Here is a 1,153,433-nt window from a genome sequence, read left to right as displayed (position 1 = left end):
TTGCATAACAGCTGGTGTATGATATGTGTCATTTCACAAGTGGTTGTCCCTTTGATAATATATGAGGGGGTGTTGGAAAATAATTTTCCCCTGTTGACTGTAGGCAGAGTTGTGTGATATGGGCAAAAGACGACATGGCAGGTGAACGTGCATGTGCAAGACACCGATACACCATTGGGTAGAGGTCAACTGCAAGCAAGCAGATGGCACTTTAGCAGTGCCTGCACAAAGTGGAGGCCAGCCGCTCAGTCTTTTCCCAGAGCTATGGAGAGAATGTGCATTTTGAAGTCATTGTCAAAGGCGGAAGTGAGAGCTGTTATTCACTATGAATGGGTGTGTGGAGTATCAGGCACAGAAATTCATAACCGATTTGTTGAGGTGTATGGGTCAGGTGTGATGTCAAGGCACATGGTGCGGAGATGGTGCCAGCAGTTCAGTGATGGACGTCAACATGTGCAGGACATACCGAGACCTGGACAGACGTGCATGGCCACTACAGATGCAAATGCCAGGAAGGTGGAAGATATGATTAAAGAGAACTGGCGTATCACCGTCGATGGAGTAGTGGCAGAACTTGGGATCAGGCATGAGTGAGCTCATAAGATCATCCATGACATTCTTCGATACAGGAAAGTGTCCACACAATGAGTGCCCCACCAACTGACCCCGACATACATGGAACAACGCATGGTGTTCAGCCTGGAACAGATCGTGCATTACCATGAATCTGGCACTGACCTTCTGTTTTGGATTCTGATGGGGGATGAAATGTGGGTCCACCATTACATGCCTGAATCAAAGGCTGCACACATGGAGTGGAAACATCCATCCTCACCTGCCCGAAAGAAGTTCAAAAGCACTCCATCTGCAGGTAAAGTGCTACTCACTGTTTTCTGTGCGGCACCAAAGGAGTTTTGCTGCTGGACTTTCTGGAAGATGCAACCATCAATGTTGTGTGGTACTGTGCGACTCTGTTGAAATTGAAAGAAGTGATTCGGAAAAAGCGGCCTGGCCTTCTCAGATCTGGCATTCTGCTGTTGGATGACAATGCGAGACCACATGAGGCAACAGCAATGCAAAACCTTATGGAACTCTTGGTTGGGAATGCCTACACCATCTGCCTCACAGTCTGGATCTAGCACCAAGTGACTTCCATCTGTTTCCTGCTTTGAAGAAGACTCTCAGCAGAAGGCACTTTGGCAGGAATGCTGACGTCAAACAAGCTGTTCAACACTCCTTCCATACGCAACAGCCTGATTTTTTTTTCCTGGAAGGCTTTTTGAAGCTTATAAAGCTGTATAACAAATGTCTCAATGCACTTGGAAATTATGTAGAGAAATAAAAGATATGTCTTGTCTTTAATGTCTCATTCTCTTTTTTTCCTTTCACACACAACTCTGACCACAGATGACAGGGTACACTTATTTTCCAACTCCCCCATGTATATTTTACCAGTAACAGGGCTGGTATAGGTGGTGATAGGAGGCTGCATAGGACATATCTTATCGTGGGGGTGGTCACAGGAGTAGAGACCATGTGATAGAGAAATGGGTGCAAAAGAAGCCAAGGGTCTCATAAGGGTGTTGTGGAAACATATGTCATATACTAGCTGTTATGTAAATACTCTTCAGCTTTTTAAATATGTATAACTACCACATATTTATTGGTAGGATGTATTGGAATATGCAGAGGGTGTATACTGGCAACACAGTGCCTGTTTCACTGAAATTTCTCAGAACTCCACAAGTAAAAACTGATGTTACAACATATCACTGGTTCTCAGCCGTTCATTTTCTGACTTGCCTATCTATTCCTGTCACCGCTACTTAGTTTTATGTTCCTATTAACTCATACATGATGTTTTGTCAGTAATCGTCCGCAGCTTGTGGTCGTGCGGTAGTGTTCTCGCTTCCCATGCCCGGGTTCCCGGGTTCGATTCCCGGCGGGGTCAGGGATTTTCTCTGCCTCGTGATGATTGGGTGTTGTGTAATGTCCTTAGGTTAGTTAGGTTTAAGTAGTTCTAAGTTCTAGGGGACTGATGACCATAGATGTTAAGTCCCATAGTGCTCAGAGCCATTTGAACCATTTGTCAGTAATCTCTGTTTTGCATATTACCATGTCTTCCATCTTTAAGCTCTTGAGTTGTCAAATGTCATCTGGTGCAGTCCTCAACTACCATTCTTTTCTTGTAATACATTCAGTAAGTCTTCTGTGACCAACGGTTTGGGTGGCTTTTCTGAACTCTCCCCATTTTCTAAACCTCAGCAGTTTATTTCCTTCAGCCCTCTTCCTTCTGCCAGAAAAAGTAGCCACTGGATCAGAAAGCTTGAAAATTTAAATGCCTTCATATCAGGGTTCTCCTGCCACTGCTTGATGAGTGATTCTTTATCCATCCAGTAACATTGTCGAGTGTGTATAGTTTGAATTACCAGTTCCAAGTGTATCACATAAAAATAACAGTTACAAAGCAAATTTCTAGCATCTAGTTTCACAAGTAGTGCTGCCTTTGATGGGACAGGTGATGCTTGTGACTGGATAGGTGTAGGTGGTATTGGGAGGATGTATGGGACAGGTATTGTATCCATATCTGTTAAAGGGATATGGGATATGAGGCAAGGAGTTGGGAGCAGGAGTTGTAGAAATGGACAAGGATATTGTGTAGTTCTGATGGGCAGCAGAATACTATTGTGAGAGGGGCGAGAGTGATATAGAGCAGGACATTCTCATTTCTGGGAATGAAGAAGGTAGTCAAAATACTGACAGAAGATGTAATTCATTTTCTCCAGTACTGAGTGGTACTGAGTCATGAGGGGAATGCTCCTCTGTGGCTGGGTGATGGGACTTTGGGAGGTGGTGGACGACTGGAGCCATATGGCACCAGAGATCTGTTTTTGTATGAGATCAGGTGGGTAATTACAGTCTTTGAATCCTCAGTGATACCCTTGGTGTATTTTGCATGGGGCCACGTGTCAGTCATGAAGCAGTGCCCTTGGGTGGCTGGGCTGTAGGGAAGGGACTTTTTGGCATGGAACAGGTTACAGCTGTCAAAGTGGAGGAATTTCTGGTGGTTGGTAGGTTTGATACGGTTGGAGGTACTGATATAGACATATTTGAGATGGAGGTCAACATCAAGAAAGGTGGCTCGTTGGGTTTGAGTAGGATGAGGTGAAGTAAATGGCGGTGAAGGTGTTCAGCTTCTGGAGGAATGTGAGTGTCGTCACCCTTGATCTAGATCACAAAGATGTCATCCGTGAATCTGAAACAGTGAGGGGTTTGGGATTCTAGGTGTTTAGGAAGGATTCCTCTAGATGGCCCATGAATAGGTTGGAATAAGAAGGTGCCACGCAGGTGCCCATAGCCATAACCCAGATTTGTTCGTAGGTATTGCCTTCAAAGAAGAAATACTTGTGGATGAGGATACAGTTGGTCATGGTGACTAGTAAAGGAGGTTGTAGATTTAGAATTTTCTGGGCATTAGGAAAGATACTGTTCAACAGTGGTAAGGCCACTGGCATTTGGGACATTAATATGAAGGTAGGTGGCATCAGTAGTGATGAACAGGACACCATGTGGCAAAGGAACAGGACCCAATTTGGAAGGAATCAGGAGAGGACGCAAATGCAAAATTATGTAGTAGAGATTGGGAACATGGCAATTCGAAAAAAATTTATTACATGAGGAAGAGGATGTTGATGATAATGAAGTGGGCAACCTTTTGTAAAATAAAGAGCCTATGGTAGGGAAGAGAAAGCTCTGTTTGATATGGGCAGTGAAATTAGTGAATTAGCTGAAGAATTCTGTAATGGTATAAAAGATGTTAATGAGGTAATGGATGTACCAGTGTTAGGGTTAAAAACAGTAGGTGCCACAGGTAAACAGAATAAAGTTGTGAAGCATGTACTGGTTGTTACCTTTCTTGTTTCTTGATAACTGAATGATGTGGAATCTTACGCGGTATATTGTGGTAGGACCACATTCGCACCACGTGTTTGTAATTGATAATAATACGAGTAGTTCCAGCACAATTTCAGCAAGGCTTATTTATTAGTAGCTGCTGAAAGATTACACACTGCAGATCTCGTTTGTCTAGGGGTTTTGTCTGCAAAACATTACTCTAACAAGCATGGCCTGGGTTTTCTTCTTGTTTGAAATAAACACTACCGGATTTGAATTACTTTCGGCTAAAAATAATATTTATTCGTACTCTTTGTTCAGTAACTACAATATTTTCACTTCGAACATTGATACCCTAAAAATGCATTATACTGTACTGGTCACTTGAACACGTCCATCTCCCTCCAATACCGACAAAGAAGTGGCGGGCAAGCCAACATGTGCCTGGAAGTTGCAGACATTCCTGCATTCCAGATTCTTTGGTCTTCTGACCTTAATACACTCCAAAGACACATATAAATAAATACATATAAATATACAACATTTAACATCTCAAACAAATCCATTATTTATCATAAAAGAAAATATTCATAAATAAATAAATTAAACACATTGTATGGCAACATAATGAAGTTACCTTAACTCTCTAGTGTGGGCATCGTACTTTTCACATGAGATAAACTTTATCTCCGACATTTAATTACATTACAAGCGTCAGATTATTTAAAATCTGAACTAGGGTCATAGATTTGGTACACAAATTTTTTGTGGTGTCTGGTCTGAGTGCGGATATTATCTTGGGTATGGAGAATAGAAGCTTTCGAAATGTGGTGCTACAGAAGAATGCTGAAGATAAGGTGGGTAGATCATGTAACTAATGAGGAGGTATTGAATAGGATTGGGGAGAAGAGAAGTTTGTGGCACAACTTGACTAGAAGTAGGGATCGGTTGGTAGGACATGTTTTGAGGCATCAAGGGATCACAAATTTAGCATTGGAGGGCCCCGTGGAGGGTAAAAATCGTAGAGGGAGACCAAGAGATGAATACACTAAGCAGATTCAAAAGGATATAGGTTGCAGTAGGTACTGGGAGATGAAGAAGCTTGCACTGGATAGAGTAGCATGGAGAGCTGCATCAAACCAGTCTCAGGACTGAAGACCACAACAACAACAACATGGATTTGTTACTGGTAATAGAGTGCAAGAAATTAACTGTGTGGATGGTTTTATCAATTTTGATAATTGAGAATCAGAAATGAAGATGAATTTCGAGGGTATGGTGATAGATAACAATAATTTAGTAGGACAATTGGAGACAAGATTGATGCCAATAGGAATGGACATTGGGTATTTAGAACTGAACCTAGACTGTGGTTCTAATGAAGGTGAAAGAGGAACAACAGAAGCATTGAAGGTCCAAATGGACAAGGTAGAAGGGTTAAGTGAGCAGCAGACAGATAAGCTAAGACAAGTCCTATGGGTGAATAGAGAAGTATTTTCAGAGAAGCCAGGTAAAGTTAAAAACTTTGATTGCAAGTTAGATCAGAAACCACATTAACCCTTTGCAAGAAAACCTTTCCCTATACTGTTCACTTTGAGAGAAGCTGTACATACGGAAATTGGGAGGATGATAGAGTGTTGTGTTATAGAGAGAAGTAAAATTGAATACAATAGTCCATTAACAGTTGTTGGCAAGAAAGATGGTAGTGTGGGATTGGTCATAGATGCTAGGATGTTGAATACCATAGTGAGTAGAGAGACTGATCAAACTGAGAATATGGTACTGTGGGAATGGTCATAGGTGCTAGGATGTTTAATACCATAGTGAGTAAAGAGACTGATCAAACTGAGAATATGGCTGGAATATTCCAAAAATATTACAATATGAAATATCTGAGCAGTCTTGATCTGACAGCTGGGTACAGGCAAGTCCTGCTCACAAAGGAGTTTTTTTGGTAAATGGAAATGTTACCAATTCCCTGTGGTTCCATTTGGCTTAAATATTAGTGTGTCAGTGTTCATTCTGGCTCTCCACCAAGTATTAGGACCAGAGATGAGTTCTAAAGAAACAATGTATGTGGACAACCTTTTGATTGCCACTGAGCCTTGGGAAGAGCTTCATAGAGTGTTGAATGAGGTGTTTCAAGCTTTGAGGAAAGGGAGTGTGACCCTTAGTCTTAAGAAATGTCAGTTTGTAAGAAAAGAAATAACATTCTTGGGTAGGATCTTGTCTGCTGCTGGTATTAAGGTTAATCCTGAAAGGATGAAAGCAGATAAAGAGTGTCTATCTCCAAAGACTCGGAAATAGTTGAATTCATTCCTAGGTTTGTGCAATTTTTATAGAAATTTTGTGTCTGGACAAGTGTTCAACAACTTATGTTTAAACAAACTATTAAGTCCTAATGTACCTTTTGTTTGGATGGATGAATGCAAAGAAGCATTTAACCATCTTAAAGAGGCCATGAAAGAGGAGAGGATTTTGCACCATCTCAACCTTAGTCAACCTTTTTGTCTGGGAACTGATTCCAGTGGTTATGGTATTGGAGTTGAATTATTTCAAAATTTTGGGGAAGATGAGAAAAGGAAGATCATAGGACAATTGCTTTTGCAAGCTGATCATTAATGAGGTATGAAAGAAATTATAGTGTGACTGAAAGAGAAGCTCTGGCAATAATTTGGAGATTCAAAAAATTCAGAGACTATCTGTGGGGCAACAAAACTCATTTACACTGATCACAGAGCTCTTATTTTTTTAAGAAATTTAGATTGATGCGTACACAATTGATGACATGGACAGTGTTTATGCAAAAATTTGAGTTTGAAATAAAAAATGTCACGGGCACACAAAACAAAGTAGCAGATGCACTATCAAGGTTACCATTGGGAGAAAATGGAGAAGCAAGACAGAAAGTAGGTGGGGAATATGTTAAATTGTTCTATACAAAGGGACTTCCTGGAGAAAAGAAGATAGAAGGCATCTGTAAGTACATGAGGAGTTATCAGAATCACGACAAAATATGGAAAATGATAAAGAGGGACTTAGCTATGCCAGGTACTAATAATAAATTGGCAAAATATTACAAGGTGCATTGTGGGGTTTTATTTAGGCAAACTAATGAAAATTCAGAAGATTGGAAAGTGTGTTGGCCCAGTGAGTACATAGATGATATAATTTGTTTGAGTTTTGGAGACATAGCAGCAAAAAAGTGTATAAAAAAATTGAAAGAGTGTATAATTTTTGACAACATGGTGAAGAGAGTAAACAACCATATTAAGATGTGTGACAAATGTCAATGACCCAAAGTTACTAATCAGATGTTCAGACTTCTCATGCAAAATGTCAAACCAGATGACTTAGTGGAATTGTTAGCAGTGGATTGTTATGGCCCCTTGTCGAAAACAAAAAGGAGGTTTTGCTTATATTTTTGTAGTGTTGGAAGTATTCTCTAAATTTATAAAACTCTATCCTCTGTGTAAATCAACTGGCAAAGTGATCTTGACTAAATTAGGAGAGGACTATTGCATAAAGTTTATTAAACTGAAGGCCATATTTCCTGATAACTGGTCACAGTTTACAAGTAAGAAGTAGAAGGAAGGCCTTGCCAACCATGGAATAACAGTAACATATACACCAACTTACCATCCAACTGGTAATCTTGCGGGATGTTACATGAGGGAAATGGGCTCACTGTGTCGTACATATTATAGCAATAACCATAGTTCGTGAGGAGATATTGTGGAAAATATTGAGGATGTAATGAAAGCTGTAAGTCATGATGTAACAGGATTTGCTCCTTATGAAATTATGAAGGGAAAGAGATTTTTGGGTTTTGTTGAGGAGAAATTGTCTTTTCCCCACAGAGAGGAATTAAGTTGGGGTGAGAAAAAGAAAAGAATGAAAGAATCGGTAGAAAATAAGTTGGAGGAAAGGAGGAGGCAACATGATGAGAAAATAAAGAAGGTTGGTATTAAAGTAGAAGATCTAGTCTTAGTGAAGACATATGAAAAATCAAAAGAGATAAGTAATAAGATTTCACATTTTTTTTATGTGTATAGGAGTCCATTTGAGGTAATAAGTATACCAGACCCGAATGCATTCTATTTAGTTTACCCAAAGTCAAAGAAGAAATTTGGTCTTAAGAATATAGTAGATTTGAAACCATATTATACTAAAGTAACAAACACTGTGAGTGTGAACAAGATGGGAATTATTGTTGAGAGTAATATTTGGGATATAGGATGAATGAGTACAGGCCGAGTGTATAATTTTGCTTTGAAAGACAAGAAGATAAATTTGATGAATGGGTACTTGAAGGCAGTACTCAGAATCTAGGTGGAGGACTTAATTCCAATATTGATTACTTAATTGAAAGAAATGGTTAAAGAGGAGTTCTTGCATGTGGGATTTTGTAGTACGGTGATTTGGATTAATGAAAAAGTAAGCTGACAGATGAGGTGAGTGGTTTGTAAATGTGATGGGATATTTAATTAGTAATTTAATAATTGAGTTTGAGTTGTTACAGCATGTGATGAGAAGCAACAACTTCCAAGAGATACACCATGTTATGAAAAAAAAAAAAAAAAAACACATGCAATGACTATTTGTAAAGGGATTTAATGACAGAACATTCAAGTATACAGACAAAAGCAATAAATGAGACTCGCTGATATAGAGTCATTCATGTGAAGCATAATAAAGACACTCAAGATGTGATGGAAAGCGTAGTGTAACATGTATTGTAGGTAGAGAACTTCAGTTTTAGAATGTAAATTTATGGTTATTAATTATTTTGCTCGAATATTTCTTGTTACTCTTTTTGGATAACTAGTTTTAGGTAGATGAGACTCACATGTGTCGAGGACATAATCAAAGACCATAACTAGTTTTAGGTAGATGGGACTCACATGTGTCAAGGACATTTTATCTTGAGAGATTCTTGGGACAATCTCATGATAAAATGGTGTGGGGGGGGGGGGGGGGGGAGCACCTAATAATGAGATATAATTTTTTTCCTTTCTTTTGCTGCCTTGTACTTCATAGATATATTTTTGATGATGTAGAATATTTTTCATTTGGTTGTATAGTGTAGAAAATGAAGTGTGAATATGTTTACTTTGCTGTTTTATGTACGAGTTACTTATGTAAAGACTTAGATTTTTTCTGATGATATGTCAAATAGTTTTATTAAATGTATTGTGTGAAATAGAATTCAATGGGCAGAAGTGTTGTAAGAACAGTGGAGTGAGAGAGTTATCAATAGTTGTCGAGTTGAACAGTGTGGGGCAGACAGTCGCAGATGACTCGTGAGCATGGCAGTAGTAATGGTGGGCGATATTAATACCAGACATTAGTGTGTTAGATGTGGTTTTAAATGTGATTTTATGATGGAAATTCTAAACAAACATTGTATTACACGTATGCTATTGGTTTTTGCACAATGAAACTTGTGGCAGTGACAATGCACTCATGAACAGTTAGTGTTGTTGTTGGTTTAGAATTGAACTGTATTACATAAACTACGAATTGTAATATTGCTCATTTTCTTTACTATGATAGATGATATATGCTAAAACACTAACTGCCAATGTGGAAACCGTGAACTGTGTTGCTACGTAAGTGACTGTTTTTGCGGGAACAGTGTTATCGTGAACCATGAATATTAACAGCAGATGGACTGTCTAACTTTGCAGTTGGCCAATTATAGCAGATAGAATGTTAATTTAAACACAATGTGTGGACTGTGCTAAATTATTGTGTGTGAAAGCTTCAGCTGAACTAATATTACCTTCAAGTGCTGCATAAACAGTTACTTTGTTCTGGCCTATGACAAACAGATGCTACAAACTTATTATCACTGCTAGCCAAAACCAGATGTAAGAAAAGAGGATTATTAATACCAAGGACATGACTAGATGAACTTATGGGATTCATATCAGCAACTTCAAATTGCTTCTGCTGCTATCGTCACATCATAGCGATCCAGAACAGATAAGACTCAAAACCATTCCTCTCTAGAGAAACTCACAACTGTAACCAATTTAATTTCTTTCTGTTTTGTAACAAACAATCCCTTAATGTTTCACTCTGTAAATAAAAGTATAGTAGTGTATTGTAAAGACTGTTCACCTTCAATGATTGTTGACCCCACCACTAATAGTAGTTACTGCCATCCTTTTATTTGGTTTTACTTTTAGGTGCATTTGTACTAGCTGTTGCATGCATTGTGTGCATCTTTTGAGCGGTGTGCTTTGAGGGGTAAATACAGTTGTTTAGGCAGGAGAATTTATGTGTTGTACTGTGAAATGTGGCCAGATGTGTAAGTTCAGGCACGTGTGTAAGTTGAGGAATGTGCCATTTGAAGTTATTTACACCGACCAACTACAAAGAAGTAGCTTATTCGGCACTGGTTCAAGTTAATGTATGAGAGGGAACTTTGACTCTAACAGCTGTCAAAGTATGTGATCTTTGTTTACGTGCCACTTAATGTCAAATTTCCATTCATTCATGTTTAGATGCAAATTTATCTGGGTTTAACTGTCACTAGTAAGCAAAATTACACTATACTGTGTCCTTATTTAGAAAATTAACTTCAGAGAGTTTTACTGTTTTCTGCTAACAAAGGATATTATTATCAGAATTTTAGCAGGATTGGTAAACTTCTCATATAGAGGTTTGCTTTTGAAGTTTCGCGAAGTAAAATGGGTCCTTGGTGTTTATGCAATATTAATTTACTTCATGCTATTTTTCTTTAAACATTTTCTGAATACAAATTCACAGTCACAGTAAATCTCCAGGAACTGTTTTCTTCACATGCTCCGTCTCTAATGGTTGCACAGTTGGCTGAATGTTAAACTCTGATGTTTCTTTCTTTCATTATGAACTACACACAATAAATTCAGAAGTCCAAGAACAGATATAAGGAAAATTATTAGCCATGAAATGAATAAATTTTGTAAGGCAAATCAAATCATTGATCAATAAATTCAATAAATCCTTTAAAAGAAGCTGAAAACCCAGGAATATGAGACAGTCATCTAAGGCAGATATGTTAGATTTACTTAAACACGTATGCCATACTCGACCATCAGACATTAATTTTGCAAAACAATTAGTTAGAGAGATTGCAAATTCATTAGGTCACTGAGAAACAGTAATTCTTCTGGCTGTGACAATACTACAATCAAAGCATTAAATTCTTGGTGGACTTAGTAGTACCCTCCTGCTCTTTCTTATTTTTCATTGTAACCAGTCAATGAGCCTAGGTGTATTTTCTGAAAGACTTAAACATGCAGTAATAATGCTAGTATTCAAAATGGAGATAAGCACCAGACCACTAATTACAGATCACTCTTCATCCTTCCTGTGTCCTCAAAAATATATAAGAAGGTACAACAGTGTATTATAGAATCATTCAGAGCACAACAATTTAAGGACATCTCAATCTGGCTTCTGTAAAGGTTGCTCTATCAGGAATACAATGTATAATCTCACAAGCTCATTTCTAGTAGAGCTGAGAAAGAAAAGTCATCTTTATAATATCTTCTGTGGTTGTGCAAAGGCCTTTCATTGTCTAAATAATAAAACTGTGTAATATGGCATAATGGAACAACATATCAGAATACTTTGATAATATGCCAGCTACAAATTACAGAACTCCATATTGGTCATTGTGTACATAGGTAACAATCAAGAATCTGTTTTATATGAATATCATTTGCAGAAAACAAACACTTTGAAGTACAGCTAGCTGATTTTCATTGTAATTTTAATATATACTATTGCTAATGATCATAATCAGAATTTTAATGCAAACAAATGTTTTATTTCTTCATATATTTGTCATTTGAGTCAATCTTGTACAAGTAATGCTCAGAATGATGTACACGAACATTATGACTCCTCAGATTTTCATGCAAAAAAGCAATAGTTATTTTTGAAGCACTGAATGAAATATTACTGAAAACATGTTAGGAATATCAGAATTCATATAATTAAAAATAATTTACATTTTCAACAATTTGACGTAATTCATTGTTTACTCAACAAGAACTGTATATCCATAAGAAATGGGTAGTGTAAATCTGCAAAACTATTACTCTGTATATAAAATCGTCTCAATACCAAGTGTTTTTCAACAATTAACCATTCATATCAGCAAAAACCTGATTCTAATTCATAAAATTCCACAATCACCATCTATGTACTCTCCATTATTGTCATTTTAAGTAATCCATGCAGTAGAAGCCATGCTGTGGCAGTGCTGGATCAGTTTTTGTGCCATCAACTCTGTGCATGTCCTTATCACAGTTTTAATGTTGTAATAAACAGTAAAAGTCAATATTTGGTGTGTCAGCTACATTATTTAGTAATAAATAAGCTGCAAAATTGTCCTGATATTGCATAATGAACTGCAGGCACCATTTACAAGAGAAATTATTTATATTTCATCATGTAGTCTCATTCAAAAGAATATTTGTATTTTATCTCTCTGTATATAGCATAACAACATTTATTTAAGTATTCATCATTAATTGATATATTAATGTGTGTTATTATGTACAAAGGTATATTATATGTAAAACTGTTAATATTAACAAAAAAATCCAAATATCTCTTGCACATTGTGCAGCTGTAGATGAAATGGATCAATAAATCAAAATAAATCATGCTGAGTTATGCTAGCCACACACTGCACAGCAGATTTCAAGTCAAGTATTCATGTGTGTTCATAGCAAGAATAGCACAGTTCAACTTTGTGGAGATTGAGCTGATATGTGCTTAAAACTTCAAGAATGTCATAATAATTATTTCTCAGCTTCAGATCTACTCTAAAAAGCAAAAATTTGGAAGAAAAACAATAAAAATCACAGAAGACTACAGACACCAAAGCCAGTATTCTTAGCCAAGAATATGACCGCACAGAAAAAAATGGAAAGTAAGAGATAGCTAGCCAATAATTACTACATAATTATCGCCCAGGCTGTTACCTTCCAGTAGAACCAAATGATATACACAAAACTTACTTAAGCAGTCATTTTCCTTTTTCAGCCTGAGTATGAAGAAGCTAGAAAAGAAGCTAGAAAATTTTATAGTGATGGGGTCAATCTGAGGTGTATTGTGGAAGAGAGAAGGGAAAAATGCATTTTCTACATGGTGACACCCATACTCTGATTGAGTATCTCTCTTGATCTGTGATCCACTTTTCGAACTTTCCACTCTCCGAACTTTTTCCACAACTGTCAACCTTGAAAAGTAACCTGTGATTCAGAGTGATAAATTTTGAATTTATTATGCTAAAAAGTGATGTTTGGTCTTGTATAAATTTGTATAAATTTTAGATAATATCAACAGAAGTTTCTAACTTCTGTCTGAGCATCCTCATACATAATAGCAGTTGTGAGAGTTTAACACCAGAGTGGAATGTAACAGATCAACTTTGATAGCAAATTGAACAGTTCAGTACCACATTTTTCAGCTCATTGAGGACTAAGAAACCACCAACATTCAAATTAATAAGATAACTAAAATGTCATTACCAGTAATCACTACCTAGAGGATAATACAATATACAAATGAATGTACCTTGTGGATGCATTAAAGCAATAAAGTCATCAGTTGTTATAAACATCTGAAATTGATACATTCTAGCATATAATGAAATCATGTTACAAGTTGCTCATTTTTTATTATCAGCTAAAATACTTCAGACAAAGTTTAGCTCACAGATATTATTCAGTGTACACCTATTAGTCATCAACATTATCTACATATGTAACTATATTAAATATTTTTTGGAATAATTATGAAATTTTGTGAATTATTGTCACTCAGATTCTATAAACAAAGTCTAAAACTTACTTTCTGTTTTAAATGTCAGAACTTCCATTGACACTGATAAAAATGTTTGTTTAGTTAAATGTTTAAAACATTATAGAAATGCTGTACCTCATTTATTTATTGAGTAATTAACAAAACTGTAAAAATCGCTATTTGTGTTGCACATCTGAAGCAAATTCCTAGCCTGACTTCTTTTTTGCACTGAGTTTGTATATTGACTGTATGGTAGCAGTTGTAACATTTCCATCTGGTTGTTAAATTAAATGTGATATTTTTTAATTGTAAGACATGAAATCTGTACTGACAACACATTACCATTGTCATGAAATGTATGTAAGTGATTAAGTTTTAGAATTTGTGGTTCACTGTTGATCCAACTCATGTGATGTAAATTATTTGTTGCATTGTGGAATAAAATGTTCTAACAAACTTTTCAGTGTACCTCGGACTCATTTCACATTACACATCATAGGACCTCATTTCCATTTCAAAGTAGATTAATTATTTAAAATAGAAAGAAACATTCCACATGGGAAAAATATATTAAAAACAAAGATTCCATGACTTACCAAACGGGAAAGTGCTGGTAGATAGACACAATAAAAAAACACACAAGCACACACACAAAATTTCAAGCTTTCGCAACCAATGGTTGCTTCGTCAGGAAAGAGGGAAGCAGAGGGAAAGACGAAAGGATGTGGGTTTTAAGGGAGATGTCTGCTTGTGTCTGTATATGTGTGGATGGATATGTGTGTGCCTGTGCAAGTGTATACCTGTCCTTTTTTCCCCCTAAGGTAAGTCTTTCCGCTCCTGGGATTGGAATGACTCCTTACCCTCTCCCTTAAAACCTACATCCTTTTGTCTTTCCCTCTCCTTCCCTCTTTCCTGACAAAGCAACCGTTGGTTGCAAAAGCTTGAAATTTTGTGTGTGTGCTTGTGTGTTTTTTTATTGTCTATCTACCAGAGCTTTCTCGTTTGGTAAGTCATGGAATCTTTGTTTTTAATAGATTAATTATTTCATATCCTAAATCTTAATTTCACAGCTATTATTTTTAATTGAGATTATCCTTACATGCTTTTATAATATATAACAGCCAAAGTTATTCTTGGATTTATATAGCACAAACATACTGATATTAATGAAGGTACTTACCTCAAACTGTATAATCTTAAGGAACTCCCTCTTTTCACCATCAGACATCCACAGTAAATATGGTACATTAACAGTGATCCCTGCTTTTCTCACTGGGCTGTCACCAACTTTGTATACCTAAATAATGAAGACATTATCTTTGTTGTGAATATTATATTTTTTGTGTATCAAGGATAGTACAAGATGTTGTAAAAACATAACATATGAAGGTAAATATTACATTTAATTGAGAACTTCATTTTCATTTTTGTGTAATGTTATCGTAAGTTTCAATCCCTAATTGAGTCTTATGGTGCATATTCACTTTCTACCGAACATTCTAGTATCATCTTATCAACAGCTCTAAGACTGAACATTAATGTTTATTCACCTCACACACACACACACACACACACACACACACACACACACACACACACACAAATAAATAAATTTCTATGGAATAGGATCAACAAATACAACCACTGAAAATGTGTCAGTAAGAGGATTTGTAAAGCAATTAAGACACAATAAAAAAGCTTTGTTTGAAAGTCAACATTTAATTTCATATGAAAGCACAAAACCTTAATAATATCACAAGATTATTATTGATCTAAACTATTATACAAGATAAGAAACTGTTGTAAACAATTTTTACTGTAATTTAATTAATGTAACATTGACAATAATGAAATGCATTGATTATTGTTATATTATGTGAACTGCTCAACAGTGGCCACATGGTTCAGTCAGTCAGTCTTTCTCAGAGTTCAGTCTTTAAAAAGTAATGTATTTTGTTGGTATTAATTAATAGAGTGGAAAATAAACTTCAAAATTGTGTGTTAATTTTTGCCATAAATAAAGTGCTACCTCTTTTAATTCCTCCATTAAAAATGAACTAGTTAAAAAATGCACTGCTCTGAAGCAAGATCATTAACAACCACCTCAATCTAAGGTAAGTATAATTCTAATAGAAACAGTTAGAACAATTTGCAATACACTTGGAAAATAAGCTAGAAATCAAGCCACAGGATCTGATATTTAACATTAGTTTTAAAGAGTTGTAGTAGAATTGTTATAACATACACTATGTGATCAAAAGTATCTGGACACCTGGCTGAAAATGACTTACAGGTTCGTGGCACCCTCCATTGGGCCATGAAGTAAGGGTTCCAAAACATCCCAAAGGTGTCCTACAGGATTCATGTCAGGACTCTGTGCAGGCCAGTCCATTACAGGGATGTTATTGTTGTGTAACCACTATGCCACAGGCTGTGAATTATGAACAGGTGCTGGATCTTGTTCAAAGATGCAATCACCATCCCAAAACTGCTCTTCAACAGTTGGAAGCAAGTAGTTACTTAAAACATCAGTGTAGGTCTGTGCTGTGATAGTGCCATGCAAAACAACAAGGAGTGCAGGACCCCTACATGAAAAACATCTACATCTACATCTACATCTACATTGATACTCCGCAAGCCACCCAACGGTGTGTGGCGGAGGGCACTTTATGTGCCACTGTCATTACCTCCCTTTACTGTTCCAGTCGCGTATGGTTCGCGGGAAGAACGACTGTCTGAAAGCCTTCGTGCGCGCTCTAATCTCTCTAATTTTACATTCGTGATCTCCTTGGGAGGTATAAGTAGGGGGAAGCAATATATTCGATACCTCATCCAGAAACGCACCCTCTCGAAACCTGTTTCCATGTTTCCACTTCACTATTACACTGGAAACAATGGACCTAGGGATGTTTTGGAGTGTGAAAATCTCATGTACAGATGTATGAGACAAGTGCCACCCAACATGATGACACCATAACACCACCGCCTCCAAATTTTACTGTTGGCAATACACACACTGGCTGATGACATTTACTGGGCATTTGCCTTACCCATACCCTGCCATCGGATTTCTACATTGTTTATCATGATTTGTCACTCCACACAATGTTTTCCGCTGTTCAATTGTCCAATGTTTATTCTCCTTAAACCAAGCATTGCGTCGTTTTGTATTTACCGGCTTGATGTGTGGCTTATGAGCATCTGCTCAGCCATGAAATCCAAGTTTTCTCCTCCCCCCCCCCCCCCCCCCCTTAACAGTCATAGTACTTGCAGTTGATCCTGATGCTGTTTGGAATTCTTGTGTGATGGTCTGGATAGATGTCTACCTATTACACATTATGACTCTCTTCAACTGTTAGTGGTCTCTGTCAGTCAACAGATGAGGTTGGCCTGTATGCTTTTGTGCTGTATATGTCCCATCACGTTTCCACTTCACTATTACACTGGAAACAATGGACCTAGGGATGTTTTGGAGTGTGAAAATCTCATGTACAGATGTATGAGACAAGTGCCACCCAATCACTTGACCACGTTCAAAGTCCGGGAGTTCTGCAGAGTGCTCCATTTTGCTCTCTCATGATATCTAATGACTACTGAGGTCTCTGATATGGAGTACCTGGCAATAGGTCACAGCACAATGCACCTAATATGAAAAACATATGTATTTGAGGATGTCCGGATACTTTTGATCACATGGTGTATACCCACAACCTGGCTACTTATCATTCGTATGGGTTGAAAAATAAACTGTGAAACATTTGTGTCACCCATGAGATGACATTTGGATGTAGCCTCATTTCTTAAGTTTTGTTTTAATCTTGTACCTTTTCCAAATGAATAAATCAACTGAAAACCAAAGACGGTCTTTAAATATGTCTGCTTGTGTCTGTATGTGTGGATGGATATGTGCGTGTGTGCGAGTGTATACCTGTCCTTTTTTCCCCCTAAGGTAAATCTTTCCGCTCCCGGGATTGGAATGACTCCTTACCCTCTCCCTTAAAACCCACTTCCTTTCGTCTTCCCCTCTCCTTCCCTCTTTCCTGACGAGGCAACAGTTTGTTGCGAAAGCTTGAATTTTGTGTGTATGTTTGTGTTTGTTTGTGTGTCTATCGACCTGCCAGCGCTTTTGTTCGGTAAGTCACCTCATCTTTGTTTTTATATATAAGACTTCAATATAATGTTTACAGATTTATCTATGGGCAATAAACACTGAAGTGCCAAAGAAACTGATATAGGCTTGCATATTCAAACACAGAGGTATGTAAATAGGCAGAATATGGTGGTGTGGTCAGCAATGCCTGTATAGGACAAAGAGTGTCTGGTGCTGTTGTTAGATTGGTTACTGCTGCTACAATGGCAGGTTATCAAGATTTAAATGAGATTGAACATGGTACTACAGTCAGCAAACAAGTGATGGGACACAGCATCTCTAAGGTAGTGATGAGGCAGGGACTTTCCCATACGGCCATTTAACAAGTTGTTGTTGTTTTTGTTGTGGTCTTCAGTCCTGAGACTGGTTTGATGCAGCTGTATTATACTGCAAATATAATGAATCTGGTAAAACACCTAATCCCTGACATTGCTACAGCCGGAAAAAGGCCCTGCAAGAAGGGGACCAGTGATGACTGAAGAGAATTGTTCAATGTGACAGAAATGCAACCCTTCTGAAAATTGCTGCAGATTTCGACACTGGGCCATCAACAAGTGTCAGCATGCATACCATTCAATTAAACATCATTGATATAGGCTTTCGGAGCGGAATGCCTACTTATGTACCCTTGATGACTGCATGTCACAAAGCTTTATGCCTCGCCTGGGCCCCTCAACAGCGGCATTGGACTGTTGATGACTGAAAACATGTTGCCTGGTTGGATGAATCTCATTTCATATTTTATCGAGTGGATGGATGTGTACAGATATGGAGATAACCTCATGAATTCAAGGACCCTGCGTATCACCATGTGATTTTTCAAGCTAGTGGAGGCTCTATAATGGTGTGGGTCATGTGCCATTGGATTGATATGGGAACCTGATATGTCTATGCATGACTCTGACAGGTGACGTATACATAAACATCCTGTCTGATCACATGAATCCCTTCATGTCCGTTGTTGATTTCAATGGACTTGGGCAATTCCAGCAGGACAATGCAACACCCCACACATGCAGAATTGCTACAGACTAGCTCCAGGAACATTCTTCAGAATTTAAAAATCTCCACTGGTCACCAGAATCCCTAGAAATGAACATTATTGAGCATATCTGCAACATGCAGATGGATTTATGGACAGCCCCTCAGGATTCATGGTGTCAATTCCCTCCAGCACTACTTCACACGTTAGTTGAGTACATGCCAAGGTGTGTTGTGGCACTTCTGCATGTTTGCAGGGGCCCTACATGATTTATGTGGGTGTACCACTTTCTTTGGTTCTTCACTGTATGTATATTTTGTTTCCACTTAATGCTTGGGAGGAAGAAGTATAAAGTTGCCTGACAAAGAAAAACAGACTCGTCTAGAGAAGACCAAGCATTTGAAGTGTTTGACCCTATGATTTAGTTAATGTCATTTGGAAAGGTATTCATTCCTAGAAACTGAACATGCTTTAATGTGAAAGAATAGTGCCTTATATTGCAATTCACCTCAATGAGTACACAAGAGCCTTGTTCCATTACCCCGTAATGGTGTCTTCGAGTCTTATAATAGCATTACTGAAATGCCTACTTTTAGGACAAAGTTTATCAGTGAAAATTCCATGTATTTCAATGAGTTTAGGTAATGAACTAGGGAGTAATCTGGACTCTTCTCTTTACAGACAGTATTAATGTAAGAGTAATATATCAACCCAGGAATATTATTCGTGATTGTTATGTAAGACAACACTGTCACTTACGAGAGCATGGCTAAATCTGTTAAACTGTCGAGTAACAAATTCAACAGTGCCAAATCCATGATGGAACGTAACAGAAATAAGAAAATGATAGTCACTACCCAACATATAGCAGAGATGCTGAGTTGCAAATAAGCACAACAAAAAGACTCACAAAGTGAGCTTTCAGCCCACAAGGATTTCATTGGATATAGAACACACACAGGCACACATTCATGCAAATGCAACTCAAACACTCATGACCCCAGTCTCTGACTGCTGAAGCCACATGCGAGCAGCTGCACATGTTGCGAGACACAAGCAGCAGTTGGCATAAGGAGGCAGCTCGGTAGGGGAGGGGTGGGGATAGCAGAGTAGGGAGGGAGGACAGAGAAGTGCTGCTTGTGGGAGTATGCAGGAACAAGGTGGAGAGAGGGTAGGGCAGCTAGGTGCAGTTAGCAAATTAGACAGAGGGTGGGGGGGTTAGAGGAAAATGAGAGATGTAAAAAGACTGGGGGTGCATTGGTGAAATAGGGGACTGTCTAGTGCTGAAATTGGAACAGGGAAGAGGTTAGAGGGTAAGGACAAAGACTAACAAAGGTTGAGACCAGGAGGGTTATGGGAAAATAGGATATATTGCAGAGAGATTTCCCCGTTGCACAATTCAGAATAGCTGGTGTTGGTGGGAAGAATCTAGGCAGCAGAGGCTGCGAAGTAGCCATTGAAATGATGAACGTTCTTCTCTCATCAAGCACAGCAGCTCGAAGTATGGCGTCAGCAGCCAGAGACTGTGGTCATGTGTGTGTGTGTGTGTGTGTGTGTGTGTGTGTGTGTGTGTGAGAGAGAGAGAGAGAGAGAGAGAGAGAGAGAGAGAGAGAGAGAGAGAGAGAGAGAGAGAGAGAGAGAGAGAGAGTATTTTCTACATTAAATGCAGGTCTTGTTGATCAAAAGCTCATTTTCTGAAAGTCTTTTTGTTTTGCCTACCTGCAACCCAACATCACTGCTAGGTGGTAAGTAGCAGTTAACAAAATTCGATATATTGAAATAACTGTTCCAGAAAATGATCATAATCCTATATGTGACAAAGTAATTATTTTCAAATAAATTTGGTTCTTTGATGTTCAGCACATATAGTGATGTTATATGAATGGCAGACTGTTTATCCATGACTTCTTAAAAAAAAAAAAAAGAACCAGCTGATTTTCCCCATTTCCACATGAAGCAACTTTGCAAAACATCAACTGTGCTGCAAGAAAAAAAAAAACAGTTTGGATTCCCACAGCAAGCAAAAAAATCTATGCTTGACAAAAGGCAAAGAAAGAATGTGTAAGGAGAAAATGACGATTCATTTGCAGAAACAAAACCCTGTAAACCAAACATGTTGATGCTGATAAGGAGAGCGGATTAAAGTGCAAACATAATGATAAATTTATCCCTTGGTAGTAAATGAGGCAGTGAAAATCTGGAAAGAGAGTTCATGAGGCACTTCGAGTAATGTTTTTATGGGTGCATATATTGTACTTGTGAACGCTTTTAAGACAATCTTTTGACCATGGCACTTGCGCCAGAGAAAGATAAGCTTCATACAATAAAAAGTAGTGTCACATTCTTCAGCAATCTGCAACACTTAATGTGTCATATACCTAGCAGCAGCTGCATGTAAATACGTTTGTAGAGGTAGTATGGAATGCTGCAAGACCATCTGCTTGTGTTACCTTACAGTCATTTCTGACATGCATCCAGACTCTCAGAAGAACAATGAGATGCAATAATATTGCAATTAGTGTTGAATCACACTAAATATGCTTTTTCAGTTGCAGAAGATGAGGCTGACAAATTATTCATGGTCTCAAATAACAATATATTTAAAAGGAACATTATTAAACCCAACACAAATACAAAATCTTGGTGAGTAAAAGGCAAGATATTTCCTGGCTAAGTGCATAAGTATTGAGTCAAAAAGACAAACAGCCTTCCCAGATGCAGTACATAGATTATTTAAGCAGTACAATATGATCAAGGAGGAAATTGATGAACAACAGGAAAATTACTGAATATACGTATGCCATAGTACCAACAGCTGTCAATGGCAAAAACATCAATTGCCATTTCTGATGGTTGTCAGCATATTCATTAGAACTGCAGCACACATCTGAAGCATGTGTGTCCAGTTAAGGGGACTGGTCCATGAATACCAGGCGAAGTCTTGAAAAAATGTCAGTTTTCTAAAAAGTGTAACTCAAAGAATGAGGTTTGTAAGCCCCTATAATGCTTACCATCTTTTAAGACATCTTTTGTAAACATTTTTGTATATGAACTACATAATTTTTTTTTTGTAAGTGAAATAAACCATGCTAAATATTTATATACATCATAGGTATACCTTACTCAAAATACAAACAAAGTAGATGGTTTATTTTTTTCCTGTAAGTAAGCCAGGAATAAGTGACAACAAAGTACACAGTTAAGACACACATTTGTTTGCATGCTGTGCTATCTGTACTGTTTATATTGTGTGTCTCTTTGGAAGTGACTTGTCCATACCATTGCAAAGAATGATCAAAGGGTGATGAAATATAGTTATTTTCATAATTTTTAAATTACCTGATATGTTTGCTCAAAGACAGCATCAGTTCCACTAGAATATGACACCACCTCTTTGGCAGATTTCCTAGACATGAAGAAAGGGAATATTAAATTAATTAAACAGACAAAAATTGCAAAATATGGCAAAAGTGAATTTAGTAAAAGGAAAAATTAGGACTAGCCAGAAGAGTATTGAAATATATATATATATATATATATATATATATAGAGAGAGAGAGAGAGAGAGAGAGAGAGAGAGAGAGAGAGGGAAACATTCCACGTGGGAAAAATGTATCTAAAAAACCAAGATGATGTGACTTACCAAACGAAAGCGCTGACGGTTCGATAGACACACAAACAAACACAAACATACACTCAAAATTCAGGCTTTCGCAAAAAACTGTTGCCTCATCAGGAAAGAGGGAAGGAGAGGGAAAGACGAAAGGATGTGGGTTTTAAGGGAGAGGGTAAGGAGTCATTCCAATCCCGGGAGCGGAAAGACTTACCTTAGGGGGAAAAAAGGACAGGTATACACTCGCACACACACACATATTCATCCGCACATACAAAGACACAAGCAGACATTTGTAAAGGCAAAGAGTTTGGGTAGAGATGACAGTCGCTGCAGAAGTACAGAGGCAAAGATGTTGTTGTGTATGTTTGTGTGCCTATCGACCCACCAGCACTTTCGTTTGGTAAGTCACATCATCTGTGTTTTTAGATGAATATACTAAAACAAGATTAAAAATGCAAAACTTTTTCCCATATACATTGAAAACACAGATAAATTTCGTCTCAAATTACTCTAGCTCTCATTGTCTACGAAATTTATGTAAGTACCTACTTTCCAATAAATCCCAGCTTCAGCCCAGGTATATGATACAAATTCAGTATGTAACACACTAGTGAGAGCATTCATGTCACATACTGATGCTGTTCAAATAACATTCAACTTTATTTGCTGGAATGACCAAAATAATAATCCTTCTATGGACATAAGGCAGCACTTCAAATTAGTAGTATACAAACTCTGTTACAGAATACTTTGTGTGAACTATAATAGCAAGAAAGTGCCTTAACACTTTACATTTGAGCTTTCCAGTACTGTAGAGCACAATGAAATACGACAGATTAGAATTTTTTCACATCAGACATTTGGTTGGAGTTCAGTTCTGGCTTCTGTTTTTCTTAATCTTCACTGTCAGTATCTAGCTTCTGTTTGTGCTCTTAGTTAATTCCTTACATAGTTTTTTAGTTTTCCTGTTTGTTCTTTCTTTCTTCCATTTCCTCTTAACATTTACCATCATTTATTTTTCTTCTCCTTACTCGTATTTATCTTTTATTTTCTCACTTTATTACTGGTGTTGTCCTGTCAAAGTCATCTGGATCTTACCCTCAGCACCAGCTTCTCTGAACTAAGCAGATTGGAGTTATAATTACAACACATCCTCCACTCCCATAATCATCCTGGTCTCAATCTCCAGTAATCCATTGTCCCTACACCCTCAATTCAACAGTTTTCAATTCTGTTGTCCTGTAACCCCCTAATAATTCCCATACCTGTGTCACCTGCAGCATGTGTCACTCCCCACAGGCTCAGACAACCATGTACCACATGCACAGCCCATGTAACTGCCACCACTTCCTTCCTGCATTTCTGTACTCCATACGTTGAGAGACGAGCTCTGACAGCTGGCAGTGCAGTAGCCAGTATTCAACATGGATGGGCAGAAAGCCAGCGGAAGGTGGAGCTGGGTGACAGGCTTTCCCGTCCCACTCTTCTGCCCGTGGAAACAATCAGATCCTTTAGAACCTAACAATGCCCCATCATTCATTGTAGCATTCCTGTAGGGGCAACATTCTGCTGACCGATGTGTTCCTTGGTGGAATATTTTTTCACATGTACTACCAGTGTTTGTCACCTTACACATACACACACATAAATATGTTATTTAATGATGTTGCAGTCATTTGACTGCAACAATTTTTATTGTATTGTTGTACAGTTCAGATTTTGCTGTATTTCATATCAATCTGATATCTTTTGACATATAAATAAGTTACTGTACTTGAAAATGGCCTATGGCTGAACTCTGGATCATATAACAATAAAATAAAAATTATTACCATCAAATGGCAGTAACAACATTAAAAAATTGCCATGAGTATGGTTCCAGCTGAAATAAAAATTACACACAAACAGATTTTCAACATTAGCAAGGCAAAGCAAATTGCACAAATGTTACATGTAAAATATCAAATAAGGATGTTACCTCTATTTTTCATGTGGGAGAACAGAAAACCGAAGATCATCATTATCTGATTGGATATCTCTCATTATGACCACATAGTCTTCGGTATCTTTGCTGCTGCTGTCCTCATTGTCTGATAAAGGAATTACAATATAATGAACAGATTCTTCTATGTTTGACCTTGTAATCTCTTTCCACACGTGGTTCACAACTTTCTGACATTATTCATCTGATAGCCTCATTTACCAGCCTCTCTGTGTCTTGCAACATAAGGGTTTTGTTTCTCTCTGCAACATCTGCTTTTATTTCAGCCCAGATGAGTTCAATTGCATTGTAATGGCAGTGGTACGGTGGAAGACATATAACTTTGTGGCTATGGTTCTCTGCTAATGCATCAATCACATAATGTGTCTTCTGAGGCTTGTATCATTTCACTAATTCCAGAAGTTCCACCTTCCACATATTCTGTTCAAAGCCAATTTTAATATCCTTCAACCAGCTGACTATTTTGTCTCTCCTTGCAGCAGCTGATGATGGCTTATTTAATTGTACGGAATTGCATGGCATACTGTCCATTACAAAAACACTACCAGAACTGACATTTAGTAGAAAACAAGTAACAAACCAGTCTTTGAATGTATCTGCATTCATCTCCTCATTATAGTTGGCAGTTTTTTTAACTGAAACATCATCATAACACTGGGCACAAAATGGTTCATACAGCCAGCATTAACTATAATTAGTCACCATCCCTTACTAGTTGGCACACTCATAGTTCCATGGCACACGTCATCTGTCCATGCGACGGAATGTGCATGATGCATGATGACCCATGTTTTGTTAATCCATATTACATTTTCCAGATTCACTGCTAGCAATTCATGCAGGAAACATCATCACCATGCTACAATGTCTCCGTGTTCCTTTAATACCTTTTGTCCTGAGAACTTTTTCCAATGGAAGCTAATTTTTTTCGAAACAATGAAGAGACTTGTCGTTCTGCCTGTGAAAAAACCCCTGTCTATCAGTGACCCCATCAACTTTTTAAGTGATGGATACTCCTTCCTGCTGTAGTATGGGTATATGTGCTGCCTGATTGCACTTCCATCAAAGTTGTCTGTTTCAGATACATGATATCATCGCTTCCTTGACCTTCCAGGCATCACAATAACAGAGCTTGCAGCTGAGTTGGCAGCCTCGTTATCATTTGTGACTCTCTTCACTGTTGCTGTGGAGATGTTCATTGCTTCTGCCAGTCTGTCAACTACTTTACTCATTGATATCAAAGGCCCAACATTGTCCCTTTCTGTTTCAAAGCAAACACGCAATCTGTATATAAATTTACGTGCTTGCGATTTCAGTGTAGCTTCTTTCCCTAAAGCCCTCTACACTGCACTACAGGCTTTTCCACTTATACACACACTTATACACACTTTTACACTTATATACATGGCAAGAAACTCACAGAAGTAGTGGAAACACACATATATTTATCAATTTGTAAATCTTTGTTTATAATTATCACATACAGTGTATACATATTTGGACATGTTATGACATTATACTTTTGTGAAGAAGATGTTGACATCAGCTAAACCAGTATTAAGTAATACATTTTCAGTTTACATAAATGTAAGCCCAAATGTCCAAGTTCTAATGATTTATAATATCCCAATTTTGCAGGCTTCTTAAGATTATAGATTAGTCTGTTAAACTAATAAAGCAAAATAACAATAATTGTGCAACTGACAACTAAATTTTATTCTGAAATATATACTACATTTGCTCTGCAAACAACAGCTATGAATTAAATCATAGTTCTAATTTTCATTAGTATTGAAGCAAGTGAATGTCAATAAAGGCTGCTAGCACTACCATGGGTAAACTAGATCTGAAATGAGTTAGTTATAAAGTGTATATAAATTTATAAAATTGTCATAAATAAAGATTAGATTGGATTAGATTTACTTTCATTCCAATTGATCCGTAGTGAGGAGGTCCTCCAGGATGTGGAACATGTCAGAAAAACAACAATACATGACAAATATTTAAACTAAAACAAATAAGCTAATGTACCATTCCACAGGCCCAAGTGGAATGATCGTCATTTTTTAATGAACACTAAGAGTCATTTTACAAATACTATTGCACTGAATTTAAAATAAAAAAGTTTTATATTTATTTATAAGGTAAGAAACATGTAATACAACTACTGTAATACTTATTTACAATGAACACATTACTGCACTGAAATGGTGCAGAAGTTAGATTATACTTACACACACACACACACACACACACACACACACACACACACACACACACACACACACACACAAATTTTCAGTGAACACATTACTGCACTGAAATTGTGCAGAAGTTATGTTGTACTTATATACAAATCAGTTGGTTTTCCTCAGAAATTCATCAATGGAGTAGAAGGAGTTGGCCACCAATAAATCCTTTAGGCTTCTCTTAAACTGAATTTCATTGGTTGTTAAGCTTTTTATGGCTGCTGGCAAGTTATTGAAAATGTGTGTTCCTGAATAATGCACACCTTTTTGTACAAGACTAAGTGACTTTAAATCCTTGTGAAGATTATTCTTATTTCTAGTATTGATTCCATGAATTGAGCTGTTGGTTTGAAAAAGTGATATATTTTTAATGACAAATTTCATTAAGGAATAAATATATTGGGAAGCTGTAGTTAGTATCCCTAGTTCCCTAAACAGGCTTCTGCAGGATGTTCTTGAGTTCACACCACATATAATTCTTACTGCACGTTTTTGTGCCCGGAAAACTTTAGCTTGGCCTGATGAATTACCCCAGAAAATAATCCCATATGACATTATGGAATGAAAGTAAGCATAGTATGCCAGCTTTTTCATTTTTATATCCCCTATGTCTGACAAAATTCGCATTGCAAACAGAGATTTGTTAAGACGCTTCAGCAGTTCTGTGGTGTGCTCCTCCCAGTTGAATTTATTATCAAGCTGTAATCCCAAGAATTTAACACCGTCCACTTCTTCTATCTTCTTGTCATCATATGTTAGACATATACTCTTGGGACACCCCTTACAAGTTCTGAACTGCATGTAGTGTGTTTTTTCAAAGTTTAGTGACAAAGAATTGGCTAGGAACCAGTGATTAATGTCTACAAATATTTTATTGGCTGATCTTTCTAAGACTACACTTGATTTGCTATTTATTGCAATGTTTGTATCATCAGCAAACAAAACAAACTTGGCATCTGGTAATGTTACTGATGAAAGGTCATTGATATACACAAGAAAAAGTAAGGGCCCCAAAATGGAACCTTGTGGGACCCCACATGTAATTAGTTCCCAGTTGGATGATGCCTGATAGCTTGATACATGTCTCTTTCCTAATAACACCCTTTGTTTCCTGCCAGAGATATAAGATTTGAACCATTTTGCAGCATTTCCTGTTACACTATAATATTCTAGTTTACTTAAAAGGATATTGTGATTTACACAGTCAAATGCCTTTGACAGATCACAAAATATACCAGTTGCCTGCAATTTTTTGTCTAATGAATTAAGTACATTTTCACTGTAAGTGTAGATAGCCTTCTCAATATCAGAACCTTTTAGAAATCCAAACTGTGACTTTGACAGTATGTTATTTGAGATAAGATGGTTATAAAGACGACTGTACATTACTTTTTCGAAAATTTTTGAGAATGCTGGCAACAGTGAAATTGGACGGAAATTTGATGCTATTTCTTTATCTCCCTTCTTAAACAGTGGCTTAACTTCAGCATATTTCAGCCATTCGGGAAATATTCCACTGATAAACGACTGGTTACACAGATAGCTTAATATGTTACTTAGCTCAGAATCACATTCTTTAATTAACTTTGTTGATATTTCATCATACCCACTAGATGTTTTTGATTTTAAAGATTTTATGATGGACATTATTTCTGTTGGGGTAGTGAGGGTCAAATTCATATTATGGAAGTTACTTGAAATGTCTGGTCTAAGGTAATCCATAGCAGCATCTACCGAACCTGACAACCCCATCTTTTCAGTAACAGTTATAAAATGTTTGTTAAAAAGTTCTGCAACACTATACACATCTGTCACCAATGCATCATTTACTCTTAATGCTATTTGTTCCTCTTCATGTCTGGTTCTACCGGTCTCCTCCTTCACTATATCCCATATTGTCTTTATTTTGTTATCTGATATGACTATCTTTTCCTTGTAATATATTTGCTTTGACATCCGTATTACAGTCTTTAATATTTTGCAGTATTTCTTATAATGTGCTATAGCATCAACATTGGAAATGTTTCGGATTGACAGATACAGTTTTCTTTTTGTTTTACAAGATACCCCTATTCCTCGAGTAATCCATGGCTTCTTTGTAGACTTTGCTCTAACCTTGGTAAGTTTTGGGGGAAAGCAGTGTTCAAATAAGGTAAGCACTTTATTAGCAAAAATGTTATATTTTTCATTCATGCCATGAGCATTGTAAACATCAGTCCAGTGAATGTCTCTGAGGAGTGTCCTAAAATAATCAATTTTTGGCTTACTGATTACCCTCTTGAGCTCAGATTTAACAGATTTTATATCCTGTTCAGTATTAACATTTAACAGAAGGAACTGCATGTCATGGTCTGAGAGGCCATTGACTATTGGTTTTGTAATATAATTTTGTTCATTTGACTTTTCTATAAAGATATTATCAATGGCTGTTTGTGAGCATGTGGTTATCCTAGTGGGGAACTTTACTGTGGGAATTAAGTTGAATGATAGTGTTACTAACTCAAATAGGTTCTTATTGGGAGAGTCTTTAAGGAAATCTACATTGAAATCACCAGCAACCACTATTTCTTTGTTTTTGGTTGTTAAATGGGCCAGTACAGCTTCAAGGTGGTTTACAAACAGATTAAAGTTACCTGCAGGTGCTCGATATACACTTAATATTATGAAAGATTTTTTGTGAAAATCTAATTCTGTTGCACATGCTTCCATATGCTGTTCTAGGCAAAATTTATGAATGTCTATGTTCTTAAATTTATGACAGTTCCTGATGAATGTGGCAACTCCTCCTTTCTCCATTTCTGATCTACAATAGTGAGATGCTAACCTAAACCCTGTAACACTTAAAAGTTCTATACCAGTGGTCACATGATGTTCAGAGAGGCAGATTATGTCAGCTGGGTTTGAAGACTCTAATTCATCTATGCAGATAGTTAATTCATTAATTTTATTTCTCAGTCCTCAAATATTTTGATGCAATAAAGATAGCTGACATTTCACATTGACTGACTTAAAATTGGATGGAGTTAAAATATCTGCTGACAGTTGAATATTCTTAATCAATGGCTGTTTATGTTGATGTAATAAGCTGGAATTATGTTTTTTGATTTCTTTCTCAAACTGAAGGTTTGTCTCAGTTCTAACCTCTCTTAAAATTTGTTTTCTTTCTGTCCTCCCTACCCTAAAAAAGGGTCTTTTCTGAATCCTATAACCACTGGTATTTTACCACTCATGACAGTGCCTCCCCCCTTTAGCTTTCCTGCTATTTCCCCAGCCAATTTACCCTTCCCCTTCCTGTTGAGGTGAAGGCCATGCCTAGTATAATCCCACCTACTGACAGAATCAACATGAACCACACCAATGTGTGACCCCGCACCCGACATGAGCAGCCGTTCCAGCTCCAAATTAACTCTCTTGACAGAAGAGTTCAAATGAGGTCGGTCATGGCGCCCAAGAACAGATACAAACTCAACACTGGTATGCCTCGATGCTGATGCAATCTTCGCCAGGTCACACTCTATGCTGTACCCAGGATCTCTGTCAATACTGTTACCTGCCCCACCCACTATAACCACGGTGTCTTCCTTAGTGAAATCTTTGCAAAGTGATCCTAAATCCTCTGTCACCTGCTCCAGACCAGCACTAGGTTTAAAAAAATGGGTGACCTGGTATTCTGATCCTAGTTCATCCTGCAAGAGTTGGCCAACACCTCTTCCATGGGAACTACCTAACAACAACACTTTCTTTCTCTTTACTGATTTCCCTACATTCTTACTTTTCAATTTGCTGCTGAAAGTTTGTTGTGCCCTGTCTACACCTGTAACTGCTTGAGGCTCACCAGCTTCTAACTGAAGCAACAGGTCAAATCTATTTTCCACATTCACCATAAAGCTGTCAGACAAAGTTCTAGGCCTGTTCCTCCTGTTGCCTGTTGCCACTTCCCACCTCTCTTTACCCTTCTCCCTCCTTAACCTGTCAAGATCTCCCCTGGCCTTGTCTAACTCAGCCTGAAGGGCAGCAATTTTCCCCTCCTGTTCCAGTATCTTCCTATCTCTACTACAAATCCTACAAAACCACTGATGAGTCTCATTTACTTCCCCTATTCCCACGCCACTACAGTCACCCACATGGAAAAAACTACAGCACCCATCACACCAAAGCCCCGACCTAACAATTCTACGGCAAGTCAAGCACTTTTCACTCATGATAAACGTAATAATTTATTAAGAATAAGTCAGTTAAATTACAGATAAACACGAAAATATGGTTACACAAATTTGGCCTATACGCAACTGTGTGTAAACAAAAACAAAAGTGCAAAGTTTCTGAAACAACAAGTTAAACTTTACGCTACTTTCCGGAAATGCTAGTTAAATAATGAAGAGGTACGCTAAGTTAAATTGCTGGAGAGAGCAAGGAACAACTAAACGAAATTCTATAGATTTGCTGCAGCAGAACGTAAACAGAAAATACGACTGTACGGTCTTTTCGCGTTTTCTGCTGTATTACGTAATGAGAAATGAAACCTTTAATGGTACACTTAAACGGCACACTAATACACTTATTTACCACGTAATCAGTACTAATCTATGTGTTTTATAATCTAAAATAACTTATCTTTACGAGAACACCAAACCTCGCGCTAGTCGCTTGGCTGCAGGGCTGCCAACAAAGACCAGGGCCATTCAAATCTGTGAGAGAGGAGAGCTAATACATGTAAACATAAAGCATGGTGAAGCACATGGACGCTATTATAGCTCAGAACAAAGTGGCTTTCTGTCTTCAGTTCTGACAACAGTGTGGTATTATGATGTGGGAGACAGACCAGACACACTACTGCAATACTTAGGACATACTTTGTGCTATGTTTTTCCAGAACTTCAACATTTTGTGATATTGTTCTAATAAAAATATTTCAGTTCCTTATTAATTTTTGTATGTGAAGAAAAAATCTTTGCAACTTTTCTTATCAAGTGTCATGACCAATTCTTTAACGATTGTATGGTATTGTATTGTTATTGGTCCTGTAGTCTACAAAAGCAGCTTATGCCTAAGACACTGGAGAAGTCAGTTATATGTATACAGGTGAAAGCGATTTCTATGATACATATTTAAAATTAAAAACAATACAAGTCAAATTTAAAAATTTATACAAAGCAATTCATATTTTTAAATATCCTTCAGTGGAATAAAATCAGTAATGCTGTAAATATGACTTTAAAGATGTTAGCCTCAACATCATCATTTACATCTTGTGAAGTTTGTTGTAGATTTTAATTTCCATGTGGAAGGTGTGTTTTTAGTTTTATCTGATCATGAATACTGATTTTATTGCAGTCTTCTGTCCTTACTTATTACATTTACTTTAAAGAATGTAAGGGTTTCCAAAATGTAGATATATAGAAAGGAGAAACATCAGAGATCTTAATAGAACTTCACATAAATCACTAGGTTTGCGTCCAAACATGAATATAATGACCCTTTTTGGTGTATGAATGTGCTGACAGGTGCTTTATAGTTCCCTCAAAATGTGATCTTATATTAAAAGTGAGCATTAAAGTGGTCTTCATATATACTCTTCACTGTTTTCTCACTACAGCTACATTTTAGTGAGCAAAGAAGGTTGCAGGTCTTGCTCAATGGGACACTGAGACATTGTATGTGCTTACTCAAATTTAAATTCCTTTGAAGCCACAATCCCAAGAATTGGTTTCTGAAATGTCACCAAATAGATTATCATTGCTAGAGAGGAATGAGATGTTCATATCCTTGTTCAAGTCATTGTACAATTTTAGTGCAATTGTTTTCATACTATTTAATAAAGGCTGTTTATTCTGTGCTCAGAGATTAAATTATTTTGTGACACTGTTTACTGACTGCTGCAGTTTTTCCTTACTTTTCTATTTTAATGGAGCTTTAGTGTCATCTGCAAATTTTATCATTTCATGATCTCCGCTTAGAATGTTAATGTACGAAAGGAACATAAGTGTTCCTATTACTGATAGATGGAATTTTAATATTCTGTAAGATAGCTTTGCAAAGAATATTAAATTCGCATAACAAAAAGCACAATGTAATTAGGATGACATTGAAGAGCAAAACAATGAAAGAATATGAAATGAAAAAAATATTTAAGTAAAAATCAAACAATAGAAAATCCAGGATGCTTGCAATAATATCATGAAGAGGAAAGTTACTACTCACCATATAGCAGAGATGCTGAGTTCCAGATAGGCACAACAAAGAGACTGTCACAAATAAAGCTTTTGGCTATTAAGGCCTTTGTCAACAGTAGATGATAGACACACATGCACACACACATCCATGCAAATGCAAGTCACACACACAACTGCAATCTCAGGCAACTGAAACTGCAATGTGAGTGGCAGCACCAGTGGATGATGAGAGTGGTGACTGGGTGGGAGTAAGGAGGAATCTGGGGCAGGGAGGGGGAGGGATAATACAGTGGGTGTGGTGGACAGTGAAATGCTGCATGTTAGACGGATGGCTGTGGAGATGCGGGGATGGGGGGAGAAGTATTGGGAAAGGAGAAAAGTAAGACTGGGTGTGATAGTGGAATAAAGGCTTTCTAGTACTGAAACGGTAACAGGGAAGGAGCTGGGTGGGTGAAGACAGTGACTAACAAAAGTTTATACCATTAGGGTTATGGGAACATAGGATGTATTGCAGGGAAACTTCCCACCTCACCTACGCAGTTCTGAAAAGCTGGTGTTGATGGGAAGGATCCTTATGGCACAGGCAGTGAAGCAGTCATCATTTCATTGTTGATGGGAAGGATCCATATGGCACAGGCTGTGAAGTAGCCATCATTTCAATGAGTACTTCACTGCCTGTGCTGTATGGATCCTTCCCACCAACACCAGGTTTTCTGAATTGTGCACATGGGAACTTTCTCTGCAATACAGCTTACGTCCCCATAACCCTCCTGGCCTCAACATTTGTTAGTTACTCTCCTCACCCATCCAGCCCCTTCCCTGTTTCCATTCCAGCACTATACAGCTGTCATACCACCATCTCACCTAGTCTTTTTATCTCTCTCCTTTGTCGATACTTCCCCCCTCTCACCCCCTCCACCACCCCTCCATAGCCCTCAATCTAATCTGTAACACTTCACTGTCTGCCACATCCACCATACTATCCCTCTCCCTCCGCACCCCAGCCTCCTCCTTACCCTCACCCAGTCGCCATTCTCATTATGCACTGGTGCTGCTGCTCGCAGTGTCGTTTCAGTTGCTTGAGCTGAGATGGCAGTTGTGTGTGTGTGTGTGTGTGTGTGTGTGTGTGTGTGTGTGTGTGTGTGTGTGTGTGTGTGTGTGTGTGTGCCTGTTATCTATTGTTGACAAGGCCTTAATGGCTGAAAGCTTTGTTTGTGACAGTCTTTTTGCTGTGCCTATCTGCAACTCAGCATCTCCGGTATATAGTGAGTAGCAACTTTCCTTTTTGTAATATTATTATTTAAGTAACCACTTCCTAACAAATAAGACTGTCTTATGTTAACCCATATGATGAGGCAATTTTGGATGCTTATTGAATTTCCATGTGGAGGTCCATATTTCCCCCTGAAATGGTAATTTCTGGCGCAAACTATCATTTTAAAAAATACACATGCTTAGAAATTCTTTTTACATCTTTAGAAAAGATAGTATACATAGTTACAAAATATTTTAAGTGTGTTCAGAAAATATTTCACACATGTTTAGACATTCTGGAAATATGATTTCAATATCTCATAACTCTCTTCAGCAAGCTGCAGTTAAGTTTCACAGATGGTTAGTTGCTATATATAGTAACCAGGTTGGTGTGAAAATTCATAGTGTTTTTCCATTAGTGTAATAAACACAACAGACACTCATAACAGAGGCTTTAGTCACCAAGTATATATTCTCCTTCACTGTTTACAACTGAATGCCAATGCTGGGGTAATTTTTCAATTCAATGACTGAAGAAGTCATGTGGTTTTGAGGCAAAGAACTCATTGATCCATGATTGGAATGCATTTTCATACAGAAAGGAAGATACTTGAAGGTTGTCTGATAGAGAGCAAAAAAGGTGAAAAATCCATGGTCGCAAGGTCAGGTGAATAAGATGGGCGTGGAATGAGTTCCCATTGCAATGTATGTATGGTGTTTTTTGTCAGTCTACCACGATGTGAGCAGGTGTTACCACGGAGTTCCAGCACATCACACAGTCTTCCTGGTCATTGTTTTTAGATTCTGTCTACAAGATGTCTCAGTTGTTGACAATAATTTTCAGCAGTGGTGGTTACATCTTGGGGAAGCAGTTTGTTGTACACCACACCATTGCTGTTCCACCAGATGCATAACACTATCTTTTGTGAATGGGCACAGGTCTTTTTATGGGGAGTTCTTGCTTTGGTTTGGCTAGTCATTCCTTTCTTTTCCTTATATTTAGCATATGGGCACAAGTTATTATCTCCAGTAACAATACATGATAGGAATGGTTGGTATTGTTCACAAGCCAACTTATGATGAGCAAGCAGAGACGCACATATGGCCACCCACTGATTTTTGTGATTTTGGCTTAAAGCATGTGGTACCCATGCGCCCAATTTTTGAACCTTCCCCATTACATGCAGATGTCATATGAGGGTGAAATGTTCACAGTTCATCACATTTTCTAGCTCTCAAGTACATTGATGTGGATCATTGTGGAGTAATGCATTGAAATGATCTTCGTCAAACCTTGGAGATCTTCCTGAATGTGGAGAGTCACTATTATAAAATGATCCTCTTTAAAATGAGAAAACTATTGTCTTGCCATGCTCAGTCCAGTGGCATTGTCCCTATTCATGACACAAATATTTCTGGTTTCTTCTGCAGCTGTCACTCCTCTATTGAACTCAAACAGAAGAAGAAGTCAGAAATGGTCTGATAACTCCACTTGGCACTCCATTTTCTAGTGTTCACAGCTTCACTCATTACCTCCAAATGACAAAATGGCAATATGTAAACTGGAATAGCAACAATCAACTACAAATAAAAAATGACAACTGATAACTTAATCCACGGCTACTGGAATACCAACATGCAAAACAAAAATGCTAAGAACTTATACACAACCTCATATATTATAATTAATATAATTTTCTCTTTGTCCTCATTTATTAAGATATCCTTTCACTATGCACCATATACCATCAGAGGTAAAAGAAAAACCCCAATTCACAGCCCTTCAAAACCATGTACCAGTGTGTTTTATTCACTGGTGCTGAAGACAGAAGGCCTTACAATCATCCACAATTTGTATTATCAATTTTTTTTCTCTAATGTTGAGCTTAGTGTGTTAAATTTGCTAAAGGTCTTTCTGTATGACAGTTTTTCTGAACTTGTAGTGGTAATGACTTTTTCAAGATTTTGAGGGTAATAATTTTGCACCTTTGTGGAGCAGTAAGCCTCATTTTATAAGTCTGCAGCATTGTCTGATATTTCCCCAACATATGTACATACCTGTAATAGTGTACGACACATTATTGCAAGTGAGATATGTAGAAAAACTACATTTAGTTTCATTTTCAAAATTTAAATTAGTATAAGGAAGTTATGCTTGTCACTGTTTTCTCTTCTGGTACAATGATGAAAGTATTTGCATAATGATAACTAAGAATAATATACTGTTCCTGTCAAAATTTACACTTGTGTCTGATATTTCCCTATCTCATTGGTATGCCATATTTAATTAGATTATAACACGACAACTGTTCAGAAATAGATTTAAGATTGACTTTCATGTGTTTCACTCTCTCTGCTTGCTTATCTTTTCTCAGGCAGCAACTCATCCAACTATTGGACAGACCTGGAGCACCATACTTTTCAAGCTTTCACAGCAGAATCTTATGACACACCACATTAAAAGCTTTGGATAGGTCAATGAATACATCTGGTGATACCTGTTTCTTGTCTGTCAGGCTTAGTGTATAGTTTCTGCACTCATAAATGACAGCTGTTATTGACTTCTTATTTGTGAATCTATTTTGTTTATTACATAGGATTTTGCTCTTATTTACAGATTCCATAAGTTTATCATACATAACCTTTTACAATACTTTTGAAATGGGAAATGAAATTGTATTGGGCCTGTGGTTATTAAAATGATCTCTTCGATCCTTTTTATAAATTGGAAATATCTTAATAATTGTAATTCCCTAGCACAGAAGTTTTCAGTACATTAGGAAAACTGCCCATTTGAAGTAGTTCAACGTTCAAGAAAGTTCAGGCCACCGGTCTTATGATTGTTGGAGGGATACCATCAGTGCCTGCAGAGTTGCTGTTTTCTGGTCTTTAAATTAATTTTGTAATTTGATCTTGTGTGACAGTGCTGATGTACATTGACATGCTGCATGTGTTCATTTTATATTTGTGTACTGAGTATTTTTAATTATTTTATCACATTAAGGGGGTAGGACTTGGAGTAGGAGAGGTACTGCAGGACATTTTAATTTCCACTGTCTATATTTTTACAAATAAACTCATAAAACGTTGTTAGCATGACCAGAAAGGTTTCAGGATCAACATTCATAGCAGTGGAAGTTCAAAAACATAGCAAATAACTTTTTTTACATCTGAAATTTCATCATTTTTTTCACTTACTATTAGCTGCATTTGTTGGCATAGGTACACTTTTCTTCACAAGTAAGAGAGATTCATTGAATAATTTTGTATAGCATACAAACCATACTTACAGGTGTATGAAACTCTAGAATTTCCAACCCTATTAAAAACTGTAAAAATTGAGATATTAACTATAAACTTTCTAAACATAAAGTTTAAAATGTAACAGCTCATTCATATCTTCATAAATTAAATAAATTCTGCAGTTTCATACACCTGCTGTATGGTTTGTGTGCTGTGCAGAATTCATCAAAGAATCTCTCTTACTTATTAAGAAGAGTGTACCTATAACACAAATGCAGCCAATAGTAAGTGGAAAAATAATGAAATTTCACATGTAAAAAAATTTATTTTGTAATGTTTTTGAATTTCTATTACTATAGGTGTGAATTCTGAATCCTTCCTGGTCATGCTGACAAAGTTTTATGAATTTATTTGTAAAAGTATAGACAGTGGAAATTAAAATATCCTGTGGTGCCTCTCCTGCTCCAAGTTGGCCCATTTGACGTCCTACCCTCGTTAACTGCAATGCTAGTGGAGAAGTTGTTAAATTTGTTGGCACTTATAAGGGGTTTGCAATTACTTTTTCAAGCCTGTTGTGATAGTGTTATATTTTTATATGATTTGATGCTTCACAATTTTCTTTTCTTAAAACACTTCCCATGTCACTTACTTCATTTGATGAACTATAAATGTATTCATCATTATGTATTATTTTTGGTGCTCTTACTTTTCTTAATATTTTGGAATATGTTAAATGATTTACATGTAATTTAGGTGAACACTTACCATGGTACACCTTTTATGTATTTGTTTCTTCTCTTGGCATGAAACCCTTGGTCCCATGCTTTGTTCTAGTATCGCCAAAATACAGTTTGGAAATAATAGGTTAATACATCAATAAAGGTGTTATATTTTTCCTTTAGATCATTAAAATTATGAACCTGTGACCATTCTTCTTTGTTTAGTAAGCTTTTGAAGTAGTTTATATTATCCTGACTATAGCATCTACATATAGATTTAAAGATATGCCATTTCCAGTACTCCCTTTTACTTCAAGCTTAGTATTTGAGGTGGTTGTGACTCTTCAAGCTTTGAGGTGGTTATTAGAGACTGCATTGAAACTTTTTACAGAAGTTTTGAGTAAACTCGTCTTGACTAGAAAGTGATCTGAGACTGTTTTCTCAGGTAACAGCATGTGCTTCAGTCTTTAAATTGTAGGATGTAATATGGTTGAGAAGGGTCTCTCAGTTTCCACTTTTTGTAAGAAAATCAATGTTGAAGTGTCCACAAGTTATAAATCAAATTCTATTTTATTTACTTTGTTTATCAATAACTCCAATTTATTTAAATTGGTAAAGTGCAGCAATAATAAAGATGAACTTAATAACTTTTATGGCTGCAATTTCATTGTCCTTTTCAATATTTTTTTGAATTAAGCTAGGTAAGATAGTGAAAACCATTTTTTCTTTATGCAGTTCACTGCCTCACTCTGCTTGCTACAAATTCTGCACTAGTAAGAAGACAGAATGAATTTAGTTATTTCTGTGTTTTGATTTAATTCAGGATCAGTCCATTGATCAGAAAAGCATATTACTGAGATATCCTTTAACTCATCTATTAGTAATACATTAATTTAATATTATTATGCAGGGATTGTACATCATGGTGACAATTTTTATATAATTCTCAATCATGGTTGGGTTGTCCTGTGTCACATTTACAGCATCACATATCTTTAGTTTAACCTTCAATCACTGGTAGTGTTAGACTTTCTTTCTTCTTCCTTGTTTGAGTTCATGCACTGGTACATAGCTGTTTCACTTAGGATATTTTGAGACTGTAAATTAGCATACTGGAGCTATTTAAGAAAAATAGGTTTGTGAATCAAATTCGAATTCCTGGAGGGAAGACTACATTCTGTTCATGAAACATCATTGAGAAAACGTAGGAACCAGCATTTGAAGCTGATTGCAGAATGAGTTTACTGCCACTGATGTACATTTTTCCTAAGGACCACAAAGATAAGAGAAATCAGGGCTCATGGAGGGATATAGGTCAATTTTCCCTTTCTCTGTCTGCAAGTGTAATGCAAAAGAAAATGGCCAATAGTGGTAGAAGATAATCTCTGCCATGCACCATACAGTGGCTTTCGGAGTATAAATGCAGATATAGTTTCAGATTGTGCAATTATTTCACCTACGTCTGCCATAATTGCTGTATTCTGAGGAGTACCTAATGATTTTTTCTTACCTGTTTAGATGCATGCTGTGGTCATCAAACAACTCTAATAAGTTAATTGTACCTGGAACACATCCACAACTAAAGAGCTTGATTGAACTTCACAATTTATCAGCTGAGAGACGGTTGGTGATATGTTTTGGAAGTGCTAGTGAGTGATATTGGATTCAGCATACCAATGAGAGGATATTAATCAGTAGTTGCATAATAGTTATGTATGGACTTCGCTTAAATACAATCCAGTGCTACCTGATGATTGTGACTAACTTTGTAAAGCCAGCATACCAGATACTAATTGAATTGAATATTAATGAATACACCATTGAGTATTCACAACCCAAGGGGCCTGTTTATTGTTGCATATCAACTTTTGATATCTATTCCACATGTGTTACACATGTCATAACTACTTTTCATTTTAAAAATTTCTTGTAAGTTTGTGCAGTCACTCTTGAGATATGAGAAATGAGCAATGTATATTGTAGGATCAATAGTTGTTCAGAGGCTCTATCACTTTATACTACACCTACATAGGTGAAAGTGGAAGTCAACCTACAAGCTACACAATGTACTACCTATTTAAGTCAGATATATTTCTGATGAATTGGTTACTTTTTAAAAAGAATTAATATTTCTTTCTATTTTGTATACTTCATTATACTCATTTTGAGAATTTTTGTGAATGTATAATACTATGGGAATTTTATTGTATTTTAAAGTCTTAGTGTATGATATTGGTATCAGAGCATCTATATCTCACTATTTGTATATATGTATATGTGTGAATTAGCCTACAAACCTGAAAACTAATCATATATTTCATACTCTAATTATCAACCTTTTTCTGTAAGCAAGTAATATAATTATATCAGACAACATAAGAAATCAAAATTGAATAACTAATTTCATGTGTAATTTTAGTATAAAAACACAATTTTGAATAACTGAATTTAATACTCACCCAATTATATATATGTCTGCTGTAGCTTTCAGTTTTAAATCAAGTGAACATCTGTCAGAGGAGCCATTGTTCAAACTTGCCGTGGTCAGCCATGCATTGAATGTGACAGATAGCAAATCCTTCTCAACAAGATGAGACATATCAACCTCAACAATAAGTTCATCCTGCAGATGATAGAATTATTCCAATTACAGTAAGAAAAATATATGTCATGTGCAACATTAGCATTCAGTTCTACTTAACATGTGATGCAATTATGACCTAAATGGGCTCCATCTCACAAAACTTATTCATAAAAACTTTAAACATAGCAGGAAGTAGTACAGTTTGAAAAATAAGTATGTGAAGTAATAAAATTATATGCTAAGATTATAAATATAATGCCAAGTTAATCAGACAACGTAGATAGTCATAGAGTGAATTTGGAAAACTTGAAGTGATTTTATTCACACGTTCTTACATAAAGCATATTTATGTAGAACTCAATGTGAAAGGGGCTGTTTAGGAACATGTAACAAATCAAATTACATATAAAAAGATTAGAAAGTTTCTTTAACGAGAAAGTGATACTAATCTACTGAAACCTACTTTTTTTTAGGAAGGGTGTAAATAAACAGAAAACTACCAGACAAACAACAACTGCACTGGAAAAAAATGCTGCTTTCACACTTACACTAAGTGAGCAGCTCATTGTTTATTACCAATTGCTTTAAATTTACACATGTTGTCTGATAACTTTCAAATAATATAAGCTACCTATGTGGTATGACAATAGTGGCCTATTTACAGTGAGCATTGTTACAGTCTCGCTTCTAATGTGGATCTTCAATCACCCAACATAGTGTTACTGGTCATAAGAGGAATGGTTAAGAAAGTATTTCCCAAATTATTTTTCAACGCCAGACGTTATGTTTTGAAATTGTACTTAAAAAAATGCAACTTCTGATGCTAGCAGCAAATGAAACTAAGAAGCATATAAAAAGAATTGGAAACATTGTAGTAACAAAATTATGTGCTAAGATTACAAATATAATGCCAAGTTAATCAGACAGCATAGAAGGTCATAGAGTGAATCTGGAAAACTTGAAGTGATTTTATTCACACATTGTTACATAAAGCATATTTATGTAGAACTCAACATGAAAGGGCATTAGAAAATTTGTGGCAGCTGTGGACCTAAATGACATCATCACTGACTACCAAGTTTCTGGTGTAAAAATAGGAGAGAAAAGTGTAATAATTGATTTGTTTAATGGTTTGATCGATGCAACGAAATTTCACTTCCAAGCAACTCACAGATCACTGAATTTTTTACATTTTGTAACATTTGGCCTTTTTCTCTTCAAATTTTGTTGGTGTTAGTTGTCTGTGTACATGTGCTGAAACTTTGTTTACAGTAATGTTTAATGTTTCTGTGGTGTACTTCAGCTTGTTATTTATTCTGTCAACTTCTTGCTACATTAACAAGACATTATATGGCTTGTGAACTTGCATGGTTTTAGCTGTAGAAATACATTGTGGAGAATCCAAAGAAAGTGAGGTTATAGGGAAGACAAAAGATGTTTCACCTCAGAAAGGTTTGGCTGTGGTAGCACTTCTTGCTGAAAATCATTACACACAGCAGAAAATTGCTGTCAGAATGAGAATACTACAGAAAACTATAAGCAGAATCAAACTTTCAGTGCAGAAAGTTGGTGAATACAAGCCAGACAGGAAAGGAAAATGTGGACGTAAAAGAAAAATCAGTCTTAGAACAATGAGAAGACCTGCAATCACAGCAGCAATGATCCATAAACTTATTTCTACAGACATGAGGCATGAGCTGAAAGGTTTGAGTGTTGAAGTTTCACCTATAACAGAGGGCAGGAGGCTGTTTGAAAGTGGTTCAAAGGCATGCCGACCAAGAAAAAAACAGAAAATCACACCTGCCATGGAAACCAAAAGATTGCAGTGGGCTAAACAACTTCAGGAGTGGACAATTGAGGACTGTGCTAAGTATGTACAATGCTATGGTACATTAAGTCAGTCTTGTGCCTAAAGTTAGGAGTTCTGGCTTGAAATTATGATGTTTTATTGATACTGAAGACATGCACGTTTGAATTTTGAGACTGTTGAGGTCTCCTATGCTATTATTCCTAACTTTTCTAACTTGCAATTCTGTACACATGCTTCAGGTATGCTTCAGTGAGGAATCTATATTTACTGTGATCGAAGAAAGCAGCCAGTATGATCGTTGGAGACATGGGGAACAGTTCAAAGCTGAGTGTGTGCAGCAATGTGTGAAGCATCCAACTTCTGTTACTGACTGGAGTGGGATGTCCTTGAAAGATCCTGACAGATTACACCTTGTTGAAGGGACAATGAGGCAAGAACAGTCGAAAGAAATCCTTGAAAAGGAACATTTCCCCCAAATAAATGAGTGGTTTCCTAATAAAGATGCCATTTTTATGCATGGTGGGGCACATTGCCACAAAGCAAAAATTGTTGCCAAGTATGTGGAAGAAAAGCAACTGAAAGTGTTGTCCTGGCCTGAGAATAGACCTGACATGAACCCAATTGAAAATTTGTGGGCTATTGTGAAACAGAGGACAAGGAAATTTACAGTGACAACCAAAGAAGATCTCATGGAGAAACCAGAGGAAATCTGGTATCACGACAATGATATTAAAACACCATGTGAAACGTTGATAAAAACTGTGCCACACAGGATAAAAATGTTGATTAAGAACAAAGGCATGCATAAAGAGTATTGAATGTACAAATATAATCTGCATGTGGATGTAAATGTGTAATAAATGGAAAGTTTTGGAAAAAATGTCTTTAGTCTAATAATATTAACACCTTTGTATATAATGAATTAGTGCTTGTGTCATTTCCATGTTGTTTTTAGTCACGATATTTGTGTAAAAGGACTCTGGAATCTGAAAATAACTGTTATTGTATTACTGTCTAGAATTATTTGTCATCAAATGAAACTTTGCTATTTCTTGTGTTCTAGTTTTGGGAATGTATGTGGAAATCACCACAACATTTCTCACATAATAACTGCAATTTCTTGTGCTGCATATAATTTACTTGTGTCTACTATGACAGAGATTTTTTATGTTGTCCAACTGAATCAATGTACTTTATGCAGATGTGAAAGAAGAAATTAAATATGACAGTGACAAATAATTAATGGACAGTATTTTAAAGAAAATTTCAGTGTTGTTGACATATTTGGCACAACTTATGGTCATTTTTTTCCTACATAAGTAGCTAAATAGCTCAGTTTCCAGAAAAACATGTAAGAATGAGCTAGCTATTTCATCCTGTAATATAATTTAAAAGACCTGAAAACTAGTTTTTCATATGTTAGTGTATAATCCATTATGTGACATGAAAACTAATGAATGCAAAATGTTTGTAGTAATCACAGACTAAAGGACAAAATGAGTAATAAAATTAATGATCTTGCACATCAAATTTACGTAGAGGGTCTGCTGATTTCCACCACTGCTTGGTACTCACCAACCCTAGCTGGGTGTATCCATTCTTATTTTCTGGTGCACTCTATTCTAAGTCTTTCCAATCAGAGCTCCACTCCCACTGTGCTCTTCAGTTTTTGTTTTACTCTTTTCTCTCCAGGGTCTATCCTAGTTGATGCTGCCACAACTCGTGTGGATTAGTGGACAGTTCTACACTTAAAGCATCTGCCATTTCGTGCAGAAAAAGATTCTAGCAACATAGGGAAATAAATAATTTTTGTTGTAGCTTATTTTTATATGCTGAGGGTTCAATGTTCTGTATGAAAGTTAAATTTGGAAGTAAGAAGGTTCTGGTATCCCTTTGGGATGATAAAGTAGAGTCAACTGTGGAGTTTGGTAAAATGTGAGTTTGGTAAAATGTGGAGTTTTGTAAAATGAATGAGATAGAAGGTTAATGATGGGCAACAGTAACAATATTGAAAAAAATAAAGTGGAGTTTGTTTCAGTGAAAATCAGTGATTATTGAGTACATGCAGAGAGGCTTGCAGCTGATGTTTATAGAGATAGTAATGCCCAAGAAGGGGTGTTTACTCCAATACAGACATGAACATTTACAATTAAGGTGCAGTGGTTTCTGTGTCACATGTTGTGGTCAAAATGGTAATGCATGAAAGAATGCTTGCTTTACAGGAATAAGAGAGGTTTAAGTGGAGAAAAAGGTGTTGATGTTGTTATGACAGCTGAAGCTGTAAGCAATGAAATGTAGTTTAATGATGTAAGTTCTGTTTCATGTGGTATGAATGTAAGTGTTGAGCAGGCACATTTGTTTTATTAAACCATGTGAAAGTGAGATAGCGAGAGAATTGGATTCTGGTAATTAGATAGAAGAAACAAATATAAATTTCCAAAGTGATGTGTGATGATGTAGTGTATTATGAAGGAGGTTAAGATATTACTGAAGAATGTAAAAGACATTGTAAAATGTTGTTGGAAAAACATTTGATTTGTGTTCTAAGCAATTGGAGTAAGCTCCTAACTAAGTACATTAATTTTGTTCTGTGATCTAAAGTACAACAAAGAGCCAAAGAAACTGCTACACCTGCCTAACATTGTGCAGGGCCTCTGCGAGCATGCAGAAGTGCCATAACATGATGTGGCATGTATTTGACTAATGTCTGAAGGAGTGCTGGAGGGAGTTGACACCATTATCCTGCAGGGCTCTCCATAACTCCATAAGAGTACGAGGGGTGGATATCTCTTCTGAACAGCATGTTGCAAAGTATCCCAGATATGCTCAATAATGTTCATGTCAGGGGAGTTTGGTGGCTAGCGTAAACTCAGAAGAGTGTTCCTGGAGCTACTCTGCAGCAATTCTGGACCTGTGGGGTGTTGCATTGATCTTTTGGAATTCCCAAGCCCTTTGGAATGCACAATGGATGTGATCAGACAGTATGCTTATGTACGTGTCACCTGTCAGAGTCATGTGTCAGGGGTCCCATATAACTCCAGCTGCACACATCTCACACCATTACGTAGACCCCTGCTGACATGGAGGATCCATGGATTCATGAGGTTGTCTCCATACCCATACACGTCCATCTGGTCTATACAATTTGAAACAAGACTCATCCAACCAGACACCATGTTTCTAGTCACCAATGGTCCAATGTCCGTCTTGACGAGCCCAGGCAGGGCATAAAGTTTTGTATCATGCAGTCATCATGGGTACATGAGTGGGCCTTCAGCCCCGATGATGTTTCACTGAATGGTTTGCAAGCTGACCCTTGTTGATGGCCCAGCATTGAAATCTGCAGCAATATGTGAAAGGGTTGCACTTCTGTCATGTTGAACGATTCCCTTCAATTGTCATTGGTCCAGTTCTTGCAGGCTCTTTTTGTGGCCTCAGTGATGTTGGAGATTTCATGTTTTGCTGTATTCCTGATATTCATAGTATACTCATGAAATGAAAGTCCCCACTTCACCACTAACCCAGAGATGTTGTATCCCATTGCTCATGTGCTGACTGCAACACCACATTCAGACTCACTTAAATCTTGATAACCTTATATTGTAACAGCAGTAACCAATCTAACAACTGTGCCAGACACTTTTTGTCTTACATAGGCATTTACAGGCACAGCACTGTATTCTGCTTCTTTACATTTGAATGCCTATACCAGTTTCTTTGCCACTTCAGTGTATTTTGCTGATTTTTTTTTTTTAAAGCACTTCAAATAACTCAATGTGGACAAAGTTGTTTTATTTTGGCTGTAGGGTTCTTTCAGTCAATAATATTTCATTAATTGAAGAGAAATTTATAAATGTTGTTTTATGAAGGCATATAAAGAAATGTTTTGTGTAGTTGTTAGTTATAGACATTTGTTGATCACAAGACTTTTAGGTATACTAAAATGCTTAGACGTTCTCATGAAATACAGATTCTACTAACTTGCCACTAGGACACAATCAATGAACATAGCTTTAAGTCAAAGGACAGAGATATAAGTAGATATTTTTGTTATGTATACCTTCTTTTCTTTATATCATTTATGTTATATGACTTTGTAATTGTTTTGAAAATTTGTGAGAAGAGAACTATGTAGGGCAAAATTTTGCTCTTGCCCTCATTTGAATGAAGTAATGATATTAAGGTAGTCAAAACTGCTGTATATCAGGTAATGAAGAACTTAAGAATATTGATTTGTTATACTCGCAAATCTCTTTGGCATAACAAGGTTTATTATTTCGAATCAAAACTTTTCTCACATTTTATGCTTTTAAAATTTTTGGAGGGTAATTGTAATAAAACTAGATATGGTTAGATAAAGGTAGTAACTGATATCGGATCATATGAACTGACCGATTCCCAAGTTGAAGACTCAAAACCCAGAAATCCACTACCATACAGCTGTACGACAATGTGTAAATGTCAACTTATACAAACAATTAATGTATGTATTCAACAACAGAAAGTCCACCAGCGTTCTTACTATTTAACAAAATCAAACTGAGCATCCTCTAGATCATTGTAAAAAGTTGCATTTCAGAATGCACTATGAGTGTGCAATTTAAAACAAGGAAGAATAATAATAGATGAGTATTATGAAAACTGTTTGTACAAATTATGTCATTGCTACTTCTCCCTGCACACTAACTCACCATGCCAGGTGCTGTAAAAAAGTGACCAGCCACCCAAATTATTATTTTGCTTCAAAATGCATAAATCGACTTTGCGCTACATGAGGGTAGTGACGGTCAGAAGTACTGAGAGTCACATCATGGAGTTCCTCCATGGAAAAGGTCCATGTTTTTTAGAAACACCGATCTAACAATGTAGAACAACGAAAAGAGAAGAATCTGATGACAGAAATCTGTCAGACAGGATGTTCTTGTAAAATGACTGATTTGTAATCTGAGTTGAAAATTGAGCTTGAGTTGTAGTCTGACCAATAAACCAGGTTGTGGCCAGTACATAGCCAGTCCTTCTTCATATTAAAAGTAGCATTATGGGAAGAACAGCTGGAAGAAATGAGATTCTCTCTGGTATAAGATAAAAGAATACTTCAAGGTGGCAGAAACATAAAAGTTATCCTGTTGGTTTGTTCTGTGATACTGTTATAGACACTGATGTTGAGGACTATAAACTTCTACCTACTGAACAAGAATTTTATCTAATTAATGCAATCCCTCTTGCATGGATGGAGTCTTCTCTTCAAAGTAGAAAATAGGGAGTCATATAGACAGATTTTATCAGAAGAATGAAACTGATCTCACAATGGGGTAATGTGACATGTGGTAATCAATATTAATCACACTCTTGTACTAAACCTATACAAATGATCTTCCAGTTAGTTTAAAGGATGACTGAGGTACTATAAAGTTTGTAAAGAAGCAAAAATGACATGCTATCATTATCAATTGATATAAGAGCTGAAACAATCTAGTGAAACTTTCTGCATAAAATTCATTGGGTGTCCAACTGGATAACAAGTTTAACTGTTCTCAACATTTATGGTAATGAGACGAAATCTTCATCAAGTGATATTTCAATAAGCATGACTGCATGATAGTTTGCTTATTTATGAGAGATGCACACCATACAGCAACCAAATTGGTGACATATACACATTCTTGAGAACAGGTGCCATATGTTATCCCAGAGGATGTGCTGTGATTGGCTGGGGGCTGGAACTACCCTGCCATAGTGAAGCAAATGGGCTGTCTACAATTAAAGAGGCAGAAGTTAAAATCCTATAGCGGCATTTTGTGTTCTTCACATGTCATTATATTTTGTAAAAGAATAGAGACATTCAGTAGGTGAAAACAGTGAATTAAAGACAAAGTTAGGATGTAATTTATGGTCATCAAGTTCTGTAATACAATTAGCATTTCCAGAGCTGCAACTGATCAATTTTACTACCAAATTTCAATATTAACTATGTTAATAAAAAACTTCCTGTCAGATTAAAATTGTGTGTCAAACTGGTACATGAACCTGATACCTTTTCCTTTCACAGACAAGTGCTGCACCAACTGAACTATCCAAGCATGACTTACGAGCCACCCTCACTGTTTCACTTTTGGCAGTACCTCATCTTCTACCTTCCAAACTTGACAGAAATTACCCTGCATACTCTGTCAACTAGCATTTCTGGGAGAAAGGATACTGAGGAGACATCGCATAGCCACAGCTGGAGGATTGTTTACACTCTGAAATGTAATGTATCGTGCTTCATAATGTCCTCACAGATTAAAACTCTGCAACAGACTGAGACTTGAACATGGGACCTATGCTTTTTGAGGACAAGTACTCTACTGAGTGAGCTATCCAAGCACAACTTGTGAGGTGGCCTCCCAATTTCAGTGCTGCCAGTACCTCATCTTCTAGCTTCCAAACCTCACAGAAGTAAGTTATCAAATATACCTTGGAAGACCAGCACTCCTGGAAGAAAAGATATTGTGGAGCTACTGTTTCCAGAATGAATTTTTTCTCTGCATTGGAATAAGTGTTGATGCAAAACATTCTATTTTAATAAAACTGATAAACCCTCAGTGAGGTGACAACAGATAGAGCTCAGTGAGACCTGTCTATAAATATTTTCACTTGTTTGTTTAGCAGGTGAAAGACCATCACTAATTTTCATATTTGATTACTTTTGAGAAGCTGCATGGTTAACAGAATGTAACACACAACATAATGCACTTGTGTTAAGACCTAGCTATTAGAATAAATATGAATGCCTGAGTTTTTAAGTTTATTGAAAACCAGAGTAGATGACACCATATGTGTATAATTAATATTATCAACTATATGAGAGACAGAGGCTGTGAGCTGTGTTTACATGAAATGGACTGCATACCCTGGACCAACTGAATAAACAGTTGCCTGGAAATCACTATGTTTGGCTACTTGGGGACCATTTGCAACTATTCGTGGACTTAATGTTCCCAAAAAATAATGAGATGTTTATCAATGACTATGTGGCATGTCACCAAAACACAGTTCTTCATGATTGGTTTGAAGAAAATTCTGGGCAAATCAAGTGAATGATCTTGCCACACAGACTGCAGAACGTGTATTCCATTGAACACTTACGGAACATAATTGACAAATCAGTTCATGCGCAAAATCCTGCACTGTCAACAGTTCTGCAGTTATGGAGTGCTATAGTGGCAGCATGACTCAGTATTTTTGTAGGGGACTTCCAATGACTAGTTGAGTCCACACCTCATTGAGTTGCTGACTACAAAAGACAAAAGGAGGTCCAACATCATTTTAGGAAGTATCCCATGACTTTTGTCATCTCGGTGTATCTTCTCTCCTTAGTGAGTACTACTTTGGATATGTTATATGCTAATTTATTGATACTGATAATGAAACAGTGATATGCACCTTACCTCATCATTATAATCCAGTGGAGACTTTAGGTTACAATGCAGAACTGTCTCCATCAAACTTACAGTCTCATAACAATCTTTGTGGAGCCTAAGACGTTTTACAGGTTCTGGAATTTGCACATGCAGAATGGTCTGGTAAGCTGGTTCCTTTTTATTAGTAAAACCAAACAGTAGTTTCAGTTCACTGCTTGAACCAATTACAAAAGTTCCATTTACACTAAAAAGAAAACTCAGATTACTAAAAATAATTAAAAGTGTCAATACATTAAAAACAAAAACAGATTGTGCTTTAACATTAATTTAAATTATGCTGTTACATTGCATTAATAAATTTTATCTAAATTATCTCACAAAACAAGTTGTCTGTGCTTGTAAATAGGCACTGTAAACTTTGTCTAACAGCAAACTCAGTTGTCTGGTTAGGTAATGGGACACCATCACAACACTAACTTCTAAAAGTGCTTCAGTAGCCATATCATTTGGGCTCTGCTCCCAGCAACACTCCTCTGAAGTACTTATTTGGAATCTGTCCCTCCCCCAAAATACCCATGTTAAAATATCCACTAGTCCTCATTTTTAAAAAAATCCTTTCCATTCTTTTCTTCTCTCACCAATTCCTTCCCCTCATCATTTTCTCTCTATTATTTTCCTTCGTAACAGTTCATGACCTTACATTGCCCCCAACCCCCCTCCTCTTTCCACATTTTTCTTCACTCCCACTCAGTCAAATTTCTTAGGCGTGCTTCATTAAGTTATGCGATTTTTTTCTATCATTAATCCTCATTTTACTGAGGTTTATCAGTTTCCCTTCCCATTCCCTCTCTACCTGAACTTCTTATTTTTCCCAAATCATCTGCTTGAACTGCTAATACACAGTCAGTGTTATTGCTACCACAGGACTGTGTGTATTTGTGTACAGTGACTTCATGAAGTTAGAAAAAGAGTAGAAGTAAAATTATTACTCTGAGCATGTATGTTTGCATGTCTGTGAGGTTGTGTGTGTAAATGTGTGAACTCTTACAAGAAAAACAGCAAGAGTTTTTTATCATGCATTTGTATGTGTCACACACTGATCCTCTGTAGGAAAGGAGTTGCCTTTCCCTTATTCTGCAAACTTGTCCATCCAGGACTTTCAGTTATTTTACAGCCTACAGCACTGTAGCACATAAAATGCCATCCCTGATGGCAATATCAAGATGACATACCTCATCTGAAAATCTCAGCTGAGATTAGTTAATCTTGTGAGTGTGTCTGTAACTCTGCATAATATCATCTCAAAATGTTACAGGATAGGCATTTTGGCAACAAATCTGATACATTATTTCAAAAATATCTTCACAATAAGGATCTAACAATGTATGCAGCATTATATCTACATGAATACTCTGTGAACCGCTGTGAAGTACATGGCAGTAGGTGTGTCCCATTGTACCAATTATTAGGGTTTTTTCCCATTCCATTCACATATGGAGCATGGGAAGAAAATGATTATGCAGATGCCTGTGTGTGTGCTGTAATTAATTTAGTCTTATCCTCATGATCCCTGTGGGAATGATATATAGAAGTTCGTAGTTTATTTCAAGAGTCATCATTTATAGCAGGTTCTTGAAGCGTTGTCAGTAGACTTTCTCAGGATAAGCTCCATCTGTCGTCAAGAGTCTGCCAGTTCAGTTCTCTCAGCATCTCTGAGCCACCCTCCTAGGGGTTCATGCAGTGCTTCATTCATGCTGTGCTTCTCTGTATGTGTACAGTATCCCTGCTAGTCCTATCTGGTACAGGTCCCATGCACTTGGGTGGTACATAACTGCATCAGCTGCAAAAAGTCTGACACTACTAAAGTGGTCAAAATAAATCTTGCATTTTGTCAAAACTTTAATACTGAAGGTTGTAATGCAAATTGCATTATGATATCAACTCACTGGTTTGTTTTTAATGTAATTCTAGTGAGAACAATCCATTTTTCTACCATGAGGGTGCAATATGCACAGTCTATGGCAATCGTGTCACCTGTAAACAATACAGTACTTGTGCTGAGTGTCATTGTGAGAGTTGTGAGGCTCCAGATAGTCACACTAATTCTGCAGGGAATGAGACCAGCAGATGTAGAAGGGAATATCACTGTGAGTCAAAAGTGATGTCTCTGCAGTCTGGAACAAGTGTCTAGCAAAAGGATCAGCTGAGGATCATTGTAGAAGTAGCCAAAGAAGAAATCAACAGCTGTGCAGGACCAATATCTGCATACAACAGCAAACAGAAACTGCCAATACGTTGCTATATGTCCATGGTGCCAGCTTCAAACAGCTGCAGGAGTGCAGGTGACAACACAAACAATATGAAACATGCTCCGCAAGCAGGTATTATGTGTAAAAACACTTCTCACGGCAGCTCCTCTAAATTGGATTTAGAGCAGGGCTTGCGTCACATGGGCACCAAACCACTCTTTGTGGACAAAGCACACTGGGACACAGTGTTCACATTTGATGAGATTCATATCAGTCTCCACCCAGAAAATACTGATATTCACATTTGGAGGCATCAATCACAAGGTGTACATCTGAAATGTATTATAAACCACCACGCTCATCAAGGTAGTTCAGTCATATTTTAGGGAGGAATCATGTGGCCGAAAGAATCTCTACATGCCAGTACATGGGAAATTTACTGGTGTTTAGTATAGGAACAATATCATTGCATGCAATGTGGCCCCATTTGGTGAACATAGGATTCATGTTGATGGAGGGCAATGCTTCTTCTCATCATCACAATCTTGTGAACACCCTCCCAGTGGAGCATAGAATCAGTCAGATGGAATGGCCTCCATATTCTCTGGATCTCAGTTGCATTGAGAATGCATCAACCAAGCTAAAATGAGTAGAGTACAATTGTCCTGCCCTACTAGTGACCTTACAGCACATCATAGAGGCCACTATAGGGGAATGGACAATATCCCATAGGCTTTGCTGGTTAATTTAGTAAGGAGTTAGCCTAGTCTCACCAGTGTCTTTGTTCTTCTTTTCAGTTTATCAGCAGGAAATTTGTTCATCTTCTTTATTTTTGTTTTCTTACGACTGTCACTGACAGAACAAAATCAGTTTTGATTCCTATTATGTCCAGTATTGCCAATAAAACAATATTCAGTGTTTATTTTGACCACTGCATTAATACTGACCATAAGATTACTGATATATAATGTGAACAGCGAAGGACCTAACATACTTCCCTCGGGTACACATAAAGTAATTTCTACATCTATCAATGAATCTCCATCAAACATAACACGCTGCATCCTCCTATCAAGAAATCCTCAGTCCAGTCACATATTTCATCTGATAACCCATATGGTTGTACTTTTGATAATAAGTGTAGATATGGTGCATTGTGAGACACATTAATAACCTGTCTTTCAGAATTTTGCACCAAGCTCCTTGTTACCATGTATAAGAGTTACAAGTGAAATCATGCTTTGCAAACAGCCTTAAAGACAAAGAAAGATAGTGCTATGAAACTACGAAGAGCCAACAGCATTACAAATACAAAGGTTCTCACACTTTCTTTGGACAAAAATCTAGGAAAAATGTGTGAATTCCTGTTGAGAATTTGTTTCCGAATCACTGGGTTCACAATACATCTACATCCACAGCCTGTTGAGTACCAACAGTGAACAATTGGTGAAGAATAATTATTCCAAACCCATACATACACAGGTTGGTTTAAGTATTTCAGCAATTTCATCAAGAGTTACTCCCATATTTGCTTTGTTTCCACTGAAGCAGTACCTTAAAATGCGTGCAAGTATTTCAACTTTTATAACGTTGTCCAACACATTAATAATTTCTTCCAAGTTTGAATACTTCTGTGTAAGTGACTTAAGAGAAAATAGAAAAGTATTTTAGGTATGATCTGTTACTAAATTTGTTATTAGACATCATACAACAGTTATTATTTAGTCAGTAAGCAAATAACGCAAGTTGTGTAAAAAATGTTAGTCTCTGTGGGAGTAAGAAAGAGAGTTGCTGGCACTGGGCTACTCATTGGTTGTTGAGCTTCACATCAGACCTCATAATTCTGAAGTGACAAGATACTACCTATTTAAGTTATTAAGACAAGACAACAAATGTTATATGCAGTTAATGTAGATAAATATCAGCATGTAACTGCTGTGACAGGAGTACCTGAGAATACCAAAGTGGCAGAAGCTCCACTGGATTTTTAAAATCTTTGAACCTAAATCAAATACCATATACTAATTTTATTTTCAAAAGCTTGTTTCTGTTTGTGTAAATGTGAAATGGAAAGCAAAAAAGGACCTTTTGGTGGGGAGGTAAATTTTCAATACAAGCAAAAAAGGTTCATTTTTTGTGTATTGTAGGAACTTACTTCATTCTGGACATGCCCATGTCGATCTGAAAGTTGTTTGAATCCAACAGGAGTCAATAATATCTTTGAAAGCTATTGATGTCAACCTGCTGAAAAATGATCACTTGTCATTATGGGGGAATAGCAATGGCATGACAAGAGGCCCCTTTCTTAAATCTCACAGCCGCATATGTAATGCTTCACAAAACTGTATCTGCTTAATTTTATAGGCATTTTAGGGAGCTCAGAGCAGCTTTGTATAAAACAGAAAGTTTTGTGAATACATTTCTGCCAAACTAGAGAAGTGGTCCCTTTCTGTACAAGAGGTACAAATGCCTACAGATGTTATCAATTTGCAGTTGGCAGCCCTAAATTGGCAGCTAACAGCTGACATTATTGTCACAGCAAAAACCTACACTCTACAACACATATTAACTCTGCTGTTACTGCTAGAAAAGACAAAGGTGAATATTTATGATAGGCTAAATATCCAGATGAATAATAATGTTAACAAAGTACCTCACATAACTAAATACATCCACTTTAAGTTCATTGTTAACTACAGAGTTAGTGTACATTGCCGAATAGACACTGATGGAAATGAATTTGCATGCCATATGTTTCATGGAGAAACTGGACCTGTTTGATTTCCAAGTGCAGTAATTTATTTATTTATTTATTCATCAATGGAACAATAAATATTGTATGGATGTCATCAGTTTACAACACATGAGCACACATTTACATTTACAATGAAACAGGTTTCTCATATTTTGTGTAGTTTTTATAACTAGTCATACACACATTTATAATTACATAATATTTTGGTGATAATGTCATATGCTGCTAATAATCTACATCTATGTTAAATATTCTTTTACAATATAACAACTTTTACTTACTAGAAAGGTTTTAAGGTTTTGTCTGAAAGTGAGGGGCTCGTTTATTTCTTTAATTTCTTGTGGTAATTTGTTATACAGTTTTATCCCATTATAAAATATACTTTTTTGTGTCTTTGCCTTGTTCTTTCTATCTAGATGGAGGTGGTGACAAGCTCTTGTTTCATGGTCATGTATTAGGCTGTTTGTGTTGTACATGTTGAGATTTTTCTTAACGAACATTACGTTCTGAAAGATATACTCACAAGAAACAGTTAGAATTCCTAGCTTTCTAAATAATTCTAGACAGTGGGCCCTGTTGTTGCTGTTTGTTATTATCCTTATGGTTCTTTTTTGTACTTTGAACACAGTTTGTATGTTACTGGCACTTGTTCCCCAAAACATGATCCCATAGCTGAGGACTGAGTGTAGATATCCATAACATGTTATTTTAAGACAGGTATTTCTGCATACCGGTGCAAGGATTCTAAGAGCATAGCATGCTGTGGATAATTTCTTTGCCAAAATGTTGACATGGTTTGTCCATTTCAGTTGGCTGTCTACATTCATCCCTAATAATTTGGTACTTGTTACACATTCTAATTCATTATTATTAACTTTTATTCTTGTGGCATTGTGTTTTTTGTTCAATTGGAAGTTAATATAGTTAGTTTTCTTTACATTTAGGGTTACTTTATTTTTTTAATGACCAGTTGTGGACATCATTGAGAGCCTCGTTTGCTCTTTCTGACAGTTGTGTTGGATTTTCACCTGTTATTACTATGTTGCTGTCATCAGCAAAAAGTATTTTTTCTCCATGTCTGATACTTTGTGGGAAGTCGTTAATGTATATAAGAAACAATATTGGGCCTAATACACTTCCCTAATACACTTGCTAATTCTAGCAGGGAAGACAAGGCAATCAAAATATTACATTTTACAAACAGCAGGATCTATTGCACAAAGAAATAAAAAGACATTCTACATTCTGAAGTAAAACCAGAATGAGAACCTGAACCAGAACCTGACAGTGACAGTGACAGTAAAAATCCTGTGGAAGAACTTCTACATCTACATTTATACTCCGCAAGCCACCCAACGGTGTGTGGCGGAGGGCACTTTACGTGCCACTGTCATTACCTCCCTTTCCTGTTCCAGTCACGTATGGTTCGCGGGAAGAACGACTGTCTGAAAGCCTCCGTGCGTGCTCTAATCTCTCTAATTTTACATTCGTGATCTCCTCGGGAGGTATAAGTAGGGGGAAGCAATATATTCGATACCTCATCCAGAAACGCACCCTCTCGAAACCTGACGAGCAAGCTACACCGCGATGCAGAGCGCCTCTCTTGCAGAGTCTGCCACTTGAGTTTATTAAACATCTCTGTAACGCTATCACGGTTACCAAATAACCCTGTGACGAAACGCGCTGCTCTTCTTTGGATCTTCTCTATCTCCTGCGTCAAACCGATCTGGTACAGATCCCACACTGATGAGCAATACTCAAGTATAGGTCGAACGAGAGTTTTGTAAGCCACCTCCTTTGTTGATGGACTACATTTTCTAAGCACTCTCCCAATGAATCTCAACCTGGTACCCGCCTTACCAACAATTAATTTTATATGATCATTCCACTTAAAATCGTTCTGCACGCATACTCCCAGATATTTTACAGAAGTAACTGCTACCAGTGTTTGTTCCGCTATCATATAATCATACAATGAAGGATCCTTCTTTCTATGTATTCACAATACATTACATTTGTCTATGTTAAGGGTCAGTTGCCACTCCCTGCACCAAGTGCCTATCCACTGCAGATCTTCCTGCATTTTGCTACAATTTTCTAATGCTGCAACTTCTCTGTATACTACAGCATCATCCGCGAAAAGCCACATGGAACTTCCGACACTATCTACCAGGTCATTTATATATATTGTGAAAAGCAATGGTCCCATAACACTCCCCTGTGGCACGCCAGAGGTTACTTTAACATCTGTAGACGTCTCTCCATTGATAACAACATGCTGTGTTCTGTTTGCTAAAAACTCTTCAATCCAGCCACACAGCTGGTCTGATATTCCGTAGGCTCTTACTTTGTTTATCAGGCGACAGTGCGGAACTGTATCAAACGCCTTCCGGAAGTCAAGAAAAATAGCATCTACCTGGGAGCCTGTATCTAATATTTTCTGGGTCTCATCAACAAATAAAGCGAGTTGGGTCTCACACGATCGCTGTTTCCGGAATCCATGTTGATTCCTACATAGTAGATTCTGGGTTTCCAAGAACGACATGATACTCGAGCAAAAAACATGTTCTAAAATTCTACAACAGATCGACGTCAGAGATATAGGTCTATAGTTTTGCGCATCTGCTCGACTACCCTTCTTGAAGACTGGGACTATCTGTGCTCTTTTCCAATCATTTGGAACCCTCCATTCCTCTAGAGACTTGCGGTACACGGCTGTTAGAAGGGGGGCAAGTCCTTTCATGTACTCTGTGTAGAATCGAATTGGTATCCCGTCAGGTCCAGTGGACTTTCCTCTATTGGGTGATTCCAGTTGCTTTTCTATTCCTTGGACACTTATTTCGATGTCAGCCATTTTTTCGTTTGTGCGAGGATTTAGAGAAGGAACTGCAGTGCGGTCTTCCTCTGTGAAACAGCTTTGGAAAAAGGTGTTTAGTATTTCAGCTTTACGCATGTCATCCTCTGTTTCAATGCCATCATCATCCCGTAGTGTCTGGATATGCTGTTTCGAGCCACTTACTGATTTAACATAAGACCAGAACTTCCTAGGTTTTTCTGTCAAGTCGGTACATAGAATTTTACTTTCGAATTCACTGAACGCTTCACGCATAGCCCTCCTTACGCTAACTTTGACATCGTTTAGCTTCTGTTTGTCTGAGAGGTTTTGGCTGCGTTTAAACTTGGAGTGGAGCTCTCTTTGCTTTCGCAGTAGTTTCCTAACTTTGTTGTTGTACCACTGTGGGTTTTTCCCGTCCCTCACAGTTTTACTCGGCACGTACCTGTCTAAAATGCATTTTACGATTGCCTTGAACTTTTTCCATAAACACTCAACATTGTCAGTGTCGGAACAGAAATTTTTGTTTTGATCTGTTAGGTAGTCTGACATCTGCCTTCTATTACTCTTGCTAAACAGATAAACCTTCCTCCCTTTTTTTATATTCCTATTAACTTCCATATTCAGCCAGATATTCTAGAACCAAAGAAGATGAAGCAAAACTGTGTGAAAAATCTAAAATCCCTTTCAACACAAGTATTTTATAAGAAGAAAATTAAATCCTCTGTTCACTTTAAAATATGTCATGTGAGAAATATATATTTTTAGAACTTTTGTGAATTCACAATTTTAGATGGTTTTGGGTTATAGATAGATTCAAAATCAAAATTTGGGGTAAAAGATGCCACAACACAAAGTAAAAATACCAATAATTTGCCAAAAAAGTGGAGATATGCAAATTTCTCTCAATCTGGGACAAGTTTATTTGTATTTAAATATTTGTTCACTATAATGTGCTGTAAGTCTGAATGGGTTAATCACTTTATTGTGTAATGTTAACTTTAAAAAAAAAAGTAATGTGCTGTAAGTCTGAACAGGTTAATCACTTTATTGTGTAATGTTAACTTAAAAAAAAAAAACTTTTCCCTGGCATTTACGTCATTTACAGTTGGTTCCATTGTAAACTCTGTTCTCTCAATTAATCATTCCCATCTCATTAAAATTCCTTATGAATAACATTTCCCATACTTTGCATTTTTGATCACTACCCCAAGTTCAACATCAATTTCCAGTCATTTTATGTGAAAACTACAAATTTATTTTAATTTAGTTTTCCTCTTAAAGGCAAGTCATATAACACACAAAAATAACTGAGAAACAACTGATTTCAGATTATCATAATTAGTTTTTACTAATTTCTCAAGATTCTCACTAAAGAGTTCTTCTACATTCTTAGTTTTGTCTGTCATAACACTCTCAATTACATCTTTATGCCATTCGGAATTCATAAACATTTTTGCAGATTCATGAAAGTTTTTGAAATAGACACTTTATGAGTATGCCATGATGAGTGTCATGGGCTGTGTGTTGCGAGCAAAGCCAAACACAACTTACAAAGGACACTTTTAACTGTTTAAGAATATACAAACTATGTATATAATGGTAACCAGTCCACTCAAAATGTTATCAATATGCCATCTACATCAGTCCTAAAATCATAACAGTTTATAGTTATCTTGATACCTATTACTATTAGCACTGCTACAACAGCAGATACTACTACTATAATAACAACAATAGAAGTATTGGTAATATAAAAAACTACTATTACTGTTGCCACCACCTTGATTTTTCTGCAGCATACACACTGAGGTGACAAAACTCACGGGATAGTGATATGGACATACATAGGTGGTATGTTGTACACAAGGCATAAAAGGGCAGTGCATTGGCAGAGCTGTCATTTGCATTCAGATGATTCATGAGAAAAGGATTCCGACATGATTATGAGAATTAACAAACTATGATAGCGCAATGGTAGTTGCACCTGGATGCATGAGACATTTCATTTTAGTAACCATCAGGGAATTCAATATTCCAAGATCCAATGTGTCAAGTGTGTCACAAGAATAACAAATTTCAGGCCTTACCTCTCACCAAGAGAAACACAGTGGCCAACAACCTAACTTAACGACTGAGAGCAGCAGCATTTGAATAGAGTTGTCAGTGCTACCAGACAAGCGTCGTCGTCATTGGCTCATACTCATATCTGAGTTTTCATTTCTCTCCTGAGATTTCCTTTGTCATGGTTCAGGTGTGGAAATGTCTTTGATGGCTTAGTAGTCAAATCCTAGCATGGAACATGTGACCACAAATTACAAGTGATGGAAGGTGGGGGACGAAGCTGGGCCTGGAGGAGTTTGCATCTCTGGCGTTTGTCATTCTCCAGTCTTTGGCATTTCCACTCAAAGTTCTGAAGAACATTTGAGGTAGTTGAGTGCCAGTGACTGCAGTCTTCTGCCATGGTGGACCAGTTACTTGGATCAATGTTCAAGGTTCTTAGATTTTTCTTATACTCAAAGCCGTTTACCTGTGCTCACTTTAATGTCAAGGATTTGACATGGAAATCTGTCTTCTCTCATCTGCTGGACATGCCCTACCCATCTTAGGTGGTGCCCAATAAAGAGAGCTTCTATACAATTCATTTTTGCTTTTTCATGAACAGTGGTATTCGATATAGTCATTCCGTTTCATGTTCATGATGTGTCTTAGCTTCTGTTGGTTGAACCATTCTAATTTCTTCAGATCACAGCAGTATAATGTCCAGGCTTTGCAACCACAGAGCAGCACTGAGATGACAACAGCTTTATACACTGTCAATTTGGTGTATAGTGTTAGGTCTTTATTCAGGAAGACTCGTTTTCTGAGAAGAAAAATTCTACATGGGCAGCACTTATTCTGTTCTCCAAGTCTTTTTCAGATGAGCAATTAGGTGACAGTATACTTCTTAGATAAAGGAAATGGTCCACTTGTTCCAAGGGTGTATCCAGAAGCGGAAATGCTGAATTCAGAAAGGGAAGAGCCAGGAGCTGGCTGTGCGAGCACATTTGTCTTTTAAGTATTGATGGAAAGACCAAATCATTTGTATGCCAGACAAGCAACACTGTGGGGAATTACCCCGGAAATGAATGCTGAATATATGGCCAACATGTCCATTGGGACAGAGAGGCAGAATCTGGCATTCATGGGCTATGGTAGCAGGTGACCGAGTGAGTGCCTTCGCTAACAGTATGAGACAGTGGGCAGTGCCTCTCTTGGGCTTGCAAACATTTAAGTTGGACCATAGATGACTAGAAAAACATACTCTTGTTGGATGATCCCAATTTCAGTAGGTAAGAGCTGATCATAGAGGTAGAGTGTGCCACAGATCCCACGAAGCCATGGACCATGTTGTCAATAATTCACTGTGCAAGCTAGTGGTGAGTGCATGATGGTAAGAATTGTGTTTTCATGGAATGGACAGGGTCCTCTGGTCCAAATGAACTGATCATTGACTGGAAACAGTTACATTCAGCTATTTGGAAACGATTTGCTGCCATTCATGTGTTTTGTGTACACAAAGAATGATGGAATTTTTATAGATGACAATGTATCATGTCACTGAGCCACAATTGTTTGCTGTTGGTTGGAAGAACATTCTAGACAATTCAAGTAAATATTTGGCCACCAAGATCGCCTAAATAGAATCTCATCAAACAACTATGGGACATAAATGAGAGGTCAGTTTGTGCACAACATTCTCCACCACAACACTTTCACAATTATTGGCAGATATAGAAGTAGCATGGTTCAGTAGTTGTGCAAGGGACTTCCAACAACTTTTGGGCCAGGCAAAATCATGTCCAACACAATATCAGGAGGTATCCCATGACTTTTGTCATCTCAGTGTAATATGGCTACAACCATTGAAAATTATGTTACTAATACTAGCACTTAAAATACAGTTACATATGAGAATTTTAGGGTCACTGGCTCCTGGAGAACAGTTAAATAGCATAGCACCTTGTGTAGCTTTTCTATTTCCCTTTACTGTAGTCAGAGATGGACACACACACACACACACACACACACACACACACACACACACAAAATATACTACTAACAGAATGCATCTAGTTTCTCTCTACAATTCATGCCAGTTTGGAGTTCCATTGGGTCCAGAAATATTCTGCTGCCTCCAGATAACATGTCAATGTGTCACGTGCACCATTTATATTTCTCTGAATCCCCCAGCCTTGCTAGGTACATTAGTGGTCATCTCCCTTCACTATTCCATTACTCGACCAATCACTTGTAGTGCTGTTGGGCTTCATTCCCAATCCATAGAGTTATACAGGGTGATTATGTAAGAGGCAGTCAAATGAAAACTGAACAGCTGCCACAACATTCAAAGAAATCACCACAAACATTAAGACATTTATCCCAGCGGGAGACAAGGTATGTATTTAAGGGGGTGAACAATAGTACACAGGTGGCACCAAGGGTTTTACCACGCTAGAGCAGGTGTTTGCCATTTTATTCCTGGGGGTGTCAGTGCTGCAGCATCCCATGGTCATGCCTTAGGAGATCGTGAAACAAGAGGGCTGAAAAAGCATAAACACCCAAGTCTGCTTCAGCTCACATTCAGTTTTCATTGCATGATTTTGAACAGTCCCTAATGAATCCACACAGTATATCAGAGCAGAAATTGTGGTTGTACTACACTGAAATTGGGTCAAATTACATTCAGAGATGTTGCAGTACCATGGTGACCTAGAATAAGGTTGAATCATCCATTGGGTGTCAACACTGTTGACAGTTGTCAAGAACATCATCATATTGATCATTGCACTACAAACTTCTGTTTTTGACCAAAAAATGTGTGGAAATCAATAACCCAAGGAAAGGGGTGGTTTTATTGATGTCTTGTATAACACCTCATGATGGATTTTCCTGTAATATCTGAGTGGCAGTGTGTCTGAAATTTTTTTCTCATGCAACATTGCCAAACTGTTGCTGCTGAGCAGTTGCTCTCCTAATCAGCATCTCATATGAGCAACCAGTTGTATCTTTTATTGATATCGTTCACACCTTAGTACTTCAGCTGCACACAGCTCTGTTTAACATGAACAGCTTGCTGTAGTCATAGGGTCAAGCCATGCATATCAGCTTACATGCCCCACAGCAAACTCACTACAAAAATTAACCAGTAGCTGTAATTCTGCTATCAAATAGTTTATGCATTGACTAAAACTGCGAGTGATTAAGATACACAGAATTACAAAATAAATGTTAAATGTGTTATAATTGAATAGCAAGGGTTCTATTCTAACATCTGTAATTGACATAGATAACAGGGAATTACATTGACTAGAGTTTATTCAAGAAATGACATCTTGGATAAATGGGAAGTTGTCCTATGATATGCAGTTAAAATACAGACAGAAATTACCCTTATCGATTGCTATAAAATATCAGCACCTCTTTAAGTTTCTGAATAAAATCTAAAAACTCATCAATGGGATTTGTTGGACTGTGGACAAAAATTCATTGTAAAAATTCCTGTTGTTGCCTCTCAAGTGTCGTAACCTCTGTCAATGGTACCAGCATATGATTTATATGCTTCAGCATAGGTAGTTCACACACACAAAAATCTGGCATCAACCCATTTCAGTGTTAGAAATATGACCTTTTTTATGAACTCACTCTGGAGTCATGTTTGTTTTGCTCCACTCAGAATTTTTTCAGGAAATAACTCTCAGACACTTCATAGGTGGTGAATGAAGCACTTATTAAATTTGACAATGATTGTACATTGCCCTCAATATGTCTTCTAGTAAACATAATTTTTGCCTCTTTTGACACCAAGAAAATCAACAGGATGGTATTTTCCATCATTTGCAAAACATTTTGTTGTTCCTCAATTAACACAAGGAACACCTATCGCAGTAGTAGCCTGATTTGCTGCTAAAGAATTTATTTCTGTCCATAGGTCTTTACTCTGTGGTTCTTGCCACAAAACTTTATTATTAATTTCTTCTTCCAATTGTTGTCTATTTTTCACCATCTCTTTTTCACAGTCTTCCAGGGAAATTGTTAATAGAATATTTGGTCACTTCCTCAAGTGCATTTTGCCTCAGCACACAATTCTTGACATCACTACCCAGCTCTTAATACATCTTTTATGGCTTGTCCTGGAAATCTTTTGCCACTTTGTTGACTCTAGTGTTAACTGGGCCAATCTCTTCAGAAATTTTGCCTACATCTGCCCTTATAGGTTCTAATTTTGAATCCATCTTCCCTTCTAGATCAGATTTAATTTTCTTAACCTCAGATTTTACACATTCTGCTACATTTGTCAACTGAACTTATTTCTGTTTTTATTGAACCTATCTCTGTACCCAGTAACCCCATCATAGGATTCAAATTTGTCAGAATTGCCCTTAACAGTGCCACTGAATCACTAATAATTACACTTCCTGTCTCTGATTTCTGATGATCTGCTCCACTAATATCATCCCTATCAAAGTCACCGTTTTCAGAGTTTGGACTAAGGGGCCCACCAACATTATCTCAACCACACATGCTGGGTGACAGCTTAATCATTGGAAGCTCCATCATTGATGATGATGCTTCAGGGTCAAGTATTTTAACACTATTGGTGCACATACTTAATTTGTCTGTCATCCTAGCTTTTTCTGCTGTAATGCTGTTGCCAAAAAAGTGTAGATGATTCCAATGGTGATGGTCTTGAAGTCAATGCAGGTAGTCCACATTGCCGTGGTCACCACTGCTGCTGTGCTACCGTCGTGGTGTCCGCTGCTGCTGGTCTCTGCAGACTCTAGCTCAGCATGCCTCTGCATAGCCTTCCTCTTCTCTCTTGAAGTTCTGTCCCTAATTTCTCCATGCCTATCTTTTGCTACCAATTCTCACTCACGTAACTGCTGCAAAATCTTGTGCTTGGATCCCCCATGCAAACTGCCAATCATGAAGTTGATTTGGGACCTGGATCACAGAATGTTTTAATGTGTTAGAATTACAATTCTAAAGTGATTACACTCATATTGCAGGCAAGAAAACCCCAATTGCGACTGTAACTAACTCTTACTGCTGAGTAGCTGCTCTTCAAAACAGTATCTCATATGAGAAAACAAGTTGCATTTTTTCCTGTGCTTACTGATAACTTATGTACTGGACTTGGGCTATGCAAGGCTCTGTTTAAAAAGGAATAGCTCAATGTTGTCATACCTTTGAGCCGTGCTTGTCTGTTTTCATGGCCTGCAGCTAATTCACTGTGAATAATAACCTGTAGCTGTGATCCTATAGTCAAATAGACTATGCAATGGCTACTCTTGAGAGTTAATAAAATGCATAACATCTATAACCAATGTAGATGACAGAAAACAATGTTGAACAGTGTTTATGCAAGAAATGACATCTCAAATTAATGGGAAGTGGTCCTATGATATTCAGTTAAAATACAGACATAAATAAACCTTATCAAATGCAATGAAGTTATACTGAGAGCATTACGAGAATGGTAGCAAAATCTTCAAACTAAATAGTCATGAAAGATAAATGAAAACTAAGTCAATTTCATAATTCCAAGCCGGCCGGGGTGGCTGAGCAGTTCTAGGCGCTACAGTCTGTAACCGCGTGACCGCTACGATCGCAGGTTCGAATCCTGGCTCGGGCATGGATGTATGTGATGTCCTTAGGTTAGTTAGGTTTAAGTAGTTCTAAGTTCTAGGGGATTGATGACCTCAGAAGTTAAGTCCCTTAGTGCTCAGAGCCATTTGAACCATAATTGCAATACACAAAATGTTCACCAGTTCACAACAGTTCAGAGTTCAACATGATTTTTCACAAATCAACACATGCAAAAGTAAGAATTGTCAGAACATTGTAGTGGGCATTCACTGCCAGGAATGCATCACTATGCTAATGAATCATGCCTGTTACCACGGGTAGATCTGTCATCTTCCAGCACTTGACACAGTGTCCAGAATTGTTCCCTTGAGCTCTTCACTTGGAAAGTCCCAGTCGACACTTGACTCCCACAATGTTACAATACTATTTGCTTTTCCATTGGCTGAAGGCCATCCCATCAAACATTCACCCATTATAGACATGATCTGACTCTTCTTGATCACTTCCTAGACTAAACTAATACATTACAACAATATTTAAATAAAGAAATGTTAGGAATATTACATCACTTTCAGATAATTTATGATAGTTATAAATAAAAATTTGTACATAAGCAAATATGCCAGTACTCTTTCACAACTACATTCAAGTTAAATGACAAAGAATTTTTCTCAAATAGTATTTAAATAATTATTAATGCTTTCTTGATAGAAGCATCTTTTGGTTCTGTTTTTGATTATGGTGTCTACTAACATATGTGATTGAACACTTTTGAATTAACACAGTTTTTAATAGCACTTGTAATCAACATTTAAATAAAGTTACTGGGAAAGTAGCAAAGTGTTCATTAAATGAAAATGTTAAGTATGACAAAATATGAGGTAGTCATGAGAGATCATTTACTTTGTAATTGTGGCAGATGACAAATGTTTGCATAATGGAACAGATATAAAGGATGTCATAAAGCAGTAATTAAAATGGATACAGATACATAGCTTTCAGGGCTGACAGCTATGGTGCAACGCTATTATATGAGATAATGTTTGTTGAAATTTTGTGAAGCATTTAAAAGTTAATTTGCAGGTTCATTGTGTAAATGTTTATTCACTGTGAAATACTAACTTTTGTGGTTTTAAAGATATCAATATGTTGTTGAGTCATTGGATGTGCCACATTTTTCTGGAATTTCTGATTTAATCTGATTTGCCTTTACATTTGGTTGTAAGTTATTATAGACTCTCAGAGAGCTGTAAGAAGCCATCTTTCTGTTAGTGTCAAAGTCTGCCATTTCTGGGAGCACAGCTGGCTCTCTCAAGTGGTCAAGGCCTCATCCAAATTCTCCTTGTTGGGATTTTCTGGTTTCCAGCCATGTGCTCCTTGTTTCACCCCTGGCTGGCCTGGAGCATCTGCTGTGGCCTGACATGATCTCCTGGGCTAGTAGCATTCAGTCATACAACAATTTCATCTCTTACCAACAATGGCCAGCTGGTAAGCTCACCTATATATGTGTAATGCTACACTTGACCACCCATAAGAAAACTGCATGATTTCTAAACTGGGCATTGCACTTACAACCACCAGTACAGAGACATCACAAGAGGGGTGAAACGTGGGTGAGAGTAGGTGTGATGAACTACTGAACATGTGACATGTTCATGATGGCACTGGGCAGAATTTTGGTGAAACTTGGTGCCAACGCACCATCAGAAACTCATCTTACACCTAACATGAACTCCCAAGGTGTGGTCTTTTTATTGCATGTGTGGCTGCCTTGATTTTTGAAGCATTGCCAAGCCTGACGGTAATGCCACAGGACATCACATTTGCTCCCCATTTCAGAGAAAGGCTTCTAACTGTTTCTGACAACACGAGACAGCATGGTACTGGGGTGCAAGACTTACGCGTTTCTCACAGTTGACTTATGTATTGTGTGGAGCAATTCCAACACCAGAAAATCAAATGTAAGTGTCTTCAGTTCAGTACATAATTCATTTGTTCACCACAAGTACAGTCATTACACCAGCAAGGAATAAAGTGTGCTTGCTACTTGTACTAGACATACAGCTTCTATGGTGTGAGCAGCAAACACTTGTCCATGCTGATTGACTGTCACTGTTGCAGTATTCTCCCAATACACGCCCATTTTGCACACACAGAAACTGGCGGTGAGGTAGACAGATTACAAAACAGGAGTTTTTAGGACTTGCAGCATATGCTGTTTACTTGTTACTTCTAATGCACACTAGCAGTTAAGATTCCCTAGAAAATAATTGTTGCAAACTCACCCTCGCTCTTAAAATATTGGGTGTTCGAGATGGTGGAAAGCCGAGTGTCTTTAGAACTTACACCAAAATTCTCAAGGCACTACAGGCTGCTGGTAGCTTTGAGTCAAATTTCAAACTTATGTCTCACAATTGGTGATAATTACTGGTTTTCCAATAAGTGATCCTTTAATTTTGTTGAGCTGTGTGTTTACTGTATAGGTACTCAATTCATAGGAGCGATGTTCAGACTGTGCACTGCAGGATCTGTGTTGTCAGTAGAGTTAGTGTCATGAAGTGCAATTACACAACAGTAATGGCATGGTGACATGGTGTTTAAACAGTCAACATTGCGCATGCAGCTGCAGACAGTCAAAATGCATCTGGACAAGGTGAGCAGGACTTTACTCATATAACTATTTTAACAAGACAATAGCAATAATTCTGCTGCTCTTAGCAAGTATCAACACATTAAAGGAACATAGAGAGGTGGTCTTTCTGCACCATGTTTGAAGAACATGGTTCTGAACATTAAATTAACTGGAAATTTGAGAAATGCTCCTTGGAGATGCCAATGGCCAATTGTGCCACAAATGGTTGAAGAAGTTACTGTTGCCATTGATGAGAGTGCCAGATGAGATGCATGCTCTTCAAGCAGTGCAAAAGCTGTGGAATGACACCTGAACATACCATGGCCCATTGTGTGAAAAGAGCTAAGAACAATATTGTGAAATGGTATCTCTTGCTCAGTTCTAGGCTGTTGTGGATGGATATGATTGTTAACTGGGCAACATTTGTGAACTGGAATGAAACGATGGTACACAATTAATAAATGTTAGCCTCTCATGGGGAAATAAAAATGTCCTTCAATGTTTTGTTCATTATTTCTTCTGCATGTCCTTACAATTGCTTGCTTTAAGTTTCATTCTCTTACAATCAGCCATTTTCAAGTTTAATTATAACCCACTTATATACAGCCCTTCCTCATCTCTGGAGTGGCATGTGTTGGCTATATTGCACATTGTTTTTTCTGAGACAGCATCAGCTACAATATTTAAGGTGTCTTTTACTCTAATTATGCCAAAAATGATTATACCTCTTAAAGTGTGCCAAGCAGTCCTTGCTATATCTTCAACTATGATACAACCCCTTTTGACATGATCTAGTGTGCTGATTTTGCTGCAGCCACAAGTGCTCGTTGCCCTCTTACCTATTCTATTAACATATGTAGGATACAGTCCACATCCAGAAATGTACCCCTACTTGCTTCAAAATGTTTTATCTGAAGCTTTTCGTTTACATCAGGAGGAAATCAAAGCGTAATCTTTCCTGTATCTGAGGAATTCCATCTCTGATGCCTTTCCACAGATGCTATATCCTTTGTTAGTAACTGATTTGTTACCATTTGCCCAAGAATTTCCAGAAAATGACAGCCTTTTTTCTTATTTGTAGGTTCATGGGACACACACCCATCAAAATAGTTAGCCTGTCTGTAAATGTGGCACTGAAGGCTCCATAACATCATAACAGGATTCACTGCTGTACTTTTTTCACTGTAATGGCGGGCCTGTCCAGTGGTATGCTGTGCACCCAAACACTGACACTATAGCCCACATTTGCACACTTATGGTACAGTATGATTACATTCATGGTACAAATGAAGCCTCCTTTGCCCCCTTAGTAATAATTTTATTCATTATAAAATTCCCTTTCCCTCCCGAAAATTCTGTATGGGCACTGAATGTTCATGTTCTTTTCTGCAGTTGGTTGTGCAAGTTTGAACTATGAGGATGGAGAATGAGTTGTGTGTGTTTGATTGATTCGTACTGTGAAGTGAAATGACTGAAAATATATGTTTAATTCTGCAGAAAGTACACCAGAATTCATATTATTATTTAAACATCAACATGATCATCCTCTAGATGATTACAGAAAGATAAATCACAGAATGGAAATGCACAATCAGCCATCAATAAAAAACAAAGAACAGCAACAAAAAGATGATTATAATTGTTATTAACACAACTGGTTATTTAAATTCAACTGTCCCTGTTATTCACTGCAGTGTGTTACTATCTCAGTGTGAAAACTGCTTTGAAAATTTGATCAGCTGCCCAAGTTACTAAGTTACTCCAAACATTAATAAACCAACTTTGGGAACTAAGAGGGTGGGCATGGTCAGAACACTCACAGACACAGCATCCATAAGGGGAACAAGGGTTTAGTGAAATCAGATAATAATATTTCTAGATACCTTACAAACAAAGAATTTCCAATAGAGGTAGCCCAGAAACAGATTAAGAGTTCATAACAAAAACAACACCCACACTCTTTTTTTAAATACGCAAGTTTCCGCGTAATCTAGTACCCATGCTCAAGTCCCACCAAATGCTCCACCAAATTTAGTTGAGTTACTGCAGCTCAAAAAAAAGATGGTTCTATGGAAACTAACCTTGACAAAAGTGTTTGTGATAAAAACAACCTTTATCAAATGATAAAAGCTTTTCATTTGTGAAGATTGGGGACACTGTGACTTGAATGTTTGTTGTCACCTTTCTAGTAACTCTTGAGGTCTTTTAGCCTAGACCTTGCATGTGTTGTGGTTCAGTAGCTGAGGTTCTGTAAATAATTCTGAAGATAGAGTCCAGTTGTGTAAAAAACCAAAATGTTAAGAAAGAAAGAAAAATGTAATAAAAAATATGAAGCTAATGGAAGAGGAACATGTAAACCATGTTGGCAGTAATGTTCTCATGAAACACTTTTGAGAGGACAGCAATAAACAACAGTTTTCATTCTTTCCTTCTCTCTGTCTCTAAATTTTTCTATCAGGAAAGTATGTAGGTGAAGCGACATTTGCACATTGGTTGCACATGCAATGGATTGTGAAGCTTTCAGCCAACAACTGCTCAACAATGCGAACAAAATTTTTTAGAGTTATTCCATGAATTCAGAAAGATTTCAAGACATAGCCTTATCACAGTTGTTTATGTATAACAATTAAGGCAGTTGAAAATAGTGCTTAAAGAGGGTGCAAGTTGTGAAGATGGTGCAAGTTCATTGTTAGGTACTACTTCTGCTCATGACATACTTTTATTATGAAGTCTGGGTTATTGGTGATGCTCTAGGAACAGAGCTACCTGTGTCTAGAGAGATTGGTACTTGTAGAGAATGATATATACACCCCTGATGTAAATTGTCCTTAATTTTAAATAAAAATTCATTGCCAACATTATATGATGACATTTAACACATGTAAAATAGGAAATATTAATGTCTTAATATTTGGTCTATGACTTTGAGCATTGTAATGACTCAATAAGAAGCACTTAAATCTGATCTTATGAGCACTAGAGTATTGACAATTTATGACATATATTATTTGAGTAATGCTGTTATGTTATATATGCACTGCTGTAATATATTTTTTAGAAAATTTTGCTAAGGGAAGAAGAGCATCTGAAGATGGTGCTGATAGTCTTAGAACTGATTACTAGTATACAATTTAAAAAATTAAAAATCATCCTTGCCACTAGAGACTAATTTATTTATAACTGCAAGAGGCATTTCTGACTTTTCATGTAATGTCTCGAAATTAACAATGCAAACAACAGTTCTCCGCAGGATATGAGAAGAAACCAGAAAAACAGGCATCATGAAGTTTCTCAGGCATTCACAGGCCTTGCTGAATATCACATATCCTTATTTAAACCAAGAGTTTTTCAACAAATAAAAATCCATCTGAAATGTATCAACCAGAAGAAAGTACACAAAGATTTTATGGACAAATATTATATTAATGTGCCCTATGAACTCTGTTGGGATATTCTTGGGTGGTACTTCTCTACCTGTGACACATTGGGGAGGAATATTACTGCTATTAGCAGTAGTGATAAGCCAGATTATAAAGAAGTTCACTTAATAAATGTGGAAAACTTTTAAGATGTAAAAACACACTTCAAGCAGAATGCTCAGTAGGGCTTACTGATAGTTGTATCTCTAGATTAAGTGCTCCGTGCACATCAGCTAACAAGTATTGTTATATTTTGTGTGACATGTCTTCTTATTTCCAGCTAAATTTTCTGACAAGAATAGCCTGTATCAGTGAGAAATGTAGTTTGATAAACCGTTTCTTGTAGCTGGCCTGAAAGGTAAATTAAGCCCATAACATAATAATGGTTTAGATATTCCTTGGAAGCAATATAAAATTTTTTGACAAGGCCTGTGATTGTTATGAACTCTCCAAGTATTACTTTGGCGAGCACTGCATACATCACCAACAGAAATTAGTTTAGAAAATGTGATCTCAATGGCGATTTAAATTTGTTATGTCATTCTCCTGACTGTGATGATATTTCTAGGGCTGAATTAAATATTGTACTGACTTGACAGATCTACTCTTATGCAACTTTATAACCAGTCAGTGACTTACTTCCCACATCCTGAGAGACTGATATATGCTGCAGTAAGACCCATCTACAAATCTACAGCTAAAGACCACCTCTAAGAACAGATTCATTTTACACTTTTCAGACTTTTCAAAAGCTATTGAGGTTGTAGTTGGAATATTTATTCAGTTTTGTGTGTAGGACTTGTCAACTACCTCTCTATATAGTTTTCATCCAGGATTCTCTAAAGGAATAACCAAATGTGAGCTCACTAATGACATTCCATGGAGCTAAATAGCAAAAATTATGCTAATGGTGAATTCCATAACCACAGAAATCTGCTTGCTAGCCTAAAATATTATGGCATTTGTTAAGATGTTGCTAGTTGTGACCTATATAGGAAGTTTTTTCTCTGTTTTCTTTCTTGCTTTTCTCGTAGTTATACATGAATTTCTGGTGATATAGCATAGTGTTTATTTTGTTATACAGGGTGTTTATAAATTAATATCATGGTTTTAATGATTTATAACATTTGTTACATTAAACTTACAGTTATAAATGATATGTCAAATGAAACAGCAACTCAAACAGTTTTACCAAGAACCTTATAAATGTTCATTGTGAGCACCATTTGTCACACACCACACATCAAGTCTATAGCCGAGTTCTTCCCAAACATTGATAAGTGTGTCTTCAGTGATTGTAGCAACAGCTGCTTCAATTCAGTTTCTTAAATCAGGGAGGTCTGCTGGTAGTGGAGGCACATACACACCATCCTTGATGAAGGAAAAAATTGCATGGCTTTAGGTCTGGTGAACGTGGAGGCCATGCAAAGCAAGCCCAGTCATTGGGTCTCTTGTGGTCTATCCAGCACTTGGGTACAGTGAAGTTCAACCAATCACATACTTTGCTATTATTTAACATTTATAAGGTTCTTGGTAAAATTGTTTGAGTTGCTCTTTCGTTTGACATGTCATTTATAACTGTAAGTTTCATATAATAAATATTATAAGGCACTGAAACCCCGATATTAATTTATAAACACCCTGTATAATGTAATGGGTAATTGTTTGTTGTAAAAACAGTAATAAGCAACTGATATTATTTCCCTTTTGGACATTAGTAATTAGGTTTTCTTGTCTATTGAATATGTCCTTGCCACAGTGACAACACTGGTTGCTGGAAGATCACTGAGGTTAACTCTGTTGGGTTGGGCTAGTGCTTGGGAGGGTGACCATCCAGTCTGCCGAGCACTGTTGGAAAATGGGGTGCACTCAGCCCCTGTGAGACAAACTGAGGAGCTACCTGATGAGAAGTAGCAGCTCCAGTCTTGTAAACTGACATATAGCCAGGAGAGCAGTATGCTGCCCACATGCCCCTCCATATCTGCATTAAGTAATGCCTGTGGGCTGAGGATGACATGGCAGCCAGTTGGTACTGTTGGGCCTTCCAAGGCCTGTTTGGATGGTGTTTAGTTTAGTTTAGTTGTCTATTGAATATGTAAAATATTTTGATTCTTCATTTGTCATTTATTGCATTAATTTCATTGGAATCAGTTAGTGAAGTTAAAAGTGTACTGAGATATTGTACAAGCAGAGTGAGAGCAATCAGAATATTGATTGTGAGAGTCAAACAGTGTGAGAAGAATGGGTGGCACTCTTGTTCGTACTGAGAAGGCAGAAGGAGGTTAAAGAGTACTGATTGTGTTGCATCATGAAACAGACAGTAAGAATGACACTGATTAATGATGAGATACATTTCTGTTTTTTCCTGTAATGGAATGTAAAAACATTTAAAGTAAACAGAGAAGTTGGACTGTGTAAAACTGCCAAAATGAACTTGTCATTTAACTATGACAGTTAGTTCTGGAAAGAACTGTGTGCACTATGACTGTGCTGTGTGCATTTTAAATACTTCATAACTTCACTGCATATTCAGGCTGTCACTGACTGCCATGTGCATGAATCATTAATTGTGCCACAGGCATATAGAGACTGGTTATTAAGAGTGTGCATGTTACTGCCAACAGTGGACAGTTGTGTCATGTTACTCAAGTGTTAAATGAACAGACTGTAATTCTGTGATCAAAATAACTTTAAAATCCTCTACTGAACTGTGTTACTTCAGCCCTGTGCATGGGAGACATAATAAATTATCGTGCAAAGCTGAATATTGGTGACAACTGTAACAACGTCCAACTATACAGTGGCCTATAATATGCCACTGATGAAATTGTTACCATGTGGAAAGTAAAATTCCACATGAGATAATTCATTTACAGCATCTACACTCGACAGAGCTTATTCTAACACGACATCTGCAATGATAAGCTGCTGACAACATTGCACCTCACTGCTTGCATCATAATAGATAAGGACTGCTGCTTTAGGTCTCTGTTGTTGTTGTTGTGGTCTTCAGTCCTGAGACTGGTTTGATGCAGCTCTCCATGCTACTCTATCCTGTGCAAGCTTCTTCATCTCCCAGTACCTACTGCAACCTACATCCTTCTGAATCTGCTTAGTGTATTCATCTCTTGGTGTCTCTCTACAATTTTTTCCCCCCACGCTGCCCTCCATTGCTAAATTTGTGATCCCTTGCTGTCTCAAAACATGTCCTACCAACCAATCCCTTCTTCTAGTCAAGTTGTGCCACAAACTTCTCTTCTCCCCAATCCTATTCAATGCCACCTCATTAGTTATGTGATCTACCCACCTTATCTTCAGCATTCTTCTGTAACACCACATTTCGAAAGCTTCTATTCTCTTCTTGTCCAAACTATTTATCATCCATGTTTCACTTCCATACATGGCTACACTCCATACAAATACTTTCAGAAACGACTTCCTGACACTTAAATCTGTACTCGATGTTAACAAAGTTCTCTTCTTCAGAAACGATTTCCTTGCCATTGCCAGTCTACATTTTATATCCTGTCTACTTCAACCATCATCAGTTATTTTACTCCCTAAATAGCAAAACTCCTTTACTACTTTAAGTGTCTCATTTCCTAATCTAATTCCCTCAGCATCACCCGATTTAATTTGACTACATTCCATTATCCTCGTTTTGCTTTTGTTGATGTGCATCTTATATCCTCCTTTCAGGACATTGTCCATTCCGTTCAACTGCTCTTCCAAGTCCTTTGATGTCTCTGACAGAATTACAATGTCATCGGTGAACCTCAAAGTTTTTACTTCTTCTCCATGAATTTTAATTCCTACTCCGAATTTTTCTTTTGTTTCCTTTACTGCTTCCTCAATATACAGATTGAATAACATCGGGGAGACACTACAACCCTGTCTCACTCCTTTCCCAACCACTGCTTCCCTTTCATGCCCCTCGACTTTTATAACTGCCATCTGGTTTCTGTACAAATTGTAAATAGACTTTCGCTCCCTGTATTTTACCCCTGCCACCTTCAGAATTTGAAAGAGAGTATTCCAGTTAACATTTTCAAAAGTTTTCTATAAGTCTACAAATTCTAGAAATGTAGGTTTGCCTTTTCTTAGTCTTTCTTCTAAGATAAGTCATAAAGTTAGTATTGCCACACGTGTTCCAACATTTCTAGGGAATCCAAACTGATCTTCCCTGAGGTCCGCTTCTACCAATTTTTCCATTCGTCTGTAAAGAATTCACGTTAGTATTTTGCAGCTGTGACTTATTAAACTGATAGTTCAGTAATTTTCACATCTGTCAACACCTGCTTTCTTTGGGATTGGAATTATTATATTCTTCTTGAAATCTGAGGGTATTTCGCCTGTCTCATATATCTTGCTCACCAGATGGTAGAGTTTTGTCATGACTGGTTCTCCCAAGGCCATCAGTAGTTCTAATGGAATGTTGTCTACTCCCAGGGCCTTGTTTCGACTCAGGTCTTTCAGTGCTTTGTCAAACTCTTCACGCAGTATCTTATCTCCCATTTCATCTTCATCTACATCCTCTTCCACTTCCATAATATTGTCCTCAAGTACGTCGCTCTAGTATAAACCCTCTATATACTCCTTCCACCTTTCTGCTTTCCCTTCTTTGCTTAGAACTGGGGTTCCATCTGAGCTCTTGATATTCATACAAGTGGTTGTCTTCTCTCCAAAGGTCTCTTTAATTTTCCTGTAGGCAGTTTCTATCTTACCCCTAGTGAGACAAGCCTCTACGTCCTTACATTTGTCCTCTAGCCATGCCTGCTTAGCCATTTTACACTTCCTGTCGATCTAATTTTTGAGACGTTTGTATTCCTTTTTGACTGCTTCATTTACTGCATTTTTATATTTTCTCCTTTCATCAATTAAATTCAATATTTCTTCTGTTACCCAAGGATTTCTACTAGCCCTCGTCTTTTTACCTACTTGATCCTCTGCTGCCTTCACTACTTCATCCCTCAGAGCTACCCATTCTTCTTCTACTGTATTTCTTTCCCCCATTTTTGTCAATAGTTCCCTTATGCTCTCCCTGAAACTCTGTACAACCTCTGGTTCTTTCAGTTTATCCAGGTCCCATCTCCTTAAATTCCCACCTTTTTGCAGTTTCTTCAGTTTTAATCTGCAGTTCATAACCAATAGATTGTGGTCAGAATCCACATCTGCCCCTGGAAATGTCTTACAATTTAAAACCTGGTTCCTAAATCTCTGTCTTACCATTATATAATCTATCTGATACCTTTTAGTATCTCCAGGATTCTTCCAGGTATACAACCTTCTTTTATGATTCTTGAACCAAGTGTTAGCTATGATTTAGTTATGCTCTGTGCAAAATTCTACAAGGTGGCTTCCTCTTTCATTCCTTCCCCCCAATCCATATTCACTTGCTATGTTTCCTTCTCCCCCTTTTCCTACTGACGAATTCCAGTCACCCATGACTTAAATTTTCGCCTCCCTTCACTACCTGAATAATTTCTTTTATCTCGTCATACATTTCATCTATTTCTTCATCATTGTTGTGACAATTTCTTCTGCAGAGCTAGTTGGCATATAAACTTGTACTACTGTAGTAGGCATGGGCTTTGTGTCTATCTTGGCCACAATAATGCGTTCACTATTCTGTTTGTAGTAGCTAACCCGCACTCCTATTTTTTTATTCATTATTAAACCTACTCCTGAATTACCCCTATTTGATTTTGTATTTATAACCCTGTATTCACCGGACCAAAAGTCTTGTTCCTCCTGCCACCGAACTTCACTAATTCCCACTATATCTAACTTTAACCTATCCATTTCCCTTTTTAAATTTTCTAACCTACCTGCCCGATTAAGGGATCTGACATTCCACGCTCCGATCCGTAGAACGCCATTTTTCTTTCTCCTTATAACGACGTCCTCTTGAGTAGTCCCCGCCCTGAGATCCGAATGGGGGACTATTTTACCTCCGGAATATTTTACCCAAGAGGACGCCATCATCATTTAATCATACAGTAAAGCTGCATGTCCTCGGGAAAAATTACGGCTGTAGTTTCCCCTTGCTTTCAGCCATTCGCAGTACCAGCACAGCAAGGCCGTTTTGGTTAATGTTACTAGGCCAGATCAGTCAATCATCCAGACTGTTGCCCCTGCAACTACTTAAAAGGCTGCTGCCCCTCTTCAGGAACCACATGTTTGTCTGGCCTCTCAACAGATACCCCTCTGTTGTGGTTGCACCTACGGTACGGCCATCTGTATCGCTGAGGCACACAAGGCCCCCCCCCCCCCCCACAAGGTCCATGGTTCATGGAGGGGGGGGGGGGGGCTTTAGGTCTCACCAAAGACTAAAACAAATATTAAAATTGTAAATTTTCTATTTGGAACTTGTTCAAAGGAACTAATCTTTAATTTGCTCGTTCTTTAAAATAAATGTCATGATAGCAATATTTTGTTATTAATGTAGAAATTGTTGACCTCAGTGTAGTTGTTTCCAGTCATATGTCTGTTTATTTCATTCATAATTTTGGTGCCGCTGCCACTGCCTACTATTTAAAGTGTCTTTTGGTGAGTGTGAAATGTGTGCACCATAATTTCTGTGAGTGAATTTAATTGGCATTTATTTAGGCATTGTATTTGTTTGAATTGTGGAATTCAGCATTAAGCTGAATTCAGCATCCAGTGACAGCAGAGCTGCTTACACGTGATTTGTGCAATAAATGCAGATGTGAGTAATCATAATAACAAGTGTTAGGCTGAGCACTGTACCATAATTATCACATAAATCACACAATGCTCCCCAATTCCTACAATACAATGCAACTAACCACAAACAAAAATGATTTTTTATCACTAAGGCACCATAACATCACTGCTTATTCCAGCTTTAGAGAAAGTCATGACTATAGTGCTTGAAAGTTGCTTTCATTATAGTATAACATTCAGTTGTTTTCTGTTGGTATTAGCTTTTAGAAACAGAAGTAGTTCAATAAATAATTATGAAGACTGATGTTAGCAATCAGTTCAGTTTCAAATTCATCTCAATAAACACTACTTCAAATTTTAACTCTGCAGATTTATATAGTTCTGCTACTAATAAGACATAATTATAGTTGATGGTCTTCTAATCAACAGATATATGGAATGTTATTAGCTGCACATCACAATTATTTGAAGAGTTATTTATTGGACAATGCTTAGCACAAACATTTTGAGTTAACTACCTTAAATGTAAGTGATTAGTACTCACATATCAAGGAAAGTACACTGTAAGTGAAGCTCAGAATTACAAATCTCATCATCTCCACAGTCAGAAAATGGCAGTTTGAGAGTATCAGACAGTTTTGATGTTTTCCAGTTCACTATTGAACAATTTCTGCAAAATGTATCAATGCCTGTGGAAGAATTGAACATAAATAAACTGCTTTCTCTAAAAATGTGTTATTTATCTTTATCAGTAGTCAATTATTTGTCATTATTACCATGAAATAATTACCTATTATTAGATCAATTTTTTATAATCCCTATTTCATTTGAATCTACTACAGATGCTGATGTTTCAACATAGTTGAGTAGAAGGAATTGTTTCTAAATAGATATGAATGTTTTTGAGAAAAAGAAATCCAAATTCTTTTTCCTGAATTAAACAACAAACAAAAAACTCTGAGCTTTAAGGAAAGACTGAAAGAAAAAATTAAATTATATTTATAATTATGATTGATAAGAGAGAATAATAACAATAATAAGCTAACATTGCAGAGGTTTCTCAAACAGAAAGAACGTACTTGTGTCTTAGATGGATTTGGTGTAAGTTGGTGAGCACTCTAATACCTTGACAATTTCTCAAGAACATTAGTGGAGGTGTTTTCCACTAATTGAAAGTGTGTGCTCTGTGGGGCAAAAGCAGATCATCAGAATACAAGAAACTCCTGGTGTTAGAAGCCAAAGATTGGTCATTTGTATAGAAAACACTGCTGGTGTGTGTGTGTGTGTGTGTGTGTGTGTGTGTGTGTGTGTGTGTGTGTGTGTGTGTGTGTGCGTGTGTGTGTGTGGGTGTGGATGGGTTGGTGGGTTTGGACGGGGGAGGGGGGACAGAGGAGAAAGGAACAAAAAAATAAAAGAATAAAATTAAGCACCCAGAAGGATGGAGAAAACAAAATAAAAGTTCTTGGGTTGAAGAGAGTATATAATTTTGTTTTTGGGGGTTTTCAAATCTGAGTTATGAAGAACTTGGTAATATGAAGCATCTTTTCAGTCTGATGTTGCATCCCCTCTGGTCTGGATGCATGCTCTGATTCAGTTTGGAATAGTGCCATAAAGCCATTGTATTCTCTCCTGAGGCAAGCTGGTCCACAACTGCTGTAACCGATGCTTGATATCCTGGATACTGGCAGTGGGATGGGGTTTATGTCTGAGCTGGTAGTGAGTTCTTGTGACACATGTTCTATTGTGGAAAGATCTGGGGATCTTTCTGACAGTTTGAAAAGCTCAACATCATGCAGACAAACACCTCCAGCATCCACTGAAACAGCAGCTACAACTACAGATACAAGAAGTATGGTGGCACGTCCAGGGGTAAGAAATACAAGGAGCAGGAAACGTGTAATTCTTAAGGATTTTTGGTACCCAGCCTCGGCAAGGAACAGCCGGTAACATTGGGAAACATGAGTACAAACTCCTCTCAATCTAATTTCAATAATTTAAAAATAATGAGCCTTAACATACAATGCATTAAAAATAAAATATTAGAACTTGAGATTGCAGCCAGTGAAGATAGTATAGATTGTATTTGCATTCAAGAACATTGGTGCATGAGTTATGAACTAGAAAATATTTGCATTTCCCCATACAAATTAGTAAGCCATTTTTGCAGGAAGGAAACAAGACATGGCAGTGTTTGCATTTATGTAAAACCTGGAGTAAAGGTTAAAAATATGACTGTAACTGAATCCTTGAATGAAGAAAAACATTTTGAGGCTGCAGCAATACAGTTGAATATGCAAAAGAGTAAATTAATAATAATGTCAGTGTACAGATCACCCAGTGGTGATCCTGAAATTTTTAGAAATAAGTTAGAGGCATTGCTCAAAATATTACATCATAAAAAATCAACAATAATTATAAGTGGAGATTTTAATGTCAACTTATTGACTGAATGTGCATCCAAAGATCAGTTCCTGAATGTTTTACATAGCTACAATTTGTATCCACATATAACTAACCCTACAAGAATAACAAACTCTTCAAAAAGTCTCATAGATAATATCTTCACAAATATAGATGCCATAGATAAATGTTGACCTAGGAATATCTGATCACAATGCATTTATCCTTAAATTTCCCATAGCCCCTGTGATCAAAAATAGTTCATACCAAATATACAAAAGAACCTTCTCCACAAATAGTTGCAGTCACTTCATAAATACACTGACTAACCAATCATGGACAGAAGTACTGTTACAAACTAGCACAAACACTGCATATAATGTTTTTTCTTCCTTGTTTATGTTGAATTTTGAAATGTGTTTTCCTAAGAAACTTGTCAAAAGAAACATATATGGGCATACACATGCTAACTCATGGATCACAACAGGTATCAGAAATTCCTCCAGGACCATGAAAATGCTTAACTATAGACTGAAAAGTTGGACCGACCCCAAGTTTAAAGAATATGTAACAAATTACAAAAAAATATATAGAAACGTAATTACAAAAGCAAAATTACTAAGTAATGATAAATTAATAAGAAAATCAGGCAATAAATCAAAAACTATTTGTGAAATTGTGAAAAGGGAAACAGGTAATGGCCTCAAGGATCAGGAAATAATACTCAAAAATAGTGAAAATATTGAATTAAAAGATGAAACTCTGGCAAATTACATTAATAATTACTTTTTAAGTGTACCAGTGTCATTAAGTAAAAACTTTACTAAACATGAGAAATTAACAGCCCCAAAAGTAGACAGTAGTATGTTGTTAACTCCCACAAATGATAATGAAATATTAAAGGTGATAAAGAGTCTAAAATCAAAAATGTCTGCAGGCGTGGATGAAGTGCCTGTGTCAATAATAAAAAAAGTTGCCCAACAAATTATAAAGCCCCTGGTACATATTGCCAATTTGTCTTTCAGTGAAGGTGTGTTTCCTTAGAGGTTGAAAATCTCTAAGGTTAGACCTCTGTTTAAAAAAGGAGATCCATACAAGGTAGAAATTTATAGACCAATATCCCTTCTCCAATCATTTTCAAAAATTCTAGAGAAATTAATGAAAACCAGACTCATAAATTACTTAGATGCTCACAAACTTCTAAACTGCAATCAACATGGCTTTTTCTCAGGCCACAGCACAGAATCAGCTATCCATGACTATACCAAAGAGATTGTCAGGAGTCTCGACACCAAAAAATGTGTAGTGGGAAGTAACTTAGATTTATCTAAAGCTTTTGATACAGTAAATCACAAAATTCTGTTAAACAAGATGGAGGCAATAGGTGTAAGGGGAGTTGTGAAGCAGTGGTTTGAATCTTACCTTCAAGATAGAACTCAGGTGGTAGAAATCATCGCAGAGCATAAAAATGAGAAAATCAAGTGGGTCTCAGATGCAAAGAAATTGGAAATAGGTGTACCACAGGGCAGTGTTCTCTGTCCTTTATTATTCTTGCTTTATATAAATGACATAAAAAATCCTAATATTTCTACCAAAATAATGTTGTTCGCAGATGACACTAGCATAATTATAAGTGATGATAAAAAATCATTAACCACCACAACCGATATAGTCGTGAAATATATTCAACATCGGTTAAATGCTAATGAGTTAACACTTAATCTAAGTAAAACAAATTATATACAGTATGGCAAAGCAACTTAAGATATGGACCTCCAGTTAAAACTAATGGATAAGAAGATAGAGAGTGTACAATCCACAAAGTTTTTGGGCATGCACATTGATCAAAACTTAAGCTGGAAAGACCATCTCAAGTACTTATCCCACCGGCTCAATTCAGCATGTTTTGCACTGAGGATATTATCTAGAGTATGCAGCACAGACTGTACTAGACTAGTGTATTTTGCTTACTTTCAGTCCATCGTGTCTTATGGCATAGTGTTCTGGGGTAAAACTAAATCAAGCTTAACAGATATCTTCAAATTTCAGAAAAGAGCTGTATGAATCATTACACATAACTCTCCAAGAACTCATTGTAGGCCCCTTTTCAAAGAACTGCAAATACTCACAATACCATCACTGTATATTTTTAAAAGCATTCTGTGTACAAGAGCACATATGAAAAATCTACGTACAAATGAGGACTGCCATAATTATAATACTAGAACTTGTAAGAATTTGTATGTAGAAAGGGTAAGGACAACACAAACCCAAAAGCATGTAAGTTATTTTGGAATAAAACTCTACAATGCTTTGCCAGTGTACATGAAGGCAATAATAGATGAAGTAAAATTTAAGATTAAACTTAAAAATTACCTTTTAAGCAAAACTTTCTATGACGTAGATGAGTACTTTGATTGTGTGTAAATTTATTGCCAAAAATTTTAATTTGTATGTCTAAACTTGTACTTTTAAAAAATGTCTTGAAAGTGATATTCCATTATTATGTCTGTAGTACTTGTACTAGTATGATAACTTTGTTGTGACAATTCATACATCATGTAAGTGATATACAGGAAGATAATAAAATGAAATGAAGACAGCTCACAGAAACATGTGCTATATCTATATGAGTGTTTTCCTTTCGAAAATTGGCACTGTTATTAGTGTGGGATGGCACAGAATGTTGCAGAGACTTCATTGCTTTTTCTTTAAGGGCAGCTGCAGATGTGAAGGCGTTATAATGTGTTGGGGCACAATATGGTGGTCCTTCCTTAAGTTGTGGTTAGACATGCTTAAATACACTACCAGGCCAGGTGACAAAACTAAACAAGAACAATTCTAATGCATTCTGATGTCTATTCCACCTGTCACAGAGAATTGTAGTTTTAATCATTTACTTGTATGCTGATAGTGTGTACTTGTCTGAAGATAAGTTGTCATCCAGTCATGTCTTCTGGAAGCTTCACGTTTTTTTTTGAGGGAGTGTATATAGTACAGGATTGAGGATAGTACACGTCCTTGAGGGCAACTGTTCTTCTGTAACTTCCATCAGCTGTGATGTCCTTGAAAATCAATGCACAACCATTTATTCTGCAGTGTAAAGGAATGGAACTGGTTAGGTTGAAGTCCACAGTCAGGTTGTGGAGTGTAGAAAACAGTAGCCAATGTGTGATGGTGTTAAACACTTTTGATAAGTCACCTTATGCATTTTGAAACCAACTTCTCTTAACAGCATGAGATTCTGGAATTTTCCAGTTACCTGGATGAAGTCCAACGGCCTGAGGTATAATTAGAGGCTCAATTACAGGCAGAAGGTGATTTAAGATCAAGGTAAGTAAATAACTTTATGACAAAAGAGTTTTCACAAGGAAACAGTTTGTAGAATATGCAAATGAAGTAAACTAAGAGTTTAGAAGCTGGATGAATGCTTCTCAGCCTTGGAAAATCAAATAAGAAAAGGTAGACAATGCACAGAAAAATGGCTGATGAGAACACTAAAAGAGAACTTAAAGAAAAAGTAAATATTTTTCTCACTATGTGAGAGAAAGCATGTCAAGGAACAATGAATTTTCAGGATGTATGGAAAATGTCGAAGATCAGTCGCAAAAGATAAATTATCCTAATGCTAAGGAATATTGGAGAAAAAGACCAAGGTCATTCAAGACCAATAATTGAAAGAGATAGTGGGGCAGTATATAGGAGCTTTCACTTAAAGGCTGAGAGAAATCTTGCCTCTAATGCTAGAGATTGTTGGAAGAATTTTGCATAGAATGTGGGAGTCATTTAGCTAATGATATTCCTCAATTTAAGCCAGTAGGTGACCTCATAATATTTTTGAGAACATCTGAAAATGCATTACCCTTCATTTGGATAGTAAAAAGAAAGTCATATATTTTATTGGTCACATAGAGGTAGAATCATATCAGTGACATGTATTACATTGGGATGAATTTAGCAAAGAGTGTAAAGAAGAGTAACAGTTAGAAGGCAGTTAGTCAAAAGTGTCCCTAGAGTTGTTAGATCCACAGTACTACCTAAGTTGTATGAAATTTTTTGATGACTAATTAGTGAATGACATTTAATGAAGGTGCAAGAAAACATTTTATTAGCTTTGTAATTACACCCTGGATACGAAATAAACAAAACACATTTACTGTAAGAAAATACACAGAAGTTACACACAAGCCAAGAATAAAGATATTGACAGCAGAGTCGTGGAGCAGCACATAAATATAGACGTCAAGGAATTTTTTCTTTTCTTTTAACACTTCCTCCAAAAGAAAAAATCATGAAATTATTGCTTTGTCTCTTGCATGCCAATTTCTGAACATAGAAAATTAAATCGAACTCGTTCAAGAGGTTTCGTCAAAATATCTGCCAACTGATTGTGTCCATCAATGTGTTCCAAGAAAATCTCACCGTTCAGATATCTTTCACGAACATAGAAATGTCGGACCTCTATATGTTTAGAACGTCGATGATATTCTGGATTTTTTGCCAACTTCAATGCACTAGCATTGTCAATGTAAAGAACTGGAGGCTGCCCTGACATTTCCACTAATTCTGATAGCAGACGACGTAACCAAACTAACTATTTTGCTCCTTCACTAGCTGCAATTATTTCCGCCTCCGTTGTGGATGTGGCCACTACTTTCTGCAACTGACTTGTCCATGACACTGCACCACCTGAGTACTTTGCAAGAATTCCAGTTGTTGAGCGCCTTGTCCGGTTATCACCTGCAAAATCTGCATCAGCGTAAATCTTTAACTCTTCTTTTTTATTATATACAATTCCAAAATTTAAGGTCCCTTTCAAATACCGGAAAATGCGCTTTACTCTATTCCAGTCTTCAGTGGTTGGTTTCTCCATAGCTCGAGCAGCTTTATTGACTGCAAAAGTGATGTCTGGATGAGTTACTGTTGAAAGGTACATGAGACAACCAATTGCTTCACGGTAGGGTACAGATGATGAAACTTCTTCGTTTTGATTATTGTCCTCATGTCCAATAGGAGTTGAGATTGTATTGCATTCTGCCATTCGAAATCTTTGCAGAATTTCTTCTGTGTATTTCTCTTGACTTATCGTTATTGCTCCATCTTCATATTGCTTTATTTTTATGCCACGAAAATTGTCAAGACTGCCAGTTGTTATTTCGAATTCATGTTGTAAATCATCCATAAAAACAGCAATTTCTTTCTTGTTACTGCCAACAATCAGGCCATCATCAACGTAGATTGCCTCATAAAGGCTATTTCCATTTTGTCTACGATAAAATAGGCATGGGTCTGCATCACTGTTTGAAAAACCAGCTTTCTTCATGAACTCAACAAAACGTTTGTTCCAGCAACGTGGAGCTTGCTTCAACCCATAAAGACCTTTTTTTAAGAAACATACTCGGCCTGTACCATCTTCGAAACCTTCTGGTTGTTCCATATATACTTCATCTTCAAGTATTCCATTCAAAAAAGCTGTCTTTACATCGAATTGTTCTAGCAGCATTTTCTTTAGATTCACTCGACTCTTGACTTTCTCTAGAATCGAGAGTGCCAATTTTTTCTTGTGTTTGGCTTCCTCCAGAAGTGTACAGCCTAGGAGATTTACATTGGTCATCTTTAGATGAATTCGGATCATTAAATTCTTCCCGAGGGACTTCAAATTCAACATGATCACTATGTAAATCACAAACAATTTCTGGCTTAAATTTTACATCGTGACTCAACACCACTTTTCTTTTAGATGGAATCCAAACTCTGAACCCATCTTTGTCATTAACATATCCAACAAGTCGTCCAAACACTGCCTTATCATCAAACTTGGAACGGAATTTTTTGTTATTGTGAACATAGCAGCCTGTACCAAAAATTCTGAGATGATCAAGTCGTCCTACTGGTCGATTAAACCATAGTTCATAAGGGGTTTTATTTTCAACTGAAGATTTTCCAGTATGATTTAATAGGTAGACTGCTGTGTTACATGCCTCTGCCCACAACCCTTTAGGTAATTTACTCGGATTTAGCATTGACCGGGCAGCTTCAACAATGGTTCTATTTTCCCGTTCAGCCACACCATTTTGTTCAGGAGTGTAAGGAGGAGGAATCAGTAGCTCTATTCCCCTGTCTGCAAGCAGTTCACTGACATTCTTATTGTTAAATTCTTTGCCACCATCACATCTAAATTGTTTGACAACATGTCCATTAGTTCGTGCTTCATTTAAAAACTGCTTAAGCACAGTACACACTTCACTTTTGTGTCTTAAAAAGAAAATTCGACGAAATTTACTAAAATCGTCTTTGAAACATACATAATAATGCTTGCCTCCAAAAGATTTCGTGCTCATTGGTCCATTTACATCCGCGTGGATTAATTCACCAGTACTGGTAGCGCGTATTGTTCGTGTTTTGAATGGCAGCCTATGCATCTTTCCAACCGCACAGCCGTCACAAAATTCACTCTTGGCATCTTCCACATTAATGTTCATTCCTTTTAAAATATTCTTCACATGTTGTTTATTCTGATGACCAAACCTTTCATGGTACACTTGCAATGTTTCGGATGAAGTCATCAAGCTCATACGATTCATTTTTGCATTTCTAACAACATGCATGTTCATAAAGTCCATTTTTCACATAACCTGTCATAACAATATTGCCACTGACTTGTTTTCGAACACAGACATTATTATAACTAAAATTAGTACTGTAGCTTCTGCAGGCAATGGCTCTCACAGAGAACAGATTAGCACTTGCATCGGGGACGTATAAAACTTTGTCCATTCTAGCATTATACCATTTATTGTTTCGTCGGATTTGGATGTAAACTGTTCCTTGACCGTACGCACACATTTTCACATCTTGTTTTCCCAATGAAATTACTTGAGGAAAATCAAATTCACTATACGAAACAAAATACTGTTTGTTGGGAGTGATATGATTTGTAGCGCCACTGTCGCAATACCATTTATTTGGGTCACTGTGATTACTGGTACACACACCCATAGCGTATGAAGTAAATGCAGCGTGTTCACTGTCTCGCTTCTTCTCTTTTCTTTTATTGCTTTCACGAGTGTTCTGTGGACACTCTGCTGCCCAGTGACCTAATTGTTTGTATTTATTACACGGAAACTTCTGCTTTAGTTGTGACTTCGTCATCTTTACTTGCTGATTACTTGTTTGCCGTTTTCTTGTTTTAGAAATGACAAAAGCTGCACTTCCATTAACGTCTTGTTCATGCAGTTCAGTAGTACAGAGTTTTTCAATCAATAAATTCAAGCTTTGCTTTTCCCAGAGATCCTTAAAATTGTCGTAGTCTTTTCCCAGTGTAGACAAAATTCGACCATTTAATATTCTTTCAGATAGCGTATTTTCTTCATGTTTTGATAATTCATCGTTCAGGTCCACAAATAACTTTTGCAGTTTGGCCACATGTGCACTAATATCTTCCGATTCATCACGTTTAACACGGAAAAATGTTTCAATCAACATATTCAAACGCTGAGTACTGCTACATTCAAATCGGGCGCGTAATTTGTCCCAGATTTCTTTAGCATTCTTGCACGTTAAGACGAGTTCTGCAACAGGCTTACTTAGCGCACTTGCTATAAGACTTGCTGCCTTTGCGTCGTCCTTGAGCCATTCCACATACGCTTCTTTTTGTTCACTTGTCGCATCTTACGGCAACTCTACACATTCACGTGTACCGTTAATAATATCTTCGAGTCCATATGAACGTAGCACCATAGAAATATGCCATTTCCATTTAGCCCAGTCGTCAGGTCCTTCAAGCTTATCAATGCTGACCTTATAATCGCTGCTAGCAGTCATGTTTCTTTACAGACATACGCTCATTTCAAATATTGTTTTAATTAAACTGTGTTGTTTGCCTTTACACGTGTACTGGGCCCATAACCTGATGAAAAAATATTATTTAAAGGCAAGAAAACATTTTATTAGCTTTGTAATTACACACTGGATACGAAAAAAACAAAACACATTTACTGTAAGAAAATACACAGAAGTTACACACAAGCCAAGAATAAAGATATTGACAGCAGAGTCGTGGAGCAGCACATAAATATAGACGTCAAGGAATTTTTTCTTTTCTTTTAACAAGTAGGTGACCTCATAATATTTTTGAGAACATCTGAAAATGCATTACCCTTCCTTTGGATAGTAAAAAGAAAGTCATATATTTTATTGGTCACATAGAGGTAGAATCATATCAGTGACATGTATTACATTGGGATGAATTTAGCAAAGAGTGTAAAGAAGAGTAACAGTTAGAAGGCAGTTAGTTAAAAGTGTCCCTAGAGTTGTTAGATCCACAGTACTACCTAAGTTGTATGAAATTTTTTGATGACTAATTAGTGAATGACATTTAATGAAGGTGTAGTGATTAGTATTATGTTCATACATGTAAAGGAATAAATGATAAACCATGAATGGTTTTCACTCCCAGTTACTTAAAACAGCGGGATACTTCAACTGGAGCTAGGGGAGATAAGTGAGTACCGTAAAATTAGATAGTGATGAGACTTAGCAAAGATGAGAAATTTACTGAAAAGAAACTGATGCCAAATGAAAATTCAAACATAGCTATGATATGGGAATAAAAGAAACAACAATAAAAGAATCATTGTGTGCAAGGTCACCAATTTGAGGAGAATAACTATAACACTATTGCAGCGCCAGTATTTAAAATATGGGAAATGAACAGGGTACACAGAAGAAGTTCTATTAAACATACTAATGAATGTAATATAAAGACCCAAATTAATAGGATTGGTGAGTGTGGAACAGCAATATTTTCTGATGGAAGAATTACTGTATGAGAGTATTACCTCCAGGGAACAGTGTAATGTTAAGCTGATAATAAAGGGAATACCCAAGATCAGTTATTGTGATTGGTTCTCAGTTTTGGTTATTGATAACTTGATACCAGCATCTGAGTTTAATTTGTACATATCAGCACTGAAGATGATCATTATGTGATCGAAAATCAATTCTGCTATCAATAAAAGATCAATATTATGACCAACGCTGACCTTCCTTTTAATTTTAATATCCAAGATCATTTTCTTAATCCAGTTCTTGATTCTGGCATTGACATCATTGTAATACATTGGAGTTTATAAGAGTAAAGGGGAAAACTTTTCTACTGGCCATAGTGTTTATTCTCAATTTCCCCATAATTCTGAAGTATTCGACCACTCTAGTATGTCTCATTTGAACAAGATGGTACTCCTCACAGACCAGCCTTTGTCAAAGACACAAATTGTTCTAAGGTTGTTAAAACTGCAAACAACCCGGAAATCTTATTACAATAGAGATCAGGGATATTAATTTATAAACAAACCAATTAACATATTATAACTCAACAAATCAAGTAATGTATTATAACCCATAACAAAACTGTCCCTATGCAGAATTCCAATAAAAAATAACAGAAAAATGTTGCTACTTACAGACACTTTACTTTACTATGAGGTACTACTTCCTTCATGTCTGAGTTACTTTCTTTATACTCTAGTCACAATGGAAAAATACTGGAAGAATTGCCATATAATGATCTATTTGGCTAAGCAGAAAGTTATATTTCCATGTTATGCACTAGCTTTTGTGTCACAAGAACTCACAACAACTAACAACTCAGCTTTATCAAACTACTGTCAGTAAAAGTCTTTCAAAAGATGTAAAAGCCCTTTCCCTGTTATTGAAACCTAGAATAATCATGGAGATTAAAACAACATAAAAATAGGACAAAGCTTAATGTTGTACAGTTGTCAGCATTACCATAATCCTTGATGCAGTTTGTTTTTCTCCAATACACATCTTGATCTATTCTACAGTATACAACCCTTCCGCTTTTCAGTCATGAAATCTTGCACCATTACTGATTTATGGTGCACTGCCTTTATTTTTTTGTAAGGCTTTTTCATTTGGGTGGAAGAACTATATAATTTCATTTCCCCCACCTTGAAATTCATTCTGCACTTTTTGAAGATGAGATAAGCTCCACGGTGTTAAAGTTTCAGGATATTTTACTTATAAATACCTGAGTGTGACAATGTTTAGGGATATGAAATGGAATGATCACATAGGCTTAGTCATTTCTAAGGTGGGTGTCAAATTTCTGTACATTACTTTGTTGGTTAATTTGGTGGAGGGGCCAGACAGTGAGGTCATCGGTCCCATCAGGTTAGGGAAGGTTGGGGGAGGAAGTCAGTCATGCCCATTCAAAGGAACCATCCCAGCATTTGCCTGAAGTGAATCACAGAAAACCTAAATCAGGATGGCCGGATGTGGGTTTCAACTGTCATCCTCCCAAATGCAAGTTAAGTATGCTAACCACTGTAACTTTTTGTCATCTGCATTGTCAAATAGGGAGATAAGCCATCTGTTACGTTAAAATATATGAATTAAAATCCTATGTCAAGATCACAAAAATGTTTTTATCAATAACTAGTTTCAGCTCATTGATGATACAAGAGGTGAACAATAGGAAAGCATGTTTAATAACTGATCTTTCATTACATGATACAGATATATAAAATTACTATTTTGTTCAGTGTGTATCAGCCACCAAGCATTAGAACATTGTCTAAATCTGTTGAGCTCAATTGCTCATATTAAACTAAAGGATCATAGGACAACTGCATATTGGGAAATATATTGGATCATGACAAAAATAAAGACATAAAAAAGTATGTCTGGTAAGTGGTATCAGACTATTATTTTAATAAAGCAAAGATGACCATTTTTAAAATGTTGGCCATTTACCACATATATTAGAGGGAAACATTCCATGTGGGAAAAATATATCTAAAAACAAAGATTCTGTAACTTACAAAATGAAAGTGTTGGTACATTGATAGAGACAATAACAAACACCAATACACACAAAAATTTCAAGCTTTCGCAACCCACGGTTGCTTCATCAGGAAAGAGGGAAGGAGAGGGAAAGATGAAAGGATGTGGGTTTTAAGGGAGAGGGTAAGGAGTCATTCCAATCCTGGGAGTGGCAAGACTTACCTTGGGGGGAAAAGGGACAAGTATACACTTGCGCGCACACACACACACACACACACACACACACACACATATCCATCCGCACATATACAGACACAAACAGACATATGTCAAAGTCTGCTTGTGTCTGTGTATGTGCGGATGGATATTTGTGTGTGTGTGAGTGTATACCTGTCCCTTTTCCCCCTATTGTTATTCTCTATCAACATACCAACGCTTTCATTTGGTAAGTTAAGCATCTTTGTATATATATCCATTGTTCATATTTCCACACTGGTGTGTTAATACAAAGTGCTTAATAGCAGTAGCAGTTATGTACTTCATGTGTGGATGCAAACAATACAAATCATTTGTAACACTAGTTACAGAAACAAGGAAGTATCTGTACTATGACTGTCAGAGAACTGCCTGATATGTAGAATCGTGGTTACATGAAAACACTAATTTCCAGATGGCACTACCAACCACCTACTTTTATGAAGTCATGACTCTATAATAAGAGAAAGAATGACAATTTAACAAAAATTTCTACTCCATTTACATTTTATAAGAGCAAGAAACTGTATTCCATTTCACTAAATCTGTACTAAACAAATACCAAACATTACTCTTCATTAAGAGAAACAAAACCACAAAATATTGAATGAGGAGGAATATGGTGTAAAGTCACAATTGTTCAGTACAGTATGGACATACATTAATCCTTGTTCTATAGTTCATGAATACAACATTTCATAGTGGTGTTGAATGTGTCACTTTAACATAAGTTTTCTTTACATACAATAATTAATTAATTAATTTTTTACAGTTACTACTTCATATTTTTTGATTCAGAAAAGTATGATCAAACAACATTCTGGAAACATCCCACAGGCTGTGGCTAAGCCATGTCTCCACAATATCCTTTCTTCCAGGAGTGCTAGTTCTGCAAGGTTTGCAGGAGAGCTTCTGTGAAGTTTGGGAGGTAGGAGATGAGATACTGGCAGAAGTAAAGCTGTGAGGATGGGGTGTCAGTTGTGCTTGGGTAGCTCAGATGATAGAGCACTTGCGCGCGAAAGGCAAAGGTCCCGGGTTCGAGTCCCGGTCTGGCACACAGTTTTAATCTGCCAGGAAGTTCAAAACAACAGTATAACTGTAATATTGAACATTAAATTGAGGTAATACTGTAACACTAGGCATTTGTGCCAAATACAACCAGTGTTATATGTGTCTGTGATTATAAATCAGCAAATAAATGGATAAAACATAAAGTAAGTATAACTGAGCCATTAGATGTTACATGAAAGCAAAAAAAAAAAAAAAAAAAAAAAAAAAAAATTAATTAATGTAATTATAGTATGTTATGCCTAAGTGTTTGCTATGGACTATAGCATCAACTGATAACACACACAAGGCATGTCAAGGTAGAAGTAGACTGATGGTCAATAAGCAATATTTTGTTTCTTTTGTAATGCATGTTAGTGCAGTCACCCATATTCCAAGAACAAGATGCAGAAGATGTAGAAATATATATAATCCAAATGTAGCTTATGATCTAGATGTTACATACATAATGATATACTCAATAAGGAGCAAACAATTGAAAGTTACATAAAGTTATAATCTGAAGTCTAAGTTCCGAGTGCAAACAGCAGTTATGTGGCTGCTACTGAAAAACCAATAAATAATAAGAATAACTACATAATTATCGAACAAATGAAAGGATGGCTGACATAGTGTTTAGTGCATCTGGGATTGTAAAACAGTTAAGATACTTAGACGCCAGAAAGGCATCTGGCCCAGACGGTATTCCCGTAAAATTTTATGTTGACTATGCTACAAATATAGCACCATTCTTATCCATCATCTATCAGAGATCATTGGAACGGTGAAAGTTCCACGGGACTGGAAGAAGGCCCAGGTCATAGCAATCTATAAAAAGGGTAGAAAATTGGATGCACATAATTACTGGCCAATTTCACTGACATCGATTTGTTGTAGAATCATGGAACATATTTTGTGTTCAGACATAATGACCTTTCTAGACTCTGAGAAGCTCATCTGCAGAAACCAGCGAGGGGGCTGGGGGAATATGACTTAGGCGTGAATTGTGCTTTCTGCCACACACCGCTTGGTGGCTAGTGGAGTATATATGTAGATGTAGATGTAGAATTGAAATTGTTGAATGTTAATTACAATCATAAGCATCCTAATGGCTCTGTATTTGATACACAATGAGATACCAACTAATCATATGTGTAGGACTGAATGAGTAGGAAAATGGCACAAAGGCCAATTGAAACAGTACAATATTTTAGGATACAGCAAAGCATGAACAGTACCACTGATCAAGAAACAGTGTATGCAGTGTAACCCAAGACCTATGCACCATATAGAACCAACACTATACGTGGTTATAATTGCAAATGAGTGACTAAATGGATAAAATCTAAAGTATTACAAATGAGCCTTTAGATGCTACATTAAATCAGATGACAAAAGTCTAAATTCTTTAATATAATCGTAGTGCCTTATACCACAGTATTTGCTGTAGAATATCTTATGTAACTATCAGCTCTTCACTTCTTATATTATATGTAAAATCTTTTAGTTGCCATACTCAATATGTTATTATGTATGTAATATGTAAACCTAAAGCAACATTTTTATTACATATATATTTCTACATCTCAGTCTTGGTCATCGAATATGATCGACTTCACTAACATGTATTATAAAAGAAAGAAATAATTGCCTATTGATCAACAGCCAACTTGTATTTTGACATGTGTTGTCTGTGTTATCAATTGGTGCTATATTCCATAGCAAATACTTAGGAATAACATACTATTTTGATATTTGTGACCAGCATTTATGTTAGATGTAGAGGCTCAGTTGCTCTTACTTTTATGCTTTTATTTACTGGTTTGTAATTATAGTCACATATAATGATGGTTGTATTCTGCACTTAGACCTCATGTTCAATATTATGGATATATCTTGGTTTTCGATCTTTGACACTGTTCATATTTCTCTGTATCCAAAATTTTATACTGGACAATTGTGACTTTGTATTATTTTTCTTCTCACTCGGTATTTTACAGTTTTCTATTACATATTGAACATGCAATGTTCGGTATATGTTTACTATAGATTTAGTAAAATGAAACATAGTATCTTGCACCTTATAAAAGATAAATTTTTCTTATATTGTCATTCTTTCTTTTGTTGTAGTCTCATGACGTCATAAAATTAGTTGGGTGGTAGCACTATCTGGCAGTTAATGTTTTTGTGTAGGCATGACGCTACATATCAGCCAGTTCTCTGCAGCCACAGTACAGGCTCTTCCTTGTTCCTGTAGTTAGCATTGTGAATGATATGTCTTGTTTACATTCACATACTGATTATGTAATTCAGTAGGGCAGTACCTGTATTTGACAGTGTCTGTATAGTTTGATGCAAATTTCCAAAGAAGTATTGCATAAATCTATACAGACACTGTAAAATACAGAAAATGCTCTACTGACAGGTAAAATAATGTCTCTCCCTGTCCAGTAATCACACAAATTGTGTGTCAGCACAACGAGAAATAGACACTATGACATATGGAAGTTTGGTTCAGACTCGGAGGTGTATCTGGATGGCCAATGCATTTAAGGTGAGAACTTGCACAAAGCATGAAATCCTGGTTCAAGTCCTGATCGACTACAAATTTTCTTACTTTACCAGTAAATCATATAGCTATTGTATATTCATGTGTGCAATTAGCAAATGCATTTCATAATTATGTAACTGTTATCCCTGTCAGTCACTTTGTATTAACACACAAGTGTGGCACGATATGAACACCAGATCTGTATATAGTAAATGGTCAATATTGTAAAAATGACAAAATTTTACTTTAGGTTGGATAATAGTTTGGCACTGCTTACCAAATATACTTTTGCATGTCTTTATTTCTGACATGATCTAATATAGTATTTTCCAGTATGCAAGCTGTGATCCTTCAGTTTAATAGGGGTGATTCAGATCAACAGATTAAGACAAAGTGGAATGCCTGGTAGCTTATTCACATTCATTAAAATAATAAGTTTATATTGGTTTTATCATACAATGGAAGTTCAGTTATTAAATTATCTTATTATTGTTCCCCTCTTATATGGAATTTTCTATATTTTAGATCTGAAGATGGCTCATCAATGAGCTGAACTAGTTATCAGTAAGGAAGTTTTTGTGATCTTGACCCAGAATTTTTAGTCTACATCTGAACACCAGATCTATATATAGTAAATGGTCAATATTGTAAAAATGACAAATTTTTACTTTAGGTTAGATAATAGTTTGGCACTACTTACCAAATATACTTTTGCATGTCTTTATTTCTGACATGATCTAATATAGTATTTTCCAGTATGCAAGCTGTGATCCTTCAGTTTAATAGGGGTGATTCAGATCAACAGATTAAGACAAAGTGGAATGCCTGCTAGCCTATTCACATTCATTAAAATAATAAGTTTATATTGGCTTTATCATATAATGGAAGTACAGTTATTAAATTATCTTATTATTGTTCCCCTCTTATATGGAATTTTCTATATTTTAGATCTGAAGATGGCTCATCAATGAGCTGAACTAGTTATCAGTAAGGATGTTTTTGTGATCTTGACCCAGAATTTTTAGTCTACATATTTCTGTACATTAACAAGATACTGGGAAAATGTAGTCTACCTGCACAGGAGACCGTTAACATATTACTTTGTATTCCATCTTAGAATGTTGCTCAAGCATGTGGGCTCAATACCAGATACGACTAACAGTCTGTAGTAAATGTATATAAGGAACAACAGCATGAATGTTCACAGATTTGTTTGACTCATGGAAGAGAGTCATGAAAATGTTAAAAAACTGAATTGGCAGATAATTGCAGATAGGTACAAATTCTGACAAGAACCAGTTTACAAAATTATAAGATCCAGTATTAAGTGAAGAATTTAAAGATATTCTTTAGCCTGTTGGGACTGTGAAGACAAGACTGGACAAATTGCACCTAGTTCAGAGGTAATTAAGCAGGCATTCTTCCTGTGCTCCAAACACAATTGGAATGGCAGAAAACCCTGATTTATGGTGCCATTCTGAGTATCCTCTGCCATGCACTTCACTTAAAATATCTACTCAGAATTTTGTATTTGTGGGGATCCACAGCCTCCAGATTTTCAATAAATGTAAAGGTGTCACTCTAGTGTGGATCCTTTCGTAAAAGGATGAACATGGCTACTTTTTACTTGTGATTAAAATGTGTTTGACAATGACACATAGTGAAAATTAGCTGATCACACAATTTAATAAACAGCACATTACAGCCTATTATGGACCATGTTTACATTTATTAATTGTCTTCATAGAGGTAGAAAAAATTCTGACACATTGATTTATGATGCTGTAAATTACTCTTTATTATAAATGACAATGCTTGATGATTAGTGTACACATTTTTCTGACGTCCTGCTAAAAGGTACCAGAAGAGTTTGAAGCTTCATATCTTACTGAAAGCTTCTTTCTCAGTTACTGTAAAATATGTTACTTAAAATTAACTCTGACTGTGACTGTGAAACTGTAATGTTTGTCTTTGTTATTCAACAAATCCTGAAAAATCTCACAGTCTATTCAGAAATCCCATGCACCAGTAATCATTATAAATACTTCCTTGAAAGTAGTACTTTCTGTGTTGTGTGCTCTTTGATCTTAGGAAAGGCCTCCTGTTCCTCTCGAACCCAGTAAAATTTAACATTTTTCATTAAGAGTTTAGTAAATGATCATTTGTTAGCCTTTACCCAGTAGGAATCTGTTATATAAAATCTGACCATATCCAAGAATGATTTGAATTGTTTTTGGTGTTGAGGTGATAGATATTGTGCGATCACTTTTAATTCTAGAATGAAATTTTCACTCTACAGCAGAATGTGCGCTGATATGAAATTTCCTGGCAGATTACCGGTAAAACTGTGTGACATGCCAAGAGTTGAACTCAGGACCTCTGCCTTTTGCGAGCAAGTGCTCTACCAACTGAGCTACCCAAGCACGACTCACGCCTTGTCCTCGCAGCTCTAATTCTGCCAGTACCTCATCTCCTACCTTCCAAACTTCACAGAACCTCTCCTGCGAACCTTGCAAAACTAGCACTTCTAGAAGAAAGGATATTGTGGAGACATGGCTTAGCCACAGCCTGGGGGATGTTTCAAGAATGAGTGTGCACTGATATGAAACTTCACTTCTAATTCTATTTGCATCAGATCATATGCATCGTTTGTCAATAACATGTCGTGGAAGTATTATTTATTTTCTTCTAAATGGAAATTTCTGCAGTTTCACTGTTATGTAATTATCCTGGAACATTTCTGGGACTCTTTGTAATAAACATTTGTGTTCTTCTCAAATTCATTAATTACCACAATGCCATTGATATAGAAAACTAAATCACAGTGCTGCTCCTTACCAGTAGCCAACTCTAGAACCTGTATAAATACAGAGACTGATACAATTAAGACAAATGGGAGTACTAGAAGTTGATAAGATTTTCCTTCAAGGATAAAGGCAGTCCATTTCATTGAATCAGGATGTAACAGACCTTGTTAGTATGCATTCATTAAATTCATGACCACTGGTGTATTTAGCATTCTGTAATGTAAATAAAATTTTTTCATTGCTAATTCTGGTCTCTTAACTCTTCTATTACCTGGTTAAGCACTAGAACTCCTAATAGTACATATACTTGACCTTCTGTTTTATGTACTTCACAGGTTTCCTATAGGCACTTTGTGGCATCTCAGTAATACTTAAATTTAATATTTCTGTTATCTCTGCTCAATCTGCTTCTCCAGTGTTTTTAGAATGATATAAGGTGCTTCATTAAGGCATATTTCACACTTTACTTTGAATTTACATTCATATTCTGCATAATCTTTGGATACCCTCATCCTCACTCATCCACAACCAGACAAACGTGTGGTTCCTGAAGAGGGGCAGCAGCCTTTTAAGTAGTTGCAGGGGCAACAGTCTGGATTATTGACTGATCTGGCCTTGTAACAATAACCAAAACGGCCTTGATGTGCTGGTACTGCGAACGGCTGATAGCAAGGGGAAACTACAGCCCTAATTTTTCCTGAGGGCATGCAGCTTTACTGTATGATTAAATCATGATGGCGTCCTCTTGGGTAAAATTTTCCGGAGGTAAAATAGTCCCCCATTTGGATCTCCGGGCGGGGACTACTCAAGAGGACGTCGTTATCAGGAGAAAGAAAACTGGTGTTCTATGGATCGGAGTGTGGAATGTCAGACCCCTTAATTGGGCAGGTAAGTTAGAAAATCTAAAAAGGGAAATGGATAGGTTAAAGTTATATATAGTGGGAATTAGTGAAGTTCGGTGGCAGGAGGAACAAGACTTTTGGTCCGGTGAATACAGGGTTATAAATACAAAATCAAATAGGGGTAATGCAGGAGTAGGTTTAATAATGAATAAAAAAATAGGAGTACAGGTAAGCTACTACAAACAACATAGTGAACGCATTATTGTGGCCAAGATAGACACGAAGCCCATGCCTACTACAGTGATACAAGGTTATATGCCAACTAGCACTGCAGATGATGAAGAAATTGATGAAATGTATGATGAGATAAAAGAAATTATTCAGGTACTGAAGGGAGACGAAAATTTAATAGTCATGGGTGACTGGAATTCGAGAGTATGAAAAGGGAGAGAAGGAAACATAGTAGGTGAATATGGATTGGGGAAGAGAAATGAAAGAGGAAGCCGCCTGGTAGAATTTTGTGCAGAACATAACTTAATCACAGCAAACACTTGGTTCAAGAATCATGAAAGAAGGTTGTATACATGGAAGAACACTGGAGATACTAAAAGGTATCAGATAGATTATATAATGGTGAGACAGAGATTTAGGAACCAGGTTTTAAATTGTAAGACATTTCCAGGGGCAGATGTGGACTCTGACCACAATCTATTGGTTATGAACTGTAGATTAAAACTGAAGAAACTACAAAAAGGTGGGAATTTAAGGAGATGGGACCTGGATAAACTGAAAGAACCAGAGGTTTTACAGAGTTTCAGGGAGAGCATAAGGGAACAATTGACAAGAATGGGGGAAAGAAATACAGTAGAAGAAGAATGGGTAGCTTTGAGGGATGAAATAGTGAAGGCAGCGGAGGATCAAATAGGTAAAAAGATGAGGGCTGGTAGAAACCCTTGGGTGACAGAAGAAATATTGAATTTAATTGATGAAAGGGAAAAATATAAAAGTGCACTAAATGAAGCAAGCAAAATGGAATACAAACGTCTCAAAAATGAGATTGACAGGAAGTGCAAAATGGCTAAGCAGGCATGGCTAGAGGACAAATGTAAGGATGTAGAGGCTTATCTCACTAGGGGTAAGATAGATGCTGCCTACAGGAAAATTAAAGAGACCTTTGGAGATAAGAGAACCACTTGTATGAATATCAAGAGCTCAGATGGAAACCCAATTCTAAGCAAAGAAGGGAAAGCAGGAAGGTGGAAGGAGTATATAGAGGGTCTATACAAGTGTGATGTACTTGAGGACAATATTATGGAAATGGAAGAGGATGTAGTTGAAGATGAAATGGAAGATATGATTCTGCGTGAAGAGTTTGACAGAGCACTGAAAGACCTGAGTCGAAACAAGGCCCCCGGAGTAGACAACATTCCATTAGAACTACTGACAGCCTTGGGAGAGCCAGTCCTGACAAAACTCTACCATCTGGTGAGCAAGATGTATGAGACAGGCGAAATACCCTCAGACTTCAAGAAGAATATAATAATTCCAATCCCAAAGAAAGCAGGTGTTGACAGATGTGAAAATTACCCAACTATCAGTTTAATAAATCACAGCTGCAAAATACTAACTGTCAGGAAGTCGTTTCTGAAAGCATTCGTATGGAGTGTAGCCATGTATGGAAGTGAAACGTGGACAATAAATAGTTTGGACAAGAAGAGAATAGAAGCTTTCGAAATGTGGTGCTACAGAAGAATGCTGAAGATTAGGTGGGTAGATCACATAACTAATGAGGAGGTATTGAATAGAATTGGGCAGAAGAGGAGCTTGTGGCACAACTTGACTAGAACAAGGGATCGGTTGGTAGGACATGTTCTGAGACATCAAGGGATCACCAATTTAGTATTGGAGGGCAGTGTGGAGGGTAAAAATCATAGAGGGAGACCAAGAAATGAATACACTAAGCAGATTCAGAAGGATGTAGGCTGCAGTAAGTACTGGGAGATGAAGAAGCTTGCACAGGATAGAGTAGCATGGAGAGCTGCATCAAATGTCTCAGGACTGAAGACCACAACAACAACAACATCCTCACTAAAGGTGAATCTCTCTTATCCCAGGGTCTGGGTAACCCACTCTTCCTCTTTTATCTTCCCCAATCTAATCCTATCTCCTACCCCAAAGAGAAACTGTTAGTTCTAAAATCTAGGAAGTATATTACTTTTATGTCAGGCAACAGTGCTACAAATTTTTTACTTCTGAGGTTTAGTTCTAGCTCATAATTTATTATAAACAAGTAAAATTGTCTTCAAATGAATATGCAAAACAGATGGTCCCACTTATACCAAATAGGAGTTATGTAAATGAAATACCTATAACTGACTGGATCAAGGGTTGCAAGAGTTGTGAACAATGCCTTGGATTACAAAAACGTCAAAAGGCTAGATTACAGAGTTACAACTTTCAATACAGCAAATGTTGCATTGGAGTCCTGCTACCCTTGTGTGAAAGCCAGTGTCTTTTAGTTACATACTATTTATGTATACACTCAGATGTTAGCTGCGGCATTACTTTCTGGGGATCAAATGCACAAAACATGAAGACAATTTTCATACTACAGAAAAGGACCATAAGAATAATAACCATAGACAGTATTCATGCTTATTGCAAAGATCTGTTCAAGACACTGGGTTTTTAACTGCACCATATGAATCCATTCACAAGGCTGTTGTACACATCAGAAATAACATGATCATGGGATAAGATGTAGACTAAACTTACGTTTACCAAGAAAGAAAAACATAGTGCTTGAAACAACATTTTCTATCAAAGAGTGCAACCATACAATAATAATAATAGGAGATTAAAGAAATTACTAAAACAAATGTATTTAAAAAGTGTCTGTTTATCCAAACATTCTATATACTGGAGGATTACTTAGAGAACACAGAGTAGAGGTTTGTTAAAAAGATAACACAAATAACAATAACAATAACAAAACATTCCACATAACAATTTTGCACTGTATTTTTTCTTTCTTTTTTTTCCTTTACTCCCGAAGCAATGCAATGTATAATACTAACAGTTGATCTTCTTTCTGAGTTCAGCATCTTACTCACTACAGAGGGATTTTTAATTTAAAAGAAATCTTCATCCAGCCATCCTGATTTAGATTTTCCGTGTTTTCTCAAAATTATTTGAAGCAAATGCTAGGATGCTTCCCACTATGATGAATTCATAGGAGACTGAATATACAACCTCTGTGAAAATGGTTCTTAAGCTACAAAAGTGGTTACCAAGTTAGGAGCGCATCATGTTGACCAGATTGTATGACATGAACATCCTACAATAGTAACAGTATGTATGACTGTCAGTGTTAAAGAAAACACACTATCTCCCCACCTCTGTCCCACCGGTACTTGTATTTCCTAGGGTCATATCCCATGGCAGATTACCAACAGCTCATTTCTGGAAGTTGTAGAAAATAAAAATAAAAGTGTGTTCAAGGTGGTTGAAAGCAAACAAAATCTTATTGCCCGTTACAAGCCACAAAAGTTATTGCAGTTTTGATGTTACACCATTTTTATAGAAAATAGTATAGTAACTAGCTGAGTTTTGTGACTGACTAAAGACCTTGGATGTATGGATATTGAAACCATTTAAAATCAAATTAAAATAACTACTATCAAATCCAGGGAGGAACTATTATTTTTCGTAACTTCATTCACTAACACAGCATACATTGTGTCAATTTCATCTAAATATGTTATACAGTTTTTTAAACAGCTGGCATTTTGCTGTTTTCTCATCAGATTTTTATAGATGAATATTTTGAAGATTCTCATATAATTTAGGCACCTATTAATAACATATGAAGTCTATTCAAAAAATTCCAGAACTTTGTTCACAAAACTCTTCTATGCTTAACTTTTACTTGTTGTGCATGGTCTCCTTCAAAATACTGCCCTCCATAATTGATCCACCACTCCCACTGCCATTTCCACTCCTGGAAGCAGTCTTGGTACACTTATTGCTGGATCGCACAAAGTGCCGTCTATGTATTTTCTTTTATCTTGTCTATCAATGCCAATCTTTGGCCTATGGGGTTTTCAACTTCGGAAATAAAAGGAAGTTCACAGTGGCCAGGCCTGGAGAGTTACGGAGGATGAAGCAATAGAGTGACTTCATATTTTGTGCGGAGTCATGCACCAACATGGACAAATTTGCAGATGTATTATTATGCTTCAAGAGCCATGAATTGTCTCACCACGTAGCAGGCCATATCCTTCTCCGTTTTTCTTGCAGGCATCACAAAACATCCTGACAGTACCATCAATTAACAGTCTGTCCCTGTGGCATGAATTCATGATGAACTAATTCTCCAAAGTAAAAAAAAACTGTTAGCATGACTTTGATAATTCATCTGACCTGATGAGCTTCCTTTGGTCTTGGAGAACCTTTCTTGTTCCATTGTGAAGTTTGAATTGTAGTCTCAACATCATAACCACTACCCACATCTCATCATTTGTTCTGATTGTCTTAAGGAACATCTCATTCTCATTTGCACGATCCAAAAGCTCTTCACATATTGTGAGGTAAAGGTCTTCCTGGCCTTGACTCTCAAATTGTGGGACCTACTTGGCAGTAACGTGATTCATTCCAAGACCTTGTGTCAGGACTTCATGATATGATCCAACTGAATTGTTACATTCTTCAGCAACCTCTCAGACTGCCAGTCTCCAATTGGCATGCAAAATTTCATCTACATTCCTGACATGAGTGGCGTTGGTAGCCATCGAAGAGCATCCTGTCATGGACAGTCTTCAATTGGCATTCACATTTTCACTGATGTTCCTGACATGAGCATTGCTAGTAGGCATCAAAGGACATTCTGAATGAGGGTCATCTCTAACTTCCATCCTGCCATTTTTAAACAGTGTGAACATCTCCATCTACATCTACATACATACTCTGAAAGCCACCAAACTATACATGGCAAAGCGTACACTGTACCACTACTAGTCATTTTCTTTCCTGTTCCACTAGTAGACAGTGTGAGAGAAAAATGACTGTCAATATGCCTCCATACGAGCTCTAATTTTTCTGTATCTATCTTCATGATTCCTACATGAAATGTATGTTGGCAGCAGTAGGATCATTCGACAGTCAGCTTCAGATGCCAGTTCTCCAAACTTTCTCTGCAGTGTTGTTTAAAATGAATATCTTCTTTCCTCCAGGGATTCCCACTTGAGTTCTTGAAGCATATCTCTGACATTTGCATGCTGATCAAAGCTACCAGTAACAAATGTAGCAAATCATCTCTGAATCACTTCGATGTCTTTCTTCGATCTGACCTGGTGGAGATCCCACACACTTGAGCAGTAATCGAGAATCCACTAGCATCCTATATGTGGTCTCCTTTATAGATGAATCACACTTTTCTAAGATTCTCCCAACAAACCAAAGTCGACCATTTGCCTTCCATACCACAATCCTCACATGTGTGTTCAATTTCATATCACTTCACAATGCTATGCCCAGATATTTAAATGATGTGATTGTGTGTAGCAGGGCCCTAATAAAGCTGTATACAAACATTATGGGTTTGTTTCTACATCTACATCTACATTTACATCTGTACTCCTCAAGCCACCCAACAGTGTGTGGTGGAGGGCACTTTACGTGCCACTGTCATTACCTCTCTTTCCTGTTACAGTTGCGTATGGTTCGCGGGAAGAATGACTGCCGGAAAGCCGCCGTGTGAGCTTGAATCTCTCTAATTTTACATTCATGATCTCCTCGGGAGGTATAAGTAGGGGGAAGCAATATATTCGATACCTCATCCAGAAACACACCCTCTCGAAACCTGGACAGCAAGCTACACTGCGATGTAGAGCGCCTCTCTTGCAGAGTCTGTCACTTGAGTTTGCTAAACATCTCTGTATTACGAAATTTCCTGGCAGATTAAAACTTTGTGCCTGACTGAGACTCGAACTTGGGACCTTTGTCTTTCACGGGCAAGTGCTCTACCATCTGAGCTACCGAAGCACGACTCACGCCCGGTCTTCACAGCTTTACTTCTGCCAGTATCTCATCTCCTACCTTCCAAACTTTACAGACGTTCTCCTGTGAACCTTGCAGAACTAGCACTCCTGAAAGAAAGGATACTGTGGAGACATGGCTTAGCCACAGCCTGGGGGATGTTCTGATCTCCATATTACACTTACAAATTAACCCTGTGATGAAATGCACCTATCTTCTTTGGATCTTCTTTATCTCCTCTGTCAACCAGACCTGCAATGAATCTCAACCTGGCACCTGCCTTACCAACAATTAATTTTATATGATCATTCCACTTCAAATCATTCCGTATGCATACTCCCAGATATTTTACAGAAGTTACTGATACCAGTGTTTGTTCTGCTATCATATAACCATCTGCATTAACTTACATTTTTCTACATTTAGAGCCATCTGCCATTCATCACGCCAACTATAAATTATGTCTAGGTCATCTTGTGTCATGCTACATTCACTGATCTTCAACACATTCCTGTATACCACAGCATCATCAGCAATCAACTGCAGTTTGCTGCCCACCCTGTTCACCATTGACACATATAGAAAATAGCAACAGTCCTATCATACTTCCCTGGGGCAACCTTGATGTTATTCATGTCTCTGATGAACACTTGCCATCAAGGGCAACATACTGGGTTCTATTACTTAAGAAGCCTTCAACTCACTCACATATGTGGGAACCTACTTCATATACTCATACCTTCATTGACAATCTGCATTGGGCTACTACATCGAATGCTTTTCGGAAATCTAGATCATGGAGTCTCCCTGTTGCCCTTTATCCATAGTTTGCAGCATATCACGCGAGAAAAGAGCAAGCTGTGTTTTGCATGAGCAATACTTTCTGATGGACATGGACATGAGCTTTTTGGTCTCTAGGAAATTAATTATATTCGAACTAAGAATTTTCTCTAGAATTCTGCAGCAAATCAATGTTAAGGATATTGATCTGTAATATTGTCAGCCTGTTATGCTTCTCATATAGGGGAGTAACCTGCACTGTTTTCCAGTCACTTGGCAATCTGTACTGATGGAGGGATTCACAATAAATGAAAACTAAGGGGCCAATGACATAGAGCGCTCTTTGCAAAACCGAACTGAAATTCCATCCAGACCTTGCAAGTTATTTATTTTCAACTCTTTGAGCTGTTTCTCTATGCCAGGAATGCTCATTACTATGTCATCCACAGGAGACTCTGTGTGATGGTCAAATGACAATACATTTGCATGATTGTCCTGTGTGAAAAAAGCTGAAATGTGGAATTTAAAACTTCAGCCTTCCTTTTGCTATCTTATACTGTCAAACCAGACTGATCAACAAGTGGTTGGATGGAAGCCTTAGACATGCCAAGCGATTTTACATAGGACCAGGATTTTTCTGGGTTTTCTGGCAGATCTTTAGTTATGGTATGATGGTGGTAGCTGTTGTATGCTTTGCATATATGTCTTTTCACAGATACAGAAGTGTCTACTAATCTCTGCTTGTGTCTTCTTTTGTACTGAGAGTGTGACAGCCTTTAATTCCTCAGCATTTTCCAGATTTCATCACTAATTCATGGCAGGTCTTTTCCTCCTTAATCCGCTTACTAGGCACATACTCGTCCACAGCATGATTTACAATTGTTTAAACTTTGCCCACAATTGCTCTATGTCTTGGAACTAAATGATTGCATATTTTCAACAAAAGGTATGACTTAAGGACTCATCACTGTAGGCTTCCTGCATCATTTGGTGTGGCTCTCTCTGCTGTCTCAAAATCTGCAAACTGTGCAGTTCAACATTCTACTCAATACACCACTGAACAATAACTAACAGACATACAACAATGAAACTTCTGGCAGTTACATGTTAAACATAGGCACGAGAAGGAATGCCAGCTACATTTTGCTCCAACACACCAATGGCATGAAATTATGAATGTTCCACAATTATTTGCACAGACCTCATATAAGAATGTATTGATGCTTACTTTGTCATTTCAGTTTTATATTTCTGGATCTGAAGATATCCACTAACAACTGAAAACAGTCTTACTATATCACAGCTGTGTCTGTAACAAGCAATCAGTTACAGGATAAAAGTGATCTTACAGGAAATTAAATCTGAGAAAAGAGGCAGAAATGCAAGAAAATTTACATTTTATATATCTTTTGACACAGAAGATGGCAAAATGTTAAAGTGTTTTTACAAGTTGGGTTTGACTGTAAAGATTTAGGTGAAACACTGATTTCTAGACCTACAACATCAGAGTTTGAAGAAAATAAGGTCTTAAAAATTGATGATGATTAAAGAATACAAATAAATGATTTTGCACTCATAGAATCTGCAGGAAAAGAACAGAGTCCTATTTGTTGGCAAAAGTAAGATTATAACCATTCAAGCAAAGAAAGAAAGCTTATTGAAAACTTCTATCTGAAAAGGACAATATTTGCTATATGACAGAAAATGCAGACCAAGCAGACAAATGTTTCTCAAATGCTACACTGGGTCCCAATAAGGGAAAACCAGTGACCCAGCTTCAAATTTCTAACCACTTTACAAATGAGTTAATGTATTAACTTGGCAGTAAGTATGTAAAACCATTATGAGTGATGATGTAGAGCCCTAATCATGCTGGTTTTGTTAAGATTTTTATTATTTTCCCATAGAATAATGAAAAGTCTAAACCAAAACTGATAACGCAAAAATGTTATAACTGCTTTAGGTTGTTCATGTAGGATATGTTTGGCAAATAGTGTATGGATCAAACTGTTTATTTTAAGTTTTAACCCAGGAAAAGAATGTGCTTTGAATAAAGTTAGTGGTACAGAAGTAATAAATTAAAATGTCATGTATGTATGATCATCAGAAATGAAGTAGGTGATTAAGTTTTTTCCTTTCATTACTTTGCTAGGGTGTCAGTGAGAAAAAATTTCAAATATATTTGAAATTGTGTGTATGGTATGTTCAGAGTCATTAAGTGCTCTCGTGCTCAAACATTTTATAAGCATAGTCTGGCTAATTTCTATGCCATGAATTATTTTGTTACATATTTCTTTAAGATTATACATCATAAAAAGTTGATTGTGACAGCTTGCTAAGAAATGTACAAAATTAAATTTTTGCTGGCATTGGGAACCACTAGACAGACAACATGCATCTGAGGTTGGGTGACCATTTTAGCCCCTTATTAATGTAGATATTTTACTGTCCTATGTATTGTGATATATAAGGTGCATTTTTGAACATCTGTTAGTACTGCATGAAATTCACACTATGTTGTCAAATGTACTTCTCAAAAGTGTATGCCAACCATATCCTTGTTCAAAGACACTCATTCTGTAATTTAATTATGTAGGTATAGAAGTTATATTTTTGAGAAGTTTTGCAGCCTTATGAATCCTGTGTGCAGTGTTTCAGTGCTTTTCGCAGTGAATTGTGAGCTACAGCTACATATCCTGTAAATGTAGGCAGCAATATCTTTCAGTGAATCATTTCCCCATATTTCAGCAGTAGTCATGCTTTTTCACCTGTTTTTTTGCTAAATTAGTGTTTGAAATTTTACATTTGTGATATAGACTTTGTCCTCATGTATTCAGTTGCAGATTGTATCGAATTTAGTATCACTCTTCAATGGTAGTGTATTCTTTTTTTATTTTATTTTTTTATTTATTTTTATTTTTATTTTTTTTTATTTTTTTATTTTTTTTAGTGCATGGCCACTGTTTCAGACACTGTTATACTAGTCTATTACTGGGTATAGCCTTGACAAATGCTTGAGACATAAAATTAGTTACAGAGAATAAGTAAATTATATCCCTGGGCATTCTGGAATTACTCACAACAACTACTATCCTGAAAGTTGATTATTTCTTTAACTTCTTCTAGAGTTGGAGGTTCACTATCTGGATTGTATGTGCTCATTTCTGTCATAATTTCTTCCATAGGGGGGTCCGTGTTGAGCAGTTTTTCAAAGTACTTTGCCAGAATGTCACAATTGTTTTTCGTATTGGTTTCTAGGGTTCCATCCAGTCTTCTGAAGCACAAGTTGAGTGGTTGATATCCAGTCATATTTTCTCTGAATGTTCTGTAGAAGTTTCTTGTATTGTTCTTCATGAAGTCCAATTCAATCTCTGTCAGTCGCCATTTGTCATACTGTCGTTTTTCACTGTGAATGATTTTGCTTGATTGCTTCTGTGTTTTCAAGAAGTTCATCCAATTCTCTTGGGATTTATGGCTACTAAATTTTTTCCATGCACTGATTCGTTGGTCAATAGCTTGGTCACATGTGTGGTTCCACCAACGGTGTTTCCATATGTGTGGTGCTTTTGCTAGTTTCACGGCCTCTCGGATTCTTCGTGAAAGTTGTGTCCAGTCTGTCGTTCTCTCCATTTTAATTTTGTGTAATATTTGTGTCTGGTTTAAAGTAACATATTCTGGATCTGGTCTAAGAATTTTGTTCTTATGGAGCTTTTTCTTGGGCAAAAGACGAATCCTGATCCGTAGTAGGTGGTGGTCTGAGTTGAAGTAGCCTTTACGGGTGTCTATTTTCAAAATTTCTTTTTGTGAGTCTTTCTGGACTATTACATGGCCGATTTGTAGTTCTTGCTTTCTGCTGGGGAATTTCCATGTGGTAAGTTTTTGTGTTGGTTTCTTGAAATGGCGAGGTCGTGGCTTTTGCAAAAGTCTATCAGATGTTTTCCATTTTTGTTGGTGTCCTTGTGTGGAGTATGTTTTCCTGTGATATGTCTGTATATCTTTTCTTTTATGAGTTTAGCGTTGAAGTCTCCCAGTATTATTTTGACTCTATGTGCAGGAATTTTTCTGATAGTTTCTTCCATTGTCGTCCAGAAGTCATCAATTTCGTCCGGGTTTTTCCTGTTGCAGTCATTAGTTGGTGCATGTGCATTGATTATTGTGTAGGATTTATTGGCTGATTTCACTGTAATGGTGCTGATGCTTTTGTTTGGTGACGAAAAGTCGATTATGCTGTCCATGATGGACCTGTGTACTGCAAATCCTGTGCCAAAAAGCATTAGGTTTTTCAGTTGTCTCGATGGTTTTCCTTTGTATATTCCGAAATTCTCTGTGTTGAAATGGTCTTCGTCTGTGGATCGTGTTTCTTGCAGTGCACATATTTTGATTTGAAATTTTTCGAGACTGTCTGTCAGTTGTTTCATCTTTCCTGTCTTCATCAGTGTGTTCACATTGAGTGTGCCAATGTAGTGTTTGCGTTTGGTCTTGAGGGAGTTTGAGAAGCTCCGATTCTTCTCATGATGTCCATGAGCCCCCAGAATCCAATGCTCATGACGATCTCAGTCTATTGACTGGGGCCTGGGGTAATGAGATTTTTCTTGTTGTACCATCATGATGTTTAGTAGTTGGATGTATGGCATGCTGCCATATATATATATATATATATATATATATATATATATATATATATATATATATATATATATATATATATATATATATATATATATATATATATGAAAACTCTGGCAAAGCCGGTCCCAAGCCCAGTTGAAAAAGGAGGAGGGGGAGGAGTAACACCACGTTAAAACACCTTGGTTCACCTGGTCCGGATGATAGTACCTCGTGAGGGTCCCTTGCCAGGGAAATGGTGAAGACCTCAATGGCAGTGAAGGTGGAGATGAAGATCATCAGGATGGTGGAACTGGCAGAAGAAGCAGGCTTTTGTATAAAAGTACCAGACTGTAGCGTCTGTTCCCTCAGTGGGAGGATACAAAAGGCCTCTGTCCCACATGTTAGTGGCGGCCTCACTAATAATTCTAAGCTAAATGCTTGAATTTTTATCATTGAAAGGTTCAACTACCTTTCCCCAAACCAAACTTTAACCTAAGACATGATGGTAAATTTCAAAAGGAAAACTACTCCAGGAAGTAACCAATCTTCCATCGCTATTCATGGCGGTGCAACTAGGCCTTTGGATTCTGGAGAGCCTAGAACACCATGTAAGGAAGAGTTGGTGCTTCCTAGTACTTCTTCAAAGATAAGACCCAAGAAAAAACATCTACTGGGGACTCTGAATATCAACACACTTATGAAAGTTGGAAAACTAAAACACCTAACGGACACTCTCAATCAATGCAACATGCTTACGTTACTGTTCAAGAAACAAGGTATCTGGATGAAAATGCATTTGAATCAGGTGGATACAGGATCTACAAAGGAAAACCAGCCATTAAAAATTCCAAGAATACAACTATATTAGGGACCACATTTATGGTCAAACAGCAACTTACGGAATCAATAACTAATTTTATCTCCCCATCAGAATGAATTTCATTTCTGATGTTCAAGTCAGGCAATAAACATTACACTGTTATAAATGCACATGCACCTATTAACCAACATAACAGAACAAATGTTGACAAATTGGAGGATTTTTGGGAAATGGTAGAACACAAAACATCCATATTACCAAAAGAACATATAAAAATTTTAGTGGGAGACATAAATGCACAAGTTGGCAAAGAAATAAAATTTAAATCAGTAGTTGGAGATTATCCAGCACATGCAAGAACCAACAGAAATTTTTGTAGATAGAGATTTTTGTAGACAGTTTAATCTATAACTAATGTCAACATGTTTCAGGAAACTTGCAAGAAAGAAAAAAACGTGGGTATCACCTAATCCAAATCAAGGTGAATATCAGTTGGACCAGGTGGCAATAATGACTTGCAACTACAAGGAAATCTTGGTTGTCAGATTGAGAAAGAGCTTAAACATAGACTCAGACCATTATCTGACAGAAATAAAGACCATGTTCCAACCAAACAAACCTAAACCAAAACCAAGAAGATTTCCAAGAGTAAACACTAAATTTCTCATGCAAAATCAGGACAAATTCTGTCATATACTAAACACAAGAAAAATGGATGATTAGGAAGAAATTAAAGAAACAATGCTAGAGTCAGTTAAAGAAGTGGGACAGCCACGAAGAATACCAAAACACAGATGGTGGAATGAGCTGTGTGATGAAGTAATTGACAATCAACTAAAGGCATGGAAAAAATGGAACAGTAATAAGAAACACAAATACTGGGAAGAGTTCAAAGAAGAAAGGTAAAAGACAGCAAAAATCATCAGATCAGTGAAAAGAAAATATGACAAAGGCAGATTAGAATAAATGGATTCATACTTTAAAAGGAACAACACTAGAGACTTCTATAAGACTTTCAGAGAAGTTTTAACAGGATTCCGGTCTCCAAGTTTACATTTTAAAGATAAAAATGGAAAAATGGTTTTAAGCAATAAAGAGAACTGCCAAATTTTAGCTGAATACTTTGAAAATCTATTATGTTGTGAGGATCCTAATGACAGGTTACAGTTTCAAAAACCACTACATGAAAATCCACCATCAGAACCACCTACAGCAGAAGAAATAGAAAAGATTATCAAAGCATTGAAGAATAACAAAGCACCAGGTGAGGATGGAATAGTAGCAGAAATGTGGAAACTAGGGGGCTTATCCGCAAGGCAGAAAATTCACAAAGTAATTAAAGCCATTGGGGCAAAAGGAATCATACCCAGTGACTGGAAACAAGCATTGATCCACCCTCTCCACAAAAAGGAGATAAAACATATACCAACAACTACAGGGGCATATCCTTGTTACCAGTGACATACAAAATACTTTCTAAAGCACTTTTAAATAGAATAGAGGAACAAGCAGGACCTAATATAGGAGATTATCAAGCAGGATCTAGAAAAGGTAGATCATGTGCAGAACAAATTCTTAATTTACAAACAATTCTGAGAGTGAGAGCTATGCAAAATAAAAATACAGTAGTTACTTTCGTAGACTTCAAGAAGGCCTATGACTCAGTTGACAGACGAACACTATTCCAGATACTTTATGAATCAGGGATAGAGGAAAACAGCAGAAGACTTGTTGAACAAATGCTCACAGATGCAGCATCAAGAATTAAGTTTCAAGGCGAAATTTCTGAACCATTCAAAATCAAAACAGGATTTCAACAAGGAGACGGACTGTCCCCAATTCTCTTTAACTTGGTTTTAGATAAAATAGTAAAACATGGGAAAGCACATTAAAAAACAGAGGCACAAAGGGTATGAGTATGGGCCAAGAAAAGAACAAATTTGAAGTGAAATGTTTAGCCAATGCAGATGATATGGCATTCATAACTGAAAACGAGACAGACACAACAGTTATGCTTGATCTGTTACATGAGATTGCTGAAAAGACTGGGCTAAAAATATCCTATGAAAAAACCGAGTACATAGAACACAAACGTAATACAGAAAAGTTTATGAAAACAAAGTATGGAAAAATTAAGAGAGGTGATAGATTCAAATACCTGGGGGAGTGGATTCAAGCCAATGGACTGGATAACACAACAAATAAAGAAAGAATAAAAAAGTTAGAATTTGCATATAAATTAACACAAAACTTCTACAATAAGAAATCAATATCCATACAAGCAAAGATGAAACATTATAATTCAGTTATTAGGACACAAGCAATGTATGGATCAGAGTGCCTAACATTGAATAAGAAAGGTGAATTAAGAGAACTAGAAAAAAGAGAGAAAAAAATACTAAGAAAAATTCTAGGTCCTGAAAAAAAAAACAAGGAAAATAGGTGGGTTAAAAGGAGAAATGAAGACCTACACAAAAATACAGAAAAGATCACAGATACAATGAGGAAGAGATGGCTAAAATTTTATGGACATTTAAAACGAATGGAAGAGACACGGATTACAAAGAAAATTTTTAATTATGTTAGTAAGCTGAAAAAAAAAAAACTGTAGGGTAGATAGAAGCAGTAAAGAAAGATGCCAACAAAATAGGTGTTACAGAAGAAATAATTCGTGACAGGAATCACTTTAGGCTACTTATAGGGAACACAAACTATGAAGAAGATGAGCCAAAACCTCGACCCAAGAGAGTGTGGAGAGATGAGCAGAGATGAGCAGTTGGCAAGAAAATGAAGAGGTACTGGGAAGAACGGACTTACCAAATGGAAAAGCGCTGGTAGATAGACACAATAAAAAATACTCAAACACACACACAAATATCAAGCTTTCGCAACCCATGGTTGCTTCTCAGGAAAGAGGGAACCAAAGGGAAAGATGAAAGGATGTGGGTTTTAAGGGAGAGGGTAAGGAGTCATTCCAATCCCGGGACCGGAAAGAGTTACCTTAGAGGAGAAAAGGGACAGGTATACACTCGCACACACACACACATATCCATCCGCACATATACAGACACAAGCAGACATATGTATTTCTTTCTATATATATAAACCTCATCACTAAGTTGGAAAAGTTAGTGTTACCAAACCCACACCACCAGATCATCTGGAAACGACTTTAAATTGTACCATCATAGATAGGGCTATGCAATCTGCAATGAAGACAGATTGAAACTAAGGGACTGGGCAGACTTGACCAACTGCCATTTAGTATATGATGCTAAAGATCAAGGCTCCTTCTAGTCAAGGACTAGGGGCACAACAACATCACCTGATCTGTGCTTTGTGACAAAATCAACACAAAGTATAGTCTTAACTCGATTCCCAAAGAGCCAACACTGTGTAATCAACTCATGACTATGGCTCTAATTACCCATTGTAAGAAGAAAAGCTTTTAAGAACTGGAAATTCAGGAAAACCCCAGAGACACCTATTTTCATAGAATGTTGGAAAGACAGTAAGAAGAATAGTTCTGATACCAAACAACTGCATACAATTTATGAAACTGATGCTTTAATATTGCTATGAGGAATGTGACCCCCTTGGTGGATTAAAGAATGCACAGCCCTTCTGAAAGAGTGTAATAGAACTGAAAGCCACGAATGCAAAGAAAAATTAATCAATCTTCTGGATGAAGAATGACAGAAAAGATGGCATGAGACTATGGAAAATAGCCATGAATGCAAAGAAAAATTAATCAATCTTCTGGATGAAGAATGACAGAAAAGATGGCATGAGACTATGGAAAATATTGATTTCACATACTCAAGCCACAGAAGTTGGGGACTCCTAAGGAAGATAAGAGAAACCACTCATCAACCCAGGTAAATGGGCAAAGTAACTCTAAACCATGATAGTTCTAGCACACTTAAGTCCTCAAAAATACTTGTGACTACAGAGAAAAACAAAATAATGATGGAGAACATGAAAGAAGCAATGAATGACTGCGAGGATGAGACTATGCTGGCTTGTAAAATAACAGATAGAGAAATCGAAAATTCACTAAAACACACCAAAAATGGAAAAGCAGCTGGCATATAAGAACTACTCCCTGAATTCTTGAAGAATATTCATGAGGATGCAGTGAAGTGGCTAGCCGAATTGTTTGCAATGATCATAAATGTGGGTATGATTTCAAAACTATTAAAAAAATCTAGAATTATTGCTCTCCATAGGCCTGGAAAAACTGAAGACCATCCAAAAGCCTCCAGCTCAGTTTCACAGTTGTGCACTACTTAAAAACTATTTGTGAGAGTACTAATGGGCAAAATAGACCAATTATCAACCAGATACTACCATAATACAGGCAGGGTTCAGAAAGAACAGAAGCTACTGTGACCAAGTCCTAGCCATCATGACCAATCTAGAGTGAGGTTTTCAAAATAATTTGTAGATTAGAGTGGTGCTGTTTGACCTCACATCTACCTGTGACACAGTCTGGATTCAAGGTCTTATCTACAAGTTAATGAAGTCTCTTAAATGCAAGAAACTTGGGAAACCTCTAAAAAACATGCTAAGAAAACAGAAATTTGTAGTAGAACTAAATGGGAGAGTAAGCAAACACAGGGTTTTGAAAAATGGAACAATGCAAGGATCAGCACTGGCACCAGTTCTCATCAGTCCACTCATATCTGATATCCCAGTTTAAAATTAAATATGTCTCCTAATGCCAATGACCTTGCAATAGCAGTATAAGTGAAGTATTTTGAGAAATTAGAAGAATTAATTAAAACTCGTATGGAAACCCTTGAAAAATACTATAGTGAGTGGCATTTAATCATCAACCCAAATGTAGGTACAGTGATGCACATAGAAAATAGGGAAGTAGACAAAGAACTAACACTAAATGTAATGGGCCATGCAAGACATGAGAGAATCACTAAATACCTGGGAATAAAACTGAACCATATATTAACATATACATACCACTTGGAAGATGTAGGCTATGAAATGAAAACAAGAAATAATATAATAGGGATGCGAGCAAGAACAACCTCAGCTCAATGGGGACATTACGCACTTCAGCACTGGCTCTTGTATGTAGTGTTGGTTTGTACTGTGCCCCAGTGTGGGCCAGGAGCTTCAGTGCAAAAAAGGTTGGCATCCAGTTCCATGAAGCTATAATGATAATCTCAGTAACACTGTGGCAAATCATTATTCCCTGGCTTCCAGTCCTAGCACATACTGAAACTCCACACATACATGACAAGCAGGAGCTCACTGGATAACTACATCAGTCTGAGACAATCATATTCTACTTATCCATCAATATTTTCCTACTGGTCATTAGGTGTAGTATTATTTTTTGGGGTCTTAGACTGCTGAGCTTTTATATTACAGATTTTCACAAAGAGAAACCTACAATTCCTTGAGTGAAACTCATTTTCGCATCAGTGCAAGACTGGACACAGATCTATTTATTTATTTAGTCCAAGAATGATCTCGTACACCTGATATGGGACAAGGGTAAACATGATTAATTTACTATTAAACTACCAATAGTCATTGTGACCACATGGTCAAAACAATCAAAGTGCATAAAAATATAAATTAACATACTACTACATTGCTGTTACATCTGATAGCACGCACACACACACTCACACACACACACACACACACACACACACACACACAAGGTTCATCGAACCACCTTCACAATTCTCTATTATTCCAATCTCATATAGTGTGCAGAAAGAACAAATATCTATATCTTTCCGTATGAGCTTTGATTTCCATTATTTTATCATGGTGATCATTTCTCCCCATCGCGGTTGGAATCAACAAAATATTTTTGCATTTGGAGGAGAAATTTGGTGATTGGAATTTCGTGAGAAGATTCTTCCACAATGAAAAACGTTTTTGTTTTAATGATGTCCATCCCAAATCCTGTATCAATTCAATAACATCCTCTCCCCTATTTCACAATAATACACAACATGCTGCCCTTCTCGGAACTTTTTTAATGTACTCTGTCAATTCTATCTGGTAAGGATCCTCTACAGCGCAGCAGTATTCTAAAAGAGAACAAAGAAGCATAGTGTAGGCAGTCTCCTTAGGAGACCTGTTACATTTTCTAAGTGTTCTGCCAATAAAATACAGTCTTTGGTTAGCCTTCCCCACAATATTTTCCATGCATCCTTCTAATTTAATTTGTTCATAATTGTAATTCCTAGGTATTTAGATGAATTTATGGCTTTTAGATTTGACTGATTTATCATGTAACTGAAGTTCAACAGATTCCTTTCAGCACTCATTTGGATGACCTCACACTTTTCATCATTTAGGGTCAATTGCCAACTTTCGCACTTTGCTAGTCGATAAATAACAGTGTCATCAGCAAACAACCTAAGATGGCTGCTCAGATTGTCTTCCAAATCATTTATATAGATCAGGAACAGTAAAGGGCCTATAACACTACCTTTGGGAATGCCAGAAATAACTTCTGTTTTACTTGATGACTTTCCATCAATTACTATAAATTGTGACCTCTCTGACAGGAAATCATGAATCCAGTCATGTAACTGAAATGATATTCCATAAGCACATAATTTCACTACAAGCCACTTCCAGAAATCCAGAAATATGGAATCAAACATCAGCTGAAGAACCGAAACATATGCCAACAGGCAATTTGTAATACAATTTTGGTATTTACTGTTACTTTTCTCTGTTAGAAAGACCATTTATAGCTTTCAGTGTAGTACTAATCTATAAATTTCAACAAGAAAAATAGCAACTTTTTGTTCATAATTATAACAATAAATAAATAAAACGATGAAAATTCCAGATAGGAGGATCACCAATTTAGGAAAGGAGAGATTGCTACTTACCATAGAAATGACAAGGTGAGTTACAGTCAGGCAACATGAAAAGACCCTTACGCACAAGCTTTTGGCTACACCCTTCACCAGAAAAAGAAGGAGAAATACACACCATCCACTCACACAAGCAAGCACACCCTATGCACACATGACCACCAGCACTGGCAGTTCTGACCCAAGCTGCATGTGTGCATGAGGTGTGCATGTTGTGTGAATGAATTATGTGTGTTTCTATTTCTTTTTACAGTGATTGCTGTAGCACAGAGCTTATGTGAAAGTGTCTTTTAATTGTGCTCATCTGTAACTTAATGTCTCATTTTACAGCAAGTAGCAATCTATCTTTTCCTACATTGACTATAAATAAATAAATAGAACAGAAAGAGAGAGAAATTAATTGGTTGATATATAGCTAAAACATACAAAACAACTGACCTTGAATTTACCTGTTACATTCTGGTTCTAAGGAAGCTCAAATCAGACAGTGACTTGGAAAGTTTACAATGAAAACTACACATATATTCTCTCCTCTCTGTACATTCCCAATAGAAAAGTTATGACTACAGAATGTTCATTTGTTTCTAGAAGCTTAACACTAATTGTCAGAATTTCAGATTTGCATCAATTTTATATGTTTACACTGATGATAATATTTCAGGAGAGCATAGCTGAAAGTATTTACCTGTCTTCATCCCATTAGTTTTTATTAGAAGAGTCGTTTGTGCTTGTTCATAATTATTTAAGGTCTGTGATGCCTCAATTACGATGCTATATTCGGTGTTCCCTTTGTCTTCCTAAAACAGCATGAAAATTCAATACACATTTCATTTCTACATGTCACAAATGTCTTATAATTGATTAGAGTTAATTATAAGTATGCATCTTAAATTGCATGTTTAGCCAAAAGTCATTCATTATGTTCCACAAATTTCATTATGAAGCAGAATGTCCAGAGATGTAAAATTATATATCACAAAGTGCAGCAGCTGTTAGATATTACTTCTGCAGTTTACACTGATGATTAATCATTAGAAAATTGTCTGATTATACTTAAAAAATGTAGCTTCTAATTCAACAAAGAAATCCTTTTCACTTCTCATTAATAGATCACCGACAATTTTGTTCAATGCAATTCATGATGTGTACATGAAAAATTACATCACCTCATTACCAAATTGTAGTAAGTCTTGCACCACTCAACTCATTAATTAAGATAATTGCTATACATAACATTGATTCATATTTGCTGCTATCCAACATTGAGATCATGGTTTCGATTTATTTCAATAAAAACTTGAATTATCCTGTCCTCTTTCTCTTACAACCCTGATGTAGCTTATTGTTGTCTTCCCAACATCTGAAATTAATATCGTGCAACCTGCAAATCTTCTCATCTCATTTATTTGACATTCATTGAAATAATCCCTCACTCTCAATGAGGTATTATAAATACCATCCTCAGCATTGGGAAGATCTACTTCATCAAAGAGAGTGGCAGTAGAGTGCAATAGTTGTGCTTATTTTTCCATAGTGCAAGCAGCATTAGAATAGCTGAGTGCTATAAATGGCAGCAGTAACATTATGAATAGGATACATTACTGGACTGTGGTCAAAGTTTTGAAGGTGGGAAGGTTGTTTTAGAAGTGCTAAGAGTCTTCTAGTTTTAGTCTCCATATCTCCAATAGATTCATTCCCCCTCAGATTGGGTGTTAAGCGACAGATTTGTAAGATAGAGAAAATAATGTTCAAGTTTAAGTATAATAGAAGTCAGAGCATTAAAAAGGCCAAGAAGGCTTGTCATCTTGAGAGTAGTCATCAAACTGTATGTAATGTTTAGTACGGAACTCCCTGGATAGTGAATAAAAAGTAAGTAGGATTTTATGTAGCTGACATTCAATGCTCTGAAATGTCACACGTTATTAAAGTTCTTTGGGGTGAGACTTTATAAAGAATACCTTACTGTTTGGATTGTTTTAACTTCAGTTGCATGTTTAAGGATGAAATCTGATGCTTGTGTGAGAAAGCTCCTCACACTAACATGGAGATTTTATCTCATTTTGAATGGTGTTCCCCAGCCCTAAATGAAATGTTCAGTCAAACATGTAAGTGTAGATCTTTAGCTGTTACACAAGGAAATGTGGTGGTAAGTGGGGTGATTAATACATCACCTCTGACATGGCCATGCAACACATGGCATGGTGAGCATCTGAATATTTCTATTAAGAGGTCAATTGCTAAGTTGATTTCCAGGGGCATTCTGTTTAGCCAAGCATTGTCCTTAAAATCCCTGTGACTACCAACATTCGCACTAGTGCTTGTTATCGGTAAATATTTCTGAAACACAGCGTTTCTACAATTCGTGGAGGAACAAATAACATCATTTCAACTGCATAAAAGATGAAAATCAAAATACATTTTGACCTTTTCAGCAAATCATAACAGACTTGTTAAATAAAAGAATGTTGGACTTATCACATCACTTCAAGGAATGCAAAACTAAAAAACTGTTTTTACGGATCTGTTGTGCTTAACAGAACATAATTTGTAAGAAATGGAGATTAAATTCATATATGCAAATGGATACATGTTAGTATCATATTACTGAAGGCATAATATAGTGAAAGGGAGAATGGCTCCATATGAAAAAAGTGTAATAATGAGCAAAGCTGTATATTTAAGAGAGAACAACATTGAACAGCACTTTGAGTGATGTGCTTCAGTAACAGACTTGGATACATGTAAGAAAGTCACTCTGACAGTTTACAGATCCCCTGCAGGAAATGTTTCAAAATGTTGTTAGTCAATTACAAAGGTTACTAACACATTTTTGGAAAAATGATAAGGAAGTCGGTGTCCCAGATAGTACCAAGTGAATGCTACTAGGGTCACTAAGAGCCTGTATGGGGTGGTTTTCCACAGTATTGTTCCCAACAAGAAATCAATTAATTATTCACTCAGTAATCCAACTGTCTTTCTGGAAATAAATGTGAACCTCAATAAATAATATTTCAGACCATGAAAGTTAAATTGTACCAAAAATAATTCTCATAAATCAGGTTTAGCTGAAAATTGAAAACAATAGTTTCATGAAATTTTCTAGATAAATAATGGAAAGAAATTTTTGAAGGACACACACTGGATGAGGTATTTACTTATGTTTGGTAACAGAAACTTCTGGGAGAATGTGAATAATGGAGTAATGGTAACATCTCACAGAGTCATCAAGAGGTACATATACAAGGCTGAAAACTGTACTAGCTTTTGGAAAAATCCCATTTTCAGCTAACACACACACACACACACACACACACACACACACACAACACTGTTTAGCTCACTCTACCAGATGAATACACAGCTGGTACACTGTAGCTGTACAGCGAGAATGCACTGATGCAGAGAGCAAGTATTTTGCTGAAGAAAAGGTTCTATAACATAATAGTGATCACACGTAAAGCTTCACCATGTGAGCAACTTGGATTCTTTATACCAGCAACAATGCATCAGAACTTTGCAGAGCTGGTATGTTCTTCTGCATACATTTTATTCCAGCTGACCCTCACCTCTTTACCAGTAGCTGCTTTATGGTAACCAAACCTCTCTGTCATATTTTGCATTATCTTTCATTTAGCTCTTTTGCTGCAAATTTCTACTTAATCTACGTTTAAAATTTTTGCATTATTAATTTTTCTATTCTGTCCTTGTTGATGACCTGTTCACTAACATATCCTTTTCTTCTAAGTATTGAAATTTTTGTCTCTTATGCGCAACTTTTTTGATTTTCTCTTTTATCATCTTCTTCTTACTGTATCTCTTATTATTCCAACATATTTGTGTTTGTTGCAAGATGAAAGAACCACTCATTCTGACAGAGTATTTTTTTGGTGGTGTTTGTATAAATTACCTACCTTCAGAAGGTGAAATGTCAAACCTGCTAACAGACAGATAAAAAATACAAGACACTATAGTTTGTGTATACTTGTTGGCAATAGTAATATTTACTCTTCTGTAGCTAAGTTCTAGTCAGCAATTCTGTTAAAAATTTTATAGTTTTCTGGAGTGAACTGTGTGCATGTGTGTATTTTTATATTCATTTTTCTGTTCCAGCTTCTTTAATCATCATTCACTCATTCACTCATCATGTTCTGTAGACTTCATCAGGGATGTGAATCAAGTCAAAGTATACATTAAGCAAAAGATGTTAAATCATAGAAATTAACCTGTGTATTGTATTAACAGTAAACTATCAATATACTGCTTTATACTATGACAGTTATGATAGCTATATTTAATCACGTACAATAGAAAGAAAGCAGCAGCTATGAAAAAGTATGCTCCCTCCTCAGTTATACTGCATAACTACTGTTTATCTCCAGTTTTTAGTTTAACACTTACTTGATTACAATGATATTTTTCAAAGAATATATTTGGCTGCATCTGCTAATACTCAGTCCTGTTTACCTGTCATGCACCTTTACAATGATAATTGCTATTCCTATGGAGCTAACACAGCCATACAATGGCTGCAATTAGATATTCAGATAATTTGTAGAAAGAGTGGCTATTGGAATATGTATTTAACTGCCTTTTGAACTTGGGGTTCCGAACTTATATTTTTATATTAAGTGGGTAGGAGCTTGTTGAGTCCTTTACACTGTAAAATTTTGTGTTGTCAGCAAGGAGGTAAAGTCTACATGAAAGTTATATTTGTCTCTTGTTTTGTGATGGCGCAGATCACAGTTTTGCATGATATTGCCTCCTATCATCAGTAACAAAAAACATAAAAGAGAAATTATGTGGGGAGTTGTGAATAAGAATTCAAACCTACTTAACCCTTATGTAATTGCATGATATTATGATACACAAACAATGTGACAGGTGTGTTGGACATTGAACTACTAAATATACAGATGTGAGTTAGTAATTCCTACTTGCTGCCTTCTACTCACTGCAATAATAGTTATTCTTCTGTGGAATAGAAAGAGTTGTGAAGGAAAAACTTTTTCGGTTGGTTTTCAAGTTTTACTTTGTTGTCTGCCAGATACTTTCTACCACTGGGTAAGTAATCATATAATGAGAAGGCCAGTTGCTACTCACCATATAATGGAGATGCTGAGTTGCAGAAAGGCACAACAAAAAGCCTGTCACAAAGTTTGCTTTCAGCCAACAAGACCTTTGTCAAAAATAGACAATAAACACACATGCACAGACTCATGCTAACATAACTTTCTCTCTTTCTCTCTTTCTCTCTCTCTCTCTCTCTCTCTCTCTCTCTCTCTCTCTCTCTCTCTCTCGCTCTCTCTCTCTCTCTCTCTCTCTCTCTCTCTCTCTCTCTCTCACACACACACACACACACACACACACACACACACACACACACACACAGATGACCACAGTCTCTGGCATTTGGAGCCAGACTGGAAGCAGCAGGGCATTATGGGAGAGGCAACTGGATGGGGGTAAGGAGAAGGCTGGGGTAGAGAGGAGGATGGATAGCAGGATAGAGGTGGGGAATGGTTAAGTGCTGCTGGAAGTGTGCAGGGATGAGATGGAGAGTGGGGCGGCTAGGTGCAGTCAAGAGGTTAGCTGGAGGACAGGAGAGAGAGGGGGGTTAGGGGAAAAGGAGTGCATTGAAGAGACTGGATGCATTGGTGAAATAGAGGGCTGTGCAGTGCTTGTATGGGAACAGGGAAGGGGTAGATGGGTAAGGACAATGCCTAACAAAGGCTGAGGCAAGGAGGGTTATGGGAACATAAGATATATTGCAGCAAGAGTTCCCACCTGTGCAGTTCAGAAAAGCTGGTATTGTTGGGAATGATCCAGATGGCACAGGTGGTGAACCAGTCATTGAAATGAAGGACATTGTGTTGGGTGGCATGTACAGCAACAGAGTGGTCCAGTCATTTCTTGGCCTCTGACAAACTGTGGCCAAGAAACAACTTTTTTAGGTAAACAATAAAAAATTTTAGCTGCAGCATTGTATGCCCATTTTTGTGCTAAAAATAACCATAATATGAAAAGTGAATTTTCCTTCTGGTATTATTATGTACATTATCATTCAATTTAAACTGTGAGAGACAACTATTTGAAGTATATATTTTTATTCCCTTTTAAAAGGATATTAATCATTTCAGTGATAGTTTAATCATTTTTTATTTCCAAATAATTGATTTTTGAACTTAACATTAATCTTTCAGTATAGAGGCATAACATCTTACACATTACATGGTGTAAACTGTTCATTTATTATCACTGCTACAGAATGTGCAGATCACCTTGCAGTGCTTTTTGCATGCATGTGTGGAACAACTCATACATACTGTGGAATGCTTGATGTCATTTGTTTTTAAACATATGTAACACTTTCTTCTTTTGTTAGGCAGTGGTAGCAGGTCCTATTCCTCACACATACATGTCCTAGCACCGCTAGATAAAATTTTATTTTTGATTATAGTTTTTGATGCCTATAAGAAGTATTCATGCTTTGCACAACATGGTCAGTTAGGAAGCACTTAGTCACAGTCTTCCCAAATTCAAGTCACATCCCATTCTTCTGCCAATGATGTCACTATTGCACACTTGATGACATATTATAACTTTCAGCATTTTCTGAGAGCCTGTATATCCATATTGACCTTTCCATCGGTATGCATTGTGGAAATGAATGAACACTTTTGAATAAGCAGTCTTGACTTCAGTAAAAAGAGAAAGAGAGAAAGAGAGAGAGAGGGGGGGGGGGGGAGAGAGAGAGAGGGGGGGGGGAGGGAGAGAGAGAGAAGGGGGGGAGGGAGAGAAAGAGAGAGAGAGAGAGAGAGAGAGAGAAGGAGGGGGGGAGGAAATAAGCAAGTGAAAAGGACCTTGCGGTACTTCAAACAATTGAAATTTGTGTTATTGTGTGAAAAAAGACCCAAATAGATAATAGATTCAAATTGGATTTTCAAAATCCCAGCATCAAAAATTGAATATGGCCCCTGATATAAAGCTCGACTTGTCATTCAAGGTTGCAATGAAACTTTCTTGCCAGGAGTGAGGTATGGTTCACTACGCACTTTGCTTATAACTTCAGCCAAAAAAGAATTTGAAATGTTGCAATTTGATGTAAAAACAATGTCTTTATATGGAAAATTAAATAGAGAAATTTATATGTGAATCCCACAAGACACAATGCTAGATTAGAACAAATGTTAATGCAAGCTCAAAAAATCATTGTACAGTTTGAAGCAGGCGCCCCATTGTTGGAATCAAACATTTTGTAAATTCTTGAAGATGTTTCATTTCAAAGGAATACAGATAAATGTATTTTTGTTGGGAAAGTTAGTAATGATCTGGTCTTATTGGCTTTGTTTCTATACAATGGGCTTTTGACTGGAAAAATCAAAGAATACCTCAAGGTCATTGTAGAAGAAATAGTAGTGGTGGTGGTGGTGGTGGTGGTAGTAGTAGTAGTAGTAGTAGTAGTAGTAGCTTTATTCATCTGTAGATCTCTTTTTACAAGGATATAGGACATGTCCAAGTATTTACAAATTTAGATCAATTTAAAAGAAACTAATTCGTATACACATAAATTTACAGACTTCTAGTTAGAGACAAATACTTTTCTTACAAATATCTTATTAAATAATGTAATGCCACATTGTTCACTCATATCTCACTATCAGACACACTCCACACACTATACACACATTGTTTCATTCACTCACCACACACACACACACACACACACACACACACACACACACACAAACACAGACACACATTGGTGATTTCAGGGTAATTTTCTGCACCGTAACTTTCCATTTGCTATCCTGAAAAACTGAGTCAGCATCCTCCATAATGAATGAGATGTTGAGCTCAGGAAGAGGAAGAGCTGTTAGTATTGTGCTATGTATAGCTTGGGGGTAAGTATTTCTAGAAAGGAAAAAAAATAAGGAAACAACAAAGCGATGGCGTTATGTGGAATGTTGGATATTTTATAATCATTATTATTATTATTATTTATTTGTATAATATTTTTTTATCAAACCCCTACTCTGTTTTAGCTAAGTAATCCTTCAGTGTATAAAGTGTACTGTATAACAGGTACTTTTTAGCTACCTTTTTAAATAAGTGTATTTTTGCAATTTCTTTAACCTCTTTTGGTAATTTACTGTACAGTTTGATTCCTTGGTGGATTTTTTTTTTATTTTTTTTTGGTAAATGTAAGTTGAATCTATCTCTTGTTGCATGGTCATGGGCAGAGCTGTCTGTGCAGTAATTACCAAAGTTATTTTTGATGTGTGCAACTGACTGGTAAATGTATTCACAAGGATCAGTTAAAATCCCCAGTGTTCTGAACAGGTCTTTACAATTTCAAAACTAGACTCCACAGCTCAAGGTACCATAACATTTTGCTATGTGGTGACTTTGACAGATTTTTTTTTAACTCCCCACATGGATTTTTATTTATTCCTAGAGTAGAATATAAACTGTCAGTTGTACAGTTTCTTTGCCTCACAGTCAACCTTGTTGTTTTTAATTCGTACTCTGCAATATTATTATGTAGCATTTCCAATCAGGTTTACATCTACACAGCACTGCAAAAAGCTAGTAAGATGGAATACAAATTTCTTGAAGGAAAAAAAATAATCTTGTGTACCTTACACCAGAATAAAGGACAATAAATTTCATTACTATTTCAAAATGTGTAAGGATAACTCCCATTTGTGCAGTTCTAAAAAGTTGGTGCTGGAGGGAAGAATCCAGGTGGGCTGAGTTGTGAAGCAGCCATTAAAAATGAGCATGTCATGTTCAGCTGCATGCTGTGCCATCTCTCCATGGGACAGGCATCCTAGGCACACCTCTGCACCTTCTGCTGGATGCTATCTTTACTACTTACATAAAATCTCTTAAAATGAATCTCTTGCTCTCCAGTACCTGGAGGAACATTCCGGACACCATCTGCATGTTATCTAACTTTCTGACATCTTACCACCACCTGGCCATGTGAGGGCTACACTGTCCATCCCATATTGTATTTACAGTGTTCCTCCTCATCAACCCCTTATAGCCCTGCCTACCTGACCTTTTTAATTTGCGATATCCCCCACAAGTTCCTACCAACACCCAACTAAACCCAGAGTTGAAACATTCTTGAAACATTGTTGTTAACTTTTTCAACAAAATCCTCAGCCACACAGAAGTTTCAGTTTCATCCAAAGGCCTCATCTTTAGCCCTACACCAAATTTAACCATTTTGGACTTGTCATAAACATACTCTCCTTCTCCCAATCTGTACAATGGAAAAACACTTCTTTGTCACCATTTCCTCCAACAAAAGCCAACCTTATCCCAACATTGGACCCTGCCTATCCCGTTTCATATCACCATCCAAATGTGATCCTCCCCCTCCAGCCTACCTAACCTCATATCACCTTCCAGAAATTCCTTACCTCCAACTTGACCTCACCATCCTTCCTTAGCTTTCTTCCTTAAAAAAACAACTTCTCAACAGGAGAAAGGACAGCCATAGACTGCATCAAAACAAATTCTGACCTTATCATCGTACCTATAGGCAAAGGTTCCACCACATTTAGTACAAATCACAGTGACCACCTGGCAGGAGGCTTCTGCCAATTATCTCACTCCTCTGTCTACGAACTTTGTCAGAGTGATCCCATCCCAGAAGTCCAAAGTAACTTCCGTTTTCTGCTTAGAGCCTTCGGCCCTTACCAGAACCTCTCCCCTAAATCCATTCCTCCTTACCACTGTGATGCCCTGCACACCCAAATTTTACATGCTCCCCAAAATCCACAAACCCAAAAACACTGGGTGCCCCATTGTAGCTGGTTATTGTGTCCCCACTGAATGAATTTCAGCCCTCATTAAACAACATCTGCAACAAATTGCCTGAAGGTAGCCTCCCACATCAAAGATATCAGCCACTTCCTTCAACAAGTCTCCACCAACCCCACCCACCCCTTTACTTCCTAGATTCCTACTCATCACTGTTGATGCCACTTCCTTATACACAAATGCCCATCATGTCCATGGTCTTGCTCTTATTGAACATTACGTCTCCCAATGTTCTTTAGGCTACAAACACACTACCCCATTCCTCAAACATCTTACTAATTTTATCCTAACACAACTACTTCTTCTTTGAAAGTAATGTAAATGAACAACTGCACAATGTATTCTTGGGCACCCACAAGGACCCTCCTATGCCAACTTGTTTATAGGCAACTTGTGTAGCCCCCAAAAATGCTGAACTACTGATCTGATTCAGATTCATTGATGATATCTTTATGGTCTGGACTTACAGCCACGGCATCCTATCCTCATTCTTTCACAACCTCAACACCTTCTCTCCCATCGACTTCATGTGGTACTTCTCAATGGAGCACACTACCTTCCTCCATGTTGACTACTTCCTCCGTGATAGCTCCATCCACAGCTCTGTCTGCATTAAACCCACCAACCACCAAAAGTATCTGCATTTCTACAGTTGCCAACCCATCCACACCAAAGAATCCCTCCCATACAGCCTGTCCACTTGGGGATGGCTTATCTGCAGTGACAAGAACTCCCCTGCCAATGTGCTGGTCTCTCCAAGGCCTTCACAGGCAGGCACTACCCCAAACCTAGTCGACAAACAGATTTCCTGTGCAATTTCCCCAAACACTCCCAATCCTCTCATTTCCCAAGGAGTGCTTCCTTCATCAACCAGTACCACACCAGATGGGAACAATTGAACCATGTCCTTTGTCAGGGTTTGATTACCTATCATGTCCAGAAATGAGGAAAATATTACCCAAGACTCTTCCCATTACTCCTAAAGCAGTATGCCATTCCCCCACTTAACCTTCACAACATCCTAGTCCATCCCTATGTCACTCTCAATCCAACCCCTTTTCAAAGGGAACATATCCCTATGTAAGACATAGGTTAATGAACTGCCCTATCAGACTTTCCTATTCCAATCCTCACACAGTCTTATCATATTCCTCCAGGGGTTGGCCACTTCTGAAAGCAGCAATGTCATATATCTCCTCTACTGCAATCATTGCACAGCTTTTTATAGTGGTATGACTACCAACCAGCTGATCACCAGTCTCTGTGGCCAAGAGCATGGTAGACCAGCTACTGGCATAATATGCAGCTGAACATAACAAACTTGAACAATCTTGACCATCTGGATCCTCCTTTCCACCACTGGCTTTCCTGAACTGCATAGGTGGGAGTTATTCTTAAAAAACATTCCCAGCCTCAATCTACAATAACCTCTTGTCCCCACATCCTCCACCCAAAAGTTTCTGCCCTTCTGTCCTATCACCTCCTCCCTATTCATGTCACCTCATTCTCATTGTGAGCCACTCTCCTCCAACAGATCCTTCTGTCTTTCCCCTTCCATATATCTCTCCTTTCCCAATCCCCTCCACCTCCTTGCCTCACAGTGTCCCAGCACTACACATGACAGTCCTGTAATGCCTCCATCTAGTCCCTGCATGCTCCTCCAAACAGTGCTCTTCTCTCCCCACATTTATACCCTGCTATCCCTGTCTTTTCCCTGACCTACTCAAGATTTCTGCTTTCATTTAATGTGACAATGGCAATGCACTCCAGGTGCTGCAGGAATCCCCTATTGCTCACTGGCAAGAAGCTGGAAGGGGAACTTGTTGATTTCATTAACATATGCTACCCTCGAATTACATTTTATTCAGTGACCAATATTTTGGACAGACTGAAAGTTTTGCAGTGAGTAATCTCTTGTCACCCATTCTGGTCAATCTTTTTACGCAAGATTTTGAGGACAGAGACTCCAGGCAGGGGAGTTAAAATCTACATGCTTTTAGGGATATGTGGATGACATCTTTGTCACCTGGCCCCATGGCACTGCATCACTGGATTCATTTTTGCAACACCTAAATTTTCTTCATTTGAATGTCAAGTTAACAGTGAATATCAAGGAGAATAGCACACTACAGTTCCTGGACATGTTGGTGTGGAGAAAAGAGAATGGCACATTGTGTCACATTGTGTAACATAAACTTACATATATGGACTTATACTTCTAGCCCATCAGCTGTCACCATCTTGCACAACATAGTGACATGCTAAGGGCATTGGCACACAGAGCTCTAGCAATATTAGATTCAGACAGCTTATCTGATGAGCTACACCACCTCTGCACCATATTTTTAGAGAAGTGATATTCTGATAGGAGATTCACTGTACCTTATTGTTGGCATGGGTCAGAAAATGTGAGAGCTGGAACAAAGAGGAATGGTTATTTTGCCAAACATCCACGGTGTTTCTTTGAAAATAGGAAAATAGAAGGATTTAGTTCAAGAAATATAAATTTAAATGCAACTTCTGTCCACCAACAAAACTCAGAGCTATCTTAAGCTCAGTGAAAGATGATGTGGTTTAAGAAGGGCTGGTGTCTATAAGATTTACTGTAGCTGCAGGACATCACATATTGCACAAACTTGTCACACTGTGGAGGACAGATGCATTGAAAATTGATGAAACACACATCCAGACCAGCCAGAGGAATCTGGGGTGGCTAAGCATTGTCTCAAATATTGACAACACACACATATCTGGACCAGCCAAATGAATCTGTGGTGGCTGAGCAGTATCAGTACAGGATACAGTGTGGAATACAAAAAAAAAAAAAAAAAATCCTCTTGTCAATGTCCTCAAAACACTGGAATAGCATTATTAAAGAAGCTGTGGAAACTCACAACTTGCTTAATCATGTCAATTAAATACTGCATAACATAGAATGTCACATTTGGCCACTTCACTAAAATATGGAGAGATATACTTACTTACAGTGGCTCAAAATATGTAATATGAAGACACACTGAAAGCAACAACCATTTGAAATAGAGCTCAAGAATCAGGCTCACAACAAAGGAATTTTCCTTTGCTCCTCACCATGTCAAATATTAGCAAAAGAAAAAAATATTTCAGAACATGGTGACCCAATATGAAATGAACTCTGCAAAATGTATAGCTACGTACTGAACTGAGTTTTTTGTTTAATTTGTCTGTATGATAACTCAGTTTTATCTTTTGCTAAAGTTAGACCCAAAGGAATTTTATACTGAAGTTGTAATTCAGTTTACTAACATTAATGTTAGATACTATTTTCCTGTTGATGCTATTTTCCATGACTTCTGGAAGGCATTCGATACAGTTCTGCACTGTTGCCTGATAAACAAAGTAAGAGCCTACGGAATATCAGACCAGCTGTGTGGCTGGATTGAAGAGTTTTTAGCAAACAGAATGCAGCATGTTGTTATCAATGGAGAGATGTCTACAGATGTTAAAGTAAACTCTGGCGTGCCACAGGGGAGTGTTATGGGACCATTGCTCTTTACAATATATATAAACGACCTAGTAGATAGTGTCAGAAGTTCCATGCGGCTTTTCTTGGATGATGCTGTAGTATACAGAGAAGTTGCAGCATTAGAAAATTGCAGAGAAATGCAGGAAGAATTGCAGCGGATAGGCACTTGGTGCAGGGAGTGGCAACTGACCCTTAATATAGACAAATGTAATGTATTGCGAATACATAGAAAGAAAGATCCTTTATTGTATGGTTGTATGATAGCGGAACAAACACTGGTAGCAGTTACTTCTGCAAAATATCTGGGAGTAAGCATACAGAATGATTTGAAGTGGAATGATCATATAAAATTAATTGTTGGTAAGGCGGGTACCAGGTTGAGATTCATTGGGAGAGTCCTTAGAAAATGTAGTCCATCAACAAAGGAGGTGGCTTACAAAACACTTGTTCGACCTATACTTGAGTATTGATCATCAGTGTGGGATCCGTACCAGGTCGGGTTGACGGAGGAGATAGAGAAGATACAATGAAGAGCTGCACGTTTCGTCACAGGGTTATTTGGTAAGCGTGATAGCATTACAGAGATGTTTAGCAAACTCAAGTGGCAGACTCTGCAAGAGAGGCGCTCTGCATTGCAGTGTAGCTTGCTCACCAGGTTTCAAGAGGGTGCGTTTCTGGATGAGGTATTGAATATATTGCTTCCCCCTACTTATACCTCCCGAGGAGATCACGAATGTAAAATTAGAGAGATTCGAGCACGCACGGAGGCTTTCCGACAGTCGTTCTTCCCGCAAACCATACACGACTGGAACAGAAAAGGGAGGTAATGACAGTGGCACATAAAGTACCCTCTGCCACACACCGTTGGGTGGCTTGTGGAGTATAAATGTAGATGTAGATGTAGAATGTCCACTTCTGGTGTTAATAGGTCAGTTGTAGTTGTTCCAAACTCTACAGTAACAGTCCTTGTGAGTTACAGTGTTATAGTACACTTAGTGATGAAACTGAGGCACTTAGATCTAAACCAAAAGTCACAGGAATGAAACTCCCTTACAGTAGATTAGTGTGTGAGAAATCAATTGGAAGATCAAAAATTTGTAAGCCTGATCATTCCCCAGCCTATTCTTTCAATGTTTACACTATTAACAGGTTTGAAATACTGAAAAATGAGGAATAAAAACACAGAAGAAACAAAAATGATTGTGAAAATACAAGAAGAAAACAGGAACAAGGGTCATACAAGAGCCACAATCGATTACAATATGAAATTTTTACTTTCACCTGAGAGCCACATTAAACATTCTCTGCCCTGCTGAGCTGGAATTGCTTCAAGATTCCACAATATCTGGATTTGTTAATTCAAGTGGTTGCCTGGATAAAGTGACAGAAAATATAAGTCAAAAAGTATGCAATGTAACTAAACAGAACTGTATTGCTATTAAAGACAAATAAGACAACTTTGACACAGAAGCTCTGAACTTCAAAAAACTGTTATGTAACTGATGCCAAAAATAACGTATACCAAAGAATATTCTTTGTACAGTATCATAGTGTTTTTTCTAATTTCAGTTCAAATTGTAAACTATGTGTGGTATACAAGATGCTCTAAAATTCCCCTTACAAACTTCTAAAACTTGTAGAGAGGAAATTTACTATTTCTGTGCTATGACCATTTGAAAACATGTTGGTAATGTGACGTCTTTTACAAGTAATTTATGAGGCAAGACACAGTACATCACTTATTTAATCATTTTTGATAATACTACCGTTTACTGTTAAAATTAAACTGTTTTTGTTCTTTTCAAAGGAGGGTTAGCATTTCAACCAACTACAAGTAAAGTTCTATGGGCTCCATGTGGTGACCACCAAGTCCAGTGCACACATTGCACCTACAAACGATTTTGTGGTATATGCTCTATCACACCTGGTGTCTCTTCAGTCTGTCCTGCAGTGACCATAACTCATGCTGCAGATCTTCGTCTATCTCAGTAGGAGCCTCATAAACCAACTCTTAATTTAACCCCAGAGGAAAATGTCTGATGGAGCCAAATCCAGTGATTAAGGTGGCCTATCCATCTGAGTCTGAATTGTTGGTTAAAATGTTTCTGAACATGGTGTGGAAAGTGAGTGGATGCAACATCTTGCTGAAGCCATATGTGTTGATGGATGTTCAGTGACACAGCATCAAACAACATGCTCAATAATTGATGTAGGAAGGTCAAGTAGATGGTAATTGTGAGCTTGGCAGGAAGGGCGTACAGTCCAGTCAAATGATCATCCAGAGTACCTGCCTACATATTGATACCAAATCTGTGTTGTAAACCCTGGGAATATGTGGCCTGTGGGTTTTTGTTTTCCCAGACTAGGCTGTTTCAAGTATTTAGAACACAATCCCTAGTAAATTTACATTCATCTGTGAAGAGAATGTGCTGTGGAACTAATAGGGGTTCATTGATGTAGTGGCACAGGAACTGCATAGTGATCTCAATGTGTGCTAGCCATAGCATTAGTGACTCTATCCTTTGGAGGTGGTATGTATGTAGTTGTTAGTTATGAGAGCATACCAGATGGTACTGTGAATATCATCTGTTGCACGCGCAATTGTTTGTGATCATTTGTTCTTTTCAACATGACATGGTATGGTGTCTTCCATTTGGGTGTGGAGTGCCTCCTTGGAGTGCCACAGTCACACCTCTCTTGAAGCCATTGCATAACTGTGGTGAAAAGGGTGTGCGATGGAGTCGCATGATGTGGATAACAATCCTGATAATGGCAACAAGCAGTACATCAGCTTTGCCATACAGGTGGTTCATGTTGGTGTATTCTGCAAACATATATTCAGATATGTTGCTCTGACACTCCCATATATGTGAATGGTGCTCAGACCAGACTAGAGATGTGGGATCAACGTCAAATGACATCAGCCAATCTGACATAACAACCCACACCATGACTACCCTGTTGCTTACCTATCTAGGAAACATGCTTAAAAATGGCTGAAGCACAGGACCAGTGCATAATTGGACATGGATTTTCAATTCAAAATATTGTCTATTCAGTCCCCTCTGCAAGTTCTGTTAATTTGTAACGGGAATTTTCGAGCACACTGCATATGTTAGTATTTTCAATTATTACAGTGTCACTTGAAAATGTGACAGTTTTGGGTATTAAAGCCTGCATACACAGAGATGACTATACAAGACACAGTTACATTTGAATACTTAAGCAAAATGAAATCTCTAAAAAAGACATAACATACTGAAGGAAACAAACCTTTTCTGCATGCTGTGCATGAAATATTTTAATTCTGAAATGAACAATGGAAACTCAAAGATGGAATGTATCAATATTATGAACAGGATAGATGCTACTCGCCATATAGTGGAAATGCTAAGTTGCAGATAGGCACAACAAGAAGACTGTCACAAAATAAGTTTTGGCCAACAAGACCTTTGTAAAAAAATAAGCAAAAGGCACACACACTCACTCAAATTCAACTCACACACACATGAACACAGTCATTGGCAGCTGAATCCAGACTATAAGCAGCACAGTAGTGCATGATGGGAGAGGCAACTGGGTGGTGGTAGAGAGGTGGCTGTGGCAGGGAGGGGGAGGCATAGTATGTAGGGGTGGGGGATGGTAAAGTGCTGCTGGGGAGTGTGCAGGGATGAGGTGGAGAGAGGATAGTGCAGCTAGGACGTTAGACAGAGGGTGGATGGGAGAGAGAGGGGGGGGAGGAGGGGGAAGGTAACAGAAAGGGAGGAAGTAAAAGTACTGAGTGCGCTAGTGGAATAGAGGGGTGTGTAGTGCTGGAATGCCAACAGGAAAGTGGTTAGATGGGTGAGAGCAATGACTAACAAAGGTTAAAAAATGTTTGACAAAGGCAAACAGATGTAATTACAATGTTACTGATGAGGTTGGGAAAATAACCCACAGAAACCCTTGAAGTATTCATGTACCTAATTTCCAAACATGTTAGGAACACCAGCACTTTCTGGGTATTAAACATTTCTATGTGTTGTAGCTATTTTTGCAGTTTTCATCATCAAGAAGGCTTATTTGAGTCAAAACTCTTATTGTAACATAAAGTTCATACCAAATCCAATTTTTCAGCGCTACTTTATTAATTTGAGATGTAAAAATGTTATCATGAATTATCAAAATAATCTAACAATGTGAAACTTTAATAGCTATTTTAGGAAAGCAGTATAAGCCTTGGGACTGAAGCCATTTTGGAAGTCAGTCAGTTCCAAGGTTTCAAGCATGCAACCTTTGTGAGTCACAATAGTTGTAATGTAATGGTTCAATTATTTGTCGTTGTGAATAAGAAGATGGGCAGTGACATAGGACAGTTAACAATGATTGCTGATTAACTTTAATATGAAAGTGTCACACATATTGTTCATCTGCATTGCTGGTTGGTTGGTTTGTACTGCACAGTGACTATTGTTGAATAATTATGGATGCAGTATGGGAATATCTGTTAAATCAAAGTTAATTACATAATTAAGGCATGGACTGGCTATAGCTAATACAGTGAGGAGGCTCTAATGTTTGGAAAAGTAAACCCTGTGAAATCAAATGTGTGTGTGTTGATCAGATTATTGGATGTAGATAGTACAGTACCCACCAAAATTTACAGCCAATTTTTCATCATGATCGCTGCAACTGATATATGACAAGGTATGTCACAACAGAAGGAAGTGCTGCTGAGGTACAAAATGTAGATAAGACCCTCTGAGCACAGTAAACAAATAACAAGTCTGTGTTACTGCAGATAGCTATAGGTTGTATTAAAATATAATACATTATAGCATTGAAAACAACATTTCTTCTATTTTTTAACAAAAGAGGAACAGCTATACCTAGAATCAACAGTTGATAGAGTATTTACTACTGCTTTGCTGATGAGACTGACATGCCTTTTTGAAATGTCTTTCTCTAAAAGCATGACCAAAATTAAGTTAAAAGTTTTCATTACATTTTTAGCTTCTGATTATACAAGTGATACCATAACTGGTTCTTATCGAACTGCAGCCAGATGATGCAAATGTGTTAAATAATAATTCTTCAAAGTATTCATTCATTCTTCCATTCTACCATCATGTTGTGTCAACTCCATCTAGAATGACAGCCTTCAAGAAGTGGAGTGAGCCAAGTTACTCATTAACAGATAGAAGCAACCATTGGTGGCTAATTCTCTAATGTATACTAACAATAAATTATGATTAGTTCTAATTTATCCTGACTGGTGATTATGATATTTTCTTGTAGATTACTTTTTTCATGTTTGCTGGGAGAAAACAATTACTTAAGAAAAACCACAGTTCTTACCTCAGTGTCAAGCTGATGTTATTAGATTGTACTTTGAATAAAGCCTGTTAACTTTACACACACTGCCATTAGATGCAATATACTGGCAAAACCAGTATCTATTTAATACAGAATTAGAGATATGCGGGACTTACATTCATGGATCCAAGTATTCAGATATACTGTAGAAAGAATGGCTAGTGAAGTATTCTTTTACTTTGTATTTAAATTCTGGGAAATTTTCAATTTCTTATTTCATGCCCACTGGTAACCTGTTATAGAATTTGGCATCAGAATGTAAAAACACCATAATGAACCCTGGAGAGGGATGCATAGTCCATATGGAAATTATTTGTACTTCTAGTATTGTGATTGTGAAATGCTAAGTTCATCTTTAATTGTTTGTTGTTATTAACTAAAAATAACATTGGGCATGTGGGTATTGCCATGAAAGTATGGTAATCCCTATGTCCTTCAAGAGGTTTCTGCAAGATGTTAAATTTCAAATTTAAACAATGTCCTTACTGTATACTTCTGTAGAATAAACACTTTTTTTCACCTTAGCTATATTGCCCAAGAAGATTATGCCATAGGACAGAAGTGAGTGAAAGTGTGCAAAGCATAGCAGCAATCTTGCCTATAAACTATCAAAACAGAGAGATTTCTGGGTGCAAAGCAGATAGAACACAGCATTTTGGTTAAGTTATGCATACACTGGTGCAACCTCAGTTTATTATCCATCTGGATACCCAGAAACTTTATATATGGAACCTCATCCTGTGTATTCTCACTGATCTCTACTACTGTTATCTCTGAGTCATTTTTATTTTTTGGGATTGCAGAACATTAGCCTTTTGAAGATTAAGGTTCCAGGTGTTGGCTGTTTTTAGACACTATCTCTTCTTTTTGATATAAATCATTTCTCAACTCAAGTATTGTGTAAGGTTGTACCCTACATCAATGACATTATACTAATAACAGTGGGTGAAAATTTACAAAGTGCTCAACATTACAACAGAAATGACCTAATTATTAGTGTATGGACCATCAGCTGGCTGTTAACAATACAAAAACTGAAGAACTTTACTTGTCTGACAATAAGAATGTGAATTTTCTTGGAATAAACAGTTGATAAAAGATTGTCATAGTATGAAAAAATTAAATACTTCAGCATCAAACGAGAAAGAGTACACTTTTCATTACATTAGGTCAATGTGTGATTAAGAATCTGCTACTGTCCTCTTATTAGGCATTTTTCTACTTGCACCTACAGTAAGTATGGAATACTTTTGCGGGGAAATGCATCAGAACAGGGTTACATTATCCAGTGGCAGAAGAGAATTGTTAGATGTATTCTAGGTTTGCCTCCCAGGAATACTCACACAAATCAGTCAAATCACTTAATGTAATGAAAGTCCTCAGGTTCTACATATGTAGTTCTTTAATTTATGCCAGTGAAAACTTTCACAAACTTAGACTAAGAGTAATGCTCATTTACGCAACACAAGAAGTATCATCATAACAGATTTATCATACTCATAACATTTTCATTCACACAGCAGCCATAAATAAGTGACCCTGAGATTCTTCATCTAATGGTCAAACACTAGGCACCTGCTTTCCATAAATAAGTTTAAAAATGTTTTAGTAACTTGGCTAAAAGTGTACAATTTTACTCAGTTAGTGAATTAAAGGAGAGTGATATTCAATAATTGTACTTTTCATAGCTGTATTTATCAGTAAAATTGTATATAATTATTGTAGAATTAGAATTATGGATTTATATGCAAGTAACTAGGTAGACTAGTATCTTATGTTACTTTGATTAGCCATAAGTACTTGTAGATGCATATATTTGTATTGCTAAATCTACATTGTGTATATACAGGGTGAAGAAAAATACCACAATTGAATGTTGGCACGCAATTCCCTATCCACTTTCAAGATAAAAATTGTTTAGTAAAATCAGATCAAGTGCATTTTAAAAACACATGTATGAAAAGAGGAGATGGCAACACTGTCACCTCACACAGCACATTGGAATGTACAGAGGAATGTGTATTACCCCAGACTACTGTACCAGCCTTCCTAGCTCAGTGAGTAGACTGCTGGGACATCAAACCCACAACCAACATGGAGCTATGGTTTGAATCCTTGTCAGGTTCCTTTTTTATTTTTTAGATGTCAATTCCACAGTTCTCACCATTTGTAAGCAGAAAATGACAGTGGGATCCATTAAACTGCATGCATGTGTCTACTAACATCATAAATGATCCTGTCAGGTTCATGTAAGGTAGCTTACCAAAGGAATACACAAATATTGAATATGTTAACATGCTTTTGGTGCAGGTTGCATCCCATAACCAAGCTGTTCCTGCTGCTTGTATGCAAGCTGCATGATACCATCAAAGGCACCACCCCAATAAGAATGTTTTTCATCACCTGGAGTGACGCCTTCTGGAAACCAATAACCTTCATCCACAAATAATGGACAGAGGTCATCCATGGATTAGACATACTCTACAAACAGAGGACACAATTTTTGAAACTGTTCACCAATCCACCAATCACCTCGGCAAAGCAAATGTAATATCGCAAGGTAGTTCCAGACGTTTCAAGAGACTGATTATTGAAATGTTGCAAGGTGAAGAACTACATCCATATCATTACAGATTAACTTAACACCAGCAGACAGAGGACCACATTTGATGTGCACAATTTGGGAATGACTTTTTCACCAAGTGGAAAATAATGACCATGTTATAAATAACATGATTTGGATTGACACATCTAGCCTCACTTGTGAAGGTATTTTCAACATATATAACAGCCATTATTGGTCAGGACACAAGCCACATGTCTCCTCAAACATGGCTTTAAGGGCATAAGTCTATTGGCTGGAATCATGGGAAGAGTGCTCTTTGTCTCTTACCTATTGCTGCACAGATCAAGTGCACTTCTGCATCATGTTTCCTTGCAATACTTTGGCTGATGCATTAGGAAACTTTCCATTTGGTGTTGAGTGACAACTGTGATTTCAACATGATGATGCACCTCCACAATTCAGAATGAATGGCCATAACTATTTCAATTATGTGTTTCCAAGGAAATGTACTGGCATAGAAGCCCAATGTTGTGAGCACCTAGATCTTGATACAGTAGATTTTTATTTGGGGACACTTAAGGGACCATGTTTACAGTATTTCACACATGGATGTACATAACCTAGTAGTTTGCTTGCATACAACTTTGGCAATAGTAGATACAGGAGTGCAGCAAAGTATGACCAAGTGAGTGGCAAAGGGTTTGCAAATGCAATGTGGTCACTTTGTACATCTTCTCTAAAGTGAGCATTGCTCACACATGTATGTACTTGTTTTGTGAAAATAAGCCTGGACATGAGACATACAGAATGGTATTACTGTGTGTAGCACAATGTGCAATCTAGTGTGGCCTGCCTATTGTGTTTCTTACACCCCACTGGATACAGATGATGTTACTGTATCCACTATTATTTTCTACTGGCTTTATTTATGTTGTGGATGAAACAAAGTGGTTGTTTATGTCTGTAAGATATTAATTACATGTCTTAATATTTAATTAAAGGTAACAATAATAGAAAGAAATATACAAGATACTGCATTGTGGAGGCATTGATTGTATGCTACTGGGTACTTTAGTAAAAAATTAAAAATAAAAAAAAATTTTAAAAAATGTTTGGTGCAAACATGACTCCAACATCAGAGAGTGTGTGTATCTAATATCCACAGCATTTCCTCATCTCATTGAGCTAGTGGGCCAGCTCCTACACAGTGCAGAGTTCATGCTACCTGCTTGTACCCACACTGTATGCCATTACAACATTGCCAGAGCCTTGTTTCTTAAATCAAATTTCTATTAAACCTATTGGTGAGACTAAGTTTTGCTAGATACATTTTTGTCTTGAATTGTGACGAGTGTGTGTGTGTGTGTGTGTGTGTGTGTGTGTGTGTGTGTGTGTGTGTGTGTGTGTGTGTGTGTACACCACTGGCCCCAACAGGGGAAGTGAACTTCTCTTCTTTCCCTTCTTTTTCATATAGTTTGCACTATATTTCACATCACAGCAATTAGTCTTTAAATGTGAAGAGTTATCTTGATCACATTCCAGATATTCAAATTTCATCTTGGAAGAAGTGCAACATTATCCAAGTTCTTGCTAACAAGTGATGTTTGCTGATGGTTATTGTAGGCGCAGGCATTATTTATCTTCAGTACCAAGTTACGAGCTCAGGGTCCCTGTATACCAGATACTGAGATGACATCAGCTGTGTGTCAGTAGTTGTGCTTTCCCTAAATCCATTGTTATTGCATAGTGGGTGAAGAAACCAGCACCTAAAATATATTCATTGATGTTGGCAATCATAAATTTCCAGATGAAGGGTACAGCAAAATCTTTTTTCATAGTCATTACCTTGTGGCCATAGATGGTAACCACCAAAGGGTGTACCATTTACAGTCATGAAATGTCTGGGAGTGTGCTGACATCTGGGCCATTGTCAACCAGGAAGATCATGCCCATATGCCTGTCTGCCACATACAACTTTTGTGATTCAGTGGGATGTATCAGTGGCAGTAGTGTTTGAGGAGTTTGTGTAGATGACATACTGCTGGTATGGAGGTGTCAGCTTTTACTGTGAAATTTGTTTATCACTTTGTCATGACATTCCATCTGTTGATTATCTTGCTTTCACAGCTGGAAAAGCTTTTTGTTCCACTTTGTGATGAAACTAACCTGCTTTTCATAGTCTCTCTTCAGTAACGTCAATCTCAATCACCTCAAAGGTGAAAATGTAATTGACTGTCGGATAATGTTTGTTTATTGATGCACAGAAGACCATATTTTTGATGGAAGTGATAAACACATTTTATTCCTGAAGAAGTTCACTTATTCAGTAAAGTTATCAAATTTTACCCTAAGAAAAGTTTATCTAAAAATGACATAGTTCACTTTTAGCACAGTCCTTTAGTAATTCATCAAATATAATTACACTGTGACAGTTCATTTAAGCTCATCTATAATTAATATCACCATATCGAACTATCACTTACTTAGATGACAGTAATATGATCACAGCACAGTTCAGGCAGAATACTCACTAATTGTATGTAAGGAATTACCTCAAAAGTAATTAAGCATTGAAGTTCATGAGCTTTGTGATTTCTATTGCATGTATTCTTACTTACAAAATATACATGATTGTGGTATAAGTCTAACAGTGGAGGCACACTCAAAATGGATGTTACTCTTTAAAGTTCAAACTGGAGACTTACTACTTCAGGACAGAGTTGGTCTTCTAAATCTGGTACAGGAAGTAACTGTTATTTTGACAGTAATGTGATACTTTGAAATTTGCCTAGGTTGTATTTTACCATTTTTGGTAAATTGTAAGAACCAATATAATTTTGGATTACAGAAAATGTTACTGGTTACAAATTTATAAAAAAAGAATGGACAATATTTTCCTTCTGTTATGTGAACACCATCAGATAGTGTATGAGTGCCATAATGCATATCAAGGTAAATTACCTGAAATTATTTATTAATGAGTGAACTGTATGCTGTAGGCTTTTTTTTCAGAAAAATTAAGATAACAACAAAAGGAAATAGTCAAAATTCAGAATCTTACAGTACTTTTCATGAAATCTGAAATGGAGAATGGGACTGTTTCAGAAATTCAAGTTTAACTGTTGCAGAAAATAATGTTTTTGGTAGTTAAAAATACTTTACAGGAAAGTTTCAGATGGTGTAGCTTTATTTTATATGAGTATCAGCACATAGGTTTTTGCATGTAGTTAACTATATTGCTAACTTCAATTAACTGGAACTTTTAATTAAAAATGCCCTATTGAAAACTAATATCAAAAATGAGATCAGAACACTTGAAACAATAATCTGAATAATAAATTCGAGTGAAATCTAGTCTAAATAACTTCAGGTTTTTAGGTAAGTCTAAATGTCGCTAGGTAAATGCATCAAAAATGAGATAAAATTTAACAAAGAATTTGGTTATTTTTGGGAGTATAAAAGGATAATAAATGGGAAGAATCCACCTGCTTTGTCAGAACTTGTGACTGCCATTTTGGTAGGAACATGGTATTGTGTATTTCAGTACTTGTCAACCAAAATGCCTATGACAATGGCAAATTTTAACTAAACCGCCCCCAGACTGCTTGTAATCTGTGGATGAGACACCATGGCATGCTGGCATTCTGAATATTTATTAGCTGTCTCCATTGCTGCTGCACCCAAAACTGTCTGGCCAGCACTTCAGCTGCAGTGCATAAACTCCAGAGCTCTTTGGAAGTGCCTAGCAAATGTTGGAATGTCATGGCAAATATCACTGGTGACTCCAATGCTACATGCATTCTACCAGCCACTCTGAGTAATTTGTTTAATGGCTGACCAGCTTGCATGATCAGAGCTATCTGTACTTGTGATGGTAGTTGCTGTTACCAAAATAGATGCTGCCATAATTCTAAGGGCTTTTTGTCACCTCATTTTTCTTGATAAAGCACTTGTTTGAAACTTTTATTTAGTGAATTGGTGCTCTGAGTAATTAATTAAGATTTTAAGACAAAATAAACTTGCTAACATGGTGGATATGTAATAACATCCATCACTAATGCAGTTCCCTGTTGTTCCAAATTGCTGATCACTAATGCAAATTATTTGTGATCATCTGAGATGTACTAAAGTATGGGAATATTTTCAATGAACACAAGCCAAATTTGTGGTTTGTTGGACTTAAATGGCAGGGCATGTGATCGCAAACAAGGCATAGAAGAACTGCTTCAGCTAGTGAAGTAAAAATCACCATGATACTTACTTTTTTTGAAAAAACATGGCTTAACTTCATTTCCTGATGCAGCAGAAATATCCAATGCACTGCAGCTAATGTTTGTTTAGTAAATGAAGATTTTTGGACTGTATATCTGTTTGGTCCTTTACACTGCATTGGGTCCATAGTTTTGCACTGCATGAAGAGAGAGCTCCAAATTGTGGATCTTATGGCAAATTTCATGAACCTTAATATCAATGGCATGCAGTAGGTTATGATTTTCTTCCATTATGGTATTGTATTTTCATTATCATGAAATAAACTGTCCACACTGAAACTTGAGTGGAAGTAAATCATGGTTCCATTATTGAACTTCTTGAAGACAATGCCACTTATGTTATGAAAAATTGAAATTTGTGGTAAGTTCCTATGGGGCCAAACTGCTCAGGTCATCAGTCCCTAGGCTAACACACTACTTAATCTAACTTAAACTAATGACAACACACACACACACACACACACACACCCATGCCTGAGGAAGGCCCTGAACCTTCAACATGGGGGGCCATGTGAACTGTGGCGAGGCGCCTCAAACCACATGACTACCCCGCGCGGCTGATGTTATGACGTGGATGAAAAGCCAGACTATATTGTGAAACAATTTGAAGTGTCTGATGAAGAAGCTGACAGTAATATAGAGTTGGGACCCATTCAGGCCTCTGCTGGACCAGTGCAATATTCTCATGCCACAGAATCTGAACTTACAAATGCTTCAGTACACCTATAGTTTATATTGGGAGAAATGATGTGTGGAGCATTTAGGAACATGAAAGCAGAGGCCAGCCATTAGCTAGGATCCTGATAACTCATTTGCCAGTTGCCAAGGGACAGGCCAAAGAAATAAATAGCCCATTTCACTTCAGGATCTACTTGTTGATCATATTGTTTTTACAGAAATAATTACTAAAACAAATAAAGAAATAGCTAGGGTCCTTAGAGAACCTAGAACCAAACAAAGTTACCATAATGACGCATTTAAAAGTGAGCACCTGGCATTTCTTGATTTTTCTGTGTCTATCTGGAGTAAAAAGAAACTTTGACAATAATGTAGACGAATTTTTGTCTGCCAGCCTTGGAAGCTGTAGATATTGAGAGAATAGATTTAATTTCTTTAGGAAAATTTCTAAGATTTGATGACAGGAAAACCAGGCAGGTTACAACAGTTGCTCCAATTCATTTGGAAGAAACTCCAAATATATGTCCTCAGAATTGTGTATTATCAATGAGCAATGGCTGGGATTCAGAGTCAGTGTCCATTCAAGATTTACGTGAAAAGTAAACCTGGTAAATATAGGACAAAGAATGTAATACTGAGTCCATCCAAACATGAAGGATTCCATTAATGCCATAACACTTTAGTTTACCTATCAGAGCTATGTAACACATAGGTTTAGGCAAACCAACAACATATAGACAGAGGATAGTTTTACTTATTTAGTCATACCAGGACTTCATTCTTGATGTACTGTACTGCTTTTTGTACAGAAGGCTCTATGAAAGCTATATTGAGAGGGATTTAAGAAGTTCTGCTCAGTTAATGAGTAAATGTTCTATCATAGACCATTCTAGCATTTTTGAAAAGATGGAAGAAATGAATTTCATTGGAGGTTATTTGCTAATCTTCAATTTTATACAAACTGTCTTTGTAGGAATGGTCAATATTCAGAGATAAAACAGGAAGCATCATTTAAAGCAAAAAACTTCATGTGGACAGATGACATACACCAAACGGTTTCTAAGATAGAACACATTTAATATGCATTTGTTTTTTGGATAGTGGCACACACACATACGCTTTATCCAACCAAACATTTTTACATTTTATTCTAGCCCAACCTACCTTGTTGCTTTCAACCTATTTGCTTGGGATGTCTTTCTGTCATTAAACTAGCCTACTGAACATGCAGTTGCCCATTGTGTCTTGTGAGTGAAGTATTGTGAGGAACAGAGAGTTTATTGAAGTGTGACGTGTCATTCTTTGAATGAGATATCCTGCTTCCCTACTCTACATTGGTTGATAAAGATGTTCGCAAGTTAGTTAGTAAGTTGAAAGCACCCCACTTTTGGGAGGTGCTGTACAGCCTGCACAGATCAGAGTTGTAACTATACTGTGCTACCAGCAAGGCTGGCCATGAATGTGTGTCTCTACCTGCTGGATGAAGTTGTATGCTCTGTGGTACCATGGGTGAAGGGTATGGACAAAATGTGATCTCAATGACAGCAAAGAACTACTGGCCAGAGAACAAATGATGTTAGAATATGTTTGTACCAATTGTTATTTATCTTGAAGGACTTCAATAGACTTACAGTCTCCTGTTCAACACAAAAGGAGATGAATCCATTGAAAAGGGCTAATCCATAGCTAAAGGGGCACTGATTAGCAGAACCCTTTCAGGACAAGAAATGTAGCAACTGATAAATATATTGCAAGTACTTTGAGGAATTAATCTACAAAAATTCTACAGATCAACAAAACATCTGTTTTAGCTGCCAACACCCACCAACACAGTAGTAGAAGTAGGAAAATTTCAGTATTTTAGAGAAGCATCGTTTAACTGTATTTGTTTACATGCTGTCTGAAAAGCATCTTGCAACATTTCCTAACTCTTGCACATATTTACATGTGTAAACCTGACTGTATATTAATGATATAATGTAAATGACAGATAAAAAAAATCTACTCACCAAATGGTGGCAGGGGAACACTGGCACAAAAGGATCGAACTTTCACAAACAAGTGGCTCCTTCTTCTGGTGTAAGAGTTGAAGCAGAAGGAAGAGAGGTGAAGGAAAAGGACTGAAGAGGTTTAGGGAAAGGAATATAGATTAGAAGAGTCACCCAGTGAGTGTATATTGAATAATACAGAGAATAAATAACAATGTACCTTAAATGGATTGTCTGTTGGAAACTGTTTGGAATGGGACATAGATCCAAATCATGTTTTTGCTTCAAATGATTGTTCCTGTCATATCCCTGATTATTGACCATTTCTCCTGGGACATCCTGTTGATGGGTGCTACTGTAGCATATTTAAATCTATCAGGAAATAGTCACTGGGACAATTGATTGATTACAAAGATGGATTGAGAATAATCAAATCAAATCTGCACCAGAGTTTAATATTCTGCTACTAGAAATACCATCATCTATAGCATAATTATGATCTATTAGTGATCTGATGGATTTTGTAATCTTTTTAGGGACTGCATTTCTGAATTAACATGTACTGATTTGTGCATGCAGTAATGACTAAATCTAACGCATTTGTATTTGTTTGTTTGCTAATGGTTAAAACATGTGATATCAGTATGTGGAGGTAGTCACTGAATTTGGTTGCCAGTGATTTTAATGTTTCACTGTACCCACCAGTGCTACTTTACAAGCATTAAATTCCACTTTAATCACTAGTTTTGTTTTTTGCTTGTTTAGTAAGGTTCCAATTTTTTTCCTTGTTCCTGGAGTGTTTTATTTCTTGAGTAAAATGTATTTGTTTTGCTTTTTAATAACTGACAGACAGATTTTACAATATTGGTGTAATATTTCAACTGTTTGCTGCAATTTGTCCCCTGAATTAGAGGGAGATTATTGTTCTTTGTTTAAGTAACTTTAATTCCAGGAATTAAACATCCATTATACATATAAGTGTTGGAGAAGAAAGAAACATGCTGAAAGTTATCAGAAAGAGAAAATAGAACTGGATTGTACGTTGTTTGAGGAGGGACTGTTTATTGAAGGAATGAATAGAAGGAATGGTGAAGGGAAAAAGAAGATATCAAATGCTGGAAAATATAAAACGAAACAAATATTCAGAAATGAAAAGACCGGCTATGGACAGACAAAAGTGGAAGAGGTTTAACCAATGATAAGATCTGCCATAAGGCAGAATACCATACTACTACTATACTTAATTACATTTACATCCATACTCTGAAAAACACTTTGTAGTGCACTGCAGAAGGTATGTCTCCCTGTACCAGTTACAAGGGCTTTCTCCCATTCCTTTCACACATGTAGCTTGGGAAGTATCAGTGTTTGATTACTCTTAAGTGCAACCATTAAACTAATCTTGTGCTCATAATCCCAATGAGAATGATATGCAGGGAGTTGTAATATATTCCTAGAGACATAATTTAAAGCCATTTCTTGAAACTTTTTGTTTGATGCCTCTTAAGTGCTACTATTGTGCCCACAATCCAAATGAGAATGATATCCAGGGAGTTGTAGTATATTCCTAGAGACATCATTTAAAGCCAGTTGTTGAAGCTTTGTAAATATGTATAATTGTGTAGGCTTCTGTGGTTAGTCAGTTGACAAAAAAATTTCTGAGTATGGTACCATGTCACAATGTGAACAATCATACTGAAGCAGTCAAATTTATGGCCTTCTTCTGAGTAACTAGGCTTTCTCAGGATAGTTTAAGTCTGTCTTCAAGAGTCTTCCAGTTCAGTTCTTTCAACAACTCTGAGACACTCTCCCATGGCTCAAACAAACTTGTAATCATTTGTGCTGCCCTTCTCTGTATATGTTCAGTGTCCCATGTCTGGTATGGATCCCACAAACTTGAACAATTTTCTAGGAAGGATCACATAAGTGATTTGTAGAGTCATTGCATTTCCCTAGTACTCTACCAATAAACTAAAGGGGGCTACCTGCGTTACCCCACTATGGAGCCTATATGATTCTTCCATTTCATGTCTCTATGAAGGGATGTAGCCTGATGTTTGTATGAGTTTACCAATTCCACTAGTGACTCATTGATATTATAGTGATAGGATGTTACATTTTTCATGTCGTGAAATGCAAATCTTACATTTCTGAACATTTGAAGCAACTTGCCAATTTTTGTAACACTTTGAAACTTTATCAAGGTTAGACTGAATATTTGTGCAGCTTCTTTCAGATTGTACTTCATTATACATAATTACATCACCTGTGAAAAGTCTGTAGTTACTATTAATACTTTCCACAAGGTCATTAATACACAACATGAACAGCAAAGGGACCCAACACACTTCCCTGGGGTATACTTGGTGGTATTTCTATGTGTGTTGAAGACTCTCAATCCCAGGTAACTTGTTGTGTCCTTCTTGCAAAAAATCCTCAAACCAGTCACAAATTTTGCTTGATAACCCATATGATTGTAATTTTAGTAATAAGTGAAAATGTGGTACTGAGTCAGATGCTTTTTGGAACTGAGAAATATGGCACCTACCTGACTGGCTTGATATGTGGCTTTCAGTATTTATTGTGAGATAGGTGGGAGCTGTGTTTTACATTATTGATGTTTTTGGAATCCCTGCTGGCTGGCATGGAGGACATGGATATCAAGGATACTGGGTCATATTTCCATTCAGCATCTCTCCAGGTATAGCTCTATGTTTTGTTTCACACCTATCATGAAGTAGTCTCTGTTTCATTAGCAGTTCCTTTACAGTGACTGTATACCACAGAATTTCACTCCCCTTATGAACTGTTGAATTGCGTACCCATTTATCCAGTGCATGGACAAATTTTCTTTTAAACTTGACCCATAGTTCCTCTACATTTCAAGTTCTGCATTGAGACATGACACTGCTGCTTCTTTGTCTAGTTTTCTGAGCACATAAATCTTTCTACCTTTGATCAATTTAAACCTTTCTTATTTTAAAATAAAGTAGGCATCAGATTGCTGCAGAAATAGAAAGGAAAGAGTTACATTTTCCATATATCCTATCCCCCAAGCAAACTTCACATAACTTCTAGCTAAACACAGTGATCAAGTCATTGTTAATGATTCTCAGAAACAGTACTTTTCTTATATGAACTATACCTTACTGATGTGTTATTGTTGTGGTATTCAGTCCTGAGACTGGTTTGATGCAGCTCTCCATGCTACTCTATCCTGTGCAAGCTTCTTCATCTCCCAGTACCTACTGCAGCTTACATCCTTCTGAATCTGCTTAGTGTATTCATCTCTTGGTCTCCCTCTACGGTTTTTACCCTCCATGCTGCCCTCCAATGCTAAATTGGTGATCCCTTGATGCCTCAGAACATGTCCTACCAACCAATCCCTTGTTCTAGTCAAGTTGTGCCACAAACTCCTCTTTCCCCAATCATATTCAGTACCTCCTCATTAGTTATATGATTTACCCATCTAATCTTCAGCATTCTTCTGTAGCACCACATTTTGAAAGCTTCTATTCTCTTCTTGTCTAAACTATTTATCATCCATGTTTCACTTCCATACATGGCTACACTCCATACAAATACTTTCAGAAACAACTTCCTGACATTTAAATCTATACTCAATGTTAACAAATTTTTCTTCTTCAGAAACGCATTCCTTGCCATTGCCAGTCTACATTTTATATCCTACCTTACTGATAACTATATATTATTGTTGACATTTGACCAATATTATTGGAGAAACAATTCATTATTGATTTTACATCTGAACCACTGAGTGTTGTTGGGTCTACGTCAGTGGCTTCAATCCTCAATGGGAATTTCACCATGGCAAATAACCCAAAGTTGGAGATTAATACTTCTAGGTGCCCTCAGCCAGTACTATCTGATGGAGGATCATCATTAAACTCCCAGAAAACATTGATTCTCCAGTTAAGTCTGCAGGACTTTATTAAAGCTCTATCTTTCTGCATTGTGAAGCTAAAATATTTCCAACTGATGACCAAACTTACAGGCTTGTGTGTTTCCTCTCCCATTAATGTGGCCCAATTGTCAAAGAGATATTCATTAATATATTCAATAAGCTGCAGGGCCTGGAATTTAAATCCATCATTGGCATGTATAATCACATCTCCTTACTTCTTATTTTTGGTATAGTAGTAATAAATTAGCTTGTACAAACTCAGATTAATTCACCTCTTTCTATTATTTCTATGTAATGTTCTGTAATGCACTACCAATCTGCTGCCAATCCAACTCTCTCTTCATTTACTGTATGATATGAGAACTTCATCATTTTCATTAATGTGGCTTCTAATGATTTGATAGACACACTAAATGCACTTTCTTTAATGTACATGGACTTGTCTACATTGCTGTGTTTTCTTCTAACTATACCTGCTGTAACTATATTTACTCTACAGCTGTGTCTAATATATAAATTTACTCTAAAATGTGTAGAAAACACATGGGCAACTGCTGGGTAGGACAGATACTGATTTGGTCAGACTGGATGCTTCTGGCAATTATCTGCACAAGCAATCTCTTGCCAGAAGCATTTAGATACAAATCACACCATATACGATGCAACTGACTGAGGCAGTGTCCTCCCTCAAAATTCTTTCCAAGTCTGTTGTAAGATGTTAAACTGATTGCTCCATCCAGGGTTTATCACACTGCTCAAAAGCTTCAGAACAGTATCAGGAGAATTCTCAGTAATTTGCCTATTGTTATCCTGAACTGTATAGTTAAGGTTATGGTTCAAACTGCTGTCTGAAGCCCCTACTATTATTACATGGTCTTCATTTCCAAGATCCTCCTCAACAGAGTTTAAGTCACATATGACATTGTTGAGTCCCACACTTAGTTTAAAACACTTGTAATCAATTCCCAAAGGGTTCTGTATCAGTTCTAACAGTCCCTTCTCATGAATACTGCCTAGCAGTAGGACTTGGTTTTCTTACAAATTTGCATCCTAAACTTAGCTTAGACATTATTTCCGATACTCCCAGACAACTGTTGAAATTCTTGTGTTGCCAGAATACTTTTATGCACAACCTCTGCAGCACTGAATCTGTTGAAGACAGCTAGACTGAAAGTAACAGGCATGCAGCTTCTCAGCAGTGTTTTCAGTAATTTGGAGCGCTTGACAGTAATTCACTCTTCCAATATAGCCCTAAAGTTATTGCTGCAGACTGCTAATTCTTCAAGTGCTACTGTCAAATCAGTTCAAAGTTTCTAGATAAGCTGCTATTTTTCCATTACTGGAATTGTGTATTGGCAGTGATAGCCACTGCATCTCCAGAAGTGACCAGCATGGTACTTCAAATATATTGTATTACAGTGTCCTACATGAAAACAAATCTGACATTATTTTTTATTTGTAATTTATTCTTTTTTATAATTAATTTCTATTTTTGTTTTTATTATGAATTCTTGAATCCATATTGTGATAAATCATGAGCATTTGGGATGAGCCAGATTTACAAGTGCACAAAAACAATAAATGTAATAAACAAATAAACAGTAAAAAAAATGTAGCATAAATTGGTGTACAAGCTTAATGATTGAAGTAAAATTAATAAAATACATTCCACTAACACAAGATAATTACTGAAAATAAATTTAGAAGAGAAAAAATTATTCATATGTTATTTATCTCAAACAAGTGAGACAGATTTTGGCTTACATGTGTCTCAAAACTTAGAATACAAATAATAATCCAAATTTATAGAAACAGTCATTGATTCATCTGCAGCTACTCATCTCAGAGAGTAGAAACACTTTCATAAAAGACATTTTCTTAATTTATATTTAAATGCAAGCAAGGCATTAATGTGAACTTTAATATCTGATAGAAATGTTTTTGAGGCAGAATAATGAACACCTTCTTGTACAAGACTTAGAGGTTTTAGACCTCTATGTAAGTCTTTTTAGACCTTTCACTATGATTGTGGTATGCACTATTAAATCTAAAAGCACTGAAATGTAGTGGTTCATATTTGGTACTTCTGGAATAAGTTTCTGCAAAAAGATCTTGAAAGATGCCATTCACAATTCTAGCTGCTGTCTATTGTGCAATAAAGATTTTTTTACCTAAATATCGATTCTCATGGAAAATTATGTCATATGATAGACTGAGTGGAAACAGCCACAATATGCAACTTTGATAGTATCCATATCAGCAGCCACAGTAATTAGATGCAGGGCATATATTGTCAAAGTAAGTCTTTTAGAAAGAGTTCACTGTTTGCCATTCCTGATGATTCTGTGGCAGTTTTCACAATTGTCCATTTTGACAGTCAAATTAAAAGCATTGGTCAAACAGACAGCTTATAAGATATTTGTAAACATGACTTGTTGATAAAATAGTTTATAAAGGAGAATAATTTAGTGTGATTGTTTTACAGTATTTCATTTATATACAGCTTTTAAGCTAAATACTTCATAATGAAACAGAAAACATACACACATTCATACAAGCACAACTCACACACATGACCCCCATCACCAATCCCTGATGCTGAACAGCCAGCACCCGGAGAAAATGGCAGTGTATGAGTGAGTTGTCCTTGTGTGAATTTGTGCATGTTTCCTGTTATAGACCAAGGACTTTTTTGTCCAAATGCTTAACCCTTTGACTGCTGTTGACGAGTTTACTTGTCATGCTGGGTGCCGCTCCCTGGGTGATAATGATGATATAGTCGCGGCCGCCGGTTTTCCCCTAAGTGCTGTTGACGAGTTAAGTCACACCTGCTTGCCGGCCACTGAGCACTGATGAGTAGTATAGGCACGCTGCTACCTGAGTGCTGATGAGGAGATAACTCGGACAGCGGACTTCCCGTCCCATGTCTCAGTAGCCTTTTGCAGTTCTGGCCACTAGCTTGTCTGTTGTGAGCCTATGCTTCGCACTACAGTTCACAGTTCATCGGAATTTACATCAGTGTTCTTCACGTCCTGTATTTTACAAGGAAAATGGCAAGACGTCGTGGTTGCACTGAGGAAGAAATCCTGGAGAGTCTTATGAGGAGCAACAGTGATGGTGAAATACTTGATTTTGACGAAAGTAATAGCTCTTCCACAGAGTCCGAAAGCTCTATTCATAAACCATCCACAGCAGCAGGGGTGTCAAAGCAGTCTCATGTTTCAACAAGAGATGTTAGTTGTTCTGAATCTGAAGAATCAGAATGTGATAGTGAAACGCCTATGAAGAAAGCATGTCTCAGTGATATATTTGATTGGAAAGAAAATTACTTTCAGCCAGTTGATCACGCATTTGATGATACACTGTCAGGACATGTGTGTCAAATAGGGAATGAGTCAAGTATTCTGTCAGTTTTCATGTTACTCTTTACGCAAGAACTGATGAAATATATAGCTGATGAAACGAATTGGTTTTATTTATTCACCAAGGAGAATACTTCTGAATCAGTGCATTCTTGAATCTCAAAGTGGAAAGATACTGGATATGAAGAAATGTATTGTTTGTCTTCTGATGCCTCATGTGAAAAAACTGAAAATTAGTGAATACTGAACCAGAGATGTTCTTCTAAATACGCCAATTTTTAGTGAACTCATGTCAAGAGACCGCTTTTTGTTACTTATGAGAATGTTACATTTCAGTGACAACTCTGGCAATACTGGAGTAGACAGATCATTCAAAATTAGGAACATTGTCAATAAAGTTTGTACAGCTTTCCATTGTGCATTTATTCCACATCAGAAACTCTGCATTGATGAAAGTTTGTTATTATTCAAAGGACGCTTATCTTTCAGACAATTCATTCCATCGAAACGGAGTAGATTCGGTATAAAAACATTAGTGTTATGTGATTGTAAGACTGGTTATGTCTTGGATTTCATTGCTTATGCAGGGGCATAAACAGAAACTGAGTTCCACAATTTGGGGAAAAGTGGTGACATAGTGGCTACACGTATGAAGCCCTATTTAGGACATGGACATACCCTCTATGTCGATAACTGGTACTCAAGCCAAGACTTGTTTGCCTGGCTTCACAGTCATGGGGCAAACGCATGTGGTACTATCCGTAAGAACAGACGCAACATGCTGAAACTTCAGAAGAAACTGGAACGTAGAGATATTCAATTTATGTGTACTGATACAATGCTTGCAATAAAGAGGTGTGACAAAAGGGAAGTGTGGATGTTGACCACATGTAACACCACAGAAATGGTTGACACAGGAAAGATTGACAGTAATACTGGAGAAAAAATTAAGAAACCACAAAGCATTGTAGATTATAACTTGAATATGGGAGCAGTTGACCATTCTTATATGCTGCTTAGCCCTGTCAGATGTATACGGAAAGCAATGAAGGGGTATAAAAAGTTCTTTTTTCACGTTCTAGATCTGTGTGCTTTAAATGCTCATGCCCTACACAGAGCATTATCAGCTCATAAAATGATGATAGCAGAGTTTCATCTGTCACTGGTAAGGGAACTTACATAAACATATGCGTTAGAGTACAGAAAAGCTGGCAGAGGAAGATGTTCTGATGATAATCCTCTAAGATTTGTGGGAAGGCATTCTGCAGACATTATAACAAGTGAGTAATCCAAGAAAAGTGCGCTAACATGTAGTTGCATTGTTTGCTGGAAACAAAAAGTGCATCGAGAAAGCAGGTACGAGTGTAAAACTTGCAATGTACCATTGTGTGTCGTACCACACAAAATAGAATTACTAATTGCAGCATAGAATGAATACAATAACGCTATTAGAAAAAAAATTTCAAAAACAAAAAACAAAAAAAAAAGGAACAACAAAAAAAAAGAGAAAAACAAAATAAAATTGTTTTTAACTTCGCCAGTGCTGGTCCAAAGCTCAGAATAAAAAAGAAGGATGGGAAACATATTTACAAAGTGTAAAAGTAACGCCCAAATTTACAGTTCATGACTTTGAATTTTCTCTATAAGTGAATTTAATGTGCTAACAAAAAGACAGAGATTTCACAGCTTTGAAATGTTGGAAAACCTGTTGAATACTTATGTGCAACAATCACAAGTATTGTACAAATTTCATCAAAGAAACAAAATTATGCATAATCGGGTAATTACAAAGCGCAACAAATATTCGGGCAATTCAGCAATACAAACAGTAGGCCCTGTGAAATTTCTTATCACACCAGAATACGAATTTAATGACGTGAAATTAAATTGTTCTTATCATTGCTCACAGTAAATTCTGATGATGTAGTGCGATATGAAAGATGATCTATATGTCGCTTTCTCCTATAAATGATGTAATATGATGTTCTGAACAACAAAAATAACATACAATAATCTATAATCTATGGTTTATTTTATTCATTCTTGAGTTAGTACGGTGAGGAACGCATAGATGAATGCAGACATTATAAACATGTATCCAAGAAAGAACAATAAACTATTGATGTGAAGCTAACAAATCACGTCACCTTTGGCATAATCTACAAAAATAGTGCAAGAAAACTACAAGTAAAATATCATTCTTGGTGATGGAAAATAGTTTTACCAGACAGTTTGATTCTGTAGTAATTCACCTGCAGGTGAACTATGTAGTGAGAGCATTTATGAGTATTCTGTATCAGCCGTGAGAGGACACAATATTTTACATGGAGTCACAGTCACTTCAGAAATGTTCAGCACAGGGTGGGTGGGGCAGCGAGGGGTGCTCCGTCCCAGGTGGCAGCTCGAGGTTCAGGCACATTAGCGCAGGTATACGGATGACAGCACCTCAGAGTGCCAGGTGGATCATGCGCCTCCAGCAGTCAAAGGGTTAAATGTTAGTAGTCCTTCTTATTGTGTCTATCTGTGACTCTATGCTACCTCTAGTTTGTGAGTAGCTATCTATTGTTTTCAAATTGTTGCTATTTCATCCTTTCCACTGTTTCATATAATGAAATTTATTTATTTATTGAAATGAAAATTATTCGTGAAAAATAACTTTATTTGTAAAAGAGTAAAATTATCTAGAAAAGATCACCTTCACAAAATTTTTAAGAGCATTTTACTTGATGTTGTGTTTTATTAATGAAAATTATTTGATAGATGAAAATGTTTACTGTCACAGGAATGGACGTCCTGTTCACAGCCACTACCCAACAGATATAAAATTTAGCAATTTGTCAGTTAGATAATATTAAACATACAGTTTTGAGAACATTGTTATTACATTAAACTAATAATTGCAGAAATGTGTTAATATTTTTTGTAAAAACTAAAACTGAAAAGTTTTCAACAATTAGTTCAGGTCTCATAATCCTTTGAAGTTTTCAGTAACATTTAAATTCAATTACCTAAATATTTTTCCACATGTTTTTCTTATCTGATGTGGATTCACTTCTCATACTCATTCATAAATATGGACCTGCAACCTTTTTTTTTTTAATACATATATTCTCCCTCCAAAATAATCATAAGAAATTATAACCGGGCTGCAATCTTCTTCTCTGATGACTTTGCTATGTGACTTCATCTTTGCTTTCTTACATTTATTTTCTCACTGAAATTTAACATAAGGATGAATATTACAGGACAGTTCAAATAACTCACAGGAATGCAGTGGGTGATGTCATGGACTACTGCTGATATTTTGACTTGGTGCAGTTTTGCACAGAAAATGTGAGGGTGTGCTCCCTTCAAAATATTGGCATTTGTTGATGATCTCAATGAGCTGCATCCCTATAAGTTACTTGAACATTTTATATGTTGGGAGAAACTAAGGACTCGTACAACAGAACTTCTTACGTTTCTTGCTCCATCCACTGGAACATGAACATTCCTCTTTAGCTGTTCATATCCATGGTCTTAATCTTTGAGTATCATGTTTAGAATCACATATGTCCATTTTTACTCATGGCAAATGATCAAATTTATTCTTCATAGTTAAACATTATTCTATTTTTCTTGAAAAAAATAATTACCTTCATGCAATAGGATCATTAAAAATAGTTAATAGAATATGTGAGGAACAATAAAATTGAGTGAAATTAGTGACTTACATGAATGAAGACATCAAATGTGTTGCAAGATCTCTGACCATTTTGGAGTATTATCTCTTCTTCATGTAGATTCTTTTTCCCATTTTCATCTTGTATGTGGATTCGATAATACTCAGTATCCAAGAAAATGTTCCTTGTCACACCTTGTAAAAGTAATTAAATTTCTATTTGAAAGTGCAGTATGTGTATAAAATTCATAACATCTTAAATAAATTGTAATTTTTGTTTAAACAAAACACACCCATAATTGAAACTGAAAAAAGGTAAACAATAAAATGTTCACATACAGGAACTACAATTGTGGTGTATGTGTGTGTGTGTGTGTGTGTGTGTGTGTGTGTGTGTGCGCGTGTGTGTGTCTGTTTGTTTGTTTGTTAGGTTATCAATGCCTTAGTTAAAATTATTCAAGACAAATATGGTCACAACATGTCAAATTTAAAAAGGTATAAAACAGAGTCCAGTTAAAGTCACACAGTGACTTTCAAATTTTGGTGTTCATTATTTCTCCCAATTTAAGTCTATCACAGTAACTATAAAAAGTAAACAAACATTCTAAAGCGTGTCAAAGAATGAACTGAGTGTTCAGAAGGTATGGAGGACTGATTACTGACACATTTATTGTATGATCCTGACACCACATTCTAAGCTACTGCCTAATTTATTCATTCATTTATACTTTACATCCAGCAAATCCTTCATGAGGGAGAGCCTTCACTGATGTGAAATGAGTGAAGCTATACATTAACAGGCAGAAGCAGCTACTGCAGATTACTTTCATAAAGTATACTAACAAAAATTCTGACTACTGCTAATTGTTCATACTGATAATTATGGAATTACTTATAAATTACTTTACTTTAAATTACTTTATGTACTACATGTTTATGGATATTAGGAGAAAAGCAGTGACATTGAAAACATCCACTGCATCTCCTCCTCTGCTACTCAGCTGCTGCTTCTATCTAATACTTATAACAAAGAATTTATGTGAAAGTTGGGACCTGGTTAATATAGGCATTTGAAGTTGTGAAATTTACATTACTGAGTCCTAATAGCCTGATTAATTGTAAGAATGTCTAAAGAGGGATTCTTTGACTTTTTTTGAACATCCTTGATTTTCAGTTTCCTGCCTGACACAAGATGGTAAAGTGCTATACACTATGAACCAGAAAACAAAACTCCATTCTGAGTCCTAGATAGGGTTGTTTACCTTACTTTCGTTATTAACCATAGATACTATGAGGGTGTATATGTACTGGCATGTACAATGAATTACACCTGGTTCCCTGAAGAGGATTCTGAAAGATGCTTGGTTATCACCTTTACACAACATTCCTATTGCAGGTTTCTGTAAAAAGAATAATTTTTAATCTCAGCTGCACTGCCAAAATTTAGAAAGCTGAATATATTTCCTACAAATTATTAATAGTCATTCCACAACAAGAAGGCAGATCAAGTGATAAGCTAGGATCTATCTTTTGTCTGGATACAAAACAGAAACAATACCTCTGAGCAGAGAGAAATGCATTTTTAGACTGTGTTCTATGCTTAGTGAATAATAAGAACTTCATTCCATCAAATTTGGTGGACAGAACAATACAATGGTCCAGTATATGTTTTATCAATGACAGCAAGATGTCAATCATTCCCAGCTGTTCTTCTTCCCACTGACCCTTGATTCTGTACTTCAACAAAGGGACAAGACCACATAGGGGAACACCACATTGAACCACAAGAAGATTAGTAAATTTGTCATTGGCTGTCTGCCATACACGCTAATTCATTTCTGAATTCCCTTTTCCACTGGTATCAAAGAAAATAAAATCTCCTTTCCAAGACTTTGTAGGTAGAAAATGTCATACGCTCTTTAAGGCTCTTCACAGATGCAGTTGTCTACATCACAGTAGCAGTGGCAGAAGATAGTAGGAATTTGCAGAATGACCTGCAGTGAATTGATGAAGGCTCTGGCAGTTGACCCTGAACATAAATAGAGGTGCACATACATAGGAAACGAAATCCACTACTGTACAGCTACACTATTGATGACAAACAGCTGGAGACAGTTTCTGCTGTACAATATCTAGGTATAACTATCCAGAGTGACCTTAAGTGCAATGACCACTTAAAACAGATTGTGGGAAAAGCAGGTGTCAGACTCAAATTTATTGGAAGACTCTTAAGGAGATGAGACTCATCCATGAAATTTGTGGTTTATAAGGTGCTTGTTTGCCCAATTCTTGAGTATTGTTTATCTATCTGGAACCCCTATGTGGTAGGACTGATAGAGGAGGTAGAGAAGATCCAATGGAGAGTGGCGTGTTTCATTATGGAATTGTTTAGCTGGTGGGAGAGCATTACAGAGATGCTAAACAAACTCCACTGACAGATGTTACAAGAGATGCATTGTGCATCATGGAGAGATTTACTATTGAAATTTTAGGACAGCACTTTTCAGGTGGTGTCAGAAAACATATTACTTCCTCCAACATACATCTCGCTTATTGACCACGAGGAGAAAATTAGAGCCAATATCGAGGCTTAATGACAATCGTTCTTCCCATGCACTGACAGTGAGTGGAACAGGGTTGGAGGTATCAGATAGTGGTAACAAAAGTACCCTACACCACACACCATTAGGTGGCTTGTAGAGTACGATTTAGATGTAGATGGTTAAGTGAGTTCTGAATTATTTTATGTGCCTGATGCATTCATTACACTGGGTAAAATGCACTCATGGACTCAGAGCAAATGAGAAATTTAACTAAAAAACATAACACTCCTTAGCTTCATAAATTTTTAGGACTTATAAGCCATTTCCAGAAAGTAAGAGTACAGGGTTGAATTTCTGGTGCTCAAAAGGATATTTTTGATGTGGCTGGTAGTTCTGGTTCAAGGACAAGGTGCTTGCAGCAGAACATATGGCGATTTGTCTCACTCAGTTGAAAGCTATTGCCATTGTAGCATTCTGAAATGAATTTCTCTGTTCTCAGTTCTGCCAGTTGCAATGTGAAGAGTATAATATGGTTTTCTCTTGCAAAAGGAAGTGCACCACACCAAAGTTTTAACAAAATCAAATATGTTGGAAAAGAAAAACAAAAAAAAAACAACAACTCACATCTTCATGGGAATTTCTCAAATGTTGTGAAATACAAGGGGAACAATCCCTTGATTATTGTGACTGATGACAAAATGAGGATGGTCCCTGTACCCCTGAGATAAAAGACAGTCAATGCAATGGCAACATCCCTTGTCTTCATCATCTTATTTGACATGTTCCACATCAACAAGGATCTCCTCCGCACAGATCTATGAAATGAAAAACTAATCTAATCTAATCTATCTAATCTAAGCAAGAAACTCAAAACCATCATTTCAACACAATAAATCATGACAGCTGTCTTTTTGGTCTATAAAGTGATTCCTCACTGAATTTTTGCCCCCAGGAGAAATAATTAATGCTGTGCAGTATCGTGAAAACCTAAAAAATTACAGAGGGAAATACAGAGTAAAAAGGGGGAATGTTTATCAAGGGAGTGTGCTTGATGCATGACAATACATATGTCCACACAGCCAATGCCACAAAGTAATTTTTGGATTAATTCTTCATGGAGACAAACCCCAGCACTCACATTCCTGATCTGGCACCTACAAGTTTTAATCTTTTCACCTTCGTGTAGTTGTTTCCAAGTGGAAAAAGTTTTTTTGCTGATGATGAGGCCCAGAGTGCCACCAGACACTGGGCCAAATGCAGCAGAAGTCTTAACTGGTGATAATATCTCATAGCTCTTTGCTCAGATCACAAAATGCAGTTAGAATGAAAGAAAGTATATCAAAAAATGATGTTTAATGTACTTCTGATTATTTGTAAATTTTTCATAAATTTATTGCCTTTTCCATTTATAAAGAATTGAATACTCTTAATTTCTAGGCATTCCTGGTAATTATGGGTAACCAGTCTAGATATCTTGACTATGGATACATATGTATTGTTGTAGGGTTCACTTAAAATTTTGCAATGAACTAAAAACACATCTCGAAGAGTAGGTCTAAGTTTATTGTGTCTGATTTCAGAAGCCAAGACAATAAAAAGTTTTTACTAATGGTTAGGATAGGTATTTATCAGACAAGTGCTACTGACTCATACTTTACACAAATCACAAATGAGGTCCTCACACATGACTTTTGAAAGTCTATACCATGGTTGTGCAAGCAACAGTTTTGTACACTGGTAATTATGGAGTGATGAACTTGTGTGCCTAATGCATCATGAAGAGCTGCCTCTGGAAGGCATATGGTGGCTCTTCAACATCAACACAGAGACTGGTTAATGTACTGGTACTGTGGTCATCCTGATTCCCTCGTGATGGAGAGCTCTAACAATCTTTAAGTATGTACATTTCATGGTCCATACATTGAACACTCACCCTCTAGCCATGTTTGAAGAAAAGATAATCAAATCATCCAAAAACATGGAGCACTGCATGAGAATCCTTACTGTGGATCTTGTGTTACTGATGGCATTGGTGATGAGAACACCACCAACTTCAACAATTCAGTGCCTAAAACAGCACTGTGATAGAAATGATTGAATTAAATGAACACATTACCAAAGGAACCACATTTATAGGACCATCACAAAATATTGTGCCTTCACCAAGTGTCATATACGTTGTCTGTATAAAAGAGTACTGCTGCTTAATGATGTCCATATAGGAAAGAAATACTTTCAGCATTGTCTTAGAGTCACTTCTTTAAAACACCATTGGAGCCCAGAAGTTAGTCAAACTGAGTCTTTAGTCATCAGTAACCAAAGGCAGTCTGCTCTAACATCATATTCTTGTTGAGAAAAGCTCCACTACTGTGGTACTTGACCAAGGGAATATCTATCAGAGGGGCTTTGTTGGTTCTCAGACACCTCAACACACAAAACTCTTCCTATTACCCCATTGCTTCATTCAAACTGAGTTCCATAAGGTTTAGTACCTCCCCCATACACCTTAGACCTTGCTGTTGGTGGGGAGGCTTTTGTGCATCAGTGATACAGCTAGCCATACCGTAGGTGCAACCACAACGGAGGGATTTCTGTTGAGAGGCCAGACAAACGTATGGTTCCTTAGAGGGGCACCAGCCTTTTCAGTAGTTCCAGGGGCAACAGTCATGATGATTGACTGATCTGGCATTGTAACACTAACCAAAAAGGCCTTGCTGTGTTGGACCTGCGAACGGCTGACATAAAGGGGAAACTACAGCCGTAATTTTTCCCAAGGTCATGTAGCTTTACTGTATGGATAAATGATGACGGCATCCTCTTGGGTAAAATATTCCGGAGGTAAAATAGTCCCCCATTTGGATCTCTGGGTGGGGACTAACCAGGAGGACATCGTTATCAGGAGAAAGAAAACTGGCATTCTACGGATTGCAGCATGGAATGTCAGATCCCTTAATTGGGCAGGTGGGTTAGAAAATTTAAAAAGGGAAATGGATAGGATAAAGTTGGATATAGTGGGAATTAGTGAAGTTCGGTGGCAGGAGGAACAAGACTTTTGGTCAGGTTAATACAGGGTTATAAATACAAAATCAAATAGGAGTAATGCAGGAGTAGGTTTAATAATGAATAAAACTATAGGAATGCAGGTAAGCTACTACAAACAGCACAGGAAACATATTGTTGAGGCCAAGATAGACACAAAGCCCGTGCCTACGACAGTAGTATGAGTCTATATGCCAAATAGCTCTGCAGATGATGAAGAAATTGAAGAAATGTATGATGAGATAAAAGAAATTATGCAGATAGTGAAGGGAGATGAAAATTTAATAGCCATGGGTGACTGGAATTCGATTGTAGGAAAAGGAAGAGAAGGAATATGGATTGGGGTAAGAAATTAAACAGGAAGCTGCCTGGTGGAATTTTGCACAGAGCACAACTTAATCATAGCTAACTCTCGGTCCAAGAATCATAAAAGAAGGTTGTATACACAGAAGAATCCTGGAGATACTGACGGGTTTCAGATAGATTATATAATGGTAAGACAGAGATTTAGGAACCAGGTTTTAAATTGTAGGATATTTCCAGGGGCAGATGTGGACTCTGACCACAATCTATTGGTTATGAACTGTAGATTAAAACTGAAGAAACTGCAAAAAGGTGGGAATTTGAGGAGATGGAACCTGGATAAACTGACTAAACCAGAGTTTGTACAAAGGTTTCAGGGAAAGCATAAGGGAACAATTGACAAGAATGGGTGAAAGAAATACAGTAGAAGATGAATGGGTAGCTATGAGGGATGAAGTAATGAAGGCAGGAGAGGATCAAGTAGGCAAAAAGACGAGGGCTAGTAGAAATCCATGGATAACAGAAGAAACATTGAAATTAATTGATGAAAGGAGAAGATACAAAAATGCAGTAAATGAAGCAGGCAAAAAGGAATACAAATGTCTCAAAAATGAGATTGACAGGAAGTGCAAAATGGCTAAGCAGGCATGGCTAGATGACAAATGTAAGGATGAAGAGGCTTCTCTCACTATGGGTAAGATTGATACTGCCTACAGGAAAATTAAAGAGACCTTTGGAGATAAGAGAACCACTTGTATGAATATCAAGAGCTCAGATGGAAACACAGTTCTAAGCAAAGAAGGGAAAGCAGAAAGGTGGAAGGTGTATATAGAGGGTCTATACAAGGGCGATGTACTTGAGGGCAATGTTATGGAAATGGAAGAGGATGTAGATGAAGATGAAATGGGAAATATGATACTGCGTGAAGAGTTTGATAGAGCAATGAAAGACCTAAGTCAAAATAAGACCCCGGGAGTAGTTAACATTCCATTAGAACTACTGACAGCCTTGGGAGAGCCAGTCCTGACAAAACTCTACCATCTGGTGAGCAAAATGTATGAGACAGGTGAAGTACCCTCAGACTGCAAGAAGAATATAATAATTCCAATCCCAAAGAAAGCAGGTGTTGACAGATGTGAAAATTACTGAACTATCAGTTTTATAAGTCACGGCTGCAAAATACTAATGAGAATTCTTTACAGACAAATGAAAAACTGGTAGAAGTCGACCTTGGGGAATATCAGTTTGGATTCCATAGAAATATGTGAACACGTAAGGCAATACTGACTCTACAACTTATTTTAGAAGCTAGATTAAGAAAAGGCAAACCTATGTTTCTAGCATTTGTAGACTTAAAGAAAGCTTTTCACAAAGTTGACTGGAATACTCTCTTTCAAATTCTGAAGGTGGCAGGGGTAAAGTACAGGGAGCAAAAGGCTATTTACAATTTGTACAGAAACCAGATGGGAGTTATAAGAGTCGAGGGAGATGAAAGGGAAGCAGTGGTTGGGAAGGGAGTGAGACAGGGTTGTAGCCTATCCCCAATGTTATTCAATCTGTATATTGAGCAAGCAGTAAAGGCAACAAAAGAAAAATTCAGAGTAGGTATTAAAATCCATGGAGAAGAAATAAAAACTTTGAGGCTCACCGATGACATTGTAATTCTATCAGAGACAGTAAAGGACTTGGAAGAGCAGTTGAATGGAATGGATAGTGTCTTGAAAGGAGGATATAAGATGAACATCAAAAAAAGCAAAACAAGGATAATGGAATGTAGTCGAATTAAATCGGGTGATGATGAGGGAATTAGATTAGGAAATGAGACACTTAAAGTAGTAAAGGAGTTTTGCTATTTGGGGAGCAAAATAACTGATGATGGCCAAAGTAGAGAGGATATAAAATGTAGACTGGCAATGGCAAGGAAAGTGTGTCTGAAGAAGAGAAATTTTTTAACATCGAGTATAGATTTAAGTGTCAGGAAGTCGTTTCTGGAAGTATTTGTATGGAGTGTAGCCATGTATGGAAGTGAAACATGGATGATAAATAGTTCGGACAAGAAGAGAATAGAAGCTTTCAAAATGTGGTGCTGCAGAAGAATGCTGAAGATTAGATGGGTAAATCATATAACTAATGAGGAGGTACTGAATATGATTGGGGAAAGAGGAGTTTGTGGCACAACTTGACTAGAACAAGGGATTGGTTGGTAGGACATGTTCTGAGGCATCAAGGGATCACCAATTTAGCATTGGAGGGCAGCATGGAGGGTAAAAACCGTAGAGGGAGACCAGGAGATGAATACACTAAGCAGATTCAGAAGGATGTAGGCTGCAGTATGTACTGGGAGATGAAGAAGCTTGCACAGGATAGAGTAGCATGGAGAGCTGCATCAAACCAGTCTTAGGATTGAAGCCCACAACAACAACAACAACAACAACAAGGTTTATTAGCATTACAAGGATACAAAGCTGCCTCCATGTAATTACTGACACCTCCTAATCCATATACTTAGCCTTCTACCTATTTCCCAAATTACAGAAAAGTAACCATCATGGCTAGTGTATCTGTCAATAAAAGCACCCTACCAATATAAAAGACGCCAATCACTTCCTGTAAATTTTCACATCAATTCACTCTTTTTCCCTCTTGGAATCCTCCTTGCTATTTCAGTTTGACTGCACTCTACTCAAAAATCCCACATACAAATAGCCTCACCAGCCTACAACTGTAGCTCTCCGAAGATCCACCTGAAAGTCTCCCTAAAAACTTATTTATTGTTACCCATCATTTTCAGTATTAACAACTTATTCACATTCGCAAGCTTGACTTATAAACAAATCATCTGGATCATTATGGGAAACCAGGTCCCCTATACAATGGCAACCTTTTCATCTGCTGTAAGCAAGAGGAATTTTTCAATACACAGGTGCTGGGTCTCAAAATCAGCACACATTTATAGATTATATTTTTGTGGCCTGGTATTAAGTGGAAAGAGAGTTCTTCCAATTCCTCTGACAACTTAGCTACTTTTATGAATTCAAATTCATTGATTCGTTTCCAAAACACGAAGCCAAATTCAGTGACATTGACCTATATCTCCGTTAAGTTACTATTATATAAAACCAAACAAGAGGCAACAAACAACTGCACTTTGAAAATTTCCACTCTTTCTGCATCAATATTCTGTTCTGCATGGGCAGGGCATCAACTGAAAGTGTAACTGCACATCTGCCAACTCTCTGAACATTTATACCAACAACTCCTCCCAGGTTTTTTTTCCTCCAACCACCCCACAGACATTGTCCACCCTACTCCTGAACTTACCTTTTGTCAAGCCCACTCCCCATTCTTTGGTACTATTTTTATATTCACTCTATTTCTTTTTATTTTTCGTCTTCATATCTCATTCTCCCCCTTTCCCCTCTCTCTTTCAATGCTTTCCCTTTTTCCTTTACCATTTTCCTCCTAGTTCTTAATTGCTCTATTCATTTCACTTCTCTTCTTCTTGAACCATCTTCAATTTTTATTGTCCCTAATAAAATTTTGGAGTGACATTGGCACAGTGCTTACCAATGTACTACCTCTGATGCCTACATTTTTGGATTTGTCTCTCTTTACTCTCACAACATGTGGGTTCCTCTAAACCTGGTCCTGTGTGACCTGTTCTTCCTGTCTAATCTTCCATCTTCTGTGAAGAAGGTGCAAAAGGTTTTCTTTTTTCTTTTTTTCACTTTTATATGTACTCCTTAAAAATGAAAACAATGATCACCTATTCTGACACATTTCAATTTTACAGTTCATTCAATTATTTTAATTCAATTCTTAGACAATAATTTTGTCTACTTCAATGTTTAAAAGCAAAAATATAATTTGCTCTAAACTGTAGCTACCTAATTATTACTCACTTACTTATTTCTGAAGGACCACATGCTGCATCATACCAAGAACAAACTGTGAGTAAAAATTGGTGATTACTTTTTTCAATTGTCTTTATTGAAGAATTCAGCTGTACATGTAGGCTAATGTCAGGGTAACTTCTCAGAACAGCCACATGTCCTGACAGGTAAGCACCTATGGCCATATCTGCAAATGAAAAACCATAATTACATAGTAATGAAGAATTGCTTCCATAACTTCACACAGAAAAATAGTGTAAGTGGCCCTGAAGTACATATTTATGGCCACATGGTAAATGCAATGTCATGGCTCATATACTTTGGTGCTCAAACAAAGAGCAGGGTAAGATGGCACAGACCTATTGCTAGGGTGATGAAACAATCATGAAATACACAAGCTGGAATATTTCAAATGAACTGATACAATTAACAACTCCACTAAATTTTGGTAACAGGCTAACATTAACGATAATAGTGATTATGTAATATACAGTTCTATTTCATAAGAGCCAGTCACTTCTGTGACCAACACATTTCTAATTCAAAATTGTTAAGGCTTTCGTGGCCACTTGTTGACAAACTGCCTATTGGCTTCTGTCTCGGGTTCTTCGGCCAACGTTCATCTAATGATTTTTCTAACGTTTCGCCAGCACAAGTGGCTGGCATTGTCAAAGCTTCACCCTCCATTGCCGGTGGTGAATTGGAGGTGAGTTCGCGGCCGCAGACTATATGTACCTGGCGCGCCAACATCCGAGGGCTTCTCCGCGGTCATTTCCGGTGCGGTTCTCCTCTTGCTACCTGTGACGGTCGTTCGCTGCAGTATGGGCAGCCAGGATCCGTTTACCTTAAGGCTTTCCTCTTTCTTGTTGAAACTGTTCATGTGTTTTTGGATTTCTACAGCTTCTCTGAACAAGCGCGTGTGATAGTGCTTCTCTACAGCCAGAATTTCCGTGTCGGCGAATTTTATTACGTGGTCGATCTCATTCAGTGCTTGCTCTGCCACGGCCAATTTCTCCACCTGCCCCAACCTGCAATGTCACTTATGCTCTTTGATCCTGGTGTTAATTGATCGTCCAGTCATTCCGACATAAACTTTTCTGCATATGCATGGTATACGGTATATTCCCAACATTGCAAGTAGGTCTCTTTTATACTTTGCTGATCTAAGACACTCTTTGATCTTCCTTGTCAGTTTGAAAATCATCTTTACACCGTGTTTGCGCAATATATGGCCGATTCTGTCCATCACTCTGGGAATGTATGGCAGAGAGGCCATACCCGACATTTCTTTTTCTGGTTCCTTACTTCGCCGAGTGTTCGGCTCTGTTACACTTCTAATGTAATTTGTGGAATACTCATTGCTCCGCAGAACAGTTTCCAGGTGTTGCATTTCTCGTTTGAGGTGTTGAGGCTCACATATTCGTCCTGCTCTCGTTACGAGCATACTAATCATGCCTCTTTTCTGGCTCGGGTTGTGGTTTGACAGATTGTGCAGGTATCGGTCCATGTGTGTCGGTTTCCGATACACGCTGTGTCCCAGGTTTTCGCCGTCCCTTGTGACCAGCACATCTAGAAATGGCAGTTTCTTGTCCTTTTCTACTTCCATGGTAAATGTTATGTTGGCATGGAGGCTGTTCAAGTGTCTCAGGAATTCGCCGAGCTGTTCTTCACCATGGCTCCACATCACGAAATTATCATCGACGTACCTGTACCACACCTTAGGTTTGTAAGTCGCTGAGTTCAGTGCCTGTGCTTCAAATTGTTCCATGAAGAAGTTGGCCACCACTGGACTGAGAGGACTACCCATGGCGACACCTTCCAGCTGTTCGTAGAAATCGCCATTCCACGTGAAATAGCTCGTGGTGAGACGTGCATGGAAGAGCTTTTTGATGTCTTGCGGGAACATGGAACCGATGTGCTCCAGAGCATCACTGAGTGGCACTTTCATAAATAACGAAACAACATCAAAACTGACCAGGATGTCGTTTGGCGCAAGTTTCAGTTTCTTCAGCTTCTCAATGAAATGTCCTGAGTCCTTAATGTATGTGACAGTCTTCCCCACGTGTGGCTGGAGCAGAGAGGCCAAGTGTTTCGCCAGTTTATACGTTGGTGAGCCAAGAGCACTAACGATCGGTCTCAGTGGAACGTTGTTCTTATGGATCTTGGGTAATCCATACAGCCGAGGCGGTGGGGCTTCTGTGTTGCGCAGGTTTCTCTGTATGTCTGCCAGCAGAGAAGACGCCTTGATTAACCGATTTTTATTCTGAGTGATACGCTGCGTCGGATCTGCGCTTAGTTTTCAGTACGTCGTCGGATCTAATAGGTCTCAGATCTTTTGCTCATAATATTCGGTCTTCATTACGACGGTCACATTCCCCGTATCGGCAGGCAGTACCAATATACTCTTGTCAGCGTTGAGATTCTTAATGGATTATACCTCTTCTTTCTTCAGGTTGCAAGTTGGTGGTTTTGCTCGGTGCAGTATCCTGGCTGTTTCAGTGTGTATTTCCTCTGCCCTTTCACAAGGAAGGGTCCGAATGGCTGCTTCGGTGTTGGCAATGATGTCCTCCATAGGTATAGTTCTCGGGATGATAGCGAAATTCCCTCCTTTTTGAAGAACAGACACTTCCTCTTCGGTCAATTGTCATTCAGTGAGGTTGACCACTGTGTGTGACATGTCGGGAATCGCCTTGTTGGTCTGCTTCCCACATCTTTCAAACTTTTTCTTTTGCCACTCGGTGCAGCGCTCGAGTTCGTTCTGCATGCTCCTGTGAGTGATTCTGTCAATCTTGTCCCAGTCGTCTCGATGCATTCTGCTACTTAGTTGATAGAAAATGTCCAGGTATTACAATTACATTATTATCTTTATGTGAGGGTATTTCTAGGATTCAACAGTAAGTACATCTGTAATTGACTAATATTAGGCTTATAATTTATTTTTCTGTCCTGCATGTAACTTCATGCTCATTTATAGTGAAAATAGGTTACTGTACCTACTATTCACTCTGATAATTGGCTCCTCTGAGGATTACCCCTTATCTAAAAAAACAAAAAACTTCAAGTGCACACAGCACATATATTGTTACCCAAGAAGCTTTTCACTGAGTGCAGTATACACCTAATCAATTCATGGGGGCAGGGGCTACAGTTCTCAGCTTGAGAAGACAGGGCAAGAAATTTGCTTGAAAGTTTTTCACAGAATCCAGAAAGGTTCTGCTTAACATTTTTCATCTGGTTTTTAACTAGAAGAATGCATTCAGTTCTGAGGATGATGCCTTAAATAATTGGCTGAACTTCACCTCATGTGCAAGGGTAGTAATCTCCGACAAGACTGGCATCTGACCTCAGGAAACAGGCATCTTTGATGCTAACATAAATCACTCAATGCACTTGGCTGCACTCATTTCATGCTGTACATGCTGACAGTACAACATTCACATCTGATGGCTGACTGTCCATGAAATACATCAAAACTGTAGTGTTATTTTTTTGACACACTTCAACAATTAAATAACATTGGAGCTCCTGATAATGTAAAGACTTTGCTGCCAGTCCCAGTAGTTGAAGCAATTCACGATGTGTCAACAGCCTTATCAGCAATGGTCAAACACTCCTGCCAATTTTAAGGCATATGATATCATTCACACAACTGGTATCGGAATCACTAAATTTCCAAGTACCCACGGTACTACCAGAATAAGACGTTTATCTCCAGGTGAAGATGAACTGGTGCTTTTGTATTGTTGACATAGGTTGATGATTTATTCAAACTGGTAACAATGATACCTAAAGCCACACTACAAAATCCATACACTCAAGTGTAGCACTTGTAAATACATCAATCATCAATCAAATAAAAAGACAGCATTACTTGTCACACAACAAAGGTAGAAAATTTTTACTTCTACTCAGAAGCACACAATAAAATAAGTAAACTAATGTCTTTTGCACATGAGGCAATACTGACCCTACGACTTACCTTAGAAGATAGATTAAGGAAAGGTAAACCTACATTTCTAGCATTTGTAGACTTAGAGAAAGCTTTTGACAATGTTGACTGGAGTACTATCTATCAAATTCTGAAGGTGGCAGGGGTAAAATACAGAGGAGAAAAAGGCTATCTACAATTTGTACAGAAACCAGATGGCAGTTATAAGACTTGAGAGCCATGAAAAGGAAGCAGCGGTTGGGAAGTGAGTGAGACAGGTTTGTAGTCTATCCCCAATGTTATTCACTCTCTACACTGAGCAAGTAGTAAAGGAAACAAATGAAAAATTCAGAGTAGATGTTAAAATCCATGGAGAAGAAATAAAAACTTTGAGGTTCTCCAATGACACTGTAATTCTGTCACAGACAGCAAAGGACATGGAAGAGCAGTTGAATGGAATGAACAGTGTCTTCAAAAGAGGATGTAAGATGAACATAAACAAAAGCAAAATGAGGATAATGGAATGTAGTCGAATTAAGTTGGGTGATGCTGAGGGAATTAGATTAGGTAATGAGACACTTAAAGTATTAAATGAGTTTTGCTATTTGGGGAGCAAAAAAACTGATGATGGTCAAAGTAAGGAGAGTATAAAATGTAGACTGGCAATGGCAAGGAAAGCGTTTCTGAAGAATAGAAATTTGTTAACACTGAGTATAGATTTAAGTGTCAGGAAGTCATTTCTGGAAGTATTTGTATGGCGTGTAGCCATATATGGATGTGAAACATGGATGATAAATAGTTTAGACAAGAAGAGAATAGAAGCATTTGAAATGTGGTGCTACAGAAGAATGCTGAAGATTGGGTAGATCACATAACTAATGAGGAGGTATTGAATGGAGTTGGGGAGAAGAGAAATTTGTGGCACAACTTGACTAGAAGAAGGTTGCAGTAGGTACTGGGAGATGAAGAGGCTTGCACAGGATAGAGTAGCATGGAGAGCTGTATCAAACCAGTCACTGGACTGAAGACCACAACAACAATGTCTTTTGTAGATCAAATACTGCTGCTACCACTGATGTTGCAAACATGATGCATTATTGTTGTGTCCATACACTGACAAATTTGTAGCAATTCTGAAGTGAATGCTGTGAAGTGTTTCCTTCAGTTTAGAAATCGAGTTGAACTTATGAGGGCTTAAGTCAGGGGAGTGTAGTAGGTGGTATAGCACTTAGCAGCCCCATAAGTCAAACAAATCAGTAACAGCTTGCACTGTGTGTGCTTGAGCATTGACCTGCAAAATGATGGTCAGATCCTGCTGAAAGTGTCATCAGTTCTGCCTCTAAGCTGGTCGTAGTTTGTGTTCCAAAAATGAGTAGCTTAGAGGCAGAAGTGATGACACTTTCTGCAGGATCTGATCATCATTTTGCAGGACTATGCTCAAGCACATACAGTGCATGCTGTTACTGATTTGTCTGACTTATGGGGCTGTTAAGTGCTATACCACCTGCTGCACTCCCCTGACTTAAGCCCTCATAAGTTCAACTCGATTTCTAAACTGAAGGGAACACTTCGCGACATTCACTTCAGAACTGCTACAATTTTGTCAGGCAATAGACCATGCCGCTCAAACTGTCCATACAACTGGCACTGCTAAGAATATCCTACGCTTCCACATCACTAGCAATGGGTTGTACACAATGCCAGTGACCACTTTGAAGGTGAATAAAGCTTTGAAACATGTATCTATTTTGTGTGAACTGTAAATAAATAGTTGCCACTATTAAAATTCCAATCCTTGTATATTTGTAGTTGAGTTTTCCCAAATCAATATGAGTACTAAAAACTCTCAGACTGCAAGAAGAAGTCAGTAATTACAATTCCAAAGATGATTAGAGCCAATGATATATGTGAATATTAATGAACAATTAATTTAATAAGTCACTGTTCAGTATATGGACCCAGATTATTTATAGAAGAATGAAAAACTGATATAAGCTGACCTTGTGGAAGGTCATTTTGAAAAATAGAAACACATGAGGCAATACTGACCTTATGATTTATTTTAGAAGACAGACTGAATAAAGAAAACCTATGAAACTTCCTGGAAGATTAAAACTGTGTGCTCGACTGAGACCTGACATTAGGATCTTTGACTTTCGTGGGCAAGTGCTCTACCACAAGCAGCTGACTGCAAAATGCAAAGGTCCTGAGTTAAAGTCTCAGTCTGGCACACAGGTTTAATTGTCAGGTTTCATATAAGTGCTCATTCCACTGCAGAATGAAAATGTTTACATCAATACTAGCTTTAAGGCATGTTTTCATAAAGTTGACTGGAATACACTCTATGAAATTATGCAAGTAGCAGAAAATGATAAAAAAATGGGAAGCAAAAAATTATCTACAGCTTTTAGAGAAACCAGAATGCAGTCACAAGATTTGAAAGCAATGGAAGGGGAAAATAGTTGCAAATAAAGTGAGAAAGAGTTATGGCCTATTCAAGATGTTATTCAATCTATACATTTAGCAAGCTGTAAAAGACGCCATGGAGAAATTTAGAAAGAGAATTAAAGTTCATGGAGAAGTTATTATTAATTTTTTCAGATTTGCCACTGACATTTCAGTTCTGTCAGTGAGGCCAACAGACTTGAAACATCAGTTGAACAGAATGGATATTGTTTTGGGAAAAAAGGTATTACAATGTAACAGAATATACAGTTAAGTGATGGGAAAACTTTTCTGTCAGTTTTTGTCTGGACTTCAGGTGTGCAAGACAGTAATACTTGGATAGTAAACAACTCATATATGAAGAGCATTGAAGCTTCTGATAAACTTTGCTGTAGAAGGATGCTATAGATTAGATGGTTGGATTGAATAATTAATGAGGATATACATAACTGAGCTGGGGAAAAAGGAAGTTAATGGGACAATATGACTGAAAGAGGGAGTAAGTTGATGGGCACATCCTGAGGTATCATGGACTCACCCATTTGACAATTGAGGGAAGTGTGAAGGGCAAAAACTCTACAGAGAGAGACCAACACTTGACTATGGTAAGCAAGTTGAAATGGATGTTTGTTGCAGTAGTAAATCAGAGATGCAGATGATTGCACAGGACCGACTAATGTGGAGAGCTGTATGAAACCAGTCTTAGGATTGTAGACTGCAAGAACAAAATAATAAAAAATAATTACAGACAATCAAACACTTTTCAAAATATTGACAAACACTTACATGCTTTATCACGTTCACACGTCTCAACTGTGTGATGAATACTGATACCAAAACCTCTGAGTGATGAACTTATTTGAGCAGCATCTATGACCTGTGCTAGTGAGAGGCCATTCTTTCCTCCAATATAGATATACACAGTACCTCTATAGTCATTACTGTATGGAGCTCCCACAGCTATATCTGAAAAATGAGGTTACATTGATGGATTTCTTTGTATAAAATCCCTGAAAAAACTAACTGTGTTGCAAAGCCACAACAATGTATGATAGTAAGTGATGTATTTAAGTTATGATACACTCAAACATCAATCATAGTTTTTCTTTAAGTTAGTCAAATTAATTTCATACAGTAGGGACAAACTTTTTCGGTATTAAACACTGCCAGCTTAATAATCGAACTATAAAATTAAAGCCCTGATTTACTGTAGTGATATATACAGTAAAAGACTGCATTTTCTGTAGTAATTATCCACTGGTGTTACACTCTTGTCTGTAAGTTAGAGGACTTCTCTGATCCTTGAGACAATATGAATTATAGTGATAATATTTTCACTACATGATGATGCCCTGGCAAAATTGTGGCACAAAATAGTATTACCAATATGTAAGGTATACTTGAAAATTGGTCATTGGTCTGTCTGACATTAACAGTGTGTGTGTGTGTGTGTGTGTGTGTGTGGGACCCATTCCCATTTCATTTTCTTTTGTTATTTACCTCCTTAGATGTATTTTTTCTTCTTCTTATGATTAGGGTTAGTTAGAGATGTGCCGTAACATATAGCTGTCATTCTGTAATTCCAAATATAAGACCAGGTCCTACTTTGCTAAATTACATTAGTCAGAATAATTTCTTAATTATTTTGAATCATTTCAAGTAATTAGTTTTGCCAAAGCTCAGTTCAGTTAACTAACAGTAATTATTTCCTATTCCAATCACATTGTTGATACATAAACCGATGCGTTTACCATATTACCAATAAAAGTAGGAAAATAACCCATAGAAATCCTTACAAAATTCATGTAGCTAATTTTCAAAACATGGTAGGAATGTTGCCACTTAATTACTTTCTGTGTAATTAACACTTTTATTATGATATTGTTTATTTTAGCTATTTTTGCTGTTTTGTCATCAAGAAGGCTTATTCCAGTCAGAACTCTTATTGTAACATAAAGTTGAGACCTCAACCAATTTTTCTACACTATTCATTTAATTTAAGATGTAAAATTCTAGTTGTAAATCATTGAAATTATGTATCTGAGAATTTTAAACTATAGTAGCCATTTTTGCAAGTCCTTATAAACAGTGGGCCTGAAGACATTTTATGTCAGTTTGTAATATGACTGCCATTCAATTACAACTCCTTCCAGCAGATTTCTCCATGGCCTTGAAGTGGTACAGCAGGTGACATTCAGTTAGCAGTCATCACAAATGTTGGGTATTACTGCGAGAGAAGCATCTCCAATGCTGCAGTATGTTAGGTGTGCAGGCAGGCAAAGAAGTTCTAACACTTTTCTTCGATGATAAGAGACAGTGCAGTGTTGGGTTGCATGACTCACACATCTCTTCCAGTTGACTTACACATTGTGTGTGCAGCCGATCCTCTTCTTTGGGTTATCAGCTACATTGTTCTCACTGTTTACTTCATCTCTGAAGACATTATCAGCTTAAAGGGAATATTGTTAACCAGCTCTATATTCTTGAAATAAATTATGTACTCATAGGATCTTGGCAGTTCAACAACAATATATTTTCAACTCTCATCCTAAAGTAACAATTATTCTCTACAAACTCCAGAAAGCCGACTGGTTCCAAGATAAATGTCAGAATCTGCTAAACACTCTTACAGTCACAAATGTTCTGCCTCATGCAGAGCCAAGACATAAAGTAAAGATCTTTATATAATACACACTTCATATGCCTCTGTAACAATCATCATGACACCACAAACCATGAAACATTATCCAAACACTCTTTGACTTATATCTATAACTTCCAAGGCGTTGCTGGTAACCACTTGTCGGGGCCATTTGTCTGAAGCAGCTCATAGCTCCTTGTGACAGCTGTCCTTTCTGCACACACAGACATGTGTGGCACAGTAAAAGGCTCTCTTACCCTCGTCATTAAAATATTGGGTGTTCAAGATGGTGGAGAGCCAAGTGTTTCTCGAATTTACCACAAAATTCTTGAAGCACTACATATCCCTCCCCTTAGCTTGAACATGTGATATTTTACACATATGCATCACGTACATTAATATCTACCTCAACAATAATTTATTTTTCAATCAGTTTATATATCATTTTTTTTCTAGCAATCATGTACCTAATACCTTCTTTTTCTCTTTGTTTCAATAATAATTATCTGAGCATTGCACTTAATATCGAAGTTACAACTTTCATTTATATGAATTGTGCAGACAATATTTCTAACCTCTAATCACAGACTCCAGGTGACACACACACTTAATTATGTCATTCTTCACTCTACTCTTCTGTACCGTTTTTTCTTTAGTACGTGTTAATTTCATTAACTACCATATCCTGTAGTCTGGAGGAAGTCTGGGCAAATGAAAAGGTTCTGTCTGACACTTATTAATATAAAACTTGACAATACTAGTGGGATAGAGAATTCAAACTTACCAGAATAATCTCTACAAAATGTGACTTTTGTCATGATACTGCCCTTTTCCTTTTAGGTACAGTACCAAAACCTTACCTCTGTGTTTATCCTATGGATGCGCTACCTCCTTCCATTTTGGTAGATATGCTCCTTTTGTATTCCTATATTCTATGGTACAAGTCAATCCCCTTCTTGGTGCCCCTGCCCGCACGGTATAGGTCAGCCTCTCTTCAGTCTGCCTATCTGCCCTTTCCTTCAGTCAATAAAAGCTGGGTGCACCCCCCTTATTCTCTGTGAGTAGGCCTCATGGTTCATTGCCCTAGTATACATCTTTATGTATAATGTCACTAAATATTACCTGGCAAAATTCAATTCTACTTCACACTTCACCCTTACCTCTTGGTATCTTATTTGATCCCCTAGAGTCCTCCACTACTTTTCAATTTCTACGCTTTCAGTAGACCTCATATTTATATATAATTCACTATATCATACCTTTCTTTATTCTAGGCTTGTCCCACTATCCTACAAATCTTCAGAACAAATATTCGACTGATATTCCTAACTAATTATCACCATTAGTTCCTCTTGGGCTCATGCTCATTAGTTCTTCATTTCTCATACCTATGTATAAATATATAGGAAGTGACAGAAGAAAAAATAGGGGGTGATGCAGAACCGTCATACATCAACCATACAATACGTGCATCTACCCAGATGTACATAGGTCATTATTCTCCTACATCCCTTGGCAGTTCTGGCATCGTTTTAGTTTTCTAACCTGTGATTTTCATGTTTGTGTTTTGTGTGTACGTCGATGGGTGTTTGTGCAACCTGATTCTTCGGCCTACTTATTTGAAATAAGTTGAAGGTTATAGGAAACCAGGGAGAATGAGAAGGACTTCAGCGATAGACGTATATGCATATGGAAAGATAGACCAGTACTCAGATGAGAAGTAAGAGAGGAAAAAATAGAAATGGTTGCTAAGATTGAAGAAGTGAAAGAAGAAAGCCCCAGAGACAGGAAACCCTTCCCACCTCCCTTTCCAGAATCCCTACTTCGCTGGTACTTGAGTGAGAAGCCAGAGGAGGTATGGTGTTAAACATCTCCTGCAGAATGGACATTCTCACCTTCACCTTTGAAGTCCCCAAAGAAAGATCTTAGCAACTCCTATGGAATGCCAAATGGTTAAGAATCAGTTACACTTGTCTGTGAGGGTAATTTGAAAGGTGTGGTGTGTGTGTCATGTTAGTCATGTTTGTATCTACCCTACCCACTCTTTCCAAAATTGATAAAAGCCCTCCCCTTTACCTTACCTCTCCCAAAAGGTATAAAATTATCCCATAAAAATAGAAAATTATACACTAAGGCAACATAATGGCTTAGTCATTCAGTTTATACTATTTTTAATACACACATTAAGTACTCTGTTCAGTTTATGACATTTAGATCTTACTTTGCTTGAACAGTACCATGATATTACCTTTATATTAGTACTATTTTCTATTAGTTTCATTCCATGTTTAGAGAACACTCTTTATCTCTGATTCTCTTAAATAGGTCTCAATCTTGTAGTCATATCTGGTTTTGTAACTACTTAAATTGTAGAATAGTTTAAGAATTCGAGAATAAATTATAGAACAGATGTAGAATTGAAGGGGAATTGGTGTAGGAAAACTAATGGGGAAGTAACACCAAAAACAACTTAGGATCCAATGGTCGTGACTCTGCTAGTTAACACCGAATGTTAATGTTCCTGGGGAATATAGCACTTTATATCCTTAACATTATATTTCCCTTCTTCTTCTCCTGTTGCAGGATACACTAAAAATAAGGGTTTTGGGCGGATTACCTATTGTACTCAGTAAGGCCCCACATATTTTTAAAAAAATTTATGCGTTGCTTTCTTCAGAGCAGATTTCTGAACATGCTGTTTTACTAGAACTAGGTCATCGAACTTATACTGAGGTTTGCTAGCCTCCTCATTATATTTACTTACTCATTGTTGTGCCCTCTTAACTAAGTTGTTAGCAACTATCGTTTGATTCAGTTGGTAAACAGTAGTAGGTTGTTCTGGCCAAGTAAAGCATTTAATAAAAGGTTCACCTCCAAAGGGTTTACTGATTACTTCCAAGGGGTTTAGTCCAGTTGATAAACAAAATTTCATTGCCCACGACATGTGTTCTTCATGGCAGTATGAGCGCGTAACTTCCCAATTTCTTTCATAACCCTTTCACGTGGATTACGAGATGGATTATAGTTGGAGATTAATATTTGATGAATATTTTCCCAAGCTATAAATTTTTTAAACTTGTTACTAGTGAACTGTGGTCCATTGTCAGAAAGGAACTGCTTCAGTTTTCCTATCTCGAGAAAGTATTGTTGCAGACAATGTATTACCTTTAGTGGTTTTGCTTTCTTAATGGTGTACATCTTAACATACTTCAACCAACATTCTATGATATACTTATATGGATAGGGTGTCTGTTCTTTTGGACATGTCTAAAAGAACAGACACCACCTGCAGCCATCTAGAACAAAATTAGAATTATGTATTAATACCTTCAGCTGCTGACGGGCGGTGATATATATCAATGAGGACAGGTGAAAATGTGTGCCCCGACTGGGACTCAAACCTGGGATCTCCTGCTGACATGGCAGATGCTCTATCCATCTGAGCCACCGAGGGCACAGAGGAAAGTGCAACTGCAGGGACCTATGTCATGCATGCCTCCCACGAGACCCTCATTCTCATTTTATATGTACACACACTACATTCATAGTGTCCCTACCCAACACACTCCTTACTCGTGGAAGACATTCTTTCCAAGTACTGTAAAGGTTCGGGTAATATGTGCACATCTGCAAAGAAGACGAATATCATGGTCAGTACTGCCAGAATTATATATTTATATGGATATGGTGTCTGTTATTTTGGACATGTCTGATGGCTGTAGGTCATTAATGGTACATGTTCTTTCAGACATGTCTGAAAGAACAGACACCATATCCATATAAGTATATAGTTCTGGCAGTACCAGCCATGACCTTCCTCTTCTGTGCGGATGCACACATATTACCAGAACTCTTAGGGGACTTGGTAAGAATGTCTTGCACGAGTAATGAGTGTGCTGTGTAGGGACACTACAAATGTAGTGTGTGGACATATAAGGTGAGAATGTGGGTCTCGTGGGAGGCATGTGCGAGATAGTCCCTGCAGTCACACTATCCTCTGTGCCCTCAGTGGCTCAAATGGATAGAGTGTCTGCCATGTCAGCAAGAGATCCTGGGTTCGAGTCCCAGTTGGGGCACGCATCTTCACATTTCCCCATTGATATATATCACCACCCGTCAGCAGCTGTAGGTATTAATATATAATTCTAAACATTCTATGAAGACAAAAACGTAAGCCACTCCTCCCTTTCCTTTTGCAATTGGTCCAAAGAAATCTGCAGCTGTTAGATTGTGTAACGCTTTAGGAATAATTGGATGCATTTTATATTTAATGTGAGTGTTATCCTCTTTTACGTTCTGACAAATTTCACAAGTTTTAATGACTGAGGCTATTCTATGTCCTAGCTCTTTAAAGTGGTAGGACTTATTCATATGTGCAATACATTTATTTATACCGAAATGCCCATACCCCTTATGAATGTACCACACTAACTCATCTTCTACTAAATTCGGTATACATAAACACCAATGTTGCATAGTGTTACTGTCTCTCCAGAAAAAATTATGTCCTACAATCTTACACCTTCCATCTTCATTAGGTGGGAACCATTTCCTAACACACATAGCAAATATATCTGTAAAATAGGGATCATGATGGATGTTATCTGTTATTTTCTGAGCCATTTCTTGTACCTTGTTATGTGGGTATTCAAATGTTAAAAAATTAATCACAAAAATTACACCAGGTCCTTTTGTACACTTTAGTTCATTCATGCCTACTGGTAGCTGAGGCAAAGCGTCAGGTACAATATTCTCCAAACCTTTTATATACTGGATTTTAATGTCATATTCCTGAAGAAACAACATCCACTGCATCAATCTACTATGTAGTAATTGACTATTCGTGAAAAATGACAGAGCTTGGTGATCTGTATGAACATACACTCCTGGAAATTGAAATAAGAACACCGTGAATTCATTGTCCCAGGAAGGGGAAACTTTATTGACACATTCCTGGGTCAGATACATCACATGATCACACTGACAGAACCACATGCACATAGACACAGGCAACAGAGCATGCACAATGATGGCACTAGTACAGTGTATATCCACCTTTCGCAGCAATGCAGCCTGCTATTCTCCCATGGAGATGATCGTAGAGATGCTGGATGTAGTCCTGTGGAATGGCTTGCCATGCCATTTCCACCTGGCGCCTCAGTTGGACCAGCGTTCGTGCTGGATGTGCAGACCGCGTGAGACGACGCTTCATCCAGTCCCAAACATGCTCAATGGGGGACAGATCCGGAGATCATGCTGGCCAGGGTAGTTGACTTACACCTTCTAGAGCACATTGGGTGGCACGGGATACATGCGGACGTGCATTGTCCTGTTGGAACAGCAAGTTCCCTTGCCGGTCTAGGAATGGTAGAACGATGGGTTCGATGACGGTTTGGATGTACCGTGCACTATTCAGTGTCCCCTCGATGATCACCAGTGGTGTACGGCCAGTGTAGGAGATCGCTCCCCACACCATGATGCCGGGTGTTGGCCCTGTGTGCCTTGGTCGTATGCAGTCCTGATTGTGGCGCTCACCTGCATGGCGCCAAACACGCATACGACCATCATTGGCACCAAGGCAGAAGCGACTCTAATCGCTGAAGACGACACGTCTCCATTCGTCCCTCCATTCACGCCTGTCGCAACACCACTGGAGGCGGGCTGCACGATGTTGGGGCATGAGCGGAAGACAGCCTAACGGTGTGCGGGACCGTAGCCCAGCTTCATGGAGACGGTTGCGAATGGTCCTCGCCGATACCCCAGGAGCAACAGTGTCCCTAATTTGCTGGGAAGTGGCGGTGCGGTCCACTACGGCACTGCGTAGGATCCTATGGTCTTGGCGTGCATCTGTGCGTCGCTGCGGTCTGGTCCCAGGTCGACGGGCACGTGCACCTTCCGCCGACCACTGGCGACAACATCGATGTACTGTGGAGACCTCACGCCCCACGTGTTGAGCAATTCGGCGGTACGTCCACCTGGCCTCCCGCATGCCCACTATACGCCCTCGCTCAAAGTCCGTCAACTGCACATACAGTTCACGTCCATGCTGTCGCGGCATGCTACTAGTGTTAAAGACTGCGATGGAGCTCCGTATGCCACGGCAAACTGGCTGACACTGACGGAGGCGGTGCACAAATGCTGCGCAGCTAGCGCCATTCGACGGCCAACACCGCGGTTCCTGGTGTGTCCGCTGTGCCATGCGTGTGATCATTGCTTGTACAGCCCTCTCGCAGTGTCCGGAGCAAGTATGGTGGGTCTGACACACCGGTGTCAATGTGTTCTTTTTTCCATTTCCAGGAGTGTATATTTTGGACCCCCATATCAGTGTTTGGAATTTTTGTATACCCCATACCATCACTAATAATTCTTTTTCTGTGGATAATTCAATTTATGTTTGTTGAGACTGTGGCTAGCAAAAGCTATTGACCTATGGTCTATACTTTCCAAACCCCATTTGCATTGGAAAAGTTCTGCGACTATACCATAATCTGAGGCTTAGGTTGAAATCTTAAGTGGTTCACCCATCACCAGATAGTGCTTGTCTGAGGTCCTCTTCAACTTCTTTTATCCATTTTGTTTTTCCCCTGCCTGAGTTGATGACTTTAAGAATTCGCTTTGAAATTCTGTTTTCATTTATCCTGTGGATATGTCCGTAGAACTGCATTCTTCTTTTCCTTATTGCATCCATAATTATGTCTGTGTATTTATATAATTCTGATGTTGGTCTCTTCTTCCAGACTCCTTGCTCTTGTATTGGGCCAATAATTTTCTTGAGAATTTTCCTTTCTTGTTTCTCTATTTCTTTGATTTTAGTTTGCCCACTTATTTGTGTTGTTTCAGATGCATACAGTGCCTCCGGAAATACGACATTGTTGTAGTGCCTCAATTTTGCATTAATGGACATGTGCTTTTTGTTATAAAAGTTCCACGTGAATTTATATGCTTTCTGTATTTTTTTTTTATTCTTTCCTCATTGGCCTTTAGGTTGATCCCTGATGGCTGGATGATTTCTCCCAGCTACTTAAAATGTGGTACTTGTACAATTTTCCCATGGGTTGTCACAATAGGCAATTTGTCTTGTGGCACTCTTTCTATGTACTGGGTTTTCTCATATGAAATTTGCAGGCCAGTTCTTTGTGCAATTTTGTGTAACTTCTCTATGGTGTTAGTGGCTTCTTTTCTATTATTTGTGAGGATTGCAAGGTCATCTGCAAAAGCTAAACACTTCACATTGAATCTATTATCTTTTCTAATGCCAATTTGCATTCCTTTGACTTCTTTTTCTCATGTCCTGATAATTTTTTCAAGAATGATATTAAAGAGTAATGGTGAAAGTCCGTCACCCTGTTGCACTCCAGTTTGGATTTCAAATGGTTCCGAGATATCCCCCATAAATTTGATCTTGGAGACTGTGTCAGTTAATGTTTGCTGAATGATTGCTCTTGTCTTTCTGTCAATGCTGAATTCTTCCATCGTGTTGCAGAGCACTACTCTGTCTATTGAGTCATAGGCCTTTTTAAAATCTACAAAAGTGACCACTGTGTTTCGAGTGTTTCTCATCTGGAGAATCATTTTCAGATTCCAGATCTGTTCTACGCAAGATCATCCCTTGCGAAAACCAGCCTGGTATTCTCCTATTTGTGGGTCAGCTTGTTCTTCTAATCTATTCATGAGAACTTTTGATAGGATTTTATATGTGACCAGTTTGAGTGAGATACCCCTGTAATTATTTGGTTCAATTTTGTCCCCTTTTTTGTGGAGTATATGTATGAGTGTGCATTTCCATTCAGAAGGGATCTGTTCTGTTTCCCAAATGCTTACTATGATTTTGTGGATTTTTCCCGTTAATCTTTCATCATTTAACTTCCATAGATCTGCAATAATTCCATCCTCCCTTGGGGCTCTATTGTTTTTCAGTGTCTTGATAATTTCTGCTATTTCGTTGACGGTTGGTGGTTTAGCATCGGGATTTGGTGTAGATGTCTGCTAGTGAATATCCTCTGTAGGTCTTTCGCAGTTGAGAAGTTTGTTGAAATAGTCTGCCAGGATTTGGCAGTTGTTCTTCGTGTTAGTTTCTAGTGAACCATCTGGTTTCTTGAAGCAAAGATTGAGTGGCTGGTATCCTGCAATATGTTCTTTAAATGTCTTATAAAAATTCCTGGTGTTGCTCTTCTTAAAGTCTTGTTCTATCTCATCTAGTCTCTGTTTGTTATAATTTCTTTTTTCCCTCTGAATGGTTTTTGATGTTTGTTTTTGGATTACTAGAAATTGTTGCCATTTTTCTGATGTTTTGCAACTATTGAAGTTTTTCCAGGCATTGGTCCTTTCTTCTATTGCTTGGTCACATATTATATTCCACCACCTGTGTTTTCTCCTTCTCGGGGGTTGACACAATTTCATCGCTGATTTGAGGATTATTATTATCATCATCATTATTATTATTATTATTATTATTATTATTATTATTCTTCGTTTCACCCAACTTTGGGGTACGTTGAATCAATCACTTCTGTGTGTTCTGTGCCTTTCTTTTCGCCCAGTACTGCTTCATTCTTTCTGATCTTGCTTTTCTTTCCTCATCAGAGATGACAATCGTTCTTTTCTTTCTATTTTGGAGCTGGAATCCCTCTTTTCTGTCTTTGCTTATCATTTTTGTGGTCCTGTCTGTGAGCATTTTTTCTGTGATGTTTAGTTCTCTTAAGTCTTTCTCTGTTTGGATAAACCAATTTGGTTTGGATTTTTTATTCCTGAAGTAGTCAAACATTCTTTTTGTAAGTCTATTTGGGTTCATTCTGAGAATGTGCCCATAAAACTCAATTCTTCTTTTCCTCATTGTATCCGAAAGTTTTTCTGTGGTTTTGTAGAGTGTTTCATTTTTGGTGTGAATTAGTTTGTCGTTATGAAATTTGGGGCCTAAAATTTTTCTCAATATTTTTCTTTCTTTGATCTCTAGCCTTTCAATTGGGCCATGGTTAGTGATAGATAATGTCTCAGCTGCATATAGTGCTTCTGGTTTAATGACAGTGTTGTAATGTTTTATTTTTGAATTCCATGAGAGGGACTTTTTATTATAAGTATTTTTAGTAAGCTGAAAGGCTAGTTCAACTTTGTTTCTTCTTAATTCTATTGCTTTTTTCTCAAGGGCGTTCCAGCTAATCCATTCACCAAGATATTTGAATTCTTTAACAATTTCGATCTTTTGGTCTCTTACTTTAAGATATTTCATTGGCTTTTTTATATTTGTGATTATTTTGGTTTTTCAAAAGAAATTTTAAGGCCTATTTTCTCTGCTTGTTTCTGTAATTCGTGGATCTGTTCTTTGGCTTCTTCCCATGTTTCAGCTAGTAGGGCCATATCATCTGCAAATGCTAGGCAATTAACCTTGATGCCTTTGTTTTTTGTTCCTAGTCGGATTCCACTATTGATTTTCTTGTTCCATTCTCTTACTATTTTTTCTAGGGCACAGTTAAATAACAATGGAGAGAGTCCATTACCTTGTCGTACTCCAGTTTTTATCTCAAATAGGTCTGAGAGTTCTCCCATAAATTTAATTTTGGAGTATGTGTTGGTGATGGTTTCTCTAATTAGGTTTGTAGTTTTATTGTCTAGGTTCAATTCTTTTAATATGGAGATTAGAGATTCCCTGTCTATGGAGTCGTACGCCTTTTGAAAGTCAATGAATGTGATGACATACGCTTTTATTATTATTATTATTATTATTATTATTCCTTTTGTAGTTCTAATTCTCATTTTGATGCACATTTTCATTTCAGTTCTTATTGATGCCATCAAGTGCGTCTTCAAAGGATAACAGTTCTTCTACCGTTTTCCTCCTGCTATATAATATGTCTTTCCTAGTGTAAGTGGGTAATTGCCTTATCAAAATTTTTACCAATCCCTCTTCCTCCATGGGTTTATCTAAATATTTTGCCCTTGTTAAATGCCATTCAAAATATTTTCTCATCGTACCTCATGTACTGTTATAATACTTTGGATCCCACAAATCAGATATTAACTTTCCTTGGGCACTTGTTGACCAATACTTCTCCTTAAACTTTTTCTGAAAGTCTGCCCAAGATAAGAAATTCTTTATATTCACTGTGCCCCACTCAGATGCCTCTTCTAGAAGGTAACCTACAGTGAATTCTATCTTTTTTGCCTCTTCCCAGTTATTTGGCAAGGCTTGATTAAATCGTTTAAAGAAATGAGTTGGGTGTACGTCTTCATCTGGTTTAAATTTGGGAAATTGTCTGGAAAGTCCAGAATTTGCTCCCCATTGTAAATCTGTCACCACCTTTCTAGTCAAAACTACATTCGGTGAAGCCACCCTTTTCTCTACTTTATCCAGGATAAGTTTAAACTCTTTCCACAAATCATCCAAGCCTCTCTTAGTATCATTAAGCTAAACAGGATGGAACATTGTCTGGGTTTACCCTCTCAGCAGCTTTTCAGTTGATTAATTCCTCTACCTGTTCCTCCCGACTGCTTATATTTATGATGTCTCAGTTTGATAGCTTTTCTTTAAAATTTCTCTCCACGTCATCAATTCGAGTGTTGACACCTGCAATTTGCAATTGGACAATAGGGATCAGCTTATTCTGTCTTTCTATGCTATTGTTTAAGGTAAGTAGTCTTTGTTTCACTGCAGCGAATGTAACATTACACAGACTCTGAAATGACCGTAATTTTTCATTAAATTCAGACTCTATATTGTTACACTTGTCTTCAATATCAAATTACAAAATCTGGGCCAACTTCTGAAATTGAACATCTTGCATTTGGCTAAAATCCATAAACATTTGATTTATTTTATTTAATATATTCTTTACCCTCCCAGGCGACACCGCCTTATAGTAGGCACCTTCAGTGCCGGGCGGGAGGGTTTGCGTGCTTCGGTGAAGTCGAGAGCTATGCCGGCGGTAGCATAGCTACTGGCAGGGTCTCCCAAGCCGGACTGGTCTCGACAGAGGAGCCAGACGAAGTGTGTCCCACAACATAGGGCAGGGAGGGCTCTAGAGGTGTAGTGAAGCCAGCTTCCCTAGAGGAGTAAACCTCATACAAATCCTGGTCCTCCAGGTTGGGGGTTGGGCATGGGGCTAATAACCCCATACTGTAAAAAAAGAATATTACGGAAATTCAACAGAAGCCTCGGAAACTGGATGGAAAGCATGTATCATGACCCCGGCAAAAGAAACAGATAAAGGATCTAACAGTAGCATCATGGAATGTGAGGACAATGCTTCAGCCTGGAAAAATGAAAGAAATAGCCAACGAAATTTTAAAATTCAAATATGATATTGTAGGGCTACAGGAAATAAGATGGCAGGGGAATGGGCAGATAGATAAACCTGAGTACTCATTGGTATATAGTGGACCAGAAGAAAGAACAGGCCAACTTGGAACAGGGTTTATAATAACTAGGGAAGCTAGGAAAAGCCTTCTAGAATTTGAACCCATAAATGAAAGGATGTGCAGACTCAGACTAAAAGGTAAATTTAGGAATATATCAATAGTTAATGCACATGCACCAACAGAAGCAAAAGAGGATATAATTAAAGAACAGTTCTACGAAGACTTGGAAAAAGTATGCTGTGCAGTACCTAAATATGACCTGATGCTAGTAATAGGAGATTTTAATGCAAAAATAGGGAGGAATGAACATCCGTATGGAGTTTCTGGAAAATATTCACTACATGAAGAAAACAATGAGAATGGAGACTCACTATGCCAATTCGCAGCAAGGAATAATATGATTATTAAAAGTACCTGCTTTCCACATAAAAGGATCCATCTGGGTACTTGGAAGTCTGCAGCCAATGGAGTAGTCAATCAGATTGACCATATTTTAGTGATTGCACGACACTCCACGGATGTACGGAGCTGCAGAAGACCAAACTGTGATTCAGACCACTTTTTGATAAATCAGTCTTGAGAGAGAAACTGTCACTAACAAAGGGCAACAGAATGGGAAAGATGATGAAATGGAATTCAGACAAACTGAACATCCCTGATGAAGTAAAAAAATACCAAGTAACACTAAGCAGAAAGTTGAGCAATGAAGAGACCACAGTAAGAGTAAATGAAAGGTGGAACAGGTTTGAAAAAGCCATTAAGGATGCTGCAGAGGAAATAATAGGCATAAGAAGGAACAGAAGAACCCAGGAGTGGTTTGATGAAGATTGCAGGTCAGCAATAGAGGAAAAGAACAGGGCAAGAACAAAAGTGCTACAGAGAGAAACCAGAAATAATGTGGAACAATATAGAGAATTAAGGAGAAGAGCTAACAGACTGTGAAAGAGAAAGAAAAGAGAGTGGAATAAAAAGAAATTTCAAGAACTAGAAGAACTAAAGGAACAGAGTGAAATAAGAAAGTTCTATCATGCCATAGGCATAATGAAGAATAGATTCCAACCAAAAACAACGGCCTATTCCAGTAAAGATGAGAAAATGATAAGGGAGGAAGAACAGATAGTGGGAAGATGGGCAGAGTATTTCAAAGATACTCTAAGCACCAGCCTAGAACATGAAGAGACAGCTGCACAGGTGGGAAGAGTGGAGCTGGAAGTAGACAATGAAACCAATGAGGCAAGAAAGCCAACACTACAAGAGGTCTCCCAGGCTGTGCACAAGTCAAAAAACAATCGAGCCCCTGGGGAAGACAGCATAATTGCTGAATTAATAAAAACTGGTGGTGAGGCTGTAATAAAGGAACTGCACACATTAATATCAGATGTATGGGAAACAGAAACTATGCCGGATAATTGGAAAATTGAAATAATAGTCCCCATTTATAAGAAAGGGGACAGAACAGCATGTGAAAACTATAGAGGTGTAACACTCCTAAGTACAGCTTATAAGATCTTCACAAGTATATTAAACGAAAGGATACAGAAGTGTGCAGAAGGCATACTAGGGGAATATCAGTGTGGCTTTCGACCAGGCAGAGGAACAACGGATCAAATATTTGTGATAAGGCAAATGATGGAAAAGTTCTATGAATATGATATAGATCTGCATTTCTTATTCATCGATTTCAAACAAGCCTTTGACAGCATAAATCGGCAAGAACTATACAGAGTACTGAAAGAAGTTGGTATATGTGCTAAATTAATAAGACTAATCAGAATGACAATGACAGAGACAAGAGCAAAAGTAAAGGTCCTTAGCAGAACAAGTGATAGCTTTGACTTTAATAAAGGTGTGAAACAAGGGGATAGTCTCTCCACTGTCCTATTCAACATAGCCCTGCATAGTGCAGTAAATAAAATCAACAAAAGAGGCACCATATTTATGAAAACTAGCCAGATATGTGCATACGCTGATGACATTGCTGTGGTAGGAAGAAATACCAATACACTCCTAGAAACATACCGGGCAATGGAAACAGAAGCCTTAAAAATTGGCCTCATAGTAAATGAAAACAAAACAAAATATATGGTAATGTCACAATCTGAGGCCAGAAGAACCCCTAAAAACCTAAACATCAATGGGAAATGCTTCAATGGAGTGTCCTCTTTTAACTACTTGGGAGCCCTAATAACAAATGATAACAGTAATGGAAAGGCCATAAGGGAAAGAATACAAGCAAGAAACAGAGCTTACTTTGCAAATATGCAGCTTTTCAAAAATAGCCTTGTTACAAGAAAAACTAAACTGCTAATATATAATTCCCTAGTCCACCCAGTTATCACATATGGCTCAGAGGTATGGACATTGACAGAACATGATAAAAATGCTCTAAGAAGCATCGAGCGGAAAATACTATGCAAAATCTATGGGCCAATAAGGGAGGAAGAAGGCTGGAGAATATGCTACAATGCCGAATTATAAGAGTTAATACAAGGCAGGGACATAGTAAAATTTGTGAAATCTCAGCGAATACGATGGCAGAAGATAGAATTCCAAAGAAAATGATGAAAGGTATGATCCATTCAGTTAGGTGAAAAGGGAGACCTAGAAGAAAATGGATCGATGAGGTAATAATGGATATCAGCAATATGGGAGTCCGGGGGTGGAAAAGAGCAGCAAATAACCAAGAAGTGTGGAGGGAGATTGTTGAAGAAGCCAAGGCTCTCCAAGGGCTGTAGAGCTACTGAAGAAGAAGAAGAATACATTCTTTAAATCTAATCATAAATTTTCCACTTATCATTTAATACATCAAACTTAGAATTTACGGCATCACCCTGTGCTACTAAATTTTCACTTAGAGTAGCTGTATCAGCCTTCTGTTCTAGTCACTGATTATCTAATTTAAGGCTTAGTGCTTTAATTAAATTTTCTATCTCAGTCCAGTCTGGCATTTCCTTTGTTACAGGCATTGCCATGGCCGGCTTTAAAGTTTGTTGCTGCTCTTGATCCATAATTTTATGGATCTTGGACATAGTGATCGTCTAAAGAAAATTCACCACTGAATACAATAACTATAATAACAGTTTATCATGCAATTGTCCCCTCAACTTTACCAAAAAATTATTGGTTTTTGCTCACCCAGTGTAAAGTTTTAGGCTGCATCAGTGAGCAGGTGTAGAATCGGCACCAGTGAATAGCACAGGCGCCGTCAGCATAGAACAGTGGTTATGGCTTCGGCGCTGGTGAGCGGACACAAAATCAGCAATGGTGAACAGCAGCCAGTGACTGGTTACTGCATCTGTGTTGGCTCATACTGCATCAGTGTTGGCTAGTTACTGTGTCAGCATCGTCTGGTTACTGCATCGACGTCGGTGAGTGGTTACTGCGTCTGCGTCGGCTGGGTTGACGTATGTGTAAGGACTGTTTACTTCCCCATAGCAAATCTTCTTAGTCGAACTGTTCTCTGTGTTTTCCTTTGTTCAATGCTTATTGACATTTTCACCCTTTTTTTATTTTAGGCAGAATCCAATTCTGGGTAACAGTTTCTTTGTCTTGTTACTCTCAGTTGCTATGGCAACTCAATATCTGCTTATCTCGATTTCTGTCATAAAATTTCCGCTTTCTTCGGGTCCTGTCAGTTGGGTAGCCATGTTCTGGTGGTTTCTTGGATGACAAGAGACAGTGCTGTGTTAGGTTTCATGATTCACACGTCTCTTTCAGTTGACTTACACATTGTGCGTGCAGCCAATCCTCTTCTTTGGGTTACCAGCTACACTACTCTCACCGTTTAAGTTATCTCCAAAGTTTGTATCAGCTTAAAGGGAATATTATTAACTAGCTCTATATTCTTGAAATAAATTATGTACTCGTAGGATCTTGTCAGTTCAACAACAATATATATTCAACTCCCGTCCCAAAGTTCAATTATTGTGCACAAACTCCTGGAAGCCAACTGGATCCAAGATAAATGTCAGAATCTACCAAACACTCATACATTTACATAAGTGCTGCCTCATTCAGAGCCAAAACATAAAGTAAAGATCCTTATATAATACACACTTCATATGCGTCTGTAACAATCATCATGACACTACAAACCAAGAAACATTATCCAAACACCCTTTGACTTTTTGGTATAACTTCCAAGGTGCTGCTGGTGACCACTTGTTGGGGCTGCTTGTCTGAAGCAGCTCCTGCCTCCTTGTGACAGCCATTCTTCCTGCACACACAGACAGGTGTGGCACAGTAAAAGGCTCTCTCACACTCGTCATTAAAATATTGGGTGTTCGAGACAGTGGAGAGCCAAGTGTTTCTAGAATTTACCCTGAAATTCTCAAAGCTCTACAAAGTTCTGACAACCAGTTTTATAAATGAGCCTGTTTACCTGCCATAAGACAGGCAGGCTGAGCCCTGCAATCTTGGCGATGTTGCAGAAAAGTAGTGCAACTATGAACTGGCCAGAGGGGACTTTCCACACCATCTGACCAGGAAGATGTTGATCTGTACATGCGCAGAAGCAATATTTTGGCACAACAAATGTGCCACTAATCACTACAAATATCCTTTGATTCTGGACAGTTATATGCAGTCTGCCAGAACCATCCACAACAAGAGTGTCATGCAAGTCTCCACCATGTTTAGAGACAGTAAGGGCAGAAAACATAAGTTTTTGTTGGACATTGGGGTGTATGTATTGGTAGCAAGTATGCACTTTGTGGGATAGAGGTGATCAAAGCCAGCTTGTTGTAATTTAAATGGACTAGTAGTAGTGATGTGGAGTATTTCGGTTCTGCAAGAGTAAATTCTTGGGTTGGGGCATGGTGTTTTTAGCAATGCATAGAAGACATGCCCCAAATTAGTGAAGGTTTCTGCATGATCTTAGGGTTAGACTTTCTGACAATACATCATGCCAATATTCCAGCCAGGTGAGGCTGCTGCTAGTGAAGTTCTTTCATAATGTGCATCAGTCCTGAGGGGTGAATCACTTGAACTGGGTGATGGGGAGTGTGAGGGATAGCAGGGTAGCACTGGGAAATAGTAAAATGCTGCTTGTGAGAGCATATAGGGATTAGATGGGGAGAGGATAGGTAAGCTAGCCACAGTCAGGAAGATAGAAGCAGGGTGACTGCAGAAAAGGAGAGAATCAAAAAGATTGTTGGTGCATTTGTGGAACAGAAGGCTGTGTAGTGCTGGACTGTGAACAGGGAAAAGGATAGGTGGGGTGAAGAACAGTGACTAATGAAGATTATGGCCAGGAGGGTTATGGGAATGTAGGATGTACTCCATGGAAATTTCTCATCTTGTAGCTTGGAAAAGCTGGTGTTGATAGTAAAGATCCAGATGGCAGAGACTTTGAAGCAATCAATGAAAAGAAAAAAGTTGTGTTGCACAGCATGCTCAGCAACTGGGTGGTCCAGCTGTGTCTTGGCTACAGTTTGTCAGTGGCCATTCATGCAAATTGACAGCTTGTTGATTGTCATGCCCATTTAGAATGCAGCACAATGATTGCAGCTTAGCTTGTGAATCATATGACTGGTTTGACAAGTAGCTTGTAACACCACATTCAGTTGTGAGCATTTGGTACAGTGCAACTTGTGTCATTGGAGGGAGGTGGTACTTTATGATGTATAAATCGTTTAATGTAATAGTGTTTTTAAATAATGGAATTTTATTAAATATGTTTGTTAATGTATGAGAAACTGCAATGTAAAAACTGGTTCATACTTACAAATTTTGTATTGTATAATATAAAAGACATAGTGATTCCCCTCAACTACGGAAGTGGTTTGGCACACAAAGAAAAGGTGGGATGGTTTCTGAAAAGTATGCATAGGGACAGTTTGTGCCCCCCCCCCCCCCCCCCCCACCCCACCACTCTTTTAGGGAAAGGAGAGTTTTTCTAGCTACAGAAATCTGAAGTATTTGTATAAAAGGGTCTATATAAAAGGGATGTGTATAGTGGTGGTTTATTGCATTTCTACTGTGTAAAGTTGTGTTGTCCTAACTTGAACTCTGGTCAGGTGTCATTTACTCTTGTGTTGTTATGAGAACATCCTCTGTGATAAATTAATAAAAGGCTGAAGTAATGATTCTAGTTAACAGGGATAAAAATCTTTTCATTACAGTGATTACTAAACTATAATGTCAATAATTACTACTACTCACTGTGTAGTTCATCTGGTTGTAATAGGTGTTCATAGCACTTTACAAAGAAAGTAATTATGAAAATTCCTTTTTTCAAATGTTTTCACATTATTATGCCTAAGTGGGATAGTGACTGTATTTTGTATCATTCACAGGATCTTTGTTACTAATATTTCTTACAAAATTTTAGTCTTTCTATTGTCTGCCAACTGCTACCCTTACGAATTTCATGTTCAATATCCTCTTTCTGTTGGGTAACACACAGTCAAATTCAAAAATCCATCCAGAGGGTAACGCTATACTCTATAGGTTTAAACCAAATTTGGTAATCATTAATTCATGGTAGTATTACAATTTCTGTCTTTTATGATGGGACAGGGATGCTTGTGACTGGACTGTAGTAGGTGATGGCGGTGGTGGGAAGATGTATAGTACAGGTCTTGCATCTAGGTCTATCATAGGTATGTGACTAATGAGGCAAGGGTTTGGGAACAGGGGCTGAATATGGATGGATGAGGATATTCTGTAGATTCAGTGGTTTGGGGACTACCGCAGTGGAAGGGATGGAATGTAAAGTGAGGAGAACATTCATCATTTCAGGGCATGAGAAGAAGTAGACAAGGCCCTGGCAGAGAACATGTTTCAGTTGTTCCAGTCCTGTGTGGTACTGTGTCAGAAAGGGAATGATCGTGTGTGGCCAGATGGTGGGACTTTGGATGGTGGTTGATGAATGTGGGATAAGGCATGGGAGATCTCTTTCTGTTCCATTTTGGGAGTGTAATTACAGTCTGTGAAGGCCAGGGTGAGACCTCAGTGTATTTTGAGAGGGACTGTTACAGATGTGACAGCTGTTGGTAGATAGGCTGTACAGAAGAGAGTTCTTGGTGTGGAATGAGTGGCAGCTTTTGAAGTGGAGGTATTGCTAGTGGTTGGTAGGTTCAATATGGATGGAAGGACTGATGTAGTCTTCTTTGAGGCATAGGTCAACATTGAGGAAGGTAGCTCGTTGCATTGAGGAGGACCAGGTGGAGAAAAGGAGGGAGAAGATGCTGAGGTTCTGGATGATTGCAGACAGGGTGTCCTCACTCTCAATCCAGATCATAAAGATGTCATCAGTGAATCTGGACCAGGTGAGTGGTTATGAAGGATTCCTCTATATGGCCCATGAATAAGATGGCAGAGGATGGTGTCCAGCACGTGCCCATTGTTGTACCCCACATTTGTTTGTAGGTGTTGCCTTCAAAGGAGAAGTAATTGTTGGTGAGGATATAGTTGGTAATGGTGACCAGGAAGAAGCATGTAGGTTTGGAACCTGTCAGGCATTGTGAAAGGTAGTGTTCAATAAGGCAAGGCCATTGGCATTAGAAATGTTAGTATAAAGGAGGTGGAACCAATAGTGATGAGCAGGGCACCGTATGGTAAGGCAACAGAAACTGTGGAGAGTCAGTGGAGGAAAGGGTTGGTGTCTTCTATATAGGAAGGTGGGTAATGGGTAATAGGTGGTCTATGGGAGCACAGATTCTCTCAGTGGATGCACAGTAACTGGCCACAATGGGGCATCCTGGATAATTGGGTTTATGGACCTTAGAATGCATGTTGTAGGAGGAATACAGGCAGCAATAGGGGTGAGGAGAGAGATAGACTACACGAATAGGTTCTGGTATGGTCCTATGGATTGGAGGAGATGCTAGAGATCCTGCTAGATTTCTGAAATGGGGTCAGTATCACAAGGTTTGTAGGTGGATGAATCAGACAGCTTGCAGAGTCCTTCCACCAGGTAAACCTTCTACTTCAAAACAACAATGGTAGAGCCTTTATCAGCAGACAGGATTGTTTGAAGATGGGGTCAGCTTTTAGGTGGTGGATTTTAGTTGTTTTTACAGATCTAAAGTTAACTTGTATGTTGAGGGATTTGGGGAATGATGGTGAGGCAACGTTCACGGTCAAGAAATTCTGGAAAAGTAACATGGGGTGATTTGGGGGCAGTGGGGATGAATCATGTTTGGCTGGATGAGTGAACTGAGTCAGGCAGGATTCAACATTAAAGTTTTGCTGAATCTGAATAGTAGGGTTGATGTCAAAGAATTGTTTCCACTGTAGGGACTAGAAGAAGGAGAGAAGGTCTTTAACAAGTCCAGTATGATTGAATTTTGGAGTGGGACACAGAGGAGAAGGAGAGTAGTGTTTAATGTTTTGTTGGCAACAAGGTTGTTAGCTTGGCTTAAGGAATGATGGAGAAGGAAATTTTCCATGCCCTTTCAAAAGAACCATCCTTGCATTTACTTGAAGTAATTTAGGGAAATCAGAGAAAACCTATATAAGGATAACTGTATGCAGGTTTGAACCACCGTTCTCCCAAATGTGAGTCCAGTGTGATAATCACTGTGCCACTTCACTCAGTGGAGGGCGAAAGGTGAAGTCTTTGGACGGGACTGATACTTTTGAGTGACAAAGGGATTTGTTGGAAAGGTTCATGACAGTGTTTTGAGTCTGCCTAAATTCTGCATTCTGAATGGTGGTGGAAGGATGCTTGTGAGTGTAGGAAATGTAGTAGGTCTGCAAGGCATGGTTTGTCAGGATGTGGGGTTGTTTTGGAGGCTATTTAGAGGGAAGGATAGTGGTAGTCCAAGGCAGAAGCAGGAGGTGAACAGGCTGGAGAACTTTTTGAGATGGTGTTGTGCATACTGCTCTAGTCCTGGAGGCCAAGTGTTTCAATGTGTGAGTTGGGATCCAGGAAATATGGGATTGCAAAGCAGGAGAATTTTACAGATGGAGATGAGGCATTGCAAGGAGGTTTTATTCTAATTTCCATTATTTTGCAGGACTCAGTTGGTAAGGGCTTAGAACTGTTTGAATCAGAACAGATGGAAATCATTGTGGAAGGAGGGGTTGCAGCTAGAGGTGGGTAATCTGATTGTGAGCCATTTTGGGTTTGCCAGGAATAATGTATGGGACTAGGAATTCACCATCTAAAAGCTGATTCTGATCCTATAGTCCTGCCCGCTAGCAAATGCTCCTCCACTGTTGTTTTGAAGTGCAAGTATTACCTATGGAGGGACTCCACCAGCTGTCAGTTTCAACCACCTACCAACCTTGCCACAATGACACAATTCCTGAAATCCAGCAGTCTCTCCAGTCTCTCCTCAAATCCTTCTGCTCAGCCCAGAAACTCTTCTTGGAATCTGTCCCTCTGCTCATCCCTATCACTCCCCACACTTCTACCTACTACATGCCTTCTAAGTCCTTAAACCCAACCACATAGGATGCCTCATTGTGGCTGGTTGCTGTGCATCCACTGAGAGAATCTCTGCTCTTGTAGACCAACACTTTCAGCCCATTATTCCTAACCTACCCTTCTATATAAGAAATAATAAACATTTCCCCTGCCGAATCTCCACAGTTCCTGTTACTCTACACATTATGCCCTGCTTGTCACTATTAATGCCAGTTCCTTTACACTAAAATCCCTAATATCAATGGTCTTGCCACTATTGAACACTATCTTTCACAATGCCTGACAGATTCCAAACATACAAGCTCCTTCCTGGTCACCATGACCAACTATATCCTTACCCACAATTACTTCTCCTTTGAAGGCATCACTTACAAACAATTATGGGATACAGCAATGGGCACGTGCAGGACACCATCCTGTGCCAACCTATTCATGGGCCATCTAGAGAACTCCTTCCTAACCACCCATAGTCACAAAGTCCTCACTAGGTGTGGGTTCATTGAAGACATTTTTGTGATCTGGATTGAAGGTGAGGTTGAGGACACCCTATCCATATTCCTTCAGGACCTCAACATCTTCTCCCTCATTCACTTCACCAGGTCATTCTCAACTCAACAAGCCATCTTCCATAATATTAACCTCCACCTCAAAGATGGCTAAAACAGTACCTCCACCCATATATAAACTACCAACCACCAGCAATATGTCCACTTTGAAAACTGTCACCCATTCCATACCAATAAGTCCCTTCCATATAGCTTAGTCACTCATGGCCATCACATCTGTAGTGATGAGCAGTTCCTCTCAAAATACACCAATCGTTTCACTGAGGCATTCACAGACTTTAATAACATGTCCAGATCTCCCATGCTTTATCTCACCAGACATCAACAGCCTCCCAAAGTCCCACTGTCAAGTCACAGAGGATCATTTCCCTTGTGATACAGTACCACACAGGACTGGAGCAACTGAATCACATTCTCTGTCAAGGCCTCAACTACTTCTTGTCATGCCTTGAAATGCAGAATGTTTTACCACCAAACCTACAGAATGACCTCATCCATCCTTACTCAATCCCTACTCCCAACCCAAGACCTAGATGCCAGACCTATCCCCTACATCCTCCCACCACCACCACCTTCTCCAGTCTAGTCACAAGCATCACTTATCCCATCAAAGGTAGGGCTACTTATAATACCAGTCATGTGATCTATAAGTACTGTGCTGTATTCTCTGTGGGAATGACAACCAACAAGCTATTAGTCCACATGAATGGCCACTGGAAAACTGTTGCCAAGAAACAGCTGGGCCACCCAGTTGCTGAGCCTGCTGCACAACACAACATCTTTCATTTCAATGAGAGCTTCACTGCCTCTGCCTCATCTGGACCCTTGCTACCAACACCAGCTATTCTGAAATACATGGGTGGGAACTCTCCCTGCAATGCATCCTACATTCCCATTACCCTCCTGGCCTCAGCCTTCATTAGTCACTGTTCTTCACTCATCCATCCTTTTCCCTGTTCTCACTCCAACACTACACAGTCATCTATTCCACCATTGCACCCACAGTCATTTTACTTCTCTTCTTTTCTGTCCCCTCTCCCTCCTTCTCTGCCATCCCTCTAATATCCTGATTGCACTACCTGCCTTACCTTCTCCCCACATCAACCTCTTATGCTCTCACAAGCAGCCCAATTACTGTACCTAACCTCTGTACTATTATTACTCCCTCCCGTGGGTGTATGAGTTATGTTTACATAAATGTGTGTGTGTGTGTGTGTGTGTGTGTGTGTGTGTGTGTGTGTGTGTGTGTGTGTTATATAATATATAATTCAGAGAATTAGAAGAAGGCCTACTGACCAAAAGCTTACTTGTTTAGCAGTCTTTTTGTTCTGCCTATCTGCAACTCAACATCTCCCCCATGTGGAAAGTAGCAATCTATCCTTTTCATAGAAGATACGATCATTTTGTGGAGGATATAGCAGAAAATATGCAACATTTATGTGAGGATTTGGAAGGTTACAGATGGCACATTTAACACTTACCACAGATAAATCTTACTTTGCTTGGAAAGATCTAGCATCTGTATGGCACATGAATAGCAGTGAATGAATTAATATGGATCTGTGGTAGGTACTAGGAGTATGTGAGTTTTCAGTTCCTTCTAATACTAAGGAGTTAAAGGCTTTCTTGGATTTAACAAATTATTATAGAAAATTAATAAATGGGACAAGCAGATGTGTTGAAAAAAAAAGAACCATTAATTTGGAATAGGCAAAAGAACACCAAAACAGAATAGCATCCAGGTAGCATATGCATCCAGGCAATTGAATAGAGTGGAGAAACACTACTCCACCATACAAAAAGAGATGCTTATCATAATATAATGAATCATGTATTTCCCCTGCTACTGCTTTTTTTTTTTTTTTTTTTTTTTTTTTTAAAAAAAAGTAGTAACTTACTATGCAGCTCTCAAGTGGTTGTTGGATCTTACAGACTGTACTAGTTGACTAACCAGATAAGACATCAAGATTGAGCATGTTCAGATATGAAGTCACACACAAGCCCAATAAGCAACATACAAATGCATATGGTTCAAGCAGAAAGGTAACTGTGATACAGACATTGGGTCACAGATTCATACAAAGGAAAGCAGTGTGGCATTCTGAAGTGGAATGTAAATTGCACATGTCACAGCTACAGTTCAATGTGCATAACGGTTTGTTGTGTAAGACAATATGGCTAGAACTGCAGCTAGTATTGCCAGAGGAGCTAAAAGAAGTAGTTCTGAAAGAAGTGCATGATTATGTACTGTCAGGACATGGGGTTGTAGAACAACATACAGGAGAGTAGCAAAACACTGAAACATGTGTGCTTGTTTCACGCTCCTTTCATAATTTATATCATTATTAATCTCGTGATAGGATGATACTATTACTCTTAATTTGCTACATCAAAGTCATATTGATACCTGGAGGACTATGGAAGCAAAGTATTTTGTTTCGTTTTTCCTTAAATTCAACATTTTTTCTCCTGTGGCCATAATGATTTCCTGTCCAACCTCGACCATTCAGCTTGAAAGTACGGGTGGTCTTGTAGAGGCTAGAGATGTTCCATTACTTATTCTCCCAAGTTGTAGTACAAACCTTTAGAATCTCACTTTTCACATATTTTTGGTGATGCAAAGAGGTCTCCCTGAGCCAACTTTAGCCCATCTCAGGTCATCCCACCTCATTCAGGTTGTCTGATGAAACAGTAGGTAGCTTATGCACCTTTCCTGCCCATCCTCATTGGTTGGTAGAGTGGGCACCATCTCCCTCTCCTAAAAAATTCTGCCTCCACTCTGAATGAGGGACAGTGGTAACTTTGTGGAAGAGTCATGTTCCAGTCCTTTGCTGATAAATATGTATGTTCCAAGTGGACACAAAATTAGATTAAGTCATGATGTGTTTGAGTTAGGCAATCAGTAAACTTGAAAGCTTCAGCACTTTCTTGTTCACCAGTAAAATCTTTGTGTATTTTCTTACACATTGCATGTGAAATTCACTTTGAGCCACTTTCAACTTTGTTTTAGTGATTCATCCATTATTCAGTTTTCATACCTGTGGATCCATTCGGTATCGATGCTAGGTAACATCTTTTCAAGCTTATATTTATCAGTTTTATCTCTATTGATTTTCCACCCTGTACTTTAATGCATGTGCTAAAATGAATATTTCTGTGTGAGTAATTTTCTGGAGATAGAATCGTGCTACTTTTTGTGAGATCTTGGGACCATGTAGCAAGTGGATGACTCTTTGTAATAGTGGAAAGAACTGATAAATATTTCTGTTTATTATAATAATTTTGCTTTCAAATGATTCAAGAATTATGTGAAGAATTTGCTCTAAAGTTATGTAAAAATGTGAATGGGAGGCCATGTTGCTCTTTTAGCTGCCTTGTAGTGAGTCCTCCTATCAATATACTCTGCATGATAATAATCCCCAGTTCTTTGCAGTCACTATTGTAATTTTCATTCTGAAATAGTCAAACTCCCACATATACCTTCCTTTTCCCATCTAACCTTTTTACCATTAGAGCCATGGCAGGTGCAGAAAAAAGACAATTGTGCAGACCTCTGTTCAAGGCCCTTGATCTTATGACTGTTCCTGGCCTCTACATCTATGAGACAATTAAGTTGATACCAATGATAAGATTTTGTACATTATGTAAATATGTAATATTTTATACTGTACTGTACTTTGACAAATCCAATATCATGAATGTGATAATACAGGTGCTAAATAAAATAAATAAATAAATACCGTTTCCTAAACAAAACCCACAACTGTTTGAGGATATCCTGTTTAAGCATGATCATGAAACAAGAAACAAATATCAGTATAAGTTACCAACTCATAGGCTAAAACTGCTGGAGAAGACACCTTGCTATAGGGGTATGAGGCTGGGAAATAAAATCTGTGAAAAATTTAAAAATTATAAACCAGAAAAATTTGGACATCATTTTAAAAAATACCTAGCAAGTAAATATTATTACAGTGTAGAAGAATTTATGACTGACTGACACAAATAACTGTGCCTGATGTTATGTTTTATTCTGTCATGCTAAAAAAGTACTCTAAGTTAATAATTATTCTTAATTTTACTGTATTTTCAACATGATTATCTTAAAGCATTTTGTGGTACTTAAAATTACAAAATGCCTGTACAGGTAAATATTCTGTATACTTACAATTAGAAAGTAGCCTTAAACTGACGAGCCACCTATGTCCCAACCAGATGATTGTATATGATACATTATGTGACAAGAAATTTTCTATTCTATTCTACCCAATTCCTTATTGGGAGAGATGCCACTGCTGCAATGTCTGTTAATCCAATTAGATGAGTTTAAATTGGGAGATGATAGACTGAATTTCATAAATTAGTTATTCTTCTTATCTGTATTCATAAGTAAGGTACTTTGTGTAATTAATTTGATGTTTGCTTAAAGATCCTGTGACCCCATGAGATAAACATCCACAAGTTCGAACAGCATATCTCGGCCATTGAAAAATCTTTGACTGTTTAACCCTCAAACAGACACACCTATTTTCATGAAATGAGCAGGTGTGCGGTGCACTTTGTACATATATTGTCAAAATCTGTCAATATGCTACCAAGGAAAACACATATGAGCTAAATCACAGTTTAATTTTAGTTTATTTAAACAACAATACAAGGAACTTATATTACATTGCTAATTTACCATTTGATTAAGCAAATAATAAACTTTCATAATATCATCATGTTGGCAGAAAGTGGAGGAATATTAGCTTTTTCCACTAGCTGAGGCTTCATAATAGACAGTGCTAAATCTTTCCAGAAAATTCTTCTCTTCTTTTTTGGATTTGCCTCATTTGTATGAAAAATTATTTGAGCATTGATTCCTGCTAAATCCATTAGAGCACAGAATACAACAAATGGCCATCTGCTTGTCACCTGTGTGACGGAATACGCACCACCCACTTGATTGACTGTGTTGACTTCTCCCTTTGTTATATTGTAATCCATAACTATCTCTGGTTTACCTGTAACTTCTTCAATGGTTCCAAAATTGTACATAGTGTTAAGTAACATAACTGCCTTGTTTTGTCTCAGCACATATGAAACTAGCATCAATCATTCTGAAAACCAAATAAAAAGGAGTGGATTTCCCAGGTAAAAATTCTTGTGAGATTTAGTGTTTGTTTTTTCTCAATGTGCCAATTATTGTTAGTTGCTTTTTCAAAATGGAGTTGACTAAGGAATAGCTAGTGTACCAATTATCCAGTGTAATGTTTCTTCCTGAGCCTTCAGTGTAAGTAAATAGCCTTCCTATAATGTCACAGGGAGAATTATAAACATTGTATGGTCCTTTAGGTTGTTTTCCACTTTGTATTTCAATATTGCTAATCAAGAATGTTTTAGCATCTGCTGAAACAAAAATTGAATGTATATGTTCATGTATTTTACAATTTCATCAATCTTTTATGTTTCACTTGTGACCCATCTGACAACATGTGTAGGCTCAGGGAACATTTTCACAATTTTTTTTTTTTTTTTTTTTTTTTTTTTTTTTTTTTTTTTTTTTTTTTTTTTTTTTTTTTTTTTTTTTTCGAACTCACATTAGGACATATTTTATTCCGTATATACATTTTCTCCCTCTCGATAAAAAGACCATAAGTGTAGAGTGACTCTTCACAGTCATCATCTGAATCATGGACTTGATCAGAATCTGAATCATGGTTACTTTGTGTGATAAATTCCTCTTCTTCTTCAGAGTCATCATCGTTTTCGTGTCTGGTACAGAGTTGAATTCTGGATCCTCATTGAGTAACCAATCAATCTCATTGTGTGTCAGCTTTAATCTCACCCTGGACAGTGATTCATTCACTTGTTACACATTATCTTTTGATTTGATTAAAAAGGAACAAAATAAAAGTGAAGGAAGAGTTACTGGGCTGGGTACATGACACACTTTGTACACTAAGATGACACACTCACATTTTATTTTAAATTACTGTAGTTCATATGAACCTATGACAATACAACTTCTCGATGTGCTACCTGAAACAATAATGCAGGAATAGGTAGGGCTTACTATTGTAAAACAAAAATTGAACTGTGAATGACAATGCTATTTGCGGTTGGCACACTTTATACATAGGCATGCCTGCTAGAGGGTTAACCTAATGGTCCATGTCATCTTGCTTATTCAGTCTTCTGTATGACTTGCTGTAATGTGGACATTTGTACTTAACAAAATGAAATATCTCAAGTCTTACAGTATTAAGTGTGTTTTCCTTGGGCTACAACAGAATAGAATTTCCATAACCACATGAGAGTTTGCAAATCACTTATCAAGAAAAATGAAACTTTAATTATGTTGGATCTTGTGTTAATATTACATATTGTTTAATGAGTTAGTTTCATGATAAGGCTTCTTCTCTGACAACCTTAGAAAATCCTTCAGACATATACACATGAATTACTTGCCATTCTTTTATTCACAGGAAATTAATATGCCTCATTAGATGGCACTAAACTGAAATCGAAGAGAGTATATTATTAGACAACATATGGTGAGATATATTGATTACAGTCATCTTACGCAGTTTCTTCACCCTTTTATGTTGAATTCCACGTCTTCTTTTGACTGAGCAACAACTCACTGAATGTAACGTGTACTAAAATCCCATAATGCTACTTCTCGCTAGCAGACAGCTATTTTATACGGTGACCCTCATATTCAGGATCCTATCTCTGGAATTCCTCTGATTAGCCCCAGTCAGACTGGAGCATCAATTAGAGTAAATAATTCGATATGTACCTTTCCTTTTCGAAAGGTCCTTTTGCAGTTTTCTTTGTTTTTGGAAGGAATCAGTTTTCCCCTCACAACATTCCATTTGTGTTAATTATTTACAGGTTGTGTGTGTGTGTGTGTGTGTGTGTGTGTGTGTGTGTGTGTGTGTGTGTGTGTGTGTGTGTGTGTGTGTGTGTGTGTGCGCTCGCGTTTGTGCATGCATGTGTGTGTAAGGGGCGGAGGGGGGGGGGGGGGGGGGGGATAGATAATTAGCTCTGATATTGTGTGTCAGCTAACAGAAAGTGAGTTAATCTGGTTGTTCATTAGATAGTGTATTTAGGCATGGTATTAATGATGAGTGTTATGACCAATTTAGGTGCAAGAAAGTTATCAAATCTTGACAACATTCCCAAAGTCCTGTTAGTCATGGCAGAGTGAAATGCGCTTGTGATTAACCAATGGCTAGAGGGAGAAACAGACCTGTTATGTAGCACAATGGAGTAGGCTGCCAGTGAGCCAGAGCTGTTGGCTGCATGGAATGCAAAAGCTGTACAGGTGAACAGTCTCTCACACCACTGTCCAGGCTGTGCAAAGTAAAGACAGGCTCAGGGATCAGTGCATGACAAACACAGGTACATATAGAATTTGTGGAACCCACCAAACATTAAGAGATGTGTTGTGAAAGATGGAGAGTGACATCTGTATTCTTCCTTGCAGCCTGAAAGCCCTGGTGATGTGGAAAAATAGCAAGTAGCAAACTCAAACGAAAATCAGTGATTAGAGCACCAAGTTAAATGCATTTATAACAGAGACTATGGGTGTAACAATATATCTAATGTGAGAAATGAAAGAAGTGAAAGAAGATTTAGAAGCAGTAGAATCATGGAAGGAGGAGATGGCTGGGCATACAGGTGATGCAATACAGGACCATTCAGAGATGAAAAGCTGCTGGATAGTCATATAACTGGTGTTGAAAGTAGCAAAGTTAGTGTTACTGATGCAGTAACAGTAGATCCACATAAATTTGCAAAGTTCTTTTTGAGATAAATAAAGAGCATTTAAACTAGTGCAAGGGATTTTCCAGCAAGTGTCGTGTCATGAATAGGAAGTCAGTAAAGTCTTATAACAGCTAGAGACTCAGTCTGTTATGCTTGAACAACTGTCTGATAGAATTGATAGAAATTCTGATTGTGTGTATCCAGTTAGAATAAATTATATGTGAAGAGGTTCAGTCCCACATCACTAATTTATGAAAGTAGTGAATCACTGACTACTTTTCATTTCTTTTATCAACTTGCTCCTCAGATACATCTAATATGTATCCATGAGAGGAAATAAGAATAAAATAATAGCTGATGTTGATAGGTCTCAAAATGTGAAAACAAATTTGGTTTCTGATATAGACTTAGGAATAACTCATTGTGATTTATCTAAAGGAAAACAAAACACAAAGCAATCTAGTGACACATTTAGTTATGATGGTCCTCTATATTTACAACTACATTCATAGTCTGCAAACCCATGTGAAGTGCATGTGTGTGGTACCATGACTGTTTCAGTGCCTCTGGGCATTGGGTAATTGGACTAATATTGTAAGTCTTGTCTTCACAGTCCCTACAGGAGCAATACATAAGAGGGTGTCACATATTCAGACTTACAACTGGTTCTTGAAACTTAACAATTAAATTATGGCAGGATAGGTGGCATCTCTTTAGAAGTGTCTGCCAGCTCAGGATTTTCAGCCCTTCTGTAACACTCTCCTCTGGAGCAAATACACCTGTTATTATTCTTGCTACCATTCTTTACATATGTCAATACATTTTGTATGGGTTCCACATACTCAAGCAATATTCTATGTCAGATTGCACAATCTCCATCATAGACTTCATACAATTGTACAGTATCCTATCAATGAACCAAAGTCTACCACCTACTTTATATATAACTGAGTCCATGGGGTCATTCAGTTTTGTATCCTCACATATTGTTGCACTGAAGTTTTTACCTGAGTTTTCAATAATATTCTTCATGTGAATGGAGAGTTGTAAATGACATTCATTCAAGAAAGACCACGTGGTCCATAAATACCACCTCTGACATGCATGAAAACCAACCAAAATATTCAAATCATGATTTTTTGGTACTGTAGTCATACTATACTATACCGGTAGTTTCCAATTTTGTGAAGTACACAGTTTTATGTTTATGAACCATTACAGTACAATGGCAATATTTTCAATGCTTTGAAATCTTATCAAGATCTGGCTAAATATTTTTGCAGCTGTTTTAAAAATTTTTTTTTCCCTGCCCCTTCCCTTTTCCCCCTGTCCCCTCCCAAAGAGGACTTATAATGGCATTATCTGTAAAAAGTCTGAGGGTACAATTAAAATTTTCTGCCAGCTCATTGACGTACAACATGACCATAAAGGGTCGCAAAACAATTCTCTGCAGTATGTCTGAGGTTACTTCTATATCTGTTAATGACTCTCATTTGAAAATATCATGCTGCATCTTTTATCATTAACCCAGTGAATATGTTGTTTAACATCCTGTATGGCCTAAATTTCATTAAAAAATATTGGCTTGGTATTGAGTCAAATGTTTTTTTGAATTTAAGAAACACCGCATCTGCTTGATTTCCTTGGCCATGGCTTTCAGGATGCCATATTAGGGATGCACTAGCTGGGTTTCACATGACTGATGTTTTTGGAATCATGAATCAGCTCATTTTTTTCAAGGTACCTGATTATATTGGCTGTCTGTTTTGTCAATCACTTCAACTGCCCTTTAAGTAGACTGATGCAACCTGTGTCTTCTTCCAACTTCTAGGCACAGTTTTTGTTTGAGGTGTCTGTAGTATGACTAAATAAGGGTTTATTTCAGCACAGATACTGTACAGAAAATTGTATAGTATCTGATAGGGTTTACATCAGGCCCTGTGGCCTTGTTCCCCTTTAGCAAAATCAGCTGCCTCTCAAAACCATGGCAATACTAATGACAAATGTGTTGCTTCATATTTTCTGGGTTTTACTAGTAATGGACTTACATATCCAGAAGCACTTTACCTTCAAAACCATCATTGTTAATGTCACCAACTGCTGCTACTGTTGTCCCAAACTGTGCATTTCTTATTCCACCATCAATGTGTTCCATTTCTTTGTTCTATAAAAGAAAAGCAAATGTATTTCAAACTTGTATATAACAATAAAAGTGACATATTTAACTGTTTGATACAGCTTATGTCCAAAGATACTAGATTGATTTATTTTCTACTACTGTAAGTGCACAAAAACACTGGATACATAATGTAGGTACTCAGAGGTCAGATTTTTAATTACATCAGAAAGAGATAGTTTATTTATGGAAATAAGTAGCTTTACTTACTATTATTTCACCTCCTAAAGAGATATATATGCGACCTTGATCTGGGATGGAGGTAGTTGAATACCTTGGTGCACCAATGATCATATCATCATAACCATCTTTATTTATGTCTGCAGTTGCAATGCTGGCACCAAAGTACTCTCCAAGCTGTGTCCCTGTTATTTCAATTATTGGTGCAATATGATATTTTGCACTGTAGTCATAAAGCAGCACCTGTAACAATTGTAATGTCAAAAATGTGGTATTTATTGATTTAAATTAAATAAAAATGAACTTTGACAGTTGAATATGAAATGTGTGGAGAAAATACTCATAGCAGAAATAATGATGCTAATGTTATACGAAAGAAAACATAAACATTCAGTAATTAGTAAAATTTATGAATTACACCAATTACATATAAATCCCTGTTTTATATTATACAAAAGAATTTTGTTTAGAGCTTATTAAAAAACCAACCAACTTCATCTACAACAGCAAGAAGACAGTTAAACACTACATTTTTATTGGTTTTCATTAAGAATACATTGCATGCCACAAGGGCTTTGGCATTGGCACAAAGAATGTGATTTCATATAGCATAAGCCAGTATATTATATTACAAGGGGTTTCAATAAGTAATGTAACACAATTTTTTCCTTGTCCAATTTCAGATGAAAAAATGCAGAATTTGTTGTGAGACATCATGGAATATTCCTGCTTCACCATCTATAGTTTCACGAAGTTTTAATAGATGGTGATGCAATATGTAGCCTTCAAAAATGGTCCCTGTAATTTCCATTCATTCATAGAAGAGAGCTGTCATGGATTTTCTTTTGGGGGAAAACCAGAGAATTGCAGATATTCATAAGCACTTGCAGAATGCCTATGGAGACCTGGTAGTGAACAAAAGCATGGTGAGTCACAGGGTGAGATGTCCGCCATCATCGCAATGAGGTCATGCAAATCTGTCCAATGTCTGCTGTGACTGTAGCATTACATGAGTATTTCCAATATAGTTGGACCTACTTTGCATCATGTGAGTGTAGGGGACTCAAATCAAGTAGTGACCCATGACGTCATATCAACTTGAGATTTTTTTATACATGTAATTCATTTGTAAATTTTATTGATTCTTTGCAGAGTAAATAATTTAATTATGTACAGCATTTAATAGGTAATGTGTTTTAATGAGATAGATATAAATATGTTTTAACATAGGAAATCACTGTGCTGCATTATGCATGATATGTTTTCACTTTCTAAGAACAAAAACTTCCATGTTGCTCAAGAGCACGATCAAGTGGTCATCAAGTGCAGATCTGCTGTAACCTTCATTAACAGAATTGTTTATTTACAAACTGCAGTTGATTTAAAAATTATTCTAGAGAACCACAGCCCAACTTTGGTGCAAACAAATCACTCACAAATTCTAAAATATTGGCACGGAGTTTAAGATATGCGGCTGGATATCAGGCATTATCATCATGTTTATGATTCAGTAACATTAACCACAATTTATGGACATTAGCTTGATAATAACTATCAAATACTTATATGAGCAACATAGTAATCATCTTGATGCTTAAAGCAAGAGAGAAGCGATTTACTGATGGGATACGAAAAATTATAATCATTGCATAGTCAACTTGTTGATATGTTGCTTAGCAACTCATCAACAGACAGTGATAGAATTACTGAAATCATCTTTTAAGTATCCATGACCACTATGCACACACCAGAAACTAATTACTCTAACTGTGAGTGACTTCTGGATTGGACGAGTCTTTTTTTTTTTTTTTTTTTTTTCTCAGCTAATTGGTATTAATAAATTTCTTTCGAGGTTGAAACTTCATCAATGGTGTCACACTCATTCAGTTTAGTAGAATGATAGATAGATGGAATGACAACAATTATGTACTGTCCTGACATCTCACTAGTAATGAACTACTAGAAATCAGAGCATTTCAGGGTACAGTGATTCGACATTTGTTGCCAGCCTTGCAGATCAACAGCCCTGCTGCTCAGCGACCACCTTAGTGCCAATGTTGAACCTTGTGTTTCGGTTGGACTGCATTTTGAGTGTACTATGCAAAAATATTTATGTTAGAATAATAATGTCTTGTATAGAAATGTTGACTTTTATTGAGTATGTGTAATTTCAGTTCTGTTCCACCAGCTATATTTGGATTCATGCAAATGCAACATAAGTGTGGTAGACATTCACAAAAAGCCCTGAATAGAGGATGCTTTCCCTTAGTTGTACTTACAATGAGTATTATTCCTCACTTGACACTCCCATAGCCCACTGATCATGGTGCTCAGCCAAACTGCTGCCTACACTTCCTCTCTCGCCAGTCCTGAAATTACCAGACTGAATCTATGCATAACCTTGATTACCAAAGCTTCATCTAAAAATGTAAGATGACCCCATATTTTTAAAATGATGGATTTGAGAAAAACTTTTCTTATAGTCAGATAATTACAATAAAATGTCCTTCCACTGCATCAAACCCTGGAAAGTTTCAAAAAATTTCCACAGTCAGTTTAGCTTCTTCCATTCTTAAAACATTTTTCAGTTCATTTTAGAGCTGCATAATGAATAGCTGTGACTTTAAAACCAATTCTGACTTTATCTTTATTCCTGATGATAAGAGCCTCACCATGAGCTGTGATGTCTACATGGCAGACAGTTATTGCCCTCTGTCATAGGGTTGGTTAAGGGCCTAAGTGACACATAGGGTGCCAGTCTGAGAGGGGTGCCAAAGGTGCCACAGCCATAAGACATATGGGGAATACACCAATACACTCCTTTATACTTTAGTGTACATGCACCTCCCTTTTATGGCATTAGGGCAAACTTACAGGTGACATAATATTATCCTGTCCACCTACTGCCTCTCCTTCCCAGCCATTAACCACAAACCTCCAAACCTTCCTACCCCTTTCCACATCTTATCCCCCCTTGCCTCTAAAACCAACACAACACATCACCTAAGTCAAGCTGTACTGTGGAACAATATAACTCCTCAGGACAATACAGGAGCACATCACCTCAGAGCCTAGGAGCAGCCTTCAACATATAATACATACTTTTAAAAAATGCACAGTAAAATAAACACAAGACGAACACGTAACTGGTATAGAATCTAATACCAAGCATACAAATTTGAAAACTCTAATTAAATGTGATATGAGAATTGTATTGTTAAATGTAAACTTTTAAAGACAATTTCCTACATTTTGAGCACCTTGAATATATAAATAAGAAGATATGAGAGCTTAGAACACAAATTACATCTCAGGCATGCAAAGCAAATTTTCCATTTTTCTCCCCATAGTACACCAATGATAGAAAAACAGAAACTTTTTGAACTCCAAATACATTAATTTCTACACAAAACAATTCAGTAATTTCAATCTAGCCACCTGGCAACTAAGAAATACATCAAACATAATGGTGAGTAACTTCCTGAGACTATCTTTGACAATATGTCACAGAAGAAGTGATAAAATTACAATTCCTAGCGTCTGTTTATCTTACAATCTACAGTATAAAATAAGTGACTGCCATTAACATTCTGTAAATGGATGAGCCACCTCAACATAAAGTTATGTTATACCCCTCATTTTTTCTAGACCTTCTCTACCAGTGACCTATTAACTCAAAAGCTTTACTGGACATATTCACCACACAATCTGTAGTAGAAACAAGTTGATAGAGGAGCAGGAGCATAAGATCTGTGCCCTTCTCATACAGTTACAATATGCAGAGGAGTAAGTAGATAGGTTGAGGAGGGTTAAGGGTGCTGGGGAATGGGAACTGGCAGTTGGCAAGAAGGTGGCGAGGAGGAGGAGGTATTCAGACAGTTTTACTTCACATATATGCAATAGATTTGACCAACTCCTAGAGTTGAGTGGAGAGGAGACTGTTGTAGCTATAGGTGTATGAAATATGCAGCAATCCTCGGCAATTAGGAGGCCTAAGTCGGTTGCAAAGTGTAACAGAAAGAAAAAGGTTCTGCTGCTAGGTAGTTCACATGGTAGAGGTGTGGGCCAGCAGTGGCAGGAAGTGTCAGATAGTGAATACCAGGTGACCAGCATTGTGAAGCCTAGTGCAGGTTTGGCTCAGGTGACTGACAGCACAGGGGAGTTATGCAGAAATTTTACAAAAGGGGATCAGGTAGTGATTGTGGGTGGAACAGGGTAGGGTTGAGGAATATGATGTAGGTGGCGACCTAGTAAAGATAGTTACTTAAACTGGTGGCACTAATGTGCATTTCATACATCTGTTTCAGCTTCATGATCAGTCTCATCTTAATGTGGCTGTTACATGTGTTAACATGGGGTTGGAGAATGCACTGATGGCAGAGGACATGGGTCACACTGCAGTGTTGCCTGTTGAGTCTATCAACAGATCAGATTTCACTAGGCATGGCCAGCACTTCAATAGATAAAGGAAGAGGAGGCTGGTAAAGCTTATAGGTGACATTGTAGTGGGTGATGGTGGGATCACTCATGGAAAAATTCCTGTAGTAGTTGGTGTTAGACCTGTAACTTTTTTTGCTTAACGGAAGTCCCTCTTACTAAGGAATCAACTTCAGACATTCAGAGGAGGCCAGGTATCCAACTAGAGAAGGAATTAGCATATTTCATTGAAATATAAGAGGTATTAGAGATACAGTTGGTGAATTGCTTATACATGATGACTCTGACATTATTGGTACATCAGAGCACCACATAAATATTTCGGCAATTCAGAGGCTTCCTTTACCAGAGTACAGATTAGCTGGTTGTTTTTCAAGGAATTCCTTGTGGAGTGTGGGAGTGGCCATGTACTTAAAAAACAATATTCCGTTTGAGTCCACAGACATACCGCAGCACTGCACTGAACAGATGTTTGAATGTTGTGCAGGACTGTTGAATTTAATGAAACTAAACTTCTAATTGTCATTGTTATAGATAAATTAATTATATGTGGTGACTTCAATATTAATTTTACATTTGATTGTGCAAGAAAAAGAATGTTGGTAGGTCTCCTAAACTCGTATTATCTGATGCAGACTGTTTTTTTCCAACTAGTGTGCAGGGGAACAGTAGGACAGCCATAGACAATATTTTTATTCATTCTTCATTACTAGATGGGCATTCTGTTAGTAAAAGGGTGAATGGCCTTTCAGACTATGATGCATAAATCTGAACACTAAATGCTTTTGTTCGTAAACAAATGTCACATATAATTACAAACTATGTAAGAAAGCTAGTTCAATGCCAATAGAGAGTTTTTTAAAGTTCATTAAGGAACAAGAGTGGTAGGATTTTTATAGTGCTGATAACATAGATGACAAATATAATGCTTTTCTTAACACATTTATTATGCTCTTTGAGAGCTGCTTTCCATTAGAACATTCTAAAGGGGGACTAGCAGTAAAAGGCAGAATGGGTGGCTAACTAGTGGGATAAGGATATTGTGTTGAGCAAAGTGGGAATTATATCAAAATTTTAGATGTAGTCACACTCAGGCTACAGTATCCCATTACAAACAGTATTGTAAAATGCTTGAAAATGTTATTAGTAAGACAAAGATTATGTGGTATGCAAATAGCATAGCTAATTCACAGGATAAAATTGAAACCATATGGTCAGTTGTGAAGGACGTGTCTGGTCAGTAGCACAAGTTCAGTGATGTAAAGTCAGTTTGTAGTAAAAATATTTCTGTTATTGGTAAGTCAGATACATGTACTGCATTTAACAATCATTTTCTGAGCATTGCTGGTGAGTTCAATAAAAACTTAAGTTTCTACAGAGAATCATATATCTGTCTTGGAAAATGCCTTTCTGAGGCTGATGCTTGAAATACTCCTCTGTGATACTGAAAAGTGCAGAATGAGCCAATAATTAAATCACTGAAGACTGAGGACTCTCATTGATATGATTGAGTGCCTAGCAGAATATTGAAGTACTGTGCTGCACATGTTAGCCCTGTACTTAGCCATATTTGTAATTCTTCCATTAAGAATGGTCAGTTTCCTGAATGATTAAAGTACTCAGTAGTAAAGCTGTTTTATAAAAAGGGAGAAAGGGATAATGCAGACAATTTTAGACCTTGAAAAATTTTAACTCTGCAGCGGAGTGAGCGCTGATATGAAACTTCCTGGCAGATTAAAACTGTGTGCCGGACCAAGACACGAACTTGGGACCTTTGCCTTTCATCGGAAAGGGCTCTACCAACTGAGCTACCCAAGCTTGATTTGTGCCCCATCCTCACAGTTTTAATTCCGCCAGTACCTTCTCTCCTACCTTCCAAACTTCACAGAAGTTCTCCTGCATACCTTGCAGAACTTGCACTCCTGGAAGAAAGGATATTGCAGAGACATGGCTTAGCCACAGCTTAGGGGATGTTTCCAGGATGAAATTTTCACTCTGCAGCCATCAGTGTTTGCTAAAGTTATTGAAAAAGCAGTGCATGTAAGCATAATTGATCATTTTGTTGTTATTGTTGTGGTCTTCAGTCCTGAGACTGGTTTGATGCAGATCTTCATGCTACTCTTTCCTGTGCAAGCTTCTTCATCTCCCAGTACCTACCGCAATCTACATTCTCCTGAATCTGCTTAGTGTATTCATCTCTTGGTCTCCCTCTATGATTTTTACCCTCTACGCTGCCCTCCAGTATTAAATAGGTGATCCCTTGATGCTTCAGAACATTTCCTACCAACCGACCCCTTCTTCTAGTCAAGTTGTACCACAAACTCCTCTTCTCCCCAATTCTATTCAATACCTCCTCATTAGTTATGTGATCTACCCATCTAATCTTTAGCATTCTTTTGTAGCACCAGATTTTGAAAGCTTCTATTCACTTCTTGTCTAAACTATTTATCGTCCATGTTTCACTTCCATACATGGCTACACTCCAAACAAATAATTTCAGAAACGAATTTCTCTTCTTCAGAAATACTTTCCTTGCCATTACCAGTCTACATTTTATATCCTCTCTATTTCGACCATCATCAGTTACTTTGCTCCCCAAATAGCAAAACTCCTTTACTACTTTAAGTGTCTCATTTCCTAATCTAATTCCCTCAGCATCACCTGACTTAATTCGACTACATTCCATTATCCTCGTTTTGCTTTTGTTGATGTTCATCTTATACCCACCTTTCAAGACACTGTTCATTCCATTCAGCTGCTCATCCAAGTCCTTTGCTGTCTCTGACAGAATTACAATGTCATCAGCAAACCTCAAAGTTTTTATTTCTTCTCCATGGATTTTAACACCTACTCTGAATTTTTCTTTTGTTTCCTTTACTGCTTGCTCAATATACAGATGGAAAAGCCTTATTTAAATAAGGTGTTTGATTGTGGTGATCACAAAATATTGCTCCAGAAGTTGGACCATTACTGAATACAGGAAGTAGCTCAAAACTGGTTCACCTCTTTCTCTAGCTATAGACAGCATAAGGTCATTATTCACAGTGTTGACAATGTCTTTAAGGTGGGGTACAGTCAAATGGTGGTTGCCCCAGGGATCCGTGTTGGGGCCGCTCCTGTTCTTTATAGATATAAATGATGTGTCCTCTAGTATTATGGGTAATTCTAAAATATTTTTGGTTACTGATGACGTTAGCTTTGTAGTAAAGGATTTTGTGTGCAACATTGGCTCAGTTTCAAAAAGTGCAGTTCATGATATAAGTTCATAGCTTGTAGAAAAACTAATGCTAAATCACAATAAGGCTCAGTTTTTACAATTTCTACACACAATTCAGCAAATCCCAGAATTTTAATTTTACAGAATGGGCATTGGATTAGTGAAACTGAATCGTTCAGATTTCTAGGTGTTCAAATAGATAGTAAACTGTTGTGGAAAGCCCATCTTCAGAATCTTGTTCAAAGATGCTGATATTTTTACTGTTCAGATGGTATCTGAAGTAAGTGATCGATTGACACAAAAATTAACCTACTTTGCTTATTTTCATTTGCTTATGTCATACGATATTATGCTTGGGGGTAACTTTTCCTAATCTAACAGGATATTTTTGGCTCAGAAATGGGCAGTTCATTCAATAAGTAGTGCAATTTTGTGAACCTCTTGTCCACCCCTGCTCACTAGTCTGGGTCTTTTGACATTGGCCTCTCAATGTATATGTTGTTGTTGTTGTTGTTGTGGTCTTCAGTCCTGAGACTGGTTTCATGCAGCTCTCCACGCTACTCTATCCTGTGCGAGCTTCTTCATCTCCCAGTACCTACTGCAGCCTACAGCCTTTTGAATCTGCTTAGTGTATTCATCTCTTGGTCTCCCTCTCTGATTTTTACCCTCCACGCTGCCCTCCAATACTAAATTGGTGATCCCTTGATGCCTCAGAACATGTTCTACCAACCGATGCCTTCTTCTAGTCAAGTTGCGCCATAAACTCCTCTTCTCACTAATCCTATTCAGTACCTCCTCATTAGTTATGTGATCTACCCATCTAATCTTCAGCATTCTTCTGTAGCACCACATTTTGAAAGCTTCTATTCTCTTCTTGTCCAAACTATTTATCGTACATGTTTCACTTCCAGCCATGGCTACACTCCATACATATACTTTCAGAAATGACTTCCTGACACTTAAATCTATACTCAAAGTTAACAGATTTCTCTTCTTCAGAAACGCTTTTCTTGCCATTGCCAGTCTACATTTTATATCCTCTCTACTTCTACCATCATCAGTTATTTTGCTCCCCAAACAGCAAAACTACTTTACTACTTTAAGTGTCTCATTTCCTAATCTAATTCCCTCAGCATCACCCGACTTAATTCGACTACATTCCATTATTCTTGTTTTGCTTTTGTTTATTTTCTCCTTATATCCTCCTTTCAAGACACTATCCATTCCGTTCAACTGCTGTTCCAAGTCCTTTGCTGTCTCTGACAGAATTACAATGTCATCAGCGAACCTTAAAGTTTTTATTTCTTCTCCATGGATTTTAATACCTGATCCAAATTTTTCTTTTGTTTCCTTGACTGTTGACAACATCGGGGAGAGGCTACAACCCTGTCTCACTCCCTTCCCTACCACTGCCTCCCTTTCATGCCCCTCAACTTTTATCACTCCCATCTGGTTTCTGTACAAATTGTAAATAGCCTTTCACTCCCTGTATTTTACCCCTGCCACCTTCAGAATTTGAAAGAGAGTATTCCAGTCAACATTGACAAAAGCTTTCTCTAAGTCTACAAATGCTACAAATGTAGGTTTGCCTTTTCTTAATCTAGCTTCTAAAATAAATCGTAGGGTCAGTATTGCCTGACGTGTTCCCATATTTCTACGGAATCCAAACTGATCTCCCCCGAGTTCAGCTTCTACTAGATGTTCCATTTGTCTGTAAAGAATTCGCTTTAGTATTTTCCAGCCATGACTTGTTAAACTGATAGTTCAGTAATTTTCACATCTGTCAACGACTGCTGTCTTTGGGATTGGAATTATTATATTCTTCTTGAAGTCTGAGGGTATTTCGTCTGTGTCATACATTTTGCTTACCAGATGGCAGAGTTTTGTCACGACTGGCTCTCTCAAGGCTGTCAGTAGTTGTAATGGAATGTTGTTGACTCCGGGGCCTTGTTTCGCCTCAGGTCTTTCAGTGCTCCATCAAACTCGTCATGCAGTATCATATCTAACATTTCATCTTCATCTACATCCTCTTCCATTTCCATAATATTGTCCTCAAGAACATCGCCCTTGTATAGACCCTCTATATACTCCTACCACCTTTTTGCTTATCCTTCTTTGCTTACAACTGGGTTTCCATCTGAGCTCTTGATATTCATACAAGTGGTTCTCTTTTCTCCAAAGGTCTCTTTAATTTTCCTGTAGGCAGTATCTATCTTACCTCTAGTGAGATAAGCCTCTACATCCTTACATTTGTCATCTAGCCATGCCTGCTTAGCCATTTTGCACTTCCTGTCAATCCCATTTTTGAGACGTTTGTATTCCTTTTTGCCTGCTTCATTTATTGAATTTTTATATTTTCTCCTTTCATTAATTAAATTCAATATTTCTTCTGTCACCTAAGGATTTCTACTAGCCCTCATCTTTTCACCTACTTGATCCTCTGCTGCCTTCACTACTTCATCCCTCATTCCCTTATGCACTCCCTGAAACTCTGTACAACCTCCGGTTTAGTCAGTTTATCCAGGTCCCATCTCCTTAAATTCCCACCTTTTTGCAGTTTCTTCAGTTTTAATCTACAGTTCCTAACCAATAGATTGTGGTCAGAGTCAACATCTGCCCCTGGAAATGTCTCACAATTTAAAACCTGGTTCCTAAATCTCTGTCTTACCATTATAGAATCTATCTGAAACCTATCAGAATCTCAAGGCTTCTTCCATGTATACAACCTTCTTTTATGTTTCTTGAACCAAGTGTTAGCTATGATTAAGTTGTGCTCTGTTCAAAATTCCACCAGGCAGCTTCCTCTTTCATTTCTTACCCCTCAATCCATATTCACCTACTACGTTTCCTTCTCTCCCTTTTCCTACTACCAAATTCCAGTCACCCATGACTATTAAATTTTCGTCTTCCTTCACTATCTGAATAATTTCTTTTATTTCATCATACATTTCTTCAATTTCTTCATCATCTGCAGAGCTAGTTGGCATATAGACTTGTGCTACTGTAGTAGGCGTGGGCTTTGTGTCTATCTTGGCCACAACAATGTGTTCGCTGTGCTGTTTGTAGCAGCTTACCCGCTTTCCTATTGTTCTGTTCAGTATTAAACCTACTCCTGCATTACCACTATTTGACATTGTATTTATAATCCTGGATTCACCTGATCAAAAGTCTTGTTCCTCCTGCCACCGAAGTTCACTAATTTCCACTATATCCAACATTAACCTATCCATTTCCCTTTTTAAATTTATTAACCTACCTGCCCAATTAAGGGATCTGACATTCCATGCTCCGATCCATAGAACGCTTGTTTTCTTTCTCCTGATAATGATGTCCTCTTGAGTAGTCCCGGCGTGGAGATCTGATTCGGGGACTATTTTACCTCCAGAATATTTTACCCAAGAGGACGCCATCATCATTTATTCATACAGTAAAGCTTCCTGCCCTCAGGAGAAATTACGGCCATAGTTATGTGGACATGTGTCCGGAAATGCTTAATTTCCATGTTAGAGCTCATTTTAGTTTCGTCAGTACGTACTGTACTTCCTTGATTCACAGCCAATTGAAGGAAGGTAATGTTGACTTCAGTGCCTTGTGTTGACATGCGACTTATTGCTCTACAGTACTAGCATCAAGCACATCAGTACATAGCATCAACAGGTTAGTGTTCATCACGAACGTGGTTTTGCAGTCAGTGCAATGTTTACAAATGCGGAGTTGGCAGATGCCCATTTGATGTATGGATTAGCACGGGGCAATAGCCGTGGCGTGGTATGTTTGTATTGAGACAGATTTCCGGAACGAAGGTGTCCCGACAGGAAGACGTTCGAAGCAATTGATCGGTGTCTTAGGGAGCACGGAACATTCCAGCCTATGACTCGCAACTGGGGAAGACCTAGAACAATGAGGACACCTGCAATGGATGAGGCAATTCTTCGTGCAGTTGATGATAACCCTAATGTCAGCATCAGACAAGTTGCTGCTGTACAAGGTAACGTTGACCACGTCACTGTATGGAGAGTGCTATGGGAGAACCAGTTGTTTCCGTACCATGTACAGCATGTGCAGACACTATCAGCAGCTGATTGGCCTCCACGGGTACACTTCTGCAAATGGTTCATCCAACAATGTGTCAATCCTCATTTCAGTGCAAATGTTCTCTTTACGGATGAGGCTTCATTCCAACGTGATCAAATTGTAAATTTGCACAATCAACATGTGTCGGCTGATGAGAATCTGCACACAATTGTGCAATCACGTCATCAACACAGATTTTCTGTGAACATTTGGGCAGGCATTGTTGGCGATGTCTTGATTGGGCCCCATGTTCTTCCACCTACCCTCAATGGAGCACGTTATCATGATTTTATAAGAGATATTCTACCTCTGCTGCTAGAACATGTGCCTTTACAAGTACAACACAACATGTGGTTCATGTACGATGGAGCTCCTGCACATTTCCGTCGAAGTGTTCTTACACTTCTCAACAACAGATTCGGTGACCGATGGATTGGTAGAGGCAGACCAATTCCATGGCCTCCACGCTCTCCTCACCTCAACCCTCTTGACTTTCATTTATGGGGGCATTTGAAAGCTGTTGTCTACGCAACCCCGGTACCAAATGTAGAGACTCTTCGTGCCCGTATTGTGGACAGCTGTGATACAATACGCCATTCTCCAGGGCTGCATCAGCGTATCAGGGAGTCCATGCAACGGATGGTGGATGCATGTATCCTTGCTAACAGAGGTCATTTTGAACATTTCCTGTAACAAAGTGTCTGAAGTCATGCTGGTACGTTCTGTTGCTGTGTGTTTCCATTCCATGATTAATGTGATTTGAAGAGAAGTAATAAAATGAGCTCTAACATGGAAAGTTAGTGTTTCCGGACACCTGTCCACATAACATATTTTCTTTCTTTGTGTGTGAGGAATGTTTCTTTACTGTCATTTCTTGTTAACAATATCAGAGCATTCACTCAGTTAATACCTGGTAGAAATCCAGTCTGCATTTGGATCGCGCTTCCTTACCTCTTGTGCAGAAATGTGTGGGGTATATTGCTGCATCCATTTTCAATAAGATACCAAAAATCTTATCAGTAATCCAAGCACTTTCAAATCAAAACTGAAGTGTTTTCTCATGTGTTATTCCTTCTATTCTGCTCATGAGTTCCTTGAAAAATTAAGCTGATTCTAATGTTATATTGTTGATTGTGTTTAATTAAACTTATGGCTCGACTTTTTTTGTTTCATATACATTTTATTTTATCTGTTATTACTTTTATGTTGTAATTTCACATAGTGACACATTCCATGACCTTGGAGATTTTCTCCTCAATTTGGTCCTATACAACTAAATGGGTAAATGACTGATTGCCAGTGAGACTTTTTCCAATGAATTAGTACACCAATATCCATACATTGCCCATCCAATATCTGCATAAGTAGGTGTCTGAGAGTCAGCCATACATCACTTGCCACTGCTCCTCACATTCATGTATAAAGAAAACTTCTTAGATAACCAACTGAAAAGCATCCAGACAATAATTTTCCCAACTGCTGTCCCAGAAAGTCTTGTACCTCTTACATTGCTTTTGCTCTGTGGCACTGTTCATAATATTTGTGTAGAAGAAGAAATGGCACTCATTTAGTGATTACAGACAACTGAGTGTTCAGACAGTACCAACTGTTCTGCAAAATATATCAAAGCCTCTGGTTTGTACACCATCTAAATTTGCTGGATGACTTCGGACTCTATAGTGTAGCAGGAACCTTTCAGTTATTTATGACTGTAATCGCTCATATGTATTTAGTCTCCAATGTACACACTGACAACAACCTCATCACATAATCTGAAGAGGCAGAACATATCAACCACTTATGGTATATTTTTAGATGGTTTTGTAAACAAGACCTGGTCTTTCATCCATCAAGCAGTGGATATTCAGTCAGTGCTCAAGGCTTAATCACTATTGTCACAATTTCAAAGTAATTCATAATGGACAAGCTAAGGTGCTTCCTTGGATTATACAACTTCTATTAAAGGTTTGTCCACAAAAATACACTGACAGAGGCTCAGAATAACAATACCTTAAACATTCTCTAATTACTTGAGATGTATCAAGATGAACAACTGTAACAGACATTGCCTTTAATGTTTGTGATATTAAGATAACCATCATAGATGCAGCGCTCTTACCTCACCTGTCATTATAAACTCCTGTAGCTTTCGCAGTAGATGCATCAGCAAATGCAATACAGTGCTATTGATTTGTGTGGTGTCAGTTAAGTGCAACCAATTGGATACTTTAGCAAACCATTTGGTCAGCGTTTGACAGAGAACACTTGATTGAAGGTGAGCAACTCACACTTCACATGTAACAAAAATCACTAACTTCTTTCAAAAACTAGGGAAAGCACTGTCATGCTAGATGCCACACCTAGACTAAATTGTCCACTTTAAAACCAATGTAAGACAAGATAAAATAAAGCAGAGTAAACCAACAAATATTCTTTCTTACACTGAGACAATCAAAAAATAAGTACATCTACATCCAAATGACTAGAATTCTCACTTAAGTGCCTGGAAGAGGTTTCTTTCAACCACCTTCTAACAGTTTCTTTACCATTCCAGTCCCTAACAGCATGTGAGTAAAATGAACAGTTAAATGTTTCTGTACCAGCTCTGATTCATCTTATTTTATTGTGATGATCATTTCTCCCTATGTAGGCTGGCAATGATAAAAAAATTTCAGTTTCAGAGGAGAAAGCTGGTGACTCAAGTTTTGTGAAAAGACCTTGTCACAAGGAAAATTGTCTTTGTATTTCCATCCCAGCAGGCTTACTAAATCTGTCACACTCTTCACTTTTTCATGATCACACAAAATGAGTTACCCTTCTTTGAACATTTCTGATGTCCTATGTCAGTTCTATCATTTAAGGATCCCATACTGCACAGCAATATTCCAGCAGAGGATGAACAAGCACAGTGTAGGCATCCTCTTTAGTACACCTTGTAGTGGGACACCCTCCACACTACCTTTTTTTTAATAGAAATAATCGATACCATGTATACTATCGATTCTTCTATAGTTGAACATTCTCGGCTGTTTCACTGAAAGAATTTCATTTGATTTTGTGTACATTGTACTAAACTTCAGGCTAAAATTTACCAAAAGAAATTAATTTGTTGCAATCAATATGTATTTAAGGTTAAAATTCTTCTTCTTCTGGAAATGATTGAAACTATACTTAACATTCCTATTAATAATTGCACAATCTGACAATAATTATAAAATTTATTTCTGGACTCATTTACAAAGGTTGATGTATTTTGGCAAAGATTCATCTTTTGTCAAGAAAGTATGTAAACTCCTTCGCCTTGTAAATTCTTTGGAATATTGTGAGTACTACAGAATGTAGGGAGTAGTGGGTATGCCTCTGATAGAAATGCACATATTTTGCTAATCTTGTCATCAACCATGTAATTAATGGTTTTATGAAAATGGAAATTGTGAAGTTGGTGTGACATAGAAGAATGGAACAAAATAAAAGAAAATCATAGCAACAGATAGTACTTCATCAGTTATTTAGTCATCAGGAATGTACAACATTATAAGTCAAAATTTCAACCGCAAAAATGTACCCCTAGACACAAGACTTGGAGCCAACAAGAGAAAATGAAGACAAGCAAAAAGTTTTGCTTTTGTATATCTTATGCCTCTCAAACCTTTTGAAAATAATGAAGAGACTAAGAGAAATTTAATAGTGATGTGTGGGAGGGTAAGATTGCGAGTGTGGGCATGAGCCATGATCTGTTGACTGATAATGAAGTCTTGTCTGTTGCAGAAGAAGAAAGGACCGTGTTTAGTTTCATTTCCAGCTTTTATGTACATACAGAAACTCCAATCACTTGACAAAAGAAGACCCGAGAGCTGCTCAACAAAGCCGGATAAAAAATGACAAGATAATATCAACAATGGCAGACTGGATCAATTGAAACAGTACTTTACAACTACGATGAGAGACATCAATAAGAAAAAAATTAAATACAGGCTATTTGTGAAATTAATATTTTTTGTGGAGTCTTGTGATTGCTAGGATAATGGATAGAGACAAGGGTTGCGGTGATGAAAGTTGTAGGACATAGCCTAGAGATGTTCGAACAAAGTGAAAGTGTAGTCAGCAAAGAAACAGTGAAACCAAATACTATGCAGTTGATTTTGGCAAAATTGAGTGCAGTTACTGATCAGTTAACAGAAATACAAACTGAAAACAATCATAAAATGGACAGGGTACAATACCAAATAGACCAACTTAGTAATCAGGTTTTGGAACTAAAAAATGGATTGTCAGGTGGATAAAAAAAGTGTGAATGAAAAAAATCGATGTCTTAGAAAATAAATTTATTGTTTTGGAAAATGAGTTAGTTGCACAATCTTCAAACAGGAGAAGAATGTTAATGACATCAAAGTTCAAAAAAGGTTGTAGGAAAAAAAGAAAGAAAAAAAATGGAACAGAACTTTAGTTGTTTAGATAAAAAAAAAATTTAATGTTGAAAACACTATGCTAACTAATGCAAATGCTTTTGATCATAAAATTTCAGTAGTTCAGGACAATTGCATTCACAACAATCAGTATTCATACAATCAAAGTTTTCCATCAGACAATTTACATCCAGTGGATTTTCTGCACCACTGTAGAGACAGTTTGTGTCAGGTATGAGTGACAATCAAAAAATAAAGTTTGTTAAAAGATGTCTTGAAGGTGAAGCATTGTCTTGGGTAAATCTAAATTTAAGCCAGTGGGAGACATATCAAAGTTTCACAAAGAGTTTTTTAAACAAATTTTGGTCAGAAGCTGAGCAAGGAAGAATTAAAAGTGAATTACTGAATGGTGCAAATTATAGGAATATGGATGGATATGTGAAGAGTTCTGGGAGAATCAACTTAAGAAATTAGCGCTTCTCGACAGGCCAATTGACCAAATGACGTTGATTGATGCACTGAAAACGAGATTACCAGAAAGATTGCAGCAGGCTTTTGCACATGGACCTGATGATTGCCTTGAACAATTTTTACAATATGTTGACAATGTGGATAGGACAGTAGAAAGAAGCATATATCATAACAATCAAAATGATAGAGATCACAATGGTAACTACAGAATTGGAGATAATGGTAATTTCTATCAGGGTTGAAATGGCAACAGAGATAGAAACCCTGAACATCAGCAGAATAGGAATAAGGGAAGTAGCCATGGTCAGATCAATAGAAGAAATAATCATAGAGGTGGCCATTCGGGAAAGGGCAATTCACCTCAATGAAGTCCATAGTTTTGGGGTGAGGAAACATAATAAGTTCAGGACCCCTAATTTAGTGACCGCTGTGGTCGCAGGTTCGAATCCTGCCTCGGGCAAGGATGTGTGTGATGTCCTTAGGTTAATATATTAGAGGGAAACATTCCACGCGGCAAAAATATATTTAAAAACAAAGATGATGTGACTTACCATCCGAAAGCGCTGGCAGGTTGATAGAAACACAAACAGACACATACATACACACAAAATTCAAGCTTTCGCAACAAACTGTTGCCTTATCAGGAAAGAGGGAAGGAGAGGGAAAGACGAAAGGAAGTGGGTTTTAAGGGAGAGGGTAAGGAGTCATTCCAATCCCGGGAGTGGAAAGACTTACCTTAGGGGGAAAAAAGGAAGGGTATACACTTGCACACACACACACACACACACACACACATATCCATCCACACTTATACAGTCTGCTTGCGTCTGTATATGTGTGGATGGATATGTGTGTGTGTGCGAGTGTATACCCTTCCTTTTTTCTCCCTAAGGTAAGTCTTTCCACTCCTGGGATTGGAATGACGCCTTACCCTCTCCCTTAAAACCCACTTCCTTTCGTCTTTTCCTCTCCTTCGCTCTTTCCTGATGAGGCAACAGTTTGTTGTGAATGCTTGAATTTTGTGTGTATGTATGTGTCTGTTTGTGTTTCTATTGACCTGCCAGCGCTTTCGGATGGTAAGTCACATCATCTTTGTTTTTAAATATATGTCCTTAGGTTGGTTAGGTTTAAGTAGTTCTAAGTTCTAGGGGACTGATGACTTCAGCAGTTAAGTTCCATAGTGCTCAGAGCTATTTGAACCATTTTGAATCCCTAATTTACACTTGCATTTAGACATTAATAACACTGTATTTTCAGGTTTTTGTGATATCAAGACTTTTCCATGAATTTTCAGGCATAGAACTGCATAAATTCAGATTCTTCTTCTAATATTTTGGCTGAATACCATCCAGCCATCTTCAGAGTGAGCCAAGGTGCAGACGCAGTGGTTCAGTCCTCGGGTTTAAAAGGTCAGAGCAAGTGCTGGGGCATTAGTCACCTCAGCTCACTCTGAAGATGACCTGCATGGTATTCAGCCTAAATATTAGAAGAAAAATCTGAATTTATATGGCTGCACACCCAATACTATGTGGAATAATAATGTGTCACAAGTATCTGAAGTTAAACAGAAGGAACAATAGATTTCTCATGTATGTTTTGATCAAAAGTTTTGAAATACTATGTTTGATTATAGTAATGTAGATACTCATCACAAACCAGAATGTGAGTGTAATGATAATTTTGATGTATTGTGTTTTAATCATTGTTTCTCTTGGTCAGAAAACAGTGTTACTGATGTATGCAAAACGGGTGATGACTGTACGGAATATGGATTAGGTGGCCTTTTTTTTTGTAGATGTGAATGAGAGCTGTGAAATGACTGAGGTTGGTAGACTGAGACTGGTAGCTTATTGCAAATGAATGTATGATGCTGATGAGACTTGTGTTGTTATTGATGTTATTGATGAAGTAGTTTTGGAAGAAAATGATGATGAAGTTGATGATGATGATGATGATGATGAGTATCAGGTTTTTCTAGAGTTTAAGAATAATAAATTTTCAGAGTTATTTGAGAATACAGGTACAGTAGGTGATGTATGTGATGATGAAAGTGAGAGTCATTGAATACCAGTCCTGTCAAAACAGTTTTTCATTAATGTCATGCAGAGTAATGATCCAAACAGTAAAGCTGAGTTATCTGTAAGCATAGAGCATAAAGGTGAAAACTTTTTGAAATTTCTTTGGGACCAGATTGATGATAACATAGATAAATGTGCATTCTGGAATAAGTTAGCTATGGCTAGTCAAAATTTATATCCAAATTGGTGGAATGAAGTGAAAGAAGATCTAAGTAGGAAATGAAATTTTGAGAGCAATTAATTTTGTGCTCCTTTTGTAATAAGTAATGTTATTTGTGTTATGGAACCCATTCAGTGTGTTAAACCTTTACCTGATAATGTAAGTAACTGAAGTAATACTGTGATACCAGTAAAGTTGATAAAACCCTGTAAGAATAGTGTGGATCTAGCATTGATGAAATTGAACACACTTGATGACATTCTGGTCTCTGAAAAGGCATGGGAACAACATTTGAACCTGTTAGGAGATGTGGTCTCAGAATTAGAATCATGAGGCATGCTTTTGAAAATAGGCAAGTGTAAATTTGGTGTGGAAGAAGTTAAATTTTTAGGACATGTTATATCTGCAAAAGGAACTGCACCTGATAAAGAGAAACTTGATGATATTGCTAATTTTCCTACTCCTCACAACAAAAAACAGCTTAAATCATTTTTTTTAGGTTAACTTCTTTTTACAGAAAATTTTGTAGCAGCTAAGCTTTGAATGGTCCATGCTTGTGAGAATGTTTGAAAAAGAATACCATTTGGTATTGGAATCAGGAGTGTCAGGATGCTTTTGATGAGACCAAAGGACAGTTGTGTGAAACTCAGGTTGTGTTCAGACCAGATTTGTCTATTCCTTTTTGTATTATGACAGACAGTAGTGATGCTCATTGGGTGCAAATTTATTTCAGGAGGTTAAAGCTGATGGTGATATTGAACACAGATCTCTTGCATTTTCTAGTAGAGTATTGCAGAAACATGAAAAGACATACACTGTAACCAAGAAAGAACTTTTGCCTGTATATTGGGCATTCAACAAACTTAAAAATTATTTACCAGGTCACAAAGTCATCATCTATACTGATCACAAATCACTATGTTATTCCAGGAGTGTAAGCTATACCATAACAGAATTACTTGTTGGGCCTTGTTTTTACAGCAATTCAATATGAAATCAGGTACATTTAGAGTGCACACAGAGTAGTTGCTGATGCTTTGTCTGGGCTATCTTTAGAAAGTGAATCATCTAACAGCTTTGGGGAAGGAGACAAGAGTTTAAAATTATGTACTTGAAAGGTGTGAAAGAGGAAAAAGAGATCTTAAAAATTTATAAAGACACCCGCTGGTATCAAAATTATGATCAAAATTGGAAACTATTAAGAGCATGTTGGGTATGAAAGGAGGACAAAAGATTGATCAATATTATGTGGTACACAAGGGTATTTTATTCAGGAGACATAAGACTGACTCAGATGATTGGGAACTATGTTGGCTAGAACGGTGTATTGATGCTTTAACTAATTATACACATAGAGTTTTGGTCATTGTGGATCAACCAGATGCTCACAAAAGATTCAGGAAAACATCTGTTTCTATAACATAGGTAGCAGAGTCAAGAAAAAGGTTGCCAGCTGTGACAGATGTCAAAGAGTGAAGGTAAGTAACCAAACAACTAGAGGCCAAATGCAAAACATACTGCCTAATAGTAACATTGATCTCATGTCTATGGATGTTTATGGGCCCTTACCTAAGTCTAAGAATGGATTTTGTTATGTTTTTGTGGTTGTTAATCTATTTCCAAAGTTCATAAAGTTGTTTCCTCTTAAGAAAGCTACCAGTAAGCAAATAATCACTATGTTTGAAAACAAATATTTTCATCAGGTCATCAGGTGGATATTCCTAAAACAATTTTTCCTGATAATAGTTCTCAGTTTACATCACAAGCTTGGAAAGATATTGTTGATCACACAAAAGAAAGACATGTTCTAACCTCAGTGCACCATACCTCCAGTAACCCTGCAGGAAGATTTATTTATTTATTTATTTATTTATTTATTTATTCATCTGTGGAACAATAAATATGAGAGAGATTGGAAGACTGTTTAGAAGATATTGTAGTAGGAATCATACCAGTTGGATAGATTATGTCAGTGATTTTGAGTATATTATGAAAGGCTTAGAACATTCTTCAACAGGTTTTTCACCATCTGAAACCATGTTTAGTCACAGATCAGCTAACTTTATTTCTGAAATGTTTCCACCATGTAAAATTCTGTTATGACAAGAGAGGGAAGAATGTATTAGGGAGATGATGAAAAAACAAGGGGATAGGAGAAAGCAGAGACATGATGGTAAAAGTAGATTTCCTAAGTTTGAGGTAGGAGATCTTGTGATGGTGAAAGCCAAAGAGAAATATAAAGTGTTGACATCTGAGATAGATAAATTTTTCAATATTTGTATTGCACCATTCAAGATTCGTGAAAATCCCCATCCTAATGCATACAGACATTTGTCTCCTAAATCTAAGAAGTTGTCTTGATTATGCAATATCACCAAACTGAAATCATATAGACATGATCCATAAGTATCTAATTTTTGTTTGTTTGTTATTTCACATTGTCATAAATTTATTATGTAACATTGTATTGTTTCTAGAGATCTATTTTATCCATTGATTGCATTTAAATCTATTTTTTGATTCAAAAAATTATATAATTGTGTTTTGTTTGTCATGAATTTAGAATACAAGATGAATGTGATTATTAAGGTTCTATCTTATCTAGTGACTGAGTTAAAATCTATGAGACACTATATAGTTGGTCTCTATATTAGATTTGTGCTTCAGAATTTGCTACATATATACAATGAGACTAAAATAGATCTTTTTGCAATTTTGAAATGGAACAATGTTCATAATTTTAACTGCAAAGATTAGGATTAGTATCTGAGCATACATACATCTGTTTCCTTATTAGTCCATTTTTATCGCATTTAACTCTGTTTAATTATGTTTCATATGTGAACACTTTCTATCGCACCTGACATAAATTCCATATAATTGACTTTGAAAAGTTACTAAGGATAACATGTCTCGTGTGATGTGAAGGAGGTATTGAACAGCCTATTTAGTACACAAAACAGTGTTTTAAGGTTTGATGTGAGTGCTAGATGGAAAGTTACCTATTCATTGGAGCATGTGATGAGAACTCTAGGGAGGAAGCTGAAAGATGCAGGCAGATCCACTCCCCACACTGCTGTATCACTGTACCCTGCTGGACCAGTCAACTTGCAAGAGATCGTGGGTGCTGGGTTATGTACTTGAGCATCTGTAAGCTGGATCTGTATTGTGACTGATATTTGTGAATTGTTTGCCAAGGATGCTAAAAACAGTGTTATTCAGCATAATTGCATGTTTTGTCAAGTACAATGCATTATGAAACTTTATATCAGTATGTATTTTTTTTTTGCAATTGTAAATTGCTCTTCTAGGTCTTTCTGTAAGTAGATTGGGTTGTATGGACAGTTAGCAAATAGTGTGGAAGACATTTACTAGTACAGACAATATAAGAAGATGTATACATGTCTGCTTTTATATACTGACTCTGGTCCTCAGGCTACTGGATTGTGTCTTCATTCAAAGCTAACCATGACTTTTTACGTATATTTATACTGAATATTGCACTATTATATCTGATTGAAACTTGAGTTTTGAACAGACTCATGGTTAGCTCTGTTTTGGGTACCTCTGGGCATCGCAACTGTGTGTGTGTGTGTGTGTGTGTGTGTGTGTGTGTGTGTGTGTGTGTGTGTGTGTGTGTGAACTCAAAGAGAGTGTACAACCATTGATTGAGGCTACATGCTGCTTATATTTACTCATTTCATATAATTGAACTTATTTTTATTATTATGAACTTCATTCATTTTGTTGTGGTGAAACTTTTTTGCTGCTCTGTACCAGGTGTGGTCTGGATTGTTGGGTCAATGCTCATGTTGTAAACTTAGGCCCTAATATTTTTTCATTATTTTGTTCTTTCATGAGTCAACATATCTGTGAATACTCTAGTTTACATGGCTGATTGATTGCTACTCATAACTGAGTATATTCATCTGGTCTGTACCCATCACTGTGACTTTTTTTGTCAGCTCACTCATATACAGGATACATCAAAAAAATGTATACTCACTTTGAACAGTCATAGACAATTTATTTCCCATTCTACAAGGTTAAATATCTGTGAGAAAGTAATGTTATGTTTCTTCAACAGGTGGCAGCAGTGGCAAGGAAGTAACTGCAACATGGTGGAGGTGCATTTTAGCTTTGAAGTGCGGAAGCAGATAATTAAGTGGTACTGGAAGTTATAGAATGTAGCTGCGGTTTGAAGACAATGGAGAAGTGAGTATGGTACAGAACCACCTTCAAGGTTAACAATTACATGTCTACGAGACAAATTCGAAATTCGTGGAACAGTGTGTGATGTGCATAAAGATTGATCAAGGCGACCTCGTACAGCTACAAGTGATGATTCCACAACTGCAGTCTTGGAACTGTTTCAGCATTTGCCTCAAAAATCTTCAAGGCAAGTGGCACATGAGAGTAACATAAGTGCTAGTAGTGTGCTATGCATTCTGAAGAAAGGCAAGTTTCACGTGTACATTCCAATGCTGGTGCAACAGCTACATGACAGTGATCCAGATCAAAGGCTAGAATTTTGTGAATGGGTTCAGGAGATGGAGAGATGTGAACCGGGATTTATGGGTAGCATAATTTGGTCAGATGAACCCCAATTCAAACTCAACAGAACTGTCAATAGGCACAATTGTGTGTACTGGGCTGAAGATAATCCTCAAATTACAGTTGAAAAGGGTGTGAATTTGCCTGATGTAAATGTGTGGTGTGGTTCATCTGCAAGGGGACTCATTGGGGCTTTCCGCTTTAAAGGTACTGTTACTGGCGAAACGTACCTTGCTGACTCCATATTCCCTGCCATTTGTGTATTATACGGTAATGATGAGTTTTGTTTCCAACAAGATGGCGCCCCACCGCAATATCATAGGGACGTATGAGCATACGTGGATCACAATGTGCCAGGCCAGTGGACAGGACACAGGGGACCAATCGAATTTCCTGAATGCTCTCCAGACCGCACGCTGCTGTATTTCTTCTTATGGGGCACAGTAAAAGATGAGGTGTACAAACGCAAACCACGTAACCTGGACACACTTTGAATTAGATTCAGGTGGTGTGTGCAGAAATCTCATTGCACACTTTGGTACGATGTATGGAATCAGTGGTGACTCGTATTCAGAAATGTATTGATGCTGAAGACCACCAGTTTGAATATTAATCACATTTGCAAAGTACATTTATTTTTCCGATTGAACTTTAAGCTTTCCATTTCCAGAAATTTAACATTGTAGAACAGGAAATAAATTTTCTATGATGCTTCAAAGTGTGTATATATATTTTTTTATGCACGCTGTACATTGTCACAGAAGAAGATAAGTGGCACTGTGGTGTAGTGGTGGTGATACAAAACTGTTGCTTGGAGGGACATGAGTTCAAAACTCACCTGGACTGCACAATTTTAATTTCTATATCTGGTTAAAGAACATTCTAGAAGTATCAAAAAATGTCAAGAATCATTGTACTGGAATGTAATGTGGCTATAGATAAATTGTATGCATTCTGGCCGGAGGCAGCTCGCTCCACGCTCTTGTATGTGGAAGTGCTGAATAAACCTTCGTTAAGTGAAGTTAGTGTTCGTCATTCTTCTACTTACACCTTCTTCTATGTGACATTATTCTGGTGGAGGCACCGGGTATTGGATCTGTGATAGCACCCATTATTAACAAAAGAGTGGCTCCCATCAGGCCACGACAGAGCTGCCATTTACGTGGCGAGAAACCAGAATTAGAGCCATATTCAACAGATCGCACTCTATTGGTGATAGAAGAAGAAGAGGACATACAGTGACAGCAACTGTGTGCCATCATATGAAACATCCTTCAGGGTTCTCTGGTGCCGATGGCCAAGATCCAAACAAGTGGCTGAAGGTATATGAGCGTATAGCCAAATTTAACAAATGGGATGATGCCGTGTGTTTGGCTAAAATATTTTTCTACTTGGAGGGCACTGCGAAGCAATGGTATGAGAACAACAATGACAAGTTCACAAGCTGGGAAGTATTCCAGGTGGAACTATGCAAGTATTTCGGCGACACATGACAACAAAAGTGCAAGGCTGAAGATATACTAAAGTGCAGGCCACAGTGTCCAGGAGAAACTACAGCATCCTACATTCAAGATGTCTTGAAATTGTGTAAAATAGTGGATCCTAGAATGAAGGAGGAAGATGAGGTTGCACATCTCATGATGGGTGTTGCTGAGGACATGTATCAAGCCCTCCTCCTCAAGGAGGTTTCAAGAGCAGATGACTTCATAAAATGGTGCCAGTATATCGAGATGATGCATAAAAAAAGATTTACACACAAGAGGTTTGAACAGCTTCCAATCATCATATCAATGTCTGTGATGGAGGAAGCAACTGATTTCACAAGTGTTCTTCGTCAGATAGTGAGAGAGGAAGTTCAGAAGGCACTTGGATTGCACAGTGAGCAAAAAACTGAGACACTTCAAGAGGTCATAAGGGAGGAAGTGGAACAGACACTGAACCCAATCTCTCGTTTTTCATTTCCCTTTAAAACAGTGATGAAGTCGAGACCCAGTTGGTGATAGGTTTCTACAATGCCACATGAGGAACCTGTTTGGGCACCAAAGAAGACTGATGTCCGGCGGACCCAGGATAACCAACCAGTATGTTTCCACTGTGGACGACCGGGACATGTGGTGCACTATTGTCAAGAAAGGCGGTGAATACCTGATAACGCCCACACCAGAAGACAGCTGACTGATCTTAGCCAACGCCAACTCCAGGACAACGAAGATGAACAAGAAGATGTGGGTGCAGGATGACTTAGGTCACCATTGTTGCAAGCTAGCCACTGGAAAGGATGCTCCCCAACATGCCGATCAAGGTCTCCATCGCCATTTAGAAGCTCCAGCCAATCACAATCTGGAAAACTAAAGGGTGCGATCTTCCTTGGAGGTGAGGCCGCTGAAGAAAAAATTCCTCCACCGTTGATCACTATAAAAATGATAGGAAACTATGTCAATATCCTCATGAATGGCTGACTAGCCCAAGCTCTTGTGGACTCTGGAGCATCATATTCAGTCATTTCAGAGAAGTACCACCACCAGCTGCAGAAAACCATATTGACAGCAAAACATCTCTGCTGAAAGTGGCTAATGGGAAATATGTAAAACCTACAGGAAGATGTACCATATATGTGGGTATAAGTGGAAATACACAGCCCTTAGAATTCATCATCTTACAAGCATGTAGTCATGACATCATTCTTGGATGGGACTTTTTGAAAGCTTCTCAGGCAGTTATAGATTGTGGTCACTCAAAGATTATTCTACACGAGATGAGTTACTGTGGACAGGAAGATGTGAATCCGAGTGTATGGAGATGAAATGTGATCATTCCTGCAGTCAGCGCTAGAAAGGTAACTGTCACATGTCATACCATGCAACAACCATGGATACTGTGGTGGAATGTAAAGGAAGCATACCACTGAAGTATAATTTGGTCATCCCAGTCTCTGTCATCTTGTTTAAGAATGGATTTGGTGAATTGTGGATAGTTAACTGTCACCAAGAACAACAGATCCTTTCAAGATGCATGTGCGTAGAAAATGCCGAGCCATTAATTGAAGAACAGTTGAGCATCATAGAAACCTCCCATGCCGAGTCTGTGGGTGAAATTAGTGTTACCGCTACAAGACAACATCTTCTCGCTTGACTATCACCAGATCTCACTAAGGAACAACAGAAGAAGCTACTTGCCATTCCTCAAAAGTTCCCTGAATGCTTCAATCCACAGGTGAAGAGCAAATAAGACAAATTGATGGTGAAGTACTGGACTAGCATTGCAGACCATCAACCAATAAGCCAGAGAGCATACCGTGTGTCAGCAACAGAATGTTGAAAAATTCGCGACGAGGTAGAGAAAATGATGAAGAATGACATCATTCAGCCTTCACAGAGCCCATGATCATCACCAGTGGTTCTCATCAGGAAGAAGGATGTCAGTTGGTGCATTTTGTGTTGATTACTGGAATCTTAATAAGATAACTAAAAAGGATGTTTACCCTCTTCCACAAATTGATGATAAACTACATTGTCTGAAGGGGGCTAAGTTTTTCTCAACCATGGACATGTTCTAGGGATACTGACAAATCGAAGTAGGTGAGGCTCATCATGTGAAAACTGCATTCTCCACCCCTGAGGGCCTGTATGAGTTTAAGGTAATGCTGTTTGGTTTGTGTAATGCACCACAACTATAGAACAGATGAGGGATAATCTTCTGAGACACCTGAAGTGGTCGATGAGTCTTTGTTATTAGTTGACATTATAGTGTTCTCAGAGACATTTGATGAACATATAAAAAGGCTTAGGGCAATTCTTAAGTGTCTCCAACAAGACAGACTGAAACTTAATCCAAGAAAGTGTCTCTTTGGAGCAAAATGAATTAATATACTTGGACACCTTGTGTCAAAGAAGGTATGCGACCAGACCCTGAAAAAGTGAGATCTATAATGGAATTTCCTATTCGTAAAAGTACTAGAGATGTGAGAAGCTTCCTCAGATTATATTCTTATTACCGTCTTTTTATCAAAGGCTTTTGTATCAAAACCAGGCTACTCCAAGAGTTGTTAAAAGCTGATGGTAAATTTATCTGGGGTGGTGCTCAATAAGATTCTTTTGAGGTGCTGTAAAAAGCTCTGACAACTGACCCTGTACTTGGTCTGTATGATGAGAGAGTACTACAGAACTGCACACAGATGCCAGTGGGTATAGGATCATTTCTGTTCTGGTTCAAATTGAGGATGGAAAAGAGAAGGTTATAGCCTATGCTTCTAGGGCACTTACAAAAGCTGAGAGAAACTACTCAACTACAGAGAGAGGATGTCTTGCTGTGATCTGGGCCTTCTCTATGCAAGGGCATTCACAGTTGTTACAAACCATCATTCACTTTGTTGGTTGACAGGTCTTAAGGATCCAACAAGAGGACTTGCCAGGTGGGCACTACATCTTGAAGAGCATGACATTACCATAGTGCACAAAAGTGGAAGAAAACACCAAGATGCCGACTGTCTCTCAAGAAACCCTGTGCAGGACCTTCAAGAATTTGATGAAGATAGTCACTGTCTCACTGCACTCCAGTATCTTTCTGCTGATCAGAGGAAAGCTGCCAAGATATCTCAAATTATGCTTGCCTTAAATTGGCTAGAGGTTGTGAAAGGGCAATTGAAGGTAGTTAATGGATTACTTTGCAAGAAAAACTCTGATCTATTTGGAAAGAGATGGCTACCAGTGATTGCTAAACAAATGTGCTTAGATGTTCTACAGAAATTCCATGACACACCTGAGGCCAGACATTTAGGATGTATTAAGACATATCTGCATGAGATTTTCCTGGCCAGTTTTATTCAGGAGTGTCCACAACTATGTATTGCACTGTCGAGAGTGCCAGAGGAGAAAGGCAGTTCCTCAGAAACCAACTGGTCAACTCATACTAATTCCACCAGCCAAAATGCCTTTCCAGCGTGTTGGGATTGACCTCCTTGGACGATGTCCAATGTCTGCTAGTGCCAATAGATGGATTATTGTTTGCACTGATTATCTGACACACTATGCCTTTACAAAAGCTGTGAAAACAGCCAAAGCATCCAAGGTAGCAAAATTCATCATGGAAGACATTGTTTAAAACACGGTGATCCAATGTCATTAATTATGGATTTAGGGAAAGTTTTTCAATCAAATCTTGTGACAGAGATAAACTGTTGGTGCAACATTATGCATCAAAAGACGACTGCCTACCACCTGCAAACTAACGGGCTTACTGAATGCGTTAATAAGATCTTTGCCGACAAGCTAGCAATGTTTGTCAATGTTGAGCAGAGAAACTGGGATGAGGTGCTACCTTCCGTGATGTTTGCCTTTAACACTGCCAAACAAGACACCACAGGATTTACACCATTTATCCTGGTGTATGGGCGTGGGGTGACTACAATGATGGGCAATGTGTTTCCATTACATCCTGATGACGTGGACGATGACTACATTCACCAGGTGTTAACCAGAGCTGAGGAAGCTGAGCAGTTAGCTCAACTCTGCAAGCTGCATGCTCAAGAAAATGATTGCCGAAGGTATGACATGAGCCACAGCCCTGTTGTCTACCAGGCTGGTGACCTCGTCTGAATCTTCACTCCTGTTCGGAAGGTTGGTCTCTCTAAGAAGCTCCTCAGGCGCTACTTTGGACCTTATTTGGTTGTAAGATAGTTGTCTGGTGTTACTTATAAAGTTGATGATTTCAACCCTGACACAAGATGACAAAAGATCAGAGATATGGTCCATGTTTTTCAAATGAAGCCCTATGAGGATCCTGCAACCCAGGATAAATTCAAAGCTCCAGCAACAGGCAACAAGAAGAAAGGTGACGAAGAGCGTAGCATCAAAAGAAGTTCTAAGAAGAGCACTACCAGGGCAAGAATCAGTCATTGGGAGTCAGAGTATGCAGTACCGATGACTTGTTGCCAGACTAGGAGGGTGTAACATTGAGATGCTGTTTGCTTAAGGTGGTAGCAGTGTAGCAGAAGAAGCTGAGTAGCACCATGGTGTAGTGGTGAAGATACTGTTAAATGGAGGGTCATGAGTTCAAAACTCACCTGGAGTGTACAATTTTAATTTCTATATTTGGTTTGAGTACATTCTAAAAGTATCCACAAATGTCAAGAATCATTGTACTGGAATTATCTATAACTGTATATATACTGTATGTGTTCTGGCCAGAGGCAGTGCTGAATAAACCTTTGTTAAGTGAAGTTAGTGTTCATCATTCATCTACTTACACCTTCTTCTGCATGACAGTATATATAAAAAGTAAAGAATGAGGGAGCAAAAAAAGAGAAAAAATAATAATAATATGATACATTATGGTATCTGTGCCAAAATAATCACTACTTTGTAAATGAGTTCAGAAATAAATTTTATAATTTACGTCAGATTGTGCAATTAATAATAGGAATTTTAAGTATGCCAGACATATATTTAGATATCATTGGCACAGAAACAAAACAAATAGAGATATACTCTTCAGTTTTTTAATTTCTTAGGGTTATCTGTTTGTCTCTATAATGGGTCCTGTTCTGTTCTTACTCTATGTAAATGACCTAAACATAAGTAATGACAGCAGTAAAATATTTCAATTTGCTGATGATACAAGTGTTCTAATTACAGAGAACTCAGAAGAAACTCTTGTAAAAAACATAAAAGAAGCCACTGACAGGCTAACATATTACATTGATGACAATGACTTAATAATAAACACTGAAAAAACTGTAGCTATGGACATAGACACAGCACAAACAAAAAATCTTATATCACCCAATCTAGAGCTATATGGACAGTCAATAGCCAAAATAGCCTGTACCAAATTTCTTGGACTTCATCTACAAGACAACTGGAAATGGAAAGCACATATAGAGCTAATGAACAAAAAATTAAGTAGTTCTTATTTTGTGCTGCATACATTAAAAAATTGTACCAGCTACAACACCCTTCAGTGTGTATATTATGCAGTTATACACTCTCACCTCTGGTATGGGATTATGTTCTGGGGAAATTCTGGTTTAGAATAATGGAAGGCAAATCATGTGGACCATTGTTTCAAAAAAGGATGATCCTGCCACTTCCTTGCACATATATACTTGAAAACATAATGTATTTAAAGCAAAACTTACATACAAAAGACCACTCATCACTCAAAATCACACAATACACAGCTATGATACAAGACAAAAATTGGATGTACATGTTCAAAGTGCCAACACAAAGTTATTTCAAAACAGCCTTATTCATCCTAGTATCAAACTATGCCCCCCCATGAACCATGGACCTTGCCGTTGGTGGGGAGGCTTGCGTGCCTCAGCGATACAGATAGCCGTACCGTAGGTGCAACCACAACGGAGGGGTATCTGTTGAGAGGCCAGACAAACGTATGGTTCCTGAAGAGGGGCAGCAGCCTTTTCAGTAGTTGCAAGGGCAACAGTCTGGGTGATTGACTGATCTGGCCTTGTAACAATAACCAAAACGGCCTTGCTGTGCTGGTACTGCGAACGGCTGAAAGCAAGGGGAAACTACAGCCGTAATTTTTCCCGAGGGCATGCAGCTTTACTGTATGATTACATGATGATGGCGTCCTCTTGGGTAAAATATTCCGGAGGTAAAAAAGTCCCCCATTCGGATCTCCGGGCGGGGACTACTCAAGAGGATGTCGTTATCAGGAGAAAGAAAACTGGCGTTCTACGGATCGGAGCGTGGAATGTCAGATCCCTTAATCGGGCAGGTAGGTTAGAAAATTTAAAAAGGGAAATGGATGGGTTGAAGTTAGATATAGTGGGAATTAGTGAAGTTCGGTGGCAGGAGGAACAAGACTTCTGGTCAGGTGACTACAGGGTTATAAACACAAAATCAAATAGGGGGAATGCAGGAGTAGGTTTAATAATGAATAGGAAAATAGGAATGCGGGTAAGCTACTACAAACAGCATAGTGAACGCATTATTGTGGCCAAGATAGATACGAAGCCCACACCTACTACAGTAGTACAAGTTTATATGCCAACTAGCTCTGCAGATGACGAAGAAATTGAAGAAATGTATGATGAAATAAAAGAAATTATTCAGATTGTGAAGGGAGACGAAAATTTAATAGTCATGGGTGACTGGAATTCGAGTGTAGGAAAAGGGAGAGAAGGAAACATAGTAGGTGAATATGGATTGGGGGACAGAAATGAAAGAGGAAGCCGCCTGGTAGAATTTTGCACAGAGCACAACATAATCATAACTAACACTTGGTTTAAGAATCATGAAAGAAGGTTGTATACATGGAAGAACCCTGGAGATACTAAAAGGTACCAGATAGATTATATAATGGTAAGACAGAGATTTAGGAACCAGGTTTTAAATTGTAAGACATTTCCAGGGGCAGATGTGGACTCTGACCACAATCTATTGGTTATGACCTGTAGATTAAAACTGAAGAAACTGCAAAAAGGTGGGAATTTAAGGAGATGGGACCTGGATAAACTAAAAGAACCAGAGGTTGTACAGAGATTCAGGGAGAGCATAAGGGAGCAATTGACAGGAATGGGGGAAAGAAATACAGTAGAAGAAGAATGGGTAGCTTTGAGGGATGAAGTAGTGAAGGCAGCAGAGGATCAAGTAGGTAAAAAGACGAGGGCTAGTAGAAATCCTTGGGTAACAGAAGAAATATTGAATTTAATTGATGAAAGGAGAAAACATAAAAATGCAGTAAGTGAAACAGGCAAAAAGGAATACAAACGTCTCAAAAATGAGATCGACAGGAAGTGCAAAATGGCTAAGCAGGGATGGCTAGAGGACAAATGTAAGGATGCAGAGGCCTATCTCACTAGGGGTAAGATAGATACCGCCTACAGGAAAATTAAAGAGACCTTTGGAGATAAGAGAACGGCTTGTATGAATATCAAGAGCTCAGATGGAAACCCAGTTCTAAGCAAAGAAGGGAAAGCAGAAAGGTGGAAGGAGTATATAGAGGGTCTATACAAGGGCGATGTACTTGAGGACAATATTATGGAAATGGAAGAGGATGTAGATGAAGATGAAATGGGAGATACGATACTGCGTGAAGAGTTTGATAGAGCACTGAAAGACCTGTGTCGAAACAAGGCCCCCGGAGTAGACAATATTCCATTGGAACTACTGACGGCCGTGGGAGAGCCAGTCCTGACAAAACTCTACCATCTGGTGAGCAAGATGTATGAAACAGGCGAAATACCCTCAGACTTCAAGAAGAATATAATAATTCCAATCCCAAAGAAAGCAGGTGTTGACAGATGTGAAAATTACCGAACTATCAGCTTAATAAGTCACAGCTGCAAAATACTAACACGAATTCTTTACAGACGAATGGAAAAACTAGTAGAAGCCAACCTCAGGGAAGATCAGTTTGGATTCCGTAGAAACACTGGAACACGTGAGGCAATACTGACCTTACGACTTATCTTAGAAGAAAGATTAAGGAAAGGCAAACCTACGTTTCTAGCATTTGTAGACTTAGAGAAAGCTTTTGACAATGTTGACTGGAATACTCTCTTTCAAATGCTAAAGGTGGCAGGGGTAAAATACAGGGAGCAAAAGCCTATTTACAATTTGCACAGAAACCAGATGGCAGTTATAAGAGTCGAGGGACATGAAAGGGAAGCAGTGGTTGGGAAGGGAGTAAGACAGGGTTGTAGCCTCTCCCCGATGTTGTTCAATCTGTATATTGAGCAAGCAGTAAAGGAAACAAAAGAAAAATTCGGAGTAGGTATTAAAATTCATGGAGAAGAAATAAAAACTTTGAGGTTCGCCGATGACATTGTAATTCTGTCAGAGACAGCAAAGGACTTGGAAGAGCAGTTGAATGGAATGGACAGTGTCTTGAAAGGAGGATATAAGATGAACATCAACAAAAGCAAAACAAGGATAATGGAATGTAGTCTAATTAAGTCGGGTGATGCTGAGGGAATTAGATTAGGAAATGAGGCACTTAAAGTAGTAAAGGAGTTTTGCTATTTGGGGAGCAAAATAACTGATGATGTTCGAAGTAGAGAGGATATAAAATGTAGGCTGGCAATGGCAAGGAAAGCGTTTCTGAAGAAGAGAAATTTGTTAACATCCAGTATTGATTTAAGTGTCAGGAAGTCATTTCTGAAAGTATTCGTATGGAGTGTAGCCATGTATGGAAGTGAAACATGGACGATAAATAGTTTGGACAAGAAGAGAATAGAAGCTTTCGAAATGTGGTGCTACAGAAGAATGCTGAAGATTAGATTGGTAGATCACGTAACTAATGAGGAAGTATTGAATAGGATTGGGGAGAAGAGAAGTTTGTGGCACAACTTGACCAGAAGAAGGGATCGGTTGGTAGGACATGTTCTGAGGCATCAAGGGATCACCAATTTAGTATTGGAGGGCAGCGTGGAGGGTAAAAATCGTAGAGGGAGACCAAGAGATGAATACACTAAGCAGATTCAGAAGGATGTAGGTTGCAGTAGGTACTGGGAGATGAAGATGCTTGCACAGGATAGAGTAGCATGGAGAGCTGCATCAAACCAGTCTCAGGACTGAAGACCACAACAACAACAATCAAACTATGCAATGCCTTACCAGATACCATTAAACACATACAAAACATTGGTCACTTCAAATCTAAACTGAAGTCGTATTTGGTTGATCGCTGCTTTTACACAGTAAATGAATACCTACAGAACTAAATTTTTGTGTGTTTACCCAATGTAGTCTCATTCAGAAGAACATTTGTATTTTATCTCTCTGTATATAGCATAACAACATTTATTTAAGTATTCATCATTAATTGATATATTAATGTGTGTTATTATGTACAAAGTTATATTATATGTAAAACTGTTAATATTAATAAAAAAATCCAAATATCTCTTGCACATTGTGCAGCTGTAGATGAAAATGGATCAATAAATCAATCAATCAATCAATAAGTGATAGTGGGTGGACATATTTCAAGCTCTGCCGAGTTAATGTTGTTAAAAAATATGATTGTCTCTATAAGTGACAGTGGGCAGACATATTTCAAGTTCTGCCATGTTAACATTGTTAAAAAAAAAGTCTGTTCGTCTCTATATGTGGTAGTGGGAGAATGTATGAAGAATTCTGCCACATTAATAATGATCAAAAATGTGTATTGTAATCAGACATAAAAGTTGTGTTATAAACATTATTTGGGAAACAAAGTTTATTAAAAAACCATCTGTTCATCATTCCATGACACACTGAGAACACTGCGTCAACAGGATCGAAGCAAACAAGAGGAATTTGCATGAACAGAGGAGGGGCAATCATCATAACCAGCTCTACACACAATGGTGATAACGAGAAGTGTGTTACTTTAAATGGTGAATGTTGATCTTAAATGTATTGAATATTGAAGCGCTGTTGATATTAGTGACAGTTAAAGTTCACTCAGGATATGTGTACCTTCCGATTTCTTTCACTTATTCTTTCAAATTTCCCTTTTAATTATTTAAGCAGCAGTTATTAATCAGATTCCAATATATATATTTTATTTTAACCCCCCCCCCCCCCTACACTGCTATTTAATGGGACCATGACACAATGGCGTTGAGCGGTATATGAACAGACCTTTCAATTTTTTTAGACAAATGGTCCATTTTATCCTTACAAGAAACTAATGAGGTCTTTGTTGCATTTGTTACATGTCCATAAGATTGGAACTAATAAAAACTTGAAGGATCAAATTAAAATTAAATTCTGCCTACAAACGAAATATGCCAGAAATGCGGATTTTGGCAGTAAAGGTAGGAAACTGCTACATTGTAGGCTTTTATGGCTGTGCTCGCAGTAAATTATCTCTTTTACATCCAATTAATATCCTTTATGGAAAGTGCATTTCTATAGGAAAGACAATAATTTATGTAAAGTCAACATCAAAGTGCACAATAGTTAGTTCAGATTCTGTAAGACTGTATCACAGAATAATCAGGTTCATTAATGAATATGCAAATAAATCTGTTTTAATTGAAAAGTACCAATACAAACAAAATTTCATGTTTAAATTTTTTTTCTTTTCATAATTTTGTTAAACACTGTTCACGATGGAGTCAAAGGAAATGGCCATTGTTGAAATTTCATTACAAAATGCAATAAGCCAAGACAGTGGGAATTGGAACTTGGGAACAGTTGAAACTAATGCACCAACTTATGAACTGACCGCTGGCTACCAAAACAACCAGGACGGCGACCCACTACTAAAAAATGATGACACTGGTAATATATCTAATCATTATGCCACTTTTATGACACTTGATGAGTTAATTTCACAGTTCTCATTGGGAATCATTTTTCCATATAGTGAAACTGAAGTGCATGACAGTGAAAATTTCTTTGATTATTTGCTCACTATGTCGCGAATGCAAGAGCTGGAAATGTTTTGAAAAAGCAATGTCAATACTAGTGACACCCACAATTTGACACAACTCATTAATTAATAACATGCCAGGTTGCAAACAACAGGAATTTCAGGAAAATATAGGACAAAAATTTGCACAGCAAAAGCAGGCACTTAACAATTTCAAGAATAGTATTAGTCAACATTTCAGTGAGGTGAGCAAAACTATGTGCAATGAATTATCTGATGAATTATTTGGTATGTTCACAGAGCTTGGTAAAAAACTAAAACAAGAAATAATTATCACACGTCCTGCAATATAAATACATTAACAGAAAAAGTAACACCAGTAGGTTATAAACAGGAACAACTTGCAGGTGTGTTACAAAATGTTAGTGAAGCATATTCTCAAATTCAGGAGATGTTACCTCAAGTGGATGTGTTGGTAAAACATGTCATGAATGCAGTCAGTGAGCTGCAAGACATATGCAAAAACCTACCTACAGAAAAACACAAGTTGAGTTTAAGAGAAGAGCAACTAAGTTCAGAGTCAGAATTTGCCAAAACACAGAGAGATAAGTTATGTGCAGATGTAAAGGAAATAACTGAAAAGGCTGAAGCCAGGATGCTGGATAAGGGCAGTACCCTTGCTGGAAAGGTAGTGTCAGAATGCAAAATTTATATAGACACTGTAGAAGAAGCTCTAAAAAAGAAAGGAAGTAAACTTTTAGCTAAAATACACTTGGGTTTAAAGGAAACAGAGGAAAGGTTATGAGGCAGTGTTGCCAAATCTACTGACATTCCAAAACAAAATGTGACAGAAAACAAACGTATGATTTTAGAGAAGTTAGATACCTTCCTTGGATACCTTCAATATGCGGTTAGCCCATAGAAGGAAAAAACACAGGCTGCACAAGCAATAACACTTGCTGTCAGTTGCACCTGTCAAGCAAGCACAGTTGCCATGCACTACCCGACAAGTGAACATAGACACACCTGTCACTGACAGCACAGTGTGTTTATCAACATTACTTGCAGGTGAGGGATTACTTAGGCATCGAAAATTTCTGATATTTACTTCTGAAGGGAAAAGAACACACTCTGTGGTTGTAATCATATCATTTCAAAATGTTTTACCTCGTACCTGGACCGAAGCCCAGAAAATTACATTTATTGTTGGATACACACACAGTGACATTCTGCCATGGGCTAAGGAGATGGCAGAACATTGCCACTATTGTGAACAGTTTAAGAGAGCATTTCTAGATAAATATTGGTCTGAAGCTGTACAAGAGAGGCTCAGATGTAAAGGACTCATCCCAGCTCCTTTCAATAGCAACTATGGAAGCTTAAGGGGCTATTTTGAGAAATATGTGAATAAAATCAGATACTGGATGAACCCGGTATCTCAAGACACCAAATACTTTTTATCTGTACTGGACTCAATAGATTTAACATATGAAGAGAGACCAATACAACCAAATCCTGTTGATCTACTGATAGCAGCACAGAGATTTACAGACCAACAAGTAAACAACGGATTCATAGTACAACATGGATCGCAACCTCACCCCACTTACATCTATGGTAATGATAATGGTAATCACAACAGCAATGGAGAAAGCCATGAATACAAAGGTGGATATAAAAGAATTGTTCAAAAATGTAGCAAAGACAATTACAATGGGTGAGTATCGTATTGTCAGCCTGTACAATATGTACAGACACAAGCAACTGGCAGTAACCAGCCAATCGCTTGGCAAATGCAAAACAATAACAGACAACCAAATAACCCACAGACAGTGGAATTTGGCCAGCAAAGCAATACACATATGCTGAATAACACACAGAGGCAAAGAGAATTTCAGTCAAGAGCCTCTCAGGACACTAACATAGTGGAAGTTACACCTAACCCAGAGTTTAATGCCACTGTGACACCAGAAAACTTTAACTGGTCTTACTAGGCCCCCGTCCTGTGACCTTGGAGGGGATTGGGGGCACAAGCTTGGTTAACACTTGCTTTATCAGATACGATCAAGGTAGGTATAAACTCTAAGTTTTATATATATATATATATATATATATATATATATATATATATATATATATATATATATATATATATATATATATATATATATATATATATATATATAATATTAGGTTGAGGATTGTAGTTACAAATTTAAATAGTGAAAGTACACACACTATAATTATAATTGAGGGACCAGAAAACTCTTGCTGCAGGTAAACAAGTGAGTACAATATGAGTGGCAAACTGAATAAGAGGTTACACCATGCCTATAATACACTTTATCTTTCAGATTTACAAGGTAAGTAGAGATGTGCACATGACATTAAATGATGCGATAGCATGACTGCACACACTTAACTTAATGAATACATGGTTGAATACAGGAAAGAGGTATTAGTGACCATCAAGTCACTGTACAATTATCTATGAAGATTTAGTTTTACATTAGTATTAAGTTTTATCATCCAGGGAAAACTGCCTTGACACGTCCTAAAGTGAAGAAAGATAAATGCTTGTCAATTGTTGGGTACCATATAAATATAAAAAAGGGCTGCACTGCTAGTAAATATAGTTGTAAGTTTATGATACATATGAATGTGATAGTGTGAAAATATGTGTAGAAGAATACAGTTGCAGTACATCTCATATCACGATGCTGAACAAGGTGGAGCACTCCCAAATAATCAAGGGCTTGAAACATAACTACTGTGAGCATTGACTACTCATGAAAGTATCAAACACCTGATTTACATTAAACTACTTTTGCATGTTTGTTACTAATATGCACACTATTTTACACTCATTGTACCTGACACAGCTGAAAGTGTGTGAGCATCCAAAACAAACAATGTGTTATTGCTGATACAACTCTGTATACCTCAGCATATGAAATGGTTATCCTTTATACTCTGTACATAACAAGTAAATATTGAGATGCACTTTAAACACTGAATAAGTAATTGGTATCATCAGCTTTGTGTTATGTTTATAAACAACACACTGTTTAGTTCTGGGGATCATTATTAAGTCTAGTAATGAGATGTAACTGAGCATGTAAATGCCTTTCCATGAAATTTCCTCAACTCTGTAGCGTGCAGATCCTTCCCAGAGAGTGCTAGAGAGGAAAGGCCATGTGTAGCTATTTAAGCAGTTCATAGAATCTGCTGTAGCGAATATTGTTTACTTCTTTAATTCTTTGAAATTGATAAATATGCTGCGACAAAAAGTCTCTGTGTATTCGAATGAAATGTATGCCAATTTATGGCATAAAGGAAACATGAATCTATTATTGTATGAATGTTATGCAAAAATGTAAAACCAAAAGAGAGAAAAACGTGTACTCTTATAATTGGAATTGAACAATGTAGTGAAATTATAATTTAACAAAAAGTACTAGACAATATGACAATTAGACTGTGACATATATAACCAATGATAATGGCATGTCAGCAAATGAATAGGATAAGTTTATTTTTGCAGCTGTATTTTTATTTTTTTGTGGTTTGTGTAGTATGAGAAAAGGACACTACAGAAATTTTGTTTAATGCAATGGTAGGAAAGAAACTCACAAACAAAGTGCAAAAACATACAAAACCTGCCTGCAAAGTGTTGTGTGTCTGTGTGTGATATGTGGGTGTGCATGTGATGAACTAAAAATGACAATACTTCATGTAACATGAATTTTCTGTGCTTGACAATGTTGTAAAAAGATGAATTTTCTGTGCTCAATGATGTTGTAGAAGCAGCAAGAAACTGAGCTTGTTGGCGGATGTCAGATGTATGAGTGGTGTCCCCATTGAATAATTGCAAGCAACGAGTTGAAATACATTCATCAGGCTGCTGATATGGAATCCAGTTGTCCCCACACTGAAAATTTCACAAAGGATCATGCCGCTGAACACAAGCTTCACGAATTTGTGCAGTGGAGACTATGTGAACACACAACATTGGCACTCTGACTTTGTATTAAACACGTGAAAGTGAGCAGGGATGGTAACAGATGTCAAGCTGCATGCACGTGCTTCTCAAGCTAAAAGTTGGGCATATACTGACTGACCATAATGGAACTATGCACTTACAGCAAGCACTTTGTTATGAAGAAAAACTTATGTATGTATGTAGTAAGGGAGCTGACATGCCTATAAAAATTGATAACCATATAGGATAACTCCAATGGCCAAAGAATAAAGGCTATGCCCACACCAGCCAGGGTTATCAATCCATAAAAAGAGAAATAAGTTCAGACAACATGCACCTCTGTATGACAGTGCATAGTGGGAAGGAGGGGAGGAGCAATTGTAATGTATCATATTATTATTATTTTTTTCTTTTCTTTTCTCCCTCATTTTTTCTTTTTATGCATGTAATATAGATAACATTGGCATAGAAACAAAACAAGTACAGATATGTTCTTCAATTTTTTAATTTCTTTGGATTAATTTGTTCATTTCTATAAGTGATAGCAGGCGGACATATGAAGAGTTTTGCCACATTAGTATTGTTCAAATAAATGTATTCTCATTGGACATTAAACAAAAGTCATAAATGTTATTTGGGAGATGAAGTTTATAAAAAAACCATCTGTTCATCATTCCACAACAGGCCAAGAATCCTGCATCAAAAGGATCAAAGCAAACAAGAGGAATTTGCATGAGCAGAGGAGGGGCAATTGTCATAATCAGCTCTATACAAATGGTGATAATGAGAAGTACTATATTTAAATGGTGAATGTTGATCTTAAATGTATTGAACATCAAAGGTCTGTTGATATTAGTTAAAGTTTACACAGGATATGTATACCTTCCAATTTCTTTCAGTTATTCTTTCAAAATTCCCCTTTTAATTATTTAAGCAGCAATTTTTAATGAGTTTCCAATATATATATTACATTTTAATGCCCTCCTCCCCCCCCCCCTCCCACTGCTCTTCAATAACCCACAACATTATAAATAAAAATTTCAGCTGCATGAATGTACCCCTAGACCCAAGACTTAAGGCCAGCAACAAGCGAAAATGAAGATAAGTAAAAAGTTTTTCTTTTGTATTTGTTATGGCTCTCAAAGCTTTTGAAAATAATGAAGAGACTAAGAGAAATATAATAGTGATGTGTGGGAGGGTAAGATTACAACCTATTGCATCTTCTAAGTGTTCTGCTAATGATACATAGTCCTTGGTTCCCTTCTTCATGACATTATGTGATTGTTCCAGTTACAGTTGTTTGTAATTGCAATTCCCTGGTATTTAGTCAGATTGACTGCCTTTAAATTTGTGTGATTTAATTCATGTTATCAAAGTTTTATGGATTTCTTTTGGTACCCTTATGGACAACCTCACCATTCCCTTTATTGAGCGGCAACTGCCACTTTTTGCGCCATTGATATACCATATCTAAGTCATTCTACAATTCATTTTTATCTTCTGATGACTTTACTAGACAGGTCTGTAATTCAGTGGATTATTCTTATTTCCTTTCTTGAGTATTGGCATGACTTGTGCAACTTTCCATTCTTTTGGTTCAGATTTTTCAACGAGTGAGTGGTTGTATATGATTGCTAATTATGGAGTTATGATACCAGCATACTCTGAAAGGAATATTACTTGTGTGCAATCTAGACTGGACGGATTGTCTGTATTAAGTGCTTTAAGCTGCTTTGCTATGATGAGGATACCTACTACTGAATTACTCATGCTGCCAGTTGTTCTCAATTCAAATTCTGGAAAGTTTACTTCATTTTGTTTGGTGAAGGAATTTTGGAAAACTGTCTTTAATTACTCCTCTTCAGTGGTACTACCATCTGTTGTATTACCATTGGTACACTGCAGTGAAGGTATTGATTGCATCCTGCTGCTGGTGTATTTTATATATGACCAGAATGCCATTGGATTTTGTGTCAGATTTCGAGACACAGTTTCATTGTGGGAACTGTTAAGATCATCTCACATTGAAGTCTGCAGTAAATATGGAGTTCAAGCCATTCTTGGAGATTTTGTGTTCTTTTCAATTTGGCATGCTTTTTTCATTGATTCTGCAACAGTCTTCTGATTTATTTTGCATACTGTGGGTGATCAGAACCTTGTATATAAATCTTTCAATTGACTCAGATACTATTTATTTGAATTTAAACCACAACTCATTTTTTAAAGAAATGTTCTTGTTTTACTTTTGATGGATTTGGATTTTGTGGTGGTCAGTCATGCTACAACAGTCTAGAGGTCACTCACCCCTGTGTCCCCGAGGTGCTCCCTTTTTTATTCAGGATATTTTTTTATAAGAAGTCAAGTATGTTTTTGCTACAATTTACAGTTCGAGTTGGCTCCTAAATCAAGGCTCAAAATAATCTTCAGAGAAAGCATTTAGTACAATTTCTACTATGGGCTTTAAAAACACATTTTTTTCAATAAATTGAGGGTTGATTGAAATAACTAGCAACTATAATTGTATGAGTGGTAGCCTTACTTATGATAAAATATACTTTTTTAAGCTGTTGAGCAACTGTATCATCTGAGTCAGGCGGTTAGGAAAAGGAATCATTTAGTTACTTATGCAATTTTTCAAGTAAAACCTCTACCCGTTATACCTCACAGGAACTATCTACTTCAATTTTCCTACTAGATAAATTACTTCTGATGGCTACAAATATTCTGCCAGTAACTATATTTAATGTACCCTTTCTAAATACTTTTAGGTCTTCTGCAATATATCAGCTGAATTCATCTTCAGCTTTAGTCAGGTTTTAGTACCTATAGCAATTTGAGCTTCAGAGCTTTCTATTAGTGCTTGAAGCTCTGGTTCTTTCCCAACACAGCCACAACAGTTAACTGCAACATCGACTGTTGCTATGTCTACCCACTTCCTGTGTTTATCCTAGACCTTTTAAATCTGAAACCCTTTATGCTCCTTCCTGAAAATTTCTAACCTAAAAGACCACCCAGTCCATTTCACACAGCCCTTGCCACCCATATAGCCACATTCACATCACTACATGCACGTAGTGCACACCTGACCTATTAACCAAAATCCAAAACATCACAACCCTATGACACAAGTCAAGATATCTGCAACCTACACAATCCCAGAACTGACTGAGCCTCTGAATCATACCATCTAATTTGATTCTGATGTTCCTATGAGCACATATGAGGAGGTAATTAATTGAAATATCTTCTTGTTTCTATATCTGTCTTGCAATCACATTAGTCAACAAACCATAACTGGAGCACTGTACTGCAATGTCTCAACACCAAATGCATTCCTATTTGTTAATAAATCAACACCAGACCATCTCCTAACTCCACAGTCTGTTTAAAAATAGAAAAGGACACTTACAGCTTCATACAGCAAATGAAACATGGCAACAGAATAAAATTATGCACAATTTCATTTTCCCACTCAGCAATTTTGCTCTGCCAAACCATATATTCATAATCATCCACAGACATTTTTAGACCACTTCCATTATAAGAAAGCTGTATTCTTCTTGATAGCAGTTTACAAATTTTCATATGGTCATCTGTCCCAATGGAACACACCACAGCTTAGGTTATGGTCCAAATTTCCATTCAGGTATGGATCACACAGTTTGATTTACAACTGCATATAACAACAGATCAAGGCAAACAATTTGATTATCACCTGTTCATTTTTCAAGATTTGATATCAAGGATATACATCCGTGTGCACCATGATGCACATCATAGGTCACTGCAGTTACAATATGATAGTTCCTTTAGAACCCACATAAGCATTAGAAAGATACTTCATGTCAATATGCATGGTTTGTTTAGGGATATAACAACTGATTGGATAAAACTCATATGTTTCCTCTCCTAACAAAGTGCTTACTATAACCGTATACTCCCATTGTTGTCAGTCATTATCTGCACAGTGTTTAGCTTGTGAAGCATTTGCGTCCAGTGCAATGTCGGTTATCATCCCAGCTCACACTCACATGTTTAGCAGAAGGTCAGAGTGTCCATGACATGTATTTACAGTAGCTTTCACTGCACAAATTCATGAAGTTCATGTTCAGTGGTGTGATCCTTTGTGAAATCTACAATGCGGTGAAAAATGGTTTCTATACTAGCGGCCCAAGAAATTTATTTTACCTCGCTGCTCTCACTTATTCAGTGGGGACACCAGCTGTACATCTGACATCTGTCAATAAGGTAAGTTTCTTGCCAATTTTATGACATTGTTGAGCACAGAAAATTCATGTTACATGAAGTATTGCCATCTTTAGTTTATCACATGCAGACCCACATATATCAGACGTGCGCTTAACACTTTACAGCCAGGTTTCGTATGATTTTGCACTTTGTTTTTTAGAATCTTTCATACAGTTTCATTACATAAAGTTTCTGTAGTCTCCTTTCCACATACTATACACGTAACAAAAAAAAATTACAAATACAATTACAAAATACACTAATCCTATTCTCTTCCCTTTTTTATATATATTTTCATAGCTCATTGTTTTGTTAAATTACACTTTTGTTACATTATTCTAATACAATTATATGAGTACATATAATACTCTAATTTCATTATACATTCTTTATATAACATTCATACAATATAAGATTCTGTTTTCCTTTATGGAATAAGTTGACATACCTTTCATTTCAATTTACAGTGACTTCTTGTTGGAGCATAATTATCAACTCCAATGTATTAAAGAAGTAAACAACACTCGATACAACAGACACTACATGCCACTCAGATAACTATGCATGGCCTTGCCTCTCTAGTATTCTCCAGGAAGGATCTACTCACTACAAGGTTGAGGAAACTCCATGGAAAGGCACTTTTGTGCTCAGTTATGCCTTGTTAATAGAGTTAACTGTGATCCCAAGAGTAAAATGAGTTGTTGTTTACTAACAAAACTTAAATCTGATGATACCAATAGTATCAAATACTTATTTAGTGTTTAAAAGTGAAGCTCGGTATTTACTTGCTATGTTCATTGTGTAAAGAATAACCACTTCATCATTGTTGCAGTCTTCAGTCCAGTGAATGGTTTGATGCAGCTATCCATGCTACTCTATCCTGTGCAAGCTTCTTCATCTCCCAGTACCTACTGCAACCTACATCCGTCTGAATCCGTTTAGTGTATTTATCTCTTAGTCTCCCGCTATAATTTTTATCCTCCACGCTGTCCTCCAATACTAGATTGGTGATCCCTTGATGCCACAGAATATGTTCTACCAACCAATCCCTTCTTCTAGTCAAGTTGTGAAACAAATTTCTCTTCTCTCCAATTGTATTCAATACCTCCTCATTAGTTATGTGATCTACCCATCTAATTTTCAGCATTCTTCTGCAGCACCACATTTCAAAAGTTTCTATTCTCTTCTTGTCTAAATTATTTATCATCCACAATTCACTTCCATACATGGCTACACTCCTTACAAATACTATCAGAAACGACTTCCTAACACTTAAATCTATACAAATCGTTAACAAATTTCTCTTCTTCAGAAATGTTTTCCTTGCCATTGCCAGTCTACATTTTATATCCTCTCTACTTTGACCATCATCAGTTATTTTGTTCTCCAAATAGCAAAATGCGCAATACGGGAGTGAGGATCACGGATCACACTGAGGAGAGAGATATTGAGATCATCATGATGGAATTTGGTGAATACACGGTGACCTCACTGTATAAGCCCCCAAATGTAAACTTCCACTTTGAACCACCAGTAAAAATTGGTAAGCAGAAAGCGGCTTTCATCATTGGTGATTTCAACAGCCATAGTCATGTATGGGAATACGCACAAGAAGACAAAAATGGTGAAGTCATTCTGGCGTGGGCCGAGTCAAACAACCTGGCACTTATCCACAACAGCAAACTAACCTCATCCTTCAACAGCAGCAGGTGGCACCTCAGATACAACCCAGATCTCCAATTCGTCGGTGAAGAAATAGTACAACAGTGCTGTAAGTCCTTCTGTGCCCCCATTTCAAAGACGCAACATCACCCAATAATGTGCCAAATGTTGCCAATAGTTATACTATGAAGAGTAAAGTTCAGAAGGAGATATAATTTCAGGAAGGCTGACTGGCCCAAATTCACCAGAATACTAGAAGAGAGAGTCCAGACATATAGCCCAAATCCAGAGAACTATGACAACTTCGTGGACACTGTCAAAACTTGCTCCAAAGCATCTATTCCAAGGGAATGCAGAACAATTTACACAGCAGGACTCACCAAGGAAACAGTAGCCCTACTGGAAGAGTATCAAATGCTCTTCAAAAGAAACCCCTTCAATGAAGAAACCCTCACCAAAGGAAGAGTTATTACCTCTCAGATATCAGAAGTGATAAGTGAGAAATGGACCAAACTGATGGAGGAAACTAATTTTGGCAGAGATAGTCAAAAGGCCTGGAAACTCAAAACACCTAGCCAATGACCCCACCAAACCAAATCTACATGTGAACATCACAGCAGACCAAATTGCACACCAGCTTCTCACAACTGGGAAACCACCAAGATACAACAACCTAAAGACAAAAAAGAGGGGCATAGAATGAAACCCCCCTCAAGAGACTGAAGAACTATCCAAGCCATTTACCTTGGTGGAACTGGTGAAGATGATCAGTAAGTGCAAAATACGGAGAGCAGCCAGCCTTGATGATATATGCGTTGAGCAAATAAAGCATTTTGGACCTGTAATGAGGAAATGGCTAGTCGATATGATGAACAACTGCATGGCATCCTGCAAAATTCCAAAAATCTGCAGAAAATCGTGAGTCATTGCCATCCTAAAACCAGGCAAAGAATGTGACAATTCCAAAAACTACAGGCCAATCTCTCTACTATGCCATATGTACAACGTTTTGGAAAGGATGATACTCCACATAATCACAGACGCCATCGAGCCCCTCCTGATCCCACAACAAACAGGCTTCAGACAGGGCAAATGCTGCATGTCACAGGTGATAAAATTAATGAAACACATAGAGGATGGGTTCAAGAACAACAAGATCACCGGGTCTTCCTAGACCAATCAACAGCCTACGACACAGTCAACCACGGCCGGCCGCGTTGGCCGAGCGGTTCTAGGCGCTCCAGTCCGGAGCCGCGCTGCTGCTACGGTTGCAGGTTCGAATCCTGCCTCAGGCACGGATGTGTGTGATGTCCTTAGGTTAGTTAGGTTTAAGTAGTTCTAAGTTCTAGGGGACTGATGACCACAGCAGTTGAGTCCCATAGTGCTCAGAGCCATTTCAACCATTTGAACAGTCAAACACCGGCTGCTCCTGGGGAAAATATACACAATGAATAGGGACTACAGACTAACCTTACTGATTGGAACCTACTCCAGAATCGAAGATTCTTTGTGGATTTTCAGGGACAGATAAGCTGGTGGAGGATACAGAAAAATGGCCTCCCCCAATGAAGCGTACGTACCCCAACACTTTTTAATATATATACTAATGACCAGCCCCACCCCCAAGGCACCGAAACCTTCATATATACAGATGGTTGCGCCATTACCACTCAAGCAGACAGCTTTGAAACTGTTGAACAGAATCTGTCAAAAGCCCTCGAACAACTTGCCACCTACTATAAGGTGAACCATCTCGAACCCAACCCAGGGAAAACCCAAACCTGTGCCTTCCACCTAAAGAACAGACAATCTGCAAGAAGACTACAACTCAACTGGGAAGGAGTGCCCCTGGAACATTGCAAAACACCAAAATACTTAGGCGGCACCTTGGATAGAGCACTCACCTATAAAAAGACTGCATGAACACAAACTCAAAGTAGCTGTGAGAAACAACATTGTGCGCAAACTAATGGGCACTACATGGGGGGCACAGCCTGGAATAGTGAGAACAACAGCTCTTGCTTTGTGATATTCAACAGCGGAGTATGCGTGCCCAGTGTGGTAAAATTCTAGCCATGCCAAGCAAGTGGACATACCGCTTAATGAATCCTGCCGCATCATCACAGGCTGTCTGAGACCAGCCCCGACTGATAAACTGTACTGCCTGGCAGGTGTGGCCCCATCAGATATTAGAAGGAAAGTAGTGGCCAGGAAGGAAAAGACAATGGTGTTTACCTCACCTGCCCACCTGCTGTACAAACACCAGCCAGTCCACCGTTGACTAAAATCTAGAAAAGGCTTTCTGCACACAGCAGAAAACATCGTCGGGACACCGCAGCAAGTGATGTTGGCAATGTGGCGAGAAGAAAACGCACACCTTGGGGAATGGTTAGTCCCAAATGAAGAACTCGCTTCTGGCCATATGAAAGGATGGACAACATGGAAATCTCTTAATAGGCTGCACTCTGGTATCACATGATCCAAAGAGAATATGCGCAAATGAGGCCGCTCAAATGAACCAGTGCTGTGTGACTGTGGACACACTCAAACCACCATCCACCTTACACATTGTGTGCTGTGCCCAAGCCCCTGCACCTTGAAGGATTTGATGAATGCCACCCCAGAAGCGCTGGACATGGCCAGGTTCTGGTCCAAGAGTTCATAAAATAAAATAAAAACTACTTGACCCTGCTTATATATCTATATACTTTTATACTCTTTTTGTATTTGTTACATACTTGATATGTATGTGTTGATAATTCTGATTTTATGTATGAAGCTTCTGACATGATTAAATAAAAAATAAAACTCATTTACTACTTTAAGCATCTCATTTTCTAACCTAATTCTCGCAGCATGACCCCATTTAATTCGACTTCATTCCATTATCCTCATTTTGCTTTGCTTTTGTTGATGTTCATCTTATATCCTCCTTTCAAGACACTGTCCATTCCGTTCAGCTGCTCTTCAAGGTCCTTTGCTGTCTCTGACAGAGTTACAATGTCATTGGTGAAACTCAAAGTTTTTATTTCTTCTCCATGTATTTTAATTCCTACTCCATATTTTTCTTTTGTTTCCTTTACTGCTTGCTCAATATACAGATTGAATAACATTGGGGATAAGCTACAACCCTGTCTCACTCCCTTCCCAATCACTGCTTCTCTTTCATGCCCTTCGACTCTGATGACTGCCATCTGGTTTCTGTACAAATTGTAAATAGTCTTTCGCTCCCTGTATTTTACCCCTGCCACCTTCAGAACTGGAAAGAGAGTATTCCAGTCAACATTGTCAAAAGCTTTCGCTAAGTCTACAAATGTTACAAATGTAGGGTTGACTTTGCTTGATCTATTTTCTAAGATAAGTTGTAGGGTCAGTATTGCCTCACATGTTCCAACATTTCTACGGAATCCTAACTGATCTTCCCCAAGGTCAGCTTCTACCAGTTTTTCCATTCATCTGTATAGAATTCGTGTTAGAATTTTGCAGCCATGGCTTATTAAACTGATAGTTCGGTAATTTTCATATCTGTCAACACCTGCTTTTGTTGGGATTGGAATTATTATATTTTTCTTAAAGTCTGAAGGTATTTCACCTGTCTCATACATCTTGCTCACCAGATGGTAGAATTTTGTTAGGCCTGGCTGTCCTAAGGCTGTCAGTAGTTCTAATGGAATGTTGTCTACTCCCGGGGCCTTGTTTTGACTCATGTCTTTCTGTGCTCTCTCAAACTTTTCACACAGTATCATATCTCCTATTTCATCTTCATCTACATTTTTTTCCTTTTGTATAATATTATCCTCAAGAACATCACCCTTGTATAGACCCTCTATATACTCCTTCCACCTTTCTGCTTTTCCTTCTTTGCTTAGAACTGGGTTTCCATCTGAGTTCTTGATATTCATACAAGTGGTTCTCTTTTCTCCAAAGGTCTCTTTAATTTTCCTGTAGTCAGTAACTATCTTACCCCTAGTGATATGCACCTCTACATCCTTCCATTTGTCCTCTAGTCATCCCTGCTTAGCCATTTTGCACTTCCTGTCGATCTCATTTTTGAGATGTTTGTATTCCTTTTTGCCTGCTTCTTTTACTGCATTTTTATATTTTCTCCTTTCATCAATTAAATTCAATATTTCTTCTGTTACCCAAGGTTTTCTATTAGCCCTCGTCTTTTTACCTGCTTGATCCTCTGCTGCCTTCACTATTTCATCTCTCAAAGTGACCCATTCTTCTTCTACTGTATTTTTTCCCCATTCTTGTCAATCGTTCCCTAATGTTCACTCTGAAGCTCTCTAAAACCTCTGGTTCTTTCAGTTTATCCAGGACCCATCTCCTCAAATTCCCACCTTTTTGCAGTTTCTTCAGTTTTAATCTACAGTTCATAACCAATAGATTGAGGTCAGAGACCACATCTGCCCCTGGAAATCTCTTACAATTTAAAACCTGGTTCCTAAATCTCTGACTTACCATTATATAATCTATCTGAGATCTTCCAGTATCTCCAGGCTTCTTCCATGTATACAAACTTCATTTCATATGCTGAGGTATACAGAGTTGTATCATCAATATGACATGTTATGTACAATGAGCATAAAACAGTGTTTACGTAAGTTACAAACATGCATAGAAATTTCAGTATAAACCAGATGTTTGATCATTTCATGGGTAGTCAAAGCTCACAGTAGCTAGGTTTTGACCCCTTGAGTATTTGGTAATGCACAACCTTAGTTCAACATCGTGATATATGACCTACTGTGACTGTTTTCCTCTTCACGTACTTTCACACTATCACATTCAAACGTATCATAAACTTATAACTATATTTACATGCATTGCAGTCCTTTCTTATTTTTAACTGGTACCTAACACTCTACAAGCATTTATCTTTCTTCACTTTAGGATGTATCAATGCATTGTTCCCTGGAAGAAAAAAACTTAATACTAACTTAAAACTAAATCTTCATAGATGAATATATATTGGCTCAATAGCTATTAATACCGTTTTCATATAATCAATCATGCACTCATTCACTTCAGCATCAAGTCATGCTTTCACAAAACTTATTTAATGTCGTGTGCATTCCTGCTTACCCTATAAATCTGAAACATAAAGCATATTAAAGGCATGGTGCAACCTCTTATTCAGTTTGCCACTTATACTATACTTGCTCGTTTACCTGCAGCAAGACTTTCCTGGTCCATCAAGTATAATTACTGCATGCACTGTCAATACTTAAATTTGTAGATATTGTGCATATATAGATATAATGCATATAGTAGCATAGCTTAAGTAGATATATCATAGTTGAATGTCCTTTTCCTGTGTATATAATCCCTTAGTTTACTTTTGTATGTATGTATTGTATAGATAGTTGTAGTTGTATCATAGACTCTCCCTTAATTTTCTATGTCCCTGTTTATTAAACAGGCTTTACAAATGCTAGTGAAGGCTGTAGCTCATTGGGTTTGCTTGTTTTTGGCCATCCAACACACCCAGATGTGCCTGTCTTGTGCACATGCTTGGGGATTGTTGACTAGCATGCTCCCCAGTGTGCATGCATTTCATCATTCTTATACTTCTTATGACATGGCAAGTTGTGTATTGCATTGTGCACTACCATGCATCTAACAAGTTCGTTTATTTGTTCTCAGCTGGGCTACACACAAGGCGAAATGTTGTTTTTAGAGTATTGTCATCTCTAGACACACAAAAATAAAATTTCTCCTTGTTACAACCACTCATCGTATCATTGATACATTTGACTTATAACAAAATAATACAAACAAAAATTTTCCTTATCAACTAACAACATAAATTCTGGAATGTGACTTTCCTGCATCCTAAACCTAATATTATTATACATATATAAAACTTGGAGGGCATGCATCCCTTCTTGAATAGGTAAACATTCACAAGTCTTTGTGCGGGTAAAGGCCCTTGTCTTTACCTGTGTTCATGTGTGCCAATCTGTATGCCCCTGGGTAGGGGATTTTAGTAATTATGTATGATCCAGTGTATAGGAATTGCCACTTATGGTTCAGTTTTTCAATTTTTGTGGATTTGAGAAGTGTTCTAAGTAACACCTTTGGTCCTATATAAAATTATGTTATACATTTCAACTTTCTGTCATACATTACTTGCCTATATTTAGTCAAGGTTTCAAGGTTATTACTGCTTGTTGTATTTTATCATCCAGTGATAATTCCGATGTTGGTACCCTGGGCAAAATTTTTCCCACTCATCTACTTGTTTGCAATTGTACATCAGCTCATTGGTGTAACCAGTGGATGTATGGGGAAGCATGTTAACAGCTTGTAAGAAGGGAGTGACATATTCAACCCAAATGATAATACTCCAAATTCATAGTTCCTGCCCCCACATACAAAGGTGGTATACTTCCATTTTCTACACAAAATCCTTAATGATACCTGGTCATTTTTCAAATCCATATATATAAGCAGGTATCAGTTCCCTAAGTTCTGCTTGTTGTTCTTCAGACAAGCACTTTAATCCACTTATCTTTGTGCTTATTGTGTCGATGTTTACTTCTTCCGCTGCTGACTGTTCATTACCGTGTGTTTTGACAAACATAACTATGGGATTTACCAACTGAACCTCAAAATTGTGAGTAACTTCAGTTTTATGTTTGTTAGTACTTCCACTGTTTAGGTTTATTGCAAGTAATAGGTTATTTACAGTGAAATGACATTGGCCCTTTCCTGTATCAATTTGTACTTGGTATGTCCTAAACATATCCATACCAACTAAACAATTAACTATTAATTATTCTACTATCAAAAAATTGCATCATACAGAAAACTCTCCTAATTGTACAGGAATTAAGGATTGTATTTTGACTCCTTCCGATTTCTGACCGGTGGCAGTTTGTACTTTGCAATTTTGCCCTGGTAGTGTGGGTATACACCTACGTTTCTGAAGTTCTTGAAAGAATCCCTGTGACATCTAATTAATCATAGCACCTATGTCAAGCACAATGTGTACATCCAGGTCGAATATTTTGCATTGAATAGTCGCTTGTATCTTGCCCTCTGTCAAGTCTTTCTGTGACCCTCGTTTCTTCAATACAGCTCAATTTTTGCATCACTACCATGATCGTATCTGATAAAGCAAGTGTCAATCAAGCTTGTGCCCCCACTCTCCTCCAGGGTCACAGAAAGGGTGTCTATCATGACCATTCAAGTTTTCCAGCATTGCAGTGGCATCGGTCTATGGGTTGGGTGTAACTTTTACTACATGGACTATTGGTGTTTGATTATGGCAATTAGTATCCTGTGAGGCTATCAACTGAAATTCGCTTTGCCTTTGTGCATTGCTGAGTCCTGCCATCTGTGGATTATTCAGCTGTCTGATATTGTTTTGTGTTTGCCAAGCAATTGGCTGATTATTGCCAGTAGCTGGTGTCAGTACATATTGTACAGACTGGCCATAAGCTACTTGCCCGTTGTAATTGTTTTTGTCAAATTTTTGCCTATTTATTTTATATCCGCCTTTAAATTTACAGCTTTCTCCATAGCCATTGTGACTACTGTTATGGTTGCCATAGGTCTCTGTGGGGTAAGCCTGCCATCCATGTTGTACTACAAATCCATTGTTCACTTGTTGGTCCATATATCTCCATGGCACTACCTGTGTATTAATAGGCTTGGGTTGTACAGGCCTCTCTTTGTATATCAAATCTACTGAGTCCAGTAAAGATAGAAAGTATGGAATGTCATGTTCCAGAATGTTAATGAGTTTTTCACTAATGTGGGCAGGAAAATGGCTCTTTAAAATTTTGAGTATGTCTGCTTGAGGTACCGGGTTCATCCAATTTCTGGTTTTATTTGAATGTTTTTCAAAATAGCTCTTTAAGCTTCCATGTTTGCTACTGAGTGGAGCTGGCTTGAATACTTCATGTATGAGCCTCTCTTGTACAGCATCAGACCAACATTTATCCAGAAAGGCTCTCTCAAACTGTTCATAGTAGTGGTAACATTCCGCCATGTCCATAGTCCGTAGCAGAACATTACCCAGTGTGGATTCCGCCATGTCCATAGTCCATACCAGAACGTCACCCAGTGTGGATCCAACAACAAATCTAATTTTCTGGGCTTCAGTCCAGATATGAGGGAAAACATTTCAAAATGCTCTGGTAAGGACCACTGAGTTTTTTCTTTTCCCTTCAGAGGTAAATAGCGGAAATTGTTTATGCTTAAGCAATTCCTCATCTGCAAGTAATGTTAACAAACATGCTGCACTGTCAGTGACAGGTGTGTTTATGTTAGCTTGTGTGGTAGCGTGCGGCAACTGTGCTTGCTCAACAGGTGCAACTGCTGGCAAGTGTTGTTGATTTGTGCAACCTTCGCTATTTTTCTTCTATGTGCTAACCACAAGAAAAATCAACACCATCGAAGCATCATTTACCAGCTTCATAAGCAGCTTCAACGTCCACAGTAATGTCAGTGCCAACTGTGGTTCAAGATTTAAATGGAAATACAGTTTCAGCAAAAGTTTCAGTATAAATTGGAACATCAGTTACAAAAATGGACTCAGCATCAAAACTGGCTGCATCTCCAACATCCACTGAATCATCAGCTTCAGAAACACCTCCAGCATCCAATAAAACAGCAGCTACAGCTACAGATACAACAAGTATGGTGGCACGTCCAGGGGTAAGAAATACAAGGAGCAGGAAACATGTAAGTCTTAAGGATTTTTGGTACGCAGCCTCAGCAAGGAACAGCTGGTAACATTGGGAAACATAAGTACAAACTCCTCTCAATCTAATTTCAATAATTTAAAAATAATGAGCCTTAACATACAATGCATTAAACATAAAATATTAGAACTTGAGATTGCAGCCAGTGAAGCTAGTATAGATTGTATTTGCATTCAAGAACATTGGTGCATGAGTTATGAACTAGAAAATATTTGCATTTCCCCATACAAATTAGTAAGTCATTATTGCAGGAAGGAAACAAGACATGGTGGTGTTTGCATTTATGTAAAACCTGGAGTAAAGGTTAGAAATATGACTGTAGCTGAATCCTTGAGTGAAGAAAAACATTTTGAGGCTGCAGCAATACAGTTGAATATGCAAAAGAGTACATTAATAATAATGTCAGTGTACAGATCACCATGTGGTGATCCTGAAATTTTTAGAAATAAGTTACAGGCATTGCTCAAAATATTACATCATAAAAAATCAACAATAATTATAAGTGGAGATTTTAATGTCAACTTATTGACTGAAGGTGCACCCAAAAATCAGTTCCTGAATGTTTTACAGAGCTTCAATTTGTATCCACATATAACTAACCCTACAAGAATAACAAACTCTTCAAAAAGTCTCATAGATAATATCTTCACAAATATAGACGCCATAGATATAGATGTAATAAATGTTGACCTAGGAATATCTGATCACAATGCACTCATCCTTAAATTTCCCATAGCCCCCTGTGATCAAAAATAGTTCATACCAAATATACAAAAGAACCTTCTCCACAAATAGTTGCAGTCACTTGATAAATACACTGACTAATCAATCATGGGCAGAAGTACTGTTACAAACTGGCACAAACACTGCATATAATGTTTTTTCTTCCCTGTTTATGTTGAATTTTGAAATGTGTTTTCCTAAAAAACTTGTCAAAACAGACACATATGGGCATACACATGCTAACTCCTGGATCACAACAGGTATTAGAAATTCCTCCAGGACCATGAAAATACTTAACTATAGACTGAAAAGATGGACTGACCCCAAGTTTAAAGAACATGTAACAAATTACAAAAAAATATATAGAAAAGTAAGTACAAAAGCAAAATTACTAAGTAATGATAAATTAATAAGAAAATCAGGCAATAAATCAAAAACTATTCAGGAAATTGTGAGAGGGAAACGGGTAAGGGCCTCAAGTATCAGGAAATAGTACTCAAAAATAGTTAAAATATTGGATTAAAAGATGAAACTCTGGCAAATTAAATTAATAATTACTTTTTAAGTGTACCAGTGTCATTAAGTAAAAACTTTACTAAACATGAGAAATTAACAGCCCCAAAAGTAGACAGTAATATGTTGTTAACTCCCACAAATGATAATGAAATATTAAAGGTGATAAAGAGTCTAAAATCAAAAATGTCTGCAGGTGTGGATGAAGTGCCTGTGTCAATAATAAAAATACTTGCCCAACAAATTATAAAGCCCCTGGTACATATTGCCAATTTGTCTTTCAGCAAAGGTGTGTTTCCTGAGAGGTTGAAAATCTCTAAGGTTAGACCGCTGTTTAAAAAAGGAGATCCATAAATGGTAGAAAATTATAGACCAATATCCCTTCTCCAATCATTTTCAAAAATTCTAGAGAAATTAATGAAAACCAGACTCATAAATTACTTAGATGCTCACAAACTTCTAAACTGCAATCAACATAGCTTTCGCTCGGGCCGCAGCACAGAATGAGCTATCCATGCCTATCCCAAAGAGATTGTCAGGAGTCTTGACACTAAAAGATGTGTAGTGGGAATTAACTTAGATTTATCTAAAGCTTTTGATACAGTAAATCACAAAATTCTGTTAAACAAGATGGAGGTAATAGGTGTAAGGGGAGTTGTGAAGCAGTGGTTTGAATCTTACCTTCAAGATAGAACTCAGGTGGTAGAGAAATCATCACAGAACATAAAAATCAGAAAATCAAGTGGGCCTCAGATGCAAAGAAATTGGAAATAGGTGTCCCACAGGACAGTGTTCTTGGTCCCTTATTATTCTTGCTTTATATGAATGACATAAAAAATCCTAATATTTCTACCAAAATAATGTTGTTCGCAGATGACACTAGCATAATTATAAGTGATGATAAAAATCATTAACCATCACAACTGATATAGCCCTGAAATATATTCAACATTGGTTTAATGCTAATGAGTTAACACTTAATCTAAGCAAAACAAATTATATACAGTATGGCAAAGCAACTCAAGATATGGACCTCCAGTTAAAACTAATGGATAAGAAGATAGAGAGTGTACAATCCACAAAGTTTTTGGGCATGCACATTGATCAAAACTTAAGCTGGAAAGACCATCTCAAGTACTTATCCCACAGGCTCAATTCGGCATTTTTTGCATTGTGGATATTATCTATCTACAGTATGCAGCACAGACTGTACTAGACTAGTGTATTTTGCTTACTTTCAGTCCATCGTGTCTTATGGCATAGTGTTCTGGGGTAAAACTAAATCAAGCTTAACAGATATCTTCAAATTTCAGAAAAGAGCTATACGAATCATAACACATAACTCTCCAAGAACTCACTGTAGGCCCCTTTTCAAAGAACTGCAAATACTCACAATACCATCACTGTATATTTTTAAAAGCATTCTGTGTACAAGAGCACATATGAAAAATCTACATACAAATGAGGACTGCCATAATTATAATACTAGAACTTGTAAGAATTTGTATGTAGAAAGGGTAAGGACCACACAAACCCAAAAGCATGTAAGTTAATTTGGATTAAAACTTTACAATGCTCTGCTAGTGTACATGAAGGAAATAATAGATGAAGTAAAATTCAAGACTGAGCTTAAAAATTACCATTTAAGCAAAACTTTCTATAACATAGATGAGTACTTTGATTGTGTGTAAATTTATTGCCAAAAATTTTAATTTATATGACTAAATTTGTACTTTTAAAAAATACCTTGAAAGTAATATTCCATTAATATGTCTGTAGTACTTGTACTAGTATGATAACTTTGTTGTGACAATTCCTACATCATGTAAATGATTTACAGGAAGATAATAAAATGAAATGAAAAATGAAATGAAATAACCCCATACTGTGAGTAACCGGTGAAGGTATCTAACTTCTCTAAAAGCTTAGGTTTGTTTCCTGTCATATGTTGTTTTGGAATATCAGTAGTTTTGGTAACACTGCCTCGTAACCTTTCATCTGCTTCCTTTAAACCTGAAACTATTTTGGCTAGAAGTTGACTTTCTTTCTCTTTTAGAGCTTCTTCTACTGTATCTACATAAATTTTGCACTCTGACACCACCTTTTTAGCAAGGGTGTTGCCATTATCCAGCATCCTGGCTTCAGCCTTTTCAGTTATTTCCTATACATCTGCACGTATCTTATCTCTCTGTTTTTTGGCAAATTTTGACTCTAAACTTAACTTTTCTATGCTTAGACTTCACTTTTGTACTTCAGTAGGTAAGCTTTTGTATACGTCTTGGAGCATGCTGACTGTGTCCATCATTACTTTTACTGATGAATCTGCTTGCGATTGCATCCCCTGAATTTGAGACTATGCATCACTAAGGCTTTGTAACTCAACTACAAGTTGTTCATGTTTATTGTCTACAGATGTTACTTTTTCTGTTAACATAGTTAAATTGCAGGATATGTCAGTAATTATTTCTTGTTTTAGTTGTTTACCTATCTCTGTCAACTTCATGGATAGTTCATCAGATAAGTCAGTGTGTATAGTTTTGATCAACTCACAGAACTGCTGGCTAATACTATTCTTGAAATCATTAAATTCCTGATTTTGGTGTATAAACTGTTGTCCTATACCCTTAAGTTCTTATGTTACACTTTCCTGAAATTCCCGTTGATTTGTAAACTGTTGTGTTACACTTTGCTGAAATTCCTATCGTTTTGAAAACTGTTGTGTTACACTTCCCTGAAATTTCTTTTGTTTTGTAAACTGTTATGTTATTAGTTGCATGAATTGTGTCAAATTGTGTGTCTCACTAGTATTTACATTGCTTTTATGAACTGGTTCCCATTCTTGCATTTGCAATGTCTTGAGCAAATAATCGAAGGAATTAATGCTGTCATGCACTTCAGTTTCATTATTTGAAAAAAAAAAAAAAAAAAAAAAAAAAAAAAAAAAAAAAAAAAAAAAAAAAAAAAACCTTTCCCAGTGAGAACTGAGAAGTTGTCTCATTGATCATCATAAAAGTGACATCATGATTAGTTACACTATGTGATCAAAAGAATCCACACACCTGGCTGATAATGACATACAAGTACTTGGCACCCTACATCGATAATGCTGGAATTCAATATGGTGTTGGCACACCTTTAGTCTTGATGACAGCTACAACTCTCACAGGCATACATCAAATCAGGTGCTTGAAGGTTTCTTGGGGAATGACAGTCCATTCTTCATGGAGTGCTGCGCTCTGGAGAGGTATTGATATCAGTTGGTGAGACCTGGCATGAAAGCAGCTTTCCAAAACATCCCAGAGGTGTTCTATAGGATTCAGGTCAGGACTCTGTGCAGGCCAGTCCATTACAGGGGTGTCATTGTTGTGTAACCACTCCACCACAGGCCACGCATTATGAACAGGTGCTCGATCATGTTGAAAGATCCAATCATCATCCCCAAATTGCTCTTCAACAGTGGGAAGGAAGAAGGTGCTTAAAACATAAATGTAGGCCTGTGCTGTCATAGTGCCATGCAAAACAATAAGGGGTGCAAGCCCTCTCCATGAAAAATGCGACCACACCGTAAGACCACCGCCTTCGAGTTTGACTGTTGGCGCTATACATGCTGGCACATGATATTCGCCATACCCACACCCTACCATCAGATTGCCACATTGTGTACCATGATTTCTCTCTCCACACAACATTTTTCCACTGTTCCATCATCCAGTGTTTACGCTCCTTACACCACGCGAAGCGTCGTTTGGCATTTCCTGGCATGATGCGTGGCTTATGAGCAGATGCTCGACCATGAAATCCAATTTTTCTCACCTCCCACCTAACTGTCATAGTACTTGCAGTGGATCCTGATGCAGTTTGGAATTCCTGTGTGATGGTCTGGATAGAGGTCCGCCTATTACTCATTACAACCCTCTCCAACTATTGGCTGTATATGTCAGTCAACAGCCGAGATCCGTCTACACGCTTTTGTGCTCCATGTGTCCCTTCACATTTTCACTTCAGTATCACATTGGAAACAGTGGATCTAGGGATGTTTAGGAGTGTGGAAATCTTATATACCGGCATATGACACAAGTGATAACCAGTCACTTACCCACACTGGAAGTCCATGTTCTCTCACAATGTCTGATGACTACTGAGGTCGCTGATATGGAGTACCTGGAAGTAGGTGGCTGCAAAATGCACCTAATATGAAAAACATATGTTTTTGGGGGTGTCCAGATACTTCTGATCAAATAGTGTATATTATCAGTGTCATTTTTTTTATAGTGGGATGCCAACCCCTTTATTTTGGATGAATCAGCCAGTTCATGAACTGGTGCATTAACTTCAACTGTTGCCAAGCTCAGATTTCTGACTTCTTGGCATATTACATTTTGTAATGAATTTTTAACAATGCCCATCTCCTTTGACTCTCTTGTGAATAGTATTTAACAAAATTATGAAAAAAAAATTTTGAAAATGAAATTTTGTCTGTATCGGTACTTTTCAATGAAAGTAGATTTAGCTGCATATTCACTTATGAACCTAATTATTATCTGACACAGTCTTATAGAATCTGATGACTGATCTTGCACTTTAATGATGATTTTACACAAATTTTCGTCTTTTCTGTAGAAATGCACTTTCCCTAAAGGATATTAATTGGAAGGACAAGAGATTATCTACTGCTAGAGAGACAGTGGCAAATGCAGCCATATAAGCATACAACATTGCAGTTTCCTCTCTTTGCCACTGAAATCAGCATTTGTAGGCGGAACTTAATTTTAATTTTCTCTTTCAAGTTTTTATGAGACTCAGTCTCATAGACATGTAACAAATACAATGAAAGTTTCATTAGTGTCCTGTAACAATAAAATGAATCATTAATCTTAAAAATGTTTTTTATCTCACCATCTCAACATTTGAAAGATCTGTTCATATTTCACTTGGTGACGTCCTTTAATTAAATGGTCACCATTGAATAGTGGCAGAATGCGTGTGTGTGTGTGTGGGGGGGGGTGGGGGGGGGGGGGAGGGAGGGGAGTGGGGGGACAAAATAATGGAAATGGATTAATAATTGCTGCTTGAATAATTAAAAAAAATTATTGGGAAGAATAATTGAAAGAAATTGTAAGCTACATATATCCTGGGTGAACTTTAACTGGTACTAATATCAACATACCTTCAATGCCAATACATTTAAGATCATTATTTATCATTTAAGTTATGTTATTCTTCACATTAATTTCATTGTGCAGAGTCCTGATTATAACAGAGGCGTTGCAGGATTGCCCCTCCACTGCTTGCGCAGTTTCCTCTTGTCCGCTCTGTACCTTCTGATGCAGGATTCTTGGCATGGGTGAGGTGATGAACAGACAGGTATGGTCGGTGTGAATATATGAATAAACTTTACCTTCCCAATAACTTTTTATGTTGTTGTTGTTGTGATCTTCAGTCCTGAGACTGGTTTGATGCAGCTCTCCATGCTACTCTATCCTGTGCAAGCTTTTTCATCTCCCAGTACCTACTGCAACCTACATCCTTCTGAATCTGCTTAGTGTATTCATCTCCTGGTCTCCCTCTACGATTTTTACCCTCCACGTTGCCCTCCAATACTAAATTGGTGATCCCTTGATGCCTCAGAACATGTCCTACCAACCGATCCCTTCTTCTGGTCAAGTTGTGCCACAAACTTCTCTTCTCCCCAATCCTATTCAATACTTCCTCATTAGTTATGTGATCTACCCATCTAATCTTCAGCATTCTTCTGTAGCACCACATTTCGAAAGCTTCTATTCTCTTCTTGTCCAAACTATTTATCGTCCATGTTTCACTTCCATACATGGCTACACTCCATACGAATACTTTCAGAAATGACTTCCTGACACTTAAATCTATACTGGATGTTAACAAATTTCTCTTCTTCAGAAACACTTTCCTTGCCATTGCCAGCCTACATTTTATATCCTCTCTACTTCGACCATCATCAGTTATTTTGCTCCCCAAATAGCAAAACTCCTTTACTAATTTAAGTGCCTCATTTCCTAATCTAATTCCCTCAGCATCACCCGACTTAATTAGACTACATTCCATTATCCTTGTTTTGCTTTTGTTGATGTTCATCTTATATCCTCCTTTCAAGACACTGTCCATTCCATTCAACTGCTCTTCCAAGTCCTTTGCTGTCTCTGACAGAATTACAATGTCATCCATGAATTTTAATACCGACTCCAAATTTTTCTTTTGTTTCCTTTACTGCTTGCTCAATGTACAGATTGAACAACATCGGGGAGAGGCTACAACACTGTCTTACTCCCTTCCCAACCACTGCTTCCCTTTCATGCCCCTTGACTCTTATAACTGCCATCTGGTTTCTGTACAAATTGTAAATAGCCTTTCGCTCCCTGTATTTTACCCCTGCAACCTTTAGAATTTGAAAGAGAGTATTCCAGTCAACATTGTCAAAAGCTTTCTCTAAGTCTACAAATGCTAGAAACGTAGGTCTGCCTTTCCTTAATCTTTCTTCTAAGATAAGTTGTAAGGTCAGTATTGCCTCACGTGTTCCAGTGTTTCTACGGAATCCAAACTGATCTTCCCCGAGGTTGGCTTCTACTAGTTTTTCCATTCGTCTGTAAAGAATTCGTGTTAGTATTTTGCAGCTGTGACTTATTAAGCTGATAGTTCGGTAATTTTCACATCTGTCAACACCTGCTTTCTTTGGGATTGGAATTATTATATTCTTCTTGAAGTCTGAGGGTATTTCGCCTGTTTCATACATCTTGCTCACCAGATGGTAGAGTTTTGTCAGGACTGGCTCTCCCACGGCCGTCAGTAGTTCCAATGGAATAATGTCTAGTCCGGGGGCCTTGTTTCGACTCAGGTCTTTCAGTGCTCTGTCAAACTCTTCACGCAGCATCATATCTGCCATTTCATCTTCATCTACATCCTCTTCCATTTCCATAATATTGTCCTCAAGTACATCGCCCTTGTATAGACCCTCTATATACTCCTTCCACCTTTCTGCTTTCCCTTCTTTGCTTAGAACTGGGTTTCCATCTGAGCTCTTGATATTCATACAAGTCATTCTCTTATCTCCAAAGGTCTCTTTAATTTTCCTGTAGGCGGTATCTATCTTACCCCTAGTGAGATAGGCCTCTACATCCTTACATTTGTCCTCTAGCCATCCCTGCTTAGCCATTTTGCACTTTCTGTCGATCTCATTTTTGAGACGTTTGTATTCCTTTTTGCCTGTTTCATTTACTGCATTTTTATATTTTCTCCTTTCATCAATTGAATACAATATTTCTTCTGTTACCCAAGGATTTCTACTAGCCCTCGTCTTTTTACCTACTTGATCCTCTGCTGCCTTCACTACTTCATCCCTCAAAGCTACCCATTCTTCTTCTACTGTATTTATTTCCCCCATTCCTGTCAATTGCTCCCTTATGCTCTCCCTGAATCTCTGTACCACCTCTGGTTCTTTTAGTTTATCCAGGTCCCATCTCCTTAAATTCCCACCTTTTTGCAGTTTCTTCAGTTTTAATCTACAGGTCATAACCAATAAATTGTGGTCAGAGTCCACATCTGCCCCTGGAAATGTCTTACAATTTAAAACCTGGTTCCTAAATCTCTGTCTTACCATTATATAATCTATCTGATACCTTTTAGTATCTCCAGGGTTCTTCCATGTATACAACCTTCTTTCATGATTCTTAAACCAAGTGTTAGTTATGATTATGTTGTGCTCTGTGCAAAATTCGACCAGGCGGCTTCCTCTTTCATTTCTGTCCCCCAATCCATATTCACCTACTATGTTTCCTTCTCTCCCTTTTCCTACACTCGAATTCCAGTCACCCATGACTATTAAATTTTCGTCTCCCTTCACAATCTGAATAATTTCTTTTATTTCATCATACATTTCTTCAATTTCTTCGTCATCTGCAGAGCTAGTTGGCATATAAACTTGTACTACTGTAGTAGGCGTGGGCTTCATATCTATCTTGGCCACAATAATGTGTTCACTATGCTGTTTGTAGTAGCTTACCCGCATTCCTATTTTCCTATTCATTATTAAACCTACTCCTGCATTACCCCTATTTGATTTTCTGTTTATAACCCTGTAGTCACCTGACCAGAAGTCTTGTTCCTCCTGCCACCGAACTTCACTAATTCCCACTATATCTAACTTCAACCTATCCATTTCCCTTTTTAAATTTTCTAACCTACCTGCCCGATTAAGGGATCTGACATTCCACGCTCCGATCCGTAGAACGCCAGTTTTCTTTCTCCTGATAACGACATCCTCTTGAGTAGTCCCCGCCCGGAGATCCGAATGGGGGACTATTTTACCTCCAGAATATTTTACCCAAGAGGACGCCATCATCATGTAATCATACAGTAAAGCTGCATGCCCTCGGAAAAAAATATGGCTGTAGTTTCCCCTTGCTTTCAGCCGTTCGCAGTACCAGCACAGCAAAGCCGTTTTGGTTATTGTTACAAGGCCAGATCAGTCAATCATCCAGACTGTTGCCCTTGCAACTACTGAAAAGGCTGCTGCCCCTCTTCAGGAACCACACGTTTGTCTGGCCTCTCAACAGATACCCCTCTGTTGTGGTTGCACCTACGGTACGGCTATCTGTATCGCTGAGGCACGCAAGCCTCCCCACCAACGGCAAGGTCCATGGTTTATGGGGGGGAGGAACTTTTTATAGCATCTAAACAGGTTGTTTAGAAACTCGCGGTAGCTCATGCCATCCTCCTAATAGCTGTAGCTTTCACTGGCCTGGTACAGCCCTACATGATTCAAAGGAGGCATTTTCTCAGTGATGGGGGCATTAATTATTCATAGTTAAGCCATTTTGCATTAAATATTTATAAATTGTATACAAAAATCGTATTTATAAATCAGTCTTACCCTCCTCCTCACTACCCCCTCTCTCTCCCCCCCAAAAGTGGTAATGGTATTTAACAATAAAATGGACATGACATATGATCAGTGTCACCACTAGAAAAATGTTGACCTTCTCTAAACCTACTGATGAAGAGATGTGTGCAGCTGATGAAATTTCTTATTTGAAGAGTCTGTATAAAACAGCAAGTGTCAGATTAGTGTCAATACATTTTCTAATTATTAAGCGCTCTGCTGAAAATGGCAACTAAATGCGGAAGAAAAATGCTTTGTCCACACTCACCATTCCACTTCCTTGAGAGGCCCGTGGTGCACCTACTGCATAAACAAGGCCTTTGTCTGGAAATAAGTTCCCAGCAGAAACAGCATAACCTTTGGGAAGGAAATTCAAATTTTACATAAGCTTTAATTAATTGTATTTCCAATCATTTAAAGCTGCATTTATAATTATGTGTTCATGCACTTAAACTCAAACTAAGTATTATGTATATTACAAATATAGAAGTATAATACAGAAGAAGTAGAAGAGAAAGATTTTTAAAAATTAAATAATTGTTCAAATGAAGTTACAAATTGATGTTGCTGTATCTTACCAAAGTAAACTGGTTCAGTGTTTAAGTCTGGTCCCCTTATGTGGCTGCTGTATGCCCCACATCTCTTTTCTTGTGATATATTATAAGAAATTGTAGCCCCTAAAATTTAAAAAGAAATGAAGTAACTTATGAGTAGTTATCTTTTATATAACCTAAAATCAAATGAGGAAAATAATGATGCATCTCTTACGAAATCACTGATCCACTCATTGTAAACTTAAATGCATGGCAACCAAGAGCTGTTTCCAGATTAATAGACTCATTTTGCACTGTAGTAACAACTCCCCCGATAAATTATAAAACATTCTGTTGAATGTATCACACAGTGTGGATCATAAACGTAGCTGATTAGGCAAAAAACACAGTAACATCATATTCATGGTCCAGATTAACAAGAGGTAACATTGGAAAATTATTTCTTGATATTAGGAAGGAAGGTTTGGGTGTATCATTTTATTATTGACACAGCCACACCAACTACACCCAAAACAGCAGCCTGCAGTTCTGTTACATCCTTCTCAGGTTACCTATGAGCTGTAATCTGTAGGTAATGCTCATAAGATGGTTTTACAGACCAGAGGCAACCACAATAAGGCATATATTCAATATTTAATGTCTCAAAAAGGCAGCTGAATCATAGAATGATGTTACTGTTGTGCTCACCAATTTGGCAACCCTTCTTCTGTAAAGTGACAATGTGCACATGAAGTGATCCTGAGTGACTGAATATCAACAATGTAGGAACCATAAAATTGATGTGCTAAGTTGCAGACAGTTCCAATTAGAAGATACTTACACATAAGCTTCTGGTCACAGCATTTGTCAGAAAAATAGAAACATCTACCATTCATTCAGACAAGCTAGCACACATCATGCACATGACTGGCAACTCCAGCAGCTCAGGAAAGAATGCTACAGGAAAGAAGAAAAAGAACAGATGCTGAGAAGAGTAATGCAACAGACAATAGTAACAAAGGAAAACATCACAGCATTGTAGTATGGAAGAAAGGCTGTTCAGCAAAATCAAACAATGGAAGCTCCACATGGGAATATCAACAAATTAGGAAATGATCAATTGCTACTTACCATAAATATGACAGACATAATTAAAATATGCTTACACATAAGCTTTCTGCCATGGCCTTCACTGGTAAGTAGCAATTGATCTTTTCCTACTTTGTTGATATTCCTACCTGGAATTTCAATTTTATTTTATTTTGCTGAACAACCTTTCATCCATCCTACAACCCTGTCATATTTTCCTTTGTTACTACACTCCTGGAAATTGAAATAAGAAGAATTCATTGTCCCAGGAAGGGGAAACTTTATTGACACATTCCTGTGGTCAGATACATCACATGATCACACTGACAGAACCACAGGCACATAGACACAGGCAACAGAGCATGCACAATGTCGGTATTAGTACAGTGTATATCCACCTTTCGCAGCAATGCAGGCTGCTATTCTCCCATGGAGACAATCGTAGAGATGCTGGATGTAGTCCTGTGGAACAGCTTGCCATGCCATTTCCACCTGGCGCCGCAGTTGGACCAGCGTTCGTGCTGCACGTGCAGACCGCGTGAGACGACGCTTCATCCAGGCCCAAACATGCTCAATGGGGGACAGATCCGGAGATCTTGCTGGCCAGGGTAGTTGACGTACACCTTCTAGAGCACGTTGGGTGGCACGGAATACATGCGGACGTGCATTGTCCTGTTGGAACAGCAAGTTCCGTTGCCGGTCTAGGAATGGTAGAACGATGGGTTCGAAGACGGTTTGGATGTACCGTGCACTATTCAGTGTCCCCTCGACGATCACCAGTCGTGTACGGCCAGTGTAGGAGATCGCTCCCCACACCATGATGCCGGGTGTTGGCCCTGTGTGCCTCGGTCGTATGCAGTTCTGATTGTGGCGCTCACCTGTACGGCGCCAAACACGCATACGACCATCATTGGCACCAAGGCAGAAGCGACTCTCATCGCTGAAGACGACACGTCTCCATTCGTCCCTCCATTCACGCCTGTCGCGACACCACTGGAGGCGAGTTGCACGATGTTGGGGCGTGAGCGGAAGACGGCCTAACGGTGTGCGGGACCGTAGCCCAGCTTCATGGAGACGGTTGCGAATGGTCCTCGCCGATACCCCAGGAGCAACAGTGTCCCTAATTTGCTGGGAAGTGGCGGTGTGGTCCCCTACGGCACTGCGTAGGATCCTACGGTCTTGGCGTGCATCCGTGCGTCGCTGCGGTCCGGTCCCAGGTCGACGGGCACGTGCACCTTCCGCCGACCACTGGCGACAACATCGATGTACTGTGGAGACCTCATGCCCCACGTGTGGAGCAATTCGGCGGTATGTCCACCCGGCCTCCCGCATGACCACTATACGCCCTCGCTCAAAGTCGGTCAATTGCACATACGGTTCACGTCCACGCTGTCGCGGCATGCTACCAGTGTTAAAGACTGCGATGGAGCTCCGTATGCCACGGCAAACTGTCTGACACTGACGGCGGTGGTGCACAAATGCTGCGCAGCTAGCGCCATTCGACGGCCAACACCGCGGTTCCTGGTGTGTCCGCAGTGCCGTGCGTGTGATCATTGCTTGTACAGCCCTCTCGCAGTGTCCAGAGCAAGTATGGTAGGTCTGACACACCGGTGTCAATGTGTTCTTTTTTCCATTTCCAGGAGTGTATTATCTATTGCATTACTCTTCTCAGTAGCTGTTCTTTTTCTCCTTTCCTGTAACACTCTTGCCTGAGCTGCCGCAATTGTCAGTCATGTGCATGATGTGTGCTAGCTTGTATGAATGAATGGTGTGTGTTAATGTTTTTCTGATAGAGGCTGTGGCCAGAAGCTTATGTGTAAGTATCTTCTAATGGGGCCGGTCTTTTAAGTGTGTCTGTCTTTTTCCTTCACTCCTCTTCCCTCCCCTTCAATCCTTCTGGCATAAGAAAGAGCCACTGGTACCAAAAGCTTGCAAAATGTAATACCTTTTGTATGTGTGTTCTCCTGCTGCCACTTGGTCACTAGACTTTTTTGTCTGTCCAACTGTATTACATATTCAAAAACTGATTATGTTCATTGATATACACTGCTACAAAGTATCAATGATTTTGGAACAGTATATGACTTGCAACCATTGGTATACTACTAAATATATTGTCCACAACAAATTTTTAAACACTTATCTTCTGTCAAATAGATATACTTTGCATTGAAGGAAAGCTAATTATCTGGATGAGAATATTGCAGTTTAAGGAAAAGGGGTGACTTCAGAAAAGTCACCCAGAAACACAGATCAGATGGGATAAGAAGGAAAGACTGGTTCACGTAAGGCAGAAATAGATGGCTGTTTGAACAAGATAGATGACAACAAAAACTGACAAGAGGGTTACATAAGAAGTAATGATGGGCACATGGGCTAATATATCAATATATAATAAAGTAATTAACATTGGAAAATATAATGTAGTTGGATAGATCAAAAATCTACTCATGAAGTGCCAACAGGAAAACACACAGTTAAAAAGTGTTGCAGTTTTCAAGCTTTTGAAGCCAGTGGCTCCTTCTTAAAGGAAAGGAAAGGATAGGAAGGGGGGTGAAGGGAAAAGTCTGGTGAGGTTTAGGAAAAGGGTTAGAGTTCAGAAAAGTGGCTCAAAACTCTGGATCAGGGAGACTTATCAGATGGGATGAGAAGGACAGACTGATTGTTGGGGACTGCACCAGATGAAATTTGGAAACCTGAGAGCTTAAAGATGGGAGATAAGGTAATACACAAAACAGAGTTTACTGCTGGAACATTGCACACAAGTTAATAAGAGCAGAAAGCTAAGTGCACTTTATGTGATAGCTTTCTTCTCTTATTAACTCATGCATGATGTATTGGCAGTAATCTCTGTCTTGTGTATTACCCTATCGTCCACCTTTAAGCTCTCAGGTTTTCAAACTTTGTCTTGTTCAGTCTTTAACAATCAGTCTTCCTTCTCATCCCTTCCGGTAAGTCTCCTCTGGCCCAGGGTTCTGGGTAACTTATCCAAACTGCACACCTTTTCCTAAACCTCTACAGTCATTTTCCTTCACGCCACTTCCTTCCCCTTCAAGGCTTCTGAAAGAAGAAGAAGCCACTGACTGTGAAATTTTGCACACTGTAATACCTTTTGTATGTGTGTTATCTTTTGCCACTTTGTGAGTAGATTTTTTATCTATCTAACTACATTATATCTTCGATTATTGGTTACTTTAATTGAAATATTGGCACATATGGTCATAATTCCTTCTTATGTGCCCTCTTGTCAGTCTTTCTTGTCTTCTATCTTGTTCAAACTGTAGTCTACAGTGTACATAAATTTGTTATTCTACTCACAGGCCTGTTTGTTCTAAGTCAATATTTGAAATCAAAATTCTTATAAAGTTGACAATTTTTGCCTAATATTTTGTTTTGCATATATTATCACTGTCATATCATGTTTCATTTACTTCTTTCTTGAATAGCAGTGGAAAATTGTCTACATTCATCTTAACTTACCACTTTATTTAGTCTGTTATGTGATCTGATAGTGAACATAACAAAACAACAGTTCCGTAGGCAAATTTACCTCCAGGGGGTCAGGAAATTTCATCCCAGGTTTCTGTCACATTATAATCCAAACCATATTCATGGAAATTGCAACTTATGTCATTAAATGATACCTACAATTCTTGTAATGTAACAGTCTCTCATAAAAAAGAACATGTGAGTCTGATTTCAAGTTATTACATTACTGTTCAGAAAAAAAATCGAAACAACTTGAAAGGTTGTTGGGCATAGTGTTCGATTGTGTCATCTAAACTACATAGTATTTCCATTAGGCTGCTGCTCATCATCTTCAGGGGAGACTTAGCTAGCTGTTGTAGCTCACCACTTTATACACTATTTTGCTAGAAAAGCACAGATGTCAAGAGGGGAAGTGGACATTGACATCCAGAACTGTCTCTCAAAGAAGCAAGCCATGGACACCACATATGCAGTATGGTGAAGTTCATCCATAAGTTATGGACCACAGCAGATGTGTGAGAAAAAATCTCCAGGGCTGGATGGGATCTCTGCCAAAGTAATAAAAGCCTCATGGAGATCTAGCTGTAGATATGACCAAATGACCAATTACATACATACTTGTGCAAACTTTACATTGAGCATCACATGCAAGGAAGGGTCTTTACTCCATGGCAGAATGCTGAGGCGGTCACTATTAGTAAAGGAGAAGAGAAGGGTCAGATGATGCCAAAATCCCACAGACCAATTTCACATGTAAACATTCTCAGTAAAATATTTGAAAAACTGTTATGCAATGTAGTAAAAGCTCAAAGATGCTACATGGGATCAGCCTACATCAGTGTGGGTTTAGTAGAGGCAAGTCAACTAAAGACATGATAATGAAACTATAGATCACTAGAGTATATGTAGAACGAATGCTTGACAGTAGCAAGATTGCAACTACATATATACTCCACAAGCCACCATACTGTGTAGGGTGGATGCCACCCTGTAGCTCTACTAGTCATTTCCTTTCTGTGAATCATTCTTTCGTAAATTTCTCCGAATAAATTGAAGTTGACCATTCACCTTGCTCATCACAGTTCTCACAGGCTCATTCAATTTCATATTGCTTTGCAGCATTACACCCAGATATTTAAATTACTTGACTGTGTCCAAAAGTTATAGGTTTGTTCTTCCTATTCAAGTGCATTAACTTACATTTTTTACACATCCAGAACTGTCTCTCAGAGAAGCAAGCCATGGACACCACATATGCAGTATGGCGAAGTTCATTCACTCTGGCATTCATCACACCAACTGGACATTTTGTCTAAATTGTCTTGCATCTTCCTATAATCACTCAATTTGACACCTTACGATATGCCATAGCATCATCAGCAAACAAACAACTGCCTGCCAAATCTTTTATCTATATAAAGAACAACTGTGGTCCTATAACACTTTCCTGGGGCACTTCTGATTATACCCTTGTCTCTGATGAACACTCACCATCAAGTATAGCGTACTGGGTTCTATTACTTAAGGAGTCTTTGAGTCACTTACATATCTGAGAAATTATTCCTAATGTGCGTACCTTCATTAACAGCCTGCAATGGACCACAATGTCAAATGCTTCTCAGAAACCTAGAAATATCAAATGTGCCTGTTGCCCTTCATCCATTGTTCACAGTATATCATGTGAGAAAAGGGCCAGCTGAGTTTCACATGACCAGTGCTTCCTAAAACAATGCTGATTCATGGACATAAGCTTCTCCATCTCAAGAAAGTTTATTATATTCAAACTAAGAATATGTTCAAGAATTCGGCAGTAAAACCAAAATTAGGGATGTTAGTCCGTAATTTTGTCAATCCATTCTTTTACTCTTCTTTTACACTGGAGACACCTGCATTTTTTCCAGTTACTTGGAACTTTTTGCTGGGTGAGAGATTCACAGTAAATGTAGGCTAGGCTAAACACTCGAGCAGTACTCGAGAATGAGTCACAAATATGTTCTATATGCAGTCTCCTTTGCAGATGTGCTACACTTTCCAAAAACTCTCCCATTAAATTGAAGTCATATATTCACCTTCCCTGTTGCCAATCTCATGTTTCATTCCATTTAATATTGCTTTGTCTGATTACACCTAGATATTTAATCAACATGTCTTTCTCATGCAGCACACCATTAATTCTCTATATGAACATTACCAAAATGTTTTTTCTACTCATCTGCATAATGTACACTTTTCTACATTTAGAGCAAGCTGCCATTCATGACATGAAATAGAAATTCTAAGTTATCTTGTATATTGCCACAGTCAACAATAGCAATACTTTCCTACACACAACAGCTGGTCATCCTATCATTTCATTTATATCTATGGAGAACAAGAACAGTCCTATCACATTTTCCTGGGTCACTCCAGATGTCTCTGATGAACAATCTCCATCATCAACACATTCTAGTTTCTCTTACTTAATAAGTCTCCAAGCCACTCACATAACCAGGTATCTAAACTGAAATATGTGAAAATGGTGGCGATTGAGAAGTTAAGTGAATTTGTGCCTCCAGTTGTTTCGAATTTTCAAATGTTATCTGGCATCAATAGCAAGAAGATGATCAACAAAAGTGCTTCGGAAAGTTTCAAGTCTAGTGCCACCCAAAAAACCTGCAGTGAAAAATCATCCAAATCAAAATGTAAGTGTGTAACATGTGAAGTCCATCCTGACAAAGCAAAACTAGTTGAAACTATTAATTCGTTGCAAGAAATTGTGCGCAGATCCTTGGCAGAAAACAGAGTGTTAGCTGATAGACTCAAATGTCTTGAAAATGATCATGGAAAACTAAAAACCGCCAAGCAGGGCGTAAGTGAATTCGACAGAAATAAAATGTACACAGTAACCAATGATTCCGTCGCCATTTCAAGTTTGCCAACACATTCTGGGTGTACCAGTAACGCAAACCATAGCGCAATCATTTAGTCGTCTTTAGTAATAAATTCTCCTGCCGTGCTTCAAAAAACGGTAGGCCTATCTACAAAAGATCAAATCGTGCACCATCTGAAAGAAAAGCCTGTTATTAAGCAAAATGTGGAACCTACACAACAGAGTCCGTGTAAAATAAAGTGTGCAGATATCGTAAATAGTGTGTCTTCTTCAGTAATAGCTCAAAAAAACAAATTCGATATCCCACTACAAAACGGTGGTCATAGTGAAAAACAAACTTCTGCTGCATACAATAAATTTGCTCCCAAGACCGCAAAGTTAACACAGGTTCATAGTTATCAAAAAAGGTTACCGAATGTGCAAAAACAGAATATATCTACACAGCAAAAACACGTTTCAAAACCTTCTAGCCCCAAAACTGTGATAAACAAAAAAATTTGTGTGCTTGGTGACAGTCATGGACGTGGAATTTCAGCACTATTGAAAGATAAATGTAATTTAATGGTAACAGGTTTTGTGAAGCAAGGAGCGCAGTTTTGTGAGGTAAATAAACTAACAAACTCTACTGATGTATCTCACTTAAGTAATTGTGATTTTGTCGTACTTCTAGGTGGTTCAAACGATATATATAGGAATGATACAAAAGGGTTTGCAAAAGAAATGAAGGAATGCTTAAACAACCTATTACATACAAATGTACTCGTTGTTAACATTCCTCATCGTTATGATTTTCCTTCCTGGTCCTGTGTCAACCAAGAAATTTACATTGCAAACAAACTGATATCAGAAATATGTTCTACATTTCATAACGTAGAGATAATTGATACATACAATTTAGGAAGAAGATTTCATACAGATTACATACATTTAAATATGTTAGGAAAAGACCAAATAGTAGAAAAACTCCGAAATCATATCCTGAAGAAATCAGCCCCAAGTATCAAGATCGCCAAACAACAACAAATTACAAAATGGTTTAGGCCAAAAACAGAAGCTTTGATGGAAGCAGAACTGTGTCAACCACTCAAAACCATCTCTGCTACTGAAAATTGCGTGCAAGAAGCCACACACAAAAATAAAATCTCGGCCAATTTTTTAGGGTAAGTGCTGTGTCAGAAATACCTTTAGAAAAGAAATTAATTAAACACTTAACTGAAAAGTCACAAAGTCCATCATTTCTTGTATTACACCATAATGTCCAGTCATTCAGAAATAAGATTCAAATGCTGGAAGTGTTACTTCATTCTCAAATAAATCCAGATGTAATATGTATTACCAAACACTGGCTGTCTAAAGAAGAAATTCAGTCAACCTCTATTCCAAGGTACTCATTAACAAGCTTTTATTGTAGGAATTTCTCCACACATGGCGGTACTGCTATATTTGTAAAGGACCAGATAAAATTCAGTGAGGTAGGCCTAAATGAACAGATTGCATTATCTGAAGATAAGGAATTTGAGCTTTCTATGGTTAAGCTGCCTGAACTAACCAATTTTTCCAGATGCTCTCAAAATATCTAATGTCTCACCATTACTAAAGAAAGGTTCCCCTGATTTAGTATCCAATTATATACCATTATCCATATTAAGCATCTTTTCAAAAATCCTGGAAAAACTTTTTTATGACAGGCTTATAAATTTCATAAAAAACCACGCACCAATCAGCATTCAACAACATGGTTTTAGTAAATCTTTATCCACCCAGACAGCAATTTTTGAACTGTTGGACCACATACTGAAATCAATTGACCAACATAATATAGCTGCAGGTATCTTCTTAGATCTCTCTAAAGCCTTTGACGTACTAGATTATAAAATACTGCTTGCTAAATTGGAAAGAAGAGGAATAAGAGGTGTGGCTCACAACTGGCTATGCTCTTACCTACAAAACCGCAGACAGAAGGTATCACTTCAATACGATATTAATGTACAGAATAAAATAAATAATACAGTTTTCCTCTCGGAGGAAAGAACAATAAGATATGGTGTTCCCCAGGGTTCTGTTCTAGGGCCATTACTTTTCCTCATTTACATAGATGTTGTTGAACATATGAGCCCACAAAAAACTATCCTGTTTGCTGATGATACAAGCATAGTGTTGACTAGATATAGCCCTGAATCCCTTCAGACAATATCTGATAATCAAAATATCCAAGGGTGTGCTGCCAGTCTATAGTGTGCAACGGACACTATAGACCGGCAGCACACCCTTGGATATTTTGACTATCAAATACGCCGGGAGAATCTCAAGAATCACAATATCTGATAACTCCATGAAAAAACTTTCTGAGTGGTTTAACAAAAATGGCCTAATTGTTAATAGTGGGAAAACTGTATGTATCAACTTCCATCTAATTCCCACATCCAACCAAAAAACTATCCAAGTAAAGTTAAATAATGATAAAATTGAAAATGTAAATGCAACAAAATTTTTGGGTCTGTGGGTCCAACAAAATTTAAAATGGGACACACATATAAACAACTTATCAAAGAAACTCTCATCATTGTGCTATGGACTAAGAATACTAAAATCTACTACAAGTAAATCCACACTAATGCAAGCATATCATGCGCAGTTCCACTCATTGCTCCGCTTTGGAATCATTTTTTGGGGAAATTCAATTCACAGCACAAATATATTTAAACTACAAAAAAGTGCACTGAGGATAATCTGTGGCCTCAAAAAGCTGGAATCCTGTAAATGTCAATTTATAAAACTTAATGTTCTAAGCATCCCATCCCTATTCATTCAAGAAACAATCCTATTCACCAGGGAATACCTCTCAAGAACAGGCAAATTAATCCAAAACAATGATATACACGCTCATTATACCGGAGGGCAATCTAATATCCATCAAATTTTTTCAAGGACATCATCATACCAAAAATATATAACTCATCTGGGTGTCGTATTACACAATAAAATTTCAGAACAAATAAAAACTGCTCCAGATCCAATATTTAAAAATAAACTAAAGGCATTTCTGACAAAGCACTGTTTCTATTCAGTACAAGAATTCCTGGAAATGAAAAATTATAAAGTTCCTTTGTAAATACTGTGATTAGAGTAAAACATTCTGTAGACAAAATAATAACCTAATTTCTACTATACACAACTATGTTTCAGTTTCACTTCCCCAAATTTTTTAACTTGCTTTTTGAATGTACAAGCACACATTCTATTAGTATTAAAACTTAATTGTCTGTGAAATCTCAATGTTAATTTCATGTTTAATGTAGTTTTTTAAATGACATTGTCCTTCTGTTGTGTTTCCAGTTGACATTTTCACTATTCTGTAATCTCAGTGATTATTTGTGTAAATTTAAAGTAGCACTACATTGCCTACATGTTTCTGTTGTGTTTCCAGTTGACATTTTCACTATTCTGTAATCTCAGTGATTATTTGTGTACATTTAAAGTAGCACTACATTGCCTACATGTTTCTTAGTTCTCCATGTAAATTGTTTGTATTCTCTGTATGTGAAGTTACTATATTCATCAATTAACAATTTTGTGTACATTTTTTTAAATGGCCTATTTTTTTCTCCAAACTACATATTTGTTAAGAAAAATGACTTGTCCTATATCATGTGTACTTTGTACAATATGTGATCCACAGGATAAATAAATAAATACAAATACAAATAAGCTCTGAAATTTGTTAACAGTCTGCAATGGGACACTATGTCAGATGCTTTCTGGAACCTTAGAAATATGGACTCTTCCTATTAGCCTTCATTCATGGTTCACAAGATATCATGTAAGAAAAGGAAAAGCTGAGTTTCACATGAGCAATACTTTCTAAATACAAGTTGATTTGAGGACAGAAGGTTTTCATGCTCAACGAAATTTATTATACTCAAAGTTCAAGTACTATGCAGCATGCCAATGTCAAGGATATGAGTGTGTAATTTTTTCCGTTTTTTCATTTCTCATTCTTATCTAGTAACCTACTCTTTTTTCCAGGTGCTTAGAACTCTGAGCTGGGTATGCAAGATATGCAAAGGGCCAATGCAGTAGTGTACTCAGCGTAAAACAGAGTCAGTAATCCATACTGACCTGGTAACTTATTTGTTTTCAACACTTCCAACTTTTATTTTTTATTTATTTATTTATTTAGCCATCCATGGACATTTTAAAATGTATGGATGTTGTCAGTTGTGTACATTTATATATTTATATATTTATACTGCTTCTCAATAACAGGGGTGTCTATTTATATGTCCTCCATAGAGCTGTATGTGTGACAACACTAAATCATGGTATATCTGTAAGATCTTCCTGTGTGAATGTTTACCAAATTTTAAATTTAAGACTTCAGCTTTTGTTTTGTTGGTTTCTGTTGTCAGAGCAGACTGGCTGATGAACGACCCACCTAGTGATTTTATGTAAGACCAGAATTTTCTCAGGTTCTTGGCAAGATCCTTCACTGAGATATGATGATGAAGTTGTATCCTATGTGCATAGATCTTTCTGCAGACCCATGAATTTCTGCTAACTTTTGCCTATGCTCTATGGGCCCAAGGGTACACCTATCCTGCTCCATCAGCACTTTTTGAATTTTGTTGTTAAACCACAATGGATCTTTTCCATCCTTAATCCACCTTCTCAACACATAATTCTCCAGAGCATATTTTAATGTTAATTTAAACTTTGCCCATAGCTGCTCCATATGCAACATATTGGAGCTAAGCAATGTTTGTTCACTGTCTGAGTATTAAGCTAACAACTGTTTATCTGATTTTTACAACATAAAAATTCCCTACTCTCCTTGACAGAATTATTAACTTTGGTAACCATTGTCACTATGATGACATCACGATCAATGATTCCTGTCTCTGTACTGGCACTGACAATTAGGTCAAGTCTGCTTGTAGCTAAAAGATATAAAATATTTCCATTTCATTTGAACTGTTGCTCTAGCTGTCCAAGATAGTTTTTGGAAAACGTGTTCAGAGCTACTTGACAATACTGTCTGCCATTACCAATTGCAATGAATCATTGATGTCCCAGTCTATACTTGGTAGTTTAAAGTCACCTCCAACTAATATTACATGATTGAGTTATTTTCACACTAATGTCTATACTCTTTCTTGGAATGACTCTATAATTATGTGGCAGAATTGGGTGGTTAGTAAAAACACTTGATTATTAACTAGAGTCTGCTGAGGTCGGTTACTCATATCCAGATAACTTCACAACCAGATGCGATTTCAATCTCAAAAGTGACAATACTTTCATTAACTGCAATGAACACTGTCAGTCCCATAGTGTCAAATCTGTTTTTCTGATCTATGTCCTATACCTTGTTAGATACTTTGGAACTTTCTGCTTCAGGTTGTATACAGCTCTCAGTTCCAAGAATAAACTTAGTGCAACAACTTTCCTGAAGGGTGGTAAATTCAGGAACTTGGAAAAATTCTTTGGCAATTTACTGTTAAAATTTTAACATACAAAGTGCCTTTGCTTTGTATGTAATCTGGTTTCAATATCTACATAATGACTGCCAAGCATTCATTAGAAGGCCTCAAACTGTTGCCTGGACTTAAAATAATAATAATTATTATTATTTTAAAAAAGCCATGTGCACTCCTTTACCCAAGTAACTGATTTTTGCATGTAGTGCAACATGACCTATCAAGAGGGAACTTGCAAGTCTCTAATCCATAATGCAGGTCCAGAAATCTGCCGTCAAGACCATAATAGATTCAACAAAGCCTTGGCTGCAACCCTCCATTGGGCTCTAAACCAAGCAGCATAATCAATTCTGTATATTATATTCCAGATGGTGAGCTATGCTTGCACCTGGTGAGTGAGGCCAGAAGTGCATGCCACTTCTGCCAGCTGCCCATACAAACTGTGGGTGGCCTCAGAACCCAACTGACAGGTGTTATTGATGTTGAAAATAGCCCCAGCCGCTGATGACTGCACCTTGCAACCTCAATAGCTACTGGCAGAGCCTTGTTTCACATCTTTGATGAGGCTTCCCAGCAGGTGTAACTACCGCACATTCAATTTCCATCTCGCCTTGGACACTATTTTCCTAAACTTACCCACTTACATTGGAACTTCCTTTATCTAGTAACCCTTCCCTTCCTCCCCATGTGCTTGCTCAGACCCTACTGAAGAAGTGACCACCTGTCCACTCACAGGATGAATGAGCTTGGCCAGATGGCCAGATCCTGCATTGAACCTTCACATTCAGAGATGGAAGCTCTTTCCAACCCCCCAATCATCCTACAGTGAGGGCAGATCTCTTGTGTTGGATATGCTGGAAGGTGACTGCATGCCCAGAGCTCAAGGGTAAACCAAGTGATACCTGAGGTGTCCCATCCAATATGTCATGTTCTTTGTATCCTCAGTCAGCAGCCTGAAGAAGGCTGATCATGGCCAACAATGTCTTCAGCTTTTCGTGGACCAATGCAAGCTACTCCTGCATCCACACACAGAATGCACCACCAGACTCACCTCCTGGCGTAACCAAAAACTTTAGAGAAAATGTATGTTTGCTAGTGCATAAGTTCCCCCTAATCACAGTAATCACTGGAGAATATTCCAATCATTCAACAATCACAGTTTTGTTAGTGGTGGACAAGACGAGACATTCTGTGAAATATTACCAATTGCTTCCCCTGAAAACTAGATAGAACAGAGAGTTTAGAACCCCCCTCATTATACCAATATATTAGATATAATGGCAACAAATAGACTTGATCTCTCTGAGGATGTCCACTCAAAACTGGTGTCAATGACCATGAGGCAGTTGTGGCAGCAATTATAACAAAAGTGCAAAGGCCAACTAAAAGAAGTAGAAAGATATATACGTTCAGTAAACTACACAAAAGAGCAACAAGAGTTTAATCCTATGAAAAAAAAAAAAAAAATAGAAATTTTATTGCAAGACAGGAGAATGTAGAGGAATTATGGATCAAGTGCAACAAAGTAATTAACAATGTTGTGGGGAAATATGTATCCATCAGAACAATTTGTAAGAGAAGGAACCTCCGAGGTATGCAGTAACTGTAAAGAAACAGGCACTGCTGCATAACAGGTGTAAACAAAGCATAGGCTTATACATAGAGCAAGGATCAATGAACACATTTGGTTGTCAAAAGAGCAAGCCTTCAATGACTACCATAGCAGAATATTGTCAAATGATCTTTCACAAAAGCCAAAGAAATTCTTGTTATATGTAAAGGTTGTTAGTGGCACCAAGTTAGTGTCCAGTCAGTCACAAATGACACAGGAACTGAAACTGATGGCGGCAAAGCAAGAGTTTAATCCTATTTTCAAATGTTTATTCTAAAGGAAGGCCCAGGGTTATTACCCCAATTTAATCCTTGAACCACTGCAAACATTCATCTACATCTACATCTACATCCATACTCAGCAAGCCACCCAATGGTGTGTGGTGAGGGTACCATGAGTACCTCTATCGGTTCTCCCTTCTATTCCAGTCTCGTATTGTTCATGGAAAGAAGGATTGTTGGTATGCGGTATGCCTCTGTGTGGGCTCTAATCTCTCTGATTTTATCCTCATGGTCTCTTCACGAGATATAAGTAGGAGGGACCAATATACTACTTGACTCCGCGGTGAATGTATGTTCTCAAAACTTCTACAAAAGCCCGTACCGAGCTACTGAGCGACTCTCCTGCAGAATCTTCCACTGGAGTTTATCTATCATACCCATAATGCTTTCGTGATTACTAAATGATCCTGTAACGAAGCATGCTGCTCTCCATTGGATCTTCTCTTCCTCTTCTGTCAACCCTATCCGGTACGGATCCCACACTGGTGAGCATTATTCAAGCAGTGGGCATACAAATGTACTGTAACCTACTTCCTTTGTTTTCAGATTGCATTTCCTTAGGATTCTTCCAATGAATCTCAGTCTGGCATCTGCTTTACTGGTGATCAACTTTATATCATCATTCCATTTTAAATCACTCCTAATGCGTACTCCCAGATAATTTATGGAATTAACTGCTTCCAGTTGCTGACCTGCTATAGAGTAGCTAAATGATAAGGGATCTTTCTTTCTATGTATTCACAGCACATTACACTTGTCTACATTGAGATTCAATTGCTATTCCCTGCACCATGCGTCAATTCACTGCAGATCCTCCTGCATTTCAGTACAATTTTCCATTGTTACAACCTCTCGATATAACACAGAATCATCCACAAAAAGCCTCAGTGAACTTCCGATGTTATCCACAAGATCATTAATGTATATTCTGAATAGCAACGATCATACAACACTCCCCTGTGGCACACCTGAAATCACTCTTACTTCGGAAGACTTCTCTCGATTGAGAATAACATGCTGCGTTCTGTTATCTAGGAACTCTTCAATCCAATCACACAATTGGTCTGATAGTTCATATGCTCTTACTTTGTTCATTAAACTACTGTGGGGAACTATTTCGAATGCCTTGCGGAAGTCAAGAAACACGGCACCTACCTGGGAACCCGTGTCTATGGCCCTCAGAGTCTCGTGGACGAATTGTGCGAGATGGGTTTCACACGATCGTCTTTTTTGAAACCCATGCTGATTCCTACAGAGTAGATTTCTAGTCTCCAGAAAAATCATTATGCTCAAACATAATACATGTTCCAAAATTCTACAACTGATTGACTTTAGAGATATAGATCTATAGTTCTGCAAATCTGTTCAACATCCCTTCTTGAAAATGGGGATGACCTGTGCCCATTAGTGAAATACGTATTAATATCAGTGGAGTTCAGAAACAGCTGAAACCATAAAAACTGAAGAGTATTCCAGGTCCTGATCGAATCGCTATCATATTGTATATTTAATTTTCAGGTGAGCTAGCTCCTATTTTAACTATAGTCTATTATAGATCCCTCAGACAAAAATCTGTGCCCAGTTGTTGGAAGAAAGCACAGGTCATACCTATCTACAACAAGAGCAATAGAACTGATCCATAAAACTACTGCCTAACAGCCTTGACAATGATTTGTTCCAGAATCTTAGAACATATTCTGAGCTTAGACATAATGAGGTACCTTGAACAGAATGAACTCCTCCATGCCAACCAACATGGATTTGAAAAACATTGATCATGTGAAAACCAGTTTGCACTTCCCTCACATGACACACTTAAAGCCTTACATCAAAGCCATCAAGTAGATGCAATGTTTCTCAATTTCTGAAAAGCATTTGAATCAGTACCATATCTATGTTTATTAGCAAAAGTACAATTGTAAGAGATATCAAATGAAATTTGAGACTGGATTGAGGATTTTTTGGTGGAGAGGAACACAGTATAATACCTTGGATGGAGGGTCATTGACAAATGAAGAAGTTACCTTGAGTAAAACTTAGGATAGTATTGTGGGTTCCTTGCTGTTCATGATGTATATTAATGACATTGCAGACAATATTAATAATTTTTCTGATGATGCTCTTATCTGTAGTGAAGTAGTGTCCAAAGGAAGCTCTATAAATATTCAGGCAGATCCTAAGATTTCAAATAGATGCAAAGATTGGTGTCTCCCACTAAAGGTTCAGAAATGTAAAATTGTACATTTCACAAAATGAAAAACAAGAAAAACTCACTGTCCTATGACTGTAACATCAATTAATCATATTTGGAATCAGGCAACTCATACAAATATCTGAGTGTATCACTTTGTAGGAATATGAAATGAAATGATTACAAGGATGCAAACCATGTGTAAAGCAGGTGTCAGACTTTGGTTTATTGGTAGGATACTGGGGAAACACAATCAGTCTACAAAGGAGATTGTTTACAAATCATTGTACAAGACATCCTAGAATACTGCTCAAGTGTGTGGTACCCATTACCAAATAGGACTAACATGGGATATTGAATGTATACAGAGAATGGCAGCATAAAGGGTCACAAATTTGTTTGAGCCATCAGAGAGTATCAAAAAGATTATAAAAAAACTGAACTGCAGACTCCTTAAGATTGATGTAAACTATCCTAAAAAGTCTACTTACAATGATCCAAGGAAAAGCTTTACATTATGACGCTAGGAATATACTATATGTATCACTCCTGTAAGGATCATGAGGACAAAATTAGGTTAGTTATAGCACACACAAAGGCATTTAAACTATCATTCTTCATGCATTCTAGACATGAATGGAACAGGAAAATACCCTCATAATTGGTATAATGGGATGTATGCTCTGCCATGAACTTAACAATGCTTTGCAAAGTATAGATGTACAGGGTGTTTCAAAAATGACCGGTATATTTGAAACGGCAATAAAAACTAAACGAGCAATGATAGAAATACACCATTTGTTGCAATATGCTTGGGACAACAGTACATTTTCAGGCAGACAAACTTTCAAAATTACAGTAGTTCCATTTTTCAACAACAGATGGCGCTGCAAGTGATTTGAAAGATATAGAAGACAACGCAGTCTGTGGGTGCGCCATTCTGTACGTCGTCTTTCTGCTGTAAGCGTGTGCTGTTCACAACGTGCAAGTGTGCTGTAGACAACATCGTTTATTCCTTAGAACAGAGGATTTTTCTGGTGTTGGAATTCCACCACCTAGAACACAGTGTTGTTGCAACAAAACAAAGTTTTCAACCGAGGTTTAATGTAAACAAAGAACCGAAAAGCGATACAATAAAGGATGTGTTTGAAAAATTTCAACGGACTGGGAACGTGATGGATGAACATGCTGGAAAGGTAGGGCGACCGTGTACGGCAACCACAGAGGGCAACGCGCAGCTAATGCAGCAGGTGATCCAACAGCGGCCTCGGGTTTCCGTTCGCCGTGTTGCAGCTGCGGTCCAAATGACGCCAACGTCCATGTATCGTCTCATGCGCCAGAGTTTACACCTCTATCCATACAAAATTCAAACGTGGCAACCCCTCAGTGCCACTACCATTGCTGCACGAGAGACATTTGCTAACGATATAGTGCACAGGATTGATGACGGCGATATGCATGTGGGCAGCATTTGGTTTACTGACGAAGCTTATTTTTACCTGGATGGCTTCGTCAATAAACAGAACTGGCGCATATGGGGAACCGAAAAGCCCCATGTTGCAGTCCCATCGTCCCTGCATCCTCAAAAAGTACTGGTCTGGGCCGCCATTTCTTCCAAAGAAATCATTGGCCCATTTTTCAGATCCGAAACGATTACTGCATCATGCTATCTGGACATTCTTCGTGAACTTGTGGCGGTACAAACTGCCTTAGACGACACTGTGAACACCTCGTGGTTTATGCAAGATGGTGCCCGGCCACATCGCACGGCCGACATCTTTAATTTCCTGAATGAATATTTCGATGATCGTGTGATTGCTTTGGGCTATCCGAAACATACAGGAGGTGGTGTGGATTGGCCTCCCAGGGGTGACTTCTTTCTGTGGAGACACTTGAAAGACCAGGTGTACCGCCAGAATCCAGAAACAATTGAACAGCTGAAGCAGTACATCTAATCTGCATGTGAAGCCATTCCGCCAGACACGTTGTCAAAGGTTTCGGGTAATTTCATTCAGAGGCTACTCCATATTATTGCTACGCATGGTGGATATGTGGAAAATATCATACTATAGAGTTTCCCAGACCGCAGCGCCATCTGTTGTTGAAAATTGTAACTACTGTAATTTCGTAAGTTTGTCTGCCTGAAAATGTACTGTTGTCCCAAGCATATTGCAACAAACGGTGTATTTCTATCGCTGCTCGTTTAGTTTTTATTGCCATTTCAAATATACCGGTCATTTTTGAAACACCCTGTAGATATAGTTGTAGACACACATTATCCACCCTAGTACTACTAAGAATTAAGAGCACACAGGAAAAGCTAACTATGGGGGTCAGTCAAATGAAAACTGAACATCAGGAACAATGGGATCATGCAATGGTTCCATTCAAAAGTAATCATCAAATGCTAATACATTTATCACGCTGGGAGATGAGATACTCTATTCCAGTTTCATGGAACATAGCTGACCACTGATAGATCTACAACTGCACTTAGTCTTGGCACTTCCTCACCCAGCTGAAACTAATGTTAATGCATGTCTTTCTTCAGATTGCCAATGATCCAGGCCATACAGAGGATTCTGCAGTGTTTCCCAACCAAATCACTGAAGTGTTGACTTAATACACTTGTCAGTGGTGGCAGGGGGGGGGGGGGCAGATGTTATAGTGCAACAGGATGATTCTGTCCAACAGCATTCTGATGGCCTAAGGGCAAACAGTAGAGCCAACAGTGGAAACATTTGACATATCCCCTGCCAAAGAAAGAGAATAATACAATTTCAGGTAAGGTCATGATTACCTTCTTCTTTGACTCCAGAGTCCATCTGCTTGTTGAGTTCCTCAAGAGTGGGAAAACAATCAATGCACAGTTCTAGGAATACACTTTGCAGAAACTGTGATGCCTCATAAAGTCAAAATGACCGGGAAAGTTGTTGGACAGAATAATCTTGTTGATCTATAATGCCTACCTGCTCAGCGTCAATCTGATTAAGGCTACACTTCCGTGATCATGTTTGGGAAACACTGCAAGATTCTCCATACTAACTAGACCTTTCACTGTGTGATTTTCACAACTTTACCAAACTGAAGAAAAGCATATGTGGATATAAGTTTAAGTCAGACGAGGAGGTGCAATTGTGGGTGCGGTTGTGGAACTGTCAGCAGTTAATCATCTTCTATGAAATGGAAATTGATCATCTCATCTCCCAGAGAATAAACATTTTAATACATGCCTTGGTTACTTTTGCATGAAACTATTCCATGATACCTTTGTGGTGGGCACTCGATTTTCATTTGACCGTTCCTTATACGTAACTTGCTCCTCTCCTGTTGTATCAGGAGCCAGCCTGAAATTTCTCTAATGGTTGCTAGTTGTACAAAACAACTAGCAAATAAACTACAGACTGCATGGATCTGCATCAAACAATTAACTAAGACATGAGACTACACCTCTTAAATATTCAACACATTAGGTATTTAAGAACTGTAAAACCAAATATTAAAAGCTAACTAGATAATGAGGTTTTGAGAGTATATTATAATTATATAGATAGAAATATCTACTCACCATGCAGCTGGTAGGTGTAAGAAAAGGGGTAAAGTTAGGAAAAATCAGCCAGAACCTCAGGTGAGGGGTATCTTTCCTTCTCATCCCATCTGGTAAGTCTCCCCTGACTCAGGATTCTGGGTGACTTTTCCAAACTCCACCTCCTTTCCTAAACACCTCCAGTTCCTTTCCCTTCAACCCTCTTCCTTCCCCTTCAACACTTCTGCTGGAAGAAGGACCCAGTGGCTCGGGAAGCTTGCATAAGTAAAACCTTTCTTGTGTGTATCGTCCTGCTGCTGCATGGCAAGTAGATTTTTTACCTATCCAATTACATTGTAACTATGTAACCTGCTACTCTCCTGATGTGGAGAGTCATATTATTATTGGCTATTTCCATAATCTATGGTAGCTATCTTTCTTTGGTCATCTTGGGGAATTGGAGACTTCAAAGGCACTGTAAACTGCCTGAGAAGCTAATGCTGCAGGAGACTTGCGTCTTTAGAATGCCAGGAAGGGAAATAATGAAGACCACATCAAAAGGTTATCAATTGGGAAGAGTGTATGGTCCAGATTTTTGGGATACTACAGAAGTTACATGATGATTGTAACATAAGCAGATGGGTAACATTTACACATAAATGTGTTCATTATACATTGTGACTCCAAAAGAATTATAGAGGAGAAATATAAGACAGTGCTAAATTGTAGCTCATAGCTCAGAGATACAGGTCAATGTATGTTGGCTTACAAAGCACACTCCATTTTCATACACTTATATGTTGAAACAATTACTTGGGTGCAGGAAGTTGATACATTATAAAAACTGAAGAACCATTGTTACCTCATTTGGTTGTATCAAAATGTTATCATCTACATATCTTCAAAAATATTTTTATTTCAAAACTAATGACTAAAATGCTTTGTCCTCAAAATCTTCCATAAAAAGATTAGCTACTATGGGAGGTAGATAGCTACCCACAGCACTGTTCACTAATGTGAACAAGAAGACCACCGAAACTCATGAATACATTTTTTGGCTCAAGGCATGAATTATTGAACTACCTTATTAAATCATTGTGAATATAGTATTCATATTTCACTACCAAAGGGACTCAAAAGAGAAGCCTGATGTTTTGGTAAGTATTATGTTGAGACTCCTATATTACCCATGAAGGGACGAATCAGAACTCCTTTTATATGTATCTTTGGTAGCTTATTACATATCCATGGAACCAGCACCATGCTGCTCCAGAGTATTTTTGGTTATGTTCAGGAAACTGGCTGATTAACTGACGGAAATAGATGCCATCCACTGCACTAATTAGGTGTTGCAGACAGAAGGAATTTGGTGTTTGCATTGTCAGCAGGTTGCATTACTATTTCTTTGTTGTCTCTTAAAGATCAAAGTGTATTTATCCAGCATAACGTACCTTGGCTGAAGTAGTATGCCTGACTGCCTATACCATCAGAACATTCCACATGGGGATTAGTTTAAGATGGCGGCCAACTCGAAAGTTCGTCATGTTTCTCCGCAGAAAAAAGCTAATTCTATCGGTAAAAAGAAAGCGTGTACAAATTGCAAGGACGAAATAACAAAGTTAGGCCTAAAGGAACATTTATCGAGCATACAATTTATAATCAGTGCTATGAAAGAAGATATTCTGAAATTTCAGCTCGGAAAAAGTGAGCCGAATTCTCTAAAAGGCCCGAAAAACATGGCAGCTGCCAGTGAAAAGTGGACTAAAATCACATACAAGAAAAACACTCAAGAACTGCAAAATCATGTGAATAGTAAATGTAATGACAACGCAAGCATTGTGCATAAAACACTTTTGAAGTGCTCTCTATTGTAGGCAGTGATAATACAACGAAATGTGTCGAGCCGCATTGGAAAAAAGACAATGGAAACAAAGCATAACAAAAAAGCTTTAAACCTCAGGGACAGTACAATTCTATAGTGTTTCAAAATCAAGAACTTCTCAAGATGGATTATCGATTACTGTGGACAAAAGACAAGAAACAAACTGTGTCAACACGCATCACAAAAGTTCAGGTAGGCCAAATCACCATCCAACAAATTCTTGGAAAATAAACCTGTTTGCGGACAGTCAGGGAATGAACATAGCAGCTGAATTTCAGTGTAGAAGCTATTACACATTTCAAGCAGTGACTTCTACAGTTCATGTTGAGAAAACACCATCAACAAAAAAAGACTTTTTCATGTTCTGAGCGGGAACAAAGGATGTAGCAAGAAATGAAATGAAAAGCCTAATGATCTAACTCAAAAGGAAGGTACATGAACTTAGAAACTCAAATGTTATCATCTTCTCGGTTCCACATCAACATGACTTACCAAATTGGTCGTGTGTAAATGAAGAAGTGTGGCGAGCAAATAAGGAAAAATATATGCTCGAGATTTGAAAATGTAACATTTGTGGACATAACCAGAAAGGAAAAAGATTCCACAAACCCATGGTCTACACCTCAACAAACTAGGAAAGGACTTGATTATAACACGGATCGAAGAAACAGTAAACAACAAACTGAATGCAGAGTGTTATGCTACAGTGGCTATCCCTCTCAAGGACAAAAATCACAAATTCACAGATGAATCAACCACGAAATACCAGGTCAGTGATACAATACATCAGCAGGACAAAAGTGACGTTTTTTTAGGACAGTAAAACTTTCCACCAGTGCAACACCAGATGCATTTGAATCATTCATTACAGAGCAAGCTCCACATGTAGTAATAGTCACAGAAGACAAAAAACAGTAGACAACATTCATCATTTCAAATAAGAAGAATATAACCTAGTAACATTTTAATAACTGTCTTTTAGCTTTGTACTCATACCTTGCCAATTCAGTATCCCAGGGGCACCAAGTAAAAGTTCATGATGACCATTCTTCTGGAAACATTAAATAAGAAACATTAAAATATGTCAACATGAAACTATTTTAATTCACATACATTTTTAATCTAAATTACTAAAGACAATTACATTACATAAAAACTAAACACTCTCAAGAGAACGACTAGACTTTGTTATGAGGGGTGGTAAGTTATGAGTAATGGAGCATCTGTCTATCACTAGTGTAGTATACAATCCCACTCTCACAGAAAAATTTGTTCAACACCTGATTTCTTATCTCAAAAGTTCATTTTAAGTTACCTACAGAAGGCAAAGATCTAAGGTTGCTAAAATTACTGCACAAATTCTGCTTACACATATATCAGATGAAAAGCTAATGTCTATCATTACCAGAAATGCAGGTTAGCCAAACATCCTACATTTGTGACACAAAGTACTTCCAAGTATAATCCTGTTACTGCCAATTTATACGCTAACTTGGCCATAAATGAAACCTTTGAGATCACAAAGAGGAACCTGCTGATCTAAGTTATAATTCCTTTAAATTTAATTGCAAAATACATAAACACATACAAGGACTTGCCACAGAAAGCTGTTTCCTAAAAATTTTCATGAATGACTTTGAGTGAAAGTCTGTTTGCAAGAACTAAGAAATAAAAGATGATATAACAAACTAAAATATGTGGACAACATTATGGTGTCCTGTATCATGGAGGGAAGTCTTAAATTGAGCCTGTAGGACAGATAGCATGTGATTTATAAACTACGCCATATAATCTTGCTGTTAGAATTGTCTGTGGGTGAGATATCTGGGCACTTTCCTTCCAACAAAATGTGACGGTAGGGGCGCAGTGGTCAGTGAAGACACCGAAGCAGCAACCCTCAACTGAGGGTTGAAAACATTTAACTGCCTCATGAAGTGCAAGGAGCTTATGGTCATATGTGGCTCAGACAGATTTTTTTAAGAGAAGGTCAGCACCTGTCAGGTGTGTTTCAAATGGTTCAAATGGCTCTGAGCACTATGGGACTCAACAGCTGTGGTCATCAGTCCCCTAGAACTTAGAACTACTTAAACCTAACTAACCTAAGGACATCACACACATCCATGCCCGAGGTAGGATTCTAACCTGCGACCGTAGCAGTCGCGCGGTTCCGGACTGCACGCCTAGAACCGTGAGACCACCGCGGGCGGCCTGTCAGGTGTCCCCAATGCACTGCTGAAGGCTAGTGCCTATGGCAGACTGGCTAGCATCAGTGACGACTGTGAGTAGGGCAGTAAGGTGGAGGGTGGGTGAGAATGGTGGTGTCAGTTAAGTCATGCTTCAAGTGCTCAAAATTGTCCATCATTTGGACATTCCTGGGTATATGGTGATTTCATTTTGTGTGATCACCTTAGAGTGCAGCAGTGAGGGTTTCCTGTATGATTGTGGCATTTCTAAGGTGGTGCTTGTCATGGGTAGATGAGGATATATTTCAGGTATGCACATCCTGGGGCACCTCAGAGACATTTTCTAGAAAGTGTGGCTACATTTGGGTTGTGTTGAGGAGCCCAAATTGCTCAAAAAAGATCCTGAAGAGGCCAAAAGGCATAATTGCTGTTTTCTCAATATCCTCTGGGGTGACCAGAATTTGCATGAATGTTTCCTTGCCTTCAGTCTTGCTGTAGATGGTCATCACTGTAACTTCAAGAGAGGGGCATGAGACAACAGTTGGGGATTGTCCTTGTATTTAGCACTTGATTGTTGCCACAAGGGTGCCAAATTCCATCTTTTTTGGGTACCATGTGCAAAGTTGAGGCCCACAATCTTTTGGAGGGACAGAACATACCTGTGGCAATCAGTGCCTCAATATCATACTGAGTGGCTCTTTGCTTTGTACTGACATGCTCCCCAACCTCTATGCCTGCCACTACTTTTCTCTAGTAGATGACAAATGCTTCAGCAGAAGAAGCATGGGCACATGCCATGCATTATTTGCATAGTGAGCACCATGGTGACATAAACTATCTCCCTGGGCCCCCTTTCTCCCCAGGTTGGTTTTTCCAATGTGAAGAATGTTGTTGGAAGCTTCTCCCCTGGGCTGGCACCCTTCTCAAGGACGCAGAGCAAGTGACTTCCAACACCATCACTGAGTGATATGTAATGTTTAATCATGCAAGATACAACTTAATAATTTGCTTCATAATGCTACAAGACACATGTATGAGAAGCAACAAGACTATGTACTGGTAAGTTGACCCTGTGTAACTATGAAGTATGAGCATTGCAGGCCCCATACATGCACTCACCAGAGACACTATGAACGATGCAGGTTGTATGCCCACACAAGTGTGTTCATGAACCCTCACATACTTTCGACAAGTCGCCTACCCACATGCATGTGACCTATGAATGTGTGCAATAACATAATTGTATTAACTCTTTTACCTGAATTTATGGTTAAATTTATTCACTATCTAATGTAGTTATGGTTGAACATTGTATCCTTTTTCTTTTCTCTAAATATACACTACTGGCCATTAAAATTGCTACACCAAGAAGAAATGCAGATGATAAACGGGCATTCACTGGACAAATATATTATACTAGAACTCTCATGTGATTACATTTTCACCCAATTTGGGTGCATAGATCCTGAGAAATCAGTACCCAGAACAAGCACCTCTGGCCGTAATAATGGCCTTGAAATGCCTGGGCATTGAGTCAAACAGAGCTTGGATGGCATGTACAGGTACAGCTGCCCATGCAGCTTCAACACGATACCACAGTTCATCAAGAGTAGTGACTGGCATATTGTGACAAGCCAGTTGCTTGGCCACCATTGACCAGACATTTTCAGTTGGTGAGAGATCTGGAGAATGTGCTGGCCAGGGCAGCAGTTGAACATTTTCTGTATCCAGAAAGGCCCGTACAGGACCTGCAACATGCGGTTGTGCATTATCTTCCTGAAATGTAGGGTTTCACAGGGATCGAATGAAGGGTAGAGCCATGAGTCATAACAAATCTGAAATGTAGCATCCACTGTTCAAAGTGCTGTCAATGCTAACAAGAGGTGACCGAGACGTGTAACCAATGGCACCCCATACCATCACGCCGGGTGATACGCCAGTATGGCGATGACGAATACAATCTTCCAATGTGCATTCAGCACGATGTCACCAAACACAGTTGCAACCATCATGATGCTGTAAATAGAACCTAGATTCATCCAAAAACATGACGTTTTGCCATTCGTGCACCCAGGTTCGTTGTTGAGTACACCATCGCATGTGCTCCTGCCTGTGATGAAGTGTCAAGGGTAACTACAGCCATGGTCTCCGAGCTGATAGTCCATGGTGCTGCAAATGTCATTGAACTGTTCATGCAGATGGTTGTTGTCTTACAAATGTCCCCATCTGTTGACTCAGGGATCGAGATGTGGCTGCACGAGCTGTTACAGCCATGCGGATAAGATGCCTTTTATCACGACTGCTAGTGATATGAGGCCATTGGGATTCAGCACAACATTCCATATTACCCTCCTGAACCCACTGATTCCATACTCTGCTAACAGTCATTGGATATCGACCAATGAGAGCAGCAATGTCGCAATACGATAAACCGCAATCGCGATAGGCTACAATCCGACCTTTATCAAAGTTGGAAACGTGATGGTATGCATTTCTCGGCATCACAACATCGTTTCACCAGGCAACACTGGTCAACTGCTGTTTGTGTATGAGAAATTGGTTGGAAACTTTCCTCATGTCAGCACATTGTAAGTGTTGCCACTGGCGTCAACCTTGTGTGAATGCTGTGAAAAGCTAATCATTTGCATATCACAGCATCTTCTTCCTGTTGGTTAAATTTCACATCTGTAGCACGTATCTTCATGGTGTAGCAATTTTAATGGCCAGTAGTGTAAATTCATGTATGCATATTGTTTATAGTGTTTCCAGGGAGTAGATGCAAGTCATGGAGAAAGGTCTCATGCAATGCACCAGTTTTGTTCTATGCCCTGCGAGAGTGAATTTGTAACTATTCCTCTGCTTTACTCTGGGCCATGAAATGGTAGCTTGACCATTGTACAAATGTTTTCCCTTACATTTTGTACAAACTCTGCTTGACAGTGTGGGTGGCATGCTTGTACATTAATTCAGTATTTATGTGCAGCAGTAGATACATATCTTTTTCAATAAATATCACTTGCCTGTCAGAGCATTTAGTTTGTTTTTACGCTTCCCTTGCAGATGCTCATCCCTGAGCAATCTGATTGTAAGGTAATTACAGCTGTGCTAGCGAGTAGTGTAGGGATCACTGCCATAAAGTTGTGGACTGGCCCTCTAATACTCCAGACAGTCTGGGCCTCCACCCCCCCTGCAGCTGTTCAATGCCCACAGCTGATTCTGGTTTTCTTCTGTTGGAGCTCTATTTGCCCATTCCTCAATTACTATTGACTTCACAGTATCCACAGTTATGGTCTCACAACATGAGCCTGCAGATGCTGTGGAGCCACATGACATCATATCAAACCCACCACAATCCAACAGTTTTGGCATGCTATAAGACCATTTGATATCGTGATTAATGTCATCCAAGATGCAGCACACACACACACACACACAAACACACACACACACACACTGTTTCTGTCTGAAGAATGCTCTGACATGCAACCCTTGCAGCTTCTCCAACATCTTCATGCCCTTGCTGAGCTGAACATAATGCATGAACAGCTATTATTCCTGAACTGGCTCATTCAACTGCCCATCATAATCTACACAGCCTTGGATACAATGATCACATGAATCTGATATGGTTGTCATTTTAGTAGACAGATTCTTTGACACACTCAACCTCTCACTGACCACTATCATTACCCTCTTCTGGCTGCGGTCCACCTTCCCTCATACTGCTCATTGCAGTTATTGTCTCTGTCATCATCACCTACTGTGCCCACACCCAATCCATTGATCTAGGCCTCAGCCAAGATTTCCTGTGGATTTGCACTATTTCCAGTGTCAAGGACGCTGTCTTTGGCACCAATTTCTTTCTCAGTATGGCCTACTCCTCAACCTAGTGGATTGCCTTATTGTCAATGGCACATCTCACTGTCACATTCCCTGCCAAACCCATCCCACCTAGCTGTCAAGCAGCTATCCTATTCCAGCCCATTTGCAGAGCTCCTCACATTGTTACCTCTTCTCAGCTGCACTTCCAGTACCCGCCAGGAGGTACATCAGCACATGCACTACATAATCACAACCAAGCCCCCCCCCCCCCCCCCCTCCCAATTTTCTGTAGTGCCCGCTGGCTCCCATTGAACAAACAAAGAGCTGCTCTGGGTGAATAATCTTAGCCAGAATACATTTATAAAAGAAATAAATGATTGCCTTTCGAAACTAATACTATATCAGTAACTGAATATAAAATCATTTGTTAATGCGTAAATGTGACATTATGTGAAATATATGTAACATTTAAAAAAGTATATTTTATAAATTCATTTGTTGTAACAACCAGTACCATAACCTATGTAGGTTCAATATATGACAATGATGCCAAATACAAAAGCGATCCTTTGGATTTGGAATATACCAACACTGTATGGTTACATAACAGTGTGGAGAGGAACAAGAATTGGTGGCCAGATAGACCTCTATGACATTTGGATAAACTACTCAACTGGTTGAGGTTGTGGATTGTGATTCACACCTGGATAGCTCAGTGAGTGAGACCACTGGCCATGAAAGCCAAAGCTACATTTTTGATACCCAGTGTGGCACACTCTCATCAAAAAAGCAAAAAACAAACAGTTTTTTGTGTAGAGAATGTGAGAAGTGAGTGATGAAGGGTATTTTGTGTGTCAAGTGCAATAACTGGTTGCACAAAAAGTGCACGAAAATGAACCTAAAATTCGTCAGTCATGACTTTCCATGGACATGCTACATTTGTTTATGAGTTGAGAGAGCCAATCCTCTAAGTACAGTGTACTCAAAAAACGAAATTGTAAAGTTGCTGCAAAAGGACATTGAAGCATTAAATACTGAAGTAGTGACTATAAAAAAAGAAAAAGATAGATTAATACAGGAAAACAGGCCTGTGTGTGTGAAACAGAAATAAAAGAAGATACGAAAACTAAATTATAAAGCAGCTACACAAAGACATTGAAGCATTGAAAACCAAATTACTGACTACAAAGAAAGAAAATGATAGATTAACTCAAGAAAAACATTACTGTGTGAGTGATATCCATCAGACAGAAATAAGCGAAACTGAATCCGGGGTTTCTGAAAATCACCAGCAAAGTATGAAGCAAAACCTTCAAAATACACATGGTGTGAGAAATGTGATCAAAAACCCACTCAACAGACTATCTGTAAACAAATATAAATGGGAAACAGTGACCTACAAAAAGGACAAAAGTGGAAGTGCTGCAGCAAAACCAACTGAAAAAAGGGACTTTCTTGTTGTAGGCAAGTGCATACTGAGAAATGTTAGACCTTCAGGCTGTGAAATCGATGTCTGTCCCAGTATCTGATTGCATCAAATCATCAGACACTTTCAAAATATTCTAAATTCGAAAGAAAGTGAAACTGGAAGTGGAAATGAAAAAAAGGACAAATACGAAGGTGTTTTCATTCACGTTGGAACAAATTCTATCAGGAACAGAAGTGAGGAAGAAATTATCAGTGCAACATAGAAGTTGATCCACTCAGCAAAAAGTGTGTTTGCAAATTCAAAAACTGTCATTAGTGAAATTTTACACAGAAGGTCAGTAAGTGATACATACATAAATAAGATAAACAGTGGAATCAGGGAGTAGTGTGACAATTTGGGTGCAATTTTTGTAGACTCAAATAAATTTGTAAGTGGTAAGCGTCTGGGAAAGGATGGGCTACATTTGAATAGGTTAGATACAATAACTTTCAGCAAAATGATCTTAGACATCTGCAGAATCATTAAAGCAAGGGAAATTGAAAACTTCTGAAAGGGGTGAGAAAAGAAAAGTTGTGATCAAAAAGGGAAACTGTAAATATAATGGAACAAGTGAGGCTCTTCAAAGTATAAACAAACTCAAAAATTCTGTCTTGATGCATCTGAATATAAATGGTTTAGCAGGAAAATGTCCAAATCTAGGTTACTCTAAAATTGATGAACTGCAAGTTATAATTTCTGAACTGGCAAACATAAAGGTGGTCTGCTTAAACAAGCAATGGCTCACAAAAGAATGCATAGATGCTCTTCACAAAATTGGTAATTTCAAACTTGCCAGCAGCTTTTGCAGAAAAAACAAATCTCATGGGGGCTCCTGTACCTTACTGCATGCCTCCTTAAACTTGAAAGGGAAAGAAGATTTTAGTTATCTAAATGAAGAATGTATTTTTGAAAGCTGTTGTGTAGAGCTGTGTAATTTAAATACTGTGATAATATCAATTTACAAAATTCCTGGGAGTTCTGCTTCTAAATTGTTCTTAGAAACATTTCAATATCTCTTAGATAAACTTACAAAAGAAAGCTAGAAAAAGATTGTGATTGCAGCAGACTTCAAAAGGGGTACATTAATTGAAAGGAGTAATATTGAAAAATTTCGTGATTTAATCCAGAAATCTGCTTTCAAGCTAAACTTTAGTTCATGCACTAGAGAAAACTTCCACTCCGCAACCTGTATAGATAATATTATTACAAATGATCAGTTTGATGACAAAAGAAGTTTTGCCTAGATTTAAGGCTATCTGATCACTGAACTTTGTTTATAGAGCTCCACAAAACAGAGAAACTAAAATCTGAATCTTATATCAGAAGGAATTTCAGCAAAGAAAATTTAGATTTTTTTTTTGTGATTAGTTAAGTGTTATGAGCTGTCCCTTTTTCTGGACCACTGTGATTCAAGAAACAAAAAATTTGATACATTTCTAAATTGTTTTTTGGGTGTATTCAATGAAACATTCCCCCAAAATCTTATCAAAAAAGGCTCAGGAATAAACGAAATCGGATGACATCAGGCATAAAAATTTCAAGTGCCAGAAAAAGACAGATGCACAATGCGCACAAAGTAAATAATAACTTTAATTTTGTAACTTATTTTAAGCACTATAACACTATATACAAAAAAGTGACACTGGCAGGAAAAATACTGGCAAATATTATATTCATAAACAAACAAAGAAAGAAAACAAAGGCAGTCTGGTCTGTTGCGAAATCAGAGTTAAGAGTGAATGTTAAAAGTGAAGAAATTTCTCAAACTAGGTTTCAGGTTGATTTATTGTAAATCATGTTCAAATGTCAAACTGCTTCAATGATTTCTTTGTCAATGTAGCAAAATCTGACATAGACATTACAGCCCATCAGGACAATATGATTTTCAGGCATAGAGATGACATCCAGGACAATATGATTTTCAGGTATAGAGATGACATCCAAAACATTTGTTTTAAAAAATGCAGAAAAATAACGCAGAAAGATGTGGAAGACACAATATTTTCATCAAAAAATAAAATTTCACCTGGATGGGATGGAACACCTTCCGTGGTAATCAAAGCAGTTTGCCATATTATTTCATACCCATTGACTATTATTGTAAACCAATCCTTTGAACCTAGGTCTTTCCCAGATGACCTAAAATATGCCTAGATTAAGCCAGTATTTAAAACAGGATCACCAGAAGATATGGGAAATTACTGGCCCATCTCTCTCCTTCCTGTTTTTTCTAAAATATTTGAAAAACTTGTCGCGAAACAACTAGAAAATTTCCTTACAGTAAATGACATTATTTGTAAAAGTCACTTTGGTTTTCAAAGAGGAAAAGCACCATAAATGCAATCAGAGAATTTACAGAAAAAATAAGCATGTCACTAGACCAGGGTACAAAAGTCTCAGGAATATTCTGTCATTTAACGAAAGCCATTGACTCAGTGAATGACTCATTATTATTTCACAGACTGAAGAGCTATGGGATCAAAGATACTGCATTATGGTGGTTAACTCTTATCTCACAGAAAGGAAACAGAGAGTTATTTTAACATCATATTCAGTTAAATACCACTGCGAATGGAAAACAATTTCCCAAGGTGTTCCACAGGGTTCAATACTGGGTCCTTACCTGTTCTTGTTCTATATAAATGGTTTACCATTAAATACTGATGCTCATTCAGTCTTGTTCAGAGATGACACCTCAGTCCTAATAGATAATGATACAATAGAAAAGATTTCAGATAGTATAGAAAATGTTCTGGGGAAACTGGAGTCCTGGTTCCATAAAAATGGAGTAAATCTCATTGTCACTAAGACCCAGATAATGCAATTTGTCTCTAAATTGTCAGCAGTATAGTAAGTCAGCCATATGAAATTCTTGGGCCTAAACCTTGATAAAAGTTTAAACTAGAAGACACATATAGACTTCCTGGCAAATAGATTAAATTCCCTAGCTTTTGCAATGTTTATCTTATCTGGTGCCACTCATGTGGACACAATAAAGACAGTCTACCTCAGTTACTTTGTATCTGATATTCGGTATGGGATAATTTTCTGGTGAAACTCTAGAAGCAGTACAAGGCTACTAATTCAGAAGAAAATCTTAGAAACATGTGAACTGTCCACAAAAATGAGTCATGTCACCCACTGATAAAAAAATCATAAAAACTAACAACTACTTCATTGTAAATTTTTGAAATTTTTATTTTTCTATGTAATAATCAACATAAGCTTGAAAAGTTCTGTTTTAAGCATAGCTATGATACTCTTCACAAGGAAAACTTCAAACTTCCTTTGCATCGCTTAAAGCTTTATGCTCTGACATCACTGTACATGGGGCTAAAAATATATAACAAATTAAAAGGAAAAAAGCATATTAACCATGGACTTGGTTTACTGAAAAGTTTACTCAAATATATTTTAATAGAGAAATGTTACTACACCAATGAAGAATTCATGGAAAACAGTCTGAACTTTGAACATTAAAAATCTATAGCTATTATTGTTGTGTTGTCTGTGTAAAACAAAGGAAATCAGCAAACTGTCAATTTGTAGTAAATATTGTAGTATTGTAGTTATTGGCATTATTCTTAAAATAGTGAAAAAAGAATTTCTGTAAATCATTATATATAATATTTTTGTTAAACTTGATGTGTCTCCTGTACAACAGATCATACTATCTGTATAATGTATGTAGGTCTAATGTGACTAATAAATCATATTTTATATTTACATTTAGATTTACTCATTCTAGATACAACTACTAAACTGTGGCTAAACTATTTCCCTACAGTATCCTTTATTTCTGGAGTATTCATATAGTGGTTTGACCGGGAGATCTTTTGTGAAATTGGAAAGTAGGACAGAAGAGCCTGTACGCTGAAGCAATCAGGGTATGCCATTGTCCGTGCCTCAATAACTCAGTCATTAAGAGTATTATTAGCCATTACAGTCAAGGTTCTGGTTTCAAATCTTAGTACAGCATATAGTTTTAATGTGTCAAGAAAATTCAAAACATCCTACACTCATCTCTTAGGTGATATATTTATGATAATTACTCTTATAAGATAAAGTTTATGATAATTACTCTTATAAAATACTTGTTAATTAAGAATATTCAAAATTAATTAACTTATGCATGGTTACAGTGCCCAAGTTACTTTATGTACAATATCTGACTTACCTTTGGATAGTGAGCTGAAATTCCTGCCTGACCCAAAGCTGTGTTAGAAATGCGGACTGTCCTGCTTCCAAACTTAACTGTCTTGGTGTAATATCTTGTATCTGAAAAAAAATATTGTTCTCATTTAGGAAATGTTATCAACAAACTTTGTTATTGCCACAGTTCATGCACTGGTTTCTGAATATTTATTTATGTCTGTGGACCATTCTGTACTGCAGTATTGGACATGTTATGTTTACATGATATCTGAATAATTGAAAGGTTCAAAATTATCCAAATAGAGGCATATGTCAACAAAATGACTGATGTCTTAAAAATATACAGTAAAATACAAGTACCTAAACAAAAAAAAAACATATTTGCACAATTACATATGAAATACTACATTTATTATTAGCTTCAAAATATTCTGTAACACTGTATAGGCAAGTTTCAATGAAGAGAAATTTTAATTTATTTTTCAAAAGCGACATGCTTTCAGTTTGGACTGTTGTATAGAAGGCATTCTGCTTTAATAGGCTTTTTGTTGGTTAATCTGAGTCAATTTTCTTCAATAGTTATGAAACTTTCTGTTTAATGGAACAGCATATACACTTGTTACATAAATAATTTTTTCATATATGTATAGTGATCCTACTGTTAATACATTTAGTTCCATGAATATATTTTTGCAGCTATCTTATAGCCTTATTTTGTAGCTTTAGTGCTCTTTGTATATGCACATCTTCATAATTTACACAGATCAGGATACCTTAAGAAATTTATAAATGAACTATCCCATAGTACATTTTTATTAGTGGTTGTAAGTTTGAAGTCCTTGACATTTTTAATTAGAAATATACTTGAACTCACTGTTTGACAAATATTATTTATATGCATCTCCAGTGTCAGGTAACACTTCACTCTCAGGCAGAAAAATTTAGAAGCTTCTGTCTCTTTTAAATTCAAGTCTACAAGTTGAGAGTAATATTGTTCAAGTTATTTGTTTTGTTTGCATGTGTTTCAATATAATATATGGTTTTCGTTACATTTATAATAAGATAATTTCCTCTGAAGTAATTGTTTCCATTTTCCATATTTACAGAAGGTTGCTTTTTTAAATCATCTGTTGAAACATTGCTTGTAAGAAATGAAATTTCATCTGCATACATGACAGCATCTATTTTGAGAATATCCTTTTCTTATAAAATGAAAAGTAGTGGACAAGGCACTGACCCTTGAAGCACTGCATATTTAACAAATTAAAAATCTGAATAAAGATTTCTGATAAAATTGTCCTCTATTTCCCGTTATTGATTTTACAGTTCAGCTATTTTCCTCATTATAACATAATACGTAATCTTTTCTAGTTATATGTTGTGGCATGCTAAATCAAAAGCTTTTGAAAGGTCAGGAAATGTACTGCAAACTTCATTTTGTTGGTCTGGTGTGTGATATTTGCCTGCTTTATTTCTTCGTTGATGATCCTCAGTGTCATCGTACTGCACTGTGATACTGGCTGAAAAATGGGGGATGGAAGTTCAACACTGACTACTATAAATGATATAGCTGACAGTTGCACAGTTAAGTTTCATAGTTCATTTCTTTACTTTCACTGGTCACAAACTGTAGGTGCAGCCACAATGGAGGGGTATCCATTGAGAGGCCAGACAAACCTGTGGTTCCTGGAGAGGGGCAGCAGCCTTTTCAGTAGTTGCAGGGGCAACAGTCTGGATGATTGACTGATCTGACCTTGTAACACTAAACAAAATGGCCTTGCTGTGCTGGTACTGCGAACGGTTGAAAGCAAGGGGAAACTACAGCCGTAATATTTCCCGAGGGCATGCAGCTTTACTGTATGGTTAAACATGATGGCATCCTCTTGGGTAAAATATTCCAGAGGTAAAATAGTCACCCATTTGGATCTCCGGTCGGGGACTACTCAGGAAGACATTGTTATCAGGTGAAAGGAAACTGGAATTAAATGGATCAGAGCATGGAGTGTCACATCAATTAATCGGGCAGGTAGGTTAGAAAATTTAAAAAGGGAAATGGATAGGTTTAAGTTAGATAAAGTGGGAATTAGTGAAGTTTGGTGGCAGGAGGAACAAGACTTTTCGTCAGGTGAATACAGGGTTATAAATACAAAATCAAATAGGGGTAATGCAGGAGTAGGTTTAATAATGAATAAAAAATAGGAGTGCGGGTTAGCTACTACAAACAGCATAGTGAACGTATTATTGTGGCCAAGATAGACATGAAGCCTACACCTACTACAGTAGTACAAGTTTAAATGACAACTAACTCTGCAGATGATTAAGAAATTGATGAAATGTATGATGAGATAAAAGAAATTATTCAGGTAGTGAAGGGAGATGAAAATTTAATAGTCGCAGGTGACTGGAATTCGATAGTAGGAAAAGGAAGAGAAGGAAACGTAGTAGGTGAATATGGATTGGGGGCAAGATATGAAAGAGGAAGCCGCCTGGTGGAATTTTGCACAGAGCACAACTTAATCATAGCTAACACTTGGTTCAAGAATCATAAAAGAAAGTTGTATACCTGGAAGAAGCCTGGAGATACTAGAAGGTATCAGACAGATTATATAATGGTAAGACAGAGATTTAGGAACCAGGATTTAAATTGTAAGACATTTCCAGGGGCAGATGTGGACTCTGACCACAATCTATTGGTTTTGAACTGTAGATTAAAATTGAAGTAACTACAAAAAAGGTGGGAATTTAAGGAGATGGGACCTGGATAAACTGAAAGAACCAGAGGTTCTAGAGAGTTTCAGGAAGAGCATAAGGGAACAATTGACCGGAATGGGGGAAAGAAATACAGTAGAAGAAGAATGTATAGCTTTGACGATTGAAGTAGTGAAGGCAGCAGAGGATCAAGTAGGTAAAAAGACTAGGGCTAGTAGAAATCCTTGGGTATCAGAAGAAATATTGAATTTAATTGATGAAAGGAGAAAATATAAAAATGCAGTAAATGAAGCAGGCAAAGAGGAATACTAACATCTCAAAAATGAGATTGACAGGAAGTGCAAAATGGCTAAGCAGGGATGGCTAGAGGCCAAATGCAAGGATGTAGAGGTTTATCTCACTAGGGGTAAGATAGATACTGCCTACAGGAAAATTAAAGAGACCATTGGAGAAAAGAGAACCACTTGTATGAATATCAAGAGCTCAGATGGAAACACAGTTCTAAGCAAAGAAGGGAAAGCAGAAAGGTGGTAGGAGTCTATAGAGGGTCCATACAAGGGTGATGTACTTGAGGACAATATTATGGAAGTGGAAGAGGATGTAGATGGAGATCAAATGGGAGATACGGTACTGCATGAGGAGTTTGACTGAGCACTGAAAGACCTGAGACGAAACAAGGCCCCAGGAGTAGACAACATTCCATTAGAACTACTGACAGCCCTGGGAGAGCCAGTCCTGACAAAATTCTACGATCTGGTGAGCAAGATGTATGAGACTGACGAAATACCCTCAGACTTCAAGAAGAATATAATAATTCCAATCCCAAAGAAATCAGGTGTTGACAGATGTGAAAATTACCAAACTATCAGTTTAATAAGTCACAGCTGCAAAATACTAATGCGAATGCTTTACAGACAAATGGAAAAACTGGTAGAAGCTGACCTCGGGGAAGACCAGTTTGGATTTGGTAGAAATATTGGAACACATGAGGCAATACTGACCTTACGACTCACTTTAGAAGAAAGATTAGGGAAAGGCAAACCTACATTTATGGTTTTTATAGACTTAGAGAAAGCTTTTGACAATGTTGACTGGAATACTCTCTTTCAAATTCTAAAGGTGGCAAGGGTAAATTACATGGAGTGAAAGGCTGTTTACAATTTGTACAGAAATGGCAGTTATAAGAGTCCAGGAGCAGGAAACGGTGGCAGTGGTTGGGAAGGGAGTGAGACAGGGTTGTAGCCTCTCCCTGATGTTATTCAATCTGTATATTGGGCAAGCAGTAAAGGAAACAATAGAACAATTTGGAGTAGGTATTAAAATCCATGGAGAAGAAATAAAAACTTTGAGGTTCGCCGATGACATTGTAATTCTGTCAGAGACAGCAAGGGACTTGGAAGAGCAGTTGAATGGAATGGACAGTGTCTTGAAAGGAGGATGTAAGATGAACATCAACAAAAGCAAAACGAGCATAATGCAATGTAGTAGAGTTAACTCAGGTGATGCTGAGGGAATTAGATTAGGAAATGAGACACTTAAAGTAGTAAAGGAGTTTTGCTATTTGGGGAGCAAAATAACTGATGATGATAGAGGGGATATAAAATGTAGACTGGCAATGGCAAGGAAAGCGTTTCTGAATAAGAGGAATTTGTTAACATCAAGTATAGTTTTAAGTGTCAGGAAGTCATTTCTGAAAGTATTTGTATGGAGTGTAGCCATGTATGGAATTGAAACGTGCATGATAAATAGTTTGGACAAGAAGAGAATAGAAGCTTTCGAAATGTGGTGCTATAGACGAATTCTGAAGATTAAATGGGTAGATCACATAACTAATGAGGAGGTACTGAATAGGATTGGGGAGAAGAGGAGTTTGTGGCACAACTTGACAAGAAGAAGGGATCGGTTGGTAGGACATGTTCTGACGCATCACGGGATAACCAATTTAGTATTGGAGGGCAGCGTGGAAGGTAAACATTGTAGAGGGAGACCAAGAGATGAATACACTAAGCAGGTTCAGAAGGATGTAGGTTGCAGTAGGTACTGGGAGATGAAGAAGCTTGCACAGGATAGAGTAGCATGGAGAGCTGCATCAAACCAGTCCCAGGATTTAAGACCACAGCAACAACATCAACAACAACAACAATCCTTTTACTAAATCTCTCCAGTCCTTTTCCTTCCCATTCAGCCCTTCTAGTGAAAGAAGGAACTACTGGCTCTGAAAGCATGCTTTCATAAAACCTTTTTTCATATGTGTATTCTCCTCCTTTTACTAAATCTCTCCAGTCCTTTTCCTTCCCATTCAGCCCTTCTAGTGAAAGAAGGAACTACTGGCTCTGAAAGCATGCTTTCATAAAACCTTTTTTCATATGTGTATTCTCCTACCGCCACTTGGTGAGCCCATTACATTGTCTGAAATGGGTGTGAGAATGATGTTAAGGATATAAGTGTAATTATGTTTGGTGTTTGAAATGTGACTCTCAAAATAACAAAATAATATTAATAAATAAAAAATCATGAAGTTATATTCATTATTTACAAACTAATGTGTATCTGGCTTGCATTGTTAAGTGACTCACAGAAACAAAGTGTTTGCATTTAAATTCTGATTAACGAAGTTCTTTTTTCTTCTCTTTTGTTGATGTTTGAGGGAAGGAGGTTGAGCTGTGCATGGCTCGTTTTCATGCTGTTTATTGTTTGTCATCTTGTCTGTACTGTACTGCCACCCTGTTTTCTTATTTGATTTACTGGTGTCACTAAGTTCCTGTCTTATCTGCCCGTGAGTGGCAGCAGCAGCACTTATTGATAAGAGCACTGTCGTATTATCTTTGAAGTGACTGCTAGTATTTCCGGCTCACCGTGTGTTAGGAGTTCAATGGGGGATTGAGCACCAGTGAGGTCCGGAGAGCCTGTACTCACCCGACCATTTTTGGGCCCCTTCAGTTGGTCATCTTGCAGGATGTGGGTTGGTTTCTTGCTTGTGCAGAGATGTTTGGTGGCCAAGGGCCAAGTGTTCCCTGTGCATGGTTTGGTCAGAGACACTGTCTCCAGGCGTCATGTGTTCAAGTTGCGAACGGACATCAAGGCAGTCGGGATGGAGGTCCAATGAGGTCTGCACAGCTAGTACTCGCCTGACTGCTGGCAACACACGTGCACTGTCCAACAGAAGGGTACTTGAGCAGGGATGACCATTGGTTGTTCATTTGGTCAGTTGTCTCATCAAAAGACATGTATTTGGTCGCCGGCCACTTATGGAAACTCTGTGTGTGTCGACTTGAGGTTTCTCTTGTTGTTACACAGTGATAGGTTTCAGTATTTTCGCAGTTCTTGGTGCAAGTGTTTACATGGAACTGTATGTAGCTTCTGTGATTTGCACTGAGCAGTTATCAATGCTGTCTGTGTACTGGAGTAGGCAGTCAGTCGATTGGGACAGAGCAACGAGTGTGTGTTTCCTCGTCGTGTTGATGCTGTCCTGCATGGTGCGTAGTTTGACAGCCTTGATGTCAGTTTATATTTTTGATTGGCTTGGTGCCTTGACTGTGTTTAGATGCCAGTTATCTAGACAATCTTCGACCTTGCTGATATTTTTGGTTGTCATGTCATTGGTTGGGAGGAAGGGAATTGATTAGGCTGTCGGTTGGTTCGTCAGCTGTCCCTAGGTCGTGCTGCCACCCAATTAATTAGTGTTACGTTTGGCTGCCTGCCTTATCTAAACTGTTGTTAGAGTTTCCTGCCCAGGCCAACCCTTGGAACACTTCTGAGCACCACTGTTCTGTTGTTTGTGATTGTGATTTTCTTTTGTCGCAAGCACTGTGCCAGGCCTTCAGCCATGTATTAATTTTGTCTTTTCTATGTTCAGTATATGACCTTCAGCCAAACCTTATATGAAGTATTTTAAGATTAGGTCTTCAGCCATGTTTATTTAAAATTCTTGTTTGCTCTGTATTTAGGCCTTCACCCGCATTTGTTTTAAAATTTGTGGCTTTCTTTAATAATCTATAAATTCCTGTCTGTAAGGTTTCTCTCTAATTATCTTGAATTCTTAAAATGGCCTTCACCCATACTGTCTAAGTGCTTATCTTAAGGTTTGTCTTTGATTATGTTTAATAATTGTGCCTTCAGCTGTTAAGATATTTCTACATCTACATCTACATTTATACTCCGCAAGCCACCCAACAGTGTGTGGCAGAGGGCACTTTACGTGCCACTGTCATTACCTCCCTTTCCTGTTCCAGTCGCGTATGGTTCGCGGGAAGAATGACTATCTGAAAGCCTCCGTGCGTGCTCTAATCTCTCTAATTTTACATTCGTGATCTCCTCTGGAGGTATAAGTAGGGGGAAGCAATATATTCGATACCTCATCCAGAAACGCACTCTCTCGAAACCTGGCGAGCAAGCTACACCACGATGCAGAGCGCCTCTCTTGCAGAGTCTGCCACTTGAGTTTGTTAAACATCTCTGTAACGCTATCACGGTTACCAAATAACCCGGTGACGAAACGCGCCGCTCTTCTTTGGATCTTCTCTATCTCCTCCGTCAACCCGATCTGGTACGGATCCCACACTGATGAGCAATACTCAAGTATAGGTCAAACGAGTGTTTTGTAAGCCACCTCCTTTGTTGATGGACTACATTTTCTAAGGACTCTCCCAATGAATCTCAACCTGGTACCCGCCTTACCAACAATTAATTTTATATGATCATTCCACTTCATCGTTCCGCATGCATACTCCCAGATATTTTACAGAAGTAACTGCTACCAGTGTTTGTTCCACTGTCATATAATCATACAATAAAGGATCCTTCTTTCTATGTATTCGCAATACATTACATTTGTCTATGTTAAGGGTCAGTTGCCACTCTCTGCACCAAGTGCCTATCTGCTGCAGATCTTCCTGCATTTCGCTACAATTTTCTAATGCTGCAACTTCTCTGTATACCACAGCATCATCCGCGAAAAGCCGCATGGGACTTCCGACACTATCTACTAGGTCATTTATATATATTGTGAAAAGCAATGGTCCCATAACACTCCCCTGTGGCACGCCAGAGGTTACTTTAACGTCTGTAGACGTCTCTCCATTGATAACAACATGCTGTGTTCTGTTTGCTAAAAACTCTTCAATCCAGCCACACAGCTGGTCTGATATTCTGTAGGCTCTTACTTTGTTTATCAGGCGACAGTGCGGAACTATATCGAATGCCTTCCGGAAGTCAATAGCATCTAACTGGGAGCCTGTATCTAATATTTTCTGGGTCTCATGAACAAATAAAGCGAGTTGGGTCTCACACGATCGCTGTTTCCGGAATCCATATTGATTCCTACATAGTAGATTCTGGGTTTCCATAAACGACATGATACTCGAGCAAAAAACATGTTCTAAAATTCTACAACAGATCGACGTCAGAGATATAGGTCTATAGTTTTGCGGGCTCGACGACCCTTCTTGAAGACTGGGACTACCTGTGCTCTTTACCAATGATTTGGAACCTTCCGTTCCTCTAGAGACTTGCGGTACATGGCTGTTAGAAGGGGGGCAAGTTCTTTCGCGTACTCTGTGTAGAATCAAATTGGTATCCCATCAGGTCCAGTGGACTTTCCTCTGTTGAGTGATTTCAAGTTTTCTGAAGATGGTTTTCTGTTGTACCATGTAAATGCTTGTTTTTAAAGGTTGCCTGTTATTATGTTAAAATATTATTGGGCTTTCAGCCAAGGAATTAATTTAAATTTTCCTTAATATGGCTTTTAGCCAAAATTGGTAAATGCTTACCTTTTAAAGAATTTCCTTTGTTGATCTGAAATATTATTTGGGTCTTTAGCTGAGAAGACATTTTAATTTTACTTAAGTAAAGCCTTCAGCTGTTAATGTAAATTCTTGTGCCTTAAAAGGAATTATTTAAGGGTACTTTAATTTTACTTAAGTAAGGCCTTCAGTCATTTCTCTAAGTCCTTGTGTTTTAAAAGGAATTATTTAAACCTTATTATTGAGAAGTTACTTCAGCCCTCAGTCATGAATTGATCCTTGTTGTTTTAAATAGAAAACTGTGCATTGTGTTTTCAGGGAATAAAGTTCTGTGTTCTTGTGTAACTAACAGTAACTGATCTTGGCCCCTTTCCACGACCTGATTCACTCTGTCCTGTGAAAACAGATTTCAATATTTTTTCACGATTTCATGATTTCCAAAATAAATGAAATGATAAAAATTTTGCTTGTGTTTTTGGATGCATCTAGGAAATACAGTCCACTATTTTGGCATGTAATTGCATGGACAATTATGCCATATGCTATGTGTTATTCAGGAACCAATTTTGAGAGATCCATTTGAAGCCATATGCCCAATTTGTCAAAATTAAATTGTGTTTCTAGCTGCAATTTATGATCCAAAATGTGATTTGCAGATGAATTCACTGTACTCACTCTCGGTTGTACCGATACCTACTACTCCCAGATTTCATATGGGATTTTCCCATGGAAGGATCTTGTTGAGCATCTATTCTGGATGTAGAAGGCCAACATCAGAGCATCCCACAAAAGTTGTTCTGCAAACCAGCATGGAATAGTACCACCTCGCCATGGATATGTGTGTTTGACTCAGGCACTTGCATTTCCCATTGGATGGAAAAGCATAAACAGTGGTTTTCTGATCTAGTATGCTCTCAGCCTTGAAAAACTCTTAAAATTCTCTCTTGATGTAGTAAGTACCATTGTCTAATGGAAAATATGCAATTCTTCCATGTCTCACATTCTGCATGTCCCTGAAACTTGACAAAGACAAATACCTCACACTTCTGCTTTGGCACTTTCATTGCTGAATATCATGAGTGATCCTCCAGGTAAGTAGCATAGTAATGTGCTCCACTCAAGACAATTTGTCTAATATACATAAATCACCGTGTATCAGTTATATAACATTTTAATAAGTAATTTCTCTAGGCTTTATAGGCTGTCTTTTTTTCTCTTGCATATACACTTTACATTTATCTTTGTATTTAGTAGCACCATGTATTTTGGGCCAATCTTCTTTGTATACAAGTCTTTGGTGCTATAAAATTTCTGCCACATACTGTTGCTTCATTCTCCAATTGTTGATGTGTTTTGTCATTGTATGGCATCACTTTGTAATGTTCACAGTGCACTAAATAGACATCTCTACTTGACGATCAGTCTCCACTGATGGTGCTGTAATAATTCTGAATTGCTTTCCTCATCTTCAGCTATTGCAGAAAGCTAGATACATTGTCCTAATCAGATGTTGCACTTAATTATATTTCTTGATGAACTCAAACACACTCACCACACTCATACACTTCTGTAATTTTAACGTGCATGATGTTATTGGGATGTGGATGAGAATAGGTGTTTGAAATTATAACACACGCATCATCACTGTTTATAAGTGTATTCCAGGTAAACACATTCATACATAAAGAGAAACATAAGCTAGAAATCCTGTCAGTTTCCAACTACAGTGGAAACGGTATTGCATCCAAATGTTGGCCACTGCATTAAGTAATCAGAATTACAACAGTTCCCAAAGAATGCCCCCTATAGACAAGAGTATTAAAATGCTAGCAGCTAATTGCTGAAGCATTCACAACGAAGTCCAGGATTTGAAGCAAATCTGAAAAGCAGAGAAGCTCATATAATGCTTGGTACAGAAGCTGGTTGCCACCAGAAATTGATCTCAGTGAATTTTTGGGAAATTTATGAAGTGTATATCAATGAATAGGCAAATATGAAATGGGAATGTTGTGTTTGTTGCAGTAGACAAAAAACTAAAATCCATTGAGATAAAAATTGAAGCTACATTCAAAATTGTTTCAGCAAGTTTCAGAATCAAGGGTGGGCATAAAAATGTAACTGAAATCTTCAGCGAAAACCTTAGTTCAATTCTATGTTAGTTCTCCAATCATACTGTAACCATCAGTGGAGACATTAATCAGCCAACAATCAGATGGGAAAAATCACTGTTTTGATGGTGATGAGGGTCACAAGACATTGTGTGAAACATCACTAAATGGTTCAGAACCCCACTCAAGAAGGAAATATATTAGATCTAAAAGCAACAAACAGACCTGACCTCTTCAAGGTTTTCCACACCAAAACGTGCCAGTGATCATGACATGCCTGTGGCAACAATGATAATCAAAGTACAAAGGTCAATAAAAAAATGGAAAGATACATATATTCACTAAATTAGATAAAAAACCTGTAGTGTCATACCTCAATGAGGAACTTGAAATTTTCAGTACAAGACAGAAGCATGTAGAGGAACTGTGGATTAAATTGAAAATAATAATTTGCCATGCACTGGATATAAATGTACCCAGCAGAAAATCAACAGTGTGAGAAAAATCAGATTACCAGCTACTGTAAGAAAGGCACATCAAGTTGCGGACAGGCATGATTAAAAGACACTCACATAAAGCTTTTGGCCTAAGCCTTCATTAGTAAAAGAGAGAGAAATGGCAATGTTGTATTTGTTGCAGTAGACAAAAAACTGAAGTCCACTGAGATAAAAATTGAAACTACATGCAAAATTGTTTCAACAAGGGGCATAATCAAGGGTGGGCATAAAATTGTAACTGAAATCTTCAGAGAAAACCTCAGTTCAGTTCTACGTTAGTTCCCCAATCATACTGTAACCATCAGTGGAGACTTTAATCAGCCAACAATCAGATGGGAAAATCACTGTTTTGATGGTGATGAGGGTCACAAGAAATCCTGCGAAACATTACTAAATGGTTCAGAATCCCACTCAAGAAGGAAATATATTAGATCTAAAAGCAACAAACAGACCTGACCTCTTCAAGTTTTTCACTCCGAAGCTGGTGTCAGTGATCATGACATGGCTGTGGCAACAGTGGTAACCAAAGTACAAAGGTAAAAAAAAAAAAATAGAAAGATACATACGTTCACTAAATTAGATGAAAAACCTGTAGCGTCATACCTCAGTGAGGAACTTTAAACTTTCAGTACAAGACAGAAGCATATAGAGGAAGTATGGCTTGGTTTGAAAATAATAGTTTGCCATGCACTGGATATAAATGTACCCAGCAGAAAATCGACAGTCTAAGTAAAGACAGATTACTAACTACTGTAAGAAAGGCACATCAAGTTGTGGCAGGCATGATTAAAAGACGCTCACATAAAGCTTTTGGCCTCAGCCTTCATTAGTAAAAGAGAGACACACACATACACACCATTAACATAGGTGCACAGGTGCACATAAGCAAGGACACATCATGCACACACAACTGCCAGCTCCAGCATCTTGAGCCAGAATGCAACGTCATTTGGGATGCAAGCAACAATCTCAAGGGGGGGGGGGGGGGGGGGAGGAGAGGAGTGGGGAAAGATGAATGGGTGCATTGGCAGAAGGCTGCATATAAACAGGGTGGGAGATGAGATTGGGGAGGAGATGATAGGATGAAGAAGGCAGAAACTGTTGGGTGGACAATGTCGTGACAGTATGTTACCATAGGTTGAGGGCAGGATAATTACAGAAGCAGAGAATGTGTTGTTACGATAACTCTCAAATGTGCGGTTCAGAAAATCTAATGGTGGAGGAAAGGAAGTTTGTTATGTTTGGCTGTTCTTTCTTCTACTTCTTCAGCCATACACAACCTCAAAACAAATCCTGACCTAATCAGCCTACCTGCAGATGAAGGTTTCACCACTCTGGCTATGAATTGTGTTGAGTACCCATCAGAAGTCCTCCACCAATTATCTGATTCCTCCACCTTTAATCTCTGGCAGAGTGATCCCATTCCAGAAGTCCAACACAATCTCCAATCCCTGCTTAAAGCCTTAGGCCTTTCCCAGAACATCTCCACTGAATCCATTTCCCTCCTCACCCCTACAACATGCACACATCCAGCTTCCTCATGCTCCCCAAAATCTACAAACCCAACCAATTTGGATGCTCCACTGTGGCTGGTTATTGTGCCCCCACTGAGAGAATTTCGGTCCTCATTGATCAACACCTCCAACCAACTGCCTGTAATTTAGCCTCCCACGTCAAAAACATGAACCACTTCCTTCACTGACTCTCCACCATGTCCACCCCTTATCCTCTTGGATCCTTACCCATCACTGTTGACACCACCTCTCAATACACTAACATCCCTCATGCCCATGGTCTTACCACTATTGAACACAACCTTTTCCAACGTCCTTCAAATTCCAAATCCAATATCTAATTCCAGAATGGGATTTTCACTCTGCAGTGGAGTGTGCGCTGATATGAAACTTCCTGGCAGATTAAAACTGTGTGCCCGACTGAGACTTGAACTCGGGACCTTTGCATTTTGTGGGTAAGTGCTCTAGGTAGGAGACAAGATACTGGCAGAAGTAAAGCTGTGAGGACCGGGTGTGAGTCGTGCTTCGGTAGTTCAGATGGTAGAGCACTTGCCCATGAAAGGCAAAAGTACGGAGTTCAAGTCTCGGTCGGGCACACAGTTTTAATCTGCCAGGAAGTTTCATATCAGCACACACTCCACTGCAGAGTTAAAATCTCATTTTGGAAACATCCCCCAGGCTGTGGCTAAGCCATGTCTCCGCAATATCCTTTCTTTCAGGAGTGCTAGTTCTGCAAGGTTCGAAGGAGAGCTTCTGTAAAGTTTGGAAGGTAGGAGACGAGATACTGGCAGAAGTAAAGATGTGAGGACCTGGTGTGAGTCATGCTTTGGTAGCTCAGATGGTAGAGCACTTGCCCACGAAAGGCAAAGGTCCCGAGTTCAAGTCTCGGTCGGGCACACAGCTTTAATCTGCCAGGAAGTTTCCACTACCTAATTCTTTATACATCTTAATAACTTTATCCTAACCCACAACTACTTCTCATTTTAATGGAAGGTATAGAAGCAAGTCATGCTGCACTGCCATGGGCATGTGCATGAACCTCTCCACCTCTCCTTGGCCAACTATTTGATGGGCCATCTAGAGGAGACCTTCCTAGCCTCCCAAAACATCAAACCTCTAATATGGTTCAGGTTCATTGATGATATCTTCATGATCTGGACGCAGGGCCAAGACACCCTATTTTCGTACCAACAAAACCCCAACACCTTCTGTCCCATCTACTTCATGTTGTCCACCTCAACCCAGTGTGACAACTTCATAAATGTTGACCACCTCCTCTCTGATGACTTAATCTGCACCTCTGTCTACACTAAAACTGCCAACCACCAACAGTACCTGCATTTTGCCAGCTGTCATTCCTTTCACTCCAAAAAATCCCTCCCATATAGCCTGGGAAGACATATCTGCAGTGACAAATATTCCCTTGCTCAGTATGCTGAGGACCTCACAAAGGACTTCGCAGAGAGGTGCTACCCCTCAGATCTAGTCCTCAATCAGATCTTCCATGCCATTTTCCATCACATCCACAATCCTTCCACCGGCTCCAAGAACCAGCCACAAAGGAGTGTTCCCTTCATCACCCAGTACCGCCCTGACTAGAACAACTGAGCACATCCTTTGCCAGGGCTTTGATTACCTATCATCATGCGCTGAAATGAGGGACATCCTATCTGAGATACTTCCCACCCCTCCTAAACTGGTGTTTCAGTGCCAACCCCCCCCCCCCCCCCCTCCCCCCGACCTCTTCAACATCCTAGTCCATCCCTACACCACTCTCAATCCTAGCCCATCAGTGGTCAGGCATGCTGAGAAAGCAGCCATGTCATTTACCAGCTCTGCCACACTCACTGCACAGCTTTTTGTATTAGCATGACTACAAACCAGCTGTCCACCAGGATGAATGGCCACTACCAAACTGTGGCCAAGAGCAAAGTAGACCATCTTGTGACACACCTGAGCCATCTGGATCCTTTCCTCCACCACCAGCTTTCCTGCACACCACAGATGGGAGTTATCCTTATAACAGATTCTCTGCTCCTGTAATTATCCTGGCCTCAACCTGTGTTACTGGTAACATACTGTCACCACATCCTCCACCAAACAGTTTCCATCCTCTTCATCCTGCCATCTCCTCCTCAATCTCATCTCCCACCCTGTTTATTTGCGACCCTCTGCCAATGCACCCAGCCTTCTTTCTCCACTACTCTCCATTTTTGCTCCTTTTTCCCTCATCTCCCTGCTCCGCAACTTCCTGATGCTGCACCTGTGGCAGTCTAGTGCCTGCACACACAAGCAGACATTGTTCATCTTTCCCTCACCCTTACACTACTATCCCTTCCACTTCTCTGTCCAATCCGTATTGATGCTTGCATCCCAAATGATGTTGGATTGTGGCTTGAGATGCTGAAGTTGATGGTTGTGTGTGCATGAGGTGTGCTTGCTTATATGTATGTGAATGGTGTGTGTGTGTGTGTGTGTGTGTGTGTGTGTGTGTGTGTGTGTGTGTGTGTGTGTTTGCATGTGTGTGTGTGTGTGTGTGTGTGTGTGTGTGTGTGTGTGTGTGTGTGTGTGTGTGTGCGTCTCTTTAACTAATGAAGGCTGAGGCCAAAAGCTTTATGTGAGTGTCTTTTAAGGGGCTCCGGAACGCCCTGTACTTGCAATGTTAAAATAACGCTTATAAATTACATCTTTCCTCACAAAGTATTTGAGGTAGGAAGTTAACTTTTTACAGATTATTTATTGGAATATGGGCTACAACTTAGCACAGGGATTTTACAAAATTTTAGTTCAGTTATTAAAGATGATTTTTTTTCAATTGTAATGAAAATTCACAAAATTTTTTATTTATATATTCAAAAATATACAGTTTTTTGGAAAAAGGCTGTGTTAAATTATGCAGAAGGTACTGTGTAACATTTACTGAAAGTTTGAAACAAATATGTTCGGAAGATCCTTAGAAAACATGTAATTAGTATGAGAAAATAAAAGTTTTGGGAATCGAGCGACAAAGATTGGATTAACTTTTTAGTGCATTCCAGGTCCATAGGATGGATTATCTTCATCCTCTGCAAACTCTCCTCCTGTTTACTCTTTCTTGTATTTCTAGACTCTTTACAGCCCTGTCTGCAGCCCGAAGGCGTTCCTTGTCTAAAGCAAGCATCGCTCGTTGTTGTGTTCGTAGATTTTGCTACCATTTTCTTCAGTTGCAGTTACTGCAACACTGTTCCAAAAGGTGGTCATGTATGAACACTTATCACATTTCAGTTGTATTTCACTAGCAAGTTCTACGTGCTTTATTATGGAGAGTTCCAGACCAACTTCACTACAATGAATACGTCTTACACAGTTTGAAAAAATTCCTTTGAGAACCGACATATCAAATATTTCATTCACATCTGATTCGCCCATAAAACATTCATAGTTTTCACTCATTGAACCAAGCTTCTTCTGTGAAGTATTTTCTTTCCCACTTTGACTGCTATGGGCAGGTGTACTTGAGAGGTTAGGTTCACTCACTTGGTTATCGTCTTTATTGTTTACAGTAATAACACATACCTTTGGCTTTCCAACATTTCTCCTTTTCTTAAAAGCCTTCAGAGGATTTCTAATAACTTTACTTTTACTCATTATTATACTTCAACAAAACAGAGACTCAAGAAACAGAATTAATTACGAATATTTTCGAGATAACGACAGAGTAAATAAACATGAAACTATTGACAATCACACCAGCAATATATATTGAACCATCACAGGTTAGCCACAACACATACTTTATCTCACATCACTAAAATGTACCTGATGAACACGGACGTTAATAATAACACCATTTGACAGCAGTTTAACAGCGCCACAGTGGGTCACGCCCATGTAGAACACATTTCAAAAAAAATTTAAAAATAGTCTTCGGGATTGAATAAATTATATATCTATTAAAAGTTAATAGTCTGCAGATTCAGAAAACGCAAAAAAGTAAAAATTGAACTTTTCATGATTTTGAGCCTTTCCGGAGCCCCTTAATTCTGCCTCTCTACAACTTGATGTGTCTTTCTTACAGTACCTAGCAAACTGTCTTTTCGTACAGTGTTGCAATCTGTCTTTTCTTACATCATTGATTTTCTGCTTGGTACATTTATACCCAGTGCATGGTCAACTACTATTTTTGACTGCAGCCGTAGCTCATCTACAAGCTTCTGTCTTATACTGAAAGTTTCAAGTTTTGTGATTGTGTTATGATTGTATCTAGAGGTTTTGATCAGTAACACTGAATGTGAAAGTGAGTCCCAATGACCCAAAACTATAGAGTATATGGTATTCCAACCACCAAGAAGAGAACTCAAATAATGAAAAGAATAAAACTATAAGTTGTGTTGCACATGCACCTAAGACTTCGTTTATTGCATTTAATTATTAAGTACATTAAAATAATAGATTAAGCTTTATTTAAAAAAAACATTATAGTGAATGTTGCAAGCATGTTTTAATCCTGTGCAATAAGGTGTTGATTAATGGTGTGCTGCAAGTCCTCATAATCCAAACACAAGGGAAAGTGAACGAGATGATTGTTCAGATGTGGAGTGACTTAAGTAAAATTACACATGATGTAGGTACTGACTTAAACATCTTAAATAATAGAGGGGATCATGTTTACAAAAAGTAAATACTCATATAGATGAAATATATGGCCAAACAAAGGGAACTGTGATACATAAAGGAAATAGCATTGACCAGGTAGTTGAAGTGGACTTTGGGGTGATAGATGATTGTTAAACTTACTATTTTAAAAGAAGCATGACTCAGATTAATACTTGAAAAAGGTAAAGTTCTGTGTTCTGGACCTAGATGGGCCAATTGTGTCTGACTGACCACCATTTCATCCTCTTCCAGTAACGTTGTTGGATGCCGCATGTAGGAATATATTGTCAGCACACCACTCTCCCACTAATTGCCAAATTTTTTGACCTTGAAAGAGACACTAATCAGCCAAGTAGTTCCTCAGTTGGACTCATAGAGCTGAATGCACCCTGTACAAGTCTTCCCATCCAGGAAAAATTTCTGGCAGTACTAGGAATCAAATCCAGGTCCCCCACATGGCAGTCAGCCATGCTGACTGCTCATCTATGGAATGGATTGAAAAATCACTGAATTTTACTGTAGTACTTAACTACAGTATAAGATCATAGATGAAGGCATGAATAAAATGTAAATGATAGGCAAAACTTCTGTTATTGCAATAGTTCCAAAGTACATTTTGAGGCATATTCCAAAATATTTACAGTGACACAGAATGTAAAGGAGTGTCTGAATCAGTATATTGAGGTCAGTATATTTAATCAGTAAATGAGGTTAGTAGAATTTATTACATATTTAAAATGTGGAGTTAACTTATAAAAGTACACTTGAATAATTTATGAAGCACATTTTTGAAATAATTAAAAAGAGATCTGATTGTTGGGGTGAACAGTGATTTACTGAATGATTATATATATTTGTACATATATTTTTGTGTGTTTCATCACACAGTACATACATATTTATATAGGTTAAACAGCTTAATACACAGTTTTATTCAGTTACATATTCATGCCAATATTATATTAGATATGAAAAATTAAAAAAAAAAATTGAAAAATTAAAAAAACTTTGTGCAGCACTGAAACATACTCTACATAAAAATTATATACATTATAATGTGGATTTAATGCAAAATGTGTTTATATTTGTAGTCACCACCAAAGGAAGAGAATACATAAGTTATTGGGTGTATTCAGTCACGTGCAGGCAACATAAACCTGCTTTTTGGAGAAATATGGAAATCTCTGCTTCTGCTGTACTTACTAGACTGTTCATATTACTTATTTTTAATGTACACAATACAAGTCTTTTAATTAAAAGGAGCTACACAGGACTGAGTGGTATCCATGTTGCAAAGTCTGTTTAAGCCTCTACTTTTCTTGATATGATTGTTATTTCATTGACATATTTTTCATGTACAGTTTTTTTGCCACTGGAACATAGATGAAGACATAGTTAAAGTGAACCAAAACTGCATTTTGTTGACAGAAGACACAGAAGGTGCGACATCTCCACTAAAGAAACTGCCCGCAGTAGCTTGTCCATCCTATGCTAAACTATTGCTATGTGGTACAGAGTGCTTAACAGGTAGTACTGATGGAGGACATCAAAATACTTCAAAGAAGAGCAGCTCATTTTTTAGTTTATTGAAATAGGGCAGAGAGTGTTACATACATGATATGAGAGTTGGGGCAGCAATGATTAAAACATAAGTGTTTTTCAATGTGGCAAGATCTTTTCACGACATTTCAATCTCCAGTTTCTCTTCTGAATGTGAAAATGTTTTGTTGGTCCCCACCTACACAGGGAAAAATGATCATTGTAATACAATAAGAGAACTTAAGGCTCACCCAGAGAGATTTAAGTGTTCTTTCTTCCTGCACACTCTTTAAGAGTGGAAAAGCAGAAAAATAGTGTGAAAGTGGTTTGGTGACCCTGCCGGGCACTTAAATGGAATTTCAGAATAGTCATTTAGAAGTAGGTGTACATGTTGGTAGATCAAGTGTCCATGTGAAATAACTCAAAATCTTGCAAAAGTACAAAAGTATTTTTATTACACTTTTGTGGCATCACTGCACAAATATTCACATGTCACATTGATCAAAAAGATGACTATAATTCTGTGAGGTGTGCAACAGAAAATAAAATAAAAATTATATTTCATGCAAACTCAATATTAGATATACATTTTCCTGTGTTAATCTGTTTTGCAGATTTTTTGAAGCAATGAAATGCAGCCACATAATATAGCAGTGGGTGCAAGTTTGTACAGCATATGACTGTCACACAGAGTTTCCAGCACTCTGGCCAACACACCCCTGAGATTTGATGGCTTCACAACAATGATGATTCCCTAAACAGGTTACTCAGTGTCCATTGGGAACTTTTAAAACTAACAATTGTAAACTACCAGAAAAAGATTCCTTTAGTTTATCATTCAATACACTCTCCAATAGTGAACTGCTATGCTCCATGTAATGTGCAGTCAAATGTTATACAAATATCATTTACATCCATGTCACCTCTTGTTTGTATTTTATGCATACCTAAAATGTCAGTATGTGATTAACCATGTACTAGATAATGTCATATAAAATTATTGTTCCTATACTAAATATATTTCACAGTGTAATAAGAAACCATCCAAATTAAAATGTGTAACTCATAATCACATTATGGTGTAAATGCAGCTGTTAAAATTTTGTGCACAAATTAAGATAGTTTAGAATTCATTGTTTGAGAAACTGTATTTATTAAAATTTGTGCAAATGGCTGGCTTTTTCTAAAATTTTGGTTATGTTAAACATTTTTCAGACATTCACAAAACAAAATATTGTACTTAAAGTTATATAAGTTTTAACTATAAGATGTAAAATTAAACAATGTAGGGAAATATCTTCACTGTTACAAATGTGTAAATATTATTTCAGTGTTGCCACTTATTAAGTTCAAGTTTTGAGTTCTGTACAGCGATGTATCAAGTACACAATGGAGGAATGATGCATAATCAAATCATCTTACTAATAATTTATTGTTTAGAAGAAGGTGTGGAGGAGTTCCTATATGCAATGAATCTAGTAATATATGAAATGATCGTATGGCACTGTCAACCTGGATGACCCACTCGGGTTCGGCCGCCAAGTGCAAGTCTTATTTCACTTGGTGCCACATTGGGTGACTTGTGGCTAGTGATGAGGGTGAAATGATGATGAGGACAACACAACACCAAATCCCCGAACACAGAAAATCTCCATGCAGCTGAGAATCAAACCCTGGCCCACTGCAAGGGAGGCAGGCGCGTTACCATCCAGTGAAGCAGGCAGACAACGAACCCAGTCAAATCTTTCCTTAAACAGCAGTCTAGAGATCACCAGCAGTGCAATAATCAGAAGTTAAGCAACAACAACATGAGTTTCCACTACAATTTATATCTTCATGTGTTATTTAAAGAAAATTAGAAGTTCATTTTAATACCATTTGTAGTGGTAGAGGTGAGCAGATGTATGCTGTAAACATAGAATAAACTCTCTGATCAAATTGCTTTAAGTTTCAGATATCAAACACATCAGTTGTGAAATTTTGGAAATTTTATTTATAGAAAACACTGATCTAAGGATGGAAGACTATATTTTAGAAAACAAAATTGCATATTGCTTACCACAAAAAAAGGTATAGCAAAATATTGAAGTGGAACAAAGTGTTACTTGCAGACTGAACTAGGTCTTCACTATGATAGAAAGAAAAGATAAATACAGATTTTTCTTATTTTATTATAATTTTGTGCTGTGACTGTTGACTTTGGACATGAAATTATTTTTTGTATTATAAAACTGAAAAGACATACCAACAAGGTTAAATTTAGTCGTAAATAATTTTGGACAATATGGCGGCCAGTGGTTGCCAATCCACTGAATTCACAAAGGGTGTGATCTCTCCTGGAAACTTAAATCTTTTAATCATATCTATATTGTATAAACCTTTATATTTCCTGCATCATGCTCCATTAGATATACTGCTTTTGGATGCAGTATATTCTGAACTTTGAAAGGTCCACTGTAATGTTGAAAAAATTTGCTTGTTTCCTTCTTTAAATTTGAGCTATGATGAAAATCATATACTAAAGATCTAGAAAATACTCTCAAAAATAGGTGGGGCGAAATTCTCAGATCTGAATTTTGGAAACTGCTTTTCAGTTGTAACTTCTCTAATAAATTACTTGATAATCCATGGTTATTCACTCCTGCCTTCTTATGGATTTAGGGCTTAGTACTCTCAATAGCCTCTCACAGGCTCATTAATTCTTGAAACTTCCTGACAGGTTAAAACTGTGTGCCGGATCGAGACTCAAACTTGGGACCTTCGCCTTTCATGGGCAAGTGCTCTAGAAATTGAGCTACCCAAGCATGACTCATGACCCATCCTAAAAGTTTCATTTCTGCCAGTAACTCATCTCCTACCATCCAAACTTCACAGAAACTCTTCTGCTAACCAGCAGAACTAGCATTCCTGGAAGAAAGGATATTGTGGAGGCATGGCTTAACCACAGCCTGGGGGATATTTCCAGAATGAGATTTTCATTCTGCTAAGGAGTGTGCACTGAAATGAAACTTCCTGGCAGATTAAAACTGTGTGATGGACTGAGACTCTCTGAACCCACCAAAAAGTTCTACTCCTTCAAATCTACCTAGAAAATACTCCATCAAAGTTAAAACATTCTTTTAATTAGGTGTTAACAATGATACTTGACCAATAAATTTAATTGAAGTTGCCATGATACTTGTATACAGTTGTATAAGTATGGTTTGTCTTCAGGTTTTGTGACTTGTTTGAATATTTCCTTTTGCTTTCTTCTTAACAGATCATTACTGAGTTTGGACAATGTTGTTACACCTGTTCACTTATAGTTTCTTCTTTTGTTTAATCCTTGATGCTCTTAACAGTGCTGTAATTTATTATTCTTTAACTTTTTTGATTTTGTCAATTTATAGTTCCCTATTTTCTTCCTTTTGCTCCAATGCTCCACACCCTGTACACTGGGAGCCAAGTGAAGCATTTTTCTTGTTGGTTTAGGGTTTTGTGTAAATGTTGGCTTGCTCCTTGTAGTTGAAGCTGAGTCAGAACACTTCATAAGATCTGTCGCCCAATGTAACATCATTCTTTGCAGGTTCATCACCAGCTATTTCCAGCCCGATATAAAAAGGATTAACACCTTGGAAAAGTTTGTTCTTACATTTACAAAGATTTTCTAAATCAGGCCATCCCTTTACTTTACTTATATCAGCACTTGTCTCTGGCTTGCAATAAGTAACAAATTTAAATCGATTACGTCTACTATATTTCCTCCAAGGAACACCGGCTGATTTATCAGGCCTTAAACTAAATGGACCTAACTTATTACTACATGCTAAACGTACTTTCTCCAATGCACCCTGATCTTCAAATATATTTTTGTTAGCTCTGTCATCAAGTGTTAATCGCTCTACCCTAACATTAATCCTATAGACGTAAGTTACAATCTTGTTAATAATTGCAGAGTCATATTTATTTGCAAAGAACTTAAACTCATCAGTAATGTCATAGTGTTTCAGTGTAGTAAAATTATGGGCATTTTCGTCATATTTCTCAGTGGCTCCCATTTTTCCGTATTCAAAACGAACACCATCTGATTGTGTATATTCTGTATGCCACTTGCACATTTGACCGAAATACGGCCTAGTCAGAATCTTCCGATGGCGTATCCAATGCCTCGGTCGTGCCCGGTGAAACCAGGTCATCATCTTCCTCCGACGAAATGGATATAACTTCCTGCTCGACCTCCACGTCCGACGTGTCCGACGCCATTTTGTCCTTAACATTTAAACAATGAATTATATGGCAGTCGGCATTTATAACTTTAAGGCGGGATATCAAAGCTTCATCGCCAATATTAAAGTCATTAGACACCATTAGGCATAAATACAAATTCTCTGTATGCTTCTCTAAATTGCTCTATCAATTGTTCCAAATTAGGTTTATAAAACCAAAGCTCCTCCAACACAATAACAGCAGCAGAATAATTAATTTTATTTCCATAAAATGTTAATGCCAAATCGTCGATTCGTTGCTGCGAAGTAGGAACAAGGAAGGGTAGGAAGATTTTTATGTTTAGAAAAAGTGACAAAAAGCAGATTTCAGAGTAGCTGTTGGCTCAACACAAAAGTTTTGTCTCAAGTACAGATAGTGTTGAGGATCAGTGGACAAAGTTCAAAACCGTCGTACATAATGCGTTAGATGAGTATGTGCCAAGCAAGATCGTAAGAGATGGAAAAGAGCCACCGTGGTACAACAACCGAGTTAGAAAACTGCTGCGGAAGCAAAGGGAACTTCACAGCAAACATAAACATAGCCAAAGCCTTGCAGACAAACAAAAATTACGTGAAGCGAAATGTAGTGTGAGGAGGGCTATGCGAGAGGCATTCAATGAATTCGAAAGTAAAGTTCTATGTACTGACTTGGCAGAAAATCCTAAGAAATTTTGGTCTTATGTCAAAGCGGTAGGTGGATCAAAACAAAATGTCCAGACACTCTGTGACCAAAATGGTACTGAAACAGAGGATGACAGACTAAAGGCCGAAATACTAAATGTCTTTTTCCAAAGTTGTTTCACAGAGGAAGATTGCACTGTAGTTCCTTCTCTAGATTGTCGCACAGATGACAAAATGGTAGATATCGAAATAGACGACAGAGGGATAGAGAAACAATAAAAATCGCTCAAAAGAGGAAAGGCCTCTGGACCTGATGGGATACCACTTCCATTTTACACAGAGTACGCGAAGGAACTTGCCCCCCTTCTTGCAGCGGTGTACCGTATGTCTCTAGAAGAGCGTAGCATTCCAAAGGATTGGAAAAGGGCACAGGTCTTCCCCGTTTTCAAGAAGGGACGTTGAGCAGATGTGCAGAACTATAGACCTGCATCTCTAACGTAGATCAGTTGAAGAATTTTGGAACACGTATTGTGTTAGAGTATAATGACTTTTCTGGAGACTAGAAATCTACTCTGTAGGAATCAGCATGGGTTTCGAAAAAGACGGTCATGTGAAACCCAGCTTGCGCTATTCGTCCACGAGACTCAGAGGGCCATAGATACGGGTTCACAGGTAGATGGCGTGTTTCTTGACTTCCGCAAGGCGTTTGATACAGTTCCCCACAGTCGTTTAATGAACAAAGTAAGAGCATATGGACTATCAGACCAATTGTGTGATTGGATTGAGGAGTTCCTAGATAACAGGACGCAGCATGTCATTCTCAATGGAGAGAAGTCTTCCGAAGTAAGAGTGATTTCAGGTGTGCCGCAGGGGAGTGCCATAGGACCGTTGCTATTCACAATATATATAAATGACCTTGTGGATGGCATCGGAAGTTCACTGAGGCTTTTTGCGGATGATGCTGTGGTGTATCGAGAGGTTGTAACAATGGAAAATTGTACTGAAATGCAGGAAGATCTGCAGCAAATTGATGCATGGTGCAGGGAATGGCAATTGAATCTCAATGTAGACAAGTGTAATGTGCTGCGAATACACAGAAAGATAGATCCTTTATCATTTAGCTACAAAATAGCAGGTCAGCAACTGGAAGCAGTTAATACCATAAATTATCTGGGAGTACGCATTAGGAGTGATTTAAAATGGAATGATCATATAATGTTGATCGTCGGTAAAGCAGATGCCAGACTGAGATTCATTGGAAGAATCCTAAGGAAATGCAATCTGAAAACAAAGGAAGTAGGTTACAGTACATTTGTATGCCCACTGCTTGAATAATGCTCACCATTGTGGGATCCGTACCGGATAGGGTTGACAGAAGAGGAAGAGAAGATCCAACGGAGAGCAGCACACTTCGTTACAGGATCATTTAGTAATCACGAAAGCGTTACGGAGATGATAAATAAACTCCAGTGGAAGACTCTGCAGGAGAGACGCTCAGTAGCTCGGTACGGGCTTTTATCAAAGTTTCGAGAACATACCTTCACCGAAGAGTCAAGCAGTATATTGCTCCCTCCTATGTATATCTCGCGAAGAGACCATGAGGATAAAATCAGAGAAATTAGAGTCCACACAGAGGCATACCGACAATCCTTCTATCCACGAACAATACGAGAATGGAATAGAAGGGAGAACCGATAGAGGTACTCAAGGTACCCTCCGTCACACACCGTCAGGTGGCTTGCGGAGTATGGATGTAGATGTAGATGTAGATGATATATTCATATATCCCCCTCCCCCACTTTTTTTTATTTTTTTATTTTCCCCTGTAGCCAAAGTTGATCTTCTTGAAGTGGAGGTCCTGCTCATCAGTGGCTCTGGAATCCCATGTGTAACTGTGGAAAAGCTTGAATACCAGTTGTTATTGGAATAAAGGAAGATAACTTCTACTTATATCCCAAAAAAGCACTTTCACTACTTTCCTTTTCCAAACACATAATTCCTTGAATGAGTGTGCAGATCATTAGGATGATTTGTGAATTAGAGTAGAACATAACTTTTCAAATGACATGTGCCTTGAAGCTCAACATGACATTCAAGTTTATTATGTATTTTATTTGTTACAAAACTATATTGTCGTCTGTTTTCATTCTTGGAGAGTGTGGTTGCTCCTTGGTGATAAAGCCATGACATCAAAATACAAACAGCCTGCCCACAGTAGGTGAAGTCATTTACTTGTTCTCACACCTTGCCATTTTCTCCTATTCTACACATCTCTTTTAATGTCTGCACACACGAAAACAAACAACTGCACACAGTATATGTTCCATGACTTTCTCCCTACTTAAATAATTCTGTCATGATCATCTTTCCTTGTGCTACACAGGGAGTGTGAAATGTTGTTTGCCTACCAAATGTAACGCAATTTATAACTGTGTTAGCTGAGGAAATAATGAGTGAATAGGTATTGGTCCACAATTGTAAAACAACAATGAAACAACACAAGATAATGTTATTTGTGGTTGGCATACTGTATACATTGTTGCACCAACCCATTAGTTTAGTTAAATGCATCACCACTCTGTTATTCTACAGGGTGAGTCACTAACTATTGCCACCTAGAGTAAGTCCAAAAGTATGATGGGAACTGAAAAGTTTATGGAACGAATGTTGCATGGGTCAACAGGGGCCTTAATATGACGTTCATTTTTTGTTGCTAGGTGGGGTTGCATCAGAGATATGAAAGTCAACTTTTTTTTTTAAATGGGATGCTATAGTTTGGTACTTATTTTCTGATAGCAGCTATCAAGATGAATCCAATGATGTGTAACAGTAAAAATTAAACAATGGAAAATCCAGGATGGAATGTAACAATATTAGAGAAGGAAAGTTGCTACTCCCCATATAGTGGAGATGCTGAGTTGTGATAGGCACAACAAAAAGATTCACACAGTTATAGCTTTTGGCCATTAAGGCCTTTGTCAGCAATAGACACACATATACACATGAACACAAACGCAACTTGGACACACATCTGCAGTCTCAGATGTAACAGTAAGGTCTTAGAAGGTCAACGAAGGTCACAAAGTTGTCATGAACGTCCATTTACAGAAGGTGTTTGAAGTGATGAGCATTCACATCGATGCAGTGCTGCAATCTTCTTATCATGAATTGAGTGGTATTCCTTATCACATCGGCACTTATCGAAGCACATGCTCCGACAATTCTCTCTCACATATTTTCAGATGTAGTTGGAATGTCTTTATAAACAATATCTTGTATGAATCCCCACAAGAAAACCTCCAGAGGCATCAAGTCTGGTAAACAAGCTGGCCACGACACATATCCTCTGTGTTCAACCCAATGTTTCTGGAACTGTCTCTCCAACTCATTTCTAGTCATCAGCGAAAAATGTGCCGTGCACCCATCATGTTGATACCACATTCTGTTCTTTGTTCCTAAAGATATTTCTCCCAATAACAGGCTTAATGTTTCTGGAAGGAATATGGTGTAATTCCTTCCATTAATATTTCCTTCGATGAAATAGGGGCCTTTAATTCTGTCCTACAGAATCCCACACCATGTATTCACTGGCCATGGTTTTTGATGTGCAACTTGCCGCAGCCAACATGGATTTTCAGTTGTCCAATAATGCATGTTCTGCAAATTAACATCACCATGGCTTGTGAATGTAGCCTCATCAGTAAATAAAATCAAATTAATAAATGTTTCATTCCTCTGAATCTGAAGTTAAGTACATCAGCAGAATTCAATGTGATGCATACAAACTGTACCAGTTAATTCTTGGTAGAGACTGATATGGTAAGGATGATATTTATGGTGGTGCAGTACATGAACAACACTGCTCTAGCTCATCCCAGATTCCCTTGTGATTTGAGGCAGAGTAACACAAGGATCTTGAATCACAGTGGCAAGAGCACCAATTTTCATTTCTTCTTTAGTAACTTTCCTTTTCCGGATATGTTTCTGTTGTGTTAAACATCCAGTTGTTATCAATTTATCATACACATATTTAAATGTATGATGTGTATGGTAAGTGCATTGAGGATATCTTTCAGTATATAAGTCTCTAGTTCTCATTGAATTTCATTGGAACACGGTGTGCATGAGAAGTATATCGACTTGTTCTTCGAAGGAATACATCTTTCACATTCTCTTGACTCGATGACACTAGTGCTACCATTCCCATTAGTGTTGTACTGTGAAATTGTCGAATGGTGTTTACATGTCAGTAGCCTGTTAGATGGATACACCATATTCGGCGAATATTTACTATTTCCATGAAATTTACTATTTCCATGATATAAAGAGAACCACTTGTATATCAAGAGCTCAGATGGAAACACAGTTCTAAGCAAAGAAGGGAAAGCAGAGAGGTGGAAGGAGTATATAGAGGGTCTATACAAGGGCAATGTACTTGAGGACAATATTATGGAAATGGAAGAGGATGTAGATGAAGATGAAATGGGAGATACGATACTGCGTGAAGAGTTTGACAGAGCACTGAAAGCCCTGAGTCGAAACAAGGCCCCAGGAGTAGACAACATTCCATTAGAACTACTGATGGCCTTGGGAGAGCCAGTCCTGACAAAACTCTACCATCTGGTGAGCAAGATGTATGAGACAGGCGAAATACCCTCAGACTTCAAGAAGAATATAATAATTCAAATCCCAAAGAAAGCAGGCGTTGATAGATGTGAAAATTACCAAACTATCAGTTTAATAAGTCACAGCTGCGAAATACTAACGCAAATTCTTTACAGACGAATGGAAAAACTGGTAGAAGCCGACCTCGGGGAATGTCAGTTTGGATTCCGTAGAAATATTGGAACACATGAGGCAATACTGACCTTACGACTTATCTTAGAAGAAAGATTAAGGAAAGGCAAACCTACATTTCTAGCATTTGTAGACTTAGAGAAAGCTTTTGACAATGTTGACTGGAATACTCTCTTTCAAATTCTTAAGGTGGCAGGGGTAAAATACAGGGAACGAAAGGCAATTTACAATTTGTACAGAAATCAGATGGCAGTTGTAAGAGTCGAGGGGCATGAAAGGGAAGCAGTGGTTAAGAAGGGAGTGAGACAGGGTTGTAGCCTCTCCCTGATGTTATTGAATCTGTATATTGAGCAAGCAGTAAAGGAAAGAAAAGGAAAATTTGGAGTAGGTATTAAAATCAATGGAGAAGAAATAAAAACTTTGAAGTTCGCCGATGACATTGTAATTCTATCAGAGACAGCAAAGGACTTGGAAGAGCAGTTGAATGGAATGGACAGTGTCTTGAAAGGAGGATATAAGATGAACATCAACAAAAGCAAAATGAGGATAATGGAATGTTAGTCGAATTAAGTCAGGTGATGCTGAGGGAATTAGATTAGGAAATGAGACACTTAAAGTAGTAAAGGGGTTTTGCTATTTGGGGAGCAAAATAACTGATGATGGTCAAAGTAGAGAGGATATAAAATATAGAGTGGCAATGGCAAGGAAAGCGTTTCTGAAGAAGAGAAATTTGTTAACATCGAGTATAGATTTAAATGTCAGGAAGTCGTTTCTGAAAGTATTTGTATGGAGGTAGCCATGTATGGAAGTGAAACGTGGATGATAAATAGTTTGGACAAGAAGAGAATAGAAGCTTTCGAAATGTGGTGCTACAGAAGAATGCTGAGGATTAGATGGGTAGATCACATAACTAATGATGAAGTATTGAATAGAATTGGGGAGAAGAGGAGTATGTGGAACAACTTTACAAAAAGGAGGGACCGGTTAATAGGAAATGTTTTGAGGCATCAAGGGATCACAAATTTAGCATTGGAGGGCTGCGTGGAGGGTAAAAATTGTACAGGGAGACCAAGAGATGAATACACTAAGCAGATTCAGAAGGGTGTGGGCTGCAGTAAGTACTGGTAGATGAAGAAGCTTGCACAGGACAGGGTAGCATGGAGGGCTGCATCAAACCAGTCTCAGGACTGAAGACCACAACAACAACAACGATATTCAACAGAGGATTGTCAGAGTAAGTGCTTCAATAGGGAATACCACTCAGTCCATAATAAGAAGATTGCATATATCTGAAGTGACCCCACCTAACAACAAAAAACTAAAGTCATATTATGGACCCCGTTGTCCAATGCATCATTTTTCCCACAAACTTTTCAGCTCCTATCATACTTTCAAAGCTATTCTAGGTGGCAATAGTTAGTGACTCACCCTGTATAATAGCTGCACCCAACTTTCAGATACTTCCTGTAGTACATGCATCCCACTCTCTAGAAGCACATTGACTTTCTGTTTGTTCTCATATCCTTAATCATAAATATAACAGGTGGTTAGTTTGGTGGAGGGGGATGGACAAGGGTGAAGTTATCCACTCAGGGAAAAAAATCATTTCTCCCAACCAAAAATTAAAAAAACTGTTCAATATCACCCACCCTCATCCCCTCTCAGGAACAAGTCCGTCACAGAAATTTTACCCCTCCCCCCCCCCCCCCCTGCCCCCCGAAACACTTTCTTAACTATTACATTTACACTCTTCAGCCATGTGATACTACATTCTAAGACAAAAAAAGCCAACCTCATGAAAGAATTATCTAAATGAGATAGAATTCATTAAATATGATTTACAAGTATACACAAACATACTATTACAATTTTAGAATAATTGCATTATTTCTTCAAGAGAAAGAGCTTCACAAATCAAGCAAGTCAATAATACACTGGTCCAGCTCCGGCCCTTACACCAGCAGATGTTCAGCTTGGCATTGATTCAAGGAGTTGTTGAATGTCCTCCTGAGGGATATCATGTAAAATTCTGAGCAATTGGTGAGTTAGATCATCAAAACCCTGAGATGGTTGGAGGGCTCTGCCAATAATGCTCTAACAGTCTTCAAGATATGCCCAAGGTAGAGTTTGGTAAGCATGAAGACAAGCAGCGGAAACTCTCACTGTGTGCTGGCAGGCAGTATTTTTGCTGATATGTAAGCCCAGGCTTTAATGCTATGAAGGGCAACAAAACAGGTGATAGAATATCATCAGTGTACCAATATTCTGTATGAGTGTCACTGATAACAACCAAAAGGGTCCTGTCATGAAAAGAAATCACACCCCAGGCTGTCACTGCTGGTTGCTGGGCTGTTTGGTGGGGCAATAGTCTGACTGGTATCCCACCTCTGTCCAGGGCATCTTCTGACATGTCTTTGAAATGGTATCTCATTACTGAAGCAGAATTTTCTTCATTGATGAGTCAGGTTTTGAAATGAGCTTTGATTACCAGCAAAGGTATATCTGGAAACGCCCTATACAATACTGGGATATCACCATATGGCCTGACAACCAGGAGTGATGGTTTGGCGTGGCATTTCTTTTCATGGTGGAGGATCCCTTTGGTTGTGATCCATACCATCCTTACAGCACAGCAGTGCATTGATGATATTCTACATCCCATTTGTTGCCTTCATGGTAAGCTGTACCGGGCTTCCATTTCAGTGAGATAAAGCTTGCCCGCACATGGTGAGATTTCCTACTGCTTGTCTTCATGCTTGCCAAACCCTTCCTAGAACAGCAAGTTCACCAGATCTCTCCACAACTGAGAACATCTGTAGTATTATGGCAGGGGGCTCCAACCATCTCAGGATTTTGACAATCCAGCACACCAGTTGGACAGAATTTGGCACCATGTCTCTCAGGAGGGGATCTAACAACTTCACCAGTCAATGCTTTTTAAATAATGTTGTGTGTATCATGGCAACAGATAAACATTTCAAAACAACAAGATGACCAGTAATTACATGTATTTATCTACATTCATAGTAGATTTTGACCAATCCACACAAATTTGAAACACAAAGGTGATTAAATTTAAAAAACTCACAGAAACATGTTTTTTGTAAGCAAATCCAAATGAAGCCAGATTTTTTCAAAGTGAGTTTTCAGTTTTGTTGTAAGAATACTTTTTTCATTCATGCAATTCACTTTGTACCATTTCAATGCATACAAGTCACGTAAGAATGAATTTTAAGTGCTACATTTAGCTCCAATTTAAACAATCATATCTCAGCAACAGATACAGATTACTGGATAAGAAATTTTGTTTTCATTATATCCATTTATCTATCTTTGTGCAGAGTTTGAAACAATTCATACAAGTTAAAAGTAATGTTATAATTATGTCTAGTTTCTGCAGTGGCCATCATTTGAATGTAGCACAGCTTCCAGAGTGCTCAGAAACCAAAACGATTTCTAGCTTATGTCTCCCTTTTCTGCTTGTACTCTTTTGCAGCAGCTGTAAAGTTCACATCAAAAGATGTCTGCGTAAATACTGTTAAGTGATGGTAGCAAGAGACATAAAACATATTGAAGTCAGTGTGGAATCTCTGTTTCATGTAAAATAATTGCTAGAATTGTTCATTTCTGTAGTTCTGTATGCCTTTATTTGACTTTCCTTAGACATAAAATAGTAACTTCTGTACCTCAACAGCCATTGAACATTTGCTATATATCTATATAAGGTTCTGAACTACAAGTCATCCAGAGTACAGCATGTGGAAATGTTTAAAGTTCAATGAATAAGCATACATAAGATCTAGCTTTCCATACAACATTCCAGAATGGATGAAGTAAATCTATAAATGCAGTCTGATTCCAGATATCATCAGTTCCTGATGGTGCTTTGCAGAAAGCACTGAACAACAGTATCACTTTGACACCTCAAAATCAGCTTTACGAATTCTTTGTAAATACACTTATGAAAGGTAATAAATTGGATACTTAATTTCTGTTCTGATAATAGTGAAAGCTTTCTGATAACACCATAACTGAGAAAGCATGTAATGATTAATGGAAATCTTTAAAAACTGAATCATTACATCTAAAATACCAACTGATCGGTCTTATCCAAATAGGAGTCTGGATTTCATTATTACATCACACACATTTATTTATGTGTTTGCCCCTTATAGTAATTTTAAGATCAAAAGACATTGCACTCACCATTTAATGGAACAAGTTTACATTGTTCCTGTGTCTCTCTCTTGCCAACAGGGATAATATAGCATGAACCTGTCATTATATTGCTTTTTGGATAACTTATGTCCCTCCGTCGGTGGCCACAGACCTGTAAATCAAATTTATTACTGGAAGCTTTCATAAATGACTTATTCTAACATATTAAATTAGTTCTTCAGATACTCATTATATACATTGCAAAATAATAAGGTGCTATTTTATAAATTTATTATTAATTGCTAAATTTACTTTATATATCAAATTTAAAAACTACCTTTCCACGATCATTTAAAAAATATTTATGAGGTTCCTCTACAAGCATCAGATAACAAAATTCCTCCATCACAGAATTTTTGTTTTAGATGAATGTTTCATGTCAAATTATTTTTGGGTACTGTAGTACTTTCTGAGCAATGCAACTAATAAATTTGATGTTATTGTTTTCATTTACACTTCATTTCTTAATCAGTCTCTCTATGACTTCTAGGTTTCAGCTACCTTATGTGTTGTATTCAGAAATTTTGTGTCTATTGCAATACATCTAATTGTAGTATTAATGTAAATCTTAAACAATTTCCATGAGATGTTAATATTCATTACTTGCAAGATGTTTTCCCTTCATTTACACTTATGTGTAGGGCTCATGTCAGCCAAGATATATTGCTCCTACTGCATGAGTGTGGACAATGAATTAGCTTCATATTTACCAAGGCAAAACATTGTTATTAGTACTTAAATATGAAGTTTTTTGTATTGTTCCTTACCCTTCACCATTTATTGATATACATAATTGAAACTTGATATTGTGCAGCCACAAGCTTCTGACTGCTATTTTTTCAAACACAGTGGTTTTTCTGTAGGTACTGGTAGAGGACAAATAGGAAGGCAAGAGTGAAGACTGCAGTCACTACTGTAACCTTGTTTGCCATTTATGCAGTAGCTGTCACACATATATATCCATAATGATTACCTAAAAAAAGGAATTCACTTAAGTTGTTCTTCAACAAATCAGACCTCTGTGCAGTTGGTTTCTTAAAATCAGTAGTTGAAATACCACAGTAATGAGGTATATACTGTCAACATCAGTATGAAAAATGTAGAAGCTATAGCATGTCTTCTGTTATTAACTTTTACCTTTCCTTCTTTTAGTTGGTGGAGAAAGAATTTAAATCTCTGCTGATTTAAAAAATTTATGCATATACCATTGTACATGCCTGTACGCTATTGACTATTACTTGATTTTTAAATCTGATGCACATATATGTATCCTAAAGGGTAATGCATTTTCAATGCAACCATTCTCTTCAGTCATTGGCTGTTTATTTTAGTTCCATGTAGTTGTTATATCCCTTTCCTCAACTCCCTATATTTTCCAAATATTTCACCCTAGACCACCTCTTCCTTTATTCCCCAACACTTTCCCTTGAAGAATGTTTATGATAAAAGTGTTGTGTCTGATAACATATCTAATACATTTTAGTGTTCTCTTTCCACTTCCTTCAACACTTTGGCACCGAAACCTGAGTCCAACTTGAGCCATGATGCTGTGTTCAAAAGACCACACCCGAGTATTACTCAAGCCACAATTTTCTTAACAAATGAGCCACGCTTTCTTAGAAAACTGGACTCACTTCATATGAAAGCAATATAAAAAATGTCTCACTACCTCTCTATTGACAAGTGATACCTTCTGTTGTCAATTTATAGAATTATGTTTAAAGGAACAGTAGAAAACTTAAAAGCTGTTGTTGCAAGCTATTGGGACAATGTGTGCCCCTGTTGTGAGTTTCATGCATGTGCTCATTATATTTTACGGTGTGCTGGAATTCTGGTACAAGTATGTCATGTTTGTTGAGTGGGCAAGAAATTTTGAAAGCTGAAGAGGAAGAATTCAGTGATTCTGGATGTCAGGGAGAAATACAACAGTGGCTGAAGAAAATTTATGCTCAGGTTAGCTGCAATCTGATACAATTTTTCAATGCTAATATTGTTGTTACAGGTACTACCGCTGTAATGACATTTAGTTTTGTTTTATTTGTCTTAATCTCCTCTTTTTTACAGATGAATCTCATGATGAAGTGGTATCCAACAAAGGTTACCAAGATTTAGAAGTTAGTTTCTTTTTTCCATCTAGCTCATTCTTGTCGTTGTCCACCTTATCCACATTTCAATAATTTCAAGTCAGTTCTTTTCTTGTTTACCCAAGGGTCCAACTTTTACCACAATAGAGCAATTTACTCCATACAAGTGATTTTGCAAATGACTTTATGAGTTCTCTATTTACTGATTAAAATATTTTCCTTAGTTATAAATGCCTGTTTTGCCAACACAAGCCTTCTCTTCACTTTTATTAAATCTATGGCCATCCAAGGATAATTTGAGTATTTGTTAGAAATTGCAATACTTATTAAATATTTTATTTTTGTAAGGCTGTAGTCAGTTAAAATGAAGTGTATGTGACTTCTGAAATGAAATACAAGTTTCTTGCTGTAGAAATATAAACAATACTTACCACCACACTCTCATCTTTTTTTCCATTGATAGCAGTCATTGAAGCTCCTATCCATGCATTAACTCTGCTTTCTTTCTGAGGATTTTTTTCATTGGCTGTAAATATAAACATGATTATAAGAAACAATTTGCCACACACATTTCCATGTTTCCATGTAGTAAATCAAAATAGATATTTGTCTGAATTTGAATCCAAGCATAAATGAAACAAGACACACAAAACGTTACCCTAATTTTCTGTAAATGGAGGTTATCAAAGAGATTGCAGTAGAATTTGGAACAAACACCTGACAATTGAAGCGTGTGCACAAATAACACTGTATAGCACATTTTGACATTTCGTAGAATTGTGTGGAATAATGCCGTATACAGCAGTCTGCATCGCCTGCTGTTGTAATTGACATGTTCACCGTCCAAGGGCAGCACTAAACAGTGACGAGACGTGCACAGTATTCGCACCTCTGCGCGAACAATGCTGTATATTACAAGAATGGCGAAGTGCAGCAAGGTGACGCTTACCGCAAGTGGTTTGAAATGTGCAAATAATGCATGGAAAAGGAAAATTAACATTGGTAGTTGGCAGTATATTAAGAGGAAAAGGCTTCGTGATGCTGGACTGGAACATAAATCATGAAAAGGAAAGGTAGTTCCTGCAAAACAGCCTCCTACACAAGTGAGTGGAATAATGCTGTATGGGTTTTGTAAAAAGGTGTATCTCTTTACAGAAGCATATGTGTCCTGTAAAGCTCTAATGACATGTTATATGTATCTTCTGAAAACATTACAGTAAAATTATGTAACATGAATGAAATTAACTACAGTTCTGTAGTTATCATTGGCGAAAAAATATAATACTCAGTCTGAGTATTATTAAAAGAGAATGTGAAATTTGATAATCTAGTTAAATATTAGGTAGTATTAGTGATTGTTTTCATAATTCAGGATCGTGTATGCATTGCAGAAGTGTGTTCAAAAGAAGGATGCAAGGACATAAACCTGGAAATGAAGTTAAAGCCGTACGAAGAATATCATGCCTTAACATATGATGAGCAGTCCATATACTTAATAAAATCCATGGAAATAGGTGTGCCAGCCAGGCACAAGAGAGGTAAGACAGACGATACTTCACGGAAACAAGCTACTTTCAAATACAAAGTTTACTCAAAAGAAGTGTGTCAAAAAACATTGATTGACATATTCTCCATCACCCAGCAATGAATGCAGAATCTGCAATGTAAAGTAAAAGGTGGAATAACCACTCCTGAAGGTGGCAGAGGAAAACATTGCAATAGGCCACATGCCATATCAAATGATGACAGGGCTCTTATTCGGCAACACATATCTAGTTTCCCAAAGCAGATGAGCCATTACAGCAGGAATAAATCCTCAAAAGAATGTCTGCACCCTGATCTCAACCTTTGTAGAATGTATCTGTTGTTTACCAAAGTTTCCTGATAAGTCAATAAGCAGGTCATACTATCAAAGTGTGTTTCAAACAGATTTTAATCTGCCTTTCAGAAAACCTAGATCAGATACTTGCAGACTGTGTGATTTATTGTTTAACAAAATGATTGCAGCTTCAGATGAAATAGAACTGCACCAGATTGAAGTTGAAAGTCAGTTGCATCATTCAAGGGCAGACCAAGCATACAAAGCCCTAAAAAACAATACGGAAATGGCTAAGAGGAATAACAATATACATGTTATATGTGTTGACCTACAACACGGATGGATTCAGCCAAAATAGTTCCCTGTCTGTTTAAATTTGTGACGCACAATTATGATATGCTTGAAGAAGGTATGGAATGAAAACTGATTGTTTGGTCTGACCGCTGTGTTGGGCAGAACAACAAGTGGAGAGTTTTAGGGCTTTATTTCTATCTGATCAGCTACAATTACTTTAAAGAAATACATCAGAAGTTTTTATGTTTGGGTCACAGTTTCCAACCTTGTGAAAGGGATTTTGCAGTCACCGAGAAAAGAAAGAAAGTGTCAAAATTTATGGTTCCTTCAGCATGGAAGCATGTCATTGCTGAGGCCTTTGTCGATCCTTCAAAACTGACCATTCACAAGATGATGATGGAAGACTTCAAGGACATAGGACCCATCGAGTTGCTTTTGAAAAAGCCGCCTGCTTTGAAAATTACCGATGTACTTTGGTTGAAGCTGTGTAGTGACAATCCTTGAGGTTTAAGCATGCACCGTACCCACAATGTGCTTCGCCCATAGGAAAGACACTGTATTGTAAAGAATGGTTGTGAACATCAAGTAAAAAATTGTCCATTGCCTTCTGAATTCCAGTTGCTCTATCACAGGACACTGAAAGTTCATAAGGAGAAGAAAAGGGATCTTTTGGAGTTGACAAAATATATTTAACCAAAATATAGGCAGGTTTATGAAAACCTGCAGTGTGACAACTGACTGTAATGTACTAGATTTGAGCCTAAACTTGTTAAACTAAAGTCGTATTTTTTTTTTTTTAAGATCAAGCAATTCAGTTTACAATAAATATTATTTAGTATCTTGTTTTAAATCTCTTACTTACTATTTTTGGATTCTAGATACCTTATAATTACAGTAGAGCACTGGCTGATCAGGAATAATGCTGTATATCCATTGCCATACAGCATTATTCCATTTTAAAACTTACTTATTTTCGAGAAACCTGTGCTTAGTGCAATTTTAAAAACTAAAAATTAGTATTTTCCACAGTCTGTATGCACAAACAATACATATCTGCTATTACATTATTATATCGTATTAATTCTCTGGAACTAACAGTTTTTGTCAATTTCCCAACAACTGCAAAATGTGATATACAGCATTATTCGTGCACATGCTTCAATTGTCCTGAACAGTTCTTACAATCTGCTGACAGGCTGGATAGGGCAGTAGAAAGCAGTATGCACCAAAATAATAATAATGATAGAAATCACAATGGGAGTAATCAAAGAAACAGAGATAATGGTAACTTCCATCAGGATCAAAGTGACAATAGGGAGAGAAATTCTGGACAGTAGCAGGATAGGAATAATGGGAATAATCATCGTCAGTTTAATAGAAGAAACAATCACAGAATTAACTTCTCTGAAACAGCAGTTCACCTCAATGAAAGACCACATTTTTGGGGCGAGGAAACATAACAAGCATAGGATACCTAAGTTACACTTACAAGTAGAGAGTAACAACAGAGTTAATGATATGGCACATGTATCTGAAATTGGACAGAAGGAACATCAGGTTTCTCATTTATGTTTTGATCAAATGTTTTGGGATACTATGTTCAATTATAGTGATGTAGATGCTAATCACAAACCAGAATGTGAGAGTGATGAGAATTTTGTTGTAGTGTGTACCAATGATTTCTTCTCTTAGGCACAAAATAGTGTTATTGATGTGTGTAAATCAGGTGATAACTGTAGTACGTCTGAACTAGGTGGTATTTTTGATGCAGATGTGAATGAGGGCTGTGAAGTAACTGAGATTGGTAAAACTGAGGCTGGTGGCTTATTGCAAATGAATGTAGGTGAGCTAAGTGCCTTTGATGGAGATGAGACTTGTATTGTCAGTGATGTTGTTGATGAAGTAATTTTGGAGAAATATGATGATGATCCGCAGCAGGTATCTGTGGACTTTAAGAATAATGAAGTTTCAGAGTTATTTGCACATGACGTTGACAATACAGGTAAGGTAAGTGAGATATGTGAGATTGTAAGTGAGGGTCATGGAATACCAATACAATCAAAATAGTTTTCAATTATGTCATACAGAGTAATGTTCCAAACAGTGAAGGTGATGTATCTGTGAGTCTTGAGAATAAAGGTGAAAACTTTTTGAAGTTTGTTTGGGACCAGATCGATGATAACTTAGGTAAAGGTGCATTCTGAAATAATTTATCTGTGTTTAGTCAGAATTTGCACTCCAATTGGTGGAATGAAGTGAAAGAGGATCCAAGCAGGAAGTGTAATTTCGACAGTAATGTGTTTTGTGTTCCTTCTGTAACGAGTGATGGAATCTATTCATTGTGTTCAATCTTTACCTGATGACATCAGTATTCAAAGTAATGTCATGATACTTGTAAAGTTGATAAAACTTTGTGAATACAATGTGGGTGGAGCATTTGATGAAATTGAAAGTGATCTTTTGCATGAAGTGTCTGACAACAGGGAGGATGATTCATATTTTGGGTGTCCTTACATTAAAATTAAGATTTTTCAGTGGGGAGGCAACTGTTTGATTGATACAGGTAGCAAGATGAGAGGAGCTACAGGTAAGCAAAGAAAATTGGTAAAATCTTAGGTAGTTTTAGTATAGAAGACAAAACGTTTTAACATTGATGCTTAGTGATCCCTAGCCTGAAAGAAAATATAATTCTTGATATGGACTGGATAGTGAAAGTTGAGTATTGTTTTGGATGGAGTGCTAAAGAATGGTTTATTTTGGAACCTAAAAGTAATACTTGTGTGAAATCTAATTTCTGTATTTTGAGCTGTGGGAAAAGTTGTAACTATTTGCAGAACATTGTGAACCAAGGTGAGTACCAAATGTTTTATGATGATATAAATTTTGATAAGACTGAGGATCAGCATTTTGAAAGATTAGTAGATTCTAAAGTGACAGAAGCTGGAACTGTTAATGACCAACAAAAGGAACAACTTAGGAATTTGTTATTGGAGTTTAGAAATGTGTTCAATGAAAGACCAGGGAAAGTAAAAGGCTATCAGTGCATGCTTATTCTTAGAGATCATCAACGTTTCTTTCTCAAGCCATATAATACAAAATTTTCAAAAAGGAAAGATGTGGAGACATGCAGAGAAATAGGAGTGCTTACAATAATCTTTTGGTTTTGGTAACACAGAATGACCATCCTGAGAAGATGGACGACCTGTTACACAAATTTCATTATCTAAAATTCATGAGTAATTTGAACTTGACCTCTGAATTTCACCAGACCCCACTTAAAATTAATTCTAAAAAGTATACAGCATTTTTGCATGGAGGTAAATGTTTTCAGAACTGTGTGTTGCCATTTGGGCTAAATGTATGTGCAGTTAAATTCATAAGAACTCTTGGGAAGTGAAGTGGGTTCAAAATGAATTGCGTATGTTTATGACATTTTAATACCTGAAAAGACTTGGGAACAAATTTAGATCTGTTAAGAGATGTGTTCTCAAAATTGGAATCAGGGAGTATGACTCTGAAAATAGGTAAGTGTAAATTTTGTGTGGAAGAAGTAAAATTTTTAGGACATGTTATGCATGAGAAAGGAATTCAACCAGATAAGAGAAACTTGATGCTATTCCTTATTTTCCTGCTCCTTGCAACAAAGAGCAGCTTAAATCATTCTTTGGGTTAACTGGATTCCATAGACAATTTTTTAGCAACCAAGCTTTGAATGCTTTATGCCTGTGTGTACTTTTGAAGAAGAGTACTGTTTGGGATTGGAATCAAGATTGTCAGGATGCTTTTGATGAGATCAAAGGATTGCTGGGTCAAACTCAGATATTGTTCAGACTGGATTTGTCTCTTCCGTTTTGTGTTATGTCAGACAGTAGTGATGTTGGTTTGGGTGCTCATTTATTTCAGGAGCTTGAAGTTGAAGGTGTTACAGAATACAGATCACTTGCATTTGCTAGTAGAGTATTGCATATGCATGAAAAGACATATACTGTAACTGAGAAAGAACTTTTGGCTGTACATTGGGTGTTCAACAAGTTTAAAAATTATTTACTAGTTCACAAAGTCATCATCTATACTGATCACAAAGCATTATGTTATCTCCAGGAGTGACAGCTATACCATAACAGAATTACTTGTTGGGTCTTGTTTTTACAGCAGTTCAATAATGAAATAAGATACATTTAGGGCACACATAATGTAGTTGCTGATGCTTTGTGTAGGCTACCTTTAGGGGGTGACTGATTCAATGACTTTGGAGAAGAGGAGAAAAAAATTGTTGAAATGGCTCTGAGCACTATGGGACTTAACATCTGAGGTCATCAGTCCCCTAGAACTCAGAACTATTTAAACCTAGCTAACCTTAGGACATCACACACATCGATGCCCAAGGCAGGTTTCGAACCTGTGACCATTGCGGTCACGCGGTTACAGACGGAAGCGCCTAGAACCGCTCGGCCACTCTGGCCAGCAGAGGAGACAGAGTTTAAAATTATGTATTTGAGAGTTGTGAAAGAGGAAAAAGAGATCTTGAAAATTTGCAAAGACATTCACAGGTATCAAAATAATGATCAAAATTGGAAGTTGGTTAAGAGAATGTGGTTGAGAAAGGAGGAGAATAGACTGAAGAATATTGTAAGGTACACAAGGGTATGTTGGCCAGAACAGTGTATTGATACTTTGATTACTTATACACATGAGAGTTTTGGTCATTGTGGATCAAACAAATGTACACAAAAGATTTAGGAAAACATCTATTTTTATAACTTAGGTAGGAGAGTCAAGAAGAAGAATGCTACCTGTGACAGACATCAAAGAGTGAAGGTAAGTAACCATACAAGTAGAGTTCATATCTGAAACATACTAATAGTAATGTAGACCTCATGTCTATGGATGTCTATGGACCTCTGCTAAGTCTAAGAATCGATTTTGTTATGTTTTCGTGGTGGTTGAAGTATTTTTGGAGTTCATAAAGCTGTTTCCTCTTAAGAAAGCTACCAGTAAGCAAATCATCTCTCAGTTCAAAAACACATATTTTCATCAGCTGGGTATTCCTAAAACAATTTTATATGACAATGGTTCTCAGTTTACATAACAAGCTTGGAAAGACTTTGTTGATCATTCAAAAATGAGGCATATTCTAACTTCTGTGTACCATCCATTGAGTAATCCTGCAGAAGGATATATGAGAGAAATTGGAAGACTGTTTATAACATATTGTAATAAGAATCATGCCAGTTGGATAGATTATGTCAGTGATTTTGAGGATTTTATGAACAGCTTACAACATTCTTCAACAGGTTTTTCAGCATTTGAAATCATGTTTAATCACACACCAGCTAACTGTATTTCTAAGAATGTTGAGTTTCCACCACATAAAATTCTGTCACCACAAGAGAGAGAAGAGTGTGTCAGGGAGATGCTGAATAAGCAAGGGGATAGGAGAAAGCAGAGACATGTTGATCAAGGCAAATTTTCTAAGTTTGATGTAGAAGATCTTGTGCAGGTGAAGGTCAAAGGGAAAATTAAAGTGCTGACATTTGAGATAAAGAAATTCTTCGATAATTATATAGCAAAATTCGAAATTCTTGAAAATCTGCATCCTAATGCATACAAACTTGTGCAATCTAAATCTAATAATTTGTTTGGATTACACCATATCATTGAACTGAAATCTTATAGACACGATCCATAGGTATCTAATTCTTTTTTTTTCTCCTTTGTTAGTAATGTTGTATGTAAGATGACATGATTTCTAAAGTTCTGTCTTGTCTGTTGACTGAGTTTAAGTCTATGCCACACTAATTTGAAGGTTCATACAAGTAAATAACTCAGTTATGTAATAGATGTGTGCTTTAGATTTAGATACATATATGCCATGTGACTAAATGGGAAGATAATTTTACAATTTTCAAATGTGACATTGCCATTAAATATCTAGTGACAGATTTATGATTTTAGAATGTTATTAGTGTTAAATATTATTATTATCCTTGTGTGCTCTGCAGAAAATGTCTTAATGTAATTATCAGGAACTCTTTGGGTAAAGTCATGGGTGTTGTGGTAAACTGAGTGAAGACTATTTTATTCATGTGTACTGTAAATATTAGGTATAGTATTCTGAAATTTCATATGTGCAAAGCAAATGCATTTGTATGTTAAACACAGATTTCTTATGTCAGTATAACGTGGTCTACGGTCTGTACTTCCTTTTGTAGTCATTTGTCACATGCTGCATCAGTGCAGTCCAACTTGTCTTGCTTGTGTACATAACTTCTTTTAATCTGATTATTGCCAAGTGAATGTTACTTTAAGATATCTTTAGTATATATGAGTATATTGCCTTACTAGTTCATTTTGCCATTACATTTAGTTCTTTTTATTAATGTACCAGATGTGTGATCTCTTCTTAATCCATCCTGACATAAACCTACCATACTTATTCTGTAAATATAGATAGGCAAAACAGTTCCCATGTGATGTGAGGGAGGTATTTAACAGCATATTTTGTACATAAAACAATTTTCCAGGACTCAATGTGAAAGTAGATAGGTAGTTGCCTACCCATTGGAACATGTGATGAGAAACCTAGGGAGGAAACTGAAAGATTTGTGTGGACCCACTCTCACACTCCTGTATGGGCTCACCCTAATTGGTCCAGTTGACTTTCAAGAAATTGTAGGTGCGGGGCAATTTTCTCCAGATTCTGACAAGTATTAGAGGAGTCTTGTGATCTATTTCTTTTGATTGAAGCAGGTTCTTCTGCATTATGTAATACAATGATAAATTGTGTGTGTAATATATATATATATATATATATATATATATATATATATATATATATATATATATATATATATATATATAATGAATTTATTATATATAGCTTGTATTTCATTATCTTATGAGACAAAATAATGTACATATGTATGTATAATGACAACATCCGTACAAAGAAACTTATTTATGAATGAATGAATAAATAAATAAATATCAGTCTCGTGAATGAAATTTGTAAATTGTTAGCCCAGAAATTATCCTATATGCAAATTAATATTTATATAAATTTCAAGGAACTATTTGTTTAGATAAGAAGTTACTGCTATGGGCAGTGTTATTCTACATACATGTATGTCTTTTCAAGTTGAGGGTTAACTTCCCATTACAATACATTGGGTACAATGCTGTGGAAGGTTATTGTTCTATGACTGATGATTTGTTATGTTCAGCACAGAAAATTTAAAACTTAAAAAGTTCAGGAGTATGTTCTACGTATCCTGTTGCAAACAATTAGCGAATCTGATACAATTAGGCACTGTTAGTTTAGTAGTCTTTCATTTCAATGAATTTTATTATCTCAACACTCAATATTTTTGTAATCAATTTAAATGAATCTTATAATGAATCTTGTAGTGACCTGAGGAACATGAAGAATTCTTGGAAGGATTGTAAGGGAAGATTTTTAGGTAGTGGTGGTGGATCAAGTTGGGATCATGGCCTGAACTGTTCAATGTAGGGTTCAATATCAGGTTTGCTGTTGGTAAGGTTTTGGGACTGGTTTGGAAAGTGATATTTCCTGTGGATATTATTTGCGAAGGGAAGTTGGTCCTTCACCAAAGCAGGGTGTTGTAATGCAGGTTTAGTGCTGAAAGTGAGGCCCTTAGATAATCAGATAATTCAGGAGGGAGACTGCTTTAAATGAGAGGTTAAGGGCACTGTACTGATGTGAATGATTCTTGGGATTATGAGTTATTTTCAGTCTGGGAGGCAGTGGTGTAGGCTGTAGAATATTAAGGAGGTTGGCCAAGTTTGGGTTTGTAGGAGAACAGTGGTAGTTGATGATGTGGTTGTTTAGGGAGCTGCACAGGGACAGGAAGTGAAGTAACACTGTTCAGGTAGTCTAGGAGAAAGTGAGATAGCTTTTTGAGGTGAAGTCTGGCATGTTGTTGTGGTTGCACTATCAGATTGAGAGCCACCTGAAAAGTGACACATCTCATATACCAGCTACTATGTAAACACTGTTTGGACTTCTACATCAGCATGACTGTCTCCAAATTATCAATTAAAATGAAGGGGCATAGGCAGAGGGTGTTACTGGCAACTCAGCATGTCCTGTCGCAGAGCATACTCTACAACTTGGCATTTGTGACCTGTTTCACCACACATACCATTTGGATTCTTCCCCTACACATCAGTTTCTCAGAACTCTGCAGGTGGGAACTAACACCTCAGCATTTAGTGGGTTCTTGGCACCCACCTGGCCTTAATTTATGTTAATTTCTTCCATCTCAAAATTTCTTCACTGTAACTACTCTTTTCTTCACTCTGTTTTAGTTTTCTACATCTTTCATTATCTTTTCCATTTATTTTTCACTTATAAAATAGCAACAATCCTGTATCAACTAACCAGAGTATGCATCTCTATAACAAAAGGAGCAAGCAGTATGTACATGTTCATTCAACATGACTACACAACACTAAAACAGAATGGACCACTGAAAACGGGAAACAGACTATACAGTAACCTACCTTACAATATTAAAACAATAAAAGACACTTCACAATTTAAAACTGCTGTCCACAAATATTTATTGCAAAAGTATTGTTATAGTATAGATGACTATCTTGAAACATAAAAATTTATTGTCAAATATTATAAAAAGAATGTATGAAATATTTATCAAATGTTTTAAATCCCAATGACGTGTTCAATTTCATATTATACAAGTATAACTTGTACAAATGTGAAGCTAGACTGGCTTCAGTTGCCAGAGATTGTGGTCATTTGATAAAGGCTTGTTGGCTGAAAGCTCATTTTCTGACCATCTTTTTGTTGTTCATGTCTGTAACTCAGAACCTAACATTGTTACATTCCATTCTGTAGTTTCCAATGTTTGACAAAACTACATCTTTGTTTCAGACATCAGCAACTTTATTATCTTCTTTGCATTAAAGAAAACTGCGCTATTACTCTGTGTGTAGTACCCTATAGATTAAGAACCTTTTTAATTTCAAGATAGAAGTTGCAGACTGCAGGATTTCTATCATGGGCATGTCATATTTTGCACACAGCAGCTTTAACTCTTTGGATGGGGGCTTAATGACTACTCAGGATTTCTTTAAAAAATCCTATGTTCTCCAAGAATTAATAAATAATGTGAAAAATATTTATATTTATGTTGATTGCTTCATTAGTTCTTCCAAAAAAATTTTTAAAAATTGCATATTTTATTGGTTGACTGAAGAGAATGGTGCCTTACAGAAAAGAATTCAGCATATGTTGTGTTTCTGTTAAGAAGTGCTTGCACTTATTATTTTTTCTATAATATAGTTCCATTCTTTTGATTTGCCTTCTTTGTAAATGTAATATCTTTCCCTGTTGATATAAGTACTTTGTTAAATACCTGCACCTTTTTTATATTGATCATCACACCCCACCACTCCCCAGGAGATAGACTTTAGGGAGAGTTTCTGGGGTATGTCTAAGTATTTAAAGAGAGACTAGAGATACTGCTGGATTTATGGAATGGTTTAGTTGTATCAGGGTTTCTAGTTGTATTTATCTGGCAGCTTGCAGAGTACTTCCACCAGGTAGTCCGTGCAGTTCAGAACCATAGTGGTGTAGTTTTCGTCCGCAGGCAGGATAACAAAGTTGGGATCAGTTTTTATGTGATGGATCATAGTTCTTTCTGCAGATGTAAAGTCAGCTTACATGTTGTGGGATTTGATGAGTGATGATGAGGCAAGGTTTGAGGTTAATAAATTATGGAAAGTTTACAAGGGGGGATTTGGGGACAGTAGGGATGGATCATAGTTGGATAGCGTAGTGAACTGAGTCTGGAAGGGTTCAGCATTGGTCATCAGTTGAGTCTGGTGGGTAGGGTTGGTGGCAAAAAAGTGTTTCCACTGTAGAGACCAGGAGAAGGATAGAAGGTCTTTAACAAGTCCAGCGTGACTGAATCTGGGAGTGGGGCAAAAGTAAGGTGTTTGGAGAGTGCTGGTACTTGTGTGGGACTAAGGCTTTTGGAGGAAAGTTTCATGAGTATGTGTTGGGTCTGTTTAGGCTCCAGATGGTGGGAGGGAGTTTTTGATTGTGGAATAAATCTAGAAAGTCTGCAAGGCATGGTTTGTCAGCTATGAGGTGATGTGTGGGGGATGTTGAGAGGTTGTTGTAGAGATGGTGGATAGTGGTAGTCCAAGTGAGGAGTAGGTGGTGAACAGGTCAGAGAGTTTTTTGAGGTGGCATTGTGCATGCTGCTCTTGTTATGGGGAGGGGATGGGGCAAGGATTTAAATGTGTAAGATGGGATACAGGAATTTGGGATTTTACAGCAGTAGGCTTTTATGGGTGGAAAGGAGGTATTGCAGGGACATTTGGGCCTGATTTACTTGGATTTGCAGGACTGTGCTGGTGAGGGTTAAGGACTGGCGAAATCTGAACAGATGGAGGTCTTTGTGGCAGGAGGGGTTGCTGCCAGAGATGGGTAATTTGATGGTAAGGTCATTTGGGGGATTCCATGAACCAGGTAACAATGTAGGAGTAGTATGTGGGACTGGATACTGGATAGAGATAAGTACATTTTTCTATATTGGCACACATGGGAGGAGCAAGGATCCATGAGGGATGATAAAAATGCATAAAAATATGTAACTAACGTTGAAACGTGCTAAAATTTTCGATCTCATTGTGCCCTGAAATGAGGAGTGTCCTTTCCAGTATTCTTCCCACCCCTCACTAAGTGGTATTTAACTCTCATTGAATCTATGCAATATCCTTGTCCCCCCCTCCTTCCCAACCCCTTGCCTCATTGATCATATCCTTGTAATAGACCGAGCTGCAAGATCTATTCTGTACATCCTTTCACCACCAGCTACTCCAATCTGGCCACACGCATCACCTTTCTCATCAACGGCAGAGCTATCTGTGAGACCAGTCACATGATCTATGAGCTAAGCTATATAAACTGTAACTACTATGCTACAGTCTATGTGGGTGTGACAGCCAAGAATCTATCTGTCAGCATGAATGTGAACTGACATATCATGGGCAACAAACAGCTTGGCCACCGAGCTGCTAAACACACTCCCCAATGTAACATTATTCATTTCAATGACTGCTTCACATCCTGTGCCATCTTGATCCTTCCTACAAACATCAGCTTTTCTGAACTGTGCAGGTGGGAACTCTCCCTGCAATTTATCCTATATTCCTATAACCCACTTGGCTCCAAACATTGTTCATCACCATCCTTCACCTGCCTATCCCCCTTCCCTGTGCCACTCCAGCCCACAGAGCCTTGTGTTCCACCAATACACCTACAGTCTTTCACTTCTCTCCTTGTGTGTGAGTATTGTTGGCTTTAGAAGGAAGCCTTTTGAATGGAAGCTCACAAGCTTAGCAGTAATTTTGTTGTGCCTGTCTGTGACTCAACATCTCCTCTATAAGGTGAATAACAATCTATTCATTTCAAAATACTGTCATTATTCCATCCTGTATATTGTATTGCCTGATTTTAACAAGCCAACAAGATAATTACCTTGTCTGAAAAATGTACCAACAAATGCAGAAAGAAATATCTATGGAATAAAGCTTTGTAATACTAAGTATCTATCAGATCACGAAGAGAAATGGATAAAACTGCTGAAAAAAGCCCCACAGGGCAATGACAAAAAAATCCCTCCCTGCCTTTTCCATGGCACCTTCTGTAGTGGGCAGCTTGTGTGCTCTGGAGAAGGGTAGCTTGCATGTTCTGAAAAAATGGGAGGCTATTGTACCAGTAGTGTAGATACTGCCAGCTCTTCATCGTTCAGCAATCAAAAAATAGTATGAACTGAGTAATATTAATAGAACAAATTTTGATACCATTATTATTGCACCTGTCAGAATGAATCACATTTTTATTAATTTTGGTAGTATAGGACACCCAGCACAACAAAATGGTAACTATAAATCAGTCATTAGTAAACATCCAGGATAAACTAAGTCATTTGTGTCACACATTGTGAAGGCAACACTGCAAACCAATGCATATTTTTTACATTTTGCTATTTTTTCTTTTACTTCTTTCCTGCTTTAGTTTCATCATTCATGGAAAAGGTTATTTCAGAAAAAGTTTTGTAAATTTAAGTGTTGATATAATTATGTTTTTGTTTACATAATGTAGTTTTATGAATGTGATTACCAGTTTCAATTATTATGATGTTGTATACTTTCTTATCTCTTAATGTGTTATTTGTAAACTTTGATTTTGTGTAAAACAGTAAGTTGATGTAATCAGAATCTTCAAAAGTGTTACATCAACCAAGGTGTATCAGCAATGTAGAATCATACTGATAGATCAAAAGAGCAGGCATCAGCAAAGAGTCAGAAGCAAGAAGAAGAGGATGGAGTTCATTGTTACGCCATGTATATGCTGCTACACATAATGTCCATGGCCAGTGAAAAATGTCAGTGTTTGGACAGTGTACATTTGTGATGTCAGTGTGTACCACAATTAAAGAAACAATGACTTTAAATGTGGCAATGCTTATTTTCTGGAACTGAGTTTGGCTCATTAAATATGACACTTTGATAAACAGATTGGTAAGCAATGTGCACACCATAAAAATGCTGTTTTCAATTGTACACAGCACAAACTGTTTAATGCAAACCACAGATTGTGGATTGAAACAGAAAATGTGTATACATTTTCATGTTATATATTGATACAAAGAGCTTTAACTGTAATGTACAATCTGCTGATCAGCACATGATTGAAGTGATTACACAGGCAATTGTTCATGTGAATAATGATTTACAGTCATATTTTCCATCTGCGTAACTGAGTGCTAGTGTGTTTGCCTAACATGCAGCAGGCCTGGGTTCAATTCCTGGCTAGTTGGGAGATTTATTCCATTTGTGGACTGGATGTTGTGTTGTCCTCACCATCTTTTCATCATCATTAGTGGGATGCAAGTCGCTGAATGTTGCGCTGACTGAAATAGAACTTTCAACTTGGCACCTAAACTTCTGAGATGGGGCCTCCTGGGCATCAATGCCTCAAGATCATTTCATTTTTTTATGGTACAATTGAATTTATTTGTTTTCATAGTGCAGATGAATGTACTGTGAAAAGTGTGGCAACATGATCATAAAGTATAAATGTGAAAACTGTCACTAGAATATGTAACAAACACTATCACTGCAAACTTCCTGGCATATTAAAACTGTGTGCCTGACCGAGACTCGAACTTGGGACCTTTGCCTTTTGCGGGCAAGTGCTCTACCATCTGAGCTACCAAAGCATGACTCACGCTCGGTTCTCATAGCTTTACTTCTGCCAGTATCTTGTCTCCTACCTTCCAAACTTTACAGAAGCTCTCCTGTGAATTTTGCAGAACTAGCACTCCTGAAAGAAAGGATACTGCGGAGACATGGCTTAGCCACAGCCTGGGGGATGTTTCCAGAATGAGATTTTCACTCTGCAGTGGAGTGTGCACTGATATGAAACTTCTTGGCAGATTAAAACTGTGTGCCTGACCGAGACTCGAACTATCACTTCAAGTTACATCACAAGTTAATGAAAAGAAGTGTTCTTTATGCTCATCATTGCTTGTAGGCATACATATTGGAATTAATTATACAAACTTCAAGCATTCCTGTTAGATATGCAAGAAGTACTCCGAATCAAGGAGATAAGCTAGACAGCACCAATTACTAAATTACTTGCTCAAGGATCATGGACTAATGATGAGGATATTGATGACAGAAGTATTAACTGAATGGAAACTGATTTGAAGGGACATTAGCTAAGAGAGACCACAAACTAGAGCACTTTAATCAGTAATGTAAAAATTCTTTATACGGCAACAACAATAACTTGGCCATTCATTGTACACAGTTGTAAATAGTTATATTATAATATTATTCAGCTTTATTTCCAATAAAATGCACAGCAGCAGTTAAAACTTGGTTTCTTTCATTTAATTGTTTGTTGCAAATTATGTCTTTCAGTTGCTTATGCAGAATTTGTTGCTTATCACCTCCTGTGCTTGTGATAACTTGCAACAAATGGAAGAAAAGTTCACTAAATAACTCCCTACAACAACATTTAATGCTTGCATTGGCTATGATATTCACAACAGAGCGCTGAGAATACTACTGTTTGCTCATTGGTTTTTGGAGAATGCCTGATGAAGATGGGCAGAACAAGCCTAAATTCGACCATGGTTGGTCATGACTCAAACTACGTATGATACTAACAAGATTAGAGTTAAATATTTTTTTTCATTTACTTTTAATTGTTAATGTTTCTTTATTTAGATACTCTGTAAGATCTGCATGTTTCATTGTTTCACTTTTGATCTCATTGAAATTATTGTGATCTGCCAATGGATTTTGTGCATTATGTACTGCCCTCCATTTCTGTATTAGGCAGAAGTATGTCACAAAAATATTTTATCAATGGTAATCTGTTTGATTTGGGCTAATGGTTGATCATTCATGTTGTTATGGCTTGTAGGTGATAACTTTCATGTGTGAATGTAATGTTCAGCCTAACTGAGGAAAAGTAGAGCTATCTTGGTCTCAGATAACTTAAAATTTCTGGGTATGTTCTAGGAGGCGCTCTTTTTGGATGATACAGTTACATTTTATGATACCCTCTGATCCATTTTTGCTGCAATGTCTAGCCTGAAAAATCTGCATTCAAGTGGGCTAAAACTACTGTCACTGGCACAGCAGCTGTAGCAAAATTAACACAAAACTAGAAGACTTATATGGTCTGTCGTAAGTCAAATTTTGCCATCAAAAAGATAGTGGGCATTATACACTGAGGAGACAAAAGTCAGAGATAGTGACATGTACATATAAAGTCTGTGGTAGTATCACATACACAAGGTATAAAATGGTAGTGCATTGGTGGAACTGAATATTTGTACTCAGGTGAGTCATGTTAAAGGATTTAAAATATGATTATGGCTACATGACAGGAACTAATAGACTTTGAACATGGAACTGTAATTGGAGCTAGATGCATGGGGTATTCCATTTCAGAAATTGTTAGGGAATTCAGTATTCTTATATCCACAGTGTCAAGAGTATGCCAAGAATACCAGATTTCAGGCATTACCTCTCACCACAGACAATACAGTTGCAGGCAGCCCTCACTTCACGACCAAGAACAGCGACATTTGCGTAAGATTGTCATTGCTGACAGAAAACCAAAAATGTGAAATAAACATAGAAATCAATAGGGGATATGTGATGATTGTATCCATTAGCACAATGCAGTGAAATTTGTCATTAATAGGCTATGGCAGCAGACGACCGACATGAGTGCCTATCCTAACAGCACCACATCATCTGCAGCACATCTACTGGGCTTGTGAGCATATTGATTGGACCCTAGACAACTGGGAAATCATGGCCTGGTCAGATGAGTCCCACTTTCAGTTCATAAGAGCTTATGGTAAGGTTTGAGTGTTGTGCAGGCACCACAAAGTCATGGATCTAAGTTGTCAACAAGGCACTGTATAAGATAATGGCAGTTCCATAGTGGTGTGGGCTGTGAAATAGATCTGACCACTGATTGGAAATGGTTTTACATGGCTTCTTGGAGACTATTTGTAGCATTCATGGATTTCATGTTATCAAACAACATTGAATTTTTTGTGGATGACAGTGCACAATGACACTTTGCTACAATTATTTGTGACTGGTTTGAAGAACATTCTGAACGATTTGAGCAAATGATTTGACCAACCAGATTACCCAACATGAGTCCCATCAAACATTTATGAGACATAATTAAGAGGTCAGTTCATGAAAAAAATCCTGCACTGCCAACACTTCCATAATTATGGACACCTGCAGAGGCAGCATAGCTTAATATTGCTGCAGGGGAGTTCCGATAATTTGTTGAGTCCATGTCACATGAAGTTCCTGCACTATGCTGGGCAAAAGAAGGTCCAACTCGATATTAGCTAGTATCCTGTGATTTTTGGCACTTCAGTGCACTACGAGCACTTTGTACTTCAATAAATTGGATTTTTATGAATTGTTCTTTAGTGGCTTCTTAAAAATAACAGAAGTTGTTCCTCTGCAAACAAAGGACACAAGTCATGTGTTGATAGCTACTTTCCAGTTTCTCTTGTGCCAATACTTTTGTGTGTGTCAACAAATTTAGAAACATTTCTGCGTAAAGGAGCACTCAGTATGGTTCCCAACAGTAGTTCATCAACAATGAAGCTGTGGAAAATGTTGTTTTGAAAATACTTCGCGTCTTTCAAATAAAACCCATCAGTGAATGACACTCAGATTGATCTGAATAAGATATTCAAACCTGTGAGACATCAACGTTTAAAAGATAAAGCAGTCTTCCTTACTGAATTATCTGCATTATCCATAGGTCTCACTTTCAGCTGTAAATCTACATTTAATCATGCTGTTTTGGTGAAGGTCATATTCTCCCTCACATGTACTGTCAACTGGAAATATCCCAAAACCCTTTTAACAACAAATCTGACATTGAACTCTGCCTTGAACACTTCTGACTGTGATTGCAACTTGATTGACCATCACTACCTCAGCATCTTCCCTTACAAGCCTTCCAAGAATTCCTCACATCCAGCGTTGCTTCACTAACTTTCCTCAAGTCGCTACAACATGACCCTAACCTGTCCTCTGCAGGACTCCAGGCTCTGCATTCCCTAAAAGCTGATGACTCCATCATTATGCTCCCAACAAAAAAAGGCTCTACCACTGTGGTACTTTACCAACAGGAGTATGTTAGTGAAGGTCTGCACCAGCTCTCTGACACCTCTACATACAGCATCTGCCATCTGGACCTCGTCCCTGTGATTCACACTGACCTACAGTCCCTCCTTAAAATCTCAGACCCTCACAAGGACTAACACTTGAGTCAATAGAACCTCTTACCCCACCTAAACTGCACATGCCTGCCTTTTACCTTCTTCATAAGGTCCACAAACCAAAGCATCATGGCTGTCCTATATTTGCTGGCTTCAAAGCACCCACTGAACATAAATCTGCCTTAGTTGATCAACACCTGCAACCCATACTACAAAGACTTCCCTTCTATATTAAGACACAAACCATTTCCTAGATGGTTTGAATGCCACGCTCATCTCACTCCCACCACACACCTTGCTTGTCACCACTGTTGCCAACTGTCTCTATATCAACATCCCCCATATACATGGTCTGTCTGCTGCTGAACATTTACTCAGTCAGTACACACTTGATTCCAACCTATGACATTGTTCCTGCTCACTTTAATCAACTTTATACTTACCAACAACTACTTCATCTTTGAGGACAGACATACAAATAGATCAGGGGTATGGCCATCGGAACCAGGATGGCACCTTCCTATCCAACCTTTTCATGGGTTGCTTGGAGGGGGCTTTCCTGGGATACATAAGCTTTCAGCCCCTGGTTTTCTTTAGGTACATTGATGACATCCTTGACATATGAATTCATGGTGAGGCTCATCTGTTAAACTCCTGGAATCTCTAAATACATTCTCCCAATTATATTTCATATGGTGCTATTCTGAATCCCATGCCACATTCTTTAATGTTGATCTCATCCTCACTGAAGGCCAGCCACACACTTCTGTCTCCATTAAACCTGCTAGCAAACAACAGTACTTATATTTTGATAATTGCTATCCTTTTCATATCACACGTTCCCTCCTACACTGCATTGTCATTCAAGGGAAATGTATTTCTTTGGATGCAGACTCTTTACAGCAATACACCACCATTCTCATCCCAGCCTTCTCTGTATGTAATTACCCCACCAGTATAGCTCAAATGTAGATTTCCTGGGCCACCATCTCCAATCCTGGTACTGCTGATCGCTCCAAAAAACAACTTTGGAGTACACCACTTGTTACTCAGTATTATCCTGGTCTTCAATGTATTAATCAGTTAGGTCAAGACTTCCTAAAATCATGACCTCAAATGAGATCCATTCTGTCTGACATTTTGCCCACCACACCTAGAAGAGTCGTGCTTGGGTAGCTCAGTTGGTAGAGCACTTGCCCGCAAAAGGGAAAGGTCCCGAGTTTGAGTCTCAATCTGGCACATGGTTTTAATCTGCCAGGAAGTTTCATAGCAGCACACACTCTGCTGCAGAGCAAAAATTTCATACTGGAAACACCTAGAACAACCTTTTCTTGACCTCCCAATTTCTGTAATATCCTCATCAGACCCCATGCTCCTTCTGCACCCACCTCCCTACCATATGACTTCCCTGCTGCAAGACTTGCCCTATCCACACTCCTACCACCACCTACACCAGTCCTGTAACTAGCAAAACATATACTCTTAAACGGAAAGCCACCTGTGAAACAACACAACATATACCAGCTGTTATGTAAATACTGATCAGCCTTTTACTTTGGTGTGACTACCACCAACTTATCATTTAGGATGAATGGGCATAGGCAGAGGGTGTATACCAGCAACACAGAATAACCTGTTATAGAACATAACAGTACCTGTTTCACCACACACACCATTTGGAGTCTTCTCTGACATACCAGTTCTTGGTTCTTGCCACTCAACCCATCTTAACTGATGTTAAGTTCCTCTGCCTCAGCATTCTTCACAGTAATTAATCCTTTCTTATCTCCATTTTAGTTCTCTACATCTTTGAGTTTCTGACCTGTTTACTTTTCATTGCCCCTCCAGCCTCTGTTACATACAGTGCACAATATTTTAGTGGTAACTACTGTCTTGCATATTATTCTTAGTTCTACCTTTAAGGTGTTAGGTTTACAAATCTTGTCTGGTGCAGTCCCTAACAATCAGTCTTTCTTTCTCATCTCATTCAATAAGTCTTCCCTGGCCGGTTGTTGTGGGTGAGTTTTCCAAACCCCACCCCTTTTCCTTACCCTCTCCAATCCTTTTCCTTCCCCCTCTTCCTTCCCCTTCAAGCCTTCTGCCAGAAGAAGGAGCCAGTGGTTCCAAAAGTTTGCGTACATGAAACCTTTTTTTTATGTTTTTTCTCCTGCCGCCACTTGGTGAGTAAATTTGTTTACGTATCCAATTACATTAAATATTTTGAGAGGAGTGTCTCTGAGACCTTTACTGTTTGTAATTATTGTTAATGACTTAACTAAAAACATTCCATGTAAAACTGTTCTTAATGCTGAGGATATCATTTCCTCTGTCACTGTAAATCATGTAGAGTACCTAATCCAACCACAGAATTCCCAGCATCTGGTTTGAGGACAAATAGTTGAAAACCAGTATAAAATTGAAAAGTCACCTTTCATTTATGTCTGTTAAACTTCTGGATGTATACTTGGTTTCCAGATTAACTTGAAACAATTGCACTGACTCTATATGCATTAAAATATCACGAGCCATTTTCTTATTGCATAATCTTAAAGCATGTCTGAAAGAAAAAATCTTGCTTAGCTCAATTATGCATTTGTTTACAGCCATATAAAATACTGCATACTGCTATGGAGCAGATTCTCAGGGGTAAAATGAGTTTTCGTGTGGCAGAAAAGGTAATCAGATGTGCAGTAGGTACAGTACGTGTTTTGAAACATACTGTATCCTTCAGGTCACTTTTCAAGAAACTGAGAGTAATGATAATTCCATCATAATTTACACCTAGATACTTAATTCACATAAAAGAAAACCAAGAGAGCTATAAATTAAGGCAATCATTTGTAGTGATTCAAGAATTTCTGTGTAAATTCTAGAACCACTCAGCCTTATACCACCTTGAATACATGATATTCTGAGTATGAGTGTGGGATAGTAGAATGCTACCTATTGTGAGTCACATCTTTGTGTGTGCACATTTAAAGTTAATCTCGGGAAAAAAGTAGACGTGGCAGTTGGACGACACCGACAAATACCTGTCAGGTAATCCATAGATGCTTTAGTGAGTGTGTAAGGAAGAACCATGGAGTTTATATGTAGCTGTGTGCTTATTGTGTCATGGACTATGGTTTTTAAAACAGGAACAGTTGAAAAAGTACTCTTGTAGACTCTTAACACAACCTTGTAAGAGGCAAGACTCATTTTATGATTCTTGTTAAGAAGGGTGATGATATCCAATCCAACTTTCTTTTAACTGTAACTCAATTTGTTTCTGCCGTCTGACTTTCAGGAAGGTTCATGTTCATGTGGAAAGTGAGATTTTTATTGTGTATGGAGGTCAAACATATCATTAGCTGATGAAAAGTAAAGTTTGTATGTGTAAGTAGAAAGAGTCTAAAAGTTCCTGTACCTAGTGTTATTCACTGGAGAAGAAGTCAAGAGGGTTTCCAGGAGTGAGCTATTCAGCAAAGAAGAGTGGCTGAAAATTCCAAGTAAGTCACCTCGTAAAGAAGTGGAAGGTGGTTTTGGTGGAATAAGCCAATATAATTCAGATCCACACACACACTTCAAGTCAGCAGAATGTTAGAACATGGCAACCTGTGTGGAAGGACTGAGAAAACAGGAATTTTAAGTCAAAAATGAGAGAAGAATCTTGGACAACATGGTTGTGGAGATGAAGCAGCAATTAATATGATTAATCAATTATTCGAAAACAGTCTTAATCACATTTATTATTATTATACACTCCTGGAAATGGAAAAAAGAACACATTGACACCGGTGTGTCATACACACCATACTTGCTCCGGACACTGCGAGAGGGCTGTACAAGCAATGATCACACGCACGGCACAGTGGACACACCAGGAACCGCGGTGTTGGCCGTCGAATGGCGCTAGCTGCGCAGCATTTGTGCACCGCCGCCGTCAGTGTCAGCCAGTTTGCCGTGGCATACGGAGCTCCATCGCAGTCTTTAACACTGGTAGCATGCCGCGACAGCGTGGACGTGAACCGTATGTGCAGTTGACGGACTTTGAGCGAGGGCGTATAGTGGGCATGCGGGAGGCCGGGTGGACGTACCGCCGAATTGCTCAACACGTGGGGCGTGAGGTCTCCACAGTACATCGATGTTGTCGCCAGTGGTCGGCGGAAGGTGCACGTGCCCGTCGACCTGGGACCGGACCGCAGCGACGCACGGATGCACGCCAAGACCGTAGGATCCTACGCAGTGCCGTAGGGGACCGCACCGCCACTTCCCAGCAAATTAGGGACACTGTTGCTCCTGGGGTATCGGCGAGGACCATTCGCAACCGTCTCCATGAAGCTGGGCTACGGTCCCGCACACCGTTAGGCCGTCTTCCGCTCACGCCCCAACATCGTGCAGCCCGCCTCCAGTGGTGTCGCGACAGGCGTGAATGGAGGGACGAATGGAGACGTGTCGTCTTCAGCGATGAGAGTCGCTTCTGCCTTGGTGCCAATGATGGTCGTATGCGTGTTTGGCGCCGTGCAGGTGAGCGCCACAATCAGGACTGCATACGACCGAGGCACACAGGGCCAACACCCGGCATCATGGTGTGGGGAGCGATCTCCTACACTGGCCGTACACCACTGGTGATCGTCGAGGGGACACTGAATAGTGCACGGTACATCCAAACCGTCATCGAACCCATCGTTCTACCATTCCTAGACCGGCAAGGGAACTTGCTGTTCCAACAGGACAATGCACGTCCGCATGTGTCCCGTGCCACCCAACGTGCTCTAGAAGGTGTAAGTCAACTACCCTGGCCAGCAAGATCTCCGGATCTGTCCCCCATTGAGCATGTTTGGGACTGGATGAAGCGTCGTTTCACGCGGTCTGCACGTCCAGCACGAACGCTGGTCCAACTGAGGCGCCAGGTGGAAATGGCATGGCAAGCCGTTCCACAGGACTGCATCCAGCATCTCTACGATCGTCTCCATAGGAGAATAGCAGCCTGCATTGCTGCGAAAGGTGGATATACACTGTACTAGTGCCGACATTGTGCATGCTCTGTTGCCTGTGTCTATGTGCCTGTGGTTCTGTCAGTGTGATCATGTGATGCATCTGACCCCAGGAATGTGTCAATAAAGTTTCCCCTTCCTGGGACAATGAATTCACGGTGTTCTTATTTCAATTTCCAGGAGTGTAGTTCCAACCGGTTTCAACTCAATGTAGGGGTCATCTTCTGGTCAATTACACTGTGAAATTACAGATATCCATCAGAAAGATTCCATTATACAACAGCTAAAATTACATAAATTTAAAATATGTTACCCATTGGTCGACTGCTGGTGGCGTCACTCCTGTCTACATAACAGCAGGAAACTGTGCGAGACTAACCCTTTGTATGGGCTTAAATAGCGTGCTGAGATCACGTGAATAGATGGCAACACCCCCAGTGGCGATCAACAGCATTTAATACAGTTTATTATAAGTAATTACTAGTCACCTTGGTTTAACATAAATTTAAGTGACAGTAAATAACAGAAAACAGAACCATTCCACTTAAAAAGAGTTACACATATAGTGTTAATTATGAGGGCTATCCACAAAGTACATTATGTTTTTGTTTGTGTCCATTAGGGGCGGGGCTAGCGCGGCCATCTTGGTGACATGGCATTCTGCCGCTCAGTCGGCATCCTACCGTGCTAGTGAGAGGTTCGTGCTGTACTCCGTTAAGTTACTGTGACAGTTTGAAATGTCAGCGTTAATTGAAAATGCCATGAAGTGTGAAGTGCGTGCTGTAATAAGGTTTCTGACTGCAAAAAACTGTACACCGATAGAAATCTATCAGCAGCTTTGTGAAGTGTATGGGGACAACATAATCACTGAAGGTGGAGTGCGTCAATGGGTCATAAAATTTAAAAATGGCCGAACTAACGTTCACGACGAAGAGCGAAGTGGAAGACCAAGCATAGTGACTGTCAAACTTGTCAAAAAATTCGATGCCACGATCTGTGAAAACCGTAATTTCACAATAACAGAACTCTCTATGAGTTTTCCACAAATTTCACGAAGTTTGTTGCACGAAATCATTACCGAAAAGCTTGGTTACCACAAGTTTTGTGCAAGATGGATACCAAAAATCTTGACAGAGATTCACAAAAATCAGCAAATAGCTGCAGCGTTAACATTTTTGGACACTTACGAGAAAGATGGCGACTCATTACTTGATCGCATCGTTACTTGTGACGAAACATGGGTTAAGCATGTGAACTGCGAGACAAAATTGCAGTCAATGCAGTGGGGGCACACAAATTCCCCCCAAAAACCCAAGAAATGCATGCAGACAATGTCAGCAAGGAAGGTGATAGCGACTGTCTTTTGGGACAGAAAAGGTGTGATTTTTGTGGATTTCCTGGAAAGAGGCACTACAAAAAACTCTCAAAGGTATTGACAAATTCTGCACAACCTCAGAAGAGCAATACAAAACAAGCGTAGGGGAAAGTTGGGCTCAAAGATCTTGCTGATTCACGACAACGCCCAGGCCCACTCGGCAAATGCCACTCGTGAAGTTCTCGAATCTGTTAAGTGGGAGTTGTTTCCTCATCCTCCATACAGTCCCGACCTGGCACCTAGCGACTTCCACTTATTCCCAGCAATGAAGAAGTGGTTGGCTATGCAGCATTTTGATGATGATGCACAGCTTCAAGAAGAGGTAACAACATGGTTGAAGGCGCAGGCGGCCGAATTTTACATCGAAGAAATTTCCAAGCTCGCCCATCGCTACAATAAGTGCCTTAATTTAAATGGCAACTATGTAGAAAAGTAGTATTTAAGTGTGGCTTTCATCTGTATATAATAAAAAAAATTCCAATACTTTATTTATTTTTAATTCCAAAATGTAATGTACTTTGTGGATAGCCCTCGTATAAAATAATAACAAATGTTCTGAAGTCAACATGTAAAATTCGAAAAAGTATATTACATTATGCGCCATAATATAAAGTAAAACAATTTGTGACACACAAAAACTGGTGTTGTCTTGTATTATAATATATCTATTCGTAGATTTACGTAGAAAACTTTGGGTCAATTTACTAAACTGGCTAATATGGAAGGACTACAATGCCCTTCATTCCTTGTGTTGAGGACGCCGTTGCCATGGATTATAAAGCATATATCATGCGCCCTCTAGTCTGTGTAGCGAGGATGCCATCATCATGGTAGCAGCTGGTGTGTTCATATGGTGTTATCTTTGCCCTGGCCACAGCATCCATTGGTGTGGCCGCAGAGAAGTTGTAACTTATTTGAGGTTATAGAAATCGACAATCAAGGATAACGTAAAAAATCTAAAGATTGGATAAAAGTTTATGACACGTTTGTAGGACCCATTGAAGGAATTACAGTATTAAAATAACAAAATGAAAAGTAGCATCATTGTGTACAAATAATCCAATCTTTAGATTTTAACAAAGTAAAATAAGAAAAGAGTAGAGAAACAGTAAGCAAAAGACTGTTCAAGAGAGGACAGAGAATTGTTATGGAAAGGAAAGATATGTATATAAACATATGTAAGAAATGTCTACTGTTAAGGTATGAAATGTTATTATGAGTTATACTATTTGTATAATGATTATGTAGAAAATAACATGTGTTCAATCTAAGGGGGGGGATATGTAGTGATTCGAGAATTTCTGTGTAAATTCTAGAACCACTCAGCCTTCTATCACCTAGGACATGCGATTTTCTGGATATGAGTGTGGGATAGTAGAATGCTACCTACTGCAAGTCACATGTTTGTGTGTGGACATTTAAAATTAGTAGCGGGAAGAAATTAGATGTGGAGGTCGGACGGCACCGACAAGTACCTGTCGGGTAATCCTTAGATGTTTTAGTGAGTGTGTAAGGAAGAACCATGGAGATATATGCAGCTATGTGCTTATTGTGTCATTGATTATTGTTATTAAAACAGGAATAGTTAAAAAAGTACTCTAGTAGACTCTTGACACACCCTCATTAGAGGCAGGACTCATTTTATGACTCATTTTAAGAAAGGTCATGGTATCCAAGCAAACTTTGTTTTAACTGTAACTCAATTTGTTTCTAACATCTGACTGTATGAGAGACTTGCAGGAAGATGCGTATTCAAGTTGAAAGTGCAATTTTTATTGTGTATGGAGGTCAAATACATTGTTAGTTGACAAAAAGTAAAGTGTGTATGTCTACTTATTTCATAAGTAGGAAGAGTCTAAAAACTCCTGTACTTACCTTTCTTCCACGGAGAAGAAGTCAAGAGGGTTTCCTGCAGCCACCTATTCAGTAAAGAAGAGTGGCTGCAAATTCCAAGTATGTCACCTCGTAAAGAAGTGGTATGGGGTTTGGGGGAATAGGCTGATATAACCCAGATCCACACTCAAACTTTAAGTCGGTAGAATGTTAGACATTTTGCTATCATAATACATGTCATGAAGATGACTGACCTTCCATTTACTAGATTAAGAAAGACTAATTAATTTTATATATTTACTCACTCATCCTTTGATCACTGTTTAGATTGATGCTGAATACATCTATATAGATTTACAATTCCATTTACAGGGAAAGTAACATTTTAACACATATTTTATTTTACTGTAGACTTACTTATACAAAAATGTATTCTAATTAATTAAAACATAGAGAAAACAAAAACTTTACTGGGCATAGGCACCCAATTACACTTTTTGATGCAGTTCCAGAATGTTGATGAAACTAGAAAGTTTCATGCATGATTTTCTTTGATACAATATATGTAGCTCATTTCTCAGAATTTTGCTTAGTACCACAATTTCTTGTAGGTCTTTTGATCAAGTCTCAAAATATTCCTTAAGCGTGGTACAGTTATGGTCTTCTCAAGCATTATGTTAGTTTTGTTTTGAAGATATCCAGTGTTTCATATTTTTAAATACTTGGTATTATTCAACTGCATAATAAGCAACCCCCCCCCCCCCCCCCCCCCCCAGCCACCAATGAACCTTGGACCATGCCGTTGGTGGGGAGGCTTGCGTGCCTCAGCGATACAGATAGCCGTACCGTAGGTGCAACCACAATGGAGGGGTATCTATTGAGAGGCCAGACAAACGCGTGGTTCCTGAAGAGGGGCAGCAGCCTTTTCAATAGTTGCAGGGGCAACAGTCTGGATGATTGACTGATCTGGCCTTGTAACACTAACCAAAACGGCCTTGCTGTGCTGGTACTGTGAATGGTTGAAAGCAAGGGGAAACTACAGCCGTAATTTTTCCCAAGGGCATGCAGCTTTACTGTATGGTTAATGATGATGGCGTCCTCTTGGGTAAAATATTCCGGAAGTAAAATAGTGCCCATTCAGATCTCCGGGCAGGGACTACTCAAGAGGACATCATTATCAGGAGAAAGAAAACTGGCGTTCTATGGATCGGAGTGTGGAATGTCAGACCCCTTAATTGGGCAGGTAAGTTAGAAAATTTAAAAAGGGAAATGGATAGGTTAAAGTTAGATATAGTGGGAATTAGTGAAGTTCGGTGGCAGGAGGAACAAGACTTTTGGTCCGGTGAATACAGAGTTATAAATACAAAATCAAATAGGGGTAATTCAGGAGTAGGTTTAATAATGAATAAAAAAATAGGAATGTGTGTAAGCTACTACAAACAGCATAGTGAACACATTATTGTGGCCAAGATAGACATGAAGCCCATGCCTACTACAGTAGTACAAGTTTATACACCAACTAGCTCTGCAGATGATGAAGAAATTGAAGAAATGTATGATAAAATAAAAGAAATTATTCAGATAGTGAAGGGAGATGAAAATTTAATAGTCATGGGTGACTGGAATTCAGTAATAGGAAAAGGGAGAGAAGGAAACGTAGTTGGTGAATATGGATTGGGGTTGAGAAATGAAAGAGGAAGCCGCCTGGTAGAATTTTGTGCAGAGCATAAATTTATCATAGCTAACACTTGGTTCAAGAATCATAAAAGAAGGTTGTATACTTGGAAGAATCCTGGAGATACTAAAAGGTATCAGATAGATTATATAATGGTAAGACAGAGATTTAGGAACCAGGTTTTAAATTGTAAGACATTTCCAGGGGCAGATGTGGATTCTGACCACAATCTATTGGTTAAGAACTGTAAATTAAAACTGAAGAAACTGCAAAAAGATGGGATTTTAAGGAGATGGGACCTGGATAAACTGACTAAATCGGAGGTTGTACATACATTCAGGGAGAGTGTAAGGGAACAAATAGCAGGAATGGGGAAAAGAAATACAGTACAAGAAGAATGGGTAGCTTTGAGGGATGAAGTAGTGAAGGCAGCAGAGGATCAAGTAGGTGGAACGACAAGGGCTAGTAGAAATTCTTGGGTAAGAGAATAAATATTGATTTTAATTGATGAAAGGAGAAAATATAAAAATGCAGTAAATGAAGCAGGCAAAAACGAATACAAACATCTCAAAAATGAGATTGACAGGAAGTGCAAAATGGCTAAGCAGGGATGGCTAGAGGATAAATGTAAAGATGTAGAGGCTTATCTCACGAGGGGTAGGATAGATACTGCCTACAGGAAAATTAAAGAGACCTTTGGAGAAAAGAGAACCACTTGCATGAATATCAAGAGCTCAGATGGAAACCCAGTTCTAAGTAAAGAAGGGAAAGCAGAAAGGTGGAAGGAGTATATAGAGGGTCTATACAAGGGCGATGTATTGATGACAATATTATGGAAATGGAAGAGGATGCAGATGAAGATGAAATGGGAGATATGATACTGCGTGAAGAGTTTGACAGAGCACTGAAAGACGTGAGTCTAAACAAGGCCCCGGGAGTAGACAACATTCCATTAGAACTACTGACAGCCTTGGGAGAGCATGTCCTGACAAAACTCTACCGTCTTGTGAGCAAGATGTATGAGACAGGCGAAATACCCTCAGACTTCAAGAAGAATATAATAATCCCAATCCCAAAGAAAGCAGGTGTTGACAGATGTGAAAATTAACGAAGTATCAGTCTAATAAGTTACGGCTGCAAAATACTAACGCGAATTCTTTAGAGACGAATGGAAAAACTAGTAGAAGCTGACCTTGGGGAAGATCAGTTTGGATTCCGTAGAAATGTTGGAACACGTGAGGCAATACTGACCCTATGGCTTATCTTAGAAGCTAGATTAAGGAAAGGCAAACCTTAGTTTCTAGCATTTGTAGACTTAGAGAAAGTTTTTGACAATATTGACTGGAGACTCTCTTTCAAATTCTGAAGGTGGCAGGGGTAAAATATAGGAAGTGAAAGGCTATTTACAATTTGTATAGAAACCAAATGGCAGTTATAAGAGTTGAGGGGCATGAAAGGGAAGCAGTGGTTGGGAAGGGAGTGAGACAGGGTTGTAGCCTCTCCCCGATGTTATTCAATCTGTATATTGAGCAGGCAGTGAATGAAACAAAAGAAAAATTCGGAGTAGGTATTAAAATCCATGGAGATGAAATAAAAACTTTGAGGTTCACCGATGACATTTTAATTCTGGCAGAGACAGCAAAGGACTTGGAAGAGCAGTTGAATGGAATGGATGTTGTCTTGAAAGGAGGATATGAGATGAACATCAACAAAAGCAAAACGAGGATAATGGAATGTAGTTGAATTAAGTCAGGTGATGCTGAGGGAATTAGATCAGGAAATGAGACACTTAAAGTAGTAAAGGAGTTTTGCTATTTTGGGAGCAAAATAACTGACAATGGTCAAAGTAGAGAGGACATAAAATGTAGACTGGCAATGGCAAGGAAAGCGTTTCTGAAGAAGAGAAATTTGTTAACATGGAGTATTGATTTAAGTGTTAGGAAGTCGTTTCTGAAAGTATTTGTATGGAGTGTAGCCATGTATGGATGTGAAACATGGACAATAAATTGTTTAGACAAGAAGAGAAGAGAAGTTTTCGAAATGTGGTGCTACAGAAGAATGCTGAAGATTAGATGGGTAGATCACATAACTAATGAGGAGGTGTTGAATAGGATTGGGAGAAGAGAAGTTTGTGGCACAACTTGACTAGAAGAAGGGATCGGTTGGTAGGACATGTTCTGAGGCATCAAGGGATCACCTATTTAGTATTGGAGGGCAGCGTGGAGGGTAAAAATTGTAGAGGGAGACCAAGAGATGAATACACCAAGCAGATTCAGAAGGATGTAGGTTGCAGTAGGTACTGGGAGATGGAAAAGCTTGCACAGGATAGAGTAGCATGGAGAGCTGCATCAAACCAGTGTCAGGACTGAAGACCACAACAACAATAAGCACCCAGCTTTAGTAGGGACCTTATCAGCCAGTTGTGTAGTGTCACAGGCTAATTTGTAGGAAATAGCATATTACACTCAAGGCTTAACTTGGCTAATGATATGGATTGGTAGATATCTAAATGTGTAATTTAGGCAAAAAGATGGGTCATGTGCAGGAAATGTGAAAAATTGTGTGCAGCGATGTAGTAATCCATGGAAGCCATATGTCTGGGGAGTGTTACTTTTGTTAAAACATCACCACTAAAGCCATGGTGGGGCTGCATCAGGGATGAGTTCAGCCCCTGGAACAGCGCCACGGATGACTGTGCAGAGGTATCAAATTTTTTGATTTGGACTTTAAGTGATGACCTCTCACACAGAGAACATTGTCTTCTCTGGCAACTATGGAATTAATATGGTGTTAGATGTTCATGTGAAATATTGTTTATGATTCTGAAGAATGTATAATTTTAACTTACATCTGAGTATTTTTTGATTTGGTTACATTAGCTGAAGAACTACCTCTCTTACAGCTTGTGAGGATATGAGATTTTCCAGGTGTTTTGTAGCCAAAGTTTGGAAATAAGTAATTTCATTGAGTGGAAATGGAATCTCGTACTAATATCGAATATAAATGAACAAGCTATATTAATAGAAATATATGTATTTTTTTGTTATTCAGAATAATTATTCACAATATAAAGTTTTAATTATTATGTAAGAGGATTTATTAGGGGACAAGATCTGTTTTGTGTATTTTTTTATTTGCATGAGGTATTCTGACTGGTCTCCATGCCATCCCAAGAGAGCTGAAGACATGCTTGGAGCCTTGACAGACAAGGTAATCAAATGTGGCAAAGAATTTTATGAACCAGTCATTCTGTCAAGAAATACCAATGATCAGAAATTTTGTATCCGTAATGTATACATGCATGTACTGGAAAAAAAAATGCTTGTTATTAATTACCCAGAAGGTTTCCTGTAATGATACGCCTATTATCTAATACGTGTTTTATGTAAATGTGCTATAAAAGCCTTAAAAGTTCAGAGTTGTCAAGTCTGCATTATTAATAAAAATTAAGTTGTTTTACAGATAAGGAGGTTTAACAAGTTAGGGATTTGTAAACTACTCTGAGCTGTAGATCACAATGAGGTAATATAAAATATAAACAAACTTTCACATGTGGTGACCCTGGTGTGAAAAAAACTGGAAGATGATTAAGTAATATAGATACATCAAACCAAAATTTGGGTAGCAAGATTTTATGACAACAAGTAAGATCTGGGCACAAAAGTTAAAGTACTACTACAAGAAGCCACTATTAACTAAGCAATATGGAAGTAGTCAAAATGTATTCTTCTTTCCAGATGTGATGAATTTAGCAAAGTAACATGTGTTGGTAACAGTATATACTAACCAATACTAAAAATACTATTCAAGAGCTAATAGAAACAAATGTATGATGCTGAAGCATCAAGGATCATTACAGCCATAAGCGTAAAAAGCAGAGTTTGACAAATTTGAACAACATAACTGATTTTTCCATATTTTGGAATTTTGGTCCATGAGTGAATATATTTACAACACCACCACTTGAATTCAACTGTTAAGCAATTAAACAGCTATGGAATTATGACTACATAGACTACATCTGCCATTACACAGATAAACAGAGCACCCACAACAAATGGCCCTACATGTGGTTCAGAGCATAGAACAGCTGTCCCTCTGGTCACAGTTTGACAAACTGCCATGAGACAGCACACTGATATCAACAATAGCAGATGACACCAAACAGCAGTCATCTTTGCAGCTGTCCACATGTCACAAAATGCCATAAGTCAGATGGTTCTGCTTTTCTTTTTTCTTTATCTTCTCAAAGCACAGTGGAGTGAGCACATAAATAAAAAGATTAAAGCAAAGTACTAGTACAATAAATAGGTTGCAACAACTGTGAATGTAGCTGCTTACAGTCATGTCACTGTGACATTCGGACTTTCTATTGCTATGAGTACCATTTTACTACATATAGTAAAGACAATCCAGACCATTACAGTGTATATCTCCACATCCCTGTCGTGATTAAGACATCTTATCTTGTATATTGTTCACTATAGCAACCTTAATATATAATGTTGTTGTGGTCTTCAGTCCTGAGACTGGTTTGTGCAGCTCTCCAAGCTACTCTATCGTGTGCAAGCTTCTTCATCTCCCAGTACTTACTGCAACCTACATCCTTCTGAATCTGCTTAGTGTATTCATCTCTTGGTCTCCCTCTATGATTTTTACCCACCACGCTGACCTCCAATGCTAAATTTGTGATCCCTTGATACCTCAGAACATGTCCTACCAACTGGTCCCTTCTTCTTGTCAAGTTGTGCCACAAACTCCTCTTCTCCCCAATTCTATTCAATACCTCCTCATTAGTCATGTTATCTACCCATCTAATCTTCAGCATTCTTCTGTAGCACCACATTTCAAAAGTCTCTATTCTCTTCTTGTCCAAACTATTTATCATCCATGTTTCACTTCCATACAGGGCTACACTCCATACAAATACACTCCTGGAAATTGAAATAAGAACACCATGAATTCATTGTCCCAGGAAGGGGAAACTTTATTGACACATTCCTGGGGTCAGATACATCACATGATCACACTGACAGAACCACAGGCACATAAACACAGGCACCAGAGCATGCACAATGTCGGCACTAGTACAGTGTATATCCACCTTTCGCAGCAATGCAGGCTGCTATTCTCCCTTGGAGACGATCGTAGAGATGCTGGATGTAGTCCTGTGGAACGGCTTGCCATGCCATTTCCACCTGGCGCCTCAGTTGGACCAGCATTCGTGCTGGACGTGCAGACCGCGTGAGACGACGCTTCATCCAGTCCCAAACATGCTCAATGGGGGACAGATCCGGAGATCTTGCTGGCCAGGGTAGTTGACTTACACCTTCTAGAGCACGTTGGGTGGCGCGGGATACATGCGGACGTGCATTGTCCAGTTGGAACAGCAAGTTCCCTTGCCAGTCTAGGAATGGTAGAACGATGGGTTCGATGACGGTTTGGATGTACCGTGCACTATTCAGTGTCCCCTCGACGATCACCAGTGGTGTACGGCCAGTGTAGGAGATCGCTCCCCACACCATGATGCCGGGTGTTGGCCCTGTGTGCCTCGGTCGTATGCAGTCCTGATTGTGGCGCTCACCTGCACGGCGCCAAACACGCATACTATCATCATTGGCACCAAGGCAGAAGCGACTCTCATCGCTAAAGACGACACGTCTCCATTCGTCCCTCCATTCACGCCTGTCGCTACACCACTGCAGGCGGGCTGCACGATGTTGGGGCGTGAGCGGAAGACGGCCTAACGGTGTGCGGGACCGTAGCCCAGCTTCATGGAGACGGTTGCGAATGGTCCTCGCCGATACCCCAGGAGCAACAGTGTCCCTAATTTGCTGGGAAGTGGCGGTGCGGTCCCCTACGGCACTGCAGAGGATCCTAAGGTCTTGGCGTGCATCCGTGCATCACTGCGGTCCGGTCCCAGGTCGACGGGCATGTGCACCTTCCGCCAACCACTGGCGACAACATCGATGTACTGTGGAGACCTCACGCCCCACGTGTTGAGCAATTCGGCGGTACGTCCACCCGGCCTCCCGCATGCCCACTATACGCCCTCGCTCAAAGTCCGTCAACTGCACATACGGTTCACGTCCACACTGTCGCGGCATGCTACCAGTGTTAAAGACTGCGATGGAGCTCCGTATGCCACGGCAAACTGGCTGACACTGACGGCGGCGGTGCACAAATGCTGCGCAGCTAGCGCCATTCGACGGCCAACACCGCGGTTCCTGGTGTGTCCGCTGTGCCGTGCGTGTGATCATTGCTTGTACAGCTCTCTCGCAGTGTCCGGAGCAAGTATGGTGGGTCTGACACACCGGTGTCAATGTGTTCTTTTTTCCATTTCCAGGAGTGTACTTGCAGAAACAACACTTAAATCTATACTCAATGTTACCAAATTTCTCCTCTTCAGAAATGCTTTCCTTGTCATTGCCAGTCTACATTTTATATCCTCTCTACTTCAACCATCATCAGTTATTTTGCTCTGCAAATAACAAAACTCCTTTACTATTTTAAGTCTTTCACTTCCTAATCTAATCCCCTCAGCATCACCTGACTTAATTCAACTACATTCCATTATCCTCGTTTTGCTTTTGTTGATGTTCATCTTATATCCTCCTTTCAAGACACTATCCATTCCATTCAACTGCTCTTCCAAATCCTTTGCAGTCTCTGACAGAATTATAATGTCATCAGCGAACCTCAAAGTTTTTATTTCTTCTCCATGGATTTTAATACCTAGTCTGAATTTTTCTTTTGTTTCCTTTACTGCTTGCTCAATATACAGATTGAATAACATCAGGGATAGGCTACAACCCTGTCTCACTCCCTTCCCAACTACTACTTCCCTTCCATGCCCCTCGACTTTTATAACTGCCATCTGGTTTCTGTACAAATTGTAAATAGCGTTTTGGTCCCTGTATTTTACCGCTGCCACCTTTAGAATTTGAAAGACAGTATTCCAGTCAACATTGTGAAAAGATTGAGGACTTCCATCCTTGTAACCATTGATGCCACTTCCTTATACACAAATACCCCGCATGTCCAGGGCCTCGCTGCGATGGAGCACTTCCTTTCACGCGAAACACCTGCCACCCTACCTAAAACCTCTTTCCTCATTACCTTAGCCAGCTTTATCCTGATCCACAACTTCTTCACTTTTGAAGGCCAGACATACCAACAATTAAAGTGAACAGCCATGGGTACCAGGATGGCCCCCTCGTACGCCAACCTATTCATGGGTCGCTTAGAGGAAGCCTTCTTGGTTACCCAAGCCTGCCAACCCAAAGTTTGGTACAGATTTATTGATAACATCTTCATGATCTGGACTCACAGTGAAGAAGAACTCCAGAATTTCCTCTCCAACCTCAACTCCTTTGGTTCCATCAGATTCACCTGGTCCTATTCCAAATCCCATGCCACTTCCCTTGATGTTGACCTCCACCTGTCCAATGGACACCTTCACACGTCCGTCCACACCAAACCCACCAACAAGCAACAGTACCTCCATTATGACAGCTGCCACCCATTCTGCATCAAATGGTCCCTTCCCTACGGCCTAGGTCTTCATGGCAAACGAATCTGCTCCAGTCCGGAATCTCTGAACCGTTACACCAACAACCTGACAACAGCTTTCGCATCCCGCAACTACCCTCCCAACCTGGTACAGAAGCAAATAACCAGAGCCACTTCCTCATCCTCTCAAACCCAGAACTTCCCACAGAAGAAACACAAAAGTGCCCCACTTGTGACAGGATACTTTCCGGGACTGGATCAGGCTCTGAATGTGGCTCTCCAGCATGGATACGACTTCCTCAAATCCTGCCCTGAAATGAGATCCATCCTTCATGAAATCCTCCCCACTCCATCAAGAGTGTCTTTCCACCATCCACCTAACCTTTGTAACCTCTTAGTTCATCCCTATGAAATCCCCAAACCACCTTCCCTACCCTCTGGCTCCTACCCTTGTAACCGCCCCGGTGTAAAACCTGTCCCATGCACCCTCCCACCACCACCTACTCCAGTCCTGTAACCCGGAAGGTGTACACGATCAAAGGCAGAGCCACGTGTGAAAGCACCCACGTGATTTACCAACTGACCTGCCTACACTGTGACGCATTCTATGTGGGAATGACCAGCAACAAACTGTCCATTCGCATGAATGGACACAGGCAGACAGTGTTTGTTGGTAATGAGGATCACCCTGTGGCTAAACATGCCTTGGTGCATGGTCAGCACATCTTGGCACAGTGTTACACCGTCTGGGTTATCTGGATACTTCCCACTAACACCAACCTATCCGAACTCCAGAGATGGGAACTTGCTCTTCAATATATCCTCTCTTCCTGTTATCCACCAGGCCTCAATCTCCGCTAATTTCAAGTTGCCGCCACTCATACGTCACCTGTCATTCAACAACATCTTTGCCTCTGCACTTCCGCCTCGACTGACATCTCTGCCCAAACTCTTTGCCTCTGTATATGTCTGCTTGTGTCTGTATGTGTGTGGATGGATATGTGTGTGTGAGCGAGTGTATACGCGTCCTTTTTTACCGCTAAGGTAAGTCTTTCCGCTCCCGGGATTGGAATGACTCCTTATCCTCTCCATTAAAACCCAAATCCTTTTGCCTTTCCCTCTCCTTCCCTCTTTCCTGATGAAGCAACCGTTGGTTGCAGAAGCTAGTATTTTGTGTGTATGTTTGTGTTTGTTTGTGTGTCTATCGACGTGCCAGCGCTTTCGTTTGGTAAGTCACATCATCTTTGTTTTTAGATATACAACTTATAATGATTTTGAAACAGCATTTAAGTCTAAGTATTGGAGAGTGGGATTCCAAAAGAAATTGAGAATATATATTTTAGGATCGGAACCATACAACAATAGTTTATGGAATGGGTTTAGAGATTTTGTGGTAGCATCTTAACAAAGCAAAACATATAGACAATCCCACAAGAGAGGAACATTTATTGGAAGTTGTCATTAGCTGATTACAAATTGTTAGGGAAGGACTGGGGAAAAGTGAAAAACTTATTGGAATACCTATAACAAGTGGACACAATGGAAAGGCAATCAGAAAGACGGCACACAGGCAGCAATACCAACAATAATAAGCAACAGAGTAATGTTAACAGAGGACCTCTCCCCATTAGAGAGAGTACCATGAAGAGATGATGCAGAGTACACACTGGACATGATTATAACCATTCAGGAAATGGGAACAAGAAAAGAAATAATTGCAATAAGACAATTAACAATACAAGTATGACAGAGGCAGAAAACTAATATGCTCCTGCGGAGAGGCTAAGTCCTCTGAAGTAGTAGAAAATGAGCCACAAAAAATTTGTTATAATTTACTTCTGATTATGACCAGAATTTAGCAAACATGAAGGAAATACACACATAAAAAATATACAATACCAAAATTGACGTACATTGTAAACAAAATAACTCTGGAAGTTATTTTAGACTCTGGTAGTGACATATCAATAGTAGATCACTATTACTTACAGCAAAATAATTTGTTAAATGTTTTCCCTCAGTCACACACAGAGGAATAAGGGTAACCAATGTAACAGGTATGATGAGCAAACCATGACACACAGAATTGTTAATTGAATTTACATTAAACATATACATATTTCAACAAGCAGTGTTTGTAGTGCAATTTTTAAGTGTGCCTATGATTTTAGGCATAGACTGTGTTAAACTTCCAATAGGGGCAACAACATTCCCATATTGGCAACAAGATGATATGGTTTTCATTCATTTCAAGCAAAGTAACACCGACAAATTAGGTCTCGTTTACTGATGGAAGCTGCATTACAAGCTGCATTACACAGAATCAGAGGCACCATTTAGCAGCAGATATGGTACACATAATTAATAACATTATCAAGTCAAAGAATCTAAGCATTAAGGGAACAAAAGTATGATTTCTTAGTTATGAAGACGTTTACAAGTATTTTCAACATTCTGAGGTGTTATAAAAGAATTTGTTTGTTGGATGAAGATTAAACCACATAATCCATTTCATATCACACCCTACTCCATACCAGTACTAATGAAGCCATTAGTATAAAAATAAACTGAAAGAATGTTACACTGGAATATTATAGAAATGTCCAATAGCAGTTACAACAATACAATAGTTGTCATTAAGAAAGTAGATGGTAATGTATGTATACTGTTGGATGCACCAGCAGTAAATATAATGATAAAGCCAGAGAGAGATAGATGCCCTATAACAGAGGAATTACTTTGCAAAGTTTGAAAGTCAAATGTCAAAACCATGTTGAAGTTTTCTTGGACTTTGAAGGATTAATTCATCATGAATTTGAGCCACAGGGACAAACTGTTAATTGATGGTACTATTGGGAGGTGTTGCAAAGCCATTAGGTCTTTACAGTAATAGAGAGTTTTTAATATATATAACATAATCATTACATTAGCAAATAGAACTGTTTGGCCATGTCATTGTTACCTTACAATTCCATATTGCAGTCAAAAAATAATTCTACTTCATAGGAGAGGTTGGCAAGAAGCCTTTTATTTAATGTTTTCCTAGATTCACACTCTGGAAGGTCTTGTACCCTCTGCACAAGCTTTTCAAATTGTTTGTAGCCCACTAACTCATAGCTATTGATTGACTTCGATAATATATGGCATGACATATGAATGGAATTATTATTTCTTGTGTTGTGACCATGAATGTTATTTCTAAATTTTACTTCATGTAGTTTCTTTTTTGTATAGATTAACACTTGGTATATATACAGATATATAACAGTCATTTTTTTATATTCAGAGAACAAGGGCTTAGAATATGCTTTATGCTGTGAACATGTAATGACTCTGATTGCTTTCTTCTGTAGTAGTAATCTGTTTTGAACATGGCTTGAGTTTCCCCAGAGAATAAGTCCACCTGACATAGTACTTTCAAAAGGTGCAAAACAAGATGTTCTAACATAAGCTTCTGGTACACATTTCATAATTCATCTTAATAAGTAAGTTACTCTGGATACTTTAACACCAATGTATTTTATGTGTAGCTCCCAGGACAATTTGTCATCCAGATATACCCCCAAGATCTTAATATAACAGGGATCATTAAAAGAACTTTTGTCATTTGGACTAAATACCATTTTTTGTGCTTTGGAAGAACTTATTTGAGTTAGTAACACTATCATTCAACTTAATTCCCACTGAAAAGCTCCCCACTAGGGTAGCTAGTTGCCTTGCTCACAAACAGCCATTGATAATAACTTTATAGAAAAGTCCAATGAACAAAATTATATTACAAAACCAATAGTCAATGGCCTCTCAGAACATGACATGCAGTTCCATCTGTTAAATGTTAATACTGAACAGGATATAAAATCTGTTAAATCTGAGCTCAAGAAGGTAATCAATAAGTCAAAAATTGATTATTTTAGGACACTCCTCAGAGACATTCACTGGACTGATGTTTACAGTGCTCATGACATGAATGAAAAATATAACACTTTTGCTAATAAAGTGCTTACCTTATTCGAACACTGTTTTCCCCCAAAACTTACCAAGGTTAGAGCAAAGTCTACAAGGAAGCCATGGATTACTCAAGGAATAGGGGTATCTTGTAAAACAAAAAGGAAACTATATCCGTCAATCCGAAACAGTTCCGATGTTGATGCTATAGCACATTACAAGAAATACTGCAAAATATTAAAGACTGTAATACAGATGTCAAAGCAAATATATTACAAGGAAAAGATAGTCATATCAGATAACAAAATAAAGACAATATGGGATATAGTGAAGGAGGAGACCTGTAGAACCAGACATGAAAAGGAACAAATAGCATTAAGAGTAAATGGTACATTGGTGACAGATGTGTATAGTGTTGCAGAACTTTTTAACAAACATTTTATAACTGTTATTGAAAAGATGGGGTTGTCAGGTTTGGTAGACGCTGCTATGGAATACCTCAGACCAGACATTTCAAGTAACTTTCATAATATGAATTTGACCCTCACTACACCAACAGAAATAATGTCCATCATAAAATGTTTAAAATCATCTGGTGGGTATGATGAAATATCAAAAAAGTTAATTAAAGAATGTGATTCTGAGCTAAGTAACATATTAATCTATTTGTGTAACCAGTCGTTTATCAGCAGAATATTTCCTGAATGGTTGAAATATGCTGAAGTTAAGCCCGTGTTTAAGAAGGGAGATAAAGAAATAGCATCAAATTTCCATCCAATTTCACTGTTGCCACCATTTTCAAAAATTTTAGAAAAAGTAATGTACAGTCAGCTTTATAAACATCTTATCTCAAATAACATACTGTCAAAGTCACAGTTTGGATTTCTAAAATATTCTGATATTGAGAAGGCTATCTAGAGTTACAGTGAAAATGTGCTTATTTCATTAGCCAAAAAATTGCAGGCAACTGGTGTATTCTGTGATCTGTCAAAGGCATTTGACTGTGTAAATTACAATATCCTTTTAAGTAAATTAGAATATTATAGTGTAACAGGAAGTGCTGCAAAATGGTTCAAATCTTATATCTCTGGCAGGAAACAAAGGGTGCTATTAGGAAAGAGACATGTTTCAAGCTATCAGGCATCATCCAACTGCGAACTAATTACATGTGGAGTCATGGCTCATACCCCTGGAATAGCCCTAGGTGCAAGATCTGTCCCATACATGATCCTACTCCAGTCCAGTCTCTAACATCACCTATCCCATCAAAGGCAGGGCTACCTGTGAAACCAGTCATGTGATTTACAAGCTAAGCTGCAATCACTGTGCTGCATTCTAAGTAGGCATGACAACCAACAAGCTGTCTGTCCGCATGAATGGCCACCAACAAACTGTGGCCAAAAAACAAGTGGGCCACCCTGTTGCTGAATACACTGCCAGACATGATATCCCTCATCTCAATGACTGCTTCACAGCTTGTGCCATATGGATTCTTCCTACAAACACCAGCTTTTCTGAATTGCGCAGGTGGGAACTTTCCCTGCAACACATCCTATATTCCCGTAACCCTCCTGGCCTCAACCTTCATTGGTCACTGTCCTCATCCATCCAGCCCCCTCCCTGTTCCCATTCCAGCACTGCACTGCCATCATTTCACCATCACACCCAGTCTTTTAATTTCTTTTTATTTCTCTCCTTTCCGCTACTTACCCCCTTCCCCCTCTGCACCTTCTCTCCTGCCCTCCATCTAAACTGCAACACTTCACTGTCCGCCACTCTTACCATTCTATCCCTCCCTCTCCCTGCCCCAACCTCCTCCTTAACCCCACCCAGTCACCACTCCCATCATGCAATGGTGCTGCTGCTTGCAGTGTGGTGTCAGTTCTGTGAGACTGCAGACATATGTGCAAGTTGCATTTGCGTGAGTGTGTGTGTGTATGTGTGTGTCTACTGCCGACAAAGGCCTTAATGGCCAAAAGCTATAATTGTGTGAATCTTTTTGCTGTGCCTATCGTGGCACACCATCTCCCCTATTTGGTGAGTAGCAACTCTCATTTTTTGGTGTTGTTACATTCCATCCTGGATTTTCTATTGCTCGATTGTAAAATATTATGTTGGACATGTTATCACTGAGATGAAATTACACTTTTGAACTTCCTTTCCTGTAGAGCATTTGCAGGTGTATTTCTTTAATATGTGATAACCTGTTTTTTCATTACTTTTATTAAAGTCATATGGTCTTATTGGAAAAGATCCCATTTTAAATAATTTTCTTATTCCATAAGTAGCTCAGCACCCATTTCCATTATTAGCAAAATTAAGCTGTAATCATACAAACAGTTTCTGGTGATTAAAGAAAACTCATTAAAAATACTCAAATTTTTCTAAATAAATTACTTATATATAAATTATATTATATACAAAATGCCATACTGTTTCATATGCGAGGGCATCATTTAACAGTAATTGACATGACTCCCACAGAATAGACAAATGTTGTCATGTTCAAAGTGACCCCGACCCATGGGGTGAAATTGAACAGTAAAGAGTTTTTAAAAAATGAACAAAGAGTGGGTGATAAAAGTGTATAATGTGCTTTATCATCTTCAGCAACACCTCTTGCAACTTCCCAAAAAGTGTCCTGTCAATACCTTGAGAAGTTTCTGTTTAATTTACAAAAATGTATTTAAAATGTTCAAAGTCATCCTACTTTATGGTATATATAATAACATTACACAATAATAAAGATAAGAGGTAACTCATGCAGATTTGCATATAAACATACAATTATTATAAAGTTAAAATATAATAACATCCATATGTGTCTGTATATGTGCGGGTGGATATGTGTGTGTGTGAGTGTACACCTGTCCTTTTTCCCCCCTAAGGTAAGTATTTCCACTGCCAGGATTGGGATGACTCCTTACTCTCTCCCTTAAAACCCACTTCCTTTCGTCTTTCCCTCTCCTTCCCTCTTTCCTGATGAAGCAACCTTAGGTTGTGAAAGCTCGAAATATGTGTGTGTGTTTGTGTGTTTTTTATTGTCTCCTATCAACATACCAATGCTTTTGTTTGGTAAGTTACAGCATCTTTGTTTTTAGATATTTTTTACCATGTGGAATGTTTCCCTCTATTACATATATGAATTAATAGAGGGAAACATTCCACCTGGGAAAAATATATCTAAAAACAAAGATGATGTGACTTACCAAACGAAAGCGCTGGCACGTCGATAGACGCACAAACAAACACACAAAATTCAAGCTTTCACAACAAACTGTTTCCTCATCTTTCCTGATGAGGCAACAGTTCGTTGCGAAAGCTTGAATTTTGTGTGTATGTTTGTGTTTGTTTGTGTGTCTATTGACGTGCCACCACTTTCGTTTGGTAAGTCACATCATCTTTGTTTTTAGATATATATATATATATATATATCTCTGCCACCATTGATGCCACTTCCTTATACACAAATATCCCGCACGTCCAGGGCCTCGCTGCAATGGAGCACTTCCTTTCATGCCAAACACCTGCCACCCTACCTATAACCTCTTTCCTCATTACTTTAGCCAGCTTCATCCTGACCCACAACTTCTTCACTTTTGAAGACCAGACATACCAACAATTAAAGGGAACAGCCATGGGTACCAGGATGGTCCCTTCGTACGCCAACCTATTCATGGGTCGCTTAGAGGAAGCCTTCTTGGTTACCCAGGCCTGCCAACCCAAAGTTTGGTACAGATTTATTGATGACACCTTCATGATCTGGACTCACAGTGAAGAAGAACTCCAGAATTTCCTCTCCGACCTCAACTCCTTTGGTTGTCCAATGGCCAGCTTCACACGTCCGTCCACATCAAACCCACCAACAAGCAACAGTACCTCCATTACGACAGCTGCCACCCATTCCACACCAAACGGTCCCTTCCCTACAGCCTAGGTCTTCGTGGCAAATGAATCTGCTCCAGTCCGGAATCCCTGAAGCATTACATCAACAACCTGACAACAGCTTTCGCATCCCGCAACTACCCTCCCGACCTAGTACAGAAGCAAATAACTAGAGCCACTTCCTCATCCTCTCAAACCCAGAACCTCCCACAGAAGAACCACAAAAGTGCCCCACTTGTGACAGGATACTTTCCGGGACTGGATCAGATTCTGAATGTGGCTCTCCAGCAGTGATACGACTTCCTCAAATCCTGCCCTGAAATGAGATCCATCCTTCATGAAATCCTCCCCACTCCACCAAGAGTGTCTTTCCGCCGTCCACCTAACCTTCGTAACCTCTTAGTTCATCCCGATGAAATCCCCAAACCACCTTCCCTACCCTCTGGCTCCTACCCTTGTAACCGCCCCAGATGTAAAACCTGTCCCATACACCCTTGCACCACCACCTACTCCAGTCCTGTAACCCGGAGGGTGTACACGATCAAAGGCAGAGCCACGTGTGAAAGCACCCACGTGATCTACCAACTGACCTGCCTACACTGTGACGCATTCTATGTGGGAATGACCAGCAACAAACTGTCCATTCGCATGAATGGACACAGGCAGACAGTGTTTGTTGGTAATGAGGATCACCCTGTGGCTAAACATGCCTTGGTGTACGGCCAGCACATCTTGGCACAGTGTTACACCGTCCAGGTTATCTGGATACTTCCCACTAACACCAACCCATCCGAACTCTGGAGATGGGAACTTGCTCTTCAATATATCCTCTCTTCCCGTTATCCACCAGGCCTCAATCTCCGCTAATTTCAAGTTGCCGGCACTCATACCTCACCTGTCATTCAACAACATCTTTGCCTCTGCACTTCTGCCTCGACTGACATCTCTGCCCAAACTCTTTGTTTTTAAATATGTCTGCTGGCAAGTTATTGAAAATGTGTGTTCCTGATTAATGCACACCTTTTTGAGCAAGACTAAGTGACTTTAAATCCTTGTGAAGATTATTCTTATTTCTAGTATTGATTCCATGAATTGAGCTGTTGGTTTGAAAGAGTGATATATTTTTAATGACAAATTTCATTAAAGAATAAATATATTGGGAAGCAGTAGTTAGTACCCCTAGTTCCCTAAACAGGCTTCTGCAGGATGTTCTTGAGTTCACACCACATATAACTCTTACTGCACGTTTTTGTGCCCAGAAAACTTTAGCTTGGCTAGATGAATTAGGGGAGAGTGGGGCACATTGAACCATAAAAAATATTTCCCCGTGTTACTCATCCTTATAATTTTATTACAGAGTAGAGATTTACAGATGTTAGAGTTTAATTCATCAAGTATCAAATGGCATTATATGAATGCATTGTCATTAATTGCCTTTTAGCTGCATGCCTTTGAAGAAAATTTGGTAAATGGTTCATTGTGCCCCACATGTGGAGTACAATGAACCACATTAAACAGGTTCATTGAGAGAACCTATTTAGCATAGAAAGTAAGTGTAAATGTACTTTAAACATAATGTTTACATATATTCCACATGTTGTTGTTGTGGTCTTCAGTCCTGAGACTGGTTTGATGCAGCTCTCCATGCTACTCTATCCTGTGCAAGCTTTTTCATCTTCCAGTACCTACTGCAACCTACATCCTTCTGAATCAGCTTAGTGTATTCATCTCTTGGTCTCCCTCTATGATTTTTACCCTCCACGCTGCCCTCCAATACTAAATTGGTGATCCCTTGATGCCTCAGAACATGTCCCACCAACTGATCCCTTCTTCTGGTCAAGTTGTGCCACAAACTTCTCTTCTCCCCAATCCTATTCAATACTTCCTCATTAGTTATGTGATCTACCCATCTAATTTTCAGCATTCTTCTGTAGCACCACATTTCGAAAGCTTCTATTCTCTTCTTGTCCAAACTATTTATCGTCCATGTTTCACTTCCATACATGGCTACACTCCATACGAATACTTTCAGAAATGACTTCCTGACACTTAAATCAATACTGGATGTTAACAAATTTCTCTTCTTCAGAAACGCTTTCCTTGCCATTGCCAGTCTACATTTTATATCCTCTCTACTTCGACCATCATCAGTTATTTTGCTCCCCAAATAGCAAAACTCCTTTACTACTTTAAGTGTCTCCTTTCCTAATCTAATTCCCTCAGCATCACCTGACTTAATTAGATTACATTCCATTATCCTTGTTTTGCTTTTGTTGATGTTCATCTTATATCATCCTTTCAAGACACTGTCCATTCCATTCAACTGCTCTTCCAAGTCCTTTGCTGTCTCTGACAGAATTACAATGTCATCGGCGAACCTCAAAGTTTTTATTTCTTCTCCATGAATTTTAATACCTACTCCAAATTTTTCTTTTGTTTCCTTTACTGCTTGCTCAATATACAGATTGAACAACATTGGGGAGAGGCTACAACCCTGTCTTACTCCCTTCCCAACCACTGCTTCCCTTTCATGTCCCTCGACTCTTATAACTGCCATCTGGTTTCTGTACAAATTGTAAATAGCCTTTTGCTCCCTGTATTTTACCCCTGCCACCTTTAGAATTTGAAAGACAGTATTCCAGTCAACATTGTCAAAAGCTTTCTCTAAGTCTACAAATGCTAGAAACGTAGGTTTGCCTTTCCTTAATCTTTCTTCTAAGATTAGTCGTAAGGTGAGTATTGCCTCACGTGTTCCAGTGTTTCTACGGAATCCAAACTGATCTTCCCCGAGTTTGGCTTCTACTAGTTTTTCCATTCGTCTGTAAAGAATTCGTGTTAGTATTTTGCAGCTGTGACTTATTAAACTGATAGTTCGGTAATTTCCACATCTGTCAACACCTGCTTTTTTGGGATTGGAATTATTATATTCTTCTTGAAGTCTGAGGGTATTTCGCCTGTTTCATACATCTTGCTCACCAGATGGTAGAGTTTTGTCAGGACTGGCTCTCCCAAGACCGTCAGTAGTTCCAGTGGAATGTTGTCTACTACGGGGGCCTTGTTTCAACTCAGGTCTTTCAGTGCTCTGTCTAACTCTTCACGCAGTATCATATCTCCCATTTCATCTTCATCTACATCCTCTTCCATTTCCATAATATTGTCCTCAAGTGCATCGCCCTTGTATAGACCCTCTATATACTCCTTCCACCTCTCTGCTTTCCTTTGTTTGCTTAGAACTGGGTTACCGTCTGAGCTCTTGATATTCGTACAAGTCGTTCTCTTATCTCCAAAGGTCTCTTTAATTTTCCTGTAGGCAGTATCAATCTTACCCCTAGTGAGATAGGCCTCTAGATCCTTACATTTGTCCTCTAGCCATCCCTGCTTAGCCATTTTGCACTTCCTGTCGATCTCATTTTTGAGAGGTTTGTATTCCTTTTTGCCTGCTTCAATTACTGCATTTTTATATTTTCTCCTTTCACCAATTAAATTCAATATTTCTTCTGTTACCCAAGGATTTCTACTAGCCCTCGTCTTTTTACCTACTTGATCCTCTGCTGCCTTTGCTACTTCATCCCTCAATGCTACCCATTCTTCTTGTACTGTATTTCTTTCCCCCATTCCTGTCAGGTGTTCCCTTATGCTCTCCCTGACACTCTGTACAACCTCTGGTTCTTTCAGTTTATCCAGGTCCCATCTCCTTAAATTCCCATCTTTTTGCAGTTTCTTCAGTTTTAATCTACAGGTCATAACCAATCGATTGTGGTCAGAGTCCTCATCTGCCCCTGGAAATGTCTTACAATTTAAAACCTGGTTCCTAAATCTCTGTCTTACCATTATATGATCTATCTGATACCTTTTAGTATCTCCAGGGTTCTTCCATGTATACAACCTTTTTTCATGATTCTTAAACCAAGTGTTAGCTATGATTATGTTGTGCTCTGTGCAAAATTCTACCAGGCGGCTTCCTCTTTCATTTCTTAGCCCCAATCCATATTCACCAACTATGTTTCCTTCTCTCCCTTTTCCTACACTCGAATTCCAGTCACCCATAACTATTAAATTTTCGTCTCCCTTCACAATCTGAAGAATTTCTTTTATTTCATCATACATTTCTTCAATTTCTTCGTCATCTGCAGAGCTAGTTGGCATATAAACTTGTACTACTGTAGTAGGTGTCGGCTTCATATCTATCTTGGCCACAATATTGTGTTCACTATGTTGTTTGTAGTAGCTTACCCGCATTCCTATTTTCCTATTCATTATTAAACCTGCTCCTGCATTACCCCTATTTGATTTTGTGTTTATAACCCTGTAGTCACCTGACCAGAAGTCTTGTTCCTCCTGCCACCGAACTTCACTAATTCCCACTATATCTAACTTCAACCTATCCATTTCCCTTTTTAAATTTTCTAACCTACCTGCCCGATTAAGGAATCTGACATTCCACGCTCCGATCCGTAGAACGCCAGTTTTCTTTCTCCTGCTAACGACATCCTCTTGAGTAGTCCCCGCCCGGAGATCCGAATGGGGGACTATTTTACCTCCGGAATATTTTACCCAAGAGGACGCCATCATCATTTAATCATACTGTAAAGCTGCATGCCCTCGGGAAAAATTACGGCTGTAGTTTCCCCTTGCTTTCAGCCGTTCGCAGTACCAGCACAGCAATGCCGTTTTGGTTATTGTTACAAGGCCAGATCAGTCAATCATCCAGACTGTTGCCCTTGCAACTACTGAAAAGGCTGCTGCCCCTCTTCAGGAACCACACGTTTGTCTGGCCTCTCAACAGATACCCCTCCGTTGTGGTTGCACCTACGGTACGGCTATCTGTATCGCTGAGGCACGCAAGCCTCCCCACCAACGGCAAGGTCCATGGTTCATGGGGGGGAGGGGGATATTCCACATGTGAATCATATAATTAAATCTGTAGGCACACAATCATGTAAATTATTTTGGAATTACCGAACATCAATGGACTCGATACTGATTCCAGATTTTAAGTATGATTTTTTCTCTTTCTCACACCATCAGTAGCAGGACATAGGGGCATATAAAGTATGTTGCTAGCTGGAACAAAAGCTTCATCCTCTACCTGAGGAAAATAAAACTTCCCTCGCATTTTTTCACTTTTTCTCAAAAATGATACCTGATATTCTCCTGCATCATCCTTTGGTTTCAAAATCTTCCCCACATAGTAAACCAGTGTTTTGTTTTCCAGTTCAAATTTGGTCAAAACAAAATCATCTGTTTCTGGTAATTTGTCCAAGTCTTCAAAGTTGTACTCAGATTCACTGGACACATTCACAAGCCTTAAATACCTACACATATATTTTACCATTGCTAAGGAAATAAAGAACAGAGTGCTTGTATTGGACAATTAAAAGAGTCCTGGGGCACAGTGGGCCACCCTGGGGCACAATGAATCATGGCTCATTGTGCCCCGGGAGAGCTTGGTTCAATGTGTCCCAACAGTACATATTTCAAACAAAGTTCATGTGAGGTTATGTATGAACATTGTTAATATTTGAAAATATATATAATTAAAATACAGTATTGATATTGTTACAATACTTACTTTCTCTAAAATTTGGTTACAAAGGATTGAACAAAATTCAGTCTATCTATGTCTCCAAAAATTACTTCACTGTCACAAAACTAACATATCACCAGTACAACACTAATGGTGGGAACTAGATCCTGGAGAAAACAAATGGCAGTCAGTAGAACAGTACTGACAACATATGCCCAGAGAAAAAAATAATTTACCATGTTATACTGAAATTATGTCACCTGATTCATTGTGCCCTGTGGTTCAGAGTGCCCCACTCTCCCCTACCCCAAAAATAATCCCATATGACATTATGGAATGAAAGTAAGCATAATATGCCAGCTTTTTCATTTTTATATCACATATGTCTGACAATATTTGCATTGCAAACAGAGATTTGTTAAGACGCTTCAGCAGTTCTGTGGTGTGTTAGACATATACTTGTGGGACACCCTTTACAAGTTCTGAACTGCATGTAGTGTGTTTTTTCAAAGTTTAGTGTCATAGAATTGTCAAGGAATCAGTGATTAATGTCCACAAATATTTTATTAGCTGATGTTTCTAGCATCCTATGCTAATCTATTCATGGGCCATCTAGAGGAATCCTTCCTAAAAACCCAGAATCCTAAACCACTCACCTGGTTCAGATTCATTGATGACATCTTTGCTATCTGGATTGAAGGTGAGGACACCTTATTCACATTCCTCCAGAACCTCAACAGCTTCTCCCCCATTTGCTTCACCTGGTACTACTCAACCCAACAAGCCACCTTCCTAGATGTTGACCTCCACCTCAGAGATGGCTACATCAGTACTTCCATCCATATCAAACCTACTAACCACCAGCAATACCTCCACTTCAACAGCTGCCACTCATTCCATACCAAAAAGTCCCTCTGTACAGCCTAGCCATCCATGGTTGTTGCATCTGTAGTGATGATCAGTCCCTCTCAAAATATACTGAGGGTCTCACTGAAGCCTTCACTGACAGTAATTATACTCCCATCCTTGTACAAAAACAAATCTTCCATGCCTTATCTTTCCAGTCTCCCTTCACCTCCCAAAGTCCCACAGTCTGGCCACAGAGGAGCATTCCCCTCATAACTCAGTACCATCCAGGATTGGAGCAACTGAATTACATTCTGTGCCATGGTTTCAATTACCTCTCGTCATGTCCTGAAATGAGAAATGTCCTGCCCACTATCATTCCCATCCATCCTAAGATGGTATTCCGCCGTCCACCAAACCAACACAATATACTCGTCCATCCTTACTCAGCCCCAGCTCCCAATCCCTTACCTTATGGCTAATTACATGTGGAGTCATGGCTCATACCCCTGGAATAGTCCTAGGTGCAAGATCTGTCCCATACATGATCCTACCACCACTTACTCCAGTCCAGTCACTAACATCACCTAACCCGTCAAAGGCAGGGCTACCTGTGAAACCAGTCATGTGATTTACAAGCTAAGCTGTAATCACTGTGCTGCATTCTATGTAGGCATGACAACCAACATAATATTTTACAGTTTTCTGTGAAGGAAACTTCACTAAAACATATTTTCTATGGAGCTGATGTGTCAAAGAATACAGAAGGCACTGTTCAAAATCACCCCTTTATATTTTTATGTCACCAAAGAATTAAAATAACATTTTATGCTTTCTGTAAATGTTCATTCAAGTGTTAACTTTGCCCATAAAAACTAGTTTCAAATTCTAAACTCATAAATGCTTCTAATAATAGGCAAATGTTGTTGCAGTTGTGAAGGAACTTATATTTCCAGAAAATTATTTTATTTTTTGGTGTTGGTATATAACGTTACTTCATATTGACTGTCATATCATCTGAATGTATCAATTATTGGCATTATTTAATGACTCTGACCTTAGTTCCATATTTACATACTAGATGGCAGCATTTACTTTTAAAAGGTGCTAAATTGCTGTTCAAAGTCACCTCGCCATTCAAAGACACCCCGCTTTTTGGTAACATTGTGTATTATATAATTTGTACAAGTTATTGACATCAACAGAGTGTCAAACACTCAGAGATGGAAAGTAAATAAATGTAAAAATATATCTTGGGGAAGTTAAACTATGTCATGCAGCCATCACCAAAACAACTATTGATATTGATAACTACTCTGTTAAGTGATTATAAAAGGATAATTTGATGAAGATCATAATCTCACTAAGGTTAAATTAAGATTTCTCCCATTTAAAATGAAGAACCCAGAAAACAATCAGATACGACTTCATTAGAACCAATATTAGAACAGAAATTACAGACAACTTTAGAAAATAAATTCAGGCAACTAAAAAAGGTGATTGGTATGAATTCCAGCTACAAGTTATTAAAGTGGCATAGACTTTAGAATTCATCAAGAATAAAAAGAAGACATGGTGGAATTAGGAGTGTGAAGAAGCAATAAGAAAAAACTTCTCAAAACAAGAACAGCACCTAAAACCATTCAAACCTATCAGGAAAATAAAAAGAAATACAAGAGAATTACACCAAAATAATACTAGAAAATTTTACAAAACTGCTGAGTTTAATGACAGCATTCAAATGAATGTATGTGGTTTCAGTAAGCCTTGATCTACACACAAACACATGACCATTGTCCACTGTGGCTGCACTCCAAATTGATACAAGCAAAAATCACACACACAAGACCACTATCTCCTGCCTCTGTGGCCAGACTGAATTGTAATTGAGTATGATGGGAGCAGTTTTCTGGTGGTGGGAGTAAGGAGGAGGCATGGGGAAGAAATGAAGTATAGGTTGGGTGGCTGAGAGGAAATACAAGAGTGGGGTGGGCAAATATGTAATGCAACCTATTGGAGCACACAAAGAAGTAATGGAGATTGGCTATGGGTGTTAGGTGTAGTCAGAAAGTTTGGGGAGGGGGGGGGGGGGGGGGAATAGGAAAAGGAGAGGAGAGAAGCATTGATGGGGAAAAGAACTAGTGGTGCATTAGTGAAAAGATGTACAGTCATGGAATAGAATCAGAGAAGGGTATAAGTAATTTGAGGACAGGGACTAGCAACAGTTGATGGCAGGTGTTTACAGGAATGTAGGATAAATTGCAGGTTGAGTTCACACCTGCACATTTCAGAATAGATGCTGTTGTTTCGGAGGATGCAGATGCCACAGACTGTGAAGCTGTCATTGAAGGGAAGCACATTGTATTGGGCATCATGTTCAGCAACTGGTTGGTCCAGCTGTCTCTTGGCCACATTTCATCAGTGTCCATTCATGCAGACAGACAGCTTGTCAGTTGTCATGCCCACATAGAAAGCAGCACAATGGCTGTAGCTTAGTTTGTAGCTCACATTACTGCTTTCACAGGTACCAGAGCTTCAAGTGCTGAAGCTGAAATCATTATAGGAGCAGAAAGCTGGCTAAAGCCAGAGATAAATTCTGCCCAAATTTTTATGGAGGCACAAACTGTGTTTAGAAAGGATTGATTAAATAAAGTAGGTGGTGGTGTGTTTGTGACTCATGGTAGTAGTTTATCTTGTAGTGAGTTTGAAATAGATAGTTCCTGTGAATTACTATGGGTAGAGGTTATACTCAACAGCCATACCAAAATAATAATTGGCTCCTTCTACCAACCCCCTGACTCAGATGACATAATAGCTGAATGGTTCAAAGAAAACTTGAATCTCATTGCAAATAAGTACCCCACTCATATAGTTATAATTGGAGACTTCAATCTACCCTCAATTTGTTGGCGAAAATACATGTTCAAAGCCAATGGAAGAAACGTCTTCCAAAATTGTACTAAATGCTTCCTCTGAGAATTACTTTGAACAATTTGTTCATGAGCCCACACGAATTGTAAATGGTTGTGAAAACACACTTGATCTCTTAGCCACAAATAATCCTGATCTAATAGAGAGCATTATGACAGATACAGGGATTAGGGAACACAAGGTCATTGTAGCAAGGCTAGAAACCATATCAACCAAAACCACTAAAAATAAACACAAAATATATCTATTTAAAACAACAGATAAAAATTCGCTTGATGCCTCTCTAAGAGAGAGTCTCCATTCCTTTCAAAGCTAATTATGTAAGTGTAGACCAGATATGGCTCAAATTCAAAGATACAGTATTGACAGCAATAGATAGATTCATACCACTTAAGATAATAAGAGATGGGACTGATCCATCATGGTACATAAAACACATCAGAACTGTGTTGCAGAAGCAATGAAAAAAGCATGCCAAATTCAGAAGAATGCTAAGTCCAAAAGACTGGCTAAGTTTCACAGAAGCTTGAAATTTAGTGCAGACATCAATGAGAGATGCTTTTAATAGTTTCCACAATGAAACATTGTCTCAAAATATGGTAGAAAGCCCAAAGAGATTCTGGTCATATGTAAAGTACACCAGTGTCAAAAAACAATCAATACCATCACTGCCTGATTGCAATGGAAATGTTATGATGATGATGATGCCACTAAAGCAGACTTACTAAGTACAGTTTTCCATAATTCCTTCATGAAAGTAGATGAAGTAAATATTCCAGAATTCAAAACCAGAACAGCTGTTAGTATGAGTGACATAAAAGTAGGTATCTTAGGTGTTGTGAAATAACTCAAATCACTTAAGAAAGGCAAGTCTTCCAGTCCATATGGTGTACCAATAAGGTTCCTTTCAGAGTATGCAGACACAGTAGCACCTTTCTTAGCAATCATACAACCGCTCACTTGACAAAACGTCTGTTCCTAAAGACTGGAAAGTAGCACAGGTCACACCAACATTCAAGAAAGAAAATATGAGTATCTCATTGAATTATAGACCCATATCAGTGAGCTCAATTGCCAGTAGGATTTTGGAACATATACTGTACTCAAACATTATGAATCACCTTGAAGAAAATGACTTATTGATACATAACCAACATAGATTCAGAAAATATCAGTCTTGTGCAACACAGCTAGATCTTTATTCCCACGAAAAAATGGTCTCAGACCCTTTCCATATTCCTAGATTTCCAGAAGACATTTGATACCGTTCCTCACAAGCAACTATTAATTAAATTGCATGCATATGGAGTATTGTCTCACTTGTGTGACTGGATTCATGATTTCCTCTCAGAGAGACCATAGTTCATAGTGATAGACTGTAAATCATTGAGTAGAACAGATGTGATATCTGGCATTTCACAAGGTAGTGTCATAGGCCCTCTGCTGTTCCTGATTTACATAAATGATCTAGGTGATAATCTAAGCAGCTCCCTTGGATTGTTTGCAGATGATGCTGTAATTTACCGTCTTGTAAATTTGTAGGATGGTCAATTCCAATTACAAAATGATCTAGAGAAAACTTCTGTACGTTGTGAAAAGTGGCGATTGGCACAAAACAAAGAAAAGTGCAAGATCATCCACATGGATACTAAAAGAAATCCAATAAATTTTGGTTATATGATAAACTGCACAAATTTAAGGGCAGTCTATTCAACTAAATACCCAGGAATTACAATTAGGAGCAATTTAAATTGGAAAGACCACATAGATATTATTGTGGGGAAGGTGAAACAGAAACTGTGCTTTGTTGGCAGAACACTTAGAAGATGCAACAAACCCACTAAAGAGACAGCCTTCATTACACTTGTCCATCCTCTGCTGGAATATTGCTGCATGGTATGAGATTCTTACCAGGTAGCATTGGCGGAGGACATCAAAAAAGTGTAAAGAAGGGCAGCTTGTTTCAAGTTATTAGGAGTGAGAGTGTCACTGATTGATATGCAAATTGGAGTGTCACTCATGAGACAAAGGCAGTTTTCTTTGTGGTGAGATCTATTTACAAAATTTCAATCACCAACTTTCTCTTCCAAATGCAAAAATATTTTGTTGACACCCACCTACGTAGGGAAAAAAAAATTATCATAATAAAATAAGAGACATCAGAGCTCTAATGGAAAGATTTAAGTGTTCCTTTTTCCCATGCACCATTCAAGAGTGGAATGGTAGAGAAGTCATATGAAAATGGTTCAATGAACTCTCTGCCAGGCACTTAAGTGTGAATTGCAGAGTAACCAAGTAGATGTAGATGTAGATGTAGCCCTGGCTTTGATGGAATAGGTGAGACTTGTGCCTGGTCTGGAGAAGGTGGTAGCAGGAGGATGTATGGGACAGGTCCTTAATCTAGGTCTATCATAAAGATATCATCCATGAGGCAAGAAGTTGGGGGCACAGGTGGAGTAGGAATGGACAAGGATCTGTGTAGGTTTGGTAGGTGACAGAAAACCATATTGGGATGAGGGGGAAGAAAACTATGTAGGATATTCATAATTTCAGGGCATGGCCAAAGGTAGTTGAAACCCTGTCTGAGAATGTAATTTAGTTGCTCCAGTCCTGAGTGGTACTCAGTCACAATGGGAGTGCTCCTTTGTAGCCAGGTAGCCAGGTAGTGGTCATGTAGGAGGTGATGGGTGACTGGAGAGACAAGGCACATGAGATGTGTGTCTGTACAAGGATGGGTGACTAATTTCTGTCTGTGAAAGTCTCACTGAGACCTTCAGTATATTTAAAGAGGGACTGCTCATCTCTGCAGATGTACTGACCATAGGCTGCTAGGCTCTATGGAAGGGTCTTCTTGGTATGTAATGCATGGCAGCTGTTGAAGTGGAGGTATTGCTGGTGATCTGCAGGTTTAATATGGCTGATTCACCCATCCCTGTAGTGGAGGCCCACATAAAGGAAGGTGAAGTGAACAGGGGAGAAAGTGTTGAGGTTCTGGATAAATATGGATAGAATGTCTTCGCACTCAGTCCAAATCAGAAAGAGGTCATCATTGAATCTACACCAGTTGAGAGTTTTAGATTCTGGGTGGTTAGAAAGTATTCATCTAGATGGTCCATGACTACATTGACATAGGATGATGTCATGCAGATGCTCATTGCTATACCATGGATTTTTTGTAGGTGATGCCTTCAAAGGGGAAGTAATTGTGGGTGAGGATATTGTTGGTCATGATGATCAGGAAGGAAATTGTAGGTTTAGAGCCAGTCAGTCATTGGGAATGGTAGAATGGCAATGGGGATTGGGCATGTTAGTGTAGAGAGAGGTGACATGAACAGTGACAAGCAGGGTGGAGGAACAGGAACTATTGAGATATGGTAGAGGAGGTGCTAGGTGTCTTTTATATAGGAGGGTAGGTTATGGGTAATAAGCTGAAGGTATTGCTCCACAAGAGCAGAAATTCTCCAGTGGGGGCACACTAATTAGCCACAATGGGTGTCCTGAATGGATGGGTTTGTGGACTTTAGGAAGCATGCGGAAGGTTCGTGTGTGGGGAGTGGAAGGGCTGAGTTGAAGAGAGAGACAGACTAGGGTGAGAAGGGCAGAGTGCCGAGGGGGGGGGGGGGGGGGCGAGGTTCCTGGGACAGGCCTAAGGATCTGAGGAGGAACTGGAGGTCCTGTTGGATTTCTAGAATAGGGTCACTATGGTAAGGTTTGTAGGTGGACGAATATGACAGCTGGTTGAGAACCCCAGTCAGGTAATCCCTACTGTTCAAAACCACAGTGATGGAGCCTTTGTTGGCAAGTTGGATTACAAGATTGGGTTCAGTTTTTAGGTGGTGGCTTGCTGTTCTTTCTCTGGATGTAAGGGTGGTTCCAATTTTGAGGGATTTTGAGAATAATGGTAAGACAAGGCTTGAGGTTAAGACATTCTAAAACGTTATCAGCAGCTTGTTAGGGGTCAGTAGGCTTGTATTATGGTTGGATGTTGGATAAAGAAGTGAACAGAGTCAGGCAGTGTTCAATACTGATTTTAAGTTGAGTCTGATTGGTTGGATTGGTGGTGAAAAAGTGCTTCAGCTGTAGGGACCAGGAGAAGAAGATATGGTCTTTAACAAGTCTTATATCATTGAATGTGGAAATGAGGCAATAGTGAAGACCTTTGGAAAGGATGGAATAAGACTGATACTTCTGTGGGGCTAAGGCTTTTGGAGGAAGGTTGATGACTGTGTTCTTGGTCTTTTGAGGTTTCAGACTATGTACAGTAGTGGGAGGGAGCATTTGAGGTTGTGATACATGATTTGTCAGCTATGAGGGTGTGTGGTGGACGTTTGAAGGCTGTTGTAGAGGATATGGATAGTGGTAGTCCAAGTGAAGAGTGAGAAGTTTGAAGAATAGTCTAGATAATTCAAGCAAATTATTTGGCCAGCCAGATCATCTGACATGAGTCTCATCAATTATTTATGGGACAGAATTGAGAGATCAGTTTGTTCACAAAATTCTCCACCAGCAACACTTTTGCAATTATGGATCGCTATAAGAACAGCATGGCTGAAGATTTCTGTAGGGAACTTCCAGCAGCTTGTAAAGTCCATGGAATATGAAGAAACTGAGTGAAATTATTTTGTGCTCTGACAAGTTTAAAATTATCCTGAACACTACCAATTGTGAGCAGATTAATGTCCGTCATATCTAGGTTAAAAAGCGTGGCTTTGCTACTCATTAAACATTTCCTTACAGGGTGTCTCAGGAGGAATGGCCATTATTCAGGGATATTACAGGGAAGCTCACTTGAAGCAAAAAAACTGCATGTGGACAAATGACCATATCTGAATGGTTTCCAAGACAGAACACATTTAATTTCACTTTTGTATATTTTTCTTGAATAATTCAGAAGCTACAGCTTCTAGCAAAAACATGTAACAGTACAAAATTAAACAATGGAAAATCCAGACTGGAATAATGGTAATACTATATATTTCACATATGTATATTCATCCTCCATTATACAAGGGTTGGAACTTAAATAGTGGCAACAATTTATTCACAAACAATACAAAAGAGTTACATGTTTGCACGTGTTACTGTCCTTCAAAGTAGTCACAAGCATTGTGTAGAACCTGTTGCCAGTGATGTGGAAGGTGTAGTATACCGTTAGCAGAGCCTCTTCTGTTGATGGTGCGAATGGAACAGTCTACTGCCTGTCGAATCTCTGGAACAGTTCTGAAGTGAATGCCATGAACTGGTTCCTTCATCTTTCGAATCAAATCAAAGTCACAAAGACTTAAGTCCAGGGAGTATTATAGATGGTAAAGTACTTCCCAGTCCCATCGACCAAAAAGAGCAGCCACGGTTTGTGCTGTATGTGCCCACACATTGTCGTGCTAAACAATGGGTGGGTTGCATAGAAAATGTCGCCACTTCTTTCACAAAGCTGATCACAGGTGATGCTCCAAAAATGAACAATAATACTGTGCATTGACAGTGTAGTGTGGAGGAATGTAATGTGTTAGGATAACACCAACACAGTCATACATAAGAATCACCATAACTTTAGACCACTCCATTTGCACCATCAACAGAGCAGGCTCTGCTAATGATATACTAAGCTTTCCACATCACTGGCAATGGGTTCTACACAATTCTGGTCACTACTTTAAAGGACAGTAACAGGTGCAAATATGTAACTCTTTTGTATTGGTTGTGAATAAATAGTTGCCACTATTTAAGTTCCAACCCTCATATTAGTACGAAATAAAAATACATTAAATTTCTTATAAAGTAAGTCCTTTTTGCTTTTTCTATAGGACTAATAGTTTTGTATGAAGAGAGGGAGAGAGAGAATATTGAAAATCTCATGTGATCAGCATGTGCTGTACCTTAGGTATTTTTGTAGGCCAATTCAAGTCAGTTTCCCATTCTGATAAACTACTAGATTAGATTAGATTAGATTAATACTTGTTCCATAGATCATGAATATGACACTTCGTAATGATGTGGAAAGTGTCAGGTTAATAAAAGATGTCTGTACACAATATTACATTACACAAAATATTGCATGACACTAATGTTTAAGTTGTTTTTTTTCCCTTAATTTATATCTAAAAATTCAGCCAATGAGTAGAAGGAGTTGTTATCTAGAAATTCTTTTAATTTATTTTTAAATGTTAGTTGGCTATCTGTGAGGCTTTTGATGCTGTTTGGTAGGTGACCAAAGACTTTTGTGGCAGCATAATTTACCCCTTTCTGTGCCAAAGTCAGATTTAACCCTGCATAGTGAAGATCATCCTTTCTCCTGGTGTTATAGCTATGCACACTGCTATTACTTGTGAACTGGGTTGGATTATTAACAACAAATTTCATAAGTGAATGTATACACTGTAAGGTTACTGTGAGGATCCCTAGGTCTTTAAATAGATGTCTGCATAATGACCATGGGTGGGCTCCAACAATTATTCTGATTACACATTTTTCAGCAATGAATACTTTTCTACTCAATGATGAATTACCCCAGAATATGATACCATACGAAAGCAGTGAATGAAAGTAGGCATAGTAAGCTAATTTACTGAGATTCTTGTCACCAAAATTTTCAATAACCCTAATAGCATATGTAGCTGACCTCAGACGTTTCAGCAGACCATCAATGTGTTGCTTCCAGTTTAACCTCTCATCAGTGGACACACCTAAAAATTTTGAAAATTCTACCTTAGCTACAGACTTCTGTTCAAAGTCTAAATTTATTACTGGAGTTGTGCCATTTATTCTTCAGAACTGTATATACTGTGTTTTATCAAAATTTAAAGAGAGTCCCTTTGCTGAGATCCACTTAATAATTTTGTGAAAAACTTCATTTACAATTACATCACTTGGTTCTTGGTTTTTGGATGTTATTACTATACTTGTATCATCAGCAAAAAGAACTAACTTTGCATCTTCATCAATGTGGAATGGTAAGTCATTAATGTATATCAAGAACAGTAAAGGACTTAAGACCGAACCCTGTGGGACCCCTTACTTGATAGCCCCCTATTTTGAGGAATCAGCTGTTGTTTTAACATTACATGAACCACTTATTTCAACTTTCTGCAGTCTTCCAGTTAAGTATGAATTAAACCATTTGTGCACTTCCCCACTCAAACTATAATGATTTAGCTTATCTAAAAGAATTCCATGATTTACACAATCAAAGGCCTTTGAGAGATCACAAAAAATACCAATGGGTGATGTCCAGTTATTCAGAGCGTTTAATATTTGATCAGTAAAAGCGTATATAGCATTTTCTGTTGAAAAGCCTTTCTGAAAACCAAACTGACATTTTGTTAGTACTTTATTTTTACAAATATGTGAGGCTACTCTTGAATACATTACTTTCTCAAAAATTTTTGATAGAGCTGTCAGAAGAGAGATTGTGCAGTAGTTGTTGACATCCAACATATCCTCCTTTTTATGCAATGGTTTTACAATGGCATACTTCATCGATCGGCGAAAACACCCTGCTCCAAAGAGCTATTACATACGTGGCTGAGAGTCCTACTTATCTGTGGGTAACAAGCTTTAAGTACCTTGCTGGAAATGCCATCAATTATGTAAGAGCTTTTACTTTTCAGTGAGTTTATTATTTTACTGATCTCAGAGGGAGAGGTTGGTGGAATTACAGTTGTTTCAAACTGCACAGGTATGGCCTCTTCTATTAGTAGCCTTGCCTCTTCTAGTGAAGATCCAGATCCTATTTTCTCCACAACATTAAAAAAAAATTATTATTGAAAATATCTTCAATTTGTGATTGTTTGTTAGTACACTTGTCATTCAGTTTTATGGCAATAAAGTGTTCCTGTGCTCTTGGTTGCCCTTTCAATGATATTCCAATTTGCTTTAATTTTATTATCAGAGTTACTGATCTCAGTCATGATACACATGCTTCTGGACTTTTTAATAACTTTTCTTAGTACCGCACAATAGTTTTTATAATATTGAACAATTTCGGGGTCAGTACTCCCTCTTGCTGTTAGATACAGTTCTCTTTTACGTTTGCAAGATATTCTTATTCGTTTAGTTAGCCATGGTTTTTTATATGTTTTCTTGGAATTATGTTTAACTATTTTCTTGGGAAAACAATTTTCAAACACCCTTAAAAATGTATCATGAAATAAGTTATATTTCAAGTTTGCATCGGGTTCCTTATACGCTTCAGCCCAGTCTAGCTGTTGTAGGCTTTCCCTAAAGTTAGCAATATTTATCTTGTTAATTGAATGCACTGCTTTGAAAGTCGATTTGATATACTGCATGGAGTTATGTCATGTACTGTAACTAGCTCTGCACCATGATCTGAAAGACCATTCTCAACAGGATAAGCATTTATGTCCTTAAACTTATCTTGGTCAATAAAAATTTATCTATCAATGTACTGCTGTTCTTTGTTATCTGAGTAGGAAAATCAATGACGAAGCTCAAATTGAAAGAACTGAGTAATACTACAAGGTCATTCTTCCTATTACACTCTTTCAGGGAATCAACATTGAAATCCCCACAAATGATAATTTTCATCCCCCTGTCTGACAGATAGCACAACAAAGCATCCAAGTTTTCTAGAAATAGCTGGAAATTCCCTGAGGTGGACCTACACACAGCTACAATTATGAAAGTGCCATCATTTAGTTTAAGTTCAGTGGCACATACTTCCATATGTTGCTCTACACAAAATTTTTAAGTTTCTAAATTTTTTACACTGTGGAAGCTTTTGACATATATGGCAACTCCTCCTCTCATCATGTTATCTCTACTTACATGTGCAGCTAATTTGTACCCATTGATTCTAACCTTTTGCATATCAGTGACAATGTGATGCTCAGACAGGCATAGTACATCTATTACATTCTCAGTTTCTATATCTACTAAACAAAGCAGAAGCTCATCAATTTTATTCTTCAGTCCCCCCATATTTTGATGAAATATACTAACATTATTTTTCACTTTACTTTTGTGAATATCTTGAACTTTTTTAACAACTTTAGTATTTGCCTGGCTGAGTTTCCCACTGGACACTGATCTTACACTAAAAAAGAGTTTCCACCATGAGATGTAGTTCCTCCCCCCTTTAAATTTCGTGCTATCAGCCCAGCCAGTTTATCCTTCCCTTTCTTGTTGAGGTGTAGGCCATGTCTAGTATAGTCCCACCTACAGAATGAATGAACAGGAACCACACCAATGTGTGACCCTGCACCAGATCCAAGTAGCCGTTCCAACTCCAAATTAACTCTCCTGACAGAAGAGCTCAAATGAGGTCAGTCGTGGTGCTCCAGAACCGACACAAACCCAACACTGGTATGACTCAATGTTGATGCAATCTTTGCCAGGTCACTCTCTAAGCTGTACCCCAGATCTCTGTCAATACTGTTGCCCGGCCCACCCACAATAACCACAGTATCCTCCTTGTAAAGCCTCTACATAGTGAACCTAAATCCTCTGTAACCTGCCCCAGTCCAGCACTAGGTTTGAAAAAATTTGTGACCTGGTATTCTGACCCTAATTCACGTTGCAGAACTTGGCTCACACCCCTAGCATGCGAACTTCCTGGCAACAAGACTTCCTTTCTCTTTGCAGACTTCCCTACATTCTTATTCAATTTTCTGCTGAAAGCTTGTTGAGCCCTGTCTACATCTATTTCTGTGAGAGGCTCACAGAATTGTTTGTCTCTACTTGCTCTAAATTAATTTGAGACATTGTAAACAATGACAATCTCTTGAAAAATATAGAAAATAAATAAAAGTATATATTATGTATGTGGTGTTGATATAAACATTGACTCGCAGATGAGGACTCTCTCTCCACTTACCAGTTCTTTGGACAAAAAGTTTGAGATGATTCAGTCTGTTTATGAGATTTGTCATATACACACATGTAGATACTTGTACTTAAATATACATCTGTATCAAAATATAAAGTAGAAGTGTTTGATTTCAGGATAGTAACCCACCACATTCCCACACTGGTGACCCCGTTATGAATTTCGAGTACATTGTATACCTCCTGCATCAGTTCATTGTGCTACAAGTGACTATTTGCCACCTTGACTTCTCCACACAATACTTTCCTCATAGACTTGGAAGCTCAAACCAACTCTCTGGATGTATTCATCACATCTTTCATAACTGGATTTTCTCTTGCTAACTACAATCCACGTACTACACCCACGTCACATGGGACCTTCGTCTTGTCACAATGGCTGTTTGCTGCACCTCTGGCCAGAAAAACTGACTCGGATTTGTATCACCAGATTGTATTCATTACTGTGTGCATTTCAACTCAGACAATAATCAGAAAAGTATTTCTTGCAATTGTAATCTGAATGCACAGGTTAGGTTGCCTCCACAGCTGAACATTCATTCATAGCTTGCTTCTGCAATGATTATTGTTGAGCCATGTGCAATGCCACCATAACTGCATCATGTAACATGTTTCAATCAGCCATCCTCTGCACCTGTTATGACTACTGTGAATACTAGCCAAGGACATATCATCACTAATAGTGCACCACGGGCATTCCCCAGGACTTCTTCACAGGCGGTTGACCATAACAGTACAAATTCAGTTTATGAGCCAGCACCTGCTGCTAGTGTTGTGCAACTGATGGATACATACCCCAATCATGATGGAAATATATTGAATCTACTGGCAACAAATAGACCTGACTGCTCTGAGGATGTCCACACTGAAATTGGTGTCAGTGACTATGAAGCAGTTGTATCAACATTGATTACCAAAGTGCTAAGCACAACTAAAAGAAATGGAAGGATTTATATTTTCAGTAAACTAGATCAAGAGGCAATACTGTCATTTCTCAATAAGAAATAAAAATATTTATCTCTAGACAGGAGGGTGTAAAATAACTTTGAGTCAGTTTTAAATGTGTAATTGACCATATGCTTGATATGTATGTACCAAGTAGAACAGTTCATGATCGGAGAAACACTCCACACATATTGTCACTAAGAAAATTCTATAGAAACTGAGACCACTGTATAATAGTTGTGAAGCAAAGAATAGGGTTATATATACAGAGATGCTGAATGAAATGCATTTGGCTGTCAAGAAGACAAGAAATGAAACCTTCAGTGACTACCATTACAAAATATTATGGAAAGCTCTCTAACAAAGTAGAAACAAATCTGGTCATGCATAAAGGCTTTCAGTGTCATCAAAGTTAGTGTCCAAATGCCAAAGGGACCAAAACATAGGGTAACAAAGCAAAAGCAAAAATGCTTAACTCTGTTTTCAGATGTTAGTTAACAAAGGAAAATCAAGGGGAGCTGCCCAAATTTAATTCTTCTACCACTGCAAAGATGAACAATATAAATATTAGTGTCAGTGGTACTGAGAAAGTGCTGAAATCACTAAAACTGAATGAATCTCCAGGATCTGACAGAACTCCTATCAGATTCTGTACTTAATTTGCAGCTGAGTAAGCTTATATACTAACTATAATCTATCATAGATCACTTGAACAACAAACTGTGCACAGTAGTTGGTAGAAAGCAAACATCACAATCATCTACAAGAAAAATAGCAGAAGTGACTCACAAATCTACTGTCTAATACCCTTGATAGCCATTTGTTGCACAAACTTAGAGCATATTCTGAGCTCAAACATAATGAAGTAACTTGAGCAGAATGACCACCTCTGTGACAACCAGCAATTCCAAGAGCATCAGTCACATGAAACATTACTTGCATTTTTCTCATGTGACATTCTGCAAGCCATGAATCAATGTAGTATTTCTAAATTTCCAAAAACCATCTGACTAAGTATCACACTTACACTTATTATCAAAAGTATGTTCATGTGTGATACAAAGCAAAATTTGTGACTAGACTGAGGCTTTATTCATAGGGAGGATGAAGAATATTATCCAGGAGGAGAGTCATTGACATATGTAGAAGGCGTGTTGGGACCTTTCTTGTTCATGTTGTCTATGAATGATTTTGCAGACAATATTAACAGTAACCTCAAACATCTCAGATGATGCAGCTATCTATAATAAAGGAGGGGGGATTGATAAGGCAGTAGTGTGTGAGAAGTTGGAAATTTCAGAATTTCCTATAGCATAAATGATTCTTAGAACAAAAAGAGATTTTGGTCAACCGTTGATCAGTTCATCAGTGAAAGAAGCATGATCATGACAAAATTTTGAAAACCAGTTGTAAAGAGTCTGTCCTGAAGATGATTGATTACCTAAAGTTCAACATGGTGACTCTAGGCACTGTTGTTGGCTTATAACTGTATGAAGCTCACGAAAAATCACCCACTGTAAATGTTCACATGAAATTTCCATTCTCCCCACAACATTGTTTCCTCATGAAATGTGACATAATCATAGTGAAGAGCGTAGAAATCCAATATTTAAAGCTTGTAGAATTTAAAACAGTTTCAAGTCCACAATTTTTTCTTCTTTTGTGTTACAACTGGTTTCAAGCTTCATAATCATTATCTCGACATATCTGATGATAATCATTTGGGTCAAAACTAGTTACAAAAGAAAAGAAATTTTTTTGCCATCAATGACTATTCCAAATTCAACAGGAATGGATTAGTAAATGAAAATATGTTTAAAATTTTTACCTTACTGGTGCCACACACTGTCAAGTAGGGTTTCAATATGATCTATGAAGAGAACTTAAGTTCATGAGATATTTTGTAAATAGGTGTTATGTACACTATGTGATCAAAAGTGTCCAGACACCCCCCAAAAACATATGTTTTTTATATTATGTGCATTTTGCTGCTGCGTACTTCCAGGTACCCCATATCAACGACCTCAGTAGTCATTAGATTAGAATGGGGCACTCCGCGGAACTCACGGACTTTGAACGTGGTCATGTGAGTGGGTGTCATTTGTGTCATACACCCATACATGAGATTTCTACAATCCTAAACATCACTAGGTCCACTGTTTCTGATGTGATAGTGAAGTGGAAACACGAAGGGACATGTACAGCACAAAAGCGTACAGACCGACATTGTCTGTTGACTGACAGAGACCACTGACAGTTGAAGAGGGTCTTAATTTGTCATAGGCAGAGATCTATCCATACCATCACACAGGAATTCCAAACTGCATCAGGATCCACTGCAAGTACTATGACAGTTAGGCAGGGAGTTGAGAAAATTTGGATTTCATGGTAGAGAGGCTGCTCATAAGCCACACATCATGCCGGTAAATGCTGAACAATGCCTCGCTTGGTGTGAGGAGTGTAAACATTGGACAGTTTAGCAGTGGAAAAACATTTTGTGGAGTAACAACTCATGGTACACAATGTGGCGATCCAATGGCAGGATGTGGGTATGGTGAATGCCCAATGAATGTCATCTACCAGTATGTGTAGTGCCAACACTAAAATTCGGAGGCACTGGTGTTATGGTGTGCTCATGTTTTTCATGGAAGGGCTTGCACACCTTGTAGTTCTGCATGGTATTATCACAGCACAGGCCTATACGGATGTTTTAAGCACCTTCTTGCTCCCCATGGTTGAAGAGCAATTTGAGGATGGCAATTACAACTTTCAATGCATCAAGCAACTCTTCATAATGGCAGCCTCTGGTAGAGTGGTTACTTGACAACAACAACCCTGTAATGGACTGGCCTACACAGAGTCCTGACCTCAATCCTATAGAACACATTTGGGATATTTTGGAACGCCGACTTTTTGCCAGGCCTCACCAACCAACATCGATACCTCTCATCAGTGCAGCACTCCTTGAAGAATGGGCTGTCATTCCCCAAGAAACCTTCCAGCACCTGATTGAACAAATGCCTGCAAGAGTGTAAGCTGACATCAAGGCTAAGGGTGGGCCAACTCCATATTGAATTCCAGCACTACTGATGGAGGGTGCCACATACTTATAAGTCATTTTCAGCCAAGTGTCCAGATACTTTTGATCACATAGCGTATGTTTATATTTCTGACATTGATACTATTCTTCAGTAGCTCCTCACTACGGATCTACAGAATGAGCAAAGTGTCATATCTAATTAAAAGATTCTGAGAGGGCATTAGGGCAATCAGCATGACCTGGGGTGGAGACTTGCTCTACTGCTGTGCTGAAATGTTCAATTCTCCTGTGTCAGGACAGCATACATTCTCTACCCTTAGAGTATACTTAACAACTCAGCCTGCAAGGCAAATTGAATTACAACCCCACTGAGCACCAAGTTAGTTGAAATCTTGCTAAAAGAGAAACAATACAGACAAACAGTTGAGAAGCTTTATGAAAGCCCCAGTGGTTAATTGGTCCTGTGGCAGCAAGTAGATTGACCACAATGTTACATACAGTGACACAGGTAGTGAAAAAGTAACTGCTTGTTGTATGGTGATTAGAGTGACAAGTGAGATGTGAAATACAAGGCTGATAAGCATGCCCACTCCTTCATTTAGATGAAGATTTCTGCAGAGCTGATAGTTCCATTGCACATGGGAACAAGAAGAGCTAAAACTTGTCTCTTCAAGATATTTACATATATTTCTAGACAGTACTATGCATTTCTGCTCCTCCAAGTGAGATCTAATCTTTCAAGTTACACTGTAGCATGTCCATTATTTACTGGCTTCTTGTTATTTCCCTTTTTACAGTTCCATGAGAATTTGAAATCCATTGCAGGTGGGGTACAGGGGTGTCAGAATTATTGGAGGTTTCCTCTCTGATACTTTACACTCTACTTTATAGACATTTGCTCAAATCTGTGCTCTCATGTTTGTATTTGGCACACTTTCCAGTTGCATATACCATACTGCCATCTGGGACTTCTGTAGTGAACTTACTGGTAAAAACAATGTCTGTTCTTCTTGTAATGTATACATGACTGTGTGTGTCACATGGCTCATTTTGTAACTGTTTAGCAATAAAACTTTTGTCATTATCGTACAGTGAGAACCAGTATTGCTGCACTGTGACTCTTTTAATGGGTTATGGGCCCATTAATGACTGAGTACAAGTTTTTTGTGACATAAATAAAACAGAGTACAGTGTACAGTATCAAAAACTTTCTCGAGAAGTTTTGAGGTTATTTCGGACATGTGCAAATGAAAATTAAACGTTAAAATGAAGGAAAACAACATTACAAAACTTACAAAGCTACAAGGAATTGAGAACTAATCGGCCTGCAAATTTTAGTACAACCATAAATGCTATGGGAACTTGGGATATTGTCATTGGCCAAACAAATAAACCAATGCATAAGAATGATTCACTACAGGCATATGAAAACTATCTCACAGCATGGAAAAAATGGACAATGCAGCTCAGAAAATTATTGGAACATCTGAGGAGAAATTGAGAATCTTCACCTGCCATGTGGACCAAACTAAACTCAGTTTACAAACAGAAAAACAATGTGTAATGGGACACCCTCCTCTGACATTATCCTTCCTTATAGAAATAGCAAATACCAAAAAGTGTTTTGAGTCTCATGTAGTTGTTGTTGTTGTTGTGTTCTTGAATTCAGAGACTGGTTTGTTGCAGCTCTCCATGCTACTCTATCTCCTGTGCAAGCTTCTTCATCTCCCAGTACTTACTGCAACCTACATCCTTCTGAAACTGCTTAGTGTATTCCTCTCTTGGTCTCCCTCTATGATTTTTATTCTCCATGCTGCCCTCCAATACTAAATTGGTGATCCTTTGATGCCTCAGAACATCTCCTACCAACCGATCCCCAATTCTATTCAGTACCTCCTCATTAGTTACGTGATCTACCCATCTAATCTTGAGCATTCTTCTGTAGCATCACATATCGAAAGCTTCTATTCTCTTTTGTCCAAACTATTTATCTTCCACATTTCACTTCCATACATCGCTACCCTCCATACAAATACTTTCAGAAATGACTTCCTGACACTTAAATCTATACTCAATGTTAACAGATTTCTCTTCTTCAGAAACACTTTCCTTGCCATTGCCAGTCTACATTTTATATCCTCTCTACTTCGACCATCATCAGTTATTTTGCTCCCCATATAACAAAACTCATTTACCAATTTTAGTGCCTCATTACCTAATCTAGTTCCCTCAGCATCACCTGATTTAATTCAACTACATTTCATTATCCTCGTTTTTCTATAGCTGATGTTCAACCTATTTCCTGTTTTTAAGACACTGTCCCTTCCATTCAACTGCTCTTCCAGGTCCTTTGCTGTCTCTGACAGAATTACAATGTCATTGGTGAACTTTAAAGTTTTTACTTCTTCTCCATGGATTTTAATCCCTACTCTGAATTTTTCTTTTGTTTCCTTTACTGCTTGTTCAGTATACAGATTGAATAACATCAGGGGTAGGCTACAACCCTGTCTCACTCCCTTCCTGACCACTGCTTCCCTTTCATGCCCCTCGACTCTTACAACTGCTATCTGGTTTCTGTACAAATTGTAAATATCCTTTTGCTCCCTGTGTTTTACCCCTGCCACCTTCAGAATTTGAAAGAGAGTATTCCAGTCAACATTGTCAAAAGCTTACTCTAAGTCTACAAATGCTAGAAACATAGGTTTGCCTTTCCTTAATCTATCTTCTAATATAAGTCGTAGGGTCAGTATTGCCTCACGTGTTCCAACATTTCAACGGAATCCAAAATGATCTTCCACAAGGTCAGCTTCTACCAGTTTTTCCATTCATCTGTAAAGAATTCATGTTAGTATTTTGCAACTGTGATTTATTAAACTGATAGTCTGGTAATTTTCACATCTGTCAACACCTGCTTTCTTTGGGGTTGGAATTATTATATTCTTCTTGAAGTTTGAGGGAATTTCGCCTGCCTTATGTATCTTCCTCATCAGATGGTAGAGTTTTGTCAGGCTGGCTCTCCCAAGGCTATCAGTAGTTCTAATGAATGTTGTCTACTCCCGGGCCTTGTTTGACTTTGATTTTTCAGTGCCCTGTCAAACTCTTCACACAGTATCATATCTCCCATTTCATCTTCATCTACATTCTCTACAATTTCCATAATATTGTCCTCAAGTACGTCGCCCCCGATTAGACCCTCAATATACTGCTTCCACCTTTCTGTTTTCACTTCTTCACTTAGAACTGTGTTTCCATCTGAGCACTCGATATTCCTACAAGTGGTTCTCTTTTCTCCAAAGGTCCCTTTAATTTTCCTGTAGGCAGTATCTATCTTACCCCTGGTGATACAAGCTCCTACATCCTTACAATCGTCCTCTAGCCATCCCTGCTTAGCCATTTTGCACTTCCTGTCAATCTCATTTTTTAGACGTTTGTATTCCTTTTTGCCTGCTTCAGTTACTGCATTTTTATATTTTCTCCATTCATCAATTAAATTCAATATTTCTTCCAGTATCCAAGGATTTCTACTGCCCCTCATCTTTTTACCTACTTGATCCTCTGCTGCCTTCACTATTTCATCTCTCAAAGCTACCCATTCTTCTTCTACTGTAATTCTTTCCCCCATTCTTGTCAATTGTTCCCTAATGCTCTCCATGAAACTCTCTACAACCTCCGGATCTGTCAGTTTATCCAAGTTCCATCTCCTTAAGTTCCCACCTTTTTGCAATTTCTTCAGTTTTAATCTACAGTTCATAACAAATAGATTGTGGTCATAGACCACTTCCGCCCCTGGAAAAGTCTTACAGTTTAGAACCTGGTTCCTAAATGTCTGTCTTACTGTTATGTAACCCACTACTATAAAATTTTCATCTCCCTTAACTATATGAATAACTTCTTTTCTCTCATCAAACATTTCATCAATCTGTTCATCATCTGCAGAGCTAGTTGGCATATAAACTTGTACTACTGTGGTAGTTGTGGGCATTGTATCTTTCTTGGCCACAATAATGCATTCACTATGCTGTCTGTAGTAGCTTACCCATGTTCCTATTTTCTTTTATTAATTATTAAACCTATTCCTGCATACCCCTATTTGATTTTGTATTTATAACTCTGTAGTCACCTGACCAGAAGTTTTGTTCCCCCTAACACTGAACTTCACTAATTCCTGCTATATCCATCTTTAACCTATCCATTTCCCTTTTTAAATTTTCTAACCTACCTCTCTGATTAACGACTCTGATATTCAATGCTCCGATCCATAGAACATCAGTTTTCTTTCTCCTGATAACGACGTCCTCCTGAGTAGTCCCTGCCCAGAGACCCAAATGGGGGACTATTTTATCTCCAGAATATTTTACCCAAGAGATGCCATCATCATTTAACCATACAGTAAAGCTGTATGCCCTCGGGAAAAATTACAGCTGTAGTTTCCCCTAGCTTTTAGCTGTTGAATCTCGTATATATTAAAATATCTCAGCTGTTTTATGTGGTATTATATACACTGTATTATATTTCAGACTAAAATGTATAAAAAGAAATTAATTTGTTACAATCGATACAACTAAAATTATTCTTCTTTTAAAATTATTTGAAACTATGAAATATCTGGCATACTTAAAGTTCCTATTATTAGTTGCAGAATCAAATGCTAATTATTAAATTTATTTCTGGATTCATTTGAAAAGTAATGATATAACTTGTTGAAGATCCTTCTTTTGTTAAGAAAGTTTGTAAACTCTTTGCTTTGTAAACTCTTTGGAATAGTGTGAGTACTGCAGACTGTTAGGAGTAGTGGCCATGACTCTGATGGAAATGGTCGTGTTTTTAATTTTGCCAATATTAATATGATTGTTGGTTTTACGGAAATGGAGATTGTGAAGTCAGTGTTATGTAGAAGAATGGGATAAAATAAAAAAAAGTCATAGCAACAGAAAGTACTTTATCAATTATTGGGATCAACTGGAACCCACAAAATCAAAATTTCACCCTCAACAATGCACCCCGAGAAGAAAGAACTGCAGCCAACAACAAGAGAAAATGAAAGTAATTAAAAGTTTTTCTTTTGTATACCTTACACCTGTCAAAGCTTTCAAAACTTTTGCAGAGACTGAGAAATTTAATGGTGATGTGTGGGAGGGTAAGATTACAAATGGGGGCTTGTCTGGGATCAGTTGACTGATAACAAAGTTTTGCCTGTTGCAGAAGAGAAAAAGATAGTGATTTGTGTCATTTGCAGGTGATATGAAAGTCCTGATCACTTGAAGAAAGAAGGCCCAAGGACTGCCCAACAAAGTTATATCAACATTTGAAGCCAACCTTTATGTATCAACATTCACAAAATACTGTCAGCAGTGACAGATCTGATGAACTGAAAGAGGACCTTACGACTATGATGACAAACTACAATAAGATGAAAGGTAAGCACAAACTATTTGTGATTTGTTTATGGACTCAGGTGTCTGCTAGGAAAATGAATAGAAATGAGGGTAGAAGTGAAAGCTGCGGGGCACAGTCTGAACATGTCTGAAACATGTGAAAGTGCTGTTAGCAAACAAACAGTTAAAACTGATATTTTGCAGTTACTTTTGTCACAATTAGAGGAAATAAAGACAGATAACAATAGCAAATTTAGTGTAGACAATGATCCGTTAATGGAAATAGAAACTGAAAACAATAGTAAAATGGTTGGGGTACAATACCAAAACGAAGTGTGAATGAAAAAGCTGAGATCTTAAGAAATAAATTTCTTATTCTTGAAAATGTGTTAGTTGCCCAATCCATAAAACAAACGAAGAATGTTGATGTTTTCAGAGTTAAACAGAAGGCTGTTGCGGAAGAAATGGAACAGAACTGTAATAGTTTAGATCAATAAATTTTAAATGTTGAAACCAGTATGCTAAATAATGTAAATATTTTAGATCAAAAAATTTCAGCAGTTCAGGAAAATTGTATTCACAAAAATCTGTATTCAAACAATGGTACTGTGTGGACCAACATCCAATCAAAAGTTTTCCTTCGGATAATTTACATCCAGTGGATTTTCTGCACCACTATAGAGATAGTTTTATGTTAGGCATGCATAACAATCAAAAAGTTAAATTCATTAAAAGATGTCTTGAAGGTAAAGCTCTGTCTTGGGTAAATCTAAATTTAAGTCAGTGGGAGACATATCAAAGTTTCAAAAAAAGGTTTTAAATAAATCTTTGTTGGAAGCTGAACGATGGAGAATTATAAGTGAATTTCTGAATGGTCCAAATTATAGGAATTTTGTAAGAATTAATTTAAGAAACTAATAGGAATGGAACTAATAGGAATGGAATCCTGAAAGAATTTTGTAAGAATTAATTTAAGAAACTAACACATCTTGACAAACCATTTGATGTAATGACATTGATTGATACATTAAAAAGGAGATTACCAGAGAGGTTGCAGTGGGATTTATTACACAGACCTGACAATTACCTTGAAAAATTTTTATGATAATTTGTCAGGCTGGATAGGGCAGTAGAAAGAAGCATGTACCATAATAATCAAAATGGTAATAACTACAGAAACAGAGATAGTGGTAACTTCTATCAGGGTCAATATGTTAATAGAAACAGAAATGTTGAACATCAGCAGCATAGGAATAATGGGGATAACCATGGTCAATTTAATAGAAGAAATAATCATAGAGATAAATATTCAGGAAATGACTGTCTGCCTCAGTGGAGGTGCAGAGTTTTAGGGTGAGGAATCACAAGTACAAGACCCCATATTTACACTTACAATTAAACAATTATAACAGTATTAATAATGTGGCACAGTTACCAGAAGTTGAACAGAAGGAACATCAGATTTCTCATTTATGTTTCGATCAAAAGTTTTGGGTTACTATGTTTAATTATAGTGCTGTAGGTGCTAATCACAAACCAGAATTTGAGAGAAATGAGAATTTTGACACAATGTGTACCAACAATTTCTTCTCTTGGTCAGAAAACAGTGTTATTGATGTATGTAAAACAGGTGATTACTGTATTGGTTATGAATTATGTGGTATTTTTGATGTAGATGTGAATGAGAACTGAGGAATAACTGAGGTTGGTGAGTCTGAGACAGGTAGTTTATTACAAATGAATGTAGGTGAGGTGTGTGACTTTGATGGTGATGAGACTTGTGTTGTTAATGATGTTACTGATGAAGTAATTTTGGGAGAATATGATATGAGATAATGATGATGATGATGAGTATCAGGTATTTGTGGAGTTTAAGAATAATGAAGTATCAAAGTTATTTGCATGTACAGATAAAGTAAGTGATGTTTGTGATGATGTAAGTGAGAGTCATGGAATACCAGTTCAGTCAAAGCAGTTTTTCATTATTGTAATGCAGAGTAATGATTCAAACAGTAAAGGTGAGTTGTTAGTGAACCTAGGGAATAAAGGTGAAACCTTTTTGAAATTTATTTGGGAACAAACTGATGATGACATAAATAAATGTGCATTCTGAAATAAGTTATGTGTGGTTAGTCAAAATTTGTACCCAAATTAGTGGAATGGAGTGAAAGAAGATCTAAGTAGGAAGGGTAATTATGACAGTACTATATTTTGTGTTCCTTCTGTAATAAGTGATGTTAGTGCTATGAAACCCATTCAGTGTGTTCAATCTTTACCTGACAACATGAGTGACTAAGATAATGCTGTGATGCCAATAAAGTTGATAAAACCCTGTAGAAATAGTGTGGATGTAGCATTTGATGAAATTGAAAGTGATCTTTTAAATGAAGTGTATAATAACAGAGATAATGATTCAGATTTTGGATGTCCTTACATTAAGATTAAGATAGATCAGTGGGAAGGGAACTGTTTGATTGATACAGGTTGCCCAATCTGTGGTATATCTGAAACATTTAGAGACAAGATCAAGTATAGTAAGAACTTTGTAGAAATGTCTATTGCACATGTAAAGATGAGAGGAGCTACTGGTAAGCAAAGCAAGTATGTAAAATCTCAGGTATTTTTAACACTTAGTATATAGACAAAACCTATGAACATGGATTCTTAATTATACCTAGTCTAGAAGAAAATATACCCTATGTTTGTAGATTTATAAGACTATATAATTGTATTTTGTTTGTCTGGAATGTAGTATGTAAGATCATGAAACTTCTAGAGTTCTATCTTATCCATTGATTGAGTTTAAATCTATCTGTAGATTCATAAGACTATATAATTGTGTTTTGTCTGTCACAAATTTAGGGTGTAAGATGATGTTATTGCTAGGCTTCTGTCTTATCCATTGACTGAATTTAAACCTATCTGTAGATTCATAAAACTATGTAACTGTGTTTTGTTTGTTATCAATTTAGTATGTAAGATGATGTGATTTTTAAAGGTCTGTCTTAACTATTGACTAAGTTAAAATCTATGATACACTATACAATTATGTTTTGGTAATAAATTGGTGCTTCAGATTTTGATATATATATATGCCATGTGACTAAATGAGTAGATCCATTTACAATTTTGAAATAGGACAATATTCATAATTTGTGCTAGTATCTTAGTATATCTATGTGGCATATTACCTTGTTAGGTCCTTTTTTTGCATTTAACTCTGATTATTAAGGGTTTCATATGTGACCACTTTTTAATCACACCTGACATCAATCCCATATAGTTGACTTTGAAAAATATCTTGTGTGATTTGAAGAAGCTATTGAATAACATATTTAGTACACAAAACAATGTTTCAGGATTTGATGTTAATGCTAGACAGGAAGTTATGTACCCTTTGGAGTGTGTGATGAGAACTCTAGGGAGGAAAATGAAAGATGTGGGCATATCCATTTCCCACACTGCTGTGTGGCTGTACCCTGCTAGACCAATTGGCTTACAAGAGATCTTAGGTGCTGGCTAATGTACTCAAGCATCTGTCAACTACATCTAGGGGGGATTGACTTTCCAATGCACTACGTAACTTTAATTACTTATTTATTTACTTTTTCTTTCTGTCAATTGTAAATGAATCTTCTAGGTCTTTGTTTATGTAGGTTAGTGTGTATGGACAGTTAGCAAATAGTGTGGAAGACATCTACTAGGATAGACAATATAACAAGATGTATACATGACTGCATTCATACTCTGAATTTGGTCCTCAAGCTACTGGATTGTGTCATCATTCAAAGCTAATTATGGCTATGTCTGCCTGTATTTATGCTGAGTATTGCAATATTGTATCTGATTGGGACTTGAGTTGTGCACAGACTCATGCTTAGCACTGTTTTGGGTACCTCAGTCATTGCGACTGTGTGTATGTGTGTGTGTGTGTGTGTGTGTGTGTGTGTGTGTGTGTACTCAAGGAGAGCATACAACACTTGATTGATGCTAGATGCTACTTACAATTATTCTTTGCATATGATTGAAATTATTGATGTAATTATGAGCTTTATTCCTTTTGTTGTGTCAAAACATTTTTTTGCTGGTTTGCAGTTGGTGTGGTTTGGACTCATGGGTCAATCCCCACAATGTAAACTTAGGCCCTAACATTTTTCCACTATTTTGTTCCTTCTTGAATCAACATTCCTTAAATACTCTGGTTTACATGGCTGATTGCTTTTGTACTATATTCCTACTCATGACTGAGTATATTATTTTGGTCTGTACCCAGGATTGTGAGTTTTTTGAGTCAGCTCACCTGTCATATACTTAGGTTCTGAAATTTTTCTCTTCTCTTTTGTGGATTTTGAAGAATTGAATGTATGGACGCTAATTTACAATGTGTAATTCTAGAATTTACCTTGGTTCAAATGGCTCTGAGTACTATGGGACTTAACATCTGTGGTCATCAATCCCCTAGAACTTAGAACGACTTAAACCTAACTAATCTAAGGACATGACACACATCCATGCCCGAGGCAGGATTCGAACCTGTGACCTTAGCGGTCACACGGTTCCAGACTGAAGCACCTAGAACCGCACAGCCACACCGGCCGGCAGAATTTACCTTGCCTTTGTATTTATTTCTATAGTGTAGTGTTGCAATGGTGGAATTTTAACCTTGTATTATTTGTCTTGTGACAGCATGTTCCACATGTCTGTAAATCTGAATGCCATATCCTGATTATGACTTGTATAGTAGATATTTTTCTTATGTTTACTGTAATATGTTATGTATCATACTTCTAGACATGTATAATCTATCTTTTGGTATCATTTTGTTCACTGTATGGCAAACCCTATAGTCTTGTCACAAAATATTATAAACATACTTTTTCCAAATTTTGTGAGGGGGTATTGTAATAGGACATGCTCCTCTGACATTACCTTCCCTTATAGAAATAGCCAATACCAAAAAGTATTTTGTATCTTGTATAGGTTACAATTATTGCAGCTGTTTCACTAAAAGAATTTCATATGATTTTGTATAACATGCGTTATATGTCAGGCTAAAATGTATAAAAAGAAATCAACTTGTTTCAATCAATATGGCTAACACTCTTCTTCTTCTAGAAATATATGAAATTAAATTATATATGAAATTAAAATTCATATTATTAATTGCACAATCTAATGCTAATTATTAAATTTATCTCTGGATTCATTTACAATACTGTGATATAACTTGGTGAAGATTCTTCTTTTGTTAAGAAAGTTTATAGACTCTTTGCTTTGTAAACTCTTTGGAATATTGTGAGTACCGCAGAATGTTACGAGTTGTGGGCATGCCTCTGATGGAAATGGACAACATAAAATTTAGCAAAGCCATGAAGTCATATTTGTTGTGTCACTGTTTTTACACTGTAAATGAATATTTAGAACAGTAATAACAGTAATCTTGCTGTTTGTGTTAAATTGAAAACATTGAGCAATATAATACATTAGGATACTATAGGCCTACATTAATATATGTTAACAATGTTAAATGACATGTTTTTAACTCTGTCAATAACAGTATAAATGTTGGTTTTATGGAAATGGAGATTGTGAAGCCAGTGTGATGTAGAAGAATGAGATAAAACTAAACAAAGTCATAGCAATTATTCAGATCAACTGGAACCCACAAAATCAAAATTTCACCCTCAAGAATGTACACCTAGATGTGAGAACTGCAGCCAACAATAAAAAAGAAAATGAAGGTAGTTAAAAGTTTTACTGTTGTGTATCTTATGCATCTTGAAGCTTTCAAAACTTTTTCACAGACTGATAAATTTAATGGTAATGTGTGGGAGGGTAAGATTACAAATGGAACCATACATTTACTCCAGAATCAATTACACAGCTTAAAAATGAATTTTTCAAGTGCCATGCTTACCTACTTTTCACAGTTATGAGACCTGGCACATTGCTTGAGGAATCAAGGTGAAAATATTTACACCTCTATGGTGATAACAAGGTTGTTAATGATGTTACCAATGAATGTGTGGGAATAAACACATGCTAGTCAACAAACACTAGAGTATTTGATCTCAAGTTTGTTGATGTGAGAAAAGCTCTAAATCTCCAGTAAGATACAAAGGGGGCGATGCATTTGGCAGGTAAACAACAGAGATAGAATCACATTAAGAATAACCCTCACCTTGAATATAAACAGGTATATATTTCCCACATAATAAACCTGTCCATCGGGCAAAAAACTGTAGAAGTTTTTGCTTCAAATAGAATAAATTTGGACATTATGCAAAAAGATTGCAGAAATCCTATGTGAAAAAATCAAGGTCAGAGGGAATGTAAATTGAGAAGGGATGTACTGTTAAGCAAAATTCTCTCATCAGCAGCAGACAAACAAGTGGATAAAAATGGATGGTTTTAAATTCTAGTCCTACAGATAACATGTGTAATCAAACTGAATGGTTTACAAGTTACAATGAGGGTGAAGTCCCAATCTCTGATGGCAACGGTAGTTTAATCCATCAAAAGGAAAGGGTGACATAAAAATTTTAGCCTTTGATGGAGAATGATGGAATGAAAAACATCTGGCGAATGCTTTATACATGCCATGGACTCAATTCAATTTATTCTAACATGGAGTAGCTTTTGACTTGGGAATAACATTTAAATCTGATGAGGCAATACACACGCTATCAAAGGAGAAGATGTTGTTGTAGTGGGAGTTCATGAAGAAAAATTTTATAACATTAAGCTTTAGATTCCATTGAATTAAAAGTTACATTATCCAGGCAAATATGGCCACTAACATAGATTTTAAAATATGTCACAAAAGTCTTACACACCAACATTTTTCCCATGTAAAAAAGTTTTTGAAGGACATACAAATTCAATTTGAGGAAGAAGATAAAAGTGTATGTTAGGATTGCATTATGGGAATTTTTTTTCCAAAAAAGTGACTCAGAGCCAGAAAAGACAGTTGAGTTGACTAACAGTAATTTTTGCAGTCCTATACACGTTAATTTAGTTGGTGGTTTGTGGTACTTTCTTTTGTTAAAAGATGACTATTTTCATTTGTGAACTGTATATTTCTTAAAACTTAACTCTGAAGTGGGCAGACACCTGAAATATTTCATAAAAACCATTGATAATTGAGCTGATTATGGAATTAAATTTATTATAACTGATACGGGACTAGAATTTACTAATTAAGAAATGCATAAAAATAATGCATTGGATAATGCATAAAGAAACCAGTAGTCTACAGCCCCCAACAGATCTGTGCAACTGAATATGAGAGCTGAACTTTGGTGGAGATTTCATGGACAACATTTCAAGTTAACCAGCTGCAAATATGATTATGGGCTAAAACCATAGATATGTCAATTTATATACTGAACGGAACAGATACAAGTAGTGTTGATGGAAAAACACCTCACAAATTTTGGACAGGGCTGGAATGTGATGTTGCTGAACTCAGGATATTCAGACAGATGGTTTATATAAACAATCCAAAGAACAGATAACATTCCAAAGCTGAAAAAGGTTTGCTGGTTGGATGTAATACAAAGCTGAAAGCATATTGCACTTACTTCTTCAGAAAGATCATGACACTGTTTTCATAGGCAAATTATACAAGGATTGTATACCTGGGAAAATTGTCAAGAAAGATAATCAACTATTCCTAATATCCTAGACCATTCAGGACATACAGCCTACTGAAGAGGAGAGCCTGAATCAGGCAGAAGACGAGGAAACTAAAACAGTTGGAGATAATCCAAATTCCAAAATTAACGGTACGAAACAGTAAGTCAATGAAGATTGCACAAAATCTGTGTATCAGATAGGAATAAACTTATTAAACAAGGCAAAAATGAAAAGAAGCCTATTAAAAATTCCATTCTTAATATAATCTCTGCATGTATGAGACATTGTTATGAGCCTCTCTCTTATATATACAAAATAAAGGATTTTTGCACTGCATGCAGGCGCAACAAAAAGACTGCTATACAGTGAAGCTTCCGGTTAAAAAACATTTTTCTAAAGTGGCCCACATACAATCTCACACACACACACACACACACACACACACACACACACACACACACACACACACACACACACACACACACACATTACCACTGTTTATAGCCACAGATGCCAGACTGATTGAAATGTATAGCAGTCTTTTTGTTATGCTTGTCTGCAGCTCCACATCTCCTTTATAAGGTGAGCAGCAAACTATCATTTTCATACATTTTCATTATTCCATCCTGGAATTTACATGGCTCAGTCTTATGACTGAACCCCCAGAAAATAAAGAAAACAGATGTAACTGTGGATAGACTTAAAGCACAACTTTTTACTAGAATATTTCAACAGAGACACAACACTGACTGCACTGAAACCTTCAATCTTCAGTCCAGGGGTAAGGTTTGAATCCATTAGAGTAATCTTATCTGTCACAGAATCCAAAACCTTGAACATGAGGCTGTTTGATGTTAAAACTGCATTTTTATACAGTTAAACTGATGTTGTTGTTGTTGTCTTCAGTCCTGAGACTGGTTTGATGCAGCTCTCCATGCTACTCTATCCTGTGCAAGCTTCTTCATCTCCCAGTACTTACTGCAACCTACATCCTTCTGAATCTGCTTAGTGTATTCATCTCTTGGTCTCCCTCTACGATTTTTACCCTCCACGCTGCCCTCCAATGCTAAATTTGTGATCCCTTGATGCCTCAGAACATGCCCGACCAACCGGTCCCTTCTTCTTGTCAAGTTGTGCCACAAAGTGTGTGTCATGGCGGCTGCAGTGTAACACGTGTTAAGTTCGGCTCGCGAAATTTAGTTGAAGTCGAAGGTGTTCTCGCAGGTGGTGTTGTCTAGTACAAGTGGAAATCGTGAAAACAAAAGTGTTCTATGCAGTAGTGCTATTTTTTTTTTCTGTGCTCCGCCAATATCTTCAAGAAAATGGTAAACAGAAGAGTGAACAGCAGCGCGTCCAGCAGCGGGGAAGCAGCAGGTGCGGCGGGCCCGCTCTTGGCGGAAGGTGCGGCCGCGGCTCCCGGTATAGCGGAGCTGGTCCGCTCTGAGGTAAACGCTGCGCTTCGCGATAAAAACAATCTCGATCTGATAGCAGGCACTATATCAGATACTGTAACGGCAGCAGTATTGGCCAAAATGCGTGAAACTGTTGAGGCCAATACTGCCGAAATTACAGCACTAAAAAAGTCTGTGTCTGAATACGAGAAAAAGGCACGAGAGTTGGAAGTCAAACTATCTGCCGCAACTGACGAACTAGAACAGTACCAAAGGCGAAATAGTCTACGACTGTTTGGAGTAGTAGAAAATAAGGAAGAAGACACGGACAACCTGCTTATACAAGTTGCACGTGAAAAATTAGGTGTTGAAGTGACCAAGGCAGACATTGACAGGAGCCATCGGGTGGGACGAAAATTACCAGGTGCCACCAAACCTCGTCCAATAATAATTAAATTTGTTTCGTACCGAAAAAGGGCAGAGATCTTTACCCAGAAGAAGAAGTTAGCAAGGACAGGGCTTACAATAAGGGAAGATCTGACACATGAACGGCTAAAGATTTTAAACAGTGCCATATCCCATTTCGGTCTTCAGAATGTGTGGACTCAGGATGGCAGAGTAATCATTAAGACAGCAGCTGGAAAGAAGACAGTCACAAACATGACAGAACTGAATAGTATTAAGTGAAGCTACTCGAGCCAAAAGTGCAAACTTAACACCATTTGCAATTGTAACAGCCCCAATACTCAGATATAGTCTTGTAATTGTATTAATTTTTTAATTATACCCATATTTGTACCTTCAACTAATTGTTTTTGTAACTGTATTAACTTTTCACTATTTTTTTGTGTCTGTAGCTCTAACCATTACTTAATTTTAGTTACTGCTAATTCTTTTTTCATTTTCTCAGTTTATTCTCTTCGATTCTGAAATAGTTCTATTGCAATTATTAGTCTCTCCTTTAGTTCATTAATCACCCATCTCTTCGGTTTAAAATTGTTCATAACAAAAATCACTATCAGTATCACTTTAGCAAATTTCAATCTAATTGTAGCTTCCTACGATAATCACTACCAGTATCACTTTAGTAAATTTCAATTTAATTCTAGCTTCCTACGATAATCTATTAATTACTAAGCTTACTTCTCTCTGCTGGCAGCATCGGCCTCTTAAATCACTCCCTTCTCCCTTATTTCCACCCTAAGCTGTTTCAAACACGCTAATTACATTTCTCCTCGTACGACAGAGGATACACAGTGACACACAGCCGTCACTATTTTGGTCATATTCTCCTTGCACAGAATACCACTAATCCATTTTCTATACTCCCGCAACCTCAGGAAATCTTTAGCAGGCGCCTTTCTTTCGGCACTCGCGGTGTCACAAACAGGGCATGCAAAATCTTGGACACCCCTGTGGTATGTCACTTGGCGGAAGCAGCGGCCAGTGCCCCTCGCGGCAGGTAGTGCCTAACAAAGGGACAAACCAGTCTGCCAGCCTACTCCAGGCTGCTCGGCAGAACTCGTCAGAGCTTTTAGCAGCTCACTGCAACGTCCAGTCTTTACCTGCGCATTACGAAGAACTTAGCCTCCTCTCCAACCAACTAAACTACCACGTAATCCTCTTATCCGAAACGTGGTTGAAACCACACATATCCTCTGCATCTTTTCATCTCCCAGGGTACACATTTCTTAGGGCAGACAGATCAAAAAAGTGAGGCGGCGGGGTCGGCGCGTACATACGAACAGATCTCAAAGCGAAAGTCTTATGTACGTCAAATCCTGCTGAAGAAAAAGAGGCTGAATTCATGTTCATTGAAATAAATATACAAAGTCGGAAATTCTTGACTGGCGTCGTGTACAAGCCGCCAAAAATAAGCTCAATGAGTTCTTTCCAGTCGGAATTACATTCACTTCAGTGTCAATACGAACATGTCATCGTAATGGGTGACTTGAGCATAGACCTACTAAGAGACACTCCCTCCGCAATAAACCTAAGAAGACTGTTTAGTTGCAATAGCATGAACATTCTTCCATTACAACCTACACACCATACAGCGCACAGTCATACTCTTATAGACGTAATCGCAACGAAACAGACTGACAAAGTAAGAGATGTTGGTCAAACATCGGCCCCTGGCCTCTCAGCACATGATGTAATATTCCTGGCCTACTCTGTGCAGCCCCCAAGGATCAAATCGCGTTACATAACTTGTAGGAACATGAAACGTATTGACCTTGACACTCTAACAGCCGATTGCTCAGAAATCCTATGGCATCAAATAATCAGAAAACCCACAATCGACGGCAAAATTAATGACCTTGGTGATAAACTCACTGCCCTCTATGACAAACATGCACCTGTGCGCACAATCCGTGTAAGAAAATCTCCTGCTCCATGGCTGACAGCTGAATTACGTCAAATGATGACTAATAGGGATGCTGCCCACAGGCGTTTCAAGGCAGATCCGAAACCCGAGCGTTTCGAAGAATATAGAAAGCTACGGAACAGAGTGAAACAATGCATTCGCAATGCTAAAATCAGGCACGCTCGCTCCCTTGTATGCAGCGATCTGCCGCCCACGACTCTATGGAAGAATCTCCGTAGCTGGGGGGTCGGAAAGGCAAAATCGGAAACTACTTTTCATGTGTCAGCTAACGAATTAAATGAATTCTTCTCTGCACCTCTGAATACCAGCACAGCTGATAATTACCGTCCACAGGAATCCCCAAACAGGATACCTAACAACGATACCTTCCATCTAAAACATGTAACAACAAATACGGCAAGAAAAGCAATAATGAGAATCTCTTCTGATGCAATAGGCAACGACAGTATCGGTATAACCATGATTAAGAATGTTGCCGATATCTTAGTACCTGTCTTAACTGACATATTTAATTTTTCCCTCGTGAACGGAATATATCCTACTGCATGGAAAAGAAGCCTAATTCGACCCATCCCTAAGATCGAAAACCCGCAACTGCCTAGTGATTACCGACCAATTAGCATACTGCCTGCTGTTTCCAAAGCACTTGAATATATTGTTCATGACCAAATCACTGAACACTTGCAGGAATTCAGCCTATATGACAAATTTCAATCCGGTTTCCGTAAACATCACAGCACAAACACTGCTCTAATTAAAGTAACTGATGACCTGAAATATGCCATCGACAATCGAAAGGCAACAATATTGACGCTACTGGACTTCAGCAAAGCTTTTGACACTGTTAACTTTGACATATTGCTCAGAAAAATGCAACAGCTTAATTTCTCTGATAGTGCAATGAGATGGTTTGAAAGCTACATAAAAGACAGACAGCAATGTGTTGTCTGCGTAAATGAAAAATCTTCCTGGAAACATGTTTCCTCGGGAGTGCCACAAGGATCAGTCTTAGGACCACTTTTGTTTTCTTTATATGTCAACGATATTTCGTCGGTTCTGTCCTCCTGTAAATATCATTTCTATGCCGACGACCTCCAGCTCTACCTAAGCGTCAGACCTGAAGATGTAAACACTGCAATCGCTCAGATGAATGATGATCTGTCTTCAGTAGTGAGATGGGCGAAAAACCTGGGGCTTAAACTAAATGCAAAAAAGACGCAAGTAATCTTAATAGCCCATCAGAAATTAATAAGTTCAGATTTCCGCGAACGGCTACCTCCTATTCTGCTCGACGGTACTCCAATACCATATCAGAAAACAGTGAAGAACTTGGGTGTAACTTTGGATGAGCATCTCAACTGGGCGGAGAATAAAGTCGCAGTGTGCCGAAAGACGTCTGCTTGTCTCTATGCTCTCAAAAAGTTTCGGAACATATTTCCACAGGACTTGAAACGCCAGCTCGTGCAAGCACTCGTTCTTCCGAACCTCCACTATTGTGATGTGATTCAACAAGGCATGAGTAGTGAAAACAAAAGACGGCTAGAGCTAACCATGAATGCCTGTGTGCGTTACACCTGCAACATTCGCCGATATGATCATGTTAGTGCTTCATACTCCGAGCTAGGGTGGCTGCGGCCGGACAAATTGCGTGACTACCACACTCTATGTCTACTCCACCGACTCCTCATCGCGCAAGCACCCCAGTACCTTGCTTCAGAGATTAAAAACCTGTCATGTCATCATAATCGAAACACGAGGTCACTCTTATTTGGTATCCTAACTGTGCCCACTCACAAAACAAAAACTTTTGCAAACTCCTTCTCAGTTGCCGCTGTCCGCCTATGGAACAAACTGCCCCTTACCTTGCGCAAAATTCGATCTCCTGCTGCTTTTAAGAAGAAGTTGAAGCATTTCCTACTATCATCCTCACAAAGTTCTCCACAAAATTAATGTACAAGGACAATCCCCTCATCTGTCAAATAGCAAAGCTAGCGTCTCCTATCTTGCTCCTGAGATGCCTTCCTCTTCATCTTTCTCTATTAGCCACGCAATCTTCTTTTCCTTTATATTTCCTTAATTATGTTTCATCATGTCTCTATTCTTCTCCTCCCTTCACCATGAGTCTCCCTCATACTCCGTGCTGCCGGCACTCCTATCTAAAATCTGTCTCTTCAATAATGTCTAATTATAACAGTACTTGTGACCTAAGAATATAAACTCTATATGTATGTATTTTTCCAGGTGTACCTTTCAAATTGTTTATTTCACTTTTTGTACTAGATGTAGTTTAACATGCCTACTAAAACATATGAATGTAAAATAAGTAGAATGCCTGGTTAGATGTAAGAGAGGGCCTGATGGCCCTAATCTTGCCAGGTTAAACAAATCAATCAATAAAATAAACAAACTCCTCTTCTCCCCAATTCTATTCAATACCTCCTCATTAGTTATGTGATCTACCCATTTAATCTTCAGCATTCTTCTGTAGGTGATACTGCAGTATATATGTAACAACCAGAGGGCTTTGAGGCTGGTACTAAAAGAGTATGATGCTAACTGAAGAAAAATATCTATGGACTCAAACAAGTATGGAATCAGTGATTCACCTATGTGCTAAATAAAATTGACCCAATAGCACAGATGCATATTCCTATGTTTTTGTAAGTGATGAGGGTGGACTCTAGATCATTCTAGCTATTCACATTCATTGATAATGGTCTGGTTATATCAGACTCCAGAGAAGTCATCTCTATGTTGCTGAATGAGTTGGAGGAACTTGATGTACCTAGGAGCAGTGTTAATTATTATTTAGGTTTGCAAATAGAGCAGTTTCAGGATGTCTCTATCTTCTTAAACCAAGACGCATATGCTACAGCTATGCTGGAAGATTACTACATGGGGAATTGCAGTGTTGCAGCAAAACCTGCTCATGATTGTCAAATGTACTCTGACATGGGACTCAGTTCAAAAATTAACAATGTACCATACAGTCAAGTTGTTGGAAGCTTGTTCCATCTTTCAGTGGTAACCAGACTTGATATCATGCTTGGTGTGCGCATTGCTGATCAGCACACTGAAAACCATAAAAGACACATTGGAGTGCAGTGAAGAGAATCTTAAAATACTTGATGAGAATAATGAGAATAGTCTCTCGTGGCTTAAATTCTCCAAGGAGTTTATTCATTTGTTTTTAGTGGGTCATATTATGCAGGAGATGTGCTTGTTCGAAAATCAACCACAGGTTTTGTTGTCAAACTTGGTGAACCCACCATAATTTGGATCTCTCAGAAGAAGAAAATTGTAACCTTGTCAACAACAGAAGCAGAATATCTAGCTTCCTGTTAAGCTGTAAAAGAAATCATATTGATCCAGTTATTTTGAAAAACATTATCAAACTAAGAAAAATAACAAGTACTTTGCATATAGATCATCAAAGTACCATCCAGTTGTTCAAGACTGCTGACTACTATAGGTGAAGAAAACACACATAAATGTGAAATATCACTTTGTATGAATAAATTCAATCTGGAACTTGTCAGCTCTGCAGATCAACAATCTGATATTCCCACTAAGCCCCTCAGTAAAAACTATGTCAATAAATTAAAGTACCTGATTTCTGTTCTTGATGCCAAGGACCTTTGAAACAAAAGACAGTGACAGTGTTACGTATTTATTAATTGAAGTGAGACTCTTGTATTAATCAATTAAAATGTTCTATTTTGTTTGTTTCTCCCATATTCAAACTCCCACATTTGTATTTGGCTCACTTTCAAGCTGCATTTACTATGCTGTCATCTGGGACCTACATAGTGAAATTACTGATTAAAGACTGTCTTTCTTCTTGTAATATGTATGTGACTGTGTGCATCACATGACACATTTTGATTCTGTTTAGCAATAAGTCTTTGTCATTACCGTACAGTGAGGGTAAGTATAGTTTTACTGTGACTCCTTTAACAATTATTTAAGGAGGTATTCTGATGAATAGGAAAATTTACAATTAAAAGTAGAGCTAAGCTAAAATCTTTAATGGTAATAACATGGGACTGGATCAAAATGAAACTTATCTTTAAAAAACAAACAAATGTTCACTACTCTTTCTGCTGATTCAAAGTTTGGAGTAACTTTTAATTGTTTCATAATTACTATATTTTTGTTTGTTCTTCTCTTTGTCTATCAGCCATGATATATACATTACATTGTTACTACTTAAAGAGTAAATACCCTTTTCTGTCTGACATATAGTGAACAGCACTGATTTTATTTCACATTTTGATTTGCGGCATACACCCCCAATGTCACATGTGAAGCTACTGAATTAACAGATCATTAGTTAATGAAGTCATCACTGGCAGGAGATTTAATAATAGACATATCCTTTGCTGCTTGTTATTTTAAAACATAATTTTTACTAAATGCCTGAATGTATTATCCAAAAATATATTTAATACTAAAATAAAAATTCACTGCAAGCACTTATTTCAACATGATAATTTAATATTACAGGTCCATTAAGGAGTTTTACCTGTGCCACTGAGATTAACTTCACCACATGTTTCTCCAACTTGACACTGGTAAACAATGCCAGGTTCCCTCACACTTCTGTCATGTGAAGAATTTCCTCTAGGAGCTCCAATCTGGATCCTAAACATGCCATAATTATTAGACGGATTGCTGATTTACCTACTGCATAGGGACTTTCATAGAAAAATAACATATGTCATGTATCATACGTTATTTTTCTATTAAAGTCCCTGTACAGCAGTTAGATTTACCTGTACATTACAAACTAGCCCACGAATCAATAGCCTAAATACAAGGATTATCAGGGCCTCTTCAGCTTAGTAATAAAGGCAAATGGGAAGGAATTGTATCACCTAATTATTACCATACCATATCATCTGTGCTAATAACCTGCAAAATGTCTGAGTACTATATGCCATCACTTAAATCAGTATTTAGAATAAAATTATATACTAACGGTCACACAGTGTGGCTTCAAAGCTAACCATGCCATCATCAGAGCAGTAGAAATACTTTGTGTTGTTCCTGCTGTGGTCTTCAGTTAGAAGACTGACTTGATGCAGTTCTCCATAATACTTTATTCTTTGCAAACCTCTTTATCTCTGAATAACTACTGCAACCTACATCTACATGAATGTGCTTACTGTATTAATCCCTTGGTCTGCCTCTAGAATTCTCCCCCCCCCCCCCCCCTGCCAACGCAAAAAACTTCCCTCCATTATCAAACTGACTATTGATGCCTCAGGATGTGTCCTGTCACCTGATCCCTTCTTTTAGTCAATTTTTTAGTTAATTTGTGCCATAAATTTCTTTTTTCTCCAATTTGATTCCTTACTCAGCCAGCATGTGTAATCTTCAGCATACTTCTGTAGCACCACATTTCAAAATCTTCTATTCTCTTCTTAGGTGAATTGCTTACAATCCATATTTCAACTTCACACACAAGGCTACGCTCCACACAAATATATTTACAGAAGGCTTCCTAGTACTTAAATTTATATTGGATGCTAACAAATTCCTATTTTTCAGAGGTGTTTTCCATGCTATAGGCAGTCTGCAATTTATATCCACGTACTTTGGTCATCATAGCTTATTTTGCTTCTCAAATAGTAAAACTCACCTACTCATTTTAGTGCCTCATTCTGTAATCTGATTCCCTCAGCAGAATCTGGTCTAATTCACCTACATTCCATTACCTCTGATTTAATTTTTGTTGATGCTCATTTTATAACCTCTTTTTAAGCCTATATCAATTCCATTCAACTATTGTTCCAAGTCCTTTTCTCTTAGAGAGTTTCATTGTCATTGGCAAACCTCAATGTTTTTATTTCTTCTCACTGAAATTTAATTCCTTCTCAGTTTTTTATGTTACCTTTATTGCTTGTTAAGTGTGCAGATTAAGTAACATTTAGGATAGGCTGAAAGATTGTCTCATTTTTTTCATGGTTAGTACTTCCTTTTTATGTCCTTCAACTGATGTAACTGCTCTCTGGTTTCTGGATAAGCCGTGACCTTTCAGTCTCTATATTTTATCCCTGCAACCTTCATAATTTCAAAGAAAGTACTCCAATAAACTTTGTCAATAGCTTTCTCAAAGTCTACAAATGCTATAAATGTAGGTTTGCCTTTCTTTTCTTCAAACATACATCATAAGATCAGTATTGGCTTGAGTGTTCCTACATATTGATCTGTCCCAAGAGCAGTTTCTATTAGTTTTTCCATTCTTCTGTAAACAACTCTTGTCAGAACATTGCAGCCATGACTTTTGTAACTAATAGTTTGACAATATTATGAAAAGGATAGTTGTTACTGACCATATATCAGAGATGCTGAGTCACAGATAGGCACAACAAAAGAAAGAGGACTTTCAGAAAGCAAGCTTTTGGCCAACAAGGCCTTTGTCCTGCTACAATAGCCTGGCCTTTGTCAAAAATAAATAATGCACACACACACACACACACACACACACACACACACACACACACACAAACATCCACACACACACACACACACACACACACACACACAAATGCCACTCACACACACATGACCATAGTCTCCAGTGGCTGATGCCAGACTACTGTAGTAGTGGTCTGCCTCCAGCTGCCAGAGACAGTGGACATGTGAGTGAGTTGCATTAACATGTGTGTGTGCGTGTGTGTGTGTGTGTGTGTGTGTGTGTGTGTGTGGTGTGTGTGTGTGTGTGTGTGTGTGTATTGTCTATTTTTGGCAAAGGTCTTGTCAGCCGAAAGCTTCCTTTCTGACAGACTTTTTATTGTTGTGCCTATCTGTGACTTAGCATCTCTACTATGTTATGAGTAGCAACTATCCTTTTCATAATTTTCTTACATTTCATCCTGGATTTTTCATTGTTTGATGCTTTGAGATTATTCACACCTGTCAGCCCGTGCCTTCTTTGGAATGGGAATTGTTACATTCCTGTTGATATCTGGGGGTATTTCATCTATCTCAAATTTCTTGCGTGCCAGGTGGAATAGTTTTTTCATGGCTGGCTCTCGTAAGGAGTGCTTTTGTTTTGACCTACATCTTTCAGTGCTCTGTCAAATTCTTCTTGAAGTATCGCATCTCCCACTGTATATTCATTTACTTCCTCTTTCCTTTCTATAACATTTACATCAAGTTAATTTTCCTAGAGTAGCCCCTCTATGTAATCCTTCCACCTTATAGATTTCCCTTCTTTACTTAGTACTAGTTTGCCATCTGAGCTCATGATATTCATATAGTTGCTTCCATTTTCTTCAAAAGTCATATCAATCTTTCCCATAGGACATTACTTTTTTAAAAAGGACATCATATTTGTCACTGGCTGTAGAAATTATGTATTCCACACTTTAACTTTTCATTTTGCGAAGAGGATATAAATAGAATGCATTACCAAAATAATACAGGAAGCTGTAATTGGTAATTCAACTATTATAGCCTGACGACAGTTCTGTATGGGGAGGAATCACATATGGGATTCCCCATAGCTCAATATTAGGTCCACTATTGTTCTTCATATATGTAAACAATCTTCCATCGAATATACAAGTCGAATTTGTTCTTTCTGCAGATGACACTAGTACTGTAATCAGTTCAAGCATACATACAGAAACAGAACAGATGCCAAACAAAGTTCTTAAAAGAAGCACTGATTAGTTTTCTGGGAATGGTCTCACCTCCAATTTTAGAAAGACATAACATATTCAAGATAGACACAAAGCCCACACCTACCACAGTAGTACAAGTTTATATGCCAACTAGCTCTGCAGATGATGAAGACATTGATGAAATGTATGATGAGATAAAAGAAATTATTCAGATAGTGAAGGGAGATGAAAATTTAATAGTCATGGGTGACTGGAATTTGGTAGTAGGAAAAGGAAGAGAAGTAAATGTAGTAGGTGAATATGGATTGGGGGTAAGAAATGAAAGAGGAAGCTGCCTTGTAGAATTTTGCACAGAGCACAGCTTAATCATAGTTGAAGAAGCCTGAAGATACTAGAAGGTATCAGACAGATTATATAATGGTAAGACAGAGATTTAGGAACCAGATTTTAAATTGTAAGACAATTCCAGGGGCAGATGTGGACTCTGAACACAATCTGTTGGTTATGAACTGTAGATTAAAACTGAAGAAACTGCAAAAAGGTGGGAATTTAAGGAGTTGGGACCTGGATAAACCAGAGGTTGTACAGGGTTTCAGGGAGAGCATAAGGGAACAATTGACAGGAATGGGGGAAAGAAATACAGTAAAAGAAGAATGGGTAGCTTTGAGGGATGAAGTAGTGAAGGGAGCAGAGGATCAAGTAGGTAAAAAGATGAGGGCTAGTAGAAATCTTTGGGTAACAGAAGAAATATAGAATTTAACTGATGAAAGGAGAAAATATAAAAATGCAGTAAATGAAGCAGGCAAAAAGGAATACAAACGTCTCAAAAATGAGATCAACAGGAAGTGTAAAATGGCTAAGCAGGGATGGCTAGAGGACAAATGTAAGGACGAAGAGGCTTATATCACTAGGGGGAAGATAGATACTGCCTACAGGAAAATTAAAGAGACCTTTGGAGAAAAGATAACCACCTGTATGAATATCAAGAGCTCAGATGGAAACCCAGGTCGAAGCAAAGAAGGGAAAGCAGAAATGTGGAAGGAGTATATAGAGGGTCTATACGAGTGCAATGTACTTGAGGACAATTTTATGGAAGTGGAAGAGGATGTAGATCAAGATGAAATGGGAGATATGAAACTGTGTGAAAAGTTTGATAGAGTACTGAAAGACCTGAGTTGAAACAAGGCCCCAGGAGTAGACAACATTCCATTAGAACTACTGGCAGCCTTGAGACAGCCACTCCTGACAAAACTCTACCATCTGGTGAGCAAGATGTATGAGACAGACGAAATACCCTCAGACTAAAAGAAGAATATAATAATTCCAATCCCAAGGAAAGCAGGTGCTGACAGATGAGAATTCTTTACAGACGAATGGAAAAACTAGTAAAAGCTGACCTCAGGCAAGATCAGTTCGGATTCCATAGAAATATTGGAACACATGAGGCAATACTGACCCTATGACTTATCTTAGAAGATAGATTAAAAAGACAAACCTACATTTGTAGCATTTGTAGACTTAGAGAAAGCTTTTGACAATGTTGACTGGAATACTCTCTTTCAAATTCTAAAGGTGGCAGGGGTAAAATACAGGGAGCAAAAGGCTATTTACAATTTGTACAGAAACCAGATGTACTACATAAATACGTAATAAAAAAATTGAAGTTCCTATTTTTTAAAAAAATGCTGTCGATATCCGTTTGACCTATGGCAGTGCCATCTAGCGGGCCAACCACAGCACCATCTAGTTTCCCCCTTCAAGCTAGATGAGTTTCGTTATTTGTAGTTTTTTCGTTTGATGCTTATTTTGTGAGATGTTTGGCCTGGTGACTATCAATGGACCACTCTATATATCCATCATGAGTGGATTTTCATGCCAACTGTTCTAGGTAGTTTTAATAGAAGGCATTTACTAATGTTTCACAGGCTATCTTATCATGCCCACCACTAACAAAATTAATTTTACCCAAATGACTGTTGGATGATTGAAATCTCCATCAGTGATTACAGTATGAGTGGGAACTTTTGTACAAGTGACTTGAGGTTTTCAATACAGTGTTCACTTACAGCAGGATATGGGTCTGGTGGGTGATAGAAGGACACAATTATCATTTTATGCCCACCCCTGATACTGAGTCTTGCCAAAACAATCTCACATGGAGCTCCAATTTCTACCTCAGTGGATTTGAATTTCTTGTCTCCTGTGACAAATTCACCTCCTCCAATTACCATTTGGCTATTGTTTCCATGTACACTGAAGTTTTCCCCAAAAATCTCATTGCTATCAATTTGAGGTCTCAATCAGTTTTCTGTACCAAGTGCTGTGTGAGCTTCACTGCTTTTCAAGAGCATGTCAGACTCTGGCACTTTGTTGTGAATGCTTTGACAGTTAACCACTATGATTTAAATACTTTCACCAACTGAAGGCCTTACTTTTTCTCTTATACTTATACTTCTAGTTTTATACAGCTATCATTATTTGGACTGGATGGAGATTTGCCTCATTTAAAAAACCCTTGTGTGCATGCCATATACTGTCAGCTACCTGGGTAGTAGCCTCTGGTATGTAGTGCACCTCTCACCCATTTAGGGTCACCCTACAATTCTCATCCCTATTGCATAAGTCCAGGAAGTCAGATCCTAACTTGTCACAGAACTTTTGAAGTCTCTGGTTCAGTCATTCCATTCAACTCAGAACCAAGAGGCCATGATCAGTTCTGGGGATAATGCTGTAAGTTGTGGGCTTCATTGGAACTTCTTGTCCAAGGCTGATCTCCTCAGCCACCTCTGACAGTTGCTGAAATGACCCGAGTTTGACCTCAAAGTCCAGACAACAGGCATAATTTATTCCAGCATGTGCCACAGTCTGCAGTTGCTTGCACCCTGTTACCCCAATGGCTGCTGGAATAGTTTCTTCAAAATGTTCAGTGAAGCCCCCATGCATACACATTGAGGCTACCTCTTATCCTTTCCTGTCCCTTGCTGCCACTTCCATAAGGGGTGTCATTATCTGCCATATGTTTGAACTGGTGATGAGTAGTAGACCCCTACCCTTTTGCATTTGCTTCCTCTTGTCACTGGACAGAACATGTTTCCCCAAGACAGCTGAAGTGAATTCTACTGGCTCAGTTTCAGGTTCAATGAAAGGCAGCACCTCTAACTTGATGGTTAAGGGGTTGGTATTGCAACCTTAGTCCTCCCTCATTCCCTTCAGTACTGCACAGGACACATGGATCTACCATTGAAACGCCATTCACAGTCAAGAGGACAAGTAATGACAGAACCTGTCTAAAATATGCTGAAGTTAAGCCTCTTTACAAGAAGAGAGGTAAAGAGATACCTTCAAACTATCAATCAGTTTCACAGCTTTCTCAAAAACATCTGCAAAGTTTTGTTCAAGCAAGTCCTTAAGCATCTGATTGCAAATAATATATTGACTAAGTCACCTTTTGGACTTCTTAAGGGTTCTGATACAGAGACAGCTATTTACACTTACAGTGAGAATGTACTTAATTCATTCATTAATAAATTAGCGGCTACAGGTATTTACTGTGACTTGTCAAAAGTCTTTGACTGTGTGCACCACAGCAGCCTCGTAAGTAAATTAGAATATTATTGTCATTGGCAATGCTGCGAAATGGTTTGTGTCTTATGCAACTAAAGTGAAACAAAGGGTGCCATTGTCAAATATCTGTGCAGTAATCAGTCAGTCTTCATCTGATTGGGAATTAATTGCATATGGTGTTCCTCAAAGTTCTATCTTGGATCAATTGCTTTCGTGAGCATTAATGATGTCTTGTCTGTTACATTGCCAGATGCTAAGTTTGTTTCATTTGCAGATGATACAAACATTGGAATAAGTAGCAAGTCAAGTACAGATTTAGAAATAGCTGCTAATCAAATTTTCACTGACATTAAAAATGGTTTAAAGCTAATTCACTGTCAGTAAACTTTGAAAAGATGCACTATATGCAGTTCAGAACCTGTAAGAGGTTTGCTTCCAGCATATGTATAACATATGAAGACGTGCAGATCGAAGAGGTTGACAGTGTTAAATTTCTACGATTACAACTCTATAATAAATTCAGTTGGGAAGGCCATACCACAGAGTTGCTTAAGTGCCTGAACAAGTCTGTATTTGCAGTGACAATGATGTCAGCTGTAGAAGATATAAATGTAAAAAAGACCTGCATACTTCACTTAATTTCATTCTATTATGTGATATGGAATCATATTCTGGGGTAACTCATCAAACTGGACAGAAGTTTTCAGTATGCAAAAGAGTGTAATAAGAATCATTTGTGGTGTAAATTCAAGAACATCATGTAGAAACAAGAAATCTTGTATTCAAACCACTGCTTCTCAGTATATTTATTCCTTAGTGAAATTTGTTGCAAGTAATATATCTCTGTTTCCAACTAATAGCTCAATACATAGTATCAGTACTAGGAATAACAACAATCTACATAAAGACCTAAAATCACTTACCTTGGTCCAAAAAGTGGTCTAATACTCAGGAACACACATTTTTAATAAATTGCCAGCAACCATTAAAAACTAGGTTTCAGATAAAGCACAATTTAAATAGATTTTGAAAGACCTTTTGATAGGCAACTCCTTCTACTCTCTAGATGAGTGTCTTAACAGAGGCTATTAGGCCAGCTTAAGTAAAACTGTCTGTTAGATTTCAGTTTTGACAGCACTTGGTCAGAGCAGTCAGGATCAGTTATTCTGTGTATGATAAATTTATTAATAGTGCGTAACAATGTTTCATTCAGAGTATCAATTCTGTAAATATTAACTATTTCTGTTTACTGTATTGTATTCAACTACTTTGACAATCTCCTAAGAAATGATCAGGGTAGTAGGTATTATATTCAAATGTTTTATCTTTTTTTATGTTATACTTTCTGAAATGTTCCACACCAATGAGAATCATCTCATTTCTTGGGGCTACGGAAAGAAAATTGAGTCTAATTTAATCTCCTGTACTTTCTATAGAGGAGACAGGATTCACCAGGAGAGGGCAGTGCATGAGGTACCTTTGGTACAGATACCAGCAGTACATGACTCTTGGAAGCTCTTCCAAGTACATCAGTTCACAGCAGCTGCCAATCATTTGACAGTACCAGGGCAATTTCCATCTGCTTATGAACAGCAACCAAATCATCCTGTATTCAATGGAGCTCTTTCAACATATTGATTTGCAGCAGCTGCTAATCATATGACAGCAGTCAGGGTGGATTCCAGCTGCTTATGAATGTCAACCAGCTCATTCCATGTTCAACAAATCATTGTGTTGAAATAGTTTGCATATTTTCATTCAATAAAGTAACACAACATAATTTTCTGGGGTAACTCATCTTTGTGCAGAAACAAGCTGTAAGAATAATGTGTGGTGACTGTGTGATCATCTTGCATGCATCTGTTCAAGGAACTGGGCATTCTGAATCCTGGTTCATAGCATATTTATTTCCTCATGACATTTGTTGTAAATAATCCACTACAGTTCAAATGGAATATTGATGTACATAATTACAATACCAGAAGGGGAAAATGATACTCATTACTCCATCTTAAGGCTGTCTTTGGCACAAAAAAGCGGTGCACAGTTGAGCAACAACAATTTTAGATCACTTAAGACAGAATCTCTTATGACAGAATTGATGAAAGAAGAAAATATAAAAATGCAGCAAATGAAGCAAGCAAAAAGAAATACAAGCGTCTAAAAAATGAGACTGACAGGAAGTGCAAAATGGCTAAGCAGGGATGGCTAGAGGACAAATGTAAGGATGTAGAAGCATGTATCACTAGGGGTAAGATAGATACTGCCTACAGGAAAATTAAAGAGACCTTTGGAGACAAGAGAACCACTTGTATGAATATCAAGTACTCAGATGGAAACCCAGTTCTAAGGGAAGAAGGGAAAACAGAAAGATGGAAGCACTATATTGAGGGTCTAATCAGGGGCAATGTACTTGAGGACAATATTATGGGAATGGAACAGAATGTAGATGAAGATGAAATGGGAGATATGAAACTGCGTGAAGAGTTTGAAAGAGCACTGAAAGACCTGAGTCGAAACAAGACCCTGGGAGTAGACAACATTCCGTTAGAACTACTGACAGCCTTGGGAGAGCCAGTCCTGACAAAACTTTACCGTCTGGTGAGCAAGATGTGTGAGACAGGCGAAATACCCTCAGACTTCAAGCAGAATATAATAATTCCAACCCCAAAGAAAGCAGGTTTTGATAGATGTGAAAATTACTGAACTATCAGTTTAATAAGTCACAGCTGCAAAATACCAACATGAATTCTTTACAGACAAATGGAAAAACTGGTAGAAGCTGATCTCGGGGAAGATCATTTTGGATTCTGTAGAAATATTGGAACATGTGAGGCAATACTGACCTTACGACTTATCTTAGAAGAAAGATTAAGGAAAGGCAGACCTATGTTTCTAGCATTTGTAGACTTAGAGTAAGCTTTTGACAATGTTGACTGGAATACTCTCTTTCAAATTCTAAAGGTGGCAGGGGTAAAATACAGGGAGCAAAAGGCTGTTTATATTTTGTACAGAAATGGCAGTTATAAGAGTTGCGGGGCAGGAAAGGGAAGCAGTGGTTGGGAAGGGAGTGAGACAGGGTTGTAGCCTATCCCAAATGTTATTCAATCTGTATATTGAGGCAAGCAGTAAAGGAAACAAAAGAAAAATTCAGAGTAGGTATTAAAATTCATGGAGAAGAAATAAAAACTTTGAGGTTCACTGATGACATTGTAATTCTTTCAGAGACAGCAAAGGACTTGAAAGAGCAGTTGAATGGAATGGACAGTGTCTTGAAAGGAGGATGTAAGATGAACATCAACAAAAGCAAAATGAGGATAATGGAATGTAGTTGATTTAAGTCAGGTGATGCTGAGGGAATTAGATTAGGAAATGATTACTCTTAAAGTAGTAAAGGAGTTTTGCTATTTGGGAAGCAAAATAACTGATGATGGTCAAAGTAGAGAGGATATAAAATGTAGACTGGCAATGGCAAGGAAAGCGTTTCTGAAGAAGAGAAATTTATTAACATGAAGTACAGATGTAAGTGTCAGGAAGTAGTTTCTGAAAGTATTTGTATGGAGTGTAGCCATGTATGGAAGTGAAATGTGGATGATATATGCTTTGGACAAGAAGAGAATAAAAGCTTTCAAAATGTGGTGCTACAGAAAAATGCTGAAGATTAGATGGGTAGATCACATAACTAACGAGGAAGTATTGAATAGTATTGGGGAGAAGAGGAGTTTGTGGCACAACTTGACAAGAAGAAGGGATCAGTTGGTAGCCATGTTTTGAGGCATCAATGGATCACCAATGTAGTACTGGAGGGCAGCGTGGAGGGTAAAAATCATAGAGGGAGACCAAGAGATGAATACACTAAACATATTCAGAAGGATGTAGGTTGCAGCAGGTACTGGGACATGAAGAAGCTTGCACAGGATAGAGTAGCATGGAGAGCTGGATCAAACCAGTCTCAGGACTGAAGACCACAACAGCAACATGACAGAATGCTAATTAAAATTTGAAAACTGACTGAGAAAGTTTCTCCTTGACATGTCCATCTATTTTGTAGAAGAATTTCTATTACTGTAATGTGTAAAAGGCAGACTCATTCTACATCGTTATGCTTTATCATGCAAAACAATCCATGGAGTGCATAACTGAATAGCCAATGAACTAACTAAACAATCAAAAGTCTGATTACCCACCAATTACTTAAACTTTGCCATACGTCTCTGTTCATGGACGCTTTATATTTGCCCTTAATTTGGCATTGTGAACCAGTATTACATTTCAGTGGTGGAAGATGCTACTCTGCATGAGTAATGGCCATGTGTAATGCCTTTTGTGGTAAATGGTAAATATTCTAGAGAGAAATAAAAATAAAAACAAAAAACATTATATTGTATTTATGTATCACCAAACACAAAGAGTTAACCACTTAAAACTATTTGGGTTTCTTATTGATCAGTCTCTGCTGTGTTGCTCACTGAAAGTAATGCACAATACTATCACATTCAATCTGTTCATTACATCACATCAGAAACAAATTGAGTAACACACCACTAAGTCACGCCTGTCATGCCTTCTTCTGTTAGGGAGTGATTCAACAAGCACAAAAATGGTCTTATGTGACAAATAAAGGATATTAGAAATATTTCTGGAATTGACCAACAGGAATCTCTAGCATTCCAAGACCCCTCACTTTTAGGAAGACTGCTGTGTTTGGTGTCAGGAGAAAGCAAATGCAAATGGATAAGAGATTGTTAATTTTTAGCAATTTGTATGTAAAGCATAAACGCATTCCTGTTTGGAAAAAGCAGTAATGGGTAGGAACGATCTTGCTCCCTCAGTGTGTACATCTCTGGTCCCCAATGAACATGTTGATGAGGCTCTTCTTGGCAGTCACTGAGGAAACATTGGATGATGGGTTGTGGACTGTGGCACACCAATCATGTCTCTCATCTGGGCTCACAGGTAATATCTGGATAATTTCAGGGATTGAGAGATAATGTTGAGAATGCCAGCCTTTCTCACAGAATTTTAACTATCTGAAGATCTACAGCATTGTCAAACAATTGATGTAATGACCCCAAGTCAAATAGTAGAGGGCATGAAGCAGAGACAAGACAGAGGTCTTCAACAAGCTAGGATGTTAATTCCTAGATATATGTCATGGGGTTGAGAACTGTACTATCCCCTGAATGTCTCAGGCATGACACTACATATCAGTCTGATTGCTACCCAGGTAACTTAATATGTGTGGGGTGCACACGAGGGTTTATTAGATTAGATGACTCTCTATCCAATCCAAGAGACCTCAGAGTACTAGAAAACAACACCCCTCCCCCACAATTCCTCCATAAAAGTTATGGGGGAACAAATGAATGTAGGACTCAAACTCTGATGGATCTGTACAAATGTAATAATAATAATAAAAATAATAATAATTACATGTCTTTTAATAGGGCAACACTTTGGCAAACTATGTGTCCCTAACCTACCTCAGTTATCCAACCAGGGAAAGGGCACCTACAGTTTAACTTTTAATCTGAACCGTGTGTCATTTCTTATGATTCCTCACATAAGAGGTAAAGGCTAGGTTAACACAAAGACTAAAAAATCCATAGTCAGAGTGAGATTTGAGCCTATGATGATGCAGTTTCCATGAACAAGCTTTACCACAAGACGACCAGGCCTAACATGTCTACACAATGTTAATCAGAAGCTTTTGACAAGTGAGTTTGTGAGTATTAAAATATGGGATAAATGGCTGGATCTTATGATTATGTTGACTTAGAAACTTATGTTTTACACCAGCAACAGAACATACACCTAAGTATTTCACATAAATTTCAACTTGATACAGGTGATGCAGGAAGCACCGTATATGTTTTGATGAGTGAGTCTGTGAGTACTCAAATTTGTGACATAAATGTCCATGTCTTTTGATAACATTGACACAGAAGTTTGAAGTTTTTACACCACCAACAGATGATAGCCCTTAGTATGACGCATAAATTTCAACATGAGACCTCTAGCCATTTCTGAGAAAAAGAGCTTTTAACAGATAGACAGATGAGCAACAAAATGATCCTATAAGAGCTATATTTTCACTAATTGTGGTACAGAATCCAAATAAGGTGAGACTATCACAGTCATAGTGAGACTGTCAAAATCCTTGTGATCAAGGACTAAAAGATTTGCAAAAAATTGATAGTTACTGAAGCTGGCTAAAACTCAAAGTTGACAGGAGTGAGGTTTTAAGAGTAAATCTAAAGCTATGTCAAAATGTTAGGCTAATGGAAATTGGAGGTTTTTGTATTCGCTACAGTAAACAAGAATGTCTATTCCAATAAAGTAGAAACTGAAGCTGCATGTGAGATCATTTGGGAAAGTCTCAGTGTCAAGGGTGGTAATATACATATAAAAGTATCAACATATTCATCTGCAAAACACAAGGTCAGTCAGAAAGGAGTTCACAAATTTGGAATGATATAGAACTTTACTGCAATAAATTACATAACTGGTAGATGTGTCACTCTGTGGCAAACAACGTCAAGTCTGCTTCACATGTTGCATCACTAGGAGGGTACAGTTAAAATGGCTATTTTCAGTGGTGTGGAGCATGCTCATTATGTGTTATGGTTTCATGAAATGAACTCTGCAACAACTGCTCAGCATAAATTTTGCACTGAATATGCTAAAGAACTTCCGAACATGACTACAATTTACTCTTGTCACAAGAACTTTGCTGAAATGTTCACTGCAACATGATAAATCACCAGGTTACCTTCATGCTGATGATTATGTCCAACAGCTTAGGGAAAGCATTGCCCACAGTCCACAAAAATTGACACAATGCCCATCTTGTAAGACTGGCATTGAACAAAAAAACTGTTTTTTGAGTACTGCATGGACATTTACACATGAAATCCCACAGATTAACAATAGCACAGCACGTTAGTGGTGTAGATATGGTTGCTATTGGGGAATTCCCTGACAAAATGTTGCATCAGATAGAGGACAATGAGACATTCATGAGCACAATAATCTTCAGTGATGAGACAACATTTTGTGTCAGTGTCATTGTGAACAATCACAACTGCGGAACAATGGGCAACGATTATCCACGTGTAACTGTGGAATATGTTTGTGACAGCGCCATAGTTAGTGTGTTTAGTGCCCTTAGCAAATTGAAAGTGTGTGATCCTTTCTTCTGTATGGAGAAAACGCACACAGGTATTGTGTATCTGGATATGCCTGAAAACTTTTTAATTCCACAGATCAATGAAGATGACTGAGATGGAATGGCTTACTATCAGAAAGATGGTGCACCACCTCATTTCCTCGTGAAAGTTTGAGGTTTCCTCAATAATCAGATCCCATATCAGTTGATTGGCTGTGAATGGCTAATTGCATGGCCAATCAGGCTCCAGCTCTCATCTGATTTACAACTGCAGAGCGATAAGTTAAGTGTTTTCTATTCTGTGTTCTCCTCATAGTGCATTTATTAAATTTTGTGCATGTTCTTTTGTTTAAGAGGTTTAACATTGCATTTTTGCAAGCTTAATTTCATTCAGTCTGCAGCACAGTAGCTGCTCACTGAAGAACAAGCTACACAGCTCATCAATGCATCAGCATCCATTGTGATACATCAGGAGAGTAGCGAGTTGCATATCTAGGGTTCTGTCTGCTTTTACAGTTTACTTCTTCAGTTAGTCTTGCTAGGATGGTTAGTATATGTGCATACTGTGGACAGATGCAGGAGGAGCTGGCTGCAGTTCCCAAAGAGCTGAATGCACTTTTGGCTATGGTCAGTCACTTAACTGCAAGTGAAGTGTAGCAATCAACAAGGATGCTGACTGCTGCATTTCTCCTTGCCATTTGGTAGCCCTGTGAGATCTAATCATCAATGAGTGGCATCAGCTGGACATTGTATACCTGAAGCAACTTGTGGGCACACTCCCTCACCAAACAGAGACCATTATCATGGCAAAAAGTAGTGTTACATGGTATTGGCACAATATCTTCTGGAACTTACTACTTTTATTCCATTGTACTTACATGAAAGGGAAAATGTATTAAACCACCCACATCTACTCTCAAATGTTACAAGTTAGTGTGGCCAAAAGTCTATGAGGCATCACTTAGCATCACAGGGCCCCATACCACAACATCCACTTGTACTCCATAAACACTCTACAGAAGAAGAGAGAAAGCAACAGGATATGTGAAGAGAAAAATAAAGACAACCTTCTGAAAGCTACTGTTTTCACTTGCAAACAGTGAAAACAACTCAACAGATACTGATGTACATATGAATCAATCAAAATGCTCATCTGCCATTTCATCTAAAAGCCAGAGCAGTTCAACCAGGTGAAAAGATTAGTAGAAAGGAAATGATCACCAGTAAATGTCTTACATCCTTGAGTGGAATTCAGAACTGAAGTAGAGGTGCTAAGAGTCCTAGGACAGGGAAGGCCACCAGACAGATGCTGAGAAGAATTTAATTTAAAAGATTCTTCTGTTTCTGTCCTAAGTTTACACACTCTGCAAGAAGGATGATCATGCTAATGAGAGACCAAAAGTGGTGTGGCCATGTTAGTCAGTAGGACATACCACTCCATCCCTCATCATCCTTTTAAAAGCAAATTCAAATTCTGTGGTCATTTATGTGTCACATAAAATCATCATTTGCTTTGTATATCTACTGCTATATGGCCCAACTGAGAGAGTGAATCTCCAAGAGCTGATTAAGGATTTTTCTTATTTGAACCATCCTGGAAGATAAAAACTGTGTACCAGTCGAGGATCTGAACCTAGAACCTTGCCTTCAATGGACAATATTCTTACTGACTAAACTACCCTTGTATGACTCACAATCTACATTTACAGTTGTACTTTCACCAGGGCCGCTCTTCTACTTTCCAATAAACTTCACTTGCTGGGATATTGTTCCTGGAAAAAAGGTTATTGCAGAGAAAAGATTTAGCCAAAGTATTGAGGACTGATTCTGGAATGAATTTATCACCTTGCAGCAGAATGTGTGTGGTTTCAGATCTTTCTGGCAGATTAAAACTGTGTGCTGGGCTGGGATGGAGTTTAAGCTTGACCCAGAATCTCAACACTCACAGCAAAACACTGTACACTCTGCAGCAGAATGTAGAAATTCCCTGTCTCATTACTCCTCCTAGTTTTAAAGACTGCCATACTCTATGGGAATACACAAACACCTGCCTCAGTTGCCAAGAACTTGAAAATCTTGTTTAGTCAGAGGGCATAAAGCATTCTGAAGAAAGGCCAAACATTGCACTTCAGTTCAGCAACAGATTCATTTCCACTTGTTCACGTGGCTTGGAGACACTGCCTGTATGAAGTTTTTACTGATCTCCACACAAACTAACACTTCCCAATTTGGTTACATCTCCCAAAAAGAGAAGCCTTTGAAAGGAAACTGTGAAAATGTGTGTTCAGCATAGCAAAGTGCCCATTGGGCTATATTTGAATACATCTCGTGGTCGTGCGGTAGCGTTCTCGCTTCCCACGCCCGGGTTCCCGGGTTCGATTCCCGGCGGGGTCAGGGATTTTCTCTGCCTCGTGATGGCTGGGTATTGTGTGCTGTCCTTAGGTTAGTTAGGTTTAAGTAGTTCTAAGTTCTAGGGGACTGATGACCATAGATGTTAAGTCCCATAGTGCTCAGAGCCATTTGCTCCATTTGAACTATATTTGAATAACAAGACAGCATCCAGGACTGGGTGAGCCACATCACAAGTGTGAAGTACCACTAAGTTGAAGCATCTGGACCACGGACCTGAGAACACCAGAAGAGGCATCCTGTACACTGGAAGAATAACAAATGTCACTCTGGCCTCAATGATGGACAGGCTGCAGTGTGAAGGTTCAAGTACAGACCATTAGGAAAGAACCTAGCAGCTTTTCTGCATGGGCAGACTCTCAGAAAATAATTAAAGAAATTTGGAATAGGTTATGGAGACTGTCTTTCAGTTTGAACAATAATTTCACTGTGACTGGAAGTGTATTGTAGTCAATCAGAAAGAAAGAGTAGAAGTGCAGTATCTGTCATAAAGTGAAACAGTAATATTACCACATATTCATATATTTATTTATTTATTTATATAATTGTTCCATAGATCTGTACATGTGAGCAAGTCACTCAGATGTGGAACGTATCAATGTACATAATAAAATACATAGAATAAAGACATTGTTATAGTATTAATAACAGTGCACAAAAGTCATACTTATTAGCTTAAAAACTAGTCAACATAAATGTGAAGATAGCAGTTTCATATTTAGGGCATTATTGCATCTATTTTAACCTTGAACAGTAATCAAAACTTCCCACTGTGGGTTTAAAAGTGACCCAAAAATGGAAATGATAAAAACAGGAATTTTTACATTAGGGCATTATTACATTAGTTTAACAGTAAACAGTGTCGAAAAATTTAAAAACATCTTTCCAATCTGGGTTTTACTTATTTCTCTGAAAGAATTCCTCTAGTGAATAAAGTGAGGTCTCAAGTAAATAATTTTTCAAGCTGTGTTTAAATACTGATGTACTACTCCTTATACTTTTGATGCTGTTGGGTAGGGAATTGAAAATTTTCGTTCTAGCGTACTTTACCCCTTTCTGAATAAGTGTCAAGTTCTTTAACTCACAGTGGAAATCCTCTTTTCTTCTGGTGTTATGTTCATGATGTAGGCAATTCGTTTCATACAGAGTGGGGTTATTTATTATGAAGCACATCAGTGAATATATGTACTGAGATGTTGCTGTCAGTATTTCAAGTCGTTTATAAAGATTTCGACATGAGGTTCGTGCGGGTACACCACAAATGATTCTTATTGCTCTTTTTTGTGCTGTGAGGATTTTCTTTGCGGAAGGTGTATTGCCCCAGAAAATGATGCCATAACACATGATTGAATGAAAATAGCCAAAGTAAGCTGACTTTGAGATGGTAATGTCATTGAAGTGTGACAAGATTCGTAAAGCAAATGTTGCCGAAGTCAGCTGTTTTAGTGTTTGTAGAACGTGATGTTCCCAGTTCAGCTTACTGTCCACGTATACGCCTAGGTATTTTGATAAGTACACTTGCTTTATCATCTGATCATTCTGTGTGATAACTATTTCTTTTGGGTTTTTGTGGGTTGTCTGGAACTGGATAAAATTGGTTTTTTTCAGGTTTATTGAAAGGGAGTTAATACTAAACCAACCCAGAACTTCTTTAAGGATATCATTGACCTCGGATTCTAAATCAGTAGTTGACACATTATCCACCACAATACTCGTATCATCAGCGAACATTGTAAATTTACACTGCTTATTGATGGATAAAGGCAGGTCATTAACATATATGAGGAACAGCAAGGGCCCAAGCACTGATCCCTGTGGCACTCCGTGCTGCACAATTCCCCACTCAGAGTCCACTATATATTGTGATACACTATCTGAAACATCTAGAATAATCTTCTGCTTCCTATTTTCGAGGTACAATTTTAACCAGCTCCCTACAGGTCCTGTAATTCCATAATGACAGGCCTTCTTGAAGAGTATCTGGTGATCTACACAGTCAAACGCCTTTGATAGGTCGCATAAGACACCAATTGGCAGCCTCTTGCTGTTTATAGACTCTAGAACATCATTTGTGATTGAGAAAATTGCGTTATCTATTGAAACTCCCTTTTGAAAGCCAAACTGCTGACTGTTAATGATGTTCAGGTCACCAAGGTGTGCCACAATCCTGTTGTACAGAGCTTTTTCTAGGACTATTGAAAATGTTGTTAATAGAGAGATATGGCAATAGTTTGACACATTTGTAGCATCCCCTGCTTTGTACAAGGGCCTGACAACAGAGTATGTCATTCTGTCTGGAAACACTCCTTGTTGCATGGATGTGTTGCAGATGTGAGACAAAACATCGGTCACTTCACTACAGCAAGCCTTCAACAGCTTGCTTGAAATATCGTCGATACCAGAAGAATGTTTATTTTTCAAAGACTGTATGATTTTTTTGATTTCATTGGCAGTAATGGGAAGCACACTTATTTGACTGAAAGTTTCTGGAAAATTATTTTTCATTATACAGGCAGCTTTATCTACAGAACCGTGGCAAACTATCTGTGTTGGGACAGTTAAAAAATGTTGGTTAAAGCAATTTCCTCGCTATTAGTTATCTCTGAGTTGTCAACAGTTAAAACAATATTTTTGACTTTGGTGTAGTTTACAGTCCCTGTTTCTCTCTTTATTACATTCCAGATTGTTTTACTTTTATTTTCAGAATTAGTAATTTTAGATGCTATACACTTACTTTTAGAGTTTTTAATTACTTTGGCAATAATTTTACAGTAGAGTTTATAATTTTTTAGCTGAGCAGGGTTGTTAGAAGTCTTTGATGCTATGTAGAGTTGTCTTTTTCTCTGACAGGAAGCTATGATGCCCTTAGTGAGCCATGGTTTTTTTGCAGACCTAGCAGGTTGGACTCTGTATGACTTTTTTGAAAATACACTTTCAAAGGTACCTGCTATCTCATTTGTGAATAAATTGTATTTTGAATTAGCAGTTTCTGCTAGATAAACAGGTGTCCAGTCAGTATGCTGAAGACGTGATCTGAACGTTTGAATAGCTTCCTCACTTATTTTCCTTAATGTTTTCCATCTAAGTGAGGTGTCACTCAGAGGAATTCCCAAACTGTTGAAAGTAACTCATTGTCCGTCATGGTCAGACAGACCATTTATAACCATTTCAATATTAATATGGTTGACTTTAATCCGATCAACAAAAATGTTATCAATGAGAGTACTGGAAGAGGTTGTGGTTCTGGTGGGCGAGCTAACCATGGGAACAAGGTTGTACGTGCACATGAGATTTTCAAACTCCACCTTTCAGAGAGAATTAACCAAGAAATCTATGTTAAAATCCCCAACAACTACCATGCCCCTATTTTTTCTACTTAAGTACAACAAAAGAGTATCTAATTGTTTTACAAACACTTTAAAATTACCAGATGGTGCCCTGTAAACTGCCACAACTGTTAATCTGGAGACAGTGTCTGGCACCTCTATAGCACATACTTCAAAATGTAGCTCAAAGCAGAATCTTTGTACATCTATTGCCGTGAACAAGACATTGTTTTTTACATATACAGCTACTCCTCCTTTGTCCATATAGTTCCTGCAATAAGACGTTGCCAAAACATAGTTAGGAATAGGGACCACTTCAATACCAGCAGTGATGTGGTGTTCTGTTAGACACAGAATGTGGGCACTGTTTATACCTTTTGTGTCTTCTATATTTGCTGTGAACTGATCAAGCTTGCAGTATAGGCCTCTTATGTTCTGATGAAACACTGTTAACTTTTGTTTGTCTTTAATTGTATTGCTGTTTGAGTGAACTTTCGTTTGTGTATTAATTACTTGTTGCAGATTTTTGTTACTGGACCAAATCCTGCTAGAGTTGGCCCAGCTCACTAGTTTCCCTCATTAGTTAGGGCTATGACTGGTCTGCTTCCATGATTGTTATTGTTTAGGCCTATTATTTCATGAAAAGTTTTTCCAATGTCTGCTGCTAGTTTATTTTTGCCAAACTGATTTAGATGTAGTCCATGCTTTGTGAAGCAGTGTCTCTCGTACCTGTCTGTATCCAGTAGTGTCACATTCATAAACTTAGTGCAAAAGTGTTTCAGTTTACTATTCGTTAGGCGAATCTCTCTGTTCACCCAAGACCAGTCTGCCAGGTCATATCTCATGGGCACAGTTGTTAGTATTATGTTTGTATGCTGTAATAACTGCAGCGTTATGAGTAGCTTTTTAATGAAAGAGCTGGCCTTGTTGCAATAAACATCGTTTGCTCCTGCGATTATCGGAACACAGTCTTTTTCCGTGAATTTAGCACATTCTGTGTGTATGTCTTCTACCACATTCACGAATTTTGCTCCTGGTTTAACAATTGCTGATATACACGAACCATCTTGAGCAGAGTTCGACATGCATGTCAAAATATTGCGATCATGACTGTCTCCAAATATTTTTACGTTATTTTTCCGTTGTGTTTGTTTACATACGCGATCAAAACTTTTTCTTACACAACCACGCGTGTTTTGTGTACATGTGTTGCCGTCTACTACAATTTTAGATGCACTGTTTTTGTTATTTGAATTATCACTGTTTATCAAGCACTGAACTTTGACCACTGTTGAGGCTTCTTTATTCATTTGTGGGTTTCCTTTGTTGTATATAAATGTGGCGTTGTCGACAGTTACATTTTCATGACGTACATAACACCGATCTACACACACTGTCGAAGCACTACTGTTTTGTAGAGCTGTATATCGGTCTTGGAGGACAGCGTATTTCACTTCTAGCACTTCAATATTGGTTTGTAGCATTCTGATTATTTTGTCCTTATTTTTGATAATGTTTGAAAATTTACTTTCACACGCAGCTGCTATGCACGGCTCACAGGTCCACAAATAGTCATCAGTTACGAGTTTTAAGTTGATCTTGCAGCAATTTTCATGAAACCAGTACTTGCAGGCTCTACACTGAATTCCTTTACGAACTTTTCTGATACACAATTTACAATTACTATTACTTTTATTTTCATAACTGGGAGCTGAACTTACACGTACTTTCTCTATCGGCACCATCTTAACTCCACCATACCTTACATGGTAAGCAATTAGAAAATACATCCACAATACAACTTAAAATGCATGAAAAGACTGTGTGATGTACTGAAATGTGACAAAATAAATTAACATAAAAACAAACATTCTGCAATGACAAGCTTCAAAATTATTTAGATCAATTCAATCATGAGGACCTAAAATTTCAGCTTCAAGAATCAGACCCTTAGACAAGAAGAACTGGAGCAAGCTCCACAAGAAAAGAAAAGTAAACTAATAAGCTTTGTAATCTTACTTTGCTTTGTAATCTTACTTTGCTCATTATGGACAATAGCTGCAACTAGAAAGGAGGGGTAGATTACAAATGTGGGTATCATCTGTGAATAATTGACTAATAATGAAGTTTTGTCCATTGCAAAGAGTGCTTTATTTTGTTACTTTCTTTTAAATTTATGTACTTTTATAAATTTTCAATCATATGGGGCAAAACACCAAGGGCTGCCTTACAAATGAAACCAAATTAACAGTGACAATGTACTACCAATAATTACAGACCATAATGAATGAAAGTGAAGAGGACTTTATGAATATAACCAGGAATGTCAAAAAGAAAGATAAGTGCAAATTATTTGTGAAGTTAATTTGTTTGTGGATGCATGTCAGCTGTGAGCATTGAGACTATCATCCCTCCTATACACCAGGTTGAAGCTGTTTGGCAAAAAATAGTGCCATGATACATGAAGGAGTCCGTAACTGCCTCCTGCACATCCTTGTCTTACAGGGATCATCAACCACCAAGGGCTTCTTTAAAGTACTGAAGGCATGTTAATTGCATGGGGAGAGATCATGACTTTTGGAAGGGTGCTTGTGTCTCCAACTTGATATGGTGTAACTTCTGTGTTACGAGTTTTGTGAAATGGGGCAAGCATCATTATGAAGCAGCAACACCCTTTGTTGCACCATTCCACAACGGTGGTTTCCAACAGATATGCTGTTCCATACACAATTTTCATTCTCTGGTGGGTGCCTACTGGTGTTTGTCCTTTGGCAGCCAAGAAAACAATAACAGCATGTTGGTCCTGTTTGGATGCAGTTAGTTGCTACAGTTCATGTCTCCACACTTACTGAACATGTGTTGGAAAGATACAAATGCCATTCTAATTCCTTGCCTTCATGTTGGTACTTATATACCCACATTGGAGTTGCACTATGTTGCCTATACACTGCAGCAGTGCTCTCAAATGGAAACTTTTTAATTGCTGCTTATACACACACACACACACACACACACACACACACACACACACACACATTCCTCACTGAGATGTGAAATATAAATGTGCTGCGGCTTCATTACTGGAGTGTTCCCACCAGGAAAGTTTCAAAGAACTAAGAAAAATAATACTTCATACACACAAAAATGAAGATACTTATAATGGCTGGCTCACAAATCATCAGTATTTCTGATTTGGCCTACACTTTGAAGACATATTTTAAAACATACATACCAGATGAGGAAAAGAGGAAATTTAATGTTGCTGGACTACTTTCTGGACTAAAATATCAGAGTTCACATCAAATACTTCTCTTAAATAACAGAAAATAATGGTGTAAGTCTGCTGCAAACATTTTTATCAGCATTTAGCATGGATAAAGTTGAATATATTTTCTCTGAGTAATGTAAAAAGTCACAATAACAATCTGACATACATGAGAAGCAATGCATACTCTTTTTCATAACATTAAGCAGCTGAACTAACCAAATGATTTGAACTACTTACCGATATCAACTTTTTCAGAGGCTGTAAATTCTGCTTAACACTAATTTCCTCTATACTGTTAAGTTTAAGACTAGATTAAGGCCTTAAATTTACAAGTATATAGATAGCTGACAGTGTTGGGTGTAAAGTAATATGAACACTTGCAAATACATGTTGGATTGAAACAACATTTGGGAAGTGTATGGTCACGAACTGCTATTTTTTCAAAGGGGCTACATTTCTGACAATATACATAGTAATAATGTAACTGGAAGTTAATATTGCCTAATGAAAAACCCATCATTGACAGCTTCTTCTAGTTAATATTTTGCATTCCTCAAGGGTTTTATTAATGACAGGATGTATAAAGCAAAATGTAAGAATGAGTGAGTAAGACTTTCTGGTTACAAGAAGAATATTCTGACAGGATAGCTATGATTTTATTTTTGAATAAGACATTGGCAGGACATATGCAACTGTATGTAGTCAATTTAGTGCAGTAAAAATACTTTTAACTATCATTATTCAGTTAACATGATTTCTGGGAGTCTGTCAAACATCTATTTCTATTATAATGTATAAACTGTGCATCTTTATAAATGCAATATGGTTGTTCATGTTTATACATTACATCATACGAGTATAGTGGTAGTATAATCTTGTCAGCATTTATGTATTTATATTTTATTTTGTTTATTATTAGAATATGGACAGTATAAATGGTTTTAGCTAAAAAGAAAAGAAAAGTGGAGTTTAGTGTAGAGAAATTGAAATACTGATGTAACTTTTGACATTCAATGTTCATATTAAGAACTTTAAAATAATATTCGTAAAGCTTTGAGAAAAATATAAAATATTTTAATGAATACGATGTATTTTTTGTAGCAAATTCTGTAAAATGACAGAATACTGGTTATTAGGAACTCTCAATGAATTTGTCTAGTTTAGGTATGTCTTATTACAGAATCATGAGAATATGTATTGTTAGAATCTTTTATAATTAATTTTATACTATGACATAATAAGAAAGGAAATTTTTGGAGTTGTTGCTGTTAACACAACAATACTCCATTAGCAAAAATGCTTAAAACAATGTGTGGCTTATTATTAAAGTAATAAAATTTGAATAGGTTAAAATTTGGGAAACAAGAAAGGAAATCTTACCTGTTACATCTTTGTCTGAAGTGCTGTGCTGCTCCTAAAATAACTTATGGTTTCAGTAATATAGAAAATAAAACAAACAAATAAAATGCTGTACTTACCAGTGCTCTTTTCCTGTGTGTATAACAACACTGTATCCAAAGTATGTTGCTCTTGATCGATTAGACATAACATCCTCATATACAATGGAATGTTTTGTATCAATATGCAAGCTGAGAACAGACATGACACTTATGAAAAAGTTAGTTGTTAAGACACAAAACTTTGGCTGCAGCATTTCAGTGGTTTTTTGACTGGTAATGGATTTTTAACACTTATAATAACATCTCCCACTTGAACCAGGATCTGTCAAGAAAGGAAGGATATAGAGATACCACATCCTTTCTGTGGCCAGAACAGGAAATACATGTAATGATGTGTTATCAGACCACATTCTATTGCATTCCACATTGCTAGTTTATTGCAAAACATTAAAGGAGCAAAGTCCCATTTGAAACACAGTAAATCTCTGAGTGAATGTTACTCTACATTCTAATTACCACAGATTAAAACTAAGACCTTTTGGCTTAAAATCTCTAACAGAAAAATGTATATGATGAGCAAGAATTAGTATGACATGAATGTCTTAGTTGTGTGAACAAAGTAATCATATTTAAAGGATGGAATGAGGATCAGATTTCAATAAACATATGACAGTGTGATTATTAGAGACAGTGTGCAGATGACCCCTTTAATTTACATCCTCCTTTTGTAATGACATCACAAACTAGTTTTTTTTGTACCAGTATATACTAATTTGTGACCTATTTTTTTATATCATTAAACAACACTAATCTCAGGAAAGTAGACTGTGTATTAGATTGAGGACCAAAAAAAATGTCATATTAATACAAATTGTGAAATTACCTGAAGCTGCAGTTCGTATTTTGTTGCTCCTATTGTCTACAAAGCAGCAAGTGCATTAAATATCAGACAAGTCAATGTATAAGCATTTAGGTAAAAGTGATTTGTATACTACTTATTTGTGTTGTTGTTGTGGTCTGGCTTCTACAGACTGGTTTCATGCAGCTTTCCATGCTGCTCTATCCTGTGCAAGCCTCTTTATCCCTGAGTAACAACTGCAACTTATATCCTTCTGAATCTGCTTAGTGTATTCATCTCTTGGTCTCCCTCTACAATTTTACCCTCCACACTTCTCTCCAATACCAAATTGCTGATACCTTGATGCCTCAGAATATGTCCTATCAATTGATCCTTTCTTCTACTCAAGTTGTGCCACAAATTCCCCTTCTCATATTAGTTATGTGATCCATCCATCTAATCTTCAGTGTTCTTCCATAGCGCCACATTTCAAAAGTTTCTATTGTCTTTTTGTCTAAACTGTTTATTGTCCATGTTCCACATGTTTCACTTCCATATATGGCTGCACTCCACACATACTTTTAGGAAAGATTCCATGACACTTAGACCTAGACTAGAAGTTAACAAATTTCTCTTCTTTAGAAAAGGTTTTCCTACCATCGCCATTGCCTACATTTTATATCCCCTCTACTTTAACCATCGTCAGTTGCTTTCCTGCTCAAATAGCAAAACTCATCTACTACTTTAATTGCCTCATTTCCTAATCTAATTGCCTCAGCATCGCATGATTTAATTTGACTACATTCCATTATCCTTGTTTTGCTTTTTTTCATGTTCATCTTATATTCTCCTTTCAATACACTGTCCATTCCATTCATGTTCTCTACTGTCTCTGACAGAATTACAGTGTCATTGGCAAACTTCAAGGTTTTTATTTTTCTCTCTGGATTTTAATTCCTGCTCAAAATTTTTCTTTTATTTCCTTTACTATTTGCACAATATCCAGACTGAATAACATTAGGGACAGGCTGCAGCCCTGTCTTACTCCCTCCCCAACCATTGTTTCCCTATTGTGCCCTTTGACTCTTATAAGTGCCACCTGGTTTGTGTACAAATTATAAATAGCCTTTTGCTCCCTGTATTTTACCCCTGCTGCCTTCAGAATTTGAGAGAGAGTTTTTTTCAATATATCCATTGTGGCTGCTGAACTGCAACTGTGATTTTAACTGGCATTTATTTGGTAATAAATATGCAGATAAACACCAGTTTGAAAGAGAGTATTCCAGTCAACATCGTCAAAAGCTTTCTCTAAGTCTACAAATGCTGTAAATGTAGGTTTACATTTCTCTAACCTCTGTTCTAAGATAAGTTGAAGTGTCAGCATTGCCTCACGTGTTCCTACATTTCTATGGAATCCAAACTGATCTTCCCTGAGGTCAGCTTCTACCTGTTTTTCCATTCGTTTGTATAGAATTTTATCAGTATTTTGCAATCATGACTTATAAAACTGATAGTTCAGCAGTTCTCACACCTGTTAGCATCTGCTTAGAATTGTAATTATTATGTTCTTCTTGAAGTCTGAGGTTATTTCGCCTGTTTCATACTTCTTGTTCAACAGATGGAAGAGTTTAGTCATGGCTGGCTTTCCCAAGTCTATCAGTAATTCTAACGGAATGTTGTCTAGTCCTGAGGCCTTGTTTTAACTTAAGTATTTCACTGCTCTGTCGAATTCTTCACTCAGTATCATATCTCCCATCTCATCTTCATCTGTGCCTTCTTCCATTTCCATAACATTGCACTCAAGTACATTGCCCTTCGTAGATCCTCTATATATTCCTTCCAGCTCTCTGTTCTCTTTTCTTTGTTTATGATTGTTTTTCCCTCTGAGCTCTTGATATCATGCTGGTGGTTCTCTTTTCTGCAAAGGTCTCTCTAATTTTCCTGTAGGCAGCATCTATCTTACCCCTTGTGATGTATGCTTCTACGTCCTTACATTTGTCTTCTAGCCATTCGTGTCCGCAGCTCGTGGTCTAGTGGCTAGTATTTCTGCCTCTGGATCACAGGGTCCTGGGTTCGATTCCTCGCTGGGTTGAGATTTTCTCTGCCTGGGGACTGGGTGTTTGTGTTGTCCTCATCATTTCATCATCATCGCCATCATTTGTGACAGTGGTTAGACTTGACTGTGTAAAAATTTAGACTGTGTTAACATTGGGCCATTGTATGGGTGCTAATTACCAAGCAGTTGAGTGCCTCACAAACCAAACATCATCATCTAGCCATTCCTGCTTAGCCATTTTGCACTTCCTGTTGGTCTCATTTTTGAAACGTTTGTATTCCTTTTCACCTGCTTCATTTACTGCATTTTTATATTTCCCCCTTTCATCAATTAATTTCAGTATCTCTTGCATTACCAAATGATTTCTAATTGCCTTCCTCTATTTACCTACTTGATCCTCTGCCACATTCATTATCTCACCTCTCTGAGCTAACCGTTCTTCTCCTACCATATTCCTTTCTTCTGCTGTTGTCAATCAGTCCCTAACACTCCCTATGAAATTCTCTGCAGCCTCTGGTTCTTTCAGTTTATCCAGGTCCCATCTCCTTAAATTCCTATCTTTTTGCATTTTCTTCAGTTTTAATCTTCAGTTCATAACCCATAAATTGTGGTCAGGGTCCACATCTAACCCTGGAGATATCTTACAATTCAAAACCTGGTTCCTAAATCTCTGTCTTACCATTAGATAATCAATCTGAAACCTTCAAGTGTCTCCAGGTCTTATTAAGATTATAAAAACACACTTCAACATTAAATATTTATATAGTACACTTCATAAATTTAAATATTCTTCAATGGAGTAAAAGCAGTTATGCTCTAAATATGAGTTCAAAGATTAATGTAGGTTAATTCTTACAAAGAAGAAGACAGCAACCAGCCACTATTAATACTGCTATTTATTTACATAAATAGTGTCATTACCAGTTTTAAACTGGCTAGTTCTTCATCAGACAGCTGTTCATGTGATTTTCAAGATATACTTTACATGTAAATGTTTGTAAATCTGCAATCTTTGTGTAACTTCACATGTGGCAAATTCTTTTTGGTGTGTGTGTGTGTGTGTGTGTGTGTGTGTGTGTGTGTGTGTGTGTGTGTGTGTGTGTGCTGGTTTTCACAATATGGTTATGTACAAATTACATAAGTGCTGGATAAATTTTGGAATATTCGAAAACTACAATCCCGCAACTTTGCAACAAAGTTGTGCAGAATTTTCGATGGCAACAACACACCACAAGTACTGTGCCACAGTGGAAGAATAAAAATTAAAAACAGACAATAATGTAAAGTGTATCTTGGTTCAAATGGCTCTGAGCACTATGGGACTTAACTTCTGAGGTCATCAGTCCGGTAGAACTTAGAACTACTTAAAACTAACTATCCAAGGACATCACACACATCCTTGCCTGAGGCAGGATTCGAACCTGCGACCGTAGCGGTTGCGCGGTTCCAGACTGTAGCGCCTAGAACCGCTCGGCCACCCCGGCCGGCAAAGTGTATCTTGAAAATCATGTGAACAGCCCTCTGATGATGAACTCGCCAGTTCATAACTGGTAACAGCGCTATTTACCTAAATAAAAAGCAGTATTAATAGTGGCTGGTTGCTGTTTTCTTTGTAAGAATTAACTTACATTAATTGTACACAGCCATGGTCTCACCATGTGAGTTTTAGACAAAATAGCATGACTTCAAAGATTTTCCAACTCTTCTGACCTCAGTAACTAATATGTTTTCAGAAAGTTTTTATAAATTTTAACTCCCAATTTGAATGTACCATTGGTCACAGGGATGTGTTGATTTGGTTCATATATAAGTTTTTGTTTTGTCTCGTAAATTGATCACAGACATCACAGTTTCCTCTTTTTTTATTTTTCTTTTTTTTTAAAAAAAAAGAAATCTGCTGTCCTTACCTCCTACATTTATTTTGAAGAATACAAGAGTTTCCATAATGTAGATATGTGTTAAAGTAGGAATGCCAGAAATCTCAGACAGAAGTTTATGTGAGTCTTTAGGTTTACATCTGAACATGATTCTAATGGCCCTGTCTTACAGTTTGAAAGTTCTGATAGCTGCTTTAGGGTTTTACCCAGAAAGTGAGTCTATATGTAAGGTGAGAATAAAATTAGGTATGATATGCTTGTTTGGTTAACTTCTGAAAGTTAATGATTTATTTCCACATGTTACATTACATATACATCAGATTGCCTAATAAATGAAGCATGGAATACTAAATTAAGTTGAAAATCAAAGAATAACACAGCCAATAGAATTGTATATGTCACAGAATATTTATGTGCTCTACCACTGTCCTTTTCATCATTGTGTAATGCTCTACATGCGTCTCTGCCACTGTTGACAATATCTGAGGTTGAATTGGACATGACATCCAGCACATGTTGTTACTTTTTCCTGGAAACCAGATATTTTATTATTAAATTTGGTGGTACCAGCTTTTTGGGGGGAACTGCACTTGGCATCATTTTCTTCATTACCGTACCTGTTAATTGTTGTATCTTGTCAGCATCTTGTTGGACATGCATAATTTCAGGTACTGCCTCTTTATCTTTGGCAGTCACAGGGCTGGCTGTCTTCATTGCATATTGTATATTGTATAAGGCAGGTTTGAGTCTTTCATTGTATACAGTGGTAGGCACATGTCTGACGTCTGTCTTAAAAGTGTTGTTGCCTCTACCAAGTGCTTTACAAGGTCTCCCATATGATGGGTGTAGTGGCTTGTGCAATGTGTCATTCCATCAGAATACATGGTTGCAGCCCCAGAGATCTTTGAATATGAACAGGTGCCATCCAATTAGCTCTCTTGGAGTCACTGGCTAGAGTTGTCAGATGTGCTATCATAATTTGATGACAAACTCTGATGCATGAACTGCATCATGCATCATATTGTGCATGAACCATCCCAGTTGGCACAGTGTTTGTCCATACTCTAATTCAACTGCTGTAGCTTTCAAGATGCTCTTAAATGATTTATGGAGACCAAGAAGCACAATGGGTAATATCTCCATACAATTTTGTGTAACATGACACCGAATGGCTGACTTGAGTTAGTAATATAGGCATTCTACTATTACATTTTTGCCAGATGATAAGCAGTAGCATTAATGTGCTTAGTGCCCAACAAACTGCCCAAGGCTTTGTATAGAGTAGCCTCAAATTGGCATCCTTGGTCTGTTGTAATGTGTTGTGGTACATCAAAGTGGGCGATCCAACCACAGAAAAAAGTTTGTGCTACCATCTCATCTGTAATGTTTTTCATAGGGAAAGCTTCATATCATCTCAAAAATCAGTCCATATCTTTGAGGCAGTAGCTGTAGCTTTCTGATACTGGAAGGGGCCCCACAATCTCTGTATGAACAGGTTCAAAGTGTTGACTTGGCAGCAGAAATGTGCCTAATGATGCCTTGACATACCAAGTGATCTTATTTTTTTGACACCCCAGGCAGTTTCAACAAATGTCTTACAGTCTGCATCCATTTGTGGCCATACAAAACTCTGACTAATTTTGCTGTGCTCTGGACCCTAGGATGAACCAGGTTGTGCACTGATGCAAGTGCTTGTGATTGAAATTGGTGGGTATGAATGGTTGTACTTTCAAACCAGACAGGTCACAGTAAAACACAATATTTTTTTCTGGTACAATCAGGAACTGTAACTTTAATCCCCTGGGTTATTAAATAATGTGCATAGCTCATCATCATGCCACTGGGATTGAGCTACAACCCTGTAATCAATTGCAGTGTTATAACTTCAATATGTGAGAGAGTATCTGCTGGCACATTTGACTTTCCTTGCACATAGTGTATGTGAGTCATTGATGGAGAGTAGTCAGTAATCATCAAAGTTGCAGCATGGAAGTTGGGTTGTCAGGTAAACTAACACTTCCATTCCTGTATCTACCGAATAATGTATTTTTGTGCCACTTTCTGTGATGAAAAGGTGACGTCTGTTATTGCCAGGAGCAGGTGCTGCATATATGCAGTCTGTGTCATATTCCCATTTACATGGTGGCTTACATTTCCAGGCACTGCTGCTGAACCTTTTATGGTACGAGCATGGCAGCTGATAAAATGCAGCTTCACGACAATTGACAACATAGCCGGCAAAGAGCTGTACATCATTTGCAGTACAGAGAATTATGTAGTCATTTCAGCTAACTGTGGCTGCAGGGATGGAAGAGCCAGTGTGGGCATGTTATCTTGTTGTGAAACTAATGCTGACACACTCGCAGACAAATATGTTTCCACTAACCAGTCTGCTGTCTGTGCTAATGCATTCAAAACATCAACACAAACTGTTAAAATTTCCTGTGTATTTGAAGGTAGACATGACAACCAGATGTTTCATGGTACATCTTCACTGATGGTATTACTCACCAGCATGCTTAGATGATAAAGAAGCTATGATGGGGTGTCATCACCGAGATCTTCTGTTTGCAAAAGTTTTTCCAAATGCTTCACCTCTGACTGGGATAGACATGTCACTAAAACATTTTTAATAGATGAATATTATCCATTGTTGAGAGCTGCAGTGAGGATGTCTTGCACTTCTGCAGCTACATCTTCATTTAGTGCTGCAACAACATAGCTATATTTGGTGTCATCTGACAACATCTGTGCTAACACAAACTGGCTTCCCAATTGTGCAGACCATAATACAGGGTTACGTTGCCAGAACAGTGGGGGTTTGATTGTAACTCTACTAATCCTGCTCCCTACTGCTGGTTCTACATTTATTATTAAGTCTGTCATTTCATGAATGAAAATAAACATGACACAGCTGGGGTGGAAGAAATGACACTTTGTCCAGCAATGTGATATGACACGTTGGAGCCGGTTGTGATTGTACTGACATAATATCACATTGAGGTCACCAAAATAGCTGTTTCACTTCTGAGAATTCATGATTTATTTTCATATATCACACAAAATTAATAGTTGCTTGTGCAGATACGTCAGATTCCCTAATACATAAGGCATGGAATATTAAACTAAGTTGAAAATCAAAGAATAAACCAATAAATAGAATTGGACGTGTCACAAAATACTTATGGACACTATCACTGTGCTTGTCATCATGATGTGATGCTCTACACATTCATTACCATTTTCTCACTTCACTAGGATTTGAGTGAGAATAGAAAGCAGCATGTTTTGCTTAGTCTTGAATTAAGGTATTCAAACAATGGAAAATCCAGGATGGAATGTACAATATTATGAAAAGTAAAGTTGCTACTCACCATATAGCAGAGATGCTGAATCGCAGATAGGCACAGCAAAAATGTTGTCACAAATAAGCTTTCAGCCAACAAGGCCTTTGTCAAATATAGACTACAGACTCACACAAACACAGCTCACACACACATGGCTGCAGTCTCTGGCAGCTGACGCCACAATGTGAGCTGCAGTAGTGTTGGCTTTGTGACAGTCTTTTTGTTGTGCCTATCAGCAACTCAGCATCTCCACTATATAGTGAGTGGAAAATTCCACTTTCATCATACTAAGGTGTTCAATATGTTTATTCCATTTCCAATGCTTTACAGCTGTAGTCCTAAGAACTTGGTTTCTGTATTGTTATCAAGTGGTTCATCATTGGTAGAGACAAATAAGTTGTACATATTCTTGTCTGGAGCATTGTGGTATTTTATTATTTATTACATGCTGATTATTCTGTACCCAGCTGTTAATCTGTTTTGTGACAGTGTTGACCAAGTGCTACAATTATTCTTACTTTCTCCTTTTAATAGAGTTGTGGTGTCAGTTATAAATATGATACTGCATCCTCATCCATTGCATAAATCTTTCCTGTGACCCATTATCTGACATAGGTGATTTTGCTACAGCCACATTGCAAAAATAATCAATTTCCAGTTTTTTTTCTATGATTATTGTGCTGGCTTTCTGATTAAGATAGATTTTGACATATTTGGAAAATGTGTCAAAAATAGTTTACAACCTCTGCTAGATGATTGAAGAAGATTCTAATAAACCCATAGGAATTAATTCCCTTGGCTCATTAGGAAGAGGTGAATGCATTAGACCTGTACATTCTGCACCAGCAATTTCTACTACTTCACATTTATCACATTGCCAATCACATTTTAACTTTTTACCACAATCTGTTAAATGTTACTCTTTCCTGAATGTTGACTACAATTTTCCTAGTATCAAAGTGGTCTTAATTTTCAAGAAGGTAATAAACTAACTTGGCAGCATCTTGTTTTGGAAAGTATAACTTCCACTACTGTTTATCTAAAGTTTTTCTTCTGAATAATAATCCCTGATGTATTGTGTAGTATTGTTTACTTATGGTTCACCATCTGAATTGTAATATTATTTCACCAACCTCAAAGCTGGATCATCATTTTCTTCCCTCCTTATTTGTTTGCAAATTGTCCTGATTAATTTTTTGTCTTCTATACCTTGTAAATAAAATAATCTAATATGGCTCTCATTATCCTCATTACTGTTATCATTCCTTCTTCCCATCATTGTCCTGGAATAAATGTCAGCTACAATATTTTATTTTCCTTGAATGTAACAAATTTCAAGGTCACATTGCTGGAGATACAAGGCCCGTCTAGTCAGCCTGTGTTTCACCTACACTGGTGTATAAAACTCAGAGCTTTATGGTCTCTATATACTATAGTTTTTTGGGAGTGATATAATTGACAGACTGATATGTGACAAGTGGAATGCATCTTTGACTTCTCAATGTCTTTGTTGCTTTCTGTTCTGTTTTGTTCATTAATGTGCTTGTCTGTCACTGGTATCTTGACTGATATGTAACACCCTGCACTACCTGTTGTTATTTCACAGCTGCTCCAGGGTTTTAGAAAGACAAGTTCTGGATGCTCAAGTCTGCCATTAATTAGAGTTCTGGTTGTAATTCTACACACACCTTTCTAAATCCTTTGAGCTGTTTCTAAAGTGACAAAAAGACTGGACTTAAGTGTCTTAGTTGCTTGATAAATAGCTTCCTGCACATTCATAAACTCCACTTTTGCATCTCAGATCCATCCCCTAGTGGCTGCAACAGTCTTTCCAATATTATCCTAGCATCCACTGCTTGCACTTGTGTCTGGACCACCTCTAAATCATGGTTTAGAGTGCTAGCTGATGCTCTGGCAAAATCCATCCGCTCTTAGTAAGCTGTCAAAGCAGGCATGTGTTGTTCAACATGCCACTCTTTGAACTCACAATCTGTGTGGAATGCCCCTCCATAGTTGTCCTGTTCCCTTCTTCTAGTTTCCTTGTTTCGCTCATTTACATTGCTCACATCTGCTGTACCAAAAAAGGTCTTACATATTCTACCTCAAGCATCTGTCCATTGCCCTTTTTTGCCTTCATGACTCATGCAACACTACTGTTATCATTTTCTGCATCAGCTCCTTCAGTTATGCATATGCTCAAGCAATGTCCTGTATTCTTTTGATACATCCCTAAGCATCCTGTTACTACTTGCTAGCTGGCCGCAGTGGTCTAGCAGTTCTAGGCGCTCAGTCCGGAACCGCGCGACTGCTACAGTCGCAGGTTCGAATCCTGCCTCGGGCATGGATGTGTGTGATGTCCTTAGGTTAGTTAGGTTTAAGTAGTTCTAAGTTCTAGGAGACTGATGACCGTAGATGTTAAGTCCCATAGTGCTCAGAGCCATTTGAACTACTTGCTAACTACTGAAAACCCATAAACATCTCCCCCAACGTCCTTATCTCATTCCACAGCTCCCATAAATTGAATAATAATCTTAATGGCTATCTGTGGCTAGATAATAACACATCCTGCTGCATGGAAAATGAGACTCCTCCATCCAGATGATGATCTTGCAGCACCTGCCCTCCACCCCATGTCAAGAGGTACAGCACTGCCAAAACTTATATTCTTCTTTTCTCACCTTCTCCACACAGCAGGCAGGGATGGAGATCATTATCACCTCCACTCCCCCCAGAACCCTGTTTTCTCCAAACAGTATGTCTCATCACACTATAGATAATCCTTATCCTAACATACATATTAAAAATTATGTCAAAAACTTATACAACACATAAAAGAAAGTAACCATCATTGACCTAGTTGGCAAATGTAGATTCATATTCACAGATGTGGTTTCAATTACCTGGTGTGGGCCCTCGTGCTGTGTCACAAGCTTTTTCATCTCTTCTTTTGGGGATATATGGACTTGACAACATCACTCATGGGCCCAATTTGTATTGAGGTAATGTTCCCACAAGCTTCACTGCTTTGTTTTACTTTTCTAATGCCTCCAAACCTCTCTCAGTGTTTTCGCTAATTATAATACTGACTCTCTACTCCTGCATCCTTTCTGCCTAATAGTGTGGAACAGTGGCAGTCTCTTCTTACCATTCACAACTTTGAATGGTGGCAACCCTTTCCTACCGTGTATTTTTGAATTATAAATGCTCAGCACAAAAAATAAATACATATTGCAATGTGAGAGATGGGTATTTATATAATAACTAAGCATCTTCCCAACCCTCTGCTGAAGATATTCTATCATTCCTTTTGCTTGAGGATGAAGTGGACTAGTTCTTAATTTCTTTATCTTCAACAATTAACATAATTCCTTCATCAGGCCTGACATGAATTTTGTCCTATGATTAGTTATTAGTTTCTGGTACTCAAAACTTAATACCCTTCTGTTCACCAATGCTTGTGTGACTGTGACTGCTTGCTGCTGTGCCATCAACACCATCCCAGTGTAACAAGAAAAATGATCTATGATGGTCGACACAAAACGATTTTCTGCTGGTATTTGGTTCAATGGTCCTGACACACTCACTCCAATAAAACTAAAAAGTTCTGTTGTTTCCCCCACAAATCTCTGAAATAACACTTGTTACTGACTCAAACCCTCATGCTGTTACATTGCACATTATTCCTGACATAATGATCAACCCCATTTATCTGTCCTCTTCACCAGTACTTCTCAGTCATCCTCCAGTTTGTCGTCCTGTCCTCCCCATTGCCCTAAAAGATCTGATTATACAATTTCCCTCTGCACTTCTTCCCTGAGTTTTGCTGGCACAACCACTCATGGTCCTCACTTCATCTCCCTACACAATAATATGTCATACATGCTAAATTTCTGTTGCTTGTTATATTGTATACACTCCTTGTCCGTGCTTCATATAGTTTGCCACTCAACTAGGTCTTGGCTCAGTGCTTGTATCACTGCTGTTTTCCTGCTTAGAATCTCTGCATTTCCATGCTTCCTCCCTGGTTCATGGATTACTTAATATTCAAATTCACTGAGTTTTAATGCCCACCTTGTGAAACTACTACAGAGGTCCTTCAAACCTAGTAACCATTTCAAACTAACATGGTCTGTCACCACATCAAACTTTCTTCCATACAGGTACTAGTGAAATTATGCCATACTGTACTCCCAGGATAAGTATCTCTCTTTTAGTTGTTGAATAATATTTCTCTGCTCAATTCAGATGTCTTTACACAAGAGCAATAGCCCATTGACCTCCAGACTTAAAACACACCCAAGAGCATGGTCCCACATATGAAAATACAAATTGCTTCCAAAAGTCTGGAAACACCAACACTGGACTTGACATTCAAACCTATTTTTATCTGACAAACACTCTTTGACACTTTTCAGACCACACAAAGGTGATACTGTTCTTGAACATCTCAGTGAGTAGCCATGCTATATCCAGAAATCCTCTCATTAACTTTTTCTAGAGCAAAGTGACACTTCTACATACTTAGTGCTAAATGAGCTCCACATAATCTCTTCAGTACTTTCCTTAGTCATTGCCTATGCTCCTGGATATCTACCAAAACCACTATTATGTCATCCAGATATATCAGACACTGATGAAGTTTCAGCACTCTGTTCAGTAAATGCTGGGATGTTGCTAGTGCAATTTTCAAACCAAATGGCATCCTTCTATACTGATAATGTCCCCAAGGTGTAAAAAATGCAGTCTTCACTCTATCTTCTTGAGCCACTTGTAACTGATGGTACGTGCTTTTCAAACCCATTATTGAGAAGTACTGGGACTGTCCAAAATAATCAGTTTTTGTAATGTTCAGAATACAGTAGGATCTGTTGTATTCCCACTATTTAAATGGTTGTAGTTGCAACAGAATTGCAGAATTGATATTTCCTTGAACCCTCCATAGACTTCCTCAGTACACCACACCTGCTGCCCCCCCCCCCCCCCCCCCCCTCACTATCAGCCAATTTCTGATTGGTGAACTCTTCCAGAATCAGTCATAGAGACCATGGTATTCTGTACCAATGCTTTGTTCCCCATCAGAATCCTTTGTTGTATCATGGGCATTGAATGTAACAGCTTTTGTCATTGAAAGAACAGATCTTGAAATTCTGACAACAGTCTCTCTACCTGCAGCCTCATGGGACACTTTAAATGCTAAATGCTTCAGTTCTCATGAAGTGCAGCCCTAGCAGCATACTGGGTCATCTTTCAGCTCACACCTTACATGGGAATCTTCCTCATCTGTAATTTCCAACATTGCCACTAATGTTCCCTTACAACTTAACCTCCCAGTACCAAATTTTGCACACTGACTGTTATCAGCTTGCCTCTATCCCTTCCTTGTATGCATATGATACTCTGTCTCACTAAACAACTTGCTGAATCTAATACCTCATTATCTGTCAATGGTTCCACAACACTTAACATACCAATCAGTAAGTCAGGCTCCATGATCACACATAGCAACTTCCTGGCCCCACTAGACACATATAACCATGTGAATTAAGCCTTGATATCATTGTTCACAATGTAACTAGATTTCCCTGCACAACAGATGCTTCTCACAGCGGATGAACATTGACAGCAGCTTTCCTTAGCCAGAATTTCTTCCTACTAAGCTCCACTATATATCATCTAAGGTCATACATGGTGCTGATGCAGAAAATCTAACGCTAGGATCATGCTGTGGCCCTTGCTTTCATGAAACACTAATTTGAGACACTGCTTGGACTTGGTTGGATGAAGAAAATCTCATTCTTACCAACCCCAGTGCTCATATATCAATATCAGCTGCCCCATACAAATTATAATGTAGTGGTTTCCATCTCACTCACAAAATTTTTAGAGGTTACTGATACATGAACCCCCATTTCCAACAGAAACTTACACCCTCTACCAACTATTACATCCACTACAGCTCATTACACATCTGCATTCATTTTCACTGCATTTACTTTTATGCAAATGCATTTTGGCAAGTCTGGAGTTGATTCTTGAGTTTTATGGGTGCTTATTACCACCCAGACACAAGTACCATTACCCTTATACCCCTGTTGCTGATCCATACTACCTCTATTATTATTCTGATTAAACAACTGGTAGTACATACCATTGGCATAACTCCATGGTTAGCAGCATTGCCTCTGCACATATTCTGTAAACCCACAATTAAAACATCTTACACTTGATGCAAACATATTTTTCTGAACCCTTACTCATGACAAAACATAAATTTCCACATACTCCAATGCCAACTTAACAGCTCCAAGAGGATCCTTAGGCACACCAGTGTGCATCTGATAGACATCTCCAGTGCTAAGCCATTCAGAAAAGCATCAAGCACCTATTGCTGGGGTTACTGATGTAACACCTTAGTCACCTCCTCATTATGTGTTTACTCATTTGCATGCAATTATATTTGCTAATCCTATCTGCAAAATCCTCTGCCACTTCATTATATCCTTTTGAAACTATGCTCAACTGTTCACAGAAAAGATAACCACTGCTCTGTTCTCCATGTCTCCATTCTAATTGTTCCCTGAGTTGTCCAAAAGTCTCCACCTTGTGCAATGCCTTTGTGGGCCATAGATACGATTTTGCCTCTCCTGACAGATGAAACAACTATTTATCTGGCCAGTCCTCTATGTTAGCCAATGACAAGAGATCCTCTACAAATGCCAACACTTCCTCAGATGATCCATCAGAAAAAAAGGAGAAACCCATTTCATAACCACTGGATCTGCTTCTATATTCTGTGATTTCAATAATTATATCTCATCATTATTTACAAAGGTATTCTCTGCTGTCAACTGAGCTAACTCATTAACCAATGACAGCATAGCTTGCTCAACAGTGACATCTTGTGTCCGAGACTTTGCCATTGCACCACCCTTATTGATTTTTACAAACCTGGTATTAATGATTCAATACTAACACGGATAAAACACACCATAGCTGCTCATAATACCACATTCATTACTTCTGTCTAATCATGAGCAACCTGGACACTCTACACTACCATACCATGTGGCCAAAATGATTACATGTAAAACAAAAAACTGCAGTGGAAACACTGCTGACCAAAAGGAAGGCATTTTATCAACTTCAACTACACACTTGCCTCACTCTGTTCACTCTGACTGCTTCTGGTTTCTGGCTGGCTGCTTCCACCTAGTGAGGAGATACTCAAGTAGGCAGCCTGCAGTTCTGACGAGAGGCAGAAGGATGGCTGGCAGCCTCAGCAGGTGACAGCCATGGAGTCAGTGGCACTGTGCATTGTGCTGCAAAGGCATTCCACCAGGAAATGACCTCTACCTCAGCCCCACATGTGTTCACTGTGGTCCCAAATGTGTTCACTGTGGTGGTGTGTGGTAATGCTGTGCCTGGGATGGGACCCGGTGCCCCCCAGCAGGAACTGGACAGCAGCTGGCACTGAGGCACCAAGTCTCACAATGAATTCAGTGCTGGGAGCAACTGATGCAGATAGCAGATCACAGGTGATATGGCACCAAGTCCCGCAAGAAACTCAGTGATGGTGGCAATTGACCCAACCCAGACTCAAACCCATGTCTGTTACCAGTCATGCCCAGTCATCTCATCATCCAGCATGACCCTGGTATTGTGGTGGTGCTGTTTTACTCTGAAGAAGTATCTCTGCCTTAAAATTCAAACCTATTACACCAAAACATGGCACCTAGTCATGTAGCCCATAACAAGAGTCTTGCCCTGGTTTGGTGACATCAGTCCACCTGCTGCAGCCATTACCACTGCACGAACGGTTTTCTTCTGAGCACAACTAACCCATCTTGCAATCCTTCTGCATACATTTTGTTCTGGTTCACATCTCATGACATTGCAGCTACCTGCCCGTGGCTGCTGCTGCAATACTTCACATCAGCTTTCTTACCACCTCTTATTCATTTAACTAAAAACTGAAGAGTGACAGTACAGTTATCATTTCCTGAATTTTGGCTATAATTTTCCTAATACCAAAGTGGCTATAAGTTTCATGAAGACAGTAAATTAACTTATCAACATATTGTTCTTGACCTGTTCTGCACCTGTTTGCCTAAAGATTTTTTCTGGAATAATAACCCCTAATGTATTGGGTTGCTGATGGTCTAGTCATAGTGGTAACACTGGTTCCCATCAGATCACCAAAGTTAAGCACTGTTGGGCTAGGCTAGTGTTGGGACTGGTGACTGTTCAGATCTGTCAAGTTAACTCTGTTGGAAAGTAGGGTGCACTCTGCACTTGTGAGGCCAATTGAGGAGCTACTTGATTGAAAAGCAGCAGCATCACTCATGAAAGCTGACAACAACTGGGAGAGTGGTGTGCTGATCACATGCCCCTCCATAACCACATCCAGTCACACCTTAGGCAGACAATGACACAGTCATCGGTTGGTACAGTGGTCCTTTTGAGGCCTGTTTGGATGGAGAAAGAGAGATAAAGAGAGGGATGTATTGTGTAGTGTTGTTTTGTGTATCATATTGTGTATTGTGTATTCAACTGGGGTCCTAGAAATGATGGATAAGTTTCATCCTGCTGTAGCCCTCAGTGGTTCACAATTCCACAACAGGCCACAGCAATCCACCCATCCCACCACCACCCCAGACCGAACCCAGGGTTATTGTGCGGTTTGGCCCCCAGTGGATCCACCCCCCCCCCCCCCCCTCCTCGAGAATGTCTCATACTAGATGAGTGGAACCCCAAATGTTTGCGTGGTAGAATAAGTATGGTGTACCTGTTCGTGAAGACAGTGAGACAGTGTCTGCACAGCAATCGCCGACATAGTGTGACTGAGGTGGAATAAGGGGAACCAGCCTGCATTTGCTGAGGCAGATGGAAAACCACCTTAAAAACCATCCACAGGCTGGCCGGCATACTGGGTGTTGACACTAATCTGCTGGACTGATTTGTGCCAGGGACCGGCTTGCCTTCCTGCTCAGGAAGCAGCACTCAAGACTGCGTGGCTAGCCAGGTGGGCTGTAGTACTGTTTTACCTTTTGTTCCCCATCTGAACTGAAAAACTGTTTCACCAACCTCAGACTTGGATCTTCAGTTTGTTCCCTCCTTATTTGTTTCCAAATTTTCCTAATTAATTTTTCATCTTTCATGCCTTGTAAATAAAATAATATAATATGACTCTCATTACACTCATTATTGTTATAATTTATTCTTCCCACTGGCATCCTGGAAACATCAACTATAATTCTACCTTTTCCTTTGACGAAATGAATTTCAAGGGCAAATTGCTACAGATACAAGGTCCCTCTACTCAATCTAAGATGTTTTAGTCTGCACTGTACATACTATAGTTTTGTTTCAGCCTACACTGTATATATCGTAGTTTTGTGGCAGCGCCAAATTCCCTAATTGATATGCGACAAGTGCAGTATGCCCTTGATTTCTCAGTGCCTTTATTATTTCCAGTTATGTTTTGTTTTTTAATGTTCTCAACCATTTATTTTTTGACTGTGTATAATAAAATGGAAATTATCATACAGATAGTCTATGTAAGCATTTTATATGTAAATGATTGAAGCCCTACATAATTTGAAACACCACAGAAGAAATTGTGTTGATGTGGGTAGGATACTTGCAGTGATTTGCACAGATATGTGCAATCATAACTACCATACATAACATACAGCAAGGCATCGATGGCACCATCCAGGACATACAAAATGAGATTTAGGTGCTACAGTACCCATCTCCTGTACTTAATCCACTGGATACTATGCCACACACCAATCCAACTAAGAACATCATTGTAACAGCCATGACAGTTGTGCTATAGGATACAGTGATGCAACCACAGAACAATACTTCACACAGACATACAGCAGTGTTAAGTGACATTAGTCCCAATGTGAACTTGTTCTGGCATCCTTCATATACACTAGTACCACTTCTGAGAGCAACAAACTTTCCACGCATCAGCCCTTGCAGTCTTTCTGCACCATTTTTGCAAATAAGGGGCCAGTCACTTGTGCCTGATCAATGAGAAATGTGATTTGCAATAATGCAATTTTCATCCAACAGCATATCTTTGATGATTTTGAACAGTTTGCCTTGAGCAATAAATTACTTCTTTGATGTTGGATATTATTTCACCTCCCTCTCCAGCACACCTACAACACTCTCAAGAAGGCATTGATCTCATGCTACACAAAACCAATGGATCAAAAACAAATCCTGTACCACAAGAGTCATAGCGACAAGACACTATCTGAACTCTGGAGACATTTTGACAGAATGATTGAAGCCAGTATCATTTCAAACACATTGCTACTACACATTTGGCAACAACAATTGCTGCCTCAAGTTCAGTTAACCTTTACTCCTCATAAAGGACAACCATTATACAAGCTGCTTGAAGTTGCCAATAGAGGACACACCTTGCTCCACTCACATGCAAAGGTGGGCACCACAACAACTTCTCTCATTCAAGAAGATGTCCAAACTATTCCAGACCGGTCTGATGCATCTTTGCTATGCTGTGATGCTGTTTCCAGCCAACTACTACTGAGCATCTCTTACAACCTACACACTCTCTGCACCACCGTCGAGAAGCTGGTTAAGCAATTATAAGCGTTGCAAGTACAGAGAGTGGTGGAGAGGACACGCATGCACAGTACACCCCTCCACCCCAGCCTCATAGCTATTAGCCTCTTCAGGCAGGTATTTGCTGTTTCCACAGATGCTTTAGTCATCAGGCTATGAAGTGCAAGAAGTCACATTCACACCCAAATCTCAGACACCAGCTGGTTTAGGTGCAGTGTCTATTGCAGAAGACCCATCGTTGTTCTACATTACACAGATCTCCTAGGATGGCTCATTATGCTGCCAACTGGGGCACAACTACAACATGACTATACTCCACAGCATCACAATGGCTGTTCATCACTGACCATGCTTCAGGCTTCATGTTTTAGTCCACATGGGATAGATCATCAGCATGCTACTGGCCAAGTATTGCCCAGCTGCCAAATAAACCAGTATGGCCCCCTTAATGGCAGTTAAGAGTTGGTATTTGATATCAGTCCTGCCAATAGCTGCAAGTGGACTTTCGTGTTGACTGACATTCTGCAAACTATTTTGGGTATTGATTCCTCACTGACTGGTTTGATGAAGGATTTACAAAATGACCCCCTGACACATTCCGTTGACGGTCACACTGTTCCTGCTCTAAAAGTGTAAAGTGTCATATAAAGGGTCGTTCAATGACAACCACTCACAGGGTGGACGACTTAAATACATCTGGCTCATAAGATGGGTGGTGTTACTGGAGTCTGAGTATCACAACTTAGTATACAATCTCCATACCACAGAAGAGGATTATGAATTAGTCATGCTTAAAACAACCAAGTTACCTGGTGAGAATAGTGTGTTCAAAGATACTGTAATGACACCAGAAGGCAAACTGCAAGTGTCCTACAAACCATCAGAGAAGTTGAAGACACCTCCACATTGCAACAGTGTTCCTCATGCAGCAGTGTCCTCAGGAGAACAGCAGTCCATGAAGCCATGGGGTGTGGCTGCACACATGGCAGTGTATCTCATTCATATGACCCCCAGCCCTTTGGTCTTGTCATGTGTCTGTCGAATCACATTGGAGTGACTACATGAGACCAAAGGCATTTTTGAAGAGATGCTTCAAGATGGTGACACTTGCCTTTCAGACAGTTCACAACACTCACCACACCATCTGGTACATGGCTAATAGCGTTGTTGTGATGATTATCAAGCACTGAACATGCTAACTGTCTTGCCTAGACACCCAGTACCAAACATTCAGGATTTCATGAGTTCACTAGCTGGCACAAACATTTTCACTCTGTTAGAGTGCAGAAACACTTGCGATTAAATCTGAATGGCAAAGAAGGACATACCTAAAACTGCAGTGGCAACACCATTTGCACTGTTTGAAATTTTGGTTATGCCTATCAGGAATTAAAAACATGGCCCAGTTGCGAAAATGTTTATTGGATGGAGTTTTACTTCCCTAACCTTGACAACATACTAGAATTTCCTGAAAATGACTAGTTCATGAACAGCACTTACAGGCAGTACGACAGAGATTAACAGACTATGGAATTAACACTCAGTGACAACAAATGCATCCTAAATTAACCTGTGATAACCTTCCTCAGCTATGATGTTTCAGTACACAGCTTCACACCATTACCTCATATGCTGGATACCTAACATGCCACTCTATGGTTGCAGAACTATCAGGAACTTAGCAAGTTTCAAGGAGTGATTGATTTCTTATTGCTGCCATCTCCCAGGCACTGCTGCAACACAAAAAAAAAACACTTCTCACAAACATGTTGGGAGGCAATAACAGAATAGGCAAGTGCCCCATCTTGTGGGCACCAGAAACTGAAACTGCTTTCCAAAATCTGTATCACAGTCTTTCCAAAGTGGTGGTGCTTGCACATCCTGGTCATGGGGCACCCTTAGCTTTAGTTTTGATGCCAGTCAAACCACTATCGACACAGGATTACACCAAAAATTGAATGATCATTGACAATCTCTGAGTTTTTTTCTTCAAAAAGGGCAACCCAGATAAATACATTGGAGCACTAATGGCAGGGAGTTTTTAGCAATCTACAAGAGTATCTGACACTCCTGCCACCTTGCTGAAGCCTGACCTGTCACCATTTATGCTGACCCCAAACCCATCATGTCAGCATTCCGAAACATCAGCGACAAGTGCTCCTCATGCCAGTTCCGGCACATCGAATAGGTCCCTAAATTTACAACAAATGTCTGACACATTCATGGTACCAACAACATCATAGCTGATTATTTTTCATGTATCAGCAGCTTAATTCTGGTTTTGGACTACAATGACCACACTAGTGCCCAGTTTTCTGATCAACACCTTCAAGTGTTATTGAATGACTCCTCCACCAGCCAACGCCTTTAATTGTTGGATTCATCTGATGGCATGGCAAAAATATGTTGTGAATTATCTACAAACAGATCAAGGCTTTATATCATACCTAAGTTTCAACAGGTAGTCTTTGACAGCACCCACAGTCTTATACATCCCAAAACCAACAACTTAGTCAAACAGATAATTTAATTGATCATTCTGTGTGGCCTTCTATCAAGAAAGACAAGCACAACTAGCCTTCTATCAGAAAAAAAATGCATACCTAGGCTTGTGCAGTTACTTCTATGTCTATACCTATATACATACTCTACAAACCACCAGGCAGTCCATGGTGGAGGGTGCCACATACCACTACTAGTCATTTTCTCTCCTGATTCACTCATGTGTAAAGTGATGAGAAACTGAGTGTCTAAAACCTCTGTATGAGCACTAATTTCTTGTGTCTTATCTTCATGGTCCTTACGCCAAATGTATGTTGGCAACAGTAGAAGCATTCTGCAGTCAGCCTCTAATAACAGTTTTCTAAATCTGTGCAATAGTGCCTTGCAGAAAGCACATCATGTTCCTTCCAGGGATTCCAATTTGAGTTCATGAAGCATCCTCATAATGCTTGCTCACCGAATGAACTTACTGTAAACAAATCTAGCTACACACCTCAGAATGGCTTCGCTATCTTCCTTTAATTTGACCTGATGGGCATCCCAAACTCACAAACGGAACTCAAGAATGGATCTCACTAGCATTTTATATGCCACTGTCTTTACGGATGAGTTACACTTTCCAAAAAACCCTCTCAATAAAATCAAATTTAGCATTCACCATCCGCACTAGAAACCTGACATGTTCCTTCCATTTCATATTGCTTTGCAACATTACACCTAGACATTTAATTGAAGTGACTATGTGAAGCCGCACCATACTAATGCTGTAGAAACATTACATGACTGTTTTTCCTACTGTTCTGGATTAATTTACATTGTTCTACATGCCATTCATCACACCAACTACAAATTTTGTCTAAGTCATCTTATATTTTCTTACAGTCACTCAACAATGACACTTTCCTGTACACCAAAGCAGCATCAGCGAACAGACATAAGTTGCTGCTCACACTGACAGCTCATTTGTGTGTATAGAGAGTAAAAGTTGTCTAATCACAATTCCCTGAGGCACTCCTCATGATACCCTAGTCTCTGTTGAACACTCATCATCAAGGACATCATTACTTAGAAGTCTTCGAGCCACTCACATATCTGGGAACCACAGCTTGTAATCTTACCCCCCCCCCCCCCCCCCACACACACACACATCACCATTAACCTTCTCTTAGTGTCTTCATTATTTTCAAAAACTTCAAGAGGTGTAAGATATACAAAAGAAAAACTTTTTACTTACCTTGATTTTCTCTTCCTGTTATTGGCTCCACTTTTTATATCTACAGATACATTCTGTGCAAATTTATATACATATACATATGAATATAGTAATAATAATGAAGGTTACATAAATAAAGAGATCAATAGAAATCAATTATTTTCAATTAATATCCAAATTTTGAATTTTTATAGTTTCTTTCCTTTGAGTTCATTTTAATGTGAACTTGATTCTGATGTCCTTGGTTGATTATCTTCTTCCATCATAAATATTTATCTGGTGACTGTGCCTAAAACAGTTCTTAATTGGGCTTCTTCTTCTGAATGCAGGCCACTTGTGGACCTGACATTGAGATGATGTGTGGAAGAAAAGAAAACTTCCGTGGCTTTCCACAAACGATAATTATTATTCAAACAACACAAATGGCTACCACACACATCTTAAAAAAATAAGTCTTCTCCACTCGAGAACTAAAAAAAAAAATCAATGGAATTTTTTTATCATTTGTTATCCGCCTTCCAGCGTAGCAAAATATATCTTTTTGGGAGCTTACAGCGGCCGCGCTGATGATTATTATCATTGGTTTTAAAGTTTTGTCATAGCTTGTTGGAGCTTTTACATATGTACCTAAACAATTCTTGTGGCTGAAATTTTGACTTAATGTTGAGGGTTCCTGATGACTGAATAACTGATGAAGATCTGTCTGTATATTTCTTGAATTTTATTCTTTGTCACATTTTCAATATCACATCATCTTTACATTTTCCACGTTAAAAAAAAAAACTAATAATTACATTGTTGTAGACAAACTTAGAAAAACCTCTCTTCCATCAGAGGCATGCCCACTACTCCTAACATTCTGCAGTATTCACAACATTCCAAAGATACATGAAGACATTGGTGATCTTGCAGCTCTTAAAGAATGAAATTACAATGATATCCCAGCTGGGACCTGACCCCAGGATGTTCTGCTTACATGGCAGATGCTTTATCAGACTGAGCCATCGAGTACACAGAGGAGAGAGAGACTGCAGGGACTTATCTCTGGCATGCTACCCGTGAGATACATATTTCCAATTTACTGTCCACACACTACATTTGTAGTGCCTCTGCCTGCTATGCTCATTACTTGCAGCAGTCAATCTACCAATTCCTGTAAGAGTTAAGAGTTTGAGCAATGTGAGTGCATCTGCAATGAAGAAGATCATTGGCCGGTAAACCACATTTATGTGAAGATGGTAGCTGTTCTTTCAGACCCCCCCCCCCTCCCCACCGACCCATAAAGTTTCCTGTCAATACCTTGAAAAGTTTCTGTTTAATTTACAAAAATGTATTTAAAATGTTCAAAGTCATCCCACTTTATGGTACATATAATAACATTACCCAATAATAAAGATAAAAGGTAACTCATGTAGATTTGCATATAAACATACAATTATTGTAAGTTAAAATATAGTAACATCCATGTCTGCCTGTATCTGTATATGTGTGAATGGATATGTGTGTGTTTGCGAGTGTATACCTTTCCTTTTTTCCCCCTAAGGAAAGTCTTTCCACTTCCAGGATTGGGATGACTCCTTACCCTCTCCCTTAAAACTGACATCCTTTCATCTTTCCCTCTCCTTCCCTCTTTCCTGATGAAGCAACCTTAGGTTGTGAAAGCTTGAAATTTGTGTGTGTGTTTCTAATTTGTCTCCTATCAACATAACAACACTTTCATCTGGTAAGTTACAGCATCTTTGTTTTTAGATATATTTTTCCCATGTGGAATGTTTCCCTCTATTTTATATATATATATAAAATCAAAGATGATGTGACTTACCAAACGAAAGTGCTGGCATGTAAATAGACACACAAACAAACACAAACACACACACAAAATTCAAGCTTTCGCAACAAACTGTTGCCTCATAAAGAAAGAGGGAAGGAGAGGGAAAGACAAAAGGATGTGGGTTTTAAGGGAGAGGGTAAAGAGTCATTCCAATCCCGGGAGTGGAAAGACTTGCCTTAGGGGGAAAAAAGGATGGGTATACACTCACAAACACACACATATGTGAGCCGAGTCGAGCCGGCAAAGCGCGTCGGGTGCAGGGGAGCACGCAGCGCTGCTGGGCGGGTCCATGTGCCGATTGCCTGGCCTCTTTAGGCCTTCTTCTCGGTCTTCTTTGGCAGCACGTGGAATGTTTCCCTCTATTATAGCCATATATATATATAGTTATAATAGAAGTAAACATTCCACGTAGGAAAAATATATCTAAAAACAAAGATGATGTGACTTACCAAATGAAAGTGCTGGCAGGTCGACAGACACACAAACAAACACAAACATACACACAAAATTCAAGCTTTCACAACAAACTGTTGCCTCATCAGGACAGAGGGAAGGAGAGGGAAAGACGAAAGGATGTGGGTTTTAAGGGAGAGGGTAAGGAGTCATTCCAATCCAGGGAGCAGAAAGACTTACCTTAGGGGGAAAAAAGGACGGGTATACACTCGCACACACACACATATCCATCCACACATATACAGACACAAGCAGACATATTTAAAGACAAAGAGTTTCGGCAGAGATGTCAGTCGAGGCAGAAGTGCAGAGGCAAAGATGTTGTTGAATGACAGGTGAGGTATGAGTGGTGGCAACTTGAAATTAGTGGAGATTGAGGCCTGGTGGATAACGGGAAGAGAGGATACATTGAAGAGCAAGTTCCCATCTCCGGAGTTCGGATAGGTTGGTGTTAGTGGGAAGTATCCAGATAACCCGGACGGTGTAACACTGTGCCAAGATGTGCTGGCCGTGCACCAAGGCATGTTTAGCCACAGGGTGATCCTCAGTACCAACAAACACTGTCTGCCTGTGTCCATTCATGCGAATGGACAGTTTGTTGCTGGTCATTCCCACATAGAATGCGTCACAGTGTAGGCAGGTCAGTTGGTAGATCACGTGGGTGCTTTCACACGTGGCTCTGCCTTTGATCGTGTACACCTTCCAGGTTACAGGACTGGAGTAGGTGGTGGTGGGAGGGTGCATGGGACAGGTTTTACACCGGGGGCGGTTACAAGGGTAGGAGCCAGAGGATAGGGAAGGTGGTTTGGGGATTTCATAGGGATGAACTAAGAGGTTACGAAGGTTAGGTGGATGGCGGAAAGACACTCTTGGTGGAGTGGGGAGGATTTCATGAAGGATGGATCTCATTTCAGGGCAGGATTTGAGGAAGTCGTATCCCTGCTGGAGAGCCACATTCAGAATCTGATCCAGTCCCGGAAAGTATCCTGTCACAAGTGGGGTACTTTTGTGGTTCTTCTGTGGGAGGTTCTGGGTTTGAGAGGATGAGGAAGTGGCTCTGGTTATTTGCATCTCTACCAGGTCGGGAGGGTAGTTGCAGGATGCGAAAGCTGTTGTCAGGTTATTGGTGTAATGCTTCAGGGATTCCGGACTGGAGCAGATTCGTTTGCCACGAAGACCTAGGCTGTAGGGAAGGGACCGTTTGATGTGGAATGGGTGGCAGCTGTCATAATGGAGGTACTGTTGCTTGTTGGTGGGTTTGATGTGGACGGACGTGTGAAGCTGGCCATTGGACAGGTGGAGGTCAACATCAAGGAAAGTGGCATGGGATTTGGAGTAGGACCAAGTGAATCTGATGTAACCAAAGGAGTTGAGGTTGGAGAGGAAATTCTGGAGTTCTTCTTCACTGTGAGTCCAGAACATGAAGATGTCATCAATAAATCTGTACCAAACTTTGGGTTGGCAGGCCTGGGTAACAAAGAAGGCTTCCTCTAAGCGACCCATGAATAGGTTGGCGTACGAAGGGGCCATCCTGGTACCCATGGCTGTTCCCTTTAATTGTTAGTATGTCTGGCCTTCAAAAGTGAAGAAGTTGTGGGTTAGGATGAAGCTGGCTAAGGTAATGAGGAAAGAGGTTTTAGGTAGGGTGGCAGGTGATCAGCGTGAAAGGAAGTGCTCCATCGCAGCGAGGCCCTGGACGTGCGGGATATTGGTGTATAAGGAAGTGGCATCAATGGTTACAAGGATGGTTTCTGGGGGTAACGGATTGTGTAAGGATTCCAGGGGTTCAAGAAAGTGCTTGGTGTCTTTGATGAAGGATGTGAGACTGCACGTAATGGGTTGAAGGTGTTGATCTACGTAGGCAGCGATACGTTCTGTGTGGGCTTGGTAACCAGCTACAATGGGGCGGCCGGGATGATTGGGTTTGTGAATTTTAGGAAGAAGGTAGAAGGTAGGGGTGCGGGGTGTCGGTGGGGTCAGGACGTTGATGGAGTCAGGTGAAAGGTTTTGTAGGGGGCCTAAGGTTCTGAGGATTCCTTGAAGCTCTGCCTGGACATCAGGAATGGGATTACCTTGGCAAACTTTGTATGTGGTGTTGTCTGAAAGCTGACGCAGTCCCTCAGCCACATACTCCCGACGATCAAGTACCACGGTCGTGGAACCTTTGTCCGCCAGAAGAATGATGATGGACCGGTCAGCCTTCAGTTCACGGATAGCCTGGGCATCAGCAGTGGTGATGTTGGGAGTAGGATTAAGGTTTTTTAAGAAGGATTGAGAGGCAAGGCTGGAAGTCAGTAATTCCTGGAAGGTTTGGAGATGGTGATTTTGAGGAAGAGGAGGACGGAGGACGGAACTGTTCCAGGCAGGGTTCAATTTGGATAGTGTCTTGGGGAGTTGGATCATTAGGGGTAGGATTAGGATCATTTTTCTTCATGGCAAAGTGATACTTCCAGCAGAGAGTACGAGTGTAGGACAGTAAATCTTTGACAAGGGCTGTTTGGTTGAATCTGGGAGTGGGGCTGAAGGTGAGGCCTTTGGATAGGACGGAGGTTTTGGATTGGGAGAGAGGTTTGGTGGAAAGGTTAACTACTGAATTAGGGTCTTGTGGTGCCAGATTGTGTTGATTGGAATTTTGAGGTTTTGGAGGGAGTGGAGCTGGAAGTGGGAGACTGAGTAGATGGGAGGGACTGGGTCTGTGTGCAATGAGAGGTGGTTGAGGTTTGCTGGAAAGGTTGTGAAGGGTGAGTGAGTTGCCTTTCAGGAGGTGGGAAACCAGGAGATTGGATAGTTTTTTGAGGTGAAGGGTGGCATGCTGTTCTAATTTGCGGTTGGCCTGTAGGAGGATGCTCTGAATAATCGGTGTGGATGTGGGAGAGGAAAAATTGAGGACTTTTATTAAGGATTGGAGTTGACGGGTATGTTCATTGGCTGAGTTGATGTGTAGGTGAAGGATTAGGTGGGTGAGGGCAATGGATTGTTCAGTTTGGAACTGGTATAGGGACTGATGGAATGAAGGGCTGCAGCCAGAGATGGGAACTTTGAGTGTGAGGCCTTTGGGGCTTATGCCAAATCTCAGACAAGCCTGAGAATATAAAATATGCGAGCGTAATCTGGCTAGGGTGAAGGCATGTTTGCGGAGGGAATGTAAATAAAACTTAATGGGGTCGTTGTGGGGGTGTTGTGAGGGTGACATTGTATTAGAAGGTGGAAAGTGTAACATAAGGTTGAAATGAAAATGAAAGATAAAAATATATGGGGAGAGATAAGGGTGAACTAGAAAGTAACTGGAGATCTGGTATGAAAAAAGGCGAAAAAGTGTTGGTTAAGTTGATCCTGTGGTGAACTTGCTTTGGTAGACAGTGATGTGCATGAAGGTTAGGTGGTTGTGTTGCCGCTAAAACACGTTAAAGGACGGAGAAATTCGGGAAAATTTCGAAAAAAATTGTAAATGTATTAAAAGGAGTGGTGTTGTGGTGAAAGATTACGAAAATGGGGCTAACAATTGTCTGACGAAGAAATAATGACGTTAAAACCTGTGGGGAGCAGCTAAAAATGATCAGTGATGTGCGAAAAACGGAAGTAGAAATAAAGTGAAAGTTATTAGAACTAGCCGAAATGGTTGTTTAATACGTGAAAGCAGCTGTTATTGAACTAGAAACGGTGGATTTTATAGCAGCGGTAGTGTTGAAAGCGGAAAATAAAAATTTTTTTGGTTATGGTTTGGAAGTGGGTTACGTATTATGGGTCGACAGAAGCGTCCGATCCAACGCGTCGGCTTTGACCCGTGACGTAAGGGTGTTGTTGTGTGTGACGTCATGACGGCGCGGAGTATGGTTTGAGTGTGGCTGTCTCCAGTTCTGTTTTATCTTATTTTATTTACTTTTCTGATCTGTTCGTTCTATCTCGTGAGATTTTTTTTAAATTTAAAAACACTTATTACTTATTTTAATTATCTGTTTCCTCGAATTTCTGTTTTAGTTTATTATATTTATCTTTCTGATCAGTTCGTTCTATCCTGTGAGATTTTTTTTTTTTTTTTAAAGACAAAAAACACTAATCAGCTACTGAAGCATCTTTATCTTCTATGGGTTGCAGGGGTTACGACATCTGGGGAGGTGGATGGGTATTCATGCATGGCTGTCTTCACTTACACGTTGTAGCTACGCAAGGCGTCTAAATTTGTTTATATTTAGTTTGCCCCCCAACCAAAACACCCCATTTCACGCGCTTGTCCCGTTAGTGTCATTAGGCTTCTTGTGGAAAGTGTGTGTGTGTGTTTTCGTTTCCGCCATATTTGTGACGTCAAGGGTCAAAGCAGACGGGTGGTATCGGACGCTTCCATATTCCCGTATTATTAAGTATATATAGGCGGGATAAAATTGTGTTACGGTAAAAAGGGGAAGGTGAATACACAGTGAGACTACTGGTAAAAACAGAAAGAGAAAATAAAGAGAAAATAAGACGACAGGAAAGATTTCGAAATGCAACAGCTACAATAACAAACGTAATTGTTGGGTTCAAATTAATGATACAGTTATAATAGAGGGAAACATTCCACGTGGGAAAAATATATCTAAAAACAAAGATGATGTGACTTACCAAATGAAAGTGCTGGCAGGTCGACAGACACACAAACAAACACAAACATACACACAAAATTCAAGCTTTCACAACAAACTTTTGCCTCATCAGGAAAGAGGGAAGGAGAGGGAAAGACGAAAGGATGTGGGTTTTAAGGGAGAGGGTAAGGAGTCATTCCAATCCCGGGAGCAGAAAGACTTACCTTAGGGGGAAAAAAGGACGGGTATACACTCGCACACACACACATATCCATCCACACATATACAGACACAAGCAGACATATTTAAAGACAAAGAGTTTTGGCAGAGATGTCAGTCGAGGCAGAAGTGCAGAGGCAAAGATGTTGTTGAATGACAGGTGAGGTATGAGTGGTGGCAACTTGAAATTAGTGGAGATTGAGGCCTGGTGGATAACGGGAAGAGAGGATACATTGAAGAGCAAGTTCCCATCTCCGGAGTTCATATAGGTTGGTGTTAGTGGGAAGTATCCAGATAACCCGGACGGTGTAACACTGTGCCAAGATGTGCTGGCCGTGCACCAAGGCATGTTTAGCCACAGGGTGATCCTCAGTACCAACAAACAATGTCTGCCTGTGTCCATTCATGCGAATGGACAGTTTGTTGCTGATCATTCCCACATAGAATGCGTCACAGTATAGGCAGGTCAGTTGGTAGATCACGTGGGTACTTTCACACGTGGCTCTGCCTTTGATCGTGTACACCCTCCAGGTTACAGGACTGGAGTAGGTGGTGGTGGGAGGGTGCATGGGACAGGTTTTACACCGGGGGCGGTTACAAGGGTAGGAGCCAGAGGATAGGGAAGGTGGTTTGGGGATTTCATAGGGATGAACTAAGAGGTTACGAAGGTTAGGTGGACGGCGGAAAGACACTCTTGGTGGAGTGGGGAGGATTTCATGAAGGATGGATCTCATTTCAGGGCAGGATTTGAGGAAGTCATATCCCTGCTGGAGAGCCACATTCAGAATCTGATCCAGTCCCGGAAAGTATCCTGTCACAAGTGGGGCACTTTTGTGGTTCTTCTGTGGGAGGTTCTGGGTTTGAGAGGATGAGGAAGTGGCTCTGGTTATTTGCTTCTGTACCAGGTTGGGAGGGTAGTTGCGGGATGTGAAAGCTAATGTCAGGTTGTTGGTGTAATGCTTCAGGGATTCCGGACTGGAGCAGATTCGTTTGCCACGAAGACCTAGGCTGTAGGGAAGGGACCGTTTGATGTGAAATGGGTGGCAGCTGTCATAATGGAGGTACTGTTGCTTGTTGGTGGGTTTGATGTGGACGGACGTGTGAAGCTGGCCATTGGACAGGTGGAGGTCAACATCAAGGAAAGTGGCATGGGATTTGGAGTAGGACCAAGTGAATCTGATGTAACCAAAGGAGTTGAGGTTGGAGAGGAAATTCTGGAGTTCTTCTTCACTGTGAGTCCAGAACATGAAGATGTCATCAATATATCTGTACCAAACTTTGGGTTGGCAGGCCTGGGTAACCAAGAAGGCTTCCTCTAAGCCACCCATGAATAGGTTGGTGTACGAAGGGGCCATCCTGGTACCCATGGCTGTTCCCTTTAATTGTTGGTATGTCTGGCCTTCAAAAGTGAAGAAGTTGTGGGTTAGGATGAAGCTGGCTAAGGTAATGGGGAAAGAGGTTTTAGGTAGGGTGGCAGGTGATCAGCGTGAAAGGATGTGCTCCATCGCAGCGAGGCCCTGGACGTGTGGGATATTGGTGTATAAGGAAGTGGCATCAATGGTTACAAGGATGGTTTCTGGGGGTAACGGATTGCGTAAGGATTCCAGGGGTTCAAGAAAGTGCTTGGTGTCTTTGATGAAGGATGGGAGACTGCACGTAATGGGTTGAAGGTGTTGATCTACGTAGGCAGCGATACGTTCTGTGTGGGCTTGGTAACCAGCTACAATGGGGCGGCCGGGATGATTGGGTTTGTGAATTTTAGGAAGAAGGTAGAAGGTAGGGGTGCGGGGTGTCGGTGGGGTCAGGACGTTGATGGAGTCAGGTGAAAGGTTTTGTAGGGGGCCTAAGGTTCTGAGGATTCCTTGAAGCTCTGCCTGGACATCAGGAATGGGATTACCTTGGCAAACTTTGTATGTGGTGTTGTCTGAAAGCTGACGCAGTCCCTCAGCCACATACTCCCGACGATCAAGTACCACGGTCGTGGAACCTTTGTCCGCCAGAAGAATGATGATGGACCGGTCAGCCTTCAGTTCACGGATAGCCTGGGCATCAGCAGTGGTGATGTTGGGAGTAGGATTAAGGTTTTTTAAGAAGGATTGAGAGGCAAGGCTGGAAGTCAGTAATTCCTGGAAGGTTTGGAGATGGTGATTTTGAGGAAGAGGAGGACGGAGGACGGAACTGTTCCAGGCAGGGTTCAATTTGGATAGTGTCTTGGGGAGTTGGATCATTAGGGGTAGGATTAGGATCATTTTTCTTCATGGCAAAGTGATACTTCCAGCAGAGAGTACGAGTGTAGGACAGTAAATCTTTGACAAGGGCTGTTTGGTTGAATCTGGGAGTGGGGCTGAAGGTGAGGCCTTTGGATAGGACAGAGGTTTTGGATTGGGAGAGAGGTTTGGTGGAAAGGTTAACTACTGAATTAGGGTCTTGTGGTGCCAGATTGTGTTGATTGGAATTTTGAGGTTTTGGAGGGAGTGGAGCTGGAAGTGGGAGACTGAGTAGATGGGAGGGACTGGGTTTGTGTGCAATGAGAGGTGGTTGAGGTTTGCTGGAAAGGTTGTGAAGGGTGAGTGAGTTGCCTTTCTGGAGGTGGGAAACCAGGAGATTGGATAGTTTTTTGAGGTGAAGGGTGGCATGCTGTTCTAATTTGCGGTTGGCCTGTAGGAGGATGCTCTGAATAATCGGTGTGGATGTGGGAGAGGAAAGATTGAAGACTTTTATTAAGGATTGGAGTTGACGAGTATGTTCATTGGCTGAGTTGATGTGTAGGTGAAGGATTAGGTGGGTGAGGGCAATGGATTGTTCAGTTTGGAACTGGTATAGGGACTGATGGAAAGAAGGGTTGCAGCCAGAGATGGGAACATTAAGTGAGAGGTCTTTGGGGCTTATGCCAAATGTCAGACAAGCCTGAGAAAATAAAATATGCGAGCGTAATCTGGCTAGGGTGAAGGCATGTTTGCGGAGGGAATGTAAATAAAACTTAATGGGGTCGTTGTGGGGGTGTTGTGAGGGTGACATTGTATTAGAAGGTGGAAAGTGTAACATAAGGTTGAAATGAAAATGAAAGATAAAAATATATGGGGAGAGATAAGGGTGAACTAGAAAGTAACTGGAGATCTGGTATGAAAAAAGGCGAAAAAGTGTTGGTTAAGTTGATCCTGTGGTGAACTTGCTTTGGTAGACAGTGATGTGCATGAAGGTTAGGTGGTTGTGTTGCCGCTAAAACACGTTAAAGGACGGAGAAATTCAGGAAAATTTCGAAAAAAAGTGTAAATGTATTAAAAGGAGTGGTGTTGTGGTGAAAGATTACGAAAGTGGGGCTAACAATTGTCTGACGAAGAAATAATGACGTTAAAATCTGTGGGGAGCAGCTAAAAATGATCAGTGATGTGCGAAAAATGGAAGTGGAAATAAAGTGAAAGTTATTAGAACTAGCCGAAATGGTTGTTTAATACGTGAAAGCAGCTGTTATTGAACTAGAAACGGTGGATTTTATAGCAGCGGTAGTGTTGAAAGCGGAAAATAAAAATTTTTTTGGTTATGGTTTGGAAGTGGGTTACGTATTATGGGTCGACAGAAGCGTCCGATTCAACGCGTCGGCTTTGACCCGTGACGTAAGGGTGTTGTTGCGTGTGACGTCATGACGGCGCAGAGTATGTTTTGAGTGTGGCTGTCTCCAGTTCTGTTTTATCTTATTTTATTTACTTTTCTGATCTGTTCGTTCTATCTCGTGAGATTTTTTTTAAATTTAAAAACACTTATTACTTATTTTAATTATCTGTTTCCTCGAATTTATGTTTTAGTTTATTATATTTATCTTTCTGATCTGTTCATTCAATCCTGTGAGATTTTTTTTTTTTTTTAAAGACAAAAAACGCTAATCAGCTACTGAAGCATCTTTATCTTCTATGGGTTGCAGGGGTTACGACATCTGGGGAGGTGGATGGGTATTCATGCATGGCTGTCTTCACTTACACGTTGTAGCTACGCAAGGCGTCTAAATTTGTTTATATTTAGTTTGCCCCCCAACCAAAACACCCCATTTCCCGTGCTTGTCTCGTTAGTGTCATTAGGCTTCTTGTGGAAAGTGTGTGTGTTTGTTTTCGTTTCTGCCATATTTGTGACGTCAAGGGTCAAAGCAGACGGGTGGGATCGGACGCTTCCATATTCCCGTATTATTGAGTATATATAGGCGGGATAAAATTGTGTTACGGTAAAAAGGGGAAGGTGAATACAAAGTGAGACTACTGGTAAAAACAGAAAGAGAAAATAAAGAGAAAATAAGATTTCGAAATGCAACAGCTACAATAACAAACGTAATTGTTGGGTTCAAATTAATGATATGGTTATAATAGAGGGAAACAATCCACGTAGGAAAAATATATCTAAAAACAAAGATGATGTGACTTACCAAATGAAAGTGCTGGCAGGTCGACAGACACACAAACAAACACAAACATACACACAAAATTCAAGCTTTCGCAACAAACTGTTGCCTCATCAGGAAAGAGGGAAGGAGAGGGAAAGACGAAAGGATGTGGGTTTTAAGGGAGAGGGTAAGGAGTCATTCCAATCCCGGGAGTAGAAAGACTTACCTTAGGGGGAAAAAGGTCAGGTATACACTCGCACACACACACATATCCATCCACACATATACAGACACAAGCAGACATATTTAAAGACAAAGAGTTTTGGCAGAGACATCAGTCGAGGCAGAAGTGCAGAGGCAAAGATGTTGTTGAATGACAGGTGAGGTATGAGTGGTGGCAACTTGAAATTAGTGGAGATTGAGGCCTGGTGGATAACGGGAAGAGAGGATATATTGAAGAGCAAGTTCCCATCTCCAGAGTTCGGATAGGTTGGTGTTAGTGGGAAGTATCCAGATAACCCGGACGGTGTAACACTGTGCCAAGATGTGCTGGCCGTGCACCAAGGCATGCTTAGCCACAGGGTGATCCTCAGTACCAACAAACACTGTCTGCCTGTGTCCATTCATGCGAATGGACAGTTTGTTGCTGGTCATTCCCACATAGAATGCGTCACAGTGTAGGCAGGTCAGTTGGTAGATCACGTGGGTACTTTCACATGTGGCTCTGCCTTTGATCGTGTACACCCTCCATGTTACAGGACTGGAGTAGGTGGTGGTGGGAGGGTGCATGGGACAGGTTTTACACCGGGGGCGGTTACAAGGGTAGGAGCCAGAGGATAGGGAAGGTGGTTTGGGGATTTCATAGGGATGAACTAAGAGGTTGCGAAGGTTAGGTGGACGGCGGAAAGACACTCTTGGTGGAGTGGGGAGGATTTCATGAAGGATGGATCTCATTTCAGGGCAGGATTTGAGGAAGTCATATCCCTGCTGAAGATCCACATTCAGAATCTGATCCAGTCCCGGAAAGTATCCTGTCACAAGTGGGGCACTTTTGTGGTTCTTCTGTGGGAGGTTCTGGGTTTGAGAGGATGAGGAAGTGGCTCTGGTTATTTGCTTCTGTACCAGGTTGGGAGGGTAGTTGCGGGATGTGAAAGCTGTTGTCAGGTTGTTGGTGTAATGCTTCAGGGATTCCGGACTGGAGCAGATTCGTTTGCCACGAAGACCTAGGCTGTAGGGAAGGGACCGTTTGATGTGGAATGGGTGGCAGCTGTCATAATGGAGGTACTGTTGCTTGTTGGTGGGTTTGATGTGGACGGACGTGTGAAGCTGGCCATTGGACAGGTGGAGGTCAACATCAAGGAAAGTGGCATGGGATTTGGAGTAGGACCAAGTGAATCTGATGTAACCAAAGGAGTTGAGGTTGGAGAGGAAATTCTGGAGTTCTTCTTCACTGTGAGTCCAGAACATGAAAATGTCATCAATAAATCTGTACCAAACTTTGGGTTGGCAGGCCTGGGTAACCAAGAAGGCTTCCTCTAAGCCACCCATGAATAGGTTGGTGTACGAAGGGGCCATCCTGGTACCCATGGCTGTTCCCTTTAATTGTTGGTATGTCTGGCCTTCAAAAGTGAAGAAGTTGTGGGTTAGTATGAAGCTGGCTAAGGTAATGAGGAAAGAGGTTTTAGGTAGGGTGGCAGGTGATCAGCGTGAAAGGAAGTGCTCCATCGCAGCGAGGCCCTGGACGTGCGGGATATTGGTGTATAAGGAAGTGGCATCAATGGTTACAAGGATGGTTTCCGGGGGTAACGGATTGCGTAAGGATTCCAGGGGTTCAAGAAAGTGCTTGGTGTCTTTGATGAAGGATGGGAGACTGCACGTAATGGGTTGAAGGTGTTGATCTACGTAGGCAGCGATACGTTCTGTGTGGGCTTGGTAACCAGCTACAATGGGGCGGCCGGGATGATTGGGTTTGTGAATTTTAGGAAGAAGGTAGAAGGTAGGGGTGTGGGGTGTCGGTGGGGTCAGGAGGTTGATGGAGTCAGGTGAAAGGTTTTGTAGGGGGCCTAAGGTTCTGAGGATTCCTTGAAGCTCTGCCTGGACATCAGGAATGGGATTACCTTGGCAAACTTTGTATGTGGTGTTGTCTGAAAGCTGACGCAGTCCCTCAGCCACATACTCCCGACGATCAAGTACCACGGTCGTGGAACCTTTGTCCGCCAGAAGAATGATGATGGACCGGTCAGCCTTCAGTTCACGGATAGCCTGGGCATCAGCAGTGGTGATGTTGGGAGTAGGATTAAGGTTTTTTAAGAAGGATTGAGAGGCAAGGCTGGAAGTCAGTAATTCCTGGAAGGTTTGGAGATGGTGATTTTGAGGAAGAGGAGGACGGAGGACGGAACTGTTCCAGGCAGGGTTCAATTTGGATAGTGTCTTGGGGAGTTGGATCATTAGGGGTAGGATTAGGATCATTTTTCTTCATGGCAAAGTGATACTTCCAGCAGAGAGTACGAGTGTAGGACAGTAAATCTTTGACAAGGGCTGTTTGGTTGAATCTGGGAGTGGGGCTGAAGGTGAGGCCTTTGGATAGGACGGAGGTTTTGGATTGGGAGAGAGGTTTGGTGGAAAGGTTAACTACTGAATTAGGGTCTTGTGGTGCCAGATTGTGTTGATTGGAATTTTGAGGTTTTGGAGGGAGTGGAGCTGGAAGTGGGAGACTGAGTAGATGGGAGGGACTGGGTCTGTGTGCAATGAGAGGTGGTTGAGGTTTGCTGGAAAGGTTGTGAAGGGTGAGTGAGTTGCCTTTCAGGAGGTGGGAAACCAGGAGATTGGATAGTTTTTTGAGGTGAAGGGTGGCATGCTGTTCTAATTTGCGGTTGGCCTGTAGGAGGATGCTCTGAATAATCGGTGTGGATGTGGGAGAGGAAAAATTGAGGACTTTTATTAAGGATTGGAGTTGACGGGTATGTTCATTGGCTGAGTTGATGTGTAGGTGAAGGATTAGGTGGGTGAGGGCAATGGATTGTTCAGTTTGGAACTGGTATAGGGACTGATGGAAAGAAGGGTTGCAGCCAGAGATGGGAACATTAAGTGAGAGGTCTTTGGGGCTTATGCCAAATGTCAGACAAGCCTGAGAAAATAAAATATGCGAGCGTAATCTGGCTAGGGTGAAGGCATGTTTGCGGAGGGAATGTAAATAAAACTTAATGGGGTCGTTGTGGGGGTGTTGTGAGGGTGACATTGTATTAGAAGGTGGAAAGTGTAACATAAGGTTGAAATGAAAATGAAAGATAAAAATATATGGGGAGAGATAAGGGTGAACTAGAAAGTAACTGGAGATCTGGTATGAAAAAAGGCGAAAAAGTGTTGGTTAAGTTGATCCTGTGGTGAACTTGCTTTGGTAGACAGTGATGTGCATGAAGGTTAGGTGGTTGTGTTGCCGCTAAAACACGTTAAAGGATGGAGAAATTCGGGAAAATTTCGAAAAAAAGTGTAAATGTATTAAAAGGAGTGGTGTTGTGGTGAAAGATTACGAAAATGGGGCTAACAATTGTCTGACGAAGAAATAATGACGTTAAAACCTGTGGGGAGCAGCTAAAAATGATCAGTGATGTGCGAAAAACGGAAGTGGAAATAAAGTGAAAGTTATTAGAACTAGCCGAAATGGTTGTTTAATACGTGAAAGCAGCTGTTATTGAACTAGAAACGGTGGATTTTATAGCAGCGGTAGTGTTGAAAGCGGAAAATAAAAATTTTTTTGGTTATGGTTTGGAAGTGGGTTACGTATTATGGGTCGACAGAAGCGTCCGATCCAACGCGTCGGCTTTGACCCGTGACGTAAGGGTGTTGTTGTGTGTGACGTCATGACGGCGCGGAGTATGTTTTGAGTGTGGCTGTCTCCAGTTCTGTTTTATCTTATTTTATTTACTTTTCTGATCTGTTCGTTCTATCTCGTGAGATTTTTTTTAAATTTAAAAACACTTATTACTTATTTTAATTATCTGTTTCCTCGAATTTCTGTTTTAGTTTATTATATTTATCTTTCTGATCTGTTCATTCAATCCTGTGAGATTTTTTTTTTTTTTAAAGACAAAAAACGCTAATCAGCTACTGAAGCATCTTTATCTTCTATGGGTTGCAGGGGTTACGACATCTGGGGAGGTGGATGGGTATTCATGCATGGCTGTCTTCACTTACACGTTGTAGCTACGCAAGGCGTCTAAATTTGTTTATATTTAGTTTGCCCCCCAACCAAAACACCCCATTTCACGCGCTTGTCCCGTTAGTGTCATTAGGCTTCTTGTGGAAAGTGTGTGTGTTTGTTTTCGTTTCCGCCATATTTGTGACGTCAAGGGTCAAAGCAGACGGGTGGGATCGGACACTTCCATATTCCCGTATTATTGAGTATATATAGGCGGGATAAAATTGTGTTACGGTAAAAAGGGGAAGGTGAATACAAAGTGAGACTACTGGTAAAAACAGAAAGAGAAAATAAAGAGAAAATAAGATTTCGAAATGCAACAGCTACAATAACAAACGTAATTGTTGGGTTCAAATTAATGATATGGTTATAATAGAGGGAAACAATCCACGTAGGAAAAATATATCTAAAAACAAAGATGATGTGACTTACCAAATGAAAGTGCTGGCAGGTCGACAGACACACAAACAAACACAAACATACACACAAAATTCAAGCTTTCGCAACAAACTGTTGCCTCATCAGGAAAGAGGGAAGGAGAGGGAAACACGAAAGTATGTGGGTTTTAAGGGAGAGGGTAAGGAGTCATTCCAATCCCGGGAGCAGAAAGACTTACCTTAGGGGGAAAAAAGGACGGGTATACACTCGCACACACACACACATATCCATCCACACATATACAGGCACAAGCAGACATATTTAAAGACAAAGAGTTTTGGCAGAGACATCAGTCGAGGCAGAAGTGCAGAGGCAAAGATGTTGTTGAATGACAGGTGAGGTATGAGTGGTGGCAACTTGAAATTAGTGGAGATTGAGGCCTGGTGGATAACGGGAAGAGAGGATATATTGAAGAGCAAGTTCCCATCTCCGGAGTTCAGATAGGTTGGTGTTAGTGAGAAGTATCCAGATAACCCGGACGGTGTAACACTGTGCCAAGATGTGCTGGCCGTGCACCAAGGCATGTTTAGCCACAGGGTGATCCTCAGTACCAACAAACACTGTTTGCCTGTGTCCATTCATGCGAATGGACAGTTTGTTGCTGGTCATTCCCACATAGAATGCGTCACAGTGTAAGCAGGTCAGTTGGTAGATCACGTGGGTGCTTTCACACGTGGCTCTGCCTTTGATCATGTACACCTTCCAGGTGTTGCTTCCAAGCAACAGTACCTCCATTACGACAGCTGCCACCCATTCCACATCAAACGGTCCTTTCCCTACAGCCTAGGTCTTCGTGGCAAACGAATCTGATCCAGTCCGGAATCCCTGAAGCATTACACCAACAACCTGACAACAGCTTTCGCATCCCGCAACTACCCTCCCGACCTGGTACAGAAGCAATTAACCAGAGCCACTTCCTCATCCTCTCAAACCCAGAACCTCCCACAGAAGAACCACAAAAGTACCCCACTTGTGACAGGATACTTTCCGGGACTGGATCAGATTCTGAATGTGGCTCTCCAGCAGGGATACAATTTCCTCAAATCCTGCCCTGAAATGAGATCCATCCTTCATGAAATCCTCCCCACTCTACCAAGAGTGTCTTTCCGCCGTCCACCTAACCTTCGTAACCTCTTAGTTCATCCTTATGAAATCCCCAAACCACCTTCCCTACCCTCTGGCTCCTACCCTTGTAACTGCCCCCGGTGTAAAACCTGTCCCATGCACCCTCCCACTACCACCTACTCCAGTCCTGTAACCCGAAAGGTGTACATGATCAAAGGCAGAGCCACGTGTGAAACCACCCATGTGATCTACCAACTGACCTGCCTACACTGTGACGCATTCTATGTGGGAATGACCAGCAACAAACTGCCCATTAACATGAATGGACACAGGCAGACAGTGTTTGTTGGTAATGAGGATCACCCTGTGGCTAAACATGCCTTGGTGCACTGCCAGCACATCTTGGCACAGTGTTACACCGTCCAGGTTATCTGTATACTTCCCACTAACACCAACCCATCCAAACTCCGGAGATGGGAACTTGCTCTTCAATATATCCTCTCTTCCCGTTATCCACCAGGCCTCAATCTCCGCTAATTTCAAGTTGCCGCCACTCATACCTCACCTGTCATTCAACAACATCTTTGCCTCTGCACTTCTGCCTCAACTGACATCTCTGCCGAAACTCTTTGTCTTTAAATATGTCTGCTTGTGTCTGTATATGTGTGGAGGGATATGTGTGTGTGTGCGAGTGTATACCCATCCTTTTTTCCCCCTAAGGTAAGTTTTTCTGCTCCCGGGATTGGAATGACTCCTTACCCTCTCCCTTAAAACCCACATCCTTTCGTCTTTCCCTCTCCTTCCCTCTTTCCTGATGAGGCAACAGTTTGTTGCGAAAGCTTGAATTTTGTGTGTATGTTTGTGTTTGTTTGTGTGTCTGTCGACCTGCCAGCACTTTCATTTGGTAAGTCACGTCATCTTTGTTTTTATATATATATATTGGTAACTTAAGTTTCACTTCACCCAAAACCCTTCACCTTGGCTTGTTACAACTTAAAATTAGAAATTGCATTGTGTGATGATTTTAATGCATACTTTGACAAAGAGAGTAGCACTACAGAGAAAGAATCAATGAACTTAGCAGCCAGGTATGGACTGTTTGCAACAAATCATCTACCTACCAGTGGTGATGCATACCTTTCCATCATGATCACAAATCTAAGTACTTGGGACTATGAGATTACTGTAGTTGAACCAATAAGCTCAGACCATAGAGTACTGTTTATTGACCTTGATAAAAAAAAAGTGTTAAAAATCAACCATCTGTTTCCTGGCATTCTAATTACGTATTTAGAAAAAGAATCATTAATAAGGATACACAAATAGTTTTTCAAACAGCGCTATTTGCAATAGAGTGCCAGTTGGAGTTACAGGAAGTGGCAGCAAATAATGCTTTTATAGAGTTCTTCCAGGCCATCAAAACCAATTTTGATTGTTTCTGTCTATAGACAGTCAAAAATTATTCTGTGAGAATTGAAAAAATTGAAATGTGTTGCATTGCCATTACAAGGTCACTTCAAAGCAGCAACAAATTCCAACTCAAAGGAAATGTTTTGTAGCAAACATTTACAGACAAAAAGATTTTACAGAAAAGATTTTACAGAAAAGATGTAGAAGAATAAATTATAGGACCTATGTATGGCAGGCTGGGATCTGATAAGTGATCATAGAAAGAAACCTACCTCTACCCTAAGATCATGTAGGATACCTTAAATAATTGTTTTATTGACCTGAATATAGACCCTGCAGCTGCTGTAAGAAACAACAAATGATACACCACAATGAACTAGAGGAAAGTACAAAGATGAAACAATGATTATTGTAAAATCTTATAAGTCTTCTGATAATCAGGTTTTAATTGAGATGTCCACTAATATCCTCAAGAAAATTGTCTACAAAATAACTGACTCACTAACTATGGTAACTAATAAGTGTTTCTCTGTTGGTGTACTTCCAGACTTTGTAAAACTTACATGGACTGTGCCAATTTATAAAAAGGCAACCAAGGCATGATGGAAGTTTCAGACCAATTTCCCTAACTCCAATCTTTACTAAAGTCAGTGATTCTGCAATGTAAATGAAAACTCAGCTAACTTTGACATTAATGAACTCTATAATGAAAGTTCAAGGAGAGGTGTTCCACAATCGACACCAAAAACAAATGTACAGTTTGATGAATTCTTTCACAGTGAAAAAAACTGCTGTATGAAATTCATTACCTGCTGTTTATCAAATACATGTTGTAAGAAAAGTCTTCTCTTTAAGTATTATATGCTAATTTGTATCATATTACTGTATATAAATCTTAACTTGATAGCATTGATGCAGCCCATCCAATTATGACTGGTGAATGGCATAGCTACAGTAATAAAAGTAATGGTAATGTTTAGCAGTACATTTGTATGGGCAGGAATGTTGGTCTCCACAAGACTAGTACAGATTTTGACAATATTATGGAAAGGATATGTTGCTATTCACCATATATTGGAGATGTTGAGTCACAGACAACTGAACAAAAAGACTGCTAAACACATAAGCTTTTGACCAGAAGGCGCTCTTCTAAATTAGACAACATACACATACCCAGTCACACAAACACAGCTCACACACCCATGACCACTGTGTCTGACTGTCAAAGACACACTGTGAGCAACAGTGCGTGATGGGAGATGCAATCTGGAAGGTGGGGGTAATCAGAAGGCTGGGGCTGGGAGGAGGAAGGGATGGCAGGGTAAGGTGTGGGGATGGTGAGGGGGGCGGGAGGTGGTGACAAAGTGGAGCATAAAGCAATGAGGTAGAGAGAGGGTAAGGCAGCTAGGTGCAGCTAGGAGGTGAGTTTTGGAGGGGTTTGGAGTAGGGGTAAGGAGAGAAGTAAATAGACTGTGGTTGCATTGGTGGAATAGACAGCTGTGTAGTGCTGAAATGGGAACAGGGATGGGGGCTAGATGAGTAAGGACAAGGACTAATGAAAGCCAAGACCAGGGGGGTTACGGGAATGTAGGATATATTGCAGGGAGAGTTTCCATCAGCACAATTTAGAGAAGCTGGTGTTGCTGGGAAAGATCCAGATGGGACAGGCTGTGCAGCAGGCACTGAAATGAAGAATGCTGTGTTGGGCAGCATGCTCAGCAACCAAATGGTCCCACTATTTCTTGGTTGCAGTTTGTCAGTGGCCATACATGCAGGCAGACATGATTGTCATGTTCACATAGAATGCAGCACAGTGTTTACAGCTTACCTTGTAGATCAAATGGCTGCTTTCACCAGTAGCCCTAACTGTGATGGCATAAGTGATGCTTGTGACCAGACTGAAGTAGTTGGTGGTGGGAGTATGTATGGGACAAGTCTTTCACCTAGGTCTATTGCAGGGATATGACTCAGGAGGCAATGGCTTGGGAGCAGGGTTTGAGTAGGGATGGATGGGCATATTGCGAGGATTCGGTGGATGGTGGAATATCACTGTGGGAGGTGTTGGAATGGTAATGGGTAGATCATTTCTCATTTCAGGGCATGGTGAGAGGTTCTCTAAGGGAAATGGTAGCCTGAACTAGATTCACAAATTTTGTAGAATTTTACATCAAATCTTCCACATTTATATCTTTTATACTGAACGTATGAAAGTTGCCCCTGAAGTTTATTAAACTTTCATCTAGAGCAATGCCTTGGTAAGGAGAATGTAACTGAAAAAATTTTGAAGAACAATATTCAATGATTTGCCTTGTTTTTCGCTTTATCACATTGATCCACTTTTTCATCATCCACATATTGCAAAAAAGTCTCTATCTGCTCAATATTTGCCAAAGAAAACTATTTCCAAGCAACTGTTTCTGCTTCGAAAGACTCTGATTCCACATTTTTGCACTTGTGTCATCAGAATAACTAATGCAAAATATGCCCCAATTTCATCCTGTGTGGTTACAAATCACATACAGTCATCTTTTAGTTTTTTGTCTTTATTGTCCAATTGTTTTTTCATGTAAGGCTTACTCTTGTCACAAATTAGTATGCACAATGTTCCAACATATTCCAAAAAGATGTGTAATTCAGATTTGGCTAACATTTATATTGAATTGTGAATTGTGGTTTATTTGTCTCATAACATACAAAATCAAAAACATTTGATTCAGGTACGGAAGACACGTCAAAAGTTTGATAAAATTTACCATAAACATAAAAAGCTAATGTTTGCATATATGATCAAAATAATAATACAATTTTGATTTATATACACAAAGGCAGAGATAATAATAATAATAAAATAATAGAAATAGTGTCTAAAAATCTAACACTAAATTATCTTAGCTCAAATAATAATGTCATCCTCTAAAAATTCTTTTATTGAATAGTAGCATTTCTCCCTCAGTATCTGATGTAGCCTTATTTTTAGGATCTCTGGCTTAACATTAAATACATTTTTCCCATTAATTTGTTATATACTGTCATCCTCATATTCAACAAATCTTTACAAACCCCACCTTAAACATTGAAGGAAAAGGTAACAGGGCTATTATCAATTTTTTTCTAGTCCCATTCCCTGTGCTTAGTCTGCATCATAGTATGAAGATGTCTGATTGAGTTACATAATGTTTGTAGCCTTTCTCCAACATTTATTTTAGTGACTGGTGAATTAGTGTAATTGTGCTTGTTTGAAATCTGACATATCAAATGTGTTTCTAGAATATTCTTTAGTCATACTTTGACTTATCCCCTTTCTCCAATGAAGCATCAGATATTCAGTAATAATGTATTGAAACACATGTGTTTCCTTTAAGTATTACTGAAAGAGGCTAAATTACAACATCAGAAAGTGACAAGTGACAATCAAAATTTCATACTATTTTGTAGTTTATTAGTATCCCATTTCTTCTTTAATAAGAATATGTAAGGTGTATCTAACATTTTTTGGATGACATGGGACGGTGTGGTACTGAGGTGCAAGACTCACACATCTCTCTCAGTTGTCTTATGTATTGTGTGCAGCTGATTCTCTTCTCTGGGTAATCAGCTACGTTGATCTCCCAAAAGCAGGTGGATTGGTAGAAACGTTTTCACTCTCCTGCACTCACACCTAAAATATAGGGTGTTCGAGATGGTTGAGGGCCGAGTGTTTCTAGAATTCACACTGATATTCTTGAGGCTCTACATTCTGTGTATCAGCTAGAATCTGTATTGCTATTTTCCAGTAGAATGAAGAAAATCATACAATACAATAAAATGGAACATGAGATAAAGTATTTGTGTAAACCAGTAAACAGTTAAATACAGAGCAACCAAAAGTACTATAAGGTGATATAGCTTGACATTACAGAAAAATGACACACTTGCTTTAAGTAACCAGTAAAGGAGTATAGACCTGGGGTCTGCAGGGGGAGGAGGATGTCCAAGCCCCACCCCCACAGGGCCATGAAGGGAATTTTTTTAAGTGGGTTTAAAGTCACTCATTAGTTGTAATTATTATGAAACTGAATTTTCTTTTTCAACGCTTACAATGACTGTCAGGTTTCAAAGTTTGGGAGCAGCAAGAAGTGGAACAATGTCTTTAAGTTATTGACACTAAGTTGGGCTTCGGCTCCCAACCTGCTATTTGTTCATGTTAGTGCACTTCATGTTGGCAGTCTTATGTTTACAACCACTGCCAACTTTGATGATTTAACAGGTGTAGCACTACAGTAGAATAAAAACTCATGTTGCATGTCAACTGAAAAATAAATAGCATAGTGAATGTGTTTGAAAATGAACACTCAGTGATATGCTTTGCATAAACTTCTTATTTTTGTGTGTAGTTTATACCATAGCTGGTGTTTATATGTGCATCTGCTTGCCTAAAATTGCATGATTGTAAAATTCTGTATGAAACAGACAACATTCCTCCACTTAGGTCCTCTTCAACATGGCAACAAAGTTCTCCTTCCTTCTTCCTCCATATCTCACGCTCCACTGCAGTTGAAGCTTAACTCAGTGTTGATTACTCATAGCTCTTACATTGCTTTCTATCAGTTTCTGTGGAGCAGAACTATTACGTACTTAATCACTAAAATTAGATATAAAAGAAACATGGATTAAACAACATTGTAATTATCAAGAAATTGAAGGCTCTTAATGTTTTATTCTTTAGAGTGTGTCAGACTTTCATTCTCAGTGATGTAACAGTGATACACCTAATATATAATTGGACCTATTTCCAAAGGCATAACAACACCCGGTGGCTATGCCCTATGGTCAATAAGCAATCACTGAGTGTGTGTCTGTTTACTGTAAGGTTAAATGATGAGCAGAGTGTGTGAAAGTTTAAAACATTTCATTACACTGATAGCAAGAAAGGAGTTCTAGTACATAGCATGACTGAGACTATGTTGTTTGTCTAGAACATCTAGTGTTTCGGGATGTTTGTGAACATGCCAATACACAATTGGAAAGCTGTTGACAAGAGATGCTCATGAACAAATTGAATAAGAATAAATGTAGTGGGAAAGGGAAACAGTGTTTTCCTTTCTTGTATGCAGTGAATGTGGAGCAGTAGTGGAGCTGGTGAGAAGAGGACCAGTAAAAAAACAATGGTATTACAGTCACTGGTTGTCCGGGAGTCATTTGTGCCATGGTGCAGCAAGTGCCTAAATCCAAGAGACATGGAGTGATGACACATCAACAATGGCGTAATGAACAATTGAAAAGCAGTAGTTGTTTATCTGGTTTGCTCTCTCGGGTCCAAAATTATGCATGTACACACGTTTTTGAATGTACTCAAGAGAGTGGTATTACTGTTGTAATTGTTTGTTGTGTCATTAAAAGAACTACTGAAAATGTTGTGCAAAATATATCCCTGTTTGTGAGAGGTGTGGTTATTTATTTAGTAGCACAGTAAAGAGAACTTGTAGAAGCATTCCAGGAATCTTCACCACAGTTGGATTGACAGGGAGGTGGCATGGAAGGATCTGGGCCACCAAACACCTACTCTGAGAAGAGAGGATAAAGGTAATACTACTTTAATCTGGCCATGTATTAGGATCATCAAAATATTGACCAGTTATATCAGCATGGGGGGTAACTTCCTGCTACTGCAGGTATAAGACCCACTGCAGACCCTACAAAATATACATCAGCAGGAGAAGAGGGAAAATAATACTACATGTGGCGACCCTAAAGGATAATGCAAATGGAGAATGCACCAGCAAGAAAGTGCAGAAAATTGATTTGAGTCAGAATTATGACTTCAAAGAATAGAAGACAGAGAAGTTGTCCCTGGCAACTAGCAATCAACAACATTGCCTTATAATGCATGTGACAAAAAATCAAAAATAATTCAGAGCTTCTTTTGAATGAATTGTTTGAAAAAGATTAGTAAACATCTAATGAATGGAAACTATAATTTATCGTCACAAATCTGAAATGTAAAGAAAGAAAAAGACAGTGGCAGCAGAATGTGCACCCATATTACATTCAGTGAGTGCACGGAAATAGTTAGAAACTTAACAAAATCGTTTCGATGGAATAACGCATACAGCAGATGTCGATCCAGTGGGAGTTATAAATGCAGAACAATGAGCAGTTACGTGAGTATGGGATGCTGTATTGTCCAGTCAGTGGTAGTGCGCAGCACGAGAACAGGCGTAGGCATCAACTTCAGCACCAGCTTCAGATATTCTACAACCACCATGCAGTTCACTGTTCTGCAGAAGGGTGAGCCATGAACATTTAAAAAACTAGAGACATTACTGTGAGTACAGAGTTCAATATTAATATTGTCATTTGGTAATAAATAGTGTATGCTGATCACAAGAAAGATGGAAATGCAAAATGAAGACTTAAGATCGATACTAGAAGGTATAATTAAAGAACATTCAGAGAAGGATAAGGCAATACAGGAAGGTATAATTAAAGAAGAAGCAGAGGAGGATAAGGTGATACTGGAAGGTATGATTAAAGAATAAGCAGAGAACAATGGGGAAGGACGGAGAGTGGAACAACTAGAATTAGTTGAGTCCATCAAGGAACAAGTTACTGAATCAATCAATGACATACTCAACCATAAAATACAATAGGTTAAAGCTAACTTAGAATCTAACTTTAATGGACAAATTATTGATCAGAACATTAAAATAATGGAAATAAATTCTAGAGTAAATGAATTATGAGAATCAGTGCCAATAGAGGCGCAACAAGTAAATAAACAACTGCTAACAGATCATTTACAGGAAAGTGTACACAGATTAACAAACCGACAGTGGATAGCCTATGCAGATAATGTGAATTCTTGATTCCAAGCTGTGCTAGCTAGTATTTCAGACACAAATAAGTCTATCACATCCATACATGGAAATGCTGTAAGAGGGACACCTGATACTATAAAACGTTTGGGAAAACATTTACAGTTATTCATAGAAAAAGATGAAAAAGAAATAATAGCAAAATCACTTCTGGGGAAGGTAAACAAGAACTTGATAGAATATGGAAAGCAATAGAAGATAATAAAAAGAAATTAGAAAATCCTAAACCTGAAACTATGACAGAATTAACTAAAGATGTAATAGAGGGTTTATCTATAGATAATGTGTTTAATTCAGAAAAGCAATTTCCGAAGTATAAACCAAATGGTGATACACACCAATTTATTTTTCACAAGCATTTTCCAGAACTTAACTTAAAAATTGCGATGACTTAAAGAAAATACATTTCACATTAGGATAATTAATGCCCCCCCCCCCCCCTCCCCACCATGAACCATGCACCTTGCCGTTGGTGGGGAGGCTTGTGTGCCTCAACGATACAGATAACCGTACCGTAGGTGCAACCACAATGGAGGGGTATCTATTGAGAGGCCAGACAAATGTGTGCTTCCTGAAGAGGGCGAGCAGCCTTTTCAGTAGTTGCAGGGGCAACATTCTTGATGATTGACTGATCTGACCTTGTAACACTAACCAAAACGGCCTTGCTGTGCTGGTACTGTGAATGGCTGAAAGCAAGGGGAAACTACACCCGAGGGCATGCAGCTTTACTGTATGGTTAAATGGTGATGGCATCTTCTTGGGTAAAATATTCCAGAGGTAAAATAGTCCCCCATTCGGATCTCTTGGGGGGGACTACTCAGGAGGACCTTGTTATCAGGAGAAAGAAAACTGGCGTTCTACGGAACGGAACATGGCATGTCAGATCACTTAATTGGGCAGGTAGGTTAGAAAATTTAAAAAGGGAAATGGATAGGTTAATGTTAGATATAGTGGGAATTAGTGAAGTTCGGTGGCAGGAGGAACAAGACATTTGGTCACGCGAATGCAGGGTTATAAATACAAAACCAAATAGGGATAATGCAGGAGTAGGTTTAAAAATGAATTTAAAAAAATAGGAGTGCAGGTAAGCTACTACAAACAGCATAGTGAATGCATTATTGTGGCCAAGATAGACACGAAGCCCACGCCTACCACAGTAGTACAAGTTTATATGCCAACTAGCTCTGCAGATGACGAAGAGATTGAAGAAATGTATGATGAAATAAAAGAAATTATTGAGATAGTGAAGGGAGACGAAAATTTAATTGTCATGGGTGACTGGAATTCAGTAGCAGGAAAAGGGAGGGAAGGAAACGTAGTAGGTGAATATGGATTGGAGGGAAGAAATGAAAGGGGAAGCCACCTGATAGAATTTTGCACAGAGCACAACCTAATCATAGCTAACACTTGGCTCAAGAATCATAAAAGATGGTTGTATACATGGAAGAACGCTGGAGATACTGACAGGTTTCAGATAGATTATATAATGGTAAGACAGAGATTTAGGACCAAGTATTAAATTGCTGGACATTTCCAGGGGCAGATGTATACTCTGACCACAATCTATTGGTTATGAACTGTAGATTAAAACTGAAGAAACTGCAAAAAGGTGTCAATTTAAGGAGATGGGACTTGGATGAACTGACTAAACCAGAGGTTGTACAGAGTTTCAGGGAGAGCATAAGGGAACAATTGACAGGAATGGGGGAAAGAAATACAGTAGAAGAAGAATGGGTAGCTTTGAGGGATGAAATAGTGAAGGCAGCAGAGGATCAAGTAGGTAAAAAGATGAGGGCTAGTGAAATCCGTGGGTAACAGAAGAAATATTGAATTTAATTGATGTAAGGAGAAAATATAAAAATGCAGTAACTGAAGCAGCCAAAAAGGAATACAAACGTCTCAAAAATGAGATCGGCAGGAAGTGCAAAATGGCTAAGCAGGGATGGCTAGAGGACAAATGTAAGGATGAAGAGGCTTTTCTCACTAGGGGTAAGATAGATACTGCCTACAGGAAAATTAAAGAGACCTTTGGAGAAAAGAGAGCCACTTGTATGAATATCAAGAGCTCAGACGGAAACCCAGTTCTAAGCAAAGAAGGGAAGGCAGAAAGGTGGAAGGAGTATATAGAGGGTCAATACAAGAGCGATGTACTTGAGGACACTAATATGGAAATGGAAGAGGATGTAGATGAAGATGAAATTAGAGATATGATACTGCATGAAGAGTTTGACAGAGCACTGAAAGACCTGAGTCGAAACAAGGCGCTAGGAGTAGATGACATTCCATTAGAACTACTGACAGCCTTGGGAGAGCCAGTCCTGACAAACCTCTACCATCTGAGGAGCAAGATATATGAGACAGGCGAAATACCCTCAGACTTCAAGAAGAATATAATAATTCCAAACCCAAGGAAAGCAGGTGTTGACAGATGCAAAAATTACCAAACTATTAGTTTAATAAGACATGGCTGCAAAATACTAACGTGAATTCTTTACACATGAATGGAAAAACTAGTAGAAGTCGACCTTGGGGAAGATCAGTTTGGATTCCATAGAAATATTGGAACATGTGATGCAATACTGACCATATGGCTTATCTTAGAAGCTAGATTAAGGAAAGGCAAACCTATGTTTCTAGCATTTGTAGACTTAGAATAAGCTTTTGACAATGTTGGCTGGAATACTCTCTTTCAAATTCTGAAGGTGGCAGAGATAAAATACAGGGAGCAAAAGGCTATTCACAATTTGTACAGAAACCAGATGGCAGTTATGATTCGAGGGACACGAAAGGGAAGCAGTGGTTGGGAAGGGAGTGAGACAGGGTTGTAGCCTCTCCCTGATATTATTCAATCTGTATATTGAGCAAGCAGTAAAGGAAACAAAAGAAAAATTTGGAGTAGGTATTAAAATCCATGGAGAAGAAATAAAATCTTTGAGTTTCGCCGATGACATTGTAATTCTGTCAGAGACAGTAAAGGACCTGGAAGAACAGTTGAAAGGAAGGGATAGTGTCTTGAAAGGAGGATATAAGCAAAATGAGGATAATGGAATGTAGTCAAATTAAGTGGGTGATGCTGAGGGAATTAGATTAGGAAGTGAGACACTTAAAATAGTAAAGGAGTTTTGCTATTTGGGTAGCAAAATAACTGATGATGGTCGAAGTAGAGAGGATATGAAATGTAGACTGGCAATGGCAAGGAAAGTGTTTCTGAAGAAGAGAAATTTGTTAACATCGAGTATAGACTTAAGTGTCAGGAAGTCGTTTCTGAAAGTATTTGTATGGAGTGTAGCCATGCATGGATGTGAAATATGGATGAAAAAATAGTTTGTACAAGAAGAGAATAGAAGCTTTTGAAATGTGTTGCTTCAGAAGAATGCTGAAGATTCGATGGGTAGATCACATAACTAATGAGGAGGTATTGAATATGATTGGGGAGAAGAGAAATTTGTGTCACAACTTGACTAGAAGAAGGGATCGGTTGGTAGGACATGTTCTGAGGCATCAGGGGATCACCAATTTAGTATTGGAGGGCAGTGTGGAGGGTAAAAATCATAGAGGGAGACCAAGAGATGAATACACTAAGCAGATTCAGAAGAATGTACATTGCAGTAGTTACTGGGAGATGAAGAAGCTTGCACAGGATAGAGTAGCAAGGAGAGCTGCATCAAACGACGGGTGTTATATGTATCAAATGAAGAAATGGGCTGTACCTCAAGGAAACTATTTAGTTATTAGTATGTCTGTGTGTATATTTTGGTCATCAGAGAAACGAAGAATAACAATATACATTGTCGCAATATAACTACAAAACATTTACCCATACCTATTGACCACAAAGTGCACATGAACACAGAGGCATGTGACCTTAAATAAAACTGATCAATTCATATTGCTTCACATGCAAATATAAATGATAACATTTCTACATAATCATAATGAGGTAAGTATGAGGTAATGCAAAAATTTTTGCATTAAGAACATAAAGCTACATGTAAACAATTATAGGCAACACAATGGTATATAGTACATGAGTCATTAATATGCTTCGGTTCAATGAAAAAGGAGTTCTCTGATAAGTGATTTAAGAAAGGATGAATAGCATTTCCTTAGTAATCCATAAACCAGTAGAGTAACATTCCTTATTCCCTCCCCAATGCAGGAGGCTGTGCCAAAGCATAGTTTTTGTGTATTACTTTGCATCAATAATGTTTGGATTTCTGAATATGTTCAGACAGTTGACCGAATTCGTCCAGCCCCTTGGTAATCTGGATAGTGCATATGTGGTAATATTCTGATAGCTTTTTATCTATATTATTTCAAAATTGGATTCCTGCAGGTACAAATACCATCTAGCTAGTCTTCGGTGTAACAGTTTACATGTTAAGAGAAAAGATAATGAATGGTGATCACAATAGAGCTTAGTGTTTTTACCCCAAAGAAAATACTCAAATTTCTTAAATGCCCAAATTACTGCTAAACATTTCAGTTCTGACACAGAATAGGATCTTTCTGCCTCTGATAAAGTTCTGCTGGCAAATCTGATGACTTTGGGTACTATTTTTCTTTCTTCTTCTTGTATCTGGAACAAACATGCCCCCAGCCACTGAGATGAAGCATCCATGCTTAAACAAAAGTCCTTAGACATGTCAGGATGACTCAAAATATTTGTTGATATTAATGCATTTTTAGTTTTGGTAAAGTCCTCCTGGCATCTCTCATCCCATAGCCAAGTTTTATTCTTTCTCAACGGGTTAAGTAGGGCATCGCTATTCATAAGCTGTTGTGGTATAAATTTTCAAAAAAAGGAGAGTAATCCTAGATATGCTTTCAATTGTTTTTTGTTCCTTGGGAGTGGGCAATTACATATGGCATCTAGTTTCTTTGGTTCTGGTAATATACCCTGTTCTGATTTTGATATGTCCTAAAAATTTTACTTGTTCTTTGCCAACACTAGATTTTTTAAGATTTGCTGTTCCTTGTACTCTGTAAATCTCTGAAATAGTTTTTCCATTATATTGATGTGTTCTGCCCTAGTTAATGTGGCTATTACCATATCGTCAACATAATTGGTAATTTTACTTGCGTAATGTAGAATCCTGATGTAAATATTTTTTTTTCTATTTCTCCCTAGGTAAATATTAAACTCTCATAACTGATGTATGCATGACTGAAAAATAAAATGTGGATGCATTAAATGCATATATGGTAACACGATGTAATGGAAGGTAAATAAGTTATTTGTATTTATGTACAAAGGATTTTTTTTAAGCTAACAAACAAACTATACTATACTAACCAGTAACTCTAATTGAACAAGGAATTTTGTAATGATTTAGCATTTAAGAATTTTCTACATTTGATACGAGTAATGGTTTGAATGTAAATCTTAGATGTAAGCCATTGTAATATGCACTGATATGTCAAAATGTTTATGTGAATTTTAAGGGTATATAGATCCATTAGTATTGGAGGGCGGCTTGGAGGATAAAAATCATAGAGAGAGACCAAGAGATGAATATACTAAACAGATTCAGGATGTCGGTTGCAGTAGGTACTGGGAGATGAAGAACCTAGCACAGGATAGAGCAGCATGGAGAGCTGCATCAAACCAGTCTCTGGACTGAAGACCACATCGAGCCCTATGTAAAAGATGAACTTGAAAAATCAACCAAAAAAAAAAAAAAGCAAAACATCAAGGACTAAAAACAATTCTGACACCAAAGTGAACAACGAAATAGATGGTGATATCCAAACGCATGTGCAATAGTGCAACGAATAAATTGTGGTAACGTCATGGTACGCAACGTCTGATACATTAATCAGCAAACTACAATTGGGCAAGCATCACTTACCTTGATGTCAGGTGTTGATGTGCAGTATCCACCCCACTGAAAATGTGGATATGGTGGAGAAGATCCTTCCTGACCCATATCAAAGGCGAATTATCTGCCACAGCATTTGTTCTTGGAGAGCAAACGCACATGCACTGCACTCACAATGGAAGACCACGCCACAGCAAATTATTCAATGGATAATATGGCACTCAGTGTGAGAGTGACACTAAAGCAGAAGTGGAAGCACAAACGACTGTACACAATAGTACATGGAGCATTAATGGCTCTTGCACAGCCAACAAACATATTTCATGCGCATGCACACAGAGACTGGCAATGTTGCCAAAAGGACAACTACCCACTTTCGCAGCACTCTCATGTAAATACTTAGTGAATTATCATTCCATAGGTAAGCTGTGTATTTCCTGTAAGATAATGTGTAAGCAAGACAAGCTGGCATCTCCAACCCGATGAATAAAGAAAAATACACCGACAAATAAAGGTCATTGTACCCCTTTCAACAAAAATTTAGATTTAAGCTGTTCAGTTGTATACAAAACACTGTGAGCCTCCACTGCATGCCATCACACAGTGTGGGGGCAATTGTATAGGTACATAAAGGAAAAGCCTCAACACGCTACGATAAACATTAGCGTGGCTTCTGTAATTGTCGGCAAAGAACAAGCTGGCTGTGAGAGCCTGTCTCAGCTGTGCTCCTCCTTGGAAGAACCTAGTACAGGGTGACACTCCACTTAGTATTGCAGTGTGGATGGTTTCAGTCAGCACACCTTTCTTCAGTTTGTAGGAATTGTGGTGTCAGTGCTGTTTACCTTTGTTATTTGTTCATGTTATGAAGGACATTCACAGATCCAATGGCTGTTTGCACAAAATGGTACAGTCTAGTGTTCTGCACATCATAAGCCTTTAAAACTGAATGGGAATCGCAGCAGAAAGGGATGATAATTCTCAATATCTATTATGCAGCCAAATAATTGACAGGTACTGCAAATCTGTTATGAAATGACATTACAACACCATGCAAAAAGCATTCAAAGAATTAGCCGACAATAAAAGAGCAAAAAATTACAACAGATGACAAATGTGGTACACTGTTGTAGATGTCAAGAAGCACTCTGATCTTGATTTCCAGGCACTGAGGACATGAAGAAATTGGTGGTATGAACAATGAAATTTCTGAAGTCACACACATTATTCCACTGTCAGTTGTAACAGTTTTCAATAAAACTGAACGAAGAGAATGGAAACTTTATACACACAATCAAAAAAGTTCTGCATCACCCCAGTTCCTTCTGAGATAGATGTTGATTGTGGATATTGTATCACAGACACAGTCCCTTTGACTGCTCAGAGATGTCACTAAACCTGACCAAAGATGTAAATCACCATGCATGAGCAGCACCTGTTAGACAGAGGAGGTCCGACAGCTGATTGGTTCCAGTCATTCCACCAGAAAGGAGGTACATGGCTCAGGTTGCCTTAGTTCAACCAAGCCTAGACTGTCAACACTTCAGTTCAATCACATCTGCATTGTTACTTTGTGCCAGGAAGGGCTCTCAACAAGGGAAGTGTGCAGCTATCTCTGAGTGAACTGAAGTGATGTTGTTCGGACATCAAGGAGATACAGAGAGACAGGAACTTTCGCTGACATGCCTCACTCAGGCTGCCCAAGGGCTGCTACTGCAGTGAATGCACACTACCTATGGATTATGGGTTGCTGGAAACCTGACAGTAAAGCCACCATGTTGAATAATGCTTTTGGTGCAGCCACAGGATGTCATGTTACGGCTCAAACTGTGCGCAATGGGCTGCATGATTCGCAACTTAACTCTCAAAATACATGGCAAGGTCCATCTTTGCAACCATGACATCATGGGCACAGTACAGATGGGCTCAGCAACATGCCAAATGGACTGTTCAGGATTGGCATCACATTCTCTTCACCGATGAGTGTCACATATGCTTTCATCCAGACAATCGTCGAAGATGTGTTTGGAGGCAACCCGGTCAGGCCAAATTCCTCAGACACACTGTCCAGTGAGTGCAGTAAGGCGGAGGTTTCCTGCTGTTTTGGTGTGGCATTATGTGGGTCCAACATACGCCACTGTTCATCTCAGAAGGCATAGTAATGGCTATACAATATGTGAATGCTACCCTCCGACCAATACTGCAAACATACTCGTGGCATATTGGCAAGGCATTCATCTTCATGGATGACAATTCACAACCCAGTCATACAAATCTTGTGAATAACTTCCTTCAGGATAACAACATTGCTTGATTAGAGTGGCCAGAATATTCTCCAGACATGAAGCCTATCAAACATGCCTGGGATATATTGAAAAGCGTTGTTTAAGGACAAAGTGACCCACCAATCACTCTGAGAGATCTATGCCAAATCGCCACTGAGGAGTGGGACAATCTGGACAAACAGTGCCTTGATGAACTTGTGGATAGTATGCCACAATGAATACAGGCATGCATCAATCCAAGGCTACTTGCTACTGGGTATTAGAGGTACCAGTGTGTACAGAAATCTGGGCCACCACCTATGAAGATCTCACTCTATGGTGGTACAACATGCAATGTGTGGTTTTCATGAGCAATAAAAAGGGCGGAAATTATGTTTATGTTGATCTCTATTCCAATTTTCTGTACAGGTTCCAGACCTCTCGGAACCAAGGTGATGTAAAACTATTTTTTATGTATGTACATTACTGCAAAGTATATTAGTTAAGTGAAGGGGCATGCCTCAAATGAATTTTGATTTAAAACCTGTTATGTTGAACTTATAAGGAGAAACAAGAACATGAATGAATATCAGGACATATGGAATGGATTTCAAATGTTGCATTTTAAATGGATCTGACTGTGCACTCCCCACAATACCACACTGCAAGGTGAGAAACAACTTATTTCTGATTTTATGGGAATTCACTGAAATCATATTATAGAAGGAATAAAGTCTTGCAAGTGCAGTTGAGTAATAATTCATTGTGGCTTTGAAAGATATGGAAGGATAGTTTTCTAAACATTGTTAGAAGACTACAACTTTTACATGTGCTTTCAAGCAATTTTCTAAACTGTTTGCCCCTTCAGTTGAAAGTTCTTCTGTGCATTTGCAGATGTAATTGATTATTAGGCAGTGTAGTTCCAATTTTAAAGACAAATCCTTTTATGTTAAAACTGTCCGTGATATGAGATTGTGAAAATACTACAACATTTTCCTTTATGAAACTACATAAGTCATGATTAGGTGGCAACATGAGTACAAAAATCTGTGGAACTGTCTGTGTCTGTCCACATGCCATCCGTCTGTACCAGATAAAAATTATATTATGTCTTAAATGCAGCAAAAATAATGAAATAATACTGAAAATTTGTTTTGTTTGTGATCATTGTTATTGATGAATGTTGTTGTTGTTGTGGTCTTCAGTCCTGAGACTGGTTTGATGCAGCTCTCCATGCTACTCTATCCTGTGCAAGCTTTTTCATCTCCCAGTACCTGCTGCAACCTACATCCTTCTGAATCTGCTTAGTGTATTCATCTCTTGGTCTCCCTCTACGATTTTTACCCTCCACGCTGCCCTCCAATACTAAATTGGTGATCCCTTGATGCCTCAGAACATGTCCTACCAACCGATCCCTTCTTCTGGTCAAGTTGTGCCACAAACTCCTCCTCTCCCCAATCCTGTTCAATACTTCCTCATTAGATTGATGAATATGAAGTAGGAAATCAAATCACCTACAGTGTGATGACATTGCCATCTAAATATGGTGCATTCACAGGTTCCCCCTCCTCCTGTTCTTTTGGACATGTCTGAAAGAACAGATGCCATTGGTCATCTTGCAGCTCTGAAAGAATGAAATCCAGACCATTATCTGCTTACAGGCGCTGATAAATATCAATGGGGACAGTTGAAAATGTGTGCCGCCACCATGACTTGAACCCAGGGTCTCCTGCTTACATGGCAGACTCTCCGCTTTTTTTTTTTTAATTGTCAAAATGACTTGGTATTATCATGAAACTTCAGTAGACCCTAGTCAAACCATCACGTAATATAAGCTGCAAATGGGAAAAAAAAATTAATTAGATAACAATAACAGCAAAAGGAGAAAGGCCAAAAATTTTGGGAACACAGCCGAAAAATCACCACCAAGCCATCATCATAGGTAGAAACAATTTTTTTATAGTTTTTTAATATTTTATAGAGAATCAAAGAGAAGATTATACCCTAAATAGCAATTTAAGAAAAATTCCAATATGATTTCAAGGATTGTATATGCTCATGTGTATGTATATTGCATTTATACAGATTTCACAATAGAACTGGAGTGATACTGAGTCAAAACACTAAACAAAACAAGAAAGTAAACTGGGAAAGAACAAACTGAAGCGAATCGTATGGGAAATATACATAACAAGGACAACACCTATCATCAAAGAAATGAAGTTAAACAACACCCTGCCAACGGAAAACATGATTCCAAATGTTGGCAAAGAGGTTTCAATATTGAGGCATTTGCAAGTATGTCCAGTAGGCCATGATCATGTACTGAAAGAAGTTCATGTCATCTTCCCCTTCGCCTTCTATGACATAATAAACAAATTGTCCCAGTAACCACATAACGGTATGGGTTTTTGACCATGGGAAGAAGAAAGAATCTGGTCACAATACAATGTCTGTAGTGTAAAATGTCACAGAAGATTGAGTAAGGAAGGTCAATTACCTCCTAATCAAAGACCAAGATGCCATATGACTTCCACAAATAAAACAAAGATGTATCGTATTTATAGATCTACAACAACTATATAAATCCATGTCGCTAAGCCCAATACAGATAAGTCAATCACTCACTGGAAACAAGTTATTTGATACCTTATACCAAGAGGATGCTATGCACATCGGCAATATTGGAAGACTGATATTGCACCAATCTGTTGCAGCGGTCCTCTTTCAACGAGTTTGGGCAAGGGACTGCTTTCCAATGTGTCTGTAGGAATTTCATGGTGAGGATGGGACTCCATAACATGTCAGCCCCTAAATAGCTCACCACATATATAGGCGGTTCAGGACTAGTAGGATGGACACAGAGAAATAAACGAGATGTGTGAGTTTCTTGACTTATCATCAAAACAGTTCATCACACATATAGAATCTGCATCTTCCTTCATATGTCAGCCAGGCCCAACCCCCCACAGGAACAAGGCTCCATGACCACCTCATACATTAAGAGAAAGATATGTTGTTTCCATAAGAAACAACCAGACAGTTGCTGTAGTTTCTTTGCCATCATCGAGGGAAGCATAAGTGTCCAGTATTCGGATTTTCTGGAGCAGAATAAGAGAATGTTTTTCAAGTTCTAATATCACTCCCTGAATTTTTTCTGTAACAGACTTCCAGTTGAGCATCGCCACTTTGAGTTGACAACGATCAATGATGATACTGAGAGACGTATGGCGATTCACCACAGCAGCCCTTGGAACAACGGCATCATCAAAACCTTGCAAAGTGAGAAGCCTGCATTTACCTTCATTAAGTAGTGCACCTGAACTCTGACAATAATTATTGATTGTGGCCTGCAGTCGAGGTATCTCCACAGAATTGTGAAGTAGGAGCATCAAGTCATTCGCATATGCACGAACAGCTATAGTCCCTCCGAAAAGTGTCCAACCTTTCATGTCTTATTATCAAAGTCTAGGATAGCAAGGGCACAAGGGACAGATGTTGCAGCAGCAACCAAAACCACATCACAACACTCGACTATAGGAGTAAGAATGGTATGACCAGGTATGCAGCTTTGATGTTTTGCATCAGTCATCTCCATTAGAGCTGACATCCTATTATTAACTGCCTCACCACAGTCTTATGATCAAAGTTTAACAAAGTAATTGGGCAATAGCTATCAGGGGAAGCCAGTCCAGGGCATTCTGGGATTAAAACAATTTTTCCAACTTTGAACAAGGTTGGCACTGCTCTATCCTGTAACACTTCATTCAAAAGACACTTAAAGGTAGCACCCAACAGTGGCCAAAAGCACACATAAAATTCCTTGAGGAGTCCATCCAGACCCTGAGACTTTTGAGAAGGTGATCCCACAAAAGTTTATAAACTTCCTCAGGCTAAAATGCAGCTAAGAACATTTCATTACGTTCAGGTGTAATTACTGTATCCAAGATTCTGACTAGTAGGTCATAAGACATTGCACTAAACTCACCGATGTCATAGATGCCTACAAAGTATTGGTGTAAGACATGCACTATATCAGCTTGCTCTGACATGATATGCACATTATTTTCCATCAGAGAATGAATACAATCACATCGGCAATGGGTCTGATGCCGAAGCAAATGATACAAGGAAGTCAGTTCTTCCGTCACCAATGATTGTGGCTTGGATTGCATTCTCAATCCTTCCTCTTGTATTCTTTTCAATCTCAACAATTTTGCCTTAACATTCACTAGTCACAGAGGGGCGTGATCCACAACATCATAAAGTTCATGCAGGATGGAATAGTAATATTCTTAAGTTCTCTGAAACCTCATTCTTTGGCAGTGCAGAAAAGTATCAAAGTTTGCCTGAGCCTCAGTTTTGCCAACTGTGTCCACCACTCAAGGATGGAAGAGTACTTCCGTGTGGACCATAGAGTATGCTCCCATATGGCTCACATCACATCATTGAGAGAGGGGTCAGCAAGGTGAGAAACGTTTAACATCAACTGAGTGCAAAACAATTCGACTGGTTGCTATTCTAGATTGAGGGTTGTAGTCACAGCACAGTGATCTGTAAAGGAAGATGGGATGACTTCAACATGAAGAATGCAGTTGTGCAGGCAGTCTGATAAGTAAAACATATCTAACTGGCTACTAGAAGTTAAAGTAAAGTGAACAAATTTAAGTAACGTTGGGTATTTACATACCCAGATGTATTGCAGGCATAATGAGCTGACCAATGCTTGTAATTCATGACAGAAATTAAAATTTGGTGATTGATCTGCAGGACATAACACACAGTTAAAATCACCACCCAACAGAATACTCAAGAACTCTTACGCAACAGATAAACAATATCCTCTTTATAAAAACGGAAATGATCCACTGCACGACCAGTGCCAAGGAACATATAAAAGAACCAAAGTAAGATTAAAAAGTTGACAACCTATGCCCCTGCCCGAATCCAACATTTCCACCTGAGAAATAGGAATGACTTTGTGAAAGAATAAGGTGGTCCCCGAAGAATATTTGGGTGCTACATTAAAGATCACACGAAAACCAGACAAGGAGAAATGCATAAATGTCACCTCCTGTAAGAAGACTATGTCCACACATGAATCATAAATGAACTGATGCAGCAAATCCAGTTTTGATTCAATGCATTTAATGTTTAAGGAAAGGAATGTGTAGGCTTGGGTCATTAATTACAGCTATATGTGGATATACAGAATGTCCGAGCAGAATTAGGTAGACAGCTGAGAGCCAAGGTCCACTGTGGAATCCACAGAGGAATCAGACATTGGCAGACATTGGGTGGACCAGAACCCCCATCATCACAACCTTTTTTCTTAGATTTCTTACATGACATCACACAGTCAGGTTGGAAACACTGTTTCTGTGGCTATGTGGCATGGTGGCCTCTGCAGACGGATGTGTGGGAGGGGTCAGAGGCACAGCTTCCTGCCCCTCACAACTAGGGTCATGTAATGCAGTTCCAGTCACTAAGGTGAAAGAATTCTGCCAATGCAACAGGTGATACTGGATTGCTAATTTCATTCTCCTCAGGAGATGCTGAAGTCGGCAAATTCAGAAAACTGTTGGCGGCTGAAGACAAAGGAGCAGAAGGACACTGCATCATCTCAGACTGTAATGGAAGACACAAAGATGAAGAGGCGGGGGGGGGGGGGGGGGGGGGGGGAAATGCACTCCCTCTCTGAAGGAACCACTTTGCGAGCAGTTAGTAGGATACTAGAGATATCTTCTTCGCCACTGACCTTACCACGGATGGGAAGTATTGTAGCATTGAGGGAAGCAACAGACGCAATTGATGCAGAGGAAGTTGGTGCAGAAAGCACAACCAAATCCTCACTATTACCATCCTGAGTCTGTCACTGTTACAGGTTCTATCTCAGGGGCAACAGGATTTAGAACCTGTCGTGGTGGAGGTAAAAGCGGAAATTCATTAACATGATTATCAGAATTCACTTTTTGTTCATTATGATCTGAATCAGAAGTAGATCTGACGGTGGGAGTGGAAGGAACAAGATCAACAACCATCAATTTGTGATGCTGCACTTATGATGGCTTTACTACAAAAACCCTCCATGGACAAATAGACTGAGTGTGTCCACTTTCATTACCTAGGAAGCAGGTTCCCCCTTGACCAGTATACATGACATGGATGCGGTAACCACACACTTGTAAATGTGATGGAATATTGAGTTTGATATGCATTTCCCGGAAATGAATTCCACTGTAACACTGTAATCTGTGTTTAGTAGACCAGCGTTCATGACGGATATTTTTCACATTACCATAAAGAGTCAATATGTCATTTAGAAAGTTGTCATCAACCTCTAGCAGGAGGTTGAAGACTTGAACATTTGTATATTTGATTTCAACATCTGTGAGTGACACCATACTAACGGAATTATCGTGATGCTTAAATGGGACTTGAAAACCATGTCGTGACAGTAATCATTCAATGTGAAGGAGATCCATAAATTTCATACTCATCTGCATCAACATAAGCAGTGTGGACCTGATCAGAGTTCACATGAATTATATCAACAAGCCAATTGTGGATTTCTAGAGACCCAGGCTGCATGTGTTGCATTGTTTTATTGAAAGTATAGCTCACAGTACCTTTTCGTGGAATACAAGTGGAAACCATTGTAGCCATAGCAGAGCGCCCAATGCCACTGCAAGAAGATGAACACAAACAGACAGTAAGGCAGAGCAGAGGTGCTACAACTCGCTTGGCAGCCAGAACAACACTAATGAGGAAAACTTCACACTCAAAGTGGAACTGCCATCAAGGACACAGAGGACAGTGTGACTGCAGGGATCTCTGGCACACTCCCCATGAAACCCACATTTCCATCTTACTATCCACACACTACATACATAGTGCCCCTGCCCACTCACAGGGAGCTTGTCAGAGATAAGTCCTCTGTGTCGTTGATGGCTCAGTCGGATAGAGCATTTGCCATGTAAGCAGATCATCCCAGGTTCAAATCCTGGTTGGGGCACATGTTTTCAACTGTCCCTGTTGATTTTTATTAAGGCCTGTAAGCAGCTAATGATCTGGATTTCACTGTAATTTTATTTTCACAATGCTATGAGCATTTCAAATGCTTCACCATTTTGCAACAACAATGTGTATCTTTAGTTGCATATGACTGAATAAGTTCCTGGATCAACATATTTATCTCCTGGTATTCTATTTTCCATTCAACTTCCTTCTCTCTTTCGAAGATTCTATGCAATACTGCAAATTACAGAACTGCACAACTTCCTCCTTCCCTATACCATACAGTCTAGCAGATATTTCTTACATATTTTATTTATTTATTTATTGAGTCCTTTGATCATATGTCGTACAGTGTACAGGATGGTATTGGACTTATTACTAAGTGCAAAATGATACATATTTAAATAATCATTTTTCAACATGCTACCAATTTCAATAGTTGTAGTTCTTACAATGATACAATGTTAAAAATTACAGTAGCTTTAGTTCTTAACAGTTATTCTGGTCCAAGTATTCCTTTACTGAGTAGAAACAGTGGTACTGTAGATATTCTCTGACAGATCTTTCAAAAGCACTAATATTTTGTAAGCATTTTATACTATTTGATAGTTTATTATAGAGTTTAATACCCAGATAGCATGTACCTTTCTGATACAAACTGGTATTGGCTGGGGGTACATGCAAGTTATATTTTATTCGAGTATTATACCCATGTATATCTTTGTTTTTTAAAGTATTATCATCATTTCCAATCATATACTTTTTTACATACATTAGTGTGTCAACAATAAACATACACGGTAGAGGTAGTATATTCAGTGCTTTAAATATTGGTTTGCAGGACTGTCAAGCACCACTCCCTGTCATAATCCTAATGGCTCTTTTTTGTATCCTGAAAGTCCCTTGAGCTGCTGGGGAATTTCCCAAGAATATGAGTCCATACTTGAGATGGGCATTGAAGTACACATAATAGGCACACAATATTGCCTGTTCATTAATGGATTGTTTGAGAACCCTAAGAAGATAACAGCCCGTGCTCAGCTTGGCATTAATTTGTTCTATCTGTTTGTCCCATTTTAAGTCTCTTTGTATCCAGATGCTGAGAAATTTTGTAGCCTCATCATTTGCAATAGGGTGTTGATTGATTTTTATTTCTGGATATATCAATGTGGTGTTTTGGTGGTTATGGAAATTTAAGGCTACTGTTTTGTTGTAGTTTATTATCAACTGATTTCCTGCTGTCCAGTTACTTAGATGTTTTGTAACTGTGTTTACTTCTTCTTGTATATCTTTATTTATTGCTGCTTTTACCGATATTGTTGTGTCATCAGCAAACAGTATTACTTTGTGGGAATCAAGAATTCAAGAATTTCAAGAATTTCAAGAATTTTATTCACCATAGATCATTTTACAATGATATTGGCTTCGTCATACAAGATGTACTAGTACATACAGAATAACAAAATAAACTTCTGTCAATACATTATAAATACATTTGAAGCATGGCAGTGTACCAAATTACAAAGGATAGCTTTTAAAAGCTAACGCAACAAGCTATCTTATAATCTAATATAATAAGGTACTTTATTGTTTATAGTATAAACTTTGTAATTACACACGATTAACCACAGCACAAAATAATATGTTTAATTACAGACAACTTTTAAATGCTTATATTCTCCTCAGGCATCTCAAAGAATTCTTTAATGTCATAGAATGGATGATCTGACAGCCAGCTGTACCACTTAATTTTAAAAGAATTTGTATCCATAGACTGAACATGAATTGGCAGTTTATTGAAAATTTTGGGTGGGTTAACTTTGTGGGAATTTCCTGTTCTCGCTAATCTGTGGCGCAGTATGTCTAAATTACCGTTTGCCCTGGTGTTGTGTTCGTGTATTTCCTTTCTGGCAATAAATTCTGAAATATTATTTTTAATATAGAGTACAGACACATAGATGTATAAATTTATAATTGTAAGTATTCTGAGTCTGGAGAAAAGAGGATGACAGTGCTCCCTATGACCTCTTTTACATATTATACGTATGACTTTTTTTTTGTAATTTCAATACATTTTTGATGTGAGGGGAGTGCCCCCATATAATAAGACCATATGAAATATGTGACTGGAATAGCCCAAAGTATGTCACCCTTAGTTTCAAGAGAAGATATGCCACCCGAGATATTTTTTCACATACATGATTGACATGTTCCACCCAATATAGTTTTGAGTCAGTGTGAATACCTAAGAGTTTTACTGACTTATTGCCTACTTCATTTGATGTTCCCATTAAAAGTTGTTGTGTTTTGTCAGGGTTGCATAGGAGCTTATTGGCTGCAAACCAGTCCAGGGCCTTATCTAGTGTTTCTTTTGTTAGGTTATTCAGATCTGAAATGTTCTGATGTGTGGTAAGTAGTGTTGCATCGTCAGCATAACACACAACAATATGTATATCCAAATCATTGATATGTAACAAGAAAAGTTGGGGTCCCATTACCAACCCTTTTGGTACCCCTGGGCTTTCTAATGATACATATTCTGTGATTATTCGTGCTTTATCATCTATATGTCTGATGGATATTTTTTGTTTACGGTTGCTGAGAAATGAACGAATCCAATCATTTGCCAACCCCCTAATTCCATAGTGCTCTAGCTTCTTCAATAGGGTTTTGTGGTTTACCATATCAAAGGCTTTGGTTAGGTCCAAAAATATACCTGTTGTTTGTTGTTTTTCATCTATTGTTTTTATTACAGTAGATATGCATTCATACATTGCTGTCTCCATTGATTTCTTGTTTCTAAAGCCATGTTGAGTGTTAGATAGCACACTATTTTTGTTTCTAAACTTTAACAACTTACAATGCATAATTTTTTCTTTTACTTTTGAGAAACAGTAATGGGACGATAGTTTATTACTTCATCTTTGTCACCAGCTTTTAAAATAGGGATGACGTTTGATGTTTTTAGTTGATCTGGAAAGATGCCTGACTCTAGGGAACAGTTGCATAAGTGAGTAAGGGGGTCAATTATATTTTGTATACAGAGTTTTAGGATTCTGTTCGGTACACCATCAATTCCTGCTGAGTATGTTGTCTTTAGTTCTCTGACAGCCTTCAGTATCTCCTCCCTGCTTACTTGGTCCACAAACATTGAAAATTTATTACTGTTGCACTTGTTTACCACTTGATGCTGAGTTGAACTAAAATTAGTTTTTATTAAATTTTCAGCTATCCCAGTGAAGTATTTGTGGAATATGTTTGCTGTTTCTCTAGGCTGTAAAATCTTTTTATTGTTGTGTATTAAGACAATGTTCTCCTCAGTTCTCTTATTTTTGCCACTTTCTTTTTTAATGATGTCCCACATAGCTTTCACTTTATTTGTAGAATTATTTATGTAGTAATCATTGTACATTCTTTTTGCCTATTTAATGACCTTTTGTAAGATTTTAGTGTATGTTTTGTAGTGAGTATGCATTTCCTCAGTGGCATTATTTTCTTTGCACATTATGTGGAGCTCCCTTTTTTTCTGGCAAGAAGTCCTGATTCCCTTAGTAATCCAACCCTTTCCTCTTGTCTTCTCTCTTATATTTACCATTTTTTGAGGGAAGGCTGTATCAAAATGCTTTACCATTTTTTCTATAAAAATATTGAATTTCAAATTCATATTTTGCTTTTCATAGACATCAGACCAGTCTTCAGTATGCAATAGTGAGTTAAAGTGGTCAATGCTTTTCTGCCTGTAGATCCTTCTCTTGACCTTTAGTAAGTTATTCTTAACCGGTCTTCCTTCCTTTGTGGTGGTAAGTATTTGAGCTTTGTGGTCACTGTATCCTGTGTTAAACACTTCTACTGACCACTCCAATTTCTCTTTATCAATCAGGATTTGATCTAAACCTGTCTGACTGGTTGGTGTTATTCTCGTTGCAACTTTAACTGTGGCTGTAAGGTTATGTGTTTTAATGAGATTGCCAAGGGCAGTTTTCTGTTTACATTTACTAAGAAAATCTATGTTAAAGTCACCACATACTACAACATCACACCTTGTTTTATGCAGCTTATTTAAGAAAATTTCCATTTTTTCTAAAAATACCTCAAACTTTCCCATTGGAGAGCAGTACATTGTAGCTATTATCAAATCTAATTTCAGAATTTTTATCACTGTCATCTCAAAGTCTTTTTCACAACTTGGGGAGGTGACATTATCTATTTTAGTAAACTCTATATTATCTTTTACATATATGGCTACACCTCCATAGTGGCCACTAGGTCTACAACAGTACTCAGCCAGAGTGAAATTGTGTAGGCAGACAGATTTAATTAAGTTCTCGTCAAGCCAGTATTCTGAAAGACACATTACGGAAATATCCTCTAGTTCATGCATTAATAAAATATTTAGTTCTTCTACTTTATTGCTTAGGGACTGAACATTTTGGTGAAAGATCTTTATTACAGAATTTGTGAGAAAATCTACAGTACCACCTACCTTTAGTTTAAATTTTTCTTGTTTGTGCATATTGTAGCTACTGCTTTTGGCAGTAAAAACTCATTCAGATGAGGAGGCTGCCTGATGTTTCTTCTAGTTGGGCGAGATGAGGCTTCCCTAGTGATCCATTTCTCCAAGGTACTCTGACCTGCAATCTTTTTGTGCTTCTTGTCACTCTTGTTTACAAGACGGCAGATTTATTCAGCCAAGAACTGTTTACCATAGTAATTCAAATGTAGGCCATGACTGGTATGCATGTCTCTGTTTAATGTACTGACATCTATTAGATTCACATAAGGATATTTTTTGCACAGTTCATTTATCTCAATGTTCACTCTTTCTATCAGTTTGTTTACACATGACCAGGGCGGTAAGTCATACCTATGGGGTTGATTTACCACAGTTACGTTTGTTTTGTTTAATTTGGGCAGCACACTTCTACCTTCATATTGTCACAGTTAATGACCTTTCCTTAAGGCTGCACTTTCTGATCTTCATAGACTTTATTTTATTTGCTGGAGATCTATGAGTTTCTTCAAGTGAAGATATTGTTGATTTTTGCAAGCAAACAAGTTCATTGTTTTTATTGTGTGCACAAAATTGTCATCATTTGGACTCTCAAAACATCATTGGGTTACACATCTGAAAATATTAAAACATACAGGTTAAGAGTAACTTAAATTTTTTTAATTAAACAAAATCACTGCTGTGATCACTCATGATTTGTGTTCAGTGTTAGGATGCAATCCATTCTTAAGGAGAGAGGGGTGGCAGAAATCATGAAAAAAATATCACAATTTTATTATTGACTTATTTGAAAGTAAATATAATTGAGATTACTATCTCAAATTTTTTCTTCGAAATTCGAACTACAAACAGCATAAAAAAAACTAAAACTGAAAGCAGTGTAATGTGCCGTGCTCACTTTTCGAGGTACACAGTGGAGGAAAAGTTTTCTTGCACAATTTTGCCTGTGAACCTGGAAAATATAGCTTTTCTTTTTTTAATTATACAACACAGCACTGTTGTATAGAAGGCTGTGGAACCATTTTATTGCAGGGTTGTATAGATGGCTATGGAGCTTTACAACCACTTTTGCGCTGTTTACTGGAATCTGAACGAAGCTGGATTTCTTGTGTCTTTCTTTGTGCAAGTTGAATATATTGATTGTTTTTTACAATGCCTAGGCATTACTTGTTGACAAACACTACACCTTTACATGGTCTATTTTCTAATGAATGGTTCAAATTTCTGAGAAATCGGGGAAAGTGGAGAGGCTTACAGCCATAAAAATAACCGTCCTCATGAGGATTCAATAGACATTAAACCAACTTTTTGAGGACTGCCTTCAACAAATTGCTAGAGAAATGTCTGTATAGTAAAATACAGAACCCAAATGAAAGTTTCAATGCTCTTATTTGGAAGAGAAGTCCAAAGACTGTTTGTTTCCAATTTGGTAGTGAAGATTTCTGCATTTGAAGATGCAGCAGTGTTTAATTATGGGAATGTGGCAAGACTTCACATCCTCAGCAACTTGGGCTTTACACCTGGAATCTTCACTGAGTGGATACTACAGATATCATGAAGGCGGAAATTTCAGTACAGAATATATAAAGAATTGCTAGGTAAAGGAGAAGAGGAGCTACAAGACCTGCAGAGGATGATGAGGAAGAACTGGAATATGGATGTGGGCAGTTCTAGCTAAGGCATGATTAAAAAATTTTTAAAACACTTCATTCAAACTTTAAAATGATTTTTCTGCAACTTAAGGTTTTATCTTTAGGATCACATATTTCAGAAACTACTGGAAGGATTTTGATGAAATTTGGCATGGCAATTTTTTTTTAAATTGAAGTAATATTTAAGTGGAACAAAATTTTAATCTAGACATTGTAAACAGTTTTATGGTTAATAACAAATGGAAAATTTGTCTGTACAAAATGTTCAAATCCAAAAATCACAGAAAATACTAAAAATAATTTACCAAAATGTTACTGAACTTAATTGTACATTTATTAGTGTAGATTATTTAACCATAGAAAAAAATTGACAAATTTGCCTGGAAATAATGAAAAAAGTGTACCTTAAAGTAATAATGTAACAAAACATTCAAAATTCTCTCACAATATTAAAATTTTATTAAAAATTCTGTAAAAATGATTTGAGGCATATTGGATCCCTCTACAGAAGTGTGCAAGACTTCAGTGAAATTGAACAAAAAAGACAGAAGTATGGTTTTACAAAGATATCAGTGCAAGACTGCCACTGTTTCCACTTAACAATCGGCTTGCTACTTATCCACATGGTTCTCCCGTCTTACAGTTTCATACAGTTTTTCTAGCCCACATGATATGTTGCTATCCCTTCAGCTTACTGATCATGATTGTGTTTTTGTGATAAGCACTTTCATTACATTTACAGTTAACAATAATCAAACACTCTTTTTCCAGTGAATCACCTGCTACATCTGGCCTTTCCCCCATTTTCTCAGAACTCAGCTCATTGGCTGTCATGTGCAAGCATTTAAGTTACTTCAGTGCAGAATGGAGACAAGTCTCTGATTCATCCCATTTCTGAAAAGACCAGGCTGACTACAGTAGTCTGGTATAATTCAAAGAAACATACATGTCCCATTCCATCATAGAAATGTGCATATAGGGTCAAATAAAACTATGGTACTCTTAACTCTTTTTCATGATTTTCTTGACTTCTCCCCTTTTTGCAATGACCAATTCAGTTAGTCGTGAGATCAGTCCAGTTTGACTTGTTTCACATTTGTTCTCGAATAATGTAGAAAAGTCTGGTGTTCTCTTCAGTCAGACAAGCTTAGTCTTAAGTCTTTCAAATTTTGTGTGGGTAAGAGGTCTGTAACCTTTTAATATCTGTTAAATTTTGTGTGGCCAGCTAACAATTCCCAAAGATGCATGAAGTAGTACTACACAGAATGTTGCTTTTACTCCATGCCACATTTCTTTTGGTATATTGTATAATGGCTTTTATTTTAATATGCCATAACTACCAACATAAGCCATTCCTAAAACATCCTAATTTTGGTATACACACATTCCTTTTGTTAATTAAGGTTTGATTTGATTTTGATTCTACTATAAGTAAGATGTTTAGCTGCCACACATCCGTAGCGAGAAAAATTTTTTTGAACAGTGTTTTATACCATAAGCAGTAGGTGCAGTGATCCAAATAACGTACAAGGCTGAAATATAAATGTTTTGGTTATGTAAATCCTATCAAATTTGCTTGCTGATGTATGTGCTATGATGCCCAAGGTTGCACTGTCGGGATATAACATTATCCACCTATCTCTCATGTTTTACCATTCAGTCCCATCTATGATAATGCACTAACCTGAGTAAAAGATGACCCCTTTTTCTCAAGAGGCTTGTTGAGAAAAAATTATTTTTAATATTTTCTGACTAGTCAAAATTAAAAACTGTTTTATTGACAGAATGTATCTGCTTAAAAAGTTAACATTATACCTACTCTTATGTTTATGCCATTTATTAGTTGTCTTCATTTTGATAAAACGAGGAGAAATAAAAAAAACAAAAAACTGTTTTCTTTTCAACAGTTTTCACTTACTAACTCTGTAATGTGTGAAGTCACTATTTTTAATCATCACCATCATCATAAAAAACAACAACAAAACAACAACAACCTAATGACACAGGTGTGAAATCTATATCTTTGTTCTCACGAATATTAGGCTGTATCTTCCAAATATGTTAAGATTTCTGAGGATGCAGTTACCATAGGACCTGAGAACACAGCTGCTTTTATCTGAATACATATCACATTTTGCATCTATATTGACGTGAGAATGTTGCACTGTTAACAGAATGAGATTTTCACTCTGCAGTGGAGAGTGTGCTGATACGAAACTTCCTGGCAGATTAAAATTGTGTGCTGGACTGTTTCGTGGGCAAGTGCTCTAACAACTGAGCTACCCAAGCATGACTCATGCCCCATCCTCACAGCTTCACTTCTGCCAGTACCTCATCTCCTACTCTCCAAACTTTACAGAAGCTCTCCTACGAACCTAGCAGATCTAGCGCTGTTATTTTCTTCCAAATATATTGTCTGCCTGCCACTCTCTCATTGGCTGCAAAGAACTGCTTGTAGCAGCGGACACATGCGCTTTCATTCCAGTCATATGTCACAGTGAGCATACACAACAGTGTAGCATGAAACACATTAGTATGTCACTGACCACTATGTACGACTTTTACCATCTCCTGCAGAGATGAATACTGTTGTTTTATATTTGTCCCATTTTAAAGGCAGTTCAATCCTGAGTACAAATGGATTCAGGAAAGCTGCAATGTAAGCATGGTAGATGTTCTCAAAAATCCGAAGTATGCAGTATACATTCCTATGTTTGGCTGCCATTCAGTATACCCCTCCCCACACCTAACCAGTTCATGCCCAAGTTGGTATTGATGTTCCCCCTCTAAACCTCCATAGTACTCTACTCGAGCAACAGTGAAACACAAACTGCAATATTTTCTAACAACAGCAACTAATACACAAGAGCACACTCACAATTCAGTCAGATTCTTGCACTTTTTCTCATTCTGTGATTTACTGACATCTATTAGTATTGTCTCCACAATGGGTTTTGATGCTGTAACTGATTCTCACAATGGTTAGTCAGTTTAATGTGAATGATTTTGTTTGTTAGTAATTTCACTTTGGATTAATTTTCCTTCTTGTTTCATCTGAATGTCACCATTTTGTTCTAGAGCTGATTAAAAATTAGCAATCTTTTACCTGGTATTCTAATATGTGAACAGTGGGCAAATTTCTCATTTGCAACCCACTTAATAAATAATTACACTCTCTCAAAATCAATAAAATATTGATCTGGGTTCAGAGTCAAGTAATGTTTTTAGAAGGACAACATTTCTGCTTTTGAATGCAACCTTTATTTAAAAATTAGCATTAATGTTTTTTTACAGTATCCATACATGTTGAGAAGTCTTATTGCAAACTTGTTCAAATATAACAACAGTCTGTAACTTGATAGCTAGAATGTACTGCTATTTCCTCCTGTGTTTTATCAAATTCTACACAGAGCAATAGATTATTGTTGTTGTTAGTTAATTGTTTCCTGCATATCCCTTGCACTAGTGGTGCTTGAGCCATATGTCATGTGACTGTGTGAGCAACTTCGACACTGTATCGAGCACTTTGGCATACAGCGAAATCTTGAACCTGTTCAAACATGAATACCATTGGAACTTACAAATTCTTCAAAATAAATCCCTATGTGACCTCAGTATTTGGGGCTTCATCTGTAAATAAAAGATGCCCCTATATAATCTATTAAACAACATAAAAATGTTACCTTCAGCAGCAATAGTTTAATCTGTGAATACAAGACAAACTTGTATTTTTTGAATGATGAATTAGGGAAAAAACCTCATATTATAATCGGGTAAATACAGTATCTAGAAATAATAATTTAAAATCAGTACAATATGCTGGTGCATTTTTAAGGTTAATGAAGTTCTTAACAAGTCCTTTGTGGCCTCTGTCACATATACATTCACATTTTCATAACAATGGGATCATAATTTCACACTAGAAAAAGCTAATTACAATGAACTTTATTTAATAGATTTTATATATTCTTTAAAATTCTTTGTCTCTCTTTTATCTATTGACAGTCTGAAGATGATGAACAGTTAATTGACACCATGTGATATGCTACTGTGATTGTGCTGTAATTCTAAAATTAATTTTAATAAGACCTTTTAAAGTCATAAATCATCTCTATTTATGCAAAAACATGTCCCTTCCATTACATCTGAAAACTACAATGAGAAATTGTCCCAGGGTGTCGGTGGGATAAATAATGCTTATATGGCATAATTTGTTAAGTCAACTACTTAGAATATACCATGATAGATTATAGCTAAATCATCTCCCTGAAGAGCTTGAATTGAATAGCACATGTCTGACTTCTATACACATTTTACAAACAAGAGTTACCTAGTAATCAGCATTTAGAGGGTTCTACATGATTGCTGATTGTTAATTCTAATGGTTATTACATCAGTCACAATCATATCATTGTTGTTACATACTGCCTTTTACAGGAGTAATACACTGCACTAGCTACTATTAACAAGATCACATAATGTGGCATTTAGACATTTAAAGTAAACACACTACACCTCCTAAACATGGGCATACAGGAACAATCAACAGCAACTGAATTGTAATACTAGAAAAGATTTTATTCTTAAATGAATCAACAATATAAAAGTATTTGTCAGTTTATATATTCTGGAGCTATTAAATAGTCCTTATTCGTTTTGTCACCGTGCTAGGGTAAGCATCCTGATCAAATGTTAGTTGGAAAAGAATCTTCAGGGATATGAACTCAGACAATTTACATTACCGATACAGCTATAGAAATATTTTCCATTTATGGAAGTAGGTTCCTTTCAAATTTATGTATCTCAGTTATTAGAGATTGTACATATTTAAATATATATATTTTTACTATTTGATATTTTATAACTCTGTGTTGATTATATGTAATACAAATGTGCTGCAAATTGTGTCATTTGAGATGAGATACTAAAATAAAATTTACTAAATGTAGGTCAAATATAGACACTGTGTATCTCAATTATTTTATGGTATATACGGTTAGTTGCCCCCCCCCCCCCCCCCCCCCAATGAATAATCACTTATCACCTAATGACCATGACAAACTTACAATCATTTGTGACTTTTTTGTTTTTTCATCAGTTCACTGTATTTAACATACTGTTTCTCAGAAGATTTTCAACCAGTTTTCTCTTTCTGGTATTAGACATGGGAGGTTACAACAACATTTTCTACATTCTTCAAGAGCAAATCATTTGATAATATCCTGCTCAAAATTGCTTCAGGACTGACAGCTGTGAAGTAAGGAGAGAGATGAGGCTCACAAGGAAGACATGGTACACCTTCAGCCATCCCAAGAGACCTGTAGCCAGAACAACCACCAGCTGTTGCTAGACCTTAACTGCCCCATCATGACGTTTTCCACTTGCACTTTGCTGCAGATTTAGGCAGATTGATATTCAGTGGTATTGTAAGTTGGGGTCTGAGATTTCATTTGTTTCAAATTCTTAAACTTGAAGAGTTATTATTTTATCAGTTATTACTGTTATTAGTTGTGTATTGAGTGATGCTGAATAATATCAAAAGGAAATTCATCATATGTTATTTCATGAAAATGTTTTATGTCACTCTCTTGGCCAGAGGATTGGCATACCATGTCAGTTGAGAGGAATGGTTTATGTGTTACATGCCTACACTATCAACAACTGTTGTTGCTAATGTTCCCAAAAAATCTAGTTTGCTGACAATATGTCTACCATTTCAGTTCAGAGAGAGGAGATGACTGTCCCCAGCACCAAAATGTCAAAATTAGTATCAAATTTTAAATAATGGAGCTTATTGATCTAATATCTCTCCAAAAACCATAGTTTCCCATACATGACATTCACATTCTGAGAATACCATACAGGCAAAAAGTCATTAGGATGTCAATGTGTCACTGCCTTTTAGACCCAACAGAACTGACACGGAACCAAATCAAATAGCAAAATTACATTTCCATAAACTTTGAACATTAATAAAAAAACCATTATCAAAAACTAAATCTGAATAAAGTTCTTCTGAGTAACAGTTGTAATCACACAATGAAAACCTATTAATTGTTTGCCTTATATTTTTTGCAATAATGAGGTGGAGTATTTTGTTATCATTATTGTTCTTGTTTTTCAAACCATTAAGTTCCTTTGGCTTGACTGACAGGCATAACTGGTTTATTATGTTTCAGATAAGTAGAAGGTTGATCAGAAAACAAAATAGCAGGTTCATTATAAACCAAGCAATCTGTTTCTTGCAATGAAACCAGAAAGGTAACCATTAAGTGAGTGCAGCATCATGCATCATATGTCTCAAATTATTTCATGTTAGAGATCTCTGAAAGAGTACCAATTTCAAGCAAATGAAAATATAATGTATTTCATATGATTTCTTGTGAATGGTGTTTTCATCTAAAGTCAATAACAAAAGGTTTTTTGCATATAAAGAATTCAGTAACATCATCAGGAAATAAATTTTCATAAACTTTCTGTATATCATCTTAAAAATTTGTTGCCACAAGAAAACTAAAATAGAAAGATAATACTGCTCTTGCAGAATACACTGATGCCAGTACAGTCTTTGTAAAGTGAATTGCTTATGAGTCTGAGCAAGTTTAATGAAATGCAAGCATACGTATGTCCCATGCAAGATGTAGCAACTCATTTCCACATCTCCATGTATTCATGCCAGACTGTTGATCCTTAAGTAATTTTGATCAGACTTTAGCTGCATTTACTCATATTTGTGGTTTAAATAACACAAAATGCTGATTTCTTTATAAAGAAATATTAAGCTGTGGATTTTGTTTCTGTGTATCTGTGACACACACTGAAAAAATTTTAAACTGAGATTTGTACTGTCACAGTGAACAGAAAGATATACCAATAATTCCTTAAAATAATACAATGAACAGTGTATCTAAATATACAATTATTAAGTTTTGCTATTATAAAAACTTGTGGTACAGAAATGTCTTAGTTGCCCATAGATGTCCTTAAATACTTTCTATTCATTTGCAGTTTCACCTACTGCTTCCTTCTGCAGAGATCCTTGAAGCAGCAATTCCTTCTTTCTTCTTCTAAAGAATCCAGCCTGTAGAAAATATTCATTATATATTACAAACAAAATCATGTATAAGAAGAAAAAAAACAATGAAATAACAGTCTGAGTTGATCACAGCTGAAACAAATTCCACTATTACTTGGTATCTTTTCCAGTATAAATTATTATGTATCCTTGCACAGACAGAAAAAGAGACAGATAGTACACCTGCATGCAGTAAATTTTAAGGTAATATATGACAATGGACACATTGAACTGAAGTGGTAGGCATGGGAAAGGGATGGAGGTTGGTATGGGATCAGGAGTAGCATAGATTGATGCCAAGAGGACCACAGGATCACAGAGCATGTTGTAATACCATTTCCCATCCACCTGATCTGTAAGATCAAAAGTACAAGTTGTACACACTATTCTACGCAATTCTTGTGTATGCACTTGCCAACTACTCACTGATGAAACTACACTCCTGCTCATAATTTAAGGATAATTGCAGAATGTGGTGCCACACAACGTGGCACTACACACAACTGGTGCTAATAATGTAGGCACATAGGGAACACACACGACACAGATCTGTAAGTTCATGGTATTGGTAATAAGTTAAGAAAACCATCCCAAAACACATGTGCTACAAAACACCACTGTTTTCTGTGCATGTACCCCAACATCAATATGGGATATGATCACCATACACACAACGGATTGGCATACACTGGATCAGGTGGTCAAGCAGCTGCTGGGGTATAGCCTCCCATTCTTGCACCAGTGCCTGTCGGAGCTCCTGAAGTGTCCTAGGGGTTTGAAGACGTGCAGCGATACATCGACCGAGAGCATCCCAGTTGTGCTTGATGGGGTTTAGGTCTGTAGAACAGGCAGACCACTCCATTCACCTCATATCTTCTGTTTCACGGTACTCCTACATGATGGCAGGTTGGTGGGGCCGTGCATTATCATCCATAAGGAGGAAGGTGGGAACCACTGCACCCCTGAAAAGGTGGACATACTGGTGCAAAATGACGTCCCGATACACCTGACCTGTTACAGTTCCTCTGTCAAAGACATGCAGTGGTGTACGTGTACCAATCATAATCCTACCCAACACCATCAAATCACAACCTCCAAATAGGATACTTTCAAGTACATTAAGGGGTTGGTATCTGGTTCCTGGTTCATGCCAGATGAAAACCCGGCAAGAATCACTGTTCAGACTGTATCTGGACTCGTCCCTGAACATAACCTGGGACCACTGTTCCAATGACCATGTGCTGTGTTCTTGACACCAGGCCTTACGGGCTCTCCTGTGACCAGGGGTCAGTGTAATGCACCTTGCAGGTCTCTGGGCAAACAAACCATGTCTGTTCAGTCATCTGTACACATCCCAGTTGTGCTTGATGGGGCTTAGGTCTGTAGAACAGGCAGACCACTCCATTCGCCTCATATCTTCTGTTTCACGGTACTCCTACATGATGGCAGGTTGGTGGGGCCATGCATTATCATCCATAAGGAGGAAGGTGGGAACCACTGCACCCATGAAAAAGGAGACAACTGTTCCAGTGGCTGCAGTAAGGTCCCAAGCAAGGCTACCTACAGTACTCCGTGGCAGTCTGCGGGCACTGATGGTGAGATATCAGTCTTCTTGTGGTGTCGTACACCATGGACATCCCATACTGTAGTGCCTGGACATGTTTCCTGTCTGCTGGAATCATTGCCATAATCTTGAGATCACACATTGTGGCACACGGAGAGCCCGTGCTATGACCTGCTGTGTTTGACCAGCCTCCAGTCGCCCTAGTATTCTACCCCTCATAATGTCATCAATATGTGTTCTTCGAACCATTTTCAACATACAATCACTGTTAGCATGGCTGAAAACATCTGCACACTTACTCACTGCACCGTACTCTGACATGCACCAACACACCTCTGCACATGTGGAATGCTGCCAGCGCCATCATGCGACGACCGCAAGTCAAATGCACCGCATGGTCATACCCCAAGGTGATTTAAACCCGCAAACCACCCACCAGAGCATTGTTTCACCATGTATCAGCATTAACCTTAATTTATGAGCATGAGTGTATAATATTTCTATTCCAACCAGGACTTTCTAACTTATCTTTGATGCTTTTCGGGAGACTAAAACTTTGGCCTAACTAGGAAATGATTTCACAATTCTGCTGTAGCATAATTTATTAAAAGTGTAGTACAAAAGCTAAAAAATAATGAATGAAATACCTTCTTTTCAGTCACAAAAATGTAGCAATATCATAGCTGTGACATCTGCTGCAAATAAGTGAAATATCCTTGCATATAGCTCTTTAAGCTTTTAACCCAACATTATTTATGATATGAAAACATGACTCGGCCAGATAGCCAAGTGCTTTGCAACTGTGCTTCTAGGATTCAAGGAGGAGCACTGGCCTTCTATCAAATAAGCCCAGTGGATTAGAAATGCCGAATGGTGTGCCAGCAAGCCTGGATGTGGTTTTTAGGTAGTTGTCCATATCCAATTAAATAAATACTGGGCTGGTGCCCATGTCCTGCCTCAGATATATGCTACACAAACACTTCAAAAATGTTCTAATACTTGAATGTGTTATTCACACCAAACACAGACAGACAGGGTACAGTGAAAGGGCTGGTGGCATTAGGAAGGACATCCGACCACCCATTGTCACAAACATTGCTTCAACCCATACAACAATGCCAACCCATAAACATGGGACAAAGCAAGGAGGAAGAAGAAGATAGTTTCATGATAATAATGTTATCTTCTTTCTGACTTAAATTCAATGAGCTTCTCCACTACTCATTTGAAAGGGTTGTAGCTACATATTTTGTGCCTAGAGGTATGTCTTGGAATCTGTCACACTTACTTTTATATGTACACAAGAGGATATACTCTAGAATATGTTGCATTATTGTCTTATAGACATTTTGATATACAGATACATAGCACTTTCACATAGTGCCCTCCCTCAACAACTCAAAATTTTGTGTTCACAGTCTTAATTGCATATCCATGCCTCAAAGAATAACTTTGAGGTTAAATGGGTATCAATTTGACACTTTACAGCAAGACAGTTTATGAGTATGAGTAGTAGCCTGATGAAATGCCATACAACACAGATCAATCACTTCATGATTTCACTGCTATCATGGAATATAACAAAATGAAAATCTAACTTATAGTGATCATCTGTGGTCAACAAAATGGTTAATGCCACTCATAAATTATGGGTTTCAGAGGCATAAAGAAAAATTGCAATAGAACTGCATGCAGTCAACTGTGAGGGCAGTGTTAACCAGGCACAGCATAAACAGATACACATGATCAGTTTGGTGTCCACATATTCATTACAAATCACAGTACAGACAGTGAAACACTGTGGTTTGTAAAGAAGGTAGACAAAATGACACCTGGATTGAACCTGGGTCCATAGGGTTAGATTCTCTTTACCAACTAATGCCCAATTTGATTGAAACCTGCTGATCAGAACAGGAGAGTGGTCAGATACTCATACAGATCTCAGGAATGCAGTCCAGTAGTCTTCACAGGGAGGTGAGTCAGTCATGTTTTAGACCAGTAACATTGGATCTTGGATGCCTCCTATTGCAATAGAGAGTATGTGGATTTGAGGCTTGAGCCAGTTGTCCATCCCTACCACCAATGTTTTGGTGACAGATTCATCTTTCTAGATAATAAACAAACAATCTACATCCACCTGCTGAACATTTTATTACATGGATCAGAAAAAAATGAGTAGACTGGTCTGCAGACATAAACCAGATTGAGCTTGCTTGGAATCAGATGAAACTTTTAGTACATTGTCACAGGAACTCTCCTCTCACACTGAGTGCCCTGGGGGAGGGCTGCCATTGAAGAGTGGACAGGCTTAAGCATCAAAGATATCAAAAATAACCCAAGCACATTACAACACAATGAGTGGGGCAACATAGTACTGGAGGCTACCTAGCAGCCAATTTTGATGTCATAGATTTGCATTTTTGAAGCAATTGCTTTTATTTTAGTAATTGTTCTGAGTAAAGTTCTGCTTGAATATAGGCCTACACATATTTTACATTTTTGAAGCAACTGATTTTATTTTAGTTATTTTTTTGTTTATATATCATAGTAAAGTTCTCCTTGAATATAGGCTCATACATAGTCATGGAAATGCAGTTGGTGCATAGCTCTTTTCAAACAGTTTATATTATTTCTTGTACAAATTGCTAACTCATCATATTTGCTTTTATTTCAGTAGTAGGATAAATGGTATTTGCTAGTGTAACTTATTGAGTTGTTTCTGTGTCAACTCAGTGTTCTGAGGAACACGTCACTTTGATATTCTTCATATCAGCTTTTAGTAGAATGTTAATTTCATAAAACTTATTACACAAGGATTGTGTAGTATACTGATAAATTCTTAGATTAGTTTCATTTTCCACTTAGTAGTTATTTTTAATATTTGCAACATCATATGTCTTTAGTTTGGATTTGGTCACCATCAGCATTGCTTTTCTTTTCTTCTTCCTTGTTCCTGCTCCTATGCCTGCCTATGGTTGTTTGTGTTCCCTTGCTTTGTTCTGATAGAGCTGTCTTAAGGGTGAATATTTTGACAAAGTGCTGTTAAAACTCTCTTACTGCCTCTCTCATGAGCTTCTCCTTTGTTTTCTTCCTTCTACTTAAAAATAATTTCTGTCAAGCACAGAAAAGACTTCTCTTGTTTTACTGAACATATCTTCTCTGCCTTTATTGGTGGTGATGATCAAGCTATTGCAGTTACTATTGCTGCTGTCAATGTTTCAACTGTTACTGGTATCAGTGATGCTGTTGCAATTGATTGGGTTGTCTGTTGTGTCCTCACTGGTGCTCTTGGTTTAGTATATAATGTTGGAAATTCTACATCTTCTTCCACAGATGATTCTGCAGAAATTCTTGTTTTATCACAAATGTCTGCTGTTATTGAACCAGCTCTTTCAACTCTTGGTGCTACCGTATTGCATTTCTTCTATTGCCGGTACTCTCTGCTTACTGCCTAATGCTTTTGGCTCAGAACAGGACAAAAACACCATGTGTTCTTTCCCTTGTATTACTCTTAGACCTGGTCCATCATCTGCTTTCGCTGGCACTCGTATGATTTAATTTGTTGCTCATGTTTCTTGTCTGCTTCCTGTTGTCAATTATGGTATTGATAGTTTTCCCATACAGAAAGTTTTGGACACTATTTCCTTCTCTGGATAGCTTTTGGAGGTTACACTAGGATTTGTCAGTTGTATGTTGATGCTGTCCTGCATAAATGTGTGTATAAACATATTTTTTTTTTTTTTTTTTTTTTTTTTTTTTTTTTTTTTTTCACTCATTTGTGTTGCAAATTGTACTACAAACACAAGAAATTGGTAATAAGTGTCAAAAAGTTGAAGACTGTTTCTGATTATTACATTCATATGTTTTGAGTTTCCTATACATTATTTTTGCACTGTCAGAACCACCCATAGTGAATTTCTATAAATGTCACTTGAATTTGCTGTTAATGATTTTAATTTAGGATTGTTACTTTTTCAAATTTCATTATCTTTTAATTTAAGCTGGCAGGGGGTCAGGCATAACAAAGATAAATGTCTTTATAAAAGAGTTTTTGCTAATAATTTCAGTTATAATGTCTCCATTACTATGACCAGAAACAATAACTCACATGGTAGTCTCTACCCTGTTCATACTTGGCAGTGCTTTACCTTTTGTTTGGGTCACTTGGTACATTATATTTAGTCCAGGGACACCATTCTGAGTAGGGAGAAATCATGTTTAGAGTTGCTCAAGGCTCAATCTTAGATCTACTATTATTCCTCATATTTGTAAACAATTGTCTGTCTAGTGTAACACTCAGTGAGGAAATAATAAATGGTACATTATATTTAGTCCAGGGACACTATTCTGAGTAGGGAGAAATCATGTATAGAGTTGCTCAAGGCTCAATCTTAGATCTACTATTGTTCCTCATATTTGTGAACAATTGTCTGTCTAGTGTAACACTCAGTGAGGAAATAATAAATACAGTGGAAACTTCAAAAGTCTTAGATGTTGGCACTGATAAGAATTTAAACTGGAAAAAAAACATTTTGGAACTCCTAAAACAACTTAGTTCAGCCACATTTAAAGTTATAACCATTGCAAGTCTTGGGGAGAGAAAAATCAGGAAACTGAGGTATTTTGAATATTATGAAATCTTCACGGGTTATCAGCTGAGTGGCATTGTCTTTTAGTTGCAACATTTCAATGGATTGCATATCCATCATCTTCATATTGTAGACACCTGTTTAAAGAGTTGGGCATTCAGATTACTCCTACACAGTATATCTACTCCCTCACAAAGTTTGTTGCACATACTCCACTGCATTGCAAAAGGAACAATGATGTACGTAATCACAATACCAGAAGCAAAAGTGACATTCATTACTCCTCGTTAAGACCATCTTTAACAATTACTCCTCATTAAGACCATCTTTAACACAAAAAGTGGTGCACAATGCTACAATAAAATTTTTTTTATAAACTACCCAAGGATATAAAATGTCTGACATATGTTGTTGTTGTGGTCTTCAGTGGTGAGACTGGTTTGATGCAGCTCTCCATGCTACTCTATCCTGTGCAAGCTTCTTCATCTCCCAGCACCTACTGCAACCTACATCCTTCTGAATCTGTTTAGTGTATTCATCTCTTGGTCTCCCTCTATGATTTTTACCCTCCACGCTGCCCTCCAATACTAAATTGGTGATCCCTTGATGCCTCAGAACATGTCCTACCAACCGATCCCTTCTTCTAGTCAAATTGTGCCACAAACTTCTCTTCTCCCAAATCCTATTCAGTACTTCCTCATTAGTTATATTATCTACCTATCTAATCTTCAGCATTCTTCTGTAGCACCACATTTCAAAAGCTTCTATTTTCTTCTTGTCCAAACTATATTTTCATCCATGTTTCACTTCCATACATGTCTACACTCGATACAAATACTTTCAGAAATGACTTCCTGACATTTAAATCTATACTCGAAGTTAACAAATTTCTCTTCTTCAGAAACGCTTTCCTTGCCATTGCCAGTCTACATTTTATATCCTCTCTACTTCGACAATCATCAGTTATTTTGCTCCCCAAATAGCAAAACTCCTTTACTACTTTAAATATCTCATTTCCTAATCTAATTCCCTCAGCATCACCGGACTTAATTCGACTACATTCAATTATCTTCGTTTTGCTTCTGTTGATGTTCATCTTATATCCTCCTTTCAAGACACTATCCATTCTGTTCTACTGCTATTCTAAGTCCTTTACTGTCTCTTACAGAATTACAACGTCATCGGCGAACCTCAAAGCTTTTATATCTTCCCCATGGATTTTAATACCTAGTCCAAATTTTTCTTTTGTTTCCTTCACTGCTTGCTCAATATACAGATTCAATAACATTGGGGAGAGGCTACAAACCTGTCTCACTCCCTTCCCAACCACTGCTTCCCTTTCATGTCCATCGAGTCTTATAACTGCCATCTGGTTTCTGTACAAGTTGTAAGTAGCCCTTCGCTCCCTATATTTTACCCCTGACACCTTCAGAATTTGAAAGAGAATATTCCAGTCAACATTGTCAAAAGCTTACTCTGAGTCTACAAATGCTAGAAACGTATGTTTGCCTTTCCTTAATCTAGCTTCTCAGATAAGTCGTAGGGTCAGTATTGCCTCACGTGTTCCAATATTTCTACAGAATCCAAACTGATCCTCCCCGAGGTTGGCTTCTACCAGTTTTTCCATTCGTCTGTAAAGAATTCGCGTTAGTATTTTGAACCCATGACTTATTAAACAGATAGTTCGGTAATTTTCAAATCTGTCAACACCTGCTTTCTTTGGGATTGGAATTATTATATTCTTCTTGAAGTCCAAGGGCATCTCACCCGTCTCATACATCTTGCTCACCATATGGTAGAGTTGTGTCAGGATTGGCTCTCCCAAGGCCGTCAGTAGTACTAATGGAATGTTGTCTACTCCTGGGGCCTTGTTTCGACTCTGGTCTTTTGGTGCTCTGTCAAACTCTTCACGCAGTATCGCAGTATCGTATCTCCCATTTCATCTTCATCTACATCCTCTTCCATTTCCATAATAATGTCCTCAAGTACATCACCCTTGTATAGACCCTCTATATACTCCTTCCACCTTTCTGCTTTCCCTTCTTTGCTTAGAACTGGGTTTCCATCTGAGCTCTTGATATTCATACAAGTGGTTCTCTTTTATCCAAAGGTCTCTTTAATTTTCCTGTAGGCAGTATCTATCTTACCCCTAATGAGATAAACCTCTACATCCTTGCATTTGTCCTCTAGCCATCCCTGCTTACCCATTTTGCACTTCCTGCCGATCTCATTTTTGAGACGTTTGTATTCCTTTTTGCTTGCTTCATTTACTGCATTTTTATATTTTCTCCTTTCATAAATTAAATTCAATTTATCTTCTGTTACCCAAGGATTTCTACTGCCCCTCATCTTTTTACCTACTTGATCCTCTGTTGCCTTCAGTACTTCTTCTCTCAAAGCTACCCATTCTTTTTCTACTGTATTTCTTTCCCCCATTCCTGTCAATTGTTCCCTTATGCTCTCCCTGAAACTCTGTACAACCTCTGGTTCTTTCAGTTTATCCAGGTCCCATCTCCTTAATTTGCCACCTTTTTGCAGTTTCTTCAGTTTTAATCTACAGTTCATAACCAATAGATTGTGGTCAGAGTATACATCTGCCCCTGGAAATGTCTTACAATTTAAAACCTAGTTCCTAAATCTCTGTCTTACCATTATATAATCTATCTGAAACCTGTCAGTATCTCCAGGCTTCTTCCATATGTACAACCTTCTTTTGTGATTCTTGAACCAAGTGCTAGCTATGATTAAGTTGTGCTCTGTGCAAAATTCTACCAAGCGGCATCCTCTTTCATTTCTTAGCACCAATCCATATTCACCTACTACGTTTTCTTCTCTCCCTTTTCCTACTACCAAATTCCAGTCACCCATGACCAATAAATTTTCGTCTCCCATCACTATCGCAATAATTTCTTTTATTTCCTCATACATTTCTTCAATTTCTTCATCATATGCGGAGCTAGTTGGTATATAAACTTGTACGACTGTAGTAGGCGTGGGCTTCATGTCTATCTTGGCCACAATAAGGCGTTCACTATGCTGTTTGTAGTAGCTTACCCACACTCCTTTTTTTTTGTTCATTATTAAACTGAGTCCTGCATTACCCCCATTTGATTTTGTATTTATAACCCTGTATTCGCCTGACCAAAAGTCTTGTTCCTCCTGCCACCGAACTTCACTAATTCCTACGATATCTAACTTTAACCTATCCATTTCGTTTTTTAAATTTTCTAACCTACCTGCTCGATTAAGGGAAATGACATTCCACGCTCCGACCAGTAGAACGTCAGTTTTCTTTTTCCTGATTACAACGTCCTTCTGAGTAGTCCCCACCCGGAGATCTGAATGGGGGACTATTTTACTTCTGGAATAATTTACCCAAGAGGATGCCATCATCATTTAACCATACAGTAAAGCTGCATGCCCTCCAGAAAAATTACGGCTGTAGTTTCCCCTTGCTTTCAGCCGTTCGCAGTACCAGCACAGCAAGGCTGTTTTGGTTGGTGTCACAAGGCCATATCAGTCAATCACTCAGACTGTTGCCCCTGCAACTACTGAAAAGGCTGCTGCCCCTCTTCTGGAACCACACGTTTGTCTGGGCTCTCAATAGATACCCCTCCGTTGTGGTTGCACCTAAGGTACGGATATATGTATTGCTGAGGTACGCAAGCCTCCCCACCCACGGCAAGGTCCATGGTTCTGGGGGGGGGGTCTGACATATAGCAAATTTTACTTTGTCTGACATATAGCAAAGTAAAATTTGAAAACAAACTAAAAAATTTCTCCTTGACATCTCTTTCTATTGTAATATGTAAAATGTGGTGGGCAGGTATTATTAACTCACATCTGTAGATTACTTTTTTTTTTTAAAGTAGCTGTTTTATAGTTGTTATGTGTATGTAAAATGACTTGTTCCATTTCATTATGATTTACTGTGCAAATGTCTATGGAACATGAAACTAACTAACTAGATTATAGAAGTGTAATGCAGTTGACAGGATATACAGAATTTTTATTTTATTCTTTAATCACATGTTTCATTTTCAATGTATTATTACTAGCTGAGAATTCCAGCTTTGGTCAGGTCAGAATATATGGCATGCAAGGAGGCATGAGTACCATTGTAGATATGAGATGCATACACACATATACCTGATCAAAGAAATTATGAATGCAATTATCTTGTTTGTAAGGTAGTTTGGTTGCGGCAAGTGGCAGTAGGTGTACGTGGTGGGCAAGACATGCTGCTGTCCCAGGCATCTCCAGACATGTGTTCAGCTTGAAGTCTTGCTGACTGGAGCGTAAAACAATTACACTAATGAAGAATAAGTGAAATGTTTTTCCTAAGTCAGTGTAGTGTACTGTTCAATCATTCATTTGTAAGTTATGAGTATTTTTATCTTTGAATCTATCTGATTTTTTCTTTGTGTCTCAGTTAGTCATTGGTAAATTGAGATTGACAAAAATGTGCTGAGTGATTAAAAACTGATCTGCTTGATATAGCACATTGTTATTAAAGTCTGATTGGCAAAACCACACAAGCATCATATTATGTTGGACGAATGAAACAACAAACATATTTTTACATGTATGATTAAGTCTGTAAGTCACAGAGTACATAGCTTTTCCTAAGAGTGTTTATTGCTTCATATTTCATGGATTTTTGCTCACCACACTCATCCACTGCCACACAATATGACCAGCCTCCCACACAAACAGCGTGTGACCTAGGGCTATCTACCAGCAAAACCATGAGTTGGTCGAAGTGGGTGATGATGGAGAAAAGAGTGTCAGTACCTACACACAAGCTTTTTATATATAGATATAGATTAGCATCCCTTTCTTTATCTTTGTACTTAGCAAGATAGTGCAGTACTTACCATGTCCGACAACTCAGATTTAAGTTTTCTGTGGTTTCCCTAAAGTACTCAAGCAAATGTAATGCTTGTTCTGCATCTGTTATAAACTCGCTGTCATCAGGATAATAAGACCTAATCTTTATTGGTTTTATCTTTGTACATGGAATGGAATTTGCATTTACCTCACAGTGGCAGTCTATAGCAAAAATTAGGACTAGTGTTGATAGTGTTATCAATGTACAATACAGTTTTGGTCCTTAAAAGCATGCATTGCACATATTAATAATTATTCCAATTTACTGATTTTTTATTACCACCATGTAAGCTCTTTTACAATGATCCCAGGATGTCATTCTTTATGTTGTCACTAACATGTTTCAGGTATAAGATCTCGTATATTAAAAGTGTGATGACCTTACTTATGCACTCACTCCTTTAGAGTTTTTAGCCAAAATGAGCATCACAGTTCACACATACCAATATTTCCTGCTAACAATTAGCATTCTCACACTTTCAATTCTATTTAAAACAGGTAATGTCCTTTATTGCAGATTTTCCACAATAATAAAAGTTTCCTATTACTACATCTTGCAAAAAATCACAACATGTAGTTGATATACGTGTAAACCACATGTTTATTTTTCTGCTTTTGCCATAGCAGGATCATTTCAGGCACATTTTGTATCATGTTACTTTAGATATTCAGATTGTCAATTCTTTTCAAATACAGACACTTTTCATAGAGACATGTTAAGAGAGTACTTGTGATCTATTCTTGGCACCATATTAATAGTTCCCTTGTTAATTTGAACTTCAAAACCAATATTTAATTTAAAAACAAAAATTACAGCACCCGGAAAATGAGCGTTAGGTGACATACGCAACAACATGTAACAGGTGTTCAATGTTGCATGAAGCACAGAGTTTCACAAAAAATTAAAATCTGAGTCATTTATGAAGTATAATATAATATCTTAGTCAGTGTATACTTTTTCTGCATCATCTCTTAAAATCTGTAAAAAGAGTTGTCCAGAAATTAGGTTTCTCATAGCAATAGTTGGGCTATTTTGTGACATAATCACCACCAGAATTGAGGCACTTGTCAAACTGTGAGATTAAATTTTGTATTACTGTGTTATAGAAGTTTGCTGCCTGGCAATGGAACCAGTGCTTAAGAGTTGTATTCAGATCTTGGTTATTGTGAAAATAGTAACTGGAGGCAGACATTTCTTGGAGTGCAAGAATAGATGGAAATCACTGGGAACATGGTCACAACAGTACAGTGGATGATCGCACAGCTCCCAGCGAAACTCTTACCAAACAGCTGTTGTGCATTGAGCTGTATTTGGGCAAGCATTGTCATGGATCAGCACATGTTCACTGAACATACAACAGCTCTTGTTTTGAATAGCCCATCTTAGTTTCTGCAGTGTTTCACTGTAATGATCTGCTTTTACTGCTTCACCTCTTTGCAGGAAGTAAATCAGCAGAATGCCATTCCTGTCCCAGAATACAGTGCACATCACTTTCTGCCCCGACACAGTCCATCTGAACATTGTCTTCACCGGAGATCAACTATGAAGCTAATGCATTGACTGCTGATTGGTTTCTGGAGTAAAGTGAGCAACCAATATATCTTCACCCATGACAATCCGGGCAAGTAACTCATAGCTTACACCAGGGCACTGCTGCTGAAATGTCAATGCTTCTCAAAAGCAATCAATTTTGTCTTTGGGTGTCAGGGATTTAAGTATCTGCATGGTACACACTCTACTGTACAGCAGGTGCTTCATGGCAATTTCATGCAACAAGGATCACAATATCTGCAGGAAATGGCTGCTGAGCTCCATAGTCATTATGTGACAGTTCTCAATGCTGCTCTGCTGCACCAGTTCCATAGGTACTCTTTGAAGAGGGATGGTCAACTACCATTCTTTTCAATGTGGACACTCTGACCATCTTTGGAAAATTACCTACCCCAGTCATGGACCATCTGTTTTTCCATGATCTTCACCCTTACACCAGACACTGATAATGATTAATTTCAATTGGTACTACATTTTGTGCATTAATAAAACTTACTACAGTTCAAACTAGACAGCTGGTGGAAGAAAGACTACCAGCTACCATTTTCAGCGACTGCCTAGACTAGTTTGGCAATCATGTGATCGGTACATCACAGCTTTGTTGTGCATGTGCTACATTTCTAGCTAAATACATACAATGAAACAAGGGAAACTTAATTTCTGGATGACCCTCATACTATCATATTGAAATTGTACTTTATCAAAATATTATTGCAATATTCTTAACTGTTTTCCGTAATTCTAGGTAGTCCATAGAATTTACCAAAAGCCATATTACCTTTTTCATGCCAAATACTAACAAACACAGCAGTAGAATGCCGCCAATGATTGCAAGTATAATTATCCAGACTGCCACTGATTCATAGGGCTTATCTGCCACTATTACTGTGGATACTGATTTTCTGCCTGACCTGAAAATTTATGAATAACAGTGGACATTTTAACATTATACTCCAAACTATCTGTGTATGTAATATCTAAGTACACCAAAGTCCATGGAAATAAATTAAAAGCTATACAAACCAAGATCTTACTACATTAAATGTATTAACAATTGTGAATAATGACAACCATCAGCTGTAGAATGGAATGACCACAATGAAAATTTATGCCAGATTGGGACACAAACGCAGATTTCCCACTTATTGTGAATGGTGCTTTACCATTTGGCTATCCGTGCATGACTCATGGACAAACCCAAACTTCCATACATCATCAATCATGTGTCTATGACCTGTAGTCACCGCAGTACCTGTTCCTTTGGACGTGCATGCAAGTCCAAAGGAACTTTGCATCATAATCAGAATAACGCAGGCATTGCAGTATTGCAAGATCTCACTGTCTCAGAAGCACAATATTTTGGCAAACATACATGTTTTCATCATCAGATGCACTGATGTGATTTACTGACAAAATATTATGGTTGTAGGATACAGAGATCTGGCTATACACTGTACAGTAATTTCTTGTTATCTACATCTTAAGAAACTGAAGAGTCACATCTGTTAAACACATAATACTACAGAAAGCTGGAAAAATATTTGATATATTATCTATCTTTGAGGTTATAAATATATCAACATCAAAGACAAACAACATTTTATTTATATACACCAGTAACCTAATATACCACTGGCCAGTAAGACTAAAACACAATGTAGGTAACATGCAACAAATGTCCAAGTGGCTACATGTTTAGATATGCAAATGATCAGCATTTCAGTGCAACTGCACAGAGAATATGGAAGGAACACAATCTACATTCAGGATATAAGGAAAGAATATACAGAGGGTTTCTCATCAAAAACCACATTTCCAAAACAGAATGATCACAAAGGCTGAGTTGTACGTAAAGCAGGTGGCTGACCGCAATTTACTGGTAGAATACTAGGGATATGTAATAAATCTACATAGGAGGGAGCTTACAAAACACTCAGGTGACCCATCCTAGAAATCACTCAGTTTTGTTGGATTCACACCAAATATTACTAAAAGGGAATTTTGAATAGATACAAAGAAGCTCAGCATGAATGGTCACAGGTTGGTTTGACCCTCAGAGAGTGTCACAAAGATGCTGAAAGAACTGAATTGTCAGGTGCTTCAAGATAGCTGAAAGCTATTGCATAAATCCCTACTTACAAAGTTTCTAGAACCAACTTCAAGTGATGAATCATGGAACATATTGCAACCACATGTGTATCACTCCCACAGTGATTTTAAAGACAGTATTAGATTAATTACAGCACAAATTAGCATGTTTAAGCAATCATTCATCCCACACTCCATACATGAATGGGACGGGTGAAAGCCCTAGTGACTGGTACAATGAGAAGTACCTTCTGACATGCACTTCACTGTGGTTTGCAGATTATAGATGTAGATTGGAAAAACACATCTGAATGTTATTTGTTTGTGGGAAGATTGGATAATGCTTCACATAAGGAAAAGAAATATCTATCAATACATATCAGAATTCAAGTTTTGCAGGATTGAGGCCAACAAGACTGCAGTTTATCAATCCAAAATATTGCTGCTCATTTTAGTCAGGATCCTGCAACTGTTATGTGAATGTATGATCATACACAACACCATGCAGGATCTCAAAAGCCCCACATGAATAGCACCTGAAAGGACAAACTCAGTGTTCTTTCAGCTGTGGAGGAATTACAGCCACATCATGCACAGAGAAACAGGAAATGGAGTTGTTTGCAGCAAGACAAGTATCCATGTGAAAAGTGAGATGACATCTTGAGTGCCATGAATTGTCAGCACACCAACCAGCATCGTGGCTTCCCCTGATATGAGGAGAGAGAATGGTGCACAGATATGTTATCTTTTCAGATAAGTCCACATCATGATCAACATATGTATGTGGAGGCTCTGAGGTGAATGAAAATTGTATGAACGTATTTGTCATTGTTGTATGTGCCCTGTACCTGGTGTAATGCTATGGGTTGCAACTGGGTCCACAAAATATCGTCCCTAGTTCACACAAACATTAATTTAGGCATCAGCCATTACATTTATGAAGGAATAATGGTGGCAGCTTTATCCTTTCTTTTGATTTCGGTGACATTATCTTCCAACAAGAAAATACAAGATTGCTTGTTGCACATGTTGTCCTGACTTGTCTCATCAAAGAGTATGTTTCACTGTTGCCTTGAAAGCATATTCGCCAGATCTCTCGCTCAATGAGAACACACTCTCCTGAGCTGCTGAAAGGTGGAATACCACCACTCGCCAGCTACTATAACTGATGAACCTTAGCATAAAACTGAAGCACTGTGGAATGACATATGTGTATTAGTCATCTAAGTCCAGTTTAACTTGATGACCAGCTCAGTCACAGCCTTTGTTGCTGCCAGAGACTGCAGCTCTGTGTACTAAATTTCACACTCCGTATGCCCCCAGATAACCTACAATGTAAATAATGTAGTCTTTCTACTATACTCTATACTCACAATAAATAAAATTCTCTTATTTACCATCCTTGCTAATACTGTAATTTTGATGGCCAACAGTGTATTACAATTACTTTCACATGCCTCAATTTATAAACTTCGTGTTCAAGGTTCACTACATTTTTCAGAAGTACTCATACTGTCTTTGTAAACTAGATCTACATAATTATTACAGAACTCATAGAAGTTTTAAGAATTTCCTTGTGTAAGGTTTACTCAGTTTCTTCCTAATAATTAACAATATCAGATTTTATCCAAGTTTTGATGTGTGATTTTGTGCGTATCAAAATATTTGACATAAAATTTCATACCTTTTGATTGCACCAGCTTGGAATCTTAAGCTTTCTACACCACCAAGGGACCACAGACCTCAGTATATGACATATATTTCAATGTGAAAAATTTATCCATCCCTGAGGGGTCTTGACAGATAAACAATCAGTCAGAGAAAAAAATATCCTTGTGATATAATTATAAATAAACAATTTCTGATTTTTCCCCTTTACTTATACTGTGAAAACTTGCTGCTTGCTAAATTTAATGATTCTAGGTTAACAGGAAGTAGTGGTACCCTACATGTTTTGAACAGTAAGTTTGCCAGTATCAAAATGTGTGACAATAATGGCCATATTTTTTGACTTCATTTACTTTAGAAGCTCGCATTTATTAGACCACAAAGGAACCATGTATCTTAGTATGTGACATAAACTTCAATATGATATATCCACCTGTATCCGAGAAGAAGGGGTCTTAACAGTCAAATGGACAGAGAGACAGCGAGATAAAAAAATTACATATTTTTAAATTTTTAATTTATTTCATAAGAGATGGTTACAACTTAATAGCTTTTGGACTTCTTCAGTATTAAGATCTTATCCACACAATTAGTTTCCACACAAAATAACACAATATAATATTATGCTTTGAAAAAAGAAATGCAGGATTTTCTAACATACGTGTCACGTACACACTCCATAGGTTGCCTGAACAAATAAATTATTCTAGATAACTTACCACTCAGATACTTTACATGTTGACCCTGAGATAATTTATCATCTAAATAAACTAATAAACTCCTGAAAAACTTATCGTGACTTGGATGTTCAAACAAATTTCCAGTTGGTCTTCATTTAATTCATTCCATGATATTTTGAATGGGCACCTACCACCCATTTCTATTTGAGCCATCAAATTTGATGGGAAAATTTTTAAATCCACATAATATGAATAACCTGAGGGAAGCTTAACTGTAAAATGTAAAATTTCTCAGACAGAAATGTTACTTTAATAAAATTATCTGGGTTGTTTCGTCATAGTTAGGTGAATTCCACATGAAAACCTAACATTTTCTCCCCATATGCAGAGGACATTTTTGAGGAGGATCACAGCTACTTCAAGTGTCCGATTCACATCATGGCTTGCTACTGACTGTACCTAGCCAGGGTGGAAATCAGACACTTAAAGAAGCTGTGACCACGCTTAAAGTGTCCTCTACAGATGGGGTGAATCATTGAGTTCTACTGTGAAATTCATCTGGTCACAGCACAATAGCCCAGAATATTTTATTAACTAGAAGCTTATTTTAACAGTAAAAATCATCTTCTGTGTTTTGTTTTTCTTCAGCAAGAATCCATTTGCTCTAAGACTATTAGATGCTTCAGAAATTGCGTTTTCAACAAAGTTTTAAGGCTACTGAGAACAGTATTACAGTGAAGACAAATCATGTCATTTGTATACGATACAGTATTGGCTCTAATAAATGAGGTCAGATCATTAATCAACAGTAGGAACAGGAAAGGGCTCAGCACAGATCCCTGTAGAACACCAACCTGAACTTGTTCCATACTGGACATTTCTTTGCCAACATAGACAACTTGTTTATAGTTCTGTAGAAAAGATTTTAATAGTTTAATATATTATGTGTGTTAAAAAAATACTAGAACATTCATAATTTTACACCAGTAGTGCGTTAGAGTGAAACGTGGGTGGCATGCGTGCACAGGCCTGAGTTTAATGTTTAACTGCCAGAAGCTTCATTGTTGTATGACAGTTATTGTTCAGAGCTGTATTGAGTAGAACATCATGTTGCAGAGTTTGCCTATTTAGAGATGGCAGAGTTAGAGGAGTAATATGTCTGCATCAAATTTTGCATGAAACTCAAGAAAACCTTTACAGAGACACACCAAATGATGCAGGAAGCCTACGATAATGCTTTCTTAAGCCATACTCAATGTTATAAATAGTTCACATGGCTTAAAAATGCTGGATGGAAGTTAAAGAGAACGAGATTTCCCTTAAAAGAATCATAACTGGTGATGAGGCATGGGTCCACGGTTATGACGTTGAGGTGAAGCTTCAATCTTCACAGTGAATTGGTAAAAGTTCTCCAAGGCCATGAAAAGCTCGTCCGATCAGGTCAAATGTCAAAACCATTCTGATAGTTTTTTTTGACTTTGTAGGATTAGTTCATCACGAATTCATGCCACAGGGTACTATCAGGATGTGTTGTCATGCCTGTGAGAAAATGTGAGAAGGAAACAGCCTGATATGTGGTGAGACAATTTACAGCTCTTGCATAACGATAATGCATATGCAAATTAATTTGTGTTGGTACATGACTAGTGCACAAAAAACAAAAACACTGTACTGCCTTTTCCTCTGTACCCAGCCAGACCCGGCACCTGCAGACTTTTTTTTATTTCGTAAGTTGAAAACTCTATTGAAAGGATGAATATTTACATCAATAGATAAGATAATTGCTCAAACAGACCTAATGTAAAGAAGTGACATCATACTTATCAGAAGCAGTTTAGTTTATACAAAGTCTTACATAGTCTCCATCCCAAAGCCTTTGAAAGATTTTGCTGTGGGCAGATGCTGGTGAATGCATTGTGCTTTATTGTTGTTGTAAATGGCACATTTCCTTGGGAACTTAAATTTTATTTTGGTTTTTTCCCTCATTTATGTTTTATTGTTGCAATATTATTTTGCAGTAGTTGGATACAGTAAAATTCTTTGTTAGAGAATCAGTTCTTACCAGTCAAAATTACAAAAATTTAAATGAAAACTAATGTAATGAAAAATTCCTGGGTAGCAATTCCCAAGTTTTTCCCAGTTTTCTCCTGGGCAAAGAAATTCCCAGTTTTTCCCAGATTTCCCAGTTGTGCTGCGGCATATATACCCTGTCTTAGGCTTACAATGTGCCAAGTCCTGGGCCAGTGCTTCCAAATGTTCCATGAAGAAGTTGACCACCAGAGGACTACGAGGACTACCCACGACAACATCTTCCAGCTTGCCTTCCACATGAAGTAGCTTATGGTGAGACTTGAGCTTTGTGATGTCTTGCAGGAAAATGGAACTGAGTGGTACTTTTGGAAACAAAGAAGCAACATCAAAGCTGACCAGGATGTCGTTTGGTGCAAGTTTTAGTTTCTTCAGTTTCTCAATGAAATGTCCTGAGTCCTTTATGCATGTTTCAGTCTTCCCCACTTGCAGATGGAGCAGGGAGGCCAAGAGTTTTTGCCAGTTTGTACTTCAGTGAGCCAGGACCACTAACAGTTGGTCTTAGTGAAACATTATTCTTATGGATCTGTGGTAATCCATACAGCCAAGGTAGTAGGGCTTCTGTGCTATGCAGGTTCCTCTGTATGTTCACAGGAAGAGAAGATACCTTGATTAACAGATTCATATTCCATGAGATACGCTGCATCAGATCTGCAAGTAGTTTTCATTGCATCATCAGATCTAATAGGTCTCAGATCTTCTGCTCATGACCTTTGGTCTTCATTATGACAGTCACATTTCCATTATTGGCAGGCAGTACCAATATACTCTTGTCAGTGTTAAGATTCTTAATAGCTTGTACCTCTTCTTTCTTCAGGTTGCAAGTTGGAGGTTTTGCTTGGTGCAGTATCCTGGCTGTTTCAGTGCATATTTCCTCTGCTCTTTCACAAGGAAGGGTCCAAATGGCTGCTTCAGTATTAGCAATGACATCCTCCATAGGTGTAGTTCTCCGGGTGGTAGCAAAATTCCCTCTTTTTTTGAGGGGTTGAGTCTTCCTCTTCATCAGTTGCCATTCATTGAGATTGACTACTGTGCATGACATGTCGGGAATTGACTTGTCAGTCTGCTTTTGGTGTCTTGCAGACTTTTTCTTGTGTCACACAATGCAGCACTCAAGTTAGTTCTACGTGCTCCTGTGAGTGATACTGTCAATCTTGTCCCAGTCATCTTGATGCATTCTGCTAATTGATTGATAGAACCTTCGTGAACAAATTTGTACAATGCTGAGACACTTGACAAGAATGGATGAGGAACTATTGGACATTTTCTGTCAACTAAGCAGCAGACTGCATTGAGAAAACTGGGACAAGTTTGACAGCATCACTCACAGGAGCATGAAGAACTAACTCAATTGCTGCTCTGAATGACATAAGAAACAATTTGCAAGATGCTAAAAACAGACTGACAAGGTGGTTCCTGACATGTCACACACAGTAGTCAAGCTCACAGAATGACACTTGATTGAAGAGGAAAAGTCAGTTCTTCATCCCGAGAACTATACCTATGAGAGGACATCATTGCTAATACCAAAGTGGCCATTTGACTATTTCCTTATGAAAGGGCAGAGGAAACAAGCACTGAAATAGACAGGATATGGTGGCAAGCAAAACCACCAGCTTGCAACCTGAAGAAAGAAGAGGTACAAGCTATGAAGAATCTTAATGCCAATGAGAGCATATTGGTACTGCTTGCCGATAAGGGAAATGTGACCATCGTAATGAAGTTTGAAGAATATGAGCAGAAGATCCAGGGACATATTAGACCCCATGACATACTGAAAACTATATGCAGATCTGATGCAGTGAATCACATGGAAAACGAATCACTTAGTCAAGGCATCTTCTCTGCCAGTGGACATAAAGAGCAAGACAGGAAACACAGAATCCCTACCACCTTGGCTTTATGGATTACCAAAAGTCCATAAGAATAACATTCCACTAAGACCAACTGTTACTGCTATTGGCTCAACGATATTCAAAGTGGCAAAATGCTTGGCCTTTCTGCTCCAGTTGCAAGTGGGGAAGACTAACACATGCATAAAGGACTCTGGCCATTTCATTGAGAAGCTGAAGGAACTAAAACTTGCATCAAATTACATTCTGGTCAGCTTTGAGATTGTTTCTTTGTTTACAAAAGTACCACTGGAGCACACTGGTTCCATTTTCCTGCAAGACACCAAAAATCTCTTTCATGCTTGTCTTACCATGAGCTATTTTACATGGAATGGCAACCTCTATGAAAAGCTGGGAGGTGCCACCATAGGTAGTCCTCTTAGTCCAGTGGTAACCAACCTCTTCACAGAACTCTTCAAAGCTCAGGCACTGGACTTGGCTCCAAGCTTAGGTGTGGTACAGATATGTCGATGGTATCTTTGTTGTGAGGAGCCACGGTGAGGAAAAGCTCGGTGACTTACTAAGACACTTGAATGTCCTCCACCCGAACATAAAATTTACCATGTAAGTAGAAAAGAACAAAACACTACTATTTCTAGGTGTGCTGGTCACAAGGAATGGTGAAAACTTGGGACACAGCATGTATCAAAAATTGACACACACAGGCTGATGCCTGCACAAATATTACATCACCACTTGCACCAGAAAATAGGTATGATTAGTAAGCTCGTAACATGAGAAAGATGAATTTGTGAGCTTCAGTAACTCAGACATGAAATACAACACCTGGAAAGTGTTCTGGGGAGCAATGGGTACTCCATAAGTTATATCAGAGGTACAACATAGCCAACACTTGGCAAAGTGACACCTCAGAAAAAGAAGTGAGGGTTCTGCCTTTCTGTCATACATTCGCAGAGTGACAGACAGAATCGCCCATATATTGCACAAACATGGCGTAAAGGTGGCTTAGAAACCAACAAAGAAGATCAAAGAGTGTCTCAGATTGGCAAAGGATAAAAGGGACCCACTTTCAATGTTGGAAATATACCGCATACCATGCACAAGTGGAAAAGTTTTGTTGGAATGACTGGACAATCAGTCAACACCAGGATCACAGAACATAAGTGACATTGCAGGTTGGGGTGGATGGCGAAATTGGCCATGATATAGCAGAAGCTGTGTGAGACCAAAAAAGTGTAGTAAAATTCGCCAACATAAAAGTTCTGGCTGTAGAGAAGTGCTATCACACCCACTTGTTCAGAGAAGCTATTGAAATACACAAACAGGAGTACAACTTCAACAAGAAAGAAGAAAGCCTCAAGGTAAATGGCTCCTGGCTTCCCATATGGTGAAGTCTTCCACTAATATGGCAACATCAGTGCTCAAATGATGTAAGGGAGTGGTAACTTTAAAGGAAATTGAATTTTCAGCAAACCATTGTTATTGCCAGAAGCTTGTCACTTGCATATTTTGAATCTACATTTTACAATGTACCACACAGAATATTTTCAGTGAAAAGGAAAATAATAGTGTATAGGAACTATACACATTTTTTGATGGCTTACGTAGCAGCCACTTTTCTCTACCAAGGCCAATGTGGCCACAGCCACGCAACAGCATCCCATGTCTGTTGTTCTGATTTTCAAACTTGTTTTCTAGGCATCTTGATTCTCTAGTACCTGAAACAAAACCAAGTGACTGGAGCAGATCGATGTCAATCAGATTTTTGTTTTGGCCAAGCCTAACAGAACAGAGATAGTGTTAAAAACATAAATTAATTTATTGAAAATCATCACAAAGGGACAGAATGACAGATGATAGCTTGGTGGATAAAAGGGTTTGCAAGTCAATCTGATCAGTAGTATTATGCATAATATATGGAAGTACCTAACTCTTATTGGGGTGAACACTTTGGGTTTTTTTCCCAATCAAACACCGTGTCAGGCACTAGTCACTCATGGAGGAAGGTATCAAACCCTAGAAAACAACATGGAAGTACATTTTTAGACCAAAAGACTTTTCCTAAATATTAATATGAATCTGAAGAAGTGTAAGAAGTTAGAATGAGGTAAGCAGTATAAAAAGAACAAATCTCTGACAGAGCATGTTTGAAGATTCATCCTGAGAAACTGAAGGTAATTGCGTCCCTTCAAAAACGTCACCAGTCGAACATTTGTCATTGTAAAGCCTGTGACGCAAATTTCAATTATGAATTCAATTTCAAAGCATAGTTGGTGAAACTCATCCAAGGCTGCAAAGCTCTGATTTGGTGTTAATTACAGTGAATAAAGCCCAGAGTGTACTCTTTAAGAAATATGGACATGACTATGTTGGTTTGGATGCAACACATGGACTAAACAGCTATGATTTTGAACTAATAATATCATCAGTGCTAGACAACATGAGACAGGAGTTCCATTGTGATTGCTTTATAAGGAGTAGGAAGCAAAGTAATCTGCCATTGCACATAAAATATGAAATATAACACACTGCTTTTTGAATTTGAAGGGTATAGTGTGTCAGAGAGACTATTTTTCCATGCAGTTTTATATCTTCAAAATGGCTCTGAGCGCTATGGGACCTAACTTCTAAGGTCATCAGTCCCCTAGAACTTAGAACTACTTAAACCTAACTAACCTAAGGACATCCCACACATCCATGCCCGAGGCAGGATTTGGACCTGAGACAGTAGCGGTAGCGAGGTTCCAGACTGTAGTGCCTAGAACCGCTTGGCCACCCTGGCCGGCTTTTATATCTTCAACCTGTTTTATTCAACAGTCAACATTTTACTTTTATATCTTGTCTTTAGTCATGACCTAAATTTTTAGGATAGTGATGACTATCCAAACTACCTTCATAATGCAGAAATACAGAAGATAAAAATATGGCAGAAGTGCTCAATGCACAGTGCTACTTAAAAATGACAGAAATGTTGACTTCCTTTTGAATGTAATTTAAATATAAATATTGATGACTATCTTAAAAATAATACAAACAATGGAAAATCCAGGGTGAAATAATGACAATATTTTGAAAAGATAGTTGCTATTCACCATATAGCAAAGACGGTGAATGAGTTGCAGATAGGCACAACAAAAAGACTGTCAAGCAAAGCTTATAGTCAAATGGGCCTTCATCAGAATTAGAACACACAAACACACACACACACACACACACACACACACACACACACACACATGTGCGTGCATGTACGCACGCGCATTCGCAACCATTGGTTAGGTCCTTTTTGTAAAGTTTGCAGATTCCCATGTTCACAAAAAGAAAAGATACAGTCTGTACACATCATAATGATGTCTCACCTGACTGTCATGGTGCAAATAATATCCTCCCCCTTGATGGTGTATTACTTTTTCTTTAGGGTGAAACCACCTTGTCATGTGATCAACTCTGTAATTGTGACATCTGCTGGTAGCACTAGGTACTTTGTGGCCTGGTGTCACAAGCTATGACCCCAGAAGACACAGAGGGTAACATCAAGTCACTTTTCCCACCCTGGCCACTTTACCCTACCAACCTCTACTAGATATTTTATCAAGTCCAGTAGAGTTTTATTCCTCAGGGTCTTAATGATTCATTCAATTTTCTGGTCTAAATTAGGAGAAAGGTTTTCTCATAGTACCCTTCTACATAATAATTCCTTAAACAGAGTTGTCAAGTCATTTATGATCATATATATTTTGGAGCTAACATTAACAGCAGCAAATACTGTTGATCAATCCACAACTGTATTTTCTGTGTTATGTCTATTTATCATCCACATTATCTCTTAAAGCAATTTACTTGTCTCAGTACAATTAGTAGCTGTCTACCATGGGAGGCCCCATTCCACATACTTTAGACAGTTACGTCCTTGTATTTAATCTTATTTATAAATATCTTGTTTATTAAAGTGTTGGGACTGATTAATACTCTAAGTGGAGATTCTACCACTGAAACTAAATTGTAGGAGCATATACATTGTTCAAGACCTGCTGTGTTTCCAGCCTCTTTTAAGACATTCATAATAAAATAACTCCTTGTTATGATTTCATTAGTTTTTATGCACAGAAGTGACAAGAGTGACTCAATGCTTCTCAAAAAGACATTAATATATCCAAAAGATGCATGGTACCATGATGTTCAGAGCAGCACAGTGTAAAAGATGCTCCATCTTTTAGGTGTATTTCCATTAGGTCTATTTTATATATCACCCCACTTATATTCTCATGAAATACCAATACCATGGGTATTTAACCTGTCTTACAATAAGAAAGTTATTCGCAATTAGAACTTTAATCTGACTTAGTAACTAGGTCTACTCACATCACTAGCATGTCCTTAGACAATGAAAGCTCAGCATTTGCAGTAGTGGAAAACAGTACTGTACTTTTAGTCCCCATCAGCGGCCCTGTAATTATGAAAATTTAAATTAATTTAAACAATATCTGATAATACTTGGATGTGATTTATTTTATGCTTTACAAGTACTCAAAGAGAAGAATGGCCACATTCAATAGAAAGAACATAATAAGTTTTAATGCAACAGAAAACCAGCAAATGTAACTTATTTTATTTATTCGATGACTAGTTTGAGGCAGGGACCCAGACATAATAATTTTTAATGCAACAGAAAATGTAACTTTTTTATTTGTTTGATGACTATTTTCAGGCCAGGACTCATTTTCAGATCATCCAGAGAGTCAAAATTATATTTCCAAAAAAACAAAAACCATGCCAAAAATATGTGTGTATTACTAAGTGCAAATGAGCAGTTACAGAACATACAGATAATTCTCTGTAACTATATTGAAACAGTTCATTTGCACTTCATAATATGTATATATTTTTGAAATGGTTTTTGTATTTTGAGGAATACCATTTTGACTATCTGGATGATTTGAAAATGGCTTCCAGCCTGAAAGAAGACATCAAATAAATAAAAAGAAAAGTGAAATTTGCAACTTCCGCTGGTTTTCCATTGAGGTGGTTAACAGAAATTTCTGAGCTGCACTTATTCCATCATAGTATTTTTTACTTTTTGTGGGTTGTGGAAGAAGAAAACATCTAGTATCACATTTAAGGTAAAATCTCATGTTAATGGATTTATCCATTATTGCTGTTTAGTAGAACTATTTAAATTAAGCAATGAAAACACAAACCATGAAATTTCAACAACATTCTTAAGATTTCGGGAATCAACTAAAAGAAATTGTGTTTTCGATGACAGAATATGAAATATTGTAATTAAAATGAGGGATTTGGCTCAGATGTGCTCTAGAATAGAAGAGAAACAAGTAGACTGAGAAGTAAAAACAAGAAATTGATGAAAATACAGACAGTTGTACAGAAGGCAATCAGCAGTGTTGTGATCAGTTACAACAAATACTACTAACTTCATAAGAAGTGAGGTACACAGAAACTACTGTGATAACCACAATGTGTGTCTAATATAAGATGTCTTACATCTTGCTACAGACTTTTAAATCTTGAATTCGCATTCTAATTTTCACAACAGCTTTTGTTGACATAGTCCCAGTAATTTGAAGTGTGGGATAGAGTTTGTGGCTATTCGTACGTTTGTGTTCAGTAACAGCAGATTTTATAGATTACTAAGCTTGCTGTGATTCCCATATTTGGTGCAGAGCTTGGAATCAGTTTGAACAGTTTCTCCCATGTAATTACTATCACATTCATATGAAATATTACTAATGACGATGGCTCTGAAGTTATGACTACAAACCATCATTCTGTGGAGCAACATAAAGTTGGAAAAATCTTAAACAGACATTGGATTAAAACTGTCTTTTGATTTCCTAAGAAAGTCAAAGAGATGTTGTGTCCTGTGAAGGATAATAATGGTCTCTGAATCCTGATAATTTATAACATTCCATGTGAATGTAACATTTGGTGAAATCACATAATTAAGTAGTGTTATGTTGCACTTTCTATGTGCATGTGTTTACAAAAACCCCACCATCAAATATTTCATGCTACACACAAGCGCACTGTGTTTTATAAACAGGGTGAATCATCAAAAGCATGCACAGTAAATGTAGTGCAAGTGGAAAGTGCTTTTGGTGTGTGGTTTTCAGATTATAATTAAAGATAAACTTTCAAAACGCTGTAGAACACCACTGGTCAGAATGACATCAAATTGCAATGGAATATTATCAGAGAAGGAGGAAAATATATGGCAGAAGAAAAAAATAATGTGAAAATTGATCAATAGGTAGTGCTGTATGTGTCAGAATGCATAAATGAAATCACCTGTCATGCGCATGTCCCATTGAAGTTGGTATAAACTCACCAGGTGCACAGCTCTCCCTGCTTTCATGTCTGCAACATTCACCATATCTGTCTCAATGGAGGATCATGCTTTGCTAGTAAAGCTGTATTACAAGAATGACGACAGTGCACACATCACTCTGCAGAAGTTGCGGACACTAAAGGGTTTGAAAAAAGGCATTGGTCTGATCACTGACATGGGTCTGGGGGAAATAATTTGGAAATTTGAAAAGACAGGTTCTTTTGGTGTGCAGCATGGTAGAGGGATGTCAGTGGAAGCAGTGGCCACAGTAGTGTAGGAGGAGATGAGTGGTGGTATGCAAAGGTGTAGTGCTTGAAAAACAGTCAAAATATTGGAAATATCCATGACCATAGTGCATAAAATCCTACAAAACACTCTTCTTTGCTATCCATTCAAAATTACTCATGTGCAAGAGTTGCTTCCTGTTGACCTGTGAGCAAGAGAGACCTTTGCTTTAGAATTTCTCGCTTCCTTGGAAGTGAACAATGATTGGCTGTGGAAGATTTTGTGGATAGACAAAGCCCACTTCTGTCTGACAGGATATGTCAATACACAGAATTGCTGAATATGGCCAACAGGAAATACACATGCAAATCAAACGGTACCACTTCAACCTGAAAATGTTGCTGTGTGGTGTGGGTTTAAGGCGCCATTTGTCATAGGGCCATATTTTTTTGAAGAGACAGGTGCTTCCAGTTCTATTACCTACACCATCACCAGTAAGTGCTCTGAGTATCTTTTCTAGAACCACATCATTCCAACTCTCCAGCAGCATGGACATGTGGACGGGATCATTTTTATGCAAGATGGCACACCTCTGCACATGCAAATCCACTTAAATGGCTGCTAAAATGCGATTTCAGAAATGCTAGGGTGATCAGCCACCATTTCCCTATAGCCTGGCCATCCCAATCACCCAATCTCAATCTGTGTGACTTCTGGCTGTGATGCTATCTGAAAGGTGTTGTGTTCAGTGGTCCAATTGCAAACTTAACTGCATTGAAGGCACACATTGAGCAACACATTCTGAACATGACCCCGGAAACACTTCGATAAGTTGTGGAACACGCTGTTTCTGAGTTTCAACTTGTTACAGAAAATGGTGGACAGCATATTGAACATGTTTTGCACCAGACACATGGAAATTAGTAATCTGATTTGATTTTTATTCATGCTTTTTATGCAGTTTTTGGGTTTATGACACTTAAAAATGGTGTGATTGATGGTTTTTATGTGGCCTTTGACCTCAGGATAATTAGAAACCAATGTGATTGATGCTTTTTTATGTGGTTTTGGGCCTCAGAACATTAAAAAACTGATTTTTTCCATCTGATGTGATATGACCTTGCCATGGTGGATGAGCTTATGTAACTCACAGTATCACACCTGTACACCCTTGTACACTGAGTAGTAGTACAGTTTGTTCAACCTCTAACATGCACCTTAGGCTGATTCATTTGCCTTTTGTAGTCAATCTCTATTAAATTATGATGATTACAGTGCCATCTATTTATTTTTCTTCTGCGATACGTTTTTCCCCTTCTCCGATAAGCAATTTGATGTCATTCTGACCAGTTATGTCATTTCCATAGCAGTTTGAAAGTTTAATTATAATCACCGTATAGTTAGCAAACAAACAGATTGTAATAATACTTAGAAAAGTCCCCCCCCACCCCACACCCAATATACACTATTTTAAATGGAACAATGCCTGCAGACATTCAAAGACTAAAATTTCAGCCATGTTTGTTGCAGGATTCTAGTGCGAGTCATTTATGTGATGTCATATTTTGAAAAGTTTCCTAACTGACAATTGTTTATGCCATTCAGCCTGCATAGTTGCTAGGTACAATAACGTTATATTTGCTTACAGTGTGCTTGTTTGTTCCTTGACTTGATAGTCAGTTGTGGGTGGCAGTCCAAGCAGTAAGTTGTTAGTGGATGATGCAAGTTACCAATGCAGAAAAAGCTACCTTGCTCATGGTGTACGAATGGTGTAGGAAAAAGGCAGTTCATTCCTGTATAGTGTATGTGGCAAGATATCCCAACAGGTGTCAACCATCTCAGCAATTATTTATCAACCTCTTCAATCAGTTATGTGAAGGTGGTAGGGTAACCTAGTCAATGTAAGGAATGGGAACAAGTAATGACAGAAGAGGGGCAAATTAATGTTACCACTGCTGTTGCAATTGATCCACATGTTAGCTCCTGTGCAGTCACATAAGAAAGTGGCACAAGCCAGCAAGTACCTTACACATTCTCCATTGACATAAGCTCCATCCCTATCACATCTCTCCCCATCAAGGGCTTCAGGGAAATAATTGTGAGGATCATGTTAACTTCTGTATATGGGTATTAAGACAGAATACTCCAGATGTATCATGTATCTTGTTTAGTGATGAAGTCACACATACCAATCACAGTCAAACAAACCAGCAAAACATGCACTATTGGTCTGCTGACAAACTCTGTAAGCTTTGTTGGGTGGAACATAAGAATCTATGGAGTGTAAATGTGTAATGTGGAGTAGTGGACCATCAGCTCATAGGCCTATTTTTCAAAGATGGAAAAATGTACACACCAAGTATTGCAGCCTTCTAACAGACCATCTTCCATGGATGCTAGAAGATGTTCCTCTGTAGACTAAAATGAAGCTGTGGCACCAAAGAGACACCCATACAGCCCATAGTTCATGAAATATCACAGTATGTCTTCAAAAATGGTTCCCAAATCATTGGACTGGATGCAGACACATACCTTGGCCAGCCTGTGACCCAGATTTGATGCTTTTAGATGTTTTTCTGTGGTGAAAGCTGAAAGACGCTGTCTACAAGGATATACTAACTACACCCAAAGGAATGCAATGACATACTGCTGCAGTCTGCTAGGGTATCTCCTCTGAAATGCTAGTACACATGCAGCAGTCATTCCCTACTAGACTGGACATGTGTGTTGCCACTGCCAATGATCATTTCTGAACACAATTTGTGATGGTCAATTGTCTTGTTACTGATCAGAACCCACATAACTAGTGTATGCACTTGTGTTGTTCTTTAGTGTGTGCTACTAATGGTATTGTACAAGTGTCAGTGTGGCAACTTAACATAATGATATTTTGTAAAGGACTTACTCTAGAATCCTGCAACAAACACCACTGACATTCTAATTTACTCTACATTTAGTCTGTCAGTGTTAACAGGCATTGTTCTAACTAAAAAGGTGTATTTCTGCACAAAAATACACGTTCTAAGTATTGTTATGGTCTAGGATGAGATTTTCATTCTGCAGCGGAGTGTGCGCTGATATCTGCCAGGAAGTTTCATTATTATGGTCTGTTTATTGGGTAACAATAGAAGCCCCTGACTGTCAATCCATTCTGTGAAAACCACACAACAATAGCTCTCTCCAATTCCAAAACATTTTCGGTGCAAGTGTTAGGTAAATCATCCTGTATATGTGTTTTTGTTTTGTTATTCTCTGATTATGCTTTTTATATTTTATATCTTCCATGCATGAAATCAGGAAGTGCATAGTTTTGAGATAACTTGATGTTTTTGTTACCTGCATGTTATGTCTTTTTGAATTAAAAGCTTGATTGATTGAACAAGCCTTTTGATTTTTCGCTGTCTGCTGTTGCTGCAGCTACTGTTAATTGTTGTGGGAGATTTTTTTTAGTCTTGTTTCATCTATCAGTAAACACAAGTTCCAATAGTCAAATCACAGTCTGCACAGCTTGCACTGCCATAACAGTAGCTGCATGAGACAGTGTGCTAAATGCATTTCCCATTGTTGTACCAACCTCAGTGGCAAATAAAGTACAGTGGTATTTTATCTTGAAAATACATGGATTCTAGCCCATTCTTAAAACAACTGGGCTCAATAGTTAAAGAGGCAATGGCAGTTAGAAAGTGCATTATAATTTTCAATAAATATATGGGAAAAAATAAATTGTGAATGACTTCACATTGCATGCACCAAGTAATCTCTGGCCACAGTGGACTATACTACATCAGTTACATCTGTTTGATTCTATTACCTCATGGATAATCAGTTGTTTTACTGATGAAGACAATGGAGGATATTGTCAAAAGCTTGGATTTCTGTATGGAATTACTGTGACAAGAAACAAGTCCATCATGAGAGACTTCATTGTCTCAGTGTTAAACATATTAAAACATGAAAAGTTACTGTTTATGTGGTGGGAGTAAGTTAAGGACTCAACTAACCTAATAGATGAGAAAGGTTTTATTTAATATAAGCTTAAAACATGTTTGGCTAATGATGAAATACACAATTTTTGAGAACAACTTGTCCATGTGGCTTAAAATCACTTTTACAGCTGGTGTTAGACACATTACTGAGAACCACATATACATGTGGAAATTGGAATATTATTAAACAAGAAACAAACAAAAATAGTGATGTGATGAAACTGGGCCCCAGAAAATAGCTTGGCCACAAGTCGTGACTCTTTCACATCACTGTCCAACAAATACAGTAGTTTATTCCTGACAATGGCAGGAGACTTTGCTACCAATAATAAACAACCAAGTACAGATACATTTAGTCGAAGAACTTATATAAAACCAAATATAGTAATTACTTCCTGACAACAGCAATAAACATCACAACCACTAATAAAGAAAATAAGTCAGATTTAATTTACTCGCGTAGCCAATGAATGCATGCTTTGGCAGTAGACATTAGCTCAAAAAAATACAACTTCTAACAACTTAACAAAATTCATCAAGTCACTAAAAAGCAATTATTATGATGGTGTTTCAAGCAGAATATTAAAATACTGAACTGACTTGACAGGATCACACGTAAGCTATTTTGTAATATATTCAATGACTCAGGACATATTCCCTGACAGGCAGAATAGGGCATTACAGTTGGCAACACCTATATGAGACAGCAAGTGTCTGGCACAATTCTTATATTGGTTACTGCTGCTACAATGGTAGGTTATCAAGATATAAGTGATTTGGAACATGGTGTTATTGTTGGCACATGAGCAATGGCACACAGCATCTCTGAGGTAGTGATGAAGTGGAGATTTTCAGGTGCATCTATATCATGAGTGTACTGTGAAATCAGGAATCAGATAAAACATCAAATCTCCAACACTACTGTTACTAGAAAAGATCTTGCAAGAACAGGAGAATTGTTCAACATGACAGAAGTGCAACCTTTCTGCAAATTGCTGCAGATTTCAGTGCTGGGCAACCAACAAGTGTCAGCGTGCAAACCATAAAACAAAATATCATTGTTATGGGTTTTCAGAGCTGAAGGCCCACTCATGTACCCTTGATGACTGCAAGACACAAAGATTCATGCCTCACCTGCACCCGTCAACACTGACATTGGATTGTTGATGACTGGAAACATGTTACCTGTCAGACAAGTCTTATTTTGAATTGTATGAAACAGATGGACATGTACGGGTATGGAGACACCCTCATGAATCCATGGACCCTGCATGTCAGCAGGAACTATTGAAGCTGAGAAGCTCTGTAATGGTGTGGGGCATACACAGTTTGAGTGATATGGGCCCCCTGATACATCTAGACATGACTCTGACGGGTGACGCATACGTAAGTATCCTGTCTGATCACATGCATCCATTCACGTTCATTGCACAATACGATGGGCTTGGGAAATTCCAGCAGGACAATGCCAGACCATACATGTCCAGAGTTGCTCCAGGAACACTTTTCTGAGTTTAAACACTCCCACTGGCCACCAAACTCCCCAGACATAAACATTATTGAGCATAGCTGGGATACCTTGCAATGTTCTGTTCAGTCAGAAGAGATCTCCACCCTCTTATACTCATGAATTTATGGAAAGCCCTGCAGGATTCATGGTGCCAGTTCACTCCAGCTGTACTTCAGACATTAGTCAAGTACATGCCATGTCATGTTGCGGCACTTCTGCAGGCTCGCAGGGGCCCTACATGATATTAGGCAGGTGTACCAGTTTCCTTGGCTCTTCAGTGTAAATATGCTTTAGTAACACCCCAAAGTGAAGATAAACGAACTAACCCTAATTATAGATCTACTTCACTACTTCACTCCTTGCACTCATTTCAAGTTTTTTTTTTAAATTAAATACTGATTAAATTCACTGAGCAGAACTTCCTATGTCCTCTTAGTTTGACTTTCATGATGGATTCTCCACAGAGAAAACAATACTAGTCCTCACAGGTGAAGTCCTGGCAGAGCTAAATAAAAAAAAAACTATCCAATTAACATGTTTTGTGACTATGCGAAGATTCTGATTGTGTGGATCATAAAATTTACCTGGGAAGCAAATGTATTATGACAATAGTGAGATCCCTCTTATGTGGTTGAAGTCACACTCATAATAGAAATTAGAGAATAGATTTCACAAATAGTGTTACATGCATGACACAAACCTCAGAATGGGGTTCAACAAAGATTGTTGTTGGGCCCTCCCTTGTTCACAACGGACATAAATGATCTTTCAATGACTTCAAGGAACAACTAAAAATTAAAGAATCTGCTGATGATACAAGCACACTAATAAACAGCAGCACTCAAAAATGTACCCAGACATGGCTCTTATGATAGGTAAACATAACTACAAATGTTTCACAAATAACAATTTAGCTTTTGATCTTACAAACTCTCATATTATGCTATTTCAAAAAAGCAAAAATGATCTGCACTCACCAAAAGTAGGCATTAATTGTCTTAAAGCAAATGAAACAACTAAGTAAATGTAAAATTTCTTGGAGTCCAGTATGCTACCAAGTTAAAATGTAATCACACAATGGAAAATACAGGATAGAATAATGGCAATACTATGGAAAAGATAGATTCCTACTCACACAGTGAGTTACAGGCTAGGGCAATGAAAAGAGTGCTGCATATTTGAGGTTTTGGACACAAAGCCTTCTTCTAAAGTACAAAAAACACAAAAGAGTGCTGTATATTTGAGGTTTTGGACAAAAGGCCTTCTTCTAAAGTAGAAAAAACACAAAAGTTCACACAGGCACAACTCACACATGCTTGGCCACTATCTCCGGCAGTTCGACCTCAGCAGTCAGAGACAGTGGTAATGTATCTGGGAGTTGTGCTTGTGTGAATGTGTGTGTGTCTCCACTTTAGAAAAAAGCCTTGTGGCTGAAAGCTCAAATGTACAGCAGTCTTTTTGTTGTCTCTGTCTGTATCTCAACTTGTCCTTAGTCAGTAGCAATATATTCTTTCACTCTCATTAAAATGTAATCAGCATACAGATAAACTATGCTACAAACTCAGCTCAGCATGTTTTGCCCTTGGAAGCATATCATTCATTCATTCATTTTTTCTCACATGTTCTGCAGATGTCATAATGAATATGAGCCTTCAGACATTTAAAATGGCTAAAGTAACAAACACCACTGGTTACTTCTGAACCGCTAATTATCTCACTAGAAATTTACTGTTGCATATTCCAATAAAAAGTTCAATTATCCACATTTTTGGACGAACTACATTTTTATGAAAATTACCTACATTATGAGAAAGAGCACATTAAAAATAAAACTCTGAACAATAAATCCAAGCCAAACTCATCCTCATTAATATATCTTCTTTATTTACATATGTTACTTGTATGTTAATAATATTATGAAAAGAATATATCACTATTCATCAAATTTATCAAAGTGTAATGAGAGCATGGCACATCTGTTTCAAGAGTCAACATCAGGCACAAGTGATTCAGGGAAGGACAGATGTTTTTGGCCAATGATGCATGGTCTGGAATGCCATGTAGCATTACCATTACCATTAGCCAGTAAGCAGATGCCCTTATTATAGAAGACTGGTGAATTACAGTGTCAGCAACTGCCCCAGAGGTCAGGCTGAGAGTCAGAATCACAATACACATGCAGTGCCATCAGAACCTTTGTGCCATTATTCCATGACTTCCACTCTTGTGCTCCTTCCACTATAAGGTAATATGCTACACCCATTTGCTCTTCTTCTTCTTCTCCTTCTTCTTCTTCTTCTTCTTCCTTTTTTTAAGTTTCCTTTCTCTAAGCATTCTTACAGCAACCACATCTTATTATGTAGGCAGTGGCATTATGATCCCTCCAGAGGTTTTCATTTTACACCCTCTGGCTTATTTCTTTTTTAATGTAACTTATGCATACGTACTTCACAAGTCACCATGGTGAATGATGGAGGGTATCTTGTACCACTAGTAGTCATTTCCTTTCCAGTTCCACTAGCAAACAAAGCGAGGGAAAAATGGCTGCCTATATGCCTCTGTACAAGCACAAATTTCTCTTACTTAATCTTCATGGTCCTTATGCAAAATGTATATTATGCTAAAACAAATAAATCAGAACTGTTCTGATAATGATCAATGACCTCCCCTCGTTTATTAGATCCACCACTGTATTGTATGCAGATGATACGACTTTTCTCCATAGCAGTAACAGTCTTAATGATCTTAAAACCTGTGCTGAAAATACACTCACTCATGCAGCATATTGGTTCAGAGCAAATAGTTTCCTGCTAAATGAAAATAAAACTCAGCAGATAATCTTCACTCTAAGAGACAAGCCACTATCTGATGACCCTAGTTCTGTTAAATTCCTGGGAGTTTATTTAGACGAAAAGTTATCCTGGGGCCAACATGTAAACTATATTAGTAGTAAACTATCTAGAGTAATTTATTTATTAAGACAACTCAGAAATTGTGTACCTGAAACATACATCAGATCATCTTATTTTGCATTTTTCCAGAGTATAATATCCTATGGCATTATCTTGTGGGGTAACTGTAGTCATATACATGACATCCTATTATTGCAGAAGAAAGCCATTAGGATAATTACAAATTCTTCACATAAGGCTCGCTGCAAACCCTTATTTACTAAACAAAAAATTATGACTGTAATAAACCTCTATATATATAATGTCTTAATCTTTACGAAGAAGAACCTACAAGATGTGAAACGTAGAGAAAATGTACATTGTTACAACACAAGAAGCATCAAACACATATACACGCCTTACCACAGACTATCAAAATCAATAAATAGCTATGAAGTCACAGGGCACAAGCTATTTAATAAGCTGCCACATGCCATACAGGATCTTCCTGAACATACATTCAAAGAAAGACTGCATGAATGGTTTATTGCCCACCCGTTCTATGATATCAATGAATTCTTCAACTGTAAAATGCAGTAATCCAACAGATGACCCACTGTACATTTATTGTAATATAAGCTAAAATATTTCAGTAGTCAATACCTTATCACACTGTATTGTAAATTGTAACTTCATTTCATGTTGTCAATTGCTGTAATGGCCTAAAGACAATAAAATCTTTATTATTATTATTATTATTATTATTATTATTATGTGTCCTGTCCTTTCCTACAGTGCTGCTTCGTTTTTTGTCACATGAAATCCTGTGCTCCTAAGAGCTTCTGTTTCATGCTTTTACTCTATGAAGTTTTGCTGCTGTGTTATCATCTTTGTAGATATTAAAGGGAAAAGATCAATGTTAGTAAAATTTTTGTGTTCTTGCTATAAAAATAAATCCTAAGTTCACTACAACAGGTTATGGGCCCAGTTAGAAAGCTTCAGGTTGTGAGAATTATACTATTCTTTCACTAGACTATTTTTCCATTTACTACAACATTCACAAGACAGCAAGATTTGTGGAATAGCAGACACAACACTTCAGTTGAATGATAACAGAGATCTCACAAATATTCCCAAGTCATCAAGTGAAGATCAGTGAAAGACACAGAAATAGCATATTCAACTTTGACTACGGGAACATTCTCTTTATTCAATTAGAATGATACACACCATTGTCTGTCATTAGCAGAAAGAGACAAACTGTCTGACCCCTATCAGTGCTGGCAATGGGACAATGCTTGGGCAGCACATATCATTGGAATATTGCAAAAGATGTGTGATGCAAAAGAGTTTTGGTACACTCTTACATCAATATATGAACGATCTCCTTGCATCAGCTGTATACTGTGTTCAACTGTTTCTTTGAAACATCAAAAGATGACATCACATCTATAACAAAACAAATATCACTTCTCATGAACATTTTCCATGACTAATGCAGTGAACTGAATACAATTAATCCAAATGCAACTTTGCCTCTTTACTGCTTCAGCAATGAATATCAGTTTTACCGGTCAAACTGGTATCATGTTACTGAATCTGAATAGATTACAAAGCTTCTTATTGAGAATTTACATCTGAGTCAAAATTCAGTATGTACAGACACAGCTGGTGCTTTCTTTGCAAAATCAAAGTCAGATAGCAACATCAAAAACAAAATAAATTTGCAACAGAGTGTAATAAGTCCAAGAAGACAGAAAGAAATGGCATTTTGCCATGTTTGAAAAGTTTCCAATTTCACAATTGTACAACCAGCTGTCAATGAAGTTATTTCTGCACATGGGACTGACAGTGCTTATATTGAAAAATTCAGAAACAAAAGGTTGAAACCTGCTTTGCTTGAAAATTTCTGGTATGTTCTTGATGTCAGACAGCAAATTTTCTCTGTCTGTCCAGATGAACAATGTGATTATAATGTGACTTTTGATAACAAAGGTATTATCATTTGGGGACACAGTGAAATAGTCACAACAAGAAGACTAGTTGGTTCAGTATACATTATGAACACACGAGTTTGTCATTAGGATTCAAAAATAATGATTAATTGAGCAACTTCAGAAGAACAACTACAATTTTGGCATGAGAGACTCAGTCATCAAGATACACATCATGTATGAGATGTGCTCTGTTGCTTCAGTATATCACTTGAGTGCCCTGATACTACATCATTTTGTGATGGATGTGTTCTTGGCAAATCCCACCACAAACCATTTAGCCATCACATGGATTGTCTACAAACAGTTAGCTAGTTGATAAATGCAGATGTCAATGTACCAACGTCTACTTACTCAATAAATGGTTTTCATTACTTCATGATAGTCAAAGATGATTATTCTCATTTCATTTTGATATATTTCACATGAAAATTTCTTAATTGACTGACAAATGGAAAATATTTTTGAAGGATTGTGACGCTGTTGATCATAAGGTAAAAGTGTTGCAGTCTGAGAGTGGAGGACAGTTTAATTGTAACATGGTGGCTGCAGTGCTATGAGACTGTGGTATTGAGTTTTATCTTACATATCCAGACACTTCAGAGCAAAATGGTGTTGCCTAGCAAGTAAATTGACTTACTGGCAAATTGACTTATAGTTAAAGTAGTTCACTCAATGTTAACATCTAACAAGCTACCTCAACCATTTTGAGCTCATGAACATAACACAAACATTTCTTTAGTCAATCACACTGGGCAGTCAAGTGCTGAAGGTAAAACACCTTTTGAATTGTGGACTGGCAACATTTTGACAGTTTCTGCTATCAACACATTTTTGGATCAAAATGCAATGTTTATCTGTCAAAGAAATTTCATTCTATGTTCAATGACAAAGCTGTATCTAACCATTTCAGTTCCTACATGAATGATACTGATGGTTACAAAGTGTGGATTCCATCATCAAAATATAATGTGATGAAATCACGCAGTGTAGATTTTTGACCAGAAAAGCTATGTAGAACTGGAAATTTGATTGAGTTGGAATTCAATTCCACATCTGAAGAAATAAAAGAGAAATATGAGTCTACAATTGATCAAATTGAGACTAGTCACCAAGAATACTCAAATGAGGGGTCAACTGGTCAACTGTAGAATGGGATACAACTCATTGGCTTTGACCAATGACATCATATTTTACTCATAGATATTAATTTCTTTCTTTTTGAGCCATCAGTTATCTTCTGTGGTGAAGTGTCATAATGAAAAATAGAAATAAACGAATGTGTTATCAAGAGACAGAGATTGTGTGCACTTTTTATCATTTGTAATTTTAAATCCTTAGTGTACATGTTTTGAATTATAGCATTGTCTGATAGTGAGTCATTCCAATTGCTGTTTCCTCTGCAATGGATTCATATCTTGAACTACTTACATCAAATGAAGCTTGGAATACCAGTACTAGCAAAAGCAAAAAAAGCATTGTATGGTACATTGGCATTCTGTACCTCAGCTGAACAATGAAGGTTGAATCCTATTCTTCAGCTGACCTATATATATTAACTGAAGTACAGGATACAAATTTTATGTTTGTCACTTTTTTGCCTACACTGGCAGCAGTATCCTATTCTTCAGTTGCTTATATGGGTCAACTGAAGTGCAAGATACAAATTTTACATTTGTTGCTTTTTTCGCCTCCATATTCTCCAGGTAACTTATATAGGCCAATTGAAATACAGGACACAAATTTTACCTTTGTTGCTTTTTCTTCCCTTCAGTAGCACTAGTACCTTATTCTTCAGTTGACTTACATAGGACAACTGAAGTACAGGATACAAATTTTACATTTGTCACTTTTCTCATCTTCGCTAGTGTTAGTACCCTACTCTTCAGTTGACCTACATAGGTTAACTGAAGGATGAGATACCAGCGATAGTGAAAGCAAAAAAAAGTGACATGCATAACACTCTCATGGAGTACTTCAGTTGACATTATACAAATTTTACATATGTCAATTTTTTCTCCTTTGCTTGTACTAATATCAACTGAAGAATGGGATATGAAAAAGGGAACAAATGTTAAATTTGTATCATGTACTTCAGTTGATCTATATAGTTCACTTGAGGAATGGGACACTAGTACTAGTGAAGGTGAAAAAAGTGACACACATAAAATTTGTGCACTGTACTTCAGATAACCTGTGTAGGTGAACTGAAGAACAGGATAGTAGTAATGGCAAAGTAAAAATTATCAATATACCTTAATAGTATCCCAATCTTTAGCTGACCTACATAGTGGAAGATATGAATCAACTGCCGAGGAAACAGCAATTTGAACAGCTCTCTATCAGACAATGATGTAATTCAAAACATGTACACAACTGATTTAAAATTACCACAAGTGACAAAAAACATACACAATATCTGTCTCTTAATATCACATTCATTCATTTCCATTTACAATTATGAAGCTTTGCTGGAGAAGATAACCAATTTACTATCTATGGCCCAAAAATAAACCAATTAATGTCTATAACTATAATTTGATATCACTGGCCAAAGCCAACAAGTTCTATCACATTCTTCAGTAGACCCCATTCAAAATATGAATGTACCGCAGGACATATTTACATGATCTGTTTTCTCTATACTACAGTTGTTTGTTTTTCAACATTTGCCTATACTTCTAGATCTTTGCAATGTATCATCTGTGGTAACTTATGATGTATTTGGTCAAAGACAACGGGTTGTATCCCATTCTTCAGTATTCCCCAAATGAGTTACCAAATCAACATCCAGTTAATAAAATATGGGTGGCACCCATTCCATACCAAGAAGTCCTTTCCATCCAGCCTGGCCACCTGTGGTTGTCGCATCTGCATTGACAAGCAGTCCCTCTCAGAATACACTGAGGGTCTCACTGAAGACTTCACTGACCATAATTATCCTCCCAATAAGTAATGCAACACATTTTTTTCTGAAAGCAGTCTTTTGGCTACAAAACTACATTTTTCAATATAATCTTCATTCAATGCATCCGCCTTACACCACCTTCCTGGGAGGGCCTATATACCCGCATTGTACCACTTCACTGCTAAACGTTGGAGCAAATACGTATCATGCCACATCAATAACCTTCGTGTCATCCATGTACTGCTTTCCATGGAGTGCATCCTTCATTGGGCCAAACTGACAAGAGTTGGAAGGTCTGAGATCTGGGCTGTAAGATGGATGAGGAAGAACAATCCAATGAAGTTTATGATCTCCTCCTGGGTGTCCATTGGGTACCCAGATTTGTGTGAGGCCTTGTGTCATCATGGAGAAGGAGAAGTTCATTTATATTTTTGTGGTGATGAACATGCTGATGTTCTTTCTTCAATTTCCTGAGGGTAGCACACCTGTGTGCCACCGGCCAGCATGTGGGAGATCAAACAGATTTGTGTGACATTATTCCAAAGATGACAGAAGCCTTGCCCAAAAATTCACCATGTTTCTGTTCACTGCCAGGTCTCATTAGACATTCTGCTAGTGCATGTGAGTAACTGGAATAATCTAGTTTTCTGCCCAAAAAAATAAAAAAAATACAAAAAAGCTCAATTACAGTTCTTGGCTTGGAATGCACCTCAATTACAGGTGCTATTTTGTAGGCTACATATTGGGATACTATCAATTAGAACTTCATGAAACTCTAGAGGGCTGAAAGGGGAAAAATTCGTGATGGCCCACAAGAAATTCCACATTTTTTTTTCAAAAGAAATTTCCCAAGGAAAGATTAATTGTATCACTTATTGACTGCCCCTTATAGTTTGCCACTGGCTCATGTTTTCCAAGAACTTGAGTTGTCTTGTAGAACCTTTTCACATTCACAGAATATCATAAACATATTTGTTCCAATACACACCATGTCTTGCCAGTGGTTCACTCTTTTGATAATCAGTTTTCCACTTTTCTATCAATATTTCTACTAGAAAGGGGGATAAAGGTGAGTCCATTGCCAGACCACCTGCCTGCTTATAATTGCTTGATTTAAAGAAGAAATAATTTTGATTTAAACAACATTCCTCTGTGCTAGCTATGCTCTGCTGTTCTTCTGGATTACTTTTGTGTAAATACAATGATTATAACATCTATATAACCTTTTACAGAAATGTTCGAGAACAAGTTACATACATCAAAAGTGACTTACATTACATTGTGGTTCTGGAGGAATGTGGATAGGGTGTAGACAACCTTGGTCCACATCAAAAAGATATCCTCAATGAATCTGAACCAGGAGCAGGTTTTGGGTTTCTGGGAGGTTAGGGAGGAATCCTCTAGACAGACAATAAATAGGTTACATAGCATTGTGCCAAGTGGGTGCCCATTGACATGCTTTGGATTTGTATGTAGGTATGTCTTCAAACGAGAAATAATTTTGGTTGAGGATACTGTTGCTCATGGTGACCAGGAAGGAGGTTGTAAGTTTGGAATTGGTCACACATTGGTTAAGGTCATGGGCATTGTTACTGAGGAGGAAGGTGGCATCAATAATGATGAACAGAGTGTCTTGCGGTAAAGGAAATAGGAACTGTGCTTAGTTGGTGGAGGAAACGGTCATTATAGGAGGGCAGGCAATGGGTAATATGCTGAAGTTGTTGGTCCACGAGAACAGAGTTTCTCTCAGGGGGAACACAGTAACCAGCAACTTGGAGTCTGTGCGACCTACACTGACCTACACTTTCCTTTTAATCTTTGTCAACATATCTGTGTTTCCTCTCTGAGGAAGAAACTATTAGTTCCAGAAGCTATGTACTGTATCATTTCTACTTTTATATGTGTCTACTGGCTAAACATTTGACCACATTTATTAGCTACATATTTTACCTCCTGAAGTTATGCACTGGCCAGAAATTCTGCCTCGTATGTATTAATGGTCTCAGTTGTTCTTCTTTGGAGAGAATACATCTTATCCTGTGGCATTCTTTTCTCTTACACTGACTTCCATTACCTTCAGGACCTGTCTTTTGTTTAAGATTCACTGAGAAAATTCTTTCTTTGTATATAGTACTAATTTTAAGTGCCACAAATTTTTGCAATAGATTCATTTGAAATTCTTCATTCCACAATAATGTAATTTTTTGAAACATATCATTTTAGGAAGCATTGAGAGACAATATTTAACATAACATAAATCCATCTGAATGTGATTGAACAAAGAGAGATTACTACTTACTTAGTGATGATACATTGAACACTAAGTCAACGGGAACATCAAAGTATGAATTTTGATTCCACATTTCAGATGCACTGCAGATTACTTTCTGACATCTGACATTTGAAGAAGAACAGTTTAAGAACAATGTCTTATTTTCAGAAGCTGTGTTCATATTTTTATTTAGTGTATGTTCCTCTTGAAGAGTAGTAGATTTCTTCACTCTGACCAACATTGTCTGATCACGTACTGGAACCATCTGTACTGTGTTCCTCATCACCTTTTCTTGATCTGGCTGTCTGCATGAAACTTCTTTGCCATTCTGATAAAACTGTAAGATTTAATAAAAGTTAATAGCCATTACAATTAAATTCAATCTATAATATACAAAAAACTTTCTAGACAGCGATCATCCTCATTTTTAAAATGTTAATATCATCTTTTTTTGCCCCCAATTATTAACTATAATAATTTTCTGAAAGTTAGTCTGATATAAGAAAATTAATATAAAAAAACAAAAGTCAAACATTAGTGTCAAAACCAAATATGCACAACCTGACACAGAAGAGGGACATCTACTTACATACAGGTACAACTGAAACTTGGCTTACATACCTTATAAGTAAAATGTACAGTTGTAGGTCTAGAATTTCAAATTTTTACAAATTTAGGAATCATGAATGATTGTATTTCAACTAAATGTTGGTGAAAACAAAGTGTGTATGTTGATTTACACCATTTATTACTTATTAAAGCTAGAAATACAATCTTGTATTATTTTGATCATAAAGAACAAATGTTGCAAGTTAGGATAAAAGCACTAAAGTCAATCTAAATTTATTTGGGGAGTACAACAGTGCATTAGCTGTTAAAGGTTAAGATTTGAGTAAGATTATAGACACACAGGTAATGAAGTTCCCTATTCATAAGACAAAAAATGTCAGAGTTTTACCACACTCAGTACATGAAGGATAACAAAATAACATGGAAAGATGAAATCAACTGCTAGTACACCTCATTGTTGCCAAATGATACAATAGAATGGTGCTGCTGTGACAATGAAGGATGTGGACAGAAGGGGCTGTACAAAGTGATGAACAATTACTAGATTCTCTAATATGACCACAGCATACAATGAGCACTACTTCTGCGTATGCCTCTAAAGTGCCAAATGGCTTTTTATACAATATGCTGTTGATGCTAAATAAATGTCATCATGTGGCATTTATTTATTTGGCTTGATACTGAAGCACGGGAGCAGGAGTGGACCTGTGAACATTAATGGTTCTTGCATTTACCGTGTGATGAACTTGTGGTACTTATGCCACTGCACTGATTTCATTGGCCATAAACAAAAAAGCAAATAAGGATACAATGGTCATATATTAACAGTAATGACTGGTTACATGAGGATTATATTCAAGTGACTACAATTAGGTAAGCTGCATTGCTGAGCAACATAATAGACAAACACTAAATATAATGCCGAGGGACACTATTATATTCAATGTTGTAGTGGTTCTTGCCTGTTGTCTCTTCATTTGGTTGTTTGTTGTCTTTGGTGTCAATGTACTGGCTGAAAAAATAGGTGGTGGATGTGCAACTACTGTCTACTATAAACGATGTCGCCGACATATGCACAGTTGCGTTTCATAGTCTTTTACTTTCATATATACACATTTATATGGCCAGCGCATTGTTTAACTTTCGATAAGCCTCCTTAATAGGTTGCAGGCGAACATCCACATACTGCTACAATACTTTCCTGTTGAACATCTATGAGCAGTAAAACCTAACCATAAGGTTCACACACAGCCTAATTGTATAACACTTATTACACTGATAAGTTGATGCATTGTTGTTGTTCTAACCAACACAGTTTCCTCATCTAAAACTTGGCCGTGGACTGACTGTCTTGTGACCAAAAATCCAGCCCTTATTATCAATCCTCACAACAACAGGTACTGAAACTACGCATAATTAAAAGTTAAATTTACAGAAATTACAATTTAAACTTAACTCATTAAATTAACTGAATACATTGAATAAATTGTGTCTTTTTAACAGTTTCTTCCACTGCAAGAGTTAGGCCAAATTATTTGTTTAAATCATGACATTAACATATATATTTACGAAAACAATACTTTTAAAAAAATTGTTAATTACTTTGGAATTAATTAAGGGCTGGCTTTGCTAACATGTTTTCGAATATAGCCAAACAGATACTTTAAGATTACTAGCATTTTGTCTTCCAAATGTTTATAATTAGTATAGAATTTATATTTGTTTATATGTCAACAATAGAATTTAAGTTGCGAAACACTTACTGATTTTACCCTACAGCAAAAGATACCAACTAGAAATAGTTAAAATAAATTATAAAATCAATTACATACTTAAAACTAAGCACAAAATTAGATCTGGTGTTATATTCCCTAAAACTGAAGGCGAACCTTTCTCTTTTATGAAAATGCTGATTATACTCACTTCTGTTAATGGTAATTAGTTAAAATTGAAAAAAATGAATTTTAAGGAGGAAGATGGAAAAACAATAGGGGTAGTAAAAAATACCCCAGCCTGCTTCGTCACAACATGCTATCACAAATCCTGCATGAGGTGAATATTCATACCAACTCAAAAAACCATGTGTCCCACTGTTTCCCTGGCAGTCAAACTTATTTGAAGTCCCACACATTAAGAAAGTTTAGAATATAATTTGTAAACAATTTGTTCATCACAGTCCTGCAGCAATCATTGGTCATTCTTCATGAACTTACAAATCAAATGGCAGCACATTTCTGAGCAACACATACAACCACTATTTGATTCCATACCATGGTGTTTAGAGACTCAGATTGCAGCAGTTTGGACCTTTCGACTACAATGACCTCTAAATTTCACAGGTCATACATAGTTCTGTATTACTACTCATTAAAGTAGTATATGATCCTACTGGTTCTATAGATGATGAAGAGATAGTAGAAATGTATAATGAAATAAAATAAATTATTTGTGCCTTTATTCCATTTACAAAGCACAATCTTACACAAGCTGTGTAGGAGAACATAGACTGGGAGATGGGAATGGAAAGGGGAATCTGCATGAGAAAATTTTATACAATCTGTTGTTCATAGGATCTAAAATGCCTCCAACAAAATTCTAAAGGTTGTAGAGAGAACTGAATAAACAATGTTTTGAATTGGAAACTAATTTCTGCAAATGTACAGTTCATGTGCTACAGCTGTTTTAAAACATGTTTGCTAGGTAGGTACACAACAGGGTAGTCAAGGTGGGGGAGGAGGTATACTTACATCAGATCATTTGATACCATTTGGCATCCATCCTACTTCTCTGAGCGGGTTTGAGCCAAATTCACATGTCTGTGTGAGAACAACATGGTTGACTACTCACTTACAGAATACACCAACATGATCCTTCCATATGGTGAAGCTCAAGGTGATGGAAGAGCAGCTTATTGCCTTTATCAAGATCCTTATATCCACAATGTATCCTTATCCACAATGTCTGACTCCATTGCATACCCTATCTGCCACAATTAGACAATGGCTTGGAGAAAGGGGTACCTTCACCATCCACAAATGTGACTGTAGTGCATGAGTTATAGTCATTGCAGGAGAGATTGCAGACACCAGGTGTGATACAGTGTGTGTTCCACAACATCATTTGCAGGTACAGGTCTGCACCAAACTTGATGGCTGCCACATCAGACCTTACTTGTAGTGGATCAGAATGGTAACCCCCCATTGAAAACAACAAAAGCAGTTTAAGTTTAACTGTAAATGATAGTGTTTATGAAAAGTGATGAAGTTTCCTTTTTGTTTATTTCATTATTAATGAGTAAAATTGTAGGTCCCACCTAATAAATTAGCTGTAAATGTAGTCATGCTATAAAAATGTTTTGAAATGGTTAAAGCAGAGAAATGGTACATTTCCACACATGTGTTCCAATTCAGAATAATATCTACTCAGTCCCTTCTACAAAACCTAGAAGTACATAAGGGGACTTTAGAGCGCTCGGTACAATATTATGGTCTGTAACTTGAATAAGGATAAGTAGAGAGTTTCATGGATTTCTGCATATTTTGTTCCTAATTTGTTGCAACTCTTGAAAGAAACTCTTCAGTATGGCAAATAAATAAAAACTAAAATGTAACTAGGGAATGGGATTTTGTAGTTTAAAAAGGAAGAAAGGAAAAGTAGTAGAAGATGGGCTAGTGGGCAGGATTGAAAGGGGAACCTGTGTGGTTAAATTTTATGGGGAACATAATTTAACCATTGCTGACACTTGGTTTAAGAACCCTTAAATGAGATCTGGAAACACCAGAAGAGTTAAGATGGATTATAATGGTGAGAAAGAACCAAATTTTAAAATGCTTAATAAGTCCAGGAATAGATCTTAACTCTGACCATGACCTATTATAAAATGGAAATTCCTAAGTGGTCATAGGGGTCTAGTGGGTAGAGCATTAGGCTCCGTCTCTGGAGGTTTTGGGTTCAGTCCCAGATAGGAGTGATGATTTTTCCCTGTTCCAGTAATTCCATGTTGGTTCCAGGTTCACTCAGCCTGCTATCAAATAAGTACCGTGGATCTTTCCCTGGGTAAAAGGCAGCTAGGATGCTGGGCTCACAACTCACCCACTCCCATACTGTGACAAAGAAAGGATACCTACAGTCAGGCCAGTAGTTCAGTCAAAGGCTTGTGCCAAAGACAAATTAAGCTGAACAATATACAGAAAGACAGTGAATTATGGAGATGTGATCTGGATAAGTAGAAACACCCACAGATTTTAAAATATTACAAAGGTAGGATTAGGCAGCAATGGATTTTGGCTGCAGTGGGTCACAATATTGGCTGGAATAGACTCTTGGAAAGTCCAATGTTAAAGTGAATGAAATATAGGTGTAAAAGGTCATCTGCAGCTTATGCAGAGAATAGACTGGAGTTATAAGGGCTGAGGGACATGAAAAACAGGCAGTCACTGAGAAGTAAATGAGTCAGGGTTGCAGCCTATCCTCTTCATTATTCCACTTGGGCAAATGTCAAATAGTAAACAACTCCAATAAGACATTTGGAAAATGACTTAAGTTCAGGTAAAAGAACTAATGGTGATAATGTTGAATGGAATGTAAAGTCTTGAAAAAAGGTTATAAATTAAAATTACCAAAAGTAAAACAAGGCAATGGAATATTTTTTGTGTAAAATGCCACATCGTGTTGTAAACTACCACTGCATAAAAGAAATGTTTCATCCAATATGATCTTCATCTGGATCCACTGGTTTTCAAATGTTCAAATGTGTGTGAAATCTTACGGGACTTAACTGCTAAGGTCATCAGTCCCTAAGCTTACACACTACTTAATGTAAATTATCCTAAGGACAAACACACACACCCATGCCTGAGGGAGGACTCGAACCTCCGCCAGGACCAGCTGCATAGTACGTGACTGCAGCGCCTTAGACCGCTCGGCCAATCCCGCGCTCCACTGATGTATTTTGTTGTCCAGCTGTTTTATTTCATTTCATCCTGACTTCTCCACCTGAACATAATATTACATCACAATATTAAAGTTGTTGATATTACAGGTGATCTGTGGTCTAAGAAGTGGGAAACTTTACTTAATGGTTACCTGCAGTGGAGAGAGTGGGGATCTGCTGTTGTGTACACGCTGTTGTCCGTAGTCTCTTACAGTATGTCTCATGACTGGTAGTTATTAGTGGATGGGGAATTGAATCTTGTTTTCATCATGCAGCACATTAGTCACATAATGGCAATTACTCACTGGTAAGGCTCATGTCTTAAGTCGTTGGTATTACCTGTTTGGCTCTGATTGCTGGCAACCAAGATGTTGAGAGCCAGTCCTCTCTGTTCATATTTTTAGGATATTTTAATACATCAATGTATTCTCTGATATTACATTTCACCAACACTGGATGACTGGTAAAAATGCAGGTTTCAGAAAATTTTATTTTCTTGCCAAAGTCTCTCTGATCTTTGGCCACTGCAGATTTGTCAGGCTGCTCAAGTCAAACGCTGCAGTCATGCTCCTCAATGCATGTTGTTACTGTCTTCTCAGTATTGCAAGTGTAGATTCCCTTGCACTCAAAGCCAACCTTGCACAAGCCTGTAGTGTGATGATCACCTCTCTTGTCCTTGATGGAGCATAATATCACATCTTGGGCCTTGTGAATGCTGCAGAAGACAGACTAGACACCAGCTTGGTGACAGTGTATACCAGTTCAGTCAGTGCTAGTCTTCACATAATGTAACCACTTGCTGGCTGTGTTTTGTCAATGCCCTGCTGTCTTGCATTATTTTATTCATTATCGTTGCTGCACAGGCAACTTTTGGGTTTGTAGCAATTGAGCAAGAATGTTGTCTGCAGCCTTCTAAGCTCAGATAATATACTGTGAGCATTACTTACATTGATGAGCCAGAATATTATGACCACTGGCAAACATGAGGTTGTGTGCTGCCTGGTGGTACTGAGGACATCTGATGTGGTAAGAGAAGTATATGAGTGGAGATGAGATGTATGGGGAATCATTCTGATGATGATAACTGCACAAATGCACCCAACAAAATTGTCAATAATGATTACAGTGGATACAGGATCATTGAGACTTGACCGCAAATCAATGGAATCATGTCACCTGCTGGGATGAATCTCACTTACTGTCAAACCAGGTCAATGGTAGTGTCCAGATATGCCATAATATAGGCAAATGGCTGTTTGAAACATGCAGTATGCCATGGGAATATGCCAGTGGGAGCAGTATTATGTTACGGGGGACATTCACCTGGGTTTCCATGGGACCTGTGGTAGTAACTGAAGCATCATGACAGCTGTGGACTATGTGAACTTTATTAGGGACCACCTGTAACCCCTTATGCTTGATATCTTCACCAAAAGTGATGAGATCTTCCAGTAGGATAAGTGTCCACATCACAAGCCCATCATTGTGGTGCATTGGTTTGAGGAGCACGATATTGAACTCATGTTGAAGTCTTGGCCATCAAATTTGGCTTACCTGAATCTGATGAAACCAAAATAGGATGTTATTGGATACCAGCTCCGCACCCACAAACTTAACTGCCCACAAATTACAGGAAGTATGTGATCAGTGTGTAGGCACCTGGTGCCACAAATCTCTGGAAACCTATCGAGTACTTGTTGAATCCAGGGCATGAAGAATCACTGCTGAAATGCATTTTAGAGGCAGACCAACACACTTTTAATGTGTTCTGCCTCATCAGCATAGATGCTTCGTGAATGGTGAGCAAACAGCTGACCGAATTCTTCTGCGATGGGTGGTGGTGGGACTCAACATGTAAATACATGTCCATATGTGTTAGCTTCCAAAACATTCAGTGCTGTAGTGTGCCATACATCTACATCTACATCTACGTGATTACTCTGCTATTCACAATAAAGTGCTTGGCAGAGGGTTCATTGAACCACCTTCAAGCTGTCTCTATACCATTCCACTCTCAAACGGCATACCAGAAAAACGAGCACTTTAATTTTTCTGTGCAAGCCCTGATTTCTCTTATTTTATCATGATGATCATGGCATGTGGGTGCCAACAGAATGTTTTCACAATTGGAGGAGAAAACTGGTGATTGAAATTTCATGAGATCTCATCACAACGAAAAATGCCTTTGTTGATTGCCACTCCAATTCACATATCATGTCTGTGACCCTATCTCCCCTATTTCATGATAATACAAAATGAGCTGCCCTTCTTTGTACTTTTTCGATGTCATCCGTCAGTCCCATCTGATACAGATCTTACATCGCACAGCAATACTCCAGAATAGGGTGGACAAGTGTGGTGGAAGCAGTCTCTTTAGTAGACCTGTTGCACCTTCTAAGTCTTCTGCCAATGAATCGCAGTCTATGGTTTTCTCTACCCACTACCCACAATATTATGTATGTGTTCATTCCAATTTAGGTTATTTGTAATTGTAATTTCTAAGTATTTAGCTGAATTTACAGGTTTCACATCTGTGTGACTTATTGCGTAATCACACCCCCATGAACCATGGACCTTGCGGTTGGTGGGGAGGCTTGCGTGCCTCAGCGATACAGATGGCCGTACCGTAGGTGCAACCACAAAGGAGGGGTATCTGTTGAGAGGCCAGACAAACATGTGGTTCCTGAAGAGGGGCAGCAGCCTTTTCAGTAGTTGCAGGGGCAACAGTCTGGATGATTGACTGATCTGGCCTTGTAACACTAACCAAAATGGCCTTGCTGTGCTGGTACTATGAACGGCTGAAAGCAAGGGGAAACTACAGCAGTAATTTTTCCCGAGGGCATGCATCTTTACTGTATGGTTAAATGATGATGGTGTCCTCTTGGGTAAAATATTCCGGAGGTAAAATAGTGCCCCATTCAGATTCCGAGCAGAGACTACTCAGGAGGATGTCATTATCAGGAGAAAGAAAACTAGCGTTCTGCGGATCGGAGCATGGAATGTCAGATCCTTTAATTGGGCAGGTAGATTAGAAAACTTAACACAGGAAATGGATAGGTCAAAGTTAGATATAGTGGGAATTAGTGAAGTTCGGTGGCAGGAGGAACAAGACTTTTGGTCAGGTGAATGCAGGGTCATAAATACAAAATCAGGTAGGGGTAATGCAGGAGTAGGTTTAATAATGAATAAAAAAATAGGAGTGTGGGTAAGCTACTACAAACAGCATAGTGAACACATTATTGTGGCCAAGATAGACACAAAGCCCACACCTACTACAGTAGTACAATTTTATATGCCAACTAGCTCTGCAGATGATGAAGAAATTGATGAAATGTATGATGAGATAAAAGAAATTATTCAGGTAGTGAAGGGAGACGAAAATTTAATAGTCATGGGTGACTGGAATTCGAGAGTAGGAAAAGGGAGAAAAGGAAACATAGTAGGTGAATAGAGATAGTTGTTGTTGTTGTGGTCTTCAGTCCTGAGACTGGTTTGATGCAGCTCTCCATGCTACTCTATCCTGTGCAAGCTTTTTCATCTCCCAGTACCTACTGCAACCTACATCCTTCTGAATCTGCTTAGTGTATTCATCTCTTGGTCTCCCCCTACGATTTTTACCCTCCACGCTGCCCTCCAATACTAAATTGGTGATCCCTTGATGCCTCAGAACATGTCCTACCAACCGATCCCTTCTTCTGGTCAAGTTGTGCCACAAACTTCTCTTCTCCCCAATCCTATTCAATACTTCCTCATTAGTTATGTGATCTACCCATCTAATTTTCAGCATTCTTCTGTAGCACCACATTTCGAAAGCTTCTATTCTCTTCTTGTCCAAACTATTTATCGTCCATGTTTCACTTCCATACATGGCAACACTCCATACGAATACTTTCAGAAATGACTTCCTGACACCTAAATCAATACTGGATGTTAACAAATTTCTCTTCTTCAGAAACGCTTTCCTTGCCATTGCCAGCCTACATTTTATATCCTCTCTACTTCGACCATCATCAGTTATTTTGCTCCCCAAATAGCAAAACTCCTTTACTACTTTAAGTGCCTCATTTCCTAATCTAATTCCCTCAGCATCACCCGACTTAATTAGACTACATTCCATTATCCTTGTTTTGCTTTTGTTGATGTTCATCTTATATCCTCCTTTCAAGACACTGTCCATTCCATTCAACTGCTCTTCCAAGTCCTTTGCTGTCTCTGACAGAATTACAATGTCATCGGCGAACCTCAAAGTTTTTATTTCTTCTCCATGAATTTTAATACCTACTCCGAATTTTTCTTTTGTTGCCTTTACTGCTTGCTCAATATACAGATTGAACAACATCGGGGACAGGCTACAACCCTGTCTTACTCCCTTCCCAACCACTGCTTCCCTTTCATGTCCCTCGACTCTTATAACTGCCATCTGGTTTCTGTACAAATTGTAAATAGCCTTTCGCTCCCTATATTTTACCCCTGCCACCTTTAGAATTTGAAAGAGAGTATTCCAGTCAACATTGTCTACAAATGCTAGAAACGTAGGTTTGCCTTTCCTTAATCTTTCTTCTAAGATAAGTCGTAAGGTCAGTATTGCCTCACGTGTTCCAGTGTTTCTACGGAATCCAAACTGATCTTCCCGGAGGTTGGCGTCTACTAGTTTTTCCATTCGTCTGTAAAGAATTCGCGTTAGTATTTTGCAGCTGTGACTTATTAAGCTGATAGTTCGGTAATTTTCACATCTGTCAACACCTGCTTTCTTTGGGATTGGAATTATTATATTCTTCTTGAAATCTGAGGGTATTTCGCCTGTTTCATACATCTTGCTCACCAGATGGTAGAGTTTCGTCAGGACTGGCTCTCCCACGGCCGTCAGTAGTTCCAATGGAATATTGTCTACTCCGGGGGCCTTGTTTCGACTCAGGTCTTTCAGTGCTCTGTCAAACTCTTCACGCAGTATCGTATCTCCCATTTCATCTTCATCTACATCCTCTTCCATTTCCATAATATTGTCCTCAAGTACATCGCCCTTGTATAGACCCTCTATATACTCCTTCCACCTTTCTGCTTTCCCTTCTTTGCTTAGAACTGGGTTTCCATCTGAGCTCTTGATATTCATACAAGTGGTTCTCTTATCTCCAAAGGTCTCTTTAATTTTCCTGTAGGCTGTATCTATCTTACCCCTAGTGAGATAGGCCTCTACATCCTTACAATAGAGATTGGGGGAAAGAAATAAAAGAGGAAGCCGTCTGGTAGAATATTGCACAGAGCAAAACTTAATCATAGCTACCACGTGGTTCAAGAACTATAAAAGAAGGTTGTACACATGGAAGAATCCTGGAAATACTGGAAGGTATCAGATAGATTATATAATGGTAAGTCAGAGATTTAGGAACCAGATTTTAAATTGTAAGACATTTCCAGGGGCAGATGTGTACTCTGACCACAATCTATTGGTTATGAACTGTAGATTTGTTGTGTCTAGACAAGACAGTCTAGACACAAGGAGAGGAAGCCGAAAGGCACACGCTAAGCTAAAGCAGGATGGCGTGAGGTCTGAAACAGGATACGTAATTAATGCTATAAAGAAAAGTACGTAGCTTCTGGAATACTTAACTTTAATCCATCCTTGGTACATCGCTATTGACGATATAAGTGAGACTCCATAGATACATGCAATGTTACTAATGGCGCCTTGCTATGTCATAGCCATTGACTTAGCTGAAGGCTATTCTAACTATTGGCTCGGCTAATGAGCAATGCTTCGTCCATGTAGTCGCTAGCAAAGTCGTCCGTACAACTGGGGCGAGTGCTAGTCCATATCTCGAGACCTGCCTTGTGGTGGTGCTTGGTCTGCGATCCCTGACAGTGGCGACATGCGGGTCCGACATGTACTAATGGACCGCGGCCGATTTAAAGCTACCACCTAGCAAGTGTGGTGTCTGGCGGTGACACCACAAGATTAAAACTGAAGAAACTGCAGAAAGGTGGGAATTTAAGGAGATGGGACCTGGACAAACTGAAAGAACCAGTGGTTGTACAGAGTTTCAGGGAGAGCATAAGCAAAACAATTGTCACAAATTGGGGAAAGAAATACAATAGAGGAAGAATGGGTAGCTCTGAGGGATGAAGTAGTGAAGGCAGCAGAGGATCAAGTAGGTAAAAAGATGAGGGCAAGTAGAAATCCTTGGGTAACAGAAGAAATATTGAATTTAATTGATGAAAGGAGAAGATATAAAAATGCAGTAAATGAAGCAAGCAAAAAGGAATACAAACGTCTCAAAAATGAGATCGACCGGAAGTGCAAAATAGCTAAGCAGGGATGGCTAGAGGACAAATGTAAGGATGTAGAGGCTTATCTCACTAGGAGTAAGATAGATACTGCCTACAGAAAAATTAAAGAGACCTTTGGAGAAAAGAGAACCACTTGTATGGATATCAAGAGCTCAGATGGAAACCTAGTTCTAAGCAAAGAAGGGAAAGCAGAAAGGTGGAAGGAGTATACAGAGGGTCCATACAAGGGCGATGTACTTGAGGACAATATTCTGGAAATGGAAGAGAATGTAGATGAAGACAAAATGGGAGATACAATACTGCGTGAAGAGTTTGACAGAGCACTGAAAGACCTGAGTCGAAACAAGGCCCCGGGAGTAGACAACATTCCATTAGAACTACTGACGGCCTTGGGAGAGCCAGCCCTGACAAAACTCTACCATCTGGTGAGCAAGATGTATGAGACAGGTGAAATACCCTCAGACTTCAAGAAGAATATAATAATTCCAATCCCAAAGAAAGCAGGTGTTGACAGATGTGAAAATTACCGAACTATCAGTTTAATAAGCCACAGCTGCAAAATACTAATGCAAATTCTTTACAGACAAATGGAAAAACTAGTAGAAGCCAACCTTGGGGAATATCAGTTTGGATTCCATAGAAATATTGGAACACATGAGGCAATACTGACCTTACGACTTATCTTAGAAGAAAGATTAAGGAAAGGCGAACATACGTTTCTAGCATTTTTAGACTTAGAAAAAACTTTTAACAATGTTGACTGGAATACCCTCTTTCAAATTCTGAAGGTGGCAGGGGTAAAATACAGGGAGCGAAAGGCTATTTACAATTTGTACAGAAAGCAGATGGCAGTTATAAGAGTCAAGGGACATGAAAGGGAAGCAGTGGTTGGGAAGGGAGTGAGGCAGGGTTGTAGCCTCTCCCCGATGTTATTCAAACTGTATCGTTTCTGAAAGTGTTTGTATGGAGTGTAGCCATGTATGGAAGTGAAACATGGATGATTAATAGTTTGGACAAGAAGAGAATACAAGTGAGACAGGGTTGTAGCCTCTCCCTGATGTTATTCAATCTGTATATTGAGCAAGCAGTAAAGGAAACAAAAGAAAAATTTGTAGTAGGTATTAAAATCCATGGAGAAGAAATAAAAACTTTGAGGTTTGCTGATGACATTGTAATTCTGTCAGAGACATCAAAGGACTTGGAAGAGCAGTTGAATGGAATGGACAGTGTCTTGAAAGGAGGATATAAGATGAACATCAACAAAAGCAAAACGAGGATAATGGAATGTAGTCGAATTAAGTCGGGTGTTGCTGAGGGAACTAGATTAGGAAATGAGACACTTAAAGTAGTAAAGGAGTTTTGCTATTTGAGGAGCAAAATAACTGATGATGGTCAAAGTAGAGAGGACATAAAATGTAGACTGGCAATGGCAAGGAAAGCATTTCTGGAGAAGAGAAATTTGTTAACGTCTAGTATAGATTTAAGTGTCAGGAAGTCGTTTCTGAAAGTGTTTGTATGGAGTGTAGCCATGTATGGAAGTGAAACGTGGACGATTAATAGTTTGGACAAGCTTTTGAAATGTGGTGCTACAGAAGAATGCTGAAGATTAGATGGGTAGATCACATAACTAATGAGGAGGTATTGAATAGCATTGGGGAGAAGAGGAGTTTATGGCACAACTTGGCAAGAAGAAGGGACTGGTTGGTAGGACATGTTCTGAGACGTCAAGGGATCACAAATTTAGCATTGGAGGGCAGCGTGGAGGGTAAAAATTGTAGAGGGGGACCAAGAGATGAATACACTAAGCAGATTCAGAAGGATGTAGTTTGCAGTAAGTACCAGGAGATGAAGAAGCTTGCACAGGATAGAGTAGCATGCAGAGCTGCATCAAACCAGTCTCAGGACTGAAGACCACAACAACAACAACAACAACAACAACAACAACAACATCGCGTAATTGAAATTTAGCAGATTTATTTTAGCACACATGTGAATAACTTCACACTTTTCTTTATTCATGGTCAATTGCCACTTTTCGCACCATACAGATATCTTATCTAAATCATTTTGCAAGTTGTTTTGATCATCTGAAGACTTTACAAGATGGTAAATGACAGCATCATCTGCAAACAATCTAAGACGGCTACTCAGATTATCTTCTGTCATTAATATAGATCAGGAACAATAGAGGGCCTATAACACTACCTTGGAGAACACTGGATATTACTTCTGTTTTACTCAATGACTTTCCTTCTATTACTATGAACTGTGACCTTTCTGACAGGAAATCACAAATCCAGTTGCACAACTGAGGTGATACTCCATAGGCAAGCAGTTTGGTTAGAAGACGCTTGTGAGGAAGAGTGTTGAAAGTCTTCTGGAAATCCAAAAATATGGAATCAATTTGATATCCCCTGTCGATAGCACTTATTAGTTCATGAGTATAAAGAGCTAGTTGTGTTTCACAAGAATGATATTTTCTGAATCTGTGCTGACTATGTGTCAGCATATCATTTTCTTTGAGGTACTTGATAATGTTCGAATACAGTATATGTTCCAAAACCCTACTGCAAATCAATGTTAGTGATATACGCCTGTAATTCAGTGGATTACTGCTACTTCCCAATGTGCCATATACTTCCATGTCTAGAAATGGACCAGTCTCCTAATGTATATATTTTCAAATATTTGTGAGAACTGTGCAGCTCCCACTTACCATGGGGCCACATAGCAAATTTGTCATGTATGTATTTGAGCCAGAAAGGTGGGCATAAAGAATGCAGACAATGAACCATTGCTTCAAAGGCCTCCATAATATGTTAGTTGCTAATGGAGATAGTGGAGAGCCCATTGCTTAGCCACCTATCTGTTCACAGTATTTTCACTGTGATTTTGTAAGTCAGTGTAGTGTGATCAAATTAAATCAGGGAATTACTTTACAGAATCAGACATTAAAAGTAGTTGATGAGTTTTGCTATCTGGACACCAAAAAACTGATGGTGACTGAAGTAAAGAGGATATGCAATGCACACCGGTAACAGCAAGACAATGCTTCTGAGAAAGAAATTTTTTAAAACTGAATATACTTTTTAAGTCCTTGGTGAATTTTGTTTTGTGGGCATTAGACTGCTAACAGTTTCATAACTTAAATTCAAGATTCAAGATTCAAGATTCAAGATTCTTTATTAGCCATTGATCATGCAAGATGAAATAGGCTTCATCAGTACATAAAATAATATTAATATTCCAGACACTATATATAAGGCATAGATATAATTAGCATATGAGTAACTTACAAATAACCTAAACCTTAAGCAGGTGACTACAATGCTTAATACATATTCTTGTTTCAGATACATACAAAGGTACCAAAAATGAGTTACATTGTAGTAGCAAACACAGTAGTTACGTAACACATCATAACACTGGCAAATAAAGTAGTTACCTAACACAGTTGAAATACAAAGGTATTAGATATGAAATATTTTGTAACAGTATATATAGTAGTTAATTAAGTTAATTACGCAATTACAGGTTTATCTCTGTGCTACTCAGATCATAATATTCTTGCATAGAATAAAATGGATTGTCAGATAACCAATTGTACAAATTTTGTTTAAGAATTTTTGTGGGCATGTCCCGAGCAGATTGCGGTAGTTTGTTGAATATTTTTAAGGTATTCACTTTGTGTGAGTTACTACTTTTTGTTAGTCTGTGTCTTGGTATATCATAATCTGCCTTCCTTCTAGTGTTGTAGTTATGAATTTCTTCCCTGACAACACCTTCCATACCAATGTTTTTAATGTGTAACACACAGATATAAATATACAAGTTTACAATGGTCAACAGTCTTAGCCTTATAAAGAGGACGACAGTGCTCCGTGGGACTGACTTTACACATTATGCGCAGCATTCTTTTCTGCATCAACAAAATTTTGTTACTGTGAGAGCTGTGCCCCCATATGAGAAGGCCATATGTAATATGTGACTGGAAGAGTCCACAGTACATTGTTCTCAGAAAGTTCATGCTAATCATGTCCCTAAGTTTCCAAAGGAGATAGGAGACTCTTGAAAGCTTTTTGCAAACCTGATTTACGTGTTCTTCCCAATTAAGTTTGGAATCAATATGCATTCCTAATAGTTTTACAGTTTTGTTTTCTATGGTTTTGGGTAACCCTAAGAGAAGCTGTTGTGTTTTCTCTGAGTTACACAGTAATTTATTGGATGTGAACCAGTGGATGGCTGATTTGAGTGATTCCTGTGTGTTATTGTCCAAAGCTGAGATGTTCTGATGTGAGGTGAGGAGGGTTGTGTCATCTGCATAGCATATGGTAGTACTATTTATGTGATGAGGTAGGTCATTGATGGCTATGATGAAGAAGAAGGGTCCCAGAACCGAGCCCTGTGGTACACCAGTACTGACTGCTGCTACAGGGGAGTAATTATTTTTAACTGAGACAAACTGTCTTCTATTATGAAGATATGACTCTATTACTGCTAATGCTGGGTTACATACACCATAAAATTCTAGTTTTGCAACCAGGGTGCCAAAGGGAATGCAGTCAAAAGCTTTGCTCAGATCACACAAGACAAGTGACACCATATTCCGGTCTTCAAAGGCTGTTAATGTCTGGTCAACAATTTCCAGGATGGCCGCAGTGGTATTTCTGCCCTGTCAGAATCCGAACTGACTATTGCTCAAAAGGTTGTGTGTCTCAAAATAGCTACTTAATTGAGTGTACATAAGTGACTCAAATACTTTAGAAAATATTGGCACAATTGAGATTGGGCGATAACTTTTAGGAAGATGTTTGTCACCCTTTTTAAACACTGGAATAACTTTGGAAATAACCTCAGTAAGCTGAAATGTTCATCTGAACTGTCCATACATGTCATTCTTGGTGCTACAATTGCCATAAACATTACTGTACATTTTCAAAAATGTTCAAATTCTAGGTGACGTCTGAGAAAGGAGGAGAAGATTCGTTTTATCCACAGATATAAAGAACAGGAAAGATCTTGTTCCCATACAGCTCTACTATCTGACGGTGACTGAAGCTACTTTCTATCTTTATTTATCATATTTTTATCTTTGAGATCTTTCCTTCAATGCAGATATATGTTCTGTCATGTGTTTATATTGAAGCAATCTGTAGTTAGTGAAAGCCACCCTGTCATGTCTACCATAATGTTGTTAATTGAGGCTTTATGTCACAAACAGGTAGTAGCATTTTAATAACCTTTATATTTATAATAATAATATGATGTTTTCCAGTATACAAATCCCTGCACATCTAATATATTATTTCTGAATTATCCTTCACACAAGACTATTTGCATGTTCATGGTAAAGTCTCATTATCAAATTGTAATCACGATGTTGCTCTAAAAATATTTCAGTGCTGAATAATTTTTCCTTTGTAAATACAAGACTGTGTTGCACTACACATCCCCAGAGGCGTGGAATTCATTCTCATAAGAAATGAATTTAGAGCAACATATTATTTATTTAAATGACATTAACCCAAGACCTCACTAATAATGTTGAATTTCAAATCCACAAGTCTTAATAATATACATAAATTTTACTCAGTTGGTGTCTAGGGTGCAGGTCCATGGCTTCATGGGTATCTTTGAGGTGCTCTATATGTTTTATAAATGAGAAACAAACACTTTGAATAATCTTTATTATTAACACACACATAACCCGCAACAGACTGATGCTCAACTGATTGATCATGCTGACTCAGCAAATCTTGTCAACATAGTCAAATCTATCCTCTGTGAGAAATAAAGGAAAGAAAAGAAAAATCTCTCACACAAGTGCCAGCCAACTATTGTCTGTACGTGCATGCACATTCATTTGAACGAACAGTATGAATGTGTACTCTAGCTCAAAATATTATTTGTGCAAAAGCTAACAAAATTATCATACTTGTTTATATGCCATGTAACAAATCAACACCTCTACTACTTAGTGTGCTGTTACTCATATTTCTTTAAGTCTTTACATTCCCCCAGGACTTTCCATTACCGTATTGAGAAATGTGGTTAGTGGACATTGAATGGTACAGTATCGAGGAGGTGATATAATTTTATGACAGGGCGTATACGTAGACAAGGCAAAATAACTCCCAGATTTTTTCCAGATTTCCTGGTTAAAAAATTCACTTTTTCTGTATTAAGTGACAGTATATTTCCCCCAGAATCAGAAAACTTTTCAATCCTTTGAATGGTCACAGTTTTATACACCAGCGTAGAACCCTCCGCCCCTCCAGGAAACCAACCCCACACAAAAATACATCTTTGAAATATATTTGATTTGCAGCAACATGTGCACTGCATATTTTCATATTATGAATGTATATAATCAAATTCGACCAAACACAGAATGTTAGTTTCCAAAGCATTGAAATCAAGATCATGATGCACATTTGTAAACCAATCATAGCTCATGTCATGTGATTTCACCAGCCGATGGTAGCAGATATTCATCGTGTTTTTTTAAATGGATCTCCCAATACCACTTGATGGTTGGTCATATAAACACTTCAAAATCATTTCTGGAAATCCACTTCTGGTTGCCAGTTTTTCAATTCTGCAGTCTATTTTTGCTCCCATGTAAATGCAGCCTGTATTGAAATGTGCTTGGGATATCAGGTTTCATCTCGTTTTTAAAAATTTCTGCTAATATTGTTGGAGTGGTTTTTTGTACAGTGAAGGATAAGTAGATATATTAGACTGATGCTGTTTATACCTTATCTAATTAAAGAGAAATATCTATTGTACTGACTAAATCATAAACTGTATCTGCTGTTTTCCAGGTATCGTAGTTAACTGGGCTATCAAATCTACATAAGACAGCAAAAAACAGATGTGTCACATGTAAATGTAGTCATTCAGAGCATAGGACAGGTGATGTAGTCAGCCTATAGTAACATCAATGTTAAGTAGAAAAAGTAAATGGTATAAATTAATGTACATACTGTAGCTACATGAAAAGCTAAGCAAAAATAATTGTCTGTTATGCGTGTGTTACACTTTGATGCATCGCACACATGTGCCAGTAAAATTTTAAGTAGTTATGTAAACGTCTGGTCTTCTGGGCTTAAAATTCTTCTAAGTGGCTGGCCCTCAAAGTGTTAAACTTTAAATGAGAATCAAATGCTCTGAGATTTAAGAAATTCAAAGCTCATTCGGACATATAACATAAATCATATTATGTGAAATGATATGTACTTTGAAAGTGATGCTCTTCAAACCACAAATCACAATATTTTCCGTGACCTATTAGAATTCGTTTCAGCAGTTGTCAGAAAGCGACAGAAAAGGCATTACTGTGCTTGCACAGTTACGATGATGTAAGTAGTCCATATGTTTGTATGTATATAGCGTTAAGAGTCCTTACATAACATCATAAATGAAACAAAACATTATAGGATACTCCAAGAGCACTGGAATTTCATAAACAATAATAAAATGCATAATTTGACTTATATTGTACATTCATATGTTGAGATTCAAAAGACATATGCCCCAAGCTGATATTAAACATTTCATTGTGGTTTTGAGGATTCAAAATTTCTTGGAGTACCAGTAACCTATTATTTCATGTTTAGTTCTTTATTATGGCATGATGCCAAAAGTCCACAAAAATAACTTTAGTGTTCTGTAGGGCAATTAATGTCCGGCTGCCAAAAACCTGGAAATAAAATAAAATCAGAAAACTGAAACTAATACCATATTTTAGCCTTCCATAATTATGTGAACGTATTTTAATTCACTTTATAGCTCCTGGCCACAAAAATCCATTTTGTTTTCATTTGACTTGAGAGCTGTAAACACAGTTCATGTGGAGACTACCCCTCATCCCACTACAACTCAGACTGCTCTGCGTATGTGTGAATCTGGCAGCTTGGGCGCACAAGAAAAATGTTTCCGGGTAGCATCTGGCTGCTTGTTGCTACTGCTGGTGCAGATTCTGTCTAGTTACCTTGGATACAGCTAATAGCCGCACTGCAAGTAGCCAGAAGCGGGAGACAGTACTGCTCATACATGGCTCAACGGTGCATGTGCATAATCCCACTGGCAACCATTCAAATAAACCTAATGAAACCACTGTGACATCACGTCCATCAGAAGCAGTTTGTTGTTACAAAGTATTGCATAGTCTTCATTCTAAGGCCTTTGACCCATTCTGCTGTCACAGACGCTTGTGTGTGCACTGTGTTTTGTTGCGGTAAATGGTGCATTTCCTTTGCAACTTAAGTTTTATTTATTTTTTTCCTTGTTCAAATTTTATTGATTTAGCTTTATATTGCAGTAGTGGGCTAATGTAAAATTCTTTTTTAGAGCATCAGTTCTTACCAGTCAAAACTACAAAAATTTAACTGAAAACGAAAACAATGAAAAATTCCCAGAATTGTAAAAGATTCCTGTGTTTTTCCTAGTTTTCTCCCAGATGAAAATATTCCCAGGTTTTTCCCAGATTTACCAGTTGTTCTAATGGTTCAAATGGCTCTGAGCACTATGGGACTAAACATCTGTGGTCATCAGTCCCCTAAAACTTAGAACTATTTAAACCTAACTAATCTAATGACATCACACACATCCATGCCTGAAGCAGGATTCGAACCTGCAACTGTAGCAGTCACGTGGTTCCAGACTGAAGTGCCTAGAACTGCACAGCCACACCGGCTGGCTTACTGGTTGTCCTGGAGCATATACACCAAGTATGAGTGAACTGTATCTTTAAAATCTGAGCTGTAAATGACTTGGAATAGATGAAATAGAAGATACCTGTATCTTCTACCTCATTTTCCAAGTAAAACTTTTATCTTTGATGAGCAAGATAGAGTTGACACTTTGCACTCAGGCTCTATCGTTCCCATTTATGAGATAATTTTGAAGTTCCCAGTCCTCCAAGCAAGAAGAAGAAGAAGACTGGTCATAGTAACTGTGTTGGATATGTAAATCCATGATTGTGGCTGGTGCACCTAATGCCAAGTTAGGTGAAGTTAAAAAAGGAAAACAAAATAATCATTACACATTAAGGTCATTTACTCCCATTATTGGTGAAGGTGTGTATTTCTTCCCCTCATCCCTAAGGCAACTGGTTACAAATGAGACACACTGTTTTAGTGAAACAGTGAAGACTGGCCTAGGAAGTACTTTGGTTTTGCCTCAAATGGGAGTGCGATAACAAGTGAGTCTAGGTGAAACTCTATGGCAACCTGACAGAATAAAGAATTTCAGTGCTCAGAAAGAGAAATCTCAGATTCATGAATATGTAATGAAGCCAATTTATCATTAAAACATGGAATGCAGTAAATTAAAATTATCCAGAATGTCAAGGAACAGCCAACAACAACAACTTTGTAATGTTCACATTGTAGTGGAAACTTCTGACACCAAATGTAACAGCAACACCAAATGTAGCAGGAAGAGGTAGAAGGCACCGTATTAAAACTCATCTGAGCTTTCCATGAGATTTAATGTTTGCAACTACAGTGCCGCATACCTCTCGAGCTGCGTCACTGGGTCCTGCAATGCTATAGACACTTCACTGTCTGCGAAATGGTTTGGCTGCCTCAGCGACATGTGCAGTGCCCTATTGTGTGTACAGCCACAATGTCAGGATGGACTGACAGTCGACTCAGTGGACTTCGCCCCTGCTGCCTCAGCGCTGCTTGCTGGGAGTGGCAGGAGGCCCGCTGCACACATCTTCACCATCTTGGGTCAGATTGCAGACGACAACAAGTGCCCATGAGCTGGAAGCTGAATCTGCAACCCTCACTCTGGATGTCTCCATTGCGTGTTGGGAGCCAAGACGACTGCCCATGGTAGCAAGCTATGGAGTGCCCTGTCGCTTGTTGGCTTTGGACCCTGCGTCAGCATCAGAGGGTCAAGCCAGTGACCTGCCAGAGATTGGAACACTGGTACTCCATCTGATGCCTTGTGGTGTGACATACCGGTGGTGTGACATGCCTGCAATCTAGGAAAGCTGCCACACTTGAATGCATTGTTAGAAAACCAGCATCTATTGTGCACGGCTGTGCGCCTCTGTTTTGCTAACATGCTGCTCTGAGTCACATACACCTAGGTAGGCCAGTGGGCTCCTCTGGCAGTAACTTGCGGCATGCAAATCACTATGTGTATTCTTTTTAGCGGGTCTAAGGCCCCGTGGTCTCCATTCTATTTCACAACCACTGGTAGTGTAATTTACTGTCAACAGGCCTGTTCCTGGCTGTATTTTGTGTGCTCTGAAATATTGCATCAAAACTGTCTATTCCTATCCCAAACATTAGTGCTGCTACATTATTCCCCCCCTTTGGAAAGACCCAGTCCCTGGGTCAACCTTTAACTAACTCTTAACTTGTATGGGTTGGCACCTATGATATATTTCCTTAATTGTAGAAAACTTAAATGTGGTCCAGGGCCCCTTAAAACATGACATGAAACAAAACAAAAAAATTCCTTACTGGACGACCACTGCTCGATCAACCCCTTACCTAATCGTCTCATGCTCTCAGTATCCAATCCCCTGGGACTTTGACTACCCTTGGTTCCTTCTTGGAATTGGCTTTCTGCCTGATCAGAATGAAAGCAACGCATATCAAAGTTAAGGCTGCGATGACACTTGGCACAGAGTTGCTCAAAATGATCATTATTTGCCATTGCCTTTCCCTATGCTGAGCGACATGCTGCACTAGATATTCGGCTGATGTTGTTGTTGTTGTTGTGGTCTTCAGTCCTGAGACTGGTTTGATGCAGCTCTCAATGCTACTCTATCCTGTGCAAGCTTCTTCATCTCCCAGTACCTACTGCAACCTACATCCTTCTGAATCTGCTTAGTGTATTCATCTCTTGGTCTCCCTCTACGATTTTTACCCTCCACGCTGCCCTCCAATGCTAAATTTGTGATCCCTTGATGCCTCAAAACATGTCCCACCAACCGATCCCTTCTTCTAGTCAAGTTGTGCCACAAACTTCTCCTCTCCCCAATCCTATTCAATACCTCCTCATTAGTTACGTGATCTACCCACCTTATCTTCAGCATTCTTCTGTAGCACCACATTTCGAAAGCTTCTATTCTCTTCTTGTCCAAACTGGTTATCGTCCATGTTTCACTTCCATACATGGCTACACTCCATACAAATACCTTCAGAAACGACTTCCTGACACTTAAATCTATACTCGATGTTAACAAATTTCTCTTCTTCAGAAACGACTTCCTTGCCATTGCCAGTCTACATTTTATATCCTCTCTACTTCGACCATCATCAGTTATTTTACTCCCTAAATAGCAAAACTCCTTTACTACTTTAAGTGTCTCATTTCCTAATCTAATCCCCTCAACATCACCTGATTTAATTTGACTACATTCCATTATCCTCGTTTTGCTTTTGTTGATGTTCATCTTATATCCTCCTTTCAAGACACTGTCCATTCCATTCAACTGCTCTTCCAAGTCCTTTGCTGTCTCTGACAGAATTACAATGTCATCAGCGAACCTCAAGCTTTTTACTTCTTCTCCATGAATTTTAATACCCACTCCGAATTTTTCTTTTCTTTCCTTTACTGCTTGCTCAATATACAGATTGAATAACATTGGGGAGAGGCTACAACCCTGTCTCACTCCTTTCCCAACCACTGCTTCCCTTTCATGCCCCTCGACTCTTATAACTGCCATCTGGTTTCTGTACAAATTGTAAATAGCCTTTCGCTCCCTGTATTTCACCCCTGCCACCTTCAGAATTTGAAAGAGAGTATTCCAGTTGACGTTGTCAAAAGCTTTCTCTAAGTCTACAAATGCTAGAAATGTAGATTTGCCTTTTCTTAATCTTTCTTCTAAGATAAGTCTTAAGGTTAGTATTGCCTCACGTGTTCCAACATTTCTACGGAATCCAAACTGATCTTCCCCAAGGTCCGCTTCTACCAGTTTTTCCATTCGTCTGTAAAGAATTCGCGTTAGTATTTTACAGCTGTGACTTATTAAACTGATAGTTCAGTAATTTTCACATCTGTGAACACCTGCTTTCTTTGGGATTGGAATTATTATATTCTTCTTGAAGTCTGTGGGTATTTCGCCTGTCTCATACATCTTGCTCACCAGATGGTAGAGTTTTGTCATGACTGGCTCTCTCAAGGCCATCAGTAGTTCTAATGGAATGTTGTCTACTCCCGGGGCCTTGTTTCGACTCAGGTCTTTCAGTGCTCTGTCAAACTCTTCACGCAGTATCTTATCTCCCATTTCATCTTCATCTACATCCTCTTCCATTTCCATAATATTGTCCTCAAGTACATCGCCCTTGTATAAACCCTCTATATACTCCTTCCACCTTTCTGCCTTCCCTTCTTTGCTTAGAACTGGGTTGCCATCTGAGCTCTTGATATTCATACAAGTGGTTCTCTTCTCTCCAAAGGTCTCTTTAATTTTCCTGTAGGCAGTATCTATCTTACCCCTAGTGAGACAAGCCTCTACATCCTTACATTTGTCCTCTAGCCATCCCTGCTTAGCCATTTTGCACTTCCTGTCGATATCATTTTTGAGACGTTTGTATTCCTTTTTGCCTGCTTCATTTACTGCATTTTTATATTTTCTCCTTTCATCAATTAAATTCAGTATTTCTTCTGTTACCCAAGGATTTCTATTGGCCCTCGTCTTTTTACCTACTTGATCCTCTGCTGCCTTCACTACTTCATCCCTCAGAGCTACCCATTCTTCTTCTACTGTATTTCTTTCCCCCATTCCTGTCAATTGTTCCCTTATGCTCTCCCTGAAACTCTCTACAACATCTGGTTCTTTCAGTTTATCCAGGTCCCATCTCCTTAAATTCCCACCTTTTTGCAGTTTCTTCAGTTTCAATCTGCAGTTCATAACCAATAGATTGTGGTCAGAATCCACATCTGCCCCTGGAAATGTCTTACAATTTAAAAACTGGTTCCTAAATCTCTGTCTTACCATTATATAATCTATCTGATACCTTTTAGTATCTCCAGGATTCTTCCAGGTATACAATCTTCTTTCATGATTCTTGAACCAAGTGTTAGCTATGATTAAGTTATGCTCTGTGCAAAATTCTACAAGGCGGCTTCCTCTTTCATTTCTTCCCTCCAATCCATATTCACCTACTATGTTTCCTTCTCTCCCTTTTCCTACTGACGAATTCCAGTCACCCATGACTATTAAATTTTCGTCTCCCTTCACTACCTGAATAATTTCTTTTATCTCGTCATACATTTCATCAATTTCTTCATCATCTGCAGAGCTAGTTGGCATATAAACTTGTACTACTGTAGTAGGCATGGGCTTTGTGTCTATCTTGGCCACAATAATGCGTTCACTATGCTGTTTGTAGTAGCTAACCCGCACTCCTATTTTTTTATTCATTATTAAACCTACTCCTGCATTACCCCTATTTGATTTTGTATTTATAACCCTGTAATCACCTGACAAAAAGTCTTGTTCCTCCTGCCACCGAACTTCACTAATTCCCACTATATCTAACTTTAACCTATCCATTTTCCTTTTTAAATTTTCTAACCTACCTGCCCGTTTAAGGGATCTGACATTCCACGCTCCGATCCGTAGAATGCCAGTTTTCTTTCTCCTGATAACAATGTCATCTTGAGTAGTCCCCACCCGGAGATCCAAATGGGGGACTATTTTACCTCCGGAATATTTTACCCAAGAGGACGCCATCATCATTTAATCATACAGTAAAGCTGCATGTCCTCGGGAAAAATGATGGCTGTAGTTTCCCCTTGCTTTCAGCAGTTCGCAGTACCAGCACAGCAAGGCCGTTTTGGTTAATGTTACAAGGCCAGATCAGTCAATCATCCAGACTGTTGCCCCTGCAACTACTGAAAAGGCTGCTGCCCCTCTTCAGGAACCACATGTTTGTCTGGCCTCTCAACAGATACCCCTCCGTTGTGGTTGCACCTACGGTACGGCCATCTGTATCGCTGAGGCACGCAAGCCTCCCCACCAACGGCAAGGTCCATGGTTCATGGGGGGGCTGATATGCTACCGTATTGCTCTAAAATGAACTAGTTTATGAATCTCAATAGACCTGGCTCCAGATTTTGATTTAATAAAGTCAGATTCTGCCTTGGCAAAAACTCTAAAGTTGTTTCTGGCCAGTACAGCTGTGGCTACATAACATTCAATTGTGTGACTCCTGAAATTGATGCTGGCAGGTGGAAGGTATGACCTATTATGTTACATGCAGTTCCATTGATTAAGATTCCACTCCCCTCCAGGTCTATATTTTTTGCTTCTGCAAATAATCCCTGCTCAAAACAACTTGCTACTACTACCAAATTCTCGCAGGTGGTGAAGATCCAATGCATGCCGACCAATTGCAAGCTGAAATTTGGCTCCACGATGTCCCTTGGACAGTCTAATTCTTCCCTTCTGGCTAAAATAACTGTATCGTCCACATGTCCAGATTGGCGCTTATCACTCTGGCTGGACATACCATAACTTTCCTTCTATGACACCTTCGTAATTCCTCCCTTGTCATCTCAGTGTACCGGCTGTTAACTGCGGAGATCAGCAATACCTCCTCAGTTTTTACTTCTACCAACTTGCTCAACGCACCCATTTTCAGTGACCTGAGGACAGGGATCACCATTACCCTTCCTCCCTCTTCAAAAAGACTGCTGTCCTTAGCGGGCTCACAATACTCGAAAACACACGACATATTAAAACACAATGCCAAATCAATCTATCCAAACCCAATTATACATAAAAGAAAACAAAAAAAAAACTACAAATACTCTGTACTCTATCTTCCTGGCTTTCTATGTGCTTAGCACTTCTCTTCACTCTCTCTTAATCTTTCCTTCCTGTGACACACCTGGAATCAAATCCAGGCATCACTTAAATGGCCATAACCACCCATTGTGTACTATCATTGTTCTAGTGGACAGCTGATGCTTAATGTTAATGGGGGATGTAGTTTCAACTACTTGGTATGGCCCTTGATACCTCGTGAGGAACTTCTACATTTCCCCTTTTTGTATATAGGGGCTGGACATAATTACCATTGTCCCACTCTATACTGCGGTAAACTTCCTTCCCACTTCACTACATCCACCAGCATTTCCAAAGCCTTCATATTCACCTTTTGTACCCATTTCCAAACATCCCAAATTGTTTTCACAAATTGACATACAGATTCAGGTCCTTCCTTTCTGTAGCTTCACTAAATCAAATGGTGACGGCATTTTTCGCCTGTACACTACCTTATACGGAGACAAACCGGTATTGGTATGGACTTCTGCATTGTATGCATGTACAATATGTTTCAAATACTTATCCCACTGATGGTGATAAGAATCCACATAAAAACTCAGCATCTTCCCAATTGTTCTGTGCACTCGTTCTGTCCTTCTGTTGGCCTGTGGATGCAACATGCTAATCCTCAACTTCTTTACATTCAACAATTTACACAGTTCCTTCATTAAATCTGACATGAAGTTGGTCCCTTGGTCAGTAATTAATATCTCCAGTGCACCAAACTTCAAAATCCAGCTGTTTAATAACGCTTGCATGACCATTGCTGCTTGTTGATTGGCATAGCCACCATATCCACATATCTCAAAAAATGGTCTATTATTGGCAGAACAAATCTGTTCCCCAATGGCATTCACCTGAAAGTTCCTAAGACATTGATCCACAACAAAGAAAATGGACATGTCACTTCAGTAACCATTGTCACTGTATCTGTATCCGACTCAAACCTGCTCTCTGCCCACATGGTACACAATTCTTGACATACTAATGCACATCTCCATTCCTACCTCTCCTCCAATACCTCTCCTCCACTCTCCTATTGGTCACTCTACACCCTTTGACTTCTACCTTTACCAGCTTTCTACTTAGTGCATCCGCATTACTGTGCTTCTTCCCAGGCTTGTGCACCACCTCGTAGTCGAATTCACTAAGCCTCACAGCCCATCTAGCAAGTCTAGTGTACGGATCCTTCAACTACAACAACCACTTCAACACAGCATGATCTGTCACTACCAGAAATCTTCTCCCATATAAATAACATTTAAAATATATGATTCCATAGATCATGCTAATTACCTCCCTCTCTGTTGTTGAGTAATTCCTCTCTGCTGCATTCAACTGCCTAGATGCATAGGCTACAGGATGTTCTTTCCTATCAATTTCCTAACTAAGAACACACAATAATGCTTGATTGAATGCATTTCATGCTAGTATAAACTCCTTTTCAAAATCTGGAAATCCAAGAACCTAACTTGATGTTAACACTTCTTTCAGTTTTTCAAATGCTTTCTGACACTCTTCTGTCCACTCAAATTTCACACACTTCCATGACAATCATGTCAATGGCTGTGCTAAATCTGCAAAACCCTTCACAAACTTTCGATAGAAATTGCAAATTCTGATGAATGACTGCACTTCCTTAACGGTTTTCTGTGCCTAAACATCGCTCACAGCCTGTACCAACCTCGTATCGGTTTGCACTCCGTCCTTAATGATAGTATGACCCAAATATTTTACTTCTTCTAATGCAAAATGACACTTCTCCAGGATCAATGTAAAACAAGCTGCTCTCAACCTCATAAAAATCTCCCTTAATCCCTGTCTATGTTGCTCCATACTACTTGAAAACCCTATAATGTCATCCAAATAGACAAGTCACTGCTGTGGTTTCAAACCCCTCCAGGCACTGTCTACCAACCTCTGAAACATTGCTGGAGCATTTTTCAAACTGAATGGCATTCTGATGTACTGGTAATGGCCTCCAGGAGTAGAGAAAGCAATTTTTGGACAGTCCTCTGGAGCCACCTCTAACTGATGATAACCACTTGTCAAATCCATCATAGAAAAGTACTGAACTGTCCTAAGTGATCCAGTGTCTCCAATATGTTTGGAATGGGGTATGCGTCCATTACTGTCTTATTGTTGTGGTATCAGTAATCACAACAGAACCTGTTTTTCTTAGTTCCATTCATAGATTTTTTAGGCACAATGACAATGCCTGCTCCCCAGCAATTATGAGTATTACTATGCTCTTTAATACCATCCGCAAGCTGCTGATCAATGAAATCCTCCACATTCAGCAGCAAATACCTCAGTATTCTGTATAGTTTATGGTAAACAGGTGCTTCATTCCCTGTTGGTATCCTATGCTGAACTAGTGGAGTTGCTGGAAAAGGGCCACACGGAAAAAAACAAATCCTTAAATTCCCCCAACAATTCTTCCATATGCTCTTTTTCTCCTCCTTTCAAATGCTTAATTTTGTCTTGCAATGCAGTTCTATTGGCATTTAGTGGTTGATCACTTCACCTACATCTCAAACACCAGTCTTTGTCATCTGGTAAATCCAAATGCGCTACTAAAACTCCTTTTCTCAAAATCACACCTACAGCGCTAAAATTATCCATGTTCAAGGGACCTACTAGCCTGTCATTCCCCTCCTGTATGCGTACAATACTATGTTTCACAAAACAACCCAATGGAGCCACAACTTCACTATCCTGCAATGGTTCAATAACACATACAGTGCCCACAGGCAGATTCAACTCCACACTTACCCAAAGCAACTTTCTGGTGTCACCAGACACACACTCACACGATTTAAGCCTTAATGCTAATGTGCATGGTTCAATTGGTTTGTTCATTACGTTGAATGCCCCTTGTGACAGCTCTGCATTGACAACAGTTTCTCCTAGCTGAAATAACATTCCACCAAGTTCCGAAGTTCGTTGTCCAAGGTCAATTTTGGCATGATGTTGATGCAAGAAATCAACTCCTAGAATCATGTCATAACCCCTCGCTTACCCTTGGTACAACCTCCATGCATGCATCAAATCTGACTTTTCCTATGCAAAAGTCAACTGTCACTTCCCCCAAAGGTGTGACCTTCTTATCTCCCACTCCACGCAACCTATAACGTGGTGAGTCTAACTTCCTTCATCCCATTAAACTCTTAGTAGCTTCTTCCACTTGCACCCCTGTGTCAAACAAAATCTTAAATGTGAAACAAATACTAACAAAGAGATAGAGGGGCTGGCCAGTACTTACCTCAGCTCAGTACAGCCGATAGATACACAAAAAACAGAACCGAAAATTTACGTTCCTAGCTTTCGGAACAAATGTTCCTTCATCAGGGAGGAGAGAGGGGAAAGAAAGGGAAGAAGGGAAAGTAGATTCAGTTACTCACAACCCAGGTTATGAAGCAACAGGGAAAGGATAACAGGGAGAGTAGCAAGGATGGAGGCATGGTTGTCAGAGGGAAGCCAAAGATATTCTACTGTAAGTACTGTGCCAGCTTCAAACCAAAGAGGATGCATACAGAAGTAAAGAGGTATATAGTATAAAGATAAACACAACTATGTAGGATGAAAAGATGCATGACTGGCTAAAGAGGAAAGGGAAAGAGGAGAAGACTGAAGAGTAAATGGGAGTGAGGTGGTTTAACGTAGGTTCAGTCCAGGGGGATGGCGGGATGAAAGGACGTGTTGGAGTGCAAGTTCCCATCTCCGCAGTTCAGAGGGACTGGTGTTGGGTGGGAGAAGCCAAATGGCACATACAGTGCAGTAGGTTCCTAGGTCCCTAGAATTATGCTGGAGGGCATGCTCCGCTACTGGGTATTGGACATCTCCTAGGCGGACAGTTCGTCTGTGTCCGTTCATGCGCTCAGCCAGTTTAGTTGTTGTCATACCGATGTAAAAGGCTGTGCAATGCAGGCATGTCAGTTGATAAATGACATGTGTAGTTTCACATGTGGGCCTGCCTTGAATTGTGTATGTTTTACCAGTAGCGGGGCTGGAGTAGGTGGTTGTGGGGGGATGCATGGGGCAGGTTTTGCAGTGGGGTCGGTTACAGGGGTAGGAACCGCTGGGTAGAGAAGGTAGTCTGGGAATATTGTAGGGTTTAACAAGGATGTTACGGAGGTTAGGGGGGCGACGAAAGGCAACTCTGGGTGGTGTGGGGAGAATTTTGTCAAGGGATGATCTCATTTCAGGGGTTGACTTGAGAAAGTCATATCCCTAGTGGAGTAATTTGTTGATGTTTTCGAGGCCAGGATAATATTGGGTGACAAGGGGGATGCTTCTGTGTGGTCTGGGGATAGGAACATTGTTGTTGGACAGGGAGGAATGTATTGCTCAGGAGATCTGTTTGTGGACAAGGTCTGCAGGATAGTTGCGGAAGAGGAAAGCACTGGTTAGGTTATTGGTGTAATTGTTGAGGGATTCGTCACTGGAGCAGATATGTTTGCCATGAATACCTAGGCTGTAGGGAAGGGAGCGTTTGATGTGGAATGGATGGCAGCTATCAAAGTGATTGATCACTTGTACGAAGTTCAAAGGGTCCAAAATTCGCACACATGATTTGATCCTCTGCGCACCACACCATTGGTTACAGTTGTGCTGTGGGCAATGCCACCATCTGTGCAAAACACACACACTGTCAACTATTACCAAGTTAAGCCAGCCTCACCTTCCTCACAAATCAGTAGCAGACACTTTTATGCATCCAGTTCACCAGAACAAACCACTGGATTGGCGGCCCAGTTTTGCGACCACGTGGGTACAACTGCACCCAACATAGCCTCTTCACCATTGTACTCGACAGTGCAACCACCAACAGGTTTCACCAGAGTTTTATGGTCCTAGGTGTGAAGGGTGCATGGCCAGTCATCATCATCATCATCATCATCATCATTTAAGACTGATTATGCCTTTCAGCGTTCAGTCTGGAGCAAACTCTTGTTGTTGCCACTTTAAGCTCCAGGCACTCCTCTGTCCCCTGTCACCCATGGGTGGCCTCAATTCTGACAATACAACCACTCGCTCCTTCCACAGTACTGTCTGCGGCTGCTGTGCCGGCCTTCCATGTCATTTCCGAGTTGGACAATGTCAGTGCTATTCCTGCAATTTCTGGTCCAGCTTACGGGCCCTCATTAAGCACCACTTGCCCGTTCATTCCCATGGTATCGACCATGACTGCTGCATCGTCTTTTTGGGAGTCTTCAGAGAAATTACAACCAGCTGTTGTTCCAAAGTGTGTGGTAGTAACATTTCTGCTCTGGTGATGTCGGATCCCAGCATGAACTCTTGTGGAGCAGGACTGCAGGCCTTCCAAGACACGCTGAAGTCACCTTCATCTCCACCTCTAGTTCGCGAGTGTTCCACCCTCATGGGCAAGATTGTGACCTGTGTCACTAATCTACTTTCAGAATACGACTCAGTGGTGCACCTCCACCAGGAGAACGATGGGTTGAAATAACGCATTGCTCACACTTACAACGAGCTCACTGCAGCCCACACCTCACTGTTGAAACTTCAATCTAAAGATCCTTCACCGGATCGAACTTCATTGCCAAGCATCAATTTGAACACACATTGGGTTAGTTTAAAAACATTCATAGCATGTGATGATTTGCGTTCAGTGACCTGTGCACCGCCCAAGCACCCACTATACACAGTGCCTCGTGTTTCAAACAGTGTCTCTAATAACAGTCGCTTGTGCAGCATGACCATGCCCAGTATGCAGGCAGCCGCCCCACTTGTTGATAAACATTCCCCCTCTCCCGTATGCCAGCCAAGCAACTTAGCAGCCATTGCTTTCCCTCGAGCGACGCCAGCACCTCTCTCCCCTGCGCCGTTTACCCAAGGCAAAGTTAACAACAGACAGTCACTGCACACCCCACTCTGCTCTGTGTTGCACACACAGCCAACCTCTACAAACAAGCGCACACTGTGCTTGTGTAATAGACATGTGACTTTCATGCTGCCTTTTCCCACTTGTACTAAGAGCTACACCTCATCACACCCCAACCATCCGAAAACTCCACGTCAGAACATTACTCAGCCTCGTGTGCAGCTCTCAGTCTCTTCCATCACTGACAGAATGACACACAAGATAATTACTGCTGCTGACGCACCTTAGAGACACAAGGCTAGATGCCTCAACCCCATTAAGTTGCGCGTGGCCCAGCAGCAAATTAACGAATTTCTGGAGGCAGGCATCCTACAGCAATCAGACAGCAACTTGTCCTCACCAATGCAGCTCGTCACTGAACACAATGGTTCTTTTTCAATGTGTGGTGATTACAGATGTTTAAATGCTCGCACTGTCATGGACAATTACCCTGTGTGAAACATAAACGATATCACTTGTATGTTATCGGGTGCCACAACCTTCAGTGTGATTGACCTCAAACGTGCTTATCTCCAGATTCCCATAGTGCCAGAAGACATTCCAAAGACTGTGATCATCATGCCACTTGGTTTGTTCCAATACAACTTCATGCCATTTGGTTTGAAGAATGCAGCACAAATATGGCAACGTTTCATTGACTCAATCTTATGACAATTCGAGTTCTGCTTTGCATACCTGGATGACATACTCATTTTCTGTAAATCGACTGAAGACCACAAAGATAATTTATCCCAGGTCCTCCAGACTTTGGCATCCAATGGTGTCGAGGTCAAAAAAGAAAAATTCCAATTGCGTCACTCTTCTATGACATTTCTGGGCTACACTGTCTCCGCAGATGGAATACAGCCTCCCAAATCTCGCATGCAGGCTATCACATCACTGCCACCCCTAACTGCATACAAAGAACTCAGACGTTTTCTAGGTGCTATAAATTACTACCGCCATCATCTGCCTTCTGCTAGTGCAAGCCCCGCTGATGGACTCACTCTCTGACAAACAAACTTTGGGCATTAAACCAATCTGTTGGACTGAACCCATGCCAGAGGCTTTCAGGCCTCTTAAAACAGCTTTAGCTCATGCAGTCATACTCGTCCACCCTGATCTGTCTGCCGATTTGTTCATCACTATGGGCACCAGCGAAATCGCGGTTGGGGCAGTATTACAACAGAGCTAAGGCAACACAGTTTCACCACTTCATTTCTTCTGCAAAAACCTGTCTATAGCACAGAAGAAATATTCCGCTTCTGATAGAGAGCTTCTGGCAGTGTGCGAAGCCGTCAAACATTTCTGCACTGACATGGAAGGCCATCGTTTCTTCATTCTTACTGATCACAAACTGCTGGCGGACACCTTCTGCAACCTGCCAGAGGACACTTCGACCTGGTCTCTCAATTTACTACAGATGTACACCACATCAAAGGCACAGAGAACATCCCCACTGATTCCCTCTCGCTGATCAATGCCATTTCAAGGATCGTCGAGTTATGCGACCTCGCAGCTCTACAGGCTTCATACGAGGGTCTGCTCATGGACTCACAGTCTTTGCTCATGTTTACCAAGGCCAAGTTCCCTGTCATTTTGGATGAAGTGTGGTGCAACTCTGCTACGGGCATTCTGCAGCCTTTGCTCCCACCCATGCTGTGCCGACAGGTTTTCGACACCTTGCATAATCTCGCCCACCCCGGTGTCCGAGCCACCACTCGCCTCATCACAGAGCATTTTGTGTGGAAAGATGTGAAATGGGACTGTCAAACATGGGCATGCAGCTGCATTTCCAGTCAATGAAACGAAATAGGACATCACACATCTCCGCCACTTGGCAAGTTTGACATCCCTAAGGGACGTTTTCGTCATGTACATATCGACCTTATCAGTCCCCTCCCTCTATCGGAGGGCCACAGGTACATCCTGTCCACAATAGACCGAATATCTTGTTGGGTGGAAGCTGTCCCCTTACCCAACATCACAGCTGAAACTGTGACCAAAGGATTCGTTTCTTCTTGGATCACTAGGTTCGGCTGCCCGTCCACCATCACAACTGACCAGGGTCAACAGTTTGAATCTGCACTTTTTACAATTCTCTGTAATTTTTGCAGTATTAAAAAGATCCATATGACAGCCTACCACCCACAAAGCAACAGGTTGGTGGAACAATGGCACCGCACCCTTAAAACTGCGCTCAGGTGCCAAGACTGTCTCTGGTCCAAGGCACTTCCTTGGGAGTTGCTGCACCTACGTTCTACATTTAAAACAGATTTACATGGGATTATTTCCGAATTTGTTTTCAGCGGAAACCCGGTTTTACCTGCGGAACTAATTCTCCCTCAAGATCCTGGGTATCCCCCTCCTTACTAGACTTTATCGGAAGGATGTGTGCACACATTAGAAACACCTGGCTACACCCACCTGTCAGCCATTCCCCACCTGACACTTACTGCTGACCACACTCAGGACTTGCTCACAAGTCATGCTCAGGGATGACTCTATCAGACAACCCTTACAACCCCCTTACCTCAGCCCCTTCGAAGTACTCCGGAGGGGCGAGACAATGTTTGACATTATGATAAAAGATCGCCCACAAACCGTTTCTCTACACAGGCTCAAGCTGGCCTTTGTAGACTCCGACACCCCTCTGATGTCCCAGTCAGACTGCCCGATCACATGTTCTTTTTACGAACCCGCTAATGAGTCCGTTCAACCTACGGTTGGGTTTCCTTCATCCAACGAGTCACTACCACAGTTCACCGGTTCCTCAGCCATGTCATCATCATCCAATTCACAGGTTTTGAAGACATTTCAGTTGCTAGAGACATGGATGTGCCATCCTTCGTTTTGCACTGCAACATATCACCTGACCGCATCGACAGCATGTTGATTATGACGTTAGATAATCGTGTGTTTGTGCTGCTCATCAACAGCACAGACCTGACCCTGACCGGGGAACTCAACCACAAGATAGTGCACAGGTTGTCCCTCCCACAAGAGTGCAACCCGTAATGTGTTCAAGCTTTCATTTCTTTGGACAGCTCAGTACACATTCAGGGAAGGCACGCTCACACGCCACCTCCTCTCCCATACCGCTACTCCTGAGTTGGCCGATGCATCATTCCCCCCTCCCCCCCTCCCCACTCCCCGCTGGTTTTTGGATTACGAGTAGGACCGACAGAGATGGATCTACCTGTCATGCTCCTGCCACCCTGCACCCATCACACTGATGCTGACACCCACATTCCCTCCCCCCCCCCCCTCAGGGCTCATAGGCCATACTCTGTACTGCGGGGTGAGGGGGGGGGGGGCTGTGTGGTGTTGATAGGTCGCATTGACTGCACAAATTACAATCTTTGGAACATTAACTGCTCTGACGAGATTTTTTCAATTCTCTCCTAATATTACTGTCAGAAAATAACTAAGCTTTTAGTGCCTCAAATGATTGGAGGAGGAATGTATAACAGATACACTGTTCAGAGTTCACGATTTCATGCATGAAAGTTAGTTTTGTATGTACGTGATTAAACTCTTCAGTGAGGAGGTTTATATCTCCTTCAATACCCTTGAAAAAAAATGAAAATATAATCAACACAACTTTTATATAGGATGATCTGCTTGCTAATAGGGAACCACTGTTTGAAAAACTCAGATTCTACATGATGCACAAAGACTTCAGCTAGGAAGCTGGAAAGGCAACACACCATGGCCAAACCATCCTCACTTGTAAATAGCATAGTTAGCTGAAAAGTAATTGTGGGAGATAAGCACATCTAAGAGAGTAATAATCTCATTAATTTCTTCCATTAGAAGCAACATCTGTAGTTTCCCTTAAGGATACATTCGCATGCAGGTTTTTGATATCAAGAGAAATGAGATGGCAACCTTCTGGAAAATCCTGAGCATGCAAACATGCAACCAACTCCTTATGATTATGTATTGGGTAATCTCCTTCCAAAATTATGTTAATGATTAAAACTTGAAGAAGAAATCTCGAGGCATAACAAGCAAAGCTACCAAAAATACTGACAATTAATCTTGCTTAGTTACCTTCTTTATGAGCTTTTATCTGTGCGTGTAGTGTAGGGGTTCTAGGATTCATTCACACCTGCTGTGGGATATGTCCATATGTCCATCCATTTTGGTAAATAGCAGCCTATCTTTACCTACATTGTTTTTCTATTTCAAGAGTTACACGGCAGCACCTTTCAACATTGGGTTGAATACTGTCAATGGGTTCTCCTTTAACACTATAATTTTGTCGAGAAAAAATTTATTACTGCTGAGGCCATGTTCATAAGTAATGGGAAAGTAAATTTGAGAAATGTTTGCTATTGGTCAAAAGGAAACCCACATCACATTTCTCAAGTATTCCACCAATGATAGTGGAATGTGAATATGTGGAGTGCCATAACTGAATAGCACATGAGTGACTCAATTTTTATTGATGGAACAGTGAATGGGGAATGGCACACACATTTTTTGATTAATATTTTACTCTTACCATTAGAAAATCTGCCATTGAGTTTTATCTGCCCACATCCTCACTACAAGGTGGGTCTCCCTCATCAGGAGGTCTAAGTGACCTACCTTTCCTTTTCAACGTACCATCCCCTGCACTTTCCCCAGTCTGTAGCTCTTTCCTCTTTGAAATAGTTTCCATGTTATCCTTATATAAAAGTCATAAACTGGATGACATATACTTTCCTGATGAAAGTATAAGTCATATTAATGTCACAGAAACATTGTTGACAAACATATTATTCCTATAATTTACCAAAGATTACTTGAAACAAGCAAAATGATGTGAATACCAAAACATCTCTACATTACAAAAAAAGGGTCAGCGACTAAATCACTTGGGTGTATCAATAATGTAGGAAAAGATAGACTGCTACACCATAAAGGTGGCACATTAAGTTGCAGACAGGCACAATTAAAAGGCATTTAGACAAAGCTTTTGGCTACAGCCTTCATCATAAAAGAGGACATACACCATTCATTCACACAAGCAAGCGCACCTCATGCACATGACCGCCAACTCTGGTCATGGAGATATACGTGATGGTGGTGGTAATGGTGGTGGTGGTGGTGGTGGTGGTGGTAGTGGTGGTGATGGTGGGAGTGGCAACAACTGGCTAGTACCTGAGCACTTGCTTCACACAAGCAAGCGCACCTCATGCACATGACCGCCAACTCTGGTCATGGAGATATACGTGATGGTGGTGGTAATGGTGGTGGTGGTGGTGGCGGTAGTGGTGGTGATGGTGGGAGTGGCAAAAACTGACTAGTACCTGATCACTTGCTTGTGTGAATGAATGGTGCGTATTTCTCTTTTTCAGCCAAAGGCTGTAGCCTACGGCTTTCTGTAAGTGTCTCTTAACTGTGGCTGTCTGCGACTTTATGTATGATCTTTATGGTAAGTGACAATCTATCTTTTCCTAGAAATAAATTTTCACTCTGTGGCATAGTGTGCACTGATATGAAACTCCCTGGTACATTAAACTGTGTGCTGGACCAAGACTTGAACTCTTGAGTATCTACATTTTTATACTCCTACCTTGCATTTCTGTAGTTCACTTAAGAGTATGCCAGTCAGAAATATTATAGAGACACCTCAGGGCAAATTGTTATTTGGTAGAGCTCATGGAGCCAAAATAATAAAAAAAATGTTTGTAGTGAAGATATGAAATTTTTCGAATGTAACATGTTGTAATAATTTGTAAGTAAATTATGGAGAGCAAAGTGGTAAATATAATGAGAGGAAGATGTATATAGTCTGATTTCTGATTTTCAATGTGAGAATGAGAAACCAATTCCTTGGATTTGCTAGTTCCTTGCACATGCTGGGAACTGAGAAGTATATATGTCAACGTAAACTACACGATTGCATGTAGAATTATTGGGTCATTTCTCCATAACATTTTGCCAAATAAGAATTTATGCCATCTTCAGGTAACTCCTGATGACTGCTGCACTGGTCATATTGTCTTACTGTATACATTGGTCATAATCTGATCCATCGTTCTGCTCCCACCATGTTAGGTGGTGGTGGTGGTGGTGGTGGTGGTGGTGAGGACTGGCTGCTACTTGTGGTCTTCAGTACACACAAGATCCATCTCAGTGAACTGTGATAAACCTTACAAGAACAACTGATGATGCAGCAAAGTTTGGGCTTGGGAAAGGACTAAACTTTGCCCTGACCCCAGCATTATTTCCAACTGTGTATATCAGAAGCAGTGTGGAATGAGCCACCTATGCTCTGACAATCAATGAAGCCAAAGCAATATGCCATATAATTTGCAGCATGCTCACCAGGGCTACACCACCACAGAGCAACAGTTCAAAGTTGCGAAGAGTTACTTTCTGCAAGTTGCATGATGATCTAGATTAATTTGGTCATCCTGCCTGCTGACAACATGAAAACTATGGTGTTGATCCTGCACTCAGAATACAAGCAGAAAATTTTTGGTCTTTCCAGTGATGCAGATTACAGGAAAATAGAAGGAGATCTGACAAGTTACCTCCAGAAAAAAACCATAAAACTTCTTCACAGTACCCTCCATGCAGAAACTGTCAAGAAACTTCAATGATGAGCTGCTGCATACCCACAGCTGTGGGGGCTACTGAATGTTCACGAAGAGTGCATCATTCTGCAGCTCACTGTCAAAAATTTAGGAGTAGCAGCACAGGGGCTTGCCCAAAAACTGACTGCTTTCTGACTCCATCTGTGGAGAAATGTCAGCATCACTTCTGTAATTCCATCCATTTTCTACAGCATGTACAAGATCTTCACCTCAGTGACAATGAAATGTTGGTAAGTTTTGATGTAGTGTCTTCCTTCAGCAGGGTACCACTAAAGGACTCCATGGAACTGATATTCAAGACATTCAAGATTAACCTAATGAGAGTTTTCATTTTTATGCACACTGCAACTTACCTCAACTTCATTGGAAATTATTGTGAACAGAGAGACAGTATTACCATGGCATGTCCTCTGTCACTGGTTAAGGTGATTTTGTTTAATAGATTGTGATGTGAAGGCTCTGGAGTAAGCCCAATTAGAACCAATCTGTTTCTATCACTATTTGGAAAACACATTTCTCACTTTACTACATGGACAGGAAACCTTAGGTGAATTGCTCCATCACTTCAATTCACTTCACTACAACATACAGCATATCACAGAGTTGGAATTGGATGGCATCTTACAGTTTCTTGGCAATCCGGTGAAATAGAAACCAGATGGTAAGCTCTTACATAGTGTGTACAGAGAGTCTACACACACTGATATATATCAACATGCCTCCAATAGTCACCACAACTCCCAGTGTGAAGGTGTTTTAAGCATACTTGCATCCTGTTTGTCAGTAACAGCTCAAGAAAAGTCAACAGAGTCTTGGAGTGACACGATTTCATACGTGTATGTCACTCACCATTTAAAAACATAACACTACCAGGATAAGTAAAGTGTGCTAGAAATAACTTATCATAAGTTGTGCTGGCCTGAATTCCCATGTGTGCTTCTTGCTGAAGTGTGGCACTGGGAGCAGCATAACTGTCGTGCCATCTAGTTGCAACTGTGGCTTAACAGGCATACGTGGGGCACCCTTCTGCATTGAGCCTTCAGGCTGGAGGTAACAAGAAGTAGCCTCACTCTCCATGCAGGACGCTGCTCACCATAAACGTTTCAGAACAGTTACTTGGCCCATGTTGGTGATAATGGCAGTTACCATCAAACATTAACATTATTTTGTGTATTAGTTGGGGCCAATACTGGAGAAAGCTTTCTATCTACATCTACATCTATACTCCGCGAGCCACCTTACGGTGTGTGGCGGAGGGTACTTATTGTACCACTATCTGATCCCCCCTTCCCTGTTCCATTCACGAATTGTGCGTGGGAAGAACGACTGCTTGTAAGTCTCCGTATTTGCTCTAATTTCTCGGATCTTTTCGTTGTGATCATTACGCGAGATATATGTGGGCGGTAGTAATATGTTGCCCATCTCTTCCCGGAATGTGCTCTCTCGTAATTTCGATAATAAACCTCTCCGTATTGCGTAACGCCTTTCTTGAAGTGTCCGCCACTGGAGCTTGCTCAGCATCTCCGTAACGCTCTCGCACTGACTAAATGTCCCCATGACGAATCGCGCTGCTTTTCGCTGGATCATGTCTATCTCTTCTATTAATCCAACCTGGTAAGGGTCCCATACTGATGAGCAATACTCAAGAATCGGACGAACAAGCGTTTTGTAAGCTACTTCTTTCGTCGATGAGTCACATTTTCTTAGAATTCTTCCTATGAATCTCAACCTGGCGCCTGCTTTTCCCACTATTTGTTTTATGTGATCATTCCACTTCAGATCGCTCCGGATAGTAACTCCTAAGTATTTTACGGTCGTTACTGCTTCCAATGATTTACCACCTATGGCATAATCGTACTGGAATGGATTTCTGCCCCTATGTATGCGCATTATATTACATTTATCTACGTTTAGGGAAAGCTGCCAGCTGTCGCACCATGCATTAATCCTCTGCAGGTCCTCCTGGAGTACGTACGAGTCTTCTGATGTTGCTACTTTCTTGTAGACAACCGTGTCATCTGCAAATAGCCTCACGGAGCTACCGATGTTGTCAACTAAGTCATTTATGTATATTGTAAACAATAAAGGTCCTATCACGCTTCCCTGCGGTACTCCCGAAATTACCTCTACATCTGCAGATTTTGAACCGTTAAGAATGACATGTTGTGTTCTTTCTTCTAGGAAATCCTGAATCCAGTCACAAACCTGGTCCGATATTCCGTAAGCTCGTATTTTTTTCACTAAACGTAAGTGTGGAACCGTATCAAATGCCTTCCTGAAGTCCAGGAATACGGCATCAATCTGCTCGCCAGTGTCTACGGCACTGTGAATTTCTTGGGCAAATAGGGCGAGCTGAGTTTCACATGATCTCTGTTTGCGGAATCCATGTTGGTTATGATGAAGGAGATTTGTATTATCTAAGAACGTCATAATACGAGAACACAAAACATGTTCCATTATTCTACAACAGATTGACGTAAGCGAAATAGGCCTATAATTATTCGCATCTGATTTATGACCCTTCTTGAAAATGGGAACGACCTGTGCTTTCTTCCAGTCGCTAGGTACTTTACGTTCTTCCAGCGATCTACGATAAATTGCTGATAGAAAGGGGGCAAGTTCTTTAGCATAATCACTGTAGAATCTTAAGGGTATCTCGTCTGGTCCGGATGCTTTTCCGCTACTAAGTGATAGCAGTTGTTTTTCAATTCCGATATCGTTTATTTCAATATTTTCCATTTTGGCGTCCGTACGACGGCTGAAGTCAGGGACCGTGTTACGATTTTCCGCAGTGAAACAGTTTCGGAACACTGAATTCAGTATTTCTGCCTTTCTTCGGTCGTCCTCTGTTTCGGTGCCATCGTGGTCAACGAGTGACTGAATAGGGGATTTAGATCCGCTTACCGATTTTACATATGACCAAAACTTTTTAGGGTTCTTGTTTAAATTGTTTGCCAATGTTTTGTGTTCGAATTCGTTGAATGCTTCTCTCATTGCTCTCTTTACGCTCTTTTTCGCTTCGTTCAGCTTTTCCTTATCAGCTATGATTCGACTACTCTTAAACCTATGATGAAGCTTTCTTTGTTTCCGTAGTACCTTTCGTACATGATTGTTATACCACGGTGGATCTTTCCCCTCGCTTTGGACCTTAGTCGGTACGAACTTATCTAAGGCGTACTGGACGATGTTTCTGAATTTTTTCCATTTTTGTTCCACATCCTCTTCCTCAGAAATGAACGTTTGATGGTGGTCACTCAGATATTCTGCGATTTGTGTCCTATCACTCTTGTTAAGCAAATATATTTTCCTTCCTTTCTTGGCATTTCTTATTACACTTGTAGTCATTGATGCAACCACTGACTTATGATCACTGATACCCTCTTCTACATTCACGGAGTCGAAAAGTTCCGGTCTATTTGTTGCTATGAGGTCTAAAACGTTAGCTTCATGAGTTGGTTCTCTAACTATCTGCTCGAAGTAATTCTCGGACAAGGCAGTCAGGATAATGTCACAAGAGTCTCTGTCCCTGGCTCCAGTTCTGATTGTGTGACTATCCCATTCTATACCTGGTAGATTGAAGTCTCCCCCTATTACAATAGTATGATCACGAAACTTCTTCACGACGTTCTGCAGGTTCTCTCTGAGGCGCTCAACTACTACGGTTGCTGATGCAGGTGGTCTATAGAAGCATCCGACTATCATATCTGACCCACCTTTGATACTTAACTTAACCCAGATTATTTCACATTCGCATTCGCTAATAACTTCACTGGATATTATTGAATTCTTTACTGCTATAAATACTCCTCCACCATTGGCGTTTATCCTATCCTTGCGGTATATATTCCATTCTGTGTCTAGGATTTCGTTACTGTTCACTTCCGGTTTTAACCAACTTTCCGTTCCTAATACTATATGCGCACTATTTCCTTCAATAAGAGATACTAATTCAGGAACCTTGCCCTGGATACTCCTGCAGTTTACCAATATTACGTTAACTTTTCCTGTTTTTGGTCTCTGAGGACGGACATTCTTTATCAACGATGATAATGTCCTCTCTGGTAAGCCGTCAGGTATTTTATCGTTTCGCCCAAGGGGGGGTCCCTCTAACCTAAAAAACCCCCGTGTGCACGCCACACGTACTCTGCTACCCTAGTAGCTGCTTCCGGTGTGTAGTGCACGCCTGACCTGTCTAGGGGGGCCCTACAGTTCTCCACCCAATAACGGAGGTCGATGAATTTGCAACCATTATAGTCGCAGAGTCGTCTGAGCCTCTGGTTTAGACCCTCCACACGGCTCCAAACCAGAGGACCGCGATCGACTCTGGGCACTATGCTGCAGATATTAAGCTCAGCTTGCACTCCGCGTGCGATGCTGGTTGTCTTCACCAAATCAGCCAGCTGCCGGAAGGAACCAAGGATGGCCTCAGAACCCAAGCGGCAGGCGTCATTCGTTCCGACATGTGCTACTATCTGCAGCCGGTCACACCCAGTGCGTTCAATAGCTGCCGGAAGGGCCTCCTCCACATTACGGACGAGACCCCCGGCAAGCACACCGAGTGCACACTGGCATTCTTCCTCGACCTACTCGCTATTTTCCTAAGGGGCTCCATAACCCGCCTAACGTTGGAGCTCCCTATAACTAATAGGCCCGCCCTCTGTGACTGTCGGGACCTTGCCGGAGAATCGGCCACTGGCCCAACAGGCGAGGCATCCTGTGGTGACTCGGAAACGATGTCATCACCACTAGGAAGCACCCCGTACCTGTTGGAAAGGGGTAAGGCAGCTGCCACGCGGCCAGATCCCACCTTCGCCTTTCGGCCAGGCACGCGCGAGCCCACCACTGTCCGCCATTCACCCTGGAGTGATGGCTGACCGGTAAGATGCTCACTGCCGGAAGACGCAGCGACATCAGGGGTTCCATGCGATTCCAAGGCCACCGAAGTAGGCATAGGTCTCACCACAGTTGCCCCAACGCCACTACGAGCCGACGCCTGTGCCTCGAGCTCAATGAGCCTAACAGACAAAGCCTCCACCTGCCCCCGAAGAGTGGCCAATTCTCCTTGCGTCCGCTCACAACAACCACAGTCCCTACACATGACTATGTTTACCCTACAAGCGAACGGTGTACTCGCCTTATTAGCAGCAGGAAATCGAAGTGCTCTCTCACTGACGGTCTAACCGACACTGAGCTGTTCTAACCAAACAAACAAAAGCCTGTACGATACGAGGGTCGATAGCAACGGCGATACTGTACACTACACTGTTATTAAAATAAACGGTTGTGTCTAGTAGGCACTCAAACACGTAATAAATTACAAAAATAAAATAGTAACTACCCAGATAACTGAAAATAAGTTGTACCTGTTTGAAGCTCGCAAAAATGTGTAACAAGCGAACGGTGTACTCGCCTTATTAGCAGCAGGAAATCGAAGTGCTCTCTCACTGACGGTCTAACCGACACTGAGCTGTTCTAACCAAACAAACAAAAGCCTGTACGATACGAGGGTCGATAGCAACGGCGATACTGTACACTACACTGTTATTAAAATAAAAGGTTGTGTCTAGTAGGCACTCAAACACGCAAGAAATTACAAAAATAAAATAGTAACTACCCAGATAACTGAAAATAAGTTGTACCTGTTTGAAGCTCGCAAAAATGTGTAACAAGCGAACGGTGTACTCGCCTTATTAGCAGCAGGAAATCGAAGTGCTCTCTCACTGACGGTCTAACCGACACACGACACACGACTACCATGTTCACGGGCATTGCTACATGGTTTGGCTGATGTTTTCATGTGACTGCTATGGTGGGTTATCGTATTTGAATAGGGACTATCTTTGTGTAAGCCACAGAGAATGAATTGCAGTTGCCTGAGGTTTATCAGGAGTGACCCATTTTGAAGAATAAGAAATGTGTTGAGATATATTATACAGACAAATAATGATTTGTGTCACTGTTTGAACTAGTTGACAGACTTGAATAAGATCATGTTACTCACTGTTTGAGTATATTGCACTATACCATTCAGTCAAAATATTTTATGGTTAAAAGGGGCATATTCTCCAAGATTGCTGATGTTGCTTCTGGGCTTGATGATCACATCATTAAATTACACCTGACCATTAATTTGAATTAAGAGATTAATGCTGTTTTGTTATAGTTGTGTGAGAAGTCATTTGTATTATGTTTTATTGTATCTGAGTGGGAAGTCATTTGTGATGATTTAGTATAATTGTGTGTAAGCTCATCTGTAAGTAACATTTACTGGGGATCTTTACAATCCAAACTCTTGTACTGAAGAAAGTGTTAGTAGGGTTTTAGTATTATTTTCAAAGAAATGTTTGTTGAATGTGATAAATGTGTTTTCAAAACAATGTATCACACTCATTTCAATCTACCCCTTCCACTCACTGAACATGTTATAAATTAGTAGCAAAGAGAGTGACATTGGTGTGAGACCAACAATATTTTTCTTTGGGGAAAAATTGAAAATGTCTATTTGTGTGTATTTGTTGAGTACATTTTAGCAAATATTACTTGCTGTAATTCTGCTTCAGCATGGCTAACAGGGAGGTTTTCAGGATGGTGGAACTCAGGATGAATTAAGCAATGATTTAAAGATTTGTATTGCTGATATGATGGGCAGTGCAGCTGAGTTAGCATGCCATCTATGGGAAGTTGTTGATCATGTGATGGCCCTCTGGAGTTGATGGAAGCTCAGATGAGTGATTTTATGTCACGCATTAAAACTCCATTAACAGAGTTATGATCAACAGTTACTTTCTTTGAGGTTAGTGAACCATCTATCTCGCAAGTTAGCAGAACTGAATACCTTGTTATGCATTGTGTCCAGAAGCACAGATTTTGTGTAGCATAATACCATCCAATTCCATCTGCAATGCAATGTGCAAATAGTTGAATGAATTGCTGATATGAACCCAGGGGATGTTATTCCAGTTGGAAGAGGTTATTACAAGGAAGTTGTCTCAGCCAAGGGGGAGCAAACCCTTCATGGATCCCCTTTTTGAGCAATGTCTAATTTGTTCTTTAAGTAATCTAACTCGTTAGAGAGATGAAACTTCCTGGCAGAATAAAACTGTGTGCTGGACCAAGACCTAAACTTGGCACCTTTGCCTTTCACTGGCAAGTGCTCTACCAACTGAGCTGCTCAAGCACGACTCACACCCTAACCTCACAGCTTTAATTCCACCAGTACCTCGTCTCCTACCTTCCAAAGTTCACAGAAGCTCTCCTGTGAAATTTGCAGAATTAACACTCCTGGAAGAAAGGATATTGTGGAGACACTGCTTTGACACAGCCTGAGGGGTGTTTCAAGAATGTTCCTTTCTTCCAGGAGCGCTAGTTCTGCAAGTTTTGCAGGAGAGCTTCTTGAAGTTTGGAAGGTAGGAGATGAGGTACTCATAGAATTAAAGCTGTGAGGACAGGACATGAGTTGTGCTTGGGTAGCTCAGTCGGTAGAGCACTTAACCACGAAAGGCAAAGGTCCTGAGTTTGATTCTCAGTCTGGCACACAGTTTTAATCTGCCAGGAAGTTCCATACCAGTGCGCACTCCACTGCAGAGTAAAATTTCCATTCTGGAATCATTAGAGAAATTATTTCAGGTAGCTGGGGTATTATCATTAGATTCTATTGATGAGTTACTGATGGCATTAAGATTTTTATTGTAATTGTAAGGTACAGGGGAATGTCTTGGATTAATAATGAACATTCTTTTTAGTTGCTGAGCCCTATGGTAAGTGGGGGACTGGATTGGGCATTGATATATGGTACGTGGTGCAGACTGTCATCCACTGTATTTTACAACTTAATTTGTCATAACTATTGTGCCCAACATGAGCTTGTCAGCAAAGGCTATCTAGAAGTACAACATTATAATGAACCATTAATGAAGTACATCAAAAGGATAAAAGATGGTGCTAGAAGTTTGTGTTTGAATTATAGCAAAAGGGAAATAGTTGAAAATATTTTAGAGAGAATGCATCAGTTGATTGCTCTAAAGCATGGTTTTATGAGTGGCAGCAGAACTTCCACCATTTAGGAGAGTTGTTGAACTGTGTGCAAGCTTCGGCAAGGGATGGCAAATATTTCTCACAGCCAGCAGCTGGTGTTGTCTGCAGTGAGGTGCTTTAAGGGTAAAGAAACTTGGCATATTGCTGGGGATCCGAAGGAGGGGCTTTTGCAGAAGAATATGGCAATACCCAGAGCTGACTTCCCATTGTGTATAAGCCTATAAATGAGGAGCTGGTTTGTGCTTTCCTTGATACCAGTAACTCGCCTCTCTTATCAAGCAGAAATGGGTGTTTGTTTAATGCATTGGGGGCATTGCAAATTGTCAGAATTGTCAAGCAGAATTGTGTCCCATCAACTAGCCAATTCTGTGCAAAGGCATCTATTAGGGACAATTATGATAAATATTTGGATCGATGATTTTATGTGGAAATTTCCCACTAACTTGTCCTGTAATCTATCTGTGCCAGTTATTTTGGAGTTCAGACTTTATCTGCAGGGCTAGATTAGTTCCCCAGTGGATGCATGGAAGTTTCTCCTTTGAGTTTGTTCATCAAAAGTTTTTTAAATTTTGTAAGCAGGTGCTGAATTTGGGGGGGGGGGGGGGGGGGGGGCTGGAAGCATGTAGTTAACTCAGTGGGTACTGATATATTACCATGTATGATATCAGCCATTTGTCATCCAAAGAGAGGGGGAAGTTTTTACGTCAAGTGAAGAGTTTAGTGATGTACACAGAGATAGGTTAGGGGAGGTTCAAGAAGCTGAGTATAAAACTGAATTGACTGATAATATCCTCCATAAGGCATCCAACATGTAGGTTCTCACCACCTCGAATGAAAGTACTGCAGACAACTATTGATGAAATGCTCTGTGAGGGAGTTATTAGGCCATCTAAATGCCTGTACTCCTCCACTATACTTGTCTGGGGAGTGAAGGAGTAGGGATGCATCTCATTCAGATTAATGGGTGATTCATAAAGAGGTAGTCTTCCAATTTATATTCTTTTCTAATTTGGGTTCACGCTTTTTGTGGTTCCGAAGGATGAAGGTCTTTATGACATTTGACTTAATCCAGGCCTATTACAAAATTCCACTTGCAATAGTAATCTTCTTCATAAATTTGTGACCCACCAGGTGCACAGTACACATTTCAGCATATTGTCAGATGTATCCATGGCTTGGAAAATATTATGGTGAATGGCCTGAGCCAATGCTTAATCAAGGCTCAGAGGAACAACTAAGAGATGAAGAAACCACATGGGAGGTCATACCAGAGTCATCAGTTAATCAGAGTTGTGCCATTCTCAGTAGATTCCCACTTCTCTTTACAGACACTGTCAGATAGGAAGATGGAGACCCTGAGCTAAATAGCATTAAGGGCAGGAGAAGGAAAGGAGAAATCATCATGACCTTCTCTTTGAAGGGAAATGCATTTTATTTCACTCATCAAGGAACCAAGATAAGAATATTATGCTACCAGAGGACCTGGTTTCTTTAGTGATCCAAGTATTATCATGAAACCTCAGTTGTGTGCCGTTTTGGAATGTTCAAAACAAGTGTCATAATTGGAGAAAATTTTAACTGGAAAGGCATGGATAAACAGGTCATGAGCTGGTGCTAGGGTGCAAAACCTGAGGGATCAGCAAACCTGCAGTCAACACATGAAACCTTTCTGTCATCTGATGCAGCTGTTGCACTGATGTAAAACTTACATGTTGATTATGTGGGGCTGCTCCTGTGGTCCAGAGAGGGCAACTGGTTTATTTTCATTTTCGTAGATACATTCATGGACTACTGCTTGTTGTTGCCACTTCTAATATTACAGCCAAAGTTGGATAACACCATGCCCATTAAATCTGTTACATTTCATATTTTATGCTTTGAAGTAGGGGTGGCTCATAGTACAATCATGCCCTATTATCCAGACCCTTCCCTTGCAGAGTGCACAATTCATAAACTGAGGGCAGCCCTGATTGCCTCCCACTTTAGTGATCATATCTGGTGTGATGGCTTCTTGTCATTGCTAGGTTACACCTTCAATAGGGCTATGCATGAGGCCCACAAGGCCATACAAGTAAGCTTGATGTTTGCATTTAAACCTAACTTGCCGCATGCCTACTTGTGGTCACTTAATGATTGTTTCCAGAGGGTGTTGATGCTCCCCAGATCTGCACTTATTGGAAGTGTGCTCATAACAGCTTCAGGGTAGCTCATGAGAAAATTGAAAAACATTACAGTGGTGGAAGGCAGCTGATCTCCCTGACACTAAGTGATTGGCTTTGGGTTAAAAACTTTGGTACAACAAGTCCCAGGACACATAAAATTATAGGGACTCTTTTGCCCAGGTTTGTGGGACCTGACTGAATTTTGCTTTTCGTTACTGTTGGTGACCTTGCTGGTCAAAAACAGAACAGAAAAATATTTGGAATGTACAGATCTCAAATTAAACCTTATTTGAAAGAAAAACCATGTAAATAAAAATATACCCTTAGGACATGTAATCTATTGATAAAAATAGATGGTTGTGATTTCTGATCTTTGTAGCAACTGGGTAAACTCAATTTACCTTGTGTATTTTGATCATATGTTGTTTCCTTTTCTTTTGATAATTATGTCTTATCATTACAAGAGTAATGGAGTTGTTTTCTCTATACTTTATATTGTGAATGATGTTGAGTGGAGAATTTCTGGCTAATGTGTAAGTGCCCCCTCCCTCCACCCCATGTGCTTGGGTTTGGCAGGAGAGGATGTGTCAGACAAAAGTCATCATGAGTGGCACTGCCTTGACTACCCACACGAGCCTATCACTGCAATGCACAGCTGTGAGTAGCACAACTGTGGCACCACTTCGTTGCAGCTGTGGCTTACCAAACACATCAGTGGAGCATCCTTTTGCATTAAGCCTTTGACCTGGAAGTACAAAGATGTTACCTAGCTCTCCATGCAGGAAACTGCTCATCATACCACTGCAGTGTGGTTACTTTGTCTGCATTGGTTGTTGGGTCCCATACTGGAGAAAGTTGGCATGCTGGACTTCCTGTTTAGCGGGCGCTGCTGTTGATGTTTTGTGTGGCTGCTGTGGTGGGCTACTGCATGTTATGGGCTGATGGAATCCTTATAAGTTAAGCCACAACAACTGTGTTGCAGTTGCCTGTGGTTTATTGGGAGTGACCCACTGTGAAGAATAGCAGCAGTGTTAATTTGTATTATACAGACAAGTAATGATTTGTGTTGTTATATGAACTAGTTGATGGACAAGCATAAGATTGGGCTGTATATTTTTTGAATATATTGCAGTATAATGTTCAGTCAGAGTATAAGGTACAAAAAAGGCATATATTTGAATGCAATGCTGTGTTAAAACTTCAAAGCAATCGTTGTAGAACTTTTGGAGATTTAAGATTTAGAACAGATTAATACTTACATTCTTATTTATGTACATGGTGTGCTAAAATGTAATGCCTCCAAATTTTAAGTCACCTCAGTGATGAACACATTTCCCCCAAGGAGAGACCAGTTTGTTGATACAATCACTGTAGAATGTTTGAGTTTGTTTGATGGAGCCACAATCTCAACTAACCTTGCACTACTTCATCACGAACAAAGTGAACTCCTCCAAGGTGTCCTTTAAGTTTTGGAAACAGATGAAAATTGAATGGGGCAAAGAGGGAACTGTGTGGATAACAGTTGATGTCAGTAAACCCAAGGCGTTGGATTGTTCCTGATGCAACAGTGCTCATGTGTGGTCTGGTATTGTCATGCTGAAGGAGAAGGTGCGTCATGTGTGAATGAACTCTTTTAATTGAAAATTCGACTACAGCAAGCTGTTTCTCATGCACCTACATAATTATGTTACACAGTGCCATGTTACATGCTACAATTCAGAGCCTTCTAGTGCAGAGGGCTACAAATATGTAGACATAAAGAATAATGATTTAGAATGTGAACAATGTTTTATTAACGAGCTTTAAGAGTTTTCATAGAGAAAATTTGGAGGCATTGCTTTTCAGCATGCCCTCATAGAATTTCCATTGCAGACTTTGCCTCTATGCATGGTTAATTCCAGCCTTTGCCATTATGCTTTTGTAGATATGATTTTTACACTTCATTAATTACTTAAGTCATCAGTTAAGGTTTTTGGCATAATTTACCACATTTTTCAATGTGGTAATGGTACACATGAGTCAGGAAACCCTAACGTGGATACATAAAATTATTCCACAAACTTTTCTAAATTCCTAAACTACCACATTTTTCACAAACCAAGTTTTTATCCATATTTATAGTCCATCCAGAATAGAAAAATCTAACCTACTCATACATCAAATGATAGTGTAGTTTCTAAAATAACAATTTATTCACACACCAGTCTTTAAATAGTTGGAAGTCACTCACAATCATTAGTCTCAGCCCAGTCCCAGTCAAGCTAACAAACATGTAACTCCTTCGTCAAGCTCTGCTCCCGGTATTTGCTCATGCAACAGCTCTGCACAATTTATTTTTGAAAATATGGATTATAATTCACAAAAACTCATGAATGTCACAGTCTAAGAACTTTCAAGTGGTTTCTCTAATTCAAGGAAATGAATATTTTGAATGCATGGTGTTGTTTTTTGTAGGAGGCTGGGACTATCACTGACATTAGAATGAGCACTTGTGAGGGTAGTGACTTCCATCAACGACTGAAGTATTGCAGTATACTTTCATCTCACGGATTACTACAAGACACTATGTGATTGGTTGGTTGACTGAACAGTGGGGAGGGGGGGACCAAACTGGCACACAACGGTATGTGAATTGTGATGTTTAGTGTAAATATGAAATGCATCCTGCACCACACTTAATGACTTTGTCTTAGTGACTTGTTAGAGCTACAACTGATTCTTGCACAGTGTTTCTAAAAAATTATCTTTCAGTAACTTTATAATTTATTCAGTGAATTATGCCACTGGACTCTCATTTTCTCTTGACTCCCAACCTGATGTATGTGATATTAATTTATCAATCTCTCTCTCTCTCTCTCTCTCTCTCTCTCTCTCTCTCTCTCTCTCTCTGTCCCTTTCTATCTCTTTTAACATAACCCACCACTCTCTATGCTGGTTGACTAGCCTGAAGGATAGGTCAAAAAACTGGCAATATGGGCACTGGGGCTTCAGGAGTACAATGTCGAAGTCATATATGAAAGTGCATGCAAACATAAGGATGTCAACTACCTTTCCTTTAATGTAACATAGCATTGTGGACAGATCATCAAACATCACTGCATTACAAAACATTGCTTCTAAAGAGAAGAAAGTTTCAACATTGCTGAAAATCATAGAAGCTATGAAGAATAATTCCAATTAAAAATGGGCAAACATTATCTAAGAGGACCTATGAATCAGTAGTGCAGAAATGGTTGCTCCTTATGCTAGCTGATCTATGGCCAGCTATCCTGAAGCATTTCCATTAAACTCCAACATGTCATCAGTTGAATTCATGAAGACTCTAGACATAATGAGACACAGGTATCACTGGTCAGGTTTCCACCAACCCATTAAACACCATGTGAGCCTCTTTAAGGAATGCCAAGAATGGAAGCACATGTCGTAATTACCTCTAGGGTGACTGGTATTCATTGTGTTTGCAGAAACACCATTCCATTAAAATGGCATTGCCCTTCAAAGAAGTTTCTGAAGTTGACAAATGGGAATTGAGTCTGCACTGATTACTTCATACACTCCACAGCCACCAAGACTGTGCCAGTCACCAAGCTCTGAAAATTCCCAGGTTACTTGTGATCATTCAGAAGGACAGAGAATTATATGTGATGATCTCTGATAGTGGAAAAGTTTCCAGTCTAGTGGCAGAGAAAATTGCACATTGTGGCATTGCCCACAGGATGACAGGGCCTACCACCCACATTTTAATATGTTGGGAGATACACTCTTGATGTATAATAGTAATAATAATAATAATAATAATAATAATAATAAAATTTTTATTGTCATTCAGCTGATTACAGCAATAGACAAAGTCAAGAGCACATATTTCTACATAAACTACAATATTGATGTAAATTAGTTTACATAAAATAGGTGCACATTAGAATGCTGTATTTTCATCTTCAAAAAATTCATCACTGGTGTAAAACAGACTGTTCACTAGTAGCTTGCATAATTTAACTTTAAAAATATTTACAGGCAGTTCTTTAAAGTTAGAACTTAGTCTATTAAACATCCTTAGTCCACAAACTAGGTAGGAGTTCTGCAATTTTGATAATCTATGATATGGCATGTCTACAGATGTTCTGTTTCTAGTATTGTGGCTATGAATGTCACTTCTCAACACAAAGTTATTGACATTGTTTCTAATGTACAATAAAACATTGTAGATGAATAAGTTTACTACTGTAAGACACTGCACTTTAATAAACAGAGGTTTACAATGTACTGTTTTATCAGAATCTGTTATTATTCTAATTACTTTCTTCTGTAAAAGTAAAATGTCATTTACATGACAGCTACTACCTCACAGTAAGATTCCATAAGAAATGATGCTTTGGAAGAAGGCAAAATATGCTGATCTCACACAGTCATTGGGAACATGTCTTTTTAAATTTCTAATTAGATAAATAACTCTTGAAAACCTAGCCAATATATTTTTAATGTGTGGTTCCCATGTCAGTTTACTGTCAATAGTAACCCCTAAAAATTTGACTGTTTCTAGTTCTTGGTCATTAGGAATCTCTCTGAGGCTAAAGTAAAGTGTCTGGGTTTTGTTTTCATTTATTAAGAAGCCCTAAGCTTTGAACCATAATGAGGACTGAGCAAGGGTATTTTTGGTCAGTGCTTTCAGTGTACCGAGATCAGAGATTTTATGTATAAAAGTTGTGTCATCAGCATACAATATTGTGTGAGAATTTATGTACAAGGGCAGGTCATTAATCATTAGTATAAACAGTAAAGGTCGAAGCACTGACCCTTGAGGCCATCTGTACCTAACATTAACCAAATTTGATTTCTCCCTACCAATGCACACAACTTGTTGATGGTTCTCTAGAAAATACCTGAACGTATTTATACTGTTGCCATCAAAATCATAGTAAACTAGCTTATTCAGCATAGTGTCATGCTCTACACAGTCAAAGGCTCTGCTCAGGTCAGAAAATGTAGCCTGGGCACAGTCCCTAGCCTCGAACACATCTAGTACTAATTTTACGAGGGAGTCCATTGCACCGTTGTGGATTTACCTTTCCTAAATCCAAACTGTTTATCACTAATTGTATTTAGTTTACCCAAGTAGACACTAACTTGCTCATACATAACTGTTTCTAATTTTTTTGAAAAAATTGGGTTATGGATATAGGTCTGTAACTAGCGGGACAGTTCTTTTCCCCTTTTTTATATATGGACACAGCTCTAGAAATTTTTAGTATGTCGGGGAAGTTACTTTCAACTAGGCATTTGTTAATACAAAAAGCTAAGGGATAGATCACACAATCAATAACATCTTTAAACAAATTACATAATCAACACTAACTGAAGGTTTTAAATTTTTCACTATTTTTAGTATATTATTTGGTCTCACTTCTGTGAAAGTGAAGGTGCTTGGGGGAAACTTTTCAAAGCAGCTGTCCATAATACTAAGTGCATTTTCAGGGGGTTTGTTTATTGAACTACTGATTTCTTCAATGGACTGAATGCAATATTTATTAAATTCATCTGGGATAATGGCTATTTCCTCTTTGTGTTTAGTGTGAGCAATGGAGTTTATTACACTCCAGGCCTTTTTGCATTTATTGTTAGATTTTTCAATGTTTATTATGTTATGCAGTTTTTTTGCTTCATTTATTGCCCTCCTATACTTGTATTTGGCTTTAGCATACAGTTATTTATACAGCTCTGATTTACTGGTTTTGTACAGACTAGAATACAGCATAACAGCATTTTTCAGTGTAGTGATGACGAAAAAAGAGACTAGGATACAACACTGCCTGCCATGATATTTGCATATGACACAGTGAAGCAAGACACTACAGACTTCACACAGTTCTTTCTGCTCCAAAACTGCAAGGTCGAAATGATAATGGATACATTTTTCCTGTCTGAACTCGGTGATACTGAAGATGCCTACCATTCATCAGTACTCAGGAGGCAAGAAAGCTGGCTTGCTTATGGACCCTTGTTGCCCAGGAAAAGGAATGAGACTGTTACAATGCTAAACATTGCCCAGAGAGATACAGACTCGGAGACTATTTTTACATTTACAGATTTTTACATCTGTGCTGAAAGTGGGACAATCAGATAAGTTACTATAGTGATAGTTTGAGCCATATCATACCATTCATTGCTTGCTGGACATCACATACAAAGTTGAGGGTTATGACTCTTTATTAAATGGATAAAGGTGCAGAGAGGTCATCCATGTCAACCATATGGAACCCTACTGCAGATCAGTGATGGAGGCTTTACAGAACTGAAGACACTCTCATTGATCTTGAACCTTTGATAGGTGGGGCTACCTTCAGTTCTCATCATAGTGATGAGGGTGTGACAATATGATCAAAATGTGAGGTTTCATCGGTGCTGCCATGCAGAGGACCATTGACAAGTTCCAGAGGTAGAGTGATGTTATGATCTCCAATGAGAAATTTTGATACAGCAGACTGATATTCCTACACCAGAGGAGGCTATGGCACACACTGTGCTGCATGCCTTGTGGAGTAGTAGTTAGCACTGCTGGCTGACATGCTACATGTTGCCAGTTCACATCTCACCACTGACAATTATTTGTTATTTTGTATTTATCATTTCCCTAAATCGCTTGAGGCGCATGCCAGGCACGGCTGACTTCCTTCCCTAATCTGAGAAACTGATGACTTTGCTGTTTGGTCTCTTCCCCCAAATCAAACCCTAAACCCCATTTATCATTTCTTGAATGTTCTTGGAAATTCTTATGTTTTTAATGTTTGTATATTATGGAATATTCTGTTTGTACAAATACTCTTCATTCAGGAGTTGACTTATGTTCTCTCTGCACATTCCTTTTTGTAATAAACATCCTTTCAGTGCTAAGTTTTTATTTCACTGATGATTGTGGTTGTAGATTTGGACTTGATTCTGGTTAAAACACGAAAATTCTGAATGGTAGAGCAATTTTGTATTAGGATGCATAGTAGGCTCTCAGACTGCAAAAGGGCCTTTACCATGCTGCTTTGTTCAGAGGATGTGCAGAATGATTTGCCATCAATATACTGTTACGTCAAAGCTCTAATTGCTGGGTATCAGGGGAATTCAGTTGCTACTAGTTTCATTTATAGAGATTCTTATGTTAACGCCAAAACTAAAATAAAGTCTATATGAGAAAAAGAACAGACTATGTAATAAAATATATTTGCTGGGTCCATTGTTAACAAATGTAATATAGCCTGTGAACGCAAATGAGACAAAAATTGTACTAGGTCTATAATGACATTGTGCAAATCCCTATTATGTGTGATATTTTTCCTTTTTGTTAAGGTTGAAACTATGGCACTACCATAGCTGTAATCTTTGTCAAAAATTAAAGTTATTTTCTCCTCACAAATGGCTATTTTTCACTTTAGAACCCATTGTCAAGTACTTAAACTGCAACTGGAGTTAACCATGGAATAAATTTCATTAGTCATTCCTTAAATTACCAAGATCAAAATGAAAAATTCTTACCTGAACTGGTTGGATTCTAAGAAATTCAACACTTTTCCCATTATCTGCTATGTAATGTGTTGGTACATCAATTGTAAAATGTACTTGCTTCACAGGTGTTGGGCCTTCTTTTACTGCCTGAAAGGAAAGGGGAAGAAACCATTTTAGCAGCTGGATACAGAATAAGTTATGTGATACAGATATTACACCAACATTCACATAGAATGCAACACAACAAATCGGAAGTATGATTTGCTTTTACACTGAAATTAAATGACCCATTAAACATGGCAGGTCAGAATCCAGGCATCTGTTGTGCTGGGAGAGAGTGGAAATGTCTGCATCAACATCTACATCCATACTCTGCAAACCACTTATAGTTACATTGCAGAGGATATGTCCTATATTACCAGGTTTCTTTATGTGCATATGTACACCTGTATGTGCCTATTAACTGTTCAATGCTTCTTCTAAATAGTATATGGTTTTTCTTTCTCACTCATCACAATTTAATGAGGAGCTCACAAAATAACTGAGGCACTGAGTTGTCAATGGGCACATAAATAAAACTGAAAACTTTGCTAGGTTTCTGATGAATTCACTATAGCTATATAGTAGCCCACACACAAAACTACATGGCTACATGATCAGTTGCGACAATACAACTGTGCTGATGTATGTGCATTTGTATGTGTACTATATAGCTTTGCAGAACAATTTGCCTGTGCCTCAGCTTTTCAGTAAGTAGCTACTTTTACTTCCTAAATTATTTGCGAGTTTCTGTTCAATTAAATTTATACTAAATATTTTTTTCATATGTATTTCTTTTATTAAAATTATTATTTCAAACTTCTGATTACTGGTGTCTGTTACTTAAGTAGTTATTATTTATTGCATAAATTTAAAAAAAACTCATTCTAATAATGAAGAAAAATTCAAAACTTACTTAATGAATTCCCCTTCTTTATTTCAGTCACAGTTTGTAAGATTAAGGGGCAAATGGTCAGGAGTAAGGGATTGGATAGTGATGGACAAGGATACTGCACAAGTTGCATTGGTCATACGATATGACTGTGAGAGGGGCAGAGGGGATATTTCATATTTCAGGGCACAGGGACCCCACAGATGCCTCATTATGGCTGGTTGCTGCTCCACCACAGGGAGACTCTCTACCCTTGTGCACCAAAATCTTTAGCCTTTTACACCTTATATACTATTCTATATAAAATAAACTAACCATTTCACATGCTGAATAAAATCTTCTGCACTAGCTATTAAAATAATTTTATTAAAAAGTATCTACTGGTTTTGCATCAATAGAGGTGTATCTTCAGGTGGCACTACAAAGTGATTGCTTAAGACCAAGTCCCATTGGTCATCATCAAGATAGAAATAGATACCCTACCAAGAGTGACAATCCATTATTACCACAGCAGCGTGCTGGAGACAACATAGAAGTGTGTTATAACATTCTGATGACATAAAGTGTGAGTGTGGGTGTGGGTTATACTGATTTATTTCCCCAAACCACATTCCACTTCTTTACGAGGTGACTTACCTGGAATTTTGCAGCACCTCTTCTTTACGGGATAGTCAGCTGCTGGAAAATCTCTTGACTTCTTCTCCATTGAATAATGCTAGGTACAGGAACTTTCAACCCTCTTTCTACTTATAAAATGAGTAGACATCCAAACTTTCCTTTTCACCAGTTAATGATGTATTTGACTTCCATGCACAATATAATTCACACTTTCAACATAGTCTGTCACCGGTAGCTGAGTGGTCAGCGTGACAGAATGTAATCCTAAGGGCCCGGGTTCGATTCCCAGCTGGGTCGGAGATTTTCTCTGCTCAGGAACTGAGTGTTCTGTTGTCCTAATCATCATCATTTCATCCCCATCAACATGCAAGTCACTGAAATGGCGTCAAATCTAAAGACTTGAACCCGGCGAATGGTCTACCCGACGGGAGACCCTAGTCACACGACATTTACGTTTTTCTTTCAACATACACGTGTAACTTCCTGTAAGTACCTCATCTCATCTAACATTAGAAACAAAATTGTTTCACATTTGAAAGAAAGTCTGCTTAGACACCATGACTTTCAGGAAAAGAGTCTGCTAATATTTCTTGTCTCCAACAAGGCTGAGTTAAAAATCTACTAGAGTACTTTTTCAACAGCTCTTGTTTCATATAACAATAGTCAGTGACACAATAAGCATAGATCGGCATGGAAACTCCATGGTTCTTCACTACACACTCACTAACACATCTATGGACTGTCCGACAGGTACCTGTCGGTGCCATTCAACTGGCATGTCTACTTTTTTCTCGCGACTGATTTTAAACATGCACACACAAACATGGAACACGCAGTAGGTAGGATTTTACCATCACACAAACATATATAAAATTTCATGTGTTTGAGACATTAGAAGGCTGAGTGGTTCTAGAATTTACACAGAAATTCTCGAATCACTACAGTTTAATGTGTCAGCATAAACTTTACTCAGGAGATGATATTATGAGCCACATATGCAGAGTTATCATTATTCTGACTCACTGGTACAGTTTATGCTGGCACCATACACATTTCTATGCTCTCTACAGTATGGTGCTCTATGGTTTCAATCAGTCTGATCATGAACTATGACTTTTAGTGGGCTGTCTGTTTCTATCTTGACAATGAACGATGGGAGCATCTCTGTTTCTGTGAAACTGGTAGTGACTTTTTAATAAAAAGTGTTTTAATCCCCCCTCCCAGACACTGATTTTTTCTAGCATGAGGTTACTTGTATCACAAATTTTCAAAAGCATTCAAGGTGATCAGAACACTGTTTGTCTAATCCCTGTGAGTTACAACACTTTCATTAGGCCATTTTTAGGGCAAATTTTTCCAAAAGACAGAGCTGCTAAATAACAATAGGGACAAGGGTTATGGAACAAAGGATAACAATCATAATAATTTTCAAATTTTTCATAAAATCATAATAATCTTGTTAAATATGAAAAATGAGCATCACATCAATAATATCAATGCAGTACTTTGGGAAGTGTTCAAGCAGATGTGCTATGCATAAAACAACATCACTAATTTGGTAATTCCACAACATATTACATTTCTGAGCAGTCAAGAAGTCAGTAAATGTCATCTGAAAGAATTGAGTATATAGTGGAAATATGCATTTATAAAAGTGGAAATGGGCAACTTATCTCTAATTATATACCCATGTCTTTCTTTCTGGTGTTCTCAGAATGATTTTGAAAAGATAGTCTACAACACAATATCAAACCATATTTCTGAGGAAACCCTACTAGCAACACCTCAGTTTGGCTTCCATAAAAGCTCTTCTCCTGAGAATGTAATATATTCTGTCTGAAACTCATTCTACTAGAACTAAACAAGAAAAAATACCCTGCATTCATTTTTTTTGTGTTATTCTCGTGGTCTTTGACCATGTCAATCAAAAATTTCTGCTAGGAAAACTAAAATAGTGTGACCTAAAATATAATCCTCTTGTAACGGTGTAGACATGTCTTAACAACTGTAAAGGGAAGGTCATATTTTCAAGTAATACAACTGGAGTAAATTAAATTAAGAGCAGGAAAACCTTAAATACTGTGTGCCACATGGTTCGGTGTTTGGTCTGCTCCTGCTCATGGTGTACATAAACAATTTACTTATACCACTGGTGGACTCCAGAACTGTAATATTTTGTTATGAGTCAAATACACTGCCAGACAAAAAAAAAATTGAAGCACCCAGAAGACATTATTGTATGTCAAAGTACTTTGTGCATGTCCACATATTTGGCAGGTATGTAAATGAGCAGATTTGCAATTTTCTGTGACAGGTAGAATGACCACCACAGTGCATTAACATTGCTCATTTTTTGTGTTGTTAGCATGTTGGACAGAATATATGTAAGGGGTGTGAAGAGTGTCAGATATCGCCAGATCACTGTAAAGGACATGGAAATTTACTTACTCATGTGAGACATTATTATCAGCACCTGACAGAGTTTGAAATGGGCTTGGCCTCGTTGTGTTCTTCCATTTGACCAACTAGTCAAGTCATGCAATATCCAGATTTGTGGACCATTAAGATGTACAGTGCCACAATATTGAACTGCGTAGGAAACTGAGGAAAGGCATCTCCATCTTCAAAGTTCAGGTCAACAACATCTAATCACTAGTGGGAAGCTTGCCACATTGTGCACCAAGCACATCATAACTGCTTCACATCTGCAACTCCCATTTAAGAACAAGCAAACAAGTGAACAACATTCTGTGTCACTCTGCACCACTGGTCAGAACCCTGCAGCAGCCAGACTAGGGAATGATCAACCCACTTCTACTGGCTGTTGTTAACACAACACAGACAGCTACATTTGGAGTGGAGCGAGGACCAGGAAGCATGGACACTGATAAATGGTGTCACATTGTGTTGATTGATGAATTTTGGTTCTACACTACCTCATATGATCATCATTGGTGAGAATAGTGGCAACCTATGGAAAGGTTTCATTCTTCCATTGTGTTAGAGAGGCACAGTGAATTCCAGATCATGATGAGGGGAACCCTCAGGTATGACTTCAAGTCATGGCTGGTGGTGACTGAGGGAACTAATGGCCCAACAATAGGTCATGGACATCCTAGATTAGATTAGATTAGTTTTTCATTCCATAGATCCATGCTGATGAGATCCTTGTGGATGTGGAACATGTCAAATTTTTTTTTTAAGCTGAAATAACAATACTATTAGTATGAATATATACAATACATCATTTGTTTCTATTAAAACATTCGTCAATGGAGTAGATGGAGTTGGCCATTAGTAAGTCTTTCAGGCTCCTTTTAAACTGATCTTTACTTGTAACTAAATTTTTTATGTTTACAGACAAATTATTGAAGATGAGTGTTCCTGAGTAGTGGACCCCTTTTTGAACTGAAGTAAGTGCTTTTAAGTCCTTGTGCAGATCATTTTTGTTCCTGGTATTGTATGTATGAACTGGGCTGTTTGTTGGAAAAAGAGATATATTATTTAGGACAAATTTCATTAATGAGTGAATATACTGAGAGGCAGTAGTTAGTATAGCCAGTTCTTTGAAGAGGTTTCTACAGGACGTCCGTGAATTTACTCCACAAATAATACGTATTACACGCTTTTGGACTCTGAAAACTTTTGTTTGACTTGAAGAGTTACCCCAAAATATTATACCATATGACATTATGGAATGAAAGTAGGCAAAGTATGCAAGCTTTTTCATTTTTATGTCACCTATATCTGCTAACACTCGAATTGCAAATACAGATTTGTTAAGGCGTTTCTGCAGTTCTGTGGTGTGCTTTTCCCAACTGAATTTATTATCAAGTTGTAATCCCAGGAATTTAAGGCTGTCAACCTCTTCTATCTGCTCTTCTTCGTATTTTATGCATATGCTGGGTGGAAACCTCTTACAGGTTCTGAACTGCATATAGTGAGTCTTTTCGAAGTTTAATGTCAGTGAGTTGGCTTTAAACCATTTATTAATATCCATGAAAATATCATTAGCAGATCTTTCTAGAACTACACTTGACATACTATTTATTGCAATACTTGTGTCATCTGCAAACAAAACGAACCCTGCTTCTGGCAGTGTAACTGATGAGAAATCATTAATGTACACAAGAAAAAGAAATGGCCCTAAGATGGATCCTTGTGGGACACCACATGTAATTTCTTCCCATTCTGACGATGACTGATGAGTTAATTCACTAGTCCCTTGCACTGACACCCTTTGTTTTCTGTTAGTGAGGTATGACTTGAACCATTTTGCAGCACTGCCCGTGACACCATAGAATTCTAATTTACTTAAAAGGATGTTGTGGTTCACACAATCAAATACCTTTGACAAAGACCGGAAAATACCTGCTGCTTGTAATTTGTTATTTAATGAATTAAGTACATTTTCACTGTAGGTGTAAATAGCCTTCTCAATGTCAGAACCCTTCAGAAATCCAAACTGTGTTCTTGATAATATGTTATTTGTGGTCAGATGGTTGAGCAGCTACCTGTACATTACTTTTTCTAAAATTTTTGAGAATGCTGGCAAAAGTGAAATCGGTCTGTAGTTTGATGGTATCTCTTTATTCCCTTTCTTGAATAGATGCTTAACATCTGCTTATTTTAGCCAGTCAGGAAATGTCCTAGTTATAATTGACTGGTTACACAAGTAACTTACAATTGTACTAAACTCACAAGAACATGCCTTAATTAACTTTGTTGATATTTCATCGTACCCACTAGAATGCTTTGTTTTTAAAGATTTTATTATGGAAGTTATTTATTTTGGTGAAGTGAGTGATATATTCATGTACTTGAAGCTATTTGTGAATGCTAGTTTCAGATATTCAAGGGCATTATTTACTGATCCTGAAAGTCCCAGTAATGGATATAAAGTACTTGTTAAATAGATTTGCCACACTATGCCCATCAGTTACTTATGTGTCATCTACCCTTAGTGCTATTTGCTCCTGTTCCTTTCTGGTTCTACCAGTCTGCTCTTTCACTATATCCCATATTGTTTTTATTTTGTTCCCTGACATTGCTATCTTCTTCTCGTAGTGCATTTGTTTAGACGTCTGAATTACTTTTTTTAATGTTTTACAGTATTCCTTGTATTTAGCTAAATCATCAGCATTGGAGCTATTCTTGGTCAACAGATACATTTTCCTTTTTGTCTTACAGGAAATCTTTATTCCTTGTGTAATCCATGGTTTTATTATAGACTTCTGTTTAATTTGAGTAACTTTTAGAGGAAAACAGTTTTCAAACATGGTACTGACATTGTTCATGAATGTGTTATATTTTTCATTCATGTCATGAGCACTATAAATATCTTTCCAGTTCATATCTTTGAGCAGTTTTCTAAAACACTCAATTTTTGGTTGATTGACAACTCTCCTGTACTCAGATTTAGCAGTCTTGATAATCTGCTTAGAATTTACATATAAAACAAGGAGCTGCATGTCATGATCTGATAGTCCATTTATAACAGGTTTTATTATATGATTTTGTTCCTTTGATTTGTCTATAAAAATGTTATCAATGGCTGTCCTTGAGGATTTAGTGATCCTAATTGGAAAGTTTACAGTGTGAGTTAGAGTGAAAGACAACATTACTAACTGCAGTGAATGTTTCCTGGAAGATTGTATTAGAAAATCTGTATTAAAGTCACCAGCAATAAAAATTTCTTTGTTTCTTCCTGTTAAATAACCCAAAAGAGCTTCTAGATGATCTAAGAATAGATTATAATTTGCTGCAGGTGCTCGGTAAATAATTATTATTGTATAGGATCTGTTATGGAACTCTACTTCTGTTGCACATGCTTCTAGATGCTGCTCTAAACAGAATTTATTAATGTCAATGTTCTTGAATTTATGGCAACTCCTCCTCCATCCATATCTACTCTGCAGAAATAGGAAGCTAGCTTAAATCCTGAAATGTCTAACACATCTATATCAGTGGTCACTTGATGTTCAGAGAGGCAGATTATGTCAATTTGGTTAGATGAATTCATTTCATCGATATAAATGAGTAGTTCGCTTTATTTCTAAGTCCCGGAATGTTCTCGTGTAATAAAGATAACTGATACTGCATACTAATGGGATTGTAACTGCTTTGGTGAAGATGAACTGGCAGTTGCTGATTACTTTCTGTTAAACACTGTTTAAATGGAGGCTGTATGATAAAATCTGACTCCTGTTCGTGTTTTCTCAAACTGAGTGTGTCTGCCAATCTCTCTTAAAACTCGTTTTCTTTCCCCCTTCCCTATCCTAAAAAAGGCATCCCTCTGACACCTGTGACCACTGGTATTTTACCACTTGTGCCAGTGTCCCCCCTTAAGTTTTCTGCAATCAACCCAGACAGTTTTCCCTTCACTTTCCTATTGAGGTGAAGGCCATGCCTAGTGTAGTCCCACCTATCGATAGCATCCACAGGAATCAAACCAATATGGGACCCTATATCCGTCCTAAGCAGCCACACCAACTCCAAGTTCACCCTCCCTACGGAAGAGTTCAAATGAGGCTTATCATAGCGTCTTAACACAGACACAAATCCCACACTCGTATGCTTTGTTGCTGATGCTATCTTCACCAGGTCACTCTCTATGGAATCTAATCTAATCTAATCTAATCCTGTGTCATCCTGTGCCACTTTCCAACAGGACAATGCTCATCTACACGTGGTGTGTGTCTGTATGAACTGTCTGCTTGATAGATACACCCATTGCCAGCAAAATCCCCAGATCTGCCACTCATAGAAGATGTGTGGCACCAGCTCAGATGTCGACTCTCTTCCAATGCTTATGACATCATTCCCGACAACATCAGTGCATTCATCCACAACAGTGGGGAAGGAACATCATATGAGGAGGGCTGGCTGTAATAGGGCTGACACTGATAGAACTGATACCAATGAGGAAAGAGTAGGCATCTGATGGTGTCAAGGATAAGGGCTGAAATGAAGTGATGATACTGCCACTGTGGAACTCTGTGAACATGGAACCGAATGCTGTATGGTACAACAACATTGCAAACAACCTGAATGAAGGTGGTGCAGCTGGCCACACACAAAAATTATGAAGGGTCTGTCTAAATACTGCTCATTAACATGCTCACTAAAACACTGCATGGGAGACTGTTGGCCAGGAGCCAACAACAAAGTCCACACATGCGTCAACTAGAGGTGATGGTCACTACAACCAAAATGCATATCCAATTATTCCCCCTATAACTCATAGTCTATGTCCTCCAAATGAGTGTCCACAACAGAATGGAAAGCACAAACAAACAGTTACCGCACTTGCACTTGCAAGTGAATTGCACTGGGCTGTGGATTGAATATGCTGTAGACTATGACCTCCAACCCCAAGTGTTGATGGTACAAGGCTAAGTCCTCACTCTGGCCATCAAACACCCAAAATTTCACTGCTGAAATCAGAGAAGCATGCTGAGACATGCTTTTGCAGACAAAAGCTGCATGAGCTGCTTTATGCCCTGCAGCAATTTCTGTTGATCCTGTGACTAAACGATGTGAGACAAAGACAACTCTGCTGAAGGTACACATATGGTATCATAAAAGGACATTCAAACCATAGTTAGAAATACACTGCCAGTTCTGTGACTTGAACTGCCACAGAAATAATAAAAAGGCACTAAACATCCACTGAAAACAAGACAGACCAACAGCAACAATGAAAAGAATTCCATTTGCAACCACGTGTGAGGGAAGACAGCAAATGTGACTCACAGATACTGTTGGAAGCTTCACAGAAGGCAACTAGCACTGCTGAGTACAAGGTGTGACAAACCCAAAAACAGGAAAATGCTGCCCCTTTGGAACAAACTGACACACAAATGAAACTATATTTACTTGAAAACTTCTCAATCAGTGAGAAAAACAGTACATTACTCCGGCAAACAAACCAACATACAGCAAGAACCCTAAACCACACATTAAAATACTCTCACTTCAAATGTCCTCTATGGCAGACAAGGAATGAAAAAAAAACTACAACATACTTTAGCACACATGGACACAGACACATACCCACTTTTCTATTCTGTACTCTGCATTAAAAGATGACCCTCAAGTTGCAATACAAAACACTTTACTAGCTGTGCTAATGACAGTGACATTTGTCCTAAAAACAATAACTGAAACATTGTTTTTGATCACTTGAAATAACAAACACCAGATCTGCAGGATGCTTCATCCCATATGGCTGTAGGGAAGCATCCACGAAGCACCATGTCGCATGGAGTAGTCTATGCGTGCTGGTGATCAGAAGCAGAGTGGAGCATCCTGGCTCATCTTGGCAAGTTCCATTTGATGGACTATGAAGACTGGTGCCTCCTATCTTGGATCTGTAAGAGCAACTGAACTGCACTTTACTGGAACTGGAACCTGAACTGCAACTGGCCTGCTGAAGGCTGTACCTGGCATTATGTATCCAGCACACAGAAGTAAATTTACATCCACATGATGAGCAGGTGCTGTTTGTTCTTTGATAGCAGCACTGCTGATTTCATGGTGCACATGCTGCTTGGAAGCATAGCTGGTGCCCCTAGTGGGGCCTGTTACAAACGGTGTATAAATGCACTGTTTGTATATAGCATGGTGCCATGTCCTGTGATGCCTGTCTTGTATGTATACACAATCACCGAAGGAGAGAAACTTGAGGGGCAATGGATAGGCAACCCCATGATGAAATAGACACTGGACTGGCAGTGTAAATATGCAGTCTATGGCCAATATATAACACAAATGATGAAAGGAAGAAAGTTTATTGCTTTCTACATTTTCACTGTTTGTGCAAGAACACTGCTGAATCAAGCATGACAATTTATTTTATAACTTCTTTACTGATAACTTTATTTGTAACACATTTTTCATACAGTATCCATATATACCATTGAATGTGCCTGCAAAATTATATCACTGTACAAGACATAGTTCAGGAGATATGTCATAAACACTGAGAATCATCAAAACATTACCCAAGTTATACTCATCCAGTGTTTGATAATTAGAGATTTAGTGACTGCCAGTAAATTTTAAACATAATGTCAAGTATTTTCCAAATGATTTCTCCTTATATGCTTAATGCTACATATTTAACATGTTACCTCATTTGTAAAATAATCTGAAGTTTGAAGCTGTTCTATGCATGGGAGTTTGATTCTTTAAAAAATTAGCGATGTACTGGTTCAATCATTATGTGTCAAAAATACAGCCTGAAAAGGAACCTTGAGAGACATGAAAGATAGCAAGACAACATTAATTGTGACTAGCAACTGCTAGACACTGAGTCTTTACACTGCATTAACCAAAAATGATTACCATACAGTTATGTCCCATGTCTTCATACATATCTTAAAATGATTGTACAAAACTTTTCAGGAAGTATACTACACTCGTGTTTAAATTAAAGCAACAAACTGCTATTTCCTTGTGTTGTATCTAATTCATGGTATAATCATACCAAATATCAACAGACGTCCATAAAACTGTGCTCTGGATGGACAATGGCATTCCAGTCAATGGACAACCATGATGTCAGGACACCTATCAAACAGGGTAGTGTTTGCTGAGTAGTTCCACATCCACAATTGCTGTGTATACAGTCATGGATGGTGCATTATGGCAAGCAGAAGATGCCTACCAGACTCTCTATGGTGGAAGGCATTAGAAGAATGGGAGCAGGACAATCACAAACTGATAAGACCTGAAGGCTTAATGTGAATCATTCTGTTGTTTCTCAGATGTGGCAACAATTTATAAGAGACTGAAGCAGTATCCTTAAGACCAAGGCAGGGTCAACCACATGTGACATTAAATTGAGAGGATCATTATTTGGCCATAAGGGCAAGACGGTACCACCTTAGTACTGCAAGGCAACTGAGATCTGGCCTAGCAGCATCCACTATACATGTTGTATTGAGACAAACAGTGCAGAGAAGCCTTCAGCACAGTAGCCTTTATTGTCAGAGACCTTCTCAATGTGTACTTTTGATGCACCTTCACAGAAGAGAACATCTAGAGTGAAGTCATCAACATGCCACCTGGACGATTGAACAATCCGTCAATGTTTTTTCACACAAGAGTCCTGATTTGGTGTGCAGAATAATTTTTGATGCATTCACATCTGGAGGCAATGTAGAACATGACTTCATAATCCAAACATTGTGGACAGAGATCAATATAGATAAGGATCCATAATTCCGTGTGCTGGGATTACATTGATCACTCAAACACCTCTTCATGAAACTGCATGGGTAAATCGGTGAAGTTCAACTGCTGCCACATATCGCAATGAGATCTTGGGACATCATGTACAGTTGTTGCAAGTTGGTGTGGGCCCAGACTTGATATAGCAATAAATGGTTGAAACTAGGCTTAAGAAATTGAAGATATTTGGAAAGACCTTTGCAAAATGTTGTTTATTTACTTTACATAATGTTCATTAGCTGGTAGCTCATTTTTGGTTGATAAATACTTTATCAATTAAATGACATTAAGACTGGATAAAATCTATATACATGTAAATATGGATGGGTGTTCCACATCTCCTAAACCACTGGATTCATTCCAACCAAACTTGGTACACCTACTGCATACTGTCTGAAAAAAGATCACTGTGGGGGTAAGAACCACCTAGTTCCTATAGGAGTGGTGGTAGGGATGAAACAGTTTGGTAATGCCTGACATTTAGGCTGTCTTCACAACTGTCGTGTTGTGCAGTTAACATCAGAATGCATTGCAGGGGATGTAAGTGAGCAGAGAGAAGGATGCAGGTGTGTATAATGAGAGGGGAAGAATGTGATGGACATAGAAAATTGAAGGTATAGGTGAACAGAGATAATAGATAGGGTTAGATGGACAGAGAGATTGGGAAGAGGAGATGAACAGAGAGAAGGGAAGAAGAGATGGACAAGAAGAGGGGGAGGAGGAGATAGACAGAAATAGGAAGTGGAGCAGATAGTCAGAGAAAGAGAGAGGAGAAGATGGATAGAGAGAGAGCAGGAGGAAATTGAAAGAGAGATTGTTACAGAGAAGGGCAGGAGGGGATGGGCAGAGACAGGGGAAAGGATTGAGAAGTGTTGGAGGCAAGTGGAAGAGTGAATGGGGTTCTGGGCAGGTGGAAAAGGAAGAGGGGGCATGGGGACATGGAGAGAGATAAGTGGGAGGTGGAGATGAAAGAGACAGGCTGAGGAGGAGTTGGATAGAGAGAGAGGAGGAGTGGATAGAGAGAAGGGGAGGAGGAGGTGGACAGAGGGAGAGAGAAGGAGAAGATGGGCAGCAAGAGAAGGAATGAGTAGGTGGAATGAGAGAGGGGGGAGTAGGAGACTGAAAGAGATATATAGAAAGAAGGAGATAAATGAGACAAGGAGGAAATGGGCAGAGAGAGGAGGAGGAGCAAATGTGTGCAGTATATTCGCCATACTTAAATGTGGACAAAGTCATGGGTAATAAGCTAATTAGTAAATAAAACGTCTTGGTCATTCCACAATGTCATTTCAGGCTACAATACATGTTAGTGGAAAATATGGGCATACAATGGGAAACTTCTAATCACCTTTCACATATCAGAGCACAATAATGTCATCAATATGGAAGGATGTTGACTTACTTACTCAGAAAGGCAAATAGGAACACACAAAGAATGTAAGACAGGTAGGGGTATCATGATGGCCCTGATGTCAACCAAAAGGGTGTATGTGACATGTGTGCACTGATTGTAATGTGTGCAGTGAGGGAAATGTATGCTTTAACTCATCATAAGGTATGAACAAATAGTGTAACATATATATTACACCATGTGCCAGAGGATTACATGGTAGCTGTTGAGTACTGCATGTTCCTCTGGGCCTCATTCCCCTTGTGTAATTACTTTTTTATGTAGAGAAGCAACAGTCCCTACACAACACCTTGTGTGGATCCATATATTCTGGTTTCTGATTTCAATCTTAGTTTTATTTTGTTGCTGAATTAATCAATATGACAGTGTTTTCTGTGGGAAAAAGAAGCCCCTAACAATGCAAGAAAGATTTCAAAAATGCCGAAACGTTTTAGTGTCCCCAGCAGAATTGTATTGTCACAGAATGAACAATTTTTACATAGCTACAAAATATGCCCACAGCTTAATCTGCCATCTTTAGCTAATATATGGCTTCTGCATGTTGTACAAGCAATGAACGCACACTAATATAAAGCATGGAAAACACACAAACACACGCATCCACTTGAATCCAATTAAGATATCATACATTTTTTATAACATTAGTCAGTTTCGTAAATTAATATATGCATTCTCTATTTTTGATAACTTTATTTAGCATTAGATTCACCAAAATTAAAAGAAAATTAGATAAAACTATATATTTCTAGAGTTTAACACTGCTAGTTTTGGATAGAAAGTAAGGGGTTGCTGACACACTCATTAGTCCTTATCACACTATTACCCTTTAATCAAAGAAATAAAAGAAAAGTAGAAAGAAAACACCAAGAAAAGATAGCTAATGGGTAAACAGACTTATAATAAAATTTAGAAAAAATAACTTACTTTAGAATATAACAGATTTAATTTAAGGAAATTAGTTTTAATAATTAAATTTAACAATATGTTTGTGTACATGTTAATATTATGTATGCATAGGCTTAATAATTTACAAGATTTACCTTATATAAATGTCGCACATGTTGATCTGAATCTTTCAGCAAAAGATAGTCTGGTTTTGATAAGCTGAAATGTAAAGCAAAATAAATTGTAATTCTCCAAAGTTGGCAAGCTAATTATATATAAGATTTGTATGCAATTATTCTCATAGAATAATGACAACTTTGGTTCTCACCAAGAAACACTTACCCTGAGATCTTTATATTTGCTTCTCTTTCCAATTGTACCACAGTTGAGCACAGTGTTGTATTGTTTATGTCATTACTTGTTGTATTTACAATGACTGAAAATGTCAGCATTGTAGCATTTTCATTTATGAAGGCATATTTTGTTACACTCATTACATCAAATTCCACAGTAAGATTTTTCTGTAGGAACAAACAATAGCAAGTTACACTGTAAGAAATGTGAGCAATAATATCATTATTTTACAGTAATTGTACCTAACACCACTTTAAAAAGCAACTTAATTATTCAAAGGAACACCATACATTCAGTACTTATTGCTCAATAACGAGTATTGTGTATTAATCCTGACCATTTGAAACTAGTATCAAAGGTATGGTGTCTGTATAAGGGTAGTATTATGCAATACAAATCAGTTCCTGCAGAGATCAGAAGAAATTCAATTCACTCTGAACAAATTTCTACGAAGAACTAAACGAAATTAAAGGGCAAAAGATCAGGAAATGTTGTGAAAGATATGTATATGAATGCAACATGTGGTACTTTGAATAACTGAAGCTTCTGATTGATCAGGAAAAGCCAGATACCACACAGTCAACATAACCAGAGGAAACTGATAACCATAGTTGCATAGCAATAAGCAGAAATGTTTGTTTTACTAGTAATACATCTTTGAACTGCCAAATAAGACCAAATGATCTGTCCGGTGAGCACATACGTATATGTTTCTGCAACAGTTGCCACAGTATGCACATAATATCACATAACCTTCCAATCAGAATACTTGTTTTATTTTATTTGCAACAATGGTTATAGTAGAGAAATACACAGAAAACGGCACATGTAGAAAATAAATTATGCAGTTCTCCTTTTGTATTTGCAATAAGTTGTTGTTTTGGTTGTGATTTAGGAATCTGTGTTGTAACAAAAAAGCTCTTGATACACTAAAATACTTACAGAAAATTATCAGGCATGTTTCACCCATTCTGCATAACTCTTGCAGAGCATATCTTGTTTTAACAAACACGACTTTAGCCTACATGCTAACTTGAAGCCTGAACTTACAGATGTTAGTCCCAAAGGCATTGCACTACTTGTTGTGTTTGTTGTGTACACTTCTAATAGTGAGTCAAAGCTACAAATTAGCACTATTTCTTTTCTGTAACCACCAAACATCACAGAGGCTCACTTACAGTGCCACTAGGAGAAAAGCCAAATAGTAATGAGTTGTCCTAGAGATGGTAGTGAGTATGTTACTAAAAGGAGAAATTTTTGCTCTTTGTATAACAACTGTATTCAGTTGGAAAATAAATCCCTATACATACCATTTACAAAGAGCACATAACTTGTTCTATCTGAGAATGCTGCAGAGGCAAGCAAAATATTTTGATTCACTTCTACTTTCTCTCCATACTGTAACTGGGCTTGAATCACAGCCCAACACTTAATAGTTGGTGCAAAATTTAAATATCGCCACAGAGTTTCATAAAGCAAAATACTCAGATCATCTGTTTGTTATTTGAATTCACTAAAAATTAAGACACAGTTAATTAGAATAATTAATCTCAAAACCACTATTCTTATGAGATCACCAACCAACTATACATCCAACAGAATGTCCACTATCATACTGCGACCAGAAGCAGGGATGACCAATGACTGGCAGAGCACAGCTGAATGCAACATGTTGAAGTTCACTGGTTGCTTTACAGCACATACCACCTGCCTTATCCTTTCTAGTAACACCTCCATACATGGGAATTGTTTTCTTGGACTCAGCCTTTGTCAGCCCTATCCCTACATCAAATTCCACCTTGTCCCAATCCTTCCCACTTCACCTTATCAATGTACACTAACAGTTCCCCCTTGGCACTCTCCCTCTTCCTCTGATCTGTCACCCTCTCCAGTGAGTTCTCTACTTCATGGTGTGCCACTAGCAATTCCCTATACTTACACCATGGAGAGCTCATCAGTGCCACATTCTTATTCTTTCCCTTGCTGCCTCTCCCTCCCAGCCATCAGCCACCATTTTCTCCAAGCCTCCCTCTCCCAGCCTCCATTTCCTCTCATTGTTACTCTTCACTCCCAGACAGCTTGCAGTACTCACACAATGTGGTTAGTTGAAACATTGTAGCAGTGTTTGTGTGTTTTATATTAGTTTATTGTGATAAAGTATCTTGTCCAAAAGCTCTACAACAGTTTTAGTCTTGTTTCTGTCCCTTTAAACTGATTAGTGCCTCAGCTATACTGTGAATGATTACTTTTACTTCTTCAATTATTTATATGCTAACCAGGATTTTTCATTGACATATTTATTACCCCGTCAATCATTTATTGCTTCTGTTATGAGGTGAGGTGTTGTGTTTCGTTCATTCCTCTGTTCATATGTCACTTTGCTTTTTCTTGCACTGTACAAGGCATATGTAGTTGCTCAGTTTTCTAAAACATGATGTAGAAACCAGTACCTGTCACAACTCAAACATACTCCCCATCAGTGACACTGATTACCATTTTTCCCATTAATATCCCTACATAGATGCTATTTCCATTGTTAAGCACTTCATCAGTAAACAATTACTAATACAAAATCCATATTTTGTACATAAAATTTTCATTCTCCTAAATATTCCCTTTGTCATTGAGGAGATGATACACAGAGAGACCAGGAAAATATTCACAAGCACTAGAACTGCTCTGTTTTGTGGCTATGTTTGTAAAAGTTATTTATATTAAGTCATCCCAAAAAGACAGCAGTATCTGGTATTACTCAAATAAGTGTTTATGGATTTCCAGCATGCTGGGATACTGAACAGTCAACAACATATCATATTATTTCAGTAGGACAAACAGCCAAAGTTCCAAAATAGCTCTTTTTATTACTTGATGATCACTATTTTCCAGGTGTTATTCATAACATCCATCCAATCAGAATAAATATTACTCCATATAGCAATCAATCATAACAATCCTTATGCAAAGGAGTAAAATGCAAGTGATCATGAAAGCAGATCCAACCCAGTATTCCTTGGTTCACTTCCATCCTTCCTATTTAAATTTTCCTCAGCATAGTTATGAAAATAATTGCCACATATTTCACACATATATTTTTCCTTCTCTCTTCCAATCCTACCATGTAATTACACTTAGCAAATAGTTTCTGTCAACATGAATGTCACTACAGTTATAATAACTCATGCATTCCAGCTTAACTATTCTCCACAATACTGATACATCTCATATACTTTTGTGATGTCTAAATTTGATGTATCTCATTGCAAACAGCAAAACAGTGTATTTGATTTGCAAAATGTGATTTGTGTGAGACTTTGAAATCAAGAATGTGATTCTCTTAATTTATTATACACTGATGACCCCAAACATTATGACCTCTGTCCAACTCAAGGTTGTATGCTGCCTGGTGGTGCTGAGGGCACATGATGCAGTAAGAGGAGTATATGAGGGGAGCAGTGACACTTGGGGAATCATTCTAGTGACAATAAGTGGCATAAATGGAGAATCCATTGACTTAAGTGACTTTAACAAAAGTACAAACAGTGAAGCTGGTCACCTGTTCACATGCTACTGTTGTGAGCATCCATGGAAAGTGACTGAAGAATGCTGAAACCATGAGTAGGAGACAAGAAGCTGGACATCAATACCTCATCACAGAACATTTGGACCACAGGCTTGTCCACTCTCCAAAGCAGATGTAGCAGATCTGATGACAGAGGACACTGCTGGCACAGGTACAAATGTGATGGAACATGCCGTTCAGCACACAGTGTTGAACAAGGAGTTCCATAGTAGAAGACACCTAATTGTTTCCACGTTAACCCAACAACATTGTCAATTATGATTACATTGGGCATGGAATCATCAAGAATTGACTGTGGATCAATGGAATTGTGTTGGCTGGTTGGATTAATACCATTGACCAGGTCAATGGTCATGCCACCACACAAGTGAATGGCTGCTCGAAACAAGCAGCACACCATAGATGCAGGCAAATGGGAGCAGTATTATGTTATGGGGGACATTCATCTAAGCTTCTGTGGAATTAGCAGTAGTATCCAAGTCACCATGACACCTGTGGACTATGTGAATATTATTAGGGACCATCTGTAAACTCCTTATGCTTGATGTCTTCCCCAACAGTGATGGCATCTCGCAGCAGGATAGCTATCCATGTCATAAGGCCAGAATCCTGCCATAGTGGTTTGAGGAGTACGCTAGTTAACTCATATTGATGTCTTGACCATCAAATTCAGCCTACCTGAATCCAATAACACTCAACTGGGATGCTATTGCGCACCAGCTCTGCACTCACAAACCAACTGCCCATAAATTACAGGATGTGCGTGACATGTGCAAAAGCATCCAGTGCCACAAATCTCTGGAAACTTACAAAGTACTTATTGAATCCATGGCATGCAGAATCACTGCTGAAATACATTCCAGACGTGGATCAATATGCTTTTAACCAGGTAGTCATAATATTTTGGTTCACCAGTGTATGAATTAAAGTGCTTTCCTCCTTAGATTCTTTCCAGTTTCCGAGTGAGGTGGCACAGTGGCTATCACACTGAACTCGCATTCAGGAGGACGATGGTTCAATCCTGTTTCTGGCCATCCTGATTCAGGTTTTCCATGATTTTTGTAAATCACTACAGGATAGTTCCTTTAAAAGGGCATGGCCGACTTCCCTCCCCGTCCGTCCCTAATCTGATGACTTCACTGTGTGCTCTCCTCCCCCAAATAATCCAGTACTTTCCAGTTCCCATAAAATCTGTTTCTTCAACTTAATATATATTTGTTTCATTTTAGGGGGTCTTATGAAATCATAAACATTTTTGGCTGTCAGATAACTCATGCTCATCTGTCAACCTCTACACTTCTCTTAGCGAGCTAGTAGCATTTTGCTGTCAGTTATAGCAATGGAAGATGGACCTACCATTTGTTGCTTTGCTTGCAGAACAGGTAGGTTTTGGGATGGAGAGAAATTACAGTAATACATTTATACAATGCAGGCTTTTATGTCTGGTATTTGTGCTTTTTGTGATATTTGTTTTGTGATAATTAGACTGTCATTTGAGGCATAATCTCTGCTTACTATTTACTGTTTCAGTGCTGGGCCATAAAAACTCAGAAAAGTGTTACAATCTCAAACCAGCTCAGTAGTCTGAAGTGCTACTACATATTCAGGCAATAGCTAGTTTATGATTTCATCAGTCTGCTGCCTAAGATCACTGCGTCATACTGACCTATATTGTAGAGCTTTATTCAGTACTAAGGTCTATCACTTGTCTAGTTTCAATCCTTCTTCTTTTTGATCAAATTGATTTTATGTTTCTGAATTTATGTGGTCTCTCCATATATCCTAACATAGTAGTGATATGATCGATGCAAGTATCTTCTGGCCAACAGGAATAAATTGGCAATTCCTGAAAATGCATAGAAAACAGGGAATCACCAAATTTGTTTCTCTTATACCATGATTTTATCAAGCCCAAATCATTACTATACTCGGATGTACAGTGGAGCCATAGAAATTCAGAAACACAAAAACATCTTCAACAGAAAATACGAGGAACTGAAATCAAACAAGTAGTGGGCATTAGTACTAAACAAAGCACCATAAAACAGTTCAACAAGACTATGCTCTCTTAGTCAGTGTACTGATGACATAACGAACAGCCTGTTGCCTTGAGACATATAGAGTGTTCAGCTTGTTGAACTTGGATATTGTAACTACTTTACGAGTTGTTATGGCCTCTGATGATATATCTGTTATTTGGAACACAAAATGTTAGGCCATGAAATGGACTTGTATGACATCCAAATGTCCATAAAAGAAATATCACCAGAAAAGGAATGTGGTGTTATACCAGAAGATTTATTTGTGCATTCTTGTTACATGAAACAAAACTTCAACTTTTAAGTAATGTGGCAACTAAGGTGAAACACTAAATTATAACAAGGCAAAGATCTTGTCCTGAAGAAAGGATTCTACTTTGCAGTCACCAGTATAATCACTGATGTAATAATGTACCATGAGACACATTTCCTACAACAACTTATATTTGAAACTTCTGAAAGAGTGGAGCAGTATCCTAAAATGTCCATACTATGCCACCATTTCTTTCTCACTGAGATTGTAAAGCCAGAGTAAAAGATATGGAACCAATGATTTTGCCTGAGTCCAACTAAAATAAAAATATTAATAGTGGTTTCAGTTGTTTCTTAATAACCACATAATACAAAAAAATACTTACTGCCACTATGGTATCATTATATACATTTCCAATATCACACACAATTTCTAGATCTATTGTTTGTTTACATAGTTTTGGTATTTTTGCTGGTTCAATTAATGCTTCACTTTCAACTGTCAAGGTAACTGAATAAGCTGGCTCACACCCATTGTGAAGCATCACTTCCAATGATATTAGACCTTCTGAACCAACAATATAAACATTGTTTCCACCAAATCTGAAACAGATACAATTACAATACCACAAACATATCCCTTTTGTTAATTTCTTGCCTCCTCTGAGTATACATTTTCTTTTAATGTTTAAATAGGTAGATCTGGCCACCAGCAGGACACTGAGTATAAATTAATCAATGACTAACAATCTTTAAGAATGAATTTAAAATCATGAGCATTAGTTTAAAACATGCATTCATCCATTCACTAATCATTCTTCAAGGATTTTATCATGAATTTTCAGGGGTATGTAACTAGTCCAAATATACATTAGCGAAGAGACACAATTGTTAGAAACTGTATTCATTATTAACTGCTATTTGTAATTATTTCCTCCTCTCTACGTAATTCTGTAGCTCTCAATTCGTTCGAGCAATCAATCATTCATGATAGGAAACACAGTCATAGCTCAGTCACTAAAAATGATTCAGAAATTTTACTTGTTAGAATGAAATCAGGCAAGGATTCTTCTTCTCTGCAGGCTCGTGCTTTGCAGCAGTCTGCTAATCTGTACAAATAAAATGCCTTGTAATTTTGGGAGCGTTGTATAATCAGTCGGGAAACCTCAGATCAAGCAGATATTTGGCTTTGATGAAGTTTAAACTTCCAAAGAAGTAATGAAACTCTTGGATTATTAAATGCAGGTTCGTATCCAGTCTTTCGGAAGTTCCCTTCTGATTAACAACCATGCAATATATCGATGAATATAATTAATTCTTAATTGTCAAATACACACCTTTCGTATAAAGGAGCTATATATATATATATATATATATATATATATATATATATATATATATATATATATATATATATATATATATATAGACACACACACACACTTCTAGAAATTGAAATAAGAACACCGTGAATTCATTGTCCCAGGAAGGGGAAACTTTATTGACACATTCCTGGGGTCAGATACATCACATGATCACACTGACAGAACCACAGGCCCATAGACACAGGCAACAGAGCATGCACAATGTCGGCACTAGTACAGTGTATATCCACCTTTCGCAGCAATGCAGGCTGCTATTCTCCCATGGAGACGATCGTAGAGATGCTGGATATAGTCCTGTGGAACGGCTTGCCATGCCATTTCCACCTGGCGCCTCAGTTGGACCAGCGCTCGTGCTGGACGTGCAGACCGCGTGAGATGATGCTTCATCCAGTCCCAAACATGCTCAATGGGGGACAGATCCGGAGATCTTGCTGGCCAGGGTAGTTGACTTACACCTTCTAGAGCACGTTGGATGGCACAGGATACATGCAGAAGTGCATTGTGCTGTTGGAACAGCAAGTTCCCTTGCCGGTCTAGGAATGGTAGAACGATGGGTTCGATGACAGTTTGGATGTACCGTGCACTATTCAGTGTCCACTCGACGATCACCAGTGGTGTACGGCCAGTGTAGGAGATCGCTCCCCACACCATGATGCCGGGTGTTGGCCCCGTGTGCCTCGGTCGTATGCAGTCCTGATTGTGGCACTCACCTGCACGACGCAAAACACACATACGACCATCATTGGCACCAAGGCAGAAGCGACTCTCATCGCTGAAGACGACACGTCTCCATTCGTCCCTCCATTCACGCCTGTCGCGACACCACTGGAGGCGGGCTGCACGATGTTGGGGCGTGAGCGGAAGACGGCCTAACGGTGTGCGGGACCGTAGCCCAGCTTCATGGAGACGGTTGCGAATGGTCCTCGCCGATACCCCAGGAGCAACAGTGTCCCTAATTTGCTAGGAAGTGGCGGTGCGGTCCCCTACGGCACTGCGTAGGATCCTACTGTCTTGGTGTGCATCCGTGCGTCGCTGCGGTCCGGTCCCAGGTTGACGGGCACGTGCACCTTCCGCCGACCACTGGCGACAACATCGATGTACTGTGGAGACCTCACGCCCCACGTGTTGAGCAATTCGGCAGTACTTCCACCCGGCCTCCCGCATGCCCACTATACGCCCTCGCTGAAAGTCCGTCAACTGCACATACGGTTCACGTCCACGCTGTCGCGGCATGCTACCAGTGTTAAAGACTGCGATGGAGCTCCGTATGCCACGGCAAACTGGCTGACACTGATGGCGGCGGTGCACAAATGCTGCGCAGCTAGCGCCATTCGACGGCCAACACCGCGGTTCCTGGTGTGTCCGCTGTGCCGTGCGTGTGATCATTGCTTGTACAGCCCTCTCGCAGTGTCCGGAGCAAGTATGGTGAGTCTGACACACCGGTGTCAATGTGTTCTTTTTTCATTTCCAGGAGTGTATATATATATAAAGGAGCTCTATATATATATATATATATATATATATATATATATATATATATATATATATATATATATATATATATATATATATATATATATATATATATACACACATTTTGCTCCTTTATACGAAAGGTGTGTATTTGACAATTAAGAATTAATGATATTCATCGATATATTGCATATAGAGGGAAACATTCAACACGGGAAAAATATATTTAAAAACAAAGATGATGTGACTTACCATACGAAAGCGCTGACAGGTCGATAGAAACACAAACAGACACATAGATACATACAAAATTCAAGCTTTCGCAACAAACTGTTGCCTCATCAGGAAAGAGGGAAGGAGAGGGAAAGACGAAAGGAAGTGGGTTTTAAGGGAGAGGGTAAGGTGTCATTCCAATCCCGGGAGCGGAAAGACTTAGCTTAGGGGGAAAAAAGGACGGGTATACACTCGCACACACACATATCCATCCATACATATACAGACACAAGCAGACATATTTATTTGTGGAACTGCTGTAACTGACTATAATGAACAAGTTTTAAATCTGAAGGAAGTGTGGAAACATGAAAAATACCATGTCTGAAATGAAGGCAATAAAAAAACAGCTGAATGAAGTTTAACCACACAGTGTACTTACCTGAAAATCAAAACCTGGATCATACTACATAAACACAAATTCTTTCAATGAGCCCTGTTTTCATTAGGGAGCCAAAAGAAACAGATGATAGTAATATTTTTATTATGCAGCCGTCTTTCATTAGACTAGCATTTTCACTACCAAAATGTGCATTTGATTTAAACAACAATTAAAGACATTTTTCAAGCTTGCACATTGTTTTATGCATTATAGAGGGGACATTCATAATGACAGACACTCATATATGGATATGTTGTACTGGCAGTCTACATTGTGACAGGTAGAATGGGTGAGAGACAGGGGAGATGGGAGATGAGGGGAGTGCTGTATGGAAGAGCAAATAACACCGGGAGGGACAGGCAGCAAGGGAAAGGAATAGAAATGTGGCATCAGTGAGCTCACTGTCACTAAGGAAAGGGATCTTTCATATGATTAGATTAAATTAGATTAGATTAGATTAGATTAGTACTTGTTCCATAGATCATGAATACGACACTTCGTAATGATGTGGAACGTGTCAAGTTAATAAAAGGTGCCTATACAAGATATTACATTAGACAAAAATAAAATATTACATGACACTCAATATTTTATTTATTTATTTATTTATATTTTTACTATATCCAAAAATTCATCTAATGAGTAGAAGGAGTTGCCATTAAGAAATTCTTTTAATTTCCTTTTAAATGCTGTATGGCTATCTGTCAGACTTTTGATGCTATTAGGTAAGTGACCAAAGACTTTTGTGGCAGCATCATTTACCCCCTCCTGAGCCAAAGTTAGATTTAACCTTGAGTAGTGAAGATCATCCTTTCTCCTAGTGTTGTAACCATGTACACTGCTATTACTTTTGAATTCATTTGGATTGTTAATAACAAATTTCATAAGTGAATATATATATTGTGAGGCTACAGTGAAGATTTCTAGCTCTTTAATTAAGTGTCTGCAGGATGATCTTGGATGAGCTCCAGCAATTATTCTGATTACACACTTTTGTGCAATGAACCCTCTTTTACTCAATGATGAGTTACCCCAGAATATGATGCCATACGAAAGCAGAGTATGAAAATAGGCATGGTAAGCTAATTTACTCAGATGTATATCGCCAAAATTTGCATTGACCCTAATAGCATAAGTAGTTGAACTCAAATATTTCAGCAGATTGTCAGTGTGTTTTTCCCAGTTCAAACCCTTATCAATGCATACACCTAGAAATTTTGAATATTCTACCTTAGCTACCGATTTCTGATGGAAGTCTATATTTATTAATGGGGTCATTCCATTTACTGTGTGGAACTGTATATACTGTGTTTTGTTAAAGTTTAATGAGAGCCCATTTGCAGAGAACCACTTAATGATTTTCTGAAAAACATCATTTAAAATTTCACCAGTTAATTCTTGTCTGTCGGGTGTGATAGCTATACTTGTATCATCGGCAAAAAGTACAAGCTTTTCATCTTCGTGAATATAGAATGGCAAGTCATTAATGTAAATTGAGAACAGCAGAGGACCCAAGACTGAACCTTGTGGCACCCCATTCTTGATTGTTCCCCAGTTTGAGAAATAACCAGTTTTTTGTATATTGTGAACTGTTAATTTCAACCTTCTGCACTCATCCAGTTAGGTATGATTTAAACCATTTGAGCACTGTCCCATTCATACCACAGTACTTGAGCTTATCTAGAAGTATTCCATGATTTACACAATCAAAAGCCTTTGATAGATCACAAAAAGTCCCAACAGGTGACTTCCGGTTACTCAGAGCATTTAATATTTCACTAGTGAAAGTATATATAGCATTTTCCATTGAAAAACCCTTCTGGGAACCAATCTGACATTTTGTTCAAACTTAATTTTTACAAAGGTGTGAAGCTACTCTACAATACATTACTTTTTCAAGAATTTTGGATAAGGCAGTCAGAAGAGAGATTGGGTGGTAGTTGTTGACATCAGACGCATCCCCCTTTTTATGCAATGGTATATCAACTGCATACTTCAGTCTATCTGGGAATTTACCCTGCTTCAGAGAGCTATTACATATGTGGCTAAGATTCCCACTTATTTCTTGGGAACAAGCTTTTATTATCCTGCTGGAAATGCCATCAATCCCATGTGAGCTTTTATTCTTGAGATAGTTTATTATCTTCCTACTTTCAAATGGAGAGGTGGGTAGAATTTCAATTATATCAAATGGTGTGAGTAAGGCCTCTTCCATTAACTGCCTTGCTTCTTCTAATGAACATTTAGACCTTATTTTCTATATAACATTTAAAAAATGATTATTCAAAATGTTTTCAACTTCTGGCTTGTTGTTTATCAAGTTTCCATTTGCTTTGATGGTGATGCCATTATCCTGTACTCTTGGTTGTCCTGTCTCCCTTGTAATAATATTCCAAATTGTTTTGATTTTGTTATCAGAGGTATTAATCTCAGACGTGATGCACATGCTTCTGGACTTTTTAATAACATTTCTTAATGTAGCTCAGTAGTTTTTATAATATTTGGCTGTTTCTCAGTCATTACTCTTTCTTGTTGTTAGATACAGTTCCCTTTTGTGGTTACAAGATATTTTTATTCCTTTAGTAAGCCAAGATTTTCTGCATAGTTTCCTATAATTATATTTAATTACTTTCTTGGGGAAACAGTTTTCAAATTCTCTTACAAGTGTATCATGAAATAAGTTATATTTTAAATTAGCATCAGGTTCCTTCTACACCTCATTCCAGTCTAACTGCTGAAGATTTTCTCTGAAATTTCTAATTGTTGAGGCATTTATTGATCACACAACTTTGGAGGGTAGTTTTGAATTACTGAATGGAACTATGTCATATACTGTATCTAGCTGAGCATCATGATCAGAAAGCCCATTCTCAACAGGACAAGAATTTATGTTTTTAAACCTCTCTTGGTCTATAAAAGTGTTATCTATCAATGTGCTGCTGTTCTTTACTAACCGAGTAGGAAAATTAATGACAGATGTCAAATTGAAGGAACCGAGCAAGACTTCCAGGTCATTCTTCCTATTACACTCTTTCAGTGAATCAACATTGAAGTCCCCACAAATAATAATTTGCTTTCCCCTATCTGACAGATAGCACAACAAGGCATCCAAGTTTTCCAGGAATAAATGAAAGTTTCCTGAAGGGGACCTATATACTGTTACAATTATAAAAGAGCCCTCCTTCAGTTTAAGTTGACAGGCACATGCTTCTATATGTTGCTCTAGACAAAACTTTTTTGTATCTAAGCTTTCTACACAGTGATAACTATTGACATATGTGGCAACTCCTCCACCCACCTTATTCTCTCTACTCACACATGCAGCTAGTTTATAACCACTGATATTTACCTTTTCCATATCAGACACAATGTGATGCTCAGACAGGCATAGTATATCTACTACATTATCAGATTCAATGTCATCCAAACAAACCAGGAGCTCATCTACTTTATTCTTCAATCACAGAATATTTTGGTGAAAATAGTAACATTATTTTTTACTTCACTTCTGTGAGAATCTACTTTTTTTCTTTAATCCACCAATATTTTGGTTAAATATGGTAACATTATTATTTACTTTCCTGTTGTGAGAATTTTATGAGTTTTGATCCTCTTTAGCACCTGCCTGCCTGAACTTCTTATTGGACACTGATATTAGTCTAAAAAAGAGGTACATCCATGAGTACTAGTGTCCCCCCTTATTGATTTCGCTAACAACACTGCCAGTTTACCCTTCCCTTTCCTATTGAGATTTAGGCCATGCCTTGTGAAATCCCCCCTATCAATAGCCTCGACAGGAACCAATCCAATGTCTGACAGAGTGGCCGCCCTACACAACTGATCCAACTTCATATTTACCCTCCTGACGGAGCGGTTCAACTGGGGCTGATCATGCCGCAGGCACCAGCCCAACATTGGTATGGGTCGTTGCCAAGGCTATTTTCACCAGGTCACACTCAATTCTGTAGCCCTGATCCCTATCAATACTGTTTCCCACTTCCCCCACTACCATCACATGATCATGCTTTGTGAATCCCTTGCACAAGGAACCTATATCCTGTACCACCTGGCTAAGACTTGCGCTTGGCTTGAAAAAGTTTGTGACCTGGTACCTGATATATGATGAAGTGATGGAATTATCTTTGTGTGTTGGTAGGAGGGGGGAGGGGGGGGGGGATATTTGGGGACGATTGGAGTAGGAGAGTGCAGGAAGAGGCTAGCAGAGATGGAAGTCTGGAGGATTGTGGGACCAAAGAATGAATGAGTGTAAGGCTGATCAAGGAAGTTGTTATTGGAGGAGTGAGAGGAGGGCAGCATCATCCAGTTGGTGTAGGTTTTGAAGCATCCATTTAAGCCAAGTACATTGAGCTCAAAGAGCATTTTCTGTAACTCAGTGGTCAACTGTAACGTAGACCACAGTTTGGCAACGGTCATTCATTTCGATGGGTGACTTTTTTTGTGATCATGGCCACACAAAAGACCATGCAATAGTTACAACATGGTTGCTTTAATAGGTTACCCTGCCTCTGATAGAATATGCTATGCCTATGACAGGACTGGAGTAGAATGTGCTGGGTGAGGGCGTAGGACAGGTCTTGAAACTAGGTATTCAACAGTGGAGGAATATTACCCAAGTGGAAAGTTTTCTGGATAATGGATGGCATAAGAATGGGCCAGGATATTTTGTAAATTGGTTGAGTTGCAAACCACCATTTTAGAAGAAATGAGGACAACTGCAGCACAATTATAGGTAGTGGAAACCAAGGCAAAGAATCTGCATAAGTTGTTCCAGTGTGGTAAGATATTGGGTAATGTGAGTATGTGTTCCTATGTAGCTTGTTCACATGGGCAGTTGGAGGATTAGGGGTGTGCATGGATATGGCATGGGATATCAGTTTGTGTAATAAGTTTGGATGATAGTGCTTGTCCGTGAAGATCTCAGTAAGATCTTTGATACACTGCAGATGCTTCATGAATAAGTGTCCAAAGAACAAGGGAGATGCCTTTTAATGTGGAAGAAGCAGCAGCTGTCAATGTAAAGGTAATACTGATGGTTTGTGGGCTCGACATGAACAAGGTATTTATCAATCAGTTAGCGAATTGGAGGTCAGCATCCAGGTAGGTAACACAGTGGGTTGAGGAGAACACAAAAAGGAAGTATTTAGTTTTTCCTGTGTTTTCTTTACAGTATATATTGCTTAAATTTCTTGTGTGTTTTTGTATTTAATAGATTTATTCTCATGTTTTGTCAGGGGTTAGTAGTGCAGTAGTTGCTCTTTTGTTTGTTCTGAAAACTAGTGATCACTTGATTCAGCATAGTTAGCCACTTAGGCTGGCTATAACTGTCACCTGTGACACATCTCCATGGTAGTAAGTTAAGTATTTGGCTCCTCCTGTGATTTCTTGGTAGTATATACTACTTATATTCTGTGCAAGTTTTTTGTATTCAAGAGGTCTAATCTCATGTTTTGTAACGGTAAATCCAGGAAGTCTGTAGCTCAGTTGTCCTTTCTTCTGAACAGGTAGTGTTATGTCCTGCCTACTCATTGAAAATGGGGTGTAGACCACAATTCAAGCAAATCATATTAATGAATTTTTATTACAGTAAGATAAATGACAATACCTTACTTTGTGAATTTACAACGGTATGTCATAATCAGTTTGTGATAGTCAAATAAGAAGTCTCTTCAGTGTATACAACTACTAATACAAGTGAAACAATACAGTTCATAAGTCGCTGCTGTATTATTCATAGAATCTTCAACTGGGCACGTCCACTGGTTTTGTTCCCCAAACCTTCATGTCAAATTCACCTCTGTATTGACTTTATGTCTACAGTCAACCTCCAAACTGTGATTCATACTTATCCATTGCCATGCCCAAAGGATTCATGACAGATTAGGCACTGGTCGTTATTTTACAAAACTTGATTTGCGTGACGCATATCTTCAAATACCACTAGATGAAGAATCTCAAAAAAGTGTGTGTTATGAACATTCATTTAGGATTGTTTAAATATTTGTGCTTGCCTTTTGGCAGTGCTTCCACACCTGCCATTTTCCAACAGTATTTGGAAAAACTGACTACTCAAGTGTCAAACTGTTCAAACTATTTGGGCAATATTGCCTTAGCAGGTCATACATCTGAAAAACACATTGCAAATTTGCGTGATTTGTTTTGTGTGTTATCTGATGCTGGACTAAAGTGTCAACTGGACAAATGTAACTTTTTTAAACCTGAATTACACACCTTGATCATGTCATAAGCAGTCCAGTTGTACCTTCTCTTCAATTACTTTTGTTAGCCATACGAGATTTGCCAGTTCCTTGCAATGTCACAGAGTTGTAGTAGGTTTCAGGGAAAATGAACTATTATAGTTCCTACTGTACAAATCACAGCTCCATTGCATCACTTGTGTCACAGAAAATGTCCCCATTGCTTGGACAGCTAAGTGCCAAGAAGCTTTTCAAAAACTTAAAGGTACATTACTCAGTAATTGATACTTGGTTCACTTTGATCCTGAACAACCAGTTGGTGTTCCAAGATACACTTCTTCTTACAGAATCAGTGCAGAGCTTTCACAAGAATTGGTTATAAAGGCAGGCCTGTTGTTTTCATATCAAAAGTGTTGTCCAAAGCTCAGTGTAACTATTCACAAACAGAGAAAGAGGACTGGCTATTGTGCATGTTGTCACCAAATTCCACCACTACTTGTATGGCAGAAAATTCTACTTAGTAGTGGATCACAAGCCATCGTAGTCCTTGTTTCATCCGATGAAGCCTGTTCCTGTGTGATCTGCCCAAAAATTGCAATGATGGGCTTTCTTGTTGTCTCAGTACCAGTACGAGATTGTGTATCATCAGACGGCTAAACATGGTAATGTAGATGTGCTTTCATATCCTCCGATTGGCCCTGATACAGACCTTGATGCTTCTGCTGCATCTTGATGTCACATCGATGCTCAGGATTCTGAATTACTTCATTCCTTTCCTGCGAACTATAGGAAAATTACACAGACCAGGGAAGCTGATTCTGATTTGAACATTTTGCTACAATACATTTGCACATCTTGGCCTCACTCATTGCACAGCATAAAGTACTCTGTAGTGTGCTGATACTTTGCACATCGGCATAGCCTCACTATACAGCAAGGTGTGATTCTTGTTCAAAATGACATTAGACAGTCACATTTGTTCATCCCTAAAGCCTTGGAAAATAAAGTGTTGCTCTTACTTCACCAAGGACACTGGTGGACTGTTCATATGAAACAGTTTGCATGTCAACACTGTACGTGGCAGGGTATGAACATCACAGTGTCACACATGTGAAGAAAATCAGTCCATTCCACCACAAAAGTTCTCTGCTTGGCCTGATTCACAATCACCTTGGCAATGTGTGCGCATAGATAAGTGGGCAGGAAACAACAGGTAGCTACACAGTTCATGAAGGTATCAGCATCTATTGCTGACAACACAGGAGGTTAGCAAGTTGAGTGTCTAGGTATCTGTGAGCTTTTATATTTTACTTTTTCAGTTAGTCTTGCCAAGAAGGGTAGAAAATACGTACTCTGTGAGCAATAGCAGGAGGAGCTGGCCAAGCAGGAGGAGCTGGCCTCAGTTCACAAACAGTTGAATGTGGTTTTGGCTATAATCAGCCATCTTCAGGCTGCTTGCTCTTTGTATAGTGGTGGTGGAGATTCTGGCATATTACATGGGACACCTCAGTTGTCACTTGTTTTGGTCATGGGCCCTGCTGTTGAGGCACCTTGTACTGAATGCAGTGGGTCTGCCCTCACTGCACTGTATGTGGTGGGATGCAAAGCATTCATGTCACTAGTGGCCGAGGGCCAATGTGGAGGCTGGGCACCTACTTTTCATGTGAGTAAACATGCGGTCAGTTCTTCAGCAGGGACTGAGCAGGCACATGCAAGGGCTTGCTAATAATCAGGAACTCCAACATTAGGTGTGTTACGGAGCCCCTGAGGAAGATTTCATTCACTGCTGGAAAGAAAGCCAATGTGCACTCAGTATATCTTCTGGACAGCCTCACTCAGAATGTGGAGCTATCGAGCATGCAGGGTGCAATCATCTGCACATTGTGGCTCACACTGGCACCAATGATAACTGTCACATAGCCTCTGAGGCTATCCTCAATTCCTACAGGCAACTGGAGGAGTTGATGAAGACAGCTGCCCTCACACACAGGTTGCAAGCAGTGCTTGCAATTCACAACATTGTTCCCAGAGCCCATCAGGGCCCTTTGGTCTGAAACTGAGTGGAAGGTCTCAGCCAAAGGCTTTGTCAACTCTGTGATGAACTTTGCTGCAGATTTATAGACCTGTGTTATTGGGTGGGAAATTGTAAGACTTCCCTTGATAGGTCAAGGGTGCACTACATGAACAAAACAGCCACACAGGTAGAGGACTACTCGAGGAGTGCACAAGGGTTTATTTTAGGCTAAGCAGTAATTTAATTTTCAGACAGTGATAACAAACTACTTTCAGAGTAAAGACACTTTGACTGTCAAAATTTTATTAGTAAACTGACAAAGTCTTCATAACAAAGATACTGAATTTTCACTACCCTCCAGGAAAGTTCTCATGGTCAAATTATTATCTGGACCGATAACTGGCTAGACACCAAAGTAGGAAGCTCTGAGATATTTAATGAGTGATAGACCACTTACCAGAAAGGTAGATTAGACACCATATATTTTGGGGGGGGGGGGGGGGGGGTTCATTGCAGTACACCAAAATATTGTTTCTATTGGAGTTGAAACTGAATGTGACAGTGAAGTTATCTAGCTGTGTATAACAGGTATAGGAGAGAGCAAGTTAACTTCTGGATGTTTTTTCTGGGCATTTGATTCCACTGTGACAGTTCTAGAAACATTCAAAGAATTTCTAAGGATTGTAGGGTGTAGATATCCAGATCATGTGATGCTATTCCATTAAGTTTCAAGTGTGCAGAAATCTCCTTCTTCTTGTAATATTTCGGCTGTATAATGTTCAGCCATCTTCAGAGTGAGCCGCAAGACTGCCGCTCCAGTGCTCGCTTCGTCCCTTTATACTCGTGTACCACGCGACTGCGCATGCGGCCACAGATGCAAATGCGCCAGAGACGTTGGTCGGCGGCAGAGATGTGCATAATGTGCGAGTTGTATCTATGACTCTGCAGTTGATCTGTGTTGGCATACCAATATATCATTGTGAGCTCCACTGTGATGATGTCTTTGTGAGTTTATTACAGCAAGTGCCAGATTCCATGATTCATCAAGATTGAAACCACTATCTCTATTAATTAAATTTGTTTTCAAGCGAATTTCAATCGCCTCCTTCACTATCGAGTCCCAAAAGGATGATGTAGTTGCCAAAATTTCGAAATTGTCATACAACATACTGTGACCATTATCAATACAGTGCCCTGCCACTGCTGACTTCTTAGGTTGTAAAAGTCGTGTGTAGCTCCAGTGTTCTGTACATCTTTCTTGGACAGTACGAGTTGTTTGTCCGATGTAAGAAAGGCCACATTCACCAGGTTGGATTAAAGGAGGACACCTAAGCAATTCAGAGGTGTGCTGCTGGATCTGTTATTGGAAGATTCAAACAACACATAAGTGTTACAGAGATTCTTCAGGAACTCAAATGGGTATTCCTGAAGGGGAGGCAATATTCTTATCAAGGAACATGATTGAGGAAATTCAGAGAACAGGCATTTGAAGCTGACTGCAGGATGAACCTACTGTCACCATCATATATTTCACATAAGGGTGATGAAGTTAATACATGAGAAATTAGGCCTCATATAGAGGCATATGGACAGTCATTTTTCTCTTACTCTATGTGCAAGTGGAACAGTAAGGGCAATGATTGGTACTGTTACAAGATATTTTTTGCTGTGCAGCATATAGCGACTCATGGAATATCTACACTACTGGGCATTAAAATTGCTACACCAAGAAGAAATGCAGATGATAAATGGGTATTCATGGGACAAATATATTATACTAGAACCGACATGTGATTACATTTTCATGCAATTTGGGTGCATATATCCTGAGAAATCAGTACCCAGAATAACCACCTCTGGCCGTAATAACGGCCTTGACACGCCTGGGCATTGAGTCAAACAGAGCTCGGATGGCATGTACAGGTACAGCTGCCCATGCTGCTTCAATACAATACCACAGTTCATCAAGAGTAGTGACTGGCATATTGTGACGATCTAGTTGCTCGGCCACCATTGCAAGACGTTTTCAATTGGTGAGAGATGTGGCGAATGTGCTGGCCAGGACAGCAGTCGAACATTTTCTGTATCCAGAAAGGCCCATACAGGACCTGCAACATGTGGTCGTGCATTATCCTGCTGAAATTTAAGGTTTCACAGGGATCGAATGAAGGGTAGAGCCATTGGTCGTAACACATCTGAAATGTAAAGTCCACTGTTCAAAGCGTTGTCAATGCGAACAAGAGGTGACCGAGATGTGTAACCAATGGCACCCCATACCATCACACCGGGCAATACTCCAGTACGGTGATGATGAATACATGCTTCCAATGTTCATTCACCGTGATGTCGACAGACACAGATGCGACCATCATGATGCTGTAAACAGAACCTGGATTCATATGAAAAAATGACGTTTTGCCATTTGTGCACCCATGTTTGTTGTTGAGTACACCATTGCATGTGCTCCTGTCTGTGATGCAGCATCAAGGGTAACTGCAGCCATGGTCTCTGAGCTGATAGCCCATGCTGCTGTAAACATCGTCGAACTGTTTGTGCAGGTGGTTGTTGTCTTGCAAACGTCCCCATCTGTTGACTCAGGGATCGAGACGTGGCTGCACGATCCGTTACAGCCATGCGAATAAGATGCCTGTCATCTCAACTGCTAGTGATTTGAGGCCATTGGGATCCAGCACAATGTTCCGTATTACCCTCCTGAATCCACCAATTCCATATTCTGCTAAGTCATTGGATCTCGACCAATGTGAGCAGCAATGTCGCAATATGATAAACTGCAATCACGATAGGCTACAATCTGACCTATATCAAAGTCGGAAACGTGATGGTATGCATTTCTCCTCCTTACTCCTGGCATCACAACAACATTTCACCAGGCAACGCCAGTCAACTGCTGTTTGTGTATGAGAAATCAGTTGAAACTTTCCTCATGCCAGCATGTTGTAGGTGTCGCCACAGGTGCCAACCTTGTGTGAATGTTCTGAAAAGCTAATCATTTGCATATCACAGCATCTTCTCCCTGTCAGTTAAATTTCGCATCTGTAGCACGTCATCTTTGTGGTGTAGCAATTTTAATGGCCAGTAGTGTATGTACATGTAGATGTAGATAGGAGAGAAGATTTTGAAACTGTGTGAGAATGAGGATAGAGGGATTTGGCCTGGAGTCCAGATCATGAAGGAGTCTTCAGTGGCCCTGAACCCACAAGGGGTTCCGTATCTTGACTGGCTAGGAACAGTTCCTCAAACTGACTCATAAACATGCTGGCACTTGTGTGTGCTATACAGATGCTAGAAGCTATTCTGTGGATCCGTTTTTGTATCTTCCTCAAAGTTAAAGGTAAGGATACAGTTCATCAGTTGTATAAAGATGGGTTTGTAATCTGTAAGACTTTGCCATTACAGTGGCAAGACCAAGGGCATGGGGCTGTTGGTAGATATGGAGGTGTCCCAAACACTGACTAGCAAGTGTCCAGGAAATTGGGATGGGAGGTTGACAGGTGATGAAAGAAGTGAATTGTGTCCTTAATACAGAAAGCTAGGCTGTGGGCAATGAATTGGAGGTGTTGACCAAAAGTAACAATGCCATATCTCCCCAATATCCTTTCCTCCAGGAGTGCTAGTTCCACAAGTTGCACAGGAGAACTTCTAAGAATTGTGGAATGCAGGAGATGAGTTACTGGCAGAAGTAACTCTCTGAGGGTGGATCATGAGCCATGCTTTGGTATCTCTGTGATAAAGAACTTGCCTGCAAAAGGCGAACATCCCATATTCAAGACCTAGTCTATCACAAAGTTTTAATATGCCAGGAATACTCAAACCAGCACACACTCTGCTGCAGAGTGAAAATTTGATATGGTAACTAAGATTTTCCATAAAAGCACAGTAAATGATGACAGACTCTAATTTTGTTTATTTATCAGTTTCTGGAGACAATGCTAGCCAAAACTACTTGGCTATTGAATATGTCAGGACATAGTTTACAAGAAGATGATTAGAAAATTTATATATAAAAAGGAAACAATGTGAGAGATGTGCAACAAGCAAACCTTTCAACTTGGATTTGAATATTTGGGGTTTTCATTTAGTTTTTCAGTTGAGCTGGAAGCATACTGAAAAAACTTGAAGAATAGTATGCATGTTTCTGTATATTGCCAAACAAAGTGTTATCCAATTGCATATCGTTTTTCCATCTAGTGTCCACTGAATTAATTTTATAGTCTGTTCTGAATTCGCCAATACTGTCAAATATATGCACCAGATGACAGAGGTATATGACACCTGAATGATGACCTACACATATAAGTGAAATGACACCACAGATCAGTCTGGCCATCCTTTTCTGGCATAAGATTATTCTTGGTAAGTACATAAGAGTTACTCCAAAATGTAGCACTAATTGAGACAACAGAGTGCCCTAAATCAAAATAAACAAGTCTCTACATTTCAGTGTCTCTAGTTGAAGAGAACAGCATTCAGTTTCTGGACAAGACCTTGAATCCAAGGAAACTTTTCATCAACCACTAGCCATTACTTCACCAACCTTGACCACCATGTGACAGTAAAATTTTACTTTTACAAGAGGCACAGGTCAAAAACAGTACGCATTGCATTTTGGTGCACATAAATATTAATCTGTTCTCTGCAAGCCACATGCTAGTTTTACCAACTAATACCTTATTAGCAACATTACTTATATTATATTCCAAGTCTTCCATAATAACACTTGTATCATCTGCAAAGAGAAATACTTTTGAGTTATATTGTTATATGCCCTGTTTTGTGCCAGATCATCAATATACATCAAGAAAAGCAACAGCTCAAAAACAGAACCATGTGCCCCCCCTCCCCCCCCCCCCCTGCCCCCCCCCCCCCCCCCCCACACACACACATATCTTACCCCGGTCAGAGTCAAACTTCTTCCCTATTTGCTGGCACTGGAGAACATCCTTCTGCTTAATGTTTCAATTACACAAAAATATTGCATGGTCTGCATAATCAAATGCTTTTATTAAATAAAAATAAAATCCTGCTGCCTTCAGTCCACCGTTTGGCCCTGCTAGTGTCTCATACACAAAAGAGTCAACTGCATTATTTGCAGATACTGCTTTGCTGAAGTCAAACTGCAAGTCCCAAAAAATTATGTTTACTGAGATGTGTCACCATTTTACTATTCATCACTTTCTCAGAAACTTAATAATCAGCAGTTAGCAAAATCACTGACCAGTAACTGTAGATATTATCTCTTGTTCTCTTTTCATAAAGCAGTTCCACTAATGATCATTTTAATCTACTAGCAAACTAAATACACCTGCAAAATATGTGACTGAGTACAACACTAACTGCTGCAAGAGACAACTGTTGAGAGGGGGGAAGTAGAGATAGTTCTGTGTCAGGAGGCACATTCCCAGTTCACTACTTGCCTGTTTTCTTTGGAAGGATGGTGGTGAGTGTTCTCACCAGTATGGGCAATGAAAGAAGATCCAGAATTTAGTTATTTATTTCCATGAGTTATGGTGTGTCTTGACTCATTGTTGACATCAGCTGTTGATGCCTTTCAGTCCATTGCTCATTGCTCATGGCCACCAGCTGCTGTGGCAGTTTGCTGCCCATGATGGCGCTGGTGCTGGCTCAATTGGGAGGTGCTGTACCTCATCCCACTGACCAACATATCTGTTGATACATGATGATGGTTGCTGTGTTGCCCTGTAGTATGACAATCTTGGCCTGCCATTCAGGTAGGCCCTGGTTGGTCTGTCAGAGAGCCAGATGTCGTGACCAGGGGCGATAGGAAAGACTCCCGTGTCCCACCATCTGTGACAGCGGCGGGCTGTGATGGTGAGCTCTGCAACTGGTGATTAGGGTGAAGTATCCTTCTATCCCAGAAACAACTATCATTTCTCAGCAACTTGCAACAAATCTACAATGGACTTGTGCCTGTTGTCACTTTACTGTTGTCAGGGAATGTATGTTATGTGTGCAGTTGATCCATGTTTGACTGACTGACTGCCTTACAAGCTAAAACTCTGAGGTATTTATGGAGCAAAGTAGTGGCTAATGTTAACCTAACATCACTTGCCATGGCTGCATTGGTTGCTACAGAGAAGGTATCAACTGTTCTCACTCTCTAACATGGCTGCTTATTGACTTTGTTATAATATAGGACTGGTGTGTAAAAGCTCTTGGTATGTGTCATTGCATCTTCAGGAGATTTTTAATTTTTCTCTCAACATTTTTTGTTCTGACATACGTACTATGGTTCACAGGGTCCTCATCATCTCAGACCATGAAAGTTTGGTGGTTGAGTTAGTCCAGCTTGAAGTGTCCTTTTCTCAGAATGGTCATTGTGAAAGACAGGTCAGGCATGTGTTGTGTTATCAACCAATTCCTTTTAGTTTTGGCATGTCATATATCCTAACGGCTGGAAGTGCATGCCAGAATCCCCATGTTGTCATATTCCTTAGCAGAACTGACACCAGTACAATGGGATGCTGATAATGTCAGCATTAAGCACATATAAGCTCCAAAACCACACACACACACCACATGCAAACCCAAATAATACTCTATGGATCCTAAAAGGGCCTTAATTTTATATTATGGTCAGAAAATGCATTTCACATTATAGTTCGTTACAGTATGACCAATCCTGTTGGAAGTGATTTAGGGAAAAGCAAAATTACCTGAATAACTAGATTCAAGGACTGTGGAGTCCGGTTAGCTACATAGTAAGTAGCACTATCATTGTAAACCCACATGACCAGCAGTAATGTACTGTAAGCAGGATTAAGTGTTTAAAGATGTAGGTAGCTATTTTCTTTGAAAATTACTAATGTAATTAAGAAATATTAAGCTACGAATAAGATAAAGCTTCTAAGATTTGCTTAACTTTTGTTCATGCATGTTTTAACTTGCTCCACATCACTGAAGGTTTTCCTCCTTGGAACATAATAAATGGATGAATGAAAGTACAATAAATATGTGTATTTCAGTCATTCATTCATACATTCATTGTGTTTCTTAGAAACCAGCAAGAACTACATTAACAAGGGACAAGCAAATTATAGGAACCTGAACTTTATGCTGCATTAACAATAAACTATGATTAAACAGCTTAACAACATTATGCCAGCTAAAGGAACCCTACATTTGTGGCTGGCATTGACTGTGTGGATCACCTGATAATAAGGAATTGTTTACAAAGGTTAATAGAACCTTTAACAATATTGTGTAACATCTCATTGCAGTCATAAACTCTTCCAAAAGTGCTAAACAAAAAAATCATATACACTAGCCAAAAGCATATGCAGTCAAAAACAAGAAAAGGGAGATCATGTATGAAATTACGGGCTGATTACTTTGATCTCCAGTTTGTCAAAGGTCTTAGATTGTGTTATACATTATTTGTTAGTAGCATTAATCATAAAGAATGATGTACCATCACTATATTATTGCTCCAGAAGCAACAAAGTAACAGAAGCTATATATATGATTGTATTTACAATGTTCTAAAACTTATGAAAGATGAAAAGAATGTAATAGGAATATTCCTAGCTTCACAGTAGTGTTTGACATGGTTGATCCCACTGTTCTCCTATAACATAAGGGAATTATCAAATGAATGGATTTGGACATTTCTAAAGCAGTCATAGATTTACATATAGTTACACTAGGTTAGTCTCTGAGTGCTTATCAAATGATTCATCAGTTCTCTGCCATGTTACACAATGTTCTGTACTGTACTGTAAAAGTATCTGAAAGACAAGTGAGGACATATCTATATGGCATGACAATATTTTGATAACATTTGACAATAATTTACACTTCAATCCGCAACTTAAAAATTAAATGCAGATACATAATAAGTTGTATAATTGTATACAAAAAGTTAAACAATGGAAAATCCAAGATGGAATGTAACAATATGAGAGAAGGAAAGTTGCTACTCACATATAGTGTAAACACTGAGTTGCGATAGACACAATAAAAAGATTCACACACTCGTAACTTTCAGTCATTAAGGCCTTTGTAGGCAGTAGACACACATACACTCACGCACACACACACTCATGCAAGTGCAACTTGCACACACATCTGCAGTCTCAGAGAGCAGTGTAGTTTCAGCTCTCTGGTCCTTCACACAAGGGGTAGGTGCTAAGTTCTTCATCTGTTGTATCAGTTTCACTGGAATCCATTCAAATTACATTTGCCATGTCAGTTTCCAAATCCCTGTTTTCGTCATGTGCTGTATATTCATCTACACACTTCACAGCAATAAACATTGATTATTATATTTTCTATTGCTTTCCACTAGCCCATCTATGTATCTATATTTGTTTTCAATTCCTTTTACATGTTTGCAAGCTTTTCATCAATCATGATGGGTAATCTTAGATAAAGAATCTATGGTTATTTTTTTAGGAATAAACATTTTTTTCTTCACTCATTATAACACAGTTTTTAAAAACTCATTTCTTGTTAAGCTAAATTCAAAACTAATATTGTTTTGAATGAGACAATCAGTTTTATATTTTAACTGCAATAGTGGGTGCTTTATTTGTGTGTTAGGATGTTAGGAATCAGTTTCACTTCTAATGTTATTGATATTATCCTGTTCATATAATTGTGATAATCTTATGATTTAGATTTTGAATCCCATTGCTCCTTAGTGTGGACAATAGCTCTTTGACCTGTTCTGTCATTATTCGTTAAACTTGGAATTTATTCATGTTGCCAACACTTTTTTATGGTATAAATTGGTGCATCCACATTCTCTTCATGAATACCCTGGTTTATTTGGCTGATTTCATTGTTTCTGATTGCTCTCAAGTATTCTGCATGCTTTGCAACAATGTTGAAATGTTCTGTTAGGATGGTTCTCTTATATTTAAATCTTTTGAAAAGATATCCCATCTCTTTCAAAATTTTCTGAAATTTTTCACCTCATTTTTTTGAAAATATAAATAAGCATCTTTCTCAACACTAGGAGTTCATCCTTCTGCTCACAATGCTTCTTTGGATACGGTAAGTGCTTTAGTGCTTTATCAAAGTCACTTAGGGAAACTACTTTCCTGGAATGCCTTAATTTTTTAGGACTTTAAATTTTTTCCTTGGTTACTTCTATTTCCTTACAGTTTTTCAAAATGTGTGTTACTATTCTTTCTGACTTTCCTATGATTTCTTTCATTCAGAAGATAGTTTTCTGTAGAGGTAACATTACCCTATTCTGCTTTTTCTCTCCCCAGTAAAATTGAATATAAGCTCTTTTTCACCTCCACTTCCATGACATCTTCTTCAGTTTTCCACTCTCATGGATATTCAAGATTATGGATGACTTGCCTGAACTACTGAAAATATTTCATGAGGACATGCAGGGCTATTTGTCAGAATATGCACAATTGCCCTGAATGCAGTGACATTGTGATGGGTTTTCCTTACATTGTAACGGGTTTCCCTTAGTCACTACCATACTGGTTTACTGTAATGTCACAGCATGTTTCTGATAAGGACCATAGAAGGAGAAGTGCTATAATACTGTGACCGGGTGTTACTACACAAGATCCAATGGGCAGGTGGCTAGTAAATAAATAGTAAATTAGAGGGAATACTATTTTCAAAGAAATCACTACTCTTTTACTTATACTAAACAGCTGCTGTTTATCTTCTGTTATTGGCTTGGTATTTACTTGATTACAGTGGTATTTTTAAATAAAAATAGTTAGCTACATTTGTAACAGAAAAGGATGGTCTATAATGGACTATTATTGGCAATGAGGCTTTACAATGTATACTGTTACTTGTTATGCAGATTAAAGGAATTTTCATTCTTGAATATAGGTTAACAGATAATTTGTGGAAGTAATGGTCAATAAGCTATCTTTTAAACTTTCTTTTGAATTTACTTTGAGTCTTGATATCACTTTTTTGTCAGGTGGGAACTTTTTGCATCCATTTGCACAAGAGTATGTAGCTCTACTCTGAACGTTAGATTAAGAGGCTTAGTCTATATGAGGTTCAGTTTTATGTCTTATATCATGACTATGTAAATCATATTGTAGCTGAAACTTGATTTGTATTATAAGCAACAAAGTTCTTTAATGATCAAATGAAGTGGAAGTGAATGAAACAACTCCATGATCCTCAAGTGACCTCTGCAGTGTGTGTGATTACCTACTTCACATAATGTTCTTAGTGCTCACTTCTGCTACTCAAGTACATTATTTACTTCAGGTACATTATCTTATAAGGATAAATTGTAACTACTCATTAAATATAATAAGAACAGAGTAGCAGCACAGCACAAATGAAAAGCTGACAGACAGCTGAGCCTTTGAACAATTCTTTCTTCAGAAAGCTGATTGAAAAACCCACTGTTCTCATCTGGCTCTACAGACTGACTGGTCTGATTGAAAAACCCACTGTTCTCATCTGGCTCTATAAACTGACTGGGGTGAGTATCTTGATGAAAAATAGTGGAACAGAAAAACCTGAATGACCAGATGGCAGTTCGAAACATGTTTCAATCGTAGCTTTTAGTTGGTTCCACACAGATTACGACAATGCCTCATTTTTAATATCTGTAACCAATTCATTGCCAAAAATCTTTTTTCACATAGTTCAGAAAGGAAAGGATATAGTGAACTGCAGGTCTTCCTGAAGTTACAAACCAACATTACCTAGTGCATGTCATCAAGAAACTAATATCCTGCACCTCTTTCTCCTACATACAGCCAACACTCCTCACACACTAGCTGATCATACAAAAGGGAGTGCATCGTTCATCATATAATTCTATCCAGGACTGGAGTAACTAAACAACATTCTCCAGTTCTTGTCATGCCCTGAAATGAGGACTATTTGCCCACATTTCCCACTGTGTTTTTCTGCCATGCACCAATCTATGTCATCACAACATGAGGTGGTGCAGTAAAAGACAATGGTCTTTCATATGGGAGGGAAATATTAAAACAAATGAGCCCTCAATCACAATTTTTAGTCTTATTAACCAGGTTTCAACACTTCTAAGAGTGACTTCATCAGAATTTGAATGTTTAAAGTGGCCTATAACATAATTACAAATTTATGGGAAAAGAAATTTTTTACATAAAATTGTAAGTACTGACTAACAACACAAGACAGAGACAGTACTTACATGTCATGCATAAAATAAATGACAGGCCAGAAGGGCTTTAGTCACAAAATTTCTTAAAAAGAATGCATGAAGGTAAGCCACTATGGGCTGCTCATACCTGTACAGCCACAGGTTACAAAGGACTCCATGGGGAATATGGGAGAGTGGTGGCTGAACTCTCCATCCAGCCATCCAGATTTAGAATTGCTGTAATTTCCACAGGTTACTTAAGGAAAATGCCACTATTATTCCTTTGAAAAGGACACACTGATTTTTTCCCTCCATTCCAATGAGTTAAGTGTAAAATACATTGATGTGCTAACTTGTTCATAGTTTCATCCTTAAGAAAGTGAAGACTAGATGAAAATTGTGGGAAAATTATTTATTATATATTCGTGGAGGCACGTCATAGGTAAAATACCCTACAAGTATGTGAACAACAACTATATTATGTAAATATGGAAGGAAAATCCTTGATGGAATCTAAATAATGTAAGCACTGATGGTAGTAGCTCACCAAGTTGTTAAAACACAGAATCATATACAAGGTGTATCATAATTAATGGCATAAACACATTCAGTTGAATGTACATGATACTAGAAACAAAAAGGTCTCAATAAACATAGGTTCAAAAATGCATAATTTAATGAGCTACGAGCAATTTTTCATCTTCGATACTGTGAAACAAATCTCTTTTACTGCAAGTTTTTCGATTTCCACATTTTGGGAACTGGTAGTATGGACCAAAACAAGAAAAAAAGTCCAGTAAACATGTGCTCCAAAATGCATTCCTTAAGAACAGTGAGCACTTGTTCATCTTTCCTACTTTAAAACACAACTCTTCTAATGATCAAGTGCTCATAACTCTTAAGGTATGCGTTTTAGAGCACATGTTTGCTGGACATTTTTTTCTTATTTTGGTCCATACTACCACTTCCAAAAATATGGAAAGCAAAGAACTTGCAGTAGAAGAGATTTGTTTCACAGTATCGAAGATGAGAAATTGCTCGTAGCTATTGAGACATGCATTTTTGACCCAATGTTTACTGAGACATTTCTCCTTCTAGTATCATGTAATTTCAACTGTGTGCATTTAAGCTATTAATTATGATATCCCCTGTATAGGCACAAAAATGCAGCTGAGGAATATGCTAGGTTTTAGATCAATCCTTCTTTCAGAGCTACAGACACCCATATACACATATATACACATGATAGTCAACACTGACCTGGATGACTACATTGTGCTAGCACTGCAGCTCAGATGGTGTGAGAGCCTCAGTAGAGTAGCCAAACTATGTGCAAGACCTGATTTGACTGGCCAATGGCTGAACACAATGTGCTGAATTTCAATGAGTGATTCACAACCTGTGCCGTCCAAATCCTTCCCCACAGGACTAGAGTCTCTGAATTGCATTGATGGGGCTTGTTCTTATAACACAATCTTCAATCACACCCTCTTTTCCATGGCCTCCATATTCTTCTGTTATACCTCCCTCTTCCAGTGTTCTCTTTTCCTCTCACAATTCCCTCCTCCACATCATTGTGTGTTAAGCACATCTCCTCCTGCCAATGTCCAGAGTGAGCTCTCCTGTGCCACACTTCTGCACCATGCAGCTGCTGCCTCTCTCTCCCAGTCACCAGCCTCCCCTCTTCAACACTCCATTCCATACCCACTTCCTTTCATTGCTCACTTGCTCCATTCTCCACACCCCTAACCCCAACTGAAACACAGTGCCTGCACAATGTAGTCAAATGGTTCATTGTAACTGTTCAGATGTAAGTGTCTGTATGGTTTCTCTACAGCTCTGAAGCAGAAATTGCCTGAAAGCCAGCAAAGTTCTCAGTCCAGTTGATGTACATATCGATGACTCAGTTCCTGAACTAATTGAAGAGTTGCTAACGTTAATTCTTAAGCTATTTAAGAACATACCTACATATAAATTGTTATAAATTCATTGTTAATTGAAAGAAAAGGAACTGCAACAACTTTTGCAACTGACATCATTCCAAGGTTCATGACCATTGCAAGTTACTGGAACAGGGACTTCACTTGAATGTAATTTATTGTTTATCAGCATTAACAGAAGACTTGTGTTACCTGGGATTCTTAACAGAGCATGCCATCTGCAAGCATGCATCACACTTTTCATCTTTTCCACAGGCATTAACAAATTTAACTATTTTTGTATCTTTCAGCTGAGACTGAGAATCATCCACCACTGTACAGTTCTTGCAGAAAGCATCTTCCCCTTTGAAAACAAAATTAAAATTAGGTTTTTCACTAAATCATAACATTTAAGAACGATTGTAGTTCATTTAATAACAGTTTTACTAATTTGAGTATGGTTTCTGGCTTCCATAACTTACAACAGTTTCATTTAAGAATAACATAGGACTATCAAATAACGGTCATGTGAAAATAAAGGAATTTATGACTGAAGCAGTATTTTCAACCTCTGCTATAATGCTCGGTTGCAGATGTTCTGCTGATAGTATTGCTTGTATTAAATAATAATTGCAGCAAGTGATATTTTAGGGAGCAATGAAGAATTGGTGTTGGTGGACGACATAGAGTAGTATAGAATGTAGATATGTCAGAAGTCCCTACATGTAGGATTACATAAAACAGTATTACTTTCTCAAGCATATTTAAATTCCTATACGTACTTTGTATTCTAGTTTCATTAAGCCATAATTTGTGAATTACCATTACTTAATGTTACTCTGGCTTAATAAGACAATTGCATCATAGCACATTTAAAATCAGAATAGCATAATGATAATGGAAATTCCTGGATGGAAGAATATGCAAAATCAGGGAAAGGCAACCTTACCGTTAGCAGACCAATGCATGACACACAGGAACACATAACAGAAAACACTATTCACGCTAATTTGATTTTTTGTTCTTTTTTCTGGTAAAAGCATACACACATGCATGTAAGTATGCATGCACACACACACACACACACACACACACACACACATGCATTCTTGCAGGCAAGGGAAGACTGATTGTTAATGAGCATAGTCACCTAGGTAGATGGAGGAGTGGAAGGAGTAGGGAAGGATGCATGAGGCAAGGAGGGGTAGAGGGATAGTGTGAGGTAGATCTTTTGACAGATGACTCACTGGCTTCACAAGATAAAAGGAGTTCATAGGATAGAGAACATCAGAGATAACTAAAGAGAGGGGAGTAAAGGAAAGAAAAATGGAGGTGAAGACGGAGATGGAGTCGAAAAAGAGAAAGAGAGATTAGTCCAAAAGGGGGGAAGAGGGGAGAAAGGGAAGAATGCCCACACTGAGTGAGGTGGCACAGTGGTTGCATTCTGCACTTGCATTCAGGAGATGATGGTTCAAACTTTGGTCTTACCACCATGATTTAGATTTTTTCTGATTACTTTACATCATTTCAGACAAATGCCAGGATGGTTCCTTTGTAAAAGCTTAGCCAATTTCTTTCAAAAGCCTTCCAAAATCTGACCTTGGGCTCCATCTCTAATTACCTTTTGTCAATGGGACATCAAACACTAATCTCGTCCTCTTCCAAAGAATGCCCACATAGGGGCAGGAAGAGTTATGGAAGAAGGCAGTACATGATCAGGACAGAGAAGGATTGATATGGACCAAAAGAGAAGGAAAAGGTAAGGTCAGGCAGTACGGAAAATATCAGCAGAAGTTTAGGCTATGGGAATTGTGATAGGGCAAGATATGCTGGAGAGACAGTTCCTACCTGCATAGTTCAGAGAAACTTGTGGTGGAAGGGAGTATCCAAATGGAATTTGTAGTGAAGCAGCTGTTGAAGTCATTTATGTTGTGGTGCGCAGCTCATTCAGCAATTGGATGGTCAGGTTTGCAATTTGCCACAGTGTGTCATTGGCCATTCAAATGCATAGGCAGCTGATTGCTTGTCATTCCCACATAGAATGCTTTGCAGACAGAGACATATGTCTCCCTGTGTCTGTATGTGTGAGGATGGATATGTGTGTGTGTGCATGAGTGTATACCTGTCTTTTTTTTTCCTCTAAGGTAAGTCTTTCCGCTCCCGGGATTGGAATGACTCCTTACCCTCTCTCTTAAAACTCACATCCTTTCGTCTTTCCCTCTCCTTCTCTCTTTCCTGTGAAGCAACCTTGGGTTGCAAGAAAAATATATCTAAAAACAAAGATGATGTAACTTACCAAACAAAAGTGTTGGTATGTTGATAGACACACAAACAAACACAAACATACACACAAATTCAAGCTTTCGCAACCCATGGTTGCTTCATCAGGATAGAGGGAAGGAGAGAGAAAGACGAAAGGATGGGGGTTTTAAGAAAGAGGGTAAGGAGTCATTCCAATCCCGGGAGCGGAAAGACTTACCTTAGAGGAAAAAAAAAGACAGGTATACACTCATGCACACACACACATATCCATCCTCACACATACAGACACAGGGAGACATATGTCTCTGTCTGCAAAGCATTCTATGTGGGAATGACAAGCAATCAGCTGCCTATGCATTTGAATGGCCAATGACACACATTTACAGAAACAGGCAGACATTTGTAAAGGCAAAGAGTTTGGGCAGAGATGTCAGTCAAGGCAGAAGTACAGAGGCAAAGATGTTGTTGAATGACAGGTGAGGTATGAGTGGCGGCAACTTGAAATTAGCGGAGGCTGAGGCCTGGTGGGTAACGGGAAGAGAGGATATACTGAAGGGCAAGTTCCCATCTCTGGAGTTCTGACAGGTTGGTGTTAGTGGGAAGTATCCAGAAGGGCAAGTTCCCATCTCCGGAGTTCTGACAAAGTTGCTGTGACTTAACGAACAGGAAAGTGCTGGTAGATAGACACAATAAAAAACACACAAGCACACTTTTTTGAAACTCTTTGCCTTTACAAATGTCTGCTTGTGTCTGTGTATGTGCGGATGGATATGTGTGTGTGTGCTAGTGTATACCTGTCCTTTTTTCTCCCTAAGGTAAGTCTTTCCGCTCCCGGGATTGGAATGACTCCTTAAGGTATAGATGCTGATCCAAGGGGAAAAGGAAAGTATCATGACAGAAGTCACACATTTTGTAGGAATTATTCTGGAAAGTTTGAATTCTATATTTCATTAAGCATTATTATGTTTTCTGAGTGTCAATAGGAACACTTTTATTTTGCCCAAGTTCCTCCAGACTACAGACTACTGCAATTAATGAGGGCATTATGTAGAGGTAGTACAGAGAATTAGACTAAAGGTTGCAATATTCAAGGGTCCATGACACCTGGAATTTACGATTGGAAAAGGAGCATAAAATAAAAATTTTGGTACTGTCAATTTTTAGATATTGAAAGAGCTAACTCCAACATGGATTGAAAGGTTCAAGTTTTATAATTGTAGTAGAATGGAGAAAAAGAATGACCACACAATAAGAACAAGAGTATTTACGATTATTAATAGAAAGAGATATATTGTTGAGAAATGAAGTGTTGTCCTATGTGATATTAATGTACATGGTAATTATGTATAAAATATCACGTGTTTGATCTAACGAGGGGGATATGTTGTGATTCGAGGATTTCCACATAAATTCTGGAACCACTCAACCTTCTGACACCTCAAACATGTGATGTTTTAAAGATAAGTATGAGAGAGAGAGCCTATTTACTGCACAACACATGTCTGTGTGTGCACGATTGACATTGGTCCTGGGAGGACAAGAGCTGCGTCAGATGAGCTATGCCAACAACTGTTTGCCCCTCGCACCATAGAACCTGTATGGAAGGTGCAAGGAGTAACTACGTAGTATTCCTTGGTGGTTACACAATTGTAATTGTTACAGACAATTGAAACATGATTTACCTAGAGGCTCTTACTTAATCTTGGTGTTAGACTTGCTGGAAGCAAGACCTGTTATTGAATTTCTGGTGGTTATTAAACCCACCACATTGTAATTATAGTTAATAGTATCTGATGGTTATCAGTGTAGTTGACTTACAAGAGGTTGTATGCTTATTTGAAACTTGTGGAAATGAAAATATACCTGAACTGAACTGAAAGTACGAGGGTACCAAGTTATTTCTAGTGAGAGAGAAAGAGAGAGGGCATTTTTTTTAGTTCCTCTAACCTTCTTCAGAGAAGACGTTGTGGAGAATGACAGAGTCACATATCCATAGAAGAGGATCAGCTAAGTGTTTCACATGAGCCAACTGTAGTAAGACAAGTGTGAAGTTTGCAATCCAGTTTTGCACCACTTCTCTTGTCACCGAAACCGTTCTGCCTTTTATTGGGTAGGAGATGCCTGTACCTGGACTCCAACGGGAGGTGGTGGGTGCATGTATAGGACAACTCTTGTGCAACTGAATCAACTGCAATGGAATGACCCATGGGATGCAGGACTGGAGTAGGGATGGACAAGGATATTCTGTTTGTGGTGGGTGATGGGACACTATTTTGGGTGACACATGTAGAATTGTGGCTAGCACATTCCTCATCTCAGCACATAATGACAGGTAGTCAAAGCTGGCCTTTCAAGGGCCAGGGTGATTCTGGGTGATCAGAACAGTGCTGGTCAGTGGCTGGTAAACACGTTTACTGGTATCATGGGAGGAGATGGCACAAGATATCTGTTTATGGATGAGTTCAATATGATATTGCCAGTCAATAAAGGCTCTGATAAGGTGATCAGTATATTTAGGCAATCCCCACTTTCCACTTCAAATGCAGCATCCATGGGTGGTGAGGCTATAAGCAAGAGCTTTTGACACAGAATGGGTGATGACTGTCAAAGTGGAGATGCTGCTGATGGTGTACTTGATATGAGCCGATATATTTACAGAGCTATCTGAGAGGTGAAGATCAACATCTAAGAAGGTAGCACTTGAACTGAGAAGGACCAGGTGAAGCAGATTTGAGAGTAGGTGTTGAGGTAATATGAGAAAGAACAAAGGTTTGCTGTGAGAAAATGCCTCAATGAATCAGAACCAGACAAAAATAGTAAGTGTTCTTCCAGAGGTCCACAAATAGGTTGGCATAGGACAGTTCCATGCAGGTACCACAGATATGTTTACAGATTTGGCCTTCAAAGGAGAATTTGGAAGGGTGACTTTGGGTCCTATATCAGGAATATGTTGGGAAAGGTAGTCTTCCATGGTAGCAAAGTCATTGGTATGGAGGATGTTAGCATATATAGATGTCACATCCAGAGTGACTAACAAGGAGTCTAATGGTAACACGACTGGAACTGTGGGAAGGTGGTGAAGGAAGTGAGTGGTTTCTTGAATGTAGGATGGCAGGTTATGTTCAACAGTTTGGAGGTATTGGTCAAAAAAAGTGGGAGCATTGTACCCAGCAAAATGGGATGACCAGTGGGGAGATCTGTGGGATTGGATTTGTAGAGTTTGGGGAGAAGGTAAAAGGTAGGGGAAGTTTCTGGGTTGAGGAAAGAGATGGATTCTGGTATCAGATTTACAGATGGACCTAAATCCTCGAGGAGCTGCTGAGATCCTGTTGGACTTTAGGGTTGGGATCATGGTTGTAGGGTTTGTATGCAAAGGTGTTAGAAAGTTGGCAGAGACCTACAGTAACATCGCCACTATGATTCATTACCAGTGTCATAGAGTCTTTGTCTCCAGGAAGGATTATAAAGTCTGGATTGACTTTCTGGATGGGTGTGTGATCCACTCTTCCTCTCCCCCTCCCCCTCCCCCTTGTGGGCATTCTCGGCCCCCTCCAGCAGCTCTCTCTCTCTCTCTCTCTCTCTCACTCTCTCTCTCTCTCTCTCTCTCTCTCTCTCTCTCTCTCTCTCTCTCTCTCTTCCATCATTTCCCCTTTTTTTCTCCCCTCCCCGGCTCCATCTTCACCTTTCTAATCTTTCCTCCCCTCCCCTCCACCAACCCCTCTCTCTTCCTCATTCTATCCTCTGAACTTCAACCTTGTGCAGCTGCTGAGACATCTGTTAAAAGAGCTCTCGTACTCTGTCCCGCTATCCCCCCTTGCCTCACACATCCATATCCCCTCCACATCTTTATCTGCCCAGGTACTACTCTTAGTAACTGATAATCAATAATCAGTCTCACTGAACTTTGGGAGTGCACATTTGGGAATTTGTTTGGTTGTTTGTGTGAATGTGTGTACTTTTACCAGAAAAAGAATGAGAGCTCAAAAACTAATCTGAGTCCTGTTTTGTTCTTTTTTTATTTTTTTTTAATGTTCTCACAATTTAGGTATAAACTCACAATTGATCTAACCACAGGTAGTTCTGCAGATTGTCTGCAGTGAAAGAACTACTACGCTTACCTTCTCGTTTATCCTTTCGTATCACGATAGTGTTTCCAGTTTTATTTTCCATTTCAATTAATAAATTGAGTTCAATATCTTTTAGGGTATCTGGATCCTCCTACGACAATGACAAACAATGGTTAACTGTAAGATTATAACAAATTATACAATTAACTGACAATCTTTTGGATATCAGAGCAGAGTTCTACTGAAATGTTAAGTCTCAAGCAACAAACACAAATGACCAATATAAAATGATCTCTAACAAATATTACAGTTTATAGGGTAAAAAGACTATAACACTTGTAACTACTTGGAATGGGGCGGTTAACCAATTAAACTTTTACATACGACAACTAGATGGGTTGAGATATGCAGCTGCTGTGCTGTGCCATTAATTCTGACATGATTTGCACACTTACACACACACAAACACACACACACGCACACACACACACACACACACACACACACACACACACACACAAACACACAAACACACACACTTAGTCCTACATGAGGCAATATCATTGTATGCATGAATTAGTTAATTTTTAAACATTATTTCCTTTTTTAATTAATATGACATTCTGGTTCCTTTTGTTAAAGATCTGTCAATGAATAAACAACTGAATAAAAAGCTAACAAACATGAGCTTTATCACTTTAGTCAAAGTAGCATTCAACTCCTCCACCACTGTAATTATATGGTAATTGTAATGGCAGCGTACTTTATATTAAATAAACCATTCATTTTCCATGAAATTGGGGTCATCTTTAGAGCTTGGTTTATTCATTCTTTTGGCAGGAATAAGGTAAGGAGATTAGGATTTTTATCTAATGACTAGTAATGTCACCCAAGATGGAACTTAAGCTTGGATAACACAAGGATGAAGAAAGAAATCAATCATGCTGTTTTCAAGCGAACTACACTGATGATCAAATTGATTTCTTCAAGAAACCCAACAAAAATTTAGGTCTGTAGACAGTTATTTGAATCTATTTCTCCAAACCAGCACTTTACCCAATGCACCAATTTGATTGACCTAGTCAATGAGAAATCGTGTAAATGGTATGGTGAGAATGGCAGTATAGTGAAAAGATGGAAGAGTAGAGAGGATTACTTAAAGTAAAGGAACATGCATGAAATGCTCATTTGGCAGTTAAAGAGAAGTGTATGAAATGGTCATGAAATGGTCAAGTGCACAAAAATATACAACAGTAGAAAAGAGAAGGAGAGAGAAAGGCATGGAACATGATCCGCATAAAACAAAAATGAAATAAATGTGGTGGAGGAAGTGGACCTGCCAACATCATAACGACAATAAAAAACTATATCACAGCAATAATGATAGAAAGACAGTATGACAAAATCTTCAAAAAAATACAAATAAGTTAAGAAAAGAAATGAAGACACTTACAGGTGAGTAGGAAAGGTAGAGTGGGAGGAAGGGTATCAAGTTATTAATGAAAATGGAATGGGTGAGAACAGAAGAAATTGAAATGTCACATCAATGGTAAATATTCATGCAAGGTACATTGAATGAGCTAGTTGATGGCAATAGAGACAGGTTGGGTGGCAGGACTACGAGTATCTCTCTCTCTCTCTCTCTCTCTCTCTCTCTCTCTCTCTCTCTCTCCATTCTCCCACTTTTTAACTCACTTTTTTCCTCTATGTATTTATTATTTACTACTATTTTGTATTATTTGTTAGGTTTAAACTTCTCATTAATGGAGTGGTTGTGTAGATGCGTAGATATGACTGTAGAAATTGTTGACAACAAAGATTCAAATTTCTTGGAATTGAATGCAACAATAAGGGTCCCATGAAGTAGTAAATAAATGGAATATGTGATATCTCAAGTCTAACTAGTATGAGTGGTAAAAGGTATTTTTTCCAGTGATCAATCAATTTGATTAATTTTTTGTACACAATATTTCATTGACTGATGTAGTCATCTTCAATAGGTTTTCAAAGCAATGCTTAGAGACCTGCTTGCCACTTCAAGCACTCCAATCAGACTGTATACTTTACTGGTTACATTCCACTATTTAAACTCGTTTTGGACACCTGGCACTCATTATTCCATAAGATGTACATTTATTTTACAGTACATGTGCTTTTGCCGCATATATCTCTTCATTAAGTTTCACTCTGGTTGATGTTATAACCAGAGAAAATTTATGTTTAAGAGTGCCAAATGCTAACTGTGGTGTCACCGCGAGACACCACACTTGCTAGGTGGTAGCTTTAAATCGGCCGCGGTCCATTAGTACATGTCGGACCCGCGTGTCGCCACTGTGTGATCGCAGACCGAGCGCCACCACAAGGCAGGTCTCGAGAGACTGACTAGCACTCGCCCCAGTTGTACTGACGACGTAGCTAGCGACTACACTGACGAAGCCTCGCTCATTTGCCGAGCAGATAGTTAGAATAGCCTTCAGCTAAGTCCATGGCTACGACCTAGCAAGGCGCCATTAGTAACATTGCATGTATCTAAAGAGTCTCACTTGTATTGCCACAATCTCCAGATGTACCAAAAGGATGGATTAAAGTTAAGTATTCCAGAAGCTACGTACTTTTCTTTATAGCATTCATTACGTATCCTGTTTCAGACCTCACGCACCCTGCTTTGGCTTAGCGCGTGCCTTTTGGCTTCCTCTCATTGTGTCTAGGCTGTCTTGTCTAGACACAACACTAACATTTCCAGATTGAAATTTTCGTCACTGTTGAATTTCCTGACAAACCTATTGCAATAGACTCATCTATTATGCTGTCCCAGAAGCTTTGAGTTTTAGCCATTACACAGTGTTTCAAATAGATTTATCCATTGTAACAAGACTATATCTTCTTTATGAATTATGCTAGAAACTTGGAGTGAATTTTAAGTTACACATCAAAACTAAAAGTTAACCTGAGCACCAATGTGGAGAAAAATCTTGTCACAAAATTTTAACCATAGATAACAGATAAGATGCCAGTAGGAACCAAAATGACCAATGATTTGTAAGTCAACAACACATAATTTTTAAACTAAAGAAACTTGGTACCACACACTCCAATTGGCTGTGGGACTGCCCTGTTATTGGATGCTCTGGACAATGCATGACAGGGAATGGGGAATGCTTTGCATGCCAGAGATTGCAACGTATCCAAGGAAGCCCGCACACTCGGTGGTAGTGCACTAGTCTTCCACTCTGCGGGCCTGGGGGTGAATCTGCCAGGATCCCAACACAAACCCTTCAACAGCTGTTAGTTCAAGTACAGAAAGTCTTTTACAAATTGTGTCAGCCCGGAAAAGGGCCTTTTTTGTAGTTAGGACTTGGTTTACTTAAAGCAGGTGCTCTAACCGGTGAACCTCTGTCACTACACAAGCTTGGTACTGTCAAACTGTATTTTTCTGAACTCTTTCACAGTTCCTGACACTGCCCTGATGTGATTGGCAGCATGTTGAATGCAATCCATTAATTCCTCTTCGTTTGTACATGGTTTATGTCTGGGTGGGTGAACTAGAACCTTGAAGAGTCCCCACAGGAAAAAGTATGGTGGCGTGTGGTCTGGTGATAGCAGGGAGCATGTCCTCTGAGCACCTCTGCCAATTACCCAGATGCCAAAGAGTTCATTTAAATATCTGTGCAGAGCACAATTGTCATGTGCAGGCACCCCATCATGCTGCAACCACATTTATAGCCATATGTCCAGGGGAACATCTTTCAGCAGGCTTGGTAGAGTTTCTTGCAAAAAGTGAAGGTAGTTTGCCCCAATAAGTCATGGAGGTAGACGGACCAGCCCTATCAGATGGTCATCCACAATGCCTGCCCAAATGATAAGCAAAAATAATTCCTGGTGTCTGTGGATGTACACGACATGAGGATTTCTCCTTGACCAGTAATGAATGTTTTGAGTATTGTAATTGGTAAACAACACAATGTGAGGGAAGACAGGATCTCATGCAACACATCACAGAAACCACTGACAAAACGCTAGCCTGTGTTCATAATCTGCCACAGGATTTAGGTCTTTGACAGTGTGGAAACTAAATGGATGCTGGAATGAGATTTTCACTTTGCAGTGGAGTGTACACTGATATGAAACTTCCTGGTAGATTAAAACTTTGTGCGAAACTGAGGCTCAAACTCAAGACCTTTGCATTTTGCGGGCAAGTGCTCTGCCATCTGAGCTACCCAAGCATGACTTGCGCCCCGTCTTCACAGCTTTACTTCCACCAGTACCTTGTCTCCTACTTTCCAAACGTCACAGAAGCTCTCCCGAAAATCTTGAAGAACTAGCACTCCTGGAAGAAAGGATACTGTGGAGACTTGGCTTAGCCACAGCTTGGGGGATGTTTCCAGAATGAGATTTTCACCCTGCAGCAGAGTATGCGCTGATATCCTTTCTTCCAGGAGTGCTAGTTCTGCAAGGTTCACAGGAGAGCTTCTGTGAAGTTTGAAAAGTAGGAGATGATGTACTGGCAGAAGTAAAGCTGTGAGGATGGGGCGTGAGTTGTACTTGGGTAGCTCAGATGATAGAGCACTTACCCATGAAAGGCAAAGGTCCCGAGTTCAAGTCTCGGTGTAGCACACTGTTTTAATCTGCCAGGAAGATTAAATGGGTGCTGGCTGTCATCCCTAAAAACTTCCCAGACTAAGCCATGAGTGATCCCCATGTCATGTCCAACCACTGGAGTATTTGTCGTAGGTGCTTTCTCAAGTGTTTGAGAACAGTCTCTTCAAATGCAGCATCCCATCATGTTTGAGGTCTTCCAGCATCACTATGATATCCCGCTAATGAGCCTGTTTCACCAAGTCACCAGTGAACTGCTGTAAACATTTGTGGGTGTGGGTGGTGTCTTGCTGGGTACCGTTCCTCATACAACCATCAAGCTTCATGTGCATTACCACTGGCTGGTCCATAAACAAAAAACCATATCTCACTGTTTTTGAAATGAATACCGTGCCACAATGCTTACTGTATGACTAAATTGCAGGTGATGTGTGTGTGATCCAAAGTGGAGCTTAAGTGTGTATACCTCTGATGTGAGGTGGAGACCTATTTGACATGTTTGTGTATCATGCTGGGGCAGTGATGGGGCAAGGGACATCTGTATGTGTGAACTGACAACATAGCACTGCCCATCAACCAAGGAATTACAACAGGGCAATCCAACAGCCAATCAAAGCATTGTCAACCTACACAACATTAGTAATTTTGATTCCTACTGGCATCAGCTATGCAGGGTTAAAATTTTGTGACACAATTTTCTCTCTCTCTCTCTCTCTCTCTCTCTCTCTCTCTCTCTCTCTCCCTCTCTCTCTCTCTCTCTCTCTCTCTCTCTGTGTGTGTGTGTGTGTGTGTGTGTGTGTGTGTGTGTGTGTGTGTGCGGGTGTGTGGGTGGGTGGGTGAGTGGGTGTGGGTGTGTGTGTGTGTGTGTATATGTGTATGTGTGTGTAATATGAAAAGAATAGTTTGCTATTCACCATGTAGAGGAGGCACTGAACTGCAGACAGGAGTAATGAAAAAGAATGCTAGAAATATTTCAACTTTTGAAAAATGTCCTTCTTCAGAAACAGAAAACACTCACACATTACACAACAATAAAACACACACACACACACACACACACACACACACACACAGACACACACACAGTCCTCCAAAAGCCTGTCCCACATAACAGCTCTTTCCAAAGACCTTACCTTTTGCTCCACTTACAAATTCAAATGCACTGTGTTTTTTAAAGAAATTCCCTCCTTATCCCAGACCCTACATTGGAAACACTCTTTTACTGCTAACCCCAGTACTCAGACTTTATACTAAACCAGTACTGAATTCTGACTGACTCAGTTTACTCCTCCATCCAATCATGATCCAGCCCCTCTGCCCTCCAAATCACCATCTATTAACTATTTCCTAACCTTAAAACTTTCCTCACCATGATTCCCCAAATTCCTCAACAGGGAAACCAACCTCATATCCACAGAAAGAACCACATCCCACCATCTAAAGACTGATCCCAGCTTTATAATTCTACCTGCCAAAAAAGGCTCCACCACAGTAGTTGTGGAGCACATGCATTAACTGGCAGAAGGACTCTGTCAGCTGTCGGATATCTCCACCTACAAGTCCTGCCATAGTGACTCCATTCCAGAAATCCAGCATGATATCCAGTCCCTCTAAAAATCGTTAAGTCCATCCCAGAACCTCTCCCATGCATCTCTCTCTCTCTCCTCATTACACCCAGTCCCACAGTCCAACCTTCTACATGCTTCCTCGAGTTCGTAAACCCTACCATCCAGGACACCCCTTATGACTGTTTATTGTGTTCTCACAGAGAGAATTCCTGTCCTGCTGCCTTTTTCCCACAACCCACCCTCCTATATGAAAGGCGTAAATCATTTCCTTCACCGACTCTCCACCGTTACTGTTCCCTTACCATCTGGCACTCTGCTGAGATCTGTTGATGCCATCTCCCTCTATACCAACATCCTTCATTCTCATGACTCTAACAACAATGGACACCAACTCTACCAACATCCTCCAGACTACAAAACCAATACCTAATTCTTCACACTTTACCAACTATACCCCGACACACAACTACTTCTCTGCTGGAGGAAAGGTATATTAACAAACGTGCAGCATAGCCATATGCATCCACATGGTGCACTCCTATGCCAATCTTTTTATGGGCTGACTAAAGGAAACTCTTCCTAGACTCCCAAAACCCCAATTCAAACCCTGTGTTTGGTTTGGGTTCATACATGCCATCTTTGTGATCTGGTCTCAGGGCAAAGACTGCCTATCCTCATTCCTCCATAAACTCAACACCTTCTCTCCTGTCTGCCTCACTTCAACCTTCTGAAACCAATGTGCCACCTTCCTGGACATTGACTCCAACTCTTTCATGGCTCCTTCCATACTTCTGTCCATATTAAACCCACTAGCCACCAACAGTACCTGCATTTTGACAGCTGTCATGCCTTCCACACCAAAAAACCTCTCCTATACGGACCCACCACCACACACCCAGTATGCTGAAGTTCTCACGAGGGCCTTCACAGACAGGCACTAGCCCCCAAACCTAGTCCACAATCAGATTTGTTGTGCCATATCCTTACACAGCCCTAACCCTCTGACCACACTCAAGATTCAATTATAAAGGAGCGCACCCTCATCACCCAAAATTGCCCTTGACTTGAGCAACTGAATCTTCACCAATCTTTGATTATCTCTCATCATACCTTGAAACAAGTGACATTCTACCAAAGAGCCTTCCCACCCCTTCTAAAGTGGTATTCTGTTGCCCACCCAACATAAACGTCCTAGTCCATCCCCATGCCACTCCCACTCCCAGTTCCTTGTCATTCAGCTCAATACCTGGGGCAGACCCAGGTGTAAGACCTACCCAATCCACCCATCCAGCACTTGTCACTGTATTCAAGTGAAAGGCGTATCCTACCCCATCAGAAGCAGAGCCACCTGTGAGAGCAGCCATGTTGCATTTAAAAAACACTGTTGCAATCACTGCATAGCTTTTTATGTTGGCGTGACAAGCAAAGAGCTGTCTGAATGGCCACCATTAAACTGCAGTCAAAAATAAAGTTGACTTCTCAGTAACACAATATGAAGGTGAGCACAACATGCTGTTTCACAACCAAGCCATCTGTTTCCTTACTGCCATCACCAGTTGAACTAGGCAGATGAGAGTAATCCTTGCAACACAACTTTTACTCTCATAACATATCTGTCACCATCTCTAGTAACCTCCTGTCCTCAAACCCTCCATGTCACCTTCACTTTGTGCTGCTCCCACCCAGCTCTGACCCTTGCATCACATGCTTAGCCCATACACCTGCCACCCCTCCCACCCACATTTCTAGCCAGAAAAATGGCTTCCTCCCTCTGAGCTGCTATCTACCCACCCCCAACCACTCTTCCTGATGCCAACCTCTCTCTCTTCTACCCAACTGCCCCCCCCTACCCCTCCCCAACTCCCACTCCATCCAGTCCACCTGGCAAACTGCAATCACAGCACTGTGCATCCAGCTGGTACTATGTATGTGTAGGGGCATAGGTGTGTGTGTGTGGGTGGGTGGGTGGGTGGCTGCGCAACTGCGCATTAGCATGCACATGCATGTCTCCTGGCTAAATAAAGGATTGATTCAGAAAGCTGTCTAGTTTCCTTTCCCTAGCTCAAGAAAGGGTTGATTCTGAGCAGTCAATTTTTTTTTCCTCTTTTGCGTGTGTTTGTTGACGACTCAATGCTTCCCCTATTTGCACAGTGGTTTCTTTTATTCTTGCAGTGTTTTTTAAAAAGATAACATTACTACATACCTAAATCAGATAATTTTTTCACTGGTCATTATCAGTTAAGATATCTGTATCATTTTGTAAAAAAGTATGTATGAATAACAAACTAACTACCTAAATTTAAAACCATTTCTCAACTACTACCACAGACATGCTTGTAGATAACGAAACACTAGATGAGTTTCTGAGGCTGTTACTTTGGTCTTGCATTTTCTGTCTTCAACATTTTGTTAAACATCAGGAGGAGTGACTACAGCAAAATAATGTAGCTTCTCAAGAGGAGATGGTCTTAGACTACCTGCTGAGAGCGATGATGTAACATTGCACGGTGACAGCTTGGCTGATCTGAGTGGAAATGAGAATTTGGAAAGGGGTAGCACTTCCAAAACTTGTAGTGAACAAAGAAGTAAGTGTAGCTGTGGAACTGTTGCTTCGCAGGAAAACTACTCTCTGAGTTATGTCACTTGATAGAATTTTTATAAGGAAAAGAAATAAAATACCTGCTATGTAGCTGAGTATTATGGCCACACATACAGTGATTTGTCATTTTCAACTGCAAGTCAGCAGTGAGAAATTCCAATGAAATGGTGATTGTCTATAGGTATAATGCTCCTGCATGTGGGACTCTGAAGAAGATGTTTCATTGTGTTCACACAAACCTGAAAGACACAACAAGAAGTGTGATGGAGTGTCTCTCATGAATAAACCATGTACTGAAAAGAAGCAGAGAGCTGCTGTGGTGAATAATATAACTGTGCATCACTTCTTTCTGTAAAAAAATTTATGACAAAATGGAGATCGTGCACTGCTGAGGACAGTCCTCCAGCGAATGAGCCTGTGGAGAAGTGGAAAAGATTGTTCCAGTGTGGTCACACATATCTAGAAGACACACAAAGATGTTGCAGATGGTCTCTGATGGTGGAACTAATCAAGAGACATCTCAATACTTTAACTAATGACAATAATGTTGCTTAAATTTAGCTGAATGCCAATTATGAATGATTACTCAGTTAAACTAACTGATAAGGATACAGGTGTTTCAAAAATCCTCTGAAATATCAAAAAACATATCTGTACCCTTACATTGGCTGCTCTTGTAATTAAGTACTCATGGGAATCTGTAGCTAACTTATTCAAATTCAAGAGAATAATTAGTGTATCGACAATATGGTTTCAACAACTGGATCTCTGTTTGGAGCAATTCATATGAAATTTTAACATAAAATGAGTGTAACATCCTCAAAATAATAACCCATCACAGGTATTAAGAAATTTAAATATTGACATAAACTCAAGTCTCACATAGAGAGAACTTAAAAACTTTTGTTTCAGTATGGGGTTAAACATCAACATACCACACCATATTACTCTAAACCCTCCTTTTTCAGAAAGAGTCAATAAAAATTTCTGGGTGGCTCTCATTTCCTGTTATCACCGGAACCAAACAGGATGGGATGAGACATTAAATTGGCTCACTTATGCTTTCAACACAGCTTTCGAAAATAATGCCTGCCACCAGAGATGAATCACTGTGATTTTCTTCTGTGTTATCTATGGTTGGAGCTTTTGCTAGTTGGTGGTGCAGAATGTGGCATGGCTTGTATTGCCCATCTGAATACTCCTGCACATTTGACATTAGCTTATGTGCCTAATTTATGGGGGAGTGATGATCTGTCGCCCTTGAAAATTTCTCCTGCTATCATCTGGAAAAATGGCAGAAAGCATAAAACAACATAAGAGTGGCACTTCTTACAAGCGAGCACCATTATAATAATGAAAGGCAACCTTGTAATTTCCAGTGTGGCGACAAGGAGTTCCTCAAGAATTTGACTGCAATGAGTATGGCTTGCACAAAGATTTCTAAGAAATTGTTGCTCCACTGTAGAGGGCACTTTGTTATTCAGTGTTTCCATACTCCAGTTATGGTACAACTGCAGGATAACAAGAGAGTGGTATGATGGGTAAGCAGCTGAAGTTAATTTTCATTCCTTCCCTTTGGGAGTACACAGCAGTTTTGTGGGTGGGGGAGGAAGAGAGAGAGATTATGCTACTCAGTCATCATTCCAGCAGTTTGAATTTACACATCCATCCACCTGACAGCAAACTTGGGTGGCGCTGGCCTGCAAATCACCTCTGCATTGTCATCAGAGTGTCCTCCCTGAGAAATGAGGACTGCCTGGGGTAAGCAAATAGTGGAAGTTGGCTCTGTGAATTACTTATCATAAGATCTCCTGTTTGTGAGCCACTTACGTGGTGTGTTGTAGTATGGCACCAGAGCATGGAGTGTCAAATATAAGTTTTTCTTTTGGGTACACAGTACCAGCTGGCAGTAGTGAACTGTAGATTCCACGTAGTTCTTTTAATTATCCATCTAAAGGAATTTTTTTGTTATGCCTGTGGTGCTGATAATGCAAAAGCGGACATTATGCGTTGAAAGAAGATTTTTTTTATATATATATATATATATAATTTAGTGGGGCATTGATGTTTTATAATGTTTTTCTGTGAGAGTTTTTTATGTTGCTGTAGCCATCAGTCAGATTTGTCCAAGTGTGCCCTCTAGGATGATACTCGGTGATGCATGCAGATGCATTTGCATTGTGATCCATTACTGAACCCTTTAGTTTCACTGTGTATCCATGTGCTCACTTTTGATGTAGAATCGGGCTCAGTAGTGCGAGATGATCTGATTGTATTACCAACAGCCAACATCTAGAACTGCTTAAACTGCTGAACAGTCAGCACTCTAGATCAAATGGCACTGGGTGCTACACATTTTGTGCAGCATTTATCAACGCAGAACAAGGTTAGTGTTGTTTGAGTCTGATAAAAATTGGTCTCATGAAGTGTGGCCCTTTTAGTTGTTCCATCATGTCATGTCACTTTTTGTGATTGGTCTGGTTTGCCAAAGTTACACAAAGTTGTGGTCTGTCTATTTATTCTATTTTGTTCACTGCAGTATGGACTGGCAGTGTTACTTTACATCCTTATATGAGAACATGTGTTGTCTGTGCAAAACGTGATCCAATTTTGCTAAATAATTGAAGTGTTAGCATCTGGCCCCACATGGGCGATGCAGTGAAAGTATTCCGTGTAATCACACTATTGGATAAGGTGTTATACGCTTTAAGAATTATAGTGATGAAACATTAAGGTTGTGATAATGGTACCCCATAAGATTCTAAGTATGTGTGTGTGTGTGTGTGTGTGTGTGTCTATATATATATATATATATATATATATATATATATATATATATATATAATAGAGGGAAACATTCCACGTAGGAAAAATATATCTAAAAACAAAGATGATGTGACTTACCAAATGAAAGTGCTGGCAGGTCGACAGACACACAAACAAACACAAACATACACACAAAATTCAAGCTTTCGCAACAAACTGTTGCCTCATCATGAAAGAAGGAAGGAGAAGGAAAGACGAAAGGATGTGGGTTTTAAGGGAGAGGGTAAGGAGTCATTCCAATCCCGGGAGCGGAAGGACTTACCTTAGGGGGAAAGAAGGACGGGTATACACTCGCACACACACACACATATCCATCCACACATATACAGACACAAGCAGACATATTTAAAGACAAAGAGTTTGGGCAGAGATGTCAGTCGAGGCAGAAGTGCAGGGGCAAAGATGTTGTTGAATGACAGGTGAGGTGTGAGTGGCGGCAACTTGAAATTAGCAGAGATTGAGGCCTGGTGGGTAACAGGAAGAGAGGATATATTGAAGAGCAAGTTCCCATCTCCGGAGTTGGGATAGGTTGGTGTTAGTGGGAAGTATCCAGATAACCTGGACGGTGTAACACTGTGCCAAGATGTGCTGGCCGTGCACCAAGGCATGTTTAGCCACAGGGTGATCCTCATTACCAACAAACACTGTCTGCCTGTGTCCATTCATGCGAATGGACAGTTTGTTGCTGGTCATTCCCACATAGAATGCATCACAGTGTAGGCAGGTCAGTTGGTAGATCACGTGGGTGCTTTCACACGTGGCTCTGCCTTTGATCGTGTACACCTTCCGGGTTACAGGACTGCAGTAGGAGGTGGTGGGAGGGTGCATGGGACAGGTTTTACACCGGGGGCGGTTACAAGGGTAGGAGCCAGAGGGTAGGGAAGGTGGTTTGGGGATTTCATAGGGATGAACTAAGAGGTTACGAAGGTTAGGTGGACAGCGGAAAGACACTCTTTGTGGAGTGGGGAGGATTTCATGATGGATGGATCTCATTTCAGGGCAGGATTTGAGGAAGTCATATCCCTGCTGGAGAGCCACATTCAGAATCTGATCCAGTCCCGGAAAGTATCCTGTCACAAGTGGGGCACTTTTTTGGTTCTTCTGTGGGAGGTTCTGGGTTTGAGAGGATGAGGAAGTGGCTCTGGTTATTTGCTTCTGTACCAGGTTGGGAGGGTAGTTGCAGGATGCGAAAGCTGTTGTCAGGTTGTTGGTGTAATGGTTCAGGGAATCCGGACTGGAGCAGATTCATTTGCCACGAAGACCTAGGCTGTAGGGAAGGGACCATTTGATGTGGAATGGGTGGCAGCTGTCGTAATGGAGGTACTGTTGCTTGTTGGTGGGTTTGATGTGGACGGACGTGTGAAGCTGGCCATTGGACAGGTGTAGGTCAACATCAAGGAAAGTGGCATGGGATTTGGAGTAGGACCAGGTGAATCTGATGGAACCAAAGGAGTTGAGGTTGGAGAGGAAATTCAGGAGTTCTTCTTCACTGTGAGTCCAGATCATGAAGATGTCATCAATAAATCTGTACCAAACTTTGGGTTGGCAGGCCTGGGTAACCAAGAAGGCTTCCTCTAAGCGACCCATGAATAGGTTGGCGTATGAAGGGGCCATCCTGGTACCCATGGCTGTTCCCTTTAATTGTTGGCATGTCTGGCCTCAAAAGTGAAGAAGTTGTGGGTCAGGATGAAGCTGGCTAAGGTAATGAGGAAAGAGGTTTTAGGTAGGGTGGCAGGTGATCGGCGTGAAAGGAAGTGCTCCATCGCAGTGAGGCCCTGGATGTGCGGGATATTTGTGTATAAGGAAGTGGCATCAATGGTTACAAGGATGGTTTCTGGGGGTAACGAACTGGGTAAGGATTCCAGGCGTTCGAGAAAGTGGTTGGTGTCTTTGATCAAGGATGGGAGACTGCATGTAATGGGTTGAAGGTGTTGATCTACGTAGGCAGAGATACGTTCTGTGGGGGCTTGGTAACCAGCTACAATGGGGCAGCCGGGATGATTGGGTTTGTGAATTTTAGGAAGAAGGTAGAAGGTAGGGGTGCGGGGTGTCGGTGGGGTCAGGAGGTTGATGGAGTCAGGTGAAAGGTTTTGTAGGGGGCCTAAGGTTCTGAGGATTCCTTGAAGCTCCGCCTGGACATCAGGAATGGGATTACCTTGGCAAACTTTGTATGTGGTATTGTCTGAAAGCTGACGCAGTCCCTCAGACACATACTCCCAGCGATCAAGTACCACGATCATTGAACCCTTGTCCGCCGGAAGAATGACGATGGACCGGTCAGCCTTCAGATCACAGATAGCCTGGGCTTCAGCAGTGGTGATGTTGGGAGTAGGATTAAGGTTTTTTAAGAAGGATTGAGAGGCAAGGCTGGAAGTCAGAAATTCCTGGAAGGTTTGGAGAGGGTGATTTTGAGGAAGAGGAGGACGGAACTGTTCCAGGCAGGGTTCAATTTGGATAGTGTCTTGGGGAATTGGATCATTAGGGGTAGGATTAGGATCATTTTTCTTCGTGGCACAGTGATACTTCCAGCAGAGAGTACGAGTGTAGGACAGTAAATCTTTGATGAGGGCTGTTTGGTTGAATCTGGGAGTGGGGCTGAAGGTGAGGCCTTTGGATAGGACAGAGGTTTCGGATTGGGAGAGAGGTTTGGAGGAAAGGTTAACTACTGAATTAGGGTGTTGTGGTGCCAGATTGTGTTGATTGGAATTTTGAGGTTTTGGAGGGAGTGGAGCTGGAAGTGGGAGACTGAGTAGATGGGAGAGTCTGGGTTTGTATGCAACGACAGGTGGTTGAGGTTTGCTGGAAATGTTGTGAAGGGTGAGTGAGTTGCCTTTCCAGAGGTGGGAAACCAGGAGATTGGATAGTTTTTTGAGGTGAAGGGTGGCATGCTGTTCTAATTTGCGGTTGGCCTGTAGGAGGATGCTCTGAACAGCCGGTGTGGATGTGGGAGAGGAAAGATTGAGGACTTTTATTAAGGATAGAAGTTGATGGGTGTGTTCATTGGCTGAGTTGATGTGTAGGTGTAGGATTAGGTGGGTGAGGGCAATGGATTGTTCAGTTTGGAACTGGTATAGGGACTGATGGAAAGAAGGGTTGCAGCCAGAGATGGGAACTTTAAGTGTGAGGCCTTTGGGGGTAATGCCAAATGTCAGACAAGCCTGAGAAAATAAATTATGCGAGCGTAATCTGGCTAGGGTGAAGGCATGTTTGCGGAGGGAATGTAAATAAAACTTAATGGGGTCGTTGTGGGGATGTTGTGAGGGTGACATGGTATTAGAAGGTGGAAAGTGTAACATGAGGTTGAAATGAAAATGAAAATAACTGGAGAAAGTAACTGTAGAAGTGTTGTGAAAAAAGGAGAGAAAGTGTTGGATAAAGCTGGGCTACGTTGATCCTGTGGTGAACTTGGGTTGGTAGACAACGATGTGCACAAAGGTTAGGTGGTTGTGTCGCCGCCAAAACATGTTAAAGGATGGAGAGATTCGGGAAAATTTCGATAAAACGGCGTGTAAATGTATTAAAAAGAGTTGTTTTGTGGTGGCAGATTATGAAAATGAGGCTAACAATTGTCTGGCGAAGAAATAATGATGTTAAAACCTGTGGGAAGCGGCTAAAAATTATCAGTGATGTGGGAAAAACGGAAATGGAAATAAAGCGAAACTTATCAGAACTAGACGAAATGGTTGTTTAATAGATGAAAGGAACTGTTTGTGGACTAGAAATGGTGGATTTTATCTTACGATCTTGCTTGGCACATACTCATCTAACGCATTATGTACGACGGTTTTGAACTTTGTCCACTGTACCTCAACACTATCTGTACTTGAGACAAAACTTTTGTGTTGAGCCAACAGGTACTCTGAAATCTGCTTTTTGTCACTTTTTCTAAACAGAAAAATCTTCCTACCCTTTTTAATATTCCTATTTAAGGCTGAAATCATCGATGCCGCAACCACTTTATGATCGCTGATTCCCTGTTCTGCGTTAACTTTTTCAAATAGTTCGGGTCTGTTTGTCACCAGAAGGTCTACTATGTTATCGCCACGAGTCGGTTCTCTGTTTAACTGCTCAAGGTAGTTTTCAGACAAAGCACTTAAAAAAATTTCACTGTATTCTTTGTCCCTGCCACCCGTTATGAACGTTTGAGTCTCCCAGTCTATATCCGGCAAATTAAAATCTCCACCCAGAACTATAACATGGTGGGGAAATCTACTTTCTCGAATGCCTGGAATCCTTACCCAATCTGTTACCCCCGGAAACCATCCTTGTAACCATTGATGCCACTTCCTTATACACAAATATCCCACACGTCCAGGGCCTCGCTGCGATGGAGCACTTCCTTTCACGCCGATCACCTGCCACCCTACCTAAAACCTCTTTCCTCATAACCTTAGCCAGCTTCATCCTGACCCACAACTTCTTCACTTTTGAAGGCCAGACATACCAACAATTAAAGGGAACAGCCATGGGTATCAGGATAGCCCCATAGTACGCCAACCTATTCATGGGTCGCTTAGAGGAAGCCTTCTTGGTTACCCAAGCCTGCCAACCCAAAGTTTGGTACAGATTTATTGATGACATCTTCATGATCTGGACTCACAGTGAAGAAGAACTCCAGATTTTCCTCTCCAACCTCAACTCCTTTGGTTCCATCAGATTCACCTGGTCCTAGTCAAAATCCCATGCCACTTTCCTTGATGTTGACCTCCACCTGTGCAATGGAAAGCTTCACACATCCGTCCACATCAAACCCACCAACAAGCAACAGTACCTCCATTACAACAGCTGCCACCCATTCCACATCAAATGGTCCCTTCCCTACAGCCTAGGTCTTTGTGGCAAACGAATCTGCTAAAGTCTGGAATCCCTGAAGCATTACACCAACAACCTGACAACAGCTTTCGCATCCCGCAACTAACCTTCCGACCTGGTACAGAAGCAAATAACCAGAGCCACTTCCTCATCCCCTCAAACCCAGAATCCCCCACAGAAGAAACACAAAAGTGCCCCACTTGTGACAGGATACTTTCCGGGACTGGACCAGACTCTGAATGTGGCTCTCCAGCAGGGATACGACTTCCTCAAATCCTGCCCTGAAATGAGATCCATCCTTCATGAAATCCTCCCCACTCCACAAAGAGTGTCTTTCCGCCGTCCACCTAACCTTCGTAACCTGTTAGTTCATCCCTATGAAATCCCCAAACCACCTTCCCTACCCTCTGGCTCCTATCCTTGTAACCGCCCCCGGTGTAAAACCTGTCCCATGCACCCTCCTACCACCACCTACTCCAGTCCTGTAACCCAGAAGGTGTACACGATCAAAGGCAGAGCAACGTGTGAAACAACCCACGTGATTTACCAACTGACCTGCCTACACTTTGATGCATTCTACGTGGGAATGACCATCATCAAACTGTCCATTCGCATGAATGGACACAGGCAGACAGTGTTTGTTGGTAATGAGGATCACCCTGTGGCTAAACATGCCTTGGTGCACGGCCAGCACATCTTGGCACAGTGTTACACCATCCGGGTTATCTGGATACTTCCCACCAACACCAACCTATCCGAACTCCGGAGATGGGAACTTGCTCTTCAATATATCCTCTCTTCCCGTTACCCACCAGGCCTGAATCTCCGCTAATTTCAAGTTGCTGCCACTCACACCTCACCTGTCATTCAACATCATCTTTGCCTCTGCACTTCCGCCTCAACTGACATCTCTGCCCAAACTCTTTGTCTTTAAATATGTCTGCTTGTGTCTGTATATGTGTGGATGGATATGTGTGTGTGTTCGAGTGTATACCCATCCTTTTTTCCCCCTAAGGTGGGTCTTTCCGCTCCTGGGATTGGAATGACTCCTTACCCTCTCCCTTAAAACCCATTTCCATTCGTCTTTCCCTCTCCTTCCCTCTTTCCTGATGAGGCAACAGTATGTTGCGAAAGCTTGAATTTTGTGTGTATGTTTGTGTTTGTTTGTGTGTCAATCGACGTGCCAGCGCTTTCGTTTGGTAATTCACATCATCTTTGTTTTTAGATATATTTTTCCCATGTGGAATGTTTCCCTCTATTAATATATATATATATATATATATATATATATATATATATATATATGAATATAATAGAGGGAAACATTCCACGTGGGAAAAATATATCTAAAAAGAAAGATGATGAAACTTACCAAACAAAAGCGCTGGCAGGTCGATAGACACACAAACAAACACAAAACATACACACAAAATTCTAGCTTTCGCAACCAATGGTTGCCTCGTCAGGAAAGAGGGAAGGAGAAGGAAAGACAAAAGGATATGGGTTTTAAGGGAGAGGGTAAGGAGTCATTCCAATCCCGGGAGCGGAAAGACTTACCTTAGGGGGAAAAAAGGACAGGTATACACTCGCACACACACACATATCCATCCACACATACACAGACACAAGCAGACATTTGTAAAGGCAAAGAGTTTGGGCATTTTTTGGGCAGAGATGTCAGTCGGGGCGGATGTACAGAGGCAAAGATGAAGTTGAAAGACAGGTGAGGTATGAGCGGCGGCAAATTGAAATTAGAAATTAGCGGAGATTGAGGCCTGGCGGATAGCGAGAAGAAAGGATATGCTGAAGGGCAAGTTCCCATCTCCGGAGTTCTGACAGGTTGGTGTTAGTGGGAAGTATCCAGATAACCCGGACGGTGTAACACTGTGCCAAGATGTGCTGGCCGTGCACCAAGGCATGTTTAGCCACAGGGTGATCCTCATTACCAACAAACACTGTCTGCCTGTGTCCATTCATGCGAATGGACAGTTTGTTGCTGGTCATTCCCACATAGAACGCTTCACAGTGTAGGCAGGTCAGTTGGTAAATCACGTGGGTGCTTTCACACGTGGCTCTGCCTTTGATCGTGTACACCTTCCGGGTTACAGGACTGGAATAGGTGGTGGTGGGAGGGTGCATGGGACAGGTTTTACACCGGGGGCGGTTACAGGGGTAGGAGCCAGAGGGTAGGGAAGGTGGTTTGGGGATTTCATAGGGATGAACTAAGAGGTTGCGAAGGTTAGGTGGACGGCGGAAAGACACTCTTGGTGGAGTGGGGAGGATTTCATGAAGGATGGATCTCATTTCAGGGCAGGATTTGAGGAAGTCGTATCCCTGCTGGAGAGCCACATTCAGAATCTGATCCAGTCCCGGAAAGTATCCTGTCACAAGTGGGGCACTTTTGGGGTTCTTCTGTGGAAGGTTCCGGGTTTGAGGAGATGAGGATGTGGCTCTGGTTATTTGCTTCTGTACCAGGTCGGGAGGGTAGTTACGGGATGCAAAAGCTGTTTTCAGGTTGTTGGTGTAATGGTTCAAGGATTCCGGACTGGAGCAGATTCGTTTGCCACGAAGACCTAGGCTGTAGGGAAGGGACCGTTTGATGTGGAATGGGTGGCAGCTGTCATAATGGAGGTACTGTTGCTTGTTGGTGGGTTTAATGTGGACGGACGTGTGAAGCTGGCCATTGGACAGGTGGAGGTCAACGTCAAGGAAAGTGGCATGGGATTTGGAGTAGGACCAGGTGAATCTGATGGAACCAAAGGAGTTGAGGTTGGAGAGGAAATTCTGGAGTTCTTCTTCACTGTGAGTCCAGATCACGAAAATGTCATCAATAAATCTGTACCAAACTTCGGGTTGGCAGGCCTGGGTAACCAGGAAGGCTTCCTCTAAGCGACCCATGAATAGGTTGGCATACGAGGGGGCCATCCTGGTACCCATGGCTGTTCCCTTTAATTGTTGGTATGTCTGGCCTTCAAAAGTGAAGAAGTTGTGGGTCAGGATGAAGCTGGCTAAGGTAATGAGGAAAGAGGTTTTAGGTAGGGCGGCAGGTGATCGGCGTGAAAGGAAGTGCTCCATCGCAGCGAGGCCCTGGACATGCGGAATATTTGTGTATAAGGAAGTGGCATCAATGGTTACAAGGATGGTTGCCGGGGGTAACAGACTGGGTAGGGATTCCAGGCATTTGAGAAAGGTTACATGCATTACATGCAGTCTCCCATCCTTCATCAAAGACACCACCAAGCCCCCACCGAACGCGTCTCTGCCTACGTAGATCAACACCTTCAACCCATTACATGCAGTCTCCCATCCTTCATCAAAGACACCACACTTTCTCAAACGCCTGGAATCCCTACCCAGTCTGTTACCCCCGGCAACCATCCTTGTAACCATTGATGCCACTTCCTTATACACAAATATTCCGCATGTCCAGGGCCTCGCTGCGATGGAGCACTTCCTTTCACGCCGATCACCTGCCGCCCTACCTAAAACCTCTTTCCTCATTACCTTAGCCAGCTTCATCCTGACCCACAACTTCTTCACTTTTGAAGGCCAGACATACCAACAATTAAAGGGAACAGCCATGGGTACCAGGATGGCCCCCTCGTATGCCAACCTATTCATGGGTCGCTTAGAGGAAGCCTTCCTGGTTACCCAGGCCTGCCAACCCGAAGTTTGGTACAGATTTATTGATGACATTTTCGTGATCTGGACTCACAGTGAAGAAGAACTCCAGAATTTCCTCTCCAACCTCAACTCCTTTGGTTCCATCAGATTCACCTGGTCCTACTCCAAATCCCATGCCACTTTCCTTGACGTTGACCTCCACCTGTCCAATGGCCAGCTTCACACGTCCGTCCACATTAAACCCACCAACAAGCAACAGTACCTCCATTATGACAGCTGCCACCCATTCCACATCAAACGGTCCCTTCCCTACAGCCTAGGTCTTCGTGGCAAACGAATCTGCTCCAGTCCGGAATCCTTGAACCATTACACCAACAACCTGAAAACAGCTTTTGCATCCCGTAACTACCCTCCCGACCTGGTACAGAAGCAAATAACCAGAGCCACATCCTCATCTCCTCAAACCCGGAACCTTCCACAGAAGAACCCCAAAAGTGCCCCACTTGTGACAGGATACTTTCCGGGACTGGATCAGATTCTGAATGTGGCTCTCCAGCAGGGATACGACTTCCTCAAATCCTGCCCTGAAATGAGATCCATCCTTCATGAAATCCTCCCCACTCCACCAAGAGTGTCTTTCCGCCGTCCACCTAACCTTCGCAACCTCTTACTTCATCCCTATGAAATCCCCAAACCACCTTCCCTACCCTCTGGCTCCTACCCCTGTAACCGCCCCCGGTGTAAAACCTGTCCCATGCACCCTCCCACCACCACCTATTCCAGTCCTGTAACCCGGAAGGTGTACACGATCAAAGGCAGAGCCACGTGTGAAAGCACCCACGTGATTTACCAACTGACCTGCCTACACTGTGAAGCGTTCTATGTGGGAATGACCAGCAACAAACTGTCCATTCGCATGAATGGACACAGGCAGACAGTGTTTGTTGGTAATGAGGATCACCCTGTGGCTAAACATGCCTTGGTGCACGGCCAGCACATCTTGGCACAGTGTTACACCGTCCGGGTTATCTGGATACTTCCCACTAACACCAACCTGTCAGAACTCCGGAGATGGGAACTTGCCCTTCAGCATATCCTTTCTTCTCGCTATCCGCCAGGCCTCAATCTCCGCTAATTTCTAATTTCAATTTGCCGCCGCTCATACCTCACCTGTCTTTCAACTTCATCTTTGCCTCTGTACATCCGCCCCGACTGACATCTCTGCCCAAAAAATGCCCAAACTCTTTGCCTTTACAAATGTCTGCTTGTGTCTGTGTATGTGTGGATGGATATGTGTGTGTGTGCGAGTGTATACCTGTCCTTTTTTCCCCCTAAGGTAAGTCTTTCCGCTCCCGGGATTGGAATGACTCCTTACCCTCTCCCTTAAAACCCATATCCTTTTGTCTTTCCTTCTCCTTCCCTCTTTCCTGACGAGGCAACCATTGGTTGCGAAAGCTAGAATTTTGTGTGTATGTTTGTGTTTGTTTGTGTGTCTATCGACCTGCCAGCGCTTTTGTTTGGTAAGTTTCATCATCTTTCTTTTTAGATATATATATATATATATATATATATATATATATATATATATATATATATATATATATATATATATATATATATATAGACACACACACACACACACACACACACTCCTGGAAATTGAAATAAGAACACCGTGAATTCATTGTCCCAGGAAGGGGAAACTTTATTGACACATTCCTGGGGTCAGATACATCACATGATCACACTGACAGAACCACAGGCACATAGACACAGGCAACAGAGCATGCACAATGTCGGCACTAGTACAGTGTATATCCACCTTTCGCAGCAATGCAGGCTGCTATTCTCCCATGGAGACGATCGTAGAGATGCTGGATGTAGTCCTGTGGAACGGCTTGCCATGCCATTTCCACCTGGCGCCTCAGTTGGACCAGCGTTTGTGCTGGACGTGCAGACCGCGTGAGACGACGCTTCATCCAGTCCCAAACATGCTCAATGGGGGACAGATCCGGAGATCTTGCTGGCCAGGGTAGTTGACGTACACCTTCTAGAGCACGTTGGGTGGCACGGGATACATGCGGACGTGCATTGTCCTGTTGAAACAGCAAGTTCCCTTGCCGGTCTAGGAATGGTAGAACGATGGGTTCGATGACGGTTTGGATGTACCGTGCACTATTCAGTGTACCCTTGACGATCACCAGTGGTGTATGGCCAGTGTAGGAGATCGCTCTCCACACCATGATGCCGGGTGTTGGCCCTGTGTGCCTTGGTCGTATGCAGTCCTGATTGTGGCGCTCACCTGCACGGCGCCAAACACGCATACGACCATCATTGGCACCAAGGCAGAAGCGACTCTCATCGCTGAAGACGACACGTCTCCATTCGTCCCTCCATTCACGCCTGTCGCGACACCACTGGAGGCGGGCTGCACGATGTTGGGGCGTGAGCGGAAGACGGCCTAACGGTGTGCGGGACTGTAGCCCAGCTTCATGGAGACGGTTGTGAATGGTCCTCGCCGTTACCCCAGGAGCAACAGTGTCCCTAATTTGCTGGGAAGTGGCGGTGCGGTCCCCTACAGCACTGCGTAGGATCCTACGGTCTTGGCGTGCATCCGTGCGTCGCTGCGGTCCGGTCCCAGGTCGACGGGCACGTGCACCTTCCGCCGACCACTGGCGACAACATCGATGTACTGTGGAGACCTCACGCCCCACGTATTGAGCAATTCTTCGGTACGTCCACCCAGCCTCCCGCATGCCCACTATACGCCCTCGCTCAAAGTCCGTCAACTGCATATACGGTTCACGTCCATGCTGTCACGGCATGCTACCAGTGTTAAAGACTGCGATGGAGCTCCGTATGCCACGGCAAACTGGCTGACACTGACGGCAGCAGTGCACAAATGCTGCGCAGCTAGCGCCATTCGACGGCCAACACCGCGGTTCCTGGTGTGTCCGCTGTGCCGTGCGTGTGATCATTGCTTGTACAGCCCTCTCGCAGTGTCCGGAGCAAGTATGGTGGGTCTGACACACCGGTGTCAATGTGTTCTTTTTTCCATTTCCAGGAGAGTGTGTGTGTGTGTGTGTGTGTGTGTGTGTGTGTGTGTGTGTGTGTGTGTGTGTCTATATATATATAAAAATTAAAATCACTGGTGCCTCAAATGGATCCCTCTTTAATCTTAGTGGTGATAATTTGTTTGGGGTTTGTGGTTTTGGACTGTAACAAATTAAAGCATAATGCTGCAAGATAAGATGGTGCACTGGGCATTAGCAATAGTGCTGTACATGGATGGTTTGTAGTAGTTGAGGTCAAGTGTGTGTGTGCGTGTATGTATATCTGTTGTATTTGGTTTATGTGTACTGTGAGTGATTCTTGCCCATGGGATCAAAGTAATTCAACTCGGATTTTATTTCTGATATGTTTTATTAACTGATGTTTTATGGAGTACAGCTTTTATTAATGATAGGATATACTTTAAAGACATAATTTCAATCAGTCTGTCAGGATAGATGTTTTAAAATTTTTGTTGAGACCTTAAAGGAAATGAAACTGTTTTAATTATTTGAATCCAATTTTAACTATCTGCAGTACATTTATAGGCTGCGTGTATCACTGTTGGGTTAACTACTGTTCACTGTGGTTAAAGGCTATGGGAACATTGTAAGTGGGCAATTACCTTATACCTGTGTTAGTTCCTGGCTGAGATCAGTACTTATGACGAAAAAACGTGATGTCTGGCATGGACTACTGACCCAATGGTCCTGCAACCATGAGGCCAGCAGCCCTGTAGCCTGCCAGGAGTACTAGCTTCATCTAATGAATGTTTTTGTTAATAAATGGTATTCAGCTCAGTCTCATCAGTTATTTACCCCAGCCCCCCACTCCCACCATAAAAAATCCTGCACAAAGGTACAGGTGTTTTACAGAACCACTGAAATACAGGTGGAAACATTGAGAAAGTGCCAGGACATGGAAGTTTTCAAGCAAATGATCACATTCAATGAATGCTGGGTTCATCATTGTGACTCAGGAAAAGCATCCTGTATGAAAAACCTCACACCTACGTATTGTGATGTAATATTGCTCATTTTTTGCATTTAAGATTACGAAATCTTACCACTTCCATTTTACTCACCACATCAAGTATCTAGCAAAATATTTCTTCCTGAAACCTGAAAAAATTACTATGTGGACATAATTTGTCATTGATGATGAGGTAGTTGACATAGAAAACTTTATCTATAGACAAGCTGAGGTCTCCCACAATCAATGTTCATGAGCAGTTAGAAATCACAGGAGAAAATGTATAAACTTGTACAGATCTTATGTAAATAATGACTAATAAATCTGCAAAAAGTCAGAAGTCTACCTTTTATTATTTTATTCCTAGAGCAATGAACTCTATAAATGCAGCTCAGAGCAGAAATAATTCACTAGGAAATTCCATATTCCACCAGACAGTGTATCTACTGGAATCTGTGCCTTTTTCTGTTACAGCAATTTTAACTGTGTTTCAGGACAATTGTTACTGATATCTATTTTACTCAGCTTTGCAATGATACAATCATTAATTATCTTTACTGTGGATGAAGGAACATTTGAAAATACGAGTCACCAATATCACTTTTCTTGCTATTTCAGTTATTGTCTGAAAACAAATTTTGATGCCACAAGCAGGATAATATATAACTAAGAATTCTAGCAATAAGATTTTATAACATTAATTATGGTAGACTTAATGTACTGTCCTCCCAGCAACCAAGCAAACTCAGATTAATATCTGCTTATCAGTTGAAATAGTTACTGTTTCTTAAGAAGCTTCTCATAACATATCATGGTAAGACATTCTTTAAGGCCAGGCAGAGAGTGAGTGAGTGAGTGTGTGTGTGTGTGAGAGAGAGAGAGAGAGAGAGAGAGAGAGAGAGAGAGAGAGAGAGAGAGATTTTTATTAACTGAATAGTTGAAAATGAATTAGATGAATTCAAGCTTTATTGTTAACATTTTTATGATATTACATTTTATAGCTATACTACATTGCATAAGACTAGCTGTGATTTTTACCTTGATAAATATGTCAATGTATGTGTTTTTTGATGAATGTCCTGCAAATTGTAGCTTCTGATTAAATTCATGACTGCTCATTTGCTTATCTACAAATGCTTGATCATATTTTGTATCCACTTTCAGCTTCAAGTTGACTGCTGTATAAAACCACATACAGTGATAAGATTTTTGAAATTCAATCCATAGAGGTATTAATTAAATGCCTTGCAAAATTATATAAGACAGTTATGAAATTTACCTGATATTATTTTGATGTGCTTAAAATTAACATCTTAATATGCAGCATTATCTTTACATTTAACATGTGAAATATATCATTAACATTTCAGACACTCATTTTACATCATTCTTTCTGTGACTGAAGGTCCAAATGTGAGAGAAATTTGAATTCAATGAATTCCCAATAACTTCTCTGTACAGCCATAAGAACACTAAAAAATGTATTATAAAGCATTCAGCTCCACGGCTGCATTATTCCAATCTGTCACTTTATTTGTAATTTATGTTTATTCAAGAAATATGTCATAGGTAACATGTTCAACTTTTAAAGAATATAAGAAGAATTTAAAGAACATAAAAAGGCAGAACAATTTCTACTTATATGCTGCCAGAAGTAAAATAATTTTCTGCAAGGCTGAAAGAAACTCAGAAGGCTACAGTCATTAAATATATCAAGCTTTAGGAAACCAGTATCAGAAGCTAACTATAGATAATTTAGGGAAACTAGAAGAGAAAACATAATGGCACAATATGTACTTGTAAGAAGAAATATCGGTGAAACCTAGGATAATTTTCACAGAGAGATTCTGACTAAAGCTATTGTTCAAAATTTAAGGTTGTTCTTCTCCTGTGTAAAGCCAATTAACTGCTGTGAGGCCCCTATGTAAGGTCAATTCACAGCTGTGGGGTTAACATTAATTTTACTATTTATTTTATAACATCAACCAATTTTGTATTTACAGTTTCATCCTTCTTTTTTTTCTATTTGGTTTGACTGATGATTTGTGTCATGTCACATTTCCTAATAAGAATACAGCTGTATTCACTTTTGAAATTAGTAACCAAGGTACCTTTATCACAATTTGATAATCACATAACAAATGTGCCAGTTGTATTTATACTGAAATAATGCATTGCAAACAACATCATCTACACTATGTATATTGAGTTCATGTTCAAATCACATACAATGCACAGCTATATCATAACTAAATTTTGGGCATTACTGAAGTAGAAGCAGCTCCACTGCAGCTATATGTTAGGCACATAGGCATGCAAGCATGAAGGAGCTGATAGGTACTTTAATGAGTAATCTTATTTGTACACTGCAAGACAGATGGACCGTGCAATTTTGGTGACATTGTGGAAAGGACGTGTAATTATAAGCTGGCCTGCAAACTATTCCACATCATGGAGATCTGCAGTATTGTTATCAACATGCCCAGGATCCTCCTCACTCCAGGTGACGTAGTGCGTGCTCAAGTTCACACTGCTGAAAGGGGTAAACAGTGTCAGAGAAGCAGGACATGGACTTCAAACATGAGCCTCCAGAGGGCATACCCAGGGATGTTGTAGAACTCTGACACTGTAACTCAAGGCAAAATAAAATACATTGTATCTTGCAGCTGAGTTTTTGTATACACCCTTGGTCAGCACCACCTCCTCCACAACCTGCCACTCCACCACCCCTACACCACTCCTACACCACAGTCACCCCACTCACTCTGGATTGCAATACAGTGGTGTCAGAAGTACCTGAGGACATTGTCTGGTGTTTGATGCCAGCACAGTTGACATCCACACAGCACAGCTTCATGACCATAGCATGCACTTTCATCAAACAGTGGTGTGTGTGAGTGGAATAGTGGTTTTTGTGGTTGTTATCTCTGTTTTACATACATAAGGCACAGATTCTAACTGTGTGATTGGGAATTATGTTTGTGCAGCCACAGAAAACAGCCAATCCTTTTCAATTCTGTGGTAATACAAATGAATATGATTTATGACCTGTGAAGTGAGGTCAGTGTAACTTGCCAGGGCATTCTCCCAGATATTTACTTAACCACTGATTGCAATTGACAATACAAAATCATGGTAACTTGAGAAGTGTTCAATATCATGTATTAGTGACACCACTATTATAAGAGTACAAACAGACACCTCCATCAAGCAGATGTAACTAATTGTTCACACAAAATTTAATGGCATTTTGTTGTCACTTAATGTGAGCACATTGAAACAAGAATGCTGTCTTATTTATTTTTCAAACAAACTATTATTTCTATTTACTGTAAATGATCTGAGTCTTAATGAATGACCATACAATTTATTTTATTTAAATACTGTTGAAATGTATTATTTAGTGTGGAAAGTGGTGTAGTTGAGTCACATCACAACTGTAGATGTTAAGAATGAAGTATTTTCGTTGGGGACAGCTTTCAGCCAATCTAGAAGCAAGTATGGCAGAACAACACTGGAGTCAAGAGAAGACAGACGTTTGCAGAGGTGTACTCAAGAGAATGATTCAGGTATGTTTGTCCTTGTAAAAGGCAGACCTGACTATCATACAGTGTGTTTTTCGGTCAAACAGGTGGTAGATTCTGGGTGGTGAATGGCCACTACAAGACTTTAAGTTTTGAGACACTTTTATGTTCATTCTGGAAAAAAGCAGATCTGTCTGTGGCAATGTGCATGATTCAGTCATATAAGTGATTGATTCTTGGCAATGAATGGCCACTATGATATTCTTTCTCTGACTGCAATACAGAACTGTGAATTGACAGGTTATGAACTTCTACTTGTTATCTCACATTTGTTAATTTGTAACCATCATGTTGAAATTTAAATTGTTTTGAACTTCTGAATATTTCATGTATTGTGGCCACAAAATTGACTTTGTTTTCCTGCATCTTGGCTGACTGTTTAGCGTGGGGATTCTGCTGTCATTCTTATAATGCTTGCAGTGCAACTTTATTGCATTTGATTATGCTATTTTCTGTCTGCACCATAACTGGATATAAAAGGACCACTTTCCCTTTATCTGAGTTTTACTTTCTTGAATAAATATTATTCAAGATATTATTCTATATCAATTGTAGATGTTTATTAGGGCCCTTTTATTAATGATTCATCTATCTTTTATCTTGTATGTTTTTTTAATTCATTAATTCACAACTCTAGCCAATGCATAGGCTATTTGACTGCAGTATCACATCCTCAGGTTATTGTTTACTGTGAGGTAGCTGCTAGGCATGAAAGGAGACATGCACAGCTTGGCCTATGACATTATCAAACTATTCTTTTCAAACAGAGCCATGCATATCCCAATCACCTAAACCATGAGTAACATCTGGTATATTTGCAATTGGTTTGCTCATGTGGGATGCTGTTTAGAGAGTAACTGCAAAGCAGAAAACCATTAGGTAACAGTGGATTTTCATGAAGTATGCCTCAATTTTCCTCCCCACTTTCCTCTAATTCATAAGTCTGCCCATCCAAAAAAGACAGTCAACAGCCATCTTCCAGGGAAGTGCATGATCAAACCAGCTGTGGGTAGATCCAATTAAGGAGTAAGTTGCTCATCTAATTCCAATTCTTCCCCCCCCCCCCCCCCCCCCCAGCTGCAAGAACATTACCCAGGTCTGCATTATCTGCTTTCAGATATGCCATTTCATTAACCTATGCTTGAACTGCCTCCCCATTAGTGAAACCCTGTGCTTGAGACACTGCCATTGCACATCCTCAATCTCCATGTGGAGTCTTTGGGTTCAGTAAAGATATTTTTTCTGGTGGGAATGCAGCATTTTAAGCAATGGACAGACATGGCTCAAGTAAGTTATGGTTACTGCGTAATCTTAGGGTTAGACTTTCTGATAATGCTGTATGCCAAAATTGGTATTTAGCAACATGCAACTAAACTTTGAGGGACTACAGTCCAGCTAGGGGAGACAGTCAGCAGTTAAATATGGATGCCAGGTGCATCAATCTTAATGGGTGAACCACTCGAACTCCAGTCAACAAAACTAAGGATTAATTTGGTTTCTGCTGTGCTGCAAGGTACCAGGAAGTTGGTCCGGGTAAATGTATGAGTAGAATGGCCTGTTAATGAATTGTGTGTAGTAGAACCACTGGCAGAAAGTAAAGTATTAACACACATCATGTTGCTTTGTAAGAAGAAGAATAGTATATGTGAGGAAGGAAGTGTATGGCAAATTAGTAGCCATTAATTTAGAAAAAATTGCTGCTGATGGAGTACAGCTCACCAAAGGATAATTTGGAGGTCCAAGATGATGCAGGTAGGAATTTGGAGAGTCTGCAGCAGGGTAGTACATAAACTGACAATAGAACTGCATTGTTTAGGAAGTTGGAGCATCTTAGAGATACGAACAGATTGGAGATGGAGAAATTATAGTCTAAAGATGAGAATTTTTTTTCCTTGAGGACCTTTGCTAGCAATACCTATAACACAACATCATATTCCTACAGGAACTGATTTCTGGTGTATCACAGAACTTACTGTATACTGAGATGTTTGCAACCAGCACTAGAAGAATTTATTTATCAACAGCTAACAGATGCGATAATAGAGGAAAGTAGGGTGTTAGAGGAAAGTACTAGTACATGGAGTGCACCTATGGTAGTTGTGCCAAAAAGTCTCCAGATGAAATCAAAAGATATGGATTCTGTTGTGACTACAGAATCTTCACAACAAAACCATAAACAATCCATATCCAATCGAAAACATTATAGAAATTACCTTATATCTCAGGAACGGGTGCCACCAAATAGGGGAATACCTGGAGGACCATCCAAAAGCAGCATTCTTGGTCTCCTGTGGTGATTTTCAGTATCATAGGATGCTGGTTTTGGTTAAAATATGCTTCATCAATGTTTCACCACTTGCTGGGTGCAGTATTGAGGGGACTGAAATCTCACCTCACCAGTACATGGTATACTTAGATGTTACAACAGTTTCTGTGAAGGATACTGCAGAGCATACACAACATTTGCAAGAGGTTTTCAGAAGTTTACAACCAGTGAATTTAACATTAACAATGGAAAACTTTCTATTTTCATTGAAAGAAGTTACATGTTCAGGGAATTTTAGGTCAAGATGGATCCAAGGTTGTTATAGGCAGTATGGAAATTTCCAGTTCCTTGTAATGTACCAAGGAGTTATGGTCTTTTTCTGGGTTACAGAATTATTATAGAAAATTCATAAAAAAGGTTTATAGATTTAACAGCAGCAATTACACAACTGTCAAAAGGGGACTAGAGCTAAGGAATGTCATGTTGCATCCGAGAAGTTACAAGGAGAATTAACATATACTTGAGTAATAGCTTTCAAGACTACTAGAAAGTTTATCTTGTCAACCACACTTTTAATGAAGCTATTGGGCATGTTCTCAGTCAGTTAGTAAACAGAGAGGAGCATCCAGTAGCATATGTCTATAGGCAGTTGAACAGCACACGGAGCTACCCCACAACAGAAAAAGAGATGTTTAGTGTGACATATGGAATCACCAATTCCCTTGTTATTTGTATGGAAAAAAGTTTAAAGTGGTAACTGACCATACAGCTCTAGGGATTTTTGAGGAATATGGACCCTTCTAGTAAGCTGACTAAATGAGCATCTGATGTTAGGTGAGTTCAAGTATGAATTCATACACTTGTCTGGTAAGAAACATACATATGTGGACAGTTCAAGCCAGAAAGTAGCATTAATTCAGACACTCGGTCATGACCTATCACAATGGCTAGTAGCACAATGGGCTGACATGGAGTGTAAACAGTATTTGTTTCAGCCATTATTCCCTGCTGGAACAGGTTGTAAAACAATGAGGATGGAGCAGCGGGTAGTAGTGTCAGTGAAATTAAAAGATGAAGCACTGAAATAAGCTCATGATTACATATTGTCAGAGGATGGGGATTTTAGGAAAATGAATAGACAAGTAGCAGAAGATGTGGATACCATGCTTGCAGTAGGTAGATATGAGCCATAAGTTAATACCACTGTAGAAGTTACCAGGAGCAATGGAACTCTTTAAAATTATTAAGCTGGATGTCTTTGGACCATTCAACAGGACTCATGCTGGAAATCAAGTTGTGTTTTCTATTATGGATAAGTTTTTTGGATATATGGAAATGACTGCAATCCCAAACCAACAGGCTGCAATGGTAGCGCAAGCACTGGACAACAGCTGGGTGCTCAAATTTGGAGTGCAGAAACTCTGATCAGTGATCAGGGGACAAATCTAATGCCAGAGCTGTTAAAGCAGCTGTTTAATTTGCTAAAGGTTAGGAAGTTAAGGATAGGGACACTGCACCATCAAGCTCGTGGTAGTATGGAGTGGGTACACTGAATAGCAGGAAGGATGTTGACTAATCATATGAATGTACATCATAATGATTGGGACACATATTTATCCTTCTTTGCAGGCATGCATAATTAAAAAGTCCATTCTCTGACAGGATTATCACCACATGAATTGGTTTATGGGAGTTGCATGCTGACATTTGATAAAATAAAGCCGAGGATTGGCAAGGACAGACACTCTGTCAAGCATTTTGCCAAAACAGTGCGGGAAATTTGGAAGCATATTAAGGGAGCAACCACTGGGCAGATTACCACAATATAAAATCAGTCAGTGGGTAATGTTATCCGAAAGTTACTGACTAGTACAATTATTGTTCACGGTGCAAGTATAAAGTTATTTCAGGGTCCTTCAGATGACCTGATGTGAGTGTAATCATCCTCTGAGGGTAAAGCTGTGGGAGTAGGAAGAAGAGTAAGCACAGAAACCTTATATGACCTGTATAGGAGATTCTGTATGGATTAAGACCAAGGAAGTAGGACAGAGTAGTTTTTATTAGTCTTGGAATGTACATTTTATTTAGAAGCATAAGCGATAAGCATATCAGTTGAGGATGAGGATGGGAGGAAGAATTTTTGTCCATGTTGTATGTAGTGCTCTACTTCTATGTTGATTTGTGTGTAAGTTAGGTATTTTTCTGCATGACAGCAGACCTTTCAAAGGGAGAAGGGGAGTTCCTTGTTTCTGAATTGCTGCAGTTTGAAGTAAAGATGGGGGGTGTCCTTACCTACATAATTTTACACCTCTTCACCAGGTATGGAGTAGGTGTGCTTTGGATGCTACCATTGGAAACTGGAGTACGTTCCACATGGCAAGGGAATGTAGTACCCACAAGCCATCACTGGTCACTGATGCCAATGCTGAACACAGGGGAAATTTGTAATGAGGTGAGGCATGTGGAAGATGTGTTTATGGAATTGTGGAGGGATATGGAAGGAAAAGATAAGCTGAAGGAAACAAGAAATGGGTATGGCAAGACGTACCAGTCATATGAGTACTGCAAGGACAAATGTAGCAGCTAGTGAGAATAGACCACACAAGGTATGGCAACAAAAGCAAAGTTGATAGATGCAGAAGGTGGGTTATTAAAAACAGTTTTTGGGACTGTGGATGGAATAAGGCGACCTTGGTTTGGCACACTACACACTTAATCAGTTTGAAAAAAGGGATACTTAACAACACTTGGGTATTATGAAGGTTAACAGTGGAGGTAATGCACCTGGTATGGGTGGCAGTAAATAGCATAATCCAGGACCTGGAAGCTACTCATGCTCAGAAGGATATTTTGGATAAGACAATGGTGGTTGGAATATTGTGGCAATCTTTAGCTGATAACGCTTGGTACTGCAAATGAGTGAAATAATTATTAATGGGCTGGACTTCAACATAACAGGGCAGGTCTTTTGTCTGTCAGCTTCTATTACAGGTGAAACCGAGCTGAATGTTATGCAGCTATAGTTGTGCTGCCCAGTGGAGCCACTACTGATCCTTCTAGTGAGAAATGAGACCTATCTGAACAAAACATTGAAGGCTAACATAATCCTATCCTTAAACAGGCTAATAGACACGCAATAGGGATGTGTTTGACTGGAGCAAATTTTAGTAGGAAAAGTAGCACAAAATCAAGACCTATAGCATCACAATCACAGGTACAATTTCAGTGTCGACTGTTTTGCATAGCTTTCATCTACCTTAGGTAGAGGGCCACTCCTCTATGTGATCCTCTATCACATCAGATACCAAGTGATTGATTATCCATTCATACATCAGAAGGTACCAGTGGTGCAAGAAGCTTGATACTGTAACAAGAGAGTTGTACTGGTAGGATATAACTAATCGTGATTTGAAAGACAAGGAATTTTGAATGATATTGAAATAAGCATTGTTACTTAAAGTAAAAGATTCTGTAAGTTCACAATGAGGGGCTATTCATGCAAACAGTTGTTTAATGTTTTGGAGGATTCAAGGTTAAGAGGTAGTTCAAATAGGAATGGAGGTTTTAAGTAGTAGCATAAGGATGGATGAATGTGTTGATTGGTTGAGAATGTACATGCCCCACCTGGGAAGCTCTGCTGCTTAATGTAATAGGAAAATTGTAAATCAACTACATTTTAATTTTGTGTGTGAAGTCTTCTGTTGCAGACTGGCCATAGATACAGACCAAGGGTCAGAGTATTCCCAAACAGGGGAGGTATGTAATTCTGTTACTACATTTTGAAGGTTACTGATTTAAAACAGCTTCATTGCAGCCATGTGCGAAGCAAGCAGCATGCACAGCAGTGCTCATATATAATTTCACTGCCAAAACTATTTGTACACTACAAGGTGGTAAGGCTATATTGCACAATTGTGATGACATCACAGAAAGGATGTACAACTAGAAGCTGGCCTGTGAAATACTTCCACACCATTGAGACATAGGGGTGCAGATCTGAATGAATCTGGAAGTAATGTATTGCCACAAAATGTGTGCTTTTAACCACTGCAAATACTCTGTAGTTCTAGCACAGTGATGCTGAGTCTCGCAGCACCCTTCACAACATCAGGTCCACATAAATTTCCATCATACTATTTGACAGCCAGCAGTTTCCAATGGTCAGTCAACTCCATCAGACCAGCTTACGGAACTAAGTGGACTTAGAACTACAAAATGGATGAACTGACTGTCAGGCTCCATGGCAACACCAAAATTCTGCCTTGAAGGGAAGCATTTCGAGCCAGGGTGACATAGTCACCATCCTTCTACACCAGTGCAAGCTTCAACCCAAGAGCAATGCACTTCTAGGAGAATTCAGTGGATATATACGTTGATAGCACTGCCCACTCTGGACCACATAGTGCTAACTCAGGCACACATTGCTGAGTGGAGTAAACAATGTCACTAAAGCAGGATGTGGATGTCAAATAGCCGTCCTGCCACTTCAACTTGCTGACTTCATCAGCACTGCCGGTGGACCATGCACCTACAGAGATCATCACAGTACTCTGATGTTATAACTCAAGATGAAATAAAATACATTGCATCTTGCAGCACAGCTTTCCTAACCACCCCTTGCCAACACCACCCTCTCCACAACCTGCCACTGTCACCCCTGCGTCATTGTGGCCCCACTCACCCCATCTCACTATAGCACTATAACAAATGAGCCTAACCAGACCACAAGTGTGATACTCAAAACAGCCAGTGCAAAAGCCACCACTGTTTTTGTAGAACTACCCAATGCTACTGTTTCGGTAACTTGAAAACCAGTTTATTCACACACACATTTAGCATCTGATCAGCTTAAGTATATTATGAAGTACTTGAAGATTTGCAGTAAGACAAAATGTTTTTGTATCAACTAAATTACTGACATATTAAACTAAAGTAGCATCCTTTACGGTAAGACCACACATAGTGATGATGAACAAAGAGTAAACTGACGTACATCTCTCAGAACTAGAAATTTTATCTTAAAGCGTGCTGAAACTAAATGCAAGCATGCAAAACCTTTCCAACCGTATAGTTGTATTGGTCTATCCTCAGTCATCATGAGGCTGCAGAGGTCTATGATATACTAGCACCACCACTCTCTAAGGACAAATATAATGTGACCAAAAGAGAATTGATTAGTCAATTAATCCAGTTATGGATTAAAGAATTATGAAAATGACTACGAACATAACAACTCTTTGACTGTACCACTGCAAATTACTCATACAGCTCTACATATTATTTGAAAATATTGTAAATGCAGTATTGGCTGGTGCTCATTCTCTTTGAAAGAGCTCAGATAAGATGTCAATGTCAATAATTTATAACTGAATTATTCTTAATTGTTTTCTGTGTAACCATAATTTATGTTATACTGTTCAAAACACCAGAAACATAGTAAACATGGTATTTGTACAATTATAAATATAATCCACAAAATACTGTAGCTAACAATAAAGTATATGAAGAGATAAACTCGCCAATTTGTGAATGTACATCTACATCTACACCTACATAGATAGTACAGTGCATAGAGGAGTGTACCCTGTACCAATATTAGTCATTCCCTTTCCTGTTGCACTCGCTAATAGAACAAGGGAAAAACAATTGTCTCCATATGAGCCCTAATTCCTCTGATCTTATCTTCTTGGTCCTTATGCACAATGTAACAGATGTAGAAGTATGAAACTGGAATGTGTTTCCAATAATTACACATCTGTTCTTCCATGTCTGTTCTTTGAAACTGATAAACAATATTTTACTAAAAATAATCTCCATTAATATTTATACATTTCTCTCCCCTTTCCAGCAGGCTATGACTGGAAAAAAAAAAAAAAAAAAAAAAAACAGTCAGCAAGCCATCTTCATACATTTTCATATGAACTGAAATGTTGTTCAGCAAGAGTGTGTCCCAGTGAGTGTGTCCCAATGACTCGTACGTTTCCCTGACCCATTTTGCTGTGTGCAATGTGGTGTTACCATCAAGCAATATGACTTTGTATTGCTTTATCCCATATTCTGGTCATTTTTCACATAATGCTCGATTTAAATCAATCATTTGCTGTTGGAAGTGATTTGTGTTAATGGTTTCAACAGGTTTTAGCAGCTCATAATAGATGACACCCTCGGATCCCACCAAATACAGAGCATTGTCTTCTTTCCAAAGTGGTTTGGTCTTCTCAATGGTTTGCCTGGATTCACCCATGATTTATGACACTTAGAATTCTCAAAATATATCTATTTTTCATCACCTATCACTATTTGATGGTGAAACAACTTTCTTTTGTACCTGGCAAGCAGCATTTCACATGTGGTCTTTCAATTTGCTTGCTGTCTTTCATTCAGTTCACACAGAGCCCATTTTCACACTTTCTGCACTTTTCCCATAGATTACAACCAAACAGAAAAGGCTTTCTGCATCACATTCAATTGTTCCATGAGTTCCTGTTGAGTTTGTGTATTACCCATATCCAATAAGGCCTGCAGTTCATTGTCTTCAAACATTTTTGGTGTTTTCCCATGCTCATCATCTTTCACATCAAAACCACCACTTTTGAATTTTTTAAGCAACTCAAAACACTTTGTTTTCCCAAGAGCATGTTTGCCAATAGCTTTCACAAGCATTCAATATGATTCTGCTGCAATTTTCTTCAAATGATAAAAGAAAACCAATGCTGTCCGTAAATTGTAGTTTGTATGCACAAAATTTGACATGTTTATTGGTTTGAAGCAGATACTGATGTATAGAACTTGGGTTACTGTGTGTTAACATTTGTCATCAGCCATTACAGGAAGCAGATGATGCTGCAGATGTGGTCTCACAGGCCTTACACTGATGGCTGGCACCATCTATAGGGAAATTTTGGTTTCATACTTCTACACCTGATATGTTGGCAGCAGTAGAATCGCTTGGCAGTGAGCTTCAAATGCCAGTTATCTAAATTTTTCTCAATAGAAATTCATCTTCCCTCCAAGTACTCCCATTTGAGTTCCTGAAGCATCTCTGTAACACTTATGTGTTGTTCGAACATACTAGTAACAAATCTAGCAGCCCACCCCTGAATTGCTTTGATGTCTTCCTTCAAACTGACCTGATACAGATCCCAAATACTACGGCAGTACTCAAGAACAGATCACAACAGCATCCTATATACAGTCTCCTTTACAGATGAACCACTCTTTCTCAAAATTCTCTGAATAAACTGAAGTGGACCATTCACCTTCCCTACCAAAGTTCTCATGTGCTCGTTCCATTTCATATTACTTTGCAACATCACATTGAGATATTTAAATGACTTGACTGTTTCGAGCAGTAATGCTGTAACTGAATGTTACAGATTTGTTCTTACTACTCATCCACATTAACTTAACATTTTTTCCACATTTAGAGCTAGCTGTCATTAATCACACCAACTACAAATTTTGTCTATGTCTTCTCATATCTTTCTACAGTCACTCAACTTTGACACCTTACCATACACCACAGCATCATCAGGAAACAACTGCAGATTGCTGCCCGACCCTCTCTGCCAAATCATTTATGTACATAGAGCACAATAGTGATCTTATCACGCTTGCCTGGGGCAGTCCTGTTGACACTCTTGTCTCTGATGAACATTCATTATCAAGGATGACATACTGGGTTCTATTACTTAAGAAGTCTTTGAGCCATTCATATACCTGCGAACATATTCCATTTGTTCATACCTTCATTAATACCCTGCAATGGAGCACCTTGTCAAATACTTCCTGGAAATCTAGAAATATGGAATCAGCCTGTTGCCCTTCATACACAGTTCACAGTATATCATGTGCAAAAAGGGCAAACTCAGTTTTGCATGAGCAATGCTCTCTATAAGCATGCCAATTCACCAACATAAGCTTCTCAGTCTCAAAAACATTTATTATATTCAAACTGAGAATATTTTCAAGGATTCTGAAGCAAACTGAAGTTATGGATATTGATCTGTAATTTTTGTGTTTGCTCTGTTAACCTTCTTATATTCTGGAGTCACCCATGCTTTTTTCCAGTTGCTTGAGACTTTGTAGTGGGTGAGACTTTCACTGGGGTTCTATCCAGAGCTGGTGATTTATTAGCTTTCAAATCTTTCAGTTCTTTCTCTACGCCAAGGATGCTTATTACATGTTCTTTGTGTGTGTGTGTGGGGGGGGGGGGGGGTCATGTGTGTAAAATGGCTTGATGTTCAGCTAACTAATTTCATGCACACAAGAAAGTACATGTCATGCACACATTACTGCCAACTCCATCATCTCGGGTTGGAATGCTGGACTTGGCAGTCATGTGTGCACGAGATGCGCTTGCATGTACGAATAGTGTATATCTCTGTTTTACTGATGAAGGCTGTGGCCAAAAGCTTTATGTAAGTGACTTTTAATTGTGTCTATCTGCAACTTAAAGTGCCTTCTGAATGGTAAGTAGCAATCTGCCTTTTCCTCCATTGTCGACATTTGATTACCTCTTTACCTCGAAAATTGTGTAGATGTGCGGACAGATGTCCTAGGAGGGGACAGACACAGCGTGGTCCACTGAGCTGCAGGGAAAGAGAGGTATGTCTGAGCTGGTTTGCCCACTGGGCCCACCCAAGGTGGCCCTGTGCTATGCTATGGTGAGGGTTGAGGTAGTTACATCAGTGTGATTGCAGATTTTGGTGCCAGGGGGGTACAGGATGTAGTGGTCACCTGTCACTGGCCCTTAGAATTCAATGAGTGGAGTGGCTAAAGGAAACAGGTTCATCATTGTGGAAGGATGCTCTGAATGGAGGAGTGAGAGAGGGGTATCAGCAAGACTTGGTTTGGCTACTGGAAGCTCAGAGAAACATCATGTGTCTGTGCAACAAAGCTGTTAAAACTGGGCCTGATTACTTTTGGTCTCTCTCATTCATACTACACCAAAATCCTGTCATACTCAAGCTGTTTGATATAACACTGAAAAAATTCACAGAATAAAATTATGTCACAAAATTTTTGGCCCTTAAGAATGAACTACCACTCTGTAAATAACTATGTTATAAGCGATATAGGTATGACTTAAACATCTCAGGTGAAGCACTGGCTTTTGATAAAGTTTAAAACTGCATATATTAATTCTTTCATTCTTCTGATTTAGTTACTGATATTTTCTCTTTTCTTTGAATTTGGTAGTTCTGTGTTGACTTGTAGTTGGCAAGTTCCATTTTCCTAACAAATAAGTCACAAAGTCCAGATATAATTCCAGTTTGGTTTCACAAAGAGTAATCTATGGCATTGGCCCCTTACTTAGCTTTCACTTATTACAAATTTCTTGCCCTCTGCACAATCCCAAGCGACTGGAAAAAGGCCCATGTGACTCCTGTATGTAAGAAGGGTAAAGAATGGACCCATAAAATTATTACAGACTAGTACCCTTAACATCAGTTTGCTGCAGAATTACGGAACATATTCTGAGTCTGAATATCATGAACATCTTAGAGACCTAAAAGCTTATGTCGTTGAATCAGCACAGTTTTGAAAACCATCACACATGTGGAACTGAGCTTGCCCTTTTCTCATGCTATATACTGTGAACTATGGAAAAAGGGCAACAGGCAGATTTCATATTTATAGATTTTTGGAAAGCATCTGACATTGTACACTAATGATTGTTAACAAAGGTATGAGCATATGGAATATGTTCACAGGTATGTGAGTGGCTCAAAGAGTTCTTAAATAATAGACCACAGTACGTAGCATTTGACGATGATTGTTCATCAGTGACAGGGGCACCACCAACAGTGTCCTCAGGAAGTGTGATAGGGCCACATTTATTTTCTACATACATAAATTACTTGGTGATGAGGCTGGGCATCAATTTGTTGTTGCTTGCTGATGATGCTGTGGTATACAGGAAGGTGTTGAAGGTGAGTGATTGTAGGATGATACAAGATGACTTATACCAAATTTCTAGTTGGTGTGATAAATGGCAGCTGGCCCTAAGCATAGGAAAACATAAGTTGATTCACATGAGTAGGAAAACCAAACCCATAATGTTTGGATACAGCATTAGTAGTGTCCAACTAGACAAATTCACACTGATTAAATAACTGTATTGGAGATGCTGAGTCACAGATAGGCACAACAAAAAGACTCTCACAATTATAGCTTTCAGCCATTAACGCCTTCGTCAACAACAGACACACATAAGCGTGCATGCGTGTGCCCACACACACGCACGCACGCGCGCGCACACACACACACACACACACACACACACACACACACACACACACACACACACACACAACGCAACTCACACACACAACTATAGTCTCAGGCAACTGAAACCACACTGCTACATTCCATCCTCGGTTTTCCATTGTTTGATTAAATAACTAGGTGTAATATTGCAAAGTGCTGTGGAGTGGAATAAGTGTTTGAGTACTGTGGTAGGGAAGGTGAATGGTCAACTTCAGTTTATTGGGAGAATTTCAGGAAAGTGTAGTTCATCTGTAAAGGAGGCTACGTATAGGATGCCCGTGTAATCTATTTTTGAATACTGCTTAACCCTTTTAGTGCCAAATACGATCTGATCATGATCCAGATTTACGGCAAAAAATGCCAGTAACGATCTGATCGTGATGCCTTTCTCATTCATTTTTTCTGCACTTGAAGGCAAAGTTGTTAGTATTTCCTAGCGAATGAGAAAGACATCACGATCAGATCGTTACTGGCATTTTTCGCCGAAAATCTGGATCACGATCAGATCGTATTTGGCACTAAAAGGGTTAAGTATTTGGGATATCAACTAGGTTGGATTAAAGGAAGACATTAAAGCAATTCAGAGGCAGGCTGCTAGATTTTATTTTAGGTAAGTTCAAACAACATGCAAGTGTTACAGAGATGCTTCGAGGACTCAATTGGGAGTCCATGGAGGAAAAGTGACATTTTTTGTAGGAACAATATAGAGAAAATTTAGAGAAATAGCATTTGAAGCTGACTGCGGAACAAGACAGATTATGTTGGTGTACTACTATCTTTTTAAATCTTACTGCTAATATTCTGTTGGTTTTGTTGTCCTGAGACAGACAAAGCAGCAGGAATACATTCCAAAATGGTGTCTAACACTGAGGTGCATATAAAACAGAGATGTGCTTAACACATTGTGCCAATTTAATTTAAATCCACCACTGCTTGATAAAAGTGTATGTAAATCATACATAGATGTGAGGTAGTGTGTATTGCATTTCAGTGGTAGTGAAACCAATGTGTAGGATGAACCATGCCCCAGTCAACTCAGCATAGCAACCATCCCTCATAATGAACAGTGTCTCTGTCATTCCACCTGTGATGACTGGCATATTAGGACCGAGGAATTGCATGCACACTTGAATATCAGCTTTAATGCCTTAGAACAGATGCTATGTAACCTTCATTATTGTTAGTACCTGATTTCAAAGATTTTATCCTCATAGAACCTGCAAAATGCTGAACTTAGAGGCTTAGAAGAGGTTAAATAGGACTTTTGCAGAAAAGGTAAGGACTAAAGAGCATTTTTGCAGAAAAAGATGGTTTTTAAATAGATTTTCTGAATTAAAACTAAAGAAAATCAATAATATGAATTTGCATATTTGAGGAAAATACATAACAAATAAAGTCATATACTGCACTTAATGCATGTATCGTGCAATGTCGCTTGGTTTTATAACTCAATAACGCATCATCATGTTGCTGCATTGGTGACACTTGATTCTAGTTATTTTTGTACTTCAGAAGTTATAAGAAACATGGCCCTCACTGAAATAAAAAATTCTTGCTTCTTTGGGGAAAAACTGAGCCAGCTTTTACTTAAATGCTGTCTGATAATAGAGAGGTATATTAAAGAAACAAATCAGTGACAAGTGACTCTGCTCATTTTTGTAGATATGAGGCAGAGTTGCATGGTGTGTTGACATGTGATGAATAGTATTCTTTAAGTGTAGCTTTGTCATGGATAAATAGAAATCATCAAAAACTGGTCTGTGCCACCAGTGGATTGGTGAAGGCTCCAGTCTCACAACTGACAGCTGAGTAATTTTTTGCTAAGTCTGTAAAAATAAGTAAAGTATTTTTATGATTCATTTTACATACCAGTCATCTTGCTATTGTTTTTCCCTTGGATGTTCAAATCAAAATTTAAAATTAGTCTACTGACATGCATATGTGATACAATAATTGAAGTTGACATTTCACACGATCACATTCTTGTTTTTTAGTTTCTGTCTGCTTCTTCATGATTGTATGTTTTAACTTTATGTATTCCATGATAAAAAGTCACATTTTCTTCAACATATACATTCCCCGGCTCACATTATGAGTATCACCAGGGAAAAGAACAAACAACAAATTCAGCCAGTAATTTCCTGGTTATCACAAAGTGTGTGCAAGATAGGTAACACTGATATTTACAAGTCACCAAAAGAATCATCAAATGGAAATTTGTTAGGACCTGCTGAACCAACACAAAGCTGATGGTGATAATTTTCTGGACACCATCATCATCAGAGATGAGATATGATTCAGAATCCAGATGATTGCTGTGGAGTGTTGAATTGAGAATTCTCCAACAAAGAATAAGTTCAAGGTACAGTCATTTGCAGACAAAGTGATCTGCAATGTCTTCTGGGAGAAGCAGAGACTGTTTCTGTTGAATGTACTGGAGCCTACTGTTCCTCCTACTCCTCCTTTTTCCTGAAACATTTATGCTTATGTAAGTCAATCACAAAGTCTCTTCGAACCTTCTCTTTTCTCCTGCAGCCTATTGTTCATCATTTCCTCCCATTTTAGTCCTTTCCAATTCACATCATCCTTCAGATGGTATTTCTATCATTTCTGTGGTCTATCAATTAGTTTTCTTCCAGATTCTCTCCATTCTAGAGCTCCTGTTGGTAGCCTTTCTTTTCACATTCTTTTCATTTGGCCAAACCATTTCAACCTATTTCTCTCCATAGTTTCTTTTAGGGGATTGATATCAAGCATGTTTTGTATGATTCCATTTCTTATCCCATCCCTTCTCATCTCACTCAGATGATGTTTCACTGTGCAAACCCAGCATGCTACAAGACAACACTGACTACGCTGAAAGCTGACATTTCCAGAGACATATAACAGGAAAGACAAACTTCTGCCTGCAATGTGATGATAGCAGCTCAAAATGTTTTTGACCATGGAACTCATTGAGAATTTGCTTGGACTGTCATAAGACATCCACCAAACATTCCTGATTTAGCACCTTCAGACTTTCATCTCCTTGAAGCTATGAAAAATGGACTATACAGCCAACATTTTCTAGACTCAGATGCCATTGTCCAAGTTATAAGATAGTGACCAGTAGCAGGTTTTTAAGACAGCAGCATTCAGACTTTTGTTCATTGCTGTCGAAACTGAATAATGAATGGTGCTGACTAAATTGAAAATGGAAGTATGTAGCTGATGTCTTGCTCATTTTAATTGTGCTATTGTGCTTTCTGTACCTGTTGCAGTTTCCATGAACTCAGATGGGAGAGATTAGTTTCAGAATGACCCTTGCACTAAAAGCAGCTGATTTAGAAAGCAAATTGTAGCCTTGTAGATGAGACACCATGGTACAGAAATCAACAGCAGTGGCAATGTTCAAACACCAGAGAGTGATGAACACCCAGCTGAAACAGTTATTTTGATGGCATGTAAACTTTTCACCAAGCCTCATCAATGCAGGCCACATGTGAAAAGAAAAACTACATCCTGAATCAGTAGTGGGGACACCTAACACCAAATACAGCACTCACTGACTCTTCATTACAAATATCAGGTGTTTCCTTTTCTAACAAAGGTTGTGACCAAAACCTGATCTACATCTACATCCATACCCCGCAAGCTACCTGACGGTGTGTGGCGGAGGGTACCTTGAGTACCTCTATCGGTTCTCCCTTCTGTTCCAGTCTCGTATTGTCCATGGAAAGAAAGATTGTTGGTATGCCTCTGTGTGGGCTCTAATCTCTCTGATTTTATCCTCACAGACTCTTCAAGAGATATACGTAAGAGGGAGCAATATACTGCTTGACTCCTTGGTGAAGTTATTTTCTCGAAACTTCAACAAAAGCCTGTACCGAGCTACTGAGCATCTCTCCTGCAGAGTCTTCCACTGGAGTTTATCTATCATCTCTGTAATGCTTTCACGATTACTAAATGATCCTGTAACGAAACGTGCTGCTCTACGTTGTATCTTCTCTATCTCTTCTATCAACCCTATCTGGTATGGATCCCACATTGCTGAGCAGTATTCAAGCAGTGGATAAACAAGTGTACTGTAACCTACTTCCCTTGTTTTCAGATTGCATTGCCTTAGGATTCTTCCAATGAATCTCAGTCTGGCATCTGCTTAACCGAAATCAACTATATATGATCATTCCATTTTAAATCACTTATAATGCCTACTCCCAGATAATTTATGGAAGTAACTGCTTCCAGTTGCTGACCTGCTATATTGTAGCTACATTATAAGGGATCTTTATTTCTATGTATTCGCAGCACATTACATTTGTCTACATTGAGATTCAATTGCCATTCCCTGCACCATGTGTCAATTCGCTGATGTGTAAGTGTCTTCTTGTTATGCCTATTTCCAACTTAATGCATCATCTTTACAGTCAGTAGCAATCTATCTTTCCCTTATATTGCTGATATTCCAACGTTATGTTTACATTGTTTGATTCTGGACAATCGTAAAGGGATCACAAATTGATTCCATATTTCTAGGTTTTTAGAAAGTTATTGATACTGCTCCTCACAAGTGGCATCTAATCATACTGTGTGCCTACAGAGTACATCTCAGCTGTGAGAATGGATTCACAATTTTCTGTTAGAGGGGGCATAGTTATTAGTGACAGGGAGTGATCTACTGAAACAAAAGTTACATCTGTCGTTTTGCAAGGAAGTATTATAGGTCTTCTACTATTCATAATCTATGTAAATGATTTAAGACACACTTTGACTAGCTTTTCTAAATTGCTTACATGTGATACAGTCATTTACAACCTAGTCAAGTCATCAGATGGTCAAAATGAATTACAAAATTATTTCAGACAAGGTAACTGATGGTGCAAAAAGTCACAATTGACTCTGAACGAATACTAAAAAAAGGTTCCATTAAATTTTGATTCACAATGAGTCACAAATATTTAAAGGTTCCCAGTTCAACTAAATACATACAGATTATAATTACAGACAACTTACATTGGAACAATTACATAACAAAATGTTGTTGGTAAATTGAACCAAAGACTGTGTTTTATTGGTAGTTTATGTGTGATCATTCAACCATACAAGGCATGGGAAGCTTATCAGTAAAGACTGATGCAAGACATCAAAAAAGTTCAGAGAAAGACAGCTTGCTTTCTATTATCATGAAAGAGGGAAGAGAGTGTCTTGGATATGATACATAAGTTTTTTTTTTTTTATAACATCGCAATCATAGTTACACAACATGTTTTGTAGGGAAGTGCTTCTGTATTTTAATACCACTTTAAACAACAATAATTTTAAAAATAATCTGCCTTGGTAAAATTCTATTTCATATTTCTATCCTCAAATCAAACACAATAATTTGATATACAAAAAACAACAATAAGTTAAATTATTCTTTGGATTTTCATAGTGAAATTTTTATTTATATGTTCTTTGCTCTTCCATTCCCACTCAACCAGTTCAATCAAGCATAACATACAAACAGATTGGCATCTACTAAGGATCTTATTTTCTTTTGACACACTTAATCTTCCATGTAATTTGTCATCAACATAAGTTGTAACTACATTAAAAGTCAAATTCAAAGCACTCCCATACTTAGGCAATGAATATAGGAGAGCAGATGGAGGAATACTGCGGGCCCACTCTTGGCAAAGCCTTATTGGACATAGTTTGCCATTGTCTTCCTCTGACTTGTTATGAAGTGTTGTTACATGTGTATCTGTGTAGTGTGGATGACTGTGACAAGTGCTTGTACAATGTAGTGTAGGGTCTCACTTCATGACACACTGCAGAGAAGTTTTGGATTGAATCCAGGACATTGGCACAATAACTGGTAATCAGTAACTTTATGCCACTACTTCTCTTGGACTTACCAGCCAAATTCTGGCAGTGAAAATTTGTCATCACCAGGATGCAAACTAGCTTACCTCTGAGTTAAGTGAATAACTGACTTTGGCTAAAATAGTCAGGTTTGCAGTTATGTAAATTATCGGGTCTAGTGCAGCAGGGGATACAACCCGTCGGCTTTGAACAATGACGTCATTCCTTAGTCATAGATAGTAATGTCTTCACTTCGAGGCATAGATAATAAAGCAGTTGTGTGTTCTAATAAGCGCTATCATTAAAATAATTGAATGTGAATCTAAAAGCGTTCGTTTATCTATATTTCACTATTTTACCATATTTCACTTTCTTATTCCACCAATATGCTTCAGTAGCTGATAAGTGTTTTTGGCTTACTAAAAAAAAAAATCTCACGAGATAGAATAAACTGATCCTGCTTTCGCTGTTATGTTGTAGTTTAGTTTTTTTTATTGATTGCTTAATAAAGTAGGATCAGTTTATTCTATCTCGTGAGATTTTTTTAAAAAAAGCCAAAAAACACTTATCAGCTACTGAAGGGAGCTACAACACTACGAAGAATCGCTTCTCGGCTTTTGATAAGATCAATGTGTAGTTCCCTTTCAAAAAGTGAAACACAAAGATTAAATAAACAATCAAAACATATAAAATGAAACAGGTTGCAAATGTAACGTACGTGTATTTCCACCTATTCGTTACCAGTGTACATATATCGAGGTCAATGGAAGTCTGGTATACATATATTACATACGTAGGTCATTCTGTCATCAGTAATACTGATATGTACGTAAGAAAAGACTGTTAGTAACAGCGGAGACGTATAGTTCCAGTGAACAACAGGACAGCAATGCTAGTTGAAACTAAGAAATCGACTACGCTAAACTTGTATCCCATACTGCACTTAAGCAATACAGTTCGAAAGTCTTTCGAGATACAACTGACATACATGTAACGCGATGTATTCTTTGCTAGTAATTTCATTCATTTCTTTCCATTGTATTTTGCGAAGAAATACTAAGATACAAACACGCGATATCGTTAACGTGAAAATACTACTGGCCCTTACATATGTGAAATAAAGTTTATCTCTCTCGCATTCCTTTGTTTCTCAACATTCTCCTCAGCTCTTTCATCTTTGTAATAAATGCTCTCTGGCGACTTGTGACGTCATTGTTCAAAGCCGACGGGTTGTATCCCCTGCTACACTAGACCCAAATTATCATTATCTAACTTAAAAGCATCTTGTAATTATAATGTAGAGCTTGGTTAATACCATAACAATGACATCAAAAGTCACTATTACATAATAAAGTGCACCAGTTGAAGTTACGCAGAGTACTAGAGACTATCATCAGTGTGTGAGATGTGTGTCTGAAGTGTGTCACTTCTGATGCACTGTGTTATCATGTTTTGTGTTTTTGATTCCTTGTAGTTCTTATACTATTTAAATTACTTTCCTTTTCCTGTACCTATTTTGCTCAGATTCCAAACATCTTACACTATTTTATGCTATCACACATTTTTCATAAGCTGATAAATTCTGCAGAAGCATCTTGATTTTTAAGTCTTCCTTCCATTCTCAAGGGTAACATCAGAACTTCTTCTATTTAAATTTACTTTTGCTGCTATTATAATGATGCAAACTGTTATGACTTGAATTTAAGCTCCAAACTCACACTCAGATAGTGAACCTTCCTAGTAGGTTAAAACAGTATGCTGACCCAGAAACCCCTGCAGTGCTCTTACATACTGGGATAGCCACAATTAACTCACAGCTTGCCCTCATAACATTACTTCTGCCAAAATCTCATTTCCCACCTTCCAAACTTCATAGTAGTTCTTCAGCATACCTTGCTGGACTATCATTCCTGAATGAAATGGTATCATAGTGAAATGGTTTAACTGCATACAAAGAGATTATTTTTCAGAATGAATCTTTCACTCTAAAGCTTCTTAGCAGTTTAAAACTGTATCCCAGACTAGAAGTCAAATCCAGAATCTTGCCTTTTCTGGGCAATTCTTTCACTGACAAGTTATCCCGGGATGGCTCACAGATCTTCTTCACAGTTTTACTTAAACCAGTACCTCTTTTCTACTTACAAAACTTCACAGAGATGCTTCTGCATAACTTGCTACACTAATACTCCTCATTCACAGAGTGTTTCTTGAAGTTTGTTGTTTAATAAATCTCTTTTCAGCCTTTAATACACCTATCTCTGATAGATTTGTTTTTGGAGAGGGTCTGCCTTGAGCAAAACACTATTTCTTACATTTCTTTTTATTACCCAGACTTGTTTTACCAACTAACAGCACCATAGTGGTTTTTCTGTTCCTGGATTTTATGTAATTCTATGTAGTTGTTTTGTTTCACTGTTTGTCATCTGCAACCACATAGAACTTAATGTAGAACAGAAGATAAAATAAAACCCACTGATGATGCTGTAACTTCAGTGAAACATGTCTGGGGAATAAAAAGAAGAATAGGAAACTGTGTTTTGCTCATGACAGATCCCCTCCGAAAACAAATCTATTTGCAAGCAAACACGGGACAAAAGAGCTTCAACCTCAAGATAGTTATCTTTGATTTGGCTACTTTTGTTTTGTTATATTTTCCACAAATGCCAGATTATTACTGTCAATCTGAAGTTGAGTGAGCTTTTCAATTTTTATTTTTTTACAAAAGACAAGGTCTGTCCCAATTTATATGATCAATGGTTAATAAAGTTTCTTTACAAAACATGCAACTGATGTAGTTAATTCTGATCAGGCATTATGTGATAATGCTGATGCAAATTTAATTTTTCATGTTACTTCTCAGTCAAAAAGCATTAATCCCAATGAACATATGCCAGTATGATTGTTTCAAGCAAAAAATTGTCCATAGCTCAAGTGGTTTTGGGAATGATTACAAAATCACAGGGACTAATCAATAAGCTGTTAAGTAATCTTGCAACAAAAGGAACAACATTTAGGCAAGGAAGGACATACAAATAATCTTATTGTTTAAGGTCATTATGAAGTTGGTTAATTTTATTTTCTTTGTGGGGAGGGGGAAGGGAGAAGAGGTGCTCATTACAAATATATATTGTCATTCATCTAAGAATTTAGAGACATTAAAAGACAAAAAAGGTATGACAATACAGGAAAGGAAGAGCTAAAATACTTACAAAATATGTGAGCATCTTCACAACCAGTGCATTTTATAGCTGGATGCACAACAAATGTCTTTGTTGTCCTTTGAATCAGATATGTAGTTGAGAAAATTTCAGCCTTGAGTATTACCACAGGTGATGCTCTCAGTATTACTGCATGTCCAGATAAATATGACCCAACTGCCACATCTGTAAATCAATGAGACAGTCATCTTTCAATGTGTGGCTTTGTTATCTGTTTACTTTATGTTGGCAATGTTTATGATATAGATATTGTTAAATATTAAAACTCTGAATGAAAGAAATTAGCTAATTTAATTGCTTCTTCTTTCCTGTAAAGTTGTTTTTATTTGTAAAATTGAAATTTTGACACATTGTTTTTGCAGGAATCTGTGTATTTCCTTTAATATTATTTTGTGTTCTCACTGTTTTGTGGAACTATGCAAGTTAAAGCCAGATTGAACTGACACCTTCAAAAATAACAAAGTCATATTCTTTCAAGTTGTCCCACTGTAATGAGTGCTAACAATGGACAGCAATAGAAACAAAAGAGTAATTTATACAAAAACAATGAAGTAAGATAAGAATTCAATGTTTCATTGACAATAGGGATATATGAGACAGAAAATAAGCTTGGACTGAACACTGACAGGGAGGGATATTGGTCATGCCCTCCCAAAGGAACCATCCCAGCATTTGCTTTAAGGAATCTAGGGAAATCACAGAAAAACTAAATCTGGATAGCCTGGTGGAGATTTCAGCCACTGTCCTACTAAAGACAGGTCCAGTGTCTTACCGCTGCACCACGATGCTTGTTGCAATTTTGTCATTATCCCCACACTTGCATCTTCTGATTGTACAACAAGCGATGGTTTAAGGCAGCTTAGTTAATACCAGCTTCTGTTGCAGCACTGCTGCAACACCAGAGGAGATCGAGGAGTTCAGCTTATGAGCTTATAACTAGAAGTGACTTTATTTTTATTTATCTGTGAACTTTGCAGTTTATTTCTCAAATTTCTTCCATGTTTGTGTATTTATTACACACAGTCTGGCATTTTAATAACTGTTAATAATATCAGACCTTATAATTCTAACAATCATATTTTTATCATTGACTACAAAATCATGTTAATGAATATTATTTATGATGTCAATGCTATGAATGTGACAGCACATTCTGCATCTATATGTCCATCAATACCATGCATGTCAGTACTGTTATCTTTTGTTCCTTTCCTGTTTCACTCCATAAGAAGTCTGAGTTCTCTGATTTTCTTATTCCTAGGAATTTTACTGAAGTTACAGTTTCTACTGATTTTTTGGCCAGTAGTATAACTGAACAGGAGTGGATCTATTCACCTATTTATACACAATATGGTACATTTGTTTATGTTCAGGGTTACCTGCCAGACCCTACAGCAAACATTGATCATATGACAGTCATCCTGAATATCATTACAGTTATGGCATGTAGATAACAGTACTATCTGCAAATAGCCACAAAGAGCCTCTGATTTTATCCACTGGATCATGAATATCAACTGTAAACAGTAATGATGCACCATTAAGAACATGTTGAGTTACGTCTGCAATGAAGTACTGAACCCAGTTAGAGATCTGGCCTGACACTTCGTAAGCTCATATTTTGTTCACTAAACAAAAATTTGGAACTGTATGTTTCTGTGCCAGTATGATCACTGAATGACTGAATAGGGAATTTCAATCCAATTACTGAATTTATAAGGAGCAGTCAAATGAAAACAGATCACCTGCTACAAAAGGACCATGGAATGATTGCATTAAAAAGTAATCATTACAAGCATTATGACATTTATCTCACTGGAAAATGATACAATTAACCCCCTTTTTCATAGATTGCGGAAAGTTGATAACAGATCTGCAACTGCACTCACTCTTGCACTACTGGGTCTGACTGAAACTGGCATCCATGATTGTGTTTCTTCAAGTTGCCACAGACATGCAAATGTCACAGTGAAAGGTTTGGGCTGTGCAGAGGATGCTTCAGTGTCTCCCAACCATATTGCTGAAGCATATTTTCATCCAATTGGCAGTGTAGGAGCAGATACTATTATGGAACAGGATGTTTCCATCCAACGTCCTGCGCATTTTGATTTTGTGATACTTTGCAATTTCCATAAAGTGTCTTCACAGTGCTGTGCACTGATTGTGGTTCCCCACTCAAAGAACTCTATGACCAGAAGGGGCCTGCAGTTGAAGGAGAAGGTGATCATGACCTTAACGGAATTTGTATGAAAAGTTATAAATTTCTTTGGTGGGGTGGATGTGGGATGTTCCCACAGCTAGCTTTACCATTTGCCCTTGGACTGTCAGCCTGCTGTTGGAGGGACTCATCCTGTTGCATGACAATACTCGTCCTCATACTGCCAATCGCATGAATGTTACATTTGAGCAATTTTGTTGGGAAATTGCAGCATCCACTGTACAGCCTGAATCTTTCACAGTGTGATTCTCACATTTTGGCGACCCGAAGAAAGACATGTGGATGTCAGTTTCAGTTGGGTTAGGAAGTGCAAGAGTGGATGCTGCTGCAAGTCCATCAGTGGCTGACCATGTTCTATGAAATGGGAATTGATTGTCTCACCTCCCAGTGTGATAAATATCTTAATGTGTATGGTGATTACTTTTGAATGGACCATTCCATCATACACAAGAACAAAACTTTTTGGAGTTTTTAGTCAGATTGCATGATAAAATTTTAATATCAAATTCATTGAATGATTTTTGCACTGATCTCTTCACACTTATTTTGGCTTCATTCAGCTTTCATCTGCTTACTAGGCTTTCATTTCATTTAAATCAGAGATGAAACACACTTCACTTTCACAGAAACTTTCTAATGTTGTTACTGATCTACTTTACCATCTCTCACACCCTTGTACTGCAGATACTTATCTAAGTCTTACTATACATTTCGTTCAAGTTTTATCCATTTCTGTTTCACATCTAATCTTCAGACATAAATATTTGATATTACTACTCTGGATTTTTTATCCTGTCACTCTTGATAACCAAAAGTACTTGCCTACATTTTTTAACATACTTAGCAGTATCCATAGTTACTGATGCTATCACAGCTTTATAATTACTGTTTCCCTCATAAATGTTAGCTGATTTGAAAAGTTTCGGTCTCTTAGTTCAAAGACATTGCACTCATGCATCAGTTCTTCAACTACCTTTTCAGACAAAACATTCAGAACAATCTCAGATGAATCCCTGTTTCTGGAAGTATTTTTAATTGCATGACTCCCCCAGTCTTTTGCTGGCAAGTTTAAGTCTCCACGTATTAAAATAGCATGATACAAATTCCAAGTTGTCATTGAAGTGGTCTACCACAACAATTCCTAATGCAGATGGCCTGTGTACGCACCCAATTACCATGTCTGGCCTCCTTTTGTTGCTTAACTTCATCCAAATTATTTGGTGTTCAGAGCCTGTAATAAGCACACTTGATACTATGAAGTGCTTAATGACAGTAAGTATGATGCAAACACTGGTGTCTAACCTAGCTTTGTGCTGTACATTTCAATCTAATTTATGATTTTACTGATGTTCAGTTTTGGTTTCAGCAAACTTTATGTTCCTAATATTATGTGGGCATTATTACCCTTCATAAGTAAGATTAATTCCAGGACCGTATCACGAATACTATTGCAATTTGCTAATAGCACATTAATATTTTCTCTTTTCAATCTAAAAGACTGAAAGTACTCCTTTGAGAGTCACATGGCTGATCTGACTTCAATTTCAGAGGTACTTCATCACTAACTCTAAGGAAGTGATCCTCCAACCTAATATTGCACTCATGCATGCATACAAGCATGAGTGCAATTTCTGATCTAGCTGCTGTTTCCCAAGGGTCTCCCTTACTGGTCTAACATTTGATTTCCCAATGCCCAACAGCCTGACTCTCTATGATTGTCTGAATTTAGCATGTAAATTGGCCAGTGGCCCAATAGACCAGGCTTCCAGTGCTGACTCAGATATATAAGCAACACAGGGCAGGAATTAGCACCTGTTGCTAAGGCTTAAGGGGGCAATCATTACAGTCAGTTCACAATTTTGCCTACTGCCCAGACAGACATAAATCCACCACTCACCATCCTGGTAGCTGAGTTGTCAGCGCGATGTAATGTCATACCTAATGGCCCGGGTTTGGTTCCCGGCTGGGCCGGGGATTTTCTCCACTCAGGTACTGGGTGTTGTGTTGTCCTTATCATCATCATTTCATCCCCATTGACACGCAAGTCACCGAAGCAACATACTTGTAGCAGGCATCCGGTCTACCTGATGGGAGGCCCTAGCCACATGGCATTTCCATTTACCCTCCCATGAGGACAAACTGTATGGATGATGTGTATAGAAATATGCAGTGACATTGGGGTTGCCAGAGATTTTAACAGCATCAAGGGTGGTACAGATTTTTCTGATGGTGCAACCACATCCCTGCAGTTCAGGCAGCTGCCTGAAGCCTGTGGATCATACCTAATACAGCTTGTAGCAGTTTCCAAACAACAGCCAAGTTATCATGAGTCTGCATACAATGAGCACAGTCCCCATCAGTTTCATTCTATGTAAAAACTACATAAATTCACAAAAAATACATCAACCAATCAGTCACAGACTGATTCAGACTGCAATGATCACAGAATTCACACAGGTAAAGTGACACAAGTGCTTATAATGATAGGAAACTACAATGCAGATTAGCAACTGAAAAATATGCAGAGGCTTAAATAGGACTGCCAAACAGAAATAAAGAGCAACTTTTTACTCATATTTATAAGCACAAAGAATACTATTAAATTAAACAAAGCATACAAATGTGGGCTGCTGGTGCTGAGCTTGGTCTGCTCTATAACTGGAGCTCGTCCAACATAAGTTGACACAAAATAAACAAAATTATTACAGAATAGCAAGAAAGGCTCATTATTTCATAAAAAAGAATCAGACAGTCACTTTGCTATGCACTAAATTTTCACTTCCTAAATGCTCAGAGACAGGGACCTACTCAGAACAAAATTTTCAAACTTTTGCAGCACTTGCTTGTTATTAGATACAATTGATAACATACCACTGTTAAACACAAGAGTTGTCCTCTTGTTAGAAAATAAATAAAAATATAGTAAAATGTGGGATTCTGTTGTGACAATATCACAGGATGTGTCAGAAATATATGGAAGGACATAAAAACAAAACAAAATGATTTCATATCACAGTAAACAGTAACTTAGGTTCTACTATAGAAAATGAATTTTGAGAGATAAATAAATAAGCAAAATAATAAGAATTACAGAAAATAAATATTGCAAACTATGTGTTTACAATAAAGAATAGTCACAATTACAAATGTAGATTTGGGAATATATTTGCAGTTAACAATACAAGATATGCTAAACACTGTAGATCAGGACCTCTTCTATCATGTAAAATGATCCTTATAATAGGAACTGCCTTGAAGCTTTTTTAAACAAGAGCTAATCTTCTACCAAACACTTAGTTCTTGAAGGGAGGGCATTAAAAATCTTGCAGCTAGTGAAATGGACTCCTTTCTGTACCATACTTATATTTGCCTGTTCATAGTGGAAAGCTAGCTGTGGCTTATGAGACACTGTCCTACTCTGGGTGTAAAGAATACCCCTTCTCCTTCCTTTTAGTTGGTCTCTATTCCTGTTTATTACTTTGTAGTGCCTCAAGAATTTTGGTGTAGGTCCTAGACACACTCGGCTTTCCACCATCTCAAACATCTGATATTTTAAGTATGAGAATGAGAGAGTGGAGATGTGTCTACCTGTGTATGCAGGATGGACGTGAATCAGGAGAATACTGCAATAGTAACAGTCGATTGGCGCAGATGAGTATTTGCAGCACGCACCATAGAAGCTGTATGTCCAGTACAAGGAGTAAGCATGCTCTATTCCTTGATGGTGTAATGACTGTACTGTTGTGCACAAATGAATTATATATTGAACAAAAGACACTTACATTTGACTTTCTGGTGTTGGACTTGTGAGAAGCAAGAACTGGCTTTAAAGTGGTTATTAAACCACATATATTGTAATTGTATCTGTTAGTATTTAATGGACCAAGATGGGGTTGACTCATGAGAGTTGAACACTTGTGTGAAACTTGTGAAGTTGTTTTATTGTGGAGATGAAAATATAATGAGTTGAACAAAAGTATCCTGAGAGTGCAGAATCATTTCAAGAGTAGAAAAGAAGTCTATTTGAAATTCCTTTAACCAGCTATAGTCTTCAGAGGAAGAGTTTATGAAGATCAACACAGCTGTCTACCCGAGAAGAAGATCAGCTACACACAATACATGAGTAAACTGTGGGAGATGTGTGAGCCTCTTGCACCTCAGTACCACACTGTCTCCTGTCATCCAAAAACCGATTGAATGTGGTGACCTAAATGACAGAAGCCGAAGAAAGTGGGAATATAAAAACAGAAATGGAAAGAAGATATTAGGCATTGCCATAGCAACCAAGCCTAACAACATACAAGAATTGTTTCTAATAATAGTATTGAGTCAAATAAACAAATGAGAGAAAGTTGCGAGTGCAACGTTGTAGAAGATGTGAGAAAGTAATAGCGGAGAAAACTGGAGAGAAGACCTCAACTTTTCGACTAGGAAGATCAGGTGTGGAGAATAAGCAGTCTTCAAACACATATATCCTGCCAACACTGACACAGTAACCAGCCACCAATGGCGACTGCACCAGCTGCTGCTCACCGGTGCTGACTCCGCGTCCACTAGCTGACGACAATGCTGAAACCAATGTGTGCCACCATCACCACCACTGCTGTCCACCAGTGCTGATTACACATCTGCACACTAATGCAGCTAGAACTCTACACTAGGTGAGTGAAAACCAATAATTATTTGATAAAAGTTGAGGGGACGGAGGAATGATAAACTATTATTATAGTTATTGTACTCAATGGTCAATTTTCTTTGGATGATTACTGGGTCTAAGATTAATAAAAATATATATCAAGAACAACAACTAGCAGAACCAATCACAGTGATTAGAATGACCAGGAAAAAGTCAGACTTGTCTGAATTAGTGAATTTAATTAAAGCCCAGAATGAAACTCTAAGGAGAGAAATAGATTTAGTACATTCTAGATTAGATGATAAGTTAGATGACCAGAGAGCAGAGTCAAATACTCAAAATGCTTCATGAGAGATGAACTGAATGCTCAAAATGCTTCATTGAGAAATGAACTGAGTGTGAATTTAAGCCTTAAGCTAGATTCAGTGATTACCCAATTAAATAGTAAATTAGATGCTCAGAGTGAAATTTTAGGTAATCAAAGTGAAACCTTGAATAGTCAAGTAGCAAATATAGTTTTATTAAAGACTGAATTTGACTCTTTAAAGAATAAGGTAGAAAATCTGAAGTTAGATTTAAAGAGTGAACTCATTAGTTCTTTGAATACTCATGTTAATCAACTATTTACTGAATTTAACCAGAAACAGGATGTGCAACTTCACGATTTAACTAAAAAATTAGAGTTTGACATTGAAGATAAATGTAATAAAGTAGCATCTGAATTTAGTGGAAAATTAAAATTTGTGAAAATGTATGTAATGTTAAATTTAATTCCGTAAGACAGGAAATGAATATCTTGAAAGAGAGCACAGATCAATCTATGGAATTAATATTGATTATGCAATCAAAAATTTCAGATGTTTGTATACAAACTGTTACTAAACGAGATGTCAGTTCATGAGTAAATAATGTAGAAAAAAATTTCAAAGAAAAAATAGTCAACTTTGACACTGTAAATGTAAGTAGTCTGGTGGAACCTTTTGAACTAATTATAGATCGAGAAATTTCTGAGAGTATAATCTCTGGAAATGTTGTGACTGTTGCTTTTTCCAAATCTAATGATACTAACAAGGTTATAGATGACTTGGGAGAGGAATTCAAACTTGTCTATGACAAGGTAGAAAACAGAATAACTTTACCTGATGTTGTGTTATGTAGTAAAGTAGTAATTGTTTTGTTGTGGGGTGGCTTTCACACAAAATTTAACAACAAGTATTGGTTTACACTTGCTCAAGTAAAGTTAATATCAGATCCGTGGGATCCGGACAGAGTCACATCTGTCTTCCAGGGATGTTAACATTCTGTGTTAATGGGCGGAGTGACGACCGCCAGCTCCCAAGTTGTTTTAGGTGTTCCTTCCGAAATTACTTTTCCTGCACTGAATTCCCTTCATATCTCAAACTATACTAGGATCCTTATACTATCCTATGGCCCTATTGCTTCACTATCCTTGTCTTTACTTGAATGACATGCAATGGCTGCTGCAAATCACTAATATCAAGGCCATACTGCTTCTTGTAGTAATAGCAATAAGTGATCATATCACTATTCATTTTCTCAAAGGTGTTACATATGCTTCTGGTCCACATTATGTAATCAACTGAATAAATTGTATTGTTATATTGAGTCAGGACTGAAGAATCTATTAGTGGTTTCATAATGTGCTCTCTAAAAGCAATTGGATTCTGATTTGATATATCCATAGTTACATCCATAACAATTAGTGCTCAATGTAGATGTAAGTCAACTGCATACTCTGCTATAGTTGGTGATGATCTTAAATCCCGTGATCAACATAGAGTTAGAAGTTTTTGAGTATTTATGTTACCCATGCGCTCCGCTCTAGTTAGCATTAAATCCCGAAATCAATGTAGAGTTAGATGAAGTCCTTGTGTATTTAAGTCACCCATGTCCTCTGCTCTAGTCAGTGAGGATCTTGAAACCCAATATCAGAGTATAGTTAGGTCTTAGTTTTGTCTAAGCTATTCTTTGAGAGTTATGAGGAAATATTAGATATATCTCTCTCTCTCTCTTCTCAGGGATCACAGGCCCTGTAGACGATGTGCTGCATCAACAATCTGCTTCAATATTAGATTAATAGAAGATGTAAATTTGTATGAAACATTACATAACACATAATTTTTTACCCTTTGTAAGTGGACAGTATAATATGATGGTACTATTGAGACATAGTGATGTCAAGGCAACATGAACTGAATAGAGGATTTTATATGTGTATAAAAGTATAATATAAACTGAATTACTAAACAACTGATTGTAGTATATTATTTTCTAATTTTATAGAATATTTTATACCTTTTATGTAATGTGGTGTAAATGGGGAGGGTTTGTATCACTTTTGGAAGGGGTGGGTAGTGTAAGTACAAGCAGGACTAACACCAATCACACACCCCACTTTTCAGACAAACCTCGGAGACAAGTGTGACTGGTTCTTCACCATTTGCCATTCCATAGGTGTTGCTACGATTTTTCTTTGGGAGCTTCAAACGTGAAGGTGAGAATGTCCATTCTGTAGGAGATGTTTAACATCATACCTCCTCCGGCTTCTCACTCAAGTACCGGCAAAGTAGGGATCCTGGGGAAGGGGGCTGGGAAGGGTTTTTCTGTCTTTGGGACTATCTTCTTTCTCTTCTTTGATCTTAGCAACCGGTTCTACTTTTTACTTTCTTACTTCTCATCTGAATACCAGTCTATTTTTCCCTCTTTCCATAGGCATATACTTCTATTGCTGAAGTCCATCTTGTTTTCCATGGTTTACAATATCCTTCAACTTATTTCATATAAGTAGATCGAAGAATCAGGATACACAAAAACACATCTACATATACACAAAGATATACTTAAGCACAGACAGAAGAATTACAAATTAGGAACCTGAATGATGTCAGAACCACCAAGGGATGTAGGGGAATAAAGATATATGTACATCTGAGTCAATACACATATCAAATTGTTGATATGTGACAGTTCTGCATCATTAATTTTTGTCGCTCTCCAATATATATTTACATGTGCTGTGCTAGTCTTTGAGAAAAGGCATAGTATCTACTGGGAATTGGTAAATACAGGTAGACATAGCATCTACTATGTGTGGACATGATATCTGTTTATATGGTAAAAGTGAGGTGCGAAAGAGGACTCTAGGATATTAGATGAAGTATTAGAAACTGGAACAGAAGTGTAAAGTAGATTTGAAAATTTACCAGAGAATATTTAAGAACAGTATTCATAAAGATGTATGCTAGGGCAATGAACCAGGAGGTCTACTCTAGAAGGATATGGAGGGCTCACTCGACATTTATTGGATGAGAAAAATGGTGGATAGGCAGAACTGTGAAAGGCTGACCTATACTGTGCAGTCAGGGGCACCAAGAAGGCAATTGACCTGTACCATAGGAGGATACGAATAAGAAAGGAGCATACCTACCAAAACGAAAGGAGAAAGGGTACTCCTAGGATCAACCTATGTAAGATATAGGTACCATTCCTATAGGGAAAAAGGGCAGTATTGTGACAGAAGTCACACATTTAAAAGGATGAATCTGGTAAGTTTGAATTCTATGCATCAATAGCCTTATGTTGTTGTTCTTGTGGTCTTCAGTCCTGAGACTGGTTTGATGCAGCTCTCCATGCTACTCTATCCTGTGCAAGCTTCTTCATCTCCCAGTACCTACTGCAACCTACATCCTTCTGAATCTGCTTAGTGTATTCATCTCTTGGTCTCCCTCTACGATTTTTACCCTCCACGCTGCCCTCCAATGCTAAATTTGTGATCCCTTGATGCCTCAAAACATGTCCTACTAACTGATCCCTTCTTCTAGTCAAGTTGTGCCACAAAGTCCTCTTCTCCCCAATCCTATTCAATACCTCCTCATTAGTTACGTGATCTACCCACCTCATCTTCAGCATTCTTCTGTAGCACCACATTTCGAAAGCTTCTATTCTCTTCTTGTCCAAACTAGTTATCGTCCATGTTTCACTTCCATACATGGCTACACTCCATACAAATACTTTCAGAAACGACTTCCTGACACTTAAATCTATACTCGATGTTAACAAATTTCTCTTCTTCAGAAACGATTTCCTTGCCATTGCCAGTCTACATTTTATATCCTCTCTACTTCGACCATCATCAGTTATTTTACTCCCTAAATAGCAAAACTCCTTTACTACTTTAAGTGTCTCATTTCCTAATCTAATTCCCTCAGCATCACCCTATTTAATTTGACTACATTCCATTATCCTCGTTTTGCTTTTGTTGATGTTCATCTTATATCCTCCTTTCAAGACACTGTCCATTCCGTTCAACTGGTCTTCCAAGTCCTTTGCTGTCTCTGACAGAATAGTCTTAATAGCCTTATTACGTTTTATATTCACAAGTGTCAGAAGAAGAGAACACTTTTATTCTACCCACAGTTCCTCCAGATTAGAATAAGTAATGAATAAGTACATACTCAGGAAAAGTAGTACAGGAAGTAAGAACAAAGCAGTACAGTATTCATGAGTTATGTACACCTGGAATTTACAATTGGAAGAGGAATAGGAAAGAAAAATTTGGTACTCATTTATTTTTGGAAATTGAAAAGAGCTAACTCCAAAATGGATTGAAAGGTTCACGCTTTATAATTGTGGTAAAATATGCACGGTACTGTTAAAAGATAAAGAATTATCTTGTGTGAGATTATTGTACATAATGAATATGTATAAAATATCATGTGTTCGAGCTAAGGGGAGGGATATGTAGTGCCTCAAGAATTTCAGTGTAAGTTCTAGAGACACTCACCTTCCCACTGTCTTGAACACCCGATATTTTAAGTACGAGAATGAGAGAGTGGAGATGTGTCTACCTCACCAACAGTTTCTGTGTGTGCAGGATAGATATGTATCAGCAGAATACTGCAGCAGTGACGGTCGATCAGTGCAGACAACCTGTTTGCAGCGTGCACCATAGAAGCTATATGTCCAGTACAAGGGGCAAGCACACTCTATTCATTGATGGTATAATGTCTGTATTGTTGTGAACAAATGAATTATATATTGAACAAATGACACTTACATTTGACTTTCTGGTGTTGGACTTGCGAGAAGCAAGAACTGGCTTTATAGTGGTTATTAAACCACACATATTGTAATTGTATCTGTTAGTATCTAATGGACCAAGATGGGGTTGAATCACAAGAGTTGAATGCTTGTGTGAAACTTGTGAAGTTGTTTTATTGTGGAGATGAAAATATAACAGAACTGAACAAAAGTATCCTGAGAGTACAGAATCATTTCAAGAGTAGAAAAGAAGTCTATTTTGAAATTCCTTTAACCAGCGATAGTCTTCAAAGAAGGAGCATTTGTGAAGATCAACACAGCCATCTGACCTGAGAAGAAGATCGGCTGCACACAATACGTGAGCCAACTGCGAGAGATGTGTGAGTCTTGCACCCCAGTACCACACTGTCTCCTGTCATCTGAAAACCATTAGAACTTGCAACAATGCCCTGATCCATAATTTAGGAGTAAAGAACCACTTTACACTATTTATTATATGTTTTATTAATTCATGCATGCACTGGCGTTAACAGAAAGATTGTACCTTCAATTGCTTCTAAATTGTTAGGGATGTCCTAAATATCTGAATCACTCTCTCAGTAGGGTTATTTTCAGTACTAACTAAAAGGCAAAGAGGGATCTGATCAAATGAGAAATATCCTGCTAGGGAACTGAGGCCACCCAGTTACTGCCCACACTGATATTTACACCTTATGTGTGGTCAATTAGGAAGTTGTTTCCTGCTGTGGAAAACAGTGAAAGATTTTACAGTGGGAGGAAGGGGAGGGGGGGGGGGGGGGTTGATCAAAAGGCCTTCCTGATTTGTCTGAGAAACAGGTTTCACATACTGTCTGTGGCTGAGACAGATGACAGATGCATTTGGCCTCTTTCAAAAGAACCGTTTCAGTCTACACCGTCCAGGCATTTACAAAGGGTCAGATTGCTAGTAGTTGGGAGCTCCAGTGTTAGGTGTGTAATGGGGCACCTTAGGGATATGGCAGCCAGGAGGGGAAGATGTGCAGTGTGCCTACTGAGGGTGATTGTGAACCTTTAGCACAGAGCCTCAGATGGTTCTCTTCAGAAAGGATAGTTGGTTGACTGTTTGTTGTTATTGAAGTAGTTTACCTTGTAGCAAAATTGAAGCTGTTAGTACCTTTGAGTTAATACATGCAGAGGTTATAGTTGCCAACCAGAATAAATTAAAAATTGGTTCTTCTATTGCCCCCCCCCCCCCCCCCCCCCACGCACTCACCCCACACAAGACACAGTTGCTGAAGGTTCAAAGAAAACCTGAGTCTCATTTTAAAAAGGTACCCCACTCATAAAATTTTACTTGATGGTGACTTCAATATACCCTTGATATGTTGGCAAAAATACCTGTTTAAAGAAGTAAAACATCACCTGAAATGGTAGATGACAATAAATTTCCACAGTACTTGATCACCTCTCAATTCAATCAAACCACTACTTAATTTAGATTACAGAAGTCACTCAAAAGTTCTTTACCCACTAAAGTTCTTGAGTTTCATGGTTGTTGGTTCATGTACTTTCACTTACAAAATGTGCTTAATTGAGGCTTGAACCAACACCAGGACTGTTCTCAGAACAGATATTACTCATCAGCTTTCAAACCACAAACTATGAACTACCAACTACTTACAGACAGGTGCAAGAATAATTTGTTATTTCATAAATTATGTTATGCTATGAAAATATGCTAGGCTTGATTCTACTGTTTCTGATTAACTACAAGAACTAACATGATTATAAATCACAGAAAATGTTCTAGGTCAGAAATTTAGAAAAATAAATGGCCACTACTATCCTTAAGCAATGTGGCTCCACTTTATTACATGAATGAGTGCCATATTGCAAATTATAGTAAATTACATGAAATTATTAATTAGTGAGTTAATTTGTGCAGTGTGTCATCTCATACAGAAAATTTAAGGTAGCAAAAATAAGTATTGAAAGTTCAGAATCTAACAGTAGTCATGATGAAATCTGTGATGGGAAGTGGCATTGACTCTGAACTTCAAGTTTAATTATTTCACAAGATAATTAGCTTTAGACAACTTAAAAAATTTTACAGGGAAGCTAGAATGCTTAGCTTTCTGTTGGCAGGTGTCCTTGTATGGAATTAGGGTGATTAGCTCACAAAGTTTTTCGCATTTAAAACTAGAATGACAACTTAAATTGAGATGTAATTGTCAATTAAATATTTTATTGTCATGATAATGGAGACAATGGAAGGAACTTGAGATTTTTAAGTAAGTGTTACATAAAAGTAGATAAATGTATGAAAAATAAGACAAAAAATAGCAAAAAAATTGGTTATTTGTGGAAGTAGAAAGATGTGTAAGATGAGAAGAATCCACTTAGTATGTCTGATCCTCTTAGAGTGTTTGCAGATGATGCTGTTATTTTACCATATTTTAAGTAATCAGAAAATCAAAACCAATTGTAAAATGATTTAGACAAGATTTTTGTATGATGTGAAAACAAAAAAAGGAGGTCATCCTCATGAGTAGTAAAAGGAATCCATTAAATTTTGGTTACATGATAATTCCCACAAATGTAAAGACTGTCAATTTAACTAAATACATGAGGATTACAATTTCCAATAACTTAAATTGGAAAAATCACACAAGAAATGCCATGGTGAAGGTGAGCCAAAGACTTCATGATCTTTTAAATGTGTGTCCAACAGTACTAAACACTTTTCATTCCGTAGGTGACCAGCAAATTTGTCTCATAATTTCATATTACTGTCCCTGGGCATATTATTAGGTGCACCTTCTTTTTTCACAGTTCATTTGTTTCTGGGGTTTGGTTTCGCAAAGCAGTTTTTCTACCATTGTTTAATAGGTTGAATATTGTTAAAGAGCTAATGTTGAATCAGTGAGTACATTTGTTGTGTGGCATCATTACTGTGAGAGCTAAGTGTTGATGAACAATTGTCAGTTACAGTTTTGAGAACAGCAAGAGCTGATGTGTTGGCAGTGTGAGTGCATTATTAATATTTAGTATTGTTGGGTATTTACCATTTGTGGTCTCTAATGACAAAGTTTGCTGAGGACTAAGTGATTTTAGAGACAATATAATATGAAAATAATGGGCAAAGTAAATGATTTGACACCGTGAAAGAATGTAGAGGTAAGTAATGATTGGCACCAATATGTATTTAAGTTGGGAGATTTCTCAAGGAATGAGCATATCAGAATCATCCTTAAGGAGTGTAAAGAAGAAAATTTATTTTGAGAAGGAATTACAGATGTGACAGAAGATTATTGTTTTCACCAAAGTCTGAGCACTCCTAGAAAAAGATCTGCCATGGGAACCAGTTTGCTTGTACAAGGGAAATTAAAATGAAACTGAATCACAGTAGTGTTATTGCATCTGAATGAGCTGTAAGATGCAAACTTCCGCCAATGAACTTCAAGGCTCATAGATCTGCCTGAAAGCCAAAATTAACTACTGTGATGATTTCATAATACCCTATGTGGGCAAAGGAGCACAACCATTGATCTTTGTACTTCTGGAAATTGGTTAGCATCATTAAATTAGACAGTATTTCCGTTCACACAGTAGTAATAAACAAATTTTCTGAGTTCAAGGCAACTTCTACAGCAAATCTTCTGGACTGAGACTACATTTGAAATTTTCGTAAATAAATTTCAGTTGGTATGAAGACATCCAAGTGAAAAGTTCCATAGCAACTGTATTGCCCAGACTGTGAACCATCCAACCAAAGTTATGATATGGTCTATCATAAGTGACAAAGACAGTGAACATCTTTACTTGTTTGAGGGAAATGGTTCCCTAAAGGAAAGTCATTTTTGTTTATGCAGGATGGAGCTCCAGTCACACAAAATGATCAGCAAAAACCTTTTTGCAGCAAGAAAACGTCCCTTTGTTACCCTGGTCAGGATATTTGCAACACATGAATCCAATTGGAAATGTTCAGATGCTGGTGAAAAGGGGAATGGCAAAAGAAGCAATCACTACAACAATTCATCTCACTGAAAAGATTATTCAAGTCTGTTATAATCATGCACAAATGCAGGACAATGTACAAGCCTGAATTAACAGTATTCCAAGATGAATTGAAGCTTTAATAGCTGCTAACAAAGTATTAAGAAGTTAGGCTTAATTCTGCTTAGTAGACATTTTTTAAAAACAACAATTAATATTAAAACTGTGTGGTTTATCAGTTATTAACAACCTATTATTTTTAAAGAATTTAAATCACATTACTTAAACTGATTAAAATAATCATTGCAGCTTTTTGTACTTAATAAATTTGCATTATGTTAAAACTCAAGGTGCATATCATTATGTGGTCAGGGATTCTACAACTTAATATAAAGCACCACATTTTGTGTTTTAGTTGATGAATACTTAAACATAATTTTCAACAGTAGAAACTCCAGATTGGTTTATCAACAGTATTATGAAGAGGATAGATGGCTGGTCACAATAAATATGACACATTGGGTTGCAGACAGGCACAATGAAAAGATTGTGATACATTGAGCTTTTGCGCAAAGCTCTCTTCAGAAAGGAAGCAACTCTCACAGTCACACAACCAAGGACACCTCACTCACACATGGTCACTACCTCTGGCCACTCCAGCCAGAATGCAGCTCTGTCAAATGGAAGCAGCAATACAGAATGGGGTGTGATAGGGGGAGGGATAGCAGGATACACATGGAGAGAGAGAAGTCAGTTCTGCCTGGTGGATCATGCAGGGTCTAGATGGTGGTAGGACAGGTCTACCAGGCACAGCATTGGGAGGCTGTGGGAGAGGGATGAGGCAAAGGGACAGAAAAGGAGAGCAGCAGAGAAAGGGAAAAGACCAGTGGTTGTGTGCTTTGGCAGAGAGTGGTGCACAATGAAGGTGAGGGGACATTAATTGGGAAGTGGTGATAGGACAAATGGGGTTGAATGCTGTTAAGATGGAGGGTGTTGGAACAGTAGGTTACTGTAGGTAGGCTTGAATGATTTCAGGAATGGTGACTGTGTTGTAAGGATAAATTTTACATGCACAATTCAGAAAAACTGATGGCAGAGGGGAAGACCCAGATGGCCCAGGATGTGGAGCAGCCACTGAAATAAAGCATGTTATGTTCAGCTGCATGTTATGCAACAGGGTGGTCAACTTTGATTTTGGCTAGTGGTGGCTTGGCTTGGTGGTGACCAATGGACAGCTGGTTGACAGCTGGTTGGTAGACACACCAATACGAAAAGCTGTGCAATGACCGCAGCACAGGTGATATATGATGTCTGCTTTCATAGGTGGCCCAGCCTCCGATCAAGAAAGATAAGCCTGTGACAGGAATCGAATAGGAAGTGCTGGGTGACTGCACTGGACAGGTCTTGCACTTGCACTTGTGACAGTAATGTATTCTTACCACACAACTCATATTCTGTGATTAATAGTGAGAGCAGGTGAAACGCCACATAGACCTCTCAGAGAAATGAAAACAACAAATAAATGGGTGTGAACTATGTTACAACAAGGGAATCTAAGAGTCAAAACTTCCAAAACAGAACACAAGACGCATAACATGTGGTACCTGTGTAGACCAAACAGGAGTTACATAATGTCTGGAGGTCCCTTTGTTACAAATTGCTGTTGCAAATGGACATTACATCATGACACATACACAAATCTGTATATAGTGAACAGACACACCAATTACCAGATGGGCATTTGTAATTTTGTGAAAAAAATATGGGTTATGAGTGAGATTTGAATCCAAATCTTCACCTTCGCAGTCTAATGCCATGACCACACAACCATGACACAATAGTCATTAACACTGATCAAGATTACACAAGAAAGCCCAGCAGTCATGGCAGAACAACATTTGAAGTGTCAGAAACAGCATCACTGTCAACAACAAGAGAAATGGCAGTATTAAGTACAATAGCAGCAGCACCAATAGCAACAACAAGGAACTCATCACAGCCTTATTACGTACAGGTGCAGGAAACCCGTCCTTCTCAAGGATGATGGGAATCAATATGACAGAACAAAACATAAATAAAACTGTAACCAAATCTCATCCTAGTCACCTGCAGATTTTAAGCTGAAATATTCAGTGCCTTAGAAAGAAATCACTAAAACTTGAGGTAGCAATGGATGGTACAAACATTGACTTCACGTGCATCATGGATCATTGGTGCAGAAGTTTTGAACTAAGTAGCATTAATATTCATCCATATAAGTTGGCAAGTCAGTATCGTAGAAAAAATGCCAAAAATGGAGGTGTATATATCCTTACTAAATCAAGTACCAGTAGAAATGAAGGTGTGAAGATGAATCATTGGGTGTGGAAAATCGTTTTGAAGCAGCAGATAAATAGTTGCATAAAATACAGGGAAAAGTCATAGTCACAGTAATATACAGACCACTTACTGGGGATACAGACATACTTTAATCAATTAGAAACACTGCTTAACATTCTTTTTACTGAAAGAGCCACTTTAGTTGTCTGTAGGGATTTCAACATAAATCTTATGAACGAAAGTAGGCTAAAAAATCAATTTCTAATCTATTATGTAGGTTCAATCTGTTTCTACACATACACAAACCCATATGGATAACATATAATACAAACAGTCTTATAGATAATATATTTTCAAATGTACAATCCACAGATGTAGAAGTACAAATACTGATATGGGGTTATCAGACCATAATGCTCTTGTCCTCAAAATTCCTTCAATGCCACTGCAAGAAAAAAAGTGTACTTCATCTACAAAAGAACTCCCTTTCAAAAAGGCAACTAACATGCATCAGCACATTGAGAAAAAACAAACACGAGATCCCACAAGAACTTTTACCTGGGAAATGTAGGGCAACCACTCCTCTTTATTTGGTTTTCATAATGATATGATGCTAGTTTCATAGATGCCAAAACAAAACAAGGTAGTTATATTACTTTCAACTATGCATGATCTTGGAACCATCGATGAAGTTACAGGTAAACCAGAGATAGTTTTGGATTAAAATATAACAAAGGGAGGAGCCGACACAATCGATCAACTGAGTGATGCATATTCTGTCGCATGGATGACAAGATGATGGCCATTTGTTGTATTCTATGCTCTAACAAACATAGCAGGAATCAATGCCCAAGTAATTTTTCATGCAAATAAGACAAATCCAAAAATGAAGAGAAGAATTGTCTTGAAAGATTTAGCACTGTCTTTTATGAAGCCTCAACTAGTGGAAAGAGCTAATATTCATTCACTTCCTGCCAGCATTGCAACTTTCCTTGTGAAATACAAAGAGCAAAGTGTTGAAAAGAACTGAGACATCTACCACTGAGAAAAGAGTTTGATGTGTGACATGTGGATGAGCAAGAAACACATCCACTGCAATAAGGTGTAACTCATGCCATAGCTTTGCTTGCAAAGGACATATAAAAACAGTGCATACATGTGAGAAGTGTAAAGCATTTCCCAAAAATATGCAAGACAATCAACTGTTTTTAAATGGAAGGAACTTTGTGATAACTGATACTTCTTCAATATATAAAGCCTTTGTCCTTTTATATTGCAATGAAAGCGTGTTTTTGTTTAGTATGTGCTTAAAAACATGCTGGAAGAGATTGATACAACAGTTGTGGCAATGGAATGATATGAAAGTTTCTTATTTGTTTAATCACATAGTAAATTAGCAATGTAATATAAGTTTCTTGTATTATTATTTAAATAAACTAAACTTAAACTGTGATTTAGTTCATACATTTTTCCCTTGACAGGATAATAACAGCTTTTGACTATATGTGTACAAAGTGTGACACGTGCCCCCCCATGTTACAAAAATCGGAGCAGCTGCTCAAGGGTTAACTGAATGTCTGCAGTCTCTCTTCTTGCTACCAAGTCAGTTATCACTTGTTTATAGAATTCCCACAGTTCCAGTTTCCCTAGCAAGAGAATCATTACTTTGTCAATACTTGCAACCTAATGTACACAAGACTCTACTCCTCACCTCTCACATACACAGACAAACCCCTCAAAACCCTTCCCATAACAAAGCTGCCATTAATGATTACATTTTCTAGTGCCTCACACTCATTGAACCCATCAACTTTTTATATGTTTGGTGGTCAACAACTTTCTGATCCATAACTAATTCCCCATTAGAGGTCTGATCTATGTACAAATACACTACAGTCAATGGTTCTCTCTCATGGCCCATTTTTATGCCAAATACTTAATGGGACACCTAAATGGTTTATTTCCAATCATCACACACCTTAAATGGGCTAGTCTGCTTTCAATTCAGGGCAAATATTTTCATATGTGAACCAAAGACAAGAACAGCATCTGTTTCTTCCACCAAACTCTCAACACATACTACTATAGCCACTTAAATTTGGCTTACTCAGGTCAGGCTCCATAAAAATCTGTATCCATATCAAACACATAACTTATAAACAGTGCTTTATATTTAAACTTGTCAACAACTCCATTCCAAAATCTGTTTATATTAAACATTTTTGTATTATATCTGCAATGGGTAACACAAGCTGCTCAGTATACTACAAAACTTCATCAGGATCTTTAAAGCTGAGAGAGTCCATCACAATTTTCGAATGAAATCTCTTCATGATGCCAACAAATCCATTTCTGTTGTGAACCAGCCATCAATGAGTACTCTCCTTTTCACACAATGATTCTCAAGCCATGAAAACCTCAATGACATATTTTCTCTCAGGCTTTGTCTACCTCATGTAATGTACAAAGATGAGAGATATCCTGTCAAAACCTCTACCCTCATCCCCAAAGTGGTACTCCCTCACACATTAACCCATGTTTTATCATAACCTGTCTCAACATAATTACTTCTCCCTATCTTATATTCCAATGACTGTTCCCCCAATGAAGATCCATGTGCTAGACCTCTCTCATACAGTAAGCTACTACCTCCTACTGCAAATAGTAACCACTATTTCCTATCCAGTCAGAGACAGATCTCTGTGTGGAGGCAGCCATATGATATACTAAGAGCTCAGCACTTACTGTGCAGTGTTCTATGTGGACATGACAACTAACCAGCTGTCTACTTACTCAAATGGCTGCTGCCAAACTGTGCCTAACCATTAACTCAGTAACATGGATGATGAACATGATGCATCACAACATCAGTGACTACAATATTAACAAAATTTCATAAAATATGTGTTCTGCATCCCTCTACAAGCACATGTTACCTTGAAATGTACAGAGGACAACTGTCCAGCATTGGCTCTGTTCACATAAAACCTTTTTTGCAGACTTTCAGCAGCCTCCAATAGTTTTCCAGTAGAGTTCCATTCTTTTATCTCCTTCCCATTCCCTTGCTGTCACCCTTTCCTCTACTATCATTTTCAAACTTCTTCCTCTTCTGTCATGACACTGTAATTTCTTGCTACAAGTGCTCCTTCTCACTCTTTCCCTCATGATCTAATTTCTCAGTTTAGTGAGTGTGTCCAGAATTGAAAGTCATTTGGTCACTGTTGCTAAGATTACTTTCTCCTCATTTCTTGACTCTCAGTACATTTATATTCTCTCCTTGCCCCACCCCATAGCCCACGTCCCTATATTTTAATCCCTACCATAATACCTATCTGATTGGACAAAACTGTTCATAGACAGTGACACCAAACTCACAAAAGTGGGTGAGAGTATCTAGTAAATGCTGCTGCTACTGTCCTCAGGATGCCACATTCAACAGTAAAAATCAAACGATGGAAAATCCAGCATGGACTGTAACCATATAATGAAAAAGAAAGTTGCTACTCACCATATAATGGAGATGATGAGTCACAGACGGACACAACAAAAAGACTGTCACAATATAAGCTTTTGGCCAACAAGGCCTTTGTTGAAAACAGACAGCAGACACACAAAACACACACACACATGCACACACACACACACACACACACACACACACACACACACACCACACGACTCAAGGCTCTGGCATATGAGGCCACACTCAGTCACACAGTCAATAGTTATGTATTCCTCTATATCCTGTGGGTCTATTCTAGTGACATGAGGAGTGCAGCTGACACCACCAGCAAGAGAGATTAAGTCTGTCCTAGCACTAATCATAATGAGTATGCTTGTGTTAATAGTATAACACGTCCCACAGCAATCACCGTATGAAACCAACTTACCTGTTTTTGGGATACTCATTTGAATAACTCTGTAACTATAATTCTGTGCTCATTATTGATGTTTTGGCTATAAAATGGATTTCATTTTGCAGCTTTTGGAACTGTCTTGAGTAGGCAAGCTTTCAGACTTTTAGGTACATTTTGATATTTGACATTTGGGTTGCTATGTTTTGATCTTTTTACATCATAGTGTTTTCCCCACAGTGTTTCTCCTAAGCCATACATCCCTCTCCTAACCCACATGTTCCTCTCCCCATAACCATTCACCACCACTCTCTCTGATGCTACACCTCATTTAACACAACTGTTTAGGAAATCAAACATGATGGTTGGCAGACAATTAGAAAGCTTCCAACTGCAAGGGTGAGAGGAAATTGTTTTAGAAATCTGCAGATTTGGCACAGACACACTGTTAGCTCTCCCTGTCACTGCTCAGTCTTCTGAAATTTGAAATGTCTCATTTTAGGACTATCAATCACACATCCCAACTCATCCTCATTCCAATTCTCTCCCACTCCTCTTTTGTACTCTGAAGGTATGAACACTTCCAACAACTTGTTGCATCACGAGCCAGTGTGCCAGAATGTGACACAATATAAAGTAGCAGAGCAAAATCTCAAATGCCCAATAGAAAACATTATTTTTATCTCTAAGTCACCCATACATAGTGCATCTTCTTAATAAAAGCCACTTATAGAGTTAGGAAGTGGGACTGTGCCGATGCAACAAGTAATATTGGTGCACTTGACACACACACACACACACACACACACACACACACACACACACACACAGAGCTGTACTCCCTGCAATACAATGTCAGTATTTAACTGATGTACACTGGCACTACATGAGAGTATCATAAATCATGGTTGAACTTCCATTAGTATACACTCCTGGAAATGGAAAAAAGAACACATTCACACCGGTGTGTCAGACCCACCGTACTTGCTCCGGACACTGCGAGAGGGCTGTACAAGCAATGATCACACGCACGGCACAGCGGACACACCAGAAACCGCGGTGTTGGCCGTCGAATGGCGCTAGCTGCGCAGCATTTGTGCACCACCGCCGTCAGTGTCAGCCAGTTTGCCGTGGCATACGGAGCTCCATCGCAGTCTTTAACACTGATAGCATGCCGCGACAGCGTGGACGTGAACCGTATGTGCAGTTGACGGACTTTGAGCGAGGGCGTATAGTGGGCATGCGGGAGGCCGGGTGGACGTACCGCCGAATTGCTCAACACGTGGGGCGTGAGGTCTCCACAGTACATCGATGTTGTCGCCAGTGGTCGGTGGAAGGTGCACGTGCCCGTCGACCTGGGACCGGACCGCAGCGACGCACGGATGCACGCCAAGACCGTAGGATCCTACGCAGTGCCGTAGGGGACCGCACCGCCACTTCCCAGCAAATTAGGGACACTGTTGCTCCTGGGGTATCGGCGAGGACCATTCGCAACCGTCTCCATGAAGCTGGGCTACGGTCCCGCACACCGTTAGGCCGTCTTCCGCTCATGTCCCAACATCGTGCAGCCCGCCTCCAGTGGTGTCGCGACAGGCGTGAATGGAGGGACAAATGGAGACGTGTCGTCTTCAGCGATGAGAGTCGCTTCTGCTTTGGTGCCAATGATGGTCGTATGTGTGTTTGGCGCCGTGCAGGTGAGCGCCACAATCAGGACTGCATACGACCGAGGCACACAGGGCCAACACCCGGCACCATGGTGTGGGGAGCGATCTCCTACACTGGCCGTACACCACTGGTGATCGTCGAGGGGACACTGAATAGTGCACGGTACATCCAAACCGTCATCGAACCCATCGTTCTACCATTCCTAGACCGGCAAGGGAACTTGCTGTTCCAACAGGACAATGCACGTCTGCATGTATCCCGTGCCACCCAACGTGCTCTGGAAGGTGTAAGTCAACTACCCTGGCCAGCAAGATCTCCGGATCTGTCCCCCATTGAGCATGTTTGGGACTGGATGAAGCGTCGTCTCAAGCGGTCTGCATGTCCAGCACGAACGCTGGTCCAACTGAGGCGCCAGGTGGAAATGGCATGGCAAGCCGTTCCACAGGACTGCATCCAGCATCTCTACGATCGTCTCCATGGGAGAATAGCAGCCTGCATTGCTGCGAAAGGTGGATATACACTGTACTAGTGCCGGCATTGTGCATGCTCTGTTGCCTGTGTCTATGTGCCTGTGGTTCTGTCAGTGTGATCATGTGATGTATCTGACGCCAGGAATGTGTCAATAAAGTTTCCCCTTCCTGGGAGAATGAATTCACGGTGTTCTTATTTCAATTTCCAGGAGTGTATAATGAAATTTTTTATACTGACAAGAATATTCTTTAATAAATATATAGTTATCATTGACAGCATCTCTTATTCCAGAAGAACAGCAGTTGATAAGAGCTCAATATTTTCTTCATCATTATGTGGTTTCTTTAATTTTTATGTGAACAGTGCACCTAATCATTCAACCTTGATTCAATTCATTGGTGGAAATAAGAACAGATTTCTGAAAAAATATAACTCATACACACATAATACATTGGTTTTCTGCATACATTTTCATTGTTTTAGCCAATTTGAGAAAAGAAATAAGCCAACTGAGACCCAGTGTGAGCAATTTTTCCAATATTGACAGTAACGTGGATCACTGTCAGTTCCAGTAAATACTGTATGTTAATTCCTAAATAATCTCAAAAAACATTTTGTTACACCAGACAATTATGGAAATGGCTGAGAGGAGGGAGAGTGGGAGAAACAGAGAGAAAAATGGGAGGGGAGGGCGAGAAGCAGGTGTGAGGCTGCAATAAGATGAGACACACATGCAGGCACTCGAGAAAATGCACATGTGGACCTCTCCATATGACCCATTAAAGGCTATTTGGAACACCAAGCTGGGAGGAATGCCAAGGCACCTAAATATAAAATTTAAGAAGAAGAACCCACAGTTTTACTACAACAGTCACAGTGAAACTTCAATCTGATATTAAACTTTCATTTACAGATTATTTAAAGTATCTGACATGCTCAGTAGAAAAATCACATATAAAGCCTGATGAATTGAAAATAAGGTAGTATTTTCTCAACAGTGAGTAAGTTAATTTGATATACAAGAAAGGTAAGCTCCAATATGAGTACATACCTGACAAATCAATTTTGTTAGAGGAGCAGTTGCCACCATTTGAAATATTCAAATGATTGCTGTCAGGCAATACTCCTATCAAGAATAGGATTATCAGAGAGCATGCGGTGTGTGGTGGTTATTTGATTACAAGACCCTATGAAGCTACCCTGATTTATATTTGAGGCACTGAGAACCACAAGGGCCTAAAGCCCAAACACAAAGTTTTAAGAAAAATAGATGTTCTTGAAAATAAAATTTGTAGACAAATCACCAGTCTCATAGATCTGGACTGTTTTTGGCCAAGTCTCAACACACTATATTTCATATGAAACAACAATGTACCCTCTGTATATTATGAAATATTAATTAAAATTTAGGACTATATTTATTATTAATGTAAATTAACAAAATTTGCATATGCAGGCTAGTGACAACAGTGTTTCTGACAGTTGTAAAGTTTGTAATTAATGTGAAACTAGACTCACAAAATAAAGAGCAGATACCAAATGCACCACATGCACAATTATGACCTATTCCAACACATTCTGGTACTCACTATCATCATTTTTATTAAGCACACACTGTGGATTGAGCTTCTGATAAAACTGCTGATGTACCTATGACTATGGGGTAATACTACTATATACATAATGTAGAGGTTAAATTATTTTGGCATGGCTAGAAAACAACTGAGCAGTGCTTTGTGCTTAGGTTCAAAAATGGTTCAAATGGCTCTGAGCACTATGGGACTTAACTTCTAAGGTCATCAGTCTCCTAGAACTTAGAACTACTTAAACCTAACTAACCTAAGGACATCACACACATCCATGCCCGAGGCAGGATTCGAACCTGCGACTGTAGCGGTCACGCGGTTCCAGACTGTAGTGCCATTAACCACTTGGCCACACCGGCCGGCTTTCTGCTTAGGGCTCGTATGAAAATGAATACCAAAGAAATCGGTGACGCAGCTTTTCTTGAACATTCATATAAAAAATATGGGCCTACGGATATAGATAAAACTGGTTCATAATAAGATCAACAGATGTAAGGAGCATGCAAGCATACATGCTACAAACTCAAAAGTGATGGCAGTGTGCTTTAGGCCCTTATGGTTCTCAATGCTTAATTTGAAAACTGATGCCTTGCTACAGCCCCCATGTGTTTGAAAACTTCTGTTCACTCTACATACCGGATTCAGCTCTTTATGTCACTCCACCCGGTTTAGTGTGGGATGCTTTATTGAAAGCCACTTATATAAAATTGCAGCCTATTGCTAACACAGAACTGTTACAATTTGTTGAGCATGGTATCAGAGACACTGTGTTTTAATGTTCACATAGGTGGGCAGTTGAAAATAACCAATTCATGGCAATTTATGTTAACAATATTTATGACTATTATGTTACATATCTCATCATTAATAAATAATTTCTACTGATGGGCAATGATGCATACACCCTCCCCCCCCCCCCCCCCCCCCCCGCCCTCCTTTTCAAGTGTCACTGTTGTCATCTAATGCACTAAACACATTTTTGAATTTTTATGAAGTTGATTCTGTATTAATGTTAATATGTATTGCTAAAAACTGTTCTCACTGAGTATCCACTGACTTATGTCCTTTCTCTAATTGACTCCAACAGTGATAATCTTTTTGTAGAAAAGCAGATGTGGTGAACATATGTGTTGTGTTTTTTCAGTGACCTGTTCTTTTTCTGCCAATGTAATGAATTAAGGTAGAAGGGTTAGTGGCCATGCTGACATAAAAAGTAATTGAACCAAGTGGTTTATATGAAAATGTCAAGCTCATAGTAACTGCAGTTATTCTGCCATGAAAAAAGCTTTCAACAGTGATTCCAGATCAATGTGATTATGTATCAGCTACATGTGTAATGTTGCTTTTTCTTTTAATTTAATCATGGGTATTTACTCATTTGAAATGCAGGATCACACAACGATATTGTGAATGTGATCTTGGACTTCTTTTCTTGCAATGCCTCTATACTGACGTCATGAGATCAACAGTGGAATTGTACCTCAAAACTCCACAGCCTTCCTACTATTTTCTTTGTTCTACTATGACCCAGCTATCTCCCACATTTAGGTTTTCTCAATTTGCCAACTGCTAATAAATTATGTCTGGCATGGTTACTTCACAAATCATGGCCTATGAAGTAGTCACAGGCCTTTTTACCTATGAGGAGTGATCCATATTGATTGACACTTTATTCATTCCCATCATTCATTGTGTGCCATCTGATGCACCATTACAGTCATAAGTATGTGGTACTTTATCCTCTCACTGGTGACAATACAATCACTATAAGCACACAGTGCAGCCCATTTTCCCAACTGCTTCATTTCAAGAGCAGATAACATGGAGTGTAATCATCAAGGACAGCACTGGATGATGAAGTTTCTGTTGAAGGAGGGTGTAAACAGTTCAGATATTCACAGGTGATTGGCAGCACTAAGTGGAGAGTATGCAGCACCACAAAAAATTCTGTGCAGTTGGGCATAAGGCTAGAAAATTGGCCACATATCAAAGAAGAAAGAACTAGTTCTGGTAGAAAAGAGACTGTGGTAATATCAGGCAGCATCTCAAGAGTGGAAATCATATCTATGCGAATAAATGCATCAGGTTCACAGAACTATTGATGGCCACATGACTTAACTGAAGCACTCTGCACCTCACAATGAACAAACATCTTAAGCTTGGAAAGGTGTCCACTACATGGGTGCCCAAATCACTGAATGCAGCACAAACACAACAGCACAAGGACATGTGCAGTGATCTCCTTCAAAACCACCAACAGGATCCAGAAAGTTTTGTGTCCAGAGTTGTGACAAGACTTGGATCCAGTGCCATGAGACACAGACTGAAGCACAATCAATGTAGTGGCCACATACAGGCCAGTCCCTGCTGAAAATGTTCTGTATGGCATGTTCTGTGGGAAAACACATAATGATAGTCTTTTGGAAGGATGGAATCCTCCTGATTGACTGGCTGGAACCAGGAACCACTATTAACAGCACAGTGATGTGAAGGCTCTTTGGAGGTTGTGCCATGGAATTCAAAAGAAATGCCCAGGAAAATGGGCAGAACAAATGTTCTTGCAACATGACAACACTCATCCCCAAAAACTAGTCAGATGACCAAGGCTTCCATTGCCAACATGGTGCTCCAGGTACAGCCACATACACCATATTCTCCTGACTTGGACCCTTACCACCTATTCAGGGCTATGAAAAACCCCTGAGCAGACATCATTTTATATATGTCCACAGGTGTGAGCAGCTGTACTGTGATACATGTGAAAGACTCCGAAAAAAGGTATTCGAGGAGGGCCTACCAAGTGTGTGCAGCTCAATGGAGACTATGCTCAGAAGGTGCATGTGTCAGTTAAGGCATAGAGGTTATTACAGATAAACAATATTAGAGAAGGGAAGTTGATACTCGCCATATAGTGAAGATTCTGAGTCACAATAGGCACAACAAGAACAAAATTCACACAGCCATAGCTTTCAGCCATTAATGCCTTTGTCAAAAGGCCCAAACCTATAATTGTGTGAATCTTTTTGTTGTACCTATCATGACTCAGTATCTCTGCTATATGGTGAGTAGCAACTTTCCTTCTCTAATATTGTTACATTCCATCCTGGATCTTCCATTATTTGATTATTACAGAGAGAGAGAGAGAGAGAGAGAGAGATAATAAACTTCATCCCTTGACCACCATATTCATGGAATAAGTGAACATAACTTTATTTGATAATTTCTCCAATGTATTTGCAACTACTTTCACATGTCAAGAAGCAAAGTGGTTTTAATGTTAAACATGCAGGAGAAAAATGCCTTACATGGTGAAGAAAGCTTTTGGAATTGGACTTTTGGATACAACATGCCTCTTGTTACACCGATCAAAAACTGATTAATACATGAATAGAGAATAATTTTAAATTACTTTTGACAGTTAGTTATTTGTCTTTGATGAAGGTTGTGAAGGTGATTAGTGAAAGCTTGGGACAGTACATAAGTTGCTGTAGCAAGAGAGCTGAGAACATTTTATCCATTCATGCCTGATGTCTTCACAGTTTGCAGTATGTATTTGCTCACGCTATTTCTGACTGTTAATACAGAGCAATGTTTCATGCTGAGTCACAACACAGACAGAGAGAAATACCATATGTGTGATAACATAATTGCATTGGAAAGTTCATTCTCTCCTCTTATAACTGACAGAGTCAGATGTTATGAATGAATATATTGTGTTGAGGTTCAGGAAATTCCTTTGTAATGATCATATAATTCAGTGGGATAGAACTAAACTAAACTCCTGCTGAACAGGTCATGAAGGCCCAACAGTACCAACTGGCCACTGTGTCATCCTCAGGCCATAGGTGTCACTGGATGCGGATATGGAGGAGCATGTAGTCACCACACTGCTCTCCCAGCCGTATGTCAGTTTCTGAGACTAAATTCAGTGAGATCCTCAGTAATTATTCAGTAATTTGGGTTTTCCCACCTCGGGTCAACTTCTGTAAAATTTCATGACCAACAAAACACATCATAATATAATGTATTAAAATAATCTGCACCACACATTACAACATCATAGTGTTTGCTGAGGCTAATGCAGGAATTTTACTAACAAATACATTCCAGGTATGTAAGTTTTACCTTTAATACCATTACTGTCTATGTCTGCTGCATTTGAAAGACTAATGCCAAAACCTCGAAGATGTGGATAAATAAGGGCAGCAGTAATTTTTTGTGACAGTTTCAGACCTTCATAACCTCCATTATAGATGTATACTGCACCACGTCCATTGTCTTCATATGGAGCACCAACAGCTACATCTGAAACAATACTCACTGTAAATCCTAGGCATCTTGTGTTGTGTATAAATAAACAACATGCAGGAAAATTCTAGGTTAAACTTTGTTAAACTATCAGATTCATTTGATTTACATCACATTCATAAAATAAGTTGTATGTTAATGATATTATATTTTAGATACAAGAAAAAAAGAGGAAGAGTCAGATTTATTTTACACTATGATAATATTCATATAAAATAGTTAATTTTATACACACAGTTCCCACTCATTTAAACAAATGTTTTTATTTCACTGCAACTCTTACATCACGGACACATTGTGATAGAGCACAGCTATTTAAAAGAATCATATAAAAAAAATTCATGTTCAACAATGAAGTTCCAAAATATAAACAATAACAGAAAGATATAAATAAATCAAAGATAAATCTATTTTTTAAATGTAATTGATTTTACAAATATTAATAGTGAGTAAGGAAATAAGTCAATAGACTGCCATGGACTGTCAGTGGGAAATTATCTATGCTGGTATCTACACATACATCTACATTTACATCAATACTGTGCATATCACTGTGAATTGGATGGCAGAAAGTACCTCACTGTATCACAATGCTATAATGACTAATGAGATTTGACTTGATTTATTTCTTAATTTCCATGAAATTTATTTGCATTTTGAGAATTTTGTAATTCTGAATGTAGACTGATGGAAGAGCAGATGACAAGATGTTTGACTTAGTGCTGGGAGATGTTAAAGAGGTTTTCTAAGAGACAATAACAGTACACAAATAACATCATGACAGGTGACAAGACTTGGCTGTAGTATTATGATGCACTGACTAAGACTCCAAACAAAGTTTTGGTCTTTGAAGGTGACATAGTGCCTGCCCAAAGTCAACCAGTTTTTGAAGAACCTGCAACCAAAGTAAAGAAAGGACACTTGGTTCCTCCATCACGACAATGCTCCAGCTCACCACACCAAACTATGCACCAACATTTGAGGGGTAAGGACTGAAATTCCTTGACCACCCTTCTTACAATCCAGACTTTGCTCCTTGTGACTTTGCACTGTTCCTGCATGTGAAAATGAAGTTGAAAGGAGTGTAGTTTTCAAGTGATGAAGACCTCCTGAAGGCTAGGGCCAACGAGTGTGCCTTACTCCCTACAGAAACTTGGGAGAACTGGTTTAGGAATTGGTTTTGAAAGATGTAGAGGTGTATTCAGTGTGGCAGAAATTACATCAAAAAACTTAAATAAATAAAGCTGTATTACAAAACTTTCCAAGTACCCCTTGTAAAATTGCGAATGACTGATGTGTTGTCCAAAGGATACTACGAAAAGACCGTACAGTCGTATTTTCTGTTTACGTTCTGCTGCAGCAAATCTATAGAATTTCGTTTAGTTGTTCCTTGCTCTCTCCAGCAATTTAACTTAGCGTACCTCTTCATTATTTAACTAGCATTTCCGGAAAGTAGCGTAAAGTTTAACTTGTTGTTTCAGAAACTTTGCACTTTTGTTTTTGTTTACACACAGTTGCGTATAGGCCAAATTTGTGTAACCATATTTTCGTGTTTATCTGTAATTTAACTGACTTATTCTTAATAAATTATTACGTTTATCATGAGTGAAAAGTGCTTGACTTGCCGTAGAATTGTTAGGTCGGGGCTTTGGTGTGATGGGTGCTGTAGTTTTTTCCATGTGGGTGACTGTAGTGGCGTGGGAATAGGGGAAGTAAATGAGACTCATCAGTGGTTTTGTAGGATTTGTAGTAGAGATAGGAAGATACTGGAACAGGAGGGGAAAATTGCTGCCCTTCAGGCTGAGTTAGACAAGGCCAGGGGAGATCTTGACAGGTTAAGGAGGGAGAAGGGTAAAGAGAGGTGGGAAGTGGCAACAGGCAACAGGAGGAACAGGCCTAGAACTTTGTCTGACAGCTTTATGGTGAATGTGGAAAATAGATTTGATCTGTTGCTTCAGTTAGAAGCTGGTGAGCCTCAAGCAGTTACAGGTGTAGACAGGGCACAACAAACTTTCAGCAGCAAATTGAAAAGTAAGAATGTAGGGAAATCAGTAAAGAGAAAGAAAGTGTTGTTGTTAGGTAGTTCCCATGGAAGAGGTGTTGGCCAACTCTTGCAGGATGAACTAGGATCAGAATACCAGGTCACCAATTTTTTTAAACCTAGTGCTGGTCTGGAGCAGGTGACAGAGGATTTAGGATCACTTTGCAAAGATTTCACTAAGGAAGACACCGTGGTTATAGTGGGTGGGGCAGGTAACAGTATTGACAGAGATCCTGGGTACAGCATAGAGTGTGACCTGGCGAAGATTGCATCAGCATCGAGGCATACCAGTGTTGAGTTTGTATCTGTTCTTGGGCGCCATGACCGACCTCATTTGAACTCTTCTGTCAAGAGAGTTAATTTGGACCTGGAACGGCTGCTCATGTCGGGTGCGGGGTCACACATTGGTGTGGTTCATGTTGATTCTGTCAGTAGGTGGGATTATACTAGGCATGGCCTTCACCTCAACAGGAAGGGGAAGGGTAAATTGGCTGGGGAAATAGCAGGAAAGTTAAAGGGGGGAGGCACTGTCATGAGTGGTAAAATACCAGTGGTTATAGGATTCAGAAAAGACCCTTTTTTAGGGTAGGGAGGACAGAAAGAAAACAAATTTTAAGAGAGGTTAGAACTGAGACAAACCTTCAGTTTGAGAAAGAAATCAAAAAACATAATTCCAGCTTATTACATCAACATAAACAGCCATTGGTTAAGAATTTTCAACTGTCAGCAGATATTTTAACTCCATCCAATTTTAAGTCAGTCAATGTGAAATGTCAGCTATCTTTATTGCATCAAAATATTCGAGGACTGAGAAATAAAATTAATGAATTAACTATCTGCATAGATGAATTAGAGTCTTCAAACCCAGCTGACATAATCTGCCTCTCTGAACATCATGTGACCACTGGTATAGAACTTTTAAGTGTTACAGGGTTTAGGTTAGCATCTCACTATTGTAGATCAGAAATGGAGAAAGGAGGAGTTGCCACATTCATCAGGAACTGTCATAAATTTAAGAACATAGACATTCATAAATTTTGCCTAGAACAGCATATGGAAGCATGTGCAACAGAATTAGATTTTCACAAAAAATCTTTCATAATATTAAGTGTATATCGAGCACCTGCAGGTAACTTTAATCTGTTTGTAAACCACCTTGAAGCTGTACTGGCCCATTTAACAACCAAAAACAAAGAAATAGTGGTTGCTGGTGATTTCAATGTAGATTTCCTTAAAGACTCTCCCAATAAGAACCTATTTGAGTTAGTAACACTATCATTCAACTTAATTCCCACAGTAAAGTTCCCCACTAGGATAACCACTTGCTCACAAACAGCCATTGATAATATCTTTATAGAAAAGTCAAATGAACAAAATTATATTACAAAACCAATAGTCAATGGCCTCTCAGACCATGACATGCAGTTCCTTCTGTTAAATGTTAATACTGAACAGGATATAAAATCTGTTAAATCTGAGCTCAAGAGGGTAATCAGTAAGCCAAAAATTGATTATTTTAGGACACTGCTCAGAGACATTCACTGGACTGATGTTTACAGTGCTCATGGCATGAATGAAAAATATAACATTTTTGCTAATAAAGTGCTTACCTTATTTGAACACTGCTTTCCCCCAAAACTTACCAAGGTTAGAGCAAAGTCTACAAAGAAGCCATGGATTACTCGAGGAATAGGGGTATCTTGTAAAACAAAAAGAAAACTGTATCTGTCAATCCGAAACATTTCCAATGTTGATGCTATAGCACATTATAAGAAATACTGCAAAATATTAAAGACTGTAATACGGATGTCAAAGCAAATATATTACAAGGAAAAGATAGTCATATCAGATAACAAAATAAAGACAATATGGGATATAGTGAAGGAGGAGACCGGTAGAACCAGACATGAAGAGGAACAAATAGCATTAAGAGTAAATGACGCATTGGTGACAGATGTGTATAGTGTTGCAGAACTTTTTAACAAACATTTTATAACTGTTACTGAAAAGATGGGGTTGTCAGGTTCGGTAGATGCTGCTATGGATTACCTTAGACCAGACATTTCAAGTAACTTCCATAATATGAATTTGACCCTCACTACCCCAACAGAAATAATGTCCATCATAAAATCTTTAAAATCAAAAACATCTAGTGGGTATGATGAAATATCAACAAAGTTAATTAAAGAATGTGATTCTGAGCTAAGTAACATATTAAGCTATCTGTGTAACCAGTCGTTTATCAGTGGAATATTTCCCGAATGGCTGAAATATGCTGAAGTTAAGCCACTGTTTAAGAAGGGAGATAAAGAAATAGCATCAAATTTCCGTCCAATTTCACTGTTGCCAGCATTCTCAAAAATTTTCGAAAAAGTAATGTACAGTCGTCTTTATAACCATCTTATCTCAAATAACATACTGTCAAAGTCACAGTTTGGATTTCTAAAAGGTTCTGATATTGAGAAGGCTATCTACACTTACAGTGAAAATGTACTTAATTCATTAGACAAAAAATTGCAGGCAACTGGTATATTTTGTGATCTGTCAAAGGCATTTGACTGTGTAAATCACAATATCCTTTTAAGTAAACTAGAATATTATAGTGTAACAGGAAATGCTGCAAAATGGTTCAAATCTTATATCTCTGGCAGGAAACAACGGGTGTTATTAGGAAAGAGACATGTATCAAGCTATCAGGCATCATCCAACTGGGAACTAATTACATGTGGGGTCCCACAAGGTTCCATTTTGGGGCCCTTACTTTTTCTTGTGTATATCAATGACCTTTCATCAGTAACATTACCAGATGCCAAGTTTGTTTTGTTTGCTGATGATACAAACATTGCAATAAATAGCAAATCAAGTGTAGTCTTAGAAAGATCAGCCAATAAAATATTTGTAGACATTAATCACTGGTTCCTAGCCAATTCTTTGTCACTAAACTTTGAAAAAACACACTACATGCAGTTCAGAACTTGTAAGGGGTGTCCCAAGAGTATATGTCTAACATATGATGACAAGAAGATAGAAGAAGTGGACGGTGTTAAATTCTTGGGATTACAGCTTGATAATAAATTCAACTGGGAGGAGCACACCACAGAACTGCTGAAGCGTCTTAACAAATCTCTGTTTGCAATGCGAATTTTGTCAGACATAGGGGATATAAAAATGAAAAAGCTGGCATACTATGCTTACTTTCATTCCATAATGTCATATGGGATTATTTTCTGGGGTAATTCATCAAGCCAAGCTAAAGTTTTCCGGGCACAAAAACGTGCAGTAAGAATTATATGTGGTGTGAACTCAAGAACATCCTGCAGAAGCCTGTTTAGGGAACTAGGGATACTAACTACAGCTTCCCAATATATTTATTCCTTAATGAAATTTGTCATTAAAAATATATCACTTTTTCAAACCAACAGCTCAATTCATGGAATCAATACTAGAAATAAGAATAATCTTCACAAGGATTTAAAGTCACTTAGTCTTGTACAAAAAGGTGTGCATTATTCAGGAACACACATTTTCAATAACTTGCCAGCAGCCATAAAAAGCTTAACAACCAATGAAATTCAGTTTAAGAGAAGCCTAAAGGATTTATTGGTGGCCAACTCCTTCTACTCCATTGATGAATTTCTGAGGAAAACCAACTGATTTGTATATAAGTACAACATAACTTCTGCACAATTTCAGTGCAGTAATGTGTTCACTGAAAATTTGTGTGTGTGTGTGTGTGTGTGTGTGTGTGTGTGTGTGTGTGTGTAAGTATAATCTAACTTCTGCACCATTTCAGTGCAGTAATGTGTTCATTGTAAATAAGTATTACAGTAGTTGTATTACATGTTTCTTACCTTATAAATAAATATAAAACTTTTTTATTTTAAATTCAGTGCAATAGTATTTGTAAAATGACTCTTAGTGTTCATTAAAAAATGACGATCATTCCACTTGGGACCTGTGGAATGGTACATTAGCTTATTTGTTTTAGTTTAAATATTTGTCATGTATTGTTGTTTTTCTGACATGTTCCACATCCTGGAGGACCTCCTCACTACGGATCAATTGGAATGAAAGTAAATCTAATCTAATCTAATCTACTCTTTCCACTTTTTAAAGTGTGATGCTTTATATTTAAAAACATCTAAAGCAAGTTTCCAATATTTGCATTTGAAACTTATCAATATCTGACTAATTATATAATCATCCTTTATCAGACAATACTGAACTGCAGGTAACTGCATCATCTGTAAAATGTCTGATTTTACCACTAATATTGTTTGCAATATACAATGCGAACAGCGAGAGTCCCAATATAGTTACCTATGACATGCCTGAAGTTACTTCTACATCTGTTGATGAATCTCCATTCAAGATAACATGCCGTGTCCTAGCCTCCAACAAATTCTCAATCCAGTCACAAATATCGTATAATACTCCATGTGATCATATTTTTGGTAATGAGCTTATGTGAAATACTGAGTCAAATGCCTTTCAGAAGTCAAGGAACACAGCAAATACCTGACTGATGTGATTCCCTGTTTGTATCAAAACATGTGGTGTGTGATAGAAATCTTCTCAGTGACAAATCTAAAGTGTTCAGTGAGAACAATTTACGTGTGCAACAATAAGAATGCAGTGGGAATGCATTTACATCTGTTGGATGTATATTATGAAAACAAACCCTCAAAACCAACGTTTCATGGCAATTAATCTGTAAAAAACCACAACACATGTCATAAAGAAAGTGTGTAAACTGTCTGAGGATAAATCACGATTCAAAACTGGTAATGGTACTCTTTGAATAAAGGAACTGAATGTAAATTTGTGGCTGGTTGCTGTCCTAACATCATCAACATTTGTCTTCAAACAACAGCCACGGTCTCCATCATGTCATCATATGACAAAATTACATTCTGCTACTGTCCTCTTGACAGCCAAATGTTTATCATTCAGCCTCTTCCCTTTTTTAATCATAGTCTCTCTTTAAAAGCTTCTTTACAGTGACTGTATACCATGGAGAATCCCCCCAACACGGAGAATCCTTCCCACCATAAGCAGTTTTTCTAATTACAAATCTATCCAGTGGTTTGTCAGCTACTCTTTTAAACTTGAGCCATATCTCCTCTACATTTTCAAGTTATAAAGGGAAGGTAAACATTTAAGGCATGAAGTAATCTTGAAGTCTGATAGGTGGCCGTACGGTGCGGCCAGCACGGGTGATAGCAATAGGGGTAGGAGGATTCAGGAAAGGTGAAAGAGAAAGGGGTGGGGGGGGGGGGGGATTACTCTTATAAATAAAACATTATTGGAGTCTACATAGGCTGAAATGTCATTTTGTAAAGTACCAGGAGCCACAATGAAGCACTGTAATAGCTTAATGTCTTTCTGGTCAGACGGCACTGAATAGTTTTGAATTTCAAATAAAAATAGAAAAGTGTCTACAAGTTGTATTTTTATAGAGTCCACATCATAGTCACTCAAGTTCACTTGAAACACTAGTTCATTTCTGCTGGCACTCGGAGGCGTGAAGTATAAAAGAGGGGGGCCTTGACTTGCAGAGAGAGTCTGATTAGCTTGTGGAGAAGGGAGAGGACAGGCCTCTGAAGTTTTCTGCAAAACAAATTCATTATTGTGTATGTCGGTGTAGTTAAGGATTCATGCTGGTTTCAAGCGCTCAATGGACACGACAGATGGTTTGTTCTTAAAGAGGATCGTATAAGCATTTTCAGAGTGTGACAGGACCCGGTATGAACCAGTGTAGGGTGGAGTAAGGGGTGGACGCACGGCGTCTTATCTAAGCATCACGTAGTTGCAAGAACTGAGGTGTGGGTGTATGAAAACCAGAGGGGTAGCATGCGATCGAGGTTGCGAAATCGTAACTTGGTAATATACTGTCGAACCTATCGTACCAACTCGGGAAGTTGATCCTTGGGAAGTAGAGGAGGATCACCAAGAAAATCTGCCAGAAGTGCGAGGTTTTCTCCGTATACCATCTCAGCAACTGACGCTTTAAGGTCTTCTTTGAAAACCGTCCTCAAACCTAAAAGCACCCAGGGGAGTGCCTCAGTACAAGAGGAAGAATGACACATGAGAGCGACCATCAGGGTACGGTGCCATCGTTCTATTAGGCCGTTAGATTGCAGGTGATAGGCTGTAGTTCTGGATTTGTTGATACCACACAGTTGACAGAGGCAAATAAACAGATTAGATTCAAACTGTCTCCCCTGGTCTGTGGTAAGTGAAGTAGGGCAACCAAAACGAGAAAGCCAATGGTGGACAAAAGCATTAGCTACAGTGTTGGCCGTAATGTCTGCGATAGGGATAGCCTTGGCCCAATGTGTGGTACGATCTATCATGGTCAGTAAGTAACGGAAGTTGTTAGATACTGGTAATGGACCGACGATGTCCAAATGGACATGACAGAATTTACCTGAGGGCACAGTAAATTTGCCTAATGGGAACTTAGTATGTTTGTGTATTTTGGCTCTCTGGCAAGGTATGCATGCTCTTGCCCACTGATTACAATCTCTTTTTACATGAGGCCAAATGTATCTCTCTGTAATGAGGTGCGTAGTCGCGCGAATGCTCGGGTGAGCAAGATTGTGGATTGTGTCAAAAACATCTTTCCTAAGAGCTTTAGGGACTATAGGACAAGGATGACCTGTTTCAATGTCACAATACAAAGAGCAATCATCATTAGGGAAGGGAAGTAGAGCAATTTGTAAGGAAGTATCAGAGTCAGAGAGAAGGTGCTGTATCTCTGAGTCAGACAGCTGAAGCTCGTGTAAGCGGTGAGGATCAATAGCTGTCTTCAGGGAGGACAGGCATGACAGGTAAGTCTGCTGCAACATTGTCATTACCCCTGATATATTGAAAGTCTGAAACATATTGTAATACCAAATCCATATGACGAAACCTTCTGGGTAGTACATCTAATGCTGGTTTGCGGAGAGCCTCGACAATGGGCTTGTGATCTGTGTAAACTGTCACAAGTCGGGCTTCAATATCTGTACGAAAGTACTTTATGGCCTCATAAATGGCGTAAAGTTCATGATCAAATGTGGACCACTTTCTTTGCATTTCGGTGAGCTTTTTTGAAAAGAAACACAGGGGTGTAGTACCTGTTGGTAGGGTCTGTTGCAAAACTGCACCAATGGCATTATCGCTAGCGTCTGTGGTTATAGTCAGGGAGGCATCAGGGTGAGGGTGAGACAGGGTAATAGCGTTCACCAAGGCATACTTAAGTGAGTTGAAAGCTCGCTGCATGGTCTGATCCCATTCTATGTGTCTGTCACCTGTGGTATTCTTTCCCTTTAAGGTCTCAGTGAGAGGGGCTTGAAGAGATGCCGCATGTGGAATGTGGAGTCTAAAACAATTTACCATTCTGAGGTATCTACGTAACTCTTTATAGGTTTGAGGGAGGGGAAGGTCAAGTATTTGTTGTACTCTGTCTGAGGTGGGACGAATGCCCTCAGTATTGACCAAATGTCCCAGGAAAATAACCTCTGGCTTCTCCAGTTGGGATTTGTCATGATTAATCTCAACTCCGTGTCATGCCAATCTATCAAAAACCTGTTGAAGGTGTTGTTTGTGTTCCTCAGCAGTTGTGGAGAAAATAATAATGTTGTCTAGGTAGGCATAGCAAAAATTAAGGCCACGTAGAATGGTGTCAATGAATCTTTGCCAGGTCTGGGCAGCATTCTTCAATCCATAAGACATAAACAAATATTCATATAGTCCAAATAGGGTGATGATAGCGGTTTTGAGGATATCTTCTGGCTGCATCAGAATCTGATGATATAACTTTTTGCAGTATAATACAGAGAAAAAATTGGCACCGAACATAGATTGTGAAAAATCGTGGAGGTGTGGAACAGGGTAGTTATCAAGTATTGTTCTGGCGTTCAAATGCCTATGGTCTCCACAGAGTCGAAATGAATTGACCTTTTCGGAACGACATGTATTGGGGAAGACCACACACTGTCCAAGGGGTGGACTATACCCAAGCGTAAAAGTGCATTAATACGTTCTTTGGCAGCGGTAAGTTTTTTTGCATTGAGGCGTCAGGGGCGAGATCGGACAGGCGGTACCTCAGTTGTGTTAAGCCTGTGACAGACGCCCGTAGTAAAGGCCTTGATTTTGTGAATAGATGTGTCCGAAATACGTGGAGGGATGCAGGGAGGAGCGACGTTATCGTCGGTACGTGGTAAGTAGGAAAGGGAACTAACCTAAAATACATTATCATTGAACGGTAGTTCAGTGAAAGCTGCAGTGTTGTCCGCGGAGCTGCGCTGTGCGACAGCCGGTGGGGTTCCATTGACTATGGTGTTACTGCATGAAGGAACCATTGTGTGCACATGTGCGGTGGCGCCTGTAACAGCTGTCGCCTCTGTGTTTTGATGAAAGGCGGACGGTGAAGCGCAGGGTGGGAGGTTGCTGGGCGGGTTGCCATCTTCGCTGTCCGGGTCGTGGCAGGCACTGCTGTGGCTGCGTATAAACAGCGGTGCAGTATGCAGGTCCCATGTAGTTTTGTGCATGTTATTACTTTTAATCTTGATCTCCTCTCTAAACCCACACAATTCATCAGTCAGGACATCACAACGTTGAAGTAGCTTTGCATTGTCTTCAGACAGTTGGTCGATTTCAAGGCATTGTGTAACTAACTTCACTACGGCAGCTTTGACCTCCTTAGATAGAATAGAAACTGTCTCTTTGTCTTGTTGACAGGACATATTCGAGCTGCATTCTGTCAGCGTGGATGGGGAAAATCTCACCAATAATTTTTGTTCAAAATCCACTGAGCAGAGGGCAGTTGTAATTAAGTCCAAAGAAAAGTTATGAGCAGTTAAGAAGTCCAATCCTAATACTGGCACATTGATTTCTACAACCGAAAATGTCCATTCATAATTATGTGTATCATCGAGGTAAATGCGAAGTTGCGTTACACCATAAACCTTTAATGAGGAATTGTTGGCTGCTCTGATTTGGTGAGGCGAATGCATGATTGTAGAAGTGACCATTGAACGTGGAATGATGATCACATCAGCACCAGTGTCCACTAAAAACCATTTCTGAGAAGCTATATCGTGGATATACAAACGTCCGAGAGAATAATTCAGAAGTACTAGCCTGTGATCTGTTAGGTGACTTGACATCACAGTGGGGACCGGTGCGCCTATAGCGGCCCACCATGTGTGTTTGGGTGCATTGCACAGGGTGAGCAGCAATTCCTGGCTGTATTACCATAAACAGAGTGATACCAGCAGAGAGGATAAACTTGCTGATCCTGTGTTGTTACTGGGTGAAGGACGTCACTTGAAGTTGTGGTATGGGACAGTGAAGGATGGCGTGGAATCTGGTGATCAGTCAGTGTATTCTGTCTGTTGTTTTGGAAAGATTGGCCTCTGCCATGGGGGGGGAGGCATAATATTGAGACATGCACACATAGACAACTTTCTTCTGTTGATTATCTTACATGCAACGTCGGCCAGCAATAATTTCACTTGTAGAGGTTCCTGATCGTGTGATAGGAGCTGCAGTTGGATAGCTTGCGGCAGCTTTGCAACCCAGAAAGAAAGTAAAGCTTCATCTGGCATAGTTTTACTATCAAACACTGCTCTGATACGTCACCACAGTTGTGAAGGAGTTGAGTCTTTGAGATGTACATCTTGCAGTATGTATAACACAGACTCTTGTGTAGTCTTAGCTAGACGTTCGCAGATCTGTTGTTTTGCCAGTGCGTAACGATTTGCGGGGGCCACTGACAGCATTAAGTCCTGTACCCACTCAGCGTGGTCCTCTAGGGCATTAATAAGTGCAATAAATTTAGCACTGTCTGAATCAATGTTTAGGGCGGTGAATATAGTCTCTGCCAAAATAAACCATGTATGCGGTTTGTCCGTCGTGAACCTTGGTAATTTAGAAATTTTCTCACTCTTGTGTTGTGGATGTAAAAGATTTGTTAGCACAGCAGATGGAAGTGGTGGAGTGTTTATGAAGCTGTCACTCGCAGCGTTCACAGTGGCTGGTTTAAACATGGCTGGCACGGGAGGCGCAGCAGGTGCAGCCGGGGCTGTGGAAACAATCGGGGCGCGACGACTGTCCAACCAGTAATTGTTGTCACTGAAATTTGTACCCATCTGTTTTTGTAGTGAGTCTTGTAGTGGGTGGGGAGAGAATGTGTCCAAAACCGATTTATCAGCAATATATGGGGAGCTCCAAGTGATCTGTGGGCTCGAAAAGTCTGTGAGGTTCATAGTGTTGGGGCACTGTTGCACACTACATGTCACCGGAGGTTGTACATATGACGCACTGTGAGTCACAAATTTAGGCACAGCACTCATGATTGGTTTGTTATAGACGAACATAGAAAAAGATTTCATAGCAGGTGACATCACTGATGGTGTTGAAAAACTCCACAACGGCATTGTTGATGACAGAGAGAACTCCACGGCGTTGTACTTATCTTCCAATTTTATCCCAGTTGTTGGTGGCATTGTGCATACGAAACCATGGGAAGGCAGTGTAGAGGCACCATTAGTATCATGTTGTAGTCCGAAAGGAGCAGAAGGTGAGCGATGTGGAGATGTCGAAGTAAACGGCCACATTGTTGAATCGGACGTATGTTGCATGTCGGAGGTCACCAGTATGGCGAGTGTTATACTTATAACACAGAAACCACCATTTACTTTCACTATGTAATATTTTTATTGGCACAAGATAAATCAAAACACAAAGAAGTAGTTCTCGACAATCACGGTAACAGTCATGACTAATGTCTCACACCAACTAGTCAACAACCAAAGTAAGTAAAACGAAGTACAAAAAAGCAAAGATATTAATATTTTCTGGCAGTTCTGCCACAGGTTAATGTACACACAAGATAAGCCTTTTCAAATGTGAACTGCTGGTACATTAATAACCAGTGTAGCCACCAGAATGTTGAATGCAAGCATGCAAATGCACAAGCATTGTGCTGCACAGGTGCTAGATGTCAGTCAGTGCGATAGAGTTCCATGGCTGTTGCACTTGGTCGATCAATACAGAGGCAGAAAATGCTGGTTGTGGATGACACTGGAGTTGTTGTCCATTGATAATCCATAAGCGCTCAACTAGAGACAGATCTGGTGGTTGAGCAGGCCAAGGCAACATGTTGACATTTTGTAGGGTATGCGTGGTTACAATAGCAGTATGTGGACAAGTGTTATCCTACTGGAAAACACTAACTGGAATGCTGCTGATGAATGGCAGCACAACAGGTCGAACCACCAGACTGATGTACAAATTAGCAGTCAAAGTGCGTGGGATAACTACTGTCATACAAAATCACACCCCATTCCAGGTGTAGGACTAGTGTGTCTAGCACACAGGCAGATTGACTGCAGGCCCTCAACTGGCTTTCTTCTAACCAACACATGGCCGTCACTGGCACAGGGGCAGAACCAGGTTCCAGCAAAAAACACAACATACTTCTGCCCTGCCCTTCAATGAGCTGTTGCCTGACTCCACTGCACTCGCAAATGATGGTGGTTTGGGTTCAGCGAAATGCACACTACAGGGCACCTAGCTTGAGCTCTCCTTGAAGCAACCAATTTGTAACAGTTTGTTTTGTCACTGTGCTGCCAACAGCTGCTCAAATTGCTGTTGCAGATGCAGCACAATGTGCCAGAACCATATGGAGAACATGATGGTCTTCCCTGTTAGCAGAGCCACATAGCCATCTGGAGGCCAGTCTTCTTGTGACCATACATTTACATGACCAGCACTGCCAGCACTGTCATGTGGTCATCTGGAGCCCAGTCTTCTTGCAACCAAATGTTCCTGTGATCACCACTTCCAGCAATCATCTACAGGGCCTACATTCCTGCCAAGTCTTTTGGCAACTTAACAGAAGGACCATTCATCTTCTCATCATCCTATTACATGACTTTGTTCAGACTCAGTGAGGTGCTGATAATGGTGTCTTTGTTGCCTTACACAATTTCTTGGCTAACATCAACTTACCACATCCAGTCTCATGCTCATAATTGTTACAGTGTGTATTTAAAGCAAATCTGATTCACATCCTTATACTCATAGTGGTGCTACTAGTGCCACTCCTATGCAAGCGGCATGAAATCTAAATGGACATCATCTTTCAGATGTAGAAATATGCCTATCAACTTTCGTTTATGTCACACAACTCTTTATTGGTTTTGTTCCCCCCCCCCCCCTCCCCCCCCCCCCCCTCCCCACAGTGTATTTCCAGCATGAGTGAGGTTCTGAACTACCTGTCCAAGGTAGTTCTTGGAGAATGCATTTAGTAATGTTTTGCGATATGTCTTGTTGGGGGTGAGTCTGAATCCAGTTGTACAATGGTTGTACCAAAAGTAAGGTTCCCAATGAGCTACAGCCTCGAGGGAAGGTGCTAGGTTAAATCCAACAACAGTGCCGTATGCACTGGTTCTCCCACCCTCGAGCCTGCCCATCCACAGTTCGCTAAGTTGCTCAGTGTTGGCTTGGCAGCCATCAAAGATGGAAGTGTTGATCACTGCCCCCACAAGTGTGAGGTTCATGCAGTAATCCGGTTTCTCCACGCAAGAAAGTTACCGCCCTTGGAGATTCATTGGCAACTGACTAAGGTTTATGGTGAAGAGTGCATGGCCATTCAGCACATTTACCAATGGTGCAGGGCTTTTGCTGAGTGTCAGAAAGAAGTTCACAATGAAGAATGGACTGGAAGACCACCAGTTTCAGATGCGATTGCCCAGAAGATCAACAGTGAGCTGCTCAAAGATCAGAAGCTCACTGTCCGTGAACTTGTTGAACACATTCCTGAAGCTTCTCAAGGTACAATTGAAAGAACTTTTACAGAAACATTGGATTATTGCAGTTTTGGTGACTCTTTTGGTATTATAAGGGGATACTCTCATTGATTTCATGCAACCTGGGATGACAATAACCTTAGACAGATATTGTGAAACATTGACCAAACTGGCACTGCTAAGAGTATCTTACGACTTCCACATCACTAGCAATTGGTTATACACAATACTGGTGACTACTTTGAAGGTCAGTACAACTTTGAAACATGGATCTATTTTGTACGAGGTGTAAATAAATAGTTGCCACTATTAAAGTTCGAACTCTTATATTTGTTTTTGTTTCATGTAAAGCAGAAGTTGTTTACATTGCATGGTGTTCTGTGGACTTAAATAGAGCCTAAATTTGTTAGTGCTTATGAATCCATGTTTGAACAGCTTGATTTAAATGCATAGTAAGTACATTGCTCAAATTCTACTTTATTATTGTTTGCATTCATTTCTTGTACTTTCTCACATTTTAATGGAGAAATCCATGATAACTTTTGGCAGAATTGGTATGCAACTTTATTACATCTTGTGACAGAATGAGTATGTAATTCCACTTTGAATGGTATTGCTTCTTGCCACTGAGTGTCACATATTTCACTGTGGTTTGCAGTGTATAGATGTAGATGTAGATGAGTATGCTTTGTACTCTTAGTGACAAGAATGCTCTTCCTTGCAAATACCAGAAATGCACCAGCATTAATACTAATGTGTTCAAACATTATTAACCAGGACTTCAAACAATACATTTTAGCAGAAATCATGTACTAAAAAACACCATTTGCAGCGAAAATTTCTGAGATCACCTTTAAATATGAGACATTATGAAAAATGGATGTGAACAATAATAACATAGAATATGAGCAATGTAATTAAAACAAATTTAAATTAAGCAGTTCACACTTTACTACTGCTTACAAAAGCAGTAATAAACAGCCATGAGTCCACAGATTACCATGCAATGAAACAAACTCCTACTTCATATGAAACTAAAACAAATATGGAATGATTTACTTCACCCAATATTAAGGATGTGAGAAAAAATTTAATAGTATGCAGTGCAAATATTATATTTACAATGCAGTTCAAAGAGGGCAATACACACATTAACGTCATAATCAGGAACAGACTGTGACAAAATCAGCTTATGAGTTGGGTTATGTCATGTCAGATGATTTATTTGGTTGTCACATGTGCCAAATTATTTTCATCTGATAATGTCCACATGGTCAAAATTGCAATATGGGATTTACAAATAAATAATTATACAGTCAAAAGGCACCCACAATGTTATTTACAAAATATTACATGTTGTGAACCTCAGGAGGTCAGGAGTTAAGATTATATTTTGATGAGATTTCTTGAATGTATTACTTTGCAAAGTAACAAAAACTTCACTACTAAACCACCAGGCCCAACTATAAACTTTAAATTAAAAATATTACCACCTAATACTCTTATTTTGCAAAGCAACAATACAAATTTATATGCCGTATTTTCCTGTATTGGAACTTCATGTCCAACCACTAGGAGTACTGCTGGCATTTTCTGTTTCCATATCATAACATGGGCCTCACATGTATTATAATATGGTCTTCTGTGGCCGGCTGCAGCCACAAATAGGTAGACTTTAATACCAAATGACTGTCACAAGTGAGTGTGAACAATGTTTAGGAGTGACAGGAAGGTGTGTGGTGCAGTTTTGCATTACGGGACGACCGTGGATGTTGAATAAAAGTGTTGTGTTGAGAATATTAACTCTACCTGTGGCGTGCACATGGTTTTTTTTTAGATTAGGTTCCTCGCCTAGGGAAAGAAGCCATTAGCCTGAAAAATTACCAGTTCATGACACCGATGTGGATGCACCAACCATAAAAATTGTTAGTTCTTCTGGACTGGTCATTCCAAAGGATTTAAATATGCTAAATCTCATGTTAGTAAATTGACAAAATGTCTATTGCAAGATCCCTGAGCTACTCTCCAAAATAAAGAGTAATAATGCCAATATTGTAATAGGTACCAAAAGCTGGTTGAAATCAGACATAAATAGCAGTGAAATTTTCAACTCAGATTGGACAATTTTTTGGAAGGATAGGACTGTTGCTATGGGAGGTGGTGTGATCTTTGCAGTTAAAAGCTGTTTAAATGCAGTTTAGATCAGTACTGGGTCGGACTGTGAAATAGTCTGGATAAAGTCGTCAATCAGACAAGCAGTGATCATTGTATTAGGATGTTTTTATAGACCACCAACATCCACAACAAGCATTGCAGAACATTTCAGGGAAAGTCTTGAGTACATAGGAAATAAATATCCAAATTATCCATTAGTTATAGGTGGAGACTTTAATCTGGCATCCACTGACTGGGAAAATTGCACATTTATCACAGGGGGCAGAAGCAAAATCTTGTGTGAAGTTATTATAGGAGTGCTATCAACACACACCCTGAGCAATTGGTTAGAAAACCAACTCAAGATGGGAACATATTAGATATCTTGGTGATAAACAGACCTGATGTTTTGGAGGAAGTTAATCTAGAAGAAGATATTAGTGACCATAATGTCATTGTGGCTATGTGGAAGTTGCAAAAAAAACCAAAGAAACAGCATAGAGTTTTGTTGTTTGGGAAAGCAAATAAAAGTGTTATTAATGCATATTTTCATAGTCAGCTCCAAGCATTCACCATGGGACTCAAAGATATTGAGCATCTTTGGTCGGAATTTAAAGCTATTGTCCACCACATGCTAGAGAAGTACGTGCCTAGCAAAAATATAGGGAGGGAAAGGATACACCTTGGTTCAACAAACTTATTAGGAAGTTGCTGAGAAAGCAGAGCATTTTGCACAGTCACTTTAAATGTGGTTGCTTCCCCACTGACAAACAGAAATTATGCAAAATGAAAGCAGATGTCAAAAGGTCAATGAGAGATTCTTCTAACAAATTTGAAAGCAATATTTTGTCTGCAGATTCTAAAAATAATGTAACGGATGATGATAAAAATAAGGCTGAAATTCTAAATTTAGCTTTCAAAAACTCATTTACAGTAGAGGACTGCAGCACCATTCCCCCTTTCAACTGTTGAACAAACACAAGGATGGCTGACATAGTGTTTAAAGTATTTGTGACTGTAAAACAGTTAACATCCTTAGACACCAGGAAGGACTCTGGCCCAGAAAGTATCCCAGTAAGATTTTATGTTGACTATGCTACAAATATAGCACCATTCTTATCCATCATCTATCAGAGATCACTGTAACAGTGGAAAGTTCCAAGGGACTGGAAGAAGGCCCAGGTCATAGAAATCTATAAAAAGGGGAGAAAATTGGATGCATATAATTACCGGCCAATTTCACTGACATCAATTTATTGTAGAATTGTGGAACATATTTTGTGTTCAGACATAATGACCTTTCTAGACACTGAGAAGCTCATCTGCAGAAACCAGCATCGTTTAAGGAAACAGTGGTCATTCAAGACACAGCTGGCCCTCTTTGTGTATGATATACAACAGGCTCTGGATACTGGCTCCCAGGTTGATGCCATATTCCTCGACTTTCAAAAGGCATTTAACTCAATTCCGCACTGTTGCTTGCTCCAAAAAGTGCAAATTTACGGTTATTCAATGACATATGCGGTTGGATAGAAGGTTTTCTAACAGACGGAGAGCAGTATGTTGTCCTGAATGGGGAGACTTCAACAGAAACAAGTGTAACATCAGGTGTGCCCCAAGGCAGCGTAATAGGTCTGCTGCTTTTTATGATTTACATAAATGATCTGGTTGATGGTATTGACAGTGGCATTAGACTGTTTGCCAATGATGCTGTAGCCCACAGGAAAGTAGTATCACACAAAAGTTGTGAACAAATCAATGAGGATTTGCAGAAAATAAATGCATGGTGTAATGACTAGCAGTTATCTCTCAATATTAGTAAGTGTAACCTACTGCGTATAACAAAGTGAAAATCCACATTAATGCATGAGTACAAAATAAATGCCCAGTCTCTAGAAGTGGTAACATCCATCAAGGATCTGAGTGTGACTATTCAAAATGGTCTCAAATACAACAATCCGATTACACAAGTAATGGGTAAGGTGAACTCTAGATTGTGGTTTATTGGTAGAATCCTGAAGTGATGCAGTCCTTCAACAAAGAAAATTGCTTACTATACTTTAGTTTGTCCAGGCTTATTGTTCGTCTGTATGGGACCCTTACCAGCTGGGTCTGATTCAAGAGACTGAGAAGGTCCAAAGAAGAGTGGCAAGATTTGTGATTGGTACATTTAGCCATCATGAGAGCGTTACAAATCTCCTAGAAAGTTTGAAGTGGGACACACTTGTAGACAGACAACGCACTAAATGGAAGGGGCTGCTCACTAAATTCCATAATATGATCATTGCCGAGGATGTAGAGCATATATTATTAACACCAACTTTCAAATTTTGCAGTCATCGGCATTCAAAGATAAGGGAAATTAGAGCTTGTACTGAGGTGTTCAGACAGTCGTTTTTCCCTTGCGTGATCCGCGATTGGAACAGAGGGGGAAATATGACTATGGCACGAATTGTGCCCTCTGCCACACACCGCTTGGTAGCTAGCAGAGTATATATGTAGATGAAACTTTTCTCTGGACAAAACCAGGTAAATGTCACTGGGGCCTGAACCTAGTGAGTGTATCAGTGTGTGTGTGTGTGTGTGTGTGTGTGTGTGTGTGTGTGTGTGTGTGTGTGTGTGTGCATGTGTGTGTGCATGCATGTACATGCTGTTGAACACAGATACCGTACTGAGGTGTTAGTTTAAACCATTTAACCTACAAAATAGTGAACAGTTTTTTTGTGGAGACAGAGACCAATGCTTCCACCAAACATTGAAAACCACACAGCATTGACTGTACTACTTCACTCTATATATAAATTATATTTATTGCCTTTAGTCTAGCATTACTTGTTTTTACAAATTGTCTGGATTAGAGGAAATTAAACAAATTCAGTCCATATTATCTGATAATAAAGAGAGGATGACAGAAGCAACTGATCAGGCAACTATCTAGTCCTCTTTGGTATTACTGTGGCCTGCAACATCATTTCATTGTCGTCAATGGTGTGGTCCACTTAACGACACAGCATACTGCAGCACATTTACTGAGCCAACAAACTTACAACAAAGCTCCTGGATCCGGTGCATGGGGGCCAAGCTGCTCACCTGGTTCCACACTTATTGGCTGACCACTGATTGGGAAATATAGAGCCTCATCCACCAGATCAGATGCACAGAGCAGCAGGTGGCCCCACATTAGGCTTTTTCACCACAGTCAGCATTCACCAAACCATTGCAACAAGTGCACCTTGACTATTTCCAGATACCATCCACTGTTAACTGTCAAACAACCATTGCAGAATACACAATAATTGTGTCATCAAGGATATACACCATCGAGGAACTACCACAGATGTTAGAGACCAACAACAGTCCAAAGGTTCAGGCATAGGTTTTTGAGAATTTTTGTGCTAAGAATGGAGTGAAAGACATATACTCATCTCCTTTCCATCACCAATCAAATGGAGGGGCAGAGAGGTTCATTTCGACATTCAAACAGCAGATGAAAAAGTAAGTCCAAGATGCTTCTGTGAAGATGCCCAGGCATTTTTTTTTTTTTAAGAAAGACTTCATACAGGGAATCAGCACTTGCTGAAAACAGCCTATTAGAGATGGTACATGAACGTCAACCCTGTTCTCTCCTGCATTTACTACTGTCCACATCCAGCTCCACAGTCCCTCCTCCCTCTCCAACATTCCCAATTGGCAAGCGTGTGTGAGCCTAGGGGTTCAATCACCATTTTCCCATCCTTCAGTAATAGAAGAGCTGGAGGCGAATGAAGAGCTTGCCCACTCTTCTCCATCATTAGCTTTTCCAGGTTACTGTAGCAACAGGAGGAGAGTCCAGGCTTGTATCCAGCTTCTGCACCATGAGGCACATCACCACTTCAGATCATATTACCAGCCAGGGACTTCACTGGAGAGTGCACCAGAGGGGTAGCTGCCACTCTGGAGCCCTGACATCATTACAACATTGTCTCTGGTTTCCATTGCTGACCATATGGCATAGCCATCGACAGTCAGCACATTTCCAGCTTTACATTTGGATTCCCACCCTGGGGAGTGGGGGGGGGGGGGGGGGGGGGGGGAGGTAAACCTACAGTTACCATTACCTTTCAGATCAGTGTGTTGTGCCAGTTGCACCAGCAACTCCACATGCCAACAAACCACACAAGTTACTTCATGTGACAAGCTAAGGTTTGTTAGCTGTGGATGTGGGGATCGACACCTGAGGCTCCACCATTAGCCTCTAGCATGAGTTCACAACACCAGTTGTGCATGTCGACTCAAATCTAGCTTTGCCAAAGCCAGTGACGTCTATGCTTGCCTATATTTAGCCAAACATGAGCTTTCCAGATATAATGTATTTGTGCTGTTAACTGTTAGCTATCATACAACACTCAAGATTTGGAAAACAGACTTTGTATCACCTCTGGGTATAGTTTCATGTGATTGTACATTGTGCTGTCATGCTGTATGATATAAAGTTTCAAAATCCAGTGTTTGTTTGTGTTATGTGTCACAACAGCTTGGCCATCACACCATTGTTTGCAGCAATTAGCTCCAGTGTTACTCATTCTATATATAAAATGGCAGATGAAAATAAACAGAGGATACTTTGCAATTGGTCATGACTGATCTCAGAAAATAGGATTATGACTTCCTTTCCAAATATTAAAGTAGTTCATTACTCCTACTACTGTTTTACTGAGATGAAGAGACAACAAACTGCATAACATAGGTTTCTTTTGTCTATATGCAAGCTTATTCCCTCTCCTTCACTGGCAATGGACTTGTCAGTTAAAGCCAAGAATAATCTGGCTATTAACATCACCCTCTATACTTCAGTTGTAAGGCTAATGTCTTAAAATCTTAAGGATATGAAACTAAGACAAAAATATGCAATAATTCATAAGTAACAGTTCTTAAAATTAATGTAATGTAACTTACCTAAAATGAATGACTTAATGAGATTAATAATTTAGTTATTTTATTGGGCCTACATTGTTTAGGATTTTTAAAAGAAAATCGCTAAGAAACTAGACTGACTCACCATCACATTCATCTCGATTCAGTTGACCTAGAGATGTAACTGCTAAACCAAACTGACCTCCAGATTTCTGACCATCAATTTTCTGATACAGCTTCATAGACTTCTGTAAAAATGAACATTAAATACTGGACAGTGTATTAATTAATCAGATATATATGGAACAATCACAGAATATGGCAATTAAAATATCATCTAGAATGTGAAGACGTATCCCTGCAGTGAATAAACCTAAAATGGTTAAAGTATGTTTTATGTGTGAAAAATATGAGCAGTGAGATGCAAAGAATGAAAAAAATGATAAGTATAATGTAATTTGCTTTTACACGCTTTCCCTGAAGATTAAATCAGCAGTGAAAAACACAGAACTGAGTACCTACAAGGTCCAGTCACATTAATGTGACTAACTGCCAAAATCCTGAAAAACTACCTTTTGTGGTGCAAACATGCAGGCAGAGATTGACTGATGTCCTGGAAGGTAATGGCAAGGTTGTGAAGCCATGCCAATTCCAGAGTTGTGGCCAGCTGCTTTAGACTTCTCAGATGTGGATCCATGACACAAACAGCCTGATATAGGTCATGCCACAGAGTCTCCATTGGGTTTAAATACCGGGGGTCTGATGGCTAGGGGAGAATGGTAAACTCATCCTGTTACTCTTTTAACCACACATATACACTTGACATTTCAAAGATTCTGATTGAGATAAACTCATGCTGCAGTTTTCTTCTTCAGCATGCCAACGTAGAAACGTGTACAGAATCAACTAAGTGAAAAATCCGTACAAAACATACCTTTATTTATATATAAAGACAGCTTAGTAAGTTTCCTTTGTGCAAGACCATGTATACAAGATTGTGTGCCAATTTAAAGTACTAGATTCAGATATTTCACTATTTGCATAATTTTGGCATGTTTGTATTGTGATATATTCTGAAATTTTGAACATTCACAAATGCCACAACAATCTTGTACTGTTATTGTTAATTGTAGGCTTTAAACTTAATTGTGTTCTTTTAAAATTTTTGAGAATGATAGGTCTATACTCATTCAAAACAATCATTCCCTAGTTTCATTGTGGAATTACATGAGAAATATGTTATTTTCAGTGTTTTTTATACTTACAAAACTATATTTTTGTAACTTACCAGTATGAGTGTTTTGGATATGAAATTTATTTTGTAGCAAATCAGTGTTTGTGGTTCACAGTCCTGCCAAAGAATACATTACTCCTGAGCTCTATTATATATCAACACAAACAAGCATGTATTTTTGAGAATTTTCGGAGGCTATCATTGTCCTTTGCATAATCTGGAGGATCTGCCAGGAATTGATGCATGGTACAGGGAATGGCAATTGTATCTCAATGTAGACAAGTGTAATGTGCTGCGAATACATAGAAAGAAAGATTCTTCATCATTTAGCTACAATATAGCAGGTCAGCAACTGGAAGCAGTTGATTCCATAAATTATCTGGAAGTAGGCATTAGGAGTGATTTAAAATGGAATGATCATATATAGTTGATTGTCGGTCAGACTGAGATTCATTGGAAGAATCCTAAGGAAATGCAGTCTGAAAACAAAGGAAGTAGGTTACAGTACACATGTTCACCCACTACTTGAATATTGCTCACCGGTGTGCATTCCATGCCAGATGGGATTGATAGAAGAGATAGAGAAGATCCAATGGAGAGCAGTGCACTTCATTACAGGATCATTTAGTAATCACAAAAGCATTAAAGAGATGATAGATAAACTCCAGTGGAAGACTCTGCAAGAGAGACTCTCAGTAGCTCAGTATGGGCTTTTGTTGAAGTTTTGAGAACATACCTTCATGGAGGAGTCAAGCAATATATTGCTCCCTCCTACATATATCTTGCAAAGAGACCATGAGGATAAAATCAGAGAGATTAGAGCCCAGACAGAGGCATACTGTCAGTCTTTCTTTCCATGAACAATGGAATAGAAGGGAGAACCGATAGAGGTACTCAAGGTACCCTCCACCACACACCATCAGGTGGCTTGCGGAGTATAGATGTAGATGTAGATCTATGAAGAATCTGTGGCAAATTAGCAGTTGTAATTTAGTTACTGTGGATCAGGGAGGGCTCAAGGTGCTGTACCGATCCCCCTGTCTTTCACTGAAACTAAAACTGGCCCAGTGGAACTCACTTCACCTGTTGTGGAGAAACCTGTTTTGTTCAGTGTCAGGAGGAGGTAAATGCAAAAGGGTAGGAGTTTATTAATCAGTCGGCAGTTCAAATGTACAGCGAATGATTGTAGCTCTTATGGAAATGTCAGCAAGGGACAGGAAAGGACAGCAGGTGTATTCAGTGTGTATGCCCGGGTGCCTAATTCAACACACTGAAGAAGCTATTCCAGCGGCCATTGAGGGAACAGGGTGCAACCAACTGCAGACTGTGCTACATGTTGGAACAAATGATGCCTGCTGTCTGGGCTCTGAGGTCACTCTTGGATCATTCCAGTGACTGGTAGAGAAGGCTGAGAAAACCAGCCTAGCACATGCAGTTTCAACATAGTTCACAATTTGCAGAATTGCCCCAGAACTGATCATGGCCCTTTGGTTCTAAGTTGAATGGAAGGGCTGAGCCAGAGACTTCAAAAGTTCTGTAACAAGCTAGGCTGTGACTTCCTGGATTTGTGCCTTAGTGTTGAGAACTGCAGGGTATAGCTAAATGGGTCAGGTGAGCACTATACATCAGGGGCTGCTACTCAGGTAACTGACTGTGTTTGATGTGCACACAAGAGATTTTTCCATCAAGTGGCACTCCATCCAATCCAGATAACAATAGCTTTAAGAAATTCAGAACTATCAGTGTAAGTTTGAACGAAATTCCTCCCACAGGTGAGAGTATTAAAATCCTGATGGTAAACTGCTGAGACATTTGCAACAAAGTGCTAGAGATTAAGTGCTTGGGTTAAGCAGTGAGTCTCACATAATACTAGGTACAGAAAGCTGGTTGAAAGGAATTAGAGGTGGTGTGTTTTCCATAGTAGACGAGAAACTCAAATCCACTAAGGTACAAACTGAAATTGCATATGAGACTGTTTGGGCAAGACTCAATATCAAGGGTGGGCTTGATATGATAATTGGATCCTTCTATCACCCATCAGACTCATCTCCTGATCTAACTGAAAACTTTAGAGGAAACCTCTGTTCACTTGTATATAAGTTCCTCAACCATACTGTAACCACTGGTGGAGGCTTTGATCATCCAACAACTAACTGGCAAATTGCAGCTTTGTTAGTGGTGGGCATGATAAGACATCCTGTGAAACTTTTCTAAATGCCTTCTCTGAAAACTATATAGAACAGAGAGTTAGAAACTCCACTCATGATAGAAATATATTAGATTGAATGGCGGCAAATAAACCTGCCCTCTTTGAGAATGTACACACTGAAACTGATATCAGTGAATATGACACAGTTGTGGCAACAATGATTACCAAAGTACAAAAGACAACTAAAACAAGCAGAAAGATTCATATGTTCAGTAATCTAGATAAAAATCAGTAGTGTCATATCTCAATGACAAACTTCAAACTTTCAGCACAGGGCAGGAGCATCTAGAGGAACTACAGATCAAATTTAAAAGAGTAGTTGACCATGCACTGGATGGATATGTACCCAGCAGAGCAGTTCATAATGGGAGGAAACCTCCACTGTATACAGTACTATAAAGAAACTTATACAGAAACAGAGATTACTGCATAATAGGTGTAAAACAAAGTATATGGCTACAGATAGAAAGGCATTGAATACAATGCATCTGGCTGTTAAGAGATCAATGCTTGATGCCTTCAATGACTACTGTAACAGAATACTGTCATTTTATCTTTCACAGAACCCAAAGAAATTCTGGTCATATAGAAAGGTGTTAGTGGCACCAAAGTTAGTGTCCAGTCCCTAGTGATGAGACAGGAACTGAAATCAAGGGTAGTAAAGAAGCTGAAATGCTCCACTCAGTTTCCAAATGTTAATTTTCCAAGGAAAACACAGAAGAATTGTCCCAATTTAATTCTCATACCAGTGAAAAGGTGAACTGAAGAAATATTAGTGTCAGTGGTGTTGAAAACTGCAGAAATCATTACAATTGAACAAAGCTCCAGAGTCCAATGGGATTCCTACCAGATTTTGTACTGAATTTGCAGATGAGTTAGCTCCTCTTCTAACTATAATCTATCGTAGACCCCTCAAAAAAGACTGTCTTCAGTTTTTGGAAAAAGGCACAAGCCACACCCATCTATAAGAAGGGTGGTAGAAGTGATCCACTAAACTACCATCCAATATCCTTGACAATGATTTGTTGTAGAATCTTAGGACATATTCTGAATTTGGACATAATGAGGTAACTTGAACGGAATGACTTCCTCAATTTATTTATTTATTTTTATTTGTTTATTTATTTATCCATCCATAGACAGTCAGGACTGTATGGATGTTGCCAACATAAGTATACAGGGTGTTACAAAAAGGTACGGCCAAACTTTCAGGAAACATTCCTCACACACAAATAAAGAAAAGATGTTATGTGGACATGTGTCCAGAAACGCTTAATTTCCATGTTAAAGCTCATTTTAGTTTCGTCAGTATGTACTGTACTTCCTCGATTCACCACCAGTTGGCCCAATTGAAGGAAGGTAAAGTTGACTTCGGTGCTTGTGTTGACATGCGACTCATTGCTCTTCAGTACTAGCATCAAGCACCTCAGTACATAGCATAAACAGGTTAGTGTTCATCACGAACATGGTTTTGCAGTCAGTGCAATGTTTACAAATGCGGAGTTTGCAATGTTTACAATTGCGGAGTTGGCATATGCCCATTTGATGTCTGGATTAGCACGGGGCAATAGCCGTGGTGCGGCACATTTGTATGGAGACAGATTTCCAGAACGAATGTGTCCCGACAGGAAGACGTTCGAAGCAATTGATCGGTGTCTTAGGGAGCACACAACATTCCAGCCTATGACTCGTGACTGGGGAAGACCTAGAATGATGAGGACACCTGCAATGGACGAGGCAATTCTTCATGTTGTTGACGATAACCCTAATGTCAGCGTCAAAGAAGTTGCTGCTGTACAAGGTAACGTTGACCAAGTCACTGTATGGAGAGTGCTACGGGAGAACCAACTGTTTCCATACCACGTACAGCGTGTGCAGGCACTATCAGCAGCTGATTGGCCTCCACGGGTACACTTCTGTGAATGGTTCATCCAACAATGTGTCATTCCTCATTTCAGTGCAAATGTTCTCTTTAAGGATGAGGCTTCATTCCAACGTGATCAAATTGTAAATTTTCACAATCAACATGTGTGGGCTGATGAGAATTTGCAATTGTGCAATCACGTCATCAACACAGATTTTCTGTGAACGTTTGGGCAGGCATTGTTGGTGATGTCTTGATTGGGCCCCATGTTCTTCCATGTACACTCAATGGAGCACACTATCATGTTTTCATATGGGATACTCTACCTGTGCTGCTAGAACATGTGCCTTTACAAGTATGATACAACATGTGGTTTATGCATGATGGAACTCCTGTACATTTCAGTCGAAGTGTTCGTACGCTTCTCAACAATAGATTCGGTGACCGATGGATTGGTAGAAGCGGGCCAATTCCTTGGCCTCCATGCTCTCCTGACCTCAACCCTCTTGACTTTCATTTATGGGGGCATTTGAAAGCTCTTGTCTACGCAACTCTGGTACCAAATATAAAGACTCTTCCTGCTCGTATTGTGGACGGCTGTGATACAATATGCCATTCTCCAGGGCTGCATCAGCGCATCAGGGATTCCATGCAACAGAGTGTGGATGCATGTATCCTCGCTAATGGAGGACATTTTGAACATTTCCTGTAACAAAGTGTTTGAAGTCACACTGGTACATTCTGTTGCTTTGTGTTTCCATTCCATGATTAATGTGATTTGAAGAGAAGTAATAAAATGAGCTCTAACATGGGAAGTAAGCGTTTCCGGACACATGTCCACATAACATATTTTCTTTCTTTGTGTGTGAGGAATGTTTCCTGAAAGTTTGGCCTTACCTTTTTGTAGCACCCTGTATACAATAGGTACACAAATTTATAATTATCACAATCGGAATTCAGGAATATTGTAACATAAATATACATTGTCAAACCACTTAATAACACAGTTGATAATTTTTACATGTATCTATGTATTTACATCATTCCAAGTAATCCTTGAGAGTTTAAAAACTCTCTTCCAAGAGATAATTTTTTAGCGATTTCCTGAATTTATCTATTTCGCTTATGTCTTTGTTCTCTTGTGGAAGATTGTTGTACAATTTAATTCCATTATATAACATGCTACTTTCAGTTTTTGATTTGTTTCTCCTATAGAGTTATAAGAGTTGTCTCTGTCTGGTTTCATGTAGATGTATGGAACTGTTTATCAGGAATTGGTCAATGTGCTTTTTATGTATATTACTGTCTGCAAAATGTATTCACTTGGAACTGTCAATATATGCAAAGGTTTTAATAACTATAGGCAATGGGATCTATTGCTACTTTTCATTATGATTTGTATAGCCCTTTTTTGCCACTTAAATATTGCTTATCTGTGCTGCTCTGTTGATCCCCATAAGGATATGCTGTAAGTAATTATAGAGTGGACATACACAAAATGTGCAGTTCTAGTACACGAGCTACTACACACTGAATTTTATTATGCTAAGTGCACAGTATGCTGAAGCTATTCGCTTTCCAAGTAATGCAGTGTGCTCAGTCCAATTTAATTGAGAGTCAACAAGCATGCCTAAAAATGTTGTTGATGGCACAAATCAAATTCTAGCTTGGCACCGTTCAGTTTGCTTTTAAGTGGAAACTAATAATGTGTGTGTGTGTGTGTGTGTGTGGTTTTTTTTTTTGGTTAATTTATTAGTCTCTATGCACTGGCATACATGCTTTAATGTTTCCTCAGCTTTTCCACTGAGTACACTTGATGACTCAGCTTTGATTAAGATGTTACTGTTCTGTCATCAGCAAACAGTACTGTTTCACCATGTTTGACACTTTGTGGAAAATTTTTGATGTACATTAAAAAGAGGATTGGGCCCTGCACACTTCCTTGGGGGCTCCTATATTGATGTATTCTGGGTTTTGAAGGTATGAAAAGGTATGATTGGAGTTAGTTTTAATGATCTCCACCTGTTGGACCCTGTTTTACAGGTATGAATGAAACTATATGTTTGTTACTCCTCTTACTCCTAATGCATTTAGTTCGTTTAGCAAAATTGGGTGGTGTACTTTGTCAAATGCTTTGGTCAAATCAAGGAAGATCCCTGTTGTGTGGTCTCCTTTGTCTATTGCTTTGAGGATAATATTTGAGAAATGAGCTAAAGCTGATTTATGCTTTTGCCAGCCCGTAAACCAAATTGCTCTTTACTCAGAAGATTGAACTTTGTTAAGTACCCCGTGAACCTGTTTTTCATTATGGTCTCTATGATTTTTGAAAAGGATGACAGTAACGAGATTAGTCTGTAATTTTCTGTGATTTTTAGGCCACCTTTCTTATATATAGGTAGGATTTTTGCATGCTTTAGTAATGTCTGGGAAGCAACCTGTGGAGAAGGATTCATTGATGATGTGCACTACAGGGTCTTTAATGTTGTCTATGCAGTCCTTCAGTAAGCACACAGGTACTTCATCTATGCCTGCAGAATTTTTACATTTTAGGTTACTCACAACATTGCATACTTCTTCTGCTGTGGTTGTTCGCTGCATCATTGTGTGTGGTATTTTGTTCAGCATTTGTAAATGCTTTGTTTTGCTGAACTTTTGTTGTAGTTTGGTTGCTATGTTGCTGAAATACTGATGGGCAAAGTTTGCTAGGTTTTTGGGGTCATTTATTTTGGTATCATTGTGTTGAAACTGTATGTTTACTGGCTTTAATTTTGTTCTATTAGTCTTCTGTTTGGTGATTTTACATGGTGCTTTCATTTTATTATTACCTTTTTCTATAAATTTGTCATTTTGGTACCTTTTACCACTGACAATACTTTTCTGTAGATCTTTCTGTATGTATGATAATAGTTATGAAATGCTGAATTAATACAGTTGTTTTTCATTGAGCTGAGGTGCTTGAGGGTTTAAGAGGATTTCCAATTGGTTGCCCAGTTGTTATTGTTACATGTTTTAATGATTCTTAGAAATTTAGGAAACACTTCTTCAAATCTGAATTTATATGCCAACCAGCATGGATTTCAAAACCATTGATCATGTGAAACCCAACTTGCAATTTTCTCACATGATGTACTGAAAATGTTGGATCAAGCAATCAGGTAGATGCTGTACTTCTTCATTTTCAAAAACTATTTGACTCACTACCGTACCTATGCCTGTTGTCAGATATATGATCATATGGGGTATCAAGCGAAGTTTGTGACGGTGAGTCATAGTCAGATATAGAAGTAACTTTATGTGTGCCCCAGGGAAGTATGCTGGGACACTTGCTGTTCATTACTGACCTTGCATAAAATATTAATAATGAAATCAGGCTTTTGCAGATGATGCAGTTATCTATAATGCAGTACTATCTGAAAGAATCTGGATAAATATGTGTTGTGATACTGGTATGCAAGTTCCAGACTTTGTTGGTGATGAAAAACAATCAGCAAGGGCGCATGAAGCAGTCACCAGCTGTGCAGGCCAATACACAGCAACATTCACTGGAGACACTGCTGGTAGCCCTTGGTTCATCTGGGTGGTCAGTTGCTCAGCAGTTGAACATCTATTGTCCCACACACATCTCCACAGACATCATTCACCTATGTCATCTAAAACTCATGTTCTACCACAGTTGAGCCAACACTGGTTTTGGATAGCACAATTTTGCCATGAATTATATACTTTAAGCACAATAGTCTGTAAACATTTTGGAAATCCTTCCACCCTTGACCCAAAAGCTGATGATGATGTCCTTTTGATCATCAGATAAATCACTCTGGTACCACATTACAATAATGCCTACACAGCTTCCCACATCCCACTAACATGCTTTATATACCTACCACTGCTACTGCTACCCCCTACTGTATGTGAGCAGTTACTTCACACTGATGTCAAACATAGGTGGTGGTCACATTAATGTGACTGGACTGTATAGTTCTGTGGCATAAAATTTATAGAACAACTAAGAAAGTTTCAGAAGCCTAGTCAAATACAGTAAAACCCCATATTGCTGAAACCCAACTTTAATAAATTTCAGAATTTAACACAAATTTCCTTAGGTCCAAATGCAACTGTCACAAGAACAATGTTCTTTAACTTTGTTTTTAATTAACTCTGCTTTAGAGGAAAGTAAGGAAAAAGTATGAGAGTTTTTAAGCTAAAGCCCATTTAATGGGTGTTAATAATAGCTCATGTAAAGGTTTCAGCTACAATAAATTCATCAAGAATCATGCCTCCCATATGGCTATGTGATTCAGTTTTGAGTACTGTATCAATATAAATTAATTGCTTTGTATTTTGTATCAAGAGAGTTGAGTGTTGCATAGTATGGTCAGTGATATATGTGTGAACATAATTTTACATAGAGAAGGTAATAATGGGAGCAGGCATGGCAATAGCACACATTGTCAATGGGTGGACTAAGTATCCAGTACACAGGAATCTGTGTCTTTCCAGGTGTTTTAGAAGCTATGTGACAAATGCAAATCTTTTTTTCCATGATACTTGCTATGAATAGCAGGAATTTCCTCTGGCCGTCTACAGTGTGTGGCATTGAAATATTGAATGATGCCACAAAGCAGTGGTTTTGAGTAGTTAAACCTACAGTTTGATTAATGTTTCTTTTAATTTTGTACTAAATCAAGAAATGAGGAAAAGGAACTTAGTAGGTTGACTACACTTAAACCAGTACTGTCAAATCATTAGTTGGCAATTGATGCAGTTACACATATGTAGCCTCTTGGAGACAAAAGTACACCCACAGTGTGAGGTGCTAATTCTTAGTCTCAAAGGCCATATGGACTCAATGGAGAGCTCCCATCATGGACAGACATGTGAGCAGTACCTCATAAAGTGCTAAACTGTCTGAACACATTACTGGGCATTCAGAAATTATTCTAAGTAGTAGTAGAAATTAGATCCATGTATATGTATGCGTTCATGTTCTCTCTCATCTTGCTTAGCTTTGGCACACACTCATAACCTATTGCCTGCATATGATATCAGATTTCCAAATATGTTAGTATTTCCAGAAAAACATAGGCGAGCTCTAGCTTCTAGTGAAAAGATTATGAGTATGTTCAGATTTGTTGAGAGAATAGAAAGTCCTGTGTGGCAGTTTCAGAGTTTCAGGTTTTTGTTCCATTTAAAAACTGAATTAATTTATGAGGCTACATTCTTTGTTTGTCTTTCGATTGCTTTCTCGATGATTTTCTGAGTACTAGGTTTACATTACATCACAACCATGGTTGGCAGCTACCTTGTAAAGAGGCTTTGTGGAGATGGATGCTCGAGACCAACATTTTGCATATGATCTTGGAACATGGATAGTGTCAGTCACTGTTCTTACCAAATCTATGAAACACTTACTGAGAGGATCTTAGTCGACAATCTTAGTTACAACATTTCAGCAAAAAACCACCTCATTTCTTCACTAAGGTTTTGCAGAATTGCTTGTAAGGTCATTACAGCCTGTGTTAGAAAGAACAGAGCACCAGGTCCATCCTTTGGTGGCAAAGCTATGATACATGCTGCATTGTTGATGTTAAGGTGCTAAGAAAAATTCTACATTTCCACATCCTGCCTTCATTGACAGAGAAAGTACCAAGGTAACTTCACATATAAGGTATTGGACCCTGGCAACAAACATTCGGGTTTAGTAATATTGTCATGCTGAATCTGCAATCAAGTCCAAATATGGTATAACACTTACAACCAGAAGCATGTCTACTATGGACACTAATGTACAGCAAGTACAGAACAAACTTCCCCCAACAGAGTGTGCAGCTATTCATACAAACACTGAATATTCCAGAATGCTCATGTTTATACAAACATCAAATATTCCAGAATATTCAAACATCACAACAATAATACACATCAAGAACCTCCTACAAATGATAAATAATGAATATAAATAATTACTAATGCACAGATTTGACTGGCAACCTGTAGCATAACCGCCTTCATGTGGACGTCTGACAAGCTACTAAGACTGTGATATGGCCCAAAGTAGTGCTTCAGTAACTTTTTTGATGGTCCTACGTATCACATGAGTAAAAAAACCTACACCATTTCTTCTGGGTTGAATTTCACTGGCTGGTGCTTGGTGCTATAGCACTATTGGTTTTTCCCCTGGATTTCCAGAGTCCATATGTGAGATAGTTGCCTTGCTTATTTGGTCCTGGTGATAAGTTGTTTCACAGTCATCCTGAGTCTCTCCCATTGAATGGGAAGACCATATCCTGCAGTGTCCTGCTTCACTCTGTTGCTTTCAAATGTCATGACGGACTGTACTGTATGCCAATGTCTCTGCTCAAAATCAACTTTGGATGGTAGGCAGTTACCATCCTGTGGGTGATGTCACAAAGTGAAATTACCTCTGAAACTAGTCTTGACAGAAAACATTCCCACTATGAGAGACCATGACACAGGGTGCTCAGTGCTTCACATGCAATTAGTTTTGCAATTTACAGAGCTGTGGCAGTAAGCATCTCTCCAGGGAGACAGGATAGTATGTAGGGTGGTCTGTGTAGACTGTTATCCATCAGTTGTTGTTTGTTGATTTTGGAAAATTCCCCTAGAGGTTAATTCCAATTGGGAATGATGCCTCAGCAATTGGGGTTGGTACCACATGCCCCAGAGGTAACTGCAGCATGTGCATTCATCATTGGCATCCAGTAAAGTGGCTCACAGAGTGTTTAATTGATCAGTAGAGTTCTAGGCAGTGACACCTAAATCTGATTAAGTCTAGACTCAATGAATCCCAGGTGACCAGATGCTGGAGCACCATTGAAATACTTGACGATTGCTGGCCTCAGGTGATCTACATCCACATGCATACTCTGACATCCATCACATGGTGCCTGGAAGAGAGTATCTTGTACCACTACCAGTCATTGCCTTTCCTATTCCATTCACAAATAAAGTGAGAGAATAATGATGTCTAACAGCCTCTGTACAAATCCTAATTTCTTGCATTTTATCATCAGGTTCCTTATGCAAAGAGTACAATGATGGCAGTAGAATCATTCTGCAGTCAGTCTCAAATGCTGGTTCTCTAAGTTTGTGCAATAGTGCCTTGCAGAAATAACATTGTGTTTTATCCAAGGCTTCCCATTTTATTTCACAAACCATCTCTGTAATACTTGCATGCTCATCGAGCCTACTGGTAACAAATCTATCAGCAGGCCTCTGAATTGCTTTGATGTTTTTGTTGTGGCCAACTCAACTCAGTTTGCCTTATCATAAGTCAGCTGGACCACAGATTTGGAGCTAAGGAACAAGACAAGTTTCTGTTGTGCAAGAATAATGGCCAATGCAACTAAGTTCACCCTTATCGTAAGTTAGCTGGGCCACAGATTCAGAACTGAGGTACAAGACGTCATTACCACACCATCCAATATGTACTTATACACTAATCTCAAGACAGAATTGACATGAAGTTTGGCTGCTTCCCAGGAAGATTGCATTAGGCGAGTGATCATAAAGGAAGACATCAGTGATAGGAAATCAGTGCATTAGGCAATTGCTAACAAAGGAAGAGATCAGTAATAAGAAGCCATTACAGTACCTGCATCATCTGTGCAGTAAAGTTGACACAGATATGGCACTGAATGACTTGCTCTGCACAAAAAAATGCTCAAATGTATGTGAAATCTTATGGGACTTAAGCTTACACACTACTTAATTTAAATTATCCTAAGGACAAACACACACACCCATGCCCGAGGGAGGACTTGAACCTCTGCCGGGACCAGCCGCACAGTCCATGACTGCAGCACCCTAGACCGCTCGGCTAATCCCATATGGCTGCTTTGCACATTATGGAGTAGTTAATTACTAACACCAGTTCAAGGTGTTTGTTGCCTCACAGACAGACCTGTCACTGGACACTCTTGCAAAGCTAGCTGACCACATTCAAGATGCAATCACATTTACACAGGTCAGTGCAGTCCATGGTGCTGAAGAAGTGTGCAACCACTGCGTCAACAGTAGCTTGGGCAGACCATGACTTGCTCATGTTTTGCATTCAGGCTGGTACACTGTTATTGCCCAATGACACGGGAAACAGTAGAGGATGAACCTGACAATGTTCAAGTGGTAGGTCCGCCAGTTGTGCCACAATTCAGTTGAGTGACACACAGATACATTGTTTCCGCTGCCAGTTTAGTAGTCAGGCAAAGAAGTGTTCACCACCTCATTCATTCTCAAATGTCACCAGCAGTTGGTAGTACATTCAACTGAGAGCCAAACATCATCCAAGAGCCTGTTTGTAACTGATTGAGGTTCTGTCATAAAATTCCTGGTAGATACTCGCTTGAACCAGAGTACACAGCATGTAACAACTATGCACCATTGTCAAACACCAACAGCTTTTTTTCTGATGGCTGCTAACAACCCTTCAATTGCAACATGTGGCACTCGACAGTCAGAGCTGAACCTAGGACTGGGCCACTCATACGTGTGGTATTGCAACATCATGGATGTCACACAGGCCACCATCAGAGCAGACCTCCTTGTGCCCTACCAGCTACTACCTGACTTTGCAAATGCCCACTTTGTGAACAGCATCAATGGCCTTGCTATCTCTGGCTTCAACTGCAGTGTTGCAGTCAACAGTGCCAAGTTGATCCAGGCTTCCAGTGGTGAATACACTGTGTTGCACAGTGACTACCAAAATTTGACCACATAATCAGTCCCCTGAGGTGGATACTATGGTACAGTGCACCATATGAAAACAACAAATGGGCCCCTCTTTGGCGTGCAGGCCTAGAATGTAGGGCTCCAGACTGATTAGCAATTGTGAAGGCCAAATTTGATCTGATGTTACGAGTAGGCCTAATACAGCCAACTAAAAGCCTGTGGTCAGTGGAATCCCACCTGTTGCCAAAGAAAGGTGGAGTCTGGCACCCAAGTGGCAACAATCATGTGCTTAACTCTCAAACAGTTCCAGATAGGTACCCTGTACCACTGTTATGGGACTTTAATCAGCTGTGGGCTCCCTTTCTCTGACTGAGAAGGTAGAAGCAATGCTACAGCTATCTGGGCCAACTACAGTCAAGGAATTATTACATTTCTTGGGTATGCATAATTTCTACAGTTGATCTCTTCCCCAGGGAACAGGGTTACAGGAAACTTTGATGGTAGCATTGTGGGGTCCTAATGTTAACAGCAAATCTCATGTGCATTGGACAGATAATATGTGCTCTGTGTTCAAGGCTTCACAAAAGGGCATGGCTGATACAGTGCTTTTAGCCCACCTGAAGCTTGATTCACTGCTAGCTATTGTAATGGATGCAAACCAGACAGTCACTGATGCTGCCAACAGTCGGTTCACAACACCAGGTAGCCACTGGAATATTATTCACTCAAACAGTTGCCTTCACAAAGGAAATGGAGTACATATTATGGTGAGCTCATTGCTGTGTGCTACACAATTAGATATTTTCGCCCACGAGTTGAAGTATGAGTCTTTACCATCTATACGGACCACAAGTGCTTAACATTTTCATTCAGGTAGTACAGTGGCAACAACTCACACAGGCAATTTATTCATCTCAAAGTTGTGGCCCAGTGCACAACAGATATCAGTCACATATCTGGAATTAACAGTGTAATTACTGACTGTCTGTCATAGGTTAGCAGTGTCTCGATTCCAATAGAATTTTTTCACACTTGCACGAGTGTTTCATGAAGACAAGAAACTCAGTATGTCAATGACCCAGTATCAGGCACTGAAGTTGCAGCTCATGGACATCCAGGGGAAGATACATACATGTCTGTACTGTAAAGCCTGGCATGGTTGACCTCATCCTTTTCTGCTGCCAGCAATCAGAAGGGAAGCTTTCAACATAATTCATGAGTTGTGCCATCCAGGTTGTGACCAACCTTCCATGTGGCATCACAGCGCTGCTTGTGAATGGACTGCATAAAAACTGCCATAACTGGGTCAGATCCCATCTCAAGTGGCAGAGATGCAATATTTCTCTCAACATGTACATGCCCCAATTGGTGATTTCCAAGATATCTTTTGCTCTTGTGCATTTGGATGTGGTTGGCTCCACTTTCCCATCAGGCAGACAGAAGTATTTGTTAACCATGATTGATCATATTACTCACTGGCCTAAAGAAATACCTATGGACAATATCACAACTACGACACTAGCTTCCACTTTCGCACAGACATGATTGGTGAGATCTGGGTGTTCACCACATATCAGTATTGACGGTGGATCCGAGTTTGAGTCAGATCTGTTCACCCAGTTGGCCAAGTTTTTTCAATACACCCATCACAAGACTATGAACTACTACCAGGCCAACAATGGGACAATTGAGCAACTGGCACCATTGTATGAAGGCAGCATTAATGTGCCTTGATGAAGCTTGGATGTTGGCACTTTCCGTGGTACTACTCGGCTTACGGACAACCTTCAAGTTGGAAATGAATGGATCAGCAGCAGAATTAGTTTACAGCAAAATATTGCATATGCCTGGTGATTCTGTCAAAATAGAAACAATTGAGATGACCATGCAAGACCACCTACACATTTTGCGTCATTTAAAACAGCACATGTCCAAAATCCAGCCATTGGAGGTTTTATGATATGGTACACCTCACTCTTTTATGCATAAAGACCTTGAGCATTATAAACATGTGACACTCTGCACACAGGGTGTTAAAGCTCCACTTCAAGCCCCATATTCTGGACTATACCAGATTCTCCAGGGACATGCATGAACAATAGGGAGTCTAGTGAATGGCTAGACAACAACAGCCTCACTTAGCAACTAAAGCAGTACATATTTACCCTGAGACACCATTGCCAGTGGCCCAGCATAGATGATGACAAGCCTCCCATTGGGAATCCAAGACATGTTTTCTGCCTCGTATAGTGCTCAGTGTGTATATGCGGATAAAGAAAAAATGGTTCAAATGGCTCTGTGCACTATGGGACTTAACATCTGAGGTCATCAGTCCCCTTAGAAATACTTAAACCTAATTAACCTAAGGACATCACACACATCCATGCCCGAGGCAGGATTCAAAGCTGGGACCATAGTGGTCACGCGGTTCCAGACTGAAGCGCCTAGAACCGTTCAGCCACACCAGCCGGCTGGATAAAGAAAATCTTCCCAATTTTTTTCCCACGTTTCCTAGTTAAAAATACACATTTTAGTGGGTGAAAATACATTTTTAAGTGAAAATACCGTTTCTCCTTGTTATAAAACTAAGTGCAGCAACATATACACACCATATTTTCTTATTATAAAAGTATAAATACGTATTCCACCAAATTCATCACGTTAGTTTCCAAAGCACTGAAATCAAGATCGTGATGTGCTTTTGTCAGTCAATCATAGCTCACATCACATAGTATAGCTACAAAAAAGCTAAGTTTTCACATATAATACTGGTCCTGTGTGTTACACTTTAATGTACACTGCTGTCCAAAATTAAAGCAACAGACAGAAACATAGCAAAGTTGCTTTTATTTTGCTGCAAAACAGTACAAATAGGTGATAGTAAAGTAGAAACAATGTTAAGTATACAGAGCACATACAACTACGACATGCATAATGGTGGACAAAAATGTTATTTGCATTTTCCATCTTAATAGATTTATACACACATTCCTAAAACAGGTTAATATGTTCAGTATGGGATGTGACATCCTCTGGAAGCAGTACAGGTTTGATAATGATGGGGCATGCTGTAAATGATGTTATTAATCTCATGCTGAGGCAACAATGCTCGTTTTTCCTGCAGAGCTGCTCGCAAGCCTTGGAGAGCAATTGGTGGATGCTGACATGATGTGTCCCATATCCCTAGTGTGTCCCATACTCGCTTTATGGGTTTGAAACTGGGAGAGTGAGCAAGCTACATCATGCATGCAATTTCATCTGTTTCTAACAAAATATCAACCACTTGTGCGCTATGAGGTCGAGCATTATCATCCATCAGTACAAAGTCTGGGCCCACAGCACCTCACAACAACCCCACATGAAACCCTAAGATCTCATCATGATAACTGGAAGAAGTTAAACCTTGCCAATTCAACTGTACAAATTCATAAAGAGGCATTCAAGTGGTCAATGTAATCCCTGCTCACACCATTAGGGACCCTCCTTGATATTGGTCTCTTTCCACATTGGGTCCTGAAAATGTGTCCTAAATTCTCTCCAGATGCGAACCCATCGAGATTCACTCTCCAAACCAAACCAAGACTCATCTGTGAAAAACCATTGGCCCACTGTTTGACCACCCAGGTAGCATGTTGATGCTTCCATTCTAGACAATCCCTTCTGTGAAGACACATGAACAGTATACATACATCAGGTCTCTGGAAAAAAAAAAATTGGTTTTGTTTTGCTTTATGGTGCAAAAAACAACTGGGGTCATGTGCGCCCAAATCAAAACTATAGAGCACAAAGACAGAGAGGAGTTAAAAACTGACTATAGGTCAGTCCCAATTGACATAATAGAAAACAGTTAAAAACAGGTACGTGGAAAAAGAGCTAAAAAGGCACCATACAGAAATGGAGATTCAAAACTAAAAATTAAATGATCTTCACCATATTGCATTGGCGGATAAGAAGTTAAAAGCGGTTGACAGCCCATGCGTCATTTGCTAAAATGGCCAGTAACTCAGATGACAAACCAAAGTAGGAACATAAATGGTTAAAAAATGGGAATTCCATCTGGAAGTGGCAGACAGGAAAAACTTGGGCACAATGTGACAAAATGGTGGGGTAGCACCACTCATCAAATGACCAAGGGTCAAAAGGCAGCGCCCAATATGCAGCCTAGTTAACATGATCTCCTGCTGGTGGGAGGGCCAAGACGAGGTCATCCAAACTGCTGGGAGAGGCTTAATATGCCAGAGCTTATTCCCGTGAAGGGAGGACCGTTGACAATGCCAAAAGGACACCACCTCTAGACGGCAACAAAGAGATCATCAGAGGGAATATAGGAACTCATGGGCTGAGGTACAAAGACTACAGCCTTGGCAGCAGTGTCAGCAGCCTCATTTCCTGGTGGACCAATATGACCAGGAACCCACAGAAAAATCACACTGGCTCCACCAAGAGTGAGCAAGTGCCAGTTTTCCTGGATCCGCTGCACTAAGGGATGGGCGGTGTATAGCACACATAGACTTTGAAGGGCACTGAGTGAGTCTGAGCAGAGCACACAATTCAAAAGGCTGTGTTGCCAGATGTACCCTGTGGCCTGACACAGGGCAAAGAGCTAGGCTGTAAATACCGAGTAGTGTGTCGGAAGCCCGTATCGAAAGACCAGATTCCAGTTGCTGTGCAGTACTAAGGCAGTCCCATTGTGCCCTTACAGCCAACTTTCAGTTCTCTCTTTCTGATTTCACATGTGTTCAGCCCTGCTCTGGTCTTTGGGATGTAATTCCAATCTCTATGACCTGTTGCCGCACCAAAAAAAAAAAAAAAAAAAACAGCAGCATGATCCACATTAAGTGATTGTCCTGCTTCCACTCTTCCTATGTCCCTCCATCATATAGACTCTGTTACGCATCTCCGCTGTGCCATATAGCACTGACTATGATTTTGTACTCAGTGATTGTGGATTTGGACTACCTGGGAAACATTACTCCATCTGACAGATGCCCTGATGTCATCATTGCCAAGGTTTTTCATTGCCCGGAATACCATCTTCCATGCAGAACTCAACTGTATGGACATCTGTTTGAAGTTTCCATGATTATATCGTGAGTTAGACACAGGACAGGGAAATAGTGGTTTGTTGCTTTAATTTTGGACACCAGTGTAAATCAGACACAAATGTGGCAGTAAAATTTAAAATAATGACATAAATTAGATGCAGATGCAGGTGTAAATGTCTTCTGGGTCTGAAAGTTAAATTTTGAATGAGAGTCAAATACTTTGTGATTTAAGAAATCCATTGCACTTTCTCAACGTGACATATTTCATCTTGTGTGAATAGAAATTTAATTTTAAAGTAAGCCTTCTCAAACCTCAATTTGCAATATTTCCCCATGACCTGTTAGATGTTTGTCTCAACAGCTGCCAGAGAGCACCAGAAAGCAGGCGTTGCTGAAATATGCACAGCTACAATCACATTGGTATTTGCTCTGCTCACAAGCATTTTGTCATATTTCAGCTTGGAATTTTGGGTGCAATGGGGAATCACATGACCATACACAGCACTGCACCAAATTGTTCAGGTGGGAATAAGAAGTTATTGCAAATAGGGCTATCATTTTATCATATGGTGTCCAGATAACAAATACAAACTAAGAAAACAGTCCTTAACGTAATCTTCATTCTAAAACTACACTCTAATACTCAAAGTACCCTAATATTTGGCTCTGTGGTGACTTTAACAAGGATTTTCATTATCTGTAGCCCACAATATTATCATGTAGCATTTGCAAGCAGACTTACATCCACACAGAACTGCAAGAAGCTAGTAAGAAGGAATACAAATTTATTGCAAAAATTAGAAACAGTAATCTGTTTTCATGACTTTTTCAAATGGTACAAAAAATTAACAAGGTTATCTGTGAAACCAAAGAACACTGTAGCTGGTGGTTTACGTTCTACTCCATGAGTAAATACAAAGCCAAGTGGGGAGTTACAATGATAAAACATAATGATCTTCAAGTCTATAATTTAAAAAAGAATGGTGTTCTGTCAATTTATGATGTTAACAACACAAAGTAAGAAATAATGTCAAGCCTAGAGGAGGTACCAGACAAGTGTTGAAACATGTCTTGTGATCAAAAAACATCGTGTTTTACTGAAGACAGATTTGTAAAATTCTGCTAAATTTGTCAATATATTTGAAACAAAACATTTTATTCAATAGTACTGACCAAATTTGGCTGCTTAGTCATCTTCAAGTGAACATTTACATATGTATATTTCATTAAGAGATCATACATTATATCACAAAAGAAACAAGTCATTGGAGAATACTCCAAGGGGTACACTGTGTGTTCAAATACACTTGTATTCTGCCCGGCATTAAAGTCTGATATTAGATCCACTGTAGTTCGACACCTGTCCTATTTTACCAGTCTGCCTTGTCCTATTTTACCAGTCTGCCCAGCCTATGACATCTGAAATCTGTAGTGAGGGCTGGCCGTCAAACCCCACAACGTCTGGACATGGTTTCACCTTGGTTTTGCCACATGTCGAAGACATTCACCACAGCATTACTGAAACACTCAAAAAGTCATGCAGTTTCAGAAATGCTCGTTCTGAGCTTCCAGTCCTCTATAAGGTATCGGTATCCTTTACAAATTGATGCATTTGCACAGGTGACTGGGGTCCAGTATACTGTAATATTAGATTAACATTGTCTATACTGCCACCTCATATCATTCTGTCCTGAAGATGGTACAGCCAAAAACAGTAACCAGAAATTACAAAAAAAATTACCTTGGGCAATGTTGAGATTAGTATTTCACTACTAGGCTCTGAAGTTAGTGTAGAATAAAATTTTATTGTCAGGTTTTATTAAAGACACTAAAGATCTTGATAGTATGTGCCTAAAGACTCCAGTTGCCATTGCCGATATTGAAGTGCATGACCCAGCTCTGCCCAGTCTTCTTTAGCTGTAGAGGGAGGTTTTAGCAGTCAGGGAACAGGATGACTGCCCAAAAATTTCAGCAGACAATGGAGTCCCTGTTATGATGTAATTCCACCATCATCAAGGCATAAGTAGGTGCTACAAGCTACTGAGCTGTTGTTATTGTTGTTGTTGTTGTTGTTGTTCTTGTGCTCTTCAGTTAGCAGACTGCCTGGATGTAGCTCTCCAGGTTAGTCTGTCCTATGCAAGGCCCTTCTTATCTGCATAACCACTGTAATCTACACTGATTTGAACCTGCTTACTGTATTAAAGCCTTGGTCACCCTCCACAATTTAGATCCCCACACTTCCTTGATGTCTAAGGATACATCTTCACAATCAATCCCTTCTTATCATAAAGTTTTCCCATACATTTCTTCTTTCCTCTATTCAATTCAATGTCTCCTTATTTGTTATTCTACCTGGCCACCTAGTCTTCAGGATTCTTCTATAGAACCACATTTCAAAAGCTTCTGTGCTCTTCTTGTCTGAACTGCTTATTATCCATGTTTCACATACTTAAATTGATATTGAATCTTAACATATTCCTGTTCTTCATAAGTGCTTTTCTCGCTATTACCACTCTGCATTTTTATGTAGCCTACTTCAGCTATCCATCAACATTATTTCACAAGTGGTTCTCTTACTATTACCACTCTGCATTTTTATGCAGCCTACTTGAGCTATCCATCAACATTATTTTGCTCCCCAAATAAATCTACTACTTTTAGTGTCTCATTTTCTCATGTAATTCCTACAGCATCACCTGACTTAACTCCGTTATATTCCATTATGATTTCTTACTTTTACTGATTGTGATCATATAACATCTTTTCAAGACACTATGCATGTCATTCAATTGATCTTCCATGTCCTTAGCTGTCTCTGACAGAGTTACTATGTCACTGCCAAACCTCTCTCTCTCTCTCTCTCTCTCTCTCTCTCTCCCCCCCCCCCCCCCCGCACCCTCTCTCTCCCCCCCCCCTTTCTCTCACTCTCTCTTTCTCCCTGATTCCATGCTTTCATCCCTATCTCTGAATCTCAGCCAAAATGTTATTTATGTATATTTTTACCATTGTTATACAGTGTGTAACAAAAATGTATGGCACAAATTGCAGGACACATACCCTACATGTAGACAAAAAAATTATGTTATATTAACGTGGATCTTGAAATGCCTTGTTTCCATGTTACAACTCATTTTCTCCAACTCATTAATCATGGGAAACACACAATCACTGAAAGCACCAGTGTAACACATGCAACTCTTTCTCACAAATGATCAATATGCCCTCTGTGGGCATTCATACAAGCATCAATCCATCATCATAGTGAATCTTGGATGCTCTGATGTATCCCAGGAGTATTGCCTGTGGTTTCGCAGTTTACCATAATAAGGGCATGAAGACTCTGAACATCTTGTACTGGGGTTACATACACAAAATTTTCCAAATGCTCCCAAAAAATGCAAGTCCAGTTGGTTCAGTTTCTGAGAGTGTGGAGATCAGACATTTCGTACATCTCTACCTACCCATCTGTCACTGAATCTGTTATTTAGGAGCTAACCAAGAACCATCGACCTTGCCGTTGGTGGGGAGGCTTGCGTGCGTCAGCAATAAAGATGGCCGTACCATAGGTGCAACCACAACGGAGGGGTATCTGTTGAGAGGCCAGACAAACATGTGGTTCCTGAAGAGGGGCAGCAGCCTTTTCAGTAGTTGCAGGGGCAACAGTCTGGATGATTGACTGATTTGACCTTGTAACATTAATCAAAACGGCCTTGCTGTGCTGGTACTGCGAACGGCTGCCAGCAAGGGGAAACTACAGCCATAATTTTTCCTGAGGGCATGCAGCTTTACTGTATGTTTAAATGATGATGGTGTCCTCTTGGGTAAAATATTATGGAGGTAAAATAGTCCCCCATTCGGATCTCTGGGTGGGGAATACTCAAGAGGACATCATTATCAGGAGAAAGAAAACAGGCGTTCTATGGATTGGAGCGTGGAATGTCAGATCCCTTAACCGGGCAGGTAGGTTAGAAAATTTAAAAAGAGAAATGGATAGGTTAAAGTTAGATATAGTGGGAATTAGTGAAGTTTGGTGGCAGGAGGAAGAAGACTTTTGGTCAGGTGAATACGGGGTTATAAATACAAAATCAAATAAGGGTAATGCAGGAGTAGGTTCAATAATGAATAAAAAATAGGAGTGTGGGTTAGCTACTACAAACAGCATAGTGAACGCATTATTGTGGCCAAGATAGACACAAAGCTCATGCCTACTACAGTAGTACAAGTTTATATGCCAACTAGCTCTGCAGATGATGAAGAAATTGATGAAATGTATGATGAGATAAAAGAAATTATTCAGGTAGAGAAGGGAGACAAATATTTAATAGTCATGGGTGACTGGAATTCGAGAGTAGGAAAAGGGAGAGAAGGAAATATAGTAGGTGAATATGAATTGGGGGGAAGAAATGAAAGAGAAAGCCGTATGGCAGAATTTTTCACAGAGCATAACTTAATCATAGCTAACACTTGGTTCAAGAATCATAAAAGAAGGTTGTATACATGGAAGAATCCTGGAGATACTAAAAGGTATCAGATAGATTATATAATGGTAAGACAGAGATTTAGGAACCAGGTTTAAAATTGTAAGACATTTCCAGGGGCAGATGTGGACTCTGACCACAATCTGTTGGTTATGAGCTGTAGATTAAAACTGAAGAAACTACAAAAAGGTGCTAATTTAAGGAGATGGGAACTGGATAAACTGACTAAACCAGAGGTTGTACAGAGTTTCAGGGAGAGCATAAGGGAACAATTGACAAGAATGGGGGAAAGAAATACAGTAGAAGAAGAATGGGTAGCTCTGAGGGATGAAGTAGTGAAGGCAGCAGAGGATCAAGTAGGTAAAAAGACGAGGGCTAATAGAAATCCTTGGGTAACTGAAGAAATATTGAATTTAATTGATGAAAGGAGAAAATATAAAAATGCAGTAAATGAAGCAGGCAAAAAGGAATACAAACGTCTCAAAAATGAGATCAACAGGAAGTGCAAAATGGCTAAGCAGGGGTGGCTAGAGGACAAATGTAAGGATGTAGAGGCTTGTCTCACTAGGGGTAAGATAGATACTGCCTACAGGAAAATTAAAGAGACCTTTGGAGAGAAGAGAGCTACTTGTATGAACATCAAGTGCTGAGATGGAAACACAGTTCTAAGCAAAGAAGGGAAGGCAGAAAGGTGGAAGGAGTATATAGAGGGTTTATACAAGGGTGACGTACTTGAGGACAATATTATGGAAATGGAAGAGGATGTAGATGAAGATGAAATGGGAGATAAGATACTGCGTGAAGAGTTTGACAGAGCACTGAAAGACCTGAGTCGAAACAAGGCCCCGGGAGTAGACAACATTCCATTAGAACTACTGACGGCCTTAGGAGAGCCAGTCATGACAAAACTCTACCATCTGGTGAGCAAGATGTATGAGACAGGCGAAATACCCTCAGACTTCAAGAAGAATGTAATAATTTCAATCTCAAAGAAAGCAGGTGTTGACAGATTTGAAAATTACCGAACTATCAGTTTAATAAGTCACAGCTGCAAAATACTAACGCAAATTCTTGACAGACGAATGGAAAAACTGGTGGAAGGCGACCTCGGGGAAGATCAGTTTGGATTCGGTAGAAATGTTGGAACACGTGAGGCAATACTGACCTTACGACTTATCTTAGAAGGAAGATTAAGGAAAGGCAGACCTACGTTTCTAGCATTTGTAGACTTAGAGAAAGCTTTTGACAATGTTGACTGGAATACTCTCTATCAAATTCTAAAGGTGGCAGGGGTAAAATACTGGGAGCGAAAGGCTATTTACAATTTGTACTGAAACCAGATGGCAGTTATAAGCATCGAGGGGCATGAAAAGGGGGCACTGGTTGGGAAGGGAGTGAGACAGGGTTGTAGCCTCTCCCTGATGTTATTCAATCTGTATATTGAGCAAGCAGTAAATGAAACAAAAGAAAAATTCGGAATAGGTATTAAAATTCATGGAGAAGAAATAAAAACTTTGATGTTCACCGATGACATTGTAATTCTGTCAGAGACAGCAAAGGACTTGGAAGAGCAGTTGAACAGAATGGATAGTGTCTTGAAAGGAGGGTATAAGATGAACATCAACAAAAGCAAAATGAGGATAAAATTAAATCGGGTGATGCTGAGGGGATTATATTAGGAAATGAGACACTTAAAGTAGTGAAGGAGTTTTGCTGTTTAGGGAGTAAAATAACTGATGATGGTCAAGTAGAGAGGATATAAAATGTAGACTGGCAATAGCAAGGAAAGCGTTTCTGAAGAAGAGAAATTTGTTAACATCGAGTATAGATTTAAGTGTCAGGAAGTCATTTCTGAAAGTATTTGTATGGAGTGTAGCTATGTATGGGAGTGAAACATGGACGATAAGTAGTTTGGACAAGAAGAGAATAGAAGCTTTCGAAATGTGGTGCTACAGAAGAACGCTGAAGATTAGATGGGTAGATCACATAACTAATGAGGAGGTATTGAACAGAATTGGGAAGAAGAGGAGTTTGTGTCACAACTTGACAAAAATAAGGGACCAGTTGGTAGGACATGTTTTGAGGCATCAAGGGATCACAAATTTAGCATTGGCGGGCAGCGTGGAGGGTAAAAATCGTAGAGGGAGACCAAGAGATGAATACACTGAGCAGATTCAGAAGGATGTAGGTTGCAGTAGGTACTGGGAGATGAAGAAGCTTGCACAGGATAGAGTAGCATGGAGAGCTGCATCAAACCAGTCTCAGGACTGAAGACCACAACAAAAACAATAACAACAACAACAGATATTAATACTAAAATGAGGGGGTACCCATCGTGCTTGAAGTACTGTACATGTTTTGTCCCAAGCTAAATGCAAATCTGCTAACAGATGAGGTAGAACATTTTCTACAAAATAATGATAACTTTGCCCATTGAGCTGGGTGAAAGGAAGTGAGGCCATACCAAGCAGTCATGAACAATACTGGACCAAACATTGAGAGAAAATCTTCGTGGATGACTTGCTTCAACAGTTGTGTGAGAATTGACATGTGCCCATACATAACAATTGTGAAAATTTACAACCTGTCTTGCTGAAACAATGCATCAGCTCTGAACAGCACCATTAAAGTGCTGCCAATCTTTACAGTCTACAGTGTGTGGTCTGTGCAGTGCAAAGTATACACATGAGTAGTGTTTATAATTGTTGCAACTGTATCATGTCAGATTTGAACACAATAAGTCTTTAAAATGTGCTATCACAAAACCTTTGTTCTATTTCCATGTGACATCTCTGTCATAGCATATCCACTGCATGAAAAGTATGTTTTCAGCTCATCACTAAATGCTTCAACCCTACTTGCACTCCCATCACTAAAGGGTCACTCCCCCTATCCACAAATCTACTAGGTGAGCTCATTTTATGTGTGTTAGTCTTGTGTAATGGCCTCACTGGTTGTTGTTTTGTTGTTGTGGTCTTCAGTCCTGAGAATGGTTTGATGCAGCTCTCCATGCTACTCTATCCTGTGCAAGCTTCTTCATCTCCCAGTACCTACTGTGACCTACATCCTTCTGAATCTGCTTAGTGTATTCATCTCTTGGCCTCCCTCTACGATTTTTACCATCCATGCTGCCCTCCAATGCTAAATTTGTCATCCCTTGATGCCTCAAAACATGTCCTACCAACCGATCCCTTCTTCTAGTCAAGTTGTGCCACAAACTTCTCGTCTCCCCAATCCTATTCAATACCTTGTCATTAGATACGTGATCTACCCACCTTATCTTCAGCATTCTTGTGTAGCACCACATTTTGAAAGCTTCTATTCTCTTCTTGTCCAAACTACTTATCGTCCATGTTTCACTTCCATACATGGCTACACTCCATACAAATACTTTCAGAAACGACTTCCTGACACTTAAATCTATACTCGATGTTAACAAATTTCTCTTCTTCAGAAATGATTTCCTTGCCATTGCCAGTCTACATTTTATATCCTTTCTACTTCGACCATCATCAGTTATTTTACTCCCTAAATAGCAAAACTCCTTTACTACTTTAAGTGTCTCATTTCCTAATATAATCCCCTCAGCATCACCCGATTTAATTTGACTACATTCCATTATCCTCGTTTTGCTTTAGTTGATGTTCATCTTATATCCTCCTTTCAAGACACTGTCCATTCCGTTCAACTGCTCTTCCAAGTCCTTTGCTGTCTCCGACAGAATTACAATGTCATCGGCGAATCTCAAAGTTTTTACTTCTTCTCCATGAATTTTAATACCTACTTTGAATTTATCTTTTGTTTCCTTTACTGCTTGCTCAATATACAGATTGAATAACATCAGGGAGAGGCTACAACCGTGTCTCACTCCTTTCCCAACCACTGCTTCCCTTTCATGCCCCTCGACTCTTATAACTGCCATCTGGTTTCTGTACAAATTGTAAATAGCCTTTCGCTCCCTGTATTTTACCCCTGCCACCTTCAGAATTTGAAAGAGAGTATTCCAGTTAACGTTGTCAAAAGCTTTCTCTAAGTCTACAAATGCTAGAAACGTAGGTTTGCCTTTTCTTAATCTTTCTTCTAAGTTACGTCGTAAGATTATTATTGCCTCACATGTTCCAACATTTCTACGGAATCCAAACTGATCTTCCCCGAGGTTTGCTTCTACCAGTTTTTTCATTCGTCTGTCAAGAATTTGCGTTAGTATTTTGCAGCTGTGACTTATTAAACTGATAGTTCGGTAATTTTCACATCTGTCAACACCTGCTTTCTTTGGGATTGGAATTATTATATTCTTCTTGAAGTCTGTGGGTATTTTGCCTGTCTCATACATCTTGCTCACCAGATGGTAGAGTTTTGTCATGACTGGCTCTCCCAAGGCCGTCAGTAGTTCTAATGGAATGTTGTCTACTCCCGGGGCCTTGTTTCGACTCAGGTCTTTCAGTGCTCTGTCAAACTCTTCACACAGTATCTTATCTCCCATTTCATCTTCATCTACATCCTCTTCCATTTCCATAATATTGTCCTCAAGTACATCACCCTTGTATAAACCCTCTGTATACTCCTTCCACCTTTCTGCCTTCCCTTCTTTGCTTAGAACTGGGTTTCCATCTGAGCTCTTGATATTCATACAAGTGGTTTTCTTCTCTCCAAAGGTCTCTTTAAGTTTCCTGTAGGCAGTATCTATCTTACCTCTAGTGAGACAAGCCTCTACAAACTTACATTTGTCCTCTAGCCACCCCTGCTTAGCCATTTTGCACTTCCTGTTGATCTCATTTTTGAGATGTTTGTATTCCTTTTTGCCTGCTTCATTTACTGCATTTTTATATTTTCTCCTTTCATCAATTAAATTCAATATTTCTTCAGTTACCCAAGGATTTCTATTAGCCCTCGTCTTTTTACCTACTTGATTCTCTGCTGCCTTCACTACTTCATCCCTCAAAGCTTCCCATTCTTCTTCTACTGTATTTCTTTCCCCCATTCCTGTCAGTTGTTCCCTTATGCTCTCCCTGAAACTCTGTACAACCTCTGGCTTAGTCAGTTTATCCAGGTCCCATCTCCTTAAATTCCCACCTTTTTGCAGTTTCCTCAGTTTCAATCTGCAGTTCATAACCAATAGATTGTGGTCAGAGTCCACATCTGCCCCTGGAAATGTCTTACAATTTAAAACCTGGTTCCTAAATCTCTGTCTTACCACTATATAATCTATCTGATACCTTTTAGTATCTCCAGGATTCTTCCAGGTATACAACCTTCTTTTATGATTCTTGAACCAAGTGTTAGCTATGATTAAGTTATGCTCTGTGCAAAATTCTGCCAGACAGCTTCCTCTTTCATTTCTTCCCCCCAATTCATATTCACCCACTATGTTTCCTTCTCTCCCTTTTCCCACTAACGAATTCCAGTCATCCATGACTATTAAATTTTCATCTCCCTTCACTACCTGAATAATTTCTTTTATCTCGTCATACATTTCATCAATTTCTTCGTCATCTGCAGATCTAGTTGGCATATAAACTTGTACTACTGTAGTAGGCATGGGCTTTGTGTCATCTTGGCCACAATAATGCATTCACTATGCTGTTTGTAGTAGCTAACCTGCACTCCTATTTTTTTATTCATTATTAAACCCACTCCTGCATTACTTCTATTTGATTTTGTATTTATAACCCTGTAATCACCTGACCAAAAGTCTTCTTCCTCCTGCCACCAAACTTCACTAATTCCCACTATATCTAACTTTAACCTATCCATTTCCCTTTTTAAATTTTCTAACCTACCTGCCCGATTAAGGGATCTGACATTCCACGCTCCGATCCGTAGAACGCCAGTTTTCTTTCTCCTGATAACGACGTCCTCCTGAGTAGTCCCCGCCTGGAGATCCGAATGGGGGACTATTTTACCTCCGGAATATTTTACCCGAGAGGACACCATCATCATTTAATCATACAGTAAAGCTGTTACTGGGTGATTTAACAAGATGCCAGCCAATAAGAGTTCACTAGCCAGAAATGGCTAGAAATGTTTCGTCAACTATGACTGAACAAATTCTTCAAGACTCAGTGTTTGAATTCAAAAGGATAAAGATTGATATTGTTTCTGAGTACAGTACTACACAAATACATGCAAAAATGATGAGACTTAGTTATAAGTGGCACAAGAAAAGATGGTAGCTGGACCCCTTTATCAAATATTGACTCGGTCCAGAATACTTCGTGTCAACTGTCTTGTTTTTCTATTACTGCTGCAAACTAGCAGTAGTTGTATCATAATTGCATTGTGAAGCTAAATGAGCAGTCCCCTGCTGACATGCAGGGTCTGTGGATTCATGAGGCTGTCTTTACACCTGTACGCGTCCATCCACTTGATACAATTTGAAATGAGACTCGTCTGACCAGGCAACATGTTTCTAGTTATCAACAATACAACATCAGAGTTGACAGGGCCAGGCGAGGTGTAAACCTTTGTGTTATGAAGTCATCAAGGGTATGTGAGTGGATTTTCGGCTTTGAAAGACCATATCATTCATGTTTTGTGGAACACTGGCACTTGTTGATGGTCCAGCTCTGAAATCTGCAGCAATTTGCAGAAGGGTTGCACTTCTTTTAGGATGTTTTCTGGTTACAGTGATGACAGAAATTTGACATTTTACTGGATTCCTAATATTCATGATACACTCGTGAAATGGTCATACAAGAAAATCTGATGGTGCTGGTAGTAATTTCCTATGGAAGCAAACTGCTGAGATCATCAGTCTCTAGGCTTACATACTACTTAATATAATTTAAACTAACTTATGCTAAGGACAACACACACACCCATGCCTGATGGAGGACTAGGACTCGAACCTCCGACGGGGGAGCCATGTGAACTATGGCAATGCACCTCATACCATGCGGCTACCCCATGCAGTGAGAGAATCACCACTTCACCACTACTTCAGAGATGCTGTATCCCATCGCTCAGGCACTGACTGTAACACCACATTCAAACTCTCTTAACCCTTGATAACCTGCCATTATAGTAGCACGAACCAATGTATCAACTGCACCAGACACTTGTTGTCTTATATAGGCATTGTCGACTGCAGTGCCATATTCTGCCTGTTTACATATCCCTGTATTTGAATACATTTGCCTATACCAGTTTCTTTGGCACTTCAATGTATTTTACTTGCCCATTTTCAACTTTAGACATATGATTGGTTTTTAAACAAAAACCTCCCCAAAATCATATTCTGAATTTGCAGTTTTGTTTCTCCACTAGGAAGCGGCACAAGTTAGCCCAAAATCATAACATAACACACACACATATGTCATACTAACAGGTGTACATCCACCTGACAATAGAGGTTTCAACTTTCGAAACACGTTTTGTATATTCATAAAACAGACAACAGTAAACTTTTTGTTTCATTCAAAGACTAGATATATCAGTGAAATTATACAATCAAGTCTTTTGATTTTCATTCTGTATGTAGTGTTCATTAATTATGAAAGTGAATTCTGAACTGTGAAAGTGTGAAGTGTTACATATTGTACTAACAAGTAACTTATTGAGCTGAAGATACAAAGATGAACAGTTCTATACGAGACATGAGAGAATAACAAATCCAACATGGAACACAGTGTAATTTCAATGTAACAGATGTCAAGTTTTAGCACAACAGGTATATTAGACTGTGTTGTGTTTCCCATACTTGATAAGTGCTCGATCACATGCTCAGAATAGGCTTGAACAGTTTCATTAACTCAAAATAACAGAATGGAAAGAATCGGTTGCTATAGGTAACTTGTCAGTATACAGCAAACAGAGAACAGTATAAGCATAAAGTAAATGAGCTGCAACTCCAAGAAATATGTAATAAACATTAACAAAGTGCTCCAAGCTGCGAACACAAACTTGGTGGTTGACACCATTCATATGTCGCTGCAGTCTTTCACCTTGCACCACAACTGCATCTTTGGATGGCATGAGCGGAATTAACACCCATGGTCACAGCAGTTGAAGTGTGTAGTGGTCACTACAGGAGCCACCTTGGTGAAAGCAGAGTACAGAACATCTCTGAACCAGGCCAGCAAGTGGACATGTCATCCAGAGGAGATTGTGCACGTAGGTCCTGCATCAACTTGTTGTGGCAGCAGGGTTGGAATTCAGGGTGTCACATCTTCCTGGCATGCAGCTATTGACCACAAGGTGGGTGACACCTCCTTGAAAATCTATGTGGGCTTCACTCTGCTAAGAAACTTGGTGGCCTGTTTTCCACTCACTATAATGACACAGTAAGGCCCAGTACAGAGTGGTTGTAACTTCATGCAGTCAATATATAACATGACATGTAAACAGATGTTGAGTTCATTGTACACAAAAGTTGTTGGACAACTGTACCTGGAGGCATTTGTAGGTTTGATGTGATTTACATGTTACTGTAACTTGCAAAGAAACTCCAGTTGGTCATCTGTTTCTGACAGAAGGGTTGCATCAACTGACTCCCCTGGTAGGTGCAAAGTCTCGCCATAAACCAGTTCCACTGCCAAGGACTCAATATCTGGTTTATACATGGCTTGTAGGCACAGCAGGACTATGGGCAGTGCAAATGTTCAGGATGTCCCATGGCACACTAGTGCAGCCTTCAGTCCCAATGCCAATGTTCCAGCATAGCGTTGTTGGGCAGATGATAATTGGTTGTTTTGTGATGGACGTTGCCACAGAACTTCACCAACTTCATGAACAAGTCGGAATCAAATTTTTGGCCTCTGTCAATAGTGATATTCAGTGGACAGCCGCACTTCACCTGCCAAGTCAGTGTGAAACCAGTAGCTAGTCTTTTTGCAGAGATGTCATCCGTACATATTGCCTCAGCCATTGTGAAAATATAACTTTGGCCATCTGATGGAGGAAGTGGTTCCACCATGTTGAGGTAAACATGGGCATAGTGTAAGAAGGTCTGGGAACTCTCCTGTTGGGGAATGAATGTGGCAAGTGATTTTGCAATGTTAGCAATGCTGACAAGTTCTCGTCTGCTTGCAGCAGTCTATTTCTACCCCTTGCCTCACAAACTGCTGAACTTGAATGACGACTGGATTCCATGATGACTAAGATTATGTAAGGCCTCAAACATCAACCTACAAAATGCAACAGGGACAGAAGGGCATGATCTGCCATATGACACAATATAACACAATTTCATGTTCTCACCAGACATTTCGACTAGCTGTAACTTAAGTGCCACAGTGTCATCAAGCAATATTGTGTGCAGCTTGGTATCTCCTTGCCGTGCCTTGGCAAGTGCCATCATGGTCACAGGCTGTGAGACACTAGAGAGACAGTCCATAATTACATTAGTGATGCCCGATATGTGGTCAATGTCCATACTAAATTGGCTAATGAATTCCAGTTGGCTGTACTCCCACAGTGATAAAGTGTTGCTGTGTTCCTTGAAAAGATACATTAAGGGCTTGTGGTCAGTGTACATAATGAACTCTCTCATTTCAACCTGTGTCAAAAGTACTTACTTGCTTGATATATGGTTAAAAGTTCCTGATTGTATGTGCTCCATTTTTGCTGGGAAGGCAATAGCTCATTCACAAAATAAGCTGGTGGCTCACACACATTGTACATCTATTGTTGGAGGGCTGTATCAATGTCTAATTGACTATCATCCACCACTAATGCCAGTGGATCTTTGAGTTCAGGGTGCACCAGCACTGCTGCTCATGCTAGGCTCTTTTTGATCACTTCAAGAGCCACATTCATCTCTTTAGTCCACTACACAGGAAAATTGCTCTTAACCTTGGGACTATTCAGTGCTGTGGTCAACAGTGCCTGTTGTTCTGCAGTGTATGGTAAATGTCAGTGGTAAAAATGGGCATTCCTGAGTATTTATATAGCACTTTTATTGTAGACAGCTTAGACAGCTGCAATATGGCTTCAATCTTCTAGTGAATGCTAATCAGCCTCCTGAAGATAATTGATGACTCAGATTGCCATGTTGTCCAAACAAACATTTCACTAACACACATTTTTCTATTTTCAACACCATGCCCTACTTCTTAAAACACTCTAAAACCTCTCTCATGTGCCAGTGATGTTGACCCTTGTATGATAAATACACTAACAAAATGTTAATCTGCACAAGACAGTAATGAACCATTGCCATGTCCTCTGTTGCCACAGGGATCTGTTTATACACCTTCGTACAATCTGTAACAATGAGTATAGCAGCTAAAAGAAGTGCATGATTATAATCACTTAATAGTGGCACTGTATAGCAATCAGAAATGGTTCTTGAGTTGAGCGCTCTGTAATCAGCACATGCATCCCAGGCTCCCTACTTTTTGTGTACTAAAAGTAGCCTGGATGTCCAAGGGGTACTCCAAGCTTGGATGATGCCTTCTCGCAAAATCATTTTGAATTATGCTTTAGCAATGGTGAGTCAATCTTCTTGGCTGGCAAGACACAGGAGCTTGGTCTGTGATTTTATGTGGTAGATCGTATCTCAAAAACTTGCTGTGGTGTACCTGGAGGATTTGTTAAGGTTGGGAACTCATTCACCAGTGGGAGGTACTCCTTGTCTGCAACTTGTATGACCTTCATGTCATATGTCCTGGCATCATGATAGTACCCAGTGGCCGTTACTCTGGCTATTAGGTGCACATTTGCTACATACAGCTGAAGCTGGTAGTGAGCAAGGAAATTAACACCTACAATCACTTTGGCCACATCAGCTACACTAAAACACATGTGAACTGATGTTGGAGTCCCAAATTCAGCTCTTCACACTGTGTGTCATATGTCACAATATCTAATTATTTGTGGTGGACAAGCTAAATCCAATAGGCAGTCTGCAACAGCACAGTGACACTCTGGGCAGGAGACTAAGGTAGGACCCTGTGTCTGTTAAATACTTCTGGCCTGACAGACTGTCAGTAATTAATAGGTGCTGGGATGTTGGTGGGCAGTCTGTGTTGCCTACAACTGTCTGCTATTTGCATTTGGGTAGGCACAGGGGCTAGTGGACTTTTTAACCTGCTCTCTAAATCTTACGTGGTAAGAGAAACTTGACAGGGAGCTGTCTGAGACAGACTGAATTGAGGAACAGCTCCTAAATCACTTGCAAGTACATCCTCCTTAGTGCCTAGTACCTTATGGCGACATCAGTGTGCTAATATATGTACTCAATGCATAAACTTTGGTGGACTGAGGATCGTAATCTGTGTACGTCATGGGAAGGATCATGACATGCCACTGCCAGATATTGTCACAGAACTGATCTCTTGGTTCAGAGAGATAGCTTCTTGGATATAGTCACCCAGTTCTGTAACAGCATCCAGAGACATCTCTGTCTGTGACACAACAATCACCTTTACCTGTGGCAGAAGGCAGCTACTCGATAGAGTGTGCAGGAGATTGTCAGGCACTGCTCTGATGTTCACCTTAATGTGGAGGTGCTGCAGGTACTGGGACAGTTTTCTGTCACCTATGTCTTCCTGGATCAGCATCTGTCTGATCTGGTCTTCCTGTGATGCTGCAGTTCTATGAATGAGTTCAGTCTTTAATTTTTCATAGGCGTTCTCTGCCCGTGGAGCCATAAGTATATCCTGAACTTTAGAAGTATAGTGCTGATTAAGCTGACTCACTATCAATGCAAATTTAGTTGCATCAGCTGTAATTCTGGCATATCAATAACTGTCCTTGGCCTGTGCAAACCAGAGAACTTGATTATGTGGCCAAAATGGTGGAAGGCACTGAAGGCAATTCCTTTCTGTAATTAACAACATTGTGGATCAGACTTTTCAGTGCTGATCATGTCAGGGACACCACTGATGGGAATATTAGATCATGTAGCGCTATCCATACTTATCAAGTACTCAGTTACACACTGAAAATACGCTGAATAGTTTTATTAACTCAAAATAACAGATCTGTCTATATACAGCAGTCAAAGCAAACAAGTTACAACTCCAGAGAGTAAGTAATAAATAATAACACAGTGCTCCAAGTGGCAAACACAAATGTGGCAGTTGACACCATTCGTTTGTCACCACACAGTCAATCAACTTGCGCCACAACTGCATCTCTGGATGGCATGAACAGAGCTAATGCATATGACCAAAGCAGTCAAAGTGTGTAGCTGTTGCTAGAAGCACATGACCTAAGCTGTCATCAAATCAATGCGTTTCAACGTTATGTAAAGCTCTACCAGTGTTACATGTATGTAACAGAATTCCTCACACAATACACATTAATCACCAGTACCTCTGCACTGCAGTTTCTCATTTCAGAATTTTGTAAGTAAGTATAATTATACTGACAGGATAGGCTAATGGGGTATGGAAATGCCATGTGGCTAGGGCCTCCTATTAGGTAGACCGTTCATCTGGTGCAAATCTTTCGAGTTGACGCCACTTCGGCAACTTTCATGTCAATGGGGAGTGTGACAAAACAGTTTCAAGATGGCATCTCCATGGTACACAATCACTGTAAAGAAACTTCTAAAAGAAACAGTGAATACATCACAATAGACATAAAACACAGGATAGTCTATAAAGAGAGAGAAGCAAAATGACACACATTGTGCAGTCGAAAGAATAATGCACAATGACTACTGTAGAAAAGACATCTCATACAATTCAAAGAAATTCCACTATACGTAATGGCTATCAGTGGAAGAAAGTTAGTGTCCAGACAATCATGAAACAGGAACTGGAATTCAGAGTAGCAAAGAAAAAATTGAAATACTGAACACTTGTTTCAAATATTTCTTTCCATAAGAAGATATCAGTTTAATTCTTGCATTTGGCAAAGATAAATGCTATAGTTATTTGTGTCAGTGGCATTGAGAAACAGCTCAAACTGGTAGAATGGAACAAAATCCCATTGGCCCAATGGAATCCTTATTAGATGTTATATGGAATTTATTGCTGAGTTAGCCATTTGTATAGTTATAATATGTTGTAAATCCGTAGCTCGAAGAAAAAGTTCTGTCCACACCTATCTGCATGAAGTGTAGTGGTGGTGGTTCACAAAACTGTCATTCATATATATAAAATAGAATGGCCTTGTCAACCAGCATGCATTTCAAAAACAATGGTTGTGTGAAACCAATCTCACACTTTTCACATAACATTCTGAAAGGCATTGATCAAGTTAGCTATATCAGGGTGTATATGTGGACAAGAAAAAAAAATCCTGGATTTTTGCTGGATATCCCATTTAAAAAATATACTTTTTCTTGGGCTAAAATACACTTCTTACATGCTAATGGACAGTAGGTTTTCCAAAGATTTTTCCTTTGGAACTGTAAAACTCCTTTGAATGGTTATCATTTTATACACTAGTGTAAAACTTCCAGAAGAAAAAAAAATATGGGGGAGAGAAGTTTTGGAAAGACTTTTGATGAAAAAAAAGGAGTGACATTTTGGAAAGACCTTTGATGTGCAGCAACATATTCGCTGCATATTTTTGTATTATTAAAGTATAAATTTGAACTGCACCAAACATGTTAGTTTCTGGAGTGTTGAAATTGAGATTGTGATGTCCTTTTTATAGGCCAGTCATATCTCATGCCACATGATCTCACCAGCCAATGACAGCAGATATTCAGAGCATAGGACATGTGTTATAGTCAGCCAATAGCAAGATCACTGTTATGTAGCATGAACATACAAAGAGGAAAAGTTAATGGTTTACACTAATATACATAGTATAGCTACGAGAAAGGCTAAGCTTTCACATATAATATTGGTCTCGAAGATTAATAAGCTACAAGAGAAGCTAAGCTTTCACATGTAATATTGATCTATTTTGCATGTGTTATACTTTAAGATACATCACACAATTGTGCCAGTAAATTTAAACTAATTTAAAATATAGCTACAAGAAAAGCTAAGTTTTCACATATAACATTGGTCTCGAAGATTAATAAGCTACAAGAGAAGCTAAGCTTTCACATGTAATATTGATCTATTTTGCGTGTGTTATACTTTAAGATATGTCACACAAATGTGCCAGTAAATTTAAAATAATGACATAAATGTCTGGTCTTCCGGGCTTGAAATTCTTCTAAGTGGCTTGTCCTCATAGTGTTCAGTTTTAAACACTCTGTGATTCAAGAAATTCATCCCATTTTCACACATGTAACATAATTCATTTTGCATAAAAAGAAATTTACTTTGAAACTAATGCTTTTCAAACCATCGTTCACAATACTATCCCGAGACTGTTAGAAATAGATTCCATTTAGCAGTTGCCAAAGAACGCCAGGAAACAGGCATTATTGGATGTGTGCAGCTGCAGTTGTCTAGGAAGCCTGCATGTTTGTACTGTATATATGTATAAAGCACTAAGAGAGCTTACATTATGCCATAAGAGAAACAGGACACCATAGGATACACCAAAAGCATCAGAATTTTGTAAACCATAATTTCACTTGAAGTGCACATTGGTTTTTCCCAGATTTACAATGCAGTAGATTCCATCTGATATTAAGCTTTTCAGTGTGGTTTTTGGGATGTAAATTTTCTTGGAGTACCAGTACTGTACTATCTCATATTTGATTCTTTACTATGACATAATGCCATACATGGCAGAAGATGAAAATGTGCACTTGAAATTCAGTGAACAGTTGGAACTAGCCAATACTGCAGAATGAAACACTTCGTTTCAAATAAATTGATTGCCTTATCAGAAAGATTAATAAATCCAAATTTCTTTAGCAAACTGACAAAAATAACTCCATTGTTCTGCAAAGTGATTAACACTTGACTGCTAATAATTTGGAAATAAAATAAAATCAGAAAACTGAAACTAATAATATATATTTGCCCTCCATAATCACATGAATGTACTACAAAACACTTGATAGCTCCCAGCTGCAGAAAACTGATTTGCTTTAATTTAAAGTGGGAGCTGTAAACAAAGAGAAAACAGTGAAATCACTTAACGCAAACAGGGGTCAGTTGGAGACTACCCCCTCCCCACTACAACTCAGAGAACTCTGCACATGTGCAAATCTGGCAGGTAGGGCACACAAGTAAAATTTTTCTCATTAGTATCTGGCTGCTTGCTGCTACTACTGATATAGCTAACAGCCACACTCCAAGTACTAGGAAGTGGGAGAAGTACTGCTCATATGCGAGTCAACTGCACATGCGCATGAGCCCACTGGCAACTGGTTAAATGAACCTAATGTAAGTAGTTGTGAGGTCATACTCATAAAAAGCAGTTTATTGTTACTAAGTATTACATAGCCTTCACCCTAAGGCCTTTGGTGTATTTTTGCTGTTTTCAGATGCTTGTGTGTGCACTGTGTTTTGTTGTAAACGGCGTAATTTCTTTGCCACTAAAGTTTTTTTTTTTTCCTCTCATTTTTATTTTATTGCTACAGTATCACTCTCTAGTAGCAGGATACAGTAACATTCTTTGCTAGAGACTAAGTTCTTACCAGCTGAAATTACAAAAATGTAACTGAAAGCTAAAACAATGAAAAATTCTCAGAATCCTGGAAAATTCCCTGGTTTTTCCCCATTTTCTCCCGGGTGAAAAAATTGCCAAGTTTTTCCTGGATTTCCCAGTTGTCTCAAGCTGCATACACCCTGTATATGCAGCATTTCCTAAATTCTGGAAAGAGTTTGGTTCAATTTCACTCTAACAATCATAAAAAATAATATGATCATGAGGGATATGAAGTGAATTTGTGATTGGTTGAGGATAGCTTTGTAGGGAGAGTGCAGGATGTTATTTGGATGAGAATCATCAGAAAAAACAGATGTGACTTCAGGCATTCCACAGTGAAGTACACTGAGACCCTTACTGTTCACGTTCAGTGTTAAGCACCTAGTAAACAATTTTAACAGAAACTTCAGATTTTATGCAGATGATGTAGTTGTGTACAATGCAATTCTATCTATACTCAAATATCCAGTCACAGTTTGATAAAGTTTCAAGGTTGTACAAAGGTTGCCAACTGAAATACTTAGAAATGTAAAATAGTGCACACTACAAAATGTCAAAATGTAGTACACTATATCTACAATATCTGTGGGCAATATTTGGAATCAGTCAAGTACCAGGATGTAAAAATTTGGGGAATATGAAGTGGGCTAATGATACAATATCAGTTGTGGGTAAAGTAGGTGGAAGGCTTTATTTTATTGGTAGGATACTGGGAAAATGCTATCAGTTTATATAGGAGGGTAACAGGGTACACTAAATGTGTACATAAAAGAGCAACACAGGTTTGTTTGGAGCATGGGAAAGTATCACAGGAAAGGTGGAAAACATGAATTGGTTAACACTTGAAGGCAGATTTCAAATGCCCTATAAAAGCCTACATACAAAGTTTCAAAAATAGGTATTCAGTGAAAAATCTAGGCATATCAACACCTCACAATAGATTAATCTTGTAGGTGCCATGAAGACAAGACATGTGCAAAGTGGTACTTACACTGTCATTCTTCCAGTGCTCCATAAGCAAATGAAATCAGAATGAACTCAAAATATTTAGCGGAAAGAAAAGTACTCTCTGCCATGCGCTTCATGGCAGTTTGCAGACTGCTCATATCATGCTAGAATGATCAGGCCTCAGAGTAAATTATCCTGCATTGCTATTTGATGTTTACCTCTCTCCATATATGGAGTCTCAAGTATTCTTCATTCACATTTCATAGTCAGCCCACGAATAAAATTACTATCTATTATAAATGTGGTGTAACCCACTTGCCAAAAATATTTTCTCTGTCTGTGTCTGTATGTGTGTGTGTGTGTGTGTGTGTGTGTGTGTGTGTGTGTGTGTGTGTGTGTGTGTGTGTGTTTGTGTGTGTGAATATTGTTCTCTAAGATTTTAAAATAAGTGAGAGCAGGGATGGAAGACTTTGGGCCCAATGGTTCTCAAAACAGGCAAGTAGTATAAAATTTATTTTAAAATATTTAAAAAATGTGTAAAGTGTGACCAACAAACCTATAAAAAAAGACTTACCATACTGTTACTTCTTGTAAACACATATATGCGGCCTTCATCCTTATTGACAGAGAAGAATGGAGCTCCAACTATCAGTTCATCAAGGCCATCACCATTTACATCACAGACAGTGATGCTTGCTCCAAAATATTCAGTTACTGTTTCTCCTCTTAATGTATCAATAATTTGCTGTTGACTAGATGAGAGGGACTTGAATATGATAACCTGCAACAGTAATGTGCTTGTATCAATTTTAAATAAGACATAGTGTTATTATAGTGTAATAAAAGAAGAATGGAACCTCAGAAGCTTATGACCTTAAGAAATCATCCAAAGGAATTAGTGAAATTCATAACTTTAAACCACAGTTGGCCATGGTACACAGAACATCACATGTGCACAATGTGCTGCATGTGTTCGGTTCTGTGTTCAGCCTATCTTGACACTTCTTAACATGTCTCAGCTGCATTACATCTGTCTAGGCTTTCCTCAGTCCTTCTCAGAACTACTTCATATGGCACAACATTTCATTTAGCAGTGCAATGCATCATCTTTTCTTCCATTATTTGGTGCAGAATGCTTATGTTGGCATGACGTTTTCAGTTAGGCAGACTGATGTTTATGCCTTCCTTTTTGCTCATGGCCAATGGCTATTACAATGGGACATACACTCAAAAAGAAGTGATCTAGCAACCTATCATCACAAGCCTTTAAAAATAAATGGAAATCACAGTTCTTTTTCAAAGAGAAGTTTGAGAATTCGCAGTGTCTTTTATTTAGTCACATAAAAACACGGCAGCAAACGATCAGTGCAGTAACACTTTGATATCCACAAAAAAAAGCATGTGCGTAACACTTCATAATGTAAGGAATGTGAAAAACGTGTTCAGAAGGGCATCATTTGTGTGAAATGTAACTTCTGATGGCATGAAAGATGCACAAAAGTTAATTTAAAATTTATTAACGATGATTTTTTGTGGTTGTGTCATGACTGTGAATGTGACGAAAAGTTGGAACTGATGAAATCTGTGAACTTGAAAAACAAAACCATAAAGCAATTAAACAGTGATATAGAATCTCTCAAAACAAAATTGCATTATTAAAAGAAGAAAATGTGAAACTTTCTAGTGAAAATTAAACATACTCTGAAGTCGTTACATCTAGGCCTACAAGTGAAATAAACAAAGAAAATGAGAAACTCTATAGTGAAAAATGATCATATACTTAACCCTATAAACAAAATATTAGTCATTCTCAGAAGATGACACAAAACACAAGAAATAATCCTACAAATGCTGAAAAAGAAAAAAAAAGACTCAAAGTGTGTGAAACCAAAAAACATATATAAATGTACAAATGAAAGAAACATAAAGAGAACCACTAATTATGAAGAGAAACAGTGTGTCAAAAACAAATTCCTGTTACTTGGCAGTTCTCTTATGAAAAACATAGAAGTCCCAGAATGTAAAATTGATGACCTAAAAACATTTTGAGCACTAAACAAAATGCAAAGGAAGGTGAAACCACAGCTGGCAACGAAATATATAAAGGTGTTTTGTGTATTTGAGGATGAATTCTCTTGACAGCTGCAGTGAAAGCTGATTAATGAAACAAGAATTATAAGCAGAATGGCCAAAAATACCTATCCCAGATCCAAGATAGAGATAAATGGAATTTTACACAGAAAATCAGTGAGTGATAGCTACATAGACAGGATAAAAACTGGGTGTGAAATCAGTGTGATACTTTGGGGACAGTATTTTTAGATCTTAGTAAGTCTGCCAGCAATAAGTGTCTAGGACAAGATGAACTTCATCTTACTTGCAGCAAACTGTTGGCAGATGTGTGTGCTTTTATAAAAATGAGGGAAACTGATTTTTAGTAAAGGGGGTGATAATTTCAATAAGACTATAAAAATATGAGATGTGTTTCTGCCAGTAAAACAGATCATCCATTGGTACCAGAAAAAATGAAAAACAGAACTCAGAAAGCAAAGCAAAGATAAGTGGTCAACCAAGTAATCCAGAAAAAATGGTTCATAATTTTATGCTGTCCCATCAGAATGTTTGGTCTCTGTGCAATAAATTAATAGAATTGGAAATAATGCTTTCACATGAATTAAACGCTGCTTCTGTGCTATGTCTTAATGAGCACTGGTTAAGAGAGGATATATAACAAACAGTGAATATAACAAACTAAGAATTGGCAGCCTACAATTGTAGAAAGCAATTTCAGTGTGGTGGAAACTGCATCTTCGAGAGAAAAGGAATAGCTTGCAAAAATACAGGACAACTAAAGACACTAAATAGGGAAAAGGATTTTGAAATATCATCCATAGAACTACCATCACAAAAAAACAACTGCAGTATGCCCGTACAGATCTCCTGGTAGAGACACAAAAACTTTCATCAGCTCATGAAAAAAATATTAATTCTAACTGTAAAAAATAAACAAACACTCCTCATATCCAATGATTTCAATATAGGCTTTAGCAAACGCCATAAAATAAGAACAAAACATTGCATCTCTTAGTTTCTTATGACTTGAAATTCACAATACATTCCCCAACATGAGAAACTTGCTCTACAAAATCCACAATAGATAAAATAATAATTAACTCTAATCAATGCCATTACAAAGCATATATAATAAAGACTGGACTTGGAGACCACTATGGACAAACCATAAGCTTCAGTATTGGGGAATGTGATATGTCGAACAAACTGACAAAGAACATATGAGACCAGATTTTACAATCATCAGAATACTGAAATATTTAGAAATCATTTAAGAAAAGAATCATGGGAGCAAATTTATCGTGCTCAAAATATATCTGACAGATTTAATATCTTTGTGGATACGATTAAATATCATTTTGTTGTAGTATTTCCACTTAAAATTAGGATGTCAAAACACACTCACACAAACAAAGGATGACTACAGGTATCAGAGAATCATCTGAAGAGAAATGATTCCTCTAAGGATTCACACAAGACCAAAATTTGATAGATATTTCAGAAACTATAAAATAATTCACAAGAAAGTAATAAAAAGTGGTGGAAAATAACAGATTCATAAGAAATGTATCCAATAAAATGAAAGATGTTTGGAATATTGTAAAGAAAGAAACAGGAAGTAATAAAACAAAAACTAATTATATACAGTTGAATGAAAATTTTCACACCATCTGCAAACCAAAGGAGGTAACATAGACATTTAACAGTTATATTGTAAATTTAGCAGAAACACTTATTGAGCAAAAGGTCATCCATAAACATACCTCAAAAATAACATCAAAAATTGAACAGGTAGAAAACACAATATTTCTCAACCAACTAACACACAAGAATCACAGCAAGAAATCAAGCTTCTAAAATAAAATGTTCATCAGGAATAGATAACATACCAGCTTTTGTTGTATAAAAATGTGTAGACTTAGTTTCTGAACCACTGACATATCCTGTAAACCTGTCCTTCTCAACTGGCAGCTTTCCAACATGTTCAAAAATTACTAAAGTTAAACCACTACACATAAAAGGAAGGCAGGAAGAGGGGTCAAACTATGGACCACTTTCTCTACTGTCTATGTTTTCTAAAAGACTGTCAAGTTTCTAAATAAATGTAATATATTAATGGCATCTCAACATGGTTTTAGGAGAAATCACTCTACTGAAACGCCAATGTTTTCTTTTCTGTATGAAACTCTACCCCCCCCCCCCCCCTGAACCATGGACCTTGCCGTTGGTGGGGAGTCTTGTGTGCCTCAGCGATACAGATGGCCGTACCGTAGGTGCAACCACAACGGAGGGGTATCTGTTGAGAGGCCAGACAAACATATGGTTCCTGAAGAGGGGCAGCAGCCTTTTCAGTAGTTGCAGGGGCAACAGTCTGGATGATTGACTGATCTGGCCTTGTAACATTAACCAAAACGGCCTTGCTGTGCTGGTACTGCAAACGGCTGAAAGCAAGGGGAAACTACAGCCGTAATTTTTCCCGAGGTCATGCAGCTTTACTGTATATTAAATGATGATGGCGTCCTCTTGGGTAAAATATTCCGGAGGTAAAATAGTCCCCCATTCAGATCTCCGGGCGGGGACTACTCAGGAGGACGTCGTTATCAGGAAAAAGAAAACTGGCATTCTACGGATCGGAGCATGGAATGTCAGATCCCTTAATCGGGCAGGTAGGTTAGAAAATTTAAAAAGGGAAATGGATAGGTTAAAGTTAGATATAGTGGGAATTAGTGAAGTTCTGTGGCAGGAGGAACAACACTTTTGGTCAGGTGATTACAGGGTTATAAATACAAAATCAAATAAGGTGTAATGCAGGAGTAGGTTTAATAATGAATAAAAAAAATAGGAGTGCAGGTTAGCTACTACACACAGCATAGTGAACGCATTATTGTGGCCAAGATATACACGAAGCCCATGCCTACTACAGTAGTACAAGTTTATATGCCAACTAGCTCTGCAGATGATGAAGAAATTGATGAAATGTATGACGAGATAAAAGAAATTATTCAGGTAGTGAAGGGAGACGAAAATTTAATAGTCATGGGCGACTGGAATTCGAGTGTAGGAAAAGGGAGAGAAATAAACATAGTAGGTGAATATGGATTGGGGTTGAGAAATGAAAGAGGAAGCCGCCTTGTAGAATTTTGCACAGAGCATAACTTTATCATAGCTAACACTTGGTTCAAGAATCATGAAAGAAGGTTGTATACCTGGAAGAATCCTGGAGATACTAAAAGGTATCAGACAGATTACATAATGGTAAGACAGAGATTTAGGATCAGGTTTTAAATTGTAAGACATTTCCAGGGGCAGATGTGGATTCTGACCACAATCTATTGGTTATGAACTGCAGATTGAAACTGAAGAAACTACAAAACGGCGGGAATTTAAGGAGATGGGACTTGGATAAACTGAAAGAACCAGAGGTTGTAGAGAGTTTCAGGAAGAGCATAAGGGAACAATTGACAGGAATGGGGGAAAGAAATACAGTAGAAGAAGAATGGGTAGCTCTGAGGGATGAAGTAGTGAAGGCAGCAGAGGATCAAGTAGGTAAAAAGACGAGGGCTAATAGAAATCCTTGGGTAACAGAAGAAATATTGAATTTAATTGATGAAAGGAGAAAATATAAAAATGCAGTAAATGAAGCAGGCAAAAAGGAATACAAACGTCTCAAAAATGAGATCGACAGGAAGTGCAAAATGGCTAAGCAGGGGTGGCTAGAGTACAAATGTAAGGATGTAGAAGGCTTGTCTCACTATGGGTAAGATAGATACTGCCTACAGGAAAATTAAAGAGACCTTTGGAGAGAAGAGAACCACTTGTATGAACATCAAGAGCTCAGATGGAAACCCAGTTCTATGCAAAGAAAGGAAGGCAGAAAGGTGGAAGGAGTATATAGAGGGTTTATACAAGGGCGATGTACTTGAGGACAATATTATGGAAATGGAAGAGGATGTAGATGAAGATGAAATGGGAGATAAGATACTGCATGAAGAGTTCGACAGAGCACTGTAAGACCTGAGTCGAAACAAGGCCCCAGGAGTAGACAACATTCCATTAGAACTACTGATGGCCTTGGGAGAGCCAGTCATGACAAAACTCTACCATCTGGTGAGCAAGATGTATGAGACAGGCGAAATACCCACAGACTTCAAGAAGAATATAATAATTCCAATCCCAAAGAAAGCAGGTGTTGACAGATGTGAAAATTACCGAACTATCAGTTTAATAAGTCACAGCTGCAAAATACTAACGCAAATTCTTGACAGACGAATGGAAAAACTGGTAGAAGCAAACCTCGGGGAAGATGTTGGAACATGTGAGGCAATACTAACCTTACGACGTATGTTAGAAGAAAGATTAAGAAAAGGCAAACCTACATTTCTAGCATTTGTAGACTTAGAGAAAGCTTTTGACAACGTTAACTGGAATACTCTCTTTCAAATTCTGAAGGTGGCAGGGGTAAAATACAGGGAGCGAAAGGCTATTTACAATTTGTACAGAAACCAGATGGCAGTTATAAGAGTCAAGGGGCATGAAAGGGAAGCAGTGGTTGGGAAGGGAGTCAGACAGGGTTGTAGCCTCTCCCCGATGTTATTCAATCTGTATATTGAGCAAGCAGTAAAGGAAACAAAAGAAAAATTTGGAGTAGGTATTAAAATTCATGGAGATGAAGTAAAAACTTTGAGGTTTAAGATGATATTGTAATTCTGTCAGAGACAGCAAAGGACTTGGAAGAGCAGTTGAACAGAATGGACAGTGTCTTGAAAGGAGGATATAAGATGAACATCAACAAAAGCAAAACGAGGATAATGGAATGTAGTCAAATTAAATTGGGTGATGCTGAGGGGATTAGATTAGGAAATGAGACACTTAAAGTAGTAAAGGAGTTTTGATATTTAGGGAGTAAAATAACTGATGATGGTTGAAGTAGAGAGGATATAAAATGTAGACTGGCAATGGCAAGGAAATCGTTTCTGAAGAAGAGAAAAAATTGTTAACATCGAGTATAGATTTAAGTGTCAGGAAGTCGTTTCTGAAAGTATTTGTATGGAGTGTAGCCATGTATGGAAGTGAAACATGGACGATAAGCAGTTTGGACAAGAAGAGAATAGAAGCTTTCAAAATGTGGTGCTACAGAAGAATGCTGAAGATAAGGCGGGTAGATCACGTAACTAATGAGGCGGTATTGAATAGGATTGGGGAGAAGATAAGTTTGTGGCACAACTTGACTAGAAGAAGGGATCGGTTGGTAGGACATGTTTTGAGGCATCAAGGGATCACAAATTTAGCATTGGAGGGCAGCGTGGAGGGTAAAAATCGTAGAGGGAGACCAAGAGATGCATACACTAAGCAGATTCAGGATGTAGGTTGCAGTAGGTACTGGGAGATGAAGAAGCTTGCACAGGATAGAGTAGCATGGAGAGCTGCATCAAACCAATCTCAGGACTGAAGACCACAACAATGAAACTCTACAGCCCCTAGATAGGCAGGAACATACCTCAAGTATATACCTATACTTCTCAGAAGTGTTTGATACCATCAATCATGATAAATTGCTAGGTAAGATTCAGAACTGGAGTATTAGGTGAGCAGCACATACCTGGATTAAATTGTTCCTCCATGAAAGAAAACAGCTCATAGTGATAACACGTGAAGTAAGTGTGACAGTCAAAACTCATCAGTCAGATTTATTAGTGGACAAACATGAAGTTCCCCAAGGTTACATGTTGAGTCCAATTCTGTTCTTTCTATATGTAAATGATTTACACATAAACAGTAAAACAGTAAGCTATATCAATTTGCAGATGACACCAGCATCTTATTTACAGGAAATAGTGAAGGAAACTTTGGAAATGACATTAAGACCATCACAAAGAAGATATTACAGTAATTTGATTCAAACAGTCTGATTATAAATCTGGAAAAATTGTTGCAATGAATATTTTCACCACCCAGAATAGGACACCAGCTAATCCTCACCAGCTACTCCTCCTGTAGAAATAAGTGGGCTTTTTGTCCACATTGAAAAAAGAGAGTACAAAATTTCTCAGTATATGGATTTAAAAATGTGTAATTGGATACACACATAGACTATGTGAACAAAAAACTGAGCAAAGCATGTTTTGTAATGAGAGTAATAAGAAACTTTATATCGCATGATAACCCCAGGACCATTTATTTTTCCTGTGTTCATTCAATATTGAAATATGATTTAGTGCTTTTGGGAAATTGCAGAGCTAGTCAGAAATCATTTAGATTGTAGACCAAGATTATTAGATTACTGGAAGGTTTAGATCAAAGATCATCATGCAAGTCACTAATTAGAAAAAATAAAATACTACCATTTTCTTGCATTTATATACTTGAAAATGTAATTATTATAAAAGAAAAACAAAACTGTGGCAGTCCAAGCATCACCGATAATGAATCTGTACATAGTAGTAGTAGTAGTAGTAGTAGTAGTTTATTCATCCAGAGACAATTTACATTGCATGGATTTCATCAAAAAATACATAGTATATATATACACACATATAGGGTGAACAATACTATACAAAATACAGATGTGCATAGTAGACTAACATAACATCAGACCACATTGAAATAGCATGTATAGCTTTGATTATTTACATTGATGTATGAGAAAGACTTTTTACATGGAATACACAGTTGATATTTAGATATAACACATACAATTCTAGCACTTTTGTACATATTATTTATTTAGATCATAGCAACAGTCAGATAAAAATTACTATTGGCACAGAGTACATAAATATAATTGTTTAGTATGAAGCTATTCCAGGTATTCTTTTACACTATAATAGCAGTTGGTCATTAAAAATTTGAATACTGCTTCTTTAAATGAAGACAATTTTTTTATTTCTTTTATCTTTACCGGTAGTTTGTTATACAATCTGCTTCCTTGTATGTTTGTTCGTTTCTGCACCAAAGCCTTGTTAACTCTTTTTATATGAATGTCATTGCACTTTCTTGTGTTGTAATTATGTAGATCTGAGTTGGATTGGAAATTGTTAATATTTCGTTTTACATTAATTACGCTTTTTTGTATATAGAGGCATGGTAGGGGTAGAATATTCAGCTGTTTAAATAATTGCTTTGAAGGAGTTAGCCTTGAACTGTTTGTAATTATTCTAACAGCTCGTTTTTGTAGAGTGAAGATGGTTTTGAGATTTTTCTTACTATGACCCCAGAAGATGAGGCCATAGGTAATAGCAGAATGTATATAAGCAAAGTAAACAGCTCTGCTACATTCCCTACTACATACAAAGCTAATAACGCATAAAGCAAAGCAAGCAGAGCTTAACTTATGCGAGAGATACAGGATATGGGATTTCCAGTCTAAATTTTCATCTATATGTACACCTAAGAATTTTGTGGTAGCAACTCTCACAATTTCTTTATTTTGTATTCTGAGATCTAGATCAGAGTGTGACTTTGCTTTCCTGTAATGGATATAATTAGTTTTAGAGATATTTATGGTTAATTTGTTCACTTCAAACCAATTTTGCAAATATTCCATAACTCTGGTTGCAGATGTTGGCAATACCCGGTTTATGTCAGTTACTACAATGTTTGTGTCATCCGCAAACAGGGTTATATGAGTACCATTTACTGGAATCTTGATATCATTTATGTAAAGAAGAAATAGGAGAGGTCCTAGAACACACCCCTGCTACCACACAAGAGAAATGAATGATGTACATGTACAACAGACAAACACAGCGCTATTACTGAAAGGCATAGTCCTACCTGGCATCAAATTGTACAGTGCACTACCCAAATCCACAAAAATAATAGTAGACTTGAACAAGTTCATATCAACTGTGAAGCATTACTTAAGTGATCACTGCTTCTGTACCCAGTAAGAGAATACCTAGAAAAACAAAACTACCTCCCCAATTAAGAACATTTTTATAGAACGAGTGGAGAAAGAAAATATTGTATAATTTTATCATTTGTTAAAATTGTGTCAGAAGAAAAAAAAATCAAGGAATATACGTTGCAATTAATGAATGGTCTAATATCTTTTGTACACTGTACTGTCCCAGATTCACAGGACCAAGAAATAAATAATAGCTAACCACCACAGATTTGCCATAGAACACCATGCACATAAAATTTAAAGATTTTTTTGGTGATGAAACAGCTAAAAATTACAATGATCAACAGACAATTTGTACAGGACACATTGTTTTGTTCATCAAGAAGAAGTTACAGACTTGAAGCACCTAATGAAATTGGTGGTATGAATGATAAATTTTTTGAAATTGCATTGGTTACTACACTGTTACTTTCAACACTTTATGATAGAATTGAATGAATAGTGAGGAAATGTTATTGAAGGGAATGTCTGGAATCATTTTTTGATTTAAGACCTGCTATTGTTGAATTTAAAATGGAAAAAGGAAAGCAAGAAGCAAAATTAGAAGATCTTTAACTGATTGCAGACCTTGCAGTTTCAGTGAGCTTTACTGCACACATGAATGTCCTCAATATGTTGTTGAAAGGTGAGAGCAACTTGTTTCTGATTTCAAGGAAAAAATGGAAGCAATTAAAAAGAAAACTGGAAGCTCCTGGTGTTAAAGAAATTGTAAATACTGAATAATTAATTCAGGCTTTGTCAAAACTTGCAGAACAGTTTTCTGAAAAACTTCCATATATTTTTGAGTTCTTTTCAAGACCATTGCTCTTTCTGTTGAGAGTACCACTGTGCATTTTCACATCAAACTGATCGACCTGCAATGTAATCACTGCTTAAAAGACAAATTCTTTGCCATTAAAACTTCCATAAATTCAACAAAGTTTTCCTGGGAGGAGTTTCCATGTCTCCATAATGATGCTCCAATAGGGATATCAATATTTTGGTCAACATATATGTGTCAAATGTTTTTTTGATAATTAAACTAAAGAAGTCTCTATTAAATATCAACCTGAGTGACAAAAATATACAAAACCGTCTGTGTCAGACTGTGTGTCCACAACTGTATCACAAAAAATTTACTGTCTCTTCAGTGAATGAAAATACAATTAAATAATAGTAAAAAAAAGCAACACTTATCTATAGAGGACTGGTCCATAGAGCTCAGAAACACATAACAGAAAAACAGCTAACACTAGCTTTTGAACTCTTACTCTTTTTCTAATAGGAGTACACACACAAATACACACACAGACACACACAACTACACAGACAACAAAACATCCACACTCACTGTAGATCACTGCTACCACGAAGGTGTACATTTGAGTGTGTATGGTTATGTATATGTGTTTGCACTCCTACAAAAAGAGCAAGATAGTGTTAAATGTTTTCTTTTGTGTTTTTCTGTGTCCCATGCACCAACCGTCTATAGATAAGTGGTCACCTTTCATTTTTTAATGTATATTTCCATCTACAAATTTCCATCATTCTTATATAGCAAAAATTTGTTTGTTTGTTATCTTTGTTGTTGAGAACTCTATCCACTGCAATGTCAGTAGCGTAGTTCTAAATAGTAAAAATTTGATTCTAATTATATCTGACAAAAAAATATTTATTCTACCCCTATCTGCATGCTATAGAGACTATTTTTACTTATCTTTCCATATTGAAGCTTAAACATTTTAAAAATTTTACAGGGAACTATGTGGCAGACATAGTATCACTGCCATAACCTAATTGCAAACTTGACTTTACTTTCTTTTTATTTTTGTAGGTGTATTCTCCTGTACCAACAGTCAGTAATAATATAACATCGCAATTCACAATAAGCTGTACAGAGCTTCACATTTCCAAATTTCCTAATATTTCATAACATGAAATCAAGCTCCATGCAAACTATCCGATGTTCCTGATGCTACTGTATTACTATCTAATGTGACATGACCACTGTTTTCCCACTTTCCTGCACAGTCCACTTGGCATCATCACTTGTGTTTTTCTGTGTCCCATGCACCAACTGTCTATAGGTAAGTGGTCATCTTTCATTTTTTTCATGTATATTTCCATCTACAAATTTTCATCATTCTTATATAGCAAAAATTTGTTTGTTTGTGTTCTATGTTGTTGAGTAGAGTAGTTCTAAATAGTAAAAATTTGCTTCTAATTATATCTGCAATGCAGTCAGATGAGAGAGATACCCATAGATGTGAGGGTTCCACAAGCACGCAGAGTTCTTGACTGTCCCTGCTTTAAACAAAATTGAAAAAATGGTTCAAATGACTCTGAGCTCTATGGGACTTAACTTCTGAGGTCATCAGTCTCCTAGAACTTAGTACTACTTAAACCTAACTAACCTAAGGACATCACACACATCCATGCCCAAGGCAGGATTCAAACCTGCGACCATAGTGGTAGCGTGATTCCAGACTATAGCGCCTATGACCACTCATCCACACTGGCTGGCCAAAACAGAAATAATGAATGACCTACAGAGAATAAATTGAAGGGTATATATGTAATTAGTTTACCTGTGCAATTTTACTTGAGCTGTAACCTAATAATGTTGTGAATGGAGACTTTATGATTATTAGGAAACATTTCACGTTGTTGTTTGAAATTGAGAAAACTAAATATCTCAAAAACAACAAACTGTATTAAAAAAATGTTTGAGATGAAAAATTGATATAAGTAAAGGGGCCATCTGTCTATTCTACATACTGTTACTGGTCATCTCCTAACCACCTCTCCCACATTGGTAGGGTCTACTTTGTGTTCTCAAAGGAAAATGTTATTGCACATTTGGCTTCTACACCAAAAAGACATGTGGTTTATTCAAACTATTGTTTCCCAATAATGGTACATGATGCTGTAATCAACAAATATCAAGTGTGTCTATTTCTGCAGTCAAGGCATGATGCATTTTATTCTACATTTCATTTACTATGTAAATGCAAACTTTATGTTCTAATGGCTGGTACGTCTGCCCCCGGGTAGCTGAGTGGTCAGTTTGACGGAATGTCATACCTAACGGCCCGGGTTGGATTCCCGGCTGGGTCGGAGATTTTCCCCACTCAGGTACTGGGTGTTGTGTTGTCCTTATCATCATCATTTCATCCCCATCAACATGCAAGTCCCTGAAGTGGCATCAACTCAAAAGACTTGCACCAGGCGACTGACTGATCAACCCGACGGGAGGCCCTAGCCACATAACATTTCCATTTCCAATGGCTGGTACTGATGATCAAACATTACTTAAGTGATGTAAACATAACTGTACAGTACAAATAATATGGATAGAGATTGACATTTCTGTCAAATAAGCTACATGTACATTAATGTAGTTTTCCCTAACTATCAGAATGCTTGATTTCAGTGGCCAACTTTGAACTCTACAATCAAGGTGGCTGATTTCATTGTGTATTTCCATCAAACTTCTGTAACTCTCACACTGACCACTATGCCAACAGGCAGAATAGAAACTGCAACCAATGTAATAACGTAAAACGTCCATGAAGTGATACTGAAAAGTGCACCTCCTATGGATTCTCACCAAAGTCAAGCAACCCGATGGTGACAGGCAAGGGGACTCACCAATATCAAGCATCTCAATGGTGAGATGCAAGGGAACTCACCAAAATCGAGCATCCCAATGATGAGAAGTAAGTGGACTTACCAGTATCAAGCATCCTGATGGGAACAGAAAGACAATTCCACAATTCCATCCACATTGTTGTTCCCAGATCACACTAAATGTAGCTTCTAACAAGCCATGAAACGACTAATCATTTTGTACTGACTGTACAATCAAATTTTCAACACTAAACTAAACATCAAACATAAATATCAACGAAACTTCCTGGCAGATTAAAACTGTGTGCCCAACCGAGACTCGAACTCGGGACCTTTGCCTTTCGCGGGCAAGTGCTCTACCAACTGAGCTACCGAAGCACGACTCACGCCCGGTACTCACAGCTTTACTTCTGCCAGTACCTCGTCTCCTACCTTCCAAACTTTACAGAAGCTCTCCTGGTTCGCAGGAGAGCTTCTGTAAAGTTTGGAAGGTAGGAGACGAGGTACTGGCAGAAGTAAAGCTGTGAGTACCGGGCGTGAGTCGTGCTTCGGTAGCTCAGTTGGTAGAGCACTTGCCCGCGAAAGGCAAAGGTCCCGAGTTCGAGTCTCGGTTGGGCACACAGTTTTAATCTGCCAGGAAGTTTCATATCAGCGCACACTCCGCTGCAGAGTGAAATTCTCATTCTGGAAACATCCCCCAGGCTGTGGCTAAGCCATGTCTCCGCAATATCCTTTCTTTCAGGAGTGCTAGTCCTCCAGGTTCGCAGGAGAGCTTCTGTAAAGTTTGGAAGGTAGGAGACGAGGTACTGGCAGAAGTAAAGCTGTGAGTACCGGGCGTGAGTCGTGCTTCGGTAGCTCAGTTGGTAGAGCACTTGCCCGCAAAAGGCAAAGGTCCCGAGTTCGAGTCTCGGTTGGGCACACAGTTTTAATCTGCCAGGAAGTTTCATATCAGCGCACACTCCGCTGCAGAGTGAAATTCTCATTCTGGATAAATATCAACCATTAGAACACAAAGGTATACATTTACATCATAAATGAAATGTAGAATCAGACTCATCAGTACTTAATACCAAAAACAGGCACACTTGATATTAGATGATTACAGCAAAATCTACCATGAATGGAAAACAATGGTCCTAGTAAAAGTCAGCTTTTTGTGACAAAGATTCCAAATATCTTGGGTGGTTCCCACTTGAAAATACAATTACCCCACCCATGCAGATTGTTTGGTTAACAGATGGGAAGCTGTAGCACAGACAGATGTCCCTTTAAAAATCAAACATGGTACTCCAACTTGTCATATCAAAAATATAAGGAAAAGAATGGATTGCTACTCACAATGCAGATGACACGTTGAATTGGAGATAGGCACAAAGAAAATAAGTACACGCACAGATTTGGGGAATTCTTGTAAATTTCGTGCAGCTATGGGTGGAAGGAAGTAGTTAAGGGACTGACTATCACATTATGGCTGGCACGGACAATGCTGATATTTAGCAAATGATTGTGTGAGGCAGGTTTATGGCACCACTTGTAGGTGAAAAGCCATGATCCAGCAGGAATTGTATACAAGAGTGAAGTAATCAGGGGAGCACATGACCCTGACATGCTGTGAAGAACCCATATTTTGCAGTTACAACAGTGTTTAGTGACCAGTGTGTAGGGGTGAAGCAGGCTGAGGAAAGCTGACATGGTAAATATAAAAGAGCATTTCACTTGTCCACTCCAGAGAAACTATGTCAGAGGCTTATGGAAAAGATGTATAAAAAAGTGAGACCGGAGGCTCAAACAGGGAGTCATGTTGTCATTCTACCCACATCTAGAACCAAAGAGAATGATGATTGGTTAACTTGCAGGCAAACCACAACAACCTTCTGATGGATATCAGTGGCCAACCATCCGCTAAAACAACTACCCAACCTCTATTGCATGGATGAGTCACAGGCGTGGCAGGGTGGACCGCACCTTGGAGCTGCACCGGAACTAGGAGTGAGACAGCTGCCAGCCTTTGCTCTCTGGGTGAAATCGTCTGGTGGACTGCAAGCTACCATCCACAGGGGAAGGGCCAGGGTGTGAACTTGCAGCCTCCCGATCACTGACCAAGCTGCCCAGTGCATATGGCTGGAGCTGCTATGGCTCACTGCAGTGACTGTGGTTGGTGTTTTCCTTTGGTGCTCTACATGGTGTTCATGAGCAGTGCTTGAGGGAGCAGCCAGCCGAGTCCAGGGCTACCAGCACAGCCAACACACAGTGCTACTTAGCCACGACATGAGAAGGAGAGTTATGTCAGCAAGGCTGGGTGGCCAGTCACTGGTGCAGTAGATTCCATCACTGACGTTGGTGCTGAGCCATGCATCCACACCGCATGGCGCCACCACCAGGATCAGTGGAAGGCCTGACATGAACCTTTGATGCAATAAAGTCAATGACCACACTTGTTGGTGTTTCTCTGCACACTTCAGCATGAGTCACTCCTCTCTATTTCTCAGACCATACCTCTCAGTCATTCTGACATATTAGAACTTTAGTGCCATTGAGGTGTCCTGGGCAAAAGTTGCCGTGTATGACCTGTTTCTTCAGTATGTAAGACTACTGGTCACCTGTGTAATAGCTGTACTGAGTGTAGATGGATGATGATTTGCTGAAGGAATTAATTTGTGATTACATTTTTTGTGTAGGGTTAAATGGGAGTTTGTCTTTTGGCGGTTGAATTATGGTGGAAGTAGAGTAAGCAAAATGGTGGTAACAAGTGCTTGCTGCTTTACCTCAGTAAGTGCAAGCATTAACAGAGCAGTCTGAGGGCCTGACACAGAGAAATTTTGAACAATCACAAGTTAGAGCTTCATTAGGACAGTCATGATCAGTCACAATCAGAATCATGGGGAATAAGTCTGGACTGAGACTGCCTTCTGTTCTGTACAACCTGGCAGTGATCGTAGTGAATAACCCATTCTTAGGCAAGGCAATGCAGGAAGTGACAATTTCCATTAAGGATGTTAGTGATTCTGCATATGCACATGGGTGGTCAGATGATTTAACCCTGCATATTGCTAATATGCGTCTGATGGGGGATTCCAAAGCATAAGTTGTCTACTGTGAGACATTCAGTATAGCACATATATTCCACAAGTGGGCAGCTGGATTGTGTCAGCGGTACCAAAAGCAGAACTGTGTGATATTTTTTAAGGAGAAATTATCTATTTTGTCAATGCAGTGCAACAAGTCTGTGGAAGCATTCTCGGACAGAATCCATAAGCTAAATGCATTGACATACACTATGTGATCAAAATATCTGGACATCTGGCTGAAAATGTCTTACACATTCGTGGCACCCTCCATTAGTAATGCTGGAATTCGATAACATTTTTAGCTCACCCATAGCCTTGATGACAGCTTCCACTCTCACAGACATACATTCAAAGAGGTGCTGAAACATTTCTTGGAGAATGGCAGCCCATTCTTCATGGAATGCTGCACTGACAAGAGGTATTGATGTTGGTCAATGAGGCCTGGCATGAAGTCAGTGTTCCAAAACATCCCAAAAGTGTTCTATAGGATTCAGGTCAGGACTCTGTGTGGGGCAATCCATTACAGGGATGTTATTGCTGTGTAGCCACTCTGCCCCAGGCTGTGCATTATGAACAGGTGCTCAAACATGTTGAAAGATGCAGTTGCCATCCCCAAATTGCTCTACAACAGTAGGATGCATGAAGGTGCTTAAAACATCAATGTAGGCCTGTGCTGTGATAGTGCCACACAAAACAACAAGGGGTGCAAGCCCCTGCATGAAAAACATGAGCACCCAATACACCTCCGTCTTACAGACGCAGTTCAAAATTATCCAATACCATACACAACTAAGAAGATACAGTCATTCATTGGCCTCTGTAGTTATTATAGATGGTTTGTGAAGGACTCTGTGAAAATAGCTGGACATGGACCTCAAACAAGCTACTGAAGAAGGGGACACATTTCTACTGATTGCAAGAATGTCAGAAGGCATTTGAAAAATTAAAATACTAGTTTCATATCCAGTATTGTTTTTTCTGGATTTCAAGAAAGAAGTTATCCTTTCACATGATGCTTCAAATGAAGCAGTCAGTTGTGTTTTTGGACAGATGGTATAAGGTCAGGTCTGGTAGCTTATGCTTAAACAATATGGAGCATAACTATTCAATAATGAGAAAGAAATGTTGGCAGTCATATAAGCTGTTATGTATTTTCAATGTTATATGTATGCTAGGAAGTTAAAGGTCACGACAGACCATGTCTCATTGAAGTGGTTGCTTGGTTTAAAAAGATTCATCTATGAGATTAACTCAGTGGGAACTTAAGCTTAGTTAACTTGAATATGAGGTAAACCATAAGGGAGAGAGATCAAACGCAAATGCAGATTTGTTAAGCCACGGGGTAGTGATATTAAGTAAACTATGGACAAACATTGAAGAATGGCAGTGGGTACAGGCAAGGGAAAGGAGTACAAGGCATTTAAGTCATAGGCACGTTTCATTATGCCCCATGTTTGTTGTGTAGAAAGACAAGGTGCAGACTACATGTTGTGGCTCCAGAGGGTTTTTGGAAGGAAGTTTTGCAGCAAACTCATGACTATATGTTGTCCCAGTATGGTGGGCGACGTGCGACGAACAGACATGTAGCAAAGCAGTTTTGGTAAAGGAACAGGAAGCATGATATGGAGCAGTATGTTAAGCACTGTGTGTCATGCACACAGAGGGCTGACACTATGTGTCAGAAAGGGCCATTGAAAAGTTTCCAGAGGCGTCCAGTCCACTTTCTGTGTCATGGTTGGATATCTGGGGCATTTAATAAAACACCTGCAGTAACTGGGTATGTTCTCTTGGTCACCGATCATTTTTCTCTATTTTTGGTAATGGTACTGATGCTGGACTAATGGGAAAGTACTGTAGCACAGGGGTTAGTAAACAATTGGACATTAACATGCCTGATACGATAATTACAGACCAGGGTACAAACTTTGTCTCAGATTTAATGAAATGCCTTGTGTTGCATACAGGGAATTTATGAATGAGTCCATTTCATTCACAGAGCAATGGAAATAAAGAATGTGTGTGCAAGAAAACTGCAAAAATGTTGAGTCATTACATAGGTTCCAGGCATGATGATTGGGACACCTAATTATCTTATGTACAGTGTATTTATAATTCTAAGATTCATACTGCAACAGGTTTATTACCACTTGAAGTGGTGTACAGCAGGAAAATATCATCTCCCTTTTATGTTCTGATTCCTAAATTAGGACCAGATGTTGAGTCAATGAGGAAGTTTGCCAGAAGAAATAGGGAAGTTGGAAGGAAAGCACAAAAGGAAAAGGGTCATTCCACGTCAAGGGACCAATATTAAAAAATATCCCCACTCAGCCATCTCCAAACCTAATGAAATTTGGTGTGAAGTTTTCACATGCTCTTTGATGGTTATATACCAAATCTCAGTCCATTATCTTCAGTGGTTGAATTTTTAGGGGCTTTAAAGGGAGGCTACTCATCTTCGCATCACATACGAAGGTGAAAATGTGCCAAGTTAGCTACACATTTTTAAAAGTTCTAGCAAACATTTGGTCATTTGCTTTACTAGACATAGACAACTTTTTGTGCTGAATTGTAGCATGACAAAAATTAGGGATTTTGCTACACCTAAATATTGATACAAGCCTCTAAAGTGGCTAAAAAATTCGTCATGCTATTCTGAGAGCCAAGGTTTGACCAACCACTGCTGCTTCTCATATGAACCAATATGCACAGCACAGGACGCAGATATGCTGTGAAGAACCTATATGTTGCAGTTACAACAGTACCTAGTGACCTGTGTGTAGGGGCCAAAGTGGGCTGAGGAAAGCTGACATCATAATTATTAAATAGTACTCCACCTGTCATGTGTCTTTGGCCCCACCCCCTTGGGGAAACACATCAGATGTGTAGAGAAAAGGCTGATAAAAAAGCGAGCCCAGAGGCTCAAATAGGTGAGTCCTGTCATCATTCTGTCCATGTCTAGAACCAGAGAGAATGACAACTGTTTAAGATGCAGGCCAGCCACGATGACCTTCTGGTGATGGATATTGGTGGCCAACCATCCCACTGAAACTACTACCAACCTCTGCTGCACGGTCACCCTTTAGCTGTGGTGGGGCAGGACATAGCTTGGAGATGCACCAGCACAAGGAACAAAAGGGCTGCTAGCTTCCACTCTCTGGGTGACGTCATCCAGCGGACTGCAAGTTGCCAACCTCAGGGGTGTGGCTAGAGCATGAACTCTTAGCCTTCTGGGTGGACAGCTGACTGCAGTCACTGACCAAGCTGCCCTGGGAAGATGGCCGGAGCTGCTAAGACTCACTACAATGATGGCAGTTGGCTCTTTCCATCTGGTATTCAACATGGGTTCCACGAGCTGCACTTGAGGGAGCAGCCAGCCGTGTTCTGGGCTACAAGCACAGCCAACACACACGGCGGCCACTTAGCTATGGCGTGAGCAGGAGCACTATGTCTGCAAGACTGAGCAGCCAGACACCAACACAGCAGATTCTGGCATTGGCATTGGTGCTGAGCCCAAGCATGCACGCCACAACATCCCTGAGATCAGCAAAAAGCCTTGCCAGTTTTTCTCTGCATGCTTTCACATGAGTCACCCCTCTCTCTGGGCTGTTCTGACATATTACAACCCCTGAGCTCAAGTGGTCATAACTGTATTAACTGACTCTATCTGGCCAGTCTAAGAATGCTGCATACAGTGCCACTGTATGTTAGTGACAGCTTAGAACAAATAGCCATATTTCTGTCTAGTTCACCCAGCCACCCTTTAAAGTTTGGATTGTCTATATTTTATTTTTGGGCATTTGCCTGTATGTCCCTTGATGACATTTTCAACTTCTCTTTATGCTTCTGGCTATTCTTTAGTATAGGCATTAGCTTTTACTGATTGTCATGTTCTACACAGATGAAACACATTCCAATTTTGCTCCAAAAACGTCACATTATCATGTCATTTTCAACCACAGTGATTACTTGGCAGTTGGATCTCACCAGCTGTCAGACTCATCCACTTATAAACCCTGCCAAAGTGACCCATTCCAGAAATCCAACAGGATCTTCAGTCTCTCCTCAAATCCTTAGGCCCATCCCAGAACCTCTCCCCTGAGTCTGTTTCTCTCCTCACCCCTACCACTCCCCACACTCCTACCTTCTACATGTTTCCTAAAGTCCATAAACCCCACAAACCAGGATGCTTTGTTATGACTGCTTATTCTCCCTCCTCCTCCCCCCCCCCCCTCCCCCCCCCCCCCCCACTAAGAGAATCTCTGCCTTCAGGGACCAACACTTGCAGCCTATTAGCCTTTTCCTACCCTCCAATATAAAAGACACCAACCATTTCCTCCACCAACTCTACACAATTCCTGTTTCTTTACCAAACAGTGCTCATTAATATTGATGTCACTTCCCTCTGCACTAACATCCCTAACGCTCATGGCCTTACTGCTACTGAACTCTACCCTTTCCAATGCCCGATTGACTCCATACCTACAACCTCCATCCTGGTCATCATGATCGATTATATCCTCATCTACAATTATTTCTTCTTGAAGGTAGTACCTAAAAACAAATCCAAGGTAAAGCAATGGGCACTTGCATGGCACTATCCCATGCCAACCTATTCATGGCCCATCTAGAGGAAGCCTTCCTAACAACCCAGGGGTTGGGGGGGGGGGGGGGGGGGAGATTATCAGGGAGGTCAAACATAATGAGACATCTCAAATAGAATGATGTCCTCCATACCAACGGGCATGGATTCTGAAAACACTGATCATGTGAAACCCAACTCATAGTTTTCTCACATGACATGCTGAAAGCTTTGGATCAAGGCAGGTGGGTAAATACATTATTTCTTGATTTCTGGAAAGTATCTGAGTCAGCGCCAAGCCTACACTTACTATCAAAAGTACATCTGTAAGGTGTATCAAGTAAAATTTATGACTGGATTGAGGAGCTTTATGTAGGTAGTACACAGAATGTTATCTTGGATGGAGAGGCATCATCAGATGTAGAAGTAACAGTGAGCATGCCCCCAGGAAGTGTGTTGGGACCCTTGCTGTTCATGTTGTATATTAATGACCCTGTAGACAATACTAAGAGTAACCTCAGACTTTTTGCAAATGATACAGTTATCTATAATGAAGCACTGTCTGAAAGAAGCTGCATAAATATTCAATCAGATCTTGATAAGATTTCAAAGTGGTCTAAAGACAGACAATTTGCTTTTAAATGTTCAAAAATGTAAAACTGTGTGCACTTCATGCAACAAAACAAAACCATAGTATCCTGTGACTATAATATCAGTGAGTCACTGTTGGTATCAGCCAACTCATATGAATATCTGGGTGTACACTTTGTAGGGATAGGAAATGATATGATCACATAGGCTCAGTTGTGGGTAAGGCATGTGGTAGAGTTCTGTTTATTGGTAGAATACTAGATAAGTGCCATCAGCCTACAAAGAAGATTGCTTACAGTCAAATAACATGTGTGAGCAGTTCTGGAATATTGTTCAAGTGTGTGGGAGCCACATCAAATAGGGAATATTTGAATGTATACAGAGAAAGGCAGCACAAATGGTCACAGGTTTGTTTGATCCACAGGAGAGTGTCACAGAGATACTAAAAATACTGAACTGGTAGACTCCTGAAGATAGACATAAACTATCCTGAGAAACTCTACTAACAAAGCCTCAAGAACCAGCTTTAAATGATGACTCTAGGAATATAGTAAAATCCCCTACATATCACTCACATAAGAACCATGAGATTAAGATTAGATAATTACAGAACGAACAGAGGCATTCAAACAATCATTCTTCCCATGCTCCATATGAGAATGGAAAGGAGAAGAAACCCTAATAAATGGTGCAATGGGACATACCCTCTGCCATGCTTTCACGGTGGTTTGCAGATTATAGATATAGATGTAGAAGTAGATGGATTATTAGTATCTGTATCTTGTGCAACAGCAATTGCTTAGTATAACAAAAAGTTTTGATTTGTCTGAGGGCAAGACAGGAGATTAGTAGTCACTGATTTGGTTATGGTTATTACAAACTATTATGTATGACATTGAAGATTAATGCACTATATTTTAACAATGCAGTGATTTATTTACAGATATTTTTTCCCAACAGGCATTTTCTCAGATAGGTATAAATATTCTGCAGTGAAGGCTTGACACAAGAAAAGGATAATTATATTTTGTTAACTGCAGAGGTCCTCTTTACTTTCCAAAATGTGAAGAAGTAGTCTACAAAACAGCAATTAGCTATTTCCCTGGGCAGAATGTATTGATAAAATTGCAGTTTCTTACTCAAAATTTTGTTTTTATGACATTCAACAACAGTGGTTTGATTATGAAGCAGAATACAACACATTTCCAGAGTTAGAAGTAGTTATTAATCTCACATGGAAGATAAATAAAAATGAATACCTGTATCATTCTTCGTGATTAAGGCACTTTCTTCAGTCAGCTGTGACATATTACTTCTCAATCAGAGTTGGTTGTGCCCCTAAAATCGGTAAATCTTTCATTGTGAAGGACTACCACAATAGTCAATGCATGCTACACATTGTGTTAAGTCAACTGTTACAGTAATGCAGCACTAGCAAGTGCATGGTGTGGCCAAATTCTGTCTAAATTTTGAGACATATGCCAGTTTATTGTTTAGCTATGGTGGTTTATAACATCTGTTTGGTGGCTGCACCTCTGGCAGACTGTCACCACCCTTTCATCAGTTGCTCTAAAGCCAACAGATGATATTTCATTACACAATACGTGACTTCATTGTCAGTTTGATGTCAGTACTTTCGTCTGAGACTACATCAGACTTCATAGTTTTCACTTGAACTAATTCAACTGTGGGTTCGTGGTGAAACGCCATGTTTTGTATTAACTTAAAGAAAACACATTTTTGTCTTGTTTCATAAAATTGTAATATTTTTGTATAACCAAGATCTCAATTTATAAGCTCATTTTCCAGTACATTGCTGATTCCAAAGACATCAGTGAAGCAAAGATGAACTTATGTCAATTTACCAATCTATCAATTTTTTTTTTTTTTTTATTTATACTGTAGAAGTTATCTCTGTTAACTATTTTGACACAGCTAATTTTGTACTGAACAACCTTATGCCATTCATTTACTCTAACTAGACATACACTGGAACAGAACTACGTGCACAGAAATGGTATTTGAGTGGTTACTTATTTATAAATACAGACACCAAGGTCTTCTGAAAAACCAACAGATAGTGACTCAAAATACAGATCAGGAATCTGGTATTAGCTTGATGTCAGCACTTTTAGTTGACCAGAACTGCAATTTATAGTTGATGCAGACTTACTAGATGATACTTCTGGTACGTCTTATTCTACTATCATTTATATATTTTCGTACTTTTATGTGAGGCTGTCTTGTGTTACAGAATGCTGCAAAGAGTGTAAACATTATAAATAAATATATCTGCCTCTCTCAGAACCAGTCCAGTTCCCACAAAAAGGATAAAGCTGAGCAATTTTAAGTATATTAAAAGTATTCTGCACCCAGTCCATAGAGAGAAGTGATACATCACTACCTGAGGCATGACCACCAATTCTAATTTATAGCAGGCAAAGATTGTTTTGCCTTGCACACATCACCTTACCAGGATCAACAATTTAGTTAGAACTTACAATTTTGAGATCCCTTTATTCCTCATGACACACCAAATTATAACATCATATTGTACTACAAACATTTGACACATGCATTAGTTTACAAAAAGATATAACAAACTTTGGATTCATCTGCACACTATCCACAAATCCGACAATAAAACTGACAACTAACACACAATCACACATTCCTAAGAATACGTGAAATCATTAAAAGAAATACTATTTCTCATTGCTGTTCCTTATCCTCTGTTCCATTTTTTTCACCTTGTAATGAAAGAAGAAGCAGGACAGTTTGACAAAATGAACTGTTTTATACCACTTTTGGATTGAAGTTTAAGATAGCATTGGTGGTTTTACAGCAACAACAATTGTGGAATGAATTATCCACTCTGCAGCCAAGTAGCTGCCCATATGAAATTTCCTGGCAAATTAAAACTGGGTGCTGGCCGAAGAGTCAAAGTCAGGACTTTAGCATTTCCTGAGCAAGTGCTCCACTGACTGAGCTACCTAAGCAACAACTCACTAACCACCCTCATAGCTTTACTTCCACCAATACCTCACTTCCTACATTCCAACCATCATAGAAGTTCTCCTGCAAAACTTGTAGGACCAGCACTCCTGCAAGAAAGGATGTTGTGGAGGTATGGCTTAGTCACAAGTTGGGAGTGTTAAAAGAATGAATTTTTCAATCTGCAGCTGAGTGTGCACTGATATGAAACTTCCTGGATGATTAAAACTGGGTGCTGGACTGAGACTCAAACTCATGACCTTTGTCTTTGACAGGAAAATGCTGTACTGACTGAGCTACCCAAGCATAACTCACAACCCACCCTCATAGTTCCCTTCCACCAGCATCTCATCCCCCACATTCCAAACTTCACAGTTTTCCTGCAAAACTCGCAGGACTAGCACTTCTCCAAGAAAAGGTATTGTGGAAACATGGCTTGGCCACAGCCTGGTGAATGTTTACAGAATGAATTTTTCACTTTTCAGCAGAGTGTGCACTAATATGAAACTAACTCATAGATTAAAACTATGTGCCAAACTGAGACTCAAATGCATGCCCTGTGCCATTCACAGATAAGTGCTCTACAACTTGTGGTCTGCCACACAGATTTGATATGCCAGGAAGTTTTGACAATAATTCTGTTTACTGTTTGTGATTAATTATAACATTCCTGTCAGTCCAGATAAATAAATGTAATATTCCATACATTTAGTCATCTTATTAATTTCACTTTAAAACAGAAAAGAGTAAATAGGAACATAATTTCAAAATTAAATGCTTGTAAAAGCACTATAATTTTTCAGTATTTAACTTACTCAAGTAACAGTAAACATCACTAAAACTTGAAAAATTATGAAATTTTATCTGACTTGTTCCAGACTACAATTTAATATTCATTATTTAAACAGTTATTTTTTATTATGAAAATGTAATTAGCTTTGCAAAAATATTTTTATTTAATGGAAAAACATGCAACAACAAAAACAAAAACAACAATAAAAATAGACATCATTTTCTGGACCCCTCTATTTATAAATCATAATTATTTAACATATCTGTTGTCACTAATTTAGTTCTTTGATTTTTCCACTCATGAAAACATAATTTTGTCTAAATTTATAGCAATATGAAACTAATGCAAGTAACATTAGTAACATGACTCTAAAGGAATCCAGAATGATCTGACAGGCTATAAATATTGCAAAAATGTGCCAAGTGGAAAGCAGATGTTTGTTGGCTGTTAAACACACAACAAATATATGCCACTTGTCTTTGCGTCAAAAGTTTGCCTTGTACTGGCTGTACTACAGTGTGGCCATTCAGGGTTGTTTAGTGTATAATTGTGAATCCTTTTATAATGAGACCCACCGTTATGCTGAAAAATATGATTTTGTTTCAAATGACCTTTATTTTGAGCAAATCTGCACCTGAAAATCAACCAATGCATGATGGAAAGTAAATGAAAACTAAAGCCCATCATAACATCTACATTCGTAGAATTTCAGTGCCCATTACCCCTAGAAAACATGGCCTTTTTCTGCAGAGATTGTCTGCAAGAGATGAGTATACAATCTATTCAAAATTAAATTTTGACCACTCTTGCTACCCATGTCACCAATGTTCCCAATCCACAGTTGGGCTACATCCGACATAACAATTTTTTGCTGTGGCATCAATGCTGGACAATGTCAAACACGTTTCCAGTAGTGTGCTTTCCATCTGCCCCTTTGTTGGAATTCACTAGGTGCATGGCAGCACTTAATACAAAGATCTGATCACTGAAAGCATATTATATTCACTAGTTTCTAGTATCACAAGTATCAGAATGGTTGATAGAAAATGTGTAAGGGATTACAAAATTGTCAGGTGGCTTCTTGAAGACACTGAGCATGAAGGACAATTTAGTGATGCAGTGATTGGTAAGAAATGTCTACTACATGGAGTAATGTAAGTTCTAGTGGATCAGAAAGTACTAATGGAGTGGAAAGACAAAGAGATGCAACCTGTAGCAAATATCTGGGAAGTTTATCATGATGGTGATGGTGATACAAAGTTTCCTTTTTCTGTCTTGATCAATACAAGGGGTGGAAAAAATTATTCTTATGCCTGACTGAAATTGCTCCAGTGAATATTTATTTTCTTTGCTCAGTAGAAAAAAAAAAACAAATGCGAATAACCACTGCAGACCCACCTTTCCAACAGAATGAAATCCAATCAGACAATTAGTCAGCCAGTATAGGAATACAAATTCAAAGAAAAGAGGAAGGTCATCATTGTCTGAGACAAGTGACGACCAAATGGGAAGATGCTTTTTATAATACAAAATGAAAAAAATCAACACAGGGTAACATGATTTGCATCATTAGAAAGAGGAGAAACAATTTTCTACTGAAAAACATGCAAGAGGAAGGATGGACTTTACCAGGACAATGTTTTATGAAGTACCATACAGAAAAAAATTATAAACAGCTTTAAAAAACACTAATGTATTTTTAAAAATTAGTATAAAAGAAAATAAAGTTGTCAAGTGTAACGCTACTGATTTTTATTTTTTTAAAGCAGTAGTATAATAACACATAATCTCTTACATACTTAACTATACAAAATAAATAAGAATAGGGGAGAATACAGTCACTTTAGAAATTGAATTGGAAAGGCTTAAGATTCCACTAAATATTTACATTCAATGGTGCATTATATTGTGGACATACTTTAAAAGTTGATGAAGGTAATGCTTAATTGGGATGGGACTGGTTTCAACCTTCCTTTAAACACCATGGCTATATAAAAGGCATCCTAATACTGCTGTTCACTATCAGATGATTCTTTCATTCACAGATTCCCTTGCAAGTGTACACAAGATGTTCAACTCCACTCCAATCATGTGACTATTTAAAATTTCTGAATCTTTGGATTTTATGTCATTCTTTACCTTGCTTAATTTTGCTGCTGATACTACCCTTGCTTACTTCACTATTTTTTTTTATCAGATCATTCAAAAAAATTTTTTTTAGCAATAATGTCATCTGCTTTTTATTCACTGCAACCTGTCTTCTTTCACATTTTACAGTTCATTTAACATGGTATGACTATATGGTTCATCGCAATTACACATATCTGCTGTTGCAGCATCAGTTTCAAGCAAACACACCTATTGTCTGCTTTTTGTTGTGTGCTCAGATAGTCCCAATCTGATTCATATATTTAATTTTAATTGTGTAATTTCATACCATTCGTAGTGATTTGGAACAAAATTACTATCTTCTTGCTGAACTTGGAATTATCGCTGTACATTCTATTCTATTTACTCAGCCTTGGTGTTGGCCTTTCTGGCTCCACAGTATCAGAGAATACATTAATTAATGTGATGAGACCAGGATTAAGAAATGATAAAATAACTTATCATGATCAATGTTCTGAGTGGAAAATAATCAAAAACAATGTTCCCACATTCAAATGCCACTTTTACAACTTACACTTTCTTACATGAGTGAGCCACTCTCTCAATTGTTCACTACATTAATTCTTAATTAATTATTGTTCAAGAGAAAATCATTTACAATTCAAATGAACTCCTATTGATGTAGCCCCATGTGCAAGCTTTAACCCTGTGGCACTATGCAACTTGTTGATTCATTTCAATGTGATGGCAGTGTGTCAATTCTTAACAACACACTGGATTGCGAGCCCACCCAGGCACATCAATAAGCATGTTATAATTATGAAAATTACAAGGGCAGGTGAGAATGCATTCAAGAAAGTTTTGAAAATATTAAAATGGAAATCCATTACCTATCAAGCCAAAGAAGGTCAAATCTCTGACAGCATAGTCAGGCTAAGATATAGCAGTCTTGCAAGGTTCAAAGTCAAGGCAGTTAACTACTCCTTCACAGGTAGTCTGTCTCCAACCTTAAATACATCTAGGAGGGTGTTCTGTGTCTCATATGTCTCACTAAGCACTCATTTAGATTGCTTCAGTGTGCACAGATGCACATTTTAGGAAATAGTAAGTAGAGCAAGAATCGTAAACAATTTCAACTGAGAAGTGTTTGTAAGGATGGGTAAGCATACTGAGATATCAAAGGCAGAGAAGAATGATTTCAGGGCTGAAGTGGATGTCCTATTTTGTATTACAAGACTAAACATCACTTGACAATAAGAAGAATGAACAATTCAGTTTCTGCAGAAGGTAAACCTTAAAGTGTAATCACACAGCATATTACTTGAACTGAAGTATCTTGAAAGGAAAAATAAGTGGAGAAGCTCTTCTGTTAATACAAAGAAAGATCATGTGTAAGTGGATTCATTAATGAGCTGGGCATAATCCATATCACTTCAGGCAGGGGGGTTACCTTCATAGTCTTGGATGTTATTGAATTTAGCATACGCTAAAATTCAGGAATAAGTAAGAAACATGTATTTTTCTGTTTTCTCCAAAAAAATTCCTGCCCCAAGAGACAGGCCTCCAATGATGACATGCAAACACCATTTTGAAGATGCCAATTTCAGAAAAAGTTTTAAAATGCTGTATCTCTGTAACAGCTCTAGATATTTTGTTACAATATTTTTTATTTAAAAGATAATTGCTTTATGATTACAATGGTATCCTCCATTTGGACATATCTGTTAAAGTTCTTTTACTGTCATTTTTTTTTAAATTATAATTTAAGGGTTTTTTTTTTCCTTCTCCAGAAATGCCAATCCAGAGAAGTTAAGATTTTTTTCTGTTGATTAGTACCATGTAGGACTATATTCTCTGTAAAGGAGAGCTTCCACTTTTGAGCTGGACGGGTTTTAAAAAATCAATTTTTTATCTTCCAAGGGTAATGTGTGCCTTCACTGAAATTTTTTCTTACTAATTTCCTTGTTACAATGTTTATTTCTATTGTCTTTGTTCCGGTTATTTCTTTTCACTTTCTTCATTGCAGTTATTTCTTTTCTCTTTCATTGTTGCAGGTATTTCTTATACTTTGTTGTACTTTCTTGTCATGGTTGTTCATTGCTGGTTTCTGTATTGTAGTTGTTAAATGCTAATTTGTTTACTGAAGAGGCTTTTAAGAAATCTGAGACCATCCAGTGAGCTCTGTGTTTTTGTGAGGAATTTTCCAATTGACACAGTCGAAAGGACTGTTTGAAATGTCTTCTGACTGGGGCCGCAGGAGAGTGAAGTGTGCTGACTATTTGCATATCCATAAAAGAGTGATATATAAGCAAAATAAAGAAAACAGACTTTGTATAGGTTGGGAATAAGTGTTCTCATTTGAAGACTCTGTTTCAAAGTGAAGATGTGACTTTTTGTGTTCTAAATGTTTTGACAGAATAACACCAACAATAGTATCTGAACAAGATGAAGCCTCCCATGGTGCAGATGATGCAGATTTTGCATCAATAAAGGAAGAATTAAATGCCCTGAATCAGTCAACTACAAAGGCAGGTGTTAGTCCAGTTAAGAAACCATGGTCAGTGAAGTCAGGTCATAAGCTCTATGCATCAAGAAAGTACAGAGAAATTACTAAAGCTATGGATGAATACACTACAGCAAAACTGATCACACTCTTCTAATTAGAAATTCCACCTTCAGAAAAAAATGAACCAAAGCAGTCTTGCACCTCTTGTGAGGAATTTTTCACAGTTATCAATTCAGATATTGAATATTGTGCATCCTCTAGTGAATAGGTGCAAGTTTTAACTATTATTTCAGAGACATTTTCACAAAAAACAATTTTGAACCACGTTCCATCAGTATCAAATCAAGAAATGTGAGGTCCGTAAAAGAAATCTTTGGAAGATCACATCCCTATTGTGGGCATGCTGTAGAAGCAGCTCATGTTTAGATAGTGCAGTCATTTTATCTGAAATATAAGTGGAACTGTTCTCGACAGGGTGCCAACAAAAAAGACACTATAACTGTAGCAGTTGAAGGTCAAAAAGTTGTGAAAGTGAAGAAGTACATGACTTGCAGTATTAAAGAAGCTTTTTCAATTTATAAAAGCAACTATGCATCTTCACATACTGGAAGATCAAAATTTTATGTAGGTACACACCCACCAAGAGATGTCTGTTCACTTATACACTGCACAAATTTTGAACTTTGTGTGGTAACTTTGAAGAACTCACTGGATCAAATGACATATGTCACCATGATTGGTGGTTTGAAGTCATTAGTACACTGTGATGTAAAGTGAGAGACTTGTTTGTTTCAAGAATGTGGTGACTTCCCTGGAAAGGAAGGACTGTCTTTACAGACACTTGGCCTGGAAGATGTAACAGATAACTCAGCAGAAATTACATATGCAACATGAGAGGAAAATAAACAAATTAAGAAAACTGTTGCCTTTGACAGTTTCATTGATGAACTTGGTAAATGGTCAGGGAAAGCAGTAACACACCAGCATCGCAGAAGTGAAAGTGTGTGTACGGGCTGAAGAACTATATTTAGTGCATCACTGCAATTTTACTGAGAACTGGTCTGTAACTCTCCCACAAGAAGTACAAGCATATCATTGGAGTAATGACCAGGTGTCAATTTTTACAGGGGTGACATATTTTCGAAACAAGACTACAAGTGTTGCAGTTGTAAGTGATGACTCAGCACATACTTTGCTAGCAATGTGCAAAATTCTTCAACTAGAAACAGGGGCAGAGAAGATCATCATTATTTCTGATGGTGCTCTAAGTCATTTTACAAATCGTTACCAGCTGTTTGAATTGACTAAGTTGCTTGTGCCAGCTGACTGAGTATACAGTGCTACTGGTCACGGGAAGGGGCCTTGTGATGATGTAGGTCTGCTGAAGGACCATGCTACAAAACATAATCTTTCCAGACCAAATACATCTGCAATTCAGAATGCTGAGGATTTTATGAGAGTTATGAAATCTTACACATCCACAGCCCTCATTCTTTTGTCCAAAGAGAAAATCAAAGAATTCCTTGAGCATGAAAAAGAAGAATGGTCCAAACAAACTATTCCTGTGAAAAGGATTCAGAGGACACATTTATGGACCCAAAGTGATGGGCAAACTCATATTGCATGTACTTTACAGAGCAAGAAACAAGAAATCTCGTTCATTCAGCCAACACCTCAGAAACAGCAGGATAACATTCAGATTCGCAACCTGAGAAGGGGTGTGTTTGTGGTGTGTGTATGTGGCTGTGACTCATGGATTACAGAGATTATAGACACCAGTTATGAGTTAAACAAAATTGTAGTGAACTTTTTGCTACCAAATGGACCAGCTACTGAATATAGGTTTCCAGCTGAAGGACACCAACAATGCCATCAGTGCTCACTTCTATTCACAATGTTTTGAAGATTTTAAGTTTTCCAGTTTCAATTGGTTCAATAGAAAGGCATTACTCTATATCAAAGGAAGATACTGAAGCAATGGAATACAGTTTTAGTTCATTGACTGTCTAATTTCATGGCAAAAGAGAGTGCACAGAAGTTGTATAAATTGAAACCTTTAAGTCTTTGGACCTTTCACATACATTTTAGAATCATTTAAAATGCTTGAAAAATGAGTCTCTTACTTGTCTTTCAAAACTAAAATTATGTTAAACAAGGCTAGGTTCTGATTTTTATGAGCCTGTTATGTGATAATGTGTTAATAAAATAGGTTTTATGTACAGAAAAAATTTCAAATTGTTTATAAAACCTGTTCAACCTAAAAGTGGAAGCTACTAATCAACAGAAAAAAAATCAAAATTTTATGGATCGGCATTTAAAAAAAAAAAAAAATTCATAAATTATAAAACAGTTCAGAACACTTTAGTAAAAGAACTTTGACAGATAAGTCCAAATGGAGGGTTTCTTTGTAATCATTGAGCAACTATCTTTCAAATAAAAAAAAACTTAGTAAAATATCTAAAACTGTTCCAGATGTATAGCATTTTAAAATTTGTTCCAAAATTCTCATCTTCAAAATAGTATGCACACTGTCATCTTTGGAGGGCTGTATCTCAGAGCAGAAATTTTTTGGGAGAAAACAAAAAAATACATGTTCTTTACTTAGCCCTTCATTTTAACACATGCTAAATTCAATAACATCCAAAACTACGGAGGTAAAATTTTTTTCCTAGCCATCTTGAATTCATATGAACTGTGCAGTTGGTAAAGAGAGGACAATGTTTCGATGTTAGATATGGACACTGCCATAGAAAGTGTCTGATAGGCTGTAGTGAGGAGGAGAGGCAAGTAATTATTAGTGCTATTGACAAAATCCACTTCCTTGTATTATCACCTCACAGATGTTGTATCTAGAATGAAAGTTGGTGAGTGACCACATTTAGCACGAAGAGAATTTCTTCCATGACTAAATTAAAAAAAAGAAACTATGGCTGTATAAACAGAAGAATGTTCCAAAGTCAACTGCAGGTAGCACTGATTTTCATTAAAACCCACTCATAAATCAAACAGAAACCATTGTATAAAATGCTCTAAATGTTAGATTAGGCTGTATACTGTAATCATGTGCATTCGTTGAAAGTATGACACTCAATCACAAAGTATTCATTCTCAAAACTTTCATTGTGGCCTTTATAAACTTGATAAATTATTAATTGAATTAAGAGTATATGCCAGAAATGAAATTTCTTACAGCACCCTTGAGGTAAGATCTTGGAGCACTTGACACGAACAGAAGTTCTGGACCATCAAAGAATTTTCCAGAAGAGACACTGTATCCTGTGGGGAAAAGACAGGTATTAAAAATTTAAAAACAAAATTACTGATATAAAAGATTTCATAGTCCATAATATACTTAAATTTTTCCAAATGAGATTATGTTACCTCAGGAAAAAAAACAGTATTTAAGTAAGATAAGAGTGAAAGCTTATTTTATGTAAAATAAACAATAAAATATTAAACATGCTGAAAAATTGAAAGCTTGGTAATATTAGTGTAGCTAAAGATACACCACAGATACAGAAAACAATCAATTATTGATGAAATTATTTAATTGGTTTGATAAAATATCCACTCACCAAGTGGCAGCAGAACACACACAAAAAGACTGCTGCGATTGGCAAGCTTTCAGAGTGAGTGGCTCCTTCTTCTGGCAGAAGCGGTTGAAGGGGAGGGAAGAAGGGTGAAAGAAAAGGACTGGAGAGATCTAGGAAAAGGAGTAGATTTTGGGAACGTCACCCACAACTGTGGGTCATGGGAGACTTACCACACAGGATGAGAAGGGAAGACTGATTGTTGAGGACTGCATTGGATGAGATTTGAAAACTTGAGAGTTCAAAGGCAGAAGACAGGATGATATGCAAGACAGAGATTACTACTAAAGCACCATGCACAAGTTAATAAGAGTGAGTAAACTAAGTGCATTGTACATAACGAGGGAGGTGTTGGTGAAAAATAGATGGGAAAGACAATCAAAGATGTAGAAAACTAAAATGGACTGAAGCAAAGATTAGCTACAGTGAAAAAAGCTGAGATGAAAGAAATTAATGTAAATTAAGGCCAGGTGGGTGGCGAGAACCAAGGACATGTTGTAATGCTAGCATATCCTTGGTTCTCGACATCCTTCTGGCCTTAATTAACATTAATTTGTTATGTCTCAGCTTTTCTTCACTGTAACTATTCTTCACTTCCATTCATTTTGGTTTTCTACATATTTCATTGCCTTTCCTGTCTATTTTTCACCGCCTCCTCCCACTTCCATTACCTACAATGCACATAGCTTATGCATTCTTATTAACACATGCACAATGTTTTAGTAGTGATCTCTGTCTTGCATATCACCCTGTCTTCCATGTTCAAACTCTCGAGTTTTCAAATCTTGTCCGATGCTGTCCCCAACAATCAGTCTTTCCTTCGCATCCCAAATGGTAAGTCTCCCATGACCTGCAGTTCTGGGTGACTTTTCCAAAATCTACCTCTTTTCCTAGACCTCTCCAGTGCTTTTCCTTCACCCTTCTTCCTTCCCCTTCAACCTGAAGAATGAGCCACTGACTCCAAAAGCTTTCCAATCATAACAGCCTTTTATGTGTATGTTCTGATGCTGCTCGGTGAGTTAATTTTCTTATCTATCCAATTAAATAATACTCACAGATAAAAAGACCAACAAACAGATTGACTGGTTGGTTAAGCTCAACAATAGGTCAAACTCCTTTTTCAGATAACAGTTTTGGATGTTACACTTAGCTTACAACTGCTATTTTCTCCACTCTAATTTTCCACGCAAATCAAAATCTAGCTGTCTCAACTGAATAATTTACCATGCAAAAGACTAAAGTCAGAATTTAATAATTGGATATCAAGAGCTATCTCAAGTGGACAATGGCTGAGGAGAAGTTCAGCAGGCCTATGCTGAGAAGTTTTTATGATACTATCTGGAGTACACCATGATTCATTGCTTGGTCCATTGCCTTTCTCACTATACATCAATAATATTTCAACCAACCTTCACTCTTATAACTACCACTTAAATGCCGACAATATCCAGTTGTATCCTGTTACTTTCCACAAGGGATAAATGACTCATGGAAAGAACAGAATCCTTGTATCAAGAGAAGATGAAAAGGGACTGAATCCCTCTCAGTTTAAATCAGTGTTTACCTGCTTTCATCAGATTCTCATTTGTACAAGGAGAGTCAGCTGGTCTGTCATCTTCCCAATTTTATATTTTTATGTTGTTTGTCACACAATTACCCATACCCAATGGGTTTTAATGTCTATCTAAGAGTATATACTGAAATCAGCACATCACATATGCACAGATCAGTTTATTACTTCAAAAACTACTCATCACTATTTCAGATGAAAGATTTCTCCTTCACACATGAGTGTAGCCATCATGAAAGTAATGACACTCTTATAGCCAGTCACAGTTTTGGAAATTTGTGGTAAGGTCTTATAGGATCAAACTGCTGAGGTCATCAGTCCCTAGGCTTACACACTACTCAATCTAACTTAAACTAACTTATGCTAAGGACAACACACACACACCCATGCCTGACAGAGGACCCAAACCTCCAACAGGGGAAACTGCGTGGGCCATGACAAGGCACCTCAGACTGCGCGGCCCCACAATTATGTCTTCCCCATTAGTGCTTCTCTATTTTAATCCTCGAATCTGTTTTGTAAGTAGAAATAGTCAGTTAAACGTGTTTCATTAATCTTTAATAACAAGGTTTGATCACTGAGCCATAGCTCATTATTAATGCAACAAAGAGAATTCCAAAATGGGTTGCACTCAATGGAATGAGAAATTAAATATGACTACTTACCACATAAATTCTGTGTTGAGTTGTATCTACACAAATTAAACTTATTTTCTTCATGCACACAAGCAGAGATCAAGAGAGATGGGAGGGGGGGGGGATGCACAAGGGGATAGGGGAGAGAAAGACTCCGTTGAGTTGTTGTCTGGGTCACATCAGATACAGCAAATATAGAAGAGGCAGTGGGAAGAGGGTTGATTGAAGGTTAAGAAGAGGGATGGACAGCAGAAAAATACAGGTCAGAGACAGTTCACCTAACTGCAGGCTGAGGTTCCATCCCTGAACTACAACCCCTACTTTGATGTGTCACTGTCATGGACAGAGTGGCCTCAGACACAAGTAGAAGAGGTAAGAGAGGGTTTTGGGGGAGGGGAGGGGACTCTAACTAAAGAGTACAGTCTGTTAAGTTTTAAGCTGGCTGATCAGTTCTCTAGTCCTGAATTAGTAAAAGTCTGTAGACACTGGGAGCCTTGAACTGGTAGTAATCTGTTTTTGGCTGCAGCCATTGTTACCTAGCTGACAGTACTGTATGAAGTAGTCTTTGTTGACTGCTTCACTCTATTTTGTGCTGTTTTCCTTACTGGTGATAAGTATACATAACTGTTGCTGTTGGGATCTTTATTCCGTATGTAAATACATAAGATGATTTACTTTTTAATTAAGAGAAACATTTAAGAGTTATTTACCTCATATATGACATTTGCTTTTGTGTAAGTAGTAGTAGTAGTAGTAGTAGTAGTAGTAGTAAGTTGTTAACAAAAAACCACTTTCTAAGCATAAATTCTGAATTGCGACCTAGATTTCAGGAAAATATTGCAATAAAGTAATGTGAGCAAGGAATAATTAAAACACATCCTAATGGTCCACTATCAACTGTTGGAACTTAGGTAGTCTAGAAGATAATAATCTTCCATTAGTCATTTTCACTTTACTATAGTATAATTATGATCAGTTACATGATTTCACAATTTCACTCAAGCCACTTGAGATGATTATCATAGCCATGATAATGAGACTTAGGTTTTAGCAATTATGATTACTAAATAACAAAGGGTAGCTGAAGGAAGAAGGAAGTTTTACATGTTCAGTAATCTAGATAAAGAAGCAGTTGTGTCATATGTCAAAGAGAAACTCAAAACATTTATCTATGGGTAGGAGTATGTAGTGAAACTGTGACTCAGGTTTAAAAGAGTAGTTGTTCAGTTACTGGATAAATATGTACCTAGTAGAACAGTTCATGACAAGAAATACCATTCATTGCACATGGTCATTGTAAAGAAACTTCTAAGGAAACAGTTACTACTGCATAATAGGTGTACAATAAAGCATAGGACTATAGGCAGAGAGATGCTGCACAAAATGCACGTAAAACTGATTTCTCCATTAAAATGCATGGACCATGTACAAAGGATGTCACAGCAGGATTATTTGTAGTATCCATTACTTGAAGTTTGAGGATTCATTGATTGATAAACAACAGAAGCACTGTGATACAACTAGACTTGTCAATTTTATTAATACTTTTGTCACACAATTATGTATCATGTGCCACTAAACAAGTGCTTAAAAATAAGACAACTTGCCTAGGTATATTGACAAGGAATATGGTACAAACTGTGATTAACAATAAACCAAAAGTGTGACAGTCCAGGACAACAGTCAACAAAAGTTCACACAAGAGATGATGCTAGCATGCAGTGTTATTTTCCAAATGTGCATTCATGAATTCTTGACACAGCAAATTACTTCCTATATTGTTGATACAAATAAATATGCTCTCCTGTACTATATCACATTATGAGATTAAGCTACATATCTTTCGACTACCCACAGCAGAAAACTCATTTTTAAAAAGTTTTTGTGAAAAAATGTTTTAAAAAATAGAAAATCAAAAAATTATATTAAGATTACAAAATAGTCACTTACATATATGATGATTATTAATGAATATTGTTAAATTGTTCTCAAAATCTTAGGAAAGATTACTATTCATACCTACTCTTAAAGCATAATATAGTATTTAAAGTATATAATACAAAATCATAATTCAATAAATAAATTCTGTAAATAAATAAGGATATTAAGAATTACTTTCTCTGTATGCATTTTACCTGATATAGACCAAGTTTCTGAAATAGTCAAATGTATGCTAAGTACATTAACTAAAGTTTTTGCGTGACCAAGTTGCCTTTATTTATATGCAAACACACTCATGCAGTTCAATATTTATACTCCCATTTATAAGCAGTGAGCATCGTTTAATATTAAAAATCTTACTTCCACATTGTACAAATATCCTAACAAAACACACTATTTTTTTTAAATATTATCCCCAGATTACACATAGTATCAATATCTATTTACTATACTCAGTACAGAATGCAAATTGAGAAAGCATTTCTTCACAATACCATATTCTTTCGGTGTTTAAATATGTAAACCACCACTAGAAAAATGCTCCTATCAGAGCACAAAAATTATATTTCTCTTTAGAAGACTGTCAGAAAAGTGGAGAACAAGCTGCCTCAATCCTCTTTTTCTCTTCCTCACCATAAATTTTAGCATGAAAACATATTCCACTCTTTTAAGGCAAAACATTCTAAATCCTTTAGCCCAAACTCTCTCTGTAGCTAGGTCATCACACTTGGCATCTCTTTCACTGTCTACATCTACATCTACATTTATACTCCGCAAGCCACCCAACGGTGTGTGGCGGAGGGCACTTTACGTGCCACTGTCATTACCTCCCATTCCTGTTCCAGTCGCGTATGGTTCGCGGGAAGAACGACTGTCTGAAAGCCTCCGTGCGCGCTCTAATCTCTCTAATTTTACATTCGTGATCTCCTTGGGAGGTATAAGTAGGGGGAAGCAATATATTCGATACCTCATCCAGAAACGCAACCCTCTTGAAACCTGGTGAGCGAGCTACACCGCGATGCAGAGCGCCTCTCTTGCAGAGTCTGCCACTTGAGTTTGTTAAACATCTCCGTAATGCTATCACGGTTACCAAATAACCCTGTGACGAAACACGCCGCTCTTCTTTGGATCTTCTCTATCTCCTCTGTCAACCCAATCTGGTACGGATCCCACACTGACGAGCAATACTCAAGTATAGGTCGAGCGAGTGTTTTGTAAGCCACCTCCTTTGTTGATGGACTACAGTTTCTAAGGACTCTCCCAATGAATCTCAACCTGGTACCCGCCTTACCAACAATTAATTTTATATGATCATTCCACTTCAAATCGTTCTGCATGCATACTCCCAGATATTTTACAGAAGTAACTGCTACCAGTGTTTGTTCCGCTATCATATAATCATACAATAAAGGATCCTTCTTTCTATGTATTCGCAATTCACTGTCTCTCTCTCTCTCTCTCTCTCTCTCTCTCTCTCTCTCTCTCTCTTTTGCCCCCAGTGCTTCTATCTACATTTGTCTCCGCTTACTATTTTACTGCCAGTAGATCATGAATATGACACTTCGTAATGATGTGGAATGTGTCAGCTTTCTTTTTTTTCTTTTTTTGATACTTTGCTTATAAATCACGTTTCACCAAAAACGAGGTTCTTTTCAGGCTTGTTAAGACCCTTCTTACCCCAGTTTTTGTCATTGCAGCACCACTTTTCTCATATTAGTATAGGTGTGAAGGGTTCATTACACACACAAAGGTGTTGTGTTGGTGAAAAAAATTACTGAGTAAAAACAAAGTTTGGTGACCTCAGAATCCTTGTAGTGACCCTATAACCTTGACCATGTGTTCACAACATCCATTAAAACTACATTTATGCCTCAGATTGGATACTACATCCATAAATATGGTAACTTCAAGCCTCTGCATCTCAGTAACAGATAATTTAGCAAAACAAGTCTCAAAGTTCCCTGAGAATGTCATCTTAAAAATCAAATGGTAAAGATTTCAAGGATTTTTTATGAATAGAAATTATAGAAGTGGCCATCCTCACAAATGGTATTTTTTGTGCCCAAAGATGATGATGTTTTGGAGGTATCTTAATAATGGCAACAGATTTTCAATAATGAGAAAATGGCATTTCTAGACAAATGTCTACAAAATGTACATCTCAGATTTAAACCATTTGCTATTATTATTTATTTAGACTATTGTGGCTTAATGTGTAATACTGACTAAAAACTGGTTTTTGTGGTATTCTGCATCAGTACAGTAACTTTAAACATCTGGATCTCAATAATGGATAATTATACTGAAAAAAGTTTCAAAGTTCCCTAAGAACTTCAGCTTAAGAACATATGTTAAAAATTATGATGATCTGCCATGAAGAGAAATTATAGAAGTGGCCATCCCCACAAATGGATATTTTGTACTCTAAAATATTGATTTTTCAGGGTTTTTACAGGAACCACACACGAACAAATGGTGCTTTTATAAGCCAGCTAAGGTCCCCTCTACATCACACTTCATGCAAAAGAACCAACCAACTCGCTCAATTTGTGTGGGCTGGAGCAAGTGTGTAATGTAAATTTTGGACCTTGAACTATAGGACAGCTACAGTATGCCCATTCTTTTGATAGGTCGACAAATGGTTGCCAGGACAAGGCCTATTCAATCCACTTGACCCCTTTTCTCTGTGATGAACAGAACATGGGTTATGACACTCTGAAAAATTGCATTTTTGTATGCAGATTTTTGGAACATACTGGTACACCCCATGAACCATAGACCTCGCCGTTGGTGGGGAGGCTTGCGTGCCTCAGCGATACAGATAGCCGTAGCATAGGTGCAACCACAACAGAGGGGTATCTGTTGAGAGGCCAGACAAACGCATGGTTCCTGAAGAGGGGCAGCAGCCTTTTCAGTAGTTGCAGGGGCAACAGTCTGGATGATTGACTAATCTGGCCTTGTAACACTAACCAAAATGGCCTTGCTGTGCTGGTACGGCAAACGGCTGAAAGCAAGGGGAAACTACGGCCGTAATTTTTCCCGAGGGCATGCAGCTTTACTGTATGGATAAATGATCATGGCGTCCTCTTGGGTAAAATATTCCGGAGGTAAAATAGTCCCCCATTTGGATATCTGGGCGGGGACTACTCAGGAGGATGTCGTTATCAGGAGAAAGAAAACTGACGTTCTACGGATCGGAGCGTGGAATGTCACATTCCTTAATCGGTCAGGTAGGTTAGAAAATTTAAAAAGGGAAATGGATAGGTTAAAGTTTGATATAGTAGGAATTAGTCAAGTTCAGTGGCAGGAGGAACAAGACTTTTGGTTAGGTGAATACAGGGTTATAAATACAAAATCAAATAGGGGTAACGCAGGAATAGATTTAATAATGAACAAAACAATAGGAGTGCGGGTAAGCTACTACAAACAGCACAGCGAATGCATTGTTGTGGCAAAGATAGACACAAAGCCCATGTCTACTACAGTAGTACAAGTCTATATGCCAACTAGCTCTGCAGATGATGAAGAAATTGAAGAAATGTATGATGAAATAAAAGAAATTATTCAGATAGTGAAGGGAGACGAAAATTTAATAGTATTGGGTGACTGGAATTCGGTAGTTGGAAAAGGGAGAGAAGTAAACGTAGTAGGTGAATATGGATTGGGGGTAAGAAATGAAAGAGGAAGCCGCCTGGTGGAATTTTGCACAGAGCACAACTTAATCATAGGTAACACTTGGTTCAAGAATCATAAAAGAAGGTTGTATACATGGAAGAAGCCTGGAGATACTAGAAGGTATCAGGTAGATAATATAATGGTAAGACAGAGATTTAGGAACCAGGTTTTAAATTGTAAGACATTTCCAGGAGCAGATGTGAACTCTGACCACAATCTATTGGTTATGAACTGTAGATTAAAACTGAAGAAACTGCAAAAAGGTGGGAATTTAAGGAGATGGGACCTGGATAAGCTGACTAAACCAGAGGTTGTACAGAGTTTCACGGAGAGCATAAGGGCACAATTGACAGGAATGGGGGAAAGAAATACATTAGAAGAAGAATGGGTAGCTCGGAGGGATGAAGTAGTGAAGGCAGCAGAAGACCAAGTAGGTAAAAAGATGAGGGCTAGTAGAAATCCTTGGGTAACAGAAGAAATACTGAATTTAATTGATGAAAGGAGAAAATATAAAAATGCAGTAAATGAAGCAGGCAAAATGGAATACAAACGTCTCAAAAATGAGATTGACAGGAAGTGCAAAATGGCTAAGCAGGGATAGCTAAATGTCAAATGTAAGGATGTAGAGGCACATACCACTAGGGGTAAGATAGAAACTGCCTACAGGAAAATTAAAGAGACCTTTGGAGAAAAAAGAACCACTTGCATGAATATCAAGAGCTCAGATGGAAACCCAGTTCTAAGTGAAGAAGGGAAAGCAGAAAGGTGGAAGGAGTATATAGAGGGTCTATACAAGGGCGATGTTCTTGAGGACAATATTATAGAAATGGAAGAGAATGTACATGAAGATGAAATAGGAGATATGATACTGCATGAAGAGTTTGACAGAGCACTGAAAGACCTACGTCAAAACAAGGCCCGGGGAGTAGACAACATTCCATTAGAACTACTGCCAACCTTGGGAGAGCCAGGCTTATCAAAACTCTACCATCTGGTGAGCAAGATGTATGAGACAGGCGAAATACCCTCAGACTTCAAGAAGAATATAATAATTCCAATCTCAAAGAAAGCAGGTGTTGACAGATATGAAATTTACCAAACTATCAGTTTAATAAGCCACTGCTGCAAAATACTAACGTGAATTCTTTACAGACGAGTGGAAAAACTGGTCGAAGCCGACCTCAGATAAGATCAGTTTGGATTCCTTACGAATGTTGGAATACGTGAGGCAATATTGACCCTATGACTTAACTTAGAAAATAGATTAAGGAAAGGCAAACCTACATTTCTAGCATTTGTAGACTTCGAGAAAGCTTTTGAAAATCTTGTCTCAAATGCTCTCTTTCAAGTTCTGAAGGTGGCAGGGGTAAAATACAGGGAGTGAAAGGCTATTTACAATTTGTACAGAAAGCAGATGACAGTTATAAGAGTCAAGGAGCATGAAAGGGAAGCAGTGGTTGGGATGGGAGTCAGACAGGATTGTAGCCTATCCCCGATGTTGTTCAATCTGTATATTGAGCAAGCAGTAAAGGAAACAAAAGAAAAATTTGGAATAGGTATTAAAATCCATGGAGAAGAAATAAAAACTTTGAGGTTTGCCGATGACATTGTAATTCTGTCAGAGACAGCAAAGGACTTGGAAGAGCAGTTGAACAGAATGGACAGTGTCTTGAAAGGAGGATATAAGATGAACATCAACAAAAGCAAAATGAGGATAATGGAATGTAGTCGAATTAAGTCAGGTGATGCTGAGGGAAATAGATTAGGAAATGAGACACTTAAAGTAGTAAAGGAATTTTGCTGTTTAGGGAGTAAAATAACTGATGATGGTCGTAGTAGAGAGGATATAAAATGTCGACTGGCAAAGGCAAGGAAAGCATTTCCGAAGAAGAGAAATTTGTTAACATCGAGTATAAATTTAAGTGTCAGGATGTCGTTTCTGAAAGTATTTGTATGGAGTGTAGCTATGTATGGAAGTGAAACATGGACGGTAAATAGTTTGGACAAGAAGAGAATATAAGCTTTCGAAATGTGGTGCTACAGAAGAATGCTGAAGATTAGATGGGTAGATCGCATAACTAACGAGGAGGTACTGAATAGGATTGGGGAGAAGAGGAGTCTGTGGCACAACTTGACTAGAAGAAGGGATCGGTTGGTAGGACATGTTCTGAGGCATCAAGGGATCACCAATTTAGTATTGGAGGGCAGCGTGGAGGGTAAAAATCGTAGAGGGAGACCAAGATATGAATACACTAAGCAGATTCAGAGGGATGTAGGCTGCAGTAAGTATTGGGAGATGAAGAAGCTTGCACAGGATAGATTAGCGTGGAGAGCTGCATCAAACCAGTCTCAGGACTGAAGACCACAACAACAACAACAACAACTGGTACTGAGCACGCTGGTACTGTCACACATGGACCAATAGCCTCCAAAAGTAATCACTTTCAAGCTATCATTAAAATTTAGAAAATTGAGAAAATATATTCCATCTACTTTCAATATGGATCATTAATAAATAATAAACATCTGTAGTGTTCACAACACTAGCACTTAATATTCACCACGTGACCTCCATAAATGTATATATTACAAGAAAACTATAGCAAATCAAAAAGAATACAATAAGTAACCAATAATTAATTAAATGGCACAACTTACAAACTATTAAAAATAAAAATGGAGTACATTTAAAGAGAAACATATATTACATATGTATGTGGATTTGTTTTTATTCTTTTCAATACGCTGATAATCTTACAATTTGAGCACTTCATTTGAAAATAAAAAAAGAAAAAGAAAAGGAAAAGGAAAAAAATATGATAAATAAAATTTCTAGTCTACTTTTTATTCTTTCTAGTAGGTCTGTAATCACCATCATGCTAAAGAGGCTTTCGGCATTCAGATGTATAGGGCACTGTGGCTCATCTGGCCTTGCTTACAATACTTTCTTTTCCTTTGACACTAGTGGAGCTTTCTCACCCACCATAATGACAATGGTCGTGAAGAACATACCATTTGCAAATTACAACTGGAGCTCAGCCCCAAATTCTGATGAGGCTTGAATAAAATCAGTCCTCATGTGTCAGGATGTCTGCCATAGATGCCCTAAAGCTCATATTCACATGAATACAAAAACAAATACACTGACCCTAAATTCATATTCATCGCTGTTCAATACTTATCAAGCACTTTCCAGTAATGGCAGTACTTCTATTATGGATAAATGCTCCTTCCATGTCACTGTCCACACAAGATTACCTTGATTGTGACCTTTCTTAATTCTTTTTCTCTTACTACTTGTTTTAATGCATGCACAAATGCCAACACTGACGAATTTAATGTGAGTGCTGTCACTTCAAATTGGTATCACCAGTCATTAAAGAAAAAAGCCATGTATTTACAACAGATAGGATCAAATTCCAGATGCCAATAGCTGCTTGTTATATCCAGACTATGTAAGTATAAGGGACATTCAAAAAGAAACAAGTCATAGGCATAATAACAGAAACAAGTACGTGTATGTTAGAAGTATCAACCAGGGCTGTTGAGACACTTCTCCCACTGTGGCACAAGGCGGTGAATGGTTGTCTCATAAAATTCCCGGGGCTGCAGTGTTAACCAGTTCCATATGTACAGCTGGACGTCGTCATCCAAGGTGAATCATTTGCACCTCAGTGCATTTTTAAGGGGACCAAACATGGCGTAATCTTCTGATTCCCTTCCTGCAGCATGGGACAACAGAGAATGCCCAGTGTTACTCGCAGGCCTTGACCACCCTTCACCAAGCGATTAAATCAAAACAACCAGGCAAGCTCACCTATGGGGTCATTCTGCTCCAGGACAATACAAAGCATCATACAGCCAACATAGTTGTGACACTCCTGCATAAATTCAAATGGGAGGTTCTCGGTGACCCTCCATACAGTCTGGACCTCTCTCCCATGATTATGCCATTTTTGGTCCCCTTAAAAAGGCTCTGAGGGGCAAACAATTCCCCTCGGATGATGATGTCCAGCTGTACGTGCAGAATTGGTTAGCATTGCAGCTTCGGGAATTTTATGAAACTGCCATTCACCATCTTATGTTACAGTGGGACAAGTGTCTCATCAGCCAGGGTCAATACTTCTAACATACAGGTACTGGTTTCTGTAATCAAGCCTCCAGCTCATTTCTTTTTGAACACCCCTTATATTATACATGTTTGAAATGCAGTCGTTCCTCAAAATGTCTGACTGACCTGACTGTGGCACAATTATTTCATATAATGTTTGTGTATCAATCACAAGCCATACATCATCATCCTTTTATTGACACTAAATATAATGGTTTACAGGAACCACAATCTGATCTTTCACTTATGTATTCTTTCAGCATTCTTTGAAGTTTTACTTCTGCTGCTATTCTCTTCATTGTACTGTGTATGACTTTGTATCAGACCATTTGTGTTCTATAACTTGGAATATGCATACACATCTGGACTTCTTACTGATTTTCTTGGAGAATACAGGCTGATTTCTCTTCAATACATTCAATAATTTGGAGTGTGGTACCTAAGGAAACTGAGCATGTTGTTTCACCTTCTGCTCAATTAGATCAAGTGTATTTACTTTGTTAGTGACTTTACACTCATCCTGATTACCTTCTTTCCTTCCCTTACCCCACTTTCATTAACTTCAACTGTGTATCTGTGGCAATCTCTTCATCTTTTAACAAAAAACCCCTTGAAATTACAATTTTATTTTTCTTTGCCATCCTTGACAAATAGATTACATTTAGTAAAATCTAGTGGCATATTTCTCCATGAGAAAGTCCACTCCATGACCAAAACAGAAGCATAAACCTTGGGCAATTAATATGTTTCAAAGCCCCTCTCTTATTAATGCTTGGCCCTTTATTAGTTTACTGTGATTCCCTACGGCACTAATAGTGTTGATTCAATGAACCGGTAAAATTGGAATATCTTCTTTAGCTGATTGTACAATGATGAGCCAAAACATCATGACCACCTGCTTATACAAGCAGCTAATTTGTCTGTCTTTGGAGTGATACATCACTGATTCATCACAGATCAGACAGTTTCTTTGTAGGTTTGTGGAGGTATATGGCAGTAGATGTATATGCGCAAGTCATGTAACTCAAGTAAATAACGGGCCACTGATTTGCCTCTGCAGTGATGATGCCCAATAGAAACCCAGATGGGTTCCATCAGATTCAAATCAGGCAAATGTGGTGGCCAACACATCAAAGTAATTCAACTATGATGCTTGTCAAAGCACTGTAGCATGATTCTAGCTTTGAGACATGAATAGCTATTTGGCTGAGAGATGACATTGATGTCAGAGAAGACATCAGTCAGGTGGTCCACAGGTGGCATGTTGTCTTTGTTTACTACCACAGGTCCCATGCAAGCACAATAGAATGTCTACCATAGCATAATACTGCTCCCACCAGCTTGTGTCCATGGCATGGTGTTGTGGCCACAAACATGATTCATCTGCCCATGTGACGCATTTCTATTGATCCACAGTCCAACCCCACAGGTCCCGTCTCCACTGCAATAACAACTGACGATGTGATTAGGTCAACACAGTAACACGTAGGAGCCATCTGCTGCAAAACACAATGTTCACCAATATGTGTGTTCAGAAACACATGAGCGTGTACCAACATCATGCTCTTTCATCAGAGGTGCCACAGACCACCACCTATTCTACTTCACCATGCAGACAATTTTCCAAATCCCAAGTTCCGCGAAGCCTAGTGGTAGTTTCACTGCCCTTCTACCACTTTTCTGTAGATGCTCATGACCATAGCACATGAACATTCAACCAGCTTTGCCATTTTTGAAATACCTGTTCACAGGCTATGGGTAATAACAATCTGCCCTTTATCTATGTCACTTATCTCAGTGGATTTCCCCATTTGCAACCTGTATTTTCACTACAATGATTTCCCAGCTATCTCATCTCTGCTTACATAATTTCCTCACCACATCACATTCCTGCAACACCACCAGGGGCATCCAACCATGTGGTGAACAGTGGTCATAATGTTTTGGGTGCCCAGTGTATTGTATTGCTGTGAAACCACTGAACTCATTGCCAGAAACTTTTAAAATACCTACCTTTATGCCAGATATCTCAGTTCTGGACCAGGCACCAATACTTCACTATGTATAACTTTGTTTTGTCTAATATATCAGTCTTATGTCCTTTGGTTTTCAGATTTTATAGTCATAATTGGTACTGTTCCTTCCCAAACAGATAAACAAGTATTGGGCCTGGTCCAATAGACATTTTATATGCCAAAATGGAAAAAATACTACTACCGTTGCCACTGAAATTTTTAAGCATTTGAAAATGAGTATCTGGTATCTGTTGTACTTTGAATGCATACCCTTATAATCCTAGTTGCAAAACTGGAATTTTATAGGATATACAACCCATCTTCAGTTGTATTCAATGTCTTACTGAAGCAACAGGAGTCAGTTTGTATCATATTCTTAGTTGAAAGAAACTTAGATTGGAGTGCCACAGGGTTTGGTCCTTAGTCCATTCCTGTTCACAATTGCAATAAATGATGGATCTTACTATGTAGGTCCCAATTCAATACTGTCTTATGCAAATGGCAACACATTGCTCAACACATGGCATGGCATAATAGAATTGGATCTGGTACCACAAGAAAAATTATAACTGGCAATTAATTGGTTTTCTTCTAATGAACTCCTTTGTAATACAGAACACATGAACTCATTCTGTGGTTAACCAAAGATGTAGAAAGAAAATCAGTTAAACTGTCACGCTTTCATATTCATCCCATATTAAACCAGGAGCAACATATTATCCACATCTGTAAGAGTAAGAGAACAGCAAGAGTGTGTTATCTCATTTGGAAACTGGCAGATGCAGTCACTAATGAGTATCTGAAAGTGGCATATTTTGGCCTTTTTCAGTTGAACATTTCCTACTGTGTACTGATACAGTAACATCTGTAATGTCAGTGAAATTCTGAATTTTTTTTAAAAAAAGTAAACAGAGTAATGAACAAAGTAAATGCTAAGTAACACTACTGACAGCTCTTTGTAAAGCTCAAGATACTCACTGCTGTAAACCTACACAGCCCTACAGCATTTCTTTATGTGGAAAGTAATATAAATGAATTCAACACCTGTGAGGATATACACTATACAGCAATAAGGACTGGACTTTGATATACATGACAGAGCCTGACACAGATTGCAAATTCACATAAAATAACATACTCCAAACCCTTTAATAAACTTTCAACATTGCTCATTCCTTGTACTATAATATTTTCAAAACTAAGTTCTGTGTGTGATTAATCAAAAATCCATTTTACAAGACAGTGAAATTGTTTGAAATAAATATAGTCAACATTTTCTTTAAGAATATTTATAAAAGAAGTGGAATTAAGTTGTGAGAACCTCCCTGTAAAAATTGATATTAATTTTGTATTTAATCTCTAAAGCTATTCTGCAGTAAGTGGTGGATGGTGAATAAAGAACTGAATTGAACTGATGAAAAATTAAATGGATCAAAAGGTATGTTTTCAAATTTTTATCAAAACCCAACTAAATCAAGTACTTGTAGCAAAATCAGACTTGTAGAATAGAAGAGTCTATGAACATTTACAACAATGATGATTCAATTGAAGATAAATACACATAATTTTTAAATAATATATATCTTCCAGTTTCTCATTCAAACTATACTTATATGATTGAAAAGGAAAAATATAGATAAATTTCAAGAAAGAAAAAGAGAGGGAAGACAAACAGAGATTTAATATATACAGGAATATTAAATAAATAAAGATGTGAAACATTACAATATATTTTTAAATGGGAAACAATCTCAGTGAGGTCAATACATTCAGTATATATCATAAATAACACATCATTATGCTCTTCTGCAAAACGATTTATCCAGTGTGAATGAATTAGTGGTAAAATATTTAAGCAAGTACTCTACTCTGGTTGTACCTTCATATCAGACTATTTTTACATACCTCTTATTCAGAATCACACATAACATTTGGATATTTCACTTCTATAATACTATGCTTTCCTAATTAAAATATTGTTTTGATTTACCAATGTAAGGGAATGTTTGATCTCCTTTAAGTAGAGTATTTCTCTTGATGGTATTGCAATTACTAAATGAATTCGGTTCAGCTGCCCGCTTTTGTCTTCCAAAGCTAAAGTCACTTCCATCTTCACAGATTACATTAGTTCCTGTAATTAAAACATTAAAAAAATCCTTACTCATCTGCTTCTGAAATCTTGTACAAGTTTCTTAAAGCTATTGTCAAAAATTAAATTAAGCTAAATGTGGACTGTAGAACTGATAAAATAAGAACTAGGATAAATTAAATGCACAATCAATTTCAAACAACAATCAGAAGTCTGGCTTTTAAAGCTTTTAAGTAATTTATTTCTAAAGAGGCAGAGAAACAAATAAGACAGCAAAAACAAATGGGATGAAATACACATATTGGATAAAGGGAAAGTCACTCCATATCTAGAGTGGTAACAGAAGATGCTGCAATTTAGCAAAAATATCAATAATGCAACATTCAAAATCTAAATCCCATGATAGTAGGAAATTCTTGCAGTGGTCTACAACACATTCTGGAATTCATTAAATATTCTGTATCTGTGGTATTGCCCAAAGATCGTGGTGCCATAAAAAAGTTGTCATCTTGCATCAGTACCACAGAAGTTAACACTGTGTTGCTGCATTCAACAATGAAATGTGCAGATGATGGCTCAGCCCAGTTCTTGATCTCTGATCTGCTAGAAAACACCATCTACTTAGGATACATGTCTCAGATTGAACTCTCAGTCCAAACATTGTAAACTTTCTACTTCAAGAAAACAGTGTAGCAAATGTGTGCATCAGGTGATGCCTTAATATTCAAAGAAAGATGTAAATATTTGCCAAAATCCTATAGTAAGTTAAATAAATCTTATTTTGTTCTTGTAATAAAGTGAACTGATATTTCATTTCTTGTAGTTTCACTCCATGATCTCCCAGAGCAATCATAGACCCCACAGCTATACCAGAAATCAGGTCACAACTAGTGACAATGAGAAATGGTGCCTAAGTTGATCATCTTTTTAAGCCCGTTCCCCTACCACTTGGTTCTGTTTGCATATTGCACACACTGTTTTGAACACTGCTTTTTCTCTAATTTCGTTCTTTTGTATTCATGTGTCCTATGCCATGTTTCACAATGTCTGAGCCACCGCAAGAAATATCTCTAATGACTTTGTGCAGTTTAAGGTGCAACAGACTGAATGTCTGTTGCTCAGTGTCAGCCAGTTGGCATCATTACTGAGTAAACAAGCAGCTTTACCACTTGTAGCTGCAACAAAATTTCGCCCAAACTATAGCGAGATAGAAAACTGGTCAGACTATGAGGCACAACTGGAAGCCCATTTTGCTGCTTACCACAATAGGTATGGAGTGCAATGCTTACTTTTTGTCAGCCATGGAAGCTGACATTTACTGCCTGTATGTACAGTTGTACATGGGTACTACTCCTAAATCAGTCAAGTGTGATGACATCTTTAAACTGCTTGATAAACATATGGATAGTTAGGTCCATGTCGCAGATCGGTCTGACGGAGGAGATAGAGAAGATCCAAAGAAGAGCGGCACGTTTCGTCACAGGGTTATTTGGTAACCGTGATAGCATTACGGAGATGTTTAATTAACTCAAGCGGCAGACCCTGCAAGAGAGGCGCTCTGCATCGCGGTGTAGCTTGCTCGCCAGGTTTCGAGAGGGTGCGTTTCTGGATGAGGTATCGAATATATTGCTTCCCCCTACTTATACCTCCCGAGGAGATCACGAATGTAAAATTAGAGAGATTAGAGCATGCACGGAGGCTTTCAGACAGTCGTTCTTCCCGCGAACCATACGTGACTGGAACAGGAAAGGGAGGTAATGACAGTGGCACGTAAAGTGCCCTCCGCCACACACTGTTGGGTGGCTTGCGGAGTGTAAATGTAGATGTAGATGTAGAACAGCAAGCTTTAAATTATTTCATCTTAAGCAGCAGCGAAGACAAACACCGAAACAATGAATAGCTGATGAGAATTCTTCCAGGTTGTATGATCGTGGTCCATGGAACTTCTCTATCCCTGACGTTTCACCCAAAGCTACGTTGGACATATTTCGAGGTGCTCCTGGTTGTGTTGAGTCTTGCTGACTGATAAGTCGGACTTCAAAGAATGGCCTAAATACTGTGGAAATTGGGAGTGGTCTGGATTTCAAGTGACATCAGAGAGAAATGTTGCCAAGGATAAAATATAACTATCGACCATAGTATCTCAAAAATAAAAACTTCTCATCGATCTGTAGCACCACTGACCATATATCACTGAGTTTCATAGCTTCTTCTTTTCTGTTAAAATTGTCCACATGTTTAAATATTTTGATGGCTTCTCTATATAGCCATATAGTTCGTGATATTACATAAAACTTCAGTTTCCGAAAATTTCACTACATGATCAACTAACTGAAGAGCATGTTCCACCATGGCTGACTTGTATGTTTTCCCTAGTAAGCAAAGACTTTTATGTTCCTTCAACTGTGTATTCCCACTTCTCTTTGTAGTTCCAATGTAGACCCTACCACGTCCACACAGAATCTTTTATACACCACTTTCAGATAGAGGTGGATGTTTATCCTTAACAGAACAAAGTGCTTGACCTATTTTCTTAGTTGGTCTGAAAATTGGTCAAACGTTATGTTTCCTTAAAATCTTGTGAATTTGATCCATTACTTTTTTGATGAAGGGGAGGAGAAATCATGTTCTTCCATCGCTGTGTTGTATCGTTGTCCTTAGGCCTCCTGTTATTCGGTCACAAAACTCTATTTATTTCCTTATTAGAGTACCCATTCTTCCCAAAAGCCTGCTTTAGATGTTTACAACCACATATTGGGTGAACTGATTCTTATGTAAAAGACTCGTGTCATTTCACGGAGAAACTGAAGGGACTAACTTTGGCTCCTGAGGATATTCTTGTTAGTTTTGAAATAGTGTCTTTATTTACAATGATTCTCCTTAACGAAGTTATGGTTTACATAGTGGATGTTTTCCCAGAAGATTTGACTGCTCTTTTCACACACTGTCTCACCTCTAGTTAGTTCCAGTGGGAGGATGCATTTTATGAGCAGGTTGATGGTGTGGCCATGGGTAACCCATGGAGTCCTACCATCACCAATTTTTACATGGAAAAATTCAAACAATTATCTCTGGAAAAAGCAAATAAGAAACCATGTCGATGGTATCAATCTGTGGATGATAGATTTGTGGTTTGGTCACATGGCATAAAAGCCTTAGAGGAATTCTTTTGTTATTTAAATAGTATAAATCCTAAAATCCAATTTACCATGGAAATGGAGAAAGACAATGCAATTTCCTTCTTGGATGTCTTAGTTATGAGACAGACTGATGGCAGCTTGAAACATAAAGTCTTTTGGAAGATTACACATACCAACGGATACTTGCACAAGGATTCCAGTCATCATCCACAACAGAAAAGAGGTGTAATTAAAATTCTAGTGGACAGAGCTAAAAGAATTTGTGTGCCGGAATACCTGGATGCCAAGATAAACATGCTCTTCAGTCAGGTGATCATGTAGTGAAATTTTTGTAAACTGAATTTTTTTGTACTATGACGAACTATTATCTGCAGCTATATAGAGAAGCCATCAAAATTTATAAACATGGGGATAATTTTAACAGAAAAGAAGAAGCTATGAAACTCAGTGATATATGGACAGTGGCGCTACATAATCGATGAGAAGATTTTATCTTTGACATACTATGATCAATAGTTATATTTTATCCTTGACAAGGTTTATCTCTGCTATCACATGAAATCCAGACCACACCCACTTTCCATGGTATTTAGGCCATTCTTCAAAGTCTGACTCGTCAGTCAGCAAGACTCACCACAACCAAGAGCACCTCAGAAGACATTCAACATAGCTCTGGGTGAAATATCAGGGATAGCAAAGTTCCATGGACCATGGCCATACAACCCTGAAGAATTCTCAGCAGCTGAAACATCCAGTGGTGAAAGCCTTCATTGTATGAATGGATAGCTGAACTGAGAGGATTCACAAGGCACTGTTAGTTTAACTGTTGTGCTATCCATTACAGAGATATAATGTTACAGGATTCTACCACGAAGAATGTCTCAGATGCATTCATTCATGCAACAATTCTAAAGCTGCCAGAACCTGATTTAGAAACAGTTCTGTCTATTGTGGAATCTTGAACTATTCTGGACAACATGGGTTGATTTTAAGGTTCTGCGTATTTCTGTTGTTCAAAGTGCACAAGATATTCAGTCTAAAGCACATGATAGTGTTAAAGTGAATAATACAGGGCTCAGACAAACAGCATACATGTAAAAATTTTCTATCTCTTGGTACGTAACGTGTGCTACAAAATTCTATGAGGAAGTCTTGTCCACAGTGCTTTTTGAATCATGACCGGAAAGCTTGCCCTCATCATGATGCAACATGCTACTGATGCAGACAGCAAGATCACATTCAGTGTGTTCACATGACACACCAGACTCAGCAACCAACTACTGCCAAGCAAGAGTACGTAAGTTTTCGGTGAAGCCATGCACAATGATGCATGCCAAAGCCTACATTTCAGTATCACTGAAATCTTCCAGGCAGGTGAACAAATATTTTGCCCCTAACGAGTGGAACAAAAACAATTAATTTACAGTTGGATGCTGGTGCTTCTGTTTCCCAAATTAATAAGGACACATATGACAGGTTCAGTAGCCCACTGCTACAGTAACATGTTCCATTTTGTGTGCGCAATTATAGAAACAGTGCAAACATTTTGGGGTTAGATTTATTTCATTTGTTCAACCTATGCACACAGGACATTGTGTTACAAATCAGCATTTCAGTGCCTTAGAATAATGTTTCTGATTTGTACAATAAACACAAGGAACTGTCTGAATGAGGTTTGGGATGGGCTAAAGAATTTGAAGCACATGTTACAGTGAAAGACAATATGCTGCTGTGATTTTTTTTTTTTTGCTCGGCCTGTCCCAAATGCAACACATGAGCAAGTGGCTCAGGAACTGGACAGATGGAAAGACAGTGTGGTTAGCCAATCTGTTTCTGCAAACGACTGGGCATCAGGTTTGGTAATTCTAAAGATGCCTTGAGGTGGTTTAGGTCGGTGTGCTGATTTTGAAGCCATAGTAAACCCACAAGCTGTTGTGGATTCTTTTCCTCTTCCACATCTGTAGGAATTGATAAAGAAACTGGCACAGGGCAGATACTTTTCAAAGTTTGCTGGGCGAGCAGCTTGTGTAATACTTTGTGGTAAACACTCACCTATGATTGTTGTTGTTGTTGTTGTTGTGGTCTTCAGTCCTGAGACTGGTTTGATGCAGCTCTCCATGCTACTCTATCCTGTGCAAGCTTCTTCATCTCCCAGTACCTACTGCAACCTACATCCTTCTGAATCTGGTTAGTGTATTCACCTCTTGGTCTCCCTCTACAATTTTTACCCTCCACGCTGCCCTCCAATACTAAATTGGTGATCCCTTGATGCCTCAGAACATGTCCTACCAACCAATCCCTTCTTCTGGTCAAGTTGTGCCACAAACTTCTCTTCTCCCCAATCCTATTCAATACTTCCTCATTAGTTATGTGATCTACCCATCTAATCTTTAGCATTCTTCTGTAGCACCACATTTCGAAAGCTTCTATTCTCTTCTTGTCCAAACTATTTATTGTCCATGTTTCACTTCCATACATGGCTACACTCCATACAAATACTTTCAGAAACGACTTCCTGACACTTAAATCTATACTCGATGTTAACAAATTTCTCTTCTTCAGAAATGCTTTCCTTGCCATTGCCAGTCTACATTTTATATCCTCTCTACTTTGACCATCATCAGTTATTTTGCTCCCCAAATAGCAAAACTCCTTTACTACTTTAAATGTCTCATTTCCTAATCTAATTCCCTCAGCATCACCCGACTTAATTCGACTACATTCCATTATCCTCGTTTTGCTTTTGTTGATGTTCATCTTATATCCTCCTTTCAAGACACTGTGACACTCAGAAAAATGTTGTGGCGGAACTGATTGCTGAAATGCATTTGAGAATCTGTGGACCACATAAAAGGAACATTTATCTGTTGAACTGCTTTCAGCAATTTGCACACAATTATAGATAACTTTGACATAATATGTAAACTTACTCATAACTGATTGGAGCCCCTTAATGTTATGGGGCAACAGCAGAGCTCGGAGCTCTGTCATACCAGCCAAGTTCTATCCAACAACTCCAATCAGTTATGAGTAAGTTTACATATTATGTCAAAGTTATCTATAATTGTGTGCAAATTGCTGAAAGCAGTTCAACAGATAAATGTTCCTTTTATGTGGTCCACAGATTCTCAAATGCATTTCAGCAATGAAAGGACATTTTGTTAAATCATCAATATTTGATTCATTTTGTTCCAACCAAGCATGTCATGTTAGCTGTAGATGCAATTTCTTATGGGATCAGAGCCATGTTCTACCATAAAATTGGTTCTTCTGATAGAACTATTGCTTTTGCCTTGGAAACTCTCAAAAAAGTACAGTGTAACTACAGTCAACTTGAAAAAGAGGCACTCACCATTATCTACAGTGTTACAAAGTATGACACCTATGATTGTTCCAGATTAAAAAACTACTAACTAGAAGTACTTCAGCTCCTGCAATTTTTCAATGGTTTCTGGAACAGTTAACAGCAAAGGTCCCTCCTTGTACAAATTATTTGGATAATATTACAGTCACAGTTTATGTGCCTGCTGAACATTTAGCAAACTTAGACTGTTTGTTACAAGTTCTTTCTGGAGCCGGCCAAAAGTGCAATAAAGAATAGTGCTTCTTCTTGCAACAACTATTGGAATATTTTGATCATCAGTAATTAATGCACAAGCAATTCAACCTACCATATTGAACTTGGCTGGTATGACAGAGTTCCAAGCTCTGCTGTTGCCCCATAACATTAAGGGGCTCCAATCAGTTATGAGTAAGTTTACATATTATGTCCAAGTTATCTATAATTGTGTGCAAATTGCTGAAAGCAGTTCAACAGATAAATGTTCCTTTTATGTGGTCCACAGATTCTCAAATGCATTTCAGCAATGAAAGGACATTTTGTTAAATCATCAATATTTGATTCATTTTGTTCCAACCAAGCATGTCATGTTAGCTGTAGATGTAATTTTTTATGGGATCAGAGCCATGTTCTACCATAAAATTGGTTCTTCTGATAGAACTATTGCTTTTGCTTTGGAAACTCTCAGAAAAGTACAGTGTAACTACAGTCAACTTGAAAAAGAGGCACTCACCATTATCTACAGTGTTACAAAGTTCCACCGATACTTCTAAGGTTGGAAGTTCTACTTCCTGACAGAGCATCAGCCTTTGACAGCCTCGTTCAAACCTGCAAAGCCTGTCCCCCTTGGATGGCACAAAAATTGCATTGTTGGGCACTGATATTGTCTAATTATCAGTATAAACTGTTGTACAGGCACACTATCCAACAATCACATGCTGACCTGTTGTCTTGGTTACCAGTCAGTACTGACATAGCATTTGATTCATCTGAGGAGTCATGTTTTCAGACTGATACAAAGGATTTTGAATGTCTCCAAAAATTTCTTCTCAATTTTCAGCATGTTGCCATTGCAACTGCTTATGAAGCTGCTCTGCAGGTTGTTTTGCAATATATGCACCATGGGTAGCCATGTGGTTTAAAAGAAGTTCCCTACCCAAGGGCATGTTGGTACTTTTTGCATCATCACACACTCCCTTCATTGGGAAGTTTTGTCTTTATTCAACTAAGGTAAATGGGGAAGCCACTCACTAGATGTCATTGTATTTGGCAGGCAATGGATGCTCAGATTGAGTAAATAACATCTCACTGCAAAGTTGCACAGATCATCAATCAGTTCCGCCACAACATTTTTCTGAGTGTCCACATTCGGACCATGGGAATGCATTCATATTGATTTTGAGGGCATGTTCTGGAATGTGATATGGTTGTTAGTGGTTGACAGTTATAATAAGTTTACTTTTGTTGTACCCATTACATACATCACTACTGCACCCATGACATCCAGCATTACTGCAAGTACAGTATCAGCTTTGTCTTCAATTTTTTTGTCCTGAAGGTCTTCCAGAGGTCATTGTCTTGGACAATGGACCACAATTCACATCAGCTGATATCCAACAGTTTTGTGCATTAATGGCATACACCATGTAATCACAGCACCTTTTCATCCAAAGTCTAGTGGTGAAGCTGAATGGTTCATACAAATGTTCAAAAGTCAGATGGAGGACTGCTCCTTGTCACGTGATAGGAAGTCATTGGCAGAATAATTACAACACCATTGCCTTCATGAAAACGATTCGTTCAGCCATGTCAGACAAACTTCTGGCCTTAAGACAAAGGCCTTCTGGAAATAAACAGTGTTGGGAGTTCAGAGTTATTACAAAAACCATCAGACATTCTTTTTACATCATCCCAGGTTCTGCCAGGCTGCAGGGGCACCACCAAAACCAAACGTGGTGCACTTCTGACTATATCAGTGATTCTGCTGCAGTGTGTTTGTCCACAGATCCAGCCAGCACATTGATGGGGTCCACAACAGCAGTTGTTTCTGTCTTTCCATCAGTCATGGCAAACACCATCCACTGTGGGGTCCAAGGAGGTCAACACCCCACCACGGACACCATTGCTGCTCACATCCCTAAAGCCAGTGCCCATTCACCTGCCATATCTGATGTTCATTGTGCAGTGCCCTCAGAACATCATCACAGCACTCCAGAAGATCCATTTGCAGTTCAGTTAACCTTGGCATCTGCATCTCGAGATGCTGGTATGCATTCTCCAACTGGTTTTTTGGTCAGTGTCCCCAGTCATTCTCAAGGGTGAATATCAGCATACAGTCAAGGATGTGCCATCAGCTGTCATTACCCACCTGCCTCCTCATTTGCATCCACATTCTGTTCCTCTCTTCCCTCCCTCCTGCAGTCATCATGTGCATCCACCCCACATGAAGATGGTGCAGAGGGTTAGAAGGGAGAGGAATGTTGTATCACCAAAAGATCGAGGTGTTGTAACAAAGTTGCACCTTACATCAATACCACAGAAATTAATGATGTCTTGCTGCATTCTGCAATGATGAATTGGAGGTGCTGGTGAAACCATGTCCTCCCTTCCAGCACCACCACATGGAGGCTGATATACAACCAAGCAGAAGAAAGCTCAAGCATTGCTTGACCTCCAGTCAAGCAGACAACATCATATAGTTAGGACACAAGTGTTACTCATATCTTAGATTCAACTGTAAATCTGAACATTATGAACTTAGTACTTCAGGAGAAGAGTTTAGTAAATGTATGCATCAAGTGATGTTTTATTATTCAAAGACAGCTGCAAAAATTTGGCTCATTCTTGTGGCAAAAGATTGCACAAATCTATGTAAGTCTTTTTACAGTTCTTGTAATAAAGTGAACAAATATCTCGAATGTAGTAGTTCCATTCCACCATTCCAGAGCACTCAAAGAACTCACAAATATCATGGATGATTGTAGTTTTGTAAGGTCATAGCAGTTTTGATCATCCAATTTTTACTTACATGAGAACATAAGAAAATAAAAAGTACATTCAGAGTGAACACTTTTACATTAAAAAGGAATATTATTTGTAACACAACTAAGTTATAGTTATGATTAACAACAACACAGAAGAACCACAATCCATATCGGAAGACACTACATAAATAGTTACTCAGTACCTTGATAAAAGTAGTACTTCACAGTATACACATACATGCTGAACTCAGAAATTCATAAGAACAAGTGAAGCAACAAATTGCTTAAAAGTCAGGTACTTACAAATGTTTGAAATTTCACAACATATCATGATGTACATGAGTACTGATACAATCAGTGCAATATTATTCAGAAACGATGATAACAGTAAAATATCAGAAAGTAGAATTTCAAACTGGCCGATGTCTCTGACAGACACAGTCTCACACAAAGGACAATTCAGAAGCTGACCTTCAGATGTAAATAAACATGTGAATTGCACTTGCCAATTGCCCAATGCCTGGCCCTCATGTTCAGCAGACATGACATATCTTGATATTTCTTGTGGAGTCTTATCAATGATATTGTGTTTGTACTATACTTATTGGGTTCTCTAGCAGAGCACAGAGCAAATAGCTATGCCACAACTCAACAAGTTACTTTCAACATTCTGCAACCAATTTGGCAAGAAATCTACTTAGGATGGGATGTGTGCCACATAAACAATAGAACTCTAATCCTAGTATAATTATTGGGTGTACAACTAGGTAATATCATAATTACTCTACGACATTTTGGCAAAATGAATCATTACAATCTTCAGGTGGTTCTTGATGACTGTTGCACCATTCCTGTTGGCATCCTATATATGTTGGCCATTATCCCCTTCATCGCTACAGTCCTGTCACTATCAGTGCAGCCACAATGATGGATGGTGGTGATGATGGGGGGAATGGTGCCTGGCTCTGAAGCCTGGTCTCCAGCATCTGCACTATCAATGTCATGTGTGAACCCCACTGTGCAGGAATGCTTTCCTTTTCCTAGACTCAGTGCAGGTTTCCATGCATGACTCGGTTGTAGTAATTAATTAGACTATCTTGAACATGCTAATGAGGAAGATTGTATAAGTGTTTCGATATTCAGAATGAATTTAATTTTGGTATTTTTCTAATCCATAGAATGGCCATAATCATCTGCAATGGCCAGCAACTGAAGCAGTTGTCACCTTCTGGTGACTGATGCAATCCTGAGCCCAGCCTAATGCAGTCTATGAAGTCTTAGCATTTTGCCATTTCTCTCTGTTAGCTTCCACTGCCCACATAGAAATGTCACAGAAAATGTAAAGAAGTTTAACTAGTGTATTGTTTTTGAAAACTAATACAAATTGTTGCATAAAAATGTTTGTGGGTTATTATTCTGGGGCCATAGTAGTCTAGTGGAAGAGCACTCAAGTCTGGCCTTGGGTTCAATCCCAGGCAGAGGCTGGGATTTTTCCTCCATCCTTTACCTCTGGTATGACCACAGCTCTGCTTAGCTTGCTGTTAAATTGAGTACTGGGGATCTTTCCTGATGGCACAGGGTGGCCAGGGTGAGGGACCAACGACACAAACAACAGAACTCTAATTCATCCTAGTATAATTCTTGGGTGTACAACTGGGTCACAACATAATTACTCTACGATATTTTGACAAAATGAATCATTGCAATCTTCAGGTGGTTCCTGATGACTGTTGCTCCATTCCTGTTGGCATCCTCCTAGTTCAGCAGTTGATAGAAGGTCTGCACTCTTCCTGCAGGCAGGCTGATAGTGCAGTCAAGTGCTTGCACAGATTTTACCTTTAATTTTCTGGGAATTATTTAATAAATACCAATTTCTGAACAAAAAACAGTTTGGTTGCAAGTGCAAAAACAGTTTGGTTTTGAATTAAATAGCTGTAGAATAATTCACAAAAATAGCTGTAGAAGTTCTGGATAGACGAGACCTTCTGATATGAATTTCTCTAGACTATGTTAAAGCATTTGACACAGTTAACTAAGAAACACTTAATTGCAAACTTGATGTGCTGGAAATAAGTGGGACTGTCTTAGTCAGTAAAAAGAGTGTGATGGCTGTGTTGGGGATCATCCAAATTTCAAGGAACTCAAAATACACAATGCAACATTTTTGATTTCCTAAGTATGTGAACAAATGAGTTCTTGAGGGGAGTCTATTGATCCAAATACTGTTTCTCACTTACATTAATGATTCAAGCAATGGAAAATACAGGATGGAATAATGACAATATCACAGAAAGAATAGTTTGCTCCTCACCATATACAGGAGACACTGAGTTGCAGACAGGCACAACAAAAGAACTGCTACACATTTGAGTTTTTGGCCAAGAGGCCGTCTTCTAAGGTAAAAAGCACACTCACGCTGATAAGAGCAAAAATCTCTCTCTCTCTCTCTCTCTCTCTCACACACACACACACACACACACACACACACACACACACACACATAGACACACACATGACCACATGTGCCTGTCTACAACTCAATGTCTCCACTAAATGTTCAGTAGCAGTCTATCTTTTCTGTTACATTAATGGTTTCTTTATTTAGGAATTCTCCATAGACAAATTCAGGAGTTGTTTTGCATTATGAACAAAACATGATGTTCCACACTAGACTGGACTAGGTGAAACAGTGTTATTTACTAATGACAGCAACACAATAATTTTGGGGATGACAGTGTAACTCACAAGGCACTTCTGTATCTCCAGGTACTATGGAGATTGGTATGACTAGGTTGTGTAGTATGTGGTATCAGCAGGTAATAAAAACACACATTATTAAGTCAGGAATGAAAGCTGAAAATGATAAAAGCATCAATTCAGACTTGTGATCACATTGGATACATCAAATAATTTATACTGCCAGTACTTACTTCAAACCATAAATTTTCTAATTGTGTCTATAAGAATTTGATTTAAATTTACTGAAGTGTAAGGAACTTGTTTGTCATAACATGTACAATTATTCAAAATATCTTCACTGGTGTTTATGCTGGCATTTACAAGAAAGTGTTGCTGCTAGTCAATCAGTAACAAGCTATGGACAATAGTGAGTAAAAAAAATTGGTCATGAAGTATTAAAAAATAATCTAATTGTACAGGAATAGTGACAACATCACAACTAAAGATTTGGCAATGAAATGTTTTAATGATCACATGGAAAGAAGTGACAGAATGTGTAAAATTAATGGAAATGTATTAATAATCTGTCCAGTGTATGCAATAGAAATGTCCTTAACTATGTAGATGACACACAACAGTTGTCAACTTAGCACCCAAAGAAAATGATATGGACCTGGTTTGTTCTGGTGTCTTATTTGACTTGAAGAATTACTTCCAAAATAATTGTTTAAGTATGAACCTTAGAAAAACAACTTTCAGATACTCCACCCAGATAGAGTACAATGGAATGTTGTGCCTGATGATCATACAGAAATAAAACAGGATGATACAACTGCCTTTCTTGGTGTAAGGTAGGCATCTCTCTTTTACAGCATCACTTTACTCTTTTACACCAAAAATAAACAAATTCAAGTTACATAATGAGTACAAAATCACAAGTTCCGAGTTTTGAGCAAATGAGTATGATCTACTATGCTTTGGTGTATCGATACCCCAAACATGGAACTGAAGTCCGGCAGGTGTGTTGCTGCCAAGCAAATAAACAGGGTATCCACCTTTCAAAAAATGGCCGTAATGATTCTGTGCAAGCTTAGTTATAATGGATCTTGCAAAGGAATGTTCAAAAGTAAAAAATTACTGAAACTCTCATCAATACGTGGTTATGAAACTGTTTAATTAATTTTGAAGTTCAAACAGTGCAATAACCTGAAAAAGAGATGTACATACTTATAGTACTAGGAGAGACTGTGATTATCATCAGCAAAAACTTAACACAAAAAGTGCAGAAACGATTTGATAGTATATGATAATATAATTTCATACTAAACTTCAAAAGAGTTTAAAAAAGCTCAACTGTAGGCTGCTTTGAAATGGCTCTTAAGGAGTATTTTACAACTAAATGAGTTATAGTAATGGACCTTGCCGTTGGTGGGCAGGCTTGTGTGCCTCAGAGATACAGATGGCCGTACCGTAGCTGCAGCCACAACGGAGGGGTGTCTGTTGAGAGGCCAGACAAACGTGTGGTTCCTGAAGAGGGGCAGCAGTCTTTTCAGTAGTTGCAGGGGCAACAGTCTGGATGATTGACTGATCTGGCCTTGTAACACTAACCAAAATGGCCTTGCTGTGCTGGTACTGCGAACGGGAGAAAGCAAGGGGAAACTACAGCCGTAATTTTTCCCGAGGGCATGCAGCTTTACTGTATGGTTAAATGATGATGGCATCCTCTTGGGTAAAATATTCCAAAGGTAAAATAGTCCCCCATTCAGATCTCCAGGCAGGGACTACTCAAGAGGACGTCATTATCAGGAGAAAGAAAACTGGCCTTCTAGGGATCGGAGTGTGGAATGTCAGATCCCCTAGTCGGGCAGGTAGGTTAGAAAATTTAAAAAGGGAAATGGATTGGTTCAAGTTAGATATAGTGGGAATTACTGAAGTTTGGTGGCAGGAGGAACAAGACTTTTGGTCAGGTGAATACAGGGTTATAAATACAAAATCAAATAGGGGTAATCCAGGAGTAGGTTTAATAATGAATAAAAAAATAGGAGTGCGGGTAAGCTACTACAAACAGCATAGTGAACGCATTATTGTGGACACGATAGACATGAGGCCCATGCCTACTACAGTAGTACAAGTTTATATGCCAACTCACTCTGGAGATGATGAAGAAATTGATGAAATGTATGATGAGATAAAAGAAATTATTCAGGTTGTGAAGGTAGACGAAAATTTAATAGTCATGGGTAACTGGAATACGAGAGTAGGAAAAGGAAGAGAAGGAAACATAGTAGGTTACTATGGATTGAGAGTAAGAAATAAAAGAGAAAGCCGTCTGGTAGAATTTTGCACAGAGCATAACTTAATCATAGCTAACACTTGGTTCAAGAATCATGAAAGAAGGTTATATACATGGAAGAATCCTGGAGCTACTAGAAGGTATCAGATAGATTATATAATGGTAAGACAGAGATTCAGGAACCAGATTTTAAATTGTAAGACGTTTCCAGGGGCAGATGTGGACTCTGATCACAATCTATTGGTTATGAACTGTAGATTAAAACTAAAGAAACTGCAAAATGGTACGAATTTAAGGAGATGGGACCTGGATAAACTGACTAAACCAGAGGTTGTGCAGAGTTTCAGGGAGAGTATAAGGGAACAATTGACAGGAATGGGGGAAAGAAATACAGTAAAAGAAAATAGATAGCACTGAGGGATGAAGTAGTGAAGGCAGCAGAGGACCAAGTAGGTAAAAAGACGAGGGCTAGTAGAAATCCTTGGGTAACAGAAGAAATACTGAATTTAATTGATGAAAAGAGAAAATATAAAAATGCAGTAAATGAAGCAGGCAAAATGGAATACAAACGTCTCAAAAATGAGATTGACAGGAAGTGCAAAATGGCTAAGCAGGGATGGCTAAATGACAAATGTAAAGATGTAGAGGCACATATCACTAGGGGTAAGATAGATACTGCCTACAGGAAAATTAAAGAGACCTTTGGAGAAAAAAGAACCACTTGCATGAATATCAAGAGCTCAGATGGAAACCCAGTTCTAAGCAAAGAAGGGAAAGCAGAAAGGTGGAAGGAGTATATAGAGGGTCTATACAAGGGCGATGTTCTTGAGGACAATATTATAGAAATGGAAGAGAATGTAGATGAAGATGAAATAGGAGATATGAAACTGCATGAAGAGTTTGACAGAGCACTGAAAGACCTAGGTCGAAACAAGGCCCGGGGAGTAGACAACATTCCATTAGAACTACTGCCAACCTTGGGAGAGCCAGGCTTATCAAAACTCTACCATCTGGTGAGCAAGATGTATGAGACAGGCAAAATACCCTCAGACTTCAAGAAGAATATAATAATTCCAACCTCAAAGAAAGCAGGTGTTGACAGATGTGAAATTTACCAAACTATCAGTTTAATAAGTCACTGCTGCAAAATACTAACGCGAATTCTTTACAGACGAGTGGAAAAACTGATCAAAGCCGACCTCAGATAAGATCAGTTTGGATTCCTTACGAATGTTGGAATACATGAGGCAATATTGACCCTATGACTTAACTTAGAAAATAGATTAAGGAAAGGCAAACCTACATTTCTAGCATTTGTAGACTTAAAGAAAGCTTTTGACAATCTTGACTCAAATGCTCTCTTTCAAATTCTGAGGTGGCAGGGGTAACATACAGGGAGCGAAAGGCTATTTACAATTTGCACAGAAACCAGATGGCAGTTATAAGAGTTGAGGGGCATGAAAGGGAAGCAGTGGTTGGGAAGGGAGTGAGACAGGGTTGTAGCCTGTCCCCGATGTTGTTCAATCTGTATATTGAGCAAGCAGTAAAGGAAACAAAAGAAAAATTTGGAGTAGGTATTAAAATCCATGGAGAAGAAATAAAAACTTTGAGGTTCACCGATGACATTGTAATTCTGTCAGAGACAGCAAAGGACTTGGAAGAGCTGTTGAATGGAATGGGCAGTGTCTTGAAAGGAGGATATAAGATGAACATCAACAAAATCAAAACGAGGATAATGGAATGTAGTCGAATTAAGTCAGGTGATGCTGAGGGAATTAGATTAGGAAATGAGACACTTAAAGTAGTATAGGAGTTTTGCTATTTGGGGAGTAAAATAACTGATGATGGTCGAAGTAGAGAGGATATAAAATGTAGACTGGCAATGGCAAGGAAAGCGTTTCTGAAGAAGAGAAATTTGTTAACATAGAGTATAGATTTAAGTGTCAGGAAGTCATTTCTGAAAATATTTGTATGGAGTGTAGCCTTGTATGGAAGTGAAACATGGACGATAAATAGTTTGGACAAGAAGAGAATAGAAGCTTTTGAAATGTGGTGCTACGGAAGATTATATAGGTAGATCACATATCTAATGAGAATGTATTGAATAGAATTGGGGAGAAGAGGAGTTTGTGGCACAACTTGAGAAGCAGAAGGGACCGGTTGGTAGGATACGTTCTGAGGCATCAGGGAATCACAAATTTAGCATTGGAGGGCAGCGTGGAGGGTAAAAATCGTAGGAGACCAAGAGATGAATACACTGAGCAGATTCAGAAGGATGTAGGTTGTAGTAAGTACTGGGAGATGAAGAAGCTTGCACAAGATAGGGTAGCATGGAGAGCTGCGTCAAGCCAGTCTCGAGACTGAAGACCTCAACAACCACAACAAGGAAGTCGTTTAGAGTGGTATAATATTTTATTTTGTCCCAAAATTATTTATAAGTTCCAGTAATCAAGATACATAGAGTTTTTCTTATTGTCTGTAATTAACCCACAAAGTTATGACATAAAATGTAAAATATGCCAACAGTCCAAAACAAATCCTGTATCTGTGAATAGATAATATGTAATTAAACTCTGAAGAAATAATATTCCAGTTATTTGCCATTTAACCCTTTCAGACCTGGCATCCAATATACTGGACACTGACTTTTATACACATTTTATAAAAGTAAACGATTTCACACACCATTGAAACCCAGTTGCCTGTTTACTGGACATCTCTAGCATTAAGTTCCATATATCTTGGTGCCCTCTATTGCTGGAACTATGTACTACATCTAAAAACAATCAAGATGGCAGACCCACTGCGAAATGCTCCAGGTAAGTCATATTTACGTGTCAAATACTGCAGTATATACGTTTTCTGGTGCTCAAAAAAATATACTGGGTAAGAGTCTTCTGTAGAGATTGCGTTTAACGTAAGAGATGTGGGATTATGAACATAATTGAGCGATTATGGCACTAAATTACGTCGTCCAAAATTTTGGACATCATAATTCGGCTGTAATATTTTTTTGCTAATAAGCTGCTGTGAAAGCATTGATATAGTGGTTGTTTTCAACCTACTGCTGTCTTATAATGTTCTTCCAGTTAATGTTGCATTTCTCTTTGGATTCATAGCATAATATATTAGCTAATAAATTATTTTATATGTGGTATCCAGTAATTAGCTTTTATGTTATGTAGTTTTCATCTGTTTGCTAAAACTCAGTTTTTGTTTGTAGATCACAGGAAGGTATACAACACAACAAATCCAAATCACATCAAGAAGATCCTAGACCTCTTAGCAGCAGGAGATGTTTCTGATATCGATATCGATGACGAAGATCATCTTGAAAATATTCCAGGCACTGTTTCCACAACTCCAAGGATAGGAAGTGAGAAAATGACAGCGAACTATGATTTTTTGGTGACACAATTTGAATTCACAGAAGATGCAGTGGAGGTAGCATCAGTTCATAATGATCTAGAAGGTGATGAAGAGCCTCATGAGCTATCTGTACTGGCAGAGACTGTATGTAATAGTGAACTAGAATATGACTATCTCACTAGCAAAGAAGAAAAAAGTATAGACGTCACCCTTGGTCACCTCCTCCTATTCATTTTGAGAATCAGTGCTATATTGATCAAGAAATTGAAGCAGAATCTGTCTTTAATAAATACGTAACAGTACAAGAATGGGAAATGTTTTTGAGAAACACAAATATATAAGTATTACAGTCTGGTTATACAAATTTCAAACAAACTAACCCAGATGAAATAAAAGCACTCATTGGCCTGCATATGGTGATAGGAAACTTGAAATTTCCTCGAGTGAGACTTTACTGGGACAAGTTTGTTGGAATAGGTTTATTCTTAGATTCTATGACTAGATATAGGTTTTTCCAGTTGCAAAATGCTCTGCATATTGTCAACAATTTGGAACGCCCTGAAAAATCAAATGACAAATTGTATAAAGTTCGACCTTTGTACAATTCCTTTAGAAGAAGGTGTGTAGAAGTCTATATTGAAGAATCTTTATGTGTTGATGAACAGATGGTTCCAATCAAAGATCAACTTTCAATCAAGCAGTATGTGAAAGGCAAGCCGTGTCCTTGGGGAATTAAAATATTTGTTTTGGCTGGAAGATCTGGTGTTGCTAATGACTTCCTAATATATCAGTGTAGTGCGACTGAGCATGATGAACGGAATAAGAAACTATTCAGTTCAGGTGCATCTGTTGTTCTCCATTTGTGTGACAGAATAAAAAGTGAAGGACACAAACTATATTTTGATAATTACTTCTCTTCTTATCAACTTATTCAAGTACTAAAACACAGAAAAATTTTTGCTGCTGGAACAGTTCGAGTAAACAGCTTTTTTTCTCCTACGTTGATAAATGACAAAGATATCAGAAAGAAGGAGAGACGATTTTCTGACCAGGTTGTCAGTAGAGACAACGTAGTCCTGACAAAGTGGCTTGATAACAGAACTGTGGTATTGGGTTCACATTTTGTTGGAATAGGTAAAGATGACACTGTTGGATGATGGGACAAAACCTCAATATCATACATAAAAATCAGGCATCCTGAAGTTGTTAAATTGTACAATGAATCAATGGGTGGTGTAGACTTTTTGATCAGCTGATTGGACTGTACAGAATCTTTATTACATCCAGAAAATGGACTCTAAGAATGCTGATGTGTGCTGTTGATTTTGCATTGGTCAACAGCTGGTTAGAATATCGAAAACACTGTTCAGTGAAAAAAATTCAAGACAGTAAAGTACTTGACTTATTGCATTTGCAAATGAGTGTAGCTGAAAGCCTTGTGAGAGCAAGGACAAACACAAAGAGAAGGAGAGGTAGGCCAGGCAGTGAAGAAGCTGGAAAAGAGGCTGAACAGAAAAGATCCAGAGCAGAGAGACGACCAGAATCAAATGTACAATATGATGGTATTAACCATCTCCCAGTGGTAGATCAATGCAAAGATGGAGGTACATGGAAAAACACACCATGTCAAGGGAAATCAGAAATAATCTGTTCAAAATGCGAATACACCTTTGCCTAAAAAAAGATGCAAATTGCTTTGTGCCCTTTCATACACAGTGAATGTAAAGAAAACTGTCTTCTGTAAGTGTTCAACTTATTTCTGTTCTGTAAATCATAATACCAGTAGTTAAAATTAATGATATAACATATAGATTCCTGTATTTTGTAAAAAAATTCCACTCTTGAAAAGATTTTGCACAATAAAATTGCTGTATAATTTGTAACTACTGACTTCTTATTTCACATTACCAACACCTCCGAGACCCAATGTCCAATTTATTGGACAACATTGTATTTTTAAATCAAGTATGACACATTGAAATTTTGCTCGAATATACAATAAATAGGTCCATTTGGACACGATAAAGGGGGAAAAAAAATTTCTATTTTTAAAATAATTCAGGACTGGAGGGGTTAAACATTTAAGTGAACAGTAGGCCTACCTCACGTTAACAACCTACCTGCGTGATGCAGAATTGCAAACTACCATAGTTAATTCCAAAATATTTAAAAATTAACCATTTTGAAGTGAACTTTATTAACAATATCAGCTATTGGTCAACAGTTAGCAGTAACAGTTTTATTTATAACTATTTCAGAGACTAATTTCAATTAAGTCATTAACTTTTGAAATTAACAAAAAGAATTAACATATTTTGTTAATTTCGAAACATTTTGTACATGAAGAATTTCATTTTCTCATACAAAGATATGACTGATAGTGACATTTTTTCTCCTTTTCCTTCATGATTCTTTATTTCCATAATCTGCAAGTATTCTGTAAGCTGAAACTAAATCCAGATAAGATAACTTGCAAGGGAATTCTGTGTCCTATGCATGGGGGGAATTTATTATTTTAAACATTCATAGAAGACAGAGTAAGCCCCACACTACATCAAGTTATAGCACATCACAAACTGTTTCAAGAAAAAGCTGTTAAGGTACTTAGCACAATCTACAACTGATTAAGAAATAACTAAGCAACTCCTTAAAATAAAAAAGATCAGTAATATGAATATATAATGAGGCAAAAAGTATGTAATGAAGCAACAGACTGAAGTAGTTGTTCAGGAATAGAATTTTACCCTTTATGAGTTCAAATGTTAGATGTAAAATATAAGATCAAATGTCAAATTTATTAATGACACAATTAAGTTTTTGAGGTTGAATATCAGATCTGTAACAGCAACTGACCATCTGCTTGTTGAAAAGAATGCAAACAGTGTATTTAGTTGGTATGTAAGAGATTTAACAAACACAATGGAAAATAAAATTGTATGTACAGGAAAGTTGCAATGCTAGAAAACTGCAGTAAAATGCAAGAAGAGCTGCTAAGAATCTACAGGACACTTCACATATGCAATGATCAGCAAAGTATCATGTGGAATGGCATAACAGCTGAGGAAGGGGTGTAGCTCTCTCATTTCCATATTTCACAATCAGTTCTATTGAGGAAATGATGCTATAATGTCAAAAATCTCTTTTTATTTACATATGACAAGCTATAATGGCTTAAAAACTGAATGCATTGTAGATCAGATTACTGAAAGGAAATGATGAAACTGTTCAACTAAACAAATCACATTAACAAAGAATAGCACACAAAAAATGGAACAATTCTACCTGATAGCTAGGGGATTAAAATACTGTTAATATTCTTTAAATTATTTAAAGCTACTACTCACTGTTAAATAAGGTCAATGTCTTTCTTAATACTTGCCTTCCCACGAGTATGCACCAGGTGCACCAATCAGCAACTTTGAGCCATTCTGCAATTTGAAAAGATAATGAAAATGAATTCTTAAATAAAGTAAGTAGACAGGAACATCTATTTGTTTTTGACATAATCTCTTTTCATGAGATTTGTTTTTGACATAATGTCTTTTCATGACACAATCATCACCAGTTTTGGTTCACATTGGTCATGAGTGGGATTTGGAGAGGATCATGACCACCTTCACAAAGAAAATTCAAGCAAAAGCATTTTTAACAGTTTCCAAATTTCACAGTTAACTAAGGTAACATGAAAACTAAATTGTTTTGAATGTGACTAGGCATTACAGAAATTGCAAGCTAGGCACATATTCACAGGTTGATTGTATCTGCTGTCAAAAACAAATCTGGTGTGATTCACAAGTCCACAAATAGGAACAACAAATCATGGGAAGTTAGTACGGAAAAAAAGGTCTGAAACATACATCATCCTCAGTATTTACGTGCCTGCATAGCTATACTCTGCAGAAATATGTTCACAACAGTAGTACTTACAAAATGTCAATAATGATGCAATTTCATATTGTGAAAGTTGTAAGAGATTCTCACTATTAAGGTTCTTAAATCAATTGCATGATGTGTGTTCTTCCAAATTTTTGAAAGAATATCTTTCAAATACTGTATTTTTAGAATTGCAGTTTCTTGGTCCTTGTAATAAAGCAATGTACTGAACACTGGATTAAGCAAATTAGAATAACAATTAATACATTTTGTTGCTATTACCATTCAAATCATAGGCATCTTTTGTACACTAAAAGTGAGCATGATTGCAATTTCACATTTAGTTGTCCAGTAGTACTTGCTGTTGATTTATGTGAACCATTTGATTTTGGGATAAAATTATGTAAACATTGATTAATGTCAATATTAAGAGAGAGGATTACCGATGAGAGGAGAAGAATAAGATGTACTTGTAGATTTAAGTTTAAAATGTACGTTACAAACAAAGATAAATTTAAATATTTTTGTAGAATAAAGAAGAAGAAATTGAAAAGAAGATTTGAAGGGGAAGGCAGGTGGCCTTGGACTTATAGTAAGTAAATAAGAAAGGTGGGTCAATAGGGGCATCCTGAGAAGGGTATCATTATGGACTTGTTGATGCTACTGGCATGACATGTTTAAAATGAAATGCCAAAAGCTTATACTAGCCAGAGACTGGCAACAACTTCCGAATTATAAAGAAAAGTAACATAATGAAGTTACCAATTTTATTTGGAGGGAACTGTTTTTGAATAGATTTGTTAGTCAGTTGAACTTGCATTGTTTTATGTAAGGTGGCTATAGAATACTTATTTATGAACACCCCACTTAAACACACGTGCATTAATTATGCATTCACTATGAGAACTGTTTCCTTTCTTAGTGTTTCCCTTATCTTCCACAGAATCATGGCATACTGTACCACAATCTTTTTATTCAATATGGCAAAAGAACTGATAAACACAGGTATCATCATTTTATTGTGAATTGCAGTATGATTTCTTTTTTAGAAGTTAGCAATGAATTGTTGATGAGGGAAAGAATAGGCAATGTAGTAGACTAGAAGCATAATTTATTACATGCTAATATTAATATTAAAATTAACAATAATTATGTATCTTTGTACCTGTATAAATAACAGTATGGAAGACTAATATTATTTTGTAAGAAGTAACTTAATGGCATGGAGTGGTAGTTAAAATAATATACATCCAATATATATATTTTAGAGTTGCTAGCTAAAGTGGTCTAGATGGGTACTTAGTAAATGGACACAAGGTCAAACCAGGTGAGTAATAACAGTAGAAATGTCCAATGTAAAAAAAAGTATAGAAGGAGGCATAAATTTTACACAGGATGTTGTGCTGCAACATATATAGCAAGAAATGAAGTAGGATAGGTGTGCCACGGAAGGAGAACTTTCACCTGTAGATATGGGAAAAATATGATTATAGGGAAAGAATCTCTGTGAAGGAAGGCAAAAAAGTGTGAAATAGAAAAAGCATGCCTGAGGAAAGAGTTGTATGATGTTGGTGAAATAGAGGAAATATATGTACATCTGAGGAAATAATTGTGTAACATAATTTCAGTAAGAACTAAATAGTAATATTTTTGGCACTTACTCCAGATTTGTGCAACAAAAAAATATATGTCTAAAAGACAAAGGTGTTAAGAGATAAAAGTCATAGGAAGCTTTAAGGTTTCTAAATACTCAGAATGTAATTCCATCCATATGGTTATTAAGACAAAACATTAAACTATTATGGAAGGATAAGGCAATACGAATATTTTGTTTTCTCATCAAAAGCACGTTTTTAAAAAAGAGTCTTCCTGTAGTTATGCTATGAAAGAACATTGTACAAACTTTACTTTAGGATCATTAGGAGTCAAAAATCATAATAATAAAGCAGTAGTAGGTGAAAGGAGTACAGGCACATTAAAACAATTATGCTGTACTAGACATTAATGCTCAAATACTTATCATGTTAAGATAATGTTTTGTGTAAATGTAAAGGCACTTTCCTTCAATTAGAATTGAGCCACCACTGTATTGTTAATCATGACAAAACATCCAGAAGAGCAAAATTAGAATCATGTTACACTAATCACACAAAAATGTTAATTAATTTTATAACATATTAGTAATTATTGAGATTTATTAAAATATTTTATGGATAATATAATAGGATAGCAAAATGACAGGAAGTTGACACAAGAATTAAGAAAAATAGCTTTAGTCACCATGAGATCATTCATTTAACAGTAAGTGAATGGAATTTGGTGTTACACACTACTCCAGCAATGTGATGTATGTCCTTATCACACACAGTTCATAGATAGAGACTCGAGATCATTCATCTAAAAAGACCCAGGATCATTCATCTAACAGTAAGTGAATGGAATTTGGCATTGCACACCACTCCAGCATAGTGATATGTATCCTTATCAGGTGCAGCTTGTAGTTAAAGGATTTGTGGTGGAACTGCTCGGACTGTATTTTAAAATTCATTTCTCAATACATTAAGAATTTAAATTATCAGATGCATTTTCAATATTTCCAGGTGAATAATGACAGTCAAGGTTTTAAAATTGCTGATATTGAGTGATGTTTTTCGAACAGGTAGTAGTGAGTCTTGGTGCCTTGAAGTGCCAATTATCTCTATGTAGTAGAGCCTTAGGGTTGTTCCTCCTATGAAGTACAGCTCTTACAGGCCTCTTGAAGGCCCAACTCGCAGAGCCTAAGGGTGTCAAAACAACTTCCACATGATTTTCACATTCCATTGGTGACATCAGTAGGGAATTAACAGAGTGGCTGGAACTACCCCATTGAATTCCTGTCTATGTATATCTATATTATTCTTTCATGTGTCATTAATTGACATTTAGTATTAATATTTTGATAGTGTCTGAGGTAGTGTTTTGTTTCTGACATTGCAAAATCTACCCATAATAGGTCTCATTAGAGAGCACCAGAATACAGTAGCATCGTCTCCAGCTTATGTGAGATTCATGAATGAATAGAGGAAATACAATGCAAAAAATGTCCAGCTATTATCATAAACCAGTTTCTTTTATGAGTCCACAGTGTTTGAATTCTAGTAAGTTATATTTTCTTGCAAATAACTGCAGCATATCAAGGATATGAAAACAGCACAACAATAATTGAGTGTGATATTTATTAGGCAAGAGTGTGGAACGTGACCTTGAAGTATCTAAATTTTAATGAAATGGTCATAGAGCATTTTGCAGTCCGCAAGGGGAGATGAGCTGATTTCATCTACAAACAAGTGAATAAAGGTAAGCACAATGTGCATTAATAAGTGATAAGAAACACATAAATGCCTATTTGGCCTACTTTCAATTGCTTAAAAATGGATGGTAGCATGTTTTTATGCAACATCAGATTTTCCAGTAAATTAGTACAACAACTTGTACTAACATGGCGTATTTTAGCGAGATCTTTAAAGCAAATTATCATTTAAACTACATATATTTTCATAGTACATAAGCTCTACAAGGGTTGGAACTTAAATGGTGGTAACTATTTATTCACAACTGAAACAAAAGAGTTACATGTTTGCACCTGTTACTGTCCTTCAAAGCAGTCACCAGCATTGTGTAGAACCCAATGCCAGTGATGTGGAAGGTGTAGTATACCGTTAGCAGAGCCTGTTCTGTTGATGGTGCAAATGGAGCAGTCTACCACTTGTCAAATCTCTGGAACAGTGCAGAAGCGAATGCCACGAAGTGGTCCCTTCATCTTCACAATCAAATCAAAGTCACAAGGACTTAAGTCAGTGGAGTATGGTGGATGGTACAGTAGTTCCCAGTCTCACTTACTGAACAGAGCAGCCACAGCTTGTGCACCTGCACATTATCATGCAAAATGATGGGTGGGTTGCGCAGAAAGTGTTGCCGCTTCTTTCACAAAGATGGTCACAGGTGATGCTCCAAAAATGAACAGTAATACTGTGCACTGATGGTCTGCCATGGAGGAATGTAATGTGTTAGGATAACACCATTACAGTCATACATGAGAATCACCAGAACTTTCACCATACTGGGGCTCTGACACATTTTCGACTATTGCGGCAACCCATAATGATGCCATTTGTTGGATTGGCACTTCAGTTTTGGCTTGTGCAATATGGACCATGTCTCATCCAGTGTTGTGATACGTTCTAAGAAAGCCACTTCTTCACACTCATAATGCTCCAAGTGCATCTGAGCAGTATCGTAACACACCCATTTCTGCATTTCCGTCAAGTCATGTGGAACCCATCATGGTGCAATTTTTCGCAAGCCAAGGCATTCCATCATGATGCAAAGCACAGTCGTATGCGCTAATCCACTTTCATGCATGAGCTCATGAATCACTGTCGTCAATCACTGTCCACTAATGTGGCAACAGCATGCATTTTTCTTCAGAGACGCTAAGACGACCTGCCTGATGCATGTCTGCCACAGTTTGGTGACCTTTGTTGAAGGCTTTTACCCAAGGTGCCACTGATCTGTATGTTAATCCCGATTCCTCACATGCCTCTTGAAGACTTTGATGTGACCTTCATGCTGTTTGACCTCTGGCACATTCAATCTTGGTCTATCTCTGTTGTTCTTCTTTCAAAAACATAGTGACACCTGTTATGTTAGACTACTCACTCACAAGTGATTGTGTTTCCCCTGATTGTATGCATGCTGGTGACGTGGGATGGGCGAGTCCATTTGCTCGGAGCTAAGGTAGATATGTCAACAACGTGTGCTATCAATGACAATAGCAGATTCCATTGCATAGTGTCTCTACAGCAGTGTTGCCACTATTTAAGTTCCAACCAATGTGTAAATACAAAAACCAACACATTTGGTATGCTAACTATGCAAACAAGGCAACATGGCAGCTACTCAGTTTGCTTTCCCCAGCCAATCGCAGCTTAAGACCCATAACAAGAGTTTCATCTCACAAACTTGTAAATACAGCAGACAGAAACACATAAAATGTTGAACATATCAAGTTTAGATTTGAAAACATGAAAATCATTAAGCATACAGCCAAGCAAACAGACACTGCATTAAACATGTTTCTCCACAATCCTTCTTTCAGTAGGACCTGTTGTGTTTAAGTATCAGGAAGTGTGATGTCAGATAATTAGTTCTTATCACGAAGATAACTTTTGGTGTTATTTAATAGTTGATTATGGCATGGAAAGGAGATATAGTATGAAAACATTTGGCTAAAATGTGATATTCAGCCCTTCCCCTGGTATACTGGTTGTGATGACAGACTGATCTGTAGCATAGCTTGAGTTGTAGATCACTTTGGATTGATAAATGTTGCATCCACAATGGAATCTATGAGTCACTTCTTACTGACAAATAATACTTGCAAATGAAAACCAAAAATCAAGTTATCGTATAAGAAGGTATAAATACTGTGCCAGGGTGTATACCTGGACAAGGAAAAAAAATTCCCGGATTTTTCCCGCTTAAAAATACACTTTCTCCCAGGTGACAGTATATTTTCCCTTATCAAACCTTTGAATGGTTATGGTTTTATGCACAGGCGTATAATTTCCCGGCACTTTAGAAAACAAAACTCAGGGAAAAAGACACGTCTTGGAAATACATTTGTTGTGCAGCAACATGTACGCTGTGTATTTTCGTATTATGAAAGTATACATTGGAATTCCACCAAACACCATATGTTACTTTCCGAATCACTGAAATTGAGATTTTGATGTGCTTTTGTAGGCCGTTCATAGCTCATGTCACGTGATCTCTCCAGCCGATGAATGCGGATATTCAGAGCATAGGACACGTAATGTAGTCAGCCAACAGCAACATCACTGTTAAGTAGCACAAACACACAAACAGGGAAAGTTAATAGTTTAAATTAATATACATAGTGTTGCTACAAGAAAAGAAAAGCTTTCTCATATGATATTGTTCTCAAGCTGCAAGAGAAGCTAAGCTTTCACATGCACTGTTGATCTTTTTTGCGCATGTTACACCTTAAGATGTATCACACAAATGTACCAGTAAAATTTTTAATTATGACATAAATGTCTCATCATCAGGGTTCAAAATTCTTCTAAATGGCTCATCATCAAAGAGTTGATTTTTAAATGAGAGTCAAACGCTCTGTGATTTAATAAATTCATGGTACATTCTTCCACATAGTTCAACTTATGTAAAAGGTTATTTACTTTGAAAGTAATGCTTTTCAAACCACTATTCACAATATTTTCCTGTGACCTGTTAGAAATAGGTTCGTTTCAGCAGTTGCCAGAAAGTGCAGATAACAGGTGACACCGCGCTTGGGTAGCTATCTTGACGTAGGAAGCCCGTATGTATGTACGTGTAAAACACTGATAGGTCATACATTATGTTATAAAAGAAACAAGGCATCAGAGGATACTGCAAGAGCATCGGAATTTCGTGAACCATATTAAAATGTGCACATTTAGAGTGCATACTTAAAGTGCACATTCAAGTGTCCAGATTCCCAATGAAGTAGACCTCGACCTGATATTAAGGTTTTCAGTGTGGTTTCCAGGATGTAAATTTTCTTGGAGCACCAGTACTGTATAAAATCATGTTTGGCTCTTTACTATGGCATAATGCAATACATGCTAGAAAATGAAAATGTGCACTCAAAATGCAGCGACCAGTTGAAACTAGCCAATACTGTGGTATTAAACATTTCGTTTCAAATACATTGACTGCCTCTGCGGAAAAGGTTAACAAAAGTCAAATTTCTTTAGCAAACAGACATTCATTGTTCCGCAAGACAATTAATGCTTGAATGTCAGAAAGGGAAGTAAAATAAAATCTGAAACTAATGACATATTTTAGCCTTCTGTAATTATGTGAATGTGTTTTAATTCACTTGACAGGTCCCGGCCACATATATCCGTTTTGTTTTCATCTGACGTGACAGTAAACGAAGGGGAAACAGTAAAATCACTAAACGTAAACACGGGTCATGTGGAGACTACCCACTGTAACTCAGACTGCTCTGCACATCAGTCCTGGATCTACATTTGCGAACTGGGTCAATACTTAAAAAAATTGAATTTTCAAAATATGTTCATCTTGTAGCGCACATCTTTCTGTAAGGTCTGAAACATAAAACATATGTATTTGAGGAAATGTAAGACATATTGTTTGGTCTTAAGTATTCCAAAGTGAAGTGTCACGCCTCTTCATAAAACATTTTTCTACCGCACATCCAAACTATATTGAGGAGAGTGGAAATTGAAATGTCCTGTGGTGCCTCTCCTGCTCCCAGTCGGCCAGTTTACAGCTTGCCCCTCTTAGAAAAAAATCTCACAATTAATAGCGGATGGGATCATTTGTAATCAAGAGAACAAGAACTCTTCAGAAAATCTGAACTCTTTATTGCCTATTAGTTAATAACTTGCTGTTTTGAGTGACATAAAATTAAATATAGGATGTATAAAACCAATACTGACAAGAGATAAGCAAGAAATTACACATTTCTTCAAACCTTAGCTCCTAGCATTTTTTTCTCTCTCTAATCTTGCTACAGCTTTACATGGCGTGCTTTTCTTTCTAAGGAAGAATCTATTACCTCATCATCAAAGTTCGTCAAACGTTTTGCTACATGAAAAATTGAAATGTCGTTATCTAATACTGAAAAAGCTGTTAATACAAATAATATGCAAGACTGGTGTGGTTTTTCGATCTGATTACGTCTATTTTGTCACTGTCTGCTAGAGAAAACAAAATAGGCCTTTCTAATATGGCAGCAATTTTGTAACACACCAAATAAACGAGAATGTTTTGGCACAAATGGCCATTTTTATAACACGACAGAATATAATCCATGAAGTACCAATATCAAATGTCTATTAGGCCCACTACAAGCAAAAAGCTTTATGTTAGGAAATAGTTGCACATTTCATTTTTACACACCAGCTTCTCAAGCATGAGATTGAAAAGTAGTATTACGGAATTTTTATATAAATTTGAAATCATCTTATTCTTCCATAATTCATGTGATGTCCCTGTTTCTTCTCCTTCCTCGTTCTAATATTCTTGTCATCACCAATTCCATAGCTATTGCTGCCATTGTCAAAATTTGTTTGCCGATTAACTTCACTAACCCTATCAGAATCACAGGTTTAGTTATCCCGCGATTATTTTCTGGTTAGGCGTTGTTAAGTGTTCAAACAACATGTTTTCCACATTACTTCCAGAATAGAACTTACGCAGCTGCTAGCCAGGGACTGTGCAACTGGTCCTTACTAGTGTAGTGATCTGGCCAAAAATTTTCTGTCAAAATTTCATTTTCTTGGATACACTGAGAAGATAATACGTAATCTTTCTCACCTATTATTCCTGTTAGTCATTTATTTCCATTCTGGTAGTCTGAATCTATGGATTTCACTACTAATTATAACAATGCTCATCATTTGCAAACCGAATCAATCACATATCAGACAGTGATTGGCATTCATCCATTCAGCTTTACTCCCTCATCTCATATTGCCCCGCCCCCTTTTGTTGCGGAAAGTTTATTTCTAGATGCAACGAGGATTCTCCTGACAGAGACAGCACATACACTATGCATGCATTCAAAAGTCAACTTATGATTCATTCAGAAATCAACTTAAAATGTGTTCAAAAATGTTCAAAAACCAACAGGAAAGCGTTTCAAAATCGTATGAATAATCGATAGACAAATGTGCTTTGTGAGACAAGCTTTTTTCCTCAAGAATATGAATTTGGCGCCCCCTTTTCCTGGTAGCATCTAGCTGCTTGCTGCAACTGCTTGCACAGCCAACAGCCACATTCCTGCAGCCAGAAGCGGGAGAATCTACTACTCAAACATGACTCAACTGCACATGCGCATGAGCCCGAGCGCAACTGCTAAAACAAATCGAATGTAAACAGTTGCGACTTCATGCTCATTGGAGGCTATTTGTTGTTAGGAAGCACTGCATAGTCTTCCTAAAGCTTGTGACACATTTTCAATTGGCAGACGCTCGCATGAGCACTGTGTGTCATTGGTGCATATGGCGCATTTCCTTTGCAATTTTTTTCTCTCATTTATGTTTTATTGTTGAAGCATTATTCTGCAGTAGTGGGATACAGTAATATACTTTGTTAGAGTATTGGTTCTTACCAGTCAAAATTACAAAAATTAACTGATAACTCGAACAATGCAAAATTCCCGGAATTCTAAAAATATCCCGGGTTTTTCCCGGTTTTCTCCCGGATGAAAAAATTCCCAGGTTTTTCCCAGATCTCCCTGTTGTCTCAGGTCATATACACCCTGTGTGCAGAATTGTTATTTTATATTGCACTTGGAGAATTATGACAAATGATGTCACATGTTTCCAAGACGGGGCTGTCATCACAATAATGTTGCACACACACAAATGTAGCAGCCTATTTTATTAATGAAATGTCACATTCATTCCTTCTGTGAAGTTCTACATAGAGGTTTCATGCTGAAACTTATGATTTGATAGAAGTTTGATTCATGTGATGTTTCATGTTTGTGGGCAAAGCATTGTTAGGTGCTCCAGCAGAAAACATGTTTTGTTGGTGCTGCACATTTTTGTGATTTTGCAGAAATAAACTGATGCTGAAGTGTTCATCCTTGGTGTGTCGAGTTAAAGTTTTCACATAGACAATTAAGTAAAAAATCCATGCAATTCACATGTTTATTGATATGTTAAAGCACATTTCAGAATTTTTTGTTGCGTGACACCATGTGTACCAGATTCATGTACTAATTTGAAATTAGATTCATATAATTACTTTTCATATTGCTACTACATAATCTTTCACTGATTTTATCAATATTCATCTGTATTGTGAAATTTCAAACCTTTGCGCATGCCATGATAAACTCATAGTGTTATCATCAATTGTTGGCTTAAACTTATTTGTAATCTTTTAAAATTTTTGAGAACAGTAGGCCTCTCATTCAAAACAATCATCCTCTATTTTTACAGTGTAATAAAGTGAGAAACAGGCTATTTCTGAGAATATTCAGACTCTTACAAAATGACATTTCTGACAATTTTCATGAGTTTCAAGTCTGCTGGATAACTCATTTTGTAGAATCTCAGCATATGTGACCCACAATTACTGCCAAAGAATTTCATTATATATCAACATAATTAAACATATATTTTCGAGAATTTTCAGGAGTTACCATTGCCCTGTAAATATTTTGTAGTAAATCAGTGCTTGTGATGTAATTACCGAAGCAGATGATGTCGCTAACATATTGTGTGTTATCTACATATCCTTTTCAAGAAGAGTAAATATTACTTACATTCATCATAAATTACTTCTATTTTTGAGTTTGTTAGCAACTATAATTAACCTCAACCCCTTCTAGGAAACTATTAATTTTTAACACAGGTTTTACTGCTGCCTAACAGAAATGAAGCAGGCAAAAAGGAATACAAACGTCTCAAAAATGAGATTGACAGGAACTGCAAAATGGCTAAGCAGGGATGGCTAGAGGGCAAATGTAAGGATGTAGAGGCTTATCTCACTAGGGGTAAGATAGATACTGCCTACAGGAAAATTAAAGAGACCTTTGGAGAAAAAAGAACCACTTGCATGAATATCAAGAGCTCAGATGGAAACCCAGTTCTAAGCAAAGACCGAGCGAGGTGGCGCAGTGGTTAGCACACTGGACTCGCATTCGGGAGGACGACGGTTCAATCCCATCTCCGGCCATCCTGATTTAGGTTTTCCATGATTTCCCTAAATCGCTTCAGGCAAATGCCAGGATGGTTCCTTTGAAAGGGCACGGCCGACTTCCTTCCCCATCCTTCCCTCATCCGAGCTTGCGCTCCGTCTCTAATGACCTCGTTGTCGACGGGACGTTAAACACTAATCTCCTCCTCCTCCTCTAAGCAAAGAAGGGAAAGCAGAAAGATGGAAGGAGTATATAGAGGGTCTATACAAGGATGATGTTCTTGAGGACAATATTATAGAAATGGAAGAGAATGTAGATGAAGATGAAATAGGAGATATGATACTGCATGAAGAGTTTGACAGAGCACTGAAAGACCTAGGTCAAAACAAGGCCCGGGGAGTAGACAACATTCCATTAGAACTACTGCCAACCTTGGGAGAGCCAGGCTTATCAAAACGCTACTATCTGGTGAGCAAGACGTATGAGACAGGCAAAATACCCACAGACTTCAAGAAGAATATAACAATTCCAACTCCAAAGAAAGCAGGTGTGGACAGATGTGAAAATTACTGAACTATCAGTTTAATAAGTCACAGCTGCAAATTACTAACACGAATTCTTTACAGACGAATGGAAAAACTGGTAGAAGCCGACCTCGGGGAAGATCAGTTTGGATTCCGTAGAAATATGTGAACACGTGGGGCAATACTGACCCTACAACTTATTTTAGAAGCTACATTAAGAAAAGGCAAACCTATGTTTCTAGCATTTGTAGACTTAGAGAAAGCTTTTGACAATGTCGACTGAAATACTCTCTTTCAAATTCTGAAGGTGGCAGGGGTAAAATGCAGGGGGCAAAAGGCTATTTAAAATTTGTACAGAAACCAGATGGCAGTTATAAGAGTTGAGGGGCATGAAAGGGAAGCAGTGGTTGGGAAGGGAGTGAGACAGGGTTGTAGCCTCTCCCTGAAGTTATTCAATCTGTATATTGAGCAAGCAGTAAAGGAAACAAAAGAAAAATTTGGAGTAGGTATTAAAATCCATGGAGAAGAAGATGAACGTCAACAAAATAAGATGAACGTCAACAAAATCAAAACGAGAATAATGGAATGTAGTAAATTAAGTTGGGTGATGCTGAGGGAATTAGATTAGGAAATGAGACACTTAAAGTAGTGAAGGAGTTTTGCTATTTGGGGAGCAAAATAACTGATGATGGTCGAAGTAGAGAGGTTATAAAATGTAGACTGGCAATGGCAAGGAAAGCGTTTCTGAAGAAGAGAAATTTGTTAACATCGAGTATAGATTTAAGTGTTAGGAAGTCATTTCTGTAAGTATTTGTACGGAGTGTAGCCATGTATGGAAGTGAAACATGGTTGATAAATAGTTTGGACAAGAAGAGAATAGAAGCTTTCGAAATGTGGTGCTACAGAAGAATTCTGAAGATTATATGGGTAGATCACATAACTAATGATGAAGTATTGAATAGAATTGGAGAGAAGAGGAGTTTGTGGCATAGCTTAACAAGAAGAAGGGACCGGTTAGTAGGACATGTTCTGAGGCATCAAGGGATCACAAATTTAGCATTGGAGGGCAGTGTGGAGGGTACAAATCATAGAGGGAGACCAAGAGATGAATACACTAAGCAGATTCAGAATGATGTAGGTTGCAGTAAGTACTGGGAGATGAAGAAGCTTGCACAGGATAGGGTTGCATGGAGAGCTGCATCAAACCAGTCTCAGGACTGAGGACCACAAAAACAACAACAACAGAAATCTCATTTCTTTCAATTATTATAAGGAATAAGTAATTTTTTAGCTTAATGTGTTTAAAAGATAGTCAGTAGGCTTAGTTTACAGTTATTTAATCAGGACACGGAGCTTCAACAAAGCTCACAATTTGCAGTATTATCCCCAGAACTGATCATGGCACCCTGCTTCTGAGTCTAGTGCAAGGACTGAATCAGAGATTTCAAAGGTTCTGTGAGAAGTCAGGCTTTGACTTCCTGGGCTTGTGCCATATAATCGAGAATTGTAGGGGACCCCCCCCCCCCCCCCCCACGTGGGTCAGGTATGAGGTATGCATTGCACATCAGAGGCTGCTAACCATGTGGCTGACTGGATGTGGAGTGCACACAAGGATTTTACAGATTAGGAAATTCTCCATCAACTCCAGACAATGTCAGCTGCAAGAGATCCAAAAGTGTAAGTGTAACATCCATAAGAATGCTCACAAATGTAAGAGGATTAAAATCCTTGTGGTTAACTACCAAAGCATTTACAACAAGCTCACGTAATAGTAAGTATAGAAAGATGGCTAAAACCTGGATTGATAACAGTAAGAATTTTTGGGAAAATTTAAGAATATATTGAAAGGATAAGCTAATGGGAAATGTAGGTGGTGTATTTGCTGCAGCAGGCAAGACACTCAGATCCAATGAAGTATAAAATAAGCTGCATGTGAGATTGTTTGGGCAACACTCAGCTTCAGGGATGGGCATAAAATTGTAATTTCATTCTGCTGTGAACCACAAGACTCACCTCTTGACACAACCAAAAGCTTTAGAGAAAACCCCAATCCCCTTAGATTTAAGTTCCCCAATCATACTGTTACCTTTAATCATTCAGCTGTCAATTGAGAAAATTACACTTTTGTTAGTTTTGGGCATGGCAAGACATCCTGTGAAACATTACTCATGCATTCTCATAGAACTATTTAGAACACATAGTTCAGAACCCACTCATGATGGAAATATATTGGATCTAATAGCAACAAGTAGACCTGATAACTTTCAGAACGTCCACGTCAAAACTGGTATCAGGGACCATGAAACAGCTGTGGCAACAATAATTACCAAGGTACGAAGGACAACTAAAATGAGTAGAAAAATATATCTGTTCAATATACAAGATAAAAAGACAGTAGTGTCATGTCTTAATGAGGAACTTGAAATTTGCAGCATAGGTCAGGAGAATGTAGAGGAACTATGCCTCAAATTTCAAAGAATAATTGATCATGCACTGAGGAGTTATGTATCCTGTAGAAGGGTTTGTATGGAAGGGATCAACCATAGCATACAGTCACTGAAAAGAAATTTCTAGAGAACCTGCTCATAATGGGCATACCACAGTCTAACATAACAGTCGCGACACTTAGCCTCGATTTTGTTGCCTTCAGCGCCAGCAGTGCTCCAAGTGGCCAGTAGGTTGAACTGTGAGTTCAGCGTGATCGTGAAAGCAAATAGTGATTGTTTATTTTGATTTATACAATGGTTTTTACCATCGGGAGCGTTTGTAGCACAATAAATTGCAGCAGCAATAGGAAGAAGACACCACAGCTGTCTTTTTTAGGTTTCCTAAGGATCCTGAGAGGTATATAGCATCATGTTACTAAACTGTATTGTCAGGATTCATTTGCAAATGTATGTGTATAAATCATGAATGTTTCGTTTTAGGAGCAAAAAAATGGCTAGTTAATAGCAGACATGAAGACCTTATGAAGAAAGACCTGGTTTATCTGTATAATAATATTAGGTTTTGTTCACTACATTTCGAACAAAACCAGGTCATGAACACAGACAATAACAAACTCGTGTGGAATGCAGTATCCCCACTGTTTGACATTCCTAATAAGCCACCTCAACTGACGATAAAGAAGAAACTGCCACAAAGATTCGACAGTCAATCTAATGCTGTAAAACAGTCCTATGACACAGAAGCAGCTAGTTCAACTCTCCATTTATTAGTGCCAGATTCGTGAGAATCATCAACACAAGACCTGCTTTGACGATGAAGTGGTTAGATTAAGTGCAGCTGTTCATGTCTTACAAAAGCGTGTGAAGTGTCAGAATGTTCAGATCACTAGACTTCGAGCATTATGGGACAAGGAAAGTGCTACAGACAGATTGTTTGAAAATTATTCAAATATTTGGTTTTTCGTAAAATGTAATGTAATCAGCTCATTATGTTTTCAGCACATTTCTCCCACTATTTGTCAGTTGCTTGTCTCACTTAGAATAATATAAAGATGAAGGTCGTGGAAACAAGTGACAATGACAAACACAGTAGGCCTACATAACGATAAACGAGCTGTCCATCGCTTTTGCATGTAGAGGTACATGTCTGTGCTTCTTACATGTGAATCTGTGTGTTTATATACTTTTTATATCAACGTGGTAAGCTGCAATTCTGTCCAATGTCGCAAGTGTTTCTTCACGAATGTGTTGTAGCTTGCCACTCTATTCATGGTTTTTGTCCATACTTGCGTTTATTTTAGAACAATTTTAGAAACATATATGCCTTCTGATACTAGACAAACTCTTGGAGGCGAGAAACTAACTTGAATAATTCGGAAATTAAGTAGGAAATGGATGCAAACAAACATTATGCTTACGACACTGACGTTCACCTTACCTGCCACTCTGAGCGCTAGTGTCGCTCCATCTGTCAAACAGCAACAACTTTTACAGCAGTGAGTGTCGTGACTGTTATGTTAGACTGTGGGGCATGCACCAAAGTACAGCACTACAGATAGAGACGTGCTGAATGAAAAGCATTTGGTTGTCGAGAGAGCAGTGTATGAAGCCTTCAGCAAGTACCATAGCAGAATATTGTGAAATGATCTCTCACAAAACCAAAAAAGAAAAATTATGATGATATATAAAGGCTGTTACTGGCAGAAAGGTTAGCATACAGTCACCCATGGATGATGCTGGAACTGAAATTGAGGGTGCTCAAGCAAAAGCAGAGATGCTTTATTCCATTTTCAAATGTTCATTTACAAAGAAAAACCATAAGTGAAACAGGTCTCAGTGTCAGTGTCACTGAGAAACAGTTGAAATAATTAAAACTTAACAAAGCTCCAGGACACTATGGAGTTCCTGTCAGATTCTATATTGAATATGCAGCTGAGCTATCCCCTCTGAACTATAGTCTACCATAGATTCCATAAAGAAAAACCCATGTCCAAAAGTCTGAAGACAGCAGAAGTTACACCAGCTTATAAGAAGGATAGTACAAGTTATTCGCAAAACTGATGTCCAATATCCTTGACACTGGTTTGTTGTAGAATGTTACAACACATTCAGATTTCAAACACAATGAGATATCCTGAACAGAATAACCTCCACCATGCCAACCAGCGTGAATTCTGAAAACATTCATCAAGCTATATCCAACTCACACTTTTCTCACATGGAATCCTGAAAGCTTTGGATCAAGGTAGTCAGTTAGGTGCAGTATTTCTTTATTTCTAAAAAGTATTTGACTCAAATCATATCTATGTTTATTCTTACTGTCAAAAGTACAATCAAATGGGTACCAAATGAAATTTGTGACTGGCTTGAGAGTAACACAGTGTGTTATCTTGGTTGGATAGGAATCATCAGATGTAGAGCTAACTTTGACTGTGCCCCAGGGAAGACTGTTGGGACCCTCGCTGATCTTATTGTATTTTAGCGAGCTTGCAGACAAAATTAACAGTAATTTTAGACTTTTACAGATGATACAGTTATCTATAATGAAATACTGTCTGAAAGAAGCTGCATAAATATTCAGAATCCGAATATGTGCAAAGATTGGCAATGTGTTTTAAATACACAGAAATTTAAAAATTTTTATTTCAAAAAATGAAGTAACATAGTATCCTATGACTCTAACATCACTGAGTCACAGTTGGAACAGGCAAACTCCTACAAATACCTGGTTGTAATGCTTTGTAAGAATATGAAATGTAATGATCAAATAGGCTCACTTGTGGGTAACGCAGGTGGCAGACTTTGGTTTCTTGATAGAATACTGGAAAAATACAGTCAGTCTACAAAGAAGATTGCTTACAAATCACTCATGTGACCCATTCTAATGTACTGCTCAAATGTGTGGGACATGTACCAAATAGGTCTAATACAGAATGTTAAACACATACAGAGAAAGGCAGCAGGAATGATTACAGGTTTGTTTGACCTGTGGGAAAGTGTTATAGATGCTGAAGAAACTGATCTGGCAGACTCTTGAATATAGGTGTAAACTATCCCAAGAAAGCCTACTCATAAAATTTGAGGAACCGACTTTAAATGATGACTCTAGGAATATACTGCAATCCCCTATGTACTGCTCACATTGTGATTGAGAGGAAAAGATTAGATTAAGTACAACTTCTACAGAGGCATTTAAACAATCATTCTTCATATGCTTCACATGCAAATGACATGAGAATAAACAATAATAATTGGTATAATGGGATGTATCCTTTGCCAAGCACTTCACAGTGGTTTTCAGAGAGCGCGTGTGTGTGTGTGTGTGTGTGTGTGTGTGTGTGTGTGTGTGTGTGTGTGTGTGTGTGTGTGAAACATTCCACGTAGGAAAAATATATCTAAAAACAAAGATGATGTGACTTACCAAATGAAAGTGCTGGCAGGTCGACAGACACACAAACATACACACAAAATTCAAGCTTTCACAACAAACTGTTGCCTCATCAGGAAAGAGGGAAGGAGAGGGAAAGACAAAAGGATGTGGGTTTTAAGGGAGAGGGTAAGGAGTCATTCCAATCCCAGGAGCGGAAAGACTTACCTTAGGGGGAAAAAAGGACGGGTATACACTCGCACACACACACACACACACATATCCATCCACATATATGTGTGGATGGATATGTGTGTGTGTGCGAGTGTATACCCGTCCTTTTTTCCCCCTAAGGTAAGTCTTTCCGCTCCCGGGATTGGAATGACTCCTTACCCTTCTCCCTTAAAACCCACATCCTTTCGTCTATCTCCTCCTTCCCTCCTTCCTGATGAGGCAACAGTTTGTTGCGAAAGCTTGAATTTTGTGTGTATGTTTGTGTTTGTTTGTGTGTCTGTCGACCTGCCAGCACTTTCATTTGGTAAGTCACATCATCTTTGTTTTTATGGTAGGTCCTTGTGTATTATTTAAACAGAACTTAGTTTAGCATTAATGAATTTCCTTATAGTAATAACAGTGCAAAGTTGTGATTAAATCAATCATAGCCTTACCCAAGGCCACAGTCAAGCAACTAAAATGTAATTAAGAAACAACATTAAATATTTGTTAAATAAATCATGTCCAACAAAATGGAACAGCACTGCCATCCCCCAAAATAAACAATGAATCCACAACTGGTTGTGTAAGTGTTTGGTAAACAATCTCCTTGGTAAACTCATTGTATTTTTATCAGTATCCCCACACTGAGTCAAATTCCATCAATTGCTTTAGTTACAACTGAACCTATGTGTTTATATCTCGACACACTGCCACAAATTATTACACCCAGGTATTTGTATGAGTTATCTGATTTCTGGTTGTGACTGGTTGATACAGTAGTTATACCATATTAAGTTTTTGAATTTTGTGAAGTGCACAGTAAACTACCACCTGATGGGATTTAGCCATTAAAGTCTCCACAAAGAATGAGCATCCAAGTTTGGTCTACATAGCATCATTTGTGTTCAGCTGCCTGATTAAATTTAAATCATTTCCTCTTAAATCCTTAGTGCAACTAACGTAAGTTTTTTCTTATCCAATACAGTATCACAGCATTCAAAGGGCTGTTTAACGAAATATTCATTAAGCTGTGGGCCTTGGAACATAGCTCCAAATATTGTTAACAGAACCACATCACCTTCCTTTTATTATTTATGAAAGTATGATATTAGTTATTCTCTACCTGATCTCAGTGGATTTCAAGTGTTGCTCTGCAATACAAAAATTGCGGACACTATTTGCCATTTGATTTCCCTGTATTGAAAACAGAAGTTTTACTTTCTTATCAAAGAGTTTTGTTATAATTCCATGAAAAATTGTAAATGGGTGTTCTTTCATATTTCTAATATCATTACTGCTGCAGTATTCACTTTGTTAGTGGCTACATTTACTGTAAGTATAATTTCTCATTAATTCATTCTGCAGACAACAACAAGAAGCACATTCACGGATGTGGAACACATCCAAATTTACATTAATAAAAGTCAAACAACTCTAAAAAACTCAATCTGTATACTGTACTAACAATAAATTTCATTATACAGCTTAATACTATTTCTGCTTCAAGAAAAGTTGCCCTAAAAGGCTTATGTGGAATCGCTCAAAATTACTGGACTGAACTGACATTCCAAGTTGGGTGGACTGAACTGGATGCTTAAAGTAGTTAGCAATGCTGAATAGTGTCTCCACAGAAGCAGTCACACAAAAGTGGAGGATATCTTCAGCAATGTCTATCATATTCTCTTTGTCTTAAAAATAACCATAGTTCAAATGATACTTATATAACTATAATACAAGAAACAAACAGTCTTTTCATTTAAAATTTGCCTCCTTGCCTAGGTGTCATAATTTGATCTCATATGCTTCAATAAGCTCACACACTCACAAGACATACTGGTGTAACAATAAATTAGGAATTAGCTGCTGGTAAAAGTTTCAGGTTACATGGTCACATTCCATAAAACTTTTTTTGTTCCAGACATTTCAACCAGAGATGTATTGGACATCGTCAGAGATAATCCTGGTTCTGCTACGTGTTGCCAATTGACAGGCCAAACATCAGAGAGTGACATAAATATTTACATTCACATCTTTACTCTGCAAATTACTAGTTATTTCCAATTGTAGTAGTTATTATGGTTATTTCTTGTTCCACTCACACATCTGGCATGGAAATAATGATTGCTTCAGTGCCTCTGTGCAATCTTCTCTTCGCAATTCCTGTGGGAGTTATACATAGGGGATTGCAGTATATTCTTAGATTCATCACTTAAAGTTGCTTCTAGAAACTTTCTAAATAGGCTTTCACAGAATAGTTTGTGTCTATCTTCAAACATCTGTCACTTCAGTTCATTGCATGTATTCAAACCTCATTTTATGTGTACCTAGCACAGGTCCCATGTTAGTTGTATCTAGCACAGGTCAAACACACACTTGAGCAATATTCTATAATGGGTCACATGAATTGTTTGTAGGCAAATTCCTTTGCAGACTGATAGCATTTCCCTATTAATTTACTAATGAAACATTCTGCCACCTGCTTACATATGACTGAGTCCAAATGATCATTCCATTTCATACCTGTAGAAACTGTTACACTCAGGTATTTGTATGAGTTTGTGGGGGCAGTGAGAGAAAACCTGCTCAAATCTGGAAACAAGCCTTGGATTACTAAAGGCATCAAAATCTCTTGTAAAACAAGAAGAGAACTATATGCAGCAGCTAGGAGTTCAAATGATAACAGTAGGATTACACACTATAAAATCTACAGTAAAGTTCTGAATAAGACCATTCAGGCAGCAAAGAACATGTGCTTGAAGGCAGGAATTGACAACTCAAGCAATAAAGTAAAAACTATCTGGAAATTTGTAAAGAAGGAAATGGGGAAAAATGGAGTTTGTAGTGAAAATATCCAAATCAGATGTGAGGGTAATGTTATTAGCAATCCAAAAACAGTTGCAGACACATTCAACAACAATTTTTTAATAGTAACAGAAAAAATAGGTTTACAAACGTCTATGAAGCAAGCCATCAATCTTTTGAAATCTAGAGTACCTGGTTCAGTACAACACATGAAGAGAAAAACAGTCACTGTTCAAGAAACTGAAAGAGTTAATAAATCCCTGAAAAGTAAAAACTCTGATGGAATTGACAACATTTCTAACAAATTATTAAAATACTGCTCCAGCCATGTAAGTAAAGTCCTTTGGCACATTTTTGATGTGTCACTTACGCAAGGAATAGTTCCTGAGAGGCTTAAGTACGCAGTTGTAAAACCGCTATATAAGAAGGGGGATAAGATGGATACTGTTACTATAGGCCAATATCGCTACTGACAATGACAAGCTTTTCAAAGGTTTTAGAGAAACCAATTCATGCAAGGATAGTTAAGCAAAAGTCAGTCTGGATTTCAGAAAGGTTTGTCAACAGAAGATGCAATATTTGCATTTACTGGAAAACTCTTGGAATCTATCAATAAAAAACTTAAAGTGATTGGCATATTTTGTGACCTAACAAAAGCATTTTATTGTGTAAATCACCAAATTCTTTTACAAAAAGCTGCACATCTCAGTATAAGTGGTGCAGCAGGGAAATGGCTTGACTCATATCTGTCAAACAGGAAACAAAAAGTTGTAGTAGATAGTCAAGATGGTGAAACTTCCTGGCAGATTAAAACTGTGTGCCCGACCAAGACTCAGAATGGGGTACCATCACATGTGTAGTGGCACAGGGCTCAGCTCTGAGCCTCCCACTTTTTATTATATTTATAAATTATCTCCCTCTCTGTATGGAATACTGTAGATTCACCATTTTCGCTGATGACACTACACTACTTATTGACAATTCAGCACATAAACTTGAGGTAACAGCAAATAAGGTTTTAAATGAAATGGTGGACTGGTTTAACATTAATGGTCTTTCTTTAAATTGCTGTAAAACAAACTACATTCAGTTCCACACAACATCCAAAGATGAGGAAAAAGTCGTAAAAATAGGTGAGCAGACAATAGCCAGGGTAGATTCATCAAAATACCTAGGCTTGCATATTGATAGCAAACTGAATTGGTCAAACCACATCCTGGATCTATGCAAAAGACTAAGTTCAGCAACATATGCATTGCGCATTGTTTCTTCCTATAGAAATATGGAAACCATGAAGTCAGCGTATTATGGTTACTTTCATGCAATTATGGCATTTGGAATTATATTTTGTGGAAATCAGCCACTGGCTAAAAAACTACTGTGTGTACCAAAAAAAAGCCCTAAGGATTATGTGTGGAGTCCATCCTAGAGCCACATGCAGGGACCTATTTAAGAAGCTTGAAATACTTACACCCACTGTGCAATATACAAGGGCTATCCACAAAGTACATTAGGTTTTGGAATTAAAAATAAATAAAGTATTGGAAATTTTTTTTATTATATACAGATGAAAGCCACACTTAAATACTACTTTGCTACATAGTTGCCATTTAAATTAAGGCACTTATCATAGCAATGGACGAGCTTGGAAATTCCTTCATTGTAAAATTCGGCCGCCTGCACCTTCAACCACGTGGTTACCTCTTCTTGAAGCTGTGCGTCGTCATCAAAACGCTGCATAGCCAACCACTTCTTCATTGCTGGGAATAAGTGGAAGTCACTCGGTGCCAGGTTGGGACTGTACGGCGGATGAGGAAACAACTCCCACTTAAAAGATTCGAGAACTTCACGAGTGGCATTTGCCATGTGGGCCCGGGCGTTGTCGTGAATCAGCAAGATCTTTGAGCCCAACTTTCCCCTGCGCTTGTTTTGTATTGCTCTTCTGAGGTTGTGCAGAGTTTGGCAATACCTTTGAGAGTTTATTGTAGTGCCTCTTTCCAGGAAATCCACAAAAATCACACCTTTTCTGTCCCAAAAGACAGTCGCCATCAACTTCCTTGCCGACATTGTCTGCATGCATTTCTTGGGTTTTTGGGGGGAATTTGTGTGCCCCCACTGCATTGACTGCAATTTTGTCTCGCAGTTCACATGCTTAACCCATGTTTCATCACCAGTAATGATGCGATCGAGTAATGAGTCGCCATCTTTCTTGTAAGTGTCCAAAAACGTTAATGCTGCAGCCATTCGCTGATTTTTGTGAATCTCTGTCAAGATTTTTGGTATCCATCTTGCGCAAAACTTGTGGTAACCAAGCTTTTCGGTAATGATTTCGTGCAACAAACTTTGTGAAATTTATGGTAAACTCATAGAGAGTTCTGTTATTGTGAAATTACGGTTTTCACGGACTGTGGCATCAACTTTTTCAACAAGTTTGGCAGTCACTATGCTGGGTGTTCCACTTCGCTCTTCATTGTGAACGTTAGTTCGGCCATTTTTAAATTTTATGACCCATTGACGCACTCCACCTTCAGTGATTATGTTGTCCCCATACATTTCACAAAGCTGCCAATAGATTTCTATCGGTGTACAGATTTTTACAGTCAGAAACCTTATTACAGCATGCACTTCACACTTTGCGGCATTTTAAATTAACGCTGACATTTCAAACTGTCACAGTACCTCAACAGAGTACAGCACGATGGTGTCACTAGCACGGCAGGATGCCGACTGAGCGGCGGAATGCCATGACACCAAGATGGCCACGCTAGCCCTGCCCCTAACGGACACAAACGAAAACGTAATGTAATTTGTGGATAGCCCTCGTATATTCTCTTTGATGTGCTTCATAAGGAAAGAAAAATCCATCTTTAAGCTGAATAGTGCATATCAAAATCACAATACTAGAAGGAAACTTGATATCCACTATGAACAGCCAAATCTAAGTATGGTGCAGAAAGGAGTCCATTTCAGTGTCTGTAAAATTTTTAATGCCCTCCCTTCAAGAATTAAGTGTTTGGTAGATGATGATCTCTTGTTTAAAAAAAACCTTAAGGCAGTTCCTATTGCAAGGATCATTTTATACAATAGAAGAGTTCCTGAACTACAGTGTTGAAGCATTTCTTGTATTGTAAATTGCAAATGTATGCCCAAATTTGTATTTGTAATACCAAATATTTTTATTGTAAACATATATTTTGCAATATTTATTTCTGTGTAACACTTGCTATTTTACAATCTTTATCTATCTCTAAAATGTATTTTTTGTAGTGGGACCTAAGTTACTGTTTACTGTTTTTGTTTTGTTATCTCTATCTATCTCTAAAATGTATTTTTTGTAGTGGGACCTAAATTACTGTTTACTGTTTTTGTTTTGTTTTATGTATTACCATAAATTCTGGCCAAAAGCTTTTAAAATTGACATGTTCCATATCCTGTGATAGTGTCACAACATGGATCACCGGAACAAGAGATAAATAAATAAATAAATTAATTAATTAAATAAATAAAATTAATAATGTGGCCATCACCACAGCTCTACCAACTCCACAGTACAATGTACCTGGCATTAATGCGTGTGAAATGTACCAACAGTGCAATTATTATGTGTAACACTGACCTGTGATAAAACATGAGTCTACCTCAAGCACGTGTGGAATGTTACCAATCAACATAGTGCCACAACGATGCCAGACAACAGACGACTTGCAACTGGACTTCATATGAGATTCTACAGTGAATACACAATAGGGTGCACCAAATCAAGAGGTGGAACTTAGTTCAAACAGTGAACTGTTCCTAAAATCAATGATGAGACCCATACCACTTTACGGTACTGAATACTCGCCCACCCCACAGATTCCTACACAAACAGTTGGACACTCCAACATACTGGGTGCCCCATTTATTTTTGTGCTATGACCTCAACAAACTCTCTCATGATTGTAGGTTGATTCTAGGTTGGCTGGCCACAGACATGTGACATGACAGCCTCATTTGCCTCACAAACTCAAACCATAACCAAAACTACCTCCGTTCAGACCTAACAGCCAGCCCTATGGTTTGCCACCACAGAATGCATATTTACTTCATTAAGTATATTTTAAATGACACCTAATTTGTCACCCTAATATGTCAGCTTGCTGAACACACCAAATTACTCAGTGTCATCATCATAGCACTGCCTTCCCACAACAACAGCTGAATCTGCACTGCCACAATTGTTTTCTCAGACACTTAAACAGCAGTTAAAACAAACCAATTATGACAAGCATTTGGACAATAAAATGCCATCCTGGCTTTGGCTATGACCTCCTATCTACTATGAACATTAACCTCATACTGGGTATCACCCTTTGAACACTCTGAATCATTAAACTTCCAACACAACTACATTTAGCCATGATATTACATGAAGCTGAATAACTGGAAAAATGGTTAGCTCTTGTAGACATATTTACAATGCTACAACATAGGCATCATATAAATTACAAATGCATAGCACCATTGCAGTGTACTATCAACTCACTGCCTGTCTGCTCTCCACCTTGGGCTGCCCCAAGATCCAGACAAGAATGGCTGACAGTTGTGTCACCACACTGAATCCAGACACAGACCAGCAAGCAGTGCAGAGCACTACGTTCATTCTAGGTTGGCCAGCCACACACATGGCCAACACTACATCAACTGCTGTTGCAGCTTGAAGGTCACAACACTGCTGGACCATGCCCAATTCAGCAAAACTGAATGCAACTGCCACCCTCCCTGTGAGTTCCCAAACTTCAGATGCAGGCCACTATCAGTGCACCAGACTGCATAGAGACCAGCAGCCACCAGCCACTATGGGTGACTCAAACACACACATCCCTGACTGCACACCTGGGAGGCACACTTTACACCTTCGACATCAATTCAAGAAAGCACTTATCTCTAGCATGCCAGAGGTGATGTGGGTCCACAACTTTATTTTTGATGAAAGAAATGGATGAAATACTGTTGTAAGTTGCATTAAGATCTCTCTTTTATTTATTGGCTGTGACTAGTTTCGAGCTTCCATTCATTCTCAAACTATTCGTCTTCATGAGTGAGTCAGTCACTTTCAAAGATGAATTGTTTGAGAATGGACACAGCTCAAAACTAGTCACTATCAATAAATAAAGAACAGAAATGGTACCATGCAAAAACAACATAGAAGATTTTACTGCCTGTGTCTTTGTATAGTCTTGGATCACAAGATTCAGCAAGCCAGATACATTTAGCATGGACTGAGGCCAACAGTTTGAATCAGCAGTCTTCACCTCCCTGTGCAAACTCTGTGCCATCAAGCTTAACTGCACCACAGTGTATCAACCTCAGAGTGATGGATTTGTCAAGCAGTGGTACCATACCCTCAAAGAATCCAATATGTGACACTGCAGATCACGGACTGTAGCACTACCTTCAGTACCACTCAGGGTCAGAAAAACCTTCAGTGAAGACCTGCAGGTATCCATTACTGAAATACTGTACAGCAAATCACTAATTCTCTCCAACTTCATCCTACCCACTCAAGGCCATGAACATACAGATCTGCCTGCCTTAGTCCAGTAAATGAAGAGACACATCTGTCTTATCCATGTACCACCTCCTGCTCCCCACTCAACACACAGAGTCCTCAAACATAAAGTGCTAAAAAATTGCGAACATTCCATCCTAAAAGACAACATGGTCCAACCAGCACTACAGTCCCATACTCAGATCCTTTCAAAGCCTTTAGAAGAGATAGCCATGTGTTCAACATTCTGATTAATGACAAACCAAAAACCATCTTGATTGATCACTTGGAACCAGTTCAGGTCCTCAATGAGAATATCAACCATGGTGACACAAACAATGATGATGACTATCCCTCCCTACCCAGTACACAGTGGTCACACACATATACGCACTCCAGATCATTTAAAACATGATGCATCACATGCTACCCCTCCAGCACTCTGCACAGTGAGGGAGGGGTTCTGTGGGGATGTGGATACCAATATGTATTGTTTGCGAGTGAAAGGAGGTTTATCTTTTGATGGAGCAAAGATTTCAGTGTGTTCTGTGTCATAACTCAATTTGGATGTGTTATACTTTGTAAATAAATCTTTCACGCAACTAATCATGTCGACCACATTATTGAGATGTTCATTTTGATTTAACAGGAAATATTCCTTCAACTTTATTGACTAAAACAGTGACTCACTGATATTGCAATCATAGCACACTATGGTTTTTCATCTCATGAAGAGAAAAATGTTACATTTCCAACCATTTAAAACAACTTACCAATATTTCCACTGCACTGAAATCTTAGCTCTGGCTCAATATTTGTGCAGCATTTTTCAGAGAGTGCTTTTATAGATAACTGGACCATTTGCAACAAGTCTGAGTCACTATTAGTATTGTCTGTAAGGTCATTAATATACAACATGAACAGTAAAGTTCTCAAGACATTTCCCTGATGTTTACCAGACGTTACTTCTAGATCTGTCAGTGACTCTTCTTCAAAGATAAAGTGGCATGACCTGTTCACCAATAAATTCTCAATCCAGGAATAAATTTCACTGCATGTGCCATATGATCATATTTTTGCTCTGTGTCTACCTGACTGCCTTGATCCATGGCTTTTAGGATGTTATGAGACACTCTAAAGTATGGGTTGGGTTTGACATGATCAGCGTTTCCAAAACCCTTGCCAGTGAGCATATTGAAGGTTATTCTGTTTTATACTCTTTATTACATTTAAGCTCAGAATATGTTCTAAGATTCTACACCAAATGTGTGTCAAAGGTATTGGATGGCAGACTTGTGGAACACTTCAGCTGCCCTCTTGTAGATGGATGTGTCCTGCACTTTCTTCCAACCACTGGGTACAGTTTTTTGCTCATGGTATGTTTCATATACCAGGTGATCAAAAAGTCAGTATAAATTTGAAAACTGAATAAATCACAGAATAATGTAGATAGGGAGGTACAAATTGACACACATGCTTGAAATGACATGGGGTTTTATTAGAAGCTTGCTTCACAAAAATGATCGACACTGTCTGCTCTGAAATATTGTGAAGGGTTTTCTGTAAATTTTCAATGCATGTTCTTTGATATGTGCAACTGTGTGAAGAGCTGATGAGTCCTCAGTATAGAATGAGATTTTCACTCTGCAGTGGAATGTACATTGATATGAAACTTCCTGGCAGATTAAAACTGTGTGCCGGACCGAGACTCGAACTCGGGACCCTGCCTTTCACAGGCAAGTGCTCTACCAACTGAGCTACCCAAGCTCAGTTGGTAGAGCACTTTCCCATGAAAGTTAAGGTCCCGAGTTCAAGTCTCAGTCTGGCACACAGTTTTAATCTGCCAGGAAGTTTCAGTCCTCAGTATAGTTCAGGGTTGCACTACATAAAGGAATTAAGTAATTGGTGAGAGAAGAATTGCACATGGATGTGAGTCACTGAAATTTTTCTGTACACCAACTTAGAAGTATCCATATTACTCTAAGAGAGATGATTATGTCATCATTACTAAGTACAGGAACAATGTATGTCATCAAAGATCAGAATGACAAAATGTAAATATGGTAATAGGTAACTGCATGAGCATTCAAGTAAGGTCCAGACTACTGTCATGTGACGCTGGTGATACTTGTAGTAAATAGATAAAATATTTGGCTAATACAAGAAACAAGAATTTTCTGAATGTAACTATCTTAATAAGATAAGATGCTTGGAAATGGTGACAATTTTGTTGCAGCAGAAACTACAGGCACTTTAGTATAGTGGTTATGATACCAGGCTGTTGCATGAAGGGTTGTGAGTTCAAAACTAACCTAAACTATAAAATTTTAATTTCTATATTCAGTTTGAGTACATTCTAAAAGTATCTACAAATGTCAAGAATCATAGTACTGTAATGTTCTATAACTGTATACATACCGTATGTGTTCTGGCCAGAGGCTGTTCACTCAGCACTCTTGTATGTTCAAGTGCTGAATAAACCTTCGTTAAGTGAAGTTAGTGTTCATCATTCATCTAGTTACACCTTCTTCTACTTGATAATATATTTATTGACACAATAAATTCCTCCATCATAGCTGACATTAGATTTTATTCTGGGCAAAGAAAAACTTCATAAATGGGACAAAAATAAAAAGTGAGACAGTTACCCAGCCACCTGTGGGACTGCATGATGTGTTGTAAGGCTATTTCATATCTTTATAAAGCAGAGGGGTTAGTGCTGGGGCTTGATCCAGATGGATCGGATTGTGGAGCAGCCACTAAAATTGAGCATTCTGTGCTCAGAAGTGTGTTCTGCCACTGGGTGGTGGGTGGTCAACTCTGCTTTTACCCACAGTTTGACAATGACCATTCATTCAGGTGGGTCATGCACACATAAAAGTAAGATGCTCTTAAAGAATTAAGGAACACACTGACCCAGCCATTAGCAATTTGATTGTAGATCTAAGAATCAGGTGTGATTTAGCTGTAAATCATTGTAGATGAAAATTTGACTCTTTCTCAAACATATTCCTACAGTGCTTTGAGCTTTGCTTTCTACTAAATCATGTTACAGTAAAAGTAAGGATAAGGAATGGATAAATTCTGAAATTAAAGTATATTGTACTAGGAAGAGAATACTCTATATAACTCATGAGGAAAATTGTTGAGTTGACACTCCATTACCAACACGATTATAAAATCCTCCAATTTGTTATCAAAAAAGAGAGTCACAACCACTCTGCTCAAAACAGCAACCCAAATAAAACTGAGGTTCCAAAAACTATCTCTGGCAGAAAAGAAGACACTTTCAAATCACTGTACTAGGAAGAGAATACTCTATATAACTCACGAGGAAAATTGTTGAGTTGACACTCCATTACCAACACGATTATAAAATCCTCCAATTTGTTATCAAAAAAGAGAGTCACAACCACTCTGCTCAAAACAGCAACCCAAATAAAACTGAGGTTCCAAAAACTACCTCTGGCAGAAAAGAAGACACTTTCAAATCACTGGCCATCAAATTTAATTATTGCTTTTCCACAGTGGCATATACATTGCACCTACTAATGAACGACCAAATACAGGTGAATTATATGTACTTGCACAGACAATGCCAACACCACAAGCAGGCATTTGCTTAAAAAATGCAGCTCCTAAGGAGATTACAACATCTGTAAGATCATTATGACTGTGTTTCTGGTATAATATTAAATATTTTGTGCTGACCTGATAGGACTACACATAAGTTATTTTTTGTAATCGATCAATGACTGAGGACATATTTCCTGACAGACCTAAGTATGCTGCAGTAACACACATCTACAAAGCTGGGGATAAGCTAACTATTTCTAATTGTGGATCTATTTCACTCCTTACTTTATATTCAAATCTGTCTGAGAATCTGTCTGTATGATAAAATACTGGCATGTATGACTAAGCAGAACTTGTTAAGTGTTTCTTAGTTTCATTTTATCAAAAAAATCTCACGTGGCACAGCTCCACAATACATCTTGAGTAAAGTCCTGGCATAATTAAGGAAAATTATCCTGCCAGTATACTTTGCAAGCTTATTAGAGTCTTTCATTGTGCAGGTCACAATGTTCTGCTTAATAAATTAAATTATAGCATTACTGGTGAAGCATGTAAGGACTCTTACCTTCATCACAGAAATCAGACAGTTGTATTGAGATGCTGTGTCACAGGCATGGAACTAACTGCAGACTGGATGAATAGAAAATGTAGAAAACAACATGTATTGGTACTGGGCCCCCTCCTGTTCATAACATACATACAGGGATTGTCCAGATAGTAAAGTGTCACCTTTTTTATTTCAATTTTTTAAAAATTTATTGTTCAGAAAGGTTCAAAAACTCAAAATACTTTGAAGTATGATCCTTCTGCATCAGTATATTTTTACCAGCAATATTTTCAAGCATCATAACTTTCTCGAGCTTCTCAATCAAGACATTCTTTGGTGAAGCCATCGAAGTAGTTTCCACATTATCCACTGACTCGGTGCATTCCTCTGGGATCCCTTTTTAGCCAAGGGAACCACAAATATTCCACCAGAGCCAGATGGCTATGGTACTGTAGTCACACTGATAAAGGTCAGGTAGCCCGTGACAACAAAGGTTGTGTGAGCTGGCACGTTTTTGTGGTGCTGTTTCCACAAATCGCAGATCTCCTGTCAGACATAGGCTACTATGTAATTCAGTCTCTGGAGCACTGCCTCATAAAATTGAGCATGTTGAATATTTCCAACATCAAGCAAACACTCACTTAAGTGTTTGAATTCAATAACTGGTGCACACAAGTCACATAGTCATCCATTGACAATGTTGATGGGCGTCCTGCGCAGGCCTTGCTGGTGATCTCCTCCTAAACTTCTTTACAAACATCTTGTGCCAACTGTTTGACTGTGGTCTGGAAAGGCTTCTTCAAGCATTCCAAATGTTTCTAGTGGTGTCTTGTTGAGCTGCACGGAAAACTTATCGCAAAGGTCTGCTGTAAAGATTTCTCCATCATAAATTCAATGTAGAGATTCATGGAAGAATTTGTCCTAACCCTCCAAGAGCATGGAGGCAATTAAGCAACCTACCACTGGATAGGTCCTACCCTACCCAATCAGTCCAGCCACTCTGTGAAGTATAGTCTCGTCACAAAAAATTATGATGCATTCCTTTCTGGACATACCCTGTATATGACTTTAAAAATTCTTGCAAAAACCATGATGTTTGCTGACAAAACATGAACACCATTCAAGGGCTCACAATTAACTTATGTGATGATACCTGAACATATCAGCAAGTGGTTTACATATGCGAGTTTAAGCCTTAATCTCACAAAGACTCACATAAAATTATTTCATGCAAATGATAATGACCTGTTATCACCAGAAGTAGGCATCAACAGACATCCACTAGATGAAACACGCTGTATAAAATTCCTTTGGGTCCAATCAGACAAGTTGGAACAATGATGGCAACATACTGATAAACTAATGAAGAAACTTATTTCAGTGTGTGCATCTCTCACTGTACTGATCTACGTGCTGAATTATTTTGAATATTTTGCCTCCTTTTCGTCTTTTGAAACTATCTGGAGTAATACACTTGTGGCAAATAAAGTATTTATTCAACATAAGCAAACAATAAGAATACTGATCCATTACAACTAAGGCTTCAAGCTTCATAAATTCTATTCCTTCTTATAATGTTTTTGCCTTATACCTTTTGTCAGCTCCAGATTAAGCAGAAAGACAGCTGGTATGGCTTTTGCTCCAACCTGAATGGTGTCGTCACCCCTTACATAACAAAAAATTACTCCCACATGGCCCTGATACCTGTAGAAAGGATATCTGTGGTGATGAGAATCCCCTTGCCCATTATGCTGAAGGTCTCATTAAGGCCTTCACAAACAGGCACTAACATTCTCTGCAGTGATGAGAATTCTCTTACCCACTATGCTGAAGGTCTCCCTAAGGTCTTTACAGACAGGCACTAACCTCCAGACCTATTCCACAAACAGATTTCCCATACCACATTCTCACACGCCACTAATCCTTCTCCATCCAAAATAACTAGCTGCAAAGGTGCATCATCCATGTATCCTAGATTGGAGCAACTGAATCATATCCCTCACCCTTCACCAGGGAGTTGATTCTCTAGCGTCATGTCCAGAAATGTAGTAGTAGTTGTAGTAGTAGTAGTAGTAGTAGTAGCTTTATTGATATGTGAATCTCTTTTTACAAGGATATAGGACATGTCAAAGAATTTACAAATTTAGACGAATTTAAAATAAACTAATTTGTGTACACATATATTTACAGACTTCTAGTTAGACATAATCATTAGATTTACTCCTGGTTTACAAAACTTTTTTTTACAAATAACTTATTAAATAAAGTAATGCCACACCGTTCACTCATATCTCACTATCAGTCACTGCACGCACTATACACACATTGTTTCATAACACTTCACCCATTACACACACATACACACACACACACACACACACACACACACACACACACACACACACACTGATGATCCCTGTGCCACTTTCTGTACTGCAACTTCCCATTTGCTATCCTAAAAAACTGAGTTAGCAGCGCTCCATAATGAGTGAGATGTTGAGCTCAGAAAGAGGAAGAGGGTCATCCCTTCCTAGTATCCTTCCAACCCTCCCCAAAGCAGTATTCTGTCACCTAGTAAACCTACACAACATCCTAGTCAATCACTGTCCCACTCCCACTCCCAACCCCTTGCCATAAGGGTGCTATCGCTACAGAAGGCCCAGGAACAAGACTTGTCCAATCCACCCATTCAGTACATCCTACTCCAATCATGTCACCGGCTTATCCTATCCCATGAGAGGAAGGGCCACCTGTTAAAGCAGCCATGTCATAAGTCATCTATGTTGCAATGACTGCACAGCATTCCATGACCACCAGCTTGGTGTCCACCAGAATGAATATCCACAACTAAACTGTGGTCAAGAAGAAAGTCGATCATCCAGTGGCGTAACTCACATTGAACACAACATGCTAGAGCTCAATGACTGCTTTTCAACCCATGCCGTGTGTATTCTTCCCTCCAACATCAGCTTTTCTGAGCTGTGTGTGTGTGTGTGTGTGTGTGTGTGTGTGTGTTGTGTTTGAGAGTGTATTTACACTCTAGCTTGTCAAAGAATTTGTTCCAAAAGCTAGTAAATTTTTATTCTCTTTTGTATGTGCCTCTTGATGGCATAACACTTCTGCTATTCAGTAAGTGGCCTCCTTTACTTCAAAATATTTACATTTAAAGAACTTTCTTACATATGAATATTATAATTCCAGATTTTCAATACTGTGGTCAGGGTGTATATGCAGACAAGGAAAAAAAATTCCCGGATTTTTCCCAGATTTCCGGGTTAAAAATACACTTTCCCCTAGGTAAAAGTACACTCTTGCAGTGTTAAGTGACAGTATACTTTTCCTAGGAACTGTAAAACTTATCAATCCATTGATTAGTTGTGGTTTTACACACAGGTGTAGAATTTCCTGGCACTTTAGAAAACAAAATGCAGGGGGAAAAAAGACACTTTTTGGAATGGTCTTTGATGTGCAGCAACATGTATGCTGTATGTTTTTGTATTACAAAAGTATAAATTTGAATTCCACCAAACACTACATGTTGCTTTTTGAAGCATTGTAATTGAGATTGTGATGTGCTTTTGGAAGCCTGTCGTAGTTCATGTCACATGATCTCGCCAGCCGATGACGGTGGATATTCACAGCATAGGACATGTGGAGTAGTCACCCAATTGCAATATCACTGTTAAGTAGTGCAAACACACAAATAGGAAAAGTTAATTGTTTAAATTAATTTACGTAGTGTTGCTACAAATAATAATAATAATAATAATAATAATAATATGGTCTCAAAGTCCCAAAGATTAATAAGCTGCAAGAGAAGCTAAGCTGTTACATATAATGTTGATCTTTTTTGTACATGCTACATTTTGAGATATATGTGGGTCTCGCAGGAAGCGTGCAAGGGATAAGTCACTGCAGTCATGCTATCCTCTGTGCCCTTGGTGGCTCAGATGAATAGAGCATCTGCCATGTAAGCAGGAGATCTCGAGTTCCAGTCCTGGTTGGGGCACACATTTTCAGTTGTCCCCATTGAGGTATATCAACACCTGTTGGCAGCTGAGGGTTTCGATAAATTATCATTTCTTTCTAGAGAAGTTGCATGGTCATCACTGGTATCTGTTCTTTCAGAACAGTTACTGTCTTCATATAAGATACATTACACACATGTGCCAGTAAAATTATTAATAATGACACAAATGTCTGATTTTCTGGGCTTGAAATTCGTCTGAATCATCATCCTCAAAGAGTTGATTATTAAATGAGAGTCAAATGTTCTGTGATTTAAGAAATTCATTGTACATTCTCATACATAGTTCATCTTGCATAAAAGGAAATTTACTTTGAAAGTAACACTTTTCAAACAACCATTTGCAATATTTTCCCACGACCTGCTACAAATAGATCTGTTTCAGCAGTTGCCATAGAGCGCCAAGTAACAGGAGTCACCACACTTGGGCAGCTATGATGATGCAGGAAGCCCGTATGTTCGTACCTGTAAAAGATCTAACATTATGTCACAAAAGAAACATGACATCAGATGTTACTCCAAGAGCATCAGAATTTTGTGAACCATACTAAAATGCATAATTTGGCTTAAAGTGCACTTTTGTATGTCCAGATTTGGATGTAAATATTCTTGAAGTACCAGTACTGTATTATCTCATGTTTGGTTCTTTGTTATGGCATAATATCATACATGTTAGAAGTTGAAAACATGCACTCGAAAAGCAGCAAACAGTTGACACTAGCAAATAGTGGGGAATTAAATTCATTTGTTTCAAATAAATTGACTGCCACAGGGGAACAGATTAATAAAAGCCAAATTTCTTTAGCAAACCAACAAAACTAACTTTTTTGAAACTAATAACATATTTCAGCCTTCTGTAATTATGTGTATATTTTAATTCACCTGATAGCTCCCTTCCACAGTAATCCATTTTGTATTCATTTGACATGAGAGCAATAAACGCAGAGGAAACAGAAAAATCACTATACGTAAACACGGGGCACATGCAGACTACCCACCTTCCCACTACAACTCAGACTGCTCTGCACCATCAGACCCAGACCAATGATATTTTCGAACCAGTGCAATATTAGATCTAGATAGTGCCCCCACCCCCACCCCCAAACCCTCCTACAAACATTTGAGGTAGAAAGCCAAAAATAAAAAAAAATAAAAATTGCCTTTTCAAAAATATGTTCATTTTGTAGTTCATATCTTTCTGAACAGTCTGGTACATAAAACACATGTGTTCAAGGAAATGTAAGACATGTTACTTGGTCTTAAGTGTGCCAAAGTGCAGTGGCATGCCCCTTTACACAGCATTCTTCTATCGCACATCACTTTATTTCACTCTGTGAAATTCAAACGTGTAATATTTTGTAATGGATGCCGTCAAACTATCTTCAGGACAGTGGAAATTAAAACATCCTGTGGTGCTCTCCTGCTCCCAGTCAGTCAGTTTGACATCCTGCCCCTCTTTTAAAAAAACTCGCAATGAGATTATTTGTAACTGGGAGAACAAGTATTCTTCAGAAAATTTGCACTCTTTATTGCCTATTAGCCAATAACTTCTGTTTTCTGTGTCATAAAATTTAATGTAGAATACATAAAACCAAGTAAATCAAACAATCAAAAATCCAGGCTGGAATGTAACAATAACAGAGAAGGAAAGTGGCTACTCACCATATAGTGGAGATGCTGAGTTGCGATATGCCCAATAAAAAGATTCACACACTCATAGCTTTCAGCCATTAAGCTTTTGTCAGCAGTAGACACACACACACACACTCACACACACACACACACACACACACACACACACACACACACACACACAAACGCAACTTGGACACACATCTGCAGTCTCAGAGAGCTGAAACTACACTGTGAGCAGCAGCGCCAGTGCATGATGGGGGTAAGGAGGAGGCTGGGGTGGGGAGGGGGAGGGATCGTATGGTGGGAGTGACGGACAGTGAAGTGTTGCAGTTTAGATGGGGGGTAGGAGAGAAGGTGCGGAGCGGGGTGGGGGCAAGTAGCAGAAAGGAGAAAAATAACAATAAAAAGAATTTTAAAGAATGAGTGTGGCAGTGAAATGACGGCTGTGTAGTGCTGGAATGGGAACAGGGAGGGGGCTGGATGGGCGAGGACAGTGACTAATGAAGGTTGAGGCCAGGAGGGTTACGGGGACATAGGCAACAGGGTGGTCCACTTGTTTTTTGGCCACAGTTTGTCCGTGGCCATTCACGCAGACAGACAGCTTGTTAGTTGTCATGCCTACATAGAATGCAGCACAGTGGTTGCAGCTTAGCTTGTAAATCACATGACTGGTAGCCCTGCCTTTGATGGGATAGGTGATGTTAGTGACCGGACTGGAGTAAGTGGTGGTAGGAGGGTGTGTTGGACAGGTCTAGCATCTAGGTCTATTAGAGGGTTACAGGGATATGAGCCATGTGGTAAGGGATTGGGAGCAGGGGTTGTGTAAGGATGGACGAGTATATTGTGTAGGTTCGGTGGACGGCGGAATACCACGGTAGGAGGAGTGGGAAATTCCCAGGTATTTCCGAGATCTCCTGGTTGTCCCAGGTTGTATACACCCTGGTGGTAATATTTCAAGTGGTGTATCTTAAAAGTATAGTACTGTTTGGTAAAATTTAGTTTAAATAAATTACAAGTACCTGTTTATCGGTGATTCGAGCTAAGTGGACTGATGAACCAGCCTGACCCATACCAAATTGATATTGTTTCACACCTTGTTTTTCAACCAAATAAGGACCTGGAGTAGAAACAAAGAATTGAATGAGAAAAGATTTTGAATTTTGTACAAAACTACTTATCATACAGACACAAGTTTAGGCTCTTTTTATCGAAAATTCTGGTCTCTTGATAAGGGGGGGGGGGGGGGCTGCATTAATGGTTTTATTACATTTGTACAATCCTGTCATACCTCTGCCTCAGAAATTATGACACTGTGTTATATTGTTGTACTGTCTCATACTCATGTAGGTAAACTTCAACATTGAATGGAAGAACATAATACAGCAACTTCGGGATTTTGAATGAAAATCAGTTATAATGAGACAAACATAATTTTTAATTGACACTTGTCATAGAGCCAGATATTGTTTATAGCTACTGCAATGAACACAAATAAACAAACATAAGAGAGAAAATAACGTAGATGCATTTTATAAAATAAATAAGTTTTCAAAACCAAGCATAGCAAATCATTGTCAGGTGCATGGCAGAGAATACTTTCCACTGTAACACTAGGACTTCTTTCTATTCAGTTCCAGTATGGAGCATGGCAAGCCTGTTGCTTAAATGTTGTTGGATATGCCATGCTTAGTCTAATGTTATCTTTGCATTTCCTGTGGGATCAAAACATAGGGGATTGTAGTATATTTCTAAATTCCTCATTTAATGCTGGGTCTTCAAACTCTGGGTAGGCTTTGGTGGAATAGTCAACATCTGTGTTCAAGCATCTGCCAGTTCATGTTTTTCAGCACTTCTGTGATACTCTCCCAGGAATCAAACAAACATCACCCATGCTGACTTCTATTTGCTGAAGTAAAGACAGCTGATAGCGTTACATATTTGTTTGGTAGAAAGTAGGAAGTACTACATAAAAATAGCATCTGACCATTCATGCTGTTTGCATTTTTGCTAATATAAGTATTAACATTGTGAGTAGATTGCATTAGTTGTAACTGGTTGTTAGTGTAATTTGTAGAAGTAAACTGAAACTGCTGGTTTTGCTAGTTAGTGATAGATAAGAAAATTATGATCACTTTGGATGTGATCCCCTTCTTTAGAAAAAACAACACCACACACCCACCACTACCACCACACTATGGTGTTTCTATGGGTAGTCTATAAGTGACTTTCATGGCAAGCGTATATGGTTACTACTTTGATGCAAACACACTAGAGTCTGCCAAGTTTAAAGCAGCATGTTCCTATTGATACATGGACTATATATTTGTGGTGTGGTAACATGGAATGAAAAAAACTGAAGAGTTCCTGGAGTTTTTGAATTCAATCCACCCTAATAAAATTCAGGAAGAAATTTAAAAAAGAGCGTCAGGTAATTTTCCTCAATGTATTAATTTTCCTCAATATATTAGTTATGAGAAGAACAAGCAGATTCTTGGGTCATCCCTACATCAATCCATCACAATATGGTACAAAGATATTTTGTATAAAAGGCTGTTCCATAGAGTTTCAACTTGGTCAGACAAGGCGAGACTCACTGAAGTGTTACAACATTTAGAAATAGTGTTCCGAAGGAATGAGTACTCAGATTAACAAACTGAGCAGCTACTGTAGTCAATTCCAAAACCTGAGGAAGACACTGAGAATGAGAGAAAAAGAGAAGCCAAAAATTTCTTTGTCTGCCTTACACTAGCTATGTTATATCAGCAAACTTCAACGGAAACATGCTAACTAGAATGTTTCTCACTCCCAACAAAGATAACAGGTTCTCTTTGTAGTACAAAGGCAATCTAGATCTGCAAAATCAGTGTGTGTATTGCATTCCATGCAAATGCAAGATGTCATGCCTAGTGCAAATTACTGGAATAGTTGAGGAGCGGTGCAACAAACATCAGTGACTGACCCTACTACATTAACCAAACAAATCATGTGTCACCAAGCACAACCTCAAATACAATCATGAAAAGAAACACAAGGAGACCAACATCGTGGTTCAAATGTTTAGTTTCTGGGGCAGCAAAATCAAAGAGTCTGTTGAAATGATGATGTTAGAAAACCTAACAAAGGTGACACATCTTTGAATTTCAATAAGGCTTGGGTCTGGCACTCACTTTCTTAAGATCTCACTGGCCACTCATCCACCAGAACTAGAAAATGCTGAGAAAATGAGTGTTTTCTGTAATAATGACGAGTACTCTACATATTATGTGGCAGGCTCTAGGGGGTTGATTCTGGCTACAAATAGTGGTGCAGCACCAACTACACTTCACAGTGTGGTTGGAGTCCAATCAAAGAGTACGCATAACAACATAGCTCACGACACCTGGGTAAGTCAGTGAAATATTGTACACAAAACTTAATCAATAAATCAGCTGTACACCTGAAAGCCCACCACTAATAGGTGGTATTTAACATACAAAAGGGCATTATGAATGATCACAAATTTGTCTTAAACATGGAAGAGCATCACAGAAATGCTTATAACCTTGAGTTGACAGACACATGAAAATAGACACTGGCAATCCTGTGAAAGCCCACATACAAAGTGTCAAGGGCCAGTATTACATGAGCCTAAGAATATACTACAAGATCCTACATATTGTCACATCATAACCACACACAAGTCAAATCTGAGAGCAGGTATGTCAATGAAATACAACACTTAGCATGGAAAGCACATTTACTATGAACACCAACATACAACCAGAACAGAACTGAACTCCTGGGTGGAGAGTGCTGTTATTTACAAAAACATGAAATATTTCAGGATAAACAAAAATTATGAACATGTGATATTTCAAGATCTTTCCAGAAATGATATATACTAAATAAGAAATAAGAGAAGTGAACTGGTTACCAGCACCACACCAGCCAGTAATGCTAACCACTATGCCCACTGCATGCATTACATCTTGCAGCATTGCCCCCTCTCAGAGAGAAACAGCAAGCTACAGTTTCAGAAGTTCTCATTGGAGTTGACTATAGTGCCCCCGATCTAAATCTTATCAATAGTTCTCTATATAGCAGTTCAGGCAGATCCTCAAGTTCTGGTTGAGCTATCACGTCTTCTATGCTATGGCAGGCATCAAAGGTAGCCCTTCACATTGAAGCTTTGTGATTATTAACTGGATCTTCTTCAGTTTTCTTTATCTCCCATCATTGATCTATGCCTCAGGACTATAGTAGGACTTCATATGGAGGACATGGATGATGTCATCACACTCTTCCCTTCTTGGTGAATGGCTTTAATCATTAACTACTTAGTGACATCCAACAAGTGATATAGGATATGATATGATCAAAAGTAGTTCTTTAGTAAGTTTTCAACAGTCCCACTTTCTTCACAGGCAAAAAAATCCACACCCCATCTCCAACACTGTATCTCACTGGCTGGAGATTGGCATTGTAATACTCTTGGTCTTTCTAATTGGCATATGAGATCCATGTACCCATTTTTGTTTTGGTCTTACAATCTGGGAGCAGAAAGAATAGCATGAAGCCTGTAGCATCTTGCTTCGCTGTGTTACATATGAATGTCACAATGACAGTATTGTATCCCAATCTCTCTGTTTGACAATAAAGTATATTGACAGTACATGTACAGTGTCTGTGAGGTCATTTGTCTGTGGGCAATAGGCAGTTGTCAGCCTGGGGGTTACGCAATGTGGAATTTCTTCTGAAACCAGTCTTTACTAGGAAGTTCCCACAATCATATATCATCACATGGGGTGCTCCATGCTTCAAAATTATGTATTCCACAAGGAACCGTACAATTTTCAGAGATTCAGCAGTAGTCACAGCTTTGGTGACAGCATTGTGGGTGAGTAGTCAGTGCAAACTTTTATACATCAACACATATTTGTTGATTTCAGAAATCTCTCCAAGAGGTCACTTCCAGTTCTGTGGAATGGCACTGCTTCAGATGGGATTGGTACCCAACTGTGCGACCTGCTTTCCTCATTGGCAGTCCTTACAGTGGCTCACATAAGTGTCTAATGTATCAGAACCGACCTGGTCAGTAATACTTGTATGTTAATCTGTTTGGACTCTTCACAAATCCCAGTGACCAGTTGTTGGAGCATTGTGAAAATACTGCTGTATAACTGGCTATAGCTGAGCTGGAATAAAGAGCAACAATTTCTGTCCCAATGGACCATTGTTCTTCTTATAAAATATTCTGTTCCTTAACTCTTTGGTTGGTTCCTTCTTCTTTAAGACTTCTCTGGTTTTTATCATTGCTGGTTCTTCCCTCTGCTCAGCAGCAATGTAGCAATGGACAATATTTCATCTATGATGCCATGTTCCATCAAAGGAGTCACTGAAGGTCTGGTGACATCCTTGTGTTTGTGTCCACTTTCCTATACCACTGTGAAGTCATACTCCTGAAGCTTTACAGTACATCATGCCAGTCAACACGATGGCTCATTTGGGCTAATCTGCTAGCATAGAGAATGGTGATCTGTCACAGTGCTGAATGGTTTGTCAAATAAATAGTCGTAACTTGTTAGGGCCTGAACAAATGCAAGACATGCTTTCTCAATTGTCAAGTAGCTGAACTCACACTTGTAGAGAACTCTTGAAGCATAAGCTATCACCTTTCCAGCACCTTGCTGAATTTTTAATAGAACTGCACCCATTCGACTATCACTAGTGCCAGTGTGAAGTTCTGTCCCGGCATTCTCGACACAGATACTGTTGAAGATGTTAGCACCTCTTTAAGGAAAAGAATAAATGTTTGTGTATATTATTCCAGGAAAATATGGAGTATTCCTGCTATTGTTCTTAAAAGGGAACTGCCTTGATGAAGAAGTTCTTCATGAATCATGGGTAGTATGTTCACATTCCTAGAAAACTTCTCACATCATGAATGTGCTGAGGAGTTGGAAAATCCTGAAGATCATGTTTTACTTTTAAGGTGTTCAAGTAGGTTGTTTGTCATAGGTTTGAAGGTGGCTAGAACATTACACAGTTCAACAGCACAACTTTAAACTCATAAAGTGGCAATCAGTAATTATGACAGCAGTCTTTCCTCCTGTCAGCCTCTTCATCCTCACTTTGCCAATAACCTCCCTGCACATTTACAGTCATGAAAAACCTTGCTCCTTTCAAGCAGTCATGGGTGTCATTAATGTTCAGCAGAGGATAAATATCTTTCTTTGTAATTATGCCCAGTCATCAGTAGCTAATGCAGAAATGCCATGTGAAAGTGTTCTTCTTCATAAGGACTGCCATAGAGGACCAAGGACTCTCTCAAGGTTCAAAGTCATCTTCCAACATATTCTCCACTTCCTCCTGGATTACCCATTGTTCAGCTGCAATACTCCATATTTTGGGTAGATGATCCCCAGTGTTGATAAGGTGTTTTATCATGGGCCACTTGTTCTGCCTATTCTCCATTCTGGATTTGAAAGAATACAAAAGTTGATGCAGAATGGCTATCACTCCATGCCATTGTTCCTCTGTCAGACTCCTTCACCAATAACACTAACCTGTCCTTCCTGGACTTGTTTGGCTTCCCCACCAAACATACCTTCAGGGATGAGTTGGGGCTCCTCATGACAATTAGTGATCAAAACTACTCAGTGTCTACCTATCACGCTTCTGATTATCACTTGTTTGCAAATTTCTTTTGTGAACCTGAATAGTTATCTGCAATCCACAATAGCTTTACTGGTTAACTGAGTATCTTGATTGAGGACTGGAACTTGTTTAACTGATGATAGCCAGGCAACAACATCTTTAACAACAAACAATCGTGCAGAGTAATCTTTGGCATGTTGTAGTGCTCTGAGAATTTCCACATAAATTCTACAACCACTTGCCCTTCCTCCATCTAGAACCCACTATATTTTAAATAGAAGTGTGAGAGAGATGAATCCAACCTACTGCACATTACATGTTTTTGTGTGCAAGTCTAAAAACCGTCTCAAGCAAAATGTGGATGTGGCAGCTGAACGGCAGCTGGTAAGTACCTGCTGCATGATCCATAGAGTTTCAGTGTATGTGTAGAGAAGAGCCTGTGCTATTCTTTGCTGGTTTAGTGACTGTGATGATTGTTAAGGACAAATGAAGAAATGACATCAGACTTTTAAGTAATTCAGGTGTTCGACTTGCTAGAAGCAAGATATGTTCATAAATTACGAGTGTTTCTTAAACCAACTTGCTTATGAATGTTAATTTAATGCATTTCTGAACCTAGAAATATGAGGGAAATACATGAAGATGGAGATATTTACATGTGAAATGTGAGAATGTTATTCTGCATAATCGAATACATCATTAATTGGTGAAAAAATAAAGTTTGTATATTTACTCCACACGTTCTATCGTCAAAAAACATTAGAGTGTGGTGACCAGTGAAAAGGACTCGAAAAAATGGGAATTTTGAGAAGAAATCGAAGAAGAAGGTATAATGTGTTACCATAGTAACCAGATATAACAAGACAAGAGAACTGTTTTGTGTAATTGGATTAAGTCCAAAAATCAAATGGAAAAATTTGTGGATGCAACAAAAGGGAAGATTTAAGGAAGTAATAACTTTAAAAGAACAGGAAGAAGACCTCAGTGTACTAGCCTAAGAAGAGACATGATGAGAATAATTCAACTAAGAAGATCCAGTGGGGAGGGTATACAGCTCTCACACACATCGTGGTGTCGCCGACGCAGAAACAACATCAAAGCCACCGGCACCAGTTGCAGTTCATCGGTGTTGACCTGCTTCCACAGTTGCCTGCTGACGCCAATGTCAACACCAATGTCTGATGCCGCTGGCTTGCTGTTCACCAGTGCTGACTCACCATCACTTCCGCTTACCTACGTTGCGAGAATTCTACACCGAGTGAGTGCAAAATAGAACATTAGTACCTCAGCAAAAAGTGATACAAACAGTAGAGTGACTTTTATTGGTGCAGCTATTATACTTAGAATTTTTTTTAAATGATTACTGGGTCTAAAGCTATTAAGAATATGGATAACTTAAGACAAATGGAAGAAACTTAAGAACCAGTTATGGCTATAAGAGTCAGTAGAGAAATGCCAGACTGGACTGAGTTAGCAAATTTAATTAAACCACAAAGTGCAGGTTCAGATACTGAAATTGCAACTTTAAGTGAAAAGCTAGATGCCCAGAGTGCAGCTTCAACTGCTCCAAATGCTACTTTAAGTAAGGAACTAAATAAAACCTTAAGTAAAGAACAAGGCTCAGTAAATTCTCAATTAAATTTGTTAAATAACAAAGTAGAATCGCAAAGCAAAGATTTTGGTAGTCTATGCAAAGGCATGGGGGGCTTTAAAGACTGAATTTGACAATTTAAACAATAAAGTAGAGGATTTGAAATTAGGATTAAAGAATGAAGCAACTAACTCTCTAAACCTCCATGTAAATCAACTGTTCACTGACTTTAGTCAGAAACAGAATGATCATATCCAGGATTTGATAAAAAGGGAAAATTTGATATTGAAGATAAATGTAATAATGTGGAATCTGAACTTAATGGAAGATTAGGACCATTTGAAAACATGTGTAATGTTAAGTTTGATGCTGTAAAACAGAGACTGCATACTTTAAAAGGGAGCATTGATAAGAATAGCAAATTAATACCAATAATCCAATCACAAATTACAGTTGTTAATACATGAATAGAAAAATGTAGAAAGAAGTCTGGTTCAAAAATGGCTCTGAGCACTATGGGACTTAACTGCTAAGGTCATCAGTCCCCTAGAACTTAGAACTACTTAAACCTAACTAACCTAAGGACATCACACACATCCATGCCTGAGGCAGGATTCGCGGTCGCGCAGTTCCAGACTGTAGCACCTAGAACTGCTCGGCCACCCCGGCCGGCGTATAACGAAGTTTCCGAGAGAGAATAGCTAACTCTGATATAGTAAAAATAAGTAGTTTGGAGGAACAATTTGAAGGGACTATAGATAAAAAAAGTCACTGAGAGAATGACATCTGGGAACACCTCTTCCACCAAACTGTGGCAGGATAGATCTCAATACCCTTTGTGATGAAATGCATTTTGAAATGTCAGGTCTAGTAATTGAGAGCCTTAAGCTAATGGTAGTAGTAGTGTACAGGCCACCTAGTGGTGACCCCCATATCTTTCTGGAGAAACTTGAGGAACTCTTAATGTACATATGTATACCGAAATGGAAAAAATACAATGTTGTCATTGGAGGGGATATCAATTCAAGTTTTGATGTCCTGCAGGACAGAAAAACTGTGACAGAGCTCAAAAATGTGCTTCGACAATTTAACATGTACTATGTTAACTGCAAACCTACCAGAGGCTCATCATGTCTAGACAATATATTTACAAATATTAAGAGAACTTGTATGTCCACTGATGTAATTAGTTTCCCTTTCTCAGACCATGATGCAGTACATCTTAGTCTTAATAATGTAACTTCAGACTGCACCAAACCAGAATCTAAAACTGTGATTACTAGACCAGTGAGCAGAGAGAGGATGGATAGGTTTAGACATGCCCTCACTTATTTCAGTTGGGACATATGTTTTATTAGGCTTCAACACTGTTCAGCTGATATTGAATTCACAAAGTTTTTCTCCATCTTTTTAAATGTATTTGAAAGTAGCATCCCTCTGAAAAAATGTACAGTGAATATTAGTAGTAATTACAAGAAAAGGAAAACGAAGGAATGGTATACTCCACAGTTAGGGCAACTGAAAAACACTGTTATGCTGTATTCTAGTCTGTACAAAACCAGTAAACCAAAACTGTATAAAGACCTGTATGCTAAAGCTAAATGCAAGTACAGGAAGGCAATAAATGAAGCAAAGAAACTGCATAACATAGTAAACATTGAAAAATCTAACAATAAATGCAAGAAGGCCTGGAGTGTAATAAACTCCATTGCACACACTAAACACAAATAGGAAATTGCCATTAGTCCAGAAGAATTTAATAAATATTGCATTCAGTCCATTGAAGAAATTAGTAGTTCAATAATCAAACCACCTAAAAATGCACTTAGTATTATGGACAGCTGCTTTGAAAAGCTTCCCCCAAGCACCTTCACTTTCACAGAAGTGAGCCCAAATAATATCCTAAAAATAGTGAAAAATTTTAAACCTTCGGTTAGTGTTGATTACTATGATATGTCATGTAATTTGTTGAAAGATGTTATTGATTGTGTGATTTATCCTTTAACCTTTTGTGTTAACAAATGCCTAGTTGAAAATAAGTTCCCCGACATACTAAAAATTTCTAGAGTTGTGCCCATATACAAAAAAGGGGAAAAGAACTGTCACGCTAGCTACAGACCTATATCCATGACCCCAGTTTTTTCAAAAATTTTAGAAACGATTATGTATGAGTAAGTTAGTGCCTACTTGGGTAAACTAAATATAATTAGTGATAAACAGTTTGGATTTAGGAAAGGTAAATTCACAACAGATGCAATGGACTCCCTCGTAAAATTAGTCCTAGATGTGTTTGAGGCTAGGGACTATGCCCAGGCTACATTTTGTGACTTGAGCAGAGCCTTTGACTGTGTAGAGCATGACACTGTGCTGAATAAGATAGTTTACTATGGTTTTGATGACAACAGTATAAATATGTTCAGGTCTTTTCTGGAGAACCGTCAACAAGTTGTGTGCATTGGTAGGGATAAATCAAATTTGGTTAATGTTAGGTACGGAGTGCCTCAAGGGTTAGTGCTTGGACCTTTACTGTTTATATTAATGATTAATGACCTGCCCTTATTCATAAAATCTCATACAATATTGTATGCTGATGACACAACTTTTCTACATAAAAGCTCTGATCTAGGTACACTGCAAACACTGACCGAAAATACCCTTGCTCAGTCCTCATTATGGTTCAAAGCTAATGGCTTCTTGCTAAATGAAAACAAAACCCAGACACTTTACTTTAGCCTCAGAGAGATTCCTAACTACCAGGAATTAGAAACTGTTAAATTTTTAGGTGTTACTATTGACAATGAATTGACGTGGGAACCACACATTAAAAATATATTGGCTAGGCTTTCAAGAGTGATTTATCTAATTAGAAATTTAAAAAGACATGTTCCCAATGACTATGTGAGATCAGCATATTTTGCCTTCTTCCAAAGCATCATCTCTTATGGAATTTTACTGTGGGGTAGTAGCTATCATGTAAATGACATTTTACTTTTACAGAAGAAAGTAATAAGAATAATAATGGATTCTGATAAAACAGAACATTGTAAACCTCTGTTTTTTAAATTGCAGTGTCTTACAGTAGTAAACATATTCATCTACAATGTTTTAATGTACATTAGAAACAATGTGTCTAATTTTGTGTTGAGAAGTGATATTCATAGCCATAATACTAGAAACAGAACATCTGTAGACGTACCATATCATAGATAATCAAAATTGCATAACTCTTACCTAGTTCTTGGACTAAGGATGTTTAATAGACTAAGTGCTGACTTTAAAGAACTGCCTGTAAATATCTTTAAAGCTAAATTATACAAGCTACTAGTGAACAATCCATTTTACTGCATTGATGAATTCTTTGAAGATGAAAATACTGTATTCTAACGTGTACCTATTTTATGTAAACCAATTCACTTCGATATAGTAGTTTATGTAGAAATATATGCTCTTGACTTTGTCTATTGCTGTAATCGGCTGAACGACAATAAAATTATTATTATTATTATTATTATTATTATTATTGCTTCTTCCAAACTTAATGAGCCAGCAAGGTTATAGACAATATGTTGAAAGAATTCAAACATGTCTAGGACAGAGTAGAATGTAGAATAACTTCACCTAATGTGGTATTGACTACTGAAGGGGTGACTGTTTTGCAGTGGGGCAGCTTTCAAACAAAATTTAACGAGAAGTACTGGTCTGCACTTGCTCAAGTGAAGTTAATGTCACATCCATGGTATCAAGGTGGAGTCATCTAATCCCCCAAGGATGTTAACTCTCTGTGTTAATGGGCAGAGTGGTGACTGTTGGACCCTGAGTTGTTTTTGGTGTTCCTTCTGTAATAAAATTTTCCTGCACCCAGTTCCCTTCAAATCTTAAATTGTTCCATAATCTGTTCCTAAAATTAAACTATCCTATAATGTTAGTAGAAAGAAAACTAGATAAGACTACATGATAAAGACTGGCTTAAGAGAATCACAGATAAACAGTGAGCTCTAGTTGAAATAAACAGAATAAGAATATTATGTCTGTGTAAAACATAATATAATGTGACAAACTGAACAACTGTTATACTCTAGTGTATAATTTTCTATTTTGTGTAGAATGTTTTATACCTTTCACCTTCACAGGAGGGTTTGTATCAATTTTGAAAGGGGTGGGTAGTGTAAATAAAAACATTATTTACACCAACAGATAAATCATGACTAATACAAAACACACAACACACCTTACAAATGACCCTCACAAACAAATGTGCCTGATTCTTCACCATTTGCCATTTTCATAGGGTTGCTAAGATTTTCTTTGGGGACCTAAGGGTGAAGATGGGATTGTCCATTCTGTAGGAGACAATTTAACACCATACCTCCTCCGGCTTCTCACTCAAGTACCAGTGAGGTAGGGATCCTGGGGAAGGGGGGTGGGAAGGATTTCCTGTCTTTGGGGCTGTCTTCTTTCTCTTCTTTGATCTTAGCAACCATTTCTATTATTTTTTTTCCTTTCTTACTTCTCTTTTCAGGACCTAACTATTTTTTCCCTCTTTCCATATCCATAAACTTCTATTGTAGAAGTCCTTCCTAGTCTCTGTGGTTTCTAATAATGTACAACTTATTTTGACATAAGAAGGCTGAAGAATCAGAACACACAAACACACTTACACACACACAAAAAAAATACAAATACACAAACAATGAAGTCACAGATTGGAATGATGTAAGAACCACCAAGGGTTGTAGGGGAGAAGATACATGTACATCTAGAAAGATGCACACATTGTTTTTTATTATGACAGATCTACATCGTCTATTTACATGAAAAGCCATCTCATCATGAGGTGACTTACCGAACAAAAGCGCTGGCTGGTCGATAGACACACAAATAAACACAAACACACACACAAAATTCAAGCTTTCGCAACAAACTGTTGCCTCATCAGGAAAGAGGGAAGGAGAGGGGAAGACGAAAGGAAGTGGGTTTTAAGGGAGAGGGTAAGGAGTCATTCCAATCCCGGGAGCGGAAAGACTTACCTTAGGGGGAAAAAAGGACAGGTATACACTCGCACACACGCACATATCCATCCACACATACAGACATAAGGTGTCTGTATGTGTGGATGGATATGTGCGTGTGTGCGAGTGTATACCTGTCCTTTTTTCCCCCTAAGGTAAGTCTTTCCGCTCCCGGGATTGGAATGACTCCTTACCCTCTCCCTTAAAACCCACTTCCTTTCGTCTTCCCCTCTCCTTCCCTCTTTCCTGATGACGCAACAGTTTGTTGCGAAAGCTTGAATTTTGTGTGTATGTTTGTGTTTGTTTGTGTGTCTATCGACCTGCCAGCGCTTTTGTTCGGTAAGTCACCTCATCTTTGTTTTTATATATAATTTTTCCCACGTGGAATGTTTCCTTCCATTATATATATATTGAAATGTCTGCTTGTGTCTGTGTATGTGTGGATGGATATGTGTGTGTGTGCGAGTGTATACCTGTCCTTTTTTCCCCCTAAGGTAAGTCTTTCCGCTCCCGGGATTGGAATGACTCCTTACCCTCTCCCTTAAAACCCATATCCTTTTGTCTTTCCTTCTCCTTCCCTCTTTCCTGACGAGGCAACCATAGGTTGCGAAAGCTAGAATTTTGTGTGTATGTTTGTGTTTGTTTGTGTGTCTATCGACCTGCCAGCGCTTTTGTTTGGTAAGTTTCATCATCTTTCTTTTTTTATATATATATATATATATATATATATATATATATATATATATATATATATATATATATATATATATATATATATATATATATATGTGTGTGTCTATCGACCTGCCAGCGCTTTTGTTCGGTAAGTCACCTCATCTTTGTTTTTATATATAATTTTTCCCACGTGGAATGTTTCCTTCCATTATATATATATATAAAAAAACAAAGATGAGGTGACTTACCGAACAAAAGCGCTGGCAGGTCGATAGACACACAAACAAACACAAACATACACACAAAATTCAAGCTTTCGCAACAAACTGTTGCCTCATCAGGAAAGAGGGAAGGAGAGGGGAAGACGAAAGGAAGTGGGTTTTAAGGGAGAGGGTAAGGAGTCATTCCAATCCCGGGAGCGGAAAGACTTACCTTAGGGGGAAAAAAGGACAGGTATACACTCGCACACACGCACATATCCATCCACACATACAGACACAAGCAGACATATTTAAAGACAAAGACTCTTTGTCTTTAAATATGTCTGCTTGTGTCTGTATGTGTGGATGGATATGTGCGTGTGTGCGAGTGTATACCTGTCCTTTTTTCCCCCTAAGGTAAGTCTTTCCGCTCCCGGGATTGGAATGACTCCTTACCCTCTCCCTTAAAACCCACTTCCTTTCGTCTTCCCCTCTCCTTCCCTCTTTGCTGATGAGGCAACAGTTTGTTGCGAAAGCTTGAATTTTGTGTGTATGTTTGTGTTTGTTTATGTGTCTATCGACCTGCCAGCGCTTTTGTTCGGTAAGTCACCTCATCTTTGTTTTTATATATAATTTTTCCCATGTGGAATGTTTCCTTCCATTATATATGCTCTTCTCTCAAGCTGTTCCATATTTTGGTCACTATTTAGTATTGTCATGTCATCAGCATACAATATTTTCTTTTCTTCCTCCTCAACACCTATATCATATATATATATATATGCCCAAACTCTTTGCCTCTGTATATGTCTGCTTGTGTCTGTATATGTGCGGATGGATATGTGTGTGTGTGCAAGTGTATACACGTCCTTTTTTCCCCCTAAGGTAACTCTTTCCGCTCCCGGGATTGGAATGACTCCTTACCCAAATCCTTTCGTCTTTCCCTCTCCTTCCCTCTTTCCTGACGAGGCAACCATTGGTTGTGAAAGCTAGAATTTGGTGTGTATGTTTGTGTTTGTTTGTGTGTATATCGACGTGCCAGCGCTTTGGTTTGGTAAGTCACATCATCTTATATTCCATTTTACTTCATTATCCACAAGAATATCTAAGAATCTAGCAGATTCTACTTCTTCCAGGCTTGTTCCATCAACCTCTAAATCCATGTCTACAGCCTTTTCCTTGTTTTTAAACACTGCATACATAGTCTTTTTTTAGATTCATAATTAGTTCATTTTCCAACAGCCATTGAGCTGTGACATTTACAGATATGTATGCTCTTCTCTCAAGCTGTTCCATATTTTGGTCACTATTTAGTATTGTCATGTCATCAGCATACAATATTTTCTTTTCTTCCTCCTCAACACCTATATCATTAACAAATACATTAAATAACAATGGCCCCATTACCAAACCCTGCGGCACTCCATATTTGATGGATTTGGTTTCTGATTGGTACGAGTTTCCTAATTATACATACTGCTTGCGGTTGCACAAGTATGATTTTATCCATTCACCTGGTTGCCCCCGAATGCCATAGTTGCTTAAGTTTTGTACCAGCATTTCATGGTCAGTGGTGTCAAATGCCTTTGAAAGATCCAGAGACATTGCAGAGATAACCTTTTCTCATCTAAGGACTGTAAAATGTATTCTGTTAGACCGGCAATTGCTGATTCTGTAGATTTACCCTTTCTGAAGCCATGTTGTGAGGGTATGTGAATGTTATGTTTGTCCAAATAGTTAACTAATCTATATCAATCCAACAATTACGTTTGTTATTGTCACTGTTCCATTTCGAAATCTTTTCTGTCGTCTTATTTTCCTCTTTCTGTTTTTGCCAGTAGTTTCACTTTGTATTCACCTTCTCCTTTTTACCGTAATCTGCTATATTATTTTATCCCGCCTATATATATACTCAACAATACATAACCCACTTCCAAACCATAACCAAAAAAATTTTTTTTTGCCGCTTTCAGCACTACCGCCGCTATAATATCCACCGTTTCTAGTTCACAAACAGCTCCTTTCACCTTTTAAACAACCATTTCGGCCAGTTCTAATAACTTTCGCTTTATTTCCATTTCCGTTTTTCCCACATCACCGATCATTTTTAGCCGCTTCCCACAGGTTTTAACGCCATTATTTCTTCGTCAGACAATTGTTAGCCTCATTTTCATAATCTGCCACCACAATACCACTCCTTTTAGTATACTACACGCAGTTTTTTCGAAATTTTCCCGAATTTCTCCGTCCTTTAACGTGTTTTGGCGGCAACACAACCACCTAACCTTTATGCACATCGTTGTCTACCAACCCAAGTCCAACATAGCCCAGCTGTAACCAACACCTTTTCGCCTTTTTTCATTCCAGATCTCCAGTTTCTTTCCGGTTCACCTTTATCTCTCCCCATATATTTTTATTTTCATTTTCATTTCACCTCAGGTTACACTTTCCACCTTCTAACACCATGTCACCCTCACAACACCCCCACAATGACCCCATTAAGTTTTATTTACATTCCCTCCGCAAACATGCCTTCGCCCTAGCCAGATTACGCTCGCATATTTTATTTTCTCAGGCTTGTCTGACATTTGGCATTACCCCCAAAGGCCTCACACTCAAAGTTCCCATCTCTGGCTGCAACCCTTCCTTCCATCAGTCCCTATACCAGTTCCAAACTGAACAATCCATTGCCCTCACCCACCTAATCCTTTACCTACACATCAACTCAGCCAATGAACACACCCGTCAACTCCTATCCTTAATAAAAGTCCTTAATCTTTCCTCCCCCACATCCACACCGGCTGTTCAGAGCATCCTCCTACAGGCCAACCGTAAATTAGAACAGCATGCCACCCTCCACCTCAAAAAACTATCCAATCTCCTGGTTTCCCACCTCCGGAAAGGCAACTCACTCACCCTTCACAACCTTTCCAGCAAACCTCAACCTCCTCTCATTGCACACAAACCCAGTCTCTCCCATCTACTCAATCTCCCACTTCCAGCTCCACTCCCTCCAAAACCTCAAAATTCCGATCAACACAATCTGGAACCACAACACCCTAATTCAGTAGTTAACCTTTCCTCCAAACCTCTCTCCCAATCCGAAACCTCTGTCCTATCCAAAGGCCTCACCTTCAGCCCCACTCCCAGATTCAACCAAACAGCCCTCGTCAAAGATTTACTGTCCTACACCCGTACTCTCTGCTGGAAGTATCACTTTGCCACGAAGAAAAATGATCCTAATCCTACTCCTAATGATCCGACTCCTCAAGACACCATCCAAATTGAACCCTGCCTGGAACAGTTCCGTCCTCCGTCACAGCGGGACCCACCTCCTCTTCCTGAAAATCACCCTCTCCAAACCTTCCAGGAATTTCTGACTTCCAGCCTTGCATCTCAATCCTTCTTAAAAAACCTTAATCCTACACCGAACATCACCACTGCTGAAGCCCAGGCTATCCGTGATCTGAAGGCTGACCGATCCATCGTCATTCTTCCGGCGGACAAGGGTTCCACGACCGTGGTACTTGATCGTCGGGAGTATGTGGCTGAGGGACTGCGTCAGCTTTCAGACAACACCACATACAAAGTTTGCCAAGGTAACCCCATTCCCGATGTCCAGGCGGAGCTTCAAGGAATCCTCAGAACCTTAGGCCCCCTGCAAAACCTTTCACCTGACTCCATCAACCTCCTGACCCCACCGACACCCCGCACCCCTACCTTCTACCTTCTTCCTAAAATCCACAAACCCAATCATCCCGGCCGCCCCATTGTAGCTGGTTACCAAGCCCCCACAGAACGCATCTCTGCCTACGTAGATCAACACCTTCAACCCATTACATGCAGTCTCCCATCCTTCATCAAGGACACCAACCACTTCCTTGAACGCCTGGAATCCTTACCCAATCTGTTACCCCCAGAAACCATCCTTGTAACCATTGATGCCACGTCCTTATACACAAATATTCCGCACGTCCAGGGCCTCGCTGCGATGGAGCATTTCCTTTCACGCCGATCACCTGCCACCCTACCTAAAACCTCTTTCCTCATCACCTTAGCCAGCTTCATCCTGACCCACAACTTCTTCACTTTTGAGGGCCAGACATACCAACAATTAAAGGGAACAGCCATGGGCACCAGGATGGCCCCCTCGTACGCCAACCTATTCATGGGTCGCTTAGAGGAAGCCTTCTTGGTTACCCAAGTCTGCCAACCCAAAGTTTGGTACAGATTTATTGATGACATCTTCATGATCTGGACTCACAGTGAAGAAGAACTCCAGAACTTCCTCTCCAACCTCAACTCCTTTGGTTCCATCAGTTTCACCTGGTCCTACTCCAAATCCCATGCCACTTTCCTTGACGTTGACCTCCACCTGTCCAATGGCCAACTTCACACGTCCGTCCACATCAAACCCACCAACAAGCAACAGTACCTCCATTATGACAGCTGCCACCCATTCCACATCAAACGGTCCCTTCCCTACAGCCTAGGTCTTCGTGGCAAACGAATCTGCTCCAGTCCGGAATCCCTGAATCATTACACCAACAACCTGAAAACAGCTTTCGCATCCCGCAACTACCCTCCCGACCTGGTACAGAAGCAAATAACCAGAGCCACTTCCTCGTCCCCTCAAACCCAGAATCCCCCACAGAAGAACCACAAAAGTGCCCCACTTGTGACAGGATACTTTCCAGGACTGGACCAGACTCTGAATGTGGCTCTCCAGCAGGGATACGACTTCCTCAAATCCTGCCCTGAAATGAGATCCATCCTTCATGAAATCCTCCCCACTCCGCCAAGAGTGTCTTTCCGCCGTCCACCTAACCTTCGTAACCTCTTAGTTCATCCCTATGAAATCCCCAAACCACCTTCCCTACCCTCTGGCTCCTATCCTTGTAACCGCCCCCGATACAAAACCTGTCCCATGCACCCTCCCACCACCACCTACTCCAGTCCTGTAACCCGGAAGGTGTACACGATCAGAGGCAGAGCCACGTGTGAAAGCACCCACGTGATTTACCAACTGACCTGCCTACACTGTGATGCATTCTATGTGGGAATGACCCGCAACAAACTGTCCATTCGCATGAATGGACACAGGCAGACAGTGTTTGTTGGTAATGAGGATCACCCTGTGGCTAAACATGCCTTGGTGCACAGCCAGCACATCTTGGCACAGTGTTACACCATCTGGGTTATCTGGATACTTCCCACCAACACCAACCTATCCGAACTCCGGAGATGGGAACTTGCCCTTCAGTATATCCTCTCTTCTCGTCATCCGCCAGGCCTCAATCTCCGCTAATTTCAAGTTGCCGCCACTCATACCTCACCTGTCTTTCAACAACTTCTTTGCCTCCACACTTCTGCCTCGACTGACATCTCTGCCCAGACTCTTTGTCTTTAAATATGTCTGCTTGTGTCTGTATGTGTGGATGGATATGTGCGTGTGTGCGAGTGTATACCTGTCCTTTTTTCCCCCTAAGGTAAGTCTTTCTGCTCCCGGGATTGGAATGACTCCTTACCCTCTCCCTTAAAACCCACTTCCTTTCGTCTTCCCCTCTCCTTCCCTCTTTCCTGATGAGGCAACAGTTTGTTGCGAAAGCTTGAATTTTGTGTGTGTGTTTGTGTTTGTTTGTGTGTCTATCGACCTGCCAGCGCTTTTGTTCGGTAAGTCACCTCATCTTTGTTTTTTTATATATAGTTAACTAATCTGGTATACATAAGCATTTCTAGGATTTTTGAGAAACCTGATATCAGTGAAACTGGTCTGTAGTTGTTGGGATCATCCTTATACCTCTCTTGTACACTGGCACTACCTTCGTTATCTTGAGTTTTTCTGGAAAAACTGCATCTATGAAAGAACAGTTTGCTATGTTCAGCAGTGGTGTTATTATCTCCTCGCATACCAGCTTTATTACATGATTTGATATTTCATCATCACAAGCTGATTTCTTGGACTTTAGTTTCTGTATAGTTTTCCACAATTCATCTTCCGTGACTGGTCTTAAGAACATAGTACTGCATGATCTTTTTGGTACCTTAATACCCTTCTGTTTTTGACTATTTCTTTCCAATTTTAAGTTTTCTACTACACTGATATAGTTATTATTCAGTATGTTTGCTATTTCCATACCATATGTGAACACTGTGTTGTCTATTTTAATTGACCTAATACCTTCTTCTTTGTTTGACCCATCTTTTTCCTTTCTTTCAGCATTGATTGCATTCCAAGCTGCCTTTGCCTTGTTTTTTGAGTTCGCTATAGTGGTGTCAATTGCTCTTGCTTTGTCTTCTCTTATTGTCTTTCTATACTTTTTTTTATCATTTTATAGTTTTCAGCTTTGCCCATCTGTCTCACATCCTGAAGCTTCCTTCGCTGTTCTAGTATTTCACTGGCAATCCACTGTGTTTGATCTTGCTGCCTTTCTTGTCTCTTTACTTTGGGAAATGCTACATTAAAATGGTACTTAATTGTTGAAACAAATGCATCATATTTTTCATTTACACTCTGGGCCTGTAGGGTTTCATTCCAGGTTTCCTTACTTAACATTGTTCTAAATATGTTGATATTTTGTTCACTGATGATCCTAATTTCTTTGGTTGTTTGTTTTGGTTCTGACACTGTGTCATTACTTCTGCAAAAGCTGATTAGTTGTCCGTGATGATCAGATATTTCTGTCAGAACTACATGTGACTTATAGTTACACATATTAGTAATTATGTTGTCAATAACTGTCTCACTTTGTGAAGTCACTCTTGTTGGTGCACTTATTGTCACTTTCATGTTATGCTGTATTAACAGTTCTTCAAAATCCTGTCTTATTTTTGTGTCTTTTCCCATGTCAATGTTGAAGTCTCCACATATAATAAGATTTCTCTTCATATTCATTCTCAATAAACTAGCAATTTTTTTTAAAAAGATGCTAATATTGCCACATGGTGACCTGTACACACAAAACACTCTAAAATCCTCTGCCACTATACCAGTAACTTCAAAGTCTTTTTCTCTAGCTATGGGAAATGTAGCAGCTTCACTGTTTACATTCTTTATAGAGTACCTGTTTTAATGTATATACAAACGCCACCACCCTTATATTTAGATCTGCAGAAGTAACTAGCTAGTTTTTAGTCCTTTATTGCAGCATTATGTATTTTACTTTCAGTTAGTCCATGTTCACTTATGCATAATATGTCTGGTCTTACTTCACTCAGGAGTACTTCTGCTTCTAATTTTTTGTTACCAAAGTATTGAATATTTTGATGAAGTACTTTTATGTAATTTTTCTTTTGTTGTTTTACATGTTGTGAGCTGTATTCTATCCACAAATTCTTTAGTATCGTCTTTTTTTGTATGGTGCTTATATTTTTCTTTTCCAGCTGGAGTGTATGATTTTTCACCCCCTTCAGGCCATATTAGTTTCCCTTGCATCTAATGATTTTGCAGACATCTGCAAACATTCTGCTGAAAGTTACAGACGCCCGTCTATTTAAATGCAAGCCATCCTTCGCTAGTGAGTTTTCACATATGAATTTGTTTGGGTCTATAAAAATTGCCCCAAGACGATCACATTGTTCTTTAAGAGCACAGTTTATTTTGGCGATATATTTTTCACTCACCGACCTTCTGTTTATGATTCCGCTAAGTATCACACGAGATCCTGCATACATATTTCTTGAAGAACGAATCATGTTTCTTGTTTCGTTTGCCTTTTCTTCCTCACTGCTGCTCCTTAACGAATTCGTTCCAACATGTATAAACACCCCTTTATAGTTATGTCTGGTTTCAGAATCAGGTTCTGTACTATCTTGTCTTGCATTTACCATATTTTTAAAATGTTTACCGAGTTGATGCGTTCTACTTCCAGGTCGTACGTCGATCTTGCAATTGGGGACAGCGATATTCATCAACAGCGAATCGCCAATTATTAAAAAGTCATTTTCCCTTTGTTGCTTATCTGACGCCTTGTTTTTCTTTTTGTTGTATGTCACCACCTTCCATTTATATTTATCTTCCGGTTTTTGGCTTACTGAGTTCACCGAGACATCAACGGGAACACTTGAAATGTTGTTTTTAAAGTCCGGCCGGTCACTCGTGTTTTCGTGATCTTCTTGCTTTTCCGTTTGATGGCTTTTACACACACAGGACTTCTTTTCTTGTATTAATGTATCGTTTCCTTTCTTGATGGTCGAAAGTTCGGTTTTTAATGCCTCAATGTCACTTCGTAGTAACTTTATAATTTCGTTTTTTGTATCAACTGCACTTACAAGATCGGCCATTTCGTCACGTAAACAACCGTGACATGTCCACGAAAATTCATCGCTGACGAACTTTAGATTTACTTTCGCGCACATTTCGTGTAACCAGAAGTTGCATTTGATACACAGAATACCCATTATCACATGCTTTTTACATTATCTACACGAAGAACTGTCCATTTTTTGCCTTTTTAGCGAGAGAGAAGCGTCACTACACTTTCCTATCGGCGCCATCTTGTCACCCACACCATAAAGGAAACCACAGCAGAAAATTTTTAAATAATGTATGTATTGTAAAATTGATGTGTGGACCCCCTTATGATTCTACATATATGTAACTATTTTTACAGGCTTATGTGGCAGAATTTTTCAGTGGACAGTGGGTAGAAATCATGTCAATGTTCATCTCTTAGACCATGCACTCCCACATGTCCAATTCCTATAGGTGTCTGTTAAACTGTATGCTACTTCAGCAGCAAAATTTTTGCGAATTTTTCAAGAATGGCTAACAGTATTTTGGCTGTTTGAAGTGATTCCATTTTCTCTGTATCTCATTTAATCCAAACTGAGGCCCATAAAATATTTTACTTCCACCAACCAGAAGATGATTCTTGGGTTCTTGAAGGCAAGGAATGCCATTCTTAGCTAACTATTCACTAACAAGATATTGCAGTTAATGTACAGTCTGACAGGTAACTAAAGGTTAAAGTTTTACTGGGAAATTCGAAAGAGAAATAAACAATTTTTTCTTTAAAAAGATATAAGTGCCGGATGTGCAGCTGATATACTGTTGCCTTGAAATCCATTTGTTTTCTGAATATATTAACCATGCAAACAATTTGCTGCTTGTTTTCTTGTTCCCAATAGGTGACAACTTTTACACTGCCTAACTGGGAGCCATGATAATATAGATGTGTCGCATGTATCCACCACAGGAGACAAATAACAGCCTAGCAGCAAAGTAAAGTTGTCACTGTAACAAACTATTTTTTGTATTTTCAATGTAACATATTATTACTGACTGACATAAAATGCTAACTACTTACAAAAAAGAAATAGAAATTTAAAAGCAGAAGTGTGAAATAAAAATTATTTTATGAACTTTTACCCCATTTATTCCTAAATTGAATACATACATCAAGTTCTACAAGGGAGAGCCTTCAGGAATGTGGAATTACTTCTAGACAAACAATATTAAAAGGTTAAACTGTTCTCACAACAAGAGGCAGTGGTGAGTGGCTAGATATTATCAGCTATTACACTCAATCCTTTATCAAACACATGCAGCACACAAACATTCACACATGCATAATGCACACACACACATGGCCATTATCATCTCTGGGCAAAACTATGACTGTACTGCTGTGAGCAGTGATCTTGAGTAGTATGGTAATAGGTATACAGAAGACATATGGGTTGGTGAGATGGAGGCATGCAGGATGCTAGTGCTGCCTGTGGAAGTGTGCAGGGACAGGACAGTGGGTTTCTTGGTGCAGCATCGGAAGACTGTGTGGGAGGTGAGGAAACATTGGGGTAAAGAGGTGAGGACAGAAGTAGAAGAAGAAGAGAGTGAGAAAGGTACTGGCAGGTCCTCTGGTGGAATAGAATAAATGTGTATGGCTGAAGTGAGAGCAGGGCAGACAGTAGAGGCAGGTGGAGGACAGGGACTAGCCAAACGTTTAGTTCAAGGAGGTTATGGAAACAAAGATTATCTTGAAGAGATCCCCCCTGCACAGTTCAGAAAAGCAGGTGTTTTCCATAAGATTCCAGATGGCATAGGCTGTAAAGCAGTCACTGAAGTCCAGTACATCATGATGTATGGCATGCTAGGATGCTAGGTGGCCCAGTTGTCTCTCAGCCACAGTTCGTCAGTGACTGTTCTGGCAGACAGGTAGCTTGTCAGTGGCCATGCCTACACAGAAGTCTGAACAATGGTTCCAGCTGAGTTAGTGGTTCATGTTGCTGCTTTCACAAATGGCCCCGTCATTGGTGTGGTAGAGCATACCTGTGATAGCAATGGAGTAGGTGGTAGTGGCAAAATGTATGAGTCAGGTCTTGTACCTTGGTCTATTGAAGAAATAGAGTCATGGGGCAAGGGATTAACAGCAGGGAGGAATGGGGATGGACAATAACAATGTGTAGGTTGGGTGGGCAACGGAATATCACTGTGGTATTTTCCTAGCAACCTACCCTATGCAATATCCCTGTCAAGCCCTATTCCACCCCTGCTCATAACACCTTTTCCCATGTCCCACACACTTGCAAAGGCATAGATGCAAGACCAGTCCAGTATACAGGAATTGGACAAAAATACAGAAAAACTAAAAACACCACACACTACCATGTCCAATATGGTGAAGGAAACCAATGGCATTCAAACAAAACAGCTTCTATTTGTCTCAGAATTGATAAATCGTGGTTCTGTATTGTTTTCAAGTGAATCTCATACCATTCTTCTTGCAAAATAGGACTTGTTCAGCCAACAGTGATGGAAATGAATAGTGGTCACATCTCACCAAAGTAGACCACAAAGACTTAATAATATTGAGATCTGGTGTGTACAGTGGCCAAGGGACATGTGACAATTCATCCCTGTGCTCACAATACCAGTCCTGGACATTACAGCTGTGTCAACAGAGCCCCTGTCATCTTGGAACATGCTGTCACCATTTAGGAATAAACAATGTACAATGGGATGGACTTTATCAAACAAATTGGGTACATAACCTGTGTCAGCAATGTGACCTTGCAGAGTAACCATAAGGGCCACTGAATCCCCAACATGTTTCATTCTTGGGATGTAAGCTCTGCCAGAAGCAAGAAACAATGTGAAACAAGACTCAGCCATCCAAATGTCTTTCTTCCACTGATCTACTGTCCAGGTTTCATTGCCTTGGTACTACCTTTCCCTGTTACATGCATTTGCTTCACTGATGAGTGGTTTTGGAATTCTAGTTCATCCTGCAATTCACTGCTTGGAGTTTACTTAATGTCATTTTGGTGCTGACAGTGCTCACAAGTGTGACATTCAGTTTGGCACTGACTCCTACAGATGTTGTCCTCTTATTTTTCCATCACAATCCTTTTCAGTGACCATCTGTCATGATTGTTCAGCATATGGTTTCATCTGTGTTGTGAGTTAGCTGACAGTAAAATCTTCAATATGTACCTCTTGAAACACCAAACACTTTGGCTCCTTGTTTATGGCAGCACCCACCATATGAGCATCAACAATTTGCCTACATTTGAATTCATTGAGTTCTGACATAATGTACTCAAAACTATACAGAATACTGTTCTGATCATGACTGATCCTAGCAACATATTGAGGACATTGTGCAGTTGCTGTTCGTGGTCAAATACAACAGCACAGTTCAGGCTTGGTTAGCATCTGCCAGTCAATGGTTTGGTTCTGAGCACTATGGGACTTAACATCTATGGTCATCAGTCCCCTGCCAGTCAATGACTCCTCTGTATGGGGAGTAGCAATCTATTCATGTCATATTGTTGACATACTGTAAGACCATTGAAAAAAGCTGTCCAGCTACTGTTTTTATCTATTAACTAAATCTAAGCATTTTTATATGGCACAATATCAGTTTTCTTATGTGCAGGTAAAGTTAAATCCTTTTTTTAATACTAACATTTTTTGCTAAGTTGAAACTACACCCTTAAGTCAAAATATACTGACAAATTATGGCAGAAATGGCTAATAAAATTCACCTTTACTTTTTTTTTAAATCTAGATATTTTCTGTTTCCCACACAATTTTTACTTGTAGTCAGCTATACAATTTCCCACCAAAATATGAAACTCTATACTAAAGCTTAGATATAAGTATATAGTCAACAGAGAAATAATTTTTAGTTCTAAAATTGTTGCAAATTGCACAATTTATCAATAAATTCACTGTAATTACTGAACAATATAGGATAACAAATATAGTGATTACAGAATAGATTCCACTCAATGGGACTAAGAATCATTAATAATCTCAGGAGGAAGGTTTCTAAGAACAGATTACAAGAGGTGACTTGGGATGAAATTTGTAGTGAACCAAATGCTGATATAAAATTTACTCTATTCCATGCTAAACTCTATCATTTTTCGAAGATATTTTCTGATAAACTAAAAAGAAGGGATTGAATTACATCTTGAATGAAAAGGGGAAATATATTTGTTAGTTAGAGCAAGTAACAATCCCATAGTAGCTACATACTATGAATTTACTAAGAAAAGTTACTAAAAACAAAAAAAAAAACATACACATTATGTAAGAAATCAGTAATTCTGAGAATAGACTTAAGTCTATATGAAATGCAGTAAAAGAAGAGACAGTAGAGTACGGCACAGAACGTGATACCATTACTTCTGATTTAAATGGAAATGCCATAAATTATAACTGATTGGATGGAAATATGTTTAATTGCCTTTTCTTATGTGTAGTAGAAAAAATATGGATAAGCATTTTATGGGAAAAGTCAAGGCATTATTATGAATAAGCAACTTTCATAAAATTCAATGATATGGACCCACTTCTCGTTTTGAAATTAAGAAAATACACATTCTCTCACAAATAAAAGCTCATCTGGTTTTGGTGTTTCTAACATTGTAGTAAAGAATTGTTCCCATACAATAAGTACTGTCTTTCCTGAAATTTGAATCCATCATTACCTATGGCACTTTTGTGGAGAGACTGAAATATGCTATTGATAAACCCCTCAATACGAAAGTTGAAGGGACATATGTAAGAACTACCACTATCCTTAGTAAATCATAGTTTAGATTTCAGAAGAGGTACTACACTAAGATAGAATCTACATGTTTACCCACATTATACAAGTTTTAAAAAGCAAACAGCACTGAATTTTCCGTGGTCTAGGACTGTGTGAATTACAATATTGTTTTAAGTAAACTGAACTGTTATGGAACTGATGGTATAAGCAACCAATGGGTAACATCATATCCAACCAAAAGAGTATAGAAAGTTGTAGTCAATAATTCAGCCCATGTAAGCAGGGAAGATTCATCTGAGTGGAAAGTAATCACTTATAGAATTCTACAAAGCTGACTATTAAATACGCTGTTGTTCCTTTTAAGTATAAAATTTACAGCATTCAAATTCAAACAGAGGAATGCAAAGGAGCAACTTTTATTATGTCTTAATACAAAGCAAAGTGCATTAAATGGCAGACACACAACAGACAAAATGAAAGCAGGCTTAGCCTGAGAAACATCATTTTCTGTGCATGCTCTGATGTGACATCATGTATTCCAGCACTACAAGTGCTATGTTGCCCACAGCACTTGGTCAGAATTTTTCTTTGAAATTATGTGAAGGATATTGTGCAAGCATAGAGTATGAGAGACTTTTAAAAATCTATTGTCATGATTACACCTTGTGCAGGTGGTCTAAAGCATAGAATAGTAATTTGTGTACCCAGGTTCAATTCCTGGTGATACTAATATTTTCTTCCTTCTCTGTTTTATTTCTCACAATGTCAAACTATTAATTATAAAATTTAAAAATAATGGTTTAGCCATGTATACGAGTAAATTTGGTAAGAAAGTATTTTCTGTAGATGATCTGCTAAACAGGCTCTTTTCCAGTAGATGTTTGTATGAGAAACTGAGATTTAGAGAGTTAGACAGATGTACTTCAAATGTAAATCTAATGGCAAAGGGGCACTGGATGAGGCTCATCGATTTGGCTTACATAACACTGTAAATTTTGAAATACTTGCAAAATATTTTGATTAGCTTCCAACTGTCCAGAAGCAGTCCATAAGCTTGAATACTCAAACATCCATGACACTCTCAAAGAAGATTTAACCCAATAAACAAAGAACTAAAGAAGTTAATAAAACCTTGTAAAGCTAGTGGAGAAGACTGATACAGCAGAACTTTTGAAATGGTCTTCACCAAAAATAAAAAAATTAGCTAAAATTAATCTTTGAAAAGACAATGAAAACAGAAAAACTCTTTGGAGAGTGGAGGTGGTCTTGATACATCCACCACGTAAGACATACATACAATATAAACAAAATGTTAACAACAACAGAGGAATTTCTTTGCAACCAACTGCACACAACATATTTTCCAAGATTGAACTAAACAGAGTAGAAACAGTACTGTAGAGTAATTTAGGTGAATACGAAGGTGGTTTTAGGAATAGCAGTTCTTGTTCTGAACAATATTTAATCTAAAGTCAATCATTTGCACAAATTACTGAATTCAAAAGGTCAGTATTTTTCTTTGAAACTGCATGTAGCATATTGTTCAAGCATACTGTATGGTGGATTTTTAAGTCATAATTGTAATGACTTCAGTGTTGGTGAGCCGTCTAAAGCCTAACTGATGATTTGTGGACCTGACTTCAATTTCCGCTGATACTGACATCCTCCTGCCCCTCACAATATTGAACAATTAAATATAAAATTTAAATATTTTTCTACAGTCCAGTTAAAATAAATAAAATTAATATATTCAGTTTAGCTACAATTACTACCATTGTAAGCTAAAAGGTTATAGATCACCACATTGCAGCACACTGGTATTACTTTCCCCAGCTGCCACAACCATCAACATCTTAGGAGGGGTGATCTTAAAAGCAAAAATTACATTTCAGTTTCAACACTACCAGTATCTGAGCACCTTAAAATCTACTTCTGACAACATTCAGGCTTTTATGCAACATCACAAACGTATCTTCGCTCAGTCATTTGTTAAAAACGTCCGTGCCCTATTTTTCACTTGGAACATACTCAATAATGATTGCTCCCTTCTCATACCTTTCTCTTATGAAATGATACTGGGTATCAATGTGTTTTGATCTATTATGAAAGTCAAAATTTTTTATGGGTCTCATTGCACTCTGGTATCCATATCGAGTTTTGTTGCTAGATTGCATTGATGTCTGAAATCATTTAGGAGATTTCTCAGCCATATCACATTTTTTACACCCGTACTGACTGCCACATATTCTGCTCCTGTGATGGTCAAGGTCACCAGTGTTTCACACTGAGAAGACCACCTCTTCATTTCTATATCTGCTGACTAATTTGAGTCACTATACCCGAACATGTTATCTCATCTTCACTTTTTCTGTAAAATATATCAAAGTCTTTCGTGCCTTCCACATATTTGATGTCTTGGAAATAATTCTCATCATGATTGTTCATGTATCTGCTCACCGAATTCACTGTACAAGCCACATCTGACCAATAGCAGTTGCAAGAAATAACAGTGAACCAACAACTTCCCTGAAAGAAAATTTCATTATAACTCACGCATTTTCATCCATTGAGTACAATTTCACTCTTTCATTCACCAAAATGAATACAGGATTTGAATTTTCCAAGTAAAAACCTTTCAAGATTCATGTCACAGATACTGTTTGGTACACAAGCAACGTTGTTTTTTTTTTTTTTTTTTTTGCTCTGTTTCCATTCTGAAAGGGACTTTCACTTCGGAAACAATTATTACAAATATTTTCTCCATTTCTTCTACAATGACCTTGAGGGATTATTTGCTCTTCCAATGAACAGACTATCATCTACATACAAAGCTAAGAAGACCAGATCTTTTTCCAACTTTCCCAATGAAGTAAATTTATCTGTGCACTCACTTTGAAATTGTTCTTCTCCAAGAATTTACGAAGTTTTTGGTCCTCAACAATGGGAAGTTGGCTTTAAATCATACGTTAATTTTTTAAGCATGGATATATATTTGTTCTCATCCAGCATTACACCTTACAGCACCAGCCTATAAATTTTCCAGCCAAAACCGTAAGAAAAGTGTGTAGTGAGTCATATATTATGGTGAGAAAGTTTTATTGTAGTCCAGTCCTAAGCACTGAGTAAAACCTTGAGCAAAAGTTGAGTTTCATATCATGGGCCATTTTTGGTTTTCAATGTTCTGAGCTTGAAAACCTACTCTGAATCTGTCTTTGTGTCTCTTTTGGCACAATGACCAAAGATTCATTCATTCGATCTGCTCTGAGTTGCTCTTCAATTGCTCACTTCCATTTTTCTTTGTCTGGACCCAAGATTGTCTCTTCGAAAGTGTACAGCTCATGGAATCTAAATTGTTCCCAACACATCTGGCTTGGGGGTTGAATCTAGCTCTACATAATGTAAATAACTGCTACTGATGTTTAAGTGGTTGTTATGAATCTCAATTTCCCTCTCCTTGTACTTCTTTTTCCTCATCAGCTGGTGGTTCAGCATTGTGTTCTCCATGTTTGCCTTCAGATTCTTCAATGTTGGAGTCCAAAGTAGACATGTACATCTACATCTACATGATTACTTTGCTATTCACAATAAAGTGCCTGAGATAATCAAGTAGTGAGTGATTTCCATTATATTGAGAAGAAACAAATTTGTGCCCAGTAAGTCACACTTAGTGTGTCAGTTTCATCAGTTAATTCACAGTAACAGACTTAACATTTGAGAAACTACAGTTTATATAAAACATTTCCATTTAAATAAAACCCACTTTATCACACTGAAGACCTCAATAAATAAAAGAAGTACTTTTCTTCCTACTATTTTCAAAATATGCCCACTTTTCCTGTAGTTTAGTAGATCCCGGATGCCACAGGAAAATGCAGAGGATGATCCTTGGCATCTCTCTAAAAGAATATCGAACACCTGACATGATGTCAGCAACAATAAACATAGCATAACAGGCTATGAAGACCAAACAGAAAAGGAGCGGCCATGTGGCGAGGCTGCAAGATGACGGATGAACAGCATGAGCTACCACATGGGACCTACATCAGCAAGAGACTCTGAGAAAGACCAAGGTGCAGATGGTTGGACTTTTTCAGAAAATAAGCAGGAAGACAGTGGACCAGCATAGCCAGAAACAGAAAAGAGTGGAAAGAACTAGAACTATGACTAAGTGATCAAATATAATTTAGTGTGTTGTGTGCATTAAGTGTGGTACCCTCCTACTTGTAGGAGGCCTTTGCCCTCATTCAGTCATTAGTAAGGATGAATGTGGTTCCAGATTTTTTTCAAATCTGGAGATTGTCTTTCAGTGTTCCTTCTCCTCCAGTGAATTCAAGAAGTTTGGAGTACATGGTAACAGCACTGTTTCAAATTATTATGAGCTATAATTCATTCTGATGATCAAGCAATCATTTGGTTGGCCATTCCTGAAGACTGCACAAGGGATTGTGTTTTCACAGAAAGTGTGGTGTGAACAAGTAGGCTGTCATTCCTGTAGAAAACAGCTGGTGCCGGTGAAGTATAAGTGAACATTTAACTCCAGTGACACATATCATCTTTACACTCAAGATTCAAAATGTATAGTTTCTCTTAAATTATTGCAGATTGTTTCTAATTTGTGCTGCATTCAGTTTTTCCATAGGTTGCCTACACATTTTTGGCCCTGTGATGAGACTATATAGTTATTGTACGAAAGCAAGAACCTTCCATTACAGCATCCAGTTTTGGTCATAATGTGGTTCTCTTCCTGCCATATTTATATGTTGGCACCAACTGTATTTTGTGAGAACAACTTATAAACCCTGACAATGAGGAGAAAAGGAACATACAAAGCCCTGTCAATGAGGACAAAACAGAAAAAACCTGTTGAATGAAAATGAAACTTTTCTGACAACTAAATCATTATGGTTTGATTGGGGCAGTGCACAAATGGTTTAATTGATACTTAACTGGAAGAATGCAGAAAGTTGAAATAAGTGGTTCACATAATGTTAAAACAACAGCTGATTCCTCAAACTGGGGGCTATCAAGTACGGGGTCCCACAGGGTTTGATCTTAGGTTCTTTACTGTTCTTGATATACATTAATGACTTACCATTCCACATTGATGAAGATGCAAAGTTAGTTCTTTTTGCTGATGATGCAAGTATAGTAATAACATCCAAAAACTAAGTGATGTAATTGTAAATGATGTTTTTCACAAAATTATTAAGAAGTTCTCAGCAAACGGACTCTCTTTAAATTTTTATAAAACACAGTATATACAGTTCCATACAGTAAATGGCACAACTCCAGTAATAAATATAGACTTTGAACAGAAGTCTGTAGCTAAGGTAGAATTTTCAAAATTTTTAGGTGTGTCCACTGATGAGAGGTTAAACTGGAAGCAACACATGGATGGTCTGCTGAAACATCTGAGTTCAGCTATGTATGCTATTAGGGTTATTGCAAATTTTGGTGATAAGAATCTCAGTAAATTACTTCCTATGCCTACTTTCATTCACTGCTTTCGTATGACATCATATTCTAGGGTAATTCATCATTGAGTAGAAAAGTATTCATTGCTCAAAAACGTGTAATCAGAATAATTGCTGGAGCCCACCCACGGTCATCCTGCAGACATCTATTTAAGGAACTACGGATCCTCACAGTAACTTCACAGTATATATATTCACTTATGAAATTTGTTGTTAATAATCCAACCCAGTTCAAAAGTAATAGCAGTGTGCATAGCTATAACACCAGGAGAAAGGATGATCTTCACTATGCAGGGTTAAATCTGACTTTGGCACAGAAAGGGGTAAATTATGCTGCCACAAAAGTCTTTGGTCATCTACCAAACAGCATCAAAAGCCTGACAGATAGCCAACTAACAGTTAAAAATAAATTAAAAGAATTTCTAGATGACAACTCCTTCAACTCATTGGCTGAATTTTTAGATATAAATTAAGAGGGAAAAAAAAGACTTAAACATTAGTGTCATGCAATATTTTGTGTAATGTAATATCTTGTACAGACATCTTTTATTAACCTGACACATTCCACATCATTATGAAGTGTCATATTCATGACCTATGGAACAAGTATTAATCTAATCTAGTCTAATCTAATCTAATCTATAGTATGACATCTGACTATACAGTTTTGGCTGCTGCTACACACATCTAAAAGTCTTACATCACCCCAGTTCCCGGAACTCCTGAAGATAGACGCTGACTGTGGATATTGTATCACAGACACAGTATCATTGACTGTTCAGAGATTGCACTAAACCCACCCAAAGATGTAAACAACCATGCATGACCAGTGTCTATTAGATGGAGGAGGTCCGACAGCCGATCAGATCCAGTCATTCCACCAGGAAGGAGGTACATGGCTCATGCAGTCTGTAGTTCAACCATGCCTAGACGGTCAATACTGTGGTTTGATTGAGTCCACATTGTTACTTTGTGCCAGGAAGGGCTGTCAACAAGGGAAGTGTCCAGGCATCTCAGAGTGAACCAAAGCGATGTTGTTTGGACATGGAGGAGATACAGAGAGACAGGAACTGTTGATGGTATGCCTCACTCAGGCCACCCAAGGGCTACTGCTGCAGTGGATGACCACTACCTACAGATTATAGCTCAGAGGAACCCTAGCATGCAATGCCACCATGTTGAATAATGCTTTTGTGCAGCCACAGGACGTTGTGTTGTGACTCAAACTGTGTGCAATAAGCTGCATGATGTGCAACTTCACTCTTGATGTCCATGGCGAGGTCCATCTTTGCAACCATGCAGTGCAGTAAAGATCTGCCCAACAACATGCCAAATAGACTGCTCAGGATTGGCATCATGTTCTCTTCACCAATGAGTGTCACATATGACTTCAACCAGACAATCGTCGGAGATGTGTTAAGAGGCAACCTGGTCAGGCTGAATGCCTTAGACACACTGTCCAGTGAATGCAGCAAAGTGGAAGCTCCCTTCTGTTTTGGGGTGGTATTATGTTGGACTGACATATGCTGCTGGTGGTCGTGGAAGGCGCCATATTAGCTGTACGATATGTGAATGACATCCTCCAACCGGTAGTGCAACCAAATTGGCAGCGCATTGGTGAAGCATTCATCTTCATGGACAATAATTTGCACCCCCATCGTGCACATCTTGTGAATGGCTTCCTTCAGCATAAAAACATCGCTCAACTAGACTGGCCAGCATGTTCTACAGGCATATGCCTGGGCTATATTGAAAAGGGCTGTTTATGGATGATGTGACTCACCATCGACCCTGAGGGCTCTAAGCCAAATTACCATTGAGGAGTGGGATAATCTGAATCAACAGTGCCTTGATTAACTTGTGGATAGTGTGCCACAACAAATACAGGCATGCAGCAATGAAAGAAGACGTGCTACTGGGTATTAGAGGTACTGGTGTGTAGAGCAATCTGGACCACCATCTCTGAAGGTCACACTGTATAGTGGTACAACATGCAATGTGTGGTTTTCATTACCAATAAAAAGGGCGGAAATGAAGTTTATGTTGATCTCTATTCCAACTTTCTGTGCAGTTTCCTGAACTCTCAGAACCGAGATGATGAAAAACTTTTTTTTATGTGTGAATATTGTCCAAAATTTTATTTTTAAAAAGTGGACTATCCAGGCGTACTGCAGCCAATGCTAGTATTGCTACAAAAACTTCCTACAATTCAAGAAAGTTTGGTGGCTTGGTTTTTAAAATTAGAAGCAGAGAGGAACAATCATCCAGGAAATTTCAAGATGCTGTCACCGTTATTATTGGCTTTTGAGCAGAATATAGAACCCCAGCCAAGCTATTAATCAAGTTTGGAGCAACATTTCATCACTCACAAATTATCAGTTGATATTGAGCTAAAAACTTTTCTTTTTCTTAATATTGGCACAGAAACTTTTAAATTGGTTCAAAATCTATGATCTGAAGTAGATGCAGAAACGAAACCATATTCAAAGATTAAGGATAAGCTAGAAACTTATTTTAAAGCTCAAGTGCATGTACCAGCAACCAGTCATAAATTTTTCTGGTGTTTTATAAACATCCAGTCAAGTTTACAAAGTGTGTATAGCATAACCACAGGAGTTCACTAGAGACTTCAAATTTCTCTCCAAGAATCAGAAGTGTGAAAACCCTTAAGCTGAGTCTCTCATTGGTGACATGTTCATTATTCACTTGCCCAATAACAAATTAAAGAAAGACCTTCTTAATTTGATTAACCCATCATTGCAGCAATGTTTGCCTTTAATATGGTTGCCTGAGCAGAAACTTGTCTCAGCTGACACTCTCCAGTTCAAAGATACTAGTGCATATGCAGTGCATCAACAGGTTGCACAGGAGGGTCTTAGAGGACATAAATAGGCAACAGCAGCTCATAAACTGACCCCACAAAGGAGAATTATGTTCTTATGCATAATGTTGTATTAATTACATGTATAAAGACTGTTCTTCAGAAAATCACAAAAAGATAGGTCATAAACCTGAGGTCTGCAACACAAAGCAAATTCTGCACGGTAACAAGACATTAAGGCACTCAAAAGTGATTTATAATAAAAATAGTGCAAGTGATATTCAGGAAAAACATAAGCAGATCAATAAAATTTCACAAGCAAAGAATAAAATGAATGCTGTCTCCTCAACTAATGACAAGGATTTATCTGTCACGCTGACTAAATAAAATAACACTGAAATTTGAAACTGACAATGGTTACTCCATACTCCTAAGTAATTTTTAGTCAACCCAAAAAGTGTGATCACCAAAACTAACTTAATTTCAAAGTATGCCAACCAACAAATACCTGGCAAAGGCCAGCTCATAATAGAGGTTGCATATAAGCAGTTTACGAAGCAATCCAGAATTATACTAGCGAAATCACACAAAACAGCAAATTTACTGGATCTTGATTTATTCAATAAACTAGGCTTCACAATCCCTAAAGGGGTGATTCAGATTAACACTGTTGTCACAATGAAGACTTTCAAAAATGTGATACCATTTTTCTGAATTAACACCTATAGCACTAAAGCCTACAAATGTCAGATTATATGAAACCTAATGCTGTTCCAGGAGCCTAATGCTGTGCCAAAATTCTGTAAAGAACAGACTATTTCATTTGCATTAAAGGACAAAGTAAAACAATAAATAGATCTCAAACTGAATTGCACTGTAGAACCTGTGGGGATCAAAATATTATGTACAGTAATATCGAACCCAACATTAAGTATACACTTGTTTATAATGAATCAACTTTATTTTGATCATGTCAGTACAAACACATCCGCTCGAACACAGAGTTCAGAACACACTGAGAGCAACAGTTTTCAAAGAAGTTCATTCTCAAAGATGAGGCGGTCGACTCTTGCAGTCAATAACCACCACAGAGCCCCCGCCGGTAGTGCAGAGCACAGTAAGGATGATGAGAGGCATGTGTGCACCTGGCCAGCTGATGGCACAGGTGCGCATGAGCAATCGTGTCGTGCAGGTGCTAGTGCAAGGTGCGATCGGACCATTTCTCGATGTCTTGGTAGCTGCGCCCAGCAGTGGGAAGGAGGCGCGGAAGGCGTCCACAGGTTGACCGTGCCATGCTGCTGATGGCATGGTGGAAGCAGAAGGCGGCAGCGTGTCAGTGGGGAGAACATCGTCATACTGAGTCTGTGCGGCGCAGCAGGATTTTGATCCGATCAAAGGCATGGAGTACGTCGAAGATGGGATGCGATGTATTGCCAAAGTATTTGCCAGCTAGCACCACGGTGAGTGCAACGTGTCCGGTAGCAGTTTGTTATTGGCCATATGACATGAAGGAGCAAGCATGCTGTGGCTTAACAGGTTGCGTAAGAGATTCCAGATGAGCAACACTCGCAGTAATGAAGGAGTTATAGAGGTGTTTGATGTCACAGCAGGGGAGAAAACAGCAAGCTGCACATGACTGACCTTGGTGGCGGATGACTTTGGTGTAGATGGAAGCGTCACCTCAGAGCCCGTGGACGGTGAGTGTGTTACATTGGTAGATGGCAGGATGTTCCAAGTGGAGTTGACAGTGTCGATGTTTTGATGTGCAAAACAGCCATGATCGAAGGTTGGGGGGAGGGGCCATGAGCCCTGTGCATGAGGCATGGCGACGGCGAGAGGTGGTGGAAGGTGTACGTGGTTGGCAAAACCATGGTCAGAGCAGGAAGGCGATGAGACATAATGTGAATGTGAAGAAGTCAAATCGGTGGATGAACTACTGGTCCTTGGCAGAGAGGCAACACAGTTCAATGGAATTGGAGCTGTGTGTGTTCTGTCACTGTCCTGCGATCGAGTCATAAGGCTGCAAGCTGCTAGCACGAAACTGCTGCACCGTCGTGTGTCAGAGCGGATAGATGCTCACTCATTGAAGCAGAAATGGCAGATGTGTTGGTCGTACATTGCAAAGGTAGTGAAGAGGGTGGCAGAGCAAGTGGTACTGGAATGCGGCTGGTTATGCCGTGGCACAGAAACGAAGTGTCTGGAACTACCAAGGAAAGGTGGCAGCCATGTAAATAAGTTGCTTATATCACATTAGTAATGTAGAATTTCCACTTGAGGTGGCATGATGATGACAGTTGTGACATCTTGGATGTAGATCCATGTAGCGTGATCGTCAGGGTATTAGTTGTAGCTGGTAGTAACGGCAAAGGATCGTCAGCAGTCGGAGGCAGAACAATGACAGGAGCATCTTGTTGCATGTCGTAGTTGGTCGGTGTCAGCTGCAGCATGTGTAACTGATCTTGTACCAACAAGTTGTATGTCGCAATTTGCTCACGTAGGTGTTACAGTTGTTCAGGCAAAAATGTATCTTCTTGCATGTCGTGCTCGACCAGTGTCGGCTGCAGCATGTGTAACTGATCTTGTACCAACAAGTTGTATGTCGCAATTTGCTCACGTAGCTGTTGCAGTTGTTCAGGCAAAAATGTATGTCATGAAGCAGTCCACTGTGTCACTGAATAAGATGGGATCTAAATCAGAATCTGTCTCTATCAAAGGGTAACCTGGTGTACAAGACAAAGTCGACGGCACAGTATTAACGTAACAGTTCAAGTAGAAGAGATCGTGTGTGCGATCACAAATGTGAAACTCAGTACTCAGCAGAGGTGGAGTGAGAACACGTTCACTGCTGTATGAAGCACTGATACAGCTGAAATCGTCTTCTGGGGTGGGTGAACAAGTTGCGGGCGCGATACAGTAGTGAACGGCCGGGCGGTAAGCATGCATAGTGTCGGAGAGTTGCTTACAAGATGCGGGTCCGGTAGCCATGGTGGGCTCATATATCATGCAGCTGTTTGTTTTGACTAGGTCAAAGTCAGTGAGCCAACAGGCGGCAGCCTTGACATCACTGTCGGTAGCGGTCAAGCAGATTCGGTGTGGCTCGGGTGCTGCATAGAGGGAGGCGTGTCAAGTTCAGTGTTGCACTGAGAAACAGGCGGCATTGTCATCCATGTAATTGGTGCATTGTTCTTGATTGGTAGAATGTCCTTGATGAAATTGTTCCTGAAAATTCGACCAGGCATGCGATTTAGCCATAGTTCGGAGTTCGTGCAAACCGGGATTTGCAACATAGTCCCCGTTTGTTGCAGTCCATTGTTTGGCATGATTGACAGTATCAAAGCACCGCACAAAGTTAATGCATTACACAAAAGCAAGTCCAAATTAATTGGCAGAGGGGCACTGCACTGTCCAGAAGTGAAATTACTGACATGTTGAGCGGGTTTCGACAGACGACGTGTACACCTCACTCGCATTGTCGATGTGTGAGAAGGTGACGAAAGTTACCAAAAAGCACAATTCACACAAGAGTCAGGAATTTACACACTATTTACACTTCCTGTGCACTGCATCCAGATGTGGCGTGATGCAAAGTTGATGGACGTAGAAATCCGACAAAGGGTTGCTGCATTGTTCGTCCATGGCGATGTTCCAGTACACATTCCTGGCATGGTAAGTGGCGTTTGTGAGTGTATGGGCCACCAGTGTGGGGATCAGGATATTACTTACAGTAATATTGAACCCAACATTAAGTATTCACTCGTTTATAATGAATTAACTTTATTTTGATCATGTCAGTACAAACACATCTGCTTGAATACAGAGTTCAGAACATACTGAGATCAACAGTTTTCAAAGAAGTTCGTTCTCAAAGATGAGAAGGTTGACTCTTGCAGCCGATAACTGTCACAAACCAATTACCAGTAGCCATTTGGCACCACCAATTGTTGTGGTATAAAAACTAATGGTTTATTCAGTGTTTTTGGAGATTTTAATGTGACATTTAATACAAAATCTATAACTAATCCATATCCAGTTCCAAAACTGGAAGGATTAGCGTCTAAATTAGCAAACAGCATATATTCTGCAAAAAGAGGTTTGAAAGAGGCTTTCTCACAAATACCCCTAGATGAAGAAACATAAAGATTGTTGGTCTCAAATAATCCATTTGTCGTTTATCAATACAAAAGACTCTCATTTGCAATTGCCATTACATTAAGTTTGTTCCAATAATATTTTGAATAATTAATTAAGAAACCAGCTAACGCTGTAGACTACTTGGATGACATCATTGTCTCAGGTAGGGCTCCTGAATAGCTTTTGTGTAATTTAGAATGTATATTTAAGGTAATAATGGTATCAAAATCCAGGGTGCGGCACCAGCAGTCTATGCAGACAAAGGTTTTTTAGTCAAGAGGGAGGATTGTAAGACTGGTAGTTAAGATAATCAAGAGAGAGTCTGTAGAAACATTTTCAGAAGATATAAAATGTTAACCTTTTGTTCTCCGTACATCATGCAAGCAATCATATTTGTGAATCTAAATCCAAAACATAATGTTATGAACAATAGTGTGCATAACTGCAACAAATGGAGAGGGGTAAAATTTGACAGAATTACGAGTAATAACAAGATTCCAGGCCAGTCTACATACAAAGGGAGAATTTTTTATAATAGATCACCATATGATTTTAAGACAGCTAATTTAAATACTTTCAAGAATAAACTAAAGCATTTATTAGTCAGGAATGCTTGTATTCCACAGCAGATTTCATACTGTAATGTCAACTTGTGAAACTGTTAGTATTAAGACCATCAGCTTGTCTTTGTAATACAAAATAGAAGTCTCACTTCTACATCAATTTATGTATTTTTCCTTTACCAATAAGAGAAGTACAATTGTTTTTGTAATAGAAAATAGATTATTACTGATCTTCACTTCCACATCAATGTATACACTTGTCCTTTACTGAGAAGAGAAGTACAATAAATAACAATAAATACAACCATACACCTCATCGGATATATAAATTAAGACAACGACAATTGCCAAAGACTGAAGAGATAGTTGTTTGGACAGGAAATAAATAAATAAACTAACCATGGATGGAACAATGCAACTTGTGAACATTTTTCAGTCTGTCAATGTGCCTCAAAGGCTAACTTCAACATCAGACCACACACATGCTCTCACTTTATGGCAGAAGGGTCTTCTGTATACGAAATTGCCAACTGAATTGGCCTACACCAAAGCATCAACATTTAAATGTTCAACTGCTATTGTGTGACACAAGACAATGGAGATCAGCATCATAACATTTGTCTGTGGTCAATGTCACCAGCTGGTGACTACTAGATTACAATTTGTGACTTGTAAGTACTTTGAAGAAAAAGCATGCTCTGTATTTTGATGCAGTTGGAAGCACTGTGTTGAGTCAAACAGTATGAAACAATCTTGACACAATCAATGTAGTCTCTGTATGGCCATTATGAAGAACAGTACAAAGCCATCAGCCCCATGATAAGCTTAGAAGTATGTGGAGTCAACCAGAAATTAATATACATCTCAGAAATGCAAACCCATATATTAGCAGGGAGGTGGATCAGTCATAAATTAGGCTCATACCATGTGCATATGTTGCACACCTCTCATAGCAATGAATGGTAATTTGAGGGCCTTGCAGAAACAAGACTTCTGATCACCTCTGCAATCAACATTTCAGCAATGGGTTCAACTTTCAAGATGATAATGCACAAGCACTCTGTATCCATGTTACTAACACTTTCCTCCAGGAGGTGGGATCAAATGAATGAAATGGTTTGTGATATCTGCTGACATGAACAGGAGTGAGCATGCTTGGTATCAGTTGACACTTGCAGCACATCATTGCACCTTGTATGACCTTAAATCTGTCATTGAGGGACAGGACAGACTTAAGCAGCACGTTTCAACAGTGTAGCAGGCAGCTTGCCAAGAATGTTACAAGCATGGACGCCAAAAATAACAGTTATGCATAATCCTATCCATATTTTCTCATATGACACCCTTAAAACCATGCATCCATTTTACTCAATACCACAGCAAAACTTATTACTGAAAGTATGATCATGTGGGGTATGAAAACAAAACCAAAATTTGTGACTGGTTTGTGGATTTCTTGGTAGGAACAACACAGTGTAGTTATCATGGATGGAGAGTCATCAACAGAAATGAAAGTAATTTCACTTGTGAGCAGAGAGATTTATTGGAACCCATACTTTTCACACTATATATTATTGACCTGGTAGTCAATATTATTAGTAACCCCAATCTTGCACGAGATGGTGTAGTTGTCTATAATGAAGTACTGTCTGAAAAGAGCTGCAAAAATATCCATTCAGATCTTCAGAATATTTCAAAGTGATGCAGATATTAGCAACATGCTTTAAATGTTCAGAAATGTAAAACTGCACTTTTCACAAAATGCTAACACTCATGCAAACCATCCTACAGTATTGCTAAAGTGTCTGAAACCCATACCAAATTGCAGTAACAGAAGATATTGAATATATACATATGAAGAAGGCTAGCAGAGATTATCACAGGTTTGTGATTCTTTGGTTTCTCCCAGTGAATTTGTTGAAGGAACTGTCCACTGTTGTACTGCTGGTTCATAGTGTCCAACAGGCTCAATATTTTGGTGACCAGGTATTGTCATTGTCAGATTAACTCAGCTGCTGAGGGCATGTGCCATCTTATATCCCCTATCCCCATGAGCCATTCCATTTGCAGTCTGCACCTATCACCACATATCATTGTCAGCATCTGCAATAGGATAGCATTTATGTAGTTGCTCTGTCTGCCCTGGTTGCCAGAACACTTTTTTTTGCTAAGAGTCTTCTTGACTAAACTCAGTGCTGGTTCCCAAGCCTTGTTAAGATTATAGACACAATTTAAGTTGATGAGATCATCCCTGGTGTGAATTTCTATGGCTTCCCTAAAAACTCTCTCCAAATATTTGGAAATCTGAGCCAAGATCATGGTTTATTAGAACTCCATCATGTGATTCTCAGACAGTGCAGAATCCTCTCAGCGCCACCACCACAACCACTACCACTACCACCACCACCACCTCCAGCCACAGAAACAGCAGCAGCAACAATAGCAGCAGCAACTGAACCAACAACAACATTAGCAGCAACAACAAAACCATCAACAACAGTTGCAGCAACACAACACTGCCTAAGGAGGAGTCAAAGACAAGGTACATCTACATCATTAAATAAGGATTTTTTATGGCTTCAGACAAAGAAACGGAAAAGATTGTGACAAATAAGCAAGAAAATTTGCAGGTTAGTCACAACTACTATGGAAAAAGCAGCACATTACCAGGTAATGGCAAAAGAAAAAATACTTGCAAAACAGTCAGGATAATGTGTCAGAATATTCAATGCCTCAGAAACAAAGTACTAGATCTAGAAGTAGCTTTAAATAATCTTGCTGATGTCTCTTGTATTTGTTTATCTGAACACTGGTGCAAGACTAGTGAATTAAGTCTCATAAATATAAGCAAGTTTAATTTTGCATCACATTATTGCATTTAGCTACTCCTCGTATACCGACATATTCTAATTTGTCCAGCAGGATATCATGTTGGACAGTATCAATTGCCTTTGAGAGGTCCAAATTTATTCCTATTGTACTGTTGTTCTTATATAGCCCCGTTACAATATTTTCAATGAATTGGTTGATGGCTGACTCTGTACTTATTCCTTTGCGAAAGCCATGTTGGTTTACAGACAATAGATTGAATTTCTCGAGGTAATTTGTAATTCTGTTTTTCATGACTGTCTCTATTACTTTTGAAAATACCAATAATAAAGCTATTGGTCTATAGTTTCCCACTTCATGTATATTGCCCTTTTTATACAATGGTTTTACTTTTGCAATTTTTAATCGTTGTGGAAAGACACCTTCTGAAAATGGTATGTTTATGATGTGTGAGAGTGGGCCTGATATGACACTAGCACATCTCATCATGACTGAGCAAGGTATCTTGTCAATCCCTGAGGACATTATATTCTTCATTGTTTTTATTATTCGATTAACTTCCAATTTGTTCGTGGGAGGTAGCAATAATGAATTAACACTTTGTTCTTCTGGGATTGATGTTCTACTAATCTTAGAACAATTTTTACTCAGATTGATTGGACTATTTATGAAGTAGTCATTAATGTAATTTGCTAAAGTAAGATTTCTGACTAGCACACCTTGATCATCTTTCAAAACAAAGTCATCTGGAATTCTAACATTTTTGCTTGGGCCTATTTCTTTTTTTGCTACATTCCATATAGCTTTCGATTTGTTTGCTGACCCAGCAATTACACTGCCATTGTGCATTGTCTTGGCTTTTTTGATCACCTTCCTGTAAATTTTCTTGTATGTCTTAACATAATCTGTGAAGTGTTCATCTTTGTTATCTTTTTTGAGTTGACTGATATGTTTTAGTGTTTGAGTAGATACTCTAATAGCAGGTGTTATCCACTGGCTTGTGTTCCTAGGCATGACATTGATCTTTGTGAGCTTTTTTGGGAAACACATCTCAAATAGGGACATGAATGTACTAGAAAAAGCATTGAAAGATTCCTCGGTTGTTGTTTGTGCAAAGACATCTTCCCAGGTTTCATTAGCTAACAACTGGATGAAAGTATTCACTTTTTCTGTATAGAAGTGCCTTTTGTATCCCAACTTATATTTTACTGCCTTGGGGATAGAGTAATTTATGTATGTTAATAGTGTATTGTGATCCGAAAGACCTAAGTTTACGTTTAGTGGCTCAGTGATACCATTCTCCATATTTGTGAAAATATTGTCTAAAAGAGAAGATGACAGTTCTGTTATTCTGGTGGCATCTGTAAAGAGTGGTTTCATGTGGAAGCTGCTGAGTATACTCAAAAGCTGTCTTTTTTCATCACTTTCAATTAACAGGTTAATATTAAAATCTCCACATAAAAATAATTTCACTTCATTACTATAAAAAGTGTTTAATGCTGCTTCTATTTTTTTGAAGAATATGTTTTTGTCACCCAGTGGACATCTATATATTGTAATGACAACTAGTTTTTCACTCTTCTCCTCAGTTTTTAACTCTATGGCACATGATTCAAAATGTTTTTCTATGTTTAAATGGTCCAATTCTGTTTTCACTTTGAACTGCAGTCCTATTCTAGAGTAAATGCATGTAAAAAGTCTTTCTCATACATCAATGTAAATAATCAAAGTTGTACATGCTATTTCAATGTGGTCTGATGTTATGTAGTCTACTATGCACATCTGTATTTTGTATAGTATTGTTCACCCTATATGTGTGTATATATATATATATACTATGTATTTTTGACGAAATCCATGCAATGTACATTGTCTCTGGATGAATAAACTACTACTACTACTACTACTACTACTGCTGCTGACATGTTGGGATATGTCAGTCGAAAAGGTCTCTGGTATTCTCAGCAACAATCTTCAATAGTGTGCACTGTCTATCCAATAGAAGTCTTTCAACATTGACATGGAATCTGGTTTATGTCAGGCTTCAGCTAACTAAGATCATCTCTGACGCTTCCCAAAAATGCTCATGTTTTACTGGTCATGTAAAGCAGTTTTTACACAGTTCTTCTTCAAAATGTGTCCAATTTTTCGCAATAGTGCACCCATATATGGTATAAAGGCAGTGGCTGACTTCCTCTGTGACTTCTTCCTTTTCCACAGGTTTTACTGTTGTGACTGGATGGAGAGTGCACCTAATCTGCCATTCTGGGTACTAATTGTGAGGTGTTAAAGCCCATGGGGCAGTCTCTCTGCATCTGAGATGGGTCATGCCCTGTGCACTAGAGTTTTTAGTACCCCATTCCTCTGCAAAGTGTGGTGGCGGCTGTATGTATGCAAACGCAGGTCAATGTACATTTTCTTCCAATACTCACTGTTGTCCAGGGCATCTTCAGCTCTTCTCTTGACCATGACATCCAGGAATGGTAAATTTCCTTCTGTTTTTCTGTTTTGGTCCCCTTAGTGAATTTGATGTTGGTATATAAGAAGTTCAAATGTGTACGAAAGTCAAAGAGTGTGTCCCTTCCAGGCAGCCAGACGACAAACTTGTCATACATCTAGTAGAAAAAAACAAGTGGGTTTCCATCTGGATGATGGCAGGGCTTCCTCCTCAAAGTACTCCCTACACAAACTTGTGACCAAAGACAAGAGTATGCTGCCCATTGTGACTTCTTCTGTTGTTCAAAGTATTCTCTGAAAAACACAAAATATGTGGACAACAGGACATGCCTGAAAAGGGTGGTGGTCTTCTCATCAAATTTCTGACCAATAAGCTCGAGTGAGTCCCAAAGAGTCACCCTAGTGACTAATAAAATGATGTCAAAATGCACCAGGCTATCTGAGTCTTTCACCCTGAAGTTGTTGAGGTGTTTTGCAAAATATTCAGAATTGCAGATGTGATTAAGGCATTTAGCCACATATGGGCTTGGTATCTCTGTAAGGTATATTGCCTGCAAATATGTAGGAACCAAATATTGCTGACAATGGGGCGCAATGACACACCATTTTTTTCTCTAAGTCTTGGTGGTATAGGTCCTTGAGGAAATAGTTTCTTGGCAACCCCCTATAGTAAATCTGCCTCAGTCTTATTCTCCACCTTCTTTGTGGAATCAGTGTTGATCTTACTTCAGGGGTCATCATCTAACAGGCTCTGCATCATTTCAATGTAGTCTTTGTGGGAAAGAACAACAGCAGTGCTGCCTTTGGCAGCAGTTAAAACAACAATCTTAGGCCACTATCTCAGGTCCTGAAGAGCTGCCCTCTCTCTGCTGATAATGTTCGACATAATAGGGTTGGTTCTTGTCAGAGCACAGCACGTTTCATGGTGTACTTCTTCTGCTGCTTCAGGTAGTGCCTGGACAACAACCTGTTCAACTGTGCTGACTGTGTCTGTGACTGGGTGAATATAGGGGTTGGAGCAAAGTTAAGTCGCTTTTCCAGAGCTGAAACTGCTTTGCCACTCAGCTCCCTGTCCATCAGATTGATGACCATCTTGTATGAAGTCTCCAGTCTCAGAGAGATGTGAGAATTTTGATGTTTGGCAACCTGTGGCCTTCCTATGGGTGAAATTGGGTGCCACCCAGGTAACACCCTCAATCCTGTCTCTGGTCTAGGAATTAAAAGGACTGGCTGGTTGTAAATTTAGTCTAAATAGTTACTGGGAGCTGTATTCAAGGCTTCAGCATACCAATGCAAGGCTGTCCTACTTGCTAATGCTCCTGGCTTCTGTAGAATCAATGTGATGTGGAACCTAAGCTAACATTGGCACAACATGGTGGGCATAATGTCTCTCCAGAAATGCAAGAGCACTTAGCAAATGGAAATTTAGTGGTGTTGCTTGTTGAATTTCTTCATGTTGCAAAACATCTACTCCCCATGAAGGTGTATGATGTGATTCTTCAGTTTCTCCTGGTGTATTTGTTGATTGAACAGACCATGAGTGTACTGCCAGTTCACAGTGTCCAACAGGCACAATATTTCAGTGACCAGACATGTCGCCATCATAAGGTGTGCTGACAATCTGAGCTCCTGAGTGAATGGCTTACTGTACTGTCATATGTTTGTTTAACTCATACGAGAGGAAGAAAGTGTTGAAAATATGAACTGACAGACAATTAAAGATGGCTGTCACCTATCCTGCAAAAGACTACTTGTTCTGTTTCAAGAGACAGCATTAAGTGAGGCATCTACAAATACAGAGTGTAAATTTTAAGTTGACAAACCAGAATAACTCAAAAAACAAGCTTCACACAAAAAAATCTGTAGAATCCATATTTGATTATTTTCGAGAGGGACATCTGCTGGTGCTAAATCTAGCCCGCCACCTCAGCCCCCTGAGGGTGGGGTGGGAGGCAATTTTAAAATTTCAAATGGGAACTCTCATTTTTTATTGCAGAATCAGATTCTACACAAAAAACTACCTACATTTTGTCTTAAACATTTATTCTGATTCTTTAGTTGGCGCTGTAATTCAAGAAAATCCATGTTCTCATTTTTGTGAAAAAAATGTTTATGGATAAATAAAAAATACCTATTTACTTCATAAATTTTGATTTGCTAAAACTAAAACTCTCCCTCTCTCCCCATAGGGTGGGGTTTAAGAGAGAGGAATTAGAGTTTTACAAATGTTGACCCAATCCAAATCTGCAGAAAAAATTAATATTTAGGTTCTCATTTTTGCATGGAAAATGGTTACAGATAAATAAAAATTACTTATTCACTTCACAAATTTTGATTCGCTAAAACTAAAATTCTCCCTCTCTCCCCACAGGGTGGGGATTGATCCAAATATTAATTTTTTCCGCAGATTTGGATTGGGTCAACATTTGTAAAACTCTAATTTCTCTCTCTCTCAAACCCCACCCTATGGGAAAAGAGGGAGAGTTTTAGTTTTACAAAGTAAATAAGTATTTTTTATTCATCTGTAACCATTTTCCACTCAAAAATGAGAACATGGATTTCCTTGAATTACAGCACCAAGTACCAAGAATCAAAACAAATGTTTAAGACAAAATTTATGTAGTTTCTTTATGTAGAATCTGATTCTGCAATAAAAAATGGGGGTTCCCATTTGAAATTTTAAAGCTGCCTCCTGCCATACCCCCAAGGGGCTGGGATGGCAGAGTAATTTTAGCACCAGGAAATGTCCCCCTCTAAAATAATCAAATTCGGATTCTACACATTTTTTGTGTGAAGCTTATTTTTCGAGTTCTTCTGGTTTGTCAACTTAAAATTTACACCTTGTATATTACAGCAGCTGATTTATTGCTCCAAAAGGGACCATACAGACAAGATTACATTAATTAAATTATGCACAGAGACTTTTGAGCAGTCACTTCTCTAAGCACAAAGTGAATGGTGCAAACCATAATACGTGGTACAGTAGGAAGAACCGATTTCCATACAGTTCACAATCATTTGCAGAGAATATATGTATATGTAAATGTAGATCTAATATTGGATGTTACTCAAAAGAAGATTTTGATTTCACAGATGTGCACTTTAGAACAGACTCCTTCATTTTCACTTTTATTTTGTTTTAATTTCACAGTCAATTGATATCTTTTATTAGTTTTGTAATGCTTATTCTAATAGTCTCTGCTTCCCTTTACCCTAAACCCATGCACACTTGCAGTTATGCAGGAGCACAATTTTTTTGGCATGTTATGTCTAATCATGCTGTTTTTTCTGGTGATCTAGTCAATATAATGAAGAATAACACAAAGAAAACTGCACAATTGATGTCATTTCAGAAGTCTGCATGGATTGCAAGTGGACTCATGTATGGCAAGGTGTGGGTGTGGAGTTGGGGGGTTGGGGGGTGGGGGGGGGGGGACATGAATGCAGGACTGAAGATGAGTAACTGAAGTCAGTGATGTCATATAAACACTTGTGCATAGAAATTGTGGCAATGCATTTATTACCCACTGTAATCTTACCCTCCCTCACAGCATCAGAAAATTTTCAATCTCTTAATTAGTTTCAAAAGCTTTGAGAGGTGTAAGATGTACAAAATACTTTTTTTACATATCTACGTTTTCTTGTTGTTGGCTGCAGTATGTCTAGGAGTAGATTCTTGAGGCTGGAATGTTTTACGTTGTGGGTACCAGGTGACTAGATAAATATTAAGAATGCCTGTAGCATGACTTCTGATTGTACCTCTTTTTTTTTCTATTATGTAAAGACTAGTAGAAGCCAACCTCGGGGAAGATCACTTTGGATTCCGTAGAAACACTGGAACACGTGAGGCAATACTGACCTTACGACTTATCTTAGAAGAAAGATTAAGGAAAGGCAAACCTACGTTTCTAGCATTTGTAGACTTAGAGAATGCTTTTGACAATGTTGACTGGAATACTCTCTTTCAAATTCTAAAGGTGGCAGGGGTAAAATACAGGGAGCGAAAGGCTATTTACAATTTGTACAGAAACCAGATGGCTTTTATAAGAGTCGAGGGACATGAAAGGGAAGCAGTGGTTGGGAAGGGAGTAAGACAGGGTTGTAGCCTCTCCCCAATGTTATTCAATCTGTATATTGAGCAAGCAGTAAAGGAAACAAAAGAAAAATTTGGAGTAGGTATTAAAATCCATGGAGAAGAAATAAAAACTTTGAGGTTTGCCGATGACATTGTAATTCTGTCAGAGACAGCAAAGGACTTGGAAGAGCAGTTGAATGGAATGGACAGTGTCTTGAAAGGAGGATATAAGATTAACATCAACAAAATCAAAATGAGGATAATGGAATGTAGTCGAATTAAGTTGGGTGATGCTGAGGGAATTAGATTAGGAAATGAGACACTTAAAGTAGTAAAGGAGTTTTTCTATTTGGGGAGTAAAATAACTGATGATGGTCGAAGTAGAGAGGATATAAAATGTAGACTGGCAATGGCAAGGAAAGCGTCTCTCAAGAAGAGAAATTTGTTAACATCGAGTATAGATTTAAGTGTCAGGAAGTCATTTCTGAAAGTATTTGTATGGAGTGTAGCCATGAATGGAAGTGAAACATGGACAATAAATAGTTTGGACAAGAAGAGAATAGAAGCTTTCGAAATGTGGTGCTAAAGAAGAATGCTGAAGATTAGATGGGTAGATCACATAACTAATGAGGAAGTATTGAATAGGATTGGGGAGAAGAGAAGTCTGTAGCACAACTTGACCAGAAGAAGGGATCGGTTGGTAGGACATGTTCTGAGGCATCAAGGGATCACCAATTTAGTATTGGAGGGCAGCGTGGAGGGTAAAAATTGTAGAGGGAGACCAAGAGATGAATACACTAAGCAGATTCAGAAGGATGTAGGTTGCAGTAGGTACTGGGAGATGAAGAGGCTTGCACGGGATAGAGTAGCATGGAGAGCTGCATCAAACCAGTCTCAGGACTGAAGACCACAACAACAACACATGTCACACTCTTCTATATCACACTGACTTTACAATCTCCACTTTCAAAAGAAGCAACAATTACATTGTTATTGTCCAAATTAAAAACATGTCCAATTCCATCAGAGACATGCTCACTACTCCTAACATTTTGTGACACTAATAGTATTCCAAAGAGTTTACAAACTATCTTGACAAAAGAAGAATCTTCACCAAGTTATATCATTATTTTTTAAATGAATCCAGAAATAAATTTAATAATTATCATTATATTGTGCAATTAATAATAGGAATTTTAAGTATGCCAGATATTTCATAATTTCAAATATTTCTAAAAGAAGAGCAATTTCAACTGCACACATGGAGCCAGCACATATCGATTTTAACAAATTATTTTCTTTTTGTCCATTTCAGCCTGAAATCAAATGCAATTCATTTAGTTAAGCAGCTTAGGTAATGTTCACCTATACAAGATTCAAAAATATTCCTGGTATCAACTACCTCTACTTAAAAAAGAAAAAAAAAGAAAAAGAAAAAAGAAAAAAGGTGATGTTAGCAGAGAGTGTCCCATTACACTATTTGTGCTGCCGCCTGTCTGCTCTAGCCAATGATATCATGCTATAACAGACAAAGCATCACCTGGCAGAAAACCACATTATGAACTGTAGACATCCAAGGACAAGAGGTTTCTCTGTTATGCACCTCTTTGTAACAGTGTATGGGGGTTTCCCTAAAGCATGCTAAAGGTAGTGTCCCCAACTTCCGGAATTTCCTGCACCAACACTGAGCTGTCCACATGACGAGTGCAGTGATTTAGTGTTCCTGTGGTATTAAGTTTATGCTCAAGTTACCCCTTTCATTATCACAATTAAACAGCTTGCTACAGATAGGTGAAGACACCAATGATGAGTCATTTTTATGTGTCTATAAAGTGAGCAGCATTTCAGCCTCCCACAATGCTCGGGGAGAATTACTAGGTGAGATTGATACCACACTTCAGTACAACATTATTCAGCACCTGCCTTGTAGCCTTGTGTCCTGAATATGGAGTGTCCACTTGTCCCGAATGTGGAGTGCCCACTTCAAGGAGCCCATTAAATTACAGTGTGTCCGGCAAGATCCCAACTCTTTTTTGTGAACTATACACAAATTGTTATGGCACCACACATGTGACCATTAGAGATCGAAATACTCAAGTGTGTTAGATTAGCTTCACCTACAGTACCTCAAATATGTTTGTTTGTATTTTGTATTTGTCTTATCACTGTGTCAGATTACCATTACTCACAGTACCTCAAGTTCATTTATTTGTATATTGCATTTTGATTTGATCATTGTGTTAGATTAGCTTCACTCATGATACCTCAACTTAGTTTACTTCTATTTTATATTTTGCTTCACAATCACTGTGTTAGAGCAGATACACATGGTACCTCCAAGTTCATTTATCTGTATTTGTGTATTTCCTTGACCACAATGTTTGAGTAGTGCTCACCATACCCCAAGAATGTTAATTATGTTTAACTTGCTGTCTTACAAAATTGTATAAACTGATTCCACCACACTTGGATGATGGTGTCTTCATGTGTGCTCATTATGCCTTCATGAGTGGTGGGATTACCCCACCAACTCAATTGAGAGTTTTTGTTCACAGAAATTTTTGTGGCAGGTTACTCTCATAAATACATTCTGCATTTTTGTTGTGCCTGTTAATGTTCCAATAAAGCCACTGTTTTGTTTTTGTACATTTTTATCACATTGTTCCCGTGCTTTATCCATCTGTTTTACTCTCCACACCAAGCAAACACATATCATCTGCCTCTCATGTTCAGTGAGGAACACTATTCTCACAAAATAAAAAATAAAACATATTTACTTAACCAGTCAGATAAAGACACAAATGGCAATTCACTGGCAGGATACAGAGAAACTGCAGTTAATCTTATAAAAAATTTTTGCAAAATGTCCGTAATCCATTCTGATAGATGTCTAGGTATGTGGATATTATATTAGACTGATTAACAATAATTATTGGATGTGCACAATATGAACAATACAATTTGCCACACATACATTTGTCATCCAGGAGAATGACATAAATAGGTGAAAAGAATCTTAATTTAAGAAATGCTGCAAGAAAAACACCAGCAATCTTAAGCATGTTTTATCAACCAAATATAAAACAATTATATAATTGGCAAAAGGAAAACAACAAAATGGTATCACATGTGACCTTTTCCTATACAAAACTCTGATTCACCAGATTACACAAATGTAAATTCAGTGGGAGTATATGAAATACAACCTGTACCAGATTCTCCTTTAGGAATTTATTCAAACAGAAGCACTCTTTGACCTTTCTGTATGAATATGTTCTTTAACTTACACACTCAGGTGACAGAAGTCATGGGATATCTATTAATACTGTATCATGTTGAACCTCCTTTTGACTGTAGTAGTGCAGCAGTTCAATGTGGCATGGACTCAACAAGTCGTTGGGGTTGCCAGTGCAGGATTTTGTGCATGAAATGGTCATTGAGGTTTATGTCTGTGTTGTGGGTGACCAGATCATTCACACAAATTGTCCAGAATACCTTTCAAACCAATTGCAAACAATTGTGGTCTGGTGACATGCATGGGAATATGAAGTCGATGAATGGCTGAAAATGGTTTCCAAGGGGCTGAACATAACCATTTCTATTCAATGATTGGTTCAATTGGACCAGAGGACCCAGTCCATTTCATGTAAACTCAGCCCACATCATTATGGAGCCACCAGCAGTTTGGACAGTGCTTTGTTGAGAACTTGGGTCGATGGCTTCATGGGGTCAGGAACACAGTTGAACCCTACCATCCCCTTTTACCAGCTCAAATTGGGACTCATCTGGCCAGACCACAGTTTTCCAATAGTCCAGGGTCCAACTGATATGGTCATAAGCCCAAGATACGTGCTGCAAACGATGTCATGCTGTTAGCAAAGACACACATTCGTCGTCTGCTGCCAAGGCCATTAATGCCAAATTTCACTGCACTGTCCTAACGGATCCATTTGGCATGTGTCACACACTGATTTCTGCAGTTATTTCAGACAGTGTTGCTTGTCTGATAGCACTAACAATTCCATGCAAACACGACCCCTCTTGGTAATTAAGTGAAAGTCGTCAGTCACTGCAGTGTCCTTGGTGAGGAATAATGCCTGAAATTTGGTATTTGCGGCACATTCTTGACAATGTGGCTCTTGGAGTATTGAATTCCTTAACAATTTCCAAAATGGAATGTCATTCATTTCTAGCTCCAACTACCATTCCAACCTTCAACGTCTGCTAACTACTGTTATGCAGCCATAATCGCGCTGGACAATTTTTCACGTGAATCACCTGAATACAAATGACAGCTCTGCCAATGCACTGCACTTTTAAACCTTGTGTACATGATACTACCACCATATGTATAGCTGAATATCACTGTCCCCTGACTTTTGTCACTTCAGTGTATACCTTAATAGCAAGTATAATACGTGATGAAAAGTGAACTGTGCAGTCTATGGTCATAATTTGAAGGGAAAAAAAGAAAATAGAAAAAAAAATACTTTAATATTTTCTTTCACAAAATATTTCCTATACTTAACAAAAATTGTGAAATAGTAAACTGCAGGCCATTTTAATATTAAAAAAATATAACTGTTATTAGCATAGTGCTGTATCTAGGTACTTGTCATCTTTCAGTGGGGTAATGGCCAACTTCATGTGGAAATAAATGTGCAATCCTTCTGTGAAAAAGGAAGGAACCATTGCTTTCCACTACATATCTTCCTTTTAGACAATATCTGCCTGGTCTTCTCTCTCAAAACTCTAATAACATTGTCTTTATCAGTGGTTTACATTCTTCCAAATGAATGATATATATGGAATTTTTTGCTTTTAAGGCTTACTGTGTACTTCTCTGCCTTTTACTTTTATAGAGAGGGAAACATTTGCATTTACCTTCAAGTTTGGCATTCAACAAATAAATCTAAGCATTTCATTTATCTTGGTCCATTATTAGCAATCTTACACTCATTTTTCTTATGCAGATTCACAGTATAAAGAATGAGATAGATCTTTGAATAAGTACTCACGTTTAAGTGGCAAAAGTTTAGAAGCTGACTCATACGGGGACTCCATCCAGTAGCATACCCCAGGCATAAACAATTGTTTGTTAGCCTTGAGAAATGATTGATCTTTCCACCTGTGACCGCACACCTATTAATGAAAATCCATGAGATTGTTCCAATTTGAACACTTGTTAATATGAAACATGGATAAATAAATTCTTATACACTGGGATTTGCAAAATTTCATCTGCATGGAGTAAGAACAGACCTTTGCACCAAATGGCCAATTTTTCCATCTGTGACTGCACAACTATTAATGAAAATCCACTACATTATTACAGCTGGAATGCATGTTAAGAGGAAACAAGAATAAATAAATTCTTATGCACTGGGATTTGCAAAATTGTAGTTGCAGGGAGTAAAATTGTCATTCAGACCACTATGAACATCAGTGCCAAATGATGTAGATTGTCACCTCATCCTGGAAACATGGCATTAATTTCACAGACCTTATAATTGTAGCACAACAAACATAAAGTAAGTATTTTTATCCAAGATTGGTGACATTTTAGGGAAGCTCGAAATTTGGCACAGACTTCAATGGGAGATGTTTGTAATAGTTTCCACACTTAAACTCTGTCTCAAAGTGTGGCAGAAAATCAAAATAAATTCTGGGTATATGTAAAGTACATCAGTAGCAGTAAACAATCAATACCTTCACTGTTTGATAACAAAGATCTTAGCAATGACAGTAACACTAAAGCAGAGTTAATAAGCAAAGTTTTCTGAAATTACTTCACTAAAGAATATCAGTAAACATTCCAGGATACAAATCAAGATCAGCTGCCAACAAGAGCAGCTTAGGAGCAGATGCCCTCAGTAAAACAGAACATCTTAAGTCACTTAATAAAGGCAAGTCTTCCAGACTGTATACCAATTAGGTTCCTTTCACAGAATGGTGATGTAATAGTTCCATATTTAAAAATTATATACAACTGATCACTTGACAAAAATTCCATATCTAAGGACTGGAAAGTTACATAGGTCACACCAATGAACTAAACTAATCTTAACTCCATCCAAACGGGCCTTCAAAAGTCCAACGGTACAGACCAGCCACCGTGTCATCCTCAGCCCACAGGCATCACTGGATACGGGTATGGATGGTCACATGATCAGCACACCACTATCCCAGTTTACGAGACTGGAGCTGTTACTTTTCAATCGAGTAGCTTCTTAGTTCACGTCACAAGGGCTAAGTGTGCCTCACTTGACAACAGTGCTCGGCAGACTGGATGGTCACCCATCTGAATGCTAGCCCAGCCTGATAGCACTTAACTTCAGTGATCTGATGGGAACCGCTGCTAGCACCCATGGCAAGGCAGGTCGCACCAGTACCCAAGAAAGAAAACAGGAGCAATCTGTTGAATTACGGCCACATATCACTGACATAAATTTGAAGGAAGATTTTGGAATACATGCCATATTCAAATATGATGAAACACCTCAAAGAAAGTTATCTATTGGCACATGGATAGCATAGACTAGGAAATTATTAGTCTTGTGAAACACACCTGCCCCTTTATTCATACAAAGTAATAAATACTATTGACAGGGGATTTCAAGTTGATTTCATATTTCTAGATTTCCATAAGGCTTTTGATACCATTGATCACAAGTGACTCCCAATCAAACCATTAGTTTATGGAGTATCATCTGAGTTGTGTGAGTGGATTTCACAGTTAAGGTCACAGTTAATAATAATAGACAGGAAGCCACTGAGTGAAACTGAAGTGATATCTGAGATATCCCAAGAGAGCATTACAGAGCCCCTGTTGTTTTTAATCTATATGTAAATGGTTTAGGATACTATATGAGCAGCCGTCTTAGATTGTTTGGAGATTATATTATCATTTAACACTCACTGACTGCAATATCAATACAAATTACAAAATCACTCTGACATGATAACTGCACCATTATCTTGGAAAATAGTTTAAGGAAAGGCAAACCTACGTTTCTAACACTTGTAGACTTAGAGAAAGCTTTTGACAATGTTGACTGGAATACTCTCTTTCAAATTCTGAAGGTGGCGATGGTAAAATACAGGGAGCAAAAGGCTATTTACAATTTGTACAGGAACCAGATGGCAGTTATAAGAGTTGAGGGACATGAAAGTGAAGCAGTGGTTGGGAAAGGGAGTGAGACAGGGTTGTAGCCTATCCCCGATGTTATTGAATCTGTATATTGAGCAAGCAGTAAAGGAAACAAAAGAAAAAATCGGAGTAGGTATTAAAATCCATGGAGAAGAAATAAAAACTTTGAGGTTCACCGATGACGTTGTAATTCTGTCAAAGACAGCAAAGGACTTGGAAGAGCAGCTGAACGGAATTGACAGTGCCTTGAAAGGAAGATATAAGATGAACATCAACAGAAGCAAAATGAGGATATTGGAATGTAGTTGAATTAAATCAGGTGATGCTGTGGGAATTAGATTAGGAAATGAGAGGCTTAAAGTAGTAAATGCGTTTTGCTATTTGGAGAGCAAAATAACGGATGATGGTTGAAGTAGAGAGGATATAAAATGTAGACTGGCAATGGCAAGGAAAGCATTTCTCAAGAAGAGAAATTTGTTAACATCGAGTATAGATTTAAGTGTCAAGAAGTCATTTCTGAAAGTATTTGTATGGAGTGTGGCTATGTATGGAAGTGAAATGTGGACGATAAATAGTTTGGACAAGAAGAGAATAGAAGCTTTCGAAATGTGGTGCTACAGAAGATTGCTGAAGATTAGATGGGTAGATCACATAACTAATGAGGAAGTATTGAATAGAATTGGAGAGAAGAGAAATTTGTGGCACAACTTGACTAGAAGAAGGGATCAGTTGGTAGGGCATATTCTGAGGCATCAAGTGATCACCAGTTTAGTATTGGAGGGCAGCGTGGAGGGTAAAAATTGTAGAGGGAGACCAAGAGATGAATACACTAAACAGATTCAGAAGGATGTAGGTTGCAGTAGGTACTGGGAGATGAAGAAGCTTGCACAGGATAGAGTAGCATGGAGAGCAGCATCAAACCAGTCTCTGGACTGAAGACCTCAACAACAACAACAACAACAACAACAACAGCATCATGTGAAAAGTAGCTATTAACTTTGAACAATAAAAAGTGTGAAGTCCGCCGCATGATTATTAAAAACAATTCTGTTAAATTTTGGTTGCACAATAAATGATACAAATCGAAACATTGTTGATTCAATTTGATACCTAGAGATTACAATTACTTAAGTTGGAACTTTCACATACAAAATGTTGTGGGAAGCAAACAAAAGACTATGTTTTCCTGGCAGCAAACTTATAAAATGCAACAAATCTACTAAATAGACTGACTACAGTGCAATTTCCCATTCTCTTCTTTAGTATTGTTGTGTGGTACAGAATCCTTAACAGATGATAGGATTGACAGAAGGCATTATAGTGAGAATGACCATAGTAACAAAACACGAGAAAACAGAACCCACACAGTAAGGTTTAAGTATTCAGTTTTCCCACATGATATACAAGATTAAAATGCTTGAGAAATATTCTGAAAGTGGTTCTCTGCTGAGCACTTGGATGTGAAATGCAAAGTAGTGATATTGATGTAGATGTAGATCCACCCTTCCATCAAAGATTTTCGCCATATCTCTAATCTTACAAATATCATTTAATGTAACTTATTCAATTAAAGACATAAACTCTGTAAATGAGCTGTGTTCATGTTATGAACTTTATTTGTAAAGGTGTGCCTCGATCACATAAACTGTCCAACTCACAACTACCGGTTTTAGCTATTGCCATCTTCAGCTCTGATACAAATAGAAAAACAGTGCTGTAACCAACTAAGTTCAATTTGCTGCAGCAAAATCTATAACAAGCCTAGTAACATGTAAGAAAATATCAACATGATTAAAAGTCATGCATACCAGTCATATATACCATAAAAATATTCTGATGTAGGTATCAGTATCAAAATATGTATCTAGGTATACAGTAAGTGCTTCTGATGGCCTGGATCTGTGCAGTACTTATACTAATAACTGAGGCCACTAGAGGTAGGGAATATGAGTAACAAATACCATAAATCTGTCATTAAAATGCAATATGCATAGTAATTAATTAAAATTATTTCATATGGGAAAATGAGTGTCTCACAATAAAACATGAAGTGACAAACAATATGTGGAATTAAATCACTGCTTTAAATCCACATTAAACATGTAAAGAGACATAATACTAAGCTAGTAACTAGACAAAATTAATAACATGTAATTGTATGAAAAGCAAGAATAAAAAGTTTAGAAGTAGTAACTCCACATCTATAAATCAAAACTTTTCAGTATGGCAAAAGAGTTAAACATAACTATAGTGTAAGATAATAAACAAGATTGTGACTATTAATTAAAATCTCAGTGGTCAATAACATAGTCAGAGTGGAATCTCAGTGTGCCACCTGCAGCTTGTTTGTAAGAGGTTTTTGCTTTCCTATAGCAGAGCTTAAGGAAGAATGCCCAGTCTCCTCGCCACTGGTGGCCAGTGCACACAACCATATGCCATGCTGCTGCAGTGCTCAACACTCACCATAGTAGTATGTTTCTGAATACATCAAAATAAGCATTCAAATTAAACTCATTCTGTTCACTCAGCACACAGCAACAGGGAAGTATTCGCTTTTGTGACATTTACGATTTCCTAACCAGGAGTGAATTTTATTATATCATCTGTGTGCTTTAATAGTTTAGTTTCTTGAGTTTCTGCATGTAAATTTAATATCTAAAAGCCAAAGTTCTCACATTTTTGTTTGCATCAGAAAGTAAACTGATTTTGTGACATATTACAAGTTCCTAACCAAAGGGGAATTATTTTGTTTCACCTGAGTGCTTTGGTACTTAGGTTTTTGAATATCTGCATATTATTAGATGATACAGTTCATGTGTTTTCTTCAGGGACTACAGTAGAGTTGCGCAGCACATGACAATAGTCCATTTATCTGCATAATTTAGTTTTCCATGGTCTTTAGTATGGACAGGGATTGTGATTGTTGTGTGCAGATGTGAGCCAAGTTGGTGACACTTTGCTCTCAGCTTCAGGCTGTGATGGCTCTGGTTACACAGCCTGAGGCTGTAGTAGATGGGCACCACTATTGTGGGCTGGCCGTGGGGATCCAACAGACGTCCAGCTTGTCCGAGTCCTCCAATCGGTCCTCACCGTTCACCAACCCAATTACTGCTCGCACTGAGGCTGACCCTTCACCTGTGGTTGAGCATGAGGTCATCCTGGGGAAAAGCAGGAGGCGAAAGAGTTCCCAGGTGGCTGCATGTAAGGCCTCCCCAGTTTGTCTGACACACAGGTTCCAGGTGCTCTCTGTGGCTGACACTGTTGCTGAGCCAGATGCTGTTGCCTGTCCTGTTTCAGAGGAAACCACTCAGCCTGCAAGATCTATGCAATCACAGAGGTGTTATGGGCCCCCTTAGGGACTTGGCTGACAAGAAAGGTAAGAAAACCAATGTGCACTCCATGTGCACACCGGGTGGAGTCATTCCAGATGTGGAAAGAGTCCTCCTGGATGCCATGAAGAGCACAGGGTGCAGCCAACTGCAGGTGGTTGCTCACGTCAGTGCCAGTGATGTATGTCAGTTTGGATCAGAAGAGACTCTCTCTCGTTTCGAGTGGCTAACAGAAGTGGTAAAGGATGCCAGTCTTGCTTGCAAGATGAAAGCAGAGCTGACCATTTGCAGCATATCAACAGGACCAATTGCAGACCTCTGGTACAGAGCTGAGTGGAGGGTCTGAATTAGAAGCTCAGACAGTTCTGCAACCGTGTAGGCTGCAGATTCCTCAACTTGCGCCAAAGGGTGGCATGGATTGGGTGGTTTTTTAGGTTAGAGGGTCTCGGGAAAACACAAGAAGGGCTTCAGTCACAATGGGTGCAGGCTGAACACAGGAAGAACGTAGATACAGAAACCATCGGTATAACAGTTGTAAATTGTCGTAGCTGTGTTGGGAAAGTTCCAGAGCTCCAAGCACTAATAGAAAGCACTGATGCTCAACTCTTTATGGGCATTGAAAACTGGCTAAAGCCAGATATAAGCTCAGCCAAAATTTTTGTGAAGAACTTAATGGTGTTCCGAAAGGATAGGCTAACATGGTTGGCCGTGGCACGTTTGTTGCTGTTAGAAGTAGTTTAACTTGTTGCGAAATAGAAGTAGATACTTCCTGTGAGTTAGTATGGGCAGAGGTCATTTTTGGCAATCAGAATAAAATAATAATTGGATCCTTTTACCGACCTCTCAATTCAGATGATACAGTTGCTGAAAGGTGAAAAGAAAACTTGAGTTTTACTTCAAACACCTACCCGACTCATGCAATAATAGTTGGTGTTGACTTTAATTTACCCTCAATATGTTGGTGAAAATACTTATTTAATTCCAGAGGTATGCATAAAATATCATCCCAAATTGTGCTAAACACATTCTCTGAAAATTATTTCAAGCAGTTAGTTCATGAGCCCACGCGAATAGCAAACGGTTGTGAAAACGCACTTGACCTCCTAGCAACAAATAACCCTGAGTTAATAACAAGCATCAAAACCACTTCAGGTATTAGTGAACACAGGGTTGTCATAGTGAGATTGAATATTGTAATCGCCAAATCCTCAAAAAATAAGCAAAAACTATACCTATTCAAAAAAGCAAATAAAAATTCACTTGACTTCTTCCTGAGAGACAATCTCCACTCATTCCAAATTAATAATATAAGTGTAGACCAGATGAGGCTTAAATTCAAAGAAATAGAATCAGCAGCAATTGAGAGATTTCTACCAAATAAATTAACAAACGTTGCTGCTGATCCTCCTTGGTATGCAAAACAGGTTAGAACACTGTTGCAGAAACAATGAAACAGATACGCCAAATTTAAACAAATGCAAAATCCCCAAGATTGGCGATCTTTTACAGAAGCTTGAAATTTAGCTTGGACTTCAATGCGAATGCTTATATCAGTTTCCACAATGAGACTTTGTCTTGAAACCTGGCAGAAAATCCATAGAGATTCTGGTCGTATTTGAAGTATGTTAGTGGCAAAAAACAATCAATGCCTTCTCCGCATGATAAAAATGGAGATACTATAGAAGACAGTGCTGCCACACCAGAGTTACTAAAAACATCCTTCCAAAATGCCTTCACAAAAGAAGACAAAGTAAATATTCCAGAATTCGAAACAAGAACAGCTACCATCATGAGTAACGTAGAAGCAACTTAAATCACTTAATAAAAGCAAGTCTCCTGGTCCAGAATGTATACCAATTGGGTTCCGTTCAGAGTATGCTGATGCATTAGCTCCATACTTAACAATCATAAACAACCGTTCACTCAATGAAAGATCCGTACCCAAAGACTGGAAAGTAGCACAGGTCACACTAATGCTCAAGAAAGGTAGTAAGAGCATTCTACTAAATTACAGGCCCATATTGTTAACATTGATATGCAGCAAGATTTTGAAACATATATTGTGTTTGAACATTATGAATTACCTCGAAGAAAACAGTCTATTGACACACAGTCAACATGGCTTTAGAAAACAATGTTCCTGTGAAACACAACTAGCTCTTTGTTCACATGAAGTGTTAAGTGCTATTGACAAGGGATTTCAGATCGACTCTGTATTTCTGGATTTCCAGATGGCTTTTGACTCTGTACCACACAAGCGGCTCTTAGTGAAATTGCGTGCTTACGGAATATCGTCTCAGTTATGTGACTGGATTTGTGATTTACTGTCATAGATGGAAAGTCATTGAGTAAAACAGAAGTGCTTTATGGTGTTCCCCAAGGTAGTGTTATAGGCCCTTTGCTGTTACCTGTCTATATAAACGATTTGGGAGACAATTTGAGCAGCTGTCTTTGGTTGTTTGCAGATGACACTGTCATTTATTGACTAATAAAGTCATCAGAAGATCAAAACAAACTGCAAATGATTTAGAAAAAATATCTGAATGGAGCAAAAAGTGGCAGTTGACCCAAAATAAAAAAAGTGTGAGGCCATCCACATGAGTACTAAAAGGAACTTGGTAAACTTCAGTTACATGATAAATCAGTCTGATCTAAAAGCCGTAAATTCAACTAAATATCTAAGTATTACAATTATGAACAACTTAAATTGGAAGGAACACATAGAAAATGTTGTGGGGGAGACTAACCAAAGACTGCGTTTTATTGGCAGGACACTTAGAAAATGTAACAGACCTACTAAGGAGACTGCCTAAACTATGATTGTCTGTCCTTTTTTAGAATACTACTGTACAATGGGGGATCCTTAACAGATAGTGACCGAGCAAGGTGGCACTGTGGTTAGCACTCTGGACTTGCACTTGGAAGGATGACTGTTCAATCCCGTGTCCGGCCTGATTTAGGTTTTCCGTGATTTCCCTAAACCGCTCCAGTCAAATGCCAGGATCAATCCTTTGAAAGGACATGGCCCATTTCCTTCCCCATTCTTGCCGAATCCTATGAGACCGATAACCTTGCTGTTTGGTCTCTTCCCCCAACCAACCAACCAACAGATAGGACTGATGGAGAATGTCAAAAAGTTCAAAGAAAGGCAGCATGTTTTGTATTATTGCGAAATATAGGAGAGAGTGTCACAGAAATGATACAGGATTTGGGCTGGACACCATTAAAAGAAAGGCATTTTTCATTGCAATGGAATCTTCTCACTAAATTCCAATCACTAACTTTCTCCTCTGAATGACACCAATCTACATAGGGAGGAAGGATCATCACAATAAAATAAGGGAAATCAGAGCTCATACAAAAAGATATACGTGTTCATTCTTTAGAGAATTACGAAGGTGTTTTGATGAACCCTCTGCCAGGCATTTAAATGTGACTTGCAGAGTATCCATGTAAATGTAGATGTAAAGTCTTGTTTGCATTTTCTGTGTGTATAAACTTCCATTTCCTCCAGTAGGGTCAATAATTGTCCTTTTGTGCCTTATGCAACACTTCCATATTATCTTCTATATTTCTTGCCACTTGTTTTTCTTCATCCAAGCATGTACCAAATATGCTCTTATTTTGGGTATAGGTCTGCACTCTAAAACGAGTCTTGAAATTCCTTCCCATATGGTCAATATAAGAACTCCTTACATCCTTGGCAGTTGATCTGGTAGACACTTGATTCTAAATATTTATTGCTGTTGTTGCCAACTTTGTGGCACAGACTAGAGTCAACTGCACCTTTTATTTGAAATCCAATTTTTAATTTTGTTTTTCTGAAGGCTTGTGCAATTCTATTGGAAAATGCAGCATTGTATGACACAGAAAAGAACTTCTTGCCCTCTACATCCACTTTCACTCACAATTTTTTACTTACAAATATTCATTGCATCACGGTCCTTATACTCCTTTGCCCAGACTGCTTCTTTAATCACATTTAATTCTTCCACTTACATGTCAATAGATAGTTCAAATGTATGTAAAAATATAAATTAGTGCCAGATCACTCACAAGCATGATCTATCAACATAATGTTTTTCATCTTACTACAAATACTTGAACCAACTGCGCCAATCTCAACTTTCATCAGACTATATGATGATATCAGACATGTTTTATGTGTTCTGAATCTCATCACAAAATGTTACAAACCTAACAAATAATTCCATATCAGTATCTGCTGTGGCTTCATAAACATGTGGTTTTATATATTGTTATAACAACTATATAAGAAGATTGAGGTCAGACTATTTAGTGGGCTCTGAAGTCTCTCCCTATTCACTGAGTAGAAAATTCAGCAGTAAGATGCTTTAGAACACTGACATTGAAGAGAGAAGATATACCTCCTCCTGACAAATACACTACTAATCATAAACATTTTCACAAATTTATTTATTTATTTTTGTATTACTGTGTCAAAGAAGGCCATGGTGGTCCAGTCAGTTGAATGCTAGACTCAAGTCATAGATCGTTCTGTCCTCCCTCTCCTAGTATCATGGCAAATGAGATGCTACACTCCACCTGGAGTCAGACTACAGGTTTAGCGTTACATATTTTACCTAGTTTTTTACCTGTGTCAGAGATAACACCAACAAGCCTGTTCTCAAACTATACTCCTGGTTTCGATATGGGATTGTGGGTCTGACTTGATGCAAACATTTCTTGTTTATTTAATTCACCACATTAGTTAAGGCAAAATAGAGCCATTATCCATGGGTCATTTTATTGCAAAACACAGAATTATCATTGTTGCAAAACACTACAAAAAAAATATTATATTTGTCCTGTACGGTTCTAGCTATACATTAAAATAATTTTATAGTATCTTTCTACAATAAATTATTGCATAATTTCTATGTTTGTTACCAATTTTTTTCATCATATGGGATGTCAGCTGCAGAGGGGTGAAAATCACAGAAATGGCATAACTTTTCACTTTGGCAGTAATTGAAATATTATGCCATCTTACTGTTGATGCTTGTCAAAGAAATTTTGAAAGCTGCAGTGGGAAGATTTCTGTTCCTTACATAAGTTCGCTATTCATAAATTCCTGCATGTTTATCCTCTATACTGGGATTGACAGGAGTTGCACATTAGTTGGCATATTCTTCCACTGCTGAATTTGTCTGAAGTTCTGCTGTGTAACTTAGTCTGTTTTGTGCCATGTTGTTTGTTCTGTATGCCACTGGTATCCCTTGCTTCTTCATAATATTTCTAATTCTGTGAACTACAAGTAGACACCCCCAATTCTGTAAAGAACCAAACTCCTATGTATAAAACAACTTCAAATTTCTAACTACTTTACAAATTAGTTATTGTGTTAAATATTTAACATAAAACTTGGAAACAAGAAACAGTCTAGAAAGAGTTGAAACTATGGTCAAAGTTTATTGGAAGTCACTGTATAGCTCTCATTATCAAACACTGATTGAGTGTATTCTAGGTAATTTACTCTCCATTTAAAGAAAATGCTAGTTTCTCATGCATTTTAATGTTTATGACTTCATACATCCTGAACCTTGTGTCATACAATGATACAAACTTGCAGGTAGTTCCAGTACTGTTATGTGAGTAATGTCTGCAAAATGTGTTGCAAATATTTTTGTTTATAAAGAAGAAATAAATTAAACATCTTGCCTGATGTGGCAGTTTTACTGTGTGAACAGTGAAAATGTAGAAAGTAATAAACTTTTCTCTCTTCAGGCTGAGGGCGACGTTCTTAAAGGTTCAAAATTGTGTGTTAAGTTTGCTACAAATCAATAACTGTTCTCATTCTCAAATACCGGAGAAAAGTAGTATAGGGATCTGTGCATGGTGAGTTACAATGGCTCTTCCACATATTAAACTCTTAATGGGTAGATTATCTCACTATTTATATGATATAGTGAAAATCAAATTTTTGTTGCCTCTGGAATCTCCTACATAGGCAGTCTGCAATTGGGTAACGTTTCTGTGCCCTGGATAGTCAGTTAGTAATATATATTTTATTATTATAGCTTAGTGTGCCCCCCATGAACCATGGACCTTGCCGTTGGTGGGGAGGCTTGCGTGCCTCAGTGATACAGATGGCCGTACCGTAGGTGCAACCACAACGGAGGGGTATCTGTTGAGAGGCCAGACAAACATGTGGTTCCTGAAGAGAGGCAGCAGCCTTTTCAGTAGTTGCAGGGGCAACAGTCTGGATGATTGACTGATCTGGCCTTGTAACATTAACCAAAACGGTCTTGCTGTGCTGGTACTGCGAACGGCTGACAGCAAGGGGAAACTACAGCCGTAATTTTTCCCGAGGGCATGCAGCTTTACTGTGTGGTTAAATGACGATGGCGTCCTCTTGGGTAAAATATTCCGGAGATAAAATAGTCCCCCATTCGGATCTCCAGGCGGGGACTACTCAAGAGGACGTCGTTATCAGGAGAAAGAAACCTGGTGCTCTACGGATCGGAGCGTGGAATGTCAGATCCCTTAATTGGGCAGGTAGGTTAGAAAATTTAAAAAGGGAAATGGATAGGTTAAAGTTAGATATAGTGGGAATTAGTGAAGTTCGGTGGCAGGAGGAACAAGACTTCTGGCCAGGTGAATACAGGGATATAAATACAAAACCAAATAGGGGTAATGCAGGAGTAGGTTTTAAAAAAAAAAGGAGTGCGGGTAAGCTACTACAAGCAGCATAGTGAACGCATTATTGTGGCCAAGATAGACACGATGCCCCTGCCTACTACAGTAGTACAAGTTTATATGCCAACTAGCTCTGCAGATGATGAAGAAATTGATAAAATGCATGATGAGATAAAAGAAATTATTCAGGTAGTGAAGGGAGACGAAAATTTAATAGTCGTGGGTGACTGGAATTCGAGAGTAGGAAAAGGGAGAGAAGGAAACATAGTAGGTGAATATGGATTGGGGGGAAGGAATGAAAAAGGAAGCCACCTTGTAGAATTTTGCACAGAGCATAACTTAATCATAGCTAACATTTGGTTCAAGAATCATAAAAGAAGGTTGTATACCTGGAAGAATCCTGGAGATAATAAAAGGTATCAGATAGATTATATAATGGTAAGACAGAGATTTAGGAACCAGGTTTTAAATTGTAAGACATTTCCAGGGGCAGATGTGGATTCTGACCACAATCTATTGGTTATGAACTGCAGATTGAAACTGAAGAAACTGCAAAAAAGTGGGAATTTAAGGAGATGGGACCTGGATAAACTGAAAGAACCAGAGGTTCTAGAGAGTTTCAGGGAGAGCATAAGGGAACAATTGACAGGAATGGGGGAAAGAAATACAGTAGAAGAAGAATGGGTAGCTCTGAGGGATGAAGCAGTGAAGGCAGCAGATGATCAAGTAGGTAAAAAGACGAGGGCTAATAGAAATCCTTGGGTAACAGAAGAAATATTGAATTTAATTGATGAAAGGAGAAGATATAAAAATGCAGTAAATGAAGCAGGCAAAAAGGAATACAAACATCTCAAAAATGACATCGACAGGAAGTGCAAAATGGCTAAGCAGGGATGGCTAGAGGACAAATGTAAGGATGTAGAGGCTTGTCTCACTAGGGGTAAGATAGATACTGCCTACAGGAAAATTAAAGAGACCTTTGGAAAGAAGAGAACCACTTGTATGAATATCAAGAGCTCAGATGGCAACCCAGTTCTAAGCAAAGAAGGGAAGGCAGAAAGGTGGAAGGAGTATATAGAGGGTTTATACAAGGGCGATGTACTTGAGGACAATATTATGGAAATGGAAGAGGATGTAGATGAAGACGAAATGGGAGATAAGATACTGCGTGAAGAGTTTGACAGAGCACTGAAAGACCTGAGTCGAAACAAGGCCCCGGGAGTAGACAACATTCCATTAGAACTACTGATGGCCTCGGGAGAGCCAGTCATGGCAAAACTCTACCATCTGGTGAGCACGATGTATGAGACAGGCAAAATACCCTCAGACTTCAAGAAGAATATAATAATTCCAATCCCAAAGAAAGCAGGTGTTGACAGATGTGAAAATTACCGAACTATCAGTTTAATAAGTCACAGCTGCAAAATACTAACACGAATTCTTTTCAGATGAATGGAAAAACTGGTAGAAGCCGACCTCGGGGAAGATCAGTTTAGATTCCGTAGAAATGTTTGAACACGTGAGGCAATACTGACCTTAAGACTTATCTTAGAAGTAAGATTAAGAAAAGGCAAACCTACGTTTCTAGCATTTGTAGACTTAGAGAAAGCTTTTGACAATGTTGACTGGAATACTCTCTTTCAAATTCTGAAGGTGGCAGGGGTTAAATACAGGGAGCAAAAGGCTATTTACAATTTGTACAGAAACCAGATGGCAGTTATAAGAGTCAAGGGGCATGAAAGGGAAGCAGTGGTTGGGAAAGGAGTGAGACAGGGTTGTAGCCTCTCCCCGATGTTATTCAATCTGTATATTGAACAAGCAGTAAAGGAAACAAAAGAAAAATTCGGAGTAGGTATTAAAATTCACGGACAAGAAGTAAAAACTTTGAGGTTCGCCGATGACATTCTAATTCTGTCACAGACAGCAAAGGACTTGGAAGAGCAGTTGAACAGAATGGGCAGTGTCTTGAAAGGAGGATATAAGATTAACATCAACAAAAGCAAAACGAGGATAATGGAATGTAGTCAAATTAAGTCGGGTGATGCTGAGGGAATTAGAGTATGAAATGTGACACTTAAAGTAGTAAAGGAGTTTTGCTATTTAGGGAGTAAAATAACTGCTGATGGTCGAAGTAGAGAGGATATAAAATGTAGACTGGCAATGGCAAGGAAAGTGTTTCTCAAGAAGAGAAATTTGTTAACATCGAGTATAGATTTAAGTGTCAGGAAGTCGTTTCTGAAAGTATTTGTATGGAGTGTACCCATGTACGGAAGTGAAACATGGACGATAACTAGTTTGGACAAGAAGAGAATAGAAGCTTTTGAAATCAGGTGCTACAGAAGAATGCTGAAGATAAGGTGGGTAGATCACGTAACTAATGAGGAGGTATTGAATAGGATGGGGGAGAACAGAAGTTTGTGGCACAACTTAACTAAAAGAAGGGATCGGTTGGTAGGACATGTTTTGAGGCATCAAGGGATCACAAATTTAGCATTGGAGGGCACTGTGGAGGGTAAAAATCGTAGAGGGAGACCAAGAGCTGAATACACTAAGCAGATTCAGAAGGATGTAGGTTGCAGTAGGTACTGGGAGATGAAGAAGCTTGCACAGGATAGAGTAGCATGGAGAGCTGCATCAAACCAGTCTCAGGACTGAAGACCACAACAACAACAACAGCTTAGTGTGTACCATGCTCTCCTTTTTTTCAGTTGTGCTATTGCCTCCTTCATTATCTACATGTTGTACCTCTGTTTTCAGACTCTTTGGTTGATCACTTTCATTACCTTTCATTTCTACCTTGTTGTTGGACTTCTTTAAACTATCTAATTTGTAGCCGTTTTGAACAGCAAGGTGTCTGATTATTTCAAATTTTTGTGTGTAGTTTTGGACTTTGAGAAGTGTTTTGTTTAACATCTTGTGCATGTGTGTGAAACTGTCACATTTATGTATTGTTGTGGAGTTGGATATGTTATGTATAACAGACCTGATGGATGTAGGTTTACTGTAGATGGGAAATTCATGTTATTGGTTACTTCTCATTATTAATTTCTTGTTTTCTTCAGTTTCCATTGTGAAGTGCATCTGTTACTGTGTTGATGTTATTGTGTAAATCCTACATCTACTTTGAGTTTCATCAGTAGATGACTGTGTCAGCCATGTTTCAGTATTATTTGTACCCTCTGTGTTTAACAAGGTTGGTGAATGGTATGTTCTCTGTATGATCCAAGAAAATATTGGTTAAATTTCCACTGAAGGGGAACCCCTTTTGTTGCAAATAGAAGTTGTTGACCAAAGTAAAGTAATTTTGATCTGTGATTGGCTTTAGGATGAATGTGATTTCATTTATTTGTGTCTTTGGGGCTCTCTTGCTTTGCAGTTGTTGTTTATTATGCTTATACTTCTCCTGTGGATATATGTAATGTCACAGCATACTAGTGTTACGAATGTTACTATTAACACTGTCTGCCAGGTCACTGACATACAACATGAATAAAAAAAAGGGCTCCAACATACTTCGCTGGTGCAAGTGTGCATTTATTTATACTTCTTCAATGACTCTCCATCCAAAACAATATGGTGCATTGTCCCTCCCAAGAATCCTCAAAACTAGTCCAAATTTTGTTTACTACCCATGTAACTGAACTTTGGTTAATAAAAATTGGTGAAGCACTGAGTCAAGTACTTTTTGAAAGTACAGAAATATCACATTCATCTGATTTCCTTGATCTGTGGTTATCAAAATGTCACAAGAGAAAAGTGTATGTTGTGTTTCAGTTGATCAGTGTTTCAGAATCATTGCTTATTGGCACAGAAGAGATAATTCTATTCAAAATACCTTATTACATTTGAGTTCAGAAAATGTTCTAGAATTTTACAACAGAAGGATATCAATGAGACATTAGTTTTGTGTATCACTTCTGCTACACTTCTTGAAGAGCAGTATGACTGTTGGTTTCTTCCAATCACTGGGCATAGCAAATCCTTTATAAAATCAGATAATGCTGCCATCAGGCCTTAGAGACTTGTTTAACTCTATTGATTGTAGTTGTTTCTCAATGGCACTTACATTATTACCTACATTCATAATTTTTGCAGTAATGGTTGACATAAACTAAGACAATACTTATGTATCTGTCTTAGTAAAGGGAACATTTGAAAATTCAGTTCAGCATTTCTGCTTTGTTTTGCTTAGTTTCCATTCCTGTGCTATCCATGAGAGTCTTGACACTAATTTGGTGCCACTGACACCCTTTCCACATGACCAGAATTTCTTAGGGTTGTGTGAGAGAGCTTTCAACTAGATTCTGCCATTGTAGTCATTAAAGGTTTCACAAACTGCCCTCTTGACAGTCAAATGTGTTTCATTCTGCTTCTCTCTGATCTACAGCATTATGCTTTGTTTTACCTCAGTCACACAGAAACTGCTGTTTCTTCTGATATAACTTTTCAGTGATGATATACCTTGGAAGGACCTATCCTTCATGAACTGTTCCACTACGTACAATTATTGGCAGTGTATGGTCAACTATTCTTTCACACTTAAGCTACATTTTTTCTGTGTGCTCCTCCTCAGAGGTAAATGTTTGGAGTTCCTCTTTTAGATGTGACATAATAGCCTCTTTATCTACTTTATTGAATATGCAAAACTTCCAACTAGTTTTAGCTGCCATTTGCACTTTATGGCATAGCTTAAGCTGCAAGTAGCTCATCACAACTAGCTGAATAAAATGCAGGTCAACTGCAGCCAAAATGCTGCAACTGAATGATACAACAATGCTAACACAAGCTCTCATCAGGCCCCCAGAAACCAACAATACTGTATTGTATTGTCAGTGGCTGAAGTAGTGTTATACAGTGTAGCACAAAGTGACATTTCCACTGTTGAGTATCTGGCAAGAACATTACTCCTATTAACAATGCACTGACACATGAGGCAGCATAAATACTCCTGGCTCTGTTGGCAGAATCATTTTGGATCCTGTATTTGCCTGGTGCAGGCTTCTGGCCAGTTACCAGTCAAATGTACAGCTAGATCTTACCAGCTCTAAAGGGAAGTGTTGTCTCTAGTTGCAGCCATTGATCTTCAAGCCTGGGAAGAGGCCTCTCAGTGGTTGCTATTATCTGATGCAATAACTGGTCTTACTTATTGGTATACAGAGCCACCGGTCAGTAAATAAAATACAACTCCATCACAATGATGGTGCTGTATTGAAGAAACTGTCCCACACACAGCACTGGAGTCAGAAGTGTCTCTACTGCAATGCTGGTGTCGGAAGAGCCAGAATGTGTGAGGGACATCATAAAGTGACCTTGACATGTTGAGTGAAGACAAACTGTCTGTCATGCAGCAGGATTGGGCTCAAGTGTCCAATTTTCCAAATAGTAAACTTTGGGACTTAAGGGCTATTTTGAAAGTTCAATTTGTAAAAAGAGATTTAGTCAGTGTTGAATGCCATCATGGCAAATCAGAACAATGGGTCCTCCTTGACTGACCATGGAGATTACTACATCCCAGGCTCTGCAGATACTTCAGCTCTTACCAAATCCTATGTCACTTGGCAGGGATCACCTACAAAGTTAAGGATAGTGATCCCATATCAACAATATGAAAGTGTAGACATATCATCAATGTTCTTTGCATGAAGCCCTGTCATAATCCTGAGATATAGCTTAACAATATGGGCTTTTGAAACAAAGAAAATGAATGTCTATGCAACAGTCATGATGCCCCAAAGAATGTAGCTCCATTTGAAAAAGACCTGACAACATAATCAGAATGCAAAGATCCACTAGTACTGCTGTGGAAGGGCCACTGACTAAACTGCAACTTGGAAAGCTGTATTTGACACAGAACAAGAAAGTTGGTGATCTGTCAGGAGAGGTAGTAATTGCTTATTTATTGAACATTTAAATTTGCTACAATGTTTGGTAATGTATAAATAATAACCCTTTGATTAAGCAGGCAATTCAACTCCATCTGTATTTACATGTGTGCTCAGTAGTGTGAAGTGTTAGTTCTTGTTGACGCTCTGCCCTTGTAACTGATACATATTTATAGCTCTGACATGGCAGAGTTTGCTGGGCAGATGCCAGGTGTCTCAGACGTCAGCATCACCTTAGTTTCAATAATCTACATCTACATCTACATCTACATCTACATTTATATTCTGAAAGCCACCCAACGGTGTGTGGCGGAGGGCACTTTACGTGCCACTGTCATTACCTCCCTTTCCTGTTCCAGTCGCGTATGGTTCACGGGAAGAACGACTGTCTGAAAGCCTCCGTGCATGCTCTAATCTCTCTAATTTTACATTTGTGATCTCCTTGGGAGGTATAAGAAGGGGGAAGCAATATATTTGATACCTCATCCAGAAATGCACCCTCTCGAAACCTGGCAAGCAAGCTACACCGTGATGCAGAGCGCCTCTCTTGCAGAGTCTGCCACTTGAGTTTGTTAAACATCTCCGTAACGCTATCACTGTGACGAAACGCGCCGCTCTTCTTTGGATCTTCTCTATCTCCTCCAACAACCCGATCTGGTACAGATCCCACACTGATGAGCAATACTCAAGTATAGGTCGAACGAGTGTTTTGTAAGCCACCTCCTTTGTTGATGGACTACATTTTCTAAGGACTCTCCCAATGAATCTCAACCTGGTACCCGCCTTACCAACAATTAATTTTATATGATGATTCCACTTCAAATCGTTCTGCACGCATACTCCCAGATATTTTACAGAAGTAACTGCTACCAGTGTTTGTTCTGCTATCATATAATCATATAATAAAGGATCCTTCTTTCTATGTATTCGCGATACATTACATTTGTCTATGTTAAGGGTCAGTTGCCACTCCCTGCACCAAGTGCCTATCCGCTGCAGATCTTCCTGCATTTCGCTACAATTTTCTAATGCTGCAACTTCTCTGTATACTACAGCATCATCCGCGTAAAGCCACATGGAACTTCCAACACTATCTACTAGGTCATTTACATATATTGTGAAAAGCAATGGTCCCATAACACTCCCCTGTGGCACGCCAGAGGTTACTTTAACGTCTGTAGACGTCTCTCCATTGAGAATGACATACTGTGTTCTGTTTGCTAAAACCTCTTCAATCCAGCCACACAGCTGGTCTGATATTCCGTAGGCTCTTACTTTGTTTATCAGGCTACAGTGCGGAACTGTATCGAACGCCTTCCGGAAGTCAAAAAAAATAGCATCCACCTGGGAGCCTGTATCTAATATTTTCTGGGTCTCATGAACAAATAAAGCGAGTTGGGTCTCACACGATCGCTGTTTCTGGAATCCATGTTGATTCCTACATAATAGATTCTGGGTTTCCAAAAACGACATGATACTCGAGCAAAAAACATGTTCTAAAATTCTACAACCAATCGACGTCAGAGATATAGGTCTATAGTTTTGCGCATCTGATCGATGACCCTTCTTGAAGACTGGGACTACCTGTGCTCTTTTCCAATCATTTGGATCCTTCCATTCCTCTAGAGACTTGTGGTACACGGCTGTTAGAAGGGGGGCAAGTTCTTTCGCGTACTCTGTGTAGAATCGAATTAGTATTCCGTCAGGTCCAGTGGACTTTCCTCTGTTGAGGGATTCCAGTTTCTTTTCTATTCCTTGGACACTTATTTCGATGTCAGCCATTTTTTCGTTTGTGCGAGGATTTAGAGAAGGAACTGCAGTGCGGTCTTCCTCTGTGAAACAGCTTTGGAAAAAGGTGTTTAGAATTTCAGCTTTACACGTGTCATTCTCTGTTTCAATGCCATCATCATTCCGGAGTGTCTGGATATACTGTTTCAAGCCACTTACTGATTTAACGTAAGACCAGAACTTCCTAGGATTTTCTGTCAAGTCGGTACATAGAATTTTACTTTCGAATTCACTGAATGCTTCACGCATAGCCCTCCTTACACTAACTTTGAGATCATTTAGCTTCTGTTTGTCTGAGAGGTTTTGGCTGCGTTTAAACTTGGAGTGAAGCTCTCTTTGCTTTCGCAGTAGTTTCCTAACTTTGTTGTTGTACCACAGTGGGTTTTTCCCGTCCCTCACAGTTTTACTCGGCACGTACCTGTCTAAAACTACATGGGTAGTATGAAATCACACTTAAGTGCATCACAGAGAGTTCATCAAACCACCTTCACAATAACTCTCTGTCATTCCTTTCTCAAACACAACACAGAAAAACAAACGGCTTTATCTTTCCAAGCAAGCTCTCATTTCTCTTATTTTATTATGATGATTATTTCACTTTATGTAGGTTGGCATCAACAAAATATTTTCCCATTTGGAGGAGGAAGGTGGTGACTGAAATTACATGAGAAGATCCTGACACAACAAAAAAATCCATAACATGATGCAACAAGAAAGTCCATAACACTATCTCCTGTATTTCTCGATAATACAAAATGTACTGCCCTTCTTTGAACTTTCTCAATGTATTCTGTTAATATTATCCATTAAGTATCTGACACCACAGAGCAGTACTCCAAAAGCAGACAGACAAGCATAGTGTAGGCAGTTTCATTTTCTAAGTGTACTGTCAAAAAAACATAGTCTTTGGTTCACCTTTCTCACAACATTTTCTATGTGTTCTTTTCAATTTAAATTGTTCATAATTGTAATTCCTAGGTATTTAGTTGAATTTACAGAGTTTATATTTGACTGATTTAATATGTAATCAAAGTTTAATGGATTTCCTTTAGCACTCAAGCAGATCACCTCACACTTTTCATTATTGAGTGTCAATTGCCAATTTTCCAACAATATTGATATCTTTTCTAAATCGTTTTGCAGTTTGCTTTGATCTGATGTGTTTACTAGATGATGAACGACAGCATCATCTGCTAACAACCTAAGATGGCTGCTCAGTTTGTCCTATGGATAAGGAACAACAAAGAGTCTGTAACACTACCTTGGGGAGCAACAGAAATAACTTCCATTTTACACTATGACTTTCCATCAATTACTATAGACTGTTATAACCTTTCTGGCAGGAAATCTTGACTCCAGTCACATAACTGAGATGACATTCCATTTGCACACTATTTGATTACTAGGTGCTAGTGAGGTACAGTGTCAAAAGCTTTCTCGAAATCTAGAAATATGAAATCAATTTGAAATTCTTTGTCAACAGCACTCAACACTTTGTGTAAGTAAAGAGCTAGTTGTATTTCTCAACAATAATGTTTTCTAAAATGGTATGGTTCAAATGGCTCTAAGCACTATGGGACTTAACATCTGAGGTCATCAGCCCCCTAAACTTAGAACTAATTAAACCTAACTAGCCTAAGGACATCACACACATCCATGCCCGAGGCAGGATTTGAACCCGCGACCATAGCAGCAGTGTGGTTCCAGACTGAAGTGCCTAGAACCACTCAGCCACAGTGGCCGGCTAAACAGTATGACTTATGTCAATAGATCTTTCTCTTCTTGGTAATTCATAATATTCAAACAAAAAATATGCTCCAAAATTCTGCTGCAAATCAATGTTAATGATATCAGCCTATAATTTAGTGGATTACTCCTATTACCTTTTTCGAATACTGGTATGGCCTGTGCAACTTGCCAGCATTTCATACAGACCTTTCATTGAGCAAGCAGTTGTATATAATTGTTAAGTATGGACCTATTGCACCAGCATACTCTGAAAGGAACCTAACTGGTATACAGTGTGGACCAGAAGGCTTGCTTTTAGTCCCTCATTTAAGTTGTTTCACTACTCTGAGGATATCTACTTCTAAGTTACTCTTGTTGGTACCTGTTATTGATTCAAATTCTAGAATATTTACCTCATCTTCTTTGGTAGAGGAATCTTGGAAGCCCGTGTTTAGTAACTTTGTTTTAGCAGCATTGTCATCAATACTATTTCCATTGCTATTGAGCAGAGGAGGCATTGATTGTATTTTGCTGCTGGCAACTTCACACACAACCAAAATCTCTGAATTTTCTGCCCAGTTACAAGACAAATCTTCGTTGTGGAGACTATTATAAACATCTTGCATTGAACTCTGCACTAAATTTTAAGCTCCTGTAAAATATCATGAATCTTGAGGGTTTTACATTCATTTGCATGCTTTTCTCATTGTTTTTGCAACAGTGTTCTGACCAGTTCTGTTTACCATGGGAGACCAGCTCCATCATTTGTAAATTTATTTGGTATATATCTCTCAATTGCTGTTGATACTATTTCTTTGAATTCAAGCCACATCTGGTCTACACTTACATTGTTAACTGAAGGAGTTGAGATTGCCTCTCAGTAAAGGTGTCGAGAAGAGTTGTGCATGACTGAGTAAGCAAGCACAAAATATAAGACGGAGTGACACCCTAACTGGATAGGCTGCCTGCACTAGTTCTAGTGACCGAGCACAGAAGCCGTGACAGAATACATAGCACATAACTTCAAACACATTACACATGTCATCATTATTGCAGTAAGACGTAAGATTGAAACCAATGTTTACACACTGGAGAAATGGGAAAGTCTAAAAAACCAAGTATGGAGTACATTTCTGTTGATTTTAGATGAAAACATTGCATCTATTGGATACGTATCATGCATAAACTGCTCCGCATTATTGTGTTGCCAGTCGGGAACCACTCATTTAAAAAAACACAGTTGCAAGAAACCTCACAAAGATACAGCTCCTTCAGGGATACTGGCAGTAATAAAAAATAGTATCACAGCAAAGTGTTTTGCAATGTGTGCTAAAGATATGAGAACTTTTAATGCCATTTCCGGTGAAAGTTTCAGAGAACTAGGCCAAGAATTAATATATCTAGGTGCGCATTATGGAGAAGTTAACATGGCAGATATCATGCTACATTCCACTACTATAAGCAGACACGTCAAAGAACAAGCTGATGCAATATGAAACAGCATAATTCTGTTACTGTGGAAGTTATTAATAAAACATGTGCTGCGACTGTTGATATGTGGACTGATTCACATAATCAGGTGCACTATTTGATGCTTACAACACATTACATTAACACAGCTTGGTCTCTTGTGAACAATGTTTTATTTATAACAAAATTCCCAGATGTTAAGAAGACAGGAGTAAATATTATGAAAGAAATTGAAGAGAGGATGGCTGATTGGGACATTTCGCTGGACATGTTGCACAGTTTTGTTTTTGTCTCCGACCAGGGTTCCAATGTAATAAAGGCTTTGGAAAATCATGAAAGGTTTCCTTGTGCTGCTCATTGTATAAACACAGCACTTACCATACTTTCAATGAAGATAACCTCTTGTTAAATCATGCCCTGAACATCGCATCAACAATAAATATGGTAAAATGCATTGTAAGGTACATTAAGAAAATTGGCCTCTGCTCGTCTTTGAAATCATCATTGAAACAAGAGGTCTGCACATGCTGGAACAGCTTGTACACTATGTTGGAATCCTTACATACCCAGTATAATGAAGTTGTTGCTTTGCAGATGGAAAAGGACTCTGCTTATAGATTGCAAGGATATAATAATGAGCTTGCAGGAAAAATTGCACATTTTCTGAGACTATTTAAAGAGGCCACAGATGAATTGGAAGGCAAAAAAGAACTGACAATCCAGTTAGTCCTTCTTTGGTTTCACAAACTGCAACAAATTTGCAGTGTCAATGACACTGACTTTCAGGTGAGTAATTACTGCAGTTAAAAGCACTGTTTCATGATGAAATGCGATAGATTTATAATTCACTAGTGTAATTGATGTGCGCTAACAGATATGAATTTTTTAACAGGAGGTACAAAGAATTAAAAATTGAGCCTTGACTTTCATTTGTGAGACAATTGTGATCACTTCCAGACATAAAATTACTACGTTTCTTTGACCATCTTTCCATGATCTTAATATGCTTGAAATAAATGAAAAGCAGGAAATTCTTAGCAATGTGCAACAAATGTGTGCTACTTATGCAGGTACAACATGCAAACATTAACATAATCATTCTTGCATAGTTAGTGGATAGTATATTATAGAGAAACGGGAATGTTATAATTCATACAATATTTCATTACTGTAAAACACCTCGTTTTTATGGGAACATTTTGATGATTTCAACATCAGTTTTGTGTTACTTGTCTCTTTTGTTTATTATCATAGATCCTTCAAGTACTGTGTCATTACCACCCAGAAAGAGAGATCATTTCAAGGGATGGAGGAACAGCAGATCATCTGCATCAGATGAAGTAGATCTCTACATTTTAATGCACCCCAAAGATGATGATGACATCTTAAAGTGGTGGAGCAGACATGAAACAGATCTGCCAGGCCTGGCTGCAGTTGCAAGAAGTATTTTATGTATCCCAGCAACAAGCGCACCTAGTGAAAGATGCTTTAGTAAAGCCAGCATGTTACTAACAAACCACCACAGCCAATTAAATCCGGAACACGTTAGTGATTTACTGCTGATTGACAATAACTATAATTTTGTTTCTGTTGCAGACAAGTGAAAAGTATGAAAAGTTACATCTGTAAATGTTTAATGTTCTTTGTATGCTTTCTTTATGAAGATGTTTGTCTTATATATTACAGGGACAGCACTTACTTAATGTTTGCTATTAATGACAGGAAAAATATATCTTCTCGTTTGGCAATGAGACTCATCTTCTATCTGCTGCTTTATTGAAATATCATTTCACTTTCCAAGTGCTTTATGAATTTAGCTGTGTCATGTACCCATTCTTGGAAACGTTTCTTTTGCGTTGCATTAAAAGAGAGGGAGTCAGAGATAAATACATTGTGTGTGTGTGTGTGTGAGAGAGAGAGAGAGAGAGAGACAGACAGACAGACAGAGAGGCATTGGATTTGTACAGTACAGTGCAGTGAGCCGAGGTGAGATGTCAGCTGTGACCAGTCATGCTCGGTAGCCCGCATGTCCGGAATCCGGACAACAGACATGGGGCAAGTATATGACCAAGCCAAGTCGTGTAGGACTGGACACAAGCAGCTCTGTCCCCCCATCAACAGGCAAGCTGTGACTGGTTTAACATTGAGCGTTGCAGTAATCTAGTGTCAAGCAAATTTTTATCGGCTTTTCCTCAATATTTTTTTATTAATTTTTGGAAGAATTGCGTGTTTCTGTATTAATCTCACTGTGACAACCCTGTGTTCACTAGTTCCTATATTTGTTTACCTCAGGATTATTTGTTACAACAAGTTTAAGTGTGTTTTTACACAATTTACCATTCAACTGGACTCATGAACTATTGCTCAAAGTAATTTTCAGAGAATGCACTTAGCACAATTTCAGATGATGTTTTAGGAATACCTCTGGATTCAGATATGTATTTTTGTCAACATTTTGAGGGAAAATTGAAGTCACCATCAACAATAATTATATGCTTGAAATTAAACTTAAGTTTTCTTTGAACCTTTCAGTAATTATATCATCTGAGTTGAGAGGTCAGCAAAAGGGTACAAAGTTGTCACGCTTACATGCAGGATCTCGAGTACAAGCACTATATTCCTCCTATAGCTGACAATATCAAATTACAGTGAAACCTCTATTTTACATTTTTATGTGGTCCAAACTTAAAAAATTCAAAACTGAGAAAAATGACAAATAGAGGGAAATGTTACAACCCAAAAAATATGAGCAAAAACACATCTAATTGGCATGCACAATTAAAAACTGCAATCCTCTCCAATACTTTGTATAAAATCTGTCTGAGTTGTTGTTGTTGTTGTGGTCTTCAGTCCTGAGACTGGTTTGATGCAGCTCTCCATGCTACTCTATCCTGTGCAAGCTTCTTCATCTCCCAGTACCTACCGCAACCTACATCCTTCTGAATCTGCTTAGTGTATTCATCTCTTGGTCTCCCTCTACGATTTTTACCCTCCACACTGCCCTCCAATACTAAATTGATGATCTCTTGATGCCTCAAAACATGTCCTACCAACCGATCCCTTTTTCTAGTCAAGTTGTGCCACAAACTTCTCTTCTCCCCAATGGGATCTACCCATCTAATCTAAAGCATTCTTCTGTAGCACCACATTTCAAAAGCTTCTATTCTCTTCTTGTCCAAACTATTTATCATCCATGTTTCACTTCCATACATGGCTACACTCCATACAAATATTTTCAGAAATGACTTCCTGACACTTAAATCTATACTCGATGTTAACAAATTTCTCTTCTTCAGAAACACTTTCCTTGCAATTGCCAGTCTGTGTTTTATATCCCCTCTACTTTGACCACCATCAGTTATTTTGCTCCCCAAATAGCAAAACTCCTTTACTACTTTAAGTGTCTCATTTCCTAATCTAGTTCCCTCAGCATCACCCGACTTAATTCGACTACATTCCATTATCCTCGTTTTGCTTTTGTTGATGTTCATCTTATACCCTCCTTTCATGACACTATCCACTCCGTTCAACTGCTCTTCCAAGTCCTTTGCTGTCTCTGACAGAATTACAATGTCATCGGCGAACCTCAGCATTTTTATTTCTTCTCCATGGATTTTAATACCTACTCCGAATTTTTCTTTTGTTTCCTTCACTGCTTGCTCAATATACAGACTGAATAACATCAGGGAGAGGCTACAACCCAGTCTCACTCCCTTCCCAACTACTGCTTCCCTTTCATGTCCCTCTACTCTTATAACTGCTGTCTGGTTTCTGTACAAATTGTAAATAGCCTTTCACTCCCTGTATTTTACACCTGCCACCTTTAGAATTTGAAAGAGAGTATTCCAGTTAACATTGTCAAAAGCTTTCTCTAAGTCTACAAATGCTAGAAACGTAGGTTTTTTTCACATCTGTCAACACCTGCTTTCTTTGGGATTGGAATTATTATATTCTTCTTGATGTCTGAGGGTATTTCGCCTGTTTCATACCTGTCTGAGTAAAGGTAATTAAATATACAATACAACGTGTAAACAAAAATTTGTGGTAATGAATTTCATCAGTTCTTAAAACATAACAGATGTGTAACAGCAAGTAAAAACTTCTCAAGAAATTGAAATTGGTTTCTGGGTACAAGATACTTGAGCTATTTTGATACACTACAACAACAAATTATAAATACAAAACACTCGTTTTTGAGATATCATCCTTTGTGTTTACCCATGAAAAAGCAAAAATTGATTAACATTTTGAATTAAACCAACAACATAACAGCCATTAAGTGGTTAAACCATAAACATAAATGTGGACATCTGCTTGGTTACAAGTTTGTCACTAATGCTGTTATTGTTTTAAAAAAAAAGCAAAAATTGATTAACATGTTGAATTAAACCAAAAACATCACAGCTATTAAGTGGTTAAACCATAAGTACAAATGTGGACATCTGCATAATGACAACCTTGTCATCACTGCTGTATGCTTTTCTTATAAGCTGCATACAAGCTGCAGTTCATATTCTCATCACCCTTAAAGTGTTATTTTTGTCTTGATGAGAGAAACAGAGACTCGAAAAAATGAGTTTACTTCCCCAGTTGACATCACAAGCTTATTAGAAGTTAGCAATGTGAATTTCTGTACACTGTGTAAAATTTAAATTAGAAAGAAATCTCATGTGCTACAGTTTGGTTCATGTCCTATATCACTGCTGCCAATCTTTACAATCTACAGTGTGTGATGTGTATGGTGCAAAGTATATATGTGAGTAGTGTATGCAGTTGTTACAATTGTATTGTGTCAGATTTGAATATGAAAGTCTTTCAAATGAGCTGTCGCAAAACCATGGTTCTATTTCTGTGTGAAATCTCTGTCATACCACATTTGCACAAAAAGTATATTTTCAGAACTTCACAAAATGCTCTCACCCCTACCTGTGCACTAGCACTCCACACATCCATTAGGTGAGCACATTTTATGTTTTTTAGTGTTATGTGGTGACTGCCTTGGCTAATGGATGACTTAACAAGTCGCCAGCCAATAAGTGTTCACCAGCTGGAAATGGGAAATGTTTCCTTGATTATGATTGAGCATATTCTTCCAGAATCATGGTTTGAATTTAAAAGGTTGATGACTGATATTGTTGCTAAATACAGTACATCATGAGTGGCACAAGAAATGGTGGTAGCTCAGCCCCTTTGTGACATATTGGCTTGGTTCAGAACACTTTGCATTTACTGTCTAGTTTTTCCATTACCACTGTAACCTAGCAGTATTTGTACCATAATCACAAGGTGAAGCTAAATGTTAGAAGTTGTGTTGACAACATCTATCATGGATTTTGTCAGCATTTCTTCTCTCACATCTCCCCTCCCTAGAATGGCCTAAAATATTCCCTTAACTTTATCACCACTGATGATGCAAACCATCCATCTTTTGTGTCATTTATAACTCATTCAGTCACATCAACTATCTATAGGAAGAAAACAGGACAAAGTCAAGCAAGACATTGGGTAAGAACTTAGAATCAAAGTAAGCCTTACTAGGAAGAAATGTAAAATCAGGGAGTTTTAAGCACTGATCTTATTGGCTTTCCCAAGGGTTACAAATTTATGGTGTAGAATCACAAAAAATGTAAAATCAGAGGACTTAAAATCAAAGTTCCACAGTATGAATTGTTAAAAAAGGCACTGATGTGTCAGATTCACCTCAGACAACTAGTAGTGGTTTTAGAAGGCACTGGCTGTCATTCAACAAAATGACTAAAGGGGTTTTCACACCTAATGAAAGACTTGGCAGAAGATATCTATGAGCATTTGTTTTAAAGTCTGTCACCATAAGAGATAACTTCATCAATTGGTGCCCCTAAGTAAGACGAAGAACCAGGAAAGACCCCACTAAAAGACTTTTGATAGATTTCTGAAAATCTGAACCGAAGAGAGTAAGGAAAACCATGTATATCTACCACCACAAACAAAGTATATAGTATGAGCAGAAATATGAAGGTTTATGATGCCTGTTAATACAAAAACCAGATGGCAAGAAGTAGCAGTTCTAAGTGTCGAATACACCCAGAAAGATGTAGCATCATTAATTCAACATGATGTTTGTGCATTACTGGGCCAGTCTCTACAAGGCAGACCTGTGATCTGGAATGCAATTGGAAACCACAGTCATATGCCTCAACTATCACACAACATCCAACATACCTGATCCTACACAATATCCTCATCCATCCCTACTCTATACAACCCTGCTCCCAACCCTTACCTCATGGCTCATAGCACTGTAATAGACATATATGCAAGACCTGTCCCATACATCCTCCCACCACCACCTACTACAGTCTGGTCACAAGCATGGGATTTCCCATTAATGGCAGGGCTACCTGTGAAACAAGTCATGTGATCTACAAGCTAAGCTGCAACCACTGTGCTTCATTCTAGGTGGGTATGTCAACCAACAAGCTCTCTGTCTGCAATAATGGCCACCAACAAACTGTGACCAAGAACAGCTGCACCACCCAGCTGCTAAGCACTCTGCCCATCAGAATGTTCATTATTTTAAGACTGCTTCGCAGCCTGTGTTGTCTGGAAACTTTCTACCAACACCAGCTTTTCTGAATTTCATAGGAGGGAGTTCTCCCTGCAATTTATGCTATGTTTCCATAATCCTCCTGGCCTCAACCTTCATTAGGCACTGTCCTTCACCCACCTATCTCTTCCCTGTTCCCACTCCACAGCCTTCTATTCCACAACCACACCCACAGCCTTTCTACCTCTCTCCTTTTCTGCCCCTCTGTCTAACCTCCTGACTGCAACTAGCTGTAATTCCCTCTCTCCACCTCATCCCTGTATGCTCCCACAAACATCACATTGCCATCCCCCACCCACACCCTTCTCACCCTGCCCCAGCTACCTCCTTAACCCCACCACCCAATTTGCTTCACCCATCAAGTGCAGTTGCTCACAGTCTGGTCTCAGAGGGCAGAGACAGTGTCATTTGTGTGAGAGCTGCATTTGTGTGAATGTGAGTGTGTATGTTGTGTAATTCAGGACAAGATCTTTTGGCCAAATGCATACTTGTTTAGCAGTCTTTTTGTTGTGCCTGTCGAAGACTCAACATCTCTGTTATATGGTGAGTATCAGTATATCCTTTTCATAACATTTACATGGAAAATAAAGTCATGTCAGATAACTAAATAAAGACAATATGGGATATAGTGAAGCAGACTGGTAGAACTAGAAATGAAGATGAGCAAATACCATTAAGAGTAAATGGTACATCAGTGACAGATGTGTGCAATTTTGTATAACTTTTCAAAAGGCATTTCAAACTTGTTAATGAAAATATGTCATTGTCAGGTTCAGTAGACGCTGCTGCAGTATATCTAAGAATAGTCATTACAAATAACTTCAGTTGCTTGAATATGATACTCACTACACCAGTGAAAGTAACGTCCACAAAGATAAAATATAAAAAAAGTTAACTAAAGATTGTGCTTCTGAGTTTAGTAACATATTAAGTTACTTGTGTAACCAGTCATCTATCTGGGGAACATTTCCTGAATAGCTGAAATATGCTGAAGTTATGTCTTTGTATAAGAAATGAGGTAAAGAAATACTTTCAGTTTCTGCTGAATATCATTTTTAGTAGTATTCTCAAAAATTTCAGAAAAGGTGTTATACAATAAGGCTTTTAACCATCTGACAGCAAATAACAATTGTGAAAGTCAGAATTTGGATTTCTAAAGGGTTCCAATATTGAGAAGGATATTACACACACAGCAAGAACACTTGATTCCTTATACAATGAATTACAGGATACTGGTATATCTCTTGATCTGTCAAAGGCTTTTGACTGTGTAAATCACAATATCTTTTTAGATAAATTAGAATATTACAGTGTAACAGGAGAAGTTGCAGAATCGTTCAAATTGCATATATCTGGAAGGAAACAAATGGCGTCAACAGGAAAGAGTCATGTATCAAACTGTCAGGCATCATCTAACGGGAACTAATTACAAGTGTTGTCCCACAAGGTTCCAACATAGTGCCTTAAGGTTTTCTTGTGAATATCAAAGTTCATCGATCAGTGCCTTTACCAGATTAGCACATTTGATGACACAAATATTGCAATAAATAGAAAATCAAACACAGTGTCAGAAAACTTCATTAATGAAATTTTCAAGGACGTTAATAAATAGTTCCTGCCCAACTCTTTGTCATCAAACTTTGAAGAAAAAAGAAAAAGAAGAAGAAAAAAAACACTATTTACAGTTTAGAACTTGCAAGAGGTTTCACTCAGTACATACCTAAAAGGTGATGACAAGTACCTAGAAAAAGTCCACAGTGTTAAAGTATTTGGATTATGGCTATGTAATAAATTCAGCTGGAGGAGCACACAACAGAACTGCTGAAGCACTTAAACAAATGTCTATTTGCAATGCAGATACAGTCAGATATAGATTATATAAGAACAGAAAAGCATAGAATATTTTGCTTATTAATTTCATAACATGATATAGGATCATTTTTTGGGGTAACTTATCAAGCTGAGTTGAAGTTTTGATTCCAAAAATTTGTATTACAAATTATTTGTGGGTTGAACTCCATAATATCCTGTAAAGACCTGTTTATGGAACTGGGGGCACTATAGCTTCCTGTTGTATTTACTCCTTAGTGAAGTTCACCATTAAAATATATTTCTCTTTCAAACCAACAGCTCAGTGCACAGAATCAATTCTGGAAATAAGAATAATATTTACAAATATTTAAGTCATTTTTTTTTGTCCAAATACATGTCCATTATTCTGAAACATGCATTTTCAATAATTTGCCAACAGCCATACAAAGTTTAACAACTAACGAAGCTTAGATTAATAGGAGCATAAAGCATTTATTGGAGACCAACACCTTCTACTCCACTGACAAATTTCTTAGCAGAACTGACTGACTTGTATTTGTTATTAACGACATTAAGTAATGTGAGTATTATGTACAATCTGACTTCTGTACACATTCAGTGGGCTAAAGTAATCAATGCAATTAAGTCTTCCAAAATAATTTTTCTATTTGATGATGTGTGGCTACAATAGCCGGAAAATCATTATATGCACCTCAATGAATTTAACATTTACTTGTTTTGTAACAAATTTTTTATTACCTTTTAAATGAAAATATTATTAAGATTTTTTTTACCTATTTCACATCTGTGAGAACCATTTCACTTGGTACCTGTGAAAGGTAAATTAGCACCTCTTTTTTCTTTGTAAATATTTAGTGTGCATTCTTGTTTTCTGGCGTGATTTACATCCTGGACAATACCTTCACTTTGTATCTATTGGGAAAAAAATATAAATCTAATCTAATCAGTATCAGTACATGCAAGTGTGAATTAAGATGCACCATTAATAGTTCTCATGTGTATTTCTGGAAGGCTTCCTATACACATTTTGACAAATATACCGCTGCTGTGGCAAAGGACACTCAAACACTTTTCTGGGAGGTGGCATAACTCAGGAGTGAGCAAAATTTTACATGAAACAATGGAAACTCCAGGTAGGAATATCAACACTATAGGAAAAGACAGAGTACTACTTTCTGTAAAGAAGACACATTAAATTGCAGACAGGCACAATTAAAAGAGACAAGAGCAAAGCAATTAATGGAAATATATGAATTCACCACCACCTCAAAAAAGGTGAAGATGGCATCATGGTGATGGCAGTTCTCTCCTTTTTTGGGGGGGGGGGGGGGGGGGGGGGATTGCCAAAATGTGATGTTAACAGATCTTAAGGGATAAATCATCACAGGGACATATTACAGGAATCTCTTAATGATGTTATGGGAGGTTGTCAACATGAAGAGTCACAGGAGGTTGTCCAAGAAGGTGGCTTTTGCACCACGACAACACCCCAACTCATTTTGGACAGGACACAGTCACAAATATTTAGCATATTTAAATTTGATTATTCTATGCATGGGGTACAATTCTTATTACATTCTCTATCAAAGACTGAGACATTGCTGGAGCTTGTAGAAATGTTTACTTCTCATTTTAGTTTGTCAATACAGATTAGGACAGATGTGGACTGTTTCTGACTGCTTGGAGATCTGTAAGATATAAAAGTAAAAATTTCTTTCCTTGTTTTCATCTCTATTGCAGTTGCCTCAGAGTATGTTTTTGGACAAGCCATTAGATGCTATCCTCTTTCTCATTATTAATGTATCTAGTTGTTTCACCTCCTTTAACTACAATCCGCTGACTGAAACCAAGAATGTTTTAATTGCTGAATTTGTAGCCTTTTAAAATACCTCATGTGTGTGTGTGTGTGTGTGTGTGTGTGTGTGTGTGTGTGAGTGTGTGTGTGTGTGTGTGTGTGTGTGTGTGTGTGTCTGTGTGTGTGTGCGTGTGTGTGACACTATTAAACTGTTATAAAAATACAGAATACACCTTTACATGTGTATATGTATGCATAGCTTTCACAAATCATACGGAGATATAACACTTAAGGCATTTGAAAATAATTAAAGTTGTTATAATAATTGAAACAATCATAAGAGCTTACCACAGTCTTGCCTACATGCTGTCCTTGTTCTATATCCATTGAAACACCTATCCATGCTTTATCTTTATGATCCCATGGTAGTTTTTCACCCACAAAATCAGGTTCTTCATTTCCTGAAAAATATGTTTGGAGTTAGAAAAATATGGCAATCCCACCATAAACTACAGCTTTGATATAGCATATTGTACTTTTTCATTCTGATATCAAACATTTAAAAATTAGAACAAATATATAAACAGAGATAATAAAGAAAATTATTTCATGGCTGATGGTCAAATGCAGAAAAAAAAAAACACTTAACATTAAGTTTCAATTTAAGATTTCTATCGAAAGAAGTAACAGGTAAAGGTAAAGGGTCATGACAGTTATAAACATAGAGATTTATGGATCATTCAAGACAAAAAATCAGAAAATATTTGTATTAAATAAATTAGGTGCTGGTCAAAAAACAGATTGGGAAACATAAAGTAGTTGATAAGGGCTCACAACAGCTGGTAATCTTACAGACAAACCATCTTAGGCAATCCTACAGCACTTGGTTTTATGGTTATGAGTTTATGCATTTGCGTGTCTGTGAGATTTTGTGTGAGAGATTGGTAGCTGGATAACCAGTGACATATCGGTGATATATATATAAGTCAGCTTGAGGTGAGTTGATGCCTCTGCCCTTTTTTGGAAAATACTTTAAGATGATAAATTTTTAGTCCAGTCACAAAATTTGTTTCTTGCTCCATACTGTTGTACCATTGTTAACAAACATTAATGTGATTTGGATTTATATGCCTTTCAGAAATCAGCTTGCCTCGATCCATGGTTACTGGATGTCATATGAGAAAATTACAAGCTAGGTTTTGCACAACCGATGTTCACAAAATCCATGTGCGATGACATTCAGCAGGCCATTTTATTTAAGATACTTCATAATATTCGATGTCAAAATAACTTTTAATATTCTATAACACATGAATATCAATGATACTGTGTGGTAGTTTTGTGGATAAATTTTGCTGTTCTTCCTGTATGTGGGTGTGATCTGTGCTTTCTTCTGAGCACTGTGTGATTAAGTAAGCTGGGATATTTTTACTTCCCCTCTTGCTTTGCCATATGCCTCCTTAAATTCATTTTTTTCACTTCTGACTAATTAACATTAACATACATGTGAAGAATCTGTATTTTCATAAAAGAGTAAGTTTGGCCCTCAGTTTTAAAGATTATAACACCAGATCTAATTTTTTGCTTAGTTTTATGTATGTAATTGATTTTCTGATTTATTTCAACTATTCCTAGTTAGTATCTTTTGTTATAGGGTAAAAACAGTAGTTGTTTTGTAACTTAAATTCTGTTGTTGATGTATAAACAAATATAAATTCTGTACTAGTTATAAACATATGGAGGAACAACTAACAGTATTCTTAAAGTATCTATTTAGCTCTACTTGAAAACGTGTTAGTAAAGCCAGCCCTTAATTAATTCCAAAGTAATTAACAGCTTTGTCAAAAGTATTGTTTGCATAACAATATCTGTTAAATTTCATCATTTAAACAAATAATTCGGACTAACCCTTGAAGTAGAAGAAACTGTAAAAAAGAACCAAATTTTTGATGTATGCAGTTAATTTTATGAGTTAAGTTTTAATTGTAATTTCTGTAAAGTAAACATCAAACAATGTGTAATTTGAGCACCTATTATGACAAGGATATACAAGGGCCCAATTTATGGTCCTGAGACAGTCAGTTGGCAGCTGAGTTTCAGACGAGAAACCTGTGCTGTTTAGAACAACAACAATGCTTCAACTTAACTCTGAAGCAAGTTTTACACAATTAAGCCATGTGTTAAAACAAAGACAGTGTCTTCTCCATACATACCTTTCTATTCTTCAAGAACTGTGAACTTTGTGGTTAGGTTTTTACTGCTCTTAGATGTACAATAGTAAACTATTGTAGCAGTATGTGGAGGTTTGCCTGCAAACTATTAATGAGGCTTATGGAAACTTTAAACAATAGTGCACTAGCCATATATAACTGTAGTATTGGGGGTTTGTGAACAGTGAAAGTAATCTATAGTGAAACACAACTGTGCACCTGTCAGCTACACCATTTAAAGTAGTCAGTGTTGTACTTCCACAACCCATTTTTCAACCAGTTCAGCCAGTGTAGCAATGCAGTACGTCAACGCATCTCACAAAGAAATAAATAACCGAAGGCAAACTCTCACAACCAGGAAAGTACTTTGTTTGAGGGGCCTATGGAATATTATGATTAAGAGAGAGGATAGCTCTGTATCTGACAGAGATTTCATCTGGCAATGGGATCTTGTTTCATTTGAATAATTTCAGATATTTCTCAACATCACTGGTACTAATATCTGTATTATTCATTGCCACAGTGTGCAAGAATTAAATTGGGGCAGTTCTTTTGTGGGGACATTTGGAAATAGAGTTCTACGTTTGCTTTGCTACCCTCAGTTTCATTTCCTGTGCCTTCCATTAGTCTCTGGACACTAACTTTTGTGCCACTAACAACCTTAACATATGACCAGAATTTCTTTGCATTTTGTGTGAGATCTTCTAACAAGATATGCCCTCTGCATAGCCAAATTCCTTTCATTTATCACTGTTATATCTACATCCCTCCACTTTGTTTTATGCTTACTGTGCAATAGTCACTGTTTTTTAAGAAGTTTCTTTACAGAAACTGTGTACTGTGAAGCATCTCTCCCATCATGAACTGTTTTAGTTTAGTTTAGTTATATCATGTTCCATAGATCATTTTCACAATTATTTTATTGATGTGATGTGGAACAAGTCAGATTATAAGATATATATACACACATGAATAGTGTTAATATTACTGAAATTTTTAGTTCTACACGTGGAACTACAAGTCTATATCCAGTTATCAGCTGTTCACATATATGCAATGCATTCAGTCACAAATGCAACACGTCACTATCAAACGCAATATTTTCAGACAGACTGAAATACGCTACTGACAGATTCTTTTCCAAAAAAAGGAAGGTAAGGCAGATATAAAAATTACTGACCACTCACAGTACTTACCATCTTTTTGAAAGTATTGAAAAAAATTATATATGCAAGCACCTTATAAAATGTCTCCTGAGAGAACATGCTATGTTACAAGTCACAAATTGGATTACAAAAAATTTAAATCACAAAATTTACCAAATGATACTTTCTGTGTTTCGTCAAAAGCAAAGCATCTGTGGCAGCATAACATCTCTGACTGGATAAAAGGAAGCTCACTGCCCCAGGAGGCATGGTGATTTAGTATGCTCTGTATGCTTGGAATGATTACACAAGTTATGTATTCTGGGCTCAGCAATAAACAGTGTGGCAACTGTACCTCTATGCTGTGTCACTATTCTGCTTTCACAAATCCAGGACCCCATTTTCCATAGTGGTGACCCCAGATTTCAATGCCACACTGCAATTTTGCTGTTAAATCAAAAATGTGCCACCTCGGTTACACCATGAAGAATGTAGTCATTACAAACAGTATAACCTTATTGTTTCTTCAACAATGTCAACAACCTTCAACAAGTGCTCATGAATTCCATGAACATTCTGTGTGCAGAATTGCTAAATGTCTGCCAAGGCTTGGGTGATACTACAGTGCTGAATGACATAGGAACAATGCATTCACTGTTCACCACATCTTCAGACCAAGTTTGCATCACCACTGATGTCAAGCAGCAAATTGTGTCATGATGAGTGTCAAATTTACTGAGTGAACCTATTCATGGCATTTCAGACTAAAGTGCTCCAGAGAATAACATTAAACAGTGGCCACCCACCTCTGTAACAAACATTACTCAGTGCTTTCGACATTCGCACAGGACAACTTCCGATGTTCCAGTGCTAGTGATTATGAGCATTATGACACTTGCTTTAATGACCTGACTTCTACAGAGGCCTTCCACAGTGCTGTTATGGTTGAACAACCACGACCCACCCCATACCACTCCATCTCTGTTTCATCATCAATCTGGCAGCGAACTGCAGGGTCAAGGTTTGCATCAACTTTCAGTACCTGTGTTTTCTGATTTTCCAAATCAAGTTCCAATCAACATGACTAAATGCAAGTTCCGCAAGATAGACTATGATGTCACTCATATCCTAGCTACACCAGCTGTGCCAGGCATCACACCAGAGTCACTTTTGGTCCAGCACCACACTTCGCATTTGCATCACCAGCACACGGCATCAAATCTAACTATGAAATCTGAGAAAGTGTTTTTCATTACCTCACCTTGGCAAGGTCAGATAGCTGCCTCCCAGCTTAAGTGACATCACAACTGTGATCAGCTGCATCACAAACAGCTGCACATCCACACGATTTCCATGAGACAATGCATGTGCCTTTTCTTTGAACAGCCAGCTGAGTTCTACTTCCATTGCCACATAATGCTGATCCCAACCGCACCGCGACATGAGTTGCAATGGCAAGGGTGCATTACGATCAAACCACTAATGGCCATCAGTCCAAAACTACCATTGTTCTGCACGGATTCTCCAGCAACATGGTTTGACCTCAGTGAATGTTTGATGTCAGCCAGTTGGTATCAGTGGAGACAACGAGAATTTCACCACTCTTCTTAACCACCTTGGAGACAGTGCAAACTTTATTACTGACTTGCTTTTGGGTGTTACAACTTCTTACAGACATGAAATTTCCAATACACTACTGCTACAATGACTAACACACATCCCTCAACAGCAGCTACGTGTCGTCAGCAAGGAGACTACTTTGGGCAACTGCATGCCATCTTAGCTCTGCCACTGCTGTTGGTTCTAACTGATGCAATTGCTACTGCCTGATAGCACTCTAAGGACACTTTGGCTCCTAAAATTGCCAGAGAACATCTAGACAGTGATGCTAGTGCATGAGGAGACACCTCTGCTCTGGAGTTTAAACTTTGAATCCCTGATAGAATGGAGGCACTGTCGCAACATCGCACTTTAATCAATAATCAACAGAACTATGCTGCAGTTGACACCCAGCACACCTGCACCAAAGCCAATTTTGCATGACTGCAGCTAAGCTGACCCAACATTTCATGCAGCCGTGAACTGCCTGACGATGGTCAAACCGACCTAAATCACGCTGTGCCCCCTGCTCTACTACCCGAGTGCCTTTCACAGCTCTGGCATGCAACAGTCATCTAATGCAACAGCTGAGGTTGTAGCCCCCTCCCCCCTCCCCCCTCCAGTTGACCACTGCCATGACTCTGACTATGACATGTCTTCCATCACATTCACCTCCGCACATCACTTCTGACAGACAACAGCCCCTCCTCATGTGCTCTGCACTAAGGGGAAAGAAGTGGGGGGGGGGGGGTCTCCTGTGGTGGCATAACATCTCTGATTGGAGAAAAGGAAGATTTCTGCCCTGAGAGACAAGGAGAATTAGTACGCTATGTACGCTTGTAGTGATTATGCGAGTTAAGCATGTTGTGCTCATAAACAGGGCAGAAATTGTATTCCTGTGGTGTGTCACTATTCTGCTATCACACCTCTGGTACCCCATTTCCTGTACATTAGATTGTGCAGTTCACAGTTTTCTCTTAGAGAAACTCAAATGTTATTGTACCACATGCCTTGCTTGTATTTGCCATGATTTCACAAATTTTACATGCAAAGAGGATGGCAAAGGACAGAATTCCAAAGAAAGTGATGAACAGTGTGATTCCTTTAGTTAGGTGAAAAGGGAGACCTAGAAGAAAATGAATTTATGACATAATAGTGGATCTCAACAGTATGCGAGTCCAGGGGTGGAAAAGAGCAGCAAACAACTGAAAAATGTGAAGGAAAATTGTTGAAGAAGCCAACACTCACCAAGGGTTGTAACATTACAAAAGAAGGAGGTATCTTGCTCGTAAATGGTTTTCATCCTGTCTGACTAAAAGGATGGAGAGTGTTGCATTAAGAAACTCATGGATTGACATGATAAAACAGCATCTTGAAAATTAGAAATAATCACTATATGTGTACTATAGGGTTGTTGGATGTTGGATGTTGGTCCAGTTCTAGACTTGTTACACATAAATGATTTTCCATCATGTATTCAAGAATCAGAAATAATTTTTCTCTGCTTACAACGCTCTTTGCTTATAATGAAGCCTAATTGAGAACCTTCAGTACTTGAAAATTTATTACTGGTACTATGAAAATGTAATGCCGCTGAATTTAGATAAAATAAAACATAAAACACATGCAATTAGATGCTTCACAAGTTTTAAACACACCATTAGAAATAATTCTTCAGGGCAAATCAATAAATGACACAGATATTATAAATTTTTAAGTGTTCATACTGATAAGAACCTTAGCTGTGAATAAAAGCTGCAAATATTCAATCTTTAAGGTCCATAACTTTTGTGTTATGGATAATGCTAGTTTTTGGAAATGAAATTGCAAAAATTCATATTTTTATTCACTGGTGTCTTACGGTATCATATGTTGGGATAACTTGTTGTTTAAGAAAAATGTGCTTGTTGCACAGAAGTATGTAACAATGATAGTATATGACATCCACCCTAGAACATGTTATAGACAGCTCTTTAAACAGCTGGTCACACTGATAAAAGCCTCATAGTACATTTACTCCAGTAACTTACGATCTAAAATTAAGCTGTGGCACATCTATACTCTGTTGCCTAGATCATTTAAGATGCAAAAAATACATTGAACCACTATACAAAAGGTTGAGTTAATACTGTTATGTATTAGTAATGCTTAAGAATGAAGTCTCATTTTTGGCAGGAGGGGGCAGAGAGTCACATTCATAAGTGATATCATGGGACTGAGAATGACTTTGGAGACACTGAATGTGTGGTCCCACAGAGTTTGAAGCTTGATGTGCTCCTTTCATGGTCTATATAAATGATTTGCCTAGAACAACTGATGTCTACTTAGGTGAATGATGTTCATTGGTGGTATGGGCGTGTTGCAAGATAGCCAGGCATGTCCATATTGAATACAACCAGGGGAGTAATAGAGTAGGCTCACCATCTGTTCATAGAAAATATGATAGTCCTTGATCTAGCAAGGACTCATACTGTGCAATTCTGACCAAGTGGGGGTGACTTGCAGAGGTAAGAAATTGGGATCAGTGGTTGTTGCATTGGGCTCCATGTCTGAAGGTCTTGAGTTGTTATGTTCCCATAGGATTTCAAATTTTTGTGAATACTGGGAATTATTCTACTTGTCTTCAGTTACTAAGTTGTCCATGAATACAGCAGTCTTGGACTTCTTCACCCACTTGAATGAGTTATCCTGGAAAGTAATGGCAAAGACCAACTTCCTCTTTTCTTGAATATGGAAATGTACCAACACTTCTCATATACAAGTGCCATGTATTCTTCAAGACTATTACATTAATCTTTGTATTACAAATATTGCACTCTACACATCACAGCAGAGAATATACTAACAAGCTCAGAATTCAAAAGGAGACTGGACGGTTCCATATTACACATCATAATATTGATTAACTCAATTGTTTTACAGAAATGAAATGATCGTATGGCACTGATGGCTACGAGCTCCCACCTGGGAAAGTTCATGTGCCAAGTTACAAGTATTTTCAGTTGAAGCCACAATTGGTGACTTATGCCAGTGATCATGAAATGATGATGAGGACAACACAACACCCAGTCCCAGAGTGGAGAAAATATCTGCCCCAGATGGGAATCGAACCCATGACTGCTGTGTGGCAGGCATATGCACTGACCACTCAGCTAAGAGGGCAGACTGTTTTACAGAGAATATAGTAATTGTTCTGTTATCTTCTTTTATAACTGGAATGATATCCTACTCCAATGTGGGGCCAGCCAGTCATGGAGCTTACACACTGTGTCCGCACAGTTACTTCCTCTCACAAAGTTGTAGTAATCACTGTCCTATATTGAAGACATGGGTACTCCCTTGGGCTGGTTTTCCACAAGGAAATATACAATAAATATGCAAAGTAGCTGTAGTCTTCCACATAAAAATTTGTTTTAGCATTCTTTCTTTCTTTCTTTCTTTTCTTATGCCCCACCTTAATGTATGCTAATTTTGTTTTGCCTGTAATCTATGTACAACAGTGCTTTATCTTCCACAACATTTGCCACAGTAAGCAATATGGAAATGGAAATGCTGTGTGGCTAGGGCCTCCCATCTAGTAGACTGTTCACCTGGTGCAAGTCTTTCGAGTTGATGTCACTTCGGCAACTTGTGTATTGATGGGGATGAAATGATGATGATAAGGACAACACAACACCCAGTCCCTCAGCGGAGAAAATCTCTGACCCAGTGGGGAATTGAACCCAGGCTGTTAGGGATGACATTCCGTCAAGCTGACCACTCAGCTACCAGGGGCAGACAGCAAGCAATTATAGTACAGTTGTAATAATTTTTTTTCAAGACATATTTATGATTTCTTTTTCTAACCAACATGTAGCTTTTATGGTAAGATAGCAGATGTGGCTGCCTTAAGCTTCAATAATTGTTTTACCATTTGGTTTCCATAGCCATACAAGTTGGAACAACATTCTGAGCACTTAGGAATCTTAAACTTTCTTACTGTATGTATATTGTGATTCTTTTGTCTGTTAAACAATAATTCTTTTAACCACACAAACTTAGACACTGTTTTCCATCTTCAGACATTTCCTATTTAGTGTCCACTTGCTTAGCTGTGTGATAACATATTTGCCTACCATTAAGTGGGTCCGAGTTTGATTCCCGGCCAGGTTGGAGATTTTCTCTACTTGTGGACCGGGTGTTGTGTTATCCTCAACATCATTGATGTGCAAGTAGCCAAATGTGACATCACCTGAATTAAGACTTGCGACCCGGCAGCCACACTTTCCCAGATGGGACATCCTGCCCATCAAAGCAACATGATCATTACATTTTTTTCCTATTTAATTATACTCATCAATCTCCTAGAGTTTAGTTAAGTTTCTTTCTACATTACATTCAAATATGTCTCAAAATATTAAGAATATAAACACACCTGGTTGCATGGTTTTGTTTTATCTCTACCTTTCAAGTACCCATTTAGAGTACCTTTGTCAGCAATCATTATAACCAATTGCTGTTATTGATGTGGTTTTCAACGCAAAGACTACTCTATTCTGTGGAAACCTCTTCTCCAAATAACTACTGTGACCTAAATCCATTTGAAACTGCTTACCATATTCATCTCTCGGTCTCCCTCTAGAATTTTTACCTCAACACGTCCCTTAAATACTGAACTGATAATGCCTTGATATCTCAGAACAGGTCCTATCAACTGGTCTCTTCTTTCACTCAAGTTATGCTACTTTTTTCCACTACTTACTCATTAATCACATTTCAGACCTATTATTTTCTTGCCAAAACTGTTTATCATCCATGTTTCACGTGTATACAAGGCTATACTCCAGACAAATGCCTTCAGAAAAGACTTTCTAATACTTAAATTTATATCTGATGTTAACAAATTTGTCTTCATCAAAAATGCTCTTCTTGTCACTGCCAATTAACATTTTATATCCTATCAAGCTCCACCCAAACAGCAAAAGTCTTTTCATATCCTAATTCATTCAGCATCACCTGATTTAATTTAACTACATTTCAGTGCCTTTGTTCTAGTTTTGTTTATGATCATCTTATACCCTCCTTTCAAGACACTCTCCATTCAGGTCAATTGCTCCTCCAAGTGGTTTGCTGTCTCTGAGCAAATTACAATGTCATTGGCAAGTCTCAAAGTTTTTATTTCTTCTCCCTCAACTTTAATCCCTTCTTCAAATTTTTCTTTGGTTTCTCTTACCACTTGCTCAATGCACAGACTGAAAAACATTGGGGAATGGCTACAACTCTGTCTAACTCCCTTCTCAACCACTGCTTCCCTTTCACATCAACATTTTTCAACCATTATTTATTAAACTGATGGTTCAGTTACATTCACACATGTTGGCACTTGTCTTATTTGGAACCAGCATTATTACATTCTTCTGGAAATATATTGCCTGTCTCATAGATCTTATACAACAGATGGAATAGTTAGTAGTTCTGTTCTGACTGCATCTCCCAGTGATGTCAGTAGTGCAGAGGAAATGATATCTTCTCCAGGGCTTTGCTTTGACTTAGGTCTTTCATAGCTCAGTCCAATTCATCTCACAGTGTCTTGTCTCCCATTTTCACATGTATTGCCCCTCTACATTTTCTTTGTATCTTTCAGCTTTCCCTTCTATCCTTAGCACTGGTTTTCCATTCAGCACCTGATATTCACACTGGTGCTTATCTTTTCTCCAAAGGTCTGTAAGTGGTTTCCATCTTTCCATGGTTATACATACTTCTATTGACTTTCATTTGTCCTCTAGCCATTCCTGCTTTATTATTTCGCACTTTCCATCAGTGTCATCTTTCAGACATTTGTATTTTCTATTTCCTGATTAATTGGTTGCATTTTTGTATTTCCTCCTTCTGTACATTACATTATCTCCTGTGAGTCCAAGTATTTATAGAAGGTCTTGTCTTTTCACCTAGTTCATTCTCTGCTGCCTTCACTACCTTATATCTCAAAGGTCATTCAACTGCATTCTTTTTGCCAGAGTTCAACTCTTTAGCTGAGTGGAAACGTGCTCGCCTCCCATGTGAGTGGGCCCGGGTTCGATTCCTGGCCAGGTTGGAGATTTTCTCCACTCTGGGACTGGGTGTTGTGTTGTCCTCCTCCTCATTTCATCCTCATGACCAGTGTGCAAGTTGGTCAATAGTGGTGTCGACTGAAATAAGACTTGCACTTGGCGGGCGGCCAAACTTTCCCAGATGGGGCTTCCCCACCACCCACCAGCGATGTCATATGCTCATGTCATGCACCCCCCCCCCCCCCCCCCCCCCGAGTCATTCAATCACTGCATAAAACGTTCCTTTGAAACCATCAACAACCTCTGGTTCTTTGAACTTATCTAGGTTCCATTTCCTTAATTTCCTATATTTCTGCAACTTCTTCAGTTTTAATCTATTGTTCATAAACAAGAAATTATGATCAGAGTCCACATCTGCTACTAGATATTTGATTCTGATTAAAATCTGGTTTTCAAATCTCTGCCCTACCATTACATAAACAATCTGAATCTTCCAGGGTCTCCAAATATGTTCTACAGTTACAGTCTTCTTCCATGATTCTGAAAGCAAGTGTCATTGATGACTAAAGTATGACTTGTACAAAATTCTATCAGGTGGCTTACTCTTTCACTCATTTCCCCTAATCCATATTCGCCTACTACTTTCCCTTCTCTTCTTTTTTCTATTAGTATACATGTAGGGTTCAGCACCTAGCGAAACAAGTAGGTATGTACTGCAGGCTGCCACACCTTCTGACTGCTGGCAGCAGCACTGTGGAGGATGTGCATAAACAGTATGACAATAATAGAATCACACTGTATTGTTGTCAACTGCATCTCCCAAAGCTGCCATGGTAATATGCAGAGCCAGTTTTGTCGGTACCAATGTGAGAGTTGCTGCAATCAGTGCTGCCATCTTGGGCACCAATGCTCTCCCCCCAGATGATGTGACCACTGATTGTCACAGCAGTATTCTTCCACTGACTAGCTATAAAGGATGCTGCCTGGCTGGTCAGAAACCAGTTTTGTATGGGGAGCTACAGGCTAAGGACTGACCAGATCCTTCCAGTCTCTCAGTTGGAGCTCTGTTTGTCCCAGAGCAGTAATTTGCTCCAAGCAGTATCTGAGCTTTCCCTCCAAAACACGTCCAAATTCCCCACACCATCCACAAATACCTTCACTCTGAGCTGCATTCAAGTCTTCAGTCTGTGTTTCATATGAGTTTCTCCACACTGGGCCTGACTCTGGTCGCAACTGTGGCTCATCAGTGTGCAATTCACTATCGTCTCTGAAATATGCTGATATGCTGGATCTGTCAATGGTGTGGCCAATGAGACCCATCTCTCTGCATTGCCAGCTACTAGCTTCTTCCTCACCAAGAACTGTCTCCTAGACTGTTCATGAGGCCCCCCCCCTCCACCTACCACCCCCCCCCCCTCTCTCTCTCTCTCTCTCTCTCTCTCTCTCTCTCTACAGATATGGCCACAATGACAGTGCCCTATTAAGGACTCTTCCATTACAAGGCCACTGACTATCAATGGATTGGAACCACGTAGAGCACATTTACATCCAGATGACTGTTTCATTGTATTCAGTTTGAGTGTAAACAAAGTCCATGTACTCTTGCTAATTGGTGCATGTTAAATGGTGTGCCACTCTTGGCCATGACACAAAACTAATATTGAATTCCAGTCCTCCATCACAAGCAAATTTCCCCTCCTTTTACTAATCAAATATTTTTTTCTCATCATACATTCTTTCAACTTCTTCATTATCTGTGTAGCTAGTTGGCATATAAACTTGCACTACTGTGCTGGGAGTAGGATTCATGTCTATTGGCCACTGATAATGTGTTTATTATGCTATTAATTGTAGCTTCCCTGCATTCCTATTTTATTATTCATTATGAATCCTTTTCCCGTGTTACCTCTATTTAATTTTGTGTTTACAAACCTGTACTCATTTGATCAGAAGTCCTGTTCATCCTGCCACTGAACTCCACCATTTACCACTATATCTAACTTCAACCTATACATTTTCCTTTTTAAATTTTCTAACCTACATATCCATTTAAGTGTGCTAACATTCCACACTCCAATCCATACAATGCCAGTTTTGTTTTCCTTATGATGAAATCCTCCTGATGGTCTCTCTCTGGATATCTGAATGGGGGAGTATTTTACCTCCAGAATATTTTCCCAAGAAGATACAATCACCATTTAACCATACAGCAGAGCTGCATATCCTTGGAAGAAGTAATACCTGTAGTTCCCCCTTCCTTTCATCCACTCACATTATCAGCACAGCAAGGTCATGTTAGCCATATCAATCTATTACCCAGTTGCCCTGGCAAATATTGAAAAGGCTGCTGCTCCTCTTTAGGAACCATATTTTTGTCTGGACTCTCCTCAAAACCCTTCCATTCTGATTGCACCTGTGGTTCAGTTACCTATATTGGTTAGGCATGCCAGTCACCCCACCTTGACTAAGTCAGTGGTTCATCAGGGCATAGCTGACTTATGAGTATTCCATCCCTATACACCCCACCCCACCTCCCATCATAGCCCCTGCTCCCTACCCCTTACCTCATGTCTCATATCCCTGTAATAGTCCTAGATGCAAGAGCTGTCCCATACATCCTCCCATCACCACCTACTCCAGTCCAGTCACAAGCATCACCTATCCCATCAAAGGCAGGGATACTTGTGAAACTAAAGCTAAGCTGTAATCACTGTGCAGCACTTTTACACATGCGTGACAACCAACAAGCTATCTGTCCTTATGAATGGCCACCGGCAAAGTATGATCAAGGAATAGCTGGGCAACCCAGTTGCTAAGCACACTACCCAGCACAATATTCTTCATTTCAAATACTGGTTCACAGGCTATGCCACCTGGATCCTTCCCATCAACACCATCTTTTCTGAATTGCACAGGTGGGAATTTTCCCTGCAACTTATCCCATATTGCCATAACCCTCCTGGCTTCAACCTTCATTAGTCATTGGCCTTTATCCACTTATCCCCTTCCCTGTTCCTTTTCCAGGACAAAACAGGCCTCTTTTCTGCCAAGTCTTCTTACTTCTCTGCTTTTCTACACCCACCCTGCCCTCTGTCTAACCTCCTGGTGGCACCTAGCTTCCATACCCTCTCCCACCTCATCCTTTTATGCTCCCACCAACAGAACTTTACCATCCCCCAACCCTAACCTGCTATCACTCACATCCCCACTGCAGCTTTTTTTGTACCCCCAGCAATCCGATTGCTTCTCACATCGTGTGCTGCTACTTACAGTTTGGTCTCAACAACTAGAGACTGTGGTCATGTGTGTGTGTGTGTGTGTGTGTGTGTGTGTGTGTGTGTGTGTGTGTGTGTGTGTGTTTTGTCTAATTTTGATGAAGGCCATTTTGACTGAAGCTTACTTGTTTGACAGTATTTTTCTTGTACCAACAGCAACTCAGCATCTTTGCTGTATGGTGAGCAGCAGTCTATCCTTTTCATAATGTTGACTTACAACCATTTTATTTTAGTCACCATTCATTAATATGAAATTAAATAATGTAAAACTTATATTAAGTTGCCAAAATGTTGTTAATTTTGTTGCTATGAAGCCCAATAGTTATCTTTTAAATAGCACTGATCTTTGCTCACCATAAATCATATTCCCAGACAAGTGCCTCACCTAAACTTCCCTCACCAAATAGTGCGCACCCCATGTACTAGAGTTTTAAGCACCCCATTCCTCTGTGGTGGGTGGTGGCAGCTGTCTGCGTGCAAATACATATCAGTGTGCATTGTCTTCCGATACACCCCATGACCTAGGGTGCCGTCAGCCCTTCTCTTGACCAAGATGTCAAGGAAAGGTAATTTACCCTCCCGTCACTAGAATTGATTAGTCAGAAGTTTGACGAGAAGACCACTGCACTTTTTAGGCATGTCTTGACTCCCACGTATTTTCTTCTTAATGGAGAATACTATGAACAAACGGAGGGAATCACCATGGGTAACCCACTCTCACCGGTGGTAGTGAATTTGTACATGGAGAACTTCAAGGAGGAAGCCTTGTCGTCATCTGATTGGAAACCTACTTGCTTTTCCTGTTACGTGGACGACACGTTCGTCATCTGGTCACATGGTATGGATAAACTCCTTGACTTCCTTACACATCTAAACTCCATACACCCCAACATCAAATTCACTAGGGGGCTGAAACGGAGGGTAAATTACCTTTCCTTGACGTTTTGGTCAAGAGAAGGGCTGATGGCACCCTAGGTCATGGGGTGTATCGGAATACAATGCACACTGATCTGTATTTGCATGCAGACAGCTGCCACCACCCTTCACAGAGGAATGGGGGTACTTAAAACTCTAGTACATAGGGCACGCACTATCTCTGATGCAAGAGAGTCTACCCCAGGAATTGGAACATCTGAGAACTGTATTTCGAAAAAATGGGTACTGAGAGTGGCAGATTCAACGTGCTCTCCACCAAACCACTACAGCACAACCTGTGGAGGTGGATGACATCACGAGGGAGGAGGTAGGCACTGCATTTATTCCATATACAGGCGTACTCTTGGGGCAAATCGCGCACATTTTGAAGAAACACCAGTCAGAACTGTGTTTCATCCTCCAAATAAAACTCGTGCACTGGTGGGGAGCACCAAAGATGACATCGGTTTGAGGAAGGCCGGCGTGTACCAGGTTCCGTGTCAATGTGGCAAGTCGTATATTGGTCAGACGAAGCGTATGTCGACACCAGAGGCCCACTCGACTGATGTATCCGAGCAAGTTGGCGGTTGCTGAACATTGTTTGTCGGAAAATCACACTATGGAGTATGAACACACGAGGAGTCCGGTACAGACGTTGAGATACTGGGACAGCATTCTTAGAGAGGCCATCGAAATTCACACCAATGACAACCTCATAAACTGTGACTGTGGCTATAAACTTAGCAAGGCTTGGGAACCAGCGACTGGGTCAATCAAGAGTAAATCGAGCAAACGTATAGCTGTGACAACCATGGTGGACAGAGCCATCACATCAACATCATCTCAGATGCCGTCGCAATCTGTTCCACCGCGCGACCGTGGTGCGGGGTGTGGGGCGCGGACGGCGGAGGGAGTGCGCTGTGGGTGGAGGGTATTTAAATCGGCCGCCGCCGCGACCGAACCCAGTTGCCCCTGATCAGCCATAGCATACGGATCTCCATATCGGCACGTTCACAGGAACTCAGTTCACCTGATGATGGCGACATGTATGATCGCCGAAATATTGTGCCTGTTGGACACTATAGACCGGCAGTACACCCGTGGATATTTTGATTATCAAATATGCTGGGAGAAACTCAAGAATCACAGAAGAGGTTGTATTTGCTCATGTGCCACTGTGTTTAAAGTATACTGTGCAAGGCAAAATGGCCCCATCCAAAACTGGCACCAAGGCAACTGTGTGCACCACAGGCCATAGGTGACAAGGGTGAATGACGGCTGTGGAGATGTGTACAGGTAAATAGAAATGCAGATGTTGAGTAACTGACCATCCAGATGAATCATGGAGCTACCAACAGTGTCTCTTCAATGACTGTTCAGCAAACATCGCTGCTTATGGGACTTCACAAGGGGTGCCTATGTCTTGCACCAATACTGACTGCAGTTCATCGGTGACAATGGCTAAAATTTTCATGCCAGTATTGTGATTGGACCTCCACTAAGTGGTGACAGGTGGCCTTTCCAGATGAATCATGTTGTGTGCTCCATAAGCAATAAACATCAGAGAGTCAGCACTGTACAACAATCGTTAGAAGGGTCCAGGCCTGAGGTGGGACTGCTATGGTCTAGGGAATGATTTCACAGTATTCCCTGGGTGATCTCATCATTCTGGAAGGCACAATGGATAAACACAAGTATGTAGGGATTCTTGGAGATCTTGTCAACTCTTACATGCAGTTTGTTTTTCCTCAGAATGATGGCACCAATCAGCAGAGCAATGCAAAAGGTCACACAGCTCACAATGTACATGTGTGGTTTGAAGAGAATCAGACAGTGTTTTCCATACTCCCCTGAAAACCAAACTCCCCAGATTTAAACAAAATCAAGAATCTGTGGGACCATCTCAACTGGGCTTTTTGCACTATGGATCCTCAATCAAGAAACCTGGCACAGCAGGCCATCGCATTGGAGTCAGAATGGCTCCACTTCCATCGGTTCCTTCCAGAACCTTATTGACTCTCTCCCTGCATAGTTCACAGCAGTCTGCACTGCAAAAGGTGATTATTCAGGCTTTTGAAAAGCGGCTACATTAATGTGACTGGACCTTGTAAAACAAAACAGAAAAGTAATTGAACATTTGATTGATGTAGTTATATTCTTCAATAATCAGGAACTTCTGCTTTTGGGTTAAGCAGAAAATGAACATTTTGCAAATAGTGGAAACTATATTGAATTAGTTTTGATCCTTAGCAAATGTGATGAAATGTTGGGCCAGCAAATACAGATGGTGACAGGGTTCTCTGGACTATCCAGTCACATTCAAAATGACCTAATAGAATCTGCAACTACAGTTCTACTGGAAAAAATTAAGAAAGAGATAAGTAATGCACCCTTCAGTGCAGTTATTGTGGATGAAACTACTAATGTGTCAAAGCAATATCAACTCTCTACTGTACTGTGGTATGTGTCTGTTAGTCATGAAGTTCAAGAAAGAGTTCTTGGTTTCAGTGACGCAAATCTAGACCATAGCACAACTGCTCTAGAAAATCATGTTTGTCTTACATTGGAAAAGTATGAATGAGGTTCAAAACAAGTAGCACAATGCTATAATCATACCGTCGCATTAGCTGGAGCATTGAATGGCCTTCAGAAGAGAGTAAAGGACAAATGTCCTGAAATAATTTACACATATTTTGCTCATAAGTTAAAACTAGTGTTTTCTTTGTCTGCATCCTCTATAAAGAAATGCAAAATATTTTTATGAGACTAAGTAGTTTTGCAACATTTTTCCCTAAATCCATGAAGAGAACTGCTACACTGGAAAGGGCATTAAAAATATATTTTCATAAGTGTGCCACACATGCTGTAACTATAATGGAAGGCTAGTTGACATGATATAAAAAAAACATATTTCCAATCTTTTAAAACTGTTTGACAGTATTTTTAACAATCCTGATGAATGGGACAGTCATACACACCACAGCGCTTGAGGTTTCAGTAATATTTGCAAGTGTTCATTAGAATTTTGTTGTGATCTTCAAGTCAGAATAGTCTGTGAACCCCGAACTTGTTAAATACTCTTCTTATCTGTAGAATAACTTAATTTTTGCTAAAAACCAGGACTTGATAATTCCAATCTTTTTAAGCCTTTTATTGGTCCTCTAAATACAACACATATTAGATGATAAGTATCTTGTTCCAGGAGAACTTCTGGGTAAGTACTAAAAAGTGTTTTTTTCTAATATAAGTATATACATATTATTGATATATTATTGATATAAACTTTGGGTCATTGAGGTTCCTTGACAGCATGACTGGCACTGAAGACTCTTTGCTACCTTTGACTACTTTGCCTGTCATCTCTCCAAGTACATCTTCAACTTTCTTGGAATGCAGAGACATCAGGTGGAATAACTCATGCCAATAACATAAGGGATGTTCAAAAAGAAACGAGCTGTAGGTATAATTACAGAAACCAGTACCTGTATGTTAGAAGAATTGTTGAACCTGGCTGTTGAGACACTTGTCCCACTGTGATGCAAGGTGGTGAATAGCTGTCTCATAAAATTCCCATGGCTGTGATGCTAACCAGTTCCACACATACAGCTGGACGTTGTCATCTGAGGTGAATTGTTTGCTCCTCAGAGCCTTCTTAAGGGGACCAAAAATGACATAGTCACAGGGAGAGAGGTCCAGACTATAGGGAGGATGGCTGAGAACCTCCCATTTGAAATTTTGCAGGAGTGCTACAACTGTTTTGGCCATATAAGGCTTTGCATTGTCGTGGAGCAGAATGATCCCCTGGGTGAGATTGCCTTATCATTTTGATTTGATGGCTTGGTGAGGATTTGTGAGTAATGCTGAGCATTCATTGCTGTCCTGTGCAGCAGGAAGTGAATCAGGAGTGAGGGGCAAACGATTCACCTCAGATGATGGCATCCAGCAGTATGTGCGGAACTGGTTAACATAGCAGCGCCAGGAGTTTTATGAGACAGCCCTTCACCATCTTGTGTCACAGTGAGACAAGTGTCTCAACAGCCAGGGTCAATACTTCTAACATACAGGTACTGGTTTCTGTAATTATGCCTCCAGCTTGGTTCTTTTTAAATACCTGTTATAAAATACACAAAACAAGACTTGTCTCCTAATATATCTTCTTACATCATAATTAGATCTTTACATTCTGAACGATTATTCTGAATAACAAAAAGACATATAGTTCAACTAATAAAGCTTGTTCATTTATATTCAGAATTAGTATGAGATTTCACTACCATTCAACAAAATTATTTATTTCCCAACTTTGACTACAAAATATCTGAAACATCTCATACCCTCACAATTTCTTCAAGAATTTGAGTTTCAGTTCTTACTTCAAATATCTGGTTAAGTATTTGAGATCACTGATATTCTTCCTGACATTATTAAAATTGATATCCTGGGTGTAAACTTTTGTATGGCTAAGATAACAGAAACTACATTGTACTTTCACCAGAAAAGAGATGGGTTTGATAATAGTTTGATTCAGTTATGAAATCTATGAGGGATCCAAGAAAAGACATTGTCATCAATAACATGACCCAAGAACTTGCTACTGACATCTTTACTATGAAATTTACAACGTTGTGAATCAGCAAAAAGGGGTAAATCAGCAGACTGAGGTTCAGTTTGAAGGGCTCGAAAAACTCAAGTTTTTTTTTCAATTATTATAGGCTGCAGAGCAAAATAAAAAAATTCCTTAATGAGCTTTTCATTCATTAAAACATAGCTATGGACAACATTTTGAATTTGGTGATCTCAGAAGCAAACTCACTTGGCATATTCAGTGGAGGAATATCTTTCTATGGGACTGTACCAAATTCTTCCATACCTGAGGAGTTCTGGTTTGTCATCCTCTGCGTTCATGAACTTTTCTATTGGCATATAATCAAAGAATTCAACAGGAAGGAAAGAGATGAATTATCATTCAAGTAAAACAAAGACAATGAAGCAAAGAATTAATTTTCATTCATTATATTTTAGAAAGTTCATATGGAACAGTCTGCATTTTCCGCTGGCGTGCTATTTCAGCTCTGCCTCTCAGCTATTTGATAGCACATGTACAGTACCTTATAATTCAGTATTAAAGCAGTGCAAACAGTTTAACATGTAATTTGCTTCAAAATTCTCTTAGAATAGACTGTCCTTTATAACTTCATCCCTTTGTTCAAATGTCACCACACACCACTTATTGTGTTGCTTAAACATTCTTCTTATAAGAGGAAAAGTATCCACAAAATCTCAATAGAAATCTCTAGGTCACTACTTAACAAAAATGTATCCCATTTTTAAATTTATGCAAGAAGAAAATGTAATTAAAGTACTTATTGTACAGAAACTGAAACATGAAGAAATGCAGCAATCAGTTCAGTTCCTTGTAGGTGTCACAGTCTACAAAATTTACAAAGTATGTGAATCTCCTCAGAACCTGACACATAACTGTAACCACATCATGTCAGTGGCATCAGGGAGTGTATCCCAATACTCAGTTGTGGATAGTCCTATTGATGCACCATCTCTTTTTGCTTAATATAGATCCAAAGCCTTCTACTTTCTACCTCCAATTTTCTTTTACCCCTCTTCTTTATTCTCCAAAAATATTTAAAGTAATCTTTGTAACATGCAGTTTAAACCTAGAAGTGCAACAGACTGTTGCTCTTTTCTTTTTCATCAGTTCTTCTGCTTATTGTTAAAATATTAAGCTGTAATTTCAAAATTCTAAACAGAAATCACACACTTCAAATAAACTGGCATCAAATACTATTGAACAACAAAAGCTATTGCACTTATTTCTAAATTGTCCACAAGAAGCATCTGTATATTTGTCTCGCAATTTCAGCTCTATCTGTGTACTGATTTTAAATAACTTCTTCCATATTGTTTGTTGATAGACAATATACACTCACATTCAGAAAAAAAGAACACCTTGAACGATTGAACGACTAGGGTTAGGCTATTGACATGCACAGGACATGAGCATTAGTATGTTCTGCAGAAATGATTAGCATTAGAACCATGTTGACCTTCAGGTTCAAGTTCAAAATCTTTACTGCAGCAGGACATGACTTACTGGTAAAGTGTGCCTGCGGCTCTCACTGTCAATATAAACTGAAGGTAATGGATCAGTATCACTTCAGTAGGGATGCAGGATGCCTCGTGGACACATGCACAAACTGTACTGTCAAATTATGGAACCTGAAAGAGGGTGCATTATTGGCATGAGAGAATGTGATGCATCCATCCACAATATTATAGCTCATATGGATGAAGTGTTTCAGCAGTGCAACGGATATGTGCAGAATGGTTCATGGAAGGCCATAGAACATGACAAGATGAGTCAGGTCACACCACCCAGACCAATCCCTGACAAGAGTGATACCTCATGAGAATGGCATTGCAGGACAGATTTGCATTCTCCTTGGCTCTGGCACAACAGTGGAACAGTGGAACAGTGGAACACATTGTACACTATCAGGGGTGACAGTCCATTGGCATTTATTATGGCATGGGTTACATGCTCATCGTTCACCTCTCTGCCTACCTTTGGCGAATGTGCAGAAACATGTTAGATGGCAATGGTGTATGGAAATATGTCACTGAGGAAAGGAATGGCATCAGATTGTGTTTTCAGATGAATCCAGGTTCTGTTTGTTTAAAAATTATGGCCACATTTGGATTTGACACAGACAAGAGGAGCAGCATCACAGTGACTGCATTTGCACATGACATGCAGCACCAACTCAAGGCATTATGGTGTGGGGTGCTATTGAGTACAACCACAAATCACAGTTGGTGCATGTCCAAGGCACTGTGACCAGTGTGACCTATGTGAGTGACATCCTGCAACCCATAACCTAACTCTTTTGCACAACACCCCAGATGCAATTTCTCAGGAGACAATGCATGATCACACGTTTCTGCATGAATACATGCCTTCTTGATGTCACAGGATGTCAGTCTTTTGCCCTGGCCCACCAGATCATCAGACTTGCAGCCAATCAAAAAAATATGGGATACGGTGAAATGGTGGGTGCAGTGCTGCAACCCAATGCCAACCATCACAGATGGAACTATGGAAGCAGGTGAATGCAGCATGGATGGTTATACCACAGAATACCATTCGCACCTTAAATGCGTCGAAGCCGTCATGCATGGGACAAGTTATCAGGGCCCACTTGCCGGACTTTGTACATACCAGGCAACAGGATACATGCTGAACAAAGGTGAATTAAATGCTAATCCTTTCTGCAGAACATACTGATGAGCACATACCATGAATATAAGCATCCGATCTTTAATTGATTAAGATGTTCTAATTCTTTTTCGGAAAATGAGTGTATGGTGAAAAAGATATATTAACAGTTGACTCTCAAAGTGTTACAGTAATTTTTAGGCAAGATCAATTACTCCAAAAAATTAATTCCCACTCAATATCATTTTAGGTAGTCATCCTTTAAATCTCCTAAAAATGGTATCAGATTGGAATGGTCTTAAGGGGAGTTGGAATGCCCTATCCTGACAATGATAAATTTAGGGACTTGTCTTCCTGTATTTCAGGAACCACTGTAGCCATTGACATGAAACTTTTACATGACATCTTCTGAGTCTACAGAACCACAATAATTGAATTTCAGTCACTACCTTTGGAAATACAATTTTTTAATTACTTGGTTAAAATTTTGTGTTCTTTCTTTGTTTGTTATCCTAAATAATTTTAATTATACTTAACATTATGTTCTTCTTTTTGTTCAGTAGACTCAAGATATGTATGTTATTACTCCCTGAAAGTATGAAGACTCTACTTGAAGTGGTTTCTGGGATTTATGGAAAAATGCAACAGAAAATGTAAATTTTCAGGAACGGCTTCTGAAGTTTCAAAAGACTGTAACTCACTTAATATATGCTTAATTTTTTTTTTATTTTTAGTCACTAAGAAGCACCCTGCACCATACTGTGTATCATCCAATTGATTTTTTTCCAAGTTTTTTTCTTCTTTTCTTCTGTCTGGACTCTTTAGTGGCCAACTGTGCTGCATACTTTGCTTTATCAATGCGAACCCTGTTCATCCATTCAAGTTCTCTGATGCAGTTTGCTCATATGCTGTAGCAATTTCACCCTACCAATGTTGTCATCATTAAAAGCAATAACAGCATCGCTGACCCCCCACTTTAGTGTCTACAGTCCAACAATAGCATTTTTTGGTAAGCGAGTCCGTATAAGATTACTGAACGACTCATTGGGAGTTTGAGTCTGACCATGCAGACACTTCTTCAGTAATTCAGGATTTGCCAGGTCTCTGTAAATAGGTTTTATGATATCCATGACTGATGTTGGGACAGAATGTTTATGGCTGTATGAACTATTTGAGTTCTGGGCATTGTGGTAATTGCACTATGAATCAGGTCCAGGAGTGCAAAGTTGGTGTACTGCTTTTTCATCAGTCAACTGTCTGTGGAAGAAGGTAGCCCATGCTGCCTGCTTCATTTTCAACAAATCCTCAGTATTATTTCTAATTGCCATCTCATTATACTGCTGCACTTCATCAATCATTTTGTGTGTCAGCCTGCCTCTTATGGTTTTACCATCAGAAAGTTTCTTGCCTCCCAAACTTTGTTTCATCATCCTCAACCTGGTGCACATTCTCTTCTGGGCATGACCAACACATTCAAGTTTTGTGATAATCTGCTCACCATGAGGCTGAGTGGCTATTACACTGTTTATGCTTTTGAGTCTTCATCACCTAAGAACTTAGTGTAACACACTCCCCTTTCATTCACAGGTCGACTAAAAATTTCAATAGTTGCCGAAGACTCCACACCACCACTTGTTCCTTCATAATTTGTCACAGATATGCCAATCTTCATTGTCTGATTTACACTTATGAGAATGTTAGGATAAAACCTGGAAATCCATTACCTTCCCAGTATCCACACTGGTCACCATAGCAACAGAATTCTTAGCACTGTAGACGTACTTCTACCAAGAGTCATCAAAAGCTACTGGTATGATGGTCATACCATCATATATTTCAACAGCTTCATTTGCAACACACTTCATTGACTCACATGCAACAGATTCCACAGCAGCTCCAATAAATGCTGCATACTTGTTGATTTTACAAGGTGGGTGTGGCATATTCATCACAGCACACATTGTTTCTACTGAAGTGTGTCCTTCACCAATAACTGTCAATCCATAAAACCACCTAACATTTACTTCAAAATAATTATCTTTACACTTATCAGAATTTCAAACTGGAACAATTAATGATAAGTTTCCTGGATAATCCGTTTGATACCTTACTGTCTTCATGTAAACTAACTGGCCCTCCACATATTTTTACAACACACGCATTTACCTAACACCCCTGTTAGGATGTGTAAATCTATTAGATTATAACCTAACCTACCATTTACATCATTTTTGTTTTGAGAAAACTGTTTATCACAATGTTTTATTTTAATCTTTGAAGCACTAATGGGTGTTTCTCTATATACTGATGAGTTTGCCTGTATCTCATTGTCTGTAACTTCACATGCCATATGTTAAACACAATGTTTCCCTCTATTCGAAAATCTATTACCATGAAACACATTTTTCTTAAAAGCAGTACATTTTGACATCATATTTTATTTTTTGAGAGATTTACCAATCTAGTCACCACTTTTTCTTGAAAAAATGTTAGCACTTTGACATACAAGTATTTATACTATGAAATGATACAGTACTGTTTTTGACAGTGCTACCAATACAAACACGTAATTTAACCTTTATAACACAGCAATCCACAACCTTCTATATAAAAAATTACCAATATTATTAATCTTGAAGTAATGCAACTACAAATTTGAACGTTTTCTAACAGTGCAGATTATATTTTAAAAAATAAAATAAAATACTTCTCATGTGAGTTCCAACTCCCTTAACACTGACAAAAGGAATTTCTAATGCAAGGCATTGGGACAGGTCTTCACACAAAAATGATGATGGCTCAGAGCAGCTGATAGTAAGTGCACAAAAACATTAATGGTCTTCTTCTTCTTCTTTTCTTCTTTTCCTTCAACGTTTGTCCCACATGCGTGCGGGTCTGCTACATGGATCCATTGTCTCCATTTCACTCTATCACAGGCTGCATCTGGGTTGATGTTCACGCATTTAAGGTCTTTATGAACCATATCAGCACAACATTGCTTAGGTCATCCTTTGGGTCTTCTACCGACAACTTCGAGTGTGTAACCTGCCTTGGCAATAGAGTCATCACCAGCCCGTAAAACATGCCCAAACCATCAAAGACGACTCTCACACATCTTGTCTTGTATCAGTGCAACACCAAACTGTTTCCTAATGCTGTCATTGGAAACATGATCTAACTTAGTAATGCCCACTGTCCACATTAGCATCTTCATTTCCATTACACTCAGCCAGCATTCTGTCTCAACTGGAGTCAACCAGCACTCATAACCATACAAGGTGACTGGTCGATGACAGTGCAATAAATTTTTGATTTTAAATTATCTTTTATTCTGTGGTCACAAGTAACTCCAGTTGTTGCTCGTCACTTCATCCACGCTGCCTGAGTTCTGGTGTTGACCTCTTTGGTGAGTCAGCCATCAACAGTGATCGCGGAACCAAGGTACTTAAACCTACTCATACGAGTCAGATTCACCATTAATTCACCATTAATCATGATCATTCCCATTTCATGTCTGTCTGATGTCATGTATTCAGTTTTCTTCAAATTGAGGTGCAAACTGTGTTGGGCCATCTGGTAACTCCATTTTTGAGTTTGGCTCTACAGACCAGACTTGTTTTCTGCTGCCAGAATCACATCATCAGCATAAAGTAGGGTCCATGATAATGGACAGTGCAGGTCAGCTGTCACACTGTCCATTATGAGATTGAACAGAAGTAGTGATAATGCAGAACCTTGATGGACACCAACTGTGATGGGGGAAGGCCTTGGATAGTCCTGAGGTTGTAGGAACATAACTTCTTGGCTGTACCTAAAGTAACTGCACCCAGTTAATAAGCTGCTCTGGCACATAATGTTGTAAGTGCTAGCCAGATGAGACTGTGTGGCACCCAAGCAAATACCTTTTTGAGATCCAGAAATGCTAGATGCAGCGGCTTGGCTTTCTCATGATGTTTCTTGACTAAGAGTCTTGCAGCATGAATCGCACCAATGGTGTCACAGTTCTTCACAAATCCAGCTTGGTTCCTGGAAATCTGGGTGATTTCATGAATCCTTTGGTCCAGAACATGCTCAAAGATTTTCATGGCTCAGCAGAGAAGTCAAATTGGATGGTAATTGGTGCAGTCAGTGGGATTTCCCTTCTTAAAGATAGGCATGGTGGTGTTCTGTTGCCAATCAGTTGGTGTGTGTCTCTCATCAGTGATCCTGTGGAAGAATCCCGTTAATCATTTGGTTGCATACCAATGATGGGAACACCAAAACACTGCTCGAAGGTCAGCTGGGCTGGTAGCTTTCCCAGGCTTCATTTTCCTCGCAGCAGTCTTGACCTCTTTGACTGCAACTTCTCTCGAGGGCCCTTCAACAGTGTGGCTGGTGGGTATTGGTGGATGGGGAACCCTTATGTTGAGATCTTCTTGAAGTAGCTGCACCATCATTCTCTGGCCTTCTTCCAGTCTACTAGCAGCAACTCATAATTGGCTCCGTAGAACCGATGAACATCTTCTGAATTACAATGTCTTGCTTTAGTGAGTAGATATAAGTCCCGCTATCCCTCACGTGTGTCAAGTTTTGTGTATAAATCAGTGTAATGTGAGGATTTGGTTGCTGCTGTGACCTGTTTTGCATCTCTTTGGGCTGTTCTGTAAGCATTCCATTGCTTTGGTGTTTTATCAACAAGAAACTCATGATATAATCATTTCTTTGTGTGTACCATGTCTTTGATTGTGTCATTACAAAGCCACATATCTCTATTGATCCTCCGTCATCCTGCTTTTGTTGTCCCAAGAATTGCTTGTGTAGCTTCGTGAGCAGACTCTTTCAGTTTCTGCCAGCTTCTTCAACTGTGGTAACTGGTGGTGAAGTAATTCAGGCTATGATGTCAGCTTCCTTATCCTTGAATTTCCACCATTTCATTCTCGCAGGTCCTGCGCAATCTACATGCTTGTTTGTTGGCAACTTGATTCATATCTTGCAGATCAGTGGACGGTGTTGTGTCGTAACTATTTCATAGGGATGGCCTTTTCATCAAGCACATCTTTGACATCACAGCATCTCAAAAGGATGTAGTTGATCTGCATGGCATTAGTGCCACTGTAATATGTGATTAGATATGAGTTACGCTTTTTGAGCTACGTATTCGCAATCAGGTTATGAGCTTCTGAGAAATCAAAGATACACTGACCGTTGCCATTCTTTTCTCCTAATCCGTGCCCGCCATGAGCAGTATGTTCTTCCTTTCTGCACCCTATGTGTCCATTCAGATCACCAGTGATGATGTAATCTTCTGGGGGTACTTTAGCAGTCTTTGCATCAAGTATCCTCCAAAAGGCATATTTAATAGAAGTTGCTTGGTCAGTTTATGGAGTGTAGGCACTGAAAAAGTGGATTTTTCTGTCATCTGAGATGTACACAATCTTCATCAGGCAATCATCATATCTTTGCACTTCAGGTATATGACTGTTGAACTTGGATGATACTATAATGCCAATGCCAGTAACTGTTCTGCTTGTGCCCTTATACATCAGCTTGTAACTGCATCCAATATCATACGATTTTCTTCCACTCCACCATGTTTGTGGAACTGCACAGATGTCTATGCATTGGGTTTCAAGGGCCTTGGATAGCTCATTGTAGCATCCAGTCATTGAGTGTTGCAAGATGGGATGTGAGGGTTAGCTTGTTTAACCGTCGCCGCCCATGCGACAGTAACCCTTGCATATTTCTCACGCTAACCAAGCCATGCCAACATGCATCACCTGCAGGGAATACCCTAGCTCTTGTCCCAGATCCAGAAGACATTTCCATAAACATGTGACAGAATTTTTACAGTCAGCTCATCACATAGCCTGTCAACAACACCGCTCCTGACATGGAGAACAGACATCTGTTGCAGGCACTCCTATCATGGAGTAGCACCCAAGCTGAAGTTGGATCTTCCACCTTCTTCACTGTTGGGTCTCCACATCTCATCCACCATTGAAGCTGTTGACTAACTTCAAGAGAAATGGAAAGAGATCCGACAGTCGAAGAATGAGCTATCAGAAGCACAAGGGCAAGGGCCATGAAAGGCAGAAAGAGGAAAATGAAAGACTCCTTAGGCCTCGCATGCCCTAATACTGCTGGGGTTGGAAATGAGCAAGAGTTGTCTGAGGGTGGCTGACAGGAAAGATAACAGGAGGGACCTGGCACAAGTAAATGGAAGCAATGCCAGGCACAGCTTGAGGCACCATGCTCGCCACGCACATCACGCAAGATGTGTGCCCCTGAGGTTATAAAAACATTAATGTTGTTATAAATAAATTGTTTTCCAAACCATTAAATCAGTTATGGCACTGAACAAATCAAAGTGTTCTACAATGGCACTAAATTTCTTTGAGTAAGACACCATAATGTCTCTCATCACCTACATGGTCCATTGGCTCTTCTGTCATAAAAAAAGGTGCACTATAGTAATTCCGATTACTCATTTAATTATTGGAGTACAGGTACACATTCCAATGTAAGTGCATTACCAGGCTTTCCAAAGGGCCCACCTACCAATTTTGATGCTAATGAAGCAATTTGATTTCACTTGGTAGAAAATTTGCAATAGTTTGTCGATGACTTTCCTTTCATATCCAGAGAAGTAGTGTCTGCCACTATCATGGACCAAGTCCCATGACACAACATCCTCTAAATTGTGTATCTTCTCTATGTTCCTTTTATATTGCTGTGTCTTACATCAGTGCACTGATTGTCACATTACTGATGCCTCCTGATTTGGTAGACTCCATGGTGATCATCCAAAAGGCCCTCCACCTCATGGTGTTTTAGTTGCTTCATCAGTGGCTCACATTGGGGCATGGCTTGGATGAATAACTTACATGTATAGGTTGAGTATTGGTGCAGAAGTTGAAAAGAAAGTAAATGCAAGTGCAGCTTCTGCACTGAACCCATTGTCTACATCATGCCACAATTATTAAATTAGAGAACATATTAGTAATTTTGATAAAGGAAACAAGTCACAAACTGTCCTAGAAATGGGAATACAAGGACATCCAGGTGCTGAAAATGTAAAGAAGAAAAATAACTTGTCAGTTGGCATACAAATTGAAATGCAAGGTCCATTTAAAACACTCTCCTATGTTGAAGTTGTGATTTCCAAGATGGCGGCAAATAGTTATGGTAAAGTTATTAGCTTACATAAAAACTCGTGTTTTGACGCGGAAAAGTGTAAAAAATGCGGAAAAGTACTGAAAACCGGAATCACGTGCAAGGAATGTAATAATTCGTATCATTTTCGATGTGCAAAAGTGGACTCATCTGTGAAAGAAAATAATGAATTTATAACATGCTGGAACCATAGTCAGTGCTGCGTTCAGAACTCAGATAATTATCATAAAGCAAAAATTTGTGACTGTAGGTGTGAATTATCTGTTCTAGCCGGCGATATGGTAAGTGAAATCCAGAGCCTCAAGGCTGAAGTTACTCTCTTAAATAAGAAGGTGAATGAATTTGAACAACAGCGCCTGATGAATGACTGCAGGCCAAAACTAAAAACCAATGAAAGCTTTCCTGCCCTCAATACGCAAAACAGGTTTCAAATTCTCGAAGAAATAGTGGAACAAGAACAAGTTCAGTCCGTGCAAACTAGAACTAATCCTTCAAGCAGCAAAAAAACTGTCAGTGATAAGTTCAGAAAACACGAAGTCCCAAACTCGTGTGCAAAACGTCAAACTGAACGTAAACAAACCTTCCAAGGAAGTGGAATCTGTGAAATTACATGCAAGAAATCGTCCCTAGAGAAAAACAGAAGAAACGACGACAATCAGAAACACAAGCAGGGCCGGATTCTATTATATGGAGACAGCCATGGACGTGAAATAGCACAAAACATCGCAAACATGCAAGACAACTTTGCAGCTGTAGGCCACATCCAGCCTGGAGCCCCTCTATCTGCTGTGGTGAAGCCGTGCATGCAGGAGTGTGACTTCTTCTCATCCAATGACTGTGTCGTTATTATGGGAGGTTCATTTGATGTAGCAAGAAATCAAGCAAATGATGCAATTAGACATATTAAAATGGTACTGGGTAAGTTAAATCACACTAAAACAGTTGTTGTCAACATTCCACAGAGGTATGATCTTATGAAACAGTCTATTGTGAACTGGGAAGTTCATAAAACAAATGACAGGATTAAAGATGTATGTAGTAAATTTCAGAATGTGTCTCTAGTAGATGTCACCTATCTAGAAAGGGAGCTGCACACATCTCATGGTCTGCACATGAACAAAAGAGGCAAAAAGATTGTTAGTAGCAAAATTATTGAGGAAGTCAGGCGACATTGTTCACAAAGTGATGAAAAGAAGTCCATTGCCATGGGGTGGTACAACCCATCTCAACAAAATCTGCCACAACACCAGCCACCGCTGTCAAGCCAGGGAAACTTGTGAAGCCTGCTGGCCTCATTGCTAGTCCAAAATTATCCTCTAAGGTCCAGCAGGTAAAACTCAGCCTTAAAATCATACACCAGAATCTTGGTAGTCTTAGAAATAAGCATAATGATCTAGATGTAATTTCGCGGATTGACAAACCTGATATATTAGTTGTAACTGAACATTGGTGCAATGAAGCTCTGATTAGCATTAGTCAACCACTGTGTATGAAATTCTGCACAGCCTTCAGTAGAAAAGACAAGACTGGGGGAGGTGTAGCAATTTTCACTGTAAATGAAAGTAATTTTAATGTTATTGATGTGAGTGCCTTCTGCTTGGAAGGAGTCTCAGAATTTGCTGCAATAAACCTGAAATGGGGTAGAGATAACATAACAGTTATCGGTGTTTACAGGTCACCTGCAGCAAATATAGATACCTTTTTTGTAAATCTTTCCGACTTGCTTGTATATGCAGACACAACATTTTCTGGGCCAAATGCTCATGTAAATATTATAGTTACAGGGGATATAAATATAGATTTATTAACAAATGATGTCAGCACCAAAACGTTACATCGTCTGTGTGATGAATTTAACCTGACCCCACTCATTTGGGAACCCACTAGAGAAATTGGCAATAGTAAAACATGTCTTGACAACATAATAACAAACATGACCCACCTATCCCACAGTGCATCGGTTTTAGAACTAGCCATCTCAGATCACCATGCAGTACAGCTTAAATTGGAACGCCATGAGGCCCCCACTGTCACCACAAAGCAACAGTTTGTAACTAAAAGAATAGTGTATAATGACAACATAAATAGACTAAACTGGATGCTAGCACAAATAAAATGGTTTGAAAATAATAGCTTCTCATATGATAACTTTGCTGCTGACTTCTATTACTGCTTTGATACCACATGCCCAGTTGTAATCACAAAAATGAAACAAACAAAAAATATAAACAAAAATATTTGGGTAAATAGTAATGTCACTGAAGCGAGGGAAAAATTAAAACTACTCCACAGTGCAATGCTGAATAATAGAGAGATTCCTGAGCTAAAGGAAGCCTTCAAAATATATCAAGCACACTATAAGGACTACTTACACAGACCAGGAGCTACTATGTTGCAAATAAGCTTCAAAACTCACACAACATAACTACTGGCACCTGGGCAGTCATAAGAAGTTTTAGAACCGGCAATGACAAATCCTGTATGGACTTTACTATTAACGACAATGGCATGCTCATAAAAGACCAACTGGAAATTGCAAATATTTTTAATGAATATTTTTCTTCTGTAGGGGAAGCCATAAATGACAAACATAAAACCATGCACTGCAGTTTTAAAGGTAATACATGTGACCATAGTATATATCTAGCCCCCACAAACTGTGCAGAAATAATGGGCATCATTAGCTCTCTAAAACCCTCTAATTCAGCTGGGCATGATGGCCTAAATACTAATATTTTAAATGCCTGTAGCCAAAATGTCTCTGTACCTCTGTCTGCAGCAGTCAACAATATAATAGAATCAGGCACCTTTCCAGACAGACTCAAAATAGCACAGGTAACACCCATTTTTAAGAAAGTTGACAACAACAAAATAGAAAACTACAGACCAGTCTCAATCCTTCCTGTCTTGTCAAAAATAGTTGAGAAAGTTATATACAACAGGATTATAAACTTTCTTAACAAACACAACCTAATGTTCGAAAATCAAAATGGATTCGTAAAAGGCAAATCAACTAGCACTGCAGCTGCTCAACTAATTGAAGAGGTGTTAGGGGGTATCAAAAGCAAGGAACATGTGGCAGGTGTATACCTAGACCTGGAAAAAGCCTTTGATTGTGTGAACGTTGACATCCTATTAGACAAGCTATAGAACATGGGCATTAGAGGTGCTGCTTATGACCTAATAAAGTGTTATATGAGCAATAGAAAGCAGTTTGTTCTACTTAAAACGGAAAGTGGTGTCTACAAATCAGAGATCACTTGCATAAAATATGGGGTGCCCCAGGGCTCGGTATTGGGCCCCCTTCTGTTCTTGATCTATGTAAATGATAATTAAATACTGTACTATAAATTCCAAAATTGTTCTGTATGCCGATGACACGTCCATTGTATGTAAAAAGGAATCATGTAATGAACTAGAGGCCGAGTGTAATAATGTGACAAAAGAAATTGTTCAGTTTTTTAATGAAAGCCACTTAAATGTAAGCACCAGTAAAACATGTTTGATGGAGTTTAACAAAAGTAGTTTGAATAATGAAATTAAATTGTACATGCGCAACGAATTAGTAAAGAAAGAGTCTAGCGTAAAATTCCTTGGCGTAACAATCCAAAGCAACCTGAAATGGGACACACATATTGACTCTCTAGCAACTAAGTTGTCAAAAAATATATTTGCAATCAGTACTATTAGCAAGTTCTGTAGAGACACCGTAGTCCTAAAGACTGCATACCATGCTCTTTTCTCCTCTCACTTGAACTATGGTATTGAAATTTGGGGGGCAACAACCAAAGATAATCTAGATAAGCTACTCATTCTTCAAAAAAGGGGTGTGAGAATAATCTGTGGAGCAAAATATAGGGAATCTTGTCGCAACTTGCTTCCAAAAACAGAGGTGTTAACTATTATAAACACATACATTCTAAAAGCCATATTGCTTGTGAAAAGACTGCACCCAAACACTTATTCAGATTTCCACCAGTACAATACTAGAAATAAAGAAAGATTTTACATTGGCAGCCACAGAACAGCACTTTACGAAAAGGGGCCTCAGTATGCAGGTATAAAATTAGCTAATGCACTGCCTAGAGCAGTCATGGCTCTTCCTACAATTAAACTGAAACATCAGCTTAAGAAATTTTTAGTAAAACACCCTTTCTACACATTAGAAGAGTACCATTCTTATATGAAGAACAACAAATGCTTTGTGAAATTATGTGAACAGAAATAAGTAAACACCTTATTGTAATTTTGTTGTAAATTAATGACGTATTCAGAAGGATGTGTCTTGTGTATTGTACAAATAACTTTAATCATTACTGTTTATTTGCACATGTACAGTGTACCATTCGATGTTGAATAAAGCTATTATTATTATTATTATTATTATTATTATCATCTGCAGAGGAAAAAGATGTGATGCCTACAGGAAAAATGGAAATCCCACATGCAACAAATAGGAAGAAATCTTCATCAAGCAATGCAAATAAAAGGTTGTTGGGCAGAAGAAATGCTGAGCCTTCTTCACATCCCAACATTTTTTTATGTGTGGCCTGAAGGAAAAGAAGGGACAACAGCAGGTAGTATCGAGTGTCTCCTCCCTCCTGTCTCAAGGCAAACTCCTGTGGATTCTCAGTCAGGTAAAAACAGCACAAATAGAATATAAAAGCAGGAGGAAGGCATCTCTTTCTTTCATCAAAACATAAGAGGCCTGTTAAGCAAAACAGATCAACTACTTATTAAAATTAATGAAAAGGATTGTACAAATAATGCTAAGATTTTGTGCTTAACTGAGCACCAAGTTACTGATAAATGTGCCTTGTCACGTATAGTAAGTTATAGCTTAGTAACACACTACTGCAGGGAAAGTAAAGACAAAGGTGGAGTAGCAATTTATGTTAAGGATAGTGTAGCATACAAGGCTACAGATATTAAGAAATATTGTGTGAAACAACAATTTGAGGCATGTGCAACTGAATAATAACTAATTTCTACACAATAATAGTGCTGGCTGTCTACATAAAATGGAACACCAGCTGTCAGGGTTACACGCAAAACCAAAGGATATTGTAGTTTTAGCTGATTTCAGTATAAACTTTTTGACAGAAAATAAGACTAAAATTTACTTTGAGATTGTGATGATCTTGTATAACCTGATATCAGTAACAAACTTTCCAACAAGAATTACATCTGAGTCCCAAACTATGATGGATAATGTTTTTCTAGATGTAAGTAGACATCAGAATTATTCTGTCAGGCAGGTTATAAGTGGGCTTTCAGGTCATGATGGACAAATTCTCACTCTTTATGATGTTAATCTGTTCAAAAAACAATTTCATCAATGGAAGTTCATAAGATTAATGAAAAAAGATACTAAATTTAACTGTTTTATAAATGTATTATGTGCTCTTTTCGAAGAAACATTTCCTATGAAATGGGTCAGAAACAGTGCTTCCAATTCTATAAGTAAGCCTTGGCTTATAAAAAGGTATAAAACAGTCACGTACAACCAAAAGGGAAACTTATGCTGTAATAAGATTACTAAGATGTAGAAAAATGGGAACACTATAGACTATACTGTAAAGTTTTAAAGAAACTAATACAGAGATCAAAAGCCCTTTGTTATGAGAAGAAAATAGATAATTCTGATAATAAAATAAAAACAATTTGGAGCTTTGTAAAAAAAAAGAAACAGGAAAAGATACAACAAGCAGAGAAGATGTAAATAAAATCAGATATGAAGGAACCCTAGTAGATAACACAAAATGTATAGCTGAGATTTTTAATAAGCACTTCCTATCAGTAAGTCAACAGATTGGTTGCAAGCCCAATGTTGATGAAGCCATAACTCTTTGTCAAGCTGTATGTTCAGACACAGTTCCATATATCCACTGAATCCTGCCAGGTAGATGAAATTCAAAAAATCATCATTTCTCTAAAAAGTAAGAACTTTGCAGGTGTTGATAATATTTCTAATAATTTATTGAAAAACTCTTGTGTGTGGATAAGGGACATTCTCATCATATTTTCAATAGTTCCCTTCAAAAAGTTGTTGTTCCCGTAGACTTAATTATGCCATTGTGAAGCCCCTATACAAAAAAGGTTATAAAACTGAACTAACTAACTATTGACCTATCTCTTTGCTGCTAGCTCTCTCTAAAATTCTAGAAAAGCTAACTCATGTAAGGATTACTGATCATTTCATGAAGAACAAAGTTCTCAGCAACAGCCAATTTGGCTTTCAAAAGGGCTGCTCAACAGAAGATGCTATCTATGCACTTGCAAATGAAGTCCTAGGAACCCTTAATGAGAAAATTGGTGTCTTCTGTGGTTTGTCTAAAGTGTTTGACTCCATTGATCACCAGATTCTCTTGCAAAAAGCAAAATTAGCAGGAATAAGTGGTATTGCAGGTAACTGGTTACAGCCATATCTCCAAGACAGAAAACAAGAAGTTGACTAGAATAGCTCACGTAGAGTATGTGATGTTTCTTCACATTCTGAAAGAAGTTACATTATATGTGGAGTGCCTCAGGGCTCAGTTCTTGGGCCACTATTATTCTTGACTTTTATAAATGATCTAGCATCATGTACAAGCCTGTCATATAAATTTACTTTATTTTCTGACGATCCCACAATTTTTGTGAGCAGTAGAACAGATAGTAATCTTGAGGAATCCATTAACCACGGATGTGGTTAATTGGTTCAAGGAGAATGGTGTCTCACTAAATTCCAGTAAGACAAGTTTTATTTAGTTCTGTACAAAAACAGAAGATGATAGAGATTTAAGTGTGATATGTGGTAATCAGCCAATAGAAAGAATGGAAACAACAAAATTTGTTGGAGTGCACAGTGACAAGAAAATGAACTGATCTCTGCATATAATAGATCTCTGTTAGAGACTTAGCTCTGCTATGTATGCTTTACAGGTTGTCACAACATTTGTTGAACCTAAAACTGCAAAAGTGGCATACTATGGCTATTTTCATTCACTCACTGAATAGGGCATTATTTTTTGGAGCACCCAGCCATTAGCAAGGAAAGTGATCATTGCTCAGAATCGAGCTTTAACAGTTATATGTGGATTGTGCTCAAGAGACTCATGTAGAAATAGCTTGGGAAAACTTAAAATATATGCAACTACACGCCAATATTTTTTTTCTCTCATGTGTTTTGTCTGTAAAAATATGGAGATGTTTCTACCAAACATTAATTATCATGAGAAGTAACACACTGAGAAAGAATGACATATGCAGTGAGAATAGAAATCAGAGCTTGGTGCAAAACAATGTTCACTACACTAGAACAAAATTCTTTAGTGCTCTTCCTCCTGAAGTAAAGACAGATATTCATAACAAGCATAAGTTTAAGAAAGCACTAAAATATTTCTGCTAGGAAAAGCTTTTTATAGTCTAAATGAATTTTTAAGGAAAGAAATTGTAAGATTTTAATATTATATAATACAAGATGACATAATGCCACTAAGAATGTTATCTAACTTGAGCTCTGAATCTGTTTGTGCTCTGTATCTGTTTTCCTGTAGTGTTTGAACAATTCTAAGAAAATATGTACCTTCTTTTTTCTGTACTGCTACTCAAAGAAATTACTGTATAAATGTTTATGTAATTGTGTACTCAAATGTTTGTATATGCTGTAAGACTATCATAATGTATTTGTAAAAAACTGACTCATTCCACATCCTTGTGAACCCAACACAGTTGGACCTATAGAACACGAAATAAAATAAAATAAAATCTAATCCAATCTGACCTGCTGGGAAGTCCAAACACTCCAGCAGTACTCAAAAATGGGTCACACTAGTTTTCTATAGACAGTTTGTTTTATAGTAGAGATACACATTCCTACAATTTTTGCAATAAACTTAAGCTGACTATTCACCTTCCCCACTACCATCCTTAAGTGCTTGTTCCATTTCATCTTGATTTGCAAAATTATGATTAAATATTTAATCGGTGTGACTGTGTCAAGCAGCACACTACTAATGCTGTATTCAAATATTATAGGATTGTTTTTCCTACTCATCAGTAGTAACTTACATGTGGAGCACCATGTCAAATGCTTTCCAGACATCTAGGAATATGGAATTTGCCTCTTTCCCTTCATCCATGGTTCACAGGATATCATTTGAAAAAAGAGCAAGCTGAGTTTTACAAGAGTAATGCTTTCTAAATCTAGGCTGATTTGTGGACAGAAGTTTTCCATCTAAAGGAAAGTTATCATATTCAAACTCAGAATATATTCAATGATTCTGCCGCAGACTGATGTTAAGGATATTGGTCAGTAATTCCACAAGACCATCCTTTTACCTTCCTTATAAGCTGGAATCATCTGTGTCTGCTTCCATCTGCTTGGTACTTTGTGCTGGGCAAGAGAATCATGATGCATGCAAGCTAAGTAAGAGGCCAATGCTGTAGAGTGCTTTCTTTAAAGGTAAATTGTGATTCCATCTGGACCTGCTGACTTTCAGTTGCTTCTCTGAACCGGGGATGCCTATTATTATGTCCTGCATATGGGAGTGTATGCAACAGTCTAAGGATGGTATACTTGTATGATCCTCTTTGACAATAATTGCTGAAATAAAAATTTAAAACTTCAGCTTTCCTCTTGCTGTCTTCTCTTCCCACATAAGACTGGCCAACAAGTGATTGAATAAAAGACTTTGACTGACATAGTGATTTTATGTAGGGCCAAAATTTTCATGGGTTCTAATTGAGATATTGCACTAAAGTAGGACGGTGAGAAATATACACTTAGCACATTGATCTTTTTACAGATGCATAAATTTCTACTGACTTTTGCCTGTCTACATTTGCACATTCTTATTTGAATGGAGAATGCAACTGTCTCTGCTTCATCAGCATTTCCTGAAATTTGATATTTAACCATGAAGGATCTTTTGCTTCCTTAATCCACTTACTCAGCACATTTTTCTCCAGAGTGTGATTCACAATCAGTTTAACCTTTGCATATAATTCCTCTAAGTCCATTCATTGTCTAAATGGTATGCTAACAACTGCTTATCTGCTCTTTCTAGCTAAAATACACTCCCTTTTTTTTCTCATCTATAGCTAACCATCAGTTGGGAAGGACATAACACTGAATTGCTTAAGCACATAAACAAATCTGCATTTGCAGTGAGGATAATGTCAGATGTAAGAGATATATATATATATATATATATTAAAAAAATTGCAACTTTGCTTACTTTCATTCTATTATGCCACACAGGATCATGTTCATCAAACCGAGCAAAAGTTTTTAGCATGCAAAAGTGTCTAATAAGATTCATTTGTGGAGTAAATTCAAGAACATCATGTAGATACCTGTTCAAGGCACTTTGTATTCTAACCACTGCTTCTCAGTGTATTTATTCCTTAATGAAATCTGTTTCAAGTAATATATCTCTGTTTCCAACCTATAGCTCAATACATAATATCAATACTAGGAATAAAAACATTCTACGTAAAGGCCTAAAATCACTTATCTTGGTCCAAAAAGGGGTCCAATATTCAGGAACACACATTTTCAATAAATTGCCAGCAAATATTAAAAACTTTGTTTCAGATAAAACATGGTCTAAACAGAGTTTGAAAGACTTTTTGAGAGGCAACTCCTTCTACTCTATAGATAAATATCTTAACAGAGACTGTTAGGCCAGCTTAAGTAAAAATGTCTGTTAGATTTCAGTTTTGACAGCACTTTGTCACAACAGTGAAGATTATGATAAATTTATTAATAGTGCATAACTACGTTTCATGCCGACATTTTGTATGTTATACTTTCTGACATGTTCCACACCCTCAAGAATCATCTTATTTTTTGGGTCTATGGAGCTAAAACTGAATGTAATCTAATATAAACTGTTTACTATGATGACATCATGATTACTAACCCTGTCTCTCCACTGATAAGGTCAGGTCAGTTTGTAGCTACAAGGTCTAAAACATATCCATTGCATGTGGGTTGTCATACAAGCTGCTGAATGCAGTTTTTGGAAAGCATGTTCAAAATTACTTCCATAGACTGTCTGCCCATACCGCCTGAAATAAATCCATAGATGTCCCAGTCTATGCTTGGTAGATTATAGTCATCTCCAACTAATAATGCATGATGTTGGTACTTCTGTGCTAATGAGTGTAGTCTTTTTTGAATAACTCTTCAACTGATATGGTGGAATTGAGCAACTGGTAAAAACAAGTGATAATTAACTTTAGTTAATCTAGGCCTGTTATCACATCCATATAACTTCACAGTTACATTCAGTTTCAACCTCTATAGATACAATATTTTTGTCGACAGCAATGAACACTGCCCCTCATATGACATCTAATACACATTCTATGCCTAACGAAATATTTTGGAGCTTTATACTTATGGTTCCAGCCAGCTCTCCATTTCAAGAGCAATTTGAGTGGACAACTTCCCTAGAGAATGGTAAATTCACCAACTTTGTTACAAATACTTCAACAATTTACTGTTAAAATTTTGGCAGTCTAAGTATCTGTACTTTTTACATGGTCTGATTCTGCTCTCTGCATGCTTATTGATGAGTGTTCATCACAGGACCTCAGATTACTGCCTAATGTGAAACACTCCAATGCGCAGTCCACAGTTACTCTGCTACCTGAGTTGCAGTTTCCTATGTGTAGTGCACTCCTCTCCTATCAAGCAGAGTTCTACAATTCTACACCCCACAAAGGAGGCAGTTATTCTGCTACCTGAGTTGCAGCTTCCTACGCATAGTGCACACCTCACCTATCAAGCAGAGTATTACAATTCTCCGCCACACAATGGAGGGTCAGTAATCTGCAGACAAGACCATCACAGAATTGATGGATCATTTGATTGAGACTCTCCATTCAGCTCCAAACCAAAGGACCTGATCAACTCTGGGTACAATGCTGCAAATTATGAGCTCTTCTTGCACCCTGTAAGTGACACCAGCAGTCTTCACCACATTCCCCAGTGCCAGTATGAACTGAGGATGGCCTCAGAACCCAAGCAAGAGGCACTGTTGTTGCCAACATGAGTCACATCTTGCACACATCTGCAATTTGGACCCCCAGTAGCCACAGCAGGGCTTTTTCCACATCCCTGATGGGGCCCCTGGCAGACACACTGAGTGCAAATTGAACTTCTTTATCAGCCATGGACACTATTTCCCTAAAGGGCTCCATAATGAGCCTAATATTGAAGTTATCAATGACTAGCAAATCTCTGTCTCCATGTGCATGCCTGGACCCTGCTGAAGGAGCAGCCATTTCTCCAATCTCAGTGTGAATGGGTGAGGCCAGACAGGCAGCCCCCAGAGTGACACTTCATCACAAGCAACATGAACATTTAAAAATCTGTCACTCACTCTGCAGTGAGGACAGTTCCCTCACACTGGGTAAACTGAAAGTTGCCTGCAGCAGAGCCTGTTGGTAAAATAACTGATATCTGAGGTGTACCATGTCATGCACCAGATTCTCCACCACTGCTACACCTCAAGGCAGCATCCAACAGACATCTGACTGAAGCACATGTGCCTTCAGCTGTCCTTGAAATGCAGTCGGCTCACCCTGCATCCAAACACAGCACACATACATATGCTACTGATCCTAGTATTAATAATTTAAGAATCAAACTATAAAAGCACACAGAAAAGTTAAATATGTAACTTGTTACTCTCCTGATATATCACAGTGGTGAGTGGAGGAGCTGGCATGTCAGTCTGGGCACAGGTATTTGGGCTTAGGAATGGCCACTTATCACTAAGCACATCAGAAGTTGTCTGTGAAATTCTGGTGTACCACATGAGGTCATGACCATCAGAAGATTATTCTACACTGTGTGCAGCACCATATCTGAAGTACGGGCAGTCCACATTCCATACCATTCCATTGTCAGTCATGCCACTCAGCAGTTTAACCTGTACCTTTGAAACCACTGCCCCTTCTGTCATCTCTGAACAAAGCCTTGGTAGCATGAGCACTCCCACCGGCTTTGATGTTCATTATAGGAGACCATCAACAGCTGGCAATACTATCTTTGGTTGCACCTGTCACAAGCCTCTGGCAGGAGCACAGAAGCCTCTCGCAGGGCTCTCTTCATTTTGTCCTCCCTTATCAGAAGTCTACATTACATCCCAGCCATTTCCATCCCTAAGGGTTGTTTAAAGTGGAAAGGGATTTGGTATCCTCCACCAGACAGTGTTACTGAGTACACAACTATTCATTTGCTGCCAAGGATGCTTGTCACAAGTGCCACTCTCATCACATCTTATTGGCAACAGCTATGGCCATAATATATGAATAAAGGAGCCCAATCCTTAATTTATAGCTAGTGCTTTGTTAAATCTGAAAGTTATTGGTACCTTCTCAATATGCTAGTTATTCTGTAGCTGCTATGGACTTATATTCTCTTGGAGTGCACTTCAGTTATTTACTCTGAATTTGGTGTTTTACAATGTCCAATAGTTCTTTAGCCTTTTACAACTATGCCGCTCTAGATTTAATATTGTTTGTATCTTTATAAGCAGCCCTTGAACTTTTACAGTGCTATTGTGATGAACTAATGTCAGTGCAAGAACAGCAATTGTGGTAAAATTATTGTCTTTATACAGATCAGTCTTAAACTGTCAGTGCCTCACACAACAGCCATGTCCTCTCCCTTCATACAAATTAATAGCTTTGATTTGATGCTGGATATTACTAACTACCTATACAAAAAAGTGCTTTCTAGTTGTTGAAATTGTCTTTTTTGTCTTTCTGTAGTGTAGCTCATATTTAATATTATTTGCTCTTTTTTTTTTTTTTTTTTTTTTTTTTTTTGGGGGGGGGGGGGGGGCGGGGGGGGGAGAGAGTCTGTGCAATTGTGATTTGTCAAATATTATTGTGAAATATTATTCAATGGCAAATCCTCCTCCTACTACTACTACTATTACTGATGTGAGTAGCTATGTCCCCCACTCTACATGAATTCCACTGAAGCATGAAAAAATTTAGCCAAGTTATATGGAATTACCTATACATTTTCTAATACATTTGTTCATAATGAAAAATGTCTTTTCATGCTGTCAATTTGTTAGTGCATAATTTGCAGTTTTTTTCAGAATTAACAAATTTCTTAGTGTAGTCCATCATTCATTCTAACTTATGTTAATTTTAGCATTCACCATACACATCTCAAAATTTACGATGACAGAATCTTACCAACACTATCAAGAAGCACTGTTGTACAACTTCCAGCAATGGCACACCGAACAGTTGCTCCAGGTTCAGTCACATTGACATAGTGACTAAAATTGGCACGAGGAGCACCAATAAGAATCCTACAGACAAAATATAATGGTTACAATAACAAAAGCTGGTACTCTATTTGTAATCAATAATACATGTTGTAAGAGCATCAGGAAACATGCCCAAAAACAATTTTCACATTTAAATACATGGCAAGCTAAAACTTAAAAATTCTAATTTAAATCAAGACAATTAGAGTACACAAATTTGAGTTAATAATTTTGTATGTCAAGTACAAAGTGAATAATCATAGTTCAAAAATATAAACCATCAATATTGACACCACAAAAAATCAGTACCACATGGGATTTACACAGAACTTTTAACTACAAATGGTTTTGATTATAAATGGAAATCAAACAATGGAAAGTCCAGGATGGGATAACTGAAATATGAAAAGAATGGAATGCTACTCACCACATAGAGGAGGTACTGAGATGCAGACAGGCAGAATGAAAAGAATACTACAAGTATACAAGCTTTTGGATAAAGTCTTTCCTCAGAAGTAGAACTATCACACATTCACACACAACTTCCACACACATGGCTATTGTCTCAAGCCACTAAGGCCTGACTGACTCCATCTCACATGGATGGATGGTGGAGCTGAGGGTGAGGCATGGAATGGTGAGGGAGAGGGATAGCAAGGTAGAGGTTGGGGAAGATGCTAGTGATGCCTGTAGCAGCATACAGAGATGTGATGGGTTTGGGATAGGGCTGATGTTGCAAGTGGGGAGTTGTGGAGTGGAGCAGGGGGTGGAGGCAGAAAGTAAATGGAGAGACAAAAATTTGAGTAGAGGGAAGGACTTGCAGGTGCATTGGCAGGACAGTGGATGTCTGTGAACTGTAGTGAGAGCAGGGAGTGGGATAAGCAAGTGGCAGATAGGGACTAATGAAGGTTGAGACCCGGAAAGTTATGGGAACAAAGGATACATTTTAAGGACAATTGCCCCCTGCAAAATTCAGAAAAGCTGGTGTTGGTGGGACGAATCCAGATGGCACAGGCTGTGAAGCTGTAATTAAAATGTTGAGAGTCATGTTTAGCAACTTGGTGGTTAGCTGTCTCTTGGCCACAATTTGGTGGTGGATGTTCACACAGACAGACAGCTCGTTAGCACGAGGGTTGAGTGAAAAGTAATGCCTCCACCTTCATAACTCTTCAACAGTTGGCAGCATTGGTACGTGTCAAGTACAGGCTTGTTCCGTAACCTCTTCTCTACAGCTCCAGTTGGCGGGAAGCCTTAGCATTGAACAGTTGTGTTGTTACAGTGTAAAGCATGGGACCCTGCGCAGACATTCAGTCAATGCAATTTAAGCAATGTGCAGTCATTGAATTCTTGACATCAGAAGGTGTCATGACAAAGGAGATTCATCAGAGAATGGAATCAGTTTATGGTGGCTGTGTTGATGTGAGTACTGTGCATCATTGGGCGAGTAAGTTTAAAGATGTTGAGGTGGGAATATCTGACCTGCATGACAAACAAAGAGTTGGACAGCATATCACAGCAACCACTGAGTTTCAGAAGAAAAATGTTGACAGATTGATTCAGAATGATCGTCGTATCACTCAGAGTGGAATTGCAAGCACAATCAGAATTTCACAAGAATATGTGGGTCATATTATTGCTTTGCTTGGCTATCAGAAGATCTGTGCATGATGGGTACCCCGGATGCTGATTCCTGAAATGAAAGTGCACAGGTTTGAAATCTGCCAGGAACTCCCTTTGCATTATGAGAATGAAGGTGACACCTTTCTCCATTCAACTGTGACAGGAGACAAAATGTGGGTACAACATTGTGACCCAGAGACAAAACGTCAGTCTATGGAATACTGACACAAAGACTTGCTCCAGAAAAAGAAATTCAAGATGCAGCCCTCAGCTGGAAAAATCATGGACACAGTGTTCTGGGATGCAGATGGTGTTATCCATGTTGATTTCCTTGATCATGGAACAACAACAAATTCAAAGCATTACATCACAACACTGCGAACTCTAAAACAAGAGCTAACAAGGGTCTGCAAGGAAAAGGGAAATGTTTTCCTACAGCATGACAATGCCAAACCACACACTTCATGTGCCACCATAGCAGAACTTCAGAGACTGAATCTCACCACCATAAGGCATCCTCCATAAAGTCCAGATTTAGCACCGTCTGACTTCCATCTGCTCCCGATAATGAAAGACAATCTGCAGGGACATCATTATGCTTCTGATAAAGAGGTTGAGAGAACTGTGAGGCTATGGTTGTGGAAACAGAGTGTCAACTTCTTCCATGACGGCTTCAGAAAACTTGTTCATCGTTGGCAGAAACGTATCCAATTGGCTGGTGATTATGTGGAAAAGGAATATTGGTAATTGAAAATCACATTATTATTATTTCTGTATTTGATTTATTAAAATATTCCCATCCAAACCCAATTAATGAAGGTGGAGGCATTACTTTTCATTCGACCCTCATAGTCATTCTCATACAGAATGTGTGTGGTTGCAATGAAGCTTATAAATCAAAAGGCAGTTTCACAGGTGGCCTTCCCTTATATGGGGTTGGAGATGCCAGTGGCAGGACTGGAGTAGGCAGTAATGGGAGGATGCATTGGACAGGTCTTACATCCGGATCTATTGCAGACACATGAGGTAAGGACTTCAGAGCAGGAATGGAGTAGGGACTGAAAAGGATATCGTGTTAGGTTGGATGGGTGATGAAATACCACTGTGGGAGGAGTGGGGAGGATAATAGATTGGATATTTCTCATTTCAGGGCAAAATGAGAGATAGTCAATACTCTACTGGAGAATGTAATTCAGTTACGCCAGTAGTTGGCAGTACTGAGTCATGAGAGCAGTACTCCTTTGTGGCAAGACTGTGGGCATATGGTAGCTGACTGATGAGAAAAGGCAGGGTTCAATATGGGACATGGGATACAGGAATTTTTTGATTGCAGAGCAGGAGAATTTTATGGATGGAGAGGAGGTAGTGCAAGGAGATTTGGGCCTAACTGATATAAATTTGGAGGTCTAGGTTAGTGAGGGCTATGGAATGACAGAATTAGAAACAATAGGGGTTGATTCCATGTGAAACTGATCCTCAGACTATTTTTAAATTTTATTTTAATTAAATTTATGTGTCCTGAAACTGTTAGCAAAGTTGCAAAATTATTTGAGGAAGTACAGTTAAATGAAATTGACACATTTGCGGATTCAAATGGAGGACATTTTTTATATTACAGGCTATTTAAATTTAAGTTGCAGCCATAGTAGTTGTTTCAATTGTTAAGTTTCAAGTCCAGAATGTTATCTTTCAGGTGAACTTCAGGGTTTAAAGAAAGGTAAGGTATTAAGTATGCAGCTATTCATTTAGTGTCCCACCCATGACAACAAATATAAAAAAAAAAAAAAAAACTTTACTCCATAACTCAGTAACTACAGAAATTCTGTTGATTTTAGCTTAAGAGTGAGAAAACCCACGAAACACATCTAGTGACCCATAAAGCAGTGCTTAACATATAAATGACCATGTTTAAATGTTAAAGTAATTTATGTCTCTGCTGTCACAGGTTTTTGCATTGTTGTTGGATTGTAAACCATTTAACACTTCTTGTCATTTTTAAATTATGTTCATTGTTATAATAATTGCCTTGATATCTTAACTATTATTGGCTTATTATTTGTTCAGGAAATGGGAAAAACAATGTCAACAAAGAAAAAAAGAAAAAATTATGGTGCTTTAGAAGTACCCGGAACATTCAGAAGAATGCACCACTTGTCAGAAGTGTTGGTAGCTTCATGAAGAATCAGCATCTACTGGCACTGTCATTCCAAAACAGTTGACCTTCCAGTTATTAGCAATTTATATCAGTTAGGCCCAAACAGACAGAGAGAAAGGAAAAAGACCTAGTGAAAGTGTTTTGAAATTGCTATCAATCATATACTGAAGAGCCATAGAAACTGGTACACCTGCCTAATAGTGTATAGGGCCTCTGCAAGCATGCAGAAGTGAAGCAACATGACATGCCATGGACTTGACTAATGTCTGAAGTAGTGCTGGAGGGAACTGACACCATGAATCCTACAGGACTGACCATAAATCTGTAAGAGTATGACAGAGTGGAGATCTCTTCTGAACAGCACATTGCATTCTTGTCTGGGGAATCTGGTGGCAAGCCAAAGTGTTTAAACTGATAAGAGTGTCCCTGGTGCCACTCTGTAGCAATTCTGGATGTGTGTGGTATCACATTGTCCAGCTGGAATTCCCCAAGCCAATCGGAATGCACAATGTACGTGAATGGATGCAAGTGATCAGACAGAATGCTTACATACATGTCACCTATCAGAGTTGTATCTAAACATATCATGGGTCCCATATCACTCCAACTACACATGCTCCACACCATATCAGGGTCCATGGATTCATGAAGTTGTCTCCATACCCATGCACACCTATCCGCTCAATACAATTTGGAACACAGTTCTTCTGAACAGGTAACATGTTTCCAGTCATCAACATTCCAATGTTGGTGTTGAAAGACCCAGGTGAGGCATAAAGCTTTGTGTTGTGCAGTTATCAAAGGTACATGAGTGGGCCTACATCTCTGAAACCCCATATTGATGATGTTTCATTGAATGGTTCATACGTATCACTTGTTGATGGCCCAGAATTGAAATCTGCAGCAATGTGTGGAAGGGTTGCACTCCTGTTACATAGAATGATTCTCTTCCATCATTGTAGGTCCAGTTCTTGTAGGATCTTTTTCTGGCCACAGCAACATCAGAGATTTGATGTTTTACCAGATTCCTGATATTCATGGTACATTTGTGAAATGGTCATATGGGCAAAACCCCACTTCAACACTACCTCAGAGATGCTGTGTCCCACTGCTCATGCAATGACTATAACACCATGTTCAGGATCACTTAAATCTTGACAGCCTGCCAGTGTAGCATCAGTAACCAATCTAACAACTGCACCAGACACTTGTCTTATAGAAGCTTTGCCAACCACAGCACCATATTCTGACTGTTAACGTATCTCTATATTTGAATACACACGATTATATCAGTTTCATTGGTGCTTCAGTGCAGAGTAACAGTTGTGCATCTTTGTAACATTTCAACCTATCCTCCTCAGGCTAGACTGACAGCTACAATATAACAGCAGAAGTATGTGTGTGTGTGTGTGTGTGTGTGTGTGTGTGTGTTGTGTGTGTGTGTGCACGTGAGTGCGTGGGGGGGTTTAAGAGTTTGAGAGTTAGAGAGAGAGAGAGAGAGAGAGAGAGAGAGAGAGAGAGAGAGAGAGAGAAACAGACAGACAGACAGACAGAGAGAATGAAAGAGAGAGAAAGTCAATTCTGAAAGATTTGTTATGAGAAAATTCTTAAGCCCAACAGCCAAACACTAATCACTACTTCCAGCCAACTTTCATCTTCTAATCACATGAAAAATATGAATTGTGCCCTTCTTTCACCATCATTATCTATATTCTATGAATAAATGATTATCCATGAACGTATAAAACATTTTTCTTGAAGTCATGATATAAGTGGCCACTATGTAAAGCAACTGAATAAACTCTTCTTAGTTTTCAAACTGTATTATTTCAAATATCCTAGAAAAATGTTTATTATCCACTCAATACATGAATAAAATCTCTATACAGGGTACACATAAAGTCTGAGAACAATTTCAGTTGTTTAGTGCACAAGAACCAAACATTGAACAGATGGATGTTTAGAACTAAGTACGGTAAGAAGCCACCAACAAGGAAGGCCATTTACCATTAGCACAACAAATTCGTTACAACAGGTTGCTTGTGCCCAGCAAAGAGAAGCAGATGTCCCAGTGTGAGTGAAGTGAATGTGGAGCACATATGAGAGACTTTCATAAGGAGTCCAAAGAAATAGGTGTTTCGTGCATCCCTTGAACTCAAAATGGTTCCAATAACAGTGTGGAAAGTCCTGCAACAGAAGCTGTCTATGGAACCATTCAAATTGGAGCTAGTGCAGAAGCTCAATGATGATGACAAAGACAAACATTTTGAGTTTTGTTCATAGTTGTGACAATTGAATGAGGATGGCTATGGCATTGTTGATATCTTAATTTTTAGTGACAAAGCCACTTTTCACACTAATGGGAAAGTGAACAGGCATAATTGTTGAATCTGGGGTACAAAGCATCCACACAAATGCAATGAATTTGAACGTGATTCCCCAAAGGTAAATATTTTCTGTGCCTTGTCACATCAAAAACTGTATGGGCCATTCCTTTTTGCTGTGAGCACTGTCACTGGATATTCCTACTTGGATATGTTGCAGCAATGGCTGATGTCTCAAATGCAATTGGACTCTCCGTTCATCTTTCAGCAGGATGGGCTCTACCCCATTTTCATCATGAAATTTGTGGGTATCTGAACACAGAACTCCCACATTGATGGATTGGCCATGCTACAGAAGGGGACAATTGTTTCATGAAATGGTCTCCCCCATCACCAGTTCTCACTCCATGTGGCTTTTTTCTGTGGGGACACATTAAAGATCTGTTGTATGTACTGCCTCTACCAAGTGACGTAGCAGAGCCCTGGGAGAGAATATTGGAATCCACTGCCACAGTTGACGATACCATGCTGGGACAGGTATGGCAAGAATATGTTTACTGTATTGACATCTGCTGGGCCACTCATGGTTCGTATATCGAATGTTTGTAAAAAAACTTTCAGAATTTCTCTTACAAATGCAATATGTATGACATCTGTACAATGTTTAGTTCTTGTATTCCTGGACTTTATGTACACCCTGTACTACAGGTGCCAGGGGGAGTGAGAAAAAGTGTGGGAGGGAAAGGGGGGGGGGGGCAGAGGCAGCAAGGGCCCCTCTTGCTTGTATTCCTGGACTTTATGTACACCCTGTACTACAGGTGCCAGGGGGAGTGAGAAAAAGTGTGGGAGGGAAAGGGGGGAGGGGGCAGAGGCAACAAGTGCCCCTCTTGCAGATGCCAATGTTTACAACAAATTGCTGAATCATCTTCATGAGAATAACCTTTTAACAACAGCTCTGTTTGGCTTCCATAAAGGCCTCTCCTCTGAAAAGGCAACATAGAATCTTCTTCCTAGACAGTAAAGTTGAACTGGACAATAAAAAACACCATGATGGCATTTACTGATGGTGCATGTTTTATTCAGATGGTTAGATGAAAACAGTAATACAGGGTGAACAAACAGTGGCTGTATTCAAAGTAACTGTTTTGCTCCTGACAAACATACATAAATTAATCTAGAAGTAATTACCATAATTATCAGTACAAGTAGATTATCACTAGGCAGAAATTGCTGTTAGTATACTGTACAGATGTAGGCAGAAATATTTTCTTCTGTCTGCTATAGCCGGCCAGTGTGGCTGAGCCGAGCGGTTCTAGGCCCTTCAGTCTGCAGCCACGCGACCGCTATGGTAGCAGGTTCAAATCCTGCCTCAAGCATGGATGTGTGTGATGTCCTTAGGTTGGTTAGGTTTAAGTAGCTCTAAGTTCTAGGGGACTGATTACCTCAGATGTTAAGTCCCATAGTGCTCTGAGCCATCTGTCTGCTACAGAATACCTTGACTTGTCCAAGTTTCCTGAAGGCTCTCCTTGAAAAAGGGGCTTATGGAACTTGTGTGTTAATGACTGAGTATGCAGTATTCTCAGGATGGTTTCCTGTAGATAACATTGGTCCTCATATATGCTACTGACTCTATTATGAAGCCAGTCTATTTAGTTAAAATTATAGAGCAGCCAGAGGCCACACACATCTTTTTTTTATTTTTACATGTTTCACTCAACCAATGTGATCATCTTCAAAAACTACGTAACTAAGGGCTACACGTTATGGTTATCAGGTTGTGTATTTTATGTATGGCACTGTACAAAGCCCAATATCTGTAACGTGTGACTCCCAGCTATATGTAATTTCTGAAGATGCTCACACTGGCCGAGTGAAACATGTAAAAATAAAGAAAAAGTTACATGTAACTTGTAGTTGTTGTACAATTTTAATTACTAACATTCACTGTTACCCCACAGACAGTTGTTTGCACTCACTAAAATGGGATATTTAGATTTACAAATTTCAGTTTGAAACACAGCACTTATGAAACAATGTGCATTAATCTTTCAACAAATTATGATAAATTATACTTGAATTTCAGTGGAGACTACACTCTGAAGCAGAATGGCGAAAAAGGATAAATTATGATGAAGAACTCTTTTACTGCACAAGAATAATTTTAATGGCATGATTTTCAGTTTGTAGTCAACCACCTGGTTATCAATTATGTTTCCCAAAATTACTGCAGGCCATAACATTCAATGTGAGCTGTAAAGGAAAGGAGGAAAAGGTTATCATACACCAAGAAAGTTTATATTGCATTACATTACATTGCTTTAGTTTTATTCCATCTAGCCCAAGGAGTGCCATACAGTTGTAACATCACATACTGTCCCCACAGATGTGAGTGTACAGTGGTACATAACCATTTCATGTGACTAGGGTTTGTTATTACAGTTACTCTTTCACATGAGTGATATAGAGAATTTCATGCCTCTCTTAACAGTTAATTGTTCAGCCTTCCACACTTGCAAGCTATCCTGCATAGATGTGTTTTATGTGGAAATAAATGTTCAGTTCTAACAGATACCACATATTTGGCGAACCCAGCAATAACACAACCGCATCGGCATCAGTGTTCCGCACCGCATCATAACATGAATGTTCCTTACTTCTGTGTCAGCCACGCTGCACTCATTCTTACACAAAAATGGACAATCTGCCTGTCACCACAGAGCCAGCTACAAGCAGCACAGTTAACAGGGTCACAATTAAACCCCACTGTTCTGGCAAGATACCCTGGTGTTGTGGTTACTGCAGCTTGAAAGCCAGTTCATCCTTGCACAGATATCAGCAGAGGAAACAAAGTATAGCTATATAGTCACAGCACTAACAGAAGACTTAGCTGCTAAGGTACAAGATATCCTTGCTGCACCACCAAACGCCAAATGGTATGCATCAATTAAGAACGCACTAGTGATGCGCCTATCCCAATCAGAAGCAAAGTGACTAGACAAGCTTTTATGGACTGAGGAGTTTGGTGATCGAACCCCATGACAACATTTACACCATTTGCACACACTGGCAAGGAATGCAGTCAGCAATGATGTGCTGTGCAATATTTGGTTGTCACGATTACCCTCTGACATTCAAAAAGTCCTGAAAGTGTGAGTGGGGAATTTAAATGCTCTAGTGCAAACAGCGGACAGGATCATCTAGATGTATCCCACAGCAAACATGTCAACACTGACACCACTGCAAGAGAACATGTCTGCAGTGACACTAGCAGCATTCCAGTTGTAATTAACAGACCTTACCATGCAAGTAACAGCATTACAAACAACACAAACACATCATCAACCGTGCCTCCAGTTGTCAAGAAGTCGTAGCCCCTCACCATTGGCACAAAATTTGTGTTGGTACCACAAGAAATTCTACAATGAAGTGCAGAAGTGTACACCACCATGCAAGTGGAAACATGAGGTGGAAAACATAACAGCAACAACTACTCATACCGGTAACGCATGTTGACTTTTTGTCACAGACCACAACATGGTAGTACAATACCTACTGGACACAGGGGCAGAACTTTCCGTGTACCTGGTAACTCGTGTACCATGCCGGAGCTGCAATGATTCTTGTCTGTCTATATCTACATCTACATCATACTCTGGAAGCTATCTAATGGTGTGTGGTGGAGGGTACTTTCGGTACCACTATCTGATCCCTCCAACCCTGTTCCAATCACGAATAGAGCATGGGAAGAATGATTGTCAGTAAGCCTCTGTATTGGCTGTAATTACTCGAATTTTCTCCTCATGGTCAATACACGAGATGTATGTGGGGGGAAGTAATATGTTGTTTGACTCCTCCTGAAAAATGCTGTCCCAAATTTTCAATAGTAAATCTCTCCATGATGCACAACGTCTCTCTTGTAATGTCTGCAAGTGGAGTTTGTTCAGCATCTCCATAACACTCTCTCATCAGCTAAATGGTCCTGTGATGAAATGCACTGCTCTTTTTTGGATCTGCTCTATCTCCTCTACCATCCCTACCTGATAGGGATCCCAGATAGATGAACAATACTCAAGAATTGGGCCAACAAGTGCCTTACAAGCCACTGCCTTCATGGATGAGTTACATTTCCTTAAGATTCTTCCGATGAATCTGAGTCTTGTGTCTGCTTTTCTCACTATCTGTTTTATATGGTCATTCCACATAAGGTCGCTCTGGATAGTGATACCTAGATATTTTACAGCAGACGCTGTCTCCAGCTGTTTGTCATCAATAGTATAGGTGTACAGTAGTGGATTTCTTTTCCTGTGTATGCACAATATGTTACATTTATTTACATTCAGTGTCAACTGCCAGAGTCTGCACCATTCATCAATTCTCTGCAGGTCATTCTTCAAATTCTTGTCTGTTTGCCACTAACAGCTCTAAGCTTAAAACATACTGTCAGGCCACATTGTTGCTTAACCTTGGACTATGCCATACATTTGAGTGGCACTTCACAATAGCAGATATATTGGAGCCTGTCATAGAAGTTAATTTTTTATCCTTTTATGATCTGATACCTGTCCTCTGATGCAAGCAGCTCATTGATTCCACTACAAACCTGCGTACTCCAGGGAAGGTGTGTTGCATCACTTCAATGATGGTACGTACAGTAGCAGTAGATACACCATGTGAATGATTACTAAAAGACTTTCCCAAAATCATGCAGCAGTCACCTACTCTCCTGCCAGTTAAATGCACAACAGTACATCACGTTTTGACCATGCCAGGCCCACCATCTCAAGCTAGGCCTAGATGTCTGATGCCAGAGAAGTTGCAAGGGGTGAAGCAGGAATTCCACAGCACGCTGTCAATGGTCATTTGCAGAGTTTCAGGTAGCAGTTGCGAAGCCCCAATCCATGTGGTACCAAAGAAGAAGAATGGATGGTGTCCATGTGGTGATTATGACAGCTCAAAGTGAGGACCATCCTGGATCAGTACCCAGTGCCATGAAGAGAAGACTTCTCTTCCAGTGTTCATGGTAGGACTATATTTTCAACTACTGATCTAGTCTGGACATATTATCAGATCCGCATTGCCATAGAGGATATCTCAAAGACAGAGGTGGCAACACCTTTCAGTCTATTCAAGTTCACTAGGATGCCTTTTGGTCTGTGCAACGCAGCACAGAGGTTTCAACATTGCACAGATGAGATCACTAGGGACTTAAGATTTCTGTTACGTTTACATGGATGATATTTTGGTGATGTCAACATTTGCATCATATATCTCAGATATTTAATTGTTTATGCACACAAGGCTTAGTAATTAATCCTTCAAAGTGTAGTTTTGGAGTGAGGGAAATGGAATTTTTGGGTTACATGGAAATGCACATTGTATTCAACCACTGCAAGACAAAGTGGAATCCATAAACAAGTATCCTCACCCCATTACAATCAGAGAGCTACACCGGTTTTTAGAGGACATAAATTTTTACCAAGGATTTATATACAATTAAGTGTCAATAATGGCGCCCCTGAATGAATTTCTTAAGAGCACTTCAAAGCCAAACAACAAATTGCATTGGACAAACAAAGCATGTTATGCTTTTCAAGCCATAAAAACAGCAATTGCAGAGGCTGCACAATTAGCACACCCCGTGGCACAGGCTCCACTAGCAGTTATGGTTGGTGTCTTGCCTACAGCTGTTGGTGCTGTACTGCAGCAACAGGTTGAACATTGTTGGCAGCCCATAGCATTCTTCAGTCAGATGTTGTCACCTTCACAGCAACATTGGGCAACCTATGACCATGAACTGTATGCAGCTTAAGCTGCAGTCAAGAAATTCAGGCATTTACTAGAGAGCCGACAGTTCACTGTTTATACAGATCACAAGCCGCTAATGCACACCTCTGCTTGTAATACGAGAGAAAGCATTGCTGAGGCAACTACACCATATAGATCACATTATCCCATTCACCACCTGCATTGTTTACATACAAGGGAAACTGAACATACCAGCAGATGCCCTATCTCATGTAAAGGCTGTGAACATGACAGCAGACACATGTCTTCTGGTAAACCTTCCGGGATGTAAGGTCATGGTCCATGTAACTCTTCAGCTCCTAACGTTTCGTCCAGAGCTACGCTGGACATCTTCAGAGGGGGGGTTTCTCCTCCGGTGAGTCTTGCCGACTGACGGGTCGGACGTCTGAGAGCGACTTATATATCATAGAAAGTGGGCATGACCATAGTTACACGTGATATGCAGAGATAATCTTTGTCAAAGATAAAACTTAACTATCGATCGTAATCTCGTCACGGATAAAACTGTCTAGTAATTCTGTAGTACTACTGTCCAAATATCACTAAGTTTCATGGTCTCTTCTTTCCGATTAAAATTATCCCTATGTTTATATATTTCAATTGCTTCTCTACAAAGCCGTGGGTAATAGTTCGTCGCATGCTCACACGTTGAAGCTGTAATGTCTACTATTGATTCTGATGCCCTTGCACAGGCCCAGCAACATGATAATTAGTTACAACATTTGTTAAAACAACCAGGACGACTGAAGTTACAACATATCACAATGCCTGAAGCAAATGTAGAACAGTATTGTGACCTATCAGGAGTGAAAACATGTCCATTTGTGCCGCAACTCTTTTGAGCATAAGCAACTGCATCAGTACACAATCAGGCACATCCAGTAGTTCAAGCCACTATTAGATTGGTCAAACAAAGTTTTGCCTGGCCTGGAAAGCATGCTGACTGCAAAAGATTTGTCAACAATGGATTGCATGTCAGAGGAACAAGATTACACAGCATGTCAGAGTACCATTAGGCAGATTTCTGCCATCTAATCAGTGTTTTGAACATGTGCACGTCAATATCTTAAGGCCCCTTCACAGTCTCAGAAGGCTATAATTATTGTCTTACAGTTGTGGATCAATATACCAAATGGCCTGAAACATCCCCCATGAAGGATATCACAGCCAAAGCCATGACGCAGACATTTTTTTGCAGTTAGATTGCCCGATTCGGCGTATCATTGCAGATTACCACAGACCAGGGATAATAATTCGAAGCCAACCTTTTCACAGCATTAGCTACTTTATTAGGCATGAAGTGTATACGCATAACAGCCTATCATCCTGCATCAAATGGTATAACTGAACACCTGAACCAACTGAAAACAGCTCTTCAATGTTACTGTTACACAATGCAGAATCAAATGGAGGCACTACCTGTTGTACTCCTCGGAATACGGGTGTCATTCAGAAGTGATCTAAAAGCTAGGACAGCAGAGCTAATGTACAAGCAAATGCTACATCTGCCAGGAGAATTCTTGCACAGCACGACAGATGAAACAGTCCATGTATCAGACTTTGCTGCTAGATTACAAGAGCACACATGTCAGCTTAGACCAACAGCACCCAGAAATCAGCTGGGAGACACTCGTTTGTGTTCACAGATCTTGAGAACTCAATGGACCACAGCTGCTGATTAGCAGAGGTGGCCACACACTCCAGATGAGAGTAAATGGTATGCCTACCACTGTTGCGCTAGACTAACTCAAGCCCTCATTTTTCAATGCATTGGACACAGCAAGGACTGCAGGAGGTGATTGAGAAGATACAAATGTAACACCAGAAAATGTCCCAGTACCCCACAGCCACCACGAGACACTATGGATGCCAGGCACCTCAGAGAAGAAAACATCACCGAAGACTGGCTGGAACCACTGGCTCCAGTGGCACAATGCCAGGTTTCAAGAAAGCAGCTGCCGGCCGGTGTGGCCATGCAGTTAAAGGCGCTTCAGTCTGGAGCCGCGTGACTGCTACGGTCGCAGGTTCGAATCCTGCCTCAGGCATGGATGTGTGTGGTGTCCTTAGGTTAGTTAGGTTTAATTAGTTCTAAGTTCTAGGCAACTGATGACCTCAGAAGTTAAGTCGCATAGTGCTCAGAGCTATTTGAACCATTTTTGAAGAAAGCAGTGGTAACATGTGCAGGGCAACATGTGAAATTTAATCTCCTGTATGATTAACACTAGGAGGGCAGTCATGCAGCATCGCATTCTGTCCCTGCAAACACGAGTGTACAGTGGTGTATAAACATTCCATGTGACTAGTGTTTGTCATTATAGTTACTCTTTGATGTGAGTGATATAGATGATTTCATGCCTCTCTTAACAGTTAATTGTTCAGCCTTCCACACTAGCAAGTTATCCTGTATAGATGTGTTTTATGTGGAAATAAATGTTCAGTTCTACCAGATACCACACAGTCAAAAGATATAACAATATGATAAGTTATTGTGTTATAGTGAAGAGCAATAAAGCCAAGACACTACATCATACTGTAAACGCAAGAGAACCACAGCACAAAACACATGGCTGGTTTTCAAATTCCATGATTAACCGCATCAACCATGTGAGCACTTTAAATGCATTAAGTTTGGTAGATATTTGTGTTCTGGTCAATCTCAATGAATCTAATTATCTAACACACTGGATCCACTGCTAAATGAAAATGTGATTACAAAGGTGCTCATGAGCCATACGGGAGTCCATATCTATATTCATACTCTGTAAAATGCTTTGAAGTACATGATCAAAGGAACTTATCATTGTACCAGTTATTAGAGCTTCTTCTCAATCCATTTGCTTATGGGTCACAGGAAAAATTGTATTAACACCAACTGCAGTTATAAAATGATTTAGAGCACTACCTAGTGCCAGTTTTTATTGATTGATGATGTCATTTATATTACAATGTGATAACAGTGATCCATGGTTACATCATCTGGCATTAATGATTTTATATTTCATCTAACATGATGATGTGAATAACTTTATGAACATGATGATGGTCAGTTGACCGAAAATAATTGCATAAATAAAGGATTTTGTCAGCAGCTGAAGGCAGTAACATAACATTTTTCATATATCTATGAGATGCAGGGTACCACATCCTCAAAATACTTTGCCAGTTTTTCCTGTGAATTGTGGTCCACCCTGTTTATATAATAAAATATTTGTATTGCAATGTTTATAGTTAAATAAATTTCATTCAAATAATTTTGTTCGGCATCATTTCACTGATGGGAATGTCAATGAGTAAAAGCAATGAAGGCAACTAATATCAGTGTCAGAGGCAGGGAGGGGGAGGGGGGGGGGGTCAGGAGGGAGGGGCAGTGGTATCCAGCATCAAATGATTCATCACTCGCTTGCATGAAGAAATGTTCTCAAATTGGCACTGTGCATAAGTGCTTCACATACCTTATCAGTACCATGCCATTTTTCTTACAATATATGGCCTCTTGCCAACTCCAGTACATGTCATATTATGAAATAGAAAGGGCACAGTGCCTTTGCAAATTCATTAATTTACAATCACAAGTTTACATAAATTATATGTCATTCACCTTTCAACAGCACATAGTCTGCAACAGTTCACTAGCCATACTGCAACAGACTGTACCTGACATTGTTAACTATGAAGTTGCCAAGCAAGACCTGAGTAATGTACCAGTATCACAAATTTGAAAATACACCTGCATGTACTCCGAAAATCCTACAGTGAGATGTCCAACTGCACTTTACAGTTGGATCCAGAAACAGTTACTCATTCATGTACAGCCAAAGTTAATGATTGATGGTTCATTATTGTGTAAGTTCAGACTATTTTTGTGATCTATCACAGCAGTAAAGTTTATAATTACCAGCATTATACTGTCAGTCATCTCATTTATATACAAGAAGTACAGGTCAGTTTTGTACCATTACTGATGTTTTTCACTGGTAGCCACAAGTATGTTGGTAATACTTCGTATTAACAAGCAGATAATGTAAACAAAAAAATTTTCCACTTATTAACAGACACTGTACCTGTCCATAAAAATAGTTTCATCCAGTTCTTCACAGTATTCAAACTGCATTACAATAGAGCATTAGTAAAAATGTGACCACTTTCCACATAACATGAATTACTTTATGATACGACTCTGTTCGACCACTTGCTGAGTGACTTGTGTCCATACTGGTGACAATGTCCAGCTCTGATGACAATGCCTCACATCAATTACCAGAGGTACATTCTACTTAAATGTTCAAATCTGCATAAGACATGTGTAACTGGCTCCACACATGTCACATTGAAAATCTATTCCATCTTGTAATGGAAAGCCTACTCAGAGTTACTCCTAAAACATTCTTGAATGAGTTTATGTTCAACAGCATTCCATAAAAGTTTTAGGAGACTTTATATTAGATTTTTTTCCCTGAACTGGATTACACAAACCAGTTTCCCAGTACTGCTTCTGGGTGGTCGTGTAAAGACTTCAAAATCAATTCTGGAACCCCACTTTTAGATGCTGGTTTTCCAATTCCGCAATCAATTTTCGTTACCATGCAAATGCACTGGTTTTGAAACATACTTTGGTTGTCAAGTTGCATCTTGTTTTCACAATATTCAGTTAATATGGACTTACTGTGCAGTGAAGGAGAAGTAGAAATATTAGACTGAGCCTGAAGCTGTCTACCTGTAATATTTCAGTGATGAGAAATAATGATTGTGTTGACTGAATCAGAAGCTAGATCAGTTGTTTTCCAGATGCCATATTTAATTGGGCTAGCAAATCCACTTCAGGTTTTGACATGTAGAAACAACAGTGAAATGTGGTGCCTGAAATCCATTTTTCATCTTTCAGAAGATGGATCACATGTACATATAATGAATGTAATTGTAGATCCAACTGTGAATCAAACACCAAGTGTTTAGTTTTGTAGCCTGGAACTTGGCTCACAGAGCCATGTAGACATGTTCCTGTACACACCATTAACAAGTTATTTATCAAATAGAAACTGCATTGAGCCAAGCAAACAATACATTAATGACGGCAGTTTATGCAGGTTGAGACAAGAATGGGGATTGCACTGTTACCGGTAGCAATCAACAGTTGCGGTATGCACATGCACTTGCTTTGCGCCTGATGAAAACTTGTATCCCACAAATTATGCCTCACTTCTGCTTGTGTATAATTTGTCAGTCATCACCACCATCAGCCATGAGAGCTCACAACAAATCAAATACAAATTCACTAAATAACTCACTACAATCGCTTCTAATGCTTGCATTACACACATCATTCACAGCAGAGTGCTCAGAACACTACTGAAGGCTCATTGGCTGTCAGAGAACATGTGACTTAAAGGTGCGCAGAACAATCCTAAACCTGACAGCCATCATTCATGACTCCAACTATAGTTATTGAAGAAAAGAGTTACTGAAGTAAAGAATTAAAATACGATGGGATTATGTATAATTCATTTTTACTGGTAAGTTGGAAAATAAATTCATCTGAATGATCTACTTATTTGAATGATTATACAGATAGAAATTTATTTTAATAATGCCCATCTCTGGTTACCACCATATCTTGCACTTCCTTACTCTTTGCAGCCATTACAGTTAATATTATCAACCATAACAAATTGTGTTAGTTCATTTGCTTGATTTATTCATGAGAGCCTATGGTGAAGCTTGATTGAAATTTTTTATTAATTATAAACAATGTAGACAATTGTAATCAGTTATGCTCATCTGTTTAATTTGTTCTGTCCAAAACATGTCTCAACATTCCTGCAATTTTAGCTTGAGCTAGAATGCGAGCATTATTTCATCAGCTTTCATTCATGCAAATTTAGACTTTGACAGGTAAATCAATGACCTTCAATAACATTCCACATTGATTATATCTTTATGTTTCAGTATACATAATCATGCTCAGTCGCTGTGGTTATACTTGATGAATCTCAGGTATACAGAATTCACTATTTCCATAGAAAACACGGAAAATTGACAGCTAAAAAGAAATTCTAATCCTAAATGTATTCCAATGCTTCCTGGTCCCATTAGTGATGCTACATTGTAAAGAAGCTGCGTAGCATCCTTGTTTCCTAGCTGTGTGGCAGGACCATGCACCTGTTACCAGCATGATACTGAGTGAAACTGCTTGATACTGAGTGTGGAAACTGTAGCCTCATGCTTCAGCATGTGCACGTGGAGTGAGTGATGGGTAGCAAGTGCCACTCATGCAGTTTTGTCATGCTGATGCACTGCACTAATAGAAGAGTGAGGAAAGGTAGATCACAAGACTGTGGTCATGCATGTTTCTCCTTCTCTCCCCACTTTCCAACCCCCACCCCTCCTCCCTCCATCCAGCCAGACACAAACTCGAAACACATTTAACATTTGTTCTTAACCCATGTGGGTAATGGTAGCATGGGCTGGTACTTACGAATACCATAAACAACAAATACTGCAGATACATATACATAAACTTTATTAGCCAACATAAATACCTGCATCTGCCTTGGACCAAGATTCAGAACACACCACAGTCTCTCTTCAAAATCCCTCCAGTGGTGGAAGGTCTCTCGAGACTGCATCACAATCGATATTCCCACAGAGTCACCTGCCAAGAATGCAGAGCGCTGCAGGTTGTTGTGTCAATGTGTGGAGCTGGCACAGGAGGGGCTGACTAGGCCGTGTCGTGGTTGGCATACAGACGGAACTGCCCAGCTCATTTTTTGTGGTGCTGCATATAGCAAATGTTGTTGTTCTGGTATGGTGCCAAATGCAAAAGTGGGTGAGGTGAAGGCACAGGTGCACTTGACCAGCCATGTCATGGCTGTTGCATGAGTGAACACTCAGGTGGGCCCAAGGCAGGAGAGGGAGATTGTTGTGGGCTTGCCACAAAGCAAGATAACAAATGTCTGCAGCCCACATTGTAGTACATGATATGTGCCAGGGCATGGTGGCTCAGGGCTGCCCAAACTACATCATCCCTCACCACAGTGAATTCACACTTAGAAAGCTCTTTGTATATGAAGGTCTTGCGGGTTGTATGGGCAGCAAGAGGGGCAAGTGCTTCTCCTGAATGTGTTGATGGGCATGCTGTACGAGTGCCAGTAAGTCATGTTGATGGCCATCAGTAACAGGTTGTGCAAAGTCAGTTGGTATGTCTAGCAGTTCCCCATACACTGCCTCTTCTTTATATGCGGAGAAGATCCAGAGAACCCAGAGCTGTGCTCCAGTTCACAAATCAATGTGACACATTAGGACTTCCCTCATTGTCCTATGCTACCTCTCTATAAGGCTATACTACTGTCCATGTGTGGGTAATCCCAAAGAGCAAGCTCAGGAGGTTGAATAGACCCAACTTGATCTATTGGCCCTGATCGTTGGAGACCAGCTCAGACTTTCCAAAATGAGCTATCCAGGTTTCCATGAAGGCACATGAAACGATTTTGCCAGTGATGTCACGTATGGGAGTTGTTCCAATCCAACGAAACATTCTATTGATGACTGAAAATAGGTGACACAATCCCTCAGAATCTGTGAGTGGTCTGATGCTGTCCAAGTGGACATGATGGAATCTAGCCTTAGGAATTAGGAAGAGTTGTGGTTGGTATGGCAGTTAATTAATTTTTGAAAGCTGATATGCAAGGCAACTCATTGCCCAATGACAGCAGACATGCCTAATGCTTGGCCACACAAACCTGTCCGTCACTAATTGTACCAACACTTTGATGCCCAGATGGCAATGGTTGCATAATCTGAGAAACTTTCATTGGCACATGGTGAGTGGAACTACTGGCCATGGTCTTTCTTGAGGAACATCACAGAGCAGTGTTGTATAAGTGGAGGGCAGAGCACAACATTCAATCGGCAGATTTGTAGCTGTATCATTGAGAGGATCCTTGATGACTGAGTCTTTTGCTTGACTGGCTGCCATAAGCACGTAATCATACTGCAAGAATGTGGCACAGATTCAGCACAGATAAATGGTGATGATGTTTTGTGCACCATGAATGTATTGCACATGAGTAGTATACTGTGTGATGAGGTCTAAGCTTCCATACTGCTGAGGGCTGGTACCTTGGGAGATACTTCAAATGGCATTAACCAGTGGCTTGTGGTCAGTGTAAGTAGTCACCTGATGTCCTTTGATATCTTCTCAAAAATGTGCAAGGCAAATATGGTGTGTTGAGTCAGCTAAAGTGCCTATTTCAGCCTGTTGGAAGGTTTGGGAACTCACTTGGTTTTCAACATTTTCAAGCTGTCTGTCCAAAGGTGGTTTGAAACCAGTAGAATGGCAGTCATGAAGAGGTCGCTTTGGTGGGTATGTCCTTGTTCCACGGCAGGGGTGGAGTTGTCTTCCTGCAGTGTGTTGGAACCAAATGGTGAAGTGTAACATCAACCACAAATTGAGTTGAGCTGGCTTGACTGGCAGTGGTTTGCACTGAAGATGATAATGCCTTGTGCCACCTGATGTGTCATCACCCTGGTTGTTTATTAATCAACAGACACATGTGTAATCATCACTAGTTGTAGTTCGGTTGGTACTTTAACCATTCATAATGTCCGTAGTACCTTGTCTGGTGGCATATGGGCACAGTCAACAATTGGACAGAGACATTAACAGTTGTGTGATTGTGTGTTGTCATGTAACTGTTAATTATACATAGCCTCCTATACTTGATATTAAAGTGTAGGTGAGAGGCATTCTAGGAGTGTGAACTACACTGTGTTGTACTCATTTGTTTGAGGCAGTGACAGTATGACATCACTGATGGTTTCCATTTGAGCCACTAGATACCAGAGTAATCTAAGATATCTAGTCTCATCAATGAGAACTCCTGTTGCAAAAATATTGTCAGTCGTTATGAACCACAAGTTGGGATTGGTGAAATTGAAAGGTGGTAATTTGAGATGAATACTAAGTCTTGAACATGATGCAAAGGCTGATTTTTCAGCAATGTCTTTTGAAACAGGCTAGGTGGCCGCTAATTGTTTGTGAAGCCTGGTTTGTTGTGGCAAAATGGTAAATGACTGGACATTTGCATTTCATGACACAAAAGATGTAGGACGCACGCAGCTTGTGTCATGTGTATGTTGCACTTGGTTTCAAGCAAGAACATTGCCCACAAAGCTACTAATCTCCATATCTAAAAGTAAGTCTGTAGTGTGAAGCAACATTGCCACGTTTGTGACATGTGAATAGATATTGAAAGGTAGTATTCAAATGTTTGTGTTGCACATGGATACAGATAATGCAAAAACATTCCTACAAATACTCTGTGATCATTTTACACTAGTAACACTGTTAATAGTGGAGTTTTACTCATGTTTGTATTGCACATGGGTGCAGATAATGCAAAAACATTCCTACAAATACTCCGTAATCATTTTACACTAGTAACACCGTTAATAGTGGAATTGTACTCTTGGTGTGAGAATGGATTTGTAAGGGGCAGACATTGTTGATATACTAAAGGTTTGATGATGTCAATAGAAATGATCCTGGAGTCATAAGCATACTTGGTTTTCAATATTGTCTGCGTAGACTGAGAACATTTAAAACCTTGTACTGCAATCCTTCCATCACTGCAATCCAGAAGTAGTGCACTGGTCAGAGTATTGTGTTGGTACCACATTGTCATGATGAAAAAAGGTTAAAATTCTAAGAATGGTGTGTTTTATGACTGACACAAGGTCACCAATTAGGGTAAATTGTAGTACAGGATCATATTTACGAGTACCATAAATAACAAATGCAGCAGATATATTTATGTAAGCTTTATTACCCAACATAAATACATGCAACTGCCTTGGACCAAGACTCACATTCCCCTACTCTCCCTCTCTGCACAGTCCAAAGAGTTTTATCTTCTCATGGCAGAGGGTCTCTGGAGGCTGTGTCAATATCGATACTCCCACACCCACATAATTTAACAATAAACATTAATATTATACTATCAGAACATCATTTTTAGTATTCTGAGATCTTTACCTCCCCTGCAACACAGATATTATTAGTTCTAGGGAAAAAATGAATGGGGCTTTTATAGTAGGACTTTTGTACTGTGAAATATTTTCACTAGGAGTGCTGTTTTTTGAGTTATTCAAGAACAACAACCCCTGCCCCCACCCCACCCCCCCACCCCCCACCCCCACCTGCTGACCATGCTCTCACTCCACAGGTAATGATTTTTAGTGTGTTGTTCAAGGCACTCTCTCCTCTCTCGTCTTTTATCAATCTTGCTAGGACAGTTAGTGTGTTTGCATGCTGCATAAAGATGCAGGAGGAGCTGGCTGCAGCTTGAGAACAGCTGAATATTGCAGCTGAATGTTGTCACCCATCATAGACCATACCCTGCATTCACACCTGCTCATATGACAAAAGAGGCAAAAAGACTGTCAGCAAATTAGTTACTGAGCAAGTTAGATGAAATTCTCCACAGAGCAGTGTAAATAAGTACACTGCCATGGAATGATACAACCCACCAAATCAGAATCTGTCACACAAACAGCCATTACAGGTAAACCTGGGGAACTTGTAAAGCCTGCTGAATAGTTTGGTAGCCCTAAATCATCCTCTATAGTCCAGCAGGAGAAACTCAGATTTAATGTCACCCATCAGAATTTCGATAGTCTGAAAAACATACACAATGATCTGGATATTATTGCATGTCTTGATGAACCTGACATTTTCGTCATAACTGAACATTGGTACACTGAAGACCTAATTAGCATGAGTCAACTACTCTCCATGAAATTCTGTTCTCACTTTAGTAGGAAAAACAAGTCTGGGGGTGGGTAGCAGTCTTAACTGTTAAAGCAAGTAATTTCAGTGTTATTGACATAAGTGCATTTTGCATAGAAGAAATCACAGAATTTACTGCAATAAATTTAAATTGGGTTGGAGAAAATATTGCAGTTATCAGTATGTATAGGTCACCTGTGGCATGTATGGATACATTTTTCAAAAATTTGTCTGTCGTCCTGATATAAATACACAGTACATTTCCTGGCTTAAGTGGCCATGTAAATACTATAATAACAGGGGATATAAAAATAGACTTATTAATCAATAATGCCAACACCAAAAAGCTACACCTCATACTTGATGAATTCAGTCTGACCCCACTTATCCATGAGCCAACTAGAGAGATTGGCAACAGCAAAAACGTCTGATTAATATAATAACAAACAAGACCCATCTTTCCCACAGTACATCTACTGTCAAACTAGCCATCTCTGATCACCTTGCAGTACAGCTTCAATTGGACGTAAATGAAATGCCCTCTGTCACTAAAAGAAACTATATGTAAACAAAAGAATTACGTGTAATAATAAGAGCAATAAACTGAATTGCACTTTAGCACACATACGTGGATTGAAAATGATAGCTTTTCCTATGATAGCTTTGATGCTGACTTCTACTACTGTTATGATGCCACATGCCCAGTTGTAACCACAAAAGTTAAACTCACTAAAATACAAACAAAAAGTATCTGGATAAATAATGATGTCATTGAAGCAAGGGGAAAATTAAAATTATTCAGTAGTGTAAAGCTAAATAATAGACAAAATCTCAAGCTAAAGGAAGCCTCCCAAAACTTCTCAATAATATTGTAAAGATCTATTAACATAGACCAGGAGCAACTATGCTACAAACAAGCTTCAGACTTCACACAGTGTTACTACTGGTGTCTGGGGAGTGATAAACAGTTTTAGAACAGGCAGAGAAAAATTCTGTATGCACTTTAATATTGATCACAATGAGATGGTAGTAAAAGATCAACATTAAATTGCTAATATATCAAATGAATATTTTTTCAGTAGGGGAAGCTGTCAACGACAAACATAAAACACAAACAAAACAACCTGTAGTATAATTTTAAAGGCAGTCCACCTGAGCATAGCATATATCTAGCCACCATACATTGCAAAGAAATAATTAACATCATTAGCTCTCTAAAATCTTCCAGTTCTGCGGGGCATGATGATCTCAATATTAATGTATTAAAAGTGTGTAGGCAATATGTCTCTCTACCACTGTCTGTAGCAGTCAATGATGAAATAGAATCAGGTACCTTTCCAGACAGAGTAAAATAACTCAGGTACAACCAATCTTTAAAAAAGTAGACAAACTCAGAATTCAAAACTACAGTCCAATCTCAGTACTTACTGTCTTTTCCAAAACAGTTGAAAAAGTCATATACAGGAGAATTATAAACTTTCTCCAGATGCACAACCCAATGTTTGAAAATCAAAATAGATTCTTATAATGTAAACCAACTATCACAACAGCTACTCAGTTGATTGTAGAGATAATAAGTGGCATTGAGAACAAGCAACATGTTGCAGGTATATACCGTGACCTGAAGAAAGCTTTTGACTATGTGAGAGCCACAGTCATATTATAAAAGCTATGGAATATTGACATCAGAAAGACTGCTAATGACCTAATAAAATCTTACATGGGTAAGTGAAAACAGTTTGTACTGCTTAAAACTGAAAGTGGTGTTCGAAAATCTAAAATCACTAATATAAAATTATTAAGTTCTGCAAAGACACTGTTGTCCTAAAGGCTGCATACAATGCTCTATTTTCTTTTCACCTGAACTACAGAATAGAAATTTGGGGAGCAACTACCGAAGCAAATCTAAATAAGCTAATGCTACTTCAAAAAAAGGCTATAAGAATCATCTGTGGAGCAAAATATAAGGAATTATGCCATAGCTTGTTTCCAAATACTGGTGTACTAACTGTAGTAAACATGTTCATTCTAAAAGCCATATTATTTGTTAAAAGACTGCAGCCCAACATTTGTTCTGATTTATATCAGTACAACACCAGAAATAAAAAAAATTTTACATCAGCAGCCACAGAACAGCCTTCGATGAAAAGGGTCCACAATGTGCTAGTTTCAAATTAGCCAATGCACGCCCAGTAAAGTTCTGATACTACCCACAATGAAGATTAATTTCAGGTAAAGAAATTCCTTCTACAAAATCCATTTTACACATTAGAAGAATACCATGCTTACATGCTGAATAAGAAGTGCTTTGAAAAAATATATAAATAGTATTAAGCACACCATTTTATTTGTAATTTAATCATTTTGTTAATCAATGATGTATTCAGAAGAATGTATTATTGTGCTATGTATCAACAATTGTAATAGTTGATGGCATATTGAAACCTGTGCAACAATGAACTATTTGTGGCATCCTGTGTGAATGCTAGCTGAAGGTGCCACTACAGCAAGCTAAAAGCTGTGGACCATATTAGATGTGTGTGTGAACCTGTCGCTTCAGTTTGCTTCAGAATCATTGAACAAATTCTCAATTTAAATATATTAAACTTTCTTGAGCCTGAGAAGCTTATGTCCACAAATCGGCATATTTTTAGAAAGAATCATTATGGGAAACTCGTGTGAAACTCAGCTTGCCCTATTCCCACATGATACACTGTGAACTATGGATGAAGGGCAACAGGCAGATTCCATATTTCTACATTTTCAGAAAGCATTTGAAGTGGTGGCCCATTGCAGGCTGTTAATGAAGGTAGGAACATATGAAATAAGTTCACAGATGGCTTGAAGACTTGTTAAGTAATAGAACCCAATATATTGTCCTCGACAGCAAGTGTACATCAGAAACAAGGGTATCATCAGGAGTACCCCAGGGAAGTGTGGTGGGACCACTGTTGTTCTCCATGTACATAAATGATTTGGTGGACAGGATGGGCAGCAATCTGTGGTTGTTTGCTGATGATGCTATGATGTGTGATAATGTGTTGAAGTTGAGTGTCTATAGGAGGATACAAGATGACTTACACAAAATTTCTAGTTGGTGTAACGAATGGCAGCTAGCACTAAATGTGAAAAAATGTAAGTTAATGTGGATGAGTAGGAAGAACAAACCTTTAAAGTTCAGACACAGTATTACTAGTGTCCTGCTTGACACTGTCAAGTCCTTTAAACATCTGAGTGTAACATTGCAGAGCAATATGAAATGGAATAAGCATGTGAAAGCTGTAGTAGGGAAAGGAAATGGTTGACTTTGGTTTATTGGAAGAATTTTAGGAAAGAGTGGCTCACCTGAAAAGATCACATATAGGATGCTAGTGTGACCTATTCTTGAGTACTGATTGACTGTTTGGGATCTGTACCAGATAAGATTGAAGTAAGACACTGAAGCAATTCAGGGGTGGGCTGCTAGATATTTTATCACTAGTTTTAAACAACATGTAAATATTATGGAGATGCTTTGGGAACTCAAATGGGAATCCCTGGGGCATAGGCAGCATTCTTTTCAAGTAACACTATTAAGAAAATTTAGAGAACAGCATTTGAAGCTGACTGCCACATGACTCTACTGCTGCCAACACACATTATGCATAAACCATAAAGATAAGCTCTAGCAATTAGGGTTAATATGAAGGCATATAAATAGACATTTTTCCCTCACTCTGTTTGCAAGTGGAACCAGAAAGGAAATGACTAGTAGCGGTAGGCTGGGTACCCTCCGCCATGCACTGCACGGTGACTTGAGGAGTATTTATGTAAATGTAGATGTAGATGAACTGTATGAATGATCTGTCCACTGTAATTCTTTCCACAGTGACAGAGTGACAGGGAGTTTTATAAACTACAGGTCTCCCCAACCCCAAATCATCTTTAATAGATCCAAGAAGGGAAAATGGATGCCAGAAAAAGAATGCAACTGAAGTTGATATTGCTGCTATGTTGGAAGAGCAGTGCCCTGGTAAGTGATGGAAAAATGGTGGAGTGAGCTACTTGATATGAGGGTAAAATTTTTGTAATATAAGGAGGAGAAAGGTGCAAAAGCATAGATGACAGAATAAAAGAAACAGATGAGGGTTCAGAGGAGCTAGATCTCCAGTTGGCATCAGAAGCTGACTCAAAAGAAAATGATCAGGAAGAAATATTACTTGGTGGGGGTACAGACAGTATAATAGTTACAATATCAGCACAAGCAGTGAAAATGGATGAGAAAGACAAGATGAAGAAATTACAACATTTTGTGTAACGAGGGAGGAATTAGTCCACACCATAAATCATGAAGATGAGGAGGAAAAACATGAGTTGTTTGAAAATTACAGTTTTGGTGAGAATAACATGATAGGAAATGAAGAGCCAAGAGAAAAAAGCAACCAGATGAAAAGTTAATCCAAGAGGAAAAGAAAAATTGAGACACTCAATCAAGAAAATCAGTGAGGTGAAAATGTCCCTAGCGCAGAACAAAGTTGACAAAAATCAGAATGAGGCTTTAGAAAAATATTTACTTGGAGATTTCATTATGGAGGAGAAGCTGAATGTGTGTCAACCCACAACTAGCAAAAAGTGTATGGCAAGCCAGAACATGTGTTAGTCAACTTAGGTAGCAAAATGTTGGCTATTTCAAAATATATGTGTGGGAACTCCATGCCACATAACATTGCTGACAGGTGATTCTACTTTACAATGCATGATCTTTGACTGGGTCACATGCTAAAACATTGTGTTCTATTTTTCCATGTAGAACAGACAAGTTTGTTTTACCATGTACAGTTTGTTGTAAATAAAGTACATTTCTGAACTGTATTATGATGTATCTTAGCTATACCACTCCTGCACCATACAGATCTACATTGGTGAGCTCTGATGACCACAAACCATGGTAAATATGTACCAAAATTGATGCTATGCAACAACAATGCCACCATCATCTAGCAATTGTGCATCACAATTTGCAATGTTTGCCCATGATTGCAATGATGTGGCATACAGTGGTTCACAGCCAGCTCTCCAGTGATGTGCTTTAATTAAGAGGACAGTGACATTTGGCAGTGCAGGAATCTGACAATGCAAGATGATGGTGTCCTGCCATAGACTTGTTGTTTGATGGTACCCATAAGCATCTCCCTTGAATAATGATCCTATCATCCCGTGTGAATGAAATTTTGACCTTGTGCTCAGACATCCACTCATGCAGACAGACAGTTTCCTCATGTTCCCAATTGCACTGCACATGCAACATTCAACTGCACTGCTGTGGGACATTCTTCCATGACAATGGCCTCAATCGACCACCAAAATCACTTCCTTGTAACTTGGAACCAAAACTAAAATTCAGCCATTTCATTTTTACTAGCCATCCACATGGTTCACAATTGCTTTCTCACCACTTACAACATCATAAGTTATACTACTAAATTTGTCACACTCTTCAGCAACCTGGATGAAGCTGCAGATGTAATTAGTGGTATCACCTTGCCACAACCAAGGGAAAATAAATACTTGACAACAAAATCAAAACGTCTGCAATGCCTCTCCAGGAAGCCAGAAGAGCAATTATTACAAGTAATCTATGATGAACAGATAGCAAACAGAACATCATCACAACTATGGTGTCAACTACAAACAGCAGTCAACCTTTAGTTAATGCCAAATTATAGTGAAGACTGTGGGTATCAGAACTCCCATCTCAATTGCAGGTCATTATGATTACCAATGAATGTGAACTGCCAGCCCATAAACTCAAATTAGCAGATAGTATATTTGTCATTATGAAAATAAGTTCAGTTGATAACAATACTATTGTGCACAATCAGCTGCACAATCCTTGGTATGCACTGCTCTGCATGCCAGTCGAATTAGCCGAACTGCTGCCTACCATGATGTTACCGACTCCACCCAGGGCAGTGATCTCCTTGCAGCTGAGTCAGTGAAACAAAGTACTGACAAATGACATACCATAGCCCATAGCTTCACGCTACTGTTGATATCACACACAGTTCAGTGACACCATGTGTAACTGCCATTCACCCTATCACCAGCTAAAGAACTTGTGTGTGCAGATGTGTGATTACCATGCGAGTCATTTTGTTTCATATGCCAATGAGCTTACTGCATGCCTCATCAACATGCAATAATAGGAGGCTCTACATCACTGAGCAACTAGGACAGCAGTACTATTTAAATGATTCAGGCTCAGATGCTAGTGTGGCACCCTTGATGCCAGCCACCACAGCCAACATCAAAACAGCCATGCAGCTTCATGCAGTGAATAATTCTGCAGTCACTGTTTATGGCTCCAAGACATGCACCAAAGATCTGGGATTCTAAAAGCATCTATATGGAACATTCAAATCACATAAGTTAGTGAACCTGTCCTTGGAGCCACTTTCCTCCATTATTTTGGGCTACTACCAATGGCACATTAATCCAAGGCAACACTGGCTTATAATCTTTGGTGTCATCAGCCATGCTCTTCCTCAGAACCAACATAGCATCACTGCGTCTCCTTTAAACAACTAATGACAAAGCATAGAAATGGATTATCATTAGCTTCATTTTCTCGACTGCCATCACCATGCTTGCAAAAATCCAACAAAACCAGTTCCATTACATCAGAACCCACTTAGAGTCTTATGCCTCCAAGTGAATAATGAAACACTATGTCTGGAAATACAAAAAATGTCTGGCAAACTCTACACAGCATGGTACCATCTCCAAAACCTGCATACCAACTCCAGCCATTGCCAAGGACTTCATCGCAGAGACACAAAATAGACACAGTATGCCTCTACCTGACTCACAGAAAGCGCCCTTGCCCATACAACCTTTGAATACTAATACAGTCATTTACACACTCCTCGCATTAGTGCACCCCCACTCTACCCCACCCAATCCACAACTGTGGCCACCCACATACCTTTCATGAGTGTCTTGTGCTCAATGTGCCATCACAAATGGTACTGTACACTGGATCCTTACCACTGCAAGGCCCCAACTCAGACATAGATCAATTCCAGCTTTCCCCTGATAAACTCCACATAGTGAAAGCAGCAGTCAACAAACTACTAACAACAGGAATAGTTAGACCCTCAGAGAGCCCAAGGGCTTCACTCATCAGACTAGCACAGAAGAAAGATAGTACTTTATGATTGTATGGTGATTACAGAATCTTAGCATACCTACTAACATTGATAGTTACCCAATACCCAATATACAAGACTGTACTATCTTGCACGCACATCTTTATTCAGTGTTCTGGACTGTAAGATATTCAAAAGACATACACCGGTGATTACGGTGTTCATCCTTTTTTAATATCCTTTTATGCCATATGGTTTCAATATGGAGCCCAGACGTGGCAACAGTTCTTATACAGTATCTGTTCAAGCTGCCCTTTTGCTATGCTTATGTGAATGACATACTCATCTTCTAGCAAGATAATGTCACTCATGAGGGTCAACTCAAACAACTTTCCAATGTTCTATCTGAGAAGGAAAACAGCCACTATGACAAGCTGAAGTTATCTTCCTGGGTCATGTAGTTAATGCTGTGGTCATCAGTCCAACATCTCAAAGAATGGAATGCATTCATCAACTACCCCTCCCCAAGACAACCAAGAATTACATTATTTCCTGGGTAAGACAAATTGTTACCTGTGCCACCTACCACATACAGCTACCACATAGCTCCCTCTAAAAGAAGCACTAAAAGGTGAGAACACCTAAGGCAAACAGAAACTGCAGTGGACTAATGATATAAGAACTAAAAACCTCCTCACCAATGTGACAGCCTTGGCTAGTATGCTCCCTCACGCACAGTTATCATTAATGGTGATTATGAGTTAGTTTTCAATAGGTGTGGTCCTCCAGCAAGAGATGGCAAGCATCCAACAACTACTCGGGTTCTTTTCCTGAAAACTTACTGTCTCATGAGCAAATGGGCAGCATACAACAACGCACTCCTCATGGCCAATGAGTCAATTCAACAACTCAAGGACAATGCTAATTACCTACATGTACCACCAGCCACAAGCAGACTCAATCCATAACCCACGAAAAGACTTCTTTCCAATACCTCGACTACATTACACAATTCTCGGTATACATGCATCACATAAAGGATGTGTATAACATCACTGCTGATTATTTATCATGCATTAATGCTATCTACACATAATCAATTATGATAAGTTTGCAGTAGCTCAACAGCCAAATAAACATTTTCAAACCTACTCAATGACACAATCATGAAGCTCAAGTATGGAAACAACTCCTACCAGGAACAATAAGACAGATCTTGTGTGACATCTCACAAAATCAAACTTGTTCCCAAGTACCAAGGCAATTTCAGAAACTCATTTTTGACCAAATGCACAACTTAGTGCATCCTCACATCTGACAAATTACAAAACTTGTTACTGACTATTTTGTTTGGCCATATATCAAGAGACACTGCATCAAGATTTTAAACATGGCTGCAGCAGCAACTGTTAAAATTCTTCACAATAAAGGATGGCAGCCAAAAACAGTTGCAGGATAGAATTTTTTTTATTAAAATTCTTGACCAAGGTTTCGGTACATATAAATATACCTTCATCAGAAGTAAACTTCCTGAATAGAAAGACACATTCATTAGAAAAGCCATATCAACGAAAGTGAGAAACAGAAGCTTAAATAACGGTGAAATTGCTAAAGTAATACAGGCACACAATCTTTAGTACTTACTAAAATTACATCATGCACTGGAGAATAATGAAACAATTATGCCAAAAGGCGTTGTCAGTAATTAAAATATCATCTCCATTTGTACAACATGTGTAATGGGCACAGGATCAAAGCGAACAGTTTAACAATGTTACTTCGCCTATGAACTGTTGAGACACGAGTGTGAAGGCACTAAGGTAGATTGTTTCGCCGAGAGAGGGCACTTGCATGTGCCAGACTCGCGCATATTACAATCCATAAATACATACATAAGCGCATCAAAATTATTAAAGGTTGTGTTAATTCAAACTTTGTCTTAATAAATAAAGTGTATCACGCCAATTAAAGACATTTATGTAAACTAGAAATATAGAACCAAATTTATCTGTGTCCTAGTGTCAAACGGATAAAGCTTGCGCTTGGAACATCTAACGAGAGAGGGCACTACTGTAATGCGCGAGAGTCTCGCGTAACGTAGGCAGTGAAATACATACTAGCGAAACAACCAAAATGTTATAATAAAACGAAACCATCTGTCTGTATGAATAAAACATAGTAGTCATTTAACCACACATACACATTGAAATTCATAATTAACAAACATCACAATATCTTGTTGGGATCTACATATTGTGATGTTTGTTAATTATGAATTTCAATGTGTATGTGTGGTTAAATGACTACTATGTTTTATTCATACAGACAGATGGTTTCGTTTTATTATAACATTTTGGTTGTTTCGCTAGTATGTATTTCACTGCCTACGTTACGCGAGACTCTCGCGCATTACAGTAGTGCCCTCTCTCGTTAGATGTTCCAAGCGCAAGCTTTATCCGTTTGACACTAGGACACAGATAAATTTGGTTCTATATTTCTAGTTTACATAAATGTCTTTAATTGGTGTGATACGCTTTATTTATTAAGACAAAGTTTGAATTAACACAACCTTTAATAATTTTGATGCGCTTATGTATGTATTTATGGATTGTAATATGCGCGAGTCTGGCACATGCAAGTGCCCTCTCTCGGCGAAACAATCTACCTTAGTGCCTTCACACTCGTGTCTCAACAGTTCATAGGCGAAGTAACATTGTTAAACTGTTCGCTTTGATCCTGTGCCCATTACACATGTTGTACAAATGGAGATGATATTTTAATTACTGACAACGCCTTTTGGCATAATTGTTTCATTATTCTCCAGTGCATGATGTAATTTTAGTAAGTACTAAAGATTGTGTGCCTGTATTACTTTAGCAATTTCACCGTTATTTAAGCTTCTGTTTCTCACTTTCGTTGATATGGCTTTTCTAATGAATGTGTCTTTCTATTCAGGAAGTTTACTTCTGATGAAAGTATATTTATATGTACCGAAACCTTGGTCAAGAATTTTAATAAAAAAAATTCTATCCTGCAACTGTTTTTGGCTGCCATCCTTTATTGTGAAGAGACACTGCAGTGAATGTACATGTAAGTGTATGCCTTCTTAGAAAACAAAGAGAGATGACAAGCACAACCAGCACCCAGACTATTTACAATACCAAAAGGGTCTCTCACCTTGTACACACTGACTTGGTGAAAATCCTTCCCGAAACTGATGGTTATTGGTATATACTATCAATCATTGACCGCATCACAAGAAAGATAGAAGCTATCCCCCTACATGCATGACATGTCAGTTGAGTCAACAGCAACAGCTTTCATTGACTCCTGGATTGCTCACTTTTGATGCCCTCTGTCCATTACCCCTGACCAGGGTTGACAATTCAGGTCTGCTCTATTTTCTGCACTGTGCTCTCTTTGTGGCACCCACTATTGCCATACTACCACATATCACCCATTAAGTAATGGTAGGTGGAACAGTGTCACTGTACAGTAAAGGCTGCTCTACTGTGCCATGGAGGGTACTGGACAGAAGCACTGCCATTGATGCTTCTCAGTATACACACTACACACAAGAAAGAACTCATCCCTTGCCAAACTTTTATATTATGCATCAGTCGCTCTCCCCACCAGTTTCGTGATTTAAGTACCACCCATAGATACCACTGGACTTATCACACTTGTTGCAAGGGTTAAAGAACATATTTCTCACCTGAAAAGTCCACTCTCACAGCCCCATGATGCCAATAATACTTTTGTCCATAAAGTGCTTGCAATTGCACGCACATCATGTTCCACAATGATACCATCTGCTCCACTTTACATTCTCCCTATATGGGCCCCACACAAGGTGTTAAAACACAGGATCCATACCACTGATACACTTCTCAATGGCAAATCCACCACAGTGTCAGTAAACAGCTTAAAACTAACATGGAGTCTTCAGGATGACCCATCCACCACTAGCACATTGACTCTGCCAATCTCCATGACAAAGTGACCATGCACACCATGCCTGTTGCTGATTTCATAATGAATCTTGACACCAAAAATTTTCAAACCTATAACCTGAGTGTCAAAATTATGGACAATTTCCTCATCATTGAAGAGAAACACTCTGAATGTGACACCGAGATGGGTTTCATCAGCCACCACTGCAAATGTTCTTACGTACTGCCTAATGATATTAACAAAGCAGCTATCTCATATCATGGCTACCTTCCAATGGCTTTCTCACCATTACCATCCCTTGAACTTTACTATCCACCATGGCAACAATGATGGAGAAAGAGGACAAACTATGCTAACCCAACCTCAAAGGCACACCTTCGCTGCTGGATGCCCCACACCAATCCCATTACAGTGACACATTCACTGACAAATGATTCTACTTTACAGGAGATGATCTTTGATTGAGCCATGTGCTAAAACAGTAGAACAGATGTGTTTCTCTCACTGTGTGCAGTTCATTGTAAATAAAGTATGTTTCTGTACTAGATCATGTCATATCTCAGTTATACCAGTCCTACACTATTCAGATACACAGGGTGTTTCAAAAATGACCGGTATATTTGAAACGGCAATATAAACTAAACGAGCAGCGATAGAAATACACCGTTTGTTGCAATATGCTTAGGACAACAGTACATTTTCAGGCAGACAAACTTTCGAAATTACAGTAGTTACAATTTTCAACAACAGATGGCGCTGCAAGTGATGTGAAAGATATAGAAGACAATGCAGTCTGTGGGTGCGCCATTCTGTACGTCGTCTTTCTGCTGTAAGTGTGTGCTGTTCACAACGTGCAAGTGTGCTGTAGACAACATGGTTTATTCCTTAGAACAGAGGATTTTTCTGGTGTTGGAATTCCACCACCTAGAACACAGTGTTGTTGCAACAAGATGAAGTTTTCAACGGAGGTTTAATGTAACCAAAGGACCAAAAAGCGATACAATAAAGGATCTGTTTGAAAAATTTCAACGGACTGGGAACGTGACGGATGAACGTGCTGGAAAGGTAGGGCGATTGCGTACGGCAACCACAGAGGGCAACGCGCAGCTAGTGCAGCATGTGATCCAGCAGCGGCCTCGGGTTTCCGTTCGCCGTGTTGCAGCTGCGGTCCAAATGATGCCAACGTCCACGTATCGTCTCATGCACCAGAGTTTACACCTCTATCCATACAAAATTCAAACGCGGCAACCCCTCAGCGCCACTACCATTGCTGCACGAGAGACATTCGCTAACGATATAGTGCACAGGATTGATGACGGCGATATGCATGTGGGCAGCATTTGGTTTACTGACGAAGCTTATTTTTACCTGGACGGCTTCGTCAATAAACAGAACTGGCGCATATGGGGAACCGAAAAGCCCTATGTTGCAGTCCCATCGTCCCTGCATCCTCAAAAAGTACTGGTCTGGGCCGCCATTTCTTCCAAAGGAATCATTGGCCCATTTTTCAGATCCGAAATGATTACTGCATCACACTATCTGGACATTCTTTGTGAATTTGTGGCGGTACAAACTGCCTTAGACAACACTGCGAACACCTCGTGGTTTATGCAAGATGGTGCCCGGCCACATCGCACGGCCGACGTCTTTAACTTCCTGAATGAATATTTCGATGATCGTGTGATTGCTTTGGGCTATCCGAAACATACAGGAGGCAGCGTGGATTGGCCTCCTTATTCGCCAGACATGAACCCCTGTGACTTCTTTCTGTGGGGACACTTGAAAGACCAGGTGTACCGCCAGAATCCAGAAACAATTGAACAGCTGAAGCAGTACATCTCATCTGCATGTGAAGCCATTCCGCCAGACACGTTGTCAAAGGTGTCGGGTAATTTCATTCAGAGACTACGCCATATTATTGCTACGCATGGTGGAAAATATTGTACTATAGAGATTCCCAGACCGCAGCGCCATCTGTTGTTGAAAATTGTAACTACTGTAATTTCGAAAGTTTGTCTGCCTGAAAATGTACTGTTGTCCCAAGCATATTGCAACAAACGGTGTATTTCTATCGCTGCTCGTTTAGTTTTTATTGCCGTTTCAAATATACTGGTCATTTTTGAAACACCCTGTGTGTACGTATGAAGTTTTAAAAGACCACCAAAAGCTAGGAGGTGTGCTGGTGACTAATATCTAGGTCACAGGACCGACAGGCAAATTAAGTAAGTCCACTAGCAAACAAGAATTTCTAGAGTTCATTGTAGAAGAAATGAGATTGAAACAATATGTTTTAATAGTTTGTGGTCTTAGGGTGAACATTATTTTAGGAATGGATTGACTGTTAAAAATACAAAGTACAAATTAATTGTTATATCTGCTGTTTACAAATGAAAGGGTGGAAGGAGCAGCTGTGGTAGATTTTAAAGAAATGATGATGAGTAATGGAGTGGAAAAAGGAGTGCTATCACTGAAATTTTTCCATAAATTATGGAAATGTACAAACTGGAAGGTCACCATGGAAGGAGGAAAACTTGGCTGAGGATGAGAGAGAAGGAGAGTTACAAAAAATAATCAGTAAGTGATTTACATCAGTAACTGAAGCCCAAAAACAAGACCAACTGAATGTTGTCAGGAGAAATATAGAAGTATTTTCCACCCAACCTGGACAAGTAATGAAATACAAGTACAAGCTCAGTGCTGAACTGCACAATTATTTCAGTTAAAAGCCTTGCCCTGTTACTATTGCTAAGAGGAAGACAATAGATAAAGATTTAGACGGAATGGAGAAATGGGGTGTAATATATCTACACCCACATACACATACATATTCCACAAGCCACTGTACAGTGCATGGATGAAGGTAGCCCATACCACTACTAGTCATTTCCTTTCCTGTTCCATTCACAGCTAGACTGAAGGAAAAAAGACTGTCTGTATGCCTTCATATGAACCTTACTTTATTGTATGTCATCTTCATGGTTCTTACACACAATGTATGTTGACAGCAGTAGAATTGTTCTGCAGCCAGCTGTAGATGCAAGTTCTCTAAATTTCCTCAGTACTGTTCATCATGAAGAACATCACCTTCCTTCCATGGATTCTCATTTGAGTTCCAGAGCATCTCCTTAATACTTGTATGTTGTTCAAACACCCCAGTAACAAATCTAGCAGGCTGCCTCTGAATGACTTGAATATCTTCCATTAATCTGACTCGATACAGATCCCAAACACTTGAGCAGTATGGTACCCATAAATAGGTCAAACTAACATCCTACAAGCAGTCTTCTTTACAGATGAACAACACTTTCCTAAAATTCTGCTAATAAACCAAAGTTGGCCATTCACATTCCGTATTATCATCTACAGCAGTACGTTGCAGAATTCAAGGATAAATTTAGTTCAGCTGGACATGTCCTGTCCTGCCAACCTTGTGGGATAGCAGTAAAGACTGTACAGCAGTGTAAAGTAACAAACCAACTGGAGGCCAAAATCATATTGCTCAGTTTCATGCCAGATGCAAAAACAATCTCCAATCAGTGATGAAATTCTAGGTTCTTTTCCATGACCTGACACATTTTCAGTTTATTGTGAAGATATATGTAGGGCACTTGCGTTGGCCAACATATTTCTAAATTCAACAAATCCAGTGGTAAGGTACCTTCTCTACAAATATTCAAATCTTGACATTCCTGAAGATCCAGTCTTGAGAAAAATATCTTCCAATGTGTCACCAACAAACGCTACAACAAATTCATTCTGCATGTGAAACTCAGAAAATCTGGGTTATGTTAGATGAAACTACAGACCCAACTGGAAGAAAAATTGGGATTGTCATTTTCAAGGTATTAAAAAAGGAGAGAGTGATTTAGAAGAAAGATTTTCTGCTAAAAAAAAACAAGAAATGACAATTCCTAACCATATGATGATTGTGAGTGTATTTGATGAAGCAATGCAAATTTTGCGGGTAGGTAGTGTGAAATTTGACAACACTTCATTGAAAAATAACAGATACTGCAGTATTCATGAAGAAGGCAGAGGCAGGTCTTGTTGTTAGTTATCCTAAAATGATCCATGTTACATGCATTGTGCATGGATTACACAGATGATATGAAGACATTGGAGCAGTATATGCTAATGTGGATAAATTGATTTCTGATAGGAAAAGGGTGTTCATTAAGTACCAAGAAGAATTTGCTAATTCAATACTAAACTGCCCAATGTACCAATGCCATCAATCCCACTAAAAATGCAGTGGGATCATTGCAGTTCAGTATTATGCAGAAAATTTTGATGTTTTTACCTCAGTAGTTAATGTACTGAACAAAGATTAAGGAACTTCAATTAAAATCCTTCAGGAAATATTAAGTGACATAGTGTTAAGAAAATGATGCAGCATTTATCCCTCTTTTGAAAGTAAATGTGACCTTTATTTGAATGAGACCTGTTAAACTGTGTTTCAAACATTAAAAGAGGAACTGTTGAAAGATAAGTTGCTGCTTCACCCTATTTTGGGCTTACCATTTTGTATGAGAGCAGACAGCAGTGGATTTGGGCCTGCAATGGACCTCTTCCAATTGGTGAAGGTGGAAGGAAGAGAGATACAGAGAGCTATTGTCTTTGGAAGTCAAATACTTCATAAACATGGGAGGGAGAGAGGCATTAGCTGTAGTGTGGTGTTTTCAAAACTTTTCTGAACTGGGGGTAGGAAACTATAGTTTTTGCTGATCATAATGCATTGATCTCTTCAAAAAATTGTCAGTTATTGCTTAGCCAGTTGACCAGGGGACCTCTGATACTGCAATGATTTAAGGTAACAGTGACGTAGATTCGTGGGAAACAAAATCAAGTACCAGAAGTTCTATCAATATTACCATTGGAACCGGAAGAAAGATGAAGGGTGTCTGAAAATGTTTTGTAGTAAAGATGTGGTGGGGCAAAAAAGATAGGAGAAGTTTGTAAAAACCTCAGACAAACAAAATGAAGACAAGGCACAGAAATTCATAAAAACTGAACTGGGCTAGAAAAAGGAGGTGAAAATTATATAAAATGAATTCTGTAGCTTTGTTCCAGTGAAGGTCTGAAGAATTTGAACATTGGGTAGTATTCTGGCCTAAAAAGTACATTGAAAAGTTAGTAAATGTAGTATATTTAAGCTACAAATATGTTTGGCTGAAAAAATATGTAGACAAATTATGAGAGTGTGTGTACTTTGATAACATAAAAAACTTTGTCCATGAGTACATAAAAATGTGTGATACATGCCAGCACATCAAAGTTAGCAAGGTGACAAAGTTGTTGTCTATGCAAAGTACAAATTTAAATGACATATTGCAAATTCTAGTAGGGGAACTATATAGAGCCTTACCCCGATCCAGGGATGGGTATTGTTACACCTGTGTGGTATTGTAAATGTTTTCCATGTTCATGAAGCTGTTTCCTCTAAAGATTCAATAAATTGGAGAAGGAATGTTTCTGTAAGTACAGGAAACCAAAGAGGGTTTTCTCTGATATGGACCACAATTTACTTCAAGAGTCTGGAAAGATGGAATGGAATGAAATAAGTTAGAAGCAGTATATGTATCTCCACACCCCCCTGCTTCTAATCCTGTGAAACTGTGTATGAGGGTAACTGGGTGTTTATGTAGGACTTTCTGTACTTGTAAACATGGAGCTTGGGAAAATTTTGTGACAGAAACGGAAGATGTATTGCAAAATGTAGTACATGGCAGCATTAATTTCATAATTTGAGAAATTATGACAAGAGTTAGAAATTCTAAGTAAATAGAAGAGATAGTGTCTTTCCTCCCAGAAAGCAGTTGTGTATAGAAGGGAAGGTAAAATTAGCAAAGACAAACATCAATAAAAAGATAAGGAATGAAAAAAGTGAAATGATAGGCATGTTAATAGGGTTACCTTCAAAATAGTAGACTGAAATGTGGTATGGACACATCAAGAATCTAAAGAGATCTGTTTGGAAATATCAAGACTCTTTTAACATATATCAAATGCCATAACAGATCACAAGAATTACATAACCAAACATTTTTTAGTTTACGCAAAGTCCAAAAATGTATTTGGAAATTGGTATGTGGTGGAACTGAAACAGTGTAATGTAAAGGTCAAGAGGAAGGTCAAACGAAGAAGAGATGGGCAGAGCAGCCACTATGCCATCAATGCCAGCAGCACTGTGGGTGGTGTAAATAATGGATACTAACATTGGTCCAGAGAAAGAAGCAACTTGTAAGCGTATTGTCATATCGCTGGCTTAGTTGTGGAGTATCTTTGTGGGCAGCCACGTCTGTACAGAGTCGAGCGCGGGACACGGAACTGTTATGTTGTGTTCTGGGTAGCTCTGCAGGTAAGAAGCATTCTTAGTATGGAAGTTGAAGTGTTGCTACAAGTGTTATTGCAGTAAAGTGATAAAATATGTAAAGTGATTCAGAGGAAAGTGCATTAAGAAGTAATTTAAAAATGAGCAGTGTTGCTGATAACGTATTTGTGTATCCTCTCGTCGCGAGTCGTACTGTACAGTGTCAATCATCCACGCCATGTTCGGTCTCCCAGAATGATCTGATGTGAATTAGCAAAAATTAGTTACCATAAAAGAGTGTAAACAAGTGCCAGTATCTTGTAGCGAATGTGAGGATGTGCGTTCTATCATCGTGTTTCCGCATTATCAACGATCAGCTGTGCCATGACAGTTACGCGCACGCTCGTACAAGTGAGAACTGAGAACTGAAAAATTAACTTTATGAACAGTGTTATATCATTACTAGTGTCAAGGAGCACAATTACCAGACATCAGTATGTGTAATGAGCATAAGAACTTCCGTTCGATCATTCGGCTTCCGCATCATCAACAATCACCCGCGTTGTGTCGGTTACGCGTACGCTCATCTGAGTGATACTGTGGACAGATAATCATCAAGATTGTTAATTGGAATAAACATTTATGAATCAGACTGTAAACAGTGCAACCTGTGATTTCCTTTTATTGTCTCAGAATATAGTTGTTCAGACCAGACGTAGAACAGTGTTGTGTTCTGACAATGAGTGGCTCCCCTGACTCGCTTGCACAGTTAGATAGATAATTTCAGGCAAGCCAGCAGCAATGTGGAGCAGAACAGTACGACCACAGCGGAATTATCAGGTACGTGGTGTGGACAGGGCGCACTGTCATGAAACGAGAAGCCAGTTACAGTCACACCCTACCCATTTGTACTCCCGCCTGTGTTACAAACTGTTGATACACATGGAAAGAAATGTCTTCTGTAAATATCCATAGCAGACTTAGGTTAATCAGAATATCAAGTAGAGATTGATTCTTAATGCGGTTGTGGCAGTCCAGCCACTGACTGGTGGGCTACTGAACAACCACTTTTCTCCGAAGTGAGGTTCTTAATCACTAATCCGGGAGAGATTACTGATGTTTCATATTATAGTACATTCTTGGGAAACACCAAAGAACTGATACATACATTTGTAGAATTTAAGGTGTATGATTTGACTTAGTTGTAACTGTTAATGAAAACAGATATAGCAAGCAGCATGAGAGGCTATAGTTAAGTGAAGAAGTATGTTACACTTAAACAGTAAGGAAGTAATTTTCCCATTTTGAAGACCATAAATATGTAGAAAGTGACAGTGACAGAGGAAGTAATTACCTATCAAGCAGAATGTAATAATATCAATATGTAGGTGGATAGTAATTGGCAATTACAGAAACCTGAGGAATGGGAAGAGATGTACATTAACTGTGTTGTGAGCCACTCCATATTAAGAGGAGAAAGTTCTTTATATTTTATGAATTTAGTAATGGTTGGGTCTAATTAATTCCCAGTAGTCCTTTTTGGGTTTAATTAATGCAAACTTTTCCTTTCACTTTTTTGGTCCAATTAATACCATATCATTTTTTCTGGGATTAATTAATACTCAGTTTTCACTTGTAAGGGCCTAATCAATGCTGTATCACTTTTTTCTGAATTTAATTAGTGCTCAGCCTACGGTTTTCAATGATTTATGTATAGCTATGGCATCCCCCAAAGACCCACGGACCTTGCCGTTGGTGGGGAGGCTTGCGTGCCTCAGCGATGCAGATAGCCACACCGTAGTTGCAACCCCAACGGAGGGGTATCTGTTGAGAGGCCAAACAAACATGTGGTTCCTGAAGAGGGGCAGCAGTCTTTTCAGTAGTTGCAGGGGCAACAGTCTGAATGATTGACTGATCTGGCCTTGTAACACTAACCAAACCGGCCTTGCTGTGCTGGTACTGCGAATGGCTGAAAGCAAGGGAAAACTACAGCCGTAATTTTTCCCGAGTGCATGCAGCTTTACTGTATGGTTAAATGATGATGGTGTCCTCTTGCATAAAATATTCTGAAGGTAAAATAGTCCCCCATTCAGATCTCTGGAGGAGGACGTTGCTATCAGGAGAAATAAAACGCGTTCTACGGATCGGAGTATGGAATGTCAGATCACTTAATCGAGCAGGTAGGTTAGAAAATTTAAAAAGGGAAATGGATGGGTTAAAGTCAGATATAGTAGGAATTAGTGATGTTCACTGGCAGGAGGAAGAAGACTTTTGCTCAGGCGAATACAGGGTTATAAATACAAAATCAAATAGGGGTAACGCAGGAGTCGGTTTAACAATGAATAAAAAAATAGGAGTATGGGTAAGCTACTACAAACAGCATAGCGAACGCATTATTGTGGCCAAGATAGACATGAAGCCCACGCCTACTACAGTAGTACATCTACATCTACATCTACATTGATACTCCGCAAGCCACCCAACGGTGTGTGGCGGAGGGCACTTTACGTGCCACTGTCATTACCTCCCTTTCCTGTTCCAGTCGCGTATGGTTCGCGGGAAGAACGACTGTCTGAAAGCCTCCGTGCGCGCTCTAATCTCTCTAATTTTACATTCGTGATCTCCTCGGGAAGTATAAGTAGGCGGAAGCAATATATTCGATACCTCATCCAGAAACGCACCCTCTCGAAACCTGCAGAGCGCCTCTCTTGCAGAGTCTGCCACTTGAGTTTATTAAACATCTCCGTAACGCTATCACGGTTACCAAATAACCCAGTGACAAAACGCGCCACTCTTCTTTGGATCTTCTCTATCTCCTCCGTCAACCCGACCTGGTACGGATCCCACACTGATGAGCAATACTCAAGTATAGGTCGAACGAGTGTCTTGTAAGCCACCTCCCTTGTTGATGGACTACACTTTCTAAGCACTCTCCCAATGAATCTCAACCTGGTACCCGCCTTACCAACAATTAGTTTTATATGATCATTCCACTTCAAATCGTTCCGTACGCATACTCCCAGATATTTTACAGAAGTAACTGCTACCAGTGTTTGTTCCGCTATCATATAATCATACAATAAAGGATCCTTCTTTCTATGTATTCGCAATACATTACATTTGTCTATGTTAAGGGTCAGTTGCCACTCCCTGCACCAAGTGCCTATCCGCTGCAGATCTTCCTGTATTTCGCTACAATTTTCTAATGCAGCAACTTCTCTGTATACTACAGCATCATCCGCGAAAAGCCGCATGGAACTTCCGACACTATCTACTAAGTCATTTATATATATATTGTGAAAAGCAATGGTCCCATAACACTCCCCTGTGGGACGCCAGAGGTTACTTTAACGTCTGTAGACGTCTCTCCATTGATAACAACATGCTGTGTTCTGTTTGCTAAAAACTCTTCAATCCAGCCACACAGCTGGTCTGATATTCCGTAGGCTCTTACTTTGTTTATCAGGCGACAGTGCGGAACTGTATCGAACGCCTTCCGGAAGTCAAGAAAAATAGCATCTACCTGGGAGCCTGTATCTAATATTTTCTGGGTCTCATGAACAAATAAGGCGAGTTGGGTCTCACACGATCGCTGTTTCCGGAATCCATGTTGATTCCTACATAGTAGATTCTGGGTTTCCAGAAATGACATGATACGCGAGCAAAAAACATGTTCTAAAATTCTACAAGAGATCGACGTAAGAGATATAGGTCTATAGTTTTGCGCATCTGCTCGACGACCCTTCTTGAAGACTGGGACTATCTGTGCTCTTTTCCAATCATTTGGAACCCTCCGTTCCTCTAGAGACTTGCGGTACACGGCTGTTAGAAGGGGGGCAAGTTCTTTCGCGTACTCTGTGTAGAATCGAATTGGTATCCCGTCAGGTCCAGTGGACTTTCCTCTATTGAGTGATTCCAGTTGCTTTTCTATTCCTTGGACACTTATTTCGATGTCAGCCATTTTTTCGTTTGTGCGAGGATTTAGAGAAGGAACTGCAGTGCGGTCTTCCTCTATGAAACAGCTTTGGAAAAAGGTGTTTAGTATTTCAGCTTTACGCATGTCATCCTCTGTTTCAATGCCATCATCATCCCGTATGTCTGGATATGCTGTTTCGAGCCACTTACTGATTTAACGTAAGACCAGAACTTCCTAGGATTTTCTGTCAAGTCGGTACATAGAATTTTACTCTCGAATTCAATGAACGCTTCACGCATAGCCCTCCTTACGCTAACTTTGACATCGTTTAGCTTCAGTTTGTCTGAGAGGTTTTGGCTGCGTTTAAACTTGGAGTGGAGCTCTCTTTGCTTTCGCAGTAGTTTCCTAACTTTGTTGTTGTACCACGGTGGGTTTTTCCCGTCCCTCACAGTTTTACTCGGCACGTACCTGTCTAAAACGCATTTTACGATTGCCTTGAACTTTTTCCATAAACACTCAACATTGTCAGTGTCGGAACAGAAATTTTCGTTTTGATCTGTTAGGTAGTCTGAAATCTGCCTTCTATTACTCTTGCTAAACAGATAAACCTTCCTCCCTTTTTTTATATTCCTATTAACTTCCATATTCAGGGATGCTGCAACGGCCTTATGATCACTGATTCCCTGTTCTGTACATACAGAGTCGAAAAGTTCGGGTCTGTTTGTTATCAGTAGGTCCAAGATGTTATCTCCACGAGTCGGTTCTCTGTTTAATTGCTCGAGGTAATTTTCGGATAGTGCACCCAGTATAATGTCACTCGATGCTCTGTCCCTACCACCCGTCCTAAACATCTGAGTGTCCCAGTCTATATCTGGTAAATTGAAATCTCCACCTAAGACTATAACATGCTGAGAAAATTTATGTGAAATGTATTCCAAATTTTCTCTCAGTTGTTCTGCCACTAATGCTGCTGAGTCGGGAGGTCGATAAAAGGAGCCAATTATTAACCTAGTTCGGTTGTTTAGTGTAACCTCCACCCATAATAATTCACAGGAACTATCCACTTCTACTTCACTACAGGATAAACTACTACTAACAGCGATGAACACTCCACCACCGGTTGCATGCAATCTATCCTTTCTAAACACCGTGTGTACCTTTGTAAAAATTTCGGCAGAATTTATCTCTGGCTTAAGCCAGCTTTCTGTACCTATAATGATTTCAGCTTCGGTGCTTTCTATCAGCGCTTGAAGTTCCGGTACTTTACCAACGCAGCTTCGACAGTTGACAATTACAATACCGATTGCTGCTTGGTCCCCGCATGTCCTGACTTTGCCCCGCACCCGTTGAGGCTGTTGCCCTTTCTGTACTTGCCCAAGGCCATCTAACCTAAAAAACCGCCCAGCCCACGCCACACAACCCCTGCTACCCGTGTAGCCGCTTGTTGTGTGTAGTGGACTCCTGACCTATCCAGCGGAACCCGAAACCCCACCACCCTATGGCGCAAGTCAAGGAATCTGCAGCCCACACGGTCGCAGAACCGTCTCAGCCTCTGATTCAGACCCTCCACTCGGCTCTGTACCAAAGGTCCGCAGTCAGTCTTGTCGACGATGCTGCAGATGGTGAGCTCTGCTTTCATCCCGCTAGTGAGACTGGCAGTCTTCACCAAATCAGATAGCCGCCGGAAGCCAGAGAGGATTTCCTCCGATCCATAGCGACACACATCATTGGTGCCGACATGAGCGACCACCTGCAGATGGGTGCACCCTGTACCCTTCATGGCATCCGGAAGGACCCTTTCCACATCTGGAATGACTCCCCCCGGTATGCACACGGAGTGCACATTGGTTTTCTTCCCCTCTCTTGCTGCCATTTCCCTAAGGGGCCCCATTACACGCCTGACGTTGGAGCTCCCAACTACCAGTAAGCCCACCCTCTGCGACTGCCCGGATCTTGCAGACTGAGGGGCAACCTCTGGAACAGGACAAGCAGCCATGTCAGGCCGAAGATCAGTATCAGCCTGAGACAGAGCCTGAAACCGGTTCGTCAGACAAACTGGAGAGGCTTTCCGTTCAGCCCTCCGGAATGTCTTTCGCCCCCTGCCACACCTTGAAACGACCTCCCACTCTACCACAGGTGAGGGATCAGCCTCAATGCGGGCAGTATCCCGGGCAACCACAGTCGTAGTCCGATCAGGGGATGCGTGGGACGAGCTAGCCGTCCCCGACAAACCCCCATCCCGACCCCCACAGTGATGCCCATTGGCAACAGCCTCAAGCTGTGTGACCGAAGCCAACACTGCCTGAAGCTGGGAGCGAAGGGATGCCAACTCAGCCTGCATCCGAACACAGCAGTTGCAGTCCCTATCCATGCTAAAAACTGTTTTGCTAAGAATGTCTGAACTAATCTACAGAGAGCGCAAACAAATCGACAAAATTTAAACGGTTATTAAAATACAAGATTGCCTAGTAAATGCAGTAATGCTGCTACTTGCGTACTGCTGACACTGCTCGGCGGCGGAAGGAGACTAAGCGAAATTACACTATTCAGGTACTAAAACACGATGCTACACTCTCAAATACTATAATACGCCCAAAATTTATGAATTAAACAATGCAAGAACCAAAAACACGCAAAGAAATTAAGAGTTAAACTATGTAACAAATGAGTGAGCTAGGAGTATACGACTTGCTGCTCAGCTGCTTATCCAACGGCGGCAGGGAGCACACTGACTGCGACCAACCAACACTGGCCGTTCAAAACAAAACAGTAGACAAACGACTACGCGAATTTACACTATTCAGGTACTAAAACGCGATGCTACAACTCTCAAATACTATAATACGCTCGAAATTTATGAATTAAACAATGCAAGTACCAAAAACACGCAAAGAAATTAAGAATTAAACTATGTAACAAATGAGTGAGCTAGGAGTATACGACTTGCTGCTGCAGCTGCTTATCCAACGGCGGCAGGGAGTACAAGTTTATATGCCAACTAGCTCTGCAGATGACGAAGAAATTGAAGAAATGTATGATGAAATAAAAGAAAATATTCAGATAGTGAAGGGAGACGAAAATTTAATAGTCATGGGTGACTGGAATTCGACAGTAGGAAAAGGAAGAGAAGGAAACGCAGTAGGTGAATATGGATTGGGGGGAAGAAATGAAAGAGAAGGCCGCCTGACAGAATTTTGCACAGAGCATAACTTAATCATAGCTAACACTTGGTTCAAGAATCATGAAAGAAGTCTGTATACATGGAAGAACACTGGAGATACTAACAGGTTTCAGATAGATTATATAATGATACAACAGAGATTTAGGAACCAGGTTTTAAATTGTAAGACATTTCCAGGGGCAGATGTGGACTCTGAGCAAAACCTATTGGTTATGAACTGCAGATTAAAACTGAAGAAACTGCAAAAAGTTGGGAATTTAAGGAGATGGGACCTGGATAAACTGACTAAACCAGAGGTTGTACAGAGTTTCAGAGAGAGCATAAGGGAACAATTGACAGGAATGGGGAAAAGAAATACAGTGGAAGAAGAATGGGTAGCTTTGAGGAATGAAATAGTGAAGGCAGCAGAGGATCAAATAGGTAAAAAGATGAGGGTTAATAGAAATCCTTGGGTAACAGAAGAGATACTGAATTTAATTGATGAAAGGAGAAAATACAAAAATGCAGTAAGTGAAGCAGGCAAAAAGGAATACAAACGTCTCAAAAATGAGATTGACAGGAAGTGCAAAATGGCTAAGCAGGAATGGCTAGAGGACAAATGTAAGGATGTAGAGGCTTATCCCACAAGGGGGAAGATAGGTACTGCATACAGGAATATTAAAGAGACCTTTGGAGAAAAGAGAACCACTTGCATGAATATCAAGAGCTCAGATGGAAACCCAGTTCTAAGCAAAGAAGGGAAAGCAGAAAGGTGGAAGGAGTATATAGAGGGTCTATACAGGGGCGATGTTCTCGAGGACAATATCATGGAATGGATGAGGATGTAGATGAGGACGAAATGGGAGGTGTGATACTAGATGAAAAGTTTGACAGAGCACTGAAAGACCTAAGTCGAAACAAGGCCCCGGGAGTAGATAACATTCCATTAGAACTACTGACAGCCTTGGGAGAGCCAGTCCTGACAAAACTCTACCATCTGGTGAGCAAGATGTATGAGACAGGCAAAATTCCCTCAGACTTCAAGAAGAATATAATAATTCCAATCCCAAAGAAAGCAGGTGCTAACAGATGTGAAAATTACTGAACTATCAGTTTGATAAGTCACAGCTGCAAAATACTAATGCGAATTCTTTACAGATGAATGGAAAAACTGGCAGAAGCCGACCTCAGGGAAGATCAGTTTGGATTCCGTAAAAATGTTGGAACACGTGAGGCAATACTGACCCTAAGACTTATCTTAGAAGAAAGATTAAGGAAAGGCAAACCTATGTTTCTAGCATTTGTAGACTTAGAGAAAGCTTCTGACAATGTTGACTGGAATACTCTCTTTCAAATTCTGAAGGTGGGAGGGGTAAAATACAGGGAGCAAAAGGCTATTTACAATTTGTACAGAAACCAGACGGCAGTTATAAGAGTCGAGTGACATGAAAGGGAAGCAGTGGTTGGGAAGGGAGTGAGACAGGGTTGTAGCCTCTCCCTGATGCTATTCAATCTGTACATTGAGCAAGCAGTAAAGGAAACAAAAGAAAAGTTTGCAGTAGGTATTAAAATCCACGGAGAAGAAATAAAAACTTTGAGGTTCGCCGATGACATTGTAATTCTGTCAGAAACGGCAGAGGACTTGGAAGAGCAGTTGAATGGAATGGACAGTGTCTTGATAGGAGGGTATAAGATGAACATCAACAAAAGCAAAACAAGGATAATGGAATGTAGTTGAATTAAGTTGGGTGATGCTGAGGGAATTAGATTAGGAAATGAGACACTTCAAGTAGTAAAGGAGTTTTGCTATCTGGGGAGCAAAATAACTGATGATTGTCGAAGTAGAGAGGATATAAAATGTAGACTGGCAATGGCAAGGAAAGCATTTCTGAAGAAGAGAAATTTGTTAGCATCAAGTATTGATTTAAGTGTTACGAAGTCGTTTCTGAAAATATTTGTATGGAGTGTAGCCATGTATGGAAGTGAAACGTGAACAATAAATAGTTTAGACAAGAAGAGAATAGAAGCTTTTGAAATGTGGTGCTACAGAAGAATGCTGAAGATTAGATGGGTAGATCACATAACTAATGACCAAGAGATGAATACACTAAACAGATTCAGAAGGATGTAGGTTGTGGTAGGTACTGGGAGATGAAGAAGCTTGCACAGGATAGAGCAGCAGGTAGAGCTGCATCAAACCAGTCTCAGGACTGAAGACCACAACAACAACAACAACATTGTCAGCATACTTATGTTCACAACCATTGCTTGATAAAGAGAAGAACATACTTCAATTTTATACTGTATAAATTATAACATCATCAAAAGTGTTCAAATTTGTTGGTGTTATAGAGCTTAAATAAATTTCAAGGGACATACCTCTCAAATTTTCAGAAAGTCATGTCTCCATGTACTGATTATAAACAATTATTATTATTATATTAAATATTTTAGTTATATCATTGCTATTCTTATTGAAATCCTAGACTTTTATGACACACTAAAAGTGATGGTTATGAAAAATCAGGTCAATTTTTTTTTATAAAATTTGCATCTTGACAAAGACTGCTTCAATTTTTTTTATAAAATTTGCATCCTGACAAAGACTACTGCTATTGAAATTTTATGTAGCACCTCTAATTACTTGAGTACTTTAAATCACTCATCTGTGGGAATCTTTTAAACCACTACAACATAGTTTCTCAGTCCACCCATAGCTGTAGAATCTTGTCAGTTATCTTGCAGCTAGGATATCAAAGTGATTTTTCCTATGAAGATGCATCTGGAAAGAAGACATTCCCAAATGTAAAGATAACATAGGGAACACTAGTGCCTTTATCAAAGCTGACACAGTTAAATTATCTAATGTAATGTCACCCATTTCTTGTTTGCCTTCTACAATGGACAAAACTGTATCAATGTCAGTGTCAAGTCCTGTGAACAGTTGGGAAGTCAGGCAGTTTGCACCAGTTTCCATTCTTATTAGTGAAGAATTACATGACTTAACATCAGCTGTACTTTCATTCATAATTACGATATACAAATGGCTTCTGAATTCCATGAGTAATGGATGGTCTTAGGCTCTGCCAAATATTCTTACCTAGGAATAGAAATTTTCAAGACAGCCATGATTGTACCTAGAGGTCAATGCATAATTTAAATTGCAACGAGTTTCAGATCATAAAAGCAACCTAGAAATGACTGTATTGAGATAAGTAGTTGTCTTTGGAAACAAAGTAAAGTTTTATTTTTTCACAGGATGAGATGGAACTATGAAGCACTTCCTCCAGTGTGTTCTTACAAAGCCTAAAGCACTTGAAATAGGTTGTTTGCCAACAGATACCCTCCAATCCATAATATCAAAATTATCATTAACCAACTTTAGCATTCCACTGAGTCTTTTTATTCAGTCACTGCACATGAAATTACGTCTCTTAATTTTGGAATAGAGCTGCTAGGCGAGGTGAACATGCTATAAACCTCTTCTGGAGACTGCTGAACAGTGAGCATTAAGTTTAAGACACCATTTGTTCTTCACTATCTTTCCTCAATATCTGCTCAATTACTCTGTTTATTTATTGCTTTTTTTACCACATTGTGAAACCGTAATCCAATATGGTATTTGTGAAAAATTTCATCTTATGTTTTGTGTAAGCAAATACCCAAATATGGCAAGGAAAGATTGGGCAGAATAAATAATTTAGACGTAAAGACTCTAACTCAATGAACAGAAGAAGCACTGAATTTCACTAGCTTTTAGAAGGATCTGTTTATGAGCTACAGCATACACACACACATACACACACACACACACACACACATACACACACACACACACACACACATACACACACAAAATTGTGTTTGTGTACTCTTGTTCAAAAAAGGGTTTGTCTGAAAAGTAGGAAAGTTTTCATTCTTTTCTGTGTACCTGTCAACAACTCTGTACACAAATATCATCATTTGGGGTCCAGTATCCACACAAACCACATGCTATAACCACGTATATCTTGCTATGTGGTCCAGATGTCAGTCTCTTGCTTCTTACATATCTGACTTGTCTATATTGATCTCATCAAAGCTTCATACAAACAGCTACTCTGCTTCACTTAAAGTTTATGCCTGCTTGCTCACTGGGTGCAACACATTACTAAATATTCCAGGTACTATCTGTAATTTCATACAGCAGAAAGAATTAGATACCCATATTTTTAAAAGTTAAAAAACCCAGTTATAGTATACCCATTAGGTCCCTTGCATACAATAAATGTAACTTTTCCTAGACACGGAGTGCGAAAGTAAGGCTTTGCTTTTATCTTTTGATTTCCACAGGGTGTTTAATGAAACATTTAATTTGTGCATCTATAAAGATTTTTTTGTACAATCTGTTGCACCTAAGCCTTTAGCTTAGTGCTATGGTGAAGCTAAAGGCTTTGGCATTGCATCCTTTTTCTGCCTTAAGGCATGAGCTAACAATTTGCTTCTTGTTCTCAGAGAAAGTTGAGTATTTTTCTAATTTCGTCCTCAATATGGCCTTTACAGTTTCTGTATTTTGATCCATTGCTCTCTTCTTTAGTGACAGTGAAATTAGTGTGCTAAATGCACATTTATGTGTTTTGTGGGGTTTTCTTCTACCACTTATTTGTGATACCTGTGGATAGAAAATGGAATGACTGCAAAAGTGGTATTAATAAGGTGCAAATTAGGCAATGCAGTGGCTTTAAGGTCTTCTTTGATGGAAGTTTCAATAACTGGGTCTGAAGATCCAATAAATAGTAGTCCTCCCTAAAATGAACATTATAGATAACAGCAGTTTTAATGTTAATGCTATTACTTCTTCGACAAAGCTGAGTCCACTGAGGATGTATCACTGAAATTTTGAAAAACTTAAGATAGGTAATACTATTACCTACAGGTTTCTAATTAGTTTTCACATACAGCCACAACACAGTTCAGCATTTTTAATGTCAAGCAGAATGAATAAATTTGACAAAATATAAAAAAGAGCAATAACGCAACACAACACAAAACTTACTTCCTTCAACATGCTTGAAGTGAGCAGAGTGATGTAACACACAGAACTGACAAGGGAAGACCACGACGCTGGAATCATAGATTTACTTCAAAATTTGTGCACCTTTAGTAAGTCATTAAAACAATATAATGTGTAAGTAGTAGGGTACACTAATCTGACACTTCTGACAAATTTACAAGAGAGGTTTTAAGCATCTATTATGTAACTGATGCAACTGTGCATTGGTGACAGATGTTAGAATTCATTGTGGTCAAGAGGTTAGCATTCGAGCTACATAAGAGGAATGTGTTTGAGGTGAAGGTTCAACTCCTGCTCAGACTTACGTTTTAATTTGTATGTTTTCATCACTGGCCATATTATTTAATTTATATGACATTTGAGAGGTACTATAATTTTAAAAACCCACATGTATTTGCATGAAGTGCTAGCAAACTTCACATTATTTGATTGCTTACAGTTTTTAATTAAATTTAATTATTACAACAAACATATTTATATTTCCTGAAGATGTATGTCTATCAAGATTTGCTAAATTCCTTACACTTGCAATCTGATAAGGTACCCGAACTACTTTGCGTCTCGACATTTCGGGCTGCAGACACAGAGGCAGGCCTCATTTGGCAATCACCCTGCATAGCAGTGAGATGTTCCTAATGTAGCAAGAAATAATAGTGTATGTGCAAGTTTTTTGAATATCACTGAATTTACACTTGTATTACAAAACTGAAGGTTTGAACAGGAGTCGGATCACTGCCTCATACACATTCACCTTATGTAGCTGGGATGCTAACCACTTGACCACCATGAGCTCTTAACATCCACCACCTGCACACAGGTACAACAGTTACATAATAGAAATGTAAAACTTCTCTTGTGATTTTCTTGTAAATTCCAGGGTAGTGCACCTTAGTACTTTCACATTATGTTGTTTTAATGGCCTACTGAAGGTTTACAAAGTTTGTAGTGAATCCGTGATCCCAACATCAAAGTCTCCCATAGTGAGGTTTGTGCAGGCTCTTCCTACTTTTAACAATAAACTCTTAAATTACTATAGTTTCCATTATTCCCACAAATTATCTCAATATACAGAATACTACTCTGAATATACCTGCCAGTAACATACTTTAAGTTATATGGGCCATGGCTTCATACTTAGACATACAGTATACATCCTCCAAAAGCTTCAGTATGCATAAATAAATATTAATATATGATACTGGGTGTTGAACACATGGATTGCACAATAGACAATGGCATGAACCGCAGAAACACTCTGTGAATTTTCTGTAGTTTATCAGCCAGTCATGATTAGCTCCCTGAAAGGGAATGTCAGACTCTCCAGAAATACACTATTGTTAACAATGTCAAATTCCTATTTCTGTGAAACATTGTCTAGATCCTATGTCCCACCTGAGAGGAAAAGATGTGAATTTATATTGGATTCATAGTTTATGCTGCTCCATGAAATGTGTTCTGGAGAAAAACAGTGTGAATTAATTAATTTATGATCTGTTTGATGTTTCCTTTTTTCACAGTGCAGGTGTGTTTTTGGCTTTCAATAGACCTCAGCAGGTTTCTCTGTTAACATCTCATGTTTCTCTCTGTTAACACATGTCATCTGTGAATACTGATTGTAGTCACTAATATTGTACAATATACCCTAAAAAGTTCAAAATTTTAGGAACAAAGTATTCCAATGAATTGTTGTTTCTGGCTTTCTTTTATACATATACACTCCTTCTATTTCACTGCAGTATATGTAATATTATTTTAAATGATATATTTATGCATTTATAATAACAGTTTTTTATACTAACCAGGGTGGAGATCCAGAATCCAGAACAATACTGTACCCAAAGTAGCTGCTTCTTCCAAATCCTTTGCTCAGAAAGTCTTCATATACAATTGGATTTAATGTATCCAAATTAAAACAAAATACATTCACAAATGCTGTAGACAAAATGGCGAAAACTGCTAGATACATCATGTTCTCTGTTACATAAAATGTCACACAACATTCACTTTGACTAAATGCACACATTAATGAGTGGGTAACATGAATGAAGTTGCCTGCAGGAAGACTGTGGTTAGCTGAAGAAACCACATTCATCATCTTTTCTTTCCACTAGTGAAGTAACTTCCTGTCTTCTGAGACTTCCTGTGTGAGCACTTCCCTTGAAGTTCTCACAGTGCATTTACACATATTTCCACAGAAATATAGCACTCATACTAGACTGTTTAAAATTTGAGTGATATCTTTCAAATTTATTAATATTTAACAAGCCTAATAAGCTAACCAATGTTTTCAGCTGTGAGCTTGAGTCATTATGTTAAAATTTAAAGCTTTATTTATGTACAACGCAACACATTTTATTTTTAATCCCTTTAAATGTTACAGTGAATTTTTCTATTCAGTACAGACATGTATGTAATGAAAAATATAAAACAATGGCCACTCCAACAAGTTTAAAAGTAAGTATGGGACTGCATACCTCTTATAGTCTTAGAAAATGGAAAGATGGTTCTTTTCATCTGCAGAGACAAGTCAGATACAGCATATGCAACAGATGTTTACCTATTTCTTTATATGAATCTCACTTCCTTTACTGTCTGTGTAGCTATTACAGATACATTACTTTTGCTCTAATTTTACATTTGTTTAACTCATTGACACTCATCTTCATTATCAACTTTATTCTCCATCTTTCCTGCATCTTCAGCAGTAATTCAATCACTACCATTTTTATTATTTCTTATTATGGAAACTTATAGTTCTACCTTTTTGTTTACACTTACACTGCATTTATCTTTTGCTGACAGTTGCAGTAATCCTACTGCACTTCATAAGTTCTCTGGAATATATGAGTTATTTCAACAACATTAATACCCTTTTGCTTTCTACTTTGTGTAAGAAGCAACATTAACATCCTTTGTAAATTCTGCCCATTTATGCAGTGGTGATAGCTTTGGTTTATCTTTTCCTATTCCCCCCACCCCCACACACACACACCCTCACTGAACCTTGAAGAACGAATCTGAGTTCTTCCAGCATGTAATTCAACATTTAATTCTTACAGTGTCTGGTTATCTTCCTATACTTTTGCATACTTTCTGCCATTCTCATTTATTCACATAATGCATATGAAAATGATACCACAATGTACAAAACACAGTAAGGCAATTCAGCCAGTTAATACTAATAGTGTATTTTTACAATATGAAATTAGTTTTCTCTGTCAAATATTAGAAGTTGTGTGCCAAAAAAATTCACTTTCTAGTTTTTATTATCTGTTTCTCCATGTCGCTATAGCGCTGTTGGGCATTGTTTTTATTGTGTTTAATTCCAACTGATACCTTGTGTATAAGTATGTATAACAGCCATATTATTAATAGATGAAATCAAAAGTTGTAATGGCACCAGGAAACTCTGTGTAATACCATTTTATTTTCTTGTGATATCAATTTATATGAACATTTTCAACAAATGACAAATGCAAGGAGGATATTCATTTTTTTAACAACTTTTGTTTCAAATCTTGCTTGAGAGTACTTGTGTTTTAGATCTCACATAAGAAGGACATATAATTTTTACTCTTATGTCAACAATGACTGTTGTAAATGATATGTGTGATAAAAATGCAAAAGGAAAAATATGTATTATGAGTTATAAAAGATCCAAGATTTTTTTAAATTTCTATGTAGGACTTAAACCTTCAATTGTAAGAAGACAAAGTAATTTCTCCCATCTGGGAAAACATCGGCTAATCATCAAGATTTAATGGATGGACTGTATGACCGGCAACCACAGGACCATTAGAGGTAACTTAATAATGATGTCTATTAAATATATATGTTTGTAATAGCCAGAATAATTGACTTTTGGTTAAGCACCAAGTTGCTGCAAAATACGGTTTGTGTGACTTTGATAAGTTACATTGTATTTTTCTTACATTGTGAGGAAGACTGCTCATGGCAGCAAATTTAGTTTCAACAAGAATACATGCTTTAATTCCAGTACTGCAAGTATTAATTATCTCTCATTATGTAAATTTCATACCGATTCATACACTTTGTGTTAGCTTTTGGGGTGCCTACCAGCACGGTTATTTTAAAATTGACCAATATCGAACTCAACTGGTGACCAATTTTCCAGGACCAAGTCATAGCTAAACATGAACAGACTTTTTCTAGTGAATGTTAAACATACAATCGAAAAAAAACTTGTCATTATTGTCTAAAAGAAAAACTAATTTTTGGCAATTTTCTTACTGCATGAATACAAGTGTAACAAAAGCCATTTGATACGAAAATGTGCATAATATAAAAAACAAGAAGCAGAGAATTAAAAAGACCAATTTATCGCCAACGGGAGACATAAGTGAGTTGTTTGACTACACAAAGAAGGTAGAGAATTTAAGCAATAGCTTGTGTGATTATGCTTAGTAGCGCCTCTCTTGTCGTATTTAGCTTTCTTTCCTGTTTCCTTATCAATCCCCTAGCAGAAAATTTATTAATCAAAAGGAATCTAAAATAATACCTAACTTTGACTCTTCAGTGTAGTATAAATTATTATGAAAATTTCAATCATTTGTGTCATAATACTTTTTGACAAATTAACAAGAATTTATAGAAACACAATTTCATAGGAAATTGCAGATTTCAGGTGTAAAATTTATTTGCATAAAAAATTTTCTACTGACATTTGTAAAATTTTTTGGTAATTGCTAGCATGACAAAAATGGCTGACCAAAAATTGTCCATTGTTGATTGTAATACAGAAGCTGCAATCGGCCAAGATGGCGGTGCATTGTACAAACAAATAAATGAAAACGAAATGCCAACCACGCAGCTAGCAGAAAGTCAACATGTATCAGAGAGAGAAGTAGGTCAGGTTGCTAATATTCAACACTAACTGTGCCCAAGACAGATGCACATAATAGTTATACACATCTTGTCACAAGCCTGATAGCGAGCACAAGTGAAGATTGTACAATTCATAATTTACCTCCAGCAGCACCTACAACACATGCACAACCGTCACACAATACTCCGCACAGTTGTAATAACACACCGAAGTCAGATAATGCCGCATGTTTAACAACCATCTTTGCTGATGAAGGGTTGCTTAGACATAGGCAGTTTCCCATGTATTCAACAGATGGAAAGTGGATGAACCCGATAGTTTTTATCAGTGCATTCTGCAATGTATTTCTGCGTAATTGGACAGAGGCTCAAAAAATAAGATTTGCTGTTAGAATGAGATTTTCACTCTGCAGCGGAGTGTGCGCTGATATGAAACTTCCTGGCAGATTAAAACTGTGTGCCCGACCGAGACTCGAACTCGGGACCTTTGCCTTTCGCGGGCAAGTGCTCTACCAACTGAGCTACCGAAGTTTGGAAGGTAGGAGGCGAGGTACTGGCGGAAGTAAAGCTGTGAGTACCGGACGTGAGTCGTGCTTCGGTAGCTCAGTTGGTAGAGCACTTGCCCGCGAAAGGCAAAGGTCCCGAGTTCGAGTCTCGGTCGGGCACACAGTTTTAATCTGCCAGGAAGTTTCAAGATTTGCTGTTGGTTACACCCAAGGTGATGTTCTTTTGTGGGCCACTGACATGGCAGAACATTGTCACAGTTACGAGCAATTTGAATGTGCTTTCTTAGACATGTACTGGTCGGAAGCCATTCAAGAAAAGTTAGGTTGTTAAGTCTTTAACACAGCTCCAATTCATAGTAAGCATGGAAGATTGCAGGGTTATTTCAAAAAGTATTTGAATAAAAACAGATATTGGACTAATCCTATATCACAGGTGGACATAATGAAGATATTAAAGAGTCGGCTTCCACCACACATTAGGGAAAGATTAGTAACTATAGCAGAACACAGCATTGAGTACTTTTGTCAGTTTTGGATTCCACTGGCCTGATTTATAAGGAGGCACTATGGCAACAAAAAGCAGCAGATAAACAAACACCTCAACCCATCTTTGGAAACCAATCTGTAAATAATAATGTTAGTACCCAACATACATGGAAACCGTATCTGACACAGTACATACAGAAAGGGAGTGGATATGTCAATGGGACAAACAAAAGATTCAAGTGAGGTTATCAGAACAAGAACAATTACAACGGACAATCCAGTACAAGGCTATTCACTGCCAGTAAATAGTAACAGCCAGCCATTGCACTGGCACACTGTCTGCAACAGTCAAATACCGCACGCTGTGCCACAGCCAACCTCTGGACAACATAATAGCATGAACTATAATTCCATGCGAAAATGGGTCACGCGCAGCCAATGACATGAATTGGTGTAACACAACACACACTGTACTGCTCACTGAAATTACTCCAGTCATCGAGGTCAATGCAACTGCACCAGGGGAAAACTCCAATGGGTCACTGTGAGGCTCCACACTCCTGAGCAGGTAGGGAGATATGACGAACAATGTGACATGAAAGATGATTTATACCGACATGAGGAGGATGTTCAAGAAAACTTGTATGAAGAGTAGGTACAGGCAGTTACAAAGATAAAGATATTTAACATGGAAGTACACTTAGTTTTAGACACAGGTACAATGACTAACTTAATGTCAACTGAATTTTTCCAAGAGTTAAAGAAAAGAGGTAAAATTCCCACATTCCCAGTGCAGAATTGTAGAATACAGATGGCCACCGAAAAGAAATCAAAAGCAGTGAAATTACAAGCACTTATTCCAGTGAAAATTTCCTCACCACTGACAAATTAATAGTAAATTGTTTGAATGAGATGGACACATGTAGGACTTATAAGACGCAAATTGATATAGAAAGTGGTAAATGCTACTTCACTGTAAACGAGCACGTATTTGCTGTTTATTTAATAAAAACCTCAGACAAGAAGGTCAAGCAGAAGTAGGAGTCTGATGTAACAGTTCAGTCTGTATTTCCTATTGTAATGTTTGGAAACACTCACTATAATGAACAGGTGCTAGAATTTGATGTAAACTATGAAATGGTAGAACAAAAGGTGAGTGAGCCCAGCACCTTAAATGAACAGAAGCAACAGGAACTTACAGGTCTGTTATTAAGTATGCACATGTATTTAGAAAACAACCCAGAGTTATTAAGGATTATCAGTACAAAATGGATTTATTATGCCTCATCATATTCCATTCCTTGGGCGAAAAGAGAGGCAGTGTGAGAAGAAGTCAATCGAATGATTAAATGGGGAACCTTTCAACCTTCCTTTTCACCTTATTGTAGCCCCATATTGCCCTTGTAAGTAAACCAGGCAGGTCAGTAATATTGGTTCTGGATGCTCGAGGTATTAACAAGATCCTAGTACCAGTTTGAATCAGACCTGACAATCTGGACCAACAACTGTTGAAGTTCCATAATACATGGTATTTTACCGTATTGGACCTCTGAAGGTCCTACTGGCAAATCCAACTCCATCCAGAAGGTAGAAAGTACACAGCTTTTGTATGTGGTGGTAGAAACTTTGAATACTGCATCCTGCCATTTGGTCTGAATATAAATGCAGGTGTTTTCATTGCAGCATTAGACAAAGTATTAGGACCAGAGCTACTTCACAAGGTTATGGTCTATGCTGATAACTTGTTAATCACAACGCCCACTTGGTCAGAACACATTCATCTGATTGAGAAAGTTTTACAGCGTTTTTTAAAATATAGGGTGACAGCCAATTTCAAACAGTCTGACTTTGGCGGGGGAGAAGGTAAAATTTCTTGGTCACATTATCTCTGAACAAGGTATCCTCCCTGATACTTAGAAACTTGACACCATATGCAATTGTCCTGCACCGACGAACAAGAAATAAGTTTATTTAGGATTAGCATCATTCTTCCATAAGTTCATACCCAAACAACTGATGAACAGTGACACCCTGATTAATTTATTACACAAAAACAAACCATGGCTATGGGATGACAAGTGCCAAAAGGATTTCAATAATGTTAATGAGGCAAATATACTTAGTCACCTGGATAAGGAGAAAGATGTCTGTCTGTCCACAGACACCTTCTCGCAGGGTCTGAGGGCATGTCTGTTCCAGATGAGAGAGGAAGACGTTAAGATATTGCCAAAGGTAATTAGATTTGCTACCCGCACATTAATTGATGCAGAAAGATCATCCTCTGCATCAGAATTAAGGTTTGGCAGAATTAGAAAGTCTGGGAATTCAGATAATTTGAGTACTTTTATGGGGTAAGAGTACAAAAGTATATCGTGATCACCAATTCCTTTCATTATTGTTGACATGCAGATGACTGCACAGGAGATTGGCAAGGTGGTGTCAATATTTGCAAGAATTCAACTTCGAAATTATTTATACCAACAGCAATCAGAACATCATTGCTGATGCTCTATCAAGGTTGCCTCAAGGTCTAGATGAATTTAGTGAAGTTTTGGTACAGGATTCTGAAATAAGAACTCTTCTTATGCAAAGTAAAGTACCACAATCTGACTACAGTAAGTTTTGTAAAGAAATGAAAACCATGCAACAACAGAACCTAAGATGGATCAAAGTCAGACAAAAACTAACACAGGAAGGCAACAAACAGGTAAAATTGTGGTACAGGGAATATAAGGGTGTTTTATTTCATCGCAAGCATCCCGACTCACAACAATGGTGCATTTGTCTTTCTGAGAAGCACATTGAGGAATTCATAGTGTACATCCACGAAGTGTGGGGACACTACAGGGTAAGTAAATGTACCGATGAGATAGGTAAACATTGCTACTTCCCAAATTTGAGACGACGAGTACGTCAGGTACTACAAAAATGTATAGTGTGTCAGAAGGCAAAACATTCTAACTCTTCCAAACATATTGAGCTTCACCCAATTTTAACTTAGAGCCCTCTAGATTTAGTGTCTCTAGATGTAGCGGGGCCCCTATCCAAGATGCAAGGGTGGAGTAAGATACATAGTAGCACTATATGATGTTTTTACAAAGCATATTGTGATGTACACTGTACATAGCACAACAGTGACCTCGATCAGGAAAACGATCAAAGAAGATTACATGAGGAGGATAGGAAAGCCACAATTTATACTTAATGATAATACCTCATATATTATAGGACAGAAATGGAAGCAATTTGTGACATCACAGGATGTAAAACAAATCTTAGTATCAAGATTCCACACCGAAGCATCACCTGTAGAAAGAGTATTCAAGGAATTTAATCGGTTCATAAGGATATACACACCACACGCACACATGAAATGGGTAGAATAAGTCACACCGTTCATGCCAGGTCATTAACAAACTTACAAATTCTTCCACTGGTTTCACAAAAATGAATTAATGTTGTAGGCTAGACAAAAGGACAAATGGGAGTCACCACTACCAAAAATACCAGCAGTGGAAATGACCTTGGAGAAAAAATTAAACAAGCAGTAATCACACTGGAAAACAGGGCTGAATATAGGAAAAAAATCTCTGATTGGAAGCTGAAGGGTTTTACACAATTTACTGAGGGCCAACAAGTTCTGTTATGAACACATCCTAGGTCAACAAAAATAGGGAAGTTGAACAAGAAGTGGCAATTACTTAAATCAGAACTGTATATAATTTCCAAAGTCTCATATTCCAGAGCTTATCAACTGATTTGTGAGAGGACTGGTTGAGACAAAGGTCTCTATCTCCACAAGGACTTAAAGGCATTTGTGGAATAAACATTGCTGACATAAGTATTTTAACTGAAAATGACTGTACATAATAGTAATTTAATTTCTGTTTTCTTTTGAATACTAGTGTTAAGGAAACATGTTTGGATATAAGAGACTTTTACTTGTATTTTGATAGTAGCAGCTAAGTGAAATTGAGAGGGCTATTATAATAAAGCAGTGATTTGCTTGACATGAAGAGTGGCGAAGCAGAGCATAACTTGTGATGTATGCTGTGGTGTAATTATAATGTTGAGGGGAAAGCAACAACTCGCACGAATGCACATGTAAACACAGCCACAGGAGATTTAATTATTAGACAGCTGACATGATAAAAGACTGACAGTTAATGCAATTAAATGCAACTTGCCCACACACATATTTATAGGAACTGTATACATATAGGAAGAAAGAAGGAATAACTATAAATTTAAGGTTGACTACATCTATGTTGAACTAAGGAAATATACAAGAGACTACGAGTAATATCTACATTAAATGATAATGCTAACCTACTATATACAGGTATGCACAGATGTTTACAGAAACTGAACTACAGGACATATAACAAATAATTAAGGATATGTGTGATGACAGCTGAGATGACAGCAGGATACGGAGATAGGAGCACAAGTATCTCACACTTTATGGAATTTTGTAGATACTTTTCTTTGCAGGGTATAGGTAAGTGAAGCTGGTGATGTACTGGGTGGAACAGGCAAATAAAATGGTTGCATACTGACATAAAAGAATGACTGAATCAATGTCCACTGAGCTACTACACATTTAGTTTTAAGTTTTTCTTTTCAGCGACCTGTGGAATGACACGGTGTGAAAGAAGAGATGATAAGCTTTGAGAGTGGCATGGTACCATACAAGTAACAGGCTACACCTCAAGCAAATAAAATTTACTTGTAACAATTGGTGTGAATGAATGATTCAAAGTATCAGCAGTAGCAGTGCGGTAAGTGACAAGTGATATAGGTTTGATGCTACCGAACAAATAAAGGGCCAATCTACACACAGGGTACAGGCCGACCTACTCACAGGGTACAGTCTGCTTCAGAAATTCACAACACCCATTTTTCTCTTTATAACATGTATATATGTATATGAAGGTATTCATCAAAAACAGGATTATTCCTACACATTGAATGACAACAAAATTTATGGCAATTAAACACATGGCATGAGTATTTAAGTTACCCGTCGTCTGAAGTAAACAGTGTCTATTTCAGGTAGTAGGAACATAACAAGAGTCTATCATGAGAACAATGCTGATTGAGAGTTTTCTTGTAACGCGATATAGCCGGCCGGAGTGGTCGAGTGGTTCCAGGCGCTTCAGTCTGGAACCGCATGACTGCTATGCTTGCAGGTTTGAATCCTGCCTCAGACATGGATGTGTGTGATGTCCTTAGGTTAGTTAGGTTTAAGTAGTTCTAAGTTCTAGGGGACTGATGACCTCAGATGTTGCGTCCCATACTGCACAGAGCCATTTCAGGGCAGGATTTGAGAAAGTCATATACCTGCTGAAGAGCCACATTCAGAGTCTGATCCAGTCCCGGGAAGTATCCTGTCACAAGTGGGGCACTTTTGGGGTTCTTCTGTGACGTTCTGGGTTCGAGAGTATGAGGAAGTAGCTCTGGTTATTTGCTTCTGTACCAAGTCGGGAGGGTAGTTGCGGGATGCGAAAGCTGTTTTCAGGTTGTTGGTGTAATGGTTCAGGGATTCAGGACTGGAGCAGATTCGTTTGCCATGAAGGCCCAGGCTGTAGGGAAGGGACCGTTTGATATGGAATGGGTGGCAGCTGTCATAATGGAGGTACTGTTGCTTGTTGGTGGGTTTGATGTGGACAGATGTGTGAAGCTGACCATTGGACAGATGGAGGTCAACGTCAAGGAAAGTGGCATGGGATTTGGAGTAGGACCAGGTGAATCTGATGGAACCAAAGGAGTTGTGGTTGGAGAGGAAATTCTGGAGTTCTTGTTCACTGTGAGACCAGATCATGAAGATGTGTGTATTCAACAATGCTTGGTTTAGTCCAGTCTCGTTCATTATTGTGCCCATGCACATGGCAAGTAGTTGGTGGCCACACACTGGGATTTAAAAACTGTTTTGTCCTCACCGAATACTTCTAACTCATGCATGTCCATTTCACTCAGAGTGAACCAGTGAAGTCATCATGTGTTGCACCATGCATTCCTCCACAAACAATTTGTTCATTTCTTGGAAATAATGTGCACGCTTGGTGTAATTTTGATAATATGACAGAAGACTACAATTTTATGGCCTGGGACCATTGTTTAGCCATTGTAATGTGCTCATTCAGTGGAGAGGAAATCCATCAATCAGCCCCTGATGATATGCTAAGTTCCTTATAAAGCACTTCGTCATTTGACCAGAGTTGAGTGTAGTTTAGTAAAAATTTTTGTAGGTTTGCAAATGAATACTAAGCATCAACGCACTTCACTTTTGAAAAAAAAAAAAATCACTTTTACACAGGTTCCTTGCCAAATTGCCACCCAATTCTATTAATCACTTATTTTGTATATAACTGTCTGATTTCTTATGCTGTTGTTGTTGTTGTTGTTGTTGTTGTTGTGGTCTTCAGTCCTGAGACTGGTTTGATGCAGCTCTCCATGCTACTCTATCCTGTGCAAGCTTCTTCATCTCCCAGTACCTACTGCAGCCTACATCCTTCTGAATCTGCTTCATGTACTCATCTCTTGGTCTCCCTCTACGATTTTTACCCTCCACGCTACCCTCCAGTTCTAAATTGATGATCCCTTGATGCCTCAGAACATGTCCTACCAACCGATCCCTTCTTCTAATCAAGTTGTGCCACAAACTCCTCTTCTCCCCAGTTCTATTTAATACCTCCTCATTAGTTATGTGATCTACCCATCTAATCTTCAGCATTCTTCTGTAGCACCACATTTAAAAAGCTTCTATTCTCTTCTTGTCTAAACTATTTATCGTCCATGTTTCACTTCCATACATGGCTACACTCCATACAAATACTTTCAGAAATGACTTCCTAACACTTAAATCGATACTTGATGCTAACAAATTTCTCTTCTTCAGAAATGCTTTCCTTGCCAGTCTACATTTTATATCCTCTCTACTTCGACAATCATCAGTTATTTTGCTCCCCAGATAGTAAATCTCCTTTACTTCTTTAAGTGTCTCATTTCCTAATCTAATTCTCTCAGCATCACCCAACTTAATTCAACTACATTCCATTATCCATGTTTTGCTTTTGTTGATGTTCATCTTACACCCTCCTTTCAAATCACTTTCCATTCCATTCAACTGCTCTTCCAAGTCCTTTGCCGTTTCTGACAGAATTACAATGGCATTGGTGAGCATCAAAGTTTTTATTTCTTCTCCATGGATTTTAATACCTACTGCAAACTTTTCTTTTGTTTCCTTTACTGCTTACTCAATGTACAGATTGAATAGCATCGGGGAGAGGCTACAACCCTGTCTCACTCCCTTCCCAACCACTGCTTCCCTTTCATGTCCCTCGACTCTTATAACTGCCGTCTGGTTTCTGTACAAATTGTAAATAGCCTTTTGCTCCCTGTATTTTACCCCTGCCACCTTCAGAATTTGAAAGAGAGTATTCCAGTCAACATTGTCAGAAGCTTTCTCTAAGTCTACAAATGCTAGAAACATAGGTTTGCCTTTCCTTAATCTTTCTTCTAAGATAAGTCGTAGGGTCAGTATTGCCTCACGTGTTCCAACATTTCTACGGAATCCAAACTGATCTTCCCCAAGGTCGGCTTCTGCCAGTTTTTCCATTCGTCTGTAAAGAATTCGCGTTAGTATTTTGCAGCTGTGGCTTATTAAACTGATAGTTCAGTAATTTTCACATCTGTCAGCACCTTCTTTCTTTGGGATTGGAATTATTATATTCTTCTTGAAGTCTGAGGGAATTTTGCCTGTCTCATACATCTTGCTCACCAGATGGTAGAGTTTTGTCAGGACTGGCTCTCCCAAGGCTGTCAGTAGTTCTAATGGAATGTTATCTACTCCCGGGGCCTTGTTTCGACTTAGGTCTTTCAGTGCTCTGTCAAACTTTTCATCTAGTATCACACCTCCCATTTCGTCCTCATCTACATCCTCATCCATTCCATGATATTGTCCTCGAGAACATCGCCCCTGTATAGACCCTCTATATACTCCTTCCACCTTTCTGCTTTCCCTTCTTTGCTTAGAACTGGGTTTCCATCTGAGCTCTTGATATTCATGCAAGTGGTTCTCTTTTCTCCAAAGGTCTCTTTAATATTCCTGTATGCAGTACCTATCTTCCCCCTTGTGGGATAAGCCTCTACATCCTTACATTTGTCCTCTAGCCATTCCTGCTTAGCCATTTTGCACTTCCTGTCAATCTCATTTTTGAGACGTTTGTATTCCTTTTTGCCTGCTTCACTTACTGCATTTTTGTATTTTCTCCTTTCATCAATTAAATTCAGTATCTCTTCTGTTACCCAAGGATTTCTATTAACCCTCATCTTTTTACCTATTTGATCCTCTGCTGCCTTCACTATTTCATTCCTCAAAGCTACCCATTCTTCTTCCACTGTATTTCTTTTCCCCATTCCTGTCAATTGTTCCCTTATGCTCTCTCTGAAACTCTGTACAACCTCTGGTTTAGTCAGTTTATCCAGGTCCCATCTCCTTAAATTCCCAACTTTTTGCAGTTTCTTCAGTTTAAATCTGCAGTTCATCAATTTCTTCATCATCTGCAGAACTAGTTGGCATATAAACTTGTACTACTGTAGTAGGTGTGGGCTTCATGTCTATCTTGGCCACAATAATGCGTTCGCTATGCTGTTTGTAGTAGCTTACCCACACTCCTATTTTTTTATTCATTATTAAACCTACTCCTGCATTACCCCTATTTGATTTTGTGTTTATAACCCTGTATTCACCTGACCAAAAGTCTTGTTCCCCCTGCCACCAAACTTCACTAATTCCCACTATATCTAACTTTAATCTATCCATTTCCCTTTTTAAATTTTCTAACCTACCTACATGATGAAGGGATCTGACATTCCAAGCTTTTTTTTCCTCCTGATAACGATGTCCTCCTGAGTAGTCCCTGCCTGGAGATCCGAATGGGGGACTATTTTACCTCCGGAATATTTTCCCCAAGAGGACGCCATCATCATTTAATCATACAGTAAAGCTGCATGCCCTCGAGAAAAATTACGGCTGTAGTTTCCCCTTGCTTTCAGCCGTTCGCAGTACCAGCACAGCAAGGCCGTTTTGGTTAGCGTTACAAGGCCAGATCAGTCAATCATCCAGACTGTTGCCCCAGCAACTACTGAAAAGGCTGCTGCCCCTCTTCAGGAACCACATGTTTGTCTGGCCTCTCAAAAGATACCCCTCCGTTGTGGTTGCACTTATGGTACGGCTATCTGTGTCGTTGAGGCATGCAAGCCTCCCCACCAACGGCAAGGTCCATGGTTCATGGGGATGCTGTTACTCTTCAAAAAACCTTTATTTACAGAGTCAGAATTTTGATTCATTCATATATTACATATCATTGCTGACATTGCCATCACACTTACTTCATAAACAGCCGAACAAATTTAGTTTGTAAATAATAGGCTTATTTACATTCACATTATAGAATAAATATGCGTAACCTCAGTTACATCGATCATTCTTATGTATATATATACATCCATATGTTTGTGTACTACAAAACTTTGCATAAGAAATATTATACATAATTTCTTTCACATTATTCATGGGAGCTTATTTTTTATTTATGGGGCAGATGGGAAGCATCTTCATTTACTTTGAATACACTATGCGCTGCTTGTGTAACTACGTTTAGCATTGCCTCAAGCAATGAAGGAAGGAATCTATTTGAGTACAGACCCATCGGATTACAATGGAATGGATGTAGAACTCATTTATCCTTCATGAAATCCTCCCCACTCCACCAAGAGTGTCTTTCCCCCATCCACCTAACCTTCATAACCTCTTTGTTCATCCCTATGAAATCCCCAAACCGCCTTCCCTACCCTCTGGCTCCTACCCTTGTAACCACCCCTGGTGTAAAACCTGTCCCATGCACCCTCCCCCCACCACCTACTCCAGTCCGGTAACCCGGAAGGTGTACACGATCAAAGGCAGAACCATGTGTGAAAGCACCCACGTGATTTACCAACTGACCTGCCTACACTGTGACACTTTCTATGTGGGAATGACCAGCAAAAAACTGTCCATTCGCATGAATGGGCACAGGCAGACAGTGTTTGTTGATAATGAGGATCACCCTGTAGCTAAACATGCCTTGGTGCACGGCCAGCACATCTTGGCACAGTGTTACACCGCCCGGGTTATCTGGATACTTCCCACTAACACCAACCTATCCCAACTCTGGAGATGGGAACTTGCCCTTCAATATATCCTCTCTTCCCATTATCCACCAGGCCTCAATCTCCGGTAATTTCAAGTTGCCGCCACTCATACCTCACCTGTCATTCAACAACATCTTTGCCTCAGCACTTCTGCCTCGACTGACATCTCTGCCCAAATTCTTTGCCTTTAAATATGTCTGCTTGTGTCTGTATATGTGTGGATGGATATGTGTGTGTGTGTGTGTGTGTGTGTATGAGTGTATACCTGTCCTTTTTTCCCCCTAAGGTAAGTCTTTCCGCTCCCAGGATTGGAATGACTCCTTAGCCTCTCCCTTAAAACCCACATCATCTTTCCCTCTCCTTCCCTCTTTCCTGAGGAAGCAACCGTTGGTTGCGAAAGCTTGAAATTTTGTGTGTGTGTTTGTGTGTATTTTATTGTGCCTATCTGCCAGCACTTTCCCGTTTGGTAAGTCATGGAATCTTTGTTTTTATACTAAAAATATACTATATATATATATATATATATATATATATATGGTTATAATACAGGGAAACATTCCACGTAGGAAATATATATCTAAAAACAAAGATGATGTGACTTACCAAATGAAAGTGCTGGCAGGTCGACAGACACACAAACAAACACAAACATACACACAAAATTCTAGCTTTCGCAACCAACGGTTGCCTCGTCAGGAAAGAGGGAAGGAGAGGGAAAGATGAAAGGATTTGGGTTTTAAAGGAGAGGGTAAGGAGTCATTCCAATCCCGGGAGCGGAAAGACTTACCTTAGGGGGAAAAAAGGACGGGTATACACTCGCACACACACACATATCCATCCACACATATATATGTGTGGATGGATATGTGTGTGTGTGCGAGTGTATACCCGTCCTTTTTTCCCCCTAAGGTAAGTCTTTCCGCTCCCGGGATTGGAATGACTCCTTACCCTCTCCTTTAAAACCCAAATCCTTTCATCTTTCCCTCTCCTTCCCTCTTTCCTGACGAGGCAACCGTTGGTTGCGAAAGCTAGAATTTTGTGTGTATGTTTGTGTTTGTTTGTGTGTCTGTCGACCTGCCAGCACTTTCATTTGGTAAGTCACATCATCTTTGTTTTTAGATATATATATATATATATATATATATATATATATATATATATATATATATAGACACACACACACTTACTTACTTATCGCGAATGGACCCAGAAGGATCACGCAAAGCTTTCTGACGTCGTTTCTTTCATACTTCTTTCATTCGTTCTCCATGTTTTTTTTTTCTTTCTTCTGTCCATTTTGTTCCTGGTCTCTTTAGTGCTTCCTTCTCCGACAATACAGTCCACTTTTCCACCTTATTTCTAAAAGTTTTTCTATCTTTGACATCTTTAAGTTCAATATTTGCTTTTTGTAAATCTAATTTTACTTGGCTAATCCATGGTGTTGTTGATTTGACTTTTTCAATGCAAGTGAGAATTCTGTTGGTGAGTCGTGTGGGGGGGAAGTCTAGTGACATGTCCATAAAATTTTAATCTTCGCCTTCTTATGTCTGCTGCCAGGTTTGATATAGTTTCCGTGGTTCTTCTTGATTGTATTCGGTATCCTTCTTCTGTTAATTTTGGACCTAAAATCTTTCTCATAATTTTGCGTTCTTCTTTTAGTATTTTTTCTAAATCACATTTTGTGTGGAGTGTGAGCGTTTCACTAGCATATAGTGCTGCTGGCTTAATTACTGTGCAGTAGTGTCTGATTTTTGTGTTCGAGGAGATGCATTTTTTATTGTATATTTCATGTGTCATACCATATGCTCTCTTCATTTTCTGTTGTCTGATCTTCTGTGCAACTTTCTCTCCTCTGGTTGGCTCCAAAATTTCACCTAGGTATTTAAAATGTTTTACTCTATTTATTTTTCCATATTTTGTGTTCAAACTGTGTATATGGAATTTCGTACAGAAAAATTCTGTCTTTTGAAACAAAATTTGTAAACCTACTTTATCCGCACATTCCTTAAGGATCTCTATTTGTTTGGTGGCGATTTCTTCATCATCTGCAAGTATGGCCAAGTCGTCCGCGAATGCTAAACAAGATATCTCCACGTTGTCTTTGGTTATACCAAGATGGATTGGTTTCCAGTAGGATTGATTTTTTAATTCTTTTTCCCATTCCTTAATGACTTTATCCAGGACTATATTAAACAGAAGTGGATATAGCCCGTCACCTTGACGTACTCCAGTTTTTATGAGAAAAGGTTCAGAGATTTCTCCCCTGAATTTAACTTTAGATACAGTGTCTGTCAGTGATTCTTTGATAAGCCTTAGTGTTTTGGAGTCAAGTCCAAGTTCCTCTAAAATGTTAAACAAAGATTGCCGGTCAATTGAGTCATAGGCTTTCTTAAAATCTACAAATGTACAAATTATGGGGGCATTTCTAATTGCTTTGTGTTTTAATATTGTCTTTAAATTAAATATTTGTTCTATGCATGAGCGACCGGGGCGGACGCCTGCTTGATAATCACCAATTTGGCGTTCCAGCTGCTCTTGTGTTCTTTTCAGCAGGCATGTTGAGAGAATTTTGTAGATGACTTGTAAAAGTGAGATTCCCCTGTAGTTATTGACATTTGTTCTGTCTCCTTTTTTATGTAACGGGTGAATAAGGGCACATTTCCAATCCTCTGGTAATTTTTCTGTTTCCCATATTTTTGTTATTATTTTTGTGAGCTCTTGCAACATCTTTGGTCCTAGGTTTTTTAATAGCTCTGCAACAATGCCATCTTCGCCAGATGTTCTATTATTTTTTAAGTTTTTAATGTGACATTTGATTTCTTCCTGTGTTGGTGGTAATGAATCCGGTTGAGCGTTGGCACAGATTTCTTTGGGAAACCTTAAACTAGGTTCTGGGCAATTTAGTAGGTTAGAAAAATATTGAGCCAATACTTACCAGTTTTCCTGGTTTGTTAGGGCTAATTTACCATCTGGTTTTCTCCAAACATAAATTTTGAGGGATATATCCTCGTATTTTATCTGCGAAAGTTCTGTAGAAGTCTCTTTTATTATAGTTTTGGAAATTTTCTTCTATGGCATCCAATTGTGCCTTTGTGTACTTCCTTTTTGCTTGCCTAATAGATTTTGAAACCTGTTTTCTAACCTCGTTAAATAAATGTAGACTTTCTTGTGATTTTTTACTGTTATATTCTTGAAATGCCTTTTTTCTCCTTTCCAATGCATTTTCACAGTCTGAATCCCACCAAGGGTGTTTGAATATCTTTTTCAAGGGAATAGTTTCCTTAGCTATTCGCGTGATTTTAGAATGAAGTTCTTCCCATGTGTTTGCCTTTTCCTTCTCCCATTCTTCTTTTACTTTAGATTCTTTAATCTTCTTGGTGTCATATTTCTGTATTTCTGTTTTCTTCTGATGACTTCTTCATGCTGTAAACTTGATTTTAATTCTAGTTAGGTAATGGTCTGAATCAATGTTTGCTCCTCTGCGTACTTGGACGTCGTAAATTTCTTTTTGTACTGGGTATGAAATCGCCACATGATCTATTTGAAACTCGCCAATTTGTTGTATAGGAGATCTCCATGTCTTTTGTTTTCTTGGACATTTTCTTAGAGATGTTGACATTATCTTCAGGTTATTCTGCTTACATAGTTCGACGAGCCTTGTACCATTTTTATTGGTAAATTTATGTGCAGGATATTTGCCTACGGTTTTTTGGTGGATTTTCTCTCTACCAATTTGGGCATTAAAATCGCCGAGTAGAACTTTTGTATCATCTTTTGGAATCTTGGCCATTATATTCACCAAATTTTCCCAGAACTTTTCTGTTTCTATGGGGTTTTTCATGTTGTCTCCGTTTGTGGGAGCATGAACATTAACCATTGTGTATGTTTTGTTGGCACATTGTAAGCGCATCGTCATTATCCTATTATTTATGGGAGTAACTTCCTTGATGGAGCTGAGCACGCTCTTGTGTATGATAAACGCCATCCCGAGATGGGGGGCTGCTCTTCCGATTCGTTTATCCGTCTTGCTCTTAAAGATGCCATAGTTGCCATAATCTGATGTTTCTTCATCTGTAAAACGTGTCTCCTGTAAAGCTAGTATTACTATCTTTTGCTTTTCAAGTTCTGTTGTAAGGTTTAGAAGTTTTCCTGGTTGGATTAATATATATATATATATATATATATATATATATATATATATATATATATATATATATATATATATATATATAGAGGGAAACATTCCACGTGGGAAAAAATATATCTTAAAACAAAGATGATGTGACTTACCAAAAGGCCTTTACAAATGTCTGCTTGTGTCTGTGTATGTGCGGATGGATATGTGTGTGTGTGCGAGTGTATTCCTGTCATTTTTTCCCACTAAGGTAAGTCCTTCTGCTCCCGGGATTGGAATGACTCCTTACCCTCTCCCTTAAAACCCACATCCTTTCGTCTTTCCCTCTCCTTCCCTCTTTCCTGATGAAGCAACCATTGGTTGTGAAAGCTTGAATTTTGTGTGTATGTTTATGTTTGTTTGTGTGTCTATCAACATGCCAGCGCTTTCGTTTGGTAAGTCACATCATCTTTGTTTTTATGTATAACATCATCTCTCTCTCTCTCTCTCTCTCTCTCTTTATATATATATATATATATATATATATATAACATCATCTCTGTGTGTGTGTGTGTGCGTCTTTTTGATGCGACTTACCAAACGAAAGTGCTGGCAGGTTGATAGACACACAAACATACACACAAAATTCAAGCTTTTGTAACAAATGGTTGCTTCATCAGGAAAGAGGGAAAGACGAAAGGATGTGGGTTTTAAGGGAGAGGGTAAGGAGTCATTCCAATCCCGGGAGCAGAAAGACTTACCTTAGGGAAGGACAGGTATACACTCGCACACTCACACATATCCATCCGTACATACGCAGACACAAGCAGACATTTGTAATGGCAAAGAGTTTGGGCAGAGATGTCAGTTGAGGTGGAAGTACAGAGGCAAAGATGTTGTTGAAAGACAGGTGAGGTATGAGCAGCGCCAAATTGAAATTAGTTGAGATTGAGGCCTGGCGGATAATGAGAAGAAAGGATATACTGAAGGGCAAGGACAGGTATACACTCGCACACACACACATATCCATCCATACATACACAGACACAAGCAGACATTTGTAAAGGCAAAGAGTTTGGGCAGAGATGTCAGTTGAGGTGGAAGTACAGAGGCAAAGATGTTGTTGAAGGACGGGTGAGGTATGAGTGGCGGCAAATTGAAATTAGCAGAAATTGAGGCCTGGCGGATAACGAGAAGAGAGGATATACTGAATGGCCACAGAGATCCCTGCCCAAACTCTTTGCCTTTACGAATGTCTGCTTGTGTCTGTGTATGTTTGGATGGATATGTGTGTGTGTGCGAGAGTATACCTGTCCTTTTTCCCCCTAAGGTAAGTCTTTCTGCTCCCGGGATTGGAATGACTCCTTACCCTCTCCCTTAAAACCCACATCCTTTCGTCTTTCCCTCTCCTTCCCTCTTTCCTGATGAGGCAACAGTTTGTTGCAAAAGCTTGAATTTCATATGTATGTTTGTGTTTGTTTGTGTGTCTATCGACCTGCCAGCACTTTCGTTTGGTAAGTCACATCATCTTTGTTTTTAGATACATTTTTCCCACGTGAAATGTTTCCTATATATATATATATATATATATATATATATATATATATATATATATATATATATATATATATATACGAGGGCAGTTCAATAAGTAATGCAACACATTTTTTTTCTGAAACAGGGTTTGTTTTATTAAGCATTGAAATACACCAGGTTATTCCCCAATCTTTTAGCTACACAACACTATTTTTCAATGTAATCTCCATTCAATGCCACGGCCTTATGCCACCTTGAAATGAGGGCCTGTATGACTGCACGGTACCATTCCACTGGTCGATTTCGGAGCCAACGTCGTACTGCATCAATAACTTCTTCATTATCTGCGTAGTGCCTCCCACAGATTGCGTCCTTCATTGGGCCAAACATATGGAAATCCGACGGTGCAAGATCGGGGCTGTAGGGTGCATGAGGAAGAACAGTCCACTGAAGTTTTGTGAGCTCCTCTCGGGTACGAAGACTTGTGTGAGGTCTTGCGTTGTCATGAAGAAGGAGAAGTTCGTTCAGATTTTTGTGCCTACGAACACGCTGAAGTCGTTTCTTCAATTTCTGAAGAGTAGCACAATAAACTTCAGAGTTGATCGTTTGACCATCGGGAAGGACATCGAACAGAATAACCCCTTCAGCGTCCCAGAAGACTGTAACCATGACTTTACCGGCTGAGGGTATGGCTTTAAACTTTTTCTTGGTAGGGGAGTGGGTGTGGCGCACTCCATTGATTGCCGTTTTGTTTCAGGTTCGAAGTGATGAACCCATGTTTCATCACCAGTAACAATCTTTGACAAGAAATTGTCACCCTCAGCCACATGACGAGCAAGCAATTCCGCACAGATGGTTCTCCTTTGCTCTTTATGGTGTTCGGTTAGACAACGAGGGACCCAGCGGGAACAAACCTTTGAATATCCCAACTGGTGAACAATTGTTACAGCACTACCAACAGAGATGTCAAGTTGAGCACTGAGTTGTTTGATGGTGATCCGTCGATCATCTCAAACGAGTGTGTTCGCACGCTCCGCCATTGCAGGAGTCACAGCTGTGCACGGCCGGCCCGCACGCGGGAGATCAGACAGTCTTGCTTGACCTTGCGGCGATGATGACACACGCTTTGCCCAATGACTCACCATGCTTTTGTCCACTGCCCGATCACCGTAGACATTCTGCAAGCGCCTATGAATATCTGAGATGCCCTGGTTTTCCGCCAAAAGAAACTCGATCACTGCCCGTTGTTTGCAACGCACATCCATTACAGACACCACTTTAACAGCTCCGTACGGCGCTGCCACCTGTCGGAAGTCAATGAAACTATACGAGACGAAGCGGGAATGTTTGAAAATATTCCACAAGAAACTTCCAGTTTTTTCAACCAAAATTGGCCGAGAAAAAAAATGTGTTGTATTACTTATTGAACTGCCCTCGTATAAACAAATTTTCCCGAAATTCTCCATCCTTTAACGTGTTTTGGCGGCAACACAACCACCTAACCTTTGTGCACATCGTTGTCTACCAACCCAAGTTCACCACAGGATCAACATAGCCCAGCTTTATCCAACAGTTTTTCGCCTTTTTTCATAACAGATCTCCAGCTACTTTCTCCAGTTATTTTCATTTTCATTTCAACCTCATGTTACACTTTCCACCTTCTAATACCATGTCACCCTCATAACACCCACACAACGACCCCATTAAGTTTTATTTACATTCCCTCCGCAAACATGCCTTCACCCTAGCCAGATTACGCTCGCATATTTTATTTTCTCAGGCTTGTCTGACATTTGGCATTACCCCCAAAGGCCTCACACTTAAAGTTCCCATCTCTGGCTGCAACCCTTCTTTCCATCAGTCCCTACATCAGTTCCAAACTGAACAATCCATTGCCCTCACCCACTTAATCCTTCACCTACACATCTACTCAGCCAATGAACACACCGTCAACTCCTATCCTTAATAAAAGTCCTCAATCTTTCCCCTCCCACATCCACACCGGCTGTTCAGAGCATCCTCCCACAGGCCAACCGCAAATTAGAACAGCATGCAACCCTTCACCTCAAAAAACTATCCAATCTCCTGGTTTCCCACCTCCGGAAAGGCAACTCACTCACCCTTCACAACCTTTCCAGCAAACCTCAACCTCCTCTCATTGCACACAAACCCAGTCTCTCCCATCTACTCAATCTCCCACTTCCAGCTCCACTCCCTCCAAAACCTCAAAATTCCAATCAACACAATCTGGTACCACAACACCCTAATTTAGTAGTTAACCTTTCCTCCAAACCTCTCTCCCAATCCGAAACCTCTGTCCTATCCAAAGGCCTCACCTTCAGCCCCACTCCCAAATTCAACCAAACAGCCCTCGTCAAAGATTTACTGTCCTACACTCATACTCTCTGCTGGAAGTATCACTTTGCCACGAAGAAAAATGATCCTAATCCTACCCCTAATGATCCAACTCCCCAAGACACTATCCAAATTGAACCCTGCCTGGTACAGTTCCGTCCTCCGTCACAGCGGGACCCACCTCCTCTTCCTCAAAATCACCCTCTCCAAACCTTCCAGGAATTTCTGACTTCCAGCCTTGCCTCTCAATCCTTCCTAAAAAAAACCTTAATCCTACTCCCAACATCACCACTGCTGAATCCCAGACTATCCGTGATCTGAAGGCTGACCGGTCCATCGTCATTCTTCCGGCGGACAAGGGTTCCACGACCGTGGTACTTGATCATCGGGAGTATGTGGCTGAGGGACTGCGTCAGCTTTCAGACAACACCACATACAAAATTTGCCAAGGTAATCCCATTCCTGATGTCCAGGCAGAGCTTCAAGGAATCCTCAGAACCTTAGGCCCTCTACAAAACCTTTCACCTGACTCCATCAACCTCCTGACCCCACCGACACCCCGCACCCCTACCTTCTACCTTCTTCCTAAAATTCACAAACCCAATCATCCCGGCCCCCCCATTGTAGCTGGTTACCAAGCCCCCACAGAACGTATCGCCTATGTAGATCAACACCTTCAACCCATTACATGCAGTCTCCCATCCTTCATCAAAGACACCAACCACTTTCTCGAATGCCTGGAATCCTTACCCAATCTGTTACCCCCGGAAACCATCCTTGTAACCATTGTTGCCACTTCCTTGTACACAAATATCCCGCACGTCCAGGGCCTCGCTGCGATGGAGCACTTCCTTTCACGCCGATCGCCTGCCACCCTACCTAAAACCTCTTTCCTCATTACCTTAGCCAGCTTCATCCTGACCCGCAACTTCTTCACTTTTGAAGACCGGACATACCAACAATTAAAGGGAACAGCCATGAGTACCAGGATGGCCCCCTCATATGCCAACCTATTCATGAGTCGCTTAGAGGAAGCCTTCTTGGTTACCTAGGCCTGCCAACCCAAAGTTTGGTACAGATTTATTAATGACATCTTCATGACCTGGACTCACAGTGAAGAAGAACTCCAGAATTTCCTCTCCAACCTCAACTCCTTTGGTTCCATCAGATTCACCTGGCCCTACTCCAAATCCCATGCCACTTTCCTTGATGTTGACCTCCACCTGTCCAATGGCCAGCTTCACACGTCCGTCCACATCAAACCCACCAACAAGCAACAGTACCTCCATTATGACAGCTGCCACCCATTCCACATCAAACGGACCCTTCCCTACAGCCTAGGTCTTTGTGGCAAACGAATCTGCTCCAGTCCGGAATCCCTGAGCCATTACACCAACAACCTGACAACAGCTTTCGCATCCCGCAACTACCCTCCCGACTTGGTACAGAAGCAAATAACCAGAGCCACTTCCTCATCCTCTCAGACCCAGAACCTCCCACAGAAGAACCAAAAAAGTGCCCCACTTGTGACAGGATACTTTCCGGGACTGGATCAGACTCTGAATGTGGCTCTCCAGCAGGGATACGACTTCCTCAAATCCTGCCTTGAAATAAGATCCATCCTTCATGAAATCCTCCCCACTCCACCAAGAGTGTCTTTCCGCCATCCACCTAACCTTCATAACCTCTTAGTTCATCCCTATGAAATCCCCAAACCACCTTCCCTACCCTCTGGCTCCTACCCTTGTAATCGCGCCCGGTGTAAAACCTGTCCCATGCACCCTCCCACCACCACCTACTCCAGTCCGGTAACCCGGAAGGTGTACACGATCAAAGGCAGAACCACGTGTGAAAGCACCCACGTGATTTACCAACTGACCTGCCTACACTGTGACACTTTCTATGTGGGAATGACCAGCAAAAAACTGTCCATTCGCATGAATGGACACAGGTAGACAGTGTTTGTTGGTAATGAGGATCACCCTGTAGTTAAACATGCCTTGGTGCATGGCTAGCACATCTTGGCACAGTGTTACACCGCCCGGGTTATCTGGATACTTCCCACTAACACCAACCTATCCCAATTCTGGAGATGGGAACTTGCCCTTCAATATTTCCTCTCTTCCCATTATCCACCAGGCCTCAATCTCCGGTAATTTCAAGTTGCCGCCACTCATACCTCACCTGTCATTCAACAACATCTTTGCCTCAGCACTTCTGCCTCGACTGACATCTCTGCCCAAATTCATTGCCTTTAAATATGTGTGCTTGTGTCTGTATATGTGTGGATGGATATGTGTGAGAAGGCGAGTGTATACCTGTGCTTTTTTTCCCCCTAAGGTAAGTCTTTCCGCTCCCGGGATTGGAATGACTCCTTACCCTCTCCCTTAAAACCCACATCCTTTCGTCTTTCCCTCTCCTTCCCTCTTTCCTGATGAGGCAACAGTTTGTTGCGATAGCTTGAATTTCATGTGTATGTTTGTGTTTGTTTGTGTGTCTATCGACCTGCCAGCACTTTCGTTCGGTAAGTCACATCATCTGTGTTTTTAGATATATTTTTCCCACGTGGAACGTTTCCCTCTATATATATATATATATATATATATATATATATATATATATATATATATATATATATAATTTTTCCCATGTGGAATGTTGCCTTCTATTTTATATATATATATAATAGAGGGAAACATTCCACGTAGGAAATATATATCTAAAAACAAAGATGATGGGACTTACCAAATGAAAGTGCTGGCAGGTCGACAGACACACAAACAAACACAAACATACACACAAAATTCAAGCTTTCGCAACAAACTGTTGCCTCATCAGGAAAGAGGGAAGGAGAGGGAAAGACGAAAGGATGTGGGTTTTAAGGGAGAGGGTAAGGAGTCATTCCATTCCCGGGAGCGGAAAGACTTACCTTAGGGGGAAAAAAGGACGGGTATACACTCGCAGACACACACATATCCATCCACACACACACACACACACATATATATATATATATATATATATATATATATATATATAAACAAAGATGATGTGACTTACCAAATGAAAGTGCTGGCAGGTCGACAGACACACAAACAAACACAAACATACACACAAAATTCAAGCTTTCGCAACAAACTGTTGCCTCATCAGGAAAGAGGGAAGGAGAGGGAAAGACGAAAGGATGTGGGTTTTAAGGGAGAGGGTAAGGAGTCATTCCAGTCCTGGGAGCGGAAAGACTTACCTTAGGGGGAAAAAAGGACAGGTATACACTCGCACACACACACATATCCATCCACACATATACAGACACAAGCAGACATATTTGAAGACAAAAAGTCGCCCCAAACTCTTTGTCTTCAAATATGTCTGCTTGTGTCTGTATATGTGTGGATGGATATGTGTGTGTGCGAGTGTATACCTGTCCTTTTTTCCCCCTAAGGTAAGTCTTTCCGCTTCCAGGACTGGAATGACTCCTTACCCTCTCCCTTAAAACCCACATCCTTTCGTCCTTCCCTCTCCTTCCCTCTTTCCTGATGAGGCAACAGTTTGTTGCGAAAATTTGAATTTTGTGTGTATGTTTGTGTTTGTTTGTGTGTCTGTCGACCTGCCAGCACTTTCATTTGGTAAGTCACATCATCTTTGTTTTTAGATATATTTTTCCTACGTGGAATGTTTCCCTCTATTATTATCATATATATATATTTTTTTATTTTTTTTGTGATTACAGACACATGTGTGTGTGTGTGTGTGTGTGTGTGTGTGTGTGTGTGTGTGTGTGTGTGCGTATGTAATAACCAGAATAATTAACTTTTTGTTCAGCATCAATTTGTTACAAAATACGGTTTGTATTTATTCTGTATGTTACATTGTATTTTTGTTACATTGCGAGGAGGACTGTTCATAGCAGCAAATTTACTTTCAACAAAAATTCATGATTTAAGTCCAGTACTGCAAGTATTAATTATCTCTTGTTACATAAATTTCATGTCAATCCATAAGCTTTGTGTTAGCTGTTGGGCTGCCTCCCAGCACGGTTAATCCAAATTGACCAACAGGAGGTAACACAACTAATTGTGAAGCTTTCTTCAGCATCTACAAACAGAGGCAAGGAGAATAAAGAGAAATAACACTTAGGAAGCCAATTGGAATGAAAGTCACTTTTATGAACTAAACACTCATGTAACACTTATTAAATTTTAAGCTGCAAAAGAGAGATATTCATATTCTCAAGAATTCTCTTCTCTAAACAGTGAAGTACACAACTATCAAACAAGAAACATGCTTGATTTCCATATAAACCTACATTCAAAAGCCTTGTACCAAAATAGTGTGGTGTTTCTACCTAAAGTAATGTTCAATGCCTTACCAAAAGAAATAAAAAACATACTAAACTTACATATATCTAAAAAGAATTAAAGAGGCTACTATTAGGTCAAAGTTTCTGTAATGCTGATGAATTTCTTTACTATCAAAACAGATATTATTCACATTTTGATTTGTATAAACCTTTGTTTTTTCAACTTGCATGGAAAAGGAAGGCAATGTATGTAAAGTGTAATTAAGAAAATGTTAAAGTGTAATTAAGAAAACAGTATTTTCCTTAATGGATTTTTCTATATAAAACTTTTCTTGCAGGCCAAAAGAAGACAAAATACGTAAAGTGTAACTAAGAAAATGCCATTTCCCTTCATTGTTAAAAATATAAATCATGCTGTCTCTCTCTCTCTCTCTCTCTCTCTCTCTCTCTCTCTCTCTCTCTCTCTCTGTGTGTGTGTGTCTCTCCCCCTTTCTATATGACAATTCCTGTATCGTGTACATGATAAAATGGATGATAAAAAATTGAAATGAAGTTAATTGAATTGAATTACGTAAGATGATTCCAGGATTATCTTGTACTGTACTGCAAAGCAGGGCTTGTAGTAGAAACAGTATTCTTTTTAGTATTTTGCCGATCTTCAGCAACTGTAGTCATGTATAATGAAATAATAAGCAACCAGTTGCAGAAATGAAATTTAATTTATTGACTAGTTTGAGGCACTTAGTGACCTCCTGCAGAAAGTTATGCCTGATTGCTTGATTTATTTATTTATTCATTCATAGAACAGTATACACTGAAGGGATGTCATCAAATGTTTGTACAATATTTCGTATAAAATAAATATGTCTCTTTACAGTATATACAGCTCCTATACTTAGTTCTACTTTTCTAATCATGTCAAGTTAAATTTGTTACACTGTCCAATGTTCATGAACATTAGTCTATAGATATTTTAAATATTTATCTGCAGTGTAATATCTATTGTCTAGTAAATATTTTTTAGCCTTTGACTAAAGGTGTGGGGATCATTTACATCTTTTATTTCTGTTGGTAATCTGTTGTACAGTTTAATACCATGATATAATACACTATTTTGAGTTTTTGACTTGTTTCTTCTGTTTAGATATAAACAGTGTCAGATATCACATTATTTGTGAGTGTCTATAATAACGTGCATACAGCACAATGCCATGGCGCTAATAAATATATGCAGGAGCAATAATAATAATAATAATTTTGTTGTCATTCAGCTGATTACAGCAATAGACAAAGTCAAGAGCATATATTTCTACATAAACTAATATATTGATGTGAATTGGTTTACATAAAATAGGTACACGTTAGAATACAGTATTTTCATTTTCAAAAAATTCATCTGTGGTGTAAAACAGATTGTTCACTAGTAGCTTGCATAATTTAGCTTTAAAAATACTTACAGGCAGTTCTTTAAAGTCAGCAATTAGTCTATTAAACATCCTTAGTCCAAGAACTAGGTAGGAGTTCTGCGATTTTGATAATCTATGATATGGCACATCTACAGGTGTTCTGTTTATAGTATTATGGCTATGAATATCACTTCTCAACACAAAATTAGAGACATTGTTTCTAATGTACAATAAAACATTGTAGATGAATAAGTTTACACTGTAAGACACTGAAATTTAATAAACAGAGGTTTACAATGTTCTGTTTTATTAGAATCCATTATTATTCTTATTACTTTCTTCTGTAAAAGTAAAATGTCATTTACAAGACAAGACAGCTACTACCCCACTGTAAGATTCTATAAGAGATGATGCTTTGGAAGAAGGCAAAATATGCTGATCTCACATAGTCATTGGGAACATGTCTTTTTAAATTTCTAATTAGATAAATAACTCTTGAAAGCCTAGCCAATATATTTTTAATGTGTTGTTCCCATGTCAATTTATTGTCAATAGTAACACCTAAAAATTTAACAGTTTCTAATTCTCGGTAGTTAGGAATCTCTTTGAGGCTACAGTAAAGTGTCTGGGTTTTGTTTTCATTTAGTAAGAAGCCATTAGCTTTGAACCATAGTGACGACTGAGCATTTTGTCAGTGTTTTCAGTGTACCTAGATCAGAGCTTTTATGTAGGAAAGTTGTGTCATCAGGATACAATATTGTGTGAGAATTTATGAATAAGGGCAGGTCATTAATCATTAGTATAAACAGTAAAGGTCCAAGCACTGACCCTTGAGGCACTCCGTACCTAACATTAACCAAATTTGATTTCTCCCTACCAATGCACACAACTTGTTGACGGTTCCCTAGAAAAGACCTGAACATTTTTATACTGTTGTCATCAAAACCATAGTAAACTAGCTTATTCAGCACAGTGTCATGCTCTACACAGTCAAAGGCTCTGCTTAGGTCACAAAATGTAGCCTGGGCATAGTCCCTAGACTCGAACACATCTAGGACTAATTTTACGAGGGAGCCCATTGAATCCATTGTGGATTTACCTTTCCTAAATCCAAACTGTTTATCACTAATTATATTTAGTTTACCCAAGGAGACACTAACTTGCTCATACATAATTGTTTCTAAAATTTTTGAAAAAACTGGGGTTATGGATATAGGTCTGTAACTAGTGGGACAGTTCTTTTCCCCTTTTTTATACCAGGTGATCAAACAGCCAGTATAAATTTGAAAACTGAATAAATCACGGAATAATGGAGATAGAGAGGTACAAATTAACACACGCTTGGAATGACATGGGGTTTTATTAGAACCAAAAAAAATACAAACGTTCAAAAAATGTCCGACAGATGGCACTTCATCTGATCAGAACAGCAATAATTAGCATAACAAAGTAAGACAAAGCAAAGATGATGTTCTTTACAGGAAATGCTCAATATGTCCACCATCATTCCTCAACAATAGCTGTAGTCGAGGAACAATGTTGTGAACAGCACTGTAAGGCATGTCCAGAGTTATGGTGAGGCATTGGCATCGGATGTTTTCTTTCAGCATCCCTAGAGATGATGGTCGATTGTGATACACTTGCTACTTCAGGCAACCCCAAAGCCAATAATCGCACGGACTGAGGTCTGGGGACCTGGGCGGCCAAGCACGATGAAAGTGGCGGCTGAGAACACGATCATCACCAAACGATGCGCACAAGAGATCTTTCATGCATCTAGCAATATGGGATGGAGCGCCATCCTGCATAAACATCGTACGTTCCAGCAGGTGTTTATCAGCCAGTCTGGGGATGATGCAATTCTGTAACACATCGGCATACCTCTCACCCATCACGGAAGCAGCTACAAAACCAGAATCACACATTTCCTCGAAGAAAAAAGGCCTGATAACAGTAGATGTGATAAATCCAACCCATACCATGACTTTCTTGTCATGCAATGGAGTTTCCACTACAGTTCTAGGATTTTCAGTAGGCCAAATTCTGCAGTTGTGAGCATTGACAGACCCTCGGAGCATGAAATGAGCTTAGACGGTCCACAACACATTACTCAACCAATCGTCATCTTCCGCCATCTTTTGAAACGCCCACACCACAAATGCCCTTCGTTTCACTAAACCGGCATGTAACAGTTCATGATGCCAATGGATTTTGTACGGATAGCATCGTAGGGCACGCCTAAGTGCCAACCAAACAGTAGTGTATGGAATGCCGGTGCGACGTGCGACTGCACGAGTGCTGACTTCCCCATGCATAGATGAACCCACTACAGTCTCCATTTCTTCCTGAACTGTCTCAGCAGCATTACGCCTTGTGCTCGGTCGGCCACTATGCAGTCTATCATCGAAACAACCCGTGGCTTCCAACTTCGAAATCATTCTCGCCACAGCTGCATTTGTCAACGGACCTTTACCCATTCGAATCCCCTTCCTATGGTGATAGGATCATAACGCTGAACTAGCACATTCCCCATTTTGATAATACAGCTTCACTAAAAGTGCCTTTTCAGGTAACGTCAACATGCTGCGACTGCTGGCTCATCTGATTCTCTCTCTCATTACAGCTCCTTTTATACACAATTGTCATGCGCAGTCACTGACATTTTGCTGTCCAGCGCTATCTGTCAGATATTTTGTGACCTTTTTCTTTTTTTAAAAATAATAATAATAATAATAATAAAACCCCATGTCATTCCAAGCATGAGTGTCAATTTTTATCTCTCTATCTACATTATTTTGTGGTTTATTAAGTTTTATTAAGCTTTCAAATTTATACTGACTTTTTTATCATCCGGTATATGGGCACAACTCTAGAAATTTTTAGTATGTTGGGGAACTTACTTTCAACTAGGCATTTGTTAACACAAAAACATAAAGGATAAATCACACAATCAATAACATCTTTCAGCAAATTACATGACATATCATAGTAATCAACACTAACTGAAGGTTTGAAATTGTTCACTATTTTTAGGATATTATTTGGGCTTACTTCTGTGAAATTGAAGGTGCTTGGGGGAAGCTTTTCAAAGCAGCTGTCCATAATACTAAGTGCATTTTCAGGGGTTTTGTTTATTAAACCACTAATTTCTTCAATGAACTGAATGCAATATTTATTAAATTCTTCTGAGGTAATGGTGATTTCCTCTTTGTGTTTAGTGTGTGCATTGGAGTTTATTACACTCCAGGCCTTTTTGCATTTATTGTTAGATTTTTCAGTGTTTACTATGTTATACAGTTTCTTTGCTTCGTTTATTGGCTTCCTATACTTTTATTTAACTTTAGCATACAGTTCTTCATACAGTTCTGAATTACTGGTTTTGTACAGACTAGAATACAGCATAACAGTATTTTTCAGTTGCCCTAACTGTAGAGTATACCATTCCTTCATTTTCCTTTTCTTGTAATTACTACTAATATTCACTGCAAATTTTTTCAGAGGGGTGTTATTTTCAAATATATTTAAAAATACAGAGAAAAACTTGGTGAAAACAATATCAGCTGAACATTGAAGCCTAATAAAATGTGTGTCCCAACTGAAATAAGTGGGATATATCTAAACCTATCCATCCTTTCTCTGCTCACTGGTCTAGTAATCACAATTTTAGATTCTGGTTTGGTGCAGTCTGAGGTTACATTATTAAGACTAAGATATACTGCATCATGACCTGAGAAAGGGAAACTAATTACAACAGTGGACATACAAGTTCTCTTAATATTTGTAAGTATATTGTCTACACAGGATGAGCCTCTGGTAGGTTCGCAGTTAACATAGTACATGTTAAATTTGTCAAAGCACATTTTTAAGCTCTGTCACAGTTTTTCTGTCCTGCAGGACATCAAAACTTGAATTGATATCCCCTCCAATGACAATATTGTATTTTTTCCAGTTTGGTATACATATGTACATTAAGAGTTCCTCAAGTTTCTCCAGAAGTCTATGGGGGTCACCACTAGGTGGCCTGTATGCTACTGTTACCATTACCTTAAGGCTCTCAATTACTAGACCTGATATTTTAAAATGCATTTCATCACAAAGGGTACTGAGATCTATCCCGCCACAGTTTGGTGCAAGAGGTGTTTTTGCATATATTGCTATCCCACCATGTAAGTGCTGTTTTCTGCAACAGTAACTAAGTAATATGTAATTACCCAATACTTTGTACCCAAGCTCATCCTCTTTACACCAACGTTCACTTAAACATAGAATAACTACCATTTTTTCATTTGAAAATTCATTGACTATTAAGTTTTTATCTGCCATACCCTGAATATTGAGGTAGAATATTTTAAGCTCTACTTTAGGCATTTCTTTTTTTGCATATTCACTTAGTAGGTTTGACCTAATGTTACCATATGAAAGTTGACCAGGTTGTGTCCTTATGTTACTAAAACACTCAGCCTGGTCTACGCATACAAGTTTTTTGACATCTCACTTGAAACATAATCCAAACACATTACTGGTCTTTTTTCCTTCTCTAGCTTATCCAATACTATTCTGAGAATTGTGTCGCTTAATAATATAGCACTGTTTTACTTACTGCTATCTCTTATATTTGTGCTGCATGCATTTATTTTTGACACTCCCAAATAATGCGATAGGCACAACCTTCAGAATGGCATGAAATGCACAAAACTGGTCAAGAAATTAGATTTTGCTATGCAACCGGTTGATTAGTATTTCATTATAGTATTCTTTTTAAAATAGGGAGAACATGCTGGATTGCTTTAAGGTGGTAGCTGAAATAAAAGCACTATTACAAATTTTAAACTGGAGGACAGTGGACAGTGGAATACCACAGTGGGAGGGGTAGAAAGGATAGTAGGCAGTCTCAATGAAGCCTTCACTGACCGTAATTATCCTCCCTACCTTGTACAGAAACAAATCTCCCGTGCCTTATCTTTCCAGTCCCCCACGACCTCCCAAAGCTCCACTGTCCAACCACAGAGGAGCATTCCCCTCATAACTCAGTACCACCCAGGACTGGAACAACTGAATTACATTCTCCACCAGGGTTTTGATTATCTTTCATTGTGCCCTAAAATGAGAAATGTCCTGTCCACTATCCTTCCCACTCCTCACACAGTGGTATTCTGCCGTCCACGGAACCTACACAATATACTCATCCATCCTTACACAACCCCTGCTCCTAATCCCCTACCTCATGGCTCATACCCCTGTAATAGACCTAGATGCAAGACCTATCCCATACATCCTCTCACTACCACCTACTCCAGTCCGGTCACTAACATCACCTATCCTATCAAAAGCAGGGCTACCTGTGAAACCAGTCATGCGGTCTACGAGCTAAGCTGCAACCACTGTGCTGCATTCTATGTAGGCATGACAACCTACAAGCTGTCTGTCTGCATGAATGGCCACTGACAAACTGTAGACAAGAAACAAGTAGACCACCCTGTTGCTGAACATGCTGCCAAACATGATATCCTTCATTTCAATGACTGCTTCACAGCCTGTGCTATATGGATCCTTCCCACCAACACCAGCTTTTCTGAACTGCGCAGGTGGGAACCTTCCCTGCAGTATATCCTATGTTCCCATAACCCTCCTGGCCTCAACCTTTGTTAGTCGCTGTTCTCACCCACACAGCCCCTTCCGTGCTCCCATTCCAGCACTACACAGCCATCATTCCACCACCACACCCAGCCTTTTTTCTCTTTTTTTATTTCTCTCTATGCTACTCCTTTTCTGCTACCTCCTCCCCCCCCTCCCCCCCTCCCTCCCTCTCCACCACTCACCTGCCTGAGGCCTAACTTGCAGCACTTCACTGTCCGCCATTCCAACCATACTCCCTCCCCGCCCCAGGCTCCTCCTTTCCCCCACCCAGTTGCCACTCCCATCATACACTGATGCTGCTGTTCACAGTGTGTTTTCAGATGCCTGAGACTGCAGCCGTGTGTGTGTGTGTGTGTGTGTGTGTGTGTGTGTGTGTGTGTGTGTGTGTGTGGGCGCGCGCATGTATATTGTTGACAAAGGCCATTGGCCTAAAGCTTTAAGTGTGAAAATCTTGTTGTGCGTATCTGCGACTCAGCATCTCCACTATTTGGTGAATAGCAACCTTCCTTCTTATAATATTGTTACATTCTATTCTAGCTTTTCCCTTGTTTGACAAAACTAATTACAGACATTAAACAAACTCATACTGCGGCCAGCTGGTAAGAACTGTTTTGGCAGATGCTGATGTACAAATAAACTTTTGATGATGTAATTTGAGAACTCCACAATTTAAACATTAACATTAATAAAATTATATTGAAAAGTCGAGCTTACAAATATTCAAGTAAAATGTTAGTATTTGCAGAAGGGCAGAAAATATTTGACATATCATGATCTGCAACCAATTACTGCCAGATGACTTTAAATTACTTTTTAATCATATAACTATTTAAATTGCTAAATTTTCACAAGAAAGCTATACGATTACAAAGAACACATCATTGTGTCATTTTCCTATAGCTTTCAAAATATTAATTTTACATGAAAGAAGTTACTTCACAACAGTGAAATAATACACTTTTAATTGTGACTGCATATACATACTTGCACAATATTAAATAATGAATGACAAAATGTGGACTGTAGTTATAAAATATCAAATACATATGGCATTGTGTTGCGTATTACATTAAACATGGTGTATTCAACATGATGTGCTGCTCAGTCTGTTACACAGGATTAAAACTTAAATTATCTCACACAAAAGACAACTGAGGAGAGGCTGCAGAGAACGTTAAACAACCCCTTTTCATTGTACCTAAGAATAATGTAAATTTTAGGATATTACTAAACACCAGGAGACTTTATTAGTTTATTGAAACAGACACTGACTGACTTGAAAATATGCATGAGATTTTGCAGTAGTTTACAAGAGCCGTGTTTACACTAGTCTTGATTCTAACTGGTGGGTATTGGCAAGTTACTTTAGCAGAAGAAAGCAGAAAATACAGAGCATTTTTATTCAATGGAAACTGTTGCCAATAACCCATTTGGATTAAATATATCAGTATCATTATTTTTCAAAACTTTGGAAGCAGTGACGAGAAAGGAATTAAAGTGTAAGATTACTACTTATGTGGATGATATGTTAGTAGCTACTAATATGTGAGAAGAACATATCAGATTCTGTGTGAACTCCTTTCAAGTCTTAATAAAAGGACCAATGACTTTCAGATTATCAAAAACTGATTTTTTTAAAGCAGAAGTAAAATTTATAGTGTGTAGAATATGAGTGGTCAAATCAGACCTGATCATAAGAAAATAAGAGCAATTAAAGAGTTCCCAAAACCATACTGTCGAAAACCGTTAAGTCATTGATGAGACTTTGTGAATTTGATATGGAATTTGTATATGAACAAATGTTAAATAACTACATCTACATCTACATCCATACTCCGCAAGTCACTTGATGGTGTGTGGCGGAGGGTACCTTGAGTACCTCTACCGGTTCTCCCTTCTATTCCAGTCTTGTATTGTTTGTGGAAAGAAGGTTTGTTGGTATGCCTCTGTGTGGGCTCTAATCTCTCTGATTTTATCCTCATGGTCTCTTCACGAGATATACATAGGAGGGAGCAATATACTGCTTGACTCCTCGGTGAAGGTATGTTCTCGAAACTTCAACAAAAGCCCGTACCGAGCTACTGAGCATCTCTCCTGCAAAGTTTTCCACTGGAGTTTATCTGTCATCTCTGTAACACTTTCACGATTACTAAATGATCCTGTAATGAAGCGCATTGTTCTCCGTTGGATCTTCTCTATCTCTTCAGTCAACCCTATCTGGTACGGATCCCACACTGCTGAGTAGTATTCAAGCAGTGGGCGGACAAGCATACTGTAACCTACTTCCTTTGTTTTCAGATTGCATTTCCTTAGGATTCTTCCAATGAATCTCAGTCTGGCATCTGCTTTACCGATGATCAACTTTACATGATCATTCCATTTTAAATCACTCCTAATGCATACTCCCAGATAATTTATGGAATTAACTGCTTCCAGTTGCTGACCTGCTATATTGTAGCTAAATGATAAGGGATCTTTCTTTCTAAGTATTTGTAACACATTACACTTGTCTACATTGAGATTCAATTGCCATTCCGTGCACCATGCGTCAATTCGCTGCAGGTCCTCCTGCATGTCAGTACAATTTTCCATTGTTACAACGTCTCGATATACCACAGCATCATCCGCAAATAGCCTCAATGAACTTCCAATGTCATACACAAGGTCATTTATGTATATTGTGAATAGCAAACGGTCCTACAACACTCCCCTGCGGCACACCTGAAATCACTCTTACTTCGGAAGACTTCTCTCCATTGAGAATGACATGCTGCATTCTGTTATCTAGGAACTCTTCAATCCAATCACACAATTGGTCTGATAGTCCATATGCTCTTACTTTTTCATTAAACGACTGTGGGGAACTGTACCGAACGCCTTGCAGAAGTCAAGAAACATGGCATCTACCTGGGAACCCGTGTCTATGGCCCTCTGAGTCTCGTGGACAATTAGCCTGTTCTGGGTTTCACATGATCGTCTTTTTCAAAACCCATGCTGATTCCTGCAGAGAATATTTCTAGTCTCCAGAAAAGTCATTATACTCGAACATAATACGTGTTCCAAAATTCTACAACTGATCGACATTAGAGATATAGGTCTATAGTTCTGCACATCTGTTCGACATCCCTTCTTGAAAACGGGGATGACCTGTGCCCTTTTCCAATCCTTTGGAACGCCACACTCTTCTAGAGACCTGCGGTACACTGCTGCAAGAAGGGGGGCAAGTTTCTTTGCCTACTCTGTGTAAAATCGAACTGGTATCCCATCAGGTCCAGCGGCCTTTCCTCTTTTGAGCGATTTTAATTGTTTCTCTATCCCTCTGTCGTCTATTTCGATATCTACCATTTTGTCATCTGTGCGACAATCTAGAGAAGGAACTACAGTGCAGTCTTCCTCTGTGAAACAGCTTTGGAAAAAGACATTTTGTATTTCAGCCTTTAGTCTGTCATCCTCTGTTTCAGTACCATTTTGGTCACAGAGTGTCTGGACATTTTGTTTTGATCCATTTTGTCATAAGACCAAAATTTCTTAGGATTTTCAACCAAGTCAGTACATAGAACTTTACCTTCAAACTCATTGAACACCTCTCACATAGCCCTCCTCACACTACATTTTGCTTCACATAATTTTTGTTTGTCTGCAAGGCTTTGGCTATGTTTATGTTTGCTGTGAAGTTCTCTTTGCTTTGCAGCAGTTTTCTAACTCGGTTGTTGTACCACATTGGCTCTTTTCCATCTCTTACGATCTTGCTCGGTACATACTCATCTAAAGCATATTGTACGATGGTTTTGAACTTTGTCCACTGATCCTCAACACTATCTGTACTTGAGATAAAACTTTTGTGTTGAGCCGTAAGGTACTCTGAAATCTGCTTTTTGTCACTTTTGCTAAACAGAAAAATTTTTCTACCTTTTTTAATATTTCTATTTACGGCTGAAATCATCGATGCAGTAACCACTTTATGATCGCTGATTCCCTGTTCGGCGTTAACTGTTTCAAATAGTTTGGGTCTGTTTGTCACCAGAAGGTCTAATATGTTATTGCCATGAGTCGGTCCTCTGTTTAACTGCTCAAGGTAGTTTTCAGATAAAGCACTTAAATAAAATTTCACTAAAATTTGCATGCACTCTTAAAGAAGTACGTTTCAGGGAAATTAACAAATTCATGTCAAAAGTCTTTTAGTAGATTGAAACAATCATTTGATGGAAAGAGAATGTTATTTCATTCAGATATTTATGAACCTCCAACTATCCACAGACATTAGTTTATGTGTAATTGCATCAGAGCTTTCTCGGCTGATTAAAGCAGGTAAGGGGTACAGGGCTTAAAATCATCATACTAAAAACTTGAACACCACTTTATATACAAACTCTGTATTTATTACGAACACTGTACACAATACACCATCACATGCCAAGTGCCAGAATAAGACTATAGAATAAACCACAATGGCAGCACAAGTTTGAAATGTCAAATATTTTCTGGTTCAAAGCTAGCACATTGTGTCAACACTCGATTTTGGAGATAAATGACCACCACAGAGCCTACCCTTCCCCCCTCCCTCTCATCCTCTTCACTAGTGCAGATCATAGGGAGAGGTGGTGATACAGGTTGGCGTGGTGCTCGGCCTGTGGTCATGTCTAAAGAAGTCCCCATGCGGAAAGAAGTCCCATGGGCATAGATTCTGTCAATGGCGAAGTTGCGTTGCCACTTTGATGGAAGGAGCTGGCGGCTAAACCAGAAAATCAGGATAGGTTGGCTCGGCAATGAGGGATTATGGCACATCATGAATGGCACTTGAATAGAGAGGTGGCCATTGCTGTCAATTGAGGTGGTGATGGCTGTCTCCCCTGAATCTGGGGGGGATTGCAAACCCACTGAGGAGCATGACATGGGTAATTGAATTGTCTATTTGTGCATGGAGGGTCATGCAGGATGAGCAATGTGCTGTCGCAAAGCTGAAGAGAGAGATCCTTGATGAAAAAGGATGACATGTTGATATGGAAGATGGCAATGCAGATTTCATTGAACGACCTTGGCCAGTCAGTGGAATCACTTGGGTGGGGAGGAAGGGAGGTGAATCCTTCACACGCAACATCACATACATCCTTCAAGCTGGGTGGAGCACATGAAGCACTAGCATCACACACATTGTCACACGCACTATCAGAGTTGGATGGAGAGGTCAGCTTATTTGGAGGACTGGGAATCAGGGGTTGCATGGTAGCAGCATCAGGGGAGAGGAAGGGGGGGATGAGTCATCCTCTGAATCTGCATCTTTATCAAGTTGCCAAGCTGGTTTGAGGCACAAGCCAGACACTGCTTGTCTTTTACCATGGAGCAGAATGTTAGAGGTCTGCAGTGAGTGGCATATAACTTTATGTGGGCCTAACTAGGGGACATGGTGGGATGCAGTGCTTGTTGCACCGTGTCCTTATGCAACATTGCATAGTCATAAATGTGTAGGTCTTTGTGCACAGAGACGTGAGGGCCCATGTGTGCCCTTGGCAGTGGGGAGCATACCTGCATAGTGAAGTCTCAGACATGTTCTACTAACATGAGAAGTTTGGACTGTGAGGGACATTTGGACTCCTTGATGAATTGTGCTGGAGGGTTCCTCATACAATAAGTCATCTAGGGAGCTTTTTAAATGCTCTTTGTAGTCCGTACAGATGCCATGTAGGAACAGGAGAGAGCCTCTGACCAAGACGTGTCATGGCACATATGCACAGCTTTTAAAGTGTGGTGCTAGTGCTTGACCAACCTGTTGTTCTGCGGTTGGTAGGCTGTTGTTCAATATTTGTTTGCAATGCACAGATCACAGAACTTGAAGAAAAGAACAGCCTCAAATTGTCATCCCTGGTTCACCATGACCAAAGACAGGCATCTGAACTGCGCTATCCAGGAGGCAATAAAAGCCCGTGTGACAGAGTCGGCTGTTATATCT

The 1,153,433-nt window shown here is 38.6% G+C and overlaps 2 protein-coding genes across 2 annotated transcripts in view; both read right to left on the bottom strand.

The window, feature by feature from the left end:
* Positions 1–454,196, bottom strand: part of LOC124614041 (integrin alpha-4-like) — a 560,480-nt gene extending 106,284 nt beyond the window's left edge. The window contains exons 1-19 of the mRNA XM_047142871.1: positions 453,960–454,196; positions 429,638–429,756; positions 341,461–341,555; positions 338,934–339,057; positions 306,345–306,445; positions 295,691–295,745; positions 272,324–272,422; positions 272,014–272,102; positions 207,296–207,508; positions 206,977–207,073; positions 174,003–174,182; positions 166,857–167,030; positions 157,118–157,260; positions 118,606–118,717; positions 78,638–78,782; positions 49,917–50,133; positions 40,552–40,715; positions 22,176–22,242; positions 14,885–15,001 (exon numbers count right to left, since the gene is read on the bottom strand). Of these exons, the coding sequence (XP_046998827.1) occupies positions 14,885–15,001; positions 22,176–22,242; positions 40,552–40,715; positions 49,917–50,133; positions 78,638–78,782; positions 118,606–118,717; positions 157,118–157,260; positions 166,857–167,030; positions 174,003–174,182; positions 206,977–207,073; positions 207,296–207,508; positions 272,014–272,102; positions 272,324–272,422; positions 295,691–295,745; positions 306,345–306,445; positions 338,934–339,057; positions 341,461–341,555; positions 429,638–429,756; positions 453,960–454,135 (2,487 nt within the window). The 5' untranslated portion in view covers positions 454,136–454,196. The remainder of the gene's footprint in view (positions 1–14,884; positions 15,002–22,175; positions 22,243–40,551; positions 40,716–49,916; positions 50,134–78,637; positions 78,783–118,605; positions 118,718–157,117; positions 157,261–166,856; positions 167,031–174,002; positions 174,183–206,976; positions 207,074–207,295; positions 207,509–272,013; positions 272,103–272,323; positions 272,423–295,690; positions 295,746–306,344; positions 306,446–338,933; positions 339,058–341,460; positions 341,556–429,637; positions 429,757–453,959) is intronic.
* Positions 454,197–528,013: 73,817 nt separating this feature from the next.
* Positions 528,014–1,114,102, bottom strand: LOC124614042 (integrin alpha-PS5-like). Its single transcript, XM_047142872.1, has 23 exons — positions 1,113,904–1,114,102; positions 1,059,821–1,059,939; positions 1,017,404–1,017,516; positions 983,853–983,976; positions 930,392–930,489; positions 893,485–893,533; positions 872,202–872,342; positions 855,865–855,950; positions 823,021–823,227; positions 782,670–782,772; positions 760,451–760,630; positions 730,532–730,705; positions 706,413–706,552; positions 681,378–681,477; positions 675,211–675,361; positions 650,610–650,826; positions 644,341–644,519; positions 644,154–644,217; positions 629,948–630,064; positions 573,187–573,496; positions 555,390–555,474; positions 543,429–543,561; positions 528,014–530,061 (listed from the first exon to the last, which is right to left on the bottom strand). The coding sequence occupies exons 1-23, from the start codon at positions 1,114,071–1,114,073 to the stop codon at positions 529,975–529,977; spliced, it is 3,147 nt and encodes a 1,048-aa protein (XP_046998828.1). The 5' UTR covers positions 1,114,074–1,114,102; the 3' UTR covers positions 528,014–529,974.
* Between the last annotated feature and the right edge of the window lie 39,331 nt (positions 1,114,103–1,153,433).

Source organism: Schistocerca americana, chromosome 4 (genome assembly GCF_021461395.2).
Source record: "Schistocerca americana isolate TAMUIC-IGC-003095 chromosome 4, iqSchAmer2.1, whole genome shotgun sequence".
Lineage (NCBI taxonomy): Eukaryota > Metazoa > Arthropoda > Insecta > Orthoptera > Acrididae > Schistocerca > Schistocerca americana.
This window is presented reverse-complemented; position numbering and strand designations above follow the sequence as displayed.

What these genes read in the sequence shown, in the direction of transcription:
- LOC124614042 (XM_047142872.1), bottom strand. Translation starts at nt 1,114,073, where the DNA reads ATGATGTATCTAGCAGTTTTCGCCATTTTGTCTACAGCATTTGTGAAT. An exon ending in AGACAGTAATGGTATTAAAG is followed by an intron (nt 730,706 to 760,450) that starts GTAAAACTTACA and finishes ATTGATTTACAG; the next exon opens with ATGTGGCAGTTGGGTCATAT. An exon ending in TGCTCTGTTAAGAATCCCAG is followed by an intron (nt 650,827 to 675,210) that starts GTAACACAAGTC and finishes TATCTGTTTCAG; the next exon opens with ATTTGGTGGAAACAATGTTT.